Here is a 1153433-nt window from a genome sequence, read left to right on the forward strand (position 1 = left end):
GATTTCCACCAAGTGTTCTATGTCCTGCTTTCCCCAGGATTGCTTTCATTTACCATGGAGTGAGATTAACAGCCCAGTAATCTCAGCACACAGCAGTTAACACGCGACACTTTGAGAGGCAAGGATCGACGTAGTTGGTGTTTTTTTTTAATTTAACTTCATTATTGCTTGTAAACAGTAGCATGGTGCTGGTATTCTTTTATTTTGGCAGCATTTACCATAAGAGATAAACTCCCCAGCACTCCATGACATTGAAACTACAAATGAGGGAGGTCAGGTGTAAAAGAATGTGGCTGCACAGGGAATGTAACGCTGATAGTTCACATGTGTGGAATAAAATACAATTGTAGTGGGCACATCAACACGCAACCTGTTATGAAATGTGTTCGCACTTACAAGAAATCCATATGCACAGGATCAATCACTGTTTTAAAAAATAAGCACATTGAATGCAAAGAATCTTTTCCCCCGCACTGCAAAAAGCATGTTTATTTCAAGTCAGTGTTACATTACATTTAGGCCAGAGAGTTTGGACCTTTTCAACTTCTGAGTGTGTTACATCAAGGAAATGACTAGCTTAACCACTGATGGGAAATGAGTTAGTTTATAATTAATGAGAGATGACTGCATCCTGATCCATTTGTCTGTTCTCTTCAAGGAGGCTCAGTTTTAAAATGGTGCATGTTTCAATCTTCTAACAAGGTCTTACAGCTAGGTTGCCACAGCAGGTTGATGAATTGGCTTGGCCGCCAACAAACAGTTCGTCAGAGTTGCCCCTTTAATGGGCTGCGTAGTCATAACACCTACTACTGCAATAACTCTCAGGCTGTGGAGAAAAGATGCAACTACTGCCTGCCCTGTGAAGTAACTTTTAGTTATTTGAATCTTGCGTGAGAAAACATTTTAATTTATTCATGGGATATGAGCATGATTGACAAGGTCAGCATTTTGTCCCTAAATGCCCTTGGGAAGGTGGTGGTGAGCTGAATGGCAAACTTCTTTTGTTATGATGTAGAGGAACCGGTGTTGGACAGGGGTAGACAAAGTTAAAAATCACACAACACCAGGTTATAGTCCAACAGGTTTATTTGGAAGCACTAGCTTTCGGAGCGCTGCTCCTTCATCAGGTAGCTGTGGGACAGGATCATAAAACACAGAATTTAGAGCAAAAGATCACAGTGTCATGCAACTAAAATGACATATTGAATAAACCTAGATTGCTGTTAAGTCTTTCATCTTTTAAAATGGATTGCATGTTTTGGTTAATTTCTTTCAAGTCACATTCCCAAGATAATGTAAGGTTTTATGAAAAAGAAGGGGACTTCAAAAAAAGATGTTCAGTCAAATTGATAGTGAAACATGGCATTCCCTTGAAATCAACAATGCTTGAAATGTCTAAACAAAGGAAGTCTTGCATTTATTTAGTGCCTTTTACAACTTTGGCATGTCCCAAAACACTTTACGACTTCTGAAATACTGTTGAGGTGCAATCAGTGTTGTGACATGGGTAATTTACACACAAGAATGTCTTCAAAACAGCAATGAAATAACAGCCTGTTAGTGTGATCTTGTCATGATGATTAATGGCTAAATGTTGCCCAAAATACTAAGGTCAATTCTGCTTCAAAAACAGCACTGTGAATTTTCTCTATCCAACTGAGAATGAAAATGGGGTCTCAAGTGAAAGATGGCGCTGATGATGATGCAGCATTTCCACAATACTGTGCTAGTGTATGTAAACTAACAACAAAATTCATGGTACGATATACTCAAAGATGCAGAATTTGTTTTTGAGCTCACCTTAGATGCACGGGTGTTGTGGTTTTATGGAACGTCTGGCCCGACATTGGATTTGGGCCATACATGTGCGTTGAGTGAGGGAGAGAAGATCTCAGTGATTCACAACCCAGAGTGTTGCAAAAGGCCAGGAAATGGTTTTGATTCCTGTCATGGCAGATGGTGAAATTGGAAATGTAAGAATTGGGTAATTGAATGTGCCTATGTGATTGTTTCTTTTTTCTTTAGAAAAATCTGGTTCACTAATCCCCTTTACGGAAAAAAAACTTTACCTGTTCTGGCTCACATGTGACTCCAGACCCCACAGCAATGTGGCTGATTCTTAACTACCCTCTCAAATGGCCCTGTAGCAAGCTACTCAATTCAAGGGACTGGAAATAAATGCAGGGCCAGCCAGCAATACCAACATCCTATGGATGAATTGCTTAAAAATTATTTTTCAACGCTATCCATTTTGCAACTTATGAATGGTAGACCTGAATCCAACCTTTGCCACAATCATTGTGCTCTCTAACAATTGTTTTCTTTTTAATTGAAAATTGGTGACTGAAAACCCACTGAATTCTGCTGTGTCAGACATGTCTTTTTCACAGATACAGTCAATCTCTGATGAGTATTGGGTAAATCAAGATTAATCAAAGAGAACTGCTTTCATTATGTGCGTTCGGAATGGTTTATTTCCGCTGCTTTAGTTGTGGAGGATTGGTATCACTTTGAAGTCTACATCACAAGAACAGGAATAGTGTCAATCAGCTACTTCCAACTCAGATAGTATTTCAAGCAATGTGTTTGACTGAGAAGCTTTCTGCCAGGACTCTGCCCTCTAATACACAGGTCCAGCACATTTGGTCATCACATTTCAGGCATCTTTTAAATGCTGTTGACTCTGCAGTTAATTGCAGTGAAATTGGCAGAAAATGTTCCCATTAAAATTTTCAGTGGCTATAAGCCCGGAGTCAGAGGCTGACTTTAATCTAAAGTCTTTTTTTGTTGCAGCAATGAGAGTGTAGACATGTTGAGTGTCAATCTGGAATTTGGGTGGGGAATATGTTATTTGGGCAAGAAATTGCTCTGCAGATCAAACCTGTCATTTTTCACCTGCTGGTCTTGCCTGCAATTTGTTGTAATGTTCACTCGAATTTCTCTTTTTTTTATTCCATCAAAAAATGAGTAAAAGCAAGAGAGAATGTTTCCAGCACTGGGCTACCCACAACAACCAGCCAGTGTGAGATAATGTAAGCGGAAAAGGCTGGAGATACTCTAGTGGCTGCCGTAGGGGCAGAAAAGCAACAAAATGAGGATGGATTTGATATTCCTCAATTGGGAGTGCAGGCTTTTTACCCTCCCACAGAGCCTCCCCCTTCCCTCACACCCAATACCCCTGATGCTGATGGAAAATCCAGCATGGTGGGCTAAGATAGGCAAAGCAACATCACCATGCCAGGCCTCCAGTCATACAGATGGCGAGTATGTGACGCAATTGGCTGCTCATCCACAAAGAAACATGGAAGACAGGAGCAGGAGTCGCCCATTCACCCCTTCGATCATCCAACTTGGCCCCCTGCTTCCATTTTTCTCCCCAATCCTTGAGCACTGAGAACTATATCTCACTCATCCTTGAAAACATTCAATGTTTTGGGCTCGACTGTTTTCTGTGGTGGACAATTCCTCAGGCTCACCACTCTCAGGGTAAAACAATTCCTCCTCAGCTCAGTCCTAAATGTGTCCTTAGACAATGACATCCTGCTTCCGTCCTCCCTGGTCATCAGGAACATCCTTCCTGCTTGTACCCTGCCTAGTCCTGTTAAAATTCAGCTCAGATGGACAACTCAATGTCCTCACACCACATCTCCAGTAATATAATGGCAGACAGGTGGCAAAACCGACGACCCATCCATTATTTTAAGTTCACCAATGAACGCACTATATAAGCTTGGTAAACACCCAGTGGCCAGCTACTTTTCATTGCTGCCTACGTTTGTTTTGGTTATCAGATGCAAAATACTTTGGACCAACTAGAACAAAATGGCATAAGCGTGTTAAAAATGGGTCTTGCTGGGGAATGATGGCAGAATGGAATTGCAGATTCTGCTGGGCAAAGTGTGCTGCCTCTTTGTGGTTTTTAATGACATTCCTTTTTTGGACGTTTAATGAATAATTAGCAGAGATTCCGAGAGCAGAGGCCTTCACAATTTCAGTCATGACTGTGACGTTATCCTTCTGGCATACAATATCCTGGCCCAATACGCCAATTCTCAGAACTAGCAAATTATTTATTCATACCATGGTCGGACCTATGACACTGTGTAAGTGTAGCTCCAACAAAAAGTCAGCACTATATCATTTTCTTGTATTAACTCAAGAGTTGCAAAAGCTGACTATATTGTAGCACCAAAAAGCAGGCAGAAGAAACCGCCTCCTTATCCTCACCACAAGGTTGGAAGGAAAGAAGGGAAAGGCTTTGAGATAGATCTGAGCCGAAGATTAGCCTCCTTCCTAGCAGACCTCCAGAAATTGAGCATCCAAAACTTGATTGGATGCACAGAGAGGGCAGAGAGTGGGATAAAGTAGACTATCTCCCGGTTCTGTCAACCTCCGTCATTCCATCAAAACGAAAGCATAAAAGACAGGCCAACTATTCAAGGGCATCATGCCAGAATCTATTGGTAATACCAGCATTTTCTGGTTTCTATTTCAGATTTCCACATCTGCAACATGTAACTTTTGTCATATTGTTAAATGAAGTTAGTTATACAAATTGTGGGCAGGCAACTTCTATCACTTTTCCTGATGAAGGCCTTATGCCCAAAACGTCGATTCTCCTGCTCCTCGGATGCTGGCTGACCTGCTGTGCTTTTCCAGCACCACACTCTCGACTCTGATCTCCAGCATCCGCAGCTCTCGTGTTCTCCTAACTTCCGCCACTTGCCCACCTCTCCCAAGCACCAGTAGCCGTGATCAAAAAAAATGAAAATTTTGGGCTATCTATCAATATGCAATAACTGGAATTTCTTTGGAGCTATGGGTAACATTCATCGTATGGGCATAATAGAACAAATAAAGAGATGAAAGAGCTCATCATTTCTCGTCTGAAAATGCTATCTCTTGCTAAAGTGAATTCCAATGTGTCAAGGTCATTTGAGTGGACCCTGTAACATTATCTCAAAGAAGATCAGGGAAGGTTTTGCCTGGTGACCTGATGATTATTTACTGCTCAATCAACATCACAAAAAAATGATTATCTGGTCATTACCACATTGCTGCTAATGGGGGCTTGCTATGCACAAATATCAGCTGCCTTTTCTATTTCACAATGCTGTGGATGCTTTGAAAATATTTTTAATTTGCTGTAACTGCTTTGAGGCATTCCGAGGTTGTGAAAGGTACTATTTTTTCTCTTGCCCTCTTCTGGTCATTCTTCATAGTTGAATGGGCCAATGTCAGCACAGACAGGAGGTGCTGTAGATACCGTATCAGCTCCAACTCAATTGTTATCATTCATAGCTCCAAATTCAAAGGTCGTGGGTTCCAGTCCCACCCCAGAGGTCTTAATGCATGAATTGTACTTGACAGCCCAGGCCAGAGTTGGGAGAATGCTGCATTGTTCAGGATGCTAACTTTCTGGTGAGCTATCAAAGGAAGTCTCTCTTGTGTGGACATCAATGTTTGTGACAGTAATTTGGCTTCAGGAAGGGGACTTGTCCTTTGCTTTATTTTGGCATTCATGGAATGTAGGTGTCACTGGCTATGTCAGCATTTATTAGCTATCCCCAGTTGCTCTGGAGAAGGTGGTGAGCTGCTTGCTTGACCTGCTGCAGCCCATGTGGTATAGGGACACCCACAGAGCAGTATATTTCAAAGTCAGGACAGTGTGTGGCTTAGATGGGATCTTGCTGATGGTGGTATTGCCCTGTATCTGCTGCCTTTGTCCTTCTCAACAGCAGAAAGGGGTTTACCAAGCAGCTTTGGTGAGTTATTGCAATGCATCTTGGAGATGGTAGGCATCTGTTACTACTGAGCTCCAGTAGCAGAGGGAATTAATGTTTAAGCTGCTTTGTCCTGTATGCTGTTAAGCTTCCTGAGTGTTGTTGGAGCTGTGCTTATTGTCCCTTATCTCACATCTCAGAAAACAGATCTTTTGATCCTTTAACACTTTGCTCTCTATGGGAGCTTGCTATTTGTGAAAATTAATTGCTGCATTTTCAGCATTACAGCAGTGATACTTTCAAAAATTATGACTCGATAGCACTTTGGGACTCTGTGAAGTTATGAATGGATGCTATATAAATACAAGTCTTGATATGGCCATTCTTAGCAGCAGGTAACTACACAATGAGAGATTTTTCATGAAAATATCCCCGCGCACGCACACCCCATGAATCAGCAGACAGTATCCAAAAATAGGAAATCTTTGATAATTTTCCCCTTGCCCTCAGCAGAACCAGCTGTAGCAGTCAGTACCTGCTCTGGTTGAGAACAATTAACTCCACACTGACTAACATCAAAACCTGTGAGTTTCTGCTCCCATATGGTTTGAGCTACAGTTTCCGTACCAATTATACAGTTGAGCAAGATTAATTCAACAGGTAAGTAAAAGTTACTGACTTCCTGCATATATGGCAGTGATATTAACCTCATAATAACTAGGGTGGTGCTTTAAACTTGCGACATAACAGTTACTCCAGGGGCAGAAGTGAAGATTCTGGCACACTATACTATAGTTTCCCTTTCTTGACCCTATTTCCCAATGCCAAATGAATTGACAAGAATGGAAAACGGATGGACAATGTTTCTCCAGGACTGGGCCAAATAATGAAATCAAGCATTACTTCCTTTGTCGAGGGCCAAAGACCTGTTACTGCACTGTAATGGTCAATGTTCCTTGGTTCCGATCAGTGAGTTTTTTCCCCCATCTTCAGTGTGGTCAGAATCTATATGCCCCTGTTGTCTTTGCTCCAAACATTACCCACACCGGAAAGGAGCCTGGGAACCAAGATCTGGAGGAGCCCAGGTGTACACTCCATTTGTACAGAGTTGCAGGTAGATTGAATGTAGAGTGATAACCACGTTCAAGTCTGATATCTTTACATCTCAAAAAGAAACAGTACAACCTTTTGTCTAATTCAGGACCATTTGAACACTTTGCTGATATTCATATATTTTACAAAACCATTCTATAGTTAACAATAAATAATTACTCAGACGTCTTAAACATTCTCACTTTTAATTTTCATTGCCAAAAGTAGAATGCACTAAATAATGTGCTCCCTTAAATCAATATTAATCCGAAAAAGCTAAGCCTCATAAATCCAGTTTTCATGTGATGCTAAGTTAATAGTGGCCACCAAACAAGCCTATTGTGGGATGGAGAGGTTGCACAGGAGATTTGCCACACTTGTACCAGGATTGGGAAGGAGATAAAAGAGGGTGTGCTTTTTTTCTCTTTCAGAAGTTACACAACACCAGGTTATAGTCCAACAAGTTTGTTTGAAATCACAAGCTTTCGGAGTGCTGCCCCTGAACCACGTGAAGGTTCACCCAATGAAGGATCAGCACGCTGAACGCTTGTGATTTCAAATAAACCTGTTGAACTATAACCTGGTGTCGTGTGATCTCTGACTTTGTCCACGGTAATCCAAAACTGTACCTCCACATCATTTCTTGCTCTTTAGTACTGGGTAGCTTAAGGTGAGATTTTATAAAGATTTTCAAAGTTACAAAGGGTCTTCATTGTGCCGAAATCACTTCCACTGGCAGAAGGGTTTAAAACCAAAAGTATAACAATTTCAGATGGTTGCCAAAATAACAGTACAAGGAGAACGTTTTCATTCAATACATTACCTGAAAGAGTGGTGGAAAAAGATTCAAAATAATTGGAAAATACAGAAAGAAATCTAAAATATACTTGAAAGGTAGACATTTGCAGGGAAATGGAGGAAACCAGCTGAATGGGACGAATTGATTAGCTCCAATCAAGAGCCAGCACAGGGACAGTAAGGTCTCTTTTGGAGCTATAGGTTTCCATAATTCTTTTGGAGTGGACTTTAAATACCATATAAAAGCAAAATAGTGCAGATGATTGAAATCTGAAACAAACACAGAGAATGTTGGAGAAACTCAGCAGGTCTAGCAGCATCTATGGATAGAGAAACAGAGTTAACATTTCTCGTCCAGAAAGTTTTAGAACAGTTCTCCAGAACATTAAACACCACATTTATTTAAAAGCTGCTCTACTATTTCGGAGCAAGTGTGTCCTTTTGGAGAGACATCGCCCTGGTCTGTCTCTGCTAGTCTGGTTTCATGAGCAATGATCAACATCAACATTGACTCATTAGAAAACCAGGAGAAACATGCATGTTAATTAATCAGCTACTGCTTATTTGACACAACCAACTGATAAAAGATAAGGTGTTTTAATGGGGACAGATGAGAACTGTCGGTCCCTGTTAACACTCCGACTGGCTGTTATTTTCCACTATCTAATGAAACCAAACACAAAACATTTAAGTAATGTTGTCGTCCTGCAGTCTATCTTTTCATGTGGCACAACCCATTTCATCGAGGAAGGTCTGAATGACAATGGGGCAGGGTAGCTCGGTTGTTCCAGCAATTGCACTTTCCACACACATTCATCAGCTGAGTACTGTGGTCAACTTGGTGAGCTTGAAGATGCTTCCCTAACTATCAGTACCCTATGATAGTGTGAGCAGTTCATCACTATATTGATAGCAGCTACAATGAAGAGGTTTTCACGGATGTATTTGTTAGATTTTATGAGCACAGAACATCCAAAATTCCATGTTTATCACAGCACAATACTCTTGCTGAAAGAAAAATACAACAAATTTTTTGGATTTCTTGTAAATTACCAGCTAGCTGTTGGAAAATTTTACTACTTGTACATAAATATTTTTGTATTTAAAGGGGGCGATCCTGCTGCCTTTGGTATACAAGTAATTTCAGGAAGGGAATCGCTGAATAATTTGCCAATTTTGTAAAGTGTTTCACTATACTGTCTTCTCACTTACAACATTGTGTTAATATATTCTTAATGCAAATTGTCAAGTAACACAAATCAATAAAAAAATGCATGAAAATGAAATGAGAGTTTTTTTAATGTCTGTGAAAGAAATTCGCAAAGCATTTTGAGATGGCCTGGCAAAGTGTAATAAGATGTTTCACAATCCTTTGACTGCAACTTGAAGTGCTATGGTTGCTGAGCCTCAGATCTGCCAGATCTGCTTGAGATTTGCATCTTCAGTCCCTGGCCAGGTCACCGTGTGAATAATCTGCAATAGTGAATGTTCCATTTAGCTCTTCTCTTTAATAAGATCTTTATTTTACTTTTAACTTATGCCATCTTTGCTACCAAGAACCTTGTACTGTATTTATAATGAAGAAACTCAATATTTGTTGATGCTGAACAATTATTTATCAAACACAATAAAAGACTGAGAAACAACGTATTGTGTTTATTGCTGCATGCTTGAGTACTTTCCTTTACCTGTACACAGAACAACCTCAGTTATACGAACATCAATTATCTGAATTTCAGATTATCTGTAAAGATCTCAAGGTCCTGTAAATTGTTATGAGCCCTATAATCAAAACACACACTATGAGAGAGATGCTTACCCACAATCACACACAGGCACATCCACCAGGACAAAAACAAAGCTTTTTGCGAACATTCTGTCACGGAAAGGGAGTAGGAGCCAACTACAGTTTATTTAAGATTGTGCATTACCAGCAACAGCAAACACCAGACACAAAAACAACTGAGCTGCAACCTGAATTTCCACTTCTTCTGCAATTCTAAGTACCTGTCTTAATCTGCAATGCCACATGGACTCACGTTTTTGTTTTCCTCCAGTTGCTTGTGCTCTCCTTTCCCTCTCCCTCTACCTCTCGCCTCAGCTTCCTCCCCCCCCCCTCCCCCCCCCCCCATCCCCCCCACCCCCACCTCTCTCTCTGCTGGTCACTTTCACCAGGAAAGTGGGTTCGGGGCTGAAATTCACTCATTGCAACTGGACAAGAGTTGCTTTATCCTCACTAGCGGAACCCACTTATTTTGTCCTTTCCTTCTGCATGTGTGTGAACACACACACCTACCCCTGCATGAATGAGTTAATGAAATTTTAGTTCGCGCTTGTCCCAGTCCAAAATGTTGAGGGAGTGAAAGACGTTTGGTGTCAGTCGCTGCTCAGGAGTTGACATGAACACAGGATGCTCCTGAGGGGACAGAAAGTTCAGTTCAAATGTTCAATATGGCTTCCTTTGTTTACAATTGGATCAGTTATCCAAACAATCACTTAACCGAACAACATATTCCCCGCCCATCTTGTTCGGGTAAATGAGGTTGTTCTGTAACCGCTAACTCAAAATAATTCCAGACAATTTTCTAATTTTGGAATGGTGAAAGGGTCAGGACAGTGATGACTCTTTCAGGTGAATTATAATGTAGTTTGTGTGGCATTATTCTGCTAATTTTGTCTCCAGTATAAGCAAAGGCACTCCCACTCATCCAAAACAACTGATTTGATCACAAGAGTCACAGAGACATAGAGTCATACAGCACAGAAATAGACCCTCTGTCTAACTCACCCATGCCGACCAAGTTCCCCAAACTAAACTAGTCCCATTTGCCTGCGTTGGCTCATATCTCTCCAAATATGGTCTCACTAACATCCTGTACAACTGCAACATGGCATCCCAACTCCTCTGCTCAATGGTCTGAGCATCACACTGTAAACTTTTGCTATAACTTCTGTGTCTTACAATTGTGTACTCCACAACCACCTGTTAAAGCTAGTGCTTCCAATTAAACCTGTTGGATTATAACCTGGTGTTGTGTGATTTTTAACTTGTTACAAAATAAAACATTTTTCAGAAAACTTAATCAAAATTAATGATATAAAAATTAGGAGCAGGTGCACTAGGTGCCTTCAGCCTGTCCTGCAATTCACAGCTGATCTGACGACTCCCTGATAACCTTTCTGCCCTTTGCTTGTCAAGAACCTATTCAAAGACTCAGCTTCCTTTGTCTTTTGAGGAAGAGAATATAGAAGAAAGGTCTTACAATTATATCACACTTATCATAGTCTCACCATATTGCAGAACATTTCACAGCCACAGAAGTTACATCAAAATACAAATGTAAGGCCAGAAAACAGAAGCATTTTAAAAAGCTTGTTCAAAAAATATTGTTTCTTTCTGTTGTACCAGTGATAAATAGTCATCTTTCTTTCTGCATCCTAATTTCATTCACAAAATGGACTCCTTTCACTTAAATCTACCAGACATGATTACAATTTATTACCTAGTTCTTGATCAGAGGTTTCATAGCTTTCTTGACTAGACACATTTTGCACTTAAAGAAATATCCCACTGTAATAATGACCACTTACCTATGAGTGGTCAGTCTTATTGCATTAGCTGAGGCTCACTTAGCAGTATTTTAGTCTTCTGAGTTAGGGGGCTAGTGATTCAAGTGAAAGATGAAGCAAAAAAGAATTCAAACCTGCCATTCCGAGAGAAAGCTGCACTGTCCAAAGTTGGTATTTTTCAGATGTGATCATTGCTAAAAAAAAAGTTCAGGTGATTCATCTAAAATAAAAATATATTACTGGAGGTCTGAAATAAGAACAGAAGTTGCTTGTCAACAGATTAGAGAATGAGAATCTCAGTGCATTCTGGCCTCATTGGGGACCAGGTTGCTAAGGCTTCATTGGAAATGTCCTTCCTAAATCAAAGTCAAGAAATTTTCAGTAACATCCAGAAGTTTCAGCAGTCTGAAACAGGTCTCATTAGGTCTGGCAGCTGTTGTAGACAGAAAACAACCAGATGAAGGAGCAGTGCTCTGAAATCTAGTGCTTCCAAATAAACCTGTTGGACTATACACCTGGTGTTGTGTGATTTTTAACTGAGAAAAGTAGAGTTAACATCTCGTGTTCCATGACCTCTTCAGAACTCAACTTTGTAAATCAACTTTTCTAAGTTTCTTGACAAACATTTAATCCTGACTCAATCTTGCATGAAACAGATGATTTGTTCATTATCATACTGTTGCTTACAGGAGTTTCCTTTGTACTATTTCCTGCTTTACAATTGTGGAAACAGTTGAAAAGAACATCATTGGAAGTAAAGTGACTAAACTAGAGAACCGCAAATCTTATCCTATACTTTTCATTATTAAAACAGGAATAAATACCACAATGAAACATCCATCTCTACTGGATACAAATTTTGTGAGCAATTTAATTCAGTTCCATAATGCTTTACTGTCCTTGCCATTTTATTTTCTCACATAAGTTACCTTGTAAGGGTTATCAACATCTCATTGCCACATCCATTTTTCTTTTGTGGAAAATTAACAGTGCATGGTTCAGTTTTGAATTTTTATCTCTCATGGCAAATCTGCCAAAAATATATTGGGCTATCATTTGAAACACACAAACATAACAGTCCCTGATTATCTCAACGTTGACAAAGTAAAACTCATGATGCGGCACATAAAAGTATTGCCTTTTGCATGGGTTTAAAAATTTCAACAGACATCTCTTTCACTGGATTTTACATTCACAAGAAGTGAAAGGCTTGTCAAACTCTTCTTCCTGAAGATAAGGACTCTTCACACAATCTGAAGTTATCAGATTCCTGTAAACATTGACTTAATCACAAATATTATACATCAATAAAGATTTCCTTTCTCATCAATTCGTCATTGTTGGCTGGTTTTGGAAGCTAGAACAACAGATTTCCAGCATGCCAACAGTTGAAATGACTCCATCAATTTAACCTTCAGAATATTAGCAGTTTTGCTACCCAAAGACTAAAATACTTGTAGTAAGGAGATATTATATTTTATTACAGTCTTAAATGGTATATTCTCATACTTTTCACATGTTTAACACTTATAGGAGAGAGGAAGCTGTTTTAGATTGACTCTGAAGAAAGTAAGAACCACAGATGCTGCAGATTGATTCCCCTAACCAAATGTACAGTACTGGCCACCATACTTATGGAAGGATGTTAATGCATTGGAAGCTGTCCAGAGAAGGTTCACTACACTAATATCTGGAAAAATTGGATTACCTTTTAAGGAAAGGCCAGGCAGGTTGGACCTGTATCCTCTGGGATTTAGAAGAGTTAGACATGACTTAATTGAAATATATAACATCCTGAAAAGACTTCGCTGGTAGATAAGGAAAAGATGGTTCCTCTGGAAACTTAGAATTGGGGTCAGAGTTTAAAAATAAGGATTAGATTACTTACAGTGTGGAAACAGGCCCTTCGGCCCAACAAGTCCACACCAACCCGCCGAAGCGCAACCCACCCATACCCCTACATATACCCCTTACCTAACACTACGGGCAATTTAGCATGGCCAATTCACCTGATCCGCACATCTTTGGACTGTGGGAGGAAACCGGAGCACCCAGAGGAAACCCACGCAGACACGGGGAGAACGTGCAAACTCCACACAGACAGTTGCTTGAGGCGGGAATTGAACCTGGGTCTCTGGCGTTGAGGCAGCAGTGCTAACCACTGTGCCACCGTGCTGCCCACAAGAGTTGCCCATTTAAGACAGAAATGAAGAAAAAAATCTCTCAGAGTGTTGTGTTTCTGGAATCCTTCCTCATATGGCAGTGGAAGCAGATTTTAAAAATATTTTTAAGGCAGTCACAGATAGATTCTTGATTACCAAGGAGATGTTCGATTATTTGGGAATATGTGGGAAATTGAAGGTGAGGTGAGCTCAGCCATGGTCTTACTGAATGGCAGAGTGGATTCGATGGACTGAATGGCTTCCTCTTGTTCCATGTTCTGAGAGTGACGTCCAGGTATCAGCACTGATAGCTTCAACAGTTGAGTCATCACATATCCTCAACCAGAGGTGAGTAGCATGGGTGTAAAGAGGCAGGAATAGAACAAGTTGGGCTGAAGGGCCTGTTTCCAAGTTGTAAATCGCTATGACTCTATGATTAAGTTACACTATTATGTATTAATGAAATAAATGTGATTTTTATTTAAAGCTTGAGCGTCAATGTTGGAACTCTGAGAGAAAGGACAATGAGAAGTATTGAGAACACAGTCCACGTATATCGAATAGCGTCCTTAAACAAGAGTCAACAGATTTTCAGCCGCAATTTACCTTTAAATCATTGGTGACCACATTTAATTACTCATTCTTATCAATACAATGCAAAGGAAGCAGAGTTGTTAGGATTGAACGATTTAAGCTCTGAATAGTGGAATTAGATGCTATAAATAAATGAACAAATAGCCTTGTTTTTAAATGTTTTCATTTCCAAAGGAATTCATGAAAATTGAAACAATTACAAAGTCAATAATCACCCGAGTAGAACCAATTACCTTAAACAGGTTATTTATTGAGAGTAACTGCCGGACAGACTGCAATGTATTCACTGTTACAGATGGAAATAAGCTATTAAATTGAGAAAATTAGATAATATGCCCAATTTCTGTCTCATTAGTCAATGGTCTGTATTACTGTCCACTGACAAATATATGACTGAGTGGGTTTTTGTGCAGGTGGTGGGTTAAAAAAGCTGAAACTGCCAAAAGTCTGGAAGCAAACAGGAACTCACAGCATGGAGTATGTATGAAACTCACAGAGGACAGTATGTTGTAAGATGGATTCATATATGCTCCGCTTAGGCATCTTCAGCTTGGACAGCCTACAGCCCAGAGGACTCAACATTGAGTTCTCCAATTTCAAATAACTTCCTTCCACATCCCCCAACTCCTTTCCCAGCCCCTCCCCTCCCATTCCTCTCAGCTACCTGGCAGATTCATCCCTCTCATTGACCAACCAGGTCGTATCTTCTACATGTCTCCACCTATCCCCACCTCACCACCCTGCCCCCGCCACCCCCTTTAACTGCAGCTCCCCCAACACCCATCCCCAGTACTGGTTATACCTGAAATGCTGACATCTCCACCTCCTGATTCTGCCTGCTTGCTGTGTTCTTCCAGCTTCCAGCTTCCGGTATGTCTACCTCATATAATCTCAAGCCAAAACTCCAGGTGTCTTTTGAACAGTGTTTATTAGCAGACTGCACATGCGAGTCAAGGAACAGAGCAATATGGTCTGTGCTGTGCCAATCCCAACTTTCTGGCAGGGTTGGGCAAATGATGACATCATGGTCATGTCCCCAGACTAGTAATCTAAAAAGCCTGGATAAAAGTTCTCCAGGCATGGATTCGGATCTCACTCTGACAGTGAATATTTGAATTCAATAAAACAGTTGACGTAATGGTAACCACTTTCAATTGTCATAAAAATACATTTGTTTCACTAATGCCCTTCTGGGAAGGAGATCAGCCATTATTATCTGGTGTGCATCTGATTCAGGCCAACAAGAATATGGTTGATTCTTAATTGTTCTATCCCTTAATTCTTAACACCTCAGCTTGTTCGGATATTTGACTCAGAAACAGCTAACAAATGGCAAAATGGTTCCTAGTTAGGGATCTTGCATGGCTTAGAGGAGAACTTACAGGTGATGATCTTCCCATGCATCTGTTGGTCTTGCCCTTCTACATGGTTGGAGTTGAGGACTTTCAAAGGTGCTGACAAAAGAGGCTTAGTGAGATATTGCAGTGCAAGTTGTAGATGGGAGAAAGTGGGGGTTGAGAGTGTGGTGCTGGAAAAGCACAGCAGATCAGGCAGCATCCAAGGAGCAGGAGAATCAATGTTTCGGTCATCAGCACATAAGTTGCTCATTGTTGCCACTATGTATTGATGGTAATGGGAGTGAATGTTGAAGGTATTGGATAAGGTGCTAATCAAATGGGTTGTTTTGTACTGGATGGTGTCAAGCTTCTTGAGTGCTATTGGAATTGCAGCCATTCAGGCAATAGGAGAGTATTCCAACAGACTCCTGATTTGTTCCTTGTCAATGATTGACAGGCCTTGAGGACTCAGCAGGTGAACTACTCAATGCAGGATTCCTAGCCACTGGCCTGTTGTTGTAGACAGAATACTTATATGGCGAGTCCAGTGCATTTTCTTATCAATCATAACCCCCAGGATTATGAGGGATTCAATGATGATAAGGCCATTGAATGTCAAAGGGAAAGTGTTAGATTCTCCTTTGTTGGAGATGTTCATTGCCCGGCACTTACGTGGTACAATTGTTACTGCCACTTGTCAGCTCAAACCTGGGTATTATTTTGTCACATTTGGACTTGAGCTGCTTCAATATCTGAGGAGTTATGAATGTTGTTAAACACTGTGCATTCATCAGCGAACATTCTCACTTCTGATCTTAGGATGGAGGGAAGGTCATTGATAAAGGAGTGAAGATGGTTGGACCGAGGGCACTATCTTGAGGAGCTCTTTGAGATGTTCTGGAGCTGAGATGACTGACCTCCAACAACCACAATCATCTTCCTATGTATCAGGTATGACTCCAACCAGTGGAGAGTTTGCCCCTTGATACCCATTGATGTCTGTTTTGCTAGGGCTCCTTCATGCCAAAGCTGGTCAAATGAAGCATTGATGTCAAGGGCAATCACTCTCACATCATCCCTGGAATTCAGCTTTTATTCCATGTCTGAACCAAGGTCAAAAACGAAGTGGTCCTGGCAGAACCCAAACTGGGCGTTAACGTGCAAGTTATGCTGAGTAGGTACTGCTTGATAGCACTGTTAATGAAACCTTCCATCACTTTTTTCATGCTCAACAGTAGATTGATAGGGCAGTAAATGGGAGAGTTGCATGCATCTTGTTTTTGTGAACAGAACTTGGGCAACTTTCCACATTGTCAATGTTGTAGCTGCACCAGAGCAGCCAGGCTAAGGGAGTAGCAAGTTCTGGAGCACGTGTCATAGAGTTACAGAGATGTACAGCATGGAAACAGACCCTTCGGTCCAACCCATCCATGCCGACCAGATATCCCAACCTAATCTAGTCCCATCTATCAGCATCCGGCCCATATCCCTCCAAACCCTTCCTATTCATATACCCATCCAAATGCCTCTTAAATATTGCAATTGTACCAGCCTCCACCACTTCCTTTGGCAGCTCATTCCATACACATACCACCCTCTGCGTGAAAAAGTTGCCCCATAGGCCCTTTTGTATCTTTCCCCTCTCACCCTAAACCTATGCCCTCTAGTTCTGGACTCCCTGACCCCTGGAAAACACTTTGCCTACTTATCCTATCCATGCCCCTCATAATTTTGTAAACCTTTATAAGGTCACCCCTCAACCTCCTACACTCCAGGGAAAACAGTCCTAGACTGTTCAGCCTCTCCCTATAGCTCAAATCCTCCAACCCTGGCAACATCTTGTAAATCTTTCCTAAATCCTTTCAAGTTTCACAACATCTTTCCAATAGGAAGGAGACCAGAATTGCACGCAATATTCCAACAGGAGCCTAACCAATGTCCTGTACAGCTGCAACATGACCTCCCAACTCCTGTAGGTTAAAATGAAGAAGGGCGTATGCCCGAAACGTCAATTCTCCTGTTCCTTGGATGCTGCCTGACCTGCTGCGCATTTCCAGCAACACATTTTCAGCTCCCAACTCCTGTATTCAAGCCCGCAGCCTTTGAATTATCTACTGCTTCCAATCATTATTTGATAGCAACTGGAGGAAATTGAACTGGCTGAAAATTGTTATCTCTGATGCTGGGGAATTCTGGAGAAGGCCAAAATGGATCATCCAATTTGGTCTTCTCTGATTTAAGATTATTGCAACTGCTTCTTCTGTTTTACAATTTATGTCCCATCATCGAAGATGCAGATACTTGTGAAGCCTCCTCGTCCAGTGAATTATTTAATTATTCAACATCATTTACAACTGGATATGACAGGACTGCAGAGCTTAGATCTGATCTGTTGGTAGTGGGATCGCCTAGCCTTCTCTATTACTGATGAAGAGTTTATGCTTGAAACGTCGACTCTCCTGGTTCTGGGATGCTGCCTGACCCCCTGTACTTTTCCAATGCCAAACTTTTTGACTCTGATCTCCAGCATCTGCAGTCCTCACATTCTCCTTCTCTATTACTTGCTGCTTCTGCTATTTGGTATTCAAGTTTTCCTGTTTGGCACCTCATTTTGACATTTTCTTGGTGTTGTTTGCTGCACTCACCTTTGAACCTGGGTTTGAAAGATAATGGTTGAGTAGGGGATATGCCGGGCCATTGGGTCGTAGACTGTGTTGGAGAACAATCCTACTGCTGCTGATGACCCACAAAGCCTCGTGGATGTCCAGTCGGGGATTGCCAGATCTATCCTATTTAGCATGGTGATAATGCCACGCAATACGATCGAGGGTATTCTCAATGGGAAGGCAGGTTCTTTCTGTGAGCACAAGCCAATCAACTCTTTTGCTCTCTCTTTCTGTTCATTTTCCAGTTATTCTGTTTGTCCTCTGTATACCACACTTACATTTTTGTTTTTGATATACTATATGTCTTTTTGTCTAAAATTCAATTTATTTTTGTCTAAAACCCTATTTCACGCTATTTTGAGAGCTTCGACAGCAAAGTGCATCGAGATATCACTTTTTATGTCGTAAAACATTTCAAAGATTATGTTTGAAAAAGGTACAGGAGCATTATCAAACACAACCTAATACTGAGCCACAATAAGAGGTAACAAGTCAAACCATCAAAACTCTGGTGAAAGGAGTACGGTTCAAGGAACGTCTTAAACAAGGAGAGAAATGTTGAGGGGTGGAGGGGGGTCAAGAGAGTGAATTCCAATTCTCAAGGGCTAATAGTTGAAGGCAAAGTGGTCAGGAGTGGAGGAGTTAAAACCAAAGGATGCAGAGACTAGTATTCGAAGGGCACAGAAGTCTTAAAAAACTGTGTGGAAAGAGAAGGCTTCAGAGATAGGAAAAGAGTGAGATCATGAAAGGATTTGAAAAACAGGGATAATAATTTTAAAGTTGACTGAATTGCCTCCATCTCTGATCCTCTATTATCTGGCAGTCAGAATTCTTCTGACACTTTTGCTGTGTCTGATTTACTTTATTCTTTTCTATGTCTTGCACTTTACTCATTCCCCTATCTCTGGTAAATTCATACCTACAGGCCCAAGCTTGTGATGGTCACAGAATATGATTTTTCTCTGCTCAGCTGTAACACACGACAGTGTTCAACATTCAGTGAAAGAGGCATCCTCATTAAAGATTTAAAATGCTGACAAAATAATTCAGTGAGGGAAATGTGAGCAGTCAAATAGAATAAAATACGATTCAATAGATGAAAGAATTATGTTATGTGCAAGAGTCATTCTCACCTCTGGGTTATTGCAGCATTTGCACAATCAAAACCAGATTCCATTAGACAAAACCAGTCAGAATGAAATTAAGCATTTCTTGGTATTGATAACAAAACAGCAACAGTGTGCACAGATCACTATAAAATGATGCTTACAATGGAGGAGAGTGGAGCATCAAACTGTGGGTACATGCAGGAGCAGGAAACCCAAATCTGAGAGTTAATTCTCTGAGCAGCACTTGAAACTACATGCCAGTCCTTTAAGAAATGGGAGGGTGATGGTCTAATCCTATTATCACTGGACTGTTAATCCAGAGATTTCTGATGAAGAGTTTATGCCTGAAACATTGACTGTCCTGCTCCTCAAATGCTGCCTAACCTGCTGTGCTTTTCCAGTGCTACACTTTTTGCCTCTGTTAATCCAGAGACCTAAGTAATGCTCTGGGGACCCGGGTTCAAATCCTGCCATGGCAGATGGTGGAGTTTGAGTTCAATAAAAATCTGGAATTAAGAGTCTAATGATGACCATGCTGATTGTTAGAAAAACCCATCTGGATCACTAGTGTCTTTGAAGGAAGGAAACTGCCATCCTTACCTGGTCTGGTCTACTTATGACTCCAGACCCACAGTGATGTGGTTAACTCTTATCTGTCCTCTGGACCATTGGGGATGTTGGTCTAGCCAGTGACACCACGTCTTATGAATAATTTTTTTTAAAAGGGTTAAGCCAATGTAAGGTAATAACAAGATAGAACAGAACAATTGCAGCTGTAACAGTAATTATAACACTATAGAGCTGGAATCAACCTGTTTGGGAACAGTATGATAAATTGCATAGTTGGACAAGGTCTTAAATACAGACCTTCTGGCTTGTGGAGTGTCACTAAGGAATTACAATTAATTTTACCTGAACTGTTCATATATCATAGAATCCCTACAAGTGTGGAAGCAGGTCATCTGGCCCAGCAAGTCCACCCACCCTCTGAAGAGTATTCCACCCAGACCAACCCCTATATCCCAGCATTTCTCATGATTAATCTACCAAACCTGCATGTCCCCGGACACTGTGGGCAATTTAGCATGGCCAATCCACCCAACCTGCACATCTTTGGACTGCGGGAGAAAACTGGAGCACCCTGAGGAAACACACACACATGCAGACAGAATGTGCAAACGCCACACAGACAGTTGCCCTTGAGATGAACCCAGGTTCCGGGTGCTGTGAGGTAACAGTGCTAACCATTGAGCCGTTGCGCAGCCCCATTGCATATATGTGTATATATATTTTCAGATATGTGATAAAAAAAGTTGGCTGAAAACTCTAATATAATTATAAATGTGATTTTTGAAGTTCTATAGCGAGCTGGATGAGGAGTTAGCTTTTGTTGAAAAGGGGTTAACCAGGGCAGCGCCTTCCAAATTATTTTCTAACATGACCCCATTTTAACAGTTGAAGAGTAATGTGACTCTAGGCGATAGCAAAAGCAAAACAGCAATAAAGCAGCAGAATAATATTCAGTTTATAATCATAAAGTGTGTATATTAAAGATCAATGCATACATAATACATCACATCAATGTGAAAATTTGTTTTTATAGTGCTTTATAAAATGTTGCTCAATGCTAGGTTTCAGTCAGGCTCCTCATATTTCTCTGTGATGAAAGACTCAGTCAAGTCCCACAGCTTCTTTGAGCCACCTATGTTCTGTAATTAACCCCTATTCCCCCTTCTCCGTAAACATAGCAATTACCCTATTCCTCACCCCTCACACACAGCAATCATTCCCTCATCAGAGATAGACAGGTTCTATTTTGGGATGGGAATCAGGGGTTCCAGGGAGAAGGCAGGAGAACAGGGTTGAGAAACATATCAGTCACGATTGAATGGTGGATTAGATGCAATGGGCCAAATGGCTTAATTGTGCTCCTATATTTTAAGGTCTATGGACTTCCATACCCACCACTTCCTTCCATTGCCTCACCCATTTTTGTCCTTGTTGCTTGTGACTATGACACACAGTCGGACTAATCACGGAGATGATACCACAAGCAGAGTCACAGTAACGTTTGAAGTCACCTTTCCATTTACTGGGACAGCCACACAACATCATAGCTTTGTCTGCACTCAATGACTGAATTGCTCTTGCCTGCCCAATGCCATGCCAAGTCAGTGCATCAACATTCTAGATCAGCTTAGCATTTGCTGCTGGAGTAATTTTTTTGAATTTGCTCATGAGATGTGGGCATCATTGTGCCGGAATTTATTGCCCACCCCTAGTTCTCTCTTAAAAGAAGATAGTGAGCTGCCTTCGCAAATTGCTGCAGCCCATGGATGCCAGATGACCCATCCAGTTACATTTCTGTTTTTGAGAATTTCTAGTGGTTGTTAAGACTGAGTGGTTTGCTTGACCATTCCAGAGGGCAGTTAAGAACCAACCACATTGTTGTATGGGTCTGGAGTTACATGTACATAAGAAAGGTGATTTTCCTTCCCTAGATTTCCTTCCTGGGCAGCATGGTGGCACAGTTGTTGGCACTGTTGCCTCAAAGCTCCAGGGACCTGGGTTCGATTTCAGGCTTGATGATTGTCTGTGTGAAGTTTGTACATTCCACCAGGGTCTGCGCAGATTTCCTCTGGGTGCTCCAGGTTCCTCCCACAGTTCAATAATATGCAGGTTAGGTGGATTAGCCATGCTGAATTGTCCAAGGATGTGCAGGCTGGGTGGATTAGCCATGGGAAATGTGGGGTTGCAGGGTCTGGGTAATTTTATTTGATTTGATATTGTCATATGTATTAAGATACAGTGAAAAGTATTGTATTGTGTGGACAATGACCTCTTGCTGGCCCCTCTCCCCCTTGAGAACATTCTGCACTCTCTCTGAGACATCCTTGATCCTGGCACCAGGGAAGCAACACACCATTCTGCTTTTTCACTGCTGGCCACAGGAACGTCTGTCTGTACCTCATACTACAGAATCCCCTAACACAATTGATCTCTTGGAAGCCGACGTACCCCTTGTTGCATTAGAGCCAGTCTCAATACCAGAAACTTGGCTATTCGTGCTGCGTTCCCCTGAGAATCCATCACCCCCTAAATTTTCCATAACAGCATACCTGTTTGAAATGAGTATATCCACAAAAGACTCCTGCCCTAGGTGCCTACTTCTCTTTTCCTTCCTGGAGTTAACCACAGAGAGAGATGGGGGAGAGACTGTATCTGAGACTTCCTCCCTCCTAAAACTGCCATCCATCACATACTGTTGCTGTTGCAAACTCCTCATTGCTTCTATCTGTCTCTCCAACCGATCCACTCGATCTGATAAGATTCATATCCAACAGCATTTATGGTAGATATAATCCACAGTAACCCTTAAAATCTCCTAAACTCCGACATCTGACAAGAAGTACATATCACTCTACAAAAGGCCATTTTTGTTCCTTCACAATCTACTGATCCAGAAAATAACACTATCTTATTCCTCTGTAAAATACTGCAACAGGTTAAATTAATAGCTATGGCTTATATTTTAAGTTTAATCAAGAGTCTTATCTCCAAAAAGATATAATCAAGGAAGAACCCACTGTACTCACTAATACAGCCTTTCTCTTGGACAGACTTAAACCAACAATTAACTTATCAGATTCTGTGTTGTGCACTTCGCCCAAACTGGTTCCTCCAAGATTAGTTGTGAAATTCACTGTTTGTTAATTTTCTCACATGCACACCAATGTCCAGCGACACATGAATTCAAAAACAGCTAAAGCAGTAACTGTGCAGGTTCTCTCTCTCTCCTGCACTGTGCTCACCATGTGCTTCCTTTGTCTGTTCTTCTCCCTTTTAAAACTGCTATTGTTTTGACTTTTTTTTCCAAAGTTCCAAAACAATGCACCAGCATATAAAACAGTAATTGCTGCTCCTGGAATTCGAGGAAATCACCTCCAACATCTAAAATGCCTCAAAAAAAGGAGCAGCTCTTACAGCCAGAAATTTTTCCCATCCTCCATCTTGGATTACCCAGAGCAGTAGATGCGATTTATATGGACTTCAGTAAGGCGTTCAACAAGGTTCCCCATGGGAGACTGATTAGCAAGGTTGGATCTCATGGAATATAGGAAGAACTAGTCTTGTGGATATAAAACTGGCTCAAAGGTAGAAGACAGAGGGTGGTGGTGGAGGGTTGTTTTCCAGACTAGAGGCCTGTGACCAGTGGAGTGCCACAAGGATCAGTACTGGGTCCTCTACTTTTTGTCATTTACATAAATGATTTGGATGCGAGCATAAGAGGTATAGTTAGTAAGTTTGCAGATGACACTGAAATTGGAGGTGTAGTGGACATCAAAGAGGGTTACCTCATATTACAACAGGATCTGGACCAGATGGGCCAATGCGCTAAGTGGCAGATGGAGTTTAATTCAGGTAAAGACGAGGTGCTGCATTTTGGGAAAGCAAATCTTAGCAGGACTTATACACTTAATGGTAAGGTGCTAGAGAGTGTTGCTGAACAAAGAGACCTTGAAGTGCTCATAGCTCCTTGATAGTAGAGTCACAGGTAGATAGGATAGTGAAGAAGGCGTTTGGTATGCTTTTTTTTGGTCAGAATATTGAGTACAGGAGTTGGGAGATCATGATGCAGCTGTCCAGGACATTTGTTAGCCACTGTTAGAATACTGTGTGGAATTCTGGTCTCCTTCCAATCGGAAAGATGTTGTGAAACTTGAAAGGGTTCTGAAAATATTTCCAAAGATGTTGCCAGGGTTGGAGGGCTATAGGGAGAGGCTGAACAGGCTGGGGCTGTTTTCCCTGGAGCGTCGGAGGCTGAGGGGTGACCTTATAGAGGTTTACAAAATTATGAGGGGCATGGATAGGATAAATAGGCAAAGTCTTTTCCCTGGGGTCGGGGAATCCAGAACTAGAGGGCATAGGTTTAGGGCGAGAGGGGAAAGATATACAAGGACCTAAGGGGCAACTTTTTCATGCAGAGAGTGGTACATGTATGGAATGAACTGCCAGAGGATGTGGTGGAGGCTGGTACAATTGCAACATTTAAGAGGCATTTGGATGGGTATATGAATAGGAAGGGTTCGGAGGGATATGGGCCGGGTGCCGACAGATGGGAATAGACTGCGTTGGGATATCTGGTCGGCATGGACGGGTTGGACCGAAGGGTCTGTTTCCATGCTGTACATCTCTATGACTCTATGTGTACTATCCAGACAAATCATATCTTAACATAAGTACATCAAGGTAATAGTACAGAATGCAGAATACAGTGTTACAGTGACAGAGAAGCTTCAGAGAAAATCAACTTTAATGTATGAGAAGTCTGTTCAAAGTTGTGATAACAGCGGGGACAAAGGTTCTTGAATTTTTTTATATATATTTTCAAACTTGTGCATCTTCTACCCAATAGAAGAGATTGGAAAGATCTTCAGAGGGTCAGTACAGACCAATGGGGTGAATGGCCTCTTTCTGCACAGTAGGGGCTCTGTGATTGAAGGATATTAGTGACCCAGATGTTTTTTTTCTGTCAATTGACATGGTTTTGTTGTCCTCTTCAGACTTAGAAAAATTCTAACTTCTTTATTAACTTCAAATTCCATCATTTGCCACGGGGGAATCCACATCTGTGTCTCAAAATTCCTATTCCAGTTAATTGTTTCTATTCATTCATGGGATGTGGATGTCACTGGCTCGGCTAGCATTTATTGCCCATCCATAATTGCCCAGAAGGCAGTTAAGAGTCAACCATGTTGCTGTGGATCTGAAGTCACATGTAGGCCACACCATTTAAGATTTCCTTCCCTAAAGGACATTTTCTTATACAATGGATTCATGGCCATTGCTAGACCCTTAATTCCAAAATTTTTATCAAATTCCACCATATGCCATGGCAGGATTTGAACCTGAGTCCTTAGACCATTCTGGATTAATAGGAGTTTAGATCAGAGTGGTGCTGGAAAAGCACAGCAGGTCAGGCAGCATCCGAGGAGCAGGAAAATTGGCATTTCGGGCAAAAGCCCTTCATCAGGCTTTTGCCCGAAAACGTCGATTTTCCTGCTCCTCGGATGCTACCTGACCTGCTGTGCTTTTCCAGCACCATTCTGATCTAAACTCTGGTTTCCAGCATCTGCAGTCCTCACTTTTGCCTCTCTAGATCAATAATCCCATTCGGCCATCTCATCCCCTTGAATAGTATTATGCCATCTCCTCTCCACCTAATGTTTTCTAAAGTTAAAGGGTGCAATGCCCATTCATTTGTTGTTTGGTGATATCAAAGAGTGGGTCCAAGGCAATCCCATCAGTCTCTGCTCCAGAGCTATCATTGCTGAATCAATGAAGACCAAGTTCACAATTCCAAATTGTCCTTTTTGTGACACCATCAAAGGTCATGACACCAAAGTTTGGGTGTCATTCAGTTCGGCAATGAGAGTAAAGAAATTTTGCTAAACTATACAGGTCAAATTTGAAAATCCAATGAATACTTTATGAGTGATGTATTGGATTATTTCTGTCCAGTCTGTTTGGAATGTAACTAATTGAAATCAATAAAGTTCAATCAGAAAAATCCCTTGTTGAAAGTGATAATATATCACAATTTATTTTAAGCAATGTTAATATGAATCCCGAATAAGAGTGGATTAAGGAAGAAAATAAGAGGCTGTGCAATTTTGATTGCAGCTCAAAGTTGAGTCTGAATCTGTGTGATGTTCATGAATACCATTTAGTCAATTGTGGCATACCTGTGATTGTGAATATTAAAGATTTCCATTGTGACTGTTGGCCTGGGATCGATAATCAATTTGGATTCGAGTCAGACAGATGTTTCTTCACTGTGTTGAAGTTGCTGAGCTGGTGACTGCATTTCTCATCTCCCAGATGGACACAGAGGGAAAGAGAGAGAGAGAGAGTGAGAGAGAGAAAGAGAGTGTGTGTGAGAGAGAGAGCTGTGCATGATATTAGGGAAGCAAACACAAACAAGATTGAAACATCTATAGAACGAGAAGTTCTATAAACACTGGATCTGAAGACCAGCAACAGGTCAATGTCCAAAGGACAAATCACCAGCACTGCTGACCATGGCTATTATTGAAGGATTCCCAGATTTCTTGGACAATGTTAGGGCTGACTATATATTGGAACCAGGAAGATCCCCAGTACTCCACCCCGCATTCCAATCCAGCCACTCCTGTTGTTTGTGACATTTATTCACAGATATGAAATTCATTGGCATTTATCTCCCAGCTCAAATTGCAGTGATGAACTGCCTTCTTGAACCTTGTTCAAGACTGAAAAAAAACTGCAGATGCTGCAGATGTAGAAGGCTGGAAAAACACAGAAAGCTGGTCAACATCAGGACCTGGAGAAGTCACATTTCAGGTGTATCCCCTCTTTAAGCCTTCCCACCTTCTGATGGTGCCTGGCTTGCTGTGTTCTTCCAGCCTCCTGCTTGTCTACCTTGCCTTCTTGAACCTTAGCAGTCAATTGGCTGCAGGAATATACATTATGTTGTGTTAGAAAGGGAGCTCCAGTAACAGTGATAGAACAGTGACATTCTTCCATAACAGGATGTTGCGTGAGTTTGGAGTGAATTTGAAGTTGAGTTTGCTGCCTCTGTTCTTCTAGAAAGCAAACGTGCTTGTGTTTGTAAGGAGTTGTCTAAGACAACTTGGAAGTTTCAGTAGTGTATCAGACATTGTGCTTATGGTGGAGGAGTGAATGAAAGGATGGCAATCGAATATTCCATCACATTCCTGATTGTGCTTTGTAGTCGCTGAACAGGTTTTGGGTAGTCAGGAGGTAAATTATTTCCCATCCTTTCACCTCATGATATAACCACAATATATTGATGGCTGGTTCAGTTATGTTTTTAGTCAGTGGTAACATCCAAGATCTGACAGTGGAGGATTGAATGAGACTAGTGCTCTTGAAAGACAGAGAGACATGATTAAACTCTCTTTTCTTGGAGATGGTTATTACCTGGCACTTATGTAATGCAAGGTGAGGTGGGAGTAGTTGCTCTTGACTAAGATTGCAACAAGGAATGTGAGCAAAACAAACTCAATGAACATGAGGGAAAAGCTCTCTGCTGATTGGGTTATTCTTTCAGATGTTCCATCAATTCCCTCCTTCATAAGCTCAGACATGTTTGCTGATGGTTGCTCAATGTTTATCATTATTCACAACACCCCATTGACTGAATCATTCTGTATCCATACACAGCGAGATCAGAAGTACTTAAGCCTGGGCTGATAAGTGGCCAAATCAATTTGTGCCACACAAGTGTCTAGTGATGACTATCTCTGAAGACAGTGTATCTAACCATTATCCCTTGATCTTCAATGGCATTGCCACCATGGAATCACTCACTACCAACACCCTGGTTGTTATCATTGACCAGAAACTGAACTGGACCAACTGCATAAATACTACAGCTACAAGAGCAAGTTGGAGGCAAGGAATTCTGCAATGCATAATTCACCTCTCATCTTTCCCAATTCCTATCCTCTACCTTCAATGAACTATTCAGGAAAGTGATGGAGTACTCATTACTTGCTTGGATGGGTTCAGCTCCAACAAAACTTGAAACCATTTAAAAGAAAGCAGAGCACTTGACTGGCACCATCTTCGACATGCTCGCTCTTTATCACTGACGCACAAAGCAGAAAATGGAGTAAGTCACCAAAAGCTCTTCTTCAAAAGCATCTTTCAAACTCATAACCTCTAAAAGGACCAGGACAACAGATACATGGGATCACTACCTCCTGCACATTCCCCTCCAAGCCCCTTACCATTGGGACCTGGAAGTATATTGCCATTCCTTCACTGTCACTGGTTTAAAATCCAGGAACTCCTTTGCTAACTGCACTGGGTGTTCCAATGTGTCAAGGTCTATAGTGGTTCAGGAAGGCAGCTCACCATCACCTTCTCCAGGATCATTAGAAGTGCAACAAATGCCCACATCCTCTGAACACATTTTTTTAAAAAGTTACTTGCCACTTATCAGCCCAAGACTGAATGTTATCTGGGTATCATCAGCTATGTTAGTAAGTTATGTTATCTGCATGCCTGACACAAAATTTCCAAAATAAGTTTTCAACTCTGAGCTTCTTCACAGCAAGTAGCTTTCAGGAAAAACATTCTGAAAGCCTTTTTGAAAAAGTACAACATCCCAGCAATGAATGGGAATCTCGAGCTCACGTGAGCAGAAACTTGAGTCGGAACATCCACAAAGGCGCAACAATCTCAGGCATCTCTGACAAGCCTAAATGGTGGCCAAGCATGATCAGTGAATGGAAGTGTATATGCAGAAACCCGAGTATAACTCCCATCCATGTTCTTAAAAAGAACACCTGGTACAGGGCGCATATGTCCAGCATTGAGCTGTACAGTCACCTCAGGACTCATGATTCCTGAATAGAAGAAGGTCAACTTTGATCCTGAGGGACTGCGAGATCATACTGCAGGTGGGCACAGATTGTTTCAGCGCCAGAGGCATTGCCAATGATGCTGAACATTGTGCAACGTCAGTGAAGATCCCAGTTTCATACCTAATGTAAAAGGAAAAGTCATTGTTGACAGTTAGGCCTCGAACATGATTCTGAGGAATCCCGGCAGTGATATCCTTGAACTGGGACAATTCACATCCAACAACCCTAACCCTAACCAAGAAACTCAACCATCATCCTTTGGACTCAGCAGTCAGATCGTTTTCCCTCTAATTCTCATTGGCTTGATCTCTTGATGACAAGAACAGTCATTCTCACCTCATCTCTGGAACTCTGCTCTTTTGTCCAAATTTAAACCAAGGCTGTAATGTGGCAAAACCCAAACTCAGCTTCAGTATGCGGTTTATGTTTGTGCTGCTTATTAGCACTGTTGACAATATCTTCTATCACTTTGTTAATGATCAAGCATAGACCAATGGGGTTATGAATGCTGAAATAGATATATCCTACATTTTTTTGTGAGCAGCACATTCCAGGGCAAGTTTCCACATTGTGAGTAGATGCTTATGTTTTAGCTGTTTTGGATTGGCTTGTTCGATACATACACACTCCTGAAGTACAAATCTTACCAAACTCTTGACAGGATCCATAACCTTGGAAGTATCCAGCACCTTCATCTGTTTTGTGAAATCACGTAGAGTGAATTATATTGGCTCAAGACTAAGCTCTGTGATAGTGAAAACAACAGGACAAGACAGAGATCATTCTGGCTGAAGATGGATGTAAAAGCTTCAATGTTATCTTTTACATTAACGTGAATTCTGCTATCATTAAGGGCGTAAATGTTTGTGGAACTTACTCATATAGTTAATTACTTAAATGTAGATAATCATGTTTGACTGGAGTGGACATTTCCTCTATAATGTATACATTTCATACATCTGAATGTAATCAAGAATATCTCCTGTTGGTAAGACAAGAGGTACACAAGGAGATTGATGGAGGGGTTAGGGACATTAGTTGAAAACTATGATTTGGGAATATGACTCTGTCAGCTGCTATTTAATCAAATCTTTTTTCCTTTATAAGAGTCAGCCCACATTCCCTCAAAAAGGCTTCTATTCTGTTCCTTAAGAGCAGGTATACTTAATCTTCCCAACTTTTAGAAATACACTCAGATACAAAACAAGGAAGAGCAATAAATGTTTACCCCAAAATTTGCAGTATGTGCATCTCAACAAATATACAGAAGCCTTTCAAACTTCTAATGTAGGAAGACCCCCATACCCTCATCACTTGAGGATTTTGTAAGGACTGCTTGTCGAGTCCATCATATCGAGTAAGCTGCGTGCAAGATATGGACCTAGCTTAGCAATGTCCTTTCCCAGTTTCCGACAGTTCAGCTGTGTCTCTCCCAAAGACATGGTGAGAGTATGTTGAAACAATTACTACCTTCCAGTTAATGTCAATATTCCTGACAACATGAGCAGGAACTCTTTGTCATCCAGTTTGACCTGGTACTTGTTCTGTGTTTCACAATGTGTTGAATGGAAGATGTTTTGTCCTTCAACTCCCTCCTGCAAGGTTCTTACTTTCTCTCACATGGAGGACCACGAAGCCAGCGTCTCTCCAAGTCAGCCCCTGTCCACGGCAGCCCCTCTCCAAGGCGGCCCCTCCCCAAGGCAGCCCCTCTCCAACTCAGCCCCTCCCCAAGGTGGCCCCTTTCCAAGGCGGCCCCTCTCCAAGGCAGCCCCTCCCCAAGGCAGACCCTCTCCAAGGCGGCTTTTGAGATACACAACAACGCAGAATCACTGAGCTGAAACTGATAGCCAAGTTCTGTATCCATGAAGACAGCCTCAGCTATGATCTTGAGTTCATGTTGTACTGTGTGTAACCCCACCATACTGTTCTGTGTTTGTAAAATCTTCTTTACTGTCCTGTTTTGACACCATCACTTTGATAATTTGCTCTTATTTTTCTACCTTAGTTAGTTTGTATTGTTCTGGATTACTTGTTACTTTGATGAGACCCTTGTCATGTGACTCTTACACCTATCATGTCATTCCAACTATTTGGTTTGGCACTAGCACCATTTTTTTTTCAATTCTTTGCAATTTTATCTCTGCCTTAATTAATCAGATCATTGGTCATTCCTTCATTTGCTATTCAGTTACTGACACTCCACTCACACCATCAGTACTAACTTCTGATCCCTCTGCCTATAAATTCTGTGGCAGTGTGTTTCCTTCCACTTCACCTGACAAAACAGGAGTGCTCCGAAAGCTTGTGGTTCAAAATAAACCTGTTGGACTATAACCTGTTGCGGTGTGACTTCTGACTTTGTTCACATGGAGGAGATGAGATCAATATTCCAGACCTGCTTTGTAAATCTAATGACAGTGTAAAGTAGCCATGCAAGAGCCCCGGTGACCCTGGAGAGGGAGCACACGGTGTCCATCAACACCTTCGAGATTTTCAGGGAAAGCTGAGCACCACAGGGAGTGGAGTGTATTATTTCCCCCTCCTACTCTATTCTGATTTAATCCCTGCCCTCCCCTTATGAGAAGGACACTGCTTGTCACTGGCCACCCTGGTGTTTCCTTTCTTCCTGTTGCTGGAAATTGAATAAAGATTTGTACACCTGTTATCTCTCACTGTGTCTCACACCTGCACACACACAACATGGGTGCTGGGGAAAATAAAAAGCACTACCAAAGTTAGGTGGTAGTGTGGGTGGAAGGGAAATAAATGCACAACAAGACCGTTCCATTAGCAAATTAACAAGTATATGTGCAGGAAAAAAAATGATAGCCTCTCTATGAACTTTGTGAATGCAGTGTCTAGTTGTGCAATCAAACAGTTAGAGCAGTGACCCAGAACAAAGTATTCTCTGAGATAATACATTATCCTAGCTCCACGTTTCACAACTGAGGGTCATTGAATAACACAGAGATTTCAAGGGACACACTAGATTCTGAGATCATTTCAAAAAATTATTTTTCATCGACAAACCTCCTTCAATAATCACCCGAAGTAATGTTTATTTCATAGGTTTCTCAGAACTAATGGTTTATCTGGAAACAGACATGGATTTAAAGGAGTGGCAATGTTTCACTGTCAGAGGTGTAACCTGGGCTGGAAACTTTAAAATACACACTTCTGCATTAAAGCCAAAACCAGCTCTTCAAAACGTGAATGCCGATTTTACATTGGCACGTTTTCATCATGCAGTTAACATCAAATGCTGAAGTGTTTCCTGGGACTAATTCTATGTTTGATCATGTCTCGCTGAGAACAAGAAACTGTATTGTAATGAATACATGTTTTAATGCAGTGACTGACAATAGGGATCTATTCTGCAAAAGACAGTTGACTCTGACTTTGACTATCATTGCTTAAGTGTTGGCATCGATTCCTGATGAAGGGCTTATGCCTGAAATGTTGATTCTTTGCTACTGACCAGCACCACACTCTCGACTCTGATCTCCAGCATCTACAGTCTCCACTTTCCCTTGGCATACATTGCTGTACAGTTCCCAATTGATAAATTGCTGTTATGCAATTAAAAATGTACAAAATGTCAGGCTCTACTGTCTTGCAATATCTGATAGCTCTGGCTGTTAAAAATAAAGCGTGCTTTTGAAAATTAGAAGAAAAATATTGCATCTCTTTTCATTCATTAGTAAATGCCAGTCAGTTAGAACTGGAAATTGAACATCATTATATTTTGCCAGCTACATCCAAAGTTGTTGGTAGCCTTTGTTTAGACAGCTGTAACCATTATGAATGCTGGGCTATGTTTAAAAAATTGAAATTGGTTTCAGCTCAGCAGGTAGTCTATTGATAGAAGAATGACTGACACTTGTAAGAAGTTGTAATAACAGACTATGCCTTTGATGTTGTTTCTTGTTGGTTTACAAACCTCAATTATGTACAATCTATATTAATGACTTGGAGGAGTGCAGATGTGTAAACTTGCTGATGATACAAAAGTAGGGTATGCTCTGCAAAGAAATGTACAGAGATCCAGCGAATGGGCAAAAACCTGGCAGATAAGAGTTTAATGTGGGAAAGTGAGATTGTGCACATTTGTAGAAAGAATCAAAATGCAGACTATTATTTAAATGGAGAAAGATTCTAAATGTAAGAATTCCTAGAGGTATGGCATTCCAACTGGAATTCTATCAACAAACACGTTGACTTGGATCCCATTTACCAAAAATAATCAGAAATTACATCATCACAGGAAATGATGTCACCACAGGAAATTTCATCACCAACCCAAGGAAACTCAAACATATAAATAGAAAGCAGGCTAAACCACCAGTGCTTCATCCAGAGGCGCACTGAAGATGTTACCTAACATGTTAACGAAATGTCTGAAAATGAACCTTCCAGCTCAGTGAGCAAACCAGCAATCAGGGATTCTAAAATAATGCAGCTTAGAGCGACCTGAATGATATTTGCATAAAATTTAAAACATTAATATATAAGTGCAGCAAAGATTTAAGAAGGCAAATGGAATTTTGACCTTTATTGCTACAGGGCCGGAGTTTAAAAATAGGGAGGTCTTGTTACAACCATACAGAGTGTTCATGAAGCTGCCTCTGAAATACTATGCACATTAGTGATCCATATATTTTAATAAATGACATGCTGCCACTATAGCCTGCTCAAAAGAGATTCACTCGGCCGATATGAAACAAAGAAATGCAAGTGCTGGAGACCTGACATAAACAAAAACAGAAAGTGATGGAGAAACTCAACAGCTCTGGCAGCATCTGTGGAGAGAAAGCAGAATTAACTTCCAAAACTGGAGCATCGGAGGCTGAGTTGTGACCTAATAGAGGTTTATGAAATTCTGAGGAGCATGGATAGTGTGACTAGCCAAGGTCTTTGTTTCAAGGTCATGGAGTCCAAAACTAGAGGGGAAAAGGTTTAGGTTGTGCAAAGAAAGGTATAAAAGGGATCTGAGGGGCAACTTTTTCATGCAGAAGGTTGTGTGTGTGTGGAATAAGCTGCCAGAGAAATGTGGAGGCTAGTACAATTAAAACATTTCAAGGCACCTGGATGGGTAATTTGTTAGGAAGAGTTTCGAGGGATATGGTCCAAATGCTGGCAATGATACTATAATAATTTAGACTATCTAGTCAACATGGATGAGTTGGACTGAAGGGTCTGTTTCTCTGCTATATATCTCTATGACTGTATGACAAGTGAAAAAATTGATAGCATATCTGAATGATGTGATTTTTTTTGTGTATTTGTGCAATCAAATGTTGAGTGCAATGGCCCAGAACTCCGACATAATGCATTTCTCAAGCTCAATGTTTCACATCAGGGTCTTGGTGAGCACTATAATGGTTTCAAGGGACCCCTAACTCTCAGATTGGTTCTAAAGTGAGTTTGCATTTATATACTATTGGTTACCTTCAATGATTACCAAAGGTATTGTTTATTTCACAGCTCCTCAGAGCTAATGGTCTATCTGTAACAGATATGGGATTTAAAGGAGCGACAATGTTGTATATGTCAGAGTTCTTTCTAAGTGGATTTATGACTTTGCTACATGATTATTAAAAGATTTTTTTCTTTTACTTGAGTCGTTTTTAGGATGGTATACTGTGTACTCACAAAGCAGAAAAATAATGGAATACCATTTGTTGAATCATTGCAAACAGAAGAAGGTTATTTGGCCCATCAAATAAATCATATATTTTGCTTCTTTCTTTAATTGTGACAGTACTTCTATTGTACAAAATACACCATGTTACAATTCGGAATACATGGAATTTTTATAGCATAGCTGGGGAGAAGGGGCAAAAGGCTAAATGGTTGGTAAAGCATGCCTTATATTGATCCTGTCACTTACTATTGGGCAAAAGATATTTTTAGATCAGATGCATGCTGTAAAATTTGAAGTGTTTTCACATTTTCAAAATCATGAGTGGGCCAGATAAAGTCGATAAGGAGAAAATGTACCAACTCATGAAAGGATCAGGAATGAGAGGACGTAGATTTAGAGTGATTTTCAAAAGGAGCAAATGTGATGTGAAAAAATGTTTTTCACTCAGTAGTTATGGTTTGGAATGCATTGCCTGGAAACGTGGTGGTTACAGCTTCAGTTAAGAGAGTCATGAGGACATTGAGTCATTATTTTGTTGAAAACAACATGCAAGAAAATGGAGAGAAAGCAGAAGGTCACGCATTGAAGAGCTGGTGCAGACAAGATGATCAAAATGGCTTCCCTTGTGGTTAGTGATTCTGTGATCAAACTTAACTGATCAATAACCATTACCAAACTAAGAAATAATTGGTTCAATTTTTCTCAAGGGATAACATTGTATATGCTTTATTATATTGATGGAGAAGATTTCAAAAAGTGACCACTTTCTTCAGAAAGCTTCTTGTTCAGAATAGGGAAACATGAACTATTTGTTCACTTTAGCATTATTTATACAAATCACTGCATCCTATGATTAAATAGATCAGAGGGGCAGGGGATCATTCATTTATTGAATCCCAAATGTAAAATTGCACTTCTGAAAGCAACATTATATAATTTGTCTGAGCCCCACAAGAAAGGTTCAAAGCAGCAGTAAAAATAGATAACAAAGAAAAACTCTTTTATCACCGTTTATCATCCTGACTGGCAGGTCTAGCTGTTCATCAAAGTTAACATGAGAGCGGATGTTAGTCTTGTTTGGATTGAAGCCCATTTGGAATTAATCCAATTGATCAAAAATTACTTTCAAATCTCAAATTCAAAGCAAGAATTTCACCCTTAGGGTAAGATAAAACTAATCAGATCATAAATTCAGCAAATTAGTTTAAAGAGAAATATATTTTAGCACAGAGTTGTAATGTAGAATATAATTCAGAGTTAGTTAAGTCTGAATGCAGAAGAGTCATACATTCATACAATGATGATTTGGAGATGCCGGCTTTGCACTGGGGTGTACAAAGTTAAAAATCACACAGCACCAGGTTATAGTCCAACAGGTTTATTTGGAAGCACTAGCTTTCGGAGCACTGCTCCTTCATCAAGTGGTTGTGGATTATATAAGATCATAAGACATAGAATTTATAGCAAACTTTACAGTGTGATGTAACTGAAATTACATACTGAAAAATACCTGGGTCGTTTGTTAAATCTCTCATCTTTTAGAATGAACATGTTAGTTTCAGTTCTTTCATATGTAAGTCGCAGAACATTTAAAAGTGAACTTTAACAATTGGAGTTATGTTAGTCCAGATAATGCATTTAAGGTGAGAGCTGCCCTGTGTACTCAAATCTAAGAGATTTCAGATCCACGAAAGCATATCTCCTTTTGGTAACATCTTCAGTGAGCCTCCGGATGAAGCACTGGTGGTTTAGCCTGCTTTGGATACTGGTGGGGTCTTTGGAGTTGAGATGTTCTAACAACTTGTCAGAAATTCAAAACTCTCCCTCCCTCCATGTGAATGGGTCTGTTCATCCTTAGACTGGCTGGCGTATTCTTTATTTCAGTTTAATTTGTCTTTCCAATATGCAGAATTAACCTTGATTATTAATCAATAAATTGTTTAATTCATAACAATTTAATCTCATTTTCAATACATATATTTATATAACTTCTATGAATATTTGTCTCTAAACTTTGTTCTAATCTTAAAGACATTATTTGCAGCTTAACTTTTTATAAAAGTCCTCCTGACATATTTAAAAGCATCTGCTGTTCAGGATACCTTTTCACAAGCGCAACTAATATAAATCAGTGTAAGATTAAAGTCAGTCTTTTATAATGGAATTAATTATTTTAATTATTATTTTCCTATATATATAATTTGACATTAAAAGTATAATGAATTTTGTTTGTTTTCCTGGGTAGTATTTAATTACATAGCTGTGTATGGGCAGACACATATTTTATTCTTAGTATAACGTGACCTTGGTACATAGAATCTTCTAGACTTGAAATACGAGGTGGTCACAGTCAAGAAATCATGCTAATTCTAAGGTAGCTTCATTTTAAACATTTTTGCTTTGTCACTAAGTTTTTGACTGAGTGATTTTTACCCCAAAAGTAATCCAAGCTTGCTCACAAATGATAAACCCCTTGTGACTATGTCCCAGTGATAATTGCACATTGTCAAACAGAAATTTGAACCTGCACCCATGCTCCCAGCCAAACTCTCGAGTAATAAATCTTTTCAGTAATTCTAAAGTTAATCACTGTAACTCAAACCTTTTTGAGATGCCAAGTTGTTAAAAGTCCAGTTGCATAACCAATAAGTTTATCTGCTGCTCTCTGTAAATTAATTTTTACAACATATAGATTTGAAATTGGAGCAATTATTGGGGCCCATCATGAATCGTCCTCATTTTGTTTAATCATTAGTGAAATAGGCTTTGTAATAGAGGGGTGCTGCATTTGGACTTCCAGAAGATGTTTGACGAGGTCCCTGCTAAAAGGGTGAGTCATAAGATGATGTCAGAAGTAGTATATTGGAATGGGCAGAGAATTAGGAGAAAGTGAGGACTGAAGATGCTGGAGATCAGAGCTGAAAAATGTGTTGCTGGGAAAGTGCAGCAGGTCAGGCAGCATCCAAGGAGCAGGAGAATCGACGTTTCGGGCATAAGCCCTGAAGAAGGGCTTATGCCCGAAATGTCGATTCTCCTGCTCCTTGGATGCTGTCTGATCTGCTGCGCTTTTCCAGCAACACATTTTTCAGCATGGGTAGAGAATTGGCTTAAGTGCAGGAAACAGTAAGTGAGGACAGAGGACTCTTCTCCCAGTTGATGACCTGTGACCAAAATGTATTGCAAACTTAGAAGAAGGAAGTAAATGTACTGTAGCCCAATTTGCAAAGAACACAAAAATAGGTGGAAAAAAAAAAGTTGTGAGAGAGATTCAAATCTGTTACAGAGCAATATTACTGGGCTAAGTAAGTGGGAAAATGCTTGGCAAATGGGGTATATTGTGGGAAATTGTGACGTTATTTATCTCGGAAAGGAAAACAAAAGAACAGTACATTATTTAAATGGAGAAAAACTGCAGAACGCTGCATCTGAAATTGACTTGGGGTAATTGTGCAAAGTGTGGATTGTGCTGTAGGATGTTGTGGGTTACAAAATGGCACAGATAAGATGCAGGGCCGGGCTGAGAAGTAGCAAATGGAGTTTAATGCTGAAAAGTATGAGGTAGTTCACTTCGGAAGAAGTAACAGGAATGCAGGGTACTGGCTTAATGGTAAAATTCTTGGCAGTGCAGATGAATAAAGAGATCTCAGTGTCCAAATGCATAAATCCCTGAAAGTTGCCACCCAGATTAATAAGGTTATTCAGAAGGCATTGTGTGTTGACGTTTGTTTGTAGGGAGCTTGAGTTTCAGAGCCACAAAGTCATGCTGCAGCCGTACAAGACACTGGTAAGGTTGCACCTGGTGTATTGCATGCAGTTCTGGTCACTGCATTATAGGAAGGATGTGGAAGTTTTGGAAAGGGTTCAGAAGAGTTTTATTAGGATGTTGTCTGGTATCTTATGAGGAAAGACTGAGGGAACTGAGGCTGTTTTTGCCGGAGAGAAGAAGGTTGAGAGGTGACTTAATCGAGACGTATAAGATAATGCGAAGGTTAAATAGGGTGGACAGTGAGAACCTTTTTTCTCAGATGGTGAAGGCTAACATGAGGGGACATAGCTTTAAATTGAGGGGTGATAGATATCGGAGTAATTTCTTTACTCAGAAAGCAGTAAGGGCCTGGAACAGCCCCCCTGCAACTGGAGAAGACACGCTGATGTTAAATGGGTATTGGACATGCGTATGGATAGTAATGGAATGGTATGAGTTAGATGGGCATTAGACTAATTTCACAGGTTGGCGCAACATCGAGGGCCAAAGGGCCTGCACTGCACTGTAACATTCTATGATCTATGTTCTAAACCACATTCAGAGGCTGTTTTGTCTCAACATAAATGAGTGCAGTGCAAAATCAGGTGTCATCTCATTAAGCAAGGCAGAATGGGATTACCTACTGTGCAGAATAGTTATATAGTCATAGAGTCACAGAGATGTACAGCATGGAAACAGACCCTTCACTCCAACTAGTCCATACCTACCAGATATCCCAATCTGATCTAGTCCCACCTGCCATCACTTGGCCCATATTCCTTTCAACTCTTCCTATTCATATACTCATCCAGATGCTTTTTGAATAATGCAATAGCAATAGTACCAGCCTCCACCACTTGCTCTGGCAGCTCATTCCTTACACGCACCACCCTCTGTGTGAAGCAATTGCTCCTTAGGTCCCTTTTATTTCTTTCCCCTCTTGCTCTAAACCTATGTCCTCTAGTTCTGGTCCCCTGCACCCCAGGGAAAAGACTTTGTCTATTTATCCAATCCTTGTGCGTCATGATTTTATAAACTTCTATGAGGTCACCTCTCAACCTTCAATTCTTGAGGGAAAACAGCCCCAGCCTCTCCCTATAGCTCAAATCCTCTAACCTTGGCAACATTCTTGTAAATTTTTTCTGAACCCTTCTGATAGGAAGGAGACCAAAATTGCATGCGATATTCCAAAAGTGGCCTAACCAATGTCCTGTACAGCCACAACATGATGTCCCAACTCCTATTCTCAGTGCTCTGACCAATAAAGGAAAATATACCGATTGCCTTCTTCACTGTCCTATCCATCTGCAACTCTACTTGCAAAGAACTATGAGCCTGTTACTTTTTCAAAAAACTCAATCAAGTTCTTGAGACATAATTTCCAATGCACAAAGCATGTGTAAATACTGTCCCTCAGAATTCCTTCCAACAACTTGCCCACCACAGACGTCAGGCTCACCGGTCTATAGTTCCCTGGCTTGTCCTTACCAGCTTTCTTAAATAATATACCACATTAGCCAACCTCCAGTCTTCTGGCACCTCACCTGTGACTATTGGTGATACAATTATCTCAGCAAGGGGGCCAGCAATCACTTGCCTAGCTTCCACAGACTTCTAGGTAGTGTTGGTTGAGATTGAACCTGAACACCAGAACTAGAATTTACACTGTTTATAAATTAGTAACAGCGTCATATTTGCAATCTAACTAGTCCCAAAATCTGTTTTTAGATTTGAGCTGTGATAAAACAATTGAAAATAATTGAGTTTGTTTACATTTAATTTCCACTTATATTTGAGTGAGTCGGTTGAAATCATTGGCTTACCTATTCAACTGAAGCTATTTTGCAGTGTAACAACAAATCACCTTGCATTTATGTGGTACCTTTGATGTAAACAAATTCAGACACTGTTCCATAAGATACGGCAAAGAGGTAGGTTTTAAGGTGCATCTGAAGGAGGTTTTTAATTTTTTTGTAAGTAGGAATGAACCTAGTATAATGCAAAAATAAAGCTGTAGATTATGCTTCAGAAGTACTGGCAAGAATTTAGATTAGATTAGACTAGATTAGACTTACAGTGTGGAAACAGGCCCTTCGGCCCAACAAGTCCACACCGACCCGCCGAAGCGCAACCCAGCCATACCCCTACATATACCCCTTACCTAACACTATGGGCAATTTAGCATGGCCAATTCACCTGACCCGCACGTCTTTGGACTGTGGGAGGAAACCGGAGCACCCGGAGGAAACCCACGCAGACACGGGGAGAACGTGCAAACTCCACACAGTCACCTGAGGCAGGAATTGAACCTGGGTCCCTGGCGCTGTGAGGCAGCAGTGCTAACCACTGTGCCACCGTGCCGCCCAAAAAGGAATATTTATTCCTTTTGTTTGTGTTACTTTAATGATGGTCTTTATTGTTTGCTAGCATTCCTGTGGGCCAAAGTTTCTTTTCATTATCTTTGTCCTTTCTGTTTTATTGTGCAGTCCCTTTATTTTACAAATGCCATTGTGGACCCATGCATTTTGGTGAAAATAGTGTTTGGAATTATGTTCTACTGTGTTGAAGGCATTATTTGAATACAATTTGTGGATTTTTGTTTAACTCATAAAGTCAGTTGAAAAGTGTTAAATGGATTTTTATGTTATTTTGGGATGTATTAATAACCTATCATGGATTGCAAATGCAAAGATTGAGGTTTCATATAATGTAATTGCATTATCAGTGTGTGGACTCCATAAGATAATCATCTGAGGGTCTATTTTCCTTCACCATTCAAATTTTGAACAATGTAAAATGAAACAGCAGCTGATCTGTCTATGATTTCAGCAAATTCAATCTTTTCAATCTATTGTTGGATATCAAACACATTTTAATCAGAACTGTACTGTGGTAAGGGGTGCATCAGTTATCTGAGCTGGCTGATTTGTGGTGCAGAATGTTGGCAACAACATGGGTTCAATTCCTGCACCTGCCAAGATTACCAGGAAGGACTGTCCTTTTCAACCTTTCCCCTCATTTGAGGTGTGATGAGTCTCAGGTTAAACCACCAGTGGTGGGTTGTCTCTCTCTCTCTAATGATAGAGCAACCTTCTGATCTGGTAGGACAATGGTCGACTTAACTTTTACTTTTATTGTGATATGGTACATTTCAGTTGTTGAAAAACTAACTTTGATTTACTTTCCCACAGAAATTGGAGATATAGACCATTCAGCCCTCCAACTCTTGTCCGCGTTTCAATATGATCGTTGCTGACTCTTTACCTCAACTCTATCGTCCCAATTTCTCCCCAAACCCCTTAACGCATTTAAAAGTTGAAACATTTTCTCTCACATTCTTGAATATATTCAGTGACCTGGCCTTCACAGCCTTCTGTGGTAGAGAATTCCACAGGTAGACTACCCTTTAAGTGAAGAATTGTCTCCTCATCTCATATTCTGAAACTGTGACTCCTGCTACTAGCATCCCCAACCAGGGAAGCATTACTCTCTACATCTACCCTTAAGAATTTTATATGTTTCAATCAGTTCAGCTCTCATTCCTCTAAGCTTTAGTGAATACAGGCCCAGTTGAACAAATTTCTCCTCACAGCACAGTCCTGCCATCCTTCCCAATGAATCTCTGCTGTCTTCCCTGTATGGCAAATGCATCCTTCCTTAGATAAGGAATCTAGGATTACATGCAACACTCCAGGTGTGGTCTCACTGGAGCCCCCTATAACTGCAGAAAGACATCCTTACTTCTAAACTCAAATCCTTTTACAAGGAAGGCCAATATACCATTTATCTTCCAAATTACTTGTTGTAATTATCTGTTTATTTTCATTTCATGTACAAGAACACCCAGACCCCAATAAAACCCCATTTAAATAATATTATGCTTTTTCTGTTTTGTCACACTGACATGAATAATTACACAGCTAACCCATGTTGTACATCTGACATGCGTTTGCCCACTTACTCAACTTGTCCTTGCATCTTCCTCATCACTCACAACCTTACCCAGTTTTGGAAATGATGTATGTGATTCTCTCATCCAAATCATTTATATAAATATATTGTGAAAAGCTGGGCAAAAGTACTGACCCTACAAGTCAGAAAGACCACTGCTACTCAGAAAAAGACGTTTTTCCCACAATCTATTTTCTGGCTGTTCACCAATTCTTAATCCATGTCAATATATTGCCCTCTATCCCATATGCTTTAATTTTTCCCATGAACCTTTGATGAAGCTTTTTCGAAACCAATCTTAAAAAGCAAATGTACCACATCCATTGGATATCCCTTGTCTATTCCAATTGTTACATCCTCAAAAAGCTCCAGTACAATAGTCAAGCACAAATTCCCTTTCATAAACTCATGCTGGCTTTTTCTAATCCTGTTATCACTTTCCAAATGTTCTGTTATTATATTTTTTATAGAAGCCTAGCATTTTCCCCACTACCAATGTTGAGCTTTTTGGTCTGTGCTTTTCTGCATTTTCTCCCTCCTTTTATAAACAGTGGGTTACATTTACCACCCTGCAATCTGTGGAAACAGAAGAGGGATCTGCAGTACCTGTTCAATACCACCTGTTATGGATGTTCATGTGTGGATGCTGGTACCTGCTTTATTGGCCATTTCGGTAATTACTCCAAACATGAAAAAATATTGAGTTTCTTCAAGTATATGAATAGGCAAAGTGTTACAAATGCTTGTGTTAGTCAACTAGAGAGTGAGTCGGTGGAGGGTTTACTGAAAAGCAAAGAAAAGGCTAAAGCTTTGAGCAGTGATGGGTTTCTAGATTTGTGAGGGTATCTCGACTGCATGTTTCTGGGTTGGCGTGTACGTTTTCTCTCCCAGATTTGCAGGTATGTGTTTTCGGATTGGTAGCATGTGCATTTCTGAATTGACGCATATGGACATTTCTGAGTTGGCTTGTATGTGCTTCAGGCAGCCTCTATCCTAGAATCGTGAAAGAAGTGATGACACACATTAGACGCGTTAGATATAATCTTTCAAAATTCCTTAGATTCTGGAAGGGACTTGTCTTTTAAATGAGCATTTACTGTTTTGTTCATTAAGAGTTTCCAGTTCATTATGTTGCTTCTGCTTTAATGCGCTGGATTCTCCAAGTCTTAGCTTTTTGCTGAGGCAGTGTATTTCCTCCTTTTTAACCTGCTCTAATAACTGATCAGACTCTTCAACTCTTTTTGCTTTTCATTTTGTTTGCGTCCTAGAGCTCTCTCCATTTGCTGGTTCACCAGTTGTTTAGCTCTCTCTATGTCCTGTTTGACCTCTTTCACTGGAACTTCATTGCTGGCATGAATTCTGAAATCGCTGTCTTATGATTGAGTTTTAGCTGTTTGGTGTGTACTCCTACCTATTATTTTCTGGTCTGCCATTTTCTTCACTTTGTTTCTGAGCTCAAGCTGTTGTTCCTGCAGCAGCACCTGTTGAATCTGATCTGTTTTATATGTGAGTCACTGTATATCTTCCTGTAAACTGACAATCTTTTCACTGGATTATTGATACAGAGCTCATAACTCATCTTGCTTCCTTCTTCAGAGTCGCAGAGTGATGGATCATTAAAACAGACCCTTTGGTCCAACCAAACCCTACCAACTATAATCCCTAACTAAAGACTCCAGTCTGCTTACACCTGGCCCATATCCCTCCAAACATTTCTTGTTCATTAATTTATCCAAATGTCTTTTAAACATTGTAACTACCCAAATTCACCACTTCCTCTGGAAGTCCATTCCACACACAAACCACACAGCATTTAAAAATTGGCTCTCATTCTTTTTCAAAGCTTTCTCCTCTAACCTTAAAAATATGCCCCTAGTCTTAAAACCCTCCACCTCCAGGTAAGGTCCCCTGCCATTCACCATACAAGGACTTAAACTGCTCGTTATTTCCTCAAAGGTTTCTCGCAGATTTGTTAGACATTACTTCAGTACATGCCACTCCCCACACAGCAGGGATTCATCCTGAGGAAGAAGAAGCAGGGTACAAGGTGAATGAGGTAACCATGGCTGACTAGGCAAGTCAGGGATAGCATAAGAGCAAAAAAGAAAGCATATAATGTGGCAATGGGCAGTGGGAAACCAGTGGATTGAAAAACTTACAAAGACCAGCAGATGGCAACAAATAATGAGGGGGGAGAAGACTAAATATGAGGGTAAGCTAGCCAGTAATGTAAAGGAAGATTATAAGAGTTTCTTTACATATATAAAGGGCAAAAGAGAGGCAAAAGTGGACATTGGACAGTTGGAAAATGAAGCAGGAGAGATAGTTGTGGAGAACAAGGAAGTGGCTGAGGAATTGATTAATTACTTCACGTGAGTCTTCATGGTAGATGACACGAGAAGTGGCAGATGGAGTACATCGTGAGAAAGTATGAGATTAAGCAATTTGGTAGGTAGAATGGAGGCATAGACTACTTTTTAAATGGGGAGGAAATTCAGAAGTCTGAAGTGTGAAGAGACTTGGGAGTTCTAGTCCAGGATTCTCTCAAGATAAATTTGCAGGTTGAGTCAGTAGTTAGGAAGGCAAATGCAATGGTGGCATTTACTTTGAGAGGACTTGAATATAAAAGCAGGGATGTACTTCTGAGACTCTATAAGGCTCTGGTCAGACTACATTTGGAGTACTGTGTGCAGTTTTGCGCCCCATATCTCAGGAAGGATATACTGGCCCTGGAGCATGTTCACAGGAGGTTCACGGAGAATGGTCCCAGGAATGAAAAGCTTAACATATGAGGAACGTTTGAGGATTTGGCACTATACTTGATGGAGTTTAGAAGGATGAGGCGGGGGGGAGGGGTCTCATTGAATACTGAATACTGAATGGCCTGGGCAGAATAGATGTTGGGAAGATGTTTCCATTAGTAGGAGAGACTAGGACCCAAGGGCATATTTGAAAGTAAAGGAAAGACCTTTCAGAACAGAGATAATGAGAAACTGCTTCAACCAGAGAGTGGGGAATCTCTGGAATTCACTGCCACAGGAGGCTGTAGAGGCCTGGTCATTGAATGTGTTTAAGACAGAGATAGATAGATTTTTGATTGTCAAAGGGATCAAGGGTTACGGGGAGAAAGTGAGAGAATGGGGTTGAGAAAATTATGACCTATGATTGAAAGGCAGAGCAGACTTGATGGGCTGAATGGCCTAACTTCTTCTCCTATGTTTTATGGTCTTATCTGTGCCCTTCATGATTTCGTGTTTCAGTGAAATAATTCCCAGCCTATCCAGCCTCTCCTTATAACTCAAAACTTCCTTTCCTGGCAACATTCTGGTAAAACTTTTCTGAACCTTCTTCAGCTTAATAATATCCTTCCTATAACAGGGTGACCAGAACTGCATGATGTATTCCAGAAGCGGGTTCACCAATGTCCTGTAAAACCTCAAAGTAATGTCCCAACACTGATACTTAAAGATCTGAACAATGAAGGGCAAGCGTGCTAAAAGTCTTCTTAACCATCCTGACTGCTTGCAACACAAAGATTAATGCACCTGAACCGCTCGGTCTCTCTGTACCACAACACTACCCATACCTGACTTGTAATTGTATGAACTCTGCCCTTGCTTGTTTTACCAAAATGTAATACCTCACATTTATCCAAATTAAACTGTATCTGCCACTCTTCAGCCCATTGACCCAATTGATCAAGATCACTTTGTAATCTTCAACAACCTTCACTGTCTGCCAAGCCGCCAATTTTGGTGTCACCCAAAAGCTTATTAATCATGCCTTCAATATTCTCATGTAAATAATTTACATAAATCATAGACAACTCGGACCCTCTTTCCTTTCTCAGCTCTTCATTCATCTTTGCGAGATGAGCAAGATATCCCCTGAAGGCTTGATCATTCCCTTAATTGATTGATCCTGACCTCGAAGATCAGCCTTTTCCTCTTGATTTTTTCATTTGACTTTACACAGGTAGACAGCTTGAGATGTTAGCTCCGAGATTTCAATAGAAAGTGAAGTTGCTATTCTTCTTCATATTCAATTCTGTCAGTTCTTTGTGATTAGTCTGTTACAGTTTCTGTTTTGTCTCTGAGGTCTCTAGCACAGGCAGAATTGGTACATCAAGCTCAGTGACCCCTCTCAGGCCAATGGCCTCTATATTGATGCACTGCTTAAGATCAATCTAATTCAATGGGTGGGCTGTATCATTCATATACCCGACACAACACTTCCAAAACACTCTGTCTACTCCAGAAATTTTCATAGTAAGTTGTTGCCATTGTCAGAGGCAATGGTTCAAGGATGTCATCAAAGCTTTCCTGATGAAAGAGCAATATCTCCACTTACTCATGGGAATCTCAAACCCAAAACAATCCCAAGTAGAAGGGGCATTTGTCACAGTTTTCAACCTTACGAGTACCTCTAGCAGCCTCACATAAAAGCCAAGGGCAAACAGTGGATGAAGCAGGCGAGTGCCTAATGTTTTTTATCCATTCATGAGACATGGACATTACTGACTGCCCAGCATTTATTGCCTGTCCCTAGTTGCCCTTGAGATGGGGATGGGTGAGCTGCCTTCTTGAACTGCTGCAATCCGTGTGCTGTAGATTAACCCACAATGCCCATAGGGAGGGAATTCCAGGGTTTTGACCTAGCAACAGTGAAGGAACAGCAATATATTTCCAAGTCAGGACAGTGTGGGACTGGGAGGGGAACTTGCAGGTGGTGGTACTCCCTTGTTAAATGCTCTCCTTGTCCTTCTAGATGGAAGTGGTCATGGGTTTGGTAGGTGCTGTCTAAGGAGTTTTGATGAATTTCTGCAGTTCACCTTGTAGATAGCAGCGGCAGTGTGTATTGGGTGTCAGTGATGGAGGGAATGGATGTTTGTGGATGCTTGTGGATTTGGTGCCAATCAAGTGGGCTGCTTTGTCTTGGATGGTGTCAAACTTCTTGAGTTTTGTTGGAGGTGCATTCATCCAGGCAAGTGGGAACATTCCATCACACTCCTGACTTGTGTTTTGTAGATGGAGGACAGGCTTTGGGGAGTCAGGAAGTGAGAAAATAGCTGCAGTATTCCTAGCCTCTGGCCTGCCCTGTAGCCATTACATTTATGTGGTGAGTCCAGCTGAGTTTGTGATCAATGTTGATAGGGGTGGATTCAGTGATGGTAACACCATTAAATGTCTAGGGGCAGTGGTTAGATTGCCTCTTATTGGTGATGGTCATTGCCTGGCATTTGTGTGGCACGAATGTTGCTTGCCATTTGTCCAGATCTTGTTGCATTTGAAAATGGAGTGCTTCAGTCTTGGAGGTGTTGCAAATTTTGCAATCATCATTGAATATTTACACTCTGACCTTATGATAGAAGGAAGGCCATTGATGAACAGCTGAAGATTGTTGGGCCTAGGACACTGCCCTGAGGAGCTCCTGCAGAGATGTCCTGGAGCTGAGATGATTGACATCCAAAAGCTACAACCATCTTCCTATGTACCAGGTATGACTCCAACCACCAGAGATTTGCCCCCTGATGCCCAATGATTCCGGTTTTGCCAGGGCTCCTCAATGCCACACTCAGTCGAATGCAACCTCAATGTCAAGAGCTGTCACCCTCACCTCACCTTAGGAAGTCAGCTTTTTTGGCTATATTTAAACAAAGGCTATAAAGAGGTTAGGAGCTGAGTGGAGAAAGTGAAGTCTGCAGATGCTGGAGATCAGAGCTGAAAATGTGTTGCTGGAAAAGCGCAGCAGGTCAGGCAGCATCCAAGGAACAGGAGATTCGACGTTTAGGACATAGCTTATGCCCGAAACGTCGAATCTCCTGTTCCTTGGATGCTGCCTGACCTGCTGTGCTTTTCCAGCAACACATTTTCAGCTCAGGAGCTGAGTGGTCTTGGCAGAACCCAAACTGAGCATCACTGAGTGAGTTATTGCTGAGCAGGTGCTGCTTGGTAGATCTGCTGATGACACTTTCTATCACCTATACTGATGACCAAGAGTAGATTAATGGGGCAGTAATTGGCCAGATTGGATAAGTCCTGCTTTTTATGTACAGCACATACCTGGTCAATTTTTCAGTTTGTCAGGTGGATACCAGTGTTGTAACAGTACTGGAACAGCTTGGCTAGGGGAACTAAAATTCTGGAGCACAAGTCTTCGGTACCGTTGCCAGAATGTTGTTGGGGCCTGTAGCCTTTGCAGTATTCAGTGCCTCAAAGTGGTTCTTGATGTCATATGGAGTAAATCAAGTTGGCTGACGACTGATATCTGTGTTGCTAGGGACCACTGGAGAAGGCCGAGATGTATTATATACTTGGTACTTCTGGGTGAAGATTTCTGTGAATGTTTCAGCCTTATGCTTTGCACTGATGTGCTGGGCTCTTCCATCATTGAGGAGGGGGATATTTGTGGAGACTCCTCCCCCCAGTCTGCTGTGTTTGCAACACTCACTGATGCAGTGGTGAACAAGGATATTGAGGGTTTCTCATACACTTCAGAATGACTGAAAATTGTCAATCATCATTTCTACCTTTTTGGATAAACACTTTTGTTTTCCATTCAACAGTTAGAGGGCTTGATGCATTCCACATTATCATGTTAATGATAATGACCTAATAATTAAGCACTCCTTAAGGATTGATTAACTCTGATTTTGTTTAATTAAAATACACAACTAGTCACAGTAAACCAACTTGTTTATACGTATACAGCCTGCAAACTAACAGTGAAGTAACAACCAGACAGAATCCAAACATTGTTCATTCAGATCATGTGAAGACCTTAAGACAATCTTTCTTCAGGGCAAAATGCACAAACAACAGAAACTGGGAGGATGTCACCACTTGTGGGGGAGAAGAAAATTAGGGAACGTTGCTTAAGAAATAGAGGACTCCCTTTTCAGACAGTCTCTCAAATGGTTAGCAGGTTGCGTTATTATCTCCCCTAAAGCCTAGAAGGCCATGTCTTTAGATTGATTCAAACTGAGTTAGGTATTTGATAGATGAGGGAGGCAAGGTTTTCTGGGGTGAAAATAAGGAAGTGGAGGTGAGATATCCATCAGCTCAGCCATGATCTTGTTGAATGCTGGAGCAGGCTTGAAGGGTCAAATCATCATGTAAGCCCACAGTATGGAGGCAGGCCATTCAGCCCATCGAGTCCGCACGAACCCTCTGAAGAGTGTCCAACCCAGACCCATCCCATCCCTGTAACCCTGCATTTCCCCAGCTAATCCACCGAATCTGCACATCCCCGGACACTACGGGCAATTTAGCGTGGCCAATCGGCCTAACCTGCACATCTTTAGGAGGTAACGGGAGTACATGGAGGAAACCCACACAGGCACGGGGAGAATGCCCAAACTTCACACAGTTGCCTGAGGCTGGAATTGAACATGGGTCCCTGGTGCCGTGTCACTGCAGTGCTCACCACTGAGCCATCTAAATGCCCTATTCCTGTTCATTTGTTCCTAAGGCATGACGCAGCTAGTCTGAAAATTTTTTGGGCAAATTTCACGGGGAACCATGATAACCCCTTAATTCTCAAACACAAAAGGAGAGTATACCTGCTAAAGTGTGGATGGTTCTTGCAGCTTCTCACTGGATATGGCTCAAGACCAACTTGGAATGAAAGAACACAGCTGCTGTTATTTGCCAGCTAGCTTCCGTTCCTTTGAAGACTTCCTCCTCAGAGGTTGGACAGGCAGCTAGCGTCTTAAATTGAGAAGTGCATCGGGACTTGTGCCAGAAATCACACTCCCCAAGCTTCCTCCTTCATTGTAATTATGAACACTTTCAAAATTTTTTTTTCTCTCTGGCTGAGATACAAGAAGGTCCTTGTCTGACACAACATCAAAGTTTGGAGTTGATGAGCAATGTGGCAAACCATTATGTTTTTCCTCACATTGTTTGATTTAAAAAGAATTCATCTCCAATAAAACTAAGACTGTTCATTTCCAACCTGTTCTCTCAGTTTAGTTATTTCAGTTGCCGTTAGCTGGTGAATTCCCCATTCCTTTATTTGTGTATCTTTTTGGATTTCCTGGCAAAATAAAACTCTGTAAGCACCACAGATATAATTGGTGTTCCAAACTTGGAATGCCTGATGGGAACAGCAGCAAAGTATTCAAACTGCCTAGAAAGTCTCAGCGCTAGACCAGTATTTGGCAAATATCAGTGTGTTATCGAGTACTACTCATAAACTATGTCTCTACAGTAGCAGAATTGAACCAATACAATTTCTGTAATTAAAGCAATGTTTGGGGGAAGAAAAACTGTTGATAGTTACAAATATTGGACTTGGGGAAATTGCCCAAAAATATCTATAGTTCCGTTTAATCAAGATTTAGGAAAGGGAAATAAGCTTTCATGCTAGATCCATTAAATAATATGTAAATAAAAATCTCACTCTCTCAGAACCCGTGTTGTCAATATTTATCACCCATCTCTTATTCCTCAGTGATGGCGTTGCTCAGCTTTCTGAAAATGTAGGTTTTAAGTAAATATTCAATCTAATGAAAAATCTGCAGCTGCATGCAATTAAGTCATCTTCAAAACCTCTTAGCAATAGCTGTAACTATTGGAAAGCCATTCAGGAAACCACTATATTGGAATCTCTCAAAATAGTGCATCCTTATAGATTAAAATTGTACAAAAGTTTCAATATTTGAAATTTGCCAGTGGTTGACAAAAAAAGCAATGTGTCAGCCATCACCCAGTGTAATATGGGAGATATTTGTGGTCAGGGTGCTGACGAGGCAGTCTCTATCTCACATTCCTGATGTTGCGCCTAATCCCCCTATTACAGACTGCAGGACTGTATTTATTAGATTAGGGGTGGTGCACTGGAGCACTCCGTGATGACATTACAAATACTGGCACTGATAGTAATGTCCAATTTCAGAAAGTTGAGGAAATTAAGAGCTGAATTTTCACAGCCCTCAGTATTGTAATTCTAGATCCTGCTTGTGATGCTAGATTTAAGTAGCAAAGCGATCCCAAATCAGCAGGAGTGCAATTCTCGATCATGCAACAATGCAGTCCTGGTACAGGTAACATTGCTGTTTCAGCCCATGCAGCCTTGTAATCCAAGATCCCACAACATTGTAATCTCAGACCGTGCAGCATTGTGGTGTCAGCTCTTATTACATTCTAATCCCACATTGTTCAGAAGGTAGTGGGTGAGCTGACTTCTTGATCCATTGCTGTCCATGTGGTGGTGTCAGACCAATAATGCAGTAAGGAATGAGTTCCAGGATTTTGACCTAGTGACATAGAAGGAACAACAATATATTTCCAAGTTAGTACAGCATGTGGTTTGTAGTTGGTGGTCTTCCCATATATTTTCTACCCGTGTCTTTCTAGATGGAATTGGTTGTGCATTTGGGAAATACTATTGAAGGAACCTTGATGAATTTCTGGTTGGCATCTTGTGGATAGTACACACTGATGCTGTTGAGCATTGGTGGTGGAGGGACTGCATGCTTGGGAATCCATTGCAAGTCAAGAGGGCTGCTTTGTCCTGGATGGTATCAAGCATCTTGAGTATTACTGGAGCTGCGCCAATCCAGGCAAGTGGGGAATATTCCATCACACTCGTGAATTTTACCTCCCATCTCCATCCACCTATCGTCTTCCCACCTAATGTCTCCCCTTCCCCACCAGCCCCAACCCAACACCCCTATTTATCTCTCAGATCCCTTCTACTCCCTCTACATTCCTGATGAAGGGCTTATGCCTGAAACGTTGAATCTCCTGCTCATTAGCTGCTGCCTGACCTGCTGTGCTTTTCCAGCGCCACACTTTGCGATTCTGACTCTCCAGCATCTACAGTCCTCACTTTACCCTTGGAAATGGTGTACAGGTTTGTGGGTATCAGGACCTAAGTTATCTGTTGCAGGATTCCTGGTGTCCGAACTGCTCATGTAGCAATTGTATTTGTCTGACTAACGCAGTTCAATTCAATGGTAGCCTCCAGGATTTTATAGAGGGGTATTCAGGGATGACAATGTCCTTAAATGTCATGAGGTGATGGTTGAATTCTCCCTGACACTTGTGTGGTATGAATGGAACTGTTTCAAGATATTGTCCAGGTTTTGTCTCATTTGGAGATGAAACACTTTAGAGTCACGAATGAAACTGAATATTGTGCAATCATTGACAAACATCCCCTAATGATGGATGAAGGGTCATTGATGAAGTAGCTGAATGGAATTGGACTCAGATCATGACCTTGAGGATCTCCTACAGACATGTCCTGGAGCTGAAATAACCAGCTGCCAATAACAACCAACGTCTATTCACATAAAAAGAGTGAATGGTTCACATCAAGCATCAAAGATTATTCAAAATATCAATAAACAGAGGAACTAATAGAAATAAAAGGACATGATCCATTTAATTCACTTTGTTACATGATTCATTGATAATGAGTTGTGATCAATAATAGCAATAAATCATTATCTATTAGTCTATAACAAAGCTAATCATGATATAAAGAAAACTTCTAATGGTGGAGAGCTTAGACAATCAAAGGCCTAAATTAATTTGATACCCGCAATGCCTCACATCATGGCCGTGAGTTTTGTTGTCTATTGGGGGACTCAATTTCCAATCACAGTACTGTCATGGAACCGAAGGTATTTTCATGCAGGAGGCCTGACAGAATCTAATACCCACCAAAGACTGAGGCAGCCAATAGCTGAATTTGCCTGTCTATGAGGTCACCAGAAATAGCAGTCTAATCTCCACCAAGAGTTCTGGGCCAATTAGCACCAACATTTGTTTGCTGGCGGCAATCTCTTCCCCAGAGTTCAAAGCACATCATGAGAACCCACATGAGTGACTGTGAGATGGTAAGATTGTGCCAGAGGAGGAATTCAGGCAAGGCCACATGCTTGGTTTTTAGCAGCCACCTTCAATAATACTAGATCCCACAATCAGACAGAGATTGAAAGTTAGGTTTGCTGGTGAGGTGTTACTTATAGGGATCATGGTGCAGTGGTATTGTCTCTACCTCTGAACAGGAAGACTCAGGTTCAAGCCCACCTGCTTCACACTAGCTTGTTATAGAGGCATACTCTACCTTTAAGAGAGTTAAAAGCTAGAAGAATGTCCTGACAGCACCAAGTGTTCTGAATAAGATACAATGTAACATGTGGTCCAGCTACAGGGGTAGCTTGGGTAGCTGGTTGCCTGGAGACAAAAACAGAAATTCCAATCAGTTTAAATTATACCCCTCCTAAAAATACCAAACTCCAATCCAGTTTGAATTGAGCACATTGGCAATCTTAAAAGCCAATGACACAATCTGATGGGTTGGGAGTCTAAGACCAGGGAAAATTGAACAGTTGAGAGGAGAACTGGCAAGCCACTAGCATGTAAAGACTCCCCAAAAATAACTCTTTTAAAGGTACATATATCGATCAGTAACCTGTGAAGCAGAATCTCTAAGAAGAAGACTGGAATACAGAAAAGAATTGAAAGCTGCCTGGTTTTGAGAGAAGAAGTTTTGATTTGTAAATCTGAAGTGGGAGATTTATTGGACTAGTATTACAGAAGGGAAGGAAAAAGATAGGTTAGAGGAAGGAGTTGTAAACAATTGTTAGTTAATTATTCTCTGTTATACTTTAAGAAATAAAGTTGTTAATTTTTATTTTGAATGGTTCTTGGCCTCTTGAATTTTCACAGATTATCACAAGGGATAAATCTTTTCTGTATTGCTGGCTTAAATTAAGCAGGTGGGTTTACCCCATGTCATAATAGTTTGGGGGCTTATCTGGGATTTGAACTGTTTTAGACAGATTTGAATAAATTTGGGGGTACAGAAATTCCCAGCAGATTTAAACACCTGCAGGTTAGTAGTGTAGATCTTTAATTAAAATGTAGGTGAGACAATTTGCTTACTTTCAGAGATTTGTGATTGATTAAATTAAAAGTGAGAGAAATGGCTCTTAAAATTATTAAAGATGTTTTGGGATTTGAAAATGATTCTCAAATATGCCAAGAAAGTTTAGAAAGGAAGAAAAAGATCTTACTTTTAGAATTAGTAAATAAGTTAGATTTGGGTTTAACCAAAGACAAAAGTACAGTTGAAATTGTAAGGGAGTTCCTCAAATACTTAGATGTATCAGGGAAACAGCCAAGTGCAGTATAGATGGAAAAACTTAAATTACAATTGAGGAAAATGGAGTTAGATGATAAATAATGGGAGAGAGAAAGAGAAAGAGAGAGAGAAGAGAGAAAGTGGGAAGAAAAAGAGAGAGAGAGAGAGAAGAAAGGGAGAGAGAGAGACAAAAAAGGGAGAAAGAAAGAGAGAGAGATGAAAGGGAGAGAGAAAGAGAGAGAGAGGAAAAAGAAAGAGAGAAGATTCTTAGTTGAGCAAAAAGAGAGACAATTTGAACTTGAGAAATTGTGACTTAGTCAGCAAAGTCAAGTTAATAGGATGGAGATCAAAAGGGAAGGTAGGGATATATACAAATATATCAAAACTCTGCCACATTTTGATGAGAAAGATGTTGAAGCCTTCTTTATTTCATTTGAAAAATTGGTGAGGCAGATGGAGTGGTCCAAGGATTTGTGGTTAATGCTAATTCAGAATAAACTGGTAGGCAGAGCTACTGAGGTATTTGCCGCACTGTCAGATGAGGGGTCAAGAGATTATGTAGAGGTTAAACAGGCTATTTTAAGTGCTTATGAGTTGGTTCCAGAAGCATATAGGCAGCGATTCAGAAACACAAGGAAGGAACCAAGTCAAACTTATGTTGATTTCAAAATAATTAAATATAGTCATTTTGATCGATGTGCCCATGCTTTGAAAATAGATAGGACTTTTGAGGCTCTAAGAGAGATTATTCTGCTGGAGGAGTTTAAAACTCACTTCCAGAGATTGTAACAATTCATGTGGAGGTACCAAAAGTTCAGGAAGTGAGAAGGGCAGCAGAATTAGCAGATAAGTACATGATGATGCATAAGACAAGCTTCCGGCCAGAATTTTGTCCTGTGAGGGATTGAAGCCCAAGGAGGATCAAGAAACTGAGGGGTTAAAACAGAAATATCCTGCTATTTTTCCAGCCTGCGTGATAACCAGATCCCACTATCATAAGTCACAGCACAAAGCAAAAAGTGAAGCGAAAGATGAAGGAGTTGAGGTTCAGGGCGGCACGGTGGCACAGTGGTTAGCACTGCTGCCTCACAGCACCAGAGACCCAGGTTCAATTCCCGCCTCAGGCGACTGACTGTGTGGAGTTTGCACGTTCTCCCCGTGTCTGCGTGGGTTTCCTCAGGGTGCTCTGGTTTCCTCCCACAGTCCAAAGATGTGCGGGTCAGGTGAATTGGCCATGCTAAATTGCCCGTAGTGTTAGGTAATGGGTAAATGTAGGGGTATGGGTGGGTTGCGCTTCGGCGGGTCGGTGTGGACTTGTTGGGCCGAAGGGCCTGTTTCCACACTGTAAGTAATCTAATCTAATCTAAAAAAAAATTTAAGTTAGCAGACACCCTGTTTGATGTAATGGTGCAGGAGAAACCTGAACAGGCAGAGGGTCAGACAGAAGTGTTTAGCACTGAAAGGCTCTTGGACTTGCAACAGCAAGACAAGATGATAAAAGATATATATGTGGATGCGTTCTCTTAAAAAGAAGGCAGAGAATATTCCAGAGAGTTATTATCTGAGGATAGAATCCTAAATGGAAATGGAGACCACAGCAATTTAGTGCAAAGGAGAAATGGGCCGAAGGGCAGCAGATTTTGTTGAAGGTAGCATACAGACAGGAAGTGTTATGGGTAGCACATCAATTACCTGTAGGAGGTCATTGATGAGGGGTACAAAAAACTCAGGCTAAGGTACAAAAACATTTTTATTAGTCTGGAATGCACAAGGATATGGCGAACTTTTGCCGCATGTGTCATACATACCAAATGTAGGTAAGCCACAGGCGGTAATAAAACCAGCAACTTTGCTGCCAATTCCTGCATTTGAAGATCCTGTCACACGGGTTATAGTTGACTGTGTAGGGTCCTACCCGAAAACTAAAAGTGGGAACCAGTACTTGTTAACCATAATGGATGTGGGCTGAAAATGTGTTGCTGGAAAAGCGCAGCAGGTCAGACAGCATCCAAGGACCAAGAGAATCGACGTTTCGGGCATGAGCCCTTCTTCAGGAATGAGGAAAGTGTGCCAAGCAAGCTAAGATAAAAGATAGGGAGGAGGGACTTGGGGGAGGGGTGTTGGAAATACGATAGGTGGAAGGAGGTTAAGGTGAGGGTGATAGGCTGGAGTGGTGGTGGGGGCGGAGAGGTCAGGAAGAAGATTGCAAGTTGGGAAGGTGGTGCTGAGTTCGAGGGTTGGGACTGAGACAAGGTGGGGACAGGGGAAATGAGGAAACTGGAGAAATCTGAGTTCATCCCTTGTGGTTGGAGGGTTCCTAGGCAAAAGATGAGGCACTCTTCCTCCAGCCATTGTGTTGCTATGGTCTGGCAATGGAGGAGTCCAAGGACCTGCATGTCCTTGGTGGAGTGGGAGGGGGAGTTAAAGTGTTGAGCCACGGGGTGGTTGGTTCGTTGGTCCGGGTGTCCCAGAGGTATTCTCTGATGTGTCTACCAGATGTCCGGAGGCAATTCCATTCCGGAGTATCAAGGCAAAAAGGGTAGTAGAGGAGTTAATGGTTTTCTTTCATGGTATGGGCTACCCAGAGAGACTCAGTCAGACCAAGGGTCAACTTTTACTGCTAGGCTGTTGAAGGATGTTATGAGTAGCTTAGGCACACAGCACTTTAAATCCAGTGCATATCATCCTGAATCCCAGGGAGCTTTAGAAAGGTAGCATCAGCCCTTGAAGACCATGTTGAGAGCATATTGTCAGGATTACCCGAATTATTGGGATAAAGGTATCCCATTCATATTGTCTGCTATTAAAGATGCCCCAAATGAATCTACTCAGTTCACTCGCTTTGAATTAATATTCAATCATGAAGTGAGAGGTCCTTAGAAATTATTTAAAGAAAAATTGACAGGACCAAATTTGGATATCTCACACTTAGATTGTGTATCAGAGGTGAGGGAGAGATTAAACCAAGTAGGTGAGTTAGCTGAACAGCAACTAAAGAGAGCACAGTATAGATTGAAACAGGTAGCAGATAAAAGCTCTGAGACTCGGATGTTTTCCCGAGGGGATTACGTGTTAGTACTGTTGCCAATGATAGAAGAACCTTTCAAAGCCAGGTTTACTGTTCACTAACAAATTGAGAAAATGTTGAGTCAGATGAACTATCTAGTAAAGATGCCAAAAAGAAAAAAAGGTATTGGGTATGTCATGTGAACATATTGAATCTGTATTATACGAGAGAGAAAGAACTGGAGAAACAGGTGTTAGTTACTGCCCTGCAGAGTGAGGAATCAAATCCAGATGATGTGGATGTTGATGTGCCTCAAAATGAAGAAGTCCTTGAGGAATGGGATAGGTTAGTAAGCTATCTGCATCAGGAGCGTAAAACGCTGTTAGAAGATTTGTTCCTGCAGTATAAGGACAAATGTAAGAATCAGATGGGTAGGACTAATGCTCAAGTAAACATAGGGAATATTGCTATGACAAAACAACACCCTATCAGCTTAATCCTTTCAAAGCCAGACAGGGCCAGATGGAGGTGGAGAGCATGCTCGACGAGGACGTCATCGAACCGAGCCAGAATGAGTGAAGTTCACCAACAGTGTTAGTTCCCAAACCAGGCGGGACTCAACAATTGGGGCAGCACAGTGGCTCAGTGGTTAGCACTGCTGCCTCACACCACCAGAGGCCCAGGTTTGATTCCAGCCTCGGGTGACTGTCTGTGTGGAGTTTGCACATTCTCCCTGTGTCTGTGTGGGTTTCCTTTGGGTGCTCTGGTTTCCTCCCACAGTACAAAGATGTATAGGTCAGGTGAATTGGCCTTGCTAAATTGCCCCATAATGTTACGTCAATTAATCAGAGGGAAATGGGTCTGGGTGGGTTACTCTTTGGAGGGTCGGTATGGACTGGTTGGGCCGAAGGGCCTGTTTTCACACTGTAGGGAATGCAATCTAATTCTGCGTGGATTATCGGAACGTCAACGCCATTACAAAATTGGACTCATATCCAATTCCTAGATTGGAGGACTGTATTGAGAAAGTCGGTCAAACCTGTTACATCACCAAGTTGAATTTAATGCGTGGCAACTGGCAGATACCTTTATCAGAGACGGCGAAATAAATTTCTTCAATTGCAACCCCAAATGAGCTATTTCAGTTTAAAGTGATGCCCTTTGGAATGAAGAACACACCCGCCACATTCACGACTCCACGGCACGCAAAGGTGAAAGCCATCAAGGAATTTCTACAACCAACCTTGAAGAAAGAGATGCTTCAATTCTTAGGACTCAACAGATTCTATTGGAAGTTTTTTCCAAACTTCAGCAGTGTCATGACACTGTTAATCAATTTGCTGAAAAAGAACACAACGTTTTGGTGGACAGAACAATACCAAGAGGCATTCGACAATTTGAAATCAATATTAACCACCAAACCAGTTGTAGCTACACCAAACTTTTCAAAACCTTTTAAAGTTGCCAGTGATGCTAGTGACGTTGGAGTTGGAGCTGTACTCCTACAGGAAGATGAGGATGGGATTGAACTGCCAGTTGGTTACTTTTCAGAGAAGGTCAACATCCACCAGAGGAAATGCTCCATGATCGAAAATGAACTATTGAGTTTGGTACTGGCCTTACATCACGTTAATGTTTATGTCACGAACAATGTGTCAGAGACAGTTATGTACACGGATCACAATTTACTTATATTGTTAGAAGCTTTAAAGACAAGAATATGAGACTTTTTCGTTGGAGACTTATGTTATAGACTTTTAATTTTAAATGTTACGGGTTGTAAGAATGTAATCGCAGATGCATTATTGTGGATTTAACTGATAAAGCTTAGACCAGATTTATACTTATCTAATGTGGCACAGTGGTCGGCACTGCTGCCTCACAGCCCGGGTTCAATTCCTACCTCAGGTGACTCTGTGTGGAGTTTGCACGTTCTCTGGGTGGGTTTCTTCCAGGAACTCTGGTTTCCTCCCACAGTCCAAAAATGTGCAGGTTAGGTGAATTGACCAAGCTAAATTACCTGTGGTGTAGGGGAATGGGTCTGGGTGGTTTGTGCTTCAGTGGGTCAGTGTGGACTTGTTGGGCCGAAGGGCCTGTTTCCACACTGTAAGTAATATAATCTAATCTAAATGTTATAGATATGTGGGAAGACGGTAAGGTGACCTGACATTAAAACTATTTGTATGTTAGGGAAATGTGTTTTTAAAAAAAAATGAAGCCACTTTTCATTATGATGGTTCATTTTCTCTTAAAGGGGGAGGTGTTTTGAAGATGTGGGTGTACTGTACCTTTAAGAAAGTTAAAAACTAGCAGAATGTCCTGACAGCACCAAGTATTCTGAAAAAGATATAATGTGGTGGTCCAGCTACTGGGGTAGCTGGTTGCCTGGAGACAAAAGCAAAAATTCAAATTAGGCCAATCAGTTTAAATTATACCCCCAAAAAATATGAAACTCCAATCAAGTTTGAATTTAGTATATTGACAATCTTGAAAGCCAATGACACAATCCGATGCTTTGCAGGTATAAGACCAGGGAAATATTGAACAGTTGGGAGGAGAACTGCCAAGCCACCAGCATGTAAAGACTGCCAGAAAAGTGGCTCTCTGCAAGGTAACTTTATCAAACAGTAAACTGTAAAGCAGAATCCCCAAGAAGTAAAGAAGACAGGTATACAGAGAAGAAACAAAAGATGCCTGGTTTTTGAGATAAGAAGTTTTGTTTTGTAAATCTTAATAGGGAGTTTCATCAGGCTATATTATAGAAGGGAAGTTAAAAGATAGGTTAGAGGAAGGAGGTGTAAATAGTTGTTAGTTAATTATTCTCTGTTATACTTCAAGAGATAAAGCTGTTAATCTTTACTTTAAATAGTCTTTAGCTTCTCGAATTTTCACAGATTACTACATGTGATAAATCTTTTCTGTGTTGCTGGTTTAAATTAAGCAGGAGGGTTTACCCCATGTTGTAACAAGCTACTTGACACAGGAGCAGTGCTCCAAAAGCTTGTACTTCCAAGTAAACCTGTTGGACTATAACCTGGTGTTGTGTGATTTTTATCACTGAATAGGCCATTGAGGAAAATTTCTACAATAAGAGGAACAAGAGATCTTGTGTGCAGTGGTACTGTGCCTATCTTTGAGGAAGAAGGTCTGTGTTTAAATCCCACCTGTTATGGAAGTGCCCCATAACATATTGCTTATAAAATGTCTAACCCTCTAAAATTGGTCTTGTTGTTCTGGATTATGGAGAGAATATATATCCCATGCAGTTGTGGCACCGGGGTATTATCCAGGTCAGAAAGCTTGCACTCAAATCTCATTTGAGCTGGAAATATGTCGCAACATATCTGACCCAGTTGATGCAAAATGCTTAAGAGCTGAGTTCTTCCCAGTGCGGAAGATTTTTTTGATGGATCAAGTGTGTCTGAACAGACGTAATAAACTATAACAAAAAGGGAGAAGGGGTAGCTTGATGCACTGTGGTGACATCTCTATTTCTGGACAAATTTCCCCTGCTCCAGAATTGTGTCCTAAGCTATCTGCACAGGTTTCTTCATGGATTATGGCATATTTACAGAGCTGTACAATCATGGAATCCCCACAGTGTGGAAATAGGCCCTTCATCCCAACAGGTCCATTCTGACCCTCTGAAGAGTATCCCACACAGGTCCATTCCCTTACCCTATTACATTACATTTCCCCAGTCTAATGCATCTACCCTACACATTCCTGAACACTATGGTCAATTCAGCTTTGCCAGTTCACAGCACCTGCACATCTTTGGACTGTGGGAAGAAACCGGAGCATCCAAAGGAAACCCATGCAGACACGGGGAGAATGTGCAAACTCCAAGACTGAAATCGAACGTGGGTCCCTGGTGCTGTGAGGCAGCAGTGCTAACCATTGAGCCACCGTGCCTCAATGATCAGTTCTCAAAGACATTTATGCAACTTTATGATGAGAAATTCTTCCTTTGACTGAATTCTCTGTTGCCCAAAGCTATTTCCTGTTAGCATTAAATTAGTTTTCTAAATATTCTCCACTAAGATTTTGAAGTATTATGCACATGACATGAGTTTGCCTCCAACAGGTTACTTTGGCTGATATGGCCATGCTTATCACCTGTTATATAAACTGGGCAGAAATATCACGATATTGAAGATACCAATAGACTTTCATTACAACGATTGATTACTTACAGAAATTACATTCATCAGGCAAATAAATGTCTGGGCTAACATTAAACTGTTACAAAATCAGAAGTACACAACTTTGTGTTACATTATTGTGCAACTTCTGATATTGTCTGTCACAGTCCAACACCAACACCTCCACATTAAACTGTTACAGCAGAGGAGCATGCTTCCAATGTAGTGTCATGCTTCAACTGATCTGAGATGAGGTGGATTATAAGTCTTTAACAGTCCCAGATCATATGTTATGATGCAACAATAAAACTAGCAATTTTATTTTAAATATACATTAATGTATTGGCAATGATACCTCATAAGAAGGAAATACCTCAACATTTGTGACCAGATTTTGAGACATTGTTGGAAGAAATCACTATCCAGGTCTCTAAGTAGTGACATTTTTAGCTGTTGTTTGGAAAATTATCTGTACTTATTCAATATTTTTACTCTCCTTTTTTCAGTTCCATTGAATGGATTCTCCTGCTATAAGTCACACTCATAGTGCAAATTAGTGAAAACAGTGACATGGTACTAACATTCCAAATGTCCAGGCTCTGCAAATATTGGATCAAACAGCACTGTGGAATTTAAATCTCAGTAATAAACTAGGGAATATAAAACTGATCTCGATGATGGTAGCCATGAAACGATCACCAACTGCTATAAAATCTGGTTCACTGATGTCCTTCAGAGATAAAAATCTGTTGTCTTTACCTGGTCTGGCCTTCATGTATCTTCAGTACCACAGCAATGTGGTTGGCTATTATCTTCCCTCTGAAATAGCAAGCCACTCAATTCAATAGTAGTGACAGATGGGGAACAAATGCAGTCATAGAGATGTACAACATGGAAACAAACCCTTTGGTCCAACTCGTCTATGCTGACCAGATATCCTAAACTAATCTAGTCCCATTTGCCAGCATTTGACCCACATCCTTCTATACCCTTCCTGTTCATTTATCCAACCAGATGCCTTTTAAATGTAATTATCCCAGCCTCCACCACTTCATCTGGCAGTTCATTCCATACACACACCACCCTCTGCATGGAAAAACTTGTCCCTCAGGTCCCTTTTAAATCTTTCCCCTCTCACCTTAAATCTACACCCTCTTGCTTTGAACTGACCCACCCTGAGAAAAAGACCTGGTCTATTTACCCTATCCATGCCTCTCATGATTTTATAAACCTCCGTACGGTCACCTCTCAGCCTCTGCTCCAGGGAAAACAGCCCCAGTCTCTTCTGCCTTTCCCTCTAACTTAAACCCTCCAACCCTGGCAACATCCTTTGGACACATTTTGAAAACATCCTTGTAAATCTCTTCTGAAGCCTTTTCAAGTTTCACAATGTCTTTCCCACAGTCCTTGTCAGTACTATGCCCATTCCATGAAGAATAAAGACATCAAGTGTCTCCACTGGCAGGATGTTATCTATGAATAATTGTCAATAATCTAAAATGTTAATGTCAAAACTCAGAAGAAATATTCCCAAGTGGGTTCAGCATTTGAATTATCTCTGCTGATTTATACCCATTTACACCTACTTTTAGGTTTTTGTTTATTGAACAAAGACCCAGGGTCAGCTTGGGTCCTTGACTTTGCCAAATTGGGAATGTCTTTGGACACATTTTTAGAACTACGTTTCTTCTGCCCAAGGAGAAATCTCCAGGCAGAGAAGGGAGTTCCCTTCTGAAATCCCAGACTCCTGCAGCAGCACCAGAAGCCCCTATTCACAAATTACTCATTTGAATGCCAGTGCTAAACTTTGACATGATTGCTGTTTTCAGCAGCGTAATGTTATTTCAAGTCATTCAAGTTATGGGTGACGAATACAGATTTCAGTCTGTATATATTTTGCTGCTAATGTACTTTTTTTCCACCAGTTCGAGAACTCCAGGGAGTACGTTTTATTCATGACTTTCCAGCTTCTACTATTCCTGCTCTTTTCCCCCTCTAGAGTATTATAATCTTGTCCCTCTCTGGGCTAACATCCATCTTGCAAATAAGTAGGCTTTCAGTTCTTTCATAAGTACTCTTATTTCCTGGCTGTCTTTGTTTGTCCCTCTCCAATTACCTCGGTGATACATCCTCAGCATGACATGCTCTAATTTCATTTGCCTGCTTTTCTTCTCAATTGCACATGAAATTACTTTGCCCTCATCCAAGCAAGCATTCCTTTCTGCTTCCAAAAGGCTCCCCAGTTCTGTATGCCTTTGCTAGCATTTACCCACTTTGTTCTGCACATGTTTTATTTTATACGGTCATTAGAGATGTGCAGCACAGAAACAGACCCTTCAGTCCAACTCGTCCATGCAGATCAGATATCCTGAATTAATTTGACCCATATGCTTCTCAGCCTTTCCTATTCATGCATCCATCCAGATACCTTTTAAATGCTGTAATTGTACCAGCCTCTCCCACTTCCGCTGGCAGCTCATTCCATGCACGCACCATCCTTTGCATGAAAACCTTGCCCCTCAAGTCGCTTTTTATAACTTTCCCCGATCACTTTAACCCTCTAGTTTTGGACTCCCCTACCCTGGGGAAGACACCTTGGCTACCCACCCTACACTCATGATTTTAGAAACTTCTATAAGGTCACCCTTCAGTCTTCGATGCTTCAGGGAAAATAATCCGGCCGAGGCAGCTTTTCCATAAAGCTCAAATCCTCCAACCCCACCAAAATCCTTAAAGGTCTTTTGTGCATCCTTCAAGTTGAACAGTATCTTTCCTATAGCAGGAAGACCATGATTAAATGCAGTCCTCCAAAAGTGGTCTAACCAAAGTCCTGTACAGTTGCAACTTGACAAGCGATACTCAATGTACTGAACAATGAAGGCAAGCATACCAAACATTGCCTTCACTATCCTATCTACCTGTGACTCCACTTTCAAGAAACTATGAACTTGCATCCCAAGGTCTCTCTGTTTGTCAATACTGCCCAGGACCCGAACATTAATTTGCCTTACCAAAATACAGCACCTCTCATTTATCTAAGTTAAACTCCATTTGTCACTCCTCAGTCTATCCGATCAGGGTCCTGTTGTATTCTGAGATAATCTTCTTCACCTTCCACTATACTACCAACTTTGGTGTCATCTGCAAACTTACTAACCGTATCTCCTGTATTCACATTCAAATTATTTATATAAATAACAAAAAGCAGTGGACTCAGCACTGATCCTCACAGCACACTGCTGGTCACAGGCCTCCAGTCTGATAAACAATCTTCTGCCATCAACACCCTCCATCTCCTACCTTCAAGCCAAACTTGCATCCAAATGGCTAGCTCTCCCTGGATATCACATGATCTAACCTTGTTAACTAGCCTGCCATGTATTTTACTTTGTGCCAACAAGTGGTTTTCGCCTCTTAATCCATTTCCCCCACCTTGATATATAAGGTTAGTCATGGTTTGTAATGACCTGTCAACCAATTAAGGCACAGCAAGACTTCACAGATAGCAATGTCAAAAACAACCAAATAATTTGTTATTGGTCCTTTTGGATGGAGGTGAGCGTTGACTTTGTTAACTGGAAGAACTCCTTTTCTTTGAAACAACATCTCGGTCGATTATACACACACCTGAGGGTACCTTATTTTAATATCAGAGAGATGGGAGCTCTGCTGAGGCAGCTCAGTCTTGGCAATATACTGAGGTGTCAGCCTGGATCATGTGCTTCAAAGCTTAGTGTGGGACTTTGAAGCAGGAGTCTTTCCTGCTCCATACCTGGGAGGCAATACTAATGCTGAGCTATAACAAACAAAGCCTTTGCTATCCTATTTTAAGATTTACACTTTCCCTTTTTTTGTTCCTTTTTCATCATTTCCCTGATTCTTTTTTTCTCTATCACACTGTGATTAACTAGTGTTATTTAACATTTCATTCTCCAGAGAGGATTTTCCAACCAAGCCTCTTTGATTAAATGATAGAGACAGAGAGAGATAAACATTCTTTCAAAGCATTACAGAACAGTTTCATGGACAGAAAGAGGGCATTCGGCTCTGTTGAAGGATAACTTACCAAAGTCCCACATTCCTGCCCTTTTCCTATAGTCCTGTAATTTATTCTTTTCAATTCGGATAACAATCCAATGCTCTCTTGGATTTCACAACTGAATCTGTGCCAATTACAAGTCTAAACAATGCAGTCCAGCTCCTAACCATTTGCTGCTTCAAAAAGCATTGTTCCTCATGTTGCCATTTCTACTTTGAAAATTACCTTAAATTGGTAACAATTGATTCTCAATTTCTCCACCCAATGAGAGAATTTTCTCCCATTCACTCAATCCAGACCCTTCATGATTTTGCTCACCTCTACCACATCTCCACTCAGGGGAGAAAGTGAGGTCTGCAGATGCTGGAGATCAGAGCTGAAAATGTGTTGCTGGAAAAGCGCAGCAGGTCAGGCAGCATCCAAGGAACAGGAGAATCGACGTTTCGGGCATAAGCCCTTCTTCACATCTCCACTCAACCTCTCTTCTTCAAAGCCCCGACTTCTCCAATCTCTCTCTGTTAAAATGAAGTTCTTCATCATCTGTGGAATCCTTCTGGTAGTCCTCTCTGCACTTTTGCTAAAACCTTCACAACTTTCCTGAAGTGTAGTGTCCAGAATTTAGGCTCAATACTCCGAATGAGTCTGAGTCAATTTTGTCTTTTTTAAAGATAGGTTTATTACAATTTCCTATAGTCAGATAGAGATGCTAACATTAAATTGAGAAGTCTCATTGGCCTCCACAGTTGAGATAAATGATTCTATTATCTAAAGATGGCCAGTAGCGATCTCCTGATGTCAGGACTAATATTTAACTCATATGTATCACTACAGGTTTTTTGAAAGTAAATCACATTGCACTATTTTCATACTGAATATGAACACAGTGAATCAAAAATAAATTACACAGAGCACACACAACCACAGATCAGTTCATTAATAATAATGATAATATCCTGTTGTATTCTCCAGATAAAATGGCCATTACCATTAATCTTGGCTCAGGTAGTCACGCTTTCTTATCCTGGCCGTGCTGTTCTGCTCCAGTCTCACTGGCTGTGCCCACTGTGCTCCAGGCCCACTGGCTGTGCCCACTGTGCTCCGGGCCCACTGGCTGTGCCCACTGTGCTCCGGGCCCACTGTGCTCTGGGCCCACTAGCAATGCCTACTCTGCTCTGGGCCCACTGTCTGTGCCGGCTATGCTCCAAGTCCATTGGCAGTTACCACTGTGCTCCAGGCTCACTGGCTGTGACACTATACTCCAGGTTTACTGGCTGTGCCCACTATGCTCCAAGCACACTGGTTGCGCTCGCTGTGCTCCTGGCCCACTGGTTGTGTTTGTTGTGCTCCTGGCCCAGTGGCTGTACTCTCTATGCTGCAACCCACAGGCTGTGCTCCGGGTCCCCTGGCTGTGCTCACTGTGCTCTGGGCCCACTGGCTGTGCTCGCTGTGCTCTGGGCCCACTGGCTCTGTCACTGTGCTCTGGGCCCACTGGCTGTGCTCGCTGTGCTCCGGGCCCACTGGCTGTGCTCATTGTGCTCCGGGTCCACTGGCTGTGCTCGCTGTGCTCTGGGCCCACTGGCTCTGTCACTGTGCTCTGGGCCCACTGGCTGTGCTTAATGTGCTCCGGGCCTGCTGGCTGTGCTCGCTGTGCTCTGGGCCCACTGGCTCTGTCACTGTGCTCCGGGCCCACTGGCTGTGCTTACTGTGTTCTGGGCCCACTGGCTGTGCTCGCTGTGTTCCGGGCCCGCCGGCTGTGCTCACTGTGCTCCGGGCCCACTGGCTGTGCTTGCTGTGCTCTGGGTCTACTGGCTCTGTCACTGTGCTCCGGGCCCACTGACTGCGCTCACTGTGCTCTGGGCCCACTGGCTGTGCTCGCTGTGCTCGGGGCCCACTGGCTGTGCTCGCTGTGCTCTGGGCCCACTGGCTCTGTCACTGTGCTCTGGGCCCACTGGCTGTGCTCACTGTACTCTGGGCCCACTGGCTGTGCTCGCTGTGCTCTGGGCCCACTGGCTCTGTCACTGTGCTCTGGGCCCACTGGCTGTGCTCGCTGTGCTCCGGGCCCACTGGCTGTGCTCACTGTGCTTCAGGCCCACTGGCTGTGCTCGCTGTGCTCTGGGCCCACTGGTTGTGCTCGCTGTGCTCTGGGCCCACTGGCTCTGTCACTGTGCTACGGGCCCACTGGCTGTGCCCATTGTGCTCTGGATCCACTGGCTGTGTTCGCTATACTCCGGGCCCACTGTCTGAAATGGAAAGGACAGAAGAGGGAGCAAAAAGGAGAAGGAGTGAATGAGCTCCGGCTGGAGCATCCTACTCTGCTGAAGAACATCAGAGGAGAATATAAAATAGGAGGCACAATTTTCAAGCCGATATAGGAAAAGAGGTGTGTGTGTGTGTGTGTGTGTGTGTGTGTATGCATCCATAAAAATTCATCATTGAAATTGGCAGGACAGGTGGAGAGAGCAGTTCAGAAAGCATACTGTATTCTCAGCTTTATTAAGAGGGGTATGGAGGACAAGAGCAGGAAGGTGATTACGAATTAGTACAACACACTGTAGGAGCTCAGCTAGAGTACTGTGTACAATGCGGGTGCCACATTATTGGAAAGACGTGAAGTATTGGAGAGAGGGCAGAAGTGCTTAGCAAAAATGATTCCAGGAATGAGAAATCTCGGTGATGAGGATAGATTGAAGGAGTTGGGAGTGTTCTCCTTGGAGAGATGAAGGCTACAAGGAAGTTTGGTGGAGATTTTCAAAATCATGAGTGGGCTAGACAGTAGATAGGGAGAAGCTGTTCCCACTACAAACGAGAAGAGAACAAGAGGGAATAGATTTAAAGTGATGTGCAAAAGAAGCAAAGGTGACGTGAGGAACAACATTTTTCACTCAGTGAGTAGTCAGGGAATGGAATGTCTGAAAATGGGGTGGAGTCAGATTCAGCAGCAGTGCAAAATGATCTAAATTTGATTTTCTTCTTTTACATTTTCTCCACTAACTTTCCTTTTTGGCTTTATTTTTCCCTCAAACATTTTGCACCTTACTTTCTGCCTTTTTGTTTGTCTTTGCGCTGTTTATGTTTTCAAGTCTTTGGTTTACATAACTGAATCTTGCTTGCTCCATACACTTAGAAATGCTTTGACCATGAGCTGCCTCTAACAATTCAGCACTCTGTCTCATGAGAATTCGTGCATTTTGGTTTTGGGATTTTTATTTTGTTTGCTATAAGCTAAAATATAAAAATGCAAGAAACTGAAAATGAACCCTGCCTACACTGAGCCTCAAATTCCACAGCCAGAAATCTTTGACAAAGAGAACTAATTGTGAGAGAGGAACAGATATAAGAATGTGTTGAAAAGGAGATAAAAAACAATATTCGGTATTTTTAGTGTCAACCCTACTTTAACTGTAACGGAAACGAGTGTCATACCTTGACTCCTGACTTGCAATGAATTAAATACCATCACAATAACAACTTTTTACCCACACTCAAACTGTATGCGTTGGCTTGAATTTTGTGGTCAAAGTAACTGCTTCCTGTTGTCAGGTTTTGTTTTATTCATAGCAACATAGAAATAGAGTTGATAGCAGATCATTCAACCCTTTGACTTGCTCTGCTGTTCAATATGGTCATGGCTGATCCACTATCTCAATGTCATATGCCTGCAATCTCCCCATATCCCTTGATCACTTTAAAATCTTGGACTGTACCACTACCATTTTCTCGACCTCCATAAGGAGGTCTTTTTTTTAATTTCAGATTTTATTGTCACGTCTACTTAAGTACAGGACTACAGTGGAAAGTGTATAATGTCACCACACAAGGAGCCGTTTTTACATGCAAAATTATCTTGTGTACAAAGAAGTAAGAGAGCTGAGAGTTAAAAAGTTAAACATCACTTCACAGAATAGTAGAAAAATAAAGAAATAGGTAATAGTTAACTTTATAGTATTTTGCAGTTTAAACTAGGAGACCGGACCAAGAGACCAGGCTGGGTGTCGTCGGGAGACCAGGCCAAGAGACCTGGCCGGGAGCTGCTGGTAGACTCCAAGTGACTAGGCTGGAAACCGCTGAGAGACCAGGCCAAGAGACCAGGCCGTGAGCTGCCAAGAAACTAGGCCTGGACCTACTGAGACTCCAGGCCAGGAGACCAGCCAGGAACTGCTGGGAGCTGCTGGGAGACCAGGCTGAGTGACCAGGCCAAAAAACTAGGCCAAGAGACCAGGCTGGGAGCAGCCGAGAGACCAGGCTGGGTGACCCATCCGGGTGACCAGGCCAAGAGATCAGGCCAAGAGACCAGGCCAAGAAACCAGGGTGGGAGCAACCATGAGGTCAGGCCAGATGACCAGGCCAAGAGACCAGGCCGGGAGCCACCGGGAGACCAGGCCAGAAACCCTGTCACAAGGGAGGTGTACACCAAGTGGGGGAAACACCAAAAGGTTTGTAAAGATTGAGTGTGAAGACGTGTTTCCTCGTCTGAGTAAGAAGAGGTGCAGCATGTTCATATTCTTTCTGTCTTCAAAGAATAGGGCTCATTGCATTAACCGATATAAAAGGTCTAGAACATGCAAGTGTACCACACTGTAAGACTGACTGACAATTTAAATCGATTTTCAGCATAATTCTTTGCAGACCTTCAGAATTATCCAGCAAACACTGTTCAATTTCAGATTCAATTCTAATGGTTAGACATTGCGTTGTAAGTGTCATAAGCAGAGGTTGGTTGGTTTTAGCCTACCCTGAATCCTGAGACTGTGTGTCCCTTTGTTCTAGATCTCCCAACCAGGGAAAATATCCTCCCTGTATCGAGCCTATCCATCTATTTTGGAATTTTATGCACTTCATTTGTGGGATAAGACTGACACTGGCAAGGCCAGCATACCTGGCATATTTCTATTTGTCGTTCAGGAAGTGGCAGGGAGCTGCATTCTTGCAATGTGACTTTACTGTTGCAATTTGATGTGACTGAGTGGTTGTTACACCGTGTCAGAGGACAGTTCAGAGTCAACATTGTCTCAGGCCTGTAGTCACATTCTGAGACCAGGTCAGGGTGCCAGATTTCCTTCCCTGAAGGATATTAGTAAACTTGATGGGTTATTACAACAACATAATTGCGGAGACTTGCGTTTTATTCCAGATTTTATTAATCAGTTGAAATTACATCCACTCAGCTGCCAAGGTTAGGGTTAGGCTGGGATTTGAACTCATACCTTTCAAGATTAGAGTGGTGCTGGAAAAGCACAACAGGTCAGGCAGCATCCAAGGAGCAGGAAAATCGACGTTTTGGGCAAATGCCCAGGCTTCATTCCTGATGAAGGTCTTTTGCCTGAAACGTCGATTTTCCTGCTCCTCAGATACTGCCTGACCTGCTGTGCATTTCCAGCACCACTCTAATCTATACTCTGATCTGCAGTCCTCACTTTTGCTTCATACCTTTCAAGCCTAATGGATTGGGCCTAATGGATTACTAATAGTTACGTTACCATTACACTACCATGCTCAGAATGCAGTTGGTCTACCAAACAGACATGCATAGTTCATTGCAAAAATCGTGATGTAACAGTTTGAATTGCTCTGTGTCATATCAGCTTTTCTATCTTTGCCCAAAGTCTTACCGTTGAATCCATAAAATGGCATGAAGTTGTTTACTTCGTCGCTGACATCATTAACATTAACGAGGAAAGCTAGGTCTCATCCATTCCATGTAACAAAGTGCTATGTCTTAAGTACTGCCCCACCTTGCATGCACTGAATGGTGACATCTTTTTAAAATGTATGAGGCTGGTTGCTTCAGGTTTTAGTTTTGTTAGAGGAAGTGATTGCTTTGTAACTGCTTTGATTCTTTTATCTATCTGATTTAATCCTTGCATTCTTTCCCTCCCTTTTATTTTGTTTTTGGTCCCTGAATTACCATTGAATTTAATATTCTCACTTTCTGACAAAATCCTGTCAGTCTCACTAACAAGTTTTCAATTGGCCTCTTCATGCAGGTCCTGAGTTCGCTGGAGAAGGCTTTGTATGGTTTTGGATTAATAATCTTGACATTCTAGTCCACATGATCAGAAATGTCAATGGGGTACTGTATAAGTCATCAATAATGGCTCCATTCCTTCACCACTGCCAACGAAAACAAAGCCTTTGTTACCATGCTATAATGAGCTACACCCTCACGACTCAGAAGATATGACCCAGATACACTAATGAAAATGGAAAAGTATCTGTAAATTGGAGTGACAATATCAGAGCTAACAGGATTTTTTTTGCCACTGCATAGATAGCAAGGAACAACCCACCCTATACCAAGGATGGCACTTTTTGAGAGAATTCTATGGTAACTAAGCCTGGGACTGTGCTGCAGCTAAGTCTGGATAATCCTTCCCTTATACACTGAAGGCAGAGAATACGAAATCCTTGGCTGTCCCCTCATGAATTCCATATTCTCTCATTCTCTTGGTTATTATAGATCTTCTTAGTGGTGACCATACCTGGCGAGACTGCTCCTGCTCTGAGATCCTTGCATCTCTAGCTCAACAGCCATTTATAGATTAGGTTAGATTAGATTAAATTAGATTAGATTCCCTACAGTGTGGATACAGGCCCTTCAGCCCAACAACTCCACACCGACCCTCCGAAGAGTAACCCACCCAGATACATTTCCCTCTGACTAATGCACCTAACACTATGGGCAATTTAACATGGTCAATTCACCTGAACTGCACATCTTTGGATTGTGCTCATCATGTGTTTTTATTTTCTTTTCCATTAAAGATTATCTGACTTGCTTCTAGGGCATAAGACATAGAAAAAGCAGCAGAACAATCTGCCTATCAAGTTTGTTCCCCTACTCTATTAGTGTGCAGACAATCTGATTAATTGTCAACTCCACTTTCCTGTCTTTTTCCCAAAATCCTTGATTTCCTGACTGAAAAAAAACTTTTGTCTATCTCAGCCTTAAATATAATGAGTCAGCCTTTACAGCCTTCTGCGGTAAATAGTTCCACCGACTGTCGTGTCTCTGACAGGAAAAAAGTCCTCTTCATCTCTGTTTTAAGTGTGTGACATCTTACGCTGAGATTATTTCCTCTAGTCCTAGAGTCTCCCATAAGGAGATACAACCATTCTGCATCTACCCTGTCAAGGAATCTTATGTGTTTCAATGAGGGTTCCTCTCATTCGTATAATCTCTAATCAATACAAGGCGACCTTAAATTCAATCTCTACTCAATAGGCAATCCCTCCATACCTGGAGACAAATGAGTGAATCTTCTCTGAACTGTCCCCAAAGCCAGTGTATCCTTCCTTGTCTATCCCAGTATTCCAGGTGTGGTCTGACTCATGTTTTAGATAGTTTCAGCAGGTCCTCCCTATCTTTTACTCCCTTCCTCTTTGAAATAAAGGCCAATAGTCCATTTGTCTTCCCTATTATGTGCTTAATTCGGAGGCTAGCTTTTTATAATCCTACCTCAAGCCTTCTCCTGCACGATATGAGATTAAGAACTGGTGTTACAAAATGTAAGAAATAAGAGATTCACTTTATTGAAAACACATATTTTATTCATAAAAAATCTTTAAATACATACAAAGTTGCTGAAGCATTTCTGTACAGCCTTTGCTCATGAAGAACAATCAAACATTGGAATTTAGCATTCTCTGCAGTTGCAAATAATCTACGGGATTTCTTCCTTATACAGGACAATATTTGCATGCATTTGAGGAACTGGGAAGTTCTGGTAGCTGAACGGACCCCCATTGTACTTTGGCAGAAAAACCTTAGATGATGGTCTTTCCCCACTGCGCCTTGGCAGCAACTGCCCCAAGTTTTAGTGCTTTCCTCAGCACATACTCCTGCACCTTGGAATGGGCCAGTCTGTAACACTCAGTCAAGATCAACTCCTTGCTCTGGAAAAACAACAGGTTTCAAGCAGACTAAAGGGCATCTTTCACTGAGTTGATGGTCCTCCAGGCGCAGTCGATGTCTGTCTTGGTCTGTGCCCCAGGGAACAGACCGTAGAGCAGGGAATCCTACATCATGAAGTTGCTGGGGATGAACCTTGACAAAAACGTCTGCATCTCTTGCCAGACTTCCATTGCAAAGGGACATTTCAGAAGGAAATGTGTGATAGTGTCAACCTCCTCTGAACACCCCCCAAACCCAACAGATGTCTTGAGGGCAGCGTGCGGTGGGGGAGCGAGTCCGGGCGTGCATGAAGGATTCTCACCATCAGCCGAGCTACCCCCTTGGTGCTTGTTGGAAGGTTCTGGCAATGAGATATTCTACCAAATGGCTTTGACTGTCTGATCAGGGAACCACCCACCAGGGTCAACCCTCTCCTTTACTCAAAGGCCCTTGAGGATGTTACATGCTGACCACTTCCTGATAGACTTGTGGTCAAAGGTAGTTTCCTTTACAAAGTTTTCCTTGAGGGACAGGTGATATAGAACAGTCCACTGCAACGAGGTCAGACCCATCCTTCATATCACTCAGGAGAATTGGAAACTCCGTACGTGGGTGTTTGTGTACGGAGGGTCTATGCATGGATTGATGTAGCTACACACAAAGGGGGCATCAGAATGAGAGTGGTGTTCAGTACTTTCTTCCCCAAACACCAATTCCCCCCCGCACCCCATTTTATTGAGAGTTTATCTCATAGAATGCCTACAGTGTGGCAACAGGCCATTTGGCCCAACATGTCCACTCTGACCCTGTGAAGAGTAACCCACAAAGGCCCATACCCTACCCTATTATGCTATCTATTACGCTTGACTAAAGCACCTAACCATCACACTGTTGAACACTATGGACAATTTAGAATGGCCAATTCACATCACCTGCACATCTTTGGACTGTGGGAGGAAATCGGAGCATCTGGAGGAAACCCACACAGACACAGGCAGAAAGTGCAAACTCCACACAGACAGTTGCCCGAGGCTGGAATCAAACCTAGGTCCCCGGTTCAGTCAAGCAATAGTGCTAACCACTGAGCCACCATGCCACCCCTAGTCCATCTTTGACCTTGAAATGAAATGGAAAATTGTTCAGGTGACTGCAGTGTGTGGTTATGGGTGTATGCTCAACCACAATCAACATCACTGAGAATACTTCACACCTAACGACCAAGTTTTTAACCTGAAATAGACAGGGACCAGTGTGTCACCTTGGTTCCTTCTCAAGGTTTCACTCATGCCCCAGCCCTCAACCATATTCCAAGTATCTTCAGATGGCCTGCCCTGTTGATGAAAGGGATAGAGGATTGGTGAGGCCAGTTACCAGAGAACATAGCCTCACTGTTGCCTCAATTTTACCTTGGGCCCTGAAGCCTGTTCGAACTGGTCATAGATGCTCACGGGTCTGCACACTGACAATGGATCTGAGCAGAAAACTGTGACATCATCTATATACAGGAAGGCTTTGACCTGCAGGTCTCCATTTCTGGAATAGTCACCCCCACCCCCACCCCAACTCAAATCTTTCCTGATGGACTCATACTCAGCAAAAGGCTCTATACAATATACCAAACATGCAGGAGAGAGTCAGCAGCCCTGCCTGACTCCGGAGCAGATCAGAAAGCTGTCTGATTCCCATCATGATTGACACTGCACTAACAATGTTGATGTGGGGCAGTCAGATCCAATTGCAGATTCTCTCATCAAAACCCATTTTGGAAAGTATGTCCTACATGTAGGTGTGCACTATCCTGTCAAAGGCCTTCTCCTGGTCCATGCTGATGATGCAGGCGTCCACCCCTCCATCTGTTCTGCATGTAGATGATCCTACCCCCGAGGAGTACGAGGCTCTCAGAGATCATCCTACCCAGGATGGCACTGGCTTGGCTGGAGTGAGTCACCGATCCCAGAGCAGACCTGACCCTTAGACAGGATGCTGTAATTTGCATTCAGCAACGAGATTGATCACCAATTTCTAATTCCCTCCTTCTCTTCCTTCCACTTGTAGATGAAGGAACTGATTTTTCTCCTCACGGATTCACACATGCTACCTGCCAGTCAGACCAACAGCGTAAATATAACTCAGCTGATAAGCCGTCACTTCCAGAGTTTTATTTTTTTCTAAGGACTCGAGGGCCTCGGACAGCTCACCAGAGATACCAGCTGGTCCAGCCTCTCCCACATGCTGTTGTCTAAGATTTCTCTGATCGAGGACAGGAATGACTTGGAGGCCGCTCTGTGGGCCTCATGTCATACAGTTCACCATAAAAGGATTTGCTGATCCTCAGGATGTCAGACTGAGATGACATGACTAAGCCATTTTCTTCAGGCTGCTGAGCTCAGAGTTCTCCTTGTGCACCTTCTGGAAGAAGAAACTTAAACAAGTCTCATCCTGCTCCACAGAGTGAACTCTGGACTGTCGGGTAATCTCCGAGGCCTCCAGGATATAGAGTGAGGCTTGCTGACTCTTCACTTCCTGGAAGTCCTCCTGGAGAGTGACCCCCCCCCATCGTCTGCAGCGGGAGTAGGTTCTGCAGGTTCTTCTGGAGTTTTGAAAATTATCCCCATCTCGCTCTTACCTTCTGAACACCTTTTGAGGCCAAAGAACCTCTTGATGTTCCTTTTGACTGTTTCCAACCAGTCCACTGGAGACTCAAAGAGGGGGTTCAAAGTTCTCCAACCTGTGTAATCACTTTGGAATTCCTCAATGTGTTCTGGGGTCAGCAGTTTCACAAACAGCCTCCACATTCTCTTGCCCACCTGCTGGTCATCCTGTCGGAGATAGTTCAGTGAGACTTAAATCGGGGGAAGGCCAACTATACCAAAATTCAACAGGAGCTGGGGAATGTAGATTAGGAGCAGCTGTTTGAAGGGAAATCCACATTTGATATGTGCAAGGCTTTTAAAGAGAGGTTGGTTAGAGTTCAGGAAGATATATTCCTGTAAAAATGAGGGATAGAAATGGAAAGATTAGAGAACCATGGATGACAGGTGGAATTGTGAGACTAGCTAAGAGGAAAATGGATGCGTACATAAGGTCTAGGTGATTGAAGACAGACAAAGCTTTGGAAGAGTATTGGGAATGTAGGATCAACTTGAAACGAGGAATTAAAAGGGCTAAAAGAGGTCATGAGATATCCTTAGCGAGCAGGATTAAGGAAAACCCCAAAGCCTTTGATTCATATATAAGGAGCAAGAGGGTAACTAGGGAAAGGGTTGGACCACTCATGGACAAAAGAGGAAAGATATGCATAGAGTCAGAGAAAATGGGTGAGATTCATAATGAGTACTGTGCACTGGTATTCACCCAGGGGAGAGGGGCATGACAGATGTTGAGGTGAGGGATAAATGTTTGATTACTCCAGGTTAAGTTGGCATAAGGAGTGAGGAAGTGTTGTGTATTCGAAAAGGCATTACGGTGGACAAGTCCCCAGGTCTGGATGGGATCTATCCCAAATTATCGAAAGAAGTGAGAGAAGAAATAGCTGGAGCTTTAACAGATATCATTGCAGCATCCTTGAACACGGGTGAGGTCCTGGAGGACTGGAAAATTGCAAATGTTGTCCCCTTGTTTAAGAATGGTAGCAGGGATAATCCATGTAATTATAGACCAGTGAGTCTGCCGTCAGTGGTAGGAGAAGATACAAAGGGAAAGGATATATACCCATTTGGAAGAAAATGAGCTTATCAGTGGTAAGTAGCATGGTTTTGTGCAGGGAAGGTCACGTCTTACAAACTTAATAGAATTCTTTGAAGAGGTGGCAATGTTAATTGATGAGAGAAGGAATTAAGATGTCATACACATGGACTTTAGTAAGACATTTGATAAGGGTCCCAATGGTAGGCTGAAGTTGCATGGGATCCAGGGTGTTTCAGCTAGATGGATAGAGAACTGATTCGGTAACAGGACACAGAGAGTAGTGGTGAAAGGGAGCTTCGCAAAATGGAGAACTGTGATCAGTGGTGTTCCACAGGGATCCATACTGGGACCACTGTTGTTTGTGAAAGACATAAATGATTTGGCAGAAGGTTTAAGTTGCCTCATAGCAAGTTTGCAGATGACACTAAGGTTGGTGGAGTTGCAAAGAGTGGAAAGGGACTGTCAGAGAATACAGCAGAATATAGATATATTGGAGAGGTGGGCAGAGAAACGGCAAATGGACTTCAATCCAGACAAATGTGAGCTGATGCATTTTGGAAGATGCAACTCAAGAGCAAATTATACAGTAAATGGAAAAGCCCTGAGGAAAATTGATGTACAGAGAGATCTGGGTGTTCAGGTCCATTGTTCCCTGAAGGTGGCAATGAAGGGCAGGAGAGAGGTCAAGAAGGCATATGGCATGCTTTTCTTCAGTGGACCGGATATTGAGTACAAAAGTTGGCAGGTCATGTTACGGTCGTATAAGACTTTGGTTCTGCCACATTTGGAGAGTACTGCACACAGTTCTGGTCACCACATTACCAAAAGGATATGGATGCTTTGGAGAGGGTGCAGAGGAGCTTCACCAAAATGTTGCCTGGTATGTACGGTGCTCACTATGAAGAGAGGTTGAATAGATTAGGGTTATTTGCATTGGAAAGAACGAAGTTGAGGGGGGACCTGATTGAGGCCTACAAAATCATCAGAGTGGCTAGCAAGAAGCTTTTTCCAGAGTGGAGGACTCAACTAATAGGGGGCACGAGTTCAAGGTGAGAGGGGAAACGTCTAAGGGAGATATTCGTGGAAAGTTCTTCACGCACAGGGGGATTGGTGCCTGGAATGCATTGCCAACGGAGTTAGTATGGTCGGGAACGATAGTGTCATTTAAAATGAATCTAGACAGATACATGAATGGGCAGGGAGCAGAGGGATACAGTTGCTTCAAAAATAAGCAACAAATTTAGATAAAGGATATGGATCGGCACCAGCTTGAAGGACCAAGGGGCCTGTTCCTGTGCTGTAAGGTTCTTTGTCTTGACATAAATGTCTGGGGAGAAAAAGGCAAATGAAATCAGTCTCTAAATTGTTCGTGATAAGTGGATAATGGAACATTGGCATTTGTAGATGGAGTGACTCTTGGATTTTTCAATTTGGTTGAAATATTGTAGTTCTGACTCCTTTCAACATTTCAGGGTGACAGAGTGAGCTGTATGTTGTCTTTTACCTTTCTAAACTGTGTTATGGTCTCAGATGATGTCAATACTGGATATGTCAAATTCCAGCATAAAAAACTGCTTAACAGACAAAATATTTGGTGCTTTATTTAAATTGGTAGCCTTTCGCTGAAACTACATAAATGTATGTTTTGTATGAATACCAAAACAAAAGAAATAATGCAATTTTAGGGAAGATTTGTAGCTCAGGTTGTGGATCAGGTTGTAAGTTTGCTTGCTTAGCTGGTAGATTTGTTCTCAGACGTTTCGTCACCATGCTAGTTAACGTCATCAGTGAACCTCCAGTGAAATGCTGGTGTTCTATCCCGCTTGCTATTTATGTGTCTTGGTCTGTGTGGTGGGTGATATCATTTCCAGTTCTTTGTCGGGAAGGTTGGTAAATGGGGTCCAGAGCGATATGTTTGTTAATAGAGTTCCAGTTTGAATTTCAGGCTTCTAGGAATTCCCATGCGTGTCTTTGTTTAACCTGTCCCGGATGAATGTCTGGAACTCCACTAACAAACCTATCGATTTGGACCCCATTTGTTAACCTCTCAGAAAAAGGACAAGGAGTGAAATCACCCACCACAACACACATAAATTAGATTACTTACAGTGTGGAAACAGGCCCTTCGGCCCAACAAGTCCACATCGACCCACCGAAGCGCAACCCACCCATACCCCTACATTTACCCCTTACCTAACACTACAGGCAATTTAGCATGGCCAATTCACTTGACCCGCACATCTTTGGACTGTGGGAGGAAACTGGAGCACATGGAGGAAACCCACACAGACACGGGGAGAATGTGCAAACTCCACACAGACAATCGCCCAAGGTGGGAATTGAACCTGGGTCTCTGGTGCTGTGAGGCAGCAGTGCTAACCACTGTGCCACCGTGCCGCCCACCAAGTGGGACAGAACACCAGCATTTCATCAGAGGCTGGCTGATGATGTTACCTAGCATGGTGATGGAACATCTGAGAACAAAACCACCAGCTCAGTGAACAAACTTACAATTCAAAGGAAATACTAAACAAACGAGACCATCTAAAAATAATGCAAACCAAAAGAGAAAATGCTGGAAAATCTCAGCAGGTCTGGCAGCATCTGTATGGAGAGAAAAGAGCTGACGTTTCGAGTCTAACTGACCCTTTGTCAAAATATAACGCAACTTGAAACATTTTGTTATGAAGGTGTAGGTGTGTACTGTAACTTTAAGAGAGAAAGGAAGCTGGCAAGGACTGACTGAAAGAACAGAGTGTGCTGAACAAGGTAAAAATGTCACACTTGGTTGAAATAAATGGTTGGAGTTGTATTGCCATAGAACAAGAACAAGTTCAAATTCAGTCAATCAGTTTATATCATGCCCCAAAGACCAAATTCCAACTGAATTTGAATTTAATGTTTTGATGACATCAAACCAATGAAATGATTCGATGTTTTGGGGTATAAAACCAGGCATTTTGAACAGTTAGGGCACAGCTGCTAAGAACATTAACAAGTATAGATTTCTAGCCGAATAGTCTCTGAAAGGTACCTGTCCACAAGAAATCTGTGCAGCAGAACACCAAAAGCCAACCTAGAGAAAAATCGACAGAGGAAAACCTGCAAAGGAGAATCAACAAGCTGACTGGTTTTGAAACGTGATTTTTGTTTTGTAAATCTTAATTGGGGTTATTTTTATCAGACCAGTATTGTCGAATGGGAGATAAAAGATAGGTTTAAGAGAAAGAAGTTGTAAATTATTGTTTAATGTTCTCTTTTAGACTTAAAGAATAAAATTGTTAATCTTTACTTTGAATAGTGACCTCTGGGATAGTTCTTTACCTCTTAAAATGTAACATTTTATGGCACGAGGTGAGCTTCTCTGTGTGTCAGGTTTAAATTAGCAGAGGGGTTTACTCCATGTTGTAACAAAACAAAGTTCTATCTACTCTCCAACACCTTCACTTTGTTGTGGTTCTGTTCGCCGAGCTGGGAATTTGTGTTGCAGATGTTTCGTCCCCTGTCTAGGTGACATCCTCAGTGCTTGGGAGCCTCCTGTGAAGCGCTTCACAGGAACCATGAACAGAACCACAACAACGAGCACCCGAGCTACAAATCTTCTCCCAAACTTTGAACACCTTCACTTTACAGTTTATCAAAATCCAGAGAAATATTCCTTCGTGTTCAATCTGAAGTTTTGATTAACTGCACCTTTTCAGTTCCCGGCCTGTGAGTTTATGAAGTCTATTTATTTGGAAACTGAACCAAGCTACAGCTTAAATTTTCCCAGCTTTAAATACTTCTAACCAAGTACTCCTGGTTTGGGTGTTTTCACAAACTACAACCCTTAAAGTGAGAAAAATTATCCCCTTAACTGCTCTGAACAATTTCCTTTGTTTTTAGGTGAGATTATACCCCAGTCAGGTCTCTTTCACACTGAGTTTTAATGTTATCTCAATATCTTAGCTTTTTGTGGGAATAGAATTCTCAATGACTATCACCCTTTACATGGGCCTCAGAGCACCAGGGACGAGGATTCAATTCCACCCTCGGATGACTGTATCTATGTGGAGTTTGTACAATCTCCCCTTGTCTGCATGGGTTGGCTTTGGGTACGCTGGTTTCATCCCAGAATCCAAAAATGTGCAGGTTAGGTGGATTGACCATGGGAAATTGCCCTCAGTTTCCAGGGATGTGCAGGCTAGGTGGGTTAGCCATGGGGAAATGGAGGGTTAAAGAAATATGGTAGAGGGTTGGTCTAGATAGGATGCTCATCAAAGTGTTGGTACGGGCTTGATAGGCTGAATGGTATGCTTCCATGTTATGGGGATTCTATGATTCTCAGCCTCTCCCTCCGTCTCTTTCCAATATAGGTTTAATTACTGACCACCTGAGCACAAAATCCTTCAGTACCACACTATCAGAAATGCCATCCTTCAGACAAGGCATTGAACCTCTGTCTGCCCTGGCAGATGGGCACAAACAATCCCAGGGCACTATTTTGAAGAGAGCAGTAAGTTGGCCTTGGGCATTCTGGGCAATATTTACCCCTCAATTGACACCACAAATAAAACAGATGATCCTGTCAACGTCTCGTTGCAATTTGAGGCAGTTACTAGCTGCTGTATTTCCCACAGGTGAAAAGTGACTACACATCAAAAGCAATGCACTCTGGGACATCCACAATCTGGAGTCATAAAAGATGTGATATGAATGCAAATCTTTTGCTTTCTGTATATTAAGTGTTCCCAGTCTCAAAACCAAAGTAAGACGTCCTGGGAAAAGCCCCATGTAATTCTGAGATAAAGAGAGTATTTTTAGCTACAAGTTATAGTTCTTTGGAACTCCAGCTTTGACATCTTTGGATGGTTAATGCTTGTGTATGTGGAGGATGGGATTAATAAAGTATTTGGAGTCTTGGGAGATTGGGAATCAGGTTGGTGGGGTGAATGTCAGATTTAATTTGATTATTGTCCCATGTATCGACATACAGTGAAAAACATTGTATTGTGGGCTATCTAGGCAAATCATGCCTGACATAAGTACATCAGGGTCATAGAACAGAATCGAGAGTGTGGTGCTGGAAAAGCACAGCAGGTCAGGTAGCATTCGAGGGGCAGGAGAGTCAATGCCATCCTGATGAAGGGTTAATGCCTGAAATGTCTATTCTCCTGCTCCTCGGATGCTGCCTGACCTGTTGTGCTTTTCCAGCACCACTCTAATCTTGACTCAGATCTCCAGTCCTCACTTTCTCCTCATAGAACAGAATGCAAAATGTAGTGTCACAGCTACAGAGAAGGTGCTGAGAAAGATTAGATTACTTACAGTGTAGAAACAAGCCCTTCGGCCCAACAAGTCCACACCGACCCGACAAAGTGCAACCCAGCCATACCCCTACATTTACCCCTTACCTAACACTATGGGCAATTTAGCATGGCCAATTCACCTGACCCGCACATCTTTGGACTTGTGTGAGGAAACTGGAGCACCCGGAGGAAACCCACGCAGACATGGGGAGAATGTGCAAACTCCACACAGTCAGTCGCCTGAGGCGGGAATTGTACCCGGGTCTCTGGCGCTGTGAGGCTGCAGTGCTAACCACTGTGCCACCGTGCCGATATTAGATCAACTCTAATATATGAGAGGTCCATTCAAAAGTCTGATAACAGCGGGGAAGAAGCTGTTTTTAAATCTGTTGGTGCATTTTTTCAAACTTTTACGTCTTTTACCCAGTGGAAGATGATGTAGGAGAGTATAACCAGGGTGGGGGTCTTTTGTTATGTTGGCTGCTTACTGGAGGCAATGGGAAATATAGACAGAGTCAGTGCATGGGAGGAACAGCCAGGATCATATTAAAAGCTGGAGATGGGGCAGTGGGCACCCTCTTATTGGATTCTTCTGTTATTTTAGTCTCCTGATTCAGCTTGCCATTTTTTGAAATCGGTTTAAACCATCCCTTTCAGGTACAGTCAGTACTTCAGTTCATTTACCAACCGAGAGATTGTGTGAAAGAGGGAGAGACAGTAAGATAAGTGGAACTTAGCCTGACGAATTACACCTGCCCTGACACACATGACTTGTTGAGTTCGGTACAATGTGCTGTTGCATTTCCTTGCGTCAGTTCCTTCAGATCTTCTCTCTCTCTCGGAAGATGTCGTGAATGTTCTGAGTGTGTGTTTTCTTGTGTTCCTGTTAAGATTTCTTCAGCCCCGTTCATTTCCTCTGACAGTGTTTTCCGGGTTGTAGTTGCTTGGTGGATTGTCGATGCTTCCTGTGTTTGTTAGTGAGTCTGCAGCTGGCCAGAAACGAGAAGGAGGCGAGACATTGGGAACTGACAGCACCGATGTGACTCTGCAGCGTTTAACGGAGGTGCAGGGGAGGGAAGGAAAGTTTTCTGGTCGTTTTCAAGGAACATTTTTAATTGTTTAAAAGTGACTCAACAATGGCTAAGGACTTTCCAGCGAGAAGTCTCGATAACATTCATCTTTCCTCTTTGCGGGTGAGTTAATTTTAACTGAATAGTTCACACAGTTGGATGGTTAACTTTGATTTTGCAGTCTGGAGTTCGTCTCTTTTTTTTGAAACAGAATCTGTTTCTGGAAGATGTAAGTGGGTTCTGTGGATGACAAAATAGGAGTAGCGATATCGGATTCAACATTCCCTGATGAATGGGGCTGATTGACACTGCAAGGAGACGGTCCGTTTACTCTCACTCCCTTTAAATGTGCTCTCTCATAGTCAAGAGAGTTAACTTGTCCGGATTATTGTACCTCGTCGCCTCTCATTATTAACTGGCTGACTCCTCATGCCAGCACATGCCAGTCCAGGTGAGGTTTGTTTGCAGGGTATGGGAATAGATGTAGCTGAGGAGTGACCCTGCAGGAGACAATTCTCAACATTCTCTCTAATAGCGGGGGCTATTAGAGAGCTCACTCCCTTTTCCATTTGAATGGGAAGGTGGAGGTAGGGAACTTTTGATGAGCTGGGATTGGGAAACTTGTTCCATGTTTGTTAACAAAGGTCATGTTTTAACATTAGTTTTACATGTGATTTCCTTTCTGCAGGACCCTGCAGGGATATTTGAGTTGGTCGAAGTGGTTGGCAATGGGACCTATGGTCAAGTCTATAAGGTTGGATTTTTTTTTTACAAGCAATGTGCTGAGAAGTTGCATTTAATTAAGGTGGCTTATTAATTTCAGACATTGATAAAATTTGCATATTCATAAATGCTAACTATCTATCCAATATTGTTGGAGTTGTTAATGATTCTAACAGATTTGAGTGTAGATTTGGCACAATGAGACATCACATAGTTCTTCCATTTCTGGGTTTTTGCATCTGAATCCAATTGTCAGGTCGCCAGTTCTGGTTGGACATATTTTTGGAGGTTGTGTGGCATTGCTTCTCTCCTCCAATCTCCATGCTGGATCAGTAGCTTTTTAACCCTTCCTCCCAATTACTGCTTTTAACCCTTCCTCCCCAGCACTATTTATTTGAGTATGCCTGGGGGGTTGGCTGGCATTTTAATTTCTGGAGAATTGACAAGACTGTCAGATTGATGTGAAGAAAGGAGGTGTGTGTGTGTGTGTGTGTGTGTGTGTTGGTGGGGGGTGGGCTTGCACAATGAGCATCAGCCTGGTCCTGCAAATCTGTCAAACTGTCACTGGCTACTAATAAATTGGTCGTCGTTTACGATTTAGGTTACAGTTAGTCCTGGGATGGCAGGACTGGCATGTGAAGAGAGACTGGAACGTTTCGGGCAATGTTCACTGGAGTTTGGAAAAATGAGGGAGGAATCTTGCAGAATCCTATACAATTCGAACAGGACTAGAGGGGTAAATGCATGGTGTTCCCAATGACCAGAAAATCCAGAACCAGGGAGTCGCAATCTTAAATGGGTAGGCCATTTAGGACTGAGATGGGGAGGAATTTCTCCATGAGTGATGAGCCTGTGGAATCTTCTACCACAGAAAGCAGTTGAGGTCCAAACATTGAATATTTTCAAGAAGGAGTTAGATATAGTTCTTAGGGTTAAAGGGATCAAAGGGTATGGGGCTGAAGCAGGAACAAAGTACTGAGTGGGATGATCAGCCATGCACATATTGAATGGTGGAGCAAACTTTTAGGGCCAAATGGCCTAATTCTGATCCTATTTTCTATGTTAAGTGGTTGGGTTGAATCTAAGCATCATACTGTTGCAGAAGGAGGTTGGCGTTTCTGCCACCCTTGCTGTCCTTGGTGATATTGTTAATATCGAGGGTCATTTACACACGGGGGATAGGATCACCTGTTTCCACAGTGGGATCATGTTTGTCTGTAAGATACTAATTCAGTGGTGAATGAGCCATCTAGAATTTAAGAACTTGTCTCCAAGAAGGTTTCCTTTCTCCACTTGCCCATTGGTTTTCTTCATGGCACCAGCACATTAAGGAACCCATTCACCTGTCTCTAAATGCAATAAAAAGGTCTTATATCCGGCATTGCATGAGCAAACAGAGCCGGGAGCAGAGTGGGATCTTGATTTTCGGTACTTGTGCATGTTTATACAGTACTTCCCCTCCAATGGGACCAGGCCATAGAGTGTAGCAGAGTTCTGCCTCTGATTTCCCAATGTGTGCCATTTAACTGGAGGTGGTAAAATATATATTCTTCAAATTGTGCATAGTGCTAGCTTTCAAGTTGTCTCCTGAATATGATCTTTAACGAATATGTTAGTGCTTTCCTATATGGTTGTGTGTTGTGTCAGATTGTAGTTTGTAGTCCAATATACCTTACTGGCAGCTGATCCAGACTTATCTGTGTACGCAAACGCAAGCTCTAGGAGAAGGAATAGGCCATTTGGCCCTTCAATCCTGTTCCACCCATCAACAATTTAATGGCCGATCTGGTTGTAGCTTCAGCTGCATTTCCTAAACATCACTCATAATCCTGACTCTTAGTGGATCGAAATTTTGCCTTTGTGTTAAAGAGATGGACATAACGTGTATAAATTTACTGCACTAAATACATTGATTTATCAAACTGATAGAGTGTAACAAATCAAATCTGTGTGGAGTTTGCACATTCTCCCTGTGTCTGTGTGGGTTTCCTTTGGGTGCTCCAGTTTCCTCCCATAGTCCAAAAATGTGCAGATTAGGTGAATTGGCCATGCTAAATTGCTCATAGTGTGCAGGGATGTTTAGGTTAAGGGTAGATGTAGAGTAATGGGGAATGAGTTTGGATGGGATACTCTTTGGGGGGGGTCGATGTGGACCTTTAGGCTGAAAGGCCTGTTTCCACGCTGTAGGGATTCTATGAAATTGTCACAGAGTTCTTAGAGTCGTAGAGAGCTACAGCATGAAAACAAGCCCTTCCGCTCAACTTGCCCATGTCACCCAGGCTTGGTCTTATATTGGACAAAAACGTGATGAGTGTTTTAACATGTTGCAGTCCACTGTCAAAATGTTATACCAGTCAATCCTATTGAGAATAATCGTTATTTTTTATTTTACGATTTTTAAAGCATTTTTTGAGGTGACATAGTGCCTCTGTGGTTAGCACTGCTGCCTCACAGCACCAGGGACTCTGTTCAATTCCAGCTTCAGGTGACTATGTGGAGTTTACAAATTCTCCCCGTTTCTGTGTGGGTTTCCTCCCACAATTCAAAGATGTTCAGGTTAGGTGGATTGGTCATGCTAAATTGCCAGTAAGATCAGAGAAGATGGTAAAAGAGGGGGAGGTGTGGCATTGTTGGTCAAGGACAGTATTACAGTTGCAGAAGGGATGTTTGGGGACTCGTCAACTGAGGTAATATGGGCTGAGGTTAGAAACAGGAAAGGAGAGGCCTCCGAATAGTTCCAGAGATGTAGAGGAAAGGATAGCAAAGATGATTCTCGATAGGAGTGAGAGAGATAGGGTAGTTGTCATGGGGGACTTCAACTTTTCATATATTGACTGGGAACACTATAGTACGAGTTCTAAAGATGGGTCAGATGGATTTGTCCAGTGTGAGCAGGAGGGCTTCCTGACACAGTATGTAGACAGCCCAACAAGGGACGAAGCCACATTAGATTTGGTGCTGGGTAATGAGCCCGGCCAGGTGTTAGACTTGGAAATAAGTGAGCACTTTGGTGATAGCGATCACAATTCTGTTATGTATACTTTAGTGATAGAAAGGGATAGGTATATACCACTGGGCAAGAGTTACAGCTGGGGGAAAGGCAAGATTTAGGAAGCATAGGATGGGGAAGGAAACTGCAGGCGATGGGCATATTAGAAATGTGGAGCTTATTCAAGGAAACGCTCTTGAGTGTCCTAGATAAGTATGTACCTGTCAGGCAGGGAGGAAGCTGTAGAGCATGGGAGCCGTGGTTTACGAAGGAAGTGGAATCTCTGGTCAAGAGGAAGAAGAAGGCTTATGTTAGGATGAGAAGTGAAAGCTCAGTTAGTGCGCTTGAGGGTTACAAGGCAGCCAGGAAAGACCTAAAGAAAGAGTTCAGAAGAGCCAGGAGGAGACATGAGAAGTTGTTGGCGGATAGGATCAGGGTAAACCCTAAGGCTTTCTATAGGTATTTAAGGAATAAAAGAATGACGAGAGTAAGATTAGGGTCAATCAAAGAAAGTAGTGGGAAATTGTGTGTGGAGACCGAGGAGATAGGGGAAGCACTAAGTGAATATTTTTCAACAGTATTCACTCTAGAAAATGATAATTTTGTCGAGGAGAATACTGAGATACAGGCTACTAGTCAAGGTGGGATTGTGGTTCACAAGGAAGAGGTATTAGAAATCCTGCAGAGTGTGAAAATAGATAAGTCCCCTGGGCCGGACGGGATTTATTCTAGGATCCTCTGGGAAGCCAGCGAGGAGATTGCCGAGCCTTTGGCTTTGATCTTTCAATCGTCATTGTCTACAGGAATAGTGCCAGAGGACTGGAGGATAGCAAATGTGGTTCCCCTGTTCAAAAAGGGGAATAGAGACAACCCTGGTAATTATAGACCAGTGAGCCTTACTTCAGTTCTTGGCAAAGTGTTGGAAACGTTTATAAGAGATAGGATTTATAATCATCTAGAAAAGAATAATTTGATTTGGGATGGTCAGTACAGTTATGTGAAGGGTAGGCTGTGCCTCACAAACCTTATTGAGTTCTTTGAGAAGATGACCAAACAGGTAGATGAGAGTAAACTGGTTGATGTGGTGTATATGGATTTCAGCAAGGCATTCAATAAGGTTCCCCACAGTAGGCTATTGTACAAAATGCGGAGGAATGGGATTGTGGGAGATATAGCAGTTTGGATCAGTAATTGGCTGCTGAAAGAAGACAGAGGGTGGTGGTTGATGGGAAATGTTCATCCTGGAGTCCAGTTACCAGTGGTGTACCGCAAGGGTCGGTGTTGGGTCCACTGCTGTTCGTCATTTTTATAAACGACCTGGATGAGGGCGTAGAAGGATGGGTTAGTAAATTTGCAGACGACACTAAGGTTGGTGAAGTTGTAGATAGTGACGAAGGATGTTGCAGGTTACAGAGAGACATAGAAAAGCTGCTGAGCTGGGCTGAGAGGTGGCAAATGGCATTTAATGCGGACAAGTGTGAGGTGATTCACTTTGGTCAGAGTAACTGGAATGCAAGTACTGGGCTAATAGTAAGATTCTTGGTAGTGTAGATGAGGAGAGAGATCTCGGTGTCCATGTACACAGATCCTTGAAAGTTGTCACCCAGGTTGACAGGGTTGTTAAGAAGGCATACAGTGTTTTAGCTTTTCTTAATAGAGGGACCAAGTTCTGAAACCATGAGGTTATGCTACAGCTGCACAAAACTCTGGTGTCCGGACTTGGAGTATTGTGTACAGTTCTGGTCACCACATTATCAGAAGGATGTGGAAGCTTTGGAAAGGGTGCAGAGGAGATTTACTAGGATGTTGCTTGGTGTGGGCGGAAGATCTTACGAGGAAAGGCTGAGTGACTTGAGGCTGGAGAGAAGAAGTTTGAGAGGTGACTTAATAGAGACATATAAGATAATCAGAGGGTTAGATAGGGTTGACAGGGAGAGCCTTTTTCCAAGTATGCTGACGGCGAGCAAGAGGGGGCATAGCTTTAAATTGAGGGGTGATATAGGACAGATGTCAGAGGTAGTTTCTTTACTCAGAAAGTAGTAGGGGTATGGAATGCTTTGCCTGCAACGGCAGTAGATTCACCAACTTTAAGCGCATTTAAGTCGTCATTGGACAAGCATATGGACGTACATGGAATAGTGTAGGTTAGATGGGCTTCAGATTGGTATGACAGGTCAGTGCAACATCGAGGGCCAAAGGGCCTGTACTGCGCTGTAATATTCTGTGTTCTATGTAGGGTCCAGACATGTGCAGGCTCAGGTAGGTTGGCCAGGAGACGTGCAGGGTTACATGGATAGGGAGTGGTCTGTGTAGGGTGCTCTTCAGAGGGTCAGTGTGCACTGATGAGCTGAATGGCCTGTGTCCACACTTTAGGGATTGTATGAAAGATATTTGTTGCTCTTTTTAAAAAGTAAACCATGTTCCCAATGCATTCCTAATGCTGGCAACTCACCCCAATTGCATCTATCATAAGGGTCAAGATGATTTCCATCTGTTCAACAGATTCAGCCTGGATACTTGGCGGTGGTGGCTTCAAAGAAGTTGAAATCATGTCCCAAAAGTTTGCAGCACAGCAAATTCATTTGCAACAGTCACCTCTGATATTATCTGCTACTTTTAAAACCATAGTTGGTCCATCAGTTCTACATCATGAGCTGCTGAGAGATGAGCAAGTGATGAATTTTTCAGGCAATTCAAAATATATAACAAATAACAACAAATGCATTTTACATTTTACAGCATACTTTACATTAAACATCTCTAGCTGCTCCAATGGAACAGAATCAAACAATGACAAAAATTGACGCTGCTGAGACAGAAAGTCGTTGGTCAAAGACTAAACATAAAGGAATGGAAAGCTAGTATTGGTGGTGGCCATGCAAGCAACATCAGTTGTTGTAAAGGGCAGTGGTTCTTCTGCAAAGGAAATCTGCAATAATATTTTGATCTACCATCCACATGCCTCTAGACCCACTGTAAAGCAGTTGATGATTAACTGCCTTTTGACATGACCTCGTAAGTTACACAGTTCAAGGGTAATTACACATGGACAACAAATGCTGGCATTGCCAACAACACCCATATCCCATGAAAGAAGGAAAACTAAGGGCAACAGAGATGTTCAAGCGGGAATTCCAAAGCTATTCCATTATATCAATCAGGATTTATCTGTCTATTCTTTGCACTATAATCATTTTGTTTTAGCTAACTACGAATTTATTTTTTTGAAATCGCATGAAGCCTCAGTGGTGTCTGCATTTTACCAATCTGAATTGGAAATTGCACTTTTACAAATAAAACAAAATCAACTGTACATTAGTTGTTAGATTTTGAATTGTTTTATATTTTAGATACTTATAACTAGATGTAAACTTGTTTATGTATTGATCATTTCTGTTAACAGATATATAAAGTAACAAACAGTTAGGTCTCAGGCCTTACAGTATATATTCAAGAGCTTTGTTTTCCTTAAAGGCCCCCTTCATAATCTAAATGTTGTGATCATGATAAAATTCAATGACTTTTTATTCAAATCTTTGCTCAGATTACTGTTTCCTTTCACATACTAATAATTAGATCCCTAGGTCCTTGGTCTCTTCCTTAAGTTTACTTTGTAAAATATAGTATTATTGGTGCATTTAATTGCTAGTTGCATCAAAGTATGTTTGAGTTTCATACTAGCTAATAGTCAGCTGCTTTTCAGACAAATTATGTGTTTTATCATTTATTGGAAAGCCCACCCTATGAGATTCCCTGGAATGAGAACAAGCCACTTCAAGCCAGACATTGGTGACTTCACTACACTTATTTTCCCCAGTACTGGGAAAAAATTGGAACACTTTGCAGCTAAACTTTGGAAGAATTTCCTGCGTTGTTGCAGAAAAAGAAAGTAACTTGGCTGAATAGACTTCAGTTTCTTTGCATTGCAAAACCCATAACTTGTGAGAAGATTTGTAGCTCAGGTGCTCATTGTTGTGGTGAACAGAACCACAACAAAAACCCATAACTGTCAGCCAAATCCATACAGAAAAGCGAACTCTTCCATATGGACCGCTTCAAGCTCAGCCAAATAAATTGCATTTATTGGGTCACCTTCAGTGAAATAACAGAACCTCTGTGGCATTTTTCAGAATTAGCAAGCTTGATTGAATATAATAAAAAAAAGAGTTGCCCAGAATTCAGTTAAAGATTTGTTATCAGATTTGTGTGAAAATATACGTCAAGCATTTTGAACTACTCTACTCCCTCGATTTTGACATTTTCTTTCCCTTTCTGTTTCTGCACTAAGGATAAGGAAAAATGATTGTGTTTGAACAATGTCTTGACTTAGGATGGTTTGCAGATCTTTGGGGGAGAAAAAGTCACAGCCACTTGAGTGACAATTCCAAATTCCATCAGTGAGATCACTTAAAAATAAGCCATGAACCTGAGCTGTCTCATAGGTGCAACCTTGGGAGACAAGGATCCACTAAATTGTTGCATTACATTGTTGGATAGTCCATCTCTCTTTTTTTTTCCGTTTTTCACAAAATAGCCTCACACCGCTCCCATTTAGGAGTGCTTACATGAGTAAATACAACAAAGCATCAACAATAACTGTTGAATCTAACCTCCAACTAAGTCATAGTTATCAGTAGACCATGGATATCCATGTACAGATCATTAGGAAAAGGGAACAGGAGAAATCTGCTTGGCCCATTGAGTCAGCTCTGCTACTCAATATGACCATGGTTTATTTTGGGCTTCAATTCCGGCTTCCTTGCTATGTTCCTTGGTTCCCTAAGAGAGTAAACCTCTGTCCATCTTAGCTTTAAATGTATTCAATGATGGCACATTCTCAACTGCCTGTAGAAAATTGCAAGGATTTATAACTCATTGAGGGAAGTTGGTTCTCCTAATCTCAGTCCTAAGTAATCTTCCCCAAGTCCTTAAACGGTGCTTCGTTGCTCTGGATTTGGTGACCAGGGGAAGCAATGTCTCAGTAATATGCCCTTTCAGAAATGAATATGTATTAATGAGATTGTCTGTTCTCCTTCTGCACATCCAAGAAAATTAACCTGATTTACTCAGCCTCTCATTATAGGATAACCTTCACATCGTAAGGATCAATCTAGTGAACCTCTTCACTTCCACGTCCAAAGCAAGTGTGTAGTTCCTTTAGTATGGAGACCAGAAATGCATAAAGGACTCCAGTGTGTAGTCTCACCAAACTGCTGTACAATTATAACAAAGCTTTTTTTTTATTCTTATACTCTAATCACCTTGCGACTAAAGTAAGTAGTGTATTTTTTTCCCAATTATTCACTGTATCAGAATGCTACATTTATATATTCCCTGCATGAGTATAACTATGTATACAGGATGGTTCAGTGGAGGACAGCACGATGACTCAGTGGTTAGCACTACTGCCTCAAAGCAACAGGGACCCAGTTTTGATCCCACCCTCGGGTGACTCTCTGACTGGGTGGAATTAGCACACTCTCCCTGTGTCTGTGTGGGTTTCGTCCCACAGTCCAAAGATATGCAGGTTAGGTGGATTGGCTATGGGAAATTGCCAATAGTGTCTGGGATGGTGCACGCTCAATGGGTTAGTCATGGGAAATGCAGCATTAAAGGGATAGGGCAAGGGGTGGTCCTGGATGGGATGCTTTTCAGAGGGTCAGTGTGGACTTGATGGGCCGAATGGCATGCTTCCACACTGTAGGGATTCTATGTCTTTCTGAGTATCAGCATTTATAGGCTTGAACCATCTTAAAAAGTAAGAGCATGTCTTCCAATATCCCATTTCCAGTACAGTGCCTTAAGGTCTTGACGTTAGCTACATATTTGGCATCTCCTCAGTTTGGTGCAAAGACCCGTGTAAGACTGCTGGAACAGGCCAACCACTTTGATGTTCTTCAAGTTCAAGTCCAGTGTAGCATGCTAAATTATCACAGATCCTGATGGCATTTGTTAAAGACACATGCGTACATTGAGACTGACTCCCATGGAGATTGCAGGTCTGTGCACTTGAAAACCAAACCCAATTTCCACACCACCACCTTCCACACCCCACCATAAACATTTTATTTGCCAAAATTCAACTTGGATCTTGTTCTTTGAGCTTGAAACCTAGGAAAACAGAAACTTTATGCCCTCATTTTTTTCCTTTCTCCATTCTGAAGTGTCATCACACATATCTGAGCAACCTTCCCACCACCAAAATTACCATGATTTTCTTTTGCATTTTTTTTTATTAACTAGTATTCACTGCCAGTAAAATCATCTGTGTAGCCAATTCACTGTTTAGATGTCAAGCCCATTATGGACAATACAAAGTGTCAAATGTGAAGGGCAAATAGAGAGAGAGTGAAAAGACTAAATCAAAATGGACTTGGAGCTGAAAGTAAAACATTGTATCCTCCATTGGTGACCATCGCCCTCTAAAGGCATCAAGACATTCAATTACTAAGGGTCATGAGTTCAAGGTGAGAGGGGAAAAGTTTAAGGGAGATGTGTGTGGAAAGTTCTTTATGCAGAGGGTGGTGGGTGCCTGGAACACGTTGCCAGCAAAGGTGGTATAGGTGGGCACGATACACTTATTTATGATATCTCTAGACAGATACATGAATGGGCAGGGAGCAGAGGGATACAGATCCTCAGAAAATAGGCATCAGGTTTGGTTAGACAATTTGGATCAGCACAGGCTTGGAGGGCCGAAGGCTTGTTCCTTTGCTAGAATTTTCTTTGCTTTTTGTTCTTCTTTGAGAATAGGTGCCCTCCGTGACTCCCTTGTCAGGTCCACATCCCCCACCAACCCAACCTCCACTCCCAGTACCTTCCACTGCAACCGCAAGAAATGCAAAACTTGCGCCCACACCTCCCCCCTTACTTCCCTCCAAGGCCCCAAGGGATCCTTCCATATCTGCCACAAATTCACCTGCACCTCCTCACACATCATTTACTGCATCCGCTGCACCCGGTGTGGCCTCCCCTATATTGGGGAGATAGGCCGCCTACTTGCGGAACATTTCAGAGAACACCTCTGGGACACCCGGACCAACCAACCCAACCACCCCGTGGCTCAACACTTCAACTCCCCCTCCCACTCCGCCAAGGACATGCAGGTCCTTGGACTCCTCCATTGCCAGACCATAGCAACACGACGGCTGGAGGAAGAGCGCCTCATCTTCCGCCTAGGAACCCTCCAACCACAAGGGATAAACTCAGATTTCTCCAGTTTCCTCATTTCCCCTCCCCCCCATCTTGTCTCAGTCCCAACCCTCGAACTCAGCACCACCTTCCTAACCTGAAATCTTCTTCCTGACCTCTACGCCCCCACCCCCACTCCAGCCTATCACCCTCACCTTAACCTCCTTCCACCTATCACACTTCCAATGCACCTCCCCCAAGTCCCTCCTCCCTACCTTTTATCTTAGCCTGCTTGGCACACTTTCCTCATTCCTGAAGAAGGGCTCATGCCCGACATGTTGATTCTCCTCCTCCTTGGATGCTGCCTGAGCTGCTGCACTTTTCCAGCAACACATTTTCAGCCCCACTTTAAATATCCCCAGTTAACCCCGTGCGCCTGGATTTAGTTTTAGAGATGGAATTTTAGAATTAGAATCTCTGCAGTTGTTGAAGTAGGATGTGCAAGTTGCCATTTCCTTTTGAAAAACTATATCCAGCAGAATCGTTAGATTCTAGTTTGAAACATAGTTTGACCAGGCACCAGGTGTTGTTGAAGGAGAGAGTCCAAAAATCAATTGTTACTTAGGTTTTAGATTTATTAACAACAGGGAAATATTACAAACGTCGTGCTCTTAACTCGACAATCCCCAGCAATGTTGTCCCCAATTACTGATGCAATGAGTCTGCCCCACCTGTATTCATGTAGCCATCTTTTACACAATCAACAACATCTTGACAGCAATAGCTTCAGTCCCCGTATGGGGCTCATCTAGTACACTGGAGGAAGCCCAAGCCCAAGTTCAAGTCCAACCACATCCAAAGGTGTGTCATAACATCTTTGAACAGGTTCACACAATCAAATAGTCCCTACAGTGTGGAAGCAGACCATTCAGCCCATCAAGTCAACACCAACCGCTGAAAGACATCATTTAACCCCCTAACCTTTAACCCTGCATTTCCTAATTCTACCCACCTAGCCTGTATATCCCTGGACAAAATGGGCAATTTAGCATAGTCAATCCACCTAACATGCACATCTTTAGACTATGGAACAAAACTCAGGAAAATGTGCAGACACAGGGAGAACGTGCAAACCCCACAGATAATCATCCAAAGTGGAATCGAACCCAGGTCCCTGGTGCTGTGAGGTGGCAGTGCTAACCACTGAGTCATCATGGTGCTCCAAGGTTGTTTAGCAAATCTGGTCTAGATCATCAACTCTCCTTAGGGGCTCTTACGGCACAGTAGTAGTAGTACCTGAGCCAGGAGGCCTAGGTTCAAGTGCCACCTGCTCCAGGTTTCTTTAGTCACCTTCTCTGAGAACTTCAGTCGATTTCTTTCATGCAACTTCAGCATGGAGCTCATTGGCTGGGTAGAACATCCTGCAAATCAGCTGATTTGGCAGCAGGTAATGGCACTGATCTGTTTTGGCTCAAACCATTCACCCAGACACAATCATTTGTTTGATGCCATTAAATTGAACCATTGTCCGGCTTTAGCATTTCCTGGCATGGATTTTTTGTTGTTGTTTTGTTGTCACATGAACAGGAAACAAGAGGTTCCTTGTTGGTTTCCAGTGGTCACTGCTGAAACAAGAGGGTGCAAAGTTTCATGTGGCCTGTTGGTTGGGAAAGAAATCTGACAAGATAATTTTTCAATGCACACATGATACATTCTTTTTGTGCATTAACCAGAGTTTGTTACACAAGTGAGGAAGTGCATGCTTGGGTTACTGGTTTTTGTTCATTTGGCAGCACTGAATTTATCATTGTATCTTAGACTGGAAAGGCAAAGGTTGCAAGGAAGAGGAGTTGGTTCGGATTTAGAATAGACACACGCCTTCACTGTGGAAAAGGAGGGCATTTAAAACTCAAGGACCCTTTTGGGTGGATAATATGAGACAGAGAAAGAGGGCTTACGATGAGCATGACATTCAAAAAATTGCAAAGAATAAATAGAGACTATGGACGGAATGAAATGTCCTGGTGCAATATTCAGTGATTCAATTTTTCTTTTCAGGAAGTGGGACTGATTAGTAGTCAGAACATCTTATCCCAGATGGTATGATTTCAAGAATCCATAGAATGTCTGGTACAATCACGTCATGAGAGCTCAACTGAAGACAACAATATATAAGTGGAGCCGAGCTATGACAGGCTTGTACAGGGTTGAGAGTGTGGTGCTGGAAAACCACAGCATGTCAGGCAACATCCAAAGAGCAGAAGAATCGACCTTTCAGGCATAAGCCCTTCATCAGGTGTTGTACATGGTAATAGATGTGAAAGGGTCAGTCTGTGCCTGAAGCTGAAGCTCTGGTCACTCTGAGATATAATGCAGTTATTGGGTGGAACATCAGGAAGCAAAAGGGCAGAGGCAGTTTGGGCAGATAGCAGTCTGACATGGTCTTCTGATGGAGACACATGGGTCCTTCCTATCTCTTGTTCATAATGGTTAATGTGTCAAGGAGGTAATGTGATCTGTAGATAGTTTCTCTTATCAATTCTACACATTAGGCATGTTTGAGGGCTGTCTCCCACCAGAGATGATGGGAGATCCCCAGATCTAGCATGGAAAGAAAATTGGCAGCACTCTTCCCCAACCACATGCCACCATCGGTTGGTCCCCCACGTGTCACATCATACAACAAGATGACATTCATGGCCTTCTTATTACAATTAGAGTATAAGGTTCCAAACTACTACTTAACATTCTATAAAACCTTGCTTGGAAGCGAATCTTCACCTACTTTACAGGAGATCCTTGCATCAACAAGGACACAGTGTGGACACTTAGAGAATGCTCTCAGAATCTGTCCTTGAAAAAGGGACACCTCATCCTCACCAGATAAACTTTTATACAGATCCTGGGATCATAGGCCTGGAACATAATGAATAATAGCAATTAAAAATTGGATGTGACCCATTAGTAATTGCTGGGATTATGATATGCAGTTACCTCATGACTGACGGCAGTAGTGCAAGCTGCCTCTGTTTTTGATTTATGATTGCAGTGTGCTGCCCAATGTTAAACACACTGCCATCAGGATGACTAGCATTGTGAGGCTCGCATCAAATCAAATCAATGTATGACTCTTAAGGTCAGCCGCGCCTCTGAAAGGGGAAGTGCATTTAGCAGCAGTTGAAAGTGGCTGAGAAAAAAAGAACTTGTGAGTTCATTCACAGGATGTGGCCATCACAATTGCTTATCCCGAATTGCCCTGGAGATGGTGGGGGTGAGCTATCTTTTTGACCTACTGCATTCCTTGTGGTTTGGGGACAGCCACTGTGCTGTTAGGGCATGAGTTCTCTAAGTTTGACCCAGTGTATGTGAAGGAATGGCAATGTAGGTCCAAATAGATTGAAATGTGGCCAGGGAAGGGGGGGAGCTTACAGCCTGTGGTGTTACTGTGTCTCTGCTGGCCTGGTCCTTCCAGTGGTAGAGGTCTCAGGTTTTGAAAGTGATGTCAAAGGGGCCTGAGTGAATTGCTGCTCTGCACCTTGTAGATGGTACACACTACTGTGCGTCTGTAATGGAGGGATTAACTCTTGAAGGTGATGGTTGAGGTGCCAATCGAACATGTCACTTTGTCCTGAATGTTGCTGTGATTTTTGAGCGTTGTTGGAGCTGTGTTAATTCTTATTGGACTGTGTCATGTTGGAGATTGCATGGACGTGTGTAATGTGAATATTGCTTACCACATTATAATCCAAGCCTGGCTATTGTCCAGGTCTTGCTGCATTTGGACATGGACTGCTTCACTTTCTGAGAAGTCATGAGTGGTGCTGAACGTTGGGCAATCTTTATGATTGAAGCAGCTGAGGATGGTGAGGTCTAGACTGCTACCCTGATGTACTCCTGCAGTGATATCGTCTGGCTGAGATGATTGTCCTCAACAATCACAGCTATCTTCCTTTTTGCCAGGCACGTTTCCAACTAGGAGAAGATGTTTTCTTGTCTGCAGAGTCTAGATCTGAGTACAATCACTCATTACTCAGGAAGATACTGGATGGTGGACCAGAGAGAGGGCTCCCAGTTTCTCCAAAACTGAATTTAATCTTTCTGCAGGGGACCAAAGGAATGTTTACGGACATTGGGAGAAAACAGCTGAACAGATCAGCAGCCAACAGTCTGGCCCTGAAGATATGGATCAGAAAAGGTTCAATGGTCAAGTTCAGAAATTGCAACTTCAAGTTTCACCTCTTACCAAATGCACCTCTGACTTCACAGACTGCTCAGTGCACCTCAGTGATTCAGCTGTCTACTATTTCTAACAATCGGGATGCATACTGATCATTCAGATGCTCCGTCTCAACTTCACACAATTACCAATGCTGCAAGGCTCACACCCACGTTTGGTTGCTTGCACATACTTCTTGTATGTAACCTCTCGCTCTCTGTTATTAGAGAGCAGCCCCATGATGCTCTGGGGAGTTTGGAGACATCTCACTTTGTGTCTGCCCTATAGGTGCCTTTAGCCATCATTGTGCTCTTGTGCAGAGTTATCCCAGTGACTATAGCATGGCTGGAGAAGGTACTTCACCCAACCACATTGAAGCACACTGACCTCCTTCCCTCTCTCTTGTAGGACCAGTTGGCACAGAACTGAAGGGTTTCAGGAACAAAGGGATGGGGGGAAAGGCGTGGCTGCTTCACACCTTGTTTTGAAGAGATGGTACTTGGCTTTATGGGAATGACTTAACAAAAATTTTTATTGAATGTAAGAACATTAGAACAAGAGGAATAGGCCATTTAGCTCCTCAGGCTTGCTCTGCCATTTAATACAATCACGGCTGATCTCATTTCAATCTCGACACCACTTCTCTACAACCATTCAACCCATTATTAATTAAAGATGTGTCTATATCCTTCTTAAATTTACACAATATCCCAGCATCTACCACATTCTGTGGTAATGAATCCCACGGATTCATGATCCTTTTGAGAGAGGTACTTTCTCCTCATCTCTGCTCTATGTTTGTTACCCGTTATCCTAAAAGTATGACCTCATATTCCAGATTGCTCCACATGAGGAAACATGCTCTCTGTCTACTTTGCCAAAGCCCTTTTGCATTTTAGATACCTCAATTAGATCATTGTCTTAAGTGCCAGAGAGTACAGGCCTAAACTGGTCAGGCCCAGAACTACTCCCAGGGGATGCTGCTGGGCTCTCTCTCAGCTTCCCCAGTGAAAGTCTACAGTCCTTCTCCTGAAATGTCGACTCTCCTGCTCCTCAGCTATTGCCTCACCACACTCTCGACTCTAATCTCCAGCATCTGCAGCTCTTCTCCAGCCATGCTGTAGTTGCTGGGAATGCTCTGCACAAGAGCACAATGATGGCTAAAGGCATCTATAGAGCACTCACAAAGTGAGTAGTTTCCAAAGTTCCCAGGGCACCATGGGGCTGCTCTCTAATAACAGAGAGAGAGAGACTGGTGGTGAGTTTAACCTGAGAGTCACCATGCCTTGGGGAACGGCATGTTTGAGAAGGCCAGAATTGATCCCTTGTAGTTGGAGTCACTCCGCATCACAAATCAGCCAACTGTCCTAACCGAGCGTAGTCACAAGGATCAGCAGTTGAATTCTGTCTGGGCTATTGGCAGGTCAGCAGAATGAGAGGACACCTAATTGAAGAGTATTATTAGGGGACTTGACAAGGGTGATGTTCTTTCTCTTTGTGGGAGAGTTTACAACCAAATGACATCATAACTGAGTGAGAGTCACTGGGTTAAGACAAATGAGGATTTTATTCCCCTCTGAAGGAAGAAAATCTGTGGAATTCCTTACCCCAAAGGGCTGCCGAGGTTAGGCTGTTCAAGGCTAAGATGGATTTTTAATCAGTAAGGGTTTCAGGAAAATGATGAGTGTGAAGTTGAAGATTACCAGATCAACCATGATCTCATGGTGTAACAGAGTAGACTCGATGGTGAAATGCTTCTGCTCCTGTGTCTTATTGTCATTTGTGGCTGCATTATGTTGGTATGTGGAATAGTTGTCTTGTCATCTGGAGTCTTTGATTTGTAGAGTCTGGTCAAAAGGGAATGGTGATAGTCTGTGGCAGAGGAATGGAAAGATAGGGAATTGCACAGTAATACTCCAGTGGTCTTCGGGGTTTTCCAGAGGAACTGGAATGTGATCAAATGTAGGCAGCCCATCATTGACATCCCCTCCTTTGTTGCGCCTGACTGTTTTTTCTTTAAAGGTATGGAATCATAGAATCCCTGCAGTGTGGAAACAGGCCACATGGCCCAATGAGTCCACACCAACCCTCCAAAGAGTAACCCACCCAGACTATTCCCTATTACTCCTCATTTATCCCTGACTAATTCACCTAACCTGCACATCCCTGAACACTGAGGGCAATTTAGCATGGCAATCCACTGTGGGAGGAAACTGGAGCACCCGGAGGAAACCTACACAGACACGGGAAAATGTGCAAACTCCACACAGACAGTTGCCCGAGGCTGGAATTGAATCCGGGTCCCTGGTGCTGTGAGGCAGCAGTGCTGACCACTGAACCACTGTTCAGTAAAGCTCAAAGGTATAGATTTTCTTGCTCATTTTTGATTCCACTTTACCCAGGCTAAGTCTGTTTTGTTTTTATTTGTTCACGGGATGCGTGTTTGTAAGGCCAACATTTTTGATGGTTCCTAAATGCCTTAGGGACACTTACAACACAGTCACATTACTATGGATCTGGAGTCACAAGTGGGCCAGACTGGGTAAAGATAGAAAATCCCATTCCAGAATGGCACTAATGGGACATTTTTCACTGCAGTGTAGGAGGCTGAGGGGTAACCTTATTGAGGTTTATAAAATCATGAGGAGTATAGGTAAGGTGAACATCAATGGTCTTTTCCTTTGGGTGAGGTTTCAAAACTAGAGGGCGTAATTTTAAGTTGAGAGGAGAAAGACTTAAAAGGAGCCTGAGGGGCAACTTTTTCACACAAAGGATGGTTTATATGTGAAATGAACCGCCAGAGGAAGTGGTAGATGCAGGTACAGTGACAACATTTAAAAGACATTTGAATCGGTACGTGAATAGGAAAGGTTTTGAGAGGTCTGGGCCAAATACAGACAAGTAGGACGAGTTTAGTTAGGGAAATTTGTTTGGCATGGACAAGTTGGAGCAAAGGGTCTGTTTCTGTGCTATATGACAATATCAGTACAAATAGATTCTGCACTGCAATCTTTGCTTATGAAATAATGTCACTCATCCTCTTTCCTTCCTTCCCTTTCCCAAGCACCTTGCCTTGGAGTATTTAGTCCCAAGTCTTGCCAAGTCTCTGTAGTGCCACAGCATCATATTTCCATGTGGTTATTCACATGTGCACTCACCAATTTTAACCACTACACTCGTGGCGTTCTCATTTTTGCCAAAACCCTAATTTAACCTTTCCATCCAATGTTGAAGCTACTTCGTACCTTATTACTTCAAACTGTGGTACTATATGTCTCTGCTGAAAATGTGTTGCTGGTCAAAGCACAGCAGGCTAGGCAGCATCCAAGGAACAGGAAATTCGACATTTCGGGCCAGAGCCCTTCATCAGGATTCTGGCCCGAAACATCGAATTTCCTGTTCCTTGGATGCTGCCTAGCCTGCTGTGCTTTGACCAGCAACACATTTTCAGCTCTGATCTCCAGCATCTGCAGACCTCACTTTTTACTACTATATGTCTCTCCCAATATTACTGGCACCTTTCTAATATTACTTCCTGGTTACCTCACTCTTGCCAAGCTAATTTAAACTCTCCTAAAAACCGCTAGTAAATCAGCCTGTAAGAAAATTAGTACTGAATCTGATTAGATGCAGCATGTTTGGTCTGTGTGTATTCCACCTTCCCAAGAACAGAAAGCAATGCTCCAAGAAGCTAAAGGCTTTTCTCCTGACCAATTTCTCCAGCTAAACTTTCATCTGCTTTATCTTCTGATTTCAAAACTCACCAGCAGCAATCCAGAGATTACTACTTTTCAGGTACTGCTTGTTAATTTGCTCCTAAATGCATACTGCAGGAAATATCCTTTTGTTTTGTTTTTAGCCAAGTTGGTTGAACCAATTTGGGCCATGATTGGTGACTGTTTGGCCTTTCTCGTGGAGTGGTCAGCTACTACTCAGTGATATCCTTCATTTGATTCCATGAAGTCAACCTTGGAATCACATCTGTGACCACAGAAAGAGCTCTCTGCTGCACTAACTCTCAAATTGCCTATTACTCGTGTTCTCCTAGTTATTGTACCCCTCCGTAATGCTAAGCCAGATGTGGTGTCTTACACATAACACTGGTTGCATTCCACAGATGCCATCACTTACATTCGTAATAATAACTGAATATTGGTTGGAGAATGTAATGCACTCAGGAGATATCTGCAGTACCTACTTTTTGACTGCCTCATCTTCACTCATTCTCTCCTTCTCAGTGTACACTGTTAAGCTGCAGGGGAGTACTCCTATAAACCGAATGTCCAATATGCTCACAATCTTGTAGCTGTGCCACAGTGACACTGGCTCCTTCTCACAATCTAAAACATTAGCTTCCTGCACATATAGTTATCCAGGACACAGAAAATATCCTGGATTTCTCACATGGAACAGGATGTACACTCCAGCAGATTGGGACAGCTCTTCTATTCCTTTTATTCAATAATAAATCTATTACATAAAAAATCTTCCTTCTTTCAAAAACAAGGTCTTGCTAGCTAATCTGCTCTTCCATTGTCGCAGTAATTAAATGGAGACCATCCTGGGATGTCACAGTTTAATTGTATTCTTTTTCATGTCATTGACCCTGACCTGCTGCACACTCCTCCCATTTGTTTCATATTGATCTTGACCAACTGCACACTCTTCCTCGTCTGTACGGTGGTAATCCTGACCAAACTGCACACTCTTTTCCTACTCTGTACTATGGTAATCCTGACCAACTGCACACTCTTTTCCTACTCTGTACTGTGGTAATCCTGACCAAACTGCACACTCTTTTCCTACTCTGTACTATGGTAATCCTGACCAACTGCACACTCTTTTCCTACTCTGTACTATGGTAATCCTGACCAAACTGCACACTCTTTTCCTACTCTGTACTATGGTGATCCTGACCAACTGCACACTCTTTTCCTACTCTGTACTGTGGTAATCCTGACCAAACTGCACACTCTTTTCCTACTCTGTACTATGGTAATCCTGACCAAACTGCACACTCTTTTCCTACTCTGTGCTGTGGTAATCCTGACCAACTGCACACTCTTTTCCTACTCTGTACTATGGTAATCCTGACCAACTGCACACTCTTTTCCTACTCTGTACTGTGGTAATCCTGACCAAACTGCACACTCTTTTCCCACTCTGTACTATGGTAATCCTGACCAACTGCATACTCTTTTCCTACTCTGTACTATGGTAATCCTGACCAACTGCACACTCTTTTCCTACTCTGTGCTGCGGTAATTCTGACCAAACTGCACACTCGTCCTACTCTGTGCTGCGGTAATTCTGACCAAACTGCACACTCGTCCTAGTCTGTGCTGTGGTAATCCTGACCAATCTGCACTCTCTCTTCCTGGTTTGCTTCACAGTAATCCCGCCCTGTTTCTTGCTCTTCCCACTCTGTCCTGCTTGAACTGGGGAATGAAACTAATTTTATAGCTTTTGCAAATAACAAACACTTGCATGATGGGCCAAGTGGCCTCCTTATGGTCTTTGCTATACATTGCTGAAATTCTAAGTTTGTGACATCCCATCTCCCGAAGAGTTAAACTGCAGATTCTACATTTGGGGAACTTCACTTGTATCATTGTGAATCACATCCAGAGAGAGAGACCACAAAATTACTTCTAAGTATCCCTGTTACCTCAAGTTTATTCTGTTACACTGACACAGTAAAAAATGTGGCATGAGATCATAAATTCCTTTTGAGTGCCTTAAATTATAATGAACATCAATTAAAACACTTATTGCATTCTTGTGACTGCAACCTCTTGGAGTTTGCATTGGGAAGAAAATTCAGTCTGTTGTGATTAATTCATGGTGAGTTAGACCTTTCCAATGTAAACAAAATTCTGCAAAGATTTGGTTGCAAAACATAGGGAATTGTTACAGCAGTAATACCATGGATACAATTACTGTCACCAATTATTATCTTTGCACTTCCTTTCTCCTTAGCGTTGTCATCTGTGGTTTGAAGACTTCCCATAGATCTAATTGCATTACATTCTGACAACGTTATGCCTGACTCTATGATGTCTGCTTACGCATATACTTACCCAATAATAATTGGGTCTTGTGGAGTTGAGTATCTTTGTTTGTGGTTTCAAGGCAGCTGCTGTTGCATACAAATTTCCAAAAACTAAGAATTTATCCACAGGCAGAAGGAAAACTGAGGAACCCAAGAACAGGAGGACTAAGGTCATCAACTCTACATGCCCACAGTCACCTTGCATCTTTGGATGCCAATAATAAATTGTTAAAAAGCTTTACAAATTGCTACCAGCCTCAGTACGTCCCCGTGTTTCACTCATTTCACACCTGAAAGATCTGACTTCTAAGTTTAGAATCTGCCCCCACCACATCCCGGAGAAGTTTATTTGATTTATTTGTTGTCAGGTGTATCCTGTTACAAAATACACTGAGAAGTATTGTGTAGTGTGGCCACTTCTTGGCGTATCTTAAAACACAGAAAAATAAACCAAATCATTGTATATTAAGGCAGAAAAATAAAGAAATAAAGAAAGTGTCCACCTTTACAGTCCTTCTTGACAAGTGCTCTGTCATAGGCAGTGCCGATGCGCATTCCTGATGAAGAGCTTATGCTCAAATCGTCGACTCTCCTGCTTCTGAGATGCTGCATGACCAGCTGTGATTTTCCAGTGCTACACTTTTGGACTCTGGTCTCCTGCATCTGCAGTACTTACTTTCTTCCAGTGGCCTGGTGGCCAAGCGCAAGTCCACTTTACTGTACCTGCTGCTAAGAACCAAAGCCGCTATCTCACCTCCACTGCCCTCGCCACTATGAGTCCTCACTGGACCCCGCCAATGCAGATGCCAGCGATGCTGCTGGGTACAGAACCAGCCCAAACATGACTCCACCATCGCCATGAGTCGGCTTTGGACTGACCTCAGAGATGCAGCTGCTGCTGCTGATGTCACTGGGTCTCATACTGGACTTAAACTCTCCTCTACCACCATCTCCCTGAATCTGCACAAGATGCAGGCACCACTGGTACCAGAAACCACCTCCATGGCAGCAGCTATGAGTTGGTGTTAGGACTGCCTCCAGAAGCCCCCAGGAACATGCGTGGTGGTATCTTGCTACAGTCAGTTCTGCTATAACTTGATAGTTCCGTTCTCATGCAAACCCATGTTGTAAGAAAATTGCGTAATAACAGCACCATTTAAACTGTGGGGCAGAAGTTGCATTATACTTTGAAACTTCACGCTTTAGAAACAGTGTCCCAAATTCATCGATTATGTTAATAGTGAATTCATGTAACCAAAATACATGTTATAGCCGAACGGCCTGTAATGTCGCAAGATTAGTAATGCAAAGGAGCATTACTAATGTAGGGACAGGAGTTCCAATTACACCTTGGTTGTAGAGTTTGAATTCAATTGCAAAAATTAATAAGCCTGGAATTGAAGCTAGTTGCAGTAATGTTCTTGGAGTCATGGTGCTGCTAGAGAATGTAATATTTACAGAGTCTGTCAAGTTAAAAAAAAAACTTACTGTGGCTTAATCCCTGAAGAGAGGGTGAGCAGAATCATGTAATATTTGCATCACTTTCTTGAATGATATATACTGTGTCTCTCCAGTATATCATGCAGTCAGACTTAACCCCTTACGCTACAATGACCAGGAAACAATCTTTGCTTGTGATAAAAACCATCAGGTTTACTAATGTCCTTCAGAGAAGGAAATCTAGCAAATGCTGGACGTGTCCATGACTCCCAAATTCAATGTGAAGGGAATAAAACAGTACAAGATCTCCCACCAGTGAAAACAATTTTTCTCAATCTACCTTTATGTTTGCTTTAAAATCATGAAGACTTTGGTTAAGTTACCCTCAAACCTTCTAAGTTCCAAGAATATGGCATTAATTTGTGTAATCTCCTCCTCATTTGACTGTAGGAGTCCTAGTGTCATAACAGTTGGGGATTAGAGAGGAAATGCAAGGTGACAGAAGCATTCAGAGAGGATGAAGCCAAGGAGGGACAAAAGCTGATTGCACAGTAATTGTATGATTAAAAGGGACACAGGGACGATTTCCTTGTACTCTGACCAGGATTTATTAGTATCAAAACAGGTTAAGTGGTCTTTTATGTCACTGCTTTTGAAAGGTAACTGCACAAAGTTGCAAGCATTCTGTCAAAACAATGATCATTACACTTTACACGTTAAAAGCTGTTCATTCACATTCTTAGATAACTTGAATGAAATTATGCAAATGTAGCTTCTTCCTTTTAATGTGATCCATTTTCCCCATGTAACAACATGTTGAAAGAAGTGAACATTTGCTGCAGGCGAGATGCTGAGTAGTGATATTTCTGGAGGAGACTCATAGCTTGTTTGAAAATGTTAGCCCTAAATCCTTCAATTATGCCAAGTTATCTGTTTTAGCTTCAGTTAATATAATTAGACTTTGCTTTACAAACAAAAGGGACCTCCCAGCAAATTCAGCGACTTGCCCTATTTTGCTTTGAAGAGAGAGATCGGTTTCTGTAGTGTTATGTTCATGTACTTGTACCAACAACCATCCACACTTGGATTTCAATCACACACAGCCTAAACTCTGGGGAGAATAGGGGAGAAATACGCAAACCGCATGCACTGATCTCAACTGTTACTGTGGAACTGCAACTTTAAAATGCATGTTGCAAGGCTTTAGTTCTTTGCACGCATTGAATGTTTTGAGTTCTGATCTATATGGTGTGGAAATTTTATTTAAGTTTACTGTAATTTCAAGATGTTTTTTGGTGATTCCTGTTTTGAGTTTTGAAATTTTTAGCCAGAGCATGCCAAGGTTGAAATACAGTAAACCTGGCAGGCAGCCAAGCATTTCATTATAGTTCAGACGATAGGGAATGTAAGCTCATAGTCTAGTATTGACTTAATGTTTATGGTTTATGGTAAAAGCCATAAGATATATTTTGTGGTAAGTTGACATGTTACAATGCACACCCACTTGCAAACATTAGAAGAAGCTTAAAATAGAACTATGGTTTTCATTTTGGAGGTCATTCTCAGATGTTCTTTGCACATTGAAATTGAAGATTTGCAATGTTAGAAATGTCTGAAAGTCCCTAGCATACAGTGATTGAAGTGTTGTGATTGAAGGTACATAGATACCTGATAAAGTCTCAAAAACAAAAATCAACTGCATGATCACTAATATGTTTTCAGTTGTGTCAAATATTAAAAAAAGAATGTTGGCAACGTCACTAGCCAGACTGGTATGTGCCTGAATCAAATAGAACACTGATTGGAGCTTAGAAGAAATGGAGATTATCTCATTGAAATATACAGGATTCTGGGAAGGTTTGACACAATTGATGCCAACAGTTGTTTCTCCTAGCTGAGTCGCCTACGGTTAGGAGGAAACTTCTCAGGATAAGAGATTGACCTCTTTGGATTGAGATGAGAATAAAATGTCTTCACTCAAACAGTTGTGCTGAACTTTTTCAAAGTGCCTACCTAAGAGAACTGAAGAGGTTCAGTTGGCCATTGTGTACATTCAAGGCAGCAATTGATATATATATATTAACCTGAAATGGAATTGAGCAGTTTATGGATTGTCAGAAAGCAGAAATGAGCTGAAGATCACCCATGATTCTACTGAATAGAAGATTGAGAAGAGATAATGAATGGTCTCCTCTTGCTCCTATTATTTGTTCTTCTGAACTACCTTTTCTTTTAAGTAGCATCAGGAGAGCTTTGATGTGTTCTAAACAATCAGACAGGGCCTTGGTTTAGAGTCACAGTAAATGTAAAGAATGATATCTCTAATGTTGCAGAATTTCCTTACTATTTGCAGTAGTCTAAATTTCTTATCTTGAGCCATAACTTCTGATGTGAGTGCAGCCAATTGAGTCAGGTTGAGACAAATTATGCAGAGTTTATTGCGTTTGCAAATGTACCATCGAAACAAATGACTTTAAGTAATTCATTGTGCAGATATGGTGAATTAGTACTCTGGTCACAATAATTCTAATTTTGGATACTGAGTTCAGTGTATACTTGAACATTTGGAGAACAAAGGAGGGTCTCTGATGGTGTTGAGGAACATTTCTGCTCAGGCCAATTTATCTGAAGCTTCCTTACCACCCCAAGCCATACAAGAGTCCATGGATCTGTTTTTATTGGAGCAGGTTGTATATTCAAACTAATTTTATTTTGTGTCTGTTAACTGTACTTTGACAAACTTGAGATCTCAGACAGATTTGAATTTTGTCAGTTTAGAAGGTTTAAATTTTGTCACGTTTTTCCTTAGATTTGATCTGAGAGATTAGATAAATTAATCATTCATTCACTTGAAGGGATGTATCTTCCTTTGTTTTAAGTTCAAGAAAAGTTGTTTGCCCAATCTATCACAATAAAGCTTGCAAACTGAGTGACTGTGAGAACCAATATTCTCAGGGGTACAGCTTGCTAGAGAATAGCTTCCCATTAGTGTATCATGAAATCATCTCTTTAATGGTCCGAGAGGAGCAGTGTATGTGAATAAGAGATGTTGTTGTCTAATTAATTGAAGTCTTGTGATGCTTTTACCAATGTGAATACATCCTGGAGCAACCTTCAAAGTTAGTTCATCAATCGATTGCTTTTACAAGCAAACCACGAGAATAATTATGGGTTTTGTTTTTAAGAAAAATGAGAATTAGAAAATGTAAGGGTGTTTAAGATATGCTATGCTTGTATTTGTTCTTTTATTCTGTCTGGGGGGAATAGTGGCTTGTTCTGCACTGCAGGCCACCCATCCATTAGCGCCCTTCGGTACTGATACAGAGAATTCACAATTCACAGTCCGGGTTTCCTAAATTCCTGCTGGATGCCAGCAGAAAACAGAATTTTTTTCAATTCAATCCTGTCTATTCCTGACTGTCAAAACAGTCATGTGGTGCAAGGAGTGAAGGGAGAGACAATGTGCCTTCAGTTCTCTGAAATTTATCAGTCTTACTGCACAATCGACATTTTCAAAACATGTCAATAAAAGGTTGACTTGGATAAAAAAAGTACAGTTCAGGGCGAGGGTTTTGGTGTTTCACTCTTTCAATACCAATTATTTATTCTGGAACTCTCTGTTAACTCTAAAATCTTGCATATCTTCCAGTTTAATTGGTTCCTCTTGTCTTATTGATCAGAATTGTCAGGGTTCTGAACACTTAAGGACCTCTATTCCTTGTTCAAACAGTTAAAAGGATATATCACCTATCAGGACATCTGTGTTCATATTTGTATTTATTTTACAAATATATTTGTATTGAGTGTTCATGTGGCTTTAAAAGTCATTTTAAAGTACTTTGCGCAGTCTTTACAATTACACCAGCAAAGCTGCCAACTCACTGAAGAGAAATTCAAAATTGCTTTAAGGAAGAATTCAGTAGATTGGGCCAGAATTTACATAAGGCTAGCATAGTATTTATCCCTTTTTGATCACTGCTGCTATAATGTTACTATTTTAAAGTATAGATACTTAGTGTGTTTCTGTCAGTATCCTTCATCCTTTCAGATTATTGAATAAGGGATTCTCGATTTTTGTAGGGATGATGATGAGAGTCAAATCTTTATTGACTTGTACTTGATGACATGCCCATCACAAACGTGGCTGCTCATCTATAACAAACATGGCACCCAAAGTTTGTGATAAATTTATACTGTAATATTAAAGATGCATTTCTCAAATTAATCCCACTGGTTGTGCTCTTAAAAGCCTTCTATTCATTCAACTGCCAGATCCAAAACACATGACTGGAGAGGCTGCACGAGTTAACTCAGCAATAGTTATGGCACTGAATAGGTCATCTGACTCGGTGTGCCTTAATCTCATTTTTATAAAAGCAAAATACTGTGGGTGTTGGAGAAACCAGAACTCAAGGTCAATGTGAATGATATAAATTCTGAAGAAGAGTGGTACAGGATATTAACTCTGTTCTTTCCCCATAGACCATAAGACAATAAGATGTAGAAGTAGAAGTAGGCCAGTCAGCCCATCGAGTCTACTCAGCCATACATTGAGATCATGGCTGATCTGATCATCCTCAATATCCCCTTTCCTCCCTTTTCCCATATCTCTGGCTTCCCTTACAGATTGAAAATCTGTCCAGCTGAGTATTGAATATATTTACTGACCCAACCTCTACAATCCTCTGCAATAATTCACATGCCTCTAAGAGAGAAAAAAAATCCTTCTCATCTCTGTCTTAAATGTGCTTTTGTTCTAAGATTTATTCCCTATTCTAAGATTTTGTCCTCTTGCCCTAGATTCCCACAAGGGGAATCAACCTTTCTGCATTTACCTTGTCAAGCCCTCTGAGAGTCGTGTATGTTTCGAGAAGGTCACCTTGCAATGTTTTAAATTCCAACAACAACAGCGCCAATCTATTTAACCTCTCGTAAGACATTCTGTCTATGTTCAGTGTCAGCCAAGTGAGCCTTCTTTGAACTTCCTCCAATACCAGTATATCTTTCCTTAGGTAGGGGAACAAAAACTGTACTTGACATTCCAGCTGTAGCCTGATTAGTGTCTGTTCTAACAAAGCTTCCCTACTCTTATTTCCTTTGAAATAAAGGCCAACAATCCATTCACCTTCCCAATTAGCCATTAAACTTGGATACTAGCTTTTTGTGATTTATGACCAAGGAGTCAAAACTCCGTTCTAAAAGCTACCTGAGCTGCAGAGTTTCTCTAGCACTTAATACTTAGCAATCTTTTCTCTTCCTCTGAATATTCTTCATCTTAGTCACTCACTCTTTCTTTGTCTTCACTTTCCCTTTCTCTTCTCCCCTTCATCAACAGTTGGTTATTATATACCCTCTCCATTACTTATGGTATTGCAAAAGGTGATGCATCAGCTTTTCTCGTCAATTCTCCTGTGTTAACCACTTATTTATTTTCCCTCTGTATTGGTCCAAGGACAGTTGAACCATTTCTTTATAAAAGTTATAATGTCTCTTCTCAATACTTGAAGCACCATGACACCATCAGTGCTGTCAATTGGATGAGATCTGATTACATCAAGACCATACCTTCCCTCTCCAGGGGATGCAAAAGGGACCTTGCCACTATGTGAAAGAGGAGAAAGTGAGGTCTGCAGATGCTGGAGTGTCAGAGCTGAAAATGTGTTGATGGAAAAGCACAGCAGGTCAGGCAGCATCCAAGGAACAGGAAATTCGACATTTCAGGCATAAGCCCTTCATCAGGAATTCCTGATGAAGGGCTTATGCCCGAAATGTCGAATTTCCTGTTCCTTGGATGCTGCCTGACCTGCTGCGCTTTTCCAGCAACACATTTTCAACTATGTGAAAGAGAGCAGAGTTATCACAATCTTCTGGCCAATATGTATCCATCAATAAGCATGACAAAAGCCAATGACCTGATATTAGATTACTGTTGCTGCATCGACATGGGCTGTTGTGTTCTTTGCATTTCAAAGGTGATAGCACTTCAAGAGTAATTCCTTGGCTGGACAGTGCTTTGACATGTCAGGTAGGCTTTAAAGGTGCTTTTTAAAGGCAAGTCTTCCATTATCTTATCAACAAAGAATACTATCATTCACCTCCAAGGATCTCTCATAAGCATATGTAGCAAGAACTATAATTGCTGACAATATTTCAGATCATAGTTTTGCTCGGACTGGTCATCAGTTGAAAACTTTTTTTTTCAAATTTAAACAATAAGCAAGATGAAAGTGTATTCCTATTTGCTGAAGCAGTGCATAAAAGCTTAATAAACCCAAGTCACACAGTTCTCTTAAATAATAATAAGCCTATTTTATGGTGTTATGAATTTAAAATTCACTTCCATTAAAAAAACATCAAAAAGTAAATTAGTTTTGTAATGGAAAACTTTCTTTTACAGAATTTTTTTGAAAGTGTGATGTGATTAATCTTTCTTTAATAAAAAGGAATAGTTTAAATTCAGGTTGAGAGCATTGAATTCATGCAATTTACAGGAGAGGATCCTTACATTGAGCTCCACTGGGAGTTTTGAAAATATAATAGTATTTTACTTTAATGAAACATAAAACCTGTTTCACAAAAATGTATGCAGTTATACTCTATGCTTCATTTTTGGTGTTTATATATAACTGTTCTCTTCAAAAATGCTGCTTTTTTGCATAGAATCATTCCCGGGAATTAATTTGTGTCTTAACTGATCTACAGAATATAGTCCTGTGTTTCACAATTTGGAATGTAGATTGTTGGTAAATGAGTTTGTCAAGTTTATGTGGCAAGTCCTGGTTGATGCTATAACTGGATTTGTTTCCATCATTTTGTTCACTTTCCAATGCTTTTGTGCTTCAGTTATTTGTGATATTGTTAGTTCTGTTTGTTGTCAGACATAGTACTCCAGTAAAATAGTGAAGTTGCATCCCAGGTGTTTAACAGCAGTTGCTGACAGTGGAATTGTAAGGTTGAATGTAAGATTATCTAGTTCTAGTGATTATGACAGACCAAAAAAAAGAGAGAAAATCCCTTTCTGTTTAATTGTACTCTGCTGAGCATGAATATCAGTGTAGAGGGTTATAATTTAGAAAATCTAATTCTAAGCTAAGTGGCCAACCCAGCGCCAAGATATAATGAGACCTGATAATTCTTGATGAGTATCAATTACTGTTCCTATTTAACAACTACATTCATTTTGCATTCTGACATGGCAATATGTTTGGCAGTCCTCTGATATTATTGGCAAATTATAGCCGAAACGGTTGAACATTTGAGCGTAACTTGAATGGTATTCATAATAAAAAAGACAATTGCTGAAGATATGTGGGTGGTCAATATTAACCTCACCTGAGATCAAAATAGTTTTCAATACCATATTGAATTCCATGAAACCAGTTTGAATTAGGGGCTTCGTTGAAGTGATATCCTTTCACCCCCTCAACTTCCCAAGTCTCAATATTGTAACAACATTTCCTTTGGAAAAAAAAACGCTCTATATATTGAGCTGTTAGACATCCCCAGCTATCATTCCCCCCAGACATTCCTTTCATCTAGCTCATGTTACCATGGCCTCATTCCACATTCCTATTCGCAGAATAAAACTCTTCAGTTTATGCCTCCAAATTCCAGTGCGATACGTGAAGCTCACAGTTCATAGAGTCATAGAATTCCAACGAGGTGGAAGCAGGCGATTCAGCCCATTGAATCCACGCCAACCCTCCGAAGAGCATCCCACCGAGACCTATCCCCTCAACCCTATCCCTGTATCCCTGCATATCTCTTAATCTACACATCCCTGGACACTAGCATAACCAATCCGATTAACCTGCATATCTTTGGACTGTTGGAAGCATAAATTCAGAAAACAAGCACTGAACCAGGTTGTGCCTATTCTAATTTATTGCTGTCACTTTAAACTTTGCAAGATAGGACCTAAAATACAATCTCATTAAAGCCAAATATACACCCATCAGTTCAAAGGAAGCCACATCCTTGATTTTGAAATCACCCTTCAAAATTGCAACAAATGCAAGAGTTAATGTGAGTTGAATATGGATTTAAAGTCTGGTTAAAGATTTGTAGCTCGGGTGTCCGTTGTTGTTCTGTTCGCCGAGCTGGAAGTTTTTGCTGCAAACGTTTCGTTCCCTGGCTAGGGAACATCATCAGTGCTATTGGAGCCTCCTGTGAAGCGCTGCTTTGATGTTTCTTCCGGTATTTATCGTGGTTTGTTCTTGCCGCTTCCGGGTGTCAGTTTCAGCTGTAGTAGTTTGTATGTGGGGTCCAGGTCGATGTGTCTGTTGATGGATGTTCTTGCCGCTTCTGGGTGTCAGTTTCAGCTGTAGTGGTTTGTATATGGGGTCCAGGTCCATGTGTCTGTTAATGGAGTTTGTGGATGAATGCCATGCCTCTAGGAATTCCCTGGCTGTTCTCTGTCTGGCTTGTCCTATGATGGTAGTGTTTTCCCAGTCAAATTCATGTTCCTGGTTGTCTGAGTGTATGGCTATTAGGGGTAGCTGGTCGTGTCGTTTTGTGGCTAGCTGATGTTCATGGATGCGGATTGTTAGCTGTCAATCGACTGACACCCGGAAGCGGCAAGACCAAACCACTATAAATACCGGAAGAAACATCAAAGCAGCGCTTCACAGGAGGCTCCAATAGCACTGATGATGTTCCCTAGCCAGGGAACGAAACGTTTGCAGCAAAAACGTCCAGCTCGGCGAACAGAACCACAACAATGAATATGGATTAACAGCAAATGCTTGAAAACTTTCAACATAAAATAGCTGCAAGTGTATCATTAAAAGGTTGGTTTGAACCAAAATTACAGCATTGACATCTGACTGAAATGGTAGGATTTGAATCTCCATACTCTTGAATTGTGACATTTTTATGGCAAATCGCTATTAACAAAAATGCCGTCTGTCATGCTATTCATGTGGAAAAAGTGTGCAACATTCATTGCACATACTGATGAACTCTCTTGTTCAGTTTTGCATATATGCTATTGTGGAAGCTCTTTATCAACATATAAGAAGCAGTTTGTGGTTAACCTCAGAAAACAGGAGTACAAGCAAATTTGAAAAATAACTCTAAACTTAAAAGAAGAATCATTTAAAATTGCAAAGCGAAGTTGAATCCCATTTGTCAACTTGTTGTTCAACTACTTGATGTGATGCCTCACAAGATTACAACAAACAAAAAGATGGAAAGACTTCTCAACTTCTTTATCCAAAGAATACTTCACATTCTCCCACACAACATGTTTCTTAAATGATTAGAGTCGTGCTGGAAAAGCACAGCAGGTCAGACAGCATCCGAGGAACAGGAAAATTGACGTTTCGGGCAAAAGCCCTTCTGTTGTTTCTTAAATGAGCCCAGTTTTTTTTTTCAAATCCCCACTACCACATCCAGATGTCTGTTCCACTGTGTTCTTCACTCTCCTGTCAGTGGCCAGGACATGTCTGCAAGAGTTTACTATTGTAGTGTCCTTGGCTCAACCATTTTCAGCTGCTTCATCATGACCTCACAGGACCTGGGACTAGGTTTTGATTCCAGCCTTGGGTAACTGTCTGTGTGGAGCTTGCACATTCATGGGCTTCCTCTAGGTGTTCCAGTTTCCTCCCACAATCCAAAGATGTGCATATTAGGTGGATTTGTCATGATAAATTGCCCATCATGTCCAGGGATGTGCAGGCTAGGTGGATTAGACATGCGGGGTTACAGGGATAGGGTACGGCTTTGGGATGCTCTTTGGAGGGTTGGTGAAAACTCAATGGGCTGCATGATGTCTTTCTACATTGTTGGGAGTCTATGACCTTCCCTCCATCATAAAATCATATATGCTCACTGATAAATGCACAATGTTCAACACCATTCACAACTTCTTAATCCATGTCCAAATGCAATGAGATGTGACCATATGGTAAGTAACATTCACAACAATGTGCCAGGCAATGGTCATCTCTAACAAGAGAGAATCTAACCATCATACCTTAACTTTCATTGGCATCACCATTGCTGAATCTCCTACTGTCAACATCATGAGGTTATTATCAACTAGAAACTGAACTAGACTAACCATATAAATATAGTGACAATAAGAGCTGGTTAGTGGCTAAGATTCCTGTAGTGAGTAACTCACCTCCTTACTCCCCAAAGCCTGTCCACCATCTACAAAGCACAATCCAGGAGTGTGATGGAATACTGTCCACTTGCTTAGATAGGTGCAGCTCGAGCAACACTCAAGAAGCTTGACACCATCCAGGACAAAGCAACCTGTTGCAAAAACAGTAATTGCTGGAGAAACTCAGCAGATCTGACAGCATCTCTGGGAAAAAGAAAAATTAATATTTTGAATTTGGTGACTCTTCATCAAAACTGTTAGCAGCTCAGATAAAAAATGGTGCTTACTGTACTTAAACACCACTTTTTCCTAGCTGCTAATCATTCTGGACTCAAAACATTAGTTCTGCTTTCTTCCCACAGATGCTGCCAGATTTGCTAAGTTTCTCAAGTAATTTCTACTTCTGTTTCAGATCCCCAGTTCTTTATGTATTAAAGCAGCTTGTTGATTGGTTATGAACTTGCAACTATTCAGTCTCTCCACATTGGCAGTCAGCAGCAGCAGTGTGTACTATCTGCAAGATGTGCTGCAGAAATTCACTCTGAAGGTCCGTAGGCAGCAACTTCCAAACCCATGACCACTTCCATCACGAAGGGCAAGGCAACAGATCAACTTGGACATTTATCACTGTTTACGCAAGTTGCTGGGTCAAAGTCCTAGAACTCCCTTTCCAGTAGCATTGTGGGTTTCTTTCCAACAAATGGACTGCAGTGGTTCAAGAAGGCTGCTCACATTCACTTTCTCAAGGGCAACTAGGGCTGAGCAATAAATACTGGCCAGCAAGTGACCCTGCATCCCATGAATGGATAAAATGAATGGGAATGTTCAGTCTTAATTGTCTGAAGCGCAGTAAAGTGAAAATGAGCATTTGTCGAGCTCAATGTTTCCCAAATCTATTGTTCCCACTGTGACCCCACTTTGAGGCTTGGCACTGGCTTGTGTCCCCTCAGTGAAACCTGTGAGAGTTGGGGGAAAGGAGAGACAACTCTTGGGGAATAGGGTTAAATGAGGCCCTGTGAGAGTGAGAGGAGGGGGAGAGCCAAGCTCTGTGGTTGCCGTTACAGCCTTGAAGTTCACAGCTCCAAATTTTTGGCTTGTGATCACATTCCGAGTCCCCACCCCACCTTTGGGAAGCCCTGCTTTCAAAGCCCAGGGATGTTCCGAATCACTTTAGTAATTAAATGAAACAAAGTCAAGGCATAATGTAGTAATGTAAATGCTGTGTTGAAATAATAATTCTCTCTTGTGAAAAATTGAGTCCCGGGGGGTTGGGAATGGGTAAATTTTACTTGGTGTAGGAGAGGTGATATAGTTACTGCTTATCTTTTATATTAAAATAGCCTTTAACAATGTTTGATAAATATTTACTGAATTCAAGTGAAGCTGCCAGTAAAATTGGCTGAGTCTCCGTTTAAAAAAAAATTACACTTGCCAAAGCTGATTGATCCAGAGTGTGGAGCACGTGATAATCCTCCCTGTGCCTGAAGCTTCTCTGACAGATATGCAGGGGCTGTACATATCGCATGTGAAAATGGTTTTATAGACCCTTTGTTTTTTAAGACAGTACTTTAGTGTGTAATGCTGATGTCTCAAAACACTTTAGAGAAAGGCTTCATTTATAAGTCCCCAGTTTCACCCCGAGCAAAAGTCACCACTAAATCATGAGTTAAACATGAAAGGCTGTTTTCTGAGTATCCTCGTGTTGGTACTGTAGGTTCCCAATCAGTGCTGAGTAAAATTCATGTTTTGCTACCTATTCTGAACAAGAATGTATTTCTATCAAAACTGTTTGAACACCATGCAATGCACACCGTCCCTAAGGGAGGGTGAACTGAGGCAACAAGCCCAGGTTCCTAGCTTTGGAGAGCTCTGTAATGGGTCCATAGGCACCTGGGAGGATCCCAAAGCCAAGGTGGGGTGATCGTAAAAAGGAAGGAAGATTGCAGAATATAGGCGGCGTGACAGCAATTATGTTTGGTGAGTTTTTATTTTTAATTGAACTTCACTGTAATTATACATAAGGAGTATAAGAGGAGTCTACAACAGACGAGGGTGAATAATAACCACAGTAAATTTAAACCTGTAGAATCGCTGGACTTTGTTGGAATGAAAGGACAAGCTAAAAAACCAGTAGGAGTGGTCATCCCAGAACCCAGCACCAGCCACTGGTGTAATGTATCATGTGGGGCCATCTCTTTCAGTCACTTGTCCTTAATAGCAAGCCAGCACCTATCAAAAGACTTCATGTGGCTGTCTTAGGAACACTGGGATTAATGACAAATACAGGCAGATGTCCATCTCCTTAACTCCTTTGACCATCATCTACTCTGACGGCTATGAAGTTCTTGACTAATTCCCGCAACAATCTCTGTCACTTAATCCTAATATGATAGATGGAATGGTTTCCTTCTGCATCACTGTATGGTTTTTAATTAGTCTACAGCACACCAGATATAGGCGAAGGTGCTGGAGGTTTGAGTCAAGATTAGAGTAATGCTGGAAAAGCACAGCAGGTCAGGCAGCATCCGAGGAGCAGGGAAATCGATGTTTCAGGCAAAAGCTTTTCATCGGGAAATCCTGCTGTGCTTTTCCAGCACGACTGTGATCTCACCACCCCAGATATGGTAGAAGTGGACTGTAGTGGTGGAATGTTTTCAGTGATGATACCTTGAGATGTTTCAAGCTCAAATCCCTTTCTCCTTTCAGCCTGTTTTTCTGTGGCTATCTATCACATTGTGTTCGGTAGCAGTTCAGAGGAGGCTCACAAAGCCGAATCTCTGGCATGGAAGGATTGTCTTATGATCAAAGGCTAAACTCTTTGGAGTTCACAAGAATGAGAGGTGATCTGATTGAATGGATTCTTGAGGGGCTTGTTAAGATAAAGAGTCAGAAGATGTTGCCACTCGTTCGAAAGTCTGGGATCAAAGGATGTGGTCTTAGAAGAAAGTAGATTAAGTGCCACTTTTCTCTAGCTGCTAACAGTTCTGATGAAGGGTCCCCACCTCAAAACAATAACTCTGCCTTCTTCCCACAGATGCTGCCAGACCTGCTGAGTTTCTCCAGCAATTACTGTTTTTGTAGCAAGCTGCTTTGTCCTGGATGATGTCAAGCTTCTTGAGTGTTGTTGGAGGTGCACCCCTCCAGGCAAGTGGGGAGTATTCCATCACACTCTTATCGCATGCTTTTAGATAATTGACAGGTGTCAATTTAAGGCTGAGAAGAGGAGGAATTTCTTCTCTGAGGGTTGTGAGTCTTTGGAACTCCTCGCCAAAGGGAGCTGTGGGGACAGAGTCCTTGTGTCAGTTTAAGGCTGAGATAGACAGACTCAATAGGAGGGGAGTTGAGTGATGCTGGAAAAGCACAGCAGTTCAGGCAGCATCCGAGGAGCAGGAAAATCAACATTTCGGGCAAAAGCCCTTCATCAGGAATACAGGTAGAGTGCCTGAAGGGTGCAATTCCTCTGCCTCCGCCGTATCTGCCCCCAGGAGGACCAATTCCACCACAGAGCACACCAGATGGCCTCCTTCTTTAGAGACCACAATTTCCCTTCCCACGTGATTAAAAATGCCCTCCAACGCATCTCGTCCACATCCCGCATTTCCGCCCTCAGAGCCCACCCCTCCAACCGTAACAAGGACAGAACACTCCTGGTGTTCACCTTCCACCCTACCAGCCTTTGCATAAACCAAGTCATCCGCCGACATTTTCGCCACCTCCAAACGGACCCCACCACCAGGGATATATTTCCCTCCCCACCCCTTTCCGCCTTCTGCAAAGATCATTCCCTCCGTGACTACCTGGTCAGGTCCACGCTCCCCAACAACCCACCCTCCCATCCTGGCACCTTCCCCTGCCCCACACCTCCTCCCTCACCTCCATCCAAGGCCCTAAAGGAGCCTTCCACATCCATCAAAGTTTTACCTGCACATCCACCAATATCATTTATTGTATCCGTTGCTCCCAATGCGGTCTCCTCTACACTGGGGAGACTGGAAGCCTCCTAGCAGAGCTATTTAGAGAACATCTCTGAGGCACCAATCAACCACACCAATCAACCACACTGCCCTGTGGCCCAACATTTCAACTCCCCCTCCTACTCAGCCGAGGATATGGAGGTCCTGGGCCTCCTTCACTGCCACTCCTTCACCACCTGACGTCTGGAGGAAGAACACCTCCTCTTCCGCCTCGGACAACTTCAACCCCAGGGCATCAATGTGGACTTCCCCCGTTTCCTCATTTCTCCTTCCCCCACCTCATCCCAGTTCCAAACTTCCAGTTCAGCACCATCCCCATGATCTGCCCTACCTGCCTATCTTCTTTTCCACCTATCCACTCCACCCTCCTCTCTGACCTATCACCTTCATCCCACCCCCATCGACCCATTGTACTCTTTGTTACCTTCCCCCACCCTCCTCTCTGACTTATCACCTTCATCCCCACCCCCATTCACCTATTGTACTCTATGCTACTTTCTCCCTACCCTCCTCTCAATTATCTCTCCACTCTTCAGGCAGTCTGCCTGTATTCCTAATTAAGGGCTTTTGCCTGAAACGTCGATTTTCCTGCTCCTCGGATGCTGCCTGAACTGCTGTGCTTTTCCAGCACAACTCAACTCCAGAATCTGGTTTCCAGCATCTGCAGTCATTGTTTTTACGTAGACTCCATAGGTGATCAATCGCTGAATCCAGGGTTATGGGGGAAACACAGGAAAATGGACTGAGGAATCGTTGAATCAGCTATCATCGTATTGAATGACAGAATGTGCTCAAAGGGCTGAATAGTTGACCCCTATCCCTATGTCTTACTGTTCTAGCGCCTTATAAAGCATTATGAACTGTCTTTCCTTGTATATGATTAACATTAAAGGAATATAAACTTCTGTTATTCATTCTACCTTTTATAACTTTTTCCATCTCATCCTTTCATTTTACTGTTTTCTTAAAGTGTACCAAACTTTCAAAGCAAAAACATGAGATTGATGAATTATCAGTGAAAGAACAGATATTCCTGTCCAGAATAGGCTAGGGCAGGCGAGCAAAGAAAAACAAAGCTGGCCATCACCTCACGGGGAAGGCGTTCTTATCCCTGTTTCCATCCTCCTCGATATACCTGAGGTTGGAATATAGCAAACTCCACACCAATTATCAAGCCAAGTAAGCTCATTGTTGGCTTCATAAAGACCCATCTTTCACAACTTGCTGAAATCTCCCAGTCAGGATGATTATTTTGCTGGTGTCCACTTCCAAAAAGCTGCCTGTTACTGAGGGCCATGATCAGGTAAATCACAGAGGGAGGAAGAACTGAAAAAGGGCTATTCCAAATTTGACATTAATGTTACAGCAGCCCAGCACAGGTCAGAAGAGGAGCCAGCATTCAGAACTTAACTCAACCGAGGTGTTTGTTTGCTGTCTGGCATTCTGGGTATTAGTGTATTGGGCATGAGCCAGAGGACCAGGATGGTGCAACTAGCACCAGGGACTGCACCCTCAGAAATTGAGCCTAATGTTGATGAGGAACAGCAACCAGGAGAGGGATTACCATGTACAGAGTGGGAGTTAATGGACAGCAAGCAGAGAGCAGGGAGAAATGGGGGATCTTCAAGAAGTGGTGGTGCTGTAATGGAAATGTCACTTAACTGGAATAGGCTAATGTTTCAGAGTTCAAATCCTCTCGGAGCACAGTGTGATATTTACATTCAACAGCAACCCGAAATTAGAAAATCTAACCTATTGGCTGCCATGTAACTATAGTTTATTGACATAAAAGCCTATCTCGTTCATTAATGCCCTTGAGAGAATCAAATCTGCTATCCTTACCTGAATGTGACTGAACTTAATGCGACTTCAGAACCACATTAATATGGTTGATTTGTTGCCCTCTGGGCATTTAGAGATGGACAGTAAATGCTGGCCTAGCCATGAAAGGATAAGTGAATTGGACAACCAGCAGCCTCAGTGACAGATGGCTTTCAGTGTATGAAACCTCTCTCCAGCCCTCAATGCAATCGGACAAGGGACCTCATCTTCATCTCAGTTAAGAGCAGAACCCCAGGGAGAGTCCGAAACTGGAGTCAGGTATTGGAAACAAAAACTGATTTGGCTCTTGTTTTTAGTCTCCAAAGGGAAAATCCCGTCCTATATTTTCTAAATTTGAACCATGTTACATTGGCATCAGTGATTTCCTGTAAATTTCTATGAGTAGAATTTTGGGCATCGAGTCACACAGCATTGAAACAAACCCTTCAATCCAACTAGCCCATACTGACCACATTTCCAAACTCAACTACTTCCCACTTACCTACGCTTGGCAGATATATCTCCAAACGTTTCCTTTCATGCACTTACCAAATGTCTTTTCAACATTATAACTGGACTGCATCCATCACTTCCTCTGGCAGTTCATTCTACATGCAAACCATTCTCTGTGTAATAAGTTGCTCCTCATGTCCTTCTTAAAACTCTCTCTTCTCACTCGAGGGCATAGGTTTAGGATGAGAAGGGAAAGACATAAAAGAGACCTACTGGGCAACTTTTTCATACCGACGGTGGTGCGTGAGCTGCCAGAGGAAGTGGTGGAGGCTGGTACAATTGCAACATTTCAGAGGCATTTGGATGGGTATATGAATAGGAAGGGTTTGGAGGGATATGGGCTGGGTGCTGACAGGTGGGACTAAATTGGGTTGGGATATCTGGTCGGCATGGGCGGGTTGGACCGAAGGGTCTGTTTCCATGCTGTACATCTCTATGACTCCATCTATGACTCTGTATGCATCCTAATTTTGAAATTCACCACCCTCGGGAAAAGGACCTTGCTATTCACCTGATCTGAGCTCCTCATGATTTTATAAACCTCCATAAAGTTACACCTCAATCTCCTGCATTCCAGTAGAAAAAAGTTCCAGGCTATCCAACCTATTCTTTATAATTCAAATCCTCCACTCCTGGCAACATCCTAGAAAATATTTTCTGAAGCCTCTCCAATTCAGTAATACCCTGCCTATAGCAGGGCAACCAGGACAGTACACAGTACTCCAGAAGAGGTCTTGCCAAGATAGCAACTTTTATGGGAAAGGAGGAAGTTACAAAAACGTTGAACAAATATTTTACAAGTGCTTTCACAGGGGAAGAAAACACACACAGCACTCCTGAAGTCGAGGTGTTAATAATAGTGAAGAAAATTAGATAATTCAGAGAAAAATAACTGGAGAAACACGAGCTAAAATTTGGCAAATCCTTAGGATTTGATGGCCTTTAACCTATGCGAGTTAGCTGCTGAGGTAGTGAATATGCTGGCGATAAATTTCCAAAATTCCATAGAGTTTGAAACGATCCCAGCAGCTTTAAAGTGAGCAACTGTGACGGTGTTATTCAAGAAAGGAGGGAGAGAGAACACAGGTAACTCCATGCCTGATATCAAGAAAGTGCTGAAACTCATTTGTATATTGAGGAAGACTTAACTGTGCACTTAGAAATGTATGGAATGATTACAACAAATCAACATGATTTTACTAAAGGGCAAATTTTATTTGGCAAAGTCAACAGTTACTTGACAATATAACTGTAGATAAAAGGGAAATGGTAAAAGTACTATCTTTGGATTTCCAAAATTTAATAACTTGCCTCATGAAAGGTAAATGTACAATGTTAAGTGCTCACGGCACTTACCATGTACATAGGATTGGTTAATGAACTGCAAGCAAAGAGTGGGGAGAAATGGGGGATTTTCCAGACAGCAGGCTATCACTTGTGAAGTGCCGCAAGAATCAGTGCTTGGCCCTCAGTTTTAATATAGCTTAGACAGAGCCACAGAGTTTGGAGGTTATAAAGAGACATAAACCAGTAAAGGGAATGTACACAACAAGGTGTCAAATGAGGTATGATGTGAGGATATGTGAGGTCATTCACTTTGGTCTAAGAATTAAAAAAAGTAATGCATAAAAAGCAAAATGTTGATATTCAGAATGCACTCATACAAGGAACACAAAAAAAATTAACATGAAGGTATAGCAAACCATGAGGAATGGAAAAGGCATGTTGACCTTTAATTGTAAAGGCTTTGCAGAATAAGAAAAAAGGTGTTTTGTTCCAGTTGTCCAGAACTTTGGTGAGACCACGCCTGGAATACTGTGTACATTTTTGGTTTCAGTTTTCAAGGAAGGTATGTTTGGATTGGAGACAGTACAGCACACATTCAACCGAATCAGTCGGTTTTCGTCAATATTAGCTGTGACTCAGTGGGTAGCACACTAAACTCCTGAGTCAGAAGATTGTGGCTTGTGTAGTTGTACTGCAGAGCTTTCAGTGTAAACTGTGACTGATACTTCAGCACAATGGTTTGAGACACGTCTTCACTGAACGCTCAGTAAGGTGGCTGTAAGATTTAAAGAGTGATAGTTAATCCTGCTTAGCTGACCTGGCCTTTGATCAACATCACAAAAACAGTTTGTGTCGTCATTACCTCAGAGTTGTTTTGTGGGCTCTTGCTCTGCATGAAAACAGCTTTCTGAACTTGCAATAATGGCTGTGCCTTCAAATGCACTTCATTGGCCCGAAAAAAACATTTTTGGGTCATGTTGAGAGGAACAGAATAAGTAATGGTTCTTTGTTTTCAAAGTCAAGGTGTTGAATGATGAATATCCATGGTATACTAGGGGCCAAAGTTCATCTAAGCTCAACAATTAGAGGCACAATGCAACATCACATTGCATAGGAAAGCTGAAAATTCCTGGAAGTAAACAAGCCTCCGTCAGCGAGCTTTCTATTGTAAGGAACACGAAGTCAGTCGGTCTGCCTCAGGCTTTCCAGACGTAACAAACTCTGCAATTGTTTTCCCTCACATCTTGTTTACAAGAGGTTTGCACATCTACTTTGTTCAAGGATTACATTCACTGTAATGTGACTTCCTCCATTTATTTTTGGTAGATAATGGTGATGTCTATTAAACTGATCTGTATGTTGGAACCTGTACTCACCTGTGGCTGGATCGATGGGTAAATGCGCAGTTCGGTAATGGGCAAACTGCCATTTGTAGGTCAGGATTGCTTCAGACTTTATGCGGGGGAGGCTGTGTCTTACAAACCTGATTGAGGTTTTCAAGGAAATGATGAAGATATTCGATGAAGGTGGGGCAGTGAATGTTGTCTACATGGACTTTACGAAAGCATATGACAAAGTGCCTCATGGTGGGCTGGTCCAGGCGATTAAACCACATGACATATGCTTCTGCAATTCTCTGGTGTCCTCGGTTGAAAACTTGTCCCTCCGTTCATCTTGACTGTTTTGATACAAAATGTCAATATTTTGCTGTGCCAATTGGAGGAAGCTGCTGAGCAAATAAGATACAAGCCTCGTAGCTTTAATAATTGATTTCACTCCAATCTGATCTGCCACATTCATATATTGGACAGAGATAAAGTAAAATGGCATATGGATACTCTGATTTGGAGGATCATGGCCATAAGAGAAAAAGAACTAAAATTAAAGTATTATATACTTCAGAACTTAACATATTACACATGTAAGAGTCTTTACTTGAATTAGAACAAGAAACAGTTCAGACAGTAACAGAACTATTCAGTGGTAAACCATGAATATATAAATTTCGGGGTTATTCACAACATTCTGTCTGATTAGTATTTTTCAGAACTGATGTCCAGAAAGTTCATTGGTTAGGGCAACAATGTTGTAATGTGTTATAGTCAGTCATGAGGATCCATAGCACAGAAAGCAACCTTTGGTCCATCTACCTATTCTAGTCCCATTTTCCAGCACATTCCCCACAGCATTGCATGTCTTAGCATATGAGATAAATATGCTTATCAAGCTGTTGGTATACCGCTGCAGTTACCAGTTGAGTTTGGTTTCTTCAAGTAAGTCTCTCATGTCAGGCACAAGTCAGTCCTTATCTCTCTCATCTCAGAGTTTGATGTCTCACTCTAAGAGCTTGAGTGTATACACTCGGCTGACTGTCTAGTGTAAGACCCACTACTTAACGGGTGCTAGTTAGAGATGGTGTCTTTCAGAAGGGACCTTTCACAAAAGCATTCTCAGATGATGTTAAAGGTTCCACAACATTATTTAAAGGAAAACAGGAGTGATACCCATGGTGTCATGGCTAACATTTATCCTTCAACTAAATCACTGGAAACAGACTCAGAAGAAGAATTGTATTGGACTTGAAACATTAACTCATTATCCACAAATGCTGCCTGACCTGCTGAGTTTCTCCAGAACCTTCTGTTTTTACTCTGATCTCCAGCATCAGCAGTACTTGGCATTATAAGCTAAACAGATTATTGAGCTGCTATCACAAGGCTGTTTGGGGGATCGTGCTGTGTGCAAATGGACTGATGCATTTCCTACATTTTAGAAGTGATTATGCTTCCACAAGTGCTTAGTTGGCAGTAAGTTAATTTGGGATGTCCTCAAAAGTGCTACAGAAATGCATGTCTTCCTTTTTCTCATTCATTGTATAAATGTGTCCTGAATACAGGGTCAACAAAGTTTGTTATGAAAGGAAATCACAGGTTTCCTGGTTTGCTGCTAAATTGTATTCAAATGAATGGGACATTTCCTTGCTGCTTCTCTGTTTCAGAGCCGTTTCAACATAATAATAAGTTTTAATACTTCAGATTTTGCTCAGAGTCTAAAGATTATGATGCAAGAAAGGTACAGGAGGAAAGCGTCTGCAATGGGCTAACTGTTGCCAGGCATATTTTAATCACATTTGGATTTCCTTCTTTTCCTTAAACTATTTTGAGATACGTTCTCCATTTATTTTGTTTTCGTAAGCAGGAAAATGACAAATATGAGCTGCAAACAATTGGAATAAGACTACTTCTTTTTCCCCCAGCAATAGTGACAACACAAGGTACCTTTAGGATCCTGTCCATTTGTTAATTGTTAGATTTGAAATCAGTTCAAATCATCTATTTGTCAAGCTGAGGTTCAGCTGAGTTCAAATGCAAAGTAGACAATGCATAGAATCCCTACGAGTGGAAACAGGCCATTTGGCCCAGACCAAACTGACCCTCCAAAGAGTAACCACCCAACTCTATTCCCCTACTCTATTCCTCTGCATTTACCTCTGACCAATGCACCTTACCTACACATCCCTGAACACTATGGCTGTCTGACCTTTTCCAGCACCACACTCTTGACTCTGGTCTCCAGCATCTGCAGCCCTCACTTTCTCCACCTGTCATCTTTGGATTGTGGGAGGAAACCAGAGCACCCGGAGGAAACCCACACAGACACAGGGAGAATGTGCAAACTCCCCACAGATAGTCGCCTGAGGCTGGAATCAAACCTGGTTCCCTGGTGCTGTCAGGCAGCAGTGCTAACCACCGAGTCACTGCTCAGATTCCCAACTCTGCAATTTATTTTGATAGTTAGTTGAAAACTGACAAACATATTGGGGACATTAGTTTATGGGTTACTGGATGAGATTAACAAATTTGAGGCTTATATGTTCAAATGCCAATATATTTTGATCTAAAATTGAATTCACAATACTTGGTAATGTAAGGTTAAAGTTGAAACATGTTCAGCAATGGCAGTGTTTCCTCCCACAGTCCAAAGATGTGCGGGTCAGGTGAATTGGCCATGCTAAATTGCCCGTAGTGTTAGGTAGGGGGTAAATGTATGGGTATGGGTGGGTTGCGCTTCGGCGGGTCGGTGTGGACTTGTTGGGCCGAAGGGCCTGTTTCCACACTGTAAGTAATCTAATCTAATCTATCTGCCTACTTTTCAATCCGTTCTGACCTCCAGTCTCACCTTACATGGTTCTTAATGTTTGCATGCATATTGTAGGCAATAACAACTGTAGATTCCATATGTCAATGAAAACATAATGATGTAAGTATTGACATAAGAAGACGAACAGGAAATGACATCACCACAAACCCCAAGAATCCCATCCAGGACAAACATATAGATAGGAAGTAGGAAACAACAGCTTCGCTTCACTTGGAGGTCGCCACTTATTATCTAGCCAGGTAATGAAACGTCTGGATATCAAACCTACAGCTCAGCGAGCAAACCTACACGCTAAACCTCAAGCTGAGCTACAAACCTTCACGATCCTTGCATTGACATAAGACATTGGCTGTTGCTGGAATGTGGGAGAAACAGAAATTTCTGAATCTTTGCCTATTGGCAAACTAAAAGTTAACAAAATCTCAACAGAGTGAGGAGACAAGGAATGAACGCTAACATTGTGGAGGAGATCTGAGGATTCATTAGAGTAGATCAGACTGACTGAAGGATTGAATTTAAAGGAGTAAAAAACTGAGTTTGAGAAATAAAGTGGGACAAGTACGTAATGGGAAGAAAGATGAGAAATAATAAGTGTTAGAAAGAACAAAGTAATTCAGAAACGAGAAATAGACAGCAAAGAAGGTAGTTCAGCTCTTGAGTCTATTAGACTTTGGCAGATTGGTACCAGAACTTCATGAATTTATCTTGATCCTGTGCACCTTGAGAACCATACCTAACAGAAATCTGCCAATCTCAATTTTGTAATTATAGCCTGTAGAATAGTAAGTTTAAGATTTTCACTGTCCTATGTATGGAAAAAAAACACACCAAGCTGTCATCACCGAGCCCATTAATCCAAGACCTCTCAGAAGTGTATTAAGTCACCACGATGATAAATTTGCCTGATGTTGTCTGCTGTCTAGCACTAAAATAAACTCACATCAGTTTCCATTGAACAAAAAATAAATTATTTATTGTCAGCAGCTGTATCCTTTAATGAGCAACAAAATAGATTATTATCTACTACAATACAAATTTAAACTATATCCCTATTAAACACTTCTGTGCACATGTTCATTCAAAAATAGGACCGACAAACCAGACACCAGTGCAGAATTATCTTGAGTATAAAACATAGGCAAAAAGGCACAAGGTCAGTGGATCAAGTGTCCAAATTTTAAGAGGACAATGAGATTGATTTTCTCACAGATTGTTTGGTTTTTCGGCTATGTTATCACTTTGTTGACCAGTGAATGATGAAGAATTCTCAAGTTGGTAGCCTGCCAGTTGGACCTAGACCATTGTGTGAGTTAGAAGTTTTTAATTTTGAAAGTCTGTTGCATTTTGTTGCATCACTCTCCAAGGATGAGAAAGAGAGAGCCCTGTCTTCACTTGCAGGTATTTTGGAGATCTGTGCTCAATGCTCTTTGTCTCACATATGGATAAACCGCAAGTTCAAAATTGAAAGAGATTGCTGGGCAACCTTTAGATCAAAAGGCATCTTTTCTTACAAAAGGATCAAATCCAGCTTCTCTAAGAGTTATATTTTTGCAACTGAGAAGTGAACACCACCCAGTTTCACAATTGATCTTTGAGAAAAGAAAACATTTGGTGTATCCTATGCAAAACATTTTATCTACTCTGTATTCTAAAAAGAGATATGTAATCTTTGCTGTTAGGAAATCCATGTTAATTAGGCTAAATGGCAAGATAAGCCCAAAAGCAAAAACAGAAACTGCTATTGAAACTCAGCAGGTCTTACAGAAACTGTGGGAAGAAAGTAAAGTTAATGTTTCAAGTGCGGTGACGCTTCATCAGAACTGATAGTAGCTCGGAGAAATTAGGTTATGCTGAAGACAAGGTTGCAAGAGGTGGGGAAAGGGAGGGGTATGTGGATAGATGGGGATGGAGCTCAGAGAGAAAAATGTAAGGGGTAGGTAAATGAGGGTATTATGGATGGCAGTGTTCTGAGGGAGGGTCGCTGGATTTGAACTGTTAACTCTGATTTCTCTCCTCAAATGCTGCCAGACCTGCTGACATTTTCCAGCAATTTGTGTTTGTGTGTGTGCGTGTTTGATGGATGGCAGGCCAGGACAGAGGTTAAGTGACAATGAGAACTAAGGGAAGCAGAGAATAGGTTGTCCGTGCTGAAAACAAACCATGTAATGTGAAAATAGACCTGAAGGTGGATGAACTCACTTGTCATAACAGGGCATGGTGTGCGGTGGGTAAAAAAAATTGGCATTGGTCTCTGAAGTTATTGAACTCGATTAGATTACTTACAGTGTGGAAACAGGCCCTTCGGCCCAACAAGTCCACACCAACCCGCCGAAGCGCAACCCACCCATACCCCTACATATACCCCTTACCTAACACTATGGGCAATTTAGCATGGCCAATTCACCTGACCCGCACATCTTTGGACTGTGGGAGGAAACCGGAGCACCCGGAGGAAACCCACGCAGACACGGGGAGAACGTGCAAACTCCACACAGTCAGTCGCCTGAGGCGGGATTTGAACCCAGGTTCCTGGCACTGTGAGGCAGCAGTGCTAACCACTGTGCCACCGTGCCACCCACTAATGTTGAGTCCCAGAGGCTGCAGGGTCTGGGAAGCAGAAAACCAGATAATGCAACTGAGTAGATAAGTTACCTGGTGAGATAATTGCCCAATTGATTACTAAGTTGGATTTTTACATTCTACAGAAGAAGAAGCCGGAAGCAGGTTCAGTTCAGAAGAGAATATCCGCATCAGCAGATTAGCAACCTCAGAATTATCAAAGATAGAGAAAAGGCACTGAGTGAGCCTGTGGGATCCATGTGTCTCAGACAGATACAGCGCTAATCACATGTGGTGAATTTACAGAAAGCTGCCAAAAGGAAAAGCTTGCCACTTTATCAGTCAGTTAAGAAATTGTGGGCTGCACGGTGGCTCACTGCACCAGGGAGCCAGGTTCGATTCCAGTTTCGGCGAGTAACTGTATGGACATTCTCCGTGTTTTTGTGGGTTTCCTCTGGGTGCTGCAGTTTCCTTTGGGCCCACAGAGCAAAAACATGCAAATTAGGTGGATTGGCCATGCTAAGTTACCTATGGTGTCCGGGGATGTGCAAGTTAGGTGGATTAGCCACGCTAAGTTACCCATAGTGTCCGGGGATGAGCAGGTTAGGTGGATTGACTATGCTAGATTACCCTTAGTCTGGATCAGTGGTGCTGGAAGAGCACAGTAGTTCAGGCAGCATCCAAGGAGCAGTAAAATCGACGTTTCGGGCAAAAACCCTTCATCAGGAATACCCATTGTGTCCAAAGATGTGTAGCTTAGGTGGATTGGTCAATTTAAATTACCTATAGTGTCTGGGGATGAGCCGACAAGGTGGATTGGCCATGCTAAATTACCCATAGTCTCCAGGATGTGCAAGTTAGGTGGATTGACCAATTTAACTTATCCATAGTGTCCAGGGATATGCAGATTTGGTGGATTAGCCATGCTAAATTACCCATAGTGTCAGGGGATGAGCAGATTGGGTGGTTTGGCCATAATACATTACCCATAGTTTATAGGGATGTGCAGGCCAGATGAATTGGTCATGTTAAATTACCCATAGTGTCCAGGGATGTGCAGGCTATGGGGATTGGCCATGCTAAATTACCCATAGTATCTAGAGATGTGCAGGTTAGGTGGATTGGCCAAGATAAATCACCTATAGTGTCTAGAGATGTGAAGGTTAGGTGGATTGGCCATGCTAAATTACCTGTAGCATCCAGGGATGTGCAGATTAGGTAGATTGGCCATGCTAAATTGCCCATAGTGTCCAGGGATGTGCAGGTGAGGTGGATTGACCATGCTAAATTGTCCCATAGTGTCCGTGGATGTCAGGCTATGTCGATTAGCCATGGGAAACGAAGGTTACAGCGATAGATTTGAGGGGTGAGTCAGGGTGGGATGTTCTTTGGAGGGTCAATATGGCCTATTTTGCACTGTAGGAATTTTGTGAAATGAAATTGTGAAGGTGGATGTGATAATTCACTGGGGCCACATAGCTATAAAATATATTGCTGGAAAAACAGGTTGGTTCTTTTGAATTTTTCCAATTTATGATAAGATCTTTCCAAATTGTTGTTTTGGTTTCTTTGTGTAATAAACATTTATTCATTTGCTGAAATTGCATCAGCAGCCTTGTGTGAGCATGATCAGTGGCTGACCATCAAAGTAACCAAATTGCAAAAATAAAACTTACTGTCTGTTAAGCCAGGTATCACTTGAACTTGTTTATTATTACCATCAGTGAGGATCATAACATAAACATGCTTTTTATCCCTGCTGGTCAAAGTGGACTTATTGGATTACTGTTTTGGAGTGCAAACGTTACTTCGTCATAAACACCTTTATCATTGAAACAGCAAAATAATAAATATGTTCAAAATAGACAGGCAGGTTTAAGAATGAGTAGAATCACATGGATAGAAGTTTCAAGGAACATCTGGGAATGTGTAAAGAACTTTAGATCAAGTAATAAAAGGGAGATTGTTTCTCTCTGTATCCAGTTGGCTTCTGTGCGCTTTTTAAAAATATTTAGTGTCAGAGATTATTTTAACAACACCCATCTGCTCATCTGAAATAACTGAGAATGTGAAAAATTGTGTGTAATAAAGTAATCAATGTTGTCATGTTTAGAACTCATTTGTAGTATTTCTTTGAAAATAAACAAGAGACACTATACAGTGCATTCCATTCAGTGAGAGTCAGTAGTTTGGATTAGGGAAACTGGTAATCTGCAAACCGATCTGAAGATACGGATGGAGGCACTGGCGTACAAGAATCAACATTTTACTCTTTTGTAGCTGCCACCTTGTTTTCAAGCTGCCATGACTCCATCACAAGTTATAGAAGCCTCCAGTTTGGTGTCAGATTTACAGCTTAAGAACGCACTTCCACTCCCATATTGGACTGCATGGGATACCAGTTCACAGCTATTTATACTCTCAGTGCTAATGCTTTTTACTTTGTTCTTGTACATTCCTTCTCCTAAATGTTTCCCGGTGTTGGCCTCTTCTGATACTTCGTGTCTGCAATCCAGCATCTCGTGCAATGTCCATTTACTACAAGATATTGTCAAAAAGACACGACAGACACACAGTATGGGTATTCAGTCATATGTGGTTGGCCTTCCTTCACAGAATGCTTTCAAAGGGACATTGTTCTCATTCCTCAATATATTACCAACCACAGAAAGACAGCAGCCCATCCACAGCAAGTAGAATCACACATTAAACATTCAGTGTGTACTTCTGAGAAGACCGACTCACTTTTCCTTTGTGTTGCCCAGTTAGCCTTACTTCATTGCAAGCCCTCTGTTCAATAAAAGCTGACTTTTTTTGGTCCAGTCCCAGTGATACCACAGTGCAGCACTGAGGGAATGCTTTATTGTCAGAAATGCTATCTCCTGCATGTGTTTGTGAATGAGAACCTGTCTATGTTTTCAGTCAAATGTGAAAGATTCCATGGTGTGAATTTAAAAGAGGAGGAGGGGACTGAGCAATATTTAGTTGTAAGGAGAGTCTGGATAGGTTGGCACTGTTTTTCACTTAAACATAGGAGGTTGAGGGGTGACCTTACCAAAGTTTATAAATCATGAGGGGCATAAATAAAGCAAAGATCTTTTGTCCAGAGGGTTTCAAAACTAGGAGGCACATTTTTTTAAGGAGAGAAGAGAAAGATTTAAAAGGGGACCTGAGAGGCAACTTTTTCATGCAAGAGATGGTTCGGATGTGGAATGAGCTGGTAACAGAAGTAATGGAAGCTGGCACAATTACAACATTTAAAAGATGTTTGGATAGGTACATGAACAGGAGAGGTTTAGAGGGATATGGACCAAATGCAGGCAAGTGGGACTAGTTTAGTTTGGGAACATAGTCAGCGTGGACCCGTTGCACCAAAGGGTCTGTTTCCGTGCTGTATGACTCTCTGACATCATGAAAATAGATTTTGCTATTCAGGTGACCTTAGTGTGAGCCAATTGGCTGTTGTGTTTCCTATCGTAGGACACTCAGCTCAGATCTGTCAATTTGGGAAGTTCTTCAGGATCGAGGGTGACTTTCTTTCATTCAGGATGTGTGGGTCCTGAGCTGACTAAGTGCTGGATCCAAACACTCTGCACCAAGTGGTGTCTTATGAGGCAGGTGGATGAGCCACATGGTTTTGAAGATGCTCTTCCTGCTGTTTGCACTAGACCTCCAACTGGGCCTCTCAGACATGCCTGGCAAAGTTGGACCCTTGAAAAATATTTTGCTGTTCAGTCAGATTCCAGCACCTCTTGTTAATCTTTTCAGATGAGAGGTATTGAAAGCCTAAAATGAAATCCAATAAATTACGTTTCTTTAATTTATCTCAAAAAAAACTATTAGAAAAAGAGCTGGTATAATAAATAGTCAAGCACCACATTATAATCAGAATCTCCTCATTACAATTGGATACAGGGCACATCTCAGAGTAAGTGCTCACCAAATTAAGATTGTGATGATGAGGATCTTTTTTTCTCTGAAGCCAGTGAATCTGGAGAATTCTTTACTACAGAGGGCTCCTGGAGGCTGTGTTGTGAAATATATTTAATTCTGCGATTAATCATTAGGGGAATCAAGTGGTTGAGAGGTAAGGCAGCAAAGTGGAGTTGAGGATCTACTCCTGTGTCTTCTGTTCTTACATTTTGAAGGAGTAATCAGGATAAGGTGTGTGTGTACACTGAAATATTTTAACAAGTAGGTGAAACTGAAGAAGGAACAGCAGTTGCTCCTGAAGTCTCTCCAGTTGGGTTTCATGCAGTGATACAAATACTTATAGAGTCATGGAGAACTATAGCATTGAGACAGGTCCTTTGGCCTAAACTGCTCCATACCAACCAAAATGTCCATCTCTTTAGGGTGTAGGTTTGCTCGCTGAGCTGTAGGTTTGATATCCAGACCTTTCATTACCTGGCTAGGTAACATCATCAGTGGGTGACCTCCAAATGAAGTGAAGCTGTTGTCTCCTGCTTTCTATTTATATCTTTCTCCTGGATGGGATCCCTGGGGTTTGTGGTGATGTCATTTCCTGTTTGTTTTCTGAGGGGTTGATAGATGGCATCTAGATCTATGTGCTTGTTTATGGCATTGTGGTTGGAGTGCCAGGCCTCTAAGAATTCTCTGGCATGTCTTTGCTTAGCCTGTCCCACACCAACACCATCAATCACATTACCAACGAAAACATCATGAAGCTAGTGGACCTGTGCCTCACCACCCACTTCACTTTCAACAACATAGTCTACAAACAAACCAACGGCACACCCATGGCATCTCCACTATCAGGATTCATAGCAGAAGTGGTAATGCAAAGACTAGAACAAACAGCCCTACCAATCATCAAACCAAAAATCTGGGTCCGCTACGTAGATGACACATTTGTCATCACAAAACAAAACAAGATAGAAGAGACATTTAACATCATCAACAACGCTCTCACAGGCATCAAGTTCGTCAAGGAGGAAGAAACCGACAACAAACTTGCATTTCTGGACGTCACAGTCGAAAGAAAGGACAACGGAGAACTACCAACCTGTGTATACAGAAGACCAACAAACACTGACCAAATACTTAACTACACCAGCAACCATCCCAACACACACAAATGAAGCTGTATCAGAACACTATTCCAATGAGGCACCACACACCGCAGCACAGACGAACTACGCAAAACAGAGGAGAACCACCTATACAACGTATTCAAGAAGAACGGATACTCAAATAATACAGTGTGCAGATTCTTCAAGAACAAACCACAACAAGCAGATCAAACACAGCCAGAAACCTTAACCACTTTACCATATATCAAAGAAGTTTCAGAAATGACAGCCAGACTACTAAGACCCCTCAGAATCCTAGTAGCACACAAACCCACCAACACGCTCAAATAAAAACTAACAAACTTAAAAGACCCAGTACATCCCATGGACAAAACCAATGTCATCTACAAAATCCCATGTGAGGACTGCCACAAACACTACTTAGGAGGAACAGGAAGAAAGTTAGCTACCAGGATACACAAACACCAGCTAGCCACAAAAAGACCCGACCCCCTCTCCCTCGTAGCCCTACACACGGATTAAAAAAGCCACCATTTCGACTGGGACAGCACATCTATCCTGGGACAGGCAAAGCAAAGGCATGCCAGAGAATTCCTAGAGGCCTGGCACTCCAACCACAACGCCATAAACAAACACATAGATCTAGATGCCATCTATCAACCCCCTCAGAAAACAAACAGGAAATGACATCACCACAAACCCCAGGAACCCCATCCAGGAGAAAGATATAAATAGAAAGCAGGAGACAATAGCTTTGCTTCACTTGGAGGTCGCCACTGATGATGTTACCTAGCCAGGTAATGAAACGTCTGGATATCAAACCTACAGCTCAGCGAGCAAACCTATACCCTAAATCTCAACCTGAGCTACAAACCTTCACAAACCTTGCATGTCCATCCCTCTGTTCCACTATACTGCTTACAGCCCTACCATGCACCATAAATTCAGAATTGTTTGGCTGACAGAGGCAGAGAGTGGTTGTAGATGGAAAATATTCTGCCTAGAGTGGGGTGTTGAGTGGGGTCCTGCAGGGCTGTGTTCTTGGGCCTCTGCTCTTTGTAGTTTTTATAAATGACTTGGATGAGGAGCTTGAGGGGTGCATTAGTGAATGTGCAGATGACACAAAGGTTGGAGGTGCCGTTGATAGTATTGAGGGCTATTGCAGGCTACAGTGCAACATAGACAGGCTGCAGAGCTGGGCTGAGAAATGGCAAATGGAGTTCAATCTGGATAAATGCGAAGTGATGCATTTTGGAAGGTTGAACTCGAATGCTGAATATAGGATTAAGCACAGGATTCTTGGCAGTATGGGGTACAGAGGGATCTTGGTGTTCAAGTACATAGATCCCTCATAGTTGCCACCAAGTGGATGGGATTGTTAAGAAAACATATGTTGTTTTGGCTTTCATTAACAGGGGAATCGAGCTTAAGAGCCGTGAGGTTTTGCTACAGCTCTACAAGTCCTTGGTGAGACAATTTGGAATATTGTGTCCAGTTCTGGTCGCCATACTATCAGAAAGATGCAGAGGCTTTAGAGATCGTGCAAAGAAGGTTTACCAGGACGCTGCCTGGACTAGAAGGTTTGTCTTATGAAGAAAGGTTGACTAAGCTCAGACTTTTCTCTCTGGAGAGAAGGAAGAAGGGAGGTGACCTGATCGAGGTATACAAGATAGTGGGAGGATTAGATAGAGTCAATAGCCAGAGACTTTTCCCCAGGGCAGGATTGACTGGCACGAGGGGTCATAGTTTTAAGATATTAGGAGAAAGGTATAGAGGAGATGTCAGAGGTAGGTGCTTTACGCAGAGAGTTGTGAATGCATGGAATTTGTTGCCAGCTGTGGTGGTGGAAGCAGAGTCATTCGGGACATTTAAGCGACTGCTGGAAATGCACATGGATAGCAGTGAATTGAGGGGTGTGTAGGTTAAGTTATTATATTTTACATTAGGATTAATCCTCAGCACCACAATATGGGCCAAAGGGCCTGTTCTGTGCTGTACGTTTCTATGTTCTATGAAACTCCTTCCTTGATGTGACTTTCCAAAATGCAAGACCTCACACTTATCTGTAGTAAACTTAATTTGCCATTTCTCGACTCACTTCCCCAGCTGATCAAGGTCCTGCTGCAATTTCTGATAACCTTCCTCACTAACCATGATACCATTTTAGTGTCATCTGCAAACTTACTAATCATGTCTTGTACATTCTCATCCAAATCATTGATATAGATAACAAACATTTCCCGTCACTCAGCCCCTTTCCTTCTAAACCTTTCCTGTGCATGTATTTGTCAAGTACATTAACTTTTGTTAATGTACCCATCTCAACCACTTGCACTGGCAGCTCATTCCATACACGTACCATCCTCTGAGTAAAAAGGTGCCCCTCAGATTCCCTTTTATTCTTTCCCCTCTAACCTTAAACTGATGCTCTCTAGTCCTCAATTCACCAACCCTGGGAAAAAGTCTGAAAGCATTCACCCTACCCATGCCTGTCATGATCTAATACACTTATAAATCCCTGGTCAGTCTCCTACGCTCTAAAGAAAAATGCCATGACTTGTCCAACCTCTCCCAATAACTCAAACTATTGAGTCCTGAAACATCTTTGTAAAATTCTTTACAGTTTAATAACATCCTTCCTATAGCAAGGTGACCAAAACTGAACACAATACTCCACATGTGGCCTCACCAATGTTCTGTACAACTGCAACAAAGGTTCCCAACTTCTATACTCAGTGTCCTGACTGATGAAGGCCAGTGTACCAAAAGCCGCCTTCACTGCCCTGTCTACCTGTGACTCAACTTTAAAAGAACCGTGCACCTGAACTGCAAGGTCCCTCTGTTCCAGTACATTCCTTAAGGCCCTACCATTCACCATAAAACCTCACCCTGATTTGACTTTCCAAAATGCAAGACCTCACATTTATTTATATTAAACTTAATTTGCCATTTCTCAACCCACTTCCCCAGCTGATCATGGTCGTGCTGCAATTTCTGATAACCTTCCTCACTGTCCACAATACCACCTATTTTAGCGTGATCTGAAAACTTACTGATCATGCCTTGTACATTCTCATCCGAATCATTGATATAGATAACAAACGGCAATGGGCCCAGCACCGACCCCTGAGGCACTCCACTAGTGACAGGCCTCCAGTCCAACTAGCATCCTTCCAATCCAATTAAATATCACAATTCTTTTTACTGGAGCTATGATTTGTTGCTTTTGTAGCAGAATCCTGCACGTTTGTCTTTAATGACAGTAATAGACAGTCCTGGAGGGTTAATAAACCCAGTTCAGAACAGAGCGAACAGTCAGACCCAAGTTATACTGCAGTTCAAACCTTACCATACCGTTGGACTGCATAGCTGGCATTCATACAAAACCAAAACATATTTTGTGTTGACATAACTAGTTGTATGACTGAACTATCAGAGGTGGTCACTGTCGGCGGAAGGACATGTGAGGACAAACCTCCACTGCAAGATGCTGAAATGAAATGGAAACACTTGTTGGGTTGGAGGAACTGTTGTAAACCTGTCTCCTTTTCTTGAAAAGATAGCCATGATGTTGGTTAAGCCACGTTTTGCGAGCACATAATAGGATAGGGTTTTGGCCAGAGATTCTGGGTGACCCACAATTTTAACATCACTATGTATGTTGTTTTGTTTAACCACAGCAGACTGCCCATTCAGAGTCAGTCTGATTAATAGGCAAGTCTTGGATTCCAGGATGTTTTGTAGCAGAGGTGGAAGGGAAATGGATTGCCAATCAACAGTTGAGTGTTTTAAACCTACGAACAGAAGACGGGGTGCTGGTGTATAAGGGATGGATTGCAGATCAGGGTTGGGGTGGTCTGATCATGGGAATAGGTGTAGTCTGAATGTTGTAGGAATGTGGTTTGATCAATGGATGAAATGGCGGGCAATCTGATGGAGTTCCTGGAAGGTAAGGAGCAGTAGTTCAGTACTGAACATGGAAGAAAGTAAACTTATGAACTTGACAGACCGGGAGGAGGTTTGAGGTCAGCAGCTGTGTTTTAATGTTTAAATGGTAAAGCTATTTCCTTGATATAGATAGGTTTCCCCCTTCACCTTGTCTCCTATAAATTCAGAATTTGGTGAGTAAGGCTTATATTTTTATATGTTTCACAACTTGCCCAATCTCACAATCTGAGTGTTAAATTCAACCTGGCTTCCCTGTTGTTTCTGAATAAGATGTTGCATTAATCCTATTCAAACCCAGACCTCTTATAGAAATTAGTTTTTTTTAATTCTTCATTTACATGATGAAGGCTTTGCTGGCTCGGCTGCCATTTATTCTCCATCAGGCAGTTCAGAATCAATTACATTGCTGTTGGTCAGGAGTCACATGTAGGCCAGACTAGGTTAGGATGGCAATTTCTCACCCTAAAAGGCAATTGACAATGTAGTCGTGGTCATCATTAGATTCTTAATACCAGAGTTTTATTGAATTTAAATTCTACCACCGGCCCTGGCAGGATTAAAACCTGGCTCCAGAACATTACTTGGATCGCTGGATTAACAGTCCATTGTTAATGCCACTAAGTCTTTGCCTGCCCTTTGACTGTTGCCACCCTAGAGTAGGGTGTCATGCAGGATAATGCTTCTGAAGAGAAAATGCAGCTCAAATGCAGAACAGTTTAATATAAATAAAGTTGTGGCATGGTTGAAATATAATAAATGTACAAATCTATATGCATCCAATTAGAGATAAAGAGAACCCAAGGACTTGCTAAGAAGGGTCCTCTGGTTTGCAAAGTTATCACTGGAGCAGTAAACATGGAAGAGTAAGAGCATTGTCATGCATTCGATAGAAGCTTAGCAATTTTCACTTTCGGAAGGCTGCAAGTTATAACCTCCGAAACTAGATTCCCTTGACAAAAGTATTTATTTTAAAAAAAGTCTGACTTTTGCTGCCACAGAGTTGGCAGCTCTTCAATGGAATGTTGGTATTTGAATTTGGTTGCGTTTTATTGGTCTTCTGTCGGTTGCTCCAAGGCAGTCTCATAGATCAGTTGCATCTTCTGGAGTGAAGTATGGCCTCGGCATTTGCTGGAGTGAGACATCTCATGGCGAGTTCCTTATCTTTCGGATGCAATTAATCTCCTGCTGTGAGTAGTTGGAAGTGTGAGCTGATAATGGGATATCATGGGCAATGGGGTATCTGTAAATGACAAGAGCAAGAAGCTGGATTTTTTCAATGGAAGGTCACCAACCAATTTCAGCTATTTTATTGTGCACAGATGCTACCAAACCTGTTGAGCATTTCCAGAACTTCTCTGTTTTCATTTCAGATCTCCAGCATCCATTTTGGGTTTTATTTTGTGTAAGCACAATAGGTTTCTTTTCAATTCATTCATGGGGTGTTGGCATCGCTGACTGGACCAACACTTACCTCCATGAGCAGCAAAAATTAAACTTAAAATAACAAAACAAATGACAAAGAAGGAAATGGGACAACTTAAAGTCAAGTTAGAGATGAAAAGATAAATAAAGGGAGGGGAAAAAAACTGAGGACAGAGCAAAGAAAACAATGATACAACAGAAAAATAAAAGGAAAAGTATAAAAGAAAACAAAACCAACAATTACCTACTACCTGTAGGAGTGACAATCCCAATTTCAATTGTTTCCTATCTGGGTTTTCAAGGTTAAGTAGCAGGAACATAAGTCATCACATTAAGTCAACTTTATGTTCTGAAATACGAGCCCTAAGTTTCTTCAACAGGGTTTACTTCATATTTTGCATAATTCGTGACACTAGAATCATAAGGTGGGAGGATAGAGCAATGAAACCAAGACCATCTCACTATAGTGCACTTTCAGCAGGAACCTAGTCAGAGTTTGTTAAGAAGGCTTAATAGCTGTCTTTCTGGCTGAATTAAGAGATTTAGTGATGAGTAGCCTGGTGAATGTCTCAAGAAGGGGACAGTGGGGAGACTTATTTGGGATTCTAAGAAAGTGAATTCTTCATTGGAAAAGACAAAAGGCTTTGGTAATCATTTGAATTATGTTGCTAGAACTGACCATTTCTTTCCTTTGTTTGCTGGCTAGGCCAGTATATATGGGCGGCATGGTGGCGAAGTGGTTACACTGCTGTCTCGCAGCACCAAGGAGCCAGGTTTGATTCCAACCTCAGGCAACTGCCTGTGTGGAATTTGCACATTCTCCCCATGTCTGCATGGTTGTGCTCCGGGTTCTTCCCACAGGGCAAAGATGTGGAGGTTCGGTGAATTGCGCGTGGTGTTCAGGGATGTGTAGTTTAGTTGCATCGTTCATGGGAAATGTAGAATAATAGGGTAGGGGAATGGGTCTGGGTGGGTTACTCTTCGGAGGGTCAGTGTAGACCTGTTGGGTTGAATGGCCAATTTCCACAGTGTAGGGATTCTATGAGTCTATTCTATATTATCCATCCCTGATTGCTCTGGAGAATATGAGTTGCCTTCTTGAACAGCTGCAGTCCTTGAGGTGTAGGTACATCCACAGTGCTGTTTGAAACTGACTTCCAGGGTATTGACCCAGTGATATTGAAGGAAGAGTGACCCAGTCAGACTGGTCTATGGCTTGGAGGGGAGTATGAAGGTTGTGGTGATTCCAGTGAATGTCTTGAAAAGTGCTGTCAAAAGAGCTTGGTATGTTGCTACAGTGCTACCACCTGATGAAGGAGCGTCGCTCCGAAAGCTAGTGTGCTTCCAATTAAACCTGTTGGACTGTAACCTGGTGTTGTGTGATTTTTAATGTTGTACACCCCAGTCCAACACCGGCATTTCCAAATATCTTATGGATGGTACCCTCTTCTACCAGAATGTTGTTGTTGGTCAGACTGAATAGTGAAGGTGATGACTGGAGTGCCATATCAGTGAGTTGCTTTGTCCGACATGGTGTTGAGCTCATTGCGTGTTGTTGGAAATTAACTTAACCAGGCAATTTATAAAATCATGAAGGGCACGGATAGGATAAAGTGACAAGGTCTTTTCCCTGGGGAGGGGGAGTCCAGAATAAGAAGGCATAGGTTTCGGGTGAGAGGGGAAAGATATAAAAGAGATCTAAGGGGCAACATTTTCACACAGAGGGTGGTACGTATATGGAATGAGCTGCCAGAGGATATGGTGGAGGCTGGTACAATTGCAACATTTAAGAGACATTTGGATGGGTATATGAATAGGAAGGGTTTGGAGGAATATGGGCCAGATGCTGGCAGGTGGGACTAGATTGGGTTGGGATATCTGATTGGCATGGACGGTTTGGACCAAAGGGTGTGTTTCCATGCTGTACATCTCTATGACTCTAAGTGGAGCATATTCCATCACCCTGCTGAATTTTGCTTTATAGAAGGTGGCATTTTAGGCATTAGGAGTTGAGTTACTTATTGAATATTCCTAAGCCTCAGACCTGGTCTTGTCACCACAGTTTTTCCATGGCTGGTTCAGTACAGTTTTTGGTCAATGGATGTTGATAGAGGGATACTCACTGGTAGTACCACCACAGAATGTCAAGGGCAATGCTTCAATTTTCTCACTGCAGTCAGTAAGCACTAAATCCAGACCATGAGGAAATCTGAGGTCTTATAGAGTAGGTAATTAATGTTGTTAACAAATTTAAAGACATCTGTCTCAATAAGAACCTAGTCTTCATGATATGTGTTACAAGGGCTACACATAGAAAACACACAGACCATATCTCCTGGCTGTGTTGTCTTAGCCAGAAACCACATTGGTTGACAAAACAGACCTTCTGTTCAATTTGGTAAATGTTAACACTGTGCAGGACTAGTGAGTCCAAAACTAGAAGGCACAGGCTTAAGGAGAAAGGGGAAACATTTAAAGGGATCTAAGGAGCAAATTTTTCAGAGAGAGGGTGGTGCGTGTTTGCAATTAAGTACCAGAAAAAATGGTGAAGGCGAGTACAATTACTCTCCGTTCTCTCCACTGATGCCGTCAGACCTGCTGAGTTTCTCCAATAATTTTGGGGCAGCACGGTGGCTTAGTGGTTAGCACTGCTGCCTCACAGGGCCAGGAACCCGGGTTCAATTCCAGGCTTGGGTGACTATGGGTGGAGTTTGCACATTCTTCCTGTGTCTGTGTGGGTTTCCTCCCGCAGTCCAAAGATGTGCAGATCAGATGAATTGGTCATGCTAAATTGCCCATCGTGTTAAGTGCATCATTTGGAGGGAAATGGTTCTGGGTGGGTTACTCTTCGGAGGGTCAGTGTGGATTTGTTGAGCCTGTTTTCCCACTGTTGGTAATCTAATCTAATTACATTGTACAGTGGTGGATGGATGCATGAATAGGAAGGGTTTAGAGGGATGTTGGCAAATGGGACTAGATTAATTTAGGAAATCTGGTCAGCATGGATGAGTTAGACCAAAGGGTCTGTTTCCGTGCTGTACATCTCTATGACTGGTCTTCCCATGAGTTTCAAGAGAGAAGCATTACCCAGTTTCCTGTGATTTTACATCACTTCACCTGAAGATCTTATTGACAGATTCACATGAAGAATTTATACTACAATTGGAACATGCGGTCAGCAGCTGTCACATATGATACACATGAAACGTTTTTTTCACCCTCTGTTTTACTGCAATGTATTTGCCCAGAGTCAACAGGTGGGAATGTATGAAGTCCTTGAAGACAGCTTTGAAGGTGATGAGGCAGTGATGGCAGGAAGGAACCGGGAAAATTAGGTAATACGTGATGCCGGCCAGAAATGCTGACACATTCTCACCTCCTCCTGATTATCCTGGAAGCTGCTTCTGTGCTGTGCACTCACCTGGCAGCTTCAGGAAGCTAACTGAAGCTTTTAATGAAACAGTTCACAGGCATTTTTACAACCAGTGGAAATTTAGTGGGAATCATGGGACATCTGCAATGTCTTCAACGCATTAGCTCACAGGAGTCAAGTGCAGAATGGGAGGGTGGAGCACCATGAGAAAGATATGCAATCTTCTTGTTCAAGGTCCAATCCAGGAATTGAGATTATCTGCACGTGCAGCCTTAAGATGGCATGATCACCTCTGGGAGGCACCTAAAAGGACTGGAGGGATAACTTAGCTCTTTATTTAATCATTTATCACTCAGAGACTGCTCAGTCCAAATTGGTGAGCACAAAGTTTGGATTACAGACACATAATATTCCGATTAAATATGTGCAAGCCAAACAAAAGAAAAGGACAACTTGCTGGTGCATTGTGCAAGCTCGAGTCTAAAACCAGATACAGTGTTCTTCCATATATTCAACGTGGACTGTCCTCCAGGTTAAATCTGGTTAAAAATGCATCTTTGTTTTTGTGTTTTTCTTTACATTTCTACTCTTTTTTTGATAGCGTATACTTGACCGCAAATTTTTCTTGAAAATGGCATTTTTGTTCAGCAGTGAAGAACAATATCCGCGATTGGAAAAACAGTTGTTTAAGTCACCATGGTAATACAATTACTCTGAAACAGCCTCTGGACTTGAAACATTTATTCTACTTTCTTCCCACAAGAGCTCCAATATCTGCTGAGTTTCGCCAGTAATTTCTGTTTTTGTTTAAGATATATGCTCCCCTGCCGTTGTATTCATATTTTATCAGTTAATACTGTCATTCAACAGTGTGAGGCAAGACTTGCATCTCGACTTTGTGGGAAAAGGTCTTCGGACCAGCCACATTCTCAGGTCCCTGTTGAAGAATCAAGGCACCACTTTTTCTTCTTAGATGTCTTCAGACTCTGTCCTTGACGGAGCAGGGAAACTTCAGGAATTTTCCAAATCGAGTGGTGGCACAGGCAGTCAAATTGCAATGTCGTCTTCCCAAGCTAACTTACCAATCATTGAGGAGCCTAATTATTTAAAAGCAACTGCACTGAGCAGAACTGTAAGCGTCTTCATCTTTGGATGCCTCCTGGGAAACTGTACCAGCAATCTGCTAATACAGTAAGCGGTCTGCCAAAGCAAAATCAATGCTGTCCAGGAAAGAGCCTAAGGTGGGCAACTTCAGCTCAGACCTTTCCAGCTGGATTCCACCAAAGGAATTGAACTATTGTAATTATACAATGATCCCTTAAATGCAATCTTCTGCTATGGGATACCTGAGCTCAAAACTCAATCTATATCAGATTTACTTGGGTTGCCCAATGGGCGGCATGGTGGCTCAGTGGTTCGCACTGCTGCCTCACAGCACCAGGGACCTGGGTTTGATTCCTGCCTTGGGCGACTGTCTGTGTAGAGTTTTCACATTCTCCCTGTGTCTGCCTGGGTTTCCTCCGGGTGCTCTGGCTTCCTCCCACAATCCAATGATGTGCAGCTCAGGTGAATTGGCCATGCTAAATTGCCCATAGTGTTAGGTGCATTAGTCAGGGGTAAATGTGAGGTGGGTCTGGTTGGATTGCTCTTTGGGAAGTCGGTGTGGACTTGTTGGGCCAAAGGGCCTGTTTCCAATTTTGGCTTTATTGGTCTGGAGGTTTTGAAAAGGCTGTGCAGAGCAAAGGTCCCATTCTTCAATAACTAAAGCTTGCATTCCAGGTACGTTCTCCAGATGAATGTCTTTAAGTGTCTTCTTAAAATGTTCTGCCCAGAATTGGATATAATACCCTGAATCCATTTTTAAATTCAGCAATGGCAGAATATGGATACTTTATTTTTGCTCATTCACACGATTTAGACATTGTTGAGCAAGGCTGTGTCAATCACCCATCCCTATCACCCCTTGAGAAGGTTAACAACAGGAAAGTAATCTGAGATTTCCAATAGATTTCCAAAAATTAACCCTTCTCCCCAATTTTAGATATCAAGCTTCATGCTGTCGGTTGGCCTGAATAAATCGAGATTCCTTAGAGATACACAGTAACATTTCAGTGTGGATGCATCATATTTATCAATGTACTTGTATTAATTGAAATGTGCTTCACTCTTGTTTTGGGAGAAAGGGTGAAAATTTTAGGAATAAACATCTTTAAATAATGGCAAAACTGCACAGTTAGATCCTAACAGGTTTACCTCATTTACAGATAGTGTGAAGCATAATGTAAAATACTGCCTTATATATTCATTTCACCTTCTAAAGTGAATGGGAGGTGTTGGCAAGCTGGTAATGTCAATGAGTCACTAATGCAAAAATCCAAGTCCATGTTTCGGGGATATGGATGTTTTAAGCTTTTTTTTAAATTCAACAAATTTCTAGACTATAAATCTGGCTTACTGGCAACCATGTAACCACTGGCAATTCTTATTAAAGCCCATCTACTTCACTAATGTTCTTCAGAGAAAGAAATCTTGCCATCCTCACCCGGTCTAAGTGTGACTTCAGATCCACAGCAATATGGTTGACTCTTAATTAAGGATGGAGAAAGTGAGGTGTGCAGATGCTGATGAAGAGCTTATGCCCAAAACGTCGAATTTCCTGTTCCCTGGATGCTGCCAGACCTGCTGTGCTTTTTCAGCAACACATTTTCAGCTCTTTATTAAGGATGAGTAATAACTGATGACCTAGCCTGGGCATGAGTCACAAAAAATTGGTTTGCGGGTGCTGCCGGTAATTAAGAATGCAAATGGAATTATTTCCTTCATTTGCTAGAGGGTTGGAGTTGAAAAATAGGGAGGTTATGTTGCTACATTTATAGAGTGTTAGTGAGGCCACACCTGGGGTGCTGTGTCTAGTTTTAGCCTCCTTACTTAAGGGGTGCAGAGGAGGTTCACTTGGCTGATTCCAGAGTCAAGAGAGTTGCCTTGTGAGGAGAGACTGAGTAGACTGGGATTATACTCATTGGAATTTAGAAGAATGGTGGGGGGAGGGGGATGGGGGTGGTGAGTGAGGAAGGTGGTTCCTGTAGAAACATATAAAATTCTGAAGGGAATAAATAAGATAGAAGCAGGGAGGTTGTTTCTACTGATGGGTGAGTTTAGAACTAAGGAGCACAGCCACAAAATAAAAGAGAGCAGATTGAGGACTGAGTTGAGGAGGAATTTCTTCATCCAAAGGTTTGTGAATCTGTGGCATTCCCTGACCAGTGAATGTTGTTAAGGCAAAAATAGATTTTTGAACAGTAAAGGAATTATAGTTAGCAGGTGGGTAAGTGGAGTTGAGTAAATGGAAAGATCAGCCATGATCTTATTGAATGGTGGAGCAGGCTCGAGGGGCCAGATGGCCTACTCCTGCTCCTATTTCTTATGTTCTAAACAAATAATGAAAAGATAGAAGTAATTTTCTTTCGTTGATAGAGAACAAGGAAATCAAATTCTGTTTGTAAAATTCCAAGCGGTTAGCTCTATAAAACAGTGTGAAATTAGTACCTTAAGGCCATCACTTAAAGTCCTGCTTGAGTTGCAGCTCTTGCCAGACAATTGACAATGATGACATTGGTGAAGATCTCCTTCACCAATCCCTCAATCCCTCAATCACCCAGGGGCGGTGTATTCGCTGCTTTTCCTCTAGCAGCTTCGAAGCTGTGCGTTTAGATTGATAAATTCTTGATGTTGCAAGGAATTAAGGACTACGGAGAGATGCGGGTAAGTGGAGTTGAAATGTCCATCAGCCATGATTGAATGGCAGAGTGGACTTAATGGGCCGAATGGCCTTACTTTCACTCCTATGTCTTATGGTCTTATGGTCTTAATCTTCAAATCCCTACTCTACAGGAAGATTAATTTTCATGCTGGCACTGTAATAAAGGTATATTCACAATGCATGTATGTCTACCTGTTTCAACTCTGGAAGGACTCTTGTGAGCACGGTCTTCCTTCTTCATATCTGCATTTGCCACTGTCGGTGACTTCAAGCCGATGCAGAATTACAACAGTCTGACTGAGGTGCAGGGATATAGAGATGTGCCGAGGCAGTCAGGTATGACTGCAAGGTGGTGTCAGTGGTAATTCATTGTTCATGTTCTGGGGTTTGAAACCCATTACTGCAAATGGTGAAATTTGATTTCTATCTAAAGCGATTGCTGTCAATTGTAAAAAACAATTTGATTTACTAATGTCCTTAGTAAAGGGAGGGAAATCTGCTTGCCTAACCTGGGCTGGCCTTACCTGGGCTGGCCTAACACCAAATCTCCAACTCTTAACTGCCCACAGAGCAATAAGGATGGACAGTAAATCCTGGCCCAGCCCACATCCCATGAATAAACAAATAAGCATCTTGGGGCCCTTCTCTCTCTAAAGATATAAGGAGGAAATAACTGAAAAGAGAACATAGAAAGCTTGGAGTTGATTGAGTTCTCATTTAAAGAGACCACATTGCAAGGTAGAGAACTGGTACAGAAGGGATTTAACTGATAAGATTGTCCTCCCAGTTTCAAAGGTCATGTGGCAGTCTGAATTGGTCCCCAGGTTTGTAAGAGATTGTATTCAAATGTGCAAGATTCTCAGGCTAAATATGGAAATGAGCTTTTCCATTGTGGTAGAATCTCGGACCAGAGATCAAAATCTCAGAATCTCAGAAGGGTTCATCCATTTAAGACATTGGTAGCAGTTTCTTCTCTCCAGGTTCACACTTTGTGGAATTCCTTACCAGAGACAGCTATAGAGACTGGGTCATTAAGTGAATTTAAGGTTTGAGATAAATAGATTTTTAATCATTAAATGATTTCAAAGTTGTGAGAATAATATAGGAAAATGGAGCTGAGGATTATCAGATCAACCATGATCTCACTAAATGGTGAAATAAGCTCAATGGGCTGAATGGCCTACTCCTATGTCTTATGGTCTTATGGTTTCTTCGATCAAAGTATTCTTCCCATTAAGAGCGAGTCTAGGATCAGAGGCATAGTCTCAGAATAAAGGGACACCAATTTAAGACTGAGATGAGGAGAAATTTCCTCTCTCAGTGGGTTGTATGTCTTGGGAACTCCTTGCCACAGAAAACTGTGGGGGCAGAGTCCTTGTGTATATTTGAGGCTGAAATGGGTTCTTGATCAGTCAGGGAATGAGGAGTTCAGGAAAAGGGCAGGAAAGTGGATATAAGCGGCCTTGGATCAGCTATGATCATATCGAATGGTAGAGCAGGCTTGAGGGGCCAAAACTCCTGTTCTTATTTCTTGTGGTCTTACAGATTATTAGCATTTGAAATTATGTCGAAGCTGCAGCATTAATTATAAGTGAGGATAAGTTAGACAGATTTTTAATTGAGAAGGCAACCAAAGTTACGTGAGGCAGACAGAAAAGTGGAGTTCAGGCCATGATTCTGTCAGCCTTGATATTAGTGAATGGCTCGAAGGGGGCTGCATGGCTTAATCCAGTTCACATTTTGTTTCTGTATCATCATGTTCTCTGATATTATTACCTCTTGATAATGTTTTTGGGCTCGTTCCCATAAACAGTCTTGAGTTTTTTGAAGGGGATGGGACTTTCCTTGCCCGATGACAGCTCAAAAGGCAGAGTAATCTGGGTGTCTGACAATCATGAACTTAACTAGACATTCCTGCCTTTGGCACATTGGTTTCTTCAGTTCCACAAAAAGGCAGTTTTAGCAAATGCCTACTGAGATTAAGGTTGGTGTCAGCTTCTTCATTTCACTGTGTGAGAATGAAGCATGGCAAAGCTGTGAGGGAGCAGTCAGCTGTGGTGAAGGGAAGTGGTGAAGGTTCTAGCTGTGATTAGAAATGCTGCTGAAGTTACGTTAATGATGATAAAACACCAGTGTGGGTTCCCATGGCATGTTCCCCATTTTCCATGATTATGCAAAGGTATATTGTCTGGCATATCTGTCGTGAAGGGTTAAATGGAGAGCCAACAAGAGCAACATGAATGAAACTAATCAGGATTTCAGCAACAAGGAGGCTGTGGAATGAACAAGGTGAGGTAGATTAAGGAGATTTGAAAATAAATACGATAAGGGGCTGGAACTCAGTTATAGATAAAATAGAGTTTTGAAACTGTGCACTGTCTGTTTCAGCCTGACTGAACAACCGGGAAAGGGATGGAGTTTGGGCTGGGTGTAATGAGTCCGTGTCATATCTGCGAAACAGTTGTTTCATGTGTCTAATCCAATAAATTACGCTGACACCACTGTGAGGGCTAATGACCTGGATTGAGTGGGATGTGAGGTTTTGGGCAGGACTTCACAGAATCAAATGATACATTTGCGATGTGGTCATGGGGTGTTGTGGGTGGAGGGCAATGAAAGTCAACTTCTGTCACTGCTTCTGACATTCTTGCCCTCCTCCCCTCTCAGGAAGTCCCAACCCTAGAATCATACCAAAACCCCTTCCTTCATCTCCTACCATGACCTCATCCCCATCTTCAAAAAATGCTTAACCTTGTCCTGGGTCCTCTGTGATCCTGGGACTGTGGGAGTGCCCTTCCATGAACAGCCACAGATGGCACCCCTGAGCTTGAGAGCTGTCAGCTCGAACCAACCTGTAGCTCTCGCAGGGTGGGCATTCTGCCCCCTCGGGTTTTGATATGAGAGGTCGCCTTAACCAATCCCTGATTGGCATGCAGTTTAATGAGACCTCCTTGGTAGAGGGTGAGCAGATCCCTCATGGACTGTGCAGGTCGAGACCCTCAAAGCCTCAACAAGATTCCACCATGAGACTCCTGATAAAAGCAGGGTGAGTCCTCCAGGAAATTGTATTATACAAAACATGGGCGTAACCTTGTGGAAACAGGACTCTTGCCCACTAACCTGAGAGCTGGGAAGATCCCTGTGTCCGTTGTTTTCAGACACACATTTCATGCCACTTGACAGATCCTTCCTAATCATCAAGGCCCTGAGGGCTGACCTGCCAATCAGATGTTAGCATTTTTAGCAGTGGTTACTGTGGGTACTGTGAATCCTCTGGTCAAGGAGGGCCTTGGGAGATGAATAATGGTAGCCACGTGAGAGATATGTCAACATTAGGAAAGCAGGTAGCTCTCAGTACGCCCCAGTGCTCCCTCAACATCACCACTTCCTGATATCCGGCACCTGATATTCTCAATCAGGCATTCTCTCTTTCTGGACTAAAACAAATGAAGATAATGACAGACATAGAGTTTGAGCACAGATCTTTAATGGAAACTTCTACTGCTACATGTACTGTCCAGATTGGAAACTGACTAAGACGTTTGCTGCATGATATTACATCTACTAATAACGTAACTATTAGCTTAATAATATCATTAAATGAATGCACATTTTGTATTAGCAAGCACACTATCAATACAGCTCTGAGGAAACCCCATTTATTTCTTGTGCTACGTGCATTATGAACCTTCTGCTTACTGCCAGGTTAATGCTGGCAGTGGTGGGTGAGACTCTTAATTGGGCAATAATTTCCCATTTAAGGGTTTTAATTCAAGGCAGCGTGAGAAAATCATTTGTGGACCTTCCGAGAATATTGAGTCACTTTATGCAAGGTATTGGGAGTCATCAGTACATACAATTGAAGATCACATTATGCCTGTGAGCATTGAGGGAGTAGAAATAATCCATTCCCTTCTACTCACTTTTTGTCACAACATAAAATGTCTCTAAGCCAACTTTTCAGTATTGTAGGAATCTGCAATGCAATATTGTCCTTTTTAATGGTGTTATTACAACAGCTAGGATATTGAATCATAAGATATTTAATGGAGAATTGTACTTTTCAGAGTAATTGATTAGTGAACATGATGCCAGTAGTTTCAACATTTTTTTTAATTGAGAGACTATATGAACACCTGTATCATTCAATGTATCAGTGAAATTGACAAGACTTCTTCCCGTCAGCTCACAGTTTGCTGTGTTTCTTACAGGGGCGTCATGTCAAGACTGGGCAGCTGGCAGCGATTAAGGTCATGGACGTTACTGAAGTGAGTTTTCAGTTTATGGTTATGTGGATTTCTTCATGGATTTCCATATATTTTGATCATATTAAAAAACATTCAAAATCTAGCACTCTGTACGCAAAATCTGAATGATTCATTTTGTATATTTTGCTATTTTGAATATTAATTTCTTCAGACTGTCTCAAAGGACACCATGTTAACATGGGGTGAGGCAAGACTCATGTAGAGAAGTACCTTAGGTGCACTTAATTTCCTTTGTATCACCTAAATATACAAAACCAAAAGACACTTAGGGTGGGGTTTTAGATTAAATTACTTACAGTGTGGAAACAGGCCCTTCGGCCCAACTAGTCCACACCAACCCTCCGAAGAGCAACCCACCCAGACCCATTCCTCTACATTTACCACTTCACCTAACACTACGGGCAATTTAGCATGGCCAATTCACCTAACCTGCACAATTTTGGACTGTGGGAGGAAACGGGAGTCCCCGGAGGAAACCCATGCAGACACAGGGAGAATGTGCAATCTCCACACAAACAGTTGCCTGAGGTGGGAATTGAACCCGCATCTCTGGCGCTGTGCTAACCACTGTGCCACCGGGTCTTCTGATTTAGTCAGCGAATCAGAAACAGGACGGTCTGACTGTCATTGAGGCAGGTAAGGGAACCCAGAGGACAGAGTGTAGGCCTCTGCAATTGTCCAGTAGGTTTGACATTCTCTCAGCCTGATTGGCACATAATATGTATTATTAACCATGATACTGAAGCACAAGAAGCCATTCAAGTGGGGACAGCAACCAGAATGCTGCAGTAAAGTTAGAGGATAGAATAGCGAGGGGATATGACACCATTCTCTGTAGCAAAGAGCAAGAGCCCAGATGGCTGTGTTGCTGGCCTAGAATGTGGGATATCTACCCAGGAAAAGAAAAAAGAACTTGCAATGGGAAGAGGAGATTCAGTGGTCATGGTTCATGTAGGTATGAATGACCTAAATAGAAATAACAAGGAAGTTCTGTATAAAGAGTCTAAAAAGCTGGATACTAAATCAAAAAGCAGATCCTCTAAGGTTATAATTTCTGGATTATTACCTGAGCTAGGTGAACATTGGCATACTCAATATAAAAAAATGAAGAAACAAAGGCATAGCACAAAGTCTATTTTGGGCGAAGTGAGTTCAAGTTAAAGGCTATTGGCACCAGTACTGGGAAAAATTCAGGCTGTACCATTGGGATGGTTTACATCTGAACTGTGCTGAAACCTGTGTTTTTGCAAACCGTACAACTAGGGGAGTAGAGAGAGTTTGAAACTCAGTCCTGGAAGTTAGGACCTCAATGTGAAAACAGAAGTTGTTGGCAAGGCTCAGTAGGTCTGCAGCATCCGTGAAGAGAGCCCAGAGTTAATGTTTTGGGTCAAGTGATTTCTCTTCACTGATGCTTCCCGACCTGATGAGCCTTTCTAGCAATTTCTGTTTTTGTTTCTGATTTACCGCATCCAAATTTCTTTCGGTTTCTCCCCAATCTGAAAAGATGTGATGTGTCAAAGAGTAAGAGAAAAGGGTAAGGAAAAAAATAGAAACTTGGAAAATGAGAATCAGCGAATGTTAGGAAGAGACAGAGAAAATAAAACCTAGGAATACACGAACAGCCAAAGATAATCAAAAACAACTAAAGATAGCTGAATATGTTAAGCATTCATGAGAAAGTAAACAAATTGACAGCCCAATTGAAGTAAATAAACACAATCAGAAGCTAATACCTATTGCAGAGACGTGACTGCAGGATGGTAAGGGATGGGTCCCACACCACCTCCCTCACCTCTATCCAAGGCCCTAAAGGAGCCTTCCACATCCATCAAAGTTTTACATACACATCCACTAATATCATTTATTGTATCCGTTACTCCCGATGCGGTCTTCTCTACACTGGGGAGACTGGGCGCCTCCTAGCAGAGCGCTTTCGGGAACATCTCCAGGACACCCGCACCAATCAACTACACCATCCCGTGGCCCAACATTTCAACTCCCCCTCCCACTCTGCCGAGGACATGGAGGTCCTGGGCCTCCTTCACTGCCGCTCCCTCACCACCAGACGCCTGGAGGAAGAACGCCTCATCTTCCGCCTCAGAACACTTCAACCCCAGGGCATCAATGTGGACTTCAACAGTTTCCTCATTTCCCCTTCCCCCACCTCACCCTAGTTCCAAACTTCCAGCTCAGCACTGTCCCCATGACTTGTCCGGACTTGTCCTATCTGCCTATCTCCTTTTCCATCTATCTACTCCACCCTCTCCTCCCTGAACTATCACCTTCATCCCCCTCCCCCACTCACCCATTGTACTCTATGCTACTTTCTCCCCACCCCCACCCTCCTCTAGCTTATCTCTCCACGCTTCAGGTTCACTGCCTTTATTCCTGATGAAGGGCTTTTGCCCGAAACGTCGATTTCGCTGCACTTTGGATGCTGCCTGAACTGCTGTGCTCTTCCAGCACCACTAATCCAGAATCTGCTTTCCAGCATCTGCAGTCATTGTTTTTAACCTCCTTGAATACTGAGAGGTTTTTGACAGTCAAGAAGAAAAGGATGCTGGGTAAAGGTGAAGGGGTAGCACGTTCTGGGTGAAAACATTCTCCCCTAAATTCCCTTTAAGCCTTTATTGTAAATCTATCTTCCACAGTTATTGACCCCTCTATTCAGGGGAGTTTTTCTTCCTATCCACCCTATCCATGCCCCTTGTAATTTTCCACAATGGTCCAGTTCCCACTCAGCCTAACTGTATAGTTCTGGTGTATAAATTGCATGTAAACAATATATGCTGCTTGTTATATGTCAGCTTGTTGCATAGCTTGTAGAAGCAGTGGGTATGGTTTGTTTTGACTTTCAGAAGGCTTTCAACAAGGTCCCACATTAGAGATTGGCACAAAAAAAATTAAAGCACATGGGGTTAAAGCTAGGTAGGATGATGAGCTTTGAGGAGGATGCAGAGGTGCTTCAGTGTGTTTTGGGCAAGTTGAGTGCAAATGCATCACAGTTGAAGTTGATAAATGTGAGGTTACCCAACATGGCCACAAAAACAAGAAGGGCTCCAGCCCGAAACGTCGAATTTCCTGTTCCTTGGATGCTGCCTGACCTGCTGTGCTTTAACCAGCAACACATTTTCAACAAAAACAAGAAGGTAGATTATTGTTTGAATGGCAGTAGGTTGGGAAAAGGGGAAATGCAGTGCAATGTGTGACCTTGTACAGCAGTTGTTGAAAGTAAGCACATAGGTGCAGCAGACAGTGAGGAAGGCAAATGGTATTTGGCCTACATTGTGAGAGGATTGGAGTACAGGAGCAGGGATGTCATGCTGAAATTGTACAAGACCTTTGTGAGACCACACCTGGACTATTGTGTGTCAACTTGATCCCCATGTCAGAAAAAGGTGTTCCAACTATAGAAGAATGCAACATACATTTACCAAACCAGCAGCACTAATGAATGAAGAGAGACTCAATCGCTTAGGACTATATTCACTGGACTTCAGAAGAGTGAAAATCAACTAGATAAAAACAAGGGCTGCAGATGCTGGAAACCAGAGTTTAGATTAGAGTGGCGCTGGAAAAGCACAGCAGGTCAGGCAGCATCTGAGGAGCAGGAAAATCGACGTTTCGGGCAAAAGCCCTCCATCAGGAATAGAGCCGAAACGTCAATTTTCCTGCTCCTCGGATGCTGCCTGACTGCTGTGCTTTTCCAGCACCACTCTAATCTAGATTTCAGAAGAGTGAAGGGGAATCTCATAGAAACCTGTAAACTTCTAATAAGACTAGACAGAGTCAATTCAGAAAAGATGCTGCAGATGGCAGGCGAGTCCAGAAAAAGGGGTCACAATCGAAGGATATGGAGTAGGATATTTAGGATGTAGATGAGGACAAAACTCTTCATCCAGTGATTGGTGAGCCTGTGGAATATATTGCCATGCAAGTGGTTGGGACCAAATATTAATCGTTTCAAAAATGAGTCAGATATAGTTCTTGGGGATAAAGGGATCAAAGGGAATGGAGCAAATGAAGGAATAGAGCATTGAGTTGGATGATCAGCCACAATCATATTGAATGATACAGTAGGTGTGAAGGGCTGAATGGCCTCCACCTGCTGTTGTTTTCTGTATTTTTATATGTACATTGTATTTTACATCTATGAAATAGACATCTTCATAGGTTAAAACCGAACATCATTGCAGAATCCCTACACTGTAGAAACAGGACATTTGGCCCAACAAGTCCATACTGATCCTCTGAAGAGCAGACCACCCAGATCCATTCCTCTATCCTTTTACTGAACATTTCCCCGAGCTAATGCACCTAACCTACACATCACTGAGCACTTTAGCATGGCCAATTCACCTGGCCTGCATATCTTTGGATTATGGGAGGAAACTGGAGCAAACCCTACAGACAAGGGGAGAGTGTGCAAACTCCACTCAGACAGTTACCTGAGGCTGTCATCGATCCCAGGTCCCTGGCGCTGTGAGGTAGCAGGGCTAACCACTGAGTCACCATGCCACCAATGCTTATTCAGAGTATTTGGGTTTGTATCCACATGGATTCGCTGCACAGCCATGTAAACCGTGACACATTCCTTGTTAACCTTTGTGTGTCAGATCCTGAATGGGTTTGACAAGGTGAATTTGGAAAGGGCATGATTTGTTTGGTTGTTGCATTTCACAAATGGGCTTTGGGAGATCATTGTGCACAAAGATGAAGACTTTCTAAAGTTGGCCAGTGAAGCCATCAATCATTATTAATTGCCCCAGCAATTGGCAAGCTAGCATTTGAGTCATTGGAACATTTCTAGGCCTATCGATCAAACAGTGGAACTATAGTTACTCAAAGGGCCGTAAAAGTATCAATCACAGTGCATTGTGTCTTAGTGATGGCAATGCATTCTTCATTAATTCCAGGTGGATCATAAACATTCATTCCTGCTGTCAGATTCGAGCAGTATTTTAGCTATCCATATCAGGGCATTTCACTGCTTAGATTTGGTGAAGGCTGAATCCTAGGATTAGCTCAGGGATGAAGAGGAGTTTGGCTCAATCTGCAGCAAGGTCTCAAGGGACAGCAGGAAGTATTCTTTATAAATGTCTACCGAGGAACCAAGAACCATAAAGGCCACAGCAACTGCTTTGAATTGCAAAGAATGCATATACATTAAAAACAAGGGACAGAATGATAGCCAGAAATTGATGCTTCAGAAAATCCCTTTTTTGTGCCTAGCTCCAGTTCAGAAACGGCTGACAGATAACAGTGAATCATACGACTTCCTGCCACACCAGGCTGCTCCTGCTGGGGACACATCATTTCCTCTTCATTGAATGCACATTGCGTTGTCTTGCTCCTTTTTCTCACACAGCATCCTTCCTCTCCTTCACAGGAAGCAAGGATCTGGGTCATCTTCCTCTCACTGTTAAGTTAATGGGAAAGTGGTTAGAATTTGGTCTTCAGTGATGGATTGCTCTCAATATTTTAATTGCATTTGACAGAGTAAATGTTATCACCAGCAAAGAAATAATCCCCCAGGCGCCCCTGCAGTGAGTGAAACAGTCCCTGTGATTGAAAGCAGCATGTCAGCAGGCATTTGGAGATCTCCCTTCACTGACAGTTTGAATTCTTATTTGACTCTTCATGTAAATGGTCGATATTGTGCATTCAGTTTGACAAGAAGGGGCAGAGCATGGCATCACATCACGCGTGGTTAATTTTCTTTCAACTGTGGGCAGATGAGATCAGCATTCTTTCAGTTCAAACTGAAATGTGGTGAGTGATGACCTGTCATTGACCCCAGCCAAGATGTACAGTTTGTTGCATTTTCGTCCAACATGCATTTGTTGGCTTTATCTGACCTTCAGCTTTGTTTTTACACAAGAATGCCCGATTCACTGCAGCTTTATGCCCCTGAATGTGCCAATGTTTTGGTAGGGCCCACGTTCTGGCTTATGAGCTGCACAGTTCTCTCTACGTTTTCGGGTCTGTTGTCTAATTGTGGTCTGTGGCCTCTGTTATTACCACCAGCCCAAGCTCAATCTATATGAGGACATTCATAGCACTATTTTCAGTTTAAAGATCATCAATCCAGGAAGGAACTAAGAATGGATGAGGAAGAGCTAGAAGGGGGCATGAATAAGCCTTGGCTGGTAAGATTAAGGAAAACTCCGAGGCATTCTACACCTATGTGAGGAACAAGAGGATGGCCATAGCGAGGGTAGGGCTGACTATGGATAGTGGAGGGAACTTGTGCCTGGAGTCGGAGGAGATAGGGGTGGTCCTTAATGAATACTTTTCTTTGGTATTCACTAGTGAGAGGGACCTTGTTGTTTGTGAGGACAGTGTGAATCAGGCCGATATGCTCAAACAGGCTGATGTTAAGAAGGAGGATGTGCTGGAAATATTGAAAAACATTAGGATAGATAAGTCCCCTGGGCCAGACAGGATATACCCAAGGTTACTACAGAAAGTAAAGGAAGTGATTACTGCGCCTTCGGCGATGATCCTTGTATCCTTGTTCAAGAAAGGGAATAGGAATAATCCTGGGAATTACAGACCTGTCAGTCTTATGTCGGTGGTGGGCAAATTATTCGAGAGGATTCTGAAAGGAAGAATTTATGATTATTTGGAAAAGCATAGCTTGATTAGAGACAGTCAGCCCAGCTTTGTGAGGGTTAGGTTATGCCTCACAAGCCTTGTTGAATTCTTTGAGGATGTGACAAAACACATTAATGAAGATAGAATAGCGGATGTTGTGTACATGTATTTTAGCAACACATTTGATCATGTTCTCAATGGCCTGCTCATTCAGAAAGTAAGGAGGCATGAGATACAGTGAAATTTGGCTGTCTGGATACAGAATTGGCTGGCTCATAGAAAACAGAGAGTGGTGGTAGATGGAAAGTATTCAACCTGGAGCTCAGTGACCAGTGGTGTTCCATAGGAATCTGTTCTGGGACCTCTGTTCTTTGTGATTCTTATAAATGACTTGGATGAAGAAGTGGAAAGATGGGTTAGTAAGTTTGCCAATGACACAAGTTGTGGATAATGTGGAGGGCTGTTGTAGATTGCAGTGGGACATTGACAGGATGCAGAGCTGGGCTGAGAAGTGGCAGATGGGGTTCAACCTGGAGAAGTGTGAAGTGATTCATTTTGGAAGGTCAAATTTGAATGCAGATTACAGGGTTAAAGGCAGGATCCTTGGGAGTTCTGAGGAACAGAGGAATCATTGGGTCCATATCTATAGGGTTGTTAAGAAGGTATATGGTGTGTTGACTTTCATCAGCTTGGGGATTGAGTTTAAGAGCAGAAAGTGAGGATTGCAGATGCTGGAGATCAGTGCTGAAAATGTATTGCTGGAAAAGTGTAGCAGGTCAGGCAGCATCCAAGGAGCAGGAGAATTGACGTTTCGGGCATGAGCCCTTCTTCAGGAAGTTCAAGAGCCATGAGATTATGCTGCAGCTTTATAGAGTCCTGGTTAGGCCACACTTGGAATATTGTATTCAGTTCTGGTCACCTCATTATAAGAAGGATGTGGAAGATATAGAGACGGTGCAGAAGAGATTTACCAAGATGCTGCCTGGACAGGAGAGCATGTCTTATACAGGAGGGTTGAAGGAGCTAGGGCTTTTCTCATTGGAGTGAAGAAGGGTGAGAGGTGATTTGATAGAGGTTTACAAGATGAGGAAAGACATTGAGAGAGTGGATAGTCAGAGATTTTTTCTCAGGGTGGAAATGTCTTATCATGAGGGGGGCATAATTTTAAGGTGATTGGAAGAAGATTTCGGGGAGATGTCAGAGGTTGGTTCTCTACACAGAGAGTGGTCACTGTGTGGAATGCATTGCCAGCAGTGGTATTAGAGTCAGATACATTAGGGTCAAAAGTGTAGTGCTGGAAAAGCACAGCAGATCAGGCAGCATCCGAGGAGCAGGAAAATCGACATTTCGGGCATAAGCCCTTCATCAGGAATGAGGCTTGTGGGCCGGGCCTGAGAGATAAATGGGAGGGGGTGTGGTTGGAGGAAAGGTAGCTGGGAAAGAGATAGGGGGATGAAGGTGATGTAGGAGGTGGTAGGTGGCGGGGGGGGGGGGGGGGGGAGGTGGAGGTCCGGAGGGTGGTCCCAAGTTGGGGACTTGGGGTGGACTGGGATAATGTGGGGGGGAGGGGGAGTGAGGAAGCTGTTAAAACCCACATTTATCCCATGTGGTTGCAGAATCCCAAGGCAGAATATGAGGCTATCCTCCTCCAGGCATCAGGTGGTAACAGTTTGGCGGTGGAAGAGGCCCAGGACCTGCATATCCTTGACGAAGTGGGAGCACTTAGGAACATTTAAGTGACTCTTGGATAGGCACATGAATGATAGTAAAATGAAAGGTATGCAAGTTAGTTTGATCTTAGAGTAGGTTAAAAGGTGGACACAGCATCGAGGGCTGAAGGGCCTTTATTGTGCTGTACTGTTCTATGTTCTAGAGGGGTTTGTTGCCTTCACATAGGGTCATTGAGATGCACAGCACAGAAACAAATCCTTTGGTCCAACTCATCCAAGCCAACCCGATATCTTAAATTAATCCAGTTGCATTTGGCCCATATCTCTCTGAACCCTTCCCATTCATATACCCAGCTAGATGCCTTTTAATTGTTCCAGCCTCCACCACGTCCTGTGGTAGCTCATTCCACCCTCTGTGTGAAAAAGTTGCCCCTTAGGTCCCTTTAAATTGGAACATAGAACTATACAGCGCAGAACAGGCCCTTCAGCCCTTGATGATATGCTGACCTGTGAACTATTCTCAGCTCGTCCTCCTACACTATCCCATCATCATCCATGTGCTTATCTAAGGATTGTTTAAATCGCCCTAATGTGGCTGCATTGACTACATTGACAGGCAAGGAATTCTACACCCTTACCACTCTCTGAGTAAAGAAATCTTTCCGCTCTCACCCTAAACCTATGCCCTTTAGTTTTGGCTTCCCCTATCCTGTGAAAAAGACCTTGGCCATTCACCCTGTCCGTGCCCATCATGATTTTATAAACCTCTCCTGTCAGCATCTGACACTTCAGGGAAATGTTTGGCCCACTTCCTCAGGAAGGACAAGGTTGAAAAAGTTAACTCTGAGGGTGGAGGAGCTGACATAATTGTAACATTCCTGGGCGAGTAACCCAACGGACAGACCAATATTCTGATGTTAGGGATTCAAATCTTCCATTGGTAGATGGGGAAATTTAGTTTAGTAAATAGCCAGTCTAATGGTGACTAAATGACTACTATCAATGGTTAAAAATCTATATGGTTTACAAACATCATTTAAGCAAAGAAATCTGACATCTAGAACATAGAACAACACAGCACTCACCATGTTAGTGCCAATCATGATGCCATTCTAAACTAATACCACCTGCCTGAACATGGTCTGTCTCCCTTTACTCCCGGCCATTCATGCACATGCCTATGTGCCTCTTAAACATTGCTATTGTATCTGTTTCTACCATCTTCCAGACAAATGCCATCCTCTGTGTTAGAAAAACCTCCCTTGTGTATCTCCTTTGAATTTTTCCCCTGTCACTTTGAAGTTATGTATCCTAGTATTTGACATTTTCATCCTGGGAAAGAAACTCCAACTCTCCAACCTGTCCACACCTCTCATAATTCATGTCGCCCCTCAGCCTCCGATACTCTTGTAAGAACAACTCAAGTTTGTTCATCCTCTCCTTATAGGTAATGTACTCCAATCCAGGCAGCATCCTGGTTGAAATAAAACACCCAAAGAACTGCAGATGATGGAAGTCAGAAATAAAAACAAAATTGCTGGAAAAGCTCAGCATATCTGGGAGTATCTGTGGAGAGAAATCAAAGTTAACGTTTCAGGTCCAGTGACCCAGTTTCAGAACAGAAGTCGTTGCTGTCATGTAGTGGTAAACTGCTTTGCACTCTCTCCAAATCCATGTAGTGCAATGACCAGAACTTCAAATGTGATTTAGCGAGATTTACGTGGTCTAGCCTCAGCAAGACTAAAAACTTCTTTGGGAGTTTTGAAGAGTCATACAGGGCACAAAACATTAAATCTGTTTCTCTCTCCACAGATGCTGCCAGACTTGCTGAGTTTCTTTGTCTATTCCTGATCTACTGATTCTTTACTGCTCTCTGGGCAATTGGTGATGGGCAATAAATATTGGCCTCGCCAATGAAATCCATAGTTCATGAGTTTTTTTTTCACGTGATGCATCATTATGTCTTTTCGTCACACAGACAGGGGAAGGGCGGATGATTGAGAGCGTGTGAGGTGGGGGAGGGTCTGCATTTGTATAACGACAAACTTCTTTTCCCAGTAGAATTCAGTTTACACACAGCTCTCGGGATGGATCCAAAAGACATTGCGAAAGCAGGAAAACAAAACTGTTCCGTTTTTGTGCAGACTAGTTTTTGTTTATGGGCTGAGAGGAGCTGAATGTGAGAAATCTGGAGAAGTTCCATCTTGGACAATAGGTGATTTCCCAACCTCAGCTGGGGAATTTTACATCTCAGTGCTCAACTTTGCCTCCTCTTTGTGTGTTTGAGCAGCTGCTGCACGCAACAAGAATAGTTGGAGGATGGAGCTGTTCCCTGGCAGTAGTTGTAAACTGGTTGTGTGTTCAGGCTGTCTGTTCCACCCTTTTCTTCTTCCAGCAAGCAGTAGCCAATCCCCCAGAGACATGTTTTGCAAGATACCAATAAGGTACACAATTCCATCCAGACAATCCAGTAGAGGTCAAAATACTTGGCCACCAATTTAATATCTCCTGGACTGGAGTTAGTGTACAACATTTGGGGGAGCGGGGCTGGGGGGATGGGAGAGGTAAATTAGAGCATTTGAAGTGAGCCAGTAGTCCCTACTGGTGGCAGAAAGCTCAAATCCTGCAACAACCAACCTGAACCAGTACGGTGATCATAATGTGGGCGGCACGGTGGCACAGTGGTTAGCACTGCTGCCTCACAGCGCCTGTAGACCCGGGTTCAATTCCCGACTCAGGCAACTGACTGTGTGGAGTTTGCACGTTCTCCCCGTGTCTGCGTGGGTTTCCTCCGGGTGCTCCGGTTTCCTCCCACAGTCACAAAGATGTGCGGGTCAGGTGAATTGGCCATGCTAAATTGCCTGTAGTGTTAGGTAAGGGGTAAATGTAGGGGTATGGGTGGGTTGCGCTTCGGCGGGTCGGTGTGGACTTGTTGGGCCGAAGGGCCTGTTTCCACACTGTAAGTCTAATCTAATGCAGAAGGGTTCAAGTGATGCCGTGATTGTGTCCCTACTTCTCGGATGCAAGTCCCAGGTTCAAATCCCACCTACTCCAGGTGTATGTAATAACATCTCTGAACAGGTTGGTTAGAGTGTATCCACACCATGGAAAAAGGCAGTTAATGAGTTATTATTTTCTGTGTGGTGCAATCAGTCAGCACTCGGCAATATAGAGGCCTCTAAAATGCCAAGATTGTGAGATCAATCCCCACCGAGAGCTGCTTTTAGGGCACTTTTGGTGCAATGAAGATGTCCCTATCTCAAAGCCAGGAGCCCAAATCCCACCTGCACCTGACCTGTGTACCAACATCGCTGAACAGGCTGACTAGAAAATATCTGGAACAGTGTGTTATATTTTATGAAGTAAATGTATCTGTTCTATAATCCATTGCTCAAATGCTGTGCAATCTTAATTGTAGAACACTTTAGAATTAGAGCGAGGTTTTATTGTCATGTGCACTTTAAATACAGGAGTACAGTGAAAAGTGTACGAAGTTGCCATTCCCGGCATCACCTCAGATACAAAGAAGAAAAATAAAGAAATAAGTGATAAGTTTAACGTTACAGATGTTCACAGTTTAAAGTGGGCGGTGGTTCAGTGGTTAGCCTCACAGCGCCAAGGACTTGGGTTCAATTCCAGCCTCGGTTGACTGGCTGTGTGGAGTTTCCACATTTTCCCTGTGTCTGTGTGGGTTTCCTCTGGGTGCTCCGGTTTCCTCCCACGGTCCAAGGATGTGCAGGTTAGGGTGAATTGGCCATGCTGAATTGCCCCACAGTGTTCAGGGGTGCATACATTAGGTGCATTAGTCAAGGGAAATGTAGAGTAGTAGGATAGGGGACTGGGTCTGAGTGGGTTACTCTTTGAAAGGTCAGGGCAGGTGTGTTCGGCCAAAAGGCCTGCTTTCACACTGTAGGGATTCTATATAAGTAGAAAAATTAAGAAATTTAGCCATTGGCCTGTTGGTGATGCATGCTGGGCTTTCACCACAAGGGCTTGTTCTCTCCCCTTTGCTAAGCATACTCTTGTCTGTGTCAATATCCTCACGGCTGAGGTCAGAGTCCGCCCGGACTCGCTGATCGTCTCAGTGTCAGCGTCTGCCCGGACCCACTGACCATCTCAGTGTCAGAGTCTGCCCGGACTCGCTGACCGTCTCAGTGTCAGAGTCCGCTCGGACTCACTGACCGTCTCAGTGTCAGAGTCTGCCCGGACTCACTGACCGTCTCAGTGTCAGTGTCCACTTGGTCTCACTGACCGTCTCACCGTCAGAGTCCGCCCGGACTCACTGACCGTCTCAGTGTCAGAGTCCGCTCGGTCTCACTGACCGTCTCAGTGTCAGAGTCCGCCCGGACCCACTGACCCTCTCAGTGTCAGAGTCCGCCCGGACTCACTGACCGTCTCATTGTCAGAGTTTGACCGGACCCACTGACCCTCTCAGTGTCAGAGTCTGACCGGACCCACTGACCCTCTCAGTGTCCGAGTCTGGCCGGACTCACTGACCCTCTCAGTGTCAGAGTCCGCTCGGTCTCACTGACCCTCTCACCGCTGACCGCTCCAGACCTTGACGTTGCCGTAGTGCCACTGATCACTTGACACCTCGTTACCAAGCACCAACCCCTACCATGCTCCGGACCCCAATCTCTCTCCAGAACACCAATAAAACAAAACTAAAAGAGTGAGAAAAGAAGAAAAACAGATGGATCGAGTGGCTGACCCTGGGGCTCAGGATGTGGTTGCTACACCAGGATCAGTGACATTGACATAGGACTCCTGTGAGGAGCATTATATAAATGCAAGTGGTTCTTGCTTTTCTGTTGATCGGCTTCTGACAGTTTGATGAGGTGCTTCATGAAGTGCAAGTGATGCTTGTGAGAGATTCCTGCCGATATTTTGTCAGTCCACTGTCCCATGATGCAGTGTTTAAGTGTACAGTAGGGATGCAAGTTTAAAACCTTTCTTATATTTTCATCTACTGGAACAATACGTACACCAAAATCATATATTTTTAAAATTAACATTAAAACTCATTGAAAAAATGGCAGTAACAAACAGCACAAAGAAAACTGGAGGAAGTCAGCAGGTCTGGCAGCATCTGCGATGAGGAAAGCCAGGCTAACACATGGAAAGTAACGATTCCAACCAGCAGCTGAAGAAATTGGCAACTCCACCACGACTATTATGCAGCAGATCTTTCTAATTCCTTCTCCCTTGCGTGCCAATCCAGGGGTGCTCAGTGGTTAGCACTGCTGTCTCACAGCACCAGGGTCCCAGGTTCAATTCCAGCCTCAGGTGACTGACTGTGTGGAGTTTGCACATTCTCCCTGTGTCTTTGTGGGTGTGCTCCAGTTTCATCCCACAGTCCAAAGATGTGCAGGTCAGGTGAATTGGCCATGCTAAATTGCCTGTAGTGTTAGGTACATTAGTCAGAGGGAAATGGAACTGGGTGGATTACTCTTTGGAGGGTCGGTGTGGACTCGTTAGGCTGAAGGGCCTGTTTCCACACTGTAAGGATTCTGACCTAATCTACCCTCTGAGTCAATGTCAATCACCTCAGCTATTCCAGTGGGACAGCAAATTCTACAACCTTTCAGTAATGAGTTTTCTTGTGAATTCCTTAATCATTTTAGCAGTGACTATCTTTTTTGTGTGACCCCTTCGATACATGATTGCAAATGGAAAATCTGAACATTAAATAATATTGTTCATCTCCTTTGATAAGTGGATAATTCAGGACATCCCATAGACTGCAATGAGTTGATAGCTCGCACCAGATGTTTAGTTTAAATATAAACACAGATTAATAAAGAATTGAGTGCTGACAGCCGACTGACGTTTGGGTGACCCACCAGTCCTATTTTGACTGCTCTCTGATTATACTGTACTGTAATCTGGTTTGAACTCTATCTGACTTGAATCAGTGAGCATTTTGTACAATTTACAAAAGATAGTTGGGATTTCTTGCACTTCACAATTGCACGTACCGATCTCATTTTTTTTCTCTCTGGTATACGTCATTTCCCACTTTGTGTTGGAATTTTTAACCCATGCTGTCACAAGAAATAATAAGAGCGAAAGAACTTGCATTACCAGTATATACTGGTGTAAAAGTCAATTTTATGTCAACAGTAACCCATTATATTTGGCTAAAAAAGAATACATCTCCTATAACTCGTAACTATCAAGCCTAGTTTTTCAAGATTCAAACTCTTGTTATATTTATTAATTATTCCTGAAAATGTGTTGCTGGTTAAAGCACAGCAGGTTAGGCAGCATCTCAGGAATAGGGAATTCGACGTTTCGAGCATAAGCCCTTCATCAGGATGAAGGGCTTATGCTTGAAACGTCGAATTCCCTATTCCTGAGATGCTGCCTAACCTGCTGTGCTTTAACCAGCAACACATTTTCAGCTGTGATCTCCAGCATCTGCAGACCTCATTTTTTACTTTATTAATTATTCAGCAATTATTATTCGTCTATTAGTTTAGAGGCTTGTACAGGAATCTTTTAATTGTCCCTTCACCACTTCCAGCAAATGACAAGACTAACACAGACCACATGATTTATTATGATGCCTTTGCAAAGGTAAAATGCAAATGCAGCTCAAATTAAGTCAAAGGCATGTGTGGATGAACATCAGCAAAATGGTCAGATGTTGCCCTCACTGAAACGAGGAAAGTCTGGGTTTAAGAATTCAAGGACAATGTCAGGTAGTTTGTGAAAAGGCATAATTCTGATCTCCATTGGAGAAGAGACATTTCACGCTCTCTGACACCCAAAGTCAATGGGAAAATCGTCAACTCATTTTGTGAACAGAACTCATGAGGTTTGCAGGGTTGCGAGAGGAATTGAATATATATGTATGCGTCAGTTAGCTAGGGCACTTGGGAGGCCATTCCTGGGGTACTATGCACAGTATTGGTCTCCTTATTTAAGTAAGGATGTTAATGTATGGGAAGCAATCCAGAGAAGGTTTGCAAGAGGACATGCTGTCTATTAAGGAGAGACTTGTCACATCTGGATTAGGGGAAGGGGATTCAAATCTGAGGGGCTTTGGGAGATGTCGGGTCCTGGGTGTTTAGAGGGTGTCAGGTCCAGCAGTGTCACAGGACACTGGGTTGGGGCAGAGGGTTCTTTGTTTCTGAGTGTGGGGCTTCAGCTGTGGCGGGTCAAATCCAGCAATGGGGGTTGGGGAGTCCAGTGATGGCAGAGGGATGGTCTGTTCCTGGGGTCGGTCTGATCCCGAGGGAGATGGACGTGTCTGATCAGTGTCTGAGGGCTGTCAGGGATCTGGTGGACAGCTCACTTGGGGCTATGTGAGATAAATTAGGTGGCAGCTGGACAGTTACTCAGGAATTAGATATTTAATCATCTGCCGCTATCGGTTCTGAAGAAGTCACCAGACTCAAAACGTTAACTCTGCTTTCTCCCCACAGGTGCTGCCAGACTTGCTGAGTTTCTCTGCATTTGTTACCATTTAAGAGATATCTCTTGCCCATGTTTCCTCCTTGGACATCTCCATGCTTTCCCAGTTGGCCATCTTCTTGCCCATTCAGATAACCAGCTCATATTGATTTGCAGCCTCACAGCTTACCTTCCCACCTCACTTAGTGAAATCACTGTAGTCCCAGAAGACCGCAGGGCTACTCTCTCATTAGAGAGAGACAACTGGTGGCAGTTTAACCTGAGAGTCACCGCGCCTCAGGTGAGAGATGAGGCTGAGAAGGAGAGTGCTTCGTGGTTAACCTCAACTTGTGTAGGAATTGAACCCATGCTATTGGCATCACTCTGTGGCACAAATCAGCTATCTAGCCAACTGAGCGAGCCAACCAATAAAGTGGGATACATTATCCTCTCCCCATATGCTAAGCAGTGGCTGCAAAGAAACAAAACCAGCAATTACTGGAAAAACTCAGCGTATATGCAGAGAAAGCAGAGTTAACGTTTTGGGTCCGTTTCTTCAGAATGGAATCTTTCTGAAGAAGACTTACTGGAACCTGAAATGTTAACTGTTTCTCTCTCCACAGATGCTGCCAGATCTGCTGAGTTTCTCCATCAATTTGTGTTTCTGTTTCTGATTTCCAGCATCTGCAGTTCTTTGGGTTTTTTTGGTTAATGTCTGAAAAGGAATCCACTTTCGACAGTACGATGGGCGATGGTGATCTCCCTGCATGGTGAAGGGGAACCAAGAGAAGGCCCTTAATTGCCCAAACAGGGCTGCACGTTGGCTCAGTGGTTAACACTGCTGCTTCACAGTGCCATGGACTCAGGTTTGATTCCAGCCTCAGGTGATTGTCCACGTGGAGTTTGCACGTTCTCCCCGTGTCTGCGTGAGTTTCCTCCGGTTGCTACAGTTTCCTCCCACAGTCCAAAGATGTTAAGCTAGGTGAATTGGCCATGCTAAATTGCCCAGGGATGTGTAGGTTAGGTACATTAGTCAGGGGAAATGTAGGGTAGGGAGAAGGGGTCTGGGTGGATTATTCTTCAGAGGATCAGTGTGAACTTGTTGAGCTGAAGGGCCTGTTTCCACACTGTAAGGATTCTATGAAATACATTGTTCATTTACACTCTGATCTGTCTGACCGTGAGCAAAGTGACATTGCAGTGACAAGTAGGGGACATACCATCCACTAATTTGCTGCACCAACTTGCCAGAATTCTTGCTTTGCAGTTCAATCCAGAAAGGATTTACAAGGATATTGCTGGGGATGGAGGATTTGAACTAAAGGGTGAGGCTGAATATGCTGAGGCTATTTTCCCTTCACCGTCGGAGGTAAACTTATAGAAGTTTATAAAATCATGAGGGGTGTGAATAGGGTGAATACCTTTGTGGGCGGCACGGTGGCACAGTGGTTAGCACTGCTGCCTCACAGCGCCTGTAGACTCGGGTTCAATTCCCGACTCAGGCGACTGACTGTGTGGAGTTTGCACATTCTCCCCGTGTCTGCGTGGGTTTCCTCCGGGTGCTCCGGTTTCCTCCCACAGTCACAAAGATGTGCGGGTCAGGTGAATTGGTCAAGCTAAAATTGCCCGTAGTGTTAGGTAAGGGGTAAATGTAGGGGTATGGGTGGGTTGCGCTTCGGCGGGTCGGTGTGGGCTTGTTGGGCCGAAGGGCCTGTTTCCACACTGTAAGACTAATCTAATCTAATCTAACCTTATATCCAGGGTAGGGGAGTCCAGAAGTAGAGGGCATAGTTTAAGGTGAGAGGGGAAAAATATAAAAGGGATTTAAGAGGCAACTTTTTCACGCAGAGGGTGGTGCATGTATGGAATGAGCTGCCAGAGGAAGTGGTGGAGGCTGGTACAATTACAATATTTAAAAGACATCTGGATGGTTACGTGAATAGGAAGGATTTGGAGCGATATGGGCCAAATGCTGCCAAATGGGATTAGATTAGTTTAGGACATTTGGTCAGCATGGACAAGTTGGACTGAAAGCTCTGTTTCCATGCTGGACATGTCCATGACTCTACAACTCTAAAGGTTTGGTAAAACTTAACCCACTGTTAACTAATGCAAGATTCTGTTAAATGCCCTGCCATTGCTATTCTGGATATTAAACAGAATTATTGCTGATACTGTACCATCCCAACTCACTAATCCAATGCCATTACAGCTGGGTAGAAGCACTTTACAGCTGTGGTTAAAAATAAACATTACAAGGGTTCTCGGGGCTTTTTCTACTTCAATGTTCACCAACGGTCTTTGGATTTGAGAAGATGGTCACTGTCTGTATTTTATAAAAGCCTTCAGCCTGTCACAATTACCATTTATATCATGCCTTTCATTTCACTGTCGGCTACATTACTTGATAATTTTTTCAAAAGGAAGACTCAAATGCCTGAGATTTCAGTTTCACTTCTTCAACCTTTCACAGTGGCTCAGTGGGGGGGGGACCCAGGGAGATATACAGGAAAGAAATCAATCTGAGACTGGTACAGTTGAGAACAGAAGTGAGTCAAACAGTCGGGTAGGCAGGGGCATGGTAGGACTAACAAATTAAACTGCATTTATTTCAATGCAAGGGACCTAACTGGGAAGGCAGATGAACTCAGGGCATGGTTAGGAACGTGGGACTGGGATAGCATAGCAATTGCAGAAACATGGCTCAGAGATGGGCAGTACTGGCAGCTTAATGTTCCAGGATACAAATGCTACAGGAAGGATAGAGAGGGAGGCAAGAGAGGAGGGGGAGTAACAATTTTGATAAGGGACAGCATTACAGGTGTGCTGAGGGAGGATATTCCCGGAAATCCATTCAGGGAAGTTATTTGGGTGGAACCGAGAACTAAGAAAGGGTTGATCACCCTTATTGGGATTGTATTATAGACCCCCTAATAGTCAGAGGAAAATTGAGAAACAAACTTGTAAGGAGATCTCAGCTATCTGTAAGAATAATAGGGTAGTTATGGTAGGGGGTTTTAACTTTCCAAACATCAACTGGGACTGCCATAGTGTTAAAGGTTTAGATGGAGAGCAATTTCTTAAGTGCGTACAAGACAATTTTCTGATTCAGTATGTGGATGTACCTACTACAGAAGGTGCAAAACTTGACCTACTCTTGGGAAATAAGGCAGGTCAGGTGACTGAGATGTCAGTGGGGGAGCTCTTTGGGGCCAGCGACCATAATTCTATTAGATTCAAAATCATGATGGAAAAGGATAGACCAGATCTAAAAATTGAAGTTCTAAATTGCTGAAAAGCCAATTTTGACAGTATTAGGCAAGAACTGACTGGAGGCAGATGTTCGCAGGTAAAGGGATGGCTAGAAAATGGGAAGCCTTCAGAAATGAGATAACAAGAATCCAGAGAAAGTATATTCCTGTCAGGGTGAAAGGAAAGGCTGTTAGGTATAGGGAATGCTAGATAACTAAAGAAATTGAGTTTGGTTAAGAAAAAGAAGGAAGCATATGTCAGGTATAGACAGGATAGATCGAGTGAATCCTTAGAAGAGTATAAAGGAAGTAGGAGTATACTTAAGAGGGAAATCAGGAGGAAAAAAAGGGGACATGAGATAGCTTTGGCAAATAGAATTAAGGAGAATCCAAAAGGTTTTTCCAAATATATTAAGGACAAAGGGGTAACTAGAGAGAGAGTAGGGCCGCTCAAAGATCACCAAGGTGGCCTTTGTGTGGAGCCACAGAAAATGGGGGAGATACTAAATGAATATTTTGCATCCGTATTTACTGTGGAAAAGGATATGGAAGATATAGACTGTAGAGAAATAGATGGTGACATCTTGCAAAATGTCCCGATTACAGAGGAGGAAGTGCTGGATGTCTTGAAATGGGTAAAGGTGGATAAGTCCCCAGGACCTGATCAGGTGTATCCGATAACTCTGTGGGAAGCTAGAGAAGTGATTGCTGGGTCTCTTACTGAGATATTTGTATCATCGATAGTCACAGGTGAGGTGCCGGAAAACTGGAGGTTGCCAAATGTAGCGCCACTGTTTAAGAAGGGCGGTAAAGACAAACCAGGGAACTATAGACTGGTGAGCCTGACGTCGGTGGTAGGCAAGTTGTTGGAGGGAATCCTGAGGGACAGGATGTGCATGTATTTGGAAAGGCAAGGACTGATTAGGGATAGTCAACATGGCTTTGTGCGTGGGAAATCATGTCTCACAAACTTGATTGAGTTTTTTGAAGAAGTAACAAAGAGGATTGATGAGGGCAGAGCAGTAGATGTGATTTATATGGACTTCAGGAAGGCATTCAACAAGGTTCCCCATGGGAGACTGAGTAGCACGGTTATATCTCATGGAATACAGGGGGAACTAGCCATTTGAATACAGAACTGGCTCAAAGGTAGAAGGCAGAGGGTGGTGGTGGAGGACTGTTTTTCAGACTGGAGGCCTGTGACCAGTGGAGTGTCACAAGGATCGGTGCTGGGTCCTCTATTTTTTGTCATTTACATAAATGATTTGGATGCGAGCATAAGAGGTACAATTAGTAAGTTTGCAGGTGACACCAAAATTGGAGGTGTAGTGGACAACGAAGAGGGTTACCTCAGATTACAACAGGATCTGGACCAGATGGACCAATGGGTTGAGAAGTGGCAGAAGGAGTTTAATTCAGATAAATGCGAAGTGCTGCATTTTGGGAAAGCAAATCTTAGCAGGACTTATACAATTAATGGTAAGGTCCTAGGGAGTGTTGCTGGACAAAGAGACCTTGGAGTGCAGGTTCAGAGCTCCTTGAAAATGGAGTCGCAGGTAGATAGGATAGTGAAGAAGGAGTTTGGTATGCTTTCCTTTATTGGTCAGAGTATTGAGTACAAGAGTTGGGAGATCATGTTGCGGCTTTACAGGACATTGGTTAGGCCACTGTTGGAATATTGCGTGCAATTCTGGTCTCCTTCCTATCGGAAAGATGTTGTGAAACTTGAAAGGGTTCAGAAAAGATTTACAAAGATGTTGCCACGGTTGGAGAATTTGAGCTATAGGGAGAGGCCGAACAGGCTGGGGCTGTTTTCCCTGAAGCGTCAGAGGCTGAGGGGTGACCTGATAGAGGTTTACAAAATCATGAGGGGCATGGATAGGGTAAATAAGCAAAGTCTTTTCCCTGGGGTCAGGGGTTCCAGAACTCAAGGGCATAGGTTTAGAGTGAGAGAGGAAAGATATAAAAGAGACCTAAGGGGCAACTTTTTCATGCAGAGGGTGGTGCATGTATGGAATGAGGTGCCAGAGGATGTGGTGGAGGCTGGTACAATTGCAACATTTAAGAGGCATTTGGATGGATATATGAATAGGAAGAGTTTGGAGGGATACAGGCCTGGTGCTGGCAGGTGGGACTAGATTGGGTTGGGATATCTGGTCGGCATGGACGGGTCGGACTGAAGGGTCTGTTTCCGTGCTGTACATCTCTATGACTCAGTGACTCTTTCACACAACCATCTGCTGTTTTCAGAAAAGGATCTTTTACTTAGTCTTCTGATGCCTTGATTTGTACCAAAAAGAGAAGCCTCACATTCATAACTATGTTTGACTCCTCACAGATTTAATTTGCTTTCGGGTTCTGGAAGTCTCCAGGTGTACTTGGAAAAGAATAGCATGACAATAAAAAGAAAAGGTCACCTGGTTTGTTTCTTAAGGGCATTAAAAAAATAGTTACACATTTCCAGGTCATCTGAATGTTATAGTTCAATATTAAATGCTGTGGCCTGTGTAAGACTGAAGAAGGGTCCTCTTTCTTCTTAACAAACACTGCCAGAACTGCTGTGCATTTGCAGTATTTTTATTTGGTTTCATTTTGAGGTTGTGTATTCATCTGCTGTGCTGCTACTTAAAGAAACATTAAGAAGTAGAGAATGTTATTAAGCTCCTGAAGCCTATTGTATCATAATACAATGATGGCTAATCTATATTCCAATCTTAACCACCCTCCTCAGCTCCATAACAAAAATCTAGTGATCTTGGCTTTACGCATTGTGCAATATTATATTGCTTTTTCTGAAAAAAAAAGAGCTTCACATCACTGCCGTTCTTTGCATGAATTGTGTGCTTTTAGGATCATGTCTCTTTGTCCTAGACTCCCCCATCAGAAAATGATTATTCCTATCTGCCTTGTCAAATCTTTTCAAACTCATGAAGATCTGAGTCAAATTATTCCTTAGCCTTCCATATTGCAAGGGATAAAATCCTCATTTATATAATCTCTCCTCGCAGTCTAACCTTTGAAGCTTGGTAATTAAAGGTGGTAAAAGTGAATTTTGAAGTCCAAGAAAGTTATAAATGCGTTAAAGGATATCCCTGAGGATTTCACTGTCTTGTTTTATCTGCCTCCTGTTACAGCAATGTTGAGGAGTCACCGCTCACTTAAATTTTCATCAATGACTCATTTGGAAGCATCTTAAAAACTTTAGAATGTGGAATCTGTTGCCTGAATGTATGGAGAAGCAGGTTAACTGAGGCATTCCAAAGGGAATTTGATCACTGTCTAATAATGGAGATGTGCAGAACGAAAGACAGGCGAGTAGCAGTAGGTGAAATACTCCAGCAGAGACTTAGCAGAGACAAACGGCCCTCCTTCTGCACTGTAACCATTGATAATTCTTTAATTCTCTGGTTGCACATAGCAATTCATAGGAGACATGACGGTTGATGGAAACAGCTTTGCTGTGGACACAGATTGATTGTATTGAGAAGAAGTCTTGATCAAAACTGTCTGTAAACTCAGAGCCTCTGTATCAGGTGCAATCAAAATCATATCCAGAAATAACTTATATTCGAAACATTACTTCATTGCTTCAACAGGGCGATGGTTTGAGTCAGAAACTGGGTTCAAGGGCCTTTGGATGATATCAGTTCTTCATTTGAAAACTTGGAACATTGATGGGAATTTCCATTTTCAGTGTAAAAACAAAAGAAACTAATTGTTATAGGTGATAGAGAAATGTGTTTTTGAAATCATCGAGAAACAGAAATTCCCTGTGATCATTCAATAGACCCAATCAAACTTGTTTTGAAGGTTTGTGGTCAGCAAGATGAGTTTCAGTGTTATAGGAACACTGTCCCCCCCCCCCCCCCTTTTACAACCAAGTCTGTGGTTCATCCATCTGTTGAATATGTTTTATTAGATTAGATTACTTACAGTGTGGAAACAGGCCCTTCGGCCCAACAAGCCCACACCGACCCGCCGAAGCGCAACCCACCCAGACCCATTCCTCTACATCTACCCCTTCACCTAACACTGTGGGCAATTTAGCATGGCCAATTCACCTAACCTGCATATTTTTGGACTGTGGGAGGAAACCAGAGCATCTGGAGGAAACCCACGCAGACACGGGGAGAGTGTGCAAACTCCACACAGTCAGTCGCCTGAGGCAGGAATTGAACCCGGGTCTCTGGCGCTGTGAGGCAACAGTGCTAACCACTGTGCTGCCCATTTATGTGTTATGTTTTTTCCAACTCTGCTCGCATTTAACTCTGCCATTTTCTCAGAAGTTAAAAATCATACAACGCCAGGTTATAGTCTAACAGGTTTAATTGGAAGCACTAGCTTTCGGAGCGCCGCTCCTTCATCAGGTGGTTGTACTCCACAAGCATCTAATGAAGGAGCAGCGCTCCGAAAGCTAGTGCTTCCAATTAAACCTGTCGTGTGATTTTTAACTTTGTACACCCCAGTCCAACACTGCCATCTCCAAATCATTTTTTCTGAAGATTTTTCCTCCAGACTTTTGGCATTATTCCTGTGGATAATGACAACATAAAAATCAAAGCCAAAGGCTCAGCAATCTCCTCCCTGGCTTCCCAGAGAATTCCAGGATAAATCCCAACTGGCCCAAGGGACTTATCTATTTTTACACTTTTCAGAATTGCTAACACCTCCTCCTTATGCATCTCAATCAGATCTAGTGTAGTAGCCTGTATCTCAGTATTGTCCTACCACATTGTCTTTTTCTAGAATGAATACTGGCGAAAAGTATTCATTTAGCACTTGCCCTATCTCCCCAGACTCCATCCACAACTTCCCACTACTATGCTTGATTGGCCCTAATCTTACTCTAGTCATTGTTTTATTCCTGATACAGCTATAGAGAGCCTTCGGGTTTTCCTTGATCCTATCTGCTAATGACTTCTCATGTCCCCTCCTGGCTCTTCTTTGATCTCTCGTCAGGTCTTTCCTAGTGAACCTGTAACTCTCAAGCGCCCTAACTGAGCCTTCACATCTCATCCTAACATAAGCCACCTTCTTCCTCTTGAAGAGAGATTCAACTTCCTTAGTAAACCACGGCTCCCGTGCTTGACAATTTCTTCCCTGCCTGACTGGTACATACTTATCAAGGACCTGCAGTAGCTGGTCCTTGAATAAGCTCCACGTTTCAATTGTGCCCATCCCCTGCAGTTTCCTTCCCCATCCTATGCATCCTAAATCTTGCCTAATCACATTGTAATTGCCCTGCGACATGTATTTCTCCCTTTTCGTTGCTAAAGTAAACATAACCAAATTGTGGTCACTATCACTTAAAGTGCTTACCTACCTTCAAATCTAACACCTGGCCGGGTTCATTACCCAGTACCAAATCTAATGTGGCCTCGTTCCTTGATGGTCGATCTACACAGTGTGTCAGGAAACCCTCCTGCACACGTTGGACAAAAACTGACCCATCTAAAGTATTTGAACTATAGTATTCCCAATCAACATTTGAAAAGTTAAATTCCCCATAACATCTACCCTGTTACTCTTGCTCCTATTGAGGATCATCTTTGCTATCCTATCCTCGACATTGCTGGAACTATTTGGAGGCCGATAGAAAACTCCCAACAGGGTAACCTCTCATTTACTGTTTCTAATCTCAGCCCATACTACCTCAGTAGAGGAGTCCTCAAATGTCCTTTCTGCAACCGTAATTCTGTCCTTGACTAACAATGCCCCACCACCCCCTCTTTTAACATTTTCTCTGTTCTTACTGAGGCGTCTAAATCCCAGAACCTACAACATCCATTCCTGTCCCTGCTCTACCCTGCTCTGAAATGGTCACAACCTTGATTATTCTGGATGCTCCTGGCATTAAAGTAGACACACTCCAAACCAACTTCTTGCCTGCCACTGCCTTCTTGCGATCTTGAAATCTTAGTTCTGACTTCACTACTCTCAACCTCCTGTATACTCGACCTACAGTTTAGATTCCCATCCCCGTGCTGAATTAGTCTAAACCCTCCCAAAGAGCATTAGCAAACGTTCCCCCCCAGGATATCGGTACCCCTCTGGCTCAGGTGAAGACCATCCGTTGTAGAGGTCCCACCTATCCCAGGAAAACCCCCAATTATCCAGGAATCCAAAACCCTCCCTCCTGCACTCTTCTCTCTCTCTATTCCTCACTTCGCTTGCACCTCACACGGGCAACAAGCCAGAGATAGCAACTGTTTGTTCTAGCTCTAAGCTTTTACCCTAGCTCGCTCAATTTCTGCTTTAAATCCCCGTCTCTCTTCCTACCTATATTGTTGGTGCCAATGTGGACCATGACTTGGGGATGCTCCCCCTCCCCCTCAAGGATCCCAAAAACATGATCAGAGACATCACAAACCCTAGCACGAGGGAGGCAACACACCAATCGTGAGTCTCTCCTATTCTCACAGAACCTCCTATCTGTCCCCCGAACTATGGAGCCCCCAATGACTAATGCTCTGCTCTTCCCCCCTCCCTTCTGAGCAACAGGGACAGAGTCTGGGCCAGAGACCTGTGCCCCATTGCTTACCCCTGGTATGTGACCCCCACCCCCGGGTTTACGAAAATTACTATAATTGTTGTTGAGGGGAATGGCCTGCTGGTTTCCTTTCCCCTTACTGTAACCCATCTACCTTCTTCTTTTACCTGAGGTGTGACTACCTACCTGTAACTCCTCTCAATAACCCTCTCTGCCTTCCGAGTGATCCAAAGTTTATCCTGCTCCAGCTCCAATTCCCTAATGCAGTTTTCAAGGAGCTGGAGTTGGGTGCACTTCCCGCAGATGCAGTCAGCAGGGACACTAGTGGTGATCCTTACCTCCCACATTCTGCAGGAGGAACATTCAACTGCCCTCACCTCCCACTATTCTAAATTCGCAACGAGACAACCGATAAACTAAAACAAAGTAAACTTACCAATTGGTGCGCAGAACCTTTTTTTTTTGGTTAGAGGAGGAGACCAGGTGGGAGACGCTGCCTGAGTAGTGTTTCGGGTAAAGCGACCACCCGATTATAAAGCCTCACTTACCCGTGTCTGCTCATGCTCAGTGTGTGCTTTGCCTGTCCGTGAGGTAAACCTTTACATCTTTTAAAAATTTTACTTTCCCATCGGGCCTTTAGTCCTTGCTGTCACTTCTTCCACTCCAACTGCTGCCAGTAAAAGTGAAGTTTCCATTTCTGACGATATGCTGCCCACCAGTATCCATTACAAGCCCACCATCTTCCACGGTTACCACAGTTACTCCTCCTCCCACCCTGCTTTCTGCAAGGATTCTATTCCATTCTCGACCTCCGTCATTTCTGTTCTGATGATGCCACCTGTCACCAGGCTGCCTCTAACATAACTGCCTTTATCCTCAAACAAGATTCCACCCATTCTGATTGATAGAGTCTTCAGTCATTTCCAACAAATCTTGCACCCTTTCTGCCTTTACCCATTTCTGTCCTTTCCGAAATGATAGGGGTTCCCCATGTCCTCACTTTCCACCTCATATTCAAAGCATCATCCTCCGTTATTTTGCCTCCTCCAGCAGGATGCCATGACTAAACACATCTTCCCCTCCCCTCCACGGTTGGCATTCTTCAGCAAGTGTTCCAGAAGCGACCCCCTGGTGCAGCATCACTCCTAACGCTTCCTCAATCTCCTACGGCACTTCCCATGCAATCACAGAAGGGTCTAACCCTTGTCCATTCACCACCTCCCTCCTCACTGTCCAAGACCCCAAACACACCTTCCAACTGGAGCAGCCATTTTTACTTCTTTCAATCCTGTCTACTGTAATTGCTGCTCACAGTGCATCTCTGAGATCAAATGCAAACTAGTGACCATTTTGCAGAACGCCACTGCTCTATCTGTAGGAATGACCTTTCAGTTGCTTGCCATTTCATTATGCCATCTTGTACCCACACTAACAACTGTCTTCAGTCTGCTGCAATGTTCCAGTGAAGCACAATACAAACGTAATGAACAACAGCTCCTTTACCACAAAGGCATTTTTCAGCCTCAAGGTCTCAATATTGAATACACTAATTTCAGAAACTGATTGCACTCTATCTGTTCCTCATTTTATTTACATTTTCTCCTCTTCCCCCCACCCCAACCCACCTTTCCCCCCACCTTCCCCCCACCCCAACCCACCTTTCCCCCCACCTTCCCCCCCCCACCCCAACCCACCTTTCCTCACAGATGTGTCATGTTTGTGTCCTGTTTGTTTGCACTTTGTAGAAGTGTAGAAGGCCCTTTCACACCTTAATTTACATCCTTTAAGCAACTCATTTATCTCTTTCTCACTATTAACAGCCCCTTTGTTATTTGCACTGAGTCTCCACAGCATCTGCCCTTTCTCTTCCTCTGTCTCTGTCCAAATTATAAAAAAGAACCTGTTTTCTAACACCTTTTGTTTTTCCATAAGAGTTATACCAGAAGTGAAATTTTAGCTCTGATTCTGTCTTCGCAGATGCTGCCGACCTCTTGAGTTTCTCTAGCATTTTACAAGTGATCAACACTTAAATATGCTGATGGAATTGTTAAACGAAAATAAAAATTCTGCTGTATGGGCTACAGATTCTCTGCACATTACAAATGTCTTTTTAATGTAAAATTAGGAGTCACCCTTTTAATGATGAGGATAAATATTATCTCTCATACAGTCTTGAGACATTGGAGCACTATCTCTGAAGATGGTGGAAGCAAGGTCATTAAATATTTTTAAGTGCAAAAATGGGTAGATCATTGTTAGGGGAATGGAATCGAAGGTCATTGGAGGGTTTGGGAATGAAAAATCTGAAACACAATCAGATCTGCTGTGAATCTTCCTGAACATTTACATAGGATTGAGTGGTGAAGTGATGCTCTGATTTCATATGTCCGTATGTTTGTAAAATACATCACTTGCTGGAATGTGATTTGAGATGTCCAGAAGTCCTAACATAATCCAAGTTAAATACAAATATATTTAGATGGATAAGATAGGACAGCTTTTGAATCTGGGAACTAACATGTGGCTTTGTTAAGCAAGACTTATTAATTGATGTTAGTTATTGATGGATTGTGCTGTGTCTTCATATTTACTTGGATTAATCACAAGGGACTTTAGTGTGTAGACTTTTCTTGTCTCATTAAATCATTGCAATTGGTCCTACATGTCCCATCTAACCAAAGCAAGAGCATCAAGTTTTAAATTGATTTCACTTCTGCTCACTGTGATTTGATCTGATTTCTCTACACTCTAAATATGTTAGGTTTCCATCTGAGCAGTCTCAGCAAAAGCAAAGCAGTACAACCAAAGGTAGCTGATTGAGTGGTGGCTCAGTTGTTAGCACTGCTGCCTCACAGTGCTAGGGACCCGGGTTCGATTCTGGCCTTGGGTGACTGTGTGAAATGTGTGCATTCTCCCTGTGTCTGCATGGGTTTCTTCTGGTTTCCTCCCACAGTCCAAAGGTTGTACATGCAAGGTGGGTTGGCCATTGGAAATGGAGGATTACAGGGATAGGGTCAGAAAGGTGAGCCTAGGTGAGATCCTGTTCAGAAGGTCAGTGCACTCAGAGGGTCAAATGGCCAGTTTCCACACCGTACGGCTTCTATGATTCTATGATAATAGCTCTGATACCTGGACTTCAACTGAATCCTGGGATTGTCATTTGAGAATTGAGGAGCAAGTGCCTGTACTCTCCAGAGATTGAAGAAATGAGAGGTGATCTCATAGAACCACACAAAAATTCTTCAAGGGATGGACAGGGCAGATGCATGAAGAACGTTTCTCTTGGCTATGGATGTGGGTGTCTGGAAATAAGTGGCTCACCTCCAGCTTGATTTAGAGGTGCCGGTGTTGGACTGAGGTGTATGCAGTTAATAATCACACAACCCCAGGTTATAGTCCAACAGGCACAGGTTTATTTGGCAGCACTAGCTTTCAGAGTGCTGCTCCTTCATCAGTTGGTTTTGGAGTATTCTATGTGATTATTAGCTTTATACACCTCCAGCTTAGCAGATTGTCCAATTAGTCCTGAATACAGAGCATTTCTTCACTCGGAGGATTGTGAATCTTTGTAATTGTCCATCAAAAAAGGTTGTGGTCCATCCAAAAAGATTGTGGAAGCTCAAACATTGAGCCTATTTGATGCAGAAATCAATGGGCCACACTTTTCGACTCTGATCTCCAGCATTTGCAGTCCTCACTTTCTTCTGGGTATTATTGATATCAAGGGATATGGGGATAGTGTGGGGGTTAAGCGTTGAGACATGATCAGCCAGTCTGAATGGCCAACTATGTCTTCCCATGACCTGATATTCAATACTGGCCATTTATAAGCCGTAAAAAGTGGCCCTGCCTTTCATTGTAACCTCCGCAATGTCCACTGCTAACCATTAATGGTTCTACCATTCTGACCGACACTTCTACAGGAGCTTAATGGTCTCAGTCCAAGGGGCAGAAGAGATGACATAGTTGTGGTGGAAAGTAGAAATGTCATGAGGAATGTTTTTATTGCGCTTTCTCCTAGAGAACTGAAACTCAGTTGGAAGTGCCAAGAAGGCATTGTGTAGGTTTAATTAATGTTTACTTGAAGGAAATTAGCAATGTTGTATCACGGCATGCTCTTGTGACACTGTCAAAGGGACTTCCTTGTGGAGCAGAGAAGGGAACCCCCACAAAGCCTGATGTCACCTCAGCTCATGTCTCCATTTACAAAGTGAAGTGACTAAATAGGTCTTTTCCTATAAGTGACTCTCCCACACAACATCTGATATTGCCTCATTACCATGCACCGAGACATTGAATTGTTTCATTCGTACAGTCAAAATAAAATGATCAATGGTTATAATTCAGAGGAACTGATGACATAACAGTCTATTTGTAAATGATCCTGAAACTTATGTCTTGAAAGCTTTTAAATCCCACTCAGTAATTTGCATTTGAAATCTCTCACAGTTCAACAAAAAAATAATGAAGGGTCAAGAAAGATAATCTGGTCTGTTGATCCTGTCCCAATATTATAATGCTTGATGGAGCCTCAGAATGAGACACACTTTACATTCAGCAGGGGAGAAAAGAGACAAGTCAGAAAGCCAAGGGCCAGTAAGGGAAGTAAAGTTCTGCCAAATCCCCCTCCAGCCCCCTCAGACAATCAAACCCACCCAGCAGTAACTCTAATCCTAATGCTAACCCGAGACACGTAGGTCAACTGATCACATCAATTTAATGCATTATCTCTTGAAATAGGCTAGGAGAAAGTGAGGACTGCCGATGCTGGAGATCAGAGTCAAAAAGTGTGGTGCTGGAAAAGCACAGCTGGTCAAGCAGCATCCAAGGAGCAGGAGAGTCGAAGTTTTGAGCATAGGGGCAGCATGATGGCTCAGTGATTTGCACTGCTGCCTCACAGTACCAGGGACCCGGGTTCCATTCCAGCCTCAGGCAGCTGTCTGTGTGGAGTTTGCACATTCATTCTTTGTCTGCATAGGTTTCTTCAGGGTGTTCCGGTTTCTTCCCACAGTCCAAAGATGTGCACGTTAGGTGAATTGGCTGTGCTAAATTGCCCATAGTGTTAGGTGTATTTGTCAGAGGGAAATGGTTTGGGTGGATTACTCTTTGGAGGGTTGGTTTGGACTTGTTGGGCCGAAGGGCCTGTTTCCATACTGTAGGGAATCTATTCTAATCTGAAGCACACATTTCTGATGAAGAGCTTATGCTCACAAAGTTGACTCTCCTCCTCGGATACTGCCTGACCAGTCATGCTTTTCCAGTGCCACACTCTCAAAATAGACGCAAAGGCCATTGAGCATTTCGTTCTGTTCCAATATTTCGATGTTCAAGATGCAATCTTTGTTCTCTTGTAGAAAGTCAAGTAGCTTTATTTTCAAAAGTCACTAACATCATGTTTCAACAAAATATTAGAATCAATGTGGTGCCTGTGTTTGTTTTTTGTTCTGATATGTCGAAGTGTTCTCAGAGTGCCTTAACATCATCTTCCACCCTTGAGCAATATTATGATCAATGATTAACGAAAGGTCCCCAGTGTGCAGTACCTGTTCTTAAACTTGAATAGGATGTGAGACAAGATGTATTTTCTTTTTAAAATTTGGATTCTAATTGTGTGTGGAAATAGCAAATCAAGAATTATTTGCCTCAGGTGCACTCGGGTACCTACATAGTTAGAATCACAAGGCTTTTTTTGTTAACTTTATATGTACAAAAATGTACATTTATTTAAAGTTTATGGATAACAGTTTCTACTTCTTTTTTCAGCGTAGAAACAGACCTTTTGGTCTGAACAGTCCATGCCGACTATAATCCCAAATTAACCTAGTCCCACCTGCCTGCGCTTGGCCCATATCCCTCCAAACAGTTCTTATTGATGTGCTTATCTAAATGTCTTTTAAACATTGTAACTGTACCCTCATCCACCACTTCCTCTGGAACACCATTCCACACACGAACCTCTCTCGGTGCAACAAAAATTGCCACTCATGTCATTTTTTTTTATCTTTCTCCTCTCACCTTAAAAATATGCCAAGTAGTTTTGAAATTCCTCCACCCAATGGAAAAAGGCACCTGCCATTCACCTTAGCTAGACCGCCCATGATTTTATAGACCCCTATAAGGTCACCCCTCAACCTCCTATGCTCCATTGGAAAACAGTTTGGTCTCAAGTCAGAGGTTGAAAAACATATTGATTTGTGTCTGACGTGCCTAAGGGGAACTTCGGGTATGTACTGCTGATGAACAAGTTCAGGGCCATTTCATGGAAGGAAATTCACTTCTTGGTCTCCCATCTTTTGGATGAGATGCCAAATGAAGAAACCATCTTCCCCCTCGATTGGTGTGGAAAATCCCATTGCACTATGTCATAGGAATGGGAAGGATCCCACCAATGAACTGCACACATTTGATCCCTCAATGTGCACTACAAGAACTGATTATCTAGTTGTCACCATATTCCTGTTTGTGGGAGCTTACCAAGTTTGAATTGAGCACCACATCTTTCATCATCTTGCTTTCACCAGTCGTGGTAGAGAGTATTAGAACAAGGAGGCAATGTTGGAGTTGTACAGAGCATTGTTCAGGCCAGAACTGGAGTGCTGTGTGCTCTGGTCACCTCACTACAAGAAGGATGTGATAGCTCTCGTGAGGGTTCAGTGAAGGTTCACCAGGATATTGCCTGGGATGGAGAAATTGAGCTATAAGGAGAGACTAGATAGACTTGGATTGTTTTCTTTAGAACAGAGGAGACTGAAAGGGGATGTGATTGAGGTGTACAAGATTATGAGGGGTACAGACAGGCTGAATAGAGAGCAGCTGTTCCCCTTGGTTGCCGAGTCAATCACAAGAGGGGCAGAGCTTTAGGGCAAGGAGCAGGAGATTCAGATGAGATTGGGAAAAATCTTTTTCACCCAGTGGGTGCTAGGAAACTGGAATGCACTGCCTGGTTCTACCTTATAACCTTTAAAAGATATTTGGATGGATACTTAAAATATTGTAACAAGTAAGGATATGATGCAAGTGCAGGAAATTGAGAATAGTGCACCTTTTAGTGGTAGTTAAGTCAGTGCAGACTCGATGGGCCAAAGGGACCTTTCTGCGTTCCATCAATCTATGAATCTCTACATTTTTAAATTCTTTTGATGGGATGTAGGCACCATTGAGCTGCTCATCCCCAATTGCCCTTGAACTGAGTGGCTCACTAGTGCCATGTCAGAGGGCAGTTAAGAATCAGCTGGCCTGGGTCTGGAGTCACATGTAGATCAGACTTTCCCCAAAGGGCATTCGTGAACCAGATTTTTTTCACAATGGTCAACATTGCTCAGACTTGTTTTCAATTTCAGATTTAATTGGATTGAAATCTCGCCAGCTACCATGACTGGGTTTCAACCTGTGAGTTTTCCCTATAGCCACTGGATGATTGGTCCTGTGACATTACCACGACACTACTGCCTCACCACAATGTATTGTAATAGTCACAGTGATAGTGGTGATTATAATAGTGACCATCTCCAAAAAATATTTTCTTGGCTAAAAAGTATCCTGAAATCATGGTAGGTGCTATATAAATAGAAATCTTTCTTTATTACTTTCCTTCTTCCATTCTGGACCATGGTGGGGTTGGCAGGTGAACATAATAATGCAACATGTTGTCTCCCTGCCTTCTGCAAGATTATGCTTAGGGTTAGAGCCAGGAATGCTATTGCTCAGGTAAATCTAGCAAATATATCATTAGTGAGTGATGCTTTTCATCTCATTTATGGTGAGCTGTCAAAGATTCATTCTATTTTCAGCACTTGCATGTAAAGACATAATTCACGTTTCTGTGGTTGTGACACTTTGAAGCATGTTTCATATCCTTCACGATTCGTTTTTATTCTATCTGTCTTATGACTCCAGTTTGTTTTGGTCATGTGATGCAACTACCTCTGACTCGTGAAGTTGTTTTATGATACTCGTGATTAAGCCATTCCTAAGCTGTCCACGTGTGAACATAGTTTGTTATTATTTTACCCAGATGTGACAGATGGTCTGGTTTTAAGGCACAATTGCATTGGGCAGGAAAATAGGGCAAAGCAGCCTCTCTTAGCACTCTCTAGCTCCCGTTGTTTTACATCATAGAGGAAAGGGCCCATAATGTCTTTTGACATTGCTGTTTGCTGATAAGATCACCATTGCTTTGTTTTGGATGTTGACTTTGCATCAAAGTTAGAATCATAGATTTGCTACAGTGTCAAAACAGACCATTTGGCCCAACAAGTCCACACTGATCCTCCAAAGAGTGTCCCCCACCCTGTTACTCTACATTTACCCCTGACTAATTCACCTAACCTACACATCCCTGAACCTTGCAGGCAATTTAGCATGGCCAAACCACCTAACCTGCACGGCTTTGAACTGTGGGAGGAAACTGGAGCACCAAGAGAAACCCACACAGACACAAAGAGAATGTACAAATTCCACACCTGAGGCTGGAATTGAACCTAGGTTCCTGGTGCTGTGAAGCAGCAATGCGAATCACTGAGTTACAATCATAGAGTCATACAGCATGGAAACAGACTCTTCAGTCCAACAAGTCCATGCTGACCATGTTCCCAAGCTAATTTAGTTCCTCTTGCCTGGTCCTGGTCCACATCCCTCTAAGTAAAAAATGAGGTCTGCAGATGCTGGAGATCACAGCTGCAAATGTGTTGCTGGTCAAAGCACAGCAGGCCAGGCAGCATCTCAGGAACAGAGAATTCGATGTTTCGAGCATGAGCCCTTCATCAGGAATAAGAGAGAGAGAGAGCCAAGCAGGCTAAGATAAAGGGTAGGGAGGAGGGACCGGGGGAGGGGCGATGGAGGTGGGACCTGGGGGGTGCAGTGAGAGAGGGACTCACTTACTCGAAGGGACTTACTCAAAGATTTTAACCTATTGCGAATCCTCTTACAAGGATGCCTTCCTTGAAGAAGCTCTCTTCCTCCCTCTACAAGGATTTCAGTGAGTCCCTCTCTCTCTGCACCCCCCAGGTCCCACCTCCATCGCCCCTCCCCCTGGTCCCTCCTCCCTACCCTTTATCTTAGCCTGCTTGGCTCTCTCTCTCTCTTATTCCTGATGAAGGGCTCATGCTCGAAACGTCGAATTCTCTGTTCCTGAGATGCTGCCTGGCCTGCTGTGCTTTGACCAGCAACACATTTGCAGCCACATCCCTCTAAACCCTTCCTATTCATGTACTTATGCAAATGTCCTTTAAACATGGTAACTATACCTGCATCCACCACTTCCTCTGGCAGTTCATTCCATACATGAACCACTCTCTGTGTAAAACGTATTGCCCCTCATGTCCTTTTTAAACGTTTCTCCTCTCATCTTAAAAACATGCCCCCTAGTTTTGAAATCTTCCATCCTGGGGAAAAGACCCTTGGCATTCACCAAATATACGCCCCTCATGATTTTATAAACCTCTGTAAGGTCAGCCCTCAACTTCTTATGCTCCAGTGAAAAATATCCCAGCCTATCCAGCCTACTTTAGTAACTCAAACCCTCCGTTCCCAGCATCATCCTGGTAAATCTTTTCTGATCCAAGATTTCTCCCGAAAACACTAAGATTGCGCATAAAGCATCCTAACTCAAGAGCTGTGTTGTAAGTGGATCCATATCAGCGCGTTGTGTGCAGCAAGAGGACACTGCTTTAGTAATAGTAGGAGAGATGAGGACCCTTTATTGGACGTGTATTGAGTATAAGAGCTGGCAGGTCATGTTAAAATGTACAAGACATTGGTTCAGCCGCATTTAGAATACTGTGTACAGTCCTGGTCACCATGTTACCAAAAGGATGTGGACGCTTTGGAGAGGGTGCAGAGAAGGTTTCCCACAGCTACCTAGACTACACCTCCTCCTACCCTGCTCCCTGTAAAAACGCCATCCCATATTCCCAATTTCTTCATCTCTGCCGCATCTGCTCCCAGGAGGACCAATTCCAATACCGTACAACCCAAATGGCCTCCTTCTTCAAAGGCCGCAATTTACCCCCAGACGTGATGGATGATGCCATCCACCCAACTTCCTGTTGCTCCTAAATGTCATGTCATCTGCAAACTTGGACACAAATTCCTAATTCCTTCACCAAAGTCATAAATATTTGTGGTGAAAAGCTGAGAGTTTTGAACCATGTCAATGATGCCCTATTTAGACATAACCAGCCTTTCACAAATCCATGTTGACGCTCCTTGATTTCCTTGGACAGGCGCAAGATTCCTGGAGCTCAATTCCTGATAGATTCCTGGAGCTCAATTTCAACCTGAAGGGTCTAACATTACCTGGGTTCACCTTCCCTCTCTTCTTGAATTGTCGAGTAATATTTGCAATTGCCCAAGTCAAAGAGCACAACTACCAAGCAAGAGAATATCTTGAACATTTTGGATAAATTCATCTGCCATTTCCTACTGACCTTCTAACTCAGCTTAATCATTAATATGTTCTGAATAGGGATCAAAGCCTCTTAGACCTCTCCATCTCTGGTGGTTAGGGCAATTTAATGTTTAAAAATTTGGTTTTACTCGTATGTCACATGCAAAAAAAAACACTCAACTGGAATCAGTATTTGGCTATTTTATGGTTGATATTCAGTAATGAAGCTGAGCTACTCAATTCATTTTATTGTACCCGGAACAGAGATTTGTGATGCTACATTAATTGTGATTGGGAGAGTGCAGTTCAGTTTCAGTTCCATCTTTTGTAGTTCACAGGAAACTTTTGAAGTCTGTTATTGTAAAGACCGTAAGATATAAAAGCAGAATTAGACTATTCAGCCAATCAGGTCTGCTCCACTATTCAATAATGGCTGATATGTTTCTCAGCCTCGGTCTCCTGCTTTCTCCCTTGATCCCCTTACAAAGCAAAAACCTATCTACGTCTTAAACATGCTCAACAACTTTCTGTGACAATGAGTTCCATGGGTAAGCCACCCACTTTTTGAAGAAATGCCTCCTCAAGTCCATGCTAAAGGATTGGCCCTTCACTCTGAAGCTGTGCCCTCCGGTCAAACAAAAACAAATAACAAAGAAAATTTACAGCCCAGGAACAGGCCCTTCGGCCCTCCGAGCCTGAGCCGATCCAAATGTACCCTCTAAACCTGTCGGTCAATTCTTAAACATCTGTATCTCTCTGCTCCCAACCTACTCATGCATTTATCCAAACACGTCTTAAATGAATCTACCGTGCCTGCCTCTACTCCCTCTGCTGGCAACGCGTTCCAAATGCCCACCACCCTCTGTGTGAAGTACTTGCCACATGTATCCTCCTTAAACTTTCCACCTCTCACCTTGAAAGCGTGGCCTCTTGTTGAAGTGTTGAGTCACGGGGTGGTTGGGTTGGTTGGTCCGGGTGTCCCAGAGGTGTTCTCTGAAATGTTCCGCAAGTAAGCGGCCTGTCTCCCCAATATAGAGGAGGCCACATTGGGTGCAACGGATGCAGTAAATGATGTGTGTGGAGGTGCAGGTGAATTTGTGGTGGGTATGGAAGGATCCCTTGGGGCTTTGGAGGGAAGTAAGGGGGCAAGTGTGGGCACAAGTTTCGTATTTCTTGCGGTTGCAGGAGAAGACGCCGGGAGTGAAGGTTGGATTGGTGGGAGGGTGTGGACCTGATGAGGGAGTCACGGAGGGAGTGGTCTTTTCAGATCGCTGATAGGAGAGGGGAGGGAAATATATCCCTGGTGGTGGGGTCCATTTGGAGGTGGCAGAAATGACGGATGATACGATGTATGTGGAGGTTGGTGGGGTGGTAGGTGAGGACCAGTGGTGTTCTGTCCTGGTGGTGATTGGAGGGGCGGGGCTCAAGGGCGGAGGAGCGGGAAGTGGAGGAGATGCGGTGGAGGGCATCAGGGCCCTGCTCAGTCTGTTATAGGGGAGGCAATGGCCTTGCGATAATATTGCTTTACTGATAATCCAGAGACCCTGATAGTGTTCTGGGGACCCAGGCTTGATCCTGCCATGACAGATAGAACAATTTGAATTCAACAGAAATCTGGAATTAAGAGTCCAATGATGACTGTGAATCCATTGTTGATTGTTGGAAAAAACTCGCCTGGTTCATTAATGTCCTTCGGAAAAGAAATTGCCATCCTTACCCAGTCTGACCTACTTGTGACTCCAGACCCACGTCATTGTCATTGACTCCTAACTGCCCTTTGGGCAATTAAGGATGGGTAATAAATGCCAGCCTAGCCAGCGACACCATAAACCCCTGAATGATTTCTTTTAATCGCTGCAAGACATCTTCAAGGCCATATTCAAATCCTCTTGTGGTGAAAAACAGACCATTCATTTCCCTAAGTGCCTGTTGCAGCTGCTTCCTGAAAGGGCTCAGACTTGGGGTTCAGAAAGTCTTGTGAGGAATTAAAACTGTTTGATAGTGTTAAACTGGCTGCAGAGTGTTGCATCTATGCTATACTTTGCCTGTTCATTTCCTTTGTTGATGTCAAAATGAATAATCAGGTCAGCAATCTACCTTTGTGGTATCTTTGTTTACATGTTCTGTGGTGCACAGTTCAAGTAAGAAATGATTAGCTGGAACGTTATCCTTTTTTGTCCTCTTTTAGAATTTCTTTTTAACATTTGCTTTCCTTTCTCATGTGCTTCACGCTGAATTAAGTTGTTTCCCCGTTTAGTGCCACTGGAACCTTCCATCATTCTTTGACCACCAAGTCCCCGTGGAAGGTATTCCTTAGCAAGTGCTGAAAATTCCATGAGGGACACTGCTGAGAAACATTTTTTGTTGAATATTGCAGCGCAAATGGAAGCCAGTCAGCCCACCTTGTCAGTGCCTACATGTTTAAAGTGCTATCCAAGTAGTGTGACTCACTTCCTCTTTCCCCATGAGGTTCTGAAAGGGTGCAAACAGGGTAAACACAGAGATATTATTCCCCTGGCTGGGATTTCTAGAGGACAGGGGCAAACATCTCATTTGAAGATCCAATCATTTAGGACTAGGCTGACAAGGGTTTCTACACTCAAAGCACTTTCAAATCACTGGAGCTAACTAATGTGTATCCTATATGTTTTGCTGTATGTAATTCAGGCTGAGGTAGGCAGATATCTAGTCACATGGGGGTTGAGGGGTATGTGATGCAGGTAAGAAAATGGAGTTGAAAGTGCAAATGATAGTCCTGAAGGATGGAGTAAGCTCATGAGCCTTTATGGTGTACTCCTGCTCCGATTCCATTTATTTGTACATTTGTCAACCTGAAGATTTTCCTTGTTTTATCTTTGACATCAGTGTCAAGTACTGATTCTTGGCTCAGCCCTTTCTCCCAGTGAGATTGCAGGACGGGACAGTTTATTTTCTGTGGATTCACAAGCTTGCAGCTGCATCTTGTCCTGCCTTTGCAGTGTCAATGCAAGGTTCCACCAAACTGCTGTTGCACCACTGCATTGTCAGCTGACATAGAATTGAATTTCCACCCCTTAAAACAATCACAAGATATCAAGACAGCTGCCCCGGCTTCCTGGCAGCTGACAAAGACATGATGAGTTATGAGAAGACTCTGCCCATTAGCTTTGATGAGAATCACACGACCTCTCTCTCACAACTTGACTTTTGCGGTGTGGAAGGTGTGGAGTCAACACCCATCAGCTTTACCACAAGCTGCTTTAACAACAAGTGTTCAATTGGTGTGGGGAAGATATTTCTCTCGTGTATATATTTATCTTTCCCATTTTTTGGTCTTGATCTTATCAAATCCCTCTGAATGGCAGCTAGCTTTCAGATAAATGCATATCTGGTGCAGATGAGAACTGATCCCAAAACAATCAGAATTAGCCGTGTGTGTGTATATACATGGGACAGGACAATTACCTAACTTATTCCAAAGATGCATCCAGTAATGGCCGAGATATAACAGTGCATCACTTACCGACTCATGTTTTAATTCCTGTGAAGTCAGTCACCTTCCATACTTACATTATGATCTTGCACCTCTTACAGCTGATTTTGGTAAGCTGATAGGTCTGTTTTGATGTATTGCATGTCGTGCCGTTAGGTTTTTGATTGAAATTGTCATATTTCTTCAAGAACATTACATTCATACAATGTTCAGTTGGCTGAATAGCTGGTTTGTATTGTGGGGTGAAGCCAATTGTGTGGGTTGAATTCCCGCATTGGCTGACGTTACCACAAAGGTCCCCCCTTCTCCACCTGTCCCCTCACCAGAGGCATGATGACCCTCAGGTGAAACCACCACCAGTCGTCTTTAATGAGACCGTTGCCCTATAGTCCTCTTGGACTAGGATGGCTTCAACCTTTACTGAAACAGTTCAGTCTTAACTGCAATTTCCAACTTGCAGAGAGATCTGCTTCCCCAGCCGCTAACAGCTGTTTTTTTTAAAATATGTCTCGATGTAAAACTCATGAGATTGGTGGAATACTAGTCTTCACTTCATTTGAGGCTAGCACATTGCATCCAGTCATGGTAATTTTTCAATAAGTGCATAATGTCAATGGTGTCCTTGTATCAAGTTGAAACAGTGAGAGAAGATTTGTAATTCTCAGTCTGAAACTACTGTGTTCGCATTTACTGAAGTGAATATACAGAGGCTCAGTCTCAAAGTTAGACATAAGTACAATGAATTCCTGGTCATCGAATCACAGAATCCCTACAGTGTGGAAGCAGGCCACGCCCATCGAGTCCACACTGACCTTCTGAAGAGCATTCCATCCCAGAACCATTCCCCCTACCCAATCCTTGTGACCTTGCATTTCCCATGGCTAGCTCACTTAACCTACACATCCCTGAACACTATGGGCAATTTAGCATGGCCAGTCCATCTAACCTGGACTGTGGGAGGAAACCGGAGCAGCTGGAAAAAAACCCAAATAAACAAGAGGGGAATATGCACACTCCACACAGACGGTTGCCCAAGGTTGGAATTGAGCCTGGGGGTCACTGGCGTTGTGAGCCACCGGACCTCCCTAGTCATTATGGAATAGAAAGAGACCATTCAGCCCTGCTGCTGACACCCTCATTCATGCCTTGGTTACTGCCAGACTTCATTGTTCAGCACAGTCCCACACTCTCCCCATGGTAACATTGATGTCATCCAGAGTTCCACTCCTCAATATTAGGTGGTGACCTCAGACCTGACAGGCATGGACCAGTGTTATAATCCACACTTCTGCTCCTGGAGTAGGATGGAAGGAATTCCTACCTCTGCATCAGCCCATCCAGCAGGACCAGCAGCTCCCTTCCTGCAAAAGAGTCGTAGAATCCCTAAGTTTGGAAACAGGCCCTTTGGCCCAACAAGTCCCCACTGACCCTCTGAAAAGTATCCCATCCAGGCCCATCACCCTACCCTATTACTGCATAATTCTCCTGACTAATGCACCTAACCCACACATCCCTGAACACTACAGGCAATTTAGCATGGCTAATTCATCTAAATCATAACCCTTTGGACTGTGGGAGGAAACCAGAGCACCCAGAGGAAACCCACACAGACACAGGGAGAATATGCAAACTTTACACACACAGTCACCCGAGGCGGGAATCAAACCTGCCGCTGTGAGGCAGCAGTGCTAACCACTGAGCCATCATACCACCCCAAAATGATTTTCCCCTTGACTACCACGCTTGGGGCAAATATAAGGAGCTGTGCAGGGCAGCTCCAGATTAAAGTATAGGTCCCAGTACACAACAGGCTGTTAAAGATTGTGTGAGCAAAAGGGATGCTGGTTAATGTTAGGATATCCTGAGAGTGATAAAATGTTCAGGGAATGGCACATGTTGTCATGAAGCAAGAATCTGATGTGAGATGTCTTTGGGGAGGGGGGGATGATTAATGTGACAGGTTTGGTAAGGTGCAACGAAAAAAGCATGCTAACCCTGGAGTGAAAAACCCTCCAAAATACTAGGTGCAGCTCACACCTGCCCAACAACTCTAGAATTCAGCCCCACGAGTTTTCTTTCTCATTGGTCATAGAGTCATAGAGATCTACAGCACGGAAACAGACCCATCGGTCCAACGTGCCTGTGTCAATCAGATATCCTGACCTAATCTAGTCCTATTTGCCAGCACTTGGCCCATATCCCTCTCAACCCTTCCTATTCATCCATCCATCCAGATGCCTTCTAAATGTTGTAATTGTGCCAGCCTCTACCACTTCCTCTGGCAGCTCATTCCACACACAAACCATCCTCTCTGTGAAAAAGTTGCCCCTTAGGTCCCTTTTAAAGTGTTCCCCTCTGACTCTAAACCTATGCCCTCTAGTTCTGGACTCCCCCACCCCTTATCTATTTACCCTATCCATGCATCTCAAGATTTTATAAACCTCGAGTCGTGAGTTTGTGGAATGCCCTGCCAGTAGCAGTGGTGGACTCTCCCTCTTTATGGGCATTTAAACGGGCATTGGATAGACATATGGAGGATAGTGGGCTGGTATAGGTTAGGTGGGCTTGGATCGGCGCAACATCGAGGGCCTAAGGGTCTGTACTGCGCTGTATTTTTCTATGTTCTATGTTCTCTATAAGCTCACCCATCAGCCTCTGATGCTCCAGGGAAAACAGCCCTCGCCTATTCAACCTCCGTCTAGCTCAAACCCTATGAACCTGGCAATATCCTTGTAAAAAGTGAGGTCTGCAGATGCTGGAGATCAGAGCTGAAAATGTGTTGCTGGTTAAAGCTTAGCAGGTCAGGCAGCATCCAAGGAACAGGAGATTCGACGTTTCGGGCCAGATTCCTGATGAAGGGCTCTGGCCCGAAACGTCGAATTTCCTGTTCCTAGGATGCTGCCTGACCTGCTGTGCTTTAACCAGCAACACATTTTCAACATCCTTGTAAATTTTTTCTGAACCCTTTCAAGTTTGTAAAGTATACCAGTGGACAGTATTTTCTGTTGATGTTATTTTCCCCTGTCCCCCAACATTTCCCTTCTCTTCGAAGAAGAGAATTGAGAATAAGATGCAACCTGTGGCCAGTCAGTAAATGATGGCACATCACAAGCTTTGCTTCAGTCTGTCTTTGAGCCAAATCCTAAAGTTTGTGATTAGTTTCATTGATGATGAAACACTTTACCTCAAATACAGGATGAAGAAGAAGAAATCAAACTGGAAATTAACATGTTGAAGAAGTATTCCCATCACAGGAACATTGCAACATATTATGGCGCTTTCATCAGAACAAATCCTTCAAACCAAGAAGACCAACTCTGGGTAAGTGTTTTTAAACATATTATACTATTTGACAGCACAAAGAATTGCGTGCAGTATTGTGCAGTGGGAATTAAACTTAGGCATGTAACACATAATTGAATCTGATCAGTCAGCGTTTATCAGGATGTGAATATGTTAATTATTCAAATGTTAATCAGAATCAGACTATAAAATTCAGGCTAACAGAGTTAGCCCAATAAAAACAGGAATTGCTAGAAAAAGCTCAGCAGGTCTGGCAACATCTGCATCATTCAGACCTGCAGAGCTTTTCCAGCAATAAAAAAGAAAGAATCACAGCTGATGTAAATCAGAATCAAAAACTGAAATTGCTAAAAAAAAAGCTCCAACAGTGTTTTTTTTTGTCTGATTTACAGCATTTTCGGTTTTTAATTGCTGGAGAGACTCAGCACGTCTGGCAGCATCTGTGGAGAGAAAGCAGAGTTAACATTTCGTACCAGTGACCTGTCTTCAAGGGTCACTGGACTCACAACATTAACTCTGCTTTCTCTCTCTACAGATGCTGCCAGACCTGCTGAGTTTCCCTCGCAATTTCTAGGGTATTTTTTCATATTTTTCACCATTATGCATAGATTTTGGCGAACTCTGATTTGTTGGAAGGACTAAATTCTGTTTTGCAATAGACAAAGTGGCCAATCTCACTGTGGCTCCTCAGCCTTATTGAAACAGATAATGGCTTCACAGAAGCCAGGCTATGAAACATCCCTGGAGACTAACTGTTGACAGATACACATGATCTAACTTAATGTCGGTAACCTTATAGTTTTGAAATGCCATGCCGAAAGATGCCAAATAATGGTATCTATAACGATTACAATGGTAACCTAATGTATCGAACAACTTGAATTGAATAAAAATCTGGAATTAAAAGTAGAATGATCACCATGAACCCACTCTCAATTGTCAGAAAAATCCATGAGGTTCACTCATGTCTATACCGAAGGAAATGTCCATCCTTACCTGGTCTGGACTACATGTGACTCCAGACCCACTACAATGATGCTGACTCTTAACTGCCTTATGGGCAATTAGGGATGGACATTAATGCTGGCCTAGCCAGCGACACCTTCATCCCCTGGATGAATAAAAAAAGTCAGTCATTGAAATATTGCTGTCATGTAATGTTAAGAATTTGATTGATCCAGCCGTGGAGGATTTCTTCATGAGCATGTGGATATCAGAACATTAACAAAACAGATTTGTAATTCAAGACATCTCTTTCGCTGTTCATTTCCTTGAGGAAATTATAACATCAGGATCCTTAGCTTCTTGGGAACATTCAAGGAGAAAGTCAATTCTGATATAATCATTGTTTAATGCCTGAATGCATTTTCAGCACAAGGAACCCAATCAAAAATGTACTTGCACTGCATGTATTTTATTCAATCAAGCTACTACATAATTAATTTTTTGTGTTTATAAATTTTTTGGATGTCATCACTGTTATATCACCATATTAATCACTTTGAATAAAGATTGAGTGCTATTAGAAACTGATTCACAATGTAGCCTTACTGATAAGTTTACAATATTTTGAGTTTTGACAAATAAATATATAGTTTACGCTTTTTAGTTTTAGCTATCTCTTATAGCTTATGGTCAACTAACCCCCCAATCTTTCAATCACTTTGACTCATTTTTAGAGCATTGAATATAGAACAGGACAGCACACGAACATGCCTTTTGGCCAACCATGTTGTAGAAAAAGTATGCCAAGTTAATCCCTTCTGCCTGCCCTTGGTCCATGTCCCTTAACCTTTTGCATATTCATGTGCTAATCTAAAAGTCCCTTAAACATCCCTATTATATCTGCCCTCACCACTGGCAGTGTGTTCCAGATTCCTAGCACTCTCTGAATAAAAAAAAACTTGCCCCTCACATCTCCTTTGAACTTTCACCACCTCATTTTCAATGCATCCTCCCTAGTTTTAGACATTTCAACTCTGGGAAAAAGATTCTGACTGTCAACCCTATCTACGCATCTCATAATTTTATAAACTTCTATCAAGTTTCCCCTCAGCCTCTGCCCCCAAGAGAAAATAACCTGAGTTTTTTCTAGCCTCTTGTGAAAACTCAGAGCCTCTAATCCTCGCAGCATCCTGGTAAACCCAATCTGCACCATGTCTAAAACCTCCACAACCTTCTTATAATGTGGCAACCAGACCTGAACACAATACTCTAAGTGAGGCCTAACTAAAGTCTTATAAAGCTGCAAAATGGTATGCTGACTCTTCTATTCAATTTCCCAACCAATAAATGCAAATATATTTTACTCCTTCTTTCTCACCCTAAGTCATCCCCTTCTTGCATTCCTGAAGTGTGGCCATTATACCTTCTCATCAAGGTTCCTAAAGAAAAAAGAATGAAAAAAAACTTTTTCAGAATTTAGTTCAAGATCAATGCCTTAAATCTTCATGTGTGTTTATAATCAGACCAATGAAAGATAATTTAACAACATATTAATATAAAAAAGTAAGAGTGGAAGTCAACCACATATCCAGTTGAAGAGCGAACTACTGCAGATGATGGAATCTTCATTGAAAACAAAAGAATGCTGGAAGTCACAGCGGGTCAGGCAGCATCCCGAGAGACCAAGCTAACATTTTGAGTCTAATTTCTGAATTGCCCATAAAGCAGAGTATGCATAAATTGATTATTGTCAGGATGGGAGGTTGTTGCTAGTGGATAGCATACCGATAAGTGCAGGGAACACAAGCTGCTCACTATCTTTAAATAATTTGGATGTGAGGGCCAAATGTAATTTTTCCAAGTTTGTTGACATAAAACTAGATGGGAACATAAGTTGTGAGAAGGTTGCAGGAAGGCTTAGAAGGGGACTTAGAAGGGCTAAGTGAATAAGCAACAATGTGGCAGATGTCACACAATACAACTGTGAAGTTATTCACTTTTGATGCAACAGAAACAGGAAGGCAGAATATCTCTTACGTGGTGAGAGGTTGGGAAGTGTTGGTTCCCAAAGGAACCAAGATGTATTTGTTCCTGAGTTATTAAGAACTAGCATGCAGGTATTGCAAATGGTATATTGGCTTTCATCACAAAAGAGATTGAGTAAAGGTGTCTTGTGATAATTTTATGGAGCCTGTTGAAACTGTACCTTGATTATATAGAATTTTGGTCTCCATCTCTCAGGAAGAATATATATCTTATAAACGGGAATAAAATGGAGGTTTACTGAACTAATTTATAGGATGGCAGATTATTTTATGAAGAGAAGTGAGAAAACTGCACTTCTAGTTATGAGAAAATTGGACTTCTAAAGAGCTTTGAAGGTGAGCTCATTGACACTTACAAAATTCCTACAGCGTGCAACAGAGTCATTATAAAAATGATGTTTCTCCTGTCTGTGGGTTTAAAACCAGGAAATGTACCCTCAGAATAAAGGGTGCGCCATTGAAGATGAAAATGAGGTGGAATTTCTTTGCTCTTTTGAATTCTGTTCTCCAGGGAGCTGTCAATACTCAATCGTTGAACAGGTTCACAACACTCATCAGTAAATTTCTGGAAGGGGAGAAAGTGAGAACTGCAGATGCTGGAGATCAGAGTGAGAAAGTGTGGCAGTGGAGAAACACTGGCAGTCAAGCAGCATCCGAGGAGCAAGAGAGTCGACATTTTGAGTGTAAGGTCTTCATCAGGAATGTGAAGGGGCCTAAGAGGACTGAGAGATAAATGGGGGGGGTGGGCTGGGGTAAGGTAGCTTGGAGGTAAAAACAATGACTGCAGATGCTGGAAACCAGAGTCTAGATTAAAGTAGTGCTGGAGAAGCACAACAGTTCAGGCAGCATCCGAGGAGTAGTGAAATCGACATTTCGGGCAAAAGCCCTTCATCAGGAATACAGGCAGAGAGCCTTCAGGCTCTAATCTAGACAAAGGTAGCTGGGAGGGTGATAGGTAGATGACGGTGTGGGGGTTGATAGTGATAAGTTGGAATGGAGAGTGAAGCAGATAGGTGGGAAGGAAGACAGGTAGGACAGTTCAAGAGGGTGGCGCCAAGTTGAGGGTAGGATCTAGGATAAGGTTTGGGGGAGGGGAGATAAGGAAACTGGTGAAATCGACATTGATTCCGTGTGGTTGGAACATCCCAAGGTGGAAGCTGAGGTGTTCTTCCTCCAATCCTCAGGTGGCTAGGATTTGGCAGTGAAGGAAGCCCAGGGCTTGCAGGTCCTTGGCGGAGTTGAAGTGGTCGGCCACAGGGCGGTGGGGTTGTAAATTTTTGGAGCCTAATGATGTCAAGACATAGACAGGATGCAGAGCTGGGCTGAGAAATGGCAGATTGAGTTCAACCTGGATAAATGCGAAGTGATGCATTTTGGAAGGTCGAACTTGAATGCTGAATATAGGATTAAGGATAGGATTCTTGGCAATGTGGAGGAACAGAGGGATCTAAGTGTGCAAGTACGTAGATCCCTCAAAGTTGCCACCCAAGTGGATAGGTTTGTTAAGAAAGCATATGGTGTTTTGGCTTTCATTAACAGGGGATTGAGTTTTAAGAGCTGCAAGGGTTTGCTGCAGCTCTACAAGTCCCTGGTGAGGCCACACTTTGAATATTGTGTCCAGTTCTGGTCGCCCTACTATAGGAAAGATACAGAGGCTTAGGAGAGGGTGCAAACAAAGTTTACCAGGATGCTGCCTGGACTGGAGGGTTTGCCTTATGAAGAGAGGTTGAATAAGCTTGGACTTTTCTCTCTGGAGAGAAGGAGGAAGAGAGGGGACCTGATCGAGATATACAAGATAATGAGAGGAATGGATAGAGACAATAGCCAGAGACTTTTCCCCAGAGCAGGATTGACTGGTATGAGAAGTCATAGTTTGAAGATACGTCAAAGGTAGGTTCTTTATGCAGAGAGTTGTGAATGCATGGAATGCGTTGCCTGCTGAAGTGGTGGAAGCAAAGCAAAGTCACTGGGGACAGTTAAGCGACTGCTGGACAAGCACACGGATAGCAGTGAGTTGAGGGGTGCATAGGTTAAGTTACTATATTTTACACTATGATTAAGTCTCGGCACAACATCGTGGGCCTTAGGGCCTGTTCTGTGCTGTACTTTTCTATGTTCTATGTTCTATGAATGTGGGGATAGGTGATCAGCCTTGGTCAAGTTGAATGGTGGAGCAGGGTCAACAGCCTTCTCCTGTTCCTATGTTCCCCTAACGAATTGTTTCCTCAGAATTATATCCAGTGAGTCTCTGAACATCTTACATTACAGCACAGGCTGAATTACAGTCTTTTCTTTTAACTGTGAATAGACTCATGCCTGATCACAAATCTGACTGACTTGCTGATGTTGTGGTTCTGTTCGCCAAGCTGGAAGTTTTTGCTGCAAACGTTTCGTTCCCTGGCTAGGGAACATCATCAGTGCTATTGGAGCCTCCTGTGAAGCGCTGCTTTGATGTTTCTTCCGGTATTTATAGTGGTTTGTTCTTGCCGCTTCCGGGTGTCCGTTTCAGCTGTAGCAGTTTGTATGTGGGGTCCAGGTCGATGTGTCTGTTGATGGATGTTCTTGCCGCTTCCGGGTGTCAGTTTCAGCTGTAGTGATTTGTATATGGGGTCCAGGTCCATGTGTCTGTTAATGGAGTTTGTGGATGAATGCCATGCCTCTAGGAATTTCCTGGCTGTTCTCTGTCTGGCTTGTCCTATGATGGTAGTGTTTTCCCAGTCAAATTCATGTTCCTGGTTGTCTGAGTGTATGGCTACTAGGGATAGCTGGTCGTGTCGTTTTGTGGCTAGCTGATGTTCATGGATGCGGATTGTTAGCTGTCTTCCATTTTGTCCTATATAGTGTTTTGTGCAGTCCTTGCATGGTATTTTATAAACTACGTTAGTTTGGCTCGTGCTGGCTATTGGGTCCTTTGTTCTAGTGACTTGCTGATTTTACAACTTGACTGTGAATCCATTGTTTCTTCCTGAAAAAAGGAACTTTCCAGCCATAACTCTTCAGGCCCAGAATACTGAAAGTACCTTTTTCCTGTTTAGAAGCAGCCAGAGCTAATTGTTTCAGCTGAAGTACCGTGACATTATTTGGTTTACTAATCAGAACTATGCAAGGTGCTCACTGTCAAAAGATTACGACTGCTCAACAAACAGAAAATTGTTGATGACTGCAGTGTTGCCTAGCCCTGCACTAATTCTCTTGGCAAAATCTGTAAAACAGCCTCAAAAAGTTGAATTCGCAAATCAAGCAGTTTCTGCTTTTTCAGGAATTAAATTTGTCGAAAAAGAGAACCATGAGACAACAAAGTCTCTTTTCATATTTGTTTGACTTAACTGGTAAATATTTCGTGACTGTGTCAGGGGTGCAATGCAGCAAAGACGTTTGAAAACTTTAAATACATTTTTGTGAATGAGTCATCTTTTAACTGAGGAAAGTCTCATGCGTGATCCACAATTGAGTTAGTTCAGATTTGTTGAATATGAAAATTCTGTGAGACGACTCTTCCAAGTCTTTGAACTGATGTCTTTGTACGCAGCAAATTAGTATCCATCCTCCCTGCTTTTAAAGTACCAGAGAACAATCTGGAACAACCTTAATTAAAGGACGAATGTCCTGCACTTGGCCTGATCACAGTCTAATATCCATCCTAATTCTAATTCCCTGTGACTGTTCTGACACCTTTGACATGATTGTGGAAGCCAGGATAACAGTGGGAGATAATTACTGTATATGAATGAGTTGCTGAAAAATATCAAGGTACTAACTGATGTTAAATCATGAAGACATCCATAACTTGATTAGTAGGAATGTCAGAGAAAGAGAACAAATTTGCACAGTGATCACCTTATCAGCCTATTCTCAGTCATCAGCAAAGTGATGGAGAGAATCATGGATGAGGCTGTCAAGTGACACTTGTTCACCCATCACCTGTTCACCAATTTTCCTCCAGATTTTGTGTCAGGCCTGGATCCAAACATGATTATAAGTTGAATTGCAGAGGTGGGGCTGTTTTCATCGTCATGTTACCATAGAACCCCTACACTGTGGAAACAAGCCATTTGACCCAACAAGTCCATACCGACCCTCCGAAGAGTATCCCATATAGACCCATTCCCCTAGCCCAATTACGCTCTATTTCCCCAGACTAATACACCTAGCCTACACATCCTGTAGGCTACCCAAACATGCCCTCTCCAGATGTTCTGTAGTTTTAAGACATTTATATATTTTATACTGGCTGGCTTGTCATTCCTGATTGAGCTCTGCCTCTCATGTAAGAGCTTTTTGTTTGTGTTGTGATGCCGTTAAACACATTAAGTGAAATGAGGCATAGAAGTGTGAAAACAAGACTGGGTGAATGTTCAGAGCTGTAGGAGAGCCAGCTACTGTAAATAAAATGCACAAAGCAGGGTTTAAAACTGCAGCCTACAACTTTGAAGAGTTGGTGGGGATAAGTCAGAATGCCTGTAAACTTTCCACACTCTGCTGCGGAGGAAATGAAAAGGAAAATGTGCCAGCATGAGAATGTATTTTTACTCTCAGTAACAAAACCATGGAATAGCTGCAGAATTAAATTGGAAGCCAGAACAAATAAAAATATTATCAGTGCTGGGAAAGGAGTGCTATAAAGTATATAACAGCTGAAATCACAGAGGAACATAAAACCCACACAGGAGAGATTTTGAGGGCTTTGAAGAAATTCTATTAATATCACTTCTGCATAATATGGGTTCAACATTGGATTTCAGGGAGAAAGAGAAGCTACTGATCAGTATGACGTTGCCAAATTTAGAGCCATAGAGATGTACAGCATGGAAACAGACCCTTTGGTCCAACTCACCCATGCTGACCAGAGATCCTGACATAATCTAGTCCCATATGCCCATATCACTCTAAACCCTTCCTATTCATATACCCACACAGATGCCTTTTAAATGCTGTAACTGTACCAGTCTCCACCACTTCCTCTGTCAGCTCATTCCATACACAACCCGCCCTCTGAGTGAAAAAGTTGCTCCTTAGGTCCCTTTAAAATTTTTCCCCTCTCACCCTAAACCTATGCCCTCTAGTTCTGGACTCCCCAACCCCATTGAAAAGACTTTGCCTATTATCCTATCCATGCCCCTCACGATTTTTTAAACCTCTATAAGGTCACCCCTCAGCCTCTGGCACTGCAGGGAAAACAGCCCCAGCCTATTCAACCTCTCACAATAGCTCACACCCTCCAACCCTGGCACCATCCTTGTGAATCTCTTCTGAACCATTTCAAGCTTCATAACATCTTTCTGATAGAAGGAGACCAAACTTTAGTGGAATCCTGTGAGAATGGAAAGCTGAAAGATAATCAAAGATAGGATTGTCTTAGGGTGATGGATCGTGTCATGAGAATACATTTTCTGAGAGAGGAGATGCTTTCAATAGGTGCTGAGGCCCTTGAGGTTGTCAGTCTTCAGACAGAGCACATTAATGGAAGAAAAGACCAGGTTTTGCATTATGCTGAGAGACATTGCAGGTCAAAACATTTGCAGAAGAACTAGAAAAAGATAGTCAAGATGTATATATTGTGAAGGGCATTACACTAAAGAAAAGAACATGTTCAGCCTCAGGAAAGTGGTACTGTCACTGGAAGAAGTGGAATTACTTGTCTAGCTATGCTCAGTCAGAAAAAGCACAGCAAACCTGTGACGATGGCTGTGAGAGAGATGTCAGGCAATGATTATGGCAAATTGCTCTATACCTTACAATAGCTCAGTAAAAAATGATAATTGGTTTGCGACCATTAGCATGGGCATTAAATAAACATGAAGTATCAGGCCCAGAGCTCTGCAAACTTGTGTGAATTAGCTGACCCCAACATGAAGCTGTAAGGTGAGGCTATGTGATGGAATGACATAGCCTTATCCCAACAGGAGAAATGAAGCTGGAAACCCAATGCGATGGGAAGCACGTAGATCTGGAGTTTCAGAGAGTAGGTATTTAGCAAAATCTACTCCTTTCAGCTGAAGCACATCTATAGATTGCAGTTGTAATTCTATGTGTGATTTGCGGAGCTTCACAGATTAGTACTGCACAACAGATTCTAGTGGATTACAAAAGTATTTTTCCCGGTCTTGGATGTCTTCCAGGTGAATTCATCTCAAAGTATATGAGAGTGTAAGACTAACTCAGGATCTGTCGAGTAGCAACCCCAGCGGCCTGCAAGTCCAGCCTGAAAGACTACATAGAAGAGCAGGAAAATAAGGGATTAAGAAAGTGACAACTCTGAAAGACTGGATGAACAATACAACAGCAGTGAAAAACTGAGAGTAGGCCCAAACAATATCAATAGAAAGTTGAAAATATCTCACTACTCCATGCCAACTGTTGAAGGAATTTTACCACAACTTGCCAAGGCAAAGGTTTTTACTATCCTCAGCATGAAGTGTGGATACAGTTATGGAAATTGTAGAGTCATACTGCATAGAAAGTTGTTGAGTGCAGTTAGATGAAAGCAACAGTTTTCGAACTACATTTTGAATGCCATTTCGGAGATACAGACATTTCCCGTGCTCCAGAAGAGTAGAAACTCAGAAAACAGATCGCAGTCAGTGATCTTCCCAGAGTGCAAGGTGTTGTGGAGGATTTGCCGGTCAGTGGATGTGGAGAACAATGAAAGAACCCACCATAGAATCTAATACAACTGCAAAAGGGAGAAGTTGCCAGATGACCCTGAAGTTGAATAAGAGAAAGGTGCAACTGGTGATGCCTGAAATGATGCACATAGGTCATGTACTGACAGGGGAAGGTCTTTGCCCAGATCTTGACAGGGTGAGATGTGGCAGAAATGTAGTGACCAAAAGTATGAAAGCAAATAAAGAATTTATTGGGCTTATGAATGATTTAGCAAAGTTCTTTATGAGTTTGTCATCAAACTGTAAAGCTGTGAGCTCACTGCTAAGGATATGTAATTGTATTGGGGCACAGAATGAGAAATGGCTTTCATTAAAATCAAACAAATAGTGATGACAACTCCAGTGCTGAGGTACAATGCCAATGATGAAGTCATGTTACAGTGCCAGCTAATCAGGACTTGGCAATCTTTAAGCAGCAAAAGCAATCAGAGCATTAATGCAAACTGATCAATGCTATGTTCAAATAGCGAGAGATTGCTGGGTGATTGTCAAATTAACTAATGTCATGCCATTCCCAAACTACTTTCCAATGCTTAACATCTGTCATTTGGCAAGTGTTGGACTCATTTATAAAACATGTAACAGTAGAACATTTATAATCACATAATCAGAGTCTTCATGAAGCAGAAATCATGGCTGACAAATTTATTTCAGTTCATTGAGGAGGTAACAAGCAGAATAGATACAGGGGTCTAGTAGAAGCAATAGAATTGGATTTCCAAAAACTGCTCAATGAGATACTTCAATAATACCTCAATAAGTCTACTAATAAAAATAGAGCCCATGGTGATGTGGGTCAGATTTATAGCATGTATAGAAGATTGGCTAATGAATAGAAGATAAAGATTTGGAGATGCCGGTGTTGGGCTGAGGTATACCAAGTTAAAAATCTCACAACACCAGGTTATAGTCTAACAAGTTTATTTGGAAGCAGTGGCTTTTGGAGTCATTATCACACTGCAAACTTCTCCTATAAATTCTGTGTCTTACAATGTTATACTCCATAATTACCCAATGAAGGAGCAGTGCTCTGAAATACGGTGCTTCCAAATAAACCTGTTTGACTATAACCTGGTGTGGTGTGATTTTTAACTTAGCTTTCGGAGTGTTGCTCCTTCAAGTGGTTGTGGATAAAGATAAAGAGTTGGGATAAAGGGGGTCGTTTAATGTTAGCAATGTCTAACTAGTGGAGCACCACAGGGATCAGTAGTGGGGCCGCATATGTTTACAATATACATTGCTAGATTGGCTAACAATTATGGATGTGCTTTAGTCAAGTTTGTGAATGACACAAAACTACATTGGCAGACAAGTAGGGAGTGTACAGAGGATATAGACAGATTAAGTGAATAGGCAAAAAACTTGACAGATGGAATATGTTGTGGGGAAATGTGAGGTCATGCACTTTACGCAGGAAGAATAGAATAATTATTTAAATGAGGAAAGACTACAGGAAACTGCAGAACAGAGATTTGGGGACCAGTGAACAGTTTTGGACCTTTATATAAGGCTAAGAAGTACTGGCATTGGAGGCAGTCGAGAGAAGATTCACCAGGTTAGTCCTTAGTATTGAGGCATTTTCTTATGAGGAGAGGTTGACTATGTTAGGTTTATACTCATTAAACTTTAAAAGAATAAGAGGAGACCTTGAGAGAGAACATATACAATTACTAGGATCTTGATGGGGTAGGTGCATTGAGGTTGTTTCTACTTGTGGAAGTGTCTAAGACCAGGCGAGATCAGGTAAGTGTAAGGAGGCACCCATTTAAGACAAAAATGAGGCTGTTTTTTTCTTTGAGGGTAGTGAGTCTTTAAAATTGTTTACCACAAAGGTCAGTAAGTATAATCAAGGCTGATCTGAATTTACGAAGGGGAGAAGACAGAAAAGTGGAGTTGAGGGTTGTCAGATCCACCATGACTTCATTGAATGATGGAGCAGACTCAATGGGCTGAATTGTCTACTTCTGCTCCAACAACATTTGGCCTTATTTGAACTTAGTGGACTGTTTCGGATTGCCATAGTATTGTGACCTCTACCTCTGCTGTAACTGCTTTCACTTTCGTTTGTTAAAACCATTAAAACATCAGCCTGAGAGAGTATAACCAGAAGCATCAAACAGGGATTTTAGAAAGGCAGATGATGTTTCACAAGCTAAATGGAATCATTTGGGAAGCAGCAGCTTTGTGGACATAGAAATACATATTCACGTTCAGAAAGTTTGGTCATTGGAAAAGAGTGAAGGTTATGGCATTGAGAGAAGTTGGCAAATCAGTTAGAAATTGTAAATTAGTTGGAATAAAAGTCATGTGATGAGGACTACATTTATGAGGAGGATAAACAATATTAAGGATAGACTGGGGCCAAATGGTATGTTCTCATACAATGACTATACAATATTATAACATTCTTTTGAAATATGAAGAGGTTCAAAGAATACACAAGGAAAAGATGCATCTACCTATGAGGAAATCCAATACTAAGAATATCTTAAAAGATTAACAGGGAATCCAACTTCTTCATGCATTTGGAGATGCTGGTGTTGGATTGGGGTGTATAACATTAAAAATCACACAACACCAGGTTATAGTCCAGCAGGTTTAATTGGAAGCACTAGCTTTCAGAGCGCTGTTCCTTCACCACCTGACAAAGGAGCAGCGCTCCGAAAGCTAGTGCTTCCAATTAAACCTGTTAGACTATAACCTTTCCATGCAGACAGCATTTAAAATATAAAACATTGCTACCAAATAGAAGAGCTGGATTGAATATTATAGTCATTTAAGAAGCAGTTGGATAAACACATGAAAGAGAAAGAGACAAAGGGACACTGTATGTTGTCCTACATCCCAAGAACTATAACAGTTTAAGAAGGCAGCTCACTAGGGCAATTTGAGATGGGCATAAAAGCTGGCATCTCTGGTGACACCCACTTTCTTGAACAAACTGCTAATGTTGAATGTAGAAAAGTGGGAGGAGATACATGTGGAGCATAAACATCAGCTCCCAGCCGATGGACTGAATGACCTGAACCTGTGCTGGAAATTCAGTGTCATTCCATGTATTATCTACAATTTTTCTGTTTGATATATGGCACTTTGACATGTATTAAAATCCATCCTTTGCTTCTCATTTTGCTCTTGATTGCAGCTGGTAATGGAATTCTGTGGAGCAGGCTCTGTGACTGATTTGGTGAAGAAAACGAAAGGGAACTGCCTGAAAGAAGACTGGATAGCTTACATCTGTCGAGAGGTTCTTCGGGTAAGTTTGAATTTGAAATCACAAACTCATTTAATCAAGCTGCTATTTCAGTATGATGCCTCAGGTTCACCTTTTACAAATTTGCCTGCGGGTTTAATCTGTCCTTCATATGATGTAGGTTCTAAAGTGTGTTCCTCAACAGTAAGGGTTTGATGTTTAAGCAGGTCATTATGTTCCATCGAGTTCTGAAATACTGTGTTTTTTTGTCTTTGCCAGGAGTGGTGGTACAATACTTTAACCCCATCAGGAATGTGCCATCACCAGATGTAGCTGTGACTTGTGACTTTTTTTTAAAGATGGTTGATTATTACAGGGCTGTTTCAGAGTTTGGGTATTTCAAGGATAGATATTGTAGGCTGGGCAACTGAAGGGATAAATTCGTTCATTTTGCCTCCAATTCCCACCCTTCTATAACTTTCACATTGTTCATCTTCGACATTTCCCTTCCTTTCCTTGACCTCTCCATCTCCATTTTGAGGAATAAACTGTCCACTGCCATCTTGGAGACAGTGAGGTCTGCAGTTGCTGGAGATGAGAGTGTGGTGCTGGAAAAGTGCTGCAGGTCAGGCAGCAACCAAGGAGCAGGAAAAGTTGACGTATCGGGCCAGAGCCCTTCCATTGCCATCCACTACAAAGCCACTAACTCCCATAGTTATTCACTAAGGCTCTTCGTATCCCACGTTCTGGAAGGATTCCTTTCCATTCTCCCAGTTCCTTCACCTACATCCTATCTGTCCAGATGATGACACCTTCCAAAACAGGACTGTTGACATGGCTTGCTTGTTCCATAACTGTGTTTTCCAGCCCATTGTGGTTGACAAGGCCTTCAACTGCATCCAACCTATCACCCATGCTTCTGCCTTTGCTCCTTCCCATCACTCATAGCAGTGTGAGGGGTCCCTCTTGTCCTTGCTTTTCATTCCACCAGCCTCTGCATTCAAAAGATCGTTCTCCATTATTTCAGACAACCCCAGCAGAATTCCACCATCAAACATATCTTCCCCTCACTCACTCTGTCTGCATTTCACAGGAACTGTTCCCCTCCAGGACACTCTGGCCCATTGCTTGACCTCTAACACTATGCCACACCCCCCTTCCCATGTCAACTTCCCATCTAACCACAGAAGGTGCAACACCTGCCCCTTCTCCTCCTCCCTGCTCACCATCCAAGGGCCTAAACAGGCTTTCCAGGTGAAGCAAATTTCACCTCCTCCAGTCTAGTCCATTGCATTCTCTGCACCCAATGTGGCCTACTCTACATTGGAGAAACCAAATGCAGTCTGGGTGACTGCCTTGCAGACCATCTATAGTCTGTGCACAAGCATGACCCTGACCTTCCTGTAGCCAGTCATTTTAACACGGCGTCCTGCTCACATGACCACCAGTCTGTCCTCAGCATGCTGCAGTATTCCAGTAAATCACAGCGCAAACTGGAGAAACTACAGCTCACCTTCAGATCAAGCACTTTCCAACCTTCTAGGCTTAATATTGAGTTCAACACCTTCAGGTTGTGAATCCATTCCCATTCCTTACCTTCCTTTTAGCTTTACATGTTGTATTCTCTGTCATCATGTTCTCTCTCCCTTCCCTCCATTCCAATGAGACTGTCTGCCCTTTCCAGTTGGATGGTTAGACGCATCATTGTTCTGCCATTCTAATGTTTTAACTTGTTCAATCAATGCCCTTTTCCTCTCCAGACTCCAACTGCCACCCTCCCCACTGCCTTAGCATATATGCTGCTCCCTCCACACTTCACATCAGCTCTGATTAAGAGCCGTCTAGACTCGAAATGTTAGCTTGCTCTCTTTCCATGGATGCTGCCTGGCGCACTGTGATTTCCAGCATTTTTCGTTTTGAGTAATTGAAGGGATAGTTAGGCTGTCGGTGATCTTGAATTTAGGATAACTTTGATTGTCAGCATTTGCGCTCGTAGTAAAATTCTCGTAAGTGAAATTTTTTAAAAAACTTCCTACTAAACTATCACTTTCAGTATCTCTTCGATATCCGTTTCGGACAGCACTGTAGGTGTACTTACACCATGTAGACACAATGGTGCAAGAAGGCAGATCACCATCAGTATCTCGAGGTTTAATTAGGAATAGGCAATAAATGTTGGCCTGTCTATGATGCCCATAAACTGTAGAAGAATAATCATTTTAAAAGTACTGTGCAGGTGCTTTGGGGTGAAGTTGGATTTCAGCAGGGGAACATAAAACAGGCATAATTACATTCAGCCCACTTACCATTTAGTTCTTTTCTTCTGCACCACACCTTAGGAAGGATATATTGATCTAGGAAGGAGTACAACATAGATTTCCAAAAATGATACCTGCACTTCAGGGGTTAAGTTATGAGATGAAATTACACAAATTAGGCCTTTATTCTCTAGCATTTAGAAGGTTAAAGGGTGATCTGATTGAAGGCTTCAAAATATTAACAGGAAAAGAGATGGCAGATAAATTGTTTCTAGTGGTTGGGGACTTTCAATCTAAGGGGCATAGTCTGAGAATTAGGACCAGACCATTCACGAGAGATGTTAGGAAGCAATCCTACATACAAAGATGATTAGATGAGATTCCCTACAGTGTGGAAACAGGCTCTTCAGCCCAACCAGCCCACACCGACCCTCCGAAGAATAACCCACCAGACCCATTTCCCTCTGACTAATGCACCTAAAACTATGGGCAATTTAGCATGGCCAATTCACCTGACTTGCCCATCTTTGGACTGTGGGAGGAAACTGGGGCACCCGGAGGAAACCCACGATGATACAGGGAGAATGTGCAAACTCCACACAGACAGTTGCCTGAGGCTAGAATCAAACCTGGGACCCTGATGCTGTGAGGCAGCAGTGTTAACCACTGAGCCACCGTGCCACCCCATGGCAGAGGGTTGGAACTCTATTCCACAAATGGCAGTGGATGCTGGATAAGTTGTTAATTTTAAATTTGAGATAGATAAGGTTTCATTAAGCAAGGCTGTTAAGTGATAAGAGCCAAAGGCAGCTTTCGGCTACAGATCACCATGAGCTTATTGAATGATGGAAGAAATTTGAGGCCTAAATGGTCTCCTCCTGCTCCTACATTCCTATAGTATTCCTAGAGTGAATATAGAGCAGGGCATATTACTGGCATATTGATAGCATCCATTCTTGTGATACCATAAGTTCTGTATCTTATTGCTGTTCAACTTTGCACATTTATCCAAATCTTCCAACTGAATCTTCCAAATTTATATTGAGATTTGTTCAGCTCCCATTGTAATAGATTCTAATCCTAAAATATATATTTTTTCACCAACTCTATTATGTTGCATCCAATCCTAAGCTCCTTAGTTTTACCAGCTTCCGCTCTTTGTCAGCTAATTAAAACCTGCTGCTATACAACGATATTGTTTTTGAATCTGTTCCAGAGTGCAGTGCTGCCATTTCATATCAGAACCTTTCACAATATTCACTTTCTCAGATTAATGAGACCAGGAAATACTTTGTCAAACCCAAAGATCTGTTCTCACTGGAGGACTCGTTTTTTCACGGAACTTCTTTAGCTTGTGATCTGCCTCCTTCCAGCTGTGGTCCAAACTTGGAAATAAGGAACCTGTTCTGAAGAACAGTCACCAGACTTGAAACATTAAACTCTGATTTCTCTCCACAGATGCTGCCAGACCTGCTGAGTTTCTCCAGCAATTTCTGTTTTCGATTCGATTTTCCATCATCTGTGTTTTTTTTGCATTAAATTCTGTTCACCATCAAATCTGTGCTCACTCACCTTAATAACACCTGGCTCAGCTTACCTTGATTTTAATATTTGCTTTACTGTCAAACTTCAACAGAGCTCTGCCCTCCCTTCAGTCTCCTTCAATCCCAGATCCTTCAAGATCTGGCATGGTGGCACAGTGCTGCCTCTGGCTGCCTCACAGCGCCAGAGACCTGGGTTCAATTCCTGACTCAGGTGACTGACTGTGTGGAGTTTGCACATTTACCCCTTGTCTGTGTGGGTTTGCTCTGGTTTCCTCCCACAGTCCAAAAATGTGTGGGTCAGGTGAATTGGCGTGGCTAAATTGCCCGTAGTGTTAGGTGAAGGGGTAAAAGTAGGGCATGGGTGGGTTGTGCTTTGGCGGGTCGGTGTGGTCTTGTTGGGCCGAAGGGCCTGTTTCCACACTGTAAGTAATCACATATGTAAGATCTCTTACTTTCGTCCAGTTCTGCTTCCTATACATTTTTGATCTAAGTGTTCTACAATTGGTGACCATAACTTCAGCTGTCTTGGCTCTGGGTTCTGAAATGTCCTTCTTTGACATCTATACCTCTCTACCTTCTTAATTAATGTTTTTTTTCAAACTGCACGAATATGCAGTGAAGTTCACTAAGACCCAGTGTTAAGATCTTTGCTTTCCACTTATATATTTTTTAATCTAGACTTTGGTGTGCAGGACACAATTTCAAAGTTTGCGAGCAACATGAATGTGGGCAGATTTGTGAAATGTGAGGAGGCAGGTCTAGAATGTGCTAAGGGCAAAAAGCAAGTTGGTGAAATGGGGGAGCAAGTGGGCGATGAAGTTTAGTACAAATAAATGTTTAGTAATTTGGGTTTGTAGGAAGAACTTAGAGAAACAATTATGGGCACAATTCTGAATGAGGTGCATAAACAAAGGGATTTGGGTGTGCATGTGCATATTTCACTATAATTGTCGAAGTTGGCACTGTTTTTCTTGAAAACAAAAACACTGAGAGGAGATTTATTGGAATTATTCCAGGGAGATCCAAGATGGCGGCGACTCAGCAAGTCTGAGTCTACAGAGCCCTTCCCAAAACCTGGGTAAAGTGGGTTTCCTGTCCCCACCACACTTGCCAAACCACCCAAAAAATTTCTTTAATCTTAATTAGCTGCTGAATATTATATTTAAATAGTCTAATACTGAGTGGATAATGAGTAAATCAAAGGGACCCCGCAGCTCTCAGAAAACAAAGACCCCTCCCCCACCCTCCTCTCCTCTGGCTGCAGCTGATGTAAAAACAGGCCTTATAGAGATGATTGCTAGGCTGGAATCGACACTCGTCAATTTCATCGCAGAATCCCGACAGCGATGGAATGCATTCGAAGAAAAGCTGCAGAAACAGAATCAAATCATGGAAGAGCTGCAGGGCCGAGTGGAGGGGGTGGAACTAAAGGCCATGACCTCCGAGGCTGCAGCTCAAACAGCTGCAGAACAGGTGAGAGCTCTGGAGCAGAGAGTCAGGGCCTTTGAAATTTACATCGATGATATTGACAACAGAAATCGGAGAAAGAATATTCGGCTGCTGGGCCTTCAAGAGCAAGAAGGGAAAGAACAGTTAGTAGCATTTCTGGAGCGATGGCTGCCGCAGATTTTAAACCTGGGGGCTGAAACTGACCGGGTAAGGGTGGAGTGGGCCTACCGGGTCGCAGTACGCGGATCTGGCCCAAACCAGCGCCCACGCCCGGTCCTGTTCCGGCTGCAGAGTTATAGGGAGAGGCAGATACTCCTGGATGCCTCCAGAAAGCTTGGAAAGGATCCTAAAGCTATGATTCATGAAGGATCCAAGATTATGTTATTTCAGGACTTCTCCCCGGCTTTGGCACGAAGAAGGAAGGCGTTTGATGAGGTGAAGAAATGTTTAAGGGACTTAGATATTCAATACACCTTACGCTACCCAGCGACGTTATGCTTTACCCACGAAGGATCCGAGTATAATTTTAGATCATCGGAAGAGGCCAAGAAACTTTTAGACTCGGTTAAATAAATCGTAAGAGACAATTTATGTTGGCTTGCCTCTCCCACACTCCGTGGGGAGAAATGGTTACTTTATTCTACTTTACTTTTGCCTCTGGGAGCGGGGTTGTCTTCCTTGCTATGTTATTATACTTAACTGTAATCTGTTGGAGTTGTAATTTTATAGTTATGTGTGTTTGTACGTGGCATTGATGCTATTAGATATACTCAGGTATGGGTGGGGTGGGGTGGGGGTGCGGCGCTCACTGTTAACTCTAGCTCGGTATTATATCTAAATCCTATTAAGGAGCGCCCGGGTCGAGGGTGGGACACTGTTTGGGAGAGGATATGGTGGAACGTTGGAAAGGTAGTAAGGCCCCCTGAGAACAAGGGGGAAGATCTCCATTCAAACATGTTTAATTTTTTTTTGTTTGTTCTTATTGTTTGGAAATAGCTTCCTTTTAATCATACTGTTATGAGTGTATTAGAGAACATTTTCTCTTATTTGAAGGATGTAAGCGACTCAACTATACACTCTGGATGATTGTGGATTAGTTGAATTTTGATGATTATATATTTAAGATCTATTTTTATATTAATGTTTGTGCTTGAAAATTCTGCTTATTTTTGTAAATTTGTCAAAATGTTAAATTCCCAATAAAAATATCTATATAAAGGAATTATTCCAGGCCATTAGGGATGTGGACAGTGTGTTATCTGAAAAGTAAGAATGTGCACAGCTATCTCGAAAAGGCAGGAGAATGGCACTAAGTGAAGTTTCAGTCAGAGAGCTGGTGCAGATAAATAGTGCACTTTAACCATTCCATAATTAGCATCACTCTTGTCTTTGAGTCTAAAGGTAGAAATGAGGAGCTGCTGCATTACCACCCTGCGAATGAACACCACATTTATGTATTCGGGTAGTCATAAAGGATTACATAGAAAATGCTGTCAACATCCAAGTCAACATTGCGCCCTCAACTATCACTGCCAATACAGTCTGTTCTGATATAACGTGATCACTCTGTTCCTGTGCAATTCGGCGTTATACAAACATTATGTAATAGTAACACCATTTTAACCAATGGGATCGGAATCATGTTATAGCCTATGCACATTATGAAAGCTGGCATACTACAAATAATGGTCTAAATTCTTCAATAGTGTTATAATCAATTTGTGTTGAAGAAACACCCATTATAGCAGAACTGGCTGTTGTAAATTAGTTATGTATTTCATCAAATATTAAATTAACCAGTTAGTTAGTTAATCTCTTGCTTCTGGACACTTCACTGTCACATCAGCCCACAGTTCCAAAATAATTCACTTGCTGTGAATGACTTTACTACATATATATAAATATATATATGTATAAAAATTATTTCTACCTTCAGTGTTTGAACAACGAGTAGATTGGCGAATCACTTTGTAAATAATATCCAGACAAATCTCTTTGGTTTACCATCTATCTCTCTGTCGAATTCTACTCACAGGGTCTGGCCCACCTACATTCCCACCATGTTATTCACCGTGACATCAAAGGACAGAATGTGTTATTAACAGAGAATGCAGAAGTAAAGTTGGGTAAGCATTTCTTTAAAATATTAGGATCCTTATAGGTTTGTGAGTAACAAGGGAATTATTTCAGAATCAAGATCCACTGGGTGTTTTAGTGATATATTTGATAAAGCTTTAGTTCTGTTGTGTATTTCAATAAATGGTGTTCCTGATAGTGTGTGATTGACAATTATGTATAGCCAATAATTATTCCATTTATTTTGATTTTTGCGTTAATTAATTAAACATCATTCCATGTAACCACATCCCAGACACCAATCTGAATGAACAAGGATGCAATGATATCCTTTATTTCACTCGTGTGATACTGACCTGCAGAAATAAAGAGATCCCAGGTTCTATTCCTGAATTGCAATACCAATGGAAAGCTGTCACTGATTTTGTTTTTCTCAATAAAGCAGGAAAGAGCAGATGAAGGACTCTCATTGGTGATTGTAAGCATTCTACAGATTGGCAATTATGTCCCAGGAAGGATTGATGTTACCTAATATTTACACAGAAACTGTGGTCATTTGGAGGGTGTTGATATCCAAGAGCAAAGCCCCAGCATCCTTCCATTGCCGACCAGAATGGAGGGATTGGGGTAAATTTAGGACGTCCAGTTGATAATGTATGTTCTGGAGTTTGTTTTCTTCTTTCCTGGGAAGTCAGTGTCACTGACAAGGTCAGCATTTCTCCCCCCCACCCTAACTGCCTTTGAACTGAGTAACTTGCCACACAGAGGACCAGTTAAAGTCAACCACGTTCTTATGGGCTTGGAATAACAGACCAACTAAGGACGGCAGATTTCCAATCCTAAAGGACATTAATAAATGAGGTAGACTTTCACAGCAATCAATGGTTAGAGACAAAATAAAACTGCAGATGCTGGAATTCAAAACCGACAGGCAGGAGTCTGGATGAACACAGCGAGCCAGGCAGCATCAGGAGGTGGAGCAATCAATGTTTTGGGTTTAACCCTTCTTCTGACCAGCAGAAATATCGACTTCTCCACCTCCTGATGCTGCCTGACTTGTGTATTTCCAGCTTCCTACCTGTCTATTTTGCAGCAATTAATGGCAGTTTCATTGAGACTTGCTTACATTTACAAACTTGTCAATTGAATTAAAATTCCATCATCTTCCATGGTGGGATTTGAACCCACATCGCCCAGAACTTATGTTAACATTAATTTTTTAATTTTGCTGCCTCATTCCAGTTTTTCCCAGAAAGGAAACATCTGCTTAGCAACTGACCTGTCAAGTCTCCTCAGGCAACTTATATTTTAAGGAGATCACCCCTCGTTCTTTTTAAACTCCAATGGACACAAACTGAACCTATCTGACTTAAAGTAAAGCGAAGACTGTGCTTTCTCTCTACAGATGCTGCCAAGCTTGCTGAGTTTTTCGAATAATTTCAGTTTTTGTCTCAAAACTACGCAACCTTTCTTCCTAAGTTAATGTCTTCATCTCAGGAATCTATCGAGTAAATTTTTCATGAGATGCTTCTAAAGCAATTATGTCTTTTTTTATAATAGGGACATCAAAACTGGACACACTACTCCAAATCTGACCTTACTAATGTCATTTGCAACTGTCACAAAACATCTCCATCCCATTAAATGGTATTTGGTTTAGCATCCTAATGACATGCTGTACCTGAATAGCAGCTTTTTTGATTCATTTACCAGGACCTCTCGGTTCCTTTTTATTACAGAGTTCTGCAGTTTCTCTCTATTTAAATATTAGACTGTTTTTCTTCTCTTCATGCCCCAGGAGACACATTCATATTTTCACAGAATATCCTCCACCTGCTAAATAATTTTCCCGAGTCACTCAATCTTGCTATATCTCTTTTCAGACTCGTTATGTCCTCTTCACAACTTCCTGCCCACCTACCTCGGTGTCATCAGCAAATTTACCAATACCTTAGGTTCATTCATCCAAATGATTGACTTAAATTATAAACAGCTGAGGTTCCAACATTGATTCCCATGGCAATATACTCATTAACATTTGCCAACATGAGCATGTCCTATTTATCCTGACACTCTGCTAAATTTTTGGTTGGAGGATGTGAGGATTGGGATGGCACTGTGGCTCAGTGGTTAGCACTGCTGCCTCACAGCGCCAGGGTCCCAAGTTGATTCCAGCCTTGGGCGACTCTCTGTGCAGAGTTTGCACATTCTCCCCATGTCTGCGTGGGTTTCCTCCGGGTGCTCTGGTTTCCTCCCACAATGCAGTGATGTGCAGTTAGGTGAATTGGTCATGCTAAATTGCCCATAGAGTAAGGTGCATTAGTTAAGGGGAATGGGTCTGGGTGGGTTACTCTTCGGAGGGTCGGTGTGGGCTAGTTAGGCTGAAGTCTACGGAATCTTATCTAATTTATAGAGAGATTCTGAATTTTCCCTGGAGCGTTGGAGGCTGAAGGTGACCTTATAGAGGTTTATAAAATCATGACGGGCATGGATTGGATAAATAGACAAGGTCTTTTCCCTGGAGTGGGGAAGTCCAGAACTAGTGGGCATTAGTTTAGGGTGAGAGCGGAAAAATTTAAAAGGGACCTAAGGGGCAACGTTTTCACACAGAGAGTGGTGGGTGTATAGAATAAGCTGCCAGAGGAAGTGATGTTGGCTGATACAATTATAACACTGGGGGGGGAACCGTTGCAGGTGTTTTTGAATCTGTAGTCTGTACTGTTTGTCCTGTTTGGTTCCGAATTCTGCTGGTTTAAAGGTGGCCCGGAGTCCGTGTGGGATGAGTTGGTTACGGAGGCAGGCACTGAGGAAGCAACTGAGATTGTAGTAGCGAGTTTGTTTCAGGACATGGTTGAAGACCTTCAGGTGCAGAGGAAATGATCTGGGAGTTGCAGTGGGAGAGGGATTCCCTGAGATTGTTGTAGAGAGAGGAGGAAAACTTCTTCAAGGCAGGCATCCTTGCAAGAGGATTCACAGTAGGGTTAAAATCAACCAGGTGAAAATAATGACTGCAGATGCTGGAAACCAGAGTCTAGATTAGAGTGGTGCTGGAAAAGCACAGCAGTTCAGGCAGCATCCGAGGAGCAGGAAAATCGGCATTTTGGGCAAAAACCCTTCATCAAGAATACAGGATTACTGATGAAGGGTTTTTGCCCAAAAAGTCGATTTTCCTGCTCGTCGGATGCTGCCTGAACTGCTGTGCTTTTCCAGCACCACTCTAATCTAGACTCTGGTTTCCAGCATCTGCAGTCATTGTTTTTATCCAAAATTATAACATTTAAAAGGCATCTGGATGGGTATATGAATAGGAAGGTTTTAGAGAGATATGGACCAAATGCTGCCAATTGGGACTAGATTAGGTAAGGATATCTGATGGCATGGACAAGTTGGACTGAAGGGTCTGTTTCCATGCTGTACATCTCTGTGACTCTATGACTGTATTAGCTAACTAGAAACAAAAACAGTATCTGCAGTTCTTTTGATTTTTTTTATAGCCAGCCAGTCCTCTAACCACACTAATATGTTGCCACTACACTGTGATCTTTTACTTTGTTAAGTAACCTTTGAGGAGCGCCTTGTCAAATGCCACATCAATAACTTTCCCTTCATTAACATTGCTTGCTAATTCTTCAACGTACTCTTATGAATTAGTCACTCACAATTTGACTTTCCTTTGCCATCTGCCTGCTTGCCTATTACACAATGTTCACTTTAAATTAGCAGGAAATCATTTTTAAACCTTCTTGACTAAGAAATGGCCTTCGAACTGTACTTATGGAAGTAGTAAAATATGCTGAGTACTGGAAGGTTGTAACCTCCGTGCTCCTCTAACAACTCCCCCCCCCCCCCCCCCCCCCCCCGCCTGCTGCAAAAATGTATTTTAATATTGTGATGTGATGTTTGAAAATAATTGCTTGATTTCTCCTTGCAGTTGATTTTGGGGTCAGTGCTCAACTGGACAGGACCATGGAGAAACGGAATACTTTCATCGGTACACCCTACTGGATGGCACCCGAAGTTATAGCGTGTGACGAGAACGCAGATTCCACATACGACTACAGAGTAAGTAATGCACCTTCTTCAGTGCGGCTGAGAAAAACAATTCAGAACCAAAAGACCATGGGGACAGTGAAAGAAAGTGAATTGGTTATTGCTGCACTGTTGGCATCTGTGATCGGTTGTGATTGGGATTGCAAATTCAGTTGTAAATTTTAAAGGGATTCTGATGTATACTTGAAAAGAAAGAAGAAAAAGAGGGAAATAGGGAAAAGGCAGGGGGCTGGGTCTGATTGGATAGCCCTCTCAAAGAGCCATAATTACCTGAAAAGTCTCAATGTTTGTTGTACAATTAGTATCAGGAAATCAAACATGATAGACCACAGCACAGGGTATCTCAAATGATTGGAGATTTTGGTATCACCAAAAGTTAAAAAGGTTCTGTCTGGGAATGAAACCCACTGCTCCACCTGATCTGGCCTAGTTTCAAGTGACCATAATCCCTCACTGAAGATTCAACAACTGGTTGTAAGATAGTCTGCTTCTACATTTCCCTATTACTACCTTCTCTAGGCATGCACTAACTGGTAGCAGCCACATTTCAGCAACAAATGTGCAGAAGACTCTATCAGAAACTCTTCTGAGCTCAATCTGAAATCTCCAAAGATGGGGTGGTACTTTAGTGCATTGCAGTTTGTACGGAAGCAATATGGTCTGCTTCAGCATCTCTGGGAGCACGGCCCAGGATTCCATTAGTCTAGGTTGGCAGTGGCTTCAGCAATGGGGCAATTTCCTCCTGGCATCAGATGATATAGGATTCCTTTGGGGGACTTCCATGACATCGTCCAGTCCAGGGTCAGTGAGGCTTTGAGATTCTGCAAGGTGCTGTGTCTCGAGATTCTAGCAGCCGGCGTGCATGGCCAGCTTCAGCAACAAGACTGGTCCTCACAGTGGTTTCTGTGGAGTCTTGTGGCCCGGTAATCCATCAATCCAAGTTGGCAATGACTTCAGCAATGTGGTGGTTTCTGCCTGGCATTTGGCAGTCTAGGATTCCTTTGAATGTCTTCTGGCCTGAGACCGGTGAGGTTTCAGGATTCTGTGGAGTCTTGCATCCAGTGGCCCAACATGGTGGTCTTCTTCTTTGGCAGCAGCTTTGGTGACTTTCTGCAGTGGTACTGTCTTTTCCTGAACCCTGAAGCCATGAATTGAATTAAGATGGACTTTGACTTCATTTTTAATTTTTTTAAAAATGTATGTCTTCTACTACTAATATACTGTGGTATGGCAACTTAAACAACTTTCACTGTATTTTTTGCATCTCTGGCCAGGCCAACATGTACTGCTCATCTGTCATTGTCCTTGAGTAGTGATGAGTGCATTTCTCATGCTGTTGCAATCCATATGGTGTCGATACACCAACTGTACAGTTAGAGTGGATTTTCCAGGACTCTGAACCAGCAAGAATGAAGGATCAGTGATGTATTTCAAGATGTGGAGGTGCCGGTGATGGACTGGGATGGACAAAGTCCAAAGTCACACAATACCAGGTTATGGCTTTCAAATAAACGTCGACTCTCCTGCTCCTTGGATGCTGCCTGACCTGCTGCGCTTTTCCAGCAACACATTTTCAGCTCTGATCTCCAGCATCTGCAGTCCTCACTTTCTCCTTCAAATAAACCTGTTGGACTATAACCTGGTGTTGTTTGATATATTTCAAAGTGACTATGATATGAAGACTGACAGGGAAGTGCACATATCTGCTGCTCTTATCCTCCTATGCGGTGGAGACTTTGGCAGCAGCTTTGGTGACTTTCTGCAGTGGTACTGTCTTTTCCTGAACCCTGAAGCCATGAATTGAATTGAGATGGACTTTGACTTCATTTTTAATTTTAAAAGGGTTTAAAAGGTGCCGTGGAAGGGACCTTGGTAAGTTCCTGCTTTCCAAAGGGAAGACTCCTCTGTGTAGCTCAATCATCACTGCAGAGATGATTGCATTGGCAATCAGCATCATCTTATTTTAAAACCTAAATGTGGAATGGCTTTAGAGAGTGTAACACAAATGCAGGCAAATTAGATATGTTCACAAAATGAAGAAATAGAACAATTAAGACATTAGAATTTTAAAAGTTAGCCAATAGCCATTGAATAAATTATTTGTCAGTTGCATGCATCAACGTAAAGTTGGAAGAAAGGCTCAAATTTAAAAGACACATCTCAGGACCTGACAAAATACTTTACAAGCCAATCTTATTTTTATAAGGTCACATGCTGTTGTGATGTAAGGAACAAGTTCCAACAAGTGTGGACAATGAAAACTGGACTGGTCAGTGGCAGTCACATCCTGGGAAAGGATAGAAAATGGAGGCAAACTACACATGCTAAGGTCAATTATTCCTGTGATAGGTGCTCTGGGAATTTTTCAATGTTGTTAATTGAGAGATAAACATCAGCCAGATCTTCTCTACCCTTCTTCAGAAGAATGCTATGGGATCCTTTACAGCCACTTGAGAGGACAGGTACGGGCTCAGATTAATGGCTGATCAAAGTCTTGCCATAACTAATGTGGGCTTCTGAGCACTTCATTTCACATTGACATTTATAATTCAAGGATAAAGCCTCGAGTTCCCAAAATTTCACATTCTTCTTCTGAAAAGGAACAGCAAATGACAAATTACAACTCCCTTGGATAATCCAGCCAAACATTCAGAAATTTACAGGGTTGGCTTTGATGAGAAAAACACAAGATAAAATATGGATGTTTCAGGAGATACTAGGATTAGGGCAGCATCTGATTCTTACAGAATCTGACAGAAAGAGAGTAGATTGAATAATGCTCCCAGGGGAACTCTGATTAAATCTGAGAGAAAAAATGATTTCAGGCAAAGCACAGTTATGACTGAGGATAGATTGGCACCAAAAATGTATTATTGTGATCAGTTCCAGAACATTTATCATGGAGAATTTATTATACTTTAACTGTCTTTTTAATTGCACCATTAAAATATATTCTAATCCTGTGAAATGGTAATAGATTCTGAGGTTTGAGTTCAGGGCAGCAGTAGCCTGGGCCACATTATAATGCTGTTCCTGATTGTGTTAAATCCTCAACTGTTCAACTTCCAATCAATGATAATGTGTAATGTACACAACGGCATCAGAAATGGACTGCACATGCACTCATTCCAAAAACATTGAAACAGACTGAGAGATTTTTGAAGAACTCGGCAGGTCTGGCAGCACCCGTGGAGACAGAGAAACAGAGTTGACATTTTGAGCCAATATGACTTTAAACTCTGTAGATTGGCATGAAATGAACAATGCATAATTGCAGAGAATAGGCCATCACTTACATATTTTAACATTTCAAAATGTTCATTTTTTTTTCCTGCATTTTACTTTGAATGCTTACCCCATTCAGACACATCCTCACAGGCGGTAGAAAGGGTATTTGTAGCTGCTGTGCTTTATATATCTGCAGTGTTATGTAAAATCTGAGCATGTTAATATATTGCCCTCTCTACTGGATAAATAAACTTAATTGTATAATGGCGCCTGCATAAGGATGTACTAGTCGTACTGAGTGAAATGCATGACATAAAGATAGAGACAAGACCAAATGGAATTTTCTTTTCCATTTCATTTAAGAAATTCAGGGCTGAACAACAGCATGAAACAATTTGAAACTCATAAAGTTGATTCTGGAAAGTTTAAGTGATTTGACAGATTGCTTAGTGTACTCATCATTGTCAGGTATACAGTAAATCAGAGGAAAAATAAAGGTACTGAAGACTTAATTGGTGCAGTGGAGAGTTCAACCCTAACAAAGTGGATTGAAATAATCATGAACAAAAATTGTACATCTGGGTGAAATTGAACACAATAAGAGCTGAGGATAAAATAAATGGGTTTTTTTCACTATGATGGGACCAAATGTTTTTTATGTAGTGTTTCTAACATTGCATGAAACCTCAGTTCGATGGAATATGCTGAATCAATGAAATTTTGGTCTCACATTTTGATGCAATTAAGAATAAGATTGCACTGACAGTTACATCCTGTAACTGGAAGCGATCGCTAAGAGCTATAGCTACAGATGACATTCTCAAGTTAATGAAACACTCTTATCACTGTGGGGTTTCTGTTCGTGAACTTAAAAATCAACATTAGAGGCATTTTTGTAAGAAACCTGAACAACAACAAGATCCAGGCAAAGCTTTTGAGCAAATACAGTCAGCTGTTATGGAAGAAAATATGGAAGGAGGCTGCAGCTATGGTAATGGCAGAATGAGATGGTTGCTAATTTCAAGGGAGTTATTCTCCTGTGTTAGCAGCAGGGTCCGCTGTTTGTCAGCAGGATTCAGAACGTGGCAGTCATGTTCATCATCTCAGAGTCAGGTATTTAGATGCGACTATTGCTACAGCACTAACGGCTAGTTAAATGCCCCTATTTTCAGTCACCGGATCATATGTAGATGGACTGCGGGAGCAAGGAAAACAGTGGTACTCCGGTTCACGGTAAAGCACCAGGTTGCAGCCATGCATCAGTTAGGAGGCCGTGGAAGATCTAAAAGCTTGTTTTTTGAAGCCCAGACACTCTGTACTGCATATATGAAAAATGTGGATGTTACTGAACTGGAAGATCCAAAGTTGTACTCTGTCAGAAAGCATGAGAACCCACACATGGAAGACCAGAGTGAAAGGACTAAAGTGCCCATAGTAAAAGTCAAAGTCATAAATTCATAACCTACTTTAATCATTGATAAAGCTTTCAACAGTGTTTGTTTTCTCAGAAGGAAAACAGTAGAAACCCGTAAATACCACAACATGGTGGCTCAGTGCTTGGCACTGCTGTCTCACAGTGCCAGGGATCTGGGTTTGATTCCATCCTCGGGCAACTGTTTGTACAGAGTTCTCACGTTCTGCCCATGTCTGCATGAGTTTGCTCTGAATGATCCAGTTTTCTCCCACAATCCAAAGATATGCCAGTTACGTGGATTAGGCAAAGGAAATGTTGGGTTATGAGGATAGGGTAGGTTTGGATAGGGTGCATGTTGGAGGGTTGGTGGAGACCCAATGGGCCAAAGGGCCTCTTTTTGCAATGTAGGGATTCTATGACAAACATGCCTTTTTGTGAAAATGACTAGTTATTGCAATAACTCCACTCCAGTACTAGGTCAAGCTAAGGTTCAGCTACAGTATTTCTTATTACTGCTATAGCTATTAACAGGAGAGAACAAAGTCTCCATGAAGAGAGAATGTTGGCTCAAGAATATAGGATTGAGTTATTTACTCTATGGATCGGAAGAGTGGTCTAAAGCACAGATAACCAAATGGTAAAATTAAGCATTTCAAGGCTGAAAGCAAGAAAAAGGACAATGTACAGCAGGAATTTTATAAAACTCCGCTAATGTCTTATGTATACTTAAAAGCATGAAGAATCAGCTAGGTTAAAAATCAGGAGCAATGAGGCAGGGGGAAAATGGTGATATGGCTCTGATGAAAGAGTAGGAGGAACTGCCTATTATCCAAATTATTCCCTCAGCTGGAAGTCAGAGACTGTTTACAATATCACATGATTCACTTCTCAGAATATCAATGAGTCTGGAATAGTCTAAACATTCACAAAAGATTCAGCTGGTGCTTCTGGGATTCATAATCAGTTCTCTGCTACATCTTTATGAACACAACTCATTCTGAAGTGGATCATTTAAGGTGCAGAATGTGAATGATAGTCATGTTTGACTAAAAACCTCATTATCTCTCATTTAGATGAGACACTAACCCAACGACCGACCTGTAGTGACTGTAATGAGGTCAGCCAAGTGGATGTCAGAGGACATGAGTTCCCTGATTGGAGCTGTTAATCTGGCCCAATCAGGGAGCCTTGGCTGACAGATAAGAGCAGGAGTGTCAGACATTTTGTTCACTCTGAAAGCTGGCTCTGAGCAGGTTAGATCAGTGTCAAGGACATTATGTGTGAAAATAAAAGATGGCATGGTGACAGGATACCAGTCATTGTGTAGTTATTGTACCAGCCACCCTACCAAGTAAACAAAGCTACTGTGAAGAACAGGGGTTGTCCAATATTGATCCTTCAGCTGCCATTACAAGGGAACTAATTCTATATATATTAAAATGTATTTATGAGATAAGGGTGTTACTGGCTAGGCCAGCATTTTTGGCCCATCTCATTCCTAATTTATTACTGTCTGTCGGAGCTTTCTGTGCACAAATTGACAATGATATTTCCTGTATTGCAAGCAATGGTTTCAAGCCAAGGCTGTTCCAAACTTCTATTCTCAGGATAGATTGAAGAGGTTGGGATAGTGCTTCTTAAAGAGAAGAAGGCTGAGAGGTCTTTGGATAGAGGTTTTCAGAAATCGTGAGTGAGCCATACAGAGTAGCTTAGGTGACGGTATTCCTGCTCATGAAAATGAACAAGAACAAGAGGGCTTCGGTCTAAAGTGATGTGCGAAAGAAGCAAAACTGATGAGAGGAACGTCTTTTGCACACACTGCATAGTTAGAGTCTGGAATGCATTGCCTGGAATTGTGGTGGAGGCAGGTTCAGTTGAGGCACTCGAGAGAGCATTGGATTATTATTTGGCCAGAAATGGTGTACAGCGCAATGCAGAAAGGCAGGAGATTGGCTTGAGAATTTACAAGGCTGCTGCCAGGGTTGGAGCATTTGGGGCTGTTTTTCCTCGAGCAGCGGAGGCTGAGGGGTGACCTTATAGAGGTTTATAAAATCATGAGGGGCATAGAAAGGGTAAATAGGCAAAATCTTTCACCTGGAGTGGGGGAGTCCAAAACTAGAGAGCATAGGTTTAGGATGAGAAGGGAAAATTTTAAAAGGGAGCTAAGGGGCAACGTTTTCACACAGAGAGTGGTACGTGTATGGAATGAGCTGCCAGAGGAAATGGTGGAGGCTGGTACAGTTACAGCATATAAAAGGCATCTGGATGGCATATGAATAGGAAGGGTTTAGAAGGGTACGGGCCAAGTGTTAGCAAATGCGACTAGATTAGGCTAGAAGACCTGGTCAGCATGGGCGAGTTTCTTCAAAGAGTCTGTTTCCATGTTGTAGATCTCTATGACTCTATGAATCTAATCAAACCAGCACGACACAATAGCCAAATGGCCTCCTTCTGAACTGAAACAATGCTATAAATTCTGTGGTTTATTGTCTGGAGAAAAGATGACCTGAGCTTGCCAAGTCTTTGTTTAAATCACACTATTTTAATCCAGCACTATCTATGTTTTCTTAATTTTGCTGTGAGATTAGTTGAAGGTGTATTCAAAATCTGCCAGAACCTGATGGCAGTTTGAACGTTAAGAAGCTGATTCTAAGAAGACAATGTGAATATCAACTGTTTGCCTGGTAATCACAGCTCCTCGTGGGGTGTTTAAGTATGAGTACTGGTCACATGTCTAAGGAGTTAATCTTGAAATAAGGTGTCAACGGTTTTGGTTTTTAGTTACTGGAAGTGCTTTCATAATAAGATGTAAGCGTGGTTTGGTTTTGAAAAATGTCTTGTCATTAAGTCAGAAAATATCATGAGAGGTGCTGCGACTAAATTAGGATAGTTGTAGCATTGGAGCCATACAACACAGAAGGCCATTCAATCCAATTCATTCAGCCCATGCATGCAATGGTTGCTTTTTTTCTCATGAATGTGTGAATTTTAATTTTAAAGAATTTCTCTCATTCCTCTTTGAGATATGTTTGTGGAATCTACCTCCATTAATCTTTCGGGCAAACAGTGCACAACAATTTGCTGCTTACAAGCAAAGCAGCACCTCATCTCCCCTCTGGTAGTTTTGCCAATTATCTTTCATCTGTGCCCACTGATTACTGTCTCTCCAGCCCATTCTTATGCATGTTTATCAATAGTCTCCATTATTTTGAAGTCCTCCTAACTGGAAATGTAAGAAAAGAATAATGTGAAATGAACTTGATGTGACTCTATCTGAGCTATAAATAATACTATAACTGTAACTAGGGGCGGCACTGTGGCTCAGTGGTTAGCACTGCTGCCTCACAGCACCAGGGACCTAGGTTTGATTCCTGCCTCAGGTGACTGTCTGTGTGGAGTTTGCACATTCTCTCCGTGTCCGCGTGGGTTTCCTCTGGGTGCTGTGGTTCTCCCACGAACTAAAGATGTGCAGGTCAGGTGAATTGGCCGTGCTAAATTGCCTGTAGTGTCAGGTGCATTAGTCAGGGGTAAAGATAGGGTAGAGGAATGGGTCTGGGTGGGTTACTTTTTGGAGGGTCAGTGTGGACCTGTTAGGTCAAATGGCCTGTTTCCATACTCTAGGGAATCTAATCTGGTCTATTTTACAGTTAAATAACATTTTGAAGTTAGAGAAACTAAAGTTTTGAATGATTGTTTTTAGCCTGTCATTCAGAGGCCATATCTCAAACCCCAAACACCCCTGTTACTCGAAGACTGAATGGCCCGTTCCCATTTATTCAAGTGCACCTTGTGAATTCACAGTGATTGACATCACCATTTAACCCGATCGGTCTCCATGACCGATGGAAATAGTGTTGAAATAACTGCACAGAGGCTGGTATCCCATCACCAAGTCACCCTTTATATACTGTGGCCAGCCAGCTCAGAGTCACCCCTGAATTAAGGTGATTCTAAATTCCTGGTTTTATACTTCATTCCCCCTCTCCACACTACTGCCAAACAGCAGTATTGCTTATCTCTGCCCAGCAGCCATGTTGAGTGTGTGTAGGCGTAGGACACAGTGAAAATAAAAATCAGGTGCAGAAAACTTTGTTCATATTCCATCACCAGGAAGAAAAGAAACATCTCCTCGTTATATGTATTTTTTTTCTTTTCTCTCATTTTTTTCCAAAAGCACAAAACAAATGAAGGCAATGTCTTAGACCAAGAGAACCTCTCTCCACATTAACACACTGGCTGTGACCAACCAGCTTGGAATCGGTCCCCTGAACTGAGGAGATCCTGAATGTCCAGTTTATTTCTTTTTCTCTAACTATCATGAGTTTTTTTTTGTGTCAACCCCCACACTATTGCCAAACGGCAGTAGTGCTTATTTCTCCCCAGCACCCATGCCGTGTGCATGTAGTTGTAGGACATAGTGAAGAAACATCGAGTGCAGAAACCTTATTCATATTCCATCACCAAGAAGAAAGGAAACACCTGAGTGGCCAGTGACAAGTAGTGCCCCATAACTTCTGGTTATGTTGGTCAGCCAGGGCACTCCTGATTGACCAGGTCAGCAAACCAATCAATGACCTCGTAGTCAACAAGGTCAGCCAAATTCCAATCACTGCAAATGTGTTAACTGCTACATCACGATGACCTCCATTTCCCTTTCATTTCTATCCACTCTGATCCCAACTAAAAAGTTTAATTTACCATTTGTTCTGTTCCTCTTCTTCACAGAGTGATGTGTGGTCATTGGGAATCACGGCGATTGAAATGGCAGAAGGAGCCCCTCGTAAGTAGCACTTTTCAGGTTGTGTTTAAGGACTGGTGCACAATGAAGGGTTCTCATGGACTTATAACATTGCATGTGAAAATTGCTTAGAATATGCAGCTGAGAAAACAGGCCATTCAGCTCAGATGCTCCATGGAATCTTGAGTAAAGAAGATTCTTCTGAATTCCCTATAGATTCCTTCATGACTATCTCATTCTGGGCCTTGCTTTGGACCCTTCTATAATTGAAACAATGGCTCAGATCTTCTGGTCAGCAGCGATGCTGAAGACATCACCGTTGTCTGTAAAGATAACTCCAACCTTAGCCATTTTGTCCTCGCAGCCGCATCTTGTTCTGCCGGCTGCAGCAGTCATACAAAGGGAGCACTGACAAAATGTAGTAGCACAAAGGACATGTCCCCATTTTGCATCAGTTGCTGTTCTCAGGTAAGCTTTTGTAGGTGTTCAGAGTTTCAGTGGAGACAGTGGGTGAGCGAGAGAGTGGATGGGTGGGCTCATTGTCACAGTGGGTGTTTGGGTAGGGTGGCCAGTTGGATTGGGTGGAAGTGTGAAGTTGGCATCTGAGCAGGATGGGAGTTGTGTGGGGTTGAGTTCCCATTGTTAATCACTGACTTTTATCAGGAATTAACCAGCAGAAGAATTGCTGGGGTCTGTATCTTGGCAAGTATCGCACAGCTGGTCTAACTACCCTTCACTGAAATCTGTTTTGGAGAAATTCTCTTCATGTCCTGGACACCACAATTTAGTCCATTCAAAGTTTCAAGCCTCCTGGACAATTGCCATATATCTGCATCGAGCTTGAGAAGTATACTTTTCTACATTTAGCTTGACTCTCATCGGAAGATCTGGCCGGTATATGGCCTGAATTTACATTCCTGGGTCATAAATGCACATTTGTAAAAATGCCTTGCTCCATGAGCCTGAAATCAGGGGAGAGGGGCCTTATTATTTCAAGTTTGTTCTGCCTGGACAGTTGTTAGCGGGGGTTGGGCCCATACCATATCTCTGTCACCCTGCATGGCTAATCCAAATGTCAAGAGTCATAGAGATGTACAGCATGGAAACAGACCCTTCGGTCCAACCCGTCCATGCCGACCAGATATCCCAACCCAATCTAGTCCCACCTGCTAGCCCCCAGCCCATACCCCTCCAAACCCTTCCTATTCATATACCCATCCAAATGCCTCTAAAATGTTGCAATTGTACCAGCCTCAATGTTTCCAAAGCTTGACTATTCCTTTGAGTTAGGCGGCGTGGGTGGTGGTGTAGGGTGGAGTTGGAGGAGAGATGTGAGTGGACAGGTAGAGATGGAGCCGAGAGGGAGTTTGATATAAAAGGGGTACATAAACGAGGGGATAGTGGAGGCCAGGACAGAAGAGACACTGACTAAGTGGTAATGAGTTCTGAGGGTAGCAGAGAATGGGTAGTCCTTGCTGAAAGCTGTGTATATGATGTGATCATGTGCCTGGGTGTGGGTGAAAATGAGTTGGTTGTTCTATGTCATAACAGAACTCGGTGTGGGGTTGGATGAAACACATAGCAGGATGGAATCAGGTTCTAAAGTTATTGAGTTCGACATTGAGTCCCAGAGGTCTTTTGTCTTGGCCTGCCATCCATATTTCCCTCACTTACCTACCGTTTTCATATCTCTCTCTCCCTCTTGGCTCCATCTCCACTTATCCATTCACCTCCCCACCTACTCCCCCCATCTCCTCTTCAGCATAAGTCCGACATTTTCTGAGCTAACAGTTCTGATGAAGAGTCACCGGACTCGAAATGTTAACTCTGCTTTCTCCCCACAGATACTGCCAGACCTGTTGAGTTTCACGGGCAATTTCTGTTGTTATTTCAGATCTCCAGCATCGGAAGTATTTTGTTTTATTTTTATAATTCATTTGACAACTTGTTAGCTGCTTTTGACAGCTTGACATTTCCCTTGACCACTTCACAGTCTTGATTAATTTATCAACTTCTTACACACATTCATGTCTATTTTTAACATTTCCAAAGGGCATGTGACCTCTCACATGACCTATTACACAAAGCATTCTATTTCTCCCAAATGGGCTCCTGCAATAGGATATCCTATCTCTTCAAATAACTGTGACATCTTCAGATGTTCTTTTGAAAAGTGCAAAGCCCACAAATCGTACTTCAAACATGTTAAAAGAAAGTAATTGGATCAATTTGAAGGCATTTTGACGTAATGTGTGATATGAACCATGGGGATGTTCAACATACAACCTGCCCCATTCTTCCCCCACCCCTTCTCTGACAGAAATTGTGGGGGCCAGGTTGGTGGGCACAACTTGGAAAGGCAGAGCTTCAGTTCCAGTCGAGTTAAGGTGGAGACCCTTTCCATCATTACAAAACCTCTCGCCTTTGAAATAACCCTATCAAATTCCTCTATAAACATAAAGACCTCTGTCAGGACAGATTCACCACAGGCTGTTCTTTATCAGCAACAGGCTAGACCACTGTGAAATGAATTTCCACCTTGTGTGTAATGGAATTATTCTCGGTAGCAAAGACTGACCCTGATAGCGGTCTAAATTTGTATATACACCAGCAGCACTTAGTGCCTTTTGAATTATGATCCTGGCAAAGTAATTATGTTTATTCTGAAGAAGAGTGGTCTTGACTTGAAACTAGATTTGAAACATCAATGCTGTTTCCCTCTCCACAGATGCTGCTAGACCTGTTGAGTTTCTCCAGCATCCCCCCTGCTTGTTTTACATTTCCAGCATCCACAGGATTTTGTTTTTATATGATGACATTTGTAGTTCCTTCACTTGTAAAATCCATCCCTTTTATTTTTTTCCCAGCACTCTGCGATATGCATCCAATGAGAGCCCTTTTCCTCATCCCGCGGAATTCTCCACCCAAGTTGAAATCAAAAAAATGGTAAGATCGTTCACAATTTCTTTGGAGTAGAAAGTAACGATGCATCTTAATGCATGCATGCCCTTGAAATTAGCACTTGCACACTCAGGGCGGTGTTGGGAAACATTTCTTTGTACAACTCATCATGGAGCCCTACTTCCCAAAGGCTGGGAGTCAGTTCAAAACGTCAACACTGAGATCAGTTGATTTGTGTTCAATAAGTGTATTAAACTTGTCAGTCGAGTTATGATATTGATCAGCAATGTGTGATGAAACATCCCTGAAGATGTTAGGCCAGAAACCTTAACCACCTTACCATACATCAAAGAAGTTTCAGAAATGACAGCCAGACTACTCAGACCCCTCGGAATCCTAGTAGCACACAAACCCACCAACACTCTCAAACAAAAACTAACAAACTTAAAAGATCCAGTACATCCCATGGACAAAACCAACATCGTCTACAAAATTCCATGCAAGGACTGCCACAAACACTACATAAGAGGAACGGGAAGAAAGTTAGCCACCAGGATGCACGAACACCAGCTAGCCACAAAAAGACACCACCCTCTCTCCCTCGTAGCCCTACACATGGATGAAAAAAGCCACCATTTCGACTGGGACAACACATCTATCCTGGGACAGGCTAAGCAAAGGCATGCCAGAGAATTCCTAGAGGTCTGGCACTCCAACTACAACGCCATAAACAAGCACATAGATCTAGATGCCATCTATCAACCCCTCAGAAAATGAACAGGAAATGACATCACCACAAACCCCAGGAACCCCATCCAGGAGAAAGATATAAATAGAAAGCAGGAGACAACAGCTTCGCTTCACTTGGAGGTCGCCACTGATGATGTTACCTAGCCAGGTAATGAAACGTCTGGATATCAAACCTACAGCTCAGCGAGCAAACCTACACACTAAACCTCAACCTGAGCTACAAACCTTCACAAACCTTCCACATCCTTGAAGAATTGAATAGCTTACACCTGTTCCTCTCTTCTTGTAGTGAATTGTGGGCAATCTGAAAAGCTCCCAATTTGTCCAAGATAAAAAGTGAGCCAAGAACCTGGCATTAAACAGGAGAACACAGTAGATGGGTGTGGGGGCAGACCATCCTGCCTGCTTTACCATTCACCTTAAACTTTAACCCCACTTTCCTGCCTACTCCCCATACCCTTGGATTCCCCAATAGTTGGGGTTATGAGTAACACAAGCTCAAAGTGTCAGGCCTGATTCTTTTTCTCTTAATGTGTGAATGATTGACATCTTCCACTCAAATTCCTTCTCTGCTATAGCAGTGACAGCACTCATCAAGTGTCTTTTGAATCTCTGTGTGCCTCCGAAACCTGTACAATCACTCAAAATCCATCATGGAAAATAGAGACCTTTGAAATGTGGAGGCCTAGATACAAACTTAAAACCTCATACACAGACTGTAAGAGAAATGGAATTCGGCAATCAAAAATAATTCTGATTTGTGGCACCCAGACAAGGAAATGTAAGTACGTCGGGTGGCACAGTGGTTAGCACTGCTGCCTCACAGCGCCAGAGACCTGAGTTCAATTCCCACCTCAGGCAATTGCCTGTGTGGAGTTTGCACATTCTCCCCGTGTCTGCGTGGGTTTAATCCGGGTGCTCCGGTTTCCTCCCAGAAAAATGTGCAGGTCAGGTGAATTGGCCATGCTAAATTGCCCATAGCGTTAGGTGAATGGATAAATGTAGGGGAAATGGGTCTGGATGGGTTGCTCTTCGGAGGGTCAGTATGGACTTGTTGGGTCGAAGGGCCTGTTTCCACACTGTAAGTAATCTAATCTAAAAAATTGATCAGAGCTGGAAAGCTGCAGTCATCTCTACTCAAGGGAATAGTGCAGGGCAGCAGAAAGAGGGGTCAGCCTCAGTATAATTCAAAGCTATACATCGCAGAGTAGTTATGGACAAGATACAGTGAGTGTGCGAGGCCAAGACAGGCGAATTTGGCATCCCATGAGATAGTGTGGCGAGAGTAACTACAGTCATTCCTCCGTATCCACAAGAATTTTGTTCCTGAAAGCCCATATGAATGATGAAGTTTGCGGAGCTCATTAAAATGGTTACAAAAATCATGAATGCACAATTTCTGCTTGCAGATGTTGGTTTCTGTTATTACTTATTTTTTAGCGCAGGTAGACGAATTTGCAATTCATAGATTTTGAGAATACAGAGGATTTACAGTACAAGCAGCAGAAGGCTGGGAGGATGCTCTGATGCAATAATATGTTTCATCCATGGATTCCTGAGTGTGAGCCTTTCTGCATCTTTGTCTTTGCTATCCCTGCCATCCTACAGCCTGAGCACAGGAGCTGACCTCTTGTCTTATTTGAGTTCATTATTGAGCATATTGGAGCCACACCAATTTAGAGCTAAAGTGATAATACCATCCCATCCCCATCTATTTCTAACTATACCCTTGCAGTCAATAGACAGAGAAATTCTTCATGCTTGTCAATTTGGACTGAATTTGAAGTTAGATCCCAAATTATCAACACCTAGTGCATTTCACCTCAGTCCTCATCCGACTAACACTTCAGCTCTAACATCGGAAAAGAAAACATTAGTAACTGCTACAAACCACACTCATGATTGGTGAGCTATTTCCAAAGGGTTTTTTTTTTCACAGTTCCTGGAAAATGCTACCTGTCAAGTGTGAATTTGGCTCAGGCATTGTCCAAGGAATATGGGTTGAAGTCCAAATTACTAATTTAGGCTGAGATTTGAGCACAGCACAGGGTGCTGCAGTATTGAAGTTGCAGTCTTTCAGAGAAGGATGTAAAACAAGGTCCTATTTAAGACAGATGGAAATTATCCATTACAGAATGGACAAGGCCAGCTTCTGTCATCCTTGCCAAATTTCCTCTCTTTACCCTCGTCATGAAAAGAAGAAAACAGATTACCCTTTCTTCTTATTTGCTAAGACCTTCTCGTGCATTAGTAGATGTTGTAATTCACAGAGTCCCGAACGTGTGGAAACAGGCCATTCGGCCCAACAGGTCCACATCTACCCTCCAAAGAGCAACCCATCCAAACCCACTCCCCTACCCTATTACTCTACATTTCTCCTGACTAATGCCCTTAACCTACACAATATAGGCAATTTAGCACAGCCAGTCCATCTGACCTGCACATCCTTGGATTGTGGGAGGAAACCGGAGCACCACGGAGTCAACTTACATAGACATGGGGGGAACGTGCAAATTCCAAACAGACAGTCACCAGGCTGGAACTGAACTGGGTCCCTGGCGCTGTGAAGATATCATTAAAAACTGCATTTCAGAAGTTATTCATTGGTTGTGATGCACTCTGTGACCTCCCACGAACATGATGAGGAACTTATGGGAGACATTTGTTCATATGGAAACAGGCCATTCAGCCTATTGAGGCCTTTCCAACCCCCTGAAGAGCATTCCACCCAGATCCCTGTAACCCTGCATTTCCCATGGCTAATCCACCTAGCCTGCATATCCCTGGACTCTATGGGATAATTCAGTATGGCCAATCTACCTAACCTACACAGCTTTTGACTGTGGGAGGAAACCAGAGCAAGCCCCCTGCCCAGATACACAGAGAGATAGTTCTCTGAGGGTGGAATCAAACCTGAGTCCCTGATGCTGTGAGGCAGTAGTGCTAACCACAGAGCCACTGGAAAATTTTATTCAATTCCAGATGTCATACTTGAGGGAGTATATGAAGGAACTGGAGAAGGAAGATACAGAAGGGGACTACGGAAATGGTTCTAGACATGACAAACTTCAGTTGTGAAGATAAAGAAGAGAAATATTCTTTGGAGAAGAGGAGGCTGAAAGGGGCTTTGATGGAAGTATTTAGAAGAATGAAGATTCTGGAGACAGACAACACCAAAAAAGGCACAGATTTAACTTAATTGACGAAAGAAGCAAAAGGGATATGAGAAAAAATGGTTTCACACAATGAATCATTAATGCCCAGAAAGCACTGTCTAAAAGTGTGGTGGAGGAGGTGGGTTCATTTGACAGTATTAGGCAAGAACTTTCGAAAGCTGGTTGGAAGTAGATGTTCACAGGTAAAGGGATGACTGGAAAATGGAAAGCCTTCAGAAATGAGATAACAAGAATCCAGAGAAAGTATATTCCTGTCAGGGTGAAAGGGAAGGCTGGTAGGTATAGAGAATGCTGGATGACTAAAGAAGTTGAGGGTTTGGTTAAGAAAAAGAAGGAAGCATATGTCAGGTATAGACAGGATAGATCGAGCGAATCCTTAGAAGAGTATAAAGAAAGTAGGAGTATACTTAAGAGGGAAATCAGAAGGGCAAAACGAGGACATGAGATAGCTTTGGCGAATAGAATTAAGGAGAATCCAAAGGGATTTTACAAATATATTAAGGACAAAAGGGTAATTAGGGAGAGAATAGGGCCCCTCGAAGATCAGCAAGGTGACCTTTGTGTGGAGCCACAGAAAATGGGGGAGATAGAAAATGAATATTTTGCATCAGTGTTTACTGTGGAAAAGGATATGGAAGATATAGACAGTAGGGAAATAGATGGTGACATCTTGCAAAATGTCCAGATTACAGAGGAGGAAGTCCTGGATGTCTTGAAATGGTTAAAAGCGGATAAACCCCCAGGACCTGATCAGGTGTACCTGAGAACTCTGTGGGAAGCTAGAGAAGTGATTGCTGGGCCTCTTGCTAAGATATTTGTATTATCGATAGTCACAGGTGAGTGCTGGAAGACTGGAGGTTGGCAAACGTGGTGCCACTGTTTAAGAAGGGCAGTAAAGACAAGTCAGGGAACTATAGACTGACCCTTGGTGGGCAAGTTGTTGGAGGGATTCCTGAGGGACGGGATGTACATGAATTTGGAAAGGCAAGGTCTGATTCGGGACAGTCAACATGGCTTTGTCGGTGGAAAATCATGTCTCACAAACTTGATTGAGTTTTTTGAAGAAGTAACAAAGAAGATTGATGAGGGCAGAGCAGTAGATGTGATCTACCTGGACTTCAGTAAGGGATTCTACAAGGTTCCCCATGGGAGACTGATTGGCAAGGTTAGATCTTATGGAATACAGGGAGAACTAGCCATTTGGTACAGAACTGGCTCAAAGATAGAAGACAGAGGGTGGTGGTGGAGGGTTGTTTTTCAGACTGGAGGCCTGTGGCCAGTGGAGTGCCACAAGGATTGGTGCTGGGCCCACTACTTTTTGTTATTTATATAAATGATTTGGATGTGAGCATAAGAGATACAGTTAGTAAGTTTGCAGATGACACCAAAATTGGAGGTGTAGTGGACAACGAAGAGGGTTACCTTAGATTACAACAGGATCTGGACCAGATGGGCCAATGGGCTGAGAAGTAGCAGATGGCGTTTAATTCAGATAAATGCAAGGTGCTGCATTTTGCGAAAGCAAATCTTAGCAGGACTTATCCACTTAATGGAAAGATCCTAGGGAGTGTTGCTGAATAAAGAGATCTTGGAGTGCAGGTTCATAGCTCCTTGAAAGTGGAGTCGCAGGTATATAGGATAGTGAAGAAGGCATTTGGTATGCTTTCCTTTATTGGTCAGAGTATTGAGTACAGGAGTTGGGAGGTCATGTTGCGGCTTTACAGGACATTGGTTAGGCCACTGTTTGAATATTGCATGCAATTCTGGTCTCCTTCCTATCGGAAAGATGTTGTGAAACTTGAAAGGATTCCGAAAAAATTTCCAAGGATGTTGCCAGGGTTGTAGGATCTGAGCTACAGGGAGAGGCTGAACAGGCTGGGGCTGTTTTCCCTGGAGCGTCGGAAGCTGAGGGGTGACCTTATAGAGGTTTACAAAATTATGAGGGGCATAGATAGGATAAAAAAACAAGTCTTTTCCCTGGGGTCGGGGAGTCCAGAACTAGAGGGCATAGGTTTAGGGTGAGAGGACAAAGATATAAAAGAGACCTAAGGGGCAAATTTTTCACGCAGAGGGTGGTACATGTGTGGAATGAGCTATAAGAGGATGTGGTGGAGGCTGGTCCAATTGCAACATTTAAAAGGCATTTGGATGGGTATATGAATAGGAAGGGTTTGGAGGGATATGGGCCGGGTCCTGGCAGGTGGGACTAGATTGGGTTGGGATATCTGGTCGGCATGGACGGGTTGGACCGAAGGGTCTGTTTCCATGCTGTACATTTCTATGACTCAATGACTCTATTTAAGGCATTTGAGAAGGAACTAGTTTTCTATGTGAAAAGGAAAAATGTCCTGGGTTCCTGGGAGAAAGCAGGAGAACAGCACAAAGTGAATTGCTCATTCATAGACCTACCACAGGCAGGATGGGACAAACAGCCTCCTGCTGCTCTGTAGCAATGATGTGTTTCTACGATAATAACAATCTGTGAACACGCAGGTTCTATCATGAATACTGACTGCCACCCAAGTGTGACATTCCCAAAGGTGCCGTTTTGTTTACTGGAATGGCTGTAGAGTAGCATCTTGAAATTTAAGGCTCTTTTGCGCTATTACTTACCTTAAAGAAAGGTCATCACTATTGAATTTGAAATAGGAAGTTGTTCATGGATGCGCAATTTGTTCCAATCATTACGGGCAGCTGAAATCAGTTACTGTCCCAACTACTTCACTTGTAGCTCACATATTAGGCACTCGCTGAAAATGTAGTGAGCTCAGTCTCTGCCTTGCACTCACCTTTAACTCCAGCACTCCATTTGACATTTTAGATTGTGCCACTGTGTCTATTGACAAGTCTAAATTCATTATAAGTAAGAAGGCACAGATGGATGTTGTGTGAAATATGAAGTTGCTTCATGGTTAGGCGCTGAAGTAGAAGTCAGCCATGATAAATTGAGAATTGCTTGAATCTAATGTGCCCTGTCACAACCTGACTGAAAACCTACAAAGCCTCTCGCACACAGTGAAGCCAATTATTTGGAATGGATTATTCTGCCTGATACACTGCTTTCTGAAAGAAGGCACTCATTGCATCTATTTTATTTATAATTACCTGCTTGAGTTCCCAGTTCGATCAGAAAGGCAGGGCAGTCTACACAGTCGATATATGCGTGACTTAGATTAAACCAGCCATGTGTATCGGCAGTGGTACAGTATATAATACTCTAGCCTTGAGGCAAAGGTTATACATTCATGTCTTACACCACATTCTAGAGTACATAATCTAGCCTGACAATCCAGTGGAGCACATAGTTGGAGGTTTATTTTTCTCTATCCATTCATGCAGGTGTCACTGGCAAACCAAGTATTTGTTGTCCAAATTACCCTTGAACTAAGTGACCCATTGCACTATTTCAGAGGGCTTTGAAGATTTAATCTTATTGCTGTGGGTCTGGAGTCACACATAAACCGGACCAGGGAACAAAGACAAATGACCTGCTGTGAAGGGTATTAGTGAATCAGATGGTTTTTTATTGCACTCGGTGATGTTGTCACTATCATTATTGTGAGATGTATATTCCTATAGTGGAAGTAAAACTCATGTCCTGAGATCATTCACCTGGGTCTCTGGATCCCAGTTCAGAGGTGGTCTCACCATGTCACCATCCATCCTTCACCTACTCATGATTTGGATGAGACATTGAACTGAGGTGTCATCTGGCCTCTGAGCTTAATACAAAGTATCCCAGTGCCCTGACTTTCAGAAGAGCAACCCCTTTGAATTTTGGCTCTGAACACACCTGCTTACAGCATAATAGACAAAATTTTCCAGTACCTTTCAGTTCAGAAGAAGAGTCTTGTTGTATTCGAAACATTAACTCTGTTTCTCTCTCTGCAGACCTGCTGTGTTCCTCTCGCATTTTCTGATTTTGTTTTAGAAGATCAGGGGATTCTCCCCGGTGAATCATTAAGTCCTAAGCAACTTCACTTGAATAGATGATCATATCATGGTCAGTTTATGGGACCGTACTGTGCCTCAATTAGTTTCTGCGTATCACGACATCCCATTCATTCCACATTGATGGTAAAATGTGCCAAGACATATTAAGGTCTTAAAATATGCAGGATAAATATAATCCATTTATCTTGGGTTCGCTGATGGGAGTTCATACTTTGGGGTTAACTAAGTCACAATTCTGTTTCTTTTTTCTATAACTGTTGCAATTTCACTCTAATCACCAACTTCAGCAAAGATGTTGAGGTACAACCGAGATCATACTTCCTCTTTTGAAAATAGACAGTCGACAATAGGTGCAGGAGTAGGCCATTCTGCCCTTTGAGCCTGCACCACCATTCAATATGATCATGGCTGAACATCCTTAATCAGTATCCTGTTCCTGCCTTATCTCCATAACCCTGGATTCCACTATGCTTGAGAGCTCTATCCAACTCTTTCTTAAATGAATCCAGGGACTGGGCCTCCACTGCCCTCTGGGGCAGAGCATTCCACACAGCCACCACTCTCTGGATGAAGAAGTTTCTCCTCATCTCTGTCCTAAATGGTCTACCCCATATTTGTAAGCTGTGTCCTCTGGTTCGGCACTCATCCATCAGTGGAAACATGTTTCCTGCCTCCAGAGTGTCCAATCCTTTCATAATCTTATATGTCTCAATCAGATCTCCTCTCAGTCTTCTAAACTCAAGGGTATACAGCCCAGTCGCTCCAGTCTTTCAGTGTAAGGTAATCCCGCCATTCCAGGAATTGACCTCATGAACCTACGCTGCACTCCCTCAATAGCCAGAATGTCTTTCCTCAAATTTGGAGACCAGAACTGCACACAGCACTCCAGGTGTGGTCTCACCAGGGCCCTGTACAGCTGCAGAAGGACCTCTTTGCTTCTATACTCAATCAATCTTATTACGAAGGCCAGCATGCTATTAGCCTTCTTCACTACCTGCTGTACCTGCATGCTTGCCTTCATTGACTGGTGTACAAGAACACCCAGATCTCTCAGTACTGCCCCTTTACCAAAATTGATTCCATTTAGGCAGTAATCTGCTTTCCTGTTCTTGCCATCAAAGTGGATAACATACATTTATCCACATTAAACTGCATCTGCCATGCATCTGACCACTCACCTAACTTGTCCAGGTCACCCTGTAATCTCCTAACATCCTCCTCACATTTCACCTTGCCACCCAGCTTAGTATCATCAGCAAATTTGCTAGTGTTATTGCTAATACCATCTTCTATATCATTAACATATATTGTAAAAAGCTGCGGTCCCAGCACTGATCCCTGTGGTACCCCACTGGTCACTGCCTGCCATTCCGAAATGGAGCCGTTTATCACTACTCTTTGTTTCCTATCAGCCAACCAATTTTCAATCCAAGTTAGTACTTTGCCCCCAATACCATGTGCCCTAATTTTGCTCATTAACCTCCTATGTGGGACTTTATCAAAAGCTTTCTGAAAGTCCGGGTACACTACATCTACTGGATCTCCCTCATCCATCTTCAGAGTTACATCCTCAAAAAATTCCAGAAGATTAGTCAAGCATGATTTCCCCTTCATAAATCCATGCTGACTCTGACCTATCCTGTTACTACTATTCAGATGTGTCGTAATTTCATCCTTTATAATAGACTCCAGCATCTATCCCACCACTGAGGTCAGACAAACTGGTCTATAATTTCCTGCTTTCTCTCTCCCACCTTTCTTAAAAAGTGGTACATTAGCCACCCTCCAATCCGCAGGAACTGATCCCGAATCTATCGAATTCTGGAAAATAATCACCAACGTGTCCACGATTTCTCGAGCCACCTCCTTCAGAACCCTGAGATGTAGACCATCAGGCCCCAGGGACTTATCAACCTTCATACCTAACAGTGTCTCCAACACCAATTCCTGGCAAATATAAATTCCCTTCAGTTCAGGTCCTTCAGCCCCTGTTACCTCAGGGAGATTGCTTGTGTCTTCCCCAGTGAACACAGATCTGAAGTACCAATTCAATTCTTCTGCCATTTCTTTGTTCCCTGTAATATATTCCCCTGTTTCTGTCTTCAAGGGACCAATTTTAGTCTTCACCATTTTTTTTGCCTTTCACATACCTAAAAAGCTTTTACTGTCTCCTTTATATTTTTGGCCAGTTTACCTTCGTACCTCATTTTTTCTCTGCGTATTTCCTTCTTAGTAATCCTCTGTTTTTCTTTAAAAGCTTCCCAGTCCGCTTTTTTCCCACTTATCTTTGCTATGTTATACTTTTTCTCTTTTAACTTTATATGTTTCTTAACTTCCCTTGTCAGCCACAGCCACCCATGCCTCCTCCTAGGATCTTTCTTCCTTTTAGGAATGAACTGATCCTGCATCTTCTGCATTATACACAGAAATATCCGCCATTGTTCCTCCACTGTCATCCCTACTAAAGTATTGCACCATTGAACTTTGGCCAGCTCCTCCCTCATAGCTCCATAGTTCCCTTTATTCAACAGAAATATTGTCACTTCCGATTGTACCCTCTCCCTCTCAAATTGCAGATTGAAGCTTAATTTATTAGAGCATAGTAATTCCAAGCAGATCATTTGTCTTGGGGTGGTTTTTATGACTGAATCTCTTACTTAATGATTTTTTTTTAATTACAGTAGCATCTTCAGTAGTTATGAATAATAAACTTTAGAAGATGCCCAATCTAAGTTTAGAAGTTTAAGATGATGTGCAGATTTATTGTATTAATTACCATATGTTTAAGAATTGTCATGATTTATTTTCTGACTCTCATAAAAACCCTGGATTAAACCATGGGTTCAAACCATCAAATGTAATTAAGACTGAGATTTATGCTTGAATTGCAAATACAGTAAACAAAAGATGTCTTTGACAAAGTAAACCTCATCTGATTACGTGATTCAATAATCAAATCTGCAAGCTGGTGTCAGGAATTTCATCTTTCAAATGCTTAAGTGTTTATAACAAATACCTTTTGTCTCCATCTTAACGGAGAGATTATGGAGCCTCTATTAAATCAATGTCTCCACTAAAATAGCGCAGAGAGGAATTTGGCATCAGTATATTACATATTCCTAACATAACATTGCTGACTGTAACTTCTGTACAGAGATTGGAACATAGGAATAGGAGTTAGATATTTAAAAGCCCCGAGCCTGTTCCGCCATTGAGTGAGATTATGGCTGATCTGTATCTTAATTCAGTTTACCCACCTTACCAAATAAAAATCCAGTAATCTTAATCCTGAATCTTCCAATTATACTAACACGACTTTTGGAGTTTGGAGTTCCAGATTTCTCCCAACCTATGTGGAGAAAAGTTTATTCCTGATTTCCTGATTAAATGGCCTGGCCTTTTTTAAGATTTAAGCTCCTTTGTTTTCAATTTCCATTTCCATAAAGGGCAGCACGGTTAGCACTGCTGCCTCACAGCACCAGTGGTCAGGGTTTGATTCCAGCCTTGGGCGACTGTCTGTGTGGAGTTTGCACGTTCTTCCCGTGTCTGCATGGGTTTCCTCCGAGTCTCTGATTTCCTCCCATAGTCCAAAGATGTGCAAGTAAAGGTGGATTGGCTGTGCCCATTGTGTTCCGGGATGTGTAGTCAGTCATCCAAGCCTGGAATCAAACCTGGTTCCTTGGCCCTGTGAGGCAGCAGGATCAAAGAGGCAGTCTTATGGAGTGGTTTAAAGAGGTGAATGAGGTAGAAACAAAATGAAGTAGCAACAGTTTGAGAAGGAAGCTCACCACTTTCCCAAGGTCAATGAGGGATGGGTAATAAATGTTGGCACAGCCAGCAATGTCCACACCCCATGAGTAAATTATAAAAAGATGTTTGGGAGGGATTTGCAGAATGTAGAGCCTATAAATTTGAAAGCACATCCAAAAATAATGGAGCAATGAAAATTGAGGGCCATAGCAGGGACCAAAATTGGAGGAGTGGACAGATCTGGGAGAGGGTGGACAGAAAACCAAAATATCTGGTTAGTTGGAAATTCAGTATTCATAAAATTACTCAGAGTTTCTATTTGATTTATAAAAGGGCTTTCATAATGAAATTAGGATTCTAAATTCAACACTCAGCTTATCTTGTGTTGAGAAAACAATCTTGTATTCCCAAAATCTGAGGTATTGTGATGCTGCATCGAAGGTAATAATTTGCTGGTGCTCAGCACATATTTTTTGATTATATCCAAGTCACACTTGTTGGAATGTAAGACGCATCTTGTACCCTTTTAAATGTGCTGGGTTGAGAATTCAACTTCCTCCTAAATTCATACTATTCCCATTCACCTGTCCCATCCATGCTTACTCACCTACATAGTTTCCCTGTCAAGCAATGCCTCGATTTTAAAACACTTATCTTTGATGTCAAATCCTTCCATCACCTCTGCGTATTTCTGTAATCTCCTCCAGCCACACAACTTCCTGCACTCTTCTGTTTCTTCCCTTCAATTCTCATCCTCATTTTCTTCCATTAAGGCACTCCTTAAAACCCATCACTACCTCACCTTTCTGTTACTCTTCCCACCCCAACCCCTCTTCTCTTTAGCTGTAGCTCCCCCTACCCCACATCTAGTCCTGAAGAAGGGCTAATACCCAAAATGTTGACTTCTCCACCTCCTGATGTTGCCTTGCTTGCTGTGTTCTTCCAAACTCAAGTTTGATTCCTTAAAACCTACATCTGCAACCATGTTTTGACTGTCTGACAAATAACAGCACAGCTGGGCACGTGATTTTCCTTTAGGAGGACAGAGTGACCTACTCTTTTCCTCTTTCATATATTTGTATCTGCCTGCTTGCAGTGTGGCAACGTATCTGAACATACTATCATATAGCTGTTTGCCTCAAGAATGCATGTAGCTGCTGCTCAAGCTCAGAAACCCAGAGAAAAAGCCGATGACACTTCACACACATGGGCCTGTCTGAATCATAAGAAGTGCCCTTGACTCCCCACTTGCTCAAGGACAGACTTTCTGCCTGGCTGAGCTGTCCTTCCATGCCCTACCTTCAAAGCTATAAGTTGCATTACTTACCTTTACTTACTTTAAGCTTACCTTAAGTTCCTCTGCTATTGTTAGCTTTAAACTGGAGGCTAGTAGAAAATAGAAATCCTTGGCCCTTACTCTCAATTGGCTCCCTCTCCTGTGTCTGCGAATTCTTACTTTCCCTGTGTTAATTCATAAATTTACATTTCTAAGAAATACATTCTTAACCGCTACTGCTCAACAAACAATCAACATTCAACTTTCCTGTGAAGTCACTGAGACTATTTTTCAAAGAAAACAATATTTTAAGAAGTTTAAAGAAATTTTAGGCTGTTTTCTATTTGAAGGATTACCACATTGTTGCTATTAAGAGTGGGTTCTACGCAAATAAAGCTAACATTTCACATTAGGTAGATCAATCATTTCCTTTTTATGAGAAATTAACTTTGGGTGTACTCTTCAGAAAACATTGAAACGTTCGTATGAGGAACTTCACTAGACCTTTTTTTTCCCTAATGTTGCCTGCTTCACACATTATCTGTCGACTCAAGTATTGCTGAAAATGAATTCATTTTATTGAAGAATTTCATCTTGCACTCAGCAGGGACTTCATAAGAATACGACTGTAAAGGGAAATAACATTGTAGACTCTATGACATGAGAGTGATGACTATTTATCAAATGGATTTTGATTGATAAAAGGGCTGCCATGCAATATGCACCAGTTAGATGATGACTGATAATTAACTGCCAAGCTTTGTTTAAATTTAAACCAGTCAAGTTGATTCAATACCTTGACCAAAGGAATAATGCATAGAATGGCTGTTGCCTATTTTGTTACTTTGAAACAAGAACAATGTGTACGTATGCTTTGACGTTCTGCAAAGAACAGGACAATGAAATATAGAAACATACAAAACAGAACCAAGAGTAGGCTATTCAGCCCTCCAAATCTATCCTTCCATTCAGTATGATCATAGCTGATCATCCAATGCAGTCAGTCAATTTATCAGTCAGAGTCCATTTGCCAATCAATATTCTCGAGTCATATAGCATCAAATATTGTTGCCTTTTATATCAGTATCCTTGCAAATGTGCTGACAAGACCATGAGGAAAAGCTGTGACAGAAGGTGTCTTTTTATCAGCAATACTCAAATTCTCTAATACCAAATCACTACAATTCTACTCATTATGAAAGGACAATTTGATACTACAATGATCAGTTCAATCAGCCTTTGTAGGTTGCAAGATCAATGCCTCAGTAATGGCTGCATTTTGACCCATGATGGCAGTAATTAACTGAATAATGCTCTTGAAACTAAAGGAGGACTTCCCCAGGCAATGCTCAAGGAGTTGCTTGGATCTGGATGATGGAGACCCATTTACTTTCTTCCTTTTTCCACATGGTGCAGAGATATGGTAAATTATGTTGGGATTTCAGCATGGCCTGAAAGATGGATTTGTCAAAAGACAAATATAATCAGTGGACAGATCCAGTAGAGAGTTTCCACTTGTCCAGCCACTTAAAACATGGAGGCACTTTCTCTGGATAAAGAACTGATCATTTAGGAGTGAGATGACGAAATGACTTTGCTGAAAGAGTTGTAAATATTTTGAATCCTCTCCATAAGAGGGGCTTAGATGTTCCATTCTTGAATGCATTTAAAGCTGGGATCACCAGAGTTCTGGCTTCTCATGGAATTAAGGAAAATGGGAAGGTGGAGTTGAAGCCTAACCATGACTGTATTAAATGTCAATGCGGGTTTTTCAAGACAAATAGCCTTCTCCTGCTCCTATTGATTGTTTTTTTTTGTTCTTGAGAGTATTGTTGAATCTTTTGAAACATAATGCACTAGGCCTCTCCTAAATGCTGATGTTAGGGCCAGGTTGAGAGCAGATGGTAATGCTAGGCCGTGTATTGCCTGCTGCATTTCCCACCTGTAAGATGGCAACAGTGGAAGGTGTTCCCAGCTAAACAGCAAGAAGGTTCTGTTGCCCCAATCCATATAGTCTTTGACGAGGCAATTGACTTCTGGGACGTTCAGAGGCCGTTCATATGTTTGAAATTTTGCCATTATCACTAAAACTTACTTATTTACCTTTAGGTCGAAGAAGTTTATTAATTTTGTGGAAAACTGCCTGGTGAAGAATCATTTACATCGAAGCACCACTGAAGCACTGTTAAAGCATTCATTCATCCGTGATCAGCAGAATGATCGGCAAGTTCGTATTATGCTGAAAGATCATATTGACAGAACTAGAAAGAAGAAGGGTGAGAAAGGTACAAACTGCTTCTGTTACTCTAACTGTTGATACTGGCCATTGCAGTTATAGTTTCATTCTTCATTCAGCCATGGGCAGTTGTTGTAAATCCTGATATGCTCAATTTGTCAGACAGATATGCATAAGCTGAATTTCTGTTCCTTGTTACAGGAAGACTGTACAAATGTATTCTAAAAATCCTGTAATGTCATTTCAATTTGTTTTGCTGTATAGTATTGAACGTGACAATTTATGCTTCTTGTGCTGCTAAGGTCTGAAAGCATTGGATTTACCTTTGCAATGTTTATCTTAAACACTCAGATAGACTTACGTATACTTGAGTAAGACATTGTCTCAACTACAGCTCAAGCTTTTGCAAACTTTCATGACAACTCAATCTCGAGAATCAGCTACTTGATTCTTCTTTGCATTCTACTTTGGGTTGAAATGACTCCCTTGTGTTATTTTGGTTCAAACCAGACAGATTAGTCAAGAAGCAGACTCGACAGCAGACTGCACAAATCCAGCTTTAAAACCCTCCTTTTCCTTGATTGATTTTGTTACATAGCTTTCTATTTGTTTCTAATAACTGGATGTTAAGTGTCAATTTCACTAATTCCCCCATATCTCTTTTCACTTTACCATCAGTTCTTTCAACACTATCTGGAAAATCTGCTTTTCCTGCATTAAGTTGTGCAATACCCTACACTCACTATTTGAAATTTAATTCAACGCCAGTTATTCAATTCCATGTTTTATTAAATTATTCTGCTTATTTTATTTTACCTTTGCAAATTCGCCAATTCTCTTTAGTTTGTCATTGCCCACTCCAAAAACACAACCTCTGTTTCGCAGAGAATGAACTCCTTAGACACAAGCACAGGAATTCGAAGTAGCACCAGGCCATTTGGCCCATCAAGCCTTCTGTACCATTCAATAAGATCATGGCAGATCTGATTGTGGTCTCAACTGCACCTTCCGATCTGCCTCCTATGTGCTGTACTAGTGTATATATTAGGGGCCAGAGTAGGAGTAGGCCTTTCAGTCCCTCAACGCACAGCTTATCAAAAACCAAAACTTAATTAAAAGAATTAGTTCCCGTTTCTGGACCTACCGAATATGAGCTTCATCATTATCACTTCCTCTAATTAGATGAAACAGAATATGAATATAGTGGAAGTGAGGAAGATGAAGATGGATTGAATGAAGATGAAGGAGAGCCAAGGTAATTTATTCATTGAAGTATTTATCCAATTGCATTTTGAAATTTTCTGTTGAATCTGCTTCCAACAACCTTTCAGAGAGTGTGTCCTATCAATCTCAGTTTGGTTTGTCTACCAAATTCTGTTGCATTATGCCTCCATTCCACCATGTGCTACTATTCCTTGTTTTTCATAGCATAAAAGAATCCCTACAGTGCGGAAGCAGACCATTCAGCCCATCAAGTCCACATCAATCCTCTGAAGAGTATCTCACGCAGACTCAACCCCCTATGCTATCCCCATAACCTTGACTTAACCAGGGCTAACCCATCTAGCCTGCACCTCGCTGGACACTATGGGGCAATTTAGCCAATCTACCTAACGTGCACATCTTTATGTTGTTGGTTAAGAGAGAGAAATGGCTCAGAAATTCAAGTCATGAGGAAGCTGTGACAAAATTGTTTCCTGTTCACAAAGGGGAGAGTGAGGAGTGCAGATGCTGGAGAGTCAGAGTCAAAAAGTGTGGCGCTGGAAAAGCACAGCAGGTCAGGCAGCACCTGAGGAGCAGGAGAGTCAATATTTCGGCTACCTTTAAAAACAAATTTGGTTTTATAGGATGTGTTTCAGACTGTTGTATTGGGTTGAGATAACACTACGGCTGATTGACTTTAATCAGCCTTCTTAACAATTTAGGTCCGTGATGCATGACATGAAATTCAACGTTAGCAATATCAGCTCTGTCCTTTTCTCTCACTCATTCAGAGATGACGGCGTCCCTGGTTAGGCCCGCATTTATTGCCCAGGCCTAATTGCCTAGAGGGCAGTTAAGAGTCAACCACATTGCTGTGGGCCTGGAGTCAGACTCAGTAAGGGTAGCAGCTTTCCCTAAAGGACATTAGTGAACTAGGTAGGTTTTTTTTCCCCAACAATTGTTTCATGCTCCTTTGATTAGACTTTCACTTCCTGATTTCTTTTGGACTGTGAATCCAAATTGCACCATCAGCCCTAATGGGATTCAATCCCATTACTTGGGTCTTTGGATTCACAATCCAGTGATAGACGCAGCATCTCACCTGTGAAGAAGCAAAATTCACTGCCAGGACTTATGGAGCGATTTCAAAAAGTGTGGCACTGGAAAAGCACAGCCGGTCAGGCAGCATCCGAGGTGCAGGAGAGTCGGCATTTTGAGCATAATCTCTTCATCGGGACTGATGGAGCTGTTTGGCTGGCAGCTTCCAAGGGCAGAACATCCTCCGGCTATAGGCAGCATCCCGCCATGAACCACTTCAGTTCACCGCCGGTGTGTTAGAGCTGCAAGGTGTTCTTCCTCACAGTCTGTGAGCTTCGAGACAATGTTTTCTTGAGCAGGAAGAGACCATTCAGCCTGCAGTGCCTCTGCTGGCCCTTTGAAAGAGTTCTCCAAATTATGTTGTTCCCCTCCAGCCACCATCTTATTCCCTCTCCATCTGCACCTCCCCCTTCCCCCCCATCCCAATTTTTTTCCTCATATCCCTTAAACCTTTGTTTCCTTTTTGTAAAATAAGCATCCAAACGTATGTAGTGATTGTGAGGGGAAGGGTGAGAGAAGAATTTCAATCATAATAGAAACACAGAACATAAGAACAGCAATGGGCCATTTGGCCCTTCTGGTCTGCCCCACCATTCAACATGATCCTGGATGATCATCCTACTCAGTACCCTGATCCTGATCTCGCCTCCATACCCTTTGATCCCTTTAGCCTTACCTGACCCATGGGCCAGGAGTCTTTTGTCAAGTCCTACCTGCTCCAGAGGTGTGTGAAAGCATGTCTAAGAAAATTGATCAGAAAAATTGGTTAAATGAGAGAAAGAACTAATACCTTCTTGGAAACATTCAATGCTTTGGCCTCAAACACTTCCTGTGGCACAGAATTCCATAGACTCACCACTATCTGCATGAAGACACTTCTCCTCCTCTCAGTCCTAGTATGTCTCCTTAGACTATGAGCCCTGGTTCTGGCAAATGGTCACTGGAAAGATCTTTCCTGTGTTTACCATGCCTACTCCTGGTGGAATGTTCTAGACTTCTATGTAATACCCCCCCCCCCCCCCCACCCCAACCCCTTCATTCTTCTAAACTCACATTTAAGGAAAAACAGGGTCTCACATTCAGTTGCAGCTAAACATTTCATTCATTGTGGCGAATTAGTTCAACACACTGCCTTTTAATGCAAATGTTACTCTTGTCGAAACATTTCACCTCTGTTCTGCCTGAAGTGATCATTCCCCAGTTTAGCATTGTGTACAACAAAACACCCACAAATTTGCCTTTCCTGCTAAAACAAGTCAATTTGGAAAACAACATTTAATGTCACAAGTAGTTAAAATTGGCAGATTCTTTCCAGCGATTGGAGTTTTTCTTTTGTAGAAGATGCATCACACACAGGGAATTTTCATCATCCAGCCCAAGTCCATGTTCCATCCCCAGAATATGTCCAAGTCTGCTCCTTCACCTTCTGGCTAATGTTGTTCTGTGGTCTCCACTCAGTTCCATTGTTAACCAGCCCGGGGAGTCGACTCTACGGCGAGAGTTCCTACGGCTACAGCAGGAGAACACAAACCGGGCAGCAGCTCAGCAACAGCAACAAGTGCTCCAACAGCAACTGCAGGAACAGGAGAAGTACAAGCAGCAACTACTGGCCGAGAGGCAGAAACGCATCAATCAGCAGAAGGAGCAAAGGAGGTGGCTGGAAGACGTAAGGGTTTTTGTTTTGTGCTGTTCACTATTGTTTCTGCCGTGTTAGAGAGATTTTTGCTTTCTTGTTCCTTTGTTCCGGTCAAACGTGAACATTGACGCCTAGAAAGGAGAAAAAAACAAACTTGGAAATAAAACAAACTGGTCCAACTCATAAATAGAAGAGCGATATGACCAGTACATCCTATTCTTTTAATTCATTCATGGGACGTTGGCATTACCCAGCATTTGTTGCCCAGAGGGCAGTTAAGATTCAGTTTGCTGTGAATGTGGAGTCCCATATAGATCAGTTCAGGTAAGGAAGGTAGATTGTATTCCTTAAAGATCATTTGTGAACTAGATGAGCTTTTATGGCAATAAGCAGTAGTATTATGGTCACCACTAACACTCACCTCTAGGCCAGGTACTGGAAAATGGTAGAAAAGTGTAGATATGTTGGCATATAGGTTGAAGAAGCTCTTCTGGCCATATGACTCTATGATATAAGTCTAGTGTTTTCATTCAATTTTTCTATTGAATGATATTTTCACCATCTGCCATGGTGGGATTTGAACTCGAGTAACAGAACATTTGCCTACGCCTCTGGATTACTAGGCCAGTAACATTACCACAAGCCATCGATTCCCAGATTCATTTCCACATATGGCTGGGTTTATTACAAATTGTGTATTTTTTAAAATCCCCTGGGATGAATACTTTGGGGTGAATGGTCTGTTCCTGTGCTGTGCAATCTTATATAATCGGTGGCTCTCCAATATATTGTTGTCTTCTATTCGTGGCATTGCCCATTGTCAGCTCAGACAGTGAAACAAGAAGCTACTGACATTGTTTATGCAGGAGTGCAATGTCTGTTGGATATTAAAGAGAGAAATGTCTTCAGAAGAAAGAGAAAACACAGAAAATGGCCAAACCATTTTAGAATTTTTTTTCCCAAAAGCAACCATTCCATGAATTGCTGCTTTTCTTAATAAAACAGGGAATGTGCCAAAGGTTTTTCACAAGCTGCCAGGATGTTATCTGGAGTCAGAGTCACATTCAGTTGCTTACATCTGAATGGAGTGCTCCATAATGGTAACGTGGGCCAGGAACTGACATTGATCCTGGACCAGGCACATGAACTCCAATGTGAGCATCGCAGCAACCCCGATCTGACCCACAAACCTGGGACCGGTTAGATTGTCCTGAGGAATCTGTACTGAGTTTGCACATTCCCTCTGTGTCTGTGTGGGTTTCGAGTGCTCTGGTTTCCTCCCACACTCCAAAGATATTCAGGTTAGGTGGATTGGTTGTGCTAAGTTTCCCTGCAGGAGACTTGTGCAGGCTTGGTGGGTTAGCCATGGGAAATGAGGAGTTATAGAGATAGCATAGGGGGTGGGTTAGGGTTAGGGTGGGAAGCTCTTCAGACTGGTGGTGTGAACTTGATGGGCCAATGGCTTGCTTCCACATGGTAGGGATTGTGTGATTCTATGCAAATACTATCGCTACAAGAGCAGGTCAGAGGCTAGGAATACTGCAGCGAGTAACTTACCTCCTGACTTCACAAAGCCTTTCCAGCATCTACACGGCACAAATCAGAAGTGTGATAGAATGCTCCCCACTTGCCTGGATGAGTGCAGTGCTGAAAATGTGTTGCTGGTTAAAGCACAGCAGGTCAGGCAGCATCCAAGGAATAGGAAATTCGACATTTCGGGCCAGAGCCCTTCATCAGGAATGCCATTCCTGATGAAGGGCTCTGGCCCGAAACGTCGAATTTCCTGTTCCTTGGATGCTGCCTGACCTGCTATGCTTTAACCAGCAACACATTTTTAGCTCTGATCTCCAGCATCTGCAGACCTCACTTTTTACTGGATGAGTGCAGTTTCAACAACACAAAACTTGACACAATCCAAAACAATGCAGCCCACTTGATTGGCACCACGTCCGTAAACATCCACTCTGTCCACCTCCAATGCTCAATAGCAGCAGTGTGCACCAGTTACATGATGTATTGCAGAAAATCACATAGGCTTCTGAGACAGCACCTTCCAAACCCATGACCACTTCCACCTAGAGGGACAAGAGCAGCAGATACATGGGAACACCACTACCTGCTCATGCCTCATCCCACCCAAACCCCCACCCCACCCCCAAGCCATTCACCATCCAGACTTGGAAATATATTACAATTCCTTCACTGTTGTTGGAATTCCCTCCCTAAGGGTATTGTACTGTAGGTTGACACACATGGACTACAGCAACTCAAGAAGGCAGCTCACTATCACCGTCCAACCAGAACCATCTTGGGTAGATTCACTGCCATCAATCCTTCTTGTATTGTGCCAAGTTACTGGTAGGAAGTAGAAAAGGATGTTGAAAAGTGTGGTGCTGGAAAAGTGCAGCAGGCCAGGCAGCATCCGAGGAGCAGGAGAATCAACATTTTGGGCATAAGCCCTTCTTCAGTAGAAAAGGATGCCCACATAAAGTCTTCAGCAGAGATGGGCACAGATGTGATAAGCACTAAGGGTTTATTACAGTTTACTTATTAAAACAGAGGTGTATGATAGTCTCTTGTCAGACATCAGATTGAAATTAAGAGTAAGTTGACTAAAAGAACCCAGCACTAGAACATCAAACAGAAGACTTATTTACACCCATTATCCTTTTATTGTTTTCTTCATGAATAAGTCCTATCTTGTCATGTGAGGTTAGCTGATAATATCAGTTATCCCATTTCCGATGTTAACTGCCTTGATAACACAAATTAAACCTGTTGTGCTGTTCCACTTGTGCTTGGTGTTTCACTTTCCAATGAAATCTGGGAGGTAAAAACAATGACTGCAGATGCTGGAAACCAGATTCTAGATTAAAGTGGTGCTGGAAAAGCACAGCAGTTCAGGCAGCATCCAAGGAGCAGGAAAATCAACGTTTTGGGCAAAAGCCCTTCATCAGGAATACATCTGCATTCCTGATGAAGGACTTTTGCCCGAAACGTCGATTTTGCTGCTCCTCGGATGCTGCCTGAACTGCTGTGCTTTTCCAGCACCACTTTAATCTAGAATGAAATCTGATATCTATCTGATAAAGTTAATCTACGCATCTTAAGCTTTTTAACAATTCTCATTTCTGTGCTGACTCACACAGCACCACAAAAGGGAACAGGAGCTGCGCAAACAGCAAGAATGCGGGAAGAAAAAGCCAGAAGTGACGGAGAGATACAGAAAAGAGCAAAAGAACGGAGGAGAAGAAGAAAGAAAATGGGCAGAAGAGGAGAGATGGAGGATTGTGGAAGGGAAACGGAAAGTTGAACAGAAACAGGTAGGCTTTCACTTCCTGGGGTCAGGAAACTCCTTCGGGTAGCATGGTGGCTCAGTGGTTAGCACTGCTGCCTCACGGTGCCAGGAACCAGGGTTCATTTACACCCTCTGTCTGGATGAAGTTCACATGTTCTCCTTCTGTCTGCATGGGTTTCCTCTGGGTGCTCTGGTTTCCTCCCACAGTCCAAACATGTGCAGGTTTTGTGGATTGGCCATGCTAAATTGCCCATAGTGTCCAGGAACATGCAAGCTAGGTGGATTCAATGGGAAATGTAAAGCTGGGGTAGGTCTAGGTGGGATGCTGTTTGGAGGACCAATGTGGACGTGAAGGGCCTAATGGCCCGCTTCCACTCTGTGGGGATATTATTCCATGATACTAAAGCAGTTGCATCAAAAATTCCTTTCTCAGGCACTGTTGTAACATTTTGTCGTGCAGTTATTAATGACTCTCATGAAATATATTTTCTAAAAGTCTTACGTTTAAATATCTTTGTTGCTGCCCTCAGAATGGCCCTAAGTACATGGCAGTCAAGTACTTTGGAAATGTTCCCAATGCTTAAGAAATGTGACAGCTATTTTACACACAATCAACTCCCACTGACAATCACAAGCTGGTGACCTGTTTTAATCATGCTGGCTGAGGGATAAATATTAATCAGCTCACCATGCTCTTCTTTAAATAGTGCTATGGATTTTATGTTCCATCTTCATGAACAGAACGGCCTCAGTTTAATGTCAGATCCCAAGTGACAATGTAGACCCTGTAGACTCTGTAGCGCTAGCTCAGAGCTACACTGAGGGTGAGTGTAGATTTTCATGATCAAGTCTCCGAAGTGGGATTGAACCTGCAGCATCCTGCCTCGGAAGGAAACGTGCTGGCACTGTGCTACAATCGACATGCATGCTGTAATAGCCATCACAACAATGGTCTTGAGTTTGAGTGTGTTCACAATGGACTACAGCCATTCAAAAAGGCAGCTCACCCCCTTATAAAGCCATAGAGTCATACAGCACAGTCTAACTCATCCATCCAACCTTAATCCCAAACTAAACTAGTCCTACCTACCTGCGCTTGGCCCATATTCCTCTAAATATTTTTTTCATTTACTCATCTAAATGCCTTTTCAACATTGTAACTGTACCTGCATCCACCACTCCCTTGGAAGTTCATTCAACACACTCTGTGCAAAAAAATTGACTCGTGTGTATTCTTTATATTTTTCTTCTTTCACCTTAAAAATACACTGTCTAGTCTTGAAATCCCCCACCCTAGGGATAAGACACTTACCATTCATCTTATTTATACCCCTCGTTATTTCATAAGCCTCTATAAGGTCACCTCCTACACTCCAATGGAAAAAGTTCCATTCTATCCAGCCTCTCCTTATAACTCAAACCCTCCATTTCCGGCAATGTTCTATTACAGGGAGACCAGAACTGAAGACAGTACTCCAGAAGAGGCAACTAGGGATGGGCAATAAGTAAATAAATAATATATACTAGCCAGTTAGTGACACCTATATCACGCAACTGAACAAAAAAAAAGTGTGTTTCAGATGGGATGAGGTTTGGTGTAAATATTCCAAAGTTGGATACCTGCTTTTAATGAATTCCAGTTTTTCCTATTGTCATTTCTGGTCCTATCAAATAAAGATGTAATAAACTGGGAATGGTCCATATTTCTGAATATTTTTATGGAAGGTCCAAGGAAGATTCTATCCTGATCTCATCTGTAATTATTTAAGGAGAATTTCCTTCTCAGATAAGACACTTGTTAATCCATGAATTCATTCTAATGCTGATACTGAATATCTCTGACCTTTCTGCAGATGGATGACCGAGCAGAGTCCATGCTGAGTGAAAGCCCTATAATGATGAATGTACCTCAGCAGCAGGTATGCCAAACTGGTTTGCCAACTCTGCCATTATGGTTGATTCAGTGGATTTAGCTGGGCATCTGGTACATGGGAGAAAAGTCCCACCAGTCCCACATGCAAGGAATAGACATACATAATCTTTTGAGGCATCTGAAAGTGGGCCGTACAATTTGAGTGCAAGAGCTGTTAAACTGCATTCTGAATCTTCTATGTCTACCATAACAATGTTATATTATCTTTTGTGAGATTCTGGTAGGATTTTAACTTGCCAGGGGCCAACAGCTTTTGTGGTATATATGATGTTGTACATGACTGATAAATCAAACAGCACTATGTAACTAACATCATGCTCTTTAATTTAGAATAGGTCGAAACCCTGAAATCACAAAGGTATTGAATGTATAAATATCGAATTATTTCATAATGTCTTTCAGTTATTTTCCACAGAAGATCCTTGGAACCGTATCAAAAATAGTGCAGTTGTGAATTGAATTAAGTTGTCTGTTTCTGTCTATCTTTGGGACAAGTTTAAACACTTTCAAATCAAGGAAAGTTCACCTTGTTCATACTGTTTATAGCTATTGGACGGCAAGAAACTTTTATTCATCTGACACTACATGTAAATATCCTTGTTAAAATCATTTGATCCTGTTAAAAGATTTAGACTGTGTTAACATAGTGTATTTGGAAATATGTTACTAAGTTTTAAAAATAAATTGATCTAGAAATTGAAATAAAGCAGGCACTGCACAGATACCAAGGTCCCTGTAATGGGGTAGGATGGATGGATGGATTGCCAAGAGAGCATTCATCTCCATGTGCTGAAGGCCAAGTGCCTGATAAATTAGACAAAAGACAAGCACGAGACATCTTTTACCTGCACTTCTGGTGGGTTTTTGTTACATACGTATACAGAGTCTAATGATTACCTTTTGTTCTTGCATTGATTCATGGGATGTGAGCAGTTACTGCCAATCCCTAATTGCACAAACAACAGGTGAGAGTCATGAACATTGCTGTGGGTCTGGAGTGGACCAGGTAAGAATGACAGGTTTTCTTCTCTAAAGAGCATTGGAAAAGTAGATAGGGGATTTAAAAAAAAACAGTTGTGGTTACATTGGTTAGCTGAATTGGCTTGTTTGCAATGTAGAGTAACACCAACAGCGTAAGTTCAATTCCTGCACCAGCTGAGGTTACCATGAAGAATTCTCCTTCACAAACTCTCCCCTTGCCTGAGGTGTGGTGACCCTCAAGTTAAACCACCACCAATCACTCTGTGTCTATTGAAAGAGCAGCCCTATTGTCTGGTAAGACTACAGCCACATTACGTGGTCACATTTGGGGCTACATTTCATTCCAGATTATTATTGAATACAAGTTTCACCATCTGCTTTGATGCGATTCAAACCCAAGTCCCCAGAGCATCAGCCTGGGATTCTGAATGACTCATCCACTGACATTTCCGCTACATTACTGTCTCCTCTGCTCAAGGCCTCCCTTCCAACCTTGTTGTGGCCTGAAGCAACTAACTTTTTTTTCAGCTGCATGGAAACTCAGCTGAGGGGTCACTTAGAACAAGGGAGATTATTTCCTCTTTATGCCATTGTACGTTCTCCTGAATTTCTGGGTCTTTTTTATTTGCAGCATTACCTTTCTGATTTCAGCTCACATTGTATAATCAAAGAAGCTGGGTAGAGTCTCCTCTCTTTCTGGTCTGAACTGTTTGAGCCAGTGCCTCTTCTGTTACATGTGGAGATTTTCCCTGAACAACCATGGAAGAGAAGTTAGAGAAGTTAGTTTGTACAGGTTTTGTGAAAGGGAACTTATGATGGAGGAAGACAGTAGAGAACAGCATGGAGACAAACAAAGCTGAAAGGGCTGGGGAGAAAATATCCAGAAATGGCAATCAGTAGCGAATCAGCAAAGATAAACAGAGCTGAGATAGGAGATTTGCACATGAATATCAGAATGGTTAAGGGTTTTGCATTGTCAAAACCAGAAGAACAAAGTAGAACCTGTTTGCCATTGATATCTGTGTGTAATTAAGGGGATGTATTCCTTAACAAAGAGGTTTGAACTCAATTCTTCAGATAGGATAATTGGCACGAGGAACAAATGATGAGAATTTCACACAGTGAGATATGGTGACCGGGAGTGTGCAGCTTGAAAAGGTGATGGAAGCAAATTCAAACGTAACATTTCGGAGATAATTAGATATATACTTGAAGAGAAAAGTTGACAGGGTGATAGGAATAGAGCAGGAGAGAATGGGATTAATTGGGACAGCTCTTTCAAGTTAGGTGTGAAGAGCAAAATAACTTTCTTCTCTGCCGTATCATTATATTTTACCTTCTCTAGTTTCTCTCTGTCATTTTTACAATATGGACACCACAGATGTTCACACCATTCCAGACAATTGATTTTTGTAGATTATAGCTGTTCCCAACCCATGGCTATGTGGGAAGGGGAGGCTAGTCTGCATTCCTAATGGCTGAACAACCACCCCCAGCAATTGAATAGGCAGCACGGTGGCTGAGTGGTTAATACTGCTGTCTCACAGTGCTAGGGACCTGCACTCAATTCCTGCCTCGGGCGACTGTCTGTGTGGAGTTTGCACATTCTCCCTGTGTCTGCATGAGTTTCCTCCTGGTGCTCTGGTTTCCACCCACAATCCAAAGATGTGTAGGTTAGGTGAATTGGCCAAGCTAAATTGCCCATAGTGTTCTGGGATGTGTAGGTTAGGTGCATTAGTCAGAGGTAAATGTTGGGTAACAGAGTAGGGAGATGGTTCTGGTTTCCACACTGTAGGGATTCTATGAACACAGGGAGATGCTTTAATTGATTTAAGATGAGACTCCTATTTTCTTAAAATGCTTATTTTCTAAGGAAAATATTTTTACCCTTTATTGTTCTTTATACCCTTCCTACCAAATTATATCACTTTATGCTTGCCTACATTGAAGTTACTTTGCTGATTACACACCCATTCTTCAAGTTTATTACTTCCTGATCTCTTCCTTTAAAAACATAGCCACACCATTATTAGGAGTAAATAATAAGTCCATGCAATTATTTAAAGCTTCTGCCATTTTGTCAGTTTTGCCTCCGAGTGTGGATCCCTTTATGGCCTCATTCATAGACTCAGACATTTATAGTACACAAGGAGGCCAATCAGCCCATAGAGTACATGCTGGTCGACAAAGATCTAACTATGCTAATCCCATTTTCCAGCTTTCCAGCCAAATTGCCCTAGAGGCTGTGGCAATGCAAGTGAATATTTAAGTTCTGTTCAAATGTTACAAGAGTTTCTGATGCAATCCGTCTTTCAGGCAGTGAGTTCTAGATTCCTACAACCCTCAGTGAAAAAAAAACTCCACAAATCGGGTCTTATTCTTTTACCAATTACTTTAAATTCATGACTACTGGTTGTTGACCCTTCTACTAATGTAGAAAAACTACCTTCGCATCAACACTGTCTTTGATGCTCATCACTTTATCCCAAAACTGAATTTCCTTTCATGATTTCTGCAGCAGCAGTATCGTTAATTGTTTTCTCCATTTGGTGGCAGTTTAATGTTATAGCTCCCTTTGCCTTCGGACATATTTTCAAAAATTTTATTATATCTTGGGTTTCTATTGCTTCATAAGGCTGTAAAGCTTAGGACCAAAGTGGGAAACTTATCCCATCAAGACTGGTACACTTTTTGATGTTAAAATTCACGCAACACTAGGTTATAGTGCAACAGGTTTATTTGGGAGCACTGGCTTTCAGAATGCTGCTCCTAGCCCTGAAAGGTAGTGCTTCCAAATAAACCTGTTGGACTATAAACTGGTGTTGTGTGATTTTTAACTTTGTACACCCCAGTCCAACACTGGCATCTCCAAATCATGACACTTCTCAATGGGATCATGACTGATCTGATAATCCTCTACTTCACTTTACTGCCTTTATATACATAACCCTTGATTACCTCACTGATTAAAAATGTCCAACTCAGTCCTAAGTAAACTTAACGACCCAGTTTCACCAGCCTTCTGCAGCAAAGAATTCCAGAGGTTCACTAACCTCAGAGAAGAAATCTTTCATCTCTGTCTTAAATGTATGAGCCCCTATGCTGAGATTTTGAACTTTGTCCTTTGACTCTCCCACAAGGGGAAAAAAGTGCCAAAGGATCAGCTTTGAGCTTTATGATAAAAAAGACTTGAAATGGAGTTGTAGTCTCTGATCTACAATCCATTGCAATTCACTTTAAATTTGGATTTCACCTTTAGGCATTTAAGATAGATAGATAGATCAATAGAAGATAGAAAAGTACAGCACAGAACAGACCCTTTGGCCCACGATGTTGTACTGAGACTTAATCCTACTGTATAATATAGTAGCTTAACCTGCATACCCCTCAACTCACTGCTGTCCGCTGTGCATGTCCAGCAATCACTTAAATGTCCCTAATGACCCTGCTTCCACCACCACAGCTGGCAACGCATTCCATGCATTCACAACTCTCTGCATAAAGAACCTACCGTTGACGTCTCCTTTATACCTTCCTCCTAATATCTTTAAACTATGACTTCTGGAATCAATCCCTCCCTGGGCAAAAGTCTCTGGCTATTGACTCTATCTATTCCTCTCATTATTTACACCTCAATCAGGTCTCCTCTCTTCCTCCTTCTCTCCAGAGAGAAATGTCCAATCTTATTCAATCTCTCTTCATAAGGCAAGCCTTCTAATCCAAGATAAAAAAAAAACTAAAAATCCACATTCAGTCCTGATCCCTTAAGCCTTGCAGAGCAGAAGGAACAGGTGTAAATCATAACTGCTATCCATAGACAAATCACATTCAATTCAGGCTTGGAAACCTGGTCCAAATGAGCCCAGGTAACTGATACCTCCTTCCATTTTAGGAATGCCATATCATCGATAAACCATCTGTTTCAAACTTGAAAATTTTGAACAGAGAAAGCTATTACCAAATTTAATGCTCTAATAAGAAGTATTTGCCTATGAATTAATCTTACCTAATGTTTTTCACCCAGTTTCCACCTTAGGACCTCAGGAATCATGCTGAAATAAAATGAAATCTAGTTCTAAATATCTTTGAAATATTTACTGTTTCAAAACATATGTCCACATTTCATGAGAGTTCATTCAAGGCAATATACCCTCTCTGCAATTAATCCCCTGATAAAAATAAACAAATTTAGATTAGTAAACATACATCAAAGACAGCTAATCCTTAATAACATCTTTGAGCTGTCAATCAAACCATGAACTTACGGTCCCCTGTTGAGATGGTGTTTATTTAAGAAAAACAGCTAAACATTAATAATGTAAGTAATCTAAACTAATGCCAAAATGATAACCTGTAGGCTAATGTCACCAACAAATAGTGTAACTATTTGATCAGATATCTTTATATTCTCAATGAAACATAATTCTCAATATAATTTCTTATTTTTAAAGTCTGAAAATTTAAGAGGCTCCACAATTTGAACATTCACCTCTCCCTGTTACAAGCAACAAGTTTAAAAACTTTACAACCTGACAGTTTGACAGGTATTATAAGCCCTTCAAGAACAAATTACTGCTATGATAAAAATTCCTAACTCACCACATTTTTGGTTCAGGCCCCAACTACAGCAAAAGAATAAGATCTGTTTAAACTCGGCATCAACACCTGATAGGCCTGTTGAGTTTGGGTTTTCCATCCCGCATTGCTCATTCCCTGGCCCCTTGGTCCTCCTATCTGACCTGGGGTTTGTCAGGAATGGGGAGAAAACTTCTGAATCTTGGGTCCAGCTTCTACTACTTTGTAATTATCCAGGTTGAGATCATCCAATTGCCATAACTCACAGTGGGTCCTGTTCCACTAATACCCCAGCGCTCACTGCCTTACATTAACTCCCAGTCAAGTGACATCTTCAAAATTCTCATCCCTGTTTTCAAATCCCTCCACTGCCATGCCCCATCCTATCTCTGTCATCAGCTCCAGTCCTTCATCCCTCAGAGATATCTGTACTACTTTAATTCTGGCCTTAGAGAGACACAGAACCTAGGAGCTGGAGCAGGACATTCAGCCCTTCCGGCCTGCTGCACCATTCAATATGATCTTGGATAATTTCTGATCTCAATGTCATATTCCTGTTTTCTTTCCACTGTCCTTGATGCCCCTTATGTATCCCTAATAAACTTACTCCACAACTGAGTGTCTGCCTTCAGTTGATTAGGCCCCCCTCTCTACATTTATCTGCCTCTCCATCTCAGCTTATCCTTTTGGGATGCCTTCAAACCTACCTCGTCGGCACAGAGTTTGCTTATCTGGTCTTTTGTCTCCTCATGAGCTTCAGTCCCTATTTTGCTGTATCATGTTCCTGTGAAATACCATGGGATGTTTCATCACATTTAAGGCACTATATACATATAAGTTGTTGTTGTTACATCACTCCAAAACTGCTCTATTGCTCCCTAGCTGAGATGATCAGGTTTTCCATCACGTCTTTGTCGTGCTGCTGTCAGGGACATTGGGTGGTACCACCTCATCATTCAATTGTTCTCAACAATGTGAGGGAACACCTTGCTATGGCTCAGTGCTGCCTCCTGATGGTGTAGCAAACAGCAATTGATGAAGTGTCATTGAAGAGTCTCACAATTAGGCAAAATGATTAGGTTTCCAGTTATGCCAGACGTAGGGGAGTTTCCCTTTCAACTATGGGAATCACAGACCTTCAGCCTCCAGTGGACAGCAACGAAAGTAAGATAAATGGGATAAATCTCTAATGCACGCCTCCTGAGATCTGTTGTGACAATGTAGATGTGTTGAAAATAATAGAGATAAATGAGGGGCATTGGTTCATTGGAGCCTGAATTAAACCGACATCATTGAAGCAAATCCAGATCAATCCAATGAAATGATTCTTCACTCTATCAGCAATAATGCAAATATTCACTCACTTCAATCTTTTTATTTGCTGTTAGAAAACAAAGTTCAGTTCAGAATGAGGTGTTCCCACTGCGCTGTGTGATCACCGTGACAAACCTTTAAAAGTTGGGGACCTTGATTGCATTTGTCTCAATTTTAAGTTAATTGAGGTCAAAGTCCCCTGAGATACAATAAAATTGGGATTCTGGAGGGACATGGAGTCATTTTAATTTATTTCCCTGGTGTGTAACCAAAAGATAATATCCCAAACCAGCAGAAAGTTCTTGGAGATTTTTCAGTCTCCAAGGCACGCTTGCAACATTTTAATTCATTCAGACAAGAGTAAATGACACTTTGACAATGAAATGTCTTTACAGATTACATATCAAGCAGCTGTAATGCTGCTGTGAGTCACATTTCTGTTTAGTGGTTTGTTTGGCCTGCTCTTAATTTAATTTCTTCTCATTAGAGGTTTGGATCTCTTTCCTTGATGTCAGTTGATGCTCTCACAATTTTTAATTCTGAATGTGAAATTGATAGACTCGTGCTAACCAAAGATATGGAGACATATGAAGTTAGACCACAGGTTAGCCATGATCTCATAGAGTGGCAGACCAGACTCAAGGTTGGTGCATTGTCATATTCTCTTGCTTTTCCCCCACATCAGCACCGCAATCTCAAACCCAGTCAATTTAGTTCTGTCAGTGCTCATATATCCTGTTCACTGGTCCATCTTATTGAAATTTTGTGAATACAGAGATTTTTAAAAGATTATTTGTAAAAATGAAAGTTCCAAGCATTGTTGGTATTAGTTGCATTGGATAATGTACCGAAAGATTTGACCTTTAGATGTGACTTTTGATTTTCCATGTGTACACCTATGTGACCAAAAAGGATTAGAAGGTATTTGGTGATGCCAACTGTATGTTAATAGTAAGTAGCAGAATGACTCATTTGGACATATTCCCAGAGAGGAGAGTGAGTAGGAGAATCATCCAACTGGCAAGTAACCAAAGATAAATGAATAAGACTATGGCGGACATCCAGAGTGAAATTAGTGGAAATTAAATAACTATGAATGCTGGAAAAATGAAATTGGAGATCCATCCATTTTGGGCTACTCCCAGACTTTATGCCCAATGGAAGCAGATCTGGTCATACTTTCAGATCCCTTTTATTAACCAATTAGATTCTGTTTGTGTTTTTTGCACATTTCCTGAAAACATTAACATTCTGTTGTATCCTTTCATATCTAAAGATGCTAAGGTCAAATTAGAGAATCACAGAGAGCCACAGAACATTCTGTCTGTCCTAATTAAATTTGTCAATTAAATTAAAGTTGTCATCCTTCTGACTCTGGAAAAAGACAAAGTCAAAGCAAACTTTTGATCCAAACTTGGAATTCAATCTGGCAAACAGCTTCCTATTTTACTGTTGAGAATTCTGATCTAACTCTGTCACTGAAGTGGAAAATCCTGATCCAAGCATAATCCTTCCACAATTATTGAATCTGTATGTTGAGCAAGTTATTTTTTGTAGCCCATGTGCCACATTTGACTGAGACACAGAAACACCTTTGAGAGGGTCGCTGGCTAATTGACATTTATCATCCATCTCGCGTAGACCTTGAGGAGGTGATGGTTTTCTTGAAATACTGCAGTCCCTGTGATATAGGGACACCCACAGTGTCTCAGGAAAGAGTTCTGTCATCCTGATCTAGGAACAGTGAAGGAACCGTGAGAAATGTCCAAGTTAGGCTGGTGTGTAGCTTTGGGGAAAACTTGCTGGTGGTGGTGTACCCATGCACCTGCTGCCTTTGTCCTTCTCATTGATTGGGAGTGGTTTGAACGGTGCTGTTGAAGACTTAATTGTGATTTGATGCATTGCATCTTGAAGGTGATACATACTGCTGCGACTGTGATGAATTTTCTGAATGTTGATGCTGGTGGGTAGGATGCCAGTTGAGCGGGCAGGTTTGGCCTGGTTGTTCTGTTTCTTGAGTGTTTTTGGAGTCGCACTCATCTGAGCAAGTAGGGAGCATTCCATCAAACTCCTGACTTGTGCATTGTAGGTAGAGGACAAGCTTTGGGAGTTAAGAGATGAGTTACTCACGGAAGCTAATTCCCAGCCCTTGACCTGTTTTTCTCCAGTATTTATATGACTGTCACAATTCAGTTTCCATAGTCATACAGCCATACAACATAGAAATATGTCCTTCACTCTACCATGTCTAGGCCAACCAAATTGTACTGTTCCCATTCACTTGAACTTGGTTGAGCCTAGAATTTACTGGCATTCGAAGTGCACATCCAGAGTCATTGCCTCTACCACCTTCTCAGGCAGCACATTCCATATGTTTATCATCCTCTGGATGAAAAAGGTCTTTCTCAGATCTCCTCTAAGCCACTTGCTCTTCACCTTTTACTTATTCCCTCTCTTCACACATACACCACATGCATGGGTATGCCACCTCCAGCAAGTTTTCCCCAAAGCTATACACCATCCTAACTTGAACATTTCTCACGGTTCCTTCACTGTTCCTAGATCAGGATGACAGAACTCTCTTCCTGACAGCACTGTGGGTGCCCCTACATCACAGGGACTGCAGAATTCTCTATATGGCCTAACTAATGTTTTATAAAGTAGGATCGGGACTTTCTTGCTCCTATATTCCATGCCCTGGCTAATGAAGGAAAGCATCCTGTTTGGGAAGGTCATTGATGAAGCAACTGGAGATGGTTAGATCGACAGTTTAGGGAAGATTATGGAGGGAGGCAGTGACATAGTATTAATGTCACTGGCCAAATAGTCCAGAACTCCAAGTTAACATTCTGGGTGAATCCCACTATTGGAAATGGTGACATTTGAATTGAATTTTTAAAAAATGTGAAGTGTGTGTGAGAGAGAGAGAGAGAGAGAGAGAGAGAGAGAGAGTGTGTGTGTGTGTGTGTGTGTGTGTGTGTGTGTGTGTGTGTGTGTGTGTGTGTGTGTGTGTGTGTGTGTACTTGAATTTTCTGTTTTATGGATTACCTCATAGAGCATTGATCTAACCATAATCCTGGACGGAGCAGTTTTGTTCAGACTCTGATGAAATTTCCTGGAAGCTGATTTTAACTCCATTTATCACTTTGGTACAGAACAGCTAGTGCTGTCTTCTAATCAAATACTAATGCCTAACTGTAAGATACTGACAGGAAAAAACAAGCTTTCAAAATAGTTTTGAAGGAAACACTGCATTTGAAAGTGAAGCCTTCAGGTGGCTAGCCTATTTGCTAGCTTGTATAAGTTCATTGCATCACATTGGTGAAAGAATTAACTTTAAGTAGAATCTCAGTCATAAGTGAACCTTTTAATCAAGTTAAAATATGTGGGCTTTTATAAAGCAATTTTCATGACCATAACATGTCCATAAAAATATAAAATGTAGGAGCGTGAAAAGGCCATTCAGCCCCTCAAGCCTGCTCCTCCACTCAATAAGGTCACGACTGACCTGATGGTAACCTCTAATCCATATTCCTGCCTACTGCAATAACCTTTCACCCCATTTCTTAAGAGGAATCTACTTACATCTGCCTTAAAAATATTCAAAGACTCTGACTTCACCACCTTTTCAGGTGTGGAGTTCCAAACATTCATGACCCACTGAGCAAAAAAAACACTTCCTCTATGTTACTGAGTGACCTATTATTTTTATGCAGTGACCCCCAGTTCTGGACCTCCCATGAATGGAGACATCCTCTCCACATCCACCTTATCAAGCCCCGTCACAATCATATCATTTCAATCAAGTCATCTCTTACTCTTTTAAACTTCGGCAGACACTACCCTAATCTGTCCAGCCATTCCTCATAAAACAATTAACCCATTCCAGCTGTTAGTCTGGGAAACCTTCTCAAAATGGATTTCAAAGTATTTATGTTCTTCTTTAAATAAGCCAATCAATATTATACATCAGTACCTAGATACAGCCTCTCCACTACTCGGTATTACCACATATCTCTAAGTGCTTTACAGTCATTGAGGTAAAGTGTATCCCCACTTGTAATGTTGAAAACATTTTTTAATGGCTAGTGGTGTTATGTTAAATATTTATAAAGCTGAATACCCCAGTGGAATCCCAATATAGGTATGATGAGCTAAATGATTTTCTTCGGCACTGTATCAAAATATGAGCCCTGAATTTCCCTCAAATAGCAGCAAATCGTATATTTAATGTGGACTGTTGGACTTGTAAGATCTTTCTTCCTGAAACTATAGTTTTCTAGAGCATATTGTCATTTTTGGTTAGCTTCAGTGTATGCACTAACCTTACCTGCAACATCTCCCAGTTGCTGATGTACAGGTTATGACAACTTTCTGTGCTGTTTAAATTGCTGTTCATGATGAAGGTAACTACCACCATCCTCTTTACGAGTGAGAATTTCTTGGGCCAACTAGAAAAGACTCTTTTAGATCACATTATCCAGTTTGTTTCCTGTTAATAACTTACAGGTTACTTTGCTGTGTCAAACATTGTTACAGAGACTTTGAGGAAGACCACAGTCACTCCTTTGAGATTTTAAACTGTTTTACCCATAAGTCCACATGATGTCATCATTGTCAATGCTGCATATGACATGCCTCAGTATTAACCCTTTCCCACCCATATTCAACAATTATGTCCTGAAGTTTCTCTCAAACAAATTAAGAGTCTAGTTTCTCAATCATGGTGTTCTACATAAATGAGGTTAGCTATCAATGGAAGAGATTTGAGTTAGAATGGTGCACTATCTGTCTGATTTTCCATCAGGACTAGTTTCTAATCAAATAGAACATAGAACAATACAGCGCAGTACAGGCCCTTCAGCCCTCAATGTTGTGCCGACCTTTGATAGCAATCTGAAGCCCATCTAACCTATACTATTCCATTATCATCCATATGTTTATCCAATGACCATTTAAATGCCCTTAAAGCTGGCGAGTCAAATAGCTAGTGATCTGTACATAACTAGTAGAATCTTACATTGTGGACTCAGAGAATCTTATATCCCATCACTGCAAGTAACAGAGAAATATCTGACTATCCAATTTGGGGCAATCTCTAAACAAATAGAGACTTGGCAATGTACATCTCCTAGAATTTTCCTGCATTATTTGTTCATGGGATAAGAGTGTTATTGGCTAGGTCAGCATTTGTTGCCCATCCCTAATTGCCCTTAAGAAGATAAGAATGAGTCGTTGTCCTGAACTTTAGTAGTCCATGGGGATTAGGTGCTGTCAAAGGAATCTCAATCAATTGCTGCAGTGCATCGTGTAGCTAATATAAAGCAGCAGAATTAGTCCATTTGGCCCATTGAGTCTGCTCTGATATTCAATCATGGTGGGTCGATAAAAGTAGGATTAGAATGTGGAACTGATGTGCGTATGGAATCTCACAGAACATCAGCTGTGCTGGCTGTTTCAAAATGTTTTTTTCCAATTCTTGTCTCTCTCCTGCTTTTCCCCAGTAGCCATGCAAATGTTTATTTTACAAAAATACATTAGCATTTAAAAGTCACTAATGAATGTGTTTCCATCACCCTTTCACAGAGTGCATTTCAGATCACAATGACTCACAGCATAACAGTTTCTCCTCAATTCCCATTGTTTTCTTTTCAATCTCTGTCTTCGAGTTATGGACCCTCCTGCTAATGAAATAAGCTTCTCCCTATCTCTCAATCAGAGCCCTTTGGATTTTTGAGCACTTTTATTATTGATTTCTTTAAGAGTCACTGATGTTAAGACCGAGTGGCCAAGTGTGCTATTCTCAACTTAAACTTCTCTGAGGAAAATAATCTCATCCCTCGTTGATAACTCAAAATGTGCAACTTCGATGGAGGGCAGTGCAACCATGCCCCCACCAAGGGCTACATTCCAAACTGCGAATGACTCACTCCAGTATTGATATTAGACTGACAGAGACACAGAAACACACTCATTGGAGGCTAGATCCAGCCCCTGGGTGAAATCAGACTCTGGGATCCCTGGCGCATTCTTGTGAAAGTCAATAGATCCTACAGAGGGACAGTGACTCGTCGTGGCTTAATCTGGATCCAATTGAGTTTAGAAGAAAGAACAATCAACATTGTTAGCATTAGTTCCCAGATGGCAAAATTCCAAAGAATCAGAAGAAATACACTTTTCAATCAATTATAACTGTACCTGATCAGCAATGTAGGAACACTCCAATAGGATGTTAATTCTCCTGCTCAGTTTGACAAGCACTCACTCAACAGGTACATGTCTTCACATTACAAATTCCCAGGATCATGGGAATCCAAAAGATCACTGAGATTCATGTGTGCCGAGATTCTGTCCAACACATACAATTATGAATGAGGCTTTCTGGCACTCCAAGTTAAATGGTATTCCAGTGTTCCTAAAAACAAATGTGATTATCAGTAAGGTCTTGAGATTTATTTATGTTTCATTTTAAATGAGAAAAGTGATCTTTATTTTATCTGTCCACCTTTTATCTGGTCATGTTCCATATTAATGTGAAGGCTTCCCCTCCACAGGATCTGCGAGAACATAGAGGCAACCTTTCCAGTTCGGTTTCATTAAGCGACATGGTCCTAATTCCAGCATCTCTGGGACAAGACGAAGTATTTTGGGACAATGAGGAACCACCTCCTAAGGTATAGTTATTTAAATGATGCATACTTTGTTGCTCAGAGGTCTATGGCACAACGCTGAGAGCTTATTTTTTCCTTTAATGCTGAGGTGTTTGTCAGCTTAATTTGTGTTAACTTGGAATCGTCTTCCATCATCTGCTGGTTGATGCAGCGGGCACCTTAACAAATGAACACATTTTCATATCAGTATATGCTTCTCTGTAGCTCATCAATACCCAAGAAAGGCTATCACCAACCAAATGAAGCAAATAGTTTTCACTTTACACAAAAGGCTGGAAATCCGATGCCTTCCCATGTTTTCTTCCCAACTATTTTGCTGTCAACATTGTTTACCTTCCATGGGAATTTGTCAATGAAATCATGCTATTAGTTCATGGGCCAACTTAGACAGTCACAGGAACTCAGCTGGCTAAAGGTGAGCCATGTTTCCCTGAAAATCCCTGTTCCAATTCAGAAATTGCTGTTAGCATCTGCATATGCCTAAGATTTCCACTGTCTGGTGTTGCTGGGGTCAGAGGTGTCTTAACAGCATTACCAGACACCATGGATTGGGTGAAACACTGAGAAAGGTTACCACAGGGTAGATTCTTGGTGTCAAGCACAGCTTCTGCTTGGCAAGGCTTTAATTGTTCAGCCATTGGGTCTTTGATTAATTAAGATCAGGCGAGATTTCCATCCCATTTCTAGGAAGAGGTCCAGTCTCATAGAGCTACCAGCCAACATGAGGCCTGCAACCCTTCACCAAACCATTGGTTGGCCATTGCAGGTATTACAGGTGGACCAGGAGGAAGGGAAGCTGCAAATGCCCCCTGGCTGGTCTGGATCTTGCTGGGCAAGGGTTTGAGGTGTGGAGATACATTGGCAAGGCAGGGATGGAAGCCGAACATGGTGGGTGGGGTGGGGGGTGGCAGCGGCAAAACAGGGCATGGGAGGTAACAGAAGAAGGGTTTCCAATTGGCACAGAGATACAGGAAAGAATAAACCGACCCCACGGCCCTGACAATCATAGCTTTAACCCTCCCTGATATCATATTGAATGCAAGCCTCTCCTGCTGCCTGTTAAATCAGAAGGAAGCAGGTGAGGCCTTTGGCTTAATTTTTTCACTTAAGGCCCTCAACTAAGTCATGGTCTTGCAGACCACTCAGCACCACAAATTTCTGTTGCAAACCTTGAGAATTGCTTTCCAAAATCCAAACTGCTACCCTAACTTCTAAATTCTTACTTCAGTCCATCTTGGGATGAAATCCTCAAGTTATATCTTTTTTATTTGTACTGAGCAAGCTAGCATTCTCTGGGACATATAACATTCAGAGCATACTCTGTTCCAGCGTTGTGAGGTAGCAGCATTCAGTTCTGCCCAGTGATAGTGGCAAGCTTATTGACAAGTTTTTGAAATGTCAGTTCAAACAGTTTGGTGGTCATGGAAGAGCAGCTTTGAATATTACATACAGGCACTGTGAATGTTAGTGAAATAGAGACGGAGGGAGCCTCCATGTTAGAAGTATTAGCTGTCCTGTATGAGGGGCAACTGAACTACACTGAGTTTGTGTAACCAGGGACATAGAGTCATAGAGTCATACAGCACGGAAACAAACCCTTTAGTCCAACCAGTCCATGCCGAACATAATCCTGAAATAAACTAGTCCCACCTGCCTGCTCCTGGCCCATATCCATCTAAAACTTTCCTTTTGGTACGCTTATCCAAATGTCTTTTAAATGTTGTAATTGTCCCCACATCCACCCACTTTCTTATGATGTTCATTCCACATGTGAATCACCTTCTGTGTAAAAATATTGTCTTCAGGTCTTTGTTAAATCTCTCACCTCTCACCTTAAAAATGTGCCCCCTGCTCTTGAAACCCCCATTCTAAGGAAAGGACAGCTGCCATTAAGTCTACCTATACTCCTCATTGTTTTTTTACATTTCTGTAACGTCGCCTCTCAATCTCCTATACTCCAATGAAAAATGTCCCAGCCTATCCCACCTCTCTTCATAACTCAAACCCTCCATAGCTGGGAACATCCTGGCAAATCCCTTCTGAACCCAAAAAGCTGAGGCTATGAAGATGAAATTGTATTGGAATGCAACTTCAGATTTAAGGTGAGCATGAACTGAGGACCGAAGGATGTTCCATCAAAACAGGAACAGTCCTGAGACAGATCATGACACACTAATTCTTAAGAATCCTATACATGCTTCTTATAATTCATTCCTGATGAAGGGGTCCTGCCCAAAACATTGATTTTCCTGCTTCTCGGATGCTGCCTGTCCTGCTGTGCTTTTCCAGCAACATACTCTTAACTCTTATCATGGCCAGATGAGGTAAAGTGAAGAACTCTAACCCCCTGTGAAGGTTAATAAGTTTTGTTGATACACTGTGTCATTAACATTTTGGTGGACTGCTGAGAATTCTGTAGGTTCTGGATTGATTGTATTTTTAACGTGTGCTGTGAGTGTTTGATTGGATTCTATTACCAAGGTTTACCTCTTGCTAATTCTGGCTGTTCGAAATAACTTATGCATTTACTATAGAATGCATTACTGCTCTAACATGTGTGGTAAAATATTGCTGCTCATTCAAAATCATGGAATCATGTGGTTTTATTCTTCGACGAAGTCCCCTGGATCTCACATTTTGTTACTTCAAAATTAAAAGCTGCTCATCTCTCACCAGATCATGGTGTATAATGTGGCGATCCCTTCCAGGACCATGGTATAAGTTAGGGGTCTAGGCCAGGATCATAAACATCTGAATGAGATTTGAGCTGCTAATGACATTTTTGCACCACAATATCCCCCCTTGGCTGGAGTTTCTAAATCCTCCTGGAAATGTAGCGATTTGTTAGCAACGCACAATTTCGCCAGAATGTTCAGGGGGTTGAAAGATTAGTTCAATATGGATTGACCTCTGTCTCAGACAGAGGCCAGTTTCAGTGACTTTGTCTCCTTCCTGTATTTGGTAAATATTTCTTAAAAATTAAGGAGTGTGAAGCTTTAAATTTTTGTTTGTCTTTTTATCCTCACGTTCACCTAATCCAGTCTATCTCTCTTCCTGCACCGTATTTGGCTCTAATTCACCCAATCACACTCACCGACAGCTGCAGACTTTCTTATTGAATTCATAGAATCTCTTCAGTGTGGAAGCAGACCATTTGGCCCATTGAGTCTACACCGACCCTGTGATGAGCATCCCATCCCCCTGTCCTGTCCCTGCAACCCTGCATTCCCCCTAGCCTGCTCATCCCAGGACACTCTGGGCAACTTAGCATGGTCAACCCACCTATGCTGCACGTATTTGACTGTGGGAGGAAACCAGAGAAAATTCACCTGGACACGGGGAGAATGTGCAAACCCTAACACAGCTAGTAACCTGAAGGTGGAATCAAACTCAAGTTCCTGGCGCTGTGAGGTAGCAGTACTAACCACTGAGCCACCGTGCTGAATCTAAGTTAGGGTCCCAATGTTCACACAGTTCTGAGATGCTCTGTTCCCGTCTTGCATCAGGCCACATTTCTGGCAAATCGCCACATAAATACATTTTAAAAAGTTGTTGTGGTTCAATCAGATTTTAAATTTTAAAAAGTGGCACACACAAGGATATATCTGGCTACTAGCAGGCACAGACCAGCCGGTATCTAATTGAATATTGAAACTGACTTGAGGGGCTGAATGGTCTACTTCCATTCCTAAATATTTGCTTAATCTATTTAAATTCAAGTTTAATTAAGTCTTAGATATTAGCTTTGTGAAATCATCAGCAACAGGGAGTGTTTAAAATGAATGAATTAAAATTTAATCCAGCAGCTAATGGCATTCTCCTGAGTGATAGTAAGCTTAATATATTTTCATGTTTGGGGTGCTCTGAGGAGGACAGTTATTAAAACTAATATTTTAAACTTTTTTTTAAATCATTAAGGTTCCCGAAAGAACGGTCTCGAAATCGTACAGCAGAGAACAAATAAACAGTCAAGCCCAGCAGAAGAGTTCCTCCAGGTTAGTGACGACAGTCTATCATTAATAGAACTAACTGCAGTCTGGCTGCCTCATTAACTCCATTTTAAACAGTAATTTATAAGGGCCAGTGATTTTTTTTTATGCATTAGTCAATAACTGAGTGGTATTATCGCTCGACTATGAATCCACACTCAGGTAACGTTCTGGGGACCCGTGTTTGAATCTCACCATGGCAGATGGTGGAGTTTCAATTCGTTAATAACCTGAAAACAAATGCCTAACAATGACCATGAAACCATTATTGATTGTCAGGAAAAGCCCATCTGCTTCGTTAATGTTTTTCAGAGAAGGAAATCTGCCATCCTTACCTGGTCTGGCCTATGTGTGACTCCAGACCTGCAGCAATATGGTTGACTATTTAATGTCCTCTGGGCAATTAGGGATGGGCAACAAATGCTGATCTAGCCAGTGACACCCACATCCCGTGAATAAATATTAACATAATTCCTTATCTACATGTTCAGACATGTTATTGAACACCCCTGGGATAGGTGGGACTTGAACCCAGAGTCACAATAGCTTAGAGATAGGGTCACGAGCACTGCATCACAAGATACTTTATCAATGAAGTACTGGATTACAAAGGTGAACAGATCCAGCTGTGACAATTATATTAAAATTTGCAGTGTGAAAATAGAGCAAGATTTTGCAGATAAAACTTCCACATTGGGCACAATCTGGAAGCTGTGCTCAAAAGTCACTCAAAAGACTATTCTGGTTTGATTACTCCTTAAGTTTCAGATCAAAATCATTTGTGTCATCCCAAATGTAAAATCTTCTGTCAGCCAGTGCGGAATGGCAGAGTGATAAAACATAATTATTTTAGGTTTTTTCTCTTTCTGTTAAAAAGCATGTCTTGATGTGTTTCAGAGTAATAACCTGGGGCAGTTTTAATAATGCAGCTGAAAATGGCTTTATCACTAAAGAGAAGCATTTTAATATAAATGTCCAGTCCTCCAGCTGTGATTAACTGAATCTAAAATCATGAAAAGTAACTTTTAAGCACTATGCTGAACCATTTACCACTTTCATTAATGCACATTAGTTGGTTTCTTGGTAGATCAGATGGATTTTGACATGACAAGTCTTTTACACTGTACCTATTGATCCTGTGCATCTGAGAAAAATGAGCATTGTGTGAAGAACTTCTAGCTGGCCTAGGTATGATGGGCCAAATGGCCTCCTTCTGAACTGCAACCTTTCTGTGATTCTGAGCCATCTGAATTGGCAGAATCTCCCGATTTTAATGTCTGGTTGTGGTCAGTCATATCATCGGGATCTAATACAATGAATTTTCAGCCAGCTCAGAAGATCACAAGACATATCAGGTGTAACTCACATTAGAGATTTCCAAATAATTTTTGTTACTTCAGCCAATGCTGCCCAGAGTCCACTGAAAATACAGGAATTATCAGAAAGTCTTCCAAAAAGCAATTTTCTTTCCGTAAGTTTCATTTTCCTACCCCAACTGCAGTTTAAAAAAAACTTGCGTTTATATAGTTTCCTTAGCATGAAAAAAACTCTCAAAGTGCTTCACCAGAGCTTTATAAATCAAGAGTTAATACTGATCATGATAAACATTTAGCATCAACAATACAAGGGCACAAATCGAGGTAATTCACAGAAGAAGTAAAGCAGGCATGAGGAAAAACATTTCCATGGAACTTGTAATAGGGATCCGGAATGCATTGTCTGAGGCTGTGGTGGGGACAGGTTCAATTGAGACATTCAAAAGGGAATCGAGTTATTAACTGAAGAGGAAGAATATGCAAGGTTACAGGGGAAGGCAGTTGAATAGCACCAGATGCAGCGGTCATTCTGAGAGTCAGCACAAATGAGATGGACCAAATAGTCTCCTCCTGGATGGCAACAATTCTGAGCTTACTTGACAGTACAACTAGTGACCAAAATCTTGGTCAAGATATAGGTTTTATTAGAGGATACAGTTATAGAGTTGTACAGCATGGAAACAGACTCTTTGGTCCAACTCATCCATGGCAACCAGATATCCTAAATTGATCAAGTTCTGTTTGCCAGCATTTGGCCTGTATCCCTCTAAACCCTTCTATTCGTTAAAATTATTGAATTCAAGATCGAGTCCAGCAGATTGCATGGTCCCCAAAAGGACTTTTTCTCCAATTTTATTTTTCACTGGATCATGTCTTTTAAGAGAAGCTGAGAGAAAAAAAGAGAGTGAGTGCGCAAGTCTTCTCCAGTTCTGGTTACAAATCCAGCTTTCTATTAGCTGCTGTGCCAAAAGCAGTCACTCGAAATATAGCTCATTTGTGTATTGTCATGTCAAGGCTCATTGTTTTTAGGTGACTCTTTTATCTCTGCTAAACAAAATTTATCTATAGATGTGTAAATCAGGCAGGAGAAGCAAATTTAAATGTCAGCGCCTTTTGAAAATGTTAATTTTGACTCAGGCCATCTTTGTTTGTCTCACATTGGTTTTGCAAAGCTGGGATAATCTGTCATTGTTGATTCCTGTGGATCTTAAGTCAGCATTTTTCTTTCTTAAAATCATTATGATCTATTAAGGTCCCAGGCATTAAATCCAGATGACGGATGTCAAAATTTGCTAGTGTTTTTCTTTACCACAATAAAGTGTGTGCATTTTTAAGTGGCTTGTGAGTTCTTTGAGGAGGTATCAAGACAGGTCGATGATGGTCAAGCAGTGGATGTGGTGTATATGGACTTCAGCAAGGCATTTGATAGGGTTTCCCATGGTAGGCTCATTCATAAAGTCAGAAAGTATGGGATACAGGGAGATTTGGCTATCTGGATTCAGAATTGGCAGGCTGATAGAAGGCAGAGAGTGGTTGTAGATGGAAAGCATTCTGGCTGGAGAACAGTGTTGAGTGGGGTCCCGCAGGGTTCTGTTTATGGACCTCTGCTCTTTGTAGTTTTTATAAATGACTTGGATGAGGAGGTTGAGGGGTGGGTTAGTAAATTTGCAGATGACACAAAGGTTGAAGGTGTTGTCAATAGTACAGAGGGCTACTGCAGGCTGCAGTGTGACATAGACAGGACGCAGAGCTGGGCTGAGAAATGGCAGATGGAGTTCAAACTGGTTAAATGGAAAGTGATGCAATTTGGAAGGTCGAACTCAAATGCTGAATATAGGATTAAAGATAGGATTTTTGACAGTGTGGAGGAACAGAGGGATCTGGGTGTGCAAGTACATAGATCCCTCAAAGTTGCCACCAAGTGGATAGGGTTGTGAAGAAAGCTTACGGTGTTGTGGTTTTCATTAATAGGGGGATCAAGTTTAAGAGCCGCAAAATTTTGCTCTACAAGTCCCTGGTGAGACCACACTTGGAATATTGTGTCCAGTTCTGGTTGCCCTACTATAGGAAAGATACAGAGGCTTTGGAGGGGGTGCAAAGAAGGTTTACCAGGATGCTGCCTGGACTGGAGGGCTTGCCTTATGAAGAAAGGTTGAATAAGCTTGGACATTTCTCTCTGGAGAGAAGGAGGAAGAGAGGAGACCTGATCGAGGTGTACAAGATAATGAGAGGAATAGATCGTCAATAGCCAGAGACTTTTCCCCAGGGCAGGATTGACTGGCATGAGGGGTCATAGATATAAGATATTAGGAGAAAGGTATAGAGGATACGTCAGAGGTAGGTGCTTTACGCAGAGAGTTGTGAATGCGTGGAATTTGTTGCCAGCGGTGGTGGTGGCAGCAGAGTCATTGGGGACATTTAAGCGACTGCTGGACGTGCACATGGATAGCAGTGAGTTGAGGAGTGCGTAGGTTAAGTTATTATATTTTACATTAGGATTAAATCTCAGCACAACATCATAGTCCAAAGGGCCCGTTCTGTGCTGTACGTTTCTATGTTCTATATTCTGTTATTAGATTTGATCAAGTATGTAGTCTGTGTCCACACATTTTATTATTACGGGCCACTTAAGCTAATGACATAGAATCCCATATATGACATATCCAGTTTCATTGCTTTATTTTTGCCTTACTTGGGCATTGATGGTTCCAAACTGATCTTTTTTACAAAGATTGGATTGACCCAACTCCTGGGCTATGGGTGTTAGCTGCACTGAAATGTCATTGTGGCTGCTGAAATAGGGAGGAAAAACAAAATGTGCTGAGATTACTCAGCAGTTGCTGACTGCATCCGTGGAGAGAGAGAGAGAGAGAGAGAGAGAGAGAGATAGAGATGGAGTTGATGTTTCAGATCAATGATCTTTAGTCAACTCTTCCAATGTTCTCTGGGCTTGTCTCCCAGCCTCTATGCTGTGAAGGCCTCCATTGACCTGGACCTCTGCTGCCTAGCCACAGTCTACTTGGTGGAAGTGCCTCTGGAACCTTGAATGAGATTTATACCATGTTCATTGGAGGAGGTTGGGGAGGCTGGTTGGTCAAAAGTGAAAGTATAGCTGCCCCTCTCTAAACACAAGTTGTTATTGACTTTGCTATTAAGTGACTGCAATGTCTACACATGCTCACACATCACTTTTACACAAGAAATTCCAAGTTGAATAAACAGTACAGCTATTGACTCATTGTGGGAATGGTTATAGAATCATAGAATCCCTACAGTTTGGAAGCAAGTTATTTGGCCCATTGAGTCCACATTGACCCTTTTAAGAACATCCCACCCAGACGCACCACCCTACCCAATCCCTGTAACCCTGCAGTTGCCATGGTTAATCCAGCTAGCCTGCACATCCCTGGATACTACCGGGCAATTTAGCATGGCCAAACCACCTGGCTTGCATGTCTTTGGACCCCTCTCTTATAAAGGTCCCATGTATAAAAGAACAGATGATATATACCATAAGAATGTAAGAATATAAGAACTAGGAGCAGGAGTAGGCCGTCTTGGCCCTTCGAGCCTGCTCTGCCATTCAATAAGATCATGGTTGATCTTTTTGTGGCCTCAGCTCCGCTTGCCTACCCTCTGACCATAACCCTCGATTCCTTTACCATTCAAATAATTAGCTATCTTAGTTTTTAAAACATTCAATCACGAAGCATCAGCTACTTCAATGAGCAGGGAAATCCACAGTTTAACAAGCCTCTGGGTTCCTCCTCGACTCGGTCCTAAATCTGCTCCCCATAATTTTGAGGCTATGCCCTCTTGTCCTAGTTTCACCCACTAGTGAAAATATCCTCTCTATCTCTATCATATCTATTCCCTTCATAATTTTATATGTTTCTATAAGATCCTCCCTCATTCTTCTAAATTCCAATGAATATAATCCCAATCTACTCATTTTCTCCTCATAAACCAACCCCCTCAACTCCGGAATCAACCCAGTGAACCTTTTCTGCACCCCCTCCAGGGCCAGTACATCCTTTCTCAAGTAAGGAGACCAAAACTGCAGCAGTACTCCAGGTGTGGCCTCACCAACACACTATACAGCCGCATCATAATCTCCTGCTTTTAAACTCAATCCCTTTAGCAATGTTAAAAAATTATACTCCTTCTCTTTCCCAAAATGCAGTATACACATTTTTAAGTGGAATTTGACCGAGGTCTGGATGATGTCAATATAATGATTCCTTCCTCTTTGACCTCATCCCTCCAGAATTATAGCCTATAGTTCAAAAGGTCACTGTAAGATGCTGTGCAACTTTGGAATAGTCTCTGGCAGTGTCATTTGTGCCTCATTTGTGACCTTGAACATTTGTAAATAGGCTTGCTTTTCTGAGAGACAAAACAGTTATGGTATTTTCCTGTCATTCGATTTAAAAGTTTATTCTTAAATTCCAAAAGGTCAATTAGCATGAAGAGTAATTTTCTGATGTTGCTGTGAATATTCCCAAATGATATGCATTATACAGGATTGGTTTAAAATCGCCTGAAACTCTATCCCTTTGGGCAGTATTTCTCATGAAGTAAGAATTATGGTGTTTTTTGAGTAGGCGTAGGTGGGTTGCTAGTAATGTCACTGAGTTGGTAATCCAGCAATTCATTTAAAAACTGTGAAGTACTCGTTCAAATCTCACCGTAGGAGCAACTGGAAATTACATTCAATAATCAGGGCGTGGAATGCACTGCCTGCAGCAGTCGTAGACTCGCCGACTTTAAGGACATTTAAATGGTCATTGGATAAACATAGGAAAGAAAATGGAATAGTGTCGGATAGATAGGTTTCAGATTGGTTTCACAGGTCAGCGCAACACCGAGGACCAAAGGGCCTATACTGCGCTGTATTGTTCTACGTTCTAATCAGTTTGGACTGTTATATATGCCCATAATGATGATCGTTAGAGCTATCATACTTATTGTAAAAACGCACTTAGTTCACCAATGCCCTTTAGGGAAGGAAATCTGCCATTGCAGTCCTGATCCGTAAGATGGCACGGTGTCTCAGTGGTGAGTGTTATTGCAGTCTCACAGCAGCAGGAGGAACCCAGGTTCGATTCCAGCCTCGGGTGACTGTTTGTATGAAGTTTGCATGTGTCTGTGTGGGTTTCCACCGGGTGCTCTGGTTTCCTCCCATAGTCTAAAGATGTGCAGATTAGGTGGATTAGCTCTGCTGAATTGCCTATAGTGTCCAGGGATGTGCAGGATAGGTGGATTAGCCATGGCAAAGGTAGCATTGGAGGATAGGGGGATGGGTCTGAGTGCGATGCTGTTTGGAAGGTCGGGGTGGACTCAATGGGCCAATGGTCTATTTCCACACTGTAGGGATTCAATGATAAGAACATTGTCGACTCTAATTGCGCTCTGAAATGGTCTGGGAAGCCACTCAGTTTAATGGTACTGAGGATTGGACAACAAATGAAGGCCTTATCAGCGAAGCCTGCACCCTTTGCAAGGTTTTTATTAGAAGGGATTTTATACCTACAATCACATATAGCCCCCTTTCTCAGTCACTAACAGAACAGCTGTGCCAAACCAAGTGACTAAAAAAGGCACTGCAGCTGTATTTTAAACGCATGTGACAGGTTCAGAAAGGAGAATTGATTTGACTTTCTTATATTTTTCTCCATGCATTGTATACGTTTCTTAATCCTATCTTTTAAATGTGAACTGTTTACAAATCATTATCATTTTACAAAAGGATACATTTAGAACCAGGCAAGAAAAGTTTTGTTGTGTCGAGGGCCTGATGACATCTCTTGGAAATGTTTCACACACAGGGTAATTATTATTTCAGCACAGGAGCCAACTTTCAAAATCAGCCAGCTCACACAAATTGGATGAAAGAGTATTTTGTCTTTTGATAATGTTGGTTGATGGAATTGTATTGGTGAAGGCAGATGGAACAAATCCCTCCTCTCCCATTGTGCCAGAACCTTCTTCTGGTGCTCTGTCCAATACCTCCAGCAATGAATCAACTGAAACAATGCTCCCAAGCCCTGGACAGATACTTAATTCACAAACATCTCCATGCAGAAGCAAGTGTGCTTCAAGCAAGCTACTTCCAAACTGGCAGATATAATTTTACCAATTTCGGTGCATAATTAATGTATGTTTATTTAGGGGGGATGGTGTCTTGCATTAACAGAATTTTCATTTATAAAACTTTCATTTATAAAATTGGTGACAACTTACAAATACTTACAAGGATGGTTTGCTGCTTATCAACATTATAGGGAAGGAGATGGCTCAGGAGATCACTAGACCAATGTTCTGGAGAAAGTGAGGACTGCAGATGCTGGAGATCAGAGCTGAAAATGTGTTGCTGGAAAAACACAGCAGGTCAGGCAGCATCCAAGGAGCAGGAGAATCGACGTTTCGGGCATGTTCCTGAAGAAGGGCTCATGCCGAAAAATCGACTCTCCTGCTCCTTGGATGCTGCCTAATGTTCTGGAGACGTAGGTTCAAATCCTGATACAGCAGATGGTCGATTGGAATTCAATAAACACTCTCTGGAATTAAGAATCTTCTGATGACCATGATACGACTGAGATTAAAACCCCATCGGGGTCACTAATGTCCTTCAGGGAAGGAAATCTGCCATCCTCACCTGGGCTGGCCTGTATGCAACTCCAGATATGTCCTAAGTGAGGCTATGCAGCTGCCTTCACTCAAAGGACATTCCCCAAGCTCAGTCAGACTGATATCAGAATACTCTGCAGCTCATGTACCCCACCTGTTACATTGTTCAATGGTAAAGCCGTTGTGGGGTCTGTTTGAAGTCCTGCTGGGCTTCAGCTAGTCAACACTTTTGCATGGTTACATCAGTAATCCCATTCTCGACATTGAAATAGCTTCACAGATCCACGGTATCTCATCACCATGTCACCCTTTATTTACACATGGAGAGTTCCTGACACTGAGATCCACCTCCCTCAGAGCCAACTCTCAGAGTGAATAGAACCTCTGACACTCTTATTTATGTTTGTCAGACAGAGCTCCCTGATTGGAACAGATTAACAGCCTCCATCAGGGAACCCACATTCTAAGAGGTCCACCTGGCTGACCTCATTACAGTCTCTACAATGACCACTTCCATTTAGAAGGACAAGGGCAACAGATACACAGTAATACAACCACCTGCAAGTTCCCCCTCCAAGCCACTCACTGATTTGAAAATATATTGCCTTTCCTTCACTGTTACTGGGTCAAAATCCTGGAATTCCATCTCTAAAGTAATTGTGGGTCTACCCACACGTGGACTGCAACATCTCACCGCCTTCTCAAGGGCATCTAGGCATGGTCAATAAATGCTGACCCAGCCAGTGACACCCATGTCCCACGGGTGAATGAAAGTAAAGTACTGATACAGATTGCCTCGAAGACACATTGAGAAGCATTTGATGAGAAAGGACTAGAAACAAAGTGTTTGGCTTCTTTATTTCATAATTAAAAATCATACAACACCAGGTTAAAGTCCAACAGGTTTATTTGGAAGTACACATTTTCAGTGCAGTGCTCCTTTGTCAGGTAGCTAGCTATAACCTGGTGTTGTGTGATTTTTAATTTTGTCCAGTCCAGTCCAACACCGGCACCTCCACATCATCTTCTTTATTTCAAACACAGCAAAGGAGCATACAAAGCAGAAGGCCAAATCCCAATTATTTCATAACTTCTATCTTTGAGAAATTGGTAAAAGTAACAAACCACACATCCTGTCCTGATTGACTTATTTTTGGCAGTGCCTTGTTTTCTGCAGACTATAAAGTGAAACTTCCTGCAGCGTTTAATTTGCAGCTGAGTGCCAAAGATAGAAGGGGTGCCCTTGGCTCAAATTGTCACTGCTCCTTCTGTCCTGTTCCCACCAGGGTCCCCATGAAAATAATGATAGTAATTCAGTCCCACCATTCAATGATTGATTTATCTCTTATCCACATCTCCCCATTTTGGTTCTGTCACCCTTAACAGCCTTACCTAACAAACAACCCTCTAGCTTAGTTTTGAAGGTTTCAACTGATTTAGTCTCAATGTCTCTTTTTCAGGGGAGAGAGTTCCAGATTTTCATTACTGTGGAGTAGTACTTCCTGCCCTCACTTTTTAATGGTCTGGCTGTAATTTTCAGGTTATGCTGCCTTGACTGGATTTCCCCACCATTTTGGAAATAGTTTCTCTCTATCTACCCAACAAATCATTTAATCAGTACCCTTGGTTTTCTAGACTTGCAGGAATACAAGCCTGGACAATGCAAACCATTATTTCACCGTTTTGAACCCAATAGCATTCTGGTGAATGCGCAATACCCTTTCCTACTGGCACCAACAATAGTGTATCATTTCTGAGGTCAGTAAAGAATACAATGCTCCAGAGTTGCATTCCAGAGCATTTGAAATGGAGGTTAATATTCTACTAGTCTTTAAAATTAGTTTTTGTAATTGTCACCATTTCTGAATAGAGTTCTAAATTTCTGTGATCCAACAAATCATCTCTCATGGCATAGTGCTTCAGTGGTTGGCACTGCTACTTCACAGCATCAGGGACCCAGATTCGATTGCAGTCTGGGGTGACTGCGTGGAGTTTGTACGTTCTCCCTGTGCCGACGTGGGTTTTCTCCAGTTTCCTCCCACAGATATGCAGGTTAGGTGGATTGGCAGTGCTAAATTGCCCACAGTGTTAAGGGATGCGCAGGCTAAGTAGATTAGTCATGGGAAATGCAGGATTACAGGGATAGGGTTTGGGTCTGGCTGTGATGCTCTTCAGATGTTTGGTATTGATTCAATGGGCCAAATGGCCTGTTTCTACACTGTATGGATTCGATGATTCAGAAAATGCTCTGGACCATCTTTCCCAGCTTAAACTAGATCAGTCATCATTGCGCCATGTTAGTCATCATCAATAAGTCTGTCAATAAAAATGGCCATCAGGGGCTTTTGTGGTAGAATGGTAGTATGCTCACCTCTAACTCAGGAGACCCGGATTCCATTCCCACCTGCTCCCGATGTGTGATGTAACATTTCTGAATAGATTGATTTTTATAAAATCGAAAACTATTACTCAGAGGTTAAATTTAGCGACAGTTCTCTTTCTGTCTTTCCCCTCATGTTTCTCATTAGCCATAAAGTAATTTGGGATGACCTAAATCTTTGAAGCACAATGAACAGATGCAAGCTATTTTGTCTCTGGCTTCGCTGTTCTGACTTAGCCAATAATACAGTGATCTAAGATATTGCCACGGAATGTCAAGACGGACGTTTTGAAAACTGCAGGCAACCAAAGTGGTTTCTTGTCTGGTGAACACTCCTCCCATCATCTTGAATAGAAGCTGTTGCCAGTCGGCAATGAAAAGTTGTCCCAACATGGTTGACTGATTGTGGATTGTTTGTGTTTCTGTGCAGTAACTTTGAACTGCAGCCCCTGTGGGAGAGGGTGGAGAGCCCACCGGCCAAGCAAGTCAGAAGCAATTTCCCTGGCAACAATTCACAGGGTGGCAGCCGAAACAGTTCCCGTACTGTATCAGGTGAGTCTGTGGCCACGGCACAGGTTTCTTCCCATAATGTCGTCTTGAAAGAAACATGGGAGAGTTTGTGTATGTCACTGCATTCTGTGTCACAAAGCGAAGAGGAAATTGCACTACTCTGCCCATTAGTTTTGCTTCGGTGATGTTTCTCTTTACATTCCCTTGGTGCCGCACCCTACAACTTCCCCAAAAAGTCACATATTTTCTAACGGAAGTTAGAGGTGTGGCGCAAAGTTCCCAGGCTTTTAACAATTTTGAGAATTTAAGTATGAAACATGTCTCAACATCATAATATGTAGAAGTTATGACACAGTAAAAGGGAACTTCAGCTTAATGAGGCTGTGTTGATGTTTACTTTCTACACTGCTTGTTCCCATATCCCTTCATTCCCCCATTCCTTTATTCACATATCTAATCTAATCCTAAATTATTAACACAACTTCCGCTTCATTCAGCAACAATGAAAATGAATTCCACAGCCACACAATTCTGTGTCTGGAGAAGCTTCTCCAGCCTCCTGTTCTAAACCTTCTCCATTTAGTTATGCATTTGAAGTTGCCTCGCTCTAGACCATTCAACAATTGCTAAGAGTTTGCTTATATTTGACCTGGTCCATCCCCTCACACTCTGCATTGTTCTAATTAGAAAGGACCCATTTTGTTTCCCATGCTAGAGAGTCATGGAGTCATACAGCCTGGAAACAGACCCTTTGATCCAATCAATCCATGACAAAGATAATCCCAAACTAAACTAGTCCAACCTGTCTACTGCTCACCTATGTACCTCCAAACCTTTCCTATTCATGTATTTTTGGAAATGTTGTCTTTTAAATGTTGTAACTATGTCCACATCCACAACTTTCTCAGGAAATACATTCTACATGTGAACCACACTCTGTGCATAGGAATTGTCTCTGCTGTCTTTCCGAAATCTCTCTCCTTTCACCATAACAAGTGTCCCCTAGCTTTGAAATCCCACAACTCAGAGAAAAGGTACCTTCCATTCACCCTAACTATACCCCTCATGGTATTATATGCCTCCAAAAAGATCACCTCTCAACCTCCTCCTCCAATGTTTGTGATTTCAGATACCAGACACTGTCTCATTGAATCTACATGTACCTTCTCTCAAGCTTGTCCTTCCAATCGGTAGAGCCCACACAGTAGTCCAACTGAAGTGACGCAAATATTGTGTATGGGCTGAACATTACTTTGTAGCGTTCAGATGCTAAACTTTTTCAGATAAATGTCAGAATCCCCTTCAAAGGTTTCACTATCTCATCAAGCTGGCGTGCTGCCATTAGATTCCTGTGAACTTAGGAACCTTAAAAATGCTCAAAACTTCCACAGCTCCAGATCTACTTTGTGCAATATTTCCTCTCCTTCGGTACTGTTCCACTCAAAACCACTGTCATTAATGCACTCATCAAACCGCGGTCATTAACCCGCTCATCCAAACCGCGGTCATTAACGCACTCATCCAAACCACTGTCATTAACATACTCATCCAAACTACTGTCATTAACCCGCTCATCCAATCTCCTGTCATTAATGCACTCATCAAACCGTGGTCATTAACCCGCTCATCCAAACCGCGGTCATTAACGCACTCATCCAAACCACTGTCATTAACGTACTCATCCAAACCACTGTCATTAACCCGCTCAACCAATCTCCTGTCATTAATGCACTCATCAAACCGTGGTCATTAACCCGCTCATCCAAACCGCGGTCATTAACGCACTCATGCCAACCACGGTCATTAACCCGCTCGTCCAAACCACTGCCATAAACGCACGCATCCAAACCACTGTCATTAACCCGCTCATCCAATCTCCTGTCATTAATGCACTCATCCAAACCATGGTCATTAACACACTCATATTGTCATTAACGTACCCATCCAAACAGAAATCATCCTGACCACAATCACATAGTCACTGCGGTTAATTGCTTTACCTTTATTTTGTGGGTGTTCACTTATTGTTTTCCTTACCCTCATATCCTCGCTTCTGGCCCTCTGCTCATCCACCCGAGCGTAAAAACCAGCATGTTATGAAATTGGAAGCATCATCATCTTCCACCACTTTAATGCCGATGGATACCCCAGGACAACATGTGTTGCATTCAACGCAACATGTAGATTAGTAATAGCAAAAGGCCACATAAACATCTTTGCAGCACTCTGGACTGTGAGAGTTGGAGAAGAGATATTTACAGAAGATTGTCTGGATAGACAACGGTGAAACTAGCTGACACCAATCCTGTTCTGCACGGGTGTTGGGTGCTGAGCGGCCTGCTGTCTCAGTGGTTAGCCCTGCTGTCTCACCGCGGTGGGGACCCAAGTTCGATTACCCACTCAGGCGAGTCCATATGGAGTTTGCTTGTTCTCCTCGTGTCTGCGTTTTCTCCGGGCACTCAGGTTTCCTCCCACAGTCCAAAGATATGCAGGTTAGGTGAATTGACCATGTCTTAAATTGTCCGTCATGTTCAGGGGTGTGCAGGCTAGGTTGGTTAACCATGGGAGGGGCGGGGTTACAGAGATTGGGTGGGTCTGGGTGGGATGTTCTTCTGAGAGTCAGTATGGACTCAATCGGCCAAATGGCCTGCTTCCACAGGATAGGGATTCTGAGAGTGAGCATGGTGACTGAGGAGTCAACCATGTCAAAGGTCACAGACAGTTCAAGAAGAGTAATGATTGGTATTCTATCACAGCCGCAGAAGTAGTCATTTATGCCTGTAATTAAGGCAATCTCAGTGAAGTTGTACAGCAAAAATCTGACTGAAGAGTGTTAACCTTGGCATTGCAGGTAGGGTAGACATGGTTTTGGAAGGCAACTGCATATTCTCGGATTTTGGAGAATAAAGGGAAGTTGGAATTGGGGTAGTAGTTTCCCACAATAAGGAAGTTAAGGGTGGTTTTGCTTTAAAGAGTGGGTGAATGACAGTTGTTTTGAGTGGGACAATACCAGAGGAGAAGAAACTGACCACTAGCAAGAAAGTCAGCACTTCACATTGATGGAGCCATAGTTGGGCAAGATGTGAGATGGAGTTGTTTTGAAAATCCAGTGTAAGTTATAAGTTTAAGATGAAAGAATGGGTGAAGCTTTGAGACAAGCTCTGGAGTGAAATTTGCATGTATGATAAAATGGACTCAGTCAGGAAATGAATGTCTAGATTTGGAAACAGAGGGCAACTGAGGCAGTTTTGAAAACTACTGGACACACAACTGGGGCCCTCCAATCAATAACAGAGAGCTGGAGTGATGATGAAAGTCAACTTTGGGTTGATAGTGTGGAACTGAGTCAGGGTCTCTATAATTGGAAATTCTCTCCAATGGATCTGATGCTTCATGAATGGGGAGCTGGAGGTAAGTGCAACAACAAAGATCGCTGTTCTGTGTCCTACTGACCACATGTTGTGGCCTTTGTGAGTTACAAACTGACCCCGTTCTGAAAGCACTGAGCACGAATCAAGCGAAACAATAACCAGCAGGTCCTCCTCTCCCTGCTCCTAATTACTGATTATTAAGCTGTTACTGAGGGGATAACTAACCAATAAACAAACTGCTACAGCCCTGAAAAGATTTCCAGCAATAGCCACTACTTACTTCAGAGATCCAATGATACACCAAAGTCTCATTGATTTTGATTCAGTTGACCCATCGTTAGTTCTGAACCAATTTCAAGTGCCTTGCTGCCTGTTTGTGACTCTGTGCATTTCTGTACGAGTTGTTCAAAGTACATTATATTAATTTTCTGAACCTTTTATCGATTGGGTTCCCTAACATAACCTCAGTTACACATGCCTGCAGTTTGAAAAAAGGCTTGCTCCCAATTTGTTGTGATCTGACAAAAATAATGTTATACTATGAAGGTGGCCCTTGTCGTGCACTCTGACCAACACAATTTCTCTTTCAAACGTACCTCGAGTGTTGTTGTCATGCTCTGTGAACCCCTTGTGACCTGTGGTATAGAAACAGGGAACTGCATTGCGCACGATTTAATAACAAAATGTTTAATCACTGTGCTATCACAAGCTGAACTGGGATTAACCCCAGTTGTTAAAGAACCGTATCGCATTTTGGTAATTCGGAATGTGAGCATGCTAATTACAGCCTTGGGGACCACATCCAGCCTTCCCAAGAATGTGGGGCTTGTTCATTCCCTGTAAAATTCTCAAAGCTATTTAACATAACAAGCAAAACCGCATTGAGTGAAATGAGATTATAATGGTGTTATCTGGGATAGTTCCAACTGAACCTTTCTATGGCAAATACAAAGTGTGATTTCCCCACTATTTCGCAATTGCTTCAGAATTTGCATTCTTCACTCTTTCACATCCCATTTTTTTTTTATGGTTGCTTATCAAGTGGGTGTAGTGTCCCCTGCTTATAAATGCGTACCTGCTCTAAAGAGAGAGAGAACTTCTTCACCATTAATTGTCTAAAACATCAGCCTTATGAAGAATTAGTTTGGTTTAGGGAATGAAGTGGAATTTCACAGCAAGAAAATAAATCCTTTGCCCAGTTGGTCCCCATTACTGGACACATACATTGCTGCATATATAAGTAATCTCACCTTATCAATTCATCCTTTCATTCATTTCTCAGTCATGCACCAGTTCCAGCAAGAATTATTGCCCTTTGAAGTTCAATGGCATTATCACTACTGAATCCCCAATATTAATATTCTGGGGATTACCATTGACCACAAACTGGACTAGCCAGTTAGATACAGTGGCTACAAGAGCAGGTCAGAGTCTATGAATGCTACTGTGAGCATCTCACCCCCCGACTCCCCAAAATCTAACCATTATCTACAATGCACAAGTTGAAAATGTGTTGCTGGTTAAAGCGCAGCAGGTCAGGCAGCATCCAAGGAACAGGAAGTTCGACGTTTCGGGCAAAAGCCCTTCATCAGGATAATTCTTGGATGCTGCCTGACCTGCTGCGCTTTAACCAGCAACACATTTTCAGCTCTGATCTCCAGCATCTGCAGACCTCACTTTTTACTCTACAAGGCACAAGTCAGGAATATGATGGAATACTCCCCACTTGCCTGGATGGGTGCAGCCCCAACAATACTCAGGAAGCTCAACACCATCCAGGTCAAATCAGCCCCTTGATTGGCACCATATCCACCGCACTCAATTTGCACTCCATTTACTATCAACACGGTATGTACCACCTATGAGTCCATCAGAGGCAGGAAACAAGAGGTTGACTAATATTTTTGCAAATGGAAAACAGTATCTAGTTGTGTTTCATAGACCTCAATGTTTGTGATACATATTAATATTTTACACGAATCTGTGGGAGGTAGATGGCACAAATATTGGCCATGTAGTTGATTATGAAGTGGATGGCTGTTGACTTGGTTGAGAGGATGGAAATGTAGCAAATGGGATTCTGGGAAGTGAACATTATGCAACTGGGGAGGGCAAACAAACAATGGAATACACAATATGTGAGAGAGCATTGAGAGGAAGTTACAGACCTTGGAGTACATGTCCATAGTTTTCTGAAGGTGGTAGGACAGGTTAATAAAGAATGTATGTGGGATTCATTGAGTATAAAAGCAGAAGCAGAATGCTGGAACAATATAAGATATTGTTTGCTTGGCCACAGCTAGAGTTTTGAGTACTGTTCAGTCACCAAATTACAGGAAGGACAAAACTGCTCTGAAAAGATTGCCAGGGCTTGCAATTTGCAGCTGTGAGGAAAGAGTGGTTAGGCTAGGGCTGTTTACCTCAGAACAGAGGAAGCTGAGGGGTAACTCAATCAAGATGTGCAAAATAACGAGGTGTTCAGAAGGAGTGAACAGGGAAGACCTGTCTCAGGGCTCTGTGCCCCCTAAAAATGCAGAGGTCCACTACCCAGGGAGACAGATTTAAGGTGGCTGATAGATGGATTAGAGGAACAGGAAAAAGTTCATTTCAAGCTGAGGATGGTGGGTGTCTGGAATTTGCTGCTGCGTTTGATGACTGAGGCAGAAATCCTTAATTAATTTAAAAAGTGACCTGGATCTTCACCTGAAGTCCTGTAAGGTGAAGCACCAGGAGCTGGAAAGTGAAGGTAGACCAGACTGTTGGTTTACTTGACTATTGCAGACACAATGTGTTGAATGTTCTTTTTCTCTGCCATAACTGTTCTATTGTTCTGCCGTGCAATCGCACAAGATGGGGACTGAAGAGCCTGCTTTCATCACTAATAAGTGAAGAACAGAAAATGGAGTGAGAAAAGTCACTCTACACTATCAAAAGTCTCATTTGACAAAACATATTTAATGAAAATGGGAAAGTTCAATTCCATTCTCATAGAGTCGTAGAGATGTACAGCATGGAAACAGACCCTTCGGTCCAACCTGTCCATGCCGACCAGACATCCTAACCCAATCTAGTCCCACCTGCCAGCACCCGGTCCATATCCTTCCAAACCCTTCTCATTCATATACCCATCCAAATACCTCATAAATGTTGCAATTGTACCAGCCTCCACCACATCCTCTGGCAGCTCATTCCATACGCGTACCACCCTTTGCATGAAAAAGTTGCCCCTTAGGTCTCTTTTATATCTTTCCCCTCTCACCCAACAAAATGCTGATTTTCTGTAATTAATCCACACTTACCCGACATTTTGACTTGGACTATCATTTCTGAAAGCATGAAAAAGCCAGAAAAGCTCAGCAGATCTGGCAAGATCTATGGAGAGAAATCAGAGTTAATGTTTCAGGTCCACTGACCCTTCCTTAGAACTGATTGTAACTATCAGGAAATATCATTTTTTGTGCCGGAGCTGGGTAGGGAGAGAGGATAAGGAGCAAATGATAGGAGGAGATAGAGCTCAGTGAGAGAGAGAGAAGAACCTAAGGGTTCAGGTACATAATTCTTTGAAGTTTGTGTCACATTTAGGTAGATGGTTAAAAAGGTGCTTGGTACATTTGCCTTCATTGCTCAGTCCTTTGAGTATAGAAGTTAGGAGGTCATGTTGAGATTGTACAGGACATTGGTGAGGCCCTTTCTCGTATACTGTGTCCGGTTCTGTTCACCCAGTTATTGGAAGCATATTATCAAGCTGGACAGGGTTCGGAGGAGATTTATAGGGATGTTGCCAGGTATAGAAGGTTAAGTGACAAAGAAAGGCTAAATAGGCTGTGACTTTCTTTCACTGGAGTGTAGGAGATTGAGAGGAGACCTGATTGATAAACTTCTATCATGAGAGATATTGATGGAGTTAATGGTAGTTGTCTTTTCCTAAGGATGAGGGTTTTCAAGAATAGGGGGTACATTTTTAAAATGCGAGGAAAAAGATTTTTAAAAAAGTGAAATTCTTTTACATAGAGGGAGATTCACATGTGGAATGAACTTCCTGAGGAAGTGGTGGCTGTGGGTACAATTACAACATTTAAAAGATAATTGGATAAATTCATGAATTGAAAAGATTTGGAGGGTTATAGGCGAGGAGCAGGCAAGTGCGACTAGGTTACAGAGGAACCTTGATTATCCAAGCAACTCAGGCGGGTAGTATTTTATTTGGAATATCGATTTTTTGGATAATCAATTTGACCTTAAACAAGGGAAGCCATGCTGCTCTAATGCTTTGCTCCATCGAAGAGTTTGTTTAAATCTATAATTTTGATGAGTCTGTTATTTCAACAAACTAGTCTTTGCATTCTGCAAATTGGCAGGTTAAACTGAGAAGTACTAAACCCTTACTATCAGATAAATATATGAAATCATAGCATTAAACAAGGTCCCGAACAGCTTCTACAATCACAAGAGCATTTGTCAGTTTTCGTTGAACTCTGTGTTGAGATAGAAAGACAGAAACACCACCTCGCCCATGTGTTTACTTTCACGGCCGTTTGTTTCATGAACAGCCCAGTAAAGTGACATGAATAAAGCAGTTACTTTTGCAAAGGGCTGTGTTGCCAACCCTTACGTTAAAAAAAAATCCAGTCGCTGATGCATGAGGTGCTTGTGTTTTTGTTTTTGCCAGCGTTTTCACATGTCCTTCAGTACAGGTAATCTGAATTCACTTACCTCTTTGATGTAACATTTTTATGGGACTGTGAGATCTTATTTGGATAATCTGAAATTCGGATAATTGACATTTGGATAAACAAGGTTCCTCTGTAGTTGGGATTATGTTCAACTGAAGGGTTTGTTTCCGTGTTGTATGACTCTATAACAGTTGGGCATACAAAGGAATAGAAAATGATCAGTCTTGGAGGATGAGTAACTGTAAATGGGGATTGTTAGTGGCTAACGATAGGTTTTGTATAATAGCAGGCCAATGCCTTCTATATTGTCATCTAAATCATTTATATAAATGACAAACAAAAGAAGACCCAGAGCCGATCTCTGTGGAACACTGTTGGTCACAGGTCTTCATTCCAAAAGCCAACCCTCCGACAATGCTGTCTGTATCCTGCCATTAAACCAATTTTGTCTCCAGTTGGTAAACTCACCCTGACTCCCATGTGATCTAACATTACTCATTAGTCTACCATGTGGAACCTTGCCAAAGGCTTTACTAAGATCCAAGTAAACAATGTCTACTGCTCTGCCCCCAATCATTTTGCTTACTTCCTCAAAAAACTCAATCAAATTTGGGAGACATGATTTCCCTCACACAAAACCATGCTGACTATCCCCAAACATGCCTTACCTCTCCAAATGTCAACAAATCCTACCTTTCAGAATCATCTCCAACAACCTACACACCACTGAAGTCAGACTCTCAGGTCTATAGTTCCCAGGCTTCTCCTTACATCCCTATTCAAAACAAGGGCACAAGATTAGCCATCCTCCTGTCATCTGGCACCTCAGTCGTATTTACAGATGATGCAAATAGTTCTGAAAGGGGCCTGCAATTTCTTTCCAAGCTTTCTGGGCAGCACGGTGCCTCAGTGATTAGCACTGCTGCCTCACACCGTCAGGGACCTGGGTTCAGTTCCTGCCTTGGGTAACTGTTTGCACATTCTCCCTGTGTCTGCGTGGGCTTGCTCCCGTTTCCTCCCATTCAAAGATGTGAGGGTCAGGTGAACTGACCATGCTAAATTGCCCATAGTGTTAGATGCATTAGTCAAGGGTAAATATAGGATAGGGGCTTGGGGCTGGGTGGGTTACTCTTTGGAGGGTCAGTGTGGACTTGTTGGGCCGAAGGACATGCTTCCATACTGGAGGGAATATAATCTAACTTTCCCATAATATCCTGGTTTTTAGCTGTTTTCTTTCAGCCAATTAAGATTTCTTTGTCCTGGGTCTTTTCTAAAGCATTTTTTCCACACTAGAATCTGGGAGGATTTCCCATTTTTTGCCCTGCTACACAGGGGTAACAAGGGGAAATTTTCTTGATTCCTCATAATGCAATAACTCTTAGGTACAGGCTGGCACACACAGAGTGCTCAGTCTCATGCTTCCATTTCAATGATGTTTTGAACTCTTGTCATTATTTCTTTGAAGAAAACACATTAATTATTTTTAAACTTTGAAACATAATTCAAAGAGAATGACTTGTTACCGAGCAGGTGTCATCAGTTCCTTCTTTTCTTTAAAGTTAGAAGAAGTCCAGTCAGTTTGAAGTTTCTTTGACATGTTCGGCATTACATTCCACTGGTCCCTCTGTCCCTGGCTCTAAAAGTGTGTGTGTCTCCGTTTCTCTTTTCTCTCTCTTACTCTCTCTAGACAGCCAGTTAATTGACGTCTGCAACCACTTTTGGCTATATCAGCTCTCTTTAAAAAAGCACACTTTGGATTTGCAAGTTAAAAATGTCCACATTATCCAGAGTTCTGACAATCATTGGAACAATGTGGCACTTTTTCAATGCCTTCTGGAAATCGAAATCTTTTTACATATTCCTTGCATTTGTCTATATTTAGCCTGCTTCATACTTGTACTCACAACCTGTTATCTAACTTACACCTACCCATTCTGCTTCATATTAATCTCTATCTCTTTCAACAATCAGGGAGCTCTGGCTTTGCTTGCCTTGAACCTTGCTCCTGCTTAGAAGTTCCCAAACTATCTCCTTCTTCACAGGAACCCATTGTTCCATTCCAGTTTTACCTGCCAATCAAATTACATAAGCCAAGTCTTTTCTCACCCTGCTAAAATCGCCATTTCTTTTAGTATTTCTCTCCTAAATTACTCCTTGTCCATTTCTGTAGCCAACTTAAACCTAACAACACAAAGGTCACTCTTCCCTAAATGTTGCCTGCCTTTCTTGGTCTGCTTAGAACATAAGAAATAGGAGCAGGAATAGACCCATCAAGCCTGCTCTGCCATTCAATAAGGTCAACGTTGATTTTTTCATGGACTCAGATCTACTTACCCATAACTTTGATTCCCTCATTATTCAAAAGTCTATCTTTGCCTTAAAAAACTTGACCCAGTTTATTTCCAAGATCCAAATCTAGCAATGCCTCCTCATTGGGCTGAAATTTATTGATCAATATAATTCTCCCAAACATGCTTGTAAAAAAAGCCTTTTACTTTATTACCATTATCCACTTTATATTAGAATAATTGTAATTCCCCATTATGTTAACACTGTCTTTCACTTCTCTATAATCTCTTTGTAGATTTACTCCTCTGTGCCTTTCCCCCTAGTTGATGATTCATAAAACATCTCAAATAGTGCAATAATATCTCTATTACATCTAAATTCAGATCAGATAGATTCTGTTTCTGACCCCTCCTCCCACTAGGATGTCCTCTCTCTCTGACATTGCGATATTCTCCTCACCAAACCTCCCCTCTTTCTTTCCTTCTTTATCTTTCCTGAAGCCCCTGTATCCAGAAATATTCAGTACACAGCCCTGCCTTAATTTGATGCAGGTCTCTGTTATCATCATGGCATTGTGTCCCCTGTGTTTATCATCCCTGAAGCTTACTGGGCCCCATTCATCAGGCTGTGGTTACCTATGGTTACACTAATTTACCACTTTTGGCTATATCATATCTTTTTTTAATAAACACATTTAGGAAATTCAAGTTAAAAGTGTCCACATTACTTCAGAGTTCTGACTACTACATTCCCTCATGTGCTGATCCCAACTAATTTTTCTTACTGTAGTGATCTATGTTTCCCAATGCTTTGCAAACCTTGTTTTTCCTTTCTCCTGCATGCAGTTTCCAATTGCAGTTCCCAAGTTTGTTTAAACACTCACCAAAGGTAAGACACAGCCGGTCAATACAGTTGGCCTCAGCTCTGTTGAGATGTAACTATCAGATCTATCAGAACCACCTCCCCAGATCCAGAATCAATGTTCCAGGGATCCAAAAACCTCCCTCTTGCACCATATTGCCAGCCGCATGTTATATCTGTTCTAACCTCATATTTCCATTTATACAAGCACATGGATGAAATGAGGAATCACAGCGATGCATTTATCAAATCTCTGCAGTCACCATCTTGAGCTACAATTTCTGAATCCCAGTCATTAATCCAAAGTGTCTCAGCAAAACAGTCAATCCCATTAACTTGTGCTAACAAATCCAAGTTATTTAAGTCAGAGCTCACCAATATGCTATAAAACTCACTGATGGAGCAGCATATTCTAAATTCTAAACAAAATATGGTGGTCTGGGGCAAACACTAGCCATACCTGTTTGTTACTGATTTTGAAAGGGCTTCTGTTGATGAGATTGCCCTGCTAACTTTGCTTCCATTGGTGCTGCTTTTATTTTGTATCAGTATGTTGCTACAAGACTTTTCATTTATTGCCATTCCGCTTACTTTCTCTGGAGCACTGCGATCTGTATAGCATGATGGCTTCCGTTTTCACAAAAATCTGATGTTTTCTACAGGAAACCGAAATAATTAATGATATTATTTTAATTATTTGAACAGGCTGAAATACTTCCACAGAGGCCGGTATCCCATCACAAAGTCAGATTTAATTTATACCTGCATATTACTTGGCACTGGTCCAGCTCCCTGAGAACCAGCTCTCAGGTGCTCCTGTTTATATCTGTCAGCCAGGGCTCCCTGATTGGACCAGATTAACAGCCCCAATCAGGGAACTTATATGCTTTGAGGTCCACCTGGCTGACCTCGTTATGATCAGGAGCAAATTTAGCACGTTGGAGCATTTCTGCATACAATACGTTTGTCAGCCCCAAACATCTAGAATGAGATAGGAATTGTTCTGTTATTGCAGTTCTGTTTCTGCTGTTGACCTAATTGCCATGATCAGTCAGACAGCCTCTCTCTGATAGAATTGTCAAAACTCCATATGGACTGCTGTTGTTGATTCCCGTTCTTCTTGACTTGCAGCACCTTTACCCAACTCCTCCAGCCAAAGTGACAAGCAACTTAACAGACGATGTGAAGAGAAACGGAGTTACCCACTATCGAGGAACTATGCTGTGAGTATCTCATGTGGGCATTTAACACAGAAATGTAACTCTGATCTTGTCAGCCATTGTGCCTTGTTCAAACTACTTCAGCATATATTTCTCCAACAGTCAATATCTGGTAGATTCTAAATATTCAGTAGATTCTATATATCTATCTTTTCTACTTAACACTGTTCTGTTGGCAGAGAAAGTACTGTAGACCCCTCATAACCTGCTCAAACATTCAATTAGATCATGATTGATTTTACCCTAGCTTAATCTAACTGCCTTTGTTTTCCACATCCCCAAAATCCTTACTCACACCTCCCCCGATCCCCCAAAAAATAGCGTTTTCAGTCCTGCAGGTTTCATTCAACCTGCCCTCAACATTTATTTGGAGGAATATTATCACAGTCCTTCGTGTGAAAAGCAACTTTTTGTTTCATAATTTCATCCAAAACTGACTCACCCCCATCCCTGAATCAGATTCAGTCATGCGAAAGAATATTACAGGTAATCACTTTAAAGATGAAAATGTGTTGCTGGTCAAAGCACAGCAGGCCAGGCAGCACCTCAGGAACAGGAAATTCGACGTTTCGAGCATAAGCCCATCCTGATGAAGGGCTTATGCTCGAAACGTCGAATTTCCTGTTCCTGAGATGCTGCCTGGCCTGCTGTGCTTTGACCAGCAACACATTTTCAGCTGTGATCTCCAGCATCTGCAGACGTCATTTTTTTACTCGAATCACTTTAAAGACCCCAGTCAGTCACTCCCAAGCTTCTACGCAATGGACCAAGCCAAGTGTATCCAAGTTGGCTTTATAATTGAGCCACTTAATCTCTGCTGTTGCTCTAGTCGAACCGTTCAGAACTATCTCTAAAGGGAATGGAATTTCATGTTAGAATCTGTCAGTTCAGCCCACCTACCTCAGGAGAAAGTGCCTTCGAAGGCAAAGTTTTCAAGCCAAGGTTCCAAGTATATGCTGAAGTCGAGCCCTTCACTTCCAGAAATGGGCTGGAGGTGACAACAGCAGCTGTTCATGCCCAGGGTCAGAGACGAAAATAACTGCAGCTGCTGGAATCCAAGGTAGACAAGCAGGAGGCTGGTAGAACACAGCAAGCCAGGCAGCATCAGGAGGTGGAGAAGTCCAACATTTCAGGTATAACCCTGCCAAGGTTATAGGTCAGCCCTGATTCACCAGATCTTTGTCCTGGTTGTTGTATTTAATATTACCCCCTGTGTTCCTGACTCCCTCACCAACAATCCACTCCCTGTGACACATCCATGATGTCCTATAACAATCCATTTGCCATCATTGCCAAAGACCTTAATATCCTTTGTGCCAATTCATAGCACTATGGTCAGAATACACCTGAAACAGAGCCAATAAACCCTAATGTAATAATGCGAAGGACAGAGGAGCTTAAAAACACATACCTGCCAGGCATTAAAGTATCAGTAACAGACACTACAAGCACTTGATACTTCTATCTTTCTTCAGGAAACCAAAATAATTAATATTATTTTAATTATTTGAACAGGCTGAAATACTTCCACAGAGGCCGGTATAATAAAAAAAATTTAGCCTTAGAAAAATAGATCTCAGTGAAATATCTGTCAATTAAGCAACATTTCCCCTTTTATGCATTTGTTTCAAAAGGATGCTGGAGGTTTGTGGTGTTCAGCCAAGCCCCAACATATCTATTTTCCCTTAGTTTATTCAAGATTAACAGATTGTGGACAAATATAGCTTGGAAATAGTGGGTGGAGGGATGTAAGGGAGGCAAAGGGGTCTGCCAAGAGGGGGGCACAAGTGATTGAATAACAAAAAGGATGATGGTGCACGGCAAAAGGAGATGGTAATAAGACCAGTAAAGAATAAAAAGGAGACGTGCACACAGGTGATGTACATGGTTACAGTAGAATTGGGGAGAAAAAAGATTGGAATAACTGGCAGTGTGGAGGTTCCCATAGTAAGGTGACATGGCAGAAGGAAGACCAATCAATCCCAGAGGTATGGGAGCACCGACCACCTGTGAGTTATCAATAAGGAGACATGGTTAAATGGGATAGAAATCACTTTTGAGAACATTTGGATTTCCAAATGGATGAAGATGTGAGTGATCTCCCAACTCTGCAGCCAAAATCTGATATTGATTTCATCTGAGTTCTGAAGGAGAGTCATCAGACCTGAAATGTTAACTCTGATTTCTCTTCACAGATGCTGCCAGACCTGCTGAGCTTCTCCAGCAACTTCTGTTTTTGTTACTGGGTGAATAAGGTTATTTCAAGGCCTAAAGTGACATGTTTCTGAATTAATAGGAGGGGGTTACACCAACCAGGGGGAAGACTGGGAGTGGCCCTTTTGGAAAGGCAATAGAATATTCCTCATCGAGTGACGAAATTGGTAGTACAGATGAAGAGGATGATCTGAACTCTAACAGTGCGGCGCCTCTCCCGGTCAGATCAAGGTATGTAACCATCATTGATTAGATTAGACTTACAGTGTGGAAACAGGCCCTTCGGCCCAACAAGTCCACACCGACCCGCCGAAGCGCAACCCACCCATACCCCTACATTTACCCCTTACCTAACACTACGGGCAATTTAGCTTGGCCAATTCACCTGACCCACACATCTTTGTGACTGTGGGAGGAAACCGGAGCACCCGGAGGAAACCCACGCAGACACGGGGAGAACGTGCAAACTCCACACAGTCAGTCGCCTGAGTCGGGAATTGAACCCGGGTCTACAGGCGCTGTGAGGCAGCAGTGCTAACCACTGTGCCACCGTGCCGCCCACTTGCCATTGGTTTTGGGTTCAAAAGTTAAGGCCTTAAGCTGAACTCCATACCCTGAGCACATAATACAAGCTATCCCTGCAGTTCAAAACTCATCTGATGCTATAGTATCAGAGATAACTTCATCCAATAGGAAGAACTTGCACAGACCTGGAGAAAGACCAAGGGGAGAGAGTTGAATCATCTTTTAAAGAAGTTGGTGTGGGAAGAGTGGGCCAAAAGATCTCTTACTGTGCTGTCTGTTCTATAATCCACCTTGTTATCATTGATTAATGAGCCCCATCCCTCTTAAAGCAGGATATCCTCAGGAAAACTGTTATCCCCTGACAGTACCCATCCCTGAAAACTATTTAACTGATCACAAAATCGGAATCAAAATGGGGTTTAGTCAAACCAAGCCCATAGACAAAACTCGTTTGGTAAAATTCCATCACACAGAACAAAGATGCACAATGTGTATCCAGCCTCACACTCAAACTCTGAATTCAGCATAAACCCTGTCAGCAATCAGATAGGAGGAGACAGAAACATACTGAACTCAGACAGCAAACCGTAGAACTTCACTATGCCAAATCCCCAAACTGATGCCCACTGGTGTATTAGCAGTCCTGAAAGTAATTATAAATTGTATTTTTCAGCTTTGGTAGACCCTGAATGATTAAGCAACAGTGCTTTTTTTTTCAAAAAAAATGTTATCTGAGTTTCTGTGTTGTTTTATTTGTCAGATCCTACAGTTTCTGACCATTAGCATGAGCTGCAGTGACCTTTAGTGAGGAAAAAATTACAGTTCCCATTAGATTTAATTTTACATCAGATTATATTATTCCCCCCACGATGTAAGTTTAATGATGTGCATCAAAAAACATTTTTTCTAAGTTTTCTTTTTTTTAGCTTGTACTTCCATGTAAATGCTTAACAAGTCCCCTCTGCTTGCAGATTCGATGAATCCCTGTGGAGACAAAATGTTCACTTTCAGGCCAATTTTATGAAACCCAGAAAAAAACCTTTGAATTTGAACCTTTTCCACAGTCAAGCACAGAATTCTGCTGCCTGAGAAATCACTTCCCCAATTAACTGTTCCTGAACTGCACTGCACACCCTTTGTTCAGATTGGCATGAATGGGAAGACTGTTGGGTGGCACGGTGGCTTAGTGGTTAGCACTGCTGCCTCACAGTGCCAGGGATCCAGATTCAATTCCAGTGTTGGGTGACCGCGTGAAGCATGCGTCTTCTCCCTGTGCCTGTGAGGGTTTTCTCCTGGGGCTCTGTTTTTTTTCCACAGTCCAAAGGTGTGCCCGTTAGGTGGGTCGGCCATGCTAAATTGCTTTGTAGTGTGCAAGTTAGGTGTATGAGTTGTGGGAAATATAGGGTTGCTGTTCTGCAGGCCATCACAGATGCAATGGACTGAATGGTCACTTTCTGCACTGTAGGAATTCTGTGTTGTTCATTTCAGCATCTTCTTCAAAGTACTTGTAGCAATGATCTCTCAGATGTTGAGAGGGAATTATTTAATACTGATGTTATTTAGCACTTGTGCTTTGAAAGTTTTCTTTCTGTCTTGAAATCCTCAACATTAGGGTAAGAGTTTGGGGAAGGGATTGGCAACTCTAGTTGGTCACATTGGCTGTAAAATGAGTGGTGGAATCAAATTGAATGCAAAATAGAATTGGGTGTACACTCAAAACACATATTTTTAGGTCAGAAGAGAAAGAGCAAGGGAGTGAGAGTAATTGGATAATTTTCAATGAGCTAAATGGCCTCCATTTTGAGAGTAAGTGTGGCTCTATTTTTTTAATACAGAAGGGGGCCATTTGATCAATCAAATCTGGGTCAGCTTCATTGTCTCATGCTGTGCCTATTGTCGTCTTTCATATCCTACTCCAAAAGGTTTACCCAACCGTCCCTGAAAAAAATACACTGGTCTGTGTAACTCAGCAGGACATTGTGTGCTCCAATAGCTGTCACAGCGAGAAGCCAATGGTCCTTTCAGTTAGTTCCTCACCAGGTAAAATGTTCCAACAGAAACTTTCCAACAGCCTATTTTATGACTTGACCCATTGCACTTTGATCTTGTAGAGTGAGCATGTGACACAAATGACAGTCATTTCTACTGTCTTTTTGATGGTGACTAACCTTGAGAAAACTGAGGCTTCCTGAACCTTTTTAAAGATAGTTCTGCTTTCCTTACTTCCACAGGCAACCAACCAAGCTAAGTAATGGACAGACAAAGTGTGCAAGTACAAGTGCAGCAGATAGCATTGAGTTGCAGCCTCAAAGCATCTTGAACGATGAAAAGGTACTATCTTGTCTCACAGAATTAATAAGGCGATTTGGCCCAGTTGGTTTGGGAGGAGGGGAAACAACTCACTGACATGACCTCCTTGAAATGGCTGGGCTGAGCAGACAAAAATTACAGTGACAATATGACTGCAGGGTGGCAGTGTGAGTGGGGAAGGCTGACAAGATTTAACAACTAAAGTGGTTTTACTTCCCGCTTTCCACACACAATTTTTCCACACTTATTTATACATTTATTTAAGGTTTCTGAGTAAGCTATATTCATGCGGGCTAAGAATGCTGCTTCAAAGTTTGGGAGAAGATTTGTAGCTCGGGTGCTCGTTTTGGTTCTGTTCACCGAGCTGGGAATTTGTGTTGCAAACGTTTCGTCCCCTGTCTAGGTGACATCCTCAGTGCTTGGGAGCCTCCTGTGAAGCGCTTCTGTGATGTTTCCTCCGGCATTTATAGTGGTTTGTCTCTGCCGCTTCCGGTTGTCAGATCCAGCTGTCCACTGCAGTGGCCGGTATATTGGGTCCAGGTCAATGTATTTCTTGACAGAATCTGTGGACCCAATATACCGGCCACTGCAGCGGACAGCTGGAACTGACAACCGGAAGCAGCAGAGACAAACCACTATAAATGCCGGAGGAAACATCACAGAAGCGCTTCACAGGAGGCTCCCAAGCACTGAGGATGTCACCTAGACAGGGGACGAAACGTTTGCAACACAAATTCCCAGCTCGGCGAACAGAGCCACAACAAGAATGCTGGTGTTACGAATGCACCGCTTCTCCATTTTATTGTATATCTTCAAGGATCTAAACAGATTCTTCCAACCCTTTCAACCTCTACCACCCAGAAGGATGAAGCTAGCAGATACGTAGGGAGACCCACCATGTGTAAGGTGCCCTTCAAGCCACAAACCATCCTGACTTGGAAATGTATCAAAGCTCTTTCTCTGTCACTGGTGTTCACAATTCTGGAGTTCCCTTCCTAACTGCCTTCTGGGTCCATACCCAAGGACTGCAGCCATTCCAGAAGGCTGTTCACTACAGCCTCCTGCAGAACAATCCTGTGAGTGAATAATAAAAGTAGGAGGATCACTGCAGCAAACAGCACCCTCTACATTTTCTTGAACAAAGTACTGCCAACCCTCCAGAGTTGCTCTCAGCCTTCAGGACTCGAAGATCATCCTCCTGACACAGTCATGAGCAAACCCAGAAAATAAATTATTGTATTTTTTTTTTCATTTAATTATCTTGTTACTTCTGCAAGTCCTTCTGTTATTGTTTGTGCTGGGGGTGGGGGAGCTAATGCAAAGAGAGCTTGTGATCATGCTTTAGTTAGGATTTTGAGATATGGGTGGACATGCCAACTGGCCTCAGCCACCTTCTGAATTCCTGCAGTCCATTTTTTAATTGAAATGTACTGATTCACTTTTCAACTGAACCATCCTAACACTGTGCTCTGCTTCCGCTCTGCTTCAGGCCCATAGAAAGACAAGTTAAAATGGTACATGCTCAGCAGCCCAGACCTGCATTTGCCAAATTACTCTCCTCAATTGGTTGGGGACATAGATTGCCAGATCTTTGGGGAAAGTGCCAGAATTTTGGTTAGGCTGTATTTAGAGTACTGCGTTCAATGCTGGTCGCCACATTATTGGAAGGATGTGGAGGCTTTGGAAAGGATGCAGAAGAGGTTTATCAGGATGCTGGCTGGATTCAAGGATATAATCCATAAAGAGGAGCTAGAAAAATTCTACAGCAGTGGAGGTTGAGGGGTGACTTGATAGCAGTCTATAAAATTACAAGGTGCATTGATAGGGTTGACAGTCAGAATCTTTTCCGCAGTGTTAAAATGCCTAATATTAGGGAAGATGCATTTAAGGTAGGAAGGGGAAGTTCAAAGGAAATGTGAAGGCTAAGTTTTTTTTATACAGAGAGCAGTAGGCATCTTCAACGTGCTGGATGCTGCCTGAACTGCGGTGCTCTTCCAGCACCACTGATCCAGAATCTGGTTTCCAGCATCTGCAGTCATTGTTTTTACCATCTTCAACATGCTGCCAGGGTAGTGGTAGAGTCAGATACAATAGGGGTGTTTAAGGGACTTTTGGATAAGAACAAGAATATATAAGGTATGGAGTGATATGGACCAAGGGCTGACAGAAGGGATTAGGTTAATTTAGTGTCATGTTCAGCACAACATCATGGGTTGAAGTGCCTGTTCCTGTGCTGTATTGTTCTATGTTCTATGTTCTGGAATACTTTGGAATAATGCTAATAAATTTAAAGACCGACACAGCACTAGAAATCAATTATAAAGATCATATATTTATATCTTTTTATGTATTTTCAATTGTGGACTGAAATGAGAAAAGTACTATTTTAAAATCAAGGATTACTGAAGGATAGCTGTTTGTTTTAAAGTAAGTAGCATGAAACATATGGTTGTTACTGATGCCAGCAATTGTTAAAGTGTAGTTTGCAGATGAGCTGGAACTAAAGGGATGTGTACAAATGGAGCTTTGGTCAGCAGCAAGTAGTTGGTCGATCTGTCGAATAGTGACCTGTTATTGATGACAAAGGCCTTCTGCTTGCCAACAACTGTTGAAAATGTTCCACAGAGACCAGTATGCGGTCGCCAAGTCACCCTTTATATACACATGTATGGTATTTGACACTGATCCAGCTCCCTCAGAGCCAGCTCTCAGAATAAACAGAACCACAGATTATCCTGTTCTTATCTGTCAGCCAGGGCTCCATGATTGGACCAGAATAACAGCCCCAATCAGGGAACACATATTCTATGAGATCCACCTGGCCGATCTCATTACAATTAATACAGCTATGTAATAAGTACAAAAACAGAATTTGCTGGAAAAACTTAGCAGGACAGGCAGAATCTGTGGAGAGAGAAACAGAGTTAATGCTTCAAATTCAGTGATCCTTCTTCTGAACTGATTGCTACTCGGAAAATATGGCATTTGTGCTGATGACAGTAGGAAAGACACGAGTGGATATGTGGAGTTGGAGCACAAAGAAAGAAGAAAGAAAGAAAAGGTTTGGCAGATCAAGAGTGGGAAGAGGAGAATCTCAATAGGTAATTTTGGAGACTATGAGTAGGTGAAAATGTGTTGGCTGTGCTGAAAGCTGCCCAACTTATAACATGACCAAGGGTGTGGGGGGTGAGTGGCAAACATGGAAGACGATGTTCATGCTCTAAAATTATTCAACTCCATATTGAGTCCCGAAGGCTGCATGGTCACCAAGTGGAAAACGAGGTGTCCTTCCCACTTGAACTGAGCTTTGCTGGAACACTGCAGCAAGTCTGAGACACAGATGTTGGCCAGGGAAACACTGTTGCGTGTTGAAGTGGCAATGAAAAACTTGGAGTCATTCTGGCGGCAGATCAAAAGTGTTATGAAAAGCGTTGGCCCAGTCTGCATTTCATCTCCCCAGTCTGCATTTCATCTCCCCAATCTAGAAGAGACCTCGTTGTGAGCAGCGAATGCAAAAGGTTAGATTGAGTGAAGAGCTGCTTCACCTGGCAGGTATGTCTGGTCTGGGGATTTCGACAATGAGGAGGGAGGATGTAAATGGGCAGGCGTTGCAGCTTTTATAATTAATGGTGTGGCGGGGTGGGGTGTGGTGTGGCGTGGCGTGGTGTTGGAAGTGTAGGAGGAGTGGACCCGATCTCTGGGAATATGTGTCTGATGGTAGTATCCGGCTGGAGGTAGTGAAATGATCCTATGGATGGGGGTGCGGGTGAGGTGGAAAGTGAGGACCCGAGAGACCCTCTTGATATGATAGAAAGGAAGAGAGGGGGGGTGAAGCCAGAAGTGCAGGAGATGGGTTGCACACAGCTGACGACCCTGTTAACCAGGATGGGGGGGTATCCTCAGTTCAGGAAAATGGTGGACACCTCTGGACATCGATGGCAGCAGCACTTACATCCCACAAACAAAGAAAAGAAACATGTGTTTGCAAACATTCCTGAAGGTTACATCACTCAACTGCTTGCTTTTAACTACAATGCATGTCAACCAACTGACCCCTCCCTCCCCCACCACTCCCCCCACCACCCCCCCCAACCAATTTATCAAAAGGAACACAGATTGATTGATGTCCTGCTATCTGTTTTCCTGCATTTTTTTTCCTGGACTTTAATCTTCAACTCCTGAAGGGTTGGTAACCATAGTGGTGCATTTAACACATGCGTACACAATGCCCTGAGGTATATAACATTTCAACGTCCCCCAGAGACTGCAGGAAGTGTGACTGAAACATAAATAAGCCATTTCACCTAGTTTTACATGAGGTTTATAAAAGTGACAGACCTTTGTAGTTTAAGGTAGAGGTCAGGAGTTATAAACTTTGAGAAAAGGAACTAAAGGAAATGTTCACATGAAATGTGGGCATTAAAACATTAAGCAGGCAAAATACTCACTTTAAGATAAAAAGATTAACATTTGTACGGCTCCTTTTGTGACCTCAGGACATGCCCAAGTGTTCTCCAGTCAATTAAATGCAGTGACTGCTGTAATATAGGAAATGCCACAGCCAATATGCACACAACTAACTCCCACAAGCCACAATGTGAGAATGTTGTTTCAGTGATGTTGGTAATGGGAGATAAATGATTGACCTGGACAACAGGGAGATGAGGGAGGTCATCTTTAATGTAGCCCCATAAGGTCTTTTACGTTCATTTGGAAATGCAGGCAGGTCTTTACTATCGAGAGTCGTAAAGCCATAGAGAAGTATAGCATGGAAACAGACCCTTTGGTCTAACTTGTCCATGCTGACCAGATATCCTAAATTTATCATTTGGCACCATTTGGCCCATATCCCTCTAATCTCTTCCTGTTCGTATACCCATTCAGATGCCTTTAAGTGTTGGAATTGTACCTGCCTCCACCACTTCCTCTGGCAGTTCATTCCATACTCACATCCATCCAAATGAAAAGGTTGCCTCTGAGGTCCCTTTCAAATCTTTCTCCTCTCACCCTAAGCCCACACCCTCTAGCTTTAGACACTCCTACCCTGGGAAATGGACCTTGGCTTTTCACCTTATTTATACCCCTCATAAATTTATAAACGTCGATAAAGTCATCCCTCTGCATTCAATGCTCCAAGGGAGATAGCCCCAGTTGATTCAGCCTCTCCCGATATCTCAAACCCTCCATACATGGTAACATTCGTGTAAATCTTTTCTGCGTCTTTGGACAGCTGGTACATCCAACAATGCGGCTCTTATTTGGGTGGTTTTGGGCGCTACATCAAAGGAAGGATGAGCTGGCTTTGGAGGAAGGTCCAAAGGAGGTTTACAAAAATGATCCCGGGATGAAGGGCTTGTCATGTGAAGAGCAGTTGAGGACTCTGAGTCTGTACTTAGTGGAGTTTGGAAGGACGTGGGGGATCTGATTGCAACTTACAGAACACTGAGAGGCCTGAATAGAGTAGATGTGGAGAAGATGTTTTCACTAATAGGCGAGACTAGGACCCGAGAGCATAAGCTCAGAGTGAAGAGATCACCCCTTAGAACTGAAATGAGGAGGAATTTATTTAGCCGGAGGGTCGTGAACCTGTGAAAGTCTTTGCTGCAGAAGGCTGTGGAGATCAAGTCAGAGTGTATTTAAGACAGAGATAGGTTCTTGATTAGTAAGAGGATCAAGGGCTACAGGGAGAAAGCAGGAGAATGGGGTCGAGAAACGTACCAGCCATGATAGAATGGTGGAGCAAACATGATGGGCCAATTGACCTAATCCTGCTCTTTATGGTCTCAGTCATATGTGAAATGTCATTCTAGATTCTGGGTAGCTCAGTGGTTAGCACTGCTGCCTCACAGCGGCAGGGGCCTGGGTTCAATTCCAGCCTCGGTCGACTGTGTGTATGGAGTTTGCATGTTCTCCCTGTGTTTGCATGGGTTTCCTTTGGTTGGTCTGGTTTCCTCCCACAATCCAGAGATGTGCAAGTTAGGTGAATTGGCCATGCTAAATTAGCAATAGTGTTCAGTGCATCAGTCTGGGGTAAATTTAGAGTAGAGGGTCTGTGTGGATTAGTCTTCAGCAGGTCGGTGTGGACTTGTTGGGCCAAATGACCTGTTTCCATACTGAAGTGAGTCTAATCGAATCAGATAATGTACTAAACCCTCTGAAGTGAGACTTGAACCCATGTCGTTCTCACTGAGTGGTGAGAAGTACAGTTTGCTAATGTGGATTGGAGTAAGATAGTTTTTTTTTATTCATGGGATATGGACTATGCTGGTAGGCCAACATATATGCCCATCCCTAACTCTCCTTGAGATGAAGATGGTGGTGGTGTAGCTCATAGAGATGAGAGGAGAGCCAGTCAATGTGGTTTATTTGGACTTTCTGAAGGCTTTCGACAAAATCCCACGTATGAAATTAGTGCATAAAATTAAAGCATGTCGGGGTTAGTGTATTGAGATGAATAGAAAATGGTTTGGCAGACAGGAAATAAAATGTAGGAATAAATGGGTCCCTTTCTGAATGGCAGACAGTGACTAGTGGGGTGTCTCAGGGATCAGTGCTTGGACCCCACCTATTCACAAGATATATTAATGATTTAGATAAGGGAACTAATGTAACCACCTCCAAGTTTGCATATGGCACAAGCTGGATGGGAGGGTGTGCTGTGAGGATGATGCAGAGATGCTTCCATGTAAAGTTGGTCAGGCTGAGTGAGTGGGCAAATACCAGACATAGTAGAATTTAGAAAAAAGTGAAGTTACCCTTGTTGAGAGCAACACACAAGATAGTGGGTTATTATCTTAATGGCTATAAATTGAAACAGAGAAGTGTGTAATGAAACCTGAAGGTAAGCACGCAGGGAGAGCAGGTGGTCAAGATGATAACTGGTATATTGGCCTTTATAGCAAGAGAATTTGAATACAGGAGCAGAGATGTATTGCTGCAATTGTACAGAGCTTTAGTGTAACTACTCTTTGAATGTTGTGTGTTGTTTTGGTCTCCTTATCTGAGGGATGATGTTCTGGTAATAGAGGGAGTGCAAAGAAGATTTACAAGACTGGTTCTGAGATGACAGAACTGACGCATAAGGAGAGGTTGAATTAGTAATGATTAAGTTTGCTGGAGTTCAGAAAAATGAGGGTGGATGTCATAGAAACCTACAAAATTCTAACTAGATAGAGTACCAGACAGCGTAGATGCAGGAAAGTTGCTCCCAAAGGTGGGGAGTCCAGAACAGGGGTCATAGTCTAAGAATATGGAGTAAACCAATTCAGACCAAGATGAGGAGAAATCTTTCACCCAGAAAATTGTGAGCCTACCACAGAAAGCCTTCCAGGTCAAAGCATTGTATGATTTCAGGAAGGAGTTCAATATTGCACTTGAGCCTGAAGGGAATCAAAGGACCTGGGAAGCAGGAACAAATTATTGAGTTGAATGATCATATTGAATAGCAGAGCAGGGTTGAAGGGCCAAATGGCCTACTCCTGCTCCTATTTTATATGTTTCCATGTTGAGCTGCTGCAGGCTATTTGGTGTAGATGGCCTACACTTTAGTTACAGAGGGTGTTCCAGGATTAGCAATACTAAAGGAACAGAGATATATTTGATGTTCCGCTTGGAGGGGAGCTTGCAGGTGTTGGTGTTCATGTGTATCTGCTGCCCACATCCTTATAGTTGATAATTGTCATGAATGTGGAAGGTGCTGTCTAAGCAGCCTTGGTGAATTTCTGTAGTGCATCCTGGAGATGGTACACACTGCTGCTATTGAGCATTGTTAGCAGAGGGAGTGAATGTTTATGACTGCAGTATAAATCAGGCGGGCTGCTTTGTCTTGGATGGCATTGAGCTGCTTGAGTGTTGTTAGAGCTCCAACAAACCAGGCAAATGGGGAATAGTCCATCACATTTCTGACTTCTGCCTTGTAGGACAGGTTTAGGGGAGTCAAGAGGTGAGTTATTTGTGAAAAGGTTGCTGCCCTATGTTTGCTCTTGTAGCCAACAGTATTTACTTTGCTAATTCAGTTCAGTTTCTGGTCAATGGTAAACTCCAGAATATTGATTGCAGAGAACTCAGTGATATTCTATCACTTAATGTGAAAGGGTGATAATTAGATCCTCTCTTGTGGGAGCTGGCCACTTCCTAGCGTTTGTGTGATGCACATGTTACTGGCCAGTGTCAGATCAAACCTGCATATTGTCTCGGCCTTACAGTATTTTGACATTGACTGTTTCAGTATTTCAGAAGTCACCATCTTCCTCTGTACTAGGTAAAACTCCAAACAGTGAAGAGGTGATCCAATGATTCCCATTAACTAGTTTTACTTGAGCCCCTTGATGCCAAGATCAGTCAAATGTTGCCTTGAAGACAAGGCCAGTCACTTTCACTGCACCTTTGTAGATCATTTCTTTTGTCCATGCGTGAACCAAGGCTGCAATAACATCAGGACTTGAAAGGTTCTGGCAGAACTCAAACAGAGTGTCAGTGATCAGCTTATTAGTTAACTCTCAACGTCCCTCTGGGCAATTAAGGATGGGTAGTAAATACTAGTCTGGCAGCACAGTGGCTCAGTGGTTAGCACTGCTGCCTTGCAGCACTAGGGTTCCAGGTTCAATTCCAACCTTGGGCAACTGTCTGTGTGGAGTTTGCACATTCTCCCCGTGTGTTTCTTCCGGATGCTCCGGTTTCCTCCTACCATCCAAAGATGTGTCAGTCAGGTGAGTTGGCCATGCTAAATTGCCCATAGTGTTAGATGCATTAGTCAGAGGAAAATGGTTACTTTTCGGAGGGTCAGTTTGGCCGAAGGGCCTGTTTCCACACTGTAGGGAACCTAATCATCCACATTCATGAATGAATAAAAATAGTGCTGCTGGATAGTATTGTTCTTGACCCCCATTCTCTTACATTGACTGATGACTAAGAATAAACTGATGAGGTGGAAATTGGCTGAATTGTCCAGGACACCACCTAGGCAATTTTCCATACTGTTTGTTCCATTATAGATGCCAGTTTGTAGTGTAGTTTGAAGGACTGAGATATTGAGCTAACTGTACAAGGCTCTCATTTCATGCTCATCTGTGGATGGCCTTGAGATGATGTTCATGACCATTTTTCTTGAACTGCGCAGTCTGTCTGGGTGATATGAACACAAGGTTCTGTTAGATTTAGATTTAAGTTTTATTGTCACATATACTCAAGTACGGGGTACAAGAATACAGTGAAAAGTATTGGAAGTCACCACACACGATGTCATCTTAGGTACAATGTACCTCGGTACAAAATCTTAGTTACAGAAGTAGAAAAATAAAGAAATAAGTTAAAAAGTTCACCACTGCAGTCGTCTTAGTATAAAAGTAGAGAAATGAAGAAATACAATTAAGGCTTGAGATTTTTGATCCAACAATAGTGAAATGAACTGAGATGTGCAGTCAAATATTGACTTGACCTGGTAGATTGGAGATGATGGTATTTCTATAAACCTGCTACCCTGTCCTGTTAAGAGAGGCCATCGTGATGGTGAGATCCTGTGGAAGAGATTGTTGTGAGCTGCTGCTGCATATCTTGGGATGATACATGCATTATGGCAAGGACGGAGAAAATAGTTTGTTCAGAAATTGTCTGACATCCAACCAAATTGTATTGTAAAGTCACATATCAAACTGTGGCTTCGCAATCAGAACATTTAATCCTGATATCCAGAAGTATCAGTGTCTTATTGCCAGTTTGAATAATTCATTTGGATGCACTCCAGTTACCTATGTCACCTTTGTAGTTTAGATTCCCTACACTGTGGAAACAGGCCTTTCAGCCCAACTAGTCCACACCAACCCTCTGAAGAGCAACCCACCCAGACTCATTTCCCTCTGACTAATGCACCTAACACAATGGGCAATTTAGCATGGCCAATTCATTTAATCTGCACATTTTGGATTGTAGGAGGAAACCTTCACAGACATGGGGAGAATGTGCAATCTCCACACAGACAGTCGCCTGAGGCTGGAATCGAGCTCAGGCCCCTGGCACTATGAGGCAGCAGTGCTAACCACTGAGCCACTGTGCTGCCCCAACTGTTTAGAGGTACCCTACTCTAAAGGTTGTGTCGATAATGAGAGTTCTGCTGGCCAGGGCTGAAATCCTGCTCTCTGTAATAACACCTTATATCTTATCTCAAAATGTCTCCATGAGCAGGAGATTTGGGAATCAGGGAAGTGGTTTGGAAATACAGGCAAAAGAGCCAGACATGTGATTAGAACTTTCACTGATGCGGTAAGGATATGTGCACTGGCTGGAAAGGTGGGGTAAACAGTCTTAGTGATAACTTACAGAAACATCTGGAGCTCTCAGCTTCAAGTCCCATTATGGAGATCCAACATTAAAGAAGGGCATTCCTTCTTTCAGATGAGATGTCAAACTGAAGCCCTATCTTCCACCAGTGATGGCTGTACAAGATCCCATGACACTATTTGAGGGAGAGCAGGGCAATTCTCCAAAGATGCTATCCCAGCCTATATCTATCTCTTAACCTGTGCCATTGAAGCAAATCTGGTGATTTCCTACACTGCTTTCTTTGGGAATCTTGCTCCGCACCAATTGCTTGCCACGGCACACAGGCGTCTGCAACTAAAAAGCACTTTGGGGTAGCTGAGGTCATTGTATCAGTGTCAGTCTTCACCTTTCCAATCATCCAGTCATTCGTGAAAGTGTGGAACATCACAGGACCAGGAGCAGAGTCTTAACTCCAACCCAAATTCAGCGGCAGCCCAGCCTCTCCCCTCAGCCTAAAAAAAGGGAAAGAACAAAACTGAAAATTGTGAACCAACCAGCTTCTCCAACTGCAGCCATAGTTTGCGTGAACAACAGGAGGGCCCTTATGACTGTTGAAGGAATATGGAAAGGTCCAATTATCAGCAGTGTTGTCCGCTCCAACACTTGTTGATTGTCAGATTGAGCTTGGCAGACCTTGGCCGCCTCTTGTGCTTTGTTTTCCTCCTTTCTCTCTCTCTCTCTCTATCATTAATGTGTGTGTTATTTCTGTACAGAAGATAGCAGGGCAGAAGTGTAGCAGACTGCAGGAACGTGCAGATGGCCCCAGTGTGATTCAGCGCCTCCCAGATCTCCTCCAGCAAAGTCACTCGACAAACATCTCAGCCAATCAACAGGGAATGGTGCAGAATCCTCAGCCACTTCACAACAGCACGGCAACTAACCAGGCATGTTTTACAAAGAGCAATACAACTGCCCTGCATGATACCAGCGAGTGGCGACAGACAGAAATGCAAGGGAATTCTTTCATTCATTCGTAATGCAAATGAGAGCTCATGTGAAGTGACATTTCATTGTTAAGAAAAGCTGATATCTTTGCCACTAGATAAGCAGCAAACAATTTCTCATCATTCTTCAGTTAATTTGAGCTAAAATGATTTACCTGACTGGAATTTTTTTCATGTCATGTGAGCATTGAGGTATTTATTGCCCAACTCTAATCATCCAAAAAAAAGTAAGATTTTAATTAGTCTTTTTAAATATGTGTGTAAGTTGCTCCTTTTTTTCCACAAATACCTTTCTGTTAAAACCACTAAAGCATTGCCTTGATGTCTATTCATTCCCTACAAGTAATTAAAGATTGCAGTTAAAAATGTGGGGGCCTATATAATACAGTTTACAGTAATATATTCCAGTCTTTTAACCTTTTGGGAATGCAGCATATCTGTTGTTACAAAGGGAACTGCATAGTAAATGTTTGGTTAGTGCGATAATTTGCGATTTGGGAAAAGCTATACAAAAGTCTCTCCAATTATCTCAGAAGTCACACGAACGCCAGATTATAGTCCAAGAGCTTTATTTGGGCTTCTGAATTTGTTCACCCCAGTCCAACACTGGCATCTTCTCATCATCTTCAATTATCTGTGATTTTTTAATGATGTGGAGGAGTTGGTGTTGAAGTGGGATGGAGAATTTTAAAATTCACACATCACCAGGTTATAGTCCAACAGGTTTATTTGGAAGCACTAGCTTTCAGAGCGCTGCTCCTTCTTTCAGTAGCTGTGGAGCAGTCTTTTGTGTTTTCTGATGTAGAAAGTTGAATACCTGTTTTGAAAGCTGCCTGACTACATTTTGAGGCAGGAAAGCTATTCTTCCATAAAGTGATAAGGTTCCTCCTGCTTGCTTGCTTTGATTAGGAATGTTTCACAATCTGCAGCACATTGGTGCTCTCTGTCTACATGTCCAAATCTAGAGAACTGAAGTAAAGTTGGTCAGTGCTCCAAGATTTAACGAGAGGCTGGAAACTCAAAAGCATGAAAGATTTGTCCCCAGGACAGTAGCAGGAAATGTGGGATGGGGCTGGGGAAGTAGGGCGGTGTGAATTTTGACTCCTCCGCTGCCACCATTCTATGGATGTCCTTGGGGATGGGCCAGGGACAGGTACTGCAGACCAGAACTAATCATTGAACAGTATACATGGTTTGCAGTGCAGGGAGGGAGCCCAGCAAGACTGTTGGAGTATGGATCAATGTCGATTTCATCAGTTTTCTCATCTCCCCTCCCCCCAAACTTATCCCAGATCCAGCCCTCCAACTTGGCACTGCCCTCTTGAACTATCAGTCCTGCCAGTCCATCTTCCTTCCCACCTATCGACTCCACCCTCCACTCAGACCTTTCACCATCACCCTCCAACTTCATCCACCTATCGCATTCCCAGCTACCTTACCCGCACCACCCTCCCCACCTCCAGCACCACGCGTTTTGACTCTAATCTCCAGCATTTGCAGTCCTCACTTTCTCCCTGGCCTCATTCTGAGAATCATGTACCCTAGCATCCACTGTAATATTGATAAATGCTGCCCTATACTCACACTAGCACCAGGCACGCCCCTCTCCAGTTGTCCCATTTAAGACTTTATATACATTATTTGGGTGAGTTAAAAGGAGATAGAGTTAGTAAGTCCACGGATGACACCAAAATCGGTGGGGTAATGGAAAGTGAAGAAGGTTATCTAAGGTTATGAAGCAAGATTGATCAATTGGGTCAATGAGCTGAGGATTAGCTAAATGGTGTTTGATTTGGATAAATGTGAGGATTTGCATTTTGGTAAAACAAACAAGGACAGGACTTATATAATTAATGCTGGAAATGTGTTGCTGGTTAAAGCGCAGCAGGTCAGGCAGCATCCAAGGAACAGGAAATTCGATGTTTTGGGCACAAGCCCTTCATCAGGAATGAGGAAAGTGTGTCCAGCAAGCTAAGATAAAAGGTAGGGAGGAGGGACTTGGGGGAGGGGCGATGGAGATGTGATAGGTGGAAGGAGGTCAAGGTGAGGGTGATAGGCCGGAGTGGGGTGGGGGCGGAGAGGTCAGGAAGAATTATATAATTATATAATTGATGGTATGGTCTTGGGTAATGTTCTTGAACACATAGACTGAGGAGTTCAGCTACATAATTTATTGAAATTTGGATCACAGGTAGACAAGGTGGTTAAGAAGGTGTTTAACATGCTTGCTTTCATTGCTCATACAGGAGTTGGGACGTCACGTTGTAGTTGTACAGGATGTTGGTGAGACCTCTACTGCAATATCACATGCAGTGCTGGTCATCCTGCTAGAGGAAGGATATTGTTCAATTGGACCGGGTTCAGAAAAGATCTACCAGAATGTTACTGGAGTTAGAGAGTTTGAGATATAAAAATAGGTTGATTGGAGCACAGGAGGCTAAGGGATGACCTTGTAAAGGTTTATAAAATCATGAAGGGCATAGATAAAATGAATAGCAAGGGTCTTTTCCCTAGGATGAGAGAGCTCAAAACCAGGTGAGAGGTGAAAGTTTTTAAAAAGATATAAGGGGACATTTTTTTCACAGAGACTAGTTTTGTGTGGAATGAACTGCCAGATGAGGTGGTGAATGTGCATACAGTTACAATATTTAAAAGACATTTGGATAAGTACATGAATAGGAAAGATTGGGAGAGATGTGGACCAAATGCAGTCAAGTGGGATTAGTTTAGTTTGGGAAGATGGTGAGCATGGGCTGGTTGGACTGAAGGGCCTGTTTCCATGCTGTCTGAATGTATGTCTATGTAAAGGTGGTACTCATGGAAGGGAGTTGACCCTACAGCACAACAAAATATCGGAGGGGATATTGCCTCCAACTCTGTGAAAAATGTCAATATTTTAATCAACCTGCTCAGAATGTGCTATTTCATACAGCTGAAGCATATCGGATTTTTATGGGCAATAAATGCTGGCCGAGCCAATGATGCCCAGATCCCCCAAATGAATAAAAACAAAACTTGAACCCACACTTTCTATCTCAGAAGCAGAGACACTATCACTGTGCAACACAAATATCACAAACTGTATTATAGTCCTGCAATCCCAGTCTCTTGTGTAACACTGATTTTGATTAGGATTAATTAATGAATCCTAATTAATTAATTTCAATCTATCATTAACAGAGCTACCTAGGCCTTCAGTTCTGGAATTCAGTTCATTAATTTCTCTGCTGGTGCTCTTTATAAATCTCCCTGTCTCTCTTAAAGCTGCTGGTCCATATGTCTGTCTATCCCTTTATGAAGCTCAGTGTCAAATTAGGTTTTGGGAATGAAGCATGTTGGGATGTTTGACCACATTAAAGGTACTTTGTGAAGGCACATGAATGTAGATGTAAGGAACGCCAGGCAGAGGGCTGCCAGGGTCAGAGCACATCAATTCCTTCATAAGAGTGTGTTTCAAGTTTTAATTGCACTTCTTTTCAGAGCGAATCAGCTGAAAGTCTCCAGCCGAAATGTAGTTCATCGTCTTCCTCTTCCTTCACACCGTTCATTGACCCCAGGCTCCTGCAGATCTCCCCTTGTAGTCCTCCAGGTGCACTAGGTATGTGATCACAGTTCAGAAACCAGCACTTTGATGGTTCAGAGCTCATCTGTTCTTTATTCCCATGCTGTGTCAATTTATTTCCCTTTCCAGCAGCCAATAAAACTGAGCCAATCCGACGAGACAATGCGAGAAAGGGATCCGTCGTCAATGTCAATCCGACGAACATACGTCCACAGAGCGACACTCCAGAAATTCGCAAATACAAGAAGAAATTCAATTCCGAGATATTATGTGCTGCTTTATGGGGTGAGATATTGCTGAGAATTTTCTTACCTCGGGATGGTTTATTGTCCATGAAGCCAATATTGCTATTTACTGATGATAGCATGTGTGTGGCATGGTGGCTCAGTGGTTAGCACTGCTGCCTCACAGCACCAGGGTCCCAGATTTGATTCCAGCCTCGGGGGACTGTCTGTGTGGAGTTTACATATTCTCCCTGTGTCTGTGTGGGTTTCCTCCCACAATCTTAAGATGTGCAGGTCAGGTGAATTGGCCATTTTTAGGTGCATTAGTCAGAGGGAAATGGGTCTGGGTGGGTTACTCATCGGAGGGTCGGTGTGGACTGGTTGGGTCAAAGGGCCTGTTTCCATATTGTAGGGAGTCTTAAAAAAAAAGGTTATTAGAATGGCTTCAGCTTCGCTTCAATAAACAGGTGAAGAGCTAAAGAAGAAGTCCAAGAGTGAAGAGCTTGCATTTGTCTACAACAAAAACTTGTATTTCTATAGCACTTTTGAGCATTGAGTACAGGAGCTGGGAGGTTATGTTGCGGCTGTACGGGATATTGGTTAGGCCACTGTTGGAATATTGAATGTGATTCTGGTCTCCTTCCCATCAGAAGCATGTTATGAAACTTGAAAGGGTTCAGAAAAGATTTACAAGGATGTTGCCAGGGTTGGAGGGCTTGAGCTACAGGGAAAGACTAAATAGGCTGGGGCTGTTTTCCCTGGAACGTCGGAAGCTGAGTGGTGATCTTATAGAATCATGAGGGGCATGGATAAGGCAAATAGACAAGGTCTTTTCCCTGGGGTGAAGGAGTCCAGAACTAGAGGGCATAGGTTTAGCATAAGAGGGGAAAGATATAAAAGAGACCTAAGGGGCAATTTTTTCACACAGAAGGTGGTACGTGTGTGGAATCAGCTGCCAGGAAGTGGTGGAGGCTGGTACAATTACAGCATTTAAAAGACATCTGGATGAGTATATGAATAGGAAGGGTTTAGAGGGATATGGGCCAAATGCTGGTAAATGGGACTCAATTAGGTTCAGATATCTAGTTAGCATGGACGAGTTGGACCGAAGAGTCTGTTTCTGTGCTGTACATCTCTCTGACTCTGACTCTCAAAGCAGGCCATTCAAGTCACTGTTAAGTAAGATTGTGTCTGATCCAACTGAGCTCTTAACATACAACTGTGGAAAATAGGAACAGGAGTAGGCCATTTTCACCTACTCCATCATTCATTATGATCGGGGTGATCATCCAACTAAAGCTTGTTCCTGTTTCTCCCCATACCCTTTGATCCCTTATATCCAACTCCTCCTTGAAATCATAGTTTTTTTGTCCTGAACCACTTTCTGTGGTCATGCATCCCACAGGCTAAACACTCTCAAGGTGAAGGAATTTGTCTTCATCTCAGTCCTAAATGATTTACTCCATATCCTTAACTGCATTTTCATGGCCACTCTACCTCCCTTCCTAAACACTCGACTTCCTCATAAATCAAATGTCTGTCTAGCCCTGTCTTTAAAATGACTCAACCACCAATGCTCACTGTGATTCCCAAAAACCTCTGAGCAAAGAAGTTCCTCCTCAACTCTTGTAAGGGAGTATAGTCTTGCTTCAATTGTACACGCATTGGGACAATCACACTTGGAGTACTATTTATTTAAGTCAAAAATCACACAACACCGGGTTATAGTCCAACGGGTTTATTTGGGGGCTCCGAAGGCTTGCAGTTCCAAATAAATCTGTTGGTTTATAACCTGATGTCACGTGATTTTTGACTTTGTCCACCTCTGTCCAACACTGGCAACTCCACATCATATTTATTTCAGGACAGAGATATGTTCGGAACAGCATAATTAAGTCTAGTTAGTTAGGCTGTGTTCTGTAGGATATCTTTATTCTGTTTGTTGTGTTTTATTGTGTAATTTTGTGAATAAATTTTTGTTTGTTTTAAAGTCTATTAGTCAATCTGGCTATCTTACTCTAGGTAATTTTCACTGTACACTTACTGAAACAAATTGCAAAGTTATGGTCTGGGGCTTCCTACTTAAGAATGTTTTGAGTGGTCTGGCTTAATCCATAACATTGGTCTCCTCACAGGCTGTAGCAGTTTTGAACCCCCTTCCACTGCCTTAGGCCTCTCTCGTGAAGCAATTTCCTAACGTCTGTCCATGGCTCATTCACCTCTCCTTTCAGGTTCCCATCATCATATACAGAGAACTCTGGAGATTTAGATGCAACTGGTTAGAACTGTACTGACTCACACCAAGCTGTGTTCACTCATCACCCCCATACTCCTTGATCCTAAATTGGCTCGCAGTCCACCAAAGTTTTGTTCTCCAATTTTCCATCTTTCCTCCAAATCTCTCCAGGTCTTCAACCCTCCCTGTGTCTGTAATCTCCTTCAACCCTACAACCTTTGGTGAATCATGGGTGTACGTTAACCACTTCCTTTCCAAACCAACCGCCCAACACTCCTTACCACCCAACCCCCACCCCACATTTGACAGGCATGTCTTTAATTATTCAGGGCCCAAGCTCTGCAGTTGTTTCTCTAATTCCCTAGTCCTCTTCCCCGCTTCTCTCCTTAAAAACTACACTCAAAGCACGATTCTTTGCAAACTGGTTACCCGTTCCATTGTCTGATTCTCTTATTTGGTGTCAACCTTAACACATTCTTGTGGAGCTGAAGTGAGGACTGCAGATGCTGGAAACCAAAGTTTAGATTAGAGTGATGCTGGAAAAGCACAGCAGGTCAGGCAGCATCCCAGGAGCAGGAAAATCAACATTTCAGGCAAAAGCCCTTCATCAGCAATAGAGGCTTGAAGCCTCCAGAGTGGAGAGATAAATGGAGGGGTGGTGGGGCTGGGAAGAAGGTAGCAAAGAGTACAATAGGTGGATGGGGGTGGGGATGGAGGTGATAGGCCAGAGAGGACGGTGGAGCGGATAGGTGGGAATGGAGATTGGCTGGTAGGACAGGTCATGAGAACAGTGCTGAGCTGGAAGGTTGGAATTGAGGTAAGGTGGGGGGAGGGGAAATGAGGAAACTGGTGAAGTCTACATTGATGGCCTGGGGTTGAAGTGTTCCGAGGCGGAAGATGAGGCGTTCTTCCTCCAGATGTCAGGTGGTGAGGGAGTGACGGTGGAGGAGGCCTAGGACCTACATGTCCTCAGCAGACTGGGAGGGGGCATTGAAATGTTGGGCCACGGGGCAGTGGGGTTGATTGGTGCGGGTGTCCCAGAGATGTTCCCTGAAGCGCTCTGCTAAGAGGCGTCCAGTCTCCCCATTGTAGAAGAGACAACATCGGGAGCAACAGATACAATAAATGACATTGGTAGATGTGCAGGTGAAACTTTGATGGATGTTGAAGGCTCCTTTGGGGTCTTGGATGGTGGTGAGGGAGGAGATGTGGACGCAGATTTTGCAATTTCTGCGGTGGCAGGGGAGGGTGATTTGTTGGGGGACGTGGACCTGACCAGGTAGTCACGGAGGGAATGGTCTTTGCGGAAGGTGGAAAGGGGTGGGAAGGGAAATATATCTTTGGTGGTGGGGCCCATTTGGAGGTGGTTGGAATTGTCAGCGGATGATGCGGTTAATGCGAAGGTGGAAAGTGGAAAGTGAGGACTGGGGGGGTTCTGTCCTTGTTACGGTTGGAGGGGTGGGGTTTGAGGGCGGAGGGGCGGGATGTGGATGAGATGAGTTGGAGGGCATCTTCAACCACATGAGAAGGGAAATTGTGATCTCTAAAGAAGGAGGCTGTCTGGTGTATTCTGTAGTGGATCTGGTCCTCCTGGGAGCAGATGCAGTGGAGTTGGAGGAATTGGGAATACGGGATGGCATGTTTGCAGGAGGCAGGGTGGGAAGAGGTGTAATCCAGGTAGCTGTGGGAGTCGGTGGATTTGTAAAAAATGTCAGTGTCAAGTTGGTCATCATTAATGGAGATGGAGAGGCCCAGGAAGGGGAGGGAGGTGTCAGAGATGGTCCAGGTGTATGGGCCCCAGCTATGCCTGTCTCTTTGTCAAAAATCACACAACACGAGGTTCTCGTCCAACAGGTTTAATTGAAAGCACTAGCTTTCGGAGCATCGCTCTTCATCAGGTGGTAGTGGGAGGGGGACTACCACCTGACTACCATCTGATGAAGGAGCGATGCTCAGAAAGCTAGTGCTTCCAATTAAAACTGTTGGACTATAACCTGGTGTTGTGTGATTTTTAACCTTGTATACCCCAGTCCCACACCGGCATCTCCAAATCATGTCTCTTTGTCGGCTGCGTAGAACAGTCCATCTTCCGTAGTTACACCGGCACCACTCCCCACCTTTTCCTCCGCTGCATTGATGACTGCACCAGTGCCACCTTGTGCTTCCGCGAGGAGATTGAGCAGTTCATCAACTTCATCAACACATTCCACCCCGACCTACATTCTTGTGGAGCACCAAGCTGGGACACTATATTATACTGAAGGCAGCAAGTAAATCCAAGCAGTTGCTATTGTAATGGTTGCTGCCCTCTCAATACTTCGAGTTTAATTTCTGTCACGCAACAGAATAGATATAGTTGATCCAAATCCAGAAGAATCACTTCATCCTTTTGGTAGCGGCTGGAGGCCTTGCATTTGGAATATGTTTTGTACGTGTGTAATTATGTAAATGCGATTGCCTAGAGCTCATTACTTTTGCAGTCAGTCTGGCGCATTCTGCACTCTCTGGGATTCCCACTGTGACAGTATAAACAACCAGAAGCTTTATTTGGAGCCAGAATTGCCTAGCGAGCAAATCTAGGCCCAGGCATTGAACCTTTCCAGAATGTCAGAGATGCTCCATCACCAATTATGCATAAAACGATTGAATTTTACAGCTCAGAGGTGGGGGTCACTTCACTCATGATTCTCCAAAAGTGTAATACACTCAGTTATGTTTCCATGTGCTATCCTTGTGCCCTTTCTTCAACGGTTTCCTGCAACCATTTTTCCATTCCCCTAGAAAGCAACGCTGAAATTTACTCCCCTTATTATTTCAGGTCAAATGGATTTTATGGGCTAGTTGCTGCATCTGTTTTCTCTTGTGCGGAAGGGTTGAACTTGGGACTGTACTTTCAAATGAAGGAGTCTTCTCTTTAGGACTGAGGAGCAATTTCTTCCCTCAGAGGTTCATGAAATGTCGAAGGCTGAGGGGTGACCTCGTGAAGTTTTGTAAAATCATGCAGGGCATGGTTAGGGTAAATAGACAAAATCTTTTTTCCCTTAAGTTGGAGGAGTCTAAAACTAGAGGGAATAGATTTTATGTGAGAGGGGAAAGATATAAAAGAGACCTAAGGGGCAACATTTTCACACAGGAGGTGGTACGTGTGTGGAATGATCTGCCAGAGGAAGTGGTGGAGGCTGCTACAATTATAGCATTTAACAGGCATCTGGATGGGTATATGAATAGGAAGGGTTTAGAGGGATATGGGCCAAATGCTGGCAAATGGGACTAGATTAGTTTAGGATATCTGGTCAGCATGGATGAGTTGGACTGAAGGGTCTGTCTCCGTGCTGTACATCTCTATGATTCTGAATCATTAGGAGTTCACTTCCATAAAAAGCAGAGGAGGCTGCATTGCGACTGTACACTGAGCACTTGGACGTATCTTTGAATGGGAAAGCGAGGTAATGGCAGGACAGTTTGAAGGAAAGTGGGGTTGCAGAAAATTAGATTTGAGGCCAAAATCAGATCAGCCAATATTTTATTGAATGGTGGGCCAGGATGAGTGGTCTAATCATGTTCCTTAGATTGTCATGATTTTTCCTGCCCACGTTCACTAGATATCTTGCAGTAACTCCAGAAATTAAAACAACTTCCTCAACCTGATTATTAGTCACCGAGCTTTTATTTATTTAGCAAATCCAGGGAAACAAGTGAAGGCGGCACAGCAGCTCAGTGGTTGGCATTGCAAGGGTGGCACTACAGTCTCACAGCGCCAGGGACCTGGGTTTGACTCCAGCCTTGGGTGATTGTCTGTGTGGAGTTTGCACATTCTCCCCGTGTCAGTGCAGGTTTCCTCCCATTGTCCAAAGATGTGCAGTTCAGGTGAATTGCCATGGGAAATTGCCCATAGTAATAGGTGCATTAGTCAGGGGTAAATATTGGGGAGTGGAATGGGTCTGGGTGGGTTACTCTTCGGAGAGTCAATGTGGAGTTGTTGGGCCAAAGAGCCTATTTCCGTACTGTAGGTAATCTAACCTGATCGCCTTCTTACTTGCTGAGTTTTAGGCAATTGAAGTCTGTAAAGGGGTCACTCACTAACAATGGGCAGTGTTCGTTGTGCCTTTTCACAAGTGCAGAAAGGGGCTAGTACTGAGGTGCATTGTTTCTGGTGAGTGTAACAAGTACCGGTACACAATTTGCAGAGGATTAAGTAAGTCTCTTCACATCAGCAATACTCCTTGCTCAAATCACCAAGAATGGACCGTTACCTCAGATGCTATCTGTGCGATCTTGCTATGCACAGAAACAGTATCACATGTGCCCTCATAGCATTGCATTGGATGTTTAGATATTTTTAAGGGAGAGGAAGGTAGATTACCAAAAGGACGAGAAATTATTGGGAGTATGCAAGATTGTAGAGTTGAGGTTTAGAGCAGATCAGTGGTGCTCTTATTAAATGGTAGAGCAGACTAGAAGGAGTGAGGGGCCTGTTATGTTGTATCCCTTTATATTTCATGATGCGAAGAATGTTGGCAAAGCCATTATTTGATGGAATATTAATGTTGAGTCTCTGTTTTACACTTGAGCAGAGAAAGATGGAACGTTCTTTTGTTCAACTGGTTATTTTAAATGCTACTCATTTTGTCCATAGGTTTATTGATGACAGCAAAATGTAAAATGCTCAGAGGTTACTCATGCTCCTAAAAGTATTTTGATCTTTTCAGGTGTCAATCTGCTGGTGGGCACAGAGAATGGGCTTTGGTTATTGGACCGGAGTGGACAAGGCAAAGTTTACTCACTAATTACTCGAAGACGGTTCCAACAAATGGACGTACTGGAAGGACTGAACGTACTCATTACAATATCAGGTTGGAAATATCTTCACATTTTAATGTCTGTTTTATGTTTGGGGAATTAGGTTCTTAAAAAACATCAAATGTTAAATTTGGAGCTCACCTCCCACTCAAGTAGCCAGAAAATAAGTCATGCAATACTTGAAGATAAAACAGCAAATTAGCCCAAACATCATGGTCAATATGGAGCGCCCAGAAAGCAGATTATTTTGATCATTTTCTATTTGTCTTGTGTGGGAATTAGCTGTGTGACCTGTTTCATTTCCCACATTACAATGACCACAGTTCCATAGTATTTTGTTTCCATCTGTGAAGGATGCCATGCAAATGCAGACAAAGACAATACGGCTATAAGAAAATCAGCCCCTTGATTCTGCTCTGCCATTCGGTAAGACCACGGCTGATTGTAGTTCCTGATGAAGGGCTTTTGCCTGAAATGTCGATTCTCCTACTCCTCAGATGCTGCCTGACCTGCTGTGCTTTTCCAGCACCACGCTCTCGACTCTGTAGTCCTTATAACCCTCATTCCTTTGTCAATAACTCGAGTCTTGAATGCATTCAATACCTCAGATTCCACTATATTCTGTAGAAGAGAATCCCAAACACAAACACTGTCAATCCTTGGAGAGAAAATGTTCCTCCTCATCTCCATCTTAAATAGAAGACGCCATGCTGTGAAACAGCACCTTTTGTTCCAGAATTTCTCTTTGGAGTAAATTTCCTCTCAGTGTGAACCCTATCAAAGCTTTTTTACACCATCCCTAACACAATCGTGATTTCAGTTTAGGTTACTTTCCGATGCTCAGCGTTGGGCTTTGTCGTTCACTCTTTTGTTTTTCAGAATGTTTACCTTGACTTTTATTAAGTCAGAAGTCACATGACATCAGGTTATAGTCCAACAGGTTTATTCAAAGTCACAAGCTTTCGGAGTGCTGAGCAATGCTCCAAAAACTTGGGACTTCAAATAAACTTTTTTGGAATATAACCTGGTGTTGTGTAACTTCTGAAAATGTGTTGCTGGAAAAGCGCAGCAGGTCAGGTAACATCCAAGGAACGGGAAATTCGACGTTTCGGGCATAAGCCCTTCATCAGCTTATGCCCGAAATGTCGAATTTTCTGTTCCTTGGATGCTGCGCTTTTCCAGCAACACATTTTCAGCTCTGATCTCCAGCATCTGCAGACCTCACTTCCTCCTTGTGTAACTTTTTTTTAGATTACTTACAGTGTGGAAACAGGCCCATCGGCCCAACAAGTCCACACTGACCCACTGAAGCGAAACCCACCCATACCCCTACATTTTCCCCTTATCTAACACTATGGGCAATTTAGCATGGCCAATTCACCTGACCCGCACATCTTTGGACTGTGGGAGGAAACCGGAGCACCCGGAGGAAACCCACGCAGACACAGGGAGAACGTGCAAACTCCACACAGTCAGTCGCCTGAGTCAGGAATTGAACCCGGGTCTCTGGCGCTGTGAGGCAACAGTGCTAACCACTGTGCCACTGTGCCACCGTGCCACTTCTGACTTTGTTCACCCCAATTCAACACCAACACCTCCACATTTTGACTTTTATTGTAGTTCTCACTGCCTCCTACTAAGTCAACCCCATTACCCATCGTTCAGAGTCATCTGCAAAATTTGTATTGCGTGTTACCAAATCCAAAAACATTGATATCGATGAGGAACAGTCAGGGATCTCAGCACTTTGGCCTGAAGGACTTACAACACTAAGCAACAGTCAGGATACACTCTTTTTAGTGAAATCCTGGATTGAACCAGGGACCTTTCACTCTTCAATCCAATGCTCTCCCAACTGAGCTATTTTGGCCAGCCATTATGGATGCACTTAGGACAAAAGGGTAACTAGGGAGAGAAGAGGGCCCCTCAAAGATCAGCAAGGTGGCCTTTGTGTGGAGACGCAGGAGATGTGGGGGATACTAAATGAATATTTTGCATCAGTATTTACTGTGGAGAAGGATATGGAAGATATAAAATGTGGGGAAATAGATGGTGCCTCTTGAAAAAATGTCCACATTACAGAGGAGGAAGTGCTGGATGTCTTGAAATGCATAAAAGTGGATAAATCCCCAGGACCTGATCAGGTGTACCCGAGAACTCTGTGGGAAGCTAGAGAAGTGATTGCTGGGCCTCTTGCTGAGTTATTTGTATCATTGATAGTCATAGGTGAGGTGTCAGAAGACTGGAGGTTGGCTGACATGGTGCCACTATTTGAGAAAGGTGGTAAGAAAAAGCCAGGGAACTATAGACCAGTGAGCCTGACATCGGTGGTGGACACGTTGTTGGAGGGAATCCTGAGAGATAGGATGTTCGTGCATTTGAAATGGCAGACTGATTAGGGATAGCCAGCACGATGGGAAATCATGTCTCATGAACTTGATTGAGTTTGTTGAGGAAGTAACAAAGAGGATTGATGAGGGGAGACTGGTATATGTGATCTATATGGATTTCAATAAGGCGTTTGACAAGGTTCCCCATGGTTAACAAGGTTAGATCTCATGGAATACAGGGAGAACAAGCCATTTTGATACAGAACTGGCTCAAAGGTTAGAAGACCTACCGGTGGTGGTGGAGGGTTGCTTTTCTAACAGGAGGCCTGTGACCACTGTAGTGTCACAAGGATTGGTGCTGGGTCCACAACTTTTCATCATTTATATAAATGATTTGGATGTGAGCCTAAGAGGTATAGTTACTAAGTTAGTAGACAACATCAAAATCGGAGGTGTAGTGGACAGTGAAGAAGGTTACCTCAGAGTACAATGGGATCTTGATCAGAAGGACCAATGGGCTGAGGAGTAGCAGATGGAGTTTAATTTAAATAAATGAGAGTTGCTGCATTTTGGGAAACAAATCTTCGCAGGACTTATACACTTAACAATAAGGTCCGAGGCAGACAAAGAGACCTTGGAGTGCAGGTTCAAAGTGGAGTCGCAGGCAGATAGGATAGTGAAGAAAGTATTTGGTATGCTTTCCTTTATTGATCAGAGTATTGAGTATAGGAGTTGTGAGGTCATGTTGCGGCTGTACAGGACATTGGTTAGGCCACTGTTGGAATATTGCGTGTGCAATTCTGGTCTCCTGGAAGGATGTTGTGAAACTTAAAGGGATTTAGAAAAATATTACGTGAATGGTGCCAGCTTTAGAGGATTTGAGCTATAGGGAGAGGTTAAACAAGCTGGGGCTGGGGCTGTTTTCCATGGAGTGTCGTAGGCTGAGGGGTGATCTTATAGAGGTTTACAAATCATGAGGGGCATGGATAGGGTAACAGACAAGATCTTCTCCCTGGGGTGGGGGAGTCCAGAAGTGGAGGGCATAGGTTTAGGGTGAGAGGGGAAGAATATCAAAGGGACCTAAGGGGCAACTTTGTCATGCAGAGGGTGGTGTGTGTATATGGAATGAGCTGCCAGAGGAAGTGGTGGAGGCTGGTACAATTACAGCATTTAAAAGGCCTCTGGATGGGTATATGAATAGGAAGGGTTTAGAAGGATATGGGCCAAGTGCTGGCAAATGGGACTAGATTAGGTTAGGATGCCTGGTTGGCATAGATGAATTGGACTGAAGGGTCTGTTTCCGTGCTGTACATCTCTATGACTCTATGACTTTGCTTGGTATCGCCCAGCCTCATCACCTCCCCCCACCCCCAAACATGAACAACACGCTCCTAACATGCTCCAGTTGTTACCTTGTCCTACAGGTCAATTTCTTATCCACATCCAGGTTTCACTCTTTACTTCCAGTTTTGAAAGCAACCTTATTGAGGAACTTTTTCAAAAAGCCCTACGAAAGTAGTCCACAACTGTGAACGTTGAATGTTACTTCCTCTTAAAATTAAGGAAGTTGACCCAATGGGAACTTCTCGTTCTCAAACAGTGTTAGCTGTTCTTGAACAGATCATTACCTCACTGAGTCATATCATCTGCTGAAACTTGATCCATTCATTTCTCAATAATTAGTGAAAGATTAATATTATTTCCTGTATTGTATTACCTTGTTGATGTATAATATCATTTTTTTTTTCCTGTTCTGTCCAATTTTTGGTGATTGTATAATATTGATAATCACCAGCACCTTCCGTAGTGTGTTCATGTCTGGAGATTCACAGCACTATTCCCTTGAATTCCTTTGTTTTGAATTCATTCAGCACCTAGTGAAGGGGCACATTACTGCAGATGCTAGAATCTGTACTGAAAGCACAAAATATGGAGATCGCAGCAGGTCAGGCTGCATCCATGGAGAGAGAGCAAGTTAACATGAACATTAGCTTACTTTCTCTCAATGGATGCTGCCTGACCCACTGTGTCCTCTGACCTTTTTGTTTTCGATACCTATTAAACTTCAATCTTGATTATATAAAAGTTTAAGTCAACTTGACTTATTTCCACTAGTACTGAGCTTGTTATCACGGACATCTCTAGTGATTGCTTTCTGGAGTTAGTCATTAAAGTGCATTAGCTAATTGCTCAACTTCACTTAAATTCCCCATTATAATCCTCTGTGACCATCTCGTTGGAGAGCACACGCTAGAACAATTGCTTGCTCATGGGTTAGCATCTTCAACCATCTTCATTTTCAGCTGCTTCTAAGTCTGTGTCACCATCCTTTTTTTTATACATCTTTGAAATATCCTGTGCTGTTCCCTTGTCCTTCTCTCTCTGCATGATGCAGTTAATTTATTCTTCCTATTTATCTTTGGATTGATCCACTCAATCAGGGCCGTGTTTTTGAATTGTTGTTGACTTTAAGCTGTGCGTCCTGAATGGAGGCATAAATAAATCATTTCCCTCTCTGTTTTATTTCAGTGCTTGTGCACTGGTAGTCAGCCTGTTTCCAATGTTCAGCTCTCAGCTGTATTGAATCATTCAGAACTTCATCATGTTGTAATCACAATTACCCAAGGGCATTACCAGTTCCATTTTCTGTACGCTGTCAGGGTCATTTACCATTAGAAGACATGAGCTGAAAGATGCTTCCTGTTTCTTCTACAATGTATAGGGTTATGAAGCAATTATGCATTGCTTTTACCTTTTGTATTAGCTGGTATGGTGGTTCAGTGCATTACTGCCTCACAGTACCGGGGCTCAGGTACAATTCCGGCCTTGGGTGACTGTGCGTGGGGTATAGCACAGTTCAGGCCCTTTGACCATTGATGTTTTGCTGAACTCCTATCCTACTCTAAGATCAAACTAACCTACATACCCTTCATTTTACTATCATCCATTTGCCTATCCAAGAGTCACTTAAATGTCCCTAAAGTATTTATAGAGTTTGCACATTCTCCCCGTGTCTGTGTGTGTTTCCTCTGTGCTCCAGTTTCCCCCCACAGTCCAAAGATGTGCAGGTTAGGGTGGATTGGCCAAGCTAAATTTCTGATAGTGTCCAGGGAGCTGCAGGCTCACTGGATTAACCATGGGAAATGCAGGGATAAGGTGGGATATTCTTCACAGGGTTGGTGCAGAGTTGATGGGCTGAATGGCCTTTATCTGCACTGTAAGCATTCTGTGTTTCTATGATAGCTCTAAGCCAATCGATCAATGTTATTTTATGTTGGGCTGGTTACAATCCTTTACTCCTGGGGCCTGTGTGTTTGGCCCCTTCTTATCACCTCACAAGGCTGTTGTACCTTCCAATCAAGGCAAACCTCTATTGTAGTACTGAGTGCTGTGACATCAAACCAAGACCCCATCTACACATTAGATCCGATGGGCACTATTTCAAAGTATCCTGGCCAATATTTATCCTTCAATCAGTATGACATAAACAGAGGATCTACTCATTATCCCATTGTGGTTTGTGGGATCGAGCTGTGCTTATATTTGCTCCGACTTTCCTACGTTACACCTGTGACTGCATTCCAAAGTTCTTACTTAACTGTAAAGCACCATGAGATGTCTGTAAAAAGTGTAATTTTAGTTCAGGTCTTTCAAGTCTTTTGTGTTAATTATTTTCACCCGATAGGCTGTGGCAAAACCCTTACGTTATTTTTAGGTTTTTTTTCCTGTTAGGTACAATTGCCTTCGCAGGCCACTTCCTTTATCTCCCAACTGTCTCTGAAATATATTATGAAACCCTCTCTTTACATTTCCAGTCGAATCTCACTGAATAGGCACTGCCTCCAAATGTTGTATATGTCTCCACCTACTGGGGTAACCATGGATTTGTCAGTCTGGTGCTGTCATACATCTTGCTCCCATGCTCCAATTCAAGACTTTCTCTACAAACATATTAGATTAGATTACTTACAGTGTGGAAACAGGCCCTTCGGCCCAACAAGTCCACACTGACCCGCACCCATACCCCTACATTTATCCCTACCTAACACTATGGGCAATTTATCATGGCCAATTCACCTGACCCGCACATCTTTGGACTGTGGGAGGAAACCAGAGCACCCAGAGGAAACCCACGCAGACACGGGGAGAACGTGCAAACTCCACACAGTCAGTCGCCTGAGGCAGAAATTGAACCCGGGTCTCTGGCGCTGTGAGGCAGCAGTGCTAACCACTGTGCCACCGTGCCGCCCACATCTGGGAGTCAGGTTTATGCAACTGAAAAAAAATAAATCTTCAAAGTTCAAATGCATCCAAAAAGGAAAATATTTGCAGGGAGTCAACAGCTAGTTCGTTCAAAGAGCTGATCGGCCTCTAGATGTCCTCAGTTTGATAGGGACAGGATTAGGCCATTTGGCCCATCAAACCTGTCCCACCATTCAATATGCTCCTGGCTAATTGAACACTTCAATGCCTATTGTTCACTCCATCATTATAACCCCGTACACCATTGACAATTGAAAATCTCTCAAACTCTGAGCTTCCACAGCCTTCGGGGGATGGTGCATTTCAAAATTCAGAAGCCTCTGATTCAAACTATTTCTGCATATCTTGGTCCTAAGTGGCATTCCCCCATATTTTAAAACTGTGCCCTCGGTTCGAAGATTCCCTGACAAGAGGGAGCATCTTACCCGCATCTACTCTGTCTACCGCTGTAAGATGTCTGAAGGTTTTAGAGAAACCACCTCTCAGTCTTTGACCTTGCAGAGAATGTGGGGCCAGCTTGCCCAGTCTCTCTTCCAAGGACAGTCCTGCCATTCCTGGGAGTGGGTAAGGGGTATATGTAGGGGTATGGGTGGGTTGCGCTTCGGCGGGTCGGTGTGGACTTGTTGGGCCGAAGGGCCTGTTTCCACATTGTAAGTAATCTAATCTAATCTAAATCTGGTGAACCTTTGCCGTGCTCCCTCTGTGGCAGTAAGGTTTTTCCTGAAATTAGGAGGAAAACTTGCACACGGTCCTCGAGGTGTGTTCTAACAAAGTTTCAAACTCATCGAAGCAAGACTTCCCAACTCCTGAATTTAAATCTCCCTGCAACTGAGACTAATATTCTATTTGCCTTTATAATAACGTAGAACATGAAATAGTATAGCAAATTACAGGCCCTTTGGCCTCGATGTGCTGGCCTTTTATCCTACTCTAAGATCAGACTAACCTACATACTCTTCATTGTACTAACTTCCATCTGCCTGTCCAAGACTCACTTAAAAGTCCCTAATGTCTCTGACTCTACTACCACTGCTGGCAGTGCATTCCACACATCCATCACTCTCTGTGTCAAGAACCGACCTCTGACATTTCCCCATAACCTTCCTCCAGTCACCTGAAAGCTTTGCCCCCTCGTGATAGACATTTCCACCCTGGGAAAATGTCTCTGGCTATGCACTTCATCTATTCCTCTCAACATCTTAAACACTTCTAGCAAGTCACCTCTCATCCTTCTTCACTCCGAGGAGAAAAGTCCTAACTCCCTCAACCTTTCTTCATAAGACATGCCCTCCAGTCCGGACCGCATTCTAGTAAATTTCCTCTGCATTCTCTCTAAAGCTTCCACATCCTTCCTATAATGAGGCGACCAGAACTGAACGCAATAACTTGCTGCACCTTCATCTGAGTCTTCGGTGATTTACTAACAAGAACATCTAATTCCCTTAGTAAATCTACACTTTCCAACCTTTTATCATTTGTGAAATGATCTGCACATCTGATCCTCTGACCAAAGTGGATAACCTCACATTCTTCCATATTTGCCATCTTCTGGCCCAAGCAATAAGCCCATCGGAATCCTCCTAAAACCACTTTGCATCTTCCTCACAACCCACATTCCCTGTTAGCTTGGTATCATCTGCAGATCTGGTAATGTCACATTTGTTCCCCATGTCCAAAGCATTGATATATACTATGAACGGCTGGGGACCTAAATGCTGACCAATGCAGTATCCCATTAGTCATAGACTGACAAAATGAAGAAGGCCCATTTCTTGCTACTTTTCTTTCCTTTTAATCTCTTAACCACATGCTAGTGTATTACCTCCTATTCCATGTATTTTGATTTTGTTAACCAAATTCCCTTAGAGAACCTGATCAAAAATCTCCTAAAAGTTCAAGTATTCAGTGGCCATCGATTTTGTGAGCTCAAAAAGCTCCAAATTTGTCAAATGGATTTTCCATTTGCAAATTCATGCTGAACATGTCCAAACAGATCATCTTGATCCGAGTGTCCATTTATAATGTCCTTTCTGGTGGTTTCTAGCATCTTCCCTACTCCTAATGTAAGGCTGCCAAGTCTTTAGATTCCTGCTTGCTCTCTTATTCCTTTCATAAATATTAACACTTCATCGTAAGATTTGACATTGTTCTGAAAGAAGTTGGTACATAAATAGGAAATGTTTATGGGGCAAATGCAGGCAAATAGGACTGGTTTAATTTGGGAAACTTGGTCAGCGTGGATGAGTTGGACAAAAGGGTCTGTTTCTATGCTGTATGACTCTACGACTCATTGACTCTATGAGCATTTGATTTGTTCATGGGATATGAACATGCTTCCCAGACTAGCATTCATTTCCAGTCCCTAAATGCACTTGAAAAGATGATCAGTGGCTATTTTCTTGACCCAATGTAGCTGTGGAGGTTAGGTAGACCCATAGTGCTGATAGGAAGGGAGCTCCGGGACTTTGACCCAGCAACAGTGAAGGATCGGCAATATATTTCCAGATGCTGTGTGTGGACTTCAATTAGATTCCCTACAGTGTGGAAACATGCCCTTTGGCCCAACAAGTCCACACCAGCCCTCCGAAGAGTAACCCACCCAGACCCATTTACCCCTGACTATTGCTGTGGGCAATTTAGCATGGCCAATCCACCTGTCCTGCACATCTTTGGACTGTGTGAGGAAACCAGAGCACCTGGAGGAAACCCACGCAGACACGGAAAGAATGTGCAAACTCCACATAGACAGTTGCCCGAGGCTGGAATCAAACCCAGGTCCCTGGCACTGTGAGGCGGCAGTGCTAACTACTGAGCCACCATGCCACCCACTATGAGGAGACCACACCCTTGGAGGGGAATGTGAAGAGTGATGTTCCCATGCATCTGTTGCACTTGTCCTTTGTGAGGGTCGGGATTGTGCTTTTGGAAGGGATTGTTGAAGGAGATGTCTTGAGAAGCAGACACTTTGCTTGTTTTTTCTTCTCCTTTGCATGAGGAGCTGAGGTCAATCATACCATTGTCACAAGAGAGAGTGTTCTGTCCACAGTTTCCAAACTATTATTCTAATGAATCCGACCTGACAACGTTGAGGTTAATACTGCAATGTTACTACACACTAACTTTTTCAGCTGATATTAATTCACAGAACAGGTGGGAAATCGAAAAGCTTGGGTTGGCAACAGCTGACGGCAAAGAGTTGGTCATTAATTGGCGACTTGGGGCTAGATTGGTGACAATGCTGGGATCTTACCAAGCCTGGCAGTGTCAAGCAGTATGCTGAGACGCCAGCAAAACCTCCTTTATTTCTCACCCTGTCCCTCAGATATGCTCCTGCCATGGGGTCACAGTGATGGCCACTGGGCAGGTTACAGAGTAAATCCCACTTCACAACAGCGGCCTGGCCAGGCAGCTATGGTCAGAAATAGTCATCATAAGTTCACACGTCCTCTGAGGGAGTTTTCCATCTCAAGGTGCCCTTACACTTTCTGGGCAGCAACATCCCTCTCCCCCAACCCAATTCTCCCAGGGACAATGCTGCACACCCTCCCACCTTTCAATAAGATCACTTTTAGTCTGAACTCAATTTCCATACTAAGATAGACAAGACCAGTTCTGTCATTTCCTTCTGGTTTTTTCTTCTGGGACAGAGAGTAGATATCTGTGGGCGGCACAGTGGCGCAGTGGTTAGAATTGCTGCCTCACAGCGCCAGGACCTGGGTTCAATTCCTGCTTTGGGCAACTATCTGTGTGGAGTTTGCACATTCTCCCAGTGTCTGTGTGGGTTTCCTCCCACAGTGCGAAGATGTGCAAGTTAGGTAAATTGGCCATGCTAAATTGCCCGTAGTGTTAGGTACATTAGTCAGGGATGAATGGGTCTGGGTGGGTTGCTCTTCGGAGGGCCGGTGTGGACTTGTTGGGCCGAAGTGCCTGTTTCCACATTGTAGGGAATCTAATCTCTAGCGGGATCTGGATCCACTTTTAATCCTGGCTTCCCAACCTTTTCCAATATTTTAAGATTCTGCATCATGATCCCAACTGTTCCCACTATCTTTTCCATACAATAAGTTCTGATTCAACTTGGGATAACATTCATTCTTCTAGCAGTGCAATTGGCTTCAGACCTGATCCTACGCACTGTCTCCCCTTCCCATCCTCCCTGAAGCCAGTCTACGTGGTTTTTGATACTTGTTTCTGCACTTATTTCACAGTTCGTGCTGAACTATCGATTCCTCTTATCCTGAGGGTAGTGTTAGTTTCCAAAGAAAGTGAGTGCCATCTTTGTGGTTCCAATATTTTACTGGTCACCTGCCTAACTGATTAACTTACCTATTAACCATCCTTCCTTCAGTTTTATGTATAACACTTGATCAGCAAAATTCCCTTTGATCTTCTGTCTACTTTTGTTTTCTCAATTTTCTTCCCTACATTACAACAACAAATATACTTCAAACGCACTTTACTGTACACCATTTCAGGATAGTTTGAAGGGTACATGGTAGACTTTCTCACTGACTTCTCTTTCGAATCTGTTTATAGTTACTTGCTACTTCCTTCCTTCCTCGGTCACTGCATAACAAATGATGTTCTTTTTAAGTTATTGCATTAACTTACTCCCATCGCGTTTGGGTCTTCTTTCTCTCCCCCTCCGACCATGTGACTGACTCTTGCCTGGAGCCGTTCCTGAACATTTGCTTCCAAGGATTTTTCCAGATGGAAAAGCTAGTTTTAAAAAAAAAAGCAATGGTTTGAAATAAATAAGACCGTGAGATCATAAGAAACAGGAGTGGAAATAAGGCCATTCAGCCCATTGACTCCAGCCCGCCATTCCATCATGGCTGATGGGCATTCCAACACTACCTACCTGCACTCTCCCCATATCCCTTAATTTCTTGCGAGATTAAGAATTTATGCCTTGAAGAAATTTAACGTCCCATCCTCCACTGCGCTCTGTGACTATGAATTCCCCAGGCACACCACTCTCTGGTTGAAGAAATGTCTCCTCATTTCCATTCTAAAGTAACCCCCTCAAATTCTAAGGCTGTGCTCACGGGTCCTAGTCTCCCCGTCTGACAGAAATATGTTTCCAGCGTCCACCCTTTGAAAACCATGCATTATCTTGTAAGTTTCTATTAGATCTCCCCTCAACCTTCTAAACTCTAATGAATACAATCCCAGGATCCTCAATTGTTCCTCGTATGTTAGACCTACCATTCCAGGGATCATCCATGTGAATCGCCGCTGGGCACACTCCAGTGCCTGTATGTCCTTCCTGAGGTGTGGGGCCCAAAACTGGACACAGTACTCCAAATGGGGCCTAATCAGAGCTTTATAAAGTCTCAATAGCACATCACTTCCTTTCCATTCCAACCCTCTTGAGATAGATGACAACATTACATTTGCTTTCTTAACCACGGACTCAACTTGCAAGTCAACCTTTAGTGAATCCTGTACTAACACTCCCAGATCCCTTTGTACTTTGGCTTTATGAATTTTCTCACCATTTATAAAATAATCCATGCCTGTATTCTTTTTTCCAAAGTGCAAGACCTCGCATTTGCTCACATTGAATTTCATCAATCATTTCTTGGACTGATCTCCAACACTGTCTAAATCTTTCTGCAGCCTCCCCACCTCCTCAGAACTACTTGCCTGTCCACCTAACTTCATATCATTTGTGAACTTCGCCAGAATGCCACCAATCCCTTCATCCAGATCATTAATATATAAAGTGAACAGCTGCTGCCCCAACACTGAACCCTGCGGGACACCACTTGTCACAAGCTGCCATTCAGAAAAAGAACCTATTATCCCAAGTCTCTGCCTTCTGTCAGACAGCCAATCCTCAATCCATGCCAGTAGCTCACCTCGAACACCATGGACCCTCACCTTACTCAGCAACCTCCCGCGAGGTACCTTATCCAAAGGCCTTTTGGAAGTCTAGGTAGATAATATCCACTAGGTTTCCCTGGTCTAACCTACTTCTTACCTCTTTAAAGAATTCCAACAGGTTTGTCAGGAACGACCTCCCCTTACTAAATCCAGGAATGAAATGTATTGATCATTCTGGGCTTCATTTGTAGTTCACAAAGAGAGTTTTTGATTTTAGGAGAAAATAAGGATTGCAGATGCTGGAGATCAGAGTCAAAAATTGTGGCAGTCAGGCAGCATCCGAGGAGCAGGAGAGTCGATGTTTCGAGCATCAGTTCTTCAATTTTTGGTTTTGCTAACCAATATCCCTTGGTGAATCTTATCAAAAGCCTTCTAAATATCCAACTATTCAGTGACCATAGACTCCCATCAAATCAATTTTGTTAGAAACACCCTCAAATTATTCCAAACCATAGAATCACTACAGTGTGGAAGCTGACCATTCAGCCCATTGAGTGCAGCCAGACTCACTCCCCCTATCCCATCCCTGTAACCCTGCATTTCCCATGACTCACCCACCTAGCCTGCATATCACTGAACACTATGAGCAATTTGGCATGGCCGATTCACCTAACTTACACATCTTTGGATTGTGGGAGGAAACTGGAGCACCCGGAGGAAACCCACACGGACACGGGGAGAATGTGAATATCCATACAGACAGTCTCCTGAGGCTGGGTCTCTGGTGCTGTGAGGCAGCGGTGCTAATCACCAAGCTACTGTTCTGATGATTCCATTCACAAATTCATGCTGAATATGTCCAGTCACATCATTTTGATCCAAGTGCCAATTTATCATGTCCTTTCTGGTAGTCTCTTGCATTTTCCCTGTTCCTGATGTAAGGCTGACAGATCTGTAGTTCCCTGCTTTCTCTCTTGCTCCTTTCCTAAGCACTAGGCTTCAACCAGTAGGTCTCGTTCACCACTTTGACTTTGTTTTTTTCTATCAGTCTTGTTGATGCTCACTCTCCTTCTGAGCATCAGCAACACTGATTGAAACATCCACCTGCATGTTTGACAGCTACTCTGAAAGGTTAGCTATGTCAAGTAAATGTCGGATTGTTAAAGGGTGAGGATGTCGGGGAGATAGGGTACAACATTGCCAGTAAAGCTGGGTGCCAGCTCGGTAGAGTACAACATTGCTGGTAGGTTAGGTAACCCAGTGCATCGGATACCACATTGTCATTAAAGTAGGATGGAGGGTGGGTAGGGTGCCACATTGCCAGTAAAGTGGGATGCAGGGTGGGTAGGGTGCCACATTGCCAGTAAAGTAGGATGGAGGGTGGGTAGGGTGCCACATTGCCAGTAAAGTGGGATGCAGGGTGGGTAGGGTGCCACATTGCCAGTAAAGTAGGATGGAGGGTGGGTAGGGTGCCATATTGCCAGTAAAGTGGGATGGAGGGTGGGTATGATGCCATATTGCCAGTAAAGTGGAATGCAGAGTGGGTAGGGTGCCACATTGCCAGTAAAGTGGGATGGAGGGTGGGTAGGGTGCCACATTGCCAGTAAAGTGGGATGGAGGGTGGGTAGGGTGCCACATTGCCAGTAAAGTGGGATGATGGGTGGGTAGGGTGCCATATTGCCAGTAAATTAGAGTGTCAGGGGACCACATTGTCAGTAAAGTAAGGTACAATGTTGTAGGGTGCCAGCATCTAAGCACCAACTCTGTGAACAAAAGGGTCCATCCTTAGAGCAATATGATACTAATCCAGAGGACTCACTACATCATAGATTCAAACTTGACAAAAACATTGAGTTAAACGCTGCCATTTTCACTGTATCTATTCCAACCCCCGCCCCCCCCCCACACTTTTTTTAAAATCCTGTCTTTCAGTCGCGTTACAAAAGCATGCTTCCAAGAATTACTTGATGCAATTAAACGAGAATCACTCGCCATGACTTGGCAGACCTCTGGCAGCTGCCTTTTCAAGCATACAGTTAACAGAGTTTGATGTCTCGAGTGTGTCGCAGCAACATCTTGGCATCAGCTAAACCTTTCTGGATGGAGTTCCTTTTAATATAAACCGTCATTCTGAAATAAATTTGCTTGAAATTTGCAAGTTAAGTATTAAAGGAAACACTGCTGTTTTGTTCTCTCTGTGCAATCAGTTTGCATTCCACCTGATCTGTAATGTTGCACTTTGACCAGCTGGTGGGGCTACAAACCACAGGCTCAGCATCACTGGGCTGCTCAGATGCTGCATTGTCAACACAGCAAAGTAAATGTCAATTCTTGTCCAATGTGTCTTGGCTTCTGCGTTTAGGAGGACATTTGGAATTGTTGTGGCAATACTCTTGTAATATAAGGGTTAGATGTGGGTTGTATTGGACTATAAGATTCAGCAAATGTTTATTACAGTTCATGCCATAACATGTATTGCAGTCATAGACACTTGTGTGTCTAGGTTAATATTATGCTATTCATCTATGAGTAGTGGTGTATTCCCTTCAGTGTGTCGTGCCTTGAGTCCCCCACATCAACATCCTGGGGGTTATCAATTATCAGAACATGAACTGGTCATGCCATATAAATGCTGTGGGTTACGAGAGCAGGCTTGGACTCTTGTTGTGAGTAACTCACCCCCTGATTTCCCAATGCCTGCCCACTGTCTACAAGGCATAAGTCAAAGTGTGTTGGAATATTCCCCACGTACCTGGATGGATGCAGCAACATAATCATCCAGGACAAAGCAGCCGCTTGATTGTCAGCACATCCGCAAACTTTCACTCCCTTCACCATCAACGCACGTGAGCAGCAGTGTGTGCTATCCACAAGATGCATGGCAGAAATTCACCGAGGCTCCTTAGACAGCACCTTCCAAAGCCATGATCACTTTCATCAAGAAGGAAAAGGGCAGCAAATACATGGGAACACCAACCCCTGCAAGTTCCTCTCTCAGCCACACACCAACCTGACTTGGAAATATTTTACCATTCCTTCTCTGTCGTTGGGTCAAAATCCTGGAATTCCTTCCTTAACAATGTGGATCTACCTATGGCAAATGGACTGCAGCAGTTCACAAATGTAGCTCACTACCATCTTCTCAAGGGCAGCTAATAATGATTGATAAATGTTGGCCTAGCCAGTCAAGACCACATCCCTTGAATTAATGTGAAATAAAATTGGCCCCAGTTAACAGCCATGACCTTTTATCCTCATGTCATGTGTTTTTAAATGCTTTCTTGCACAGTGATGGTATTAAGAGCATGTTTTTTAAAGATATGCTGCATGTTAGCTTATAGGCATAACACAACAGCTTATGGTAATTTAAATAGGATACAGAGACAGAAATTGCTGGCAAAACTCAGCAGATCAGGCAGCATTTGTGAGGAGAAGGCAGAGTTAATATACAGCATACAGTAATTAATATCCATCCTTTATGGAGTGTTATACCACCAATTGTCTCTCTCTATTGAGAGAGCAGTTCTCTGGTTCAGTCGAACTATTTAGTCATAGAGCCATGTACAGCATGGAAACAGACCATTCAGTCCAACTCGTCCATGCTGACCAGATATCCCAACCCAATCTAGTGTCACCTGCCAGCACCCGGCCCATATCCCTCCAAACCCTTCCTATTCATATACCCATCCAAATGCCTCTTAAATGTTGCAATTGTACCAGCCTCCACCACTTCCACTGGCAGTTCATCCCATACATATACAACCCTCTGTGTGAAAATGTTGTCACTTAGGTCTCTTTTATATTTTTCCCCTCTCACCTAAAGCTATGCCCTCTAGTTCTGAACTCCCCACCCCAGGGAAGAGACTTTGTCTATTTACCCTATCCATGCCCCTCATGATTTTATAAGTCTCTATAAGATCACCCCTCAGCCTCCAACACTCCAGGGAAAACAGCCCCAGCCTATTCAACCTCTCCCTATAGCTCAAATCCTCCAAACCCTGGCAACATCCTTGTAAATCTTTTCTGAACCCTTTTGAGTTTCAGAAAATCCTTCTGATAAAAAGGAGACCAGAATTGCATGCAATATTCCAACAGTGGCTTAACCAATGTCCTGTACAGCCGCAACATGACCTTCCAACTCCTGTACTCAATACTCTGACCAATAAAAGAAATGCCTTCATCACTATCCTATCTACCTGCGACTTTACTTTCAAGGAGCTATGAACCTGCACTCCAAGGTCTCTTTGTTCAGCAACACTCCCTAGGACCTTACCAATAAGTGTATAAGTCCTGCTAAGATTTGCTTTCCCAAAATGCAGCGCCTCGCTTTTATCTGAATTAAACTCCATCTGCCACTCCTCAGCCCTTTGGCCCATCTGGTCAAGATTCAACTTGACTATTTAAAGTATAACCTCAATTATCAGTGGACAAGTGGTGTACCACAAGGATCGGTGTTAGGTCCACTACTTTTTGTCATTTATATAAATGATTTGGATGTGAACATAAGTGGTATAGTTAGTCAATTTGCAGATAACACCAAACTAAAAGTGTAGTGGAAGTGAAGAACATTACCTCAGATTACAACGGGATCTTGATCCTGCTGTTAGAGCGCACAGCTCAGGCTTGTCCTTGTTTGTCCTCGAGGAGATTAAGTATCGGAGAATGTTTTCATAAAAAGTGAAGACTTAACTCTAACATCACCTCTTGAGTAAATATTTGAAATTAATTACTTATTAAAGCACACTTGTATGTACAGGGACCTTAAGATCTTGTTCGGATGATTCAAAATTTGGATAATTGATACTCGAATAACCAAGGTTATTCTGTATTGTGTTTGCAGCCATTTGGAAATCAGTCTTACTGTGTAGATGTTGCTGGTTACTGTGATAACACAGCAATAATGAACGGAATCCCTGCGAGTGAATACAATTCTGATGGTTGAGATAAGAATGAGTTTTGCAGTTCTCTCAAACCTATATTAATATCTATTATTTACATGTTATTTAGTGTTTACCAATATTTATTATCCATGCTACTTAACTGTGATCCGCCTGTATTGCTCGCAAGACAAAGCTTTTCACTGTACCTCAGTACGCCTGACAATAAATTCAATTCATTTCAAATCAATTCAATTACGCAAACCAGAATTGTTATTAAAAGGTTTTGAAGAAGCATCGTTAACAATCATTAAATGTTAACTGTTTCTCTCTCCACAGATGCTGCCAGACCTGCTGAGTTTTTCCAGCCATTTCTGTTTTTTAAAGGCTTTGGGGGTCACGCCCCTTTTTTTTTACCCACCATTGGTTCCCACGTAGCCCATGATTGTTGAGTATTCACACATCCACCCTCAAGGTGCTCCTCGGTGATGTCTCTCAACCTAGTACTGAATTCACATCATAGAATCCCTATAGTGCAGAATGAGGTCATTCGGTCCATTGTGTCTGAACCGACCCTCCGAAGAGCATCCCTCCTGGACCCCAACCATATCCCCCACAATGCCCACTTTCCCATGGCCAATCCACTGAACCCACACATCTTTGGACCATGGGAGCAAAGCTGTGAGCCATCCAGCAGAAACGGGGAAACATGCAAACTCCACACCGATAGTCACCCAAGTCTGGAATCGAGCCTGGGTCTCCCTGCACGGTAAAGGCAGCAGTGTTAACCACTGAGCTACTCTGCCACCCACATTGCCAAATTCAGAACAGCAAGGTCACAATTTTAGTAATTGCAGAGCAGTTTTACTAGGTAAATGTGAATACTAGTTTTTATTTGGTTGGATATTGTCTCTGGTCCTGACACCATCAAATTGGCAGCACGGTGGCACAGTGGTTAGCACTGCTGCCTCACAGTGCCAGACACCCGGGTTCAACTCCCGCCTCAGGTGACTGACTGTGTGGAGTTTGCACATTCTCCCCGTGTCTGCGTGGGTTTCCTCCGGGTGCTCCGGTTTCCTCCCACAGTCCAAAGACATGCGGGTCAGGTGAATTGGCCATGCTAAATTGCCTGCTGTGTTGGCTAAGGGGCAAATGTAGGGGTATGGGTGGGTTTCTCTTCGGTGGGTCGGTGTGGACTTGTTGGGCCGAAGGGCCTGTTTCCACACTGTAAGTAATCTAATCTAAAATAATTACAGACCGAAATAATATTGAAACCTGAGTGTACAGGATTGGATGCTGATTTATGCTGTTTGCATGTGCAATGCACTAAAATTGTTGGTCAATCATTTACAATACTCAATAGATAGATCTGTTCATTTGCTTTCAACTAAGTGGACGCCTTATCTCTGTTTACTTTACCATCCGCTGTATTTACCCTTTGGTATGATTCACTCAGCACTGTCACTGTGAGGTTTGATGACAACGGATTAGCATCCCTGCTTCAGAGCCACAAACTCCAGGTTGAAGTCCCACTCAAGCACTTGCTAGTCAAGGAATGTGTATTGAGTCATCCTTTCCCAGTCCTTCCAGCCCACAAGTTGCAAGAGTGGGAGATGTTCCTGATGAGCCACGTGTTGGAAAGAACATGGAAGCCTCTTCATAGCTCCAGACAGCAATTTTTATGTGAAAATGGGAGCTGTTACACTGATGTGGACTCCCCAAGTGAACTGATACACTCAGTTCACTTGGGGAGTCCACATCAGTGTAACAGCTCCCATTTTCCTACATTTGGTCCATATCCCTCTAAACTTTTCCTATTCATGTACCTGTCCAAACATCTTTTCAATGTTGTAATTGTACCTGCATCTACCACTTCCTCAGGTAGTTCATTCGATATAAGAATCACCTTCTGTGTGAAAAAGATTCTATAAACCTCTATAATGTCACCCCTCAACACCCTGTGCTTCAGTGAAAACGGTGCCAGCCTATCTGTATAACTCAAACCCTTCGATCCCAGCAACATCCTGGTAAATATTTTCTGAGCCGTCTCTGATTTAATATTAACCTTCCTAAAGCAGGTTGACCAGGACTGTACACAGTACTCCAAAAGTGGCCTCACCACCATCCTGTAGAAATCAATATGACATCCCAGCTCCTATACTCACAGGTGAAAAATGTGTTGCTGGGAAAGCGCAGCAGGTCAGGCATCATCAGGCATTCCTGAAGAAGGGCTAATGCCCGAGACGTCGATTCTCCTGCTCCTTGGATGCTGCCTGACCTGCTGCGCTTTTCCAGCAACACATTTTTCGGTTCTGATCTCCAGCATCTGCAGTCCTCACTTTCTCCTATACTCACAGGTCTGTGCAATGAAGGCAAGCATGCTAAATGCCTTCTTAGCCACCTTATCTACCTGTGATGCAACTTCCAAAAGATTATGTACCTAAATCCCTCGATCTCTCTGTTCAACAATACTGCCCAGGGCCCTACCATTAACTGTATAGGTCCAGCCCTTGTTTGTCGTACCAAAATGCAATACCTTGCATTTATACAAATTAAACTCCATCTGCCACTTTTCAGCCCATTGGCCCAACTAATCATGAGGTCTTTGTAATCTTAGATAACTTTCATTGTCGACTGTAACACCAATTTTTGTGTCATCTGCAAACTTATCAACTATGCTTCCTTAAATTCTTACCCAAATCATTGGTATAAATTACAAACTAAAGTGGACACAGCCCCGGTCCCTGCTGACCACCGCTGGTCACAGGCCTCCAGTCCGAGAAACAACCTTCCACCACCATCCTCTGTCTCGTGCCAATTTTGTTTACTCCTGGTTCTGAAAGGTCTGGATTCATGATCGCTGTCACACACAGGATCAAGTTCACAAGAAATTCTGGAGATTTGTATTTAGAATACAAATCTAAAAGATGTTCAGTAGACCTTCCTTGGTCATCATTCTATCACACAGGAAGAAATCAGTCACTTCCCTTCACCTGCACTTCCCCACCAATATACAAGCACTGGTCCTTCAGTGAGGAATCCCCTTTGGTATGTGTCTTGCCATTCCATTTGTAAAATGCAGGTCAGCCTCAGGGCTGAAGTGTTCATTGATGTGATGTTCTGTCCCACAGGGAAAAAGAACAAATTGCGGGTTTACTATCTGTCATGGCTCAGAAACAAGATTTTGCGCAATGATCCGGAAGTAGAGAAAAAGCATGGCTGGGTCTCAGTTGGAGATTTGGAAGGCTGTGTTCACTATAAAGTTGGTAAGTATTGCATTCTTGGAAAGTAGAACATTGACTGATCTAAAATGTCTTTGTAAAGGGTTGTTGTATTTTCTCTATTCGAGATGTGTATCCTAAATCCAGAAATACAAATTGTACTAAGTGGACCTCTGTATAACCATCGCTGGCTGTAACTGGTAGAAATGGGTTCAAAGTATGAAAAGCTTTGCTTTTGTCATGCTTAATTCATGCACAGAATAACATTGCATACAGGGGGTCAGTTAGCTGGTCAGCTGCTTTGTCATGCAGAGTGATGCCAACAGTGTGAGTTCAATTCCTGTACTGGCTGAGATTGCCATGAAGGATCCCACCTCCTCCATCTCTCCCCTCACCCGAGGCATGAGGACCCTCAAGTTAAACTAGCATTAGTTGTGTCTCTGCTGTGAAAAAGCAGTTTACCTCATCACTGCATTTTAATACTCTCTGGTATTCACCACACTGGCTTTAATGGTACAATGATGGGAAAATTATTTCAAGAGCACTTTTAATACCACACGTTATTCTTGATGGTACTGCTCAAACAGATGACAGAAACAGATTCACAAGCAATTTTCAAAGGGGAACTGGCTATACACTTCCAAAAGAATCTTCTTCAGGGTTCTGAGAGAGACCTGGGTTGGTGGGAGTAGCCTGAACAGTTACAGCCCTGACGTAGGGTGGTTTCCTCATCACACTAGCTCACTATGAAAGCTATTCAATCAGTGCCAGGCCCCACCTCCAGGCCTGCAATATTTTCCTTCAAAGTGATTATTCAAATTCCCACAGTTGAGTTTGCCAATAAGATCATGAATTCTGAATCATAGTAAACTCACTTGGCAAATGAGTTTTCCTTCATGTCACTTTTGCTTCGTCTGCCATTCAGTTTTGATTTGTATCTCTTTCTAAGAGCTGGCACAGGCATATTGGATTCACTTGGTTATCTTTGGTGCCATACGATTCTGATGTAAAGCCAAATGCATTTCAAGAGGTCAAGAATATACCAGCAGAGATATACTGCTGAGGCTGTATCAGGCTCTGGTCAGATCGCATTTGGAATACTGTGAGCAGTTTTGGGCCACATATCTGAGGAAGGATGTGCTGGCGTAGGAAGGGTCCAGAGGAGGTCTACAAGAACGATCCCTGGGATGAAGGGCTTGTCATATGAGGAGCGGTTGAGGACTCTGGGTCTATATCCAATGTTGTTTAAAAGGGTGAGGAGTATCTGATTGAAACTCAAAGAATAGTGAGAGGCCTGGATAGAGTGGATGGAGTGAAGATGTTTCCAGTAGTGGGAAAGATGAGGACCCAAGGGCTTCAAACTGAAGGGATGACACCAAAATTGATGCTATAGTGGACAGTGAAGAAGATTATAAAGCGATCTTGATCAGTTGGGTCATTAGGCTGAGGAATGGCAGATCGAGTTTAATTTGGATAAATGCGAGGTATTGCATTTTGGTGAAACAACCAAGGACAGGACTCATATACAATTAATGGTAGCTTAGGAGTTTAGTACAGGACGTCATGTTGAGGTTATTGGTGAGGCCTCTTCTGCGGTATGGTGTGCAGTTTTGGTCACCTTGCTCTGGGAAAGATATTATGAAATTAGAGAGGGTTCAAAAAAGATTGACCAGGATGTTGCTGGGAATGGAAAGTTTGAGTTATAAATGTAGCTCAGTAGGTTGGATATTTTTCACTGGAGTGTAGGAGGTTGGGGGGAGTTGACCTTGTAGAGAATCATGAGGGGCATTAATAAGGTCACTATCAATGGTCTTTTCCTGAGTTCAAAACTAGGGGAAATATTTTTAAGGTGAGAGAGAAAAGTTTAAAAAGGCCATGGGGGTGACCTTTTACACAAAGGTTGGCTCGTTATGTGAATGAATTACCAGAGGAAGTGGTGAATGCAGGCACAATTACAACATGTAAAAGATATATGGACAGGTTTAGGAATGGTTCAGAGGAATATGGGCTAAACTTAGGCAAATGGGACTAGTTTAGTTTGGGATCATGGTCAGCATGGATTAGTTGGACTGAAGGGTTTATTTCCCTGCTGGATGACTCTGTGGCTCTATAGATTTGAGGAGGACATTCTTCAGCCAGAAGGTGGTGAATCTGTGGAACTCATTGCCACAGAGGGTTGTGGAACACAAGTCATTAAGTGTATTTAAGACAGAGGGAGATAGGTTCTTAATTTGTAAGGGGATCAAGGTTTGTAATGTGGAGGCAGGAAAATGCGGCTGTAAACATAACAGCCATGATCGAATGGTTGCTCCTTTGTCTCTGGTCTTATTGTGTATGCAGCAGTGAGTTCACTAATAATGGCTTAGAAATCTGAACAATTCAATATGAAACATTCCTTCTGCTTTGGGAAAGTACCATCTACCCTGTTGGATAGGGCTAGCTCATTGGTGGATTTTCAAAGTGCAGAAACTGTCTGGCATGGTACTTGCCTGAATCCTGTTTGAGGAGAAAGTGAGGACTGCAGATGCTGGAGATCAGAGCTGAAAATGTGTTGCTGGAAAAGCGCAGCAGGTCAGGCAACATCCAAAGAGCACGAGAATCGACGTTTCGGGCATGAAGAAGGGCTCATGCCCGAAACGTCGATTCTCCTGCTCTTTGGATGCTGCCTGACCTGCTGCGCTTTTCCAGCAACACATTTTCAGCTCTGAATCCTGTTTGAGAAATTAGTTTAGTGACCGGCTGCAGCATTGACCACAGGTGTGCTGAGCATGAATACCCAAAAAGGCTGAATTCCAATGAAGTGTCATTGAATAAATGAATTAAAAACAGAGAAAGCTGCAGAAACTCAACATTGGCATTCATCTGTGGAGAGAAAACCGAGTGAATATTTCAGGCCCAGTGTCCCTTCTTTAGAACTGGTGATAGCAAGGAAAAGGTTGGTATATGTACTGAAAATGGAGATGTGGAGGGGAGGGAATAAACGATAGAGCCCAGAGAGAGAGAGAGAGAGAGAGAGAATAGCAGTGAAGCAGACAAAGGAATGGATAATATTGAGCCAGGGAGAAAGAAAAGCAGCTATTGAGGACCATTAGTGGCTGACAATGGGTTGGGTGTTGCAGCAGCCCATGTGATGCTCATGCCTGCCATGTATGGATTCACGTAAGGACATGGAAGAAGATGCTGAGGCCCTAAAATTATTGAACATTGAGTTTGAGCGGAAAATGACATGCTGTTCTTTCAGGTTGTGCCGGGCTTCGCTGGAGCACTGCAGCAAGCCTGAGACAGAGATTTGCCAAGGAACACGGTTGAATTGACAGGCTCATTAAATACGTACCTCATAGCAAAGACACTCAGCAGATCTGGAAACACTTGTGGAGAGAGAAATAGAGTTAATGTTTCAAGTCCAGAGTCATACTAGACTTAAAAGGTTAATTTGGGGGTGGGCAACACAGTGGCTCAGTGGTTAACACTGCTGCCTCACAGCGCCAGGGACACCAGCTTCAGGCGGCTGTGTGCTGTTTGCTCATTCTCCCCGTGCCTGCGTGGGTTTCCTCCGGGTGCACCGGTTTCCTCTCACAATCCAAAGATGTGCAGGTCAGGTGAATTGGCCATGCTAAATTGCCCGTAGTGTTCGGGGATGTGTAGGTTAGGTGCCTTAGCCATGGGTAAATATAGGATAATAGGGTAGGGAAATGGGTCTGGGTTGGTTAATCTTTGGAGGGTCAGTGTGGACTTGTTGGTCCGAAGGGCCTGTTTCCACAATGTAGGGATTCTAAATCTGTTTTTCTCTCTCTCTCTCTCTCTCTCCACAGGTACTGACAGACCTGCTGAGTTTCTCCAGCATGCTTTGTGTTTGTTTCAGATTTCCAGCAGCTGCAATGGTTTGCTTTTATCGAATAATGAACTGCTTGAGTACAAGCGCAGTTTAGATCTGGGCAGTGTGATTAAATTGTTTCTGAATATCGATAACAATAATTTTGTGATCTGTTTATCTGTGCTATTTTGAGGTATCGAACAATACTGACTCCAGAATGGCTTAGCACTACATTAAGCTGTTTGGTCCTTTGTTAACAGTTAAGTATGAAAGAATAAAATTCCTGGTGATTGCTCTGAAGAATTCTGTTGAAGTCTACGCGTGGGCTCCAAAACCGTACCACAAGTTTATGGCATTCAAGGTAAGACAATTCATTAAGGAACTAGTCCCAGCTGATGTAGTTGTGAAGGATTGACTAGGCTAATTTTCAAAGGATTTCAGCAGCCAATGGGTTAACATGAGTGCTTTAGCTTAACAAAACTACATAGGAACAAAGTAAACTGCAGATTCATGCTCACGAATCACCGCACATGAATCAAAACAGGTTACAGCAAGTCACTCATCTCAGTGTCCCAGTGACTCACTCAGCAAAGCAATAAGGTAGGTCTGGGAGTTGTCAACTACTTAGCTTCCACCAGGCAACAGCAGAACAGACATTGTCTGGATCAATTGGCCAACAAAACTTGAGAGGGAGCCGAAATATTTTCCAGTCAGCCTGCTCAGTGATACAATGACACACCTCAGGAACAGCTACCCGAGAGTGAGTGATGATAAACACAGGAATGCATGTCAGTGATGATTATGTGCCTGAAATGATCAGTTTCTGTTTCCCCTGGTCTTCCTCATAGTGAATGTGCCTGGGGAGCCAGCGTCTGTTCTAAATACAGATTGCGACCTGAGCCAGTGAACACAGATGCATGGAAGTAATTCAGGGTTTATTTTAATAAAACAAAATTACAACAGCAGTGAAACCTTTTAAACATGCAACACAGTGTCCGTATAAAAGCCATCCAAGTTATATTCTCCCATGTCATATATTCATGACCTACTTATTAAGCACTCTGCTCACTTTGGTCCCTTAGTGTTACATTTTTAGCTGTCAAGGATCCTGGAATATATTGGTTTAGAAATGTCCCACTTTGAGACAATTAGTTCTCTGATTTATTTAGGTTAACCATGACATTGGGCTGCTGAGAAGTGGAACAGAACATAAATACAGAAATGACATTTAAGTGTTTAATGCAATAACTGCATTCATCTAAGTTTGTATAAAAATAGCATTAAAACAAATGTGTCTTATCTCTAAGTCCAAATCTCTCGATAAAGACTTCAACATGGCCAGAAAAATTTTCTTCAACCACTTTGAAGTGAATGCAATTGAAAATATAAATTATGTAATTAAGTCAGGAAACAGTAGAAGCACATAGGTCAATCAGTATGGAGAAAAGATCTATGAGATGGAAAAGATAAATTAGTGTTTCATTAGCAGTCCTTTCACCAGAGCTAGATTATTCCAGACATTGAGCACAGATCAAAATGATAACCTGCTTTTCCTCTGCTCAGATCAAACTGCTCAGTAATGTAGGACATCTCTTAACCTGTAACAACTTGGTAACAAAAGGAATACATGGGTATACCATTTAACTCCTTGACCCTGTTCAGCAAGATCATTGCTGGTTGCTTACAGCCCATAATAAAGATTTATGTCTGTAAGGAAGCAAACCCGAGTGCAAGTATTTCCTGTGGGAGAGCAGATATGTTGTTTCCCAAGTTCATGAATTCCTTTGCTAAACCTCTCAGTCTCCCTACACATCTTCCCTTTTTGGAAGATGTTCCTCAAAGCCTGCCACTTTGATCGGATTCTTGGCCAGCTGGAGTCCTGCCATCTCCTTCAGTGGGTTGGTGTCAGATTTGCTTTTTTTTTGGTAAGGCTCCTGTAAACCGTCTTTGGGATGTTTAACTTCTGTGTGAAAGGTCGCTATGTAAATGCAAGTTGTTATTAGTTTTGCTTCACATTGTATGGAGTCATTTCCATTGGGATGGAGCATCATTAGCTCTGAATTTGGGCAGCTAGCACTTCCAATTCTGGTTACATATATAACAAACAAAGAAGTAGGAGTAGGCCATTCAGCCCATTCAGCCTGCCCCATTGTTCAATCTGGAGAAAGTGAAAACTACAGATGCTGGAGATCAGAGTCAACATCCATTGGTCAATATGATCACAGCTGATCAAAGGCTTCATTGCCTTCACCTTATCTCCATAACCCAGTACGCCTGTAATAATCTTGGAGATTTTGTCACACAGAAGCTTCCCATCCACTTAGCTTCATCCCACATCTTCATTACCTTCCATGATATGCCTTTTGAGGATATGGCTGCAGTAAATAAAATCTTCCAGCTGAATGTGTGCTGTACGCAAAATCCTATGAATGGACAAAAGGTTTTTATCTCCATCTGATACAAGAAGAGGAGATTGGAACTACGATGTTACAGCCCTACCTCCACTCCTGTTGGTTTTTGCTAGTTCCAGGAATTAAGAATTAATCTCATATAGTTATATAACATATTTGAACACATTATATGCCATACCTCTTGGGTGGGTGGGAATTGACCTGGACCAGAGGTCCTGCTGTGAAGACGACCAATCAAAGGTATTTTAAAAATAATGCATTTTCTTTTTAATTTTCTTGAAACACTTCAGTTTATGTGACAAAATCTCTAAAAATCTATGTAACCCTAACTGCTGTACTCAAAGCGAATAAGCCTTTGCTGCCTGATCCTCATGGTCAAAATGACTTCATATTATGTGCAACAACAGCAGTAATCATAATTTGCATTTTTATAGCACCATAAACATTCCAATGCACTTCAAAGTAGCTCTATGGAGGAAGTGCAACAAAGGTTTATCAGACTGATTCCAGGGATGGTAGGACTGACAGATAGAAAAAAATGGTAAGTTAGGACTCTACTCACTGGACCAATAAAATTATAACAAGACCAGACAGGATAAATGTAGAAAAGATATTCCTTACGATTGGAGGTCGCAGATTAAAGATTTGGGATAAGCCATTTAGGGCTGAGAAGAGACTAAATTCCTTTACCCAAAGACGTGCCGTCCTGTGGAACTCTCCGCCACAAAAAACAGTTGAGGCCAACGCATTGAATGTTTTCAAGAAGGCATTGGATAAAGTACTTAAGCTTAAAGAGACCAAAGTGTATGAGGCAAAAGTGGGAACTGGACATTGAGTTGGATGAAAAAGAAATTGCCAGTGATTTATTTTTCATAGACAGTTGTGTTAACGGAATCTTTGGATAGCCTCCACATTACTTACTCTGGGATCAACCATGATCATATTGAATGACAGAGTGGGATCAAAGGGCGGAATGACCTACCCTTGCTTCTACTCTCTGTTATTGAAATAACTCCACAGAGGCCGGTATCCTGTCTCTAAGTCATCTTTTATTTACACGTGGAAAGCCTTTGACTCCGGCAGAGCCTCATCAGAGCCAGCACCCAGAGTGTTTGAATCTCTGGCACTCCACGTTTTATCTGTCAGCCAGGACTCCCTGATTGGACCAGTCCCAATCAGGGAACACATATTCTATGAGGCCATCTGGCTGACCTTGTTACAATCACTACAATTATACCAAAGGAAATTTTACAGTGAGCCATGTATCATATCGGACAGGTGACTAAAAGTTCAGTCAAAGCAGTAGGTTTTAAGGAACATCTTTAAAGAGGAAAGCCTTGTCGAGAGACAGAGAGGATTAGAGAAGGAATTCATGAGCTTAGTCTGCAACACTGGAGGACACACATCATCTATTGCATCCGCTGCACCCGATGTGGCCTCCTCTATATTGGGGAAACGGGCCACCTACTTGCGGACGCTTCAGGGATCACCTCTGGGACGCCCGGACCAACCATCCTGTGGCTCAACACTTTAACTCTCCCTCCCACTCCACCGAGGACATGCAGGTCCTCGGACTCCTCCATCGCCAGAACATAACAACACGACGATTGGAGGAAGAGCGCCTCATCTTCCGCCTGGGAACCCTCCAACCACAAGGGATGAACTCAGATTTCTCCAGTTTCCTCATTTCCCCTCCCCCCACCTTGTCTCAATCGAGTCCCTTGAACTCAGCACCGCCCTCCTAACCTGCAATCTTCTTCCTGAACTCTCTGCTCCCACCCCACTCCGGCCTATCACCCTCACCTTAACCTCCTTCCACCTATCACATCTCCATCGCCCCTCCCCCAAGTCCCTCCTCCCTACCTTTTATCTTAGCCTGCCTGGCACCCTCTCCTCATTCCTGATGAAGGGCTCTGGCCCGAAACGTCGAATTTCCTGTTCCTTGGATGCTGCCTGACCTGCTGTGCTTTAACCAGCAACACATTTTCAGCAATGGAGATGAATAAAGTCAAGGATGGTCAAGAGTGCAGACCTGGAGTAGCACAGAGATCTCAGAAAGCTATCAGACTGGAGGACTTCTCAAAGCTAGGGAGGGGTGAGACCATGAAAATGGTTCAAACATAGATAGCAGTTTTAAAACGGAGGCATTGCTGATGTGGATGCCAATGTAAGTCAGTGAGCACCGCAATGAATGGCAAAAAGGTCTGACTGCAAGTCAAGGTACAAGCAGCAGAATTTTAGATGCTCTCCAGTTTATGGAAGAGGAAAAGCACAACAACAGACTGGGAACAAATGCATGCAAAATGTCAGCAATAATTTATAATCTGACGTGGTAATACAATTAGAAAATCGAGATGCACCCATCCCATCGATTGTCCCAGTAATGTTGTAGGTATGATAAGGGAAAGAGTGTTGCTGGAAAAGCGCAGCAGGTCGGGCAGCAATCAAAGGAGCAGGAGAATCGATGTTCCGGGCATGAGCCCTTCTTTATAAGAAATAAGAGGTACAGAACAGTGAAAAAAATATTTAAAAAGGGATAAATAAAATAAAATTACTTGATTGTCTCTCTTTCTCTCACTCCCTACTCTTTCATCACCTTTTTCCTCTCCTCTTCCCCCTTTGCTACCCTTCTCCCCTGTTTTCCATTTTTCCTCTGCTTCACCCATCCCCCCAGCCCCCACATATTTTGTCACATAGCACTGGCTTCAGCCTTGGTCATTCACAGCTCCTAATCTCCCTATAATCTCTCTATGCACTGTCATTATCACCTCTTTATTGCTACCTTTGCTTCTGGAGCCATGCCTCACCTTCTCTCAGCCTCATATAAATACCTCCCTATTTCTCCCTTCTTTTTAGCTTTGACAAAGGGTCGGTTAGACTCGAAACATCAGCTCTTTTCTCTCCTTACAGATGCTGCCAGACTTGCTGAGATTTTCCAGCATTTTCTCTTTCTGGGTTTCAGATTCCAGCATCCGCAGTAATTTGCTTTTATGACAGAATTGGCATTGGAGAGGGTGGTGCAGAATAAATTTACCAGGACGCTTCTGGGCTATAGAGTTTCAATGTTGAAGACAGATTTTATAGACTGGGATTGTGTTCCTTAGAGCAGAGCAAATTGAGAAAGGAAATAATTGGAGGTATCAGTGCCCAAAGGGCATAGATTTAAGGTAAGGGGCAAAAGGATTAGTGGAGATGCAAAGAAAAAGATGTAAAGAACTCTCTGCCTGTGAAGGTGGTAGTGGTAGAAACCCTTATAACAGTTAAGCATTTAGATGTGGACTCTGATCCCACCATCAGGGGAAAACTTTCTTCCTGTCTATCCTATCTATGTTTCACATAGTTTAATACATCTTATGCATTTCCTATGCACCCTCTCCAGTGTTATCGCATCCCTTCAATATTGCAGATTCCAGAACCGCACACAATACTTTAGCTGTAGCCTAAACAAATTTTTTTGAAACAGTTTCTGCATAGCCTCCCTGCTGTTAGACTGTATGCTTCAGCAAATAAAAGCAAGTGTACCATATGCGTTCTTAACCACCTTATCCACCTGCGCCGATACTTTAAGGGACCAGTGTTGCAAGACCATCAAGGTCCCTCTGATCCTTGGTATTTCCCAGGCTCCAACCATTCATTGTGTATTTTTTTCCCTTGTTTGTCCTGCCCAAGCACATCACCTCACATTTAGCCACATTTATTTCCATTTGCCATTGATCAGTCTATTTGCTTGGCCTCTCTGTATCCTCCCGTAGTCTAATGCAATCTCCCTCACTATTTACTGCACATTAAACTTATTGCAAACTTACTGACGAGACCTCCTATATTAAAGTCCAAATTACTTACATAAAACACAACCAGCAAAGATCCCAACACTGACCCCCGTGGGACCCCACTGGACACAGATTTCCATTTGGAATCACCTCAGTAATCAGCACACCCTGCTCCTTGTCACTCAGCCAACTGTTGATTTGATTTGCCAAATTTTCTTGGATCTCATGGTCTCTTATGTTTGTTATCCACCTCCTACGTGGGGCAGGCTGAATGGGCTGAATGGCCTTGCCGAAGTCCAAATAGACTGCATCAAGAGCCCTCATCTACTCACTGGATCACCTCTTCAAAAACTTCAATTTACCCCGGCTCCCTTCTTGAATAGTTAATTGTTAATTTTATTGCGATTTCTTGTTGAATTGCAGAAACACTGAAATATTCAGCGACTAACTGTACTTCAATTATCTCTTCCTTTGCAGTCCTTTACATCTCTCGCACACAAGCCACTGTCAGTGGACCTCACAATTGAAGAAGGTCAGAGGTTAAAGGCAATCTACGGATCCACTTCGGGTTTTCATGCCATTGACGTTGACTCAGGAACAGTTTATGACATCTACCTGCCAACTCATGTAAGCTTTCTCCAACGTGACTAGTACTGTCCAGTGAAGGAATGTGACTAAGATAGTCAGTGCTGACACAGGGAGACAATCCCATCAGAGATTGGAAATCGTGAGGCGTTCAGGGAAACTATTTCCAGTAGGATAAATAAGAAAAGTCACAGGTATAAGGCAATTGGCAGAATGAGTAGAGGTGAGATAAGGTAAATTCAATTTGTCCACAATTGGTTCGGATTTGGAATTAAGTGGTCGGTTATTTCTGATATAGTGGTCAATACTGATTTGATTGAAGCATTCAGTAGGGAATTTGGTAAATACCTGAAGGAGAAATGTTTGCAACGATATGGGAGATATCATGGCATATTAAGATTAACTAAATTGGGTAGCACGATAGCCTAGTGGTTGGCACTGTCTCACAGTGCCAGGGACCCAGGTTCAATCCCAGCCATGGGCGACTGTCTGTGTGAAGATTGCACATTCTCCTCGTGTCTGAGTTGGTTTCCTCCCACCAACCAAAAACATGCAGATTAGGCAAATTTGGCCATACTAAAATTGCCCATAGTGTTCAGGGATGTATAGATTAGGTGCATTAATGAGGGGTAAATGTAGGGGAATGCGTCTGGGTCGGTTATTTTTTTGGAAGGTCGATGTGGACTTGTTGGCCTGATTCTGTTGACTTATTCCTTATCAAAAGAGTCAGTAAACAATCAGTGGACTGAATGGCACAGTAAGACATTTTTATGTAGATGCATTATATTTTAGTTTGGAATACCCCAGTATTCAGTGTCTGTGAGTTACATAATTTCAACAATTTTGTAAGGTTTTAAGGGCAATCAATGACTCTTTTCTTCCCCTTTGACTTTCTCCCTTTTCTCCAGTTGTTGTTGTGGTGGTGCTGGGTTCATCGACATCAGTAAAGTTGAAACTTTGATGAAAACGTGTGAAATTAAAGAGTACCTAAAAAAAACTATTCAACAAGAGAGAAATGTTATGTTTTTGTTCACTGTGCATAAATAATGTTCCAGCATGTGTATTTAAGAAATGACGACCAGGAATAAAACAGAGATTGGTTGTCTCGTGTTTACATATATTGCCTAGTAACACGAGTTTAAACTCCGCAGTGGCAGTTTGAGGATACAAAATCAATTTTAGAAAATCTTGAAATTAACAGCTGAAATCAATAAGTGTGCTCATGACCCTGCTGTGCTGTCATAAAAACTAGTTGATTAGCATTTGCCTGCCATCTCTCCTGGTACGACCGAGTCCCACATTAATGTCAGTGATTCTTCATAGATTGCTGAATTGTCCCAGTAGTAAATCACACCTCTTCCCGATAATAAATGTCAGCCTCACCAGCAATATTCACATCATAAGAATGAATAGCTGAATAGCTGACATCTTCTCCATTTTGATATCTCCACCGGTGTCCATCCTGGAATTGGTTTTTTTAAGAAAATCAGGATGTCCATGGATCAGCTCTATACTTTCACACACTGTTGTAACGCAATCAGCTTTATTCATTTATACAGTGGTGCTGAAGCTATAATGACTATTGGTGATAGCAGTGAACCCTTAGATAATAGTCAAAATGGAGGCCTTTGAAATGTAGATACAATAATGTATGCTTGAAATTGCATATAATGACCATAAAACAAATGAAGCGGTACTAGAAGTTGCAAGAGCCACCAAAACTCAAAAAGAAAAGAAAATGTCAGTATTTCATATTTTTATGTTTACTTATGGGACATGAGTATCAATAACTGGGCCAGAGTAATTGCCCATCCCTTGTTGGTCTTGAAAAGGTGGTGGTGAATTGCCTTTTTGAACCACTGCAGTCCGTGTGCTGTAGATTAATCCACAATGCTGTTAGGGAGGCAGTTCCAGGATTTTAACTCACCAACACTAAAGGAACAGAGATATATTTTGAAGTCAAGATAGTCAATGGCTTGGAGGGGAAATTGCAGATGTGATGTTCCCATGTATCTGCTGCCTTTGTCTTTCCAGATGGGCTTGGTTGTGGAAGGTGCTTTCTCAGGATCTTTGGTGAATTTCTGCAGTGCATCCTGTAGATGGTACACACTGCTGCTACTGAGTGTCAGTGACGGAGGTAGTGGATGTTTTTGGAAATGGTGCCAATAAGGTGGATTGCATTGCCTTGGATGGGGGTCAAGATTCTTGGAGAAGCTTGACAACATTTTAGACAACGCAGCCATCTGTTCAAAGCTGCAGAGTTCTCTTCTAGGGGGAAAAGTGAAGAGCAGCTGAAAGAGGTCAGCAAAAGGGCAGAGTTGGATGAAGGATATCACTGGGCAGTTACAGATGAGCTACAGTCAATGTCTGAGTACTGTGAAAGATGGGCAAATGTGCCATCCCATTACAGTGGATCTCCTACAGGTGTGGCTGCAAGGAACAGCACCAATAAACTGATACCTACCTCATCCATATGGCATTTTTCTGCTTACTATTTTAACTTAAATACCTTTATTAAATAATGAACACAGGAATATCACACATTCCTGAGGTTTGGCTTATACTACTGTCATCAAAAAGCTAATTTCTTAGTTTCTCAGTAACAATCAATATTGATGACAGAAGGCAAGTAACTACTTACACTGTACTTCCTTTTAACTAATTGTAATTCTCTGTAATGTTTTTCAATGTACACAAAAGATGCTTCACTAAATTTACAAAGGGTTTGGCCCCTTTTGTCAGTGAGCACTGTAGGAGGTGAAAATTGGACTCACTCCCACACCTGCTATATAATTAACTTCCTTTAACACATCAATGCTCAGTTCTCAAACAGCATGTGGTAACCAAAACTATGGTTTTAGAAACAACACAGAGAACCCTGGAAAAAATCAGCAGGTCTGAACTTTTCAAGTCTGGTGTGAATCTTAAGGAGCATCATAACAGACACAAAATGCTAACTCTGTTTTTATCTCCATAGATGCTGCCAGACCTGCTGAGTTTCTCCAGCAATCTCAGCATTTGTTCCAGTGTTCTCACTATTGTGCTTTTATTCCTAACTATTTAGAATATCTATGCACATTGTATAGCTCCTGCTCAAATAGTTTAATTATTTTATCTTCTCCTCCCCATCTGTTCCCTGGAAACATAGGAAAGAATTAAAGGCCACTCAGCCCCTTGAACCAATCCCTCCATCCAATTAAATCATTGCTGCATCTTAGCTCTAGGTAATTGCCTTGTTCTGTAATCCTTAACACCTAAGCATAACAAAAAAAACCTATCCAACTCAGTTTATAATGCTCAATTGCCCCTCAGCCTCCACAGCCACTCTCGGGATGTTGACTATTCCTATTTGTGACTAAGTTCCTTCTGATATCAATCCTGAGTTCATTCTTAAACAAGATGGTGTACTCCCTGCTCTCTTCCTGTACCATCTGTTTTACTGGAGATTCCCTTCCTCTACCTCTTCCTCACCCCCACCCTCCACCCTGTTCCCAGCCTGCGTAGAAACAGCCATTCCTGTGCAGTAACTCTCACAAACCAGAGAGGTTGGAGATGAATGTGTAAAAAATTCTCAGTGTGACTTGCCATCCATCATTTTTGTATCAACATGTAACGACAAAATAATAATGTTTATGGCACGGTGACTCACTGGCTTGCACTGCTGCCTCACAACACCATCGAGGCCTGAAGGACCTGTACTGTGCTGTACTGTTCTAACACTAGGGACTAGGGTTTGATTCCAACCTCAGCCAACTGTGTGGAGTTTTCACATTCTCCCTGTGTCTGCAAGGGTTCCCATCGGGTGCTCTAATTTCCTTCCACAGTCCAAAGATGTGCAAGTTTGGATGGATTGGCCATGCTAAAATTCTCATGGTGACCAGGATTGTGCAGGCTAGGTGAATTAGCCATGGGAAATGCAAGGTTATATAGGGTAGGGGTGTGAGCCTGGGTGGGAGTTCTTCAGAGGGTTGGTGTGGACTCAATGGGCCAAATGGACTGCTTCCACACTGTTGGGATTCTTTGACAAATGTTACATTCTCCAATCCAACATTTTCTCCAACAACTATTCCATACAGTGCAAAAATCCGTTTTACTATTGAGTCACTTTTAAGTCTGAGAAATCTAGTCAGTATCAGTGCATGGAAATTTAAGACAGATATTTGGCACATTTTGTCCACAATTTTAACAGAATAATTGTTATAGCCCTTTTAAAAATAAATAGAGGCACACCACGTAATCAGCTTCTATCTATGAATATTGCAAATGTCATTTCAAAAGTCATTGCAGATGTGAAACAACATTTTTTGAAATCTTTTTTTGTAGTTCTATGTAAATTAATCCGATTCAATTGTTTCGGGTACTTTTGATTTTAACAACTTTGAATTACAACCAGTAGACAACAAAAATAACATGCAATTAAAGGCATCTTAAATGTTGCGAAATATTCTGAGGCAAATTGCAGAATCATCGCTGGTCAGAAATTGACACCAAGCTGTATAACGGGATAGTGGACAGTCAATGTGGTTTTCAGTTGTATCTTAAAACAAGGAGGGAGAAGCCAAGAGGAATAATATGACTATAGGAAAAATATTATTAAGTTGGAGAGGGTTAAGAAGAAATTTATCAGATGTTGCCAAATATGAAGGTTTGAGTTATAAAAATAGATTTTGTTTTTAGAGATTTTTTTTACTGGAATTGAGGTGGTTGAGGGTGACCTTATAGAGGTTTATAAAATCGAGTGGAGTGTAGATAAGGTTAATGATAGGTGTCTTTTCCCAAGGTTGGGGGAATTCAAGACCGGGGGGCGGGGGAGGGCATATTTTTAAAGTGAGATTTATAAAAAGACATGAGAGGAAAATTTGTTTACACACAGGTTGGCTCGTGTGTGGAATTAACGTCCAGAGGAAGTGGTGGATGTGGGCACAGTTACAAGCATAAAAGACATTTGGATAAGTACATGGATAGAAAAGGTTTGGAGGAATATGGGCCAGGAGCAGGCAGGAGTGACTGGTTTAATTTGGGATTATTGTCGGCATGGACTGATTGGATCAAAGAGTCTGTAATTCTATATCCATCTCTATTTTGCTACAGGAAATTGATTTTCCAGAATTAATGTTGAATGGCAGCTGTTTGCTTTCAATTAATTTATTTTGCGAATGATACTCATCAACGGCTCTGTCATCCAGTCATTGTAACCTGACAGGACGGGAATATTAATGGCACAGAAAGGCCTTTCAAATCTTTAAGCTGACTCCATTGTTTAATTAATTCTTTGCTGATCTTCTCTTCTAAGCTAATTATCCCCCTTTATTGGGATTCCTTGATACCTAGCCATGGGTTAGTTAGAATCACTGGCACCCACTGAGTTTTGGCTTCAAGTCTCATTTCAGACCCTTTGAGCATATCAACCAGGCTGACCACTCCAGTGAAGTACTGAGGGAGTGCTGTGCTGTTGGAGGTGCTGTCTTCAGATGTGCTATTAAACTAAAGCCCAACCTTCCATCTTGGTTGACAGAAAAGCAATGGTCACTTTAATTTCCCCAGGCACTGAGTGAACCACCAAGGCCTGGATGCGTCAGTGGCTGGAGAGACTGGAAGAGAATTTATTATCCTGCACAGACCCTCGGAGCAGCCACACAGCTGAGAGATTGTTCCCCAAGTTCCTTGATTTGTATTCATTCCCCTCAACTGATGCCACCAGATCAGAGTTATCGAGTCATTGACATGTTGTTTTTGTAGGGACCTTACTGACCACAAACTGGCTGCTGTGTTTCATACATCACAGCAGATACTCTATGGTCTACAATGTGCTGTGGGATGATGGGAAGGGTGCTCAAAAAATGCCTAAAAAAAAAATTAAATCTTAATAATTGTTACTGGTGGGAGTGCAGAGGAGGTTCTGAAAATTGAGAGGGTTGGCTGATCAAGAAGAGATTGAATTGATTGCGACTATATTCATTGGGAATTTAAAAGAATTGCGGGGGGGGGGGGCGGGTGGATCTCAGAAAGACATTTACAATTATAAAGGGAACAGATAGCATACAAGCAGGGAGATTGTTTCCACTGGTGGGTGAAACCAGAACTAGGGGGCATAGCCTCAAAATAAGGGGGAACAGGTTTAGGACTGAGTTGAGGAAGAACCTCTTCACCCAAAGGGATGTGAATCTGTGGAATTCCCTGCCCAGTGAAGCAGTTGAGGCCACCTTGTTGAACATTTTTAAGCAAAGATAGATAGATTTTTGAACAGTAAAGGGATTAAGGGCTATGGTGAGGGAATAGGTAAGTGAAAATGAGTCCACGAAAAGATTAGGCATGATTTTATTGAAAGGCAGGGCAGGCTTTAGAAGCCAGTTCCTATTTACAAATGGTTAAAATCGTCACAAATGACTATTCATCGGTGGTCTTTTGGGAGAAGAGAATTCTGGCTGTCTGTAAAGTATGATAAGTGAGAGTTTGTCACTGCACGGGTAAAAAGATGATTTCGCTGCATGGAGCGAGCAAAGGGGAAAACTTGCACCAAGGTGTCCTGTGAGCGTCAGCCTGGATGAAACAGTTAATGTTGCTCAGCACAGATACACAGTAGGCACAGATTGTGCAGCACGATAGGCTGAAGGAAAATGATTGGCCGATCTGCCTTCTTTTATTGCCACGGACCGAGCTCTGAGGGCTGGCAGCTTCATAAGCCTCTAAAAATAAACCACCCCCTCGGTGCCCTTAGCTGTTGCATAGCATGCAGCATGTGGAGCCTGCTGAACTGATAGGGGATCTTGTATTGGGAATCACCTGATGAAGAGCAAGCCTTTATTAAGCTGGCTTCCTGTCAAGTGCTCCAGATTTGTTAGGGAGCAGAGCAATTGAAATTCAGGCACTCTTCTGCTGCCGTTCACACTTACCTCATGAGAATAACAAGGCAGCGGATGAAAATTGCCCTCCGACTGTGGATGCCTGTTCTGATGTTGAGGATTGTAGTAGCTGAAAAATGGACTTCTGTCATCAGCTTAGACACAAACAGCCTGGCAAGTAGAGAAGAAAGAAATTGGGTGTTTCTGCAGTTCTGTTTGCTGCAAATGAGACTCTTAAAAAAAAAACTAAGTAACAAATATGAGGCTTCATTGTTGTAACACTCTGGTAGAATTATGATGCCTAAACTGGTGCGGTGCTCTCCTGTGTGACTAATGGTTTTTCTTTCTAGCATTAGTAATTTTTCTGACTGAATAATAATGTTTTGACGTGAACCTTCATTCAGATTCAGGGCAACATTCACCCACATGCAATAATCATCCTTCCGAACACTAATGGAATGGAGCTGTTGGTTTGTTACGAGGATGAAGGGGTCTACATCGATACTTATGGTCGGATCACAAAGGAGATGGTCGTGCAGTGGGGGGAGATGCCGACCTCAATTGGTACGTACACACCTCCCAGCTGTGTGACAGCAAAACGCTTCATTTCTTGCTTTCTGTGTTTGCCTCTTTTGTCGGCACCCACTCCTGTCACAAAACTCTCTGATTGACTTTTTTGCAAGCAGTTTATCACTGAATACCTATCCTTGTGTCCACCCAGAAGTTCGCTTCTCTCTCCCTGCCCAGATCATGTATGTTTCTTTAAACTCTTGCATGCATATTTAAACATTTTTTGGGTGGCTTTACTTTCTCATTTGTCAGATTGCTTGAAACTTAAACTTCGAAGAGGACCAATAATTTGGTTGTTGTGTAATAGAGCAGTCATGTCCCTTCTCTTTTACATTTTATCGTTTATTTTTAAGAAAGCTAAATGCAACAATTGCCAGAAATCTTCAATTAAAAACGGAATGCTGGAAACTGGAATGGGACTGTTGTGTATGATTTTGGTCCCCTTGCTTGGAGGGAAGGAGTTTAATGGAAGTGGTTCAGAAGAGGTTCACTTGATTGGTTCTGGAGATTGGGCGGCACGGTGGCACAGTGGTTAGCACTTCTGCCTCACAGCGCCTGAGACCCGGGTTCAATTCCCGACTCAGGCGACTGACTGTGTGGAGTTTGCACGTTCTCCCCGTGTCTGCGTGGGTTTCCTCCGGGTGCTCCGGTTTCCTCCCACAATCCAAAGATGTGCGGGTCAGGTGAATTGGCTATGCTAAATTGCCCGTAGTGTTAGGTAAGGGGTAAATGTAAGGGTATGGGTGGGTTTCGCTTCGGCGGGTCGGTGTGGACTTGTTGGGCCGAAGGGCCTGTTTCCACACTGTAAGTCTAATCTAATCTAATCTAATAAGGGGTTTGTCCTTATGAAAAGAGATTGAGCAGTTTGAGTCTATACTTCCTGGAGTTTAGAAGAGTGAGCAGAGATCTAATGAGGTATATAAAATGCTAAAGGAGATTGAGAAAGTAGACGTAGAAAATGTGTTTCCACTTGTGGGGCAATCTAGAATGAGTGGTCATAGTTTTAGGACAAGGGGTATCAGATTTAAAGCAGAGATGAGGAGAAATCACTTCTCTCAAAGGTTCACATCTGCAGAATTCACTATCCCAGAGTATGCAACATGCCGGCACATTGAGTAAGCTTAAGGAATTTGATTTTTAATTAGTAATGGGGTGAAGGGTTATGGAGAATAGGCAGGAATGTGGAGTTGAGGCCAAGATGAGATCAGCCATGATGGTATTAAATGGCAGAGCAGGTTTGAGGGGCTGAATGGCCTCCTCTTTCTCTTAGTTTTTACGTTCTTCTGAAAGTTCTTACGAAATGCTCAGCAAGTCCCAAGGTCTGTCTATAAATAGAGACAGAGAAATGTTCCTGTAAAAGGATGCTGGTCTGAAGCTTTAGCCCTAATATGCTTCTGAGCAGCAGTGAGAGAGGAGTTGGAGGCGTGGAAGCTGGAAGGAGCATTTGTTTGAACGTTTTAAATACAGGGCACCTTTTGAAAAGAAACTCGACAAGTTTCCTGCTAGCTAAATACCCTAATTATCAGTCTATCTGCATGTCAGGTGGGAAATACTGCAACCCAAGACTACACGAGACCAAACAACAAGTAGCCAATGATTGTTGGCTAGGAGAGAATCACTGAATGTGGAGCTATGAGCAGATTAGCGTGTTGAAAGCAAAGGATGTTCTTCTGATCCTCTTGATCATAAGTGATGCAACAGTTCCTTCATGGAAGTGGAAAGGTTTGAAACTGGTTCAAAACTAATTTTTGAGATGTTGACTTCTCATAGAGTAAAAAATGAGGTCTGCAGATGCTGGAGATCACAGCTGCAAATGTGTTGCTGGTCAAAGCACAGCAGGCCAGGCAGCATCTCAGGAATAGAGAATTCGACGTTTCGAGCATAAGCCCTTCATCAGGAATAAGAGGGAGAGAGCCAAGCAGGCTAAGATAAAAGGTCTCAGTCAGACAGCTGTACAATATGGAAACAGAATCTTCTGTCCAACTCATCCATGCCAACCAGATATCCTAAATTAATCTAGTCCCATTTGTAAGCAGTTGGCCCATATCCCTTCTTATATATATATATATATATATATATATATACTTTGAAATATTGTAATTGTACCAGCATCTATCACTTCTTCTGGCAGCTCATTCCATATATGCACCACCCTCTGTGTGTAAAAGTTGCCCCTTCGGTCCCTTTTATATCTTCCTCCTCTCACCCTAAACCTATGCCCTCTAGTTCTAAACAGCCCCACCGCAGGGAAAGACCTTGTCAATTTACCCTATCCATGCCCCTTATAAACCTCTATAAGGTCACCCCCTCAGCCTCCAAATCTCCAGGGAAAACAGCCCCAGCCTATTTAGCCTCTGAGGTATTTCGACTTTGTCCATTCACAGCAGTGAAATGATTTTCATTGACTCTGTTTCTCTCTGTGCGGATGCTAACTGACCCAGTGAATGGTTTCCAGTGTTTTCTGTTTTTGGTGTCCCTGTATAAGAATCGTTCATTTATGTAACTGTTTTGCAAACAGTTCTGGACGTGGAGAAGGTGTTTCCACGAGTCGGAAAGACTAGGATCAGAGTGAAGGAATGACCTTTTGAACTGAGTTGAGGAGGAAATTCTTCAGCCAGACGGTAGTTAGTCTGTGAAACTCATTGCCATAGAAGGCTGTGCAGACCAAGTTAGAAAATGGAAAGCACTGAGACAGATAGGTTCTTGATTAGTAAGGGGATCAAGGGTTACAGAAAGAAAGTCGGAGAATGGGGTTGAGAAACATCTCAGCCATGATTGAATGGTAGAGCTGACTTGATGAGCTGAATGGCCTAATTGTGCTCCTATTGCTATATGGTCTTATGGCAAAGAAATATGTTGACAGATCATAAATTAGTTAGCAAGTGTGGAAAAGGACAAAGAGAATTTCAATTCCAGTTCTCAGATTCCAAACTGAATGCAAATAATCCATTGGGTTACTAATTTCCGTTGAGTGTCTGCAAAATTCAAACTGTTGCATGTTAAACTGTGAGCCAGAAAACTGCAAGATTCAGCTTATGCTAGGCAGAGACTACATTCAACATCCTGTTTGTCTGCGTAAATGTTCATTCCAGCACCTGTAGCAAAGTTCAACATCCCTTTGGGAGTTGACTTGATATCTTTGTCAGCATTAATTTCTCAACCCAAAGGCATAGTCAGGTATTTCTGCAATTTCTGAAACCTGTCTGTTTACACACACGTACACACAGACCTTACTTCGCATACAGATCACAGAGCAGTATTTTAGTTTTTAATTCATGCGATCTGGGCATCACTAGCGAGGTCACCATTTACTACCCGTCCCTAGTTGCCCAGTTTAAGGTCAACCACATTGTTGTGGGTCTGGAGTCACATGTAGGCAAGAGTGTGGAAGAATGGCTGATTTCTCCCTCGAAAAAGCACTTGTGAATTGGATGGGTTTTTACAAAACCAACAGTCACCATTATTATTCTCTACTCCAGATTTTCATTGAATTGATATCTGCCTTGTTGGGATCTGAACTCTTCTCCTCAGTCATGTCTACTTCATAACTTGAAGTATGCTTTACTGTTTTAAATAAACTGGCCCATGATGTTAATCAATGCTGGCAAGTGAGTGATTATAAGACCATTATCATTAATATGATGATTCGAACATCACAGACGGTGACCCACTTCTCAGGAGCAGCTTACTGCTCTGACTCCAACTCAACCATTTGTAAACCAGATGCAAGACGGTCACGTTTGTGATGAGTTAGCATTAAAGCTTCCATTTTTAAAAGTTAACTTTCCCAACCTTGAAAAACCACGATGCCAATTTTCCAGGCAATTAGCCCTATTTGAGACAATTAATTTAATGTGATAGATCTACAATTATGTCAATGTTTAATGCCTTTGTTATAATTTTAAACTTACGCAGACTCATACAACTACAAGAAGCATTGAAGTCAATATAATAGCTATCGCCTGATATGCATTTTTTAGATATGTCCGAATCAATCTGTTTAGCAATGTTTTTATGCAACTCTGGAGCAGGTGGGACTTGAAACTAGATCTCCTGGTTTAGAGGTGTGGACACTACCACTGTGCTGCAAGAGCCCCTAATTGATTTGGTTTGTAAGCTTGGTGGCTTTTTCCTATACCACGATCAAAAACTTTAATTAAATAACTTTCAAATGACGGCTCATTCAAGAAAAGGGCATCACAGTGGCTCAGTGGTTAGCACTGCTGCCTCACAGCACCAGGAACTTGGGTGTGATTTCACCCTTGACAATTGTATGTGTGGAGTTTGCATATTCTCCCCACATCTACACAGGTTTCCTCCCACAGTCCAAAGATGTGCAGGTAAGGGGGTGGTGCAGACTAAATGGGTTGAGTAACCTGCTTCCACACTATAGGGATTCTAAAAGTGCATGCTGACAGATATCGTTTAGAATCATTGAATCCCTACCGTGTTGAAACAGGCCCTTTGGCCAAACTAGTCCATACCAATCCTCCAAAGAGTAACCCTACCAGACTCATTCCCCTACCCTAAATTTACCCCTGACTAATGCATCTAACCTATAAATGCCTGGACACTATGGGCAATTTAGCATGGCCAATTCATCTGACCTGCACGTCTTTGGACTATGGGAGGAAACCAGAGCACGCAGAGGAAACCCATGCAGACACGGGGAGAATGTGCAAACTCCACACAGTCACCTGAGCTAGAATCAAACCCCCTGAGCTGGAATCAAACCCGGGTCCTTGGTACGAACCACTGAGCCACCGTGCCACCCCCATGTTTGCAATATGTCATAAGGTCTACTCCACTGTCAAGATACTTGGAGCTTTTCTAAGAAGTCAATCATATTTGCAGCTACTTTTGTCCTAATTTTGGCTTGTATTGCCCTTGCTTGATGTTTGACATAAGAAACGATCATTGATGTGAAGGAAAGCTCCTGGATTGTTTTTACCACAGATATTGGCAATCTGGAAAATAAAAGCTAAAACACGGCAACTTATATTTGTTTCATGCATTTAAATCTTATGACCTTGACTTTTGACTTCAACATCTCAATCTTCTCTTCATTAGTTAATGGGGTTAATGAACAAAATGTGGGCCACAGGGAAGTTATGCTATGTAATGAAACTTTGCAGCATTCAATACTTAACATTCTACTGTCCTTTGATCCATTAGAGTATCTGTCCTATTCCGAAGTAATCAATATTCCATATTATTCCAGTCTCATCCTTTGTTTTACCAAATACTATATGGGTTTGCTCCATTTACTGTTGGAATGTGATGGACTATAATCTACAAAATTATGGGTTTTTTAAATCTCAGATTAATGTATTTTAGCTAAACTTCTCTTTGTGTAAACCATATAAGAGTTTCTGCTTGTGTCCAATCAGAATTCTGTCTGTTGCTAAGTGATATGAACTCTACATTAGATAAGTAAGATACTTGGATTGGAGTTATACCATTTGGGTGCAATCACAAACTATTGTAAACAAGACTCGAGTGTTTAGGGGTTTTCCAAATTCATTGTCTCCTGAGTTTTAAGAGCTTGTTTCCGTGGATGTTTTCCAAACAATACTATGTACAGACGTAAAAAATTGCAGTATGACTGCTGCCTTATAGAATATCTCATTTAATGTGAAATATTTTGCCAATTGCCTCAATGCAGAAGACTAAGGGTCAAGGAATAGGATATCATCTTTTTATTCATTTGTGAGACCTGGGGTGTTGGCTGGCCAGCATTCATTGCCCGTCCATTTTGAACTGAGATGAGAAGAAATTTCTTCATTTCTTCAGACAGTGGAGAACCTGGAGAGTTCTCAACCATTTAAGGTGGTGAAGACCAAGTCACTGAATTTATTTAAGAAAGAAATATTTGGAACTCTGGGTACTAGGCATCAAGGGATATGGGGATAGCATAGGATTGTAGTATTGAAAGTCAAAGAGTTATAGAGATATACAACATGGAAATGGACCATTCAGTCGAACTCGTCCATGCTGACCAATATCCTCAATTAATCTAGAGCCATTTGCCAGCGTTTGGCCTATATCCCTCTAAATCTTTCCTATTCAATTACCCATCCAGATGACCTTTAAATGTTGTAATTGTACCAGCCTCTACCACTTCTTCTGCCAGCCCATTCTATACACGCACCACCCTCTGCATGAAAAAGTTTCCTCCCCTTAGGTCCATTTTAAATCATTCCCCCCTCACCATAAACCTATGCTCTCTAGTTTTGGACTCCCCTATCCTGGGAAAAAGACCTGGACTGTTCACCCTATCCATGCCCCCTCATGATTTTATAAACTTCTGCAAGGTCACCCCTCAGCCTCCAATGCTTCAAGCAACATAGCCCCAGCCTATTCAGCGTCTCCCTATAGTTCGAACCCTGTAATCCTGGCAACATCCAGGTACAGGTCACTTTGCTATAAAGTGACAATTGTGTTCCTCTGCAACTTTGAGCTATGGAAAACTATTGCGTTATAGCCAACTTGTGCTGACAAAATTCACGTTATAGTAGAACAGCCTGTAAATCTTTCCGGAACCCTTTCAAGTATTACAGCATCTTCCCTAACAACCATGATTATAGTGAAAAGATATACAGGCCCCATCAGTTGAATAGCCAACCTCTGCTCCTATTTTCTCTGTTTCTGTAAGAACCAACCTGCTGAACATACTCAGATTAAACAGCATCAGTGGAGCAAGAGACACTTTCGGATCCTTTTATATTTCATCCACAATGAATGCTAACTCTTAAGCTTCAATAGTTTAGCTGGCTAGCAAAGCAAGGGGTTCATATTCGATTGAAAACAGTGTGATTCAGTTTAGCTGTTAACACAATATTTCTGACACTCATCTTTGTTCTTGGTTTGTAATTAAAAATTGAATTGATTGCTCCCAAGATTTCCAGGCATGCTCAGGTCGAAAGGCAAGAATCCTGTGTCAGATCATACCCTGAAAATTAATGATTACATTCATTTCAGCAAAGGTAGTATTTTCATCTTCTCCCTATTTTAATAATGTATGTCACTAAATCACATAAGGAATATGTGAGTGATTGTTAAATGAACAGAAGCTTGGGTGAAGAGGTCAGTTTTAAGGAGTGTTGGAGATGAGGGCTGGTGGAAATGGAAGTAGTGAAGGAAGGAATCGAATTCTGACAGAGCTGGACAGACTGGTTGCAGAGTTAAAGTGACCCCTGTCTGCACTTGAAGGTAGCTTCATTGTTCCTGGGTCACACAGATTGCAGCACACACCCCTTTCGCAAGAGAATTTGAATGACAACAATAAATAACAGACTTTCCAGAAATAGTCATATCCCATGAAAGCATATAAAGCATTCATAAAAGTGAATAAAGGTACAATTGCCAATGGTGGATTGATTAAACATCAGGATGTGCCAAGTTGCTTGTTTACAGAGTTCTGGGGGGGTTGTAGGACTGAGCAGGTCGTGGAGGTAGAGACTTGCACAGGATATAATGTGTCAAGGGCCATTATCAAGCCATGGCACAGTATATAAGATGCTGAAGATAGCTGGCACTATTGATATGTCCCTCCTTCCAGCCAGTATGAATAGATACCACTTGTGTTTCAGTGACCCCACACTTCGATCTCTGACTCAGAAGATAATGAGTTCAAGAGACACTCCAGGATGTAAACACAAGAAATATCTCTGATGAGACACTGCTCCCTGTTGGAATTAGTGTTTTCAGGATGAAATGTTAACCCCAGACCTTTCACAGGTTTGCCTTCTTAGTATCTTCAAGAGTCAAGTGAAGGAAAGTGGCATAGTTGTTGTGGTTCTGCTCGCCGAGCTGGAAGTTTTTGCTGCAAACGTTTCGTTCCCTGGCTAGGGAACATCATCAGTGCTGTTAGAGCCTCGTGTGAAGCGCTGCTTTGATGTTTCTTCCGGTATTTATATTGGTTTGTTCTTGCCGCTTCCAGGTGTCAGTTTCAGCTGCAGTGATTTGTATGTGGGGTCCAGGTCGATGTGTCTGTTGATGGATGTTCTTGCTGTTTCCGGGTGTCAGTTTCAGCTGTAGTGGTTTGTATATGGTGTCCAGGTCAATGTGTCTGTTGATGGAGTTTGGGGATGAATGCCATGCTTCTAGGAATTCTCTGGCTGTTCTCTGTCTGGCTTGTCCTATGATAGTGGTGTTTTCCCAGTCAAATTCATGTTGCTGGTTGTCTGAGTGTATGGCTACTAGAGATAGCTGGTCGTGTCGTTTTGTGGCTAGCTGATGTTCATGGATGCGGATTGTTAGCTGTCTTCCTGTTTGTCCTATATAGTGTTTTGTGCAGTCCTTGCATGGTATTTTGTAAACTACGTTAGTTTGGCTCATGCTGGGTATTGGGTCCTTTGTTCTAGTGAGTTGTTGTCTGAGCGTGGATGTTGGCTTGTGTGCTGTTATGAGTCCTAAGGGTCGCAGTAGTCTGGCTGTCAGTTCTGAGACGCTCCTGATGTATGGTAGAGTGGCTAGTCCTTTTGGTTGTGGCATGTCCTCGTTCCTCGGTCTATCTCTTAGGCATCTGGTGATAAAGTTGCGTAGGTATCCGTTTTTGGCGAATAGTTTGGGGTGGTATAGTTTGGGTGGCTCAATGACTCAGTGGTTAGCACTGCTGCCTCACAGCACCAGGAGCCTGGTTCGATTCCACCCTCAGGCAACTGGCTGTGCGGAGTTTGCACATTCTCTCCATGTTTGTGTGGGTTTCCTCCAGGTGCTCTAGTTTTCTTCCAAAGTCTAAACACATGCAAGTTAGGTGGATTGGCCATTCTAAATTGTGTCATTGCGTCTAGGGGTGTATAGGTTAGGTAGATTCGTTAAAGGTAAATGCAAGGTTACAGGGATGGGGTAGCAGGGTGGGTCTGGGTAGCATGCTCTTCACAAGGTCATTGTGAACCCGATGGCTTGCTTCCACACTGCAGGCAATCTATGAATTCTACAAAAGTGGAAAATCAATTTTTTAAGGAAAAGAAAGGGTGGAGAATTGGGAATGCTGAGACTTTCTGCTTGGGAACAGGGATCAAACTTTCTCCCGGTTCTGAAGAAGGGTCGCCAGACCGTAAATGTTTGCTTTCTCTCCATGCATGCTGCAAGACCTGTTGAGTTTCTGTTTTTGTTTTAGGTTTCCGTCATCCTTTATTCCTTGTTTAACAGCACTTTTCCTTTTGTTTTGTAGCCTATATCCAATCAAATCACATAATGGGATGGGGAGAGAAGGCCATCGAGCTCCGTTCTGTAGAAAATGGGTGTCTTGACGGAGTGTTTATGCACAAAAAGGCACAGAAACTGAAATTCTTGTGTGAACGGAATGACAAGGTAAATATCCAGAATCAAGAGTTTTATGTTAATGCTTAAACATGTGCCACACTACTCTCAGGGCCAGATTTCTGCAGGTTTGTTGATTTGATCAACAGTCCCTTGTTAGTGATTCTTGATACTTCTCGAATACTTTGCTTTGTTTTTATTCAAACATGAAGGGCAACATTTTCACACAGAGAGTAGTGTGTATATGGAATGAACTGCGAGAGGAAGTGGTAGACGCAGGTACAACATTTAACTAGGTACATGAAAAGGAAAGGTAGAGGGGTATGGGCTAAACTCAGGCAAATGGAATTTGTTTAAATTGTGACACCTAGTCAGCATGGATGAGCTGGACTGCTTCCATGCTGTATGACACAATGAGATGTGGGCATCACTGGGCAAGGTTACCATTAATTGTCCATCCTTAATTGCCTAGACAGTGATTACAAGTCAATCACATTACTGTGGACTTTGAGTCCTATGTAAGCCAGAATATCAGATTCTCTTCACTGAAAGGGTGTTAGATGGGCCCTTACGACAATTGTTACATGATTGGTCATTAGACTAATTTTTTCCCCAATTTATTTTTGTATTGAATTCAAATTTCACCATTTACCTTGGTCAGATTTGAATTCATATCCCCAAAACATAAGCTTGGGGTTCTGGATTACTAGCCCAGTGACATTAACTCTATGCCACAACCTTGCACTATCTTGTTTATAGAATTACAGAATCCCCACAGTGTAGAAACAAGTCCACACCAACTCTCCAAAGAGTAACCCACCTACACTCATCCCCCTACCCTATTATTCTATATTTACCCCGACCGGTGCACCTATGAGCAATTTAGCTTGGCCAATTCACCTAACCTGTATTCTTATCTGGGTACCAAAATGTATCATTAACTTCCATTAGGTCAGCTAATTCCATCAAATGGCTTCTGATCATAAAGTTATCATTCCAGGGGTTTGAGTATATCATTGAAACAATGCAGCACCAAGGGAGTTTTGCATTGAAAGAAGTAATATTTTTCAGGTAGGATGCTGAACTGCAGTTCCTTCTGTCTAAGTGCATTGCACATTTAAAAAAAATTCCCAAAGTATGTATGCCCTTGTAGCTCAATATTAATGACCTGTCTACAACATCCAGGATCAAGTCCTTCCTCAGGATGTGATGGCCATGGAGATGGTGTCATAATATATTCAAATATATTGACTAAAAATAAAAAAAAATCCATGATCAATATTCAGGAACATAAAGTTGATTGATTAGTCAATTGTCTTCTTGCTGTTTTAAACTTCATTGTTGCATTTTCCTAAGGGATTGGCCCAAGCGTTTAGGACTTCAGTTATGTGGAGAGACCAATGAAGCTAGGCTCGGTTTCCTTAGAGTGAAAAACACTAACAGGAGATTTAACAGCTGTTTTCATGTTAAGAGGAGTTTAAATAGAGTTGATGAAGTGAAACTGTTGGTATTGGGTGAGGAGCTGGTAACAGAAGTGCGTAGATAATCAGCAAATGCACCAGAAGGGAACTGAGAAGAATTTTCCTTACCCACAGAGTTATGGTCTGAAATGCACTGCCTTAAGCAAAAACAAGACCACCTTCAATAGGAAGCAATCGCAGAGCCATGGGGAAAGAGTAGGGGACTGGGGATATTGGCAGCTCTTTCAAATTGCTAGCACAGGCATGGTGGATTAAGTGGCCTTCTTCTGAGTGATGTAACTCTACAATATGAAACCTTCATATAAATACAATGTTTTTACATTGTCTCAGACAGTTTATATTACAGCAACAACAATTTGGATTTTTGTAGTGCCTTCAATATGATAAATAAGCCTGGTGTAAATATCCTGAGCAGTCCAACCAGATGAGACTTTCATATTAGTGGATATTTGTGACTTTTGATTAACAATTTTATAAAGAGATAATATAAAATGGTGAGCTGGAGGTTAGCAAATGATGTAGGTCCTTTCTATGGTAATCACGTTCCAATTTATATAGTTGGTGCATCAATGCAAATTATTAATGTAATTGTTAAACCTTATCGTTAATTTATTAAAAATAATTCACTGGCTCTAGTTATTAACACACTCCACCTTTTACTTTTCTTTCAGGTGTTCTTTGCCTCTGCTCAGTCCGGTGGATGCAGTCAGATTTATTTTATGACACTTGGTCAGAACTCTCTGTTGAACTGGTAGCCTCCAGGAATCTTGAAAACACTCTCTGGAAGTTGTGTTGCAAAGAAGTGACCATCTTCATATATTCCCAGTCCCATTGACATTCACTGTTCTCGAATAATTGTGGCAGTGTCAGTCAAGAGTTGACCTTCCATCTAGAACCGATGTCACAGTTGAGCAGAAGCTGTTGCCAAGTATTATGCCAATGACCAAAACTAGTTTCTGTAATTCTACTGATTTAAGTTAGGGTTGTTGTAGCATATAGACAATATATTGCTGTACTGTTAAGCAAAAAAAAGTAGCTTAGTGTGCCAACTGTTTGCACATATATATAGATGTGTCTTAAGATCTTTTGCACAATCACATCTTTTATAGTTCACTTGCACTGCAAGTGACAACCTCCAACGTTTTACCCCAGTATTTTGTATATGCGGTATTTTAGATGGGTTTTATGTTAGTAATGCTATTATTAATGCAGAGATGTACTGTATTTTACTTGAGAATAATTCTGTAGCAATTTTTCCAAAGTGGCTTTCTGACGCTTCTGACACCCAGTGCACTGCAGCAGCCTGGATTTGGGTGATTCTGAAGCAGGTCAGTCAATCACTATCAGGCCATTTGCATAGCACTTACCCGAACTCAATGGGGTCGATTTTCAACTTGCTGCCTGGGTTTAGGTGCATTAGGAGCAGGAGTAAGCCATTTAACCATCAATTCTACTTCACCATTCAATTAGGCCATGTCTCATCTCAATAGATGGGATGGGAGAAGGAGGAATGGGGTGAGTGGAGGGATGGGGTCTTCCATGACAAACTCAACTACATCAGGATGGGAAGGGTAAAGTAGGGAGAGCCTTGCCTAGAGGGCACTTGAAGACCATTTACTGACCTCATCTCACTGAGTACTAATATATGCTCACTGACAGATGAGGGCTACACCAGGAGGGCCGACCACCTGCTGAAAGGCAGCCTGAGGGGACGGGGTGGGGAATGGGGAGGGTTGGTTCTGCCTTTCTGGGCATAAAGTGCCCAATGGTGGAATCCATCAAAAGCAAGGTCAAAGGCCTGGAGAAAGGTGTCCCTTTAGACCGAGCCCATCTCCCACCTCACCAGGGCTTCTCTGGTGAAGCTGAGAGCCCCAGCAGTACGCTGCCTGGTTGGGCTTGAATGCTGGCAGGGCTCCCGGTAATGGCTGCGGCAGAATTGTCACCAATCGGCCCATCATCACGGTCATTACATTCAGGCATGACTGCTCTGGTTCGAATTTTTCAGATTCTTTCGGCTTCTTGTCAATTTGCTGGAGCGCAGGCCACAGTTTCTCTGGTAACTCTCAACAGTATCCGACCCCCATTCCAAATGTCTCAACCCGCAGTACAGGTCACGCGGTGGAAATTCAAACTGAATAGTTTCAAAAGCGGCCAATCAACTCCTAGCATCAGTTTTAACCCTGCGGGGGAGATCGCAAATCTTCTGTCGTAATTTTGAAAACCCGAAGCAGCTGCATTCGGTGCCAAATTGTTCTGACAGTTTACCAACAAAGGAATCAAAGTCGTGTTCCTGTAGACCTTGTGGCAATTTCTCCCATGTTGGCAAACCCGTGGGGTTGATAATGTGGATGGGAAAGTTTAGACCAGAGTGGTGCTGGAAAAGCACAGCAGGTCAGGTAGCATCCGAGGACCAGGAAAATCGACGTTTTGGGCAAAAGCCCTTCATCAGGATCCCGATGAAGGGCTTTTGCCCGAAACGTCAATTTTCCTGCTCCTCGGATGCTGCCTGACCTGCTGTGCTTTTCCAGCACCACTCTGATCTAAACTGTGGTTTCCAGCACCTGTAGTCCTCACCTTTGCCTAATGTGAATGGGAAAGTCGATCTTGTAAATTCCAATGAACAAGTTGAGTTATAGCATTCCTGCCGCCTCCAAACCCGTCATTTTAATATTTTAGCAACAGCTACAATTTCCCTTTACTTTGCTAATGTCAAAATTTAAATTGGATTTCTAAAGTAATGTGTCCCACACGCGAGATTGCAATAATATGTGATGGTGCAAATTCGTTTGGAGGTGCTAGTAAAGATTCTTGAAATATGCAGAAGTATTCCCTGCCCTGTCCCTTCTGAGTCACGTTCTGGTGAATAAACTGACCCTTGTAAATATAAACACTACCGCAGTTAGGAGGTAGTGTGGGGGTTATTAAAAAAATAAAAAATAAAAATGTGAACAGGAGATTAGAGAGAAAAAATAAATAAACTGGCCACTGTCCTGGATGTATCGCGCACCACTACAGATACATTTTCTGATTTTTCATCAAATATTTAAGACATTGAAAGCAGTGGTGTACAATTGCCCCTGACAGGCTGGCTTGGGATGAGATCAGGAAGACAAACCGAGGGTTAAGTGAGGGTTTGTGTTGATGGGATTCTGCCAACTAGCTGCTGTCACCTCAGCTGTGCTTATGCAGTTAGTGCCGCTGAAGATACATTTGACAAACCGGTCTCCAATCGGTGCCTGACGACATAACAATGTACCCATAAGGGCAATCAATGTTGCGCTTTTACAGATTGTGTGGCAATATCTCCAGGAGCTGCCAAAACCACAGGGGATAATAACATGGATGGGAAAGTAGATCTGACACATTCCAAAGCACAGGCCAGTTCACAGCAAACCCTCCACCCACCTCCCCCCCACCCCCCAACCCCACCATGACTTCTGTGGATTTTCTGTAGATGTGTTCCTGCTGGCTTTTTGCAAGTGTTAATTTAGCTGCTGAGTTCATCCAAGGGTCTCAGGAAGGAAAAGTCATAACGTAAAGCAAATTCGGAAAACAAAGAGATGACACAAATAGATTTTGGCAACTTGGAACTTACAAAATGCTGAGAGAGGTTAGATAGGGTAGATGCAAATGAACTGTTACCCACCTCCCCCAGCCCCACTCCTCCCCCAAAGCCAGGAGATGCAATTTAAAAATATAGGGTTTTGTCACTTTGGTCCCTGATCTTAGGAGAATTTCTTTTTACCTGGAGGGCTGTGTGTCCACCACAGACGGATGGTGGAATCTCAAACTTTGAGTATTTCAAGACATAAATTGATGGATTTCTAATTGCTCGGGGTGTACAGGATTATGAGGATGAAGTGGGTAAAAGGTATTGAGGTGTTCAATCAGCCATGGTGGTGCTGAGTATCAGGACAGATTGGACAGGCTGAATTACCCACACCTGTACTGATGTGAAATCTAGGGGTTGTTTTATAACCACATAAACAACAAGAAGAGAATTAAAGCAAGGTTAGACGTATTCAGGACCATTCAGTGTAATGTTTGTGTGCAGATGGAGAATGTTGGTGTAGTTCTTAAGGAATCCTTGTATGTTTTCATGACAGAGAGGAACAATACAGACATTGGGAGCAGGAAAGAGGCATGTGCAATATTTGATGAAATTAACATAGTAGGAGTGAACATTCAAAGTTTGTGAGAAGATTTGTAGCTCGGGTGCTCGTTGTTGTGGTTCTGTTTGCCGAGCTGGGAGTTTTTATTGCAAACGTTTCGTCCCCTTTCTAGGTGACATCTTCAGTGCTTGGGAGCCTCCTGTGAAGCCTTCACAGGAGGCTCCCAAGCACTGAAGATGTCACCTAGAAAGGGGACAAAACGTTTGCAACAAAAACTCCCAGCTCGGTGAACAGAACCACAACAAAGAGTGAACATATTAAAGCACTTAACATTGTTGAAATTGGAAATATCCCTCATCTTAAATAAAATATATCTATTCTAGGCTGGTCAGCCATTCAAGAGTAGAAATATCTAGACTCTGACCATCATTTTCTGATCTTTTCTGGCCATTGGTGTAGAGCCAGAGGACAGAGGAACAGCTAATGTTGCACTATTGTTTATAAAGCAAGCTGGGGATAGTCAGAGTAATTAGGGTCTCAATCAAACTTGGGGTGGGAAAATTGTTGGAAATGATTATGAGGAACAAGGACAAATCTTCATTTTGAAGGAAGCCCTACAGAGTGTTGCTGAACAAAGAGACCTTGGAGTGCAGGTTCATAGCCCCTTGAAAATGGAGTCACAGGTAGATAGGATAGTGAAGAAGGCGTTTGGTATGCTTTCCTTTGTTGGTCAGAGTATTGAGTACTAGCGTTGGGAGGTCATGTTGCTGCTATACAGGACACTGATTAGGCCACTATTGGAATATTGCATGCAATTCTGGTCTCCTTCCTTTTGGAAAGATGTTGTGAAATTTGAAAGGGCTCAGAAAAGATTTGCAAGGATGTTGCCAGGGTTGGAGGATTTGAGCTATAGGGAGAGGCTGAACAGGCTGGGGGGGGTGACTTTATAGAGGTTTACAAAATTATGAGGGGCATATATAAGGTAAATAAGCAAAGTCTTATCCCTGGGATCGGGGAGTCCAGAACTAGAGGGCATAGGTTTAGGGTGAGAGGGGGAAGATATAAAAGAGACCTAAGGGGCAACTTTTTCACACAGAGGATGGTACGTGTATGGAGTGAGCTGCCAGAGGAAGTGGTGGAGGCTGGTACAATTGCAACATTTACGAGGCATTTGGATGGGTAAATGAATAGGAAGGGTTTGGAGGGATATGGGCCAGGTGCTGGCAGGTGGGACTAGATTGGGTTGGGATATCTGGTCGGCATGGATGGGTTGGACCGAAGGGTCTGTTTCCATGCTGTACATCTCTATGACTCTATGACAGAAACGAATCACACATGGTCAGCATAGATTTGTTTACGGAATGTCATTTCGAACTATGCAGATGGAATTTTTTGAGACAGTAACAAGGAATGTTGATGAGGGTGGTGTGTTGATGTCATGTACAGAGGAACCTTGATTATCCAATTGACACGGGCAGGAAGGATTTTGTTTGGATAATCGAATGCCGGATAATACAGTTTAGCCAAGCTTTGGGAGCTTGCGATCTTGTCTGGATAATCTGGAATTTGGTAAATCAAACGCTGGATAATCGAGGTTCCTTTGTATAGAGAATTTAGCAAGGCTTTTGAGGAGATGCTGCATGAAAAACCGGTCAAGAAAGTAAAACCCAAAACCAGGCAGCAACTTAAAACCTATATTGTGTCAGAGGCTAGAAGGAAAATATAGGTCAGTGGGTGTTTGTGTGACTGAAAGACTGTTTCTACTGGTGCTCCAAATGGCTTAGAACTAGCTCCCTTGCTTTGTGAAGTACATATGGATAGTTCAGATTTGAATATCGATGCATAATCAACAAGATTGCTGTGCAATAAACTGGCTGTGCAGTTGATAATGAGGAAGAAAGCTATGGGCAGCACGGTGACTCAGTGGTTAGCACTGCTGCCTCACAGCGCAGAGACCCAGGTTCAGTTCCCGCCTCAGGTGACTGACTATGTGGAGTTCGCGTGGGTTTGCTCCGGGTGCTCTGGTTTCCTCCCACAGTCCAAAAATGTGCAGGTTAGGTGAATTGACCATGCTAAATTGCCCGTTGTGTTAGCTGCAGGGATAAATGTAGGGGAATGGGTCTGGGTGGGTGCGCTTCGGCGGGTCGGTGTGGACTTGTTGGGCCGAAGGGCCTGTTTCCATGTTGTAAGTAATCTAAAAAAAGCTGTACCTTATGGGAATAGACTGGTCAGATGGGCAGAAGAGCGGCAAATGGTGTTCACTCTGGAGAATTGAGAGAGGATGTATTTGGAGAAAACCAACCAGATGAGGGAATGCACAATAAATAATTGGGTACTGAGAAATGTAGAAGAACAGGAAGACCTTGGAGTGCATGTCTACAAATCTCCAAAGATGATTGGATAGGTAAATAAACCAGTTAAGAAGATAACTGGGATGTTTGCCTTTGTGAACTGAGGTGTAGAATTGTAAAGGCTGAGACATTATACTGGAGCTGTGTAAACCATTGGCGAGGCTAATGTTCCTTGTGGTTTCAGTCACAGGACAACAGGAAAGATGTGATTGCACTAGCAAAGAGACTTGCAAGGGGATGTCTCCACTGGACAATTTTAGTCAAGAGGAAATTTCTGCTTGGCTCCCGTTGTTTGCCATGGGACAGAGGAGGCTGCGGAGAAATGTGTTAGAAATGCATGATGTTATGAGAAATTAAGATGGAGTGCATAGGAAAACTTTATCCCATTTGATTGAGAATTCCATAAAGCCGGAAACATTGACTTAAAGTGGGAGATAGGTAAAAACAATAACTGCAGATGCTGGAAACCAGATTCTGGATCAGTGGTGCTGGAAGAGCACAGCAGTTCAGGCAGCATCCAAGGAGCAGGGAAATCGATGTTTCGGGCAAAAGCCCTTCATCAGGAATAAAGGCAGTGAGCTGGAAGCATGGAGTGATATCCCCACCCCACCCTCCTCTAGCTTATCTCTCCATGCTTCCAGCTCACTGCCTTTATTCCTGATGAAGGGCTTTTGCCCGAAATGTCGATTAAAGTGGGAGGTTCAGAGGAGACTGGAATGGACATTTCTTTCACCCAAAGAGTTTTGAGGTTGGGAACATGGTGTTTGCTGGGCTGGTAGAACTGGAAACATGAATTGTATTTGAAAAGCATTCAGATGGGCACCTTGAAGTGCTTTAATCTGCAAGAACTGGAAAGTAGGATTAGGCTGGATGTCTTCTTGACAGCTAGCATGGACACAATGGGCTGAATGGACTCTACTTCATGTATTAAATATCTAGGATTCTGTGACCCCCTTAGCTTTTTGTAAAAGCTTTATTTTTTTTCTCATATTTTCGGTTTCTTCCCTGTCTCTGATACACATGAGAAATACTGTCACAGTTTTAGAAACAGCTTGACCTGATTAGCCAGTCAGGTGCAGTCTCAAATATCTCCTCAGATTTCTCTTTTCCCTGTCTTCTGTTTTTTTTTAGACTGCCCACCTCCAGTTCAGGGGGGTCTTTGTAACATTTCCCTGAGAGGTAAGATGGATAAAAGAATGAAATAAGCAGAAAAAAGTGGGATACTAGCTAGGTGACTGAATAAAGTTTCAAAGTGATGTGCAAGTGAAGCAAGGGGTGATTTGAGAACATACTTTTTCCCACAGAGAGTAGTTAGGGTATGGAGTGCACTGCCTGGAACTGTGGTGGAGGCAGGTTTAATTGAGGCATTCGAGAGGGACATTGGAGGTTATTTAGATAGAAATGGTGTACAAGGGTTATAGGGAAAAGGCAGGAAATTGGCATTAGGGAATAGAACTGGTGCAGAAACAATGGGTCGAATGGCCTCCTCCTGAGCCGCACCTATTCTGTGATCCTGTAAATAAGAAAGAAAGAGAGCACACAGGCAGAGAAATATGGAGCAGGAATCTTTTTGGGGTGCTGCAGTCTCCGACCCCAGATAAAATGTCAGTGGGTTGGTGAAGGGAGCTCAGCCCTGAACTCAGCGAACCCTGAACCAATGAAAATTAATTGCTTTCAGGCGAGACTTCTGTCCTTTTCTCAGGAGCTACCACCCAGAATGGCGTTTATTGTTGGAATGTAGGAAGACCACAATGTCAGGGAGTCATGTAAGGCTAGTCTCGAAGGTTTCGATGAGCAGGTTGAGGGGCCGAATTTAAGAGACTGAGGTGGTGGGTGGAATAAAGGTTGAAAGAGAGTGAATGGCCATTGGAGGAGCTCATTCATCCAATGGACTCAAGGGGACCCACAAAGAGGTTGCCCCTCTTGCCTGGGAACAACAAGCACAGCTCACTCTGCAAGATGTCTCACATGGCACAGAGCTCCCCACTTCATGGGTGGCACAAAACAAAGCCATTAATTGTCTACTTTAGGCACTCAAGAGACCCAAGAGCGGGCAGAATGCCCAACGTCACCTCTGCATCCTGCAAAATTCCAGGCAGGTCAGCGCAGGAGGGTTTCGGCCGCAGGAATGCCAGCTACTGTATATATTGGGTCAGCCTTCACATCCATTGGTGAGGGGCATGAAATCCAGCTTATGGAGTGAATGAAGCGGCAAGAGGATGGAAAAGAAGGATTTAAATCTGGGGTGAAGGAAATATTTGGAGAAAGAAATGAGAAGAGGGTGAGAGAAGGTGGTGAGCAGAAAGAGAGTGAATGGAGAGCAGAGAAGACATGAAGGTGAGCAGAAAAAAGACACAGAGGAACACAAATGAACCAATAAAAAGCAGAGAGAGAGAGGTGAACAGAGAGAGAGAGATGGGTGAGCTGAAAGCAGAGGGAGAGGTAAATAGAGAGTGAACAGAGAGAGCAGAGAAAGAGGTGAACAGATCGAGAGCCATGTAAGATATATATATGCAGAATGAAAGCAGAGAACTATAGACATTTGCAGAAAGAAAGTAGAGAGAGAGGTGAGCAGGGACCACAACAAAGAAAGAAGTGGGGAGAAATCTTAAAGAAATAAGTTCAAAGAGAAATAAGCAAAGGCAAAGAAAGAGAAAAACAACACAGATTCAACCCAGCATATTGAAACTGAAATATCACAGATGTAGAGAGCTCACAGAGAATAAGTTATTAAAGAAAGCCAGCAGTGAATTATAATTAAATCTCAGAGAATTAACCTTAGGGAGTCAGATCATTGTTCAAATGTATATCTTTGATTTATACTCACAGTTTCATTATTTTCAGACAATTACTAGTGAATTCTCACTTGTGTGGAGACTGGACAAGGCAATGAGAAATGGTGGGAAGCAGGGAGGTTGTGGTGTAAAGAAGTTAAGTTTGACACATTTTTACCTCTCTCTCTCGCTATTACATCTTGGGATCTTCAGATCCAGCAGAAAGGCTGTCGGAGTGCAAACTGCAGTAATCCATTAGAAATATTGTCTGTTGTCTTCACTGTCAATGATCACTTATATCAGATTGAGTTTCAGACACTCTGTATTGAGTGAGGTACCTTCAGATTTGTGTTTTAAGTCCAGGTCAAAGACAATCAGGGTTCTTAAAATGATCAATCTGTATGATATCCCAGTAGGAGGGAAAATCCCACATGCTAACTCCACAATTAAGGCTCAGAACTCTTTTTTTTTTACAGCTAACTGACCAAAGCAGGGAAACCACTGAAATTAGACTCATCTCCATGTCAATCAGAGATCATTGTGACTTTGTAGCAAATAGATTCAGCCACCCAGTCATCATTTCTCTTGATTTTAAACCCAAAGATTTCCACAGTAGCAAGGGGTATGTTTTATACTTGGGGCAAGACACTTCAAGAATACTGTTTGATGCTGCGCACCAATTTTTTATCTTCCAAAAATGCTGTAACCATGCATTGAACCACAATGGGAGAAGTGTCCACCAGGAGTGAGGCAGCTCTGGATGTTTTGAAACAACCTATCATCACTGAGAAATGTTGATTGATTTGCGAGGACCAAAATGACTATTTTTGAAAATCTTTCTTACAAATGTTTTGAATAGAATTCAACGTATTACCTCTCTGAGTCACTCTGATGAATTCAATGAATTATTTCTGCATTTCCTGCATGGTATTAGGTGACTTGAACATTGTGGCATGGACTTTTGTGCCAACCACAACTTTTGGATAATGACCTCAAGATCCCCAACAGCATTTGATCACATTTTCTCCCTATTTCTAGTTCTTTGTGTACCGGAAAGTAGCATTCGCTCACTGTCTAAATTTATCAAGAGAGATCTAAGTATGTCTATGCACAGGTATAAGAAACTTTTAAAATGAAGGGTTTTTTTTAATGAATTTCACTTCTACAAGAGCTAAATAAAACTCCATTGTGTTAGCACTTTAAAAGAGCAGATCAAAGATTTTTGTAACTGCTGAGAGCCAATGTTGCAAGTTTACAACTAGAGATGCTTTTATTCTTGATTTGTAACTTATAACTTGTAACTATGCACCAGAATTCCTTGAAATATTTAGAAATGCTAGGCTACGAATCACTGAAGGTCATAGTACCTTACAATTAAACAAGCCTCGATCGGACTTTGCAATTGGTCATCTTGTTTCTAGTTTGTCCAAAGCTTAAGAGAGACATAAACCTTGCTGCTACATATCTTTCTCATCACCTCTGCCAGCCTTTGTAAAATTATCTTAGGCTCTAGGCACTACCTAAGTGAATCAGATTGCAGTGATGGCCTGCTTTTCCAACAGTGATTTGCATCTCCTGTGGTATGATGTCCCATGCCCTCCAACTCTCTTCCCACCTCCCTTCAACCCAACACACTCCCTACTAAGAACACCTGACCCTTGTGAACATCTATTCTCAGAGTCATTTAAATGCAATTAATCAGTTCTCCTGCTTTCCTCTGGGGAAAAAAAAGGTGAGCATTGTGTGTTGTCATGGGCATCATAGTTTTGCATCTGGCTCCATGTTCTGTGTAACTGAAACTCTTTGAAATTGATTGGATAGAGTTTGTGACTTGAAGAGTTAAATTTCTCTCCCCATGTTCCCATAGCGATGAAGGATGCCATGGCATTCAGTGTAGGAATGGGTCAAAAGACAGAAAATACGTCTGATATGTTTCTTTAAATTCAGTAAGACCACAATGTTTATTTCACCCTTTCACAGAGTGACATCAATTCTAACAGGAAAAGGCGGATGGTAGTATAATACCGAATGGTTTCCTGTTTCAGTTCTGCTGTGCTGGACATGCTGTGGGGGAAGTGTCAGAGATCCCATCCAACGTCTTTTTCACACATGGCATTTTGGTAAATGACAAGTTGTCAAATATATTAAATAGGTTAAGTTAAATAAACAAAACATTCCAGAGATGGCTTTATTCAGCAACTGTGAATCAGTCAAGACATTTTGTTCTTATAATTCTGACGAGAACAAACACACAAGTGGTTAAAACAAAAGGGAGGACACACAGGTGTGTGACCAAGAAAAAGGAAACTTGCTGCAAAGACCACGTTACTAAAGGGAGGGAATAATGGAGCGTAATAATGAGAATGACTTGAATACTGGAGTCTGTTTATCTAAATCTAATCTAAATTGCCCTTGGGATCTGCCTCAATGCTTCTGATTGAGATTTGCATATTATTTAATTTAATATTCCCATGAATGTGCAGCTGTCTCAAGCTGCAGATCTTTTGTTGGAATTTACCACCTTTAAGGCGAACATACTAAGAACAAATCAGCCCAATTCTCACAAGCTGTAGAGAAAGAGAAAGAGACAAAAACAGAGAGAGACATGAGTTACCAGGGATACTGTGTTACATATGGTGCACTTGATGTGATTGGCATGTGTTTGATTTCCTAGTTTGAGTGTTGCACTCACATTGTAATGGGATTTGAGGATATTAAGCAAATACTTGAATTGCTTCTTCAAGAAACAAATTGTTGATTCAAGTCATCAAATTCTCCCAAAATCTGTTATGTTAAAATACTTCGTATGTACACATTTCTGAAGGCTTCTTCCTGCAAAGCCACACCCGAAGCTAAGTATGTTTATCATACATTTAACTTTGAACAAGTTGACCCAGTTTCTAGTTATTCTTATTTCATTCTTGTCAGATGTTTCCATTGTGTTTTAACCCTTCTTGCACTGCCTGTAGCTCGATACTGAACCTCTGCGGGACTGTCCTGCAGATTAGAATGGTGTAAGAACTCAGTGAAATGAGAGTTTCCAGTGCCAGGCTGAAATTGGTTGAGCATTCTTAAAAAGTAAAGTCCTTTAGTAACAGGAGCACATTCCTCATGACTGCAGAGAACAACATATTGTAACTGGGATTCTCTGATGGGAGTTTTCTGTGCTAACTCAGATAAATGGTGGTCTTGTCAATAATAAAACAGAAATTTCTGGAAAAGCTTAGCAGGTCTGTGGAGAGAAATCAGAGTTAACATTTCAGGAAGGGTCACTAGGTCCAAAAAGTTAACTCGGATTTCTCTCCATAGATGCTGCCAGACCAGCTGTGCTCTTCCAGCAATTTCTGTTTTAGTTTCTCATTTACAATATCCGCAGTTCTTATGGTTTTTGTTCAGTCTCACCAGTAATGTCGGATTGCCAAAATTTGATTCAAATAACATCACGTCCAGTTCACTGCACGCAACCTGGTTTATTTTCCTATGTGATTCTCATTTACCCCTATTTCTGTCCATTGCTTTTTACCCCATTTTCCCTCAGCACTAATCCTTTTTTCTCATCTTTCACCTCTTCTCCTACCCATCCCCTCATCCTGCGACAGCCCTGTCACAACAACACTCAGGGCTTTGCTCCAGTTCACACTGCCCCTGATCTCCCATTTTATATAAAGCTTTCGTTCTTTATACTGCCTGCCCCCTTCACCACGCTTTCAGTGAAGATGGATCCCCAGCTTCATGGCATTTTCAATCTCCAGGACTTGCCATAGAATTCTCTTTCACCCAAAACCTCCTTCTGGTTAATGCTGAATTCCCAAATCGAGATGAGATTTCCACTGCACCATACCCACAGGATCAGCCTCCCAATGCTACCCAAGCCACATGGTTATCCTGAGTCCCTAGCTCACATTATGTCGTGGCTGCTGACATCAAAATTGCAAAATAAAAATGAACATTGTTGGAGAAACTCAGCAGATCTGGCAGCATCTGTGCAGAGAAGGAGAGGGAGAGAGACAAGAGTAAATACTTTAAGTCCATTAATGTGGGTAAGAATCGCTCAAAACGTTTAGTGTTTCTCTCTGCACAGATGCTGCTGAGCTTCTCCAGCAGTTTGTTTTTATTTCAGATCTCCAGCATTCACAGTATTTTGACTTAGCCCATTATGAAATTTCACCCTACAATGTTCCTATGCATGCTGTAGGCAAGTGGTAGAATGAACTCTGTAATGAATATGCAATAAAGCCAGCAGTGTACTCTTTCCACAGATACGTGGGATCATGAAATTCAACCTGTTAGCCCCACTAATGCTATCACAATACTGTAATAAAAAGGCAATTTAACTTATTTAATTGACAGCCCTGATTACAAAGGTTGAACAACATATCCTCCAACACAGTGTGACAATCCCATTTAAAGTGATCCAAGATGTGCAAAAAGTACTTTGTATTCTCAATGTATATTCATCTTGAATGTGACTGCTTTTTGTTATTTTTGTGAACAAAATTACTTGAATAAACATGAATCAGATATATTTAATGAAGCTGATTTTGTGTCAATGTTGGCAGTTTTAAAATGGTGACGATATGGATTTTCAGCAAGAGTACTTTCATTCTTCATAGCAAGCGTCTCCAGAAGTTTGAAGCCGTGTTCTATATCAAAAAGCAAGTCAAATTAATAGGGCTTCGATGTAACTTGGTACTGGAATTGTGTTTCATTTTATTTCCCCTATCATCCTTATTTGAGAGCATCTCCATTGTTGCCACCCACTTTAATAGTGCTGTTAAGAAGGCGTACAGTGTGTTAGGTTTCATTGGTAGAGGGATTGAGTTCCAGAGCCGCATTATCATACTGCAACTACAAAATGCTAGTGCGGCCTCATTTGGAATATTGTGTACAGTTCTGGTTGCCCCATTGCAGGAAGGATGTGGAAGCATTGGAAAAGGTGCAGAGGAGATTTACCAGGATGTTGCCTGATCTGGAGGGAAGCTCTTATGAGGAAAGGCTGAGGGACTTAGGTCTGTTCTCATTGGAAAGAAGAAGGCTAAGATGGGATTTGATAGGGACATACACGATGATCAGAGGATTAGATAGGGTAGACAGTGAAAGTTTTTTTCCTAGGATGATGAAATCAGCTTGTACGAGGGGGCATAACTGCAAATTGAGGGGTAATAGATTTATGACAAATGTCAGAGGCAGGTTCTTTACTCAGAGAGTGGTAAGGGCGTGGAATGCCCTGCCTGCCAATGTGGTCAATGCAACCACATTAGGGAGATTTAAACAATCCTTGGATAAGCACATGGATGATGATGGGACAGTGTAGGGGGATAAGGTTAGATTAGTTCACAGGAACATTAGGTGCAATGTCGAGGGTCAAAGGGCCTGTTCTGCACTGTATTGTTCTATGTTCTATGTTGATCATGATTACCATTGCGAATATGAGTCCCATCTCCCTGACCAATTTTCCACAGCAATTCAATCAAACACAACTTCTCAGAAAAGTTTGATCCTGAGACTTCATGCCTCCTCTCAGGCCCAGGTGCTATATTTTGTTTTTTGCTTTTTTAAATACCTTTGTGAAGCTCCGCAGGATGTTTATTACATTCAAATTGTTATATAAATGCAAGCTGTTGTTGGTAAAGGCCATTTGAAGGTTCATCGCTGTTTGCACATTGGATTCTAATATTGGAAAACTATTGCTGCATTTAGAGAATTTGACAGGATAATAGTTTTACTGAACGGACAAGTCTGTGGTTACTTGTGAAGTTAATTGCCCTTACACGACTGATGCACAGCATGATGGGGGTAACTCGTAATAGTATATAGCGTGTGTATATGCTTAGCATAGACCTTTATACTGAAATGGTATAGAACTGAATGTACATGCAGTGTCATTTTAAGTGAGTTCTATCACAATAGAGGGCAGAATTTATTTCCCTCCCCATGGGCACATTTGGTGGCAATGGGGACATTTACTCAGGCAGGAGGATGGTGGGTGGGAGCACTTCCCACTTTTTTGCCTTCCCACCTGTCTTGAGTAGGAAAGCACATGGACAGCTGTCCCACCACCATATCGCCAAATGAAGCCCCTTCAATGGGCAATTAGGACCACATGCCACCAGCCCTGCTGATATTCAACTCAATGATGGGCTGGAGGACTCGCCATGTGCGGAGACTGAACAGCAAACCTGTGGGTGGCATTAAAGGGGGTTGCTCACTCACCTAGAATAACTGATCATGGAACCTAACATCAGGAAGAGGTGAGGGAAGACACAGAGAATTACTATCCCTCATTTATCCTTGCAACAACCCATCCTGCCCTCACGTACCTGTGGCCTAGCTGGGCCCAATGATAATCCTGAGTCATGGGTTGATGTTCTATGGATAGCAGCTCCCATCTCTTCATTGAAGATATTGAGCAAGACTTACTTTGTCAAACTTCTTCCTGATTTTGAAACCCTTTTTAAAATTTGCCCTGAACCTCCTCTGTGCCAAGAACCACCCTAACATCTCCCATCCCTCCACATACTGAATTGTTTCAACTTTGACCAAGTGACATAAGGTAATTAGATATAGACCATCACCATGTTAATGTGTCAGAGGCAATTCAGAGAGGTTTTCAAGATTAATATCTAAAATTAGCAGATTACCATATGAGGAAAGGTTAGACCTGTGTCCTCTGTGGTTGAAAAGAGCCAGATTGTCTAGGTTGGTGGTTCAGTGGTTAGCACTGCTATCTCACAGTGCCAGAGACCTGGGTTCAACTCCAGCCTCAGGTGACTAAATGTGTGAAATTTGCACATTCTCTCTGTGTTCATGTGGGTGTTCTGGTTTCCTTCATTTTTAAACTGTACCCTGTAGTTCTAAATTGGCTCATGAGTAATGCCTCCACCTTGTCACACCCCCTCAGAACCTTATATCAACCTAAATTTCAGTAAGAACAATTCTCATTTGTCTCAACTCCAATCTTGCCTCAGAAACAACCCCTTCATCCCAGGGGTGAACCTGGCAAAATTTCACTGAACTGTCTTCAGTGGAAGCATACCCCTCCTCATGTAAAGAGACAAAAACTATGGCCACTATCCAACTGTGTGTGGACTAAAGTGATGGGCGGTAGGAATTGTGATGCACAGTAGGAGAAAGTCACAACCCTTGCAGCTGATGAACAATCTTCTACTGTCTTCCACCCTCATCTGTTGGGCAGAACTTATAAAGATTTGAGTCCTCATATGAACAGATTCAAGAACAGCTTCTTCAGACTTTTGAACAGACCTCTCAAATGGTAATTTTGATCTCTGTCTTTCTGTTTCTGCATCTCCTCTGTGGCTGTAACACTCTATTCTATTATCCTGATGCACTTTGTATGATGCGACCTGCCTACAGAGCATGCAAAACAACACTTCTCAATGTATCTCAGTACATGTGACAACAATAAATCAAACTCAAATCCTGCAGTTCTCACTTTCTTCAAATCCTGGAATGTCAAGAGCGCACTGGTGGACACTAATAGGATTGTAACCAATGAAAACCCAATATGTCCCAGAGGGAGGCAAGTCACTGATAACAGACAGGGATTATTTGGCCATTCTAGGCTGGGTGAGGCATGGTGGGAGATGGGTTTGGAGAGCAGGCAGAATGGGGCATATGTCTTGGGGAATGGGGCTGCCTCAATGCTAAAACACATAAATAGTACCCCTTTTTTAAAAAGTGGTTTGCCCACGCCAAATGTATTATGGTGTGGGCAGGATACTATTAACAAGCTGAATGGACGTGGAAAAATTGACTTAAATATGGCAGGTGGACAGCTGATTTCAGGGTCCAACAATCTGTCCTGGTCACCTATGTCAATGCAACAGACAAGCACAACAATGTCTCTACTTCCTTGTGATGCGAAGGAAATTTAGCATGTCCACAAGGCCTCTGACCAATATCTATAGATGCATCATAGATATCATTCGATCTGGATGCATCACAGCTTGGTTTGGTAACTGCGCTTCCTAAGAATGCAAGAAACTACAGAGAGTCATGCACACACCAGTCCATCATGCAAGCCAGCCTTCCATTCATTGACTCTGTCTATACTTACCACTGCCTCGGGAAAGCAATGAACATAATCAAAGACCTCTCACACCCTATAGTACTCTCTTCCACCCTCTTCCATTGGGCAGAAGATATAAAAGTTTGTATACACGTGTGGATAGATTCAAGAATAGCTGTTATCAGACTTCTGAATGTACCTATCAAATGTTAATGTTGATCTGTCTCTCTCTGCCCCTTCTCTGTGGCTGTAACCTTGTATTCTGCACTCTGTTCTGCTTCTCAGGTGCATTTTATATGGTACAATCTGCCTGTATAATCATGCAAAACAAGACTATCTTGGTACCTGTGACAACAATAAATCAATCCATCTAGTGCATTACAGTGGTTACCTCAATGGACAGTGGGAAGATATTGGGCTGGTTACCTAGACTATTATAAGTGCTACACCCGCCAAAAAACACACCAGTTGTGAGCATTCCAATACAATTCTGAGGAGGAAAGATCCAGCTGCTCAGAACTTCAGCATTTAACTGATTTGCTCCACCTATTTACGCTGAGTTCTTCCTGGGATTGGCCAAACTGGGACAAACACTAGAGCTGTTTTGAGAATTGTCCCTTTAACCCTCCATCCTCAGCTGCTCTGACCTTATTCTGTCACGTGGGGAGCTCACTAAAATTTCCGTGGATTCTGTTTGTTTATTTCACATCCTTTTGACAGAGGAGCAGGGGTTAAGGTTGGTCATCACCATGTTGGAGTGTTCACAGATGGCAGTCAAAGCTGCAGATGATGCAGAGGAAGCTAACTGCAATTACAAATATAATGATAGGATAGAGGGACATGGGAGGTGTTGAACAGGAAATGTGTGAGTGCTTTGATCCTTTTGGGATGAGTGATTAATTTCCAGTTGTCAGTTTGTGTGTCCTCAGATAGGGAAATCAGCCATTCTTACCTGGTCTGGCCCACACATGACTTGGAGAAATACATATGACTCTTCACTCCTGGTTAATACGGCCCTGTAACAGAAACACTGTTGCAGTCCAACACAATTGGAAGGCAGTTACTTCCATCACCTTCTTGAGGGCAATTTGAGCTAGGCAATAAATGCTGGTTTTCTTCTGTCTTACAGTGTTTGTCTGAGATTAATAAAATTCTGAAGCTGAGAAGTATCTGAGACTTTCAGCACGGGGGTCAACTGCAACCACAGACTTCACCAATACTGTGGTCCTGAAAAATATGAATTTCACACTTCTTAGGTTAGAAGTTAGAATACAGGAGTGAGAGTAGACCTTTCCACCCTTTGAACCTGCTCCAACATTCTAAATTATCGTGGTTGATTATATAACTCAGTACCCTGTTCTCACTTGCTCCTTAGATCTCTTTAGTCCTAAGGTTAATACCTAGTACATAGAACAATACAGCACAGAACAGGCCCTTCGGCCCACGATGTTGTGCCGAACATTTGTCCTAGCTTGAGCACCTATCCATGTACCTATCCAATTACCGCTTAAATGCCACCAATGATTCTGACTCTGCCACTCCCACAGGCAGCACATTCCATGCCCCCACCACTCTCTGGGTAAAGAACCTACCCCTAACATCCCCCCTATACCTTCGACCCTTCACGTTAAATTTATGTCCCCTTGTAACACTCTGTTGTACCCGGGGAAAAATACTCTGACTGTCTACTCTATCTATTCTCCTGGTCATCTTATAAACCTCGTCACCCCTCATCCTTCCAATGAGAAAAGGCCTATCACTCTCAAACTATCCTAGTACGACCTATTCTCCATTCCGGGCAACATCCTGGTAAATCTCCTCTGCAGCCTCTCCAAAGCTTCCACATCTTTCCTAAAGTGAGGCGACCAGAACTGCACACAGTACTCCAAAACCAAGGTCCTGTACAGCTGCAACATCACTTCACGACTCTTGAATTCAATCCCTCTGCTAATGAACGCTAATACACCATAGGCCTTCTTACAAGCTCTATCCACCTGAGTGGCAACTTTCAAAGAGCTATGAACATAGACCCCAAGATCCCTCTGCTCCTCCACCTTACTAATATCCCTACCTTTAACCCTGTATTCCGCATTCTTATTTCTCCTTCCAAAACGGACAACCTCACATTTGACAGGGTTGAACTCCATCTGTCACTCCTCAGCCCAGCTCTGCATCATATCTAAGTCCTTTTGCAGCTGACAACAGCCCTCCTCACTATCCACAACTCCACCAATCTTCGTATCATCTGCAAATTTACTGACCCACCCTTTGACTCCCTCTTCCAAGTCATTAATAAAAATTACAAACAGCAGAGGACCCAGAACTGACCCCTGCGGAGCTTCACTTGTAACTGATACCTACATCTTTCTAAAAGGCCTTTAAACTGTGACCCCTAGTTCTGGATTCCCCTCCCATTGGAACATTCTCCTGTGTTTACCCTGTCTAGTCTCGTGAGAATTTTATAAGTTTCTATAAGATGGGGTGACTCAGTGGTTAGCACTGCTGCCTCACTGCACCGGGGCCTGGGTTCAACTCCAGCCTCAGGCGCCTGTCTGTGTGGTGTTTGCACATTGTCTGCTTGGAATTTCTCCAGGTGCTCTGGTTTCTTCCCCCAATCCAAAGATGTGCAGGTTAGGTAGATTGACCATGCTAAATTGTCCGTATTATCCAGGGATGTGCAGGCTTGGTGGATTAGCCAAGAGAAATGCAAGGTTACAAGGAAGGGTGCGTCTGGCTGAGTTCTGAAGAAGGGTCACTGGACCTGAAATGTTAACTCTGATGCTCCCAGACCTGCTGAGCCTTTTCCAGCAATTTTTATTTTTGGGTCTGGGTGGGATGCTCTTCAGAGGGTCAGTGTGAACTTGATGGGTCAAATGGCCTGTCCCTATACTGCAGGGATTCTATGAGATTCCCTCTCATTCTTCTAAACACTAGTGAATTTAGTCAGAACCAAACCAGTCTTTCCTGCTAAATCTTTTCTTTTGTGCTCCCCCAACAGCCATAACATCCTTCCTCAGAGAAACCAAAATTGCACACGTTATTCCGGGTGTGGCCCTGTCCAGATGCAGAAAGACATCCCTGCACCAATGGTATATTCGTAAGTGATACAAAATTAAAAATCACACAACACCAGGTTATATTCCAATAGTTTGTGAGAAGATTTGTAGCTCGGGTGCTCGTTGTTGTGGTTTTGTTCGCCGAGCTGGAAGTTTTTGTTGCAAACATTTCGTCCCCTTTCTAGGTGACATATTCAGTGCATGGGAGCCTCCTGTATAGTCCAACAGGTTTATTTGGAAGCACTAGCTTTTGGAGCGCTGCTCTTTCATCAGGTGGTTGCAGAGTAAGTCATACTCCACACCACAGTCCAACACCAGCGCCTCCAATTCGTAAGTGATGGGAGATTAGGTATACCTGTATACATCCACGAAAGTGTCTTCAGTCATGCAAATCTCGAAAAAGTTGGGCTCAAGTTCCCTTTGGGAGTTTTAACCAGTTTTTCATGTGGCATAATTCAGTGCAGAATTGACCCTTTGTCCTCAGAGAATAATCAATTCATTCAATTAATAGAAAACTGAAGTATGAACTGAACCTCAATACCTTTATCCCGGGCAGCGCTGAACCCGAGCCTGGCATTGCTGCATGGAAACAAGTTGTTACATTTTAAAATGATGAACATTGTAACCGATAAGGTACCCACTGTATCAGTCTGGAACCTCATCATTCATTCAGACAATTAGATAGACGATTAGTAGATTTCCAATAATAATTGCCGACACTTTCTAAGCTCCGCTTGCCCTTTAAGGGATGGTCCCTTTAATATCCCCGCCCTCAGTTTGTTACGTTCCAGTTCTCAGTGATTTTGAAACATGCAATGGAGGACAGCCATTGGCTCAGGCTCTGTCCTCTCAGGCAGTTTCGTTGGTATAGGTTCCACTGTCAGTTCCGCCATTCTGTCAAAAACAAATCCAGCGACTGAGAGCGTCATTCCATGAAGACAGCCACAAGATTCAATGTTGGAATTGTTTAGGAACTGTCACAGCACATTGTGAGTTTCAGTTTCATTTCTAGTCCTGCTGCGTGCATGAGTTAAGGTAGCGTTTTTACTGTTCATCAAATTTGACATCACCATTTCCAGTATAGCTGATTGTGGGACCGTAACATTTCCAATATTACTGAGTCCCTAAACAATTTTAATATGATCAGTTCGAGTGATATCTCCAACATCACTGTGAGATACAGTAACATTTCCAGGATTGTTCAGTGTGAGTTTAAGTAACATTTCCAAAATTACTCAGTGTCAGTTGAGGTATGCAAAGAAGCAAGGTAATTAGGAACAGGAGTAGGCTATTCGTCCTTGGAGCTCCCCTCCAACATTCACTAAGATTATGGTTGATCACCCAACTCAGTACTCTGTTCCCAGGTTCTCCCCAAATCCTTTGATCCCTTTCGATCTAAGATTGATCTATAACCCCTTCTTGAAAATATTCAATGTTTTGGACTCGCCTGCTTCCTGTGGTAGTGAATTTCTCAGCTTCGCCACTCTGGAGGTGAAGACTTTTCTCCTCATCTCTGTCCTAAACGTTTTACCCCTCATCCTTAATTTATGACCTCTGGGTCTGGGCTCACTCATCATTGGGAAGATCCTACCTCTATCTAACCTCTCTAGTCCTGTTAGAATACTATAGGCTTCGATGAGATCCACCTCTCTTTCCCCCCCCCCCCCCCCAATTCTTTTTAATTCCAGTGAATATAATCCTAACCAATTTAATCTCTCCTCATCCTGCCATCCCAGGAAGTAATTTGGTAAACTTTCACTGCACTCCCTCTATAGCAAGAATATACTTCCTCTGATAAGGAGATCAAAATTGCACACAATATTCCAGGTGTGGTCTTACCAATGCTCTGTATAATTGCATGGGACATCCTTGTTCCTTTACTTGTATTCTGTCAGTATGAAGGCCTTCTTTATTGCCCACTGCAACCATACACTTACTTTCAGTGACTGGTGCAGGAGGACACCTAGGTCTCGTGAGAAATGAGTTTAGCCAACCCTGCTTTCAAGCCCTCAAACATGTTTATTTAAATTGTTAAATTGTAAAAAGTAATTTGGACCGATCCGTCCCTCCATCAAACTGATTGTATTTTACAATCATGATTTAGCTGCTGTTACCTTGGGGCACCTTCATTAATCCTGTCTCATTGCACGATATCAGATCGACTACAACCTTCTCTTTGGCTCCAAAACAAACCATTCTAAGAAACTGTCTGGAAAACATCCTATGAACTCCTCATCTTGGTTCCCTTTGTCCATCTCACTTTTCTGGTTAATGTGTAGATGAAAATCTCTTATGAATAGCAACTTCTTCCTTTATTGCTGCACTCTATCATGTGGTTAGTGAAGGGGTGCCTATAAACTACAAGCACAAGTAAGTTTTTGCCTTTGAAATGGCTCATTGCTATGCAAACTGTTTCAACATTCTAGTTTCCAAATTTAAGCATGACCTTAGGTTGCCCTCTCTGTTGTGTTAATACTAACTGTCAAAGTCACCCCTCCTCCTTTTCCTATCCTTTTGAAATATCTCGTGTCCTTCGAGATTCAAATCCCAAACCTGTGTCATCTTGCAGCCACATCTTTATTTGGTTACTGGATGGGACTTATTTATTTTTCAGTTCATCTCTTTTCTTTTGATATGACATGCATTCAGATACTTTTTTTTGTAAATTCTCACTTTACCTATTGGTTGGCACTTAGAAAAGCATAGAGAATATGCATCTATCATAGATGTTTATCATTTGTCATGTTAATACCTTTCATTTTGGCCTTGTCTCTACTCACTAACTTACCACCTCTTTCGAATTTGATCCCTTGCCTCACTATTCAGTTTAAAATCCTCTCTACTTCCTTAGTTCTGCAGTTGGTACAAACATGGGTCCCAACACACTCCAGCTGGAGATTATACAAATCCCCCTTATCAGCAGTGTTGGTATCAGGGTCCCATGGACTGGAACCCACTTCTCCCACACTAGTCATTCAGCTACACCTTCATCCCTCTCACCTTGTTTACCCTCTTGCAATTTACACATGCTTCAGGCAGAGATTATGACCTTTGAGGTTCTGCTTCTTAAATGTGGCACCCAGCTCTTCATATGGACAATGCAGAACCTCTTTTGACCAGCCATGTAGCTGATACTCACATCGACCACAGCAATTGGATCCTTCCTGTCCCATTGTGAGTTCTTCTCCAGCTCAGCACAGTGGTCCCAAACCCTGGCAGTCTCAAAACTCTCCTTACTACCACTTCATTCCTCCTTGTTTTTCCTCCCCACTAAATGGCTTTCTGTACCATGGTGTCATAGTCATTTCGCTCATCCACTCTGCAGCCATCACTCTCACCCAGACAAGCTGCAAGAACCTCAAAGGTGTGAGACATTTGCAAGGACTGAGGCTCCTGCCCTCTGGGTTCCCATCCCTCCCTCTCTCACAGTTACACTCTCCTGTCCCTGAACACTAACTAAATCAGACATCAATTGAAAGTTGTGTGATTGCCTCCTACTACAAAGAATCCATGCAAAATTCCCCACCCTAACACATTGCAGTATCGGTAGTTCAGCCTCTGGATCATTAACTCTGAGCTGACACTGCTCACAGTTCAATCACTTATGGTAGACCACTGGACCAAACGCGCATCCAGGAGCTCCCACATACTGCAGCTGTGTCATATCGCACATCCAAAATGTGTTCTAATTAATGAGTCATAGAGTCATAGAGATGCACAGCATGGAAACAGACCCTTCAGTCCAACCCGTCCATGCTGACCAGATATCCCAACCCAAACTAGTCCCACCTGCCAGCACCCAGCCCATATCCCTCCAAACCCTTCCTATTCATATAACCATCTAGATGCCTTTTAAATGTAGTAATTGTACCAGCCTCCACCACTTCTTCTGGCAGTTCATTCCATACACATACCACCCTCTGCGTGAAAAAGTTGCCCCTTAAGCCTCTTTTATATCTTTCCCCTCTCACCCTAAACCTATGCCTTCCATTTCTGGACTCCTCCATCCCAGGGAAAATACTTTGTCTATTTATCCTATCCATGTCCCCATAATTTTGTAAACCTCTATAAGGTCACCCCTCCACCTCCGTGCTTCAGGGAAAACAGCTCCAGCCTGTTCGCCTCTCCCTATAGCTCAGATCCTCCAACCCTGGCAACATCCTTGTAACTCTTTTTCTGAACGCTTTTAAGTTTCACAACATCTTTCCAATAGGAAGGAGACCAGAATTGCATGCAGTATTCCAACAGTGGCCTAACCAATGTCCTGTACAGCCGCAACATGACCTCCCAACTCCCGTACTCAATACTCTGACCAATAATAGAAAGCATACCAAATGCCTTCTTCACTATCCTATCTTCTGTGACTCTACTTTCAAGGAGCTATGAACCTGCACTCCAAGGTCTCTTTGTTCAGCAACACTCTCTAGGACCTTACCATCAAGTGTATAAGTCCTGCTAAGATTTGCTTTCCCAAAATACAGCACCTCGCATTTATCTAAATTAAACTCCATCAGCCACTTCTCAACCCATTGGCCTATCTGGTCAAGATCCTGTTGTAATCTGAGGTAACCTTCTTTGCTGTACCTCCAATTTTGGTGTCATCTGCAAGCTTACTAACTTTACCTCTTATGCTCGCATCCAAATCATTTATGTAAATGACAAAAAGTAGAGGATCCAGCCCCAATCCTTATGGCACTCCACTGGTCACAGGCCTCCAGTCTGAAAAACAACCTTCCACCACCACCCTCTGTCTTCTACCTTTGAGCCAGTTTTGTATCCACATGGCTAGTTCTCCCTGTATTCTGTGAGATGTAACCTTGCTAATCAGTCTCTCAATGGGAACCTTGTTGAATGCCTTATTGAAGTTCATATAGATCATATCTACTGCTCTGCCCTCATCAATCCTCATGTTACTTTTTCAAAAAACTCAATCAAGTTTGTGAGACATGATTTCCCACGCACAAAGCCATGTTGATTATCCCTAATCGGTCATTGCCTTTCCAAATACTTGTACATCCTGTCCCTCAGGATTCCCTCCAACAACTTGTGCACCACCGACGTCAGGCTCACCGGCCTATAGTCCCTGGCTTGTCCTTACTACCCTTCTTAAAGAGTGGCACCACGTTAGCCAACCTCCAGTCTTCTGGCACCTCACCTGTGACTATCGATGATACAAATATCTCAGCAAGAGGCCCATCTATCGCTTCTCTAGCTTCCCACAGAGTTAAATGGCTTAATCATTTTATTCAACTTTCTCTTGACTTATATTTTAATATAACTTTTGAACATTCCCACTCGTTGCCATATTACATTGAATATTAGGAATGGAATAAACCTTAAGCACTAGATACCCATTTAATAACTAAATTTTCTTCTCGTGGCAGGGGTGGAACCAATTCCTGCAATCTCAAAAAAATTAAAAAGAGTAAATTCAATGAATAATCTCTGCTGTCCCTGCCCCTGCCCCTTCCTTCTTTGGTCCCCTAACTCCAGCGCACACTTATTTTCAGTTGCACTCAAGTGTTAAGTTGTACTAATTTAGCTAGTTTCATATGCTCCTAACAAAAAAAGGCTTGTCTGATCCACTTATAGAGGAACTGGTTTGAGCTGCTTCTTTAATTAAGCCCAACTACTATTCCAGTGGAGGCCTTGTTGAAAGTCCTCCTTAAGGTTGGGAAAGTCAAATTTTCAATTGAAAGTTTCACTTGAGGGCCAAATACAAACAAAATTAAATTTGTTCAGAAACAAAACATGCCATTCTAATCCTTAGTACAAGTTGCAGTAACATTTCCGACATGAGCTGCTGTAATTTGTCCGATGTCGATAATGTTTAGTGAGAGTTTCAGGAACAATTCCAACCCATTCCTCAGGTTTGGAGTTGCATTGTTTATTCCCTCCTGTTAAAATGTCACTGTTGGGTATGTAAGTTTGTTGATCTCTGGATGCTCTTGTGCTGTATTTAGGTGATGTTGGCTGAGTTGGGAGACAGTTCTACCCCCAGTGTTCGCTTCGAAGGTGGTGCAGAGGAAAGGGACAAATCTGCACTTGTCTCACTTCTGGAGCAGCTTACAACTTCCACCGCCTTGTATCCCGTATTTCCCGACACCTCCAAACTTCTGGTTGTTGTGAGCATCCAGCGATACCTGCGAGGCCCTGGGAATGAGGAGAGATCCCGATCGGCTTCCAGTTACCTTTTTGACGTGACAGTGACTGATGGGATTGCTCACGTGAAGTGTCACTTGGCTCCTGCCCTGAATTCCCTGGTTCACCGGAACTGTCTGAGAGCGGGCCGTGGAATCCACATCACCCGCTGCAACCTGGTGCAGGATGAGAAAAGGCTGAACCGGTGCTTCCTGCAGATTGAGGCACTGGAGCTGGCAGCTGCACAGTGCGATCCCAGTTTGAGTATCCCCTCTCTGAGCATCGAGCCCCTCCGCAGCCTGACGACGTCCCAGAGGGGAAGGGATCTTCTGAGGACTTTGCAGACAGAAACCCCCTTGAGAGTGGGACGGCTTCATTATTTACCCTTGTGGAATAACAATGACCCATGTGGCAGAGAATGGATTGGCTCCAAGACTCCACCATTTCTAAATGTCCCACTTGAAGGTGAGCTCACTTTCCATTTTACATTCCACCATATTGTCGAACATATTATTATGGTCACCTCAGTTAGTGCAGGAATTGAATCCACACTGTTGCATCACTCAGCAGTGCAAACCAACCATCCAGGCAACTGAGCTAACTGACCTATTGTTTTTTAATCAAGAAGTGAATGGGGATTTCTTATTTTTGGATGTTCTTCATCTGTGTGTGCTGTACACCAGGATTTGACAAAGTTGACTCTGCCAAGGTTTCACATTGACAGGTTGCTGTGTCTGTCACATGCAGTTGGTCAGCATTAGGGTGTGGGAAAGCTACATCCAGAAATACAGGGTGGTGGTGAGACTGCATCTTCTCTACTGCATACAATATTGGCCACTGTACTTATGAAAGGGTGTTAGTCTGATGGATGCATTGCCTTATGAAGAAATGCTAGACAGCCTGGGCATGTATCCTTTGGGATTTAGAAGATTCAGAGGTGACTTAGTTGAAACATAAATGTTCCTGAGGGAACCTGGCAGGGTGGATGTGGAAAGGATGTCTTCTCCGTGGTTGTGCCATGTGCATTTGTCCCACCTCCATGGGAGAGACAAACATGATGGACCCTACCTCCCGAAAGGTTTGTACAATGTGGGCTGGGGTTAATTTCCAACTGGGCTTCAGTTTGTCTGTCACTGGTCTGGTATGTAGTCAAATGGGAGATGATCTCACTGAAACATTTAAGATTCGAAAGGGCTTTCAGAGGGCAGGTGCTGGGGGAGGTTTTCTTTGACTGGGAAATCTAAAATTCGCAATCATAGACAACCTCTTATTCTGAGACTATCCAGATACAGAGGTGAACTATCTCTTCACTCAAACCATTGTGGGAATTTGAAATGTGCTGTCCCAAAGGGGTAAAGTGGAATGTTTGGAACCCTTGTTCAGAGATCAATAGATAATTGGTTAGTAAGGAAACCAAATCATCTGTGGATCGTGTAGGAAGGTGATGCTGCAGCAGATCAGACTGGAGGGAACGTAGGGTCTATTTAATACTTACCTTCTTAAATCTCTTTGGGGCCCCTTGACAGCTCCACATTAAATATTGACTAATGACAGCAAATTCCCGTTATCTGCTCACAAGCATCCGGAATTCTCATGTAACCAGCACCCAAGATTCCAAAGGTGAATCCCAAATGTTTGGGATTTGGATTTTTGTTTAAATTCACTCATGGGACATGGTTATCGCTGGCTGGGCAGCATTTATTGGCCATCTCTAGTTGCCCTTGGGAAGGTAGGAGTGAGCTGCCCTCCTGAACAAACCTGTTGGAATTCTTTGAAGAGGTGACAAGTAGGTTAGACCAGGGGACCCCAATGGATGTGGTCTATCTAGACTTCCAAAAGGCCTTTGATAAGGTGCCACACGAGAGGCTGCTGAGCATGGTGAGGGCCCATGGTGTTCAAGGTGAGCTCCTGGAATAGATTGAGGATTGGCTGTCTGACAGAAGACAGAGTTGGGATAAAAGGTTCTTTGTCGGAATGGCAGCCGGTGACGAGCGGTGTCCCACAGCTGTTCGCATTATATACTAATGATCTGGATGATGGGACTGGGGGCATTCTAGTGAAGTTTGCAGATGATACAAAGTTAGGTGGACAGGCAGGTAGTACTGAGGAAGTGGGGAGGCTACAGAAGGATCTAGACCGTTTGGGAGAGTGGTCCAGGAAATGGCTGATGGAATTCAACGTGAGCAAATGCGAGGACTTGCACTTTGGCAAAAAAAATAAAAGCATAGACTACTTTCTAAACGGTGAGAAAATTCGTAAAGCCAAAGTACAAAGGGATCTGGGAGTGCTAGTCGAGGAGTCTCTAAAGGTAAACATGCAGGTTGAGTCCGTGATTAAGAAAGCGAATGCAATGTTGTCACTTATCTCAAGAGGGTTGGAATATAAATGCACCGTTGTGCTACTGAGACTTTATAAAGCTCTGGTTAGGCCCCATTTGGAGTATTGTGTCCAGTTTTGGTCCCTACACCTCAGGAAGGACATACTGGCACTGGAACGTGTCCAGCGGAGATTCACACGGATGATCCCTGGAATGGTTGGTCTAACATATGAGGAATGGCTGAGGATCCTGGGATTGTATTCATTGGAGTTTAGAAGATTAAGGGGAGACTTAATAGAGACATCCAAGATAATACATGGCTTAGAAAGGGTGGATGCTAGGAAGTTTTTTCCGTTGGGCGAGGAGACTAGGACCCATGGACACAGCCTTAAAATTAGAGGGGGTAAATTCAGAACAGAAATGCGGAGACATTTCTTCAGCCAGAGAGTGGTGTGCCTGTGGAATTCATTGCCGCAGGGTGCAGTGGAGGCCGGGACGCTAAATGTCTTCAGGGCAGAGTCCGATAGATTCTTGTTGTCTCGAGGAATTAAGGGCTACGGGGAGAACGCTGGTAAGTAGAGTTGAAATGCCCATCAGCCATGATTGAATGGCGGAGTGGACTCGATGGGCTGAATGGCCTTACTTCCACTCCTATGTCTTATGGTCTTATGGTCTTATGAACCTCTATAGTCCATGTGCTGTACGTCGACCCACAATGCTCTTAGGAATGCAATTCTTAACCTTTGACCCAGTGATGCTGAAGGTATATTTCAGTGTAAGGATGGTGTTTGGCTTTGAGGGGAACTTGCAAATGGCGATGCTCCTATTTATCTACTATGCTTGTCCTGCTCAGTGAAAGTGGCCGTGGGTTTGGAAGGTGCTGTCTGAAGAAGTGGAGACTTTACTGGTATTGGCAATTGTAAGGGGATAATGAATTCTTTAAAGCTAGTTCAAGACTTGCCTTAAAGGACCAGAATTCTGGTATATATGAACGGTCCTAGCCACTCATTTTTGAGATGCACATTCACCTTGTCGCAGTGATAACACAGGTTCTTGAAGAGGTCACTCATATTTCTCACGCAGCTAACAATTCTCATCATTCCTTGTATGTGCTGGATACCAGGGTGAATTACAGTAAACAGGTATGTGGGCATTCTATATAGAGTGGGAGTGTAATTATTGTTTGGTGGTGGATGTTTACAGGGGATTCACTGTAAAAAGAGGCAAAGTTGAGTTTGAAGCTTGGAATGTATATATCAGTTTAAAGCGTATCCATTTAAACAATTGAAATTGTACCCTTTCAGCATTAACAGATATGATTAGATTAGATTAGATTACTTACAGTGTGGAAACAGGCCCTTCGGCCCAACAGGTCCACGCCGACGCGCAACCCACCCATACCCTCACATTTACCCCTTACCTAACACTACGGGCAATTTAGCATGGCCAATTCACCTGAACCGCACATCTTTGGACTGTGGGAAGAAACCGGAGCACCCGGAGGAAACCCACGCAGACACGGGGAGAACGTGCAAACTCCACATATGTTCAATCTAATAAAATGTTAGTATGTTCCTTTAAGTCCTATCTAGTGGTACAGGGCAGCAGATTTCCTTTGGAAGATGCAAGTTTGATTCTGCATCTAATTTTGGCTTTAAAGGCTTGAAATCTGTGTCATGAGCATTGTACAGCAATCTGTTTTAGACCAGATGCCTATTGGCGATGCTAGGGAGACATTGCTGCTGCTGTACATTGACAATAAAGAGAGGACAATGCCTCAAGCTGGGGCTAAGGGATGGCAATGGACACCTACATACTAACAGGAGTCAATGTACTCCAAGCCCAATTCTCTTAATAATTGCTCAGTTCAATTAAACTAGCAGATGATTGTGAGGTGGGCAAAGTTTTTGTGCCCTTAGTAAGGGAAACAAGCAGACTTGCAGGCTGCTGACTACAGTAGACAGTAACCTGCAAGCAGGCAAAAATGAGAACTGTAGATGATGGAGATCAGAGTCAAGATTAGAGTGGTGCTGGAAAAGCACAGCAGATCAGGCAGCATCTGTGGAGCAGAAAAAATCAACATTTTACACAAAAGCCCTTCATCGGGAATGAGAATGATTCCTGATGAAGGGCTTTTGCCTGAAACATTGAGTTTCCTGCTCCTGGGATGCTGCCTGACCTGCTGTGCTTTTCCAGCACCACTCTCACCTTGACAGTAATCTGCAAGCTTCAAGGGAACTCCAGAGGTTAATTCAGACCAATGATGTCCATCAAAAAAAGTTACTTTTGAATTGCTTCATCTGCAGAATGCCGGTGTATCTGACAAAATCACACGAACCTATATGATGGTAGTAGTGCTGCATTTTTTCAATATGGTATATAATGTCAGATTATTGTTTTACCTGTCTGCTTTAATCAGTCGTAAACATTAATGGGGCTAAGGGATGGCAATGGGCACCTACATACTAACAGAAGTCAATGTACTCAAAGCTCAATTCTCTTTATAATTGCTTAATAAAACACTAACCCTTATCATTCAATCGCTAACTGTTTTACATCACTGTTCAGAGTTGCGTATTTATCATGTGTATTTCCATGGATAAAAACTTGACAGAGTGTAATGTCTGGGCTCTCTGTCCTTACAGGCTGACTTTGTGGAGTAGGGTAGTCTGCCTTTCTCAGGTCCAGAGTGAGTGACCTTGCACTTTTTAAAATTTAACTCATGGGATGTAGGCAACGCTGGCTGGGCAGCATTAATGCCCACTTGTAGTTGACCTTGAGAAGGTGGGGGTGAACTGCCTTCTTGAACTGCTACAGTCCCTGTGGGGTGGGTTGACCCCAATGCCCTTAGGGAGGGAATTCTAGGATTTTGACCCAGTGACAGTGAAGGAGCAGCAATATATTTCCAATTCAGGATAGTGACTGGCTTGGAGAGGTACTTGCAGGTGGTGGTGTTCCCATGTATTTGCTGTCCTTGTCCTTCTGGATGGAAGTGATTGTGTGTTTGGAAGGTTCTGTCTGGGGATCTTCAGTGAACTTCAGCAGATACATCTTGTGGATAGTACACACTGTTGCTACTGAGCGTTCGAGACAGAGGGAGCTCAGAATATTCAAGAAAGTTTGTAGCTCAGGTTGTGGATGAGGATGTTGACTTGCTCAGAGTTGGTAAATTTGTTTGCAGACATTTCATCACCATTCTAGGTCACATCATCAGTATGCCTCCAGTGAAGCCTTGGTGTTCTGTCCCAGTTGCTATTTATATATGTGTGCTGCTGCTGAGATTGGTTGTGTCATTTCCGTTTTTGTCACTGGCTCTGTTTCTTAGTTGTTATATGGGGTCCAACTTGAAATGTTTGTTAATGGAGTTCCGGGTTGAATGCCTGGCTTCCAGGAGTTCCTGTGCACGTCTCTGTTTGGTCCTCTGATGGATATGTTGTCCTAGTCGTATTTGTGTCCTTCATTGTCTGTGTGTCTGTTCAAGTGGTAGCTGGTCATATCTCTTGGTGGCTAATTTCCTTCCTGTTTGCTCTATCTAGTGCTTTTGACTGTCTTTACACAGAATTTTGTGTATAACATTGGTTCTGTTGGTTGTGAGTCGAGAGTGTGGTGCTGGAAAAGTATAGCAGGTCAGGCAGCATCTGAGGAGCAGGAAAATCAATGTTTCAGGCGTAAGCCCTTCATCAGGAATGAGGCTTGTGGGCCAAGGGGGCTGAGAGATAAATGGGAGGGAGGTGGTACTGCAGAGAAGGTACCTGGGTATGTGATAGGTAGATGAAGTTGGAGGGAACGGTGATGGGTGAGAGAGGAGGTTGGAGTGGTTAGGTGGGAAGGAAGATGGACAGGTCAAGAGTGTGGTGCTGAGTTGGAGGCTTGGGACTGGGATAAGGTGGGGTTGGGGGGAAGGGGAAATGAGGAAACTGGTAAAATCCACATTAATTCTGTGTGGTTGCAGGGTCCCAAGACAGAAGATGTGTTCTTCATCCAGGTATCAGGTGGTTAGGGTTTGGCGAAGGAGGAGACGCAGGACTTATGTGTCCTTGGTGGAGTGAGAGGGGGAGTTGAAGTGTTCAGCCATGGGGCGGTGGGGTTGGTTGATGTGGATGTCCCAGAGATGTTCTTTGAAATGATCTGCAAGTTGGCATCCTGATTCCCTGATGCAGAAGAGACCACACCAGGTGCAGCGGATACAGTAGATGATGTGTATGGAGGTACAAGTAAATTTCTGATGGATGTGGAAGGATCCTTTGGGGCCTTGGATGGAGGTGAGGGGAGATATGAGTGCAGGTTTTGCACTCCTTGTACTGGCAGGGAAAGTGCTGGGAGTGGGATATGGCCTGGTAGGGGGGAGCGTGGATCTGATGAGGGAATCACAGAGGGAATGATGTCTCCGGAACGCTGACAGGGGTGCGGAGGAAAATGTATCCCTAGTTGTGAGGTCTGTTTGTAGGTGGCAGAATTGGTGATGCAATGTATTTGGAGATTGGTGGGATGGAAGGTGAGGACTGGCGGGGGGGGGGGTGCGTTTCTGTCTTTGTTGCGATTGGAGTGGTGAAGGTGTGGAAGTGGAGGAGATACCCTGGAAGGTTCTGTTGGCCACATGGGAGGGGAAATTGCGATCCTTGAAAAAGCAGGCCATCTGGGATTTTCTATGGTGGAATTGGTCATCCTGGGAGCAGATGCAGCAGAGGCAGAGGAATTGGGAATAAGGGACTGCGTTTTTACAGGAGGCAGGGTAGGAGGAGTTGTAGTCCAGGTAGGTGTGGGAGTCAGTTGGTTTAAAGTAGATGTCCATGGTTAGTTCTAGGAAGGGGAGGAAGGTATCTGAGGAGCATGAGGTAGTGCCCACGAAGAGGTTGAACAGTTCATCAAAATCACCAACTCCTTCCACCTAGACCTCAAATTTACCAGGAACACTTCGGACACCTCCCTCCCCTTCCTGGACCTCTCCAACTCCATCTCCGGTGACCAACTAACAATGGATATCTACTTTAAATCCACTGACTCCCACACCTACCTGGACTACACCTCCTCCCACCCTGCCTCCTGCAAAAATGCCGTCCCTTATTCCCAATTCCTTCACCTCCGCCACATCTGCTCCCAGGACATCCAATTCCACCATAGAATATCCCAGACGGCCGCCTCCTTCAAAGATCACAATTTCCCCTCCCACGTGGTCAACGATATCCTCCAACGCATCTTCTCCATTTCCCGCACTTCCGCCCTTGAACCCCACCCCTCCAATCGCAACAAGGACAGAAACCCCCCAGTCCTCACCTTCCACCCCACCAACGTCTAGATACATTACATTATCCTCCAACACTTCCCCCACCTACAAACAGATCCCACCCCACCCCATTTGCATTTGGGAGAGACCATTCCCTCTGCAACTCCTTTGTCAGATCCATGCCCCCGCCCATACCCCATCCTGACACCTTGCCCTGCAATTGGAGGGGTGGGGTTCAAGGGCGGAAGTGCGGGAAATGGAGAAGATGCGTTGGAGGATATCGTTGACCACGTGGGAGGGGAAATTGTGATCTTTGGAAGAAGTACAAAACTTGCACCCGCACTCCGCCCCCCCACCCCTCACCTCCATCCAAGGCCCCAAAGAATCCTTCCACATCTGACAGAAATTTACTTGTATTTCCACACACATCATCTACTGTATCTGTTGCACCTTATTTGATCTCCTCTACATCAACTTGTGGATCATTTCAGAAAACATCCCTGGGGCATCCACATGTTCCAACCCCACCACCCCAGTGTCGAACACTTTAACTCCCCCTCCCACTCCCCAAAGACATGCAGATTCTGGGCCTCCTCCATCACCAAACCCTAAACACCCGTCGCCAGAACACCTCATCTTCCATCTTGGGACCCTGGAACCAATGGGATTAATATGGATTTCAACAGTTTCGTCATTTCCCCTCCCCCCACCTTATCCCAGTCCCAAGCCTCCAACTTGGCACCACCCTCTTGACCTGTCCATCCTCCTTCCCACCTATCCGCCCCAACCCACTCCCATTTATCTCTTGGCCCACAAGCCTCATTCCTGATGAAGGGCTTATGCCCAAAACGTCGATTCTGCTGCTTTTCGGATGCTTCCTGACCTGCTGTGCTTTTTCAGCACCACACTCTCAAGTCTGATCTCCAACATCTGCAGTTCTCTCTTTCTCCCTATAGTTTGTCAGTATGGGATCCTTTACACGTATTAATAGCTGTCGTAATACTTAGTTTGTGGGCTCCCATGATACCCAAGAGTCGAAGTACTCTGGTGGTCATTTCTGATATGTCCTTAATGTATGGCAGCGTGACCAGTGTGTCCGGACATGTTGTGGTCTGTCGTGGAAGTATCAGCGGAGACTATGGTTTCTGGGTACCTGTTGTTTCTGAAGACGTTGTGCAGGTGTTTTTATTCAGCGTTGCACAGCTCCAGGCTGCTGCAGTGTGTTGTGGCTCTCTTGAACAATGTTCTGATGCAGTTCTGTTTGTGGGTGTTGGGATGGTTGCTACTGTAGTTGAGTACTTGATCTGTGTGGGTGGCCTGCCTGTATTCACTGGTCTGCAGCTCCCACTTAGCTGTGTTCCACCATTCCATCCAGGAAGGAGAGTCAGTTGTTGTTCTCTTCTTCCTTGGTGAATTGTATGCTGGTAAAGATGTTGTTTACCAGTTGATGGGTTTCTTCTAGCTGTGTGCATTTGGCAATGATCAAGCTGTCATCTACATAGTCAATCCACCGTTTCGGCTGGATAGTAGGCAGTGCTGTGTGTTCTAGTCTTTGCATGACAGCTTCTGCTCTTTAGTCCTGATATCAGTGATCCCATGGTGCTCCATTGATTTGTTGGTATATCTGGCCATTGAAGCTGAAGTGAGTTGTGAGGCACACATCCAGTAGGTTGAGGGTGCTGCCTTTGCTGATGGTATTGGTGTTGTTGGTTGCCTTCATTCCTGTCAACATATCTATCCTAGGACAAGCCACATCGACACATGCACAGGAATTGCTGCAAGCCTGGCACTCGACCTGGAACTCCATTGACAAACAGGTCAAGTTAGACCCCGTATACCAACCACAAAGAAACAGAACCAGCGACAAAACAGGAAATAACATCACCAACCCCTGCAGATGCAGACACATAAATAGCAAGTGGGACAGAACACCAATGCTTCACTGGAGGCTCACTGATGATGTAAACTAGAATGGTGGCGAAATATCTAAGATCAAACTCAGCTCAGTGAGCAAGTCAACATCCTCATGGCAGGAGTGGATGTTTGTAGATGTGGTATGAGTCAAGTCGGATGCTTTGACTTGGATGATGTCAAGTTTCTTGAATGTTGTTGGAGCTGCACTATCTGGGCAAGTGGGGAGTATTCCACCACCTTCCTGACTTAGAGTCCTAGAGATGTCCAGCACAGAAACAGGCACTTCTGTCCACTTATCCATGCTGACCAGATATCCTAAACCAATCCAGTCCCATTTGCCAGCACTTGGTCCATATCCATCTAAACCCTTTCTATTCATGTAACCATCCAGGTGCCTTTTATATGTTGCAATTGTACCAGCCTCCACCACTTCCTCTGGCAGCTTATTCCATACACGCACCACCCTTTGCATGTCCCTTAGGTCTCTTTTAAATCTTGCCCCTCTTACCCTAAACCTATGCCTTCCATTTCTGGACTCCCCCAACCCAGTCAGAAGACCATGTCTATTTACTCTATCCATACCCATCATGATTTTATAAACCTTGAACTCCATCTGCCATAGCTCTGCTCATTTACTTTATATTTTATCCCTGTGTAGCTTCACATTCACATCTATGCTACATACAATGACTCCAAAGGTTGTGTAACTGATGAAGGTGGATATCCTTCATCCTTAATCCAAGTCATTAATGTTAGTAATCAAAAGCCGAGGCCTCATTACAGATGCCTGGGTGACATCACTTGACGCACAGTGCCAATTAGAGAACAGTTAGAGCAAATTACTGACACTTGTCACAAAGTTACCTCCAGTTTTTTTGTGTGCTGATGCTTTGTTCACAATCTTTTCTCAGGTCCCTTCTGTAGATCAATACAGACAGTGCAAAGACATTTCCCTGTCCACCATGTTAGAGATTTCCTTGGCAGTTCATCTGGATTAGACTGAGACTTATCTGACCGTCACAAATCCATGCTTATCCACTGACCGATACATATCCAAACTCATTTTAAAATTGGTGACTGTGAATATTGATTAAAAAGCAGGAACTGCTAGAAATACACAGTCAGTGAAACAGCATCTGTGGAAAGAGAGAGAGAGAGAAGCAGAATTAATGTTTCACCTTTCATTTTGAAAGAAAACCTAACATTCCATTCCCATTGTTTTCTGACAGGCTTCGGACTCATTTCCCTCCAAGACCTGTCAATGACCTGGAGAACGAATGTTGGATTTCCACGTCTTCTGGTGCGAATAATGCACAAGTCCAGGCTACGCTATTATGGACGACCCCAAACAAAGGTGGACTTTCCATATCAGGTCAGTGATCCCATCTGTATTCACTCCCCGATGTTCTGAAGGTTTTGAAATGTTCCTCTGTTTAAATCCTGATCCTGAACTTTCGTGTTTTGCAAAACAATTCCAACATTGAGTGCCCAAACTAATTGCCCAGAGGGCAGTTCAGAGCCAACCACATTGCTGTGGCTCTGGGGTCAGATGTAGGCCAGACCAGGGAAGCACAGCAACTTCTTTCACAAAAGGATAGTAGTGAAATGGATGGGCTTTTCTGACAATCAACATTGGATTCATCAACTGATGCCTAATTCCACATATTTATTGAATTCAAATTCCACCACCTGCCATTGGCAGGATTTGAACCCAGGTCCTAAGAACATTGCCTGGTCTCTGGATTAACAAGCTAACCGTAATGCCAGTAGGCCATCACCTCCCCTGATAAACTATTGTTCCCTGACTGCTTTATGTGGCTCAGTATTGAATTTTGCTGCATAACATGAGCAAAGTTAAGTATCTCACCCACAAGCTGTGTGCTGGAAAAGCCTCTTCACCCTGTAGAACAGGCAGCCCCCACCACTATCTTTGTGTTCAATATTTTCTAATCAGCCTGTTCAGACACATCTCTGAAGTAGGAGGGATTGAACCTGGATCTCGTGGTCGCGAGGTAGGGATATTACCACAGTGTCACTAGAATCCCCCTGTTGGGCTTTCCAACCTCTGATAAACCATTGATACTAGTTTGCAATCAAGCTCCCTATTGTATTATAGCAACTTGATTTAAACATATTCACAAATGGCCTGTCTGTGTGAAGAGGGACTCTCAGGCATCACAATGTCTGTCATCGTATAACCGATAAACACACAATTGCCATGTTGCCATTTATCTCCTGACCCTCTGCACCCTGTTGTATAGAAATCTGTAGATTAATGCATCGATCAGTTCAGTATATCATTCAGTTATGCAGTATCAACAAGTTCTTAATTGATCTTCACTGATATCTATTAAGATATTTGAATTTCTTATCTCAACAAAACCCTTTGTATTTACTTTTTGACTTTGTTAAAAGCCACTGGGGTTTTTTGATGTGTTCTTTAGAGGTGTAATTTCTTGTTTTAGGTTTACCTGTGATCCTGGAGGTAAAGGGTTGTAATGGTGTGGTACAGCATTTGGGGTAAAGCAAACCCATTGTAGAGATGGTGATGTACATCCCACCCATCGGGCTGTGACTGTGTCTAAGATTTCCTTTTGGCTTTTGCTGTAGGCCTACTTTGAAGTAGCTGATCAGTCGGGTATGATGCCTCTGGTTTTGTGGAACTCTCTGTGCCCTGAATGGTACCAGTCCCTGCACGTTGGCACAGTTCTCCTGCTGCACCGGTACTCAGTTAAACACAGTTACCAGATGAGAACCTGGGCCACTCCACGTGACCCACAGATAAAGAGTCTTAGAACCATAGGTGAGAGTACCACATTCACTGTTATCTAACGTAAGTGCACTGTGCTTTAAGTATTATTCTACGACATAGATATCCCACATTGTTTATTCTGTAAGCACAGAAACCAGCTTACTGGTCAGTTAGCTGGCACCCATTAGTATCAGAGCATAAAAGCTTCAGTACTTTTGTCTTTGATTATCCCTCCATTTCCCTCTCCCTCCCCATGCACCCACTGCCCCACCATTGTCTCCCTTTCTCTCTCACCGTCTCTCTCTCTCCTTCTCTCTCCCCCAATTTCACCCCACATCACTTTTCCCTCTTCGCCCTCCTCCCTCTTCGCCCCCCCCCCCCCGTCTCTGTCTCTGTCTCTGTCTCTGTCTCACCCTATGACTATCTAGCCAAATCTCTCCCTTTTTAACTTTCATCCAACTCTGTCTTATTTAGCTTTACAGTTCTCTGACTCTGGTCCTTGTCTATCGTTTTCTGATTCATTCTGTTTTTAATTTCCTTTTCTCTTAATAATTTATTTTGCTTTTCTTTTCTTTGTCTCCTTCACTTCATCTCTTGCTTTACCCTCTTTCTCTCCTCCCTGACTCTCTCCATCTCTCTTTGTCGAGAATGCCTGAAAAGTCGGTTTTGCAGAAGTCCATTTGAATCATGCTATTATATTGCTCGTGCACCTTTATTGTTAAATCCTATTTTTTAATTTTTTTTAATCCAATTTCATCTCTGGTTTTTTTCTCTTCTTTTTGTTTCTGGTCTGTTGTTTCCAATTCCCTTGAAGAGGATAGCACAAACCTCCCTGTGAAATAGTATCATCGAGCTGAGAAAGAGGCTATTTGGCCCATTGTGTCTGTGCTAACTGATAAGGTTATTCAGTGCGTTCCATGCCCTCACCAACATACCACCCACACCTTAATGTGACCACTGAATGTGTTAATAACAGACTCCTTTGTCTTCTCTTCTAATAAGACCATAAGATGTGGGAACAGAAGTAGGCCATTCAGCCTATCAATACTGCTCCACCATTAAATTAAATCCTGGTTGATCTGATAATTCTCAACTGCATTTTCCCCATAGCCCTTGGTTCCCTGATTAAAAGTCTGTCTATCTCAGTCTTGGATATGCCTAACGACTTTACTGCAGAGGACTATTAAGATTCAGAATACCATAAATTCACTGAGAGGAAAATTCTATTTCTGTCGTAAATGTGTGACCCCTTATTTTAAGATTATTCCCTCTGGTTCCAAACCAGAAGGGAAAACAACCTTTTGACATCTATTCTGTCAACTCCTCTAAGAATCTTGGATGATTCATTCAGGTTACCTTGCATTCTTCTCAACTCTAATGGACACAGACCCAATCTGTGGACCCATAAGGGGTGGCAAATTGACTCCGTGGTTAGCATTGCTGCCTCACAGCACCAGAGATCCATGTTTGATTCCAGCCTTAGGTGACTGTGTGGAGTTTGCACATTCTCCCCCTGTCTGTGTGGGTTTCCTCAGGGTGCTCCCGTTTCCTTCCGCAATCCAAAGATGTGCAGCTCAAGTGAAGTGGCCATGCTAAGTTGCCCATGCAGTTCAGCAATGTGTAGGTTAGGTGCATTAGTCAGGGGTAAATGTAGAGGAATGGGTCGAGATGGGTTACTGTTGTGGTTCTGCTCGCCGAGCTGTAAGTTTTTGCTGCAAACGTTTCGTTCCCTGGCTAGGGAACATCATCAGTGCGGTGGGAGCCTCGTGTGAAGCGCTGCTTTGATGTTTCTTCCGATAAATACTGGAAGAAACATCAAAGCAGCGCTTCACACGAGGCTCCCACCGCACTGATGATGTTCCCTAGCCAGGGAACGAAACGTTTGCAGCAAAAACTTACAGCTCGGCGAGCAGAACCACAACAACGGATACCCGAGCTACAAATCTTCAATCAGATTTTAGATGGGTTACTCTTCAGAGGGTTGGTATGGGCTTAGAGTCATAGAGATGTACAGCATGGAAACAGACCCTTTGGTCCAACTTGTCCATGCCGACCAGTTATCCCAACCCAATCTAGTCCCGCCTGCCAGCACATGGTCTATATCCCTCTAAACTCTTCCTATTCATATACCCATCCAGATGCCATTTAAATGTTGCAATTGTACCAGCTTCCACCACTTCCTCTGGCAGCTCATTCCACACACGCACCACCCTCTGCATGAAAAAGTTGCCCCTTAGGTCTCTTTTATATTTTTCCCTTCTCACCCTAAACTTATCCCCTCTAGTTCTGGACTCCCCCACCCCAGGGAAAAAACTTTGACTATTTATCCTATCCATGCCCCTCATGATTTTACAAACTTTTATGAGGTTACCCCTTAGCCATTGAATCTCCAGGGAGAACAGCCCCAGCCTGTTGAGCCTCTCCCTGTAGCTCAAATCCTCCAACCCTGGCAACATCCTTGTGAATCTTTTCTGAATCCTTTGAAGTTTCACAACATTTTTCCGATAGGAAGGAGACCAGAATTGCATGCAATATTCCTAACCAATGTCCTGTACAGCCACAACATGACCTCTCAACCCCTGTACTCAATCCTCTGACCAATAAAGGAAAGCATACTTGACACCTTCTTCACTATCCTATCTACTTGCGACTCCACTTTCAAGGAGCTATGAACTGCACTCCAAGGTCTCTTTGTTCAGCAACACTCCCTAGGACCTTACCATTAGGTGTATAAGTCCTGCTAAGATTTGCTTTCCCAAAATGCAGTTGGACCGAAGGGCCTGTTTCCACACTGTAAGGATTCTATGATTCTATGAATCTGTCTCCTCTCCTCTCATAAGACAGTCCCTTCATACATAGTACCACTTAGTGAAGCTCCTCTGGATGGCCTCCAATGCCAGTATATCATTGGGATTATCAAAACTGTTTGAAACAAATGTTGATAAAGTAGATGGAGGAGGTTTGTCTGAACATTTTGAGAATTGGATTGCTGGTATTAATATGATTTCCCAAACCTCTAAATGGGCAATCCTGCCACTGGACACCTCCAATATAGAGCTGTGCTCATGGCATGCATTGGCTATTGAATCAAGCTCTACTCCTGAAAGAGCACGGGCTGTCAGATTCCCTGTTTCAGCCCTCAAATCAAACAAAGCACTGCAGATGCTGGAGATCTGAAATGAACACCAGAAATTGCTGGTGAAACTCCGCAGGTCTGCCAGGGAGAAAGCAGTCAAGTCCTGTGACTCTTCTGTCAGAACTCCGAAGACTCGCTGAACTCGAAACGTTAGCTCTGCTTTCTCCCCACGGATGCTGAGTTTTGGCAACAATCTCTGCTTTTGTCCCAGGTTTCAGCAGTGGCCCAGTGGGAGTAAACTTGACTTTGAGTTGGCAGAATCCAGAGTTCTCTTCCCAGTCAGAATACCTCAGCACAAAGTGAATAGGAACAGGATACACCTACTCAGCGTGTTAAGTTGGTTCCACTGATCATGGCTAACCATCTCTGCCGCTTTCCTGTGCCATCCCCTCATCCTTTGACATTGAGTCTGCAGTGGTGAATCATACCCAAAACCGTAGATTCCGCAGCTTTCTGGAGAATTCTAAATATTTATCACCCTCTAAATGAAAAGATGCCCCCTCATCTCAATGTCCTACCCCATTTCCTGAGATTTTATCTACTTGTTTTAGATGCACCAGCCATCTATCTGCCCCGTTACTGCCTGTACAAACTACTTTAGCTTCACTGAAGTTGTCTCTCATTCTTTGGAACTTCTGGAAATGCTGATCAGACTCCTCAAGCATTCCTCGAAAGACAATTGCACCACCCCATGGATTAATGTGGTGAATCCCGAATGCGTTTTCTCCCTGATTAGTATATCTCTCCTTAGTGAAGTACTGAGGGCAAGTTGCACTGTCATAGGTGCCATGGCTGTCCAGATCATCTGGTATTGCTTGAGGGAGCAAGGACAAGGGGAAATTATGAATCGTGCCACCTGAGGAGGGGAAAACTCCTTTCTGTTCAACAGCTCTTCTGAAATGTGACACCTCTGGCCGTATAGAGCTTCCCCAGTGCTGCACTGGAGTGTCAGTCTGGGGTTTGTCTTCATCCTTTGGAGTGGAACTTGAAACCAGAACCTCTTGACTGAACTGAGTGTGCTACCACTTGAGTCAAGTCTGATGTAGAGTGTCTCAGTCGGGTAGAGCACCCTAGAAATACGAGCAGCAAGTAGAGGACTGCTGTTATTTGCTGGTAGCTACATGTTGAACTAATTAAACGCCAAAAGTATTTCACCCTTAGAGTCACCCTTGGATTATCTCTAAACCTTAGTCCTTGCCGAGCTGCAACTCAACACAGTCAATACTTATCTCATCAACAAATACCATTCAGATGAATGATCTGGTTATTATCTCATGGCCTTTCTGTATGTAATCCTTGTACCAGTATTGCAGCAATGTTTAAAAAGCTTGTGATCCTTTGGGACAGCCTGCCATCATGAAAGGGGCTACGAATCTTTGAAGTTGGACATGTTTATAAAGAAAACAGAGTGTGCCTCATATGAGTCAAACACTGGCCTGTGGCTGTCTCAGCACCTTGATTCAGAACCCTTACAGAGTGCTGATGGGTTTCCCCCATCAGCTAGTCTCCAGAAAATCTGTTATTTCTGAAGGTTTTCCGTTAACTTTCTGCTGGATTTGATTTCAGAGATCTGCCTGAATCCGCGAGACCCTCGTGCTGAAATCCAGATCGTGCCACATCAGCAAGTCAAAGCAGAGTGGAGGTTACCTGACATTAAATACAATTTTATCACGAGGTACTATTCCTGTATTAGATTCCCTTTGAAATTCATCACCACTGCATCATGGTAGCTACTGCTAAACACATGAAGTGATGCCGATGGTTTTATGTCAGTGATATAGCTTACACTAACTGGTTGCAGTCTAATGCGCAGTGAGATAAGTTTACCCACACAGTGAACAATAATTTCCTCATGTACCTGGGCTTACGCAGCATTGTATTTCAAAACACCACGTTTGTTCATTTGTTGGATGTGAGCCAAAGCTGTCAAAGCCAACATTTGTTTCCCATTCCCAATTCTCTCAGCTCTCTCGACCAATGCAGAGGGCACCTAAGAATTGGTTACCTTGCTGTGGGTCTGGAGTCACCTAAGACCAAAAGATTTTGGAGCATCCAATAGGCCATTCAGTCCATCACGTCTGCTCCAGAAATAATTTGGAGCCTAGGGAGTGTCCAGGTGAGTGTTTTGCTGGAAGTGGCCTTGCAGGTGGAGACGGTGGCGCAGAAAGTGTTTGCCACACTTGTCTTCATTGGTCGGAACAATGTGTATGGAAGTTTGGACATCATGGTGCAGCTCTGCACCCCTAGGTCTCCTTGTTCATCAACGCTCGTCAGGGCCTGACCATTAAATATATAAGTCCTGCCCTGGTTTGCCTTACCAAAACGCAACATCTCACATTTATCTAAATTAAACTCCATCTGCCAATCATCAGCCATTTGATCCAGGTCTCATTGTTTTCTGCGACAATTGTTTTCACTGTCCACTACAGCACCTACTTTGGTGTCATCTGTAAACTTACAAACCGTGTCTCCTATGTTTGCATCCAAATCATTTACATAGATGACAAAAGGCGATGGACCTAGCACTGGTCCTGTTGCACACTGCGAATGAAATTTCTCTGGAATGCCTCCAATACATGAATCCCAGGGATGAACCTGCATTGCAATCCCTCTCTGACACATCTGTCCCTCCTTACTCAGTGAACTGCTGCAGGAGAGCAGCACTGTCATGGTGCAATGAATGGCTGGGCCATCTGTTTTAGGTATTGTGTGAGGGGATGTGTCAACTAGGACATGTAGGCCGATCCAGATAGGGATGGCAGATTTCCTTCCCTCAAGGTGCAGTAGTGAAAACCGATTGATTTTAATAATTTTTGCAGGATTTTAACGGATTTATGAATTGAATTTAAATTCCGTTAGCCACCGTGGTGGGATTTGAATCCTTTATCTTGAGACCCTCAGCCTGGCCCTCTCCATTGCAGGTGCCGTGATAATATCACTTCACCACTATCTCGCCATGTCACTCTGACATGTCTTCTGCTTACCCAACAAGCAGCATTTATTTCTATTGTGATTTATTCTCCCAGCCTGTTCAGAGAGCCATCTTGGCAGCCTCGCAATCCTGCTGGGTGATGACGGTCTGTCCAGAAGTTTTAATAGAAGCCACAAACAGTACGTGGACAAACCTTTTTATTCGACGGCAATGGGCAACATAATTAAAGTGCAGTGTCTCAGTGGTGTCTTATCCTGCACCCTCAGGATATCCTGAAATGTTTCACAACGGGGCGTTTTGAAATACGGTCACTTCTGTAACGGGGGCAGATTCTCGCGGTTAGTTTGTGAGCAGCAGATGAAACAATGGCCATTTGCTCTGTGCTGGTAGTGGTCGTGTTTGTGGAGGCAGGATACTGGGGCAGCAAGCTTTTCTGTTGTCCCTGAAGACACATAATCTTCCACACCTACCTTAACCGGAAGCCTGGGTTGAACACACCCCTGAGTGAAGGTACCTCCAACACTGTTGCACTCTTTCCAACTGCAAATGTGTTGCTGGTCAAAGCACAGCAGGCCAGGCAGCATCTCAGGAATAGAGATGATGTGTGCACTCTTTCCAAGTCTGCACATTGATCTTCCTCTGGGTGCTCCAGTTCCTTCCACAGTCCAAAGGTGTGGGGTTAGTTGGATTAGCCATGCTAAATTGCCCATAGTATCCAGGGATGTGGGTTAGTCATGGGAAAATGCAGGGTTACTGAGATAGGGTAGGCACTGGGTCTAGGTGGGATGCCCTTCGGAGAATCGCTGTGGACTCAATGGGGCAAATGGCCTACTTCCACACTGTGTAGGCATTCTGTGCTCTGCCACTGCATATGATGCTCTGGAATGTGGATAGAAAGTATTTGTTATTATGGACCAATCCACATTATGAAGACTCTCTGTGACCAACCTTTCCTCCTCGGTTCCCTCAGTCTGTCTTTTAGTTCTAATCTGTGTTCTCTTGCCAGTCTTAGAAATAACATTTGCATACACTTCAAATCAGAAAGTGCAGTTGTTTTTTATTAAGTACGCATGATGTTTTCCCAATGGACTCCTGTTCAGAAAATAAATGCTCCAGGCAAATTCTTCTGTGAATCAACTAACTGCACATTTACAATAGTTCAGTATATGTTCAGCTTGCAAAATGATCTAGTCAGCTGTTTCATCTTAACTTGTTTTTTCAGGCTGGAGCTGGATCAGTTGCCTGAGGGTTTCACTTGCGATATTATTGGACTTGTCACCTTTGTGGGGAGATGTCAGCGAATAAGAAGGGAAGGTAATCTTTTCAAAGTGCTGACAATGGGAGAAATTCAGTATGACAATACCCTGTTTAACGCCCATCTCTTTTTTTTTACAATGACAAAGACAGCAGTGAGGATTTCTACTTGTACCGCTGGGTGCATGCTGTAGATGGTAGCACTGAGCAACCTTTTGTCCTGGAACTGTTTGCAACTTCACAGCCAGAAACCTTTCAACAGATTCATCCGAGTAAGTTATGTTTTGCCTTTTTGGTAATCAGCTGCAACTGACTGGAATTAACTAACTTGTTCCAAATGAACAATGTGCATATTATGCATTGCCTTTAACAGTAACTTGCATTACCTTTAATAACAATTTGTATGCATGTAAAAGCAAAATATGATAGAAATTTGAAATAAGAAGGGAAATGCTGGAAATACTCATCTCATTTGGGTAGCCTCTGCAGTAAGCGAAATGGACGAGATGTGTTACATCTTACTGGAAATAGTGTAATTTTTCAGTGAGTTTTGTGGATGGTTTCTTTCTGCAAGGCCTAGTGAGTTTTCCCATGCAATTGTCCCAAATTTGTCTCATTACCTATGCCCTCATGCCTCCAAAGCGCCACGCTCCTTGAATGTTACCCGATTCTCCCATTCACCACAGGCAGGAGGATGTCTTGGGAGCCCTGGCACCAGCGCTATCTGTAAAAGGCTGCTGTGTGCCCAGTCAGGAGCTGCCCTGCACAGTCCCTGTGAGTTGTTGTAGAGATGGCATAAAAGGGTGAATTAGTGCACCCACTTTACAGACAGATACTTGGAGAAGCTGGTGGTGCAGAGGCGCAAGCGTTTCTTCCCTTAGTCACTAGTCCATAGACCAGTCAACTTCCTATTGCCAGCAATATGTTCATCTGGGCACTTCCTTGGCCTAAAATGATCTGCAACTTAAAGTTCAATTGCTCCTTGTTCGAACAGTTATTTACACGCTGCCTGGCACAGGTGTCCAGTTACTTGCTTTCAAAACATACATCACCGTTGCCAGAACTCTTTTTTAAAGATAGTTCCTTCTTATTTCAATGCACAGTTCAGTATTGAAAACCACAATAATTAAAAAAACACTGTAATGCTCCATAGCAGGAGAGTTAGCAGGTAAACTTAATATTGCTGACCACGTGGCCTTTAAAACTAGTATTGATGTCAAATCTGAGAAAGCCACATTCTTTAGCATTAACAATGGATATCCTATATGCCCCCTCAAGTTGACGTAAAATATCTCTTGGCACCATTGCTAGTGTCCTGGCTGAAAGAACAGATTGCCCGGTCATTACCACATCGGGGTTGGTGGGAGTGTGTCGCGTGCACATGTTGCTTTTCCATCTTCACAATGAACATCTCCCCTCCCCCGCCCCCCACCCCAATCATCGTTCCCTGTAAGCTGTGTGCGCGGACAGCTGCTCTGATGGTCCACGCACAGCGTTTGATTTCAGCACGCCAGTTGCAGCGTTGATGTCTGGATCCAGCCGGTAAGAATATTCGAGGGAATGCTGCTCCTTGTTTTGGGACAACCGTAAGAGCTGTGCCAATGGAAGTGACCCTCCTTACAGGCAGTACTTTTCTTTGCAGTGACTTACTTGGTGTGCACCCAGATGAGGTTGGTTCGAGAATTACGACCTGGTGGAGTGATTACCACTGTTCCCTATCTCACTACCTCCAATGAAAGTCAGATCTCTATCTCAGGTGGGTTCCCTGCTCCTCCAGCTCTGTGTATGTGCGTGAGAAACTTTGACCATTTCCGAACGTTGTAGTCAAGGACAGAGTCAAAAGGTGTGGGTGCTGGAAAACCACAGCCGGTCAGGCAGCGTCCAAGGAACAGGAGAGTTGATATTTCTGGCATAAGCCCTTCATCAGGAATATGTTATATGTACTCATCCAAGTTCTTAGTTCATCTGCCTTACCCATCCTCCTCCTTGCATTACAACAAATCTACCTCACACTGCCATTCCCACCATGTTCAGTAACCTCTCCCTGCCTATTTTTCCTCTTAGTTTACTGATCCAAGTTTCTGATGAAGAGCTTATGCCAGAAACATCACTTCACCTTGATGTTGTATTCAAGGAAGTCTGGTGCTGACCACCATCTCAAGGGACATTAAAGATAGACAAAGGGGTGGGAACTGGAGCAGTAGATCAGACCAAAGAGCAGACAGAGACTTGGAATAGTAAACTAAGAGGAAAAATAGGCAGGGAGAGGTTACTGAACATGGTGGGAATGGCAGTGTGAGGTATATTTGTTGTAATGCAAGGAGGATGATGGATAAGGCAGATGAACTAAGAGCTTGGATGAATACATAACATATTCCTGATGAAGGTCTTATGCCCAAAATGTCAATTCTCCTGCTCCTCAGATGCTGCCTGACCTGCTGTGCTTTTCCAGCATCACACTCTCAACTCTGATCCCCAGCATCTGCAGTCCTCACTTTCTCCATCAATAACGATGATGTTGTAGTTATTCCAGAGACTTGGTTGAGAGAGAGCCAGTTTTGGCAGCTTCACGTTCCGGGATTTAGATGTTTCAGGTGAGTTGGAGAGTGATGTAAAAGAGTGGGGGAGTTGCGTTACTGATTAGGGAGAATATCGCGGCTGTACTGAGGGAGGACATCTTGGAGGGCTCATCCAGTGAGGCCTGATGGGTAGAGTTCAGGAATAGGAAGGGTGCAGTCACGTTGCTGGGGTTGTACTGCAGGCCTCCCAACAGCCAGTGAGAGAGAGAGGAACAGATGTGTCGTCAAATTATGGAAAAATGTTGTAGTGAGTGATTTTAACTTCCTGTATCTTGACTGGGACTCCTTAGTGCTGGGGGTTTGGACGGGGTTAGGTGTGTCCAGAATGTTTTTTTTGAAACAGTATGTAAACACTCCAACTTGGGAAGTAGCCACACCAAATCTGGCATTTGGGAATGAGCCCAGCCAGGTGATCAAAGTTTCAACGGGACGAACATTTCAGGAACATTGAACATAACTCTATAAGTTTTAAATTACTTACGGATAAGGATAAAGGAATCATTAGGTGAAAGTATTAAATTGGGGGCAGACCGATTACAATATTAGGTAGGAATTGGGGAATGTGTTTGGAGGTGGCTGTTTGAGGGTGAACTCACATCTGGCACATGGGAATCTTTGAAAGGACCTGTGAAAATGAAGGATAAGGATGGCAACATTCTGGAACCTTGGATAAGACGTGAAATTGAGAGCTCAGTCAAAAAGAAAAAGGAAGCAGACATAGGGTTTGGGAAACTGAAGATAGACAGTTTCCCAAAGAATATAACAACAGCAAGAAAGAACTCAAACAAGGAATTAGGGTTAAAAGGGGCCAAGCAATGTCTTTGGTAAACAGGATTAAGGAAAATCCCAAGATGTTTTATACATATAATAATAGCAAGGTGGTAGTTAGGGAAAGAATAAGTCCACTCAAGGACAAAGGAGGGAATTTATATGTAGAGCTGGGGGAGGTGGGTGAGGTCCTTAATGAATACTTTTCATTGGTATTCATATAGGAGAAGGATATGGTGGGTGATGAGGCTTGGGAGGAATATGTTGATATTCTGGGGCAACTCAATATAAAAAAAAAGGTGTTGGGTGTTTCAAAAGGCATTAATAGCCAAGTTCCAAGGAGCTGACAGGATCTATCCCAGAATGCTGAGGTCCACAGGTGAGAAAATGCTGGGGCCTTGTACAAAATCTTTATACCCTCTTTAATCACAGAAGAGCTCGCAGGGGACTGGAGAATAGTCATTGCTGTTCCTTTGTTTAAGAAGAGCAACAAGGATAATCCGGGAAATTACAGACCGGTGAGCCTTATGTGAGCGATAGGTAGAGAAATTGTTGGAGAAGTTTCTTAGGGATAGGATTCACTCAAATTTGGAAAAATATGAACTTATTGGCAATAGGCAGCATGACTTTGTGCTGGAAAGGCCATGTCTCACAAACTTGATTGAGATTTTAGAGGAATTAACAAAGATAATTAATGAGGTCTGGGTGGCAGATATTGCCTGTATGGCTTTTAGCAAGGCCTTTGATAAGGTCCTTTATGGCAGGCTGATACAAAAGGTGAAGTCAAATGGGATGCACAGCGAGCTGTTAAGACAGAACTGGCTCGGTCAGAGAAGACAGAGAGTAGCAGTGGAAGGGTGTTTTCTGACTAGAGGCCTGTGACCAGTGGTGTTCCTAAGGGATCAGTGCTGGGGCCCCTGATGTTTGGAATTTTTATAGATGATTTGGAGGAGAATATAGGTGGCCTGATTAATAAGGTTTTTTGATGACACAAAGATTGCAGTGGCTGCAGATATTGAGGACGATTCCAAAGGATACAGATGGGTGGAGAAATGGCAAATGCAGTTTAATCCAGACAAATGTGAGGTGATGCATTTTGGAAGATCTAATACTGGAGGGAAGCATACAGTAAATGACAGAACCCTGGGAAGCATTAACATACAGAGGGATCTAGGCGTGCAGCTCCACAGTTCTGTGAAAGTGGCAACGCAAGTGGATAAGGTGGTCAAGAGGCATACGGCATGCTTGCCGTTATCAATTGGAGATTAGAGTATAAAATTGCAGCTGTATAGAACTTTAGTTAGGCCACATTTGAGGTCTGTGTACACCACACTAGCAGAAGTATTTGAAGGCTTTGGAGAGGGTACAGAAACAGTTTACCAAACTGTTGCCTGGTTTTGAGGGTATAAGCTATGAGGAGAGATTGGACAAACATGGTTTGTTTTCACTTGATTAACAGAGGCTGAGGGGTGACCTGATAGATGTTTACAAAATCATGAGTAGTATGGTCAGACTGGATCATCAGAGTCTTTGTCCCAGGCTAGAAATGTCAATTATTGGAGGATGTAGGTTTGAGATAAAAGGAGGTAAGTTTAAAGGAGATTTGAAAGGCAGGTTTTTTACACAGAGGGTGTAAGTGCCTGGTGTGTGCTGCCAGAGGAGGTGGATACGATAGCACATTTAAGGGGCATTTTAACTGATAAATGACCGAGCAGGTTATCGAGGGATGTGGACCATGTCGAGGCCAAAGTTCTTTAATTTGGAAAGGGGTCATATGTCAACACAGGCTTGATGGGCCAAGAGTCCTGAGCTGTGCTGTTCTTTGTTGTAATAAACTTTAGCCTCACCGGTGATACACTTCTGGACTGAGCAAGCAAGACAGAACCAGGATGCTCCCACAAATGTATTTTGATGCTTTTAAGTCCTTTACTCAAAATGCCATATGTAAATTTCACGAAGACATGTAGCACAGAATGAGACCATGTGTCCGTTTGTGGCTCTGCTGGTGATTAGAAAGAGCTGTCCAATTGGTCCCATTCCTCATTTCCTTCCCTCGTGTCCATCTGAATTTTCTCGTTTGAGATATTCATCCAATACCCTTTTGAATTACTCCCACTGCTCTTCCAGTCATAACAATTCATGGCCCCAAAACCAAAAACAAATTGTTCTCATCTCATATCTGGTTCCTTTGCCAATTCCATTCACTCATGTCTGTCCAGTTCTGGTCACCCTGTTATAGGAAGGGTATTATTAAGCTGAAGAGATTTACCAGGATGTTTGCTGGGAATGGAGGGTGTGAATTATAAGGAGAGACTGGGATTTTTTTCACTGGAGTCTAAGAAGTTGAGGGATCTCTTTATAGAGATTTATTAAATTATGAGGGGTATAGATAAGGTGAACGGAAGGTGTCTTTTCCTGAGAATGGGTGATTTCAAGATTAGGGGGCATATTTATTAAGGTGAGAGGAGAAAGATTTCAAAAAGACAATTTTTACACAGAGAGTGGTTCATGTGTGGAATGAACTTCCAGAGGAAGTGATGGATGGAGATAGTTACAACATTTCGATAAGTATATGAATAAGAAATGGTTGGAGTGATGTGGGCCAAGCATAGGCAGATGGGACTAGTTAAGTTTGAAATTATGATCGGCATGGACTGGTTGGACCAAAGGAATTCCTGAGGGTCTGTTTCCATGCTCTATCACTCTTGATATTGGGATTTCAATAACTCAAGATTAATATGGCGATGAGGACAAAGCAAGTCCAACATGTCCTGTCACCCAGCGTATACCCTTTCTTCTTCCACTCTGCTTCACTGGTGTAAAGGTGAAATTTGCCCATCACTCATTAGTGAATGTGAAACCTGCCAATAGCTGTGTGGTCTTTAAACCGTGACTCAGCTGTCTTTATTATTCTGCCGCGTTGACTGTTTCAATCAACCGCGTTTCAGTGTTACATTATACTGTCCTTTGCACTGTTCTTCAGTTTAGAAAGTGCAGCTCATATATATTAAAAATAAATTGCAGCGCATGAATAGAACCCTGTAATTTAATCATGGGATTCAAATGACTCACAATTCATTTGGGCTTCCTACTGCTGAGAAGCTGTGTTGTCATTTGAAACCTGGAGTGTAAATTATAAATGAACTGTTCCCATTCTTCCATAATACTTTATAATTTCAAAAGGCTCAGCAATGATGTTTCAAACTGTGAAATACACCAGTAAAGGTGACTTTAAGGATGAATCATTTTTGCTTGAAATTTCATTTACCTTTGGTGAACCCAAGTAATTGTGTAGGGATAATTATCCATGATTAATTAGCTCCCTTGTTGGCCGCCCACTTCCATTTCTCATTTACCATTTGCTCCATGGTGACATCACCTGAAAACGCAGTGTCCGTTTCCATGTGGATGACCTCCAGCTCGACCTCACCAATTCCTCCCTCGTCATCTCCATGGTTTCCAAATTATCAAATTATTTGTCTGATATCCAGCAGTGGACAAGTTGAAATCAGTTCCATTTAATTCTCGGGATGAGCAAAGATAAATGCTATTGCAACTCAATTTTGACGCTTTACTCACATTACCAGAGGTGAATTCAGTAGAGATGTAACAGCACAAAAGGAGGCCATTTGTCCCAATGTGTCTGCACTGGTACTTAGAGTTGTCCAATTGGACCCAGTTCCCCTTCTCTTTCTCTACGTTCCTGCAAGTTTGAAGTAGTTATCCAATGCCCTTTAGTACATTATGAATGAATCTTCTCCCACTGTCTTTAGAGGCAGTGTATTCCAGATCATTACAATTTACAGCCCATTGATAGATTCCCCATAGCTCCCCTTCTGTTCTTTTGCCAGTTGGCTTTGATCCCTGCTACAAGCACTCAGCTCCCATCTCCATTTCTCTCCCTGACAACTCTGGTGAATGTCAACTGTTCACAAACTTGTCATCCGATTTAATCCCAAAATAAGCCTTCAATTTAAAATATCCTTTCATGTGGGCTTTCCTGGAAAGGTGTTTATGTGGGCTGTCACTGCAAGATTATTTTTTTCCACCTACCCAAGGTGTGGGTTGGATGCCAGATGGGTGAAGTGTCAGGGAGATCCAAGGGTATAAGATTACAGGTAGTTGGGGGTACAGTGCCAAGTAGATGGGTGCCAGGTTGATAAGGTAGTGAGCTGGCAGGAGACTGGATGGTGGATGGGTGAGGTAGCAGAGGTGCCAAGTGCATAGAGGGTGGTAGGCATGGATTAGGGGTTGGCTCTGGCAAGGGATTGGAGAGATGTTGGGGGGGAGGGCCTGGACCAGATTCGGAGTTGGGCATCATGGAAGTTGGGGGGTGGGGCATTGTGTTCAGAAGGAGTTGCGTTTGGACTCGGGGCAAAGAGTGCTGACAGTGTGTGTGGGTCAGGGGCATCCCTCTCGCAGTAAGCCAGGAGTTAAAGTGGCTTTTAATCCCCTAACATTTCCTGGCTAACTATTTCAAAAAGTCAGTCACAAACATCCGAAGGAGGAGGAGACTTGCTCAGTGAGCTGCAGATGCCAAGTAATTGCACATCTGAAATTTCAATGTCAAGTTCCTGGGCACCTCCCGCATGGTCAGTACGTTGGGATTTCTGCACATTCTAGGTGTGCATCTTCCAGGCTACATATGACCTCCCCCTATCCAGAAATCTGGGCCACTACCTTCCAGTCCACGCCATCAAAATTCTTCATAATTTTGAAAACTTCATTTAAATCTCCTTTTTTCTGCTGTGGGGCAACCATCCTTGTTTCGGCAGCCCCTCCTCAGAAGCGAAGTCCCTCATCCCTGCTATTGTTGTAGTAATTCTCTGTGCCTTCATCAGGCCAAAGGGTTAAGGGCAAACAGAAAGGGAGTGCAAGTAAGAGGGAGACAATGGCCTCGTGGGGTCATTGAGTTTATTAATCCAGAGACCCAGGTGATGTTCTGGGCACCCTGGTCAAATTCTGCCTTGGCAGATGGTGGAATTTGATTTCACAAAGTGTCCAATGACTGTGAAACCATTATTAATTGTCAGGAAAAACCCATCTGATTCACTTAAGTCATTTAAGGAAGGAAATCTGCCATCCTTACCTGGCCTGGCCTATATGTGAATCCAGACTCAGCAATGTGGTTGAGTCTTAACTGCCCTCTGGGTAATTAGGGATGGGGATGAATATTGGCCTAGCCAGTGAGACCCACATCCAGTGAAGGAACTAAATTGGTTCATGCTGCTGCCTCATAGCGCCAGAGACCCGGGTTTGCTTCCAGCTTTGGACAACTGTCTGTGTGGAATTTGCACATTCTCCCCATGTCTGCGTGGGTTTCCTCCCACAGTCCAAAGATGTGGACGTTAGGTAGATTGGCCATAGGAAATTGCCCACAGTGACCAGGGATGTGCAGAGCTGGGGCATTAGTCATGGGAAATGCAGGGTTACAGGGATAGCACCCGTGTGGGTAGGTCTGGGTAGTATGCTTTTCCGAGGGTCAGTGTGGACGCAATGGGCCAAATGGCTTGTTTCCACACTGTAGGAATTCTACTGTTCCATGAATTTAAAAAAAAGGTGACTGAATAACTCTGTCTGAATAGCTCCTTTTTACAACGGACTGAATGGCCTCCTCAGCACATGATGCTGCTGAGGTAATGAGCCTGCTTGTTGAGCACAGTAACCTCTTGATGATGTGAGTGTTAAAGCTGCTTGGTAATAATTGCTGTACGGTGACCAGTGCTGTTCTGATTGACCTCCTTGCACTCATTCTCATGGCCATCTCTCCCGATGTTCATTTTCAGGGCATCACAAAGGCCAGCCATACACAAAGGACCCCAAAGTCCAGGGCTTCATCCGGTGGGTAAAAGGGCAGCACGAGAAGGATGTGATGAAGAGTTCTGTAATTGGCGGTTACTATTCCTTCCCTCCAGCCCCAAAGTTATTTCAGGAATACTGTAAAAATTTGGATGGTAAGAATTGTATTGGACTCGCTGCACCTTGAATTCCTCGATGGTGTCCCTGACCTACTGTCAAAATAATGAACGCTAGTAAGGAAAACGATTGAGCTTCGTGTCCGAGGCAGAACGTCCCCCAGGGCTGCTCTGTGTACCATCACTCTTCCTCACCACCGCCCCCATTGATCGTTCCTTGTGTCCTCCAGTTGAGTCCATTTCTGGGTTGAGACATTAAAATAAAGCCCCTGTGCTTTTTCGTGGGTGTTATGAAAGCTCCTATGGGTCTTTTCCAAAGGAGTTAACCCTGGTGTCCTGAGTAATGTTTATCCTACAATCAGTAACGCAAAAAGAAAACGCCAGGTTATCTGGTTATTGTCTCATTACTGATGGTGGAAGCTTGCTGTGTGCAAATTGAGCTGCTGTGTTCCAAAGTGCTTTGGGACTTCCTGAGGTCACAAATATCACTATAAAAATGCAAATCCTGTTTTTCTTTACACAAGAGGATGATCTTGACTCTCAGGGCATTATGAAGGATAACGGATTGCCCTGCGATTTCCAACCTGCTGTATTCAACTTTCAGAATCTGCGGCAGAGGGTGACCGAAAGCAAATCTTGTAATAGTACAGGGTTGGCTCTACGTTGATTCAGACTGGTGAAACATTACTGTGCTGTGAGCTATCACTGAATCAGTCTGATGCAAACATGTACAGCTTTGTGAGAGCACCTTATGTCTTTTATAAACACAAGAGCAGGTCAGGAATATCAGCGCATAACTCACCTCCTGACTCCCCAATTCCTGTTCACATTCTACAAGGCACAAGTCAGGTGTGTGATGGAATACTCCCCACTTGCCTGGACGGGTGCAGCTCCAACAATGCTGAAGAAGCTTGACACCATCCAGGACAAAACAGCCCGCTTAGTTGGCACCACATCCACAAGCATCCACTCCCTCCACCACTGACACTCAGTAGCAGCAGTGTGTACTATCTACAAGATGCACTGCAGAAATTCACCAAGGATCCTTAGACAGTACTTTCTAAGTCCACAGCCACTTTCATCGAGAAGGACAAGGGCAGCAGATATATTGTCAAAGAGTGTGGTGCTGGAAAAGCACAGCTCATCAGGCAGCATCCGAGGAGCAGGAGAATTGACATTTCAAGCATAAGCTCTTCAGTCATTCCTGATGAAGGGCTTATGCCCGAAACGTCAACTCTCCTGCTCCTCGGATGCTGCCTGACCTGCTGTGCTTTACCAGCACCATAATCTTCGACTCTGATCTCCAGCATCTGCAGTCCTCACTTTCTCACAGCAGATATATTAGAATACCACCCCCTGCAAGTTCCACTCCAAGCCACTCACCATCCTGACTTGGAAATATGTCGCTGTTCCTTCCTTGTCACTGGGTCAAAATCCTGGAATTCCCTCCCTAAGGACATTGAGGGTCAGTCCACAGCATGTGGACTGCAGGGGTTCAAGAAAGCAGCTCACCTCCATCTTCTCAAGGGCAACTAGGGACGGGAAATAAATGCCAGCCAAGTCAGTGACACCCACATCCCACAAATTAATACATTTTTAAAAAAGCCTCCGCCTTTTTTTTCACAATTAATACACCGGCTGTGGGTATCGTTGGCAAGACCAGCATTGATTCTCCCTCCTGAATTTCAGAATCAGATGGGGAGGTGTCTTCTTCACCATCTTCCTCGGCCCTTTCTGAGGGCAGTTAAGAGGCAACCGCATTGCTGTGGGTCCGGAGTCACTTAGGCCAGATGGGACCAGAATGGTAGCTTTCCTTCCTGAAAAGATTTCAGCTAACCAAGTGAGATTTTGTGTAACATTCTCTGGGCACCATTACTTTCAATAATGGTTTATTCTGGATTTATTTAATAAATAGAATTTAAATTCCTCCAGCTACCACACTGAATCGAGTCTGTTGATTATTAATCTAGGCCTATGGAATGGTAAAATAATGCTGGAAACTCTCAGCAAGTCTGGAAGCATTATTGGTGAGGGAAGCACAGTATTGATTTCCTCTGGATTACTGATCTGGTTAACATAAGCACTATGTTAACACCAGTCTGGTAATATAAGCACTGTTACCATTGGTGTGGTGATACTAGCAATGTGTTACCGTTGGCCTGGTAATGTAAGCACTATTTTACCACTAGTTTGGTAATATAAGCGCTCTGTTACCATTATTCTGGTAATATAAGCACTGTTACCACTGGTTTGGTAATACTAGCACTACGTTACCACTGGTTTGTAGCATAAGCACTGTGTTACCATTGTTCTGGTAATGTTAGCACTATGTTATCATTTCCATTTATCATTCATATGGAAGTGTTTACTGGTGTTGTCACATACATTCAACAAATGTGTCATCTTCGACCGATAGTTCCTTGATAAGAAACCTGAATCAATCCTGTCAGTTACAAAAATCTGTCACTGCTTTGAAACATCGGAAAGCCCAGTTGTGGCCCTGCAGCAGATAATGTTTTACTTGTTTAATTTATGAAGTGCTTGTGTTTACTATGAGGCTGTTGGTGGTTTAACCTCATATCCAAAATGGGTTTTAATTCTCCAGCTGAGGCTCTCTTGACCTCCACCAGTGAACTGAAGAAGGAGATTGAAAGTCTGCACTATAAAGAGCACAAGAGGTTTATCCTTCAGGGAACCATCGTTGCTGTTCAATACATCTGTCTCTCAGATCCTGCTGTGAGACTGGGAGCAGTGCCCATTCAGGTATGGTTAGCTCAATGCTGAAGTTTGGTTCAGCACTCACCAATGGTTTTAGTTGAAGCCACTGGAGATGATCATGTCCCTCAAATCTGCAACCTGGCACCCTTTCCAGTGACATTTATTCTTTTACAGAATGTGCCCACTACTGACATTTGTAGTCGAATCCTAATTGCCGGTGAGAAAGTGATGGCAGAGCAGAGATGTCACGACCCCGCCTAGTGTAGGTAGACCCCAGATGCTGCTAGGGAGGGAGTTCTAGGATTTTGACTGAGTGGCACTGAAGCAACAGCGATACATTTCCAAGTCAGAACAGTGAAGTGAACTTGCAGGAATTGGTTTCCCATGTATCTGCTGCCTTTGTCTTTCTAGGTAGTAAAGGTGATGGGTTTGGAAGGTGCTGTTGAAAGAACCATGACGAGTAGTTGCAGTGGGCTTACAGATGGTAGGCATGCCTGCCACTATATGTCAGTGGAATGTCGTGCCAATCAAGCAGGCTGCTTTGTCCTGGATGATGTCAACTTACTTGAGTGTTGTTGGTGCTGTAGCCATCCGGGGAGTGGAGAATATTCCGTCGTACTCCTGATTGTGCCTTGTAGGCAGTAGACAGCCATTTGGGAGTCTAGATCAGAGTGGTGCTGGAAAAACACAGCAGGTCAGGCAGCATCCGAGAAGCAGGAAAATTGACGTGTCGGGCAAAAGCCCTTCATCAGGAATAGAGGCATTTGGGAGTCGGGAAGTGAGTTACTTACTGCAAAATTCCCACCTCTGACTTGTTCTTGTAGCCGCTGTTGACAAAGTACAGCTTCTGTTCAATGACAACGACAAAAATGTTAAAAATCACACAACACCAGGCTATAGTCCAACAGGTTTAATTGGAAGCACACTAGCTTTCGGAGCGACACTCCATCAGGTGGTTGTGGAGGGCTCGATCATAACACAGAATTTATAGCAAAACTTTACAGTGTGATGTAACTGAAATTATACATTGAAAAATTGATTGTCTGTTAAGCCTTTCATCTGTTAGAATACAGTGATAGTTTCACTTCTTTCATGTGTAAATCACAAAACCCTTCTTTTTAAAGTTGCATTCTTGGGTTAGCTGCTAACAATGATGAAAGCTAGACAGAGTCTAGCTCCGAAAGCTAGTGTGCTTCCAAGTAAACCTGTTGGACTATAACCTGGTGTTGTGTGATTTTTAACTTTGTACGCCCCAGTCTAACACCAGCATTTCCAAATCATGACAAAAATGTTGTAAGTTTAAAGTTTCGGCGATGGTAATGTCATTAAAAATCAAGGGGAGATGACTAGATTTTCTTTTGTTGATATGGTCATTCCGAGCAATTCTGTGGCACAAATGTTACTGACTATCTGTCCAGTATTTGTGAAAGGTGTCAAACGTTGTACAATCCCTGAAGTTGCTGTTGTCACCATGAGTGGACTTGTCAGCAATTAAACATTGACCTGTTTTATTTGTCATGCTAACTCTTATCTCTAATCAATTAAATTTTTTTTGCATTAGGAATACACCCTAATAAATTAACCTTGCTCCTCTGTGTTTCATGACAATGTTTGTAATGAGAGAACTCTGATATTGATACTTCACGCCAAATGTTGAGGAAGGCCAGTGAAACTCATTACAAGTCACACTGCAAATCGGGAACTCTCCAACCAGTAAATATTACACAACATTTTGCATTTCATCAACTTTGCTTCCCCTATCATTGTGATTCATAGTGACCACATCTGTAGCAAGTGTTGGTTGCTTAAGGAACTCTGGCTCTGGCCCGAAACGTCGAATTTCCTGTTCCTTGGATGCTGCCTAACCTGCTGTGCTTTAACTAGCAACACATTTTCGGCTAAGGAACTCTGGCTCAGAGTTGGAACTTTGAACACTGCAAAACATCAGACACTGCAACACATCAGGGAGAGAGAGAGTTGCCAAAATGCTGTGTTTCAGGAGGCAGTCACACCCCTTAGATAAACCACCTCAATGGTCAGTGATCAGGGACTACAAATGAGAAAGCTAGAGGGATCCAGGAGGTAGTGCTGAAGGAGCCTCAGCCCTTGAGCCTGTTGAACAGGTTTGAGATTCTTGCTCCCTGTGTGGATTAGAGCAGGGACTGTAGTGGGGATGGGTAAACTGTCTAGAAGAACCACAATTATCTGAAGGACACGGGCAGAGAGTATTTCGTTGGGTTAAGTGAATGCCGGATAACCATAAGTTGGATAACATAGTTAGCCAAGCATCGGGACCTTGCGATCTTGTTCGGATAATCCAAAATGCGGTTAATTGAATGCCGGATAATCGAGATTCCTCTGTATAGGGCTGAAGTACGGGGAACCATTCGAGAGGGGAGATGAGGGAAATGTAGTTGTAATCAGGAACAGTATAGGTCAGGGAAATAGACACTGTTCCAGTGGCCAGGATCGAAAGTCCCAAAGATTATGTTGTCTGCCCGATGCCTGGGTTCAGGATTCCTGAACTGGCCTGCAGAGGACTTAGAGTGGGAGGGGAAAGATCCAGTTGTCATAGTCTGCACAGGTACCAACATTACAGGTAGAACGAGAGTTCTGCTGAGGGAATATGAACAGTCAGGGGCTAAATTATTAAGCAGACCCAAAAAGATGATAATCTCTATATTACTACCTGAGCCATGAGCATATTGGCACAGGGTCAACAGGATTAAAGAAACAAATGTGTGGCTCAAAGATTGATGTGGGGAAAAGGGGTTGAAATTCATTGGCAGGAGTACTGGGGAAGGAGGGAGCTGTTCCAATAGGACAGGCTCCACCTGAATCATCATGGGATGAGAATCCTGGCGAATTGCTTAACTAGAGCTATGGATAGGCAAGTGTTCAGTTATATGGAAAATAATGGAAAAGGTTAAAGGGAAGGTGGGTTTAGCAGAGATTGTTAACGTTTCCAGAACAAGGATAAGGACAGAGCGTTTGGAAAGGGTCAGGAATCTGACTTTGTTGCCCTCTTTCCTGATGCACCCAATGAAAAGGGGGACCCAGTCAATGATTAGAACATTACAGCGCAGTACAGACCCTTCGGCCCTCGATGTTGCGCCGACCTGTCATACCAATCTGAAGCCCATCCCACCTATACTATTCCATGTAAGTCCATATGCTTGTCCAATGACGACTTAAATGTACTTGAAGTCGGCAAATCTACTACCGTTGCAGGCAAAGCATTCCGTACCCTTATTCCTGATGAAGGGTTATGCTCGAAACGTCGAATTCTCTATTCCTGAGATGCTGCCTAACCTGCTGTGCTTTGACCAGCAACACATTTGCAGCTGTGATCTCCAGCATCTGCAGACCTCATTTTTTACCCTTCCTACTCTGAGTAAAGAAACTACCTCTGACATCTGTCCTATATCTATCACCCATCAAATGATGGTGCAGTACTTAAATGGACACAGTATATGGAACGAGGTAAAATGAGCTTGTGGTACAGATTGAAAATGGTGGGTATGACAGAGTCATGGTAGCAAGGGGATCAGGATTGGGAACTAAATATCCAAGGATGCATGTCCTATCAAGAGGTCAGGCAAATGAGAGTGCGGGCTCAGAGGAGGGTTGCTGTGTTAGTAAGAAATGAAATTAAACCAAATGCAGTAAGTGATATAGAATTGTGTGTGGGTAGAGTTGAGGAACCACAAAAGGAAAAATATCCTGATCAATGTTTAGTACAGGCCTCCTAGCAATAGGATGTGGACCATAAAATAAACCAGAACATAGAAAAGGCACATAACAAGGGCACTGTCACAGTGATCATGGAAAACTGGGAATGTAAAGTTGATAATGTTTCCCAACAAAAGGAACTAATGGAGAATGTCAACAAGATGTTTTTTTGGAACAGCTTGTACTTGACCCCAACAGGTAATACTGAGTTTGGTGATATGTAATGAGGTCGACTTGATTAGGGAGCTTAAGGTGAAGGAACCTCTAGAGGGTAGTGTCCATAATGTGACAGAATTCACCTTCCAGTTTGAGAATGAGAAGCTGGAATCGGATGTAACAATATTAAAGTTGAGGGAAGGTAACTGCAAAGACATGAGGGAGGAGCAGGTCAGAGTTGATTGGAAGGGGACCCCAGCAGGGAAGATAATGGGCCAGCAACAGCAGGAGTTTCTGGGGGTTAATTCAGGAGGCATGACAGAAGTTTATCCCAAGGAAGAAGAAACGTGCTAAGGGTAGGATGAAGTAATCATGGCTGATGAGAGAAATCAGGGATAGCATAAAAGAAAAATGAAAACTATACAATGTGGTGAATGAGTGGGAAGCCAGAGGGTTAGGAAATTTTTAAAAGCCAGCAGAGGATCACTTTTAAAAAAAGTAATAAGGAGGGAGAAGACGAACTATGAGAGTAAGCTAACTCGTATTATTTAAGAAAATTGCAAGAGTTCTTTTTTTTAGATATCTCAAAGGGAAGAGAGAGACAAACACAGACCTTGGACCCCTGGAAAATAAGGCCGGGGAAGAAGTAATAGGGAATGAAGAAATGAAGGAGGAACTGAATAGGTATTTTGCATCAATTTTTACCCTGAAAGATGCCAGCAGCACACCAGAACTTTGAGAGTCAGGCGAGTGTAGTGGCTGTCATAAGGAGAAGGTGCTGTGGAAGCTGAAAGGTCTGAATGTGCATAAATTATCTGGATTAAATGGACTACACCCCAGAGTTCTGAAGGAGTTAGCTGAGGAGATTGTAGAGGCATTGTTAGTTATCTTTCCGGAATCTTTTTTCTTTATTTTTTTATTTTTCTGCTTTTATATTCAATGTCCACACCAACCCGCCGAAGCGCAACCCACCCATACCCCTACATTTACCCCTTACCTAACACTATGGGCAATTTAGCATGGCCAATTCACCTGACCCGCACATCTTTGGACTGTGGGAGGAAACCCACGGGGAGAACGTGCAAACTCCACACAGTCAGTCGCCTGAGGCGGGAATTGAACCCGGGTCTCAGGCGCTGTGCGGCAGCAGTGCTAACCACTGTGCCACCATGATCTGTTTGGATTTCCAGAAGGCCTTTCACAAAGTGCTGCAGAGGAAGCTGCTAAATCAGATAAGAGCCCGTGGTGTTCGGGGCAGGGTTCTGGCAAGGATAGATGATTGGTTGCCTGGCAGCGGGTAGGGATAAACATATCTCTTTCAGTTTGGTAAGCCAGGAACTAGTGGAGTTGTGCAAAGGTTCCTATTGAACCACAGCTATTCACATTATACGTTAACGATCTGGAGGAAGGAACTGAGAGCAGTGTTGCTAGGTTTGCAGATGATACTAGGATAGGTGGAGGGACAGGTGGTATTCAGGAAGTGGGGTGGCTGCAGGAAGATTTCAACAGTTTAGGAGAGTGGGTAAAGAAGTTGCAGGTGGAATGCAATGTGGGAAAATGTGAGGTTCTACACTTTGGTGGGAAGAATAGAGGTGTGGACTATTTTCTAAATGGGGAAAAGCTTTGGAAATCTGAAGCACAAAAAGGTTTTGGAGTACTAGATCATTAAAGCCGGTGGAGTAGTGGACAGTTTGGAAGAATGTTGCAGGATACTTGAATAAACTGCAGAATTGGGCTGAAAGGTGGCAAGTGGAGTTCAATGCAGCTAAATGTGAGGTGATGCACTTTGGGAAGAATAACAGGAAGGCAGCGTACTGGGTCAATGGAAAGATTCTTGGTAGTGTGGATATGCAGAGGGTTCTTGGAATCCATGTACATAGATCCCTGAAAGTTGCCACTCAGGTTGATAGTGCTGTTAAGATGGCATACAGTGTGTTAGGTTTCATTGGTAGAGGGATTGAGTTCCGGAGCCGCAATATTATGCTGCAACTATACAAAACGCTGGTGCGGCTACACTTGGAATATTGTGTACAGTTCTGGTCGCCATATTATGGGAAGGATATGGAAGCATTGGAAAAGGTGCCGAGGAGATTTACCAGGATGTTGCCTGGTCTGGAGGGAGGCTGTTATGAGGAAAGGCTGAGAGACTTGGGTCTGTTCTCATTGGAAAGAAGAGGCTAAGAGGGGATTTGATAGAGACATACAAGATGATCAGAGGATTAGATAGGGTAGACAGTGAAAGTCTTTTTCCTAGGATGATGATGTCAGCGTGTACGAGGGGACACAACCACAAATTGAGGGGTGATAGATTTAAGACAGATGTTAGAGGTAGGTTCTTTACGCAGAGAGTGGTACGGGTGTGGAATATCCTACCTGCCAATGTAGTTAACTCAGCCACTTCGGGAGATTTAAACAATCCTTGGGTAAGCACATGGATGATGATGGGATAGTGTAGGGGAGCAAGCTGAGAATAGTTCACAGGTCGGTGCAACACCGAGGGCTGAAGGGCCTGATCTGCGCTGTATTGTTCTATGTTCTATTCTGTTAAGGTTAACATACAGGTTCAGTTGTCACTTAAGAAGGTAAATGCAGTCTTGGTATTCATTTCAAGAGGGCTAAAAAACAAGAGCAGAGATGTACGGCTGAGGCTATATAAGGCTGTGGTCAGACAGCGTTTGGAATGTTATGAGCAATTTTGGGCCCGTATTGAAGGAAGGATGTGGTGGCATTAGAGAGGATCCAGAGGACATTTTCAAAAATAATCCTGCAAGTGAAGGGCTTGTCATGTGGGGAGCGGTTGAGGATGTAGGGTCTATACTCGGTGGAGTTGAGAAAGACTTGGTGGGGGAGGGGCAGATGGTCTGATTAAAATATAGAATCTAGATTAGAGTGTTGCTGGAAAAGCGCAGCAGGTCAGGCAGCATCCGAGGAGCAAGAAAATCGACATTTCAGGCAAAAGCCCTTCACCAGGAACAGAGGCAGGGTGCCTACAGAGTGGTAAATGAGAGGGGGCTGGGGGTGAGGAGAAAGTAGCATAGAGTACAATAGGTGAAAGGGGGTGGGGATGGAGGTGATAGGTCAAAGAGGAGGGTGGGGGAAGGTAGCAATGAGTACAACGGGTGAATTGGGGTGGGGATGAAGGTGATAGGTCAGAGAGGAGCTGCCTGACCTGCTGTGCTTTTCCAGCACCACGCTCATCTAGACTCTGGTTTTCAGCATCTGCAGTCCTTGTTTTTACCTTAACATATGGAGTACTGAGAGGCCTGGATAGAGTGGATGTGGAGAAGATGTTCCCTCCAGTAGGAGAGACTGAGACCTGAGGGCACCGCGTCGGAATGAAAGGGTGACTTTCAAACTAAGATGAAGAGGAATTTCTTCCACCAGAGGGTGTGAATCTGTGGAGCTGATAACTGCAGAGGGCTGTAGAGGCCAAATTATTGAGTGTCTTTAAAACAGGGGTAGGTAGGTTCTTGATTGGGAAGAGGATCAAGGGTTAAAGGGAGATGATAGGAAATGGGTTTGAAAAACTTATTAGCCATGATGAAGGGCAGAGCAGACTCACTGGGCTGAATGGCCTAATTTGGCTCCTATACCTCATTGTCTTTCCCCAGCTGCACCATTTTTCACCACTATTCAGATTTTCCTGATCTACCAGGATCCTCTGTATTCATCCAACTCGCTGCCTGTCTGTTACTGTAGGATGTGGGCCACTTCCTTCCCTACCATCCTGCACAGTCTGCCTGATCTGTTTGGAATCTAATACTGGCACCTGCTTGTTTAACACCCTTATTAACATTCTTCTTGAATTCAAACCCCATTGTCCTGAGAAACCATTGCTCAGCTTGAACGATCAGGTGAATTGGCCATGCTAAATTGCCCGTAGTGCTAGGTGCATTAGTCAGAGAGACATGGGTCTGGGTGGGTTACTCTTTGGAGGGTTGGTGTGGACTGGTTGGGCCGAAGGGCCTGCTTCCACACTGTAGGGAATCTAATCTAATCTAAATTCCTATTAAAATGGAGAATGTTGGAGAAACCCAGCAGGTCTGGCAGCATCTGCGAAAGAGTTAACATTTTGAGTCTTGGATATGACTCCCATTCTGAAGGAGACCAAAATGTTGCCTCTGTTTTTCTCTCTCTCCAGAGATGCTTGCTAAACCTACTGAGTTTTGCCAGTGTTCTGTGTTTGTTTCAGTTTCCCAGCATCTGCAGGATTTGCTTTAGTTAAATGTATCACAATCAGAGAACTCAAAATGGACTGGACTTGCCTTTGCAGGAGGTTGATGCTTTCGGGGCCTCGACTTCGCACCCAGTCAGATGTCTGCACAGCCCAGAGAAAGACACAAGAGTCATCCGGCAAACAGAGCAGCTTCGTGTAAATCCAGTGAGGCATCATCAGAGACAGTCAACGGCAATATTTACCCGCTACTGGTTGAGGTATTGTACCAGAGCCAGGCATCCTGCCCAGGAGCTAACTAAGCTGGATGCTATGATACTGTTTCCCCTGGTGGGCTGAGTCAGCAATGAAGGCACGCAGTTTAACAATAAGAGATCTCCCACTTCAGAGTGGGAAGTGGATTGTTTTTCTCTCTCTCTCTTAAGAGTGGGGCTGCACGGTGGCACAGTGGTTAGCACTGCTGCCCCAGAGCGCCACGGTTCGCTTCCAAACTCAGGTGACTGTGTCTGGATGGAGTTAGCACATTCTCTCCGTGTCTGCTTGGGTTTCCTCCGGATGCTCCAGTTTCCTCTCACAGTCCAAAGGTGTGCAGATGAGGTGAGAGAGGGAGCCACGGGAAAGGCCGGGTTACAGGATTAGGGGAAGGGATTGGGTCTGGCTGGAATGTTGTTCAGAGGGTCGGTTATGGACTTGATGGGCTGAATGGCCTGCTTCCACACTGCAGTGATTCTGTGTTGTTATTTTAGTGGAATTCACTTCCTCTAGAGAGCAGGGAAGGTCAGGTCATTGAACACAATCAAGGCTGCTTCTTTTGGAATTTTGATTGAGAGGGGATTTCAGGGACAGACAGCCATGATCCAATTGAATGGTGAAGCAACCTCAAACTGCCTCCTGTTCCAAATTCCTGTGTCCTTGTGGAGGGTAATGTCTTAAAGATATTGCACATACCAGTGCTTTGGGCTCAGTTTGTCTCACCTTGAGGACATGCACTCATGGTAGTAAAACAAGGACTGCAGATGCTGAAAACCAGAGTCTAGATGAGAGTGGTGCTGGAAAAGCACAGCAGGTCAGGCAGCGTCCAAGGAGCAGGAAAATCGACATTTCAGGTAAAAGCCCTTCATCAGGAAACGAGGCAGGGTGCCTGCAGAGTGGAGAGACTGACTGAGATTCTTGTAGAGCGAGGAGGAAAACTTCTTCAAGGCAGGCAAGAGGATTCACAGTGGGGTTAAAATCAAGTAGGTACAAACAAGGACATGCATTCGTGCCACACAAAACACTAGAGTCTCCTTACCCTTACAGCTCCTGTGATCCAAGCTAAATTAAACTGAGGGAAGTCTGAACTGGCATCCCATGGGGCAAGACCACAGCTCAGGACTCAACTGAGGCACAAGTTGACTGCAATCTTCAAAAGGCAAAGATTTTTTGATTTCATTTGTTTTTAGTTGTAAGACCTTATTCAACTATATTTAAATTTACACATTGCCCTGAGTTAGGGATGTTACTTTTGCACAACAGGCCCTCAGTAACATTTATATTTATGTGAATCGACTTATTTGGACACATTTTAACACACCACTGGGACAGGTCAGACATGAACCCAGATCTTCTGACCCAGAGGTAGGGATACTACCGGTGCACCGTGGTTAGAATTATAGACGGAGTTTGAACGAGTGGCACTTGTTTACTAGTCCTGTTTGGTTGCATAATCCATTCCAGGTACAAATATCTTTTGACAAGTTTTACAGAATTTATTAAGTTTATCATGATAAGTACAAAAGAAATAATAATTAATAAAAGCAGTGATTTTACAGGCTATTGGCTTGATGATGCCAGTTTGTTATACTGAATGTCTGTACATAGATGTACTGTTCTGTGGACTGAAGTTCTTCTTCAATCTTTCATCTTCCTTCTTGTGAGTCCAACCACTAAAAACACAAGGTTTAGTAAGGTTTGTGAGTCACTATTTCGTGTGAATGATCAAAGGCATCCTGAAGTCTCATTCGCTTGATAATGCATGAAGAGTTTATGGCTGGTCCCAGACTGACCAAGTAGTGTGTGCCCAATTGCTGATTGGTTTCTTTAAAGTAAGAGTTGCCTTGCTTGCATCATTTCCAACTATCTCGGGATTCATTCTTTAGCGTCAATCATTTTATAAAATCATCCCTTTTGTAATTGCTTTCTCTCTTGGACTTCCTACTCCATTGATCTTTATCAAAGATAAAGTGACACCAATAAACAATTTATGTATCTGCTTAGAATACATAGTTAATCACTAGTGGATGATGCTATCATCCCAAATGTCCCAATCGATAGACCTAAGAATACCTAAGGCGGTAAAACACATTGTCAATCCTAATTCCAAAGTGTGTTTTGGTGTATATGTAAACCTGCTACAAATGCTATAATGAATCTAAACTGTTGTAAAACATGGCTGTGTCTTTACATAAAATTCATTTTACCCTAAAGCATTCTTGTATGTTAGCCTAAGAATATATTGGCCTGAAACCTAAACCAGCAATAATATCATTAAAAAATTACCTTCCTTTTGACCAAGGCGACATTGTTACTTTCCTGAAAAAATGTATTTTACAACTAGACATGTTCAAACAGAATATAATTTAATTCCTCACTTGCCAAATGAAGTCAAAATGATTAACTGTTGAAAAAAAACTCAATCTTATGCAAAGCATACAGTTAGTCAAGTTGGGTATCTTGCCTATAGGTGGTTGGTTAGCTCAGGTGACTGGATAGCTGGTTTGTGATGCAGATTAATGTGGGTTCCATTCCTGCACTGGCTGAGGTTACCATCAAGGACTCTCCTTCTCAACCTGTCCCCTCACCTGAGACATAGTGACCCTCAAGTGAAGTCACTACCAGTCGTCTCTGATGAGAGACCAGCCCTGTAGTCCACTCGGCCCGTGGCGACTTTACCTTGACTAACCCATACTGTAATCCGAACATGGGTTTATCCTGTTCCCCAGTCTTAACATCCCTCATTTGATAAGTGCATTCTGACAGGTTTTTTTTCCCAAATGTGAAAGAGGTATTAATAAATAAGCATTAACTACGTTCAGTTTTAGTATAAGCGAACATTTTGAATTGAATCAAAGTGACTTTTTCTGGGGTTAGATTATTTTTTTTCCTCCTTGAGACAGGACTGAAACTCAACTTAGAGTCAGCTGAGGTTGCCAATTCTCCTGAATTAGCCTGGAATCTCCAGGAATTACGGATCTGTGCCTGCTGGAAGCTAACCCCTGAAGAGAAACAATCAGGGCAGCTGAAAACTGTGCGGGTTTCATGATGCCATTAATTGATTATTTGTGTGATTGTTTTTAACAGGCACAGAGTTGATGGGCTGAAGAGCCTTTTTTCTGTGCTGTAGACCTCCATGACTGAACAAACAATGATGGTGGGAGAAGGAAGTTGGTTAATACCCACTGATCCACACGGTGATTTAAGATTTTTCCAAGTTCCAGTTAGGTTTCCCAGTGATTCAAGCTGACATTAGTTAACTCTATTGAAATATTTTCAGATACTGTGGTTTAGAGAAATTAAAGTAAAATTTACCAAATTGAAGATGGTCAGCAAAACAGTGTGTTTTATTGTCTTAAAAGACAATTAGAAGTCTTTGCTTTGTGGTAGCTTCTTTTGCAGAGAGCAGTGGAGGCAGGGACACATTTTAAGACTGTGATATGTAGATACTCGCTTGACAAGGATCCGATGGCATTGGGGTTATGCAGGGATATAGAGTTAAGGATAAATCGAATCACTAATGATCTTATCAGATGGTGGGGCAGGCTTGAAGGCCCAAAGGCCACATTTGTTTAATTCATATTTAGTCCTTGAACTTTGTTTCGTTCCAATCTGCTACATTCTGCGCCAGTATTACAAGAAACTGACTGTGGGATTGAATGCTAATACCTCCACCTTTGTTTAGAAATAGGTATCCACTTCGAGACTTGGAGAAGAGTTATGATAGCAAATGCCAAGCCCACAAACCACTCAGGTATGCTTACACACCATTACCATTCATGGCTGGTCCTTGCTCCATGATTGCTTTTGGGGTGGTGAGGGAGGGAAGATTGCACTGGGAAGCTAATGTTGTTCTTGTCATCCATCAAATCAAGGAAGAAGTTGTCAAATCCACCAACAGACATGCCAAAGCAGAAGAGGAAGGTGATCCGACAGAGGGCCCTGTCATCAAAGAGGTTAGTTTAATGGTAGCATCGTAATCACGTGCCAATGTAACACCACTCACAGTTCAAAGGCACTGTTGCATTGAAGTGCAGAGAGATTGTGCTGAGGCCTGTAACTTGTATCTTTTATGGGAACAGCAATGAGCTGTTCAGGCCCTTGAGCCTCTTTTTTGCCATGCACTGCCCCTCATGGCTGGTCTTTCATTAACCCAAGCAAGCTCTTTATTTCCCAGTTAGAATGTGGGAATTACTGGAAAGCCTGGCATTTAATGCCTATCCCTAGTTTCCCTAAGAAAACGTCTATTTCTTACAATGTATTCACAGAACGTGGCATCACTGGCTAAGCCACTATTTATTTCAGAGGGCAATTAAGAGTCAACCACATTGCTGTGGGTCTGGAGTCACATGGAGGGCAGACCAAGTAAGGATGGCAGTGGAGGAGCAGCGCTCCTAAAACTAGTGCTTCCAATTAAACCTGTTGGACTATAACTTGGTATATTGTGATTTTTAACTTTGTACACCCCAGTCCAACACTGGCATCTCCAAATCATCCTTCCCTAAAGGACATTAATGAGCCAGATGAGTTTTTCCTGACGACAATGGATTTGTGGGTCAATATGAGATGGTAAATTCTAGATTTTTATTGAATTCAAATTCCACCATCTGCCTGGACAGGATTTGAACCTGGGTCTCCAGTCCATTACCAGGGTCGCTAGATTAATAGTCTAATGATAATACCACTAGGCTAAGCCCAGCCCTCGCATGATTGCATGTACAGTTCGGTGGTGGGCTGGGGGCACTTTGTAGTCAACCATATAAAGCATGCCTCAAGTCAGTTATGGGCCAGACAGGACCAGTTATGGCAAGGTCCCTTCCTGATTCATCATCTGGTTGGTATTTGTTAATACTCCAGCTGCTTTCATCCTGATTTGTTATCTGGTGCTCACCCACAACTTTTTTTTTCTGATTTATTCACGGGACGTCCAGAGAGCAATGAAGAGCCAATCAGTGTTGTGAGTCTAGAAGCACATGTAGATCAGAATAAGTAAGGATGGTGGTTTCCTTCCTTAAAGGACTTTAGTCAACCATTGATGGAAATAAGTCATACCTTGCTGCAATGATATTTGAATTCTTATGTGATCTCGTTAGAGTTGAGTAACTATTTTTCATTCAAAGGAGGGAAAGTTTGTGTTCCCAGATACTTGCTAAGAGAATAAAGCCACAATAGTTCACAATTTTGAATAAACATGCTGAAATCTACTGTATGAAGTTGTCAAATGTTAAATTCACCCAGGCATTTTTTTCTTCTGGGCACAATAATACTCCACTTGATGACATGTTCCCCATTTACACCCAGTTGTCACCAAGTTATCTTTAATTAACGTGTAGCCATCAGTTGTCAGACACTATTAAGTGAATGCAAACTTAGAAAAGTGAAACAGTCAATGCTATGTACATATACAACTTACACTCTGACATTCGTAATTAACATGAGTTAACTATGGGTTAACAGGCAATATATCATCCATCATCCTACAGAGCACATTGAATAGCACATTAATCGAGACAGAATGCACAGATTTGGCAGCGATACATCTAGACATTAGTGACCAAATCTAGTTTGATAATTAGCAACTCAACAAGAAATTTCAATTCTTCACGTTTGAAGATCTAGACCCAAACACTACTTTGAACACTTACCCCAAATCATTCTGTCTGAATGACTTACATGCATCCTGGCAATGAAATCCCTTTTCCCAACATCACATTCTCCAGGATTCCTGACATTCTTTGTAAGCACTTAATTGCCAGTTGGCTTGACTGAGATAGTACTGCCCCTGAGTTCCCAAATCCTGTTTTCTCTTCCCACTGAGCTCACTTTCTTCTGAGACGCTGTCCCTTTTTTTTTTAACCAGGCATGACTCCAACATCTAAATACAGGCATGGTCCCAACTCATCAACTGTGCCAACAATTGCTCAAATCCTAGCCATTCAATCTGTTCTCCAGACACAACATCCCACTGGAGTTTCACGTCAGCATCTAATCGCTAGTATGATTCTGTCTCCCTAGCCACTTTGAACAGAAATCAAGTGTCCACAAGCCAGTCCTTTGCCCCATCTGCATGGAGCCAGCCAATAGCAGCATTGAGTCATCTGTCAGACTCTGTCTCAGTCTCTGACTGAAACAAAACTCAAGCTCTCTTCCAAAATCCTCTTCTGAGGCCCTCACAACAAGCCCCTAACCTTAATAGCAGGCAGAATCAAATTTAGCCAGCAGTGGAACATCTCTGGTGCCGAAGTGTTACAATCCGTTAACTTAAATATCATAAAAGGGTACTAAAAAAAAAAGCATGGATGTTGCCGTAGTTCACTATGCCGCGTTGGTTGTTCAATAGTCTTCAAACCGACAAGAAACTGAAAGAACTGCGGTTGTTGGAAATCTGAAACAAAAGCAGAAATTGCTGGAAAATCTCTGCAGGGCTGGCAGTATCTGTGTGGAGAGAAATCAGAGTTCATGTCTTGGATACAGTAACCCTCACAGGACCTGAAGTGTTAACTCTGGTTTCTCTCCACGCCGATGCTGCCAGACCTGCTAAACCTTTCCAGCAAATTCTGCTTTACTGCAGGTCAAAAAGTTTGACATGTTTGTACTTTTGAGTTCACTACAAAAGCCTAAGCCTGTGACTTGTTGGGTAAAAATACGACTTGCATTTTCATTTGCAATCTTAGGACTACTTCATGGCTAACAGAACACTTTTGAAGTGTACACACTGTTGGAATGTGGGAAAGGCAGCCAAATTCAAGGGTGCAGCAAGGCTAGCACGATGGCTCAGTGGTTAGCACTGCTGCCTCATGGCGCCAGGTACCCAGGTTCGATTCCAGCGTCAGGTGGCTGTCTGTGTGGAGTTTGCATATTCTCTGTGTCTCTGTGGGATGCTCTTCAGAAGGACTTGATGTGCCAAATAGCCTGCTTCCTGTAAAGATTCTTTGATTCTATTCAGCGTCACTTCCTTGTGACTCCATTTATGAAACACTTCCCTTTCACTTACTCTGCATCAATAAAAAAAAGCTGAAAAATGTGTTGCTAGAAAAGCGCAGCAGGTCAGGCAGCATCAAAGGAGCAGGAGAATCAACGTTTTGGGAATGAGGAGGGTGTGTCAAGCAGGCTAAGATAAAAGGTAGGGAGGAGGGACTTGGAGGAGGGGCGTTGGGAATACAATAGGTGGAAGGAGGTTAAGGTGAGGGTGATAGGCTGGAGAGGGGGTGGAGGCAGAGAGGTCGGGAAGAAGATTGCAGGTCAAGAAGGTGGCGCTGAGTCCGAGGGTTGGGACTGAGATAAGTGGGGGGTAGGGGAAATGAGGAAGCTGGAGAAATCTGCATTCATCCCTTGTGGTTGGAGGATTCCTAGACGGAAGATGAAGTGCTCTTCCTCCAGGTGTCGTGTTGCCATGGTCTGGCGATGGAGGAGGCCAAGGACCTGCATGTCCTTGGCGGAGTGGGAGGAGGTGTTAAGGTGTTCAGCCACGGGGCGGTTGGATTGGTTAGTGTGGGTGTCCCAGAGGTGTTCTCTGAAACGTTCCGCAAGTAGGCGGCCTGTCTCCCCATTGTATAGGAGGCCACATAGGGTGCAGCGGATGCAGTAAATGATGTGTGTGGAGATGCAGGTGAATTTGTGACTGATATGGAAGGATTCCTTGGGACTTTGGAGGGAAGTGAGGGCAGAGGTGTGGGTGCAAGTTTTGCATTTCTTGCGGTTGCAGGGGAAGGTGCCGGGAGTGGAGGTTGGGTTGGTGGGGGGTGTGGACCTGACGAGGGAGTCACGGAGGGAGTGGTCTTTCCGGAACGCTGATAGGGGAGGGGACAGAAATATATCCTTGGTGGTGGGGTCTGTTTGGAGGTGGCAGAAATGACGGAGGATGATACGATGTATCTGGAGGTTGGTTGGGTGGTAGGTGAGGACCAGTGGGGTTCTGTCCTGATGATGATTGGAGGGGCAGGGTTCAAGGGCGGAGGAGCGGGAAGTGGAGGAGATGCGGCGGAGAGCATCGTCAACCATGTCTGTGGGGAAATTGCGGTCTTTGAAGAAGGAGGCCATATAGGCTGTACGGTATTGGAATTGGCCCTCCTGGGAGCAGATGCAGCGGAGGCGAAGGAATTGGGAATATGGGATGGCGTTTTCACGGGGCAGGGTGGGAGGAGGTGTAATCTAGGTAGCTGTGGGAGTCAGTCGGTTTATAGTAAACGTCCATGTTGAGTCGGTCGCCCGAGATAGAAATGGAGAGGTCTAGGAAGGGGAGGGAGGAGTCTGAGACGGTCCTGGTAATTTTGAGGTCGGGGTGGAAGGTGTTAGTAAAGTGGATGAACTGTTCAACCTCCTCGTGGGAGCATGAGGTAGCGCCGATACAGTCATCGATGTAGCGGGGGAAAAGTTGGGGGGTGGTGCCGTGTGTTGAACTCTTTAATCCCGGAGAGTAGGGGGATGAAGGTGAGGCCTGTGCTGAGGACTCCCTCCCTCCGCTCCAACCTCACTATCAAACCGGCAGACAAGGGAGGCGCGGTGGTGGTTTGGCGCACCGATCTCTACATTGCTAAGGCTAAATGCCAGCTCGCAGACACGTCCTCCTACTGCCCCCTTGGCCATGATCCCACCTCCCACCATCAAACCATCATTTCCAAGACCATCCATAACCTCATCACCTCAGGGGATCTCCCATCCACCGCCTCCAAACTCATAGTCCCACAACCCCGCACCGCCCATTTCTACCTCCTGCCCAAAATCCACAAACCTGCCTGCCTCGGCCGACCCATTGTCTCAGCCTGCTGCTGCCCCACCGAACTCATCTCTGCATACCTTGACACGGTCCTGTCCCCCTTTGTCTAAGAACTCCCCACCTACGTTCGGGACACCGCCCACGCCCTCCACTTTCTCCATGATTTTCGCTTCCCTGGCCCCCAACGCCTTATCTTCACCATGGACATCCAGTCCCTGTACACCACCATCCCCATCACGAAGGCCTCAAAGCCCTCCTCTTCTTCCTTTCCCGCCGAACCAACCCATACCCTTCCACTGACACCCTCCTTCGACTGACTGAACTGATCCTCACCCTGAACAACTTCTCTTTCCAATCCTCCCACTTCCTCCAAACCAAAGGAGTAGCCATGGGCACCCGCATGGGCCCCAGCTATGCCTGCCTCTTCGTCAGATATATGGAACAGTCCATCTTCCAAAACTCCACTGGCACCACCCCCCACCTTTTTTTCTCTGCTACATCAATGACTGTATCGAAGAAAAGAAAACATTTCAAATGTACACTGTGGTTCTCACTCACCTCTGGAAATCTCTGCCACAGAAAGTGTTTGATTTGATTTGGTTAATTATTGTCACATGAACCAGCAAAGCATTGAACATTTTCAAAAATGACTCTGTAAGAAGGTAGATGTAGTTCTTAGGACTAAGGGCACAAAAGGGTAGGAGGACAAAATGGGAACTGTGTACTGATTAGGATGATCTGCCACGATCAGCCTGAATAGCAGAGCAGGCTTGATGGGCCGAATGGCTGAATCCTGATGCTGTTTTCTGTTTCTGTGAAGTTACAAAGAAAACAGGGCAGAAAACCTTCCAAGTTTTAAATGGTCACAGCCACGTTCTGAAATAACTTTAATTTGAATTAAATGCTTTTCAAAGCCCTCTAAGTCATTAGTTCGTAGGTCAGTGCAACATCGAGGGCCAAAGGGCCTGTTCTGCGCTGAATTGTTCTATGTTCTAAGTGTTAGGAGCAAATTGAAAATCAGCCTTGATGCAGCGACTGCACCAAACAAAATGCACTGTAGACAACTTCATTTTAAAGTTCTCGTGATATTGGTTCAGCCTAAATGGTTCAGCTGTCCTGGCCATTTCAGATGGCAAGAAAGAGTTAGCCCTATTGCTGTGAATCTGGAGTCAAATGTAGACCGTACTATATAAGGGCACTCGTGCAGCAGATAGGTTTTTAACAACAATTTGACAGCTTTGTGCTGTCGTCTGCTTTCAATTTCAAGAAATTTGAAACAGAATTCTCCTGTTCACACTGCACCATTTGATTTTTAACAGTTCCATCGTCTATCAGTCAGCCACTTTGGACAATGAGACAACTAACACCACCACTCCACACACAGACCAAATATAATCCTACTGGCGTTAATGGGTATGCAGTAGATTGCTTTGACAAGCAACAAAAAAACATAAGGCCTAGATATGAACAGTATAAGTCAAAAAAAAAGCATCAATTTAATTAACTTAATGTGTTTGTCAGGCCAGAGAATTAATGCAAAGATTGAAGAGATTGAAATTGGAAGAATTTGTTTGCCACAAGCTGTCAGACATCTGGACCTGACTCCTATCAGAGGCAATTCTGCAGTGATTAATTAAGCGTATAATCCGTGCTGACAATCGCTGTGATGTTGAGAGAGTGGAGTGTTATTGAAGGTGGCATCGTTCAATTGAAATGCTTATTTGCAAACCTTGGCTGCATAATCCATTAGTTCAGGTTCATGTTAAAATTCCAGAGCAACTTGGGGAAAAAAAAGGACTGTACTCTCCCTTGACTGACGCTACCCCAAAAGTAAATTAACTGCTCAGCCAGCTCCTGCGGGAATCTTGCAAAAGTTACTGGCTGAGAGAATAACGACTGCTCTCAAAGTCACTGCATGTCTGTGACATGGTTCTGAGACTTACGATGGACTTTGTCAGTATCTTCATGAGGTTAGACAAGTAGTTGCTCACAAAAAGAATCGCGGGTATTATAAGGAAGTGAGGGAAGCAGTGACATTGCAGTAATGTCACTGGATTTGTATTCCCAAGTTAAAAACAACAAATACCAGAGAAACTCAGCCGTTCTGACAGCATCTGCAGAGCGAGCGAGAGTTTATCCCTTTGGTTGGAACTCCAGATCTAGTAGAGGCTCAGGAGAGTGGTACGGGGGCACGCAGCAGCTGGTGGAATGAATGAAAAACAAAATCTGGAATATGTAAAGTTAGTTTCTGTAAGGGTGACGGTGAAACTCCCAGCATTTATTCGAAAAACCCACCTGGTTCACTAATGTCCTTCAGGGAAAGAAATCTGCCATCCTTACCTGGTCTGGCCTGCACGTGACTCTAGACTGGCAGCCATGTGTTTGAGTCTCAAATCATTAGTTCAGGATGGGCAACAAATGTTGGCCTTGCCAGAGATGCCCATATTGCACGAAAGAATAAAGTAAACGAGTTATAAAGGCAAGGAGCTCGGGTAACTGTGTTGGGTCACGGCACTACAAATATCCAGGCTCGGAGGTTGAGTGGGACACTTGACAGACTGGGAATGTTAGCTGAAGGTCTGAAGAATACTTTGCTGAAGATTTGTAATCCTTGCCAGGACAGAGAAAGTAAAGTGTGATGCATTATTTTCAGGACAGCAGAAGCGAAGGGTGTGGACAATGTTCCCACTGAGCTGTGTGTGGAAGGAGCTGTACTGAGCTTGTTCTGTGATGAATAGCAGTGTGTGTGTGTAGCAGGGTGAAGAAGAATGGTGTTGAGGGGTTTGCGTGACTAAATTTTGATGGGGTCAACAGTCACAGCTTGAGACTAACTTTAGATGGATTTGATGGAGGGTTTGATTTTCACACTGAGGATGAGCCACAGAGGGAAAGGATTGTAGGGGAAGAGTGACTAAGGTAGGACAATGAATTCCAAAAGGAATGGTATAGGAATACAGCAGAATTGGTCATCAGAACAATGAGAGCAAAGAGCTCAGAATGGCCAATTTTATCAACAAATCCTGTAAAAGGCATTTCCAGATCCTAGAACTCCCATCAGCCATGATTGAATGGTGGAGTGGACTCAATGGGCCGAATGGCCTTCCTCCCACTTCTATTTCTTATGGTCTTAAGTTGACCAAAGCAGATTTGATACTCTGACATTCATGTCAATGAATGATTGATTGTTTTTGCAAATGTGAATGATTTTATTATCATTTGTATCTTACAGTGAGATAAACAGTAAAGTACAGTGAAAAGCTTTTCCACTGTCTCCATAGCCCAGTGCCATTTTTGAATAGCTAAAGAGTAAGAAAATGAATTACAACATTGAAAAGGCATCTGGATGGGTACATGAATAGAAGGGTTTAGGTGGCTATGGGCCATATGCTGGCAAGTGGGATTAGATTTATATAGGATATCTGGTCAGCACAGATGAGGTAGATCAAAGGATCTGTTTCCATACTGTATATCTCTGACTCTATGTAGCTCACCATCAACGTCTCAGTTGGAGTTCCTGGTCGAATGTCTTCAGAGAAATTTTTAACAGTGTTTATTTCTTGGTAAATTTGTCAGTCAATGACACAGTTTATGTAACCCGTGCATATTCTGTTGAATGGCCTGGATCTGATGCCGAAAGGTTGTTGCTGTGTCTTTAATAATTCCCTTGCCTCAGAGTTGGAAGGTTGGAGGTTGGAGCTGCAGTCTGAAGGGTGGAGTACTTCATTGTAGTGCTGAGAGTGTACTGTTCTTTAGGTGAGACATCAGCCTGGCACTGCACTCATGTAAAACAAGAAGTCTGTATATCAAGAGGAAGTTTCTTTTCTTTCTTAGAGGGTTATAAGATTTTGAAGTAGCCTACCTTAGAAGGTGGGAGAAGAAAACTCATTGAATATTTTTATAATTTATTCAGGGGAAGGAGATTTTGCTGCCTGGGCCTGTGTTTATTGGCCAGAAGACATTTGCTTGTAGTTGTATGTAGGCCAGACCAGGTAAACAATGGCAGATTTCTTTCCTTACAGAGCATGAGTCCTCGAAGGATTTTATTTTATAACTGTTGATAGCAACGAGATTTTTACTTTTCATATTGATTTTTAATTTGACAATCTATCATGGCTGGATTTGAACCCATAACGTTAGCCTGGATTACAAGTTCAGTAACATTAATACTGTGTCATCACTGAGATCGATAGAATCTTATTAAGCAAGGGAATGATAGATTATTAGTGAGAGATAGACGGGAATGTGGAATTCAAAGGACAAACCCATCAGTCAAGGTCCCATTGAATGTGGAGCAGGTTCAAAGGGCTGACTAGCTGACCACTGTTCCCATTTCATATGTTCCTAGGACCTTGTTATTGCATCTTCCGACAGTCCACGCTCAAATGCGACAAGATCTGGACAATACTGAGGTCCGGGCTGTCATGTGGCAAGTAACGTTGATGCCACACAAATACCAGGCTATAACCATCTCCAATAAGAGACAATTTAACCACCAGCTCTTGACATTCATAGAGTCATAGTGATGTACAGCATGGAAACAGACCCATCGGTCCAACCCGTCCATGCCGACCAGATATCCCAACCCAATCTAGTCCCGCCTGCCAGCACCCGGCTCATATCCCTCCCAATCCTTCCTATTCATATACCCATCCAAATGCCTCTTAAATGTTGCAATTGTACCAGCCTCCACCACTTCCTCTGGCAGCTCATTCCATATACGTACCACCCTCTGTGTGAAAACGTTGCCCCTTAGATCTCTTTTATATCTTTCCCCTCTCACCCTAAACCTATGCCCTCTAATTCTGGACTCCCCCCACCCCAGGGAAAAGACTTTGTCTATTTATCCTATCCATGCCCCTCATAATTTTGTAAACCTCTATAAGGTCACCCCTTAGCCTCCGACGCTCCAGGGAAAACACCCCCAGCCTGTTCAGCCTCTCCCTATAGCTCAGATCCTCCAACCCTGGCAACATCCTTGTAAATCTTTTCTGAACCCCTTTCAAGTTTCACAACATCCTTCCAATAGGAAGGAGACCAGAATTGCATGCAATATTCCAACAGTGGCCTGTCCAATGTCCAGTACAGCTGCAATATGACCTCCCAACTCCTGTCCTCAATACTCTGACCAATCAAGGAAAGCATACCAGACGCCTTCTTCACTATCCTATCTACCTGCGACTCCACTTTGAAGGAGCTATGAACCTGCACTCCAAGGTGTCTTTGTTCAGCAACACTCTCCAGGACTTTACCATTAAGTGTATAAGTCCTGCTAAGATTTGCTTTCCCAAAACACAGCACCTCGCATTTATCTGAATTAAACTCCATCTGCCACTTCTCAGCCCATTGGCCCATCTAATCAAGATTCTGCTGTAATCGGAGGTAACCTTCTTCGCTGTTCACCACACCTCCAATTTTGGTGTCATCTGCAAACTTACTAACTGTACCTCTTATGCTCGCATCCAAATCATTTATATAAATAACAAAAAGTAGAGGACCCAGCATTGATCCTTGTGGCACTCCACTGGTCACAGGCCTCCAGTCTGAAAAACAACCCTCCACCACCACCACCCTCTGTCTTCTACCTTTGAGCCAGTTCTGTATCCAAATGGCTGGTTCTCCCTGTGTTCCTGAATCCCTCATCATGAACATCCTGGGGGTTACCATTAACCAGGAACTCATTTGGACTTAGCACCACCAGAGTGGCTACAGGAGCAGGTCAGAGGCTAGGAATACCGCAGCGAGTAACTGGCTTCCTGATTTCCCAAGACCTGTTCACCATCTACAAGGCACAAGTCTGGCATGTGATGGAATACTCCCCACTTGCCTGGATGGAGTTAGCTCCAACAGCATTCGAGAAGCTTGACACCATTCAGGACAAAGCAGCCTGCTTGATTGGCCCCACACCCAAAAATATCCACTCCCTCCACCACCAAAGCTCAGTAGTAGCAGTATGTACTATCTACAAGATGCATGGCAAAAATTCACCAAAGATCCTCAGACAGCACCTTCCAAACCCACGACCACTTCCATCTAGAAGGACAGGGTGGTAGATACACGGGAACATCACCATCTGCAAGTTCCCCTCCATCATCCTGACTTGGAAATATATTCCTGTTCCTTCAATGTCACTGGGTCAAATTCTTGGGCATTGTGGGTCAACCTACAGCATATGGACTGCATTGGTTCAAAAAGGCAGCTCACCCTCACCTTCGCAGGGGCAATAAATGCTGGCCCAGCCAGTGATGCCCATGTTCTACTTGTGAATGATAAAGAGGTATCAGGGGTACTGTAATGGCTGGCATGGTGGCAATGGGCAGCACAGTGGCACAGTGGTTAGTACTGTTGCCTCACAGCACCAGAGACACGGGTTCAATTCCCGTCTCAGGCAACTGTCTGTGTAGAGTTTGCACATTCTCCCCATGTCTGCGTGGGTTTCCTCTGGGTGCTCTGGTTTCCTCCCACAGTCCAAAAATGTGCAGGTCAGGTGAATTGGCCATGCTAAATTGCCCATCGTGTTAGGTGAAGGGGTAAATGTCGAGGAATGGGTCTGGGTGGGATGCTCTTCAGAGGGTCAGTGTGGACTTGTTGTGCTGAAGGGCCTGTTTCTACACTCTAAGTAATCTAATCTAATCTAATAAATTTGCAACATGCTTCACCGTTTATGAAGTGCTCTGGGCTGTCCTGGGGATGGGAATGGATTATATGTCAGCCATTGAAACTGCCATTCCCTGTACTATGGGCATTGATGCTGCAGGCTGGATTTGGAGCTGCTGTCTAACACACTGAGGACTCGGGTAAAGACAAGCCTTTCCCTGCAGCCCCTCTGAATGAGTGGTCACAGACTTAAATCAGGCTCACCTTTCGACTTGTTTCGAGATCTGGGTGATGCCAGCGCAATTAGATGCCGTTTGGCACTGCTTCACCTTTCTGACTGTTTGCCATGTAGATTACCCAGTTAATCATCAATGAGACATAAGAAAATCAAAGCCAGTGGAAAAATAAAGGCTCTGTCGCAATCTTCAGGGTCGGGTACAATGTGTAATGTCTGCCATTTCCCAGCAAACCAGGCCGTAGCAGTTCTGACACTGGGGAAGACTGTCAGTGGTTTGAGTGACCTGGATTGACATCACCTTCTGTGTGAAATGCTCAGCGTGGTTTACAGCTCCCTCCTCGGCCTTTGCCCTCCCTGAACCTGTAGTCTCCTGCAGCGGGGCAACTCTCCAAGATATCTGTGCTACTTTATTTCTGATCTGTTTCACGATCCTGATTGTAATTCCTCCACCACCAGTGACTTTGCCTTCCTGCAACTAGGCCCTAAGCTCTGGAAATCTCTCCCTCAGCATTTCTCTCTCACACTCTCTGTCTCACACTCTCTGTCTCACACTCTCTGTCTCACACTCTCTGTCTCTCTATTTCTCTTTTCCCTTTGAGATGCTGCTCAAAACCTGCCTCTTTGGCCTCATCCTAACTGTGTGGATCAGTATCAAGTTTTGTTTAATTCACACACATGAAGTGTGTTTGCCACATTTTATTTTGCCAGAGTTGCATGGGAGTGCAGTTTGTTGTTGAACAACCTTGGAGTTTTCTTGGAGACTGGAGTGATGCTAAGGAAGAGCAAATTCTCACAAAATATTCAATCCAACTGAGAGATCAAATTCATATTTGAATCTGCGAATGGATCAAAAGCAGAAAGTATAAACAAAGGAAATAGGAGCAGGAGTAGGCCATTCGACCATTCAATATGATTATCCAGTTCAGTCCTCAATTCCCATTCCCTTTGCTCCCTCCCAAAAACAATGAGTAATTTCTTCTTGTAAACATTTAATGGTTTGGTTTCAACCGCTTTCTGTGGCAGAGAATTCCAAAGACTCACCACTCTCTGGTGAAGGCAATTCTCCTCGTCTCAGTCCTAAATGGCCAACTATGTATCCTTAGCCTGTGATCCCCAGTTCTAGTCTCTCTAGTTATGAGGAGCAAATGGTGGAAAGCGCCCAACAGGTCAGGCAGAATGCCGGGGGAAGAGAGAAACTGGGTGAACAGAGAGAGGCACTCACTTTGCCCTCTATTCCACAGTACTTTTGTCATTTAATCTCTCCCACTCACTCCCTTATCCCTGAGCTACCTCTCTGTCCTTCCTCTGCCTCCCTATCATCTTCAACAATCTAAAACCCATCACATTTCTCTCTCTCTGTAAAAGCCAAACTCTGCAGATGTTGGAGATCTGAAATGAAAGCAGGAAGTGCTTGAGAAACTCAGCAGGCCTGGCTGCCTCTATGGAGAGAAAAAATAAATGGGGTCTGTAATATCCAGTCCTGAAGAGGCTTACTGCACTTGAAATGCTAACTCTGTTTTTCTCTCCACAGATGCTGCCAGACCTGCTGAGTTTCTTCAACACTTTCTGTTTTGAATTACACTTCTCTCTCCAGTTCCAAAAAAAGTCATATTTTACCTGAAACATTAACTCCGTTTCTCTCTGCAGCTGCCATTGATATTTTCCAGAAGTTTCTGTTCTTATTTCCAGCCTGTGAGCTGTTTTCTACAGCAGTCTCAGGTCAGCTTGGCCTGGACAATGAATAGTGTACTAATCCATGTCACTCAACTCCCTGGAAACTATTAAAAGGAGAATTGCCAAACAGAAAAGAAACAAGAAAGCTTTTGATAATTCTGTGCCCTTTTTCAAGAAACTTTGCTTCTTCTGAGAATTTGTGAAGTGTAGCGTGTGAATAGATGACATATTTGTCTTATCTGATGACTTTAAAGTAGTTTGTGACCTGCACTTTTAGAAGTGCATTTTGAAAGGTAATCACACCTTTATATGTTCAGAATGCAAGGACTTTGTGATTAAGCAGGGCCATAATGTAGCACTGTTATTTCACATTCTTGCTAATGCCTCATAATAATAATTGTACTTTGCTCAAGAAATACATTCACTACCCAACGGCTAAATTGCAGTATGACTAACCCTGGAAAAATTCATATCTCAACAAATCAATCAGATTAAAAACATAGAAGTAGAAAAGCTCGGCAGGTCTGGCAGCATCTGTGTAGAGAACTCAAGAGTTAACATTTCAAGTTGAGTGACCATTCCTCAGAAAGTGGAGTACATATTTGCATACTTGGTTGAGAATCTGAAGCAAAGAACAAAGAGAGCAAAGAAAATGTACAGCCCAGGGACAGGCCCTTCAGCCCTAAGCCTGAGCCGCTCCAAGTCCACTGCCTAAACCTATCGTCCAATTCCTATGCATGTGTATCCCTCTGCTCCCCACCTACTTGTGCATCTCTCCAGACACACCTTAAATGAATCCTCTACTACCTCTGCCGGCAAAGCATCTAACACCCTCTGTGATGGGAATAGAGCACTGTTAGGAATAGAGCTCATACATAGAGTTTTCTATACTACTTGTTCAGAGAGCTGCAGAAGCTTTTTTTGTAATGAGTAACTCCAGACGGTTATAATAGTGGCAATGTTTCCTTTACACCCAACTTCCAAATCAAGATAACCGATCCTGCGAGTGACTTGCATTGTTTGAACACTTGGGTCAATTGAGTATAATTGGCCAATAAACTGGCATAGAAGCACACAGGAAAGAATGAGTCCATTCAGCCCATTTATACTGGTTCTTTTGAAAGAAGGATCAAATTTGCTTCCACACCCCTCGATTTTCCCCACATCCCTGGCACATCTATCCAATTTGTGTTAAATATGTTTCTACCAGACGGGTGCTTTTCCAGCACCACACTCTTCGACTCTGATCTCCAGCATCTGCAGTCCTCACTTTGTCGGAGGCAAAATTTCTTCGTTAATTCTTCCATGGTCTGCAGGTTGGTCTTACCCATGTCAAGTTGCCTTTGAGTTGAATGGCTTACTGGCCTCTTTCAGAGAGTAGGCCAGAGTTAATCACGTTGCTGTGGGTCTGGAGTTACATGTAGGCCAGCCCAGGTAAGGATGGCAGATTTCCTTCCCTGAATGATATTTGTGAACCACAGCGGCTTTCATGACAATCAAAGACACAAAACTAGCTTTCAATTCCTGATTTATTCATTGAATCTAAATTCCACCCCAGCATGGTGGGGTTTGAACAAATATTCCCAGAACATTAAACTGTTCCTCTAGATTGTTAATTCCTGATGAAGGGCTCTGGCCCGAAACGTCGAATTTCCTGTTCCTTGGATGCTGCCTAACCTGCTGTGCTTTAACCAGCAACACATTTTCAATCTGGATTAGTAACATTACTGCTGTGCTACCTTTTCCCATTCCTCATTTCATTTGGAAAAAAAAAGAAACTGAACTGGACCAACCACATATAACCACATAAGAGCAAATTAGGCTTAAAATCCTTAAGTGAGGGACTGAAAATCCTGCGGTGCGTAACTCAACCCCTGACTCCTCAAAGCCTACCCACCATCTACAGGCACAGGTCAGGGGTGTGATAGAATATTCCCCACTTCGCTGGTTGGATGCAACTCCAATGGCAGTCTCTCGGCCCTGCACGATGGTCTTTGAGCGGTACATGGTGGTCTCTCGGCCCGGTGTGACCTCAGCATGGACATCTGGTCTCGAGGTGATTCCTTGGAGTGTGGTCACACCATGGCTAAGCACTTGAGAAAGACTGTAATGTTTGAACTTTCAGCTTTACTCCTCTATTTTCTACTTAAAACAAACAAAGTCCGCCATCTGTAACCTTTAACCTTACACGGTATATTTTACACTGTACAGGTACACAATCCTTTATCCAAAATCCTTGGGGGCCAGTTGTTTTTTTGGAATGTGGAATTTTTCAGATTTTGGAATAAGTGACATATTTCACAGTGAAATTAAAAAATAATGACCTAACAGCAGGTGCACATGTGAATAGTACGAGCGCTGAGACACAATTGATGCTTGCCAGCACTGGGTCATGCTGCCGCGTCACATCTGAGTGATGTGATTAGAGTGTGTGTGGAATTGGGTCACCTGTTCTCTCAAAAATGACACTCCACACTCCATGAAAAGAAATTTGGACTTTGGAGCTTTTCGGATTTCGGAATTTCGGATAAAGGATTGTGTACCTGTACTGTAATTGCTGCCATGTTAAACGTTAAACTTTGTTCGTTCTTTATACCGTCTTCTTATTTTGTACCTAAAATGGCACATTTTGTGTGGCGACGTTGTACACTTTTAACTGTGCTCCAGTACTTCTGTACTTGAATACTTGCGGCAATAAAAACTCAAATCAAATTAAATACAGAGGAACCCCGATTATCCAAACAAGAGGGGTGGGCACTATTTCGTTCGGATAATTGATTATTTGGTTAATTGATTTTCTCTGGGGCTCGGAGTTTTCTGTTAAGTCCGCTCCCTGTTCAGGAAACTAGGCAGTAGCACACTGTATGTGAGCCCCCAGCCACCTGCTAGCCCCGCCCCCACCCACCCGCTAGCCCCACCCCACACCCTTCCCGTCCCCGCCCACCTGCCCCAAACCCCATTTGCTCCAAACCCACCCGCCGCCCCAGAACCCGTCTGTTTCCACCTCACCCCCTCTGCCAGCCCCCAAACCCCATCCACCCCCACCCAGACCCCCACCTGTCTGCTCTCACTCCACGCCAGTCCCCCGCAACCTCGTCCGCTCCAGCCAATGTCCAGGACTGTTCTCAGCAGCATTTCAGTGAGCCGAGTTTGTTTTTAATTATTGTACCTGTAAACAAAAGACAGGATCCAAGTTGAAACAGCTCTTTGACATAATGTTTTTATCAGAATCTTGAGATCTCCGTCGGATAATCCGAAATTTGGATAATTGATATTCAGATAATCGAGGTTCCTCTGTGTATGAATTTGTGGCAGAAATAAGACATTCGCCTTTCAAGCAAGCTGTGTTATTCAGAAGGTCATTTGTGTTCTGCTTGTGTTCCCAATTTCACGTCCTCATCCAGCTCTGAACACCTTTGACTCTGCCTACCCTGAAAAGAACCCACCTTGGTCAACCTGAAAAATGTTCAGTGACCTGCTCCACCACCTTCTGAGACAGAGAGTTCAAAGTCACACAATCCTCAGAGAGGGAAAAATAATTCCCCTTATCCTCTGCTCTAACAGGGCGACCCCTCCATGATTGGTGGTGAAGCACTTTGTGACACCCTGAAATCATGACAGGAGCTATATAAAGTGTACCTAGCGTGTGCATAATGGTCTGGTATGGCAACTGCTCTGTCCAGGACACTAAGAAACTCCAGAATGTGGTGTGCACAGCTCAGACCATTACTGAAGCCAACCTTCTATCCATGCACTCCACTTACACAGCTCACGGAATGGTTGACAACATCATCAAAGACCCATCACACCCTGGTAATGCTCCCCGACAACCTCTTTCCTGACGGCAGAAGATACAGAAGCTTGAACACAGGCACCAACAGGTTCAAGAACAGCTTCTTCTCGCCCTTTATTAGACTGATGAACGGGCACTGTAGCCCCAATAAGCAATGTAGCCTGTGTGCCTCTGTCTAAGTCTTTTTTGATCTGTACATCCTTGCTCACTGCGATCTGCCTGTACTGCTTGTAAACAAGGCTTTTCACTATACGTGGGCACATGCGACAATAATCAATCAATCAATCAATCTTTAAATGTTTGTATTTATCAATCACTCTGACAGGTAGGTCTTTGTGGGCAGCACGGTGGCACAGTGGTTAGCACTGCTGCCTCACAGCGCCTAAGACCCGGGTTCAGTTCCTGACTCAGCAGACTGACTGTGTGGAGTTTGCACGTTCTCCCCATGTCTGCGTGGGTTTCCTCCGGGTGCTCCGGTTTCCTCCCACAGTCCAAAGATGTGCGGGTCAGGTGAATTGGCCATGCTAAATTGCCCGTAGTGTTAGGTAAGGGGTAAATGTAGGGGTATGGGTGGGTTGCGCTTCGGCGGGTCGGTGTGGACTTGTTGGGCCGAAGGGCCTGTTTCCACACAAAGTAATCTAATCTACTACCAGTGAGCCAATGCTGACACAGAATTACCAGGTGCGGTTGATGTGTGATCTGGTGACGCCCCTGACCTGCTGTGACTTGGTTTTCGGTGATGTTCTGTTTAACAGGCCAGCAACTGCACAAGATGCTGAGGTCGCAGCCAGCACCAAAGGATCCTCCCAAGCTGCAGAACAGTCTGTGCCACCCGACGAAGGTATGAAATTATTGTTCTCAACCACTCCAGGCTCAACTAAAACACCCTCCTCGTTCTGAGGAAGGGTCACTCAACCCAAAGCATTAACTGATTTCTCTCCACAGGTGCTGCCAGACCCGCTGAGCTTTTCCAGCAACTTCTGTTCTGGTTTCGGATATTATAGCACCCGCAGTTTTTTTCGGTTTTTAAAACATTCTCTTTGTCAGATCAGGGTGAAAATACTCAGACTGGTAAACTGCAGGGCTTCCAGAATCAGTAGGGAGCAGACCCTATGTTGGGCAGATCCCATTGGCATCCACCTTTTGTGAGAGCTTTGTCCTTTCCTGCTGTGTCTCAGTTTTTAACAAAAAATGCATTTATATAGCACCTCTTGGTTTCTGCTTCCAGAAACTGCTGTCACACATGGACCTTGGGGGTCCAAACGCTGACAATGTTCTCCACCTTCAAAAGGACTTTATCGGCTGTAGAAAGCTTTGGGCTCTATATCAATAGATGATATTGTTTTCCGTTTTTGTTTCACACAGAATAGGATCTAACTTTGTGCAAGTCCTCCAAACAAGAGGGCAAAATGTCATGACAGGAGACAGTGGCGTAGCATTAATGTAATCCAGGCTAATGCTTGAGAGTGTGGGAATGGACATGAGTTCAAATTCCACTGCAGCAACTGGTCGAATTTAAATTTAATTAATAAACCAGGGATTGAAAGCTAGTTGCAGTGATGAAGCTACGGACTTCCCATCGTAGAACGACTACAGTGTGGGAGCAAGTCATTTGGCCCATTGGGTCCACGCCAATCCTCGGAAAAGCATCCCGCCTAGATCCACCCCCCCCACCCACCATGGCTAATCCACCGAGCCAGCAGAGCCATTGACATTATGCACATTTTTGGACTGTAGGAGGAAACGCGCGCACACACACACACACACACACACACACACGTCCCTGGTGCAGTGAGGCAGCAATACTAACCACTGTCACTATCAATCATTCGGCAAACAGAAGTAGGGAAGGAAGTTGACCATCTTTACCTGGTCTGGCCTACATCTGATTCCACACCCAGAACAGTATATTTGAATCTTCACTTCCCTCTGAAAGGCACAACCCATGAAAGAATAAACAGGTATGTTGTTCCCTCAGAGAAGCAGTGCAAGCACAATGAGCTGAATTGCCCCCATTCCATCTTGTATCTTTTTTCACAAAAATGAGGTTGGCCAGCTCAGCAGTTGACTAGAAAGTTTGTACTTCAGTGACAACCTTTCACTTCCCACCCAATGACACATATACTCCATAGTTTTTTTTTCAAATTCTATTTCTGCTTGATGTACAATTGGGGCTGTACAACATATGAGAAAGGTCAGTAAAGGTTAGAAGAAAACTAGTGGTTGATACATTCAGGTAGTACCATGCGCTGAATGTGCAAAGTGGCATTATCCTGGAAACATAAAAAATAGGAGCAGGAGTAGGCCATTTGAGCATTTGAGTCTGCTCCACCATTCAATATGATCATGATTGATCATCCAGCTCAGTTCTCTGTTCCCCATTCCCTTTGATCTCTTTAGCTCTCAGAACCAAGTTTGACTCTTTCTTGAAAATATTCAATGTCTTGTCTCAATCACTTTCTGTGACAGAGAATTTCTCTCTCTGGGTGAAGAAATTTCTCCTCATCTCAGTCCTAAATGGCTTACCCCATATCCTTAGACTGTGATTCCTGGTTCTAAAATCCCTTGTCATTGGGAAACTCCTTCCTGAGTTGACTCTGTCTGGTTCTGATAGAATTTTCTGGGTTTATGAGATTCCCCCACTCAGTCTTCTAAACTCCAATGACTAAAATACTACAGGATCCAGATGACCTTTATAACTTGGAACCTATGCTGTGATTACTGTGGTATCTTGTCAGAAGCTGACATTGGAGAAGGTGAGGACTGCAGATGCTGGAGATCAGTGTTGAGAGTACAGTGCTGGAAAAACACAGCAGGTCAGGCAGCATCCGAGGAGCAGGAGAATCAACGTTTCGGGCATAAACTGTTCATCAGGAATGCTTACTGATGAAGGACTTACGCCCAAAATGTCGATTCTCCTGCTCCTCAAATGCTACCTGACCTGCTGTGCTTTTCCAGCACCACGCTCAAGAACATGACAGTGTACTAGTCATATCCTCTATCTATATGTAGGGCCATTATGCTGTGATTCAGTCATGGTGCAAAATAAGTGTCATCCATGTGTTTCTGATGGATTTAATTTCAATTCAGATGATGATGGAAGGTGTGATACAGGGATTACAACTGATGGCAACTCAAAATATACGTGGAGAAGCCCTACCTGGTCAGAGATCAGAGAACACCTGTCAGAGCACTTACACTTTGGCCAGCTTCTTCCCGAGAGCATTCCACGGAGGTTTGTCTACAAACACCGGGACTTCCTGATGCAGCAGCATAACCTTCAGGCTGCAGAGTGCAGTCCCGCTACAGCCGTCTCCAATATGGAGCTACAGAGCTTCGCATCTGCCTGTTGCCATGGCTATTACACTGTGACGATGGTTGGTAAGGCAACACAAAATTAAAGATTGTATGCTTTGAATGCACTGTAATATCATATGTGGTGAAAATGTGTTGCTGGTTAAAGTGCAGCAGGTCAGGCAGCATCCAAGGAACAGGAAATTCGACGTTTCGGGCACAAACCTTTCATTAGGATACTATCATATGCGGTGTCAGGCTTGGTTTATTAAGTAGCACTGTCATCTCTGAATCTGAGTCATAATTTTTACAGGACAGTATAGCACAGGAACAGGTTCTTCAACCCATTGAGACTGCACCGGCACATGATGCCTTTCTGAACTAAAATCCTTTTTCATCGACACTGTTTGTATTCCTTGATTCCTTACCTGTTCAGAGATCTGTCAAGGTAATGGTGTGTGTTCAAGTCCCAATGCAAGGGCCAGAGGCTGACACTGTGCTGAGGGAATGCTGCATTGACAGAAAGATGCCATTTTAAAATAAGACATTAAACTAAAGCCCTGTTTGTCCTCGAGTCAGCATAAATGATCCCAACTTGAAAAAGAAAGTTGGAATGATCTCACTTGTCCTGGATAATATTTATACCTCAAGTAATACTTGGAGAAAACACGTGGTGATCTGCTCTTGGACATGTAACAGAAACAGTGACAAGGTGCAAAGAAAGGTAGGAAGGAAAGAAGTTAATCCCAGACCTTCCTCGCTACCCCCTGCCTTCCTAAACCCATCTGTTCCCTCAGGAAGTTATCCCTGGTTCTGGCCAGGGGTTGTTCCCTAAACAAACACCGATGGAGCTGATTCATTAGTCATTACCACATTCCTATTTGTGCAGCTTCTAGAAGTACAAAATCTATCTGAACATCCAGTTTTCAGGCAGCAAATGTAGCAGCTCATGCTCCAGTAACAACAGTTCACGTGCAAGTCATAGACTTACTGCTCCTGACACTATGGTGGGCAACATCAGGTACACTTTGTCAAGTTTCCTTGCTTCTACTCTCAATTCACATTTCATAGACAGAGGGAAAACTGAACTTGTTAAACTTGCAACCAAAAAGTAAATATCAGTGGCAGAAAGTGAGGACTGCAGATGCTGGAGATCAGAGCTGAAAAATGTGTTGCTGGAAAAGCGCAGCAGGTCAGACAGCATCCAAGGAGCAGGAGAATCGACGTTTCGGGCATAAGCCCTTCTTCTTGAAGAAGGGCTTATGCCCAAAACGTCGATTGTCCTGCTCCTAGGATGCTGCCTGATCTGCTGCGCTTTTCCAGCAACACATTTTTCAGTAAATATCAGTGAGCTAACATCTCTGCTAATATGGCAGAGAGAAATGGCAATTTCTGCACTTATACACAGGAATTTGATGGCAGAATTTCAGCATCAGACATTGAAACAGCCTTTTTCTCAAGTTATCTCTGCTTCTTCAGTGTATCCAAAGTCTTCCTCAGTTGGTGCAATGCATGCGACTAACCGCCTGAGATATGAGCATATAATAATTTCAAGTATTGGGTTGTCTGTTCTAAAGGAGAGATTGTTGTTTTGATACAGGTGTCAACCACCAAGTAGCAGTTGATGTTGTGTTTCTCCCAGTCATGATGAGTCATAACAGTCATCGCATGTTGGGTCTATCGATGGATGTTCATGATAACACTGTAGCCTCAGTGATGACCAGTGGTTACATTTGTGATAAACAGACTGCAGATAATGACCGGCTGAAACAGATATCTTCCTATCCAGGTAACGATCGGACCTCAGCACTGAACTGAATAAAAGATTTAGCATGACTAATCGATAGACTTGAAGAGATGATGTGCACTTCTTCAAGACGTGTGGCCAAATCCAGCCCCCATGCCTCGTTGCCCTTGAATTGAGTAGCTTACTAGGACGTTTCAGAGGGCATTTAAGAATCAACCACTTTGCAGTGGCTCTGGACTCTCATATAGGCCAGATCAAAAATGGAAGGCAGATTTCCTTCCCTGAAGAACATTCGTGAATGAGATAGGATTTTACGGCAATCAATACTTTCACGGTCACCGTTACTGAGGCGAGTTTTCACTTTCACAATTTGTTAATTAATTAAATTTCACACGAGCTGGGATTTTAACACCACTGACAATAGTTTTGTGGTCTCCATTCCTGAGGTTAGCTTTCGATTCCACAACTTACTTATTTAATCAAATTTAAATTCTGCTGGCTGAGATGGGGACAGGTGAACCATAAAGTTAACCAAATCTGTGCATTATTAGTCCAGTGGTATTATCACTGCACCACCTGCTGTGTCATTAAAATGCTGTTTAGTTGATCATAGAATCCCAACAGTGTGGAAACAGACCATTTAACCCAACAAGTCCACACCGACCCTCCAAAGAGTAACCCACCCAAACCCATGCACCTACCCTATTACTCCTCGTTTCCCCTGACTAATGCACCTAACCTACACATCCCTGAACACTATGGGCAATTTAGCATGGCCAATTCACCCAACCTGCACACCTTTGGATTGTGGGAGAAACCAGAGCATCCAGAGGAAATCCACTCAGACATGGGGAGAATGTGCAAACTTTGCACAGTCGCCTGAGGCTGGAATCGAACCAGGGTCCCTAGCGCTGTGAGGTAGCTGAGCTAACCACTGAGTCACCATGGTGCCTTAGCTGGGGCCAGTGGTAGAATTCTCCCCATGAGTCAGAAAATTATGGATTTGCAGCTTATATCAGAAACATGAGCACAAAATCCAAGCTGACACAGTAGTGCCATATTGAGGGAGTGCCGCACTATTTAAAGTGTTATCTTTTGGATTAAAGACGATAACAAATACCAGCTCTAACCAGTGTAAGAGATTCCACATGAGCAGAAATGCTAGATCTTCCTTAATGCCTTGGTCAGCATATTTATTCCAAAACAGGACTATCACAACAGATTATCTGATCATTATCAAATTGCTGTGTGTAGAGTTTGCTGTGTACAAATCAACTGTCACATTGAAGCAGTGATTACACTTCAGAATTGGCTGTGAAACACATTGGGATCCTTTGAGGTTTGGAAAGTTACTATGCAAATGCATGTTTGTACTTTTTATTGCTAAGTACAGTCCAGTTTCAAGCATTCAACCGAAACTTTTGATGTTGACTGTAGGGGATGGGCACATTAAAAATGTGGAGCTTATTCAAGGAAAAGCTACTGAGTGTCCTAGATAAGTATGTACCTGTCAGGCAGGGAGGAAGCTGTAGAGTGCAGGAGCCGTGGTTTACAAAGGAAGTGGAATCTCTGGTCAAGAGGAAGAAGAAGGCTTGTGTTAGGACAAGATGTGAAGGCTCAGTTAGGACGCTTGAGGGTTACAAGGTAGCCAGGAAAGACCTAAAGAGAGAGCTCAGAAGAGCCAGGAGGACACATGAGAAGTTGTTGGTGGATAGGATCATGGTAAACCCTAAGGCTCTCTATAGGTATTTAAGGAATAAAAGAATGACAAGAGTAAGAATAGGGCCAATTAAGGATATTAGTGGGAAATTGTGTGTGGGGTCAGAGGAGATAGGGGGAGCACTAAATGAATATTTTTCAACAGTATTCACTTTAGAAAATGACAAAGTTGTCAAGGAAAATACTGAGATGCAGGTTACTAGACTAGGTGGGATTGGGGTTCACAAGGAAGAGGTATTAGAAATCCTGCAGAGTGTGAAAATAGATAAGTCCCCTGGGCCGGATGGGATTTATCCTAGGATCCTCTGGGAAGCCAGGGAGGAGATTGTCAAGTCTTTGGCATTGATCTTTAAATCGTCATTGTCCACAGGAATAGTGTCAGAAGACTGGAGGATAGCAAAGGTGGTTCCCCAGTTCAAGAAGGGGAGTAGAGACAACCCTGGTAATTATAGACCAGTGAGCCCTTCTTCAGTTGTTGATAAATTGTTGGAAAAGGTTATAAGAGATTAGGATTTATAATCATCCAGAAAAGAATAATTTGATTAGGGATAACCAGCACAGTTTTGTGAAGGGTAGGTCGTGCCTCACAAACCTTATTGAGTCCTTTGAGAAGGTGACCAAACAGGTAGATGACAGTTGATGTGGTGAATATGGATTTCAGCAAGGTGTTCGATAAGGTTCCCCACAGTAGGCTATTATACAAAATGCGGAGGAATGGGATTGTGGGAGATATGGCAGTTTAGATCAGTAATTGGCTTGCTGAAAGAAGACAGATGGTGGTAGTTGATGGGAAATGTTCATCCTGGAGTCCAGTTACCAGTGGTATACCGCAAGGGTCGGTGTTGAGTCCACTGCTGTTTGTCATTTTAATAAACGACCTGGATGAGGGCGTAGAAGGGTGGGTTAGTAAATTTGCAGACAACACTAAGGTCGTTGGAGTTATGGATAGTGACGAAGGATGTTTTAGGTTACAGAGAGACATAGATAAGCTGCAGAGCTGGGCTGAAAGGTGGCAAATGGAGTTTAATGAGGACAAGTGTGAGGTGATTCACTTTGGTTGGATTAGCCAGAATGCAGAGTACTGGTCTAATGGTAAGATTCTTGGTAGTGTAGATGAGCAGAGAGATCTCGGTGTCCATGTACACAAATCCTTGAAAGTTGCCACCCAGGTTGACAAGGTTGCTGAGAAGGCATACAGTGTTTTAGCTTTTATTAATAGAGGGATCGAGTTCTGGAACCATGAGGTTATGCTACAGCTGTAGAAAACTCTGGTGCGGCCACAATTGGAGTATTGTGTACAGTTCTGGTTACTGCATTATAAGAAGGATGTGGAAGCTTTGGAAAGAGTGCAGAGGAGATTTACTAGGATGTGGCTTGGTATAGAGGGAAGGTCTTACGAGAAAAGGCTGAGTGACTTGAGGCTGTTTTCGTTGGAGAGAAGAAGGTTAAGAGGTGACTTAATAGAGACATACAAGATAATCAGAGGGTTAGATAGGGTGGACAGGGAGAGCCTTTTTCCAAGTATGGTGACGGTGGAGGGGTGATAGATATAGGACAGATGTCAGAGGTAGTTTCTTTACTCAGAGAGTAGTAAGGGTATGGAATGCTTTCCCTGCAACGGCAGTAGATTTGCCAACTTTAAGTGCACTTAAGTCGTCATTGGACAAGCATATTGACGTACACGGAATAGTGTAGGTTAGATGGGCTTCAGATTGGTATCACAGGTCGACGCAACATTGAGGGCCGAAGGGCCTATACTGCGCTGTAATGTTCTATGGTCTATGTTCTATATGTAAGAGCAAAATACTCCTGAATGATGATCATCTGAAACAAACACAGAATGCTGGAGAAACTCAGTAGGTCTGGCAGCAAGTGCAGAGAGAAACTGAGTTAACGTTTCAAATCCAAAGATTTGCAAAGGACAAAGAAAGAGCAAAGAAAATTTAGAGCCCAGGAACAGGCCCTTCAGCCCTCTGAGCCTGAGCCAATCCAAATCCACTGTTTAAACCTGTCGCACATTCCCTAAGCACCTGTATCCCTCTGCTCCCCACCTACTCATGCATCTGTCCAGACGCATCTTAAATGAGTCTACCGAATTTGTCTTCAGTCCTCATGATGATAACTTAAATGTTAACTGTGGAGTTTCTCTCCACAGAGGCTGCCTGACCTGCTGAGTTTTTCCAGCTTTTTTCTGTGCTTTAATTTTTTTATACAGTCTGTGTAGATTGCTTTCTCTGGATTGAACAACTGAAATGTACGTCATGTTAAACAAGGTAGTAGTTCTGTAGGGATTGTTGCAAGGTACACACAGTATTGTACTGGGGCTCGAATTCATCTCGAACAGCTCGCTTATTCCCGAGGGTGAGGGTATGTAACATGGAAAGGAACATCAGCCGGAGTTCCTGCTCCAAAGGGGATTTTGTAATTGCTACCCAGTAATACCGCCCCCAAATCCCAACTGGGAATAGGTAGAAGGAAAGCTGTGATCTCCCTGAGCAACACCAGAAGTGGAGAAGTGGAAAGTATTTCTCTGTTTTTTATTTTAAAGGAATGAAGGAGCCACTGATGAGGTCAGGCAGGAAAGGTGGCTGGAAGCATGATCGAAAAGCTGCGATGAAGAATGCTTTCAAAGACAGATCGTAGAATCCCTATAGTGTAGAAAGAGGCCATTCAGCCCCTTTGAGACTGCAGCAGCACTCCAAAGAGGATTTCACCCCCCAACCCTGTAACCCTGCATTTCCCATGGCTAATCTACCAAGCGTTCATATCCCCGAACACAACAGGCAGTTTAGCATGGCCAATCCACCCTGACCTGCACATCTTTGTGACTGTGAGAGGAAACCGGAACACCCACAGGAAACCCGTGCAGACACGGGGCGAATGTGCAATCTCCACACAGGCAGTCTCCTCGAACCCGGGTCCCCGGTGCTGTGAGGCAGTAGTGGTAACCACTGAGCCACTGTGTCATCCAAAGAGAGAGGTGGTGATGTTGAGAAGAGTCAGGTTGAGAAGCCAGTCAGCTCTCAAAGGGAATGTTTTTGGAACAAAGTGGGATAATAACACAGAAGGATTTTAAAGAGAAGGCCAACATTTATTTTTGAAACCAAACCCTTTGACCAAGCCTCTGGCTATCTGCCCTGGTCTGCTGTTCTCTGACTGGGTGTCTTTTTTTGTCAGATAATTATTTGTCACAGGATTCTTTTAGGAGTTGAAAGCTTTAAGGGAGCGCAAATGTTGTTGCATAAAATGGCTGGTCAAAATTGTCAATGAGAAACCTTGCGTTTCACTGAATGTACTGGTTAAAATTTTAACCAAGTGTTTTTAAAGAGAGAGAGCCCTGCATGCCCGTGCAGTGCAGTTGACGTTGAGGCTGTGGTTAGCAGCTTGGCTCTGAGGGGGTGACTGGACAGTAGAGTTTCCTCTGTTACACTGGGGCATAAAGTACAGTCTTGCTGGACTATGCAAAGGAAACGTGGGTGTGATTAATGGGCAGAAAAGTGGGCATGTGCCCCACAGGAATTTTGTTACCCAGCATGTAACCTGATCGTATTAGAATATGGAAAATACTTGCCCGCTATGTAGCTATGAAAGGTTTCCCACTTGATTTAACTCAGTAATTTACTATAGAACCTACTGTAAAGGAAGAGGCCATTTGGTCTATCATGTCTGTGATAGCTCTTTGAAAGAATGAGTGAAAAGTGAGGTCTGCAGATGCTGGAGATCAGAGCTGAAAATGTGTTGCTGGTTAAAGCGCAGCAGGTCAGGCAGCATCCAAGGAACAGGAAATTCGACGTTTCGGGCAAAAGCCCTTCATCAGGAAGAGGGCTTTTGCCCGAAACGTCGAATTTCCTGTTCCTTGGATGCTGCCTGACCTGCTGCGCTTTAACCAGCAACACATTTTCAGCTTTGAAAGAATGAGTCTGGCTCCCCTGCTCTTTCACTGCAGCCCTGAAAATCCTTTTCAAATATTTGACCATTTGCCTATTGAAAGTTACTACCAAACCTCCATTCCAGACAACAACCGCTTGGAGCTGAAAAACAAAAACTGCTCATGTCACCACTGGTTTTTTTTCCAATCACCTCAGATCCATGTTCTCTGGTCCCTGACTCTCCCATCAGTGGAAACTGATTTCTCTCCATTTACTCAATCAAAATCTGTCACCAATTTCAACACAATTCCATTTTCTCAGGTGAAACCGTTGGAAAAGCATTTTGTAATTTGCTTCTTGATGCTCAGGGCTCGCTTGGAGTTGGGATTGTCCGACGGAACAACATTCCAAAACACTAAGAGTTTTCTTGTGTTGCTTCCTTGCAGATCAGATAATAAAGACAGCAGCTGACCTGGACAATACACGTGTCATCTGTCTCCTTGATGTGTGCCATCATGGTGAGGGCAAGTTTGAAGTGATTCTACACAAAATGTATAGAATGACTGAATAAAATCATCTAAGACCATTTTGAGGACTTCATTTCAACAATATGCATTCCCTTTCCTGGATTCCAGAAACTGTATTTACCTTTCCCGCAACTGCCTTAGAATGACAACCTCAAGTTGAAGACTTCATAATATTTTATCATAAATATTTTCTGTAGCAGTTTATTTAAATTAAACTTTCACCAATGGGTGTGTACATATTCAAATAAATCTATGGATTAAATCTGGTCTAGAGTTAACAATGGCATCAATGAATCAAATTGCTTCATAGTTCATGAGGCTAGCTTTTTTTTTACTACAAACCCAAGGATTTTAAATTTGCTGTTGCTCTGGTTGCCCTGGATGATCAGTCCATTCTGTCTTCTGGATTTCTAGTCCAGTAACATCAACACTGTGTTACACTATTCTATCACTGTTGGTCATGTAGGAGATACATGCACATTAGCAGGCTGGCACTCATCATATGGTTTTGCTCACCGGTTCAAGACAGCTCACTATCACCTTCTCAAGAGTAATTTGGGATTGGCATTAAATGCCATGAGCAAAGTCTGTCCGAAGACAACGCTCAATGGGATAATGCCACCAATGCGTGATTACATCCTCATGTGGTTCTTTGTCATTCACATATGATGTGGGTCTAAATTCAACCCCTTGACAGAATACCAGCTGTCTGCAGTGACCCCAAGTAGGGACATCATTGGACAACAAGGCTAGGTGGACTTTGGTGCTTGTGTGAAGCAACAGCTTTTGTCTGACATTTTCAATGTCTGAACTTACAAATGAAGACAAACAACTCCTGTGGCACAGTGCTAGTGTCCTTGAAAGGCCTAGGTTCAAGTCTTATCTGTTCAAGACACATCATGATCCACCTGAGTAGGTTTATTAACAATAGCCACAAATGAAGGTTATCCTTGGATGAAGTAAAACATGTAAATCCCCTCAGAACAGGAAGAGGAGGATCAGTGGAAGATGGAGGTTGATGATATAAAATGCCCAAGTCATGGACCATAATCATTGGATTGGTTTAATTTTACACATAAGCATTTGTGATTTTATTTTTGGATAGGTTTGTGGGTTTTATTCTGCAGCTGAAAGCAATGAAACTGGTTAATATTGTTCACTTGCAGTTTAATATTCAGTACAACTTAGTGTACTGCACCACCAGCTTCAGTTGAGCTGTAGGATGTGTGATTCACACCTGCTGTTTTATTTTGTGGCCAACATGTTAAGTGGTCAATGAGTCACAATAGTAAACAAGTTGGCGTCCAGCAATCTGTTTGGAATGGTCTCATTTCTAGCCACCTTGTTAGCAATGATACATTTCATGTATAATGCAAGACAGCAAACGTGACAAATTAAGGTTTGTGAGCTTTCCTTCAAAATTTGTAGGGAATTGGCAACAAAAAGACTGATGAAGTTTCTCCTTTGAGAGTAATTCTGTTTATATGTCTCAATATTTGCTGCTCAATGACATTGTCTTTGGCCCAATCCAGGCACATAAAATGAGGAAATTCTTAGAAAGGTCTGAGCAACGTGGGCTACGGTGAGATTAGTAACAGAATTCAACGAGAGGTCCAGCAAGGCCAATCTCAGCACGGGGATTGTCTCGCTCCATCTTTTTTGCTTTCCTCAATTTGTGTGGTAGGTTTCTCGGTAGGAAGCAGTGATTTGCTAAGGAAGGGGAATTATTGCTGATTAGCTGCCTTGTTGCTGGCTCAACTCACCTCCTTCCTATTCAACATTCTACCTCAACCAACTTCCAAAATAAACAAGACATTTGAGAAATCTGAACATATAAAACCAGAGCAGGTACCTGGTGAATTCAGCTTGCTATTTGCAAATGTGATGTTTGTGCCACTGGCAAAACCAGCATTTACTGGTCATCCTTAGAAACTTTATTTGTTCAAAGACCATTTCAGACGGTAGCTAGCAGTCAGCAACTTTATTTTGGGTGTGAAATCACGTAAAACCAGGTGGCACGGTGACTCAGTGGTTAGCACTGCTGCCTCAAAGCACCACGGACCCGAGTTCAATTCCAGTTTCAGGCGACTACCAGTGTGGAGGTTTGCATGTTCTCCCCGTGTTTGTGTGGGTTTCCTCCAGGTGCTCCAGTTTCCCCTCTCAGTCCAAAGTTGGATTGTTATGGTAACTTGCCTGTAGTGTTCAGGCAAGGTGCCTCAGCCATGGGAGGTACAGAGTAATTGAGATAGAGGAGGAGCTTAATGGGCTGAATGGCCTGCTTCATTCCTGATGAAGGGCTTATGCCCGAAACGTTGAATTGCCTATTCCTTGGATGCTGCCTAACCTGCTGTGCTTTAACCAGCAACACATTTTCAACTGAATGGCCTGCTTCCATACTGTAGGGATTCTAAATGCCAGAGCAGATAAGGGTAGTGGGTTTTCTGGCCTAAACAAAAAGCCAAAAGAACTGTAGATGCTTGGAAATCAGAAATTGCTGAAAAAAACTCAGCAAACCTTTCCTATCGGAAACTTAAAAGGGTTCAGGAAAGATTTACAAAGATGTTGCTAGAGTTGGAAGATTTGAGCTATAGGGAGAGGCTGAACAGGCTAGGGCTGTTTTCCGTGGAGTGTCAGGGGCTGAGAGTTGACCTTATAGAGGTTTATAAAATCATGAGGGGCATGGATAAGATAAATAGACAAAGTCTTTTCCATGGAGTGGGCGAGTCCAGAACCAGAGCAGCACGGTGGCACAGTGACAGTAGCTTCTGCTACTGTCGTCTTTAAGGCGGCACGGTGGCACAGTGGTTAGCACTGCTGCCTCAGCGCCAGAGACCCGGGTTCAATTCCCGCCTCAGGCGACTCTCTGTGCGATATTTGCACATTCTCCCCGTGTCTGCGTGGGGTTCCTTCGGGTGCTCCGGTTTCCTTCCACAATCCAAAAATGTGCAGGTTAGGTGAATTGGCCATGCTAAATTGCCCATAGTGTTAGGTGATGGGGTAAATGTAAGACCACGGGTCTGGGTGGGTTGTGCTTCAGCAGGTCGGTGTGGACTTGTTGGGCCGAAGGGCCTGTTTCCACATTAAGTAATCTAATCTAATCTAGAGGGCGTAAGTTTAGGGTGAGAGGGGAAAGATAGAAAAGAGACTAAAGGGGCAACCTTTTTATGCAAAAGATGGTGCGTGTATGAGTGTATGGAATGAGCTGCTAGAGGAAGTGATGGAGGCTTCAAGTGTGGTAGGTTTCTTGGTAGGGGAACCCTTCAAGTGGTGGAGGCAACATTTAAAAGGCATCTGGATGGGCATATGAATAGGAAGGGTTTGGAGGGATATGGACTGTGTGCTGGCAGGTGGGACTAGATTGGGTTGGGATATCTAGTCGGCATGGACGGGTTGGATTCGAAGGGTCTGTTTTTGTGCTGTACATCTCTATGACTCTAAATAGAGTAGATCTGGCAACATCTGTGATTTCTGCAGTTGTGTGTCTGTTCGCCGAGCTGGGAATTTGGTTTTGCAGGTGTTTCGTCCTCAGTGCTATGGATCCTTCTGTGAAGCGCTGCTGTATTGTGTAGGTTGGAATTTATTTGGTTTCATTCCCGCTCCTTCCAGTTGCCAGTTCTGGTTGTTTGTTGCAATGGTCGGTGTATGGGATCGAGGTCAATGTGTTTATTGATGGAATCTGTGAATGAGTACCAAGCTTCTAAGAATTCCTAGGCTATCCTCTGTTTGGCTTGTCCTAATATTGTGTTGTCCCAGTTGAATTTGTTGTCCTTGTCACCAATGTGTTTAGATACTAAAGGATAGGTGGTTGTGGTGTTGAGTGGCTAGTTGGTGTTCATGAATGCACATTCATAAGGTTTCTTTGCCTGTTGGAAATGAGTGAACCATTTGGGGCTTTATGTCAGTTTCACTAGTTCTATGTTCATTGTTACAAGTACTAGATGGATTAATTAGCTGAATTTAAACTTCTCGGCTGCTGCCATGGAATTTGAACTCACTTCTCTGGATTATTAATCCATGACTCTGGATTGCGAATCCAGTTGTAAAGCCATTATATTATTGAAGCCTCTGCTCCTGTAATTCCTTTGTTCACTGGTTAAGTGCACATTTGTGATTCTGTGTCAGAGAAACTAGTGTGTGCCTCAAATTCGGCATTTTCTCAGTGATGCCCTCAGCATTCACAACATATTTTGGCCCCACTGTGCCCAAAGATAGCTCCCCCCACCTCAAACTCCACATTGTAAATATTTACTTATTTACTAGGATCGAAAATACAATCCAGGGATGTGCAAGTAAAGTAAGGTTCTAGGGTCTAAGTGTTGCAGTTTAGAGGATCTTAGGGTGCATTGTTACCCGATAATCATTTGGGATGTTCAGGTTCTGACAGTATGGAGGTATTGCTCAGGATTTGCAATGTTGGGGCAGTGGACAGGGTCTGTCCATAGAATCCCTACATGTGGAAGCAGGCCATTCGGCCCATCGAATCCACGCCATTCCTCCAAAGAGCATCCCATTCAGACCCGCGTCCCCAAGCTTCCCCTGTAACCCATGGCTGTATACCCCTAGATACTATGTGGCAATCAACCATGACCAACCCATCTAACCTGCACATCTTTGGACTGTGGGAGGAAACCGGAGAACCCAGATGAAACCCATGCAGACACGGGAAGAACATGCAAACTTAACACTGACAGTCGCCCGAGGCTGGAATTAAACGCAGGACCCTGGTGCTGTGAGACAACAGCGCTAACCACTGAGTCACCCCAATCTGGAGGGAGCTTTGAACGATGGTGAATGTCAGGAACAAGTTGAATCTTTTGGAAACAGTAGAGACAGATGACACTGCTAGTCCGCGCGGCGGCCAGGTCTGTCAATCAAATGTTGGCATGGAGGCAGAGTGGAAGAGTTGGACATCACACAGAGCTGTGGTAATAGGGGACTCCATAGTGAGAGGAACTGACCGGGGTTTTTGTGGCAGCAGGCGGGACTTAAGGATGGTGTGTTGCCTTCCTGGTGCCAGGGTGAAAGACATCACAGACAGAGTGCAGAAAATCCTCAAGGACGAAGGTGAAGAGCCAGAGGTGGTGGTACATGTCGGCACAAATGATGTCGGGAAGAAGAGGAGGAACATACTGCAGCGGGACTTCGGAGAACTAGGAAGAAGGCTGAAAAGCAGGATGTCCAGGGTGGTTATCTCCAGTTTGCTTCCAGTTCCTTGGGCTGGAGAGGCCAGAAACAGGGAGATAATGGACTTGAACGTGTGGCTGGGGAACTGGTGCAGGAAGCAAGGACTTAAATTCTTGGGTCACTGGGGTATGTTTTGTGGTAAGCATAAATTATACAAGAGAGACGGTTTGCACCTTAATAGGTTAGGGACCAGCATTCTGGCAGGCAGGTTTGCTACTGCAACACAGCTACGTTAAAACTAATTAGCGGGAGGAGGGGACAAACTGGATGTTTAAGAAGGAAATTGACAGGGAAAGTTTGAACAAGGGAAGTCAAGAAAGACAACTGTATTGAAGCAGAAAACTCGGAAAGGGATCATGCTGTAAGGTTGAGTGAAATAGGAGTTGATGGGAAGGGTGAGGGCAGTAACAAATTAAAAATACTTTATATGAATGCATGAAGCATTAGAAATAAGATGGATGAGCTTAAGGATCTTTTGGAAATTGGCAAATACGATATTGTGGGGATAACTGAGACGTGGCTTCAAGTGGGCAGGGCCTGGGAAATGAATATTCAAGACTACACGTGCTATCGTAAGGACAGACTGACGGGCAGAGGAGGTGGGGTGGCCATGTTGGTAAGGGATGATATTCAGACCCTTGCGCGGGGGCCCTAGAATCAGGGGATGTAGAGTCAGTGTGGATAGAGCTGAGAAATTCTAAGGGTAAAAAGGCCCTCTTGGGAGTTATCTACAGGCCCCCAAACAGCAGTCTGGATGTCGGATGTAAGTTAAATCTGGAGCTGAAATTGGCCTGTCGCAAAGATGTTACTACAGTTGTTATGGGGGATTTCAACATGCAGGTAGACTGGGAGAATCAGGATGGTATTGGACCTCAAGAAAGAGACTTTGTGGAGTGCCTCCGAGATGGATTCTTAGAACAGCTGGTGCTGGAGCCTACCAGGGAGAAGGCAATTCTGGATCTGGTATTGTGCAATGAACCAGAATTGATCAGGGACCTCAAAGTGAAGGAGCCATTGGGAAGTAGTGACCATAATACAATAAGCTTCAATCTGCAATTTGAGAGGGAGAGGGTACAATCGGAAGTGACAATATTTCTCTTGAATAAAGGGAACTATGGAGCTATGAGGGAGGAGCTGGCCAAAGTTCAATGGTGCAATACCTTAGCAGGGATGACAGTGGAGGAACAATGGCAGATATTTCTGTGTATAATGCAGAAGTTGCAGGATCAGTTCATTCCAAAGAGGAAGAAAGATCCTAGGTGGAGACATGGGATGTCTCCTTAACGAGGGAAGTTTATATGTTTCTTAAGTTAAAAGAGAAAAAGTATAGCATAGCAAAGATAAGTGGGAAAACGGAGGACTGGGAAGCTTTTAAAGAACAACAGAGGATTACTAAGAAGGAAATACGCAGAGAAAAAATGAGGTACGAAGGTAAACTGGCCAAAAATATAAAGGAGGATAGTAAAAGTTTTTTTAGGTATGTGAAAGGCAAAAAAATGGTTAAGACTAAAATTGGGCCCTTGAAGACAGAAACAGGGGAATATATTATGGGGAACAAAGAAATGGCAGAAGAATTGAATTGGTACTTCAGATCTGTGTTCACTGGGGAAGACACAAGCAATCTCCCTGAGGTAACAGTGGCGGAAGGACCTGAACTTAAGGGAATTTATATTTGCCAGGAATTGGTGGTGGAGAGACTGTTAGGTCTGAAGGTTGATAAGTCCCCGGGGCCTGATGGTCTACATCCCAGGGTACTGAAGGAGGTGTTTTGAGATATCGTGGATGCGTTGGTGATTATTTTCCAGAGTTTGATAGATTCGAGATCAGTTCCTGCGGATTAGAGGGTGGCTAATGTTGTACCACTTTATAAGAAAGGTGGGAGAGAGAAAGCAGGAAATTATAGACCAGTTAGTCTGACCTCAGTGGTGAGAAAGATGCTGGAGTCTATTATAAAGGATGAAATTACGGCACATCTGGATAGTAGTAACAGGATAGTTCAGTGTCAGCATGGATTTATGAAGGGGTAATCATGCTTGACTAATCTTCTGGAATGTTTTGAGGATGTAACTCTGAAGATGGACGAGAGAGATCCAGTAGATGTAGTGTACCTGGACTTTCAGAAAGCTTTTGATAAAGTCCCACATAGGAGGTTAGTGAGCAAAATTAGGGCGCATGGTATTGGGGCAAAGTGTGAAATTGGATTGAAAGTTGGTTGGCCGACAAGAAATAAAGAGTAGTGATAAATGGCTCCATTTCGGAATGGCAGGCAGTGACCAGTGGGGTACCACAGGGATCAGTGCTGGGACCTCAGCATTTTACAATATATATGAATGATATAGAAGATGGTATTAGTAATAACATTAGCAAATTTGCTGATGATACTAAGCTGGGTGGCAGGGTGAAATGTGAGGAGGATGTTAGGAGATTACAGGGTGATCTAGAGAACTGTGGAATGCAGATGCTGGAGATCAGAGCTGATAAATGTGTTGCTGGAAAAGCGCAGCAGGTCAGGCAGCATCCAAGGAGCAGGAGAATCGACGTTTCGGGCATATACCCTTCTTCTGGACAGGTTAGGTGAGTGGTGCATGGCAGATGCAGTTTAAAGTGGAAAATGTATAGTTATCCACTTTGGTGGCAAGAACAGGAAGGCAGATTACTACCTAAATGGAATCAATTTAGGTAAAGGGGCAGTACAGAGAGATCTGGGTGTTCTTGTACACCAGTCAATGAAGGCAAGCATGCAGGTACAGCAGGTAGTGAAGAAGGCTAATAGCATACTGGCCTTCATAACAAGAGGGATTGAGTATAGAAGCAAAGAGGTTCTTCTGCAGCTGTACAGGGCCCTGGTGAGACCATACCTGGAGTATTGTGTGCAGTTCTGGTCTCCAAATTTGAGGAAAGACATTCTGGCTATTGAGGGAGTGCAGCGTAGGTTCACAAGGTCAATTCCTGGAATGGTGAACCATTTAGGACAGAGATGAGGAGAAACTTCTTCACCCAGAGAGTGGTGGCTGTGTGGAATGCTCTGCCCCAGAGGGCAGTGGAGGCCCAGTCTCTGGATTCATTTAAGAAGGAGTTGGATACAGCTCTTAAGGATAGTGGAATCAAGGGTAATGGAGATAAGGTAGGAACAGGATACTGATTGAGGATGATCAGCCATGATCATATTGAATGGTGGTGCAGGCTCAAAGGGCAGAATGGACTACTCCTGCACCTATTGTCTATTGATAAGGTATAGCATATCTCACTACATCTCCTCTCATAGCCAGTTACTGTGTTTACACTCTGTCATTAAACTATGGTAGGCACAGTTAGTAAGTCTGCCAACTTACATTAGCTTTAGTAAATACTAAAATTAACAAAAGTCACATCATAAAGCTTTCAAAAAGTTAACACCATCTGCAAAGCCCCAGTTATAATGTGAAGAAAACTGTACCTTCATTCCAAAATTGTCAGAAGTCGAACAATTTTTTTAACAGGAATATCAAAGAGGCAAGTTTTGTGATAACATAAATGACAGCCAATCAATAAGGATACAATAATTCAGGAAGTGCTCAAAATGCTCAGCAGGTCTGACAGCACCTGCAGAAATGGAAGCAGAGTTAATGTATTGAGTCATGTATGCCTCTTATCCAGAATGTTTCCAACTTCTAAAGTGTTTTGCTTTTATTTAGAATCCCTACAGTGTGAAACAGGCTCTTCAGCCCAACCCTCCAAAAAGTAACCCACCCAGACCCATTCCCCTATATTTACCCCTGACTAATACACACATCCCTGAACACTACGGGCAATTTAGCATGGCCAATTCGCCAAACTGCACATTTTGGACTGTGGGAGGAAACCCAGACACAAGGAGAATATGCGAACTCCACACAGTCCCCCCAAGGCTGGAATTGAATGCGGGTCCCTGGCACCGTGAGGCAGCAGTGCTAACCATTGAGCCACGGTGCAATGAGCTGAGGTTAAGTTAATTGGGAAAGATTCACCCACGCCATTGTAGATATTAACCTAGAATTTGCTGAATTAGTCAAAATGAAATGAAATGGAGAAACAAGAACATATGATGTTTGCCTAATTCAACAGTAATGGTCAGGTGATGGTCTCATGATTAGAAACGTCACTGATCTTATTGTGTTCCTGTATTTTTCTAAGGAATATGTTTAAATCAAGTGCTGAAAACTTAGCAGTGATAACTGAACTGTCACAGTGTGTCTGGCTGAACCAAATACAGAAATTGCTGAAGAAACTCAGCAGGTCTGGCACCACCTGTGGAGAGAAAACAGAGTCAACATTTCAGGTCCAGTGACCTTTCTTCTGATTTTGTTTCTGATTCATGATATCTGTGGTTCTTTGGGGTTTTTTTTTTGTTCGGTGTCTGGCTGAAGTTCTATTCAGATCAGGACATTAGATGTGATATTCCTGACTTTTTTTTATCAGTGAACAGAGTGCTTGATCACAGTTTGCACTGTGTAAATATCATTATCTTGATTGGATGGCAAACAAAGGTGGCAACAGCATGAGAAAGCTAAGGTTGAAGTCAAAGTTTATTGAAATCAGAAGATAAGCCTCTTTCCAGGAAAACAAGCAAGTTCGAAACAAGCAATTGATAAAACCAGCAGTGGGAAACACAGCACATATGTGATGTTGCCAGTGGCCCAAATTGATCAAATAGCTGGAAACTGGACCGTGACAAAGTTTGAATGCAGCACCTATCTATGTGTGAAAAAGGTATAAGAAAGCTTGCTTCAGAGCATAGTTAGTTAACTCAAGAGGTGCTGAAAATGTGTTGCTGGTCAAAGTACAGCAGGCCAGGCCGCATCTCAGGAATAGAGAATTCGACGTTTCGAGCATAAGCCCTTCATCAGGAATGATGAAGGGCTTATGCTCGAAACGTCGAATTCTCTATTCCTGAGATGCTGCCTGGCCTGCTGTGCTTTGACCAGCAACACATTTTCAGCTGTGATCTCCAGCATCTGCAGACCTCATTTTTTACTAACTCAAGAGGTGGTCTAATCATTGACTGGGGGTTGGACAGAGCAAGCTGATCATCTCGTCCGATCTAATCCTTGGACACATCCACTTAAACCTGTTAATTTAAGACTAAAAGCGCTGTATGGGTAAGACAGTAGTATTTTGACACGTAATTTGCTTTAGTAAAGAACATTAGTTAATATCCCATTGTTAAAATCCGCCTTGGGTTGTTGATATGCAGAATAAATCCGTCAGACCATGGGAAATATGAACACCAGCTTAACTCAGTGGACTGGGAATGGAAATGTATTATGAAGTACTTTTTGTTTTCTCATTGATTTTGCACAAGGTATTCCTTTTGGCACCTTGGTTGTTAAGTTCTCCTGTGCCTGAAGTACTATTAGTTCTGTACTGGGTGTCAAGAGGGAAGGAAGTGCTTGGCAGTTACAATGCATACTAATTCAGGCCATTGATTAATCCCCTGCTTATTATTATGTGTTCCTGCTGAAAGTGCAGTTCAGTCATCAGTAAACAATACTAATGATGACTCCAGAAAAATTTTAATAAAGGTTCCACACAAAAAGCTAATGGCTAAATGCAAAGCCATTGGCAACAAAGATATTAATTACAAGGTTGCTGCAGGATGTGATACAAAAGGTTTTCATTACAGACTGTCAGTTGAGGACTGGAAAGACTACTGGGCATGGTGACCCAAGCTTTTGGTGTTGGGAACTCCATGTTTCTCGTTAATGTCAATGACCTGCATTTAGAAACTGAATGCAAGGTGGCAAACTTAGATTATACAAAAGTGAGTGTGTGTGTTTGTTATTATGGACTAGGCCAGACCATGCAAAACATTCTTCAGCAGGCAATCCAGACCACGATTTCGCAAATTTTTTTCAGTCAGTATATAGTGAGAATTACTTGGTATACGTTAACGAGGTTGAGTACCAGGTTTTAAAACAAAATAACACAATAAAATACAAAGAACAGAGTAAAGAACCCCTAAAGAACTCAGTCTATCCAAACTAGATGTAATTATGCTGTTATGAATATACACAACAGTCCCAATAAACAAACCCCCTTTAAAAAATGGATCAAATGCTTACAGGTTGAGGTTAGAAGGGCAGAAGGAGAGAGAGAGTCTGTTTCCACACAGCTGAACTCCTAACTAGTTCCTGACTGAGCTGCTCAGCCCACTCCCCTTTCATTTTACTAGTCACTTCTAAAACATGACCACATTGGCCTGAAATCTCATCTGTTTGCATGTAAACAAAAAGGCCTTTCAATATCCTTTCATCTCTGTCCCGAACCAGCCATTTTATTTTCTACCAATCAGATCATAAATCTAAATAATTGATTTGTACAATTAATGTTCATTGTGCAAGGTTTGTGAAGGTTTGTAGCTCAGGTTGAGGTTCAGGGTGTAGGTTTGCTTGCTGAGCTGTAGGTTTGATATCCCAGTCGAAATGGTGGTTTTTTTCATTCGTGCGTAGGGCTACGAGGGAGAGAGGGTCGTGTCTTTTTGTGGCTAGCTGATGTTCATGTATCCTGGTGGCTAACTTTCTTCCTGTTTGTCCTACGTAGTGTTTGTGGCAGTCCTTGCATGGAATTTTGTAGATGACATTGGTTTTGTCCATGGGTTGTACTGAATCTTTTAAGTTTATTAGTTTTTGTTTGAGAGTGTTGGTGGGTTTGTGTGCTACTAGGATTCTGAGGTGTCTTAGTAGTCTGGCTGTCATTTCTGAAACTTCTTTGATGTATGGTAAGGTGGTTAGGGTTTCTGGCTGTGTTTGGTCTGCTTGTCATGGTTTGTTCTTGAGGAATCTGCACATTGTATTATTTGAGTATCCATTCTTCTTGAATACATTGTATAGGTGGTTCTCCTCTGTTTTCCGAAGTTTGTCTGTGCTGCAGTGTGTGGTGGCTTGTTGGAATAGTGTTCTGATACAGCTTCGTTTGTGTGTGTTGGGATGTTTGCTGGTGTAGTTGAGTATTTGGTCAGTGTTTTTTGGTTTTCTGTATATGCAGGTTGGTAGTTCTCCCTTGTCCTTTCCTTCGACTGTGACATCCAGGAATGCGAGTTTGTTGTCGGTTTCTTCCTCCTTGGTGAACTTTATTCCTGTGAGGATGTTGTTGAGATGTTAAATGTCTCTTCTATCTTGTATCGTTTTGTGATGACAAAGGTGTCATTAGATTAGATTAGTTACAGTGTGGAAACAAGCCCTTTGGCCCAACAAGTCCACACCGACCTGCCGAAGCACAACCCACCTAGACCCATTCCCCTACATTTACCCCTGCACCTAACACTACGGGCAATTCTCTGGCATGTCTCCCTCGTAGCCCTACACATGAATGGAAAAAAACACCATTTTGACTGGGAAAACACATCTATCCTGGGACAGGCTAAGCAAAGACATGCCAGAGAATTCCTAGAGGCCTGGCACTCCAACCACAACGCCACAATCAAACGCATAGATCTCGATGCCATCTATCAACCCCTCAGAAAACGAACAGGAAATGACATCACCACAAACCCCAGGAACACCATCCAGGAGAAAGATATAAATAGAAAGCAGGAGACAACAGCTTCGCTTCACTTGGGGGTCGCCACTGATGGTGTTACCTAGCTAAGTAATGAAACATCTGGATATCAAACCTACAACTCAGCGAGCAAACCTACACCCTAAATGTTCATTATTATCTGGTTGCCTGGGTGTGATTGGGAACATAATAGAACATATGAAGGCATCCAGTGGAAAGAATGAAATGGTTCCTAGGAGCAAAAAGGAACTGCCTCAGTTGTATTTTAGTAAATAGGGACTTCTCAGTAAAACTATATAAGGCACTACTAGACAGACTGCAGCTGGAGTATTGTGAACAGTTTTGGTTCCGCCTTATCTAAGGAAAGATATACTGTACTTGGAGGCAGTCCAGAGAAGATTAACTAAGCTGAGACATGTTTATTCTTTTACTGCTGCATATCTCCAGTCTCCTCAGTTGTTTTCCATTGATCCTGTTTTTTTTAACCTTTAATTCCCAGAGAGGATCTGTTGAACTGAAAAAAAATGCTTTCCTCATTTTGATGACGTGTCACTTTGCTTCTCCTTAGTTTAATCTGCACAAACATTCAGAGCTGAGAAAGGAAATTAAAAATTTGCATTTCTGTCGGCTGGTATCCTTTCTGCTATGGTTGGTATGACATTAACTAAGATGAATACGGAAAATGCTGAACATTTGTGGATCAGGGAGCATCTATGGAGAGGAAGGCAGAGTTGGTGTTTTGGGCTGTTGGTCTCTTGTGAGAACAGCAACAACTTATTCTGTCAAAGGCGCTATATAAACATGAAGCATCTAAAAACAAAAGAGGACTCCAAAAAGTATTTGATCAGAAGATCAAAATCTGGGTCGAAAGAGTAGGTTGAGTGAATTAAAAGGAGGAGAAGGAGGTGGAGGGATGGAGACAGGAAATTCCAAAGCTCAGGTTGAGATATTAAAGAGTTAATATGCTCTGCTGACCTGAAGGAAATTGGATGTCCCCAGGCTAGGGTGGGATGCCTCTGACTTGCAGATAGATTGTAAGGAATTGCATTCTCATCCCTTGCCATTCAAAGCCTGGCCATTTCCTAATTATTCAGAAGCCAATTTACGTTGTCATCTGCCACTATTTACATTGCCATCATCTCCTATTCAGAAATCAATAAGAACATTATAGTTGGAATTTGACTACTCCCTGTAGTTAAAAAAAAAGATTAAGAGATGATTTACATTATATTATTTCTGGAGATGGTGAGATTACTGCATTATGTCTTGGATGGCATGTGACTGTGGGGGGATTTTTTTTATTTCAAAATATACTTTATTCACAAAATAATTTGATGTTCTGTACAGTTGGTCATGTCATACATATGTAAACATTTACATACAGAGATCGGAATTTATCATTGTTCTATACAGGTCTGTACATTTTTCAATCATATGCCCATATGTTTAGCTGAGGCGTCAGCAGAGCCCAAATGACTGCGCGGCCCTCTGTTCTTCTTTAGGCAGGCAGATGTTACATGGTGGTCTTTCGCCACTGTGCCTTGGTGGCAGCTGCCCCAAGCTTCAGCGCGTCCCCCAACACGTAGTCCTGGACCTTGAAATATGCCAGTCTGCAACACTCAGTCGGGGTCAACTCCTTCAGCTGGAAGATCAACAGGTTTCGGACCGCCCAGAGAGCGTCCTTCACCGAGTTGATGATCCTCCAGGCGCAGTCGATGTTCGTCTCAGTGTGCGTCCTGGGGAACAGGCCGTAAAGCACGGAGTCCCGCGTCATGACGCTGCTCGGGATGAACCTTGACAAACACCACTGCATTCCTCTCCAGACTTCTTCTGCCTAGCACATTCCAGAAGGAGGTGTGTGACAGTCTCGTCCCCCCCGCAGCCGCTTCGAGGGCAGTGTGCCGTGTGGCTGAGAGTCCGGGCGTGCATAAAGGATCTCACAGGTAGAGCCCTTCTCACCACCAGCCAAGCCATGTCTTGGTGCTTGTTGGAAAGTTCTGGCGATGAGGCATTCTGCCAAATGACTTTGACAATCTGCTCAGGGAACTGCTCGATAGGATCCACCCTCTCCTTTTCCCGAAGGGTCTCAAGGACACTACGTGCTGACCACTTCCTGATGGACTTGTGGTCAAAGGTGTTTTTAGATTAGATTAGATTTACAGTGTGGAAACAGGCCCTTCGGCCCAACAAGTCCACACCAACCCGCCGAAGCGAAACCCACCCATACCCCTACATTTACCCCTACCTAACACTATGGGCAATTTAGCATGGTCAATTCACCTGACCCGCACATCTTTGGACTGTGGGAGGAAACCGGAGCACCCGGAGGAAACCCACGCTGACACGGGGAGAACGTGCAAACTCCACACAGTCAGTCGCCTGAGTCGGGAATTGAACCCGGGTCTCCAGCGCTGTGAGGCAGCAGTGCTAACCACTGTGCCACCGTGCCGCCCACAAGTTTATGAAGTTTTTCTTCATAAACTTCTCCATGAAGGACAGGTGATACGGAACGGTCCAACTACTCGGCATGTTCCGCGGCAGCGAGGCCAGGCCTATCCTTCGCAACACCGGGGACAGGTAGAACCTCAGTACGTAGTGACACTTGGTGTTTGCGTACCAGGGATCCATGCACAGCTTGATGCAGCCACACACAAAGGTGGCCATCAGGGTGAGGGTGGCATTGGGTGTACATTTTCCCCCATTGCCCAAATCTTTGTACAGCGAGTCCCTTCGGACCCGGTCCATCTTTGATCTCCACTGTGGGGGGATGGCCGTGGGTTGTCTTGTGGGCATTACTGACTGTGATGAAAAGATTTGTTCAGAGAGAGCGTTGACATGACTGCAAGCCCTGTGAGGTGTGTTACTACTTTCTCCAAAGTTTGTACTGTATGTGCTTATTAAATTTTGGTTGTTGTTCACAGATGTTGGTGTGCTGCAGTTGCATCAAGTGTGTAAAAGTCTCAGGAAAAAGAACTTCAGGGGAAAGAACTTAACAAGTCCAGGGCAACTGATTCCAGGGCACCAGTTATGGAGTGATTAAAATTGGGAATGCAAGGAGGCTAGAATTAAGTCTGGAAAAGGGGAGAGACAAAAAACATTTTATGCAATTGCAACAGACAGATGAACAGGCAAAGGGAGCAGGAGGGAACAAATGGAAAGTTCACTCATAGTGTGGAAGGAAGGAAAGGTTAAATGGTGGGAACCATGATTGAACAAGTGGTTGGAAAACTACTCCAGCATCAATAGTATTTTGTTTTTCTCCCAATTTTAATTTCCAGGTCAATGCTGTGCTGAAGGAGAAGGTTGGATGGTGAACCGTAAGGCCTGGAGAGTGTTGAGTACCAGGTGTCAGTGTGTTTGAGGTCAAAGCATTATATGTTTTCAAGGAAGAGTTAGATATAATTCTAGAAGCTAAAGGGATCAAAGGATATGAGGCGAAAGTGAGATCAAGGTACTGAGCTGAATGATCAGCTATGATGATATTGAATGGTGGAGTATATTCTGAGGGCTTAATGGTCCACTCCTGCTCCAATGTTCTATGTTATCTGCACAGAATCAAGCAGGGAAACACGTTTCATTACTTGGATCTGGCTCAAAACACCTAACAGTGGGGTTCACTCAAATTATTTATGCTGAACATCCGGAAATCCTCAGGCCTTCATCTTTAGTTGCAGAGCTTATACCCTATGTAGTTGGTTAGCTCAGTTAGCTGGGCAGTTGGTACGTGATGCCAACAACAAGGGTTCAATTCCTAAATTAGCTGAGGTCACCATGAAGGTCCTACCTTTTTACCTTGCCCATGGCCTGAGGTGTGCTGACCCAAGGGTTAATCCTCCATCAGTTGCCTCTTTCCAATATGAGGGTGAGACTTTGGCTACTCCCAAGCAGTGCCTAAACTATTTGCTAGCCCTGTTGTTCCAGGAAGAGGTTATATAAAACCAAGGCACCTAGGCTAAATATAGCATGTGTTCTTTAAAGACTTGTCGTTTTTAGAGTCATGCAGTTTGCTTGCTGTCTGTGTGTCCTTAATCAGAAAGCCACAAATGATGCACAATTAAACCAGAAAAAGCAGTATCCTAGTCAGTGCGGTGAAGAATTTTTTTTTGGCCTAAGTTTTCACTTCAGAATCGATTGCTGCAATCTATTTATAACTTTTCTTTTGGTGTGTGTTTTTTTAAATAGAGGTTTTTGGATTTGGATGCCATTTAATTTCCAGCTGTTCCTGTATGGTTTATTCTGTTACCTAGAGCGGTGTAACCCAAAGCTGATCTCATTTTAAATGATGAACTGGGGATAATCCATGTGGCAAAATAAATCACATGACAGAAAAATAAACTGAATGGACAATACAGTGGTTTCATTACTGGATTGGTCAGGGGATAATGGACTACAGGGAGAAGGCAGGAGAATGGGGTTGAAAAACATATCAATCATGATCGAATAGCGGAGCAGGCTTGATGGGCCGAATGGCCTATTCTGCTCCTATACCTTATGGTCATATGGATCTTGGGTTCAAATCCAGACTGGGGGGGGAGAATTCATTGCTGACTCCCTAAGAAAAGGATTTCCCCAACCTCAGTATGTTTCAAAGCATTTACATACAGTGAAGGAAATACAGCAGCCAGTTGTTGCCAGTCAAGCCCACAACCATGATTATCTGCTTGTATGATGTTGGACCACATTTTGTCATAGAGTCACATAGATGTACAGCATGGAAACAGACCTTTCATTCCACTTTTCCATGCTGACCAGGTATCCTAAATTAATCTCGTCCCATTTACCAGCACTTGGTCCATATACCCTTCCTATTCATACACCCATCTAGCTGCCTTTTAACTATTGTAATTGTACCAGTCTCCACCACTTCCTCTGGCAGCTCATTCCATCCATGCACCACCCTCTGCATGAAAACTATGCCCCTTAGGCTCCTTTTAAATATTTTCTCTCTCACCTTAACCTATGCTCTCCAGTTTTGGACTCCCCTACCCTCGGGAAAAGATTTTGTCTATTTACCCTATCCATGCCCCTCATGATTTTACAAACCTCTATAAGGTCACCCCTCAGCCTCCAATGCTCCAGGAAAAACTGTCCCAGCCAATTCAGCCTCTTCCTATAGCTCAAACCCTCCAACCATGGCAACATTCTTGTAAATTTTTTCTCAACCCTTTCAAGTTTCCTGCGGTGCTCCGGTTTCTTCCCACAATCCAAAGATGTGCAGGTCAGGTGAATTGGCCATGCTAAATTGCCCATAGTGTTAGGTGATTAGTCAGAGGGAAATGGGTCTGGGTGAGTTACTTTTTGGAGGGTGGGTGTGGACTGGTTGGGCTGAAGGGCTTGTTTCCATACTGGAGGGAAACTAAAAAACAATTTCACAACATCCTTCCTGTAGCAGCGAGACCAGAACTGGACACAATATAAGTTTCGCAGTCAAGCTGAAAGCATTGAGGGAGGCACTTTCTTTGAACGTCCATGGAGGGAGTGCCTCAATAATCAAGAATCCTTGAAGAACTGCAGGAATAGTTGTGAGAGGGTAGGTTGTGGGTAAAAAAGGAAGACCCAGCAATCAAGCATGGAGTGGTTGCATAGCTAAGGTCCTGTATTTGTAATGATGTTGGTTCCCCCTAGGCGCATGAGGTATCCCCTCACCCTAGCTAGGCTGGAGGCATTGGGATTCAATTTCCATCCTGACCTCCCGAAGTTGCCAATGCTCTCAGCAGTGGGAAGTGGCCTTAAGTGGTTCTCAAGTGGCATTTTAGTAGGCAGTTAATCTGCCAGTTACCCTGATGCAAAATTGGCAGATTTCCCCTGTAGGGGCATAGTAGCAGGAACTTGTCTATCCCTTGCCAAAAATCTTTGCTTGCCAAGTTGCCAGCCCTCCCACTTCCACTCTGCCCAAAAGCCCAAGGATGGATCCAGCCTCAATGATCAAGGGCTGAATATTGGCCAGGATATCATGGAAATTCCTCAACTCTTTTTCAACCTTGTGTTGGGCATCATCTACATCGACTTGAGACAGCAGGTCTATTTTACCTTATAGGGTCCGATGGGAAATGAATCCAGCCAGTTTTAATCATAGTATACAATCAAGGCTCATTGGCAATCACACTTGGATAGAGTAGGTGAGTGACTCATGCGGAAAAAATTTACAAACTATTTTTGCCTTCGCACTTCCTGCAGCCACTGCGCAGTGTACTTCTGCATGAAACACAATCAGGAAATGTACAACTGGCACCTATATATCACCTTTAACTTGGAACAATCTGCCCTGCATAACTCAGAAATACAACTTGACAAAAAGAAAATGAAACTGATATTAAGAAAGATTCAAGTAAAAAATGAGGTCTGCAGATGCTGGAGATCACAGCTGCAAATGTGTTGCTGGTCAAAGCACAGCAGGCCAGGCAGCATCTCAGGAATAGAGAATTCGACGTTTCGAGCATAAGCCCTTCATCAGGAATAAGAGAGAGAGAGCCAAGCAGGCTGAGATAAAAGGTAGGGAGGAGGGACTAGGGGGAGGGGCGATGGAGGTGGGATAGGTGGAAGGAGGTCAAGGTGAGGGTGATAGGCCGGAGTGGGGTGGGGGCGGAGAGGTCAGGAAGAGGATTGCAGGTTAGGAGGGCGGTGCTGAGTTGAGGGAACCGACTGAGACAAGGTGGGGGGAGGGGAAATGAGGAAACTGGAGAAATCTGAATTCATACCTTGTGGTTGGAGGGTTCCCAGGTGGAAGATGAGGCGCTCCTCCTCCAGCCGTCGTGTTGTTATGTTCTGCCGGTGGAGGAGTCCAAGGACCTGCATGTCCTCGGTGGAGTGGGAGGGAGAGTTAAAGTGTTGAGCCACGGGGTGATTGGGTTGGTTGGTTCGGGCGGCCCGGAAGTGTTGTCTGAAGCATTCCGCAAGTAAGCGGCCTGTCTCACCAATATAGAGGAGGCCACATCGGGTGCAGCGGATGCAATAGATGATGTGTGTGGAGGTACAGGTGAACTTGTGGCGGATATGGAAGGATCCCTTGGGGCCTTGGAGGGAAGTGAGTGTGGAGGTGTGGGCGCAAGTTTTACATTTCCTGCGGTTGCAGGGGAAGGTGCCGGGGGTGAAGGTTGGGTTGGTGGGGGGTGTGGATCTGACGAGGGAGTCACGAAGGGAGTGGTCCTTGCGGAACGCTGATAGGGGAGGGGAGGGAAATATATCCTTGGTGGTGGGTCCGTTTGGAGGTGGCGGAAATGGCGGCGGATGATACGTTGTATGCGGAGGTTGGTGGGGTGGTAGGTGAGAACCAGTGGGGTTCTGTCTTGGTGGCGGTTGAAGGAGCGGGGCTCAAGGGCGGAGGAGCGGGAAGTGGAGGAGATGCGGTGGAGGGCATCGTCGATCACGTCTGGGGGGAATCTGCGGTCCTTGAAGAAGGAGGCCATCTGGGCTGTGCGGTGTTGGAATTGGTCCTCCTGGGAGCAGATGCGGCGGAGACGAAGGAATTGGGAATATGGGATGGCGTTTTTACAGGGGGCAGGGTGGGAGGAGAAAGATTCATTAGAGGGAGTTTGCCTAAGAGGTAGGTTTTTACTGAGAGTCTTTTAAAAAAAAAGAGAAAGTGGAGGAGAAAATTAGAGTGGAATTTCAAAAGTTTAAAGTGTATAAATGGGCGGCACAGTGGCTCAGATGTTAGCACTGCTGCCTCACAGCACCAGGGTCCCAGGTTCAATTCCAGACTCGGGTGCACCGGGGTCCCAGTTTCGATTTCAGACTTGGGTGACTCTCTGGAGTTTGCACATTCTCCCCGTGTGTGCGTGGGTTTCCTCCCACAGTCCAAAGGTGTGCAGGTCAAGTGAATTAGCCATGATAAATTACCCATAGTGCTAGGTGCATTGGTCAGAGGGAAATGGGTCTGGGTGGGTTATTTCTTCGGAGGGTCGGTGTGGACTTGTTGGGCCGAAGGGCCTGTTTCTGCACTGTAGGGAATCTTATCTAGTCTAATACCTCACTGAAGAAGAGATGAAGAAGATGAGGATTGCAAAATTGGAGGACATCAGAGATCTTAAAGGACTGTAGGTGCTTACAGAGTTGGGAAAGGGCAGGAACTTGAGAATCAGAAGGATTATTTTAAGTCAACAACACAGCAAAGACGTTTATTTGTGTACTGTGTTTAATATCATTGGTCCAATCCTTTGGGAAACTGTGAATCAAAATAACGAAACTTATCGAGTGACTCCCAAATTAAAACAATGGAAGATTTCCCCAGTAGGGGCACAGTAGCAGGAACTTGTCTAAAAGATTGCTGACAAGATTTCACTTTTCGTAACTTTTATTTTAGCATGAATCAGAATTAATATAAATGAAAACTGAAATATTTGCTGATGCTGTAAATCGAAAACAAAAACAGAAATTGCTGGAAAAGCTCAGCAGGTCTGGCAGCATCTGCCAGAAGGGTCTCCCGATCTGAAACATTAACTCTGATTTCTCTCCACTAGATACTGCCAGACCTGCTGAGCATTTCCAGCAATTTTTGTTTTTGTTTCAGAATTAACATAAATTAATTTTCACACAAAGCAATGAGTTTCATTTCAATGGGCAATTGTGTCAGTGATATTTTTAATGAAATTACATGTAGTGGTGTAATTCACATGTGGCACCACGTGCAGTTCCAGAGTGCTCAGTGAAGGATCTGTCATGTTTATATGCAATCAATTAAGATCCTCAAAACGTATTCACTGCTAGCATATTCCATCTAAGGTTCATAGCTATGGCTCACATCAAGAAGTTACCCATCAGCAATCTTGCTTCACTTCAATCATGTCACTCCTTCTGGCTTAGCTTTCCAGAGTTCCTCTTTAACATATCAATCTACATTAGTTTCTAACTTGACATTTAACCTTTATACATTTAATTAAAAATTAAGGGTTGTGGGAATGTAATTTCTTTTAATGGTTCTCAGGTTAATTTCAGTTTGAGTTGCCCTGCCAGATTGTTACCATTTTAACTTTTTAATTATCCACATCCAAGACATGGTTCCATGGATCCTTGGTGAGGTGCCAAATGGAGCTCATGAGGGGAGCATAAGAACTCTATGCAGCAGGGGTAGGCATGGATATATCAAACAGCTCATGAGGTATGTGTGGGAAGGAGGTATGGGGAAGATGTGGAGGGGCTCCATTCTGTGCGCAACTCCCTGAAACAAAAACATGATGACAGAGATCTTTTATATGAAGATGACCCTATGAAGTTAGAAAGTAAATTGGGCATTAAGTTTTTAGAATGTAGAAAAATGGGAAGTGATCACATTGAAGCATTCAAATTCATGGAAGTGCTTTATAAAGAAACCTAGTCATAGAATATGGGCTTCCCTTTACCATCCAAACCTTGAACTGAGTGATTCACTTGGCATTTCAGAGGGCAGATAATGCAATGTATTAGGAGCCACATTTCAGCCACGTACAAATGGCAGATTTGTCCGTACTTATGACAATTGCCACATTGCCACAAGGCTAGCTTTTAATTCCAAGTTTTTAAAATAAATTTACTTCAAATTTCAACATCTTCCATGTTGGCGGTTGAGCTATTTCCCTAGAACATTAGTTGAGCACTCCGGATTACTAGTTCGGTGATATTACCATTCTTTCCATTGCTTGATTTGATTGATGGATACTGAGAGGTTTTGTTTTGTAATGTAAAATCAGGGGGGCACAATCAAGGGATAAGAGGCCAAGAGGAGGAGAAATCACTTCACTTGAAGGCACATGAATCTTTGAAATTCTCTATTCCAAAGGAGCGTGGATGCTTCACCAATGAATCAATTAAAGGCTGGATTAGACAGAGTTTGGTTCCTCAGGGAATTAAAGGAAATAGGGAGTGGAGAAGAAATGAAAATTGAAGTCCAGGATGACCCATGACCCCATTGAATGGCAGAGCAAGATCGTTGGGTGATAAGGTCTACTTCTGGTCATATCACTTGTGCTCTTATGTCTGGCCTGGAAAATCTGGTCTCAGATGATCCCTACTAGAAAACCCACACATAAAGAGAAACTTCAAATCAGCAGTTGACTTTCTATCTGGAATTGTAGCAGTTTGTGCTACAATTTTAGTCATAAAGGCCTCAAACTGAAGCAAACTGCCACCAGAGAGGAACCACTTGCTGACAAAAGTGACAAAAATGTAAAGGCTGGAACAAAAGAGGAAGTCACATGCTGGGTGACTTTAGCTGCTGTAATAGTGAATTGGTCATAATGCCAATGTGTTACTTTGTGTAAAAACACTGCCTTGAAAAATAAACCTTTCAGACTAAAAATGCACTGCATTCTTCTAAGCCCCTTCTGTGAAACAAAGTATTAAAATCATCTCAAAGAAGAACGTACCCCACTCAATCAGAAGCAGAAATGATGTAAATACTGAGAAAGATATAGGTAGATGTGTAAATGGATTGGGGTCAAAACAATGTGGCGCTGGAAAAGCGCAACAGGTCGGGCAGCATCCAAGGAGCAGGAGGGTCGACGTTTCGGACATTCCTGAAGAAGGGCTTATGCCCGAAACATTGACTTTCCTGCTCCTTGGATGCTGCCTGACCTGCTGTGCTTTTCCAGCGCCACACTTTTTGTCTCTGACCTCCAGCATCTTCAGTCCTCACTTCCTCTTGTTTAAATGAATGGACCAGTTTAACACTTCAATGCAATATTAAAGAAGTTCCATATTTTTGCAGATTGCATTTTGCAGAAGCTTCATATTAAGAGTTTTTCACAAGGCTGTCACTAATCCAAAGAGGCAAAAAAAAAAGCAGTGGTAAACTTTGAGTTCAAAATATAGTAGAGAAAGCTGAGTCAAAACTTACTGAGAATAATCAAGGAAGGAAATGTAAGTGACTCATGGAGATTTCGAGCATGGATGTATAGGCAACGTAAAAGGCAACCAACTGACCATCAAAGGGGTGGAACTGATCGTGCATTTAATCATGAACAGTAGCATGCAATCAACTGTTAAATTAGTGGCCTGCCTGTAAATTTCAACATATTAGAGTCTATTGATTAATTTATCAATGATTATTCATTGCAGACTCATTTCTCATATCAACCAGCTGCTGGTTCCCCTCCAAGCCACTCACCATCTAGACTTGGAAATATATCTCCTTTCCTTGACTGTTGCTGGGTTAAAATCTGGGAATTCCCTCCCTAACAGTATTGTTGGTCTACCTTCAGCACATGGACTGCGGCATTTCAAGAATGCATCTCAACAACTCCTTCTCAAGAGTAAATAGGGTTGGGAATAAATGCTTGCCTATTCGGGTGATGCCCATGTCCCAAGAGGGAATAAATAACATTTGGACTGATCTTATGTTGGTAGAGTGCATGGAAAAAGTGTTGGATTATTACTATCTTCAAATTGTTTTTTGAAACATCATTTTTGCGATAATGGCCCTTTGTGGGGAAGTCTAGGACCCGAGAGCATAAACTCAGAATAAGGTGTTGCACATTCAAGGATTATCAGACCTGCCATGGTCTTGTTGAATGGCAGTGCAGACTCGATGGGCTGAATGGCCTCCTCCTACTCCTACATTTATTTTTAGATGAGGAGTGAGTGGTGGCAATTTAAAGTAATGGCATCACTCTAAAAGGTGTGGAGCAACAGAGAGACATATGGGTTGATAAACACAAATCTTTGAAGATATCAGGATAAGCTGATAAGTCTGCTAAAATAATGGAATCCAAGGCGTTCTAGTATTGCAACTGAGACCTGATTTTGTTTTTGTCTCCTTGCACTCAATGACATGATTTTCATCAGACACAATTTTGTGTCATTTCTCTCTAACCAGAGTTAATGTTAAAGTATCGCCATTTTATTCATAATTCATTGTCTGCACATCAGAAATACTAGTTTGATACCAGTGAAGCATTTTAAAAAGTCCTTTGCCCTGCATGAACTGTATATAAGCTAAATGGAATGTAAATATTTCCTTTTAATTGATCTGGAATTCAGATAACCCGGGGTGCTGCTGGCCAAATGTTTTTTTATTCCCTCTAGGGACATGGACATCACCTGAATGGGCCAGCATTTATTACCCCTATCTACTCTTGAGAAGGTGTTGGTGAGTTGCATTCTTGAAATGCTGCAGTCCATGTGCTGGAAGTAGACCAACAATACTGTTAGGGAGGGAATTCCCAGATTTTAACCCAGCAACAGTCAAGGAAAGGAGATATATTTCCAAGTCTAGATGGTGAGTGGCTTGGAGGGGAACCAGCAGCTGGTTGATATAAGAAATGAGTCTGTAATGAATAATCATCGATAAATTAATCAATGGACTCTAATATGTTGAAATTTAGAGGCGGCCCACTACTTTAATGGTTGATTGCACGCTACTGTTCATGATTAAATGCAGGTACTTTAACTTGCCTTTGGAATCTGTGTTGTCATCAACTACAGTATCATTGTCATGAGCTAGCAGTGGTGCATACGTCATAGAGGTCTACAGCACAGAAATTGGTGAGATCGCACCTGGGACATTGTGCACAGTTTTGTTCCCCTCACTTGAGGAAAGATGTAGTGGCTTTGGAGGGAGTTCAGAGGAGATTCACTAGATTGATCCCAGAGATGAGGGGTTTGCCATGTGAAGAGAGATTGAACAGTTTAAACTTATTGTTTCTGGAATTTAGAGGAAGAGGGGAAATCAAATTGAGTTATTCAAGATGATAAAAGGTGTGGATAAAATAGATGTTCAGCTGATGCTTCCTCTTGTGGGGAATTCTAGGACGAGAGGTCATAGTCTTTGGATAAATTTAAAACAGATTTGAGGAGAAACTACTTCTCCCAAAGGGTTGTGAATCTGTGTAATTCTCTCCCTCAAAGTGTGGTGGATGCTGGGACAGTGAGTAAATTCAAAGAGGGGTTAGACAGATATTTAATTGGTCATGGGTTGAAGGATTATGGGGAGAAGGAAAATGGGGATGAGGAGCGTATCAGCCATGATCGAATGGCACAGCAGACTAGATGGGCAGAATGGCCTAATTCTGCTCCTACATTGTATGAGTTTATGAACTAAGAAAAAGGCCCTTCAACCCATTGTGTCCATTCCAGTTAAAAACAGTCACCTCACTATTCTAATCCTATTTTTCTTCATTTCGTCAAGAGCCTTGTATGGCTTGGAATCACAAGCGCATATCCAAGTACTTCTTAAACGGTATTTGAGTTTCTACCTCCTTGACAGGCAGGGTGTTCCAGATTCCCAGCACCTCTGGGTGAAAAAGATTTACCTCACATATCCTCCAAACTTCCTCCTCCTTACTTTAAATTTGTAAACCCCCTCCCATCCTCCTCTGCTCTACCGAAAACAATTCCAGTCTGTCTAATCTCTCTTCATCATATCTTCGTGTAAGGTCTTTGTCATTAAGTATTCCTCAAACCAGGATAAATTGAGGAGATTTGAAGGAATTGCTCTATTTTATCAATGAGTTTGATACAGCAAAAGGGGGAATTTGTTTCTTGTGGCAAAGTGGTTATTCACCAAGTGAGTTCAGGTAATCCTGGAAGTTCCTTTTGCAGAAACATATTTTACACATCAAATTGTTATGATCTGGAGTGTCTGAAAAAGTGGTGGACCCAAATTCAACAATAGTCTTCTGTAAAGGGAATTGGATAATTGCTGGGTTTTTTTATTAGTGCTCCTAATGAGTTTCTAAACACATTGCGCTGAACAGGACCATGCTAAAAGAAAATCACTTTCTGAAAAGGAGGTTTTTGAAATGATGTGCTAATAAAGTAGGGGAATGTAAAACAAAAGTCTGCACTCAGGGAGTGGTGAAGAGTCTGGAATGCTGTGCCTGAGAATATAGTGGAGCTGAAAATGTGTTGCTGGAAAAGTGCAGCAGGTCAGGCAGCATCCAAGGAGCAGGAGAATCGACGTTTCGGGCATGAACCCTTTCTCCTAAGAATATGGTGGAGACAGGTTCAGTTGAGGCATTCAAGAAGGCATTGAATGGTTATTTGGATAGGAATGGTGAGCAGGGAAGTGAAGAAAAGGCTGGAAATTGACACTTGGGAATAGAACTATGAGAGAAATAATGAGCTGAATGGCCTCTTTCTATGCCGTAATCATCCTATAATTTTGAATAGCACGATAATATTGGTGATCTCTAAATTTTACAATAAAAGAAATTGCTGCCTTAAATCTAACTGGCCCAAAATTCATCTTTCTTACTATTCTTAGTAACTTAGTGTTCTTACTAACTTACCACCCTTTCTACTCAAGTCACACTCACAGTTCACTGTGTCCTACTTAATAACTTCCTGCTGTTTCCCACCTGCTACCTCACCCAATCCTCCTGCTCACTCTCTCTCACAACCCTCTTACTCACTCCAACACACTGCTCCTCTGGCCACCTCACTCACTCCTGACTGCTGTCATCCGCTCAGTGCCCGAGCATTGTCACTTACCTCTCACCTCCTCTCTCCAGTGCCTTTATTGACAGTGAGAGTTTTATGGAGATAGTGACCAGGAAGTAGGGAGGGAGTGTGAGTGAAACAAATTGTGGGAGGAAGTGAGGTGATTGAGAGAGGGAAGGAAAGAGGGATTTGTGAGAGGAAAGTGGCAGGGATGTGGAGATCTGGTGACCAAAGCAACGATAGAAGCCAGACTGAGCATATGATCTTTGGTGCATGCCAGAATTACACCCGCAATAACCACATGAAATTAAAATGGAGACAGTGCTATTTGAAAACTTGCATTATTTCTTGAATGAAAACATGGTAATAGAACACACTTTAAATGGGGGATACCTGCACTCTAAAAGGTTACAGCTGGCGATGGAAAGTGTATGTCCTAGAACATACACCTTTCAAAGGATCAGTGCTAAAGTGATGGATTGAATGGCCTCTTCCAGTGTTCGATTGTTATTGTGAGGTGTTGGTTGAAGATTCTATGTCGAGTGCTGCTCCTTCATCAGGTGGTTGTGGAGTACACAACTGTGCTCCGAAAGCTAGTGCTTCCAATTAAACCTATCGGACTATAACCTAGTGTTGTGTGATTTTTAACTTTGTTGAATATTGTTCCACATCAAACGCACCCAGCAATTAGAACGACCGCGTTGGTTGAGAACTTTGAAATGTACTACACTGAGCCACAAGAGTGAGGCTTCGACACTGGAAGTTCACCTTAGTCACTGCTAAAAAAATGTCTTTGTTTTTGTTTTAAAGGAAGTCTGTTCACACTGGACCCTCGATTTTTAAAACATCGGTCAAATTTCAGTTCCCATTTGAGGGAAGATTTCTGAACGTCCGGGATAGAAATCCGAAGGGCCGGTCAAGTTCAGAGAGTTTCAACTGAGAAGACAGATTTATTTCTGTTTTCTCTCTTCTTGTCTGTCTCTCAAACCAAATTCTATTTATAATGTGAGGGGGAAAAGTGGTTTGTTTCTGCAGTTTTGTATTTTGGCGTCTGGAGCCAAGAGAAAATAAACCGAAGGCAGCATCTGGGAAGTTGCGTGTGTGTCCAGGAGTGTGTGTGTATAGGAGTGTGTGTGTATACAGGAGTGTGTGTGTATAGGAGTGGGTGTGTATACAGGAGTGTGTGTGTATAGGAGCGTGTGTGTATACAGGAGTGTGTGTATAGGAGTGTGTGTGTATACAGGAGTGTGTGTATATAGGAGCGTATGTGTATATAGGAGTGTATGTGTATACAGGAGTGTGTGTATAGGAGTGTGTGTGTATATACAGGAGTGTGTGTGTATTTGGAGTGTGTGTGTGTGTACAGGAGTGTGTGTCTATAGGAGTGTGTGTGTGTGTGTGGAGGGGGCGGGGAGGCAGTGAAATTCATAGCCGTGTGGTTATTCTCACCTGGCAGCATTCTGAGCAACGACAAATGTCCTTTGAAACTTAGCGCCCGGGTTTATCTGCAGGGAGGGAGTGTTGTGTGACACTCTGTTATCGGGTTACAGTAGTAGACAGGCGGCAGAGCAGGAAGCGCGGGCTGGACTATTGAATTGTGTGACCCCCGGTCACCCATCGGGACATTAACAAAAGGAATAGCGCCAGGAAATCTGAAACGAAAGTTGCTGGAGAAACTCAACAGGTGCGGCAGTTTCTGTGGAGAGAGAACAGCAGGGTAGGCTTTTAACTGGAACCACCCCCAAGCACTCCCCCCTCCACACAAAAAACAAACAGCCTTTGTGTTGTCAAATTGCAGTTGCACTGGGGACGGGACCAAGTGATTGTCTAAGCCAGGACTTAAATTTGTACCTTTGGACTGGGATCGAAGTTCAGTGTGGTGGTGGCAGGAGGGAGGGGAGGCTGGAGAAATCAAACTGAGTGTTTCTGAACAACTACTTCGCAAACAATGCGAAATGCATTGCGTGTAGGAAGCTCATTTAAACAGCAGAGAGACAAGGTAACACACACACACATAGGTTAGTTACTGCGTTAAACCTCAGCGTCATTACAGCTGTTTCTCTCTCTCACTGACCTCAATGTTTGTTTGCCTTTGTTTTTAGATATTTACAAATACTCCGGAGCTTGGCTTGTGAGGAAGGGGGTGCTCTCCAGCGGACGATGAAGGGCTCCCAGGGTGATGGGCCACCCATGGCGTGGTTGATGCACTTGGCAGTGTTGTGCCAGGCGGCGGTGAGAGTGCAGCTGGCACAGTCCATCGCCATCGTCAATGTCACCAACTTCTCCGCCGGCGCCAACCGCACGCTGACCACCAGCGTGCCCGGCAGGTACGGCAACAACTCGCCCGTCAAAGGGGCCAGCGGCGTGGTGGGCATCCCGACCACACCGGATGCCCTCGCCTGCGAGGAGGACGTGGACTTCAGCGCCACCGAGAGCCCCTGGATCGCGTTGGTGGAGCGGGGCAATTGCACCTTCGCGAGGAAGATCGAGAATGGGATCAGACGGGGGGCTGCCGCTGTCGTCATCTTCAACGCAGCAGGAAAGGGCAACAGGACTGACCCCTTTATCCATTATGGTAAGAGCCAAGTCCCTTGCTGTTCCCTCACTGGCTTCTCAGGGTGGCATGCTGGACTGGGCACTCTGTTTCTCTCTCCACGGATGCTGCCAGACCTGCTGAGTTTCTCCAGCACTTTCTGTTGTCATTTCATTGAGAGCCTTCAGTGTGAATGAAGTGAGAACAAAGTTAAAAATCACCCAACACCAGGTTATAGTCCAACAGGTTTAACTGGAAGTATTAGCTTTCGGAGCACTGCTCTTTCATCATCTAGGACAACCAACTGATGAGGGACCGGTGCTCCAAAAGCTAGTGCCTCCAGTTAAACCCATTGGACTATAACCTGGTGTTGTGTGATTTTTAACTTTGTACATCCCAGTCCAACACTGGCACCTCCGAATTGAGAACAGTGCTGAGCAATTCTATTGGATGTTGCTTTGATGTGAATGATCGTTGTAGGTGCATGTCTGCTGCCAGTGAAGTTGCTTAATAACATCTGTCAGACGTAAAAAGAAATCTGTTTCCCAGCAGCTTTCTCTTCTGAGGTAGTCACCCTGAACTCCAAACATTAATTCTGTCCCTGTCTCCACAGATGCTGGCTGACCTGCTGAGTGCCCCCAGCATTTTGAGTGTGTATTGCTGAAAGACTAACCATATCCAAAATTAGATGACGTTTCCTTTCCTAATAACCTGTAGATTTTCCTGACCTTGTTGTAAATAGGTTTGTCACTCATTGGGCTATATGTCAACAGACTCGATCATTATGGTGTCAGGAGAGAGAGAGAGAGAGTTCAGCCATATGAACCTGCTTTGCATTCACTCAGATCATAGGATGATCCCTGATATGGAGGGATTGTCTTGTGAGTAAAGCGTAATCAGGCTGGGACTCTACTCACTGAAGTTTAGAAAAATGAGAGGTGATCTCATTGAAACATATTGGATACTAAACAGAGGAAACACTGAGAGGATATTTCCCCTTCATGGGACAGTCTAGGAACAGACTCTCAGAGTAAAAGGGCACCAATTCAATACTGAGATGAAGAGGAATTTCTTTTCTCAGAGGGTTATGAGTCTTTGGAACTGCATATCACAGCAAGCCATGGGGGCAGAGTCATTGTTTATATTTAAGACTGAGATTGATAAGATTCTAGATCAATCAGGAAATCAAGGAGTACAGGGAAAGGGTGGGAAGGTGGACGTTAGGAATGTCAGATCATCCATGATCCTATTGAATGGCAAAGTAGACTCAAGGGCAGAATGCTGACTCCTGTTCTTATCTATTATGGTGTTAAAATCATAGTTTCAAACTGAATTGAGAGAAAAATTCCAGCAGAGTATGGTCACTCTTCTCTCAGGGCTCCTTTACTTTGACATTGTCAGTTAGCCCTTTCCCAATGTACAATACCAGATCTCAAATGGCCCAATCTGAACTTGGTTCTTCAACATGCTGTTCTGGAAAATCATTTAGCACACATTCCAGGAATTTGTTTGGCACAGCATTAGTGCTAATTTGATTTAGCCCATCAATATGGAGATTCAAATCCACTATGACTACTTTATTACCACAATGAATATTTTATTAGTTGCTTTCACCTTGAAGTTTCTGTTTATCTTGTGCCTTACATCTTGTGCTGTTGTTTGGTGCTGGTACCTGATTTTGTTCATACATCAGTAGCAAAGGTGCTATAGAGTCATCATAGCAGAGGAGGCAATTCAGTTTATCAAGTAAATCCTGGTGGATATAAGGACTGATTTTCCTCAAACACAAACTCATTCAAAACTCATTGGCCCCTAGTTTTACACCATTTCTGTACTTGCTATCTTTCACCTATCCTGATAGTATCCCAATTTGCAATAAGACCAAGGTATTTGCTTTAGTATCCCGACTTGATTGTAAGATGTGTGCAAACAACTGTAGAAACTAGTGAATAATGTCATATTAAAGACGGATTAATGTGGAAACTTTAAAACCTAATGTGCTAATAAATAATGACCTGGTCCAAAAACTTGGGACAAGAGAAGCAGTGAATGGAAGGAAATAACTAAAGCAAGAGTTTGTGATGGGATGGAAGACAGAAATGATAAATGATAAATGATAATGATAAGGTAAATGGAAGTGGTAAAGCAAAGTGACAAATGATGGGTCTCCAGGAAGTATAAATGACAATATAGAGCCATTCACAAAAAAAAACTGGGAGCAATGGTTATGATCTGAAATTGTTCATCTAGATGTGGAGCCTGGAAATGTTTAAGCAAAAAACAAGGAACTGTTTCTTGTTTTATTGAGCTTCAGCCAAACAATGTGGGTGATCAAGGGAGGAACTATGGTGAGGAATTAACATAGTAAGCATCTGAAAGCTGAAGGTAGCATTTGTGAACCGACCAGTGATCTACAGCAAAGCAGTCATCACTTTACAGTTGGTTTAGAAGTGTTGAAGAGACCTCATTGTGAGCATTGAATCGAAAGATTAGATTAGATTCCCTACAGTGTGGAAACAGGCCCTTCGGCCCAACAAGTCCTCACTGACCCTCCAGGGAGTAACCCACCCAGACTCAGTTCCCTCTGACTAATGCACCTAACACTACAGGCAATTTAGAATGGCCAATTCACCTAACCTGCACATCTTTGGACTGTAAGATGAAACCTGAGAACCCAGAGGAAACTCACACAGAATGTGCAAACTCCACATAGACAGTTGCCCACAACTGGAAGTGAACCTGAGTCCCTGGCACTGTGAGGCAGCTGTGCTAACCACTGAGCCACCATGCCGCCCCATGAAAGAAGTACACTACTCTGGAAAGTGTATCTGGGGCACAGATAGATGAAAGATAGCAAATAAAAAGACTGGTGCTACATCTTATGCGATTGAGCAGGAAATTATGATAAGAAAAAGGATTGTTCAAGATGATTATAGAATAAACCCAGTTGTCTTAGAGGGTATGGGCCCTCTGCATTGGCTGGAAAGAAGGATTTGGGATGCTATTGCATCGGAAATGGTAAATAGCAGCAAATTATCCATTATATGCAGAGATTGATTGGTTGGAAGGTGAGGAAGTCTATCACGTCTCTGCAAGAGAAGGGAAGGAGTAAGAGTGGAAGTGTGGGGAATAGAACTGGCATGGTCAGTGGCCTTATGAGCCATGGTTGAGGGGAATACTTGGTTGAGCAGAAAGAGAGATGTGGAAAGCATTGGTGTAAAAGACGGCATTGTCAGATCAGATGCAATGGAGAGGGAAATCCTGGAGAATGGAAAGCTGAGTGTAAGAAAGTATAGTAAAGAATTGTGTGACCCAGTGGGCCGCTAATGAATATTAATTGACACCTATTTCCAGACATTAAGAAAGAGAGTACACAAGGAGGAAGGGATGATTTGGAAGTGGTCCATGAGAAGGCTGGGGAGAGGTAGAAATTAGCAGCAGTGCAAAAGAAATATTTCCATTCAGGAGAAGGACAAAGAGTGGTATTGACACTGGAAAATGAGAAGAAGATGGAAGTGTTGGCGAAGAGCTATGTCAGGCTGGAACATAGAACATTCGCACCTACAGATCCATAAAAGTGATACATTTTATTTGGAGGAATTTGTTTTTTTGCTATGTTTTTCTGGGAGAAGGGCAACCCAGGCATGGCCATTTTTGTTGCCCATTCCTGTTGGTCCTCTTGCTCTGCTATATCAGAGGGAGTGGAAGAGTCAGCCAAACCAAGTAAGGATTAGAGATTTTAAAAGCTGCAAATGCTGGAGGCTGGAGGAACCAAGTAAGGATGGCAGATTGTCTCCTGTAAAGGACATTAGTGAACCAGATGGGCTTTTACATGAATGGTAATTGTCATAGTCACTACTACTGAACCAAGCTTTGTAGTCCAGCTTTATTAACTGAATTACAATTTGACCAGCTGTCCCGGTGAATTTTTAACCGTATTTCCACAGCTTTCATCTGGAAACCACTCCTGTGGATTCCTAGCCCAGTGTCAACATTACCACTGTCTCCCTGCCCCCTTGAGGCAAAGAGCGCGTAGGGACAACCATGCAGTGGGACTGAATATTAATGATGAAAAGGAGATAGTATGGACAAAACAATTGGGAATTGCCAGAAGACATCAAAAGATGGGGGTGGAAAGATAGTGGACTGGTCGGATGAAATGAATGAGTCAAGATAGGTAGACATGAGCTCTGTTGGAGAAGAGTAAACTGAAATAATGGGTCTACCAGTGCAGTCCTTTATGTGGAAGAAGGTCGAGGCAGACTTTAAGGTTAGTCAACGAGGATCCCCTAGAGAGTTTATTCATTGACAGTGTGTGAGATGGTAGATTAATGTTCAGCATTTATCACCATGTTTACGAAGGAAATAGAAAGAGATGTCATAAAGTTAGCATTCAACCTCTGCAAGAGATAAGCTCAATCACCGAACAATCCTGCTCCAGTGAAAAGTGTCAACAGAAAGCTAAACTTGATTTTTCTTTGGGAAAAAAATCCATACCTTTGAAAGCAAGGTTTGGGACAATAAAAAACTGCAGATGCTGGAATCCAAAATATATAGGTAGGAGGCTGGAAGAACACAGCAAGCCATGCAGCATCAGGAGGTGCAGAAGTCAATGTTTTGGATGTGACCCTTCTTCAAGACTGGGGGGTGAGTGTGGAGGGAGCTGCAGGTAAAGTGGGTGGCGAGGGCAGGGTGGTGAAGTGGGGATAGATGAAGACAGTTTGGGGAACAACACCTTATCTTCTGCCTGGGCAGCCTACAGCCCAGAGGTCTCAACATTGAGTTTTCCAATTTCAAATAACCTCCCTCCCCATCCCCCAGCTCCCTTCCCACCCCCTCCCCCTCTTTTCCACTACTTCCTGCCACCAACTAGATTCATTCCTCCCATTGACCAAACAGGTCATACCCTCTATCTGTCTTCACCTATCCCCACCTCACCATCCTACCCCACCATCCTCTTTACCTGCAGTTTCCCCGACACCCACCCCCAGTCCTGAAGAAGGGTTACACCCGAAATGCCGACATCTCCAATTCCTGAAGCTGCCTGGCTTGATGTGTTCTTCCAGCATCCTGCCTGTGGATCTTTGAAAACAAGGATTTGATCCAAGAATATATTTTTAAAAATGCTTCAAATTTGTTAGTTACACATCTGAGATAAGGCAGAAAGTGGTGAATATATAAGTGGAAAATAAACAATATTGAAAGAATGAGGAAGATGTGCTTAAATTAATCTCTTCCTTTGTTGTCCAGCTGCCACACACAGAAGAATTATCCAAAGTGGTACAGATTGGATTCAGTGGGATAATGTAATGATATACTAGTAGATATTACAATGTCAATGATCCATTGAACTGCTCAGATGGTTAGAAGAGGTCCAATGGTATTTTTAGATGACTAAAGATATCCAAGCTCCCTGTACAAAAGATTCCACAATCAACATCAAGGGTGCAAATGTTCAGGACGTATCAGAATGACTGGATAAACAAATGGTAGAGAGGGTGAACAACCAATGGTTATAGTTCACTTGGGAGCCAACAGCATATCCAGGGAGAGCATGGAGGTCTTGGAGGATAAGTTTCAGGAATGATGGAGTGGATTGAAATGCAGCGCTGCAGGGTAGTGATCATCTGTGTCACAAGCATCATAATTTAAGCAAAGGTTGATCAGGAAGTAAAATGCCTGGCTCAAGGGATGGCGTAGAAGGGAATGGTTTAGATTTTTGGGATTTTGGGATACTTTTGGGGAAAGATGAAAGCTGTTCAGAAGAGATGGGCTTCACTTGAGCAGAAATAAAACTAATCTCCTGGCTGAGGAAGTAAATTGTATAGTGGGAGTGGATTTAAACTTGTAAGGCAGAGGGGTGGGTTGACTAATGAGCCTAGTGTTGGAAAGTGAGGTCAAAAGAAAGAAGATGGGCAATACGGAATAAGGAACGAGGCAAGGCTAGTGTTGATAGTGAGCAAAGAAATGGTCATCTTTCAATGGGCAAGAAAGAGGTATGGGCATTCTATGTATACAAATGCAGGGAGTATCATGAACAAAATTGGGAACTGGAAGAAGAAATCGCTGTGGGGGAGTAATGACATAGTAACATTGACAGTAATGTGGCTCAAGCTGGAACAGGACTGAGTACTTAATGTCCCCGGTTATAAGGTTTTTAGTAGAACAGGGTGGGTAAAAAGGGAGGAGGTAAAGCAATCTTGGTCAAATATCATATCATTGTCCTCGAATGAGATGCTGTTCTTGAATTAGAATCGATCCGGTTGGAGGTGACAAACTGGAATGAACCGGTGACCATGTTGAGTATTAGTGAGGAGGAAGTAGAAGAGAGCAATTGTAGGCAGATTATAGAAATCTCCATGAGAAGAAGGGTTGTGATAATTACGGTAGGGTAGACAGGGCACAGAAGGGGAGTGATTCCTGCAACGTGTGCAGGAGAACTTTTCGGAACAGTACATTTCCACTTTGACCAGGAAGGGAGCTGTGCTGGATCTGGTCCTCGGGAATGGGGAAGTGGTGAATGTCAGATGTGGAAACATTTCGGAAATAATGATCACAGTCCAATAAGGTTCAAGATTAAGTTGAAAAAAAATAAAAATCAGTCAAGGTTGAAGGTTTCAGACTGGAAAAAGGCAAATTTGACCTGGAGCAGGTTAATTGGAAATGCATTTAATGGATAAAACAGTGGATGAAAAATGGGAGAATTTTAAAGGCAAGATGAATGCGGTGCAAGCTAGGTACATAAACAAAGCTTAGTGGTATTATCACTAGCCTGTTAATCCAGAGACCCAGGTAATGTTCTGGAGACATGAATTCAAATCCTACCATGGCAGATGGTGGAATTTGAATTCAATAAAGTTGTAATTAAGAGTCTAATGATGACCATGAGCCATTGTCAATGGATGGAAAAACCCATCTGGTTCACTCATGTTCTTTAGGGAAGGAAACAGCCATCCCTACCTGATCTGACCTGCATGTGACTCCAGACCCACAGTAATGTGACTGACTCTTAACCACCCCACTCTGGACAATTAGGGATGGGCAATAAATGTTGGCCTAGCCTCATCCTGTGAATGAAGAAAAATCCACAGGGTGTCAACACTAGAGTACCCTGGATGACTAAAGATATTGATGAAAAATTAATGAACATAAAGGATGCATATGATATATACTAGAACAATAATAGCAATAGAAATCAGGAACAGTATCACAAATGCAGGAGAGAGGGTAGGGCTGAAATAAGGAAGGTTCAGAGGAAGTATGATGAAAGGATAGCAGGCTGAACAAAAACAAATGGTAAAATGTTCTTCAAATATAATAATCGTAAAAAGTTAGTGAAGGAGAGAGTAGGGCCTATCGTGAACAAGCAGGGTAAACTGTTAATTGAAGCAAAGTAAATAGCCGAGATACTAAATGAGTACTTTGCTCCTATTTTTAACCAAATTAGGAAATGGTGACAATGCCAGAGTTGGAAATGTGAGTGTTGAGCAACTGAGCAATATCGTGACAGATAAAGGAGAGTCCAGAACTAGAGGGCATAGGTTTAGGGTGAGAGGGGAAAGATAAAAAAGAGACCTAAGGGGCAACTTTTTTATGCAGAGGGTGGTATTTGTGTGGACTGGGCTGCCAGAGGAAGTGGTTGAGGCTGATGCAATTACAACATTTAAAAGGCATCTGGATGGGTACATGAATAGGAAGGGTTTGGAAGGATATGGGCCAAGTGGGACTAGATTGGGTTGAGATACCTGGTCAGCATGGACGAGTTGGACCGAAGGTCTGTTTCCGTGTTGTACATTGCTCTGACTCTGTGAATAAAAAAGTTGGCAGCTCTCTATGTAGAGAAGTTGCCAGGCCTGCGTAGATAAATCCTTGGTTGCTGAGCTATTTCACATTAATTTTCCAGGTGTCCTGAACACAGAGTTAATCCGAGGGGAATGGAAGATTGCAAACGTGATATTGTTATTTAAGAAAGGGGCAAAGGATAAGCAGGAAATTACAGATCTGTTAGTTTGTCATCGACAGTCGGGACATTGGTGGAGGTCGTTACAGGATAAGATAAATATATACTTAGAGAAAAACAAGTTAATACTTGACAGTCAACATGGCTTTGTCAAGGGCAGGTCAGGCACCAGGCAGATGAATTTCAATGCAGAGAAATAGTGCATTTTGGTCGAAGAAACCTTGACAATATAGGCACAACTGTACAACTTTGAGGAGAGTATTGGAGCAACAGGTCTTTGCATAATTCTGAAGCTACCCAAGCAAGTTGAAACAGCTGCTAAGCAGGCTTCCACATTCCTTCCTCCTCTCTCCCTTCCCTTTCCTCCCCTTCCTTCCCTATCTTCTTTTCATTGTTATCTTCCTTTCCTCACCTTCGTCCCCTTTTTCTCTTCCAAAGAAGTGTTTCCAGAACCGGATATATATTATTCTTGAGATAAGCCTGCAAGGCTTATTTACCTTTGATCAAAGACCAGTGGAAGGTTTTGTTTGCGAGTCTTACTTATCAAGGAATAAATGCTCTACCTCTAAAGCAGTAACCATACCTACATTTTAGGCTGGTACAGTTATTGAAAGCAGTGACAGCTGTGATTTACTGCTTCATATCATGCTACTGTTGGTAAGTCAACATGTCCAACAGGAAGTTAAGGCCACTTAAGCTTACTGCTTTCCCTTATTGCCAATTGACGTAAGCAAACAAGTGTCTTGATAGTCTTTATTTCAAAGGTGGTGGTGTACAGTTCAATATAACAGACTGCATTTCAATGAGGGAAATTTCTAAAACATGCACTTTTCAGAATGTATGCAATAGCAAAGAAATGCTGAAAAGATAGGACTATAATGGGCATTAAAACTGTTTTCAAACTGCCGTTAAATTCAGACCTTCCTGGGGAAAGGAACAATGATTGAAATTTGCATTACTTAATTTAGTGATGGATGACAATGGCGTTGCCCCTGCTCTCCAAACAAACAAATTAAGTCAGAAAAAGCACCCAATCTGATCAAATTCCAAACCGAGATAACAATGATATTTCTCATGATTTACATTCTGAGACATAATTATATACTGTGTTTTGGAAGCTTTTCATGATAGCTTGTTGAGGAAAATTCAAAGTGAAGGAAACAGATAATTACTAATCTGATTAAATTTAGAGAACACAAAATCTGTATGAGTTAAATGAAATTCAGGAAGGACTATCAATGACGGTATTAACAATATATATTTTTAAAAAGCATGAGAAAAATAAATAGTTTGGTGACTGATGTACAGATAATATGATTCCCATACATAAAAAGTGAGCGCGATCAAGTCCAAGAAGCTATGAATCAATTAGTTTAAGATTGCAAATGATTGAAAAAGTAGCTGATTCTTTGATCTTGAGGTGCAGTCAGGAAGAATTGAGAAAGAGAAAATATATTAAACAGTTGTCAGCATAAATTTCAAAGAAAGTAACGCTTGTCAACTTTATTAAATTCTTTGCGGAAAGCATCGATCACATTAATGTAGCAGATAATCTATTTTGAGTCCCGAAAAGCCTTTGATACGTGAATGTATAGTGGACTCATAACTAGGCTCTGAAATTGTGGTGGAAGGGTACATCTACAAAGGCCATCTGCAAAGCAGAAAATACAGAGTAGGGATTGAATTTTGTCACTTGAATGGATTAACAGTGGGATGTGGTGTTTCATAAGGATCAGTACTGTTATTCATTGTTCACATAAACCCAAGAATCAGAACTTCATCTTGTGCAGGTGACGCCAAATTGGGACTTGCAGCTAGATGAAAATAGAATATATTGGGCCGAAGGGCCTGTTTCCATACTGTAAGTAATCTAATCTAAAAAAAAGAACTGCAATAAAATACAGGAAGATATTAATGATCTTGAAGAATGAGAGTAAAATTGGCATAAGAACGTGAATATAGAGAAATAGTGAGGGAGTGTGTTTTAGTTGGGAGAGTAAAGAAGTCATATCCTTGTTGGTAAGTAATCCAGATGTAGGTAAAGATCAGAGGGATCTGAGACTATAGACACGCATGTTACTGAATCAATTACAACATTAATATGACCAGAAAGAAGAAAAGTGTATCTGGAGTTCATTTCCAGAAGAATAGAATTGAAAATTGGAGAATATTTATCAAACCTGTATAAAACCTATACATTTGGAGTGCAATGAGCAATTCTGTTCTCTATATTACAGAAAATAAATATAGAAAATAAATAGATCAGGAGTAGGCATGAAAAAAAAATTATTGTAAGGATACCGGAACTGAGAGATTCTAACATCAAGAATGACTTAACAGGTCGGGACTCTTATCTCCAGAAAAGTAAAGAGGTTGAGGACTTTCATATCATAAAACGGTTTGATAGGGTAGCGATCAAGCAGATATTTCCACTTTTTTGGGTGAGATGAGAACTTCAAGCTATAAATAAAACCTAGTCACTAATGAATCCATTTGGGCATTCAAGAGGAACCTTTTTACCCAGAGAGTGATGAGAATGTGGAACTCACTACCACAGGGAGCAGATGAGGAGAATAACAGGTATGCGTTCAAGGGGAAACAAATAAATTCATCAGGGAGAAAGGAGTAAAAGGATATGTTGGTGAAATAAGATGAAGAAGTTTGGGCGTCAGCTTGTGTGCATTAAAAATATCAGAAAGTACCTATTGGACGGAATGCCTGTTTCAGTGCTATGGATGTCTTGTAAAACGCTGAAAGTGACAGTCACTTGCACCATGCTCAATCTGCTTACCAGTGTTCATCAAACCATTAAACTGGGAACTCAGGTGTACAGTGTTCTTTGAGCACAATTATTTGTTCTGCATGACCAAATAAATTATTACTTCTTGAAGAGATTCACTGTATAAACACTATTAGTTTGTGACTGAGTCACAAAACTTCTGCCTTGTTACTTTGATGGCTTTGCCTTCTAGTTTGTATCTAATTAGGGTGCTATCAGGTTCCTTATTTCATTATGTTAAAGACCCTACATAAATTCAAAATGCTTGTATCGTTGTTTGCATCATCAATGTTGACTTGAGAAGACACAGTCATAGTTCAGTGGAGTAAAAGGCAAAGTTGCCATCGTCTTACCAGGTCATAGGGCTGCTTGCTCAGTAAAAACAGTTGACTGGTAGTGATGATGGGAGAGTTTGAGAAGGAAAGTCTTTCAGAGTAACCTCAGCAGGCGTGGGATTTGAACCTGTGCTGTTGGCAATGCTAACTTAATTCATTAATTCATTACCGATTGATTTGTCAGGTGACCTCAAACATTTTGGTCAGTGTGTCTTCTCTGAACTGTGTCCTCAAAGCTCTTATTCAAAAGATGGACTTGAATTCATGGAGCATTTTTCAAAACCTCTGGTTGTTCCAAAGTAGTGAAGTATATCACAGGTAATCAGTTATAATGCAGCAAACAGAGGAGCCAACGTAGCGACAGAAATGTGCTCACATCAATTACATAAATGGCTGCTCCTGAAGATGACAGTGAGGACGAACTGGTTCTGATTAAACAATTAATTGACTGAAAAAAAGCAGGAAGTAGCAGAAGGAGACAATAGTCAAAACGGGAACAACTGGGAGATTTTGTTGGGGCTGTGTAGAGGAGCTACACTTTGCAACTAATCCCATGCTATACTTGTCCTGGGGCTATATAATAATGGTTTGGGAGAAATGGTGATGTAGAGGAAATGTTATTTACCCTATATCTAACATGATGCCAAAATATGAAGGGAACACTGCTGTAAGAGGAAACTTTATAAATGTAAATCTTTCCTGTTGTCTGTGTGTATATGAATTTCAACTTCAAAAATGATGCAATGAATTCTAGTGCAAAGTAAGGTTTTATGCAGAGCTTCATGTGGCATTTGTATCTTTAAATCTTGTATGTAATTGTGGCTTTATAAGAAGCCAGATGTTCTGCTCAAATTGAAGTTTGGTTAATTGAACAAATTCCTTGGTGAAGGCTGGCACAATGACAACATTTAAAAGGCATCTGGATGGATACACGAATAGGAAGGGTTTAGAGGGAGAAGGGCCAAATGCTGGCATGTGGGACTAGATTAATTTAGGATGGACGATTTGGACTGAAGGGTCTGTTTCCATCTTCTACATATCTATAACTCTACGATCTGAGCAGATTTGCTTTTTTACATTTATGATTTTAATTTTGAAAATGTGTGTGCAGTATGTCCAAACACCTGGAGCATTTCACTATATTGCCTAAATTACTTAAAACCGTTGCAAAAGCGATGGATAATAAAGGAATTGATTTTGAAAGATAAAAAAAGAACTGGGCAAGTGCTTCAGAGTTCAGAGACCACTTGGTTGCTCTTTCTCTATTAATATCCTCCTTGCATGGATCTCGAGGTATCAGTCAGCTGTATTCGGCAGGCTACCTTGTCTGCTCGTCAGACTTCAGACTTCCAAAACAATGTATCTAATTAAACCTTTGTCAGGGCTAGAGATTATCAGGAGGGCAGAGAAAATACTTCATGCTCCCGAACACCCATTCTTCAGGTATGAGTGACAGCAGATGATTTGACCAATAGAGGTATCTAACCAAACCCTGGTGTTGTCGTCATCTGACAGACACACATACACACTGGCCAGCAAATGGGATTGCAGTACATTTTAAAACCCCATCCTGATAGGGGATAAATAAACCATTTAAAGACTTGTTGAAAAGCTACCAATCTGAGTTTCAGTAATTTGCACAATTCTAGAATGTCCTGGGTGCCACATAGTAGCAAAGTCCTTAATCACTGTACCATTGCAAAGTTCTCTCTTACCCTCTTCAATACTTTGTTTTGTTATATCCTTCTGTATGTATTTTATTGCTCACTACAATTTGTTTCATTCTATCGTTTTTTTTTAAAAGGTCAGCTTCTTTGTAGGTTAGGTATTGCCTTATTGACTGAACATTGATAGAACATAGAACATAGAAAAGTACAGCACAGAACAGGCCCTTTGGCCCACGATGTTGTGTTGAGGTTTAATCCCGATGTAAAATGTAATAATTTAACCTATGCACCCCTCAACTCACTGCTATCCATGATCAAAGTTTGTGTGAAGATTTGTAGTTCCGGTGCTCGTTGTTGTGGTTCTGTTCGCCGAGCTGGGAGTTTTTGTTGCAAACGTTTCGTCCCCTTTCTAGTTGACATCCTCAGTGCTTGGGAGCCTCCTGTGAAGCACTTCTGTGCTGATTCCTCTGGCATTTATACTGGTTTGAATCTGACGCTTCCGGTTGTCAGTTACTGTCCGCTGCAGTGGCCGGTATATAGGGTCTAGGTCGATGTGTCTGTTGATAGAATTTGTGGATGAGTGCCATGCCTCTAGGAATTCCCTGGCTGTTCTCTGTTTGGCCTGCCCTATAATAGTGGTGTTGTCCCAATCGAATTCGTGTTGTTTGTCATCTGAGTATATGGCTACTAGGGATAGCTGGTCGTGTCGTTTTGTGGCTAGTTGGTATTCATGGATGCGGGTTGTTAGCTGTCTTCCTGTTTGTCCTGTGTGGTGTTTTGCACAGTCCTTGCATGGGATTTTGTACACTACGTTGGTTTTGCTCATGCTAGGTATCGGGTCCTTTGTCCTGGTGAGTTGTTGTCTGAGGGTGGCTGTTGGTTTGTGTGCTGTTATGAGTCCCAGTGGTCGCAGCAGTCTGGCTGTCAGTTCAGAAATGCTCCTGATGTATGGGAGTGTGGCCAGTCCTTTGGGTTGTGGCATGTCCTCATTTCGTTGTCTTTCCCTAAGGCATCTGTTGATGAAATTGCACGGGTATCCGTTCTTGGTGAATACCTTGTATAGGTGCTCTTCTTCCTCTTTTTGTAGTTCAGGTGTACTGCAGTGTGTTGTGGCCCTTTTGAATAATGTCCTGATGCAACTTTGTTTGTGTGTGTTGGGGTGGTTGCTTTCATAGTTCAGGACTTGGTCTGTGTGTGTGGCTTTTCTGTATACCTTCGTTGTGACTTCTCCGTTCGGTGTTCTCTGTACCATCACGTCCAGGAATGGGAGCTGGTTGTCCTTTTCCTCCTCTCTCATGAATCGGATTCCTGTGAGTGTGGCGTTGATGATCCAGTGTGTGTTCTCTATTTCTGTGTTTTTAATGATTACAAAGGTGTCGTCCATGTATCTGACCCAGAGTTTGGGTTGTAATTGCGTTAGAACTGTTTTTTCTAACCTTTGCATTACTGCTTCTGCTGTCAGTCCGGAGATCAGTGAGCCCATGGGTGTTCCGTTGATTTGTTCATATATCTGGTTGTTGAATGTGAAGTGTGTTGTGAGGCATAGGTCCAGTGGTTTAAGTGTGCCGTCTTTGTTAATAGTTTTAGCGTCTTGTTCTCTATTGTGTATGTCCAGCAGGTTGGATATTGTTTCTCTGGCTATGGTTTTGTCAATAGAAGTGAACAGTGCCATTACATCAAATGAGACCATGCTATCCATGTGTATGTCCAGCAGTCGTTTAGATGTCCCCAATGACTCTGCTTCCAGCATCACTGCAGGCAACGCATTCCATGCATTCACAACTCTCTGCGTAAAGAACCTACCTCTGATGTCTCCTTTATACCTTCCTCCTAATATCTTCAAACTATGACTCCTCGTACCAGTCAATCCTGCCCTGGGGTAAAGTCTCTAGCTATTGACTCTATCTACTCCACTCATTATCTTGCATACCTCGATCAGGTCTCCTCTCTTCCTCCTTCACTCCAGAGAGAAAAGTCCAAGCTTATTCAACCTTTCTTTATAAGGCAAGCCCTCCAATCCAGGCAGCATTCTGGTAAACCTTCGCACCCTCTCCAAAGCTTCTGCATCTTTCCTATAGTAGGGCGACCAGAACTGGACACAATATTCCAAGTGTGGTCTCGCCAGGGACTTATAGAGCTGCAACAAAACGCCATGGCTCTTAAACTCGATCTTCCTGTTAAGGAAAGCCAAAACACCATATGATTTCTTAACAAGGTAAACACAATGACTGCAGATGCTGGAAACCAGATTCTGGATTAGTGGTGCTGGAAGAGCACAGCAGTTCAGGCAGCATCCGAGGAGCAGGAAAATCAACGTTTCGGGCAAAAGCCCTTCATCTGGAATACAGGCAAAGAGCCTGAAGGGTGGAGAGATAAGTGAGAGGAGGGTGGGGGTGGGGAGAAAGTAGCATAGAGTACAATAGGCGAGTGGGGGAGGGGATGAAGGTGATAGGTCAGGGGGGAGGTGGGAGTGGATGGGTGGAAAAGAAGATAGGCAGGTAAGACAAGTCATGGGGACAGTGCTGAGCTGGAAATTTGGAACTAGGGTGAGGTGGAGGAAAGGAAAATGAGGAAACTGTTGAAGTCCACATTGATGTCCTGGGGTTGAGGTGTTCCGAGGCAGAAGATGAGGGAACATCCTATCCACTTGGGTGGCAACTTTGAGAGATCAATGTACTTGAGCACCCATGTACCTCTGTTCCTCCACACTGCCAAGAATCCTGTCTTTAATCCTATATTCAGCATTTGCGTTCGACCTTCCAAAATGCATCACTTTGCATTTATCCAGGTTGAACTCCATCTGCCATTTCTCAGCCTAGCTCGGTATACTGTCTATGGCGCGCTGCAGCCTGCAGTAGCCCTCTATATTATCGACAAAATCTCCAACCTCTGTGTCATCTGCACATTTACTAACTCACCCCTCAACCTCCTCATCCAAGTAATTTATAAAAAACTACAAAAAGCAGAGGCCCAAGAACAGAACCCTCTGGGACCCCATTCAACACTGACCTCCACGTAGAATACTTTCTATCTACAACCACTCTCTGCCTTCTGTCAGCTAGCCAATTCTGAATCCAGTTAGCCAAATCTCCCTGTATCCCATACTTCCTGACTTTATGATTGAGCCTACCATGGGGAACCTTATCAAATGTCTTGCTGAAGTCCATTTACACCACATCCACTGCTCGACCTCCTCAAAGAACTCATTGATCTCAGCGGTGATGTGTTTCTGCATTCTTCTTGAAGAATGGCGTGGCACCATGGCTCAGTGGTTAGCTCTGCTGCCTCACAGCACCAGAGACCTGGGCGTGATTCCACCCTTGGGTGACTGACTGTTTGGAGTTTGCACATTCTCCCTGTGTCTGCGTGGGTTTCCTCCGGGTGCTCTCGTTTCCTCCAATAGTCCAAAGATGTGCAGGTTGGGTGGATTGTTCATAGTGTCCAGGGATGTGCAGGTTACGTGAATTAGCCTTAAGAAATACAGAGTTGTAGGGTAGGGGGATGAGTCTGGATGGATTCCTCTTAAGAGAGTCAGTGTGGACTTGTTGCACCAATTGGCCTGTTTCCATGCTATAGGGTTTAGATTAGATTAGCTTACTTACAGTGCGGAAACAGGCCCTTCGGCCCAACAAGTCCACACCGACCCGCCGAAGCGCAACCCACCCATCCCCTACATATACCCCTTACCTAACACTACGGGCAATTTAGCATGGCCAATTCACCTGAGCCGCACATCTTTGGACTGTGGGAGGAAACCGGAGCACCCGGAGGAAACCCACGCAGACACGGGGAGAACGTGCAAACTCCACACAGTCAGTCGCCTGAGTCGGGAATTGAACCCAGGTCCCTGGTGCTGTGAGGCAGCAGTGCTAACCACTGTGCCACTCTATGATTATATTCTATGATAAATAATTTCCCTTCACTTAAATTTTAAAAGAAAACTGTTTTCTTATGCCTGTCTTGTTTTGCTTTCTGTTTCGATCACATGGTTAAACCTTCCCCAAGTATTCTTTCCAGAATGCTGCATCATAGTCATAAAACCCTATGTCAAAAGTAACTCCAAATCTCTTCATTCAATAACTATCAGAACTCATTGCTCTTCCACTCTGAGTTACTCATCAATTCTACTAGATGGTTGAATACTAAATCGTGAATAAGATCTGTCCTACTATCCTGTCACGTAAACACACAGTCACTGATTAACTCCAAAACATTACTTGCACTTTCATCTTATCACTCGGTTGTCGGAGTCATTTGCTGCTGAGGTAAAGTGACAATGATAATGGTACAATCTGTCTCAGGTTCGCTTAAGAGTTGATGTGCTTTAAAACTTTTAGATTTTGTTTTGCCGCAGGTCTAAGCCGTAGCCAATTGGAGCAGCTTCACCTCCATTTTGATTTTGATTTTGGTTCATTCTCAGGATAAGGCCAGCCTATTGCCCATCCCCTGGGTGCCCTTGAGCAGGTTATGATGGACCTTCCTTATGAACTTAATTGACTTTCTGAAGTTTGTAAAATGTACAATGACAGTTTCTTCCATCAGGTCTGTAATCAATGCACTGTCTTTTTCTGATTGAGAATCTCAGATTCTGATCTCTGGGGTAGTAAACTAAATACATACATTGGCATGTTGTGTATGCATCTCCTAAAAACTGATAACTGCTAGGAAACTCCAACATTGTGTATTATATGTGGAAATCAAAAGGCTGCTCCATGCTTGAAATGGCTAGCACTCCAAAGTGCACAGCATATGCTTAAAATCTGAGCACATACTGCATCTGTGGTTCATAATAACTGATTTATTTTCATAAGCTGTGGTTGGGTGCATGGTAATGTAATTTGAGGGCAATCCCAAATAGACTAAACATTTGTGTTAAATCCAGCCTGTCAGATGTCCATGTTACTTCAGTTCAGTCTATTCTTTTCATAGGAGAATTCCATATATCTCTTCGCAACGCATTGTTTTGGCATCACAAAGGAAATCTTAAAATTGCACAAATTGCTAAAGACCTCGGAGAGGTGAAGCTGAACAGATTTATTAGAGTAGTACTAGAAATGAGGGACTTCAGGTCGTTTAAAACACAGAAGAGTCTGGGATTGGTCTTCTTATAGCAGAGAAAATTAAGGAAAGATTTAATAGAATTGTCTAAAATTATGAAGACTTTTGATAGAGGAAATATGGAGAAACTATTTCCACTGGCTAGAAGCTCAGTCACCAGAGAATGAGATTTTAAGATCATTGACAAAAGAACCAGCTAAGAATTAGAGTTATTGTTGAATGCATGTGGTTGTTGTGTAGTGGAATACTGTGAATCAGAGGGAGCAGACACAACAGCTATTATAAAATAAAAGGATGTGAAAGTGGAAGGAAGGAAAAGAAAATGTCTGCAGCCTGTGGGAGGACAGGGGAAAAGAGCCAGCAAATGGCGATGGGTTGCCTGTGACCTCTCCTGTATGATTCTGTGACAGTACAGCAAAGTCTCCCGTTGGTACCTGTAATAAAAAATCGATAAAATGTGGAGCTGGAAAAAGCACAGCAAGTCAAGCAGCAGCAGAGGAGCAGGGGAGTCAACCTTTCAGGTCAGAACCTTTTCAGAATTCTGATGAAAGATTCCAACCTGAAACATCGCCCCTCCTGCTCCTCTGTTGCTGCTTGACCTGCTGTGCTTTCTCCAGCTCCACACTTTATCAACTCTGACTTTCCAGCACCTGCAGTCCTCACTGTCTCCAAGCCTGTAAAAAAATCCTTACTGAAACTCCTGACATGGATCCCCAAAGGAAACTTACTGGAAATGATGCACAGCACTTTCGCCAAGCCTGACAGTAATTTCCAACTCAAAGGAAACTCCTGACAGTGACTGCCAAGGTTGCTTTGAACTTTGACACAGGTTCTCTCTTGGCAAATGAGAGAGCTCCCTGTCACATTCCTAACCCACGGTCCACAATTACGCCAAGCAGATGATTGCCGCAGTGTTTCCAGGGTCAGGGATTTCATTACCAACAGACAGCTGCAGAGCAGGACTACACACGACATTGAACATCATTGTGCCGAAAGGCAGCCTATTCATGAAGAGAAAGCCATACGTCCGACCTAGTGTACAGGCTGTGTGTAATCACTCAAACAGAATCATCTGACCGAAAAGGCACTCGCCTGACTGATGCCAATTATTTATTTACTTTGGAACAGCCCACAGGATCAGCCTATTAACAAGAACGAGGTAACATTTTTGGTGGGGTTCTGAGGGGGGGGGGAGGAGGACTGGAGGCAGCCATCCAATATTCTCCAGAGTGTGTCTGGAAATTTGGAAATCTGCTTCATGATACTGTGTTAATGAGGCCTCTGCTCCTGTTCCCAGACTTGCAGAGCACCCCTCACGTGTGGGAGGAAGAGGACGAGACATCCAGGGCACTTTTGCTCCCGTCATTGGCATCAATTCAGACTCCAATTCCATTAGACATGTGCACAATTCTTAACCCCCTCCCCACCCCCGAAATGATCCACTGACATGCAGTTCACAGATTGGTAACTAGCCAGATTTCTACACCATGGGGTAGACATGGATCAGAGAGGTGGTGAATTCTTACCCTAATGAGACCATTCATTGACCACATAAGGGCTTTAATTGGTGGCAGGTCAGAAAGTCATCGATGGACCTACTCCTCCAGAACTTAACCACCCCATATGCAACCTTCAGGGAAGGGAAAGTCATGCTTGTTTTTCGAAAGGGAAGAGCTCCAGCAAATATTTGGTCTTTTCTGATGAGCTGAAAATGTGTTGCTTTAACCAGCAACACATTTTCAGCTCTGATCTCCAGCATCTGCAGATCTCATTTTTTACTCTTTTCTGATGAGTATGGTCTCCTGTTTCTGGTACCATTTGCCATTGGGGCTCATGGAACCAATGTAATACACAAGCGTTAGAGCTGGGGAGAGGTACAGTGTGACCTGTGTAGCTACGTGGGTTACATCTTGATATCCTAGCAATGCAACTTCATTATTTAGACTGATCAAGGTCTATTCTCAAATATGAAAGATTGCTAAAGGCCAGGAAGATGATTAGCCATATCTGTGTCAAAGGTCTAATGGCTAAGTGGCTGGAATAAAGAAGGCAAGAAGCTGAAGAAGACAAAACGCACCATAAGGAAGCAGTGTTGTCTGCTGAACACACTGTTCACGCTCCCATTGTTACCAGATACAATCATATAACTTCTTCCAGCCAATACTTTCCAGTCCTCCCTCATAGAAACAACTCCACCATGGATCCAGCATTATATCAGCAACTACACTTCTCTTTGATAAATGGATCAGCCTTGTATTAGAAGAACTTTTGTGACTTATTTCAGCACTGGTGAATGTTACTTATATTGCATTTTGCAGTTTGCAGTAGGAAAGGTTTAATGGGTGTTTTGCTGCTGTCACTTCTTATTCAAAGCACGAATTATTTGTGGGCGGCACGGTGGCACAGTGGTTAGCACTGCTGCCTCACAGCGCCAGAGACCTGGGTTCGATTCCCACCTCAGGCATTCTCCCCGTGTCTGCGTGGGTTTCCTCTGGGTGCTATGGTTTCCTCCCACAGTCCAAAACAATGTGCAGGTTACGTGAGTTGGCCGTGCTAAATTGCCCATAGTGTTAGGTGAAGGGGTAGATGTAGGGGAATGGTCTGGGTGGGTTGCGCTTCAGTGGGTTAGTGTGGACTTGTTGGGCTGAAGGGCCTGTAAGTAATCTAATCTAATTTCCATAGTTTGAGATTCATCTAAGTTGGACAGTAGTTTCTATCTCGCAGGAGACAGGCATAAGGTCATTCAATCATGACATACATTGGGGAACTTCAGCCCTTGGAAAGAGATACCAATTAGTCCCTTCTCTTTCCTCACAGCCCTGTAAATGTTTCCGTTTTAAGGATATGTCCGATTCCCTTTTCAAAGTTAAAATTGTATCTGCTTCCACCACTCTTTCAGTCAGCACATTCCAATTCACAGAATTAAAATAATGCTGCTTATCTCATCTCATACCCTTCCACAACTAATTTGAAGTGTCACTCTCATTGGGGTATTATTCTGCAAATCAAGCTCCACTATCACAAATGTTAGGAGATTTAGTCACACGATCCAAAGGCCCCAATTTATCTGACTGATGAAGTGAAGGTAAAAAAAAATGCAGTCACCCAGCTTTTGTTCTTAACAAGAAAATAGCTGTTTATTATGAACAAATTATCTTTAACCAACAGCAATTAGGAAATGTAAATTGCTAAATTGTAACGCCAAGAATTAAAATCGATCTCTTTTTAAACTCCCCCATTCACAAGCAGACACACAAAAACAGATAAGACATGGTCATTAAAGGCGAAAAAGGAAAAATACCAGTGAAACACAGTTTGGTAGCACCAGTCTGGCATTCTGGATTTGATGAGATGTTTTCTTTCTCTCCTTTTCAAATCCTTTTGAATTCTTTACTTTTGACACAAGGTTGTTTGCATGGGGAAGCTCTTTTTCATACATTGGTTGGGAATTCATCCTTCCATTGTCTATGAAAGTGTTTAATTTCTCTTTCAGTTGGGGATTTGCAGAACAAAAAGTGAGCAGCAAACATCTGGAAGCTTTCCAGTACCTCCACACGAGAGACAGAGGGAGATGTTTCAATGCTTTCTCTTTCTAAGTTTTATGGTTCTCCGCTGCACAGCTCCACACAAGCTATGGTCACCTGGTCAGAAGCCAGTCAAAACACTGTTGTCAGGCAGATTTCCTTCGCTCAGAATCCATTGGCTCCCTGATGACTGCTCCCAGGAAACACATAATGTACATTTAGTGTACAACTCACTCAGTGCTCCAGTAAATATGACTTTTAAGACTGCAGCCATCTCTTTGCACAGTTTGCTTGGATTAAAGCAATATCTTCCTAATTGAGTCCTACAGTCCAAAAACAAAGAAACTAAATACTTTGCATAAGTTTTTATTGCTTGTTTAAGAACATAAGAAACCATAACACATAAGAGCAGAAATTAGGCCATTCAGCCCATGGCTTATAGGTTTCTCAACCTCATTCTCTTGCTTTCTCCCTATAACCCTTGATCCCCTTGACAATCAAGAACCTATCTATCTCAGTCTTAAATATACTCAATGACCTGGCCTCCACAGCCTTCTGTGGCAGTGAATTTCACAGATTCCCTACTCTCTGGCTGATGAAGTTTCTCCTTAGCTCAGTTCTAAAAGGCCTTCTCTTTACTCTAAGGCTATGCCCTCAGGTCCTAGTCTTTCCTATCAATGGAAACATCTTTCCAACATCCACTCTGTCCAAGCCATTCAGTATTCTGTAAATTTCAATTAGATTCCCCATTCATCCTTCTAAACTCCATCACATGTAGTCCCAGAGTCTTCAAATGTTCCTCATATGTTAAGCTTTTCATTCCTGGGATAATTCTTGTGAATCTCCTCTGAACCCGCTCCAGGGCCAGTACGTCCTTCTTGAGATATGGGGCCCAAAACTGGACAATATACTCCAAATGTGGTCTGATCAGAACCCTCCTGCCAGGAGAAAGTCTTTCTCCCTGCGGTTTGCATCAAACTCCAAACTCACCAAAGTTTCATATTTTTTGACAATGGGTTCATGGTCATCATTAGACTATTATTTCCAGATTTTTTTTATTGAAATCATATTCAACCATCTGCCATGGCAGGATTTGAACCCAGGTCCACAGAACATTACCTGGGTCTCTGGATTCACAATCCAGTAATAATGCAGGCCATTCTGCTATAACGCATGTTTCATCAGCCCAATTTGCTTTAACATGATTGACGAATTGTGGACGTTGTTTGGATAACACGGACTTTCAACTGAATGGGTAAAGCGATTTTCTGTTAGCGGTGGATACAGCATGATTTTCTTTAGCAGTTTTCCATAGTGAAAGGTTGCAGATTGAATACAAGTGTCACGTTATAGCAGAACGACCTGTAACTCTAGGCCATCACCTCCCCTCAAAGGGCCTTGAGGGGTGGAGATTCAGACTCAGTAACGAGTATCAAAGATTGAGACATTAAGTCAATCACCATTAGGTGGCAGTGAATGGAATATTACAAATCTGCAATTGTTTGTGGGCTCCAAACTGAGATCAAGATTTTGCTTCAGAAAGAAACTGGGGTCATAGGAAATGGGAGATATGGTGGCTGAAGGGAGATGTGGTGGCTGAAGGGAGGAGAGACCGCAAATGGGAGAGATTAAGTCAAAAAGAAGAAGGCAGAGAAAAATAACAGTGGATATGAACATGGACATATGGCCAATTAATTTTCCTCCTTCAATTCTTAGCTCAGTGCCAGTGTGTTTAATTCTTAACTGTCCCCTGATGTGGCCCAGCAAGTAGCATAATTGTAATCTAAGGACAGATAATAAATGCCAGCATCACTAACAAGATTCATATGCCCAAAGCTAAGTCTATTTAGCAACATCTCCATGTTGCTTCTCTGTTGCCACTTTATAGAGAGGGCAGGTGCTGATTTTCCAGCTTGCAGCCCTCAGGTTCTGGAATGTTCTGTCACATGCACAGTTGGTTGATTCCCTTCATCCTGATTTCATTAATATATTCATGCAAGAAGTTCCTCAACTCGTGCCAGTAGGAATATAACAGTTCTTTTCCCCACAAACTAGCACAAACTGTCCCTTGATGACAGTGCAATGGCTTTAAAAGGACTGTTGAATAGGGGAAAGCAGAAGTGCTGGTTTTCGACTGTATGAGGGAAAAAAACCTATTTGGAGCTTAAATGACAATGATTCCCACAGGTGGTGGAAAGTGGTTGGTTAATGTAATGTTATTTAGATCCTTATAAAAGACAAAATTAGTGTTCTTAGTGAATCATTAACTCGCACAGAAAAGGTGGCCATTTGACTCATCCAGGCGAAAGTGAGGACTGCAGATGCTGGACATCAGAGTCAAGATTAGAGTGTTGCTGGAAAAGCACAGCAGGTCAGGCAGCATCCAAGGAGCAGGAAAATCAACGTTTCAGGCAAAAGCCCATTTCTGATGAAGGGTTTTTGCCCGAAACGTCGATTTGACTCATCCAGCCCACACTAGCTCCTTGAAACAGCTAATATAATTGGTTCCACTTGCACATCCTAGAAAATTTTTGCTTTTTAATTATACAAACAGTCCCTTAACGAGATTACTTTGTGAATAATTAAACCCATCATAATAAATGCAGAGCTTTTCCCATTAAGGCTGCACACTTTTTGCATTCACCTCCACTGTCATTATTGTTCCTAGTCCCTGCAAGCTCCAGTGGCTTTGAACATCTCAGAAAACTGACATTAAGGTTATTGGTCTGGTGTTCAAATGTCTCCATTTATCAAAGACATACAATGTCACCAAAAACCGTCATATGTATGAGAATACAGATATAGAAGCCTTTTTCATTTCATTTCAGAAAGTGGCTAAACAAATGAAATTGCTGCTGACCATGTGGGTATTGTTGATCCGAACAAAGTTCATAGGTTGAGCTAGTGATGTATTTACATCATTATCAGAGGAGATACCTGGGGAGTTAAAAGAGCTCAAACATGCCAACTTCAGTGCATATGAGGTAATACCAGAAGCCTACAGGCAACATTTCAGGAATCTAAGGAGGGAACCTGGTCAAACATACATTAAACTTGAATGGAACAAGCAAAGGTAATTTTGATAGGCAAGGAAGAGCATTGAAAATATATCAGACATATGACGCTTTTAGAGAGAGGATTAATTTGGAGGAGTTCAAAAATTCACTTGCTGAAGTAGTGAGAACTCATGTGAAAAAGCAGAGACTTAAGATAGCAAGTTTAGCAGCAGAAGTGGCCAATAATTATAAGTTGGTTCATAAATCAAAGTTTGGCCTCCGACAATCTGTGAGGGATAGAAATTGGGGAATGAGAAATCCTCAGATGGTATGCAAAAAGGAAATCTTATTGAAGATAGGAAAGATAGTTTACCACAGATAAATAGGAAACCCAAGAGGGGAGACAGCAGTAAAAAAACTCAGCTATTTTCACTATAATAGAGTAGGTCACATGAAGTCGCAGTATTGGTGGTTAAGCAAAAGCACTGAGAGGACGGATATGGGAACACAGCATAAGGCAGTGAGTTTTATTGAAGTAGTAAAGGAAAGCACAAGGGAAGCTAAAAAACGGCAAAAGGATGTACTACCTGGTCAGGTGTTGGTTAAGAAGAAAATGCCGCGAGAATTGTATGTGAGACAATCTATTTTACTGACCTTGCTTTTGCTAAGGGGCTGCTGATGGGATGATACTACATTGAAACAGTTATTAAGTAGTTTATTGTTTTATTAAGTATTTCAAAAGAGTTACAGTTAACCAATATTTTTATTTTATTTTTATTTTGTCTGTGTAAAGCATGTTTTATTAAATCATAGTCATAGAGTCATATAGTATGGAAGCAGAGCCTCCAGTCCAACCAGGAGAAAGTGAGGACTGCAGATGCTGGAGATCAGAGCTGAAAATGTGTTGCTGGAAAAGCGCAGCAGGTCAGGCAGCATCCAAGGAACAGGAGATTCGACGTTTCGGGCATAAGCCCTTCTTCAGGAATTCAGGAAGGGAAACGAGGAAACTGGAGAAATCTGAGTTCATCCCTTGTGGTTGAAGGGTTCCCAGGCGGAAGATGAGGCGCTCTTCCTCCAACCATCGTGTTGTCATGGTCTGGCGATGGAGGAGTCCAAGGACCTGCATGTCCTTGGTGGAGTGGGAGGGGGAGTTAAAGTGTTGAGTCACGGGGTGGTTGGGTTGGTTGGTCCGGGTGTCCCAGAGGTGTTCTCTGAAACATTACACAAGTAGGCAGCCTGTCTCCCCAATATAGAGGAGGCCACATCGGGTGCAGCGGATGCAATAGATGATGTGTGTGGAGGTGCAGGTGAATTTGTGGCGGATATGGAAGGATTGCAGGTGAATTTGTGGCGGATATGGAACACTTTAACTCCCCCTCCCACTCCACCAAGGACATGCAGGTCCTTGGACTCCTCCATCACCAGACCATAACAACATGACGGTTGGAGGAAGAGCGCCTCATCTTCCGCCTGGGAACCCTCCAACCACAAGGGATGAACTCAGATTTCTCCAGTTTCCTCATTTCCCCTCCCCCCACCTTGTCTCAGTCGAATCCCTCAAACTCAGCACCACCCCCCTAACCTGCAATCTTCTTCCTGACCTCTCCGCCCCCCACCCCACTCCAGCCTATCACCCTCACCTTGACTTCCTTCCACCTATCGCATCTCCATCGCCCCTCCCCCAAGTCCCTCCTCCCTACCTTTTATCTTAGCCTGCTGGACACACTTTCCTCATTCCTGAAGAAGGGCTTATGCCTGAAACATCAAATTTCCTGTTCCTTGGATGCTGCCTGACCTGCTGCGCTTTTCCAGCAACACATTTTCACTTCAGTCCAACCAGTCCAAGCCAACCATGTTCCCAAACTAAACTAGTCCCATCTGCTTGCATTTGGCCTTTATCTCTCCAAACCTTTTAAACATTTTAATTTTACCTGCATCCACCACTTCCTGTGGCAGACCATTCCATACATGTACAACTATCTGTGTAAATAAGTAGCACCTCATGTCTTTTTTAAATCTTTCTATTATCACCTTAAAAATAAGCCCGCTATTTTTGAACTCCCCCACCTTAGGGAAAGCACCTTTGCTATTCACCTTATGAATGCCCACTCCCCATGATTTTATAAATCTATATGTCACCCCTTAACCTCCTACGCTCGAGTGAGAAAGGTCCCTGCCTACTAGCCTATTTTTATAACTCAAACCTTCCAATTCAAGCAGCATCCTGGTAAATCTTTTCTCAGCCCTCTCCAGTTTAATAATATCCTTCCTATAACAGGGCAACCAGAACTGGACACAGTACTCCAGAACAGGCCTCACTAATGTCCTGTCCAACTTCAACATGATGTCCCAATTCCTATACTCAAAGGCCTGAATAATGAGGGCAGGTATGCTAAATGCCTTCTTAATCATCCTGTCTACCTGTGATGCAAAAATCAAAGAATTATGTACCTGAACCCCTAAGTGTTTCTGTTCTACAACACTACCCATGTCCTGACCATTAACTGTACAAGTTCTGCCCTTGTTTGATTTACCAAAATGCAACACCTTGCAGTTATCCAAATTAAACTCCATGTGCTACTCTTCAGCCTGTTGACCTAATTGATCAAGATGATAGTTTAGCCAATTGAATTGCGTCTGGAAAATGATGCCTGGCACTTGCCCTTAAAATAAGAAGTAGTACAGATCTAGACTATCTCCTTGACGTGTTTTGAGGGGATTTGGTTTGGTCCATAACAGGTTGAAGGCAATTGTCACACCAGGAACTTAAAATTCTCCTCTTTTCCCTCTGTTCCAAAAGACAAAGATTTTGTGATTCATTAAAAGTTGCCCTACACGTGCAAAATCAGTTAGTAAACATATGGTAAATTGGCATTCATTGTAAAAGGACTCGTATTATGGGTAAAGGTATTCACTTGAAATTGTTTAGAGCCTTGGTGAAACAACTCCTGCAGCATCGTGTACAACCTTGTGGTCCACTTGAGCAACTACACCCTTGTCACAGAGAAAATGCAACGGAAGATCACCAGGTTGTTCCCTGGGATGACGTGATTGTCTTATGAGGGAGAGGGCCTATATCCTCCAGAGCTTTTAAGCATGAGAGATGACCTCATTGAAGCTTACAAAACTCTGACAGCGCGTGACAGGGTGGCTGAGAAAAGGATGTTGCATCTGCCTGGTGAGTCTAAAACCAGGACACTTAACTCCTGAATAACGGGCGAGCCACATCAGTCTGGGATGAGGAGGAATTTCTTCACTCAGACAGTGGTGAATCTTTGGAATTCTTTATTGCAGATGATTCCAAATAGGTAGGAAGGCAAATTATAAGGTAGGCAGAGTCTACAAAGGCATATAGACAGGTTAAGGGAATGGGCAAATCTTGGCAAATGAAATCAAATGTGGAAAAATATGTTCTTTGGCAGGAAGAAGAGAGAAGCTGAAAATGCTTAAAATGGGGGATTTGGGATAATTCCTCATCATAAATTCTTCACCAGCATGGTGGCTCAGTGGTTAGCACTGCTACCTCACAGAGCGAGGGACCCAGCCTCAGGCGACAGTCTGTGTGGGGTTTGCATATTCTGCCCGTGCCTGCGTGGGTTTCCTCCAGTGCTCCAGTTTCCTCCCACAGTTCAAAGATGTACAGGTTAGGTGAATTAGTCAGGGAGAAATGTAAGGGAATGGATCTAGGTAGTTACTCTTCGGAGGGTTGGAATGGACTTGCTGGGCTGAAGAGCCTATTTCCACACTGTAGGTATTTTAATTGTAATAATAAAAAAGCTAGCATACAAATTTAGCAGGTAATAGAGAAGGCAGATGAAATGCTGGCCTTTATTTCAATAGGGAACTTTACAAGATAGGAATAATGTAAACGGTTTGGCCCCTGTTATCTGAGGGAAAATATGCTGGCATTGGAATGTGTCCAGAGAATGTTCACTCAGTTTATTCAGCATATGGAAGGTCTGTTTTATGAACAGGGATTAAGTAGGTTGGGCCTGTACTCATTGGAGTTTAGAAGAATGCGAGACATTCAAAATTCGTAGTGGGCTTAATAGGAAAAGTATGAAAAGGTTGTTTCGCATTTTGGAGAGTCCAGGAGTAGAGCTGTAATCTCAGAGTAAGGGGTCACCCCTTTAAGACATAGATAAAAAGGTATTTCTTCTCTCTGCGGGTAGTGAATTCTTTACTGTAGAAGGCTGAGACAGACAATTTTCCAATTGTTAAGTCATGGGGAAAATTCAGGAAGGTGGAGTTGAAGATTAACAGATCAGTCATGATCTCACTGAATGGTGGAGAAGACTCAATGGACTCAATGGCTTCTTTGCTCTCCTATGTCTTAGGGTCCTAAGGCAATGGAAGGTCCATCGTTGAGCAGCTTCAAGATAGGAATTCAAAGATTTCTGGATACTAATGATGTTAAGTGATATGGGATAGAGAGGGAAGATGGTATTGAGAGTGGATGATCAGTCAGGGTCTAAATAAATGACAGAGTTGGATCAATGAACTGAATGGCCTACTCCAACTCCTATCTCCATGTATTTCTCACTGATGCAGGGTGGTGAGGGAATGAGTTGGGTGTTGGGTGGCAGAGTGAAGCTGCCTGCCTCATTGATTGGTCAGATGGGTGTCATTGTGGAAACCATTGAGAGTCCACTTCCATAAGATTAGCAAGAGCATGAGACTGAAAATAAATGTGACCTGAAGATTATCTCATGGTTTTTGTCTGCACCTTGTGAAATGTGATTTTCAACCCATCAAGCAATTAACTCAACTGCAGTCGAAGCTGGTGAAAAGCATTGAGATTGTAAAATTTCTTATTAAGTGCACATTTCTCCTCTTTCCTCATTGTTTTTCTCCCTCAGAACAATATATTTTACATTGAAAATGAGAAATGATTGGAATTACAGAAGGGGCACAACTCCAGCAAGCAAGAGAAGAGGGAAAGGGAATGAACCATCAAAGGAAGGCAAAATTGACAAGTGAAGAAGAGATGGCATGATGCAATTGTGAAGGGAAGTTATCCAGCAAAGAGCATGGGAGAGAACAAAATGGCATGGAAATAACGAGGAGAGTGTGCAAGTGGAACTAAAAAATAGAGATATTGGCACACAAAGAATAGAGAGTTTGACAAATTGCAAACCAAAAGGGATGGGGGTGGTTGCAGAGAAATTTAGAAATGGATGAGTGAGTAAACCAAGAAAGGAGAGGGATGACACATCGAAAGGAGAAATTTGGTAATCCCCAGGAAGAAGTGACAAATTTTGGAAAATTAAGGAGGAGGATCCGAAGTTTGTTGCAATGATTTTATGCATTTTCTAAACTTTATTTTAATCATTATATTTTCCTTTCATCAAACTTAGGGTGAGAGGGGAAAGATATAAAAGAGACCTAAGGGGCAACTTTTTCACGCAGAGGGTGGTACGTGTATGGAATGAGTTGCCAGAGGAAGTGGTGGAGGCTGGTACAATTGCAACATTTAAAAGACGTCTGGATGGGTATATGAATAGGAAGGGTTTGGAGAGATATGGGCCAAGTGCTGGCAGGTGGGACTAGATTAGATTCGGATATTTGGTCAGCATGGGTGAGTTGGACCAAAGGGTCCGTTTCCGTTCTGTACATCTCTATGACTGTGACTATGAATGTCAAGCCAACCATCCTTAATTGCTCTTTTCCTTATTGCGTTTCTTAAAACTAACTTATCTTTATGACTTATAACCCTGTTTTTCGATCAAAGTTGCGAAGGTCCTTTAGCAAGTTGCCCCCAAGATATCTACACAGTTAAAATATCTTTCAGAAGAGTTTCCAGATGATGCTGGTGTTTAACGATAGCAAGTTAGAGCTGCATTTGTTATCACTGACCGTGACCTCAATGTGTAGTGAAATATTATTCTGGTTGCTTAGCTCTATTGAATTTGACAGCTGGGTAAATTGATCCAATTCCCTCCCACATGATGTCTGGGCTACACAAGGAGCATTGTTGATGTGTCGGTCAGCTACTGGCAATGGACCAGAAATGAGGATCAGCTTTTGGGGACTTTCTCTTGTTGGAGTTTCAATAATTACACAGTCTAATTTCTATTTGTGAATTGTGTTTGTTCCTCAAACCATGTTGGCTGAAGCAAAGTTTGAGTCTTGCCCTTGTGACCCTCCATGGGAGGGAGGCTAGTTACACTTTGAGGCAAACTCAAGAGCGAGCTGAATGTTAGGGTTTAAAGGAACTGCAATTGGAAGGTCCAAAAGATCAGCCTGTCGGTATTTGTGACACTATACAGTCTACAGTGTATAATTACAGCTCTTCACCTTGGTGGGAATACATTAAAATCAGCATGACCTCCTTCTGCACTCTAATAATTCTGTGATTTGGTGACATCTTAATATTGACACCATAGCAATCCATTTTGAAAACATGGATGTTGGCTCTGAATCTTCCTGGGTGAATTCCCAGCTCCTTCAAAAACTGTGAGATCATCAGCAAATTATGAGCGTTGGAACTGAACTGTGGAGTCCCTAGTGTCAAGTCTGTGTCAGAGCACAGCAGTCTACATATAGTTTAAAACAATGCATACATTCAGCTTAATAATTAGAACCGAACAGTGTATGAACATCAGTACTGATACACAAATTTAAAATAAAATACAAGCACACCTATTGCGGCTAAATTTGATATTTCACTAGGAGAGCTGTGAGTTTCTGTCTGTGATACTGCAACAATGGGCATGCTGTCAAATCTTGGAGGGGATGGGAGGGAGGTTGGAAGATTGGAGGAAGCAGTTCAGGAGATCAAATGCATTGTACAAAATATGTTGGCAGGCTAACTTTGATGAGACAAGTGCAAAGTGCTGCCCGGAAGGTGCAAAAATAATTAACACAATGAATGCTGTTGAAATAACTACGCCTGAAGTTTAATGAGAAAGCTGGGTGGACTCAACAGTAAGGATATCCAACCATGCAGAGCAATAAATCTGACAGTGGGCATCAGCTTCATGACTCCTCTCTATACTTCCTCTTACACTGACTGTTTCCCTTGTGTCTCACTGGCCAGAAGTGGATTTGATATTCAAGGCACTGTCTGACCATTATACCTCAGATTAAAATATACTGACTATGTAGCCCCACCTACTGCTGGCTTTAAATACTGCTGCTGTGTTGTGGTGATGTGCTAAGATCCATTTTAGATTTATTCTTTCTGCGTTCAGTAACTGTCATGTGATCAGTTTTGCCTTTGCTGTGTCTAACACTTGCTGGCATTCAATTTTTATCTGCTTGACCCTTGTTTGATCCATTTACATATTTTCTTAGTGCATTCTGTGGTCTCTTGGCTGCCTCCTATGGTTCCATAAGTTCCCCCCCTGTTTGCTAGCCTCTGAAAATTTCACAGTTTGCATTCAAATTCCGATGATCCACACAAATTTGAGGCTTGGGTGTTAACTTGGGAATTCTGCGCAGAGGGGAGCAGGAAGTGCTCTTCATTGATTTCAGCCTCCAGACACCAGAGAGTGTACAACGCCAGGTGAGAAAGTATGTGAGATTTAAGGTAGTGAGCTGAATCTTCTTTTGGCGAAGTGCGATGAGCGTTTTGGAGAGATTCCCACTGAGAGGCCGAGAGGGATTTCTCGCTGTGTATTACCAAAGTTGCTGCATTAACTACCCATCATGCTCTTTTGGTGTCCATCATGTCCTACCGCAACACATTCCAGTCCCAGAACAACTCCCCACTCAATGGGTATCCGCTGGAAAAAGCAGCGTCCCTTACGCCTCTGCCATCTTTGTGAGGCCAGTGTGCACGCAAACAATGTTGGCAATCCAGTGGTGCCCTTCCCTGGCAATGTAACGGCATAGCAGCCACAATGCCACACAGCGGTGCCACTCTTTTGCAGGTACAACCCTTTTCTGTCACTCTAGTTGCTGTTGTCTTTAAATGCACCCCATCAGAAGAGTCTCCCTGACTCCCTGATACCCATTCCCCGACCTCAGCTTTTCATGGTCACAGACAGCAAGCATTTGTACAAGTCCAAACATGAGCTTTTATCTGCAGTTAGCAAATGAGAACGCAAAGCAAATGGAAAGTGGCTGCAGTTCACAACCGTACTGTAAATCAAATATTGGCATCAAGAACTCGACCAACCACAATGGTCTTCTGCAACTAGCACACATCTCCTGAGACTCAGATCCGGTTGGCCAAAGCAGAAACAATGCAACTAAGTTCCATCATCCACAGGGAGAGCTTCCTCCAGCTCAGTGTCCTCATCCTTTTCCTTAGGCAACTGTTCCCATTGACCCCGGCTCTTCAGCATCCTCCAATCTTCTGGTTTCTTACTGCAGTTATGCAGAGCATTGTGCTGCAGGCTGTTGCAATGCATTCTGTCTGGACTCTACTTGAGATCCCTCTAACAGTATAAAACTGGGTGCTGTAACCTATGGATCATAGCCTGTGCACCTAGTTGGCGAAGGTGTTGCTCGGGCTGAGTCACTTCCACATTGCATCGAAAAGGAAATGCTCTGACCAACCCCCCCTGACATGACTATGAGCCACTGAAGAGACTGCAAGGAGTGCGAGACAAATAGACCACAGCACTGTGGTGCAGGAAACTATTTGAGTAGTCATTGAGTCATAGAGCTGTACAGCACTGAAACAGACCCTTTAGTCTAACTCACCCATGCTGACCAGATATTCGAACTAATCTAGTCCCATTTGCAAGCACTTTTATATCTTCCCCTTCTCACCCTAAATCTATGTCCTCTAGTTCTGGCTCCCCCATCCCAGAGAACAGACTTTGTCTAATTATCCTATCTATGGATGTAGGTTTGCTCACTGAGCTGGAAGGTTCGTTTTCAGACATTTCGTCACCATACTAGGTAACATCATCTGGCAGCTTATTCCATACATGCACCACCTTCTGTGTGAAAAAGTTACCTCTCACCCTAAATATATGCCCTCTGGTTCTTGACTCGTCCATCCCAGGGGAAAAGAAACCTTGCCTATTTACCCTATCTATGCCCCTCATGAATTTATAAACCTCAATCAGGCCACCCCTCAGTTTCCAACACTCCAAAGAAAACAACGGGGCTCAGCAGTTAGCACTGCTGTCATGATCCATCTGGATAATGTGGACATAGGGAGGACTGAGAACAAGGTTCTACCAAGAGTGAGCAGCTAAGGAATAAGTTTAAAGCAGGTCCTCCTTTGCTTTCTTGTAACAACTGAGCTGTGATGAACTTTGCCTTAATTTTATTTATTTTTATTATTACATATGACTTCTGTCATTAATATAGGAGCCGTGGTGTGGCGACTGACAAAACATTTCACTGTATTGTTCATGTAAGTCACAGTAAATTTCTATTCTGAAATAAATAATCTCTGGAGAATTCCAACCAAGCTCTGAGCAAATTGAAATAGGGTAAATAAAATTGTAATAGTGAATACTTGATACAAAACAAAAGGTAAGGTTGAAATGGTTTTTGAATCATAGGGACTGGCACCAAGACTTTGGAAGGATAGAGCTGTACCATTGGGAAGGTCTTCACCTGAATCATGTTCAGAACAGTGTAAATCGTTTAACTCAGACTTTAAACGAAATGAAAGAGTTGACAGCACTGACCCTAACTACTCCAGTATCTGCAGCCTTCACTATCGCCCTGTGGTTGTGTGTGCCAATCAGGCAGCTTCAGACCTTTCCCTGGCATCAGGACCCCTACTGTGGGGTAATACCCCATCAGAGGCAGGCAGCTCTTTTGAATGTCAGTGCTATTGAGGCAGGAAGAGGTTCCTGAGCTTAGTGCCCGAGGGCAGCTGAAAGCACAGTGACCTGTGGTGGAACTATTAATATCCAGTGGCTGGTTCAATCGAGGTATTTATAAGGGAATTAAGTCCAGGGCTACCGAGTTGATGTAGCGTTTCCCCTGCCACAGATAAAATAATAGTGAGGATTGGGATGATCCATGGGTGGTACAGTTTGCAGTCAATTGACCTTTAGCCAGCGAATTATGAACTCATTACCAGGATGTGCCCACTGTATTGCCCATCTGTTGTCACTCTGAGAAAGTGGCATTTTCTTCTTCATCTGCAGTGACATGATAGAGCCAAATGTCTTCCTAGGTTACTTCAGTGATGCTGTGTAACTGAATTCATGCTGTGGACCAACCAAATAAGCATAGTGTGTTTCTTTTCCTAGCACATGTTAATAAACCTACAGGGTTTACGTTTTAACAGCTTTTCCAGACACTTTTATCAGTATCACAGGGGGATTTTATGGATCCAGCAGGAGCTGGATTCAGACCGAAGCCGAAATTTTGATTTCTAGATCATAAGACACAGGGACAGAAGTAGGACATTCAGCCCATCGTGTCTGCACTGCTATTCAATATGATCACTGCTGATCTGATTATCCTTAATTCTACTTTCTTGCCATTTCCCCTTAACCCTTGATTCCCTTACTGATTAACAATATATTTATCATTAAATCTAGTTAGTAAACCAACCAAGATGAGTTGAGACGTGGAGATTAAGTCAGTGGTGTGTCTGTGGCCTGTCAAACCTAATGTCATACCCTTAGCAAGTTCTCATGCGATGTATTTGCCTGTTGCAAATACTTGTTAGCATAAAACTTCATAAATTATGTCTAACCTTCAAGATAAAATCCACAGTGCATGAGAATCTTGCTCACATATGGAATGAACTGCTAGAACAAGTAGTGGAGGCTAGTACAATTGCAGCATTTAAAAGATTTCTGGATGGGTACATGAATAGGAAGGGTTTAGAGGGATATGGGCCAAGTGCTGGCAAATGGGACTGGATTAGGTTAGGATATCTGGTTGGCATGGACAAAGGGTCTGTTTCCATGCTATACATCTCTATGATGCATACTGGTTGGCTGTGTGTAGTGGTGTGGAAAGTTTTAGCTTGTTTAACACAACGACACAGACGAAGGCAGGAGTAGAATAGCAACTTCCATAGAGTCAGGGACCCAGCTTGGGAGGGTCATGAGGTCAAAGTGAGGACTGCAGATGCTGGAGATCAGAGTTGAAGAGTGTGGTGCTGGAAAAGCACAGCCAGTCAAACAGCATCCGAGGAGCAGGAGAGTCGACATTCCGAGCATAAACTCTTCATCATGGTCATGATGTCAGTGGGGAGGACTTGTGGAGTGGGTCGGAGGTGTGGAGGAATGCAAGAAGGTTCCAAGAGAGGGGCAGGGGCTGAGGTCAGGTGCATGGAGGAGTGGAGTGGAAAGGGCCTTGGGTCCTGGAGGTGTTGTGTATTGGCAGAGTCAATGAGTCAAGATACGAAAATGAGGGACCTCCAAAGGTGGTGACAATCGTGTCCGTACCAGGGGGTTTTATTTCTCATTCACGGGATGGAGACGTCGGTGGCTGTGCCAGCATCTATTGCCCATTCCAAGTAGCCCAGAGGGCAGTTAAGAGTCGACCACGTTACTGTAGGTTTGGAGTCTCATGTAGGCCAGAGCCGGTAAGAATGACAGATCTGCTTCCCTGAAAGGCATCAGTGAATGAGATCTGGTATCACGATAATGAGATGACAAGCATGGGACTGGTTTTCTGCTCTTTTTAAAGTAGGCACTAAACAGGTCGCAAAGACCCCCTAGGAGTGCTGGAGTAAAAAAAAATCGAGATTAGTGGAGACACATCAAAATTAAATCAAACTGTCATTAACAGGAATGAGGATGCACCTCACACCCAAAGAAGGTCTTCATTGTTCCAGTGGGCTCCAGGTCTGGACGTAAACATGGAGGAGAGTCAGGCAGTCAGATATTGGCACCCCATTCCCTTCCTGGACCTGTTGATGGCCACATTGACCACACCCACCAGAAGTTCCCCATTCTCCACATGGCATCCATCAATAGGAGCATGTGGCTGAGGGCCAGTTGAAGTCCCATTAAAGAAACTCGATATCGGCTTTAAACAAAAAAACATTGAAGGTAATATAAGAAACAGTTTCCTCCAAGCCATAAAAAACAGTTTCTTTGGTGTCATGCAATCCTACTTAAATGTTTATTGTGCAGGACTGAAAGCAACTGTTTCCCTCCCGTTCCCAAAGAGAGAGTGCAATCCTTTATATAGAGACTCTAATGGGGAGCCCTGCTTAGGATGGTAGGATATTCAAACAAGACATATTCAGGTGGTGGAGAAAGGTGAAAAATTGGAAAGTGTGTGTCAGCAGCAGCACCCCACAAGAACAGTTCTCTTGAGTTGCTATGAGGAACCTAAAGGGACTTTCCTTGAGTTCAGATTGTGGGGTGTAGGATCCTGCTAGAAGGTTCAGTTTGCAGAGTCAATGTCAAATTCTGGACAGATGGGAAATCAGTTCATCAGGAGGCTCACTGTCCGTTTGATCATTTGCACATTCTTAGGGCAATTTGCCACGGCCAGGAGCCTCTGGATGGCTTTGGCCATGTACTGGACACTAAAAATGGTCCCCTGTCTGGTCACCCAGTGTCCTGACCTCTCTCCTCCCCCAACTACAAGAAATCCTCTGACAGTGATAAATGAAAGATCGTAGATCCCTGAAATGCAAAGGGATCTGGATGTCCTCGAACATTGCCCATTGTTTAGGTCTGTTAGTCAGAGGGAAATGGGTCTGGGTGGGTTAATCTTCGAAGGGTCGGTGTGGACTTGTTGGGCTGAAGGGCCTGTTTCCATACTGTAGGGAATCTCATCTAATCTAAATAGTGGAGAAACTCAGCAGGTCTGGCAGTATTTGTGGAGAGTAAAATGGAATTCACGTTTCAAGTCTGCTATGACTCTTCAGAACATTATACTGAAGAAGTTGTGTAGAAGAGTCATTTCAGATTTGAAACATTAATTGTTTCTCTCTCCACAGATGCTGCCAGAGCTGCTGAGTTTCTCCAGCATTCTCATTGTTCAGTCCTTAGAACCTACCCCCTTGGTCTTTGGTCACTTGTCTTACCATCGCTCTATGGTGAATTGCTGTTAGTTTTTTTTCAAAGCTGCGCCAGCTTTTGTTGAACATCCCTAATTGCCCAATAGAAGGCAGTAGTGAGCTGCTATCTTGAACTGCTGCAGTCCCTGATACATCAATATAATCACAGTGCTGTTAGGTAGGGAGTTGTAGGATTTTAGCCCAGAAACAGTAAAGGAACAGTGATATAGTTCCAAATCAAGACGCAATGTGACTTGGAGGCGAAATTGCAGGTTCTCAGCTGCCCTTCTGCATCTAAGTCATAGAGAACACATGTCTGGAAGATACCATTGAAGGACACTTGGTCAGTTTTTTTGTATGATAACATTTTGTGAAGGCATGGATAGGTTGGACCGAAGGGTCTGTTTCCATGCTGTACATCTCTATGATTCTATGACTTATGATGTTTTACAATGTTAAAGGTGCTATATAAATGCACATTGTTCAACTGGTCATGCTAAAGATTTTCTGGTTGAACCACACTCAATAACCTCAACAGTACTCAGGACAAAGCATCCCACTTGATTGATGCCCCATCTAATGTCTTCAACATTCATTCTGTTCACCACCACTGCACAGCTGCAATAGTGTCTACCATCTACAAGATGTACTGCAGTAACTCGTATGGCACGGTGGCTCAGCAGTAAGTCTGCTGCCTCACAGCACTAGGGTCCCAGGTTTCCCCCCAGGTCAGGTGATTGGCCGTGCTAAATTGCCCATAATGATAGGTGCATTTGTCAGAGGGAAATGAGCCTGGGTGGGTTACTCTTCAGGGGTTCGGTGTGGACTGGTTGGGCCAAAGGGCCTGTTTCCCCTCTGTAGGGAATCTAATCTAACTTGATTAGATTCACGAGGAAAGGCTGAGGTACTTGAGGCTGTTTTCGCTGGAGAGGAGAAGGTTGAGAGATGACTTAACTGAAACAGAGAAGATAATCAGTGGGTTAGATAGGGTGGACAGTGAGAGCCTGTTTCCTCAGAGGATGATGGCTAGTACGAGGGGGCACAGCTTAAAATTGAGGGGTGACAGATATAGGACAGATGTCAGAGGTGGTTTCTTTACTCAGAGAGTAGTAAGGGCATGGAACACACTGCCTGCAACAGTAGTAGAACTCACCAACTTTAAGGGCATTTAAATTGTCATTGGATAATCATGTGAATGAAAATGGAATTGTGGAGAGTAGGTGGGCTTCAGATTGGTGTCACAGGTCGGCATAACATCAAAGCCTGAAAGGCCTGTATTGCGCTGTTATGTTCTATGTTCTAGATTCTGCCCAAAGTGTGGACAGGGAAATCAGGGATCAACAAGAGGTCAGAGGTGGAAAAAGTCAAAAATCTCAAAGAATTGAACTATGGAGGTAGCAGGAAGGAGTGAGGCCACAGGGAGAATTCTATGAACACTTTTTCAGTTTAGCTGAATATTTATTTGGTTTATTGATCTGTTATTGTGCAATGACTGAACCTTGCTGTGCTCAGACTATGATATTGCCAACATGTTTCGTGGAGAATATCATGATGAAATTAGTTTTAAAGTTTTCAGGGAAATTAAACTGCCCTCATCTGATAGGGGACACCAGGACATGAAGAGGAGAGTGCAATAGCAGATTGAAAGCCAGAGGTGAATGAGGTCAAGAGTGATCTGTGGGAATTGAAAGGAGACAAGATAATCTTTGAATGGAGGCTGGGACAGAACATTTGATCAAGTCAAAAACCTAAAGAACTATGGATGCTGAAGATTTGAAACAAACACAGAACTTGCAAAGAAAGTCAGCAGATCTGAGTAGACAGAGAAAACAGAAGTAATGTTTTGAATCCATTGACCCTCCTTTAGAACTGTTAGCAGCTAGGCGAGGATGGCATTCATGGTGATGTTATAAATGCCACCTTTTACTAGCTACTCTCAGTTCTGAAGAAAGGTCACTGAATTCAAAAAGACTGAGGATCCGTCACTCGAACTGAAATGTCAACTCTTGATTTTTCTCCACAGTTGCTGCCAGACCTGCTGAGCTTTTCCAGCAATTTCTATTTTTGTCTTCAAGAAACTCAGTTGGGTGAGAATGCAAACTTTCAAATAAAGAAATAATAAAAGAAGAGATCGGTAGAAGTGTGGGAAAGGGTCTAAAAGCAGCCAGGACATGGACTTGAATTCGACTGCGCAGGGAAGGAAAATATCGAATTTGAAATGAAAAGTCGCTGTTATCAGTAACACTTCTGCCAACAGCACAGATATGTATATTGACACACACACACACATTTGTTGAGCTGCTGGCCAGAGAAAAGCGGTTGTTATAAAACTGTGGCCGCAGTTGGGAAATGTTGGCATTTTTGTCCCGATCAAACCAAGAACTAAAACAAAAAGGAAGGGACAAGCCAAGTCTGTGTTTGAGTTTGGGTCTCACCAGAGCAGCCGCTGATTCCCGGCTGGAAATTGGGTCGGTCCCAGGAGGAAGCGAGCGGTGCATTGCCTTTTTAAGTGAAACCCGGAGCCTTAGAGGCTGGTGTGCACTGGATCGGGTTTCAGGACTCGCTGCTGTTCATACCTGGGGGCAGGTTCAAGCATTTGAGGAACGTGCTTTTTAAACTTCCTGCATCCGCAGTGGAAGCTGACACCTTGGGAGCGGGAGTTGTTCTGTTGTCGCTCTGTCTCTGTGTTTTGTTTTAACCATCGCTCTGGCTGAGGGGAGAATGTTGAGTTTGTTGGGAGTCTCGGTCTCCCCCCGGGCTTTCAGCCTGACTGTGGGGCAGTGGTTGTGTCTGTACAGTTCAGTGGCCAGCTCCTTCTGGACCGCCTACATCAATGTGAGCTTCCCCGAGCCCAGCACCAACCGGACCCTCTGGCAGAAGACCGAGAGCGGGGTCTACGGCCAGGACTCGCCGCTGGAGCGTGTGCACGGGCTGGTGGGGGTCCCGCAGTCCCCCCGGCCGTACGGCTGTGAGCCCGGGGTGCCCTACCTCCGGCCCGATCCCTCGCAGCCCTGGGTTGCTCTGGTCGAGCGGGGAGACGGCTGCACCTTCGCCGAGAAGATCCTGAACGCCGCTGAGCAAGGGGCCAGCGCGGTGGTCATCTTCAACTACCCGACCCCGGCCAATGAGGTGGTGCAGATGTCCCACCCGGGTAAGGAGACAGACCCGGGTCTGGGGGTGTGTGTGTGTGTGGGTGCGTGTCCCTGTCTCCTCCCCCCCCCACACACCCTCCACCCTCACCCTCCACCCTCACCCCCCCCCACACCCTCCACCCTCACCCCCCCACACCCTCCACCCTCACCCCCCCACACCCTCCACCCTACACCCTCCACCCCCACACCCTACACACTCCACCCCCACACCCTACACACTCCACCCCCACACCCTACACACTCCACCCCCACGCCCTACACCCTCACCCCTCCCCACACCCTACACCCTCACCCCCCCACACCCTCACCCCCCTCACCCCCCCACACCCTCACCCCCCCTCACCCCCCCACACCCTCACCCCCCCCCACACCCCACACCCTCACCCCCCCCACACCCTACACCCTCACCCCCCCACACCCTACACCTACACCCTCACCCCCCTACACCCTCACCCCCCCCACACCCTACACCCTCACCCCCCACATCCTACACCCACACCCCCCATACCCTACACCCACACCCCCATACCCTCCACCCTCACCCCCCCACACGCTACACCCTCACCCCCCCACATGCTACACCCTCACCCTCCCCATACCCTCTGCCCTCTCCACCCCCACCCCCTCCGCCCTCACCCCCCAAATCCTCACCACCCCACAAACCAATACCCCCAACTGTCACCACCCCACTCAATCCGCCATCCTCCAACCCTCACCCCCCCAACAATCCAATGCCCCCCAAACCCTCAAACACCCCCCCCATCCTCTCCCTAACCCTGCCCAACCAACCCTCTTTCCTCCTCCACCCCCACCAAATCCCTCCACAATCCAACCCCTGTGTGTCAGGACCTCTGTGACATAGTATTCAGGCACTGTTAGAGTTAATGTGTCAGGTCAGCACAGATATAATGGGCAGAAGGGCCTGTCTTTCAGTGCTTTATCATTTTGTAGCAAATGCATTGAAATAATCTTTTGAGCAGTGCAAAGGCACCTTGGGACTGTCAGGTGGGGCTGTATAATAAAAGTGTGAATGCAAGCACAGATCAGGCTTGCATCAGATTACCTGAAGTTACCACATACGCTCTGATGATTGGTAGACTTGGCAATTACTAAATCATCGCAGTTCTAGGGTATGAAGGCCAGTTTACAGAAGATTTTCCCAGGGAGTTCAAATCCTTCTGTGGTCTCTCTTCTACTATTGCCATGACCACCTACAGCTTTGACTCTCTGTGCTCCTCTTCAATTCTGATCTTTTATAGTTTCCTAACTTTTCTTTTCTCCATCCACAACCATGTCTTCAGACTGCTGATCTGACATCCTAGAAGACTAATGCCCCATCAACCTCTGTGTCCACTCCCTGTTTTGGACTTGAGAGCTTTGGCTGTTAACCCATCTCCATATCTCAAATTTGTTCAAGTAACCACTCTAGTGAGGCACCTTGTACAGTAACAGTGCTGTATAATTGCCCCATTAACAACAACTTGCAATGAACTGAGCCACATTGATGAGGTTTGAGATGAAGTAGATGAGCTGAAAATGTGTTGCTGGAAAAACGCAGCAGGTCAGGCAGCATCCAAGGAGCAGGAGAGCTCCACAAAATGCTCATGCCCGAAACGTCGACTCTCCTGCTCCTTGGATGCTGCCTGACCTGCTGCGCTTTTCCAGCAACACATTTTCAGCTCTGATCTCCAGCATCTGCAGTCCTCACTTTCTCGATGAAGTTAGATGAGTTGAGCAGTGGCTGTTGTTGATGAGCTGGATTAGTTCGGTCAGTCTCTGGTAGAATTAAAGACCAAAGTGCCTGTCAATTTAGCAGGGACAAAGTCTATCCAGTGCTGCCAGTCCTTGAAAGAAGTTGTCTTTGTGAAATGGCAAAGTAATAAGAAGTGAGTGTGGTTTACCCAAGTTAGAAAAGCATTTCACTTCTTGGGTGATAGAGGATGCTAGTATACACAAACTTTAATCTCATAACTTCATATTTTGAAAAGTTGTTTTTCATATTGAGACTGATCGGTTTATGATTATGCCTGTACAGGGAGATAGTGGTTTTAGATACTTTTAAACAACCTGTTTGCAGATGTTACTATAAACTTCTGAAGTAGGTGGGATTTGAAATGAGACCTCCTGGTTCAAAGGAAGGGACACTTGCTCGAAGCATGACAGCTGCCTTAGCATAGTGATTTTATTAATGAACTGGTCATCTGGAAGCCTAAGTAGTTTTGGAAGCTTAAATAGCCCTGTGAATATATTCATATTTCACCATGGAAGTTTGGGAATTAGATTTAAGTTTTCAGAAATAACTAAAATTAACATAACTAAGAATTGCCATGTATGGCTAAGATAATTTTGTTTCTGTGAGTTTGTTTGTTTGAGGGATGAATATTGGCTAAGACTCTGGTAATTAGTTCTCAGCTGCTCTTCCAAATAATGCTTGGGGAATCTTCTGGATTCACCTGAGCAGGCAGGTGGGACATTGGGTTAACCCAATCATCCACAAAGTGGCATCTCTCAATAGCACAGCACTCCCTCACTACTGTGCTGGAGTGTCAGCCTTGCTGTGACATCAAGTCCTACAGTTGGACATGATCTCGTGACTCTGAGACTTGGTTAGGTTCTCACTTAATTTGATACACTCGAATTTGGATTTAAAATCCAACTGGTTCATTGATGTCCTTTTTAGGAATAAGTGTGCTGTCTCGGTGAATCCAGTTCCACACCAATGTGTTCAATTCTTAACAGCCTTCTGAATTGGCCTAGCAGCCACTCAGTTGTTGCCTCATCTTCTCTAAGGCAATCAGGGATCAGCAGAACTAGTAAATGTGGTTCTTGCTCAATTGTGAATGAAACAAAAGCAACAGGATTTAGTTACTCAATTTGAATCTTGTTTGATTTATTTAGAGTTTCTGCCATACCTTTGGTGCTTGGGTTGTCATTCAGTTTGTGTTAACGTTCATTGTGTAGCAAGTAAATTTGTTTAATTCTTAAGGTGCCTTAAACTGTGACATTTAGGCTCAACTGCCCACTGTGCATTCTTACCTTTGCGTTTGTAAATTTGGCCTGTGTGAATTTTATGGGCCTGAATGTTTGGGATGGAAGTAAAGGAAAGGATTTTCATTTATGTAGTGCCTTTTGTAGATTTGAGTCAGGGCATCTGTTGAAACTCCATGGGATTTTCCTACAGGGACAATCCAGAGTAAGGATGCTGAGATATGTCAATATGGCACATGGATTCTGACATTTATCTTTCAAGGCACTATCTTATATGTATTCATATTGTCTATAAAGAGAAAGGAAGAACTTGTATCCTGTATGATCTTGTGGCATCCCAGAATACTTTACATCCATTGAATCATTATCTTTAAATTATTGTCACTGTTGTGAAGTGTCAAAGCAAGGTTGGATGTGGCTTTTTTTTTGTTGCATATTTTTAATCCTACTGTATCTTGCTGTCGAATAGAAATTTCTATCCGAATATTCTATCCAAATAAGCACACATATAAAGACTATGAACTTCAGTGTGCTATGGTAAGTATTTGAATTTGCAATCAGTATCTATATGATTGAGAACAATATTCAAATTTGCGATTTTCACATAACGTCTCTCAAAGGCTTCATAATGTTCAGGCATTCTCTAGAATGATGTATTGGAAGAGTTCACGTTAACCTTTTTTTGTGAAGTGATTTATGCTGTTAAACTCTGCATCATTATTCATCAATTCAGGCTAGAGTTCCTTGTGACTTTATTTGCATACAATCTTTTAAACCTTCCACCCACTTTTCTGTGTACATTCATTATGTCCACAGGAATATACGCAGTCTACGGTGTGGGCACTTATTCCAGTCATTTGCACTTTGGTGAAGGGCTCTGCCTGACCCTCTGTCCGTCATTATTTTTTTCCTGATTTTTAACTTGCCTTCTGCAGATCTTTGCCTTACTAAACAATTTACTGAATTAAATCAGTTCATTCAATTCTTAACCTCGTCAAATCCAATGAGACTCACTCCAAGTCTACTTTCTAATGAATCCATCTTCCTTAACTTTTCTTAACTCTTGCTGTCAGATGTATGAAGATATTACTCTACTATTAATATTTATAAGTCATTGGCTATAGCTTCTGGTGATGAGCAGAAGCTTTTCTTAGAGTCATAGAGATGTACAACATAGAAACAGACAGACAGGTCCAACCTGTCCATGCCGACCAGATATCCCAAGCCAAACTAGTCCCACCTGCCAGCACCTGGCCCATATCCCTCCAAACCCTTCCTATTCATATACTCATCCAAATGTTTCTTAAATGTTGCAATTGTACCAGCCTCCACTACATCCTCTGACAGCTCATTCCACATACGTACCACCCTCTGTGTGAAAAAAGTTGCCCCTTAGGTCTCTTTTTATATCTTTCTCCTCTCACCCTAAACATATGCCCTCCAGTTCTGGACTCCCCGACCCCAGGGAAAAAACTTTGTCTATTTATCCTATCCATGCCCCTCATGATTTTGTAAACCTCTATAAGGTCACCCCTCAGCCTCCGACACTCCAGGGAAAACAGCTCCAGCCTCTCCCTATAGCTCAAATCCTCCAACCCTGGCAACATCCTTGTAAATCTTTTCTGAACCCTTTTGAGTTTCACAACCTCTTTCTGATAGAAAAGAGACCAGAATTGCATGCAACATTCCAACAGTGGCCTAACCAATGTCCTGTACAGCCATAACATAACTTCCCAATTCCTGTACTCGATACTCTGACCAATAAATGAAAGCATACCGAACGCCGCCTTCACTATCCTATTTACTTGCCACTCCACTTTCAAGGAGCTATGAACCTGCACTCCAAGGTCTCTTTGTTCAGCAACACTCCCTAGGACCTTACCAGTAAGTGTATAAGTCCTGCTAAGATTTGCTTTTCCAAAATGCAGCACCTTGCATTTATCTGAATTAAATTCCATCTGTCACTTCTCAGCCCATTGGCCCATCTGGTCCAGATCATGTTGTAATCTGAAGCAACCCTCTTCGTTGTCCACTACACCTCCACCTCCAATTTTGGTGTCATCTGCAAACTTACTAACTGTACCTCTTATGCTCACATCCAAATCATTTATGTAAATGACAAAAAGTAGAGGACCCAGCACCGATCCTTGTGGCACTCCACTGGTCACAGGCCTCCAGTCTGAAAATCAACCCTCCACCACCACCACCCTCTGTCTTCTACCTTTGAACCAGTTCTGTATCCAAATGGGTACTTCTCCCTGTATTCCATGAGATCTAACCTTGCTAGTCAGTCTCCCATGGGGAACCTTGTCGAATGCCTTACTGAAGTCCATATAGATCACATCTACTGCTCTGCCCTCATCAATCTTCTTTGTTACTTCTTCAAAAAGCTCAATCAAGTTTGTGAGACATGATTTCTCACGCACAAAGCCAGTCCTTGCCTTTCCAAATACATGTACATCCTGTCCTTCAGGATTCTCTCCAACAACTTGCCCACCACCGCGGTCAGGCTCACCGGTCTATAGTTCCCTGGCTTGTCCTTACTGCCCTTCTTAAGCAGTGGCACCACATTTACAACCTCCAGTCTTCCGGCACCTCACCTGTGACTATCGATGATATGAAATATCTCAGCAGTTTTTGATTATTGCAGGCTATCATTTCGGGTGACAGCAGAAAATCTTGTTTTGTCTCAGTCGAAAGTATAAAATCTTTTCTCCTTTTGATAATCTTGTCATTTGCAATATCAGCATCTTTGGCAATTTCATCAATGTTGTTTGAATCAGCATTTAAAAGTCTAAGGGAAATAATGGTTAGCACTGCTGCCTCACAGCACCAGGGACCTGGGTTCAATTCCCGACTCAGGCGACTGACTGTGTGGAGTTTGCATGTTCTCCCCGTGTCTGCGTGGGTTTCCTCCGGGTGCTCCGGTTTCCTCCCATAGTCCAAAGATGTGCTGGTCAGGTGAATTGGCCATGCTAAATTGCCCGTAGTGTTAGGTAAGGGGTATATGTAGGGGTATGGGTGGGTTGTGCTTCGGCGGGTCGGTGTGGACTTGTTGGGCCGAAGGGCCTGTTTCCACACTGTAAGTAATCTAATCTAATCTAATCTAATTCCAATCTTTTCAATTAGTTTTGCAATAACTACGCTTATGATACTGCATACCACAAACCCACATTACACGCATTTCTCAGCTTGATATAGCCCTTTTTGTATGGCAATGTTTTTACTTGTTGACCAACTGTTAATTACTGTCTAATGCATTTTATATCAGCATTATCTTTTTTTTTATTTACTTGTTTTACTGCCATAAAATTGTCAGGAAGGCTTCTCTGATCCAGATTTTCGTATCTTTCTTGAAGTGATCAATTTCCGGACACACATCCACATCTATTAAACTAATGTGAGCTGAGTCTTTGAGGAGAATGAATATATTCACATCCTTTCAAAAGTAATAAGCAATAACAAAGAGTGTTAGTTCCAGAATTATAATAAATACACTGATTTTAAAGTGGATCTAGCTTTCTGTACAAATGTTTTCGTGTTTGCTACAACCTATAACTATCCAATAATTCAATTTTGATGATTTTGGTTCTGTTCAGTCTGCATATCAACCTAATGATAAAGCACCAATGGCCTCTGAAGGGTAATTTATACCCTAGCACGTAATTGAGAAAAGCCTTGAAAACAAGGGCAAAAAGTCATTGCTTGAGTAAATTTAATACAGTCATCAAACTCTTCAGCAAAGCAACTTTTCCAGAAACTCTAGAATTGTAGTAATCAGTACTCTTAAGATTTGGACATTTTCAGATCCTTGGACTTTGGTATGTTCCTCAATGATTAGAAGTTAGCATGTACCTCAGCTAAGGAAAGGAGGGAAAGAAAAATCAATATACTGTTGGCCAGTTAGCCTAATGTATATTGTAGGAAGAATAGTAGGTTCCATTATTAGGGTTCTGAAACAGGATGCATACTGTAGGTGATCATTATGTCATGGAGGAAATTAGTATGCATCTATATATAAAAAAAAATCATGTTTTGACACACCTTGGAGTTTTACTTAACTAGGGTAGATAAGGTGGAAACCAATGAATGTCACATAACTGGATTTTCAAAGAGTGTTCTGATAAAGTGCCAAGCAAGGTCATTAAGAAGAATTAGTGCATTGGGTTGAGGTTGAAATATTAACTTGGATTGAGGATTGGCTATCAAACAGTATAGAAATAAACATGTCTTAAATTTGATGCACTGAAATTGACTGTGTATTACAAGGATTAGTGCTTGTGACTCATCTAATTTAAAATTTACGTCAGTGCATTCAATGAGGAGACTGAGTGTAGTATGTTAAAGTTTGATGATGCAAAGTTAGTTGGGAAAGTAAAGCTTGCAGATGAAGCAAAGAGATTGCAAAAGGATTTGGGCAGCTTCGGTAAATAAGCAAGAATGTGACAATGTAATCTGGAAAAACCTAAAGTTTTCTTCTTTAGTTATACAGCAGATATTTTGTTTTACTTAAAGTGATTGAGAAATTACCTGAATGATATGTTATTCACAATTACAAAACAATGGAAGTCTGAGAGTTTTTTAAAAAAACTCCTATTGTCTTAGTGAAAATAACTCTGGAATATAGTATACAGTTTGGTCTCTGAACTTAAAGAATACATATCCCTTGGCAAGAGTGTAATTCAGGTTCACTAAAGTGTGAACATTAATCCAAATTAAGAGATTGAACAGATTGGAACAATATTACCTGAATATTAGAAAATGAAAGGTGACTTCAATGAAGCTTATAAACTTTTTATGAGACATCATTGTGTCAATGTTGTCAGATCCAGAACTAACTATCAGAGTCTGAGAATAAGAAGTTAGCCATTTTAGAATGAACATGAGAAATTTCTTCAGTCAAATAGTTATGAGCCTCTAGTATTCTCTACTAGAGGGATGTGGATGCTCAGCTTTTTGGTGTATTTAAGACAGAAGTTGACAGTTTCTTGAATCTTAAGATATTCAAGAGATAGTACAGGAGATGTTACTGAAGTGGAAGATCAGCCGTGGTCTTGTTAAATGATGGAACAAATTCAAGTGGCTGAACAGACATTTCCTGCTCCCATTTCTTGTGGTCTGCGGTATGTTGCTTTATAACTGAAGCTGACTTTGCTTTTAAAGTAACTTGTTTTTTGATGTCATGAGGGGAAAAGAAAACACTAGTAATATCTTACAGCATCCACTTCTTGACCATTTTGACATGTTCCCCAGCCCCAGATTATTGAAGTTAAAAATCACACAACACCAGGTTCTAGTCGAGCAGGTTTGATTGGAAGTACTAGCTTTCGGAGCATTGCTCCTTCTTCAGGTGGTTGTGGAGTACACAATTGTAAGACACAGAATTTATAGCAAAAGTGATGTAACTGAAATTAAACATACTTTTAAGTCTGTCATCTGTTCGAATGACCAGTGTTGAAAATGTGTTGCTGGTTAAAGCACAGCAGGCTAGGCAGCATCCAAGGAATAGGAAATTCGACGTTTCGGGCATAAGCCCTTCATCAGGAATGAGGAGAGTGTGCCAAGCAGGATGACCATGTTTTTTTCACTTTTTTTTCATATGTAAATCAACAAACATTTTTTTTACATATGAAAGAAGCGCAATTAACATGGTCATTCTAACCGATGAGAGACTTAACAAACAATCAAGGTATTTTTCAATGTATAATTTCAGTTACAAAACACTGTAAACATTTGCTATAAATTCTCTGTCTTACAAATGTGTACTCCACAACCACCTGATGAAGGAGCAATGTTCTGAAAACTAGTGCTTCCAATTAAACCTGTTTGACTATAACCTGGTGTTGAGATTTTTTTTAAACTTTGTACACCCCAGTCCAACACCGGCATTTCCAAATCAGATTATTAAATTGAGTATCGTTGGCAAGGCTAGCTTTTAGTGCCCATCCCTAAATGGTGATTGCTATCACCCTTGGTGTGTTCAGATATGATGGAAAAGGCTTCTTGGACAAATTTCAAGAGCACAGATGACCCCCAGAAAAGCATAAAACATCTATTTAAAAAATTATTGCATTTTTCGGTGTATTTTTGTAGGTAGTAACACACTGGCACCAAACGATCTTAATTTTCTCCCAGTGTGAATTAGCAAGACATTTGTAAAGCAGCTGTGTTCCACAGCTTGATTACTGCTCAGGCAACAAACAGGTACTTTCCATAACTCTTCTTAAAATACAACTTGAACCTACTGGCAAAATACGGTTTTAAATTGCAGTGGAGAGTTGGATTTTTATTGTTCAGAATGTTTTTTTTTAGACTAGACTTACAGTGTGGAAACAGGCCCTTCGGCCCAACAAGTCCACACCGACCCGCCGAAGCGAAACCCACCCATACCCCTACATTTACCCCTTACCTAACACTACGGGCAATTTAGCTTGGCCAATTCACCTGACCCGCACATCTTTGTGACTGTGGGAGGAAACCGGAGCACCCGGAGGAAACCCACGCAGACACGGGGAGAACGTGCAAACTCCACACAGTCAGTCGCCTGAGTCGGGAATTGAACCTGGGTCTACAGGCGCTGTGAGGCAGCAGTGCTAACCACTGTGCCACCGTGCCGCCCACCGTTCTTGCCCTTGGGAAAATTTGGAGAACAGTGTCAGGGATTCAGAAATATAAAAGATGGCCTTAAAATTAAACTATTCAGTTTATTTGATCTGCTCCATTATACATTCAAGGGCAAGCTGACATCATATTTCAAAGCTAAGAATCCAAGTTGGCTTGGGTAGTTGACTTCTGAATGCATGATAGAAAAGTGGATAGATTAATAGCTGGGCTGTTTTGCCATGTTACACTCCCAATTGATTGCAGTCTGATCTGTCCAGTATTATGGAGTCAAACTGTTTGAAAGATCATGTGTTTTCTTTTGGTTTTGATGTTTGGCAACTGTTGTGGTCAGCCACTGAACATGAGGCTGCCAGTGTCCTTTTTTATAAAGGAAAAGAAAACCGTATGTTAACAGCAGTCCACCGTTCTGATGCTGCAAGATCTGGGCAATATCCAGGCTATAGTTGAAAATTGGCAAATAATATTCACACCACACACATATCAGGCAATGACCATCTCCAGTAAGCGACAAACTAACCACCACCCGCTGGCATTAACTGGTGTTGTCATCACTAAATCCCCAACCCCCCACATCCGAAACCGGATGACCAGAAACCGAACTGGACTAGCCGTGTAAATACAATTGCTACAAATGCAGATCAGAGGCCAGGAATACTGCAGTGAGTAACTTGCTTCCTGACTCCTCAAAGTCGGTCCACCATCTACACCGTTCCTTCGGTGTTGCAGGGTCAGAAATCTGGAATTACCTTCCTAAGGGCATTGTGGGTCCATGCAAGTGGAATGCGGTAGTTCAAGAAGGCATGATGTAGAAATGCAGGTGTTAGACTGGGGTGGACGAAGTTAAAAATCTTACAACACCAGGTCAAAGTCCAACAGGTTTTTTTTTGCAAGTACTACTAGCTTTCGGAGCGCTGGTCCTTCATAACGTAGCTGGAGCAGTGCTCCGCTCCAACAGCTAGTACCTGCAAAATAAACCTGTTGGACTTTTAACCTAGTGTTGTGAAATTTTAACACACTTCAAGAAGGCAGTTCACCACCACCTTCTTAAGGGTAACTAGGGATGAGTAATAAATGCTGGCCCAGCCAGTGACACCTACATCTTCTGCCTTGGAACACTTCAACCCCAGGGCATCAATGTGGACTTCACCTGTTTCCTCATTTCCCCTCCCCCCATCTTCCCTCAATTCCAACCTTGTGCTCAGCACTGTCCTCATGACTTGTCCTACCTGCCAATCTCCCTTCCCACTGCTCCACCCTCCCCTCTGACCTATCACCTCCATCCCCGCCCCCATTCACCTATTGTACTCTTTGCTACCATCTCTCCATCCCACCGACCCCGTTTATCTCTCCACCCTGGAGGCTCCCTACCTCTCTTCCTGATGAAGGGCTTTTGCCCGAAACATCAATTTTTCTTGCTTCTCAGATGCTGCCTGACTTGCTGTGCTTTTCCAGCACCACTCTGATCTAAACACTTACATTTCATGTTTCACGAACGAATTAATAAATGTCACTCAATGCTATTAAAGTAGCATTCCTATCTAGCACTAACATTTTACTTCAGTTTATTCTTTCCAACATTTCCTTTTGATTGTTGAAGCAGCGTTTGTTCAGCCTGAATTGGCCTGAATTCTAATTTTGAAAACTTAGAGATTTCTACCAAGTTTCTCACTATAGTGAAGTAAATAAAAAACTGCCCTTCAACTCAACTTCTCTTCTGAACTCAAACCACAAGTGGCCCCTGACCTTTGTTTCTGTATCATAAAAGCTCAACAATGTAAATGTTTGGCAGTGAACTCCCCGGGTAGCTAATTAAATAACTTATTTTGAGTCACATGCTTTCTTAGACATGTTGTCTTCAGTTTGCTGCTCAAAATGAATTTCAAATCTTTTTCATTTTAAGGAAAAAGTCACCTTTGCAGATATGGAACCTAAAATCTATCTCTCCTCCATCTTTAAATCCAAGTTCCCAAATGGTAAGAGAGAGAAAGTGAGGACTGCAGATGCTGGAGATCAGAGTCGAAAGTGTGGTGCTAGAAAAGCACAGCAGGTCAGGCAGCATCCGAGGAGCAGGAGAATCACCGTTTCGGGCATAAGCCCTTCATCCTGATCCATATCCTTCTATTCCCTTCCTATTCGTGGATTCGTCCAGGTGCTACTTGACTGCTGCTATTGTATCTGCTTCCACCACCAGCTCTGGCAGCACGTTCCAGGCACTCTCCACCCTTTGCGTGAAAAATGTGCCTCACACCCCTCACCCTGAAAACCCAGCACCTTAAACCTATGTCTGCTAGTAATTGACACCTCCATCCTGGGAAAATGCCTTATACTTGCCAGTCTATCCATGCCATTAGCTTAAAAATACGGGGTAGACCATTTAGGACAGAGATGAGGAGAAACTTCTTCACCCAGAGAGTGGTGGCTGTGTGGAATGCTCTGCCCCAGAGGGCAGTGGAGGCCCAGTCTCTGGATTCATTTAAGAAAGAGTTGGATAGAGCTCTAAGAAAGTGGAATCAAGGGTTATGGAGATAAGGCAGGAAGAGGATACTAATTAGGAATGATCAGCCATGATCATATTGAATGGCGGTGCAGGCTCGAAGGGCTGAATGGCCTAATCCTGCACCTATTGTCTATTCACAATCTTAAAAACTTCCAACCAAGTCACCCCTGCATTCTATCCTCAATCTCTTGCATTCCAGTGAAAACAAACCCAGTCTATCCAACCTTTCTTCATAGCTAAAGTCCCCCCTTATCAGGCCACATCCTGGTAAACCCTTTCTGCACCTTCTCCAAAGCATCCAATCCTTCTGGTAGTGTGGTGACCAGAACTGTATGCAATATTATAAGTGTTGCCTAACTAAAGTTCTATAAAACTGCAACATAACTCAATGGCCTTCCAACAAAGGCATTTCCTGCACGCCCTGATCCCTCTGCATATCAATACTCCTAAGGGTACTGCCATTCACTGTATAATTTCCACCTGTACTTTATCTTCCGAAATGCATTACGTCACATTTATCCGGATTAGACTGCATCTGTCATTTTTCTGCCCTTGCTTCCATCTGGTCTATATTCTCTGACAATACTCCTCACCGTCCACAACTCCACAGTCTTTGTATTGTCTGCAAATTTACTAATCAGACCAATCGTGTTTTACTTTAGATCACTTATGTAGATATAGAAATTGGGAGGTTATGTTGCCACTGTACAGGGTGTTGCTAAGGCCACTTTTGGTGTCTTGCCTGCAATTCTGGGCTCCCTACTATAGGAAGGATGTTATGAAACTTGAAAGGGTTCAGAAAAGACTTACAAGGATGTTGCCAGGATTGGAGGATTTGAGCTACAAGGGGAGGTTGAATAAGTTGGGGCTGTTTTTCCCTGGAGCATTGGATGCTGAGGGGTGACCTTTTACAGAGGTTTGTAAAATTATGACGGGCATGGATAGGGTAAATAGGCAAAGTGTTTTCCCTGGGGTGGGGAAGTTAGAACTAGAGGGCATAGATTTAGGGTGAGAGGTAAAAGATATAAAAGAGACCTAAGGGGCAACTTTTTCACACCGAGGGTGTGTGGAATGAGCTGCCAGAGGAAATGTTGGAGGCTGGTACAATGATAACATTTAAGAGGCATCTGGATGGGTATATGAATAGGAAGAATTCAGAGGGGTATGGGCCAAATGTTGACAAATGGAACTAGATTAGCTTAGAATATCTGGTCAGCATGAACTAGTTGGAAAGGGTTTCTGTGCTCTACAGCCGTATGACTCTCTGACTTTAATTTGTACATTACAATGGTTCTTTCCAGCACTTGATGGGTACTTTAAATCAAGCGATGAATATTATGAGGGCAAATAAAAAAGATATTTTAAACTCGGCACTAAAAATTTTCTAAATTGAGGCCTCATTCCCCTGGAATTGGTCATTCCAATTCAAAACATTTCCTTTTTATTGTTATAAGAGAAGGTCCAATTGAATTGATGCACGCAATCTATTTAATGGACTTTAGCATGGATAATGTAAAGTATTATGTTAATGCTCTTCTCTAACCTAAGGTTGTATAGTATATACGTGATCATTGCTGAATTTTTAATGAGACCTTCAAACATTTGCAATTTGACTCCTTTTCGTGCTGGTGAAGAAATGGTGGTTGCCTGGATTGCGGTTTGCAATCCTGATATGGGGAGGATTATATTCAGATGTGTCCATTTCCTCAGCGGACTGCTGGATTGACAAATCGGACTGGACTTCAAACCCTGTTCCCTAATGTACAACTATTTTCCACAGGTCCCATTCATGTTGACATGGTAATCTACTCTCTTTATAGGCTCGTAGCATTAAAACTAAATGGTGTAACACGGTATCCAAAGTTTTAGAAATTATGGATGCGGTACTCCCAGAGAATGGAAACAAAGACAATGCACTATAATCATTCAATTTTGCTGCATAACTTTATTTTTTGCTAATATGAATTACAAACCAGATGAGCAACACAAATGTTCTGTAATTATTGTCTATCTTTTCATTTCCTCTTGTACTCGTCTGACCTCAATGGTAAAGCTCCAGTCTAAAAAGAATTGAATTAATTTTGCACTTTTCACAATGGCCAACTGTCTGGAAGCATTTTACAGCTGGGGGAGAATGGTTTGAGTGTAGCCACTGTTGTAATGCAGGGAATTGAATTGAACCTGGCTTTGAAATAAGCTTCTGCAAGGAACTTTCCATTTGTATAATCTGTGAAAGCCCACACTTGTGCAATAGCAGGAAACAGGCGATAGCAAGGTCGACTACATGATGAAATTTTGTTCTGCAGCCTATCGTTCCCTTTTTTCCTTTACCACCTTCTATAGCTATTGATCTGGTGGAGAGAAATTGGTCTACAATCTGAAATTAGGGCTTTGCATGTTGGTTTTCTGATGGTGGTAAAATCCTCAGTTAAAGTTGAAAGCCTCTCTTCAAACCATTTAGAAATTTAATGATTGGTTGGAGAGAACTTCGGAGGATCAAAAAAACATGAAAATACTGTAAACTCTCAGGTTAAGCAGCACCTGTGGTGAAAACAGACACTCCAGTCCTTTTAGGTTATAGTGCACGTTTTATTCCACTTACAACAAAGGGATCTAAAATGTTAAGCTCGCTGTTGTGACCGCAGATGCTGTCTGACTGTTGAATATTTCCAGCATTTTGCTTTATTGTTTCTGTATTATCTCTAAACTTGAGTTTTTCCACTGATCAGCTCTAATGCCTGATTTGAAAACTCTCCTGGCCAACTCTCCCTCCCTTTTGCATCCTTTCTAAAACCAAGTTGTACCAAAATCCTGCAACCTGTCCCCGAACCAACACTAAGTCCTATTCCTCTGTCACTCCCGATACCCTGAACAACAATAGCTCCTCCTCCAGCAATACCTCAGTTTTTGACATTACAATGTCAACCTCTTCAGCTCAGCCCTTTTCTTCCTTTCTCTCTCTAAGCAAGTCCTAAAACAATAACAACTTGGATTCATGTTGTGGCTTTACTGCAGTAAAATATCACGAGGTGATCCACAGAAATGTTGTCAAACAAAACATGATACTTTGCCAATGTAAAGTATTCCGACAAGTGGCCAAAACCCTGGCTAGATATACTTTTACAGGAAGTATCTTGAAGGAGGAAAGAGGAAGTTTGAGGAATTTGCAGCGGGCCTTGACAACTCATAGCATGAGTCAGAGTGTGGTGCTGGAAAAGAGCAACAGGTCAGGCAGCATCTGAGGAGCTGGACAATCGACGTTTCGGCTCCGGAATATGCTTATGCTTGAAATGTCAATTCTCCTCCTCTGATGCTGCCTGACTGGCTGTCCTTTTCCCGCAACACACTTTTTGACTCTGACCTCCAGCATCTGTAGTCCTCACTTTCTCCTAGTTAAGAGCTTGGCCTTTCTGAAGAAGCTGAAAATGTGTTGCTGGTTAAAGCACAGCAGGTCAGGCAGCATCCAAGGAACAGGAAATTCGACGTTTCGGGCCAGAGCCCTTCATCAGGAATGAGGAGAGGGTGCCAGGCAGGCTAAGATAAAAGGTAGGGAGGAGGGACGTGGGGGAGGGGCGATGGAGATGTGATAGGTGGAAGGAGGTCAAGGTAAGGGTGATAGGCCGGAGTGGGGTGGGGGCGGAGAGGTCAGGAAGAGGATTGCAGGTTAGGAGGGCGGTGCTGAGTTCAAGGGAATCGACTGAGACAAGGTGGGGGCAGGGGAAATGAGGAAACTGGAGAAATCTGAGTTCATCCCTTGTGGTTGGAGGGTTCCCAGGCGGAAGATGAGGTGCTCTTCCTCCAACCGTCGTGTTATGTTCTGGCGATGGAGGAGTCCAAGGACCTGCATGTCTTTGGTGGAGTGGGAGGGGGAGTTAAAGTGTTGAGGCATGGGGTGGTTGAGTTGGTTGGTCCGGGTGTCCCAGAGGTGTTCCCTGAAGCGTTTTGCAAGTAGGCGGCCTGTCTCCCCAATGTAGAGGAGGCCACATCGGGTGCAGTGGATGCAATAGATGATGTGTGTGGAGGTGCAAGTGAATTTGTGGCGGATATGGAAGGATCCCTTGGGGCCTTGGAGAGAAGTAGGGGGGAGGTGTGGGCGCAAGTTTTACATTTCCTGCGGTTGCAGGGGAAAGTGCCGGGAGTGGAGGTTGGGTTGGTGGGGGGTGTGGACCTGACGAGGGAGTCACGAAGGGAGTGGTCTTTGCGGAACGCTGATAGGGGAGGGGAGGGAAATATATCCCTGGTGGTGGGGTCCGTTTGGAGTTGGCGGAAATGACGGTGGATGATACGCTGTATACGGAGGTTGGTGGGGTGGTAGGTGAGAACCAGTGGGGTTCTGTCTTGGTGGCGGTTGGAGGGGCGGGGCTCAAGGGTGGAGGAGCAGGAAGTGGAGGAGATGCGGTGGAGGGCATCGTCGATCACGTCTGGGGGGGACTCTGCGGTCCTTGAAGAAGGAGGCCATCTGGGCTGTACGGTATTGGAACTGGTCCTCCTGGGAGCAGATGCGGCGGAGACAAAGGAATTGGGAATATGGGATGGAGTTTTTGCAGGGGGCAGGGTGGGAGGAGGTGTAGTCCAGGTTGCTGTGGGAGTCAGTCGGTTTATAGTAGATGTCCGTGTTGAGTCGGTTGCCCGAGATAGAAATGGAAAGGTCTAGGAAGGGAAGGGAGGAGTCTGAGACAGTCCAGGTGAATTTGAGGTCAGGATGGAAGGTGTTGGTAAAATTGATGAACTGTTCAACCTCCTTGTGGGAGCACAAGGCAGCGCCGATACAGTCATCGATGTAGCGGAGGAAAAGGTGGGGGGGGTGGTGCCAGTGTAGTTGCGGAAGATGGACTGTTCCACATATCCTACGAAGAGGCAGGCATAGCTGGGGCCCATGCGGGTGCCCATGGCAACTCCTTTAGTTTGGAGGAAGTGGGAGGATTGGAAAGAGAAGTTATTCAGGGTGAGGACCAGTTCAGTCAGTCGAAGGAGGGTGTCAGTGGAAGGGTACTGGTTGGTGCGACGGGAAAGGAAGAAGCGGAGGGCTTAGAGTCCTTCATGATGGGGGATGGAGGTGTACAGGGACTGGATGTCCATCATGAAGATAAGGCGTTGGGGACCGGGGAAGCGAAAATCATGGAGGGCGTGGGTGGTGTGCCGAACATAGGTGGGGAGTTCTTGGACTAAGGGGGACAGAATGCAAAACTTGCGCCCACACCTCCTCCCTTACTTCTCTCCAAGGCCCCAAGGGATCCTTCCATATCCGCCACAAATTCACCTGCACCTCCACACACATCATCTATTGCATCCGCTGCACCCGATGTGGCCTCCTCTATATTGGGGACACAGGCCGCCTACTTGCAGAACGTTTCAGGGAACACCTCTGGGACGCCCGGACCAACCAACCCGTGGCTCAACACTTTAACTCCCCCTCCCACTCCACCCAGGACATGCAGGTCCTTGGACTCCTCCATCGCCAGAACATAACAACATGACGGTTGGAGGAAGAGCGCCTCATCTTCCGCCTGGGAACCCTCCAGCCACAAGGGATGAACTCAGATTTCTCCAGTTTCCTCATTTCCCCTCCCCCCACCTTGTCTCAGTCGGTTCCCTCAACTCAGCACCGCCCTCCTAACCTGCAATCCTCTTCCTGACCTCTCCGCCCCCACCCCACTCCGGCCTATCACCCTCACCTTGACCTCCTTCCACCTATCACATCTCCATCGCCCCTCCTCCCTACCTTTTTATCTTAGCCTGCCTGGCACCCTCTCCTCATTCCTGATGAAGGGCTTGTGCCCGAAACGTCGAATCTCCTGTTCCTTGGATGCTGCCTGACCTGCTGCGCTTTAACCAGCAACACATTTTCAGCTCTGATCTCCAGCATCTGCAGACCTCACTTTTTACTCAATACTTTCTGAAGAAGGGCTCGTGCCCGAAACGTCGATTCTCCTGCCCTTTGGATGCTGCCTGACCTGCTGAGCTTTTCCAGCAACACATTTTCAACTGTGATCGTGCAAATTAAGTTCAGGGATGCTGTGGAGAGATGATTTGGACGAGAACCTACCAAGGACTCCTGAGAGTGGTTGGGCTGAAAGAACTGACAAAGGTGGAGAGGAATGAGGCTCATGTATGGATTTGAAAAAAAGATGAATCTTTCAAAAATTGAGGCACTGTTTAACCGGGTGTCTGTGTTGCTCAATAAGAACCAGGAGCAAGTGTGTTTACAGGATTTGGAAAGAGTTACGATGCTGATCTCAGGGACTTGAATGACCTTTCAGTTTCTCAAGGATAGATTGTGCAATGCTGGCTGGTCCTGAATGAGTGTGTCAGCAGCCACTAAACTGTGGCAGGGACAAAGGCAAGCGATGGTGTAACGAGGCAGTCTTGGTGAAGGCACAGGCATGTGGCTAGAAGCTCATTTCAAGGTCAAACATAACACACTGGTGTTTTCAGGCATTTTCCAGGCAGTAGGATAGCATCCGAGGTTGCATCCTTATGAATGCAATTTGTGGTGAAGATTGAAAATGAAGGTCTTGCTGATCCCAAAAGTTTAGTTGAAGTTTCTGCTCATCCACTTGTGAATGTTGGGCAGTGTGAGAAATCAAAAAGAAAGAACTTGAGGAGAGAATGCTCAGTCGTGTCATTAGTATATGTATAAATTGGCACTGTTTTTGATGGCGATTAGCTTAGGAATAGGAAGTGGCCAAGGAATATCAGGGCAATGATGTGAGAGCAGGAAGAGAAGCTCGATCTACTACTGGATATGAAATAACTTAACAGAGGCTGGTATCCTGCCACCAAGTTACCCTTTATTTAAAATCAGAAAGTCTTTGACACTGATCCAGTTCCCTCAGAGCCAGTTCTCAGAACAGAGCCTCTGACACTCCTGTTTTTTAATATATTTTTTTTAACAGAACCTCTGATACCTCTGTTTATATCTGTCAGCCAGGGCTTCCTGGCCAGGTTAACCTGGTCCAATCAGGGAGCTCATATTCTATGAAGTCCACCTGGCCGACTTTGTTACAATCGCGATAGAATGGACCAGAATAGAACTGGGCAAAAGCACTGAAAGAGAATGGTGTGCTCAACCAGTCTCAAAGTCACTAAATGACTTTAGAGTCATAGAGATTTACAGCATGGAAACAGACCATGTTTGTGGGTGGCATGGTGGCACAGTGGTTAGCACTGCTGCCTCACAGCGCCAGAGACCCGGGTTCAATTCCCGACTCAGGCGACTGACTGTGTGGAGTTTGCACATTCTCCCCTGTGTCTGCGTGGGTTTCCTCCGGGTGCTCCGGTTTCCTCCCACAGTCCAAAGACGTGCAGGTCAGGTGAATTGGCCATGCTAAATTGCCCGTAGTGTTAGGTAAGGGGTAAATGTAGGGGTATGGGTGGGTTGCACTTTGGCGGGTCGGTGTGGACTTGTTGGGCCAAAGTGTTGAAACAGGCCCTAAGTAATCTAATCTAATCTAAGACCCTACAATCTAACTCCTCCATGCCAACCAGATATCCCAACCTAATTTAGTGCCATTTGTCAGCAACTGGCCATATCCCTCTAAATCCTTCCTATTCATATATCCATCCAGATGCCTTTTAAATGCTGTAATTGTGTCAGCCTCCACCACTTCCTCTGGCAGCTCATTCCATACACTTACCATCCTCTGTGTGAAATGGTTGCCCCTCAGGTCCCTTTTAAATCTTCCCCCTCTCACCCTAAACCTATGCTCTCTAGTCCTGGACTCCCTTATCCCAGGGAAAAGACTTTGCCTATTTACCCTATCCATGCCCCTCATGATTTTATAACACTCTCTATAAGGTCACCCCTCAGCCTCCAACGCTCCAAAGAAAACCATCCCAGCCTGTTCAGCCTCTCCCTGTAGCTTAAATCCTCCAACCCAGGCAACATACTTGTAAGTCTTTTCTGAGTCCTTTCAAGTTTCACAACAGCCTTCCGATAGGAAGGAGACCAGAATTGCATGCAATATTCCAAAAGTAGCTAACCAGTGTCCTGTACAGCCTCAACATGACCTCCCACTCCTGTGCTCAATATTCTGACCAATAAAGGAAAGTATGCAACTCACCTTCTTCATTATCCTATCTAACTGCAACTGTACTTTCAAAGAGCTGTGAACCTGCACTCCAAGGTGTCTCTGTTCAGTAACACTCCTTGGACCTTACCATTAAGTGTATAAGTCCTGCTTTGATTTGCTTTTCCAAAATGCAGCACCTTGCATTTATCTGAATTAAACTCCATCTGCCACTCCTCAGCCCATTGCCTATCTGATCAAGATTCCATTGTAATCTGAGGTAACCTTGTTCGCTGTCCACTACACCTCTAATTTAGGTGTCATAGAACATAGAAAAGTACAGCACAGAACAGGCCCTTTGGCCCACTATGTTGTGCTGAGGATTAATCCAAATGAAAAGTAAAATAACAACCTATGCACCCCTCAATTCACTGCTATCCATGTGCATGTCCAGCAGTTGCGTAACTGTCCCTAATGACTCTGCTTCCACTACCACCGCTGGCAACGCAGTCCATGCATTCACAACTCTCTCTGCGTGTCATCTGCAAACCTGCGAACTATACCTTCTATGTTCACCTCCAAATCATTTATATAGATGACAAAAAGCAGTGGACCCAGCACCGATCTTTGTGGCACTCCACTGGTCACTTGGAGAGCAGTTTCACTGCATTGGGGCTCCTGGATTGGAGGTGCTGTGTAGATTGCAGCTATTCCTGATGAAGGGCTTTTGCCTGAAACATTGATTTCGCTGCTCGTTGGATGCTGCCTGAACTGCTGTGCTCTTCCAGCACCACTGATCCGGAATCCGGTTTCCAGCATCTGCAGTCATTGTTTTTACCTTGCAGCTATTGAAGGGCAAGTGAGGATATTTGCAGGATTGCTGATCCAAGCTGTTTCAGGCCTTTTCATCTGGAGGCCAGTGCCAGTTGTTTCCAGCATTTATGTTGTTAAAGTTGCCGTTGATTTGAGCAGAAAGACAGCTTTTGTAAACCCAGTTTTACTTGCTATACAAGTCTGCTGCCAATCGACAGAAACTAGATTTAACAATGTAAACAGCCAGCAACCTGCTTCTCAATAAACTTTACACTTAGCAAGGTGCTGAATAGAAAAGTACATTAATTACACAAGGCGATCCAGCAAGGTAGTTTGGTTCGTGACCCTTATTTAATGGGTAATCTGAATGAGGTGATTTAAGATTTCGAAGGTTAGGCGTGGAGATGCTGGCCGAATTGATAACAAGAGGACGTACAATAATTATAAAATGACAGCCTGGCCAGGTGATTGAAGCCAAGAAGCACTTTTCCACACACACGGCAGTGGAAGTATGCTGTGTAGGTGCTGGATGAATTGAAATATTCAGGAGTGTGATTAATTAGATTTTCCACTTGGACCCTGCAGCATTCTGAAGTCCAGCTCGAGTTCGACAACTTTCAGGTTTGAGCTCTCCCATGTCCTTACCCCAACCCGCGCACACCAGGCCTTGTTAACACACAGTCTGCTATTACACACAACCCATTGTTAACCGCTAACCATCTCCATTACCAGCTATTCACCCTCCCAGCCAGATCGTTATCCACTCCTTTGTCCAACTGTTTTTCTCTCTTTCTCTCTTTCTCTCTTTCTTTCTTTCTCTCTTTCTTTCTTTCTCTCTTTCTTTCTTTCTCCCCATCTATCATTTACTCCTTAGTCCCTCCTTCCATTCTATCCTCTGCATGTAAACTGCCATTCTCGTAGCTACCATCCGTTCTGAGGAAAAGTCACTTGGTCTGAAATGTTAACTCTGATCTATCTCCACAGATGCTCCAGACATGCTGAGCTTTTCCAACAGTTTCTGTTTTTGGTAGATTTGGATTGGGCACAGGCATGAGGTTAAGATAAGGATTTTCCAATGGAATGGTAGAACAAACTTTTGGGATGGAATAACCTTCATTTGTTTGTAAATTATTGAGATTATCTGAGCAGTAACCCAAGAAGTGAAGAAGGACGAGGGTGAGGAAAGGGAACTTAATTCAAACCCATATATTCAGGAAACAAGCCAGTGAGGCTGAGAAACACATTGTTTCATTCCTCTTGGTTGTATATAATGGGTACATGGTGTAGTTAGGCTCAGGAAATGGCAAGCTAAACGCAATTTGGATAATTTCCATACTGAATGATTGAGGCCATTGAAGCGTTTAAAATGTAAATGGACAGATTTCTAATACTCCAGTGCAGAGTCACTACGGACTTGAGGAGAAACGGGAGAATGCGAAAGCAGGCTCGTTCTGAACACTATGTTGTTTTTGAGAGAATAAAGTAGAGCTGTTGTTCTGAACTCCAGCTCTATGTAAAAATGTTGTATTAAAGTCCACATCAGGATCAGATGGGCAGAATATGGCACTCCCCATCAGTGGGGAATGTTACATTTGCATTTTTTTTTCCTGGCTAAAGTTAGGACTTGTGTCGTCAGAGCTAATTTAAATAAGCTTTTGAAAGGCAATCATGCTTATCATATTGCCATTTTTTTGCACAGCAAGATCCCATACCTGATGATGACCAGTTTATTCTTGACAGAGGCCTGTTGCCTCGGGCACTGCAAATCATTCCTAATCCCCACTCCCCAACCATTGCTGTTCACACATTGGTATGAGACCTTTTGCACTGGGACAAGGAGGTGTGGGCTTAGGATCTGATTCCTGCTGATGTTATTACTGCATAACTTTGATGCCAGCCTGAAATCTGGCTTGATAGATTTCTTTTTAATTGTAATTAGTTTGTTTCTGCTGAAATACAAACATGCAATTGTGTAGATTTAATTTTAGCAGTAAACCAGAATATTATGCGAAATAATTAAAGAATAAGCCCTACTCCTTTATATATAATACAAGTTTAAACTTATCAAAGCACCCTCTAAAATGCAATGCCATTAATCCCAACAGCAGTCCTTTACAGTGCACACATCACTCTGTAGGCTTTAACTCAGTAGATGCTTCAATTCCACGTCCTGTGATACTGATCATTTCTTTCCAACAGGTTTATTTGGAACCACTGTTTTTTGGACCGCTGCTCCATCAACAGGTGGTCACCTGATGAAGGAGCAGCGCTCTGAAAGTTAGTGCTTCCAAATAAACCTGTTGGACTATAACCTGGTGTTGCGTGATTTTTTTTTAACTTTGTACACCCCAGTCCAACACTGGCACCTCCCAAATTATAATTTTCTTAAGTCTTCATACAACTGAACCGTGACTTTCTGAGATAAATAAACCAAAGAACTGTCAGATGCTGGAGATCTGAAACCAAAGCAGCACTTGTTGGAGAAACTCCAGCAGGACTGGCAACTTCTGTGGAGGGAGAAAGCAGAGTGCGTTCAAGACACCCCATCAGTCCTCTAGGGCAGAGAATTCCAAAGATTTCTAAGTCTTTTGATTGAAGAAATTTCTCACCATTTTAATCTTAATTGACTGAGCCCCTGTGCTGAAACAGTGGCCCTTTGTTCTAGATTCCTCAGCCAGGAGAAAAATGTTCCTGTGTCTACCTTGTCCAGACCCTTCATAATCTTATGTTTCAATGAGCTCAACTTCATTCTTCTAAACTCCAAAGAATAAAGGCCCAATTTACTCAGGCTGTCATCATAGGAAGACATTCCCCGAGGTAACAATCATCGTGATTACTGCCTCTGGTAAAAGGATTTCCTCCTTTTTAAGAAGGAGACCAAACATCTGCACAGTACTCCAATGGTGGGCTCCCCAAAGTTTGTTGACATTGTGGCGAGATGTCTCTATACTTGTACTCTGAAAGCAAAAAATGACGGAGGTCACATTGGGTCAGGCAGCATCCATAGAGAGAAAGTAAGCTAACTGTTAGTCTGCTTTTCTCCCCATGGATGGTGCCTGTCCTGCTGTGTTCTCCAACATTTGTTGTTTTTCAGTACAGATTCCAACAGCTGCAGTAATTTGCTTCACTCTTGTACTGTATTGCTCTGGCAATAAAGGTCAACGTGCTATTTGCTTTCTTAACTGCTTGCTGTACCCAGACATTAACTTCTTGCCTTTTGTAAGTATGCGCAAGTCACTTCACATTGACAGGAGCAAGTTTCCTGACTTTGAAAAATATTTTGCTTTTCTATTCCTCCCTCTGAGATGAATGACCTGATATTTCCTCAAGTTATACTCTGACTGCCTCCATACTCTCTGTTTACTTCATTCTGCTTTGCGCTTTTTTCAGTCTCTTTGCATCCTCACAGTTTATGCTAAACTAGCTTTGTTTGAATTGCAAGCCGGCACGTATTACTCTATCACTTTGTGTAAATCATTAATATAGGTTGTAACCAGATAAAATCCCCAGAGCAGATCCTTGTAGCAGTCTCCGCCTGCTAAAAGAGCAATATGCCATTTATCCCAACTCTCTGCTTCTTGTCTGTTAACTAATGTTCAATGCAGGCTAACATATCACCCTTTTAACGTCTCAAACCTTACCTTGTGTATCTAATCTTTTGTGTGGAACTTTTATGAAATGGCTTTTGGAAATTGAAGTCTGCAGCATCTACTAACTTCCCTTTTTATCTAATCTACTACTTACAATCTCAAAAGCCTCGAATAAAAAGATCAAACTCAGAATTATTACATTTGACCGACTGAGCCTGCACCAGCTCAATTATCTAGTGACAGACATCTACCTTTTATCCCATATGGCTGTACATCATTACTGTCCAAAAGGAAATCTATTGCCCTCTTGAATGCCTCAATTAAACCTGTTCCACCACATTTCCAGGCAGTGCACTCCACACCTTAACCACAAGCTGTGGAAAGTTTTGTTTGCCTATGTTAATTTAATTCACTTCAATTTTCATTTCATACAATCATATAGACTTAGTTTAAAAAAAACAAAGCATGATCAGGCAATCGTTGAGACATTCTCAATAATAAATTCCACGTTTTCCTGATGACTGTCAGGTGAACAGTTTTACTGTGTTCTCTCTCCCTTATTTCTTGAATGAAAATTAAATTGTAAGACTGACCTAGAACATGGATGCCAATACGCACCTGTTGGGCTAAATCAGCTATTTTTTGTGCTGTAATGTTTTAGTCGTCATCTTGCTGCTTCAGAGATGTGAACGTTTGGGGAGAGGATTGCAAGGCTGAAAGCACAGCTGCCAATGTTGGGGCAATGTTTGTGACCAGGATTGGAGGAGTGCACTCCTCTTGGAGAGACGATATGGGTTTGTGTTTTTTTTTTGCAACATTTAAGTTGCAAATTTTAAATTTGGAGGTGTTTGGGGAGCGGCACTCAATATAAGTTAGTGACCACTGAGTGTTAGGTGAATGGGACTGGTGTATGGTAAGTTGCAAAGAATGCAAGAACGTCAGAACCAGGAGCAGGAGTAGGCCGTCTTGGCTCTTCAAGCCTGCTCCGCCATTCCATAAGATCATGGCTGATCTTTTTGTGGCCTCAGCTGCACTTATCTGCCTGCTCACCCATCATCCTTAATTCTGTTCGAATATTTATCTTTGCCTTAAAAATATTCAACAAGGTAGCCTTAACTGCTTCACTTGGCAGGAAATTCCTCAGAATCACAATCCTTTGGTGAGGGTCCTCTTCAGCTCAGTCCAAAAGCCCCTGCCCTTGAGGCTATGCCCCTTAGTTCTACTTCACCCCCCAGTGGAAACCATCTTCCTGCTTCTATCTTATCTATTCCTTTATCTTTCATGTTGCAGTTGTATAAGACTCTGGTGCGGCCTCATCTGGAGTATTGTGTGCAGTTTTGGTCGCCATACTATAGGAAGGATGTGGAAGCTTTAGAACGAGTGCAGAGGAGGTTTACCAGGATGTTGCCTGGAATGGTAGGAAAATCTTATGAGGAAAGGCTGAGGCACTTGGGGCTGTTCTCATTGGAGAAGAGAAGGTTTGGGGAGATCTGATAGAAGTGTATAAGATGATTAGGGGTTTAGATAGGGTAGATACTAAGAACCTTTTACCGCTAATGGAGTCAGGTGTTACTAGGGGACATAGCTTTAAATTAAGGGGTGGTAGGTATAGGACAGATGTTAGGGGTAGATTCTTCACACAGCGGGTTGTGAGTTCATGGAATGCCCTGCCCGTATCAGTGGTGAACTCTCTTTCTTTATGGTCATTTAAGCGGGCATTGGATAGGCATTTGGAAGTTATTGGGCTAGTATAGGTTAGGTAGGATTCGGTCGGCGCAACATCGAGGGCCGAAGGGCCTGTACTGTGCTGTATCCTTCTATGTTCTATGTTCTATTCCCTTCATAGTTTTATATGTTTCTAGAAGATGCTCCCTCATTCTTCTAAATTTCAATGAGTATAGTTCCAGTCTGCGCAATTTATCCTCAAGACAACCCTCCCAACTCTGGAATCAACCCAGTGAACCTCCTGTGCTCCCATTCGGCAGCATATTGTTGAGGTCCAGTATACTTGCAGAGGTAAGTGGGGGACTGGCCAGGAGGGTATTGGTCTAATGCAGTCTGGAGGTAACAAAATCATGGATGGGTGCTTCGGCAGAGAGGAGCTGAGGCAGGGACAGAGATGTGCAATGGCAAGAGATTGCAAACGAGTCCTCTCTGATGGAGAGGACATGGGTCAAATGCTTCACTCGGTGCTGGCTTTGTGAAAAGTCTCATTCAGTCTTAGTTGTCATGGAAGGAAATGGATTTGGCGATGAGGGAATGGAGTTTGTGGTGTTTAAAGTTTAACTCATCTTGACTGGGTATCGGAGAAGCAGCCAGACTAGAGGCAGTGGTTGAGAGAGATGGCAGTGAGGTAATGTTGGCTACCGTTAGCAGACATTCAGAACCTGATGTGTTTATAGATTATTTTGCCAAGTTGGGACAAAAAGACCTGGGGATTCTGCCAATATTTTCGGGGTGGGGGATGGTGTTGGAATGGGGGAAGGAGCTGCTTGGAATATTCCATTATTTGTAGAGGATTTCCATGCAGTGTGTTTTCATTTTCAAAACCAGTTGCATGGTACATAAGAATGAGTTTGTGAACGTTTCAGAAGTGGTCAAGGAAACTGCTAGTACCTGGATGTTGAATAAATTTTCAGTGTTCTTCATTGGTAATGCATGCTAACTAATGATCCAGTAGTTTGAAGTTTGTTAGCTGACATTATGACATTTGCTTGGATTCGTTTACTAACCGACAGACTGTCAATCTTGGGAAGATTTTCTGCCTTTGCTACTGTGTTTATTTTGACGTTAAGTCTTGCATTTCGACCCTCTGGAAATAAATTGTCCATTACTAATGAGTAGGTTTAACAAGTTTTGTTCAGGAATTTACTGCATTAGTGGCACTTTAAAGATTTGTAGCTGTGTTGATTTTCATAATCTTACGATACTCAGCAACCTGAAATATAAAATTTAAAATATCGCCATAATCTCAGCTGCTTTGTCATTAGAGAGTGACACACCTGGTAGTGGTTTAACCAGAGGTACAGGTGAGGGGGAAAAATTGAGAAAGTGGAATTTTCATGGTGACCTCAGTTGCATTAAACTCGCTATTATTTTTAAACCTATCTAGTCTTCTGTTTTTGTAATAGCAGGAATACCTAAGACCTTTGGCATGATTTCCCCACTGGAAACCATCAACAATTAGACTATGGCACAGTAAACGTAGCTGGAATTGGGGTTAGTGGGGCCGTAACTCCTGTCACTCCATAGACCAGTCGTGTTTTCCAATTCTGATCAAACTAAAATAAATGTTTTCTGGGTTGGGGGAGTTGGAGTTGGTACGTGAGGGAGGGGACTATTAGGGGGTTATATCTGCAATACTTTTTTTTAAAAAAAGAAAATAGATGTCTATGAAATAGATGACTACATCAAAAGAGAAAGTTGGTTGCATACCAATGGCCTATGAAGAAAAATTTGTTCGTTTTGCTGGCGTTGTTGTAAGTGGTTGTCAATGGTGCTGACCTGCAGTCTGGGTTCATTTCAACAGGAGGCTTCAATAGTAGCTTTGTCTGTGGTGAAAAAGTTCAGGGTTTTCACAAGTGTGTATTGTTGGGACCTTGTCAGGGACTGACAGACCACGAATACCTGGTCTTTCTGGCTGTTGTGAACTAATTGATTTTGTTGGGGAGGAGGCAATAATACTCCCAGCTCCCTCCTTTTCTCAGGGGGAGGGAAAATAACCAAAAAAGTAGTGACTCTCCCACCCAAATGCTGACGAGAGTTAGCTGCTGAATCAAAGATTTTTGTTGTTGTTGTTCAAGTGCCCTGCTGCCTTCCCGTGCTTGCATTCCTTTCACGGCTTCTGACACAGTCCGAATTTTAATTTCCCATGACATTTGTCTTCCTTGGGCTGCATTTTACTGACTGATCAAATCTTGCTCACTCTCAGGGGGAGGGTAAAAGAAAATGGCAATTGATTCATATCCCAGTATTTACTTACATTGTAAGTGTCAGTAATTAACACTGACATATATCAATACCTAGACTTTGGGACCTGTCAGTTATATAAGTTTTTTTTAAAATTGCTTTATTGCTTTAATCTTCCACTAATTTCACATGCCTTATCTGTTCCTATCTATTTGCCCCACCCTCCTTTTCATCTCTCCATACAATTTAGTTTCCATTCAGTTTAAGGTCCATCTTCAGTGACTGTAGTCCAAGATGCTGAAATCAATGCCTTTTTTTTATTTTTAAAATGACATTTGAAAATAATCAAGTCAAATTGAGTCAAGTTTATCACAGTGGAACAAATGCATCCAGGGATTTGGGGTACACATGGAGTCCTTCCAGGAGTTTAAAAAGGTGACTGAAGGAATTGTGATGCAGGTGGATTTGTAAAGCCACACCATGCATGAACGTTGTCAATCGTTTTTTGTAAATTGAAATAATAGTTCTCATTATTATTTAGGTGTCATAAACTACTTGTCCCAATCAATGTTCTGACCAGCAAACACATTTTAGTGTCGTTAAACACAAGTGAAAGAAAACTACCTCCAGACCACTTAATGATTCATAGTCATACAGCAGGGAAACAGACCCTTCTTCCCAACCTGTCCAAGCTGACCATGTTCCCAAACGAGGCTAGTCCCACCTACTTGGGCGGCACGGTGGCACAGTGGTTAGCACTGCTGCCTCACGGCGCCAGAGACCTGGGTTCAATTCCCACCTCAGGCGACTGACTGTGTGGAGTTTGCACATTCTCCCCGTGTCTGCGTGGGTTTCCTCCCACAGTCCAAAGATGTGCGGGTCAGGTGAATTGGCCATGCTAAATTGCCCATAGTGTTAGGTAAGGGGTAAATGTAGGGGTATGGGTGGGTTGCGCTTCGGTGGGTCGGTGTGGACTTGTTGGGCCGAAGGGCCTGTTTCCACACTGTAAGTAATCTAATCTAAACCTGTGTTTGACTCCCATCCCTCCAAACCTTTCTTATTCATGTACTTATCCAAATGTCTTTTAAATGTTGTAATGTCACCTGCATCCACTATTTCATCTAGCATGTTCATTCCCCATATGAACGTCTGTGTTTTTTTTTTCAGGAAGAATTTCCCTCATGTCCTCTTCAAATCTTTCTCCTTTCATCATAAAACTATCCCCTACCTTAGGGAAAAGATTTTTGGTATTCATCTGATCTTTGCCCCGCTAAACCATTGCTTCAGGCACGTCAGGGGCAACTCTCAAAGATCCTGTATATTGGTGATTTGTCATTGACTGGGATAGTAAACTGAGTGAGAATGGCCTCCACCTGCTGGGCATTGTGGGACAACATGACTTCAAAATTCCATTATTTCCTGCAGCTTCTACGTTCCAGACCCATCAAAATGACAGCACTTTCTAGCTTTTAACAATCAAAGGAACACAAACCATTTTTATCAGGTTCATATCTCAGCCATAGCTTAGTAGGTCCCTCTCCCTTCTTCCCTCGGGTGGGGGAATCCACAACTAGAGGGCATAGGTTTAGTATGTGAGGGGAAAGATATAAAAGAGACCTAACGGGTGAGTTATTTTCACAGTGGGGTGTGTATGGAATGAGCTGTCAGAGGAATAGTGGAGGCTGGTATAATTACAGCATTTAAAAGGCATCCAAATGAATATATAAATAGGAAGGGTTTAGAGGGAAATGGACCAAGTGCTGGCAGGTGGGACTAAATTGGGTTGGGATATCTAGTTGGCATGGACGAGTTGGACTGAAGCGTCTGTTTCCATGCTGTACATCTCTGGCTCTAAGTGTGGCACAGTGGCTCAATGGTTAGCACTGCTATCTCACTGCTTCAGGGACCCTCAGGTGACCATCTGTGTGGAGTTTGTACATTCTCCTTGTGTCTGCATGGGTTTTCTCCCACAGTCCAAATATAGGCAGGTTAGTTGGATTAGCCATGCTGAAATGCCCATCATGTCCAGGGATGTGCAGAATGATGAATTAGCCATGCAAAATGCAGGAGTACAGGGAGAGGCTGGGAGGTAGATCTAGGTAGGATGTTCTTTGAAGGGTCAGTCCAGAATTGATGGGCAGAATGGCTTCTTTCTGCAATGTAGAGATTCTGTGTACTTTGTTGATGGCAGAGTAGGCTAGCAGAGAGAAATTACATAGTCCTGTTAATAATGTTTGCAAACATCAGCCCATTGTGTGTGTGTGTGTGCGTGCGCGCGCATAAGGTAGTTTTTCCACAAAGACCGTTCCCTCCGTGACTACCTGGTCAGGTCTACGCCCCCCAACAACCCACCCTCCCATCCTGGCACCCTTCCCTGCCACTGCAGAAATTGCAAAACCTGTGCTCACACCTCCTCCCTCATCTCCATCCAAGGCCCCAAAGGAGCCTTCCACATCCATCAAAGTTTCACCTGCACATCCACCATTTATTGTATCCGTTGCTCCCGATGTGATTTCCTCTACATTGGGGAGACTGGACGCCTCCTCGCAGAGCGCTTTAGGGAACATCTCTGGGACACCCACACCAATCAACCCCACTGCCCTGTGGCCCAACATTTCAACTCCCCCTCCCACTCAACCCAGGTCATGCAGGTCCTGGGCTGCCTCCACCGCCACTCCCTCACCACCAGATGCCTGGAGGAAGAACGCCTCATCTTCCGCCTCGGAACACTTCAACCCCAGGGCATCAATGTGGATTTCACCAGTTTCCTCATTTCCCTATCACTCAGCTCCGTCCCCTTGACCTGTACTACCTGCCTATCTTCCTCTCCACCTATCCACTCCACCCTCCTCTCTGACCTATCACCTTCATCCCCAACCCCATTGTACTCTGCTATTTTCTCCCCACCCCCGCCCCCCCCTCTCATTTATCTCTCCACCCTGCAGGCACCCTGCTTCTCTTCCTGATGAAGGGCTTTTGCCCGAAAGATCAATTTTCCTGCTCCCCTTGGATGCTGCTTGATCTGCTGTGTTTTTCCAGCACCACTCTAATCTGGACTCTGGTTTCCAGCATCTGCAGTCCTTGCTTTTACCTAGTCTTATTCATGCCTATTCATTGCTTCTGTATAATGTGTCACCAACTGAGCAATGTGACTTTAGCTTTGTTTTTGACACGGAGTGGAATTTGAACAATCGTGACATTGTCCATGTTGGGAGGGAAAGGCACACCAAACCCATCGGCTGTGTATCTATTGCAGTTGGTACTTTGCCTTTTAATGCAGTTCATTCCAAGGAAAAATGTATTAGTATGCAATTTTCATGTGGGCAATTTGCACCCCCATTTGTGCTTCCTGCAGCCCCTGTGAAATGTGATTGTGAACATTCAAATGTTTTGGAGAAAATTTCTTTAAACTGGTCAGTGAGGAAGAGGGGAACGAGATTCAGTCCTTCCAAGCTTAGATTGTATCTTCAGAAAATATTGTAATTTGTAAGATAAGGAGAGGCTTGGTCTTTGATCAAAAATTGCAATGCAGTCTTTTGCTATAAATTCTGTCTAATGGCCCTTATCTAAAGCTACCTGATGAAGGAGCAGCGCTCCGAAAGCTATTACCTCCGAATAAACCTCTTGGATTATAACCTGGTATTGTGTGAATTTTAATTTCTTGCAATGAAAGACCTAGTTCAAATATGAGTAGGGTCAAAGCCAGCGTTCGTTTTAATGTTTTTATACAATATAAATACCACAGGAATGTTCCGGTATGGAGATATTATTCATTGTGATTTGTTACTTATTGTGGCAAAATGGATTTGATTTGTATTTTGATTTGAATAATCCACATGACAGGCATTTATACCTTGAAGTAACAAATGCATCCATGAGAATCATTCTTTAGCCTCTGGGTTTTTGTTTGTTATTGATAATTAAATAAGAGAGTTCTGTTGCCGATCCCTTCAGACAGAATATGGCAAGAGCTGAATAATTGCTTTCAATAATATTGCAACAGGTCTCAAATGGTGAAGATTGATTTTGTTTTAAAAAGCTATGATCTCATTGGAGACCAGCTAATCCCTACAGCATTCTTCTCATTGGGACTCCGTTTAAATAACAACCTTATATAGCTGTGACCGCAGTAACAATCTCCATTGTTTTGAAATGATCTGCGTGTCCCCCTCCCCCCTCTCCCTCTTTCCCCCCACCTCTCCTCCCCCTCCTCCCTCTCTCCTCCCCCTCCTCCCTCTCTCCTCCTCCTCCCCCCTCTCCCCCTCTCCTCCCCCACTCTCTCTCCCAAAAGTTGCTTAAGTTCTGTGTAGATTTTTACTTTGCCAATGTTGTAACTTTGAAAACGTACCCACTCCACCACCATCTGAAACAGGGGTCACTGCACACAGTGGACACAGGGCAAGGCTTCGAAACCCCAAAGTGAATCCCTCCCCCACCTTGGCCCATGACTCGATGTTAAAGGCAGAATGTGTCCCATGGAGACCAGTCTTGCTTTCTAGAGCAGCAGGAATGATGTTTAGCCTAGCAGATTGGGAACTGGCCACTCAACCGGGCTCTACATATTGTTTGGGGGTGTGGGCGCGCCCTTATTTAAGTGCTGACAGAGTTGGCGAGTTCCCAAACAAATGGCAAGAACCTTTTACAGGAAGTGGTGCAGTGCTAGATAGGCCAGCATTTATTGTCCTTCCCAAATACGTCCCAGGGAAAGTGGTGGTGAGTTGTCATCTTTTGCTGCTGAATTCCTTCAGCTATTGGAGGGTCAGCACAGTGGTAGCAAGTTCCAGGATTTTGCCGCAGTTAAGATAGTGATCATTATTCAAAGTCAAGAGGCCTCTCTCTCTTGCCTTCTGAGAGATACATTAATGAGCACTTGAATGAGTCGAAACCAATTGTAAATAAAGAAGCTGATTTATTTTTTACCTGGAAAAGAACCACCGTAATACTTAGTGGCTTTTAACATTTAACAATGTATCTGTTAACCTAGAAAAACCTAGTTCCATCGTACCAAAGGAGCTGCTACTGTACATAGGAAAGTTACTAGTCAGAGAAACCTGGGCCAGTTGGTACAGTGTTGAAGGAGAGATTAACTTTTTTTTTGTATGTCTTGCTCTCGTTTTCTTTATCGAATGGGAATTTGACCACTGAACCTCCTACAGTTTGGGGTCCTGCAATTGAGAATTTGCAACTTCTCATCAGGATACCAACCATCCTCCTAAATTTGGCTTTCCCTGACGATACCTTCTGACCTCCCACATTGTCAGCTCTGGTTTATTTATTTGAGAATAACGTCAGCAGTTGTTGAATTGTATTAATGGCGTCCCCATTTTCTTAACCAACTGGCCCAATATGTTGGCTTAAATAACCATTGATGGAGAATTCTTACAATTGAGCTGGTTCCCCTTTCTTCTGATTGCTTCAAGTTGTTTATATGTCTCTGTCAGTTTAAACAAAACAATTTAAGGATTGATGTTAATTAATCATGAGATCCTGAATCTGACTTGATTTGAAAGCCAGTCCTGGTTTGAGATGTGACCTTAGAGGTTTATAAAATCATGAGGGACTATGGATTGACAAGGTCTTTTCCGTGGGGTGGGGATACCAGAACTAGAGGGCGTAGGTTTAAGGTAAGAGGGGAAAGATTTAAAAGGCACCTAGGAGGCAACCTTTTCTCACACAGGGTGGTGCGTGTATGGAATGGGCTGCCAGAGGAAGTGGTGGAGGCTGGTACATAAATGTCGTCTGGATGGGTATATGAATAGGTAGGTTTTAGAAGGATGTGGGCCAAGTGCTGACAAATGGGACTCAATTTATATCAAATATCTAGTAGGCATGGACGACCCTTGTTGTATTGTCCGGATTTGTGGAACAAAGCATACATCAATCTGTCTGTTCAACAGCAGTAGCTTTATTATTGGACAAGCGGTGAGAGTCAAAACGTCACTAAAGTAGCCGAGTGTCAACTAGTACCATCTCTTCTTCACGAATCTCTGCCTTACACCCAGAGACAGTCTTTGTTCAGTTCCTTTCAAACTATCAGTCACATGGATGATTGACATAACTTAAAGTAGGCAATTATGATTTTACAAAATCTGATGAATGTCAATGTCCTGTAATAATGTGTGAATGGACTATAGAAACCAATTATTGTATCTTCCATGATTGTGTTAATGGAAAAGAATTGAGGCAGAAAGGTTTTGCTTGCTACAAATAGGTATGATAATTCCCTATGGAGGAGAGATAACTGGGTGGATTCACATACCTATGTTAATATGGAGGGGAATTGAATGGGGATTTGCATACCAGTGCTAATATGAAGACAATGGGAGAAGGAGCCATTTAACTGGGTTGTGGCCAGTGCTAATAGTCCTGTCTGGAAAGGCCAAAGGTCTTGTCTAGGCCCACTTGTGTGGAATGGGGGAATCCACACGTATGGATTGAAAGAGTACAGGCTGTTGCAGTAAGATTTTTTTGAGAATGGGGACCTTCAGGTTAAAAATCCCAATGTGCCCTGCAGGAGAAGCAAGACAGGGAACTGACCCCTCTGTGACATTTTAACTTCCTCCCCCTGAGCATGAAAAAGTTGCCCCCTCACCCTAAACCTATGCTCTGGATTCCCCCACTCCAGGGAAGAGATCTTGTCTGTTTATCTAATGTACACCTCTCATGATTTTATAAACCTTTATAAAGTCACCCCTCAGCCTCTGACGTTCCAGGGAAAACAGCCCTAACCTGTTCAGCCTCTGCCTTACCTCAAACCCTCCAACCCTGGCAACATCCTTGTAAATCTTCTCTGAACCCTTTCAAGTTTCACACACAACCCTCCGATAGGGAGGAGACCAGAATTGCACGCAGTATTCCAAAAGTGGCCTAACCAATGTCCTGTACTACTCATCACTCAATCCCTCTGCTTAACTCTGCCATTCTGTTCCTCTTGATCTTCAGTTCTGAAAGCTTTTGCTGTATAATGGTTACTCCTTTTTTATGTTTCGGTTTATTTTTAAACGCTTTATCCTTAAAAGAACAGTAACTATTTTGAACCACCTGTGTATCCATTTCTTAAAGGTGATTCCCCACAGCCTTTCTGTTGCTTTGTTTTTGAATTCCTTTTTGTTCAGCTTGTATCCCAGATGGAAATTAGTCTTTGCCAATTCAAAGCAGTTGTTAAAACAATCTATTAGACCACATGATAAGCAGCGAATCTTTTTGAATTTGATTTCCTTGTGGGCGTTGCCTCGCAATGAGAATAAGATCTTTTTCAAACATGCTTGGGCCGAGCCATCCAATTATATCCAAGGACAGTTAGGGGTGGGTAATAAATGCTGGCCATATCCCCTGAATGGAAGGTCACTTGATGCAATTCATAGCTTAGAGTTCCATTAGGAGTCTGTTTTTGCTTGCCTCTTGTCAGACTAGAGCCTGTGACACTTTTTGTTTCATGGAAATATCCAGCTTTCTGGGCGGCACAGTGGTTAATTGCTTAGCACTGCTGCCTCACATCACCAAGGTCCCAGGTTCGATTCCAGCCTCTGGCGACTATGCGTGTGAGTTTGCACATTTTCCCTGTGTCTGCGTGGATTCCCTCTGGTTTCCTCCCACAGTCCAAAGGTGTGCAGGTCAGGTGAATTGGCCATGTTAAATTGCCCGTAATGTTAGGTGCATTAGTCAGAGGGAAATGGGTTTGGGTGGGTTACTCTTCGGACGGTCGGTGTGGACCTGTTTCCACACTGTAGGGAATCTAATCTTTCTTTTGGAAGTTACAAGTTAGTTTCATTATGCCATCCTCCAGACCAGGACAACTCTGATGTGGGGGAGAGGGAGGAACTCTGCTTTAAAGCATTCCAGACAGACATTGATCTTACTCTGGGAAGGTGGTAGTACAGTAATAATATCAATGAACTCATAACCCAGAACTTGGAGAAAGTGAGGACTGCAGATGCTGGGCTCATGCCTGAAACGTCGATTCTCCTCCTTGGATGCTGTCTGACCTGCTGCACTTTCCAGCAACACCTTTTCGGCTCATAACCCAGAATCCCAGGCTAATAATCTGAGAATAAGGCTTCAGATGGACAGAGGGTGAAATTTAAATTGACTAAATGCTGGAATTAAAAGCTAGTCTAATGGTGATCTCAAATATTTTTTATTGTCATAAAAACCCATCAACTTCACTGAAATCCTTTTAAGGGAAAGTGTCTGCTTACCTTGTGATTCCAGATGCTCAACAAATTGATTGATTGACACTCAACTGCCCAATTTGGTATCAGTTAATTCAGTGGTCTGAATGGCTGGTTTGTGATACAAAGTGGTGCCAATAGCGTGGGTTCAGTTCCCACACTGGCTGAAGTTACCCTGAGGAAAGGACTCCGCTTCTCAACCTCTCCCTTTGCCTGAGGCCCGATGACCCTTAGTTTAAACCACCACCACTAATAGAGCAGCCCTAAGATCATGATGGCTTTTTACCTCTGAAATGGGCAAGCATGAGTTGGAGGGTGTGGTTTAGGTGAGGTGAATACCTTTTCACTAAGGTGGAGGGAAGCCAAAACTAGGGGCCATATTTTTAAGGTGAGAGGAGAAAGATTTCAAGACATGGGGGCATTTTATTTTTACAGAGTGGTTTTTGTGTGTGGAATGAACTGCCAGAAGAAGTGATGGATGCAGCTACAGTTACAAGGTCTGCAAAGACAATTGGATAAGTACATGAATAGGAAAGGTTGGAGGAATATGGGCCAAACACAGGCATGTGGGGCTAGTTTAAGTTGGGAACATTCAGTGTGGACCTGTTGGACTGAAGGGTCTGTTTCTGTGACTCTGTAACTCGAGTACAATTAGGAATGGGCAATAAATGTTGGAGTCAGCAATGCCCACATTCCCTGAATGAATTCATTTTAAACCAAAACTTCAGGATCTGTATTGCATCTCAGCAACTAAGAAGAGGAACCAAATCTACTGCTCACTTGCTGTCCCCTTCCATGCAATCTGCTTTGCATGGCATTTGCTTATCTTGCATATCGACTTAGTCAGGCATTACAAAGCAGCTCATTGTCTGAGAGAGTAGGAGGAAATCTCTTCCCTCTTTCTATAAATTGTTTGAGTTCAGTGCCTTGGTCAGGTTCTTACTAACGGGCAATAAGCATGAAATGGAATAATTTTGCAGCAGCATCATAATCAATGACAACTACTGTGCAATGTTCGCACTAGGTCCCTGCACTTCACAAAATTTACAATCTTAGGGTAAAGTGACCAGTGCGATGTCCAGAGCTAAAGGATTACATTTTCAGGTTGTGTGGACCCTTGAGTCTGAATGAGTGAGGGGTGATCTAATAGAGGTGTTTCATAAAGGTTGATAAAACATGATGTCCGATGGAGGAAACAGAAACCGGATGATACAAGCTTGAATTTTGGAAGCAGGCCATTGAGGAGTCAAATTAATTATTGATGTATGGTGGTGGGAATCTGAACTTCTTCCCCCTTTTTTAAAAAGTTGTACATGTTGGGATGTTTTCAAGACTGAAATCCTCCAACTAGGAGCACCCAGCAACATGGAATCCAGGATGGTAAATAGAATTAAGGTGCAGATGTGCTGCGCCCTCATCGAATGGCAGGGCAGACTCCAGGAATTCATCAACGGCCTTGTCACTTTGTTTCAATGAGCTATTGGCAAGCGGGTAGAGATAATTCCTATTACAGTTCTCTGGCAGTGACTATAGTGAGGGAACAATGTGGAAAGAGCTTAACATTTAAGTATTTGATGCAAATTCTCTTTTCTTTTGAGTACAGTAGAAGTCTGTTATAACTTGGTTCATTTTCCTGCAGATTTGCATACATGCTGTCAAATGAGCTAAAGCTTTATTTAAGATCTTCATGCTACCAGTTTTTAAAGAAAAACAGAAGTTTTCTTTTTTTAACATGTGAAACTGTGTTACAGCTGGACTTGTTGGCTGCCAACTCCCTTGTTATAATGGACTTGCACTCTGCATTCTATTTTCTTTTGTGCAATTGAAGTGGATTTACATTTGCAGCAACATTTTGACTTAACGTCCTTCACATTTGGTTGCATGCATGACCAACAGGTTTTTACTGACAGGCAATAAGCATGAAATGGAATAATTTTGCAGCAGCATCATAACCAATGACAACTACTGTGCAGATATCTTTTGATTCCTGTGTTCTGTACAATTGAAAGATTACAGTAAAAGTTGTATGAATTACTGCTATATGTCCAGAGAAAATGAAACGTAATCATGAGGCATGAGTTGATAACATACAGATAATTTCACATTTCATTTGCACTGAAAAAGTATGAAATATTGAATTAAGTGCCATATTTAACACTTTGTACCGAAATCATTTATATTAACAGGAACAAATGACTGAATTTTTCAGATAAAGAGAACAGTGTTGTGTTAGTTATGAAGTTGAAAAGTGATCTAGAAGTTGAAAAATCTGGGGCATATTGTATGACAACTTTGACCCCACCAGGAATCAAACAATTTCAACATAGAGAGACTTTTTTCACAGAAATCCTGCAGTGTGGACGCAGGCCATTTGGCCCATACTGACCCTCTGAAGAACATTCTATCCAAACCACCCCCCCCCCCCCCCCCTCCCCCCCGTGTCTCTCTAACCCTGCATTTCCCATGGCTAATTCACCTGACTGGCACATCCCTGGATACTATTGGCAAATCTAAATATCTTTGGACTGTGGGAAGAAACCCCCACACACAGGGAAAATTGCTAAACTCTCTCAGGCAGACGTTGGAATTGAATTCAGGTTCCTGGCGCTGTGAGGTAGCAGAGCTAACCACTGAGTCACCGTGCCACCCAAGTTTGACGTTAGTATGCCTGTGTGCTTATGTATGCTGTTGAACACTGCTTAGGAATGGAGTGGAGCTACAAAATGAAGATGGATATCAACAAAGTGGTCTTGGGATGTTCCTAAAATACTTCACATTCAATGAATTGCTGAGCACTGATTATTTTTCTGTAGGAGTTTGACTTCTAATAGTAAAGAAAAGGCTTATGATGCTAAAGAGCACCATCACTGTATATTTGGCTCCAGTGGCTTAAAAAATGCTTTTTTTAAAAAAGTGTATTAATTTCTTCAGTACAGGAAATACAATAGCCAATTGGTACACAGCAAGCTCTTAATAAGTTGATGATGACTGGATAATCAGCATCACTCAAAGGGAGAGATTGCCACACAAATATTGGCCCAGGCACGAGGGATACCTCCCCTGCCTGTTGAAATAGTGCTGTGGGATCATTTTATATCTACACAAGACAGGTGAGGCATTTCTTGAATAGCACCTCTGATATTACAGCACTCCATTAACATTGCACTGGAATGTCGACATAGAATTCAGTCCCTGAAATTGGCACTTGTATTGTAAAAATGGTGACTCAGGTGAGTGTGGCATAGTTATATGTTCTGGTTCCTGCACCAGATATTAACATATATCTGCTGACAGGTGTGCTATTGAATAAGGTCAGCTGCCCATTTTAATCTCCATCCATTGTAGTCCTTTATCAGTACTGTCATGCAGGGTATAAAACTGGCATCCAGCTTGTACTACATTGGAATGCCCTAATAAATCCAAATTATTCTTTGGTTAAAAAAGGTTATACGGCATATAGTTTATGATGGGCAGAAAATGTGTTGCTGGAAAAGCGCAGCAGGTCAGACAGCATCCAAGGAGCAGGAGAATTGATGCTTCAGGCATGGGCCCTTCTTCAGGAATGAAGAATTCCTGAAGAAGGGGTCATGCCCGAAATGTTGATTCTCCTGCTCCTTGGATGCTGCCTGGCCTGCTGCGCTTTTTCAGCAACACATTTTCAGCTCTCACCTCCAGCATCTGCAGTCCTCACTTTCTCCATATAGTTTATGATCTCAGGAAAATGTCATAGAGCCATAGAGATGTACATCACTGAAACAGACCCTTCAGTCCAACTCGTCCATGCCGACCAGATATTCTAGACTAATCTAGTCTCATTTGCAGCAGTTGGCCCATATTTTTCTAAAGCCTTCCCTGTTCTATGACTGCAGGTCTATTTTTCTTCTACTTAGGAGATATATTTTATTCAGTAAGTGTGTGAAAAATTAATAGCACTATATTCATAATCACCCCTTGTATTTTGGGTTGAGTTGGAACTTCTTTCCTCTGGGAGTATTTGTGGATTTGAATTGACGTCATTTGTTGAGATGACATAGTCACAAACAAAAGTGTTGTCAATATTTTGCAGTCTGCAATCATCATGCTCAACTTAAAAAGTCAAAGTATTTGCAATATTCCTGCTTTTGATGGCAAAATTAGTTTACCAGTGCTTATGAGCAGGTGCAATAGGGCAAATTTGATGGGAGGTGATGACTTAGTGATATTATCGCTGGACTGTTAACCCAGAAACCCAAGTTATGTTCTGGGGCACACTTTTGAATCCTGGGCCCCAGAATGGTGGAATTTGAATTTAATTTAAAAATGTGGAATTAAATGTCTAATGATGACCATAAATTCATTGTCAATAGTCAGGAAAAACACATCTGATTCTTTAGGAAGGAAACTGCTGTCCTGATGGTCTGGCCTATATGTCAACCCCACAGCAATATAACTGACTCTTAATTGCCCTCTGGGCAGTTGGGGATGGGTGATAAATGATGTCCTTATCTCAAAGAACAATTCCAATTCTTTGCTTTTCAACCTCATTTGACTGCAATAAAGATTTTATCTTTTTTTATTAACATGATGCTATATCTTTCTCCATAGTTAGTTCCTAACCAATAAAAATGTGGTTGCCCAATCGATAGTTTTTTTCCTTGAAAGCAATTTTATTGTCCACTATCCCTGAGAAAAAAGATAAAGACGTGATTGTGTGCATACAAACAGGTGCATGGTTTTTACCAAAAGAAAATTTCAGTACAAAAGGAAGTCCTTAGGATGGACTTTAGATGTAAAGGTTTTAAACTGAGACCATGGTTAAGAAACGTCTTGTATTCTTAATAGAGTGAATACTTCAGCTGTACTTTTGAGTTTTCGGTGCTTTTTGTTTTGCAGTCTGCTTTGTCACCAGGCACTTTATCTTTTTGTGATGCTGAAATGCAGAGAGAAAGTGAGCCCTTTCTTGTTTTAGAGCAGAATCCAACCCCTTTGCTTGACTAAAAGCAGTTGCCATAAAGAGAGCTGGTTTGTGTATTTCCGTGTCGGAGTTCCTTATTTCTTAGCTTGATAATTGTAGGCAATGTCTTCCATCTCCAACATGTGAAACTTATCATACAGGTGTAAATTAAAATAGATGAAGGTTATACATGCCTGACTAATTTCATATCTTTTTGATAGAAAATATTAATTTCAGTTCAGATGCTTATGTTTATTCTATTTGAATGTCTGTAACATTATAATATGTCCAAGGAACATTTAAGATTTAAAAATTGGCACAATCATGTGGTTTTCAGCTGTGTCTTTTTATAGAGGGAAGAGGAGGTTTAATAAAAAAGTAGGGGCAGTTGTGTAGGGCATTGCCCTGTTGGGGCAAAAATAAATAATTCTTTGTATGTAATGTTACATTGTTTGTACTCGTCTCTCTTAACTTGAAAATGTATTATAATGCCAATAACAATTTATTTTCTATTTAATCCTTTCCTCATCTCAACAAGTTTTACTTCACCTAAGTAGTTGATGTTACTGTCCTCAAGTATGAATAAAATACAGTACGCATGGTGCAATGTAACTGAATACTAGTTCAACATTTGGAAATCAGGATTTGCTTTTCACACTCTGGTCCTCTTCACCGCCTTTATGTTCTGTCTTTGTTTTCTATCCTGTGCTTTTCACTGCCGTTTTTGAGTGAGCTACTCCCATTTAATGGTGAAATCTGAGATGGCTATTGATGTGCTCACAGGGAACATAAGAACCAGATATAGGCCATTCAGCCCCTATGAGCCTGCTCTGCCATTTGATATGATCGTGGCTGATCTCATCTTGGCCTTGATTCCACTTTCCTCCCTGCTCTCCATAACCTTTTAAACTGTTACTCATTAAAGATCTGTCTATCTCCTCCTTGAATTTATTCAGTCTCCCAGCATCCACCTCACTATAGGGTTCCACAGATTCGCAACACCTTGAGAGAAGTAATTTCTCTTCCTCTCTGCGTTAATCTGCTCTTCCCCCCCAAACTCCCACATGCTAAAATTATGATTTCTCGTGGTCCCAAATAAGGAATTATCCTTTCCATGTCTATTTTTGTCAATCCCTTTGAACATTTTGTATACCTCCCCTTGTTCCTCTATAGTATAGTGAGTATAGGCCTAAACTGTTCAATCTCCCTTCATAAGACAATCTCCTCATTTCTGGTACTAAGGTGGACTCTGCTGAGTATGTTTTCAACATTCCATCTTCTTAAAAGTCAGCTTCTTTGCCCTCTTCCCTGAAGTTGGTTTCCACCATTAAAATCAGAGGAGTGTTTTACAACTTCTTAATTCTTACAACTTCTTACTTTTGATGAAATGTCCAGTTTGGTTTGGCAGTTGGAGGTGAGACAAGAACCAAGCTCTGGTCAAGTATAAAAGAGTCAAGATTAGAGTGGTGCTGGAAAAGCACAGCAGGTCAGGCAGCATCGGAGGAGCAGGAGTATCAACATTTTCAGGCAAAAGACCTTCATCAGGAATGTTGGCTTTGAATACAGCAAGTAGTTACTGTACTGTACCACGTAATACAATGGGGGAACGGTCGTTCAATTTGTGACAGTCTTGCACATCATATCCATTTAGAAGAAATCTTGCTGACCTTAGTGCAAAATAAACCCAAATAAATAAGGGAGTTTGTTCAATTCATATTGTAATACCACGATTCTGTTTAAAACAGGGTGCCAAACAAGCTTAAACCAGCCTACATTTTCCAGGTTAAAGTGCTTTGTTTGAGAAGTACTGACTAGTTTGGCTTGTTCACCTGCATTGTCTCCTTTATCTATCATATGTTTTTCAACAAAACTCTATCTTGCTTCAAGGATATACAACAGAAACATTGTACAGTTGCTGAAACTTGTACCTGATTGCCAATAGAAACTCTCCTCGCCCCAGATATTTCCCACAAGGCCTGTTGGTTTCTTGTGCATTGTTATTGTAAACACCAATTAGATTCTCAAGGGTGAAGTCATCCAGCCCCACACTTGATGGGAGATCGGTTGAGCCAGCTTTACAACTTCACTCAGCTAAATCTCAGCCTTCTCCTGCTTGGAATCGAAGAATGCCAGAACACAGGAGTGGGCATTTGGCCCATAGTGCCCCGATAGCTCCTTGGAAAAAGCAATCCAGTTAGTTCCACACTGCCTTGCCCTTTCCAAAGAATCCTGTAAGCATTCCCTCTCAACATTTAACCTGTCAATCCCCTGCAGAATCCTGTATGTTTCAATGAGATCACCTTCCATTCTTCTAAAGTTCAATGATCCTGTCCACATTTATCCTGTCAAGACTCCTGTGTCACTAGGTGACAGTGACTTTAACTGGAAATGAAAAACAGGTGGGTGAGCAAATTAACTCCCAATTCAACATGAGTTGTTTTGGATTATGGGGAAATGACTCTCCTAAGTAGCTGCTTAGTGCACTGTGAGGGCTCTGTCCTGGATGGTGTCACAAATTATTGTTGTATCCATCAGGGTGAGTTGACACTATTACAACTTAACTCTGACGTAGGTCATGTAGGTTATGCAGAAGGTTTAATAAAAGATTGGTGATGAATCAGAGCTGCTGTCTTTGCTTAGTCATACTGAAATGATCACTTTTATGTATGACTGAGAGAAACTCTGTCTTGATGTTTTGGTGTATGGTATTTCATAATAGCTTGCTTTGATTATCAGACTGTTTGTTTTACATGATACAAATTCTTAAATGCCAGTGACATGTAAATTAGTAACACCACACATGAAAGAAATAAGCGCAATACAACTGTTTATCAGTATCACTTATACATAACTGGGATAATGTTTTTTCCAGTGACTGAGATATAATTTTAATTACTCCCTTTTATAGATTCACAGCACATTCTGAAGAACTTCAAATGACCTTGAAACCAAATGAGTCCCCTGGGTGTGGTTCCACATACACTGTTCTTTTCTGCTATCTTTCCTGAGATCCTGATACTAAAGAAAGAACTTGCATGTCAGGATATCTTGAAGCTGTACACAGCCAACTTGTAGTCCCTGCAGCAACTTGAGGGAATCTGTAGATCACAATTCTTTCCTAAAACTCTGATTTGGACACAAATACTCCAGAGTTTAAATTAGTGGTGCTGGAAAAGCACAGCAGTTCAGGCAGCATCCGGGGAGCAGCAAAATCGACGTTTCGGGCAAAAGTACTTCTTCAGGACTTCAGGCAGAGCGCCTGAAGGGTGGAAGGATAAATGAGAGGAGGGTGGGGGTGGGGAGAAAGTAGCATAGATTTCAATGGGTGAGTGTGGATGAAGGTGACAGGTCAGTGAGGAGGGTGGAGTGGATAGGTGGAAAGGAAGATAGGCAGGTAAGACAAGTCATGGGGACAGTGCTGAGCTGGAAGTTTGGAGCTGGGGTGAGGTAGGGGAAGGGGAAATGAGGAAACTGTTGAAGTCCACATTGATGCCCTGGGGTTGAAGTGTTCTGAGGCGGAAGATGAGGCGTTCTTCCTCCAGGTGGTCGGGTGGTGAGGGAGCAGCGGTGAAGGAGGCCCAGGACCTCCATGTCCTCGGCAGAGTGGGAGGGGGAGTTGAAATGTTGGGCCACAGGGCGGTGTGGTTGGTGCGGGTGTCCCAGAGATATTCCCTAAAGCGCTCTGCTAGGAGGCGCCCAGTCTCCCCCATGTAGAGGAGACTGCATCGGGAGCAACGGATACAATAAATGATATTAGTCGATGTGCAGGTAAAACTTTGGATGTGGAAGGTTCCTTTAGAGCCTTGGATGGAGGTGAGGGAGGAGGTGTGGGCGCAGGTTTTGCAATTCCTGTGGTGGCACGGGAAGGTGCCAAGATGGGAGGGTGGGTTGTAGGGGAGTGTGGACCTGGTCAGGTAGTCACGGAGGGAATGGTCTTTGCGGAAGGCAGAAAGGGGTGGGGAGGGAAATAAATCCCTGTTGGTGGGTTCTATTTTGGAGGTGGCAGAAATGTCAGCGGATGAGTTAGTTATGCGAAGGTTGTTAGGGTGGAAGGTGAGCACCAGCGGCGTTTTGTCCTTGTTACGGTTGGAGAGGTGGGGTCTGAGGGCTGAGGTGCGGAATGTGGACGAGATACGTTGGAGGGCATCTTTAACCATGTGGGACGGGAAATTGTGGTCTCTAAAGAAGGAAGCCATCTGGTGTGTTCTGTGGTGGAATTGGTCCTCCTGGGAGCAGATACGGTGGAGGAATTGGGAATAGGGGATGGCATTTTTGCAGGAGGTAGGGTGGGAAGAGGTTAATCCAGGTAGCTGTGGGAGTTGGTGGGTTTGTTTAAAAAAAAATGTCGGTGTCAAGTCGGTCGTCATTAAAGTGAAGCCGGTCTGGGCATTGGACATTTTTGAAAAAAAAATTGGTGTGAAGATTTAACACAGGGTGAAGGTGAATTCTTCTGGGGATGAGGTAGTTCCGTTCTGGGGGCAGAATTGAGAAGCTAGGGTTGCTCTTCCAAATGAGAAGATTGACAGAATGTTTGATCAAGGTGTTCAACACAGTGTAAGGTCAGTACACTACTGAAGAGAAATTCTGTTCCCATTGGCAGGTGGATCAATACGCAGGGGCCAGTGATTTAATGTATTTGGCAGAGGAAATGATGACAGCATTTAAAAAAAAACCCTCTTTATGCCACAAGTGGTTAGAATCTGGAATGCTTTGACTCAACTCCACTGTATTCTCAGGCAATGTTTGTTTCAGCTTTACTCTGTAGTTGAATAATCTGAATATTTTCAGTTGAGCAGTTTGGGTGTGACAAGCAGACAAATGGAGTTAATGCCGTCATCAAATTAGCTATGACCTTATTGAATACCAGAGCAGGCCTGGAGGGCTGAATGGCCCAGCTCCCTTCCTATCCTCTGATTATGTAATGGAAACAGGAAATGGGAATCTGTCCACCATTTTGAAGCCACAAGGTAGGAGTGGGCCAGAATAAATGCAGCTCTGACAGCAGTCCACCTCGGTGACCTGAAGTCCATGTTCCTCCTCATTTTCCCTGTTGCTGTGTGAACCTCCAAGGTTGTGACTTCCAGAATGGGAAGTCGGTTTCTACCCTCAGTGTGATACTAAGGTCTAACCCTAATCCTCATGCAGCTTTGAAGGAATATTGCATCCAGGATAAAGCAGCCCACGTGATTGGTATTCCAGCTGCCAACTTTGAAATTTACTCCGCCTACTGGTAGCAGTGTGTCCCGTCAACAAGATGCACTGCAGTAACTCATCAAGGCTACTCTCTCCAGTTTATTCCACAGCCTAGATCACTGTCCCCAAGAAGGACATGGGCAACAGATGCACAGGAACTACACCAAACTGCAAGTTCCCCTCCAAGCCACACACCATCCTGACCTGGAAATATATTGCTGGTCATTTATTGTCACTCAGTCAAAATCCCAAAACTTCCTCCTTAACAGCAGACCCCACATACTCCGGGGCAATTAGGGATACCTGATAAATGATGGCACAGCCATTTCCCATGAGAGAATATAAACCGTCTAAAGAAAGCATTTGCAAGGCAATGGGAAAGGGTGAGGGAATGGGACTAGCTTGAATCTGTCTGATATGAATGTGGCCAGCCAAATGGAATTATTCTTCTTTGTGCTGTAGCCATTGTTTGATTCTAGAATTCAGCAGATATTTGACACATGAAAATCCACAGCCAGCGATGTGTTAATGCTGAGTTAATTTGGTTTTAATTAGCCCCTGAAGGATGGCGTATTAGTTTGGGACAACGGGAGAGCTCCAGTTATCTTCGAAATAGTTGAGGAATCTTTTCTGTCCACTTGAGAGGTTTAACGTTTTCACCAAAAGGTAGCACTTCTGTGTACACTTTCTCAATGAATGGCGATGAATTTCTGAAAGAGTCTTGAATCTGTGATTCTCCAGTGCAGAGTTGGTTACAATCCACTAGACTATTGTTAAAACAATGTGGCGGACAGCAAATGTCAGGTGTTCCTTTGCTTTGAACACCTTCATTGTGGATTTTTTTTTTCCCTATTCACATGTGGGACATGTGTGTAGCTGGGCCAGTATTCATTGCCTGTCCTTATTTGCCCTTAAGAAGGTGGTGGTGAACTGCTGTCTTGAACTTGCTGTAAGTTGACCCACAATGCTCTTGGGCAGGGAATTCCAGGATTTGATCCAGCGAAACTGAAGGAACAACATTATATTCCCAAGTCAGGATGGTGAGTGGCTTGAAGAGGACCTTGCAGATGGTGGTATTCCCATGTATCTGCTGTCCTTGTCCTTCTAGATGGAAGTGGTTTGGAAATGCTGTCTAAGGAGCCTTGGTGAATTTCTACAGTGCATCTTGTAGGTAGTATTCAGAATTATGCCAATGAACGTCAGTGGTAGATTGACTGGCACCACATCTACAAATAGTCAAGTAGGCTGCTTCGTCCTGGATGGTGTCAGACTTCTTGAGTGGTGTTCAAGCTGTACCCATCCAGGCAAGTAGAAAGTAGTCCATCATATCCTGACTCATTTCTTGTACATGGTGAGCAGGCTTTGGGGAATCAGGAGGTTCAGTATAATGAGTAGACTTGAATGGGTAGTGACCAGAATATGATAGAATTCACCCTGCAGTTTAACAGGGAGAAACTGCAATCAGATGTGATGGTATTACAGTTGAGTAAAGGTAACTACAAAAAGATGAGGGAGGATCTGGCCAGAGTCTATTAGAAGGTGAGCCAAGCAGCACAGGTAGGAATTTCAGGAGGCACGGCAGAAATTCATCCCAAGCAAGAAAAAAAATCGATTTGAGGGGAAGATGAGGTAACCATGCCTACCAAATGAGGTCAGGGACAGCATAAAAGTGAAGGAAAAGGTGTAGAATGTAGTGAACATTAGGAAGCCCAAGGACTGGGAAGCCTTTAAAAAGGATAGCCATAAAAAGCAATGGAGGGCAAAGCTGAAACATGAGGGTAACCTTTGCCCATAATATGAAAGAAAATTGCAAGAGTTTAGTTTTATAAAAGGTAATGGAAAGGCAAGAGAGGACAGTGGACTGCTGGGAAATGAGTCTGCAGAAGTAGTAATGGGGCAAAAGAAATGCTGGAGGAACTGAGCGGGTACTTTGCATCGGTCTTCACAAGTGGAAAACATTAGTAGCAAACCAGAATTTCATAAGACTCGGGAGGCCACGATGAATGTAGTGGCCATTCACGAAGGAGATGGTGCTGGGAAAGCTGAAAGGTCTGAAGTTGAAGAGATCATCTGGACTGGATGCACTACACCCAGAGTTCTGAAGGAAATTGCTGAGGAGAGTGCAGAGACATTGGTGATTATTTTTCAGGAATTACTAGAGTCAGGGAGGGTCCTGGAGGACTGGAAAATAGCTGTTTCAGAAGGGAAGGAGGTAGAAAATGGGAAATTATTTGCCAGGTAGCCTAACCTTGGTCGTTGGTAAGGTTTTAGAGTCCATTATTAAGAATGAGATTGCAGAGTACTTGGAAATGCATTTTAAAGTATGACTGCACGAGCACAACTTTGTCAAGAGTAGGTCATGTGTGAAAAATCTGTAAGAATGTTTTTGAGGAGGTAATGAAGAAGTTAGGAAAAGGAGATCTAGTGGGTGTGATTTATCTGTGTATGTCCAGGAAGCCTTTGACAAGGTGTTGCATAGGAGGCTGCTAAATAAGAAAAGAGTCCATGGCAAGGTACTAACATGGATACACGTTTAGCTATGGTTGCAGATGATACAAAGCTAGGTGGTGTTGTCAATGCAGGGAGGTTGCACTAGGACTTGGCTATGCTGGAGAATGGGCAAAGATGTAATGCAATGTGGGAATGTGAGTTTATACACTTTGGTCAAATAATTAGGAGGAACAGATTAAAGGTTATGGGGAGAAGGCAGGAGAATGAGGCGGGGAAAAATAGCAGCCATGATCACCTAGTGGAGCAGATTTGATGGGCTGAATGGCCTAATTCAGCTCCTATATGTTATGGTGGACTATTTTCTAAATGGGGAAAAGCTTTGAAAATCTAAAGCAGAAGGGAACTAAGGGCTCTTAGCTCAAGATCCTCTTAAGGCTCACGTAGAGGTTCAGCCGGCAATTAGGAAGGCAAATGCAATGTTAACATTCATTTCAAGAGTGCTATAATAAAAAGAGCAGAAATGTACTGCAGAGGCTATATAAAGGTATGATTAGACTACATTTGGAAAATTTTGGCAAGTTCTGGGCCCCCTCTCTAAGGAAAAATGTGTTGGCAATGGAGGGAGTCCAGAGGATGTTTAGAAAATTTATCCTGGGGTGGGTGAAGGGCTAGTCATGTGAGGAGCAGTTTGAGGACTCTGGGTCTGTACGTGATGGAGTTTAGAAGGATGAGTGGGCATCTCATTGAAACTTTCAACACTGAAAGGCCTGGTTAGTGTGGATGTGGCGGAGAGGCTAGGAGCCGAGGGCATAACCTCAATGTGAAGGGATGATGCTTTAGAAACTGAGATAAAGAAGAATTTCTTCAGCAAGAAGGTGGTGAATCTTTGGAACTCTTTGCCCCAAAGGCCAAGTCATTGAGCTTCTTTAAGACAGAGATAGATAGGTTCTTGATTAGTACGAGGATCAAGGGTTACAGGGAGAAGGAAGGAGAATGGGGTTGAGAAGCATATCAGCCATGGTGTGTATGCCCTGACATTCCAATGTGCCAGCTGACCTAATTCTATACATGCGTCTTTGATTAGGTTTCACTACAGTATTCCCAGCCTCCAATTCCATATTCCTGTTCCAAACCTGGAAAGTGGACTATCACCCATGGTCAGAGCTCAGTGAGTTGTTTACTTAGATGGTTCAAAACCCAGAACTTGCATCCAAACAGCACTCTATGGGATTTATCTATGCCGCTTGGATTTAGGAAAAGAAGACCTATCAGTACCTTCTCGAGGGCAAGTGGGGATGGGTAATAAATGGTAGCCTGCAGGACTTTCTCGCATCCATTTTACCTCCTGTGCATGCCTGTGTTGACCCCACTTGCTGCTGTCCTCAGTGGGAGATCTCTGTCACTTTTCACCTCTGAACAAGTGGCCACAATCATGACATTCTTGTTTCTGACTGGCACTTTGAGTTCATCTCGTTCTCTCAATTTCAATTTCCTCTTTATGGTGTCTTCTGCTCTAATTATGCTTGAGAATTCGTAGCATCCATACTTTAAAGGCCTCTATTTTCTCCTACAGATTTTCACTTCTTATTCAGATTTCTGTGGTGTGCAAGTAAGTGGATAGATATTACAATCTTGAGGGATTTTTTTCCATCTTTTAAGCTTGAGTTGTTTTTTTTTATTGTTAATGTTCACAAAGTTGCCTCTGGCTACCTTTTCTTTGGTCCTCGTTCTAACTTTTGCGTCACACCTTCCATCTTCCATTTGTCATTTGTCCTCAAGAGACAGATTTCTACTTCTAGCGAGACACCTTCCACTTCAAACTTAATTTCTTCTTATGGATTCCTTCTGACTATCATTGTTCATTTGATAAGTGATCTATCTACTTATGTGTGCAATCCAGGCCGATTCCATTGCAGCAATGCAGAATTGAAAGGTTTCACATAACATTAAACCATAGGCCCCACGTTATGAAGGTGCAGGTGTGTACTGTACCTTTTTAAGAGAGAGGAAACTAGCATGGAGTGACTGAAAGCACAGGGTGTCCTCAATAAGTTAAAAATGTAAGACTTGGTTAAAACAAATAACTGGTGTTGAGTTGCCATGGAATAAAAACAAATTCAAGTTCAGCCAATAAGTTTGAATTATGCCCCAGCTACCAAAATCCAATTGAATTTGAATTTAGATTAGATTCCCTACAGTGTGGAAACAGGCCCTTTGGCCCAACAAGTCCATACCAACCCTCCGAAGAGCAACCCATCCAGACCCATTCCCAACGTTTACCTCTGCCTGTAGTGTTAGGTGCATTAGTCAACTTCCCATGGCCAATTCACCTAATCTGCACACCTTTTTAGATGTGGGAGGAAACCAGAGCACCCAGAGGAAACCCACGCAGACACTGGGAGAATGTGCTAACTCCACACAGACTGTTGCCCGAGACGGGAATTGAACCCGGATCCCTAGTGCTGTTAGGCAGCAGTGCTCACCACTGAGCCATTGTGCCATTGTGATGACATTGAATCAATGGGAGAACTGCCAAGAAAACCAAGTGTAGACTGCTAGCCAAATAGTTCTCTGAAAGGTACCTGTTCATATGAAAGACCTGGGGAGTAGAATACTGAAGAAAAGACAACACAGGAAAATCCACAGAGGGAGATGCAAAGAGAAGATTCGACAGCTGGCTGGTTTTGAACTTTTGAATTTTGTTTGAAGTCTTAACTAAAATCTTCCAGATCTGAGAATAAAAGCTGAAAATACAGCAAACGCCAAGTGTGACTGGCTGCATCTGTGGACAGGGGAAATTAGGGTTAATGTTTTGGGTTACTGACCTTTCAGACATTAAACGTTAGCAGTTATTGGTGTGAGTAATGCCATAATGTGGCCTGTTGCTAAGAGCCATTGTGTCGACAACCTGTTACCATTTTCGCAAGTTGGTAATCAGCTCATCAACATAAACTGCTGCTGATTATTGCTACGGCAACTAATGTTACATAATCACATGCAAGTAATATGTTTACACTGGCAGCTGAATTTGAGAAATAGGTTTGCTGAATGCTAATTGTAGACATTTATCAGTGTTTGCAGGTGTTTAAATAGCTAGATGCCAGAACGCTGGGACAAACTCAAACTCTGTTGTATGAAAATTGTTTTCTGTAAAAGCATATTAGCGTGGTCTTGAGGTCCCAGCCTAACATCTGGTTACATTTATTCATGGGATCTGGGACACCGCCGCAAGGTTATTGTCTCTAGTAGTTCAGGAGCTACTTTCCTGAACTACTGCACTTGTGGCAGGATACCGTCAAAGTGGGCAGTTTTATTTTAGATTACTTAGTGTGGAAGCAGGCCTTCGGCCCAACAAGTCCACACCGACCCACCAAAGCGCAACTCACACCAGACCCATTCCCCTACATTCACCCCTGCCCCTAACACTACGGGCAATTTAGCAAGGTCAATTCACCTGACCTGCACATTTTTGGACTGCCGGAAGAAACCAGAGCACCTGGAGGAAACCCACACAGGCACGGGGAGAATGTGCAAACTCCACACAGTCAGTCGTTTGAGGCGGGAATTGAACCCGGGTCTCTGGCGCTATGAGGCAGCAGTGCTAACCACTGTGCCGTTCAATTCCAGGAATTGAATCTAGCGCTGATGAGGGAATGGTTATACCGTTCCTAGTTCGGGCACTAGGTAGAGACTTGGAGCTCCTGTCCTTGTTTGTTGTGAATTGCTGTCTGTGGAGCCTTGTGGAGTTACTGTCGCACGTCTTGTGATGAAGTGTCGTCTTCTTGGGCAGTCCCTCAGTGTCAAGGGTGACTTACTTCCACTCCAGGGCAGAATGGGCTCAACGGGAGCCGAATAATATAATCTTTTAGCTGCACACTATCTACCATGGCAGGTGGTCAAGTGGGTGGATGGGTAGCATAATCCGCATTATGTTCACTCTTTCCATAGTTTATGATTGGCACCTTCAGGGACACGTCTTCTCTAGTTTGTGTTATTCTCGAGCAGGCATGTGTCAGTGGGGATGTTGCTGTTGTTTAGGAAAGCTTTGAGGGTGTCCTGTGTCATGTATCCTCTGCCCTCCTAGTGATCGCTTAATCATTGTGGAACTGAAAGAGAGAACACTTGTTCAGGGAGTTGTGCCGGGAATGCATACCAATGTGGCACATGTCTCATAGCTGGTTGTGTGTGGCCAGTAGATTTACAGGATTTTACAAAAGCAATGATGCTCATAACTCTCCAGTGATCTGCTGTATACGGTCCACGTATCTGAAGCATAGAGGAGGGTGGGGACCAAGAACCCTCGAAAAACCATTGGCACTTGTGAATTTATTCAGTGCATTTGCAGATAGTCTTCAGAGCTAAGTCCACATCAATGGGAGGCTCTTTTTGGCTCTTGGCTCCTTTTGTCACAGTCATAAGAGATGTACAGCATAGAAACAGACTCTTCAGTCTAACTCATCCATGCTGGCCAGATATCCTAAATTAATGTAGTCCCATTTACCATCACTTGGCTCATATCCCTCCAAACCCTTCCTATTCATATACCCATCCAGATGGCTTATAAATGTTGTAATTGTACTAGCCTCTACCACCACCTCTGGCAGCCCATTCTGTGATGGCGGCACGGTTGCTCAGTGGTTAGTACTGCTGCATCACAGCGCCGGGAATCTGGGTTTGATTCCAGCCTCTGGTGACTTTGTTTGTTTGGAGTTTGCACATTCTCTGTGGGTTTCCTCTAGGTGCTCCGGTTTCCTCTAGCTGCTCCGGTTTCCTCCCACAATCCAAAGATGTGCAGGTTACGTGCATTGGCTATGTTCAATTGCCCATAGTGTTCAGGAATGTGTAGATTAGGTGCTTTAGTCAGAGGTAAATGTGGAGTAAAGGGTAAAGGAATGGGGTTGGATGGGATCTTTCCAGAGGGTCGGTGTGGACTTATTGGGCTGAAGAGCCTGTTCCACACTGTAGGGATTGCATGAAAAAGTTGTCCCTCTTGAACCTTTTTTTAAAATCTTTCCCCTCTCACTCTAAACCTTAGGTCTCTAGTTCTGGACTCCCTCACTTGGACAGAAAAGATGTTGTCCATTTCAGTTTTAATGTGTAAAGTATTGGGATTCCAGTAATCTCTATCCTTGGGTCTGAAATTCCTGGAGTATGTTTGCCGTATTTATTCACATGATGGGTTTGAATATCACATCACTGGTTAGGCCAGCTTTTATTGCTCTCCCTCATCAATCACCTTGTGTGGGCCTGGAGTCAAATATAGCCCAGGGAAGTTGATTTTCCCTAAAAGACATCAGTAAACCAGCTGGGTTTTTTACCCTGCGCTCAGCAACAGTTTTCTCATTAGACTTTTGTCTCATCATCATTAGACTCCAAATTCCAAATTTTATTCTTTAATCTGACATCTAATGTCTCCAAAACATTACCTGGGTCTCTGGATTAATAGTCCATCATCTCTGACATATGGCTAATGTACTTGTAGGGCCATGACCATGTCACCCAGATAAAAATACTGAGTTTACACATCTAAATTCCAGAAACTTTAGGGGTGTAGGTCACCAGAATAAAATCTGGATAAAGGCCCATATAGGGCCTACTAATTCTACTGTGAATGTATGGGCTGCCAACCCAACATAAAATTTCTCAGCATAGCATGAGGCCATTCTGCCCTCTGTGGAACTGTCTCAAAGGGCTGAATGACCTATTATTTCTTATTCCTGCCTGAACACAAAAAAGGGATGAGGAAGAGAGAGAGCCAGGTACAGGGGAGATTGTAAAGGGAGGCTGTAGTGATTGGAATGAGACATGGGCTCTGAGCTGGCTGGTCAGAGCCCATGTATCATGCACATGTGAATAAAGGTGACTTGGTATGGAATACCTGCCTTTGTGCAGTTATTTCAGATCTCATTCAAGACATTTGCTTCCCTCTACACTTGTAGTACGTGATGACAGATTGATTTTGTTGTCAGTTTTTAACTGAGACACATTGTTTCAATTCTGTTATAACCCTTGGAAGTCATATCACTGGTGAGCAAGGCTCATCAAATAGTCTTTTTGAACTTTCAGTGCTTTGTGTTATACCACTTCCAGTAAGTACCATTGATTCTTGTTTGTACCTTTTTTAAGTACAAATAGCTTGACCTTTTTTTTTAAAAAAAAGTTTGTCTTTTTCATTCTGTGAGCTACCATCATCACTCTTACTGGCTCTGACCTTGCCTGCTCTGAAAGACTCTACCTGAAAACTGAGTTAGGTTTACTGTTGTAAATTTAACTAGATAAAAACAATGACTGCAGATGCTGGAAACCAGATGCTGGATCAGTGGTGCTAGAAGAGCACAGCAGTTCAGGCAGCATCCGAGGAGCAGTAAAATCGAAGTTTCGGGCAAATGCCCTTCATCAGGAATACAGGCAGAGAGCCTGAAGGGTGGAGAGATAAGCTAGAGGAGGGTGGGGGTGGGGAGAAAGTAGCATAGAGAACAATAGGTGAGTGGGGGAGGGGATGAAGGTGATAGGGCAGGGAGAGGGTGGAGTAGATAGATGGAAAAGAAGATAGGGGACAGTGCTGAGCTGGAAGTTTGGAACTGGGGTGAGGTGGGGGAAGTGGAAATGAGGAAACTGTTGAAGTCCACATTGATGCCCTGGGGTTGAAGTGTTCTGAGGCGGAAGATGAGGTGTTCTTCCTCCAGGCGTCTGGTGGTGAGGGAGCAGTGGTGAAGGAGACCCAGGACCACCATGTCCTCGGCAGAGTGGGAGGGAGAGTTGAAATGCTGGGCCACAGCTCGGTGTGGTTGATTGGTGCGGGTGTCCCGGGGATGTTCCCTAAAGCACTCTGCTAGGAGGCATCCAGTCTCCCCAATCTAGAGGAGACCACATTGGGAGCAACGGATACAATAAGTGATATTGGTGGATGTGCAGGTAAAACTTAGGATGTGGCAGACTCCTTTAGGGCTTTGGATGGAGGTGAGGGAGGAGGTGTGGGCGCAGGTTTTGCAATTCCTGCGGTGGCAGGGGAAGGTGCCAGGATGGGAGGGTGGGTTGTAAGGGGGCGTGGATCTGACCAGGTAGTCAAGGAAGGTGGAAAGGGGTGGGGAGGGAAATATATCCCTGGTGGTGGGGTCTGTTTGGAGGTGGCAGGAATGTCAGCGGATGATTTGGTTTATGCAAAGGTTGGTAGGGTAGAAGGTGAGCACCAGGGGCGTTCTGTCCTTGTTACGGTTGGAGGGGTGGGGTCTGAGGGCAGAGGTGCGGGATGTGTATAGGATGCGTTGGAGAGTGTGGCCACGTGGGAAGGGAAATTGCGATCTCTAAAGAAGGAGGCCATCTGGTGTGTTCTGTGGTGGAACTGGTCCTCCTGGGAGCAGATACGGCGGAGGAGTTGGGAATACGGGATGGCATTTTTGCAGGAGGTGGGGTGGGAAGAGCTGTAATCCAAGTAGCTGTGGGAGTCGGTGGGTTTGTAAACAAAAAAACAAGTCGGTATCAAGTCGGTCATCGTTAATGGAGATGGAGAGGTCCAGGAAGGGGAGGGAGGTGTCAGAGATGGTCCAGGTAAATGTAAGATCAGGGTGGAATGCGTTGGTGAAGTTGATGAATTGCTCAAACCTCCTCGCGAGAGCACGCTGAGATTGCCACCCACCCATAGCTTCCAACCTCATAGTCCTCAATCTCGCTCTCTCTCTCTCGCTCGCTCGCTTTCTCGCTCTCTCTCTCTACACTGAATTCCCAAGGATCAGAATTGTCAGTGAAATTCCTCCTTATCTTACCACAACCTCTTACTGGTGGGTGAAGCAGCATTTCACATCTATCCTGCCAAGACCTGTACAAATTCTATGCAGTTTGATGAGATTCCCTTTTCTCCTGAACTCCAGTATTCTATTCAATCTCTCCTGTTAGGACTGTCCTATCTTTTCCCAGGAATCAGTTCAATAATCTTCGTTGTATCCAACTAATTATACTCTTCTTCCCATAAGGGAATAAAATGGTGCACAGTACAACCAACGCATTTTCACCAAAGCTCTTTTATAATTGCAAGAAAACTTTCTTTCTCCAACTCCCTCAGAGTAGCAGCTGGAGTACCACTTGCCTTTCTTGCATGTGCATATTAACCTTGGCTCATGTACAACCATTTTGTACCATATTTGGCTTTTGCTGAGATGAGGAATTTCTCTCGTGCAGAGAGTGAAGGTGTTGGAAGATATAGTTTTACTTGAGTTTAACTTGAGTTCCTGTTTGAGAAATACTGAACACAATCCATTTGCTTAAATCAGATCCTTGTGTAAATCTTCTGACTTGAGCTTGTTTCAGAAACTTCAAATTATTTTCTTTCAAGCTGTCTGTTTCTGATATTTCTGAAATTGAGACTGTGATTTGATACTTGAACAATTTTACTGCAGTTTTGTAAAGTTGACCCTACATTGTTTATCCAAGAAACTGTTGATTGAAGTCTCCTCAATAATAACAGTCATTGTGTTCTTATTTAAGTTTAACTGGCTGTTTGCTATGGTTTTGACTTGCTCTTCTACAGCATGATTTTCCACCAAATTATTTGTTTCCAGATCTGATTTGAAGGGATTCGCCATCAGAGTGACCTATTTTGTAGTAAATTTAATTTAGGACTTGACTTCAACTTGAGTGAATCCCTGCTACTGTTGGATCATCCATACTTCTCGCTGCTTAACCTCCCTCCTCTGTATTATGTTAAACTTGTTGGGTAATAATGCTGCAGCCTTAACGTCAGGTAAACCTCCAATCCCATTTGAAAGCCTCCACTAATTCTGCCTCAGCCACACTCGTGGGATGCAAACCAATCCAGTGCAGAACACCCTCCGATGTCTCCCTGTAGACTCCCAATGTTGCTCGTACCTTGTACAAGAATATGTCCCTGTTGTGTTTGTTAATGCAAAATATTCAATATAGAAACTTGCAAAATGCTTACTGCCCTTTTGTTTCACAGGGACGGGCAACATGGTTGCAGTGATGATTGGCAACATCAAAGGCAGTGAGATTTTGGCGCTGGTGAGGGAAGGGATCGCCGTTTCCATGGTGATTGAAGTTGGGAAGCAGCATGGACCATGGATGAGCCAATACTCCATCTTCTTTGTCTCGGTTTCCTTTTTCGTCGTCACCGCTGCCACGGTGGGATATTTCATCTTCTACTCTGCAAGAAGACTGCGGCTTGCAAGGGCTCAGTCTCGGAAGCAGGTACGTTTATTCGGTTCTGGAGCAACGCAACGCGATGCTGGGCAAGCTTGACTCTTTCTTGCTCCAGCTATGGAGACATTTTTTAAAACAAAAATTCTGTAAGTTACCTTATTGATCTCCTGACTGTTTAATAAGCTTGCGTCAACTTTGTTTCTGCAACATTTTAACCCCAAGCTTTTATTTCAAATTAATTCATGCCTCTGTTTAAATAAGTAAAGGTAAGGCCATGACCTTACCAGAGGACCACAGGAGGGGTCACTCATTAGAGGGAGACAGCTGCTGGTGGTTTAACCTGAAGGTTACCCCAAGCAAAGGGGCACGATTGAAAAGCAGGGACCTTCGTGGTAATCTCGGCCGGTGCAGGAATTGAACCTGCACTGTTGGTGTCTCTCAAACCAGCAGTCCAGCCATTTCTATCCAAATAAACATCCAATACCAAAACTGAACCTGCTTCTACCACATTTCCAGAAGACAGCACACAATCAAGATCTACATGTACAGGAACGGAAACTCAAAATGTTGTGTAGCTCACACATTGGTCAGGAACTTTTCTTGTTTGCATTGTTGAATGTATGATTTTCTCAAGGTGATTTTTGCAGCTTCTATTCTAAGACAGCATTGCTTTCATGCCAGCATTGAGGTTTGCATTGTAAATCAAGTGCATGTTTTGGCCACAACACTCTATTTTAAGAGCAGAAAGTATGGTTTCTTTATTTTAAGACAACTTGTGAAGACTTCAGTTATCATCAAAAACATATAGCAATCACGAAATATTCACATTTATGTAAAACTGTTGAAAATTGGCTATTTTAAAAGCTAAAAAAATTATGAAAAAAATAATATTTTTCACTTTGTGGCATATTGGCGATTTTTCTTTTTCCTTCCAAACCAGGCTGTGCCAAGATCCTGGGGCATGTACTGGAGCCTGTGGTGTGGATGATTTAGGTTAAATACTTTCGAAGGGCTGATTGACTTACTCCAGTTCTGAAGTGAGCAACCCTATTGCTTGAAAATACTTATTTTAGTGTTTGTTGAAGAGAGAAGTGATAGGTTCTTTTAAACCTGAATAAAACTGATTTTGGAGTCTAATGCTTTCTGGTTCGAATTCCAAACAACAAGATTTAAGTTGACTTATGCAGTGGAAGCAAATGTAGTAATTTAGTACATAGTAATTATGGTTGCTGGTTGTCTGGTTATGTTGAGTATTTTGTTTCCCCTGTTGAAGAAGAGCTTGCTGGAAGCTTAGTTCTGAAATCAAATGCTTTACTTCGTGAATTATTTTGATTTTGATGTTTAAGTGAAGAAACGTTTGGATTTAAGCTTGACATCTATGTTGCCTTTTCTCCTGTCTGTTTCATCATCAACACCACCAGAGATTTCATTGCTTGGAAGGTCACATTTTCTTCTCCAGTTTCCTCATTTCCCACCCCCCCCCCCTCCTTGTCTCAGTCCCAACCCTCGAACTCAGCACCACCTTCCTAACTTGCAATCTTCTTCCTGACCTCTCAGCCCCCACCCCCACCCCCACACCGGCCTATCACCCTCACCTTAACCTCCTTTCACCTATCGCATTTCCAATGCCCCTCCCCCAAATCCCTCCTCCCTACCTTTTATCTTAGCCTGCTTGGCATACTTTCCTCATTCCTGAAGAAGGGTTCATGCCCGAAACATTGATCTTCCTGGTCCTTGGATGCTGCTTGACCTGCTGCGCTTTTCCAGCAACACATTTTCATGTTACATTTTCTGTCAAACGGCACAGATTTGTTTTTTTCCTGATTTGGTGTTGAGACCATCCCTTCCCAGGAGGAGCCAGCTCTGCTGAGCAACAAAAACCACCACTCTGGGATAGCCGCACGGCTCTCGCTGTTGGGCCAAGAGCCAGTTATCAGAAGGGTGTTCAGTAAGTGCTCCTCACCAATATCACTGCATAGAGAAATTCCCCACTCAGCCCCAGGAGCGAAGGCCTCACTGCATCTCAAGTTTGGAAAACTAATAGGAATCGTGCTTGGCATGACGTGCTTCCAAACTGGAGCATTCCTGAATGTTCCACAGGAAACCTTGGCAGGAGCTATGAGACTGCTCAAACTGTGGTTTTTGTTTCTCTTTTGAGTCTTTTTCTCATCGGTGGCACAGTTTTCCAGGAAGCTGTGAGTTGTTGTATCATTCGGAACTTGTGAGGTCACTCATGTTGTGGATACCCCATCTCCACCCATTATGGGTTCATCCTCTCCTTGGGAATGTTATTCTCCACTGATTCGTAGCCATGTCTATTGTTACATCCTGGATAGTGGTCATTTTGGAACTATTTCTGCCAGCCTCTCATTTCTTAAGCTACTCAGGAAACCATTAGCATCTCTTTTTTTTATTATTCATCCAACAAAGGACCTGGTTTTACTGACTCAATTCCCTTGTGTAAAAATCAAGTTTCTAAGACCTAAATTTTCAGTCAAAAAGCAAGTGATCAACTTCTTTGTGTGTAATAGTCTGGAAGAGTTGAAATCTACTTTGTTCCTATCCCAGCGCTGACAGCTCAGAGACTGTTCCTGCCAACCCTGTCCACCAAAGTAGTGCAAAAAAAGTGGATGTGTTTTTATGATCGTTACTTGTAGATTAAAATGTATTTCTAAGAAATGGACTTAAATTTAGTTAATTTAGTGTTTAAAAAATTAGATTAGGTAAGGTTAGATTCCCTACAGTGTGGAATTGGGCCCTTCAGCCCAACAACTCCACACTGACCCTCCAAAGGTTAACCCAGCCAGACCCACTTCCCTCTGACTAATGCATCAAACAGTATGGGCAATGTAGTGTGGGCAATTCACCTGACTTGCACATCTTTGGACTTATCAAGCTCAAAAACAAAAATGTACAAATGTTTATAATGCCATTCAGTTTTTTTCACATACGTAAAATAATATGACATAGCAGATGATGCAGTGGCTGTGTAAGCTTATCATCAAGATCTATTGAGTGACAGTGTGAAATCCCAGTCTTCTGTTGCAGTACAAAATTGCATCTCTTCACTCCTCTTTCATAAACCTTTGAGCCAAAGTGCTGCAAAATGGGACTAGAGTGGATCAGTGCTTGATGACCAGCATACACACGACGGGCCAAGTGCCTCTTCCTGTGCTGTAAGACTGTACATCAGTCAGAGCTGCCTTCGTGATCTGCACCATGTTTTTTGCTGGTTTCAGGAAAAAACCTCAAAGAAAATGAGTTATTCTGACAATATTCATTGACACAGTTTTGAAATTTCATCTTTTGGTGGCAGCTATGTGCCAAGATTCCTTTTGGTTTGTGCGTAAAACTCCTTTTTATTTAAACTAGCTCCAAGCTCTAACATTCTTCTGTGATATTCTATAGCTGTTGCACAATTGTTTGTCTGCTGTGCAATCTGAACAACATTTGAGGTTTGAACTAGGCTGAATATCTGCTTCTCCCTCATTAATGGTTCGGTTACCATGTTAGGTGTTGGGATTGGCTGGTCACTGGAGCACTGCAGCACACAAAAGACTTGACCCGTGACTTTGTGGGTTGGTGTGTGCAGGCACAAAGGGCTGTGCAGCCGCGTCACAGTCTGCTGTTGTATAATTGGCAATTCTACAGGATCATTCAAACAATGTCAAACTAGCATCCATTTTATACTCAATTTTTCCCCCTCAGAATAAAAAAAATCATTTTTTTTATATAATGGTCACCAGTTTGATATCATGACAAATCAAAATTGTCTTCAAAACATTAAAGGGGGCTTTTAACAAATAAACTGTTAGCCAGGTCCACTGTAAACGGATGTAACCAGGCTTTGCCCTGTCCAATTATTAAAAAGAGGTTATTGACTGAGAAGTAACATAGTGATAAGGGATAAAGAAAATTATAACTGTATTATCTAAATAGTGAGAGGTTGCATAGCTCTGAATTGCAGAAAGATGTGGGGATCCTAACGCATGAATTGCTGAAAGTTGGATGCAGCACAGCAAGTAATCAGAAAAGCTGTGAGCATGTTACGGTTTATTATGAGGGGAATTGCATGCAAGAGTAGGGAGGCAACACTACAGCTCTACAGGACATTGGTAACACTGTATCTAGATGTTGTGTCAGATGGAATACAGGGAGAACTAGCCATTTGGATACAGAACTGGCTCAAAGGTAGAAGACAACAGAGGGTGGTGGTGCAGAGTTGTTTTTCAGACTGGAGGCTTGTGACCAGTGGAGTGCCACAAGGATCGGTGCTGGGCCCTCTACTTTTTGTCATTTACATAAATGATTTGGATGTGAGCATAAGAAGTACAGTTAGTAAGTTTGCAGATGACACCAAAATTGGAGGTGTAGTGGACAGCGGAGGGTTACCTCTGATTACAACAGGATCTGGACCAGATGGGCCAATGGGCTGAGAAGTGGCAGATAGAGTTTAATTCAGATAAATGCGAGGTGCTGCATTTTGGGAAAGCAAATCTTAGCAGGACTTATACACCTTAATGGTAAGGTCATAGGGAGTGTTGCTGAACAAAACGACCTTGGAGTGCAGGTTCATAGCTCCTTGAAAGTGGAGTTGCAGGTAGTTAGGATAGTGAAGAAGGCGTTTGGTATGCTTTCCTTTACTGGTCAGAGTATTGAGTACAGGAGTTGGGAGGTCATGTTACAGCTGTACAGGACATTGGTTAGGCCATTGTTGGAATATTGCATGCAATTCTGGTCTCCTTCCTCTCGGAAAGATGTTGTGATACTTGAAAGCGTTCAGAAAAGATTTACAAGGATATTGCCAGGGTTGGAGGATCTGATCTACAGGGAGAGGCTGAACAGGCTGGGCTGTTTTCCCTGGAGTGTTGGAGGCTGAGGGGTGACCTTATAGAGGTTTACAAAATCATGAGGGGCATGGATAGGATAAATAGACAGTTTTTTCCCGGGAAGTCCAGAACTAGAGGGCATAGGTTTAGGGTGAGAGGGGAAAGATATAAAAGAGACCTGAGGGGCAACTTTTTCACAGAGGGTGGTACGTGTATGGACTGAGCTGCCAGAGGATGTGGTGGAGGCTAGTACAATTACAACATTTAAGAGGCATTTGGATGAGTATATGAATAGGAGGGGTTTGGAGGGATATGGGCTGGGTGCTGGCAGGTGGGACTAGATTGGGTTGGGATATCTGGTTGGCATGGACGGGTTGGACCGAAGGATCTGTTTCCATGCTGTACATGTCTGACTCTAATTGTTATCAGAAAGGTTTTCACCACAATACATTTGACCTTGGCAATGGGTGGAGGACACCTGAAAAGTGTTTGTACTTTATTGGCCATAAATTGGTGATTAGCCTTTACTCAAGTCAATTGTGACTCAAAACTGAATGGATGCTCATAACGAACATTGTCTCAGAAAAGAAATGCTGGTAAAACAGCCCCATCTTAAAGTAAAAACAGAGAGATGAAAAAAGACAGACACCGCCTCGAGGAACGTGAAACAGGAAAGAATTTAAGCAAGCTGTTAGGAGGGCTAAAAGCAGCCAGAAATGACCTTGCCAATAGAATTAAGGAAAATCCTAAGGTGTCTCATGATTTATTTCGATGAGCTTTGTGTTAAAGATCAGAGAAGCAGCAGTTCAAGTGGGGAGTAGTCATATGAAGATCCATGAAGAACTGGAGGATTTGATAAATGTTTTTTTAAACTTGAATAAAGAGCAGAAAGATCACTCGAGAAACAGTCGGGCTACTCGACGACAAAGGAGGGAATTTGCGTGTGGAGCCAGATGAGGTGGGTGAGGTCCTTAACGAATACTTTGCACCAGTATTCACAAAGAGGAAAGACATGGTGCATGGTGATGCCTGGGAAGGGTATCTTGATATTGTGGAGTATGTTGTTATGATAAAGGAGGTGGTGTTGGGTCTTTTAAAAAGCATTAAGGTAAACACGTCACAAGGACCTGATGGGATGTATCCCAGAATGCTGAAGGAGGCAAGGGAGGAAATTGCTGCAGCCTTGTTTGAAATCCTTGTATCCTCTTTAGTCACAGGATAGGTCCCAGGGATCTGGAGAATAGCCAAAGTTGTTCCATTGTTTAAGGAGGCCAACAGGGATAATCTGGTGAATATTTTGTTAGTGGTAGCGAAATTATTGGCGACAATTCTTAGGAACATTCTTGGGATTTATTCACGTTTAGAAATAGGTGGACTAATTAGTGACAGGCAGCATGACTTTGTGCAAGGGAGGTTGTGCCTCACAAAATTGATAGCATTTTCTTTCAGGAAGTGACAAAGATGATTCAAGACAGGGTGGTAGATGTTGGCTGTGTGGACTTGAGCAAGGCCTTTGACAAGGTTCCTCATGACAGGCTGATACAGAAGGTGGCGTCACATGGGATCAGTGGTAAACTGGGAAGATGGATACAGAACTGGCTTGGTCATAGACAGAGTAGAGGTGGAAGGGTGTTTTTCAAACTGGGGATCTGTGATCACTGATGTTCCAGGAGTCCCAGCACTGATCGCTGCAGTTGTTTGTAATATATTTAAAAGATCTTGGAAGAGAACGTAGGTGGTCTGATTAGTAAGTTTGTGGATGATGTAAAATTAGGGGATTTGCCAGGGGATACAGCAGGATATAGACAGGCTGGAGACTTGGGTGGTGAAATGGCAGATGGAATTTAATCCACACTAATGTGAAATGATGCATTTTAGGAGGTCTAATGCAGGAGGGAAATATACAGTAAATGGCAAAATCCTTAGAAGCATTAATATACAGTCCACAGTTCCCTGGAAATGGCAATGCAAGTGGATAAAATGGTTAAGAAGCATATGGCATACTTGCCTTCATCAAAGGGTGGCATGGTACCTCAGTGGTTAGCACTGTTGCCTCACAGAGCCAGGGGCATGGGTTTGATTCCAGCCTCAGGCGATTGTCTGTGTGGAGTTTGCATGTTCTCCCTGGGTCTGCGTTGGTTTTCTCCGGGTGCTCCGGTTTCCTCCCACAGTCCAAAAATGTGCAGGTTAGGTGGATTAACCATGCTACATTGCCCTGTGGTATCCAGGGATGTGTGGCGAGGTGAATTTGCCATGGGAAATGCAGGGTTACAGGGATAGGGTCGGTGGGGTGGGACACTCTTCAGAGGGTCGGTATGGACTCTTTTGGCCGAATGGCCTGCTTACACACTCCAGGGGTTTTGTGATTCTATGGCCAGGACATAGGCTATAAAAGTTGGCAAGACATATAGAACTTTATTTAGGCCAAGTTTGGATATTATGCACAGTCCTGGTCACCACACTACCATAAGGGTGTGGAGGCTTTGGAGAGGGTATGGAAATGGTTTACCAGGATGTTGCCTGGTTTGGAAGCTTTTTGCTATGAGGAAAAATTGGAAAAATTTGTTTTCACTTGATCATTGGAGGCTGAGGGGTCACCTGATCGAGGTTAACATATCTATGAAAGGCATAGATAGATGATGGTCGGAATCTCTATTTTCTCAGGATAGAAATGTCATTTAAAAGGGGTCATAGGGTTAAGGTAAAACTGGAAAAGTTTAAAGAATGTGAGAAGCAAGTCTTCGCACAGAGGGTGGTAAATTCCTGAAATGCACTGTCAGAGGACGTGGTTACAACAGTAGTTTGACAGATATGATTAGGCAGGGAATAAAGGGATATGCTTTTAGTTTAGAAAGGCATCGTGTATCGGCGCGGTTTGATGGGCCGAAGGGCCTGTTCCTGTGCTGTACTGTTCTTCGAAAAGATTCAGCAGGTCAGGTAATGCCTGTGGAGATTGTTACCATTCCAGATCTCCCCTTGCTACCTGTTTGATCTTTATCCATTTCCTCTTTCTCCTTCTGTTTGCCCAGACTTCAGACCGAAAACATGAAGCGTGCAACGATGGCGCACCAACTGACTAATACAGTATTCCAAAAATTCCGGTGTGACCAATATTCCTGAATCAAAGCTTGCAATAACGTTCAAAAGTGGGTTATTTGACTGTCCCAGACCACTCCTCATTACAAACTGTTTTTTCGCTCCACAATTGCATTCAAAGGTAACTCAGTGAGTTAGATAATATTTAACTTATCGATTGTGTACAGATCAGTCCAGCTTGTTTTGCTGCGAAGTAATCTCTTCCATTGCACAAGTCTCTCCCAAGCACCTTAGTATGGGATGAGATGTATGAATTATGATCTCTGAATCTGAGGGAGGGTGTCACACAACCAGGTTACAAGAATCCCTGGCCTAGGATATCTAACAGTTGTGAATAATGGATGTGGGTAGGAAGTGTACACAAATGAATATGTTAAACGGCCACTGTCACAATGTGAGCAGCTTTGTACTAGAAAAGTTGTTCCACCAACACTAGTTTGACTAGTTCTGCTTTTAAAACCAGTCAGTTCTGCTATAAAACTGTAGTTCCAGTCTCATGCAATCCTGTGTTGTAAGAAAATCACATAATAGCAGCACCTTTTGAACCTATGGGGTGTGAATTGCATTATAACCAATACATGCTTTAAGACTTGGCGCTTTAGAAACAGTCTCCCCAATTTGTCAATTGTGTGATAGCGAATTTGTGAATTAATGAAACGCTATAGAAGAGTGACCTGTACTTGAGCGATCACTTATTGTTGATTCTACTTGGATTTACAATGGAAGAGAACATTCTACCTTGTGAACATGATAAGTATGTCTTCATGGCTATAAAATCTCATTTCTTTTGCCTGTCAATTGAGAAACTGCTGCCACGATGAGACTTGCTGAGTTTGTGGGAGATGTCCCGACTCGGATATTTTGAGCTCTTGGAGAATTTACTTATTTTTCATTTGAGGTGGCTGAAAAGAAAATGAAACGTTGTAAACAGGAACTACACATTATGTATGACATCATACTTTTAAGCGTTGGCTATTTAAATTAAAATGCAGTGGGTAGTCAAAGTCTAGGACTGAGACAATGTAATGGTAGTGTCGTTGGACTCGTAATCTGGAAGCCTGGTCAAAAACCCTGGGGACATGAGTTTGTACTCTGCTGGTGAAATTTGAGTTCCATTAATAAATCTGAAATGTAAAGCTAGTCTCTCTGACTGTGAGACTATTGTTGATTGTTGTAAAAACCCATCTGGTTCACTAATGTCTATTTTAGGGTAGGAAGTCTGCCATGCCTACGTGGTCTGGTCTGTCTGTGTCTCTTAACCCCTCCTCTGAAATGGCCCAGTAAGCCGCCCTGTTTGCAGGCAATCACATCACGTGGCAGAATAAAAAAGAAACAAAATAAAGACAAAGTACAGGAGAAACTGAGTAGGCTTAGCTGCGTCAATGGAAAGAAAAGCAGAGTTAATGTTTCAGTTCTGTGACCTTTGATTGACCTGAAACATCAACTCTGTTATCTCACCACAGATGCTGTCAGACCTGTCGAGTAATTCCAGTTATTTGGTTTGATTTTTGCTGACAAAACAACTGTAAGCACAGACTCAAAAGATTTTATGAGACATGTTCTAGATACGGCAAAATAACTAAAGGATAGGCCTGAAATCCAGTCGTGACCTCCTTACAGCCTTGGATTAATCATGGAATGAATGATCTGAAGTCAAAAGGTGAGGTGAGAGTGATTGGAATGTTGTCAGGACCTGCCATTTTTGCACTACCCAGTGGCTCCAACCATTTCTTGTCAATCAAATTGGGTGAAGCCTCCTGAGGAAGTAAAAGCATTATTGAGCTTTCTTGACTATAGCATTTTGACCTTGGGTGGACCAGGACAGATTGTTGGTGATCATCATTCCAAGGAACTTGACGTTCTCGACCGTCTGCACCTCGGCTCCATTGATGCAGAAGGGCGTGCCCTCCATCTTGCTTCCTTTAAATCAACGGTCAGCTGTTTCGTGGTGCTGAGGGAGAGATTGTTATCTTTACATGATGCCACCAAGCACTGTGTGTCTCTTTCCTGTATTTAGCTGTTCTGAGTGACTGAGGTGCAATGAAATTAAAAATATCTACAGTCGACAGAAAATCCTACAATCTGTCCTTTTTGCTTGACATTTTTAACCAACTGATTATTTTAAAGATTTGAACTCATAATGCTTGCATTTTGAACAATGTCGAAATACTTCTGTTCTGCTAATGGATTGCTGACTGTTCAAGCAATTAGATAAGCAAGTCCAGGTTTTTAAATAATTCATTATGATCATATAAGTTTATGGAGCCATAGAGATCGAGATAAGCTTGTACAAACTCTAATGTACCTGATGTAAATAGCTGTGCTACTTTCACGTGACTGATGTGTTATCTGGCCTAACTAGTCAAATGATGCCTTGGAAAGTTGAATGTGCCCATATTGTTTCGTGAGTCAAGGTTAAAGTGGTGCTGGAAAAGCGCAGCAGGTCAGGCAGCTTCTGAGGAGCAGGAAAATCGACATTTTGGGCAAAAGCCCTTCATCAGGAATGAGGCCTCTATTCCTGATGAAGTGCCTTTGCCCGAAACATTGATTTTCCTGCTTTTCGGATGCTGCCTGATCTGCTGTGCTTTTCCAACACCACTCTAATCTTGACTCTGCTCTCCAGCATCTGCAGTCCTCACTTTCGCCACAATGTTTCATACCTACCCTACCTCTCAGAGGCTCTAAAATTAATTAAACTAGCAGCCTGGTCTACTCCTCTGTCACTCACAAGACCAGCTCCTTCACGGTACATTCCCAGGCAGTTGCTGATGGTAACACATGTCTCTTTTGCCATGTCCTTTCTCACTGTTGCCTTCAATTCTCAGCATTGAGTACAGGAATTGAGACGTCATGTTTCAGCTGTACAGGACATTGCTGAGGCTACTTCTGAAGTACTGTGTACAATTCCGGTTGCCCTGCTAAGGGAAGGATATTACTAATTTGGAGAGGGTGCAGAAAAAATCTACAAGGATGTTACTGGGTCCGGAGGGAGTGAACCATCAGGAGAAGCTGGAAATTTGAATGTGCCCACATTGTTTCATGAGTCAAGATGTGAGTGGTGCTTGAAAAATACAGTAAGTCAGGCAGCATCTGAGGAGCAGAAAAATTGATGTTTCGGGCAAAAGCCCTGCATCAAGAAACCCACTCATCAAGTTAGATCAGCAAACACATAGAGTTAGACCCTATCTACTATCCCCTGAGAAAAGGAACAAGAAGTGTCTTCACCACAGGAAATAACATCACCACAGGAAATGATGTCACCAACCCAAAGAAACCCAAACATATGAATAGAAAGCAGGAATTTTCAGCATTGCTTCATATGAGGTCCGCTAAAGACCTGTAAGGTAACGAAACATCTGGAAATGAACCTTTCAGCTCAGCAAGCAAACCTACATCCCAAACTCTACCCTCTGTATCGCGCTTCTGTGCTACCATCAGCAATTCCTGATCTTACTCTGGGCCAACTTTACCATCTGGTACACTTTGCTGCTACTACTTTCTCAAACCCATCCCTATTCCAGCCCTCTTCAGTGCCAAAGCATCACATCAGATTCAAGACATTAACTCTCTGCTTTTTGCTCCACAGATGCTGCCAGACCTGCTGAGCTTCTCCAGCATTTTGTTTTTGTTTCAGATTTGCAACATCTGTAGCACTTTTTGCTTCTATTAAATTTACAATGTGTTATAGTTTTATTAAGAAATGTCCGATTGAAAAGAAGACCGTAGTTTAATGCAACATCTTTCTTAATTTCGGGGCAATGACTATTACTTATTTTTAATAAGTAACCTCTCAGCTATGGAGAGTGTGCACCAATTGGCTGACACAATTACAGGTCCCTTATAAGCATAACTAAAACAGGTTAGTTTACCCAGTTGGATAACAGTTGAAAGACAGATAGTGGCCAAAATACAAGGTGTAACCTTTTGTGAAAATCTGATGATGTGAAAAATTGTTTAAAAATCTTGATGTGGAGGTGCTGAGGTTGGACTGGGGTGGACAAAGTTAAAAATCACACAACACCAGGTTATAGTCCAACAGGTTTAAGAACCACTAGCTTTCAGAGTGCAGTACAATCACCTGATGAAGCAGCAGTGCTTCGAAAGCTAGTGCTTCCAAATAAACCTGCCGGACTATAACCTGGTGCTGTGATTTTTTTTAACTGTGAAAATCTTGGTTTTATTGTCTCACCAAAAGAGCAACTTCGAGAAGTGTGCAATATTCTTTAGAAGTTGAGTTGGCTCAACTCCAGGTGGTCAAATCCAGGAGCTGGCTTTGAAGCCGCCATCAATCAAGGGTGGTGTTATCCAAGTCGAGCTGAAACTGGGTACAGGACTCAATGTGGGGATCTGAGCAATAATTGTCACCCTTCTGAGAATTGTGTTCTGTCCTGATAATTGCATCGGTAAAATAAACTGAAGTACAAGGTTCACTGCACAAGTAAACTGCAGTGGACTGATCCAATCAGTGATCATGTTGGAAGATTAAATGTGAGCTCAAGGTTTTATCAAGCCTGGAACTGGAATCGCTTCACTTTTTTTTGAAAGGGAGTGTAAATCCAAATGCCTTTCCAACTCTTCCCTTTGAAAAATACTTTTGAGACTGGGGATTGGTTTTTTCAAAATTGAATCTGTAGTCAGTGTTTGTTTGAGAAGGATAGACAGGGTGACCATAAGATATACAAACTGAATTGAGTCTGCTCTGCCATTCGATCATGGTTGATTTGTTTTTCAACTCCATTCTCCTGCCTTCTCCCCATAAATTGAGACACATAAGATAATCAGGATTAGATAGGGTGGACAGTGAGAGCCTGTTTCCTCAGATGGTGATGGCTTGCATGAGGGGACATAGCTTTAAATTGAAGGGTGATAGATATAGGACAGAGGTCAGATGTAGGAGAAAGTGAGGACTGCGGATGCTGGAGATCAGAACTGAAATTGTGTTGCTGGAAAAGCTCAGCAGGTCGGGCAGCATCCAAGGAGCAGGAGAATCGACTTTTCGGGCATGAGCCCTTCTCAGGAATGATGTAGGTTCTTTACTCAGAGTAGGAACAGTAGTAGACTCGCCAACTTTAAGGACATTAAATGATAATTGGATAAACATATGGATGAAAATGGAATAGTATAGGTTAGTTGGGCTTCAGATTGGTTTCACTGGTCAGCGCAACATTGAGGGCCAAAGGGCCTGTACTGTGCTGTAATGGTCTATGTAATATTAAAAAGCCATTTTTTCCCTGTTTTTTTTTTAATTGAATTCAAATTCTATCATTTTATGTACCAGAAGGACGTGGATGCTTTAGAGAAGGTGCCAAAAAGGTTTACCAAGATATTTTAAGGTTTTAGTTATGAGGAGAGGTTGGATAAACTCTGATTATTTTCACTGGAAAGACAGAGGCTGAGAGGTGACCTGATAGAGCTCTACAAAATTGAGGGGCATAGTTAGGATGGATAGTCAGAGGCATTTTCCCGGGGTGGAAAGATCAACTACAAGAGGGCACAGGTTCAAGATGAGAGGGAGAAAGTTTAGGGGAGAAATGTGGCGAAAGTTTTTCTCGCAGTGTGTGCTGGGTTCATGGGACATATTGCCAGTGGCGATGGTGGAAGGAGGCACGTTAGCAATATTTAAAGCACATCTTGATGAACACATGAAAACAAAGCGAACAGAGGAATAGAAATTGTGTGAGCAATAAGTAGCAAGTCGAAATAAGGAATAGGAATTGGTGCAGGCTTGACAGGCTGTATTGTATAAGGTGGCGCGGTGGTTCAGTGGTTGGCACTGCTGCCTCAACGCCAGGGTTCGATTCCCGCCTTGGGCGACTGTCTGTGTGGACTTTGCATATTCTCCCAGTGTCTGCGTGGATTTCCACCCACACTTCAAAGATGTGCAGGTCAGGTAAATTGGTTGTGCTAAATTGCCCATAGTGTTAGGTGCATTAGCTAGGAGTAAATATAGGGTAGGGGAATGGGTCTGGGTGGGTTACACTTTGGAGGGTTGCAAGTAAGCTAATCTTAAAACCCTTGATTCCCTTACTAATCCAGAACCTATCTATCTCTGTGTTAAATATATTCAATGACTTGGCCCCCACAGCTTTCTATGGCAGTGAGTTCCACCCTTTGTCTGAAGAAATCTTCCTCATCGGAGTTCTAAAGGGTCATCCCTTCACTCTGAGGCTGTGCCCTCAGGTTCTAGTCTCTCCTACGAGTGGAAACATCATCTGCACTTCCACTCTATCCAGGCCTCCAAATATTCCATTAGTTTCAATGAGATTCTTCCCATCCTCCTAAACTCCGAGTGTAAACACAGAATACTCAACAGCTCCTCATATGGCAATCCATCATCCCATGCTCATTCCTGTAAACCTCCTCCAAATCCCCTTCCAATGCCAGCACATCCCTCCTTAGATACAATGCCCAAAACAGCTCACGTTATTCTAAATACAGTCTAACCAGAGCCTTATACAGACTGAGCAGTACATCTTTGCTCTGGTATTTTAATCCTCTTAAAATGATTGTCAACGTTTCATTTGACTTCCTATTCGCCAACTAAACCTGTATGTTACCCTTAAGAGAATCCTGAACTCGCACTCCAACATCCCTTTGTGCTTCATATTTCCAAAGCCTTTCCCCATTTAGAAAATAATATTTACCTCTGTTCTTCCCTTCACAGTGCATACGCTCTCACTTTTCCACAGTGTATTCAATCTGCCACTTCTTTGCCCACACCTCTAGCCTGTCCAAGTCCTTCTGCAGCCTCCCCACATCCTCAACACTACCTGTCCTTCCACCTATCTTTGTATTATCTGCAAATTGAACAACGATGTTCTCAGTTCCTTCATCCAGATCATTAATGTATAATGCGAATAGTTGTGGTCCCAACACAGACCCCTGTGGAAGTCCACCAGTCACTGGTTGCCATCCTGAAAAAGACTCCTTTATCTTCACTCTCTCTCTCTCTGCCTTTTGCCAGTCAGCCAATCCTCTATCCTTGTCAGTACGTTGCCCTTAATACCATGTTCTGTTATTGTATTTCACAGCCTCCTGTGCGACACCTTATCAAAGGCCTTCTGGAAATGCAAATAGATCACATCCATTTGCTCTCCTTTGTCTGACTTGCTTGTTACCTCATCAATGAATTCTAACAGATTTGTCAAACATGACCTCTGTTGAAGAAGCCATGCTGACTTAGCCCTATTTTATCATCCACTTCTAAGTGCTCTGCAATCTCATCCTTAATAATGGGACTGTAAAATCTTACCAATGATTGAGTTCAGGCTAACCAATCTATTGTTTCCTGTCTTAGTGTTCTCCCTTCTTACATAGGGGTATTACATTAGCCATTTTCCAGTCCTATGGGACCTTCCCTGACGTCAGTGATTCTTGAGAGATCACTAGCAGTGCCTCCACAATTTCCTCAGCTATCTCCTTCAGAACTCCGGGATATAGTCCATCTGGTTCAGGTGGTTTAACGACCTTCAGATGTTTCAGCTTCCCCAACACCTTTTCCTTCATGGTGGCCACTACATTCACCTCTGCCCCGACTCTCTTGAAGCTCTCGCATGCTATTGGTGTCTTCCACTGTGAAGACTGTTGCAAAGTACCTATTCAGTTCATCTGCCATTTCTTCGTTCCCCATTATTACTTCGCCAGCCACATTTTCCAGCGATCCAATGTCCAGCCTTGCCTCGGTCTTACCTTTTTGAATTTTTAAAAAAAACCTCTTTAAATCTTCCTTTTGTGTGGCTAGCTAGCTTTCCCTCCTATTTCATCTTCTCCCTGTTTATTGCTTTTGTTCAAGTTTATTCTATGCTTTTTTTTTTAAAAGACTTTCCAAATCTCTGGCTTCCCACGAAGCTCCGCATCATTCTCTGCTTTTTATTTTGCTTTTGTGCTGTCCCTGCCTTCCCTTGCCAGCCTCCGGTTCTCAGATTCTCCTCCTCTCTCCAGAATGCTACCTTGAAGTTCTCCTCCTCTCCCTACAAATTCCTGATAAAAGGCTTATGCCGAAAATGTTGATCTTCCTGTTCCTCAGATGCTGTCTGACCTGCTGTGCCTTTCCAGTGCCACACTCTTGAATCGTCCTCCCTCCGGTATGTTTCCCCCTCTTGGGGAGAAATTTCTGCTGTACCTCCCGAATAATGCCAGAAACGCCTGCCTTAGATAGAGTCATACAGCATGGGAACAGACCCTTTGTCTACATGGACTTGGACCAATGTTCCCGAATCAAACTAGTCCCACTTGCCTGCATTCAGTCTATATCCCCCATTGTTCCTCTGTTGTCATCCTCTCCAATGCACTGAGATAAATCATTGTGCACTGTCAAATTCTATGATACAAGGAGGCCATTCAACCCATCAAATCTGTACCAGCTCCTGAAAGAGCTACCCAGTTCACCCCACTCTCTGGCCCTATCTCCGTTGCCGTCTAACTTCATCACTTTCAAATGTATATCCAGCTCTCTTTGGAAGCATCCCAAGGAATCTGGCTCCACTATTGCCCCAGGCAGCACGTTCCAAATCCTAACAATTGTGTAACAAAGTAAATGACCTGATAATCTCTCTCAAATATGCTCGTTAGGGCGGGTTTGGCCAGAGCACAGGGGAGAACTCTAAACTGCACCTTTTAACCTGTCTAAAATTTACAATCAAGTATTACTTTTAAAACACTCTCCCTTTTTAGTAAGATTATTTTTAAATTTCAGAAGCAAAGGTATGATATTAATGGTGACAAATAAATGGCACTAATTACTTCCGTTGATTCGTAACACAGGGTCATTTTGGTAAACACTGCAAGGAAGCGTGTGCAGCAAGGCCCATCAGTAAGAGATGAATAACATGTTTAAGGATGACCACAGTTATAAACACAGAAATAGAGTTTGAAAGTGAGCAGAAATATAGTTTGCAGTTTGAAAGAGAGAAGGCAAAATTGGATGTAATGGTGTTACAGTTAAATAAAGGTAATTATGACGAAAATAGACTGGAAGCAGAGCCTAGTGACAGTAGAGCAAAAATGGCAGGAGTTTGTGGTGTAATTGAGGACACTGTACATTCCCAAGAAAAGAAAGATTATCCGGGGAGGGATTAGACAGCCATGGCTGACAAAGGAAGTCAGGAAATCTATTAAAGAAAAAGAGAGATCCTAAAAAGTGGCCAAAAGCACTGGGAAATCAGAAGATTGGGAAGGCTACAAAAACAAACAGAGGATAACAAAGAGAGAAATAAGGAAGGAGAGGATCAAATGTGAAGGAAGGCTAGCCAGTAATATTAGAAATGATAGTAAAAATTTCTTTCAATACATAAGAAACAAACGATAGGCAAAAGTAGACATTGGGCCACTTCAAACTGATGCTGGAAGCCTAGTGATGGGAGATAAGGAAATAGCAGAACTTAAGTACTTTGCGTCAGTCTTCACAGTGGAAGACATGAGTAATATCCCAACAATTAAAGGGAGTCAGGGGGCTGAGTTGAGTATGGTTGCCATTACGAAAGAGATTAGTGCTAGAAAAGTTAAAAAGACTTAAAATTGATAAATCTCCTGGTCCCGATGGGATACATCCTAGAGTTCTGAGAGAGGTGGCTGAGGAAATAGCGGAGGCGTTAGTTGAGATCTTTCAAAAGTCACTGGAGTCAGAGAAAGTCCCGGATTATTGGAAGATCGCTGTTGTAACCCCCTTGTTCAAGAAAGGATCAAGACAAAAGATGGAAATTATAGGCCAATTAGCCTAATCTCTGTTGTTGGTAAAATTCTAGAATCCATCATTAAGGATGAGGTTTCTAAATTCTTGGAAGAGCAGGGTCGGATTAGAACGAGTCAACATGGATTTAGTAAGGGGAGGTCATGCCTGACAAACCTGTTGGAATTCTTTGAAGAGGTGACATGTAGGTTAGACCAGGGAAACCCAGTGGATGTGGTCTTATCTAGACTTCCAAAAGGCCTTTGATAAGGTGCCACACAGGAGGCTGCTGACCAAGGTGAGGGCCCATGGTGTTCGAGGTGAGCTACTGGTATGGATTGAGGATTGGCTGTCTGACAGAAGGCAGAGAGTTAGGATAAGAGGTTCTTTTTCGGAATGGCAGCCAGTGACAAGCAATGTCCCACAGGGTTCGGTGTTGGGGTCGCAGCTGTTCACATTATATATTAATGATCTGGATGAAGGGACTGGGAGCATTCTAGTGAAGTTTGCCAATGATACAAAGTTAGGTGGCAGGTAGTACTGAGGAAGTGGGGAGACTGCAGGGATCCAGACAGTTTGGGAGAGTGGTCCAGGAAATGGCTGATGGAATTCAACGTGAGCAAATGTGCCGTCTTGCACTTTGGAAAAAAGATTCACACGGATGATCCCTGGAATGTTAGGTCTAACAAACGAGGAACGGCTGAGGATCTTGGGACTGTATTCACTGGAGTTTAGAAGATTAAGGGGAGATTCTAATAGAAACTTACAAGATAATACATGGCTTGGAAAGTGTGGACGCTAGGAAATGTTTTCCGTTAGGCGATGAGACTAGGACCTGTGGACACAGCCTTAAAATTAGAGGGGGTCAATTCAGAACAGAAATACAGAGACATTTCTTCAGCCAGAGAGTGGTGGGCCTGTGGAATTCATTGCCGCAGAGTGCAGTGGAGGCTGGGACGCTAAATGTCTTCAAGGCAGAGATTGATAAATTCTTGATGTGACCAGGAATTAAGGGTTACAGGGAGAATGCTAGTAAGTGGAGTTGAAATGCCCATCAGCCATGATCGAATGGCGGAGTGGACTCGATGGGCCGAATGGCCTTACTTCCACTCCTATGTCTTATGGTCTAAATATTACAGTGCCAAAGGAGGCCATTCAGCCCATCAATTCTGCATTCATTTGGGGGATGTGGCATTCCTGGTGAAGTCAGCACTTGTTGCCCAGTTTGGGGAAGTGGTACAGAAGGAGTCGGTTTTGGGCCCGTATCTCAGGAAGGATGTAATGGCCATGGAGCAGGTTCCGTGGAGTTCACGAGAATGGTCCCAGGAATGAAAAGCTTAACATATGAGGAACGTTTGGGTCTATACTCGATGGAATTTAGAAGGATATGGGGGAGATCTAATTAAAACATACTGAATGGCCTGGACAGAGTGGATGTTGGGAAAATGTTTCCATTACTCGGAGCTGAGGGCATAGCCTTGGAGTAAGGGAAAGACCTTTTTAAAATGGAGATTAGGAGAAACTTCTTCAGTTAGAGAGTGGTGAATCTGTGGAGTTCACTGCCACAGAAGGCTGTGGAGAGCAGGTGATTGAGTATATTTAAGGCTGAGATACATAGGCTTTTGATTGTCAAAGCAAATCAAGGGGTTAAGGGAGGAAGCAGGAGAAGAGGGATGAGAAACTTATCAGCCATGATTTGAATGGCAGAACAGACTCAATGGGCCGAATGGCCTAACTTTTTTTTTGTCTGATAGTCTTATGGACACGTGACTGGGTTACGTAAAGAGAAGTTTGTGTGAAGCATATAGAATTGTGCAATATTAAATGGAAAATTCTTGTTACAGGAACAATTGATCTCGAAACTGAAGTCCTTGATTAACATTAGGGATCAGCCTCTTTAGTGAGTTTTTTTTTTAACTTCAGAAGCCAAGGTATGACATTAATGGTGACAAATAAATGGCACTAACAAGGTTATATTCGCTTTGGCAGAAGTCAGACCAGTCAAGGATTGTTGGCAATAGCATTCCTATTTGTGCTGCTTTTAATAATGACCACAGGTAAACCGAAGGATAATGAGACACAACAGCAAATATGTGGACAGACTAGTTTACTAGCCACAGCTATCAGAGGATTTTGCAAGATGCTGAAACTCCCTATGGCTTGTTGGGAAAGAGAGACTTTTAGGAGGCACCTCTTTATGACCGCTAGACATCACAAACCATCTGATAGCCAATTAAGTATTTTTAGAAATAAAGGAGCAAATCTGTATCCAGTAAATTCGCATGAACTGCAATGTGATAATGAACAGATATTCTGTCTGTTGATTTCCACATAGATAGTGGCTTGGACATTTACTGTTTTTCTTCAGAGTAGTAGCGTAGGACTGTTTAAGTCCGCCTCCCAAAGTATAGCTCTTCCTGGTACTGTAAAAGGCATCAGCCCTGACTGTTTTTTGTGCATACCTTCTTGCTCAAGGGTATCAGCAACTGCGTCACAGCTGCCAGCGAATGCAGGTGGAACAGAGAAGTACTGATGGACAAAGGGAACGTAAGGGTATGTTGGCAGGGTGACATGACACAGAATGAGAAGTGGCCCGTAGGGTCCATGAGTTGTTTTGAGCCATAAGTTTACAATTTCTAGGTCAATGAACAATGCATGTTAAAGTGCCATCAAGACAGCCTGCAAATGTGAATTGAAGAATTCTAGAAATGAAATGCTGGTGTTAATAGAGTCATAGAATAATACAGTATGGAAACAGACCTTTCAATCCAACTTCTGTCCCAGACCAATCTAGTCCCACCTACCAGCACCCGGCCCATATCCCTCCAAACCCTTCCTATCATATACCCATCCAGATGTCTTTTAAATGCTGCAATTGTACCAGCCGCCTCCACTGCATCTGGCAGCTCATTCCATACACATTCCACCCTGTGCTCGAAAAAGTTGCCCCTTAGGTCTCTTTTATATCTTTCCCCTCTCAGTTCTGAAGAAGGCTCATTCAACCCGAAATATTAATTCTATTTTGTCTCCACCAATCTGCTGATGTTTTCCAGAATGTCTGTTTTTGTTTCTGATTTCCAGCATTCACAGTCCTTTGGGGATTTTTTTGGCTAAGCAATAACTGCTAGCCTTGCAAATGATGGTCACGTTCCAGTCTATGAATGAAGATATTTTTAAAAATCCTCCTGCCTTCTCTGAAAGCAGAAAGGTACACTTTTTCACAATGCCCTGTGTCTTCTGCCTTTACCTCCCTCGTATTCTCTTGCACTCTGTGTTTTCCCATCAGTCTCTGTAATGATCTAAACATGTATGGAAAACTATGTCTGAGTGGTTAGCACTGCTGCCGCACAGAAACCAGGGTTTGATTCCACCTCCGGCAACTGCCTGTGTGGAGTTTGCACTTTCTCCCAGTGATTGTGTGGGTTTCTTGCAAAGGTGTGCAGGTTAAGTAAATTGGCCATGCTAAATTGCCCATAGTGTTCAGGGATGTGCAAGTTAGGTGGTTGGCCATAGTGTTCAGGGATGTGCAGGCTAAGTGGATTAACCACGGGAGATGCGGTGTTATATGGAGAAGGGGTTAGTTTGGCTGGAATGCTCTTCAGAGGGTCAATATGGACTCAATGGGCCAAATGGCCTGCTTCCACACTATGGGTGAAAGCAGCTGGCAGGCTTTGTCTCTCTGTCTCTCTCTGTCTCTCTCTGTCTCTCTCTGTCTCTCTCTGTCTCTCTCTGTCTCTCTCTGTCTCTCTCTGTCTCTCTCTGACTCTCTCTGACTCTCTCTGACTCTCTCTGACTCTCTCTGACTCTCTCTCTCTCCCCTCCCTCCCCGAGAGAGATCAGTCTTCATAGACGAATTGAAAATTCCATTGCTCTCTATTGAAGTGGACAAATCCCCTTGGTGTATCTGCTGTTCCCACTGAGTAACAGGACACTCTGTGGAAACATTAGCAATCCAACAAAAGGCAGTCTCCTTTCTGTTCAAACATCCAATCTGAACCAGTAGAGTGGAGTTGAATCAGCTGTGGCATGAACTGTATCTCTGGGAACCTGTGCCATAGGAAAGCTGCTGTCAATCTGACCAATGTAATATTCTTTCCACCACCAAGATGTTTCACTGAAAAAGCAAAAATGCCTTTCCCTCTAAAAGAGCAAACTTGATCGCACAAAAAAAGCTTTTGCTAATCACTACAGTCACAGCGGCCTGGAAATTAAACCATGCTTTACCCTCCAGTTAGAAGTTTCACAGTGTTTGAACAGCATGATATTGAAGCTGCTTTCACTGTCTCAACTGCAGGATGAAACTGTAAAGCAAACCCAGTCCTCTGAATCTCTCCATCATTGTTTTCCATTTAAAGATTGCTACGTAAAACCAGAGCTTCGGTGTCTGTTTTTGCAGGCATTGGGAGCAAGAGTAGGCCATTTAGCCCCTCTCACCTGCTGCATGATTCAGGAATCTCATGGCTGCTCTGCTTGTGGCCTCAACTCCATGAGTCCTCCCCCTGCCCCCACCCATAGCCTTTGATTCCCTTGTCTGTATGTAACCCACAGCACGGTAGACAAGCAGGAGGCTGGAAGAACACAGCAAGCCAGGCAGCATCAGGAAGTGGAGAAGTCCGACGTTTTGGGTATAACCCTTCTGCAGGCCCTGCAGGAGAGTTCCACCTGAAATGTTGGTCTTCTCCACCTCCTGATGCTGTCTGGCTTGCTGTGTTCTTCCAGTCTCCTGCTTGTCTACCTTGGATTCTGCAGTTTGTTTTGTCTGTAATCCATAGCAGGGCTGACTTGAGGATTTTAAATCTGTCTGCTCCCTCAGTTGGATGGAAAGGATCCCATTACATGAGAAAGACATGATGAATAGCTTCAATCCACAAATGCTTCTGGAAGCAGACTATCTAGTCATTATCCCACTGCAGTTAGTGGGATTTTGCCATTGGAAAATTGGCTGCCATGTCTCTTTCAGCATGTTGGGGGCACACTCTGTTGCCAACCATGGTCGGTCCCTGGTTATGTTTGACAAGATATTACAGTGCTTTACCATTGTCTTCTGCGTGTTAACTAACCAGGTGTGTCTCCTGTTTTTTACTGTGTGCCATAGGCACATCTTGGATGGGTTTGCACCTTTGATGCTTGCTTGGTCATGTTCTGAATGCGCCTTCCTTGGTTAGTGAGTCCTGCAGTGGAAATTGAAACCTGGTGCTTCTGGCTCAGAGGCAGGGACTGTAGTCACTGCAAGACAAGGTCTCCACTAGTAGTGATTACAATTCAAAACACACTGCAATCACTACAAAAGCAACTCTTGATGTTTGGAGGTTGTGAAAGAGTCTCGAACAAGCCTTTCTTTCTTTCAAAACAATTAACTATTTACATATTCTCATAATCTTTCCTCAAGCTACTTCTACCAGCAACACTTGTTATTGAAACCTATCTCCTTCTCAGCTACCTTTCCCAAACCCCACCCTGTTCCATTTATCTCTCAGCCCCAACCCATAAGCCTCGTTCCTGATGAAGGGTTTCTGACCGAAACAGTGGTTTTCCTGCTCCTCGGATGCTGCCTGACCTGTGCTTTTCCAGCAACACACTTTCGACTCTGATCTCCAGCATCTGCAGTCCTCACTTTCTCCATGCTTGTTATTGAAGATTGCCATTCCTTAGCTTTACAAAGATAGCCAGCTTTTTTTGTTTTGCAGTGATCTTTTGTAATCCGTTGTGGTTTCATAAATGATACAAGTACCGTCTGTAACCATGTAGTACATATACTGTGGCCTTTGAGTTTCTTCAAGAGGAACTGGTCAACTCTTTTTAACTTGTGATATGGATATATCCTTTTAAGGTTTAATGGAGGGTTATTCAGAAGACCAATAAAAACTAATGAACTGCCAATTTCAGATATTGCTGAGATATGGAAAAGAACTTCAGTCGGGGCACAAGCAGTTGAAAGGATTACAACACAATCTGTGGTTTAAATTGTTTCCTCATGTTTTACATTTCATCTGAACCACAAAATACCATATAAAATGCTCGATCATTAAATCAGGGCAGTAGCTATGTGATGGTTAAAAAATAAAAATCTCTCAACACCTGTTTACAGTCCAACAGGTTTATTTGGAAGCACTAGCTTTTGGAGCGCTGCTCCTTCATCAGGTGGTTGTGGAGCAGGGATCATAAGACGCAGAAGTTATAGCAAATGATTACAGTATCATACAACTGAAATTATGTATTGAACAAACCTAGACTGTTGTTAAGCCTTTCATTTTTTAAAATGAGTTGCAGATTTCGGTTCACTAATATGTATGTAAATCCCAGAATGTACATATTAATGAACTGAAACTTGCAACCCATTCTAAAAAAGAAAATATTAATATCAATCTAGGGTTGTTTAATATATCATTTCAGTTGTAATCATTTGTTATAACTTCTGTGTCTTATGATCCCTGCTCCACAACCACCTGATGAAGGAGCAGCGCTCCAAAAGCTAGTGCTTCCAAATAAACCTGTTGGACTATAACCTGGTGTTATGTGATTTTTAACTTTGTCCATCCCAATCCAACAGCGGCTCCTCCACATCATGGTTAAAAGACAGAACCTTGTTTTTGTAAGTTTTGAGTAAGGCTGAGCAATCTTTGGAAGCAGAAACCAGTCTTGTCAATGATTTATTGTTCCCGTTCCACTCCTGTCAGGTTGTCACAGTGAAAATGTTTGTGTAGGACAGAGAGCTTGCTGTAAGTTCGCTGAACAGGTTTTGATAGTGCACTTTTAGATAAATACTTTGTCAGGGTAATTTACCTCCCAGCAATTGTTTCTCCCCCTCCCTGCGGGAAAAAATATTTAATCAAACTGTACCTTTTTCTACATCTTGTGTTACAAGTTTCTATTGGATTTACAGTATGCTTGACCTTGTTAAAGGTGATCATGTGACTGTGTCCACCCATATACATGTTTGTGTGGATGGCTGTATCTGTGTAGGTTTTTTTTGTGACGGTTACAGCTTCTCTGTGCGGCTGTATTATCAGCTTGGCTATTTGTGTTTGTATACATTTTGATAAGGATAGGATCAGCTTTACCTGTCCCTGTGTCAACCCTCGTCGATCGTGAAGCTCCTGAAAGTCATATCCCCGTACAATATTGCTTAATTTTGATTAATTTGGCTTGAGATATCCTAGAATAAACCATCTCGGTAAATTCCTGGACATCAGGAATATAGTGTAGTTTCATGTTAAATGTTTTTTAAGAATATTTTAAAAACAATACTAAAAATGTTTGTGTACTCTGGCAGTATCTGAAGTGAGAGGTTAACATTTGAGATCTGGATTGTTTACTTTGGGATTACTTCCCTAATCCTAGGTACTAGATGGATTCAAATGGCCATTTTTACAATGATGTTGTTTAGTTTGACCTGCTTGTTACAGCCTATATTACAAGGATGGATCTGCTATACCATCATTCTATAATTTGGAGATGCCGGTGTTGGACTGGGGTGTACAAAGTTTAAAAATCACCACACCTGATGAAGAAGCATCACTCCGAAAGCTAGGGTGCTTCCAATTAAACCTGTTGGACTATAACCTGGTGTTTGTGTGATTTTTAACATCATTCTATAAAAGTGACTGATGCTTAACAAATTAAACTGTTTGACTTTATTTCACTGGAGCGTAGGAGTTTGAAGGATGACCTTGATGCAGCCACTTTTGGTGTACGGTGTATAATTCTGGTCGCCCTTCTCTAGGAAGGATGTTGCTAAGTATGAGAGGGTGCGGAAAAGATTTACCGGGATGTTACCGGAACTGGCAGGTTTGGGTTATAAGGAGAGGCTGGATAGGTTGGGACTTTCCTTCCTGGCCATAAAAGAATGAGGGGCATAGATAAGGTGAACAGCCAGTCTTTTCCCGAGGGTGGGGAAGCTCAAACCTAGGATTATATTTTTAAGGTGAAAGAAGAACATTTTTAAAAAGGACACAAGTGGCAGCTTTTTCACACACACCGTGGTTCGTGTGTGGAACTAACTGCTAGAGGAAGTGGCAGGTGTGAGTATGGTTACAATATTTAAAAGACTTTTGGAACAGTATATGAATAGGAGAGATTTGGAGTAATATGGGTGAAATGCAGCAGGTGGGACTAGTTTAGTTTGGGGAACATGGTCAGTGTGGACTAGTTGGACCGAAGGGTCTCTTTCCATGCTCCATGACTCTATCCTCTTCCTGACCTCTCCGCCCCCACCCCACTCCGGCCTATCACCCTCACCTTGACCTCCTTCCACCTATCCCACCTCCATCGCCCCTCCCCCTAGTCCCTCCTCCCTACCTTTTATCTTAGCCTGCTTGGCTCTCTCTCTCTTATTCCTGATGAAGGGCTTATGCTCGAAACATCGAATTCTCTATTCCTGAGATGCTGCCTGGCCTGCTGTGCTTTGACCAGCAACACATTTGCATCTCTGATTCTGTAAGCAGTGCAAGAACGTGAGTAGATTCTTCAATTATACAATGAATTTTTTACCAGGTTTAGCTCTATAATTTGACAAATCCGGTTCTGCAACATAACTACATTTAGTGCCAAGATCACAGTACATACTTATCTAGAAGGTGGCCACTTGACCCATCATACCCATGCTGTCACTGTGAAGAAGCTATTCAATTAGTACGACACTCCCTTCATTCCCCATTGTTCCTGTATTTGAGTGTTTATGCAGTTTGTTTTGGTGCCTTCCAAATTATCATAACTCATTGTGTCTTTCAAATGTTTAACCAAAAGGAAAACTCACCTCCCTGCTGATCCTGTTACTGGTTCATTATAAGCCGTGTGTCCTTTAGTTACCAATCCTCTTGCCAGTGGAAACACTTTCACCTTGTCTTTCATTCCTATCAAAACATTTCAAAGGAGTTTTAAACACCAATCCAAACTATCCTTCTATTTTTTTTCAGATTTTTCAGTTTGTACACAGAATTGAGCTTTTAGATTCTATGATCAGCTTGTGCAAGAATCAAAAGTATTTTTCTTGTTTTAATTAATTATACCTTGTTATATTTTGTACTACTAAACATTTCTTCTGCAGTACACCAGTTCTGGCCTTGGATCCATTTCAGTTAAATTACTATTACAGTTTCTGTTGATCCTCTTAACAACACCGTTTTGAATGTTTTACAAAAAGCTTTTAAACTGTATGTAAACCAGCTTTCTTAAAAAAAAGTTTTATTTCCTTCCGAACACTGTTTTCAATTTAGGTGAAATGATCTTTCATCTTCAATGTGTAAAGCTACTAGAATTCACAGAATCATAGGATGGTAATGGTGCAGATGGAGGCCATTCAGCCCCAATGTACCTGCACTGGCTCTGCTATTGTGTCCAGCTCTATCATCGAGTGCCAATATCTAGAGGAAGTGGTGGATGCAAGGACATATATGTGCACACACATGCACACCAATTGATAACACTTAAAGCAATCTGACTACTGGTAATAATTTCATCTCTGAGCTTGTGCTATGGAATACGGCTACTCATGAGATTAAGAATCAAGTTTTTTTTACATTATTATGCACTTGGAAACAGTAACCTAAATATTGTTTATCAACATGCTAAGCAAAGCAAATTTGAAGAGCTTACTTCCTAATTACCTCATTTTATTTCCCACAGCTCTCAGTCAAGTGGTTGGAGAGGTGTGTGACACACTGGGTTGTGTGTCGTGTTTGTTGCTAGAATATTATCTTGATGCTCACTGGGTGTTTACAGAGGATCTTTCATTAGCAGGCTGGCATCCACTGATCTGGAAACTCCTTGACATGACCACCCCCAGTGGAGTGGACCTGTGTTAAATGGGTTCAGGCTTAGACTCCATGGATTGGATTTTGAGGTCACTGATGTACAAATGCCTCCAGCCCTTTGTTGTGCAAACTCGCCCTGGGATTTTCTGTCAGTATTTGCATGCAAAGGCAAGACTATTAGATACTTATTTCAGCACAATGACCTCTGGAAGAACAGGAAATGTCAACAGCAACTTGTTGATTGGTTGGTTCTGTTTTGACTGGGCTTCTGTAGTCACATGAAGTTGCTTGGCACATTTAAACTTCTGAGCACCTCATTGCTTCAACCAGAAAGTCCAAGGGAATGTATGCTCAAGTCAAAAGGTGCGGAAAGGAATTAACTTCAGCGGGAGTTATTTGGAACTTATTATTTTCTCTTGACTGCATGTGTCTGATAGTCATAGTATTTATTAATTGATTTATCCAATAGGTTCACAGTAGATTTTTCTGCCCAAATATCTATATGTGCAAGAACTTGAACTATAGTGAATTTGTCATCACTCAAATTATATTTTGTTTGAATCTGCAAACTGTGTGCCAAGATATTTTCTGCCACAAACTATTTAATTTTTGTTCATGGATTTCGTGAATGTGTTATTCTGAAGACACTGTCACTCCAGAGAGAGCTTTTCGGTGCTTGCACATCAACTTAGGTGTCCCCCCCGCCCCTCCCCCAAACACTCCTAGAAACAGGAAAGAAATCTTTCATATGTAACTAAAGATTACTGATGGTTTGTTACAAGGCTTCAAACCTTTCAGTCCAATGAGCCATTTAGTTGCATTGCATGTTTGTTAGAATTTCTATACATCTGGGATTACAGAAACCACTGCACTTCTGGTGTCTTGACAACCTTTCAGTAAGGCAAAACTGCTAAGAATAACCCTTTTTAAAGTAAGATGTATTCAGTCTGAGCAAACTGAAATAAAGAAGTCTAGGCCTGTGTCCCTGAACTTGCAGAGTATGTGACCCATGCCTTGTAGCCCTGTCACTCCTAGTTAGTGCTGAAATTATGAGCTAATGACTCAATGTACAAGTACTCACAAGATTTGTCTTTTGTAGTTTTTGTTCACAAAAGATATTTCCAAAAGTAAACAAGTAAAATTTGTGCTAAGGTAAACAATGACACTGTAGGGTACTTGATAATCATTGTCCAGACCAGGGAAACATGAACTCAAATGCAAAACAGATATACATTCTGTAATTATAAACCATGATACCTTATATTGTTAAAGAAAGGATTAGACTCTCTGACAACTCTAGCATGTGTGGCAGAAAGTATTGGAAAGTACAGAATGTGCTCATTGAGGCATCAGATCTGTTGTTGCGAGAAGACATTGTATCTTTTCAAATATTAAAGTTGGTTTTCCCCGTACTTTTTCTTCCTTCTCTCATACCCACCCAAAAAATTAATTTTCTTTGACAATAAACCCGAAGAACTATGGATGCTGGAAATCCGAACTTGCTGGAAAATCTCAGTAGGTTAAGTAGCATCATGGATTGTTTTTGCTTGTAAGTGCTGAATCTTTGGGATTATTTTTCCTCCAGTGCCAATTTTATCTCTTAAGTTTGAGGGGGTCACGCCATATTTGGAGAATTCCAGAAATCGCGTCACTCGCATAACCTCCTCTGTTACGAGGCTTGATGTCTGAATTAGCACTGTGCTTTTAATTGGAAATGTATGGAATTTCCCCAGAGTGAGTCAGTGAGTTGACTCTTCTCCTGACGTGCTTTTAATGGAAACTTCCAGTCATTTTGAGGCAGTACCAATAAAAGAAAACAGTGGGCAGAGTTTTCCCTGGAGGTGGAGAGGAGTGGAAATAGTCGGGTGAGCTGGCCTTGGAGAGAAATACTCCACCTTCCCTCTTCATTCTGTACCAGGCAAGATGGTCCTAGGGCTGCTTTCCCAATTTCACCGATTTGAGGTCCTTTTAAGAGATCAATTAAACACCACTTAAAGGCCTTGATACAACATGTCTCCAATTCCTAAGTTCTCCAGCGGGTAAGAATGGTGACCGGATTCCAGACTAGTAATTAGTGGTGACCTGAGGTTGTGATGTTGGGGGTCTTCAATTGCCCCCCCCACCCCACATCACAGGCATGGCTGGTGGAAGCCCGCTGTCATCTCTGACCCTCCCTCTCACACTGACCTCTACCCCACAAGAGGAAGACTACAAAATAGTATTTGTCAGTGGATCCAACAAGGAGTAGGTCTCATCTGGTTGCATTTTTAGGGCTCAGAAGCTGTTGTGCTCTGGCCATCATGCATCTGATGACCCAGGCCAGCAAAGATCAAAGAATATTCCAGCCCAGGAACAGATCCTTTGGCCCTCGAAGCCTGCACCGATCCGGATCCTCTATCTAAACCTGTCGCCTATTTCTTGAGGATCAGTATCTCTCTGCTCCCTGCCTATTCATGTATCTGTCTTGATCCATCTTAAATGATGCTATCATGCCCGCCTCTGCCATATCTGCTGGCAACGCGTTCCAGGCACCCACCACCCTCTGCATAAAGAATTTTTCATGCATATCTCCCTTAAACTTTTCCCCTCTCACCTTGAACTCGTGACCCCTAGTAATTGAGTCCCTCACTCTGGGGAAAAAGCTTCTTGCTATCCACCCTGTCTATACCTCATGATTTTGTAGACCTCAATCAGATTCCCCCCTCAACCACCTCTTTCTGATCAAAATAATCCTAATCTACTCAATCTCTCTTCATAGTTGGTGCTTTCCATACCAGGCAACATCCTGGTAACCCTTCTCTGCACCACATCCACATCCTTTGGTAATGTGGCAACCAGAATTGTACACAGTATTCCAAATGTGGCTGAATAAAAGTCTTCTACAACTGTAACATGACCTGCCAACTCTGCTATTCAACACCCTGTCCAATTGAGGAAAGCATGCCGTATGCCGCCTTGACCACTCTATCGACCTGGGTTACCACCTTCAGGGTACAATGGACCTGAACACCCAGATCTCTCTGCACATCAATTTTTCCCAAGGCTTTTCCATTTACTCTATATTTCACTCTTGAATTGGGTCTTCCAAAATGCATCATGTTGCATTTGCCCAGATTGAACTTCATCTGCTATTTCTCCACCCAACACTCTATCTACACTCTGCTGCATTCTCTGACAATCCCCTTCACTACATGCTACTCCACCAATCTTAGTGTCATCTGCAAACTTGCTAATCAGACCACCTATACCTTCCTCAAGATCATTTATGTACATCACAAACAACAGTAGTCCCAACATGGATCCCTGTGGAACACCTCTGGTCACAGTTCTCCATTTTGAGAAACTCCCTTCCACTACTACTTTCTATCTCCTCTTGCCCAGCCAGCTCTCTGTCCATCTAGCTAGTACATCCTAGACCCCATGCGACTTCACTTTCCATCATGTTCTGGATTAGAGTGGTGCTTGAAAAGCACAGCAGTTCAGACAGCATCCAAGGAGCAGGAATATCGACGTTTCGGGCAAAAGCCCTTCATCAGACGACCATGGGGATTCTTTCAAGTGCTTTACTGAAGTGTTGAGACCTGTGATAGGGCAAGTACAAAGAATTGTTATCTCATATAACATTCACATGATAGCACACTTGACTTCAGTGAAGATTTTGCTGGTTCCAGGTCAGGATTCCAGCGCACGTCCACAGAAGCATTGAGTTGATGAAGATGCTGTAAGTCAGATGAGCTATCAAATGGAGTACCGCATGCCGTTTCTGGTGGAGTTCAAAGTTGGCCGTGACACTGTTGTGAAGTTGAGCGGGGGGATTCCTTTGGTGTCTTGGCCATCATTGACTGATCAACCACGGGCATGAACATTGATCGCCTTGCTGTGCCATCACATTGTTATTTGTGGGAGCTGCTGTGCGAAACCTTGCTGTTATTGCTTTTCCTACAGTTGTAAATGTATTTCAAATACCTAATTTGCTGCAAAACACGTTATGAGAGTTTCTGTGGAAATGCAATTTTTCATGTTTTGCTGCACTGTCATTTAAATCAGGTTGATTTTTCAAACAAATTTGGCTCTGAGGAAGCAGACAACTGGCACAAAGTACAGGCAGAAGATCCTTTATTCGAACATCCAAAAAGCTCCGAAATCTGAAGGTTTTTTGTGAAGTTTTTTTCTCGTTAACAAGTTTGTTTGGCGTGCAAACAGTTAACCCAAGTCAACACCCACTCGATGTGTGTCACTCACGTGCAACGTGGGGTGGGGGAGGTACGTGGCCAAGCACCTGTTTTTACTTAGAAGTCAGCTCCTCCATTAAGGTTTTTAAAAATTTCACCATTAAACTGCCACTTATTCGGAAAACCGAAAAATTCCGAATTCCGCAAAGCATTTTGGATAATGGTCCCGAGCATTTTGGATAAAGGATCTTCTACCTGTAATGAAACCCAGTGGAATACCCTGTGCAGATGTAATGGGCCAAGTGGCCTCCTGTGCTGTAACAATTCTGTGAAAAATCTGTGCCCCTCCTGTCTGTTTGGATAGACTCGAAAGCTCAGAAGAGAAGTGATCACTACTTTTGCTTAGACTAAGTTAGAAATCTCACAACACCAGGTTACAGTCCAACAGGTTTAGTTGGAAGCACTAGCTTTCAGAGCGCTGCTCCTTCAGGTGGCTGTGGAACAAGATCATAAGACACAGAATTTATAGCAAAAGATCACCGCGTCATACATGCAACTGATACTATATATTAAACAAACCTAAATTGCTTAGACTAACACTACCAAAGAAAGTCTCAGTATTTCTGCTGTCTTTACTGAGCAAAATGATTGGTGTATTTGAATATGCAGCAATAATGGCTGCATTTGAAGTAATCAAGTGCACTTGATGTGCATTGGGACATTCTGACAAAGATGTTAAAGAGCCAGAGAAATGCAGTTTAATTACTTGTAAACTTAGTAACTACATACTCCTCCAACTTGTTTCAAAATGATTATTTATTTCACCAAAGTGTATCTTAGCTTTCCCTTCCTATTGCAAACATTCTTACGTATAAGCAAAGCATGCATGAAAATTTATTTCTTTGACCAAGTTATTGGTCACTGGGCTAATATCCCTGTTACTCGGTGTTAAATTTTGTGTTTCTCTTGGGAAATGCCTTGGAATGTTTCCTCATGTTAAAGGTGCTTTCTAAATAAATTTCAAGGAGAAACCCAAAAGGCTGGAGAAACTCAGCAGGTCGAACAGCTTCTGCAGAGAGAGAAAAAGTTACTATTTCGAAAGTGCAGTATGGCTTTGGATCGGAACTAAAGGTGCTGTAAAAGTGACCAGTTTTAAGCTGTGGAAAAATCAGAAGAGGAGGAGCAAGTGGAACAGATGGTCGAGATGCTGCTGAACGAAAGGCAGAGCTAGTACTTGCTTTCATTTCTGTTCGAGATCCACTGCAGGGTTTCTGTGAAGCGCAACACAAAGTAGAAGAATATTGAGGCTTTCCTGATGAAGGGCTTATGCTCGAAACGTCGAATTCTCTATTCCTGAGATGCTGCCTAACCTGCTGTGCTTTGACCAGCAACACATTTGCAGCTGTGATCTCCAGCATCTGCAGACCTCATTTTTTACTCGAAGATTTTCATCCATTTTAGGCACTCCACAACATTTTATTACTCAACACTGAGATCACCAATTTTAGACAGTGACCTCCATCCCCCATTTTGATTGCATTTCCCTCCCCTTCCCATCACTCAACTCCATTTCTTGCTTGTGTGGGTTTGCTTTCAGTGGAGCTGAGCTATTAACATCTACTCTTCATTTGCTCTACCATTTGCACACCCTTTGCCTTTTACTGTGGAGTATTTTTACCATCCATTACACTTCCTGCTCCTCCACTCTGTTTTTCCACAGTGTACAACCCGTGTCTTGAATATTCTGGTGATGCAGCATCGCTACCTCTAAGCCACAAGGTTTAGTTTCAAGTCCTGTCTGCTCCAGAGATGTCCCGTAGCATAGGCGAAAGTGACTGCAGATGCTGGAGATTAGAGTCAAGATTAGTGTGGTGCTGGAAAAGCACAGGAGGTCAGGCAACATCAGTGGAGCAGGAAAATCAATGTCTCGGTCAGGAGCCCTTCATCAGGTGTCTGTACTGGTTGTCCTTGTCCGGATCCAAACTGTGCAGGTCTGAATGTAGTCTTGAGACCATGCAGGAAAAGTCGGTTGTGTAGGCAGGCACTGAGGAAGCAGATGTGGCTGTGATAGCGAGTCTGTTTCAGGACATGGTTGAAGAACTTCAAGGCAGAGGAAACAACCTGGGGTTGCAGTGAGAGAGATACTCACTGAGATCTTTGTGGAGGGCGGAGGAGAACTTCAAGGTAGGCATCCTTGCAAGAGGATTCGCAGTAAGGTTAAAATCAACAAGGCGAAAGTGAGGACTGCAGATGCTGGACATTAGAGTTTAGATTAGAGTGGTGCTGGAAAAGCACAGCAGGTCAGGCAGCATCCGAGAAGCAGGAAAATAAACGTTTCAGGTAGGAGTCTGTCATCAGGGCTTCTCAGATGCTGCCTGACCTGCTGTGCTTTTCCAGCACCACTCTAATCATGTCTCAACCTGTCTGAAAACAGGCTGATTTTAAAAAATATCTAAAACGATCCCTTTAGTTCCAAAGAAGTGACCTAATGGACTTGAAATGCTGTCTCTCACCACAGATTCTGCCAGACCTGCTGAGTTTCTCCTGCATTTTCTGTTTTTAGTCAGACCTTTGGTAACTGCCATACTTTGTTTTTGTTATTGTAGAAATGAATATAGTTGTTTTCAAACTTTTTCTCGATAGAGAATACTGTTAAAATTTACTTATGTAGTGTGTGTTCTATTAATGAAGACAATGTGTCACAAAAGTCAAAATTGAGTGACATATTTTGGAAACTTGCTTCTGTCATGTTTCGGTCATGGTATTTTTAATATTTTTGCAGAAGCAACTAAAACATGAAGCCAAGAAAGCTATTAACCAACTGGACCTACGCGTCTTGAAGCATGGAGATCAGGTGTGTATTAATAAGCTGCCTGAACATGACTGAAGGATAAATGCTGGATATTCATGGATTCTTTTGTTTGGCATTTGGCAGGGGGATAGTGTCGGAGTACAAATGGGTGCCAAAACAGAGAGCTAGTTCACAAGTTAATTTATCTTCTTGTAAAATGAGTAAAAATGATCATTTTCAAACATTGCACGGCGTGTGCGCTCATGCTTTTCTTACTGAAATGGAGCTATTATTTCTGTCAAAGAGCCAAAAGAAAAGTCCTTGCTTTGGGAGTTGTGCAATTTTGGGTGGTCTGAAATAATTTGCATCAATGCAGGTTTAAGCTTAAATCAGAAATTGACCATTTTAAGGGATGGCACAGTGGCTCAGTGGTTAGCACTGCTGCCTTATAGTGCCAGTGACCAGGGTTTGATTCCAACCATGGACGACTATCTGTGTGGAGTTTGCACATTCTCCCCGTGTCTGTGTGGGTTTCTTCCAGGTGCTACGGTTTCCTCCCACAGTCCAAAGATGCACAGGTTAGGTGGATTAGCCATACTAAATTATCCATAGCTTGAGGGATAGGCCAGCTAAGTGGATTAGCCATGGGGAATGCATGGTTACAAAGAGGGTTGGTCTGGATGACCTGCTCTTCGGAATGTCTGTATGGATCTGATGGGCCGAATGGCCTGTTTCCACACTGTAGGGATACTATGATTTAATGCAATGTTGCACCTTTCCTATCACCCACGATTGCATTAGATGGCATTAGAACTTGGGGAGGGGGGTTAAGGGAGCTATTGTATGATATGCAGCTCGAGAGAAGAAGTCCTGTACAATACACATGACCTTTTCAAAATACGATTATTGCGAATGAGCAACTGGCATTTCATCCATTTGCAAGGGTCACATTTTGGGTGGAATGGCTAGCTTCCAAAGCCCAGCTGCAGAATGAGACTATTTTTCACCTTCTGTTTATTCATACTTGGGTCTGGGATTCACCAGAGTGGGGCCCACTGCCCTTATGAGATGGGTCCTCAGCATTGAGCTGAACTTATGTCCACTCTCAGATGGACTTCAGATGGATTAATCAGTCAATTCTGACTCCAAGTGGAGACTGGTACAATTGCAATATTTATGCTGCATTTGGATGGGTATATGAATAGGAAGGGTTTGGAGGGATATGGGTTGGGTGCTGGCAAGTGGGACTAGATTGGGTTGGGATATATGGTCGGCATGGACAGGTTGGACCGAAGGGCCTGTTTCAAAGCTGTATGTCTCTATGACTCGACTGTCTGAGGTGGGGCGTTGTGGTGCTTGGATGGTTGGGTTGATGAATTGTTTGGAAGTCAGTGCACTGACTCTGACATTTCCACAATACAGGTCTGTGCAGTCCCAACAAATTTGTCTGGATGTGTTTGGTGCTTGCCCAGGTTTGCCTGCATTTTGTGTTTACTGTCTGATTTGTCTGAAGCTCTGTCTTCAGTTGACAGATAGCTTTGACCTCTTCAGAGATGTTTTAAGAATTCTGCAGGAGAGGTTTTGTTGTGACCATGTTCAGAGCTCGTTACCAAGAGAGAATCTTGCCCTTTTTTTAGTTTAGATATTTCACTTGGGGAAAGAAGATATAATATCAATTTGTGGGTCTTTCCAGAATTTGTCAAGTAAGTGCATTGTTGGAACTCCATTGTTGTTACTTTAGTATGTATGCTGATTTTTGAGCTAGCGATTTATGAGTTTTCTCACAGCTGGTCTCTGGTCATTCATGTGTTTGTCGCTGCTCTTGCTGGTTGTCTAGTGGACCTTGTATCGGCAATCAATTAAAAGCAGATTTAACTTAACCTTTCTGGTTCTGCTCTTCAGGAGACTGGTCCGGATGCTGATAGTTGTGCGGTGTGCATTGAAGCTTACAAACCCAATGATGTTGTTCGCATCTTGACTTGCAAGTAAGTACTCCATAATTTATATGTAATTGTTTGAAGCATCCAGAATCCATCATATGGAGGGAATTGATGAAATAAGTTGTCTTTTATAATCTAATGATTGATGCCAAAGGTAAATTATCCAATTTATAACATGCTAAAAGGAAACTTGTGTATGAGTAAATAAAATCAATAACTATGACTGATTTCTTCCCCCATTGAACATTTGAAATATGTTGCTAATGCTGATGTATTGAAACTCAAACATGAGAATTAAGTCATAAAGGAGTGCTGTGAAATAGATATGTAGAGATTTTCCTGGGGCAGCACAATAAATGTGATTGAAATCCAGGTGAGAATTGTTAGCTGTAATGCTTCTGGACCTTGCCAATACTTTAGATTAGATTAGACTTACAGTGTGGAAACAGGCCCTTCGGCCCAACAAGTCCACACCGACCCGCTGAAGCGCAACCCACCCATACCCCTACATATACCCCTTACCTAACACTACGGGCAATTTAGCACGGCCAATTCACCTGACCCGCACATCTTTGGACTGTGGGAGGAAACCGGAGCACCCGGAGGAAACCCACGCAGACACGGGGAGAACGTGCAAACTCCACACAGTCAGTCGCCTGAGGCGGGAATTGAACCCGGATCTCAGGCGCTGTGAGGCAGCAGTGCTAACCACTGTGCCACCGTGCCGCCCACTGTGTGACAGCTATAAGTGGTATCGTCGAGTGCTGCAGAAATTGATGTCGAGTCAGATCCATAAATGGTTAGCATGGGTGCTGTAAGCTGATGTTGATCAGCAAATCACCGAGGAAGAGCTGGCCGGAGCAAAACCTCATTGGGCCAGTTCTGGAATATGGAGCCATGACTTGGAAATGCTGCTGTTGGGCTGGGGTGTACAGAGTTAAACATCGCACAGCACCAGGTTATAGTCCGACAGGTTTAATTGGAATCGTTAGCTTTCGGAACACCACTGCTTTATCCTCCACAACCACCTGATGAAGGAGCGTCGCTCCGAAATCTAGTGCTTCCAGTTAAACCTGTTGGATTATAACCTGGTGCTGTGTGATTTTTTAACTTGGGATATGGAGCATACTTGTGTGTAGTGACTAGTATCCAGGAATGAACAAAACCTGAAATGAAATCATATTGAAGTAGGAACATTTTGCAGGGTATTGGCTGTAGAGAAATAGAAATACCATGAAATACTAAATGTGAATAGTTTTCATGACACCAGGTTATGGTCCAGCAGCTTTATTTGAAATCCCAACCTTTAGGAGCACTGCACCTTTGTCAGGTGAAGTGACATCACCTGATGAAGGAGTAGTCCTCTGAAAGCTTGTGATTTCAAATAAAGCTGTTGGATTATAACCTGGCATCATGTGACTTCTGCCCTTGTCCACCCCAGTCCAACACTGGCACCTCCACCTCATGAATAATTTTGACGTGCAATGACAATGGTATGTGACTATTGGTGAGGACGGGACACTAATTATAAGGGATGCAGATTGAGGCATTGTGTATGGGGGGGGGTCACTCATTTTTAAAAAATGGCATTTTCAGAAAGATCATTATGCCCTTGTGTTTGTTTGCTCAGTGCTAGTGAAATGGTGTAAATTGGAGAGTTCACCTGGTCTAGGCTGACTGCTAATTGTTTGCTTTGTTAGAGATTGGTTTGAAGCATATCCCAGTGTCAGCCAGCTCCAGCACTGGTCTCCTGTTGGCAGGTAGACTTAAAAAGCTAGAATCATTCCACAACTAAGAACCGAAAAAGAAAGACCGACTTTACACTCCTACAGCACCTTACCATATCTTTAATATTGTTCCAACGTGATACACAACCAGTTATATGTTTGAAGTGCATTATGTTCATTTATTTAATAACCATGATGGCTAATTTGCAAATTTGATCTTTGCTATTCTAGTTATAGTTTGGTTCCAGAGAGAGACTACTCCTGTACCCTGAGTTCCCCTTCTGACCAAATATTCATTGTAGTTATTGTTGCTCAACAACACGTGTGCATTTACTTAGAGTTAGCTATTTCAGTCTCTTGCATTCAGTTCTCATCAGAGGGAGATGTTGGTATGGTAGTACTGTCACTGGACAAGTAATTCGGAGCCTCAAGCTAATGCTCGTGGGAGTTAGGGGTTCAAATTCCACCATGGCAGCTGGGGAATTTAAATTCAACAAATAAATCTTGAATATAAAGCCAGCCTAAATAGTGGTCAGGAAATGATCATCCATTATTGTTAAAAACCTATCTAGTTCATTAATGTTCCTCAAGGGAAGGAAATCTAATGTCTTTACTTGGTCTGGTCTACCTATGACTCCAGATTCATAGTGATGCGGCACATGAAAGGTGATTAGGATTTGCTACAGTTGGTTGGTCCAGCAATACTCAAAATCCTGAAAATAATATGCAAATTCTTTTGTGATGTAAAACTGCAGTTTCTGTTTGCCTGTTCCAAGGGACCCAGTGATTTTTTTTCTTTTTTAGAGAATTAGTTACACTCTACGAAGAAAATTGTATCCTACTCAGTCATCTGATATTTCAGTGTAATTGACTAAGAGTATCTGCACAACTGTACACTTGTAGTGGTGTCTGTGCTTCTGCTCAAAGGCCAATTTGTCTCCGTTTAATCCAACTGTCAAGTAGTTATTCCTTTGAATGCTGTGCCTTGTATATACCGTAAGTGGTTTCAAACACATTTAACAGCCTGTCTTAAGGCAAAATCAAATGAATAGGTGCTATTATTTCCTGAGCCCCTTGTGAGTTGTGGGGAGAAGCCTACCCTGCTAAACCGGTCTCTTATGTAAAACCCTCATCTGTTCTAGTGATCTAAACAAAAACATAATCAGCTTGGGGCCTGACCGTGTGACTGGAGGTTTGAGTGGGAGTAATCTTGTGACTGAAGGTTTGACGCCGAGTGATCATGTGATTGAAGTACAACAACATCAAATCCAGAAGTGCCCAATATCATTATTGCCCCGTTTTAAAGCACCTGTGGTGCATTGAAGCATTAACCGTCAGCTTCAAGTCATCGAAACCACCACTGCTTACTTTGAACATTTATTTTATCTCCATGCCAAGAGCTACAGGTGAAAATGCCATGCATACCATGTGTAAGACACTGAAAAGGAGTGCCAAAGTGTGAGTGATATCCAACACAACCACAAGGTCACCACAAGCCTGTTTGTAAATAGATTCTTGTTGCAGCATCATCATAATGTGTCAGGAAAATATTTTGTTTACCTGTTGGCAAGCAATGAATGTGATCGTGTAAAAGGCTTGCCACACTGATGTGTGTGCATCTTAAGATCTCGTTTTTTTTATCCCCTCCCCACGTCTGGATGGGTTTATCGAACAATCTGGCTACTTTTGAAATTGTTTTCTCAGCGTCTATCAGGCATAAACATAATGCTGCTTAATAAGAAGATAGGTTTATAAACATATTACCATTTAAAGGAAAGGATTAAATCTGCCCTAAATTCTGGCAATTTTTGTTGATCCAGGTGTAAAACCTTTGTATTTCGCTATAAACAAGTAAAACTTCAGTGCAGTGAAATGGAGGCGGATACCACTGTATGTGCACACGGTCTGTGTGTGTGCACGTCTGCACGCATGTGTCTATCTGTCTGTGTGTGTGCCTCTGTGTGTCTCTATGTGTCAATGTGTCTGCGTGTGTGTCTGTAAAACCCATATCGCAACTATTTTCATTAGTTGCAGGAGGAGCTTGCTGTTTGAGATGCTGTATGGATCCATCAGGGAATGGTTTAGGGGCAAGCAAACTAAAGAACGACAGATGCTGGAAATCAGAAACAAAAACAGAATTTTCTGGAGGAACTTAGCAGGTCTGGCAGCATCAGTGGAGGAAAAAGCAGAGCTAACATTTCTGGTCCAGTGAGCCTTCCTGAGAAGGCTTTAGGGAGGCCGACTAGTCAGTTCCATTACCTGTGAAGCTATGCTTCTTTTACTTCATGAATTAATGCAACCCCTTGAGGAAAGTTTTCAATTCAGTGACAGCTTTATGTATTTTATTGATTTTTTTTCTATCTGTTATTTGGATTTAATTAAAGCTACACATTTCTGAGCAATAACCTTACACAAGTCAGCATAAATCTGCATAACTGCAGTATAATCAGACCATTTTCTCCTCTTTCCCCTCTCCTCTCTCCATCGCTTTGTTGCTCTCCTTTCTCTGTCTGCTCTCTTATCTTCAATAGTCTCACTATGGGGACAATGTGAATCACATGATTCTGGTGTCCCAGTATCAAAATTAATTAGCCATCCTTGAAAGCCTGGCTTACTTACATCTTGGATAGCCACTTGTAATGCGGTGGTAGTGTCCCTACCTTTGAGCCTGGAGCCCTAGCTTCAAGTCCCACCTTCTCCTTCATGCTGAAAATGAACCACTGTGTTTTTAATAAAAAGTTGTCCCTCCTTTCAACTTAAAAAATATGGCCTTCCCAATCCTAGGGAGACGACATCTGCCAGTCACCTTATCTATACCCCTCATGATTTTAGAAATCTCCACATGTTTACCCCTCAACCTCCTGCGCTTCAAAGAAAAAGATCCCAGCCTCTCCTTATAACCCAGGCTCTCCATTCTGGTAAATCTTTTGAGTCCTCTCCGGTTTAATATTAAACTTTTCTAGAACAGGACAATCAGAATTGGACATAATACTCCAGGAGAGCCCTCACTGTGGAATTACATCTTTCCACAGGTTGATTTAAAAAATATCTACTTTCACCTCAGATCTAAATGGACAGTTTAAAGCTTATAGTTTGACACGTTCAACAGTTTGTTGGGGGACTTTGAAGATTCTTAATCCACCTTCCAATCTGGCTCAAATGCTGCTGCCGTTGTCTCTAAATATAAATCCCTTGCAGCTTCTTTCCCAGGATAACAGCCTGAGCGTCCCCTTTCAACTCTCAAAATCCAACCCAGGCTTGCTCTGAGGCAAATTTCAGAATGGAACCAGCCTCATTTTTCCTGAATTTACAAATGCAATCGGGCAGCATGGTGATTGAGTAGTTAGCGCTGCTGCCTCACAATGCCAGGGACCCAGGTTCAATTTCAGCCTCAGGTGACTGTGTGGAATTTGCACATTAGATTAGATTCCCCACAGTGCGGAAACAGGCCCTTCAGCCCAATCTACCACTGAGAAATTTAGCATAGCCAATTTACCTGACCTGCACATCTTTGGTCTGTGGGAGGAAACCCACACAGGCATGGGGAGAATGTGCAAACTCTACACAGTCGTCCAAGGCTGGAATTGAACCCAGATCCCTGGTACTATGAGGCTGCGGTACTAACTACTAAGCCACCGTGCCACCCTATGTTTGTGTGAGTTTCCTCCAAGTGCTCCGATATCCTCCCACATTCTAAAGATGCGCAGGTTTGATGGATTGGCCATGCTAAATTGACCCATTGTGTCTAGGGACGAACAGGTTAGGTGGATTAGCCATTAGAAATTCAGGGTTAGGGTAGGCAGTGGGTTTGGATGGGATGCTTTTCGGAGGGTTAATGTGGACTTGATGGACAGAATAGCCTGCTTCCACGCTGTAGGGATTCTATAATTCAGTCACGAAAAGCCGAACAACCTTAAAATCTTGAAGCATGAAGTTTATAGCACAAGTTAACAGAGGATTAAAGTTGCTAACAGTGCAGTTGAATGTATTTGTAGTGGTCTGCTCAAAAATAGAGAAATCTTTAACATGCCATAAGGTCCCGATTGAGATGCACTTGGATAAGTTGCTCTATAATAAGAAAAACAAAAGCATTGAAGAAAGATCCATTTGCACAGGGATTGTGAGACACCACATTATCAGGTTAGATTTGAATTTGTCTGGATTGGAAAGCCAGTTATTGGTAATTGTGGATGTGACATTTTATCCAAATGTTGGGAAAACCCAACCTGTTCACAATTGGGGAAGGGAACTCGTCATCCTGATTTGACACCAGACCCACAGCAATGGGAGTAAATGCTTCAAAAATGGCTGGGCAAGCTACACAGTTTTGCCAAACGGCTTTTGTTTGTGACATCAGCTTCTTTTAGAGAGAGTTCCTATTTAAACAGCAAATAAATTGGGTCACTTTGTCCTCCAGACATCCCAAGATGCTATGCAGCCAATGAATCGCTTTTGAAATGCGACCACTGTTTTTATTTATGTCTGTGACCATGGCAACAAATGTACTCACAGGGAGATGGTACAAACAGCATAAAAAGAAGTGAGAGTATGGCCTGTTTTTATCTTCCTGAAGGTACTATTTGATTAGATTACTTACAGTATGGAAACAGGCCCTTTGACTCAACAAGTCCACACTGCCCCGCCGAAGCGCAACCCACCCAGACCCATTCCCCTACATTTACCCCTTCACCTAACAGTACGGGCAATTTAGTATGGCCAATTCACCTAACCTGCACATTTTTGGACTCTGGGAGGAAACTGGAGCACCCGGAGGAAACCCACGCAGACACGGGGAGAATGTGCAAATTCCACACACCGTTGCCTGAGGCAGGAATTGAACCCAGGTCTCTGGCACTGTGAGGCAGTGCTCACCACTGAGCCACCGTGCCGCTCTCACCAGTAAGAGACAAGTAATGACCAAGACAATACCCAGTCAAGATCTGAATAGCCCATGCGTGTCATATGTTTAAATTATTCTGGGAAAATGGACATACCATCGTTTCAATATTTTTAATCACAACAAGAAAACAGTTCAGAAGTTTAAGAAGAAATGGTCATATGCGTATTCAGTTGTTCACAGCCATATAATAAGATAGTTAAGGATTGGTAATGCATGTTGTCCGCCCTTAAACCCAGGGCGCTATGTTTCATATTCTGTGATCTTTCTTTGCAGCCACATATTCCACAAGAATTGTATCGATCCATGGCTTCTGGAGCACAGAACCTGCCCCATGTGTAAATGTGACATCCTGAAAGCTCTTGGAATTGAGGTAAGTTAATAATGGGTTCATTAATGTCATGATTTAAAGCTCTCCGTAAGGAAATTAAAATAACTGCAGTGGTGCACTCCAACTTTTTAAGGGTGAACATACTGAAGAGTAGGATTTTAATTTGTGAGGCACCATTTGTGATCGTTCTTGATCACTAACCAATTTCCCATGAGGCAAAGTGTAACTACTCTTTCAATATAGGAGAATGTAGCAGACAATTTACACTCTGCAGAATTCCAAAATGCAATGATGACCAGGTCATCTGTTTTCTTTTAAGAGGTATTGGTCAAATATTGACCTGGATATACCTAGGTTATCTACTCTATAGAGGACCTTGTTGATCTTTAAGGGGCCCTGTTCTCTGTCTAGTTCCTCTTTTGCTCTTAACGTACTTGTAGAATCTCTTTGTATTAGGTTTGGCCTTGGCAGATAAGGCTATCTCATTTTCCCCTTTGTACTCTCCTGATTTTTCCTTTTAAGAATGCCCCCACATGCCTTTATACTCTTCAGGAGATTCAATTGATCCTAATTGACTGTAACTAATATACGACTCCCTATTTTTGACTAGAGCCTCAATACCTTTAGTCATCCATTGTTCCCTACTCTTACCGGACTTGCTTTTCACTCTAACAGGAACACGTTGCCTCTGAAATCTTCATTATCTCACTTATGAAAACCTCATACTTGCCAGTTGTACCTTTTACCTGCAAATAGGCTACTTCAGTCAACTTTTGAAAGTTCCTGTCTCACACTGTCAAAATTTGCTTCAGTCCAATAAGAATTCTAACTTGTATGCAAGACCCTATCCCTTTACATAACTATTTTGAAACTACTAGAATTATGATCACTAGTTCAAAGTGCTTCCCCCACTAAAACTTCAGTCACTTGCCCTGCCTAATTTCCCAAGAAAAGGTCAAGTTTTGCTCCTTCACTGTTAGGTACATCTATGTATTGATGAAGAAAATTTTCTTGAACACATTTAACAAATTCCTTCCCATCCAAGCCCTTAGCACTATAGTCCAAGTCTGTGTTTGGAAAGGTAAAATCCCCTACAATTACAACCCAATTATTCTTTCTTATATCTCAGATCTTCCCACATATTTGTTCCTCAATTTCCCACTGATTATTTGGGGCCTATAGTACAATACCATCAAGGTGATCATCCTTTCTTCTTTTTAGCTTTGCTAGAAAACTCTTCAGAATTATCCTCTCTGAGAACAGCAGCAATGTTTTCCTTACCCTTATCCTTCACTCTAACAGGAACATACTACCTCTGAACTCTTCATTATCTCACTTTTGAAAGCCTCTCACTTGCCAGTCGTACCTTTACTTGCAAACAGACTACCTCAATCAACTTTTGAAAATGCCACACCCCCTCCTCTCTTGCCCCTCTTTCTATCCTTATAGAATCCTTGGAACATTTGAGCTACTCTTCCTATCCCTCCTTCAGCCATGTTTCTGTAATAGATGTGATGTGCCAGTCTCCTGTTCCCCTTCATGCCCTGAATTCATCTGCCTTACCTGTAACAGACCTTGCATTGAAATAAATGCAGTTTAATTTTTCAGAGTTATCTTGCTCTCTGACTTATTCTTGTCTGCCTTTTTCTAATTAACTTGCTGCCTTTAACTTCGGAACCACCCTCATCTGTTTCTACTCTCACTACTACTTAGGATCCACCACATGCCTCTCCCTTATAGTTTAAAGACTCCCGGATTGCACTAGCAAAATCTCCTGCAAGGACATTGATCTCCTTCCAGTTCAAGTGAAACCCATCCCTTTTGAACAAGTTTTTTCAGCCCCAGAAGAGATTCTGATGATCCAAAAATCTGAATCCTTGTCTGCTGCACCTTCTCAGCCATTGATTTATCTGCCCTATCTTACTCCTACTCTCACTAGCATGTGGCACAGGGAGCAATCCAGAGATTACTACCTTTTTGACGTTCTGCTTTTTTAACCTCCTGCCTACCTTCCTATATTCACTCTGCGAAGCCTCAACCCTTTCTCTAACTGTGTCATTCTAACAACCACTTCTGGCTTCTCACTCTGCCTTGACAATATGCTCCAACCACTTTGAGCTGTCCTTGACCCTGAGGTGACAAACCATCTTGAATTCATGTTCGTGGCGGCAGAATCACCTGTCTCGTGTGAAATAATTAAGAGCAGCATTAATCCATTCAGCCCCTTCAGCCTGCTCACTAGTCAAAAAGGTCATGCTGATCTGTTTTCTTTCTTTTTTTTTCACATTCCCATCTAGCTCGTTTACAAACTTTGATTGTCTTCTCTAATCAGAATCTAATGGTACCTCCAGCTCTTAAAAATATTCCATGACTCCACCTCCTTCTGATGCAGAGAGGTGTAAAGTCACTCCGCCCTCTGAAAAGTTTCTCCTCCTGCCTGACCTAGAAAGGTGATCCTTAATTTTTAGACATAGTTCCCCTAGCTCTGGACTCCCCCACATGGGAATACACTCTTTGCATTCTCACCTTGTCACGACTGTTTTAAGGTTCTCGAATACTTCAGTTAAGACACCATCAATATTCTGGAGTTGGCCTGAAACCCAAGGTCCTTTATTTCCAAGATGTGAGTGACTGAATTGAATATTTACTGACACCATCCAGCGCCACTTCTATGTCAGTCTGTCGATTTAATGTGGCCAGTGAAGCCTCATTTTGAGTATCTCCAGTTAGGAACTGCGTGTCCAAATGTCTTTTACAGACTTCAACAGCTTTCAAATCTGATATTTAAGCTTCTTCGTTCCACCTAGCCTTTTCTGTTCCCCAATTGTTTCATTTGTTCCTGTTTGGCACAGATTGACATAGAAAAGGCTGAAGAGACACCAGCACCTGAGCAATCACCCAGCAATCCTCAAAGAACAGGGCAGGACAGACACACCGAGGTTCCCGAGAGTGCCATTTATACTCTACCAGCTGCTTTTGATACTGAGCGTCAATTGGATGAATCTCCTGTAACTGAGGATAATCACAATTTCAGTGAGTGATCTTTGGTCTCCTGTGGGTCTGGTTAAACTGAGATTGATTGTGTTACAATGACATGAGTGTACTGTACCTTTAAGAGAGTTAAAAGCTAGCAAAACTACCTCACAGCACCAGGTATTCTGAATAAGATATAATGTAACATGTGGTCCAGTAGCTCGGATAGCTAGTTGCCTGGAGACAAAAACAGATTCAAATTAGGCCAATCAGTTTAAACTATATCCTTTATAAAAAAAAAACCAAAGTCCAATCATCAAGTTTGAATTTAGTATATTGACAATCTTAAAAGCCAATGAGACAATCTGATGCTTTGGGAGTATAAGACTGGGGACAATTGAACAGTTGGGAGGAGAACTGCCACACCACCAACATGTTGAGACTGCCTGGAAAAAAAGCTCCCTGAAAGGTACCTTTATCAATCAGTAACCTGTAAAACAGAAATCCCCAAGAAGAAAAGATTTGATATCTGGCTGATTTTAAAAACTTGAATTTTTGGTAAATCTTAATCGGGGGTTTTAATAGACTAGCATTATAGAAGGGAAAGTAAAAGATAGGTTAGAGAAAGGAGTTGTAAATAGTTGTTAGTTAATTATTCTCTGCATACTTTAATAAATTAAATTTTTAATGTTTACTTTAAATAGTTCTTGGCCTCTTGAATTTTCACAAAGTACTGCGCAGGATAAATCTGTGTTGCTGGTTTAAATTAAGTAGTAGGTATTAGGTTAGATTAGATTCCCTACAGTGTGGAAATAGGCCCTTCGGCCCAAAAAGTCCACACCAACCCTCCGAAGAGCAACCCTCCAGATCCATTCCCCTACACTTACCCCTGCACTTCACACTACTGGCCAATTCAGCATGGCCAGTTCACCTAACCTGCATATCTTTGGATTGTGGGAAGAAACCAGAGCACCCAGAGGAAACCTATGCAGACACGAAGAGAATGTGCAAACTCCACAAAGACAGTTGCCTGTGGCAGGAATTGAACCTGGGTCCCTGGCCGTGCTGCCCCTGTGTTGTTAAAAATTGTCACTCTGGGCATGTATTTCTGAGTGCTTTTGTTTTCAAAACTGGATTTAAAATGGCTTGATTTTCCTTAACAAGATGGTGCAGTATTTAAAATATCCTATGCACAGAGGAACATATCCCATCTGAATATTCAACTTTTTCATACATGTTTGACAATATGTTCTAACTGTCCTGTTTATAAATGCTAACTGATAATCACTTGCTGGTGATTGAACATGAGAATTGCTAAAAAGAGAGGTGGAGTTGAGGGTTTTTGTCTTGCACTCATCAGGGACTGAAACACAAGAAAAACCAATTTCAAACAGGAGTAACCATTCATTCAGCATGAGAAGCTGCTGATTGTTTGTTTTGATTGTGGTTGGTTTGGAGATACAGCTTGAACTGCTCACATCCTGAGTTCGCTGATTTAAATTCAAATCAGGAAAGTCGATTTCTGGTCAGGGAATTGCTATGGGAATTGCAGCAAGGGATGTTTGTCTTTGTGCTTTCCTCATTTAGGAAGTTGGTTTGTCGACATGCTCTTTGTGAGCAGAAAGAATAACACCAACCTTTTTAACAGTGAGCAGCGCCCAGACCATGCTCAAACCCAGCATAAATAATCACATGTTAATGTCGGATACTGCTATTGGATTACATTTTGCTAAATAATCCTGACTGTGCTAAGAATTCCATTGGGAAATTCATTGACGTCTACCAGGCTCACCATGTGACTCATTTACAAGTTCCAGATGTAAGACAGATTTCTAACACTGAGGGAATAGAGGGTTAGGAGGAAAAGGCAGGAAATGCAGTTGGATTGTCAGATCAGCTCTGATTTCATTGAATGCTAGAGCAGGGTCGATGGGCAGAATGGTCTCCTTCTGCTCCTAACTCATATGGCCTAAGTTACATTTATTCCCATAAAAGGCTCTTTTTCTTTTGTAGGCAAAAACAGTGTATCCAAACACCACCATTTTCACTGAGGAAAGGGCTCTGAAGGCATCACCTTGACCGATCCTAGTTATGAATTGATTTGCTTTAATATTGTCACATGTACCTAAGTGCTGTGAAAAGTTTTGTTTTGCATGCAGTACAGGCAGATCATAGCAAACAAAGATGTACACCGATCATAGGGTGCTTAGACAGAGCAAGGCACATCAGGTTACGACTACACAGGAGGTGCACAAAACAAGGTCAACATTAGATTGAGATTAGAGTCCATTCAGCAGTCTAATAACTGGGAAGAAGCTGTTCTTGAACCTGTTGGTCCATGTGTTTAAGTATCTGCCTGGTTTGAATTTATTTAGTTAACTACTATCACTAACAGTTCTTGCTGCATCCCCATGCCCACCATAATCCAACCAATCAACGTTCTCTTCACACGTCCTCCTTTCCTTTCTCAAGTTGGGTTAAGACATAAAGCTCTGACCTGCACCTCCTCAGACATGATTGAACGCTTATTTCTTTCCTTTGCTTACAAACCTGTATCTCTGTGCTCATTGATTTTAAAGACTGATCTATTTTTCCTTTACTTATGCTGCTTTTTTTCTCTGCTCTCTCTGCAGGTGAAGAGCAGCAATTGGTCAATAATGATGCGCGAGTGAATTCTCTGTCTGTATATGTTCTGCCACAGGACAACCCAGTATATGAAGAGATTGATCTACGAGATGAAGTAAAGTCGTGAATCGTCCCAAAGAAGTAAAACCCTGAAAAATAAAGCCAACTATCAACTGAATGTGCAGGGAGCATCTCTTAAATGAACTGCTTTGTTTAAACAAAGACTTTGGAGTGACCCACAGTCTACATTTTTTCTGCATTTTGTAATGCCAATGTTATAAAGAGACAAATGATTTTTCAATAGTATAACAGGCAGCTCGTAATTAGTCCTTGTGCTGAAATTCTCAGCACTTCATGCAATAACTGCAGTTAATTTAACTGATGTCTGGTGACCACAAGGCTGCAATGAAGACCAAGACTGTTGAACATTATTTTTTAACACACAAAGCTAAGACAATAACAGTTTGCTGAAACCTCTTGTTTTCTGTGTGGAGGTGGGGGAGAAGAGGGTTTGAGGTTGGGAAAGAGAAGAATGGGCCTTCTCCAAATGCCAGTGCCTTCCTGGGAACTTTATATTCCAACTTCATCAGAGAAAATAAACCTTGCAAACAAAATGCCATTTATTTTTAACTGAAAGATGCATAATATGCCAGTAAGTCATCAGTAACAAAGGACACCGCAATATGTCCTACAGCCCTGATAGGATTCTTGACAATGATTTTGTATTGTCGAAAACCCCATTTTGAAAATTATGGCTTGAACAAGTGTGTAAAGTGGAATCCATTAGTCCTGCGCTTTTAATCCATTTCCTGCACTCTGCTGACTGCTGCACTAAATTACACTACACTACACGTTGATGAAAATGCAAGCAAAAGATTAATTGTCACCCTATTAATATAAGTCGACCATAATGCAAACAAAGCCTGCGCTGTCTGTTCGTGGTGTCACTCCTGGCTAATTGCATCCCTCATGTGAACGGGATTTTTTGATTTATCATTTGCATTAAGTAAAAGGCAGTGCAGTTGATACATTTCCTGCACGATTAGTGATGCATTTACCAATGTTCTGCTCATCTGAAAGGAATAGCTATCTTTACATTCTTTTTGAATTTTGTGAGTGATTCTGAAACAGTGGAATGGTTGAGTTTTAAAGTCATCTATTTTCAGAATCCTAAAACAAACATGATAATCTATTTGGCCCCTGCTTCAATTGCCTTTTGTCACACCTCGTGGTCGAAGACCTTTCTCTGAGTAGAGATCAGAAGGAGAATTGGCTTCCTTTACACAAATTATTGTTTCTTCCTTTTTATTTGAAAACAATCCTCTTAACTCTCAATAGAGTCAATCTATTTTGGAGATAAATCACTTTTGTGGATATTTTATTGAAATGCGTTGAGTAGTTAATGTGGTTGAACAAGAATAAAAGGGGAGGAAAGTCTGGGAGAGGAAGATGTTCACATTGTGATGGAGTCTTTGCAACTGACTAGTTTTTCTACCACTTCCCAAAGTAAACTTGAGTCTAATTCTTCAAATTCCAAAGAATAGTTGTTTGTGAAGAGGCAGGGCAGGAAAGCAATAGCTTCTGCAGCTGCTAGTGCAGGTTCAAAAGTTGTAAGAAAGTGTGGAATTTCAGATTAACTTGAATTTTTTTAAAAATTGTGATTCCACTACTGTCTTGATTTACATCTGGCTTGTACAGTGCTGTTGCACAATTGGGTGGAAGCAGTCTTAGTGGATGTTTTGGACATTTTGCACAGGCCTTCTCTCTCTTTTCTAAGCGAGCAGAGACTTCACATCCAGATGTACTGGCGAGGTGATGTGCTTTGATTTTAGTACCAAGCAGCTTTCCAAAATCAGCGGCTTCATGGTTGACATTTGTGTGGGAGGGGTCTTGGTAGCTGGAAAATGCAAACCATCAAAATTGAGTGCAAATTACTTGCTCTGTTAATGTTCCAGTATAATGAACAGCTCATGCTCTGTGCTACTTCGGTAGGTTGATGTTCCACTAGTTGAACATGTTATAACTGATCACGATAGGAGGGAGTATCACAGAAGTGAATAATTTGTTCAGTAAAGTTTGCTAAGTCATGCTGCTTGCCCGTTGTCCACTGTTGATCTTTGTTTTATATACAAGAACTTTTTTTTTTAAGCATTGCTTGGTTTTCCAGACATCAATAAAGTAAAATTGCTTCCCTCGATTAATCATGAATCAAATGAGTCATGCATAGGCTTGAGATGACATCCACAGAAATTTGTTTTTGAATGAACACAACTTTTTTTTTGATTGAATGTACAACGCAGAATAACTTTACTACAAAAAGGCAGTAAAGTTTGACAAAAGTGGAATACTTGTGCAGGAGTTGCTTTTCTAATGAACAAAGTAGAAATCAAATCTCTCCCAATGTCTCTGCTTTCACAGAAATGTGCTAATGGCAGTTATTTTAATTCCCATATTAGTAGGATGCTTGCTGGCTAATTTTAACAAATGCCTCCCACACTGTTCAATAAGTATCATGTCCAACATTCCCAACCCCACTGCCACAGAGAGTCAAGAATCACCTCAAGGTTTCATCACCTGTTTAACGTTTCCTTATCCACCCACCCCAACCCTCACCCCTTCCCTGCAGCCAGAAAATTGTTTTAAAGTATTGATACTTGATTTGGCTTTTCTGGAAGGCCACTTTCCAAATGGTTGCAAATCAAAATGAAGAAAATAAATCCCCCAGAGGTTGCCAAATGCTGAATTTTCCAATTGGTCTTATTTTAATCCCAGTGATAACCCCTTTAAAATTGTTGGGTTAACCCTAGGGTTAGAGTAGTGCCACTCGGGAAAGAAATGGGAACAAAAGTGGTACACGAGTATGCCTATGGACCAGAGAATATTAGAATATCCAACACAAACTAAGCATCAAATAATAATGAGTAGGTCGCTTTCTGCTGTGTTGGCTATTATTTCTTTGGATGCAATTTACTCCTTTTTTAAATATCTGATTGCTGTGACTGGAGCTGTAATATTGTTGAATAGAACCTTACCCTTCTAAAATGTATAGCTCCAACTGTTCAACATTAACTTCTACCAAAGCTATAGTTTGTCTTTAACCCTTTGTCAATGGAAAGTCACTGGGGTGTCATTCTAACTGAATCAATGGAGAGTAAAATTGTGCGTAGTGTAAAACCAGATTTGCCCTCAATTTTTTTCAATTTTGTAATGGGCAAGATGGGTTAAAATTGCTTCCACACTACTCACTTGCTATAGTCAACATACCTTTCATTACAAGGTAGGAAGTTACTCTTTTTAAATGTAGGAGATTCAAAGGCCTTAAATACTTATCAAAATCACTTTTAAAAGCAATATGCAACAATCTTCATATTAATCACATGCACTTTATTTAGGGAACTTAAATGATTTTTTTATTTTGCTTTCTTGGGTAAGGTTAAATGAGAATGGTATAGTTGGTATCCTGCAAAGTTGACTTCTCAAAGAAATTTAAATGGTACTTGGTGGGTTCATATTACATAACACTTCTGTTTTTAAAAAAAGGGACGTACGCATTTGTACCAGACTTTTCTGTGAGAATTTGTTGTACATATGATTTTTAAAAATCATTTATATTGTCAGGATTCCTTTAGCAAAGTGTAAATAAATTTGATGTTCTAATAAATGGTTTACTGTTTCTGTATGAATAACTGTTATTGAAATAACTTTTTTGGAGTTCATCAATTCATCACTCAGTTAAAACGTGGAACTGCCAGGTTGGAGCAGAACTTTCGACCCACCTAGTGGGTGGCTGATCCTCCTATACAATGAGCTTTCTCCTGACCTGTCCTGTGGGTCTTTTATCCATATCTAGAGAAGTGAAGGTGACTTATTTTTTGTTTAACCTATATTTCTAAACAATCTGTTCAGAAATGTTATTACACACCTCTAGAGCAGGTGGCACTTAAACCTGGGCCTCCTGGTCCATCAGTAAGAACACTACCATTGTCACAATAGGGCCCCCAGTTCCATTTTTTTTTAATTTGCTTTTTGTTTCTTTTTTCCAAATCACCCGTGGTTATAATTTATTATTTTTTACATAGGGAGATAGAAAATGAAGGCCTTTGTAAATAGAGTTTATTATTATTTATCCTGATTTTTCACCACCAGGGAGACATCTATGTGGCCAACTGAATATTGGAGGGTGCCCATTTCACCCATGATCAATTGAAGCCTATACATGGCAAGTTAATCTTTGTTTAAGGATGACATCTTGCTGTCATGGGTACTTCTCTTGCATTGGGGGAAGCCCATACCAACTATCTAGTTTAACTGGTTTAAAACTGGCAGGTGGGCCATGGTTGGGGGTTAGAAGTGGGGTGGGGTGGGGGCGGGGGGTGTCTGTTGTTTGTGAAGCCTGTGCTTATTGCAGGTCCTGCTGTGCCATGCTGTGTCAGCTTTGGCCCTGCCTGGTCCACCCTGGTCTCCCACACACCAGATTCTGGATTAGTGGTGCTGGAAAAGCACAGCAGTTCAGGCAGCATCTGAGGAGCAATAAAATCGATGTTTCAGGCAAAAGCCCTTCAGGAATACAAGCAGACTGCGTGAAGGGTGGAGAGATAAATGAGAGGAGGGTAGAGGTGGGGAGAAAGTAGCATAGCGTAAAATAGGTGAATGGGGGTGGGTATGGAGGTGATAGGTCAGGGAGGAAGGTGGAGTGGATAGGTGGAAAGGAAGGTTGGACAGGTCATGAGGACGGTGCTGAGCTGGAAGTTTGGAACTGGGGTGAGGTGGGGGAAGGGGAAATTAGGAAACTGTTGGAGTCCACATTGAGGCCCTGGGGTTGAAGTGTTCCAAGACGGAAGATGAGACGTTCTTCCCCCAGGTGTCTGGTGGTGAGGGAGCTGTGGTGAAGGAAGCCCAGGACCTCCATGTCCTCGGTAGAGTGGGGGGGGCATTGAAATGTTGGGCCATGGGGCGGTAGAGTTGATTGGTGCGGGTGTCCCGGGGATGTTCCCTAAAGTACTCTGCTAGGAGGTGTTCGGTCTCCCCAATGTAGAGGAGACTGCATCGGGAGCAACGGGTACAATAAATGATATTGGTGGATGTGCAGGTAAACGTTGATGGATGTGGAAGGCTCCTTTAGGGCTTTGGATGGAGGTGTGGGCACAGGTTTTGCAATTCCTGGTGGCAGGGGAAGGTGCCAGGACAGGAGGGTGGGTTGTTGGAGGGCGTGGACGTGACCAGGTAGTCACGGAGGAAACAGTCTTTGCGGAAGGCGGAAAGGGGTGGGGAAGGAAATAGATCTCTGGTGGGGGGGTCCGTTTGGAGGTGGTGGAAATGTCGGCTGATGATTTGGTTTATGCGAAAGTTGGTAGGGTAGAAGGTGAGCACCAGGGGCGTTCTGTCCTTGTTATGGTTGGAGGGGTGGGATCTGAGGTGGAGGTGCGGGATGTGGATGAGATGCGTTGGAGGGCATCTTTAACCACGTGGGAAGGGAAATTGCAGTCTCTAAAGAAGGAGGCCATCCGGTGTGTTGTGTGGTCCTCCTGGGAGCAGATACGGCGGAGGCAGAGGAATTGGGAATACAGGATGTAATCCAGGCAGCTGTGGGAGTCGGTGGGTTTGTAAAAAAAAATGTCGGTGTCAAGTCGGTCATCATTAATGAAGATGGAGAGGTCCAGGAAGGGGAACGAGGTGGCAGAGATGGTTCAGATGAATTTAAGGTCAGGGTGGAATGTGTTGGTGAAGTTGATGAATTGCTCAACCACCTCGCGTGAGATGTCTGGAGAGGAGAAAACAGAGGACCTGGAGGCCCTGGTCAAGGCGGATGGAGGTGTAGAGGGGCTGGATATTCATGCTGAAGATGAGGCGTTGGGGTCGGCGAAACGGAAGTCTCGGAGGAGGTAGAGGGCATGGGTGATGTCTTGGAGGAGGTGGAGGGCTTTTACCTAGTTTTTACCTCCCACACACCAGCCTGGTCACAGAGAGAGTGACAAAGGATTCAGTTTGTGCTGCACTCCTCTTGTCCAGAAGGCTTGCTATAGTCCCTGAAATGGCCACTGCACAAGGTGGCGTTGCTGGGATAAGAGGGTTGCTGGCCATTTGGTGACTTTTTGGGGTGAGACGGTGTCTCTGATCACAACCAAGGTCCTGCCTCAAACAAAGGCCTGATAGCTGTTGAATAACTGTGTGCAGCAAAATTGCCAAGTGCAAATGAGTTTGCTGCACAGCAACAGGAACAGTAGCACTTGGAAAGGAATATACTAGAGCTCCATTATGAGATTTACAAATTGGTTTGGCTGAAAGGCTGTGGGGAGAAAGCAGGATTCAGTTGTTGATTTGGATGATCAGCCATGATCGTGATGAATGGAGGAGCAGGCTCAAAGGGCTGAATGGCCTCCTTCTGCTCCCATCTTCTATGTTTGGTATGACTCATTCACAAGTCTTACTGATTCTTTGTTTTCTTCTGGGTATTGCTCCAGGGGCTGAGGCCTTACCCCTGCATAAAACATTCCATCCCAAGGGAGGCTGAGTCCAGGTTTGAAAACCTCCATTCTGTCACAAGATGGCATCACTCTGTGTCTGGGCCTGCAACTAGTTAGCATGTTGATGTGTGGGATGTTTGATTTGATTAGAGTAGATTCCCCTAATTCCTCCTTGCAACTCCTTTACCTCTTGGATCACAAAGGCAGCTTCTTTCAGATCTATCTTTAACAAAAACATCTCCTCTGTTCTGCTTTGACTCAGCTTGCAGCAGGTGTGACCCATTTGGGGAGGTCACTGCTTCCCCCACTCAGGCCTCCGGTGAGACAAATTGGTCAGCACCCATTGGCTTGCTGCTGAATTACAGAAGCACCTCAATTATCCGAATATCAATTATCCAAATTTCAGATTATCCGAATACAATCTTAAGGTCCCGATAGAAACATTACATCAAAGGTGTTTCCAACACTGATTTGTTTACAATGATTAAAAATGAATTCGCTTTACTGAAATGTTGCTGAGAATAGACCTGGACATCGATGGGAGCCCAGGCACCATCTCCAAATGATTGACCTCCTGCCCTCTTGCTCTCTTCCCACACTTTACTTGGAGTTCTACACAGGGGTGTATCCTAAACCCCCTTCCCCAGCTAATCTCTCCAACGTTGTTCTGTACAGGGCAAAGGTGGAACCTGTCAAACAGTTGCAGGCAAAAGTTGTGTGTGCGCGCGATTTTGAGACTCCCCTCCCAAAGGCAGCAGCAGTCTTATTGTTGGTGTCCAGTGTGGCTGCCCCCCTCGGGAGTGGGGAAGGTGGACAGGGGAGCGGTGTTGGGTGTGTGGACTGGGTTGGGGAATCGGGTACTCGGGCCTGGTGTGCTGCTGCCTATCGTCCTGAACGGGGAGCAGACTTAGCAAGTGCTCGCTCTGTCAATCCCCATTGAACTGATGGGGTAGTGGGGGTGGGGGGATGCGGGAGGCTACAGCACTGCTGCAGGTCCCTTACACACAAGTGTGTATCTGCTCAGGAACAAACCCTGAGACAGAGAGAGGGAGCAAGGCAGGCAGAGTGAGGAAAAAGGAAACTTCAGAAAACTCCGAGCCCCAGAGGAGAGGCATTGAATCAATTAACCGAACAATCAATTATCTGAGCGAAATAGTGCCTGTCTGTCTGGTTTGGATAATTGAAGTTCCTCTGTATTCACATCATACTTCATAGGTTAATACCTTCTTTAAAGAGTGAGAAATATTAGGTATGACCGTGTGTGTGTGTGTGTGTGTGTGAGAGAGAGAGAGAAAGAGAGAGGAAGCAATAAGGGATTAAGCATCTTTCAATGTTGATAAACCACCAGGACCCAACTGTCAGACTGTAAAGAGAAACAGGTGAAGGCAATTGAATTCCTGATAATATTTTCCAAGTCCCCCTTGAAAATCCATTTCCCTCCCTGTCCCTCTTCCTACCCTGCCTTGCCCTTTATGGACTTTGCATGTAAATTAAGCAACTGGAGAAGATGGGTGGTTTGCTGGCGGTGGTTAACAGGTGAATAGAGATATCATGGGTGATTTGGTGATGAAAAGGAAATGCTCAGTTGTGTGTAAGAACACTTCTGGATGAGAGAGAAACATATTTTTCAATCCAAGGGCTATCTAGTGGTAATGGCCCAAACTCTGATCCGGGAGGCCTGGGTTCCAGTCCCACTTGCTCTAGAATAAATAAATTAAAATTGGGTAAAAAAGTACCTAGACTAGAAGCTTCTGGATCCAACGCTCTGTAATGATCTCTCGAATCCCATAAGAAATCTGTGAAAATATCTTTTCTAATCCCAAGCTTGTGTGGTGTGGTTCAGTGGTAGCGTCCCTACCTCTGGACTATGATGTTCAGGTTCCACTTGCTCCAAAACTGTGAATAATAACTCTGAACACATTGATTATAAAATAAATCAAAAAGATTTCCACTTCCCTCAGGCCACAGGTATACACTGGAAGAAAGTTCACACTGTATTGAGAAAGAGATGGACTGAAGTTTTACAGACCCTTATGGGAAAGTTATTGAACAAACCTGGGGGACAGCATTAATGAACATTTGCAAATAACTTGTTAATTAAGGAGAGTCCATGTTGATTTACTAAAGGAAGGTTATGTCTTGTTAACTTGGCAATTTTTATTTCACAGTGAGTGTGGATCAAGGTAAATGTTTGGTGTGGGCTAAGTGAGTTTTAGCAAGGCTTTTGACAAGTTTCTATATGGCAGGCTGCTCAGTAAATTGAAACTAGTGGGATCCCAGTGTCACATTGGACCCAAAGCTGGCTCGATGGAAACTGTTCTCTGATTGATAGATATTTTTATGACTGGATGGCTGATTACAGTGGGGTCCTGTAGGGTTTGGTGCTTTGCCCCTTGCTGTTGATATGACATACTGTGATTTTAAAAGTACAGGAGATGATTAGGAAGATGATACAAATATGAGCCATGAGCTTGACTTCCAGTAAGTAAACTGAAGGCTGCAGGAAGATACAAATGGAATTGTCAGGTGGCAAATGGAATCGTGGGCAAACAAATCAACAGAATGTATCATAAGCAGAAGGAGACTCAGAAAGACAAATGTGCAGCAGGACTTTGGAATGCATATCTCATAGATTCCTGCAGGTACCAGAACAGGTCAACAAGGGAGTTAATGAGGTCCTACCTAGAGTAATACAGCCCACTTGATAGAGTCGCAATTGTCTGTGTTTGGCCCATAACCCTCTCAATCTTTCCTATTCATGTAGCGGTCCAAATGTCTTTTTAAATGTTGTAATTATATCAGCCTCTACCACTTTCTCTGACAGCTCTTTCCACATATGTACCACCCTTTGTGTGAAAACCTTACCCCTTAGATCCCTTTTTATATCTTTCCCCTCTCACCCTAAACCTATGCTCTCTGGTTTTGGCTCCCCACCCCCGGGAAAAGACGTTGTCTTGTTCACCCTATCCATACCCCTCAGGATTTGATAAACCTCTATAAAATCACCCCTCAACCTCTGACGCTCCAGGGAAAAGAGCCCTAGACAATCAAGCTTCCCCTTATTATTCAAATCCCCCAGACTTGGTATCATGCTTGTAAATCTTTTTTGACCAGAATTGTACACAGTATTCTGATAGTGGCCTCACCAGTGTCCTGTACAGATGCAACATAATATCCAAGCTCCTATATTTAATGCACTGACCAATGAAGGCAAGCCACTCTCATTCTTCACCACCGTGTCTACCTGTGGCTCCACTTTTCAAGGAACTATGTACCTATGACAACATTCCCCAGGGATCTAACATTATATTGCCCTGACTAATTCATGTGATTTGGGTGTCGCTGGTTGGGCCACCATTTATAGTTCATCCCTTGTTGTCCTTGATGTGGTGGTATGGACTGGGCATGTCGTCCCCATGACCGAGATGAGACCTCCCCAAGCAGGTGCTCTACACTCAGCTCCGAAATGGCAGGCAAGCCCCAGGTGGGCAGAGGAAGTGCCTCAGGGATACCGTCCAGGCCTCACTGGTGAAGTCTGGCATTCCCACAGACACCTGGGAATCACTGGACCGAGACCGCCCAAAGCAGAGGAGGAACATCCAGGAAGACATTGAGCGCCTCGAGACTTGGCGTCAGGAAAGAGCTGAAGCCGGGCAAAAACAGCAAAAAGGATTGCACTGCCACACCAACACTCCACCCACCCCTTCCCATGACCACCTTCTGCCCCAAGTGTAACCGAGTCTGTAGTAGCTGCATTGGTCTGTACAGCCCCTGCAGACCTATCTGATTGAAATCTTAACTGCAGTCTCCATCTTGTGGCCCTGAAAGGAATGCACATTTGAGGTTATTGCAACACCTGATGCAAATATTAAAAACTCACTAACTGTAGTGACTGTCCCCTTCAACTCGATTCTCATTTAGTCCCTTCCTATTCCCCCTACAACCACCTCTCCCCCAACCACACACCCCCCACCAGCCACTTCATTTTTGATGGTTCACATTGCTCATGAGGGGCTTTGCTTGTAAGTACTCAGTTGGATATATCAGTGTTTTTAACTGATGGTGATTACTAGTTTTAGAAAAAAAGCAAAAAGAAGGTCACGGTAATTTTGGTGCTGGGAAGTTGATTGTGATAACCCTTCTGGGTAGGTTAAAGAAAAAAAGCCGATAGTGACCATTTGTTTCATCTCGGGAATGAGAGTGGGCGAGACAAAGAGGTTGTGACACAATTAACAAGAATGTGATTACTCTGATGATAAGTCATGGTGGACACAATTGGGTCAACCTTCCTCACCCTCTCTGGTTTTGAGAATTTGTGAGATAGTTGGAAAATATGGAGAGAATAAAAAATGTAGAATCCCGAGCTTGAACGAAATTGTTTGCAAGTTCCCCCTTCAGTCTCGTATAGTAATTGCGGAATCTCACCATTGAGCATTGGCTACCTTTTTCCTGTTGAGAATTGAATTCATTTTACTTATACACCACTTCCAATCCTTCCCTCTTTCCCTGAGAAACTACTTGGTAGAAATGTCCAACATACAAATCAGAGGGAGCTGATTCAGCGGAGGCTGTGAACCAACCATTTCTTCCCAACAATGTCCCTTGCGTGCTCCATGGATACCATCCCCTTGACCTTCTGCCCACACCAAGTGGCTATCAACAAATCATCAGCTTCACCACATCATCATGCCTGCTTTTATGTTGCCTCTCACACCACTTCAGCACATTACTTTGGGTTCAAAGACACCTCTGACTTGCTTGCTTCTGCAGGTTGCTTTGCATGGAGTATGCGCATACAACATCTGAAGAAGGATACACTTAGAGGCAGTCCACAGAAGGTTCATTCAGCTGATACCAGTTATGGAGGGACTTTCTTATAAAAAGTACAGTAGAACCTGCAGATTCAGTTTCCGCAGTTTCAGTTTTCCATGGTTTACCCAGGACATTCCAGAACTAATCCCAGGTGGCTGCCGGGGTGGTAATCTGTGGTAGGTCTTGGAACGTATCTCCTGAGGGTACGGGGGGACACCTGTACATTGGGCCTGGAGTCTAGGGGAATGAGAAGCAATCGATGTGGAAAGGTATTTTATTCCTGATGAAGTGCTTTTGCCTGAAACGTCGATTTCGCTGCTCGTTGGATGCTGCCTGAACTGCTGTGCTCTTCCAGCACCACTGATCCAGAATCTGGTTTCCAGCATCTGCAGTCATTGTTTTTACCTTATTTCCCGTTGTAGGAGAGTCTATGGCAGGAGGGTTTAATCTCAGAATAAGGACATTTAGGACACAGTTGAGGAGGAACTTTTACTCTCAGGGGGTAGTGAATCTGTAGAAATTGTTACTCCAGAGACCTGTCATTACTGGATTATTACAAATATTCACAGATAAAGTTCACAGATTTGTAATCAGTAAAACATAAGCAGCTTGATACATTAATAAGTGCTAAACAGTCAAGGGGACGGACATGTTTGTGTGCGGCACTATCGTATATCAGTCATAGAATCCCTAAAGTTCTGGAAAAGGCTTTTCGGCACATTGGGTCTGCATTGGCCCTCTGAAAAGCATCCCATCCAGAGCCAGGACCCAACCTCATATTTACCATGGCTAATCCACCTAACCTGCACATCTTTGGACCGTGGGAGAAAGCCAATGCAGATATTGGGAGAATGTGCAAACTCCATATAGACATTCATGTGTGAGAAAGTAAGGACTGTAGATGCTGGAGATCAGAGTCAAAGGTTTGGCGCTGCAAAAGCACGGCAAGTCAGGCAGCATCCAACGAGCAGGAAAATTGACATTTCGGGCAAATGCCCTTTATCAATGCTTAACAGACATTGAGCTGAGCCTGGAATCAAACCCAGGACCCTGGTGCTGTGAGGTAGCAGTGCTAACCACTGAGCAATCATACCACCTGTCAATAGCACACCTACTGCATGCCAATAGGAACTCTGGCTTCTATGCTCAGAGCGTGGCAGGCCAACAAGGGCACAGGAATTTCCAAAGTCATGGGATCTGGTGGTAAACGGAGGCATTAAAAGTTGCATAAAGGAGCTCAATGGAAATGTGGGGTGGGGGCTGTTGGGGGGGGGGGGGTTAATGAAAGGTCACCAGGGCCTCACAACACAAAGAAACAGAAATACAAAGTGATAACGTGAAGGACGGGGGATCTTCGTTTGCCCAAATTCAGAACCTGCAATTCTCAGATGGTGAAGCAAAGTGCAAACCTTGCAATGTCAGTCGGACTGTAAGTTACCTGCACAATAACTACACTAAATTGACTGACACCATGAATAAACTGGGACTACTGGTTCTGTCTTCAGGGAGTAAAGTAAAATTGGAGTTCCTGCTCTGAGAAATTGCAGTATTCCTACCAATAATTCAGTAGTCATCTGGCTTTAGTTTGCCCTTCAATGACAAATCATTGCCTTGCCGAGTGCTGAAGACCTTACAGTTTTTCCTGAACTACTGGGTATTCCTTCTGACTTGGGAGCATGGCGCTAGGCTGCTACTTGGGTCAGTCTGTGGTATAGCCTTTTGTGGCAGTCTGCAGGAGAAAGGACAAACCTCCTCTGCTCCAGCACATCCGTCAAGACCTCCAAATCCCTGCTCACAAACTGGAGAGAGAAGTTTCCTCATCCTTGGGCCAGAACGGCCAAGCACCAGAAAGAGAAGGGCAGTCCCTGACTTGCAGTGTCTGGGGTGATGTGCAGCTCAGCTTCAGATATGGTGCCAACTGCATGAACACCAAAGGTCCCCGAAAGTGGTGAGCATTTCCGCCCGTGAAATGCTAAGTGCACTCGATGGAGTAAACGCAGGAAAGATGTCCCAGGTGACCACTGAGTCCAGCACCAGTGGTTGTGGCCAAAACATTGAATGTTTTCAAGAAGGAGTCAACATAGTTCTCAGAGTTGAAGAGATTAAAAAGTACAAGGAGAAATTGGGAACAGGGACCAGCCATGATCATCGTGAATGATGAAATAAGCTGGAAGGGCTGGGAATGGGCTGGAAGGGCTGAATGGTCCACTCCTGCTCCTATTTCCTATGTTTCTCTCTGGATATGCAATTAAATGAGAAAGGTTTCTAAGAGGCCAGTTGAATAATTAAGGAGAGGAAGAGTAGAAGTTTGTTCAAGAAAGTTTTGTGGGCGGCACAGTGGTTAGCACTGCTGCCTCACAGCGCCAGAGACCCGGGTTCAATTCCTGCCTCAGGCGACTGACTGTGTGTAGTTTGCACGTTCTCCCCGTGTCTGCGTGGGTTTCCTCTGGCTGCTCCGGTTTCCTCCCACAGTCGCAAAGATGTGCGGGTCAAGTGAATTGGCCATGCTAAATTGCCCGTAGTGTTAGGTAAGGGGCAAATGTAGGGGTATGGGTGGGTTACGCTTCGGCGGGTCGGTGTGGACTTGTTGGGCCGAAGGGCCTGCATCCACACTGTAAGTAATCTAATCTAAAAAAAAGTAACTCTAAGCGAAGATAGACTCTGTGAACCTCAGTCAACAAAACACCATGAATGAGAAAATTTCACCCGTTAATGTTGACTCTCATGCCACAATAATTACTGAGTTTCTCCAGCACTTACTCTTTTTATTTCAGATTTGGGAAGCTGATGGCCTAGAGATATTATCACTGGAGTATTAATCCAGAAACTCAGAAAATGTCCTGAAGACCTCGGTTCAAATCCTACCATGGCAGATGATGGAATTTGAATTCAATAAAAATCTGGAATTAAAAGTCTAATGGTGACCCATCTGGCTCACTAATTTCCTTTAGCGAATGAAAATGCTATCCTTACCTGGTCTGGCCTCCGTGTGACTCCAGACCCACAACAATGTGGTTGACTCAACTGGGAAGCTAGGGATGGACAATAAATGCTGGCCAATTCCGTGATGCCCTCACCCTGTGAATGACTAGAAAAACATTTCCAGCATCCGCAGTATTTTGCTTTAATCTTTGTGATTATTCCAATTATCGGAGGTGTAACCTATATAATTTAATGTTTATACTGGAAACATCCCAGATGCTGACAACCTAACAACATATGTGAATGTGACAAATGCAAATTGAGCCATTCAACACCAATTTTGTTTTTTTCCTTCCTCGCTGAACAATACGCTGATAAATATGCTTCTGATGTAACTTACAGTCAGGTCTTCTGTAACACAATGGATATGTTCTTGTGTGACCCGTGTTACAGAAAAATTGTGCTTAGAAACAATATTGGCGATGTAATCATGTTACAGCCAACACGTGCTCGAAACGTTTATGCTTCAGAAACAGTGTCCCCAATTTGTTAATCACGTGACAGTGAATTTGCATTGATGAAATGTGTGTTATAGCAGAACAACTTGTACTACATCTTGCTTGTTCAGAAAGCTTTGTTAAAACAAATTAACAAAAAATAGGTTGCAGAATGTGCAGAAGTATGAACTGTTTCAGCTCTTCCTCCTCATCTCCTAGTGGTCAAAGTAATGGAAAATATCTGGTCGAACTAAGTTAGAAGCATATTTCTTCTTTGCACAGGCATAGCAAAGTGCAACCAGACTTTATCAGTAAGTTGTACAAAATAGTTTTGCTTCATCCTAATGGTGCAGTGATAAAGTGGAGTAAAAGTCCCAGGTCAGCATCGCACCAGACACTGAAGCAAAGCAACACTAGACTCTCAGGATTGAACAGTCTCACTCCACTTCGCTTCAGAACAAATTCAGCCCTAGATCACTGATTTATATTCTGCTTGTTCGTTATCAATGCAAACTTACAGAGATTCAAACATATTGAAGTTGGAGGGAATGTCTATCAAGAGATGGGAAACATAATGGCAAAAAAAAAGGCACAGATGTTGGCTGCATCTCAATCTTAAAAAGTAATCCCCATCCACTTTTTGGAACATCCTTCCACAACATGAAGGAAACTGAAGTCTGGATTTTTGCAGAACTGTGGAGACTCTATGGGCACTCCAAAATAACAGATGGACACGGATTTCTAAGTCCTAAACCTATATCCAGCAGAAAACAAAATCATCAAGGTGTGAGGAGTGGAATTGGGATGTGACACCCATATGTGGAAAACCAGAATTCAACAGGGTACTTTGAACTCAGGGCCAAATCCAAATGGATTCTATTTTTATTACAGCAAGGACTTTATTCTGCATTTTGCAGTGATAACGTTTAGAGAAGATACAACTGCTCTTTATAGGAAAACAAGATCTGTAGGACTGCCAAGTTACTTCAAAGATCAATCCTTTAAAAATTGAAAAACTGCCTTGTCCACCAGCTGGGAAAAAAACTATGTGTTCTAATAGTTTCAATAGTTGGTTGTTGACATAACAGTAAGTGCTATCACAACAGCCTATTTCATGTTTGACTGTTTTTCACAACATATCATTTTGCAGTGGGTGGCGGGCTGTAAATTCGTGTTTGAGTGACAGCTCAAACAGATTATGAATAGATTGCTGTCTTTGGTGTGGGGCTATGAATGCAGACATTATTTTTATAAGGGAGTAAGCAAAGTGTTTTCACAAAAGAAATGTTTTTAATTATACAATGAAATCTACTTTTTACTACCTTTTTTCATCTCAGCCTGGCTCTCAGTTTTGCCCATTAACTCAGCTTGCAAGATGTTGGAGCATAGTGTGGAGTTGGCAGTAAGTTGGTAGGTGCTACAAGATCACTGATTTATATTCTGCTTGTTCACCATCAATGCTGGTATTGGTGCTAAATTGACATGGGGCCATGAGACCATGGAGACAGGTGGAGGGACTTAGGTTGGTTGGTATGGAAGGTGTGAGAGGGAGTAGGGATGGTTTAGAGGCATGAGTTGCCATGGGGATTGGGTCACGTTATATGAGGGGTGAGGGCTAAAAAGACTAAAATATAACAAACAATTGCAACAAATGTCATAGAATCACCAAGAAATACAAAGTGAAGTTTAGGAGAAGTTTCCTCACTCAGTAAATGGTTAGATTCCTTGTGGGAGAACCTTTAATAGAAAGATTTGCTGTTAGGATTAAATGAAGTAGAGTTGGTGTTGGGAAGGTCTTATGCAGTATCAACACTGACATAAACCTATCAGGCCATTTCTGTTGTAAACTCTTGTTTTGAACATCCTTCCTTCCATAGACACAACATGAGAAAGCTATGATGCCAAAAATGACCTGTGATCCACTATCAGTTCCAGTCCAGTGGTGTCACTGAAGAGTGAGCTGTGCTTATTGTCAATTTGTTAAACTGGCTTTTAGCATAAAAACATAAATCACATGAAATACATCATAATTTTGTGGAATATATTAGATCCATGACGAATATGAGTAGATGATTATAGCTCCTCAGATCACTGGAACAGGAGTAGACCATTCAGCCTGCTCTAGATCATGACTGATCATCTCCTCAATGCCATTTCCTATATATTTCCTTATCTCTTAATTTCATTAGAGTCCAGAAACTATTGACTTTTGTCTTGAACATGCGAATTGCTGGCATTTCCTCAGCCTCCTGGGATAGAAATTCCAAAGATTCACCATCCTCCTACTGAAGAAATTCTCCCTCACCTCAGTCTTCAATGGGCTTCTCAATAGCTCATAGTTTTAGGGTAGAGTTTAGCAAATTTCAACAGAGATATGGAGAAATCACTTCTCTCAAAGGGTCATGAATCTATAGAATTCACTACCCCATATTGAGTAAGTGCTGGATAGTCACATTGAAGATAGTACAATGAAGGGTACGTAGGTTAGTCTGATCTTAGAGTAGGATAAAAGGCCAGCACAACACCAAGGGCTGAAAGGCCTTAACTGCGTGCAACTGTTCTATGTTTTGTAAGATGATGTTGCAGATCAGTCTTCTCAAGTCCAGAATATCTCTGCAGGAGTTCCTCAGGGTACGGCCCTAGGCCCAACCATCTTCAGCTGCTTCATCAATGACTTTCCCTCCATCATAAAGTCAAAGTGGGGATATTTGCCAATGATTGCACCATTCACTACTCCTCAGATACTGAAGCATTCCGTGTTCAAATGTTATAAGATCTGAACAATATCCAGACTCAGGCTCACAAGTGGCAAGTACCATTCGCGCCACACAAATGCCAGACTATGACCATCTGCAATAAGGGACAATCTAACAACTGCCCCTTGACATTCAATGGTGTTACCATCACTGAATCCCCCATTATTCACATCCTGGAGGTTATCATCGAACTCAACTGGACTTACCACATAAACACAGTGGCGACAAAAGCAGGTCAGAGGCTAGCAATACTGTGGCGAGTAACTGACCATGAATCCCAAAGCCTGTCCACCATCTACAAGGCACAAGTCAGGAGTGTGATGGAATACTCCCCACTTGCCTGGAGGGGTGCAGCTCCAACATCGCTCAAAATGCATGTCACCATCCAGGACAAGACAACCCACTTGATTGGCACAACACCCACAAACATCCAGTCCCGCCACCAAAGATGCTCAGAAGCAGCAGTGTGTATTATCTTAAAGATGTACTGCAGAATTTCACTAAAGATTCTCAGTTACCACCTTCCGAACCCATTATCACTTCTGTCAAAGAACACAAGAACACCACTACCTGCAAGCTCCTCTCTAAATCACTCATTATCCTTACTTGGAAATATATCATTATTCCTTCACTGTTATTGGGTTTAAATCATTGAATTCCCTCCCTAAGGGATGGCAGGTCAACTTACAGCACAAGGACTGCAACGGTTCAAGAAGGCAGCTCACCATCACCTTCTCAGGGGCAATTCGGAACGAGCAATAAATGCTAGCCCAGCCAGTGATTCTCACGTCCCACAAATGAATAAAAGACCATCCAGATCCCTTTGGACACTTCCTAATCTCTCACTGTTTACATATTCTACCTGTTTTTTCTACTAAAGTGATGGAACTCCTTCATCAGAGCTCATCAATGCCTCGTCCCACTACTCCTTCCTTGTGCCATATTGCTTGATTTTTTTTTGAATAACAGAAATTTCCAACCTCAGGTTTGAAAATTGCGATAATCCCGTAGCATCTAAAGCCTTTTCAGGGAGAGAGTTTCAGATTTTTTCCATCTCCTTCTGCAGTAAAGTGGTGGCTGATGTTGCCCCTGAATAGCCCAAGTCAAATTTTAGATTATATATCCTTATTGGGGTGGTGGGGTGACATGGTGGCTCAGTAGTTAGCACTGCTGCCTCACAGTGCAAGGGACCCAAGTTCAATTCCAACCTCGAACGACTGTAGAATTTGCACATTCTCGCTGTGTCTGTGTGGGTTTCCTCCCACAATCCAAAGTTGTGCAGGTTTGGTGAACTGGCCATGCCAAATGATTAGATTCCTTACAGTCTGGAAACAGGGTCTTTGCCCCAACAAATCCACACTGACCCTCTGAAGAGCAACCCACCAAGATCCATTCTCCATATTTACCCCTAACTAATGCACCTAACAGTATGGGCAATTTAGCATGGCCAATTCATGTAACCTGCATATCTTTGGATTGTGGGAGGAAACCCATGGTAAATATAGGATAATAGTGCAGGGGAATGGGTCTAGATGGGTTACTCTTTGGAGGGTCAGCGTGGACTTGGGCCAAAGGGCCTGTTTCCACACCGTAGGAATTCTACGTTTCTTAGCTTCCTTATCACTGAGGAAGTACACTGCTTCTATCTACCTGATCAGATTTTCTTAAATTTTTTAACTCCACGGGATGAATTTTACAAGGAGGTGTACTGCCTGTTCCTCTAGAAAAAGTTTGTCCAATATGGACAATTGTTAAACAAGGCGAGCCCACAGCCAGAGTTCACTGCAGGCAGCTTTAGGCAGGTGTGAGTCAGACTTCTTTGGAAGAAGATGTCCTGCTCTTGCCATTTGCCAGCCAATCTGATTGACTGGCAGCTCGAGCAGTCTCAGCAGTTACAGCTTAGTAGTGGGCACTTGCTGGATCTGTAAGGAAGATCACAGGGTTTAAAACTGGATTGTGGACTCAGGCATTCCCAAGCTTCCTGGAAAAGTGGGATGCAGGGGAAGGGGTCCCTTGAGACAGGGGTGCAGGGTTCTGTGAGTGTGTGGATGTCGGAGAATTGAGCCCAATTGAACAGAGACCACACAAACCAGATTGAGTTAAATTGACAAGCTGTTTATCACAAACGACATCACTAGAAGAGAAATTGACTAGGCTGTGCTCTTCCAGCACCACTAATCCAGAATCTGGTTTCCAGCATCTGCAGTCATTGTTTTTACATAGTTGATTTTGACAAAGAACTGACAGTCTGTACCGGTAGATCAAGGGTTCTCTTCCCTAAACTGAGAATCAAGCCAGTTTTTATAGGAATATTGTACAAAGATGCTAATTAAAAATAGGGAAAATACAATAGTCTTGATAATCAAGTAATCAGAAGAATGTCCTGAATCTAGATACAATGAAGCATCTTGGCAGCATCAATCAGTTCTTAATGGGATCAGGAGATTCCAGCTCTCTTCGAGGTAGGTGAGAATGTCCCTTCCCTTGGCAGTAAGGTGTTCCATTGTTGCTCTCCGGTGGGCGAGGTATTCTGGTGCCTCTCCGTCTGACATGTCCTTTGTGTGCCTTTGGTATCACTGGGGTACGAGACTGCCAATAAGGCTTTGGGAGAGGTGTGTTTATCGTCTTCTGTTTGTCTTGAGAAGTGTATTCCGTGGTCTGTGAGTATCTGTGGTCATGTCTGGTTTCTCTTGTCAGGCTGTTTGGTCAATGCTGAAGCATTCTTGGTATTCCTTGTATGAATTGGACATGCTTGATTTTCTGTGTTCTGACTGGCCATGCTGTGGGGAGGCACGGTGGCAGATCTTTTCCCACAGTGGAAATGATTGGAGTAGTGGTGACATCTTGGGGAATGCCCCTAATGTACACAATGGTCTCCACCTCAAATGGAATGCTCCAACATCTTCCTACCTATCGACCAGTTGGGTTAAAATTTCTTACCCACACCCACTGTCCATGCCAACTGTTGTTAATGCATGGGACGCCAAATATTCAGGTTGATGGGTGTAGTAATGAACTCAATTACTTAGTGATGATTTGTTTCAAATTGGCGGGTGTGTTACCCAGTTCACTTCTAACTAATGTCTAATGTTTTATTGGAGATCAGTTCAGGGAATGGGCAGGAACCTGATTGCAGGTGGGTCAGCCACCCAAAGTATTTGACATACACTCTGCCCCTCCCAAGCCCCTCCTGCTCCAAACTTGTCTTCCTCATACCACAAATCAAAGACAGATTTTTAAAAGAAATCTGCGCACAGGATGCGTATGCTGTGGATGAAGAGTTAATTTATTATTATTCCCTCACTGCCTTTAGAGGGTGCTATTGAGTCATCTTTATGAGCTGCAGAACTTACAGCGATAGTATTCCAACAAGTGTTGTTCATTCTTCATTCCTGATGAAGGGCTTATGCCCGAAACGTCGAATTTCCTATTCCTTGGATGCTGCCTAACCTGCTGTGCTTTAACCAGCAAACATTTTCAGCAACAACAGTGTTGCTCAGGGAGCTTCAGGACTTTGCCTTAGGAGTAATGTCAGATTACTTTGCGACCTGGAAAGAAATGTGGACCTGATAGTTTCCTGTAAAATGTCTTTTTAATTTGTTCATGGTCTACGAGTATTGCTGGCTGGGTTGGAACTCATTGCCCATCCCTAGGTTCTAGCCTCTGATCGGATCTTTTAGTCACCGGTCCAGTAAGGTTTCTACATAATATTGATGATATCGGATCCAGCAATGACAACCTACATTGTCTCTTTTTTTCTCTTCTGAGTGGTTTTCCAAGCTCCATGCATATCAGTAACTTCTGAAACTGGAAGTTGATGCTGGGAAAGGCATTGGCATGCCGATCACCTTGGATCACCAGTGTGACAATGAACCTGAAAAGGAACACTGCAGTTACATGAGCAGGTTATGGAGCATCTGAGTGGCTGCGAATCTTAGATGGAACAAGGCAGTCACAGGAGGCGAGGAGCCTTGCAGCGACTAGCTCAACCCCTGACTAACCAAAGCCTGTCCAACATCTATAAAGCAGAAGTCCAGATTATGGTGGAATACTCCTCACTTGTCTGGTGTAGCACCAACAATAATTAAGAAGCTTCACACCAACAAGGCAAAGAAATCCGCTTGACCGGCATTACATCTACAAACATTCAGTTATCCTACCACTGACACTTCGTAGCAACATTGTGAACCATCCACAAGATGGGTTGCAGAAATTCATCAAGGCTCCTCAGACAGCACTTTCTAAACTCCGATCCCTAACACCTAGAAGCACAAGGGCAGTAGTTACATGGGGAATACTATCATGTGAAAGTTCCCATTCAAGCCATTCACCATCCTGACTTGAAAATATATTGCCGTTCGTTCAGTGTCATTGGTTCAAAATCCCAGAACTCCCGAATGGTGGTATGACTCTACATATGGCAAATGCACTGCAGTGGTTCAAAGAAGCAGTTCACCATCACTTTCTCAAAATGAACTAAGGAATGACCAATTTCACATTGATCCAGCCGGGACACCCACATGCCATGAATGAATAAAGGTGGTATTAGTTGAGATTATAGTTGCTGGTAGAGAATACAGGCATGAATGTAATGGGCAGAATGGTCTCCTGCTGTGCTCTTTTCTGTGACTCAATGATTAATGCCAAGGAGTAGTAATTCACCTCCCTTCTGTAGGAGATTATCATAGCATTGGTGTGAACTTTTTCCTCACTGCCTTTGCTGGTGCCCTGAGCTTGCAGACCAGAGAGACACTTCCTAAAAGTTTCAAAAACAAACTGCTCGAGAAACTCAGTAGGTCTGGTTTCAGCTGTGCAAAGAGAAACAGAGTCAATGTTTCAAATCTTCAGAACCTTCTTCAGGACAGTCATGGGACTGAAAGTGCTAACTGATTCTTTCTCTGCAGATTTTCCCTCTATAGATGCCACCAGATCTGCTGAGTTTCACCAACAATTTCATATGTCTAGCATCCACATTTATTTCACTTCCCAAAAGAGGGCTTGGTGACATGTTGCAATGAGAACAACCTCTCTTCAATGTCAGTAAAATGAAAGAACTAATTATTGACTTCACAAAGAAAGGAGGAGAACACCCTCCCACCCACATCAATGGGACTGAGGTTGAGAGGGTAGGGAGCATCAAGTTCCTTGGAGTGATGATAACTAATAACCTATCCTGCACTTAGCCACGTAGACACAAAGGGGTAAAAACAATGACTTCAGATGCTGGAAACCAGATTCTGGATCAGTGGTGCTGGAGGAGCACAGCAGTTTAGGCAGCATCCAACGAGCAGCAAAATCGACGTTTCAGGCAAAAGCCCTTCATCAGGAATGAAGGGCTTTTGCCCGAAACATCGATTTCGCTGCTCGTTGGATGCTGCCTGAACTGCTCTACTCTTCCAGCACCACTGATCCAGAAGCACGTAGACACAAAGGTCAATAAGGCACAACAATGCCTCTTCTTCCTCACGCGACTCAAGAAATTTGGGTCGACAGATGCACCATTGAGACCATAATGTCAGGGTGCATAACAACCTGATTCAGCAACTTGCTCTGTCCAGGGCCATACAAAACTACAGAAGTGCACAGTCTAGACCATCATGAAAGCCAACTACCCATCCACAGACTCCATTTACATGGTTTGCTGCCATGGAAAGGCTGCCAACATCATCAAAGTCCCATCGCATCCTGGTGAAGGCAGGAGATGCAGAAACTTGAATATACAAACCAGCAGGTTCAGGAACAGCTTCTTCCCTGCCATTATTAGACTGATGAATGGACTCTCTAGCTTCAAATAATGCTGATCTTGCTAACACTGATCTTGCCCCTAGTGCACGGCCTGTGCAATGTAACTTATACACCTCTGTCCAAATCTTTTTGATCTGTACATCTCTGCATCAATGTACTGCTCATAAACAAAACTTTTGACTGTACTTCAGTACATGTGATGATAAATCAATCAAGCAATCTTCTTTTGAAACTTGCTGCACTGTGTTTTAATGCAATTAATAACGCTCTGAAAAATGCAATAGCTAAACTTGCAAATTCGACACTAAATACTCTGAATAAACGTACAGAACAGCATCGCTCAAGAGCCACCCAAAGACGCACCAACGCCTTGCCGCCCTGATATTCGACCCATGGTGATGGGCGCGCGGCATGCTGGGAGATGTAGTTCGCTAACTCCTTCCATCGGGAAACGGGACAGAGGAAACATCAACTCCCGGCATGCACAGCAAAAGGGGGCGTGGCAAACTGCGCAGTCGCAGTGTGTCCGGAAGCGCGGGACGGTTTGTTGTTGACGTGGGGGAGAACGGCAGGTGCAGTTGCAATGGAGTGAGGCGGACGTGGACGTGGACAGTTTGGTACGATCGTTCCTCCTGTTGAGCCGGGCGCCGAACATGTGGCTGAAACCCGAAGAAGTGCTGCTGAAGAACGCCCTGAAGCTATGGCTGACGGAGAAAACACACAAGTACTTTGTCTTGCAGCGTCGCAGAGGATACGGCGAAGGAGGCGGCGGACTAACGGGTAAAGTGAGGAGTGCCGGCAGAGAGCGCGCAGGCGCATTGTGGGCAAGGTGCCGGCCCCCGGTCAGTACGCAGGCGCAGGCGGTTAGTGTGTCGCACGCCGGCGCATTGTGGGCTGGGTGCCGGCCGCCGGCTATATTCTGAAGAGAAAACATGAGAAAGATATTCCTGTGCTGAGGTCTCAGTGTTGATGTTAAAGTAGAATGCAAAACAGTGGAAACTTTTTTACGTCCTCTTTGGTTTATCTGCAAGCTATTTTTGCCTTTAAATTATTATTTGTTTATTTCTGACATTTATTAATTTCTGGCAATTATTCATCACTTGGTTTCTGACATTTAACCCCTGACATATAATATTTTGCATCATTATAGTTATATTTTATATTTTATTACATGACATTTATAAACTTATTTATTGTTTTATCAATAGTTTTTATTATCTAGTGTCTCAGTGATGTACAGTGTGGAAACTTACCCTTCAGTCCAACTGATGAGATACCCTACTGTATATAAATTTGATCCCATTTGCCATTGTTTGGCTCATATCCCTCTTAAACTCTTCCTGTTCACAAAGCCATCCAGATGTCTTTTAACTGTTGTCATTGTACTTCCCCTTTCTCTGGCAGCTCATTCCATATACTCACTACTGTCTTGTGTGGAAAAGGTTGCCCCTTAGGTCCCTTGTATATCTTTCCCCTCTCACCTTAAACCTATGCCCTCTCATTTTGCAAACCCCACCCTAGGGAAAAGACCTTGCTTGTTTATGCTAACCATGCCCCTCTTGTTTTTATAAACTTCTATAAGGTCACCCCTCAGCCTCCTATGCTCCAAGGAAAATTCCTCCAGCCTGTTCATCTTCTCCCAATAGCTCAAAACATTCCAGCCCTGGCAACATCCTCATAAATATTTTCTGAACTCTTTCAAGTTTCACAACGTCCTCCCTAAAGGATAGAGACCAGAATTTCACATGATACTACAAAAGCAGCCGAACCAGTGTCCTGTAGAGCGCAGCATGACCTCTCAACTCCTATGCTCATTGCACTGACCAATAAAGGCAAGCATACCAAATGCCTTCTTCACAATCGGATCTACCTGGAACTACTCGTTCCAAGGTCTCTTTGTTCAGCAGCACTTCCCAGGATCTTCCCAGTAAGCATAGAAGTCATGCTTCACTGTGCTTTGTTTGTATTGCTGCCAAATATTTCTATTTGCAGCTGATTCTTTTTGCCTTACCCTCAGATTTAAAAAAACTGACATATGGGTCATAGTTACTTTTATAAAGATTTTTCGTTAGAGTCAGGGAGTGATCTACTGTGTGACTGCAAACTTCTGGAGTAGTGTTTTTAATGAACAAGTCAGGGGATAACACCATTGCCTCTCTGGAATGGTTTCTGCATCTTGCAGATCCAGTAGTTATTAAAAGCTGAGAAGATTTAAGCTCTCACAGTTTTGAATATTCATGTAAGGAGACTCCACAGTTCACAGGACAGAAACTTGGCAGTAATCAGTTAACTAAGCTTAAAGTGGCTGTGCTAGGAAGTAGATTGAAAACTTTGTTCTGTTATGTATTTTAAGATTTTTCTCAACTGTGCTCTGTATCTAGATAGTTTGGCTTTTTTCTTCTGTTTTTGTCTTTTGTGCAGTAAACTTCTGGTTTTTCATTTTGAATTTTACAGCCTCACAGAATAAGTTTCAGTGACCGATCAATACGTTAGCTTAAAAATAAATATGATGCATCAGGCTAGATTTCATTCTGTGATCTGACTTGTCCAGTAGGACAATCAGTTGTGATCATAACTGCATCGAAGATGTAAGAGTTACCATCAGTTGCTCTCTCGCTGATGCTCCCTACCTTGCTTCAGTGCTGAATGTTGGTGTTGCCAGAACACCAGCTTTCTGACTTGTGTTTCTGCACCTGATGCTTTCACTTTACAGCAGTTCCTCACTTAATTTCAAGCCTGTATTCCATAAAAGTGTAGCTTTAAGCGTCAGATTTTCCCCAGAATAATCAACGAATGATCAGAAGTTGGCTTCTCAGTGAAGGTTTATCTTTCCCAGCAAATCCCAGCATGTCTCATCTCCTACATTGATTTCCTGGCAGTCTCCCAAACTCCAGCCATTCACAGACATTTTGGCACTGTGTCTGTCTCCTGGATATGGAAAGATATATTGGCAAGAAAACCAATAAACAGGGACATTGAGAGGCAGTGAGTAGCACAGAAGTGGGAAGATCTTAGAATCTCCCATGAAAGCTCCTGAGATTGCAGTTAATTCTCGCATGTCATGAACCATTGCTCTGCCAAAAGCAACGATGATGCAAAAGTGTAAATAGCAGCAAGGTTTTAGGAACACGCCTTAAATAGCCCAAGGTAGTTGGTTAAAACCAAACTTTGCTTGTTGAAAGTAGCCTAGTATGTGCACTAAAGAAGGGGGCCATCTGGTATATTCAGTTCCACCATAGAACACACCAGATGGCCTCCTTCTTTAGTGGACGTACTAGGCTACTTTCAACAATAATCACCCTTTTGGCCTGAATGAGATTGTCAAACATGCATTGTGACTGTGCACATTAGGAATGGATTACAGCTAAGAAGGATCCAAGGATTTCACCTCACACACAGCTGGATATCGTCCCTTCAATACCCACCACCCCATGCCATCCTGCCTTCCCTGGAATGAAATCACAGTACATGAATCCAGTCTCCCAATGCCATGTCGCATGTTCAGATGAAACCGTGTACACTGCCCAATGAAACCTCAAAACCTGAGAATCTCAAGCTATAAGTATTTAGTCATGCAGTGCAGCATAAATGCTCCTGATGTAGTCACAAAACTGAATAATTATTGTGCATAAAACAAAGTTTGTTATTTCCATTAACTTTATTTTTGTAGAATAATGTGAAGTAGGTCAAATTTAACCAAGGCAAAGCAAAGCACAAAGATGTCCTTGTTAAAGCTAAAAATATTATTAGGAACAACTTGTCACATAACTGATTACAAAACGTGCCAGAATGCAGTTCACGGATTGCTTGATGAGGAGAATGAAAATTATAACCACAGCATTTCTTCACCAAGGTTTAGTAAGCTTAAACCACTTAATGTGGTCTCACTTTAAAATTGTTTATTCTTTAGGGTCTCTTTGCCCAAATTACATCACCATGCTCAAAATGATTAGAGCACAGGAGGCGATCACTTGAGCCATCAGATCTGCACCAACTCTCATCTCATTAACTGGCATTCTCCCTGAAAACTTGCAAATTGTTCCTTTTCAGATAACAATCTTGATTCTCTCTCAAATTCTTCAATTGAACCTACCAATTGTAAACTCAGGTGCATTTCAGCCCCTAACCACTCACTATGAGAAAAGCCTTTCCTTATGCCAATTTTCTTTCTTTTTCCAGTAGAAGATTTGTACAAGGTGCCTCCCCGTGTCCCAGTTTGGTTTTAACCAACTACCTTGGGCTATTTAAGGCGTGTTCCTAAAACCTTGCTGCTATTTACACTTTTTGCATCATCGTTGCTTTTGGCAGAGCAATGGTTCATGACATGCGAGAATTAACTGCAATCTCAGGAGCTTTCATGGGAGATTCTAAGATCATCCCTACTTCTGTGCTACTCACTGCCTCTCAATGTCCCTGTTTATTGGTTTTCTTGCCAATATATCTTTCCATATCCAGGAGACAGACACAGTGCCAAAATGTCTGTGAATGGCTGATTTCCTGGCAGTCTCCCAAACTCCAATGTAGGAGATGAGACATGCTGGGATTAGCTGGGAAAGATAAACCTTCACTGAGAAGCCAACTTCTGATCATTCGTTGATTATTCTGGGGAAAATCTGATGTTTAAAGCTACACTTTTATGGAATACAGGTTTGAAGTTAAGTGAGGAACTGCTGTAAAGTGAAAGCATCAGGTGCAGAAACACAAGTCAGAAAGCTGGTGTTCTGGCAACACCAACATTCAGCACTGAAGCAAGGTAGGGAGCATCAGCGAGAGAGCAACTGATGGTAACTCTTACATCTTTGCAGTTATGATCACAACTGATTGTCCTACTAGACAAGTCAGATCACAGAGTGAAGTCTAGCCTGATGTATCATATTTATTTTTAAGCTAACGTATTGATTGGTCACTGAAACTTATTCTGTGAGGCTGTAAAATTCAAAATGGAAAAACCAGAAGTTTACTGCACAAAAGACAAAAACAGAAGAAAAAAGCCAAACTATCTAGATACAGAGCACAGTTGAGAAAAATCTTAAAATACATAACAGAACAAAGTTTTCAATTTACTTCCTAGCACAGCCACTTTAAGCTTAGTTAACTGATTACTGCCAAGTTTCTGTCCTGTGAACTGTGGAGTCTCCTTACATGAATATTCAAAACTGTGAGAGCTTAAATCTTCTCAGCTTTTAATAACTACTGGATCTGCAAGATGCAGAAACCATTCCAGAGAGGCAATGGTGCTATTTCCTGGCTTGTTCATTAAAAACACTACTCCAGAAGTTTGCAGTCACATTTCCTGATGAAGGGCTTTTGCCCGAAACGTCGATTTCGCTGCACTTTGGATGCTGCCTGAACTGCTGTGCTCTTCCAGCACCACTAATCCAGAATCTGGTTTCCAGCATCTGCAGTCATTGTTTTTACCTAGTACGTCCACTGTCAGGTGGGTCCTCTCTGCACAATTTTAGACTGAGATATTATCGTATGTTTTGTTATTAATTTTCTAAGAATGTCCTGCAGACCAGCTTCTTAATAAGATCTGTTTTGAGGAACTTGTAGCAGTTTACTGTGCACTTTTGTTTAACCAAGCAAAATTTTGGAATTTCTAAGCAGTGTGCAATGCCCATGCATCTGGTTTCAATAGACACAGCCTAATGAAAACACTCCCAGAAATGTAGATGTGGCATCTGTTGAGTAAATCAAAAGTTGACATTCTGGTTATACTGTAAAGAATTGTGTGGCTAAAATTTGTGCACTGCTATATTTACAATAGAGTTGAGGTAGGGTTTTTTTTATTCTGCTCATTTTAAAGCATACTAGATCAAATAATGTCCATTCCAGGGTCCCATGAGACTTGTATCTTGGTTAATAATTTGACTCTGCACAGAGCTAAAGTGAATGTATGTTAGTACGTTGGCAGGCTCTGGGGTCTTTTTGGAATTTAGGTTTGTGAACACCAGGTTTAATGGTGTTAATCTTGCTTCTATTTATTTATTGTCTTAATACTGTTTAAATACAGTTTATTACTTGATGTTTCTTTCAGATTGCTATTTACCCTATATATGCCAGTACCTGGCTTCTATCATGATGCTTTCCTCCCTGCAGTCTTTAGATTCTTTTTCAAAATGGATGCCTCGAAACTATTAGTGTAACCCAAGGAACATCACAAGACTTTTGCTGTTTTCATTAAACTCACTATAGGATTTCTTCAATAAGGTTTCTGATCCTTCTTAAAATTGGTCCTTTTGAACATTACACATTGCTGTCTAATAAGCTGAACATGTATATACAAAGCTGTTAGTGGTTTGAGCATTAGAGCCCAGAAACAAGTTGTTCCAGTTGATCTGTACAGTATTTATGTTCCACTTCCTTATCTTTAATCCTGTAGACTTTAATTTCCATTCCTTTCTCGCTCAAACTATTTTAGTCTTCCTTTTTTTATTGGAGCTGTGCAAATCTCTCAGCAAACTATTATTCGTTTCCCACCTCTAATTACCTTGGAGAAAGGGAGAGGTGATAGTCTTGTAGCATTATTCCAGACTATTAATTCAGAAACTCAGCTAATGTTCTGAGGACCTGAGTTTGAAGCCCACCTTGGCAGATGGTGGAGTTTGAATTCACTAAAATAAAACTCTCGAATTGAGAATCTCCAGATGACCATGAAACCCTTACTGGTTGTTGGAAAAATCCATCAGATTTGGGAAAGGAAATCTGCCATCCCCATCTGGCCTATGTGTGACTTCAGAACCACAGCAATGTGGTTGACTCTCACCTGCACTCTGCAATGGCCTTGCACACCATTCAGTCGTGTCCTTTGCTATAAATTCTCAACAAGAAAATGTAACTGGAAGGACCAGCAGGCATCGACCTAGGCACCAGAAAAGGCAAAGGCAAAAACAGCTCCATAGACCCCGCGAAGTCCTCCTTAGTAACTTATGTGAGCTAGTGCTAAAATTCGGAGAGCTGTCTCACAGACTAGTCAAGCTACAGCCTGAAGTAGTTGTAATCATGGAATCATACCTTAGTGACAATATCCCAGGCAACCCCACCACCATCCCTGGATACATCCCATCCCTGCCCACAGGACAGACCCTGAAGAGGTGGCAGCACAATGGTATCCAGTTGGAGTGAGTTGTCCACGGAGTCCTCACGTAGATGGGCAAGGAAACCTGTTAATTAGCACGTACCGTATTCCCATGGCTGCTGGAGGAAGAATTGAGGGTGGCAATGGCACAAAATGCCCTCTGGGTGTAGTATTTCAATGGCCATCACCAAGAGTGGCTTGGCAGCAGCACTAACTGATGGAGCTGGTTGGCTCCTAAAGAACATAGCTGCTCGAATGAGTCTGTGACAGCTAGTGAGGAAACCAAGAGGGAAAACCATACTTGATCTCATCTTTAACCAATCATCAGATTTACCTGAATTGAATTTATTATCACGTGTACCGAAGCACATTGAAAAGCTTTGTCTTTCGATCAATCCAGACAGATCAGATAGATAGTAAAGTAGCATGGATAAATAACATATATTAGTAAGAGGGACTGTGCTGTGTTCATTGTGGAGACCAAGTTCTGCCCTCACATTGTGAATACCTTTCATCGTGCTGTGTGGCGCTATCATTGTGCTAAATGGGACGAACTTCAAACAGACACAGCAACTCGAGACAAGACATCTGGACCATCAGCTGCAGCAGGATTGTACTCCAGCACAATCTGCAACCTCATGGCCTGGCACATCTTCTACCCAACCATCGCCTCAAACCAGGGGATCTGTGGAGAGTGCAGGAGGACATAGCAGGATTGGACATTCCTGAAAATAAGGTGTCAGCCTACTGAAGCTACCAAACAGGGCTACTTGCATGCCAAACAGCTTGAGCAGCAAGTGATGGACGGAGCAAAGCGAACCCCTGACCAATGGATCAGTTAGAGCAGTCCTGTGACATCCAGCCATAAATGATGGTGGACAATTAAAACAACTCACTGGAGGAGACTCCACGGCACTTCTGGTTGAAGATTGCTGTGAAGATCTAAGTAGATGATTCATCTCGGCCGCCTCCTCTGGTCTTTAGCTAATTTAATTCACTTCAGCAAGAAAGCAGGCATGGTTGGAGGCATTGGACATTGCAATGGCTATAGGCCCTGACATGATTCCGGTAAATGTACTGAAGATTTATGCACCAGAACGTGCTATGCCTAAAGTCAAGTTAGTCCAGGACGGTTATAAAACTGGCATCTGTGTAGAAATGTGGAAAACTGCCCAAGTATGTCCTGTGCGCAAAAAGCGGGATAAATCCAACCCAGGTAATTATCGTTGGCAACAGAGTAAGACACTCCAGCCAGAACTCCTCTCCTCCACCTATTCTTTTTTTTTCTCTCTCTCTTCTTTTCTGTGTATTTTTTTTAACTTTTGATTTACCCAGAGGGGAATGGCGAAGACAATTCCAGACCGGAGGGTCCCGGAGGCAAGTCGTTAGAGCAGAGGCTGGTGCAGAGGGGAGTGAGCCCAGGAGCAGAGACCGGTGTTGGAGCAATCCCCAGTGAAAACTGAAACTTGGAGAGGCTGAGAGCTGGAGCGGAGCAGTCTGTAGGCTTAGAATGGAGTGGAGATGTTTGTTGGTCTGGGTCTGGCATGGGCGGTCAGACCACATGTGGAAGCCCCTGCGCTGAGCTCCTGCGATGTCATGTCGGAGGTTGGCTAACGTGGTGCCACTGTTTAAGAAAGGCGGTAAGGACAAGCCAGGGAACTATAGACCAGTGAGTCTGACCTTCGGTGGTGGGCAAGTTGTTGGAGGGAATGCTGAGAGACAGGATGTACGTGTATTTGGTAAGGCAAGGACTGATTAGGGATAGTCAACATGGCTTTGTGCATGGATAATCATGTCTCACAACTTGATCTCATCTTTAACAAATCATCAGATTTACCTGAATTGCATTGAATTTAATTCAATTGAATTCAAAAACTTGACTGAGTTTTATGCAGAAGTAACAAAGAGGATTGATGGGGGCAGACTGGTAGACATGATCTATATAGACTTAAGTAAGGCATTTACAAAGTTCCTCATGGTAGATTGATTAGTAAGGTTAGATCTCATGGAATACAGGGAGAACTAGCCATTTGGATACAGAACTGACACAAAGGTAGGAGACAGAGGGTGGTAGTGGAGGATTATACTTCAGACTGGAGGCCTCTGACCAATGGAGTCCAGCAAGGATTGGTGCTGGGTCCATTACGTTCATCATTTATATAAATGCTTTGGATGTGAGCATAAGAGGTACAGTTAGTAAGTTTGCAGATGACACCAACATTGGAGGTGTAGTGGACAGCGAAGAAGATTACAAAAGGATCTTGATCAGATGGGCCAATGGGCTGAGAAGTAGCAGATGGAGTTTAATCTAGATAAATGTGAGATGCTGCATTTTGGGAAAGCAAATATTTGCAGGATGTATGGTAATCTTAATGGTAAGGTCCTAGGGAGTGTTGCTGAACAAAGAGACTTTGGAGTACAGGTTCATAACTCCTTGAAGGTGGAGTCGCAGGTAGATACGATAGTGAAGACGACATTTGGTATGCTTTTCTTTATTGGTCAGGGTATTGAGTACAGGAATTAGGAGGTCATATTGTGGCTGTACAGGGCATTGGTTAGGCCACTGCTGGAATATTGTGTGCAATTCTGGTCTCCTTCCTATTGGAAGGACATTTCTGAACTCTTACAAGTTTCACAAAGATTTACAAACATGTTGCCAAGGTTGGAGGATTTGAGTTACAGGAAGAGGTTGAATAGGCTGGGGCTGTTTCCCCTGGCGTGTCGGAGGCTGAGGGGTGACCTTGTGGAGGTTTATAAAATCATGAGGAGCATGGATAGAATAAATAGGCAAAGTCTTTTCACTGGTGTGGGGGAATCCAGAACTGGAGGGCATAGGTTAAGGGTGAGAGAGGAAAGATATAAAAGAGACCTAAAGGGCAACGTTTTCACGCAGAAGGTGGTACATATATGGAATGAGCTACCAGAGGAAGTGGTGGAGGCTAGTACTATTTCAACATTTAAAAGATATCTGGATGGGTATATGAATAGGACGAGTTTGGAGGGATATGGGCCGGGTGCTGGCAGGTGGGACTAGATTGGGTTGGGATATCTGGTCGGCATGGACAAGTTGGACTGAAGATCTGTTTCCGTGCTGTAAGTTTCTATGACTCTAACTATTATATTTAAATGTCATATTTCTAAGTTATACTGTGGATTGCTGTTAAGCAATGCAGCTGCTTTTATATTCCTCTTTTGTATCTAAAATTTGTACCTCAGATGGCGCCATAAGAGGCGACATTGTAAACTTTTCACTGTACATGCGACAATAAAGGATATTCTGTTCTATTCTCCTGCCTGATGAGTCTACTCTCAATCATCAGTAAAGTGAAGGAAGATGTCATCAAGCAGCACCTGCTCAGCAATAGCCAGCTCAATAGCGTCCAGTTTTGGTTCTCCCATGGCCTCTCAATTCCTGACCTCATTGGTTCAAACATGGACAAAAGAGCTTGAAGAGTCTGGTGCTGGAAAAGCACAGCCGGACAAAAGAGCTGAATTCTAGAGGTGAGGTGAAAGTGACAGTCCTTGACATCGGGCTGTATTCAATCGAGTGTGGCATCAAGGAACCCTTGAGAAACTGGAATTAATTGGTATGGGGGGTCAACTCTCTGCTGGCTGGAGTCATTCATGGCACATATGAAGTGTGGCTTGTGACTCCTCAAATACACATGCAAAATGAGATATGGGCAATATCCAAACTTGGCCTGACAAGCAGTATGTAACATTCATGCCACACAAATGCAGACCATGACTATCTCCAATAAGAGACAATCTAGCCACCGTCCCTTGTAATGATTTGAATGAAAGTTTTAAGTATTTATGAAGTATACAATGGCTGAAAGCAGTGTAGTCAACATGGAATTTCTTTGTAGACTTAAGTATTCTGTGAAAAGGATCATAAAACGTGATTAGCTGCATAAATATGAGTTCCTGAATGAGCATCATATTGAAGGCAAGACAACTCTCTATTCCTGTTCAGACCATCTGAACATATGTTGCCTTGTTATCGAGACTGACTGTGGGGGTGGAAAGTTATTTTTTATTCAGTTTACGTGCATTACATTTGTCCATGTGTGTTGCTGATAAATGCAGTTCAGTTTTCTGGAGGACAGACACAGTTGCAGCTTTCCTTGAGCTGCACCTCCGTGAACTGAGGGAACCAACTGGAGGGAATAGTTAGGTCTGCACTTCAAGCAGAAAATACTAGCATCATCGTTCACTGCATGGAATGCAGATGAGCCTCGGTCTCCGTTTGAAAGGGAGAAGCAATTGGAATATTTGTTCTAGATCGTAGCTAGCAGAAGAAATCTACAGTCGTCCTCAGTCTGGTCGAAGAAAATAGGATTTGCTCAGAAAGCTGTGGGAAGGCAGTTGCTGAGACATTTCCAGTCAGGAGATCTGTAAAGAAAAGATGAGGGTTACATAGGCAATAAAAAGCACCTTTTAGAATCTTACCTTAGAGGGTTGCTGGGACACTAAGGGTTATGAAATTCTTAAGGGCATTGGCATACCTTTTGGGTTAGTCCCTAAATAAGTAAATGAACCTTCAAGATTGTTGTAACATGCACTTTGGTTGGAGTTCAGAAGAGATTTACCAGGATGATGCTGGGTATATAAGGTTTGAGTTATAAAGAAAGGCTGGGAGTTTTTTCACTGGAGTGTAGGAGGTTGAGAGGTGGCCTGATAGAAATTTCTAAAACAATGAGAGGGAACGATGGAGTTGATAGTAGTCCCTAAGATGGGGAATTTCAAGTCTGGGGGCACATTACTAAGGTGAGAGAGAGATTTAAAAAAAAGACTTGGGCAAATTATTTTACACAGTGGTTTGAATGTGGAATGGGCTTCATGAGGAAGTGGTGGATGTGGGCATAATTACAATGTTTAAAAGACATTTAGATGGGCACATGAATAGGAAAGGTTTGGAGGGATATGGGCCAGGAAGAGACAGGTGGGACCAATTTAGTTTGGAATGATATTTGGCATGAACTGGTTGGACCGGAGGGTCTGTTTCCATGCTATATGACTCTTTCACAGCATAAACAAATGTGAACTGTTGTGTTAAGTTAAATGTTTTGTTTAGTTGTACAGAATTTTTTTTGCTGAAAATGTGAAGTTGTCATGCATTACTGTCTGTTGATTGCTGGGCATTCAGATTTCACTTTAAACATTAAACTGTCCCTAAAGGATTGCAACATGGTAAATAATGATAAAGAATCAGGTTTGCTTTTGATTTCCCTGAATATTCATAGAATTACAGAATATATAATGTAGAAAGTGGCTACTGAGCCCATCATGTCTTTACTAGTTCCCTAAAGAGCTAGCTGTTTGTACTAATCACTTGCTTTTTCTTGAAAGCCTTGCAAATGTTATTGCATCTGCTTTTTTCACACTTACATGTAACTTGTGGAGTAGAATTTCACTGTCCTGTAAAATTATCATAAATTCAAAGGGAACCGTGTGCAAGAAACTCCAAGGGTAAGGTATTGGCTGTGCTTCATTCTGGATAGGCTGCAAAACTTGATGGAAAAAAAATACCAAAGGGCTTGCTTTTGTCTAGCAGCTTTGTGGAGCTAAATTATGTATTTTTCCATTTTCATTTTCCTCCAGGTTTGTCTTGGCTTAGTATTTGCAGCAATCTGACGCAGCTAAAGTCTTCAAAATAAAAGCTCTGTCTCCATGCTTTAACTCCTCTCTAATCACTAATCTGGTCTCATACAACAGAACATGCATTTTTGTTTGAATGAATAAGAAGCTAATTACTCAGGTACTGATAAGACTTTTTGCTATTTCTGCAGGCCTCCTTGTAGGGACACTTGATACAGTATTTGATTCAACCTCCAAAGTAGCTCCATATCGCATTCTACATCAGACACCAGAATCCCAAGTCTATTGGTCCATTGCTTGTGGTAAGTTAAAGCATTACTGTGCACATTATTCAAGGTCAGGGTCACCTTTCATCAACAATCATTTCAGGTTTAGTATATGATCTGATAAATCATATTAACATGATGCAAAGTAACACAAAAGTTAAATCTTACTAAAAACTGTAAGTATTCTTTCTTTTTTAATAAAAAGTATTGTTTTTATTCTTGAATGCTGTCCTGCTGCTGCTTCACCCAGGATGCTTTGTGCTTTTGTCCAAAGACTTTTAAGCTCACTACAGTCAGTTATTCTATAATAAGATGGTTGCATTCCTGTGCAACCCCATGTTATAGAAAAATCGCTCTGTAGAAACAGCGTTCCCAATTCATCAATCATGTTACAGTGCATTCACATTGACAAAATGTGCATTATAACAGAACAATCTGTATTTTAAGAGTACTGTATCCCTTTGTATAGTAGAACATCAGAGAAGGTACCATTCTGTCCACTGTATCTGTGCTGCCTCTTGGAAATATCTTTCCAATTATCATTCTCTGTAACATAGAACAGTATAACACAGGAACCGGCCTTTCGGTCCACCATGACTGTATTAACCATAATGGTATTCTAAACTAATTCCATCTGCCTATGCATGATCTGTATCCCTCTACCCTCTGCCTGTTCATGCATCTGTTAAACTTTGTCATTAAATCTGCTTCTACAACCTTCCCTGTTTTACCTTTTTTCCCATCCTTTCTAAAAATCAAACATCTTTGAATATTCAGTTTGTCTTTCTGCAGCCATCTTGTTTTAATGAGAACGAGATCAAACTCGCTGATCAGATCATCTACATTTTCATCCAGGTTTCCGAAACTGAACTATTCTCGTTTGCCCGAGTTTGGTTTATATCCCTCAAGACCTTCCCTATCCCTGTATCTGTCCAAATGTCTTTTAAATGTTGTAATTGCATCTACAGCTTCCTCTGGCAGCTCCTTCCATATATATGCACTAACCTCTGTGAGAAAGGCACATTCACAACCTTTTATCATTTTTTTTCTCTTATGTTAGTTTTGTTTTTAGTTATTTTAGTGTTTTTTAAAATTTATCTTTTGGTGAGAGTTCAGTCTTGGCGCTAGCCATGGTGGTAGAGTATAGCAGTGGCTGGGGCTCAGCACAATTCCACATGGCAGTCAGCGGCCAAGCCTGGACGGAATGTAACCCGGTGTGGGTGAAAGCATGCCCAGCACAGGGCAGAGCACGCTTTTGTTGGGAAAACCCAGCGTGTAGTGACTGCAGGCCCAAGGTTGAAGAAAGGACTATATTGTTTAACTTGTAATTTTATTTCTTTATTTTTCTACTTTATACTAAAAAGATCTATAGTGTTGAACGTTTTAACTCTTTTTATTTTGGTACCTAAGATTTTGTACCTAAGTACCTTTGTCCCTCAAATTCTGCCAGGAATGGTGGTGATATACACTTTTCACTGTTCTCCTGTCCCCCGTTCTTGAGTACACATGACATTAAAATTTAAATTGTAGACTTTATGTAATTTGATCCTGGGGACCAGTCTAACACGAGGAGCCTTGTCAAAGGCCTTGCTGAAGTCTCTGTAAACAACATCCACTGCCTTAATCTCATCAATCATCTTCATCACTTTCTCAAAAACTCAATCAGTTTGCAAGACAAGAGCTCCCCTACATAAAGTAATGCTGACTGTCCCTAATAAGCCTATTCTCCAAATGCAAGTCAATCCTGTTCCTAGGAATCTTCTTCAATAATTTCCCTACCATTGATGTAAGGGTCTCTGGCCAAGAATTTCCTGGATTATCCCTGTCACCTCCTTAGAATAGAATCCCTACAGTGTAGAAACAGGGCCTTCGGCCCAATGAGTCCACACTGACCCTCTGAAGAGTAACCTACCCAGACCCATTCCCCTTCCTTGTCCAAAAGAAGAGGATTGGCTATTCTCCAGTCTTCTGGGATCTCACCTATGGCTAAAGGGGACGCAAAGACCTTTGTCAAGGCATCAGCAATCTTCTTCCACGCTTCCTTCAGTATCCTGTATTTCAGCCCATCAGCCCCTGGGGACTTAGCTACCTCAATGTTTTTCAAGACATTCAACAGCGCCTCCTTAGTATCGACATGCCTTCATGACATTGCACATGAACCCAAGATCTTTGTGAAGCAGTGTTAATTAATTTAAGATAATTGGACTGGGGTTGGCACATATAATTCAATTCTCATCGATTTTGCATTCTGTCCTTGCTCTTGTAATTGACTTAGTGAAAAGAGGAAAAGATTTAGAAAGTTGAAGACCAGAGGAATTTTTTTTTGTAGTGTAAATGTTTCTGTATTGGATACACTAAAGTCATATTCCTGACGAAGAGCTTATGCCCGAAATGTCAATTCTCCTGCTCCTCGGATGCTGCCTGACCTGCTGTGCTTTTCCAGCAACACATTCTTGACTCTGATTTCCATTATCTGCAGTCCTCACCTTCTCCTATACTAAAGTGAAGTACAGGAATGCCATCACTGGCAGCAGAGTGTAAATACAATGTGATGTGTTTATGTTCAGTGTGCAATTGTAAATGCAGAAAGGCAGAGTGACAAAGGTGCTACAATTGGAGGGAAGTGCTTACAGATTTTTTTTTGTCGCAGATAGTAAGTTTGGATTTAAATTTATATAGTCATAGAGATTTGAATTTCTTCTGATGAAACATTGCCTTTGATTCTCTCTCCCGTTCTTTTCTGAAAATGACGAGCCACCACTCTCAATTTATTACAAACTGTGGGCCAAAGTCAGAGTAAGAATAATTTCCTTGATCGTAAAACAGAAAGAAGACTCTTTTGGGGATCAGGCAGGAAGGTAGGGGCGAGATCCCAACCAGATTAGCCATGAACTTATTGAATGGTCAAATACCTACTTCCATTATTATGATTGTATAAGTCCTAAAGAAAAAGATTTAGTGATGTTTAGAATGTTGTACCAGGATTCTGCCATTTTATCAAATCTTAAGTATATATTTTTGAGTCTGCTTTAAAATGATCCTTCCACTACTTTTACTTTGAGAAAATTGTTATTTTATTGTCCTATAAGACATAGGAGCAGAAATTAGGCCACTCAGCCCATCGAGTCTGCTCTGTCATTCAATCATGACTGATAAGTTTCTCAACTCTGTTCTCCGGCTTTCTCCCAGTAACTCTTGATCCCCTTGATATTTAACAGCCTGTCCCTTGTCTCTTGGGTCCTAGTCTCTCCTATCTATGGAAACATCTTCCCAACATCTTCTCTGTACAGGCTGCTCAGTATTCTAAGTTTCAATTAGATCCCTCTTCATCCTTTTAAACTCCATAGAGTATAGACCCCAAGTCCTCAAACGTTTCTCTTTTTGTTAAGCTTTTCATTCCTGGGACCATTCTTGTGAATCTCCTCTGAACCTGCATTAGGGTCAGTACATCCTTCCTGAGATATGGGGCCCAAAACTGCATACAACACTTCAAACTCCCAAATCTTGGTGGGCGGCACGGTGGCACAGTGGTTAGCTCTGCTGCCTCACAGCGCCAGAGACCTGGCTTCAATTCCCGCCTCAGGTGACTGACTGTGTGGAGTTTGCACATCCTCCCTGTGTCTGCGTGGGTTTCCTCCGGGTGCTCCGGTTTCCTCCCGCAGTCCAAAGATGTGCAGGTAAGGTAAATTGGCCATGCTAAATTGCCCGTAGTGTTAGGTGAAGGGGTAAGTGTAGGGGTATGGGTGGGTTGCGCTTCGGCGGGTCGGTGTGGACTTGTTGGGCCGAAGGGCCTGTTTCCATACTAAGTAATCTAATCTAATCTAATCTAAATGTTGTCTGACCAGAGCCACATAGAGACTCGGAAGTACATCCCTGCTTTTATATTCAAGTCCTCTCAAAATAAGTGCCATTATTGCATTTGCCTCCCTAACTACTGATTCAACCTGCAAGCTTACCTTGTGAGATCCATGGACTAGAACTCCCAAATCTCATTGCACTTCAGATTTCTAAATTTTCTCCCCAGTTAGAAAATAGTCCACATCTCTATTCTTCCTACAAAGTGCATAACCTCGCACTTTCCCACATTTTACTCCATCTGCCACTTGTTTGTCCACTGTCTTAACCTGTCCAAATCCTTTTTCGAACCTTCCTGCCTCCTCAATGTTACTTGTCCCTCTACCTACCTTTTGTATTGTCTGCAGATCCTACGTTTAGTATTGTTAATACGTTCGTTTGTCATACTGGGTTTGCAAAATAACCTCTGAATTATCCAGCTAAATGCAAAATTTTTACTATTTAGTTGCTACCTGGATCTTCACAGAGCTGCTTTCTGGTTAATGTTCAGTACTTGTATTTGTATATATGTTTTACAGCTGCAGGGGAGTGCAAAAAATATTGTAGTGTTAGTATTCAGGTTTACTCATTTAATGCTCTGGGAAGACATGAAAGTGCTTCCATCTTAGTGTTATCAAGTGGAATCTCAGAGTGTATAGTGTGAGTCAATTATTCCAGCTGTACTGATCTTTCATGATGCTGAGATGATTATAATTACTGTGCGTTTATTACCTCTGGTTGTTAAGGATCTGCAAATTAATATTGCCCTAGATGTACCTTTATCATCATCTTCCTCCTTCTAAATTGGCTCAGAGACTTTTTGACGCAGTAGTTTTAGTAATGTGTGATTCTTAGTTTGCCTTGTATGTCTTTTGACTCGTCAATCTTACCTTGCCATTTAACGTGATTATGGTGTTAGAACAGTATAACATTGGAACAGGCTCTTTGGCCCACCATGTCTATGCCAACCATGATGTCAGTCTAAACTAATCCCATTTGCCTTCACATAGTCCATATCCCGCTATTCCTTGTATGTTTGTTCCTGCCTAAATGGCTTTTAAACATTTCTATCTGCATCTAACCTCTTCCCTGCTTTTAACTTTTTTTTTCCCTGTCCTTTCTAAAAGTCAAATATCCTTAAATATTCAATTCTCATTCCTGGGTCTGTCTTACAATTTCATTTGCTACTTTTTTACTTCCTGTTGAAAGCAAGTAAAGCTGTTAATTTAAAGTTCCCATCCCCTTAACAATCTGGTTCAAACTCATGCGAGGATGAGTCCCAGTTCTATGAAGATATGGTAGAACAAGTTGTTTGTCTAGACTGCCTGATTATTGATCTCAGTTGTATTTTCCAGCACCATAGTCTTCTGATCCATTGATTCTCAGAGTGCCAAAACATACTATTGGTCTATTTTTAAAAATTATATTCAATGGGCATTCACACCTCAGGATAAAAAAAACTGAAGTTTCACAACTTTTTGAGTATAGATGTGTCTCCTTATCACAATCTTAAGTCATCATTCCTTCTGAGAGTGTCAACCCTACTTTAAACTCTTCAGCTAACTGAAACGTTCTCCCAATGTCTGTTCTATGAAATACCTTAAATATGTTATATTTAAATCGTAGTGAGTTTTTTTTTGCCCCTTGTAGAACTTCGGTACCTGTAAATTCAGTTAACAAGACATCTTGTGTAACCAACTATATTATGATTTTTTTTGCTGCTGATAAAGCTGGCTGAATATAAACATTTGTTCTCAGTCATGTAAGATCAGTGTGTGTTATGCTATGACATTTGCTTTAAGCTTTTCTGGCATCCTTACAAATTGAGAGAGAGTTTAGAATAGTGAGTGGAAAGGCAAAGGAAGAGTTTAAAACGGGCAAAAGTAATTGATATTTGAAAAACAATGTGTAGCTAAAATAAGGAAAGAGGTGGATACATGCAGACAAAAATTTTGATTGTACACTCAGACCACATGAAGCATCTACAAATATATGCTAATTGGCTAACATGAAAGTTACACTCTCAACACCTGGCAATTCTTGACATTATACCAAACTCTCTTCTCAGTGCAAGCTCCAGTATACTTATCAATGGAAATTTTATTAGTAAAGAACCAAATGCCTCCCTATGTAGCACATTGATAAATACCCTGTGTGGTATAAATCTACTGAAAAGCTCAAAAATGAAATTAACTTTGTTCTTGCTGCATGTAATTCCTGTGCCATGCATGCAAGATCAGAATGTGTTAACTAATGGCCATTGCACCTCCAAGTGATGAGGGCGAAGGAGCAGCCCCCGTCTTCACTGATGGTAATTGCATTTTAAAAATATATTGTAAAAATGCAGCTTTGTTTTATTGATTTAACTAGAGATTAATTTTAACAAAATAGTATTTAAAGCTAGCAGAGTTATAGTTTCAAAGTGCCAACTGTGACTGTGGGTAATAGCAAAAAACTAAACAAAGCAAAGAATTTAACATCGAACTCTCTAATTACAAGTAAATTGGGGCTTAGTTGTGGGATGTGTTCCGTTTTATGTTTGCTAGGTAGCTTGTGGATGATTGATTTTTGCTCTGCTTCTTGGCAGCTGTCTTCCTGTTCTTGAAACAACCTGAAATGGGATCTTATGAGTCACTGTCTGTCCTTAATTATTTGAGTAATGGTATAAGAATTATTACTTACTGAAATGACTTAGAGATTCCATTAAAAGTGAAACACAGAATACTGAAGATCTGAAATAAACAGAATGCTGGAGAAACTCAGGTCTAGTAAACGTATGGCGGAAGAAGCAGCGTTAACATTTCGAGTCTGGAACTGAGGGAATTGAAGATTGGTTGATTAATATTTTGAAGATTTCTAATTTAGTTTTTGTTTTTAACTAGGAGCCAGCAGTGAAGAAATAAATAAGCATTGGGAATGGCTAGAACATAATGTGATGGCAATACTTTCTGTGTTTGATAGTAATGAAGATATCACTAGCTTCGTTCAAGGAAAAATACGGGTAAGACTGCACTTTTTTTGTCCTGGCCAGGAGGTTGGCCTTTCTGTTAGCTCTCTGATGGTTTCTATCAGTTTTGTTTCAGGGTGTGTGTTCAGTTTTAAGCACAATATGGGCAGTGTAACGTTGTAGAAAAACAAATCCCACTGTTCTGTCCGTTAAAAAACAAAAAAATGTTATTAAGTGCATCAATTTCCTGAATACGGTGATATCAGTAATTGATTTTGAACAGTGTCCTACTTAGCATGTTGTACTTGGAATCATAGAATATTAAAGCACAGAGGGAAAGCTCACAACTCATTGAGACTGTGTTGGTTCTTTGAAAGGATTCTTCAGTCCTGTTCCTCCTCCTTTTCCCACATTGTTGCAATTGTTTCTTAAAAGTAATTAAGAAATCAATTCCCAGTTGAAAGCTATCATTCACTGTCCAATCAGGCAATATATTCCAAACACTCTTGGTAGAGCTGTTCCTGCTAGTCCTCTGGTTCTGTTACTACAGTCCTTACACTGTTTATTGCTCCTTTGACCATTGGCAAGTTTCTGTCCAAAATCAAGATGGGTTTTCATTGAGGATATAGACAAGTGCCATTTTCAGCTTTTGTTGCAGAAAGGTGAGCAAGCCCTGTTTGTCCAGCCTGTCCACGAAATTCACAGGATTACTCACAGAATACCTACAATGTATAAACAGGCCATTCGGCCTATCAAGTCCACACAAACTCTCTGAAGAGCATCCCACCGAGACCCTTTTCCCTGTAACCCTACATTTTCCATGGCTAACACACACAGCCTATAGATCCCTGAGCACTACGGGCTATTCAGCATGGCCAATCCATCTAACCTGCACATCTTTGAGTTGTAGGAGGAGACCAGAGCACCCGGCAGAAACCCACACAAACACTGGGAGAGCATGCAAACTTTACATAGACAGTTGCCCCGGACTGGAATTGAACTCTGGTCCCTAGCGTTAAGGCAGCAGTGCTAACCACTGAGCCACCATGCTGCCCCATTTTATGTTGCAGAAGGAGGTCATTCAGCCCATTTTTCCAACATTTGCTTGGTTGTCTAGTGCTCATCTCTTGCCTTTACCCCATATCCCTGCACACCATTTCTATCTGAATAACCATCCCTATTGAATTCCTCAATTGAATCTGTCTGTACCACGTTTTCAGTTGGTGCATTCCATACCCTAACAACTTGCGAGAAAAGCCTTTTACACAGCATCAACCCTTGCTTCATTTGGTCATCACTTTGAATCTCTGCCCTCTTGTTTTCTTTTTCCACAAGCAGAAACAGCTTCACCAAATCTACTCAGTCCAGACTACTCATGATTATAAAACCTCAATCAGCTCTCCCCTCAGCTGCCTTTTCTTCAGTCTATCCTCGTAATTGACATTTCTGCTGACTATTATTCTGTTTTCTATAGATTAGATTAGATTCCCTACGGTATGAAAACAGGACCATTAGCCGATCTCTGTCGGCTAATGGACCATCGATCTCTGTCCCCGCCCCTAACCCTGCCCCCACCCCCAGCTCCAGTCCCACACCAGGTCCTAGCTCCCAACCTTGCCGGATCTTCACCATCCCGCCAGACCTCCCCCTCTCTGAGGATGAAAGATCAGTCCTCAGCAAAGGCCTCCCCTTCATTCCCCTATGCCCTCGGATTAATGAGTTCAACACGCGGCGAGATATTGAACAATTCTTCCGCCGCCTTCGCCTCCGTGCCTACTTTTACAACCAAGACTCCCGCCCACCCCCTGACGACCCCTTCTCCTGCCTCCAACACACCCCATCCACCTAGACACCCTGTGCTGGCCTCTTACCTGCCCTCGATCTATTTATAGCCAACTGCCGCCGCGACATTAACCGACTCAACCTGTCCACCCCTCTCCCCCACTCCAACCTCTCACCCTCAGAACGTGCAGCCCTCCACACCTACCGCTCCAAACCCAATCTCACCATCAAACTGGCAGACAAGGGAGGCGCGGTAGTAGTTTGGCGCACCGACCTTTATACCGCTGAGGCCAAACGCCAGCTCGCGGACACTTCCTCTTATCGCCTCCTTGACCATGACCCCACCTCCCACCACCAAACCATCATCTCCCAGACCATCCATAACCTCATCACCTCAGGGGATCTCCCATCTACCGCCTCCAACCTCATAGTCCCACAACCCCGCACCGCCCGCTTCTACCTCCTGCCCAAAATCCACAAACCTGACTGCCCCGGCCGGCCCATTGTCTCAGCCTGCTCCTGCCCCACCGAACTCATCTCCGCGTACCTCGACACGATTCTGTCCCCTTTAGTCCAAGAACTCCCCACCTACGTTCGGGACACCACCCACGCCCTCCACCTCCTCCATGATTTTCGCTTCCCCGGTCCCCAACGCCTTATCTTCACGATGGACATCCAGTCCCTGTACACCTCCATCCCCCATCACGAAGGACTCAAAGCCCTCCGCTTCTTCCTTTCCCGCCGCACCAACCAGTACCCTTCCACTGACACCCTCCTTCGACTGACTGAACTGGTCCTCACCCTGAATAACTTCTCTTTTCAATCCTCCCACTTCCTCCAAACTAAAGGAGTTGCCATGGGCACCCGCATGGGCCCTAGCTATGCCTGTCTCTTCGTAGGATATGTGGGACAGTCCATCTTCCGCAGCTACACTGGTACCACCCTCCACCTTTTCCTCCGCTACATCGATGACTGTATCGGCGCTGCCTCGTGCTCCCACGAGGAGGTTGAACAGTTCATCAACTTTACCAACACCTTCCATCCCGACCTCAAATTCACCTGGACTGTCTCAGATTCCTCCCTCCCCTTCCTAGACCTTTCCATTTCTATCTCGGGCGACCGACTCAACACAGACATCTACTATAAACCGACTGACTCCCACAGCTACCTGGACTACACCTCCTCCCACCCTGCCCCCTGTAAAAACGCCATCCCATATTCCCAATTCCTTCGTCTCCGCCGCATCTGCTCCCAGGAGGACTAGTTCCAATACCGTACGGCCCAAATGGCCTCCTTCTTCAAAGACCGCAGATTCCCCCCAGACGTGATCGACGATGCCCTCCACCCCATCTCCTCCACTTCCCGCTGCTCCAACCGCCACCAAGACAGAACCCCACTGGTTCTCCCCTACCACCCCACCAACCTCCGTATACAGCGTATCATCCGCCGTCATTTCCGCCACCTCCAAACGGACCCCACCACCAGGGATATATATTCCCTCCCCTCCCCTATCAGCGTTCCGCAAAGGTGACTCCCTCGTCAGGTCCACACCCCCCACCAACCCAACCTCCACTCCTGGCACCTTCCCCTGCAACCGCAGGAAATGTAAAATTTGCACCCACACCTCCTCCCTTACTTCTCTCCAAGGCCCCAAGGGATCCTTCCATATCCGCCACAAATTCACCTGCACCTCCACACACATCATCTATTGCATCCGCTGCACCCGATGTGGCCTCCTCTATATTGTGGAGACGGGCCACCTACTTGCGGAACGCTTCAGGGAACACCTCTGGGTCGCCTGGACCAATCAACCCAACCACCCCGTGGCTCAACACTTTAACTCTCCCTCCCACTCCACCGAGGACATGCAGGTCCTTGGACTCCTCCATCGGCAGAACGTAACAACACGACGGTTGGAGGAAGAGCGCCTCATCTTCCGCCTAGGAGCCCTCCAACCACAAGGAATGAACTCCGATTTCTCCAGTTTCCTCATTTCCCCTCCCCCCTCCTTGTCTCAGTCGGTTCCCTCAACTCAGCACCGCCCTCCTAACCTGCAATCATCTTCCTGACCTCTCCGCCCCCACCCCACTCTTGCCTATCACCCTCACCTTGACCTCTTTCCACCTATCACAACTCCATCGCCCCTCCCCCAAGTCCCTCCTCCCTACCTTTTATCTTAGCCTGCCTGGCACACACTCCTCATTCCTGATGAAGAGCTCGGGCCCGAAACGTCGAATTTCCTGTTCCTTGGATGCTGCCTAACCTGCTGTGCTTTAACCAGCAGCACATTTTCAGCTCTGATCTCCAGCATCTGCAGACCTCACTTTTTACTCATTAGCCCAACAAGTCCAGACTGACCATTCAAAGAGTAACCCACCCAGACCTTATGTTTACCCCTGACTAATGCACCGATCACTATGGGCAATTTAACATGGCCAATTCACCTGACCTGCACATCTTTGGAGCACCCCGGAGGAAACCCGCGCAGACACTGGGAGAATGTGCAAACTACACAGAGACAGTCGTCTGAGGCAGGAATTGAACCAGAGTCCCTGGCACAGTGAGGCAGCAGTGCTAACCACTGAGCCGCCCCTACACTTAACCATGTTGGCACTGACCCTGTTATACTACAATCTGCACCTTTTCTCATGAGGCTCTTGTGAGACACTGTATTAAATGCCTTCTGTACATCCGAGAATACATGTCAAACATATCACACTCATCAGCACTTTGTAACCTCTTTGAAAAACACCAGCAAGTTAGTTGAATGTGATTTCCACCTTTAGAAATCCATGCCAACTCTTCTGAATTAGCCCACCTTTTCGATGTGACTACTGGTTCTATCCTAAATAATTGTGTCCAAAAGTTTCCTTGCTAACAAAATTTTACGAACTCGTCTGTAATTGCTAGGGTTATCCTTACAAAGCCACAATGTTGACAATTCTCCAGTCTTTTGGCATGTTTCCAGGGTCCAGGGAAGACTGAAGTGTTATGGCTGTACTCTTAAATGCAGTTCTTCATCCCTGCATCCTTTCTTGTAATTCTCTGATGTGCAATCTCCAAAGCCCTCATACCCTCCTCAAAGTGTAATTCACGGAACAAAACATGCTAGTGTTTTATATAGGTTTAGAGTAACTTATTGGCCTGTGTTCATAAAGCGCAGGATCTAGTATGCTTTATTAAGAATTTGAAAGTCTATCCTGTCACTTTCAAAGACATTTGCAGAAGTATTCCCAGTTGTCTCCACTCTTCTACTGTGCCTCTCCCCCTTAAAATTGTACTATTTTGTATGTATTGGCAACATTCATTTTTCCTGTCAAAATGTATCAGCTCCCACTCATCTGCATCAAATTTTATCTGCCATACCCTCCCAATCTATTGACCTAACTTGAAATATATCACCGATTTCCTTAGTATTTACTACACCCCAAAATTATACATCACCTGCATGTTTTGCAACTGTGCTCCGTAAATTCAAGTAATTATCTGAAACACAGCACTGGTACCGGTCTTGGTACTTTATACAGAAGAACCTTGATCATCTGGCATTCGATTATTCGAATATCGAATTATCCGGCAAGTTTGCAACATCCCGATGCTCGGCTAAACTATGTGGTCTGGCATTCGATTATCCAGAATTTGATTAACTGAATGAAATACTGCCCACCTGTGTCCTTCAAATGATCGAGATCCCTCTGTATACTTAAATAAAGCAACTGTTGATGCTGGAGATCTGAAACAAAAACTCAGTAGATCTGATAGCATCTGTGAAGAGAAAATAGTTATCATTTTGCGTCCAGTGATCCTTCAGAACTCCTTTTTATGCTTTCCTCTTGTCTGAAAAGTAGCCATTCGTTCCAAATTTCTGTTTTCTGTGTCTTACCCAATTTTGTAGCAATGCTGCTATTTGATCACTTTGGACATTCCTTCAGATGTCTGTTCCTTAAGAAACAGCTGGATGAAATTTAATAGCAATTTTCAGCCTATTTACTTGTGCAGTTGTATAGTACTCTTTTTAATCCATTTTCTTAAAATTATAAGGTAAAGTTAATATTCTGCAGTACTTTTTTTGCAAAAAAAGTAATTTATAAATAAATTTATATTTCTGTTCTAATTGAGACTGTTTTGTGAATTATTTTTAAAACCTAATTTTATGAACACTGTCCACATTTATAGATTGAAGTGGCTTTTGGGCTAGTTCTGCTGAACTGTAGTGAAAATGTATTTTAGGATGTAAGAGGTTTAATATTGTCTGTTTGCGCTTAAAGACATCCCCATTGCTTTCTGTCAAAGGGTCTAATAGCAGAAGAGTCTCAAAGTGCATCAATAAAGGAGGAAGATGACCCTGAAAAATTCCGTGAGGCCCTTTTGAAGTTTGATAAGTGGTTTGGGTTGCCTGAACAAGAGAAGCTGGTGACCTATTACTCCTGCAATTACTGGAGTGGGCGAGTGCCTTGCCAAGGCTGGCTATACCTAAGCACTAACTTTCTCAGCTTCTATTCCTTTTTTCTAGGCAAAGAAGGTGAGTCTCTGTTCCTCTTATCCGTCTCTTAACTGAATTTAATGTCCTCAGATAATTTTGCACAAATTAAAAATCTCAATTGTCTATTAATATGTGTGAGATAAAAGTTCTATGGTCACCATGTCTAGTAAGCATGTTTTATGAAATTTGCGATGTGCCAAGGTCAAATTCAGAGCAGCGTTTGATTGTCAACCTATTACAGTGTGCTTTCTGCCCTGTTCGCTGTACACTCAAAAGGAAGAAACAGATTGAGAAGTAAACAAAATTTGCCTCCATTGAATTTCCCCAACTAGAGAGCTTATTTCCACTTCTAAAACACCTCTCAGTTGTCAACATAGATTCATTTGCTGAGCCTGCAATTTCTTTTTGATATAGTATTCACAGTTTGTGTGCGTCAGTAACAAGACCAATGTTTATTGCTCATTTCTAATTAACCTCAATAGGTTTGTGGTACATCATTATCTTGAGCCATAGCTGTCCATGTAGTGAATGTGTTTTTTACTTTGCAGTTAGGTAGGGAATTCCTGGATTTTGACTCAGTTGGTTGAATGATGTTGATCTGTTTTCAAGTCAGAATGGTCTGTGCCCCGGAGGGAAGAGGTTGAGGATTTAAGGTATCAGAGTTCCACATTTTTTGTCATATTTTTATATTCTAAAGTTTGCTTACTTTGTAGCAAATGGCAGAATCATAAATGAGCCTTTGTAATCTGTGCAAGAACTGCTGATACATTAGGGCTGTTTGCCATAGATTTTGGCAATTTGATTAAAAAAGATTTTTATCTACACTTAATTATTTTTTAAAAAATGCACCATGATGTAATCTTGCAATATCTTAGGAGTGATCACATGGTTATTTATAAGCTGGCTTGTGATTCAGTGTTTATTCGGTGTGTAGAAGCCAGAAGCTTTGTTACCTACAGATACATGATGGGATGGCAGGGAACCAGATGCTTTTTATTAGAAATCATGTCTGAATTGTAAGGAAAGTGAGTATGTGTCCATTATTTTTCAGTGTAAAGAGAGAAAGATCTTTTTTTTAACAAATTGATGAAGACAGCAATGCAAATTGAGATGTGTTATCAGAAATATGATCTTATTATAAAAAGGAATTTGTTACTCAGCTGGGCGTCATTTTTTTTAGAGGATACATTTCTATGTTGAGATTACAGAAACAGTTTCTATGGGATTGTATTTCATTCCTGTTTTGTGACTACTTCTATGTTGTAATGTTACTTTATATTGATATTCCTGAACATAGGAATACCTGAATGCTGCAATACTCTGATGTAAATAAATCAGACACCGAAGTTTTATAATCATCATTTTTTCTGGGAATAGTATTTATTAATTTCCTGACTGTTGATTTGTATCGGAATTTGGTTCAAATACAGCTTCACCTCTGCATATTAAATCCTTATGGCATTATAAAGCAAAGCCTGACACTTGGGATATTAAGTCAGAGGAGCAAAAGCTTGGTCAAAAAGGGTGGTTTTTAAGGAATGGGTTAAAGGAGGAAAGCAAGGTGGCAACCTTCAAGGAAGGTATCCTAGAAGTTGAGGCCTATACCTTCAAAGGCATAGCCATCACCGATGTTGTAACCTGAGGTACACAGGGCCGAATTAGGCAAGACCAGATATCTTGCAGGGTTATGAATCTCAAGGTGATGCAAGTGATAGAAAGGAACAAAACCATGGAGGCAGCGTTCTGTCTAAGCTGCCCAGCAGCTCTGGGATGTCCCACGCACACTGACGGATATGCTGCTCAGTGGCTTTTGCTTCCAGAAGCCACTGCCATGCGTAGATCTCAGAAGTCCATGATGCTGAAAAAAGATAATGGAGAGGATTCTGAAAATGCGGAGAAGAATTTTTCAAACCAAGGCATTGCTTGTCTGAGAACTAAGAGTTAACAAGCACAGAGACGACAGATGGATGGGGCTCAGCGTGAGTTAAGATGTGATCTCAAGTTTAAGGAGGAAAGAATATGGGCGCACACAAGATTGTGTTGGAATAATCACGTCCGTCGCTGACAAAGGCATAAATGAGAATCGTGAATGTAACATTGGCAATTCTAGGTGAAAACTGCCATATTACATCTGCTTAAGTTCTGGATTTTCCTGTGTAAATATCTGTAACTGTTTTGCCTTTAAATCACTGCTTACAATTTACATCTTTAATCAAACTTTTCATTTTTTGTCATCGCAGCTCTGAGACATTAGTTTGGTCTCTGAGTTGGGAGATTTGTTTCTCATGAAAGACTGAATAAATTAGGCTGATATTCTCTCGGGTTTAGAAGAAGGCTAGGAGGAGATCTGAGTGAGATTTTCAAAATCATAAGATGGTTGGATAGAGTAGATAAAGAGGAAGTGTTCCCACTCAATAGGATCAAGAACTAGAGGGTACAGATTTAAAATCATTTGCGAAAAAAAAAGTAAATGTGAGATGCAAAATAACTTTTTTTTTGCAGTAATTCAGATGTAGAATGCACTGCCTAGAAGTGTGGTGGAGGCAGCTACAATTGAGTCATTCAAAAAAGTATTGGATGCTCATTTGAATAACAATAATGCACAAGATTATAGAAAATAGCAGGCGATTGGCACTAGTAATGATGCTTACTTGCAGAGATAGAGAAGACACAATGGTCCGAATGACCACCTTTTGTGCTGTTAACACTGCTGTGATCTTGTGATGTTGAAACAATTAAGATTGTGAATGGGCTTGATCAGAGTCAAATCCGAGTGGTTGTTTCCTCTGGCTGGGGATATCTTGGACAACTGGTCAGTCCACTGAAGCTTAGAAAATTCAGGGTGATTTGACTACTGTGGTGGGTGAGTCCAGAGAGAGACGACAGGCTTTTAAAATAATGAGTCCCATTTTAGGACTGAGAAAAAGATATTTCCCTTTGAGGGTTATGAGAGATTTAAACTCTCTGCCTCAGAAGGTCGTTGATGAGATTCCCTACAGTATGTAAATAGGCCTATCGGCACAACAAGTCTGCACTGACTCTCCGAAGAGTAACCCAGCCAGACCCATTCCTCTACATTTACCCTTGACAAATGTACCTATCACTATGGGGCAATTTAGCATGGCCAATTCACCTGACCTGCACATCTTTGGATTGTGGGAGGAAACCGGAGCACCCGGAGGAAACCCATGCAGACGCAGGGAGAATGTGCAAACTCCATACACACAGTTGCCCGAGGTTGGAATCGAACCCAGGTCCCTGGCATGTGAGGCAATAGTGCTGACCATTGAGCCTCCATGCCACTCTTGCCGTAGAGTTGGAGTCATTAAATATTTTCAAGGCAGAGGTAGATAAATTATTGCTTGGCGGGGAAATCGAGCTATGAGGAGTAGATGAGAATGTGGAACAAAAATGGCTCTATCATGGTCTTGATGAATGACTGAGCAGTTTTGATGGACTGACTTGTCTGTTTTTCTCCTAATTTGTGTAATTTGTATGGTTTAATAGTAGGTTTGAATCTAAACGTTTAGGTGAATAGCATAGACGGATGTATTGGGAAGCTTTTAATACACAAGAATAAGAAATATAAAGATATTGTGATAGTGTTTGTTGAAGAGTGGAGACAGAAGGCTTGTATTGAGCATTAACACAAATTAAACTAGTTTGGAGGGGAAATATGCAGTATAAATACCCTCGTACATGGGAATCATAGATTCATGTCCCACTATGCCGATGTTAAATTCAAGAAATTAATTTTTGAAAAACCTGGAATTGAAAACTAGTTTCAGAAATGATGCCATGGAGCTATTGTCAATTGTTGTAAATACCCATCTCAGTCACTAATGTCCTTCAGGGACAAAATCTGCTATCCTTACCTGGTCTCAGCTATGTATGACTCCAGATCGCAGCAATGTGATTGACTCTTGACTGTCCTTTGAAAGGCTTTAGAAGCCACTCTGTTCAAGTACAGTTTGGGATGAACAACAAATGCTGGCACCTTGCTTGCATCATCTAAATATCAATTTTAAAAAAAAACACCTGATGAAGGAGCAGCGCTCCGAAAGCTAGTGCTTCCAAATAAGACTATAACCTGGTGTTGTGTGATTTTTAACTTTGTTCGATTTGATGCTAGTTTTACAAGCATTTGGGCAGAGCTCCTCCACAATAAGTCATAATGGGCTGGTACTGAATCTGGATGATTAAAAAGCATCTCTCCCATTGAGTCCTGTTTTCTCGACTCTCAGGTCAACATTCCGGGGAAGACATAAGGAAATGCTAAAATGCACTCAAACCCTTAGCTTCAAGCCACAGCATTTAATGATGAGGCAGAGCAGAGTTAGATAAGGAAAGAAGAGGAAGTGAATCATGCAATCTGGATCCCACTACTTTGTGGGATGTCTTGCACCAAGTGGCCAACAATCTCCAGTTTAAGAATCAGCCTGTTCAGTCACAAGATGATCTATGGCAACCCTGAGTAGACGTGATCCTTGAATCAAGCAACACCTGACAACCGAGGAGCTTCAACCAGGCAAAGTGGATGTCGCTCACATAATAGAATGGCTCCTTCGCATGATCAAAAATTAAAAGGATTTGTTTTTCAAATATTTTGTGGATTGGATCTTATAAGCACTTTCTTTGCAATGTGGTTACCACTTTTGCTGCTAATTTGAATTGCATTTTGCTTTTGAGCAGATATTGTTGATGGCAAAGTGCTTGAGAAGTGCATGTTGTTTTCTAGATATGAGATATGTTAAGATGATCTGAACAAGGAGCTTGTGCATCTTGTTCACCAGGACATCATTCACTTTCCATCAATATGTGATCCAAAGTAATTGCTGTTGGACAAATGTATAAGTACTGTGCTGAATTCAGTTGTATCTTATTTTGTCAAGTTTTTATTCACCCACACCAAGTTTTTGTCTCTGCTTAATTCTACCTAAACACTTCTGAAACTCTCAGCTCTGAGTGACTTACAAACATAAACTTTGTATGTTGCACCATCTCATCAACTGGAATTTCAGCTCAAGGAATAGTACAGTCTTCCCATTGCCCCAGTCTTCACCAATCTTCATTTCACTGTGTGTGTTTCGGTCTTTCCTCTGATAGCATGTAATTGAAAAGTGGCCTTTACACAAAAGTAAACACTGGGGAAACTGCCTCCTGATCCATGTAGTGAGATTAACTGACTGAAGCCTGGCTGAAAGAAATTATCTTTGAGGAGGTAATGAGGTGGGCATGGTTTGAGGGAGGGATCTTCAGGCAATGGAAGTGAAGTTAAGAAATGACTACCTTCATTTGTGTCTCAAAAGCATGACGCAACATGCTAATGGCCAGAATCTCAGAACAAAGGAAGCAGGTGCACGTAGCTTGGAAGAGGTTGCAGCGGTGGGTTGAACGAATCTGTTTAGATGACTCCGTTTAATGCTGTAAAATTGATAATGAATGTATATTATGTAAATTTGTTCATAGGATGTTGGTGTCACTGGCTAGCCAAACATTTTTTGTTCATTCTTATTTGCTGTCTAGTATGTAGTAGTGGGCCACCTTCTTGAGCCAATGCTGTACATAGGGATAGGTATATCTGCAGTTGTGAGGAAGTTCCAGGATTTTGATCCTGAAACAGTAAAGGGACAGCAGTGTAGTTCCACGTCTGGATGGTGTATCACTCTGAGGGAACCATGAAGGTGGTCGTTTTCCTATTCATCTGCTGCCTGCTGGACAGGCATGGTCAAGGCTGCTGTCAGAGGAATCTTGGTGAATTAATGCATGCAACTAATAGATGTTGCTGCCATTATGCCTTGGTAATGGACAGAGTGAAGATGTTTGTGATGGTGGATGGGGTGGCAGTTGAGAAAACTGCTTTGGCCCGAATGTTATTAGAGCCGAACTCATCCAGGCAAGTGATGTATGTTCCATCAAGGTGTGCACTTACATCTTATAAATGGTGAATAGTTTTGGCTGGATTGGGTGAGTTACCTACCACAAACCTCCAAGCCTCTGACCTGCCTTGGCAGCTGCAGTGCTTTTATGGCTTGTTTGGTTCAGTTTCTGGTGAATATTAACTCCAGGATTGCTAATAATGGTGGTTGCAATGTTCTGCACTATTCTTTTTGGAAATGCTCATCACCCGACATTTGTCTAGTGCAAATGTTATTTTCTACTTCCCAGCCCAATTTATACATTCTTTCCCTATTTTGATTTTGCCAGAAGTGATTTCACCTTTATTACAGCAACATGCACCAGATTGCCATATTTCTTATAAAATGGATTCCACAAGATTATAAATTTTGATTTGTTAGAGTGCTTTATTTTTCTGTATAGTTTATGATCAGCTTTGGGCAGTTGACTTGGATGGTGGGCAAATTGTTGGAAGTGATTCGGAAAATAGGATTTACATGTATTTCAAGAAGCAAGGACAACCCTAACACCCTGATTAGGAATCGTCAGCATTATTTTGTGTGAGGGAAATAGTGTCTATCAAACTTGATTTCATTCTTTGAGGAAGTAACCAAAAAGCTGGGTGAAGGCAGAACAGTCGATGTTGTTCACGTGGACTTTGGGAAAGTCTTTGACAAGGTTCTGCTAGTGGACTATTTAATAAAGTTAGGTCATATGGGATTCAGGGAGATCTTGCTAAATGGATACAATATTGGCTTGTTGGTGGTGGAGGGTTGTATTTTGGACTGCAGGCCTGTGATTAACTGTGTTCCACAGGGATCACTACTGGATCTGCTTTTGTTTGTCATTTATCGGTGTGATTTGGATGATGATAAAGGAGGTATGCTTAGTACGTTTGTGGATGACACCAAAATTGGTGGTATAGTGGACAGTGAAGAAAGGTTATCTGAAATTATAAAGAGATCTTGATCAATTGAGTCAATGGGCTAAAGAATGATAGATGGAGTTTAACTTGGATAAATGTGAGGTATTGCATTTTGGTAAAACAGGCAAAGACAGGGAGTATACAATTAATAGTATTCCCCTGGGTAGTGTTTAGAGAGAGACCTCGGGGTTCAGATACATAATTTTTTGAAATTTGCATCACAGGTAGATGGGTGAATGAGGAGGACTTGGAATATCATTTTGACATTGTGCAGGACATTGGTGAGGCCTCTTCCGGAGTAGAATATCACTTCTGGTTGCCTGCCATAGGAAGGATATTATTAAACTGGAGAGGGTTCAGAAAAGATTTACAGGATGTTGCTGAGAATGAAGGGTTTGAGTTGTAAAAACAGGCTGGGTAGGCTACAATGTTTCTTACTGGAGCAGAGGAGAATGAGGGATGACTTTATAGAGGTATAAGGTGAATAGCAAGGGTGTTTTTCCTAGGGTGGGTGAATTCAAAACTGGGGGGCATATTTTTAAAAGATATGGGGCAGTATTTTTACACAAAATGGTTAGTGTCTACATTGAACTGCCAGAGGAAGTGGTGGGTGGTGGTACAGTTACAACATTTAAAAGATTTTGGGTAAGTACATGAATAGGAATGATTTGGAGGGATGTGGGGCAAATGCAGGCAGGTGAGACTAGTTTAGTTTGGGAACATGGTCAGCATGGTCTAGGTGGACCAAAGGGTCTGTTGCCATGCTGTATGACTCTATAACAGTTACAATGATTTTTGAAGTTTGTACAAGTGGGTTCTCTCAGATGTACGATTCTTGCAGGGGTCCTATGTGCAGATAAGTTTGAAACGCATAGCTGCAATCACATAATTTTCTATTCTTACTGAAATTTTGCCCCATGTGAGCAATTGTTCAGAGTCCAACTTCAGTCCCACCCTTAATAAAATTTTCCGTCATCTTTATGTCGTGCAAAATACTTGTGGAGCAATGCATCTTCTCCAGCTCCTGAATATTTAACTTCAATTTTACTGCTTATCAGTGCTTTTTGTAGTTGGGATGCAATGACTTGATATATCTAATATCAAGTTTGTTTTGCTAGTATGCCAAGAAGGAACAGTAATTTCTTTCCATATGTTTGTGTTCATTTTGCAATTTTTATTTAACCTCTAGTTAAGATCGTCATTTCCTGGGATGAAATATCAAAACTTGAGAAGACTATGAGTGTTATCCTGTCCGAGAGTATACACATTCACAGTCATGGTGAAGACTATTATTTTTCCATGTTCATACATTTTAATGAAACCTTCCTGTTGATGGAGCAGCTTGCAGACTACGCTGTAAAGCGATTGTTTGACAAGGAAGCATTTGAGACTGATTTATCACTCAATGACCCTTTACAAATAACAAAAAGGTAATGGATAAATTTTGCATTCTGGTGTGTATGAGTAATGTTGGCCTCAGGCCATTAATATTTCCTTGAACGATAAGATTCACAACTGATATGATATTATGAACTGCATATTCTGAAATGTTTACATCTTGTTATCATTTCTAAATGTCTTATTTCCAAATGGGTAAAAATAAGGGTTAAGAGTAATGTATACTTAAAGATGTATACTTTGGTGGCACAGTGGTTAGCACTGCTGCCTCACAGCGCCAGGGACCTGGGTTCAATTCCCGCCTCAGGCGACTGACTGTGTGGAGTTTGCACGTTCTCCCTGTGTCTGCGTGGGTTTCCTCCGGGTGCTCCGGTTTCCTCCCACAGTCCAAAGATGTGCAGGTCAGGTGGATTGACCATGCTAAATTGCCCGTAGTGTTAGGTAAGGGGTATATGTAGGGGTATGGGTGGGTTGCGCTTCGGCGGGTCGGTGTGGACTTGTTGGGCCGAAGGGCCTGTTTCCACACTGTAAGTAATCTAATGAAGTTTGTGATTTTTCTCTTGGGTAAACATTACTCCCTTAACGCTTCCCAGCGAATACAACTGATAAGAGATATCAAACCACTGCTTAGTGCTGCCGTGAAAACTGAAAATTAATAAAATTTATCAGGTAATCTTGTGTTGCTTCCACCTCGTGTCTTCTTTTATTTTGTGTTCTGCACTTTTTTGGAGTATTTTATTGGAGTACTCCATTATCTGGCTGTGTTCCTTAAATTGGCTGACTTTGGACTTCCACCTACTGATCATCTGCTTGCTAGGAGATGCACATAACTGGACTTGACAATAATCATTTCTACCCATTGTGGACAAGCCTTCTGTTTCCCAAATGGTATCATTCTGTTGCCCCTCTTAGTGTGTCAATTTTAAGGGTCATTACTGTTTGTGCTTTACAAAAATGAATTAGACTCGAATGTAGGAAGATTGTTCAGTAAGCTGACGGATGTTGCAAAAATTGGTGGAATGGTAAATAGTCAGGAGGATATCTTTATATTTCTGGAGCACATTGATGAACTGGTCAGATGGGCTAATCAGTGGTGAATGGAATTCAATCCAGATACTTGAGTGATGCAGAACAAGCAAGGCATGGCAATGCATGATGAACAGTGAGATACTGGAAAGCACTGAGAATCAGAGGGACCTTGGTGTGCATGTACACCAGTACCTTAAGGTATCAGGATAGGTGGATGAAGTGGTAAAGAAGTTATATGATATACTTGCCTTTATTAGCTGAGACGTAGGGTTTAAGAGTAGAGAGGTTATGTTGCTAAGAGTTTAAAAGTAGGGAGGAACTGTATAAAATGTTGGTAAGGCCACAGCTAGAGTATTGTATGTGGTGTTGGAATCCAAATTATACAAGGGATGTGGTAGTTCTGGAGAGGGTACAGAGATTTATTGTGTTTTGGGGCTGGAGAGTTTGAGTTACAACTAGAGATTGGACTGGGTTGTTTTCCTGAGAACAGTGGAAGATGAAATGTATAAAATTATGAGGGGCATAGATAGGGTAGTCAGAAAAAAAAACCTTTTAATGGAAGGGGTCATTGACCAGGGACATAGCTTTAATGAAATGGGCTGAAAGTTTAGAGGGGTTGTGAGGGAAAAACTTTTCACCCAGCAGTCATGGGATTCAGGAACTCACTGTCTCTAAGGGTGGTAGAGATAAAAACCCTCAACATTTAAGAATTAATTAGATGTGGGCTTGAAATGCCAAGACATACAAGGCTGTGAGCCCAGTGCTGGAAAAATGGAATTAGAATAGTTAGGGAGTTGCTTTTGACTGGGGCAGACGCAATGGATCAAAGGGCTTTTTCTCTCTACTCCAGATGTCTGTGACTGTATTACCATCTCCACCATTCATACTACTCATTAGGAGCTAAACCAAGTAAACCTAGTTATTGAACCTGCTGCTTCTGAGCACTGGAAGCCACATAACATTCCATGTTAAATGTTTGTTCAACATTTTGTGTCAAGGATGTTACTCAGTCTTTCAACTTTGCACTGTAGTATGTGGGGTAGTTGCTAGATGGGGAATAGGAGGCTTGTTTACAAAAAATGGCATCTTCAATACACTTACAATACATTAATTGTTGCAGTTCAAGAAAACAGATCACTGCCATTTTCAGAAGTGCAAGCCTAGTCCACAATGCCCACATTTCAAGTGAATGAAAGAAAAAAGTTCGGCCAATATGTTGTGACCCAGCTGAACTGTGTTAATCTGCAGGATTTTCACTTAATAGTGTTTGTTGGCAGAACAGAAGGCCTTGACATTTTTGAAAAAAAACCTCCATTTTCTTCCATGGGTATTAGAATTCCATTTTAACTTTGATGAATGGCAGGCAGTCCATTCAGTTCTTCAGATGCTGTTGAATAAATGTCATAACCTGAAATTCTTTCAGTGAAGATTCTGACCACCCTTTCATGGGAGTGTAGGGTTGTCTTTAAAGGATGCTAGATGGTGATGCCTTCTGCTTTTTGGGACCTGCTACAGTGGAAGTTAAATCACGTTCTGAATTAGATGATTTCTAACCCCGGTGTTATAGTGAACATATGAAATTCCAGATTTCTCTTCTGTTACACTGGTATAGGGCTTGGCACAGGCTACCCTTTGTGCATTTGTGGTGAATCCACTGTTTAACCTAGCTTGTGAACAAGGTGGTATTAGCATCTAATATTGTGAGCCAAGTAACTGCGCCAAAATTAAATTTTCAGTGCTTCACTGCTTTTGTTTAGCTGGTGAATCCAAATTTATTTAGTAAGTAAATGAGAAAATTCTAGGTGAGATGGCAGATTTTGGAGGGAATTTTCAACAGCTTTCACATGACAATCAAATCCTTGGCCCATCTCCCACCTCAGAATAGAAGATTTCTATTTTCGTAAATAAACAAGTGTTTTGATAGCTTAATATGGGTAATTTTTTTTTTAATTGTTTAGCATCCATCTCTGTATTTTCCTGGAAAGTACATTGGAACAAATGATGATGTCTTGCAGCTGAAGCATTTCCTGTGGCGTGTGGAGCACACTGCCCATTGTTAAATTGTCCAATGAAACATCGCTGCATACAGGTTGAGCTTGTCTGTCACTGATGTTTTGTCTTGGGTTATTAAGCGTAGATTCAAGAAACTCTTTTCTTCAAGTATTACATTGGTTGCCTTCCCTTTATTTATCTTTCAGAGGCTTAGAGAATCGTGCAAGGAATGAATACTTCACAGCACTCTTCAGGCTGCCTAGGGAAGAGAGTCTGGATGACATACTTGACTGTTTCCTTTGGATTCCTTTTTGGCATGCCCATGCATTTGGAAAAATGTTCATTTCAGATAATTACATCTGTTTTAGTAGCCAGGATGGGAGTCACTGCAATGTTATCATCCCATTGCGGGAGGTAATATTTAATAAGCACAAAAAATAACATTTGATGTTAATGTAATTTGCAGAGTAAAAGCAAACCCTTTTCAATGTTTGTTTGTCATTAAGGCTCAAACCCTCTTAAAATGTAGTTTAAAAAATGCCTTCTGTAAAGGTATAGTGTTAGGATAAAGATCCAATTATTTAACACTGAGGTGAGGAGAAATTACTTAGGGGTTGTGTATCTATGGAATTCTCTACCCCAGAGGATGCTTCATCATGGTCTAGGTTTGGGTGGCAGATTTTCAGTCTCTGGAACTGATGGATTGGGGGAGCAGGCAGAAAGTGGAACAGCCATGATTGGATTTAATGGTAGAGTGGGCTCTACAGGCCATGTGGTCTACTCCTGCCTCTACTACTTCTGTTCTCTGGGTAATGCCGTGTAAAGGTGTATCATGGTGTAACCTGATTTACCATATTCAGATCAAGGAAGCTTAATATGAACCTGTATTGTAGGTTCAGGCTGCAAATTGTTCCATTGCTTTCTTTGCAAGGAAGCACCAGGGATCTGGGCACTTTCTTAAAGCACAAGGAGAAGAACTGTGAGGGTGAGTGCACTGTGCAAACTGATTTATTTTGGAGATGGGAAGGAAGGGGTTGGAAATTAGAATGTAGTGAGGTATTCCATTTTCACCTTTATGCTGCTTTAACATTCACTCCAGAGCAATGCGATTGTAAACTCCACTGACCTGGCAATGAGTTTTTCCTGTTCTAATTTGTACCAATACTGCTACTGGCAGAGTTGAATTTATCAATTTTATATTCAATTACCTTTGCTTTCATGTTGCTCCAGTGCTAGTATAAACAGGGCTATTAATATTTGCATTAGAATTGTCTCCTATTTTCACAAAACAGTGCTGCAAAGTTAAATATGTTAGACAACCAAATTACGATATGTTACATTAATTTCAGATTGTAACCTGGTAAGTAGTAACTTTAGAATACTGCACTAAGAGTTTAGACATTATTGCATCCCTGCTTATGGTTACGTAGAAATAGTGCAGTTATGAATCATCTTAGCTTAGATGCATGAGAGAGATGTTATTTCCAATGTTTTGCTATTTTTCTCTCCACTCTGTCCATTGTATATGCCATTAGTGTGGAAGTGCAGATATCAAACTGATGAGAATTCTCAAACAGGTGATAGGCATGGACACGCCAGACAGCTCAGGCAAACACATTTCCTTCAGTACCAGATGTAAAATAACATTCCGCTTCACGGAAATAAAGGACAGCGATGGACTTGTGAAGAAACTGGAAGGGAAACTGAACTGTAGTACAAGTGCACAAAACTCTTTGGGAAATGAAGAGGTAAGGACCTTTGGAAAGTTATGAATGTGTACTACTTACGAATGTGGGCCTGAAATCTGATGGTGCCAGTTGTTTTGAGTTCCAGATGTCTGTTGTGTGAAATACTGTGCCCATCATCTTGATCTGTAACCTTTTTACTATCAATAAAAGAGTTTGCCATTGTTCCTGAATTCCCCTCTTGGAGCTTCTAGCATTTGCTCTGAGATTGAGTGAAGCTCATGAATAACATTTGATAATCGAAACCAGTAAAATGCAAAGACCGTTAAGTCTTGTGTTCCGAATAGATAATGTCTTAATGTGTAGATCAGAATAAAAGCTGAATAGTCATAATGTTGTACAATATCGTCCTGACTATGGAAAATAAATATATTGTCTTTCGTGACCTCTGGACATCCCAGATTGTAACCTGATGTTTATATGGGTAATATGGCACAGCAGACAGAACTTGGGAAAATGACTAGACAAGATGCTCTTGTGATGTTTGGTAAATGATAATTTTTTTGTTTTGGCCAATGGAAGAATTCCATATTGAAAACTGTTTGCTATCTTTAACTTGGAGCAAAAGGGCCCCTGTAGTGCAGTTAGGAAATTCCAGGCATCTGACTCAACAATAGAGAAGGAATGCAGGTATTGTTCCAAATCAGGATGGTGTGTGGCTTAAAGAGGAACTGCAGATGGTGGTGCACTTCTTACTGTAACCTGACACAAACTTTTTTATATGTCTCTAGGGACAGGCAGTGCATTATTTTAACAACTCACTTGAAAAATGGTCGGCCCAACAGTGCAGCACTATCTCCGTGCTGCGCTATCTGTTCAATCCAGGTGAAGAATTAAGGGCAATGCTCGAATATTCTGTTCCTAGCTTTTATTGAGTTAAAATTCCATGTTACTAGAAAGTTCAATAAAATCCTGTATTTCATGTGAGATGTAGCTTAATAATAGTACATGGTACTACTGTACATTGGAGGCAATTCAGAAATTGGACCGAAGGGTCTGTTTCCATGCTGTACATCTCTATGATTCTAAATGATTCCTTTAGGTTGATTCCAGGGATGGAAGGATTTTCTTATGAAGAGAGATTAAATAAGTTGGGCTTGAACCCAATGGAGTTTAGAAGAATGATGGAAGACATTATTGAAAAGTACAACATTCTCTGTAGTCTTGACAAGGCAATGTAGAGACTTTTGTTTTCTTCATTGTGGGAGAGTCTAGGACCAGAAGGCACAATCCCAAAGTAAGGCACCACCCAAATAAAACCGGGATGAAGAGGAATTTCTTCTGAGGATAGTGAATCCAAGGAATTCTTTACACAGTGGGCTGTTGAGGTTAGGTTGTTGAGAATATTTGAGGTTAAGGTAGACAGACTTTTAATCTGGAAGGGGATCAAGAGCTATGGGTATAAAGCAGGAAGGTAGGAGTTGAAGGTTATCAGATCAGCCATGATCTCATTGAATGAGGGAACAGACTTGATGTGCTGAATGACCTGCTTCTGCCTCCTACATTTTATCATCTTGAATATCCTTGTTCCATTGGGGAAAAGAAAGTATGCACGTGCTGATTGTATCAGTAATAAAGTTTAGTCGATACTTAAAATAAATTTGGGTTAAAAGAACATGTAATGATCTTCTGTGAATTGTAAGTATACATTGCATTGTAATTTTAGCATCCAGACTGTGTTCAATTCCACCCTATTTTGTTGTCTCACTTTATTAACAAATACATTCTATTGAGATGTCCAAGCTGCTGGTGATTCTGTGGTAATATTTGCACTAATGCAGAGAAATCAGCCAAGTACGTTGATGTAGAATATCAGATGGCACTGAGTGGCCCTTGTTTTCATTCATTAATCTTGCGCTGACTAAAATATGAATGCTTAGTCCTTATTATCTGTAAATTTGTTATCTTTCTGAAGCAGGTGATGTGACTAATTCAGGAATTATTTTAAACATAAAGCATGATGAATTTGAAACAGAAATATTAGAAACATTTGAGCAGCATCCGTGGAGAGACAAACCATTAATGTTTTGGGTCAGTGACCCTTCTGCAGTGAACCTAACGTTAACTTTGTTGCTCTCTGACAAATGCTGCTGGACTTGCTGAATGTTTCGGACGTTTTCTGTTTGTCTCTGTCAGATACGCCGTATCTGTGATATTTTGCTCTTATGTGAGATGAGACGAGATTAGATTAACCCATCTCGGATATGTATTAATTTGGTCTCTAGGCATGCACAGACTGCTCTTTCACAAGCAGCCCATGCTGCATCTTTGTTATTTCTTGATAGGAATTATGTCCAAAGAATCCTCAGGAAGACAGTACCTTCTTTGGACACGATGACCCTCCACCTTCGTTTGCCGATGATCAATCCAGTGCACTGCATAAAGAAAGCAGTAAAACAGTTAATACTGAAGCATTGATGAGAGTCTTTCATCCACAGGATGTAGAAAATCTGGATTCAAAAATGGTAAACAACTCTTCATTCCCTTATACATTAAAATTTGCAAGACATGTTGAAGGATGTTTTGTGGTATTATTTCTGATCTGGCCTTCAGTGAATGGGTACACACTTTGTTATATTAAAATTTATTTTTAGTTAATTTGTTGACTTGACATTTATCATGGATATTACGATGTATTGGTGCAATATTTGAATACTCTGAAATTTGGATTAATATTGCTGCACTCAGTTATGATTTTAAAAACCTCCAGGTTATTGTTACTTTTTTGTAACTTTATTTGAATTTTGTTACAAAATGAAGTGGTTAGTACCATCGATTTGACTCCTCAATGCTGCTTGTATGGGCAAATGTCTGATTGCTTGGTTTTATAGAGTCTTGGAATTATAGAGATATACAGCACGCAATTGTGGTGTTAGAATTTTTTCTAAATTATACATGACTTACATTCATATTTTGATTATTGATTTGACTTGATAAAATAAAGAATTGAGTTGAAAACCAATCAACTGGTTAAGTCTCAAATGAGTTCCCAAATAGGGGTAAACCAAAAGAAATCACTGCTCCTTATGCTCCTCAAGTTGTCATGTGAGAGCACAGGACGGTGTAAAATGGAAGAATGTGCTTATGTACAGTATAAGATCCATTGCTGAAATTGAGGCTAGGGCACATTATACAAGACAAATGAAAGAATCTCATTTGAAAGTTTTGAAGTTAGCTGAAAGTAGTAGTAGTAGTAGTATCAATCCCTAACATAAAGAAGCGGGCATTCACTAATCAAAACATTGACTATGCATTATCTGACTAGGGAGAACTTGACATCGAGGTGGTTGTAGAGAATTGTGTTCCATTATCGAGCATTGAAATCACATTTTGATTCATTTGCGATCACCAGAGTTGTCAAATGATGGTGCTCATTAAATGAGGCCTAAAGAGAATATGCTAAGTTGAAAAATATCTAATAGTTTTATGCCATTGATTTTGAATCCATTTTTGTATCTCATGCATATGTTCATACTTCAGATTTCTAATATCAAATTTCAAATCATAATCTTGGCTCATACACAAACAACATTGGTTATTGGATTTGTGTATCATGAGGAAGTATATTTTGTGTTGTTTGCTGTTTGTCAGTCCAAATAATATGGAGACTTTATCAGGAGGAAATTTAATCATCCTCATGTTGCTACTCAACAGCATTACCATAACCAAATTCCCCTGGCTCCAACCTAGAGGTTACAATTGACAAGATACTTATTTGGAATAGCCGCATGCATTCTATGTGGCTACAAACAGAGACCAAAAACTGGGAATTCTGAAATGAGTGACTCTCCTCATAATTCCCCAAAAACCTTTCCATCATTGACAAGATGTGAGTCAAGTCTTGAAGCAACACTCCTCGCTTGCCTGAATGCATGCAGCTCCACCAAGATTCAAATTCAAGATTCTAATGAAAGTGCCCCATCCACCACCTTAAACATTTACTCCCTCCAGCAGTAATACAGGATAGTAGCAGTATGTTATATGTTTGAGCTAGCTTGTGACAACTTTGCAAGGCTCCTTTCGTAAGTGGGATGTGGCTGTTGGTGGCAAGACCAACATTTATTGCCTATCCCTAATTGTCCAGAAAGTGGTGGTGAACCACCAACCTGAACTGTTGCAGTCTGTGTGGAACAACATTCATGGTGTTGTTCAGAAGAGAGTTCCAGAATTTTGATCCAGTGACAGAAAAGAAGCAGTGATATAGTTCCGACCTTCCAAAACTCTTCACATCTAAATAACAATGGGCAGTAGGTGCAAGGAAACACCACTGCGTGTAACTTGTATTCCTGTTCCTGCACAAGTGCTGGGGACTATCCTTGAAACTCCCTCTTTTGTAGCACCATGAATATTCCCATTCTACAGGAGCTGTAATAGTTCAAAAGGACACCTCACCACTTCTTCCTCAACGCTATTTAGGGATGGGCAATAAAAATTCTGGCCTTGCTAGTGATGCTTCCGCCCAGTGAATGAACTGAAAAGAAACACAGGACAGATCTTCCCTTCCCAACAGGCTCAATTAAAGAAAGTATGTACTCATGGGCTAAAGTGATGTTTGTTGCTCTTTTGTTATTAGATGTTAGAATCTGAAGGCATTGGTACCAAGCTGCTTTTCTTTGTGTAAAGTTTGCAATGCGATTTTCTTTTAATTAATTGATGCTTTCCTTTTTTATGACTGGTGCTGTTAGATTGGTATTACGCAGTGATGTGATGTCAGATGAATAAATCATAATAAGGAAAATAAAGTTAATTTTAGCTTGTTTGCTTGTACGATATGTAGGTGTCACTTTGACAGTGCATATCACTCCAGTTAAACATCAGATAAGCATCTTCCTCATTAACATTTTTGTAGAATCCAGAATATATAATTGGCATACCAGTGGGATATACTGCTGATTCCATCTGGGCTGAGGAGTACTGCTGAAAACCTAATGCACTTCACAGGATAGGAAGTCAAATCTGAGAGTTAGTTAATTTCATGCACTTTCTAAACCTACTGATGAATTAATGGAGTCTGTAGATGGATGAAAATCAGTTGTCTGTCCTTTTGAAGGATCCTGAATGGAGCTGGGTATAAATATTATTATGCAGAGGATTTTTTGTGAAGAATTTCAGAATTACTGATCTCAGTTACACGCAGACACTGTAGATTACGGCCATTTTTCATCTTGTTCATGTACTCAACAATCTGTAATAGATTTATTTTATATCAGGTGAGATTTTCCAAATTGAGAATTGACACAGCAAGAAGGCCAAGACAAAGATTGTTTCATAAAATATGAAATGGACTGTTGGGAATTGACAAAAAGAAGCAATGGTGCTGTCTAACAATGCCAAGTAGCTGCCCATGCTCATTACCATTAGTTTTCAAGACAGTGGTGCATCACCAGTCTTTTTTGTCACAGACATTCCTGCAATGGGAAAGATGCCAAAGAAAATAATCACTGCAATTCCCATCAGTTGAATTCTTCAAGCTCCATGTTTTAGATTGTTTATCCATTTATAAGTTTCAGTTATTAGGTCTACCATCTCAGCAGGTCTTACCTGATTTAGTTAGCATCACTGTGTTTGGTTTTAATCATGCAGATTATTTTACTGCAAAAGTTATAATTTTGATCAATCAGTTAAACATAATTACAACTATCTCAGTGAAGACTTCATGTTAAACTGCTTGATTCTTTGCCCAAAGCCCATGTTACATAGGGTGGAGTTGATGCAACTTCAACATTATCTGTTTCAGAACTGTTACCATCTCCAGTGTAACCAATGTCTGTTGGTGTTTGGAACTATTGATCCCAAAAGCAATATTCTAGGTTTGGAGCAATATGCTCAGATCACTTCATTCTTCTTTTGTTTCTGAATAGTCTCATCAGAAACCCAGTAATATGTTAGTTTAATCAATAGAAATGGACTGTGAATTAACATAGCAGATTGGCAGTGTAAATAGTAATTTTGCAATCATATTCTCCTAATATGTGTGATGTAGATCTTAGATGATCTTTCTTGGCACTGCCACTTGGCATGTAGTTGGTATAAAAAGGGCTGACTACAGCCAGATGCCAATCTGTTAGCCACTGTTAGTGAACTTGTTGAACCAGTTCTGACTGCGGTAAAAATCCTTTTAAATGTCTTTCACGTTTTTTAAAACTACAATAACATTTGGATTAAGCAATTAGGCAATACTTTTTATTTCCACTTGTAATCATGTAGTGTTCGTATATTATCTCATTTTGTCTAGGTTTATCCTGAATTGTTTCTGTGCAACCTTAAGACCTTCCAGCTTAACGATGTACAAGGCTGCATTGATTACACAAGTTTCCACAGGGACACTGACTAATTATAGCTTGTTCAGATTTTCATTGTATGAGATTCAGAACTGTAAATCAATTCAGTCCTCCCATCTACATTTCTGTTATGATTTCATCAAAATATGCAGTTAGAAATTGTGATATTTTATACTATAGAACATTTCTTAGGAAAAAAATATTGATTTTTTGGATTATGTATAATATAATGAACTGAAAAAAATCGAACTGGTTTTTAAAAATATGAATAAATGGGTATCATTTTTTGCAGATAGCTAACATTTGTTGTGGGCAGAAAAACATTTTCTATTATGAACACAAGTGATGAGAACACTGAGCATATATCTCCCCTGCAATCTGTTCACACAATGTTATTACAACTACTCAACTCTTCCTTGAGGCTTTTCCCTCCTTGGTTGATGCACTGTGACGATAAAGCTGAAAAGAAATCAAAAGCTTCAGTCTCATTGAGATGGCTTCAGGCAGTTCTGTCCGACAACTTGCCCAGAAGACTCTGCTCACATTTGACTGTTCTGACCAATTACACTGCAACAGCTTTCTAAACCCGTTTACGACATCATAAAACAATGAACAGTATTCTACATAAAACAGTAGAATACTGTTTTAAATATCCATTTGTCCTATCTCCCAATGTTAATGGATTGTTTAAAAAGTGTTGTCAGACCTGGATCCTCATCTTGGCAAAAAAAAGATAATTTCTTCCTTAGCACATACCCTATCTGTGTACGAAATTTATTTGAATTTTTTGCCTCGACTGTAATCAATCGGCAGCAATGTTACCTCTGAAATGGCAGAGCTGGGATGTACTGAATCGTATTTAAGAATTAGTTCATTTTTCAAACTGTCCTTTGTGATTTACAGTTGAAAGAAAAGATGAAGGTGCAATCGTGGAACATTCATTTTGTGGAGTATGGTCACGGAGTGTGTATGTTTCGCACCAAAAAGACTCGAGATCTCGTCATGCGTGGAATTCCAGAAGCCTTAAGAGGAGAACTTTGGTTACTGTTCTCAGGTGTGTATTGTTAATGGTGTGATTGCACCATTCTAAAGTTTTCAGAAATGAAGACTAAGACTGTCCCAACATTTTTTTTGAAGTGCAGTGAATGCCTGCTAAACTTAGCTTGCAGAATTGCATTTATTTTAAAAGACAGTCTACTAAATTCCATTTCTTTTTCAACTCTTGAGAGGTCAGTGATTGGGATGAGAGGGTGTAATTTTTAACAGGCAAGGACAAATTGTTTGGCTGGGTGCACGGTTAAATTTGGAATGAAATGAAGTAGTTGACATTTATAGATAAATACTGAGCCTTCTCGGGATTTGATGCAAACATTAGCCCCTTAAGTGAGCAAGTAAAGCAAAGTTATGATATTTGCTTTCAAATAAGGGCCTCTTTACGTGGATTTAACTTTACATTTAACATACCTTATGGTTGCCTGGGCCTGGAAATGGAAAAGAGTAAGATTAAATCAGGTCCTACCATTGTTTATGATTTGGCTTCTCTGACCAAGCCTACTTGTGTTTAAAAATTAGAGGGCCCTGCTTTAGGACAAGAGTCACAGAGTCATAATGATGTACAGCATGGAAACGGACCTTCGGTCCAACCCGTCTATGCCGACCAGATATCACAACCCAATCTAGTTCCACCTGCCAGCACCCGGCCCATATCCCTCCAAACCCTTCCTATTCATAGACCAATCCAAATGCCTTTTAAATGTTGCAATTGTACCAGCCTCCACTACTTCCTCTGGCAACTAATTACCACCCTCTGTGTGAAAAGGTTGCCCCTTAGGTCTCTTTTATATCTTTCCCATTTCACTCTTAAACCGATGCCCTCTAATTCTGGACTCCCTGACCCCAGGGAAAAGACTTTGTCTATTTATCCTATCCATGCCCCTCATGATTTTGTAAACCTCTCTAAGGTCACCCCTCAGCCTCTGACGATCCAGGGAAAACAGCCCCAGCCTATTCAGCCTCTTCCGAAAGCTCAAATCCTCCAATCCTGGCAACGTCCTTGTAAATCTTTTCTTAACCCTTTCAAGTTTCACAACATCTTTCCGATAGGAAGGAGACCAAAATTGCATGCAGTATTCCAACAGTGGCCTAACCAATGTCCTGTACAGCTGCAACATGACCTCCCAACTCCTGTACTCAATACTCTGACCAATAAAAGAAAGCATACCAAACGCCGTCTTCACTATCCTATCTACCTGCGACTTCACTTTCAAGGAGCTATGAACCTGCACTCCAAGGTCTCTTTGTTCAGCAACACTCCCTAGGGCCTTACCATTTAAGTGTATAAGTCCTGCTAAGATTTGCTTTCCCAAAATGCAGCACCTCGCATTTATCTGAATTAAACTTCATCTGCCACTCCTCAGCACTTTGGCCCATTTGGTCAAGATCATGTTGTAATCTGAGGTAACCTTCTTCACTGTCCTCTACACCTCCAATTTTGGTGCCATCTGCAAACTTACTAACTGTGTACCTCTTATGCTCGCATCCAAATCATTTATGTAAATGACAAAAATAGTGGACCCAGCACTGATCCTTGTGGCACTCCACTGGTCACAGGCCTCCAGTTGAAAAACAACCTTCTACTACCACACTCTGTCTTCTACCTTTGAGCCAGTTCTGTATCCAAGTGGTTAGTTCTCCCTGTATTCTGTGAGATCTAACCTTGCAAATCAGTCTCCCATGGGAAACCTTGTCGAATACCTTACTGAAGTCCATATAGATCACATCTACCGCTCTTCTCATCAATCCTCTTTGCTACTTCTTCAAAAAACTCAATCAAGTTTGTGAGACATGATTTCCCAGACACACAAAGCCATGTTGACTATCCCTAATCAGTCCTTGCCTTTCCAAACACATGTACATCCTGTCCCTCAGGATTCCCTCCAACAACTTGTCCACCACCAAGGTCAGGCTCACTGGTCTATGTTCCCTGGCTTGTTCTTACCACCCTTCTCAAACAGTGGCACCACGTTAGCCAACTTCCAGTCTTCTGGCACTTCACCTGTGACTAGCCATGATACAAATATCTCTGCAAGAGGCCCAGCAATCACTTCTCTAGCTTCTGGGGTGCACCTGATCAGGTCCTGGGGATTTATCCACCTTTACCCATTCAAGACATTCAGTATTTCCTCCTCGGTAATATAGACACTTTGCAAGGTGCCACCATCTATTTCCCTACATTCTATCTCTTCCATATCCTTTTCCACAGTAAATACTGAGACAAAATACTCATTTCGTATCTCCCCCATTTTCTGCGGCTCCACACAAAGGCCGACTTGCTGACCTTTGAGGAGCCCTATTCTCTCCCTAGTTACCTTTTTGTCCTTAATGTATTTGTAAACACCTTTTGGCAAATAGAATTCAGGAGAATCCAATGCGCTCTCATGTCCCCTTTTTTCCCTCCTGATTTCCCTCTTAAGTATACTCCTACTGCCTTTATACTCTTCTAAAGATTCACTCGATCTATCCTGTCTGTACCTTACATATGCTTCTTCCTTTTTCATCACCAAATCCTCAATTTCTTTAGCCATCCAGCATTCCCTATACCTACCAGCCTTTCCTTTCATCCTAGCAGGAATATACTTTCCCTGGATTCTCATTATTTGATTCCTGAAGGCTTCCCATTTTCCAGTCATCACTTTACCTGTGAATATCAGCTTTTGGAACTTCTTGCCTAATACCGTCAAAATTAGCCTTTCTCCAATTTAGAACTTCAACTTTTAGATGTGGTCTATCCTTTTCCATCACTATTTTAAATCTCGTGGAATTATGTTTGCTGCTCTCCCACTGACACCTCATTCACTTACCCTGCCTTATTTCCCAAGAATAGGTCAAGTTTTGCACCTTCTGTTGTAGGTACATCCACATACTGAATCAGAAACTTTTCTGGTGTACACAACAAATTCCTCTCCATCTAAACTCTTAACACTATGGCAGTCCCAGTCTATGTTTGGAAATTTAAAATCCCCTACCATAACCACCCTATTATTCTTACAGATAGCTGAGATCTCCTTACAAATTTGTTTCTCAATTTCCCTCTGACTATTAGAAGGTCTATAATGCAATCCCAATAAGGTGATCATCCCTTTCTTATTTCTCAGTTCCACCCAAATAACTTCTCTGGATGGATTTCCGGGAATATCTTCCCTCAACACAGCTGTAATCCTGTCCCTTATCAAAAATGCCACTCCCCCATCTCTCTTGCCTCCCTTTCTATCCTTCCTGTAGTATTTGTATCCTGGAACATTAAGCTGCCAGTCCTGCCCATCCCTGAGCCATGTTTCTGTAATTGCTATGATATTCCAGTCCCATGTTCCTAAACATACCCTGCGTTCATCTGCCTTCCCCATCAGGCCCCTTGCATTGAAATAAATTCAGTTTAATTTATTTGTCCTACCTTGTCCCTGCCTGCCCTGACTGTTTGACTCTCTCCTGTTCTCAACTGTACCAGTCTCAGAATGATCTTTTTCCTCACTATCTCCCTGGGTCCCACCACCCCTCCCCACCTTACTAGTTTAAATCCTCCCGATGAGATCTAGCAAATCTCCATGCCAGTATACTAGTCCCCTTCCAATTTAGGTGGAATTCCTCCTTTGTACAGGTCACTTCTACCCCAAAAGAGATTCCAATGATCCAAAAATGTGAATCTTTCTCCCATACACCAGCTCCTCAGCCATGCATTCACCTGCTCTATCCTCCTATTCCTGCCCTTACTAGTTCGTAGCACTGGGTGTGTACCAGAAATTACTACTCTCGAAGACCTCCTTTTTAAATTCCTGCCTAACTCTCTGTAATCACTCTTCAGAATCTCAACCTTTTCCCTTCCTATATCGTTGGTTCCAATGTGGATATTGACCTCTTGCTGGCCCCTCTTCCCCCTTCAAAACATTCTGCACCCTCTTTGAGACATCCTTGATCCTGGCACCAGGGACGCAACACACCATTCTGATCTTTCGCTGCTGGCCACAGAAGTGTCTGTCTATACCTCGGACTAAAGCATCCCCTAACACAATTGATATCTTGGAACTAGATGTACCTCTTGTTGCATTACAGCCAGTCTCAATACCAGAAACTTGGCTGTTTGTGCTATGTTCCCCTGAGAATCCATCGTCCCCTATATTTTGCAAAAGAGCATACTTGTTTTAAATGGGGATAGCCACTGAACGCAGCTGCAATGGGTTCCTACCTCTCTTAACTTTTCTGGAGTTAACCCATCTACGTGACACTGAGACTTTCCCCCTTCCTATAACTGCCATCCATCACATACTGTTGCTGTTGCAAATTCCTCATTGCTTCTAACTGTCTCTCCAACCAATCCATTTGATCTGATAAGATTCGCGAGCAAGAGCATTTATTGCAGATATAATCTGTAGTAACCCTTGAACTCTTTTTAAACTCCCACATCAGACAAAAAACCCATAGTCTACTAAAGGCCATTTTTGCTCCTTCACAATCTGTAGACCCAGAAAATAACACCATCTTATTCTTCTACAAAACACTGCCCCAGGTTAGATTAATAGTTACGGCTTATATTTTAAGTTTAATCAAGAGACGTATCTCAAAAAACATATAATCAAGAAAGAACTCACTCTACTCACTACTGCAGACTTTCTGTGGGTCACTTAAACTGATTAACTTCTCGGATTCTCTGCTGTGGACTTCACCCAAACCGGTTCCCCCAAGATCAGTTGTGAGTTTCACTGTTAATTTTCCCAAACGCACTCCGATGTCCAGCGATACGTGAACTCAAACAGCAAAGGCAGTGCTGTGCAGGTTCACTCTGGTGTCAGTTTCTCACTCTCCCTCTTGCTTGCTCTCTCTCCACTGACCTCACCATGTGCTTCCTTTGTCTGTTCTTCTCCCTTTTAAAACTGCTGTTGTTTTGACTTTGTTTTGGAACTTTTGGGAAAACAATGCAACACCATGTAAAACAGTAATTGCTGCTCCTGGAATTCGAGGAAATCACCTCCAGCTCCTAAAATGCCTCAAAAAAAGGAGCAGCTCTTACAGCCAGAAATTTTTCACGTCCTCCATCTTAGACTATCCAGAATCCTGTAAAGGTGAGAAGAGTTTCCCTGAGGGCTGCAAGGTTTTAAACTCTCTACTTTAGAATGTGATGAATACTCGGTCACAGAATATTTTGAAGGTGAATTGGATAGATTCTTGTTTAGCAATGGAATAATACTCCCCATTTCCAGCAATGGTGGTAGCCTTCAAAACCAGCAGATCAGCCATGTTTTTATTGAATGGTAGAGTTGGCTCCAGAAGCTAAATACCTGACACCTGCTCCTAATTAGTATGTTCATACGCTGCCCACCACCTTCCTGTAAATATCGGAGGGCAAACTTCGCACAAATTTTGGGTTAAATATTTTTAGTGATGACCTGTTATCTGCAGAGCATTCGGGACAATTGGCTAAAGTGTTCTTTAGTGACCAATTATGAAAAATCTAGAAATCATGACAGAAATGTTGTAATACTTTATCATTCGAACTAAAAATTCCAAAATGTTTGTGAATTTACTTCCTTTTGGATAGACTATTATATCAGACTATTATGTTTTTCTAGAATTATTTCAACTGACACAATTTTTCTTTAATAAAGAGCATTCTGTTTCAGTTCAACAAAACAGTAGGAAAACTTAGTACTGCAATTCATGTATTATGAATGTAGTATCTCATACTACGTGGCTCATTCTGGCCCACGGCAACATAACATTTATGTTTGTCAACTCACAGGTGCAAATAATGATATGGCTTCTCATCCCGGCTATTATACTGAGTTAGTGGAAAGGTCGATGGGCACATGTTCCTTGGCAACTGATGAAATAGAACGTGATCTGCATCGCTCGTTGCCTGAGCACCCAGCATTTCAAAGTGATACAGGCATTTCTGCACTGAGGAGAGTTCTCACAGCCTATGCTTCCAGAAATCCTAAAATAGGCTACTGTCAGGTTTGGAGTAGCTACGTTACTGCTACACAGTTCATGAATGCTTATTGTTTTAAATTTTAATATTTTCAGGCAGGCTTCTTTTGTAGTATCAAGTCAACCATATGCAAAGAAAGCTTTGAACTTCCACTTGCTAGTATTTAGTTTGAGGCTCAACCCGTTGACTGCAGATTTTGGGAGCAGCAGTGAGTAATTGAGGGGGAGGAAATTTTAGTTTTTTTTATTCTTCGAACAGTTTTCCTGCATAAAATACCATTTCGTGAGGTACCTTGCGAATTTTTCCTTAGACTGAATGTATATATTTAAAGTGGTTCAGCCTCCTATTTTACTGTGTCCGTTCTTATTTTCAGCAAGTGGGATTCTTTGAAGGGGTAAAGGTGCCATGCCTGGAAATTTCAGCCAAATTAGCCCTTTGTTGCAGCTTCATTAATCTGATGCCTGAACTAGGCTTTCCTGCAATACTGTATTATTGATAATTGATCATTTAGCCTGGCTTCAGTGATGCTATTTTGAGGGGTAGTTAGACCTGGATGAGATTCCACCCACTGAAGTAATTCTGCAAGCCAGAGTCCCATATGTAGGACATTCTTACCAGCACTGTTCATTAATGAATTGCGGAGTTTCAATTAAACATGAAAGTAGTTCCAAATCCTGGCTCTCCCTGCTGTGCCAAAGCAGGAATGGGTCTCGCGGGGACTCGTATGTTCCATATCAAGCAAATTGATACTTCAGATATTTTCAGCAGTTTGGGATAGCAGGCTTTCATGTGTTCAGTATCTGCTGGAATTAAAATAAAAAAGTTTTTGTTGTATTGTGATGTAGATTTCTGACCAGAAACTGCAGCTTTCAAGACATTTGAAAGGCAAAAATATATAATGGTTGAATAGAAAGGTACCTGCCTTGTCATCACTCACTTTCTCTGTGCAGTGCAGTGTCTTCAGTCGTGCAGCTATGTTGTGTAATGCAAAGGTATTAGTAAGCACACAACCCAGACTGTGTGTAGGTCGGTGATATTGTAGCTATAAGTAGATAGAATTGTTATTAAAGTTGAAGACATCAGTCTTATCAAGAACCTGATTCTTTGTTATAAATATTATGCGGACTCATGTAGAAAAGTAGAAAGCTTTCACATACTACAATTCATTCACTTCATTTGCTTCAGTTTTCATACAAAATAAATGTGTGTATAGTACAACACTGGAAACCATGCATAAATTATATTAAGGTCAAAATCATGCAACACTGGGTTAAAGTCCAACAGGTTCGGGCGGCACGGTGGCACAGAGGTTAGCACTGCTGCCTCACAGCGCCTGAGACCCGGGTTCAGTTCCCGACTCAGGCGACAGACTGTGTGGAGTTTGCACATTCTCCCCGTGTCTGCGTGGGTTTCCTCCGGGTGCTCCGGTTTCCTCCCACAGTCCAAAGATGTGCGGGTCAGGTGAATTGGCCACGCTAAATTGCCCGTAGTGTTAGGTAAGGGGTAAACGTAGGGGTATGGGTGGGTTGCGCTTCGGCGGGTCGGTGTGGACTTGTTGGGCCGAAGGGCCTGTTTCCACACTGTAAGTAATCTAATCTAATCAAAAAAAAAAGGTTTATTTGGAAACACTAGCCTTCAGAGTGCTGCTTTTTCATCAGGTAGTTGTGGAACCACAATCCATGTATTTTTGTTCTTCCACAATGTTATTAGGAAGGGAGTCCTAGTTTTAAGTTTTCTCCCCGCAGCAGTGAAGTGACGATATGTTCCCAAGCCTGGTTGCTGAGTTGGGCCTTTGCAGGTGGTGGGGTTCCCATACATCTTTTGCCTTTTGCCTTCAGTTTTATATGGGTTACGGTTTGGAAAATGCTATCAAAGGAAGATTTAGGAAGTTTCTATAATATAGAGGAACCTTGATTATCTGAACGACATGGGGAGCATGGGGATGGGTGGGTTGGGGGGGGAAGGAAGTATTTTGTTTGGATAATCGAATGTTCGCATAATTGAATGCTGGCTAACACAGTTCAGCCAAGCATCGGACCTTGCAATCTTGTTCAAGTAATCTGAAGTTCAGATTATTGAGGTTCCTCTGTACATCTGGTAGATGGTCATACTGAGAGTGTGAATTGATGGTAGAGGAAGTGAGTATTTAATTTGGGATTGGAGTAGCAATAAAATAATGACTTTTGCTTTGAGTAGTGTCAACTTCCAGAACTATATAGACCTATGAATTTGCCATACCCTCATCATTGCTCAGTCTGACTCTGTCCTGTTCAATCGGCACAATAATTAGTCTGGTTTGATGTAATGCTTGAATGACTTGTGTAAAATGCACTTCTTGGATTTTCTGGAAGAGCAGGTTATATTGTTAATAGCAAGTTATTGTAGGTTGTGATGTAATGGCAGCTTTTTTCTTACACTTCACTTGCCTAGGCGATGAACATTTTGACATCTGTTTTACTACTTTATGCTAAAGAAGAAGAGGCCTTTTGGTTGCTTGTTGCTGTGTGTGAAAGAATGTTGCCAGATTACTTCAATCGCCGAATAATTGGTAAGATTTTACTGCTGATGGTGTATACAGGATTTTATGTTGGGATTCTGTGACGCTGAATAGGAACATCAGTGATTCACAAAGTTAAAAATTGCACAGTAGCAGGTTATAGTCCAACAGGTTTAACTGGAAGCACTAGCATTCGGAGTGCTGCTCCTTCATCAGGTGCTTGACAATCACCTGATGAAGGAGCAGCGCTCCGAAAGCTAGTGCTTCCAGTTAAACTTGTTGGACTATAACCTGGTGTTGTGATTTTTAACTTTGTAAACCCCAGTCCAACACTGGCACCTCCACATCAGGGATTCAGCACTGCAGTATTGTTGCCCTGCTTTCAAATTGCAATTTGTCTAATGAAGCTCTGATGTAAAAATGCAGGACTGTTGTTTATAACCTTATTGAGCATGAATTTTAAAATATTAATGCTCTGTGTGAGTGTTCTGCTAATTTCACAATGTACAGTAAAGTTTATTTGTCATGTCATTTAATTTCATGAATTTTTAAAAAGATTTGTACAACCAGTTGTCTCTTGTATTTTCTTTGATATTTTGGGAACTGTTAGACATTCTCCGCTTTGCCAACAAAATGTCCAGCAAATGAGTACTGCCTCCTTTCTACTTCCCATTTTTAACTTGTCCACCAACCCCTCAAATTAAACAGTGAAATTGTTGTATTCCTTATAGTTACTCTAATGTCTTATGTCTCTGCTCCACTTGTCTTATTCTGAACGATTGTGAGAAGTAATCTGTGGGATTGGGAGGGGGGCAGGGCGGTGAACAGCATTAAGTCCTGTCTCTCATTCACAGTCAGTGCCAACAGCATGGGCAGAATGGCCACCCCCCCCCCCACCCCCAATCAATGCAATAAAGTCAGCATCCCCTTGTCCTTAGCTACCACCTCTCCCACCCCCTCTAAACTCTGCATCTGAGACATCATTCTCAAACACTTCGGCCAACTCCAAATAGACCGTGCCAGCAAACACATCTTCCCCTCCACACCCCTCTGCCTTCTGCAAGGAACATTCCCTCCGATCCCCCACCACCAAACCCCCAGGTACCTTCCCCTCTAACTGGAAAAGATGTAAAACCTGCCAGTACACCATCGCCCTCACCTCCACCCAGGGCCCCAAGCAATCCTTCCAGGTGAGACAGAGGCTCACCTGCCTTTCCTCCAACCTAGGTGCATCTGGTGCTCCCAATGTAGTATTTTCTACACTGGGGAAACTGAATGTAAACTCAGGGAACAGCTCACCGAGTTGCGCAGCCAGGACCACAGGGGCCGACTGGACCTCTCAGTCACTGTCCATTTCAATGCCCTCAATCACTCCCTTTCTGACATGACCATCCTTGGCCGCCTCCCATTGCAAAAACAAACCACAGCTCCTATTGGAGGCACACCTTATCATCCACCCAGACACCCTACAGCCTGGAGGACTCAACATCGAGTTCTCCAATTTCAAATAACTTCCCATTCCCTCCCCGACCTTTCCACTGCTCCTTGCCACCAACCGGATTCATTCTTCCCATTGACCAACTAGGTCGTACCCTCTACCTGTCTTCACTTATCCCCAATTCACCACCCTGCCCCCACGTCCCCCTTTATCTGCAGCTCCCCCTGCATCACCTCCAGCCCTGAAGAAGGGTTGTACCCGCAATGTCGACTTCTGGCTTGCTGTGCTTCTTCCAGCCTCCTGCCCACCACCTACGCTATAACAGTTCTGTGATTGTGTGTTAGGAGCAATGTTTATCTTCAAGCTTAATTTCTGTTTTGTATTTTGGCGTAGATGGAGATGTGAATTTAGATTTGTTCTTGTGACCTGTGTTGAGGAGTTTGGAAGCCTGTTTGTATGCATGCGTCCTTAGTGAGGTTTTATAACCCTGGTGAAGAGACTGGTTTCAATGGTTAAAACAAGTGGAAAACAAATCTCTACTGTTGGGTAAAAACAATGACTGCAGATGCTGGAAACCAGGTTCTGGATTAGTGGTGCTGGACGAGCACAGCAGTTCAGGCAGCATCCGAGGAGCATTAAAATCGATGTTTCGGGCAAAAGCCCTTCATCAGGAATACCGAAACATCGATTTTACTGCTCCTCGGATGCTGCCTGAACTGCTGTGCTCGTCCAGCACCACTAATCTCAGAATCTCTACTGTTGCCTAGTTGCAGACTGAACAGTACAGAAACAATTTGATTAGGATGTGTTGTGGCAGAGAGTGGAGGCAGGAGGATTACATACTGTCTAATTAGAAATCCTGCAAAAGTGCTGAAACCTGAGTTTAAGGAACTTGTGTGTTTTCTCTGAAGTCAGAGTAATAGTGCATTTAGTTTGCAATTTGTTTTCGGTTTCTTGGAGAGAGGACAGCTGAACAAAAGCATCTAGTGAGTGTGCAGGAATTTACCAGATTGAAACCGGTTCCAACTCTCAAGCAGAATAGTGAAATTGGTGTGAAGGTTTTTGTATATCTGGGAGTTTTGGTATTTATATAGCTATTAATTAGAGAAATTGGGACAGGAGGAGGCTGTTCAGCCCTTCAAGCCTGCTCCGCCATTCAGTCTGATCATGGCTGATCATCCCACTTTCTCTCCATATGCTGTGGTTCCCTTCGCCCTAAGAATAATATCTAATTCTTTAAGAAAACGTTCAATGTTCTGGCCTCAGCCCCTTTCTGTATCAGAAAATTCTGTTTGTTGATGTGCTGCTGTGTTAAAAGTGATAATGTGCTTCCTTTAATTCAGTTCAAAGGAATGTGGCTATTCCTAGCTATGACAGTATTTATTGTCCATTCTCAGTTAGTCGGGAGGAGGTGATGGCGAACTGCTTTCTTAGAATGCTGTAGCCCACAGCAGGAACACCCACAGTTCTGTTAGAGGTTGAGCCCCCAAGACTTTGACCCAACAACAGTGAAGTAACCATGATAGTTTCAAGTCAAGATTGTATGGAGTTTGCAAGGAACTTAAGAAGTGGTAGTGTTCCTCTGCATTTGCTGCCTTGGTCCTGGTAAAAGAAATGTGTTTGGAAGGTGCTTTCAGAGAGTCCTTGGAGAATTGCTGCATCTTGTGGATGGCACTCACAATACCAATGCCAGTGTAGTGAAGGGGGTGGATGTTCCAGATGTTGGATGGGGGTACAAATTAAATGGGCTGCTTTGTCCTGGATGGTGATGAGCTTTTCGATTGGTTTTGTAGCTTCCCTCATCCAAGCAAGTGAAAATTATTCGATCAAATTCCTAATTTCTACCTTGGAAATAGTGGACAGAATTTGGGGAGTCATGAAGTGAGTTAACTCACCACAGAATTCCTAACCTCTGACCTGCTCTTGCTGCAAGAGTATTTAAACTGGTCAGTGGTAATAGATATTGATAGTGTGAGATTCAGTGATGGTGGTGCTATTGAATGCCATGTGGAGAAGGTTAGATTTCCTCTGGTGATGGGCATTGCCTGTAACATTTTTGTCCACTGTAATGTAGTTTCTGTTTCATTATTTAATCATTTTAGAAGTGCAGTGACTGACTCCTACATGAATCTGTTTTGTAATTGACCTTCCTGTATTTTTAGAAAAAAGACAGACAGTGTCTGTTGGCAGCTACACCCGCAGGCAAATACGCATGTACACAATTCTAGGTTCAATTGGTCATCGCATATGATTTATGTTTGTTGTCACTTTCAAAGGCTATACTGCATGTATACAGAAAGGAAGCACTGTTGTAAAACTATGTTTAGAGGTGGAATGTGAAGATGTGAGACTCGAGGCCCCATTTGTTGCTCCCCTCCCCAAACACTGCTACCTCTGTTCTTTTTGCCCCCTCCCTGCTCTCAAGATCCCCCCCACCCCACTCTTGTTGTCACCCCTTCCTTCCCTATATTATTTACCCCCTTCCTGCTCTCATTTCCTCCCTCCCATCCAGCATTCCACTCTCACTCCCCCCGACCTTCATGCTCTCATATTCCTGCTGTCTTTAACTAAACCGCCCCCACACACTCTCACACTCACACTCTCTCTCTCTCTCTCTCTCTCTCTCACACACTCACTTTCCCTCTCTCCCTCCTCTCTCCCTCCTCTCTCCCTCCTCTCTCCCTCCTCTCTCCCTCCTCTCTCCCTCCTCTCTCCCTCACTCACACTTTTGTTCCTCTTCCCTCTCCCACTCTGCCCCATTTTGCTCTTCCTGGTCTACTTCTTTTGCTGCCCCTTCCTTCCTGCTCTCATCTTGTTCCCTACCCTGGTTCCTGTGCCATGCTCACTCCCTCAGGCCATGCCTTGAACCTGTTTAAATGTGCATGTGTGTATTTAAGCGACGCACAGTGCATATGCACTAATGCAGCTTCAATACTAAATGAAGTTAGGATCAATCATGCAGGATTAACTCCAGGATGTGACTTGTCCAGTGTTAACATTAGTTAATCACATCATTGCGAAACAGGTTTTGTTTTGGGAAGTGAATTTTCATTGACTGAACACCTCGTTTAAAGACCTATTTTGCTGCAGGTGATTAAAAGCTTGTGTTTCTGCATTTCGGACATGGTCACATCAGTACAGCCAGGTCACAATTCAAAGACATATGTATTGAAAGCCCCTGGGTTTATGTACACGTGAATATTTCTCAACAGTCCAAAAGCATCCTTGAGAAGTTTGGACTAACTTAGAGGATTAATTGTCAGAGCCATACTGGAGGATTTTTAACTTTTCGTCATTTTTCACCTTCCACATTGTGTAGGATTGCAGCCAGTCAGCAGCTCCTGCGGAAATTATGTATGTCATGTTGGTACATGGAAGTGTTGTTAACGTTTTGCAGAGGGTCTGTTCTTTGTGTCATCTTTCACCATTGCCTCAGCTCATTTGTTGTCTGTAAATTAAACTGTTTGTGTGCTCCTGACCAGCCTTCCATCGTCCAAATTCTGCCAACATGAACTCATGCACAAATCTGTTGTCCTTCTCATAACTCTCAAATCAAGTTCCAATTACCCATTTCCCCTCTGTCAGTTAACCTGCTTCAGAACTCTGTTTAGCAAGATCTCAATTATAAAATTCTCATCTTCGTGCTTAAATCCTTACATGGTTTCACTTCTTTATCCATGTATCCTTCTCCAGCTCTGCAGTCTATAATGTCTTTGGACTATTCCAATTCCAGCCTTTTTTTATACTTTGCAGTTTTCATCACTCCACCATGGGTGTCCATGCCTTCAGCTGCTGTGTGCCTAAATCCTCTTCATTGCTCTCTCTTTGAAAGCTCTCCATAAGATCTACATCTACCACAACCCACGACTTTACTACACTTATGAATTCAAGCTGTTGTTACATCTAGTCTGTGTGTAAAACTCAAACTTTTTAATCTGCTAGGTCCATTTTCCTAGTGATTTTGCTCTCATGTTCGACCAAATATTGACAAAAGCTTGCTGAAAGGCTCCCATCCTTGCTGCATGGATTACGTTGGGAGATGGTCTGCCATTTTATTCAATGCGCTGGTCTAGTGTGGAATTTTGTGTAAAGTTCAAGTTTTTGAACTGGTGTCATGGTAGCATACTATATTATCCTTCTCACTGAAAGCATTTAAAATAATAAATAACCTTGCTTAATGTTGTATAATAATACTAAAATCCAATTCTGTCCCCCTGAGGCAGCAACCAAATAGAGAGCAAATAAGACCCAGCAAAATCCTTTTGTCATTGGCACCCCAGAGTATGGGTACAAATTAGAATTTTTCATAGCAGCTGTATTACAGATGAGCATGTTCATATAGTATGTCTTTCATCAGAGATTCATGCACCAGCTCATTTGCATTTAAAAAATACTGAAATGCTGCCTTATATGGGTCAGCATGTTAAAACCTACCAAAGATTGAGAACTGTAATTGCTGGTACTGGAAACTTGTTTGTATTGATGAGTACGAATTCACTGCTACCCATTTAGTTCAGAATTAAATTTTTAAGAGCTGTCCTTTTGTCATCACATTGTCTATTAAAATGTCTTGGTTCCTTTAGATCAGCACAGATCTACTTTCTGTGCATCTGTGTCAAATTCTGAACAGCGCAAGGGCATATTGCATCTGATCTGTCCCTAGAGATAACTACTCATTTTCTCCCTCCCAAGAATAACTCTGCTTCTGTTCACTGAGGGCACACTGTTTCCTGGTTATGTCCTCTCAGCCCAGATCCTGAAGATGCTCAGGTCAGTATTGTGGTCACAAGACAGTGAAGTTTGGCATCAGGTACTCTTTGGAATCCATGCCTTCTCAGAAATGGCTAATGTATTATTGTTAGCTCTGTATGGGTTTCAATGCGTTACATCTTAGAGGCTTATTTCATAATAACAAATGCTTGATAATTGACTTAACAGTTGGCTTCCATCTGAATTCCTGTTCATTTTCCTAAATCATACTTCCATCACCCCAAACAATCTGCCTGCCATATACTCTGTTGATATTTTGGAAGTTTAGTAGCCGTTTCCTCAAGTTAAATGTGGTAGTTCTCCACAATTCAGTTGTGTGTTTGGATAATGTGCCAATGTTGTGACACTGACTTCCTGTAATGATTGACAGGTATGCAAATTCCGAATATTTTTGCTTTTATGGAAATACAGCCCCGATAATTTTGAAAGGTTAATGCTGTGAATTAGAGTTTGCTTCCAATACTTTGTCCAATTATTTCATTGTCCTTGTCTGAAATTCTTACCAATAACTAGCTGAGCTTGAATTGCAATTCAAAAAAAATTTACAATAAAATATTCCCATGATATTTTGTAGAAGATTTAACTTTTATGTGAAATTTTATATCCATTACTGAATGTTTTCTCAATAATTTTGGTTTGAACACAATATGTTTCAATGATAAATGCATGAAAAATTAGTTTTTATGTATCTCAAAGTACATGTTTGCAGTTCAGTCAGATTCAGAATCCTAACAGTAGCTAATTTAATTGTTGATTTCTGACTTAGCTTCTGATTAAATTTTACTTTACCAATAATTTCAGTAGCGCAGAGTTTGTTTTATTTCAAAAACTTGCCCAAAAATTCATGTAATGGTATTATTAAAATCTTTCATCTCTTAAAGGTTATTGATTCAGCAGAGGAAAATGTAGTGGATTTGCTATTCAAATGCACAGCTGAAATAGGGAAACTGCCACATTCAGTATTGGCTTTCGATCAATTGTATTTTTTACATATGCTCATTTTACATAACACTTCATATATCATGTCAGATGACTCGAGCTGTGTTTTTGCAACTTCAAAATGATAATACAACATATGTCGGGCAGATTGTTTGGGGGTGGTAGAAATGTAATATTCAGGAAACCCTGTTGAGGTGAACATAGTAATTGGTTGAATTCAAAATCTTTGAACTCTGCCTCATTATCTCTCAACTTCTCACTGTAAGCATTTGGTTTTTGCATTCCTTAATCATTATTAGATCGTAAGTCCATAAGAAAGGGGAACAGGAGTAAGCCATTCAGCTTTTCAAGCCTCCTCTGCCATTCATTCAGATCATGGCTGATCCAACATTCGTCATGTCCACTTTCCTGCATTGACCCCATAACCCTTGATTCCCCTACTGTTGAAGAAGCTATCCCAGCCTTAAACATAAACAATGATTCTGTCTCCACAGCTCTCTGTGGCTAGGAATTCCAAAGGCTCTCAACCCTCAGAAGAAATTCCGCCTCCTCTCACTTTGAAATTGGTGCTTGATTTTTATGAGGCTATGCCTTTTGGTCCTAGACAAACTTTTGAGAGGAAACATCTTCTCGGCATTTACCCTGTCAAGCCCTTTAAGAATCTGACATGTTACAATTAGATCACTTGTCATTCTTCTAAAATCCAATGAGTAGAGTTCTAATCTGTTTAATCTTTGTTCCTAAAATAATCCCTCCATCATCTTATTCAACCTTCTCAGAACTGCCTCCAACGAAGTAATATCTTTGCTTAAATAATAGCACCAAAATTTATCTTAATTCTCCAGATATGGTCTCACCAGCAGTTTGTACAATTGTAGCAAGACTTAGTTCCCTACTCTTATTTTGAGGGATTTGGAGTGTAAGGGCCAACATTCCATTAGTCTTCCTCATTACCTGCTGCATCTGTGTGCCAGCTTTTCGTTTCATGTATGAATGCCTCAGTTTGCTTTGTATTGCAGCTTTCTGCTGTTTCTCTCCATTTAAATAATAATCTGTTCTTTTGTTCTCCCTTACAAAATGATCAACATCGCATTTTTCCATATTGTAGTTCATTTTCAACTTTTTGCCAACTACCATAGTGTTAGGTAAGGGGTAAATGTAGGGGTATGGGTGGGTTGCGCTACGGCGGGTCGGTGTGGACTTGTTGGGCCGAAGGGCCTGTTTCCACACTGTAAGTAATCTAATCTAATATTTAACCATCAATATTTCTATTAACTAAAACAAATAGTCATAGAGTTATGAAGACGTACAGCACAGAAACAAACCCAACTTGTCCATGCCGACCAGTTAACCTAATCCAGTTCCATTTGCCAGCACTTGGCCCATATCCCTCTCAACCCTTCCTATTCATATACCCATCCAGATACCTCTGTAATGTTGTAGTTGTACCAGCCTCTGGCCGCTCATTCCACACACGCACCATGCTCTGTGTGAAAACGTTGTCCCTTAGGTCTCTTTTATATCTTTCCTCTCTCGCCCTAAACCTATGCCCCCTAGTTCTGGACTCCCCCACCACTGGGGAAAAAAAACCTTGATTATTCACCCTATCCTTGTCCCTCATGATATTACGAACCTCTATCAGGTCACCTCTCAACCTCCGACGCTCCAGGCAAAACAGCCCCAGCCTATTCAGCCTCTCCCTATAGCTCAAACCCTCCAACCCTGGCAAAATCCCTGTAAATGTTTTCTGAACCCTTTCAAGTTTCACAGCATCCCCTGCTGAGTTTTTCTCACAATTCCTGATTTTGTTTTTGATCCTGATTTCCAGCATCTGCTGTTCTTTGGATTTCTTTTTCCTCTGCAAACTGTTTGCATCCCTCTTGAAATGTAACTTTTCGTCTATTTGTATGTTGTCGACAACATTTACTACAGTACGTTCACTTCCTTCCTCCATGTCACAGGACCAAGTGGGGAGATGATCTTTTTGAACATTAGTTGTATTGTTATAAAAATGTTGTTTCAAAAAGTGAAGATGAGCCTTCTTGAAATGTTATGAATTCACCGTATTTAACATTGCAATAGATCCTCTGTGCTGTAAATCTATTCTGTGGTTTAAACCCCATTAACCCTGGAGCATTGGAGGCTGAGGGATGCCTCATAGAGGTTTATAAAATCAAGAGGTGCATGGATAGGTAAAATAGACAAAGTCTTTTCCCTGGAGTGGGGGAGTCCAGAACTAGAGGGCATATGTTCAGGGTGAGGGGGGGAAAGATATAAAGGAGACCTAAGGGGCAACTTTTTCATGCAGAGGGTGGTACGTGTATGGGATGAGCTGCCAGAGGAAGTGGTGAAGGCTGGTACAATTGCAACATTTAAGAGGCATCTGGATAGGTGTATGAACAGGAAGGCTTTAGAGGGATATGGACCGGTTGCAGGCAGGTGGGACTAGATTGGGTTGGAATATCTGGTCAGCATGGACGGGTTGGACTGAAGGGCCTGTTTCCGTGCTGTACATCTGACTGTATAATTCATACTTGCTTTCTTAGAAGATTAACTCTTGTATTTTTGCCATTATCTTCACTTTCACAACCTCTATGATAGAGTACATCCCACTCAACTCTAGATGTATCCTAAGCTGTTAGTACTTTTCCAATTAATGACTTTCATCTTGCCAGTCCAGCATTAATTTTATCCAAATCTGGAAAATGGAATTGCACTAAACTGGAGAAGGGACTTTCTTGACTTGAAATGTGAACTCTTTCTCTCTCTCCATGATTATTGCTGAACCTGCTGAATGCTTCCAGCATTTTTCGTTTTTATTTCAAATTTTCATTATACAATGAATTTTGCTTTTATTTTACCCTTTTTAACCTGCTCTGGTTCTACTACTTTTTCCAAAGCTTTTCTTAATAGATATTGATTTTTTTTCTCTCGGTATGTTGTCACTTTTTAGTTCTGTAGCTTTGCTGCAGTCATCATTGCAGAGGTAAAATGCTTGCTCCAGTGTTCGCATGATGTATGCAAATTGATTTGTCATGGTTCTGATTGACAAAGAATATCCTAAAACCCCTTTTTCATAAGCTATTTTCCCTTCATTTCATGGTTTATGCCTATTTCTCACCAAGTGAATAAGCTGTCTCTCACTTATTGATTTGACCTAATTTGCATTTCAAAATGTTTGAATGAGTATGCAGGTATTTTGAGCCAGTTTCCAATTAAACTGCAGCAAGACGATGTGAAGTTCAGAAAAGGCATATTTACTTATGTATTCTCATTTTAATAGGTGCCCTAGTGGATCAAGCAGTTTTTGAAGAATTTATTCAGAGCTACCTTCCTCAGTTGACTGAGCATATGACAGACATGACTTTCTTTTCATCTGTCTCCTTGTCCTGGTTTCTCACCATCTTCATTTCTGTATTGCCCATTGAAAGTGCGGTAAACGTCGTGGATTGCTTTTTCTATGATGGTATTAAGGCAATCCTGCAGCTGGGCCTGGCAGTCCTAGATTATAACATGGACAAACTGCTGCTCTGCAAAGATGACGCTGAAGCAGTGACCATCTTAAACAAGTATGACTCTTGATTTTTAAATTTTTTTTTCAGAATTTCTCAGTTGGTAGCATTTAAACATCACTTGCTCAAGGAATCAGGATGTAGCCTAATCTTCAGGTGAAAGGTTATTGAAGAATGGGAAAGGAGGGCAGTTGGAATTGGCCACAAATGTAATTTGTTCCCCATTTTGAAATATATTTATTCTTTTATATTTTTAAAATTCCATATTCTCTCCATTGGCATATGATGCTGTCCAGAGATGGGGAAGGAAGTGTATAATGGGACAGAAAGATACAGGGTGGAAATCCTAGTTGTCCTTTCGATTGTCCTTCCCTTTCAGATTAATCCCAGCGTATTCAAACTAGCAGCAGGAGTAATAGGACTCCTTGCTAGTCAAGAATCTATCTACCTCTACCCTAAAGTGTTCAGTCACATTGCCTTCACTACTGTCTGAGGAAGAGATGTCCAAAGACTCTCAAGCCTCAGTTTTTCTTATCTCTTTCTTAACTGGGAGATGTAAAAGGTTTAGACCCTATTACCCTATTGCATTGAAGTGGGTCAGGGAACTTGAAAAGACCACAACATGGTTGTTAGAAGCTCTGCAGTCATTGGATAGGTCCACTGTTCCTTCCACTAAATTCAACCTTGATCTCTATATTTATTTTAACGCTTGAGGGAACTTATAATTACATCCTCCTACTCCTGGTTGTCCTAAACTGCCTGTACTTGAAGGACTGTGTACTTAGTGTGGCAAGGATATATATTCTTACATATTGCGGTTTTGAGAGCTACAAATGGATATCTGTCTGCATACATATCAATCAATGTTTTTTCCAATTTCATCTTCAACTGTTCTGGGCATCCACTCCAACTTTACAAGGTAACTTGCTGGTATCGTTTGCCCTACTCTTGAGGTCTCAGTCTGACAAATTGAAGTCAAATTGCTAGGTTCAAAAGGAGTCATGGGAGCTGGTTTACTGTCATAATGCAGGTCTTGTTGCAGTTGTACAGGGTGTTGGTAAGGTCACACTTGAACTGTGGCCTGCAGTTTTGGTCTCCTAATGTGACAAAGGAGTTCTTGCTATTAAGGGAGTGCAGCAAAAGTTCTCGAAATTAATTCCTGGGATGGCAGGACTCGTATATGAGAGGTTGAGTCAGTTAAGATTGTATTCGCTACAGCTCAGAAGAATGAACGGGGATCACATAGAAACCTATAGGATTCGAACAGGACGAGATAGGAAATGCTGGAAGGATGTTCCTGATGATGGGGGAGTCCGGCGCCAGGGGACACAGTTTAAGGATAAAGGCTTTTAGGACTGGGGTGAGAAATTTCATCATCCAGAGAGTGGTGAGTCTGAGGAATTCTCTACCAAACTGGTTGAAGCCAAAACTTTTCAAGGAGAAGAGGATATATCTTCTGTGGCTAAAGGAATCAAGGGATATCTAATGATTAGGGTATTGAGCTCTATGATCGATCATGATCAGAATGAATGACAGAGCAGGCTCAAAAGGTCGAATAGTCTACTCTTATCTTCTGTATTTCTATATGGGCATAGAGTGAACACTTTCTCAGTTGCCCAAAAGTCAAATTCGGTCTTGAAGTTCAACCCAAAATTAGTTCTCTCTTCCATGGCCACAGTGCTAAACTTGTGTGATTAATAAAATTCTAACCTTGTATGTGTAAATGTATTTTGAAAGCATAGTTCTAGAACTAATCCAGTATACTTTGTTGTAAGATTTAATTAGTATGTTTACTTCGAAAGTTCTGCTTGTCCTTCAGTGGTTGGCTGTCATTTTAATGCCTTTCTCAATAGCAGTATTGAATTTCCTTGCAGGTTTTTTGATAATGTCACTAACAAGGACAGCCCTTTACCACCAATGGCTCATCACCCTCCTGTAGGCAGTGACAACGAGGAACCTCAAACTAAAGTGGACATAACTGAACTTATTGCAGAATCTTATGAGGTTGGTGAATAAAACTGATGCTTTCTGATGTTAGTATACAAAAATATTAACAATGTTATGCAATCCCTGAATCTAGAACCTTTCTACACTAGGTCCATCTAATTTCTCTGACATCATCCCCTCCCATCAAAAAGAAAAATAGTCGGTGTGGCTGTAAAAAGTGCCTGATGAGTCATATTGTTAGAGACCTCCCAAGCTTTTAGTCAGTAAATCATCAATCAATTATTGGAAGCTGAATTTATTTTCTATTTTTGCAGAAATATGGTGACATTCAGTCAATGGAAGTTGAGAGTATGCGACGTAGGAACAGGCTATATGTGATTCAGACTCTAGAAGACACTACAAGACAGAATGTGGTAAGTTGTACTTGATCTTTGAATAAGTGAACACCCCATTGAATATTTGCATCTTGTGTGGTGAATGGAAGTTTTTGTTGGGCCTTAGGGAATTTGACTTTGTTTTGATGCAAACACTTTTTGACGTTTGCTGACCTACTTACCCTCAAGCGTATTATTTGTAAAATCGAAAACAAACTATTTTCAGACCCAAATAATCATGAGCCAGGAAGTCAAATACTTGCCAATGATTTACAAAGTTGTTTGTATTAATTCCAATACGCAATTCCTTTGAATGCAGAATAGAAAGTCACTCAGACCTGAAGTCTGTCCCAGACCTGTTCTTTAACCGGATGATGCATGAAAGTAGTTGATGGGCATTCTAACCTCCTCTCCCTGTGTATGGGAAAAGTATTGAAGTTCACTTTGCTTAGCCACCTTGCTCCCTCTATCATGTTGGCTCTGCACTAGGACTAGATGTTCATATTGAGATCCCAAAGTGTTTATTTTTGTCTGTAATCAGTGTGTTGGGTTTTAACACAAGAAATATCAGGAATAAGAGTGATGAACTTAGAGCATGGATCAGTACTTGGGGCTCTGATGTTGTGCCCATTATAGAGACTTGGATATCACAGGAGCAGGAATGTTTGTTGGATGTTCCAGGGTTTAGATGTTTCAAAAGGAATGGAGTGGAGGGAAAAGATGATGGAGTGCCATTGGCAATCAGGGATAGTATCATAGCTGCAGAAAGGGAGGTTGTCGAGGAGAGTTTGTCTACAGAGTCAGTATGGGTGGAAGTCTGAAACCGGAAAGGAGCTGTCACTTTATTGGGAAATTTCTACAGATCCTCTAATAGCAGCAGATACACAAAGAGCAACAGATTGGGAGGCAGATTTTGGAAAGATGCAGAAGTAACAGATGCTGTCATGGGTGACTTTAACTTTGCTCATAGTCATAGAATTCTAGAATCCCAACGGGTTGGAAAGAGGCCATTTTGACCCAACAAGTCCACACTGATCCTCCAAAGAGTATCCCAGCTAGACCCATTCCCCTACCCGATTACTCAGCATTTACCTCTGACGAATGCACCTAACCTACACATCCCTGAACACTATGGGCAGTTTAGCATAGTCAATGCACCTGAGCTGCACATCTTCAGGATGGAACCGCCTTAGTTCAAATAGTTTGATTGGACCAGTTTTTATCAGATTTGTCCAGGAAAGGTTCCTGACTCAATATGTAGATAGGCCAACTAGAGGAGAGGGGATTTGCTGCTTGGCAATGAACCAGGGCAGGTGTCACATCTCTCGGAGGGAGAGCATTTTGGTGACAGTGATCACAACTCCCTGACCTTATACTATAGTCATGGAGAGGTATAGGAGCACACGGTATGAGAAAGTATTTAATTGGGGAGGGGGTATTACAATGCTTTTATACAGGAAATAGTGCTCCTAAATTGGGAACAAATGTTCTCCGGGAAATGCATGACAGAAATGTGGACATTGTTTCAGGAGCACTTGCAGATAGTACTGGACATGTTCATCCCACTGAGGCAAGGAAGGGATGGTAGGTTGAAGGAACCTTGGGTGACAAGGAATGTGGAATACCTAGTCCATAAGACATAGGAGTGGAAGTAAAGCCACTCGGCCCATCAAGTCCACTCTGCCATTCAATCATGGCTGATGGGCATTTCAACTCCACTTACCAGCATTCTCCCCGTAGCCCTTTATTCCTTGTGATATCAAGAATTTATTAATCTCTGCCTTGAAGACATTTAGCGTCCCGGCCTCCACTGCACTCTGCGGCAATGAATTCCACAGGCCCACCATTCTCTGGCTGAAGAAATGTCCAGAAGAAGGAAGAAGCTTACTTAAGGCTGAGGAGGCAAGGATCAGACAGGGCTTTAGAGAATTACAAGGCAGCCAGGAAGGAACTGAAGAATGGACTTGGAAGAGCTGGAAGGGGGCATGAAAAAGCTTTAGCGGGTAAGGAAACCCTATGGCATTCTGCACTTTTGTGAGGAGCAAGAGGATGGCCAGAGTGAGGGTCGGGCCGATTAGGGATAGTGGAGGGAACATGTGCCAGGAATTGGAGGAGGTCGGGGAGGTCCTTAATGAATACTTTGCTTCAGTGTTCACTACTGAGAGGGATCTTCACATTTGTGAACAAAGCTTGAAACAGGCTGATGTGTTTGAACAGGTTGATGTTGAGAAGGAGGATGTGCTGAACGTTTTGAAAACATAAAGATAGATTAGTCCCCTGGGCCAGGCAGGATATACCCAAGGTTATTACAGGAAGCGAGGGAAGAGATTGTTGCGCCTTTGGCAATGATCTTTATCTTCTTACTATCCACTGGAGTAGTGCCAAGTGATTGGAGAGTGGCAAATGTTGTTTCCTTGTTCAAGAAAGGGGATAGGGATAATCCTGGGAATTACAGACCAGTCAGTCTTGTATCTGTGGTGGGCAAATTACTGAAGAGGTTTCTGAGAGTCAGGATTTATGATTACTTGGAAAACCATAGCTTGATTAGAGATGGTCAGCATGGTTTTGTGAGGGGCAGGTCATGCCTCACGAGCCTTATTGACTTCTTTGAGGATGTAACTGAACACATTGATGAAGGTATCGTGGTGGAGTAGTGTACATGGATTTTAGCAAGGCATTTGATAAGGTTCCCCATGGCAGGCTCATTCAGAAAGTAAGGAGGCATAGGATACAGGGGAAGTTGACTGTCTGGATGCAGAATTGGCTGGTCCATAGAAGACAGGCTGGTAGTAGGTTGGAAGTATTCAGCCTGGAGGTCGGAGACCAGTGGTGTTCCGTAGAGTTCTGTTCTGGGACCTCGTTGTGATTTTTATGAATGACTTCGATGAGGAAGTGGAAGGGTGGGTTCGTATGTTTGCCAATGATACGAAAATTGGTGGTGTGGTGGATAGTGTGGAGGGCTGTTGTAGGTTGCAAAGGGGACATTGACAGGATGCAGAACTGGGCTGAGAAGCGGCAGATGCAGTTCGACCTCAAAGTGTAAAGCGATTCATTTTGGAAGGTCGAAATGTTTTCAGAATGCAGGTTAAAGTCAGGATTCTTGGTGGTGTGGAGGAACAGAGGGATCTTTAGGTCCATGTCCACAGATCCCTCAGATTTGCCACCCACGTTGATAGGGTTGTTAAGAAGCCGTATGGTGTGATGGCTTTCATTAGTGAGGGATTGAGTTTAAGAACTGCGAGGTTATGCTGCAGCTCTATAAAGACCACACTTGGAATATTGTGTTCAGTTCTGGTCGCCTCATTTGTAGGAAGGATATGGAAGTTTTGGAGAGGGTGCAGAGATTTACCAGGTTGCTGCCTGGACTGGAGAGCATTGCTGATGAAGAAAGGTTGAGGGAACTAAAGCTTTTTTCATTGGAGTGAAGAAGGGTGAGAAGTGACTTGCTAGAGGTGTACAGGATGATGCTAGAGGTGTACAAGAGATGATGAGAGGCATAGGTAGTGAGTAGTCAGAGACTTTTTCCCAGAGCAGAAATGTCTATCATGAGGGGGCATAATTTTAAGGTGATTGGAAGAAGGTTCGGGGAAATGCTTTTTACACTGTGTGGTGGTTGCGTGGAATGCACTGCCAGTGGTGATAGTAGCGTCAGATACATTAGGGACATTTCAGCACTCTTGGATAGGCACATGGATGATAGTAAAGTGAAGGGTGTACAGTTTAGTTTAATCTTAAGATTAGGATAAATTGTTGGCATAATTTGGCTGTACTGTTCTATGTTCTATATAACCTGTTAAATACTTAGGAGGTGCTCAGTTACCAGGCAGCTTTTACATGCAAACATATATAGATTAAGGACAAAAAATGTCGAACCATGGTGTGATTTATATCTCTTTATTTAAATGAGAATAATTATGTATTATTTTAATTTGGTTAATTTATATGGATTATTTGCAGGTCTGATGTAATAAAGTCTTTATTTTTATTATCAGAATTGGTATCACTCTTAGCAATGTTGAATGCTACCTCTTTATTTCCAGTTTTGATTTCTGACTTAATTTTGAGGAGATCATTTTATTACAAGTTTTTAGATCTATCACTAATTGATTCAGGAGATAACCACAACAGCAAAGTGATTGCCTTAACCTGCTACATTCTACTTTAATACATATTAAGAGCAGAAAGTCAGATGTTTCAGAATATTGTTAATTTTTTTGACATTCTTATTTGGTCATATATTTGGCACATTATAAATAGCACGTTTATGTAATTTAGATATTTCATAAATAAATATCTTTGATTTTTACTGATGGAATATTAAGTGGTGTGTTAGGCAGTGATATTGCAGTCTGGTTTGGATATGATGTATTGAATCTTGTGCTATATTTAACATTGTGAACCCTTTGTGTGATTCAGCTGCGGGTTGTATCTCAGGAAGTGATGTTCGGCCCTAAAGAACTGGAAGACCTCTTCGAGCTGTTTAAGGTCACTCATTCATATTTGTTGATTTTGGAAAATTGTCTGCATGCTTTAGCAAAATTCCAGAAGGGGGGGTCCCACTAGTGCATCATTGTGCATCAAACTGGCATCTGTCACAGTGACACCTCGAATTGTGACACATCAGTGCTTTAAACATTGATGACACAAAATCTTTAACTGAAATAATCACTTAACTCTTAAGTTGCTGAATTAAATATTCGTTAAAAATCAGCAAATTCTACTTGATTGAAGTGAGGGGCCAAGCTGTTTAGTCAAATAATTTCTTGATACTTTAATGCTACCGATTTCTTCCTTTATCCAGGTTAGTGTATACATTTGGTAATAATGTTTATCACATAAGCACATTTCTGTATTACAAAAATGATTAGACTTTCAAAAGTACTTAATTGACTTAAAGTACTTAGTACTATCCTGTGGTTTTGAACTAAGCTACACAAGTCAAATGTTTCTTATGTTTCTACAACAAAGGGTAAAATGTGTATGCTTCTGGTGGTGGAAAAAGTTATCTGCCCTTCGAGCTGTCCAGAGGATGTTTCAGTAGATGTGCCCTTCTGTTGAGTATTCCTAAGTTTAATCCCTCCTTAATTGGTGGCAGTGCCTTTAGATGCCCGAGTCCCAAGCTCCACAGTCAGTTCACTGAACCTCCATGGCTCTTTCCTCTTGAGTACATTGCTTAAAGATCATTGGATCATCTCCTCTCTCTCCCGCTCACTCGCTCGCTCGCTTGCTCTCTCTCCCTCGCTCTCGCTTGCTCTCTTTCGTTCGCTCTCCTTCGCTCTCTCTTTCGCTCTCTCTCTCTCACATTCTGAGGAAATCTGAGTAATGTCCTTTATTCAGACATCTGACCGTCCTTTTTGGAAGAAGCAAGTGAGGGATTATGTGATCAGTTTAATGCTGTTTACTTTCTATTTTGGACTTGCTACCAATTATGATTTCCTTAAAATTTCATCAATCCAATATTTTTCTTTATTAGGGTGTTGTTTTTGAGCTAGCTGAGTTTTTTTGTGCTAAAATTACACACGTAACTAAATAAGCTCAAATAAGAATATAAGAAATAGGATTTGGCCATTTAGCCCCTTGAGTGTGCTCTGCTATTCCAATATGATCTTGATTGATCTAAACTTGATTCTCAACTCCAGTCTCCTACGTGTTACTGACATACCTTGGCCTATGTGTCTTGATGTAGTTGAAGAAACTACTTACCGCGGTTTTGAATATAAGCAATCCAGACTTCCTCTCCCTTTGGTAGAGAATTCTCAAGATTCATGATCCTCTGAGAAAAGAAACCCCATCTCATCTCTGATTTGAATAGTCATTTTATGTTCCCCAGTGTGCGAAACCAACTGCCCAACGCCTATCCTGTCATGCCCCCTAAGAATCTTGTATCTTTCAGTCAGATCATTTGACATTCTCTTAAATTCTAATGGTCATAAGTCCAACCTGATGAACTTTTCCCCATGAAAACAGCCCCTTTGCCCCAGAAGCAATCTAGTAGACCTTTTCTGAACTACATCCGGAATAAGGATATCTATTCTTAAATAAGGAGACCTTAACTCTGTTTCATATCACAGGTGTGTGGTCTCACCAGTCGTGCATTTGTTGCAAAGCCTCCTTACTTTTGCACTTCATCCCCCTTGAAACTAAAATCCAACATTTCTCTTCCCAGGTACTTGCTGTATCTGCAAGTTAATTTACTATGATGATTCCCAGAGCGATCTGTGCCACAGCGTTCTGTATTCTTTCTCCAATTAAATAATATTAGTGTTTCGTACTTCCTAACAAAACAGGTAGCCTCATTTTTCCTGAATTATACTCCATCTACAAAATCTTCGCCAACCTTTATAAATCCTTTTGCAGCTGCTTTGTTCCCCTCACCTTTCTTTCACAACTTGTTTTGTATCATCTGCAGATATGTCTATCATAAACCCAGACCCTTCATCCTGAATTAGTTGCCGCGATCCCTATAGCACTGAGTTTACCAACGTATCCCTAACGCATGAGCTGTTGTGCAATCAGAGACATTATTAAATGCCCTTTGGAAATACAGTGTTTGAAATTCACTGCATTGCTTTTATTCAGTCTGGTTGCGACATGCTGAAGTAGCTGTAATTATCTTGTCATACGCATTGTTTTATAAAATGTGTTTAGTCGACTTAATTATATTTTGATTTGCCCTATTAATATTTTTTTAACCTCTCACCTTTCTTGGAAAGCGGCAGTGCATGTGTTTTCCAATCCATTAGGATCTTTCCACAATCTAGGAAAGTTTAGAATATTGGAAGCACAGTGGCTCGGGTTTAGCACTGATCCCTCGCAGTGTCAGGGACCTGGGCTCGATTCCCAGCCCTAAGTGACTGTCTGTGTGGAGTTTGCACATACTCCCTGTGTCTGTATGGGTTTCTACTGGGTGCTCCGGTTTCCTCCCACAACCCAAAGATGTGCAGGTTCGGTAGATTGGCCAAGCTAAATTGCCCCGGAGTGTCAAGGGATGTGCAGGCTAGGCACATTAGCCATGGGAAATGCAAGGTTAAGGGTGGGGTCCTGGGTCTGGGTGGATTGATGTTTTGCAGGGTCAGTGCAGACTCCATGGGTCGAATGCCCTCTTTAAAAGCTTTTCCAGCAACACATTTTTAAGCTCTGATCTCCAGCATCTGCAGTCCTCACTTTCTCCTATTCTCTGATTATGACCCAAGCATCCAGTACCTCTACAGCCGCTTCTCTAATGACCCAAAGATATATGCCACCAGATCCATGAGAAGTCAGATTTTAGTCATTCCCTTTTGCGAAGTACTTTTAGATGGTTGTTTTAAGTTCCTCCCTCCATTTCTCCCCCTGTTATATGGGGATACTTTGATATCTTCTCCTATGAGAACTGATGCAAACTCTTTGCTCATTTTCATGTTTCTTATTCCCTCATTCCCCAGTCTTAATGGAGCCAAATTCACATTTTTGCTAGTCTCTTCTGTTTCTTTATTTCTGTAATAGCTCTTACTGTCATTTTTTATCTTTTCTCTATATTCTCCCTCTTGATTTGGTTTTGATTTCAACATTGCTATTTCTGCATTTTTCTAATCTCCTGACGTATCACTAATGATCTTAAAATTTATCTTTTTTTTAAAAGTTGATACCATCTTTGTCTTTGGTAGTTTGCCCAGAAAGTTCACTGTTCTCAGGAAATCTGTCTTTCTCTATGGAATATAGTTTTGTTGAGCATTATGAAGTATAGCTTTAAATGTCTACCAATGCTTAGCTTCCATCTTAACCAGTCTTAACTAGACATGGTCAGCATTGTTGGTGCAATTATTTTGTCATCTGAGACACCTATTTCTCCCTTTTTGTTTTGTAGAAGGAACATTTTTTAAGTTGTTACTGGATTCCACACAGTCTGGCACTCAAGCACCATGACTCTAGCCTCCCATACCTGGAGCAGTACCAGATTGACGGTAAACAGTACTGCACACTTTTCCGGCATCTGAGTCCATGGGCCCACTCTGCAAATGCAGACTTATTAGCTCTGTGGAGTTTTCGGCTTCTGGATGAGAACACTGACGGCCTCATCAATTTCAAAGAGTTTTCATGTGTTCTAGGTAAAACACTTTGTGTTTCAGACTGTGGTCAACTTACTAGAGCTTCTTACAACAGCATTCTTAGTTCTTGTATAATGTGATGGAAGGATATCTGGACGGAATGTGGTCTGCCTACTGAGGTTTCTGAAATCTCAAGTCTTCAGCACTGCTGTGGATGATGGAAAAGGGGTATTGTTTCATATTGACGCTGTGCAGAGGCAGCCTGATTTGGGATTTGAGGTTCCCTAATGGAAAAGTTCTCAGTCCATTGTTTTTGAAACTGACATTTCTCCATCTCTACTTGTTTGCTTATTATATGTGGGTGACTGTGCTATTAGAGTGGTGCTTGAGATGGCACAGATCACACACTCACCTGTGTTGAACCAGTTGGTCACACTTAATGTGATGGGGAGAAATTGTTTTTGTGCCACTTGGCAATAGAAAGGAGATTTTAAGCTCAGCCACTTCGGACTAAAGTCAGGATGCAGCTTTCCGTAGGAAGGGGAGTAGAAATCTAGAACTTTGTTCACCTCGCAAAAGGCTGTAGATGGGTTAATTGACATTTTGAAAACTGACTTTTGTTTTGGATCAGCATATTTGTCGAGTAAAGATGACAAAGTGGAATTGACATAAATGTTGGAACGAACTTGGCAGGCTGAACTGCCCACACCTGTTCCTAAATGAGTCACTACTTTATGCAAGCAAGGACTTTTTTTTGAAGAAATGATATAAATTTCACCCAGTTGCTGTTGATGCATGACATTCACAGAACTTCACACATTTTGTGTGGAATAAAGAACAGCCTGTCTTTAAGCCTTTCATCAAATCCTTAAAGGATTTGAGGTCATGAGTAACAAATATTCTAATTCAGTTTTATCTCTTGCAGATGTGATGTACAATGGATCCTTTACAGACAAACTGAAATTACTTTTTAAATTGCATATTCCACCAGGTAAATCAAGTAATTACTAAAAATCCACTAAAGTGTTCCATAATTAATCTCGACAAATATATACTGTTCTTGAAATCCCAGAAAAATTGTACTTCAACTGCAGTAATTATGGTTGACATCAGTTCATATTATAGTGACAGTTTTATTTAAGCACATAATTACCACTGCAATAAACTGAATGTTAGCGTTATCCCATGGCTCTTTGAAAAATGTGCAGCGTAGCTGTCATTCAGCATAGAATCGGCATGACTGTTATTTAACCTGTCTAGATCTGGTGGGGAGGGGGTCAGTGTCATCTTTTGACCATTGTTATGTTCATGAGATCATGTTTGAGTCCAGAGAAGAGGTAAATAAAGTTAAGCATTTCTCTTCACTAATTTTATATTTATAATACTTTTTGCAATAACAAAATAGGTGAGTGTTAGCTTGATTAGAATTCTCTTCTTTCAAAGGTTCTGGGTTCAGAACCCACTGGAGCCTGAGTGCATCATTGTAGCTGATGGTTGAATTTCATGCTGCAGAACCAGGGAATTGTAAGAGGTGTTCTCTTTTGCATGAGATATTAAAACAAGACCTCATCTAGCTAGATGGATGAAAGAACTTGCTTGATTGAAGTTGCAAACAAATGCTCCCAACATTTTTGCCAACAGCTGCCCTTTGGCGTGTGCCACCACAAACAGGTTTCTAGCCCTGTGTCTGTTTTGCTGTTGGTGGACATTGCAGGTGCATATACCGATAGAACCATGACTAACTTAAATTTTGGGTGTGGTTATGTCGAAATGTCTTGAGGTGATGCCATTGCATATACTTTCGTTATTCGTGTGTACAATTTTAACTGCTGGCCTTTTGCTTATAGCATTTACAGAAGACGAAAGTGCAATTCCTGCAGCTTCCAAACAGTCAGAACTTTTTAGTGAACCATTGACTCAAGGTGATCACATCGATGGTTTGTATTGACTTTTTAATGTGTCTAAATTAGCAAAGTATAACTGATCAAGGTGATACCTGATCTCAACTCTATAATTGTAGCAAGATGCAAAATGTGCACAAACTCCTCTTCTGCGGTGTCTCATGATAGACATAAAATGACCATTCTGGAAATTTTAATACTGAAGTGATTCTATTTCCATTATAAAACTTTGGTGCAACTAGCTAACAAGGTGAATAAAATACCCAAGCTGCAATTCTTCATGTTAAAACAAAGCTGAGCCACATTTGAATAGCTTACCAGGGGAAGGCAGCAGTAGTCAGGTTCATGGCATTGTAGCTGGCTCTGCTGTACAGACGGGCGGCAAAAAAGAGTGGAAGAGCTGTTGTCACTTGGGATTGTAGGGGTAGTAGATAGGCAGCTCTGTGGTTGAAAACGAGACTTCCGAATGGTATGTTGCCTCCCAGGTGCACAAGTCTGGAATGTCTCAGATCGGCTGCGGAACATTCTGGAGGGGAGGTTGATCAGCCAGCTGTCATGGTGCATGTAGGCACCAATGACACAGATAAAAATTGGGATGAGATCCTATAAGCAGAATTTAGGGATTTAGGAGCCAAGGTAAAAAGTAGGACCTCGGAGGTAGTAATCTCAGGATTGCTACCAATGCTATGTACGAGTCAGAGTAATAATGAAAGAATAGGGAGGATGAATGCGTGGCTTGAGAGATGGTGCAGGAGGGAGGGGTTCAGATTTTTTTGGACATTAGTACTGGTTCTGGGGGAGATGGGGCTATTACAAATCGGACGTCTGCACCTGGACTGGACTGGACTAGCTTGGAACCAATGTCCTGGGGGATGCTTTTGCTAACATTGTCGGGGAGGGTTTAAACTGATGTGGCAGGGGGATGGGAACCAAATGAGGTGGTTAGTGGACAGTAAGGAGGTAATGACTAAAGTCTGTAAGGAACTAGATAATGAAGTCAGCATGACTAAGGGGAAGAATAGGCTGGAAACAGATGATGAACACAAAGGGACAGATGGTCTGAGGTGCATTTGTTTTAATGTGAGAGGTGTAGTGGGTAAGGCAGATGAATTTAGAGCTTGGATTAGTACCTGGTAGTATGACGTTATTTCCATTACTGAGACTTCGTTGAGGGAAAGCATGATTGGCAATTAACTATCCCAGGATATAGATTCTTCAGGCGGGATAGAGAGGGAGGTAAAGGGTGGAGGAGTTGCATTACTGGTCAAAGGATATCACAGCTGTGCTGAAGGAGAGCACTATGGAGGACTCGAACAGTGAGGCAATATGGGCAGAGCTCACAAGTAGGAAGGGTGCAGTAACAATGTTGGGGCTAAAGTACAGGCCTCCCAACAGCAAACAGGGACACAGATATGTGAACAGATTATGGAAATATGTAGGAGCAACAGGCTGAAGGTGATAGGAGATTTTAATTTCCCATTCCCAACATTGACTGGGATTCACTTAGTGTTAGAAGTCTAGATAGAGCAGAATTTGTAAGGACATCCAGGAGGATTTTTTAGAGCAGTATGTAAATAGTCCAACTCAGGAAGGGGTCATGCTGGACCCGGTGTTGGGAAATGAGCCAGGCCAGGTGATTGCTGTTTCATATGGGATTACTTTGGGAATAATGATCACAATTCCATAAGTTTTAGAATACTCATGGACAAAGACAAGAGTGGTTCTAAAGGAAGAGTGCTAAATTGGGGAAAGACCAACTACAGCAAAATTCAGTGGGAGTTGGGGAATATGGATTGGGAGCAGCTGTTTGAAGGAAAGTCCACATTTGATATGTGGGAGGCTTTTAAAGAGAGATTGGTTACAGTGCAGGACAGATAAGTCCCTGTGAAAATGAGGGATAGAAATGGCAAGATCAGGGAACCATGGATGACAAGTGAAATAGTGAGACTAGCTAAGAGGAAAAAGGAAGCATACATAAGGTCTAGGCGGCTAAAAACAGATGAAACTTTGGAAGAATATCGGAAAAGTAGGACCAATCTGAATTGAGGGATTAAGAGTCTGAAATATCTTTAGCAAACAGGGTTAAGAAAGGTCCAAAAGCCTTTTATTCAGATATAAGGAGCAAGAGGGTAACTAGAGAAAGGGTTGGCCCACTCAAGGACAAAGGAAAATTATGCGTGGAGTCCGAGAAAGTGGCTGAGATTCTTTGCATTGGTATTCACCGAGGAGAGGGTCATGACGTGTTGAGTTTAGGGACAGATATTTGTACTCTAGGTCAGGTCAGTAGAAGGAGGGAAGAAGTGTTGGGTATTCTAAAAGGCATTAAGGTGGACAAGTCCCCAGGTGCAGATGGGATCTATCCCAGGTTACTGAGGGAAGCGAGAGTAGAAATAACTGGGGCCTTAACAGGTATCTTTGCAGCATCCTTGAACACGAGATGAGGTCCCAGAGGACTGGAGATTTGCTAATGTTGTCCCCTTGTTAAAGTAGGGAGGCAGGGATGATCCAGGTAATTATAAACCTGTGAGCCTGATGTCAGTGGTAGGAAAGCTGCTGGTGAATATACTGAGGGATAGGTTCTATTTACATTTGGAAAAAAATTGACTTATCAGTGACAGGCAACATGGTTTTGTGCAGGGAAGGTCTTACCGATTTAATAGAATTCATTGAGGAAGTGACAACGTTGATTGATGGAAGCGATATAGATTTCATATGCATGAACATCAGCAAAGCATTTGATGAGATTCCCCATGGTAGGCTGATGGAGAAAGTGAAGTCGCATGGGGTTCAGGGTGAACTAGCTAGATGGATAAAGAACTCGCTGGACAGCAAGAGATAGAGTAGTAGTGGAAAGTAGTTTCTCAAATTGGAGAACTGTGACCAGAGGTGTTGCACAAGGATCCATGTTGGGACTACTGTTGTTTGTGATATCCATAAATGATCTGGAGGAAGGTATAGGTGGTCTGATTAGCAAGTTTGCAGATGACACTAAAATTGGTGGAGTAGCAGGTAGTGAAGGGGACTGTCAGAGAATGCAGCAGAATTTAGATTGATTGGAAAATTGGGCAAAGAAATGGCAGATGGAGTTCAATCGTGGCAAATGCGAGGTATTGCATTTTGGAAGGTCCAATTCAAGAGCGAACTGTATGATAAATGGAAAAGCCCTGGGGAAAATTGATGTGCAGAGAGATTTGAGTGTTCAGGTCCATTGTACCCTGAAGGTGGCATCGCAGGTCAATGGAGTGGTCAAGAGGCACACAGCATGCTTTCCTTCGTCAGACAGGGTGTTGAGAACAAGAGTTCACAGGAAATGTGACAGTTGTATAGAACTTTGGTTCAACCACATTTGGAATACTGAATATAGTTCTGGTCACCACATTGCCAAAGGATGTGGATGCTTTGGAGAGGGTGCAGAGGAGGTACACCAGGATGTTGCCTGGTATGGAAGGCACTAGCTATGAAGAGAGATTGAGTAGATGAGGATTATTTTCATTAGAAAAATGGAGGTTAAAGGGGGACCTGATTGAGGTCTACAAAATCATGAGAGGTATAGACAGGGTGGAAAGCAAGGAACATTTTCCCAGAGTGGGAACTCAATTACTAGGGGTCTTGAGTTCAAGGTGAGAGGGAAAAGGTTTAAGGGAGATATGCATGGAAAGTTATTTTCGCCGAGGGTGCCTGGAATACATTGCCAGCGGAGGTGGTAGGAGGCAGGCATGATAACATCATTGAAGGTGTATCTGGACAGATACATGAATGGGCAGGGAGTAGAGGGATACAGACCCTTAGAAAATAGGCGACAGGTTCAGAAAGAGGCTCTGGATCGGCGCAGGCTTGGAGGGCCGAAGGGCCTGTTCCTATGCTGTAATTTACTTTATCCTTTGTTCATTGATCTCAGAGGGGAATTTAACCTCAGTATTATGGGGCAGCTGTTCGAAGGAGTTTACATTAAAATTGGGAGACCAAAGTTTAGTCCCATTTTGACCTTTTCCTGAGTTTCCACTCTGTGTAGTTGATGGATTTGGAGGACAAATGTATAGACTTTTCTTTTCTTGTGTTCACTGCTTGTCCAGAGAGCTAGAGTTTTATTAATTGCATGTCATGAAATATTTATGGACTATAAGGGACTGGATCAGAAGCGTGGTCATGATGTCAAAATTTTGGAAGAAAGAAAGAAAATTTACATCTGCTCTTCTTTCCCCAACAACTGCCAGGTATATAATATTATTAAAGTAAATATCAAGATTGGAAAAGCCTCTCTGCCAAAAATTCTGGAGTTATCAATAAGTTTGTTTTTTATTGGAGGGAGTGGGGTGATCACATGACTTAGCTGTTCTTTTTCATTCTCCATTTTCTAGTTCTACACAAGCTGCAGCCACAGGTATAGACCATAAGTAATTCAAACGAAATATTAGGGACCAGCGTTCAAAATATCCAACCCTGAAAGATTCCAAAGTTGGCTTGGGAAAAATTCGCCCAGAGTGGTGACCGGTCAGCGAAATATTCAATTTTATGACTGTCACTTCAGGAGATATTAGACTTGAGGAAAATAATGTGCTAGGTCTTAGTTTAATTAGTATTGTAGTTGTGAAAATCCAAGATTACAATCGGAGATAAGACCATCACAAATAGGAACAGGAGTAGGTTTGTGACTGGCTATTTGAAGTGTTTCAGCTTTGTGCATTTGCATTGGAAGCTCATTAGCTGTGACTTCAGTCTGCAGACGTGTTTACGGGAATGGCTTTTCCTATGTAGAGGACAGTGTCAGTAATTTTGAGAAAGTCTTCTCTTAGCTTATGCCTGTTGAATACTCTCTCTACTCAGAGTAGTAATGGTATGGAATACTTTGTCTGCAACGGTAGTAGATTCGCCAAGTTTAAGTGCATTTAAGTCATCATTGGACGTACTTGGAATAGTGTAGGTGGGATGGGCTTCAGATTAGTATGATAGGGCAGCGCAACATCAAGGGCCGAAGGGCCTGTACTGCGCTGTAATGTTCTATGTTCTAATAACACTAATTTAAATACTGTGTTGTGTAAGAATTGATGCTTTCCTCTTGCATTGTGGCTTTAAATTTAAGAGAAAGTTAATTATTAATATTATCGATGAATGAATTATTCTGAGTGTAAATGTATCATCACAAATCCAGAAGGTAGTATTTATAAAAATATCACTTAGTGTACTTTGTGAGAATGAAAAAGGAGCTCCTAAAAATCCAAAAGTATCCCTCAAGAAAATTTTGAGAGAAACCTTGGGAAAAACAAAAATGATTTTGATCTCTACCAGCACCCAAAGTGAGGGTGAAGTTCATGGTGCTACCAAGAAGCCTGAGCCCAGTACAGAACCAGGCGTTAGCACTCAGCTGTCAGTAAGCTGTGGATGTGCTGCTTCACCTTGTGCGTTTTGAAGAAAGTGGAAAATTGGCCAGCTCCCTTAACGAAACAATAGTCGCAAACTACCCTCATTAATTTGCCAATATCTGATGCTTCACAATATACATTCATTTGCATAGAAGTAGATATGCAGGTAGTTCTCCTATAACACTGTAGTTGCATTCCTGTACAACACCGTGTTATAGAAAATCACACAATATAAATAATGGAAAAACCAGGGTTGAGGCCAGCCACCAAAAATATCAGTAAAAATCAGAAGAAAAATAATAGTTAGCCTAATGCAAATGATAGCACAGTCTTAGTAAAGCTTTAATGCAATAATACAGTAAATTCAAATTTTAGTATTAAAATCACTGACTACAGCACTGTACCTTTCACGAAGCACTTCATCAGAAAGCCCGCGAGCTGGCTGACCACCTGATGCCAAGGCGAAAGTCCACTCCTCCTCAGGATTCTCACCCGGTTTGAAATAACGTTCCTTCTAAATGTACACTACAATTCCCGTTTTCAAGCTAAGCTGCAGGCTTGCAGAACTGATTGCATTCCTGTTTTAGCTGAATTTGCATTTTGCAAACAGAGAATCCTGAGGTTGGATTTTGATGTTCAGGTTGACTGCCAGGGATGGAATCACAACAGCAAACAGGAGTTCAATTTCCATCAAAAAAGGTCCACAATTTACTATTGCAGCCAAATAAATGGGCGCTATAGGAGAACTTCGAGGAGAAAGTGAGGTCTGCAGATGCTGGAGATCAGAGCTGAAAATGTGTTGCTGGAAAAGCGCAGCAGGTCAGGCAGCATCCAAGGAATCTGCTGTTCCTTGGATGCTGCCTGACCTGCTGCGCTTTTCCAGCAACACATTTTCAGCTATAGGAGAACAGCCTGTATGTACTAACTATAATTTATCTCCGTATTTTGTATGAAGTAAAACTGCTCATCCTGATGTTGGAATTGCTGCTACAGTAGTTATGAATTTTTCAAAAAGTATTCATACCTTGAGCACTTCTGCTGTAATTTGGCCAAGTAATGGCATAGTTCCATTGTAATATTTGGTCTTGTATTCCCATATCTGCTTTTGAATTTCAGGGAGTAACAAGGGGAAAGTTGATATCCAAGCTTATTTGAAACAGTGGCACGATGAGCTGACAAGAAAAGAAGAAAGTATCCGAAACTTGCCCCGGATAAATCAGGTGATGGTCTGATCTGTTTCACTATTTGCACTTGCCACGTTTTTGGCACGTATCTTTCTGTGGTTTCTGCTGAGGTACATACAAATCAATAAACGCAAGAGGCAGAGCGACTTGAGGTTGAAGTGGTTGCCACTGACTTCTTGAATGAGGTCAGAGGTTTTCCTGATAGTCTTGTGACACAATGGTAGTGTCCGTCTCTGATCCAGGAGGCCTGAGTTTGCGCTCCACCTGCTCCAGAGGTGTGTCACAACACCCTGAACAGGTTGATTTTAAAAATTAAAAAAAAAACCAGACATTTTGAATTTCCAGCCCTTTTTATTGGTCTTGTCTGACCTTTCCTCGAGCCTGAACCGTGTGCTCCCTGGAATTATGACTTGATATATTTTGCATATTTTCTCATTTTCTGCTCCAAGTTCAGTCACAGTTGTTTTGACTTCACTGAAAACGTGTTCCCCGAACCATAAATTTAATGTAAAGATAACCCAGGTGTTGGAAACCTCTCCCCACAGACGTTGCCAGACTTGCTGAGTTTCTCCACTTCTGGTTTTTATTATCCCTCCTCAATAATTATCCATTGCAACCTATTCTTTCTTCATTAAACTTTCCTGGAACTTAGTGCGTTGGCTGACCAAAGTTCTCATACCTACCTGCTCGTTGCCCAGATCTATCTCTCTCAAGCTTTTTAGGATGATTTACAATGTTAAAAATGCTGCAGAAAATAAATTTAGGAGTAGGCCATTTGGCCTTCAAGTCTGCACCAACTACAATCAATATAACCTCCAGCTCTTGGATATGGAAGATATAGACTGTAGGGAAATAGATGGTGACATCTTGCAAAATGTCCAGATTACAGAAGAGGAAGTGCTGGATGTCTTTTAGATTAGATTAGATTAGATTAGATTACTTACAGTGTGGAAACAGGCCCTTCGGCCCAACAAGTCCACACCGACCCGCCGAAGCGCCACCCACCCATACATTTACCCCTTACTTAACACTACGGGCAATTTAGCATGGCCAATTCACCTGACCCGCACATCATTGTGACGGTGGGAGGAAACCAGAGCACCCGGAGGAAACCCACGCAGACACGGGGAGAACGTGCAAACTCCACACAGTCAGTCACCTGAGGTGGGAATTGAACCCAGGTCCCTGGCGCTGTGAGGCAGCAGTGCTAACCACTGTGCCACCGTGCCGCCCGTCTTGAAATGGTTAAAAGTGGATAAATCCCCAGGTCCTGATCAGGTGTACCCGAGAACTCTCTGGGAAGCTAGGCAAGTGACTGATGGGCCTCTTGCTGAGATATTTGTATCATCGATAGTCACAGGTGAGGTGCTGGAAGACTGGAGGTTTGCAAACGTGGTGCCACTGTTTAAGAAGGGTGGTAAAGACAAGCCAGGGAACTATAGACCGGTGAGCCTGACCTCGGTGTTGTTGGAGGGAATCCTGAGGGACAGGATGTACATGTATTTGGAAAGGCAAGGGCTGATTCGGGATAGACTAGATTAGAGTGGTGCTGGAAAAGCACAGCAGTTCAGGCAGCATCTGAGGAGCTGTATTCCTGATAAAGGGCTTTTGCCTGAAACGTCGATTTTACTGCTCGGATACTGCCTGAACTGTTGTGCTTTTCCAGCACCACTCTAATCTAGACTCTAGTTTCCAGCATCTGCAGTCATTGTTTTTATCTGATTCGGGATAGTCAACATGGCTTTGTGCGTGGGAAATCATGTCTCACAAACTTGATTCAGTTTTTTGAAGAAGTAACAAAGAAGATTGATGAGGGCAGAGCAGTAGATGTGCTCTATGTGGACTTCAGTAAGGCTTTCGACAAGGTTTCCCATGGAAGACTGATTAGCAAGGTTAGATCTCATGGAATACAGGGAGAACTAGCCATTTGGATACAGAACTGGCTCAAAGGTAGAAGGTAGTGGTAGAGGGTTGTTTTTCAGACTGGAGGCCTGTGACCAGTGCAGTGCCACAAGAATCGGTGCTGGGCCCTCTACTTTTTGTCATTTACATAAATGATTTGGATGCGAGCATAAGAGGTACAGTTAGTAAGTTTGCAGGTGGCACAAAAATTGGAGGTGTAGTGGAGAGTGAAGAGAGTTACCTCAGATTACAACAGGATCTTGACCAAATGGGCGAAAGAGCTGAGAAGTGGCAGATGAAGTTTAATTCAAATAAATGCGAGGTGCTGCATTTTGGGAAAGCAAATCTTAACAGGACTAATACATGTAATGGAAAGGTCCTAGGGAGTATTGCTGAACAAAGAGACCTTGGAGTGCAGGTTCATAGCTCCTTGAAAGTGGAGTTGCAGGTAGATAGGATAGTGAAGAAGGCGTTTGGTATGCTTTCCTTTATTGGTCAGAGTACTGAGTACAGGAGTTGGGAGGTCATGTTTAGGCTGTACAGGACATTGGTTAGGCTAGTGTTGAAATATTGCATGCACTTCTGGTCTCCTTCCTATCGGAAAGATGTTGTGAAACTCGAAAGGGTTCAGAAAAGATTTACAAGGATCTTGCCAGGATTGGAAGATCTGAGCTACAGGGAGAGGCTGAACAGGCTGCGGCTGTTCTCGCTGGAGTCAGAGGCTGAGGGGTCACCTTGTAGAGGTTTACAAAATTATGAGGGGCATGGATAGGATAAATAGGCTAAATCTTTTTCCTGGGGTCGGGGAATCCAGAACTAGAGGGCATATGTTTAGGGTGAGAGGGGAAAGATACAAAAGAGACCTAAGGGGCAACTTTTTCACACAGAGGGTGGTACGTGTATGGAATGAGCTGCCAGAGGATGTGGTGGAGGCTGGTACAATTGCAACATTTAAGAGGCATTTGGATAAGTATATGAATAGGAAGGGTTTGGAGGGATATGGACCGGTTGCTGGCAGGTGAGGCTAGATTGGGTTGGGATATCTGGTCGGTATGGAATGGTTGGACTGAAGGGTCTGTTTCCATGCTGTACATCTCTATGACTCTTCCCATGTAATTCTCCAGAACAGTAATGATCACATTGTAACCAGTTGCACTAATACTTGAATTCAGTCCTATAATTTGGCTTGTTCCCTTTACCCTCAATAAGATTAATTATCTCTAAGCAACATTTGGAGATGCCGGTGTTGGACTGGGGTGTACAAAGTTAAAAATCACATAACACCAGGTTGTTGTCCTTGAAGGAGCGTCGCTCCGAAAGCTAGTGCGCTTCCAATTAAACCTTTTGGACTATAACCTGGTGTTGCGTGATTTTTAACTATCTGTAAGCAGTAATCATTTGGGAATGGCCTGTAATTATTCACTAGCAAAAGAAATTTGAAGTAGATGACATTGTCACCATCAGAAAGTAAAGCAAGCTACGTAAGGAGGAGCAGCTACTTTCCGTGTTTTTAGGATGAAGATGTTTCCTTGCGCTGCAACGACAATATGTTTATCTTCTATTGAATTTATTCGCAATATACCTGTAGTACATTTTACTTACAGTGAATGCATATATTAAAAGCAGAAAAGCTGCCAGTGCAAAGCAGGTCAATTGGCCAATAGCACAGCGTTCATACCAAGGATCACCTTCCAACTGTGCGTGTTACCTACCCTGCCAGCAATCCAATTTTCATTCACAAACCAAAATTGGCTCTCACGTCCAAACTACTGTGGAATTATTCCTTAGGGAAAACTTCAGCAAGAACAGGGAGAAAATTTATGATCTGCAATCCAGTTGCTGAAAACTAAAGAGATCGGGTGGAATGCCTCCTAACCTGTCCAAATGTTCATGGTGCGTTATTAAACTCAATTCCAGGAATGTTAGCTGCTTATCAGTGAGTGAAACTCTGGACATACTTTTTATTACTTTAGGAAATGATAGCAGAAGAGAAGCATTGCCCAACCCAGCCACAAGGCAGTTTGAATCCAACAAACCAGCTCCGCTTTCAACTTAATCGATGTATTCTGTTTGACTCAGTCCATGCATCAGCATGATGTTTGCGTAATAAACATATAGAGAAATAAATCAAGTAAGAGTTTTTTCCCTGATTAGAGAGAGAGAGAGAGAGAAAACTATTATCAGCCATTTTCATCCTTACCTCACACTTATGATGAATAACTTGAAATCTTCATTGATCAATCCTCAACACAAAGTATCATTGTAGATTTCATTTTCATAATGGGTTGCTACTGTGAGCAAGGTCCCCAAAATAAGAGTTTGTTTGGTACACCAGATGCTGTTTTCCCTGTTGGTCAATCTTGTTTAACATTGTGGTAAATTTTATGACAAAAGTCAACAGGCATAATTAGCATATTCTACACCTTAGCAGAAGATGAAACGTGCATTCATCTAAATTGTCCTCCAATATTCAAATGCTAAAGCATTCTTGGAATGATCAACTTTATACTTTTATTATTTCTCTAGCTGCACTACAAATCAGTTGACTCATTCAAAGTAAAGAGCCTTAGTACTTTCATATTAAATCAATAACCCTTCAAAATATGCCTTGCATCAGTCTGAATTCTCCAGATGTCAACAGTCAGGACGAGGAACCCTTGGCCATTCACTGTGAGCTCAGTTACTGCAACTCCATCGGGATCAGCTGACGTACTGAGTGTGTCTTGATTTTACAGTCTCGCTTTTCTGTTTCACACTGCAGTACTTTCAACTGAGCCATCTGGGGAGCTGAAATGCAGCCATTGGCCATATTGCTATTTAACAACAGTTACATATGGCAAAACTTGAATAAAACAAAGAACTGTGGATGCTGGAAATCTGAAACAGGAAGTGCTGGAGAAACTCTCATGTATCTGGCCGCATCTATAGTGAGAGAGAGAGAAACAAATGAGTTTTGCGTCCAGTATTCTGATGAATCACTGGACTTGAAATATTAACTCTGTTTCTCTCTCTTTATAGATGCTGCTAGAATTGCTGCAACGTTTCCATTTTATTTTGTTGTGATTACACTTCTTTGAATGTGAAGCACTTTTAGATCCACTGAGAGAAGTGATGGCTGTTAGGTTTCATATGAAATCAAATCCACCATGTCAAAAATCAGATTGTAATAAGTAGAGTGCTGCAAAATACCCCCCAGCCATGTATTTTGGAAATGAAAATAAACCACTACAATTGTGCCAGCAATTTATTTTGGATGCTGGAAATCTCTCATCAAAACTGAAACTGCTGGAAGCACTCAGCTCATGGTTTTTATCTGCCTTTCTATTGCTGCATTTCCAGCCCCTTACTCTGTACCAGAATTTCCGTGCTTCCATCCTCCTGTTCTCCTTGTAATTTTCTCTGGACTCATCTTTCCTTTGTACATCTAATTATCATTCATTTCATCTTGTGCTGCAATTCCCTTTTTGTCATTTAACTACACATGCTCTCCACTTTAGTACTGAGGGCTACCCTTTTATTATTTTGCACGTTGAGCCACCGTGCCCCCACCCACATCCAACTTTCCCTCACAGGCTGTATGTATGCTTAAAAGCTATTTCTCCCTTTATCTTTTCCAGCAGGGCTGAACGATCATTGACCTGGATCTTTTTTCTCTCCAAAGACACTGCTTGGCTGCTGAGTGTTTTCAGGATTTTGTGTTCTTATTTGAATTCATTATTTAGTTGCTCAACAGCTTTGTTAATTATCAGAGTGGTACTGGAAAAGCACAGCAGGTCAGGCAGCATCTGAGGAGCAGGAGAGTCGACGTTTCAGTCATTTCTGATGAAGGGTTTATGCCCGAAACATCGACTCTCCTGCTCCTCGGATGCTGCCTGACCTGCTGTGCTTTTCCAGCACTACTCTGATCTAACCTCTGGTTTCCAGCATCTGCAGTCCTCACTTTTGCCTAGCTTTGTTAATGATTCCTAGTGTTTTGAGATTGGAGTGCAACTTTTGTCAATGTAGAAGCAAAGACACATTTCCAAAAAAAAATTTTTGTACCTGATGACATTTGTGCTTATTCTTAATTCCCCAGTCACAATTTGTTCAGTTTTCCAAGACACTGTATAATCTATTCCATGGAGATCCTAATGAAGAGGCACTTTATCGAGCCATAACGACTGTCACAGGCCTTTTGCTTCGAATGGAAGAAGTAGGGAGAATGTTGAACAGCTCAAATCCTCCCTTCCCAAGTAAACAAGGTGCAATCCAAGATGTCCGAAGTGGTGACAGCATTCAGGAGAACAAGGCATTAACGAAGCGTGAAGATAATGCTCAGGAAACACAAACTGAGATTGAGTGGACCTTTGCCTTTGAACAGATACTGGCCTCGCTGTTAAATGAACCGGTTTTGGTTACGTTTTTTGAGAAACACGTAGATATAAGGGCAAAAATAGAACAAACTAAATCTGTTCAACTAAGGGCTAAAAGGCAGTCAAATGCCATTGACTGAGCTTGTTCTCTGTTGTAACACTTAGGCCATATTCAGCTGTTGTGGTGATGCAACAGCCCACAAGCTTTTGAAAATTCTGTTGCCGATGACAGCAAGCGAAAGCGTAAGCTGTATTGCCTGAGATTTGCTGTTATTTTAATGCAGTTGTTAACATTATATTAATGCTGTGCTAAAATGACATGGAGGGAAGTTGCACAAACGCACACAGCATTTTTCCAGGCTGCAACTTTATTTTGCTATGTATACATATATATATGATGCATATAAGTAAGATGGATAGACAAACATGTTGAACACGAGCTATGAGCCACAAAGCAGCTATTACCTTTTTGCTGTTGAGGGATTTAAAACAGACCTTTGTTTACATGCACTGATTTTGGGTGATGTAAGAAGCTTGCATAAAATGAGAACCTAAACAAGAAAGGTGGACACATTTCAAATATTCCTGGTTTGAAACTAAATTGAGATTAAAATGTAAAGCCGTTCCTGTTTACACTAGTAGAACGTATCAGATTGACACGTATTCCTGTGAACTCTGTTGTTTTTTGTACACTACCAATACAACTCTGTAGAGTGGGCCCATGCAATTTCCTATTCTTGCCAGGGGATTGAGTCAAAAGAGCTGTTGCTGTACTTTATGGAATCTGGCACGTTCTCAGCAAATTGAAGAGGAATACATTTTCCTTATTTATACTAAAAGCATTTGTTTTTAAATTGTTATCGAAAAGAAATTATTTATAGCTCGTATACTTCTGATAGGGAAGGGAATATTTACAATAAGATATGTCCTGTATTTTTGAAGTATGATGCACACTTGTTCACTTTCAAATGTTACTGTTAATCTATCTTGCTTCTTTCCTGCTCTGAGAGTATTTTTTTAAGAAACAGCCCATTAGTAGAGTACACATTATATAAATAATATAGATTTTGCTCTTGATTCCGATGTCAAGATTTGGTGGTAATTGTAATCAACTGAAAATGTGAAGTTTTCAGGCATTACATTTTCTAAACCAGATGTCTTGGAACTTAGTATCAGTTATAGAATCATTCTTTGATTTAATTGCTTATGTTCAATGAAGATAATGCAATGTCCTTATGAAAGTAAAATTAACACAGAGTTTGTATATAGCCACACAAAAAGGTAAACACCATATATAGATATAAAATCAGCTCGTGCTGGAGACCGCTGTTAGGAAATGGTAGTCTGAAATCCAAAAAAGCAATTTGCTGAGAGTTTTTTTTTAGATTAAAAGAAAATCTAGTTTTCAAGGACAAACTATGTTTGTGCCAAACACTCGGGCACATGCGATAGTGCTTACTCCATTGATTGATGAGTCTTTCTGTCTTATGTTCCTTTAGTCCTTTATTGTACTGAAAACCTTGTCTAAAGAGTAAGTCTAAAATAAATATTTTGATTTCCAGTTCAGTTGGTTTTTACAAATTGTGTTTTCTAGTTCTCTTTATATTTGCTTTCTAATAAAAGAACATTGTTGACTAGTCTAAGCGGTAGAATATTGATCTTTTATTTTCCTCTAGTAGATAAAATGACTTTTAAGAGATCATCCAATTATAATCTTGCCCCAATGTATATGGTGTCCTGCCAGCATTTATTCATATCAGTTCATAGCTCTTATAACAATTAAAGCCTGATGGTTAAAACAGGGAAAATATAAACTTCAGCATTTCCAGTGGCAGCCAAGTGAATGAAGATAAGATGAAAATTAGCTAAACGAGATACCAAGCTGGGTTGGTTGTTAGCATGTGCTGTTTATCTGTTTCTTGCAATAATTTTTTGTTTCTGTCTCTATTTTTATTTTATCAACAAGAAAATAAAGCTAGCAAGTTGAGAGCTACCCGTTTCTATCCAGTAAACTTAAAAGAATTTCAGTTAGGATGGGTAGAAATGAAATTGTAATTAACTTTATAGTTTTCCACACTTGTGGTATCATGATTAAATGAACAGCATGTGTGTGTGTATATTTTATGTATTGCTGAATAGAAATTTTGTCTTGTTCTCATTAGGACAATCCACAAGCAATAAAGTATATGAGAAGAGAGTGTTGAAGAGTGAATTGAAGCATTGCTTTGGAAAATGCACCAGTTAATGGTGACTGACAGTTAACTCCCAAACTTTGTTTAAATTTTAAACCAGACGCTTTGACTGTAATTGGTCCAGATCGTGCCATGATAAATGAGCTTGAGAATGGCCATCTATTTGGTTGCATTGAAGCAGGTGCGGTGTACGTCTATGTTCTTTCAGACCACAGAGATGAATTGACTCCGTATAAAAGGACGTATCACTTCAGCTTTTTGCATCAAGGAAAGTACTGACTGTATCCGATCAGCCTGGGTTGTACAGACACTGTGTATTTAAACTCAACAAAACAATTAGTTGTCATTCTCTGGTTCATTTCTTGGGGAGATATGAATACCAACCAATTGACTCTGCTTAAAAATTAAACATAGCTTGGCAGTCAACTGTCAGTTAGAATTACCAGGTGCACTCTCCATGCCTATGCCTCTACCAATCAGAGTCCTCTTGCCAACCAACCCGCACTGTCACCTTGAACAGTAAAAAACATTGTTATCCCTTCTAAATTGGTATTTGTTGTGAATCAGCCTGATGTGAGCTGGGTGAAAAGACTCAACAGAATGTGTTTTGTTTTCATTAATGCTCAAATTTGGTACAACCAAACATCAAAATGATTGTTCTGAATAAATGAGCAGAAAATTCTCGCCTTCCCCATGTCTGCAATTGGAAACGGTGTTGACTTCAGTGGACAGTCCAAGGAACCCTGCTTCCTGCTCAGATAACTGTAAGCCATGATTTATGAAGACAGTGGCCAAACTCTGAATAGGCAAAGTCTTTTTCCCTGGGGTGGGGGGAGTTCAGAACTAGAGGACATTGGTTTAGGGTGACAGGGGAAAGATATAAAAGGGACCTAAGGGGCAACTTTTTCATGCAGAGGGTGGTATATGTATAGAATAAGCTGCCAGAGTAAGTGGTGGAGGCTGGTACAATTGTGACATTTAAAAGGCATTTGGATGGGTATATGAATAGGAAGGGTTTGGAGGAATATGGGCTGGGTACTGTCAGTGGGACGAGATTGGGTTAGGATATCTGGTCAGCATGGACAGGTTGGACCGAAGGGTCTGTTTCCATGCTGTACATCTGTATGACTCCCCAAATTCCCCTAATGATGTGCAGACAAGAGGGCATTAAGCAAAACATTAGCCTTTAACACAGCTATGGAGGGATTCATGCAATGGAGCCTTATAAGAAGAATGACTATTTCTTCAGCTGGAACGCTATTGAGGTGGGTCCTGAGGGTTCTGCAGTTTGTAGCGGTATAACAGAATTGAGGTTTTTTTTTGAGAGATGTACCAAGACTGTATTGCTGTTCTGTCCCAAAGTGATTGTATGAATAGAGACCTGCACAACTAACATGAAATACCGATTGATAAAGATGTGCACAACATTTGAATTGTAAGAACAGTTAAGGCGACTGCATCTTTTAAAAAAGATCAGTATTGCTCATTTATGAATATCAATTCTGGCTGGCTTTGAGGTGCTGTACAGTATTAGTGATAAATAAAGTTAAGGAATCTTTCTTACGAGATGTACATGGCCATTAGTCATAGACCCAGAGTGATGGGATGGAAGGCTTGCCAATCCAGAACATGAGTTTTAAACAATTTGTCAATCCCATTAGAACCCGGATGAGTGGTACGTGTATGGAAAATGTGAACAGAAGCAGGAAGAGAGAGTTTTGAGAGTTTGATGTTTACTCATACTGTAAGGAGCTGACAGAGGCTTTACTCTTTATCTAATGCCCTGCAACACCTCGAATTGCTCCAGGTTTTACAAAATGGAAAGGACATCTACTCCAGGTCATGAGCATCTTCATTTTAATCAACACAAAACTGATCAAAAATGAGCTACCTTCTCAATGTGTAATGGACAAATACAATATTGTGATCAAGTGAAATGTTTAAAATACAGTGCTATAGGTACACCACTTATAGAGTAATTGTTATAGTTCACATCATATAGTTAACATTACCACAAATGCGTCAAAGACTGTAGGTACTGTACTAAAGACAGCTTTGCTTAAATTCATTTGTCCATTAACATTATTTGGCACCTTTTCATCAATTAGAAAATGTGTAGAGAAGATAACATTTAAAACCTAATGTTCAAGCTCTGATATTTTAATGAAGTACCCATGGCTGTTTTTTTATTGTAAGAACATTGTGGCTCGTACCATAAATCCATCAACATTAGTCTATATAGATCATCTTAGAATCCCTTTAATGTGGAAGCAGGCCATTTGGCCAATCAAGTCCACACTGAGTCTCTGAAGAGCATCCTACCCAGATTGAACCCCCTACTCTATCTCCATGACCTGCACTTCCCCAGGGTCAATCCAACTGACCCGCACGACGTTGGGAAGAAACCCAAGCATAGAGAAGGAATGCGCAAGCTCCACACAGCCACTCAAGGCTGGGTTTGAACCTGGGTCCCTGGCGGTGTGCTGCAGCAGTGCTAACCACGAAGCCACCATGCTGCCCCTAATGTATGACTAACATATACCTAATGTGTAACTCTGGGAAGAAGAACTATCAATGATGCACTAGTTTATTCTGTTCTTGGACATTCTGCTGGTCATTGTTCGAAATGTAAGTACTTCCCAAATAATTGCTTGCGAAAGTTTGCAAACTCCCTCTGGCTTTTTGCATGTTTATATTGTTTTAGACAGGCTGCCTCATCTTTGAAAACAACACCCACATTGCTGAAACCTGTACAGCTACACCCTCTGCTCCATTAATGCAGCACTTAAAATATTGCTTTGAATCTTAGATTTCATAAGAATTAGATCGTTGTCAGTGCTCCACACATTAATTTAGTAACTCACCATATAGTAACATTCAGCAATGAAACAGACCCTCAGTCCACCCAAATATAATCCCAAACTAAACCAGTCCCAACTGCCTGCTCCTGGCCCATATCCTGACAGACCTTTTCCAGTCATGTACTCATCCAAATGTCTTTTAAACGTTATGATTGTAGCCACATCCACCACTTCCTCAGGAAGTTCATTACACACGCGAGACATCCTTTGTGTAAAACATTTGTCCCTCATGTCTTTTTAAAAATTTCTCCTCTCCCCTTGAAAGTGTGCCCCCTAGTCTTGAAATCACCCATCCTATGGAAAAGACACCTCCCATTAACCCTATCTATATCTGTTATTATTTTATAAACTTATATCAGGTCACCTCTCAACCTCCCTATGCTCCTGTGAAAAAAGTCCGAGCCTATCCAGTCTTCCTTATAACACAAACCTTTTCATACCCAGCAGCATCCTGGTAAATCTCTTCTGAACCCTTCCAGCTTAATAATATCCTCCTTACAATTGGGCGATCTGAACTGGATATGGAATTCCAGAAGAGGCCTCACCAACGTCCTGTACAACCTCAACACGATTCCCCAACTCCTATACTCAAAGGACTGAGCAATGAAAGCATCCTCTGTAAAGATAAACTTTGGTAGTGTTTCTTGGCCTGGATTTTCTGCTGCCTAGATGGCATTTATATGGTAGGACATAGCGGAATCCCCAATGTAGTAGATATCTAAGAAACTGATAAAACGGGGGATTCAGTTGGTAATTCCCAATGCCTGGAACTCTTTGAAAATGTGTATTTCAATGGGAAAATTTGGAGGCTTTGCTGCAATTGATGAAACTGTTACACAGGAAAAGCTGGACAATTAAATATGTAATCTAACTCCTGGATAAATAGAAAACTGACCCCCAACTTATCACACTCCTAAAACTGCATCTCACGTAACATCTTGCGTTTCCCAAATACTAATATGACATGCTTATCTATCTCTGCAACCCAATAGCCCTTTCACCCATCTATGTCCCAGTCACTGAATTGGATAAACACTCTGCCTCTGTGAGCTTACATTCACCACCCAATAAGATCTCCCACCTCAAGGGACTCAACACTCTGTGATGTTCAATTCCTCTCTGTCTCTGGGACCTGATGCATCCCTTCACCCCCCAGCGCACCACATACTCTGTGCTGTCCCTGCTGTACCCAAAATACTCAAAAACCACCACCCCAACATCATGCTTACCTTTCATGGGGAGCTATCAAAGTAGCTAGGAGGGGCATTTCAATCACAAGTAAAGATAACTGCTGCAGTGTAAAACAGGCGTGTGGTTTTCACTCACCCAACTATCCTGCACTCCAAGGGCACAGTTGGTTTTAAAGGAAGTCCCCGTTTCTGAGGGATCAGTAATTGGAATCTCCTGTCAGAAATAAGGAGCTTGCTCTTAATGTAAAGACATAGGAGCAGAGTGGCATCTTGGCTATGATTGCCACTCAAAATCTAGCTCGTTGTTATCATTATAGAATTTTGTACTCAAATTGCCATTTGTACATTAGGCCTTGAAAAAGTTGATGCTAGTTTGATCATTTAGTCACATTCTCCAGTCCTGGGCAGGATTATGTATTGCTCAAAATTTTATTAAAAACATAGATCCGTTCCCCAATCCCTAATATTTTCTGACTGGATAGTGGTAGATGAGTGAAGTGCTCCAATTTTCTGATCCACTGTCTGCCCTATCTCATCTCTGGGTAATCCAAGATGGAGGATGGGAAAAATTTCTGGCTGTAACAGCTGCTCCTTTTTTGAGGTATTTTAGGTGCTGGAAGTGATTTCCTCGAATTCCAGGAGCAGCAATTACTGTTTTATATGCTGTTGCATTGTTTTGGAACATTGGGAAAACAAAAGTCAAAACAATAGCAGTTTTAAAAGGGAGAAGAACAGACAAAGGAAGCACATGGTGAGGTCATTGCAGGATAGAGAGAAAGAACCTGCACAGTTACTGCTTTTGCTGTTTGAATTCACGTATTGCTGGATATCGGAGTGCATCTGGGAAAATTAACAAACCGTGAAATTCACAACTAATCTTGGAGGAACTGTTGGGCGAAGTTCACAGCACAGAATCAGATAAGTTAATCGTTGTTTTATGTGTGGCCTACAGAGAATCTGCAGTAATGAGTAGAGTGGGTTCTTTCTTGATTATGTGTCTTTGGAGATATGTCTCTCGATTAAACTTAAATTAATAGTTATCACTTATATTTTAACCTGGAGCAGTGTTTGTAGAGGAATAAGACGGTGTTATTTTCTGGGTCTGTAGATTGTGAAGAAGCAAAAGTGGACTTTAAAAGAGTGATATGCACTTCTTGTTAGAAGTGGGAGTTTAAAGAGAGTTTAAGAGTTACTGCGGATTATATCTGCCATAAATGCTGTTGGCTGCGAATGTTATCAGATCGAATGGATCGGTTGGAGAGACAGTTAGAAGCAATGAGGAATTTGCAACAACAACAGTATGTAATGGATGGCAGTTATAGGAAGGGGGAAAGTCTCAGATACAGTCACATAGATGGGTTAATCCAGGAAAGGTAAGACAGGTAGGCAGCTAGTGCAAGAGTCTTTTGTGGCTATACCTGTTTCAAACAGGTATGCTGTTTTGGAAAATGTAGGGGGTGATGGATTCTCAGGGGAATGTAGCACAAAGTTTCTGGTATTGAGACTGCTCCTAATGCAACAAGGGCTACATCTGGTTCCAAGAGATCAATTGTGTTAGGGGATTCTCTAGTCCGAGGTACAGACAGATGTTTTTGTGGCCAGCAGCGAAAAAGCAGAATGGTGTGTTGCTTCCCTGGAGCCAGGATCAAGGATGCCTCAGAGAGAGTGCAGAATGTCCTTGAGAGTAGTAAATACCTGGACTACTCCCGGTGCTGCAAGCTAGTAAGGGCAGAAATAGGAGGATAGAGCAGACATCAGTGGTGGGCAAGTTGTTGGAGAGAATCCTGAGGGACAGGATGTACATGTATTTGGAAAGGCAAGGACTGACTAGGAATAGTCAACATGGCTTTGTGTGTGGGAAATCATATCTCACAAACTTGATTGAGTTTTTTGAGGAAGTAACAAAGAGGATTGATGAGGTCAGAGCAGTAGATGTGATCTATATGGACTTCAGTAAGGCGTTCGACAAGGTTCCCCATGGGAGACTGATTAGCAAGGTTAGGTCTCAAGGAATACAAGAGAATTCGTCATTTGGATACAGAACTGGCTCAAAGGTAGAAGACAGAGGCTACTGTTGGAGGACTGTTTTTCAGACAGGAGGCCTCTCTACTTTTTATCATTTACATAAATTATCTTGATGCGAGCATAAGAGGTGCAGTTAGTAAGTTTGCAGATAACATCAAAATTGGAGGTGTAGTGGACAGCAAAGAGGGTTACCTCCAATTACAATAGTATCTTGACCAGATGGGCCAATGGGCTGAGAAGTGGCAGGTGGAATTTAATTCAGATAAATGCAAGGTGCTGCATTTTAGGAAAGCAAATCTTAGCTGGACTTATAAACTTAATAGTAAGGTCCTAAGGAGTGTTGTTGAACAAAGAGACCTTGGAGTGCAGGTTCATAGCTCCTTGAAAGTGGAGTCGCAGGTAGATAGGATAGTGAAGAAGGCGTTTGGTATGCTTTCCTTTATTGGTTAAGAGTATTGAGTACGGGAGTTGGAGGTCATGTTGTGGCTATACAGGACATTGGTTAGACCACTGCGTGCAATTCTGGTCTCCTTTCTATCAGAAAGATGTTGTGAAACTTGAAAAGGTTCAGAAAAGATTTACAAGGATGTTGCCAGGATTGGAGGATTTGAGCTATAGGGAGAGGTTGAACAGGCTCGGGCTGTTTTCCCTGGAGCATCAGATGCTGAGGGGTGACCTTATAGAGGTTTTCAAAATTATGAGGTATATGGATAGGGTAAATAGACAGTCTTTTGCCCGGGGTTGGGGAGTGCAGAACTAGGTTGAGGGTGAGAGGGGAAAGATATGAGAGACCTAAGGGGCAACGTTTTCACACAGACGGTGGTACGTCTATGCAATGAGTTTCCAGAGGAGGTGGTGGAGGCTGGTACAATTACAACACTTAAGAGGCATCTGGATGGTGATATGAATAGGAAGGGTTTGGAGGGATACGGGCTGGTTGCTGGTAGGTGGGATTAGTTTGGGTTGGGATATCTGGTCGGCATGGATGGGTTGGACCGAAGGGTCTGTTTCCATGCTGTGCATCAGTAACTCTATCAGCATGCGTGGTTCCAAGACAGAAAGTTGAGAGTTTGAGGTGTTCTCCGGAGATTTGAGCATATAAACTAAGCTGATCGTTGAGTATCGTACTGAGACTGCTGTACTTTAAGGTGAGGTAAGTTGTTTTTGACAAGTTGTTGAACCAAACTGTCTCCACCTCCATCTGACTCCATTTTAGAGAAATTCTCATGTCCTGACTACTATTCGTAATTCAACCAATGCCATGAGGGAAACAAAAGGTTAGGTGATCACTTATTCTTGATACTATTTGTGGCTGGTTGCTGTGTACAAATTCCCATGCATTATGATAGTAACTAAACTTCGCAAGCACTTACTGGCTGTGAGTAATGTCCTGAGATTGACTGTGATGCTGCAATACTGTGTGTTGAAAGAGAGCGCTTTGACATCCAAGGTATTGTTTCCACCCAATTTTCCTTCACCCAACTGTAGGACTCCATAGCATCAACCTTGGCTTTCATCCAGCCTGTTTTCAAAAGGTCATCTCAAATTGTTCTGAATGTTGCGAGCAAACTCCTCATTCTGCCCTTGTGGTTTAGCGGTGCTAGCTCAGTTAGGTGGATGGCTGGTTTGTTGTGTGGGATGTTGCGAACAGCAATGTGTGGATGACTCTGAGCTGCCGTCAGTGCCATTCGGGATGGACAATAAATGCTGGTCTGGCCAGTGAAACCACAACCTGTGGGTGATTATAAAAGAAAGTATGGGTTCAATTCCTGCACCAACGGAGGTTACCACATGAAGGACACTTCTCCCAACCTTGCCTGAGGTATGGTGACCCTCCGATTGTTACCACAGAATCCCTACAGTGTGGAAGCAGGCTATTCAGCCCATCAAGTCCACACTGACTAGCCGAAGACTGACCCACACATGTTCCCTATCTCCATAGTAACCATGGCTAACGCACCTAGTCTGCACATTCCTGGACAATACAGGGCAACTTAGCATAGCTAAATCCACCTAACCCACACATCTTTGGATTGTGGAAGGAAACCATTGCCTCTTCGAGTCAATTGTCCATGAATTGCGTTTATATTTGAAGTCAGCTGTATTCCTTAACAAACCTATGCAGAAAATAGCAGCCAAAACCTAGAGATCAACAACGTGGTTTTGTGCAAAGTTCACTTATTCACATAAGGACATAAGTTGCCCACCGCTTTTAATATAAGGCACTGTCAGAAAGCCATGGGGAGCACATGCAAACTCCACACAGGCTGTCACCTGAGGTTGGAATCAAACCTGGATCCTTGGTGCTGTGAGGCATCAAGTGCTAACTGTTGAGACACTGTACCACCCTCCCACCCCCAAGTTGTTTCTCTGCAATGATAGACCGTTGGTCTGGATAGGATTATGGTGAATACTTTTTTAGAGCAGAAAATAAGTATTGTGACACTGGTAACATTTTCAAGAACTCTGCCAGAAATGCAAAATTTGTATCTTTTCTTCATGTAGCTTTTACACGGTTGTCTCTTTGAGTCAGTTGTCCACGAATCATGTTTATATTTGAAGTCAGCTATATTTCTGAACTAACCTGTGCAGAAAATAGCAGCCAAAATGTGGAGATAAACAACAGTGGAGTTGTACAAAGGTCATTTATTCACATGAAGACACAAGCTGCCCGCCTCTCTTCATATAAGACACTTTTTTGTAGCAAATTTTCAATGAATAGGAACATTCATAAATTCAAAATGACCTATTACATCATACAAAATAAAACTAATTTGCTATTATAAGGATTTTTTTGGTACAGAATTTAATATCATACAACATTTACATCAAATGACACACCGCACCGCTTGTTCAACATATAAGCAGACAAACAATGACTCCAAAGTGCATATCCTAACCTTTGTCTAAGGTAAACAGACACACTATCTGATTGGCCATCGCAACATCTGATCTTTTAAAAGGGTACATGCCCAAAATGCATGTCAGGAAAAACAGACACATGATAATATAAGTGCAACCCACAGGTAGGTAATGAGATTTAACTTTAATGACTACTAAACTGTAAGGGCATCCAACATATTAAGCACACCAAATAATTCATGGAATTTTGTGTGCTTTTCATTCTAACTCTGCTCAATGCCAGATTTTAAAACAAAAGCCTTGTGCTCTGTGTAATAACATTTGGGGTGGCACGGTGGCTCAGCAGTTAGCACTGCTGCCTCATAGCACCAGCGTCCCAGGTTCATTTCCAGCCTTGGGTGACTGTGTGGAGTTTGCACATTCTCCCTGTGTCTGCGTCCTTTGGTTTCCTCCCACAGTCCAAAGATGTGCAGGTTAGGTGAATTGGCCATGCTAAGTTGCCCATAGTGTTAGGTACATTAGTAAGAGGAAAATGGGTCTGGGTGGGTTACTCTTCAGAGGGTCGGTGTGGACTGGTTGGGTCGAAGGGCCTGTTTCCACACTGTAGAGAATCTAATCTCATCAATTTACTAACCATTTATGAGAATTGACTGAGCGATCAGTTGTAAGATTTTGATGGGCTTAATTTAAATCTCAAACATTGCCTGTGTTAGTTTACATATAAATAACATCAGAGTCCTAAGATCTACGGGAATTAGCAAATGTGACTAAAGGAGGGGTAATGGATTGGTGGATGAATAGATATGTAATTGGTGATTAATGAATCAGATTAAAAGTTCTATTTCCACAAAAATAGGATCATCCCATATTTCCATACGGACTCAACAAGGAAAAGGTTCAGGATTAAATAGAAATTGCAAAGCACAGCAGGTCTGGCAGCAAGAGTTAACATTTCGGGTCGAGTGACCCTTCCTCAGAATTCCTCAAGGGTCACGTGACCCGAAATGTTAACTCTTGCTGCCAGACTTGCTGAGCTTTTACAGCAATTTCTGTTTATGCTTCTGATTTCCAGCATCCACAGTTCATTCGGTTTTCAAAGATTCAGGAATGTTGGTCAAGTTTAAATTAAGAGGAACCATAATAGTGGCTGACTTAGGTGCAGCAGGAAGAATGACTGAACTGTCTGAAATGGGTATGTCAGAGACATTTATTGTACTGTGACTGTTCCCTCGTTGGTAATAATTAAACCTGATCAGTGCCCACATAGAAAACATTTAAAATGGAAAGGGATCATCAGATGGACAAATCTAAACAATGACTTATATAAATGAAGAAAATATGGGCAGACATTCTCAAATGCATTTGGACTCTCCCTCAAAGCAGAATTGAGCTCACAAGCCACAGATCTCCACCTCAAATTCTCTGTTCTGAATTTACAAACAAAACTTCTATATATGAGTTGCATGTTTGATAAGTGGCAGAGGCAATTTTCAATAACATTTGGATTTTCAGTTCCTGAGATTGTATTAACTACTGAAAGAATCAGGGAGCATTTGATTCTGAGTCAATTACCATTAGACCTGAATCTTCTTTTAAAAAAATAATGCACTAACTCATTTTGCGGTTTACACACAGTGTACAGTACGCTGGCAGAGTGTCTCAATGGCTCAGATTTTGCAGTGGTGATGATGAATCTGATAACATTGCTCTGCTAAAACTTGCAGCCACTTGTGGAGGAAGGATAGACAATGCTGGACACACTCAGCTGGCCAGTGGGGAGGGAAAAATGAATTTCGTCATCATCACCTGGTAGATTGGGCAAGGTTAAATCCATTGGATCACAACTTAAGGATGCATTTTAGTCTGTTGGTGCCGGTAAAGCCCATGATTAAGTTTGTGCCTGCATGATGTCAATGAATCTCTGCAATGGGACCTGTGACAGCAATTATCACTGGGCCCAGAAAGTTGTGGAGAACCTCAGCAGGTCTGGCAGTATCTGTGGAGAGAAAGCAGAGTTAACATTTTGAGTGCAGTGAATCTTCTTCAGAACATGTCTATGTGGAGTTTGCACGTTCTCCCTGTGTCGGTGTGGCCTTCATCTGGGTGCTGTGGTTTCCTCCCGCAGTTCAACGATGTGCAGCTTAGGTGGACTGGCAATCGGAAATGCAGGATTACAGGGATAGGGCGGGAGGAGTAGGTCTGGGTCGGATGCTGTTCGGAGGGTGGACTCGATGGGCTGGATGGCCTGCTTCCACGCTGTAGGGATTCCAAGGAAGCTCCAGTGGCAGCTCAAGGACAAGTCAGTAGTTGCACGGCTCCCTTGTGCCTCCGAGGGTCGCCAAATAAACACTGCAGCCTAAACAGAGGGATCCCTCTTTTGAGAGGTAGCAGCGCCCAATTCAAACATCAGGGAAGAGAGGTGGAGCAGGGAGGAAAAGAGGATGACTGCTGAAAGACAAACCCTGCTCTTCCACCATCTCTCCCAACGACTCCCCTCTTTACTACTCTCCCTACCTTTTAGAAGTGTGTTCATCTTTATATCCTTCGAAATATATAGTAAATTAGGGCATAGTCAGCATGGTTTAATCAAGGGGAGGTCATGCCTGACACATCTATTAAAGTTCTCTGAGGAGGTATCAAGGAGAGCCAATGGATGTTATCTACCTGGACTTCAAGAAGGTCTTTGACAAGGTGCCACACAGGAGGCTGCTGAGTAATATAAGGGCCCATGGTGTTACAGGCAAGGTGCTAGCATAGATAGAAGCTTGGCTGTCTGGCAGAAAGCAGAGAGTGGGGATAAAAGGGTCCTTCTCAGGATGGCAGCCCGTGACATCTGCAAGGCTCAGTATTGGGAGCACAACTTTTTACTTTATACATTAACAGTCTAGATGAAGGAACTGAGGGCATTCTGACCTAGTTTAAGACAAAGATAGGTGGAGGGAAAGGGAAGGCTGCAGAAGGATTTGGACAGTGGGCAAAGAAGTGACAGATGGAGTACAATGTGGGAAAGTGAGGTTATGCACCTTGGTAGGAAGAATAGAGGCATGGACTATTTTCTAAATGGGGAAAAAACTCACAAGTCTGAAGTGTAAAGAGACTTGAGAGTTCTAGTCCAGGATTCTGTCAAGGTAAACTTACAGGCTGAGTCAGCAGTTAAGAAAGCAAATCCATTGTTGACATTTATTTTGAGAGGACTTGAAAGTAAAAGCTCTATAACGCTCTGAGTAATGTACACAGACAGAGCGGGTTCAGAGGAGGTTCAGGCGAATAGTCCCAGGAGTGAAAAGCTTAACCAATGAGGAATGTTGAAAGCTCTGGGTCTATACTTGATGGAATTTAGAAGGATGAGCTATTTGAAACTTACAGAATACTGAACGGTTTGGACAGTGTGGATGTTGGGAAAATGTTTCCATTGGTAGGAAAGACCAGGACCCGAGGGCATAGCCTTACAGTGAAGGGAAGACCTTTTAGACCGGAGATTACAAAAAACAGGGAGTGGTAAATCTATGGAATTCACTGCCACAGAAGGCGGTCGAGGGCAGGTCATTGAGTATATTTAAGGCAGAGATATCTAGGTTCTTGATTGTCAAGGGGATCAAGGGTTATGGGGAAGAAGTGGGTGAGTGAGGTTGAAAAACTTATCAGCCATAATTGAATGGCAAGACAGACTGGATGGGCTGAATGGCCAGTTTCTGCTCCTATGTCTTATGGTCATGTGTCTTATTTTAATTCTGTCTGAATTCAATTGGACCAATTTATTCCGCTGCCTGAAAATTCAATTGAAAAGTGACTGATAAAAAGTGCTTTCAAATTCTTGATATTCTTTTGTCTGAATACTTCATTGCTGCTGACTTGCTTGCCAGGATCACTGTTCCGGTTAGCAGATTTAAAATTCCCTGGGGAAAGGTCAAGGTCGCGTTATAGAGACTGCACAATCCTTCAGGGCAGGTTTGTTCAAGGTCAGGGGCGAATGCGATTTGTTTTCACCGCATCCACAAAATCTGGGCCATTGTGGTACGGTTGTAGGAGGATCCACAGTGAGGCATTTGGCTCTGAACCAAGACAAGTTTACAATTTTCACTTAGTGGTGGTCGGATATGAATAATTGTCTTTTTTCAAAAAATATAAAGTATTCAAAGCTATTTAGAAAATAAACACGTTATTCAAAGAATGTAGACAGAGTAGCATTTACAGTGAGTTTGTCTTGCAAGTCTAGCTAGCTGTAAGTGACTAAAGCACAACCAGAAATATTTTCACAGCATCACATCTGACTCCCTGCCACTGGCAACTATTAGCATCAATTGACAAGTGCAGGCTATGTAATGCAACACCTGACAAAACAATTAGCACAGATTTTAACAAGGTCACTTTGCCATCATTTTACCAGTGATGCCTGTTTTTTGTTGTGACAATCTAGTCACAAATACTGTTCTCATGTGAGTTTTTAAAAGACTCCTATCTGCTGTTGACCGATTCATGGTACCAAGACCAGCCATTCCAAGTTGGGACAAATGGGGTGACTATTTACTGAATAATTATTTTGCTTGGCAAACAGACAAGCTCTCAAGAGGCCCGTGTTTTAGTGAGAGAGATCACTGCGGAACATGCAGTGGGTCTACAAAACCTCTCCAGTGTTTCGACTGACGATCTGTTATCTTCCTTCTGGTTGGGTTCCTATGAACAGGAAGGACTTAGTGTCTCAGTGAGAAGGAAGGATGGATCAGGATTTTTAAAAATTTTTTTTAGTTTGCTGTCAGCTTGCAACAGCTTTCTTTGTGGCATTCCCCTCGTTCTGCATTGCCGGGATTCTGCTACACTTCAGCCAAGCGCCCTCCATGGAGAGGTGTTCTCCCGGCACCCACTTCTCTTGGGCATGGATGAGCCACCAGTTGAATGAACATTTGCCCTTTGCCCACAGATGTGCCGTGGGGGTATGTCCAATTTGCAGCCCTCGTGTGGTCTGCCTCTGCAACGGTCCTTGGTTACCGCGGTAACTGGATGTTGGGGAGGTCTGAGAGGCCGCTGGTGTTGCTCTGTGTCCCGCGGGTTTGGTGTTGAGAGAGGTAGCCCAAGTTCACCTGTGGTGCTGATCCCAGGAAAAGAAGCTGCGATTGGTCACCTTGCATCATTCCACTCAGTGGCACTTGCTAAACAAACAAAAAAACATTTTGTCACCAATTAATTAATTCCAATTCCACATCAAAAACATCAGTTTGTAAGAGAAAGGTTTTCAAGTCCCCATCGCTTCCATCTACTTTTTCCCAAGAGCAGTACAAACAGGCTCTTCAACTGGAGCCTGCCGAAGTATCGAAGATGGGAGCCGCAATAGGCCATTCAGCCCATCAAGCCTGTTCCAACCTTCAAGACAATCATGATTGATCCTCTGTCTCAGTGGCGCATGACGGCTCTCCCCTCATATGTCTTGGCACCTTTAGCTTCAAGAAATCTATCTCTTCCTTATGCATTTTCAGTAGCTTCACCTCCATAGCTCTCTGTGGTAGAAAATTCCACAGGTTCCCTCGCTTCTGAGTGAAAAACTTTTTTACCATTTCAATCTGACAGGTCAGACTCTGTATTTGGAGACCCCTCATTCTGAACTTCCTAACAAAGACGGGGGAAAACATCATCCCTGGATTAACCTATCCAACTCTGTCAGAACTTTATACATTTCACTGAGATCTCCTCTTGTTTTTTTTCCAAACTACAGGAATTAGAGCCAAATCAATCTCTCATTGGACAAAGGTGCCATCCCAGAAATTAGTCTGGGTGAACTGATGCTGCACGCTCTCTACAGAAGTACATCTTTAATTGCACACAGTGCTCTCACCATTAACATGACCCAAACTGGCTGCCATAATGAAGATCAAGCCTCAATTTTGTGTCTCACACCCTATAGCACAGCGCAAGGTAAGAAAACAAGAATGTAGCCACATTGCATCTGCATTTGGAAAGCAGGTGGGTCATTGCATCACCAAGTGACTGAGAATGTGGGGTTTTAAAAACAAATTATTGCAGTGTGACCAATGAGGCCACCTCAAAAGCATTTCGACAATGCAGAAGGGATTTACTAGATCTACACCAGACGAGGGACTTCAGTTATGTGGAGAGAGTCAATGAAACTGGGACCTTTCTCCTGAAATCAGAAAATTACAGGGGGAAGTGACAGAAGTGTTGAAAATCATGAATTATTTTGACAAGCGGAGACAAAGGGGAAGAGCAGAATCTTCTGGAAGCAATAGGAGTCACAGCTGCAGGCAGGTCAGACCCTGCTTGGATAGGCTCACCACATCGTGTCCCACTCAGGCACTTACCAGGCCAGCAGCCAGCCTTCCTCAGGACACACGAGCAAAAGGCTGAAAAGTGACAGTGAATCAGAGCCACCAATGATGTGGGGAAAGATGCAGGAAAAAGATTCCAACGCCTTGGGTCCTAGGCAACTGAAGGCACACCACTAATGAAGATGTGATCAAAATTAGATCGAATCAAGAGGCCAGAATTAGATGGTTGCAGACATCTCAGAGAGGGGAATGTCTGGAGGAAATTACAGAGTTGTTGGAGTGCAAGGGGTCGGGTGGAAAACTGGAAATAAGGATGAAAATTTTGAAAAAAGTTGTTTCTCTGAGAACTGCTGTCGATCACTAAGCATAGGGATAACCTATTACAGATGCTCTTGAGTTTAGACTGGGTAGAATGTGTGATCAGCCAGAAGTGCATTGGAATCCGTTAAATCTAGAAGTAAAGAAGGCATGTATGAGGATTTCAGCTGCAAAACAGCTGAGGCAAGCATGAAGTCAGGCAATGTAACAGAGTAGGGAAAATCATCAAATGTTCATCTTTGAATTATATCTGTCACCAATGGTGTGAAAAGATTGGCTTAGTTTCAGACCACTGGCAGAGAGAGGGATGGAATCAATAGCTAGGGAATGGAATTTGCAAAGGGGAGTAAAAACAATCTTTTCAATTTTTCCCAATGTTTAATTGAAGGAAATACATGGCAAAGGGGAGGGGATTGAGGATAGATCCATTGGGAAAAAGCAGCTGAGGTAAGGAAGCAAGAGCAGGAAGCATCATCATTGTAGGTGACTTTCGGACTGTGACTGGACAGTTAAGAATGAGACTAGGGAATGCAGTTCCACCAAGCTGGACAAGTGGAGGGGCATTGGAGCCCCTCCCCTCCTTGGTCAACAATGTTAAAAGCTACAGACTGGTTCAGGAAGATGAGGAGAAGGGAAGCAATAGTTTACCTTTGTCCCAATAACATACCATATCTTTGAGAGAATCACTTGGTTCTGTGGCAGCAATATAATACTAATTGAGAGATGACTTTGTGAGAAAACTGAGCATAGATTAGTGAGGCAATAATATATTCAAGGACCCTCAAGGGATTGTTGATGGGGTGATAGTTTGCAAAGCTGGAATTATCAAAGGTTTTTTCTTTAACAAAATCAACCTCAGTTTAAAACTTAGTTTCCCTTATTTTGAAGGGAAAGAAATTCTCATGAATTTTCTTGCGTCAATGAGATCGCAGAATATTCCGCTGTTGGTAAGACTGCTAGCTGCCTGCTTCCTGAAGATATTGTTTCCCGTTGTGGTTTACAGACTGTGATGGGACTTGGTACCTGAAGATATTGATGTTGCTGCTGAAGCTGCAGGGGATGATGGCTGTGTTGCTGTTGAACAGAGGCTTGCTGGTGTGAGGAGAAACCTGGATGCTGGATGGCCATGGAACTTGGAGAAGGGACGATGATTGCACTAGAGCTGGTTGGCTGCATTGCTAGTGCCGTCAACATCTGCTGATCTTGGATAAATCTGAAAATACAGAATTCACAAAGTAGGATTCACTGAACATTTGATACACATAAGATTTGTTCAATGTATCTAATTGGTTTAACCTGATCTGGTCAGTGATAACCTGCAGCAGACCAATTGTTTACACATCGATGTAACAATAACTTAAATTGTTTAAAGGAATGCTAGATAATGGAGTCTTTCAGGGCCTCTGTGATACTCCACTTTCATATGTGGTAGTCAGTGCACAAACTAAGCATTAAATATCCCTAATCACAATGTAAAAAAAAATCTGGAATTAAGAGTCTCATGATAACAGTGAAATTGTTGTCAATTGTTGGAAAGCCCCAACTGGTTCACTAATGTCCTTTAAGAAGGAAACTGCCACCCTTCGACTCCAGCATATATGAGGTGAATAGCAACGTTCTTTTCCCAAAGCTGGGTGATTTCAAAACTAGGGAACGTGTTTTTAAAGTGAGATAAGAAAGAGTTGAAAAGGACACGAGGGCCAACAGTTTTTTTACACAGGAATGCTTCATGTGTGGAATAAACTGCTGGAGAAACTAATGGTTGCAGGTACAGTTAAAACATTTAAAAGACATTTGGATGGGTTTGGAGGGATATGGGCTAAATGTAGGCAAGTGGGAATAGAATCTCTACAATGTGGAAACAAGCCCTTCGGCTCAACAAGTCCACACTGACCCTCCGAAGAGAAACTCACCCAGACCCATTTCCCTCTAACTAATGCACCTAATACTATGGGAAATTTAGCATGGCCAATTCACCTGACCTGCACATCTTTGGACTAGTTTAGTTTGGGAACATGATTAGGGTGGACAAGTTGGGCCAAAGGGTTTGTTTCCACGTTATATGACTCTATGACTCTAGATATCTTCCTGAAGGACATTCGTAAACCAATTAGTAATTTAATGACAGGCCTGTAGTTTCATGGTCGTTATTAATGAGGCTAACATTTTATTCCAGATGTAGTGACTAAGTGAATTTAAATTCCCCAAGCTGCCATGGTAGATGGAAGCACATTTTCCAAACCAGTTCCAAGTCTTGCATTACTAGTCTACATTACAGAAGAGAAAGTGCTGAAAGTCTTAGAAAACATGAAGGAGGAAGAAGTCTCCAAGACCTGATCAAGTGTATCCCAAGATGTTGTGGTAAATTAGGGAGGACATTGTGGGACTCCGAGCAGAAATATTTGTGTCATCTATAACCATGGTGGGGGAGGGGGGGGGAGGGGCTGGGGGGGTGCCACAGGACTGGATGGTGGCTAACGTTGTGCCTTTATTTAAGAAGGGCAGTAAGGAGAAGCTTGGGAACTATTGACCTGTGAGCCCAACATTGGTAATGGGCAAGTTGTTGGAGGTGATTCTGAAAGATAAGATTTGCATGCATTTAGAGAGACTAGGATGAATTGGAATAGCAAGCATGGTTTTGTGCAAGGGAAATCATAACCACTGTGACACTGTCTCATTGGACATAAGTAATTTGCATCTGGTATCAGTAATAGATATTTGTACAGAGCTGGACTCAATACAATCATAGGTGAAATAAAACAACGAACTGCAGATGCTAGCATTCTGAAACCAAATTAGAAACTGCTGGAGAGTTCAGCATCTGCGGAGAGAGAAACAAAGTTAATGTTTCAGGTCCAGTGATTCTTCCTCTGAACACATCAGAATAACAACATGATTCACGGTGATTTCCAGGCTCTTGCATCCAGTGCTTTCAGGAGCCTGCTGTATATTTATCCAGCAATGTTCTGAGACAATATTGAAATGCTTACTTGGCTTGTTCTCTTGCTGTGTTATTCTGAGATGGCTGTTCTGTCCCACTGTTGTTTGGCATTATGGGATGAATGGGTTGATTAAAAAATAATCTGGAAAAGAGCCAAGTGAAAAATAGCAGTAAAACGTCTCGTTCCTCTTTGTGGAAGATGTGTGTGGAATATGCTTCACTCGGCTGATAAGTATTGGCTGCTGAACAGAGCTGTAATGTCTCGGAGCAGTTCAGGATAGGCTCTGGACATTGGATGTAATGTTTATGTACATGAGCAAAACTGTAATGTTGAGTTACAACCTTAAATGGACCACTAGCAATATTTAATAAAGGCAAAACACTGCAGATACTGGAGATATGAAATAAAAACAAGATGGTGGAACAACTCATTAGGTCTGGCAGCATCTGTGAAGAGAGAAACTGCGTTAATGTTTTGAGTCAAGTATGAACCATTCAAACAACTACTTTACTGGAGGTGGTGGTATTGTGGTCATAATGCTAGTAATGCAGAGCTCCAAGCTAATGTTCTGGAGTCATAACTTTGAGACCTAAATGGTGACATTTGACTTCAATAATATTTGAAACTTAAAAAGAAGCTGGCCTAATAGCAACCATGGTAATGCTTGTCATAAAAAAAATCATCTGGTTCACTAATGCCCTTTAGGGAAGGAAATCTGCCATCTTACCCTGTCTGGCCTACATGTGGCTCCAGATCCATAGCAATGTGACTCTTCATCTTCTTCTAAAATGGCCCTGGCAAGCTATCCAGGTCAAGTGACGAAGCAGCTGCTTGATTGGCACTACATCCACAAGCATCCACTCCCTCCACCACTGACGCTCAGTAGCAGCAGTGTGTACTATCTACAGAATGCAAGGCAGAAATTTGCCAAAGATCCACAAACCCATGACCACTTCCATCTAGAAGGACAAGGGCAGCAGATACATGAGAATACTTCCACCTGCAAGTTCCCTCCCCAGCCACTCACCTCCTTGGGAATATATTGCCATTCCTTCACTGTCACTGGGCCAAAATCCTGGAATTCTCTCCCGAAGGGCATTGTGGGTCTACTCATAGGTGGTGGACTGCAGCGATTCAAGAAGTCAGCTCATCACCACCTTCTCAAGAGCAACTAGGGACGAGCAATAAGTGCTGGTCCAGACAAGTCCCAAAAACCACAAGTGAACAAATTAAAAGAAACAGGCAATAAATGCTGGACCAGCCAGTGACACTCATCCCATGCAAATAAAAAAAATCTCATTTCTCTCTCTACTGATGTTGCCAGGCTGGCTGGGTATTCCCAGCACCTCCTGTTTTTATTAGTAAAAATCAATCTTTCCAGTTTACAACCTTAATGACAACTTACCACAGATAGATACAAGTATGGACTACTTTCTAAATGGTGAGAAAATTCATAACGCCAAAGTACAAAGGGATCTGGGAGTGCTAGTCGAGGATTCTTTAAAGGTAAACATGTAGGTTGAGTCCGTGATTAAGAAAGCGAATGCAATGTTGTCATTTATCTCAAGAGGGTTGGAATATAAAAGCAGCGATGTGCTACTGAGACTTTGTAAAGCTCAGGTTAGGCCCCATTTGGAGTACTGTGTCCAGTTTTGTTCCCCACACCTCAGGAGGGACATACTGGCACTGGAGCGTGTCCAGCGGAGATTCACACGGATGATCCCTAGAATGGTAGATCTAACATATGAGGAATGGCTGAGGATCCTGGGATTGTATTCATTGGAGTTTAGAAGATTAAGAGGAGATCTAATAGAAATTTACAAGATAATACATGGCTTCGAAAGGGTGGACGCTAAGAAATTGTTTCCGTTAGGCGAGGAGACTAGGACCCGTGGGCACAGCCTTAGAATTAGAGGAGGTCAATTCAGAACAGAAATGCAGAGACATTTCTTCATCCAGAGAGTGGTGGGCCTGTGGAATTCATTGCCGCAGAGTGCAGTGGAGGCCGGGACGCTAAATGTCTTCAAGGCAGAGATTGATAAATTCTTGATGTCACAAGGAATTAAGGGCTAAGGGGTGAGTGAGGGTAAGTGGTGTTGAAATGCCCATCAGCCATGATTAAATGGCAGAGTGGATTCGATGGGCCGAATGGCCTTACTTCCACTCTTATGTCTTATGGTCTTATACAGTGACATTGACCAAATATACTTACATGATAAAAGTAATTCAACGTTTAATAACATCTGACAGGTTTCATAATTATGCCAGTTTTCCACAACAGCAATATACAAGCATTGAAGTGATTCTGAATATATATTATTTGCAGGATTTAAAAAGAACATGATGGGAGACCAAGCTTAATTTAGTGATGACCAAATGCCAAATGACATTATTCATTGATGGAAAAAGAGACACTTTGTTCAGGTTTTTCATTTTTAACTCATTGGGACAAATGCAAGAATGCCAAATGTCAAAGGATCACAACAATTTGTACTGCAGGAGAACATGGTGCTATTTGATTGGCAAGTTGACTTGGATCGTCAAAAGATTGTCATACAGATAGCAAAGGGAACTATAGGCTCCCTACACTCTAAGTGAGTTCAAAAAATAATTATTTAGCACCTGTTAAACTTGAAATGTTCAAAAAGAGAGAAGTGGGCATTGGAATATAGTACATGAGGAAGGGAGGGAGAGTCAAAGGCAAGGCCAAACAGATGTTTACCTTAATGAAAAGATTAGCAAGATGAGGTGGTTTTGGAAGGGGATTACCAAGGACAGGAGGATAATTCCTGCGAGTTTGGTTGCTGTTGAGGGAATGAGGCTGCCTGGGACACAAACTGGAATGTTCAGTCAGACAGATTGGCAAAATACATTGGTGCCTGTGGTATAGATGAGACTCTTCAAATAGAGTTGACCAGAACATGGAACGATTTGTAAATAAGGCCAGGAATCATCAAGTGGGTCTTGGCTTCAATGGGAAAGTGGTGATTGGTTTGCAACACTTTGTGGGAAAGGCCATGGGTTGTAGAGTTCTGACTGATGTGCGACGGAGGAGAGGGTTAATTAGTGTGCAGCTGAGCAATTTGTGTCCTCATATGCGAGTATGCATGTGGGTGAGATTCGAAAGTCATGAGGGGCACGTTTATTACACAGAGGGTGGTTCGCATATGGAATGAACTTCCTGAGGAAGTGGTGGATGTGGTTACAATTACAATGTTTAAAAGACATTTGGAAAAGTACATGAATAGGAAACGTTTGGAGGGATATGGGCCAGGAAAGTGGGACTAGTTTAGTTTGGGATTATGTTTGGCATGGACTGGTTGGATCAAAGGGTCCGTTTACATGCCCTATGACTGTATGAGGAGAAAGTGAGGACTGCAGATGCTGGAGATCAGAACTGAAAATGTGTTGCTGGAAAAGCGCAGCAGGTCAGGCAGCATCCAAGGAACAGGAGATTCGATGTTTCGGGCATAAGCCTTTCTTCAGGAAGAAGGGCTTATGCCCAAAATGTCGAATCTCCTGTTCCTTGGATGCTGCCTGACTTGCTGCGCTTTTCAAGCAACACATTTTCAGCTATGACTGTATGACTCTAATACTCTTTGACTTCAGGAGCAAGATAATGGAAATAGTTTTGATGGTGACAGAAAACACAGCTCAGGGTTGAAGAGAACAAGCTCCAGCCTCTGCCAAGTTGCACAATCAGGGAGGCTGGTGGAGGGAGAGCTGGGCAGTAACAAAACACAAACACAATGGTCTCAATGATGCCTACAGCATTCATCCAAACATTATGTTTGGCAAACTGTTGCATCTTAGTGTAACACTCACTATCATTTAGACCCAGAGCCTGTGAGTGATGTAGCCAAAGGGTCACATTTCGATAATGAGGATAGCAGTAAGGATAGCTCCTACTCTAACATGTTGACCCGTGCAAATATGGACTAAGAATCCAATCAAGGGTATTAGAAAATAGAGTCATCTACAAGGTAAGAGATTGCAGTCAGAATGTTGCAGGATTGTAAACTATGGTGCAGTTTCGGATTAATCTTGTGACCAAAGTAGTCTTAGTGGGAACAGCAAATAAAAATAGAACTGATCTGTTATAGACGTCAGATCATCTGCCATACAGACAAAAGTAACAGCTCTCAAAGTCGATCATATTTCGGTATGGAACTCTTGAGGGACTGTGCTCTGGAAACAGTGCAACATACCAATAGGTACTTTAGTGGAATGTAGCCCCGTGGTTAACTTTAAGATCTCATTGGTCTGTTTGCTGAATCATTTAAATAATCTAACCAGCAATAGGAATAAATTCTGAGCTGAGAAAGATCCTGGTTTTATTTATTAACTCATACTTTACGGACAGATGTGGAGTTTGTATCCTTTGAAATATTAGTAACGTTAGAAAGTGTGGTCTTGTTAAATTGTAGCAATCAACTTTGGACACTGCTCTGGCTACTGCATGTGATTCAAATTAATTGGTCTTTCCTCAGCTATCAATCTATGCAACAATTGTACCTGAGTTGTCGGTCGTGCCCATATTCTGGAGTTGAGTGGCTCTGACTAACGTCAGATGGTAGTGGAATAGGGCAGGGCACTGTTGGAGTCTGGGCAAACATCATGGAGTTACCGAAGAGTGGCGTGACCCGACTGGTATGTGAGTGAATTTGCAAACTGGCTTGTTGCAGTTGACTTCCTTTCACGAACTGCTGCTGAACCTGCAGAAAATGAACAATGAGTTAACTCTTGTATGGTAGGTTTCTTGTACGGTAAACCCACCGACTCCCACAGCTACCTGGATTACACCTCTTCCCACCCTACCTCTTGCAAAAATGCCATCCCGTATTCCCAATTCTTCCGCCTCCGCCGTATCTGCTCCCAGGAGGACCAGTTCCACCACAGAACATACTAAATGGCCTCCTTTTTTAGAGACCGCAATTTCCCTTCCCACGTGGTTAAAGATGCCTTTCAACGCATCTCATCCACATCCCGCAACTCCGCCCTCAGACCCCACCCCTTCAACCGTAACAAGGACAGAACGCCCCGGTGCTCACCTTCCACCCTACAAACCTTCACATAAACCAAATCATCTGCCGACATTTCCGCCACCTCCAAAAAGACCCCACCACCAGGGATATATTTCCCTCCCCACCCCTTTCCGCCTTCCGCAAAGACCGTTCCCTCCGTGACTACCTGGTCAGGTCTAGGCCCCCCTACAACCCACCCTCCCATCCTGGCACCTTCCCCTGCCACCGCAGGAACTGTAATACCTGCGCCCACACCTCCTCCCTCACCTCCATCCAAGGCCTTAAAGGAGCCTTCCACATCCATCAAAGTTTTATCTGCACACCCACTAATATCATTTATTGTATCCGTTGCTCCCGATGCGGTCTCCTCTACATTGGGGAGACTGGATGCCTCCTAGCAGAGCGCTTTAGGGAACATCCCCGGGACACCCGCACCAATCAACCACACTGCCCCGTGGCCCAACATTTCAACTCCGTCTCCCACTCTGCCGAGGACATGGAGGTCCTGGGCCTCCTTCACCGACGCTCCCTCACCACCAGACGCCTGGAGGAAGAACGCCTCATCTTCCGCCTCGGAACACTTCAACCCCAAGGTATCAATGTGGACTTCAACAGTTTCCTCATTTCCCCTTCCCCCACCTCACCCTAGTTCCAAACTTCCAGCTCAGCACTGTCCCCATGACTTGTCCGGACTTGTCCTACCTGCCTATCTTTTTTTCCACCTATCCACTCCACCCTCTCCTCCCTGAACTATCACCTTCATCCCCTCCCCCACTCACCTATTGTACTCTATGCAACTTTCTCCCCACCCCCACTCTCCTCTAGTTTATCTCTCCACGCTTCGGGCTCACTGCCTTTATTCCTGATGAAGGGCTTTTGCCCAAAACGTCGATTTTGCTGCACTTTGGATGCTGCCTGAACTGCTGTGCTCTTCCAGCACCACTAATCCAGAGACTTCTGACTTTACCCAGTCTGATAGCAGTTTAGATTCACCCATCTGATCTGCAGCTCACCAACAGTTATACTCTCTACACCATGCACACTGATACATTTAGCTATTTGGTTACATCTAGAACGAAGGAAAAGTTCTCAGGCAATCTCCCGAATCATCCTAAACTTTCTAACGCTGGTATAAACATTGGTATCTGAGCAAGTGTCATTCCAATTCTCTGTAGGCTTGTGTGTTGCTCCACCTAGTGGTGGTGGCATTGACCACAAATGTAGGGATCTTCCAATTTTAACAGATTCTGTGCTGTGGTAACCAGGTTTGTAATCCAGAACTCCATATTCTGACGACATGGTTTCGAGTCCCACCATGGCAGGGAGTGAAATTTGAAGTCAATAAAAATCTGGGATAATAGACTCACCTAATCGTGGTAATGTAACGACTATCAATTGTTGGAAAAATGCACCTGTGGTTCACTAATGTCCTATAGGGAAACAAATCTGCCATTCTTACACAGTGTGGCCTGCATATGACTCCAGACCAACAGCAATGTGATTGATTCTTAGGGTAATTATTAATGGGCAATAGAAGACTAAGTGAATGGTCAACAAATGATGGCATAGCTTTTGACAATCACATGAACAAATGAAAAGTACACAAAGATTGTGCACTCAATTGCAATTTTAAAATTAATAATTAATTCAGCATAAACACAGGACAAAGTTTAACAATTTGGATGTAACAGTGTTTTCAAATTTCACTCCTGAAAGGTTCAATTCTAATTTTTCACATGATGTTTCCTAATCCCAAACTCCTCAGTCAATATGAACACATTCTCTCTGTTTCCTATATGGACATCAAAAAATTAAGAACTTCGTCAAATGTTGAACTGTGAGATAAGAAGATTTTGTCTTTGATAAGAAGGTTTATTAAGACTGACCAGGTAGTGGACAGATCGTAAAATAACAAAGTTCTCAAAGGAGCAATTGACAGATATTTGAAAAAGAAATTTTTGAAAAGAGCAAGGAAATATCAGTGGAATAATATCCAAAACTAGGGTAGACACAATTCCGTGAATAATCGGTGTAGATTTGACATCGTACAACCTACTGAAATCTGTTTACCCAGTGAAAAAAATTTGATCATGAGGTTTTTGATTTATGAGAACTGTCAACACATGGTATTAATACATTAAGGCCTTAGTTTCAATACCAGTCTCTCCATGGAGCTGCTGAATAATGAGTTTGTAATCTAAGTTTAGATCATGCCTCTGACGTTTAATAAAGATGAGACATTGAGCTAAGTGGCAAGGGGAAGATGGTGCATTTGTGTTAATGCATTTAATCTGTCTTATTCTACATCTGTGTCTTTGATCATATCCAGCTTGTGGTATATGGCAGAACATTGGTTTGATCGGAATATAGGTAGGTTGTGTGAGCTGACAAAGCTGTGGTAAATGGAGTACAGACAATCTTTGAAAACTGGAGTATGCAATTCAGAACACAATGCAGTACAATGTAAATAAGTCATTCCTATATACAGGAAATTATTATATGTTAGATATTTAAAATTATCCGCTCTGTATAGGATAATTATGTATGAGTGTTTGTAAGTTGGATCCCCCCCTCCCCCCCACAAATTGAAGGCAAAATTGAAATTGTCAATTTTGGTCAGGAAGAATTAAAAAAGAAGCATATTATCTAACTAATGAGAAAATGCAAGGCTCTGAGATGTAGAGAGATTTGGGCATCTTTATGCATTAATTGCCAAATGTTAATATGCAGTCATAGCAATTAGTTAGAAAAGCTAACAGAATATGATCATTTCTTGTAAATGGAATTGAATACATCATGGGTGGGGTTGTGCTTCATTTATACAGTTATACTTTGGTGAGATCCCATCTAGTCCTGGGATTTGTCTACCTTAATGCATTTCAAGACACCCAACACTTCCTCCTTCATTACGTTGACCTACCCAAGAGTATTCACACACCTTTCCCTAACCTCAACGTGCCTCATGTCCCTCTCTTTGGTGAATACTGATCTAAAGTACTCATCAAGGATCTCACCCATTTTCTCTGGTTCCACATATAACCTCTCTCCTTTATCCTTGGGTGAGCCTACTCTTTCCCTAGCTCACCTCTCACTCCTAATACAGAGGAACCTTGATTATCTAGAGGACACGGGTGGGGAGTATTTCACTTGGTTAATCAAATTATGGATAATCAAATGCTGGATAAGATAGCTTAGCCAAACACCGGGACCTAGCGATCTTGCCGGATAATCCAGTACTCGGATAATTGAATGCCGGATAATCGAGGTTCATCTGTATATGTATAAAATGCTTTGGGATTCTCCTTAACCCTGCTGGCCAAGGACATTTCATAGCCCCTTTTAGCCCTTCTAACTCCTCTTTTGAGCTCCTTCCTACTTTATCTATGTTCTTCAAAGTTTGTTTTGTCTGTTCTTTGTTTTGTTTTTTTTTGTTTCTTCACTTTCTCAGCTATCTTCCCACCAACCCCATCCCCTCCTTCCATTTATCTCTCAGTTTATGCCCGAAACGTTGATTCTCCTGCTCCTCGGATGCTGCCTGACCTGCTGTGCTTTCCCAGCAACACACTCTCGACTCTGACCTCCAGTATCTGCGGTTCTCACTTTCTTCTACGTTCTGCTGTTCTCAGTATTATTAAGAGTGAACATAACAAATGGGCCCAGGAGCAGATAATTAATCCTTATGAGTCAGACTGCAAATGTGGCAACCACAAACGGGTCTATCTGGTTTCAGCACACACCATCAATGACTTTTCTCTTGTTAAACTGATTGCACTTAGTCAACTATTTTTCAAGACACCACTAAACACAGCTCCATCCCAAACATAAATCCTTGAAGGAATAATCAAACTTTAGCAATGATATTAGTTCATAAAAACATTTTTTATGACTCTCATATCAATGCTTTTACAAAGCCATTAACAAGTTTTAAATAATTATTTTAACAATTTGGTTAATAGGTTAGTGGAATGTCTTGTGTGTCAGTTAACTAATCATATGTTCATAAGCTGATTAGCAGCAGGGAGTAAAGTGTTGTTCCTGCATTTGACATACAAATGTACATACAGTACAGACAGTACAGAATTTGTTAGTTATCTATCAAAACTCTGAATAAAAGTACTTAACGTAAATGAAGTTAAACACATATTCCTGACACTTAAGCATTTAAAGAGGATTTTACATTTCTAGGGGCAATGCTAAGACATTGAAATATATTTTTAAATTCAGCTTCACTCAGAATTGATTGTTTTAACCAATGATTCAAAGGTTGGGTTATATTTGATCATTGTACTGCACTTAGCGTCTATCATTTGGTCAGGACTGCGGCATTAGCTGTAGAAGGTGACATTAAGTAGATCTTTATTCCACAACTATCTAACACGTACAAAGTAATTTGGAAAGCACCCTTTCATCAGTTTATCCTCAATAACAATATGTCCAGTTTCTTCTGAAGTTAATGGCAAACATTTAACTGTACTTGTATGCAGTATATATTATAATAGAATGTTAGGATTTTATCAATGTAGTCCTTTCAGTTTTTCTTTTCATTCTAAAAGAAAGAAGGAAAAATAGGAAAGGGCTTGGATGTATATGCTGCTTTTCATGATCTCAAGATGTGTTGTAAGTTCTAAATTCCAAAGGCCACATTTGCAATGCAAGTTACCTATGTAAACCTGTCATGCTGTAATTACACTCTCCTGCCAGTGGAGGGTATTGTAGCATCACTACTGGGAGGAGGGTGACGTGAAACAGTCCTGGAAGTGGAGGTGTTGCAGTGGGAAGCATCATTTCAGATCATCTGGTGTTGAAAACCTCACTCTCGCCTTTGATACCTCTGAACTTGAGTATTCCTCCGGCACATCTGACAGCTTATCCATGTAAACTTGAGGCTATCCAAAACTCTGGTGTCCACTTTTTGTGGGGAATTTAAAATGGAATGGGAAACATATAACGGTATACAAAGAGATGGAAGACTAACTAAATACGTACTTTAGCTCCGTCCGAACACCTCAGAAATGTGGGGATCACAAGGCTGAATGTGAAGGAAGATTTGAAAGAAATTAATAAAAGTAGGGAAATTATATTGGGGAAACTAAAGGGATTAAAGGCAGATAAATCCCTAATGCCTGATAACCTTCATCCCAGAGTAGTTAAGGAAATGGTCCAAGAAATAACAGATATGCTAGTGATCATCGTCCAAAATTTTTAAGACTCTGGAACAGGTTCCTATGGGATTGGAAGGTAGCTAACGTTAACCCTGTGAGGGAAGAAGGGAGGCAGAGAGAAAACAGGGAATTCTCGACTAGTTAGCTTGACATTGGGAGTGGGAGAAGCGCTAGAGTCCATTATAAAAGTTGTAATAAGAGACCAGTTGAAAGATGGGTGGTACGGTGGCACAGTGGTTAGCACTGCTGCCTCACAGTGCCAGAGACCCGGGTTCAATTCCTGCCTCAGGCAACTCTCTGTATGGAGTTTGCACGTTCTCCCCGTATCTGCCTGAAGTCTCCTCCGGATACTCCAGTTTCCTCCCACAATCCAAAAATTAGGTGAATTAGCCATGCTAAATTGCCCGTAGTGTTAGGTGAAGGGGTAAATGTAGGAGTATGGGTCTGGGTGGTATACGGTTCGGAGGGTCGGTGTGGACTTGTTGGGCCGAAGGGCCTGTTTCCACACTGTAAGTAATCTAATCTAATAATGACAGGGGAAGTTGTGCTTGACATAACTGCTGGAGTATTTTGAGAATGTAAGGAGGATCTGGTGGATGTGGTTTATTTGGAATTTCAGAAGGCTTTCAATCAGGTCCCACATAAGAGATTAGCATGGAAAATTAAAGTACTTAGGATTGGAGATCATGTACTGAAATGGATTGAGAACCAGTTGGCAGACAGGAAGCAAAGAGTTGGAGTAAATGGATCATTTTCTGAGTGGAGGGCAGTGATTAGTGGGCTACTGTAGAGATCACTGCTTGGACCCCAACTATTCACAATATGTGTTAATGGTTAGATAAGGAATCTATGCATCATATCTCCAGATTTGCAGATGGCATAAAGCTGGATGAGAGGGGATATGTGAGGAGGATGTAGAGAAGCTTCACCGTGATTTGGAGAGGTTAAGTAAGTGGACATCGATGGAAGATGTGGTATAATCTGGATAGAAGCAACAACAACCACTTTGGAAGCAAAGACAGGAGAGCGGCTTATCTGAATGGCAATAGATTGGAAAAGGGGGAGGTGTAATGAGACCTGGGTCTCCTTGTGCACCAGTCACTGAAGGTAAAGGTGCAGCTTGTGCTGAAGGAGGCTAATGGTATGTTAGCCTTCATAGAGAGAGGATTCGTGTACAGAACTAGGGATGTTTTGCTACAATCATACAGGGCCTTGGGGAGACCACACCTGGAGTACTGTATACAGTTTTGGTCTCCTCAATTGAGGAAAGATGTTCTGGTTATGGACAGAGGGCAAAGAAGGTTTATCGGACTGATTCCTGGGAATGGCAAGACTGACATACAGGGAAAGACTAGATCAGTTAGGACTAAATACCGTATTTAATAAGGAGGAATCTCATAAACCTGTAAAACTCTAACAGGATTAGACAGGGTGGATGCAGGAAGGATGTTCCTGATGACCAGGGAGTGCAGAATCAGAGGTCAGAGTTTAAGAATAAGGGGCAGATGTTTAGGACTGAGGTAAGGAGAAATTTATTCTCCCAGAATGTGGAGGCCAAAACATTGAAAATTTTCAGGAAAATTTTCAATATGGTTCTTTAACTAAAGGGATCAGAGGGTATAGGGAGAAAAAGGGAACAAGGGGACTGAGTTGGATGATCAACCATGGTCATATTGAATGGTGGAGCAAGCTCAAAAGGCCAAATGGTCTACTCCAGCTCTTATTTTCCACGTTTCTATGTATCTAGCTGAGAGCAAGTTCTTTTCACCTATCAATCCTGTGTTGGCCTCACCCTGTCCTAACCCTAAAATCTCCACCAGCCTTGCAACACTCTGAAATATCTCTACTTCACCAATTCCAGCCTCTTGAACATCCCTTAGTTTAGTTACTCCACCAATAATACCTGTGTCCTCAGTTGCCACAGCTCCAAGCCCTGGAATTCCCTCCCTAAATCTCTTCTGTCTTTAAAACATTGTTCAAAAACTCTTTGATCATTTTATTTTAGGTCATCTGACATAATGTATCCTTATCTAACTCGCTGTTTGAAAATTCTCCAGCAAATCACTTTGGGACATTTTACTACTTGAAATGAGTTATGGAAATGCAATGTACTGTTGGTATTTTACATGGTTAATTTGAGAAGACCACAATGAAAAGATGCAGAAACAATGGCAGAATGTATAAGTACAAACAAAAAGGGAAATGATTTCGGTCTGTCTGTCCTGGGCCAGTAATCCCTCTTCCTCAACCTTGTTTCAGCTGAAGACTACACTTGATTTGAAACGTGCAATGTCACTGGAGATCAAAGTTACAAATCACACACCATCAGGTTATAGTCCAACTGGTTTATTTGAAAGGACTAGCTTTCGGAGTGCTGCTCCTTCATCAGCTACATATGAGGAAGCAGCGCTCTGAAAGCTAGTGCTTCTAATTGACCTGTTGGACTGTAATCTGGTGTTGTGTGATTTGTAACTTTGCGAAAGTGAGGACCGCAGATGTTGGAGATTAGGGTTAAGATTAGAGTGGTGCTGGAAAAGCACAGCAGGTCAGGCAGCATCCGAGGAGCAAGACCCATGGTCCTGATGAAGAGCTTTTGCCGGAAACGTCAATTCTCCTGCTCCTCGGATGCTGCCCGACCTGCTGTGCTTTTCCAGCACCATTCTAATCTTGATTTTTAACTTTGTCCACCCCAGTCCAATACCACCACCTCCACATCACTGGAGATTCTTGGATTTTCTTTAGCCTATTGGTCAGAACAACAGCTAGTGTGGGCAGCACGGTGGTTAGCACTGCTGCCTCACAGCGCCTGAGACCTGGGTTCAATTCTCGACTCAGGCGACTGACTGTGTGGAGTTTGCACGTTCTCCCTGTGTCTGCGTGGGTTTGCTCTGGGTGCTCCGGTTTCCTCCCACAGTCCAAAGATGTGCGGGTCAGGTGAATTGGCCATGCTAAATTGCCTGTAATGTTAGGTAAGGGGTAAATGTAGGGGTATGGGTGGGTTGCGCTTCAGTGGGTCGGTGTGGACTTGTTGGGCCGAATATAGCTGTGCTATAAGTAATCTAATCTAATCTAGTAGTCATGTGCTAAAGACCCCTCAGAAGTTGCATTTGGCCATTGAATATTGTGGAAGGAATTACCGGCACTGATTTCACATTCGGTTCTCTGAGGACATGTTGAGAAGAGGACAATTGCTGGCTGAGTAACTCAGAGTCCACAAGAGCTTGCATCTGTTTGCTGGATAGGCAGGAGCTTTGCATGACATTCCCTGGTTGCTGCTGCTGTTGCTGTCCTTGATCTTGATGGTCCAATGTATTAAACGCAAGTGAATTGGGCTGTTGAAGCATCATCTATGATCACATAAAAATAAAATGTATTAAAACCTACATAGAATTATTTCACTGCACTGTGAAGTAGGCACCATGAAATTACAAGACATTCCGTGAAATTGCTCTCTCCCATGATGTTGAATGGCTCTGAAACCTTGGGATATTTTATTAATCAGATTGCTGTCTCTGATAAGGCTGCCTTAGTGAAGGAAAGGCAATATCATTTCAAATCAGGATGGTATGTGGTTTGGAAGGGAACCTGGAGATGATGGTGTTCCCAGATATCTGCTGCCCTTGACCTTGGAGATGATAGAGGTCACAAGTTCAGAAATGCTATTGGGGATGCCTTGGTTTTTAGATTAGATCAGATTAAATTCCCTGCAGTGTGGAAACAGGCCATTTGGCCCAACAAGTCCACACTAACCCTCTGAAGAGTTACCCACCCAGACCCATTTGTGAACTGCTTCAGTACCTCTTGCAGATGGTATACAGAGCCAGGTATATAAAAAGTGTCTTGGGAAGGTGAAAATGTTCACTTTATAGTACATAGGAAAAGGAAATACATAAGACATCAATTAGTAACAGGAATGGGCTGCTTGATCATATAGTCCCTACAGTGTGGAAACAGGCCATTCAGCCCAAAAGTCCACACTGACCCTCTGAATAGTAACCCACCCAGACCCATTACCCCTACCTTATATATATCCCTGACTAATGCGCCAAACCTACACATCCCTGAACACGATAGACAATTTAGCGTGGCCAAGCCATCCCTAACCTGTACATCTTTGGACTGAGGGAGGAAACTGGAACACCCAGAGGATACCCACTTAGACATGGGGAGAATGTGCAAACTCCACACAGACAGCCACCTGAGGCTGGAATTGAATCCGGGCCCCTAGCGCTGTGAGGCAGCAGTGCTAACCATTAAGCCACCATGCCACCTACTTCAACATTCAATGGGCAGCATGGAGACTCAGTGATAAGTACTGCTGCCACACAGTGCAAGAAAGAGTTGGATAGAGCTCTCAAGGATAGTGGAATTAAGGGTTATGGAGATAAGGCAAGAACAAGATACTGATTGAGGATGATCAGCCACAATCATAATGAATGGTGGTGCTGGCTCGAAGGGCAGAATGGCCTACTCCTGCACTTATTGTCTATTGAATCCACCTTACTGTCTGTGTGGAATTTGCACATTCTCCCCGTGTCTGCGTGTGCTTCCTCCGGGTGCTCCGGTTTCCTCCCACAATCCAAAGATGTGCAGGAAAGGTGGATTAACCATGAGAAATTGCTCTCTAGTGTGCAAGTTTGATGGATTAACCATGGGAAATTGCTCTCTAGTATGCAAGTTTGATGGATTAACCATGGAAATTGCTCCCTAATGTGTTGGTTATGTGGATTAACCATGGGAATTGCAGGGTTACAAGGATAGGGTAGGGGGCTGGGTTTGAGTGGGATGCTCTCAGAGGACTCGATGTGGCTGAATAGTTTCCTTCTACGTTGTAAGGATTCTATGATGGCGTAACAGCCAAAAGGAAAGCCTTATGTTCAAAAGCACAGCAACATTGATTGTTGAAAGATCTATACCATCTCCAATGAGGCTAAAGGGCGAGTAAATAGAACACGCACATATCCCTGAGAATGATACCTGAAGATTCGAGTCATGCACAAACTGCAACTGTTCCTTGATGTGATGCAGCTCCTCCTGCTGTGTCTTGATGTTTGCCTGGAGGATGCGAGTCCTCTCCTCCAGTTGCTCCTTCAGCTGGTGCATCACTCCCAGTTGTGCAGGACACTGGTACATGGGCTGCTGCAGAAACACAGACTTCAGCAAAACGAGAACTTGTGGCATCAGTCACAAACAATGAACACTCTTCCACACGTCTCACTGTGCTCTCTGAATCATTTCCTTTCAAATGCAAAGGAGAGCTGGGCAATAACAGTAGTTAATACCAACCAGTTAGCTTGAAATCATGGAGAGAATTCAATCAATTATCAAACACCAGCCAGCAGCAATTATATAGACAAATATCTGGGGACTGATGATTGGTAGGAGAAAGTGAGGACTGCAGATGCTGGAGATCAGAGCTGAAAATGTGTTGCTGGAAAAACGCAGCAGGTCAGGCAGCATTCAAGGACTTCTCCGCCCCCCACCCCCACTCCGGCCTATCACCCTCACCTTAACCTCCTTCCACCTATCGCATTTCCAACGCCCCTCCCCCAAGTCCCTCCTCCCTACCTTTTATCTTAGCTGCTTGGCACACTTTCCTCATTCCTGAAGAAGGGCTCATGCCCGAAACGTCGATTTTCCTGGTCCTTGGACGCTGCCTGACCTGCTGCGCTTTTCCAGCAACACATTTTCAGCACTGATGATTGGTAATAAAGCTAACTTACAGAAATATCAAGAACCTGAAATTGTACAGTAGAGTATTATATGGATGGTTCAGGTAGTTTTTTGTTACAAATTCATTTCCAGATTTATTGGCCAGGGAACAGTTAAGAGTCAACTACATTGCTGTGGGTCTCAGGTATGCCAGTCCAGGTAAGGACAACAGATTTTCTACCCGAAAAGACACGAGTGAACTAGATGCGATTGTCCCCAAAAATCATTTAATGGTCATCATTAGACTTCACACTGAATTCAAATGCCACCACAGTGGGAATCAAACCCAGGTCCCCAGAACATTACCTGGATCTCTGATTAATGTCTATTATAAGATTAGATTCCCCAACAGTGTGGAAACAGACCCTTCAGCCCAACAAATCCAAACCAACCCTCCGAAGAGTAACCCACCCATACTTATTTCCCTCTGACTATTGCACCTAACACTATAGGCAATTTAACCTGGCCAATTCACCTGACCTGCACAACTTTGGACTGTGAGAGGAAACCTACACAGACACGGGGAGAATGTGCAAACTCCACACAGGCAGTCGCCCAAGACTGGTATTGAACCTGGGTCACTGGCGCTGTGACGAAGCAGTGCTAACCACTGAACCACTGTGCTGCCCCATAATTCACTCAGCCATCGCCTCTCCTGGACTAAATAGAAGCTAGTTATTTACAACTGTTATGGTTGAGAGGACCAAAAATACACTTAAAGTTATACAAGGCTCAATGGGATTGGATATTAAGCAGTTCATAATTTCTTAGAAATATTTGAATCCATGGACCATCTTCTAAAGCTGCAACTTCTCCCACCTAGAAAGACAAGGATATCGAATACCAGGGCTGCATGTTCCCCTCTGAGCCACACACCATCATAACTTGGAAATATATCGCTATTGCTTCACTGTCACTGGAGCAAAAATCCCAAACTCTGTCTTTAACATACAAGCATTCAGACCATTCAGCCCCTTGAACCTGCTGTGCTATCTCTTAAGACAATAGCTAAGCTGCAAGTGTTACAAATTCCACATTCCCATCTACACCCGCTAACCCTTGATTCCCTTGCCTAACAAGAACCTCGATATTTTGGATCAACCTGTTTGGGTGCATTAGGACACTCTGTTGGAGCAGACGGGGCCTTAACCTTGACCTCCTGGTTTAGAGGTAGGGGGTATTACCTCTGCACCATATCCTACCCCCAATCCCCTAACAATAATTAATCCAACCCTGACTAACAGAAATGTAACCATCTTCCCTCTACCACCTTCTGGGGCAGAGAATTCCACAGCTCAACAACCCTTTGAGAGAAAATGATTCTCCTCATTTTGTTCCTAAAAGGACGATCCTCTAGTTTAAAAGAGTGCCCCCTAATTCTGGACTGACCCACATGAAGAAACAGCATGTGTGGATGCCTCCACTGCAGTGATTCAAGATGGCGGCTCATCACCACCTTCTTGAGGACAATTTAAGGATAGATAGTGATCTGGTGTGTGGGTCAGCAGTGCTAACCACTGAACCACTGTGCCACCCCATACTTCACTCAGCCATTGGGCGACTGTCTGTGTGCAGTTTGCACATTCTCCCCATGTCTGCATAGGTTTCCTCCCACAATCTCCTTGCCAGTGATGTCAGCAATCCATGGCAGAATAATACAAAAAAAGGTAGATGTTGTATAATATAGGTCTTGAATGGTTACAATCATCTTAGGACACCAAATAGGAATTTTCCATTTGCCCCACTAATGGACCTGGGTTTTTAACCTGCTTTTTCCCCCACTTCTGGGAGATTGCTCATGTCCAGGTAGGTATGGAATCTCTGTATCCCGATGCATGGGATATGCACAATGGACTTGTGGGTAATTTTCTGTTTGCCACTCTCAGTTGTTTATATGTTTGTCCAGGTTTTTTGTTACTGGAGGAGAGATAGAGAATTGAGGGAAGGAGGGAGGACACAGAAAGTACAGCGAATGATGCTGCGAGGCTGCCGAGCATTTCTGATTTCAATTTGTGCCAAAGGAAAAGACAAGTGAGATCTCTGGAAGAGGGCCAGAGTGTTGCAGATGCAAGTAGTAACATAACATGTTTTGGATACTTGTGGGGGGGATGACTTACCAGGGGCAAGCAACGAGGTTCAGGCCTCTGGCACGGAGCCTGGCCCCGTTGCTCAGAAGGGAAGGGTGGAGAAAGGTAGAGCGATAGTTCTTGGGGACTCGATAGTGAGGGGTACAGACAGACGGTTTTGTGGGGGCGACAGTGACTCACGTTTGGTATGTTGCCTCCCAGGTGCAAGGGTACGTGATGTCGCTGATCGTGTTTTCCGGGTCCTTAAGGGGGAGGGGGAGCAGCCCCAGATCGTGGTCCACGTTGGCACCAACGATATAGGTAGGAAGAGGGGTGAGGATGTCAGACAGGCTTTCAGGGAGCTAGGTTGGAAGCTCAGAGTTAGAACAAACAGAGTTGTAGTCTCTGGTTTGTTACCCGTGCCACGTGATAGAGAGTCGAGGAATAGGGAGAGAGAGCAGTTAAATGTGTGGCTACAGGGATGGTGCAGGAGGGAGGGATTCCGGTTTCTGGACAACTGGGGTTCTTTCTGGGGAAGGTGGGACCTCTATAAAAAGGATGGTCTACACCTGAACCTGAGGGGCACCAGTATCCTTGGGGGGAGGTTTGCTAGTGCTCTTTGGGGGGGTTTAAACTAACTCCGCCGGGGCATGGGAACCTGGACTGTAGCTTTAGGGTACAGGACCTTGAGTGTAGGGAGGTTATGAATAATGCAGCGATCTCAAAGGAGGGTGCCTGTAAACAGAAGGGTGGACTGAAATGTGTATACTTCAATGCCAGAAGTATAAGAAATAAGGTAGGTGAACTTGCAGCGTGGGTTGGTACCTGGGACTTCGATGTTGTGGCCATTACAGAGACGTGGGTAGAACAGGGTCAAGAATGGCTGTTGCAGGTTCCAGGGTTTAAATGTTTTAGTAGGATCAGACATGGGGGTAAAAAAGGGGGAGGTGTGGCATTACTTGTCAAAGATAGTATTACAGCAGTGGAATGGACGATGGAAGAGGACTTGCCATCTGAGGTAGTTTGGGCTGAGGTTAGAAATAGGAAAGGTGAGGTCACCCTGTTAGGTGTTTTCTACAGGCCTCCTAATAGTCCTAGAGAAGTAGAGGATAATATTGCGAGGATGATTCAGGAAAAGAGTGAAGGTAGCAGGGTGGTTGTTATGGGGGACTTTAACTTCCCAGATATTGACTGGGAGAGCTATAGCTCGAGTTCATTAGATGGGTCGGTGTTTGTCCAATGTGTGCGGGAGGGTTTCCTGACACAATATGTAGACAGGCCAACAAGAGGTGAGGCTACACTGGATTTGGTTCTAGGTAATGAACCAGGCCAGGTGTTAGACTTGGAGGTAGGTGAGCACTTCGGGGACAGTGACCACAACTCGGTGACTTTTACTTTAGTGATGGAGAGGGATAAGTGTGCGCAGCAGGGCAAGAGTTATAGCTGGGGGCAGGGAAATTATGATGCGGTGAGGCATGACTTAGGATGTGTGGATTGGAAAAACAGGCTTCAAGAGAAGAACACTAATGAGATGTGGGGATTGTTCAAGGAGCAGCTACTACGTGTCCTCGATAAGTATGTACCGGTCAGGCATGGTGTAAAGGGCCTTGTGAGGCAGCCGTGGTTTAGTAAGGAATTGGAATCCCTTGTGAAAGGGAAGAAGGCGGCATATGTAAAGATGAGGCGTGAAGGTTCAGTTGGGGTGATTGAGAGTTATAAGGTAGCCAGGAAGGATCTAAAGAGAGAGCTAAGAGAAGCGAGAAGGGGACATGAAAAGTCTTTAGCTGGTAGGATTAGGGAAAACCCAAAGGCTTTCTATAGGTATGTCAGGAATAAAAGGATGACTAGGGTAGGTATCGGTCCAGTCAAGGATAGTAGTGGGAAGTTGTGTGTGGAGGCGGAGGAGATTGGAGAGACACTAAATCAATACTTTTCATCAGTATTCACTCAGGAACAGGACACTGTTGCTGATGTGAATATGGAGTCACAAATGATTAGAACGGATGGCCTGGAAATATGCAGGGAAGAGGTTCTGGGAATATTGGAGAGGATGAAAATAGATAAGTCTCCTGGGCCTGATGGCATTTACCCTAGGATCCTATGGGAAGCTAGGGAGGAGATAGCAGAGCCATTGGCCTGGATTTTTATGTCGTCATTGTCAACGGGAATAGTACCAGAGGACTGGAGGATAGCGAATGTGGTCCCCTTGTTCAAGAAAGGGAGTAGGGATAGCCCTAGTAACTATAGGCCAGTGAGTCTGACTTCAGTGGTGGGCAAAGTCTTAGAGAGAATGGTAAGGGATAAGATTTATGAACATCTGGATAGGAATAACGTGATCAAGGATAGCCAGCATGGTTTTGTGAAGGGCAGGTCGTGCCTCACAAACCTTATTGAGTTCTTTGAGAAGGTGACCAAGGAAGTGGACGAGGGTAAAGCAGTAGATGTTGTGTATATGGATTTTAGTAAGGCGTTCGATAAGGTTCCCCATGGTAGGCTAATGCTAAAACTACAGATGTATGGCATTGAGGATACATTAGAGGTTTGGATTAGGAATTGGCTGGCTGGAAGGAGACAGAGGGTAGTAGTTGATGGACTATGTTCATCTTGGAGTGCAGTTACTAGCGGTGTACCACAAGGATCTGTTTTGGGACCATTGCTTTTTGTTATCTTTATAAATGATCTAGAGGAAGGACTTGAAAGCTGGGTAAGCAAGTTTGCAGATGACACAAAAGTCGGTGGAGTTGTGGATAGTGAGGAAGGAAGTGGTAGGTTACAGCGGGATATAGATAAGTTGCAGAGCTGGGCAGAAAGGTGGCAAATGGAATTCAATATAGCTAAGTGTGAAGTCATTCACTTTGGTAGGAGTAACAAGAGGATGGATTACTGGGCTAATGGTAGGCTACTTGGTAGTGTGGATGAGCAGAGGGATCTTGGTGTCCATGTACACAGATCTCTGAAAGTTGCCACCCAGGTAAATAGTGCTGTGAGGAAGGCATATGGTGTACTGGGCTTTATTGGTAGAGGAATTGAGTTCCAGAGTCCTGAGGTCATGTTGCAACTGTATAAGATTCTGGTGCGGCCTCATCTGGAGTATTGTGTGCAGTTTTGGTCGCCATACTATAGGAAGGATGTGGAGGCATTGGAACGAGTGCAGAGGAGGTTTACCAGGATGTTGCCTGGAATGGTAGGAAAATCTTATGAGGAAAGGCTGAGGCACTTGGGGCTGTTCTCATTGGAGAAGAGAAGGTTTAGGGGAGATTTGATAGAGGTGTATAAGATGATTAGGGGTTTAGATAGGGTCGACACTGAGAACCTTTTACCGCTAATGGAGTCAGGTGTTACTAGGGGACACAGCTTTAAATTAAGGGGTGGTAGGTATAGGACAGATGTTAGGGGTAGATTCTTTACACAGCGGGTTGTGAGTTCATGGAATGCCCTGCCAGTAGCAGTGGTGAACTCTCCTTCTTTATGGTCATTTAAGCGGGCATTGGATAGGCATTTGGAAGTTATTGGGCTAGCGTAGGTTAGGTAGGATTCGGTCGGCGCAACATCGAGGGCCGAAGGGCCTGTACTGCGCTGTATCTTTCTATGTTCTATGTTCTATGTTCTATCATAACAATATAATAGTTAAGCCTCAACAGCCTCATAAAATGCATCTGAAAATCCTTGTGAGGCTATTAAGTGAGGAAACTGTGGGAATTTTGAAACAACACTGAACAAAAGTTATATTTATACAGTATCTTTCACATGGACATCATTTATTGTCAGTGTAGTGACTTATAATATAGGAAATGTGGTTGCTAATTTGCATTATGTGAGGTACCACAAAAAGTATTTTGGAAAATGACAGATAATCTTATTTTATCGATGTTGATTGAGGGATAGATATTGGCATACACTGATAACTCTCCTACTTTTCTTCAAATTAGTGGCATAGACATTTTTATATCCCCTTGCTTTGAGAACACTCCTAACAATGCTGCTCTGTCACAGTACTGCCTAAAAATGTCAGTCTAGGGTGGGAATTGAACTCACAATTTTTGGAACGCACAATGTTCCAACTCAGTTGTTAGCATAGATGTTGGTGAGGCCATAGTTTAACACTGAAATAAGAAATGTAAAGACACATGTTGGGAGCTGTCAAAGCCTGTTCCATCATTCAATGAGTTCTTCATTGATCTGATTACTCCATATTTCCACTTATAACTTTTCACCCTCTTACTTATCAAAGATCTATTCACCCTACCATAAAAATAGGACTCTGCTGCTACTATCTTTGGAAGAAGAGAATTCCAAAGATTCTCAAAATCTGAAAGAAGAGTTCTCTCTATCTTAAAAAAGAAACTCCTTATTTTTGACCCCTCTTGGACAAGAGAGAACTTTCTTCCATGTACATAAGATCCCTCAAAATATACATTTCCATCAAGCTGTCTCTTACTCTTTTGAACTTGGTTGGATGTAAGCCCAGCCTGCCCAAACCTTCCTCCGACCACAACGCACCCATTCCAAGTATTATTCCAATCAACCTGTGAAACATTTCAAACCATTTCCAACCTTCTGTAAATACTGTACAAAATGCTCCAGGTGTGGTCTCACCCTGTATAACCAAAGCATAATCTCCCCCTATCTGTTCGTTTCAATTCTCTCATGACACACTGTAGCATTCTTCTTACTTAATCTCAAAATTCCAGTGGATACCAGTCTAGCCTGTCCCACCTTTCCTCAGAAGACAACCCAACCATTCGGGTCTTTAACTAAAGGATAAAGGTAATGTTTATTGTGTACAACTGCTTATTTGTGGTCTACGTTATAACATGAAAACTGATATGGAGATACCTGTGTTGGACTGGGGTGGACAAAGTCAGATGTCACATGACACCAGATTATAGTCCAATAGGTTTATTTGAAATCACAAATGTTTGGAATGCTGCTCTTTCACTTCACCCTGATGAAGGAGTAGCATTCTGAAAGGTTTGTGATTTCAAATAAACCTGTTGGACTATAACCTGGTGTCGTGTGACGTCTGAGGTTAAATCCAGTTGCGAAATCACTCATTGGCTTTTAATTGTGAAAGAAAGCAAGAAAATCCAGCAAATGGGGATTGCTTACTGAGGGAGCATGTTGAGTCGAGATCACAGCTGGCTGCTGTTGATGTGCATCCGGTGATGGTGGCATTGCCATCAGGGCCTGGAAAATAAAAAACTGCTGAATCCATTGGTCAAAACATACTTTGTGAAGTAAAGGTACCATGAATACAAGAAGGTGCACTTTGTCATTTCTGTGTAAGTAAACTATTTAGTCCTTTCTTAAAACGTTGATGTGGGATTTACAGAATCAAAACAGCACATTTGTTCAGCTGCTGTCGTTACCTCTGGTCAATCTTTTAGGTATATCTCAAGCACAGGTGAGACTTGAACTCAGAGGTTGTTGTTCAGAAGCAGGTACCCCACCACTCTGCCCACTTCATTATTGGTCTGCATATGTCTCCTACCAGACCTCATTAGCAGCATAACTCTTCTGTTCCTTTCACCATCATATATTATCCAGCTTCTCCTTAAATGAATCTATGCCATCCATCCCAACCATTCCTGTTGGAATGTGTTCCACATTCTCAGTAGTTCCTGGCTATAGATTCCCTCTATCAGAACAGCAACAACACCTCAGTTGAAAGGGCTCAGAAAAGATTTACAAGGATGTGGCCAGGGTTGGAGGACTTGAGCTATAGGGAGAGGTTGAGTAGGCTGGGGCTGTTTTCCCTGGACTGTCAGAGGCTGAGGGGAGATCTTATAGAGGTTTACAAAATTATGAGAGGCATGGATAGGATAAATAGGCCAAGTCTCTTCCCTGGGATTGGGGAGTTCAGAACTAGAGGGCATAGGTTTAGGGTGAGAGGGGAAAGATATAAAAGGGACCTAAGTGGCAACTGTTTCATGCAGAGGCTGGTACGTGTATGGAATGAGCTGCCAGAGGAAATGGTGGAGGTTAGTGCGATTGCAACATTTAAAAGGCATCTGGAAGGGTATATAAATAGAAAGGGTTTGGAGGGATATGGACTGGGTGCTGGTTTGGGATATCTGGTCGGCATGGATGAGTTGGACCAAAGGATCTGTTTCTGTGCTGTACATCTCTATGATACTATGACTTCAATGGCTTTGGTGTGTTCTGAGATTGTGAAAGGCAATATGTAAATCCTAACTCTTTCCTTTCTTTGAAAAAAGTTTCTTCCAAATGGGATTGTAGACTGACAGAAAAGAGGATGAGGCAATGAATTAGTCTTTGATGAGGAAGAGGCAATGAATTAGTCTCATCAGTAGTTTTGTTTTTGAGGTTTATGTTATCGTAAGAGTTTCTTGGTCTTGGTAAATATCAGCCAGGCATTTGATTCTGCTTCAATAAAAACATGAAAAAAAACTGATGATACCTTGGAAATTGTTAGTTTATTTGCAGGAGATGGAGTGGAGAGGGGGGATATCAATTAACAATAGGTGGTGGCAGAGCCCAAAGAGAGAATGCATAACAATCTGGTGAGAGTGTGAACAGCAATTAATTAGATTAGATTAGGTTACTTAAAGTGTGAAACAGGCCCTTCGGCCCAACAAGTCCACACTGACCTGCCGAAGTGTAATCCACCCAGACCCATTCCCATTCCCCTACACTTGCCACTTCACCTAACACTATGGGCAATTTAGCATGGGCAATTCACCTAACCTGCACATTTTTGGACTGTGGGAGGAAACTGGAGCACCCAGAGGAAACCCACGCAGACACGGGGAGAACATGCAAACTCCACACAGTCAGTCGCCTGAGGCGGGAATTGAAACCGCGTCTCTAGCGCTGTGAGGCAACAGTGCTAACCACTGTGCCACCGTGCCGCCCACAGTTAGTGGGGACAGTTAGTGGCTAACAATTGGTTAGAGTGGAGCAATCAAGATTAGAGTGGTGCTGGAAAAGCACAGCAGGACAGGCAGCATCCGAGGAGCAGGAAAATCGATGTTTCGGGCAAAAGCCCTCATTCCTGATGAAGGACTTTTGCCTGAAACGTCGATTTTCCTGCTCCTCGGATGCTGCCTGTCCTGCTGTGCTTTTCCAGCACCACTCTAATCTTGACTCTAATTTCCAGCATCTGCAGTACCTACCTCCACCTGGGTGTAATAGCAGGCTATGTGATGACAAGGCATGACGTGTGGAGTTTGGGGTAAGGACATGGTAGAGTTCAAGCCCTAAAGTTGTTGAACCCAATATGGAGGAGACAGTGAGGTCTGCAGATACTGGAGTTCAGAGTCGAGAGTGTGTTGCTGGAAAAAGCACAACAGGTCAGGCAACATCCGAGGAGCAGGAGAATTAACATTTCGGGGCGAAGCCCTTCTTCAGACCTTCACACTCTCAACTTTGAACTCGATATTGAGTCCGACAAGCTGCAGGGTCCCCAAGTAGGGGGGTACCCCGGTTCTGAGGAAAGGTCACTTCACCTGAAACATCAACTCTGATTTGTCTCCACAGATGCCCTCAGACCTGCTGAGTTTTTCCAGCAATTATGATTCTGCTTATATTGCAGCATGTGAAGAACTTAGAAAAACACACCTGAGTGCCACCTTGCTGCGATCTCTGAGCTGACTTGTCCTGCAAACTTGTATTTACTGATTGTCTGGAAGGTGTGCTTGCTTCTGTACGTACTTTGGATTGTGTTGCTGAAAGAATCAAGCATTCATTGACAAAAACAATCTCTGACTTTCTCTTGAGCTTGTAAGTTTCATTAGGAAATCAACACAACAATTCAGAAAAAAGAACTACATGCATATAATTTCAGCAAGAGTGCAGTTTAACATAAAAAAGCATTGGCATTTTACTAAAAGTATTTAACAGTATTACTTCAAAATAATCCAGTTAGGAGCAAGGCGTTTTGAACAATGATAGAAAGTGAACTCATTATATTTTATATATATTCAATAGTCAGAAATGCACTATCAATTTTTGCTAAAGAATGAGATTGTTTCAAAATCTTATTAGATCTAATATTCCCAGGACAGACTGCTCTGTTCTCATTGCTGCTAATATATCTTTCTGACAACTAAGCCACCTTCCAACTCAAACTTGTGAGTTATAAATCTTCAACTGAACCTACCGGAGTGTTCACATTTCTCTGCTATTGAATTTCAGTGAAAGTCATTATCTAATTTGAACATGATGGTGTGTGTGGCAGCAAAGGAATGGCTATGCAGCAGAACAGACAGAGTGGAGTGGTTTTCAGATCAGCCATGATATCATTGAATAGACGAGAGAGTCGATGGGCAGAATGACCTACTTTTACTCCTAAATCCTATGGTCTTATGAGTAAGTTGAAGCATGATGTTAGGTGAGTGCTACATTCTTGGGCAGAATGGGTTGATTTACGTCCATTGTTTCCAAAGCTGTAGTTTTCTCTAATTCATGTCTGGTGTCTATTGGAGACTCACTGTTGGAAATTAATTACCATAGAGAGTCGATAGTTCCATGGTCTTAACTTCAGGATAGTTTAAAATGAACAAGCTGGGCTCGAGTAACATAGGAATTACCTGATGAAATAGGATGCATATTCCTATCTCTTTTTTTGTATATTGTACTCCACCTTTATATCAAAATGGGAAATAAATGAGCAAGAAAGTGATGGAACATTCCACTTACATGGAGTGTCTGACAGGCCGGTGAGAGAGGACTTGAGTGAACTTGGAGATGACACTGAACATGGTCGACTGCCACTTAGTCTCTCAACGGCAATGTCCTGGGCATTTTCACATTGGCTGCAGTTTTGAGTCTATAATGTGGGAAGAAAGAAAAATCTAAGCAAGAAATAATGATGAAGTCCATATTACTGAGAGGTTTATAGAATCATAGAATCCCTACAGTGTGGAAACAGGCCGTTCGGCCCTATAAGTCCACACTGACCCTCCGAATAGTAACCCACCCATAGTATCCCTAGTAGCCATACACTCAGATGACAAACAGCACGAATTCGATTGGGACAACACCACTATTATAGGGCAGGCCAAACAGAGAACAGCCAGGGAATTCCTAGAGGCATGGCACTCATCCACAAATTCTATCAACAGACACATCGAACTAGACCCTATATACCAACCACTGCAGCGGACAGCAACTGACAACCGGAAGCGGCAGATTCAAACCACTATAAATGCCAGAGGAATCAGCACAGAAGCGCTTCACAGGAGGCTCCCAAGCACTGAGGATGTCACCTAGTAAGGGGATGAAACGTTTGCAACAAAAGCTCCCAGCTTGGCGAACAGAACCACAACATAAAACAGTGTTGGTCAGTGAGGTCTGAAGTGGTGGATAAGCTGAATAGGATAGGATAATGCTAGTCTATATAATATATAGAATAGAATCCCTACAGTATGGAAGCAGGCCATTCAGCCCATTGACTCCACACCATCCCTCCAAAGAGCATTCCAACTGCCCCATAACACTGCATTTCTCAAGACTCATCCACCTAGTCTGCACACCTTGAACGCTATGTGCAATTTAGCACGGCCAATTCACCTAACCTGCACATCTTTGGACTATGAGAAGAAACTGGAGCACCCGGAGGAAACCCACACAGACACGGGGAGAATGTGCAAACTCCACACAGACAGTTACCCAAGGTTGGAATCAAGCCTGGGTCCCTGCTGTGAGGCAGCAGTGCTAACCACTGAGTCACAATGCCACCCTTTCTATGACAGTGCTGGATATGATACAGTCCAGAAAGATTAATCGGATGGAAGATATTGAATTGTGTTGTGGGAAAATGGGAGGCTATCCATCACAGTGTGGCAGTGAATGAAGCCTGGAGTGGAGGATGAGCTGAAATGCTCAGTGTTGTGACGGAGTCAGTAAGTGGGCTATGTGAACAAGAGAACATGGGTTCAGATCATATCCAGTCAATGGTTCGGGATGCTGCTGGATTCAGTGCTGAGGGTAGGGAGTTAGGGTGAGATTCACAGTGCTGGTCTAGCCACTGGGCAGCTATGATGGTAAAATGCAGTTCTTGCTTCAACATGAAGCCTAATTATACCATATTTATTGTTAAAGAGATGTACATCCACCTGATTTTGTGCAAAATTCTCGTGATCTAAATAAGTATTTCGACATTCATTAACATTTTAATATAACATAAAAGAATCACCTGCTTGTAAAATAAATGCTAGAATTTGATTAAAATGTCAAGATGAGGAGAAGCCTACTTTGATCCTGGGCACAGAGGTATTTGTAACAGATGGTGGCACCAGATTAAACAGGCAGTTGGATTTCTAAGAGACTGAGTCATACAACTTTGAGCCTACATGATCTAACAGCAGAACACATCACAAAGTGAGTCCATTAGGGGATGCTTCATCACGACTGCTCAGACTTCATTGACCTGTCCTTGTAAAGGGTGTCACTGTCTCACAACATACAGCTTTCTGATCCAAGTTGGAAGCAAGGTTCCAATGACAATCTCTAGGCACATTTTTGGACCAAAATCTCAGAAGTTCCTTCCCAATAGCACTGTGGGTCTACCCACTCCATAATGGTCCAGGAAGACAGCTCATCACCCCATTCTCAGGGGCAACTAGGCTTGGGCATTGACTGTCGAAAAGGGTGGTGCCTTTTGGGCATATACCTGCTCCTCAGATGCTGCCTGACCTGCTGTGCTTTTCCAGCACCAGCCTTTTCAACACTGACCCTCCAGCACTTGCAGTCCTCACTTTCTCTAGGGGCAGTAAGTGCTGGCCTAGCTAACATCCCATGAATGAATAAAAAAAGATATCATCAAAGAAACCTCAAATCACTCCGGGGCAGAGTTTCCAAATGTTTTCCCATTATGATTGCATCTTGAGTTTGGAAAACGTTGGGAGCTTGAGTGAGGATTGAGAGCTGAGTTTGGGGTAAGGGGTATCAGAGAGCAGTGCGGGTCCTGTCGGAGGGTGAGTACCATTGTTACAACTCGGGTCAGAACTCCCTGCTGTTTACGGCCACCTCAGACCCCACGATGTTCACATTTCAGATGGTGCCCGCACTTTGGGAAGCCATTCTTCAGATAATTAATCAACCCAAAATCTCTCAGAACTGAGGAGGAGGCCAATGGATTCATCATGTCCCTGCTAGTGTTTTGAACAAGCAATCCAATTAAGCCACCTCATCTGATTTTTTTTCCCTATAATTTCACAATTTAAAAAAAATTATGCATGTATTCATTTGAAAGATTTTCTTGAATTTGTTCTCAGTCAGTGTAATCCTAATCATAATAACTTGCTGCATTAAAAATGACTAAGTTTCCTCATGTAAAAAATGAGGTCTGCAGATGCTGGAGATCACAGCTGCAAATGTGCTGCTGGTCAAAGCACAGCAGGCCAGGCAGCATCTCAGGAATAGAGAATTCGACGTTTCGAGCATAAGCCCTTCATCAGGAATAAGAGAGAGCAGCCAAGCAGGCTAAGATAAAAGGTAGGGAGGAGGGACTAGGGGGAGGGGCGATGGAGGTGGGATAGGTGGAAGGAGGTCAAGGTGAGGGTGATAGGCCGGAGTGGGGTGGGGGCGGAGAGGTCAGGAAGAGGATTGCAGGTTAGGAGGGCGGTGCTGAGTTGAGGGAACCGACTGAGACAAGGTGGGGGGGAGGGGAAATGAGGAAACTGGAGAAATCTAAGTTTCCTCATGTCCACCAATTTCCTTGACAATTTGTATCTTCTAATGCTTGACCCTCCTGCCTGTGGAAACAATTTTTCCACCATCTCCTCTATCATTCGTATAATCAAATAAAGACATGTTTCTTTTATTTATAATACAGGACTTAAAGATGTCTCCACATGCAGGAGACTTGGTCAAAAGTCCAATGACTGCACATTGTTAACATTACCTTCAGGGCTGGTAGGGGTAGGATTTCAGGAGAAGATTCCTCAAGGCCCTGTTCCCTTCGCCTTTCTGATCTGACTTCCACATAGCTGCAAATCGAAGGTAAAATAAAAGAATACAAAATTTCAGGCTCATTACTTACACCATCCAGAAATCCTGACTGTTTGTGACATCAGCAACTTTGTAGACATCAGATTACGTTATTGGTCACAACTTAAAACGTCAAATAAAACAATTACAAGTGGCCAAGTTAATAAAAAAACTTTTACTTGGAAATTTGCAAAGCATTGAGAAACTGCTATACCTGACAGATTGAAATAACTTGATTCATGTTCACAACCTACTACACAGACAATTATCACTGCCAGGCACAAACTTCAATTTCATTCCAGGGACTAAATCTCATAAATTCTGTGATAATCAACTCATTCCAAGTTCAGCTTCATTACACATGTATGCCACAGATGCAACTGAACTGTCTGGCATCTGCTTTTGATTATTTACATACAATCATAAATAGAGTCCTATGTGTGATTGCAAACTAAATAGGCACACGTTATCAGCATTACTGGCCTGCATGACTATAATTGCATTAACCACAGAATGCCAGTTAGGAAAGCAAGGTGGGTCTGGAACTATTTCGGGGGTTAATTAACTCAGTTGGCTGGACAGTTGATTTGAAATACTAACAGCAAGGGTCCAATTCTTGCAACTACCTTGGAGGATTCTCTTTCTCTCCTCACCAGAGGCACAGTGATCCTCAGGTTAAACCACCAACAGTCGAGAGCAGGACATTGGTAACTCCACCCTTTGTTACTGCTCAATGTCCAGCACAGCAACGTATTAATATTTGAAGTGAAGTGACCCAAGACAGTTTACTATGTTAAATCAGCAACAATGGAGCAAGTTGTTCTCAAAGTTGCAATGTATTCTGTGCAGTCAACCGTGTGATGGGATTTATTTTATTCATTCATGGCTGCAATTTGTATAAACACAGGTTATAAATACAAGGTCAGAGTTTATGGATGTGGGTAAGGCCATTTAAGACTGGAATGAAGTGAGATTTCTTCACCAGAGTGGTGAGCCTATGGAATTCTCTGCCAGAAAGCAGTTGATTCCATAAAATTGAATTTTTTCAAGAAAGAGTTCAACATACTAGTAGGGCTAAAGGGATCAAAGGTTGTGGGGTGAAACTGAGAACACGACACAGTGATGGAATGTTCAGCTGTGATCATAATGAGTTACAGAGAAGGCTCGAAGGGCCAAATAGCCTCCTCCTGCTCCTATTTTCTGTCTTTATGTTAAACACCTGTAGGTGGCGCCGAGAGTTGCATGTACAAAGAGGAAGCCGGCATCATGTGTAAATGATGGAAAGCAGCGGCCAGTCTCGAAGGTGGCCGTCGGAAGTGTGCATTTGGAAAGGTTCTTCAAGTTTTTAAAATCATATCTTTATCAAAGATGTTTCTTTGTGCAGCTGACTGCCCCCTCCCAATCCCTATCCTAATAGAGACTGGCTCCCAGTGCCAGCACGCTATTTCCCCACAGGTAGACCTTTGTCCTCTCTCCCTCTCAGTCTGGTGATAGGGCAAGGACACCTACTTCACTGACATTGCTTGGAGTGGAAGCTCTGATTTGTCAGTCTTCCAGTCTCCCTATCCACTCCCACCATCCCCACCCCTACCCCCAACCCCACCTCCACCCCCACTCAATTATTGTGCACTGACACCCCCTTGTAGCTTGCCAAGGCTTAACAACATCATGGGCTGGCCATTTCAATGTTACAGACAACCATTCCATTCATTCACACCTTTAAGGGACTGTAGCTCAAAGTGTTGTCAATGATTACCAACCTTGACAGAATGTGAGGTATTAGTCCACTAAACCACAGGCTGCTTGTGGCCTGTCCAGACAATGTCCTGCGAACATTGTCTGTACATTGTCTTATCATTGGACTGGATTTTCAGAGCAATGGCAATCTCATGCAGGTCACCGGTCTTTTGAACACACCATTTTTCCACCACGAAGGAGCTCAGCATTTCTGATGGGAGATTCTGCTCAGGGCTCCTTCAGATAGACAGAGCTGGATCTCCACACACTGACAGATAGTGCAGAGCAATCAGGGAAGACAAACCAGGACTTCTTCAGTTCAGCAGAAGAGTCATACCAGATCTGAAACATTTGCTTTGTTTCACTCTCCACAGATACTGCCAGGCCTGCTGAGTTTATCTAGCACTCTTCATTATTACCCAAACCTGTCGTACCCTTGTTAGCCTCTATCAGAACCCTCCCCCCCCCACCCCACCCCCACCCCCACCCCCAAACTTCTTTACTCCAAAAGCAGCTTCTCCAACACCGCACCTCGCAGCTGAAATCTATTCCTATTCTGGAACTCGATTAATTTTTAAAAGGTTGAAATAAAGTTAAAAGAGAGCATAACTGTCGTCTCCGGGGCAGTGTGTGACTACATCTGTGGCTATCTCACACTTGTTAGTAAATTTGCGAATGACACTAAGGTCGGTGGAGTTGTGGATAGTGCAGAAAGATGTTGCAGGTTACAGAGGGACATAGATAAACTGCCGAGCTGGGCTGAGAGGTGGCAAATGGAGTTTAATGTGGAAAAGTGTGAGGTGATTCACTTTGGAAGGAGTAACAGGAATACAGAGTACTGCCTGCAACAGGAGTAGACTTGTCAACTTTAAAGGCATTTTAACATATGGATGATAATGGAATAGTATAGGTTAGAGGGGCTTCAGATTGGTTTCACAGGTCGGCACAACATTGAGGGCCAAACGACCTGTACTGCACTGTAATGTTCTATGTTTTATTGTGGCCAAGTAGGTTCTATGTTTGGCAAAAGGAACATGGTCTGCCTTCATTTATCAGCTCACACTCAGCCTTCAGGGTGTATGGAGGGGTGTGTTGTTAGTTGTTTGAAAAACGATGAGTCCCTTTAAGGGCTACACTTGGCTACTGACTCCTTCTGGTCAGTTCCCAGAAACAAAAGCACTCTTGAGATATCTGAGTGCTGGCAAACTGACCTACCAACTGAGAGCAGGGAAATCACTGAACCACTCAAACCCCCCCAACTCCCTGTCTCCGCTCCAGCCTTGACAATCTTTCCAAAATCCAGCCCAGTACTGAATCTGACCTGTGTAGTTATGGTAGCTTTGGAGTTTGTTGAAAGGATGTTTAATATTGGCTGGCTCTTAGTTCCAGTCAGTACAAGTGATTGTGGCAGAATGGATGTTATCTTCTTTATTGTCCCTAAGGCATTCTCCTTTAACTTCAGATGAGGGAATGATGTCGTTAGAACAGGATGGCTTCGAGGCCTCCTGGGAACGTGACTGTTGAACTGTGAGTGATTGCAGTGAGCCAGTCTACAGTTAGGGGTCACTGTATCCTGCTGCACACACAGTCTGGCCTAGCTTTAAAAACTTGCGACTTTTTAAAAAAAAGATGGTCAACTCTTGACTTGCATCACAAACTGTGATTTTACTGATGATATTATCTCATGGTCACCAATTCAGTTGTGAACAGGTCTGGGCACCATACCTTGGGAAGAATATCTTGGCCTTGCAGGTATAAGCATCAGAACCACCAGCATCTCACTCAAGGGTAGAATAGGCATGAAGGGCTGAATAGCTTACTCCTGTTCCTGTATTCAGTTCATGGATTTCTGGCATTTAAGTGAAAGGTTTGTGAGTTTAAGAATCCTGCCACTTGCCCGCCACACTCCGAGACGGAATGGCACATTGCTGTTTTGAGCTCCCATTGAATGCATGTGTCATTAGCATTTGTTGCCTGTCCCAAGCTGCCCCTGAGTGACTTGCTTGGACATTTGAAAGTGAAGTTAATAATCAACCACAACACCTTGAATCTCGAGGTCAGACAAGATAAGGGGGACAAATTTCCTCAAATAGAGAACATTAGAGTAGTAACTGTAACACAGTCAGAGTCAAAAAGTGTGGCACTGGAAAAGCACAGCCAGTCAGGCAACATCCGAGGGGCAGGAGAGTCCACGTTTCAGGCATACCATCAGGAATTCCTGATGGATCACTGTCAAGGAGTCTCCGCATGTAAATAAAGGGTGTCTTGGTGATGGGATACCGGCCTCTATGGAGTTATTTCAGTGAGTGAACCAATTGAGTTTTATAAAAAAAAGTCTCATGGTTATGACCGACTATGAAGCAGATTTTACTAATTAAGTTTAACTTTCCAGTTGTAGCCTAGGTGATATTCAAACCTACGTTCCCACAGTACTCCCTTAGTTAAGCTAACTCAGTAGCATTGGCATTATGTCACTGTACTCATACTGCTATAATGTTAGAGGTGTCATCTTTTTTCAATGGCAGATTAAACTGGCACATATGCTGCCTGGTCTGGGTCTAAAAGAATCCATAGCACAATTAGAGGAAGAGCACGGAATTATCCAGAAAATAGCCAGCATTCATCTCTCCTATAACACCAGAGAAATGCATTCTCTGAGCTGAGATGTCACCTTTTGTTATAAAACCTTAAGTTATCTTGAGAATGTCACTTAAAAGAAGTTCTGGGATTTACACATTAATAAACCGAAAGTTGTAACCCATTATAAAAGATGAAAGACTTCATAATAATCCAGGTTTGTTCAATATATTATTTCAGTTGCATGGAAGTGTAATCTTTTGCAATAAATTCTGTGTCTTCTGGTCTTTTATTCTCCACAATCACCTGATGAAGAAGCAGTGCTCCGAAAGTTAGTTCTTCCAAATAAACTTGGTGGACTATAACCTGGTGTTGTGTGATTTTTAACTTTGTCCACCCCAGTCCAACATCAGATCCTCCATATCATAGCTACCAGAGAAATTGTCTAATTGTTACTTCATGCAATTTGGTATGTCTGATGTAAGTTAGCTGCTGCGCTTGCTCATGTAAGCATAGCACTTCAAATACCATTCATTTAGGTGTCGGAGCTTTAGATGATGATGATGTTTCTGCATATGTGTCAATTTACCAGCACGGTTTCAATGCAAAAGCTCTACTTTCACATCAAAGCAATGTTTACTGTAACAGAATCCCCTCAGTGGGTTTCACAGAAGTGTGAGATTTATGTATTAAACCACATGAGGAGATATTTGGATAACAAACCTAAAGCTGAATCAAAAGCACTGTGCCCACATGTGATCAATCTCAGTCACCAACATTAACCTTTGAATTTCCTCAGATAAATTCCAACTCCATTCTTGATAGAAGTCTATAAAATATGAGATGTATAGGTAAGGTTGATGGTTAGAATTTTTTCCTCAGAGTTGGAATGTCTAATACTATGGGGCATGTATTTAAGATGAGAGGGGGAAAGTTTAAAGAAGATGTGAGGGGCAGAGTGGTAGGAGTCTGGAATGCATTGCAAGGATTCTGTTGGAGGCAGACATGATAGGGGTATTTAAGGGGCTTTTCAAGAAGCACATGAATATACAAGAAATGGAGGGATATGGACCAAGGGCAGGCAGAAAGAATTAGTTTAATTTGGCATCATTTTCAGCACAACATTGTGGGCCGAAGGCTTGTTCCTGTGCTGTATTGTTCTATGTTCTATGTGACAATGGGGACTGCAGATGCTGGAGAAATCAAAACTGATAAATCATCAGTTTTTCACCAGTGGAATGATTATTTTCAAATCAACCTTATGTGAAAAAAGAATGTTAAACACTCAGTGAAGTGCAGGTTGATTGAGCATGAGAAGTGGATCTGGAGCAGAAATAAAGGAAAATTAGGTTGCTGTTATTGTTTCAATTATTTTAGAAGAACTCATTGACCAGCCACACAATGTACACTTTGGGTTGGGATAAAGGCAAAAGCTGGTGAATCCACAACACCAAGACAGTTGTGAGCAGAATTGAGTAGATTTTGGATAAGCGCACGATTTTAATGAAGGCTGTGTCTGTGAAACATGCTTTGGTTGGGAGCGGCTGTTGGATAGGAATCGATGGCTAAATCCTTGATGGAATGGAACATAGCACATAAAGTTGATGAAGTATGGTGCTGGAAAAGGCACAGCACCTCAGGCAGCATCCGAGGAGCAAGAGAGTCGACATTTTAGGCAGGACTCTTCTTCAGGACTAGGGAGGGAAGGGGGTTGAGAGATAAATGGGGGTTGGGGTGAGGGGAAAGGTAGGCAATAGGGGGGTGAAGATAGGAGGTGATAGTGACAGGTTGGTGGGAAGAGTGTCGTGAATACGTGGGAAGGAAGATAGACAATTAGGTTAGGTCAAGAGGATGGATCTGAGTCGGAGGGTTGGATCTGGGATGGCATGGGCGGAGGGGAGATTTGGAAACTGGTGAATTCAACGTTGCGGCCGTGTGGTTGTCAGCTTCAGAGGCAGAAGATGAGGTGTTCCTCCTCCAGATTGCGGGTAGGGTCTTGTGTAGGTGGTGGTGGAGGAGGCCCAGAATGGACATGTCATTGGTAGGAATGGGAGGGGAAGTTGAAGTGGGTAGCCATGGGAAGGTGGGGTTGATTGGTGGATACGGACCAAAGTTGTTCCTAGAACCGGAGTTTGCGCTTGGTCTCTCTGAGGTAGAGGAGACCACATCAAAAGCACCAGAGGAAATAAATGAGGTTCAAGGATGTGCAAGTAAATCGCTGCCAAATGTGGAATGATCCTTTGGGGCCTTGGATGGAGATGAGGGTGGAGGTGTGGGCGCAGGTTTCACATCTCTTACTGTAGCAGTGGAAGGTGTTGGGGTGAAGACGGGGTTAATGCGGAGTGTGGACCTTACAAAGGAGTTGCAGAGGGAATGGTCCCTACAGAATGCAGATAGGGGTGGGGAGGGAAATTCATTTTTGGTGGTGGTGTCTGACTGAAGGTAGCGAAAGTGGTGGAGGATGATGCACTGTGTTTGGAGATTGTTAGGGTAGAATGTGAGGACCAGGGGATTCTATCTTTGTTGGGGTTGGGGGGGGGGGGATGAGTTTGAGGATAGAAGTGTGAGAAATAGTGGAGACGCAACTGAGGGTGCCATTGATCTCTGGGAAGAGAAGATTATGGTCCTTGAAGTCAGAGAACGTTTGTGATATCCTGGAATAGAATTGCTCAAACTGAGAGCAGATCTGGTGAAGGAGCTCTTTGAGAAGGTGACCAAACAAGTGGATGAGGGTGAAGTGTTTGATGTGGTATGTATGGATTTCAGTAAGGCATTTGATAAGGTTCTCCACAATAGGCTGTTGCACAAAATTTGGAGGAATGGGGTCGAAGGTGATTTAGCAGTTTGGGTCAGAAATTGACCAGCTGAAAGAAGATAGAGGGTGGTGGTCAATGGGAAATGTTCATCCTGGAGTTCAGTTACTTGGGTTTACTGCAAGGATCTGTTTTGGGGCCACTGCTGTAGACGAGCTCGTAGAAGGGTAGGTTAGTAAATTTGCAGATGACACTAAGGTCAGTAGAGTAGTGGATAGTGTAGAAGGATGCTGTAGGTTATAGAGGGACATAGAGAAGTTGCAGAACTGGGCTGAGAGGTGGCAAATGGAGTTTAATGTGAAAAAGTGTGAGGTGATTCATTTTGGAAGGAGTAACAGTGATACAAAGTACTGGGCTAATGATAAGATTCTTGGTAGCGCAGGTGAGCAGAGAGATCTTGGTGTCCATCCCTGAAAGTTGCCATCCAGGTTGACAGGGTTGTTAAGAACTGAAAAATGTGTTGCTGGAAAAGTGCAGCAGGTCAGGCAGCCTCCAAGGAGCAGGAAAATCGACGTTTCGGGCATAAGCCCTTCTTCTGAAGAAGGACTTATGCCCAAAACGTTGATTCTCCTGCTCCTTGGATGCTGCCTGACCTGCTGCGCTTTTCCAGCAACACATTTTTCAGCTCTAATCTCCAGCATCTAGAGTCCTCACCATTTTCTCAGGGTTGTTAAGAAGCCATAGGGTGTGTTAGCTTTTATTGGTAGGGAGATTGAGTTTTGGAACCGTGAAGTCATGCTGCAGTTGCACAAAACTCTGGTGCGGCCACACTTGGAGTATTGCATGCAGTTCTGGTCACCGCATTATAGAAATGATGTGGAAGCTGTGGAAAGGGTTCACAGGAGATTTACTAGGATGTTGCCTAGGATGGAGGGAAGGTCTTATGAGGAAAGGCTGAGGGACTTGTGGCTGTTTTCATTAAAGAGAAGGTTGAAAAGAGACTTAATTGATACATATAAGATAATCAGAGGGTTAGATAGGGTGGATGGTGATGGCTAGCACAAGAGGGCATAGCTTTAAATTGAGGGGTGATATATATATAGGACCAATGTTAGATGTAGTTTCTTCACTCAGAGAGTAGTAAGAGTGTGGAACACACTGCCTGCAACAGTAGTAGACTTGCTAACTTTAAGGTCATTTAATATGGTCATTTGATAGTTAAATTGACAAAATTTGAATTGTGTACATTAGATGAGCTTCAGATTGGTTTCACAGGTCGGCGCAACATCGAAGGCTGAAGGGCCTGGTCTGCGCTGTAGTGTTCTATGTGCTATGTAGGTGGAGGAATTGGGAATAGGGAGAGGGGGGTGTGAGGAAGTGTAGTCAAGGGAACATTGAATTCACCAGTTTCCAAACCTCCCCTCCGACCACATCATCCCAGGTCCAACCCTCCTTCTCAGATCGGCCCTCTTAACCTAACTTAGCTGTCCATCTTCCTTCCCTCCTATACACTCCACCCTTCCTACCGAATTATCACTACCACCTCCTACCTTTACCTATCGCCTACCTTTCCCCTCGCCCCAACTGTTCCCCCCGTAACCCCATTTATCTCTCAACCCCCTTCCCCACCCCCACTCCCCCAAGTCCTGCCCAAAACTGACTCTCTTGCTCCTCGGATGCTGCCTATGGTTCTGTGCCTTTTCCAGCACCATACTTCATCAACTTTATGTTCTATGTTCCATTCCATCAAGGATTTAGCCATTGATTCCTATCCAACAGCAGCTCCCAACCAATGCATATTCCACAGACACAGCCTTCATTAAAATCGTGCACTTATCCAAAATCTCCTCAGTTCTGCTCACAACTGTTTTGGTGTTGTGGATTCATCAGCTTTTGCCTTTATCCCTGGTCAATGAATTATTTTAAAATAACTGAAACAATAACGGCGACCTAATTTTCCTTTATTTCCGCTCCAGATCCAGTTTTCATGCTCAATCAGCCTGCACTCCACGGAGTTATCTGAGAGTTTAACATTTATTTTTCACACAAGGTTGATTTGAAAATAATCATTCCACTAGTGAAAAACTGATGATTTTTAAGAAAAAGCATGGTTAGCATTTTGCTAAATGGTATTCACTTCAATATATGAATCAAGCTGCTAATTTTAATCCCTGCTTCAAGTGAATCCTTTTTATGTTGCAAGGTTTAGTTAGAGTTAAAAAAAAATGTGAAAGCTATTGCAATTTTCATATTTGCTAATGATGTTCTTGAACCTACTATTTTTCTTAATCTTAAGCAGTGGCATTGAAAAGGAGTGATTATCTAAGCAATAAAACTTGCAGCTTCAATTTCCCTGTTCTAGTTCCATAATGTCGCACAACATTTAAAAGGCATCTGAATGAATATGTGAATAGGAATGGTTTAGAGGGATATGGGCCAAACACTGGCAAATGAGACTCAATTAATTTAGAATATCTGGTTGGCATGGATGACTTGGTCCGAAAGGTTGGTTTGCCAGCTATACGTTTCTATGACACAATGTCTTAGATATTTTGCTTAAACCAGTTCTTCATTTATGTATTAGTCTCTGCTTGTGATAGTCCCAAGCAAGAAGATAGGCTCAGTTTGGATCAACAGTAAAGAGATGTATTACACATTACTTAATAGCTAGTTACATTATATCAGAGATGCACGATGTTCTCTTGTGAGATATCAGGTTTAATCAAGGATGAGGACATATTACTGCTGCAGCTACATGCTGTTAATACTTGGAGTAACCCACTGAAGCACTCACTAGAGACCACATTGAGATTTGGTTATCACCCCTCAGAAATATCCTTCCTCACAATGGGCAATTATCTCTGCATTTCAGGTCCCAGCTGACTAATACAACGGCGTGATACTAAAGTGAACCTACCTCACCACTGTGTGCATGCAGACAATAAACTCTGGCTTGGAATTCCACTGGTGATAGGTGATGTAGTAATGAGTCTGGAGCCAAATCCATCGCTGTCCTTTGGTCAAGAAGCGGTAGTAACAAGACTTGCCCTTCCCGAACTGCATCACTACACAGAATGAGCATAGGTGTAAGTGTCAACCCATTACACATTGATTTCAAGTTGCAGCTTCCTATTTTATGAAGACATACATTTTGTGGACAGAGATGTTTTTGTTTTAAGTTATTTATGCTTCTGATTTGCACTGCAGAATAACAAACCATTCACATAAATAGACCCGTGCTGCTGTTTATGCTTCACAAAAGCCTCCCCCCCCCCCCATTTCATCTTATGTGCATACCCTTCTATTCTTTTCTTTCTCATACTAGCCTTGTACATTCCACTTGGGATTGTACTATTCATCTCATCTATTTCCTGTCAGTAAGTTTTACACTCCACTACTCTAACCAACCCAGGACCTGCATGTACAGCTCAATTTGAATTCAAGCTGAAACAAGGGGGGGCCATGGCATTTACAAGTTACTACTTTCTCTCTTTCTGGGGGAAGGAACACAGCCAAATTCCTGTGCTCTATTTCATAAAATGGCGCATGTCTGAGTGGGTATGCCCTTCAATCTAATCTGCCCCAATAACAATCTTCATCCCTCTTCATTGTAACTGAAACTTAAGCATTGAGTTACACAGAGCCTTGTGATCCAGACTTTGTCTATTAGAAACTGAATTTCACCCCTCATGCACATTTCTCCAAAGGATTCTTACAAGCTACAAGTGGAAATAGTATTCCATCAATTTGAGCTGAAATTGAACCAAGATTCAATATCTGAGGACTCCCCCGAAAGAGCAAAAACCTTCCTTGCAGTAAATTCTTCTCCGGAAGGGGAACTTAGGGGTTGCATTGCATTGCATTTTATGCTTTTCTGAACAATGTAGCTAAAAACATGGATCTTTGGAAGTCATGTGAATAAAGATTATCTCAGTGTTGTCAGTGAATAAAGAGTAGATTGTTCAGTGTTGTAAGTATGAGAACATTGGAAAGGTCAAAGGGAGTGTCTCCAAAGGAGCTTAGCTGACAACCTTCATTCACTTAGCACCTAGCTACAAACCTTAAGATATCTCTCCTCACCCCCATCCCCGGCCTGCAAGCCTTATTCCTGATGAAGGACTTATGCCCGAAATGTCAATTCTCCTGCTTCTCAGATGCTGCCTGACCTGCTGTGCTTTTCCAGCAACATATTCTCGACCCTTAAAATATCTCTCCCTCAAGATTTAATCTGCATTCTCATTAATCTATGTCAATGAGATCGACCTTGACTTTATGAATGATGACACAAACTTGGTCACAACAAGTTGAGTTTTGAAAATTTTCATTAACTTTAAATCAAGAGAATAGTAAATCAGTCAATTGACTTTTGAGTCAAGATCTACTCATTCATCTCAAATCTTGGTTTACATGGAAAAGAAAGGTAAGATGAGAATAAATCATAAAACCATAAGACATAGGACCAGAGGTCCTATCAGCCCTTTGTGTCTGCACAGCCATTCAGTGAGATCACGGCTAATCTGAAAATCCTCCACTCCACTTTCCTGCCTTTTCCCTATAGCCCTTGATTACCTCACTGATTTAAAATCTGTCTCAGTCTCAAATTTACTGAAAGACCCAGGTTCAACAGCTCTCTAGTGAATAATTTTGCAAACTGACTGCCCTCCAAGAGAAAACAAAAGTTCCTCACCTTTGTCTTAAATAGGCGTTCCCCCCTTTTCTGAGATTATGCCCTCTCAATCAACAATATGCAGGTTAGGTGGGATTGGCTATGAGAAATATAAGTCAAGAGTGTGGTGCTGGAAAAGCACAGCAGGTCAGGCAGCATCTGACGTTTTGGACAAAAGCCTTTCATTAGAGACTCTAATATCCAGCATCTGCAGCCCTCACTTTCGCCATGAGAAATATTAGGTTGTAGGGGAAAAGAGTGGGTCTGGGTGGGAGGCTCTTCAGAGAGGTCAATGTAGACTCAATAAGTCAAATGGTCTACTTCCTTCTTGTAGGGAATTTGTTATTCCATGATCCCAGGCTCTCCCACATGTGGAAACAACTTTTCTACATCTACCCTATCAAGTGATCTGAGAATGAAGTATGTTTCAATAAGATCTCTAATTCTTTCCTAATTAGAGTCATTGGGTCATAGGTTTATAAAGATAATTCAAACAGGACAAACTAGTAACCAAAAACTGAAAGTAAACTAAGGTAGAACTGAAGGGTTTGAGGGATAGATTGGTGAGCTCAGGCAGCCTGGCTGTGAAACATATATTGCAGAACCCAAAATGATCAGATTATGTTGATACAATAACTAATTACAGAGCTATTATCATTTCTCACTTCATTCACCCCACGATTAAACAAATAGATAAACGAACATTCCAAAATATGATATAACAATGGTCTGCGGATGCTGCAGATTGGAAAGAGGAACAGATTGGTGGAGAGACTCAACAAGTCTGACAGCATCTGTGGAGAGAGAAAGCAGAGTTAGCATTTCAAGTCCAATGAATCTTCACCAGATTCAATAGATGTGAAGCTGGAAAAGCACAACAGATCAGACAGCATCTGAGGAGCAGGAGAGTCTTCAGGCTTTGGCCCGAAACATGGAATTTCCTGCTATCGGATGCTGTCTGATCTGCTGTGCATTTTCAGTTTCACATCTATTAACCCTGGTTTCCAACATCTGCAGCCCTTACTGTCTCCAAATCATCATTAGAACCGGATGACGAAGAAGAGCCACCTGACTTGAAATGTTAACTCTGCTTTCTCTCCACAGATGAAGCCAGACCTGCTGAGTTTCTGCAGCAATTTCTGTTTTTATTCCAAAATATGCATTCAAGTGAATACTGTGCAAAGTTATTCATAATTAATTGTAGAGTAGACCAAGGGGAGGGTTGGATGTCAGTAGGCTGCTGTGCACTGATCTATAACGTGTTTATTAGTGCACATACCTGACTGCTGACACTGTCCCTATAACACAAGTCCCTATTCCATCACTATTATATAGCACCAGTCACCTACAGTGTTCATGGCATCTTGCTAGAAGCTCCAGATCATCAACGTGGTAGTAATCATAGCCAGATGTTCCTAGCACTTCGAATGGTAAGTAACCTATAATAGGAGGGGCCCTGATAAAGAGGAACAAGGTAACATTAGTTTCGGAGGAGCTCCAGACTGTCGACCATTGAAATCTTCATTCACAGCACATGGAACAGTGGAGGGACAGAGAAACAAATACCTCTCAATTGTGACCTCGCTCAAATATCTGTGTGGTTAAATATTTCCACAATATCTGTGTCTCGTTCCTCTTTGTTCAGTCAATTATATTCACCACCTTCTGGGTAAAGTAATGCATCCTAACATCCCCACATCCTTTCCCAATCCGAACCTCCAACTTTGTCACCTAGTTCTTGAGCATATGGAAATCACCAGCATTTTAACAAGGATTCATTTATCTTGTTTCTGTCAAGAGTCTTGAACATGCTATTGAGTTCAGCACTTCCCTTTAAATAATTAATCCAACATAACCTAACATCTTACAAATACATTGTACGCATTTTAATAAGTTTGTGGATGCAATATTGTCCATCATTGTTTCTGATAATAGGTTAATCCCTCCTTCAGTTTACATTGCTGAAGTGTTTCTTAATTCACTGAGTGTTAAACACTCTAGGGTAGCTGACATTGTGCAAAGTGCTTTCTTACAGGTTAACCAAGGGGAAATGATGTTTTTCCTCAACTTAATCTCTCTCCCAAAATGGACCATTTCTCCACTGAAGCCTGTCAGCCCAAGGACAGCACAGGTCAATGAAAACCATCACAGAGCTGTCCTTTCCAATTGTGTGATATTTTCATCTGCAGACACCTTTCTGGCAGGTTGACCTTGTCGGGTTAATTACATTGAAGCTTGTCCTAACTGAATCTGGTTTGGTCAACTGTTTGTTCTCCTAATTTCGATGTGTGATATGACTGTTGTATTCGGTATACAATTAGTTCAATACCGAGGATCTGCAATATGTACTTATATATTGTGCCATTTTTACAGCCTCTGGTCTATTGTGTTATGAAGATAAAAAAGACGTGGGTTTATGATATACGAATAACTACACCTGCCAAATAATAATTGCTAAATGTTGTTGCCTGAAGGTATTAACAAGTCATTAACATCTTCAGACACCCCCATTCCCAACACTTGGTTGCTTAAACAGATTCAGTCTCAACATTTACTCATCCGATCTACTGAATTGTATTACAGTCGTGTGAAACACACTAAATCAGCAACTATTCACTTAGGCAATCAAGCTGATACCTCCCACAACCTGATATACCTTCTCTCAGGGACACCAGCTCACCACTTCCATTTCCTGAGGGAAATCTCTGTTTAATTGCTCCCTGATAGTGAAATGTTTAAATATTCCAAATCGTTAAAGGATTAGATACACTGATCTCCTATGGTTAGCAGTGACAAATTCTGGAACATTCCATCATTTTTACATCCTACTTCTCAGGCTGATATGGCTGTGATAAAGGTAAACTGGTATTCCTAACTCTAGTCTGTGGCAAATTGACCATACCATTCTTCTTCAACGCCTCCCCACTACTGTCTTGTTGCATTGATTGCACTTGCCTGGTTCCATTCATAACGTTTAGTCACAGTCCATCATTCACTGTTTCTACAATTGTCACTCCTACACCGTTACCTCTGGTGACCTCCAAGGATCTATCTTTGGTCCCCTCCTAATTGCCATCAATACGCTGCCTCATTGGTAACAACATCCAATGAAACAGCATTAATTTCCATGTGCATACTTTTCTGAATCTTGAGAAGTCCATATATTGATTTTTCTTCCTAATTAACAAAAAAACTTAAATGCTGATGAATGACTACACACTTCAGTTATTTCATTGTTCAGTGTGTGCTAAAATTATTTTTAAAATTTTGTCTTGCAGTGTAACTTGGATAGAAAGTAGCTTGTTGGGGAACTACAATGTGGACCTCATAGACTAATGCATAAAAAGGAAACCTTATGAAGGAAAGCTGGTTACTATATGTAAGCTAAAAGATTGGAAGAATCTAAGAAGACCAGATATGGGTGGTGCCAAGACACCTTAACTGCTTACCAAGGTCGCCATGTTTTTCTTGTTTTGGTCAAGCTTAACATTAGAATGGTCATGACATGATATGAGTCTGAATGCGAATGCAGCAGTCCAGAGATTCTGACCTGACTTGGACAGCTGAATTGGTATATTGGCTACACAGATCGGGTTTAATGAGTGTGTAGCTGAGCCTCTTTGATGAAGCCAGGATATCAGTATTCATGGTCTAGCACTCTGCTGGGAGATTGGAACTGATACTGCAATGAACATACTACTCTGTAGCCTTAACATGAGGTACAGTGTACGAATAATTGTTGTTTAACTGTGACCTAGATATTTGGTCTGAACTTGCATGCAGACATGAAGACTATTTGTTACAACAATTACATGTTTTATAATTAAGCCATTCAATTATTAGGACACTACTGATTGGGTTTGATTTCCATGAATGTTACTGTGTGCACAATGCTGTGGCAATTCCTGGAGTGGCATCCTGAATCATGACTCAGAGGCATGAGTAAGACCAACTCAACCAATCAGGCCTGGGTAGTGTCATTCTGTGAGATCTATGCTGTTACAAGGGAACAGCAAAAAGTTTTACTGAACAGAGATGATGATGTGAGGGGACATCTTCCTGGGATCCCGACTGGCAAAACTCCAGTTCCATGTGATCTGTTATCACAATGATATAGCTCCTTTCAAACATGCTCAGTCACTACACCGGAGTAAAAGGTATAATTTCCTTAACTCTGCAAGATGTAGATCCAGCTGGTCAATGTAATGTCAATTATGCTTTTCTGTTTGGCTCTCATTTACCATCTGCATCACTGGTTAGCAGCAATACAAGAAAGGGGCCCACATGTGTAATTCTGCCCCTGTTAGTTAACAGTCACTCCATCAGTAAGTCCTCAACAGCACTTCCTCATGGCAACACTTGCAAACTGAGATGCTTGCAGGCTAAAGCTTCAGAGAAACTGGAAGGGGTTTTGGAAACATCCAATGTGCATGATAGAAAATAAATGTTCGACAATGGACAAATACTTCCAAGATCTATGGATGCCTCAAGAGAAGTGAAGTCTATGTGAGTAAACTTTGACAGAATACCTGGAGCAGAGGCCCTCTCCATGGTGATCAGGCATGGAACTTTTATACTTTGGTAGCCAAGGACTTTTGCATGCTTTGCCCAACTTTTCACCTCTCCATAAAAAGATGGAAAATAGGATCAGGCATAGGTCATTCATTCCATTGAGCCCATTCCACCATTCAACATGATCATGGCTGAGCTCTATCTCAATGCCATTCACCTATTTTCTCCCCATACTCCTTGACACCTTTTACTGCAGAGCATTAACACAACACAGAAGACAAGCAATTCCAAGCGATAGTTCCATCTCCATTGATATGGAGAATGGCTGTCTCCAATGGTGGGAGGAACTTTCATGCCCTAGTGGTCAGCCAGTGATATCTCAAGTAGAGTGGACTAGGCTACTATGGTGCTGACCCACCATGGTTGACCTTCATTGGGCTCTTGGAGTATGGAATCCCTTCTCACTAATGGATGGAATCCATTACCTCAAATAAAGAATGGAAAGAGAGAAGATGGCAATTTTTTGATTGGAACATCAGGACCATGTCATGGAATTGACAGGAAACTTATAGCCGGTCAATGTCACATGCAAGGCAGCCATGATTGGTGTGGAACTTGATAGCCTGAATATTGTCATCTTATTCCTTTAAGAGCCTGGGCTTGTTAAAGGTAGATGTTTGATCAAACAATATACACTCATCTGTCTGGGGGAGAACTTTAACAAGATGTAGGCCTCATTACCAATAGCTAACTTGATGGAGCCACCCAAATGGTCAGACTGTGTTCTCTTGAACTGTCAAGTCAAACAGGATAAGTTATCCATATGAGCACATCCACTCCAGAGCTAAAAGAGCTATGAGGAATGAAACACTTCAAACAGCAGAGTCCCAACAGGTCAGCTTTCCTACTGGAAATCTCATAGCAAGACTATACACAGTCTAGAAGGTGTAGCCCACCTGCCTCGGACATCATGATATCGGAAAGACAAAGAGAGCAGATATACATGGCTCAAGCCTGGCTGTTTACAATAAGCTTTGTATAAATAATATCTTCGTCCAGAACTAATCATGCCCCTCGATGTTTGAGTGATATCCAGAGTCAGGGCATCAATCACATCAAAACTCTATTTATCCGCCATCCCGCACGCAGACTGGCCTGTAATTAGTTCCCTGCTAAGTATTCCCTTGTTTGGAACATCCTTGAACATACCTTCAAAATCTCCCCTTTCACATCCTCCCATACAATCACTTCAGACCACCCCAACAAATCCTCTGCTATCCCTCTAGCTTCCTGTAAACCTCCAATATTCCAGCAATATTCTATTCTGTGTTGTCTCTCCTCTCCTTCAGCACAACAAGAAACATATTTATCTGCAGTGGACCTCAATATCTCAGTGCCTTGTAGATTCCATCCTGCTCATACCCAGACACTTATTCTTCTCATTTATTTAAACAATTAATCTGCACAATACCTATTAAACTTGGGGGCGAAAATAGGCAGAAACTTTGGGAATGGACTCAGATAGCAGAATCTCAAGAACAGAAAGGTTTTTGAAAACTGTATACAGGCAGTGGAGTTTTGGAAATAAATTACCTGTGGTCCAGGAATAGGAATTTCCACTCTAAACTATGCCGTGATGTAAATTCTTCACATGATTCCTCAACATTGCACAGTTCCTGCATTGAGAAACAATATCATCAGAAGTGATCATTGCAGACTACAATTATCATCAATAACAACTTAAATAGTGCCTTTACCATGCCAAAATGCCCCAAGGCATTTCACAGGAGTGTTACACAAAAATATGACCTCACAAGATAATAGGCCAGATGACCAATAACATGGTCAAAGAGGTACACTTTAAGCAGAATCTTAAAACTGGTGAGCAATGCTAAAAGATGTAGGGAGATTGCTGTGGTCTCAGTAACTAATAACTCAATAACTGCAATAGTGGAATGATTAAAACCAAGGAGGCTCAAGATTTGATCTGATTTGATTTGATTTACTTCTGTCATATGTACCAAAGTACAATGAAAAGTGCTGTCTTATGTGCTTTACAGGCAGATCACATCATACAAAGTGTATCAGGGTAAAAGAACAGAGTGCAGAATACAGTGTTACAGCTCCCCAGGAGGTGCAGTGAGAGAGATAAGCATTAACATTAAACAGGCCCCATTCAAAAATCTGATAACAGCGGGGAAGAAGCTGTTCTTGAATCTGTTCGTATGTGTATACAAACTTTTATATCTTTTGCCTGGTGGAAGAGAATATAACTGGGGTGGGAGGGCTCTTTGATTATGTTGGTTGCTTTCTTGAGGTGGTAGGATATAATGATGGAGACAATAGTGGTAGGAATGAGATGGATACGTAGATGTTGTGAGTACCGATTGAGGGGATGGAGGTGTGTGTGTGTGTGCATGTGTCTGTGTGAGGGTGTGCGCGTGTGTCTGTGTGAGTGTGTGTGCGTGTGTCTGTGTGAATGTGTGCGTGTGTCTGTGTGAGTGTGTGCGTGTGTCCGTGTGAGTGTTTGAGCGTGTGTCTGTGTGAGTGTGTACGTGTGTGTGTCTGCGTGTGTGTACGTGCGCGTGTGTGTTCTGCAGTTTACACGCAACCCCTTCCAATCTCATCTTGAAATAATTATTAAAAGCAAACTTTCCTACAACATGTACACAATTATACTCAGAGGTTCTTTTGGATTTAACAAGTGGGATGAGCTTTTACCATGTTGCTGGGGGTGGCTGTACTCATCTCTATACTGGGGACAGAAGACGCAGTCAGTGAGGTAGAAGCTCAGAGTCTGACGTGTGTCAGTGGTTTTCTAGATGAAGCCTGGAAGCAGTTGTTGGCTGAGACTTGCCAAGTGCAGCACAAGGCCAACTGGACTTTCTACAAACTCACTGTCAGTCACAACTGGCAATGAAATAAAATTTTTTGTGATCTTAATCATGTAAATAACCAACTCCTGGACTTATAAACAACTTCATGGGAGATCTTGTCACATCATCAAGAATATAAAAGGTTTGGGAAATATTTATCTATTGTGGAATGTAACAAATAATGATGCACGGAGATATTATTAAATTAAATTAACCATTCTTGTTTGGAGCGGACTCAGTAGACAGTCTGAAATAGCATGGCACTGTAATTACAACTACATTACTGCATCGGGCAGCCGGCTTCTTTCACTCAGATCATAATCTGGAGTTTTGAGGAATATCTAAAAAGCAACATTTTCATTGTGCTTACCTTTAAAAATTGGGGGATGACAAGGCGCCCAGTAGCCACAAGGCAGACTTGCTCCTTTGCTGCAGATCGAAATGACCTTGATATGGCTGATTCAAAGCCATTGCAAGAAGTCATAGGCACTGGAAAGATAATAATGGCCTTTTAGAACAGGGGAAACAGTTTTGCCTCAACTACATGGTTACACTGTCATTTGTGAAATATTGTGCAAAATACCGTGAAAGTTGAATTGGAAAACTATCCATCCAATAAAACAGGCTGGATTTGTCAGGCACAGTGAAGGTGGCTTTGGATGTGGGTGGGTGAGGGGAAGGCTGGTTAAAAAAAGGCAGGGAAACCTCAGCAGGCATCTCCCTGATGTGATCCCCACTGGCAGCAAAATGTCCCACAGGGTAGGGACATGGGACAGTTGCCCACAGCATGCAGGATGACAGCCAACATGGAGAGTTGAGACCCCGCAGTAAGTGCAAGTAATGGGGTCTCTGCTGCCTTCTTTCCAGCAGAATGCTGTGTGCAGAGGCTGCCCCTTCAATAATGGCTTCAGGAATCGGAGCCATGACAGGATGGGTATGGCCACAGACATGGTCACCAACAATCTATTGGAGTGGTTGCCCATCCAAACCACTTCCACACAGGTTGAGGTCACAGCCTTTTAAGCCCTGATGGGCAAATCAGCCATACTGCCTTTGGTGCTGAACAGTCCTCATCGTCTCCAGTAGCACTGACCTTGCTGGGAGGTGCCCTCTAAATGAGCCAGTACTATTGAGAGCCTGTCATCTTTGATAGAATCCCCACAGTATGGAAGCAAGCCATTCGGCCTGTTGAGTCCACACCAATCCTCTGAAGAGCATCCCGTCCAGATCAATTCCCAACCCCTCTGTAACCACGCATTTCTCATGGCTAACCCTGCTAGCCTGCACATTCCTGTTCACCACGGGAATTTAGCATGGCCAATCCACCTAACCTGCACATTTTTGAACTGTGGGAAGAAACTAGACCACCCAGAGGAAACCCACGCTGACACAAGGAGAATGTGCAAAGTTCACAGAGACAATCGCCCAAGGATGTAATCCCTAGCATTGTAAGGCAGCAGGGCTAACCCCTGAGCCACCATGCTGCCCTCGGTTGGCAATCTCAGAAGCGACCAATCAGGAAGCTTTCTTTATGAAAGACTGCCTTGCCTGTTGTACTCCTGCAGGCCCCCAACTTTGAGGTCCTGTGACTTGCCTGATTTTGGCAAATTATTTATAATATCTATTTTACTTTTGACAAAAAAAGTTTTACTCCAATAATTTAAGGGCTCCAAGACCACATGGAAATGTGAAACCACTTTTTAATCTCTAGTTTATCTTGAAATAATTAACAAGAGTAGGACACGTAAATGATTATAATTTAAACTCACCAATATTGTGAAATCTAAAGCTTCCTACAAATTTTACATATTCATATATAGGAGGTTCCTTGGGATCTAACGATCCTCTTGATAAATGACAACAAAACTCAACGTGATTTTGATCTGAGGAAAAAAAAAGGAAAGATTCAGTTATTATTGAAGATACTGTACCAGATTGTTCTGGGGTGCATTTACAATGGAAAGGGTATACCTATTCAATTGATTTTCAAGCAATTTCCAAAACAAAAAGTCAACATCATAATGAGCAATTCTAACTTTAAGGAAGTTCCTGATTCCTGAAGAAGGGCTTATGCCCGAAACGTCGATTCTCCTGCTCCTTAGATGCTGCCTGACCTGCTGCACTTTTCCAGCAACACATTTTTCAGTTCTAACTTTAACACAAGGATTGGATGTTTTCCATTAAATACACTAGAAGAGGATTTCTTTTTTAAGACTAATGATTCAATGCCAATACATTTCTCTCAAATATAATCCTCAGTAAAAAACTATAAACAGTGTTGCATCTAATTAGACTTCTCTCTTGCTGCTCTGTGGTTTGTGTTACTCTGCCTTTCTACAGAATTATTGCTTCAAAGTAAATGTTTGTTTTACAAATGGCAAACTTCGGTGGGATTTAAGTCTGAACAGGGTGGAAGTTTCTTTGCTATCCGTCCCCGAGATGCCCTGAGGTTGAGAGAGTTTTGACAGATCCGTCTTGCTCATTCTCCATTGCCCTGACCTGGAGTATTTGGGGATAAATGTTTTCCAAATGGGGTGCACAATTGTGACCTGTTTGGCAATTTGCAGTGCCATTGGAACATTTAAATGGGGCTGAAGGAGGATTTTTATTTTGCCAGTGTAAGGTCATCCAAGCAGAAAGCTATTAGAATGTTATAAAAACCATCTGGTTCATAAATGCCATTTAGAAAAGGATTTCTGACAACCATTAGGCAGCAGGGTAGCTCAGTGGTTAGCACTGCTGCCTCACAGCGCCAGGGACCCAGGTCCTCGGGCACCTGCCTGTGTGGAGTTTGCACATTCTCCTCCTGTCTGTGTGGGTTGCCTCCGGGTGCTCCGGTTCCCTTTCTCACACCAAAGATGCGCAGGTTAGGTGAATTGACTATGCTAGATTTCCCATAGTGTTAGGTGTGTTAGTCAGAGGTAAATGTGGGGTTGGGGAATGGGTCTGGGTGGGTTACTCTTCGGAGGGTCGGTGCGGACTTGTTGGGTCGAAGGGCCTGTTTTCATACTGTAGAGAATCTAATCTAATCTATCTGGTCTGGCCTACAGCAATTTGCTTGACTTTTGACTTCCTTCTGAAATGGCCTCACAAGCCACTCAATTGTCCCTCAAGGGCTTAGGCAGCAATGTTCAATAAATAATAAAGGCTTTAATTAATCATTCAGCCTCTTTTCACCTTTACTTTGATTGGCTCCAGGAGATTGAATGTATTCAAGGGGAAGGGGGCTAAATGTTTGGGACAGAGTTAGTATAGATGATGCTCTCCTTTTCAGCCAGCAGTCAGCTGGCAGGATTCTTGCCTCTCAGCCATAACAATTGGGATTCAAATTTCATTCCAACTTATGAGCATGGGACAAAGACTGATACTCCAGTTGCGGTACTGAAGATATAAAGGTACCATTGTCTCACCAGACCATAGGGGTGCTCTCTCGCTAGGGAGAGGGAATCATGGCTTAATCTGAGGTAATCATGCCACAGATAAGGGGAGAGGCTGAGAAGAAGACACCTGCATGGTAACCTCAGCTGGTGCAGGAATTGAGTCCACACTTTCATAGTCAGCTTTCATAGAGTCCCCGCTGTATGAAAGCAAGCCGTTCGACCCGTCAAGTCCACTCCATTCCTCTGAAGAGCATCCCACCCAAACCAAACCCCCCCTCCCCCACTCTGTAACCACACATTTCCCGTGGCTAACCCAGCTGGCCTGCACATTTCGAATCCTCTTGCAAGGATGCCTGCCTTGAAGATGTTTTCCTCCTCTCTCCAAGCTATCACCTTCATCCCCTCCCCCACTCACCTATTGTACTCTATGCTACTTTCTCCCCACCCCCACCCTCCTCTAGCTTATCTCTGCATGCTTCAGGATCTCTGCCTTTATTCCTGCCCGAAACGTCGATTTTACTGCTCCTCGGATGCTGCCTGAACTGCTGTGCTCTTCCAGCACCACTAATCCAGAATATGGTTTCCAGCATCTGCAGTCATTGTTTTTACCTCATACTATAGGAATTTAGCATGGCCAATACACCTAACCTGCAGATGTTTGGGCTGTAGGAAGAAACCAGACTACTCAGAGGAAACCCACGCAATGTCAGGTACCCGGGTTCAATTCCACTCACAGGAGATTGTCTGCGTGGAGTTTGCACATTCTCCCCATGTCTGCGTGGGTTTCCTCTGGGTGCTCCGGTTTCCTCCCACCATCCAAAGATGTGCAGATTAGGTGGATTGACCATGCTAAGTTGCCCATAATGTCCAGAGATGTACATGGCTTGGTGAATTAACCATGGCAAATGCAGGGTTACAAGGATTGAGTGGAGACTCGGTCTGGGTGGGATGCTCTACGGACGGTCAATATGGGCTTGATGGACCAAATGGCCTGCTTCCACACTGGAGAGATTCTATGCTTCTATGTTGGTGTCACTCCACAAATCAGCCTTCCAGCCATCTGAGCTAACCAACCTAATTGAAGATGTGTGGCACTGTCAGAGGTGTTTGGGTGCTTTTAAAAGACCCCGTGGCACACACTTTGGAACAAGAGCAGACCCACTAGAACTGAACAATATTTATCCTTCACTCAACAACACAATAGAAAACAGATGATCTGATCGTTATCACAATGGTGTTTGTTGGATCTTACTGTGCACAAATTTCCTGCTATGCCTTCCACCTGACAGCAATGACTTCATTTAGAAAGTATTTGATTGGCTGTGAAGTATTTGATGGAGGTTCCCTCTGGTAATGAAAGGCACTACATAAATGCAAGTCTTTTCTTTCTTTTACTTTTTCCTGTTATCGTTTACATTTTCCTACATAATCACACCCTGAGGAGAATAAATGGAGGGTATTTACACACAGCTGGTCTAGAGGAATGGGTTATCTGATCATCTGACTGCTACCAGTTTCTTAAGACATGCATCTGATTATGTTCAAACTGGCACCATAAGGAGATTTTCAAATCAGATAGAGCTGGTTTGGAGTGTACAGGTTATGAGTGAATCAAATTGCTGTTGTAGAAATAATTCTGTATCTTTAACAGGCTTTAGAAATCTGACCGAATTAAAAATCATGTCAGTCATTGGAATTTCTCTTCAGTTATCAAGTCCCCCCCCATTTCTCTTTAGGTGATTAATCACATGCAACAAGTGCATTAAAGAAACGTGGTTGCTTTCACCGTGTCGTGCATTCAGAACCAGACTTCATGTGCAACAACAGCCTGAATCCAACGTGTTGATTATGAAATTGCACAGAAACTCCTTCAATTTCTTTGTCCTCGGGGTCAGCTTTTCTGTTAACTCAGAAGCAATCAACCCACCCCTCAATCATTTGGAGCATTTGTCCAGCCTTGTTACTCCTTTAGAGAAACTTGCCATGGTAAATGCAACTGACTGATCAGCTGTAAGCCCTAGTGTATGCAATGTTCAGCTCACTGGTTCACTGACATTAACATTACCATGACAAGACCATGTTAACAACTTCTCGTTTACCTTAGGAGTATAATTGGGACAAATATTTCAAGCACTACTGGTTTCTACAATAAAGCATGCATCACTGCATCTGACAGCAACATGTTCTTTACTTATGAAAAGAACTGATGGGATATAATGGCCCTCTGAACATCACACATGTCAATCATGTGTGCTGGTCTGTATTGAAACCTGGAGTTATGTTGTTACTGCCTGCTGGGCCAAGGGAGAATTAATTTGTAGGTTTGATTTTCCCCACAACTCCACTCCCAGCATGAGATGCACTATTGCCCTGGTGTTAAGGAAAAATAAATGATCAAAGAAAGTATGTAAGTTAGCTCACTAAGCTTGAAGGTTTGTTTTCAGATGTTTCATCACCATACTACGTAACATCATCAATGGGAGTCTCCAGTGAAGCGCTGGTGGTATGACCCACCTCTCTATTTATAGGTCTTGGTTTCTTAAGGTAGGTGATATCATTTATGATTTTTTTTACGGGGAGGTAGATAGGATCTAAATCGATGTGCTTATTGATGAATTCTCGTTAGAGCGCTATGCCTCTAAAAATTCTCTTGCGTGTCTTTGTTTGCCTGTCCTCGCCCATCCTAGGATGTGTATGTTGTCCCAGTCTAAGTGATGTCTTTCTTTGTCTGTATGTATAAAAACTAGTGACAGTGGGTTGTGCCTTTTGGTGGCCAGTTGGTGTTCATGTATCCTGGTGGCAGGTTACGTGCAGGTTTGTCTGGTGTAGCGTTTTTTACAGTTCTTGCATGGTATCTTGTCAATGGCATTAGTTTTGCTGGTAGTATCTAATGGACCATAAGGGTACAACAAAGACTTTTCACTCAGGAATGTCCAAATATGTGTTTGAAGTCACTGTGGTAACATTAGATACACAGCAGCTAGTTTGTGTACAGAAAGCTCCCAGAGACACTAAGATGGTCAGGTCATGGTCATCTGTTCTAATGATATGAATTGAAGGATAAGTATCGACCTGATCACCAAGGATAATTCTCTTCACGTATAGGTAATGCTATGAAATGTTCAGGTCCCTGCCACTGCCCTCCAAGACAGAGAGAGAGAGAGAGAGAGAGAGAGAGTCTCAGGTTTAATATCATGTTGTGGGTGTACAAGCCATTGGCAGGCCACTTTCAGAATAATACACATAATTCTGGTCACCTTGCTATAGGAAGGATGATGTTAAACTGAAAAGAGTGCAGAAATAATTTACAAGGGTGTTGCCGGGACTGAAGGGCCTGAGTTATAAGGGGAGACTTAGGCTGGGACTTTTTTCCTTAGAGTGTTTGAGGATGAGGGGTGATCTTGTAAAGGGTTATAAGATCATGGGGGGGCATAGATAGGATGAATAGCCGAGGTCTTTTACTCAGGTTCGGGGAGACCATAGAGAGCTAGAGAGCATAGGTTTAAAGTGAGAGGGAAAATACTGAAAGGGACATGAGGGCCAACTTTTTAACACATAGAGGGTGGTGCATGTATGGAATGAGTTGCCAGAGGAAGTGCTGGAGGCTGGTATATTTAACAACATTTCAAAGAAAGTCAGACAGGTACATAAATAGGAAAGATTTAGAGGGATATGGACCAAATACAGGCAAGTAGAAATAATAAAGTTTGGGAACCTGGTTGGCGTGGATGAGTTAGATGGAAGGGTCTGTTTCCATGCTGTATAACTCTATGACTCTATCTCATTCAAAATAAAAACAAAAGCATTGCCATAAGGCGGCACTGCCACAGTGCCATCACTGAATGTCTTGCCATGTACCAAACCATATTAAAGCTGGAATAATTCCCACTCCCTCACTGATTGTAATGAAGAGTTTGCCAGAATCAGAGATTATTATTAGATACCTTTAATCAAACTGTTGAGACACGTTTGGAGCCTGTGGGATCTAAACCTGGGCTCCCAACCCTGATGTGTTCATTGATATTTTGTGCATAACCATTTAGTTTTCATTGATATTTTGTGCATAACCATTTAGTTATTCTAGGTGGGTACGTAATTAACCATAGCTCATGAGTGACTGTATACATCTCTGTCTGTTAGAGATAATTGGTTACAGAAGGACACCACTCTGCATCAAACATAAATCATACACGTGTACAATAGCCTGAACTGGAATTTAGCCTGTGCTGTCGGTGTGATTCTGAAGCACACAGTAGCCTGAACTGAGGCATTCATGAGGGTCATGGATGATTATTTGGAGTGAAATGGTGTGCAGGGAAATTGTAGCTGTAGATGTAACTTGGGGTGGTGAAGTTCCAGAGCATGTTAAGAGCAATAAGGAGAAGGTAGTCAGAACTGAACCATTCTGAGGAAGGGACACTGGATGTGATCTCTCCACAGATGCTGCCTGACCTGCTGAGTTTCCCCAGCAATTTTTGTTTAGGTTCCTGATTGTGAGGAGGATGGTCTCAGACTACAGTCTGACGTTGATCAGCTGGTAAATTGGGCAGAGCAATGGCAGATGAAATTTACTCCAATAAGTGCCAGGTAATACATTTTGGGAGTTCTAATAAGAGAAGGATATACATAATGAATGGTGGGTTCTTAGGGAGTACTGAGGAACAAAGATACCTTGGTATACAAGTCCATCGATCCCTGACAGTGTCAGCACAGGTAGACAGGGTGGTGAAAAAGGCAAAGGGGATCCTAGTCTTCATATGCTGGAGTGTACAATATGGGAGCAAGGAAGTCTTGTTACAACTAAATAAAATATTGGTTAGGCCACATAGAATACTGTGTGGACTTCTGGTTGCCGCACAATCAGAAAGATGATTTTGCGCTGAAGAGGGTGGAATGGAGATACACCAGGACGTTGCCTGAAATGAAAAGTCTCAGTTATGAGGAGAGATTGGATAAGCTGGGTTTGTTTTCATGGAGCGGAGGAGGCTGAGGGAGAATCTGATTGAGGAGACACGAAGGGAGTCCAAAACTGGAGGGCATAGGCTTAAGGTGAGAGGGGACAAATATAAAAGGGACCTGAGGGGCAACATTTTCCCACAGAGGCTGATGCATGTATGGAATGAGTTGAGGAATGGTACAATTACACCATTTAAAAGATGTCTGGATGGGTATGAATAGGAAGGGGTTGGAGGGATATGGGCCAAATGCCAGAAAATGGGACTAGATTAATTTAGGAGATCTGGTCAGCATGAGTTGGGCTGAAAGGTTTGTTTTCGTGCTGTACATCCCTATGACTCTATGACAGCATTCTCCTCATGGCAGACAATGCAAGGCCAGAGGGCAAAACTTAAGGTGAGGAATAAGTGGATTAGATGAGATCTGAGGAAAACAACATTCACCCAGACGGTGGTAGGAATACAGAACATGTTGCCTGAGAGGTTGGTAGAGGCAGATAATCTCGCATCATTTAAGAAACATGTAGATGAGCACTTCAAATGAAAGAGGATAGTTGGCTATGGGTCAAGTGCAAGTTAAAGGGATTAGTGTAGTTTGGTGGTTATAGTTGGCATGGACATAGGGTGCTGAAGAACCTGTTTCTGTGCCGTGTGACTGTACAGGAAAGGACAGGAGATTGCCAGTAGGTAATAGAACCGATGTCAGTATAATGAGCCAAATGGCCACCTTCTGTATCATAACGCCTCTGTGATTCAGTGATAGCCAGCGAGTTAACAGAGCTAATTGGCCCACTGTACCCTTTTCTTCTGGTAATACCAAACAGAAACAAAAATATACGAAAGCCTGAATAGCTAAAGCAAAATCCCTGAGCTGAAGATCAAAATGGCAGGAGAGCAAAATGAAACAATTTCCTTTCTTCTGGACTGCTAGAATGCAGGAAATAATTCTAAATAAAAACAAGCCTTCCAACTCAGTGAGCAAACCTATATCCATAATTCTAAATTGTTAAATAAAAACAGAGTGCAGCCTTAAATCCATCTATTTTAAATAGTTCTTTGAATTTTCCCTATTCCCTTTGCTCAGGTATTCAACGTGCTCATACACTAGACTCCGAGAAGCCAACCTCTTTTTATTATAAGGAAATGTGATATTTTATTGGGCAACAAATTACTTTCAGATAGCATTGGATTGTCAGTAAAGAGCTAGAAACTACTTATACAGGAATCAACTGGATGTGTAAGTGTTTTCGTCAGACCACATTCATGGATGCGTTGGAGAGTTAAGCTTTTGTGGAACCTGGAAATAGCCTAAACACCAAGAAAGCATGAAAGCTGTAAGAATGACAAGAGCTTTCAACATTTGGGGCTTAAAGTCTGATTATTTCAAAGATCTGGGATCCAGAAGACTACCAGAATACATAACGCACATTGTGCTTTCAGTGAAATGCTCTCTATTTTCCTAAAATTAAACTGAATGCGTACTTTAAAAGGAAAAGAAGGAACTAGGGATTCAGGTATTTAAGTCATTGAAGTTTAGTTCACATTAGACAGGGTGGTTAAAAAAGTATTCAGCATGATTGCTTTCATTGCTCAGACCTTTGAGTACAGGAGCTGGAATGTCATGTTGAGGTTGTACAGGACATTGGTGAGGCCTCTTCTGGAATACTGTGTCCAGTGCTGGCCACCCAGTTATAGCAAGGATATTATTATGATTCAGACGAGATTTACCAGGACATTGCCAAGTGGGGGGTGGAGGTGGGGGGGTTGCGTTATAAAAAAAGAGTAGATAGGCTGGGACTTCTTTCACTGGAATGTAGGGGATTGAGAGGTGACCTTAAAGAGGTTTATAAAATAATGAGGGGTATAGGTAAGGTGGATGGTAGGGTGGCTTTTCCCTAGAATGGGGGATTTCAAGATTAAGGGGCGTAATTTAAAGGTGAGAGAGGAGAGATTTAAGAAAGACATGGGGCAAATATTTTACAAAGAGGCTGGTGGTTCACATGTGGAATGAACTTCCTGAGGGAGTGCTGGACATAGGTACAATTACAACGTTTAAAAGACATTTGGATAAGTACATGAATAGGAAAGGTTTGGAGCGGTATGGGCCAGGAGCAGGCAGGTGGGACTAGCTACGTTTGGAATTATGGTCGGCATGGACATGGTTCATACTGTGCTGTATGAAAGAGGGAAGGAGTGGGGCTAACCTTTTTAGAGAGTTTGTACAAACGTGGAATGGCCTCCTTTTGTACTGTCCCATTCTCTGAAAACTGAAGAAAATTCTGCAATCTGCTGCTGCTGCAAATCTTGTTTCTTCCTGAAACTCTGTTGTGGTTTTATGTTATTTATCGACTCTTGTTCGAATCTTTGCTTCTCGCACTTTTTGCTTGCAGCTGCATCTGAAACATTGCTCACAGGTCCCTGCCTGAAACTCCCAACTGTTAAATCAATGAAAATAGGCCACCAAGTGGTATGAGTCATCCAGCAAAACACCAGCAAATTCTCACCAAACAACAGGCAATAACTGTCTTGCACTTTCCAGGCTGTGTGCTCGCTGATTCAGGCCTCCCATAAGCGTTTTTAAAGACTTTGACGCAAATAAAAATTAGTCACAGGTCGTGTTTTGTAGAGTAGAGAGCACGACAGCAACTAGAAATTGTAAGGTTGTAGATTTTATGCTGGGGAAATGGAGGCTGCATCTACAACCCTGAGGATAGGCAAGTGTTCGAATGGCTGGGCCAAGGCTGGCAGTTGTAATATGTTGTTACATGACAATCCAGCTGACTGGGTTGGTACACAGTCTGTCATCGCTCAGTGTAGCCTCACTGACTTCCCACTGTTATTTCTCCAGGTGGTGACGTCTGCACTGCTCTGACCCACATTAAGTGTGTTCTGAAACGTTCACTCTGATTTCTCTCCACAGAAGCTGCCAGTCCTGGTGAGCTTTTCCAGCAATTTCGGCTTTTGCTTCACATTGCCATTGCAATATAATCAGAAATACATATCAGTGCCAGTGCTTCAACTCACTGAGGATTACAGGAATTGTTTACAATACTGTCAGCTGTGCCACAGAGTCAGCATTCTCAAATCAAGTCAGATGTTCTTGATTCTATTTGATTTGAGCACAAAGGCAAAGGTTTTATTTCCACTGCTGTACTGAGGGAATGCTGCACTGTCAGGGGTTCTGTCTTTTAGTTGGAATATTAAATTACCTGCTTTCCCTCTAAGGTGGCCATAGCACTACTTGTCTTTTGATGGGGGTGTGTTTGGGACCTCAATTATAATGTCATTAGACTAGCAACCTGGATACCCAGTCTGCTACTTCTTGAGCACAGTTTCAAATGGCAACTGGTGGAACATAAACTCAGCAATGAAATATAAAGCTAGTCTCAGTAACAGAGACCATGAACCAATCCGATTCACTGATGTCCTTGAAGGAAGGAAGTCTGCCTCCCCTTATCTGGTTTGGCCTACATGTGACTCCAGACCCACTGCAAAGTGGTTGACTCTTAAACGCTCTGGAAATGATCTAGGAAGCCCTTCCATTCAAGAGCAATTTGGGAGAGGCAACAAACATCCCATGGAAGAATTACAGAATCAACTATTTAAAGAGAAGAAGAGTCCTCCCTCGCAGCTTGGACAATATTTCTTTTACTATCAACTTCAATAGAACAGATGATCTGGTCATTATTACATTCTTGTAGGTGGGAAAGAGCTTGCTGTGTAGAATCTAATTGGCTCCCATGTTTCCTATATCACAAGATACTTCAAAAAATAAATACTTAGCTGTAAAATGGTTTGAGATGTCTTGAGGATGTGAAAGACACTATATAAATGAAAAGCATTCTTTCTTTCAACTGTCTTACACTCTTTTTATTCTTTATCTTCTCATTTAACCCAGCCCTTTGGGCTTAGGCCTTCCAACAGCTACACTTCCAGCTATCTTTCCTTTCCCTATGAACATTGCAACAACAGATCAGAATTGGGGTGATGACTTAGATCCACCTTCTGATGTCCTCAGTTAAACTTGCAATAAGAGTTAGCAGCATGACACTAGTTTTCATGATAAAGCAAATGGAAGCAGTGTACATACTGTTCAGATAGTCACGAGTAACCGGGTCTGTCATTAGCATCTGATTCGACAGCAGCTTGTATACTTCTGCATGCTCTTGTTCTGGGAGGAAATTCAATATATTTTGGTCCACTAGATCTGACTGGTACAAAAGAAAAAGATGTTAGCTTTTCAACGAAACTTATGGACTCTCCTCCCTGTCTCCGTATAACTCCAGAAAAACGTCACATCTTTCTCTCATGCGGACTGCTGAATAAATCCTCCATTTTCCTGCACTTCCTCCTTAATAACTCAGCTCATTACTGCAAAGACTTTGTCTTTTTATTTTTCTGTGTATTTCATTGTATTTCACTGAAATGAAAAAGGAATTATTTTAAAACCAGGCTTTGTTTGGAAAATTACTGTATTCTTAAAAGTAAGTGATCCGACACACATCGTAAGCACAGTTTGCACAGCTACTGGTTTCAGCATTTATTGAAGTGTAGTTTGCAGATGAACTGGAGTCTAAGGTTTGTGTATAAATGGAGCTTTGGTTGCAATAAGTAGCAGAGGGTTATGTAGACTAGTGACTAGTTATGGATGAGAAAGCCTTTCTGCCTGCCAACAACAATGTAATTGGTTCTCAGGTAGTTGAATAACTTGGAGCTATGAAGAAGATAGTTAAAAGCTTCAGAGTCCCACCAGTTCAGTAACTGTCTCTGTTCTCTGTGGTAAAAGAAACTTTAAGCTTGAAAAAGCATGGCTTTTAATTAATAAGTCAGTGTCCATTTGTAACTGTGAGTAGTTTGCGCCCCTCCTACAAATATCTGAAGAAGGAAGATTGAGAAGCAGAATTCTGATAGAACAAGAGGCATCCCAGGAGATCCTGTGATGGAGATTACTCAACAGATTTCCCAGTTTACCTTCCACCCACAACACCTATATTTTATTTTGTCATGCCTGTGCCCATGTGTAAAGAGGGATTAGAGTTTAACCTTAAAGGTTGATTTTTCATAATTGCTTGGTTGTCGTCAGTCTGTTTATTTCTAATAAAAGGTCAACCTTGTTTATAAGTAAGAGCCTGGTGCATGTTTTCTGTCAAACTGGGTTTGAAAATCAGGTAAATTGGGGTACTCTGTGTATCTTTAACATTTTATGATGACTTTGGGAGTCTTGGGGCTTAATTTCTAGCGTACTAACTCAGTGATGTGAAACAATACTTGTACTGATAACAATCAGAGGCATTCATTTATTACAGATTATCACTATAGTGCAGAAAGAGGCCATTTAGCCCACTGAGTGCACACTAGCCTCTTGAAAAGCCGCCCCACCCCCCTCATAACCCTATATTTAGCATGGCCAATCCACCTAACCTGTATGTCTTTGGACTGTAGGAGGAAAATGGAGCACCCAGAGGAAACCCACACAAACACAGGAAAAATGTGCAAACTCCACACAGACAGTCACACAGACAGTCACGCAAGGGTGGAATCAAACCCAGGTCCCTGGTGCAGCAGCAGTAACCACTGAGCCCCCATGCCATCCCATTATGATTCCAAAGATGTGCAGGTTAGGTGAATTAGCCATGGGAAATTGCCCAACATGTCCAGGGTTGTGCAGGCTAGGTGGATTAGCCACGGGAAATGCAGGATGACAAAGATAGGGTAGGGAGTGGTGGGTTTGGTTTGTGATGCCCTTCAGAGAGTTGGTGTGGATTTGATGGGCTGAATGGCCTGCTTCCACACTGTAGAGATTCTATGATCCTATTCTATGATTATCTTGGCGTCACCTATTCTTCTTCATTTGCAAGCAATAAAATAAACAACTTTGAGTAGAACGGGATAAACCAATATGGAATAAAGGAAGAGAATGAGGCTCCTCGGGCCTATTCAGCCATTCAGTATCACAACATCGTTCACCCACATTTGATTCATATCTCTTATCATTCTAGTCCACTAAAATTGTATTTACCCCTGTCCTAGAGTATTATTTACCCCCCCCCCCCCCCCAGCATCTGCAGCCTTTTGGGAGAGATTTCTGGGCTTCTACTGTTCTTTAACTAGAAGATTGCTTCTTAAGACCATTCCTTAGAATCAGGGATAGTACCAGAAAATTGGAGAATTGCAAATGCCACACTGTTTTTTAAATAAAGTGTGTACAGGTAAACCCAGGAGCTGGAGGTCAGACAATTTTGCTTTGGTGGTGGGGAAACTTCTAGAAACAATAATTTGGGACAAACCAATAATCAGACGGACAGCTGTCAGTTTAATGAGGAAAGCCAGCATGGATTTCCAAAGGGAAATGATGTTCATCTGCTATTTTATGAAGACGTACCAGAGAGGGTTGATCAGGGCCATTCTGTTTATGTAGCGTGCATTGGACTTCCAAAAGCTGTTCAATACAATGGTACACAACAGACTTGTGATCAAAGTTATAGCTCATGAAATAAAAGGGCCAATAGAAACATGGATACAAAATTAGTTGAGTGACAGGAAGATTGTGGTTAATGGATGTTTTTATGGATTGTAGAAAGTTTTGTAGTACAGTTCCCCAGGAGGACCATGTTGGTTCCAATGTTGCTTTCGCTCAGGTAAATATAGTAATGGCTGAGTCCTTGGTGAACAGGGTACAATTTCAAAACTTCTGGATGGTATAAAATGTGGATGCAATGTGAACTGTAAGGGAGAAAGTTTCGAGCTTCAAAAGGGCATAGGCAAGTTGGTGGAGTGGGTGGAGAGGTGGCAGATGCAGTTTAATACAAAGAAATGTGAAGTGATTAAGTTTGGTAGGAAGAACAAAGACACAGGATAAAATCCAGGGCTCAAATCTAAATGGGGTGCAGGAGTGAAAGGTAAATATTTATAAGAATTTAAAAGTGACAAATCAGGTTGAGAGAACAGATAATAAAAACATACAGTTTTTCATATAATCTACAAATGACTACATGAGCAAGGAGCATGTTCACTGGCAAGGGCGATAGTGCAGCTTCAGCTGGAGTACAGTGGCTTCACTGCAGGAAGGATGTGAAGACCTCAGAGAAAGTGATTCACAAGAATAATTCAAGGGATAAGGAATGTCACTTCTGATAATCGACTGGAGACTTTAGTGCAGTCTTTCTTGAAGAAGAGAAGATGAACAGGTGATTTAATAGAAGGTATCAAAATCATGAGGGATCTGCAGAGAATAAGGAGGGAGGAACTGTTTCCACACATGAAAGGCTTAACAAAAAGAAGATGCAGATTGAAAAATAATTATCAAAAGAAGCAAAAACGTTAATGAGAAGAAACTATTTCCTGAATCAAATAACTGAGATCTGTCTGGAATGCATTGCCTGAGACAATTGTAGATATAGGTTCAAGTGCAGTATTCAAAACTGAATGAAATTGTCATCTGGAAGGAAGAATGTGCAAAGTTATGGTGAGAAGGCAAATGGCAGGAGGGAAATAAATGTTTGGGCAGCACTAATTAGCACTGCTTCACAGCGCCAGGGACCTGGGTTCGATTCCAGCCTTGGGAAACTGTCTGTGTGGAGTTTGCACATTCTCCCCGTGTATGCATGGGTTTTTTCTGGGTGCTCTGGTTTCCTCCCACAGTGTCCAGAGATGTGGTCAGTTAGGTGCAATAGTCAGGGGTAAATATAGGGTAGAGGGAAAGAGTGTGGGTGGGTTACTCTTCGGAAGGTTGGTGTGGACTTGTTGGGCCGAATGACCTGTTTCCACACTGTAGCAACTCTATTCTATTGAACCCATCAAGTGCAAGTGTGGACATGATGAGCAAAATGGTCCCTTTCAACTTGTACATATTTGTGATGCTTCGTTCTTGTGAGCCAATCTTTAATTTGAAGATATAACCACAGAGAATCCTGGAGAAACTCAGCAGTTCTTGCTCTCTCTATAGAGAGAGAAACAAAGTTAATGTTTTGAGTCTGGTGTGACTCTTCTTCGGAACTGTTCTGAAGAAACTGAATTGAAATGTTAACTCTGGTGATTCTGGTGAATCTACATTGCTCTGGCCCAAGGCTCGGACATTTTTTTATTCATTTGTGGGATTTGGGCATCATTGGCTGGCCAGCATCCATAACTTTGCACATTCTTTCTTTCAGATGACAATTTCATTCTGTTTTGAATACTGCAGTTGAACCTATATCTACAATTGTCTCAGGCGATGCATTCCAGACAGATCTCAGTTATTTGATTCAGGAAATAGTTTCTTCTCATTAACGTTTTTGCTTCTTTTGATAATTATTTTTCAATCTAGTGTCTTATATATGCTGGCCCTGATGAAGGGCTCCTGCCCGAAACGTTGATTTTCCTGCTCCTTGGGTGCAGCCTGACCTGCTGTGCTTTTCCAGAACCACTCTAATCTTGGCCAGCATTCATAGCCCATCCTTATTTGCCCCTGAGAAGATGGTGGTGAGCTGCCTTCCTGAATCGCTGCAGTCCACTTGCTGTGGGTTGACCCACAATGTCAGTAAGGAGGGAATTCCAGGATTTTGACCCAACAACTGTGAAGGAATGGCAGTATATTTCCATGTCAGGATGATGAGAGCTTGGAGGAGAACTTGCAGCTGGTGGTGTTTTCAAGTACCTGCTGCCCTTGTCCTTCTAGATGGAAGTGGTCGTGGGTTTGCAAGGTGCTGTCTTAAGATCTGTAGTGAATTTCTGCAGTGCATCTTGTAGATAGCACACACGGCTGCTACTGAGCGCCAGTGGTGGAGGGATTGAATGTTTGAATATGTGGTGTCAATCAAGTGGATTGCTTTGTCCTGGATGATGTCAAACTTCTTGAGTGTTCTTGGAGCTACACCCATGTAGGCAAGTGGGGAGTATTCCATCACACACCTGACACTTGTGCCTTGTAGATGGTGAATAGACTTTGGGGTGTCAGGAGGTGAGTTACTCACCACAGTAGCCCTAGTCCCTGACTTGCTCTTGTAGCCACTATGTTTATGTGGTGAATCCAGTTGAGCATTTGGTCAATGGTAACCCCAAGAATGTTGACAGTGGGGGAATTCTGTGATGCTAATACTGTTGAATGTCAAGGGTTAGTGGTTAGAGTGTCTCTTAATGGTGATGGTCATTGTCTGGCGTTGTGTGGTGTGAATGTTACTTGACACTTCTCAGCCCAAGCCTGGATATTGTCCAGATCTTGTTGCAATTGTGCACAGACTGTTTCAGTATCTGCGAATTCACAAATGGTGCTGAACACTGTGGTAATCATTGGTGAACATCCCCATTTCTGACCTTATGACAGAGGGAAGGTCATTGATGAAGCAGCTGAAGATTGTTGGGCCCAGGACATTACCCTGAGGAACTCCTGCAGAGATGTCCTGGAGCGGAGATGATTAACCCTCCACAACCACAACCATCTTCCTTTGTGCCAGGTATGACTCTAACCAGCAGAGTGTTTGCCCCCGAAACCCATTGATTTCAGTTTTGTCAGGGCTCCTTGATGACATAATGAGTCAAATGTGGCCTTGATATCAAGGGCTGTCACTCTCACCTCACCTCTGGTATTCAGCTCTTATGTCCATGTTTGAACCAAGGCTGTAATGAGATCAGGAGCTGAGTGACCCTGGCGAAACCCAAACTGGGCATCGCTGAGCAGGTTATTGCTGAGCAGGTGTTGCTTGAATGCACTGTTGATGAACCCTTCCATCACTTTACTAATGATGGAGAATAGACTGATTGGGTGGTAGTTGGCCGGGTTGAGTTTGTCCTTCTTTTTGTGTACAGGATAGACCTGGGCAGTTTTCCACATTGTCGAGTAGATGCCAGGGTAGTAATGTACTGGAAGAACTTGGCTACAGGAGAGGCAAGTTCTGGAGCATGTCTTCAGTACTATTGCTGGAACGTTATCAGGGCCCATTGCCTTTGCAGTATCCAGTGCCTCCAACTGTTTCCTGACATTACGTGGAGTGAATCGAATCGGCTGGAGGCTGGTATCTGTGATGCTGGGGACCACTGGAGGAACCCAGGATGGATCATGCACTCGGCACTTCTGACTGAAGATTCTTGCAAATGCATCAGCCTTATCTTTTACACTGATATGCTGGGCTCCTCGATCATTGAGGATGGGGACATTTGTGGAGCATCCTCCTCTAGTGAGTTGTTTAATTGTTCACCACCATTCACGACTGGATATGGAAGGACTGCAGAACTTCGATCTGATCTGTTGGTTGTGGAATCGCTTAGCTTTATCTATCACTTGCTGCTTATGCTGTCTGACATGCAAGTAGTCCTCTTTGGTACCTTCACCAGGTTGACACCTTATTTTTAGGTATGCCTGATGCTGCACTCTCCATCGAACCAGGGTTGCTCCCCTGGCTTGATGGTAATGGTTGAGTGAAAAACATACCAGGCCATGAGGATGCAGATTGTGCAAGACTACAGTTCTGCTGCTGTTGATGGCCCACAGCGCCTCATGGGTGCCCAGCTTTGAGTTGCTAGATCTGTTTGAAGTCTGTCCCATTTAGCACAGTGATAGTGCCACACAACACAGTGGACGTTATTCTCAATATGAAGGCAGGGCTTCGTCTCCACAAGGACAGTGTGGAGATCACTTTTACCTGCACTGTCATGGACAGATGCTTCTGCAGCCAACAGGTTAGTAAGGATGAGGTCAAATATGTTTTTTCCTCTTGTTAGTTCCTTCGCCACCTGCTGCAGACCCAGTCTAGCAGTTATATCCTTTAGGATCCGACCAGCTCGATCAGTAATGCTGCTGCTGGGCCACTCTTGATGGTAGACATTGAAATACCCTCACCCAGAGTACATCTTGCATCCTTGCCATCCTCAGTGCTTCCTTCAAGTGTTGTTCAACATGGAGGAGTACTGATTCATCAGCTGAAGGGGATAGTACACGATAATCAGTGAGAGGTTTCCTTGCCCAGATTTAACCTGAAACCATTAGACTTCATAGGGTCCGGAGTTGATGTCAAGGACTCTGAGAGCAACTCCCTCCCGACCGTATCCCATGGTGCCACCAACTCTGCTGGGTCTGTCCTGCTGGTGGGACAAGGACATATTCAGGGATGGTAATGGTAGTGTTATCTGTAAGGTATGATTCCATAAGAATGATTATGTCAGGTTGTTGTTTGACTAGTCTGTGAGACAGTTCTCCCAATTTTGGCACTAGGCCCCAAATGTTGCTAAGGAGAACTTTGCATGGTTGGCAGGGCTGTTTGTGTTTTTGCTGTTGTCTTTTCCAGTTCCAAGGTAGATGCCAGGTGGCCCATACGGTTTCGTTTCTTTGTTGTGACTTTCTAGTGATTGATTCAACCGAGTGGCTTGCTAGGCCATTTCAGAGGACAGTTAAGAATCAGCCACATTGCTGTGGCTCTGTAGTCACATGTAGGCCAGCTCAGACAAGAATGGCACATTGGTGAACCAAATGAGTTTTTCTGACAGTTGATAATGGTTTCAGGGTTATCAGTCGACTCTTAATTCCAGATTTCTTTTATTGACCATCTGCCTTGAAGGGATTCGAACCCAGGTCACCAGAACATTATTCTGGGTTTCTGGATTAATAGTCGAGCGATAATACCACTAGGCCATCACCTCACCAGTCAGGTATCTTTCTTGAATGATGCCCAACACTGATGGAGTCGGATCAATATTAATACTGAACACTGTGATAATCATTGTCAGCTTCTGCGCTGATCCTGATTTGGATCAGAATTCAGTGTGATAACACTTAATTCTTGTTGTCCCTGCAAACAACCTAAATTGATTTACTTGGCACTGACAGCATGTTCCCAAACTACATTATCATATGAATAAATTAGGAGAAACTTGCATTATTCAAGAGGTAGTTACAATTTCTATGAAACATCAAGTAGATGGGCTGAATAGTCTCTTTCAGGAGAGAAGTGAGTGTGGGGACACCTTTTTTAATTGAGTCATGGGATGCGGCTGTCACTGGCTTTGCCAGCATTTGTTACCTAATTGCCACGGGAAGTGATTGGATTTCTGGGGCCATCTCAGTGGACAATTCAGAGTTGAAGTGTTCAGCCATGAGGCGGTGGGCTTGATTGGTGCGGATTGGTCCAGAGATGTTCTTTGAGACTCTGAACTCCCCCTCCTACTCTGCCAAGGATATGCAGCTCCTCCATCGTCAAACCCTTACCACCCAACAACTGGATGAAGAATGCCTCATATTCTGCCTTGGGACCCTCAACCACACGGGATCAATGTGGATTTCACCAGTTTCCCCATTTCCCCTTCCCCCAAATTATCCCAGACCTAAGTTTCCAACTCAGCACCATCCTCTTGACCTGTCCATCACTTGCCCCATCCATCCACTCCACCCTCCTCTCTGACCTATCACCATTACCCCCACCTTCATCTACCTATTGCATTCTCAGCTATCTTCGTCCCCAACTCCATCCCCCTCCCATTCATCTCTCAGCACCCCGGCCACAAGCCTCATTCCTGATGAAGTGCCTTTGCCCGAAACATCGATTCTCCTGCTCCTCAGATGCTGCCTGACCTGCTGTGCTTTTCCAGCACTGCACTCTAGACTCTGATGTCCAGCATCTGCAGTCCTAACTTCTCCAAAGTTTCATAGTTGCTTATTGACATTATTAAACTTAACATTCCACTGTGGGTGCAAATTCACTCATACACACACGCACGCACATCCACACAAACATATGCACACACACAGACTCATACACATGCAGACGTATGCACACACACAGACGCATACACATACAGGTGGAGACACATGCAGCCGCAGAATTTTTAGCATATCATTTTCCTTCTCTGGTTCAAAAACATATCCGCACTCTGCTGCTAAAATGGAACATGTGTTCTTAGAAATGAATAAATTCAAGGTTTCCATTATGCTGTGAAAATGTCAATAAAATATAAGCAAATATTATACTGCAGCAATGATTTCATTTGGCAAGGTAACTGTCATGTAATTGAATTACTGAAGTCACATATTATTTCTCCAGACTTAGCCCAGTCATTGAATGTTTAAAAGAACATTGTCTTAGCAGAAAGGGTGAGAAACTAATATACAAACAACACAAGTTGCTGGGTGCTGGACCTAATGAGATGGTGCTGATGCAATGCTTAGGTCTTAGTTTCTAAATAATAAGTTTTAGAGCAACTTCGTGCAACATGTTGTTAAGACATGAGAACATCGGAGAATTCCCCAGGAAGCAGTACAGGGTGGGGGGTTATGCTAATAATATTGTTACTGATGGGTCCGCTCTTCACATCAGACCATTTAGGTAAGTTCTAATTCTGCATGTCTGAGCCCAAAGTGTGACTCTTTAAGATGTTTGAATATGTTAAAGATACTGCACATGTGACTTCAAATAATTCTAGCTGAACCATTTTGTGATTTCATCTGATATTCGCTTTCAAACTGGAATATTATGACATGTAAGGAGGTCAGTCAGCCCATCTTTCCCGTTTCAGTTCCATGAAGGAGCTATCCAATTAGTCCCAGACTTCCATTGTCATCCAATTATGACTTTTCAACATGGATCCAATTCCCCTTTGAAACTACTTCTCCCACACTTTCAGACAGCGCACTCCACCGTTGTTATTCCTGTCACTTGGTCAGAGCGTGAAGTGTAATTGTTAAAGTCCTAGAACTGCCTTTCAGTGGTCAGTCAAGTCAGCAGAGACCAGGGAGTGAAAGTGGAATTTATTTAAGTTCCAATATTCAATGTCTCACTGAGTCATACATCTAATAATGGAATTGGGATTTCATGGCAGTGTGTTGATGTTGTAATAGTGAAAAGAGTTAATTGCTAAACTGATGCTTCAATACTTCATTTCTTTAAGGAAGAATTTGTTGGGCGTGAGGTTAGGAATGAGATTTAAGGGTGAGAGAGATTGGACACAGGTGGTCTACTCTGTTATACAACACTATACATCTCTGCTCTCCAACAGGTCATAACTGAATATTGAAATTTGACTGGGACTTTGCACTTAACTGACTATCGATATCAAAGAGAACTTCACAGAGATCAATTACGTGTGCTTTGGTTACAGAATTGAGCAAATCCGTCAAAGAGGTAGGAATTGTTTTATCCCTTCTTTTGGCAGATTCCAAGTTCAGAGATGTGTTGGTAAGTCTGCCTAAATTACAAGAAAATACAACAAAGAAGCTGACAGTTCAGTCCAACTAGCCTGGGCTATTTTTCATGCTTCATAGGAGCTCCTTACATATTATCTCATCTAAATCCCATCAACATAACCTTCTAGGTGCTTAATTTAATGAATGGAACTGGATTTGAGCAACGTAATAAAATGCAGATGCTGGAGATCTGAAATAAAAGCAGAAATGCAACAGGTGGGAAGGGAAATAGTTAATAAGATCCCAATAAGATAAAACTGTCTGGTTTCACTGCTTTTGCAAGCAGATTTTATCTCATACGTGAGTGCTTGTTATCACCCATCTGTTTGCAGGACCACACATTTTGGTGATAGATTTAACAATCCACCACCCAGTAATTGCTTCAATAAGATTGTAATCTGTTGTTCAGGTTATCATTCTTTAACTGGGTCTGCTTGAGTAGATTGTCGAATAGTCTGGGGAGCAGTAAATCTGATCAAATCCACTACCTATCTCATTATTCTTTCTATTGTCTTGGGAATGAATGCATTTCTCGGAACTGTGCAGCCAACCTGCATTTTCCTCCAGGCTCATTTTCATCTGAGAAGCTGACTTTTTCAGAGTTCAGGGATTTCAATCTCCTTGTTAATGATGAGCTGTACACATTCTATTAACAACCTGTCTGACACCTTACACAAGCCCCCAGGTTTTCTGAGTAAACGCTGGGTGCTGAATGCTGTATAACAAATGACGGAAACCGAAACGCGTGGTGCTGAAAAAGCGCAACAGGTCAGGCAGTATCCGAGCAGCAGGAGAATCAATGTTTTGGGCATAAGCCCTTCATCAGAAATGTGAAGGGGAAGGGGGCTGAGAGGTAAATAGGGAAAGGAGGGGTGAGGCTTGGAGGGTAGCTGGGAAGGCAATAGGTAGATGCAGGTGGAGGGTGATTGTGATAGGTCGGTGTGGAGGGTGGAGCAGATAGGTAGGAGGAAGATGGACAGGTAGGACAGATCAAAAGGGCAGTGCTGAGTTGGAGGTTTGGATCTGAGATGAGGTGTGGTGAGAGGAGATTTGGAAACTAGTGAAATCGCTGTTGATGCCCTGTGTGGTTAAAGGGTGTCCAGTGTGAGTATCCACTCACTGTACAGTCAGTGTCTCAGTTTAATCAACTAGAGCTAGACGTCAGATGTCCCACGTCAGATGCCATATCACTTGGCCCTCACTCCTCCCGAGAACATCTTGACACCAAGAACAGCTATGAAAGAATACTACTCATTGGCTACAGTTCAGCCATCAAACACTATTTATCCCCTCGAGACTGATTACTAAACTTAGTGACCTTGGACTAAGCCCCACTCTCTGCAACTGGATCTTCAGTTTCCTGACCCACAGGCCACCAATTAGTAAAGACTGGGGACAATATTACGTCCTCACTAACACTCAATGCTGGAGCCCCCCCCCCCTCCCCAGGGGTGTGTACTCAGCCTCCTACTCGACTCACTGTATACCCATGACTGCGTCACCATATACCAGACTAATGCCATTTACAAGTTCACTGATGACACCACCATAGTTGGTCGAATCTCAGATGGCGACAAAACAGACCACAGACGGGAGGTGGAAGATCTGAAAAAATGGTGCACTGAGAACAACCTAGCTCTCAATGCCAACAAGACCAAGGAACTCATTATTGACTTTCAATGGGATGATACTCATGCCCCCCTCCACGTTAACAGCACAGAGGTGGAACGAGTGGAGAATGTCAATTTCCTGGCAGTGGTAATCCATAAGAAGCTTTCATGGATTCTTCATGTGGCCACACTGGCTGCAAAGGCCCAGCATCATCTCTTCTTCCTCAGGGAGCTGAGGAAATTTGGCATGACAGCAAATACCCTTGCCAATTTTTATAGGTGTGCAATCGAGAGCATTCTGTCTGGATGTATCACTACCTGGTATGGCAACTGTACCATTCAAGATTGGAGACAGTTACAGAGAGTGGTGAACTCGGCCCGGACAATCACAAAGGTCAACCTCCCATCGACAGAATCCATCTACCAGGCCCGCTGTCAAGGAAATGTAAAAGACAGAGGGTGGTGGTGGAGGGTTGTTTTTCAGACTGGAGGCCTGTGACCAGTGGAGTGCCACAAGAATCGGTGCTGGCCCTCTACTTTTTGTCATTTACATAAATAATTTGGATGCGAGCATAAGAGGTACAGTTGGTAAGTTTGCAGATGACACCAAAATTGGAGATGTAGTGAACAGTGAAGAGAGTTATCTCAGATTACAACAGGATCTTGACCAGATGGGCCAAGAAGTGGCAGATGGAGTTTAGATTAGATTACTTACAGTGTGGAAACAGGCCCTTCGGCCCAACAAGCCCACATGACCCGCCGAAGCGCAACCCACCCATTCCCCTACATTTACTCCTTTACCTAACACTATGGGCATTTTAGCAGGGCCAATTCACCTGACCCGCACATCTTTGGACTGTGGGAGGAAACCCACGCAGACATGGGGAGAATGTGCAAACTCCACACAGTCAGTCGCCTGAGTCGGGAATTGAACCCGGATCTCTGGCGCTGTGAGGCAGCAGTGCTAACCACTGTGCCACCGTGCCGCCCGAGTTTAATTCTGATAAATGTGAGGTGCTGCATTTTGGGAAAGCAAATCTTAGCAGGACTTATACACTTAATGGTAAGGTCCTAGGGAGTGTTGCTGAACAAAGAGACATTGGAGTGCAGGTTCATAGCTCCTTGAAAATGGAGTCGCAGATAGATAGGATAGTGAAGAAGGCATTTGGTATGCTTTCCTTTATTGGTCAGAGTATTGATTACAGGAGTTGGGAGGTCAGATGTTGCCAGGGTTGGAGGATCTGAGCTACAGGGAGAGGCTGAACAGGCTGAGTTGTCTGATCCTGGAGCTGAGGTCTCCGACGTGGGGAAGGTGGAAGAGGAGGTTGGCGGAGGAAACAGTTGATGTTTGAGGAGGTGGCTTGGTGGGAGACTCTGGATTCTTCTCACTGCTCCACATGCTTCACTTGGAGGCCTCAAACTGGTTAATGGCTTTGTGATGCTTCTTCACCAGTTTGTGTGTTCGAGGGTAAGTGATTCCCATGTGTCAGTGGGGGATGTTGGACAATAAGAGTGTCTTTATCAGGTTACCTCTGCCGTCCTAGTGATTACTTATCACTGTAGAGGTCAGAGTGGAGCACTTGCTTAGGCAACCTTGAGTCAGGATATGGCACACCCATTGCAATTGGTTGTGTGCAACTCGTGCCTCTGGTAGGTAAGTAATATCATTGACTCCCTTTCCAATCGGTTAGAATGTTCAGTATGATCAACAATTAACCATTTTCCAACCATGTGCAGTGACAGGCTCATTCATTAATCTCAGCTTTCCATTCATTCAGAGTTGCACTCTCTGTTGGAATCTGAATTGTTGAGAAATGTTTGAGAGTGTGCAGAGGAGATTTACATGAAGCTACTTGGGATGGTGGGTCTGAGCCATGAGGTAAATTTGGGTAGGCTGGGGCTGTTTGCATTGGAGGAGTGGAGATTCAGAGGGGATCTGATAGAGGTGTGTAAGATTACGTGAGACATAGGGAGGAAGGATAGGAAGGCATCTTTCCCATTAGTTAAGGAATCAATAACCACAGGACATAGATTTGCTGTAAATGTTACAACACTTAGAGGAGAGCTGAGGAAAGTTTTTTTTTCATTCAGAGGGTGGTAGAAGTCTGGACCTCGTTTCCTGAAAGAGTACTTGAGTTGGAACCTCCTGGAGTTTAAGGAGTATTTAGATATTTATTTGTATTGCTATAGCTCCCCATGGCTATGGCGCAAAGACAGAAAATGGGATTAGTTTGGCTCGATCTTTGTTGACTGGTGCAGACACAATGGGTTGAATGACCACCTTTTGTTTTATAAACATCTAAGAGTTTATGATTTAGATTGATCTTGCAAATTAGGTGCTGGCTTATTTGATGTAGTTATATGCGAGGTTTGTGAAGGTTTGTAGCTCAGGTTGAGGTTTAGGGTGTAGGTTTGCTCGCTGAGCTATGGGTTTGATATCCAGACGTTTCATTACCTGGTTAGGTAACATCATCAATAGCAACTCCCAAATGAAGTGAAGCTGTTGTCTCCTGCTTTCTATTTATATCTTTCTCCTGGATGGGGTTCCTGGGGTTTGTGGTGATGTCATTTCCTGTTCATTTTCTGAGGGGTTGATAGATGGCATCTAGATCTATGCGTTTGTTTATGGTGTTGTGGTTGTCAGGCCTCTAGGAATTCTCTGGCATGTCTTTGCTTAGCCTGTCCCAGGATAGATGTGTTGTCCCAGTCGAAATGGTGTTTTTTTTTCATCCATGTGTAGGGCGATGAAGGAGAGAGAGTCGTGTCTTTTTGTGGCTAGTTGGTGTTCGTGTATCCTGGTGGCTAACTTTCTTCCTGTTTGTCCTACGTAGTGTTTGTGGCAGTCCTTGCATGAAAATTTGTAGATGACGTTGGTTTTGTCCATGGGTTGTACTGGGTCTTTTAAGTTTGTTAGATTTTGTTTGAGAGTGTTGGTGGGTTTGTGTGCTACTAGGATTCCAAGGGGTCTCAGTAGTCTGGCTGTCATTTCTGAAACTTCTTTGATGTATGGTAAAGTGGTTAGGGTTTCTGGCTGTGTTTGTTGTGGTTTGTTCTTGAGGAATCTGCGCAGTGTATTATTTGAGTATTCGTTCTTCTTGAATACGTTGGCACTCCAACCACAACACCATAAACAAACGCATAGATCTAGATACCATCTATCAACCCCTCAGAAAATGAACAGGAAATGACATCACCACAAACCCCAGGAACCCCATCCAGGAGAAAGATATAAATAGAAAGCAGGAGACAACAGCTTTGCTTCACTTGGAGGTCGCCACTGATGATGTTACCTAGCCAGGTAATGAAAGGTCTGGATATCAAACCTACTACAGCTCAGCGAGCAAACCTACACCCTAGATGTAGTTATATATCAAACTGAATGTTGTGGAATTTTAAATCAGTGTTTTTTTTCTCAAACTGAAAGTTTCTGCGCTACTTAAAATCATTTGGTTAAGATGCTGTATTTACTACTTCATGAATTTCTTACGGAAGTTAAAATAAAGTAGCAATAAAAATGGAAAATTATGCATTTCAGTCCAAGACAATTAATGTTGTAAAACCTCAAGGTGGAAATATTCAAGGGAGCAATCAAAAGCATATCAGCAACATTACGAAAATTATGAATGAATCGCATAGGCTTTCAGTCAAAGCTGTGGAACAAAGAATTCTCACAGTTGAAAGAACGTCCACCTTGACTGTAGCTGCTCAATGCAGTCTATTCACAGCTACAGAATAAAGCACATTAACAGGAAAAACACCAGCTGGTCAAAGTCAGTCTGCATTCTGCTTTGTCTCATGTGACCTTACAGGTTCTCCCTTATCCAAACTGTGCAAGATTATAAATGCAAAAAGAGGGAACCTCACCGAATAATTCTGTAATGCTTACCGGTAAATGCCCGAGCAATGAAGAAACACTGTCGGAGATATAAATGATGTTTCCGTCAGCGGTAAGTGCAATAAGAAACCCATCTAAAGCCTAAATAGAAACAAAATTAAAGAAAAAGTGTTAAAACACCACCCAAGTGACATTTACATTTCTTTCTGCTTATGAGCAAGTGAGGCAAATTTAAGAACACTACACCAGCAAATGCAAAATTGCCCGTAGTGTTAGGTGAAGGGGTAAATGTAGGGGAATAGTCTGGGTGGGTTGCTCTTTGAAGGGTCGGTGTGGACTTGTTGGGCCAAAGGGCCTGTTTCCACACTGTACTAATCTAATCTAAAATGTCTGGATGGCAGAAGAAATAGGTCAATTATACCTCGATATCTGTGCCCATGTGATAACTTATACTTGATCAGCCAACTTCGTGACATGCAAAAAAAAGGGGGTTTGTCATGTTTAAAAGTTTCCTAAGCTACTGTCAGATCTACCCATATAGAACTTCCTTTCCCCTCACTCATCCAGAAAAATGCAGCCTAATTACTGAAATTCAGTTATTTTAGCTGCAGATTGGCACAGCTAAAGATTGGGGACCCTAATGTGTATACAAAGGGGTTGCTGCAGTTTAAGCAACTAAAACAATGTAGTGTTAAACATTAAAAAGCATGGCACACTCTAGTAAGTTTTGTGCTGTTTGTCCCGATAGGAATAGCCTACCTGTTAGGACATGGTTTGCATGATTATCTAGCAGCAGTTGGAAGTATCTCAAACTCGAGTTAGAGATCTTTCTTGGCAGACTGTATTAATGTTCACCAAAATGTTAAAATTCACACAGCACCAGGTTTATTTGGAAGTGCTAGCTTTCAGAGCACTGCTCCTTCATCAGGTAGCTGTGGAGGAGGATCATAAGACACAGAATTTATAGCAAAAGATTACAGTGTCATGCAACTGAAAGGATATATTGAACAAGCCTAGCTTCCTGTTAAGTTTTTCATCTTTTAGAATAATCTAGGTTTGTTCTTTCAGTTGCATGACACTGTAATCTTTTGCTATAAATTCTGTGTCTTATGATCCTACTCCACAGCTACCTGATGAAGGAGCAGCGCTCCGAAAGCTAGTGCTTCCAAATAAACCTGTTGGACTATGACCTGGTGTTGTGTGATTTTTAACATTGTCCAGCCCAGTCCAACATCAGTATCTCCACATCATGGCCACCAAAATATTGTCAGACTTGACTGCTTCAGATTTAGAATGATCAAGACTTTAATGTTCTGGGGGTTGGTTTCATGAGCCAACAAGTCATCTTAGAACTGTGTTGTATTTAAATGCACTCACATTTAACTGTGAATATATAAAAAGTGTTCATGTTGAAATGCATACGTGTGTGGCTGCTCGCATAGACAGATCTCCACTTTGTTTAACTGCTTTAAACAGATTGTGGCCAGTTCTTGCTGGACCTCTGCCTACAGCAGAGATGCATCATTGATCTGGAAATCAGCACATTGCAATAGAATTGGTCATATTTAACAACATGCAATTCATGGCTTTTGCTTATGAACCAATTCCTAATCATATTAACATTACTAAAATTACTGAGGAAAGTCATTTAATAAAGTTATTATTTAGTAATGCGAGAATTCTGCAATGTGCAGGTAAAAACTGCACCATGATTAATGAACTATTTCACAGGTATGCATGCTCGATGTTCCTAGCTAAAATTAATTTAAAGGTAAGCGGATGTTTACAGTTGGTGACCGCAACTGTCTTGGGTCAGTAGCCATTCTGATGCTTGGTATTTAACGTATCTGAAAAACATCAAAAGTTTAATCACTAATTTCCCCTTGCTTGACTTGCAGAGCAGTTAACTAAATGTTTTCTTTTCATAACTATAACGAACATGACTTTGGAATGTAACTTACTGATGCAACCGCACTTTGGAATGCTGTGAGAATGTAATAATTGTACTGTAAACTGACAGGGAAGCATTCAATATTCATTAATTATTAGAATGCTACAGTACTGTAGTACTACTTTATTCATTATTGTAGTACTATCTAAAAATCTTACTAATGTATACAATTATGATATAGTCCAAAATATATGGAATTACTGCACTGCAAGTTGCTCATTTTATTAATCATTCTCAGTTTACTCTGTTACTAAGGCCTATCTTTATTGGCCAATCATAGTTGGCTTTGTAGTTTTAGGCTTTTTCTTCTTGCAGTTGATGTAGTGGAAATATTCCAATACTACAGTCAGGAGTTGACTAATCATCACTTCTTACCAGCGAGTTAGACTTTAGAAAGAAGGAGCCTGCTGGCTGACCATATGTTTCAGCACTGACGTGAGACATAAAGAACGAAAGCTATGTTCTATTTGCCAATACCGTAGGGAGTAAGCAGTAGAATTGTCATCTTACTAGAGGAGTAATCCTGAATTAAAAATCCACCAAAATGAGTTCAAATCTCACAACCTTCTGTATTTAACATAGAAGGAAAAACAATAGTACAATTCATGAATGAGGCATACTTGTCTGACTTTTGTACTTCAAAATGGAGGACTAATATTTTCATGACTAAGTATTTTGGTTTTCACTCTGAGAATTCAGTTATCCCTACAAAATCTGGAATAAAAAGTCTAGCATCAGTGAAGGCGATCATGGTGGATTTGTTGTAAAAGTCCCATCTGCTATTTGGGGCATAAAGTCTCCTGTCGTCACCTAGTAGTGTTAACTGCATTCTGATATGGTCCCAGTTGTACTCAGGAAGGTAACACACTACCACCGTCCCCAGGGCAGTTAAAGATGGATAATAAATGCTGATCTTGCTCACAATGCCCATATCCTGTGAATGAATACAATAATTCTGATTGATCCACTCTTCATATCGGTGCTGCTTTCCAATCCCCAGCTCTGGGAAATTATATGGCCTCTGCCTTGGAGGCTGCTGATTGCTTTGTACTGAAGAGATTTTATTTACCTCCAACATCAACTGTGTGAACTCTTCATTACTAAGAAATGAAGGCTTCCAATCCTGCCTGATCTCGCAAGCGTCCGTTTGGGCTGAGAGTTCTGAAAGGGAACACAGGTCTGATATAACAAACTATTTCATGAATAAACAGGTCTGAGAGCTGATTTAAACTCCATTTTCAAAGCAAACTGCATAACTGGCATGACGATGATTGTCAAACTAGACTAATCTGGATTCGATGAGAAGGAATCTGGGTGGAATTCTGCCTGATGACCAGAGCGTCTAGTTTATGATTGAATCAGATAAGTTCAACATGGGGAAATTGGATACATGTTTGAAGGGTGTTGAAAGTAAAAGGAGATGGAGAATGGGACTTTATTGAGGTGTGTAGGATTACGATGGCCTTGGACAGGGCGCATAGAAAGGGGCTGTTTCCCTTAGTATAAGGGCCAATAATAAGGGGGCATCATTTTAGGTGAAAGGCAGGAGGTTTAAAGGGGATTTGAAGAAAATGGTTTTCATCCAGAAGGTAGTAGGAACCTTACTGGGAGAGTAGTAGATGCAAGAAACCTCACAACCTTTAATAGCTACATGGATGAACACTTGATATGCCATAACACAGGAGGCTGTGGGCCAAATGCTGAGAAGTAGGAAAATAGGTGGGTGGGTGCAGATACAATGGGCTGAAGGGCCTCTTAAGTACTAAATGACTCTAAGAGTCTTTGGGACAGGTACTGGATAAGAAATGTGTGTTGTGTAGAGGAGTCAAGAGTGGGGCGCTGGTAAAGCACAGCAGGTCAGGCAGCATCCAACGAGGAGAATCGACGTTTCAGGCAAGAGCCCTTCATTAGTCCATCTCCTGCTCCTCAGATGCTGCCTGACCTGCTGTGTTTTTCCAGCACCCCAATCTCGACTCTGATCTCTAGCATCTGCAGTCCTCACTTTCTCCTACTTGTGTAGAGGAGCCCCTGCTGGTTAGTCGAGGAAGCCTGGTTCAGAATTGACAGTGTTTCACCCATAAAATAACAAAATAGGAGCGTGAACAGTATGTGGCCTCTCAAAGTTGTTCCATCAATAAGTAGGATCATGACTGATCTTTTACATCAGTTCCACTGCCTGATTTCCAGATTCCTTTATTCCCTCAGTGCCAGAAATGCACTGATCCCAGTCTGGAATATATTAAAGCTTGGATAACAAGACTCAGTGACTAAGCTACAAAATGAAGCAAAATAGATGTTTCAAGCTGATCCACAAAGAGGTCAGGGCTACTGCGAGAGCTTCGGAAAATGCTGTCAATCTTCTGCAAAGGAAAAGGTCATTATTAAGTTGTATTGAATTATTAAATGTTGAGAACTCTCCAAAATTGGATAGCTGCTTTATAAGAAGCTGGTAGGTGACTGACCTTCTAAAAGCTGCCTTGCTATAACAACTCTTTGCTTTCTAGTTTGTTGTGAAAGCTCTAAACGTTTCAACAAGTAGAGAATTGGTCCGAACAGCAAGTCGGACCAATATCATAGATCTCATGGAATACATGAAGAACAAACCATTTGGATACAGAAATGGCTCAAAGGTAGAAGACAGAGGGTGGTGGTGAAGGATTGCTTTTCAGACTGGAGGCCTGTGATCAGTGGAATGCCACAAGGATCAGTGCTGGGTCCACTGCTTTTCATCATTTATATTAATGTTTTGAATGTGAATGTAGGAGGTTTAGTTCATAAGTTTGCAGATGACACCAAAATTGTAAATGGCAGCGAAGAAGGTTACCTTAGAGTACAATCAGATCTTGATCAGATGGGCAAATGGGCTGAGGAGTGGCAGATGGAGTTTAATTTAGATAAATACAAGGTGCTGCATTTTTGGAAAAGCATATCAGAGCAGGACTTATGCACTTAATGGTAAGGTCCCAGGGAGTGTTGCTGAACAAAGAGACCTGGAGTGCAGCTTCATACCTCCTTGAAAGTAGAGTGGCAGGTAAAAAGGACAGTGAAGAAGGTGATTGGTCATCTGATCCCCTCCCTATCGGAAGAATGTTGTGAAACTTGAAAGGGTTCAGAAAAGATTTAAAAGGATGTTGCCAGGGTTGGGGGATTTGAACTATAGGGAGAGGCTGAATAGACTGGGGCTATTTTTCCTGGGGCGGGTCAGAGGCTGAGAGGTTATCTTACACAGGTTTGTACAATCATGAGGGGCAAGGTCTTTTCCCTGGGGTGGGGGAGTTCAGAACTAGAGGGCATAGGTTTAGGGTGAGAGGGCGAAGATATAAAATGGACCAAAGGGGAGACTTTTTCACACAGAGGGTGGTGTGTGTATGGAATGAGCTGCCAGGGGAAGTGTGGAGGCTGGTACAATAACAGCGTTTAATAGGCATCGGGGTGGGTGTATGAAGAAGGAGGTTTGGAGGGATATGGGCTAGGTGCTCGCAAATGGGACTAGATTAGGTTAGGATATCTGGACAGCATTAACGAGTTGGACCGAAGGGTCCGTATCCATGCTGTCCATCTGTATCACTCTATGTCGCTCAATGCAATTTACTGCAAAGGGTTTTGTGGCTTAGTGGTAGTGTCCCTACTTATGGGTCAGAAAGTCCAGGCTGAAGTCCCACCTGCCCCAGAGGTATGATATAACTGAACAGGATGATTAAAATAACCATAAATAATGAGTAAGGTATCCTTGAGGTCTGGCCATTAGTTTTTGAATTATGTTATGGACCAGACCAAACCCCCTCAAAATATATTGAGAAGATAGCCTCGACTCTAACTTTTTCTTATCTTAAAGGCAAGTGCCACGCAATGGGTTCTGGATGTAATTCAATAGGTCAGACTACCAGATTTGAAGCAAAACACACTTTATTTATAAACTATAATTAAAATGCAGCAAAAGAAAGAAGCAATTGGGATAAATTAATTCCAGTGGAAAACTTAACAGAATACTAGATTATTTTCCAACTAAATAATACAGTAACATCCCATAAACACTCCTTCAATGAAGGCAAGTTTAGAAAACTGGGTTACCTCACAGGCAATTCTCCGGTCAGAGGAAAACAACAAGAGAAATCTCTGAACAAGAGTGAGTAGCAGGGAAAGATGTACTGCAGCTTCCACCCAGCTTCAGGATCCCGGCAACAACTGCGTCTGAAAACTAAAAATTAAAACTCTGCTTTTGTGGGAGCTTGATCCCACCCATTCAGGCTGCTTATATTGTTCCTACCTTTTACAAAAAAAAGGCCTCTCAAGTTGCTTAATTTAGTGGATTCAAATATTCAGCTCTCACTTCTGTCTTAAAACCTAATTTAAAAAAAGAACCAAATATACCTCTTAAAGCTATAGGATCATCACAATCACAACAAAACTGGAATTCCAATGAAGAAAATTCCCAATGTCAAACAAGACCAAGCATTGTTTTGCATTAGAAACCCTGGTCCACACTCTTACCTTTTTGTTTCTGTAAAAAATCAATTGTCCTTTGTAGCACAGTCGACTTGTCCATCTTGTGTGTGGAGCCCTGCAGCATGGTACTAAGTTCCTTGATAAGCACATTAAACTGGTCCCTTCGTTTCTTCTCTGATTTGTTTCGTGAAGCCCTTTGATGAGAAGGATATCATTTAGGTCCTGAGCTAAAATTTATGAATCCAACAAGACACAAGCTAACACACATACACGTGATTGGTGAGCTGAATATGTGAAAATTTATCTGAAAATAATCTTGCAAACAGGAAAAGTATGATCAAAAACTTGCACTCCTCAGGGATACGATCACCCACATGCAGGACAGAGGGTTGGACACCTGCCTGATCAGCCTGGACCTGGAGAAAGCCTTTGACAGGATATCACACAGGTATATGAGAGATGATCTCTCCAAAATGGGCTTTGAGGAGGGAATCTGCAATTGGATCAGACTGCTCTACACCAACATTGTCAGTGCAGTCTCAATCAATAGGTGGGAATCAGATAGCTTCCCAGTCAGATCTGGAGGCAGGCAGGGCTCTCTCTCCTGCCTTGTTCTTGTTTGTGTGCTGCATAGAGCCATTTGCCGAGTCCATCATGAAGGATGCGAGCCTGAGAGGGATGACTATTCCTGGCAGCGGGGGCCTGCAGGTTAAGGCCTCCCTGTACATGGATGACGTCGCCGTTTTCTGCTCGGATCCGCTGTCCGTGCGCAGACTCATGTGCATATGTAACCACTTCAAACAAGCCTCGGGGGCCAAGGTAAACCGAGGCAAAAGCGAGGCCATGCTCTTCGGGAACTGGGCCGACCAATCCTCAATCCCCTTCACCGTCAGGACCGACCACCTGAAGATGCTGGGTATTTGGTTTGGCGGCTGAAAATGTGTTGCTGGAACAGCGCAGCAGGTCAGGCAGCATCCAAGGAACAGGAAATTCGACGTTTCGGGCATAAGCCCTTCATCAGGAAAGATGTGGTTTGGTGGGGGGGGGGGGGCTGGGGCGTGCACCAAGTCTTGGGGGAAAAAACACACCCAATGCCACCCTCACCCTGATGGCCACCTTTGTGTGTGGCTGCACCAAGCTGTGTGTGGATCCCCGGTACGCAAACACCAAGTGTAACTATGTACTGAGGTTCTACCTTTCCCTGGTGCTGCTGCGGAACGCTCTGAGTAGTTGGACCGTTCCGTATCATCTGTCCTTCGTGGAGAAGTTTATGAGGAAAAACACCTTTGACCACAAATCCATCAGGAAGTGGTCAGCACGTAGTGTCCTTGAGACTCTTCTAGAAAAGGAGAAGGTGGATCCTATCGAGCAGTTCCCTGAGCGGATTGTCAAAGCCATTTGGCAGAATGCCTCATCGCCAGAACTTTCCAACAGGCGCCAAGACATGACTTGTCTGGTGGTGAGAAGGGCTCTGCCTGTGAGATCCTTTATGCACGCCCGGACTCTCAGCCGCACCGCACGCTGCCCTCGAAGTGGCTGTGGCGGGGGGGGGGGAACGAGACTGTCACACACCTCCTTCTGGAATGTGCCTATGCAGAGGAAGTCTGGAGAGGAATGCAGTGGTGTTTGTCGAGGTTCATCCCGGGCAGCGTCGTGATGCGGGACTCCGTGATCTACGGTCTGTGCACACCAAGACGAAATCAACTGCGCCTGGAGCATCATCAATTCGGTGAAAAACGCTCTTTGGGGGGTCTGAAACTTGTTGATCTTCCAGCTGAAGGAGTTGACCCCGACTGAGTGTTGCAGACCGGCACATTCCAAGGTCCAGGACTACATGTTGAGGGATACGCTGAAGCTTGGGGCAGCTGTCGCCAAGGTGCGGTGGGGAAAGACCACCGTGTAACATCTGCCTGCCTAAGAAGAACAGGGGGCCCACCCAGTCATTTGGGCTCTGCCTCAGAAGAGCTGGATAGTAAATGTACAGACTTGTATATAGGAAAAATAAATTTCGGTGTCTGTATATAAAACAATGTAATGTGTGCACAAGAATGGCATGACCAATTGTATAGAGATCCAAATAATTTTATGAATAAAGTATATTTTTGAAATAAAAAAAAGATTCTGGTCAGAGTTCATATTTTAAGTCAATGATCTTTCATCTGAACTGATTAAAGTTAGAAACGTACGTTTTTTGAACCAATGAAATAAGTAAGGGACCAAGAAGAAGAATGTGATAGAGAGATGTTTCATGGCCAGCATGGATTTGAAGGGATGAAGGGCCTCTTTCCACTAAAATAAAGCAAAGAACTGTGGATGCTGGAAATCTGAACAAAAACAGAAATTGCGAAAGAAAGTCAGCAAGTCTAGCAGCAGAAAGTAGAGTCAACATTTCGAGTCCAGTGACTTTTCATCAGAACACACCTAACCATGCTGTAAAAACTCTGGCTCTTTGACAGGAAGAACAAATGGAATTTCTGTGATGGGGTTCATGTTGAGAGAAATTAATTGAACAAAAAGCCAAAGGGACTGACGGGCATAGTAAAGATGTGTCCAGATGAGCTGGATAGCAGCTCGTGAATGCAACAGGCAGGGACAAAGAGAGAAAAAAGAAGACAAGATCAATCCAATGAAATGCATAGAACAGCATGAAGGCAGAGGTTGTGATCTAAAATGGTGGAACTTAGTGCTGAGTCCAGCTGGCTGTATGGTATCAATGTATGGTATCAAGTCAAAAGATGAGGTGTTATTCTTTGAGCTCGTGATGTGTTTGACTGGAACACTGTTGCAGGACAAGGACTGAAAGTGTGGAAGCAAGGTGGAAAATTAAATGTCACCAACTGGAAGCTCAGGATCATGCTTCCATTAATGCAGTGTTTTGACACAAGCTGCTTCCTGGCTGAATCCCACATTGAAGTCACAGTCACAGCATCCATCTCCATGAATTTGCTGGAAATATTGTCTCTCAAGCCATCATTTAAATCCTACACTGAACTTTTTGTTCTCTATCTGAAGAGAACAGTAAAGGTCTCCAGTCACAGCAAACAACAATACAGGCAGTTAGGACAGAATTATATCAATGAACCCAAAAAAAGTAACTCAGCAGTTCAAATGAATTTGCTGACTTCCTTTACCATTTCTCGTAGGCTTCCGAGTATCAAGGGCATCTGGGTCCTTTTCCAAATAGACCAATCAAAGCTCAATGGTGTTAAGGAATTAACTCAATTGATGCAGAATTTATAAAGTTTGAATTAATGCAAAATTCGAAGTGTTAGGATTTAAAATAGCTAATGCAGAATTTAAATCTTTGCCAGAAACAAAATGGTAATCAACACTGTATACACACACACACACACAAACACATCCACACACACACACACACACACACACACACACACACAAACACACACACCCACACACCCACACAACACACAAACACACACACAGATGGTATGTCATTTCACGATGTCTGCTTATGGACACTGGGTGACTGTTTACGAGCTGTCTACAGGAGATCGTATTCTAAAATATCTTAGAATTGTTGTTTCCTTGGAAATCTCCTTTCTAAGTTTTTACTTTTTGTGCACCTTCTTTGCAGCTATAACTTTGTCTTCCTCACTCTGTTCAATCACCCTATGATCTTTATATTGTTTGATTGGCCTGCACTGCTCACAAAATAAAACTTTTTATTGTACTTAGGTACATGTGACAATAATAAATCAAATCAAATCAAAACACATGTACACATGTGCACACATAATCAAACACATGAAGACACACACAGACACATATGTAGACACACACACCATACAGATAAATGCCACAGGCATATACAGATATGTGCAGACATATACCATAGATACAGACATACACACATATGCAGACATACAAACGCATATGCAGACTCACACAAATGTAGACATACACACAAAGATACAATCACTTAGACACATAAGCAATCAGACAGTTTTATCCTACAAGAATTCTTGAAGTACCCAGAGAACACTGAAAGCTCTTATTCAGAGGCACAGACTTTCCTTGAAGCTAGCTTTGTCGGAAAACATCAGGCACAGATTAGTCTTCTTTGGCACAAGTGTAGAGTTGAGTTTCTTAAAAAGAATTCTCCTTAGGCTGGGGCAAGTCAACACAAAATAAAACTATGATTTTATATTTGGATTGGGTTTATAATCTTAGTGTAATTATTTGTTATTTCTCCTGAACTCATTTTTAATTGGTTTGAAATACTTCTGAGGAGAATTGATACTTTATATCATTTCTCGGTGGATTTACATTTTCCAATATTTATTTCTCTGCGATTTGAATGTTTTAATTATTCTACACTCAGTCTCATAACCATACTATAATGTAGTCAAGGATTGATTCTTATAATAAGGTATTATCAAGGAGTCATTAAAAAGACTGACATGCATCAACACCAATAAACAAATACAAACACAAAGAATTCTTAAAAGGGCAATTCTATGAGATTAGTTAACCTCGGACAGTTGTCTCTATTATACTATTCTATTTTTTATTCTGAGATATCTTTGGTAGTCTAAAGACTCCTGGGGTGAGAACACTTTATTTTAGAATCACAGCCATTGCTAGTAACTTACCTGACTACGTCCCTATCATGAGATGGCGGTGTTGGACTGGGGTGGACAAAGTTAAAAATCACACAACAGCAGCTTATAGCCCAATACCATTCTGAGAAACATTTAAACTCACCTCTGCTTGAGGACTGGGGCTAACAATAAGTTCACTAAAAGAGGGTAAAGATTATAGACCCGTAACAATGGTACCATTTTGTTTGGGACCCAAAAGAGTGAACTACCGTGGATTCGCTGCTGACAGTGATCAATCGACATTCAAATGTGAGGGTAAGCTTTTTATTTTTTCACTTTATTCATGCCAGGGGTGCATGATCAAAAGAAAAGTTTAAGCCACTTCTAGTTAGTGTCTGGAATTTGGGGTAAATTCTCTGGAAGTGAATTGAATTGAATTGAGTTTATTGTCACATGTACCAAGGCACAGTGAAAAGCTTTGTCTTGCGACCAATACAGGCAGATCACAGAGTTAAGTAGCATAGATATGTAAATAATAGCTAAACAGCGGCAAAAACAAAAACACAGGTACGGGCGAATGTAAAGAGTTTGTGAGTCCATTCAGTATTCTAACAACAGTAGGGTAGAAACTGTTTCGAAACCGGCTTGTGCATGCGTTCAGGCCTCTGTACCTTTTCCCTGATGGTAGAGGTTGTAAAAATACTTTGCCATCAGGTTATTAAAACTGAGACCTTTTATGCACTAATTATTTCTTGAAAGTTTGCAACATGGACCTAAAATGGCTGCACTGGTCACCTGACCACAGATTGAAACAAATGTCATGTGACCCTTCAGGAATAAAAAATGTTGCCCCTCCTAAAGGTGCAAAATTGATCTAAAGACTTTGAAAACAGGCAATTTGGTGCATGTCGAGAAATTTGTGATTTAATTTACACCGGTATGATATTTTCGAATACTGGGAGTGGGTGAGAGTGAGGTGAGACAAAGTGAGTATCTGGGAATTTGGGTCAAAATGGGAATTCAGGGCAGAGGAGGGAAGAGATATCTTAATTAATGTTTAGTCCAAGAAATTAGGTTTTCAGAGTGAAATATGAATGGGGAGATCGTAAGGTGTGGATTTAGACCCTTAACTGTACTGTGACCAATGGTGACATATCATCACAAATGCAGAGAAGATAGCTGATTGGTTCCATCAATATTTCCAAATTTTAAAGTGCAAGTTGTCTATTTAATTTGTGTTTGAGTCTGTCAACTTTGTTTCTTTTTGATTTCTGAAAGAAAGCTTGTGAAATGTTTTAGTAAGTTCATACTTATTCGAAGGGTAACAAATAGGTTTTGGAATTATGGGATGGCTGACAGGAAGAACCAGGTGAGGTGTATATCCTGCAATATACACATAGCACGTGTCACAGACAAACACATCTGCAGGGAGTCTTACCTGCTTCACAAGCTAGACCTCTGAGTTTTAAAACTTTAACAAAGACTGAAGTCACGGTGATGTATCTGTGAGGCAGAGGAATTCATGTCTGGCACATATAGAAAAGTGGTCAAATGACAAATCAGAAGTCCTCAAACAGGTGACTACCAGCAAATCTAAGAAAACCAGGTGGCAGTTCTCAGACACTATCATTGTGGCTAATCAGAATTCCAGAGGGAGTGCAGCCAAAGCCAAATCCAAGGCATTCCTGGTGACCCAGCTGCACAGAAAAGAAGGATGAAGAATGGAACAATAGTTATAGGGGATTCCACAGTAAGAGGATCTGACTGAGACAATCTGTGGCAATAAACATGACCCAGAATGTGTATTGCATCCCTGGTGTCAGGTTCAAGAATGTACCAGAACATTGGCATCTCAGGGGAGAGATCAGCCTGAAGTTATGGTCTACATTTGTACCAATGACATGACTTATCACAACTCTACATTGGTTCAAGGTGCAGACGCTAAAAAAAAGGTCAGTCAACCATGGCTAAGAAAAAAGGTTCAGGATTGTGTTGGATTAAAATAAAGGCCTATAAATTTGGCAGAAAAAACAATAATTCTGAAGATTGGGAGGTTTGTAGAATACAAAAAGGTGGTTCAAGAGACTAATAAGGAAAGGGATAATAGATATAATTGTAATGTAGCAGAATAAAAGGTAAAAACTGATTTTAAAGTTTCTATTGCTATCTAAAAAGGAAGCATTTAGCTAAAACACATGTGCATCAATTGCAGGCAGAGTCATACAATTTATGAAGGGAAAGAGAGAAATGGCCCAAACTTATCATTGAAGTAAATTATTATATTTTGTCTGTTTTCACTGTGGAAGTTACTAGAAATCTCCCAGGTCTGGAGATCCAAGAGGCTAGGGGAATGAGGAATTGAAGGAAACAAGCATTGGTAAGACAATTATACTGGAGAAATGTTTGGAGCAGAAACGTTAAGACATGATGGTGTAAATCCTAGAGTGCTTAAGGAGATGGCTGTAGAGTTAGTTGATGCATCAGTGATTATCATCCAAAATTCTTTAGATTCTGAAATGATTCTTGTGGATTAGAGGATAGCAAATGTCACCCCAGTATTTAAGAAAGGAACAAGAGATGAAACTTGGAACTACACACTAATTAGCCTAATCAGTAGTAGCAAAAATGCTAGAATCTATTATAAATATGGGATAAATAGGCATGTGGTTGATAATTATCCAACAGGACACAGTCAGCATAGATTTGCAAATAGAAAATTGAGTTTGATGAACGTGTTGGAATTTTCTGAAGACAGTCCGAACAAAATTGGTGGAGAGTCAATCGACATGGTATACTTGGAATTTTAGAAGAATTGTGATGGGCGATGAATGGCCACATCCCATGAATAAATTCAAAAACCCAGGGGCCTCAGATTTAAAATCTATCACCTCAAAAACTGCAATTTATTTCTACCTTGAAATAATGCCACAGAGGATAGTATCCCGTCACCAAGTTACCCTTTGTTTACACATCGAGAGTCCTTGACACTGATCCGGCACCTCAGAGCCAGCTCTCAGAGTGTGCAGAAACTCTGACACTCCTGTTTATATCTGTCAGCCAGGGCTCCCTGAATGGACCAAATTAACAGCCCCAATCAGAGAACTCATATTCTAAGAGATCATCTGGCTGACCTCATTACAATTACTGTATCCCAGTCAGTGGAATTCTCATTTTAAAATATGTTCTTTTTTTAATTACTTTTTCTCTGGGTTTCTTGATAATAAAAATCCTCTTTCTTTCATTTACAATGTTAATTAGCTATGCAACATGCTAAAAAGAAATAAAAATATCTGTTTTTACAAACAAAGAGTTAAAAAGGGGTCCCATTCTTCTTTCTCATTTGTTTGTAAATACTCTGTTCTTACAGTCATCAGCACAGAAGTTTTTTATTATAAAATCCTACTGAGTTCACACCAACCCTCTGAAAAGCAACTTTCTCCCCCCCCCCCCCGCCGCCTCCCCTACATATAACCCTGCATTTCCCATGGCTAACCCACTCAGCCTGCACGTCCCTGGAAACAATGGGTATTTTACATGGCCAATCCACCCAATCTGCACAACGTTGGACTGAGGGTGGAAACTGGAGCACCGAGAGGAAATCCACACAAACATGGGGAGAACGTGCAAACTCCACACAGTCACCCAAAGCTGGAATCAAACACGCTTCCCTGATGCTGTAAGGCAGCCTTGCTAACCACTGAGCCACCCATACTGCCCTTTGGTCCAACCAGTCTGTTCTGAACATATTGTCTTGACTAGTTGGGGATTTACATAAAGTTTGCTTATGAATGAAACACAATTTTATATTGTAAATGTTTGGTGTACCCTTAACTAGATTTTCTAACAATAGCAGGTGATGATCCGATGTATTTTTCACAAAGATTTCTCAGGAAATATTCAGGTTCTTGACATTCGCAGAACAGACAGATTTTTGGAATCTTCCACCTTTGCAGACATTTTCTTTCCGAAATAATAAAATGAACAAACTCACAAAAGGCTGAGGATTAAACCAGTGACATTCTAGTCAATGCTCTTCTTTTATCCATTCGGAATGGTCAAATTAGGACACAAACTCCACAGCTGGCACTGCACAGTCTATGTTGTTGTTGTAACTTTTACAAATTGAGCTGAACGGGCATTGTAAGTTTTTTTTTAGATTAGATTACTTACAGTGTGGAAACAGGCCCTTCAGCCCAACAAGTCCACACTGACCCGCCAAAGCGCAACCCACCCAGACCCACTCCCCTAGAGTTACTCCTTCCCCTAACATTACGGACAATTTAGCGTGGCCAGTCCACCTAATCTGCACATTTTTAGACTGTGGGAGGAAACCGGAGCACCCGGGGGAAACACGGGTTCATACATATTTTCCAGCTCTCACCTCTTTGCCCTGTCTTTCTCATCGTCGTCCATCAGCTCACCTCCACAGCTGTAGTCTCTACAAAACATGAATGGAAACATGGCTAAATAACAATGAAATCTCGCCACCAACAAATTAGACATAGTATCGGTTTTGTGTGTATTTATTCATTCATGTCCAAGTGTCATGAATGAGAATAGTTTCTTTCTGGTCTGACTAGAAAGGCTTCTTTGAGTTAACGATTGGGCTTCTACTGCAATTCTATATCTATTTACATATTGTATAAACTTGAGCTTTAACTGAGAGATAGTGAGGGTTTTGGGAATATACGGATTTTATCGAAAAAAGTCCCTAACTTGAGTATGATAGCCACATCCTTGACGGATTTGCTGCAAAAACAGATGAACATGGTTGGGTCAACAGTATGTCAGGCAGCCTTTGAAAAGCTAAAAGCAATTTTAATGCCTAAACCTGCATTAACGGCACCTAACTTTAACAAACATGTAGATTAACAGCACACGCTGGTGATTGGGCATTGAAAAGGTTCTTCTTTGGGATGGCAAGGCAGGATTGGAAGAGTCTGTGGCTTTTTTTTCAAGAGGTTGAATCAACATCAGCACAGATATTCAACTGTTAAAAAAGATTGCCTTGGTGTGTTAGCTATCTTCAATACTTTGAAGGCTATGTTCGACATTGAAACTGAGACTTCAGTTTTTACTGATCATAATTCATTAATTTTTATTGAGAAATCTAAACCAAAACACTGAAATTTATTTTCCAGTTTTTTAACATAAAAACAATTCATATTTCTGGCAAAGAAAACATAATTGCTGATGTAATATACCGAATGTAAACTGTAGTAAATTTAAGACCAAGAAATTTGAATCGTGATTCAGAATCTGTTAGAAGGAAAACTGACTGTGAATTTTGTGTTTTGTTTGTCATTTAATTATTGCTAACCTTGCAGTTAAACACATTTTTAAAATTGCATTTCATTCTTCTGAGGGTGAAAGTTTTTTGTTTACATTTTTTAAAATCATTTTTGGTTTGGAGCTGTGAGCTAAAGGTGCCCTTTGGATTGTGGGCAGCAGTTGATTTTAGAAAGAGAGAGAACAAACGAGGCCAGGTTCAAAAGTTAATTGCGGGTTGATTCATGTCAGAAGTCCTCTCTAAATGCTTTGGTTGCAAAGATGCATTTTGTTCAAACAAATGGCAGATATTTGAATATCAACTGGGATCCCATAGGGCTACCGATAGGGTGAAGGCAATCTCAACTTGAACCAGTCTAAAAAAGAAAATCAAAGGATCAAAATGGTTTTCAGTTATGAGCAAGTTTTGAGAAGATTTGTAGCTCAGGTTGAGGTTCTGGATGGTTCATTTTCAGACATTTCATCACCATACTAGGTAACATCTTCAGTGAGCCTCCGGACAAAGCACTGCTGATGTTTCTTGCTATCTATTTAATGTTTGGGTTTACAGTGTTTGGGTCGGTGATGTCATTTGCTGTTGTTTTTCTCAGGGGGTGGTAAATGCGGTCCAAGTCAATGTGTTCATTGATAGAGTTCCGGTTGGAATGCCATACTTCTAGGAATTCTTGTGAATGTCTCTGTTTAGCTTGTCCTCGGGTGGATGTGTTGTCCTAGTCAAAGTGGTATCTTTCCTTATCTGTATGTAAGGATACTAGTGAGAGAGGGTCATGAATTGTGTTGATGTCAAAAGGAGGATGCTTGCGAAAGCTACGGGATGAAGGTTTGATTGCTCATTGGTTTTCCTCTCATTACCAAATTCTTGAAAATTCAGAGAAGGAAAGGGACCTTGTTGTGAATGAGAACTTTGAGGAACTAGGAAACAGGCTTGAACAGATCAAGATTGAGGAAGTTGGTGTGCTGGAGTTTTGGCAAACATTAAGGTTGATAAGTACCCAGGGCCAGACCGGGAAATGAGAAAGGAGGTTGCTAACCTGCTGGTGAAGATCCTCACTCTTCACGGGAATTGTACCGGAGGATTGGAAGGAAGCAAATATTGCTCCTCTTTTCAAGAATTGGGGAATTGGGAAATCCCTGGCAATTACAGAGCAGTCAGTCTTATGTCTGTGGTCAGCAAGGTTTTGGAAAGAATTCTGAGGGATAGGATTTATGACTATTTGGCAAAGTATAGTGTGATTAAAGGCAGTCAGCATTGTGAGGGGTAGGTCATGCCTCACAAATCTTATTGAGTTCTTTGAGAAAGTGGTGAGACAGGTCAACAAAAGGTCGAACAGTGGATGTGGTGTATATGGACTTCAGCAAGGCATTTGATAAGGTTCCCTGTGGTAGGCACATTCATAAAGTCAGGAAGTATGGGATGCAGGGAGATTTGGCTCTCTGGATTCAGAATTGGTTGGTTGGCAGAAGGCATAGAGTGGTTGTAGATGGAAAGTATTCTGCCTGGAGGTCAGTGGTGAGTGGTGTCCCACTGAGCTCTGTTCTTGGGCCTCTGCTCTTTGTAGTTTTTATAAATGACATGGATGAGGAGGTTGAGGAGTGGGTTAGTAAGTTTGCCGATGACACAAATGTTGGAGGTTCCATTGATAGTATTGAGGGCTATTGCAGGCTGTAGCGCGACAAAGACAGGATGCAGAGCTGGGCTGAGAAATGGCAGATGGAGTTCAACCTGGATAAATGCGAAGTGATGCATTTTGGAAAGTCAAACTCAAAAGCTGAATATAGGATTGAGGACAGGATTCTTGGCAGTGTGGAGGAACAGAGGGATCTTGGTGTTCAAGTGCATAGATCCCTCAAAGTTGCCACTCAAGTGGATAGGGTTGTTAAGAAAGCATACGGTGTTTTGGCTTTCAGTAACAGGGGGATCGAGTTTAAGAGCCGTGAGGTTTTGCTGCAGCTCTACAAGATCCAGGTGAGACCACACTTGGAATATTATGTCCAGTTCTGGTCGCCCTATTATAGGAAATATATGGAGGCTTTGGAGACGGTGCAAAGGAGGTTTACCAGGATGCTGTCTGGACTGAAGGGCCTGCCTTATGAAAAAAGGTTGAATAAGCTCAGACCTTTCTCTCTGGAGAGTTGGAGGAAAAGAGGTGACCTGATTGTGGTATACACGGTAACGAGTGGAATAGATGGAGTCAATAGCCAGAGACTTTCCCCCAGGGCAGGATTGACTGACACGAGGGGTCATAGTTTTAAGATATTATGAGGAAGGTATAAAGGAGACATCAGAGGCAGGTTCTTTACACAGAGAGTTGTGAATGCATGGAATGTGTTGCCAGCTGTGGTGGTGGAAGCGAAGTCATTAGGGACATTTAAGCACCTGCTGGACATGCACTTGGATAGCAGTGAATTGAGGGGTGCATAGGTTTGGGAATTTTATTTTAGATTAGGAATAATCCTCAGCACAACATCCTGGGCTGAAGGGCCCGTTCTGTGCTGTACTTTTCTATGTTCTATATTCTAATTACAAGGAAATAACTCAAAATCTTCAATAATTTCACTTCATTGAGGACAGGTTTTACATCCATCACCAGAGGGTGCTAGTGTGAAGAGACTGACGAGGATTCTGGAAGAAGTCAGCAGAGTCACCATGACTGCTCTGTTCAAGTAGCAGCCTAACTCATCCATCACACAGGGAGGATCATTGGAGCTGTATTCCATTACATCACAAGTTCGAAAGTAATGGATTGGATAGAAAGGCTCCTAATTAGTAAGGGGTGATCAGGTGATTATTTTCTTTCTTAACTTCAATTTCCATTAATCGTTTCATTTGCATGAAGTTTTAGAGTAGTGTGATTTAAACCAGTGCTGGAATAATACGGTACTGGGCTTTATATTGTGATGATGCTGCTCCTTTAACAAAGTTATGTTGTCCTTGGTATTTTTTTCAGAGGGTTTGTGAACCCAGAGACTCTGGGAGGTCGAAGTTTGAAGAGTTTTAGGGCCAATTTGGTTTTAGCTAACAGATACTCCCTCAGAGAAAAGGCTTTCAAGTTTAAAAAAAAAGTTGTACAATGAAAAGGGAATGGCCAGTCCTCCCAGCTCAGCTTTTCTCTGATTTGGTTTGATTTTAGTAACCAAAGAGGCAGTCCATACTGATCCTTCCTTTCCCTGACATCTCTCCCATCAAAATCTGTGTGGATTTTTCCTTTTTTTGCAAAGAGGTATTTAAGCTCAGGCCACTGCTGTTCATATGACTGTGCAATGATGCACTGCTTGAATCATACCATTAGGTTTGCTGATGACATGACTTTAGTGGGTCTCATTTGCAGGAACGATGCGTCAGCATAGAGAGGAGGTGCAGCAGCGACTGGTGCAGAATCAACAACCTATCCCTGAATGTGGACAAAGTGAAAGAGATGGTTGTTGGCTTCAGGAGGGCATGGAACAACCATTCTCCACTGGACATTGACGGCTCCCCCATGGATATTGTGAATAGCACCAAATGTTTTGGCGTCCACCTGGCAGAGAATCTCACCTGGGCCCTCAACACCAGTGCCATAGCCAAGAAAGCCCAGCAGTCTTTCTACTTTCTGTGCAGGTTGAGGAAAGCCCACCCCCACCCCCATCCTCACCACTATCTACAGAGGGTTCATTGAGAGTACCCTGAGCTGCTGAATCACTGCCTGGTTCTGGAATCTTGGAGCATAAGAACCTACAATGGATAGTGAGGACAGCTGAGAACATCATTGGTGTCTTTCTTCCCTCCATTACAGATATTTACACCACGCGCTGCATCCACAAGGTGAAGAGCATTAATTGTGGAAGGCCCCACACACCCCTCACTCAAACCCTTCTTCCACCTGTCAACTGGCAGAAGATACCAGAGCATTTGGTCCGTCACGGCCTGACTGTGCAACAGTTTCTTCCCCCAAGCCATGGGGCTCCTTAACACAGTATGGTCGCATTCTATTCCATCTACAGTTCTTTGCACGATTTTTCGAATTGTTGCTAAAATGATGTTTTACTAATGACCATTCATTATTACATTGTAATTTGTTCACAAGTGTGCCTATTAGAGTCATAGAGATGTACAACATGGAAACACACCCTTTGGACCAACCCATCCATGCTGACCAGATATTCCAACCCAATCTAGTCCCACCTACCAGAACCTGGCCCAAATCCCTCCAAACCCTTCCTATTCATATACCCATCCAAATGCCTTGATAAATGTTGCAATTGTACCAGCCTCCACCACTTCCCCTGGCAGCTCATTCCATATACGTACCATCCTCTGCATGAAAAAGTTGCCCCTTAGGTCTCTCTTATATCTTGCCCCTCTCACCCTAAACCTATACCCTCTAATTCTGGATTCCCTGACCCAAGGAAAGAGACTTTGTCTATTTATCTATCCATACCTTACCAGTAAGTGTATAAGTCCTGCTAAGATTTGCTTTCCCAAAATATAAAACCTTGCATTTATCTGAATTAAACTCCATCTGCCACCTCTCAGCCCATTGGCTGATCTAATCAAGGTCCCATTGTAATCTGAGATAACTTTCTTGGCTGTCCACTTCACCTCAGTTTTGGTGTCATCTGCAAACTTACTAACTATACCTCTTATGCTCACATCCAAATCATTTATATAAATGATGAAAAGTAGTGGATCCTTCTGGCACTCCACTGGTCACAGGCCTCCAGTCTGAAAAACAACCCTCTACCACCACCGCCACCCTCTTTCTATCTTTGGGTCAGTTCTGTATCGAAATGGCTAGTTCTTCTTATATTCCATGAGATCTAACCTTGCTAACCAGTGTCCCATGGGGAACCTTGTCAACCGCCTTACTGTAGTCCATATTGTCTTGTCTTGTCAGGGATTACTGTGCTGTTTTGCGAGTTTTGCACTTTGTGCTGCCCTTGTATGATTGTACTGTTTGTGTAGTTTGTGCTGTCCATGTAGCACCTTGGTCCTGGAGGAACGCTGTCTCGTTTTTACTATATCAGTTGTATATGGTAGAAATGACAAGTACAGCTGCTTTTGACTATTGTGCAAGTATTTGGACTAGTATCATTAAGTTGGGATAATCTTTGGCTTTTCAGATGTGTTAAGTGATTTTATATTCCGTTTTCTTGTGTTTGTGTTTCATTTGGTAAAATTGCAAATAAATTCTGTTTTGTTTAAAACTAAATGGTTATGCCAGCTGCATCACTCCTGGAATATCCACTTACACCTGCTTAAGACAACTGGCAAAGTTAGGGTCCATATTACTTTCTTGAAATTCCTTGAGGGGGTCTGACCTGGTCCATAATAATAGTATTAGCTCGACTGTTATTGACAGAACAGCACATTTAGTATTTTTTAGTGAGAATTTAACACAAGGGACCATCCAGCCAGCTGTAAATTAATTTAATAGAAATTTATTTTTAATTAAATAGTTGCTTGAGGGCAAAAATGGCAATGATTAGGGTGGCATGCTTCTCCTGCAGCATGTGGGAAATCAGTGACAATTCCGATGTCTCTGATGGCTACATCTGCAGGAAGTGTGTCAGTTGCAGCCCCTGTCAGACCATGTGGATTGGTTTGGACAGCAGGTGGACAAAGTGGAGAAAGTGAGGACTGCAGATGCTGGAGATCAGAGCTGAAAAATGTGTTGCAGGTGGACACACCAGGGAGCATGCAGTAAGTGGAAAGCATCATTAACAGGCATGTCAGAACACCCAGTGTTCAAGCAGCTAGATGGGTGACTGCTATAAGAAGCACGCAGACAGTACAAGAGTGCCCTGTGGATAGCCCCCTATCGAAAAAGCATGTCTTTTGGACATTGGATGGGAATGCCTTTTGAAGTGATGGCACCACAGCTGGCTCTGTTGTACAGTAGGGAGGGTCAAAGTTCAGTTGAGCAATAGTAAGATTAGATTAGATTCCCTACAATGTGGAAATAGGCCCTTCAGCCCAACAAGTCCACACCGACCCTCCAAAGAATAACCCACCCAAACCCATTTCCCTCTGACTAATGCACCTAACGTTACTAGCAATTTAGAATGGCCAATTCACCTGATCTGCCCATCTTTGGACTGTAGGAGGAAACCCAAGCAGACACGGGGGGAATGTGCAAACTCCACACAGTCACCCAACGCTGGAATCGAACCTGGGTCCCTGGTGCTGTGAAGCAGCAGTGTTAACCACTGAGCAACAGTGCCACCCTTAATGCAAATTTCACCATCTTCCATCGTAATAGGAAACTGTACAATCAGCGGTGCAGATATGCATTGCTGTTGCTGCAAAAGTGACTCGAGGGTGGTGTGTTCCCTGCCTGGTGCCAGGGTCAAGGGTATCTCTGAGCAGGCACGAGACATTATCAGTCGGGAGTGCGAGCAGCCAGAGATTGAGGTACATATTGGTGCTAACAACACAGACAGGAAGGGTACAAGGTCTTGCAAAGGGAACTCAGGACTTAGGTCAGAGGTTGAAAAGCAGGACACCTAGGGTTGTAATCTTGGGATTACTCAGGATGCTCAAACATATTAAAGTTTAAATGTTAGTGCTGTATTTCCAAATTGGGATCACTTGTGTCAGTAGGTCCTTATGTTGTTGGAGCTGATGCATAGTTTGCTGCAAAAATTTGTTTCTGTTCTCAGGGTCACTAATAAAGTTGAAGAAACTAATGAAAATGGATGTTTTATATTTATACACATCATATAACCTTCATCTGAGCAGGACATTTCCATAAGGCGTTGACAAATTGCTTATGCAGATGCAATTTATGTAAATGAAACTGAGGACTCACTCAGGTTCGCACTTCTCAATTATCAAATTAATAACTAACATTTTTAATATGTTAAATAGAGGTAAGGTTAGCTGTAAAGAAAGCAGAATAAATATCAATGTTTAATATGCTGATATGATTAATTCAGGAAGTTCATTGTGTACACAGTGGTGCAGACCTTAACTTCGCTTGATTGCCTCAAGTAGATGAAAGCGAGCTGGGAGCCTGTTTTATATTACTCCCCAATCCCATTGACTTGCAATCGAGACCAATATAATAGGGATGGCTTATTGATTTGCACTGATTTTACACAATCATATAATCTAACCATAGCAGTGAATTGCTTGGTTTCCCATGAGCTGCTATTATTTTGAAGTTTTGGAAATAGGATGAAAACAGTTTGCATCAGTCCTCACTGTGCAAGAAACCTGCATCACACTGGAACTTCAAGAGAGTCAAGGGCAGAGCTGAGTGTAATGGCCATCATTAATGGGAAGACCCTGACGTAGTTGAAATATCTGAAGGTGGTGGGGAGGGAATCTGCAATTGGATCAGACTGCTCTACACCAACATTGTCAGGGCAGTTTCAATCAATGGGTGGGAATCAGATAGCTTCCCAGTCAGGCAGGGCTGCCCTCTCTCTCCTGCCTTGTGCTGCTTAGAGCCATTTGCTGAGTCCATCAGGAAGGATGCGAGCCTGAGAGGGATGACTATTCCGGGCAGCGGGGGCCTGCAGGTTAAGACCTCCCTGTACATGGATGACGTCGCCGTTTTCTGCTCGGATCCGCTGACCGTGCGCAGACTCATGTGCATATGTAACCAGTTCAAACAGGCCTCGGGGGCCAAGGTAAACCGAGGCAAGAGCGAGGCCATGCTCTTCGGGAACTGGGCCGACCAATCCTCAATCCTCTTCACCGTCAGGACCGACCACCTGAAGGTGCTGGGTATTTGGTTCGGGGGGGGGGGGGCGTTGGGGCATGTGCCAAGTCTTGGGAGGAGCATATCAGCAAACTGAGGCAGAAACTGAGCAGATGGAAGCTACGGTCGATCTCTATCGCGGGAAAAACCCTGGTCATCAGGTGTGAGGCACTGTCAGTGTTGTGATACGTGGCACAGGTTTGGCCTATTCCGAGAACCTGTGCCACTGCAGTCACCCGGGCCATCTTCCAATTTATATGGAGGTCAAAGATGGACCGGGTCTGAAGGGAATTGATGTATAAAGATATGGGCAACTGGGGAAAAAAATATACCCAATGCCACCCTCACCCTGATGGCCACCTTTGTGTGTGGCTGCATCAAGCTGTGTGTGGATCCCCGGTACGCAAACACCAAGTGTCACTACATACCGAGGTTCTACCTGTCCCCGGTGTTGCGAAGGATGGGCCTGGCCCCATTGCCGCGGAATGCTCCGAGTAATCGGACCGTTCTGTATCACCTGTCCTTCGTGGAGAAGTTTAAGAAGTAAAACACCTTTGACCACAAGTCCATCAGGAAGTGGTCAGCATGTAGTGTCCTTGAGACCCTTCGGGAAAAGGAGAGGGCGGATCCTATCGAGCGGTTCCCTGAGAAGACTGTCAAAGCCATTTGGCAGAATGCCTCATCGCCAGAACTTTCCAACAACCACCAAGCCATTGCTTGGCTGGTGGTGAGAAGGGCTGTGCCGGTGAGATCCTTTATGCACGCCCGGACTCTCAGCCGCACTGCACACTGCCCCCGAAGCGGCTGGTGGGTGGGACGAAAATGTCACACACATCCTTCTGGAATGTGCCTATGCAGAAGAAGTCTGGGGAGGAATGCAGTGGTGTTTGTTGAGGTTCATCCCGAGCAGCGCCGTGACGCGGTTCTCCGTGCTCTACGGCCTGTTCCCCGGGACGCACACCGAGACGATCATCAGCTGTGCCTGGGGGATCATCAACTCGGTGAAGGATGCTCTCTGGGTGGTCTGAAACCTGTTGAACTTCCAGCTGAAGGAGTTGACCCCGACTGAGTGTTGCAGACTGGCACATTCCAAGGTCCAGGACTACATGTTGAGGGATGCGCTGAAGCTTGGGGCAGCTGCCACCAAGGCGTGGTGGGGAAAGACCACCGTGTAACATCTGCCTGCCTAAGAAGAACAAGGGGCCGCGCAGTCATTTGGGCTCTGCTGATGTCTCAGCTAAATATATGGACATATGATTGATAAACATACAGACCTGTATATACAAACGATAAATTCTGATCTCTGCATGTAAATGTTTACATATGTATGGCATGACCAACTGTACAGACCGTCAAATTATTTTATGAATAAAGTATATTTTTGGAATTAAAAAAATGGTTAAATCGCCCAGACCAGATGGAATACACTTCCCCAAGGATCTGAAAGAGATGGCTGAGGAGATTGTGGAGGTACTGGTGGTGATCTTTTAGGAATCACTAGAGTCAGGGAGGATGCCTGCAAACTGGAAAATGGCTAATATAACACCCCTAGGAGAAAGTGAGGACTGCAGCTGCTGGCGATCAGAGTCAAAAAGTATGGCACTGGAAAAACACAACAGGTCAGGCAACATCCGAGGGGCAGGACAGTCGATGTTTCGAGCATAAGCACTTCATCAGGACGCCCTACATCGACTCTCCTGCTCCTCGGATGCTGCCTGACCAGCTGTGCTTTTCCACCGACACAACTTTTGCCTCTAAAGTAACACCCCTGGTTAGGAAAGGAGGAGAACAAAAAAACTGCAGATGCTAGAATCCCAAATACATAGACAGGAGGCTGGAAGAACACAGCAAGCCAGGCAGCATTATGACATGTAACCCTTCTTCAGGACTGGGGATGGTTGTGGGGGGAGCTGCAGATAAAGGGGAGGCGGGGGCAGGGTGGTGAAGACAGGTGGAGGGTTTGACCTGGTTGGTCAGTGGCAGGAATGAATCAGGTTGGTGTCAGGGAGCAGTGGAAGGGAGGGGGAAGGGCTGGGAGTTCTCCAATTTCAAATAACCTCCCTCGCCATCCCCCAACTCCCTTCCCTGCTCCTCCCCCTCCCTGCCACCCAACAGATTCATTCCTTCCATTGACCAACTAGTTATGCCTTCTACGTGTCTTCACTTATCCCCACCACCACGCTGCCCCCGCCTCCCTCTTTATATGCAGCTCCCTCCACACCCATCCCAAGTCCTGAAGAAGGATTACACCTGAAACATTGACTTCTGCACCTCCTGATACTACCTGGCCTACTGTGTTCTTCCAACCTCCTGCCTGTCTACTAAGAAGGAAGGGAGGCAGAAAACAGGAAACTATAGACCAGTTAACCTGACCTTGGTCATAAATAATATTTTTAGAGCCCATCATTAAGGATGAGATTGTGGAGTACTTGGAAGTACATGGCAAGATATGATTGAATCAGCACAGCTTTATCAAAGGAAGATCATGCCTGACAAATTGTTAGAATTCTTTGAGGGGATGATGAGCAAGTTAGACAAAGGAGAGCTAGTTGATGTGATCTCTTTGAATTTCCAAAAGATCTTTGACTAGACTGCACAGGAGGCTGCTAAATAAGAGTCCATGGTATTAGGGACAAAGTATTGGCATGGATAGAGGATTGGCTTCCTGGCAGGAGGCAGAGAGTGGGGATAAAGGGATCTTTCTCAGGATAGTAGCTGGTGACCAGTGGCATTCCACAGGGGTCCATGTTGGAACTTGAGGACATTGTTACTAAGTTTTCAGATAACAAAGATAGGTGGAGGAACAGGTAAGGTTGAAGATGCTGGGAGGCTACAGAAGGACTTGGACAAGCTAGGAGAGTAAGCAAAGAAGTGACAGATGGAATACAATGTGGGAAAGTGTGAGGTTATGCACTTTAGTGGGAAAAATAGAGGCATAGATTATTTTCTAAGTGGAGAAAGGCTTCGGAAATCTAAAGCACTAAGGAACTTGTGAGACCTAGTCCAGGATTCTCTTCAAGATATGTGATGATCTATGGCTTTAAGAAGTCTATTTTGTCCTGGTGTTTTGTGAAGAAAGGTTGAGACAGAGACACTAAGCAGTCGACTTCAAATCAATAAAGTCAACAGCTTGAGAGGCCTTGTGCTTTTTTTTTAAAGTTGGACCAATAGAGGCAGCCTGAATGGGTGGGGTCAAGCTCCCACAGAACGAGGAAGCTAGTTTTAACTTTCAGTAATGGTTGGGGTTGTGAAAGTTACCACATTTCCTTCTCTCTCACTGTTACAGCCAAAAGCTGGATTGTCTTCCTGTTGCTAGAACTGCAGTGAGACAATCTGCTTTACTGAACTTGCCTTTGCCAAGAGTGTGTTTATGGGATGTTAAACATTCTGTTCAGTTTTCTGGTAGAGTAAAGTTATTCAAATCCTTCTTTTTTTTTGCTTGTATTTTAAATACAGTGTCTGGATAAGGTATGTTTTGCTTCAAGCCTGGTAATTTGACCAACTGAATTATACCCAGAATAGTATACCTGGTACTTGCCGTTAAATTAAGAAAACTCAGGGTCTAAGCTATCTCCTTGGCATGTTTTGAACGGGTTTGGTCTGATCCATAACAATTAATATGTAGTTTCAATTGGCAATTAGTAAGGCAAATGCAATGTTAACATTCATTTCAAGGGGGCTAGAATACATCAGCAGAGGTGTATTGCTGATGCTGTATAAGGCTCTGATTAGACTGCATTCAGAACACTGTGCAGATTTCAGCCTCATATTTGTGGAAGGAGGTGCTGGCACTGGGGGATGTTTAGAGAAGGTTTAGAAGAGTGATCCTGGGGGTGAAAGGCTTATATGAGGAGTGTTTGAAGACTCTGGATCTTTATTTGATGGAGTTTAGAACACTGAGAGAGGTCTTCATTGAACCTTACAGAATACTAACAATCCTGGATAGAGTGGACATGGAGAAGATGTTTCCACTAGGAAAAGAAACTTGGACTGAAGGCCACAGCCTCACAGTGAAGGGTTGACCATTTAGAGCTGAAATGAAGAGGAATTTCTTCTGCCAGAGAACTCATTACCACAGAAGGCTATGAGGCCAAGTTACTGAGTGTAGTTAAGGCAGAGATCAGATAAGTTTTTGATTGTAAGGGATCAAGGGTTACAAGGAGAAGGCAGGAGAATGGGGGTGAGAAACAGATCAGCTTTGATTGAATAGTGAAGCAAATTCAATGAGTCAAATGGCTGAATTCTGCTCCTATATCTTATGGAGTCTTAGGAAATCTACAGTTAAATATTTCTCCTGCCAGCTTGTTTGCCTTGACTGTTATGGTAGTGACATTCCCAGTTCTATACTTTCATTCCATCTGACAGCATGTACATGTCATTTTAGTATCCTGGGAATATTGTTCCTTTTTTTCCAATTTAGTTTTGATTCTTCATTGGCCAGGAGACACCAATATCTCACTCTGGCTCTGAAGGTAGTTGCAGGGTTTTCTTTTATTTATTCATGGATTCAGGTATTGCTAGCTGGACCAGCATTTATTGCCCAGCCCTAAGAGTAAACAATATTGGGTTAGCTCTGAGTCACATGTATATCAGATCAGGTAAGGTAGCTTCCTTCAATAAAGAGGATTAGTGACCAGATGGGGTTTTCCCCAGGAGTAATTTCATTGCTAGACTCTTCACTCCCAACATCTGTCATGGTGGGATTTGACGCCAGGTCCCTAAAACATTACTTGGGTCTTTGGATTAATTGTCTATTGCAATACAACTAGGCTGTCACCTTCCTGCTTCTTGCTGTTATGTGAGACTCAGCTGACTATTTTGAGTCTGCGACTTGCTCCTGTTAATGATTTTAACCCCATGGCACCATAAGCTGTTCCCTCCTCTTAATTCAAAGTTTGTGAATTTGGGTTACTAAAACAATACAATGGGTGACTGTCTCTGCCAACATGAGTTAAGTGCTTTTTGGAGTTGTGAAACAACAGTGTTGTGAAGGCTATCCTCCTGAATTTCTCCTGCACCTTAAGCAGCGACATCTGATCTCATACTTGCTCCTCTCTGGGAGAGAAGTCACCCAGAAGAGTTCATGAATTCAAGTTATAATGCCCCATGGCATGGTGGCTCAGTGGTTAGCACTGCTGCCTCACAGCACCAGAGACCTGGGTTTGATTCCAGCCTAGGGCAACTGTCTGTGTAGAGTTTGCATGTTCTCCCCATATCTGTGTGGGTTTCCTCCAGGTGCTCTGGTTTCCTCCCACAATCCATAGACATGCAGGTCAGTTGAATTGGCCATGCTAAATTTCCCCATAGCGTCCAGAGATATGCAGGGTAGGTGCATGATTCAGGGGTCAATGTAGAGCAATAGGTTCGGGGAATGGGTCTGGGTGGGTTGCTCTTTGGATGTTCAGTGTGGACTTGGTGGGCTAAAAGGCCTGTTTCCACACTGTAGGGATTTTATAAAAGTAGTACCACAAAGTAACACGATGAAGTAAGCTAACCTGACATGTACTTCCTATTGGGTCAATTTTCATTGTTCCAAAACCAGGTAATTGTCCAGCATTTGGAACTAACTCTGAGGCTAAATTTCTGGCACTATCTGCAATGATTGGAATTAGCCAGTATTTCAGGGACACCACCATGGATCTGTACTGTGTCAAATGCTCAAAGCCTAGATTCATGGGACCATGGGCAGCACTGACAATGGTTACACAAACACCATTGGCTTCTAAGCATAACCAGCAGACAGACCAACTTCAGCCCCAAGCAGAACCTACTCGAGATTCCATTGTCTTGAATATCAATCTTTCTCCAAGCTTTCATTCAGAAAGGTCCTTACATATGGCCTTTAATCACCGCTTAAAACCAAAAAGTGAAACCGGAAGCAAATCATTTCTTTTCTCCCCCACTCCCCAGCCCACGTTACCCATCGCCATGACATGTGCACATTGTGCATGAAGGTTCTCTATTGTCTCTCAATGGGAACCACTGAAAATTCTACAGCAACTTTAAAGGGGCAGAGGTCTAGTGCCATGGGTCACTGTCCTTTCTTATTCACACTTTGCATCCAAGAACCAAGCTGATTGAGATTTTTGGAGAAGTAACAAAAAAGATTGATGAGGGCAGAGCAGTAGATGTGATCTATATGGAATTCAGTAAGGTGTTCGACAAGGTTCCCCATGGGAGACTGATTAGCAAGGTTAGATCTCATGGAATATAGAGACAACTAGCCATTTGGTTACAGAACTGGCTCAAAGGTAGAAGACAGAGGGTGGTGATGGAGGGCTGTTTTTCAGACTGAGGCCTGTGATCAGTGGAGTGCCACAAGGATCGGTGCTGGGTTCTCTACTTTTTGTCATTTACATAAATGATTTGGATGTGAGCATAAGAGGTACAGTTAGTAAGTTTGCAGATGACACCAAAAAGTGGACAGAGAAAAGGGTTACTTCAGATTACAACCGGATCTGGACCAGATGGGCCAATGGACTGAGAAGTGGCAGATGGAGTTTAATTCAGATAAATGCGACGTGCTGCATTTTGGGAAAGCAAGTCTTAGTAGGACTTATACACTTAATGGTAAGGTCCTAGGGAGTGTTGCTGAACAAAGAGACCTTGGAGTGCAGGTTCATAGTTCCTTGAAAGTGGAGTCAGAGGTACATAGGATAGTGAAGAAGGCATTTGGTATGCTTTTCTTTATTGGTCAGAGTATTGAGTACAAAAGTTGGGAGGTCATGTTGCGGCTGTATAGGATATTGGTTAGGCCACTGTTGGAATATTGCATGCAATTCTGGTCTCCTTCCTATCGGAAAGATGTTGTGAAACTTGAAAGGGTTCAGAAAAGATTGACAAGGATGCTGCCAGGGTTGGAGGATTGAACTAGAGGGAGAGGCTGAACTGGTTGGGGCTGTTTTCCCTGGAGCATCGGAGGCTGAGGGGTGACCTTATGGAGGTTTACAAAATTTTGAGGGGCATGGATAGGGTAAATAGACAAAGTCTTTTCCCTGGGGTCAGGGAGTCCAGAACTAGAGGGCAGAGGTTTAGGGTGAGAGGGGAAAGATATAAAAGAGACCTAAGGGGCAACTGTTTTACGCCGAGGCAGGTGCATGTATGGAATGAGCTGCCAGAGGAAGTGGTGTAGGCTGGTACAATTGCAACATGTAAGAGGTGTTTGGATGGGTATATGAATAGGAAGGGTTTGGAGGGATATGGACCGGGTTCTGGCAGGTGGGACTAGATTGGGTTGGGATATTTGCTCGGCATGGACGGGTTGGACTGAAGGGTCTGTTTCCATGCTGTACATCTCTTTGACTCTATGACTCTAAGTGAATGCCTTGAAGGATAAAAGCAACTGATTTTGTATCAATCCTAATCAGAAAGTGCACTGAAATGAGTCATTTCAACACCAATAATGATGTAAACACATTGAACACATAGTTACCTTCGCCTGATAATGGTAAGTATTATGTAGTCTGCTCAGAAATTTCCAGATGCCTAGATGAATATTTGGATGCTCATGCTTATACAATACAGCCCTTCCCAATTTTACTGTGGAGCAGGATTCTCACTCAGTCTCTGACAAAATGCTATTGGACAACTAGTAGATCTGGTTTGAATTAACCAGCAATGACTGAATCCACTAACTAATGGGCCAGGGGTTTCTGATCCATCATGAATGAGCTTATGATATTTTCTATATCTCTGCGTGTAATCTGCGAAATATACAAGGATAAGGACAAGATGGAAGTAAAATGCAGATTTGGTTAGCAATTTATAAATCTTAACATGATGCAAACTGACAGATAAGATTAAGCAAACTGGAAGGAATTCTTGACATCCCTGAGCTTTACAGCTGGAAGCTGACAAGATGGTAACAGTCATTGCCACTGCTGAAATGAATGATTTCCTCCTTCCTGTATTTACATGAGTAACATGGAACATATTGAGTTGAAAATGGCAGCAGTTAAACACAAAAACAAACATTTCACTTAAATCTCATTTTGAAGCTATTAATATAAAACATCATTTGTAAATGATTATAAAATATGTTTAGAAATATATTAATGTTGCTAAACATAATGTGTTAAAATATGCACAATACTACCATAAGAAATTTAGGCCTACTGCAGTCACCATCTCGGGGCCATAGGCGTTATGTTTGTCCTTAAGCAGTCTGGTTGTCCTACTTTCATTAGAGTTGACTCATCCTGTTTTATGCAACAGTATTATCTATCTCATGCGTATTCCTTCCATTACTCTGATGGCAGACTGCGTGACAATATTATGATTTACTGTGATGGGAATAGAATGCAAACTTGGAAAGAGGCGATATTTCAGATGTACCAGGCACTTGTGAAACCACAGCTGGAATACCATGCAATGAATGGGTCTCATGTTGAAAATTTAGAAAGGCTATATTTGTTCCATTGTCGAGAGTGTGGTGCTGGAAAAGCACAGCAGGCCAGAGAGCATCCGAGGAGCAGGAGAATCGACATTTCGGACATAAGCCCTTCATATGTTTGTTCCATTGGTGTGTAGTGGAAGTAATAGGCAACATAATTGAAACATAAAATCTTGAGGGGATCTTGACAGGGTAGATGTAGAGAGAATGCTTCCTCTTACAGTTAAAGGGGAATCATACACCTGGATAGTAAATTGGGGTTTAATGTTTAATAAATTAGGTGTTGCGCACTTAGAGTCATTAAGTCATAGAGATACACAGCACAGGAACAGACCCTTTGGTCCAACATGTCCATGCCAAACAGATATCCTAACCCAATCTAGTCCTACCTGCCAGCACCCGGCCCATATCCCTCCAAACCCTTCCTATTCATATACCCATCCAGATGCCTTTTAAATGTTACAATTGTACCAGCCTCCACCACTTCCTCTGGCAGCTCATCCCATACATACACCACGCTCTGCGTGAAAACATTGCCCCTTAGGTCTCTTTTATATCTTTCCCCTCTCACCTTAAACCTATGCCCTCTAGTTCTGGACTCCCCGACCCCAGAGAAGAGACTGTGCCTATTTATCCTATCCATGCCCCTCATGATTTGAGAAACCTCTATAAGGTCACCCCTCAGCCTCCAACACTCCAAGGGAAACAACTCCAGCCTGTTCAGCCTCTCCCTACAACTCAAATCCTCCAACCCTGGCAACATTCTTGTAAATCTTTTCTGAACCTTTTCAAGTTTCACAACATCTTTCCCATATGAAGGAGACCAGAATTGCACGCAATACTCCAACAGTGGCCTAACCAATGTCGTGTACAGCCGCAACATGACCTCCTAACTTCTGTACTCAATACTCTGACCAATAAAGGAAAGCATACCAAACACCTTCTTCACTATCCTATCTACCTCCGACTCCACTTTCAAGGAACTATAAACCTGCACTCCAAGGTCTCTTTGTTCAACAACACTCCCCTAGGACCTTACCATTAAGTGTATAAGTCCTGCTAAAGACAAATGAAATAATTCTTTTTCTTTCAGAGGGCTGAGAGTTTTTGGAACTTTCTTCCTGAAAGGGTGGTGGAAGCAGAGTCCTTGAATAATTTTAGGGTAGTGGTAGATTGACTGTTATAGAATCATAGTGTCATACAGCATAGAAACAACTCTATTGTCCCCCAACCAGTCCATGCCGAACATAATCCCAAACCAAACTAGTCCCCTCACCTGCTCCTGGTTCATATCCTGATGAAGGGCTTTTGCCTGAAACGTATAATCTCCTGCTCCTCGGATGCTGACTGACCTGCTGTGCTTTTCCAGCACCACTCTAATCTAGATGCTGATTTCAAGCATCTGCAGTCCTCACTTTTGTCTGGCTCATATCACTCCAAACCTTTCCTATTCATGTCCTTATCTAAGTGTGTTTTAAATGTTGTAACTGTGCCCACTTCCACCACTTCCTCAGGAAGTTCAGTCCACACGGGAACCACCCTCTGTGTAAAACATTTGCCTATCATGTCTTTTTAAAATCTCTCTCATCTCACCTTAAAAATATGCCCCCGGTCTTGATACCCCCACCCTTGGGAAAAGACACCTACCATTAACCCTATCTATACCCCTCATGATTTTATAAACCTCTGGAAGGTCACCACTCAACGTTATATACTCCATTAAAAAAAATGTCCCAGCCTATCCAGCCTTTCTGTATAACTCAAACCTTCCATATCTAACAACACATGGTAGGTCTCTTATGAACCCCCTCCAGCTTAATAATATCCTTCCTATATGCTTTTTCACCATTCAATTAGATGGCCAAATCCTCATTCTCCCCCACCTCTGAAAACCTTTCACCTGTTGCTTAAAAGTTGCGTTCATGATCCAGTCCTTTAAGTAGAGAAGTTAGGATGTCACGTTGAGGTTGTAAGGACATTGGTAAGACCTCTTCTGGGTGACCAGAACTGGACACAATCCAGAAGAGGCCTTACCAATGTCCTGTACAACCTCAGCATAACGCCCTAAATCCTCTACTCAAAGGATTGAACCATGAAGGCAACCTTTAAGCACAGAGTGACAGGTTAGCAGAGATAAGGGAGACTGAGGATTTGGTGATCTTGTTGAATGGTGGACAAGCACAAGAGGCTTTTCCTATTCCTTCACCTTGTTTGTATGTTTTTATGACTGTTTTAGCACAGAGCAAGGTAAACACACTGTGCAACAGTTATGTATAGCATGTGAAACACTCAGCTGCCATATGAGGTGCAACATTATAGTTTGAACAAAATAAAGAACAGCGGATGCTGGAAATCTGAAACAAGAAAAGAAACCAGAAACTCAGAAGGTCTGGCAGCATCTGTGGAGAGAAAGCAGAGTTAGCATTTCGAGTGCAGCCACCCTTATTCATTTTCTGTTTCTGTTTTTGCAACTTATTGACGGTGGCTCCCAGTTTTTATTTAGATGCGATCCATTATAAAAGATGGACTGGCCTTTCGAATGATACTCCAGATGGGGCAGTACATCTATCAGCGACAATTTCCCAAACTTTATTCAGATTGATTTATACCTGATTTCACATTCATCCCAGGAGAGAATCGCCTCTGATTGTTTCATGGGGTAAAAATTAGCTGTGGCTGTGTGCACATAAAAAGATGATGAACAGGTAATGCCTGCCTCTAGTAGGACACCCAAATGACATCGGGCCTCCTTCCACAGGACAATCATTTCAAAAAGCTAGGAATGCTTTGACAGCTCTTTAAACAGTTTCCTCAGTGTGAGGGTTTCAATTTTGGACCACAAACCTCACCAGCATTAGTATTCTGTTCGACTTGCACTACGATGGAATGACAAAGGGTGGGAGCTTGATATGGGTTTCCTGTGGCCTTCAGAAACATTGTGGTGTCAGACAATACTTAGATATTTGAGAAATTAGCCACTTATAATGACAGAGGCTCTGAAAACTTCTGAACCTCATTTGCTCATCAACCAGATTTAGCTCAGGAGATCAGGAACAGGTGTTGGGCTCATCATATAAATAGGTAAGTGACCTTTGACCTGTCTCAGGTGAACATCATGGGTGAGGTCTCCATGGGTACAATGAAAAAGCACACATGTCTTACACATCCTCAGGGTCAACCAAGGATGCTCTTTGAAAGTATTGTTGGTGAAACTGGAATTTAATGAAAGGATCTTGAATAAAAATCTAGTCAGATGGTGATCATGAAAACATTGGCTTTTGCCAGAAAACCCCATATGCTTCACTAGTGTCCTTGAGGGAAGAAAATCTGCCATCCTTAACTGGGCTGGTCTATGTGTGATTTAAGCTCCCAGTAATTTTGGTTGAACTTTTAACTGCTTCCTGAAATGGCCCAGCAAACCATTCGTTATTTTTTAAATTACTCCAAAGTCTAGAATGGCACAAGCAGCAGAAAGTATACTCACATGCACTTCAACTTAACTTGAACTCAGGCAGACCTTTGCTGTCTATGTGTCAACTTGCTCTAAATTCCATTCACCCAGCATCCCATGTTATCTTCTGATTGAGCAAATGTATTTGCTTTCAAATTCCTCCATGGCTTCAGTCCTTACTGTCCCTGTAACCACTTCGAACCTCACAATCCTCCAGGATATCCCCAACCTCCTCTACCCCTCTCTGCCTTCCAAGGTAACTTCCAAATTCCATATTTTAATTGTTTCACCATTACCACAGCCCTATGGAGCCTGCAAACTCCTCCTCACTAACACCTGGGCGCTGACACCAAAATTGGGAGAGATGTCTCAGAGATGATTCAAGCTACAGCCTGATGTAGTTATCCTCACGGATTCATACCTTACAATGTCCCAGACAGCACCACCACCATCCCTGGTATGTCCTGTCCCACCCAGCCGAGGTAGGGGAGTCTTTGCTAAAACAGCAAGGAGCCCCTTCAAGGAAGGAAATAAGACAGTGAAGTCTTGTCCTAGAGTTCGGATGATTAGCAACTGAAACCATGACAGCGGTGAAACAATTAAAATATGGAATTTGTGTGTTGCCTTGGAAGTCAGAGAGGGGTAGAGGGAGTTGACGAATTCTTGGAGAACTGTGAGGTTCAAAATGCTTACAGGGACAGTAAGGATTGAAGTTGTAGAGGGACTTGAAAGCAAAGACTATATATATGAAAGCAAAGACTATATATATATTAATATATAGATTTTAATATCATTGCTCAATCAGAAGATAACATGGGATGCTGGGTGAATGGAACTTGGAGCAAGTTGACTCACAGACAGCAAAGTTTTGGTTGAGTTCAAGTTAAGTTTAAGTGCATGTGAGTACACTTTGGCTTTAAAATGCATTAGATGTAATATGATTTCACCAGCCCATCCTGAATATTTTACAATCCAGAAGAATTTTAAAGGTGGCTGCTGTAAAAGATTAAATGAGTTTAAGAATATGTGACCTAGTTGGCCAGAACAGTGAATCGACGGAAATTATTTTTATTGTAGTCATACCTTCCATGAAGTAACATGAATCCAATTGTCGTTCAAGAAATTTGAGGTACAAATAATTTTTCCATTAATACCAGCCTATGGTTATTTTCAGTTGTTGACTTTAAATGGTTTTATTTTATATAATAGAAAAGAACGTCATCTGTGGTTGACTGGTTTAAAGCTATTTTGATCCATTGTTGCACAGTTGTACTTCCAAGAAAGGCAATAGTTTGTAGTCTGAAATCGTGACTCCATTGAAAATCAATATCAAACACACAATTCAGAAATGTGCCTTTGTTATACACCTCTGAGAAGCAATATTAACAGGATGAATCAACTGTAGATCTTTCAGAGTGGTTCAAATGCTACTACCCATTTAGTTACTGCTGAGATTTTACCACGTACTCTAAACTTTACAGCAGACAATACTTTGCTCCATTCTTAGTGAATGAATTACTTAAAAAAGAACCATCAAAATACATCTGTACAGCGCCGTTCGCAACCTCAGAATGACTCAAAACCACTTTCCAGCCAATGTTGCACTTTTGAAGTGTAGCCACTGCTATAATATAAGAAAACACTGCAACCAATTTGTGCTCAGCAGCCTTCCACAAACATCAACGTGATAGTGAGTGGGCAAAGTGTTGTGGAACTGGTGATAGTTGAATCCATAAGAAAAAGGACATCACACCTGCAATGTTTCAAGTAATGCCTCTATTGTTATGTGTTTGGGATCTAACTCTGTTAGTTTCAGGAACAGAGTCCCAGGAATGTTCTGCAAGAGTGCTTTATTTACAGCTTCATCTATGCCCACATTATCTCAGCATCAGGATTCAAGCTTTTCCTGCCACCCCCCCCCCCCCGCTCGCCACACTTACTTGTGTGACTCCAACATTATTATTTGTTGTTTGCATTCTTCTACAAAGCCATACGATCTTTTACATCCTCCTGTGGTCGATCTGAAAGTGTGGTCATCCAACAGTATAGCAAGGTTTTGTGACACAGTTGGAATGTCCCTGACTCTGAGCTGAAAGCTCCTGAAAACCAAAAGTTCAGCTCTCACTGCAAGGGGTTGATGACTAAGGAATTTGGGTCCGTTACGTGGCCAGATGGACTGAGGTTCAACCTGTAACCCCTTCCAAAACATACAGGTGGTAAGGGAGGGAGAGTTTCCTGACCAGACATGTGATAGAAAGGAAATTGGAGCACTATCCATTCTAAGATGCAGTACATCTGGGAAAAAAAAGCATGGTGCCATAGCAATTTAGTTATTGTGACCAAGTGGGTTGGGGGTGTGGTTTGCTAATTTGGTTGGTGTGGGTCAGATGGGTGTGAGCACCACAGGTTGGAGTGTGGGGAATCAAATGTCATTCTGGCTGGACAGTATTTGAGACTTGTCTTTGTGTTCATCAGTGGGGATCCCAGCACTGTGTATTTGACCATCCTTAGAGCAGAGAACTAATGAAGGGTACCTTTATAGGGAGGGAAAAAAGAAGGGCTCATGCCCGAAACGTTGATTCTCCTGCTCCTTGGATGCTGCCTGACCTGCTGCGCTTTCCCAGCAACACATTTTCAACTACCTTTATAGGAAGGATGGTAATACAACTGTGAGGGTACAGAAGCGATTTAGAGGGATGCTTCTGAGAACAAGGACCTTCAGTTCTGAGGAAAGATTAGAGAAGTTGGGGCTGTTCTCCTCAGAGAGAAGAAGGCTGAGAGGAGATTTGATAGAGGTTTTCAAAATGACTGGCTGGATGGAGCAGCTCATAAAACGAAGAAGAATGAGAGGGCACAGATCTAAAGTTTCGTGCAAATGAAGCAAGTGTGAAAGGAGGAAAAGCTTTATCTCACAGCGAGTACTAGTTAGGGTATGGGCTGCACTGTCTGAAAGTCTGATGGGGCAAGTTCAATTTAAGCATTCTAGCAAGCATAGGATGATGATTTGGATTGAAATATTGTGCAGGAATATGGGAAAACGACAGGAGATTGGAATGAGGTAGCAGAATTGATGCAGAATAAAAGGTCTCCTTGTGTATTGTAACAATTCTGTAGTTATGTAGTATTGTGTTGGAAGTTTGAGACTGGATTCTGTGCCTAAGTCTGTGCTACAAACAGAAAAACACTCAGCCAAGCAGCAGCGATGGAATACAAAACAGAGTTACTAGAATGCAGGGGTGGAGAATGAATTCAGTGGTGGGATAGGAGGGGAGTGGGCAGTGGTATGGAAACTGAACTGGCTGATCCTCAATGCTGCCCCATCTCTGAGTGAGGTCCCTAGTAGCGAGCTGCCACAGAATTCAGCTGCCCACTCTGCAGTGTCCAGGAGCCAATTACGTCAAGTAAGGCCTCAATTAAATGTCAAGTTCAGAGGCTGGAGGCATTTTCTTGGTGGAACCTGGGAGGTTTGCTCCAAATGGGAAAGTGGAATCTTGGTGACAGGCCAAGGGCCAGCAATGCTTCTTCTCACTGGCCCAATGAATGAGCCTCACGTCAATGGCCAAACACCCTTTCTCAGAGCTGTAGTGACTTCAATGACTGTAAGTCTGGAATGACCACAGCCAATCTTGTGGTGGGATGGCTAGCCCACTTTCTTTAATTTGAAAACAGAGGCAAGAAACCAGATAACCAGTCTGACATGAAGTTATATTGGTGGAACCTTGAAGTGAAATATAAGAATAGGATACACATATGTCCCAAGATAGAAGCAGGATCTAATGGCTCTGCCCCCACCTGACCCCATTTGGGAGGAGATGGGGAAGACCACCTCACTCCTGCAGAGCTGTAGGTGGCTGGAGGTGGGATGTGTGAGAGCAGTGCCACTGGAAGTTCTGGCCAATGCTAGGGCTGCAGTCCCAGTGAAGGGCAGCTTGGATTTAGGAGATCAGTGTAGGTTCCTGGGCTTCAGGATCCTGCTAGGGCTGGGATTTGATGGGCTGAGCTGTGGAGAGGATAAAAAGCAAGAATAATAGCCTTGGCCTGTACTGACTGTTAGGGCCTGTAAAGGATTCTCCTCAGTTCCTGTAGCTTGCCTCACACCAGCCTGCCCAGTGAAAGCTGCTGAGCTTTTGACATGGCATGAGATTTTTCCAAATCATAGCAAAATACCTCCATGAAATGCTTCCTGTAGGGTTCCAATTGACTTGGAGCATCATCTGGTTGTCCCATGGTTCCACCATCCCAAGTATAATTGCTATGGGGGCAGGGCCAGGCAAGTAGGCAGTGAATGTAATGTGATGTTACCTGCTCCCGTGTCCTCCTATAAGCCCCACTTTCAATGAGCGAAGGGTAAAATCCAGCTCAGGGTGTCTGAAGCCCAAGGGCAAGTTCACCTGAATCTTTCAGGACTCTATTCCATTCAACCTGCTAGGAGTTTCCACCACTTTCTGTTTTCATTTCAGATTTTCCAGCTTTCTGCAGCTTGGTTGGGCTGCTGGTTTTATAATGTTATCATGTGAATAATTTCTGGAAAAAAAATGTGCAGATCAAAATGTTGATTAATCTTGCTGCTAACTTGCATTGTCACTACAGCGGGAATGACCCAAATTAAACTGCTGTAGAAGTCTTCTTTTGGGTTTCTCCTAATCCCTTCTCATTAACATGTTCTCCCATTAATCAGATGCTTTGAATGATTGGCTCTCACAAAGATCCGAGTTATTAACTGTAATCCAGATTGTAGTAAAGGAGCTTTGAGAACAGCTCTTAAAAATTAAAATTAAGGTTGGCTTTAAATATTTCAGAATTTTTAATCAATCAAATTCTTTCTTAACAATAAGGACTTGAATTTATAGAGTGCCTTTAAGATAGTCAAATAAGGTGCGGCATAGGAATGTTATCAAAAAAAAGTTAACACTCAGTCTCTTGGTTGATTTAAGATACATTTCGAGGGAGGACTGAGAGATAGCGAGAGGCGGTTTGGGGAAGGAATTCCAGATCGTAAGATCCACTTGAAGCCAAACTAGTATTTAATGAATGTGTCTGATACCTTGTTCACCTTTCTCCTCTTGGTCTCCAATGTAAGAGCCCAGGATCCCTCCACCTCACTCGATACCTTCTCAATTTAATCTGCCAATTTCAATGATTTATTTCGTTGCTCTTTCAGTCCAGCAGAACTGCATCCTTTATTTTTGCTCTGCTTACTGTCCCTGTCGAAATGTATCACTCTGTGCTTCTCTGCATTCAATGACATCGCTCATGTGACTGTCCACTCAACCAACCAGTCTGTCTATGTCCTCTTGAGGACATAGATTGAGACATTAGATTACTTACAGTGTGGAAACAGGCCCTTCAGCCCAACAAGTCCACACCGACCCGCCGAAGCGCAACCCACCCATACCCCTACATTTACCCCTTACCTAACACTAAGGGCAATTTAGCATGGCCAATTCACCTGACCCGCACATCTTTGTGACTGTGGGGGGGAAACCGGAGCACCCGGAGGAAACCCACGCAGACACGGGGAGAACGTGCAAACTCCACACAGTCAGTCGCCTGAGTCGGGAATTGAACCCAGGTCTCGGGCGCTGTGAGACAGCAGTGCTAACCACTGTGCCACCGTGCTGCCCACCAGCTTACACAATAGCTCCTACTTTTGACTCATCTACACATTTAGGAGTTGTTCCTTGCACAACCAAATTGAGTTGATTAAAGCAGGTCAAAAAAAAGGCAGTGTCCCAATACCAGTCCTGGGGAGTACTTTATATACTCCCTCCAGTCTGAGAAATATTTATTCACCACTACTTTGTTCCCTATCACTCTGCAATCATGTCTTCATGCTGCTAGTGTCCTTTTTATTTAAATAGTCTTCAATTTTGTTAACAAGCCTGTTATATGGCAATTTGTCAAATGCCTTTTGGAAGTCTCTGTACCTCACACCAATCCTATTACCCCCATCAACCCTCTCTAATATCTCATCTCAATGTACAAATATTCAAGGTAATTTATGGAAGCAGAGTAAGTGTGAATATAAATCATGCAAAATTACAAGCACAATTAGAATGAAATCAATACATTGTCTGGTTTTTCCTGTTTTGAAAGGTGTGGTGCTGAAAACGCACAGCAGGTCAGGAAGTATTCGAGGAGCAAGAGAATCGATGTTTTGGGCATAAGCCCCTCATCAGGAATGGCATTTCCTGTTGTCCATAATGAAAACAAGATGCAGATTTCAGAGGGACATACATCAGAGATTACTTCTGTGGAGGAATCTTGAAGTCAGAACCTACATTCTGAAGTCAAACCTAATTTTCTTTCCACTGCACAGACCGCTGAGGTCCATGTGTGGTAGTTGCTTCCAGAATGGGAAGTCAGAGAACATAGAACAATACAGCACAGAACAGGCCCTTCGGCCCACGATGTTGTGCCGAACATTTGTCCTAGCTGAAGCACCTATCCATGTACCTATCCAACTGCCGCTTAAAGGTCACTAATGATTCTGACTCTGCCATTCCCACAGGCAGCACATTCCATGCCCCCACCACTCTCTGGGTAAAGAACCTACCCCTGACATCCCCCCATACCTTCCACCCTTCACATTAAATTTATGTCCCCTTGTAACACCCGGGGAAAAAGTCTCTGACTGTCTACTCTATCTATTCCCCTGATCATCTTATAAACCTCTATCAAGTCACCCCTCATCCTTCGCCGTTCCAATGAGAAAAGGCCTAGCACTCTCAACCTATCCTCATACGACCTATTCTCCATTCCAGGCAACATCCTGGTAAATCTCCTCTGCACCCTCTCCAAATCTTCCACATCTTTCCTAAAATGAGGTGACCAGAACTGCACACAGTACTCCAAATGTGGCCTTACCAAGGTCCTATACAGCTGCAACATCACCTCACGACTCTTGAATTTAATCCCTCTGGTAATGACGGTAATACACCATAGGCCTTCTTACAAGCTCTATCCACCTGAGTGGCAACTTTCAAAGATCTATGAACATAGACCCCAAGATCCCTCTGCTCCTCCACCTTACTAGGAACCCTACTGTTAACCCTGTATTCCGCATTCTTATTTGTCCTTCCAAAATGGACAACCTCACACTTGACAGGGTTGAACTCCATCTGCCACTCCTCAGCCCAGCTCTGCATCATATCTAAGTCCCTTTGCAACCGACAACAGCCCTCCTCACTATCATAACTCCACCAATCTTCTTATCATCTGCAAATTTACTGACCCACCCTTCGACTCCCTCTTCCAAGTCATTAATAAAAATTACAAACAGCAGAGGACCCAGAACTGATCCCTGCAGAACTCCACTTGTAACTGGGCTCCAGGCTGAATATTTATCTTTTACCACCACTCTCTGATTTCGACCGGTTAGCCAGTTCTCTATCCAACTGGCCAAACTTCCCACTATGCCATGCCTCCTGACTTTCTGCATAAGCCTACCATGGGGAACCTTATCAAATGCCTTACTAAAATCCATGTACACTACATCCACTGCTCTACCCTCATCCACATGCTTGGTCACCTCCTCAAAGAATTCAATAAGACTTGTAAGGCAGGACCTACCCCTCACAAATCCGTGCTGGCTGTCCCTAATCAAGCAGTGTCTTTCCAGATACTCATAAATCCTATCCCTCAGTACCCTTTCCATTACTTTGCCTACCACCGAAGTAAGACTAACTGGCTTGTAATTCCCGGGGTTATCCCTATTCCCTTTTTGAACAGGGGCACAATATTCGCCACTCTCCAGTACCCCGGCACCACCCCCATTGACAGGGAAGACGAAAAGATCATTGCCAATGGTTCTGCAATTTCCTCTCTTGCTTCCCACATAATCCTAGGATATATCCCGTCAGGGATATGAAAGTCGGTGGAGTTGTTGACAGTGAGGAAGGATGTGGCAGGTTACAGCGGGATATAGATAAGCTGCAGAGCTGGGCAGAAAGGTGGCAAATGGAGTTCAATGTCGCTAAGTGTGAAGTGATTCACTTTGGTAAGAGTAACAAGAAGATGGAGTACTGGGTTAATGGTCGGATACTTGGTAGTATGGATGAGCAGAGGGATCTTGGTGTCCATGCACACAGATCTCTGAAAGTTGCCACCCAGGTAAATAGTGCTGTGAAGAAGGCATATGGTGTACTAGCTTTTATTGGTAGAGGAATTGAGTTCCGGAGTCCTGAGGTCATGTTGCAGTTGTATAAGACTCTGGTGCGGCTGCATCTGGAGTATTGTGTGCAGTTTTGGTCGCCATACTATAGGAAGGATGTGGAGGCACTGGAACGGGTGCAGAGGAAGTTTCCCAGCATGTTGCCTGGTATGGTAGGAAGATCGTATGAGGAAAGGCTGAGGCACTTGGGGCTGTTTTCATTGGAGAAAAGAAGGTTTAGGGGTGACTTGATAGAGGTGTACAAGATGATGAGAACCTTTTTCCACGTATGGAGTCAGATATTACGAGGGGGCATAGCTTGAAATTAAGGGGTGGTAGGTATAGGACAGACGTTAGGGGTAGATTCTTTACTCAGTGAGTCGTGAGTTCATGGAATGCCCTGCCAGTAACAGTGGTGGACTCTCCCTCTGTATGGGCATTTAAACAGGCATTGGATAGGCATATGGAGGAAAGTGGGCTTGTGTAGGTTAGGTGGGCTTGGATCGGTGCAACATTGAGGGCCGAAGGGCCTGTACTGCGCTGTATTTTTCTATGTTTCTATGTTTCTATGTCTGGGGGACTTGTCTATCCTCAAGTTTTTCAAAATGCCCAACATATCTTCCTTCCTAACAAGTATCTCCTCTAGCTTACCAGTCCGTTTCATACAATACGGTCCCTCTCCTTTGTAAATACTGAAGAAAAGTACTCATTCAAGGCCTTGGGGTTATACTTGATCCTACCCACCAAAGATTTTTCATGCCCTCTCTTAGCTCTCCTAATCCCTTTCTTCAGCTCCCTCCTGGCTATCCTGTATCCCTCCAATGCTCTGTCTGAACCTTGTTTCCTCAACCTTATGTAAGCATCCTTCTTCCTTCTTACAACATTCAACCTCCCTCGTCAACCAAGGTTCCCTCACACGACCATCTCTTTCCTGCCTGACAGGTACATACATATCAAGGACACGTCCTATCTGTTCCTTGAAAAAGTTCCACATTTCAACAACATCCTTCCCTGACAGCCTATGCTCCCAATTTATGCTTCTCAGATCCTGTCTTGCAGCATCGTATTTACCCTTCCCCCAATTGTAAAACCTACCCTGTTGCACACACCTATCTCTCTCCAAAACCAACGTGAAAGTCACAGAATTGTGGTCACCATCACCAAAATGCTCACACACTAACAAGCCCATCACTTGCCCCGGTTCGTTACCAAGTACCAAATCCAATATGGCCTCCCCTCTGGTCGGACAATCTACGTACTGAGTTAGAAAAGCTTCCAGGACATATTGCACAAATACCGCCCCGTCCAATCTACTTGATCTAAAGAGCTTCCAAACAATATTTGGGAAGTTGAAATCGCCCATGACTACTACCCTGTGGCTTCTGCACCTTTCCAAAATCTGTTTCCCAATCTGTTTCTCCACATCTATGCTGCTATTGGGGGGCCAATAGTAAACACCCAACAAGGTGACTGCTCCTTTCCTATTTCTGACTTCAGCCCATACTACCTCCAAAGGCAGATTCCCCTCAAACTGCCTTTCTGCAGCTGTTATACCATTTCTAATTAGCAACACCACCCCCCCTCCTTTTTTACCACCCCCCCAATCTTACTGAAAGATCTGTAACCAGGCAACTCCAACAACCATTCCTGTCCCTCTTCTATCCACGTTTCCGTGATGGCTACAACATCGTAGTCCCAAGTAACGATCCACGCCTTGAGTTCACGCACCTTATTTCTGATACTCCTTGCGTTGAAGTATACACACTTGAGCCCCTCTCTGTGTCCGCAAGTATTCCCTGTCAGTGCATGAGCATGCCAATTAGCGTGTGGTGTACGTGGAACATCTGAACGCAGCTTTGAGAGAACGCTGGAGAAGCTGCACTACGCTGTGACAGTTGACATAACAAAACTGACAGAGCCTTAACTGCCTCAGTAGTATATGTCAGCTGTTGTGTTCTCACCCTCTTGAAATAAATGCTAATGTTACATTTGACTTCCTAACCACCAAATGAACTTTCAGTGCTAACCATTGAGCCACCATACCACCCACTGACTAACAGTGAGTTTAACCTGAGGGTCACCACACCTCAAACAAGAGGAGAGGTTGAGAAGGAGAGTCCTTCATGATAACTTCAGATGATACAGGAATTGAACTCTTGCTGGTAGCATCATGCTACATCATAAACCAGTTATCCAGCTAACTGAGATAAATTGACCCCATTTATCCAGAATATAGATAAAAGATTTTGGTCATTCTTCTGATGATTTCTAAGAATTTTAATATCAAGGAAATCTGACTTTAAACCAATCAATCAAAGACCAATCTCATCATGATATAGATCCACATTTTGAGCTTGCCTACCTCTGCAAAATATGATACATAATTGCATTTGATCAGTAAAAATATGGTCAGGAGACCCCACTAGCCTTTAATAAGATGGATTGGACTTGGTTGTGTAAGTTTCTTCCAGATTCCTGAAAGAGCCAAAACCAAAAAAAGAAATTGTGTGGAATGAGCTTTCGGAGGACGTGTGGATGCAGGTCCACTTACAGCATTTCAAAGACATTTGGACAAGTACATGAATAAGAAAGATTTGAAGGGTTATGGGCCAAATGCAGCCATGGGGGACTAGTTTAGATTGGGATTCAGATTGGCATTGACTGGTTGGACAGAAGTGTCTGTTTCTATGACTCTATGACTCCTTTATGATTCGAACCAATGTTTTCTGGCAGGAACATACAGAGGACACAGTTTTAAGGTATTTTATGAAAGAAGCAATGGGGAAAAAGCTATTTCACGCAATCAGCGGTTAGGGTGTGGAATGGAGGGCAGCAGATGCAGGAGGTTAGACTGTTGTATGACAAGCAATACTACAGAGCAATACTAAGATTACAGAGAGAAGACAGAGAAATGGAGAATTGCTCATTTGAAACACCAATATCGATATAATAGACTGCGGCTTTTTTTTCTCTGCTGTAACAATTCTGTAATTCTGAGGAAGGAAACTTATCTCAGCAGAGCCACATGACCTTTTTTTGCAGAGTTCAAACAGACCCTATTCTTGCTGGACCAAGTACTGTGTCAGTCACCAATTCAGGAGATGGAAAAAGTTTTGGGCAGGTAAGATCAGTTAAAAGATCCTGATGTGAATTTTTATTTGACTCCCCTGTTTCCTCAGGAAAAAAAATAAGTTCTCACTGATAGTGAGAATTAGAAATAACCTCTGCTGGACAGGCAACCTGGTATAGTTTTTTAAAAAATCCGTACAGTTTTAATAGAATTTTTTGATGACACAGAGGGTGGTACGTGTATGGAATGAGCTGCCAGAGGAAGTGGTGGAGGCTGGTGCAATTGCAACATTTAAGAGGCATTTGTATGGGTATATGAATAGGAAGGGTTTGGAGGGATATAGGCCGGGTGCTGGCAGGTGAGACTAGATTGGGTTGGGATATCTGGTCGGCATGGACAGGTTGGACCGAAGGGTCTGTTTCCATGCTGTACATCTCTATGACTCTATGATTCTATATCCCAGGGGCTATTATTTCAGTGGAGGACTTTGAATTCACAGTCTGGTTATCAGTTTAAAGAAGCTATTAAAGCTGTCATTGATGTGGGACCTGAACAGAAGTTTGGTTTTCTATGAGATTAACCACAAGGAGTTTTAAAAGATTTGAATGAATTTTCCTGAATGGGAACAGGTATGAGTGAGACCTGTATTATCTTGCTCAAAAGATTTTTTTTTTCAATCTTCACATAGATCCTGAGGTAAGCCCAAGGTTGATTTTGGATAATTGGCTATGGAAGTAACATGGGACACAATGTTGGAGGGACATGAAGGTTAAAAAATGAGGTCTGCAGATGCTGGAGATCACAGCTGAAAATGTGTTGCTGGTTAAAGCACAGCAGGTTAGGCAGCATCCAAGGAATAGGAAATTCGACGTTTCGGGCATAAGCCCTTCATCAGGAATGAGGAGAGTGTGCCAACCAGGCTAAGATAAAAGGTAGGGAGGAGGGACTTGGGGGAGGGGCGATGGAGAACGAGTCTGTTTGAGAACGTGGCTGAAGAGCTTCTGTGCAGAGGAGATGACCTGGGGGGTGCAGTGAGAGAGAGACTCACTGAAATCCTTGTAGAGGGAGGAAGAGAGCTTCTTGAAGAAAGGCATCCTTGCAAGAGGATTCGCAGTAGATAGTAGTTGGACAGTAAATAATACCACAGGTCGTTCTGCTATAATGCAATGTTGTGTTCCTCTGCAGCCTCATGCTGTAGAAAATTGTGCTATGGAAAACCATTGTAGAAAAATGCTCTGTCGAAGGTCACTAACAGAAAATTGCCATACTCATTCAGTAGAAAATCCTGTTATCCAATCAGCATCCACAATACATCAATCATGTTACAGCCAATTCATGCTGATGAAACGTGCATTACAGCAGAATGACCTGTACCTACAACAATAGTTGTAGCAATGTAGTGATGGAATTATGAGGAATGAGGGGTGAGACTAGAGGATCTAGCAGCTCCTAAAATAATTGTAAAAGATACTTGAGCACTGAGGCAGACCATCTAACCAGCATATCTCAACATCTACCTGGGACCACCCATCATCTTCTTTCAGAGTCAGTGTACATGATTCTCTCCAACCCTCATTTTCCCAGAGTGACAGTTGGATTCACTTGGGCCCTTTCAATTGGCCATCTGGATTTGGAAATTTCCTGCGTTGAATTATCACTTTGGTAACATAAATCGGGCCCTAAATCATTTCCGGTATTGAGCCAAACATTTCTGTATTTACACACGTCAGTTTAAAGTAAGGTTAAATAATGTAGCTCATCTATTTTGTTTGTCAGGTGACATGAAAGTATACAAATAAATTTTTTTTGGCAAATAGCAGTACTATTAGACATCGCCTCAGGGTGCTGCAATGACAGTCTATTCATAAAATGTTGCAGAATCCCTATAGTGCAGGGATAGGCCATTCAGCTTGCACCAACCCTTCAAACAGCATCCCACCCTCTATTTAGCACGATCTATTTGCCCAAAGTGCACTGCTTCAGCCTGTGGGAGGAAATCAGTGTACCCACAATCACACAGGGAAACATGCAAACTCCACTCAGATAGTCACTCAAAACTGGAATTGAATTGGGTCCCTAGTATTGTGAGGCAGCAGTGCCAACCACAGTGCCACTGTGCTACCCATACCTATGTTGCTTACAAATCACAGGAGGTATGGTTCATTTTAGGCTGTGATTATGAATCTTTTGAGCGAAAACCCAAAAACCCAAAACCCAATAACAGTGGATATTGAATACAGTCATTTTTTAGTTGCTACTTAAATATATGCATATAAACAGCAGCATTATTGCTTCTATGATAAGCATCTTGCATGTAAATGTGTATTTAACAGTTGCCTGATAATATTAACACATCTATGTCCATTTTTTTTTAACAATGATCATGATTGAACAAAATAACAGCACAATGCAAAGGTCTTGCTGGAAGAACCAATGCTTGTACATATTTTAGACCAAGAATGTACTCGGTTCCTGTTAGTTTCAAGATTAGAGTGGTGCTGGAAAAGCACAGCAGGTCAGGCAGCATCCGAGGAGCAGGAAAATCAACGTTTCGCGCAAAAGCCCTTCATCCTGATGAAGGACTTTTGCCCGAAATGTTGATTTTCCAGCTCCTTGGATGCTGCCTGACCTGCTGTGCTTTTCCAGCACCACTCTAATCTTGACTCTAATCCCCAGCATCTGCAGTCCTCACTTTTGTCCTGTTATTTTCAGAGAAGGCATTTTGGCAAGTCTACAGAGTCAAGATAAATTGAGATGCTAAAAAACATTTATTCATTGTAATTACAAAAATAAATTGCATTTATGTAATTTTTTAAAAATGTGGCAAAATGTCCAGAGATGCTTCTACTCAAAGAAGAGTATAAATAAATCTTTTTTTAATATATATGTATAATGAAGTTTCAAACTTATAATTATTATTCCCTCATTATCTGGAATGTCAAATTCAATCTGAGACAAAAAGGCTTGGTGGCAATAACTGAATTTAGTTTGCACGGTCATGTTCCTGTTTAGTGCAAGAACGTTGTGTTAGGAATAATTAAGTACAGTTTGTATTGTAAAATAGTCATTCTGTGAGAGAGGAATAAATCATGATTTCAAGAAAATACTAACAGAATAATTCGTGTGTGTGTGTGTGTGTGTGTGTGTGTGTGTGTGTGTGTGTGGCTATCAATGGGTATATATTTCTGTGTGTTTGTCTGTATATGTTTCCAGCAGAGTCATTACAATTCACACTCTCGAAATCTTTCATCGTCTAGTAGTAAAGTAAGTAGCTATTGAACTCATTTATTCAGAAATCTATTTCACAGGGAGAAAGATCCATAACTCAATGTGAGTGCTTTCTTTAATATTTATTACAGAGCTGTTACTTGTTGTGGACAGTAGTTTTCCATTGTCATTATGACAAAGGAAATTGGTGATTTGCTCTCCATTGAATGGCTACATTTAATTTATTCACAGGGTGTGGGCATTACAGATAGGGCCAGCAATTATAAATTCCAATTGTTCTTGGGCATGAAATCATGAGTCACTGTCTTCGACGCTTGCCAGGCCATTTCACAGGGCAATTATGAGTCAACCACATTGGCGTGGGTCTAGAACCACTTTTAAATCTGAACTGGGTCAGGGCAGCAGCTTTCTTAAATTACAGACATCAGTGAATTTGGTGGGTTTTTACAATATGGTCTGTTCACAGTTACCATTTCTACATTAGCACTCTTGGAGTTTGTATTCCTGCCTCTGGGACATTAAGCCAGCTCTATAGATCACTCGTTCTGCAGATAAACTAATATGTTACTATAGCTCTGTTGTCAGTACTCTGAGTATGTTTGGCTTTAGTCACTGCCACTATTCACTTTGAGATTTTTTTTTTACATCTTTGTTATTTGGTTTGATTCCTTTTGAGAAACTTGAGTGTTTGACAGTTTCATTCCGTGAGGCACTTCCCTGAAGCAAGTGCTTTACTGGTCGTGAGAGTTAAATGCTTTGAAGAAAATCATTGAAATTTATGGCACAGGCAGAGACCATTCAGCTTAACATGTTTGTGGCAATGGGAAAAAAAGAGTTCCCATTTCTAAAACATGGTCTATAATCTTGAAGTATAGTGTCTGAAGTGCATATCCAAATATTTTTAAATATGATAAAGGTTTCTGCTTTTCAGTCAATGAGCTTCAGACCTCCAGTACCATCTGGTTTAAAATATTCTCAGCAACTCCCTTGTGTAATGTTCAATTGTTTTGTATTTGATCACATGAGTCTGATAAATGATTTTTGCTCACTATACTTGATTGCTTAGACCTGGGTGGCATTTTTAGTCATTCACTAGATGTGACTGTCACTGGCTGGGCCAGAATTTATTGTCCATCCCTAATTGCCCTTGAACTGAGAGACTTGTGAGGGCAATTTCAGAAGGCAGTTAAGAATCAGCTACTTTTTTTGATTAGATAACTTACAGTGTGGAAACAGGCCCTTCAGCACAACAAGTCCACACCGACCCTCCAAAGAGAAACCTACCCAGACCCATTCCCCTACATTTACCCCTTCAGCTAACACCACAGGCAATTTAGCATGGCTAATTCACCTAACCTGCACATTTTTGAACTGTGGGAGGAAACTGGAGCACTCAAAGGAAACCCACACGGGGAGAATGTGCAAATTTCACACAGACAGTTGCCTAGAGCGGAAATTGAACCCAGGTCTCTGGCGCTGTGATACAGCAGTGCTAACCACTATGCCACCGTGCCGCCCAAACTTAGGGGTATGGAGTAACATATAGGCCACACCAGCCAAGGATGGCAGATTTTCTTCCCTAAAGGAGACAAATGAATCAAATGTATATTTATGACAATAATTACATGGTATCCATCAGATGAGCTTATAATTCCATATTTTTATTGAGTTCAAATTTCATCATCTGCTGTGGTGGTGTTTGAATTCATACCTCCAGAACATTAGACTGAGGCACTGACTTACAATTTCACTTACTTACGATCGCACCTCAAATCAAAACAAAATAAACAGACCCCCCAGAAGTATTAAAAGTTGAGCTGTAAGCAAGCATGCAGTGATTTTGTTAGTGCAGACATATTTTAAAATTATTGTAAATAAGTCAGTTGCACACTTAAAACTAGTTCCATTTCTACATTCCTCAAGGTTAGAGTAAACACGTAACACCCTATAAACCTGCTATCAATTACTTTAGATAGGATAGTACTTTGTTGTTGCTTGTATGTTTGCAAACAATTCAGTGAAAAGTGTTTAAGTTATCGTACTCCACTGCCTATAATAATAATAGCGATCATATAATAAAAAAAAGACAGAAAATATTACACAGGCTGGAATTTTGAAATATAAGAAATAACTTGTGGAGATACCTAACAGATCAGGCAGTGCTTACGAGGAGAAACAACAACAACTTGTCAATTTGATGACCTCCATCAGAATTATTCCTTTAAATACCTTGTTGTGATGTGACTAATTTAAATTACTATAATACGATATTTGAAGCTTCTAATAGGAGTCAAGCAATGCTAGATTTGCAAGGTCCATCCTGTAATTCAGCCTTTCATCCACTAATGTGGGTTAGGTCTTTCCAGAATAGGTTTTGTCCCGGATTTCCAGTGTGTCGGAAGGTGCTGGAACAAGTAAGTCTACAGCTTGTGCTTGAGTTTCTGACTGAAAGATCTTCCAAGTGGTTCTGGAATTGGGATACAGCATGGACACAGCCCACCTCCCCACAGCCACCCCTGCACTCACAGGCTCACCAGAACCTCTACTTTTGTATTGGTAGGTTAGAAAGACTCCACCACGCTGTCAAAATAAAACCCAAAAGAACTGTCGGTGCTGGAAATCAAAAACAAAATCACAAAATTTCTAAAAAAGCTCAGCAGGTCTGACAGCATCTGTGACAATGTTTCGGGTCCCGTTCTGAGGAAGGCTCACTCAATCCAAAATGTTAACTCTGATTTCTCTCCTCAGATGTTGTCAGCCCTACTGAGCTTTTCCAACAATTTCTGTTTTTGTTCCCACCACGCTGTCACAAGTTTTGCAACCTCTCTCTTCCACAGTGAAGGATCCTTTGTTTATTGGCATGTTGAAAGGGTAGTAATCTCTTTGGGCGGCACGGTGGCACAGTGGTTAGCACTGCTGCCTCACAGCGCCAGAGACCCGAGTTCAATTCCCGACTCAGGTGACTGACTGTGTGGAGTTTGCACGTTCTCCCCGTGTCTGCGTGGGTTTCCTCTGGGTGCTCCGGTTTCCTCCCACAGTCAAAAGATGTGCGGGTCAGGTGAATTGGCCATGCTAAATTGTCCGTAGTGTTAGGTAAGGGGTGAATGTAGGGGTATGGGTGGGTTTCGCTTCAGCCCGTTGGTGTGGACTTGTTGGGCCGAAGGGCCTGTTTCCACACTGTAAGTAATCTAATTAGTCAAGAAAAGATTTCTGGACTTGTAATACAGGGCATTGCCCAGTAGCCGTGTAAAAGTGGGCTATTCTAGCTTTATACATTCTTTTCATGAACAAAAAATACATTTGGATTAGAACTCACACATTATTAGACATCAAATGTTAAGAAATAAGTAGTAGCTTTGAGTACTTTCAAAGGATTACATTTTTGCAGAATGACATGCCTTTTAGTGGACAGACACACATAATTGATGGCTGTCACAGTGATGTTTCTTCAAAGTTCAGTGAGTGACTGCACAGTTCAGTGGGAGACAGCAACATTTGCCTTGTGAATTTGATCTCTGTGCTAGGTGCAGAGAGTGCTTGGAGAACTTCAATTCGAGTAAAAAGGAGCAAATCACAGCAATTCCCACAACTAATCCAGATGTCAGCAAGCCAAACCAGGAGTCAGTTCCACAGGGAAGCTACATACGTACCTGCTTTAGATTATTATGTTAGTACAACTCTCAAAGTACTTCCGATAAAAATGTGGACCTCTGTTCTTAAGCTGCATCATTGTTTCTTGTGTTGCTCTTAGTCATAGTGTCCAATGATATAATTGGGTCTACTTGGGGTTCAAGCTATTTATCAAACATAGCTTTGAGCTATGTGAAAATCAGGAGCAATTGAGAAGAATTTCAGTTCAGCCAGCCAAAGACTGGCACAGACTCATTTTGGACAGTAGCAATATTTTCTTTTGCATTTAACTCAATAGAGAAAAAAATACGGGGAAGAGTGGGAGTTGGTGATTCAGCAGCTTCAGTTCAGTAATAACAATGCAGGATAAATTTAACAGCCAGCATTTTTGCCCACCTGGTCCAGGATTTCTTGAAAATTTCCATTTTCTCATCAGTCATCCTTACAGCTTAGTTGCAGTTAAGTTGTGGTAAGGAAACACACCATACAAAAAAAAAACATTGGGATTGGGGAAATGACATTTAATCCAACAAATTTGTCTGCTTTTGATTATTCTTTACATTGTCTGTGTCTTCAAGGCAGAGATTGTTAAATTCTTGATCTCACAAGGAATTAGGGGCTACGGGGAGAGTGCGAGTAAGTGGAATTGAAACACCCATCAGCCATGATTAGAAGGCGGAGTGGACCCAATGGGCCGAATGGCCTTGCTTCCACTCCTATGTCTTATGGTCTAATGTCTTATTGTCACAATCGTGATAAAATATGGATGATCAATGTTTTGATTTCCATCATCTGGCCAAAGTGGACTGAGAGCAGCTATTGATAGGAAGACCTACATTGCAGCAGGGGAATCTATTCAAAAAGGAAATAATTAGAATGCAAGGCCAATATGTTCCAATACAGGTTAAAGGTGGCACCAACAAGTCCAAAGAGCCCAGAGGGATGTACTGGAACAGATAAACAAAGACAAAAAGGAAACGTATAGCAGATTCTGAGGACTGGAGGTGAAAGGGAATTACTTAAAAAAATAAAGTCGTAGAGGGAAGAAAGAGCATGAAAAATCACTGGCAGGTAAGATAAACGAAAGTCCAAAGGCAGGTTAAAAGTATATTAACTACAAGAGGTTAACTGGGGAAAATGTGGAGCCCATTTAAGGTCGAAAATGGCAATTTGAGTGTTGAGCCAAAGATATACATAAGGTTATAAGCGATTACTTTGTATTATACTTCCTAGAGACAAGGATGATATAGCTGTAGAAATCATGTTGGAGGACTGTGATATAAATTAGCATTGAGTGGAAGCAAGTGTTAGTGTGTTTACTTGGCTTAAAAGTGGATAAATCCTCTGACCCAGATAAGATGTATTCCAGGCTAGTGTGGAAGGCAAGGGAGGAGATTGCAGAGCCATTGGCATTAATTTTCAAATCCTTTCTGGTCACAGGAGGGATGCCAGGGGACTGGAGGATAGCTGATCTGGTACCATTATTCAAGAAGGATAAACCAACAGAGTACTGACCAGTGAAGTCTCATGTCAATGGTTGGGAAACTATTGGAGAAAATTCTGAGGTAGAGATTAATCTCCACTTGCTTAGCATGACTTAATCAGGCAGAAATCAAGTCTAGCAAAATTGACTGAATGTTTCAAAGAGGTTTGTGGATAAGATTAGTGCAGTGATGTAGTCTATATGGATTTCAATAAGGCTTTTGACAAGGTCTTGCACAGAAGACTGATCAAGAAGATAAGAAATAATAGGACCCAGGGCAATCTGACGAGGTGGATCCAAAATTAGACAAGTGGCAAGAGGCAGGGGTGGATGGTCAAAGGAAGCTTTTGGAAAGTAAGTTCAAAAGATTCTGCTGACTTCATGGGCCATATGTGGTGTTATACATGTTAAATATGTTATATTAAGTCATGAATGGAGATGACGGTGTTAGACTGGGGTGTACAAAGTTAAACATCACACAACACCAGGTTATAGTCCAACAGGTTCAATTGGAAGAACTAGCTTTCAGAGCGACGCTCCTTCGTCAGGTGGTTGTGATCACAACCATTGAATATGATCAGTCGTGAATGGTTTTTAACTATGTTTTAAAAAAATTAACTGATTAATTATAAGGCTTTGTTCTTATAATATAAGTAAGCTTTAAATTGACCAACATTGTAAATAAGTGAAAGTATTCAGACGCAGCAGAATACATCATCCAATGGTTAAAGTAGTCTTCTATCTTGAACAATAACAATATTCAGAGTTGATTGTATTAATTGTCCTTTGTGATATAACCTTCTTATTGAAAGATGGCTTTCACTTCTGTCCTGCTACTTCAAAGCTTAAACAGTTAGTTGAGTGAATTCAGTGCCTTCACAGTCTAAGAAGAAGCGATAAGTCATTCAGGACTGAGTTGAGGAAGAATTTCTTCACTCAGAGAGTTGTGAACCTGTGGAATTCTCTACTACAGAAAGCTGCTGGGGACCAGTTCATTCAATATGTGGCCCTTGTGGTTAAAGGGGCCAAGGGATAAGGAGAGTGAAGAAGGTGTTTGGTATGCTTTCCTTTATTGGTCAGAGTATTGAGTACAGGAGTTGGGAGGTCATGTTGCGGCTGTACAGGACATTGGTTAGGCCACTGTTGGAATATTGCGTGCAATTCTGGTCTCCTTCCTATCGGAAAGATGTTGTGAAACTTGAAAGGGTTCAGAAAAGATTTACAAGCATGTTGCCAGGGTTGGAGGATCTGAGCTACAGGGAGAGGCTGAACAGGTTGGGGCTGTTTTCCCTGGAGCGTCGGAGGTTGAGGGGTGACCTTATAGAGGTTTACAAAGATATGAGAGGTATAGATAGGATAAATAGACAAAGTCTGTTCCCTGAGGTCGGGGAGTCCAGAACTAGAGGGCATAGGTTTAGGGTGAGAGGGGAAAGATATAAAAGAGACCTAAGGGGCAACTTTTTCATGCAGAGGGTGGTACATGTGTGGAATGAGCTGCCAGAGGAAGTGGTGGAGGCTGGTACAATTGCAACATTTAAGAGGCATTTGGATAGGTATATGAATGGGAAGGGTTTGGAGGGATATGAACTGGGTGCTGGCAGGTGGGGCTAGATTGGGTTGGGATATCTGGTCTGCATGGACGGGTTGGACCAAAGGGTCTGTTTCCATTCTGTACATCTCTATGACTCTATGAGAGAAAATGAGAATGGGATACTGAGATTGCATGATCAGCCATGATCATATTGAAAGGTGGTACAGGTTCGAAGGGCCAAACCGTCTACTCCCGAACCTACTTTCTATGTTTCAGAAGTCTTAGGGTATTTACCTCTGGAGGGCTTGTTTATACAGTGGTGCAATGGAATCTTAATATGAATGCTTGGATGAACTCTACACCTCACTGATGGATTAAACTTAGCAAGGTTGACTAACATGATCACGCATTCGAATTTCATTACGATGCTTGGTTGAGCTTAAGATATCTTCAAATTAATCTGTTCATAGGTGCCATTACACACCTCTGGAGCAGGTGGGACTTGAACAGAAATTTCTTGGGGCAGAGAAATGTTGGCTGAATTCAATACCCCACTAATGATTCAACTCAGCTGGTTTGTTGACACCACTAACAAGGGAACTGTTAGTTTGTTTAGCTTGTACATTTTGAGCGTGTCCACAAGGACGCACATCAACTTTTATAGATAAACCATAGAAAGCCTTCTATCTGAATGCATCATGCCTTGGTATGGCAACTACTCTGCCCAGCACACTAAGAAACTACAGAGAATTGTGAACGCAGCCCAGTCTATCACACAAGCCAACTTTTCACCCACTGACTCCATCTACACTTCTCGATGCATCGGAAAGACAGGCAATATCATCAAAGACCCATCCCACACCAGTTATAATCTCTTCCGTCAGGCAGAAGATACAAAAGCTTAAACACACATACCTACAGATTCAAGAACAGCTTCTTCCTTGTTGTTATTAGGCCGCTGAATGAACCCCTCAACTTTCAAATCTAATGTTGATCTTGCTTTCCTTGCACCTTCTTTGCAGTTGTAACTTTGTGTTCCTCACTCTGTTCAATCACCCTGTGATCTTTGTTTGCTATGATATGGCTGTACTGCACGCAAAACAAAACTTTTCACTGTTATTAGGCACGTACAACAGTAATAAATCAAATCAAATCAATACACCCATTTAATAGGATTATGCATTTTTGAATGACTGTTTGTTTTGTGAGTTGTACGACCACTTAAAAGGATAGTAACATTCTGAATTGTTTATTTTTGAATAATGTTGTTTAGTTTGATGTTACTTAATTACAAGAACTAATATTTCTTTATTTGGACTTGATCATGAGCATCACAAAGCTATTCTGTTACTACAGAGCTTAAGAGTTCTGAACATTGTGGATACCAGATGAGCAGGCATGTGAGAGATGAAGGGGCAGATAGGGGCTGATGTTTGGGTGTGAGGAAATGGCAGAGTCATAGGGTTGTGGGTAAGGCATCAAAGTAGGGTGGTATGAAAGATTCAATCGTGTGTAGGAGGTTGGAAGTGAATGTGAGTAGTGTTGGGATTAATGAGCAGGAATTGTAGTTGAGGCAGTAAGTGGTCATGGTTCAGGACCCTCACCCACATCTGTTACATTGGCTTAAGGTCTCAGGTTCATCCTGCTGGTATTCACACATCTCCATTATCACCTAAAGCCTGCCTATGGAGGTAGTAATGTGACTCTAGCCCTTCCTCCAAATCTTCAAGATAAAAATACCATTATTGGTCCCTGCTAAACAGGAGTAAAAGTCAGGAAAATAGCACAAATCAAGATCCCTCCTTGATCCAGCAGTAACATTAAAAAAAGCAGCAACTTGCTTTCTGTGTTATTTGTGCCTAAAAATGTTGGACTACTAACAGAACATTGACATCAATGAGTCGAGAGTGTGTTGCTGGGAAAGCACAGCAGGTCAGGAAGCATCCAAGGAGCAGGAGAGTCAACATTTTGGGCATAGGCCCTTTATCAGGATTCTCCTGCTCCTCTGATACTGCCTGACCTGCTGTGCTTTCCCAGCACCACACTCTCGACTCTGATCTCCAGCATCTGCAGTCCTCACTTTCTACTACTAGTTGACATCAATGGGGCTGGGTATCATTGCATCATTTTATCACCAGGTAAAACTCTAAGCCTAAATATCTAGATTCATGTATAGCCCTAAAAGTTCCTGCTTTTTTTGGTACTTACTTTGCTGCTTAGCTACCTGAGTTTCTGCAATCTACTGAAGCTTTTCCATTTTTGGTTAATACCATTGTGTACTTTGCAGTAAACTAAGTCAACAAGTGAACACCATGGTTGACTGTTGGGTGGGATATCATATTCTGAAGTAATGAGTAATAATGTTGCTTGATCAGAATTGCTTTGACGAAAACCAAAGAATGTTTCAAAGCAAGATATTCGACTGCTGCATTTTGTACATCCATTTTGCAATTGGTAATTCTGTGAAAGTGCAAAGAGAAAAGAGAAACTGCTTGGAAACAGACCAAGAGATGGCCTTGTTTTTTGAGTGATGTTTTATGTCGTGTTTATTGACGATCAAGTTTGTAAGGTGATGTTATACACAGGGTGGCACAGTGGCTCAGTAGTTTGCACTGTTGCCTCACAGAGCCAGGGACCAGGTTTGATTATACCCTTGACCAACTGCCTGTGTGGAGTTTGCACATTGTGTGTGTTTGTGTGCACATTGTGTGTGTGTGTGTGTGTGCGCGTGTTTCCTCTGGGTGCTCCGGTTTCCTCCCTTAATTAGGTAGAGTTTTGAGGTTGTTTCCAAGCGTAAGTTGCTAATGTGCATTAAGAATTGAACATTATCAAACTAAATTCAAAGTAACTCTCTTAAGTAGCTATTAGGAAAGATGGCCAAAACTTGACCAAAGAGGCAGATATTTAAGGAGCAACTTATAGAAGAAAAGGGAAATTAAGAACTGAAGGGTTTTACACAGATAGATAGGAGCAGGAGTAGGCTATTCAGCCCTCAAGCCTGCTCCACCATTCTATGTGATCATAGCTGATCTGAAAATGTGTTGCTGGAAAAGCGCAGCAGGTCAGGCAGCATCCAAGGAGCAGGAAATTTGACGTTTCGGGCATAAGCCCTTCTTCAGGAACCTCACTTTGTCCTCGAAGATCATAGCTGATCATCAAGGTCAGTCACCTGTTACCCTGTACCACAGTGATGGCAACTAGAGATGGATATAAGTTGCTTCAGTATTGTTCCATCAAAAATGATTTGCATACAGACAGTATATCAGGAATGTAACACAGGAGTGATGCGACTGTTTGGACCAAAAATGCATGTTTGTAAAATGCCAACTAATTTATTATCCATTTTCATAAACAAAGGAGTCGACAAACAATGATAACCATCACTATCTGGGGCCAGGTTGGTGTCAGTAATTTGGATACCTACCCTCTCCCCAGTACAGGGTTGGATGCAAGAGGCTAAAACTCTTGGGCAAATTCTGAAATCATTGATAAATGTTGGTAACCTTTTCCCTCTTGTTTTACATGTTACTTTATACTTTTAATTTTAATGCACAAAGGAGTCTTCAGTTGGTGGATCAGCTTTAGAGAAAGTACATAGTGTGACAAAGTTGAGGTAGATGGATGGATGAATGAAAAGCTTTTAATCAGAGGCAAAATTGAAATCTACTTGGCTGATCATATTTAGTGTTATTATTCAATGAATGAAGATTTATATTTTATATTGTTTTCATTGTTACTAAATTTCTTAGAGTTAACTTACATTTGTGATTTTTTTTGTATTGAAAGAAGTAATGTTATTTTTATTTTGTCATTAATGATACATATTATGTATTAATGAAATATTAACATTATATACTGTTTAAGCGAAAGTAATAATTGCATTCTTGCCATAAATCACTGAAAAATGAAACTTGACCACCAGGCAATGTAGAGAACATGGGAGTGTAGTGCACATGTTTAACAATACTCAGTCGTATAATTTTATTCTTACATCAGGGAAAGAAGCATTTGTAGTGGAGAAAGAATAGGGCAGCATGGGTGGCTCAGTGGTCAGTACTGCTGCCTCACAGCACTATGGACCCAGGTTTGATTCCAGCCATGGGTGACTGTCTGTGTGGAGCTTGTATGTTCTTCCTGTGTCTGTGCGGGTTTCCTCTGGGTGATTCTGTTTCCTTCCAAAGATGCACAGGATAGGTATATTGGCTGTGCTAAAGTGTGCATGCTGGGTGGGTTAGCCATGGGAAATGCAGGTTTACAGGAATTGGGTGGAATATTCTTTGGAAGGTTAGTGTGGGCTCAATGGACCAAAATGGTTGGCTTCCACACTGTAGGGATTCTATTCTATCCTTTTAAAGAAGGTTCAGGTGTGTCCTACATGCACATTTAAATGCCAAAGTATGCCAGCAAGTTAAATGTCAATGTACTGTCTCTAAAATAGCCATTTTAGACTACATGAAAATATAACTTCAATTTAGAAAGATGAGATTAAAATGTCAGCTCAGTTTTACATTGCATAGGGAGTGAGAGATTGACAGAACAAGTGTCAACATAGACAGTAGTGGCTGATTCTATTAAAAGTTGAAGCACGATTTGGATTAACATCTGGTAAAACATTTGACAGTAATATGAGAATGATATTGTGAGATTAGATATCTCCTACATTTCAACCTGCCAAAAAGAAATGGTGGTTCTTTAAAGTTTTACAGTGATAGATTGCAGATTTCACTAATCAAATAGCATTTTATTTTATAGAAAAAAAGGAATGTATTTGGAAACCTCCTTACAGGAAATGGCCATTCTACTCAACCTCCTTCTTCTCCCCTTATCTGCTTTCCTCTTTCTTGTAGAGACACAATAGTTTCTTCCAGCAACAATCTGATTTGAAGCACAGTGGTGGCGATATTTTGTTTTATAACACGCAAGAACAGAACAACCCACTTTCCATTCCATTCTGATTAAAGTCACAGATGCAGGATGAACAGATCTATCCTATAAGTGTAAGTGACATCTTGAGTGCTTGTGAGAGTGATAACTAGCTGTGGTGACATTTGACTGCAGTTATTTATCACTGGCATGCATCTCATGACAAATACACCACACTGATATAATAAATATAATGCTGCGCTGTTTACAGTATGGAGATTTTAAAGTTCACACAACCATTTGTGTCATTTGTACCTTATATTTGTTAACTCCCATGATGCTCTTCACTGGTGGAACATTGTATCCATACCCATATTGGCTACACAACAAGTAGCAACTTCCAACAACTTACATTATCAACAATTCTGTTTCAACTCACAGCAGATTGCATCAAATCCTCCTTAACCATAAGCTAATTTTATATTATATTATATTTACCAATTGATAAATTCATGTTTCCCTTCAGCAAATATTCAGGGAAAAAAAGATCACAAGGCTCCCTTTATCGTACTATTCTGGTGATATAATATGAATATTGATCTGTCTTGAAAACCGTTTAATTGTCTACCTAAACATAAAGGCAAAACACATGCATTAAAACACTGATGCAGTTTGTTTCTCTATCTTACCCAAGAAAAACGACACAGGAAGCTTTCTGTCTGAGCTGCACAAAAAACAGCCGTACTTAATTTATATTAGGGCTCAGAGTGTAATGATACGATATCATGTGGTGCTTATTATCAACTAATGTAGTGAAAGAAAACTGAAGAACTTACTATTTAACAGCATTCAAAGAAGCCTATTCAGAAGCATGGATAATATGAAGCCATTAATGATATGCCCTTTCCAGCATAAGATATTTAAGAACACCGACATGCAAGTAATTACTGTACATACCTTTTCTCCCCTTGATCTTTTTTATTGGAGTTCAGTGCCTGGTGTGGCAGTGTATCATTCTTTAAGATGCACAGTTCTAATCCACATCATCCACCTCAGTATCACAGAAAAACATGAAGCATGACTGAAGTCCACAGTGAATACCAACAAGCCATGCAGTTAACCTCCCATTACCAGCAGAGAGTTGAAGAGATGACGCCTTTTAAACTGAACATCAAGGTTGGTCATTTGTGCAACTAATGCTCCTGTAAAGGATTCTGTCTCAGTCCATCCTCCTCCAGCCACACATAAAGTGGGTTGATTGTCTGCTGGCAAGCTACGTCGAAAGTAGGTCAGTTCAACAGCTCAGCTGCCTAACAACATGATCATTAACAACTCGCTTCACAGTTCAGAAATCAGACTGGAAAACATTGCAAAATATTCATTTTGAAATTAGGATTCATCCTGTATTCCCTTTTTAAAAGAAAATAAATCATGCAATAATGTATTCACTTTGGAATGCTTCATTAAAACAGGGTCCAGTTCTTGTCATGAGAATGTAAAAAATAACACTTCTGTTTAAGGAAGCAAGGTATTTAGCTGATGATTATGTAAGGTTCATTATTTAAAATAAAAATCTGCGATAAAAATATCATTCTCAATGCTTCAAAAGGCTTGTTTGCCATTTTGTTTTTCAGTAGTCTTTCCAAACCAGTATTGCTGACTTGGCTTCTGATTTAGCTATGCTATTCCAAAACTGCCAACATCAATATTAATATTGCTGTAAATGCGCAGTACTTTTTACATACAATGTAAAAATGGTGTTCCACCTCTTTCAAACTGCAACCTTACCAACCTTTAAGTTCTCACTCTTTTAAAATGCTTGTTCTGCAAGTGCATGCATTGCCATTCTACTGATTAGCTGGTCGAGTTGTTTTATATATAATGGTGCTACACTATTCCAATACCTCTCTATAAATTATTTCCCCCTATCTTAAATAATAATTAGGATCTTAATGCGTTCATTCTACCACACTGAGCTCAGTTTTCCATTTATCACAAAATCTGCTAAGCAATCAAAATAGCAGTCATTTCAAAACTTATGTGAGTATACACAGAAAAACAATTAAACTGAAAACTCAGCTCTCTCAGTCACTGTTATGATCACCTTATTACTGACGAGGGCAGAGGTATTTCTAACAATCAACAGTGGAATCACATTACAGAGACAGAATGCGTCTCAGTTACCACTATGATACAATGTCACAAATTCCACATGCTCAGTGTTGTTAATAAGTGGGAAAAAGCATAGAGAGAGCACGGACACGATAGTAATAGAAGGCTTCATTGGGCTTCATGGTATATAAGTGGTGAGTGCACTCAGGGAGATAAGGTAATTAAACCGTTCTTCCAAATTTCCAACCTGCATTCATTGTTAAACCTTAATGAACTGCATAATTAATTAACTCATTAATTCATAACTTCTTTCCTCAAAATTGCCCCATAAAAACAAGATAGTGCAGATGATGGGTATAAACTGCTTGTCAGTTTGCTATTCTATTTGGGCCTATCAGTTGAAATACAGTCTGTTGTCAGTCACTTATTTTTTTAAGTATGTGACTTCTTTATGGTTATCATTCTTCATAAAGGCTCAGGTTGGGGAGTGTTAGGGGATAGATAGTTGGGAAAGGCATAAAGCAAATGGACCAGATAGGACCACTAACTGGATTGCAGAAGAGAGTAAGACGATTTTTGAGTGCTTGGGATGGGGGGTATCAATGGAGAGACGATTAGTGAGTGAGACCTGCAGGCAAGGAGCCCAATGACCAATGGTGGAATGCAGAGAGCAAAAAATGAGTTTCGACCAGTGCTGGAGGATTACAGAGAATGCACAGAGATACTGGATTGGAGGAGATCACAGAGACGTGGCCTGATGTGGCTACAGAGGCATTTGAAGGTGATAATAAGAGTCTTCAAAGTAGCTCTCTCCGGCTTAAGAGTTAGGTATGAAATAAAAATAAGCATGGAGACATAGGCTTCTTTTCTAATGGGTACAAAAGGCACGTAGTCCCAGGTGACTGCTGGTGTAGTGAACCTTCATGTTAGGATATTCTCTGACCTGTCTGGAAATTGTAATAATAGTTTTGGTGACAGTTACATTAATTTTAATTGAGACCTAGCCCTTACAAACTTCTAACAACATAAAGCGGTGGATAAATTGTGTAGTGATGGTCTATTTTGGTCAGTATAATTAAATTAACCATGAGAAACAATAAAAGTATAATTTCCTTTCACCAGTTGGAAACACAAACATTGGTGTTTAATTAGGAGATATGCACAACCGAACTTAAAATCATTGTATTAATTTCAACATGTGCTTGCTGAGTGGAGCAAAAATATTGCCAATTTCAGTGACAGATACATCCCTCTGCAGTCTTCAATGAACCAGCCAGCTGTCAAATATTAACAGCACCCTGAAGTACCATGGACAGATATAATTTGGTTATCACATTAATCAGCTATTTCAGTTCCCACAGTGATTTCAAATCAACCTGCCTTCAAAAAGAGCTTACCGAGAAATTGTATTAATATTGTGCCATAAAATTGGAAGATCTATTTAATTATAAGTCTTCTCTTAGATAATTCAAACTCCAGACCATATGTTCGATATCAATATCATTTCATAAATGGTAGAATCATAACATAAAGGGGATGATTCAGACCAGCAAACTGCTTGTCCCAGATCTTCTGGTCGCTGAGATAGTTAGTTTCTGGGAACAGCCTAATAGATGGGTTATGGAACATCTCAGAAGTCCTGATGCATTGACTAAGCCATAATTGTCCAGGAACATTAAGTGTCTGATAGGCAATTACCTGGCATTTTATGTCCTTTGCAAAATTCCTTAATTCTGACTTACAGTCAAAGACTTTGGAGGTTTCCAACTTAGTTCCTTCAATACTAGCCCAGAAAGTGTCAGAAGAATTAAAACCAGCCCTAACTCCTGGGTAACTACAAAACTGACTCTCCCAAACACCCACCATCATCACAATCATCCACACAGATTTCACCTGACACCCCTGACTAAGCCCCCACTCTTCATCACCCAGCACAAACAGGTGTGGGCCCAGCACAGACTGGTGTAGGCACAGCATGGACTGGAGTGGGCCCAGCGTGGACTGGAATGGGCCCAGTATGGACTGGAATGATTCCAGCATGGACTGGAGTGGGCCCAGCACTGACTGGTGTAGGCCCAGAACAGACTGGAGTGAGCCCAGCACAGACTGGAGTGATCCCAGTAAAATATACATGACAATGACATCATTCAGTTATCCCTCAGATACTTAACATGTCACCCTGTCTCTTTTACCTGCCCACCTGGCACTGCAAGCCCTTATCACTTATCAGCCTCTTCTCTTACTCATCTTTGTCCGCTAGTCACCCTATCCTCACAAGGCTGCTACAATACTGCACACCCACCCACCTGGCTCTCTGTCTGCCCACCAACTTGGCATGAATCTCCTCAGCCATTTGGCACCCTCCACCTTACTCACATATCTGCCACTCTACCATCCTTGTCCACCTTGGAAATTAATCCTTTGCATTCTCAGCTATCTTCCCCCCAGCCCCGCCCCCCCCCCCCCCCCCCCATTTATCTCTCCATCCCCGAAGCTCCCAGCGTCACTCCTGAAGAAGGGTTCTGGCCCGAAACGTCGATTGTTCTGTTCCTCGGATGATGCCTCACCTGCTGCGCTTTTCCAGCAACATGCTCTCGGCTCTGATCTCCAGCATCTGCAGACCTCACTCTCTCACTATCACAATGCCCAGCCCACACAGTCACTATGCTCTATAATCAGTCGTGAGAAAGCTTAATGGAATGTGGTGATCTAACTGAAATAAAACCATCAACTGAGAAGTTACTGACAAGTTTCCATGGGTCCACATGAGGTAGAAGGATCTTGCAATTAAATAGAACATTTCACTACCTTAAGACATTCCGAAGCACGTTATCACCATTGATATACATTTGAAGTGTAGTAACTGTTATACTTTAAAGAAATGGAACAGCCAATTTCCATTTGGCAAGCTCTGCCAAACAGCAGTAGGATAATTGAAGAAAGGACTGCAGCTACTGGAAACCTGAATCAAAAACAAAACAAGTCTGCTTGGAGAGAAAGCAGGGTTGACATTTTGTGTCCCGTGATCCTTCCTCAGGTTGGTTCTGAAACAGAACTGGACTTCAAATATGGGCAGCATTGTGGCTCAGTGGAGGGGTGGCACGGTGGCTCAGTGGTTAGCATTGCTGCCTCTCAATGCCAGGGACCTCGATTCTATTCCATCATTGGGCAGCTGTTGTGTGGAGACACATTCTTCCCACATCTGTTCTTCCCAATGATCCGGTTTCGTCCCACAATTCAAAGATGTGCGGGTTAGGTGGATTGCCCCATGGTGTCCAGGGAGGTGCAGGCTGGATGGATTAGCCATGGAAAATGTACGGTTAGAGAGGTAGGGTAGGGGAATGGGCCTGGATTGGATAGGTCTTCGCAGGTTGGTATGGACTTGATGGTCGAATGGGCTGCTTCCACACTGCAGGGATTCTATAATTAACTCTTGCTTTCTCTCCAGCAAAAGATAGTAACTGATTTTAATAGTGTTGGCCAGGACTCCAGGGCGAATGCACCTGAATTTGTTTGAATCCACCATGGGATCTGAGAGAGCAAGCAAGCTGTGTAGGCAAGACAGAACCTCAGACTGTGCAGCAGGCTACAGAAGGATTGTAATTTGGAACTTATAACTTTATTTCTTATTTACTATTTTATACTGAGAAGAGCTGCAATGTTGAACATTTAACTTATTTCTTTATTTTTCTGGTTTTTTTAACCTAAGATTTTGTACCTAGGTATCTTTTAATCTAAGATAGTGCCATGAATGGTGACATTGTAAACTTTTCACTGTCCTCCTGAATCCCTGTACTCGAGTCCACATGACAATAAAACCTAATGTGCTGCAATGTCAGTCTCAAACTTCGGGAGCGAGGACTTGAACTCAAAATCTTCCAAATTGCGAAAGTGAGGACTGCAGATGCTGGAGATCAGAGTCAAGATTAGACATTAATCTTGACACCTTCCAAATTGCTGCTACTGCTGGATATTAACCTGACAGCCTGTGAAAATTAGATGCCAGACAATATACATGCCTTTATTTTGCATTTAAAAAAAAATGTTAATTTATTGGATTTACAATGCAATTATTTGCAGAAAATAGAACTTGAATTTTTGGACCCACTTAAATAGAAATTCTCTTGTTATAAGAAGGGAAGAGCTTTAATCTGGTTGAAACCCTGGAAGAATAGCAGCCTAAAATTAATTAAAATTTGTCAAATGAGTGAAAGTTAACAATCCCTTAAATACTTCCAGCAATATTTACTCTGATGTTGAAGATCCAACTCATTCATGCCAACAGAATAAAGTTATTTCCAAATCCTTGCTAAGTTACTCATCTTTTGGCAACATTGCACATTTTTGTCATGCCTCAGGGCAAGTTACACACAAACAGTTTTTGTACAACGCCTTGTTTTAAATGTTGTCTTAATGCTGAGTAATTACATTATGATACGTGTATATATCTTACAAGAACGACAATTATTATAGAAGAAAGTGAGGACTGCAGATGCTGGAGATCAGAGCTGAAAATGTGTTGCTGGAAAAGCGCAGCAGGTCAGGCAGCATCCAAGGAGCTGGAGAATCGACGTTTCGGGCATGAGCCCTTCTTCAGGAATGAGGAAAGTGTGCCAAACAGGCTAAGATAAAAGGTAGGGAGGAGGGACTTGGGGGAGGGGCATTGGAAATGTGATAGGTGGAAGGAGGTTAAGGTGAGGGTGATAGGCCGGAGTGGAGGTGGGGGCGGAGAGGTCAGGAAGAAGATCGCAGGTTAGGAAGGTGGTGCTGAGTTCGAGGGTTGGGAGATGATTATAGAAACTTGTTTGAGTGAAGGGCAAGGTTGGCAGCTCAGCCTTACAGGGTTTAGATGTTTCAGGCATGATAGAGAGGGATGGAAAAGGGGTGGGGGTATTACACAACTGATGAAGGAGAATGTCACAAGCTGCACTGAGACAGGACATCTCAGAGGGCTTATCCAACATGGCCATAGGAGTAGAACTCAGGAATAAAAAAGGTGCCGTCACTATGATGGGTTATACCATAGGACTAGGAGAAAGTGAGGACTGCAGATGCTGGAGATCAGAGCTGAAAATGTGTTGCTGGAAAAGCGCAGCAGGTCAGGCAGCATCCAAGGAGCAGGAGAATCGATGTTTCAGGCATGAGCCCTTCTTTAGGAATTGGGAGTCCTATACCATAGGACTCCCAATAACCAGTAGGAGATACAGCAACAGATATATAAGCAGATCAGGCAAAATGTAATAATAGTGGGTGATTTTAATTTCCCCAATATTGACTGAGGCTTCCTTAGTGGGACTTAGATAGGGCACAATTTGTTAGGTGCATACAGGACGGTGTCTTAAAGCAATATTTAGGTAGTCCAATGTGTGAAGGGGTTGTTGGCAGGTGATCAAAGTTTCAGTGAGCATTTTGGGAACCATGATCATAATTCCGTAAGTTTTAAGGTAGTTATGGATAATAATGAGTCTGATCCTGGGGTAAGAGTGCTAAACTAGATGAAGGCTAATGAGAACAGTCTTAGGGAGGAACTGGAGACGTTAGATTGGGGGTGGCTGTTGGAGAGTAAATCCACATTGGATGTGTGGGAGTCTTTTAAAAGTCAGTTGATCAGAGTTCAAGGACCAGCATGTTCCTGTGAGGGTGAAAGATAAGGATGGCAAGATTTGGGAATCCTGGATGGCAAAAGATATTGAAGGATTAATCAAAAAGGAAAAAGAAGCATATGCTAGGTTTAAGAAACTGAAATCAGACAAGGTATTTGAGGGGCATTTAAATGAAACAGGAAAGAACTTAAACAGAAGTTAGCAGAGATAAATGTGGCTATGGAAAATCCTTTGTTGAGCAGTGATCTTATAGCGGTTTATAAAATCATGAGGACCCATTAGCTAAGGTCTTTTTCTGAGAGTTGGGGAGTCCAAAACTAGAGGACATAAGGTTAAGGTGAGAGGGGAAAGATTTAAAAAGGACCTGAGGGGACCTTTTTCATGCAAAGAGTGGTATTTGTGTGGAGCGAGCTGCCAGAGGAAGTGATGGACACTGGTACTATTGCAACATTTAAAAGGCATCTGGATGAGTATCTGAATTGTAAGGGCTTAGAAGGGTATGGGTCAAATGTCAGCATATGAGACTAGGTCAGATTGGATGTCTAGTTGGTGTGGACAAGTTGGACTGAAGGGTCTGTTTCCATGCTGCACGACTTTATAATTTATGGTTCTGCAATCTTAAGGCATTGTATATGTATACTACAGGCAAGAGAGTAGCTAGAGAAAAGGGAAGTCCACTCAAGGAGAATGGAGGGAATTTATGTGTGGAGCTAGAGGAAGTGAGTGAGGTCCTTAATGAGTAATTCATATCAGCATACACCAAAGGGTATGTTGATATTCTAGGGCATGTCAATATAAAGAAGAAGGAAGTGTTGTGTGTGTTGAAAAACATTAAGGTAGATCAGTTGCCAGGGCCTGATGATATCTATCTTGGGTTAATGAAGGTAGCAACAGAGGAGATTATTACAGCCCTAACAGAGATATTTGTATCCTCTTTAACTACAAGCAAGGTCCTAAAAGACTGGAGAAGAGCCAATGTTGTTCTTTGGTTTAAGAATGGCAACAGGGATAATCCAGGAAATTATAGGTCGTTGAATGTTAATTAATTGTTGAGGAAATCATTGGAAAAAATTTCAAGGGACAGGATTTACCTGCAGTTGGAAAAGAATGGACTTATTAGTGATAGTCAGTATAGCTTTGTGTGAGAGACATCTTGTCACACAACATTGATTGAGTTTTCTGAGGAAGTGACAAAGATGATTGATGAGGGTAGGGCAGTGTATTTTGTCCAGTAGACTAAAACATATGGCATCCATGATGGTTAGGTGAGATGGATAAAAACATTGGATTGGTCATAGGAGACAGGGGAGTAGTTGTGGAGGAGTGTTTTTCTAACTGGAGGTCTGTGACCAGTAGTGTTCCACCAGGATCAGTGCTGGAACCTCTGTTGTTTGTAATGTATATAAAAACAATTTGGATGAAATGGTCTGTTCAGTAATGTTGAGACAACACGAAAAATGGCATGGTTGTGAATAGTGACGAAGGTTGTCAAAGGGTATAGAAGGACATAGATCAATTGGAAATTTGGATGGAAAAATGGCAGATGGAATTTAATCCAGACAAGTGTGAGATGATGCATTTTGAGAGGTCAAATGCAAAATGAAAGTATACAATAAAACAGCCTGAGGAGCTTTGTACAGAGGGATCTTGGGGTACAAGTCCATAGCTCCCTGAAAGTGGCAACACCAGTGGATATGGTGTTAAGAAGGCATGTGGAATGCTTGCCTTCATTGGTCAGGGCATTGGGTATAAATGTTGGCAAGTCACGTTGCAGCTGTATAAAACTTTAGTCAACCATATTTGAAGTATTGTGCGCAGTGCTGGTTGCCAATGATAGGAAGAATGTGGAGGCTTTGGAGACAGTGCATAAAGAGGTTCACCAGGATCTTGCCTGGATTGGAGTGTATTAGCTAAAAGGAGAGTTTGGACAAACTTGGATTGGTTTTATGAGAACAAAAGAGGTTGGGAATATAAGTATATCATAATTTGGAGGTGCCGGTGTTGGACTGGGGTGTACAAAGTTAAAAATCACACAACACCAGGTTATAGTCCAACAGGTGTGTCTAAGCAGGACCTCCAACTGACAATATACTCTAGGAACTTTTTCTTCCTCTGGACCCATTGCAAGGAGTCACTGAAACAACTACACAGTGATATTAATGAGTTTCATCCCACCATCAAACATCACTCTCTACTATCTGTCTCATTCTTGGACACATGCATCTCCATCAAAGAACCTTATTCTACCATAAACCCATGGATAAGCTCATGATGCTACACTTCTCTAGCTTCCACCCGAAACACATTCAAACAGCCATCCCCTATGGACAAGCCTTACACATACACAGGATTTGTTCAGATGACAAAGAACGTGACAGATGCCTGGAAGAACTCAAGCATACCCTCATAAGAATGGGATATGACACTCAACTCATTGAAGCCAGTTCCAATATGCGTCAGCGAGAAACTGTAATGACCTCCTCAGGAGATAGACACGTGCTGCAACCGACAGGGTACCCTCCATTGTCCAGTACTTTCCAGGAGCTGAAAAACTATGCCATGTTCTTCACAGCCTGCAACTCTTTATCAATGAGGATGGGAACCTCACCAAAACCTTCCCCATACCTCCACTTCTCGCCTTTAAATAACCACCAAACCTCAAATAGATCATTGTTCGTAGCAAACTGACAAGCTTTCAGGACAACACCAAACAACCCTGTCACGGCGGACACTGCAAGACATGTCAGTGTGTCGACACGGATACTACCATTACACATGGGGACACCATCCACCATGTACACAGCAGGTACTCATGCTACTCAGCCAACACTGTCTCTCTGATACACTGCAGGCAAGGATGCCCTGAGGCACTGTACATTGGCGAAACTGAGCAGAGGCTTTGGCAATGGATGAATTTACACCGCACAACAATCATCAGACAGGAGTGTTCCCTTCCATTTGGAGAACACTTCAGCAGTCCAGGTCATTTGGGTGACTGTCCTCCAAGGCGGACTTCAGGACAGGAATCAATGAAAAGTGGCCAAACAGAGGCTGATAGCCAAGTTCGGTACCCATGGGGATGGCCTCAGCCAGACTTTGGGTTCATGTTACACTATAGGTGACCCCACTACACACACACACCTTTACATTCACACACTCTCACACAGACATCCATAACCTCCACCATTCCCCCCAACACACACCTCCACATGCACATGTACACATATAGGTTTATGGGGTGAATTTGTATTTGCAGAATTACATTTTACTTTGCTCAAAAACTGCATGAATCCATGTAAGGTTCTTTAAATTTGTTTTTTGTAGATTAGAATCAGTCTGACCATTGTGGCACAGACTGTCTCACACAGGGCCGCTCACACCTTCAATGATGTGTGTGTGTGTGTGTGTGTGTGTGTGTGTGTGTGTGTGTGTCCGTCCGTCCGTCCGAACTGGTCCTCACCCTTAACAATTTCTCCTTCGAATCCTCCCACTTCCTCCAGACCAAAGGGGTAGCCATGGGCACATGTATGGGCACCAGCTATGCCTGTCTCTTTGTTGGCTACGTAAAACAGTTGATCTTCCGTAATTACACCGGCACCACTCCCCACCTCTTCCTCCGCTACATTGATGACTGCATTGGCGCCACCTTGTGCTCCCGTGAGGAGGTTGAGCAATTCATCAACTTCACCAACACATTCCACCCTGACCTTAAATTTACCTGGACCACCTCTGACCCCTCCCTCCCCTTCCTGGGTCTCTCCATCTCCATTAATGACGACCGACTTGACACTGACAATTTTTACAAACCCACCAACTCCCACAGCTACCTGGATTACACCTCTTCCCACCCTACCTCCTGCAAAAATGCCATCCCGTATTCCCAATTCCTCCGCCTCCGCCGTATCGGCTCCCAGGAGGACCAGTTCCATCACAGAACACACCAGATGGCCTCCTTCTTCAGAGACCGCAATTTCCCTTCCCACGTGGTTAAAGATGCCCTCCAACGCATCTCGTCCACATCCCGCACCTCTGCCCTCAGACCCCACCCCTCCAACCGTAAAAAGGACAGAACGCCCTTCCACCCTACCAACCTTTGCATAAACCAAATCATCCGCTGACATTTCTGCCACCTCCAAAAAGAGCCCACCACCAGGGATATATTTCCCTCCCCACCCCTTTCCGCCTTCCACAAAGACCGTTCCCTCCGTGACTACCTGGTCAGGTCCGGGCCCCCCTACAACCCACCCTCCCATCCTGGCACCTTCCCCTGCCACTGCAGGAACTGTAAAACCTGTGCCCACACCTCCTCCCTCACCTCTATCCAAGGCCCTAAAGGAGCCTTCCACATCCATCAAAGTTTTATCTGCACATCTACTAATATCATTTATTGTATCCGTTGCTCCCGATGCAGTCTCCTCAACATTGGGGAGACTGGGCGCCTCCTAGCAGACCGCTTTAGGGAACATCTCTGGGACACCCGCACCAATCAACCAGACAGCCCCGTGACCCCACATTTCAACTCCCCCTCCCACCCTGTCGAGGACATGGAGGTACTGGGTCTCCTTCACTGCTGCTCCCTCACCACCAGACGCCTGGAGGAAGAAAGCCTCATCTTCCGCCTCGGAACACTTCAACTCCAGGGCATCAATGTGGACTTCAACAGTTTCCTCATTTCCCCTTCCCCCACCTCACCCTAGTTCCAAACTTCCAGCTCAGCACTGTCCCCATGACTTGTCCGACCTGCCTAGTTCCTTTTCCACCTATCCACTCCACCCTCTCCTCCCTGACGTATCACCTTCATCGCCTCCCCCACTTACCTATTGTACTCTATGCTACTTTCTCCCTACACCCACCCTCCTCTAACTTATCTCTCCACGCTTCAGGCTCTCTGCCTTTATTCCTGATGAAGGACTTTTGCTCGAAACGTCGATTACGCTGCTCCTTGGATGCTGCCTGAACTGCTGTGCTCTTCCAGCACCATTAATCCAGAACATTATTTATCAGTCTGGTTTGGGATTCTAACAGTGGATCACAATGTGCGGGACTTTCAACACCCAAATAATAATTGGGACAGTGTTGTTCAGGGAAATATTGAACTAAGGAGTGACAGAGAAAAATTCAATAGAACAGTGGGTAATCTTTAAGTAAGAGATTCTTCATGTACATTCTAACAAGGGTCAAAGGTGAGGGGAAAGGGTTTGGATGATAAGGGAGGTAGAGAATATAGTGAATCAAACAATGTGCATGTCAGATAAATTCTTCAATTGAGAACAGGGTAAATTAAGGCCAGAAAAAAAGTATTTATGTAAAAGTGCAGGACAAGCATCTAGAATTGTAAATGGGTACTTCGGGTGGGTCTAAACAGGAATCTGACAAAATATAGGTAGAGTCAAAGAAGGTAAAGACGTAATAATTAGAGTGAAAACTGAGAGAGAGATATCTGCCTATTTGTCAGGTTAGGGTTATGTGGAGAGTAAGTAAGTCACCCACTCAGGAAGGCTTGTATTTCCGACTACTAAAGGAAGTGGGGAGAGGGAGGGACGAAAGATGGTGATAACAAAAGAGTTTGCTGTAACCTTCTCATCTTCCATAGATATGGCAGAGATTCCAGAGGATTGGAGAGGGACATGGGGCACACCTTTATTGAAGAAAAAGTATAAGGGCAGGCCCAGCAATGACAGGACCAGGCTCTCTGTTCCACATCCCCTATATTTAATCCTGTATTCCAGGGTCACTAATTCTAGATCACTCAACCTTTGGAAACAGGTTACTTCCATCTACTTTGATGCATATTCATTGTGATTTGAAAGCCTTTTATCATATGGCTGGGTAATCTGTATGTTGTAATGTGAAGACTCATAGAGGGCTACAGCTTAGAAACAGGCCCTTTGGCCCAACTTACCCATGCTGACTAAATGAGCTTTGATCTTTCAATTTGATTTGATTTGACTTACTTATTTTCATGTGTACCTAAGTACAGTGAAAGGCTCTGTTTGCGAGCAGTACAGGCAGATCATAGTAAGCAAGGGTGTACAGATTATAGGGTAAAAAAAGAGCTTAGACAGAGGCATACAAGTACACCACACAGGGCGTGCACTAGGCAAGATCAACATTAGCATTATTTGTATTTAGAATCCATTCATCAGTCTAATAACGGCTGGTAAGAAGCTATTCCTGAGCCTGCTGTTGCATGTGTTCAGGCTTCTATATCTTCTGCCAAATGGAAGCGATTGTAGGAGAGCATTACTTTCTTCCTTTTGCATTGGTTTCAGACAGTCTTTACATGCTGGTAGCTTGGCAGTTCTCTTCTCAACTGTTCAATTTCCCTGGTCTTTTACCTCCGAAACATCAGATTGTGTCATCTGCTTTTAAGATTGTCAATATACCAAATTCAAACTGGATTAGAATTTGGTATTTTTTGGAATATAATTTAAACTGACTGGCCTAATTTGAATCTGTTTTGTTGTTTCCAGGCAACCAGCTACCCTAGCTGCCCCAGTAACTGCAGCATATGTCACACTGTATTTTTTTTTCTGAACACTTGGTGCTGTCAGGTAGTTTTTGTTAGCTTTTAACTTTCTTATAGGTACAGTACATCCACTTCTTCATAACATTGACTTTTGTTCTCTGTGGTTTTTTAATGAAAACTTGAATTTTACTAGTTTTTAATAGCCCTTCTCAACCTCAATGTGATGCCTTTAACATCTTGTAAATGTGCATATACACAAATCCCCCTGCTCTTAATATCAATGAACTCAATTCTACTCACAATGTGAATACTCCTGTTATTTTTATGTGAAAATACAGCACTTCAAGGTTACTGATATTATATTTCATCTTCTGCTTTTGAGCTTAATCCTCCATTGCATCAAGATACCTTTCCATGTTTTATTCATCAACTAAAGAATTAACCATATTTTCTATTTGCATTGTGTGAAAATTAGGATACAATTCTCAGAGCTGGAGCCAATATCAATGTGTAAGAAAACATATCTATATTGGGAACCTTGCATCTGTATGCACGTCATGCCAAGTTTTCAATTTTAAATTTGTGCCACCAAAATGACAATGGGAATTATTTCAGTAAACTTATGTGTGTCAATGTGTACTATTGCATTTATATCCACATTAGTTCTCTGTCCCAGCCATTCAGCCTGATCCACTGGAAACTCTTATGTCAACAATCTCCACTCCCCAAGTTGCCATATAAATGATAATGACAAATTCAAATTATTATTTAGAAGTCAAGGTAAAATGGCTCAGAGTTACATCTTCCTGCACTGGTCCAGTTCACCTAAAACCTCTAAGACTGCTTCACCTGAAAGCTCCACTCAGTATCTGTCTCTGGATTGAGGGCTGAAGAATAAATTTGTATTTATTTGATAAAATTAAAAGATGTGATATTGAATTGACAGTTTTGACTCTTCACTTAATATATCCTCCAAAGCCAAAAAGCTGCAAAAAGACTCCTTCCATGTGCAGCCATGTTAGTGACAGTATCATCACTCACACGATGGGGGTGTCACTACCAGTCTCAGTAATTTATTGCAGACTGTAACTGAGAATTGGTGGTTTCCTTCTTCTTAAAAGTCTTATGAAGATCATTGGAGTCAACTGGATTACTGGTCAAACACTAAGGACAGTAGCTCCCTTCCTTGAAAATACATCAGTGACCAAAATTTTTATTTTTAATCACAATCAAATAATTTTGTTGATTGATTAACAATTCCAGCTTTTACATCTGATTTATACAATTAACTGTTGGTAACTCCCTCATAGCCAGGTTGAGGTCTAAAACCATTTCTCCAGATTATAGTTCAGATCTCTGAATTAAAAGTTCAGGAACAAAATCAATAAGTTATAGTTCACCATAGAACAACATTATTTCCTTATTGCTGTTGTAGGTAGGTAGTTTGGTGTGTGAATAATTCGATGAGTAGATATCTTGGAAGGTGGCGTTCAGTTAGCTCAGTTGGCAAGATAGCTAGTTGACAATATAGAGGTGATGCCAACAGCATACTGGGCTTCTTTAGCACAAAGGACCCTCTTTCGTGACTCTCCCTCTGCTTGACTCATGGTAACCCTCAGGTAAGGCAACCATTGCTCATAGATCTCTCTAATGCAAGAGCAGCCTTTGGTCTGGTAGAACTGTGCAGGAGCAATTTACTGCAGGTGCTGGAATCTGTACTGAAAATTTAAAAATGCTAGTGATCAGATAATGGGCCTATCCTGGAGCGTCGACCCTCCTGCTCCTCAGATGCTGCGCTTTTCCAGCGCCACACTTTTCGTCTGGAGATCACAGAGGGCCAAGCAGCTCATGGAGCTTGATAGCTCTGATGAAGAGGCAAAAGTGAGGACTGCAGATGCTGGAAATCATAGTGTAGATAAAGGCAGGTGAGGCAGCACCCAAGGAGCAGGAGAATCAATGTTTCGGACAAAAGCCCTTCATCAGGAAACGTCGTTTGCCGAAACGTCGATTTTCCTGCTCGTCAGATGCTGCCTGACCTGCTATGCTTTTCCAGCACCACTCTAATCTAAGCTCTGATGAAGAGTCATCTCAAGTCATGCAGCACGGAAACAGACCCTTTGGTCCAGCCAATCCATGCCAAATATAATCCCAAACTAAACTCATCTCACCTGCCTGCCCCTGGCCTATATCCTTCCAAAGCTTTCCTTTCCATGTATCCGTCCAAATGTCTTTTAAATTTTGTAGTTGTACTCGCATCCATCACTTCCTCAGGAAGTTCATTCCACATGCGAACCACCATCTGTGTAAAATAAAATCGTCTCTTATGTCTTTTTATAAGTCCCTCTCCTCTCACCTTAAAAATGTGCCCCCTAGCCTTGAAATCCCCCATCTTAGGGAAAAGACAACTATCATCAATTCTAAGTATACCTCTCCTTATTCTATAAACTTCTATCAGGTCACCTCTCAACCCCCTACGCTCCAGCTTAGCTCGCCTTCTCTTCATGACTGCTGCTTGACCTACTGAGATTGCCAGCATTTTTTGTTTTCAGTCTGGTAGAACATTGGTGGCTTTACCTTAGGTTGGAAGGCAGGTAGCTATTTGTGCATTATCATTACAGATGTGTGTTAACTGCTCAGCCCTTCATTTTTTAAAAATCATGTTGATGTGAAACTTTTATTTAAGGATTATAGTTAATGCATGTGTTAGCTTGTGTAAGAGTGCATTTGATATAAGCTAAAAATATTATAATTCTTCTCAAAACAAAAAAAAGCAAATAACTGTAGATGCTGGAAATCAGAAACAATAATTGTTATCATCTTGCCTAGGTAACTGTATTGTGAGAGCTGAATGGTTTGTTAGTTGACTTGCGAATTTAATTTTTCCGATTGACTGGCTATTCAGAATTTCCTTCACTGCATTCAGCATTTATTTTTATGTGGTTTGACATTTATTTCTATGTGTCATGTATACAGTACTCTCGTGACAGAGTGGGATACTTAATGTTTGTATATGTTATGAGACAGAGGTTGTATCTTTGCTATGTCATTGTTTGTGTGTGTGTACCTCATACATCAACACAAAAGATGCGATGAACTTGAAACATTAAATGCAAGATATCTATTTTAATAGTTTTGTTTTGATGTGGTACATTTGTTCTGTCTTTTTTCTCCATTGTTAGTCATTGTAGTGCAGAGAATTGAGATGCCCTCAGCATTTGATTTTAAAGTGTTTTGATTGGCTTTTGTTGAATGTTGCCATGGTGCTTGCCAGGGCTACAGTTCATTGTCACATATGAGGGAAAGGCATTTTCAATGGTTTCCTGGAACATGAACAAATATGTAGAACTGTCTCAAAGATAGAACAGGGCAAAATTCCTGCCCCAGGCCCTGCCCTTTGTGGTGATACTGGGGGGCGGGGGGGGGGGGGGGGGGGGGGGGGGGGGGAGGCAGGATAGCCACAGGCACTACGGAGAAGCTGTACCCAGTGTAGGTGTGACCTGTGATTAGGTGGGACAAGCACCCATGTGCCGTTTTAAATGGTTTCCCATGTAATTTGAAGGAGGCAGCTAGAGCAAGTTGCTAGATTCTAACTTCAGAAATGAAAAATCATGAGATCTGGGCATGTGAGAGGGGTGCAGAGATGTGGGGTACAGAGTGTGCACACTGCCATTTTTCATAGATGGGTCCACACAGTGTGATTTGTCCCAGTGGAGGGGTATCTGCACAGAGTGATTTGTTCTAATAGAGGGGTACATACACAGATTGATTTGCCCCAGCAGAGGGGTACATGCACAGAGTAATTTGCCCGAGTAGAGGTGTACATACACAGAGTGATTTGCCCCAGTGGAGGGGTACATTCACAAAGTGATTTGACCCAGTGGAGGGATACCTGGACCTTATGAGTTGTACACCCTGCCCCTCCCACCAAAGATGGCTTTACTTGTACGGCATTTTATTTTGCACCTAAAATTTAAAAAGTATGAGAGCGTTTAATTTCAGAAACAAAGTAATTGTGATCAGTTTGTTTGGACTGAAATGCAATCATGTACAAATGTCCTTCTTGGTCTATTGTAGTTAAGTGAGTTCAACTATGAGGAACACTGTGCCCCCTAATCCCAACTTCCTACCACACTCTCAAACAGACACATACCAACAGACCGACACACACAGACAGAGAGACATACACAGACAGAGAGACACACACAGACATGCAAGACACACACAGATACGCACATGCACAGACACACACACACCGATATGCATATGCACACATACACACACATATGCATGCACATACAACCACAGACACACACACACACGCACACGCACACACACACATGCACACACAAACAAATGCAAACCTAGACATCTCCACAAATAGACATTCTGCACCCAACCCATACCCATGTATGTTTATTGTTCAAGCGCTTCAATACAAACACAGTTCACACAAGGTTGTTGTCCTGTGAGCACAGAACATGGTGTCAGAAATGTGAGCTGAGACTGAATGTTGTCGAGCTATACAGGAGCACAGCTTCTGAGAAAGGTACAGAGAAATCTTCAGAGCAGTGAAAGTTGTTAAAAAAAATCACTGAAAGATACAAGAGGAGGAATGAAGCTGTAGATCACAACTGAAAAGTTGGGTGTGTCAACAGAAGTTGCAGCATTTTCTGTTCTGGTGCCAGTCAAAATGAAAGGTGGTACTAAACAGAACTGGCAGTCTTTTAGTACACAATGGCAACATTATGATATTGCAACAGATTTAATTAATAAGCTGAAGTAGCTATGAGTAGCTACATGCATTCATGTAGAACTCTGAGCTCAAAAACTGCATGAATTTATGTAAAACTCCGTTATCTCACTTTTTAGATTAGAATCAATTTAAACATCATGGCATAGACAGAGAACACAGGGGGCCAACACCTTCAACATATTGTCTAGCTAACATCAATTGTTACAAAAACCCGAGAATGCAACGTTTTTAAAAAAAAAATTTGTCATTTACACATGAAAGAAGTGAAACTGCATTCTAACAGATGAAAGGCTTAACAGACAATCAATTTTTCAATGTATAATTTCAGTTACATCATGCTGTAAATTTTTGCTATAAATTCGGTGTTAGGATTGAGTCTTCCACTACCACCTGATGAAGGAGCGTCGCTCCGAAAGCTAGTGTGCTTCCAATTAAACCTGTTGGACTGTAACCTGGTGTTGTGTGATTTTTAACTTAGTAGCTACACTGTTAGCCTAGTTTGAGAGAGAGTGTATCAAAGAACATTCCAACGTTTCTCTGAAGAATTGGGGAAACACTCTATCGAAGTTTTTGAAACCCTTGTAAGCAGTTTAATCTGATGGGGGTATAATTTATGAATGGTACATGTTCAAGATAAAAAAGATCCTAGTGACAGATATGTGACTGGATGAACAACAGTTACAGACACCTGTGAATTTGGGCATTTTAAAGATTATCTTGTCAAGGATTAAACTATTTTAGGCATAACAGATCTTACTTTGACAACAAAGCAACCACGGGAAGAGAATCTGACTTTTGAAGAGGTTATCAACATGTACAGAAGCTGTGAGATTGTTAATCAACAGCTTCAGTGCATACGTTGAACACCAAGTGAGTTGTCTACACTACTGAGAAACAGCTCAGAGCTATCCACTGGAAAGGAGCCAGGACATTTCAGGCACAACAGTATGGACTAAAACAACAAGTATCCACAGAAGGTACAGCAGAAAGATGAAGGCTGAAGGACAAATTGCAAGTACTGTAAAAAATTATTACGTTAAGCAAAGGGAGGTTTTCTAGCATGGGGAAAACATTGCACACAAGTGTTTGGCCAGGGTGTGGACAAACAAGCCTAATAACCATAAAAACAATTGCTACAGAGATGTCAGTGACAATTTCAACCAATCAAGCACAGTATAATAGATTTCAGGCAAATCATAGAATCCCTACAGTGTGGAAGCAGGCCATTTGACACATTAAGTCCACACTAACTCTCCGAAGAGCATCCCACCCAGACCCACTCACTCATCTGCGTAGCCCTACATTTCCCATGGCTAATCCACCTAGCCTACACTTCCCTGGACACTATAGCATGGCCAATCCACCTAACCTGCACATCATTGGACTGTGGGAGGAAACCCATACAGACACGGGAAGAATGTGCAAAATCCACCCAGACAGGCGCCTGAGGGTGGAATTGAACATGGGTCCCTGGTGTTGTGAGGCAGCACTGCCAACCACTGAGCTATTGTGCAGTGTCTAATATCTTAGGATGATTCAATCTACACATTAGTGGAGGGAGGGAAATGGATTTAAAAAATTGAAATGAAGAATGTAGAACAAGACCATTGCACAAATCTGAAGCCAGATAGACACTGGTGCAACATTAAAAACTTGGCAGAACTGTTTAAAGTGACTCCAGATGGTTGACTTAAAAGTCAGACACGCAAAGATAAATGAAATAACTGCATGGAAGCCAGTGTCACCTCACCAAGTCACCCTTTATTTACATGTACACAGTGCATAGGGTCTGCTTAGTCAGTCCCTGGACTGAGGAGACCTTCTGAATCTCCAGTTTATATCTATCAGCCAGGGCTCCCTGATAACCCCAATCAAGGATTGCATAGTCAATAAGATCCATTGGCCCTGGTTCCAGTCATTACAGTAAAATTTAATTTGTGATGGAATAACGCTCAACCCAAGAAGACAAATTAATCTGAGGATCCAGTGCTGAGGCAAGACTGAAAATCTGAATTCCCAGACATTAGACACAAAGCTAAAGCCACTCAACTCAGCAGAAGCAAGTCAAAAACTCAGTTTAATAACTGTTAATGCTTCATTTGAGTGATTTGTGTAATTGACTGTGTCATTGACTGATGAACAGACAAGCAAACAACACGAGACAGAGAGCATCTGACTGTAGGAACAGAAAGGAAACATGATAGCGGAATCAAATAATGAAATGACTGCCTTGTCAGACACGGCCCAGGCAACAAAATGAAAGAGGTGTCTGATGTAATAACGTCAGAAGAAGAGTCAGCTAAGAATATTTTGAAATTGAATCAGAGAGCACATTATTCCAACTAGCAGTCATTGGAGACAAAGTTGACTACCTGTATAGTTGAGAAGTGTGGTCCTGGAAAAACACAGCAGGCTGACTACCTGTATATGCATGTACTATGACATAAACCACACACTATATGACCATCTGTGCTATGTTTGTAAATAATTTTACAACACAAGTCGGATTACCTAGGAAACAAATAGTAGTTAATGTATGAGAACCTAAGTTTGCATAGTATTTAATTAGCGTAACTCACCGTTACATACAGTGCATGCATTCTTTTAGTTATTGTATGTTGCAGCATTTGGATTGAATTGTAATCATATACAATTGACCTTCCAGGTCTGCTAAAATTATGCGAAATCTACCATTTTAGGGGAATCAAACGTTATGTAAAATGGGCAGGAAAGTAGATGTGAGGAGCATCAGATCAATCATGATGCTATTGAATGTCAGGACAGACTCAAGGGTCTATGGTCTAATGGTTTTATTATGTACTGCAGGCAGCTGTCTTAGCATTTCATAAAGATACAGTCCAGACAGGATTGGTGTCCAGAGAGCACCGAACAATCTCTTTGAGCCTTGCAGATTCCATTACCACAATCCCCCAGGAATCTCAGGAGTACAACTCATGCACATGGAGATGTCCACACTCTTGCCTTAAGAAACATGGATTTGTCAAAAGTGAACAAACTTTTTCTCTAAGTGAAAGAGGACTGCAGATGCTGGAGATCAGAGTCAAGATTAAAGTGGTGCTGGAAAAGCACAGCAGGTCAGGCAGCATCTGAGGAGCAGGAAAATCAATGTTTTGGGCAGAAGCCCTTCATCAGAAATGAGGTAGAAAGCCTCTGGGGTGGACAGATAAATGGGAGGGGGATGGGGCTGGGTAAAAGGTAGCTGAGAGTGTAATAAGTGAATGGAGATCCAACCTATCACCTTTACCTTCACCTCCATCCAGCCATTACACTCTTAGCTACCTTCTCCCCAGCCCCAACCCCTTCCATTTATCTCTTCACCCCAGAGACTCCCTGCCTCATTCCTGATGAATGGCTTCTGCCCGAAATGTGATTTTCCTGCCCCTCGGATGCTGCCTGACCTGCTGTGCTTTTCCAGCACCACTCTAAACTTTTTCTCTACTTTGGGGCCACTCAATACTCATATGAGCCATATTGTTGCTTCTCAGTAAATGTGAGCCCATCCAAACATCAACACTCCTGTAAGCAAGGTTGTCATTGTGATGAAATGTACTTCCAGCAGTTTCATCCCTGGGCTTTCCCCCACTCTCTTGCCATTGGTTGGTCAACACATTCATCCTCCTAGCACACTGCCCTTCAACGCCAAAGGAAAATCAAAAAGACTCATCACTCAATTGGATGAAACTTGACTGTAACCCAATAGCCTCTTCAACCTCATGCCATGTTCAATGTTTTTATATCCAGCAAAGAGAAATGATCAAAAATCTTGTTTAAAGTCCCTGTGATTTTTCTCTGAGGTTGCACAATGCAGTCTCCTGGAGATTCATCTTCAATTCTTGGAAACCCAGGCAATCCAGGAGATCAGTAACCTTAATCCTCACCTATTCCAAGCTCTCCTCACTCATTGGATCATTTCAGTCGAGCACACATGTTAACAATCTTCCTCCATGACCTTTTTAAAATAGCATTCATGCCAAACCATGACATATTTTAGCAGCAGACGTTTCAACTGCCAGCAATCTGAGCTGAACAGCTTGCTGTGACCTTGAGCAGTGAAAACTCACAAGCAGAATGGATTTGAATTTGTAAAACAGGTTCTTAACAATGAGGTGACATATTTATGTCTCGTGAATGACAACTACTAATCCATTGCAACTATCAAGGTTCCATGGCTGAAAATGAAGATGCTCAATAAAACACTGATTTTCTTTTCAATAGTTTGCTGAATATTGTGAAGAATTACTGGTTGAGTGCACCAGGCTATATCTAGGTCACAAGCTAGATCTCTGAATATCCTCATGCAATTTTCTCTCTCTCTGCACAGCAACTTGTGATGTCTCTGCTTTGTCCAAATGTCAGAACTTATCTCCTCGAATTCTGTGGTTTGAATTCAATCGCATCATACTGAACTAGCACAGTGTGTCCTACAATGATGTATTGGCTGTAGGCAGCTTCAGTTGTGCCAATTACAGGGTAGGTCATATGTAGCAAAGTACAATTGTGTAAGTCTGGTGAAAGCTTTTCCTGCATAACATATACTTGGGCGATTTTTTTTGCCCTAGTTTTTTTTCCGTATAAAGTCTGCTGCAGAACATTCTGTAGATCACAATACTTAGAAGCTATGAATGAACCACCTAGACTTTATCAAGCCTACATTTCCCCATTACATTTTCACACTGACTAATAATGGATTAAAAATTAATGAAATGTGCGTATCAGTTTACGCCCTTTAGTTAGTTTTCACTGAACAATGATCCACTAACATCTGAAGGAAGAGTCAATCTCTTTGCGTCATTCTTAACCTTTTTAAGAAATAAAATATTGATTGCCTGTAAACAGATATGGGAATATATTTTTCTAAATGAAACTGTAAAATATTGCTTATTATAAAGCACATGGATTACAAACAAAATAATGAATGAATTTGAAAGCCTGTTGCAAATTAAATCAATATTATACAAAATTATTGTTTTTAACCAAGAAATCATTGAATTCCCGACTCATTTTACCTTTGTTCTTTTCATGTCCAGCCTGCTTTGTACTAATATGCTTTAAAGCATTGAGTTTAACCATGTGTCTCCATTTAACCTCTTAGCTAATTGTAGAGGTGGCGGATTGCAAGATGAGTTGAAAACTCACCCATCATTCCAAACACAAAAACAAAGTTCTCCCCCCACTCAAGACTTGCTCGCCTTGTATGTAAGTCTGCTATGGACTAATTAGTCAATATTGATTGGTGTGATTAATCAAGACTCCATTATCATTGTATCATATTCCAATAAGACATTAGAAAGAAAGCTAACTGGACATTGAAGACATGTTACTGATGCTTTTCATCTTACAATCATCAGGGTAAACACAAAAGTGCCAAATTTCCAATAATCACAACAGGGGAAAAAGGGTGCTGCGTTGTTGACAAGTGACACTGCCTGTAAACTTTCCTACACTGTTCAGGCTTCTGAGATCCTTGCACTCAATAATGACTTGTGAGATTTTTGTGTACATCCGGTCAGTCTGCACCACTGAACACTGCCCTTAAAGCAGCTGCAGAGGGGTAGACACTGTCACACATCTCCTTCTGGAATATGCCTTTACAAAGGAAGCCTGGAGGAAGATGCCATTGGGTTCTTGTCGAGGCTTGTTCCGAGCAGCTCTGTGATGCGGGACTCTGTGCTCTACAGTCTGTTCCCCAGGACATACACCAAGACAAACATTAACTGTGCCTGGAGGACCATCAATTTGGTGAAAGATGCTCTTTGGTCTGCCAGAAACTCATTGGTCTTCCAGAACAGGGAGTTGACCTCGACTGAGCGTTACAGACTGGCACATTCCAAGGTCCAGTACCTCGTGCTGAGGGATGCACTAAAGCTTGGGACAGTTGCTGCCAAGACACAGTGGGGAAAGACCACTGTCTGAGGTCTTCCTGCTGAAGGTAAATGGGGGTCTGTTCAGTTATTGGACCCTCCCAGTATCTTAAATATATGTGGCTTGGATAAGAAAGGTCTTTGGGTTTTTAGATAGAGTCGAAGTTCATTTTTTTTTGTTTACTTGATATGCACATATACAAAATTGAACTGCATTTGTGACTATGTATATATGCAAAGAGCTTCTTTGTGAATAAAGTATATTTTTGAAATAAAACAGAGACTTAGAGAGATCTACTGCCGAGTAAAAGGCCTTTCAGCCCATCATGTTTGTGCCAGCCAAAAACAACCACCTAATTATTCTAATCCTATTTTCTAGCACTTTGTCCATAGCCTTGCGTTCCTTGGCATACTTCTGGAATCGAAAATCAATAAGACTCCATGCTGATCATCATGTACAGACCTTCCAATGGCTGTGTGACACAATGTTAATAAGTTGATTCTGCTTAGCCAAGGCACTGCTATGGAAATGCAACTAGGACCTAATAGGCTGCCCGAGCTCCTGGGTAATACAAAAGAAGGCAGAAGACCTGAACATAATTTTTTTTTTGGTGAGAATAGATCCCTGTGTGTGCATGTCAGTAACAAGTAGAAATAAACCGCATTATGGGCTCAGTTGATGAACTTTAAACAGGTTATTAGTGCAGCTACTAGTGCACTCAGGATTGTTTAGCATGCGCAAATTCATAACATCATCAAATCAAGTAAGAGATGTTTTGTTTTGGGGCTTTGTAAGCAGGGGCTGGGAAATACAGTCTGGATGCTACTTATTAAGACCAAACAAACAAACGTTCTGTTGATTATGATCAGCCAATCTTTGTGATGTACAGAAGATGTATTGGCCCTGAAATTCAAACAGAATGTCTGATTGAACTGATGGCAATATTTATAAATTGGCTTTGGTCTTATTCCAATTGATAATTCCTATTTTATGCAGTCTTATCCAAAGCTATATTGTTAAGAACTATGTCATGTATAGTACAATGGAATAGGAAAACTGTTTGAACTTGCTCATAAAAACCAAAAGAATTGTGGAAATTGGAAGTGAAAACAGAAATTGCTGGAAAAGCTAACTGACCCATCAGTTCTGAGGGAGGGTCACCCGGACCCAAAACGTTAACATTGACTTCTCTCCACAAATGCTGCCAGACCTGCTGAGCCTTTCTCGCAATTTCTGTTTCTCTTTCTGAATTTGCTTATCCACAAAACCTAACATAAATCAGGAATTAGGTATGCATATAACAGTGAAATACAGTGAAAAGGGCAAATTAAATTTGGATTTAAACTTGGTTAACCGAGCTTCATGTTGTGGAGGACACATTTTTAGGGTGTGGACAAGATGGTTTTTTGGAATAATATGTTGAGGAGACAACCCAGGATTGGGCGTTGTGTAATGAGAACGGTCTAATTAATAACCTTGCTGTAAAGATGCACTTGGGAAAATATAACTATAATATGTAAGAACTTTACATGAAGTTTGAATGTCTCACAATTTAGTCTGAAACTAGGGCCTCAAATTGAGCAAAAGAAACTATGCAGTTTGAGGGCAAAACTGGAAAGAGCTGAGTGGAAACATACAATAAAAGATTTGACAGTGGATAAGAATGTCTAGTGTTTAAATAAGTAGCAGCAGGTCTGAACAGGCTTACATTTCTCTAAGCCACAAACAGCCAAAGGTAAGGGTGAATCAACAATGATTAACAAACCAGGCTAAGTATTGCATTATCTCAAAAGACATACCAGAAACTGTATTTTTCCAATTTTATTCACAATCAAAAATATTAAGATGTGGTCTTTAAAATATGGACCCTTTAAAAAAATTCATCACAAACTGCCCAAAACATGAACAACAACAAAACACCAGAATTACATCCATTTATTCTTCCTCGTCACCCTCTTCGACAATCTTGTAGTGTCCCAGAATTTATTCAATCTTTAACTTACTCCAACATTTTACACTTAGGATAATACAGATGCAACTGCATATTTTTTTCCAGCAATGTGGATGATTGTTATATTAACTAACTGAAATGAAAGACTCCATCAGAATCATTCTGCATTCTGAGTTTTAAACTTTTCAATTGGATTATGATCAATATAAATTAGTGCCTTCTTGTTTCCAATTTGGACATCAACTTCAAAGTTTGTTGAGGCATCAATGATCCCAAACTCTCCTTGTCTATGACACATTTCTTCCTTTGATACAAATTCACTTTCTCAGAGAAGTGTCCCACTGGTTTCTCTATTCTTAACTCGTTATCCTGCAACAGGCTGCATCCATCCTCAAATCACTAACATCTTTCACTATTTTGAGAGATCTGGAGAAATCAGGGGCCTGGTTTATTTTGGATATAGGCTTGCTCACTGAGCTGGAATGTTCATTTCCAGACGTTTCGCTACCCTACTAGGTAACATCTTCAGTGGGCCTCCGGGCTTAGCACTGCTAATGATTCCTGCTTTCTATTTATATGACATCACCAACCCAAAGAAACCCAAACATATAAATAGAAAGCAGCACTTTGCCTGGAGGCCCACTGAAGATGTTACCTAGTAGGGTAGCGAAACATCTAGAAATGAACCTTCCCGCTCAACGAGCAAACCTACATTCAGAACCTCAACCTGAGCTACAAATCGTGTCAAAACTCGCCTGGTTTACTTATTAGGATTGCCGTCAGCATCTCAAAGGATTCTTGGCATTCTGCTGACCATGCCATTTTCACTTGGTTCTTTAACAAACTTGTTAAACGTTCAACTATATCATGTTGAAATTATGCATACAATTTCCAGTAAAGTCCACACATTGTGAAATATCTCATGATTTGTCATTTAGTTTTAGGAGCAGGGAATTCCACTTGAGCCTTCAGTTTACTTTTGCTGTCCTTGGTAACACTTGTCCTTGTTCTACAACGTGTTCTATATAAGTTGCTCTTGCTTTCCCAAATTCACATTCGGCCAAATTTATTATTAAACCAGCTGTATTTGATTAAACAGGTCTTCTTCCATGCTGCACATCTCTATGACTCTATGACTATGATTCTCATAATTTTTTTTCATGTATCACAACATCATCTAAATATACTGTTCGAGTTACAAACTTCAGTTATGACTTGACTCATAAGCATCTGGAATACAGCTGAGCTGTTCTTTAACCCATAGGCATTGCTTGATATTACAATGACACGTTTGGTGTAGCAAAAAAAGTATATTTCTTTAGCCTTTGATGTTAATGGCACCTCTCTAATGGACCAATTTTAGAAAATGGTGAGACACCATTTGCCTGTGGAATTGGGACGACTCCATTTTCATAACTGCATTTACGTTTCTGTAACCTATATCAAATCCAATTGAACTATTTGGTTAGGAACTCACATTACTGGTGAACTCTGACTATTTTGGCTAGGTTCAACCAAATGGCTTTCCAGTGTGTATTGATCTTCGGGTTCTACCTAAGTTTGTATCCTTGGGCTTAACCAATAAATATGTATTTTAATTGGCTTTGACTCTTCCACGTCCACATAATTCCTAGCTAATGTAACACATCCAGTTAGTCTCTACAGATCACCTTCTAGTTTTTGAATAATTGTCCTAATACTTCTCACTGAATTATGAGAATTTCACTTTGTGAACTAAAATAGAACAAAGAACTGTAATTGCTGAAGATCTGAAACCATCCTTTCTCCTTAACCACTCCAAGTCACCTCCCCCTGCCAATGCACAAATGCTGCCTTTTCTACACTTCACTCCAGTTCTGATGAAGAGTCGTCTAGACTCAAAACATTAGCTTGCTTTCAGTCCATGGATGCTGCCTGAGCAGCTGTGATCTCCAGTACCTTTTATTTTCAGTTCTGGAGAAGGGTCACTGGATTCCTCTCTCCACAGCTATAGTCATGTCTACTGGCTTTCTCCAGTAATTTTTGTTTTTGTTTCATTTTGAGAACTATCTGTTACTCCTTCAACCTTAGTCTTATCATCTCTATCATCTTCCGTCATTCTCACCACCTGATGCATCTTTCCTCTTTATCCTCTTCCACAATGGTACCTTTTCAGTATGTTTATGTGACATAACCAATTCTTATTTTTTGCAATCAGGGTATTTATCGCATTACTTTCTTTACTAACCATCTGAACTATTTTGAATAGACCACTGGATTTTGCAAATAGAGGTTTACCTTACAAATCAATGCTTCATCTTCCACCTGAAATGTTCTAACCGCTGAATGCTTACCTGCCTATTCTTTCATCTTCACTTGTGAAACCTTCAAATGGTCTTTTGTAGCTTTAAATGCACCTATGAGTCTTTCTAGAAATATGGACGGATAATCCAACATTGAGGAGTTATCTCTGAAGTTCAAGAATGTCTCTCTAATCAGTTTTAGAAAGCCTCTGAAGTTATGACTGTAACTCATTTCCAATAAGCTAAACCCAGCAGATTAATTTGGGAAATCTCTGTTAGCAAATACTAAGAAATTAAATTATTGCAGTCTGTGGGTGTTTACGACAGTATGCCTTTTGAGAGTCTGATAGTTTCTCTCCAAAACTTCCTGTTTTTTTGGTCACATGCTATTGACTTCTATTGTATTCTACCCAAACTGCTCATGGTCTCCTGAAAAACATTCATCAGATTGTTTCAATTGGTGCTCCACCACCACGCAATCTGTACTTGTTCTTAAAGGAATTGGGAGGGTTGGGCTTCTGAGAATAATATTTGCATTTCCACAATTGTAAGAATATACTGGCCCCTTGCTTTCATTTTCAGTAATGGTCCCATATAACCTACTAACACTCGGGGGGAGCAATGAGCTGTAAAATGGCAGGTGGGAGTTCAATCTGGATAAAAATGCAAGCTTTGTGTTTTGGTACAACAAACAAGGGTGGGGCTTATACAATTAATGCTATGACCTTGGGTACTGTTATAAAATAGAGGGACCTAAAGGTTCAGGTACTTAATTCATTGAAGTTTGCATCACATATAGACAGGGCAGTTAAAACTGCATTTAGCATGCTTTCCTTCATTGTTCAGTCTTTAGAATATAGGAATGAGGACGTCAGATATAAAAGAGACCTAAGGGGCAACTTTTTCACACAGAGGGTGGTATGTGTATGGAATGAGCTGCCAGAGGATGTGGTGGAGGCTGGTACAATTGCAATATTTAAGAAGCATTTGGATGGGTATATGAATAAGAAGGGTTTGGAGGGATATGGGCTGGGCGCTGGCAGGTGGGACTAAATTGAGTTGGGATATCTGATCGGCATGGACGGATTGGATCAAAGGGTCTGTTTCTATGCTGTACATCTCTAGGACTCTATGACTCCAAGTTAAGGTTTACATGATGTTGGTGAGGCCTCTTCTGGAGTACTTTGTGCAGTTATGGTCACCTTGTTATAAGAAGGGTCTTATTAAGTTAGAGAGGGTTCAGAAGAAATTTACCTGGATGTTGCCGGGTATGGGAGGTTTGAGTTAAAAAGAAAGGCTGGATAGGCTGGCACTTTTTTCGCTGGAGCGTACGAGGTTGAGAGGGACCTTATGGATGTTTATAAAATAATGAGGGTCAGAGATAGAGTTTATGGTGGTTGTCTTTTCCATAGAATGGACAATTGTAGGACTAGGAGGCACTTTTGTAAGGTGCGATGATGCTGCTACTCTTACAAGGCTATGTCGATCTTAGTTGTTTTTTCAGAGAGGTTGTAAAAGCATAGGTTCTGATATGTCTGGATTTATCTACTTGAAGAGGCTTTCACGGTTTTAAAAAAAAACTTGCCCAATGAAAGAGGAATGCTCAGTTCTCCCAACTCAGCTTTTCTCTGGTTTGTAGTGGTTTTAGAAAGCTGTTTTGTTTGCAGCTACTAGTCAAGTTTTAGCTGGGAACACAAAAGAAGCTACTGAGGACCTAAAGAACCTAAAGGTTCCACCCCAATCCTCTGTCTCTCTCTGCAATCTCTCTCCTGTAAGACCCTGTGTTTGATTTTACCTTTTTCCCAAGGGATGTTTATGGGGATGTTGCAAGTATTTAGAATAGCATCATTAAGTTGTGATAGAGTCAATTAGATTTTCAAATTGTTACATTATTCTAAATTCAGTTTTCCTTTGTTCATATATAAATAAATTCTGTTTTGTTTAAAATTGAGTGTATGAGCCTGCTGCATCATTCCTGGAATATCCACTTTTCACCTGCTTAAAACAGCTAGAAAAGTTAGGGTACGGGCTACCTTCTTGAAATATTTTGAGGGGGTCCGGCCTGGTCCATAACAGGTGAGAGGAGAAAGATTTAAAAAGACATGAGGGTAAATCTTTTGCACAGAGGGTGTTCACATGTGGAATGAACATGCATAGGGAGTGGATGGATGTGGGTACAATGATAATGTTTAAAAGACATTATTCTGACCGATGAAAGACTTAACAAACAATCAAGGTATTTGTCAATGTATAATTTTATTTATGTCACACTGCAAACTTTTGCTATAAATTCTGTGTCTTACAATTGTGTCCTCCACAACCACAACCAGATGAAGGAGCAGCGCTCTGAAAGCTAGTGCTTCCAATTAAACCTATTGGACTAAAACCTGGTGTTGTGTGATTTTTAACTTTGTACACCCCAGTCCAACACCAGCATCTCCAAATCATGAATAGGAAAGGTTTGGAGGGACATGGTGGGATTAGTTTAGTTTGGGATTATGTTCAGCATGGACTGGTTAGATTGAAAGGTCTGTTTCTGTGATGTATGTCTCTGACTCCATGACTGAATTGTGTTTCAAAAACTGAGGTGGGTATTGAAGGTGTTGGGCTGATGACATGCAGAGGTTTTCCTATCCCCTGATGTGGATGACACGTCCTACAAAACTGAACTACACCAAAGCCTGGCCAAGCTTGCCTGTTCCATATTCCAGTCAAAACAATTCCACATAATAATTCCTTTCAATATCTGGGTAATACCACTAGTTCATGAATGACCAATTCTGCACATTTTGCACCTGCTTCTACAAAAATAGATAACCTCACATTTATCCACAATTTATTCAATGTGAATTATTGACCACACAAAATTGCTGGCCTGATTTAAAATAGCAGCTTACCTAATGAAAAGATTTTGACTTACTTGAGATATAGTCATAGTGCAACTCGTAAACTTCTTCATAAACACTCAGGTCATGTGCTCTTGTGATTAGTTTTTTTTAATGGTTATAAACAATACTGTTAAACTTTTAAATGAGTCTTGCCAGACCTTTGCCAGGGGGTACCTTATGGATTTATAAAAATTATTTCATGGGAGATGTATCCAGCATTTGCTATGCATTTCCAATTAGCTTTGAACATGTGCCTCACTGCTGCCTCATAGCGCAAGGGATCCAGGTTCGATTCCAAACTCAGTCAACTGTCTGATTGGAATTTGCACATTTTCCCCATGGATTTCCTCCGGGTGCTCCAGTTTCCTTCCACAGTCCAAAGATATGCAGGTTAGGTGGGTTGTCCATGCTAAATTAACCAAAGTGTGCAGGTTAAGTGGATTAGCTGTTGGAAATGCATGGTGATAGGGAGGGGATCTGGGTGGGATGCTTGTCGGTGAGGTTGTGTGGACACGATGGGCCAAGTAGCCTGCTTCTACACTATAGGAATTCTATGATATGTGGTTCCTAAGCTGTTTCAGAGGGCAGTTAAGAATCAACCAAATGGTTGTGGTCTTGAGTCTCATGTAGACCAGACCAGCTAAGGATAGAAAATTTCCTTCCCCAAAGAACATGAGTGAAATAGGTGGACTTTTACAATAACTGATGACAAATTCATGGTTACCATTTTACAGAGAGGAGTTTTCAAATCCAGACTTATGTCCTGAATTCAAATTCCATCAGAGACAGCAGTGATCCAGTTATACTAGGTGTTGAATTAAACCAAACTTTCCTTTTAAATGTCAGCATCTCACATATCCCTGACGATGTGAATCTCATCCTTGCACACTAATTCCCCTGAAGAGCTAGGAGGCAGCTTTTCATTGTGGACAAAGCGACCAAATCATGCAGTGGGATTAGACCAAACATTCTGAGAAATTAAAAAGTGAACAGCTGACAAAAAGGTGACTAACTGGCTTTACTAAAAAGAAGGTCAATGCCTTACATGAGGAGTGAAGTCAGTTAACCTGTGGGGCATTCTGTGAATTACATTAAGCAATGGTGACCTCTATTAATAAAATGGAATAATGTACTATGACTCATGTTGACCCAGTAACGCAAATAAAGTTCTCCACATTTATCTGATCAAGACTGTGGATCAAAGGCCAAATCCAGGCTTGACATTTAGTTCTTTTCAACTGCTGATTACATATTTACAAAGTGCATGACATGGACACAATCATGCAGTTACTTTATGTTTTCTACCTTGAATTGAAGTAACAGTGTTTCACTAATAAACTCCAGCAACACAGAGAGATATGTCTATGCTGGAGGATTTACAACTTTTCATCTTCAATATTGGCAATTAATTTGGACCCAACACTGAATGACGACCTATAATTGGAATGAGATTTAATAGCCAAAATCCAGTAATCTGTAAGAGATATTGGAATAAATAAGAGGCAACTGAATGGAGAATGTCACAAGGTGTTGACACTTGATTCCTAATCTCAAATAGCTGTGTCCAATCCACCTTTCCGAGCTCCTGCCTAATTTTGATATAATTGGCCTTGGCCCAGTTTGGTACACATCCCTTACAACCACTCTCTTCCTTATATATGAGTATTCTAAAACTTACAGAATTGTGGTCACTATTCCCAAAGAAATCCCCCACCGCAACGTGTACCACTTGTCCTGGCTCATTCCCCAGTACCAGGTCCAATATGGCCCCTTCCCTTGTCGGACTATTGACATACTGCTCTAGAAAACTCTCCTGGACGCTTCTCACAAACTCTACCCCATCCAGATCTCTGACACTAATTGTATCCCGTTAATGTTGGGAAAATTAAAATCTCCCATCATCACTACCCTATTGCCTCTACATTTTTCCATAATCCGTTTACCTATTTGTTCTTCTACCTCACGCTCACTGTTGGGAGGCCTGTAATACAGCCCTAACAATGTAACTGCACCCTTCTTATTTCTCAGCTCCACCCATAATGCCTCACTAACCAAGATCTAAATAGTGTCCTCCTTTAGCACAGCTGCGATATCGTCCCTGAGCAACAATGCAACTCCACCCCCCACCCCTTTTACTTCCCTCCTTGTCCTGTCTGAAGCGTCTATATCCTGGAACATTCAGTTGCCAATCATCATGCCTTTCCTTCAACCGAGTCTCTGTGATTGCAATAACATCACACTCACAGGCACCAACCAAACCCTAAGTTCATCTGCCTTTCACACTATACTCCTTGCATTAAAGTAGATGCATTTCAGGCCATCAGTCTTTTAGTGCTCATCTGCTCTCTGCCTACTCTTCCCTTTATTAATGTTATTTTCAGGATTCTTACAGTCTCCAGTCTCCACCTCGCTGCCGTCTTATTTTCTCTTCTAGGTTCCCAGTCGCCTGCCACATTAGTTTAAAACCTCCCCAACAGCAGTAGTAAAAACTCTCCCAAGGACGTTGGTTTAGATATAGACCATCCATTTTGAAATAGTCCCACCTTCCCTAGAACCGGTCCCAATGTCCAACAAATCTGAATCCCTCCATCCTACACCATTTCTCAAGCCACGTGTTCATCTTGCCCGTTTTTTCATTTCTACGCTGGCTAGTACGTGACACGAGTAGTGATCCCGAGATCACTACCTTTGAGGTCCTCAAACAGTGAAACTCTATGAAGACAGGATGAAATGGCTCCTGACCTTTATTCATCCCGCTGTGCCCCCACCTCGGTGAATTATCAGATGGTTAATTTATAAAGGAACCCTTCCATTGTGGACATCCTTCTCTCAATTCTAAACAAACTTATGTTTAAATGACATCAAATTAGCCAAGCCTTTTAGAATGAACAGATCGTGAGTTTATTAATTATTAAGTGTGAACATTTCACATTCTCTTATTTATAATATGTAAGGGCAAAAAAGATACAAGTTAAAAGCTACAGCTCGGTCCCTGAAGTGAAGAACTGCAATCCCTTGCAAAGACAACAAAGTTCCAATAAGGGTTAGAGACCCACAGTCTCATTAATGTTTGGGAAATTGCTGAGAAACTCATTTGGATCTGTCTTGACCACATTTGCTGTTTGAGTTACTATGTACAGTATTTGACAACTGTTTACCTATTACCCACACTATGTTAATTCTGAATGTTAAGAGTATAAATTGTGCATACATTTTAGATTGTATTATTATTCCAACTTTATATAGTAAACTTTATGTCTTTTTGTTCAATATGGGGGAATCTTGTGACTTTATTCTCTTTGTAAGTATTTGGGATCTCTCATCTTCGTCAACTTTAAAATAGAGACTGGTTTTCAGATTGGGCAGCATGGTGGCTCAGTGATTAGCACTATTGCCTCACAGCACCAGGTATCCAGGTTTGATTCTGGCCTTGGATGACTGCTTGTGTGGAGTTGACACGTTCTCCTTGTGTCTGTGTGAGCTCCCTCCAGACGGTCCAGTTTCCTCCCACAGTCCATTGATGTGTAGTGTAGGTGGATTAGCTATGGGGAATGCAGGTTACAGGGAAAAGGTGGGTTTGGGTCTGGATGTTCTTTTGAGGGTTGGTGTGCACCTGATGGGCCAGATGGCCTGTTTACATGCTGTAGGCATTCTATGATTTAGCCAGACCGAAACATAAAATTGGTTATCTGCTCTAGGATCATAACATCCCTGAAAATGTATTAAATGATGCCTGAATTAAAGACTTCCTGAATGGATGGCCCATTCCCAAAGGTGATGTAACAAATGGATAAGAGACCTGGGTTCTTTTTGTTTACCCAGGAAAACTATTAAACTGATGATGTAATCTTGTGATCTCACCACGAGAATGGCATAATATACCAGAATAGCATTATACAAACATGGAAGGAAGGGGGATGTAATGGTTAGTATAGCTGACAACTCAGGTGTACTGGGTTATGGAATTAGATGTCTCTGGCTGTGTCTTTCTGCACCTAATTATAGATAACCCATCTGTAAAATGGGCACTTTGACAGATGAGTTAAATTTGCGTGAGTCTCCTCAGTATAGATTAGATTACTTACAGTGTGGAAACAGGCCCTTCGGCCCAACAAGTCCACACCAACCCGCCGAAGCGCAACCCACCCATTCCCCTACTTTTACCCCTTTACCTAACACTACGGGCAATTTAGCATGGCCAATTCACCTGACCTGCACATCTTTGGACTGTGGGAGGAAATCGGAGCACCCTGAGGAAACCCACGCAGACACAGGGAGAATGTGCAAACTCCACACAGTCAGTCACCTGAGTCGGGAATTGAACCCGGCGCTGTGGCGCTCTGGAGCTGTGAGGCAGCAGTGCTAACCACTGTGCCACTGTGCTGCCCAGAATAGGGCACTAATAGCATTCCAAAAACAAAAATTGACAAGGTTCACTACATTGCTCCTAGGCATGGAGGGATTTTCTAATGAGAGGTTGAGTAGATTGGGCTTGTACTCATTGGAGTTTTGAAAAATGAGAGGAGACCTTCTTGAAACATATAACATTCATATGGGGCTTGACAGAGTAGATGTGGAGAGGTTGTTTCCCGTCCCGGGACCTTTCCAGAACAATCTTGGGAAAGACACAAAAAGAACAATGGACACACTAAAGATGTTAGTGCTAACAGAGAACAGTGGGTCCAGGGCAGTCCAACACGACGTGACTGGGGAATGGCCAACGTGCTCTCAGAATACCAGTAGGATCGGTATGGGAATTGCTCTTAAATCATCAAAAGTTGGAATATATGTTCAGCATGTAATAGAGAAAGCAAATGGAATGTTGGATCTTTATTTCATAGGAAATGGAATGTAAAAATATGGAAATCTTGCTAAAGCTATATACCAACTTGACCACACATAGAATATTGTGAGTTGGGCTCCTTATCTAAGGAAGGATGTATTGTATTGGAGACAGCTTAGAGAAGGTTCACTAGTTGATCCCAGGTTTAGAGACTTTTTATATGAGGAGAAGTTGAACAGTTTGAGCTTGTATTCATTGGAGTATAGAAGAGTGAGAGGAGACTTTATTGAAAGATTCCTAAGTGGAGAAATCAGAGTTAACATTTTGGGTTGAGTGACATTTCCTTAGAACTCAGTTGGAAGGGTCACCGGACCCAAAGCATTAACTCTGATTTCTTTCCACAGATGCTGCCAGACCTGCTGAGCTTTTCCAGCAATTCCAGTTTTTATTTGTTTTATAACATCCACAGTTCTTTCAGATTCCTAACGGACTTGGCAGGGTGGATGTGGTGATGCTGTTTCCTTTTGTTGGAGAGCCTAGGAATCTAGAATCCCTACCGTGTGGAAACAGGCCATTTGGCCCAACAAGTTCATGCAGACTCTCCAAAGAGTAACCCACACACACCCATTCCCCTATCTTTACCTCCTGACTAATGCACCTAACCTACACATCCCTAAACATTATGGCAATTTAGCATGGCCAATTCACCTAACCTACACATCTTTGGATTGTGGGAGTAAACCAGAGCACGCCCACACAGACAGCCACCTGAGCTGGAATCGAACCCAGGTCCTTGGTACTGTGAGGCACCATTGAACCACCGTGCCACCATAAATCTAGGCTGGGTGATTAAATATATTTAATGCTGTGATAGACAGATTTTTAATGAGTGAAGGAACTGGGGTATGGTAGTTGAGGGGGTGGGGAGTTGATGAGTGAAGCAGGAAAGTGGAGCTGAGGATTATCAAATCAGCCACGATCTCAGTGAATTGTGGAGCAGACTGATGGGCTGAATGGCCTACTTCTCCATTGATATCTTACACCTTTCCAGAAATGGAAAAGTAATCGTGTATCTGACAATACTAACTGATTAGAAAGTGTTGTAACATGATTTAGCTTAAATATCAATGCTAAACATGAATCATCAGTTCAAACCTTGTTGTTAATTCTAGCATTTCATAAAGAAGATTTAAAATCTATTGCTTCAGCCCTTTACAGAGGTTTCCATAGAAACTGGCAATTTTGTTTACAGTTGGCCAATGGAAAATGTTTAGCATTGGTTTTTAAATCTCCTTTTGATATCCTGGTGTTCTCCCACCTCCAAAGCATTCTGAACAGTTTCTGTTTCCTTATTGGAGAAAGAAGACCTCAATGCTTTAAAGGCAGTTCAAGGAAGGTTCAATTGATCCATTGCTGGGATGAAAGTTGGAACAGGTTATGCCTACTTACTATGATCTGTCTGTACTGATCACAAATGAAGCTTTTCACTGTACTTGAGTACACAAGACAATAAATACATCAAATCAAATCAAATTAAATCAATGCCCATATCCTTTACAGCTTAAAAGAATGAGAGGTAACATTTTGTAAGAACTTGAGGGGACTGAATAGGTTGGGTGTGAGGAAAATGTTTTCTCTTGAGATGAAGACTAAAAGTACGGTTGTAAAGACTACATTTCTTTGCATTTTGCATCACAGGCTTTTATTGTTAAAAGGACCACTTTAAAAACAATGTGCTGCTGCATTTTTTAAAAACAAGTAGCCTGACACTCATTTTAAGTACTATTTATACAGCTGCTTTTTAGTATAATCATTTGGAAGCCTGGTTACAAGAAAGCTAGAGCCAGTGGTCTGAGCATGTAAAGATATTTGGTTGGCAACACGTAGCTGAATGGTCTGTGAACTAAGGACCAGTTATCAATGACAAAGGTCTTCTGCCTGCTGACAGCTATGTGATTAGCACCTGGTAGCTTGTGACTGTAAATGTTTCAATGATGATCTACCAGACCTCTAGAAGGAAAAGAGCTGTATTTCCTCTGAAGTTAAAAAAAAGGTTTCTCAAGCTCGAAGTTTATTTCCCCTCAGTGACTCTAAGCTGTGACTTTTAATTCATAAGTCAGAGACTTTTATAAGTGTGAACCAGTCATCCTGTGCCTCCTGCAAACAAATGAAAGTATCTGGAGAAGGACGACCAAGCAGCAGCATTCTATTAGTAAAAGATCACCTCAACAAACCCTGTGAATAGTGAAAACTGAACTGCCTTCCAAGTCTATCCCTCCACCCATCATATACATGTTTCTTTTGTGTTTATCTGAAAGCATGGATGTGTAGAGGAGGATATTTATCAATAGGCTAGAGCTTTAATTGGTAGTGTTATGTGTGGATGGTTCATAATTGTTTACTGTCATTAGAATTTATTTATTTGCAACAAACAGTTATTTTTGTTCAGTACAGAGACCTAGCTTTCTGTTAATCTGGGCTGAAATAACAGGTAAATTGGGAAATCTTTAACTTCTGTGATTATTCTGGGAATATCGGGTTTAATTTCCAGTGCTCTAGTCAAGTGAGGTGTATACAGGCAATAGTTTACGAAGTAAGAGGCCTCCCTTTTAAGGCTGATGCGAAATTATTTTCTCTTATACGGCCCTTTGACTGTAGAACTCTCTTCCCCATAAAGGCAGAAGTCACATGACACCAGGTTACAGTCCAACAGGTTTATTTGAAATTTGAAAGTGGTGTCGTGTGACTTCTGACTTTGTCCACTTCAGTCCAACATGGCACCTCCACATCATCTCTTCCCCAGAAAGTTTTGGAGGCTCAGTTGTTACATTTATTCAAAGATGAGTTAGATTTTTTTAAAAATAAAAGAACAGAGGATGCTGTAACTCAGAAACGGAAACCGCAATAGCTGGAAAAGCTCAGCAGGTCTGGCAGCATCTGTGGAGAGAAACCAGATTCTAGAATGAGCAACCTTTCCTCAGAACTGTTTTGAGGAAGGGTCATTCAACCTGACTTCTCTCCATAGCTGGTGCCAGACCTGTTGAACTATTCTGGCAATTGCTGTTTTTGTTTCTGAGTTAGATCTTTGATAGACAAGGGAATCAAGGAATATTGGGAAGGCCATTCAGGAAAATAGAGTCAAGATCAGTCATGATCATCCTAAATGCTGGCACAGGCTTGATGGGCCAGATGATCTACTCTCGCTTTAAGTCCTACATTTCTTTGATCCACACATTTGTCAATTTCTAGAAGCACCATTCATTCCCGGGTCTGAGGGATCACAGACTGGAACCTGGCTTCTTTTTTCTTTATTTTGTTATGCTAATATACTACACTGTGTTGCATTATTGGACCACTTTTGTGAGAAAGCCACATCTTAACATTGGAGTGTCGGTAAATCCCACCCACTGACTGAGAAGCTTGACAGCAACAAATGGATATGAATGGATTCTATAAATGGGCTGTTTGTGAACATTGATGCTTATGAAATATTAGGTCTTAAAGTCATAGAGATGTACAGCATGGAAACAGACCCTTTGGTATTTTACATTCGGGCTGAAAATGTGTTGCTGGTTAAAGCACAGCAGGTCAGGCAGCATCCAAGGAACAGGAAATTCGACGTTTCAGGCCAGAGCCCTTCATCAGGAATTTTATATTCAGGTATGCCTTATCATCACTTCAGGGGATCCCAAAATACCTTTGAAATGATATTATCCTTATTACATTGATAAGCATGGTAACCGATTTTCACACTGGAAGGTCTCGTAGACGACAAATAAATTAGTTTAGGTGTGTCTAAACCTAAAGGGTTCACATGGCATTGATTACTGTTCCAGCCAAAAGTCTGCCCTTTCAGTGATACAGCACTCCCTCTGGATGGCACAGAAGTGTCAGTTTCTGCTACATCCATGAGTCCAAATCGGAATTGAACCCCAGAGATGTCATACTGAAAGACGCGAGTCAACCAAGTCAAGCTGGCATTTTGAGTTTCATAGATGAAACTGGACTGTATATTGTATTAAGAAGAAATAAACAATAAGGATGAACTTAAAGTTTCAGAAAACATAATTATACAGCACAGGTTTAAATGGAATCCCAAAATGGATGTTTGTTAATATTGGAGTTTATGATATACAATATAAATTGAATTCCGCAACCTTTAATCTATCACAAGTGGTGATGATCGAGATATATTTGTTAAATCAATCATCCTAAAGCATGATCTAGCAAGAATTATTATGACTCTGATTCATCTAAGCGTCCACTATTATACCATGCTTTATTTATATAGCTATATGGAAATGGGAGAATTTACCATTCACAGTATTTTGCTGTCCCTTTGAAAATGCTGTGGTTCATCAAAACAACCACACTAAGTTCTGAACCTTGATAAATGCTTGACTATGTAGTCAAAGGTATACATCATAGTCATGCACAGATAGAAAACAGATGATATATGCTGTCTTTAATAAATCAATCCCAAATCAGCAAGTTTACACTGGCAACAAATCAATAGCAGAAATTACTGAAGTTACTAATTGTTCTAGGACTCAATCTAGGTTAGAGATTCAACTGCATTATGAAATAGGACCATGACCTTGATCAGTTTTCAATCTGATAGCCATGGATTTATCAGTTACTGCTTCCATTGTGCTTGACATATTGTGTAAGCAGGTAAAAAAATGAGGTCTGCAGATGCTGGAGATCACAGTTGAAAATGTGTTGCTGGTTAAAGCACAGCAGGTCAGGCAGCATCCAAGGAATAGGAAATTCGACGTTTCGGGCATAAGCCCTTCATCAGGAATAAGCCCTTCATATTGTGTAAGCAAGCTAAATGACATCCACTTATTGCAGTTCTCAACACACTTTGTTTGCAGTAAAGGTAAAAAATTATAAACTTTTAATTAAGGCAATGCAGATCAGTTTAACCATACAATAAAAGATTCTGGGACACTGGTGCCAGTGTCAGGATTGACACACTACTGGCACAATTCAGCTCATGCAACATTTTCCTTTATTCATGATGCAATGTGAATGGAGTCATAGAGATGTACAGCAAGGAAACAGACTGTATGGTCCAACTCGTCCATGCCAACCAGACATCCTAACCTAATCTATCCCATTCGTCAGCACTTGGTCCATATCCCTCTAAACTCTTCCTATTCATATACACATCCAGTTGCTTTTTATATATAGTAATTGTTCCAGCTCCACCACTTCTTCTGGCAGCTCATTCTATACATGTACCACCCTCTGTGTGAAAAAGTTATCCCTTGAGTCCCTTTTAACTTTTACTCTCTCACTGTAAACCTATGCCCTCTAGTTCTGGACTCTCCCAACCAGGGAAAAAAACCTTAGCTATTTATCCTACCCATGCCCCTCATGATTTCATAAACCACTATAAGGTCACCCCCTCGACCTCCAACACTAAAGGGAAAACAGCCCCAGCCTATTCATCTTCTCCCTGTAGCCCAAACCCTCCAACCCTGGCAACATCCTTGTAAATCTTTTCTGAACCCTCCAGGATACTGGCTACCTGCATTTTTTCAACATCCTTAATTTCTCTTGAGAAAATGGTGGTGAGTCACCTTTTCCAATTGTTACAGTTCATCCCATGTAGGTGTTCATGTTATTTTATAGGAAAGCGAATTCCAGGATATTGTCCCACTGATAGTAGAAGTATGATATAATTGAAAGAAAGTATGGTTTATGACTTGAGAGGGGGGAATCTTATAAGTGATGATGTTGGTATTCATGCTGCCCTTGTCTAACTGGGTGTTAGAGGTCAGACGTATGGATGGTGCTGCGAGAAGAAGGTTGGTGAGTTTCTGTAGTGTATCCTGTGTATGATATACACTGGTGTTATTGTGCATCTATGGCAGTGAAGGAATTATTTAAGGGCAGCACGGTGGCACAGTGGTTAGCACTGCTGCCTCACAGTGCCAGAGACCCGGGTTCAATTCCCGCCTCAGGCAACTGTCTATGTCGACTTTGCTTATTCTCCCAGTGTCTGCATGGGTTTCCTCCAGGTGCTCCAGTTTCCTCCAAAAATATGCAGGTTAGGTGAATTGGCCTAGTGTTAGGTGAAGGGGTAAATGTAGGGAAATGGGTCTGGGTAGGTTGCTCTTCAAAGGGTCAGTGCGGACTTGTTGGGCCAAAGGGCCTGTTTCCACACTGTAAGTAATCTAATCTCATGGTGGATGATCAAGTGGCCTTCTTTATCCTGGATGGTGCCAAGCTTCTTAAGTGTTCTTGGAGCTACACTCATCCAGGTAACAATCACAATCTTGACTTGTGCTGTGTAGATGGTGGGCAAGGGTATGAGGGATGTGGGGGTTGGGGGAGGGGGCCTGGTGGAGGGGTGATTGGTCAAGCCAGTGGTTTCTCAACATGGCATTTCCAGAATCTGACCTGCTCTTGTAGGCATCGTATTCATTTGGCTGGTGCGGTTCAGGATCCGGTTGACGGTAAGCCCCCAGGATGTTGATGGTAGGTTATTCTGTCATGAGATTGCCACTGAACATTAAGGGGAGATGGTCAAATTTTCTCTGGTTGAAGATGGTCATCACCTGGTAATTCTGTGGCACTAAAGTAATTTGCCACTTATTGGCCCAAGCCTGCATGTGGTCCAGATCTGCTTCAGAAGTCGTGAATGGTGCAAGAACTGGTGAACATCCTGGTGACCTTATGTTGAAAGGAAGATCATTGATGATGAAGCAACTGAAGATAGCTGGATGTAGGAAGATACGCTCAAACACCTGCACTGACGTTCTGTAGCTATACATGATGTTTTATTGAATAGCCTGATGCATTCGCCGTTGTAAGAGTTCGAATTATCAGCAACATCTAAAAACTTAAATTGCATTCATGGAATCACACAGCATGAAAGGAAGTGATTTGCTGTTTTGATGCACGATGTCAGTCATTGGAAGCAGTTTGGATGACACGCTAGGCGATCAGTGATAAAACAAGATGTGTTTCCCAAGCCTTTCTGAGTAGATGAGTAACCTACTGGGATGATTTATGGCTAATTTATTGCACAAGAAAGAACATTGGATGGCTTTAATTCTGCAAGATGAAGGCAATTTACTTCACCTCAGAGGAAAATGCAATGAATCATTGGCTGAGTTTAGCACTAGCGTCATTGTAACATTAAAAGAACAGTCATTGCTGACAGTTTTTTTGAGAAAGGAGCTCTATGAATAAATCAACACGTCAATTGGACAACTATCTTCAGTAATCCTGTTGATAAAATAAGAGAAACAAAAAAAAACAACTATCTGTAGTATTTCACCTTTCATTCCTTGGGGTGGCATGGTGGCTCAGTGGCCAGCACTGGGGACCCTGGTTTAATTCCAGCCTCGGGCGACTGTCTGTGTGGAGTTTGCACATTCTCCCAGGGTCTGTATAGGTTTCCTCTGGTTTCCTTCCACAGTCCAAAGACGTGTAGGTCAGGTGAAATGGCCATGCTAAATTGCCCTTTGTGTTAGGTGCATTAGTCAGAGGGAGCTGGGTCTGCGTGGGTTACTCTTCAGATTTCAACCTACTGCGAATCCTCTTACAAGGATGCCTTCCTTGAAGAAGTTCTCTTCGTCCCTCTACAAGGATTTCAGTGAGTCCCTCTCTCACTGCACCCCCCAGGTCATCTCTTCTGCTCAAACAGACTCGTTACCACAGCCACATCTCCTTCCTCAGCACCTGCCTACGGAACCGACTGATCCCACACGGACTCCGAACTACATTCCTAACCTGCAATCCTCTTCCTGACCTCTCCGCCCCCACCCCACTCCGGCCTATCACCCTCACCTTGACCTCCTTCCACCTATCCCACCTCCATCGCCCCTCCCCCAAGTCCCTCCTCCCTACCTTTTATCTTAGCCTGCTTGGCTACTCTCTCTCATTCCTGATGAAGGGCTTATGCTCGAAACATCGAATTCTCTATTCCTGAGATGCTGCCTGGCCTGCTGTGCTTTGACCAGCAACACATTTTCAGCTGTGATCTCCAGCATCTGCAGACCTCATTTTTTACTCTTCAGAGGGTCAGTATGGACTTGTTGGGCTGAACGGCCTGTTTCCACACTGTAGGGAATCTAATCTAAATTCATCATTTCACTGCAGTTATCTTTATTGAAAATGTATTCTCAAATATAACTATGCATAAAAATTTAAAAATCCAAATAAGTATAAACACAGCTTAAACTGATCTTGAGAAAGATTTGGCTCTTAAGTAACTTTCCAAAGTCATGAAAGAAATAGATGAGGTAAATATCGGAAGAAACTGGCTCCTCTTCCTCAGCAGAGTACGACCAAGAGCATAGCATAAAAATTAGAGCCAAAGCTTACAAGAATGAAATTAAGAAATACTATTACACTCCAAGGATGGTAAAAGTTTGGAACTCTTCTAACAGTATGAACAAATGAACAAGGAACAGGAGTAGGCCATTCAGCCCCTCAAGACCGTTTCAATAAGATCACGACTGTCTGTGCCCAACTCCATATATCTGCCTTGGGTTCATATACCTTGGTACCTTTGCTTAATAAAAAATTTAAATTCAACAATTGAAAAGAAATTGCCCTTTGTGGGAGACAGTTCCAAACCTCCACCACTCTTTCGTGTAGAAGTGCTTTCTAACCTCTCTGCGGAATGGCCTGGTCCTGATTCTGAGGTGATGTCCCCTGGTCCTAGAATCTTCAACCAGTGGAAACAGTTCATTTTAATCTCTCCTCTCTTTCCCTGTTAATATCCTGAATACCTTGATTAGATCACCCCTTAACCTGCTAAATTCCAAAGAATGAAGGCCTAATTTGTCTCATCTCTCCTCATATTTTAACACCTGAAGTCTGGGTATCATCTTTGTAAACCTGCCTTGACTTCTGTCCAGGGCTAAAATATTCTTCCCAAGGTTTGGTACCCACCTCTGCTCCCAGTGCTCTATGTGGAGTCTCCTCAGGGTATTGTATAACTGCAGTATAACATCTGCATCCCTGTATTTCAGCCCATTAGATATAAAGGTCAGTATCCCATTAGCCTTCTGGAATATTTTAGATTAGATTACATTAGATTCCCTACAGTGTGGAAACAGGCCCTTCGGCCCAATAAGTCCACACTGACCCTCCGAAGAGTAACCCACCCAAACCCCTTTTCCTGTCTGACTAATGCACCGAACACTATGGACAATTTAGCACAGCCAATTCACCTAACCTGCACATCCTTGGATTGTGGGAGGAAACCAGAGCACCCGGAGGAAACCCACGCAGCCACGGGGAGAATGTGCAAACTCCACACAGACTGTCGCCCAAGGTTGCAATTGAACCTGGGACCCTGGTGCTGTGAGGAACCACTGAGCCACCGTGTCACCCTTTTCTGCACCTGTTCATGGCATTTTAAAGGGATATGCACCTGAACCCCAAATCTCACTGTCTTCATTTTGTGCATTCGAAAACATATATTGAACTATGCTTTTTCAGCCAAAATGGACAACCTCACACTTGCTTATATTAAACTCCATCTGCCATGGCTTTGCCCATTGAGCTAACCTATCAATATCTTGTTCTAATTTTATGCTGTCATCCACATTGTCTACAATGCTGTTCAATTCAATATAATCATGCCTGGCCTGATTTTAAACCAAATTTTACATTCCCACATCCCAGTCATCTTTCATCTTCTTGGTCATCAAGAATCTACCTATCTTGCCTTAAAAATAATAAAGATTCTGCAGTTGTTTCCTTTTGAGAAAGAGAATTCCAAAGATCGTAATCCTGGAAGAAAAAAGGTTCCCCACCCCTGTTTTAAATAGGTGACCCATTATTTTGAAACGATGACCCTTAGTTCAAGGTTCTTCCAGAAGAGGAAACATCCTTTCAACTTCCACCTGGTCAAGTCCCCTCAGGATCTTATCTGTTTCAGTTAAGCTACCTCTGATTCTTCTAAACTCCAGAGGATACAGGCCTAGCCTGTTGAGCCTTTCCTCATAAGGCAATCTGATCATTTGAGATTCTGGATTAGTGGTGCTGGAAGAGCACAGCAGTTCAGGCAGCATCCAAGGAGCAGCGAAATCGACGTTTCGGGCAAGATCCCTTCATCATTTGAGGTATTAGACTTGCAAACCTTCTCTGAACAGATTCTAAAGCATTAATAACCTTCTGTAAATATGGTGACCAGTACTGTACTCAGATAGCAATAGATGCTAAATCAGTGGTTAATTGTAAGACTAAGATTGATTGGTTTCTGCTAGCTAAAAGCTGTTACTGGATATGGAAGCAAAGACAGGAGTTAGGTTGCATATCAGCCATGACCTCACTGAACGGTAGAACAGGTTCCACAGTTAAGTAGTTTGACTCCATTCCTATGCTCACTTATTTTACACCCTGTGATATTTTTTGGGATAATTTTGCACTTTAGCCAACAGAACATTATGGAAGGATCTAAGAGAAAAATATTGCCCAGTTTGCACTTTTGCACAATCTTTTCAGAAACCGTTAAACAATGAGTTACTTCTCAGAACTACTGAAACCAATGGTGGCAAAGGGATTGGAGCATCAGGAATCCATTAGCTGTTCTGGTTGAGAACTATAGGTTGAGTACTCCTCATTTCTGTCACAATCTCCCCCATTGATACTGGAAAATAAAATGATTGATTAAGCCCAATGCCAAGTTATGTTACTATTTTGGGATGCCACTTGAATAAGGTGTACAGGACATGGTTACTTTATATTATGTCTACACCAGTTCTACATGAGATATAAATCTGCATTTGCCAGAATTTTACTCTGCTTATTCAAAAACTATAGTTAACTAAGATTCAGTGTATGGAAGGTGCAATTACTATTAGTCAGGACATCATCTCTCTTCATATTTTACTACTTTAAAAGATGTGATTTTAAAAATAGCTTTGAGGTTTAGCATGGGTTGTAAGCTCTTAAATAAATTAGATTAGTATCAGTGTGCAGAACTATGAAGACAACATCCACAGCTTTAATTTTCATCTGCTTTCTGGTAGCTGCTTCAAGTGGAGAAGTGAGTCATTTGTTGTGTAGCTGTCTAATTAAACGTCAGAGTGAAAATATCATGTTCAGCACTCTCATCCCGACCTTCAGAAAAACACACTTCAGTATTTTGAGTAGTTCCTTTTCTCATAGATCATGTAGTTATCAGTTTATCAAAGAATTTGAGAACTTGATGTGTCATTTCTTTGAAGAGTCTGCCTCCTGCCGCTAAATATGGTAAGGGTGCCAGGTTCAGACATAGCTAAATGTCACATCTTTAAGAATCAAGTCAGATTTAGTTCTTGATTTAGACATGGAGAAGACCTAATTAATATTAGCTTCTTATTAATAACAGTGCTACTAAGTAAGTCTGTGACTGGATTAAGAATTCTGTTTTTAGTCATCTAAGGGACTTAGCGTGTCTATGTGCAGCGTATACCTAAATGCTTTAATTGATGTTGTTATCCAAGGTCCTGAGCTCCAAAAATAGCATAGTGCTGCCATGATCACAGGTGCAGAATCACATAAATGTCTACCCAATTCTCAATGATTGCTGTATAATGGAAACCCAAACATTGCACACCAGGTGAGGGGAGAGGAAGGGGAGGAACTCAATAAATCTGAAAAATGATAAGTTAAACTGGTCACTAAAAAGATGAATAAGGATTGATAATGAGTGGAAGAAGCTGATAAATGAAACTTCAAAAATGTTATATGGATGCAGATGTTCTCCTCGTGATCAGAGGTCAGGGTGGAACTTGCAACATAAGAGGTGACTTGACAGTAATTGCTATTTTAGAAAAGAAATTTGTTCTTGGAATGTGGGTTCATTGGCTACTCTCTAGCATTTCGTTGCCCATGTGGAAGTTGAGTCAATCACATTGCTCTGGAGTCCCATATGGGCCAGATTGGGTAAAGGTGGCAGATTTCCTGCCTTGATTTTAGGTTAGCTGTTTACCTCAGATTCTTATTGATTTCAAATTTCACTACCTGCCATGGCAGGATTCAAAATTGCATCCTCAGGACATTAACCTGAGGATATGAATGACCAGTGCTATTGCTACATCACCTCAGCCTCTCCCAAACATGACTTAGAATCTAAGGAGACAAGAAATAGGAGCACAAATAAACTATTTGCTCCATCAGGCCTAGACGTACATGCAATATGATTGTAGCTTATCTGCCTGAACTCCATTTTACCACCCGCTCCAGTGCCCTTTAATACCCTTGAGACCAAAGACCCCAGCCTAGCTAGAGCTACAACGGCGATAAGTTTCTGGGGTAGAGAATTGCATAGATTCATAACTGTTTGAGTGAAGAAATTTCTCTTCACCCTGTTCTAAATCATCAGTCACTCATCTTGAATTTATGAATTTCTGGAGTTCCCAGCCAGGGGAATGTAACCTCTCAGGGTCTATCCTGTCAGGCCCTTTCAAACTTTAGTGAACTGCTTTGGGTTCACCACCTTTCATTCTTTTAAACTCCAGAAAGTAGAAACCCAATTTACAACTTGCACTATCCTGTCTCCAAACCTTAGATTATAGAGACCACAACTGTCCACTGTCGCAAGACTTCCTTACTTTTGTATCTGTACTCCAATAATCTTGCAATTCACCTTTCTTATTTTTTTCTGTACCTGTGGCAACTTTCTGTGTTCATCCACGAATAAGTCCAAGTCCCTGAACGTCAATATTCAGAAGCTTCAAACAACTTCTAAAAACCAAAGGGAATAACCTCACACTTCCCCACATATGACTCTAAATGGACTGTTACTCACTCAATCTGTCTATATCTCTTTGCCCTTAAAGACAGCATCTTGCATTCCTGGTTTAACTTCTGTTGCTGATGGAAGACTTTAGTTGTTTCTAAAATATTGTTACTATGGCTGGACAATGACTACATGTCAACGCATGCTTACAAATAGTTGTTTAGTGAATTTGAACTACACAAACTCACAAGCAATAATGAGATTAAAAAATAATTAATTCTGAAGAGTCTGCATCAAAGACCCTGTGCACAAATGGGAGGGGACACTCAAAGCCAGACAATCCTTGTAAAGGTGAGAATGTAGCCATGGTGTGAGGCAATAAGATTACCTGCTGACTGTTAGCACAGTAACAACAAGCCCTACAGAGGCAGGTTTGGAGTTGGGACCAGGGGTAATGTGACAGGGTCACTGATAGTCTCAGCAGGAGTGGGGCCAACATAGCAGGGGCTACACATCTTGGTAGTGGGCTTTGTCAAGGAGTAATGGTTGACACATCTTTCCAATATCCTACGTCTCCTGCTTCTGTCAAAGCCTAAAAGGTATCTGGAGGCTTCCTCTTGACAGGAGGACAGAGTGCCATTGATGTTTCCTCTCGATCCCCTGATCCCAGAGGTACTGGGATTGGAGGGACACAACTGTAACCATTATTTAATTTTAACTTTGCTAAACTGTTTGGACAGCAGCTCTATCTTAAAGTCCCTTTTACTTGATGCCAATATTGCTTGCTGTCATTGAGAGCGGTTAGGAGTGTCCCAGGCTATGACTATCCGCCATACAGTGTCCCTGAGACCAAGTGCTCTCTGAGTGAAGCACTTCAACTTCCTGTGCACTTTAGAGTTCCTTTGTTTCCATGTGCACACTGTAGTTTCTCAAATACAGCTCTCTAGTGCAATGTCCAAGACCTCGTTCCTCATATGCTCGATCTACTCTGTTCCAATTTCCCTCTTACTGATATCAAAATCATGTGACCAGTACCATCACCATGATTCAGATGAATCTTGTTTTACCATAGGCTTCCTTCCTGTGGAGGCTGTTGGCCATGCAAAGCACTGGATACAAGATGCCTCTTAAATGTTGCAATTGTACCAGCCTCCACCACATCCTCTGGCAGTTAATTCCATACACGTACCATCCTCTGCATGAAAATGTTGCCCTTTAGGTCTCTTTTATATTTTTCCCCTCTCACCCTAAACCTATGCCCTCTAGTTCTGGACTCCCCGACCCCAGGGAAAAGACTTTGTCTATTTATCCGATCCATGCCCCTCATAATTTTGCAAACCTTTATAAGGTCACCCATCAGCCTCCGACGCTCCAGGGGAAACAGCCCCACCCTGTACAGCCTCTCCCTGTAGCTTAGATCCTCCAACCCTGGCAACATCCTTGTCAATCTTTTCTGAATGCTTTCAAGTTTCATAACATCTTTTTGATAGGAAGGAGACCAGAATTGCATGCAATATTCCAACAGTGGCCTAACTAATGTCCTATACAGCCGCAACATGACCTCCCAACTCCCGTACTCAACACTCTGACCAATAAAGGAAAGTACATCAAATGCCTTCTTCACTATCCTATCTACCTGCGACTCCACTTTCAAGGAGCTCTGAACCTGCACTCCAAGGTCTCTTTGTTTAGCAACACTCCCTAGGACCTTATCATTAAGTGTATAAGTCCTGCTAAGATTTGCTTTCCCAAAATGCAGTACCTCGCATTTATCTGAATAAAACGCCATCTGCCACTTCTCAGCCCATTGGCCCATCTGGTCAAGATCCTGTTTTAATCTGAGGTAACCCTCTTCGCTGTCCACTCCACCTCCAATTTTGGTGACATCTGCAAACTCACTAACTGTACCTCTCATGCTCGCATCCAAATCATTTATGTAAATGATGAAAGTAGTGGTCCCAGCACCAATCCTTGTGGGACTCTACTGGTCACAGGCCTCCAGTCTGAAAAACAACCCTCCACCACCACTCTCTGTCTCCTACCTTTGTGCCAGTTCTGTATCCAAATGGCTAGTTCTCCCTGTATTCCATGAGATCTAACCTTGCTAATCAGTCTCCCATGGGGATCCTTGTCGAACGCCTTACTGAAGTCCATATAGATCACATCTACTGCTCTGCCCTCATCAATCTTCTTTGTTACTTCTTCAAAAAACTCAATCAAGTTTGTGAGACATGATTTCCCATGCACAAAGCCATGTTGACTATCCAAATCAGTCCTTTCCCTTTCAAATACATGTACATCCTGTCCCTCAGGATTCCCTCCAACAACTTGCCCACCATCGGTCAGGCTCACCGGTCTATAGTTCCCTGGCTTGTCTTTACTGCCCTTCTTAAACAGTTTCACCACGTTTGCCAACCTCCAGTCTTCCGGCACCTCACCTGTGATTATCGATGATACAAATATCTCAACAAGAGGCCCAGCAATCACTTCTCTAGCTTCCCACAGAGTTCTTGGGTACACCTGATCAGGTCCTGGGGATTTGTCCACTTTTAACTGTTTCAAGATATCCAGCACTTCCTCCTCTGTAATCTGGACATTTTTCAAAATGTCACCATCTATTTCCCTACAGTCTATATGAATAGGAAGAGTTTGGAGGGATATGGGCCAGGTGCTGGCAGGTGGGACTAGATTGGGTTGGGATATCTGCTCGGCATGGATGGGTTGGATTGAAGAGTCTGTTTCCATGCTGTACATCTCTGTGACTCTACGACTCTAATTGAGTCTTTCACTTTGGAAACTCACCCAACATGCTCAATTGGATAGTTGCCATGGAGATATTTATTCTCTGGCTGCCTCATGGAAGATTTCTATCTCAGCAAAAAAAAGTCAGTGTACAAAAGACTCTTCTCAATGACTGCTCTCCAGCCCAAAAATATTCCTTAACACAGCTTTGCACACCTAAGATTTTTCATTCTCATAGGAACAAATGTTGAGCTGCCGTAGGAAAGAACAAAAAGCTGGTTTTATATGGAGTTTTTTGCATCTTCAAGCATCTTGCAACCATTTTATTCTTAGTGAAGGATAGGCACTGTTACAATGCAGGATTTGTGGCAACCAATTTATGCAGAGCAAGTTCCCACAAAAAGCTATGAGATAATGACAAGTTAATACTTCTTAGCAATTTTGATTAAGGGATAAAATTGATGAGCCCTCTGGGGATAATTGCTCTTTTTCTTAGAAGTAACATCATGGCATCTTTGTATAACTATTTGAAAGAACCTGCAGGGTATCAGATTAACATTTCAACTGAGAGGCAGCACTCTGACAGCATAGCACACCCTCAGCATTACAATGGACTCTGTTAGATGAGGTTTGTCAAAGAACAAAGAACAGTACAGCACTAAAACAGGCCCTTCAGCCAAGCAAGCCTATGCCAACACATGACGCCTTTCTAAATGAAAACATTTTGCTTCCATGTGGTCCATATTCCTTTATTTCCTGTCCTTTTATGAATCTGTTAGGATGTCTCTTAAATGTTGCAATTCTATCCACCTCCATCACATCCTCTGGCAGTGCACTTCAGCCCTTACCATCCTCTTTATAAAAGTCTTTCCTACATATCTCCTTTAAAGTTTCTCCCCTTTTACCTGAAACCAATGTCCCCTGGTAATTGACATTTCTAACCTGGAGAAAAAAAGGACTATCCATTCTCTTCATGCCTCTAATGATTTTGTAACCTCTATCAGGTTACTCCCTTTCCTTTGACATTTAAGAGAAAGCAAACCAAGTTTGTCCAATCTCTCCTCATAGATAATACCTTCCAAACTGGCTTTGGGAGCACCATTCCTTCATCAAGTGGTAGTGGAGGCCAAAATTGTAAGGCACAGAAATTATAGCAAAAGTTTACAGTGTGATGTAACTGAAATTATACATTGAAAAATACCTTGATTATCTTTCATCACCTTGAGTCTTTCATCTGTTTGAATACCATATTTCACTTCTTTCATGTGTAAATCACAAAACTTTGTTTTTAAAGTTGCATTCTCAGGTTAGCTGTAACAATTGGTGTTAGCTAGACAATATGTTGAAGGTGTTAGCCTCCTGTGTTCTTTGTCTATGCCATGATGTTTAGATTGGTTCTAATCTAAAAAGTGAGGTAACAGAGATTTACATGAATTCATGCAGTTTTTGAGCAAAGTACAATGTAACTCTGAGTACAAATTCACCCCACAAAATATATGTATACATGTGTATGTGTGTGTGTGTGTATGTGTGTCTGGGTTGGGGAGTTGTGAGTGTGAGAGAGAGTGTATATGTGTGTGTATGTGAGTGTAGAGTGTCTTAAGTCAGTAGATGTCTCACGCACACACATATACACCTTGCTGCAAATGTGTTGCTGGTCAAAGCACAGCAGGCCAGGCAGCATCTCAGGAATAGAGAATTCGACGTTTCGAGCATAAGCCCTTCATCAGGAATCCTGATGAAGGGCTTATGCTTGAAACGTCGAATTCTCTATTCCTGAGATGCTGCCTGGCCTGCTGTGCTTTGACCAGCAACACATTTGCAGCTGTGATCTCCAGCATCTGCAGACCTCATTTTTTACACATATACACCTTCTCCCACAAACATTCACAACCCCCCACCCCAGACACACACACTCTCCCACACTCACACATGCACCCCCTCACAGACTTATGTACAGTGCTTTGCTCAAAAACTGCATGAATTCATGTAAAACTCTGTTATCTCACTTTTTAGATTAGAACCAATCTAAACATCATGGCACAGACAGAGAGCACAGGGGGCGAACACTTTCAACATATTGTCCAGCTAACACTGATTGTTACAGCTAACCTGAGAATGCAACTTTTATAAAACGGTTTTGTGATTTACACATGAAAGAAGTGAAACTATCATGGTATTCGAACAGATGAAAGACTCAACAGACAATCAAGATATTTTTTAATGTATAATTTCAGTTACATCACACTGTAAACTTTTGCTATAAATTCTGTGCTTTACAACTGTGAGCTCCACAATCACCTGGTGAAGGAGCAGCGCTCCGAAAGCTAGGCTACCAAATAAACCTGTTGGACCATAACCTGGTGTTGTGTGATTTTTAACTTTGTACACCCCAGTCCAACACCGGCACCCCCACCTTCCAAACCAGGCAACATCTAGGTAAACCATTTCTGTATTCTGTCCCTAAGTCTTGAGAAACATTTTAACATTTGACATTAATTCTGGGTCCATTGTGATTCTCATCTCAGTTGCTCAGTTTTAATTAATGACTTGACAAGATTAATATGACTTTGTCTAAATAAACTAATCTCACAATGCACTTCAGCAAGATGAACATTAAGTCACTTCTATGTTCATTATTTGTTATTGAATCCTAAAACAGGAGGAAGCCATTGGGACCATTAGATTGTTAATACGTCCATCAGTCACACTCCAGTTCTTTTCCCACTTCTCTACAAGTGAATGTCTTCCATCTGGTTATTCAACTAGTAAATCTGTACATTCTTTCAAAGGAATGCTAAGTGAGGCAGAAATCCTCATAATATTTAAGAAGTATTTAGATGTGCACATGCAATGCTAAGGCATACTAGGCTATGGGCCATGTGCAGAAAATTAGGATTAGATAGTTGCTTTTGACTAACACAGGGTTTTTCTTGCAGTAGATCTCAATAGCTTTAGGATGTGCGGTCACTGGCAAAGGCCGAATTTGTTGCCTAGCTATAATTGCCCTTGAACCAACCAACAGCCGTTACGAATGAACCACATTGCTGTAGGCCTGGTGTCATATATAGGCCAGACTGTGTGAGGATGGAAGATTTCCTTCCCTAAAGAGCATCAGTGAATCAGGTGGTTCATTTTATGACAGTCATTGCGTGGTTATTGTTACTGGGTCTAAGTGCAGATACATTAACTCAATTTAAAAGCTGCTTTCGTGAGATTGAGGATCTAAAGTCTGGAATTAGACTATTGTCAGGAATAACCATCTTTATACATGCTTTTATTAACCACAAAATGGCTTCTTAATACAAATAACATAACAAAATGGCTTCAGCTTGCAAATTAACACTGTGTTTAAAATGACTTCAGGCTGCATTCCTGAATTGTTGAGCAAACTGAATTAAAGACAAAGCAAAACAATAGACCCTTCACAGTATGGAATTAACCAGGCTAGATAGAACATTACTAACTATTTTACTTAACCTTGAAATGCAGGTGGGAAGAGATAAATATGTAGTAAACAACTTTGTTTTCCAGAAAATATCATTGGGCTAACCTGCTGTCCATTATGTCATTTATTACATTTTATTAGATTTATTCTGTAATTAAGGTTGTACTCTCCCTTAAGAAACATATAAAAATGGCTTATTGTTCAAATTTAATTGTTCAGTTTCTCCAAAGAACACTGGAGCTGTTACCTCTGTGTTGCTGGACAAACCTGTACCTGGTGTTGAGAATAAACTGCAAAACTTGCTGAAACAGATCGCATTCTTATTGATTATTTGACCAATCGTGAACCGAGGGACTCCTCTTGGGGGGGTCGGGATCTTTAAGATTTGAAACTGTTACCCTCGAACAAAATCCTCGGCTCTTGATTTAGTAACTAGTGAAAATACCACTGTGCCACCATCTTCTCTCTTAGTCAAGCACTGCTGTAAATCTGTACATTTCAGAACCACTTGCTAATTAAAAAATGCTTTTTCCTCATGCTGCCTTAGCTAATTTTGTTGAACATTGTGTTTCAAGTTCGCTTTTCGCTTTTCTATTTCCTAAGTAATAACTTTCTAAGGACTTTAGGAACGAGATGCAAAACTCCAATGCACTTGGTGCAGCCTGAGAATGGGTACATTAATTCTATCAGACAACTTCCTTAACGCTTGCTTTGAAAGTCTTTGAAACCATGGCTTTGCTGTCAGCTGCCTTGGTGAATTGTTACAGCTTTTGTTATGTATTACAGGAGTGTATTAGGATCGAGATTTCAAAAGCACTTTTTAATCAGCATTCAAATGCCAAATTCTGGAAACACATTGCTCAACACATTTAATTCTGACAAATGTTTATGTAGAATCTACATTGATGGGGAAAATAATAAGAAAATACTTAACTTGCTTATTATCCACAGCTGAATTTAAACATGCCCTTTATACTCATATTTAGGATTCTACTCCCTACTTGCCTGGTGAGTGCACCTCCACTAACACTCAAGAGGCTGATATCATCCCAGACAAAGCAACCCACTTGATTGGCACCACATCCACAAACATCCAGTCACTCCACCATCGGCACTCAATAATGGCAGTGCATTCCATCTACAAGGATGCACTGCAGGTATTCACCAAACTTCCTGTGACAGCATCTTCCAAACACATGACCATGGGTTTGGAGGGACAAGAACAAGAAGGATAAGAGGAGCAAATGCATGGAAACACCTCCACCTACAGGGTCCCCCCTCAACCCCCAAGCCACTCACCATCCTGACTTGAAAATGTGTAACGATCCTTCACTGTAGCTGAGTCAAAATCCTAGAAATTCTTCCCTAATAACGTTGTGGATCAATCTATAGCAGATGGACTGCAGTGGTTCAAGATGGCATCTCACCGGCATCTTCTCAGGTAGGGATAGAACATAGAACAATACAGCGCAGAACAGGACCTTCTGCCTTCAATGTTGCATTGACCTGTGAACTAATCTAAGCCCACCCCCCTACACTATCCCATCATCATCCATATGCTTATCCAAGCATTGCTTAAATCTCCCTAATGCAGCTGAGTTAACTACATTGGCAGACAGGGCATTCCATACCCTTACCACTCTCTGAGTGGAGTAGAGTAAAGGTGTGCAATAAATGCTGGCCCAGCCAGTGATACCCACATCTCAAGAGTGAACTTACAAACAAATCCTCAATGAATAAAACAAATCTCTCTAAGTGATTCAATGAGAATAACATTTCAGCTATTATTCGACTGAAAATTACAAGTTTCAATGCAACCCTTCCATATGGCTAATAGTCTTCTGAAAAACATACTTCCTGGCTTCTCTGGGTTCCTCGGAGAGAGATAAGAAGAGGGAGGATCAAGTTGTCATGGCCCATCCAGATTACAATGATATAGGCAGGACTCAAAAACAAGTTTTGGTAAGAGAGTATTGAGCAACTTAGGATTTAATTGAAAAGGAGAACTACAAAGGTAATCATCTCTGTATTACTGCTGGAATTATGAGCAAATTAACACAGGAATAAATAAGATCTGATAGTCATTGCATGACACAAAGCTCAATGTGGACAAATTGGGTTTCAATTCATGTGGTAAAAACAGCAAGTGCAGCAGCTCTGGCAGCATCTGTGGGGAAACAGAGATAGAATTTCATGTCCAAAATGACTCTTTGCTCAACATGTTCTTTCTGTTTCTATTTAGATCATCAGTATTCAAAGTACTTTCCTTTTATTCAATTCATGAACACTGGCACAAGTACTGGGAAAATAGGGGAAAACCCTTGAGGAGGTTGTGAGTGAGTCGTATTCATTAACACTGAAGGAATAGCAACATATTTCCAAGTCAGGATGATGTTTGGCTTGGAGGAGAATATGCAGGTGATAGTGTCTCATGCATCTGCTGACTTTGTATCCACTCTGAGAAAGAGTCGTACCAGTCTCAAAGGATTACCTATGTTCCGCTCTCCACAGTTGCTGCCAGATCTGTTGAGTTTCTTTGGAACTTTTTGTTTTATTTCAAATCTCCAACATTTACAGAATTTTAGTTTTATTCAACCAGTGATACACTTGCACTTTTTCAGAATTAGTTTACTGCATTGCTTACTCACAATAGTTACCTGTTCTCTGAGTGCAGATTGGATGACTACCTTAGTACAGTGCACAAACATGGCCCTGACCTCCTGGTTAGCTGTCCATTTAATTCTGTCCTCCACTCCCATCCTGCTCCCCTCTGTCATAGAGTCATGCAGCCAGGAAACAGACCCTTCATTCCAACCAGTTCTTGCCGAACGTAATCCCAAACTAACGCCTGCTCCTGGCCGATATCCATCCAAATCTTTCCTACTAAAGAACCTATCCAAATGTGTTTTAAACATAGTAATTGTATCAATATCACCACTTCCTCAGGAAGTCCATTCCACATGTGAACTACCCTCTGTGAATAATATTTGCCTGTCATGTCTTTTTAAAATCTTTCTCCTCTCACTTAAAAAGTGTGGCCCCGAGCCTTGAAATCCCCCATCTAGGGAAATGCCAATTACCATTAACTCTACTTATACCCTTCATTATTTTATAAAAACTTTTATCAGGTTGACTCTTAACTTCCTATGCTCCAGTGAAAAAAGTCCGAGCCTACATACCCGGCAACAACCGGCAAATCTCTTCTGAATCCTCTCCAGCTTAATATCATCCTTCCTATGACAGGGCAATCAGAATTGGACACAGTATTCCAGAAGAAGCCTCACCAATGTCCTGAACAACCTCAACCTTCCCAACTCCCCTACTTGAAGGCCTGAGCAATGAAGGCAAGCTTGCCAAATACCTTTTTAACCACCTTGGCTATATGTGATGCAAACTTCAAAGAATTATGTACCTGTACCCCTAGATCCCTCTGTTCTAGGGTCCTACCATTCCTTGTGTAAGCCTTACCTTTGTTAGAGCAAAATGCAAAACTCGCATTGATCTCCATTGAAGTCCATCCATTTTTCAGCCCTTGACCAATTTGACCATGATCTCTCTGTAAGTCTTCACTGTCTACTATGCTATCAATTTTGTTGTCGTCCACAAACTTACTAACGATGCTTTGTTTTTTTCTCACCCAAATTATTTATATAAATGACAAGCAAAAGATAAACCAGAACCGATTCCTGTGGAACACCACTGGTCATAGGCCTCCAGTCTGAAAAGCTACCCTCCACAATTACTCTCTGTCTTCTGCCATTAAACAATTACCTCGGTCTCTTGCACGGTTTATAAAGTCCAGTGAAAGCTCAAGGAACATTGGCACAGGCTTGGTCGGCTGAAGGGCCTGTTCCTGTGCTGTATTGTATGCATTGTACTATTTCAATACAATCCTTTTAATCAGGCCCTCCCAGCCTTCCAGAGCAAACGTTGAGTTCCATCACCTCAGATTTGTAAACTCTTAATTTGGCTGGCAATGTCTCTGTTTTTTCTGCATTTACACTTCCAGCAAACACATCTTCCATTGCTTCACTTCTTAAACATTCTTTTGTGGGATGTGAGCATTGTCAGCAAGGCCAACATAATTGCCCCGACAAAGGTGGTGATGAGCTGTCTTCTTGATCTGCTGTTGTCCAGGCGGTGTAGGTACATCCGTAGTGCAGTTAGGGAGGGAATTCTACGAATTTGACCTTGAAGAAACAGTGATATTGTTCCAAGTTGGAACAGTGTGAGACTTGGAATAGAACATGCAGGTGGTGCTATTCCCTTGTGCCTGATGCCCTTGTCCTTCTAGATGGTACAGGTAGTGTGTTCGGACGGTGTAGCTGAACATGGCTTAATGACTTGTTGCAGGGCAACTTGAACTTGGCCCATTATCATCTTCTTTCACCTTGTACCAGAATCCTTTTTGTCATTTGAAGTGGTTTTAAATCCAGGTGACAGGGGATCTTGTCTGCCATCTGAGGAGCTGGCAAGACCCAAATGGAATTAGCAGTGGGCATTCCTTGGCACCAGGTACATGAACACAAGATAGAGGTCACGTAGTTAGGTTTGTGGGAGATGCAGGGAAGAGTGTTGGCGGAAAGGGTTGGGGTGCCTCTCAGTGGGCAACTCCTTCCCTAAGTTGTGTTCTTCAATCAGATACTGAGTATTTTGAATGAGGGTCTTCCCCAAATCAGAACCCAAGTGTCCCCAAAGCATTTTCATTGTGGACTTTGCACATTATGAGTCTCTTTCCCACTGCCAGGCTAACAGCAGTGGTGGAAGATGAGGCCTTTAATTGGGTAGCTATTGTCACCTCAATTGTTGTTGGGATAGGAAGGCCATTCATGAACGGGTCCTCCCTGGATTTAATCACGGCAGAGATGAGAACGTGATAAGGTGTCCAACCTGGAAGATTAAATGCTCCCTCTCACCTCCAATTTCACTCTGAGGGAGGGCATTCGATTCTAACGCTAATCTCTCCTGCCTTTCACCCTCTCACTTCCTGTTCTTTCCACCCTCTCCAGAATTTTCCCTGTGGAGGATATTCTCTGACCTGCAATGACAAGAACAGACGCCGCTGCAAAACATCTGTGCTGCCATCAAAGGCGGTTAATTACTGTTGGCAGACAAATACTTAACTTAATCCCATGAGTACATAGTGTCCAATTGAATTTACATTTGTACTTCCTTTTAAAATTGAAACTCTGATGTGACTACTGACGTATATAGAAGTGGGATGGATCGAATGCATTCTGGATTTGTAACCTGATGCACACATCATTGACACAGCATGTTGTGAAGATTATCGGCTAAAGGAGTGGTGATATCACATCAAGGCTTTTCACTTCCATTGCTGCTGTTCCCTTGCTAAACCAAGAGCACAATTAGAGCCTTAAAAAAACCACCAGCAGCATTAAATAGAGCAGTGCAATAACAAGACAAAAGACAAAAACAAGCTTAACTCTTCTAAATTAACAGCAGGATGTCTGCAAAAGCTCTGTATTAATGGTTACTCTCCCCTGTTCCTCTGCAGTGGTTAGTACTAAGGGCTAAGGGCAACCTCCAGGCATGTTGTACCTCGACATGAGTTCATAAACCTGCAGACCTCAAACAGTTTAATCTTGACTTGGAACCTCCCAATGCCCGCTGTTTCATACAGTCTGATGAACAGACCAAAGACTCTGGTATCTGGAACAATCCAGTCACAGATAATCACAGAAAGCTGTTGTTTAAAAAAAAACAGAGAGTTCAAAAGAACACTGACCTGAGGTGCCCAAGTTGTGAGCCATCTATGGAAAAATACATCATGTGAGCATTTCTTTTTATGTGCTGGTGTCAACTATTAATCTTTCCAACTGCAGAACTTGTTTTAATCAAAATCCCAAAGCCCTGAAGATAAATAGTGGTGGCTTATATCCATCTGACTTCAGTTTGCTGTCATGATTCTTTCAGAGCTCTCTGAATAGCAATAGGTCATCTGCCTTACATAGAAGATTAACATTAGCTATGGACTTAGTCGTGATGTCAATGAACAAGCGCTTGTTAGTTAAAATATTTCAACTGAAAAAAATCCAATTAGTATTGGGTACGATTTATCATATCTTAGGCAGATATGACCGCACATAATTCCTCAAACCTATCTTATATTTTCAATTTTTCTTTCATTAGAAGCTTACAATTTCCAAACTAAAATGTTACAAATTTACTGTTACAATTGAACTTTCCTTTCAGCTGAATTAGAAATACATTTTCAAGAAAGTTGACTGCATATATTTACAGTTTAAACCTTTGCTTTTGATTTCTTTGCAGCTTTCTTTCTATAAGTTCTATTTCTAGTCCTTTGTTTAAGAAAGCTTGCTGCCTTATTTTGGAGACTGAGGCATGTACAGTCTGTGTTTATTTAAGAAGCCTGGCACCTGTACTCAACTAAGACAGCGAAGCAGGTTACCTCAGAGTACAATGGGACCTTGATCAGATGGGCTAATGGGCCAAGGACTGGCAGATGGAGTTTAATTTAGATAAATGTGAGGTGCTGCATTTTGGAAAGGCAAATCAGGGAAGGACTTATACACTTAACGGTAAGGTCCTAGGGAGTGTTGCTGAACAAAGAGACCTTGGGGTGCAGGTTCATAATTCCTTGAAAGTAGTGTCGCAGGTAGATAGGATAGTGAAGATGACATTTGGTGTGCTTTCCTTTATTGGTCCGCGCATTGCATTTAGGAGTTGAAGATCATGTTGTGGCTGTACAGATCTTTGGTTAGACCATGTTTGGAATACTGCATGCAATTCAGGTCTCCATCCTATAGGAAGGAGCTTGTGAAATTTGGAAAGGTTCAGAAAAGATTTACAAGAATGTTGCAGGGATTGGAGGGTTTGAGCAATAGGGAGAGGCTGAATAGACTGGGCCTGTTTTCACTGGAGCGTCAGAGGACTGAAGGGTGACCTTATAAAGGTTATATAATCATGAGGGGCATGGATAGGGTAAGTAGACAAGGTCTGTTCCCTGGGGTAGGGGAGTCCAAAACTAGACAGCATAGGTTAAAATTGAAAGGGGAAAGATTTAAAAGGGACTTGAGGGACAGCCTTTACACACAGAGGGTGGTTCCTGCATGAAATGAGCCGCCAGAGGAAGTGTAGGAGTCTGGTACAATTGCAACATTTAAAAGACATCTGGATGTGTATAGGAATAGGAAGGGCTTAACGATATATGGGCCAAGTGCTGGCAAATGGGACTAGATTTATTTAGGATCTCTGATCAGCATGGGCGAGTTGGACGGAAGTATCTGTTTCTGTGCTGTACATCTCTATGACTCTAAGTTGATTCACTCCACATTCCATTTGCCACCATTTGGCCCATAACCCTCTAAACCCTTCCTAGTCATGTACTCATCCAGATGCATTTTAAATGTTGTAATTGTACCCATTCTTCACCACCACCTCTGGCAGCTCATTCCATGCACGCACAATCCTCTGCACAAAGTGGTGGTTCCTCAGGTCCCTTTTAAATCCTTCCCCCCCCCTCACCTCAAACCTAGTTTTGGATTCCACTGCCCTGGGGAAAAGACCTTGGCTATTCACCCTCTCCATGCCCTTCATGACTTTATAGACTTCTATAAGTTCACCCCTCAGCCTTCAACGTTCCAGGGAAAATACCAATTCAGCCTCCCCCTATAGCTCAAACCCTCCAACCCTGACAACATCCTTGTAGATCTTTTCTGAACCCTTACAAGTGTCAGAACATCCTTCCAAAAGCAGGGAGACCGTTAGTAAATGCTGTGTTCAACAAGTGGCCTCACAAATGTCCTGTACATCAGCAACATGACCTCCCACCTCTTGCACTCAATCCGCTGACTGATAAAGGCAAGCAAAACAAACGCCTTTCTTCACTACCCTGTCTACTGTGCACCTGAACACCAAAGTCTCTTTGTTAAGAAAAAGCACCAAACTGCAGAGGATAATACCGCTTCACACAGAGGGTGGTACGTGCATGGAATGAGCTGCCAGAGTGGTTGATGGAGAATGGTACAATTACAACATTTTAAAAGGCACCTGGATGAGGACATGGATAGGAAGGGTTTAGAGAGTTATGGACCAAATACTAGCAAATGGGATATGGAGTGAATCAATTTAGAGTCATAGAGATGTACAGCACAGAAACATACTTCAGTCCAACCCGCCCATGCCAATTAGACTGCCAAGTTTGAAGGGTAAGGTGCAGGGTGTGGAGCAAACAAAGGGCAAAAGTTAACGTGGGAGCAAAAACAATGCTTTTCCCACATCAAAGGTTTTCTGTCTTTTTTTCAAAATCAGATCTCAAAGGATCAAACGAAGGATCATGCAGAAACACAAGTGGGCACATGACTCACTGACGTCTGTGTGGTGCACCTCTAAGGTGGGTGAGTCTTGGAGTCTGTGTTAAAAGCTGACCAGTAGTTTGTTGGAAGAATCAGCATCTAACGAGACCATGGGGCTAGATATTATATTCCTCTCTGGCGTGTTTTTGGCATGGGGGCATGTAGAGTATAGTGCCAGCCCAGCCTGTCATTTCCCCAACAAAACATCCTTGGGTTCACCAAAACCAAGGGTGAGCAGGCACCAAAAATCAAAAAAAAAATTAATTGAGCTTTGTAAAAACTATCTTGATCCAGCAATACCCTGACCATGTTATAATATGGTGGCTGTTTTGTTTTTAAGCTTTTACAAAGGTGGAAAGAAAAAAAAAGGTAATATCTTTGGTGGGTGCCTTTTACGAATTGAGGGCATTCCCTCAGAAGACAGTGCCTTCTTTCCTAATTGCCTGTGTTTTGAAAACCCTCCTCCCCTCCTCTCTGAAGTGGGCAAATGCCCTGGCTCCTCACACCTCAGATCTGCTTCAGTCCAGGATCAATTGGGCCTTCGTTGTTGCCCTGATTGTAGTTCTGTGGAGCCCAGTACTGAGCCCCGGCACTGGCAGGCATGTTGGAGCTCCCAGTCATTCCCTCACCAGTGAGGGCTCCAAGTCCAACTCTCTTCCACTTCAGCCTGGTCACAGTGTGTAACGGCTGCAAAGCCGGCTTCTTCCTCGTCTGTTGACTTGCTGCCAATTTTCCTTCCCGTGGATAACAAGCCCTCTCCGTGGTAATTTGCTGCCCCATATATGGATTTAATTTTGTTCAAGGATGTGGGCACCACTGGCGGGGCCAACACTTACGCCCGTCCCTGCTCTAGGGACGGTAATGGTGAGCTGTCTTCTTGAACTGCTGCAATCCTTGAGATGTAGGGGTACCCACAGTGCTGTTAGGGAGGGAGTTCCAGGATGTGACCCAGCGATGCTGAAGGAACAGCAATAGTAGTCCATAATGTGATTGGCTTAGAGCAGAACATGTGGATGGTAGTGTTCCCATGCATCTGCTGCCATTCTTGGTGGTGCAGATTTGGAAAGTACTGTTGAAGGACCCTTGATGAGTTGATGCAAAGCACCTTTTGGATGGTACCTACTGATGCCACTGAGCATGTCTGGTGAAGGAAATGAATGTTGAAAACAGTGGATGGGTTGCCAATTAATTGAGGGGCTTTATCTTTATTATATGAAGCTTTTTGAGTGTTGCTCGAGCATTCTTGCTGTGTGCATTGTAAAAGATAGACAAGCATTGGGAACACAGGGTGTGTATTGCTAGCTATAGACTTCCTTGTCTCTGACCTGACCTTGTAGCCACAGTATTTATATGGCCAGTCCATTTAAACTGACCTATGGTGAAAACTAAACCCCAGGATGTTGAATTGAGGGATTCGTAGATGGTAATGCCAGAAACATGAAGGGAAATGGTTAAATTCTCTCATCTCTTGCAGCTAATCATTAACCATCACTGATGTGGTTTGAAGATGACTTTCCACTTATTAATCCAAAATTGGATATTGTCCAGGTCTTGCTGTATGTGGACACAGATTGCTTCTGTATCTGAGGAATTGTGAATGATGCTGTACATTGTACAATCATTAGCGTACCTCCCCACTCCTGTCCTTATGATGGTGGGAAGGTCATTGATGAAGCAGCTGAAGATGGTTGGAGAAAGTGTACTACCCTGAGGGACTCCTGCAGAGATGTCCCAGAGCTGAGGTGATTAACATCATATTACCACAATCAACTGCTAGGTATGGCTCCAACCAGCAAAGAGTTAACCCGTGAATTCCCTCCTGGCAATACTCCTGGGAATATCACAGCAATTTGGCTGTAAATTGAAATGGATGTAAAGTCTGCAGAGTATGGAGAGCATCCTTGCAGATGCTTTCACTGTTGAATGGTTCACTTCCTCCTCTATGTTCTTCTCACCAGCAATGAAATTCCATGCAGCCCTTTGGTCTGAATTTAACTTGTCCAACTACCTTCATTGTAGGAGTAATTAATGGATTTGATGGCATGGATCTATTGCTCTTCTATGTCCCCTTTATTCTCTGAAGAGCATGACTGTTGTTGTCCATGGCAACCCCGCATAAGAAGCACTTTCATCTTAAATCATGCTGACACAGAGTCAGTGGGTCAGAAGACGACTGCTGTATTATATTAGATTAGATTACTTACAGTGTGGAAACAGGCCCTTCGGCCCAACAAGTCCACACTGACCCGCCGAAGCGCAACCCACCCATACCCCTACATATACCCCTTACCTAACACTACGGGCAATTTAGCATGGCCAATTCACCTGACCCGCACATCTTTGGACTGTGGGAGGAAACCGGAGCACCCGGAGGAAACCCACGCAGACGCGGGGAGAACGTGCAAACTCCACACAGTCAGTCACCTGAGGCGGGAATTGAACCCAGGTCTCTGGCGCTGTGAGGCAGCAGTGCTAACCACTGTGCCACCGTTATGATGTCATGATTCTATGATTTAGTGCAGGATACAGGGTCTGGTATGGACCTGTTTTGCTCTGAAAGTATTGATCAGTCTAAGTTTCAGAAATCTTCAGTTCATGTTGGATTGCCAGCATTTGCAGTTTAAAGCTAGTTAAAGGAGAACTGCCTCGTTCAAAATAAATTAATCTATCATCAGGGATGAGGAGGCATTACTTATCTAAAAAGGGTTGTGAATCTGTGGAATTCATTACCTCAGAATGCGTGGATGCCAGGTCACTGAATAAATTTAAGGAATAGGTGGACAGATCTTTAATTAGTAACGGATTGAAGAGATGTGGGGAGCAGGCAAGAAAGTGGACTTGCTGCTGAGAGAAGATCAGCCACAAATGTATTGAATGGTGGAGCAGACCTGAGGGGCTGAATGGCCTATTCCTGCCCCTAGTTTGTATGTTCTTGATTCAGAACCCTGTACAAGCAGCTCTACCAAGTTGGAACCCTGTGAAAGGATTTCAAGTTTCACAGTCCAACTTTACACAGTCAACAATGTGGGCGGCACGGTGGCACAGTGGTTAGCACTGCTGCCTCACAGTGCCAGAGACCCGGATTCAGTTCCCAACTCAGGAGACTGACTGTGTGGAGTTTGCATGTTCTCCCCGTGTCTGCGTGGGTTTCCTCTGGGTGGTCCGGTTTCCTCCCACAGTCCAAAGATGTGCGGGTCAGGTGAATTGGCCATGTTAAATTGCCCGCAGTGTTAGGGGTATGGGTGGGTTGCGCTTTGGCGGGTCGGTGTGGACTTGTTGGGCGAAGGGCCTGTTTCCACACTGCAAGTAATCTAATCTAATAGAAAAACATTAAGTAGTCAAACCTGTTTGGAGATTTTTATTGTCTCCAAAATTAATTTGGAACATCTGAAAGGGATGCATGAACTTAAGTTATTTGTCATGAACTGTCCACAATTTCTCATTTGCTTTCAGAATAATAGATAGTCTACAAGGTGTTGAGAGGCATAGATAGAGTTGGTAGCCAGAGACATTTTCCCATGCGGAAATGCCTATATTGAGGGGGCATAATTTTAAGGTAGTTGGAGGAAGGTGAAGGGGAGATGTCAGAGGTAGATAACTAATGTCATCTTTAGACTCTGGAATCCACATTTTTATTGAATTCAAGTTCCACCATCAACCATGGAAGGATTCGAAACCAGGTAGCTGGATTCATAGTTTAGCAATAATGCCATTCTCTCCCCCTTAATCACTTCAATGTTTGATGTGGGACTTACGCGCCATTGGATAAATGCCATTATCAGTGGGAAGAGATAAGGGGCTGTTAATAGGCCCACAGTGAATAGGCTGTCTAATACTGCTCCCCCTCCCCCCCCAACAGTGGGTAAAATTCTTGTGGGTACAGGGGGAGGCTTTATAGATGACAGCTCATGGCACCACTGCCAGGGCATCCAAATTTATGCCCCCTAATCTTCCCAGCCAAAACGTCCTACTCCTCCTAACCTTCCACTGAAAGGAGTGTTGGCTGTCGTGACCATCCAAGGTCTTAGGGTCTCATGAGAAGGTGTAGTGTAGTGGTTATGTCACTTGGCCATGTCACTAAATTAATAAACCAGAACCACAGACCAATGTCCTCGTGGCTTTGGGTTTAAATCCCACAATGGTAGGTGGTGAAATTTAAATTCAATGGAAAATCTGGAAGGAAAAAAACCAACCTAAAGGCAGCCAGGTAACCGTTGGCAACTGTTGTAAAACCCATCTGATTCACTAATGTCCTTCAGAGAAGGGAATATGATCCTTATCTGGTTTGGCCTATGTGTGATTTCAAACCCAGAGCAAAGTAGGTGACTCTTAACTGCCCTCTGGGCAACGAGAGACAGGCACTAAATGCTGGCCTGGCCAGTAATGGCCACATCCTATGTCCGAATCTTTAAAAAAGTGGAAATCAGGAACATTAGTGAACTAATTGTGCTTCACAACAACCCAGCAACTTCAGCAAAGTGACAATCCACAAAATAACCAGTCTCTTGATCTTTTTGTGGGATGTGGGAATTGCTATTTGGCCAGCATTTAGAATCTGCCTCTTGTTGAAAAGATGGTGGTGAGCTGCTTTCTTGAGCTGCTGCAGTCCATGTGCTGTAGGTAGACCTACAATACTATTAGTTCAAGTATTTTAACCCAACAATGTTAAGGAAGGATGATCGATTTCGAAGTTAGGATGGTGAGTGGCTTGAAGGGAACCTGCAGGTGATGGTGTTGCCATGTTTCTGCTGCCCTATCCTTCTTGATAGAAGTGGTTATAGGTTTGGACGCTGATGCCTAATGATTTTTTGGTGAATGTCTGGAGGCTTTCTTGTAAATAGCACATACTGTTGTTACTGAGTGTCAGCGATGGAGGGTGTGGATGCTTGTGGATGTGGTGCCAATCAAGTAGACTGTTTTATCCTAGATTTTCAATCTTCATGAGTGTTGTTGGAGATGCACCCATCCATGCAAGTGGGAAGCATTTTATCACATTCCTGACTTGTGTCTTGTTGATGGCGGATAGTCTTTGGGGACACAGGAAGGGAATTACTTGTTGCAGTATTCCTAACCTCTGTTGTGGTCTTGTAGCCACTGTGGTGAGTCCAGTTGAGTTTCTGGTCAATGGTAACACCAAAGATGTTGAGGGTGGGGGTTTCAATTGTCACACTATTGAATATCAAGAGGCAGTGGTTAGATTGTCTTTTATCGGTTATGGTCATAGCCTGACATTTGTGTAATGCAGTTGTTTGATTGTTGGACTACATTGTTACAACCTATCTCAATGCATTTTACATGGACAGCTACTGGGAGGTCAGGATTGGAAAGGCTTAATGAGATCAAATTGCTTCAATGCAGGGTGAATGTTCTATGAACTGTGAAACCTCTAGAAAGTGACTGATGTTTAAATGGCAGTCGGCTTTCACCAGTTATCATGGGTTAATGGTGATTAGCCTGTGATACATATTTCCGATGCCATGCAATTTGAATCTGAATTGAAAGTGCAAATCCTTCCTGTCTCCAGAAGTACACATTTGGCCTATGTTCACTGTTTTTTTTCTATTAATTTGTCAATTGGGAGCGAGGTGTACTTATATCATAGAATCCCTACAGTGTGGAGGCAGGCTATTTGGCCCAACATGTCCACACCGACCCTCTGAAAAGTAAGCCATCCAGACGCATTCCTCTACATTTACCCCTGACAGATGCACCTAATCTACACATCACTGAACACCATGGGAAATTTAGCACGACTAATTCACCTAACCTGCACATCTTTGTACCGAGGGAGGAAATCTGCATGGGCACAAGGAGAATGTACAAACTCCACACGGACAGTGTCCCGAGGCTGGAAACAAACCTGGGTCCTGAGCACAGTGAGTCAGCAGTGCTAACCACTGAGCCACCATGCCATCCATAGTTTTTTCATCACTGGACTGCTGTAAGAGCTCATGAAAGTTCATGACTCAGAACAGATTCCAAAGTAAAGCTAGTCAGCAGTGATCAGTGTAATCACCCTTTTCTACACTCAGAAAAAACTTTCAGGGTTGAACTTCAAAGTTAGAAAAACATTTGGACAGAAGTTGAAGATTTGCATTCTGCTTGCTCGTGGCAGGTGCTGAAGGCTTCTTTTTGCATCTGAACTCCAGGCAAATTTTACATTTGTTTAACATCGAAGGGAAGATGATAAGGAGTTTATGTGGCAGCAATTTAATCTTATTCTTGTGATTCTAGGACTGTGCTTGCAATGTTTAACAGCATTGCATTCCACAGCTTGTCCCTTCAAATTAGACTCATTTGGGATTTGCTGACTGAAAAAATGATATGACAGTCTTACGATGAGGCATTTTCCTGTTTTCGTGAATTTGCTCAGTTCACTGCCATTGTAAATGAACTGATCCTACAATGTTGCCTGAAATAATATAATATTAAGAACATCCAACAACACATGAACTGTGGACTGGGCACAGGCTACTTCCTGCTAAATTAGTATGTTTTGTCTCCATCCTACAAACAAAAACTAGGCACAGCGCAAAACATTTTCAAGCCTGAAGTGACCTGTAATACCTGTTCATACCATTAGGTTTAAATCCTGCACAAGGGGAAACGATATGGAGAACCATTCCCATGATGTATTACATGCAAACAACATATGCAGTAGGATGCTAATTCAATGTCTCACTTCAGCACAAGTTTTCTCAAGCTGTCTTACTTGAATAGCATTGTGGCTTGGTGGTTAGCATTGTTACCTCGCAGTACTAGGGACTTGAGTTCAAATCCAGCCTTAGGCAACTGTCTGTGTGGAGTTTGCATGCTTTCCCTGTGTCTGTGTAGGTTTCCTCCCACAGTCCAAAGATGTGGAAGTTAGGTAGATAGGCCAAACTAAATTCCCTATAGTTTCCAGGGATGTTCTGACTAGGTATGTTAGCCACGGGAAATACAATGGGGTTTGTGCGTGGGATGTTGTTTGAAACGTTAGTGTGGACTGAATGGCCTGCTTCCATTCTGTAAGATTTCTACGATCATAGCTATGTAACAGTGTCAGGTATATTTGCATGATTCACATGTCAGCACTGAAGCTAACAATAACAACTTCACACTGAATTAGAGGCAAATCTGTCCTCAAATTCAATAGCAATTTGAACAAAGCCACACATCCAAGTTTCCATTTTGTCTCTTTTACAAAACAAAATGCAAGTTGGTCTATGTTCAAGCCTAACAAAAATGACTTATCCAACCAACACAGAAAATGCCGGAGTAACTCAGCTCTTTGGTTCTGAAGATCTGCCATACCAGACTTGAAAAGTTAATGCTGTTTCTTTCTCCACAACTGCTGGCAGAACTACTGAGTTTCTCCAGCATTCTCTGTCTTGCTTTCAGATTTCCAGAATCAGCAGTATTTTGCCTTTATAGAAAAATGACTTATGTTTGTGTATTCTCAGAATGAAAACCATCCACCCAGTCGACCTTTTGAATGCCAACTACTGATGTGAAGCTTCTTAATTAACTCAAAATGAAGGACCAGGAGAAATAGTATTCATTCCCAAGTATGACTGTTTTTATTCAGGTTTTTAATATTAATTAATTTGAGGTTTTAATCCACTCTCTTCTAGACACGGTGAAGTTCTAGTTTTCATTCCCACTGCAATGTCCAGTCTTATTAGCATCTCACAACCAAAAGCACTGCAGGATATATTATCTCATGTAGGCTTCTAGACCGAATCTTATATAACCTATCAGGTCAAATTTTAAGCACTGTTAAGAATTTGTCTGTATCCTGTTTGACCTTATTAAAAACTGTGTAATAAGGAGGTGCATCCTTGCTGTGATGCTACAGCATTTTCAGAACAACAGAGTATGTTTTCAATGATGTCTTTTCACCAATATACCTCTACATAAAATGTGCTCAAGTGCTAGTGTGCAGCAAGCCAGTGTCATCTGTCAAATAACATAAAATTGAAAGTCAACAGCTTACCTTTAATATGCTTTGGTCTTTGGTGTTGAGCGATTCTTTTCAAAGAGAGAACTCACTTCTTGCTCGAACTGTCTGATCTAGATGTAGAAAATAAAACATGTGACAAATGGTATGTAAATTCAGTAACTTGCTGCTCAGTGCTACAAACTTGTGACAGAAGTTTTTAAGCTATGTTTTCTTTCCTGTGGCAGTTCTGTGCCAATATACTCATAACTGAGCTGTCAAAGTGCTACTGGCTTTGCTGTTTATTGGAGGGAAAGTTGCGGTTTGGGTGAAAACAAAAATTCTGGAAATCACCGCCCAGCTCTGATGAAGAGTCATCTAGACTTGAAACATTAGTTTGCTCTCTCTCCATGGATGCTGCCTGATCCACTGTCACTTCCAGCATCTTTTTTTGCTTTTTATACAGATTTTAGCATTTGCAGTAATTTGTTCCTGCATAATGGGGGAGATACTAAACGAGTATTTTGCATCAGTGTTTACTATGGAGAAGGACATGGAAGATATAGAATGTGGGGAAATAGATGGTGACATCTTGAAAAATGTCCATATTACAGAGGAGGAAGTGCTGGATTTCTTGAAACGCATTAAGGTGGATAAATCCCCAGGGCCTGTACCCTAGAACTCTATGGGAACCTAGGGAAGTGATTGCTGGGGCCCTTGCCAAGATATTTGTATCATTGATAGTCACAGGTGAGGTGCTCAAAGCCAGGATGTGAATTTTAAAATTGAAATGTAACAGGATTCCATGATCAGCACTAGGATGAATGACTAGCCAATCTGCATTGCCGTTAATGGTTGATGGATGAATGTCAGTCAGAACAATGGGGAAGCCAATGTCTCCATGGATCTATTGCATCCACCTGTACAGGCAACTGTGGCTTCAGTTTAATGTTTCATCTGAAAGACAGTACTCTTTCAGGACTGTTCTACAATATCAACCACTTACTGCCCTTCACTGAAACATGAGTCTGCAATCTTTTGAGCTTGTGGTGAGAATCAGAGCCATGGAATCAAGTTAACACAGAAACTGTAAATGTGGAGACATGATAACATTTACTCTTCCAAAGATGGTTCTTGTGGCCTTTAATTCAAGAGAACGTAATTGTCAGTTTAAGCAGTGGATTATATTTTTCTTCTAATCCAGTCAATACATACTTTGACACCACATATTTAAATAATAATTCTTAAATTGCAACCTTGAATAATTAAATGCCATGTCCTACAGTAGTATAATGATTATAGAACGAGACTAGCAAGCAATATTCTCTGTAAGCTGGGTGAACATGCAACAGCAGGGAAACCCCATGCACACATCAGCAGTCTTCACTGTATGACTCCTAATCTGCTTTCAACAAACTGCACATGACACTCAGACGTCCACACAGGATTAACAGAAATTAGAGAAGACATTGCCAGCAAATTAGAGGTTTTGATTAATCTGGGGAGCAGTCACTTGCTTCTGTAGAACTTGAGTATTCTTGAGAAAAAGGATACATGTGTTGTCTTGTATTCATCAGGACAATTCTCAGGAAATACCAAAGTGATGAGAACATTTATACTGCATGAGAGGAGAGGGATGATTGGTTGGTAAGTGAGCTCTGGTTGGCAAATGTGTTGCTGTGAAGTTGTCAGATTGTAAAATCTCAAATGATTCAATTATTGATCTTTAGGGAATAAAAATATTTGATTTACTTCAATCCCACGGTCGATTTGGCTGATTCTTCATTGCTGTTGGAAAGGCTGAGCAAACCAATCACCTGTTCCCCATTATAACATATTGAACACTACAGCAAAGGAACAGGCCCTTCGGCCCACCATGTCTGTGCAGACCACGACGCTATTCCAAACTAATGATGTGGAGGTGCTGGTGTTGAACCGGGGTGTACAAAGTTAAAAATCACACAACATCAGGTTATAGTCCAACAGGTTTATTTGGAAGTACTAACTTTCGGAACACTGCTTCTTCTTCACGGGATTGGCTGATGATTATATTACTATAATCACCACAGACACTTCGATACTTCTGCCTTTACAACCTCTCTTCAAAAAAACCGAGGACAAAATAAGCTTTTTAAAGTGACAGGATCATCACACATTAGAGATGGGCAATAAGTGCCAACTTTGCCAACATGACCCCACATCCCAAGAATGTATTTGAAAATGTTCATAGTTTTAAATTGCTCCTTTGGCTGCTGGTGATGAGAAGTGAGATACTGCAGCATTCTTTCTTGCAACATATCGTCAAGCTTAAATCTGGACAAATATCATTTCTAACTGACCAATATCGGAAACATTATCACTTTCCTAACTGGCTAGACATTGGTTCACTGTGACAAACATCTCTGTAGCTGAGCTAGAGAAGAGGTGGGACTCGATGGATTTGAATGGGCCATGTAAGAAATTTTTATAACAAATGAAATATTTTGCAATGCACTCCGCCAGAACAGAGATAGAACGTTTTAAAAGTGCAATATTCATCTTTTAAATTACTGAACAAAAAAGAAACCACATTGCATCTTTTATGTTCTGCAATTTCAAGTAGCAAGCATCTTAAAAAAGAAGAGGATAGAGCATAGTACAGATTATTATAGTAAAGGGAGAACCATAGGGTTGCTCTCTCATTAGAGAGGGAGATAGATAACTGGTGATGAGTTTAGCCTGAGGGCCTGTACAAAGGCAGAACCTTCCAGATGACCTCTGTACATCATTATTAATCTAAATGAAAAGTGTTGGAAGTCTCTAACACATTACAGAAAACACTGCAAATGCTCAGCAGGTCTGGCAACAGCTTTAGAAAGGGAAACAGAGTTAAGATTTCAGCCTGAGAATCTTTCATTTGACAAAAGCTCACAACTGGAAAGAATGGGTGGAATTTTGTCAGCTGAGGGGAGATGGGTTTCATTGCCAGTATTAGTTAAGTTTCTTGGACTTCATATCAGGTTATGAGCCCTAAGTCACTCTTTTTTTTTTTGGTTTTCCCTCACAGGACTGAAAACAAGAGACAGCACAGATCTGAAAAGAGTCACACCCAACTCAGTGTTAATACTTTTTCTCCACAGATGATGCTAGACCTGCTGAGTTTCTCCAGCATTCTCTGCACTTGTATTAAAAATAAAAGAGTCATATTTTAGGCGAGTCCTTAGAGGAGTTAATTAGGAACTAATTGACACTAGAAGCAGTGAGAAACCAGAATAAAATATCAGCAAGCCACAGAGATGTCGCCTAGATTTTCAAATGTAGTGCTGAAGAGGTCTTTGCACAGATGATGAAAATGAAGAGGCAGATCATTTTTCTGCAAACAGCCAGTAGACCCTCCAAACAGATGCTATGGAGATAATGGAAGCAGGTAGTCATGATGGTAAATACTGTGAGTTTGGTCTGAGGTCCTAGATTGTGCTACAGGTCATTCTGCTATAACGCATATTTCATCAGCACGAATTGGCCATAATACGATTTATGAATTGTGAACATTGTTTGTATCATGCAAACTTTCTACTGAACGGTTATAGCAATTTTCTATTAGCGATCTTCTAAAGCGTGATTTTCCATAACGGTTTTCCGTAGCGCGATTTTCTACAGTGTGAGATTGCAGAGAAACACAACTGTACTATAGACTTCAGAATTTTAATAACTGTTCATGGATTGAAAGAATCAACACAGATAAACTGCTACACACAGAATGAAGCAGCAAAAAACTCTTTCTGAAATAAACTATTTCCTGAGATTAAAGGGGCAGGGAGAAACTGTTGTAAAAGCAATACGGTCATTAGCCATCCCTGGGAAGAAGGAGTTGGAGCAACATAAACAAGCTGCTTCCTGGGAGAGAGGAGGTGACATTGCTTGACAAATGGGCAATTGAGACTACCTGCAGAAGGAATGTCCTGAGGTAAAAGGATTAATTGCGGGAAAAGTAGTGTTTTTAAATGGGCAGTTAACTCCAAATGTGACAAGGCAAATGAAAGTTACTTCTGGCAAGAAGTTAAAATTACACAACACCAGGTTATAGTCCAACAGGTTTTTAACTGGAAGCACACTAGCTTTCAGAGCGCTGCTACTTCATCAGGTGGTTGTGAAGGAACAGCGCTCCGAAAGCTAGTGCTTCCAATTAAACCTGTTAGACTATAACCTGGTGTTGTATGATTTTTAACTTTGTACACTCCAGTCCAACACCGGCATCTCCAAATTCTGGCAAGGAGACAAGCTACAGGCTTGAAGATTAAAAGAATAATCAATACTTTGGATGAAAGGAATCTAAAGAAACATCAGTAATGTCACATCGTGGACCTGAAGGTCAAAAAACTCTACAAGAAAGCAACTTTAGAACTCTCCCTTAACAGAACTTTAGAGAATAATGTTGCATAAGGATCAAAGCCTGGAAACTTCCAGATAAAGACACTGTTGGTGGAGTCCAGGCTGGAAGCACCATTAACAGGGTAATAGCCAAACTGGGTCATGAGGACTAACTTGCTTACTTGAGGATCTTGTTTTGGTTGCTACGTGTAGTAACATTTAAATCATTGTTTCAGTACTTGATTGTCTATGAGATTTTGGAATAAGCAACTGAACTAAATGTAACTTGTGGTGACTTACCCACGAGATAAAGTGTTGAAAAAAACTAAAATGACCTCACATGAGTGGTCAGATCAAGGCTAGTGAATGCATCTTCAAAATATCATCTACCACCAAGTACATTGTTAAAAATCACACCAGACTATAGTCCAACAGGTTTATTAGGAAGTACTAGCTTTCGGAGCGCTGCTCCTTCATCAGGTAGCTAGTGGAGCAGGATCATAGGACACAGAATTTATAGCAAAATATCATAGTGTCATACAACTGATGTGATATATTGAACCAATCTAGATTGCTGTTGTCTTTCATCTTTTAGAATAGGCTGCAGGTTTTAATTCACAATATGTAAATTCCAGAACTTCTTTCAAGTCACATTCCTGAGATAACTTAAGATTTTATAAATAAAGGTGACATCTCAGCTCAGACAATGCATTAAAGATATGAGGTTAGAGTCTGTATATATTCCAATCTTGAGTCAGACTGGTTCTATTTCCAAAGTAGGAATTTATAAACTGTCACATTGATTGACTGCCTACAGATTGTTGCTTTTTGAAAAAAAAAGTATCTGCAAATACAATTCTGCAAATGCCAATTCACCTATAGACGTGTGTGTGTGTGTGTGTGTGCGCGCGCATGCACATGCACATGCATGTGAGGGAGAGAGAGAGAGGGAGAGAGGGGTGTGTGTGTGTGTGTTTGATAGAGTGCGTGAGGGAATGTGACACTGTATATACCTGCGAGAGGGGGTGTCTGTGTGTGCCTCTCGCAAACTCCTCAATCATCTCATGCATCAACTCTACAGCAGGTGCCATAACCTTGAAATCAAGATAGTCTACATCCATATCATCAACTACATTCACAACCACACACATTGTTACATACACCAGACCCCATGACTCATTCATGAAAACCTCAAGCAATCAAGATACGTACTTAGCATTTACAAGCCCCATTTCAACTCCAGATATTTGTCAATGTTGCAAGCTCACAGCTACAATTTACAAATTCCACATATGTTCAGCTATTGCACTGTGGTAAACATTGTGCAAATACATTGCAACATACCAACTTTTCACTTACAGATATGTAAGGATTGCTGCCTGTTCATTTTTTGATGCCAGAAGATGAAAATCTAGGCAAAGTGATGCCAACTACTCAATCTGTCGGTCACGGACACAAGCTCCAATGCCAACACTGATTGTACATTAGAGGACATATGAAGCCAGGATCTGCATTCACTGAGTTACTGGACATATGTAGGCTGGAGACATGCCAATGGGAATGGGAATGTGTGTGCCAAGTGTCTGGAAGGCAAGGTGGCAGACATGTTCTGCTACACATAACTGAAAGATGAGGACTTTGTTGTTGGTGTGGGGGCAGATACAGCTCAAGGACATGCACATGGAAATACTTGGCACACCAGTAGCCTGCCAGAGTGTCACTGTCAAGGAGCATAGAAGAGTCAGTTTCCAAATTAGCCACTGGGCTTTGTGCAGAGGTTGGAGCATAACCTTTCCAGCAGAGACATTGAGGCCAATTTCATGAGAACACTCACCCTGCTGCTTTGTCCAGGATGGTGTCAAGTTTCTTGAATGTTGGACTCAAAAAGCAGAACAAATACAACACAGCCAATTACCGTGCCATCAGTCGACTCTCAAACATCAGTAAAAAGATTGAAGCTGTCAGCAACAAGCAGTACCTGCTCAGTGACCCACAGTTTGGGTTCTGCCAGGACCACTCAGCTTCTGAAATCATTACAGCCTTGGTTTAAATATGGACAAAAGAGCTGAATTCCAGAAATGAGGAGAGAGGGACAGCCCTTGCCATCAAAATGGCATTCAACTGAGGGTAGTATCAAGCAGCTCTTACAAAAGTGGAATCAATGGGCATCAGGAGACAAACTCTTCACTGGTCAGAATCAAGCCTAGCACATGGAAAGATGGTTGTGTATGTTGGATGCTTGTCAGTTCAGCTCCAGGACATCTCTGCAGGAGCTCCTCAGGATGGAGACCTGGACCTAACCATCTTCAGCTACTTCAGCAATTACCTTCCCTCCACCACAAGCTCAGAAGTGGGAATGTTCACTCATGATTGCACGATGTTCACACCATTTGCAATTCTTCAGATACTGAAGCAGTGCATGTTCAAATGTAGCAAGATCTGGACAATATCCAGGCTTGGGTTGAAAAGTTGCTAGCAACATTCATGCCACACAAATGCCAGGCTTTGGCCATCACCAAAAAGAGACAACCAAACTGTCATCCCTTGACATTCAATGGGATTACCATCCCTGAATTCCCCTCCTATCAACATTCTTGGGATTACCATTGACCAGAAATTCAACTGAACTCACCACAAACACTGAGCTACATCAGCAGGCAGAGGCTAGGAATACTGTGGTGAGTAACTCACCCCCTCACTCCCCAAAACCTGTCCACAATATACTAGGCACAAGTCAGAAGTATGATGGAATACTCTCCACTTGCCTGGAAGAGGGCAGTTCCAACATCACTCAAGAAGCTTGACACTGTCCAGGACAAAGCAGCGTGCTCGATTGGCACTACATCCACAACATCCACTCCCATCACTATCAACGTCAGTAGCATCAGTGTGTACTATCTGCAAGATGCAACTGCAGAAATTCACCAAAGATCCTCAGACAGCACCTTCCAAACCCATGACCACTTCCATCTAGAAGAACAAGGTCAGCAGATGTATGAGAAGGCCACCATCTGCAAGTTGCCCTCCAAACCACTCAACATCCTGAATTGGAAATATTTTGCCATTTCCTCACTGTCATTAGTTGAAAATCCTGGAATTCACTCCCTGAAGAATTGTAGGTCAACCTACAGCATGTGGACTACAGCAGTTCAACAAGGCAACTCATCACCACCTTCTCAAGGGCAACTAGTGATGGGCAATAAATGGCCCAGCCAGCAACATGCATGTCCCATGAGTGAAGCAATAAAAATCAGAGTGATATATTCACATAACACAGCCAATCCAGAAAAAGATTTGTCAACAATGGAAAATGCTGTCCACATTGGTCAAAGGATGCGCCAATTTGCACCAATTATTCCTCATGGCCTCAAGGGGCAAATTGATATCACTTCTTCAGTTGAATATAACGTTGCATAACATATTTTTCCCATCTTAATAAAACAGAGGATTTTGTAAGTCATCATCAGCACCACCGTAGGAGATTAGCTTGTTATATATTAAGATTTAAATAAGGAATATATAAGCTTGTAAAGATTTGACTCCCCTTTTAAGCTGTTAAAATTGCACCTAAAAAGTACATACCTATTTAATATCCATGACACCGTATGTCACAGCCATGTATAAAAGGCTCAATTGAAATAGATTTTTCATGCATAATGTGCACAGAATTGTTACTTGCTGGTACTGAACGTGAATATTGTGGAAGAGGTAGACACTTGCCTGACTCCTGTGCCTTGCTTTCATCCCAACAAATGCAACAATGTCAAGCTTCAAACAATCAACACCTTATATTAAGAAATAATGACTATTGATTAGTTGGTAAGTTGTTTTTGGTTGGCCAAGGCATTGTCATGTACAAAGATTTAAAGGACATAGAATTTAGATTTGGCTAAGTCAAAATCGGCACCAGGCTTGAACACATTCCTTCTGCTTGTGGAGACTGAGTCCTCTAGCAAGCAGAAACGAGCCATGTAATGAACTTGACTGATTGTCACAAATTAGTTATACGTGTTGCTATTAGCGCGCTTGGCATTGTTCATCAAGTGCTTCACAAGTGTGGACTGGTTGAGTAAACTGTCCATAATGAGAAACTGAAGTTATGCATTGTTTGATTAATTAGGCAATCATTGGGACTTATACCCCACATATCGTCATCGCACTGGCAGTGTTCAAATGCTGCTTTTAGCCCAAAAGTACATTCCGTCTGCCACACAACTCAACAATGTCATGCTCGACTTCCCGCTCTGTTGTGAATTGTGGCACAAATTGTTGCAATTGTTTAAAATTTGGCATTCTTGTACCTGTCCTGATAGGTGCAAGGCAAAAAGTTTTGGTGCCATCGTCCTCTTTTCAGCAACATACGGATCAAATTGGAAAGTAATTTACATGGAAACTAGAACTACATTAGACAAATTCTTCATGAAAAGATAGACGCTGAACACCAACATTAGGAGCCTGTATTTTTGGCTTGGCAGGTCACACCGAGCAGACTTAGAAAAGGAATACTCTGGCTTGCAATCAGAGCTTGGTGCACATGACCCAGTAACCTACTTTCAGACGCCACAGTCTAAGGTACAAGAACCTTCATTTCTCACTCATATTAAGTTGCTGCGTCATCCTTTGCTTTGCTTTTTTTTGCCGGAAATTTTACATAAGGTGAATTGTCAGTGGAATTTCATTGGCAACCGATCATATAACCATGTGGAGATTTGTACAGGCTGCAAATTAAACAGGAGGTCAGAGACAGCCTTAAGTTAGCAAGATCACTGTATTAACTTGTCAACTCTAATCAGCGTCTGACAGCAGAGGTCAAATTATTTTAAGGGAATGTACATTTGGCAGGATGGCTTACAAGTGATTGGATTGCTTTTTAAACTCATAACCAGCTCCCAAGTGTCACTTATTTTAGCTGAAGGGAGGTTCGATTTTCATTATACAGTCTAATACATTTTCAGCAAGATCAACTGCCCCAGGTGTTTAAGTAACCTTACGTTCTGATCACTGATAGCACAGGAACAAGAAAAGTGGATCTTTCGAACGATGGCTGATTAAATATTCTGAAACCTACTGGTCGGTCTTGTAAGCTCATGTTATAGAAATAAAGGAATAACTGCAACCAGTTTAAGAACAGGGGAACAGACGTACGCCTGCCTACATTCAGCTAGCCATGCCTGCACAGCTCAATCATTGCCGATTAGATTAGATTACTTACAGTGTGGAAACAGGCCCTTCGGCCCAACAAGTCCATACCGACCCGCCGAAGCGCTACCCACCCATACCCCTACATTTACCCCTTACCTAACACTACGGGCAATTTAGCATGGCCAATTCACCTGACCCACACATCTTTGGACTGTGGGAGGAAACCGGAGCACCCGGAGGAAACTCACGCAGACACGGGGAGAATGAACAAACTCCACACAGTCTGTCGCTTGAGTCGGGAATTGAACCTGGGTCTCAGGCGCTGTGAGGCAGCAGTGCTAACCACTGTGCCACCGTGCCACCCACTATCTGTACCTTGAATCCATTTCCCTGCTTTTACTACTGATTTCTTGAAACTTTGACCCAGTAGAAATCTATCAATCGCAATCTTGAAAAGCTGGAGTTATTTTCAGTGTTTATACACTTTGGGCAAAAGAGTTACAGATCTCTATTCATTGAATTTGTTGTGACATGTGTTATTTGTTATTGTATTTAACATATTTACTTGTGCAGCACTGCACACAGTGTTTCAGTTGAAATAGTATTTTGCAGAGATTTGTTCATTGATTGCAAGATTTCCTGAAATGAAGTATAGCAATTTAGGGGTGTGTGTGTGTGTGTGTGTGTGTGTGTGTGTGTGTGTGTGTGTGTGTGTGTGTGTGTGTGTGTGTGTGTGTGTGTGTGTGTGTGATCTGCATCAAGAAAAATCTGTCTCTCTCATTTTTAATAAATGTTCTGTAAATCAGCAGCATCGCACGAGTATATGCCCCATCACCTGGAAGGATAGGGACAGCTGTGGTTTGGGTTCATGGCAGTTCCAAACTGTTCTTTCACTGTCGTTGGGTCTAATCCCTACAACAGCTCACCAGCAGCACTGAATGGAGCTGCAGTGATTCAGGCAAAGGACCCACCAAAATTTTCTTAAAGCAACTGGTAATGGACAATGAATACTGGTTTTGTTATTAACACCCTCATCCTGTGAATAAATACATATTTGCACTAATATTCAATTGTAAATTGTTCTGCTGTAAACATTTCCGACTTCTCCAGATCCATCTTAGTGGGCGGCACGGTGGCACAGTGGTTAGCACTGCTGCCTCACAGCGCCTGAGACCCGGGTTCAATTCCCGACTCAGGTGACAAACTGTGTGGAGTTTGCACGTTCTCCCCGTGTCTGCGTGGGTTTCCTCCGGGTGCTCCAGTTTCCTCCCACAGTCCAAAGATGTGCGGGTCAGGTGAATTGGCCATGCTAAATTGCCCGTAGTGTTAGGTAAGGGGTAAATGTAGGGGTATGGGTGGGTTGCGCTTCGGTGGGTCGGTGTGGACTTGTTGGGCCGAAGGGCCTGTTTCCACACTGTAAGTAATCTAATCTAATCTATTACTTCCACACATTTTCTTTTGTTTTGCCTTGCAACATTATAACTTTTGTTATTTAGCCTCTCCTGCATTTCACTCCAGTCCTTCAACGGAGTGAGGAACAGAGTTAACATTTTGAGTCGGCTATGACTCTTTTTCAGAGCTAATTTCCACAGATGCTGCCAGACCTGCTGAGAATCTCCAGCATTGTCTGTGTTGTGTTAGATTTCCAGCCGATGCAGTATTTTGCATTTATTCAAGCTGAAACATTAACTGCCTGATCTGTCAGCAATTCTAGCATTTTCCGTTGACGTTAGTGACGTCAAGATAGGTAAAAACAATGACTGCAGATGCTGGAAACCAGATTCTGGATTAGTGGCGCTGGAAGAGCACAGCAGTTCAGGCATCATCCAAGGAGCAGCGAAATCGACGTTTCGGGCAAAAGCCCTTCATCAGGAATAAAGGCTGAGAACATGAAAAGTGGAGAGATGAGCTAGAGGAGGGTGGGGGTGGGGAGAAAGTAGCATAGAGTACAATGGGTGAGTGGGGGAAGGGATGAAGGTGATAGGTCAGGGAGGAGGGTGGAGTGGATGGATGGAAAAGAAGATAGGCAGGTAGGACAAGTCATGAGGACAGTGCTGAGCTGGAAGTTTGGAACTAGGGTGAGGTGGGGGAAGGGCAAAATGAGGAAACTGTTGAAGTCCACATTGCTGCCCTGAGATTGAAGTGCTCCGAGGCGGAAGATGAAGCGTTCGTCCTCCAGGCGTCTGGTGATGAGGGAGCGACGGTGAAGGATGCCCAGGACCTCCATGTCCTCGGCAGAGTGGAAGGGGGAGTTGAAACGCTGGGCCACAGGGCGGTGTGGTTGATTGGTGCGGGTGCCCCGGAGATGTTCCCTAAAGCATTCTGCTAGGAGGCGCCCAGTCTCCCCAATGTAGAGGAGACCGCATCGGGAGCAACGGATACAATAAATAATTTTGGTGGATGTGCAGGTAAAACTTTGATGGGTGTGGAAGGCTCTTTTAGGGCCTTGGATAGAGGTGAGGGAGGAGGTGTGGGCACAGGTTTTACAGTTCCTGCAGTGGCAGGGGAAGGTGCCAGGATGGGAGGGTAGTTGTAGGGGGGGCGTGGACCTGACCAGGTAGTCACGGAGGGAACGGTTTTTGTGGAAGGCGGAAAGGGGTGGGGAGGGAAATATATCCCTGGTGATGGGGTCTTTTTGGAGGTGAGGAAAGTGTCGGTGGATGATTTGGTTTATGCAAAGGTTTGTAGGGTGGAAGGTAAGCACCAGGGGCGTTTTGTCCTTGTTACAGTTGGAGGGGTGGGGTCTGATGGCGGAGGTGGGGGATGTGGACGAGATGCGTTGGAGGGCATCTTTAACCACGTGGGAAGGGAAATTGCGGTCTCTAAAGAAGGAGGCCATCTGGTGTGTTCTGTGGTGGAACTGGTCCTCCTGGGAGCAGATACGCTGGAGGCGGAGGAATTGGGAATATGGGATGGCATTTTTGCAAGAGGTAGGATGGGAAGAGGTGTAATCCAGGTAGCTGTGGGAGTCAGTGGGTTTGTAAAAAATGTCAGTGTCAAGTTGGTCGTCATTAATGGAGATGGAGAGGTCCAGGAAGGGGAGGGAGGTGTCAGAGATGGTCCAGGTAAATTTAAGGTCAGGGTGGAATGTGTTGGTGAAGTTGATGAATTGCTCAACCTCCTCGCGGGAGCATGAGGTGGCGCCAATGCAGTCATCAATGTAGCGGAGGAAGAGGTGGGGAGTGGTGCCGATGTAATTACGGAAGATCGACTGTTCTACGTAGCCAACAAAGAGACAGGCATAGCTGGGACCCATACGTGTGTCCATGGCTATCCCTTTGGTCTGGAGGAAGTGGGAGATTTTGAAGGAGAAATTGTTAAGGGTGAGGACCAGTTCGGCCAAACGAATGAGAGTGTCGGTGGAAGGGTACTGCTGGGGACGTCTGGAGAGGAAAATACAGAGGGCTTGGAGGCCCTGGTCATGGCGGATGGAGATGTAGAGAGATTGGATATCCATGGTGAAAATGAGGCATTGGGGGCCAGGGAAACGGAAGTCTTGGAGGAGATGGAGGGTGTTGGTGGTGTCTCGAATGTATGTGGGGCGTTCCTGGACTAGGGAGATAGGACAGTGTCGAGGTAGGTAGAGATGAGTTCAGTGGGGCAGGAGCATGCTGAGACAATGGGTCGGCCAGGGTGGTCAGGCTTGTGGATCTTGGGAAGGAGGTAGAACCGGGCAGTATGGGTTCCCGGACTATGAGGTTAGAAGCTGTGGGTGGAAGATCTCCTGAGGTGATGAGGTTCTGTATGGTCTGAGAGATGATGGTTTGGTGATGGGGGGGTGAGGTCATGGTCGAGGGGACGAAAGGAAGAGGTGTCCTCGAGTTGGCGTTTGGCTTCAGTGGTGTAGAGATCAGTAGGCCAGACTACCACTCCGCCCGCTTTATCTGTTGGCTTGATGGTGAGATCGGGATTGGAGCAGAGGGATTGGATGCCTGCGCGTTGTGTGGGTGAGAGGTTGGAGTGGGGAGGGGGTAGACAGGTTGAAGCGGTTAATGTCCCGGTGGCAGTTGGAAATGAAGAGGTCGAGGGCAGGTAGTAGGCCAGTGCGGGGTGTCCAGGTGGATGCAGTGTGTTGGAGGTGGGCGAAGGGGTCCTTGGAAGGTGGGCGGGAGTCCTGATTGTGAAAGTTACCTTGGAGACGGAGGTGGCGGAAGAAGTGTTCGACATCAAGGCGTGTATTAAATTCATTGATGTGTGGACGGAGGGGGTGATGTCAAGTCTGTTGCCTCCAAGACTCTGACCATAACCTGCTGATTTCTGCACTTGCTACCCTTCAGGGAAGGACAGTGAAATCAGAAGGACACCGGGATTCTGCTGTGGCTCAGGAACTAGAACAGCTGGCTTCATGAGCCACTCCCATCAGTGCAGACACGGATTTGCACAAAATCACAAAAGAATCCAGGAGGTGCATTCAGACTTGCCTTGATGAAATAATTCACACAAATTATCCCTGCACAGTATACCTTTCCAAGTTAGTTTTCTGCTCCTCTTTGTCCATCCAACCTTTTGTTCTGGTCATGTCTGCCATCTCATTTTGTCTCCATTGCTGTCTATGTTGGTTCCTCGCCATCCCCTTGGAGTTAGCAGATGGAGGTTAGCAAGGGCAGAAATCAGCAGGTTCTGGTCAGAGTCTTGGAGGCAACAGACTTGATGTCACTAATGTCAACGGAAAATGCTAGCCTTACTGACAGATCAGGCATTTAATGTTTCAGCTTGAAGAAATGGAAAACACTGCATCTGCTGGAAATCTAACACAACACAGACAATGCTGGAGAATCTCAGCAGGTCTGGCAGCGTCTGTGGAAAGTAGCTCTGAAAAAGAGTCATAGCCGACTCAAAATGTTAACCCTGTTCCTCTCTCCACTGAAGAACTGGAGTGAAAGGCAGGAGAGGCTAAATTACAAAAGTGATGACGTTGCAAGGCAAAACAAAAGAAAATGTGATTGAACGATGTGTGGAAGTAAAAGATGGATCCGGAGAAGTTGGAAATGTTTACAGCAGAACAATTTACAATTGAATATTCGCGCAAATATGTATTTATTCTCAGGATAAGACTGTCAATAACAAAACCAGTATTCATTGTCCATTACCAGATGCTTTAAGGAGGTTTTGGTTGGTCTCAGGATTCCAGAAACAGAACCAAGCAATACGAACACTCAGATACTAACCAACTCAAATGAGCTGCCAGAGGAATTGATGGAGGCGGGTACAATTATCATATTTAAAAGGCATCTATGGGTACATGAATAGGAGGAGTTCAGAGGCATATGGGCCAAATTCTGGCAAATGGGACTAGGTCAGTTCAGGATGGGGTCTGGTCGGTGTGGATGAGTTGGACTGAAGGGACTGCTTCCATGCTGTACAACTCTATAACAGGTAGCAAATATCATTGGTAATCAGACACTTCCTAAATCTCCGAGTGTTCTCCTGTTGAGCATAAGTTTCACCTGCAGCTGATTTCGAAGTCTCAAATATAAACAGTTGAAAGCATAGGGAAGCAATATCTCACTGATAATCTGGAAGAGAAATTGGATTTTAATCAAGAAATTTTGAGTAGCAGTGAGTGAACATCAAATGAATGCACAACTTTAAGTTTCAGGGAGCCATGGTAACATTGTGCCCGCTTTCCAAAGCTCTTGAAATTTCAATGTCGCTGCAAACAAGAACAAATAGACCACCTTCAGTCAGCTGACCCTGAAGGGCAAGACGATCAACTCATTGGAAAAACAAATTTGAAGAGTTAAGTTTTATTACCTTTTACATAAGAACAGAAGAACTCGGAACAGGAGTAGGCCATCTGGCCCCTTGAGCCTGCTCTGCTATTCAATAAGATCATGGCTGATCTTTTCATGGACTCAGCTCCACTTACCCGTCCGCTCACATAACCCATAATTCCTTTATTGTTCAAAAATCTCTCTATCTTTTCCATAATAACATTCAATGTGGCAGTCTCAACTGCTTCACTGGGCAGAGTATTCCATTGTTCTGACCTAACTTGATGATTACATTCACGCAAGCAGTTTAACTGAACAAATACATAGTTATTGCTTATTTCAAGATGTCTTAAATATAAGTGAGCACTAGAACTTCCAGAGACAAAAATGTGTCTTTAAAGAGGAGGGGCTGTCTTTAAGGAGGATGGGCTGTTTTTACAGAGGGACAGCTATCTTTACAGAGGGGCGGCTGTCTTTATGGAGGAGGGTCTATCTTTACAGAAGAGGGTCTGTCTTTACGGAGGAGGGCCTGTTCTTTCAGCTGAGATTTTAAACTGAGGCCTCAACTGCTCTCTCAGGTGGCATTAAAAAAATGCACGACCATTCTTCTGAAGAGCAGGATCGAGGAGTGGTGTCCTGGCCAATATTTATCCCTCAGCCACCACTGAAGATAAAAGATCTGTGTTGCTGGTCCTAAGACATTGCCATGTGTAAACTGATTATACAGTACCTTCAATAAAACAGTGACTGCATTGGATGAGGTGAGCTCCTTTCATATCACATTCCTGCAGCAATCCGTAATCTTGACTATCAATATTCAGTGACATAGAGCAAGAAGCAGCATGGCAGATGCAGTGGAACATTCCAGAAACTCATGTAGTCAATGACATGGGACTGACAACTACTGGAAGCCATTTTTGATGGATTTAGAGAAAAGAGACACTTTGGCACACAAATGGAAACGATGACTGTTTGCAAGGTTGAATGGGTTGGACTTGCATTTATTGAAAAATGGGAGGAGACCTTATTGATAAATACAAGGTTCTTAGGAAGCTTGACAGGGTAGAAGTGGAGAAGTTGTTTTCCCTTGTGGGAAAGCTGAAAATGTGTTGCTGGAAAAGCGCAGCAGGTCAGGCAGCATCCAAGGAACAGGAGATTCGACGTTTCGGGCATAAGCCCTTCTTCAGGAATCCTGATTCCTGAAGAAGGGCTTATGCCCGAAATGTCGAATCCCCTGCTCCTTGGATGCTGCCTGACCTACTGAGCTTTTCTAGCAACACATTTTCAGCTCTGATCTCCAGTATCTGCAGCCCTCACTTTCTCCCCTTGTGGGAGAGTCTAGGATGAGAGGCACAATCTCAGCATAGGGAGTTGTCCATTTAAGATAGAGATAAGGAGGAATTTATTTCTCAAGGTTGTGAATCCTTTGAAGTTTTTACTACAAAAGGCTGTAGAGGCTGAGTCTTTAAGTATATTCAAGGTTGAGAAAGAAAGATTTTTAATTAGTAACGGAATCAAGTGTAATGGGGCAAAGCAGGAAAGTGGAGTTAAGGATTTTCACATGTGCCATGATGTCATTAAATGACAGAATGAACTTGATTCATTGAATGGTCAAATACTGCCATGACATTTTCTGGTCTTATGGTGAGAAGGGTAACTGGTACTCTCATGAAGAACAGCAACACTGGGGTACTAGTTCCTTTGGTAATGAGGTGGGGATTGGGGAACTGTTATCCTGAGTTCTACTTCAGTTTGTAATCCTTCCTAACACTGAGTGCAGTCTCAAAATGGAAAAGTAAAAAACCAAGGACCACTTGCTCTGTCAAAATATATTTGCTTTTACAGAGACAATTAGTTGGATTTGTTAAGAAATCGCGACATTGAATTGGCTACCTACTCAGACGTAAAATATTAGCTGATTTCCAGCATTTCTCTTCTGGATGCTTAACTTTGATTCACATTTTGATACAGATTAATAGCAATGAGTGATCCTTGGAGCACTCATTGAAGCAGAATTCACTTTCCACACAGGTACCTTGCTCCTCTGTACTAAATGTCCTGAGCTGATGAGTTCTAGTATGACTAGTTCCAAGATTGATTTCCACAGACCACAAATGATTGAACTGTGGTTATGATGAGGAGATAAAAAAAAATGTCATCTCCGTCATCGCATAAATCAGAATGGTTATGATTCTGTCAGATCTAGGTCAGTGATAGAGCCATGAGCACAAGCTGCAGTGATTGTAATGCAATTACTTAACCCACTGTGGTTTGCAGAGGGCAACTGGAATGAGGAAAGATTACACCAGTTACAGCCTCAGCCTTTAGGCTAATGTTTGTTCAGTGAGAAAAAGTTACTGCTTCCAGCCTTGCACCACATCTGAAATTTTGCCACGGAGTTGGAAAGCAGGAGCTGGAACTGTTTTCAACATCCAGATCCCTCTTAACACTATAAGTAACAACCCATCGAGACTGCCCGACATTTTATCATGACCATGGCTAATCTTGTATCTCAATATGACACATTCAGCTGCTACGAAATGAATTAGTTCCTCATGTGGGTGAACCTATAAGTGGCATTGAAAAAGGTTACAAACTCATAGACACTTACAACACAAGAGGAAGATATTTGGACCTTTGTGTTTGTGCCGGTCAACAAAGATCTGACTATACCAATCCCATTCTCCAGCTTTCGGCCATTAGCTTGGGAGGCTTTGGCAATGAAAGTGAGTATCTAAATAGCGCTTAATGTTTCAAATGTTTCTAACTCAACCACCATTTCAGGTTGTGAGTTCCCAGGCTTCAACCAGCCTCTGAGTGAAAAGGTTTCCCCTCAACACCCTCTCTGTCTTCTATCTCTTACCTTAAAACTATAGTAACTGGCTATTAAACCCTCCACCAGTGGAGAATGTGGCTTCCTATTGGTCTGACCTAGTCCATAACAATCAAAACATTCTGAAGCAGGCAGCCCCAGACCATAACTTTGCAATTTGTTTCGGTTAAGTGTACAGTGAAACTTACCTGGAGGAAGATAGTTAGGTTGACTACTAGATTTTAAAACAGACAAACATTTATTCACAAAATTACACAATGAAATACAAAGAACCGAATAAAGAACCCCTACAGAACTCATGCTTACAGGTTGAAGTTGAAGGGCAGAGAGAGTGAGAGAGAGTGAGAGAGAGTGAGAGAGAGTGAGTGATTTCACACAACTTCCTGTTGAACTTCTCACCAGCTCAAGACTGAACTAAAAACTGCCCAGCTCATCTAGAGAGCTGACCACTCCCCTTTCATTATACATGTCACTTCTAAAACACGATCACTTTGGCCTGAAGTCTCATCTGTTTACATATAAACAAAAGGCCTTTCAAAATCCTTTTCATCTCTGGACCAAACCAGACTGATCGGAGTCTGGCCTGCTTTATTATCCCTCTGAAAAAAATCAAGGACAGAGTCTCCTTGAGCCAAGGAACTGCTTTTAGGAAAAAAGGGACTAGCTTTGTGACACTATCCACCCTGTCTATGCCCCTCATAATCTTATACACCTCCATCAGGTCTGCTCTCATCCTTCACTGCTCCAAGACTCATAGCTCAGGCAGCATCGTGGCAAAATTAAAGTTGATATTCCTGGAGAAACTCAACAGATCTGACAGCATTTGTGGAGAGAAAACAGACTTAATGTTTTGAGTTTCTTCAGAACCTCTTCTCCCTGTCTAGTGCAATCATATCTTTTCTACACCATGAACCCCAGAGCTGCATGCAATACTCTAGTTAAGGCCTCACCAGTATTTTATACAGTTCCAGCACCAACCCCTTGCTCTTGTATTCTATACCTCAGCTAATAAAGGCAACAATCCCATATGCAATCTTAACCACCTTAACTATCTCCCGAGCTACCTTCAATATTAGCCACTGGCTCAGTGGTTAACATTTTTGTCTCACAGCACCTGGGTTCAATTCCAAGCTTGGATGACTGTCTGTGTGGAGTTTGCACCCTTTCCTGGTGTCTGTGTGGGTTCTCCCCATAGCCCAAAGATGTGCAGGTTAGGGTGGATTGGCTATGCCATGTTGTCCATCGCATCCAGGAATGTGCAAGCTAGGTGGGTTAGATGGGAACTGCAGGGGTAAGGAATGGGTGGAATGCTCTTCAGAGGATTAGTGTGGACTCAATGGGCTGAATGGCCTGCTTCTACACTGTAGGGATTCTATGATTCAAGGGTCAGTGAATATGCACTCCAAGGCCCCTCTGATTTTCAGCACTTTCCAGGGTCTTGCCATCCATTGTGCAATCCTGGCTTTGTTTACCCTCCTCAAGTGTACAAATCTCACACTTGTTTGGCAAAATTCCATTTGCTGTGATTGTACACACTGGACCAGTGTGGCCAAGTAAAACAGTTGAGATGTTGTGTCATTTAAACTCACGTAAAGGGTTTTTTAGTATCAACATGTCAGGAGGCATTTGTTTAAACAAATGAATTTGTGCTTGAACCAAATCCTGTGACTGAGCAATATGGTTCTCTATAAAATTCTGAAGTCCAAGAACATTGGAAGAGGATGAATGGGAACAGAAATTGCTGTCCTAGGCCCTTCCTTCTCTGTCACGATTTCATAACAAATTGAACTAACCGCTGCTAAAAATGCAAACATCTATTAACAGAAACATTGACTTGATGCACAAATGATCTGTAGTTTTCTAATTTCCCTTTGCCAAACTGTCCTCTGTGTATGAATGAATTATAATTTGAATCGGAACTCAATGCAACAACTCCCCAAGCTGGACCTCATCACCCAGGGAACTGTGACTGTAGCTATGCCTCTCATCACTAGAGGAAATATAATCCAGGCCTAACATTGTCATTCAATAACACGCGAGGCTGGATAGGCTGGGACGTTTTTCACTGGAGCGTTGGAGGTTGAGGCTTGACCTTATAGAAGTTTATAAAATCATGAGGGGTATAGATAAAGTGAATGGCAGGTGTCTTTTCCTAGGGTGAAGGATTTCAAGACAAGGGGGGGCATCTTTTTAAGGCCAGAGGGGAAAGGTTTTGAAAAGACATGAGGGCAATTTCTTTTACACAGAGTGTAGTTCATGTGTGGAATGAACTTCCAGAGGAAGTGATGGAATCAGGTACAGTTAAAACATTTGAAAGATGGTTGGATAAGTTTATGAAGAGGAAATGTTTGGAGGGATATGGTCCAAGTGCAGGCAAGTGTGACTAGTTTATTTTGGGATTATGATTGGTGTGGACTGGTTTGACAGAAGGATCTGTTTCCTTGCTGTTTGACTGTATGACTCTGTAAAACCTCTACTGCATAGAAGAGCAATGGCAACAGATGCATGGATACCCTACCACCTCCAACTTCCAAGCCACACTTCACTTTGACCTAGTGCTACATCTCCACTCCTTTACTGTCACAGGGTCAAAATCCTGGAGTTCTTTCCTACAGTGCTGTGGGTATCTTAACAGTCCAAATACAGCAGTGAGTCAAAGAGACAGCACCTTCTCAAAAACAATTGGGAATGGGCAAGAACTGCTGACATCCATTCACATTTTGTGAATAAATTTGAATAAATAAATAAAGTATCTCTAGCTGCTTGACAGGAGTATTGTAATGAAAAATTTGACAGTCACATGAACAGAAAGAGTTGCGATTATACCGTACCTTTTGTGATCACTGAAAGTTCTGAAGCACTCTACAATAAAGTACTTTTGACGTGTGGTCGAGAGTGTACTGCAAGAAACACAGTAACACAGTAACTAAGCTACACCCAATAAGGTCTCACAAGCAAAAGGAACAATGATCAGATAATCTGTTTCTGTGATGTTGATCAACAAATAAATATTATGGGAAGGCAATGGCCTCGTGCTAATAATGTTGGTCTGTTAATTCAAAGACCAGTTAATGTTCTGGGGACCAGTGTTCGGATCCTGCCATGATGGGATAGTGAAATTTGAAACTATTAAAGATGTGAAATTAAGAATCATGGCCATGAATCCATGCTGGGCAAAAACCCACCTGGTTCCCTAACATGCAGGTAACTGCCAGCCTTCCCTGGTCTGGCCTCTGTGTGACTCCAGATCAATAGCAGTGTGGTTGACTCTTAACCTCTCTCTAAATGTACCCATCCTACGAATGAATAAAAATTACCAAGGGATGACTCAGATATAAATAGAGATGTGGGACCTTTTACATCAACTAAAGGGCACAACAGAGACTTGAATTCACATCTTATCTGCAAAAGAAGCCAAGGCAAATCTTTTTCAGACAGCAAGTAGCAATGGTCTGGAATGAGCTGCCTGGAAGTTGAGGCATGTCAAGTGGTCTTTGAATGTTTATTTCAATAGAAACAATGGTTATGGGCAAAGACAGGAGGTTGGCTCTAAGGCAGAAAGCACAATCAGAGAACTAATTAGGATCTGATCGGCCAAACAGGGTCATTCTGCAATTTAACAAATCCGTGGAGTTCAAATGTACAGCTTTTGGAGACAAGAGTATCAATAATGATTTCGCTGCTCCTCGGATGCTGCCTGAACTGCTGTGCTCTTCCAGCACCACTGATCCAGAATCTGGTTTCCAGCATCTGCAGTCATTTTTTTTTACCAAGAGTATCAATAAGCCAAATGTGACATATGGTGATATGAGGGCATCAGGGCAAAAGCGTGATTAATGAATTAGGTCTTTAGGAGTGTTTAAATGAGGTAGAAAGAGAGAAATGTTGAGGGAGTGATTTCCAGTGCTTAGGCAAGCAAAGGTTTATGCTGCAGGATACTAGCATTGGCAACACCTTTGATTTGATGTGGCCAACCCACTCGGAGAGACTATCTGTCATCAATCATTCTTACTGGTATTAATCTAAGCTACTGATATCAATTGGGGGAACAATGTCCACACGTATGTCTTCAGCAGAAGGTAGAATCAATCTCGATAATTGGTAAAGGTTTATCAGAAACCACTAGTCATCTAATTACATCACACCTATAATACATGATAGTTTCTTGTGAAATATCAGGCTCAAATTAAGACTGCATACACACTATTGTTGGTTACACTGACATAGCATTGGAATAACTCACGCCAAACACTGTGATCATTGGTCCAACACTTCATAGCCCCTCCCAGGAACAGAGCTTCAAATATTTTCTAATCAACCTGTTCAGAGACATCATTACACACTGCTGGAGCAGATGGGACTTGAACCTAGTCCTGGCTCAAAAGTAGTGACACTACCACTGCAGCCAAAGAGATCTGAAAATCCAGATTTTATTGAATTCAAGTTGCATAACCTACAATGGTGTGGTTTGATTGATTGATTGTCACGTGTACCTAAGTACAGTGAAAAGCGTTGTTTATGAGCTATACAGGCAGGTCATAGTAAACAAGGATCATAGGGTATAATAGAAAACAAACTAGACAGAGGCATGCAAGTCAGAATTAAAGTTTATAAGTGTAGAATGATTATAAGAAATGTTAGTTAGATCTACTGTAGGGAGCTCACAAGGAGCCACATGGTGTCGGTGCTATCTTGTCTGGAACCCATGTCCCTCCCTCTCTCCCTCCACAGCATTTCCACCACCACATACAATATTGAGTCAACTGCATTAGTAGTCCAGTGACATTACCACTACACCACAACTTTCCCCTGAACAACAATCCTTTATACATTGACGGGCAGAGCTTGTTACATGGCTCCCATTAAGCCTTCCAGATACTAATTGCCTTATACCAACTGGTGGAACAATCAAAGCCCTGAATGATAAGACACCAGAAGCCATTTCACTTCCACAGTCGAGCTGTAGTCTGTTTGCAACTTTCTTTAAGTTGGTACTTTATTTCATTCTGGACAGCTGCAATTTTTGCTGAAAGTCTCTTCATATTTAAATTATCACATCTCTAGCATCATATACAATTTCTTTCCTTCATACAATTGAATTCAAATACTTGTTCATCAGAGAAACACCCATGTCAGTAACATGCCTAACAGGTTGTGAAGCAATTCACTGCATCATATGACTCTCATTGAAATTGACTGGATGTACAGTATCGATCAGAATACATGTCATAATCTGTTAATTCTTTGATCGATCGACTTTGAATATTCTCAAAAGAATGCAAACATATGCAGTGCTAGAGGTTGTCAGTTTATTCCTGAGGCTGATTTCTGTTCACTAGCTGCATGAGACAAATGCTTTCAAACTCTCATAAACTTAGATTCTTTAATTGAGACTTTAGAACAAATCTTAGGGGATTTTGTAAGGGAATTCGGGAAAAAATGCTTCAAATGTTTTAGTTGTGTGAGAATGTGGAGATTTAGCTGTGATCACATAACAAAGTGCAGCTTGACAATCCAATCTGCTGACCGATTCTGTTAGCGATATTAAAGGAAGACTTACGTTTCAACATCATGGATTCAGTAGCTTGCAAAGCACTTGACAACCAATGAGGATCCTTTGCCTGAAACATCGATTTTACTGCTCCTCCGATGCTGCCTGAACGGCTGTGCTCTTCCAGCACCACTGACCCAGAATGAGGATCCTTGACATGAATATTTATCATCGAGGATTTTGGACTAAAATAAGGAGATCTATGAATTAGTCACGTTTTTTTACCACATAAGGTTGTGGTAACAATGTCACTGAAGTAATCTGAGAAAGAAATTGATTTTCAGAAGCTAAAAGTGGCAAGTGTATGGGGAGAGCGTGGGTGCATGGTATTGAGGTACAGATTCATTTTGATAATGCAGCTTTGATGACCAGTGTAGCCTACGCCTGCTGAAGGTTTCTATGTAGTTACTTATTGAAACTGTAGGAAAACACAGCAGGAAAAGGGAAAGAGCAATTTCACATAAATAACAATGGGACAATGACTGAAATCTATCCTAATCATCTTGGCTGAGGGACAAATACTAGTCAGGCCATTAGGGACAATTCCCAACTCTCCTTCAGATAGTGACATGGAATCTGTTACATTCATCTGGGAGGATGCTGGGATCTTGTTTTAATGGGTGATCCAAAATGCTATGTAAATTCAAGGCTGAGGTAGACAGGTTTCTAGTCAGTAAGGGAATAAAGGGTTATGAAGATAAGGCAGGGAAGTGGAGTTGTAATGATCAGATCAGCCACGATCTCACTGAATGGTAGAACAGACCCAATGGGCTGAATGGCCTACTTCTGCTTCTACATTCAAAGTTCTTATCTCCAGATCCATTTGATCTACAAAACTGTGATAAAGTTTCTTAAGCATTTACCCAGTAGCTATTATAGATAGAGTCATAGAGGTGTACAGCATGGAAACAGACCCTTCGGTCCAACCCATCCATGCCGACCAGATACCCCAACTCAATCTAGTCCCACCTGCCAGCACCCGGCACATATCCCTCCAAACCCTTCCTATTCATATACCTATCCAAATGTCTCTTAAGTGTTGCAATTGTACCAGCCTCCACCACATCCTCTGGCAGCTCATTCCATACACCTACCACCCTCTGCGTGAAAAAGTTGCCCCTTAGGTCTCTTTTATATCTTTCCCCTCTCACCCTAAACCTATGTCCTATGGTTCTGGACTCCCCGACCCCAGGGAAAAGACTTTGTCTATTTATCCTATCCATGCCCCTCATAATTTTGTAAACCTCTATAAGGTCACCCCTCAGCCTCCGACCCTCCAGGGAAAACAGCCCCAACCTGTTCAGCCTCTCCCTGTAGCTCAGATCCTCCAACCCTGGCAACGTCCTTGTAAATCTTTTCTGAACCCTTTCAAGTTTCACAACATCGTTCCAATAGAAAGGAGACCAGAATTGCATGCAATATTCCAACAGTGGCCTAACCAATGCCCTGTACAGCCGCAACATGACCTCCCATTCCTGTACTCAATACTCTGACCAATAAAGGAAAGCATACCAAACACCTTCTTCACTATCCTATCCACCTGCGACTCCACTTTCAAGGAGCTATGAACCTGCACTCCAAGGTCCCTTTGTTCATCAATACTCCCTAGGACCTTACCATTAAGTGTATAAGTCCTGCTAAGATTTGCTTTCCCAAAATGCAGCACCTTGCATTTATCTGAATTAAAATCCATCTGGTCCAGATCCTGTTGTAATCTGAGGTAACCCTCTTCGCTGTCCACTCCACCTCCAATTTTGGTGTCATCTGCAAACTTACTAACTGTACCTCTTATGCTCACATCCAAATCATTTATGTAAATGACAAAAAGTAGAGGGCCCAGCACCGATCCTTGTGGCACTCCACTGGTCACAGGCCTCCAGTCTGAAAAACAACCCTCCACCATCACCCTCTGTCTTCTACCTTTGAGCCAGTCCTGTATCCAAATGGCTAGTTCTCCCTGTATTCCATGAGATCTAACCTTGCTAATCAGTCTCCCATGGGGAACCTTGTCGAACACCTTACTGAAGTTCATATAGATACATCTACTACTCAGCCCTCATCAATTTTCTTTGTTACTTCATAAAAAAACTCAATCAAGTTTCTGAGACATGATTTCCCACGCACAAAGCCATGTTGACTATTCCGAATCAGTCCTTGCCTTTCCAAATACATGTATATCCTGTCCCTCAGGATTCCCTCCAACAACTTGCTGACCACCGAGGTCAGGCTCACCAGTCTATAGTTCCCTGGCTTGTCCTTACCACCCTTCTTAAACAGTGGCACCATGTTTGCCAACCTCCAGTCTTCTGGCACTTCACCTGTGACTATCGATGATACAAATATCTCAACAAGAGGCCCAACAATCACTTCTGCAGCTTCCCACAGAGTTCTTGGGTACACCTGATCAGGTCCTGGGGATTTATCCACCTTTAACCGTTTCAAGACATCCAGCACTTCCTCCTCTGTAATCTGGACATTTTGCAAGATGTCACCATCTATTTCCCTACAGTCTATATCTTCCATATCCTTTTCCACAGTAAATACGGATGCAAAATATTCATTTAGAATCTCCCCCATTTTCTGTGGCTCCACACAAAGGCCGCCTTGCTGATCTTTGAGGGGCCCTATTCTCTCCCTAGTTACCCTTTTGTCCTTAATATATTTGTAAAATCCCTTTGGATTCTCCTTTATTCTATTTGCCAAAGCTATCTCATGTCCCTGTTTTGCCCTCCTGATTTCCCTATTAAGTATACTCCTACTTTCTTTATACTCTAAGAATTCACTTGATCTATCCTGTCTGTACCTGACATAAGCTTCCTTCTTTTTCTTAATCAAACCCTCAATTTCTTTAATCATCCAACATTCCCTTTCGGTACCAGCTTTCCCTTTCATCCTGACAGGAATATACTTCCTCTGTTCTGAAAGGCAAGTAAAGTTAACCTTTTACTCTTTCCAAAATGCTTCATTTATCGAGTAATATTAAACTCTTTACTTCCACTTCCATCACAGCCCCAACTCACACCTCTTTGGCCTCAGGCGTCAATCTCAAACGATATTCTCAGCTCTCTTCGGTGACATTTAGATGTATTGCTCCATTCTCATTGCCTTGGAGGGAGAGAGTAGGTGTGGATTTTCAGGAGTGCTGGTTACTGGGCTGTATAGCAGTGAAGACCAATCAAGGACCAACTGATTGAAGAGGCAACTTTCAGGCAGTTATATTGTCACTGCCCATGGGTAAGAAATATTCTCTTTCATGTCCATCTGTGATTCTCCGAGTCTGGTATGAATGTGCTGAATGAAAAGAATGAAGAGCAGTCCGGAGTTAAGAGAATGGAAACCTCCCTCCTACTGCTGGAATGGAAACTTCACTTCAGTTGTGCATTTAGTTTGGTGTGAGATTGCTCCTCTGCTGACATGACTATCTCTGGAGATTCATCAGAAAGTAGAAATGCATTGTCATCAATAGGAAATAGACTTTTGGATTAGGATCTGTAACAGGTTCCTGTGGATCATTGTCTTCTTCAGCTAGATAAAATTTGATGGTGGCAGGACGTGCAGAGTACAGACTGGGGTTACCATTGACCAGAAACTGCAATGAACGTTATGGTTACAAGAGCAGGTCAGAGGCTATAAATCCCACAGCGAGTTACTCATCCGTTGACTTCCCAAAGCATGTCCCACATCTAAAAGGCACAGCTCAGGAGTATTTCGGAATACTCTCCACTTGCCTGGATGGGAGCAGCTCCAACAACATTGTAGAGGCTTGACACCATCCAGGACAAAGCATCCTGTGGTATTTGCACCACATCCACGAATATCTAACCCCTCCACCATTGACACTGCAGAGTAGCAGGTGTGCACCATCTGTAAGACCCATTGCAGAAGATCACTGGGACTCCGTAGACATCATTTTCTAAATTACAGCCACTACTATTGGAAAGGACATGGGTGGTGGACACCAAAAAAGAAAATGCTGGAAAATCTCAGTAGGTCTGGCACCATCTGTAAGGAGAGAAAAAGAGCTGACGTTTCGAGTCTAACTGACCCTTTGTCAAAGCTCTTCTCTCCTTACAGATGCTGCTAGACCTGCTAAGAATTTCCAGCATTTTCCCTTTTGGTTTCAGATTCCAGTATCCGCAGTAATTTGCTTTTATAAAGGGTGGTAGACATATGGGAGATACTATACCTTCAATTTCCCTTCTCAGCCATTCACCATCCTAACTTGAAACTATCATAGAATCCCTACAGTATGGAAACAGGTCCTTCAGCTCAACACGTCCACACTGACTCTCTGAAGAGTAACCCACCCAGACCCATTCCACTACCCTACTACTCTACATTTACCATTTACTAATGCACCTAACCTACACATCCCTGAACACTATGGGGAATTTAACAGGGCCAATTCACCTGATCTGCACATCTTTGGAGTGTGGGAGGAAACCGCAGCACCCGGAGGAAACCCACACAGACACGGGAAAATGTGCAAACTCCACACAGACAGTCGCCACAAGATGGAATTGAACCCCAGTCCCTGGTGTTGCGAGGCAGCATTACTAACCACTGAGCCACCCAAAATATGTCATAGTTCCTTCAGTGTTGTTGAATCTAAATCCTGGAACTCCATCCCTAATGATATTGTGGGTCAATCTACAGCACAAGGACTTCTGAGGCTCAGGAAGGTAGCTCACAGTGTCCTTCTCAAGGGCAACAAGAGATGGGTATTAAATGCCATCCCAGCCAGTGATGCCTATAACTAATGAATAAATAAAAACATGTTATCTGCCTACTATTTTTAATCTCAGTTAAATGTTTGGACTGGCAAAATGTTGAGAGCTTAAGTTCTGCATTTTCTTTATCATTTTACACTTAACAGAACTATCATCATTCTATAGGTGATCTCCACCATTAACAAGGGCCTGTTTTTCCTTAATAACAATGTGGGAGATTGATGTTTTCCCCCTCTAGTTTATTTTACCAAACACAAGGTACACAAGGTCTTCCATTATAGCATGGTGTTTTCCTCAAACAATAATTTCCAGTCATTCTTGAGCCCTGAATGTTTGGGTAGAAGAGAGACAGTTTCCTCTATTAGGGTATATTCTTGTTGAGTTAATTGTCCCTGACTCTGCACAGAAGGTGTGAAAATCTTTGTAATCTGTCCTGTCTTCACCTTATTGCTATGTGGATGCTAATGGCTGGGCTTCTACATCAGTGTGACTTTCAGGTAGTTAGATTGCTCCAACTCTTGTATAATTTTGATCTGTTCAAACCCCTTTTGATGTTCGTGTTGAAACTTCTCCAAGGTACTCCTCATCTGCGGAACATCTACAGGTTAGGCCTCTATGTGTAAACTGAAAAGCTCTTAGAAAGGATCCATGGTTAGCTGATGTAATTTATGCAGATTAATAATTTCTGAATGTTAAATATTGGTCCGATTCAATTTATACTTCAGGGGATGCTGTTCACTGCAAAGCTTTTATTAGCTGCTTGCAGTTATTGAACTACCACTTAATGGGCTGTTTCCTGGATTAGATACATCTTCTCTGAATGTGTCAGGTTTCGGTTGATGGTTCTTATGCATGATTGTAAAGTTGTGGTGCACACAGTTGACCTTTGAAAATGCAAGTGAGCAACATCCATTCTGTCTGACGCTTCAGAGTCTGTGAATGTATGTTGGAGGCCTAAGGCCTCTTCCGGGCATGATCAAAGGTCCCTTTCTTACTTCTTCTTCATCTTCCCAGATGTTATGGTCACTTTTATGGCTCCAGAAAAAGTTCGAAACTTTTTTAAAAAGTTCATTTGAATTTGAAGCCCTTCTTGAGCTGTTTGCCCTATAAGCATAGGGGTATCTTCCATTTCCCCTAGTGCTCAGCCTACACACCAGCAGGTCCTTTAGCTGAGTTGTAACTTTAGCAAGGTCCTGCTTGTGTGTGGAGTGCAGTTGACAGTCTCTTCCTGCTTGCCTGCACCACTCCAGCCTTCAACGTGGGCAGGAAATTCTTCATCTGTGATTGTCTCTGCTAGTGCTGTAGCTCCATGTCATCAGTGGAATATGTAGACAGTTTGATCTCTTTGTTACCTTCTCCTGCAAAGGGATGATTCTCCTCAAAGGAGACAAGGGACCTCATGAACAGAATCCAAAAGAACAGAAATGTATCAAAAAGCATAGATGCATCTTTCTCTGTACCTGATTTAAAATTAGTTTCCTTGCTATTAGTCATGATATCGGCATGCCAGAATTTGTCGCATGATTCACAAACTTTAAGAAGCCTGCATTGGGTCTATTATATTCCCCAAAAAGAATTCATCTTGCTCCTCCAAAGCCTGGGCACTTGTAGTCTTCTGTGGTCTACTATTCATTTTCTGTAAACATAGTTCTGAAATGGTTTCTTCTCATGACCTTTGTAACACTGGTTGAATCTGGATCCTGTTGTTGTGGTCCCTTAATGGCATCAACCACATCCTACATCTTTGCACACTTCCCACGGAGAAACCTCTGGAACGTGCAACTCCACACGGACAGTCACCTCAGGCTGGAATCAAACCGGATCCCTGGTGCTGTGAGGCAGCAGTGCTAACCATTGAGCCACCACACCACTTCCTACTTGCAGTCAGTTGTCCACTTTTAATAGAGACGTTGATTAGTTTTAAATTCAAAGCTTAATGCACCTCATTAAAGTGGGATTTGGGGCAATGGTAATGAAGATGATAAAGACAGAATCACTGGGATTACCTTTTGCCCTATTGTGGAACCACTGCATTTGCTGTTTCTCGTTGTAACATTGAAAGCTGTTACATTTTACAAATAACATGTTAACCAGCACTAACATATTGCTCACTTGGTTTCAGATACTTGATGAGCTAATGCTGAATACATTTGTGATAGTTTGAGAATAGCTAATGTTAAAACTATCGTTTTTTTTCTGACTTTTGTTCTCTGGTGGATATGAGCTAACACTAAGCTTGTATCGACATCACTTGTTCCTTATTTCAATCTATCAGCTTCTGTGCCCGTATTCACTATGTTATTATTCACTAGAAAGTTAACTAGATTAATTCCAGAGGCTAGGTTTAAAAGGAGAGGTTGAGCAGTTTTGGCCTAAACTTGGTAGTTTAGAAGTATGAGTGGATATCTGATTGAGGCATGTGAGATACCAAAGGGATCTTAGTGGATCAGGGTAGCTGTAGAAAAGATGTTTCCTCATCGTTTTTTTTATTATTCATGGGATGAGGACATCGCTGGCTAGGCCAGCATTTATTGCCTGCCCCAAAATGCCCAGAGGGCAGTTAAGAGTCAACCACATTGCTGTGGGTCTGGAGTCACATGTAGGCCAGACCAAGTAAGGATGGCAGTTTCCTTCCCTGAAGGACATGAGTGAATCTTGTTGGGTAATGTGGGGCAAGCTAGAACAAGAGGTCATCATTTTAGGATAAGGGATAGCTGAGTAAAAACAGAAACAAGGAGAAATGACTTCTCTGAAAAGATCATGAAATTTGTTACCCTAGGGTGTAGAGCAGGACAGGAAACTCAATAAATTTAAGGAGGAGATAGATTTGTATTGGTAATGGATTAAAGGGTTATGATTAGCAGACAGGAAAGCAGAGTCGAGGCCAAGATGAGATTATATTAAATGGCTGAATTGTCAACTCCTGCTTCGGAGTCGTAACATCCTTATTCATAATCTCATGCCATTTGTTTGAAATGATGATGCAGTAACATCTTATTTTCATGACAGAAAACATATATTGCGAATTGAAAATTGTAAGGTGACAACAGTCCATTACAAAATGAATGGAAATAGTATGAGACGAAACTAAATGCAAGAAATATTGAAGTCACAGGAAATTAAACATTGTTTTTCCCTTCTCTGTCTCTGCACAGAGTGGACTGTCCTACACTGACTAGCTTCTTACTGCGCTCAGCAGCCCAGGATTAAACCTGAATCTTATCATACCATGATATCATTTGAATTGCCTTAAGTCATGACCATTTTAGAGCACCATTCTCACAAACACAGAAGTAAAGCAGAACCCAGGAGCTAAATGATGATATGGCTTATAAATGCTGAGCTCTGCAGAAACATCAGGCATTGTCAGTGTGTTGGGTGAGCATATTTTAATGCCAATGAATATTTGGTGGATGTTGGAATCAGTGCAACGCCACAACACATAACTTCTGCAGAAAATATAGTTTATGGCACTGTCAATAAAACTCTGCCATTGCTCACACATGGGCTTCTTTCTCTCCACTGTTTGCTGCAGACAGAATCCAAGGTGGAATCTAAAGAAGACTCGAGGAACAGGGAATATGACGGGCAGGAAGAGTTCATCAGGCAGGAACCACAATGTTGAAGTTATGACATCGGATTCAGAATGAAAATTAAGTTTACCAAGTAGCGGTGTGTGATTGGCCTCACACTGTCCCTTGGTGGATTCCTACTTGTAACATATTTAGTACCATGAATATTCGTTGGAGGAGCGTATCAATGTGTGTCAAGGAGGAAATGAATAATATCAATGAATTATAGCAACGTCATCATCCACACCTAGTTAAAAGAAACACATTACATATGGGTAAAAACTGAATGACAGACATTAATCTCCCATAAGCTGAAGAGCTGGTAGAGCTTTCACTTTCATGTCACCTGATGGAGAGGCAGTCTCCAAAAGCATATGATTCAAAAGAAACCTAGACTTATGGAGTCATAGTGCCCTACAACATGGAGACAGGCCCTTTGACCCAAATTGTTCCATGCTGACCAAAATGTCTATCAACGCTAACCCCACTTCCCCGTATTTGGCCCATATCCTTCTAATCCTTTCCTATCCGTGTATTTATCCAAATGTCTTATTAATGTTGTTAATGTACCCACCTCAACCACTTCCACTGGCAGCTCGTTCCACATGCATCCTCTGTGTAAAAAGATTGCCCCTTAGGTTCCCTTTTATTTTTTTCCCCTCTAGCCTTAAGCTGATGCCCTCTAGTCCTCGATTCCCCAACACTGGGAAAATGATTGACTGCATTCACCCTGTCCCCGACTCTCATGATCTTATATATCTCTGTAAGGTCTCCCCTCAGTCTCCTCTGCTCTAAAAAAGTCCTAGCTTGTCCAACCTCTTCCTACAACTCAGACCGTTGAGTCCTGGCAACATCCTTGTAAATTTCTTCTGCACTCTTTCCAGTTTAATAATATCCTTTCTAATAGCAAGGTGACCAAGACATGTCTTATGAAGACAAGTTGAGGGAGCCAGGGCTTTTCTCATTGGAGTGAAGAAGGATGAGAGGTGACTTGATAGAGATGTATGAGATGTTGAGAGGCATAGATAGAGTGGATATCCAGAGACTTTTTTTCCATCGTAGAAATGTCTATCACGAGGGTGCATAATTTTAAGGAGATTGGAGGGAGGTTTAGGGGAGATGTCAGAAGTAGATCCTTTACATAGAGTGTGGTGGGTGCGTGGAATGCACTGCCAGTGGTTGAGGGAGGTGGTAGAGTCAGATACATTAGGGCCATTTCAGCAACTCTTAGATGGGCACATGGAATATAGTACAATGAAATGTTATAGGTTCATCTGATCTTCGAGTAGCATAAAAGGCTGGCACAACATTGAGGGCTGAAGGGCCTGTACTGTGCTGTACTGTTCTATGTTCTATATAGGAAAACTGAACACAACATTCCAAGTGCGGCCTCACCAATGTCCTGCATAATTGCAACATAACTTTCCAACTTCCATACTCAGTGTCCTGACTGATGAAGGCCAACAGGTTTAATTGGAAGCACTAGCTTTCAGAGCGCTGCTCCTTCATCAGGTGGTTGTGAAGGAGCAGCGCTCCAAAAGCTAGTGCTTCCAAATAAATCTGTTGGACTATAACCTGGTCTTGTGTCATTTTAACTTTGTACACCCCAGTCCAACAACGACATCTCCAAATGATGAAGGCCAGTGTGCCAAAAGCCTTCTTCACTGTCCTGTCTACCTGTGACTCTAGTTTCAGAGAACTGTGTACCTGAACTCTAAGATCCCCCTGTTCCACTACACTCCTTACACCCCTATCATTCACCATGAAACCGCTACCTTGACTTGCCAAAATGCAAGACCTCACAGTATCTATATTAAACCTCATTTGTTATTTCTTGGCCCATTTCCCCAGCTGATCAAGGTCCTGCTGCAATTTCTGAGAACCTTCCTTATTGTCCATGATACTGCCTATTTTAGTGTCATTTGCAAACCTGTTGGACTCGAACCTGGTGTCATGTGACTTCTGACCTTGTCCACCCCAATCCAACACCAACACCTCCACATCTTCACCAAGAAAGTCTTTGAAAGACTCTCTTACCTGTAGTTTTACAGGATTGTTCACCGAGTACACAATTTAATCCGTACCAGAGATGTTCCACCCATTGTCATTCTCTGAATGACTCCAGTTGGCTTCCCCCTCTTATTCTATGTTTTCCTCTTATCTTTGTCGGTCAAATTGCTGGATTATTTCTGACCTAAACATCTCCTCTTGTTCTTTCCTTCCCTCCTCCCACCCCTTTCTCAGCTGCCGTACTCACTTAAAAACCACTGCGTTCTGACAAAAGACCACCAATCTGAAGTGTTTGCTTTAATTTTCTAACCACAGAGACTACCAGGTCTACTAAATATTTTCAACATTTTAGGTAGGACTTTAGTTTAAACACATACTGTGGAGCATCTTCAGTCTGGTAAATGGAAACAACTTTAAAACTCATTTTTATAAAAATATCTGGAAGGAAGATTATCAAGCATTGTGAAACAGTCTGCATGGTGTAGTGAACTATGTGCCTTTCAGCCCTAATTCCCTTTTTGTGGTTTCTTATCTATAAAATCTTCTAGGGCATGGATAGGGTAAATAGACAAGGTCTTTTTCCCAGGATATGGGAGTCCAAAACAAGACAACACAAATTTAAGGGGAGAGGGGAAAAATTTAAAAGGGACCTAAAGGGCAACATTTTCATGCAGAGGGTGGTGTGTGTATGGAATGAGCTGCCAGAGGAAGTGGTGGAGGCTGATACAGTAACAACATTAAAAAGGCATCTGGATGGGTAATGAACAGGAAGGGTTTAGAGGGATATGGGCCAAATGCTGGCAAAAGGGGGTAGGTTAATTAAAGATATTTGGCCGGCATGGACGAGTTGGATTGAAGAGTCCGTTTCCATGTTGTATAGCTCTATGACTCTAAAACGACTATCTCTGCATTGTAATATTGCAGAAAATAAATTATGAAGTTCTGGGAATAAATTTACCCACTAATTTGATCATAAAATATTAAATGTCGTCATAAACCATGTGAAATAAATAACAGAACTAAATGCCATCTAAATTCCAAGGTCCAATTACAAGCTACACTCACTTTGTGCAGGTTATTAATTCATAAATATGTGTAAGTTTTGGTATCAATGATTTTCTGTTGTTTTGTGCCTTGTTTTGATTTTTCATTGCTGTGGCAAACAATATACATGGAGTTGTCCTCTTCTGCAATATGTTTTGTGTTTATAGAAGCATCATTTGCATTCAATTCCAAATTGTTCAGGGCCCAAGATTACAATATTAGACATTTTGCAACCATGAAATAGAAACATCTATCAAATAACACATTTAATTAAAGTAAAAGACAATGTAATCTCATTTCATATAAACTTTATGCACTAATATCCCTGTTACGGAGCCACAGAGTTATATAACAAGGATACAGACCCTTCGGTCCGACTCACCTATGCTGACCATGTTTCCCAAACTAAACTAGCTCTGTTTGCCAATATTTGGCCCATATCGCTCTCAGTTTTTGCTATTCACGTACCTGTTGTCCAAATGTCTTTAAAATGGTGTAAGTGTACCTGCATCGATCACTTCCTCTGGCAGTTCATTCCACATATAATCCACCATCTGCTGGAAGAAGTTGCCCCTCAGATCCCTTTTAAATGTGGCAGGGAGCTGGGTACCAGAAGAGAAAACAAGTCAGCACTGAGGTGGAGACTGGAGACTGTAATAGTTATGAAGATAGCATTAATAAAGGGAAGAGTAGGCAGAGAGCAGATGAGCGCAAAAAAACTGGTAGCACAAAATGCATCTACTTTAATGCAAGGAGTATAGTGTGTAAGGAGTATAGGGCTTGGATTGGTGCCTGGGAGTATGATGTTATTGCAATCACAAAAACGTGGTTGAAGGAAGGGCATGATGATTGGCAATTAAATGTTCCAGGATATAGATGCTTTACACAGGACAGGGAGGGAAGGAAAAGGTGGGGTGGGGGGGGAGGGGTGGAGTTGCATTACTGGTCAAGGAAGATATCATGGCTGTGCTAAAGGAGGATATCATGGCTGTGCTAAAGGAGGACACTATGGCGATCTTGGGTACTGAGGCATTATGGGTGGAGCTGAGAAATAAGAAGGGTGCAGTCACACTGTTGGGGCTGTATTACAGTGAGCCTGAGGTAGAACAACAAATCGGTAAAGAGATTATGGAAAGATGTCAAGGCAAAAGGATGATGGGAGATTTTAATTTTCCCAACATTGACTGGGAAACACTTAACGTCAGAGATCTGGAAGGGGTAGAATTTGTAAGAAGCGTCCAGGAGAGTTTTCTCGAGCTGTATGTCAATAGTCCGACGAGGGAAGGGGCCGTATTAGACCTGGTACTGGAGAATGAGCCAGGACAGGTTGTAGAAGTTGCAGTGAGGTTTTCTTTGGGAACAGTGACCGTAATTCTGTAAGTTTTAGAATAATCGTAGATAAAGAAGAGAGTGGTCCTAAGGGAAGAGTACTAAACTGGGCCAAGGCCAATTATATCAAAATTAGGGAGGAGCTCAGAAATGTGGATTGGACACAGCTATTTGAAGGAAAGTCCACATTTGAGATGTGGGAAGCTTTCAAAGATAGGTTAAAGATAGTGCAGAGCTGAAAATGTATTGCTGGAAGAGTGCAGCAGGTCAGGCAGCATCCAAGGAACAGGAGATTCAACGTTTCAGGCATAAGCCCTTCTTCAGGAAAAGAAGTGCAGGATCGTCATGTCCCGTCGAAGGCAAAGGAACAGAAGGGCAAGATTCGTGAACCGTGGATGACAGGAGAAATTGTACGGCTAGCCAAGAGGAAAAGGCAAGCATACATAAGGTCTAGGCAGCTACGAACAGAATGGGCCCTGGAAGAATATTGGAAGAGCAGAACAAGTCTTAAATGAGGAATCAAGGGGTCATGAAATAGCTTTAGCTAGCAAAATTAAGGAGAATCCCAAAGCATTTTATTATTATATAAGAAGCAAGCAGGTAACTAGAGAAAGGATTGGTCCACTAAAGGAGAACAAAGGAAAGCTGTGTATCGAACCAGAACGAATGGGTGAGATTCTGAATGATTACTCTGCATCAGTGTTCATTGAGGAGAGGGATATGATGAATATTGAGATTAGAGATAGAAGTTGATATAAGTAGGGAAGATGTGTTGGGTAGGCTAGAGGTTATTAAGGTGGACAAATTCCCCAGGACCGGATGGGATGTATCCCAGATTGCTGAGGGAGGCGAGAGAGGAAATAGCTGAGGCCCTGACAATATTCCTGTGGCATCCTTAAATACAGGTGAGGTGCCGGAGGACTGGAGGGTTGTTCATGTTGTCCCCCTGTACAGAACGGTAATAGGGATATTCTGGGTAACTCCAAACCAGTGAGTCTGACGTCAGTGGTGAGAAAGTTGCTGGAGAAGGTACTGAGGGATAGGATCTACTTATATTTAGAAAAGAATCAGTGATAGGCAACATGGTTTTGTGCGGGGGAGATCGTGCCTTACCAACTTAATAGAGTTCCTCGAGGAAGTGGGCGGCACAGTGGCACAGTGGTTAACACTGCTGCCTCACAGCGCCAGAGACCCAGGTTCAATTCCCACCTCTGGCGACTGAATGTGTGGAGTTTGCACATTCTCCCCGTGTCTGCGTGGGTTCCCTCCGGGTGCTTTGGTTTCCTCCCAAAGTCCAAAGATGTGCAGGTCAGGTGAATTGGCCATGCTAAATTGCCCGTAGTGTTAGGTGAAGGGGGTGTAGCGTTAGGTGAAGGGGGGAATGGGTCTGGTGGGTTGTGCTTCGGTGGGTCGGTGTGGACTTGTTGGGCCAAAGGGCCTGTTTCCACATTGTAAATAATCTAATCTAATAAAATAACCAAGTTGATAGATGAATGGAGAGCTGTTGATGTCATATACATGGACTTTAATAAGGCATTTGATAAGGTTCCCCATGGTAGATTAATGGAGAAAGTGTATTCATATGTTGTGCAGGGTGTTCTAACTAGGTGGATACAGAACTGGTTGAGCAACAGGAGACAGAGAGTAGTAGTTGAAGGGAGTTTCTCGAAATGGAGAAAGGTGACCAGTGGTGTCCCACAGGGGTCAGTGCTGGGGCCTCTGTTGTTTGTGATATACCTAAATGATCTGGAAGAGTGCACTGTTGGTATGATCAGCAAATTTGCAGATGACATGAAGATTGGTGGAGTAGCAGAAAGCATAAGGAACTGTCTGAGAATACAGGAGGATATAGATAGACTGGAGAGTTGGGCAGAAAAGTGGCAGATGGTTTTCAATCCAGACAAATGTGAGGTGATCCATTTAGGCAAGACTAATTCTAGAGAGAATTATGCCATGAATGGAAGAGTCTTGGAAAAAGTTGATGGGCAGAGAGATCTAGGAGTGCAGGTCCATTGTACCCTGAAGGTTGCTGCACAGGTGGACAGAGTGGTCAAGGCGGCATATGGTATGCTTGTCTTTATTTGATGGGGTATTGAGTATAAGAGCTGGCAAGTCATGTGAAAATTGTACAAGACATTGGTTCGGCCGCATTTAGAATACTGTGCACAGTTTTGGTCGCCACATTACCAAAAGGATGTGGGTGCTTTGGAGAGGGTGCAGAGAAGGTGTATGAGGATGTTGCCTGGTACGGAAGGTGCGAGCTATGAAGAAAGGTTGAGTAGGTTAGGTTTATTTTCATTAGAAAAAAGGAGATTGAGAGGGGACCTGATTGAGGTTTACAAAATCATGAAGAGTATAGATAGGGTGGATAGGGACAAGCCTTTTCCCAGGGTGAAGGATTCAATAACGGCAGGTCATGCTTTCAAGGTGAGAGGTGGAAAGTTTAAGGGCAAGTACATTCCACAGAGGGTGGTGGGCATTTGGAACGCGTTGCCAGCAGAGGTGGTTGAAGCAGGCACGGTAGATTCATTTAAGATGCGTCTGGATAATTGCATGAGTAGGTGGGGAGTAGAGGGATACAGATGCTTAGGAATTGACCGACAGGTTTAGACATTACATTTGGATCGGCTCAGGCTTGGAGGGTCGAAGGGCCTGTTCCTGGGCTGTAAATTTTCTTTGTTCTTTGTTCTAAATCTTTATCCTCTCACTTTAAAAATATGCCCTCTAGTTTTGAAGTCACCCAAACTCAGGTAAATATCTTACCAATTCACCTTATCTATGCCTCTCGTGATTTCATAAACCTCCTCTGCTCCAGTGAAAAAATATTCCAGCCAATCCAGCCCCTCCTTATAATTGACACCCTCCTGGCAACATCCTGGTAAATCTTTTCTGAACACTCTCCAATTTAATAATATCCTTCCTGTAACAGGGTGACCAGCAACTGTACACAGTACTCCAAAAGCAACCTCATTCATGTCCTAGGCGAAAGTGAGGACTGCAGATATTGGAGATTAGAGTCTAGATCAGAGTGGTGCTGGAAAAGCACAGCAGGTCAGGCAGCATCCGAGGAGCAGGAAAATCAACATTTCGGTCAAAAGCCCTTCATCAGGAGTGCTCCTGCCCGAAATGTCGATTTTCCTGCTCCTCGGATGCTGCCTGACCTGCTGTGTTTTTCCAGCACCACTCTAATCTTGACTCATCAATGTCCTGTATAACCTCAACATGACATCCCAACTCTTATACTCAATGGTTTGAGTAATGAAAGTAAGTGTGCCACATGACCTATTTTATAATTTTGTCCCTGGATCCAAACATATGTAATGTTCAGTAATATGGTCACATTTTCCATCTCTCTTCAATATGTAAGGCATTTTCTGCCGCTTCTGCATCATCAAATTATACAATAAAATGTTAAGCAAGAGAGTTGGCTCACACAAAAGTCTGCTCCATCAAGCTCTCATTGAGGGTAAACATCACACTCTCAGCACAGAATTGTGCCAAACTTTTATTAATGGCTATTTTAGTTCTTTCTACATGTAACACCTAAGCTGATCATTAACACCTAAGCCAAGTGACACTCACATTACAAGGTAGTTTGTCATGACCATTTTCTATCACCATTAAAATTAATTACTAAGATACCACTGACAACTAAGAATATTTACTATTTAAGACAATTCCATCAATTCGCATTTAGTAAAGTGTGAGGGCCTTTGTAAATTAATCTTCTCTCTTTCCAGTTCTAAACATTTATCTTGATTTCAGGCAAATTGAAGGGTTTATTGAATGTCTTACATCTTGTGACTGCCAATGATTCACCCTGTACATAGGAGCTAAGTGCCTTGATGTAGTCAGAGTCTGTCACTGCATCATGAGAGGAAGGGCAGGATTATAAACAAACCCCTCTTCCCTGACCCAAACTTCTGCATAAAAAAAACATTTTCCTAGTTACCATCAGTTCTGACAAAGGGTCACCGGACCTGAAATCTTAACTCTGATTTCTATCCACAGGTGCTGCCAGATCTGCTGTTTCGTTTTCCAGCAATTTCTGTTTTTGTTTCTGACTTAGAGCAAATGCAGTTCTTTTGGTTTTTATTAAGTTATGAACAGTTGCTGGTTGGGGCTTGAGTTTCCTTGTCCTGCCTCTGGTCTGGACAGGTGTGAATTATTTCTTCCTGGAAATTGTGGAGGTGGCTATCGTACATTGATGCGAGGAACGATAGTATGGCCAACTTTCTTCAACACTCATTTAGTTTTCTATCTCCTCTCTATCATTTTATTGAATCTTACAGTGCAGAAGGGCTGTTGCAAGTTGATTTTCTGATAGAGCTATCAACCCATGGCCCTGAAAATTCAATTTTTACGACATATTGCTAATTCCCTTTTGAAAGTTATTATTGCTTCAGTTCCTACCACTCTTTGGAGATAGTGTATTGCACATCGAAAGATCTCACTGTGAAAATAAACCTCATCTCCCCTTAAGTTTTCTTGCCAACCTACACCCTCTAGTTACTATCTCTCCCACCAGTGAAAACATTTCCCCCCACTCACTCTCTCAAAGCCCTTCACAATTTTGTATATCATTATTGAATATCCACTTAACATTTATTAAGAATCATATGTCCACATACATGTAATATCTTCCAAATCCCCGCAAAAACAATACTTTAATGTTAGTGTATTCCACAATCTCAGAATCTATCAAAGTACTTAATAGTATAATCTAATAGAATAACAGTCACTGTTCTCCAATTGCATTAACACCAGCATGCCTGCTTCCCCATGAGATGCAACTCTAAAGAACAGGCACAGAACATGCCTTTGTCAGCATTCCTAATGTATGAGAATTTTTTAAAATGAAATTGTTAAACTGTGCAATAACTAGAAGGATAACTTCTACTAAATTCTAAAAAAAAGATTATAAAGTATAGTTGTGATCTGTGTTTGATTGACTTGAGAAATGAAATCATAGAATCATAGAATCCCTACAGTGTAGAAACAGGCCCTTCAGCCCAACAAGTCCACACTGACCCTCAAAAGGAGTATCTCACCCAAACCCATTCCTCCACCCTGTTACTCGACATTTACCCCTGACTAATGCACCTAACCTACACATCCCTGAACACTACGGGCAATTAAGCATGGGTTAATTCACTTAACCTGCACATCCTTCTTTATGGTCATTTAAGCGGGCATTGGATAGGCATTTGGAAGTTATTGGGCTAGTATAGGTTAGGTAGGATTCGGTCGGCGCAACATCGAGGGCCGAAGGGCCTGTACTGCGCTGTATCCTTCTATGTTCTATGTTCTATGTTCTATCTTTAGATTGTGGGACGAAACCGGAGCACTCGGAGGAAATCCACAAAGGGAATGTGCAAACTCCACACAAACAAACAAACAGTCACCCGAGGCTGGAATTAAACCCAGATCCGCGGCACTGTGAGGCATCAGTGCTAACCGCTGAGCCACCATGCCGCCATCGCAGAATGAGCAGCCAGGGGAAGTGATGGAGGCTAGTACAATACAACATTTATAAGCTATCTAGATGGATATATGAATAGGAAGAGTTTGGAGAGATATGGGCCAAGTGACGGCAAATGGGACTAGATTAATTTAGGAAATACCACTGTAGCAAATCTTTCACTTCTCCTTTTCCCAATACGAAGTTCTGTACTGGAGTTTCTGACGTCACAAAGCAGATGTATCTAGGATTCTGAAATTCTCAGGAACCGCACAGCTTCAGGGCTTGCAGTGTGATGATAAGATGATATATTTTCTTAATAATATTTTCACACCAAGAAATCCAATGTTAAATACCTATTCATCTTGTTATGAGTGAGTGGTCTTATAAGATTGTTGTATTTTAAACTGTCTTCTTTATTTCATGGTAAAATGGGGTAAAAATGACCTGTCACTACTTCAGTCTGATAATAACCCTGTATTGTGTATACTTAGTGAGATACCCTAAGGACACAGATGAAGAGAAAGAGACAGAGCAAAAAAGAAAGTAAGAGAGAGAATGAGGAAAAACAAGAGAGAAATGGGTAAGGAATGAAATGAGATAGGGAAACAGCAGCTGCTGGGAACAGCAAATGAAATGATTGTACTCTGTTAGACACCAGGCAGAATACTGGTGGGAAGACATTCTTAATCAAAGGATGGCAACCAAGGTAAATTAAATTCACTTGAATATTTGCCCTGGCACGGCCTGGAGAAGGGGTTGCCAGAGTCAGCCTTGCTATTGGATGTTGCTTTGGGATTCTCAGGAATCTGAGGGAAACAACTTTTGCTGTACATCAAAAATGATAAATAATGAAATAGAAAATTCCAAAAGCAGCAACTTTCAACTTGTTCCTACAAAGACTACAATTCTGATGAGAATGTGGTACACCAACTGAATGTGGCATGCAGTTTTGGTGCGATAGCAATTTAAAGAAGAAAAATTATTTCTGCAATTTAGAGTATTAGCTGCCTACTAAATAGAACCTAGTCAAATGTTAGTTTTAGTTTTTTTGTTACAGTAAAAGTCTGAAAACATGAACTCGTGTCATGGGATACTTTTAGCTTATTATGGGGAATTCAAATCTCTTTTTTAAAAAGTTATTGTTCTGTGTGGGGAATATAACAATTTAGTATTGCTCTGCCCTGCAGCCTACCACTATGGACTCATAGACATTTACGACATAGGAGGAGGCCATTCAGCCCATAGTGTTTACGCCAATAAACAAAAATCTGACTATGTTTATGACTATTTGCAGCTTTTGGCCCATAGACCTGGAGGCTATACCAATGCAAGTGAAGAGCTGATGTTTTAGAAGATTACTATCAAATTTAAGGGGGATCAGAAAAGATTTACCAGGATGTGGCCAGGAATCAAGGGTTTGAGTTGTAAAAATAGGCTGGATAGCATGGGACCTTTATCACTGAGGTGTAGAAGATTGAGGGGTGACCTTATTAAAGTTTATAAAATCATGAAGGGCATAGAAAAGGTGAATAGCAAAGGGTCTTTTCCCTAGGGTGGGAAAGTTCAAAACTAAGGACTAAGGGGCATATTTTTAAGGTGAGAGGAAAAAGTTTTCAAAAGAACGTGAGGGGCAAGAGTCGTTCGAGTGTGGAATACCAGAGGAAGTAGTGGATGCAGGTACACTTACAACATTTATAAGACATTTGAACAGACATGTGAATAGGAAAGGTTTGGAGGGATTTGTGCTAAACGCAGGCAAGTGGGACTAGTTTAGTTAGGGAACATGGTCAGTGTGAATGGGTTGGATCGAAGGGTCTGTTCCCAAGCTGTATGACTCTATGACTCTATATCATGGCACTGACAAAAATTACAGGTCGTAACTAGAGTCGTCAGCCCGGTGTTATATTCCCTGAAGTTGCTTCACATGAACTATCCCCCTCATTATTAGTCATCACGATATGCCTGCCCTTACTGTCTTTACCAAATAACCTTCCACCTTCACCCAATACCTTTCTCATTAATAATTAGAAAGTAAAAATAAAGAATTGTTTAGTTAGTGCCCCAATGATTTTTCTCCATGTGCCTGTTCATTGTGGTATCCAGGAGATAGTATTTGATTCCTGGAAATTTGATGGCAATCCTGTGGGATCTGAAAGCTTAGTCACAATTGTCTTGCAGTCTGTTTGTTTTCTCCAAAAAAAATCATTCTTTACGTTTTGAATTGCAGTTATGAAAACATATCTAACTGCCCTTTAGTTGAGCTAAGCACTGTAGCGAAGTCAACATTATAATTGAACAGCAACTAACAGGCAGCATTTTTAAGTGTAGGTTAAAATAAATATTACAGCTCAGCTTTCCCCAAACACAGCTCCAGGAAGTGCAGAATAAATTTGCCCACTGATGCATAGCAGAATTATTCTGAGACAAAACCAGATCAGGTTTGACAACAGAGAAATCATGAAAATGCTGAAAAAGGAGTTGAGCTGCTAGCAATGCACTGTTACACAAGAGAAAATAATCCTTTGTTTTGTCAGAGCAGGAGCCCACTTACAGCCTTAAATACACAGCAAGGGAAAAGACAGATCCACTCAGTGGGAGTTATAATCATTCTAAAGGATGTTACATGAAAAGCAGAGATTCGATAGTATAATTCAATAATCAGCTAGAGAACTAATTGATGATATACACAGATATGTATCCACAAAGAGACATACATATACAGAAACATGCACACGCATAAACAGAGATATAAATACATGGACATATATACACACACAAACATGTATACACACATATATGCTCACAGTGACATACATTACATATATATCTGTTCGTGTAGAGACACAAAAACATTCAGAGGCACACACACCAACAAATATGGGTTGTATTACAGAAGTCACTCACCTAGGTATCTGTGAAGACTTGTTCATTGTTTCTGAGTTTTACACAGAGGCAGTCAAAGTAACTTTGCCTATTACTCATGAAGGTGGTTATGTAACTATCACCAATAGCGTGGGCCATAAATATGCCAAGTGGTTTCCAAGAAATGCCATTTCCTATCTCAGGGAGAACCACAGTTGTCCAGAGGAGCTTCTCTTTTTGAAAAAGACCGTTAATGAGACTTGTGTTGTTTGTTTTTGGACAGAGGGTTCAAAGGTCCCTGAGAACAGAAGGGAGATAATGCCACTGTGAGTAAGTGGTATATGCTTGATTGAGGTAACATACCTTGTCAGCTGAGATCAGCTTGGCCCAGATTAAACTCCACTACACTGCGACTGAGTGACTACTCATGCAAACAGGAGATTCCCAATGCTCTATGCTGCTGACTGATCAGCACTTCAATAGGTAGATGCTTAATGCTAAGGATAAATGCAAAGGATTTCAAGAGAATATGTTTTCCGACTGGAATTAAATGCTGGGATGTGACTGTTTCTAGCCAGAGGGAACGTTGACAGCACTGACTGTTATGCTTAAACATGTTTAGAGACAAAATAAAATGACAGATGCTGGAATCCAAGATGGACAAGCAGGAGGCTCTTCCAGCCTTGTGCTTAAACACATTAACTCTCCTTCCCACTCGTTAGAGTTTGCTATGAATAAGTTAGTTTACGTCTTTTGAGAGGCCCAGTAAGTGCTTTGAGATTTGTAAATTATTTCCAGCTGTTCTATTAATGGAGGGGGTGCTATATCAGCTTTTAAATGCCTTGATAACAATGATGATGAAAGGTTTGGTGATATGTCCAAGCTCAGATAGCATGTGATTTATACAATTAAGACAAAATAAAATTATTTTATATGACACCAGGAATCCTAACTGAAGCAGCTTGGATGTGTTGTCAGTGTAGTCATTAGAAAAACGTAATGGGAAGAGTTTTGATGAAACTGTCCATTTTGATATTGTGGTGAAAGTGTCAAGTTTGGGAGATAGTCACTGCAATGAATCATGCAGAACATTTAAATCATTGTCTTTGCAGGGTGTGCGCATTGATAACAAGATCAACTTTTGTTGCCCCTTCTGAACAAAGTGACCTATTGGTCCATTTCAGAGGGCATTTCAGAGTCACCCACATTGCTGTGTATCTGAAATCACATGCATGCCAGCCAACATCATCAGACTTTCTACCCTAAAGTACATTTCTAAACAACATAGGTTTTACAATAATTGACAATGGTTATATATTTACCATTAGGCCAGCTTTTAACTGTGAACAGTTTTTGTCCTCTTACCAAAAAAAGATACGTTGGATTTGTAGGCAGTCCAGGAGAAGTTCACTAACTTGTTTCTAGGTATGGAGGGATTTCCTTATGGAGAGGTTGGGCTTGTACACATTAGGGTTTAGAAGAAGGAAAAGAGGCCCTGTTGATATCAATCATGTATTGTAAAGGTCTTGGTAGGGTTGGTGCAGAAAGGTTGTTTCCCCTTGCAGGACAGTGTGAGATGTAATGTCAGAATAAGGAATGATCCATATAATACAGGGGTGAGGAGGGATTCTTTTCTCTCAGAGGATCTGTCGAATTCTTTACCACAGAAAGCTGTCGAGGCTGGATGGTTAAATATGTTCAGGAGCGTGAAAATCGATGTTTTGGGCTTAAGTCCTTCATCAGGAATAGAGCTGTATTCCTGATGAAGGGCTTTTGCCCGAAACGTCGATTTTCCTGCTCCTCGGATGCTGCCTGATCTGCTGTGCTTTTCCAGCACTGCTCTAATCTAGAATCTGGTTTCCAGCATCTGCAGTCATTGTTTTTACCTAAATATATTCAGGGCTGACACAGATTTAGATTCAGTATATGAGTCAAGGTTTAAGGGAAAAGGCAGGAAAATGGAGTTGAGGATGGCAGAACTGACTTAATGGTCTACTGCTTACAGTCTCATTACACATTTTATTTTATTCAAATTATAGGGAGATTTGAACCCATCAACCTCGAATGTTAATTTGGGGGTGTAGATAACTTGGGCAATAATTTATCAGCAGAACACACTGGAAGCCCTGCCCCTGGTTAAACTATTGTTCTTTACTCTATCTGTGGCAATGAACATCATATAGAACAGTCAAGTGTCTTCCATTGCAATCCTGATAGGGCCACATTCAAGTGGTTTCTTGAAGGACATTAGTGAAACCATTGCTTTTTAAAGTAACCTTTTGATTATGTTTTCACCTCTTGATATCATCAAAACAGATTGAGTGCACGGTGCTCCATCTGGTGGTGAGGTTGTGAAATTAAAATGCTGACAAGCAAGTAAAGGGCCGGAGAGTACATGGTATCCATGGAGCACGTATCAAGCAGCAGGCATCAGAATAGTCGAGAGTGCTCAGTTCACTAGCTTTCCACCCATTCATGAGGCCAGCCCCATGATATATAAAAGGCAGGTGGGTGCTTAAAAGCAGTGAACAAATAAGGGTCAATGGGGCTTGTTTCAATATTACCCCCTGCCCATATCATAATGGGTGTGGCCTGGGAAGTCAATTTTGTCTTCATGTTTGTAAGAGTGTGAGAAGCAAGGGCAGCTATTTTCAGAGGGTGCAGTTTATGTGCTGGGAGCACCTCTGGGAATTGTATCCCCTCCTTCCTCTGCACACAGACTTTAAAAACCATTTCTCCAGCCTGGTTGCCAAACCCACCCTCACTGAATGCCCTTCCTGGGTGCAGGAATCATCTTGGGACTGGTTGCATTGGGTGGGAGGGTGGGGTGCGTGGAGAGAGAGGAGGAGAGAGGGGGGGAAGGGGGTAAAGAGAGGGAAGACATCCAATCACCTACTCCCTTTCCCCAAAATTATTCCAAAAATGGTTAAACATTCACCTCATTAAGTCATGGGTATTTGCAAATTTTAAACACTGAATAAAGTAAAATCAGTGGGTGATAAACAAAATAATCAAATATAAATACAATGCCATTTATTTTGGGATTTACATAATTTATTACCTTGCTACATTTATCTCAAATTCAGAGATGCTTTCTATATGCAAACCTTAGCATGAAATATTACCACAACAGCAATTTAATTGCTTTTGGATCATTTGAATCCTAATTAACAAGGGCTTTCAGTTAAGGATGCTTATAGACTACATTTTCTGCCATAGGATACTATAAAGGTCACTTTTTAAAAATAATCAAATATGAATACTGCATTCACTTCTGGTGTCCCTGCTATAGGGAACGTATTGTAAGAGTTGAAAGGACGCCAATAACATATACAAAGATGCTGCCAGGATTGGAGAATTTGAGCTATGGGGAGAGGCTGAATAGGCTGGGGCTGTTTTTTTCTGGCGCTGAGGGGTGACATTACAGAGGTATATAAAATCACAGGGGGCATGGATAAGGTGAATAACCAACGTCTTTTCCCCAAGATAGGGGAGTCCTAAACTAGAGAGCATTGGTTTAAGGTGAGAGTGGGAAAGATTCAAAAGAGACCGAAGGGGCAACATTTTCACACAGAGGGTGGTGCGTACATGAAATGAGCTGGCAGGGGAAGTGGTGGAGGCTGGTATAATTGCAAAAATTAAAAGGCATCTGGATGGTTATATGATTAGGAAGAATACGGGCCAAAATGCTGGCAAATTAGATGAATTTAGGATATCTGTACAGCATGGATGTTTTGAACTAAAGGGTCTGTTTCCATGCTGTATAACACTATGACTCTAAATAGTACTTTATTTTGCTTAGTGTCTCTTATACAAATGCATATATCATGTTTCCCAGACTGTCTCTGATGCAAAATGCATACTGTCACTTGTGTTTCTTTTTCAATATGAACAAAGATTAGAATGCTCTCCATGGGCAGGTGTACTGCAGTCAGACATAGTAAACACAATAACACTGTCATCTCAGGATCAGAAGGTTTTTGTTTCAAATCCCACTGCAGAGATCAAACACAGAAAACTATTTGATGTTCCAGGATGATAATGAGGGAGTGCTGCAATTTTGGAGGAGCTGTGATTGTGGCAAAGTCACTGGAATGAAGACTCTCTTGTGAGTTTTCTGAACACCGTTAGTTTGCTGCCCCAATATTACCCCTCAACCAAAATCTTTAAATGCAAGTTGTCTGTTTGCAATCACATTGTTACTTGTAGAAATTTGCTTTCCACAAATTTGTTTACATTAAAAAAGGGGAAGATTTACCTTTCTGTAATGCCTTTCAAGACTTCAAAATAGTTTAGAGCCAATAAAACACTTTAACAATGTCATAAGTTTTCCTTCATTGACCACTCTCCAGAGATGCTGCAGGAGCTGGTGAGTATTTCCAGCATTTCCTCTTTTAATTTCCCATTTACAGTAATTTGCAGTTTATATTAATTGTATTTTGGTCTTTATGCATGATTGGCAAAGTTAAGCTAAATCTGAGAGCCCAGGTTAGAATATAGTTGAGAGTGTGGTGCTGGGAAAGTACAGCAGGAGAATCAACTTTTTGGGTGTAAGCCTTATTCCTGATGAAGGGCTTATGTTCAAAACGTCGATTCTCCTACTCCTCGGATGCTGCCTGACCTGCTGTGCTTTTCCAGCACCACTCTCTCGACTTTGATTCCCAGCATCTGCAGTCCTCACTTTTTCCCAGGTTAGAATATAGCTTGGGTATCAACCAGAGATTGTCTGAAGCATTATTGGTAATTTGAAAGTCTAGAATTAGATAGGTCAGGCCTTTATGAAAAAAAGGTACACTGTGCTTTATTTGAATTTAATTTAAAAGCTTTTTACAAAGTGAGATGCTTTTCCTTTCACAGTAATTTTTTTTATTGATGTAATAAAACACTTTTATAGTATCTTAATAACAGTATTATTGCTTAAAGATGCATGATCACTTTAACTTGTTCCTTATGAATATAGAATCAACTCAGCAAAAAGTGTTCGCATATTTTGTTTAGCTGTACATTTTTTATTCATTATTTATTCTGAAAGCTACTGAACCTGTGAATCTGAAACTCAGCAGTGTTGATATTCAAAGTGCAACAAACTTTAAACTGAAGATCAGAAATCCAACTTCCTCAGTATGACTGGGTCCACAAGAGAGCTGGATTGAAACTTCACACACACACATGCATGTACACACACAAACACATGCACATGTTATGCCACTTGGATTATGGACTATAAATGTGATTTTTAATGCAGGGTCCTATCTTAGTAAATTATGGAGTTAGAACCAAAGCTTTAATGTCTTGAAACTCTACAAAAAAATGGAAAAGTTGGCCAGTTGTGGGCCACCTGACTTCTTTTGATCGAAACCAGACTTGTGTCTCCAGAAAGAACAATTTCTTGGTATCAATGGAGGTCGGAGAATATGGCTTAATATAATACCCTGCTGTCCCTGTCCTCATTTATACAAACTTTCTTTTTCCCGTCATCCCATTTTCACTGACCTACCCAGTCTCATAATGCCCTGATGATTTTTATAAAAAAAATCGCTTCCTGTTTTTGGAAGTCTTCTCTGTGGTAAAAACAATGACTGCAGATGCTGGAAACCAGATTCTGGAGTGGAGTGGTGCTGGAAGAGCACAACAGTTCAGGCAGCATCCGAGCAGCAGGAAAATCTGGCGTTTCAGGCAAAAGCCCTTATTCAGGAATACAGCTCTATTCCTGATGAAGGGCTTTTGCCCTGGAACATCAGTCTTTCCTGCTCCTCGGATGCTGCCTGAACTGCTGTGCTTTTCCAGCACCACTCCACTCCAAAGTCTTCTCTATGCCTGAAAATGTTCAACTCAAATCTCTGTACTGCTCCAATTCAAGCCTCTATCACACCCTCAGATTTAATTGCCCCTCAATTGATGATCATTCCCACTACTGCTAATGCCCCAGGCTCTGGAATTACTTCCTCAATCTCTCTGGCCTTCTACAATACTGAGCTTCATTAAGACTTTCCCAAAACCCTACCATAACTAAAGTTTGTATTATCTGTCCTAATATTTCCTTGTGGAGTTTAGTGTCAAACTTTGTCTTACAAAGCTGCTAATGGAGCACTAAGATAACTTGCTATGTTCATAACTTGGAGATGTCGGTGTTGGTCTGGGGTGTACACAGTTAAAAATCACAACACCAGGTTATAGTCCAACAGCTTTCAGAGCGACGCACCTTCATCAGGTGATTAGCTATGTTCAAGATGTTCTATAAATGCAAAACATCTTTGGTGTGAGAACTCCTTTAAATATGCTCCTGCTATCGAGTTTCTTAATTTCAGTTTCAGTTTCACTAGTTGAATATTATTTGAGTGTAAATGTTACCCACCCAATATCTAGAATGCTGCATTCCTCATGATGCAACCATCTAGCTGGCACAGTATAGGTAACTAGCATGGCTAGTCTATCTGACCTGCACATCTTTGGACAGTGAGAACAAACTAAAGGAGGACCTGAAGAAAACCTATACAGACACAGGGAGAACATACAAACTCCAGACAGTCACTCAGAGGTGGAATTGAACCTGGATCCCTGGTACTACGAGGCAGCAGTATTAACCATTGAGTTGCCCCAAAAGTTTTTTTTTAAATTGATTTGGTATAGATAGCACTGGCTAAGTCAGTATTTATTGCCTATCCCAAATGGTGATTAAAAGTGAACCACATTGTCATGGGTTTGGAGACACATGTAGGCCAGACAAAGTAAGGATAGCAGACTGTTTTCCTGAAAGGACATCAGTGATCCAGCTGGGATTTTAAATAATAATCAGCAGTGATCTGATGGCTTTTATACTTCTGGCATTTTACTAAGTCCAAATATCACCAACTATAACAAGCTTTGAAACTTTATCTTCACCATTAGCCTACAGTTGTGTAACATTAGCCTAGCGTATTACCAATACACCATCATCTCCCTCTCGGGGACTTGAGTGAATGATGTGAGATCCTAAGAGGACTTGACAGGGAACATGTGGAACAGAGGTTTCCTCTTGTGGGAGAACATACAACTAGGGGCTAATGTTTAAAAATAAGGGGTCACACAACTTTATATATAGAGTTTATAAAACATTTTATTCTCATTATCTTTGGGAGTCTATTCCTCAAAAAGTGGTGGATGCAGAATTCCTGAATGTTTTTAAAGGCAGAAGCTAAGCTGAGAAATTAAATGTGATCTGATAGTGGAGGACATGGAGTAACCAGATCAGTTTTGATCTTATTGAATGTGAGAAATGGCTTGAGGGACTGAATAGTTTACTCATGCTCCTCGTATATTTGTAAGAAGAATACTTTCATGATAGCTCATAACGGAATAGTTTTGGTCACTTTGATTTACTAACAAGTCATCATTATGTACGCGCCAAATCTGTACTGCAGTCTTTATACAGCAATCTCAACTGTCAAGCAATCAAATTGTGCTGGTATATTTTCTTGCTGGTTGGAAAGTTTAATGACTAAACATTAAATACAAGTATTTCCAACTTGATCAAAGAAAGCTTTGCATTTTAAAAATGTTTTCTATGAGCCTAGGACATCCCAAAGCACCATACAGTCAATAAGTACCTGTGAAGAGAAATCATTGCTGCAGGATATCGTTACCTAATTTGCTCAGAGCAAGTTCCCACAAACAGGTATGAAGTAACTGACCAGACAATATATTTTAATTGTTGATTGAAGGATAAGAATTAGCCAGGAAGAGAGGGAGGAACCTCCCCCTACTCTTCTTCCAATATTGCCATAGATCTTGTACAGAGCTGAAAATGTGTTGCTGGTTAAAGCACAGGAGGTCAGGCAGCATCCAAGGAACAGGAAATTCGACGTTTCCTGTTCCTTGGATGCTGCCTGACCTGCTGCGCTTTAACCAGCAACACATTTTCAGCTCTGATCTCCAGCATCTGCAGACCTCACTTTTTACTAATAGATCTTGTACGTCCCGATTCTTCCCTTCCCATTAATCAAGATGGAGGCAGTGGTACAATAGGCCCATCCACTCCAGGCCAGCCACATCCTTTTCTTTTCTCTCTTCCTTTTCTCTTTTCTTCACCTTCCTGTCATCGGCCGTGTCCAGAGCAGAGACTCCTGGCTTCGTAGGCTCGATGTGTGGACTCCTGGAATTAATGGCAAGGTAGCAGCTGCAGTGATGAAGGAGTGGGGACACCTGATGATGGTACACATGGAGTGTGGACTTTGCAAAAGTTCTGGAGTCATATATAGTGCCCCGGCCCTATTTAGGTACTTTCTTTTCATTCTTTTGTACTTCAAAATGGTGCTATATTGTGGCGACAGGATACTTTTCACAGTATCTCCCAAGGTATGTGTGACAATAAATCATTCATTCATTCAAATGAAAGTATCGTTGGGCATGGCCTGGATTTGAAACCCATTTCCCTTCCATCTATCCTTTCCATATTACTGCCAAGGTCTGATAAAATAAACAGCTGCAGATGCTGAAAATCTGAAACAAAAACAGAAATTGCTGGAGAAACTCAGTTAGTCTGGCAACATCTGTAGAAAGAAAGCCGAGTTAATGTTTCAAATCCAGTGACCCTTCTCCAGGATTGTTGTTGACTTCGACATTGTGAAAGCTGAGCACCTCCTTCTATCTCCCCTGGACCATGACGCCACCGTCCAACATTGTGTCCATGATGGCTGCCAATTCCACCTCATCTGGGGTTGTCCTCTCCATCGTCTCCAAGCTCACAGTCCCCCAACTCCACACAGCTTGCCTCTATCTTCTTCTGAGTTCAGTAGAAAAGTCACTGGACTTGAAGTGCTAACTCTGCTTTCTCTTCACAGATGCTGCCAGACCTGCTGAGTGTCTCCAGCAATTGTTTGTGTTTTATTCCGAGAGTCTACTTGTTTAACCACGTCATTGGTAATCTCATTATTTGAACATCTCAACTGGGTGAGTCTCTACCAGGTGAATGTCGTCGAAGATTGCAATTAACTGGACATTGCTATAACACTTCAACATGAAAAATGCTACTCACATATGTAAAAGTGCATGCCAGCATAGGAACAACAGAAGTCCACCATTTAACAGGATCAGAGCTAGTTGAATACTTCAATGCTTTACTCACATTATCCTTATAGCCCATTATGTCACTGATAGTCAAAAACATTATCAACCTCTATTTTAAATCTTCTCAAAGACTGAGCATCCTCTACATTTGAGAATTCCAAAGATTCACCATGGTCTGTATGAAAAAGAAAAGGTCCGCATCTCGGTCCTAAATGGCATCCCCCTTATTCTTAAATAGTGCCCCAGATCTATTTGCCTCACCAGGGGAAACATTTTACTTGCATCTCTCCTGCTTATTCTTTGGAGTAATTTGCTGGGTTGACCTGATAAATTTGACTGACAAATGGGGCACTGCTAGACCAACCATTGATAAAATGGCAACGAGAGTATAGCTACCCTTGCATTGTCCTCAGATGCTTGCCTGCCCCATTACGTTCTTACTCAGCACCGAATGCTGAGCACTTATCATCCCAAACCTTGATCTACCACATCTGATGGTAACCTCCATAGAAAACCTGCTGCAATCGTTAAGACTGTTCACTGGGAAAACCATTTCTCTCCTGCACCATACTGAATCACTGGTTGGCTCCTTTACTGTGGAAAATCTCATTACTTGGAATGAACAATGTAATCACCTCTTTAAAGGTGCAGGCAAAATCAACTTGGACAAACGAATGAAAAAAAAATGGAGACTCTCGATAACGCAGGCTATAAAATATTTGACCGGTAAAAAGAAGAAAATCTTCTCAGCCCATCACTACTCCCATCACATTCTTAAAGCCAACCCATAGCCAATGGCCTATTTTTGGAACACAATAACTGTTGCTGCAGAGGCAAAGTTGTGCACAGTAAGATCCCACAATTGCTGATGTTTGGATGTTTAGTAATTTTGTGGCCAAGGAAGGAAATCAAGAGAAATCTGCACTCTTTTTGAAATAATGTCAAAGGTCATTAAAATTCAAAAGCAGCAGGACATCAGTTTGATATCTTGTCCAAAAGGTGGCACTACAGACCTTGTGGAACCCTTCTAGGATTGGCACTGAAGTGTTAGGTTAAATGTTCAAATCTTTTCTTGCACTCATAGCCTTCTCACTCACTTACAGTGCTACCAGCTGATCCAAGCTCAGCTGAATTTAACAGTATGTGTGCTGTAAGCTGAAATACTGATGCCAGACTCCCAGAACCAAATGAAAACAAGACCAGCTTAAACCATTGTTGATCATCACCAAAGGATCCATGAGTTTTCAATGTCAAAGCATTCTCTGCTTTCCTGGTGGAAATGAACCATCTGAGAAATAAATGTCCTTAACAATAAAGGAACCTAGAATTGTGTTTCTATTTTGAACGATCATAGATCCATGTTTACATCCTGTTTCATAGAGTGCAAACTGATTTAAATATGACAAATGTGCCTTGACTTCAAATGTGTTTCTCTGAATTGTTGACATATGGCATTAGGTTGCACTTTGAAGAGGTTATGAAGGCCATCAGCACCTTCATGTTTTGATCATTGGCTGTAGCCTGTTCAAGGTATCCTTTAGGAGGGTCCTCAAGTTCTCCACCTATCTAAACAATCAAGAAGTACATTGACCAGCTCTACCATAGCTCTTGGGCCTTATAAATTGGAAAGATTTAGGATTTCTGTCCCCATGAACAATGTAACATGCACATTTTGCATGTCCTTTTCTCTTGCTTTAAGCTCCGGCTGGAGTATAGTTTTCTTGGTTCCCTGGTGTGTTTCTGCAATATTTTCCAAGTACGATGCAGGCTGGCTATTCACCAAAAGGGAGAGGGAGGATTGGAGAAGAGGGGCTCATTGGCACTGCACTTCAAACACAAAGGGAGAAATGTAAGCTCCCAATTTTTCCTTTCATCTAAATCACAAAAGTGGTGTTCTTTTATCTTTAAATATAACCATCATTTCAAACTTCAAGAATTGAAATACAGACCTAACCCATTGTATGGGTATTCCAGCTCCATGTGAAGGATGCTGTCAATTATCTCTTCAAGTGTAGGACACTACAGGGCCAGCCTGGCCACGTTTTGTACAGGAGAACCATGTCCTAGTCTAACTAGAAGAGACTCTTCCAGACAATATGATGTAGTTTATTAGCAACTAGATACATGCTATATTGATATGATAGATGTTGACCTCTATTTCTGTTCCCAGGTCAGGGGTGTAGAGCTGGGTAAAATCCTCCTCCATGGACCCACCTCTGCTGTTCCCATTTTCAGCATGGATGGGGTGGAGTGTCAGGTAGTCTGGAAAAAATGGAGAGGCTGACGGTTCTTGAGGTGCACTGGGTGGTAAGCTCTGGTTCAAAGTTTAAAAAGAAAATGTATACCATCAAACATCCCTCCTGCCCTCACTGCTTCTCCATGCCAGCCCACATGACCTGATTCCCTGCACTCATGGTGATGCCCACACAACATCCATGTTGACCTATGCCCTTGTACCAATCCCCATGGTCCTTTGCACCCCTTGTACCAACCCACGCTGCTGTGCCCACTCTACTCCCTTTAACATCTATGTCAGTATTTGTTCATCTACCTATCTCCTATTGACCCTTCTGCCTTTTTGGCTCCTACAACATGGTCTTTTATAACCATAATGTGAACTCAATGCCAACCTCACCTGACACAGAGGACTATTAGCTTCGATAGGCCAGGTGCGGGGACCTTTGAGATGTCCTGGAGCTGTGTTTGGGATCCCGGCTGATGAAGATGAACTTGATGTAAGTACTTGCCTTTTAAATTTTTGTACCTAAAAATGCCGCCGGATTGTACTGACAGAATACTTCACTGTATCTCCCTTGAAATATGTGACAATAAATCATTCATTCGTTCATTCATTCACCATTGTCTTTCTTGCTTCATGCCAACTCAATGAGTATCCATAGGCTTACATCAGGGAGCATTCTGGACAAAGAATAAAGCTACATGCCCTTGGTGATATCATTATTAAAAAACTCATTTCCATTGATATAGAAAACATTCAATAGATTGACAGTTCTTATCTCTTATGTAAACAGAGATTTCACTTAAAACCCCAAACTGTTATATAAGCAGATATTTCCATTCTATAAGGAGTTGGAGATGAAAAATGAAAATGGTCACTTAATAAGCCCTCTACTGTGAAAATAATAGCTTGAGAAATCAGTTATGCAGCACGATTCGTAAAATGGCTAATGTCAACAGGAACACTGAAATGCTTATCACCTTTTCTTTATAACCTTTTATAGTCTTGGACCAGATCTTGAGTGTCAACAACACTCACAAAGGTTGACACCATCCAGGACAATCATCCTAACTAATTGGCATAATATTCACAAATATCCACTCCTTCCACCATCGACCCTTAGTAGCTGCAAGGTGTACCATCTACCAGATACACTGCAGAGATTTACTAAATATCAGCACCTTCCAGAACCATGACCACTTCCACCGAACAGGACAAGGACAGCAGATGCACAGGAACACCAGCACTTGCTAGTTCTTCTTTAAGCCAATCATCATCCTGACTTGGAAATATGTCACCGTTCCTTCAGTGTGGCTGGGCCAACATTCTGGCATTCCCTCCTGAAGAGCATTGTGGGTACACCTACAGCATATAGAACACAGCAGTTGAATGTGGCAACTCACCACCATCTTCTCTAGGGCCACTAGGAATGGGCGATAAATGCTGGCCCAGTCAGTGATGCCGAATGAATTAATTTTCTAAAAGTTACACCAATAAGAACCTTGGTCTGATTTTTGCATTGGAAATATATTACTCTACTCAAGAAATGTATGTTGAGGAATGTACAAAACATAATTTAAAATAACTTACATTTGGAATTCGGCATTTTTACTCTGCTTATATCTCTCTCATACAACTTCACAATCCTACCAGCTCAGATCCCTTACAAATTTTAGGCTTTGAACAATCTAATTGACATAATACACAGCATATTATTCCACTCTTCCATTTCCCTTAGACCCTCACCCTCTCCTAGTCAATGACTGAGGAACATTCCCATCGGTAGCGATTATAACAAGGTCAGCCAGGTGGACCACAAAGGATATGATTGGACCAGATTAACAGCCCCAATCAGGGATCCCAGGCTGACAAATAATGACAGGATGTCAGAGGTTCTGTTCACTCTGACAGCTGGCTGTATGGAAGCTGAATCAGTGTCAAGAACTTTTCACGTGACTTGGTGGCCTCTGTGAAGTTATTTGGCTTTCCATTCCAGTTGCAGGTGTCTTTTGAAGAGGAAGCTCTTAAAGACCAGACCTTTAACCTGGAAATAGGGCTCTCATCAATGTAGGGCTGACATATCAGCCTTCAATTCTCCTCTGACTATTCCATAATAGTTAGCCATCGAAGGGCAGGTGCTCTGCTCATTTCTCTGTGCCTCATTGTCTTGACTTTCTCATCAGTTACTCATAAGAACCTTTCACTTTCAAAGGCGATGGGCAAGAAATCACACATGCCGTGGTTGCCTGTTGCCTTTCTCATGCACATTGTTAATTACTTATATCAAAGAACCTGCCAGCTGGGAGTAGCCCTTGAGCATCCAGCTCTTCAAACATTAGCAGTAAAAATGTGTTGTTTCTGTCATTGGACTGGACTGGGGCTAGGGGTTGGATGGAGATCTGTGGACTCAGGGAATAGTGAAATACTGCATTCAATTCTAGTCTCCCTGCCATAGGAAGGATGTTGTGAAACTTGAAAGGGTTCAGAAAAGTCTTACAAGGATGTTGCCAGAGTTGGAGGGTTTGAATCATGGGGAGAGGCTGAATAGGCTGAGGCTATTTTCCCTGGAGCGTCAGAGGCTGAGGGGTGACCTTTCAGAGGTTTATAAAATCATGAGGGGCATGGATAGGGTAAATAGCCAAGGTCTTCACCCCAGGGTAGGGTAGACTAAAACTAGGGGGTACATATTGAAAATGAGAAGGAAAAGATTTAAGAGGGACCTGTAGTTCCAAACGAGACTCTCAAATTGGTATGTTGCTTTCCTGGTGCCAGGGTCAGAGATTCTCAGAGAGGCTGAAGGACATTCTGAAGGGGGAGGGTGAACAACCAGCAGTCATGGTATATGTCAGTACTAATGACATTGAGAAAAAAAAAAGAGGCCCTGTAACAGGAGTTTAGGTCGTAGGTGACAGAGGAAGATGCTAAGGCTGTAATCTCTGGATTACTGCCAGTGTCAGGTACGGCTGAATATAGGAATAGGAAAATAGGTCAGATGAATGCTTGCCAAAAGGATGGTAGAGGAGGGACTGCCTTAGATTTTTGGATGATTGGAATGGTTTCTGGTGTAGGTGGGAATGGTACAAGCTGGATGAGTTGTACCTGAACGGAATGGGTCAGTATCTTTACTGTGAGGTTTACTTCTGCTGATCGGCTGGTTTTTAAACTGAAGGGGATGGGGCACAGAGTCGATATAATGTCGGGAGCAAGACTCAATCAGATATAGAAGGAAAGCCATGATGGAGAAGGCATGAGCAGGATAAAGAAAATCTGAGAGAGCTAAATTGTATCTATTTTAATGCAAAGATCTTGCCTGGTAATCTGGATTAATTTAGAAGTTGACTGGCACATTGGAATACGACGTTGTTGGAACAATTGAGACATGGTTGAAGGAAGGACAGGACTGGCAGCTCTACATACTGGGGTATGGAAGTTTCACCTGGGATGGTGAGGGAATGTAAGAGAGTTGGGGCATTGCATTATCGAAAAAGGAAACCATCAGAAGGAGTTCAAATTAGCGCCATCTGGGTAGAGTTTAGTAATAACAAAAGGGATATTTACCTTGCTGGGATTATACTATAGACCATGTAACATGCAGAGGGAGGTAGAGGAGCCAATATGTAGGAAAGTCACAGAGAGGGGTGAGAGAAATGAAGTTATAACAGTCAGCAATTTCAACTTTGCTCACATTAACTGAGATTGCCTTAGTGTGAAAGAATTAGATGGGGTAGAATTTTTAAAGTGCATCCAGCAGAGCACTTTGTGCCAGTACATAGATAGTCCGACCAGAGGTGGGGCAATGCTAGATCTAACCCTAGGGAATGAAGCTAGTCAAGTGGTTGAAGTTTCTGTTATTTGGAGATAGTGACTGTAACTCTAAGCTTCAAAGTGATTATGGAAAGGGATAAGGATAATATTGAAGTTCATTATCTAAATTGGGAGAAAGTTGATTTCAGAATCATTAGACAGGATCTGGCAAACATGGACTGGGAGCAGTTACTTGTAAATAAATCTACATTTGAAAAGTATGAATCTTTAAGAAGCTAAGAGTGGGAATTCAGGGCCAGTGTGTTCCTCCGAGAGGGAAGAGCAAGGGCAGCAGATCCAGGGGACCCTGGATGTCAAGAGTCTAATAAAGAAAAAGACGCATTAGTTAATACAGGGCATTAAAAGCAGGTTAAAATCTTCTAGCAGAAAGTGAGGACTGCAGATGCTGGAGATCAGAGCTGAAAATGTGTTGCTGGAAAAGCGCAGCAGGTCAGGCAGCATCTAAGGAGCAGGAGAATCGACGTTTCAGACACGAGCCCTTCTTCAGGAATTCCTGAAGAAGGGTTCATGCCCGAAACATCGATTCTCCTGCTCCTCGGATGCTGCCTGACCTGCTGTGCTTTTCCAGCAACACATTTTCAGCATTAAAAGCAGGTGACAATTTTCAGAAATATAGACAGTCTATGGTCTGCGTGAAAATAAATTAGGAGGGAAAAGAGGGACTATGAAATATCTATGGCAGATAGAATCAAGAAAACCTCCAAGGCATTTTATAACTATAATAAGTTAAAGAGAATTACAAGATAAAGGGTGTGGCCTATTAGAGACCAAAGGGGCAATCTGTGCATGGAACCGGAGATGTGAGTAACGCCTTAAATGAACTAACAGACGAGAAAGGCATTGTAGGCAGGAATTTCAGTTGGGATGGTGAGGTTCTAGAATATGTTAACATTAATAAGAAGGAGGTATTAGATGTTTTGGCAGGCATAAAGGACCGTAAATCCCCATGGCCCAATGAAATGTATCTCAGGGTGCTGTGTGAGGCAAAGGAGGAGATTGCTGGAGCCCTGGTGGAGACATTTAATACTTTGCTGGCTACAGGTGAAATGCCAGATGACTGGAGGATAGTTAATGTGGTTTCTTTGTGCAAGAAAGGCAGCAGGGATAGGCCAGGTACTCACAGACCAGTTAGTCTGATGTCAGTGGTAGGGAAATTATTGGAAAAATTTCTGAAAGACAGGATAAATCGATACTTGAAAGGCAAGGGACTGATCAGAGATCTGTGGAAGAGCACAGCAGTTCAGGCAGCATCAGAGGAGATTTTACTGGTCCTCAGATGCTGCCTGAACTGCTGTGTTCTTCTAGCACCACTAATCCAGAGACATATCTTAGACCAGAGGTCTGTAGTATTGGGCTTCAAAATTATATCCCCAAACCGGATCATTAAGGATTAAGTTTTAAGAGTTAATTGGACACGATAATTGAAACAAAGTGGAAAAATACAAGAAAACAGCCCTGATGTAAAAAATACCAGCCTGTTTTGTCTGGGAGGTAACTGCATAACCTTAATTGTCTGGGGGAACCATTCTTTTATGTATTTAACACAGCCGTCTGGAGATGTTTTCATCTTGTTGTCTGCACAGTGGAATGCAGGGAAAAGTATGAAAGTACCACGATATGGTGATACAGCACATAACCAGAATAGTATTAGTATCAGGGACTTTGTCCCATTGTTGGACTTTCCCATCAGACCGGGGTCATGGGTCTTGACCACCAGCTGGGGTTGGTAAGACTGGGGCCACAGAATCTGAGATAAAATTCTAAGTGCCAACCATCCAAAATCCCTGGCGTGAAGACAAGGATGTGAGACTCATTAGTTTGCATATGTATAAAGTAATTTAAACTAATAGATTTGCACATTTGCTTGTGTATACATAAAGTAGATTAGACTACTTACAGTGTGGAAACAGGCCCTTTGGCCCAACAAGTCCACATTGACCCACCTAAGTGCAACCCACCCAGACCCATTCCCCTAACACTACAGGCAATTTAGCATGGCCAATTCATCTAACATGCACATTTTTGGACTGTAGGATGAAACCAGAGCACCCAGAGGAAACCCACACAGACACAGGGAGAATGTGCAAACTCCACACAGACAGTGCCTAAGGTGGGTATTGAACCCGGGTCTTTGGCACTATGAGGCAGCAGTGCTAACCACTGTGCCACCATGTATAGCTGTATATTGAAGTGCACATATCTTCTTATAATTATTGCAATCAGACATTGAAGAACCCATTAGGTACTTTCAGTCTAACAACACAAGTTTAAGGTGAGGAGTAGATGGTTTAGAGGGGATCTGAGGAGTTATTTTCACCAAGATAGTGGTGGAGAAATGGAATGTGTTGACTGAGATGGCATATACTCGTGCACCACTCAAGACATATTTGGATGAGTACTTAAAATGCCAGAGCATAGTGGGCCAAGTGCAGGAAATGGGATTAGTATAGTTTGGTGTTTGGTCAGTATAGACATAGTGGGCCAAAGGGCCTGTTTCTATACTGAATGACTCTGTGACTCAATGACCATAACAGCCAATGCAGTGCTTGCAATGAATACCAAGCTAAACAAACCAGAGATGCGTATGATATGTAATTGCAGTCAGCCCATGGAGCTAGACTGAAACAGAGCTCTTGGCACTCCAGTCAGAAACGGAATATCTTGTTACTTCCAACTACTATTCTGGATGTTAGACCAGCTGATGTCAATGCCTACCAAGTGAGATTGTAGAATTTCTGAAAACACTTTACAGGAATCGTATTCCAGAACTTTCAGTGTAAAGTATGACTCCAACTCACATAGAGTTTCCCATGGTTAAGCCCCAGCTGATGTCAGATCCCAAAATGAAATCAATTTGATACATTTTGTTTTCTTCCCATTTGTAGTGGTGGCTTTTCTCTGAAATACAAATATGCAAGCCTGCAGATTTGGTTTTAACAATAAAACAGAAGTTTATGACACAAAAGGAATAAGAACAAAATAAAACAAAGCAAGCCTCATAAATGTAAGTTTGAAAGACTTCAAAGCACATTTTCCTGTCCTTTGATCTGTAAAGCCTTTGCATTGAAGCATAACACAACTAAGATCTTAGACTTAATGATACGGAGGTGCTGGTATTGGACTAGAGTGGGGCGGACAAAGTCAGAAGTCACACAAGACCAGATTATAGTCTAACAGGTTTATTTGAAATCACCAGCTTTTAGAGTGCTTCATCAGGTGAGGTCATTTCCTTACCTACTCTGAACTACCTGTTTTTTTCCAGGAAAAAGTATTCTGGCATCTCAGCCCAAATACGTTTCCTTCAATCTGTCAAAAAGCTTTCAAATCTCTGGATTTTTCCAAACTAAATCAATCATTGATATTATACACTGAGAAGCAGAGTGAAGGGCAGAAGATACTCAATCTCTCTGCAGTGTTATGCAACCCACTAGGATGTTTGATGCTTCACTCAGTCCCCAAACCAATAGCATAACCTCAAGGGATGTCTGCCTTTGTTTCTGCTGCACCCAATAGTGCATCTTCACATCTAGATAAGCATTTGCCTGTCCACCTCTTCTGTTTTGTAACACATTCCAAATGATCGAATGGAAAGATGGTCAAATATAAAAACATGAGTTGATGGCCAAGCTGAACCATCAGAGCATGGAATGAGGTTGTGTATGATCAAGTATCAAACTCATCACAGAGTCCACAAGTCTAGCTTCCATCCTGAGCATTACCAATTGATGTAGGTATCAGTTTAGCAGATGTGACCACTTTACCCGAAATACATCAGTATTGATCTGATTAGTATTCATCGAATTACATTTTGTTACAGTGTAAATGGACACTCACCTCCAAACGGAGACCACTGTGATGAGACTTACTCACACACTCTACGACTGCAAAAATGATGACCGATTGCCATCACATAATTTTCATTAATTGTCAACCAAGGTTTTATAAATCTGCCGCTAATATTGGAAGAGACAAAAAGAAAATTCTGTGACAATTCTTTTTCTCTCTCTTTGTACCACCTGAACCTGCTGGTGAATGCTGGCAACAGTGAGTTGTCATGGAAACAGAATGCTCTTTAGTTTGGAGTGAATGTTTCAAGTATCTCTCCACCCAATAAGAACATCTACTGAGACCGGGAAATGGGGCAACCATATAGTCATGAGTGCTGTGAGTTCTAATATTATTCATTCTGTAACTTAACCCTTTTTTGGCTGAAAATAAAGCCTACACACTTTCGGGAGAATGTTTTGGAAACTTCATAGAAACATTTAATTATGAGGAGTGGGCAAAAACAAACTCTGCTGATTGGAATCATAAGGAGACATTTAGTAATGAGAGTGTCAAGGCTTTTCCAGGATAGACTGGAATATAGATTTGAGGTTACAATCAGATCAGCTGTAATTGTAATTGTTTGATAGCACAGGTTAGAGGGCCTCCTCCTGCTACCAACTCCTATGTTCAGCTGTACTTTCAAATGTTCAGTTTTGTACAATGCTTTCAACTTTGTGAGTACAATTATTGTCCAGTAAACAGTGCTAAGTAATCTTACACAAGAGGGTATATAAGATATATAAAGTCAGACACTAGCCAATTGAAGTTCCTTACCTGCTTATCATATTAACACTTTTCTAAATATTTCTTCTTTGGTAAAAAGATGTTCTGTTGGGTGGGATTGGGGATAAAGTTGTTGAACAAACCATTAGAATGTCCACATTTCCCTCCAACTTGCAAGCCATCCTGAACTGCACCTTTATTGTTAACCCTTCACTAATTGCTGGTTGCAGATGCTTGATCGCCTTATTGAGAGCAGTATGGAAGTCCCTCCACCACATGGATTGCTGGGGCAGGGGCGGAGTGACAGGCGTGCAAGCAGAATTTTCACTACTTTTTCAAGACTAACTGTTAATTGTGTATGATGTTAAATTGTACGGATTGCTCACTGGGAAAGCATGCTGGAAATCAAGCCCTCACTGTTTGGATTAGGAATTGGCTGGCTGGAAGGAGACAGAGGGTAGTAGTTGATGGACTAAGTTCATCTTGGAGTGCAGTTACTAGCGGTGTACCACAAGGATCTGTTTTGGGACCATTGCTTTTTGTTATCTTTATAAATGATCTAGAGGAAGGGCTTGAAAGCTGGGTAAGCAAGTTTGCGGATGACACAAAAGTCAGTGGAGTTGTGGATAGTGAGGAAGGAAGTGGTAGGTTACAGCGGGATATAGATAAGTTGCAGAGCTGGGCAGAAAGGTGGCAAATGGAATTCAATGTAGCTAAGTGTGAAGTCATTCACTTTGGTAGGAGTAACAAGATGATGGATTACTGGGCTAATGGTAGGCTACTTGGTAGTGTGGATGAGCAGAGGGATCTTGGTGTCCATGTACACAGATCTCTGAAAGTTGCCACCCAGGTAAATAGTGCTGTGAGGAAGGCATATGGTGTACTGGGCTTTATTGGTAGAGGAATTGAGTTCCGGAGTCCTGAGGTCATGTTGCAACTGTATAAGACTCTGGTGCGGCCTCATCTGGAGTATTGTGTGCAGTTTTGGTCGCCATACTATAGGAAGGATGTGGAGGCATTGGAACGAGTGCAGAGGAGGTTTACCAGGATGTTGCCTGGAATGGTAGGAAAATCTTATGAGGAAAGGCTGAGGCACTTGGGGCTGTTCTCATTGGAGAAGAGAAGGTTTAGGGGAGATTTGATAGAGGTGTATAAGATGATTAGGGGTTTAGATAGGGTCGACACTGAGAACCTTTTACCGCTAATGGAGTCAGGTGTTACTAGGGGACACAGCTTTAAATTAAGGGGTGGTAGGTATAGGACAGATGTTAGGGGTAGATTCTTTACACAGCGGGTTGTGAGTTCATGGAATGCCCTGCCAGTAGCAGTGGTGAACTCTCCTTCTTTATGGTCATTTAAGCGGGCATTGGATAGGCATTTGGAAGTTATTGGGCTAGTGTAGGTTAGGTAGGATTCGGTTGGCGCAACATCGAGGGCCGAAGGGCCTGTACTGCGCTGTATCTTTCTATGTTCTATGTTCCTGGAGTGGTCACAAAAGTTAAAGATTTTAAAAAAATGCAGAAGTCTCCAATTTACCTGACTTTCAGACCCAGGTTGACAGAAAACATGGTCCAGGTTTCCTCACTTAATCAGAATTACTTTTCATTACAAATAAATAGACTCGAGCTACAGCTAATTAATTATGAACCATTCAGATGAGTCTAATAATTAAAACTCTAAGCCCTTTATAAACTCTCCTGTTACACACACACGAACACAAAAATAAGGGTGCTATGGGAGGAGGGAAGGACTAGAAAGACTGTTCAGTAGTTTGTGTACAGGGATTTCTGAGGTGATACTTTTGCTGATCATAACATTGCTTCCCAGGCTTCCTTCTCCATGTACATCACTTACTTGCAGGAGGCACAGGGTGGCTAGATCATGTTTATAGTCTTTTGACTTCTGTTATAATTCACAGTTTACAACAATTGGAAAGGGAAAATAATTTGGCTATCTTGAGATACTTTTTACCACAGAGCAAAACAGCTCCTCCCTGGCAGAGCTCTAATGTTTCCCACCAAAATGTTCATACCACTAAGCTGTTCAGATAACTGGTAATCAGTCACATAGTTGTTGGCAGGCGGTAGATGGTTGCATTGCTTACTCGTTATTAGTCCACAAACCAGTTACTTTTTGTCAGCCAGAACTCTATTTGTACACATCCCTTGGCTCAAACTCACCTGAAAATTAGACTTCCACTATTGTTTCAACAAGCAGTTGTGTAAACATTACATACAATGAGTGCCGCGATGCGTGCTCTTAAAAGGTGAAGCAATCCTTTACTAATTCTTTTTACTTTAACAATTTTCCCATGTCAGTCCACAGTCAGGAACATTAAAAAAAATAAAAGAAATGGCTTTTATGGGTGTGGCATGAATTTACTCAGTATTCACTTGACTCCTGTCAATTGGAACAGAATAAAACAATGGTTAATATAAACAGAAAATATTGGAGAAACTAAGATGTGTCAGAATCTGTGAAAAACAAAGTTAATGTTTAAGGTCTGATATGATTCACCTTCAGAACTTAAAGATTGTAATGTGATTTGTTTATAAAAAATACACAGATAAAAGAACAGCAGGCAATTCAGCCCTTCAAACCTGCTCTACTATTCATGATGATCATGGTTTGTGATCAGCCTCCATTTCTTTCTGAGGAACTTCTAAAGTTGTGTAACTCTTTGAGAGAGGAAAGGGAACACAATTTACAAAATAAACCATGATAAATTGGAACAGGTATAAGCCGTTTGGTCCCTCAAGCCTACTCCACCGTTCAATTAGATCATGGCTAATCCCACATTCCTCATAACCACTTTCCTGCGCTTTCCCCATAACCCTCAATTCCCCTACTGAACAAGAATCTATCTCAGCCTTAAATATACACAAGAATTCAGTCCCCAGCTTTATATGGCAAGGAGTTTCAAAGGCTTGCAACCCTCAGAGAAGAAATTCCTCTTCATCTCAGTCTTTAATTAGCACCACTTCACTCTGAGACTATGCCCTCTGGTCCTAGACTGTCCAACGAAGAGAAACATCTGCTCAGCATTTACACTGCCAAGCCCCTCAAGAATCTAATATTTCAATTCTTCTGAACTCCAGTGAATAGAGTCCTTGTTTAGCTTTGCTCATCAGACAATCCCTCTATACCAGGGATTGTCTGAGTGAACCTTCTCTGAACTGCCTCCAATGAAACTATATCTTTCCTTAAACAAGGGGATCAAAACCACTATCTATTCTAGGTGTGCTCTCACCAGCACCTTGCATAGTTTCAGCAAGACTTAGATTCACAGAGATTCACAACACGGAAACAGACCCTTCGGTCCAACTCGTCCATGCCCACCAGTTATCCTAAGCTAATCCAGTCCAATTTGCCAGCATGTGCCCCATATCCCTCCGAACCCTTCCTATTCATTTACCCATCCAAATGCCTTTTAAATGCTGCAATTGTACCAGTCTCCACCACTTCCTCTGGCAGCTCGTTCCATACATATACCACCCTCTGCATGAAAATGTTCCCTTAGGTTACTTTTATATCATGCTCCTCTCACCCTAAACCTATGCCCTCTCGTTCTGGATTTCCCCAGCTGAGGGAAAAGACTTTATCTATTTATCCTATCCAAGCCTGTCAGGATTTTATAAACTTCTATAAGGACACCCCTCAGCCTCTGACGCTCCAGAGAAAACAGCCCCAGCCTGTTCAGCATCTCCCTGTAGCTCAAATCCTCCAACCCTGGCAACATCCTTGTAAATCTTTTCTGAACCCTTTCAAGTTTCACAACATCCTTCCAATATGAAGGAGACCAGAATTGCACATAATATTCCAAAAGTGGCCTAATCAATGTCCTGTACAGCTGCAACATGACCTCACAACTCCGATACTGAATGCTCTGACCAATAAAGGAAAGCATACCAAACACCTTCACTATCCCATCTACCTGCAACTCTACTTCCAAGGAACTATGAACCTGTACTCTAAGGTCCTTGTTCAGTAACACTCCCTAGGACCTTATCATGAAGCGTACAAGTCCTCCAACACCACCCTCTGTCTTCTACCTTTTAGCCAGTCCTGTATCCAAATGGCTAGTCCCCCCTGTATTCCATGAGATCTAACCTGCTAACCAGGCTCCCATGGGGAACCTTGTTGAACGCCTTACTGAAGTCCATATCAATCATGGTCATCGCTCTACCCTCATCAATTCTCTTTGTTACTTCTTCAAAAACCTCAATCAAATTCGTGTTACATTACTTCCCATGCACAAAGCTATGCTCACAATCCCTAATCACTCCTTGCCCTTCCAAATACATGTAAATCCTGTCCCTCAGGATTCCCTCAAATAACCTGCCCACCACCGATGTCAGGCTCATTGGTCAATAGTTCTCTGGCTTTTTCCTTAACACCTTTAATAGATAGTGGCATCACGTTAGCCAACCTCTGTCTTCTGGCACCTCACCTGTGACTATCAATGATACAAATATTTCAGCAAAGAGACAGCAATCACCTCCCTACCTACCCACAGAGCTCTAGGGTACACCCGAACAGATTCTGGGGATTTATCCACTTTTATGCATTTCAAGACATCTAGCACCTTCTCCACTGTAATATGGACATTTTTCAAGATGTCACCGTCTGTTTCCCCACATTCTATATCTTTCATGCCCTTCTCCACAGTAAACACTGATGCAAAATACTCATTTAATATCTCACCCATCTCCTGCGGCTCCACACAAAGGCCGCCTTGCTGATCTTTGAGGGACCCTATTCTCTCCCTAGTTATCCTTTTGTCCATAATGTATTTATAAAAACCCTTTGGATTCTCCTTAACTCTATTTTCCAAAAGCTATGTCATGTCTCCTTTTTGCCCTCCTAATTTCCCTCTTAAGTATACCCCTATGGCCTTCATACTCTAAGGATTCACTCAATCTATTTCCTTCTTTTTCTTAACCATAACTTCAATTTCTCTAGTCAACCAGCATTCCCTACACTTACCAGCTTTCCCTTTCATCCTAACAGCAATATACTGTTTCTGGACTTGCGTCATCTCATTTCTGAAGGCTACTCATTTTCCTTTACCTGCGAACATCTGTTCTCAATCAGCTTTTGAAAGTTCTTGCCTAATACCATCAAAATTAGCCTTCCTCTAATTTAGAACTTCAACTTTTAGATCTGGTCTATCCTTTTCCATTACTATTTTAAAACTAATAGCATTATGGTTGCTGGTCCCAAAGTGTTCCCCCACTGACACCTCAGTCACCTGCCCTGCCTTAATTCCCAAGAGTAGGTCAAGTTTTGCACCTTCTCTAGTAGGTACATCCACATACTGAATCAGAAAATTTTCTTGAATACGCTTAACAAATTCCTCCCCATTTAAACCCTTAACACTACTGTGTCTGCGTTTGGAAAGTTAAAATCCCCTCCCCTAACCAACCTGCTTTTCTTACAGATAGTTGAGATCTCCTTACAAATGTTTCTCAATTTTCTGCTGACTAGTAGGGTTTTAGAAATATAATCCCAACAAGGTGATCATCCCTTATTTCTCAGTTCAACCCAAATAACTTCCTTGGATGTATTCTCAGGAATATCTTTCCTCAGTACAGCTGTAATGCTATCCCTTATCAAAAATGCCACTCCCCCTTTTTTGTCTCCCTCGCCCCCATTTCTATCCGTCCTACAACAATTGTATCCTGGAACATTAAGTTGCCAGTCCTGTCCTTCCCTGAGCCACATTTCCGTAATTGCTATGATATCCCAGTCCCATATTCCTAATCATGCCCTGAGTTCATCTGCCTTCCCTGTTGCATTGAAATAAATGCAGTTTATCAGTGCTACCTTGTTCTCTGCTTTGTCCCTGCCTACTCTGTTTGACTCGCTCCTTTTCCCAACTGTCATAGTCTCAGATTGATCTCCTCCTTTGCTATTTCCCTGGGTCCCCTCCTGTCCACCTTACTAACTTAAATCCTCCTGAGCCACTCTAGCATATCTCCCTGTCAGTATGTTAGCCCCCTTCCAATTCAGATACAATCCGTCCTTCTTGTACAGGTCACTTCTACATCAGAAGAGATTCCAATAACCCAAAAATGTGAGCCCTTCTCCCATGTAACAGCTTTTCAGCCACACATTCATTTGTTCTACCCTCCTAACCCTCCCCTCACTAGGTTGTGGCTGTAGCACCAGGCGTAATCCAAATACTCCTAATGAAGGGCTTTTGCCCTCAATGTTGATTTTCCTGCTCCTTGGATGCTGCCTGACCTGCTGTGCTTTTCCAGCACCACTCTAATCTAGATTCTGACCTCCAGCATCTGCAGTACTCACTTTTGCCTAGCAATCCAAACACTACTGCCCTCGAGGACCTCTTTTTTAAATTCCTGCCTAACTTTCTATATTGTCCCTTCAGAATCTCATCCTTTTCCCTACCTGTGTCATTTGTCCCAGTGTGTACAAAGACCTCCTGTTGGTCCCTCTCCGCTTTGAGAACATTCTGCACCCTCTGAGGCTCCTTGATCCTGGCACCAGGGAGGCAACCCATCATTCTGATTTTTCGCTGCTGGCCACAGAAATGTCTGTCAGTGCCTCTGACTAGAGAGTTCCCTATCACAATTGATCACTTGGAACTCGATCTACCCAATTACATTAGATCCTGTCTCGATACCAGAAACATGGCTGTGTGCGCTACATTCACCCCGAGAGTCAATCACCCCCTACATTTTCTAAACAGCATACTTGTTTGAAAATGGGGATAGCCACAGAAGACTCCTGCACTACTTGCCTACCTCTTCTGGGTTAACCCATCTATTGGACTGTATCTGCAGCTTTTCTCTATTCCAAGAACTGCCATACATCACAACCTTTGGCTCTTGTAAATTCCTCATTGTTTCTAACGGTTGTTCCAACCGATCCATTTGATCTGATAGGATTTGCAACAAAGGACACTTCCTGTAGCTCTAATTCTTAATAACACAAACTCTCCTTAACCATTCACATCTGACAAGAGCATATCACTCTACAAAAGGCCATCGTTGCTCCTTCACAATCTACAGACCCAGAAAATAGCAGTCATTTTGCTTGAAAAAAAGTGCTCCAGGCTAATTTAATGCTTTTGTTTAGATTTTTAAAAAATTAATTGAGAGATTTCAATAAAACATGTAATCAAGGAAGAACTCACTCTACTCACTACTGTAGACTTATAAGCAAGGTTACACATTAAAAAGTATGCACTTATCGGTTCCTGTGCTGTGAGCTCTCCCACACAGGTTCCTCCAAGACCAGTTGCGAATTTCACTGTTTGTTAAGTTTTCATAGAGGCACTCTGCTGGTCAGAGATACAAGACTTCAAACAGCAAAGACAGTAACTGCGCATATTCACTGGTGTGTCACTGAGCAGTGCAGGTTCCTTTCTCTTTCTCTCCTTCACTGATCATGTGTCCCTTGTTTGTCCTTCTCCCTTTTAAACATACCGTTGTTTTGAATTTTATTCTCCAAAGCTCCAAAACAATGCAACAGCATAAAACAGTAACTGGTGCTCCTGGAATTCAAGGAAATCACCTCTGACACCTAAAATACCTCAAAAAAAAGGAGCAGCTCTTACAGCCACAATATTTTTCCTCCCCTCAATCTTGGATTACCCACATGTTCTAAATACATAATAAAACTGTTCAGCCTTCAATAAATAATAATGCATGCAAAAAAAAGTTTGTCATAATACCAGTTACTAACACAATGGGTTTGACAAGTGACACAAATGGCATCAAACATGAAGAATACCTTTTGATTGTCTAGTGCACCATCTAGTGGCTCTAAAGCCTTATGGAGTTTAGCCAATGCAGACTAACAAACTTGAGTTGCAGGAATAGGTTAGGCATGAATTGTCTAATTTGGATTCTGGCGCTTCATGATTTGAAGCTCTGGCCTAGTTCAGCCAAATGCTGTTCCAGAATTTCCCCGTACTACAACTGCTGAAAATGTGTTGCTGGAAAAGCGCAGCAGGTCAGGCAGCATCCAAGGAGCAGGAGAATCGACGTTTCGGGCATGAGCCCTTCTTCCTGAAAGAAGGGCTCATGCCCGAAACGTCGATTCTCTTGCTCCTTGGATGCTGCCTGACCTGCTGCGCTTTTCCAGCAACACATTTTCAGCTCTGATCTCCAGCATCTGCAGTCCTCACTTTCTCCATACTACAACTGGTCATGTTTCTGTAGTTGCTCTGTCATTTATGCAGTTTACTTGATGCACTAACCCATGCAGTTGGAGTCACAGGGCTGTACCATCTCAACAATGGCAGGGCTCCATGCCATATCCAAAATGATGCTGCAGTCCCCATTCTAGAAGCACCAGCACTCTCAACAACTGCCGAGGATGCAGGAGGGCAGCTTGTGGAGGCAGCTGCACACGTGGAAGTGAAGTTGCTTTCAAACAGATCCAATATCTGCAATCCGCATCCATGAACATCAGCTAGCCACAAAACGACACGACCAGCTATCTCTAGTAGCCATACACTCAGACAACCAGCAACATGAATTTGACTGGGAAAACACCACTATCACAGAACAAGCCAGACAGAGAACAGCCAGAGAATTCCTAGAAGCATGGCATTCATCCACAAACTCCATTAACAGACACATTGACCTGGACACCATATACAAACCACTACAGCTGAAACTGACACCCGGAAACGGCAAGAACGTCCATCAACAGACACATCGACCTGGACCCCACATACAAATCACTGCAGCTGAAACTGACACCCGGAAGCGGCAAGAACAAACCAATATAAATACCGGAAGAAACATCAAAGCAGCGCTTCACACGAGGCTCCAACAGCACTGATGATGTTCCCTAGCCAGGGAACGAAACGTTTGCAGCAAAAACTTCCAGCTCGGCGAGCAGAACCACAACAACAGATCCAATATTCATTCAGGGGATATCCAAAACACAGCGTGTGGACTTCAGCCATTCAATGGCTAACAAGTTCCGGAGCCATTTGGAGAAGTAGGGTACCATTTTAGAGAGGTCTAGGTACACCTTATGGACAAGGGCAATTATCACTTTAGGATTGACAGAAGCATACATGAATATAAAAAAAAGGGATCAATGGAACTGTCAAGGGATTTAAATTCCAAAGTTTGAAAAGAAAATCTCTGGACCTGAGAAATAGCACTTGCAATCTCACTCAATTATTTGCTCACATACACTTGCAGGGTTATAATTACAAAATTAGTTCTACAAAAGTGATCCACAACTTAAAGGTTATCACAACGGTAGCTTGTAAGTTCAGTTTGATGGACTGCTCCAGGTCTTTGGCATAGAGCTTTTAAATACAATTTATGTTTTCATATGGGATTAAGTGTTAAGGAACTAAATCCTATTGAATTTTTTTCTAACTTAATATTGCTGATAAGGAAAGACATTCCAAGTGTTTTATCTTGCACTCACCAGGACAATTTACAAGCATACAAGTACAAATAGGATCAGCATATTGATAGTGTAGGAGCACAAAATGCCAATTGGTTGACAAGTGTATGGTAGAGGCACTGGCATAGAGAAGGCACCAGTTCGACAACTGGCAGCTGGCTCAAGCTTTGTATTATAAGAACATTAAATCTAATGGGTCACAACAATACCTTAAGGAATGAACTGCCTGACCAAACAAACTGCCTCATTCTGTTCAATTTGAACACACTGTGCACACTTTTTCTTTCTGTAAGAAACAGGTGCCCTTGCACTAGTGTTTTGTAGCTTCCAGTATGTGCAAGTATGCCACATCGCGAGCACAACCGTCAACCCAAAATTGGTTATCACAATTTACAGCACACCCAACTGCATGCCTGATGTTGGCCAGTGTTGAGTTTTGCAAGTTGGGACTGGTTGGGTGTGGTTAGTATCTCGGAGATAGTGAGAATTGCAGATGTTAGAGAAGTCAGAGCCGATAAAGTGTGGTGCTGGAAAAAGCACAGCAGGTCAGGCAGCATCCAAGGAGCAAGAGAGTCGACATTTCAGGCATAACCCCTCATCAGGACTGCAGAAGGGTTATGCCTGCAATGTTGACTCTCTTGCTCCTCGGATGCTGCCTGACCTGCTGTGTTTTTTCCAGCACCACACTTTATTGACTGTGGTTAGTATCTTGGCTATTAAATACATTCAAACATACAAACTAAGGGCAGAAGTTGGATTTGGCCTTCAAGCCTGCTCCAATCAATGACCTTAAGACTGATCTGTTCATGCTCTGAATTCCACATTCCATCTCCATGAAAGGATCGATTCACCTCTGCTTTAAAAATATTCAGCAATCTCATCTCTGCCACATTCTCAGGCAGAGAATTCCAAAGTCATACAAACTTCAGAAAATAAATCTCATCTGTCCTAAAATGACACCTAATTTTAAAATAGAATCCTCCCAATTCTGGATTCTCAAGAATAAACATCCTTTCCTCATTCAACTTGCCAAGACTATTCAGGTTCTTATAAACATCACTCTTCTGAACTCCTGTGAAATCAAGATTAGTCTATCCAACCTTTCCTCACAAGACAATCATATCCCAAGTATCAACCAACCCAACCACCCCGTGGCACCAACCAACCCAACCATCCTGTGGCGCAACACTTCAACTCCCCCTCCCACTCTGTCAAGGACATGCAGGTCCTTGGACTCCTCCATCGCCAGACCATAGCAACACGACGGCTGGAGGAAGAGCACCTCATCTTCCGCCTAGGAACCCTCCAATCACAAGAGATGAACTCAGATTTCTCCAGTTTCCTCATTTCCCCTCCTCCCACCTTGTCTCAGTCAAATCCCTCGAACTCAGCACCGCCTTCCTAACCTGTAATCTTCTTCCTGACCTCTCCGCTCCCACCCCAGCCTATCACCCTCACCTTGACCTCCTTCCACCTATCGCATTTCCAACGCCCCTCCCCCAAGTCCCTCCTCCCTACCTTTTATCTTAGCCTGCTGGACACACTTTCCTCATTCCCGAGGAAGGGCTCATGCCCAAAACGTCGATTCTCCTGCTGTTTGGATGCTGCCTGACCTGCTGTGCTTTTCCAGCAACACATTTTCAGATGTGATCTCCAGCATCTGCAGTCCTCACTTTCTCCTTCCCAAGTATTACTCCATTTTTCTGAACAACCTCCAATGCATTTACTTTGTTAAGATCAAAACTGTGTAGTGTTCCAGGATAGTTCGCACTGATGATCTTTATGATGGAAGGATGCATTTACTTTACTGTTCAACATTTCTTGAAATAAATAGCATTGCAAAAGCCTTGGTAATCAGTTGCTGTATCCACGTAATGTTTTATGACCTATGAACTATTATGACGATCAAAGGGACTTGCCATCTGATATGGTCTCAGCCATTGGAATGAATGACCTACAGACCAAGCATCACACCAAACAAACTAACTCTAATATTAGTCATTTGCATGATAGAACATCATTTTGGCTAGAGTAGCATCCCATTACTGGCAATTGCCACTGGTTTTTCCACAGCATTTTGGAAGCGTGGAACAACTAGCTTCACATGTCACTCAAACCTTTGTGATACATTCACCTCCAGAGTAACTGGAGATGGACTAGACACTTTGCTGGACTGAAATTGGCAGCATTAGGCCCTTTCATCACTGTGCACAATATGCAAATCATCTGACTTGCACTACCCTAGAGGTTAACTTTAATGCATCAATTTGAGCACTAAGCTTGAATGGTGAGTAAAAACAGAAATTACTGGAGAAACATGGGTCTGGCTACACCTGTGGAGAGAAAACAGTTAACACTGAATCCAATACCCCTTTAGAACTGAACATCTCTAGAGATTAACATTCTCAGTCATTACAATAGTCAATTTAAATGACACCTTCACTGCAAAAATAAAACAAAACACAGTAATTCAACTGGAAATGTTATCAATTATTGTCACCATTCAGAGAAGGCAATAGACCAAAGCTCCAACCATGTGTTTTGGTAGATCCCATGACTGAACTTAACTTGCAAGGTTCTCCTGTCCTAGCCAAAATTCATCTCTCAATTTAACAACTGAAAACCATTTATCCAGTCATTTATTTTTCTGGTTGCCTGTGGGAATGGATGCCAGCATGTTACATTCGCCTATAAAACAGAAATTACCACTCCCTCCCCAAAAAAAAATCAGTTAGATGTAACAATGCACACAGACATGACCTCTTTACATCTTGGAAAGCAATTGCATGAAGCTGACTAGAAATCACATTTAAATAAGTCAGCTAAGTTTTAAGATGAGTGTATGATTACAAAAGCAAACACAGGAATCTATTATATGCCAGAAAGTACATAACAGGTTTACATAAATCAGGACAATACAAATTCCAAATAACTTCTTCACAGTACAATTAGATCATCAGTAACATAACTTTAAAAAGGCAGCTTACAACACAATTGGAGGTTTCATCTAAAAGTCATTAAATGTTAAGGAAGTTTCACAATTTTCAGTTCATAATGTAATCACCATTTGTCCAATACATACCAAGGAGGGATTGTTACTGCAAAGTAACATAATTGGATGGATTTGAATTTGTAAATTCAATAAAAACACTAAACTTCCAGAAAATCTAAGTGATTCTTTGACCAATATTTCCTAATTTACAATAATGCTCCAATTGTATTAGTTACACAATGATTTAATAGTCTACTCCTCTCAGGGGAATGGAATGGGTGATGGAGCTCAGCAAGTGTACTTTGTGTTTGATATAAAAAAAACATAATATGGACTATCTCAGTCTAGTAAAACCTGATCAATTACACTGAGAGGATTTGCATGAAAACAATTCTTGTTGGACAGTGCATCAACATTTTGGCTATCCACTTTAAAAAGTTTCCAAGGCGCAGTCTAGGTTTTATGCTAGTAATTCTGGCGTTACCATCTGGATCTTAGCAAATTCTAGCCTTACAACTGCCATGGAATTTGGAATGTAGTGCGAAGACAGGATTCCATAACTAAACGGAAAACCAAATCCCTCACTTTCCTTATGCAAATCAATCTTGTTTCTGTAAGACCATACAGGAACCAAAAAAGATAAACATGATACGTTAGATTCCCTATGGAAGGAGCTCATCGCAAAAGGCAGATTCTTATGAAGCATTTCACATTCTTACAGCCGCTTTCTGAGAATGGAACAAAGATAGCGAGGTTTGAACAGGAATTTTACAAAACAATTTTATATGCAAATATTCTAAATTTTGGGCTTTTTACATTAACCATTACACGCTTATATAATTATTAATAGCATCCAAAAGAAAGATGGAGCTAACCAGATCACCTTTAACAATATTGATTACTTCATTGGAATCCATAATTAAGAATATACATTACACTGCAATCATGAATCTAGACAGAAGTAGACACCTACACAGGATATTCACATTGCAAATAAACACCATTTCAAATAGACAGTAACATGAAGATTGATTTTCTGAACTTAGGCTCTGCAAACATTAGAATTCCGAGAATCCTTTACTCTTAAATGAGAGTGCCTCTGTGACAGTAGCATTTAATTTTATACAGATGTGATTAACATTTGTCAACTAAAGATTGACAAGAAACATTTCAAGCTGCAGATGTTACATTGCTAATGCAAATAGTGTACTTTTAAAGTGCATGTGTACAGTCTTGTATTCTGTTGTTGAATTAATTACGAGATGGAGGAATTAAGACATTGTCTTTGAAAGTTGATTTTAGCTTCGACTATACCACAACATTTTTTTTTCCACATTTTGCAGCAATACTTCCAACCTTAAAAGAATCTCATGGGTTTTACAGTCTGCATTTCAGTCACTCTTCTGCCTCTTTTTTTGCCACAACCACCAAGATTGAAGCTTGAATGACAACAGACTGATCCCATTCACACAATGTTGCCCTTAATCCTGCTTGCCATCACGCCATTGCCTTGAGCCTTCATTCCAGGCCACATAAACAAACAAGGCTAGCACAATATGAACAGCCACCACAGCAACAATGGCAGCATAGAAGTAGCTGTCTCTGTTTGACATTCCAAGTGTACCTGAGGGACAAAACAAAAAGGGCTAGTTAAAAAAAAGTACAACCAGACAATGCTACTCTTGATCCAAAAATAGTGCTTTCCGTTTGAGAGGCGGGGAGACAGTGGAGAAGAGGTTGACATGAAATTGACAATGGACCCTTGTTGCGTGAGATGAATTGGAAAAGCAAAACAGGTCAAAGAAAAACATTGTTCTGTTTTTGTTAGATTACAGTAAACAGTAGTGGCCCCAGTGAACCTGAATGCATTTTATTGTAGACTCAGCCTACTTGGGAGTAAATTCTGTGCATCCCCAATGCTATACAGATATCAGCCATGGCTCCCTTACCCAAACAGAAGTCATGGGTTCCACCCCCATTGTAGAGACTTGGAACAGATAATCTAGACAAAGGTCAAGTTAAGCAGAGGCCATGTCTGTCTTCTCAAACGGATGTAAAAAGTTGCTCCAGGTACCATGGCCAACATTTAACCTGCATCCAACTTCAATACAATACAGCAGCTGGTCATTTATTTCACTGCTGTTCATGTGACCTTGACACATTCAAATTGTCTAGTTTTGCCTACAAGTGGCACTTCAAAAGCACTCCACTTATTACAAGGCATCTTTACTTCCAAAAGGGCTTCATGTTTAGCTCAGTCCATTCAGTATAGGAGTTGGGGTGCTGAGGTTGTACAAGACATTAGTGAGGCTACTTTTGGAGTACTGGGTACAGTTCTGGCCTCCTTGCAATAGGAAAGTTATTAAATTAGAGAGCACGCAGAAAAGATTTATAAGGAGGTTACCAAGACTGGAGGGATTTATTTAAAAGTAGAGGATGGAAAGGCTGAGACATTTTCCCTACAGCATAGGAGACCGAGGGGTGACCTTATAGAGGTTTACAAAACCGTAAGCAGCACTGATAAGGTGAATAGCAGGGTAGGATATGGGAGTTCAAAACTAGAGGACATAATTTTAAGGTGAGGGGAGAAAGATTTTAAAAGGCACCTGAGGGGCATCTTTTTCATACATAAGGCGGTCCCCATACGTGGAATGAACTACCAGAGGAAGTGATAAGATCAAGTACAGTTGCATTTAAAAGGTGTTTGGACTGGTACATGAATAGGAAAGGTTTGGAGGGATATGGGCCAAACACAGGCATATGGATCCAGTTTAATTGGGAACTTTGGTCAGTATGGATGCTTTGAACTGAAGGGTCTGTTTCCATGCTGTGTATCTCTACGTCTCTAAATTTCTATAAGTACTAAACATTAAATTTTAAAATCAAAAATGCCTACAGTCTGAAAATATGCTATCACAAAATATAAATGACATATCTGTACGTGCAAATTATAATGTTCAACAGTTATCAAATCTAAGGATTCAATTATACTGATGAATTGTAAAAGAGTTTCCATGTCACAACTTTGACTTTTGGTTCCTCAAAATACGTTGCAGAAGCAAAATAAACAACATAGTTGCACAAAAAGCAAGATCCAAACATTTGTCTTAATTTTCACTTGCTCATGTTTACTATATATTGAGGCAGTGAAAGTGCAGTAGAAAAGGAATGCAAGTAATTGTTAATATTATACTTAAATTTCTATTCAGGAAGAAATTCTTCCTGCCAAATGACAAAACAATCAACAGAGGTAGCACAGTAATAGTAAAACCTTTGTACTAATGCTGAATATTTGGAACTCATTAAGAGTGAGATGCAGGAATTCTTTTTCCCTTTATATAAACATGGAGATCACACTCGACAGATGGCACCCTATTCCAGTCTCGCTTCTCCACTCATGATCTTAGAGATAAACAAGTTTGTGGAATATAAAATATTTTGTAGCCTTGCAGTATATTAATAACATTTCATTGTGTTTGAAACATATTTTAAAATTACATGCATCATATTGCACAATATTCATTTGAAGAACTACTTTGCCCGTTATGGAATAATATGGTTTCAGATTTTCACTCCAAGTGAAATGAGGTATTAAATCAGGAGGCAATCTAGTTACTCCTTTCAATTCAGAGTAGGTGTCGACTTTGCTTCTCCCATCAATGTAAATACACAGGCAAAAATGGCAGATTGAAGAGAAACGTAAGAAGCACATTCCTTGAAAACTTTCTCCTCCCCCTCAAGGGCATTGATACTTGTTGCTAAACACAGTACAGTCATCAGCAAACTTCTCCACTCCAGACCTTATGACAAACAGATCCAAAGGCACTAGGCAGTTCAATCATCGGGCATGACCATTGTGAGCAGGCTGATGACACAGCTCATTACGGTATCACCCAGGAGCAAGGAATGCTGTTGAATTAAATGGCATTTATTTCAATGAAAGAGGGCTGAGGGGTAAGGCCGATGAACTCAGGCCATAGATAGCTACGTGGGACTGAAACACGGCTAAGGGAGGGACAGGGCTAGTAGCTTAACGTGCCAGAATACAGGTGCTTTAGGTGGGACAGAGATGGTGGGAGGGGAGGGGGAGTTGCATTTTTGATTAAGGCAAGTATCACAGCAGTATTCAGAGATTAAATAACTGAAGGATCATCCAGTGAGGCTTTGTGGTGAAGCGAAGAAATTAGAAGAGGATGATGATGTTATTGGGGTTGTACTACAGGCCTTCCTTAAGAAGGGCTCATGCCCGAAACGTCGATTCTCCTGCTCTTTGGATGCTGCCTGACCTGCTGCGCTTTTCCAGTAACACATTTTCAGTTGCACTATAGGCCCCCAAATAGTCAAAGGGAATTAGAGGAACGAATATGCAGGGAGACTTACAGGAGTAATCAGGTTGTCATAGTAGGGGATTTTAGTTTTCCTAACAGACTGGGACCGCCAGGGAATTAAGGACTTAGATGGGGTGGAATTTGTTAAGTGCATCCACGAAAGATTCCACAAGCAGGATATAGAGGGTCCAATTCGGGAAGAGGCAAAACGCAACCTTTTCTTGGGAAATAGGGCAGGACAGGTGATAGTGGGGAGGATTTTGGGACCAGTGACCATAGTTCTATTAATTTTTAAATAATTATGGAAAGGAACAAAACTAGTCCACAAGTTCAAGTTCTAAATTGGGGCAAGGCAAATTTTGATGGAATTAGACAGGAGCTTGCAAGGATTTATTTGGAGTAGTTTGTTTGCAGGCAGAGTGACCTCCGGCAAGTGGGAGGCCTTTAAAAGTGAGATATCTAGAATTCAAGGTCCATATGTTCCTGTGAGGGTAAAAGGCAAGGTTGGCAGGAATAGGGAACCCTGGATGACAGGAGCCTCTCGCCAACTTTAAGGAATGGTCAATGGATAAACATATGGATGAAAATGGTAAGTGTAGGATAGATAGGCTTCAGATTGGTTCTACAGGTCGATGCAACAGAGGGCCAAAGGGCCTGTACTGTGCTGTAATTTCTATGTTCTAGATTGAGGCTTTGACCAGAAAAAAAAAAGTGTGGCCAGGTACAAGAAGCTGGAATCAAGGGACTCCCTGAAGATATACAAGAAATACAGGAGTTTACTGAAGAAGGAAATCAGAAAGGTGAAAAAGGCACAAGATAGCCTTGACTGAGAAGATTAATAAAGAGTCTTTGGTTTCACCAGAAAGGAAAAAGAAAAACGAGAGAGAGATTAGGGCCCATCAAGGACCAAAGTGGAAATGTATGTGCAAAGCTGCAGCAGATGGGTGAGGTTCTCAACAAATATTTCTCCTGTGTTTACCATGGAGAAAACCAAGATGACTTGGGAACTTGGAGAAGTTAGTAGAGATATCTTGGAGACAGCCCAGAAGAGGTGGTGTTGGATATATTAGAATGTATGGAGGTGGATAAATCTCGTGGATATGACTGATCAGGTCAAAGAACACTACAAGAGGCTACAGAAGAAATTGCGGGGTTCCTGGCTGATATTTTTGCATCATCGTTAGCCACGGGTGTGGTGCTGGAAGACTAGAGGATAGTGAACATTGTGCTATTATTCAAGAAGGGCTGTTGGACTGGATGCCTGTGACCAGTGGAGTGCCTCGGGGTCAGTGCTGAGCCCATTACTGTTTGTTATCTGTATCAATTATTTGGAATGAGAAGTACAAGGCACGATTAGTAAGTTTGCTGATGACACTAAAATAGGCGGTATCATGGACAGTAAGGAAGGTGATCAATAATTGTAGCAGGACCTTGATCAGCTGGAGAAGTGGGCTGAGAAATGGCAAATGAAGTTTAATATCGATATGTGTGAGGTCTTGCATTTTCGAAGGTCAAATCAAAGTGGGAGTATCAAGGTGAATGGTAGGGCCTTAAGGAGTGTAGTGGATCAGAGGGATCTTGGAGTTCAGGTGCAAGGTTCTCTGAAAGTGGAGTCCCAGGTAGACAGGGCAGTGAAGAAGGCTTTTGGCACACTGGGCTTCATCAGTCAGGGCATTGAGTATAGAAGTTGGGAAGTTATGTTGCAGTTGTACAGGACATTGGTGAGGCCACACTTGGAGTATTGTGTTCCATTTTGGTCACCTTGTTATAGGAAGGATGCTATTAAACTGGAAAGAGGGCAGGAGAAATTTACAAGAATATTGCCTGGACTCAATGGTCTGAGTTATAGAGAGAGGTTGGACAAGCTTGGACTTTTTTCTTTAGAGCAGAGGAGACTGAAGGGGGAGCTTATAGAGGTGTATAAGATCATGAGATAGGGTGATTGCAAGGTTTGTAGCTCAGCTTGAAGTTTAGGGTGTAGGTTTGCTCGCTGAGCTGTAGCTTTGATATCCAGATGTTTCATTACCTGGCTAGGTAACATCATCAGTGGCAACCTCCAAGTGAAGCAAAGCTGTTGTCTCCTGCTTTCTATTTATATCTTTCTCCTGGATGGTGTTCCTGGGGTTTGTGGTGATGTCATTTCCTGTTCGTTTTCTGAGGAGTTGATAGATGGCATCTAGATCTGAGTGTTTGTTTATGGCGTTGTGGTTGGAGTGCCAGGCCTCTAGGAATTCTCTGGCATGTCCTTGCTTAGCCTGTCCCAGGATAGATGTGTTGTCCCAGTCGAAATGGTGGTTTTTTTATCCGTGCGTAGGGCTACGGGGGAGAGAGGGTCGGGTCTTTTTGTGGCTAGCTGGTGTTCATGTATCCTAGTGGCTAACTTTCTTCCTGTTTGTCCTACATAGTGTTTGTGGTAGTCCTTGCATGGAATTTTTGTAGATGACGTTGGTTTTGTCCATGGGTTGTACTGGGTCTTTAAGTTTGTTCGTTTTTGTTTGAGTGTGTTGGAGGATTTGTGTGCTACTGGGATTCCAAGGGGTCCCAGTAGTCTGGTGTCATTTCTGAAACTTCTTTGATGTATGGTAAGGTGGTTAGGGTTTCTGGCTGTGTTTTGTCTGCTTGTCGTGGTTTGTTCTTGAGGAATCTGCGCACTGTGTTTTTTGAGTATCCGTTCTTCTTGAATACGTCGTATAGGTGGTTCTCCTCTGTTTTCCGAAGTTTGTCTGTGCTGCAGTGTGTGTGGTGGCTCGTTGGAATAGTGTTCTGATACAGCTTCATTTGTGTGTGTTGGGATGGTTGCTGGTGTAGTTGAGTATTTGGTCAGTGTTTGTCGGTTTTCTGTATATGCAGGTTTGTAATTCTCCCTTGTCCTTTCTTTCGACTGTGACATCCAGAAATGCGAGTTTGTTGTCGGTTTCTTCCTCCTTGGTGAACTTTATGCCATGTTGTTGATGACGTTAAATGCCTCTTCTATCTTGTTTTGTTTTGTGATGACAAAGGTGTCATCTACATAGCGAACCCTGATTTTTGGTTTGATGATTGGTAGGGCTGTTTGTTCTAGCCTTTGCATTACCGCTTCTGCTATGAATTCGGATAGCGGAGATCCCATGGGTGTGCCGTTGGTTTGTTTGTAGATTATGTTGTTGCAAGTGAAGTGGGTGGTGAGACACAGGTCCACTAGCTTCATGATGTTTTTGTTGGTAACATGATTGATGGTGGTTGGGGTGTGTGTGATGGTCTCTTCTAAAAGTGTGGTAAGTATTTCCTTTGCCAGGTCGATGTTGATGGAGGTGAACAGTGCTGTTACGTCGAATTAGGTCATTGCTTCGTCTTCCTCTATTTTGGTGTTTTTGATGATTTTTAGGAATTCCTGGGTGGAGTGGATGGAGTGCTGTGACTCTTCTACTAGGTATTTCAGTCTTGCATGTAGTTCTTTGGCCAGTCTGCAAGTTGGTATTCCGGGTAGTGAGACTATAGGTCTGAGGGGGGCTCCTGGTTTATGGATTTTTGGTAGTTCGTAAAATCGTGTGGTGTTGGTCCCGTCGGGTTTCATTTTCTGGAATTCCGTCTTGTTTAATTGTCTGGAATTGTGTAATTTTCTTAGGAGATATGTAATTTTGTTTCCTAGTTGTGAGGTCGGGTCTAGCACCACCTTTTGGTAGGTGTTGGTGTCTGCGAGTAGTGCATTGGCTTTCTCTATGTAATCTCTTCTGTTCAGGACGATTGTGAGCCGACCTTTGTCTGCAGGTAATATAACGATGTTTTTGTCTTTTTTGAGGTTTTCTAGGGCTTTCTTTTCTTGTGTGTTCAGTTTGTTTCCTTCCCTCTTTCAGCTCAGTATAGGTGCAACTGTCTGTCTGATCGTTTGTTGTGTTTCTTCCGTGAGATTGTTGTCCTTCAATGTGGTTTCTAATGCCGCTAGTAATTCCTTCTTGTCAGCGTCACGGTAATTGAAATTTAATCCTTTTACTGGTACCGCTTTTTCTGTGTCTGATTGGGTCCGGTCTGATAAGTTCTTTATCAATGCCCCTGTGTTATTGGTTTTGTCTTTTTTTGAGAGTTTGTCAAGTTTTTTCTTCAGGTCCCGATTTTTCTTTATCTGAGTTTGTCATTGTTTGGTGTTTATGGCTCGTTCTACCGCGTCTGTCCATTCTTGATTTGTTGCTTATTTGAATAACGGTTTTTGGCGCGCAATTTCCCGGTTGTATTTTCGGAGTCTGTGGTGGGCGTCATTGATTAGTTCTCGGAGCATTCTGCGGCCGTTTTGTTCTGTTAAACTTCTGGCTTGAGGTGTTTTTATCGGTGGTTTGTATTAAAGACATTTTGGCAGTACCTGTTTTCTTAAACATTCATGCAGGAAGTACAATTGTTCACGGGTGGAATTGTCTCGGATGGCATTCCTTTCCCATCTTCGGGCCAGTTGTAGCTTGTTGCGCCCATAAGGTTTTTGCAAGGTTTGTAGCTCACGTTGAGGTTTAGGGTAGAGGTTTGCTTGCTGAGCTGTAGGTTTGATACCCTCATAGCCCTACACACGGATAAAAAAAATACCCACCATTTCGAATGGAACAACACATCTATCCTGGGACTGGCTAAGCAAAGACATGCCAGCGAATTCCTAGAGGCCTGGCACTCCAACCACAATGCCATAAACAAACACCGATCTAGATGCCATCTATCAACCCCTCAGAACATGAAATTACATCACCACAAACTACAGGAACCCCATCCAGGAGAAAGATATAAATAGAAAGCAGGTGACAACAGCTTTGCTTCACTTGGGAGGTCGCCACTGATGATGTTACCTAGCCAGGTAAAGAAACGTCTGGATATCAAACCTACAGCTCAGCAAGATAGGGTGAATGCATTCAGTCTTTTTCCCAAGGTTGGAAAATCGAGGACTAGATGTAATCAGTTTAAGGTTAGAGGGAAAAGAATAAAAGGGAAACTGAGGGCAACATCTTTTTGCAGAGAGGGTTCTATGCCTATGGAATGAGCTGCCAGCAGAAATGGTTGAAGTGGGTACATTAATAGCATTTAAAAGGCATTTGGATAAATACATGGATAGGAAAGGATTAGAAGGATATGGGCCAAGTTCAGGGAAATGGGATTAGTGGGGACCGACATTTTTGGGCAGCATGGACTAGTTTGGTGCAAAGGGCCAGTCCCTGTGTTGTATGACTATATGCACTGTAATCAGGAGCAAGAACAGAGTGGATTCTACCTTGGTACAGAGCAGCTAATGTAAACATTATCTTTCTAAGTTAAAACCAAACCGTGGACTAGAATGGTGTTTAAAATATCAAAATAAAACTAGGACAGGAAATAAAAAGCAAGAAGAAAATGGTAGATTTTTACATTTGAAACCTGCTCATGAGAATCAGGAGATTGGGCTTGAAATCTCTCCAGTTGAAAAGAATGAGAGGTTATCTTACTGAAACTCAAAATTATAAAAGGATCAACATGGTGGATATAGGAAAGGGGCGTAGTCTCACAATAAAGGATATTGGCGTGAGGACTGATGAAGGATTTCCGCACTCTCAAGGTAGTGAATCTTTGGAATTCTGAACCAGAAGGTTGTGCACATTCGGAATTTGTTCAAGATAATTTGATAGAATTCTAGATAAAGAATGCAGAGATAGTATGGGAAATAGAGTTGAATTAGAAAAACAGCCATGATCTAGAAGAGGGGCTGAATAGCCTACTTCTTGCCATAGTTCCTGTTTATTTGGATACCTTTGAATTACTGCCATCATAAGATCAACCGTCTCAGTAGCTTTTTGTAATATTCGACTCCTTTTGGCATTTAAGAAAATCAATTGAAACTATGAAAACACTAGTTCAGGTTTCACAAGGTAGGTATATGATAGGAAGAGTTTGGAGGGATATGGGCCACGTGCTGGTAATGGGATTAGACTGGATTAGGCTATCCGGTTGGCATGGGAGTGAAGGGTCTGTTTCCAAGATAACATGATACAGTTCATCACTCATTGCCAAATCAATGGAAAGAAACTAATTGTTACGGCAGAAAATAATTTTATTAAAACAAACTCACCTTCAAACACATAAGACTTTGTCCCAAAATATAATCCAATTGGTAAAGTGATCATTAAGAATGTGAAAAACAGAAGAGTCTTCAGTACCGCTAACAAGGAGCCATCATTTCTGAAAATAAAGGAAATTGTTAACACATCACATAGTGATTAGTGTAAACATGTCTGTTTTTAACAAGACTGTATTAGCAACTTTTCAACTAGTTTTAACCAGAACTAACTACCAAGGCTAAGAACATGAAAGCATAAACCTACAGGCCCCAAAGCAAGAAGAACAAAAGATTTTCCACCTTATTGTCAAATTCTGAAAAGATCACATTTTTGATTGTTAAGAACAAGTCCACTTTCTGTGTTGCAGAAGGGATAATACTTCAGATTTTAACCTGGAAATATCATGAAGTTATGGTTGGAAGTTTCTGTGTGCTACTTTTCAATCCTCCTTATAAATAAATAACACATTGGGGCAATAGCACTACTTAAGAGGTTAGGAAGTTGAAACCCAGTTTTTTGATCATTTGCAGTAAGAAAGATTAAATGCTTATAATTCAATATCAAATTAATAAGCACTAAGGGGACAAATAATCTCAGGAAAAGTACAAATATTCGAGTTAGGCCATTTGGTTCCTCACGTGTGTGTGTTGCAACTGAATAAGATCATGATCATGCTGATCAGAGAACGATTCCAACTTCACTTTCATGTGTACCCTTAATACACTGTGCTTTCTTTGTTAGTCAAGAATTTATCTACCACTAACAGAAAATTTAAAATAGTTTTATTTAATCTTTTTAATTTTTTTTTAAAAATGACCCCGCCTCCACTACTCTCTGGAAGACTTCTAAAGATTCATGAAACTCAAAAATTTTCTCATCACCAGCTTAAGCAGACTCTTAGTTTTAAACTGTGTCCCCTAATTTTAGTCTCTCCCACAAGGGAAAACTTCCTTTCAGCATCCACCCTGACCAAGTTTCCCAAGATCGTTATAAGATCACCTTGCGTTCTTCTAAACCTGAAGGGATGTTGACTCAACCTCTCATTCCAGATAACACCCTCATCCCAGGAATCAGTTAAGTGAGCCATCTCTAAACTGCTTCTCAAGCAAATAAACTCTTAGATTGGGAGAACAATGGACTTGTAAGAGGTTAAAAACAAACTAGCAAAATGGGAAAATGGTTGACAGAAGTAGTTTTATGCGAAGTATGAGGTAATGTTGTTTCAGGGAAAAGAGGATGAACAGTTTAAAGTGCAAATGTAAATTTGTTCTGAACATGAGTTAGGTCAGATAGCACTGTGCTATTTTGGATACTGTGTACCAAATGGATCATTACAGACAGTCTCCCTTTTGGAATCATGCATCTCCATCAAGACTAAACACCACAGCACATCACTTGGAATACCTCACAATGCTGCACTTCTCTAGTTTCCACCCTAAACATGTTAAATAAGTCATTCCCTATGGACAAGCCCTGCATATACATAGGGTCTGCTCAGATGAGGAGGAATGCAATTAACACAAAGATTTTGAAGGATGCCCTCATAAGAATAGGATACAATGCTCAACTTATCGATCGGCAGTTCCGAAGTGCCACAGCAAAAAACCATAACCTCCTCAGAAGACAAGACAAGGATACAATCAATAGAATACCGCTAGTCATCCAGTCATAGAGATACACAGCACGGAAACAGACCCTTCTGCCCAACTCGTCCATACAGACCAGATATCCGAACCTAATCTGGTCCCACTTGCCAGCACCCGGCCCATATCCCACTAAACCCTTCCTTTTCATACACCCTCCAGATGCTTTTTAAATGTTGTAGTTGTACTCACCTCCACTACTTCCTCGGGCAGCTCATTCCACGCACACACCATCTCCTGCGTGAAAAGGTTGCCCCTTAGGTCTCTTTTATATCTTTCCCCTCTCACCCTAAACCTATGCCCTCTAGTTGTGGACTCCCTGACCCCAGTAAAAAGACTTTGTCTATTTATCCTATCCATGCCCATCATGATTTTATTAACCTCTATAAGGTCACTCCTCAGCTTCCGACACTCCAGGGAAAACAGCTCCAGCCTGTACAGCCTCTCCATATACCTCAAATCCTCCAACCCAGGCAGCATCCTTGTAAATCTTTTCTGAACCCTTTCAAGTTTCACAACATTCTTCCGATGGGAAAGAGACCAGAATTGCATGCAATATTCCAACAGTGGCCTCACCAATGTCCTGTACTCAATACTCTGACCAATAAAGGAAAGCATATCAAACGCCTCCTTCACTATCCTATCTGCCTGTGACTCTACTTTTAAGGAGCTATGAACCTGCACTCCAAAGTCTCTTTGTTCAGCAACACTCCCTAGGACCTTAAGTGCATAGGTCCTGCTAAGATTTGCTTTCTCAAAATGCAGCACCTCACATTTATCTAAATTAAACTCCATTTGTAACTCCTCAGCCCAATTGGCCCATCTGATCAAGATCCTATTGTAATCTGAGGTAACCTTCTTCGCTGACTACTACACTTCCAACTTTGGTGTCATCTGCAAACTTACAAACTATCCAAATCGTTTATATAAATGACAGAGAGTAGTGGACCCAACACCGATCCTTGTGGCACTCCACTGGTCACAGGCCTCCAGTCTGAAAAACAACCCTCCAACACCACCCTGTCTTCTACCTTTGAGACAGTTCTGTACCCAAATGGCGAATACTCCCTGTATTCCATGAGATTTAACCTTGCTAACCAGTCTCCCATGGCGAACCTTGTCAAATGCCTTATTGAAGTCCATATAGATCATGTCTCCCACTCTGCCCTCATCAAGCTTCTTTGTTACTTCTTCAAAAACCTCAATCAAGTTTGTGAGACATGATTTCCCATACACAAAACCATGTTGACTATCCCTAATCAGTCCTTGCCTTTCCAAATACTTGTACATCCTGTCCCTCAGGATTCCCTCCAACAGCTTGCTCACCACCGACGACAGGCTCACTGGTCAACAGTTCCCTGGCTTGTCCTTACCACCTTTCTTAAATAGTGGTATAGCATTAGCCAACCCCCAGTCTTCTGACTAGTGATAATACAAATATCTCAGCAAGGGGCACAACAATCACTTCCCTAGCATTCCACAGAGTTCTAGGGTACACCTGATCAGATCTGAGGGTTTATCCACTTTTATGCATGTCAAGACATCCAGCACGTCCTCCTCTGTAATATGAAGATTTTTTAACATGTCATCATCTATTTCCCTACATTCTATATCTTCCATGTCCTTCTCCTCAGTAAACACGGAGTCAAAATACTTGTTTAGTATCTCCCCAATCTTCTGTGGCTCCACACAAAGGCCACCTTGCTGATCTTTGAAGGGCATTATCCGTTTTCTCTTTAGCCTTTTGTCCTTGATGTATTTGTAAAAACTCTTTGGATTCTCCTTAACTCTATTTGCCAAAGCTATCTCGTGCTCTTTTCACCCTCCAGATTTCCCTCAAGTATATTCCTTTTATACTCTAAGGATTCACTCGACCTATCCTCTCTGTACCTGACATAAGTTTCCTTCCTTTTCTTAAACAAACCCTCAATTTCTCTAGTCACCCAGCATTCTCTATACCTATCAGCTTTTCCTTTCACCCTAATAGGAATACACTTTCTCTGGATTCTCGTTATCTCATTTCTGAAGGCTTCCCATTTTCCAGCTGTCCCTTTACCTGCGAACATCTGTCCCCAATCAGCTTTTCAAAGTTCTTGTCTGATACTGTCAAAATTAGCCTTCCTCCAATTTAGAACTACTTCCCCACAGCAGAGAGACTATGCCATGTTCTTTGCAGCCTCCAACATGTCATAGATGATGTTAAGCATCTCACTAAGATCACTCCTACTCCTTCAAAGCAACCGCCAAACCTTAAACAGGCTATTGTCTGCAGCAAACTACACAGCCTTCAGGACATCAACCGTAACACCACACAACTTTACAAGACATTTCAGATACTCGACATGGATACTACCATCACAAGTGGTAACACCACCAACGACGCACATGGCAGATACTCATGTGGCTCAGCCAATGTTGTCCATCTCATACATTAAAGGAAAGGATGACCTGAGGCATGGTATATAGACAAGACTATGCAGACGGTATGACATTGGACAAATGGGCACCAAGAAACAATTGCCAGACAGGGATGTTCCCACTTAATCGGGGAACACTTCAATGTTCAAGGACATTCAGCCTTTGATCTGTGGGTAAGCACCTCCCCCCACCAAGGCAGCCTTTGAGATACACAACACCACTGAATCACCAAGCAGAAAATGATAGCCAAGTTCCATACCCAGGAAGATGGCCTCAACCATGACCTTGGGTTCATGATGATCCCATCACACTTCTGTATCTGTGAAATCTTCCTTATATCCTGTTTTGACCCCAATCACTTTGATAAATTGTTGTGATCTCTCTACTTTAATTACTTGATACAGTTTTGGATTACTTATCACTTTGGTTAGACCCACAGCATACAAGTGTTATACCCATCATGTTTTTCCAGTCATTCCAGTCTCCAGCAACATCTTATTTTTAATTTTTTGTAATTACCTCTCTGCCTCATTTAATCGAATTATAGGTCATCCATTCACTTGTCATTCAGCTGTTGATACTTTACTCATTGTCTAACACCTTTGATCACCTTCAGAGTTATTATGCTACACTCCACTCACCATTTGTTTGGTCTTTTTGACCTTGATCCCTCTGCCTATAAATTCTGCTTCTCTCTCACTTCACCTGACAAAGGGGATATGCTCTGAAAGCTTGTCATTCCAAATAAACCTGCTGGACAACACCCTGCTGCCATGTGACTTCTGACTTTGTCCACCCCAGTCCAACACCGCCATCTCCACATCAACTTAAATAGCTTAACATAACATGAGCCATAAGGTGCAGTTTAAATCTTATTGAACATGGATCAGTGTGCGATTGTTGTGAAGGTTTGTAGCTCAGGTTCTGGTTCAGGCTGAAGTTCGCTCGCTGACTTGAAGTTTTATCGCAGAGGTTTTGTCACCATGCTCGGTAACAGCGAGTCTCCGGCGAAGCGCTGGTGTTCTGTCCCACTTGTTATTTAAGTGCCTTGGTCTGTTGAGGTGGGTGATATCACCTCTGGTTCTTTTTGAGAGGTTGGTAAATGGGGCCCAAATCAATGTTTGATGAAGTTCTGGTTTGAATGCCAGGCCTCAAGGAATTCCCATGTATGTCTTTGCATAGCCTGTCCCAGGGTGGATGTAATGTCCCAGGCAAACTGGTGCCCCTCATCATCTGTGTGTATGGATACTTGGCCATGTCTTTTGGTGGCTAGTTGGTGCTCATTCGCCTGGTGGCTAGTTTCCTGCCAATCTGTCCAAAGCAACGTTTGTTGCAGTCCTTGCAGGGTATTTTGTATATGACATTTATTCTGCCGATTGTTGGTACAGGGGCCTTTAGATTCATCAAGAGATGTTTCAGTGTGTTGGTAGGTTTGTGGGCTACCATAATACACAGGCAGTGGAGAGTGGTCTGGTCGTGATCTTCAAGAGGTCTTTAATCTATGGTCATATGGATAGTGTCTCTGGGTGTGTGTGTCTTCTTGTTTAGGTTTGTTGTGCAAGAATCGATGGACTGTGCTTAGTGGGTACCCGTTGTTCTTGAATACATTGTCTCGGTAAACCTCTTTCGCACCTTCTCCAAAGCTTTCACATCCTTCCTAGAGTGTGGTGACCATAAATGCACACAACAGCCATGACCCTTCCAAATGGTGGAGCAAGTTCGATGGGGTAAATAACTTACTCTTATTCAAATTTCTTATGTTCTTATTCACTGTATCAAAAATCACCAAGTTCTAAATTATCTCACTGACCAGTGGAAAAGGTCAAACAGCACAAAGTTAAACCAATCACAAAACGGAATTAAAGGAAAGTTTGAGAATATTTCTATCACCATGTATTTCAGCCAAAGTACATAGAACAATATAGCACAGAACAGGCCCTACAGACCTGTATGTTACACCGACCTGTGAACTAATCTAAGTCCATCCCTCTACACTATCCCATCATCATCCATGTGCTTATCCAAGAATTGTTTGAATGTCCCTAATGTGGTTGAGTTAACTACATTGGCATGCAGGGCATTCCACACCCTTACCACTCTGAGTAAAGAACCTGTCTCTTGACATCTGTCTTAAATCTATCATCTCTCAATTTGTAGCTGTGCCCCCTAACGTCATCATCCTAGGAAAAAGGCTTTCACTGTCTACCCCATCTAATCCTCTGATCATCTTGTATGTATCTATCAAATCCCCTCTTAGCCATCTTCTTTCCAATGAGAACAGACCCAAGTCTCTCAGCCTTTCCTCATAAGACCTTCCCTCCAGACCAGGCAACATCCTGGTAAATCTCCTCTGCACCTTTTCCAATGCTTCCACATCCTTCCTGTAATGGGGTGTCCAGAATTGAACACAATACAAGTGCAGCCGCACTAGCGTTTTGTATAGTTACAGCATGACATTATGGCTCTGGAACTCAATTCCTCTACTAATAAATCCTAACACACCATATGCCTTCTTAACAGCACTATCAACGTGGGTGGCAACTTTCAGGGATCTACGTACATGGTCTCCAGGATCCCTCTACACATCCACACTACCAAGAAGCTTTCCATTGACCCAGTATTCTGTCTTCCTGTTATTCTTCCTAAAGTGAATCACATTTATCTGCATTGTACTCCATTTGCCACCTCTCAGCCCAAATTCAGAAATGAACTATGTAACAGGTTGAAAAATATTAGAAGCATAATGAGAAGTTTAAAATAGCTGAAAGAGAAAATCAGCTGGATTAATGAGGTGTGCTGCAAGTATGATTCTATAAATACTTTTATTTTTGTCATATGCACTTAGAGGTTTCCTAGAGTCTAAAAACTCCCACGAATTGTATTACACTTTAATTAGCGTAATTCCGCATGTCAGGGCACTCGTTGCTCATTTTGGTCAGGATTTGTTACCAAACTGATAACATACAGGGCCTGTAGATAACCGAACAAAATAAAAGGAGTAACTTTGCAAAGTCATTCCTGAAATTGCTTAAAGCTAAAAGTCACATGCTTAAGGAGAATACCCAGAGTTCTCCTACTTCCCCAAAAGTTCCATTTCAAATTTCTCGCAGTTTCGATTGCAAAACCTGTGGTTTCTTTCCCAGATCAATTCGTGTCTTTACAAACGCCTCCCTAAACAAGAAGTGATTGCAACCGATATGTCAGGGAGAGATGCAATTAAAAGCTCGCTCGCAAACTGCACAGCAGAGACTGCAGCTGTGAACGCACACACAGACACACAGACAGACACAGACACACGCACACACACAGACAGACACAGACACACAGACAGACACAGACAGACACAGACACACACACACAGACACACACACACAGACACACACACACAGACACACACACACAGACACACACACACAGACACACACACACAGACACACACACACACACACAGACACACAGACACACACACACAGACACACACACACAGACACACACACACAGACACACACGCGCACACACAGACACACGCACACACACAGACACACGCACACACACAGACACAGACAGACACAGACACACACACACAGACACACACACACAGACACACACACACACAGACACAGACACACAGACAGGGGACAGGTAATAAATGCAGCTTGCACAAGGCCTGACAGGGTGATCCGGAACCTTTGTGTCCCGGCGGGAGGCAACACGGACCAAATGGACGGGCGGCCCACCGCACGGCTGCCTCGGCGGGGACGGTGCCGCGCGGCGCTTTGAAAAGCCTTGGCCGAACGTCCTCGACCGTCCCGTAGCTGGCTTCAGGCTGAAGGCCCGGGGCACTCACCCCCTGAAGTCGGCCACCGGAGCCGTGTTCAACGCCACCTTGTCCAAGCGCTCCATCTTGCCTATGACGCACTTCCGCCAGTCTAGAACGTCAGCTGACACGTGCGTGACGTCAGTTCCTGTTCTGGGAGCCAGGTAAGAGGTGCTCCAGGTGTTGTCCCTAGTTCCTGAGTGAGGCTTGATGCAGACACTCAGCTTCAATCCCTACCAGAGTTACTGGGGAATTTAATGAAGTGAATATTTCAGAAATAATGACCATCAAATTATCACTGAAAAAAATCATCTACTTAAAAATCACACAACACCAGGTTATAGTCCCAACAGGTTTAATTGGAAGCACTAGCTTTCAGAGCTGCAACTTCATCAGGTGGTTGTGGAGTCTAAGATCGTAGGACACAGAATTTATCGCAAAAGATTATTGCTATAAATTCTGTGTCTTACAATTGTGTAATCCACAGCCACTTGATGAAGGAGCAGCACTCTGAAAACTAGCGCTTCCAAATAAACCTGTTAGACTATAACCTGGTGTTGTGTGATTTTTAACTTTGCACACCACATCTCCAAATAATAAAAATCACCTAGTTCGCTCATGTTCTTTAAGATATGAAATTTCCAGTCATTAGCCAGCTTAAGAAGCAAAAATAATAATTTATTTTATGAATCTTTGATGGCCACTCAGTGTCTAAAAAGTGTTTTATTGTCACTTAAGTACTTTTTCTTGGAAGGGGATTATTGATCATAATGTAGATAGCCTCACATTCAACATGCTCATTGCTAAACTCTTGTGAAAAGTCAAACAAAGAACTACAGATGCTGGAGATTTGAAACAAACAGCACTGGAGTTGCTAGAGAAATTCAGCAGGTCTGGCAGCATCTGAGATAAAACAGTTTTACATGCTTCAAAAATGTCCGAAACAGTGACAGCTAATTCAGTGTGTGGCACTCCCTAACAATTACAACAAAGTGTCAGCCTTGTCTTTGTGCCCAAGCTCTGTAGCCTACAGGTGACTCAAGTCCCATTTCTTTGCTTGACTCTTAATTCGCCTTTAAAATGGCCCAGAAAGCCAGTAATTGTGAAGAAGGTGATTTGTTACCTTCTCAAAACAATGTACAAGTTGACTGATACAAAGAAAAGTTTAAATTACGAGTCTGAGTAGCCCATGGAGGTCATGGGAACAGATAAAAATAATGGATTTTTTCCAACCCTTGGGCAGCATGGGCAATGATGAGCATTGTGGGGGAATACAATAAGAATGAAAAAAATCTGACCAATGTGAAGAAAAGTCCCAACTTTTCCCCTTGATGAAGTTCTCTCTAGTTATTGGTGAAGACGTTATTTCCATAGATTTATATGCCTATTTGCTAACCTTGTCTCATTTATGTGCAGTTTGTTATTCTCTCATGCATGGCTGAAAACTCAGAAATCAATAGTCGACTTGGAAAGTCAGAGCTGTTAACTGGTGGATAGAGTTCATGATTTGATTCTCTGGGTCTCTATCTTCACGTCCAGTCATTGCTACCACCCTTTGTCCACAGAAATTGGTATTGATACAACACCGGTCATGATGGCCAATCAAACCACACTTCAGGACTTCCCTTTTGTATGATGGAATTCCCTGGCACTATTTGTTACAGTGCTCCTGTTGCTGTGTATGCCTGGACAAACACACTACTCGTGGATCTGTGCAGGATGCATCCTATGACTCTTAGCTTGCTTTCTTATTGGTCACTCATTCACATTTACATGGACACTCGCAGCATCTCTGTTTGCATTTCCGCACATTGTCAATTCTTTGAGAGCTTACAAGCTCACAGCATCTCTGCCTAAGCTTGTTTCTTAGTCCAGACAGAACTATGGTTGCCAGCACTGAACAGTCATAAGAATGTAACAAATAGGAGAGGAGTAGGCCCTTCGATCCTGCTCTACCATTCAATAAGATCATGGTGATCCTTTAATGGACTCAACTCCACGTACCCACCAGCTAACCAGAACCCTTAATTCCTTTATTCTTCAAACATCTATCCTTGCCTTAAAAACATTCAACAAGGTAGCGTCAACTGCTTCACTGGACAGGGGATTCCACAGATTCACAATCCTTTCGGTGAAGAAATGCCTCCTCAACTCAGTCCTCAATCTGTTATCCCTTATTTTGAGGTTATGCCCCCTAGTTCTAGTTTCACCTACCATTGGAAACAACCCCCCCCCCCCCGCCTCTATCTTATCCATTCACATAGTGGGTGGCATGGTGGTACAGTGGTTAGCACTGCTGCCTCACAGCGCCAGAGACCCGGGTTCAATTCCGACCTCAGGCGACTCTGTGTGTGGAGTTTGCCCATTCTCCCCGTGTCTGCGTGGGTTTCCTCTGGGTGCTCCGGTTTCCTCCCAAAATCCAAAAAATATGGTTAGGTGAATTGGCCATGCTAAATTGTCCGTCCTGTTAGGTGAAGGGGTAAATGCCGAGGAATGGGTTTGGGTGGGTTGCGCTTCGGCGGGTCGGTGTGGACGTTTTTGTAACAAATGGCCTGTTTCCACACTGTAAGTATTCTAATCTTCATAATGTTATATGTGTAACGAGACAGATTCTGTTGCTCTATGCTAGTTCAATGTCACACCTACACCCTATTCAAACAGCTTATGTGGCAAACACATTGAATGTAATTAAATCAAATGGCCATTCTAAACATCTAAGTGGATTAGTTCTTAATGAAATGAAGGGGGAATCCATGTCAGTAAGGAGTTACTGCTGCACTCAGTCAATAGTAGGAGGGGGTAGCCTTGACTCTCAGGCAGAACCTGTAATTCACTCACAGGAGTGCAACCTGGATAGTGCGCCATTTCTGACCAAATCTCAGTTATGCAATAAGGATGAAAAATGGCTGCCACATAGTCACAGTGGGCAGAATACATTTAATTAATTTTTTTTCTGTGGAGTATGTATTTGTAATGTGAGGCTGAGTTTGAATGGTAATTGAAACGGTAATCATTTATCCTTGACTCAATGTGTGCTCCTGGATGATTGCACAGTCACACACAGAGTTTACTGTATATGAAATATGAGTGAAGATAAGAACCTTTTACAAGCATCTCAGGTTATCTTTGGCCTCAGTGATCCTGTTAAAATTCTTAATCCTGGCTGCATTCATGAAGAAAAGAGTTAAAGAATTGCTGCTCCAAATCTGCTGTAACAGACAGGCAGGAGGTTGGAAGAACACAGTAAGCCAGGCAGCATCAGGAGGTGGAGAAGTTGACGTTTCAGGTGTAACCCTTTTTCAGGACTGCTGCCAGCCAGGATGCTTCTCAGATATGAACAATCAACATAATTTCTGTCTTCCCTTGGACATATGAAGTGGCTGCTTAACACTGTTGTGGTAGCCACGATTTGACAATGATTTGTCACTGATGTTACCTCAGAACATTTTTATCCCAACATCTCATTTTGTCCAAATGCAGACGCTGCATCTGCAGATGGGCTGGAAGGAGCCTTCTCTGCCATGGACCCTTTTGGCCTGGACCCTCCAGCCATTTGCAGCTAGAGAACTGAGAGTGTCCGGCCAACTGCAGACCCGCCCTTCTTAGCTGTAGCTTCTACATTGTTCGAGATCCTGATTTGAAAATATATCAATCTCTCCTACAGTGTGGTTGGGTCAAAATCATTGAACTCCCTCCCTAAATGGACCCCCATTACCTTCTCAAGGGCAACTAGTTTCTGTACCAGCCAGTAACACATGCAAGCTGAAAATGTGTTGCTGGTTAAAGCACAGCAGGTTAGGCAGCATCCAAGGAGCAGGAAATTCGACATTTCGGGCATAAGCCCTTCATCAGGAATCATCATGATTCCTGATGAAGGGCTTATGCCCGAAACATCGAATTTCCTGCTCCTTGGATGCTGCCTAACCTGCTGTGCTTTAACCAGCAACACATTTTCAGCTGTGATCTCCAGCATCTGCAGACCTCATTTTTTACCAGTAACACATGCATCCCATTTGTGAACAAAATAAATGTTTCCACAGAATTACATAGGACACAGGGAATATAAACAAGCAATTTGACCCAATTGTTTTGTGTTGGTGTTTATGGTCCATTGAGTCTCCTCATAATATTATTCGTTTGAATCCAACGTTAATATCATCTTAATATTCTCTTTTCCATCGCATCTTTTTCTGGATTCCCTTTAAATGTATCTATGTAATTCACTTCAATCATTCCCTGTAGTCGTGAGTTCAAAATTTCCATTTTTCTTTGGATAAAGGTTTCTTTCTGAATGTTTTATTGGTTTTCTTTTTGAAATTTTGGACCTGAATCTTGAATCCAGCTTCACAGTAGAAAATTGCAAAACAACAAAAAATAAATCCTGAAATAGTGGTAGATGAAGTTTAATTTAGGTAAATGTGAGGTGCGATTGAAAGGAAAATCAGGGCAGGACTTACACTCTTAATGGTAAGGTCCTAGGGAGTATTGCTGAACAAAGAGACCTTGGAGTGCAGGTTCATACTCCTTAAAAGTGGAGTCTCAGATAGATAGGATAGTGAAGAAGGCTTTTGATATGCTTGACTTTATTGGTCAGAGTATTGAGTTTAGGAAGTGGGAAGACATGTTGCAGCTGTAGAGACATTGGTCAGGCCAATTTTGGAATATTGTAAGCACGTCTGGTCTCCCTTCTATAGGAAGGGTGTGAAACTTGGAAGGTTTCAAAAAAAAATTACAAGAATGTTGCCAGGGTTGGAAGGTTCGAGTGTAGGGAGAGGCAGATTCGGTTGGGGCAGTTTTTCTTGGAACATTGGAGGCTGAGGGGTGACCCTATAGCAGTTTATAAAATCCTGAGGGGCATGGATAGTGTAAATAGATGTCATTTCCCTGGATTGGGGGAGTCCAGAACTAGAGGGCATAGGCTAAGGGTGAGAAGGGAAAGATTTAAGGGGAAACATTTTCACGTAGAGAGTGGTGCATGTATGGAATAAGCTGCCAGAGTAAGTGGTGGAGGCTAGTACAATTACAACATTAAAAAGGCATCTGGATGGGTATATGAATAGGAAGGGTTTAGAGGAATATGGGCTAAGAGCTGGCAAATGGGACTAGATTAATTAAGGATATCTAGTCAGCATGAACAAGTTTGACCAAAGGGAGTGTTTCCATGGTAAACATCGCTATTACTCTAAGATTAGGTGAAATCCTGAGGACAATTGACAGTGACAAATTTAAAACAATCATGGTCTAATGGACTAGCAACTGATAGGTTTTCTGGGGCGGGTGACGAGTATCCTTCGCTCTTTAAAGAAGTGGCAATGCACGATATGCATTGCCTTAATTCTGGAAGAAATACCGGTATATTAGAAACCACAAATGTAACATCTCTCATCAAGAAAAGAGGGAGATGGAAAACAGGAAACTAAGCTGGTTATTCTAACATCAGTCAGTGGGAAAATGCTGGAATCCATTATTAAGGGAATAGTTGCAGGACATTTAACAACCATGGGCATTTAGACAGACTTATCTTTAAAGGAAATAATGTTTGATTAATATTTGAGATGTTTGAGAATTTAAGAAGCAAGTCGGATGAAGAGTGTACTTGGTTTTTTAAAAGGTTTTTGAGAAGGTGGAACATCAAAATAAAAAGTCATGGTGTTGGGTGCATACTTGAAAATAAGGTCCGGCTAAATAATAGGAGGGGAGTCATGATCAATGGGTCATTTTCAAACTGTCAAAGTGCAACCAGTAGTGTACCACAGCGAAAAATGCTGGGGCTCAAATATTTACCATCTACATTAATAGCTGATGAAGAATCACCTTTTTGGATAAGTTTGTTTTATTAGCATTAGTAAGGTTTATTAGCAATAACAAGTTATTAATTAATAAATCACAGAAAGGCATGTTTGCTCAAACCTTTGGAGTGAGAAATCCAGGACACTGCCTGTGTCCCAGCCAACCATTTGTACAGAAGTGACACCAGTTATAGCAGCTTGAGGTCTTGGTTTCAGAACTTGAGCAACAACTGGCATCCCTACAGTGCATCCTTGAGACTGAGAGCCACATGGATAGCACTTACATGGGTGTGATCACCAGACAGCTGAAATGTAGTGAGAGAGAATAAATTCCTGATGAAAGGCTTATGCCCGAAACGTCGAATTTCCTATTCCTTGGATGCTGCCTGACCTGCTGTACTTTAACCAGCAACACATTTTCAACTGAGAGAGAATAAAGCTGACCAATGGTTAGTTAAATATAAATAAGCAGAAAATTCAAAAGTGCCCTGAGTTTTCAATCCGTACTCAGTTCTGAATACTGATGACAGTGATGGGTTACAGCCACTGTGGCGCTGTGGGTGGGTCCAGCTGCACGGGGCAGCATAAGGAAGACTGAACAAGCTGAAGCAGAAAGGTATTCCTCTCTCCCATAACCACAGTGATCAGGCAAGACTTGAGACACTTTGTTCAATGCCTATATTTGAGCATATGCAAGGGGAACGGAAGATAGTACACAATTACACTGATCAGTTACACCGGGTTATCTAATCCAGCTGGTACAGTTATTCAATTACATGGTTCTATACACACACACACACACACACCTTCAATATATTGACCGTTCACAATTCATTGTGCCTACATCATGACACCATTCTGTATTCTGTTTAAGATACTGACTACATTCTTGTGGTATTTCTCAACCCTCATTTGTGCCAACTTAGCAGAGATAGCAGACTGCCAATTCCAGCAGCTTGTATTTGCCCTGTTTCAGAACTTTTTTGTCCTTTTTCCCCTTTCAGATCCTTGGGCAAGGTAATTCCATAGAGGAATAGATGGGCATTTTTGATGTTACCTAATTAAAGGCTGGATGGTGTGTTGGCTCCATAGTGCCAGGGTCAATCTGAGAGGCTACAGAGCACTGTGATTGGGGAGGGTGAGCACTCAGCAGTCTACATCAAAACCAGCAACATGGTTGAAGAAAGAAAGTGCTTCTGCAGCAAGACTTTGTTGGAAATGATAGCAAGTAGTAATCTTAGGAATGTTCCCAAAGCCAGAGACAAGTGGGTATAGAAAGAGAGGGATACGGCCAATAAAGGTGTGGCTGGAAAGGTGGTACAGGAGTGAGGGCAATCTTTAAGACATTGGGACTAATTCTGGAAGAGGTAAGATCTGTACAGGCTGAACTGATCTGGCACTGAGTTTCTTGCAGATGGATTTGCTCATTCTTTCAGGGAGGGTTTGAACTAAATTGGATATGGAGACCAGAAGATAATATCAGAGCTTATGGAATGAAAGTGACAGTGGCAGCATGAATAATGAATTGGCTGATTGACAGGGAACAGAATGACTGGAGATCTTTCGAACTGGGGGAAGGAGTGAAATTCTAGGAGTCACTGTTGGGGCATGTGATTGTTCTGATATATCGTGATGACTTCGAACTTTAAATGTTGACTAGGATTCAATTTCAAAATTTGCTGATGATGCAAAACTTGGAAACAAAGCAAACTTCAACAGATGTTTGTGGCACAGATTAAAATTGGCAGGTATGACATAGTGGGCATCACGGAGACGTGGCTGCAGGGGGATCAGCATTGGCAGCTGAATATTCAAGGCTATACATCCTATCGAAAAGTTAGACAAGTGGGCAGAGGCGGTGGGGTTGCCCTATTAGTAAGACATGGAATTATATCAATAGCAAGAAATAAAGTAGGGTGACATGGTGTAGAATCTGTGAGGGTAGAATTGAAGAACCACAAAGCTAAACTAAAAATAGTTGGAGTCATGTACAGGCCTCAAAACAGTCGTTAGGAGTCGGGAAGAAAGATATACCAGGAGATAGAAAAGATGTAAAGGAAAGGCAAAGTTACAATGATCATGGGGGATTTCGATATGGAGGTGGACTGGGAAAATCAGGTTGGTAATGGTTCGCAAGGAAAGGAATTTGTGGAATGTCTATGAGATGGCTTTTTTGGAGCAGCTTGTGATGGAGCCACTAGGCAATGATGGATTTAGTGTTGTGCAATGAGGCAGACTTGATAAGTGAGCTTCCGGGGTGAAGGAACCCTCGGGAAGCAGTGATCATAATATGATTGAATTTACTGTGCAATTTGAGAGCGAGAAGTTGGAATCAGAGGTAATGGTATTTCAGCTGAATAAAGGCAACTACAGAAGCATGAGGGAAGAACTGGATAAAAATGAGTGGGGAAGGAGCCTAACAGGAAAGACAGTGGAACAGCAGTGGCAGGAGTTTCTGGGAGTAATTCAGGAGACACAGTAGAGATTCATCTGGAGGAAAACGAGGCAGGGTACAGAGAGGATGAGGCAACCATGGCTGACTAGGGCAGTCAGGGATAGCATAAAAGCAAGAGAAAAAGCATATAAATGTTTCAAAGGGCAGTGGGAAACCATAGGATTGGGAAGCTTACAAAAACCAATAGAGCTGAAAATGTGTTGCTGGAAAAACGCAGCAGGTCAGGCAGCATCCAAGGAACAGGAGAGTCGATGTTTCGGGCATGAGCCCTTCTTCAGGAATGAGATGAAGAAGGGCTCTTTCCTGAAGAAGGGCTCATGCACGAAACGTCGACTCTCCTACTTCTTGGATGCTGCCTGACCTTCTGCGCTTTTCTAGCAACACATTTTCAGCTCTGATCTCCAGCATCTGCAGTCTTCACTTTCTCCTAAAAACCAACAGAGGGCAACAAAAAAAGATATGAGTGGGGAGAAGATTAAATATGAGGGTAAGCTAGCCAGTAATGTGAAGGAAGACTAGAAAAGTTTCTTCAGATATATAAAGGGCAAAAGAGAGGCAAAAATGGACAATGGGCAGCTGGAAAATAATGTAGGAGAGGTAGTAGTGGGGAACAAAGAAATGGCGGAGGAACTGGATAATTACTTCGCATCAGTCTTCTCAGTGGAAGACACGAGTAATTTCCCAAAAAAATCAACAGAGTGAGGGGGCAGAGCAGGGTATGGTGGCCATCACCAAGGAGACGGTGCTAGAAAAACTGAGGGTAGATAAACCACCTGGACCAAATAAATTACACCTCCGAGTGCTAAGCTGAAGAGGTAGTGGATACGTTAGTGGTAATCTTTCAGGAATCACAAGAATCACGGAGGGTCCCAGAGGACTGGAAAATTGCTAACATAACAAAGCCAGAAGATAGAAAATTATAGACTGATTAACCTAACCTCAGTCGTGGATAAGATCCTGGAATACATTATGAAGAATGAAGTTTCTGATACTTGGAGGGTTATGGTAAAATAGGGCAGAGTCAGCATGGTTTGACCAAGGGGAGGTCATACGTGACAAATCTGCTGGAATTCTTTAAGGAAGTAACAAGCAGATTAGACCAAGGAAAACCATTGGATGTTATCTACCTGGACTTCAAGAAGGCCTTTGACAAGATGCACACAGGTGGCTACTGAGTAAGATAAGGGCCCATGGTGTCAGAGGCAAGGTGCTGGCATGGATAGAAGCTTGGCTGTCTGGTAGAAAGCAGAGAGTGGGGATAAAAGGGTCCTCAGGATGGCAGCCAGTGACAAGTGGTGTTCCGCAAGGCTGTGTTGGGACCGCAACTTCTCACTTTAAACATTAACGATCTAGATGAAGATACTGAGGGAATTCTGGCTAAGTTTACAGAATACACAAAGATTGGTAGAGGGATAGGTGGCATTCAGGAGGCAGGGAGGCTGCAGAAGGATTTGGACTGGTTAGGATTGTGGCCAAAGAAGTGGCAGATGGAGTACAATGTGGGAAAGTGAGGTCATGCACTTTGGTAGGAAGAATAGAGGCATGGACTATTTTCTAAATGGGGAAACATTCTGAAGTCTGAAGTGCAAAGAGACTAGGAAGTTCTAGTCCAGGATTCTCTCAAGGTAAACCTGCAGGTTGAGTCAGTAGTTAGGAAGGCAAATTATGGCATTTAATTTGAGAGGACTTGAATATAAAAGCAGGGATGAATTTCCAAGGCTCTATAAGGCTCTGGCCAGGCCACATTTGGAGTATTGTGCACAGCTTTGGGCCCCATTTCTTGAGAAGGTGTACTGGCCTTGGAGCGTGTTCAGAGAACTTTCACAAGAATGGTCCCAGGAATGAAAAGCTTAACATATGAGGAACGTTTGAGGTCTCTGGGTTTATACTCAATGGAGTTTAGAAGGATGAGGGGGTATCTAATTGAGACTTACAGAATACTGAATGGCTTGGACAGAGTGGATATTGGAAAGGTGTTTCCGTGGAAGGAAAGACTAGGAGCTGAGGACACAGCCTTAGAGTAAAGGGAAGACCTTTTAGAATGGAGATAAGGAGAAACTTCGTCAGCCAGATAATGGTGAATCTATGGAATTCACTGCCACAGAAGGCTGTGGAGGCCAGGTCATTGAGTATATTCATGACGGAGATTGGAAAGGGGAATCAAGGGTTACGGGGAGAAAGCAGGAGAATGGGGTTAGGAAACTTATCAGCCATAACTGAATGGTGGAGTAAATTTGATGGGCTGAATGGCCTAATTTCTGCTCCTATGATTTTTGTCTTAGGATATAGACAAATTGGTGGAATGGATGGACAGATGACAGTTGAAGATTAGTGAGACCATTTATTTTGGTAGGAAGAACTTGAAGAAAGAATCTGCCTTTTTTTTGGGCAGGTACGAGTTACGTCAGGTTGTTTAGAAGTTTTTTATTGCTAAAGCTAATGGGAGTTTCTTGCCATACCTGAACCGAGTCTTGTTGACCACTTTCTGAACTCCTAGAGTGCCTCTCTCACCAGATTTCAGGCTCATTCCTGGAACATCTTGCCAAGCTGGGATATCCTTGAATTGACCAGCGTCCTATTTTAGAGGCTGTTGTGGAAAAGCACTGTACTCTGAAGTTGCTCTGAACATGGCAGACCAGAAACATCTAGTCCCAGTTTTGTGACAGAGACTGGGAGGTCCTGGGTGAAGGTGTTGGATATTCTCTTTCTCCCAGGACCAGCAGAGGAGTCCATGACACCAGACCAGCCTGGTCTGAGATTTCCACTCATCTCAGTACAGTCTCAGCTATCTAGAGGAATGCACAGCAATATTGAAGAAAATCAATAACCCTCTCCACTTCTCCTTCCCGCTACCACTGTCTTTTCTCCGATACTTCCCACCCACACTCTCTGTTACTGTACCTGTTTCACACCAAGAATCAAGCTCTATCAGTGTCATATGTACCATCTTTTCTCAGTTATTGTCCTCCAGCTCAAACCTCAGCAGCACTAACCCTGCATGCCCCTTTCTAACAACACTCACAACACTTTCTAACCTGTACTGAAAATACCTGCTGACCCACCACTTTTATCTCCCTTAATAATTGTCTCCCTTTTCATTCCAGGAGGAAAATTTTGGGGCAAAAAGAATTAAGATTAGTGGACTGCCTGACATTTAGTTCCTCACTCTTTATGTGGAGAGCATATTGATTCTGACCACCTGAGTTGCTGACTGACCAGGTAAAAACCACTGTACTTGCATAAGTTGTTGCCCTTAACTTAATATGCTGGCACTCCCTAAGCAATGGCCAATCCTCTTGACTTAATAGAGGCCTGCTTACAATCATGACAAGCTTCCTGGCTGTAAGTCTGCATGAAACATCTCAGCGAGACAGCAGTAATATTAATAGCTGGCTGAGTGGATAAGATTTGAAATGGCAAGGCAAGGCAGGGATTGTGTGAGCATCGAGATGTCTCAGAGTGAGTGAGTGCTTTGACAGTGGGTGAAGAATTGAGAAATGCAGCCTGGTCCAGTCCATGAGCTGGGTGTCCCTGAGTGTGCAGTGTCCTGCAGCAGCAATATAATGATTGTTGCCAATGGAGGCAGGCTGCAATATTGAAACACAAATATGTCCTTTTGGAGAATCTGAAATGTACCATGAGGATTTTTAGAAGCTGGCACATGTCAGATGCCAGTGGATGTGGGGCGTGTGTGGCTGGTGCCCATGGAGTGAGTCCTGAAATGTTGGTGCCTGATGTCCAATGTGGGAATAAGCAGCAACCTGAATTTGTCAGGTTCCTGCTCTGACTTCCATGTCAAGAATTCTCGACATCTAATTTCTTCAGCGTGTTTAGTAAGTTATGCAACTGAAAATGAATGAGCTGTATTGTGCCATTAATAAGAGATTTAAGAAGAAATAATTCTCCCTTTATTGGTAACTCATTGCTATTAAAGCGAGAACCATGCCTCGACACTTTGCGGTTGTGCAGAAGTCACTCCCAACATTAACATAGTAGGATTTCTCATCCAATTCTGCTACAAATCCCACCATAATCCACATCATTCAGGCCACTATAAGATGATGTTCTAGGAGTGCTCTGTATCGTTTTTGCAAAATTTTAATAAAAGAATAATTCTAAAGAATAGTCATATCATTCTCGAGGCATTAATTTTGTCTCTCAACAGATGCTGCAATATACGCTGAGTTTCTCAGAAGCTTCCTGTTTTTATTTCATACCTTCAGCATCTCCAGATGTTACTTTTATTTCTACCAGAAACTTTGTTACCTTTCTCTTTACAGGACTTCAATGTCTGTAAGTTGGCTGATGTGTTTCCAACATTTTAAAATAATTAGCTGTGAATTTTTTTTTTAGATTACGTACAGTGTGGAAACCGGCCCTTCGGCCCAACAAGTCCGTACCAACCTGCCAAAGCGCAACCCACCCAGACCCATACCCCTACATTTACCCCTTCACCTAACACTACGGGCAATTTAGCATGGCCAACTCACCTAATCTGCACATTTTTGGATTGTGGGAGGAAATCGGAGCAAACCCACGCAGACACGGGGAGAATGTGCAAACTCCACACAGAGTCACCTGAGATGCGAATTGAATCCGGGTCTCTGGCGCTGTGAAGCAGCAGTGCTAACCACTGTGCCACCGTGCCGCCCATTAACAAGTCCACACCGAAGAGCAATCCACCCAGACCCATTCCCCTATATTTACTCCTTCACCTAACACTACGGGCAATTTAGCATGGCTAATTCACCTAACCTGCGCATTTTTTGACTGTGGGTGGAAACCAGAGCACCTGGAGGAAACCCACGCAGACACGGGGAGAATGTGCAAACTCCACACAGACAGTTGGCTGAGGCGGGAATTGTTGCATATTGTTTCTTTTCCTTTCTCAGTTATAGTGTATTTGGTTGAAGTGAAGTAGTGCTCTGAAATTACTTATCCATGATGTTCATTGTGATATCTCACTACAAAATAACCTCTCAGACATTTCCTTTCAAGGTTTATGTTGTTTTTAAAATTATAGCCTTATTAAATTCTGTTCTTACTTTCAGTGATTCATGCACTTAAAGTTCTGGATCCCTTCGTTCATCTCACCCATTTGGCTACTTTTTACTCAGAAGTAAATGGGCTCCTTATTCTTCCAAACAAAATATAACATCATTCGAGAGACAATTAGATGATGCGGTAGTGGTGTTATAAGCTTGTTCAGTTCATGATGAAGCTAACATGTTCTCTCTCACTTGTATTTATCTGTGATGTACAGTTAATTTCTAGACAAATTTAACAGTCTGAGGGAATAATACACTGACACCAAAGTTCAAATTCTGATTGCATTTTCATTTATAAATCCATTTAAGATTTTACAAAGCATACTCAGGTTTCTAGGAGACCTTTGAAGTACTGTAGAATATTAGCAAAGCAATTTGTTTATGAAAAGTAGCAAGAGTTGTAAAGGGCAGCTGGTAGATCAGTCCCTGATGGTGAAGCAGTGATTCAAAGTAAGTTCACCCAAAAGATCATGTGGCGAGAAATTATCACCAACATTGGGTGAACTGAGGCATGGATTTGAAAATTAAAGTGAGTTGATTTGCTGATGTTAGTGGAATTACGGAGAGTTGATGGATATGTGAAGTTTTACCAAGGGAAAGGGCAATAACTGGATTAGCTGTCGTGAATAAATTTGCCCTAACTTCTCCGCTACTCTTCCCTTCAATGTAGGAAGTTCCTTGAAACCTATATCTTTACCAGACCTGATAGCACTCATGGCACAGTGTTTTGTTTTATTAATAACTCTGCCTTGGGTTGTTTACCTTCTACTTCCGGACCCTGTCAGATTGTGCCGGGAGACAGCTCCACAAACACCCCACACAATCTCACTTCATTTCAGGTTCTTCATTGGCAGGTGTGAACTGGAAGTGGGGTCAGTCTGTTTCGTCACAGGGCACAGTTTGAATCGTAGAATCCCCTACACTGTGGAAGCAGGCCATTTGGCCCATCAAGTCTACACCGACCCAGCGAAGAGCATCCCACATAGATCCATCCCATCCCTGCAACACTGCAACCAAGCTTGCACATCCTGGACACTATGGGCAATTTAGCGTAGTCTATCCACCTAACCCATACATCTTTGAACTGTGGGAGGAAACCAGAGCACCTGGAGGAAACCCGTGCAAACTCTATACAGACAGTCACCCGAGGGTGGAATCTCATCCCAATCCTGGGTGCTGTGAGGCAGCAGTGCTAACCACTGAGCTACCTTGCTGCCCTGACCAGTAGGAACAAACACCATCTTGTTCTGAGCTAACATTTAAACTACACTCTCCAGCCGGGTTAACTAGACAGCCTGAGTGGACAATAGTCGCCCATTTATAAGTCTCAGTTGGGCTACAGATCAATAAGCTGCATGACACTTCCTGTGCCACTCATAAAAGTAGGGGTAAGGAGAGCATTATCATCCAGTAGGGTCTGGGATGCCAGAGGCTAAATAGAATGAGGGAACAGGGAATAATGAAATGTTAATTAAGGGATAATTTGGTGAAAACTGGGTTTGTGTATATATGGGAAGCAAGAAAACAATATGCATGTTTTGTGATGAGTATGTTGAAATAAACTCTGACAGGAAAAGCATATTCCTAGAGATATAACACTTTCAAAAAGTGATCACGTGACCCAGTGTGTGGGTATAATTAAACCATTAGGTTTGAACAGAAAGGCTGAGCCAACTTGTCAGAGGGAAGCGTGTCTTTTCCTATTCTCTTTTCTGAAATGCCTCTCATCAAAGAATGTGAGATACAAACCCACTGGCGTGTGGCGTGGTGGAGTTCCTACAATATTCCGACTGACTCTTTAACATTTGTTGTTTAATGATAGGGAGCAATGGACCAGTAGTGGGCATGTTATTGATGACATGGCACCCAAATGCACCTGAATGGGTGACCGGGAAATTTCAATCCATTCTCACAATTTTTGCTCATGTATTTTTGCCAAGATTTATCATTGGAATATCCAGTCAAAACATTTGTGATAGGAATTCCAAGATAGACCCTTGACTATCAGGGTTTGGTACAGGCCTCCCCCAGTGGCCAACAAAGTAATTTTGGCTCCAGCCATCATTTGAACAATCTGTGCAAAATTCCTCTTTTCTGAATTTAACTGTTACTTTGCTAAAGTACATTTAAGATAACACCCTCTGGAGTTCATGTTGTTTACTCCTCGACTTGGAGAGTGTGTGTCTTAATTTTCAGGAAGGGTGATTGTATATATTTGCATTGCTTTAATTATTTGATTCATTGCTTGAGTAAGTTTCATTTGTAATAAACTAGTTCTTTACTTTAAATTCCATCCTCACCATGAATTGATTTGAGCTCATGTTCAAATCATTAGCCTTTGTCTCTGGATTATTAGTCCAGCGCCATTGCCAGTAAACACCTTCTTCCCAATATATCCTCTCTTTTCAAACTCAAACCATGTTGTTGCCAGTGGAGGACGGGGAGCCCTCCTAACTCAAAACAGTCAATAGACATGCAGAATGAATTCACTGCTTTCTCTCAACTTTGCCAATACAGTTTGAGATTCCCTTTTCAATATTCTGTTCACAAGGGATTATCATAACAAACCACCTCAGTAATTTATCAATAAGTGAGTTCATTCCTCTGGTATTGTATTTCATTTCCAAATTCATCCCCTTCATCTTTTACTTCATTTTCTGCAGAATATTCAATTTCACTGAAATTGACCTCATCATTATTAATTATAGTCTGTCAGCATTATTCATTCCATCATTGTCTTTACTCATTCCTTTTCATATTTATTGTATAGTAGATCATCTGCTCACAGATCAATCACATACATATACTACTTCTTATCTTAACTTTGAGTTGCTTTTAGTTTGTTCAGTATGCCCTGCACTGTTGTAGGAATGCCTCAACCATATAACACCCCAAAAAGAAAACAAATTTCGTCACTCCTAGTTTATATTTCGGAAAGTGGAATTCAATATTATAGGTATTATTCTTTTCAATCATGTTAACACTTGGTCCACACACTAATGTAAAAGTGGCATAAAGCAAATTATTCATCCTGGATGTTCTTGTGCACTGGTCACTGAAAGCAACAGTTCAGGTGCAGCAAGCAGTTTGGAAGGCAAATGGTATTTTCACAGAATCACGAAGTGTTGCAGCTTAGAAGGAGGCTATTTGGCCAATCATGCCTGCTCTGACTCATCATTAGAGCATTATTTCTCTAGTGTCAATCTCCTGCACTTCTTCCATTCTATTTCACAGTACTTCTTGTCCAAATAATCATCTAATGGCATCTTGAATGTCACAAATTTGGCCTTCAGCACAAGAAAATTAGAGTACAGGCACAAGTAGTTCTTACTGTCCTGAAAGAGGGCCTTGATGAGAGCACACCTGGATTATTGTGTGCAGGTTTAGCCTCCTTACTAACTAAGATTATCTAGCTATAGGGGACTTGCAATGATAGTTCATCAGACTGATTCCAGGGATGGTAGTAGACTAGGGATGGTATAGTCAAAAATGCAAAAAAAAAGCAAGTGATTTTTGTTTTCAAATGGAGTTGTGTTTTCATGTATGGAATGAACTTCTGGAGGAGGTGATGGATTCAGGTACAGTAACAACATTTAAAAGACATTTGGCTAAGTACATGAATAAATGTTTGGAAGTATGTGGGCCAGCATAGGCAAGTGGGACTAGTTTAGTTTGGGATTCGATCTGCATGGACTAGTTGGATCGAAGGGTCTGTTTCCACGCTGGATGACTCTAGGACTCTATTTTGTGAATGCAGAAAGGATGTTTCTTCTCTGAAAAAAAATTAGAACTTGGGGGCATGGTTTCAACAATAATGGATGTCCTGTTTAAGAGTGAGATGAGAAGAATTATTTACTTCACAGGGTGTCTGGAGTCTTTTGGAATTCTTTTCCCTACACATAGTTGGAGGCAGATTCATTGAATATTTTTAAGGGAGAGGCAAATAGTTTCTAGACCAACAAAGGTGTCAATGAATATCAGGGTTAGGTAGAACAGCGGGACTGAGGTCAGCCATGATCTTACTGATGGCGAAGCAAGCTCAATGGGCTGAATGGCCTACTCCTAAGTTCCATATTTGTATGTGCATTTGTTTGCTCAACCAAAGACAAAATAGGACAGTGAACAGAATTACAACAGAGGAGAACTTCCAAATAACAATTCTGTTTAATTGGGGCTTTAAGATAAAGTTTCTTCAAAAAACGTTTCTGCTCTCAGATAAAAGCAAAAGTTTAACATATAGATAAAATGGATAATGAGTTGAGCATTGAAGGGATAGGGGAATTAATTTTGACAACAACCTTGATGAATGATAATTTAAAGATTGAAACAGATGAAGAAAAATCAAATTTTCAATGTTTTTACGCATTTCTGACAGGTAGATTTGTATTCCCAATGCCATAAATTACGATCAAATACAATATCATATTATAATTCCTTACAACTATAGGGAATATACTCATTAGCATTGCTACTGGAGGATTTGTACTAAATAGTATTAGACTGCAAACTGATTTTTAATAAAATGATTATGTTAATTAATGAATAACAAATTAGATAATAATTTCCTGACTCAAAACTAGAATTCAAAATATCATCAGTACACTGATATTGGACGTGAGTACTTGACATGTCCAGTTATGCAAGTGAGCAAATGCTAGTCTGCCAAATAGATCAAGGACCAATCAGTCACTGGAATCTACTTCCTTACGCTTGCAAGTTTCATCTGATATTGAAAGAAGCACAATACAGCTCTGAACATGCACTGTGTTGATTTTCAACAAAGGGAAAATTGGCATTATCCAATCTCAAGTAATATTGGCTCATTAACAGTCTTTTCAAACCCAGAAAGAAATTTGTAACCTTGATTCTTTGGCTAAAAGATTTCTCCAGTTCAAACTCAGTAAAACACTCTTATCTTTGTGTCAGAACATTGTCAGTATCGGTCCCAATCCAGAAACCTTAACAACCTGAATTGCTCACTAGTGTCCAGTTTGGGTTCTGCCAAGGCCACCCTGCTCCTGACTTCATTATAACCTTGGTTCAAACATGGACAAAACAGATTAATTCCAGAAGGGAGGTGAAAGTCACAGCCCTTGATATCAAGACTGCATTCAACTGAGTAGAGCATTAAGAAGTCCTGGCAAAACCCAAATCAACGGGTTTTAGAGGAAAATTCTCTGCTGGTTGGAGTCACAGCTGAGACAAAGGAAGATGGCTGTGATTGTTGGAGATCAGTTATCTCAACTCTGAGACATCTTTGCAGGATATCCTCAGAGTTGTGTCCCAGGCCCAACCATCTTCGGCTGATTCTTCAACAACTTTTCCTTCATTATAAGGTCATAAGTGGGAATGTTCACCAAAGATTACACGATGCTCAGCACCATTCACAATTCCTCAGATACTGAAGAGGTCCATGTTCAATACTGCCCACACTTGGCTATTTATGCCCAGTGGGAAGCACCTCTGTGACATCATTTCAAGGTGGCTCCAGGGTCCTAATACCCTGAATACAACAATTCTAGTTGTTCATTGCTGCCCATCATAAGGTGCACTGGACAGGATTGCATTAATTGTGGTGCATTCCATTGCTAAATATCTCAGTAACCCTTACTGGACTGGAAATGGCAATGTCCACTAATGTGTATGCTATTTCTCCACTTTTGTTGCAAATACAAAGCTATTTAGGTTGTTCTTTAATATTGGGTAGATGAAGGAATGAAGGGGATCATGTGATTGGTTCTGAATTCTGCCTCATGACAAGCTTGATTGGCTTGGTTGTGAGAAATTAAGTGGGGTGTAGAGGGCTGGGATGCATGGTGAGCTGGAATCATTTACTGAGAAGAAGATGCAAGATATTCAAAACTGTAGACAATGATAAGAGCCTTTATGTCAACTGTAGTTTAGATTGTTGGTCTCCGACTCTCACAGGGAAATATTAAGAATATTGTGAGGTATAAACATCCTTTAAGTGGATATAAGTTGTGTGTCATGACAATTCATAGAGGTTGGCACATGTTAGATCCCAATGCCCCTGGATATGAGGTGGATATAGCTGGTGCCAATGATGTGTGCCAAGAATTCACTAGATGCTCTTTCTGGTTTTCTCCTCCAGTTCTCCTGTTGTCTGGTGAGATAGGAGGTTGAATATTAATGAGGCGAGTTCAGCTGTTAATAAGACATTTAACAGTCAACAGTCACTGTCAATTAGTAACTCACTGCTGCCTAATAAGAATCTCACCATATTGCTTGTGAAAGCTGTAAAAGATGGGATGAGTTGCTCTTGATGTTGAGATGCTCCTCACTGCACGTGTTGTCTGAATCTGCCACACATCTCACCCATAACCTATATCACTCAGAGCTCTGTAAGATTCCTCGCACAGAGACATAGAAGGGGTTCGCCATTTAGCCCATCGTGTCTGCTCTGCCATTTGACATAACCATGGCTGATCCTCTATCTCAACACTATATATCCAGACTCTCTCCATACCCCTTGACACCTTTTACATCTAGTAAAAAATGAGGTCTGCAGATGCTGGAGATCACAGCTGCAAATGTGTTGCTGGTCAAAGCACAGCAGGTTAGGCAGCATCTCAGGAATAGAGAATTCGACGTTTCGAGCATAAGCCCTTCATCAGGAATAAGAGAATTATTCCTGATGAAGGGCTTATGCTCGAAACGTCGAATTCTCTATTCCTGAGATGCTGCCTAACCTGCTGTGCTTTGACCAGCAACACATTTGCACCTTTTACATCTAGAAATCTGTCTATTTCTTTCTTACGTGTATTCAGTGGCCTTGCCTCTACAGCCTTGTATGGTAAAAAATTCTGTCCGTTCATCGCTGTCAGAATGAAGAAATGTCTCCTAATCTTAGTTCTAAATGGCCTACCACAGATCTATTCTCTAGTACCCTCACATGTCCAGCAATGAAAAAATTTTATACATTTCAATGACACTCCCTCCCATTGTCCTAACCTCAGTGAACCAAAAATGAATCAAAATAAAAATCATATACTACTGAAATATAATAACTGTAAGAAATCAAGAAGTCAGCTTGCAATCTCAGAAGCAGCTGCAAGATCCACCCTACTCTCAGTCTGCCATTTTAATGTTTATGATCATATGATGTGCTTATTCTTTAAGTTCTTTTGGCCTTTGATTTATCGCCTCTATTGATGTGAAAGAACAAGGGATCCCTGGCTTTCATCTGGTTTGTCTCTTTCTATGCAATGATTTACTCATGCCATGAACTTTTCTCCATCACACAGTTTTCTTTTCTCTGTGATGTTGAGGAATACCTGATTTGTAGTGGATCAGGTGAGTTCAGGCTATTCATTGGCATATTAACAGTGCATAATTGGAAAGTGTTATATAAAACAGTTAGTACCTGTAAGAGTTAATTGACAACATGAAATAACCTTTGCCTATTAGGAAACAAAGGATTGTTCTTGGGAGGAGGTAAACCTGGAGCTAAATCATTTCCAATTGACAAAATCTGTACATGGCAAGACCTTGACCAATCATAGTCAACTTGCTAACCAATCAGCATATTTTCTGAATGCAGTGTAAATTGTTGTTGCCTTTCAGAATTTGGTATTGCCATGTCTCACCTGATGTATGTGAAATGAGAAACTTGGTCTGCATATCTCTTTTAACAACAATATTTGAAATGTGTATGACCAGCAGACTAATTCTTGAATCATCGTTACTTCTGCTGGAGAATAATGTTTAAGAGGATTTGCATTTTGTTTGAATCACTGACTGAAACTCTTTGAAATCCCCATTGTTGTCCCTGCCTGAGCCTGAAATTAGTTTTCAATTATTAAATTAAAATCTGTTATATCAGTACTTTCCATACACGTTGCCCAAAGAATAATTTTATCAGACAAAAAAAAACTAGCCTCCAGCGGTGTTCAATGCTGCAACTTTAATTCAAATATCTAAGATGATAATTAATGACTACATGAGTTCTGATTTTGTCGACATTGCTTGAAGCTTTAGTTGTTATAATTATTTTAAATCGATTTGTTTGCATATCAACCTATGGGATGCCTGGGATTTGAACCCAGACCTTGCGGCCCAGTGGTAAAGATACTACCTCTGGCTGAATTTCAACTTGAATATAGCATGTGAGACATGCATCACACAGGTCTGTCTGTGTGACAGCAGTGTCATTATTCCAATAATTGCATTTAAAGGACAGGTTTCACAGTAAGCTCCCCAGGGGATCATTATCAAGCTCAACACAGGCAAAGTAAGGGACAAAAATGGTCCTTTGCACTATGAGCACGTAACCTTTTTTTAATAGAAAAACTACTTTACAATTGATAGAACTCAACAGATGCCAGTAAAATACTGCAGTATTTTGCAGGATTGGCATCAACAACTTAACTTTAAAAACAACCCTCACCATAATATCCAGAGGCATTTGTTTACCCAATATGATCTGTCAATTCAAAGCAATTGAAGTACTGCAGATGCTGGGAAATCAAAAATGAAAGCAGAGAATGTACACGCAGGAGCTTGGAAGTGAAAAGAAGTTACAGTTAACTTCAAATTGTCAATCATTTCAGATTGTCCTTTCATTAAAAGCTCTGGAAGTTGCCAGAGCTGAAGAGCTTTTGAGAAAATAATTAGCAAGGAAAATAGAATGGGAGAGAGGAAGAGTGAATTGAAGGAAGCTGTCGGTGTAATAAAATGTCTGAAATGACAATAATGGAGCGACACAATTGGGGATGGGATAAAGATACAAAAATGGATCAAAAGGCTTGAGTGGAGAAGAATAGTGCAAATAAGGAAGGAATCTTGAAAAATCTGGCAAAGAACAATATTAAACATTATAGCTCCTCTTCTAATCCAGTTAATTATTAGTTATCCAACACCACAGCAAATATCGGGCCCCAGTATTGCAGTGCCCAATGAAGTGTGTATTTTTTTTTTCAATACTCATTGTGTTATAGTTCAAAACAAAAATATTCAATAAACAACTGCATTGAGTTAATGATTTTGAATGGTAACATTCGTCGCATGTTTTAAGCTCTATTTACATTCTTATTCCTTTCTATCTTTCTAACATTTTATACTCCAATAGGTCTTTGAGATCTCTGACCTTTGTGCACTCCCTTCTTTAAATTTTCCAGCAATGGCAGTCTTTCCTCCAGCAACCGGGGCTGGTTCAGCTATGTTTTAATCTCCGGAATTCCTTTCCTAAACCTCCATACATCTCCATTTCCCTACCCCCCCGAAGCCATTCCTTAGAGGCTATCTTCTTCCCTATCCTAATATCTCCTGAATTGGATCCATATTATATTTTGTTTGATAACAATCCTATGAAGCACCTCCATCCCCCTCTCTTCCCCCCACCTCGCTCCCCTCCAATTTCCTCACTCTCCACCAACCCCCTTACTCCCCTTGCCCATCTCCCTCACTACAACAAAGGCACCATGCAAATGCATATTGTTGGCATTGTTAATCCATGGCTCTTGCATGTTTGTCATGCAGGCACTAATTGCATAATCAATGCATAAATATTGTATAAATTATTCTCTCAATCACAGGCCATCTTAAGTAATGCAGCATATTAAGTAATACAGCATTTACCAGCTACTTTTAAGAGTGTTTATAATGTGTAAAGTTAACCCTTAGGACAATAAACTTGCTAATATTAAATAGATGATAAAAGAGGAACTTGTCAATGGCAATCCAAAACCAATGATACAACTTCATTTTTCTGTCAGCAGATAAAGCTTAATGCAGTCAAGTTTGAAGTAGCATTAGTACCCAATCTAATCACAGTCACACTTTTAAAATTCAGTGGACATTGTGTCGTTCGTCACTAAATGACCACTCTAGCTGGGCCTTTTGTGAAGTCAAGTCCATGTCAAAACTTTTGCTACAATCAACGTGCACTATTTTTATATTGTTATGTACAACTAAAAAGGTTGTAATATGCTATTTTTATCTTAGTAAAATGGCCCAAGGTGTTTCTCAAGAACTCAGAGTCATAGAACCATGCAGCATGGAAACAGGCGCTTCAGTCCAACTCTTCCATACTGACCAGACAACCCAACCTAATCTAGTCCCATTTGCTAGCACTTGGCTCATATCCCTCTAAACTCATTCTATTCATATACTCATCCAGATGCTTTTAAATGTCATTGTACCAGCCTCCACCACCACCTCTGGCAGCTAATTCCACACACACACACACACAGCCATCTGCATGAAAACATTGCCCCTTAGGTCCCTTTTAAATCTTTTAAATCTTTTCCCTCACATCTTAAACCTGTGCCCTCTCATTTTGGACTCCCCTATCCTTGGCACTTCACCCTATCCATGTCCCTCATGAGCGCTGAACAAAAGGCCAACCCTTTCAAGAAAGTGGTATATATCAGGGAGTCTCTTAAAGTAAGAGAAGAAGTGGTGACATAGAGAGGTTTAAGGAAAGAACAGACTTCAGGTGGAGAACCCCTCCATCCCCCTCTCTTACCCCCTCCTCACTCCCCTCCATCTTCCTTACACCGTACCTTACACCCTTTCCCCATCTCCCTCACTCCCCACCCTGCATCTCCCTCAGTCTCCCCTGTCTCCCTCACTCCCTCCCTGTCCCCCTCACTGGTTCTGGAGTGTGTTCAGAGGAGGTTCACAAGAATGGTCCCAGGATTGAAAAGCTTAACATATGAGGAATGTTTGAGGCATCTGGATTTATACTCAATGGACTTTAGAAGAATGAGGTGGGATCTAATTGAAGCATGCAAAATACTGAATGGCCTGGACAAAGTAGATGTTGAGAAGATATTTCCATTGGTAAGAGAGACTAGGACCCGAGGGCACAGCTTTCGAGTAAAGGGAAGACCTTTTAGAGCAGAAGTAGGAAAACTTCTTCAGCCAGAGAGTGTTGAATCTATGGAATTCATTGCCACAGAAGGTTGTGGAGGCCATGTCATTGAGTATATTTAAGACTGAGATAGCTAGGTTCTTGAGTATCAAGGCGATCAAGGGTTACAGGGAGAAAGTGGGAGAATGAGGTTGAGAAACCTATCAGCCATGATTGAATGGCAGAGCAGACTCTATGGGCTGAATGGCCTAATTTCTGCCCTATGTCTTATGGTCTTATAACAGCTGAACGCATGATCAGCAATTCTAGATCAAAGGAAATCCAGGAAGAGCAGCCCAAGAGAATCAATGACTGTTTAGTCTAGCAAAGTTATTGACTGTGTAAATAGAACATACCACTAAACGTTGGGAAGTGAACATTGCTGATTGGATCTTTGACCCTACAATGAACCATGGTAGTTTTACCAACATGAATCTGCTATTTCCTTCAGGTCAGCAGACACATTACCTTGAAGTAACTCCTTGCTCATCATGTTAGGCTGTTCTTAATAATGAAATTTGAATTCTCACTTTGTGGAGATCTGAAGAGATTAAAGACTTTAACAACAATGCTGACGAGAAAACAATGTGTGCTGTTTACTGTATACTCTTGCTCAAAGCTATCACATTGGGCCCCTCTTCTACTGGTCATTTAATTGCAAATTGAATTCTTAATTCACTTCTCACAGATGTTGACCATTCTGGTTTGAAACTTTTAACACAGTAGTTCAGTAGATGGTGCAGCAGTTTGTGAAGTAGCTTCACCCACACTGTGATCCTAAAGAAGGGGCTGAGAGGGAGAGATCATCTAGGATGTTTTCCCAATTTGCTCTTGTATACCTCCACCAGGAGCGATCATCAGAGGTTCAGGACCTGCCTGCTCTCTTTGCCATGAGTAATGTATCTATGGAAGTTGTGCCATTTTAAATAAATTTAAGTCGATCATAATATTCAAAAAGAAATACCAGAATTTATTCTCTTTCATTTGTTCATCGAATGTAGTTGTTACTGGCTGGACCAGAATTTATTGCACAATGCTGACTGCCCTTAGGAAGCACAACTACAAGCACCTGATGAAGGAGCAGCACTCCGAAAGCTAGTGCTTCCAAATAAACATGTTGGACTATAACCTGGTGTTGTGTGATTTTTAACTTTGCCCTTGAGAAGGTGGTGGTGAGTTGATTTCTTGTATCGCAGCAAGCTTTGGGACACAGAGCAATGTTAAGATGGCAGTTCGAGGAATTTGAAGCATCACAATATCTGGTTTGGAGGATAGCTTGCTAAGAACCAAAAACAGAAGTTTCTGGAAAAGCTCAGCAAGTCTGGCAGCACCTGTGGAGCGAAATCAGAATTAATGTTTTGGGTCTGGTGACCCTTCCTTAGGGCGGCATGCGGCTCAGTGATTAGCACTGCTGTCTCATAGCACCAGGGTCCCAGGTTTGATTCCAGCCTCAGACGACTGTCTGAGTTTGCACATTCTCCCTGTGTCTGTTTGGGTTTTGTCTGGGTGCTCTGGTAATGTCCCACAGTTCAAAGGTGTGCAGGACAGGTGAATTGTCCATGCTGAATTGCCCACAGTGTTAGGTGCATTAGTCAGAGGGGAATGGGTCTGGGTGGGATACTCTTCAGAGGGTCGGTGTGGACTGGTTGGGCCGAAGGGCCTGTTTCCACACTAGGGAATCTAACAATAAATGAATAGTGTTGTGCTCCCGGGCAGACTGTAACATGGAGGGACATTCGCAGGTTGTGGTGTTCTTTTACACCTGCAGCCTTTGACATTCTAAGTGGTAGAGGTCGTAGATTTTGAAAGGTGCCATTGAAGGACCATTGGAAAAGTTTTAAGTAATACTTAATAGATTGTAGGGGCTATCTTTCTGATATTATTTGCAATGAATAATGGTTGTATTCTCAATTTGGTCAAATTTGATGAGAATTTCAGTTAGTTTCAAATTGCAGTCTAAAAACCCAAGATGTGTACTTTGAGGGAATGTGAGTTCCTCAATAGTTATAATACAAGAAGGTGGATTGAAAATTGGTTGGCTGACAGGAAACAAAGAGTAGTGATAAACGGCTCCCTTTCGGAATGGCAGGTGGTGACCAGTGGTGTGCCGCAGGGATCAGAGTACTGCAGCTTTTTACAATACACATTAATCATCTCAATGAAGATATTAAAAGTAATATTAGCAAATTTGTTGATGACACAAAGCTGGGTGGCAGGGTAAATGTAAAGAGGATGTTAGGAGAATACAGGGTGACCTGGACAAGCTAGGTGAGTGGACAGATGCATGGCAGATGCAGTCTAATGTGGATAAATGTATGGTTATCCACTTTGGTGCAAGAACAGGAAGGCAGATTACTACCTAAATGGAATCAAGTTAGGTAAAGGGACAGTACAATGAGATCTAGGTGTTCTTGTACATCGGTCAATGAAAGCAAGCATGCAGTAAAGAAAGCTAATAGCACGCTGGCCTTCATAACAAGGGGAATTGAGTATAGAAGCAAAGAGGTCCTTCTGCAGCTGTACAGAGCACTGGTGAGACCGCACCTGGAATATTTTGGTCTCCAAAATTGAGGGAAGAATTCTGGCTATTGAGAGAGTGCAGCTTAGGTTCACGAGGTCAATTCCTGGAATGGCGGGGCTATCTTACGCTGCAAGATTGGAGCAACTGGGCTTGTATACCCTTAAGTTTAGAAGGCTGAGAGGGGATCTGGTTGAAACGTATAAGTTTATTATCTGGAGGCAGGAAGCATGTTTCCGCTGATTGGTGAGTCCCGAACCAGAGGACACAGTTTAAAAATAAGGGGTAGACCACTTAGAACAGAGTTCTAATGAGGAAAAACTTCTTCACCCAGAGAGTGGTGAATGTATGGAATGCTCTGCCCCAGAAGGCTGTGGAGGCCAAGTCTCTGGATACTTTCAAGAAAGAGTTGGATAGAGCTCTGAAGGATAGTGGATTCAAGGGTTATGGGGATAAGGCAGGAACAGGATACTGATTGTGGATGATCAGCCATGATCATAATGAATGGTGTTGCTGGCTCGAAGGGCAGAATGGCCTACTCCTGCACCTATTGTCAATTGTGCTGAAACTGTAGGACTCATTGCCACAGAATGCTGTGGAGGCCAGGTCATTACATGTATTTAAGACTGAGCTAGATTAATGATTAATATGGGGACAAAAGGTTACAGGGAGAAGGTAGAAGGATGAGGTTGAGATACCTATCAACCATGATCAAATGGCGGAGCAGACCTGATGGGCCGAATGGCCTAATTCTGCTCTTATGTCTTATGAGGGCTGTTACACAGAAGAAGTATTATTGTGATGCTGCAGTTTGTTCACTTTATATCAGAAAACATGGACAAAGTTGAAGAATTAAGACGTGGATAAATTCTAATGTTGAAAATGCATTTCTTTAATAATCAGAGAGAATCAAGGCTGCAGATAATAAATATATAGAGCTGTTGCTGTCAATCACATGGAGTTTAAAATGATTATATTAATATCTTTGGCCTTAATGATTTTATCATCAATCAGCTTAAAACAACGTTTCAATTTACAAAATAAAGACTGTGGCAAAATATTTGTATTACCTGCATAGTCAACAAGATTAAAATTTATACTGGTGTCATGACAGAAATCTGATGCAAAAACATTGTGATTAGAATGGATGATTTCACTTGAGTTTGATGAAATTCTACACTCTGTTTAAACAGCATGAAATTGGACTGGATTCAAATTTCAATAGAGTCTATTTAATTTGGAAACAATTCTCTGGACTGAATGCCTAAGGGTCTGAGAGCAGGTGCCTCCTTCTTATGTGTCTCCAAAGAAATGTGTGGCAACAATTCATCAATTGAAGAGGCATAGGTCACCTTGTTTCAAAATTTGCCATGAATAAAGGTCTAAAATTTGAATAAAGGTCACTTCAAAAAGTCAGTTCTTCATGTAATCTACAATGTTGTGTTTCAGATTAGTTTTATTGGAAGTGGGTATCAATAACGCTAACAAGCCAACATTTTATTGTCCATCTCCAGTTAACTTCCAAAAATTGTTTTCTTCGTGAGCCATTCCAATTGAAGCTGCTCCCACAGCATTGCTCAGCAGCATTCCAGGTTTACAATAGATTTCAGGTCCAGCATTGGGGGATCCAGTTTGCATTTTCTCTTTACAAACTCTCCATGAACTTGGTTATCTATAAACTAGCAAGAAAACTGAAAGGGTATAATCTAGTTTGAATTTAAAATCCAATTCTGAGCATTTGTGCAAATAATGATGGTTTCCCTTTAGCAAATATATGTTTAAAATATGCATATTATTAAAATGTAACATACAGTAGGTGGAGGTACAGTTACGTTTTTCTTTATATGATATTCAAGCTTCCATTTGATTAATGAGTGGTGTTTAGTTTACTGCAGTTACATTGATTGTAAAAGAATGAAATTCCAATCAAATTTTTAGAGCTACCTAGCTGATTACTATGGAATACTCAAATAACTCTTGACCGTTGTTTCAGTATGAAGTACATGATTGTTTTATACTTTTGAGTCTGAGAAGATTGGATTCCCTACAGTGTGGAAACAGGCCCTTCAGCCCAGCAAGTCCACATTGACCTTCTGAAAAGTAACCCAGCTAGACCCATTTCCCTCTGACTCATGCACCTAACTTGTGGGCAATTTAGCATGGCCAATTCACCTGAGCTGCACATCTTTGGATTGTGTGAGGAAACCGGAGCACCTGGAGGAAACCAATGCAGACAGGGGGAGAATGTGCAAACTCCACAGAGATGGTCACCCAAGGCTGGAATCGAACCTGGGGCACTGGTGCTGTGAGGCGGCAGTGCTAGCCACTGAGCCACCGTGCCACCAGTGTGCAAAATGTTCGCATTATGGTGAAGCAAACCAGGAGGAATGCAGCAAGTTGGCATCATGGTGAAGAAAACTTGGGGGGGGAGTGGTGAGGGGAGTGTTCGGCAGTGGGGGAGTGGGTAATGTGCAGCAAGTTAGCATTATAGTAAAGAATACTGGGGGGAGGGGAGTGTGCAGCAAGTTAGCATCATGGTGAAGTGTTACAACTCGGGGTAAACTCTCCTGCTTAATTTAAAACCAGCAAAAAGAAAAGATTTATCTCGTGCAGCAATCTGTAAAAATTTGAGTGTCCAATGACTACATGAAGTAAACATTAACAACGTTGTGTCTTGAAGTATAACAGAGAATAAATAACTAATGACTATTTATGATTTCTTTCTCTAACCCATGTGTTACCTCCCCTTCTGTAATACTATTCTGAAAAAACTCCCAATTAAGATTTACAGAACAACTCTTCTTATCTTAAAAGCAGACAGCTTTTGGTTCTTGTCTTCAGATCTTCCTGTGACTTATTTTCTTCTGGTTAGGAATTTCTGCTTTACAGGTTACCTGATCAAAAAGGTGCCTTTTTGACAGAGCTATTTTTCAGGCAAACTGTTTGCATGCAGTTTCATGGCAGTTCTCCTCTTAACTGTTCAATTTATCCCAGTCTTATATTTCATAGCATGAGTTGTGTCATTGGCTTTTAAGATTGTCTATGTACTCAATTCAAACTTGATTGGAGTTTGATATGTTTTGGGTATAATTTAAACTGATTGGCCGAATGCAAATTTATTTTTGTCTCCAAGCAACAAACTAATTGAGTTGTTCAACCCAGTGTTAGATTGTTACCTTTTTGAGTACACTTGGTGCTGTCCGGTAGTTCTGCTGCCTTTAACTCTTTTAAAGATACACCCACATGTTCATAAGATCTTCCCCCATAAGAAAAAATAAACAATCATAATGAAAAAATGACCTTTTTTTCTACGTTTTAAACACATTACCCTAATATACCAATAACTTTCATATAAATTCATCTTAACTTCTTCCAATATACCTATATTTATATATATATAAAAAACATTAAAGACAAATCTCATCTAAACTCTATCAGTTAAATCTGCAATATCGCTTCTGTGATTATATTCTTCCAACCGCAATATGTCTGCTTTTTAAATTAAAAGTCTGTAACATCAGACTCCAACAAAATAGTCTCATATTCTTATCTTTAAAGCATCCTAAGAATGTCAGTGGATTGTGGTCAGTGTACACAATTGTCTCCAACAAATTGTTTGTGACATACACATTAAAATGCTCTAAGGCTAGTACCAAACTGAATAGTTCCTTTTCAATTGTGGAGTATTCCCTCTGGTGGATGTTGATCTTCTTCATAAAGTAACCAACTAGCAGTTCAATCCCATTCTCATTTTCCTGTCGGAGTACCGCTCCAACTCCTATGCTATCAGCATCAGTGGCGATTTTAAAAGGTTTTGAAAAGTTTGGTGTGGCTAAAGCTGATTAATATCGATTTCAAATGGTCAAATGTCTCCTGGCATGGTTCTGTCCACCAAAACTTTGTGTTCTTCAGCAAATCAGTTAACAGTGCCACGACACTGCTGAAGTTTGGAACAAAATTCCGAGAGAATCTGCTGAGTCCTAAGAATCAAGGCACCACTTTCTTCAAGCTTGGCCATGGAAATTCCTTGATAGCCTTTGGCTTTGCGTTCCATGGGGTCAATCTTCCGTGCCCGATGTTTTGTCCCAAGAACGTCACCTCTACTTTCGCGAATTCCGTTTCAAGTTTATCACCAGTTTTGCCTCTCATAATCGTTCAAAGAGCTCTGCCAACTGCACCATACAATCTTTCCAGGACTTACTAAAGACCACTGCACCATCCAAACAGACTGTTCAGTTTGTTAACCCAGCCATAACTCTGTTCATCAGTCTTCAAAATGTAGCGGGAGCATTCTTCATTCCAAAGGGCATCCATTTAAACTGATATAGCCCATTTGGGGTTACAAGGGCAGAAATCTTTTTGCCATCTCTCATAAAGTTACCTGCTAGTAATCGCACAGTACTTCCAACTTGTTGATGTTACTGGCCTATCTGACTTTCTCTTACAGTCCTCCAATCTCAATACTGGATATAAGTCCGATTGTGTAACAGTGTTAACCTTCTAATAATCCACGCAGAATCATTGAGCTCTATCCAGTTTGGGAACTAAGAAGATTGGCGAACTCCACTTGCTCTGGCTTGGTTCAATGATGTTCTCGTCGAGCATTGCCTCCACCTCCATCTGGACCTGGCTGGCTTTGAAAGGATTAAGCCAATTGCGGTGTTGTTTAATCGGAGCAGTATTCCCTACGTCTACTTCATGTACAATAGCATTAGTCCTCTCCATCTGATTCTTACGATGTCCTTATACTGCAGTAACAAATCTTTCAACTGTGTTCTATTCTCCTCAGACAGATAGCTTCCTAACCTATCTCACGCCTCAAGAACTTCTTCATTTTTTACTCTATTTTGAGGCACCTCAAAATCCATATCATCTGGATTTGATTCCTCACTCTGTGGGGTTGTAACTAATGCCTGTTTCTCCAGTTCTTTTTCTAGTATAATATGATTTCACTGTGTTTACATGACATACCTAATATCTTTTTTTTCTACCTGGCATCTTCACTAAATAGTTCACCTGACTCAACTTTCTCTCAATTTGATAGGAATCTAAACCTGGCTTTGAAGGGATCTCCTATCATTGATAACAGTACTAACACATTATCCCCTTGGGAAAACGTCCGAGTCTCAGAGCTTTTATCTGCCAGCTGATTCATTCTACACTGTGCCCTCTTTAAGTGCTGTTTAGCTAACTCACCTACTCGATTTAATCTCTCCCTCACCTACGGTAATCTAATTGTGAGATCACCAACTTTGGTTCCGTCAATTTTTCTTTAATTAATTTCAGAGGGCCTTTCGCTTCATGACCGAATATTAACTCAAAGGGAGTGAACTGAGTAGATTCATTTGGACCATCTCTAATAGCAAACAATTCGAATAGGATACCTTTATCTCAATCATTCAGGTAATCCTAACAGTATGCTCTCAACATGGTCTTCAAGGGCTGAAGCTCACTTTTCTAAAGCTCACTGGGATTCAGGATGATATGCACTGGATTTAAAGTGCTGTGTGCCTAAGCTACCCATAACATCCTTCAACAGCCTAGCAGTAAAATTTGACCCTTTGTCCAACTGAATCTCTCTGGGTAGCCCATACCATGTGAAGAAAGCTACTAACTCCTCTACTACTTTTTGCCTTGATACCCTGTAATGGAATTGCTTCTGGAAATCTGGTAGACACATCCGTTATGGTTAACAAGTACTGGTTCCCACTTTTAGTTCTCAGGTAGGGCCCTACACAATCAACTATAACCCGTGTGAAAGGTTCTTCAAATGCGGGAATTGGCTACAAAGTTGCTGGTTTTATTCCCGCCTGTGGCTTACCCACCATTTGGCATGTATGACACGTACGGCAAAAGTTATCCACACCCTTGTGCATTACAGACCGATAGAAATATTTCTGTACCTTAGCCTGAGTATTTTGTACCCCTAGGTGACCTCCTACAGATAGTTGATGTGCTACCCATAACACCTCCTGTTTGTATGCTACCAGCAACACAATCTGGTGCACTTCGGCCCATTTCCCCTCTGCACTAACCTGCCGTGGTCTCCATTTCCATCTGAGAATTCTATCTTTCAGATAATAACCATCCAGAATATTGTCTGCCTTCTTTTCAGAGTATGCATCCACATATAAATCTTTTGTCGTCTTGTCTTATTGTTGCAAGTCTCTTAGCCTTTCAGGACTAAACACTTCTTTCTGACCCTCTGTCTGTTCAGGTTTTCCCTGTACCATTACATCAAACAGGGTGTGTGCTAACTGAACTTTTCACTTTACTTTTCACTTCATCCAGTGATTTATGATAGGGGGATCTGGTTACCACACAATCTGCGAAAATACCAGGAAATATCTGTATTAACTCCTCAGTTTCTTGGTCTTCCTTGGGCCTCTTCACAACAAGGGATCCTGCCAAATCATTCGCAAGAACAATTTGATTTCCCGGAACTGACACTCTGCCAATCACTCCCACTGAAGCTTCCCCAGTCTTAAGTTGGCACTCCAATGTGATCTTACGTAGGGAAATGCTAAATTTCTGTCCATCTATCCCACAACTTACCACACTCTCGGGTAACAGATCGGAAAGAGTGCAAATTCGCTCATCCCTTACTATCAGCGACTGGTTAGATCCTGTAACTCTCAAAATTATAACTTGTTGTCCTTCTCCCCCCATTCTTTCTGAGTAGATTTTACCCACAGAGGCAAATTCTTTGTAGAGATCAGGTATTAACTGCCCTGCCTTGACTGTGCGCTCTCCTGCAGCTCCTCGGCTCTTCCCAGTGTCTCCTTTACCACCTTCACTAATGCCACTGGCTTAGCTTCTTTTACCATATCTTTACCCACAGCGTCTTTCTTCAGTGACCAGCAATGTGTCTTTATGTGTCCCACCTTCTGGCAGTGAAAACACCTTTTCACGGTGCCCTTCTGAAACCACCAGCTCTGTAATTTTCTGTGTCTCACTGCATTACATTGACAACACCTGAGGCCTTTCACCACCTGTCCATACTCTTGGGCTTCTTTAACCTATGGTAAAATCATACCAGTGCACTCAACTCTTGGTTTGGTAGTGTAGGTTCTCCCAACTTCTATCCCTCACAGGATGATATTCTGGCCAGAAACATGTCTTCTGCACCATCATGTACTCATCTGCTAATCCTACTGCCGTTCTCACTTCCTGAATTTTCTGTTCCTCTGCATGAATTTTTACCATCTCTGGAAGTGAATTTTTAAATTCCTCCAGCAGAATAATCTCTCCTAGAGCCTCAAATGTACAATCTATTTTCAAAGCATGCACTCATCTGTCAAATTGACTATGTTTAATTCTTTTGAACTCAACGTAAGTCTGACCTGGTTCCTTCTTTGTGTTCCTGAACTGCTGCCTATATGCTTCTGGTACCAATTCATAAGTCATAAGCACTTAAAATAGCCTGTGTAATCTCTTCATAATCTCTTGACTCCTCATCTGACACATGGCAAATACCTCACCAGCTCTGCCTACCAGTTTAGTCTGAACTAGCATTACCCATAAGTCCTCGGACCACTCCACCTGCTGAGCCAATTTTTCAAATGAATAGAAAAGCTTCCAATCTTTCCCATCAAAACGTGGCAGAGCTTTGACATATTTGTATATATCACTACCTTCTCTTTTAATTTCCATCTGGTTAACTTGACTTTGGTGACTAAATCACAAATTCTGAAGTTCAAATTCTGCTCTCTCTTTCTTTCTCCCTTTTTTTTCCCTCTGTCTTAGCTCAGCCAAGAATAAAGGGCCTTCTCTCTCTCTCTCTCTCTCTCCCTCTCTTCTCTCTCTGTCTTTACCTTTCTCTCTCCCTCTCTTCTCTTTCTCTTTCTCTTTCTTCTCTCTCTCCCCCTTTGTTTATCTTCTAACTCCATTTTCCTCGACTGCAATTTAAATTTTTCTATCTCTATTGCACTTGTCTGTTTCTCTGACAAAACTAAGTTTTGAGTAACCCCTTTACAATTTCAGCTTTACATTTGTCCTTGGTTAAACCCAAATCTAACTTATTTACTAATTCTAAAAGTAGGGCCTTTTTCTTTCCTTCTAAATTTTCGTGGCAAATTTGAGGATCATCAAATCCCAGAACCTCTTTAGCAATTTCAAGAGCCATTTCTCTCACTTTTATTTTGATCAATTACAAATCACCAAAATTTAAACAAATTTGCCTCACCTGTATTTATAGATCTAGGACACTAACCTGCAAATGTTTAAATCTGCTGTGATTTTTTTATTCAAATCTAAACCAGTTCAAGTCTCAGATGAGCCAGCACTCTGTTACGACATGGGCTAAACCCTCCTGTTTAATTTTAAACCAGCAACACAGAAAAGATTTATCCTGTGCAGCAATCTGTAAAACTTTGAGTGGCCAAGGACTATATAAAGTAAAAAGTAACATCCTTATTTCTTAAGGTACAAATGAGAATAATTAACTAACCACTATTTCCAAATTCATTCTCTAACCTATCTGATACCTTCCCTTCTATAATAATAGTCAGATTAAACTCCCGATTAATATTTACAAAACAACACTTCTTATCTCAAAAACAGACAGCTTTCGATTCTAGTCTTCAGACCTTACTGTGTTTTCTTTTCTCCTTGTTAGGAATTTCTGCTTTACAGATTACTGATCGAAAAGGTGCCATTTTAAGAGCGCTGTTTTTCAAGCAGTGTGTTTACATGGGAGATGGTGGCAGTTCTCCTCTCAACTGTTCAATTTTCCAAGATCTTATACTCCAGTGTATCAGACTGTGTCATACTAAATTCAAACTTGATTGAAGTTTGATATGTTTTGGGTATAATTTAAACTGATTGGCCGAATTCAAAATTGTTTTTGTCTCCAAACAAGGAACTAATCGAGTTAGTTGACCCAGTGTTACATTTTTTAGTACACTTAGTGCTGTATCCGGTACTTCTGCTGCTTTTAACTCTCTTAAAGGCATGCCCACATCTTCACAACAGAAGGAGACTGGGAGGAGTGTGCAGCAAGTAAGCATTATGGTGAAGCAGAATGGGATAAGGGAGCAGCAAGTTAGCATCATGGTGAAACAGACTGGGAGGAGTAATCAGCAAGTTATCATCGTGGTGAAGCAGAATAGGAGGAGTCTGCAGCAAGTTAGCATCATGGTGATGCAGACTGGGAATAGTGTGTAGCAACGTAGCATCATGGTGAAGCAGACTGGGAGGAATGTGTAGCAGGTTAGCATCATGGTGAAGCAGACTGAGAGCAGTGAGCAGCAACTCAGCATCATGGTGAAGCAGACGGAGAGCAGTGAGTAACAAGTTAGCATCATGGTGAAGCAGACTGAGAGCAGTGAGTAACAAGTTAGCATCATGGTGAAGCAGACTGAGAGCAGTGTGCAGCAAGTTAGCATCATGGTGAAGCAGACTGGGAGCAGTGAGTAACAAGTTAGCATCATGGTGAAGCAGACTGGGAGCAGTGAGTAACAAGTTAGCATCATGGTGAAGCAGACTGGGAGCAGTGAGTAACAAGTTAGCATCATGGTGAAGCAGACTGGGAGCAGTGTGCTGCAAGTTAGCATCATGGTGAAGCAGACTGGGAGCAGTGTGCTGCAAGTTAGCATCATGGTGAAGCAGACTGAGAGCAGTGTGCTGCAAGTTAGCATCATGGTGAAGCAGACTGAGAGCAGTGTTCTGCAAGTTAGCATCATGGTGAAGCAGACTGAGAGCAGTGAGTAACAAGTTAGCATCATGGTGAAGCAGACTGGGAGCAGTGTGCAGCAAGTTAGCATCATGGTGAAGCAGACTCGGAGCAGTGAGTAACAAGTTAGCATCATGGTGAAGCAGACTGAGAGCAGTGAGTAACAAGTTAGCATCATGGTGAAGCAGACTGGGAGCAGTGAGTAGCAAGTTAGCATCATGGTGAAGCAGACTGGGAGCAGTGAGTAACAAGTTAGCATCATGGTGAAGCAGACTGGGAGCAGTGAGTAGCAAGTTAGCATCATGGTGAAGCAGACTGGGAGCAGTGTGCAGCAAGTTAGCATCATGGTGAAGCAGACTGAGAGCAGTGAGCAGCAAGTTAGCATTATGGTGAAGCAGACTGAGAACAGTGAGTAACAAGTTAGCATCATGGTGAAGCAGACTGAGAGCAGTGAGTAACAAGTTAGCATCATGGTGAAGCAGACTGAGAGCAGTGAGTAACAAGTTAGCATCATGGTGAAGCAGACGGAGAGCAGTGAGTAACAACTCAGCATCATGGTGAAGCAGACTGGGAGCAGTGTGCAGCAAGTTAGCATCATGGTGAAGCAGACTGGGAGCAGTGTGCAGCAAGTTAGCATCATGGTGAAGCAGACTGAGAGCAGTGAGTAACAAGTTAGCATCATGGTGAAGCAGACTGAGAGCAGTGTGCAGCAAGTTAGCATCATGGTGAGGCAGACTGAGAGCAGTGAGTAACAAGTTAGCATCATGGTGAAGCAGACTGGGAGCAGTGTGCAGCAAGTTAGCATCATGGTGAGGCAGAGTGGGAGGAGGCACCATCCACCTGGTTCTATTTGTCAGATCTGAAGTGCAATCTAATAGAAAACAGGAAACCAGGTAGGCGATGGAGGGCATTTCTTCCCTGTGTCTCTTGATTGACCAACAACCAAATTAATAATTGTAATAGAGATAGTTAGACAGGCCCTGCATTGCAATATGTGGGAGCAAGTGGATATGGTGTGATCCATGGCGCTCACATCTGCAACATCTAATGGAAGATGTCCTCGAAATGCTTGAATCTATTATTGAGAAAGAAATAGTAGGAAATTTTGAAAAGCAAAGTACAGAGTAAACATGGTTTTGTGAAAGGGAAATAATTTTTGATAAATTTTCTCACATTCTTTGAGAATATAATAAGCAGAATTGATGCAGGGGAACTTGAAGAAATAATGTGTTTGGATTTCCACAATGATAAAGTGCTACATAAATGGTCATTGTTCAAGATATGAGATTGTGGTATTGTGTTAGCCCTGGATTTTTCTTCAAGTTCAAATTCTGCAATTAGTGGGGTGTTTTGAAATTCAGTCCCGGGGCTTCAATACTTTACTGGCTAGATTAATGATTTGAAAGGAGGGACAGATTTTGATAGAATCCCTCCAGTGTGGAAACAGACTCTATGGCCCAACAAATCCACACTAACCCTCTGAAGAGTCTCCCACCCAAACCCTATTACTCTACATTTAGCCATGATTAGTGTGCCTACCCTACACATCCCTGAACACCATGGGAAACTTAGCATGGTCAATTCACCTAACCTGTATGTCTTTGGGAAGAAACTGGAGCACTCCGAGGAGACCCACGAAGACGCAGGGAGAATGTGCAAACTCCACATTGTATCCAATGTAAGGTAATGTATCCAAATTTGCTGGTGATATAAAAACAGGTAGGAGGGCAAGTTGTGATGAGGACATAAGGAATCTCTAAGGTGGTGTTGGTAGTGAGTGAGGAAAACAAAACATCTGGCAGGTGGAGTTTAATGTAAGAAAGTGTGTAATCATGCCCTTGGTAGGAAGAGTCAAAATGAATGATTAATACTGAAATGGAGAGACTCCAAAAAAATGTAACACAGAAAAATCTGAGAGCTCTTGTTCACGAAACACAAAATGTTAGCATGTAGGTGCAGCACTTAATTAAGAATGGAGACATAATTTTGGCCATCTTTGCTATGGAGGTATTTTTAAAATTAATTCATAAAATATGAATGTCACTGGTCAGGTGTGTTTATTGCCCATAACTAATTGTCCAAAGAATTGACCTGAAGTATTGATTTAATGCCCAGATGTCTTGTCCAAATGTCTGGGAAGGTGCGAGTGGGCATCAAACATAATGGGTTGTACTATGGGGAGGTGAGGGTGTAGCAGTCCTATCACTTGACTATTAATCCAGAGACCAGTTATGTTCTGGGGACCTGTGTTCAAATTGTGCCATGGCAGATGGTGGAATTTGAATTTTTTTAAAAATCTGAGATTAGGAGTCTAACGATGACCATGAAATTGTGGCCAAAAAGCCCATCTGATTCCCTAATGTTCCCTAAAGGAAATCTGCTATCATTTCCTGGTCTGGCCTACATGTGACTCCATACCCATGGCAATGTGGTTGACTGTCAACTGCAAGCTTAAAGATAGGGAAGTCCATATAAAGTGTTGATGAACCTGCACCTGGAGTACCATGAATAGTTTTGATCCCATTGAGGTGGCTTGGTGGCTCAGTGGTTAGCACTGCTGCCTCACAGCACCAGGGACCCGAGTTTGATTCCAGCCTCGGGCGACTGTCTGTGTGGAGTTTGCACATTCTCCCTGTGTCTGCGCGGGTTTCCTCCAACAACCAAAAATGTGCTGGTCAGGTGAATTGGCCATGCTAATTTGCTCATTGTTTAAGGTGCATTAGTCATTGGTAAATATAGGGTAGGGGAATGGATCTGGGTGGGTTACTCTTTGGAGAGTCGGTGTGGACTTGTTGGGCTGAAGGGCCTGTTTCCACACTGTAGGGAATCTAATTCAATTGTTAAGAAAGGATACATTGACATTGGAGGAGTTTAAAAGAGATTCACTTAACTAATTCCTAGGGTGAAGGGATTGTCTTCCCAAAGATGGCTAAACAGCTTCAGCCTATGCTCATTGGAGTTTAGAAGACCTATTTAGAAGATCTTACTGAAACAAGATTCTGAGGAAGCTTGACAAGGTAGATAAATGTTGAGGAGATGTTTCTATGAATGAGGAAATATCAAACTAGAAGCCATATTTGAGAATAAAGGGGCACTCATTTAAAACTGAGATGCAAAGAAATGTCTCGAATTCTCTATCTCAGAAAGTTGCAGAGGAACATATTTAAAGATGAGATAGACAGATATTTAAACCACAGAGTTGAGTGCTGTGAAGAACTGGCACGGAAGAGGAGCCAAGGTTCTGGGCTAATAGCCATTATGTTACAGAATGGCAGGGCAGGCTTGAGAGGCTGAAAAGCCTAATCTTGCTCCTATTTCCTATGTTCTTATGTTTTGAAATATGCATCCTGATAAAATTATTTACATGGACACTTTTCAAAAGATGTGCCAAGTTAGATACTGCTGAGTAACTAAAAGTTAATGACTACCCATGCCTGTGTTTAATGTTCAAAATGCAGGTTGGACTAGATTGGGTTGGGATATCTGGTCGGCATGGACAGGTTGGACCGAAGGGTCTGTTTCCATTTGTACATTTCTATGACTTTATGACACCATACCCGAAGCTCTTTCGTATTTGCTAATTTTGCCACAACTCTTCCTTTTAATTTTGAGAATTGATTTTGAATTTGGCCAGATAGTTTGAAGCTTTCAATTCAAAACACAATATCACTTTCAATTCTCGATTTGTCCACATAGTGATATGTTAAGACTGCAGCAATCATCGTGAGGCAAACAGTTAAAGTATCAGTCCATGACCAGCAGGGCCCTGTACATTGTAATGTCTGTCCTGTGCAAGAGGACCCTGTACATTGCAATGTCTGGCCAAGAGCAAGCTTCCTGCATACATTTTTAAACAAGGCTGCAGCACTATATTTCCAGGTAGCATTTTTATTCATTCAAAAGAATGTTCAATTCTGGTCGCCCCTGCTATAGGAAGGATGTTGTTAAACTTAAAAGGGTTCTGAAAAGATTTACAAGGATGTTGCCAGTATTGGAGGGTTTGAGCTATAGGGAGAAGCTGAATAGGCTGGGGCTGTTTTCCCTGGAGCGTCAAAGGCTGTAGGGGTTTATAAAATCATGAGGGGTATGGATAGGATAAATAGAAAAGGGCTTTTTCCTAGGGTGGGGGAGTCCAAAACTGGAGGGCATAGGTTTACGGTGAATAAGGAAAGATTTAAAAGGATCTTAAGGAGCAGTTTATTCACACACAGGGTGGTGCGTATATGGAATAAACTGCCAGAGGAAGTGGTGGAGACGGGTACAATTACAACATTTAAAGGCATCTGGATGGGTATATGAATAGGAAGGGTTTAGAGGGATGTGGACCAAATGCTGCCAAATGGGATTAGATTAATTTAGGATATTTGGTCAGTATGGATGAGTTGGATTGAAGGGTCTATGTCCATGCTATACAACTCCATGATTCTATAATTTGGGCTGGACCAGCATTTTGTTGACCATCTTTCATTGCTCTTCAGAAAGAGGTTCTGAGATGCCTTCTTGAACTACAGCAGTCTGTATGAAGCAAAACTATCCACACTGTCATTATGGTGGGTGTTTCAGGCTTTTTACGAAGCAGGTAGTGAAATGGCAGTGAGTGACTTGAAGGGAAATTTATGACTGATGGTGTTCCCTTGCTTCGTCCATTCTTATCCTCCTAGATGGAAGTGGTCATGTGCTTTGAAGATGCTGTACAAGAAGCCTTGTTGTGTCGTTACAGTACATTCGGTAGTTACTGGGCATCAATTGTGAAGGGAGTGAACGTTTAAGGCTGTGGATGAGTCACTAAACTTAAGGGCTGCTTTGTCTTGATGGTGTTGAGTTTCTTTAGTTGAATACTCTTCTCAGCCAATTGAATAATATTCCACCACATACCTGACTTGCGCCTTGCAGATAGTGGACCTGTATTTGAGGAATTAGGAGGTGAAGTTCTTGCTACAGATCTTTCAGCCTTTAACCTTGGTGTGTGGAATCTGAGGACATAGGAAAAATGCTTAATGAATACTTTTTGTCAATATTCACGTTGGAAAAGGACAATATTATTGAGAATACGGAAATACAGGCTACTAGGTTAGATGCGATTGTGGTTGACAAAGAGGAGGTTTTAGCAATTTTGGAAGATCTGAAAATAGACAAGACCCTTGGGCTGGATGGGATTTATCCTCATATTCTCTGGGAAGCCAGGAAGGAGACTGCAGAGCCTTTGTCTTTGATCTTTATATCATCATTGTCAACAGGAGTAGTGCCAGAAGACTGGAGGATAGCAATTGTTATTCCCTTGTTTAAGAAGGGGAGTTGGGACAATCCTGGTAATTATAGGCCAGTGAGCCTTACTTCGGTTGTGGGTAAGGTGTTAGAAAAGGTTATAAGAGATAGGATTTGTAATCATCTGGAAAGGAATAATTTGATTAGGGATAGTCAACTTGGTTTTGTGAAGGGTAAGTCATGCCTAACTAACCTTATGGAGTTCTTCGAGAAGGTGACATCACAAGTGGATGAAGGTAAAGAGGTTGATGTAGTGTATATAGACTTCAGTAAGGCATTTGATTAGATTACTTACAGTGTGGAAACTGGCCCCTCGGCACAAAAAAATCCACACTGATCCTCCGAAGAGCAATCCACCCAGACTCCTACATTTACCCCTCACCTAACACTACGGGCAATTTAGCATGGCCAATTCACCTAACCTGCACATTTTTGGACTGAAGGAGGAAACCGGAACAAACCCACGCAGACATGGGGAGAACGTGCAAACTCCACACAGACAGTTGCCTGAGCCGGGAATTGAACCCGGTTCTCTGGCACTGTGAGGCAACAGTGCTAACCACTGTGCCACCGTGCCACCCCAAGTTGATAAAGTTTCACATGATAGGCTATTGCACAAAATACAGAGCTTCGGGATTGAAGGTTATTTAGGGTTTGGATCAGAAATTGGCTAGCTGAAACAAAACAGAAGATGCTGGTTGATGAGAAATGTTCATACTGGAACTCAGTTACCAGTGGTGTGCTGCAAGGTTCTGTTTTGGGGCCACTGCTATTTGTCATTTTTATAAATGATCTGGATAATAGCTTAGAAGGTTGGATTATTAAATTTGCAGATGACACTAAGGTAGGCAGAGATGTGGATAGTGCCAAAGGATGTTGTGGGTTACAGAGGGACATAGGTAAGATGCAGAGCTGGGCTGAGTGGTGGCAAATGGAGTTTAATGCAGGAACGTGTGAGGTAGTTCACTTTGGAAGAAGTAACAGGAATGCAGAGTACTGGGCTAATGATAAAGTATTTGGCAGTGTAATGAACAGAGAGACCTCAGTGTTTAGGTGCATAAATCCCTGAAATTTGCCATCCAGACTGATAGGGTTGTTAAGAAGGATATGGTGTGTTGGCGTTTATTGGTAGGGGGATTGAGTTTCAGAGCCATGAGGTCATGCTTCAACTGTACAAGGCACTGGTGTGGCTGCAGCTGGAGTATTGTGTACAGTTCTAGTCACTGCATTATCGGAAGGATGTGGAAGTTTTGGAAAGGGTTCCGAGGAGATTTATGAGGAAGTTGCCTGGTATGGAAGGAAGGTCTTACGAGGAAAGGCTGAGGGAATTGATGCTGTTTTCGTTGGAAAGAAGAAGTTTTGAGAGGTGACTTAATCAAAACGTATAAGATAATCAGAGGGTTAAATTGGTTGGGCAGTGAGAGCTTTTTTCCTCGGATGATGAAGGCTAACATGAAGGGACATAGCTTTAAATTGAGGGGTGATAGATTTAGGACAGATATCAGGTGTATTGTCTTTACTCAGAGAGTAATAGGGGCATGAAATTGCCTGCCTGCAAAAGGAATAGACTTGCCAACATTAGGGCATTTAAATGGGCATTGCGTTTACATATGGATAATAACGGAGTGGTGTAGGTTAGATGGGCATCAGATTAATTTCACAGGTCAGCGCAACGTCAAGGGCCGAAGGGCCTGTACTACGCTGTAACTGTTCTATGCTCTATGTTCAATGTAACCTATGCTAATAGCTACAGTATTTCTGTGGTTGGCCCAGTTTAGTTTCTAGTCAATGGTAACCCTCCTCAGAATGTCGATAATTGGCATTCTGTGATGGTTGAATATCAAGGGGTGATGGTTAGCTTCTGTCTTGTCGGGGATGGTCATCTCTTGGTAAAAACAAGGACTGCAGATGCTGGAAACCAGAGTCCAGATTAGAGTGGTGCTGGAAAAACTTTGATGGATGTGGAAGGCTCCTTTGGGGCCTTGGATGGGGGTGAGGGGGGAGGAGTGGGCACAGGTTTTGCAATTCCTGCAGTGGCAGGGAAGAGTGGATTGTTGGGGGATTTGGACCTGACCAGGTAGTCACGGAGGGAACGGTCTTTGCGGAAAGCGGAAATGGGTGGGGAGGGAAATATATCCCTGGTGGTGGGGTCCGTTTGGAGGTGGCAGAAATGTCGTTGGATGATGTGGTTTATACAAAGTTTGGTAGGGTGGAAGGTGAGCACCAGGGGGGTTCAGTCCTTGTTATGGTTGGAGGGGTGGGGTTTGAGGGCGGAGGTGCGGGATGTGGATGACATGTGTTGGAGGGCATCTTTAACCACATGGGAAGGGAAATTGCGGTCTCTAAAGAAGGAGGCCATCTGGTGTGTTCTGTGGTGGAACTAGTCCTCCTGGGAGCAGATACGGCGGAGGCAGAGGATCTGGTCATCTCTTGGCACTTGTGCTGCACGAATGTTTCTACTCACTTATCAGTTCAAACCTGAATGCTTTCCAGCCTCAATGTTTTTCAGGTCTTGCTTCATTTGGTCACGAGCTTCTGCCATATCTGAGCACTGCAAATGGTCTTGAACATTATGCAATTATCAGTGAATATCTTCCCCTCTGACCTTGAAGGGAAGGTCATTGGTGAAAGAGATGAAGATAGTTGGGCCTGAGACACTACCTGAGGAACTCCTGCAGAAATATTTTGAAACTGAAATAACTGACCTCCAACAACTACTACCATCATCTGTTATGTCAGGTAGAGATTTTTCATGATTCTATAACCCATAGCCTTTGCAGTATCCAGTGCCTTCATCTGTTTTGGAATAGCATGTGAAGTGAATTGAATTGACTGAAAGGTCAGACCTCAGCAGCAGACCAAAATGAATCATCCACTCAGCTGTTTTGGCTGAAGATTGTTGCTAATGCTTCAGCCTTGCCTTTTGCACTGGTGTCCTGGACTCCCCATCATGAGGATGGGGCTGATTGGAGAGTCTTCTTCTCCAGTGAGTTGTATATTGTCCATTACCATTCCCTCCAGGATGTGGCAGGACGGCAGAACTTAGACCTGAACCCCTAATTTGTGTGATAATAGCCAATAGACAATAGGTCCAGGAGTAGACCATTCTACCCTTCGAGCAACCGCCACCATTCATAATGATCATGGCTGATCATCCTCAATCAGTATCCTGTTCCTGTCTTATCTCCATAACCCTTGATTCCACTATCCTTAAGAGCTCTTTCCAACTCTTTCTTGAAAGTATCCAGAGACTTGGCCTCCACAGCCTTCTGGGGCAGAGCATTCCACACACCCACCACTCTCTGGGTGAAAAAGTTTCTCCTCAACTCTATTCTAAGTGGCCTACCCCTTATTTTTAAACTGTGTCCTCTGGTTCGGTATTCCCCCATCAGCGGAAACATGCTTCCTGCCTCCAGAGTGTCCAATCCTTTAATAAACTTATATGTCTCAATCAGATCCCCTCTCAGCCTTCTAAACTCAAAGGTATACAAACCCAGTTGCTCCAATCTTTCAACGTAAGATAGTCCCGCTATTCCGGGAATTGACCTCGTGAACCTACGCTGCACTCCCTCAATAGCCAGAATGTCTTTCTTCAAATTTGGAGACCAAAACTGCACATAATATTCCAGGTGCAGTCTCGCCAGTGCTCTGTACAGCTGCAGAAGGACCTCTTTGCTTCTATACTTAATTCCTTTCGTTATGAAGGCCAGCATGCTATTAGCTTTCTTCACTGCCTGCTGTACCTGCATGCTTACTTTCATTGACTGATGTACAAGAACACCTAGATCTCATTGTACTGCCCCTTTACCTAACTTGACTCCATTTAGGTAGTAATCTGCCTTCCTGTTCCTGCCACCAAAGTGGATAACCACACATTTATCCACTTTTAACTGCATCTGCCATGCATCTGTCCCCTCACCTAACCTGTACAGATCACCCTGTAATCTCCTAACATCCTCCTCACATTTCACCCTGCCACTCAACTTTGTGTCATCAGCAAATCTGCTAATATTACTTTTAATACCTTCATCTATATCATTAATGTACATTGTGAAAAGCTGCGGTCTCAGCACTGATCCCTGCGGTACCCCATGAAATTCCAAAATGGAGCCGTTTATCACTACTCTTTGTTTCCTGTCAGCCAACCAATTTTCAATCCAATCTTCTTCCCGACCTCTCCCACCCCCTCCATCACCCTAACCTCCTTCCACCTATCGTATTCCCAACGCCCCTTCCCCAAATCCCTCCTCCCTACCTTTTATCTTAGCCTCCTCATTCCTGAAGAAGGGCTTATGCCCGAAACGTCGATTCTCCTGTTCCTTTGATGCTGCCTGACCTGCTGCGCTTTTCCAGCAACACATTTTTAAATTTTCAATCCAAGTCAGTATTTTGCCCCCAATATCATGCGCCCTTAGCTCACTTAGCTCAACCTACTGCATGCTGCATGTACGTAATCCTATGTAGTAGCTTCATCAGATTGACTCCTTTGTTTTCTCAGTATATCTTGTTCTGCCCCTGGCATGCCGTCCTACACTTTTCATCAAACCAGGGATGATTACTTGACTTGAGGCAATGGCAGAATGGAGGATATGCCAAACCATGAGATTGCAGAATATGATTGAGAACAACTCTGCTGCTGTTGGTGACCCACAGCTCTTCATTCGTGTGCAACATTGAGTTGTTACTTCTGTCTAAATATCTTTTGAATGCCCAAACAGGAGAGTCATTATTAAACTTAAGCTAATTTTTGCTTAGTTTAAAAACGCGCTCAGGAATTCTAATCTCAACTCTGCATTTGAAGGTTGCTTTACATGGTGTGTTAAGCTTTTCCTTCAATTATACCTCATACTGCTTCTTATTCAAAGCAGCTTTAGACTGTAAATGTCAGCCGGATCTCTCTGTCATAGTGTTCTCATTTCTGTGTCAGCAGGTTGTGGATTTACATCTTGCTTCGGGGACTGAGCTGAAGAATCAAAGCCAGTGTGTGGTGCAGAGAGTATGACACACACACACTGTTTGAAAGTATCATTGTTTGAACAAAACATCAAATCATATTCCCATAAACTCGTTCAAATGGACAGAAAAGAATTCTTGCCACTGGAGTAGGAGGCTTTATTGCTGTCCTGCCTAGTACTCATCCCTCAACCAACACCACCAAAGAAAATTATCCAGTCACTTCCCATAAAACCAAAAGAAATAGGTATAAGAGTAGCTATTTAAACTATTGATCCTGCTCCGCCAATCATTAACACCTGATTTAAAATTCAATTTCCTGCCTGTCTCTATATTCCTTGTTTCCTTTGTTGATCAAAGATGTGTCCAATTGTTATACACTATACAATAACAGCATTCAAGCTTCAATTCAGTGGAGTGGTGAGCAGTGTGGAAGAATGTTGCAGGTTGCAGGGCCACTTGGATAAACTATAGAACTGGGCTGAGAGGTGGCAAATGGAGTTCAGTGCAGATAAATGTGGGGTGATTCACTTTGAGAAGAATAACAGGAAGGCAGAATACTGGGTCAATGGAAAGATTCTTGGTAATGTGGATGTGTAGAGGGATCTTAGTGTCCATGTACATAGATCCCCAAAAGATCCCTGAAGACATACAGTGTGTTAAGTTTTATTGGTTGAGGGATTGAGTTCTGGAGCCGTGATGTCATGCTGCAGATGTACAAAATGCTAGTGCAGCCTCACTTGGAGTATTGTGTGCAGTTCTGGTCGCCCAGTTACAGGAAGGATGGTGTGGAAACATTGGAAAAGGTGCAGAGGAGATATACCAGGGTGTTGTCTGGTCTAAAGCAAAAGTCTTATGAGGAAAGGCTGAAGTATTGGGTCTGTTCTCATTGGAGAGAAGAAGGCTAAGGGGTTATTTATTAGAGACGTACAAGATGACCAGAGGATTAGATAGGGTGGACAGTGAGAGTCTTTTTCCTAGGATGATGACATCAACTTGTATGAGAGGGATATAGCTTCAAATTGAGGGGTGGTAGATTTAAGACAGATGTTAGAGGCAGGTTCTTCACTCAGAGAGGGGTATGGGCATGGAATGCCTTGCCTACCAATGTAGTTAATTCAGTCACATTAAGGGCATTTAAACAGTCCTTAGATAAGCATATGGATGGTGATGGCATCGTGTAGGGGGTTGTGTTTAGATTAGTTCACAGGTTGGTGCAACATCGAGGGCCGAAAGGCCTGTTCTGTGCTGTACTTTCTATGTTCTCTGTAATTAAATCCAGGCAGGACAGTCATGCCTAAGTTGAGGCCATTACAGCACTGATCTCCAAAAATGCAATGGATCCCAAGTGAGTCACAGAGTGTGTTGCTGTAAAAGCACACCCAGTCAGGCAGCATCAAGGAGCAGGAGAATCGATGTTTCGGGCATAAATATCAATTCTCCTGCTCCTCAGATGCTGCCTGACGGGCTGTGCTTTTACAGCACCACACTCTGAACTCTAATCTCCAGCATCTGTATTCCTCACTTTCTCCTCCTGGATCCCAAGTGAGCCAGAGGACCTGCAGATCCTGTTCCCCTGCATGTCCCTGTGATGTTGAGGCTTGTTAGAGCTTCTGCTTATGCAGAAAACAAATTCCTGGAATTGTCGATGAAATGTCACCTGAAATGTCCCACATTGCAGCAGCCGCCTCTCAAAGCTCCAAGGAATTTCAACCCCATCCTCTTTGTAACATTAAAATAGCAGTATGTCAAAGCATTCTTGCTCACATTCTGATGTCAAGAAAAGCAATAGAAGATCTAATAGTAAATATCACCAATGCAACTTTTCTAAAGCATTGCACACTATGATCAAAATACATGTTCAGTATTACTATCTTAAGGCACTGTGTGGATTCTGATAGTGAACATTCTGATTTTCATTGATGTTATCACAAGTATTTTAACACGTGTTGGTTGTTTGTTAATATGTCAAATGCTTTACAACTTTGCTGTGGGGCTGTGTATTAACAAGATTTGGTTCTGCACCATTAATTGAAGTGTGTTCTGACACAGAAGGAGTTATTTATAAAAAACAGGGAAACGTTCAAAGATAAAAATTGATCAACATCATTTAATTACTAACTAGAATCTTAGATACAGACAGCACAGGAAGAGACCATTCACGTCATGGTTCTGCCAGTTTTTTTACACATTCTTGGGACATGTGCTTCAGTTGTTGGTCAGCATTTATTGTTTGTCCCTAGCTGCCCTTCAGAAAGTGATGGTGAACTGCTGCTGTAAATGTGCTGCTTTAAGTAGACCCACAATTCCTTTAGGGAGGGAATTCTAAGATTTTGATGCTGCAAAACTGAAGGAATGGTGACGTATTTCTGAGTCAGAACGGTGAGTGCTTTGAAGGGGAACTTGCAGATGGTGTGTTTCCATTTATCTGCTGCCCTTGTCCTGCTGGACTGAAGTGGTCGTGGGTTTGGAGGATGTTGTCTGAGGATCTTTGCTGTATACCTGCACTGCATTTTGGGCGCAATGCTGCTGCTACTGAGTGTCGATGATGGGTGAGTGGATGTTTGTAGTTGTGATGCCAATCAAGTGGGCTCCTTTGCCTTGGATGGCATCAAGCTTCTAGAGTGTTGTCGGAACTGCACCCATCCAGACAAATGTAGAGTGCATCACACTTGTCAGGAGGTGTGTTACTTGGCACTAGCTCCTAGCTCATCGCTCCTAGCTCTGACCTACTCATATAGCCACTGTGTTTATGTGACAAGTCCTGTTGAGTTTCTGTTCAATGGTAACCCCCCAGGATGTTTTCTATATAAATATTTTAATTAAAAACTTTTTCAAATCTTTTACAAAACAACTATATATTAAAAAAATGCCAAAATACAAAAAGATGGAGGTAGTACAACACTATCATATCACAACACTATTAATGATAAACTACTTACTATTCTACCAGAACAAACACAACTATTTAAACTAAACTACAATTAAAATTAAATAAAATTTAAATTAATCAAATTAGCTTAAATTAAATTATATCGCATTGCTTTATTTCACTCACCACATCTCCACTAAAGCTCCCACCTCCTGGGGGCACCAGTCATTGTAACCATATGTCTTTTCCCCAGTTTCCCCTCCCAGGGCCCATGGGCACCCAAACTGATTCCCGTAGCTTTATCACCACCCTAATTAATATTGCCAATAAGTCTGCATCAATATAATTTAGAAAGGGCCACCACGTCTTATAATTCTGCTCCATTTTGTGCTGCAGCATATTTGTGAGGTCAGACCTGAGGTTTTTTCCAATATCCAATTCATTAAAATGTTCTTCCTCAAACAGTGGATGACAATGTTACACAGTCTCTTCCCGTGATCCCCCCAGAGAGGGCAAAATTAGTAACCCGAGAAGAAGAAATATCAGGTCCACTTTGACTTCAATTCCCAGGAATTATTTCAGCTCTCTTGCTATGACACTCCAGTATCTCCGGATCTTGCAACATGACCAAAAGCAGTGTGTAAGAGTGTCTATACTCATTTTACATTTGGGACACCCTGGAGATACTCCTCTCTTGAACTTAGCTTGCCTCTCTAGCGCCATATGAGCCCTGTGTAAAATCTTCAATTGCATGGTCTGTGCTTTGTTACATATTGAGATTTTCTTTACATATTCCCATATATTTTCCCATGTTTCCAAAGAAATATGCTCTCCTCCTTCCCGATTTGAAGTTCTACAGAGTCTCTCCATATCTGCTAAGGCATGCCCTTCCTGTAAATAATGCAGAGTACTAACTGGAGGAGCGCCGTGCTCCACGTCTAACTTGTGAAACTGAGCCAGGAGTATGGTCTTCCTCTGTATATAATCCCTTAACTGAAAGTGCCGGAAAAGGTCCCTGTTAGACAATCTTACAAGACCTCTCCTTTGAATAAATCTCACAACAAGAGATTCCTTTATTCTCCCATATCTTAAAACTGGAGTCCATTGCCCCTGGTTTAAATCCTTGGGCTTCCACCAATGGGGTAAAGGGTGAGGTCTTAAGCCAATTGCCTTCATCTTGCCTCATTATCCTCCAAGCTTTCACCCACCTGATTGGGCTCTTACACTGCTTGATTATGGATTTCATCTTGTCCAGGAATAATAGATTAACTAGGGGACATCGCGACTATGAGACTTCAATGTCAAGCCAAATTGACTCCGAATCCTCCCATACCCAGTCACCAACATATGCTAACAGGGCACTTATTTGATATCTCTTCAAGTCTGGAAGATCCACCGCCCCCCCAAAAATGCGGAAGCAGCAATTTAATAAATTTAATTAGGGGGCGTCTGCGACACCAGATAAAAGACCCTAGCCAACTATTGAGCCTTCGTATCACTCATCTGGGTAGCAACAACAGGAGCACTCTCATGGGCTACAACAGGTGAGGGAGAATATTCATTTTAGTCAGAGCTATTCGGCCCAACCACGATAACAGTAACCCCTTCCACCGCTGCAAATCTTGTTTTATCCTTTCCAGTAGTTAGCTTTAAGGAAGGCAATATAAGGAAGCCCTTCCTGATGAAGGGCTTATGCCCGAAACGTCGAATTTCCTGTTCCTTGGATGCTACCTGACCTGCTGCGCTTTTCCAGCAACACATTTTCAGCATAGTTAGCTTTATACAGCTAAGCTAACTATATACAACTATGGAAAGGAAGGGGTAATAAAAATTCCCAAATTCAAAAAACCTTTTGACGACCATCTAAACAGGAACTGCATTCCATCCTTCAGATCAGGCACCTCCACTATTCCCCCCACCTGCATGGCTTCAGATTTTGTGAAGTTGATCCTGTATCTGGAAAAACTGCCGAATAAACTAATTTTTTTGAATCAGTCAAGCAACAGACTCCTCCGGATTGGCCAAGAATAAAAAGGACATCATCAGCATATAGGGTCATCTTATGCTCCCCCATTCCCACCCTTGGTGTCACTATTTCAGGATCCCTCCTGATCACCTCAGCTAATGGCTCAATTGCCAAGGTAAATAACAGCGGTGGGAGAGGACACCCCTGCCAACTATCTCTCCCAATGTTAAAGTTATCCGACTTAGTACCATTTGTAATGACTGCCACCTTAGGATCATTATACAGTACCGCCACCCATCTGGGAAAGGTCCCCCCCAGATCAAAGCGCTGTTGGACCCCAAACAGGTACGGTCATTCTATCCGGTCAAATGCCTTTTCCACATCTAGGGTACCCATCAAACCCGGGATCAATCTTTACTGGCATACCTGCACTGTGTTCAGTACCCTCCTGATATTGTTGGAGGAGCTACGGTCCTTAACAAAACCCCATCTGATCTTCTTTTATAATATCGGGCAATACCTTTTCCAATCTCAGGGCCAGCATCTTTGACAGAATTTTAAAGTCTACATTCAACAACGAAATTGGTTGTTAAAAAACACATTCTTCGGGGTCTTTCCCCTACTTTAAAATGAGGGAGATGTTAACCGGAAGACAATCCTGTGGATATTAATAGGTATACATCCCCAAAAGTGGCTCCACAAACACATGTATGAATTCCTTATAAACCTCACTCGGGAATCCATCTGGTCCCAGTGCTTTGCCACCCTGGAGAACCTTTATTGCTATCTGTACCTCTTGTATCGTCATAGGCACATTTAACAGGGGGACCTGTTCCGCGTTCATACTGGGGAGGTCTAGGTTCTCAAAAAAGGACTGCATTCTCACTGCACCATCTTTGCCGCCCTCCAACCACTATAGCTCTGCAAAGTATTCCCTAAATCTAACATTGATCTTCTTCAACTCATGGGTAACTGTGCCAGCCTTCTCTCTAACAGACATATGGATTGGGAGACATTTTTCTTTCTAGCCAGATACGCCAGGTATCTATCTGGCTTATCTCCAAATTCAAACAAAAAAAAAGACTTTTTTTGCCACCTGTGTGTGCAGTGAGTTGAGAGCCACCCGGAGGGCCGTGACCCACTGCAGCTTGACCAGTGAAGGCCTAGTGTATTATTCTTCCTCAGCTACGTTCAGCTGGGTTTCTAGCATCTGTTGCTGCTCCTCCCTCTACTTCCATCTAGTCATTGAATACGAAATGATCAGGCCTCATAAATATGCCTTCGTGGCCTCCCAAACTATTGCCGTATCACTGACCATACCCGAGTTGATATCCCAGAAAGCCCTGAACTCTCTTGTAATGTACTCAACAAATTTACTATCCCTTAACAGGAATGGGTCCATGCAGCAGTGCCGTGCATCCATTCTGTCACCTTTGATTTTCATATCTAAACACACTGTCGCATGGTCCAAGACAGTTATGTTACTAATTCTGCAAGCCAATGTTCTGTCCAAACAAACTGACAGCATAAGGAACATGTCAATTCATGTGTGGCATTTGTGGGGTTGGAATAAAAAGTAAAGTCTCTTCTATTAAGGTGAAGATGCCTCCACACATCCACCAATCCCAACTCCTCATACAAGTCCACCAACTATCTAGATTGCACAGGTGTGCCCACCAGGCCCCTTGGCATCCTGTCTATCCTGGGATCCACTAGGAGGTTAAAATACCCTCCTATGATCGTGCGGTGCATCCCAAGATTTATTAATTTAGCAACTGCAACAATTAGAAATATAAGAGGGTTCCAGGGGACAATAAACATTCAGGACGCCATACTCTTCTCCATGTGTTAGAGCTTTAAAAATGACAAACCATCAATGTTGGTCCTTAATTTGCTCAGTTGCCTGGAAAGGGAGGTTCCTCCTTACCAGTATAGCAACTCCTCTACTCTTGGAGCTAAAAGAGGAGAAGAATACCCTGTCATAACTGCCCTGCTACAGTTTCAGATGTTCCTTGTCAGTTAAATGCGTCTCTTGCAACAGGGCAATGTTAACTCTTTCCTTCCTAAGGCTTGACAGCACCTTCTTTCTTTAAATAGGGGAATGGCTCCTTTTAAATTCCAGATGCACCCCTGAATAAATCACTAACCATGGTCATCCAGGGCAGCCCATGGTTTACCAAGAGGAGGAAGCTGATCTGAGTTAAAAGACATTAACTCTATAAAGTCTAAAAACTACTCCTATAAAAACTACTGCAACTAAAAAACTAACCACTACATTTAACGTAAACATACACCCAAATAAACCCCAATTCATGAGAGATCTCCCCCCTTGCCCATAACAGGCAATCCTCCCAATCCTTGCCACCATCCTGGCTGCTTCCAGTTGAGGCCGCGCCCTGTTCGCAGGCAATTCACAGATAAAGGAAACATGGTACATACATTCTGAGAGTTAACAATGGACGCCCACCCTCTACCCTCTACACCTTTTCTCCATATGTCTTAACTACAGATATAGCCACCCCAATCCAAAAATAAGGACAGCAGCAAAAAAAAACCCAAACAATAACCAACCGACCGAAATGATACACCAAGGCAGTACAAAAGCTATAAAATCAATAACCACAAAAAGGAGCGAGAGGAGAAAAAAAAGAGGCAGAAAAGAAAAGAAAAACTGTACCATTGTTCTTTAACGGTGCCCCCCCCCCCCCACCCCCACCCCCAACACCCAACTCGAGTCCTTTATTTCAAAGAGTTCACAAAGTCCTTGGCCTTTTCTGCTGAATCAAAATTATGTACCGTCCCTCCATAAGCGAAACACAACACCGCCGGGTATCTCAAGGAATACTGAGTTTCAGATCCCTTAATTTTCTCTTAACTTCATCAAATGCCTTTCTCTTTTTAACTATGGCTCCTGAGAAGTCTTGAAAAAACATTATTCTTGAGCCTTTGCATATTAAAGCCTGTGAATCTCTTCCCAGTCATCTTGTTGTTTTAATCACAAACTGCTTTTCTTTATAATGCTCCCCAGGATGTTGATAGTTACTGATGGTAATGCCATTAAAGTCAATGAACGGTGATTAAAGTATCTCTAATTGGAGATGGTCATGGTCTGACATTTGAATAGTGTGAATATTACTTGCTAGTTGTCAGCGAAAGCCTGATATTGTCCAGATCTTGTTACATTTGAAAATGGACTGCTTTAGTATTGGAGAATTCACAAATGGTGCTTAACATTGTGCAATTATTGGTGAATATCCCACCTTCAGACCTTAAGGTGGAGAGAAGGTCATCGATGAAGTAGCTGAAGATGGTTTGGCCTGGGACACCACCCTGAGGAAGTCCGGCAGAGATGTCCAGGAGCTGAGATGACTGACCTCCAACAACCACAACCATCTTGCTATGTGCCAACTATGACTCCAACCAGCCCCATTGATTCCACTTTTGTTAGTGCTCCTTGATGCCACATTTGCTGTGACTTCACTGTCATTGGGTCAAAATTCTAGAATTCCCTCCCTGAGGGCATTGCAGCTTAACCTACAGCACGTGGACTGTAGTGATTCAAGGGCAACTAGGGGCGTGCAATAAAATGCTGGCTGGCCAGCGTCATCCACATCCTTCGACTGAATAAAGAAAACAATGCCCCTCCAATCTCCTCAGCTACCTCCTTTAAAACTCTAATGTACATTCCATCTGGTTAAGCTAATTTATCTACCTTTCAGTTTCCCCAGCACCTTCTTAATAATGGTCATGGCAATCACTTCAGTCCCTATATGTTATTGGTGTCTTCACCATGGAGCCTGATGCAAAATACCTAGTCAGTTCTTCAGCCCTTTTTGTGTTCCCCATTACTATTTCTCCAGTGGTCCAAAGTCCACTCTTGCCTCTTTCTTATCTTTTTATGTATCTAAACAAACTGCATTCTTCCTTTATGTTACTAGCTAGCTCACCCTTTTATTTCATCTTCTCGCCCCTTATTGCTGCTTAACTTATCTTCTGCTGGTTTGTAAAGTCATCCCAATCCTCTGGCTTCCTACTAATTGTCACAACGTTGTACACTTTGTCTTTTGTTTTTATCTTGTCCCTGACTTCTCTTGTCAGCCATGGTTACCTCATCCTTCCCTCCAGTCTCTTTCTCCTTCCTTCAATGAATTTCTGTTGTACATCCTGAATTATCCCCAGAGACTCCTGTCGTTGCTACTCCACTGTCTACTTTGCTAGGCTCCCCTTCCAATTAACTCTGGCTATCTCCTCTCTCATCTCTTTGTAGTTACTTTTCTTCAATTGTAATGCTGTTACCTCTGATTTCAGCTTCTCCCTAACAAACTATCACATTATGGTCCCTGCCTCCCGGGGGTTCCTTCACCTTAACCTCTCTAATCAAGTCTGCCTCATTACATATCACCAAATCCAGAACTGTCCATTCCCTAGTAGGCTCTACCAAATACTGCTTCAAAAAAAAATCTTTGAGATATTCTACAAATTCCTTGGGATCCACCACCAACCTGATTTTCCCAGCCCATTCTTTTCCAGAATCTACTTCGTTGATTTACTCTGCAGATATCTCAAACCTCAAACAGCCTCAAGCCGTTACCTACCTGTTACTGCTAATAACATTCCTCTTTCTTTGTTTTTCTGTATAGAGATGTATATTATATTGCACACCTCTGGAGTGGGTGGGGCTTGAACCCAGTCCTCCTGACCCAAAGGCAATGAAACTACCACAATATGCCCATTAGCAGCCAAGTGTTATCGATGAACTGCTTGCAGTCCCTCTGTTCCTAAAGTACTGGTAGTTAAACTCTCCAACACTTCTCTCGCTCCCTTCAGCTTGCTAATTAACAAAGACCCTGAGTGATCTTGCTACACTGAATATCACTGTATATCTCTATGAGTCTATGACTCGATATAGATTGTGGAAGTCAATAACTATCCTATGGTGTCAAAACTCTAATTAAAGTTAAGTTTACACCAAATAGATTTTGCTGCAACTTTGATTGTACTGTTTCAGTGTCAAATAGAAACAAGTAAAAAAAAGTTTGTGAATTCAACAAATAAAAAACAAATCCTTTTCTTACCTTGGGAAATAATACAGTTCAGTATAAATCAGAAATGGGAAGGCAGGCATAAAAACTGAAAATATTGGAAATAGCACACAGATTCTATGGAGAGAAAAATTCAGAGCCACCAGGCAGAGTTTTACAAATTTAGATGCGGACTCAACACCAGAAGAAAGTGCTTGTGAGAAACATGCCGCCTTGGGCATGGGACTTCCCATTGTATTTTCCAAGGAACAGCTAATGAATGGATTAGGGAACCATCTAATGAACGGTGGAGGCTGGGTGCGAGAGTTGTCAGCTGCTTTTTGACCCGGTATCTGTGGAGCTTTGGGGTTGCGACAGCCTGCAGGGTAAGAGGAACTGGTGGATGGCAGCATTGAGAAGGTGGCAAGGAACGCTTGGATCAACCCCAAAGTACAGTCTCACCCAACAGCGAACGTATAAAACAGTGCTCGGGCCGAGTGACAATCCCTAAACCAGATGATGAAATCAGGCTTTATGTTAGTCTGACACAGATAAACAAGGAAAAATACATCTAGTGTCTTCAGTGGATACCCCATTGATGAAAAATGCAAGTCGCTCACAGTGTTCAGCACACCTTTAAGTTGAAATTCTTTCAATTCACTGTTTTGGTACACCCACTGCAGCAGAGATCTTCCAATGCACAACGTCCAATATCCTCAAATGTAGAGAGAGAATCATTCATCATATAAAAAGAGACTTTTATCTACAGCACTACCAAAGATGACCACAACCATTGAGTTAGCGAGGTTTTAAAGGTATTTGAAAAGACAGATCTCACTCTGAACACAGAAGTGTGAGTTTGGGGAAAAAAATGCTACTGGAATTTTAAGCCAGATTATACAGCAAAAAGGGATAAAGGTAAATACCCCAAAGTCCAAGGATATTCTTTGGCCCAAATGTATTGTTGAGTCATAACAGTCTTCAGGAATCATCAACTTGATTGGGAAAATTCTTCCCAAGTAAGATTTATGGGAAATGGTTAATAATAGTGATGAGCAGAACAATGTTGATCTCTTGTGAAAGTACTTGATTGCTGTGATCCCAAATTATCATCATTCCCTTGGCTTAGAGCCCATGCTTCTACAAATTCTGGAAGATGGTGAAAGGAAGCCAGTCTAACATGCCTTTAGATCCTTGATAGTCACAGGAAACTTCTCACAGCCAATGTTAAGGAGGCAGTAGCTTTGACAAAGACCTGCAAACAACTTTCTGATTGTCCAAATGGTGTGAAGTTCAGGATTAAAATGGAGCGTTACACTCTTCTGAAAGTCGAGAAAATTGTAACACTGCCAGCAAGAATTCAACATTTCAAACTCAGCTCATGCACCATGATACTACAACAAATTACATGCCTAGAAAGAGTCGAGTAACAGCAAACACTCTGTCAAAAACAACAGTTGACCAGCTTGAAAACCAAGACTTAGCACTCAACTCTGAGATAAAAGCATACACTTCAACAATAAGAAAGGCCTTACAAGTTTAAGGGAACAGACTGAGGGAGTTTACAGCAATTGATTTGAAAGAGAGAGAATGTATTCAGGTCAGGGCACACTGCCAGGATAGTTGACTTGCATACTTCCCAAGCAATAAGTTGTCAAAGCAATATAACAATTAGCAGGCACACCTTACTATAATTAACGATCTTTTTCAGTCTTTGATAACTGATTAGTGATCCAAGAGCCAAGAGAGAAAACATAAGAAATGCGACCAGGCCTAGACAGTATAGTCACTCAAGCCTGCTTTACTCGATAAGGCCATGGCTGCTTTTCCTAGAGGCCATGATTCCTCTTATATGGCAATTCCTTACAGCCTCAATTCCTCAATATTTCAAAAATCTATCTGCATCCTTTTAAAAAAAAAACTTGCCCTTACCTAGCCTCCACAACTCTCTGATGGAGAGCATTCCCCAACTTGCGGAAATATCTTTTCAACATCTACCCTGTCAAGCCTCCTCAGAATCAGCAGGTGGGATGTAAACCCAGGCCTCCCAGTCCAGGGATGGGAACTACCAGTGAACAACAAGACAGCCCAGGGCCACACTGTGGGTGGCACAGTGGCTCAGTGGTTAGCACTACTGCTTTGCAGAACCAGGGTCCCAGGTTCGATTCCAGCCTTGGGTGACTATCTGTGTGGAACTTGCACATTCTCCCTGTGTCTGTTAGGTGAATTGACCATGCTAAATTGCCCATAGTGCTGGGTGCATTAGTCAGAGGGAAATGGGTCTGGGTGGGTTACTTTTCAAAGGACTGGTTGGGCCAAAGGCCCTGTTACCACACCGTAGGGAATCTAATCTAAACAGTCCTAAGCCAGCATTCAATAGTGAGCACAACTGGAATGACATGTGGTTTATATGAGAGACTTCATCGCAACTGGAATTTCCTCACCAAGGGGAAGATGATGATTGGATCGATAGATTTTAACATTTTATCTCCACCAGGTCTGGCTTTGGATATGGGGCTGGTGAGTGATATATCCACCATGAAAAGTTCATGGATTGCAATTCCATCTGAAAACATTGCATTATTGTATTCCTGAGCAGCCTATACCGATGCAAGTACACATACTTAGCACATTGGAGACATGGAGAGGAGATGATCCTGGCGTGAGGCTATTTTTCCTCAAAAGGTCCTTGTGATTCTGTCATTGCGGACTGTGGACTATCAATCTTTGAGTATATTTACAAATTGAAAATTATTTGACTATCAGTGGTGTGAAGGCATTAATGTGTTGAATTGGTCATAGTTATGTTAACCGTTGGAGCAGACACCACAAGATGAATGGCCTACTCCTGTTCTTACATGACCTAAGAGAAGCATGAAAAGACCCAATAATGCCCAACTTCTAGCAGATGGAGAGCGTCAAGTCTCATCAGCCAAGTGGTAGAAGCTCTAGATCCTGGAATGTAATTTTTTTGGGTGGAACATACATTGGCCATGCTGGGCCAGTGATGAAGGGAGGTTGGGTGGCAATGTTCCCTATAATCTATGCACTCGCTCCATGCCAATCATCGTGCTGACTCTGATTTCAGAGATCACTGCCCAGAGTGATCAGAGATCTGCACAGAAGATAAAATAAAAGGGAATATAGGTGGAGGGAGTGAACACGATAATTTAGCATTCCACAGTATGTTTGATTCATGAGGGTGTGGAGTCCTCTCTATTTTGTAATATACATGTCTTGTGCTTGCCCGTGGGCCAGAAGGGCTGGGTTCAAGTTCCAGTGTGCCCGGAGGTATGACATAACACATCCGAACAAATTCAATAAAATAACTTGCTGTTGTGGTTCTGTTCGCGGAGCTGGAAGTTTTTGCTGCAAACGTTTCGTTCCCTGGCTAGGGAACATCATCAGTGCTATTGGAGCCTCCTGTGCAGCGCTGCTTTGATGTTTCTTCCGGTATTTATAGTGGTTTGTTCTTGCCGCTTCCGGGTGTCAGTTTCAGCTGTAGTAGTTTGTATGTGGGGTCCAGGTCCATGTGTCTGTTAATGGAGTTTGTGGATGAATGCCATGCCTCTAGGAATTCCCTGGCTGTTCTCTGTCTGGCTTGTCCTATGATGGTAGTGTTTTCCCAGTCAAATTCATATTCCTGGTTGTCTGAGTGTATGGCTACTAGGGATAGCTGGTCGTGTCGTTTTGTGGCTAGCTGATGTTCATCCACGACACGACCAGCTATCCCTAGTAGCCATACACTCAGACAACCAGGAACATGAATTTGACTGGGAAAACACTACCATCATAGGACAAGCCAGACAGAGAACAGCCAGGGAATTCCTAGAGGCATGGCATTCATCCACAAACTCCATTAACAGACACATGGACCTGGACCCCATATACAAACCACTACAGCTGAAACTGACACCCGGAAGCGGCAAGAACATCCATCAACAGACACATCGACCTGGACCCCACATACAAACTACTACAGCTGAAACTGACACCCGGAAGCGGCAAGAACAAACCACTATAAATACCGGAAGAAACATCAAAGCAGCGCTGCACAGGAGGCTCCAATAGCACTGATGATGTTCCCTAGCCAGGGAACGAAACGTTTGCAGCAAAAACTTCCAGCTCCGCGAACAGAACCACAACAACGGACACCCAAGCTACAAATCTTCAACCAGACTTTAAATAACTTGCTGTTTCATTAAAAAGCTGAAGAACTGTAAGAGAATGAAAAGTAGAAATTTATTCCACATGAGAATGCATGAAAGAATTTTTGGAAAACACCGAGAAAACAATGTAGAAACAACAAGTAACAAAACTTGTTCCCTAATTAATTATGTGTGAATATTGGGGCAATGAATAACACAGACCACCTTTCCTTTAACAACCTAATATCAATAAATCTGAGAAACTACATTTTGTTGCAACACTTAAAAGCAAACAACCTGCTTTCTGTCCAATCTGTTATATATTTTGTTTCATAGAATTACATTCTGTTTCTACATTTAATTCTATAGATCAACTAAATTCTATCACACAACTAATTTAGGCAATCGAAAATCAATATTGATATCATAAAGTGGATCATTAGGAATCAGAGGTCACTGTCTGGGCCAGTGCAGGCTACTCATGTAATTATGGACACATTCCCTGCTCATTTCCTCCTGCAGTAACACCCGCTTCACTGCATTGTTCTAGGGTCACATGAAATCACAGAAGCTCTACAGTGTGGACGCAGGATATTTGGCCCTTAGAGTCCACACCGACCCCTCCGAAGAGCACCCCACCCACGCCCACTCCCCTACCCTTATCCACCTAGCCTGCACATCCCTGGACACAGTTGGCAATTTAACATGGCCCAAGAGGGGCCCGCACACACATGTCCCTCAGAAGTCTCCTCTCAGGGCACTCATAAAATAGCTGGGCTGCCCCCTCCACCCTGGTTGACCTCCTCTGACATCTAGAAGTTCACACCAAGAGGGAAGCAACCTGCCTCTGGCAAGAGGTCCCTTGGCAACAGCCTTATATAAGAAGGGAAGAAGGCAGAAGACAGTAAATCATGGGCCAGTTAGACTGAGATTCCAGTGTACTTAGAAGTGCATGGTAAAATATGGCTGATTCAGGCAGTGAGGGGGAGTTGAAGTGGTTGGCCACAAGGCAGTGAGGTTGTTTGCTTCGTGCAGACCAGAGATGTTCCCTGATCCGCTCTGCGAGTTGGCATCCTGATGTAGAGGAGACCATATCAAGAGCAATGGATGACATGGGTGAATATGCAGGAAAAGCCCTGCCGGATATGAAACAATCCTTTAGGGCCTTGGACAGAGGTGATCGGGGAGGAATGGGTGCAGTTTTTCATCTCGTGCAGTGGCAGGAGAAGGTGCCAAGTGTAGAGGGTGGGTTAGTTGGGGATATGGACCTAACGAGGGAATTGTGGAGGAATGGTCTCTGCAGAACGCAGGTACAGGTGTGGAGGGAAATATGCTTTTGTTGGTAGGTGCTGACTGTAGGTGGCAAAAATGGCAGAGGATGTTGCGCTGTATCCATTTGTAAATGGGAGGTCATGCCTAACAAATCTGTTAGAATTCTTTGAGGAGGTAGTGAGCAAGTTAGACAAAGGAGAGTCAGTGGGCGTGATCGATTTCCAGAAGGTCTTTGACAAAGTGCTGTACAAGAGACAGCAGTAAATCAAATAAGACCCCATGGTATTAGGGACTAGATACTGGTGTGGCTAGAAGATTGACTAACTGGCAGAAGGCAGAGAGTGGAGAAAAAGGTCTTTTTCAGGATGATCAGGGGAGAGGGTTGGGATCACAGCTATTCACGTTATACATTAATCATCTGGAGGAAGGAACTGAGGGCATTGTTGTTAAGTTTGCAGGTGACACAAAGGTAGCTGGAGGGGAACCAAGTGTTAAGGAGGTGGGGAGGCTGGGAAGGACTTAGACAGGCTAGGACAATGGGCAAAGAAGTGGTAGGTAGATACAAGGAAGGAAAGTGTGAGGTTATGCACTTTGATGGGAAAAATAGAGGCATAGACGATTTCCTAAAAGAGGAAACGCTTCAGAAATCTGAAGCACAAAGGGATTTAGGAGTCCTAGTTCAGTATTCTCTTAAGGTTAACATGCAGGTTCATTTGGCAGGTAAGAAGGCAAATACAATATTAGCATTCATTTCAAGAAGGTAGAATCCAAGAGCAGAGACATATGCTGAGGTTATACAAGGCTCTGGTCAGACTGCATTTGGAATATTGTGAGCAGTTCTGAGCCCCGTATACCAGGAAGGATGTGCTGGCCTTGGAGAGGTTCAGGAGGAGCTTTATAAGGATGATTTCAGGGATGAAGTGCTTGTCATAGAAGGAATGATTGAGAACTTTGGGCCTGTTCTAGATGGAGTTTAGAAGTATGAGGGAGATCTAATTGAAACCTGCAGAATTGATAGACGCCTGGATTGAGTGGACATGAGAAGATGTTTCTACTGGTGGGAGAGACTGGCACTTAAGGGTACAGCCTAAGAATGAAGGGATGATCCTTTAGATCGGAGCTGAGGAGGAATTCCTTCAGCCAGAGTGTGGCGAATCTGTGAAATGTTTTGCCATAAAGGGCTGTGGCAGTCAGGTCATTGAGTGTAATTAAGGCAGATAGATAGGTTCTTGATTAATAAGAGAATCAATGGTTGCAGGGAGAAGGGAGGAGAACATGCTGAGAAGCATATCAGCCAGGATCGAACAGCACAGCAGACTTGATGAGCCAAATGACCTAATTCTGCCCCTATGCCTATGATATTATGGTCTCGGCCTGTCTGGCTATCCAGACACAAATATGCCTTAACATTGCTCCATGGAAACACTCTCGCCAGTGGGATCCACTGTTGATCACTCCAGCTGCAGATCCACTGCAGTTCAGTCCAACAGCAAATCCAGCTGCATACCCACTGCTGGTCAGGCTCCTACCATGCCACCTGCATAATTAGGGAGAGGTGATGAAGTGTGGTGCTGGAAAAAACACAGCAAGTCAGGCAGCATCCGAGGAGCAAGAGAGTTGAAGTTTTGGGCATAACCTTTCTGCCAGGGACAGGAGGGGGAGGAGGAAGAACACTTATTGAGGGCACTTTGATGGCAGCAGTGACAATGGCCTGTCATTGATTTTGCACTTTTCTATAAATATCACTGCTCTGTCCTTATATCTGGTTGTTTGTGTCTCTATGCATGCCTCAATTGTTTGGTGACAGCATAGGCACCAGCTCATAGCCACAACCAATGTTCTGTAAATGCATGTCTGTGCTGAGACCCTGCTGCACCATCTGGAACCAAAAGCAACAATGTGTATATATACGGCATTGAGTCATGCTGATGCCTTGCTTGTGCATTACCCTACTCCGTCAGGGCCTCTGAGTCCAAAGATCAAGCTAGCAGTGAGTGGTTCAGCAATGCCTGTGACAGATAGCTGCAATGCACAGAAGGATCCAGTGTGGTAGAACTGTCAGGGATCAGAAACTCCACAAGTCTATGTCCTGTGCAATGACTGGGTCTGTGTGCAATGTTCTTTCCCTTTAAAAGCCCTATGATGGGTAAATACTGCAGCATCACACATGCACGAAGTGAGTGAGTGCTAAGAGAACATGTAAGAAGCACTAAGGTGCAGCCTTGCTCCTGCTAAATTGGTGGAGGTGACATCGACGAGATAGGCCCAGCGGCAAACGATGGCGCCTGAGGAGTGGTGACTTCGTTGTTGGTTGGGTCCGGTACTAGTGGCAGCATAGTGGTGGTGGAAGGGCATCGTGGCAGCATCGATGAGGTGGGCCTAGCAGCAAGAAGTGTGACTCTGATGTGGCAGTGGAGTATCGGCCCAATGACAAAGATGGCGCCTGAGGATCGGTGACTTGGATGTTGGTTGGGAGCGGTGTAGAGAGCAGTGAAGCTAATGTGGGGTGATGGCGACACAGGCATCGTTAGTAATGATGAGCTGGATCAGGACTGATGGACTCTTTTGAAGCTATATCTTTCAATGCTTTTTCCTTATTCTTAAATCATCCAAAATGGCAAATGAAAGCTCTTCACTGTATTTTATTGTATTCTTGCTGTAATATGCACATGGCAATAAAATCAATATCAAAATCATAAGCCGGCTCCCTCTCAATGTGTGCAAAATGTCCCTTCTGCAGACTTTCAATGTTAGTAACAGAGCTGCCATGCAAAACAACTCTGTGCTTTCCGATCACACTGCCAGTGTAGCAGGGAAAGGTGGCCTGATGGTGAGGAGGAGATAGCAATAGCTGGATGCCACTGTCAGTGGATGGGGCTAGGTTTGCAGCTGGTGTCTGTGAATCATGCTATGGGCTGCAGTTACACATATGCCAGCTGGAGATTATTCAGACTAATGGGACTGAATTCACCAGGTGCCTGCTGTAGGTTCCCTGGAGAGGTATTTTGATACAGAGTTTGTTTGGGGAGCTTAGTCAGATAGGGAGCTGAATATTAATGAGAAATGAGCCATCAAGAAAGTATTTAATGAATAATAATCCCCCCTGAATTGGCAACTTGTCACTGCCCAGCGAGAAATCCACCTTGCTGGTTTGCAAAAACATAAGAGACAGAGTGGGATCCTCTCCTGACATCGAATTGGGCCTCTCTGGACTTTTCTGTAATTCTGCCACTAATCTCACCATAGCCCATGTCACTCAGACCCCTATAAGATACTGCCCTGGAACTCTCCTCCTCAAGAGGTGGGATCCTTGAATATTTCTGTAGTAAAATGAGATAGATTCTTGGTAAGCCAGGGGATTAATAGTTATTGGGGTAAGTCAGAATGTGCTTGATAAGCTGTGATGTTATGAATTGGCTGAGCAGGTTTGTTTGTGTTCTTGATTGGTATGCTGAATGTAGTTGTCTAAATTTTAGTAGGAAGGGCAATTTGAGGACCCTGATATGTAGCGCTCAGAAGATAGCATCGTCAGACAAATTCTCAGCACATTTTTACCAAAGTTCTCCCTTTGCTATTTTAGTGGAGCCATTGAAACAAAGCGTGTTAAGCCTTTTGTTGCGAGAGCATTATTTGTTCTCACAATAACATGGCCAAGGTTGATTCCCGTCACTGAAGACTGTGCTATGGTTCAGCACTGTCCAAGTCATGCCCTGAAGGTGGTGCTCTTGGGCCAGTTGTCACAATTGTAACATGTTCAATTCATCAAGAGAACCTCTGGGATGAAGAAGTATTTTATGCTTGTATTAATGTCCATTAATAATAATGTACAGAGGACCAAATAACATAGAGTGATTATTTTTCCTAA

The 1153433-nt window shown here is 42.4% G+C and overlaps 6 protein-coding genes across 11 annotated transcripts; 4 read left to right on the forward strand and 2 right to left on the reverse strand.

The window, feature by feature from the left end:
- The first annotated feature begins 82994 nt into the window (after positions 1–82994).
- On the forward strand, positions 82995–373360 carry si:zfos-2326c3.2 (mitogen-activated protein kinase kinase kinase kinase 4). 2 transcript variants are annotated; one of them, XM_060832025.1, is made up of 30 exons: positions 82995–83174; positions 83740–83805; positions 151794–151850; positions 194311–194436; positions 207219–207329; positions 214553–214643; positions 218525–218655; positions 228011–228065; positions 230891–230969; positions 245940–246115; positions 247249–247321; positions 249826–250033; positions 253153–253326; positions 255155–255220; positions 268659–268778; positions 272694–272770; positions 283521–283642; positions 295926–296017; positions 298311–298459; positions 300985–301084; positions 312094–312264; positions 315805–315922; positions 316016–316171; positions 323056–323199; positions 343577–343711; positions 347741–347841; positions 354139–354288; positions 361493–361652; positions 370837–370976; positions 373078–373360. In XM_060832025.1, the coding sequence occupies exons 1-30, from the start codon at positions 83118–83120 to the stop codon at positions 373159–373161; spliced, it is 3489 nt and encodes a 1162-aa protein (XP_060688008.1). In that variant the 5' UTR covers positions 82995–83117; the 3' UTR covers positions 373162–373360. The 2 variants fall into 2 exon arrangements, with proteins under 2 accessions (XP_060688008.1, XP_060688009.1); XM_060832026.1 differs by lacking the exon at positions 151794–151850.
- Positions 373361–393550: 20190 nt separating this feature from the next.
- radx (RPA1 related single stranded DNA binding protein) lies at positions 393551–471144 on the forward strand. Its single transcript, XM_060832028.1, has 17 exons — positions 393551–393717; positions 398692–399334; positions 409554–409696; positions 410935–411127; positions 415779–415887; positions 418367–418458; positions 418548–418670; positions 420041–420154; positions 427532–427699; positions 430266–430423; positions 438540–438700; positions 442378–442446; positions 442568–442648; positions 460463–460548; positions 462798–463088; positions 464602–464790; positions 470783–471144. The coding sequence occupies exons 2-17, from the start codon at positions 398695–398697 to the stop codon at positions 470905–470907; spliced, it is 2742 nt and encodes a 913-aa protein (XP_060688011.1). The 5' UTR covers positions 393551–393717; positions 398692–398694; the 3' UTR covers positions 470908–471144.
- Positions 471145–480275: 9131 nt separating this feature from the next.
- LOC132820361 (E3 ubiquitin-protein ligase RNF128) lies at positions 480276–651602 on the forward strand. Of its 4 annotated transcripts, none has more exons than XM_060832410.1 (8): positions 480276–480344; positions 500017–500489; positions 598942–599189; positions 633440–633511; positions 635351–635433; positions 642289–642385; positions 645196–645376; positions 647950–651602. In XM_060832410.1, the coding sequence occupies exons 2-8, from the start codon at positions 500075–500077 to the stop codon at positions 648066–648068; spliced, it is 1215 nt and encodes a 404-aa protein (XP_060688393.1). In that variant the 5' UTR covers positions 480276–480344; positions 500017–500074; the 3' UTR covers positions 648069–651602. The 4 variants fall into 4 exon arrangements, with proteins under 4 accessions (XP_060688393.1, XP_060688392.1, XP_060688394.1 ...); XM_060832409.1 differs by lacking the exon at positions 480276–480344 and adding an exon at positions 499810–499913; XM_060832411.1 differs by lacking the exons at positions 480276–480344; positions 500017–500489 and adding an exon at positions 540245–540809 and having other exon boundaries at positions 648018–651602.
- A 20068-nt stretch (positions 651603–671670) lies between these two features.
- Positions 671671–764025, forward strand: tbc1d8b (TBC1 domain family member 8B). 2 transcript variants are annotated; one of them, XM_060832414.1, is made up of 20 exons: positions 671671–671917; positions 684008–684118; positions 690799–690917; positions 696939–697167; positions 705141–705381; positions 708577–708784; positions 709948–710118; positions 712401–712580; positions 717300–717450; positions 723187–723401; positions 725806–725923; positions 736303–736588; positions 738406–738535; positions 738793–738891; positions 743269–743337; positions 746699–746939; positions 747805–747870; positions 748727–748816; positions 755257–755360; positions 763741–764025. In XM_060832414.1, the coding sequence occupies exons 1-20, from the start codon at positions 671791–671793 to the stop codon at positions 763780–763782; spliced, it is 2997 nt and encodes a 998-aa protein (XP_060688397.1). In that variant the 5' UTR covers positions 671671–671790; the 3' UTR covers positions 763783–764025. The 2 variants fall into 2 exon arrangements, with proteins under 2 accessions (XP_060688397.1, XP_060688396.1); XM_060832413.1 differs by lacking the exon at positions 763741–764025 and adding an exon at positions 761302–763221.
- Positions 764026–777690: 13665 nt separating this feature from the next.
- On the reverse strand, positions 777691–874584 carry npas2 (neuronal PAS domain protein 2). The gene is made up of 20 exons (XM_060832314.1): positions 874553–874584; positions 865655–865803; positions 862233–862324; positions 859264–859353; positions 843712–843832; positions 833056–833169; positions 831657–831775; positions 830004–830086; positions 825248–825354; positions 822150–822297; positions 812080–812164; positions 808872–809001; positions 807792–807898; positions 805320–805397; positions 797410–797571; positions 795570–795779; positions 786762–786961; positions 782295–782387; positions 780328–780517; positions 777691–777855 (listed from the first exon to the last, which is right to left on the reverse strand). Exons 1-20 carry the CDS (start codon positions 874582–874584, stop codon positions 777691–777693), a joined length of 2475 nt encoding a protein of 824 aa, XP_060688297.1.
- A 194513-nt stretch (positions 874585–1069097) lies between these two features.
- Positions 1069098–1087820, reverse strand: vma21 (vacuolar ATPase assembly factor VMA21). The gene is made up of 3 exons (XM_060832029.1): positions 1087746–1087820; positions 1079849–1079958; positions 1069098–1071092 (listed from the first exon to the last, which is right to left on the reverse strand). Exons 1-3 carry the CDS (start codon positions 1087799–1087801, stop codon positions 1070950–1070952), a joined length of 309 nt encoding a protein of 102 aa, XP_060688012.1. The 5' UTR covers positions 1087802–1087820; the 3' UTR covers positions 1069098–1070949.
- Between the last annotated feature and the right edge of the window lie 65613 nt (positions 1087821–1153433).

This window comes from Hemiscyllium ocellatum, chromosome 11 (genome assembly GCF_020745735.1).
Source record: "Hemiscyllium ocellatum isolate sHemOce1 chromosome 11, sHemOce1.pat.X.cur, whole genome shotgun sequence".
Classification (NCBI taxonomy): Eukaryota; Metazoa; Chordata; class Chondrichthyes; order Orectolobiformes; family Hemiscylliidae; genus Hemiscyllium; species Hemiscyllium ocellatum.

Bases quoted from the DNA above. Each gene is read 5' to 3' on its own strand.
- si:zfos-2326c3.2 (XM_060832025.1), top strand. From the start codon at position 83,118: ATGGCTAAGGACTTTCCAGCGAGAAGTCTCGATAACATTCATCTTTCC. The intron at 312,265-315,804 runs GCATGTTTTACA...ACTTCTTTTCAG, and splicing joins ACAGCACGGCAACTAACCAG to AGCGAATCAGCTGAAAGTCT. The intron at 343,712-347,740 runs GTAAGTATTGCA...CTTTGTTAACAG, and splicing joins CTGTGTTCACTATAAAGTTG to TTAAGTATGAAAGAATAAAA.
- radx (XM_060832028.1), top strand. From the start codon at position 398,695: ATGTTGGCTGAGTTGGGAGACAGTTCTACCCCCAGTGTTCGCTTCGAA. The intron at 409,697-410,934 runs GTCAGTGATCCC...CTTTTGCTGTAG, and splicing joins AGGTGGACTTTCCATATCAG to GCCTACTTTGAAGTAGCTGA. The intron at 442,649-460,462 runs GTTAGTTTAATG...TCTGTTTAACAG, and splicing joins AGGGCCCTGTCATCAAAGAG to GCCAGCAACTGCACAAGATG.
- LOC132820361 (XM_060832408.1), top strand. From the start codon at position 540,380: ATGTTGAGTTTGTTGGGAGTCTCGGTCTCCCCCCGGGCTTTCAGCCTG. The intron at 633,512-635,350 runs GTGTGTATTAAT...TCTGCTCTTCAG, and splicing joins TCTTGAAGCATGGAGATCAG to GAGACTGGTCCGGATGCTGA. The intron at 642,386-645,195 runs GTAAGTTAATAA...TGTTTGGCACAG, and splicing joins TGAAAGCTCTTGGAATTGAG to ATTGACATAGAAAAGGCTGA.
- tbc1d8b (XM_060832413.1), top strand. From the start codon at position 671,791: ATGTGGCTGAAACCCGAAGAAGTGCTGCTGAAGAACGCCCTGAAGCTA. The intron at 671,918-684,007 runs GTAAAGTGAGGA...CTATTTCTGCAG, and splicing joins AGGAGGCGGCGGACTAACGG to GCCTCCTTGTAGGGACACTT. The intron at 717,451-723,186 runs GTGTGTATTGTT...GTCAACTCACAG, and splicing joins ACTTTGGTTACTGTTCTCAG to GTGCAAATAATGATATGGCT.
- npas2 (XM_060832314.1), bottom strand. From the start codon at position 874,584: ATGGACGACGATGAGAAAGACAGGGCAAAGAG. The intron at 812,165-822,149 runs GTAGGTTCACTT...TTCGATTTGCAG, and splicing joins TGCATGCACACAGTGGTGAG to CTATGTGGAAGTCAGATCAG. The intron at 786,962-795,569 runs GTAATTCCTTCC...CATTTTCTGCAG, and splicing joins CGAATGTGAAATCAGTGCCG to GTTCAGCAGCAGTTCGTGAA.
- vma21 (XM_060832029.1), bottom strand. From the start codon at position 1,087,801: ATGGAGCGCTTGGACAAGGTGGCGTTGAACACGGCTCCGGTGGCCGAC. The intron at 1,079,959-1,087,745 runs GTGAGTGCCCCG...CTTTATTTTCAG, and splicing joins CCGGTGGCCGACTTCAGGGG to AAATGATGGCTCCTTGTTAG. The intron at 1,071,093-1,079,848 runs GTGAGTTTGTTT...TTTGTCCCTCAG, and splicing joins AAAGTCTTATGTGTTTGAAG to GTACACTTGGAATGTCAAAC.